Source organism: Balaenoptera borealis (assembly GCF_965194805.1).
Source record: "Balaenoptera borealis genome assembly, chromosome: 2".
NCBI classification, from domain to species: domain Eukaryota; kingdom Metazoa; phylum Chordata; class Mammalia; order Artiodactyla; family Balaenopteridae; genus Balaenoptera; species Balaenoptera borealis.
In genome coordinates this window covers 153,844,417-154,797,888 of record NC_138867.1, presented here as the reverse complement: position 1 = coordinate 154,797,888, position 953,472 = coordinate 153,844,417, and the positions used below count along the sequence as shown (strand labels likewise).

The window sequence follows — 953,472 nt, the reverse complement described above, 5'->3', positions numbered from 1 at the left end:
TCCTCAGCTACTGGGAAGTGATCTCTTGGAATGTCATGGTTTGCCTGGGAAACTTGCGTCACACTGGGCAATCTAAAAATACGATTTAGGGTGGGGGCTGACCATGTCAGAAAGACCAATAATGTGATGCAGGTGGGGCTTTGGGCCACATGGTATCAGTTGCCCTGAAGGTTGAGGTCAACCATGGGGGCAATCATGGGGGGAAAGTCTTGCCTACATGATAGAGCCCCAACAGAATCTCTGGACACCAAGGTTTGGGTGAGCTTTGCTAGTTGGCAATATTCTACACATACGGTCACACACTGATGCAGTGAAAATAAAGCATCCTGACTCCATGTGGAAAGGACAACAAAAATGTTTGGTACTTCCCTGGACTCTGCTCTATGTACATCTCCCCTTGGCTGAATTAAATCTTCATCCTTTACCAGTAACAGATGGTAACTGAGAGTAACAATTTCAATGAGTTCTGCAAGTCCTTCTAGGGAATTATTGACACTAAAGGTAGTTTTGGGAACTCCTCCAAACTTGCAATTGGTGTCAGAAGTGAGGATGGTCTTGTGTGAACTGTGTGCTCTTTAAATTTTATAGCTAACTCTTGCAGTTGGCTAAAAATCTCAAAGTACTGTCAAATACTGATATCAATCCATGTACATAAGCTTTTATTAAGCATTTTCATTGCTCAGAAGGCAGTTATAAAATTCTATTAAATATTCTCTTGATGTTTGCCTTTTAGCACACCATTTATTATATTGCTGGATGTGGAATTGCTGAATGGAAACCCTTCAATTGCACAGTTAAATGGATTTGAAATTTAAAAATTACTTTTACACTTGTATTGAGGTCTGAAAACACTGCTGGAACTATAGTTTGAGCCTGGAAAATATGTTCATTGAAATTTTTGTAGGAATGGAGATCTCACTTTCTGTTTTAATTTTTGACAACACAGGAAGTTTTTTAGGGCGCTTGATCTTGTTTGTGATTTAAACATTAACTGTCATCAAAATGACTTTATTGCAGTTTTCTGCAGATAACCATTTTGCTTTGTCATTTTGGTTGAATCCATTAAGAAACATTACGAAGTCTGCAGCAGAAACTAATTTCCCAAGTCATCCAGTGTTCAATAATAGTGGTTGAGGGCTGTTCTTGTTAAGAAATCTCAATCCTGAGCTCAAAAAGTCACAGATGACTTATCTGTTAAGCCATCAAACTGCTGTGTAGTTGATAGGGCAAGTCAGAATACTCAGCTTCTATTTTTGACAAAAGTTCACAAAACAGACAATGGTTAAGTCCAGGAGACATAATGATCACCTTTGACACAACTGGTTCAATAACACACAGTAGGTTCAAATCTTTTCCACAAAGTACCTTCTGATGAATGTTACAATAAATTAGTGTAGGCTTTAAACACTTTACATTTTCACAACCTTTGTAAATTTGTCCAAAAAGCCTTTTCCTGCTCCACACATATTTTTATCATCAACAGTTGTAACACATCTTAGCGGATTCCACTTCAGGTTACATTGATTTAGTGTTTCCTCATTTTCTTTGAAAATAGTTTTGACCATAGTTTTTCCACATGGATTATTCATAGAAGCTGACTCTTCATTGACTTCAGACTCAGCATGGACTTGCCAAATAAACAACTGAGCTGTATTGGTAACAGCAGTCAACTTGTCAAGAGCCAAGGAAAACCACTAGAAATCATCTGTCATGGTTTTAAATTGATTATTGATGTTGCTCCCCAAAAGGCTAATAGGCTTAACTGTTTTATTTTCTCTAGACACATTTCATCTGCTGCTATCATCAAAAATATTTTAATCAACTCACCATCAATAAATATCTTTCCTTGTGTGGTTAATAAATGAGCCACCAGGGCACTTATATTAGGTAGAGTCTCATTTTCATTTTTTATTTTTAATGGAGAAATTGTGCTATTATGAGATATTCTGTTTTAAATTTTCTAATTTTTCTGGCAACTCCTTTCTTGCAGTTGGGAATGTTGTGATGAGGGCTTACTCTGTTAGACCATATTCTTTTAGCACAGTTGTAGTGTCACTATACAACAAAGATGATGCTTTCCTGTTTCATCCTATAACAAAATAATCCACACTCCACTGTGACTTAAAAGCATGACATTTGGATCCCACTATTCTCTTCTTTTGTTTTGTTTTGTTTTGACATGATGGCTATTGTGCTGGTTAATAAAATAAAACAAAATTTAAAAAGCGTTTCTGTACAGTGATGTGCATGGTACTTGAAACAGGTGGCACTATAACCACATCCCTGAGATCTACAGGTTGCTAAACAGCACTGCAAAGCAATGAGAGCACCATCCACAGACCATCTTTGTTGCAAGTACTCAACTCTGCCACTGTAGCATGAAAGCCACTATAGATGATATGTAAATAATGACTAGCATGGGTGTATTCCAATAAAACTTTATTCATTTATGGACAATAAAATTTGCATTCCATATAATTTTCACATGTCATGAAATATTTTTCTTCTTTTGAATTCTTTTCAACCTTTTAAAAATGTAAAAACTATTCTTAGTTCATCGTCCATACCAGAACAGCTGTTGAGTCAAAGTTGGCCAATGAACCATAGTTTGTCATCCCTTGCTATACACAATTTTATTGTCTTCATAAACCCATGGGAGGGATCTAAAAGATGTTTGTTTTTTCATCTTAGATTTCTGATATACATGCAGACAAGTTCAAAACAACAGTGTGATAAGGTACTTGGTGGGGGGACAAAGGTAGGTGGTGATGCCAGAAGGTAAATATGGTTGAGACTTGAGGAATACTGAAGATTTTCCCCCTATTCAGCTTGTGACTCAGGAATGTGGGTTTTTTAAATAACGTTAGAGTAACAAATTATTCAACATATTAAAAGGGTGAAAAACTGCTTGTAGTTGAAGGAGATGAAGTTTAGAAAGTTATTTTGAGTGAAGGCTAACTTCTTAATGGAATGGTTTCTAATATAGAAATCTTTAAGCTTCATACTGACTAGGATATGGCTTTTCTATTTCTGAAATATAGGCTTTTTATTATAATGATTCTATGGCACCATGGAAAAATTGTGGCAAGAGAGATTAACGGTCAAATATAAAAATGTGACTAAAACCACTTAAAGAATTTACAATTATTGTGGTCACACAATTTTATTAAACACCATCTGCCAGATACCTGGCAATTAGGTAGTGTACCACTGATGACTATAAATTTGCATAGATGCTGAGAGATGATTTTGGAAACAAGGACTTCCCTGGCCAAGACCCCTCCTGAGGTCCAGACTCATGTGTCCAACTGCTTCCTGGACCTCCTTTCCCCAGCCCACATTAATGTCTTCAATTCTGAAACCAAGCTCATCACCATAGCCACACCCCAGACCTGTCATCCCTCTGACTGTTTCTATTCTACATAACAGGTGATGTGAGTAGACTCTGTGCTCCAACTGATATGCTAGAATCCCAACTCCATCACCTACATAGCTGTGTAGCTTGGAGAAGTTACTTAACCTTGCTAAGCCTCAGTTTCCTGATGAAAAAAAGTTTCTAACGTTTGTTGAGCACTTAACTGCATGCCAATCCCTCATTTAACACTTTACATGCATTATCTCATTTAATCCTCAAAGTAGCCCTATGACGCAGGCACCATTATGATCCCCATTTCTGTTAATAAGTAAACAGAGCCCAGAGGGGTGAGATTCCTTACTATAGCTGTCAACCATTATGACTGCCTATGAGTGGTATCACCACCCTGCACTTCACCCTCCCTTTCACTGCAAATGCTTATCTCAAAAACAGCTCTCGGATCTGCCCTCTGCTCCACAGCACTACCTTGCCAAGTTCCACCTCATCTGAAACTTGGACTTGAGCTCTTTGCCTCCAGTTTTGCCTCTTTTCAATCTCTTCATCATGTTACTTCCAGGATGCTTTACCCAAGCAACTGTGGCTGCCTCAAACTCTCAAAACAAGCTAGAAAAGATAAACAAAGCAGGTTTTTGGTAACTTGGGAGATTTTACTACCTTTGTGAAATCAAGATATGCCACATTAAAGTGTCATGCAAAGCCTCTAGTGCAGACCAAAGAAATCCATCTGGACCCATGTTTAGCGAAATCACAGAAATCTCTTTCCCTAAGGCACAGCAGAGGGGGAAGATGTCACGGTCCAGCTTTCTCAGAATCGTAGATTCAGGTCTGAGATTTTGTTACAGTTCGCTAGTATAGCTGTAATGATTATTAACTATAGAAATGGTGAGTTACTAAAGTCACTGCCTCAAGTGCCTGAAATGCCCTCCTCCCACTTCTGCCTTGGGAAACCTACAGTGGGCACCACTGGGGTCACTATGGTGCCTCCCAGCTTGTCCCCTATAGTTTAAGAGGATGGGCCCCCATCCCTGGGTATCTCCCTGACTCTCAGCCAGAGGACACCTGGGCCCAGGGTAGGGAGACATCTGCCTGGAAGGAGAACTGGCAGGTCAGTAGGTAAATGTCAAGGATCTCCCGGCCCACCTTTCACTGGTGTCCCCCATGTGGAGGCCTTTGGGAACTGCAGCCTCCACAGTGTAAGTCAACATTTTTATCATTATCCCTTCTTGTGTTACTTGTAACAGACGTGGCAAATAGCTTCTATGAGCACGTTCTAAGCAGTTCAAATAGTTTGGAGCTAAAACTTGTACTTACCTAACTTTTACTTACTGGAGGAAACTCCAGGTCCCTATCAAGACCAGAAAGGCTCAGGGTGAGAAGACATGAGTGCCCAGGAGTAACCACAGCTGCACTAGAGGGAGCAAGCAACACCAACAACAAAGACAACCTGCAGATGAGGAGGCGTGCAAATAATGCGCCTTAAGGTAACCCTCAATTCTCTAGAAGTGAATGTGGGAGTGGAGATCGGAGATGAGGGAGGATCAAAAGCTCTCCTGCCTAAAAGGATTCACTCTGTTCCATTAAATGTTAATACCCCCAAGCCTTACTGCTAATTAACATTCCACAGGGCTGCCAGGGGGATCTGTCTAAACTGCAGGACCAAGAAGTCAAGGCCCTAGATAACATCTCTCAGTGCATCCTCCACACCCTTTAGGATACGAGGTAACTCCTAAGAACATTGTACAGACCCCTCGTGATCAGATTCTAGCTCTCCTCTACAGCTTCATTTCCTGCCTCTTGCACTGCCCCTTCTTACACTCACACCTCCCTGTACCACACACGCACACACACAGATCCCTCTATACCCCATGACACCACAGGGCAGAGGTGCTGTCTTGCTGCATGGTACTGTTTGAAGTCCTCTGAAAGTGCCGCAAGTTCTCACATCTCTGTGTGCTCTCGTCCTTCCTTGAATACCACCACCCCTTCTTCCTCTCTAGAATAAGCTGTTCTGGGAAGACATCCTTTGTAGCCACCCCTTACCTCCCAATTTCTCCTCCAGTCAGACAACCCTCCTGGGAAAATGCAGCAGCCTATTCTCATGAACTGCTATCCTTACTCTTTAACTGCTTGTTCTGTCCAGAAACTCTAGGGGAAGCTGCCAAAATTCATAGTGTGTACACAGTGATATCAACCCTGTTCCTTGTTCATGTCTGATTAGCACTGACTGATCTCTCATCTACATTTAACAGAGGTCCAGCCCCAGAAGTCCAAAAGCCAAATCTGGATGATGACAGATTTGTTTAACAAGCGCATTTTATTCTCACAAATTAAATATATTAATTTAATTTTATAAAATTAAATTTTATTTATTTTTTTAAAAAATTGCCAACAATTAACAGTTGAGGAATTTCACCTAAACTTCTAGTTTTTCTTGAAATAAATGTGAAGATCTGGCAATTACGGCCTGCATTTCCAGAAGGCAGAAATGACGTGGAAGTGACCTTAGTTGCTGTTCTTTCGCCAGAGCACGCACTCTAGCCAGTCAGTCCCCAGCACTCCCTCTTCTCCCCCAGTACTGATGCCAAGTCTCAACTGCCATTTATCATTAGATATACACTGCTGTTTTTTTTAAGGTAAAGACCAAAAAAACCCAAAACAAACCAACAAACAAACAAAACTACTTGAGCTCATGTTCCTCAAAAGTGGGATAACAAGAGAGACCAAGAGGGTATATGTTTCATGAAACGTGGGAGAGGGTGTATATACATATAGATGTGGAGAATTGTCCTAGATGTAGGTCTGTATCAAAAGAGTTCTTCTTAAGCTGCCATAAGAAAACAAACCCAATTTACTTCATATAAGATGCTTGCCTAGTCCCTGCAGACACTTGAGTTGTGACCCCTGGTGGATGTATTGGAAATGAAGGTGGGCAACGTTTTCTGGCCAGTAAGGAGGCTTTGTATTGGGTGATAGCAAACCAACCCAGTCAGGGCCTCTCGTTTCAGAAGTATAAGTGGTACATGTTCTTGGAGAAAGTAAATTGCTAGAGCCAAGGGTGCCTCTTGAACAACCTCATTCTTGGACAAATCAAGATCACAGCAAGCATATGGCTCAACAGGAAACAACAGATTCCTCAAAAGCACTTGTGTTCTGGCAACAGACCTCCAACAATTTGGGCCTGTCTCTTCCCTAAGAAGTCCAATGCACATCTGCACACCATGCTATAATTGCTGACTTACTCATCCTCCACCCATCCCTCAAGGCTGAGTGTGTCTTTACTCCACAAACATTTATTGAGATCCCTTCATGTGAAAAACGATGTGATAAGCACCAAGGATATACTTTGGTGAACAACAGAGACCAGATTCCTTCTGTCATGGATCTTTCAGCCTACCAGGGAAGGCAGAAAATCAACAGGTACACAATAAAGTTTAATAAGGAAAATAAAACAGAGAAATGATATGAAGTGTCTTGGGGGAGTAGAAAAGGAGAAAATGAGGGAAGGTCACCTTGAGGAAGTAATAAGAAAGGACACTTGGGAAAAGACTGCTCCAGGGAGAAGTAAACACAAATGTAAAGGTCCCGGGGGGAGAAAAAGCTTGAAGCATTCAAGAAACTAAAAAAGGACCAGTGTTATGGGACTGTAGTGACTACGTGGTAGGAGATGAATTTGGAAATTAGGGAGGAACTAGGTCTTGTAGGACCTTGATGACCATGGTAAGGAATCTGAATTTTACTCTAAGTGGACTGGGAAGTAAGAAAGAGACAAGCAGCCCCTGGCACTCAGTTAGGCTGTGGTGGTCTGTGGAACATCAACAATTTCTCAGAACATTAACGTCAGACAAGGCTAATTTGTGGTCATGATGGATGAAGACAAAAACAGGATCACTCTGAAATCATGATAAAACACAGAAAAATACGAACATTGCAAAAATCACAAAAATGACCCTGTCATGGCTTATATGAGCATCTGCTTTTTTCTTTTAATCAATTTCAAGTTTAGCTTTGTTCTCATCTTCCATCCTTTAAAATAGATGAGATTTATTAATATATCTAATCATAGACTTAAACCTCCTTCCTTAAGCACTACCCAAAATCATCAACACAAGCCCAAATCCTATAATGAAGTCCCTTCTAACACCCTCTTACTCAGACACCTTATGGCTCCCCATGCTGTACAGTCACAAGCAATAAACCCAACTTGTTCTACCTTAGGCATGTTCCTGGTGGTCTTTTGATGACGGGCACTGACAAATGTCACTGGAAGATTTTAAGTAGGAGGTGATATAATCTACTTTTAAAAATTATTCTCTTGACCTATAGAGTCGGAAAATAAACTCTAAAGGTCAAGAATAGGAGAAACAAGACCAGTTCAAGGCTGTTTCAGCATCCAGGGAAAGATGATGGTACACTGGGTCAAAGTGGTGGGGCAAAGCAGTCAAATTCAAGATGTATTTCAGAGCCAGTGTCTGCAGGACTAGCTTATGAAGTGGAAGGGTCCATAGATAGACGTAAGTAGACAAAGCCAGAGACCCAAAATAAAATTAGCTAAAACGGGATAGAAGCCTACTTCTTATTACATGAAGTCCTAGTTGTCATTGCAGCCCTATAAATTTAGCAGGGATGCAAGCTCCTTCTCTCTTGCTATGCCAGCAGCCCTCAGGGTTATAAACATTAAATGCATGGCCTGAGATGGCTTACCACAGCATCCCCATGCCAGAGAGAAGGAAGGGAGACAGGAGAAGAGGAGGGCATAGCTGGGAAACAGCACTCATCACTTCTGCTCACATTCCTTTGGCCAGTACCTGGTTCCATGGCCACACCTAACTGCAAGGAAATTTGAGAAATTTCCAGCCTTTACTCTGCATGGCTGTATTCCAGCTAAATGGAAGAAGAGGAAAACAGTCGTTGAGACAGTGGAGAGGAACGACAAAACCTGGCTGGAGTTAGTTAAGGAGAAAATATAAGATATATAAGATAAGGAAACAGAAAGTAAGTATAAGCAACTCTTTTAAAGAGTTTTACTGGAAAGAAGAGCAGACAAATGGCATGGTAGCTAGAGGAGACCACAGAACGAAGAAGTTAAAAGGGGTGTGGTGACCATGGAAATGTGCCTTTTAAATCTCCTACGGTGAAGAACATAATTGACTGTGGTCCCAGGTACAGTGGTCTGAAAATCTTCCTTCCACAATCACAGCAAGACTATACAGTTCCACGGGCTGCTCACAGCCAGTGACCAGAAGCGGCAGGGAGAACAAGATAGGCATGTCCCTCCAAGACAGAGGACTCCTCTGACTAGTGACTTTGGTCTAAGGACTCCCTCTGAGTATTGCCAAAACTTTCTTGGGAGTTGCAATTCAATCCAAGACCTTTCTTTGTCCCTCCCTCCTTCCTTCCTTCTTTCTCTCTCACCTTTACTGGGGTCAAATCTGCATCACAATCAGATGGCTCTCCCAGTCTTCTCCCCATGTTCTCTCACAGGTGGTCTGTGAGGAAAATGTTCCAATACATTTTTTGCATATCTAGCTCTGTCTTGGAATCTGCTTCTTGGAAGACCGGAATTGATGCAAGAGGAGATGTTGGAGCATGTTTTCAGCCTGATGGGAATGATCCTGGCATGAGGGGAAAAAGTGATTATGCTTAAGGGAGAGGGGGTCATTACAGGTGACAAGTCCTTGAGTTTGGAGGTGAAATGGGAAGCATGTCTTTAGATGGGAGTACACAGAGTCACCTGCTACAAAAAGGGGGTAGGCAGAAGACATGAGTGCAGGCTCAGATTAATGGGTAAATGAGATACAAGGAAACAAAGGTAATTCTTTTCTCTGTTTCAGCATACAATGGGAGGTAGTATTGTGAGGTGGGTGACAGCTGGATTCTGGAATCAGTCTGATGGGGTTCAAAGGCAAATTTCTTCAAGTACCAGCTAGGGGACTGTTTCTCAGTTTCCTTATCTTGAAGATGGGGCTATTTTGCAGCATCTACTTCAGAGAGTTGAGAAAACTAAATGAGTTAATGCTTGACAACATGTAGAGCATTAGTATTTAGCAATTAACCATGAAACAAATATTATTTTCTTAATAAATTATAAAGGTTATCAGCTGAGATTAAGGAATGAAAGAAGGTAAAGGAAAAGGAAGTGAAAGTCATCTTGAAGAATTGAAAATAAGACCCCACCGGTCATGAGATTAAAGTGAGATAGTCAAGATGACTGGGTGGTTTTCTTCTGCCACATTCATCTATTGGGCCACAGACATAAATTAGACCAGTGATTCGCCACTCTGGGGCTACAATTAGAATCACCTGGGGAGCTTTTAAAACTTAACTCATATCTCAGGTCCTCTCCCCCCACCCCATTCTGATTAATCTGGTTTGGGATGAGAGTCCAGCGGACCTTTAAATATACACAGGTGATTCTAATGTGCAGCCACAGCAGAGAAGTACTGGAGTAGGGGAAGAGTTTAACTGGATTAAACTGAGTGGGGTTTGACTGAAGTTTGGGGTTTTTCCAGGGGAATTCAGAGGAGGAGAGATAAAGAGAGGGATTAATTATGGATAACAGAATCTAACTTAGTTAAGGAAAATTAAAGACTTTCATGATGGAGAATGAAAAAATGGTATGAGTCTAGGGCTTAGAGTCCCCACTGGAGTAGACGTATTGGTGTGGGAGGGACTGTGCAGCAGAAATAGCTCATGATCATACATCTTTATCCCAGATGCCAAACACACTTACTACCCTCATATGTTCTACTATATAAACACCACCACCAAAATTTAAGTACACCATGAGAATTATTCTCTTTTTGATGACTCTTTTTCAAAGTCCAGCCTAAGAAGTATTATTTGAATCCAACTGACCTGAAGTGCTTTATTTTAAAACATTTTATTTTTTAATTTAATTTAATTTTTTTTTTGGCTGCACTGCGCGGCATGCAGGATCTTAAGTTTCCCGACCAGGGGTCGAACCCGTACCCCCTACAGTGGAAGCATGGATTCTTAACCACTGGACCGCCAGGGAAGTCCCGACCTAAAGTGCTTTTGTTCTAAAAGGATCAATGTGAGAGAAATTCAGTCACAGAGAACAAATCTACTCTAACGAATATAAGTAGGAAGTCATGTATTACAGAGTATTAAGTGGATCACAGAATTGGTGAGGGGGTGGAAGCAACAGATATCGGATTTCTGGGAATAACCACTTACCAAAGCTACACTGTGAAACTAGGCTACAACCACCATGGTTGATGCCCTCCTTCTGTGGCAAATCAGCAAGATAAAGATCAAAGAAAACCATCAAAAAAGAGAGGCACCTAATATAGACCAAAGTAATCTTAAGTCATTTGCGTGTTGCTACTTAAGTGAAATAGAAAAATGCTAATAATTGTTGGAAACTCTTTTATTGTACAAAGTGTCCACAAAGTCAAGAAACTTGGAATAAATTTCAAAGAGTTATTGGCTACTTTCTCAAATAATATGCTCAATATATCCTTCTTCATCATCTTGATAACTTTTAAGGTGGGGTACCTCTAATATACAATAAACACTATTTTCCCTGTTATTATACTTCTTCCAGGTTAGCATTTAGATCCATTGCTTTCAATTTAGAATATTTCACCTGAAATTTTATGAAACATTTTATTTTATTGAATAAAATGTAACTAATATACTGTTTAAACATAAATTTATCCTATGTTCCCCAACTTTGTTGACAGTTTTCATAGTAAAAACAGCTCAGGCCAACTCTCTTCTCTTTACTTTGAATGCCTAGAACCAAAATGAAGGTATTTTAAAAAGACAGGGGATGGGAGGTTTCACAACCAGAATCTAGAGGAAATGTGAGTAACAGATTATTCATGTTAAAGAATTCATTGTAACCAGCTAGGAAAAAACACTGTTTCCAAGGGCTATCTGCTTAGCTAGGATAAATCACTTTTTTTAGTTTTAAATTTCACTGTATGTATTCTCTTTTGAATTATTCTTTGCCTGTGCTGCTTTTTCTTTGTTGACCTTTCTTTGTCTAGTTTTTCTGTGTAAGATATCTCTCAGGGCTCTCAGGAAGCACTATTATTAAAAAAGAATACTAGATGTGGGGTCAAAGTTTCTGGATTTAAGACTGGATTTTAAAGGAAAATACCCTGCCTTACATTTACATTTGCAATACATTTAGAATTGACAGTTGTTTTAGGTGGAGTTAGGGATCAAGATTTATTTTTTCCCTGTATGTTATGCATTATTTTTCAAAAAGTCTACCCTTCCAACACAGCAACAGTCAGCTCTACCCACCACCACAGCCTCCCATCAAGGCTCTTAGATAGCCTCAACCACCAGAGGGCAGACAGCAGAAGCAAGAAAAACTACAATCCTGCAGCCTGTGGAATAAAAACCACATTCACAGAAAGATAGACAAGATGAAAAGGCAGAGGGCTATACACCAGATGAAGGAACAAGATAAAACCCCAGAAAAACAAGTAAATGAAGTGGAGATAGGCAACCTTCCAGAAAAAGAATTCAGAATAATGATAGTGAAGATGATCCAGGACTTCGGAATAAGAATGGAGGCAAAGATAGAGAAGATGCAAGAAATGTTTAACAAAGACCCAGAAGAATTAAAGAGCAAACAGAGATGAACAATACAATAACTGAAATGAAAACTACACTAGAAAGAATCAACAGCAGAATAACTGAGGCAGAAGAACGGATAAGTGACCTGGAAGACAGAATGGTGGAATTCACTGCTGCGGAACAGAATAAAGAAAAAAGAATGAAAAGAAGTGAAGACAGCCTAAGAGACCTCTGGGACAACATTAAATGCAACAACATTCGCATTATAGGGGTCCCAGAAGGAGAAGAGAGAGAGAAAGGACCAGAGAAAATATTTGAAGAGATTATAGTCGAAAACTTCCCTAACATGGGAAAGGAAATAGCCACCCAAGTCCAGGAAGCGCAGAGAGTCCCATACAGGATAAACCCAAGGAGAAACACACTGAGACACACGGTAATCAAACTGGCAAAAATTAAAGACAAAGAAAAATTATTGAAAGCAGCAAGGGAAAAATGAAAAATAACATACAAGGGAACTCCCATAAGGTTAACAGCTGGTTTCTCAGCAGAAACTCTACAAGCCAGAAGTGAGTGGCATAATATACTTAAAGTGATGAAAGGGAAGAACCTACAACCAAGATTACTCTACCCGGCAAGGATCTCATTTAGATTTGATGGAGAAATCAAAAGCTTTACAGACAAGCAAAAGCTAAGAGAATTCAGCACCACCAAACCAGCTCTACAACAAATGCTAAAGGAACTTCTCTAAGTGGAAAACACAAGAGAAGAAAAGGACCTACAAAAACAAATGCAAAACAATTAAGAAAATGGTCATAGGAACATACATATCGATAATTACCTTAAACGTGAATGGATTAAATGCTCCAACCAAAAGACACAGGCTTGCTGAATGGATACAAAAACAAGACCCATATATATGCTGTCTACAAGAGACCCACTTCAGACCTAGGGACACATACAGACTGAAAGTGAGGGGATGGAAAAAGATATTCCATGCAAACGGAAATCAAAAGAAAGCTGGAGTAGCTATACTCGTATCAGATCAAATAGACTTTAAAATAAAGAATGTTACAAGAGACAAGGAAGGACACTACATAATGATCAAGGGGTCAATCCAAGAAGAAGATATAACAATTATAAATATATATGCACCCAACATAGGAGCACCTCAATACATAAGGCAACTGCTAACAGCTGTAAAAGAGGAAATCAACAGTAACACAATAATAGTGGGGGACTTTAACACCTCACTTACACCAATGGACAGATCATCCAAAATGAAAATAAATAAGGAAACAGAAGCTTTAAATGACACAATAGACCAGATAGATTTAATTGATATTTATAGGACATTCCATCCAAAAACAGCAGATTACACTTTCTTCTCAAGTGCGCACGGAACATTCTCCAGGATAAATCACATCTTGGGTCACAAATCAAGCCTCAGTAAATTTAAGAAAATTGAAATCATATCAAGCATCTTTTCTGACCACAACGCTATGAGATTAGAAATGAATTACAGGGGAAAAAACGTAAAAAACACAAACACATGGAGGCTAAACAATACGTTACTAAATAACCAAGAGATCACTGAAGAAATCAAAGAGGAAATCAAAAAATACCTAGAGACAAATGACAATGAAAACACGACGATCCAAAACCTATGGGATGCAGCAAAAGCAGTTCTAAGAGGGAAGTTTATAGCTATACAAGCCTACCTAAAGAAACAAGAAAAATATCAAGTAAAAAATCTAAACTTACACCTAAAGGAACTAGAGAAAGAAGAACAAACAAAACCCAAAGTTCGCAGAAGGAAAGAAATCATAAAGATCAGATCAGAAATAAATGAAATAGAAACAAAGAAAACAATAGCAAAGATCAATAAAACTAAAAGCTGGTTCTTTGAGAAGATAAAAAAAATTGATAAGCCATTAGCCAGACTCATCAAGAAAAAGAGGGAGAGGACTCAAATCAATAAAATTAGAAATGAAAAAGGAGAAGTTACAACAGACACCGCAGAAATACAAAGCATCCTAAGAGACTACTACAAGCAACTCTATGCCAATAAAGTGGACAACCTGGAAGAAATGGACAAATTCTTAGAAAGGTATAACCTTCCAAGACTGAACCAGGAAGAAACAGAAAATATGAACAGACCAATCACAAGTAATGAAATTGAAGCTGGGATTAAAAATCTTCCAACAAACAAAAGTCCAGGACCAGATGGCTTCACAGGTGAATTCTATCAAACATTTAGAGAAGAGCTAACACCAATCCTTCTCAAACTCTTCCAAAAAATTGCAGAGGAAGGAACACTCCCAAACTCATTCTATGAGGGCACCATCATCCTGATACCAAAACCAGACAAAGATAACTACAAAAAAAGAAAATTACAGACCAATATCACTGATGAATATAGACGCAAAAATCCTCAACAAAATACCAGCAAACAGAATCCAACAACACATTAAAAGGATCATACACCACGATCAAGCGGGATTTATCCCACGGATGCAAGGATTCTTCAATATACACAAATCAATCAATGTGATACACCATATTAACAAATTGAAGAATAAAAACCATATGATCATCTCAACAGATGCAGAAAAAGCTTTTGACAAAATTCAACACCCATTTATGATAAAAACTCTCCAGAAAGTGGGCATACCTCAACATAATAAAGGCCATATATGACAAACCCACAGCAAACATCATTCTCAATGGTGAAAAACTGAAAGCATTTCCTCTAAGATCAGGAACGAGACAAGGATGCCCACTCTCACCACTATTATTCAACATAGTTTTGGAAGTCCTAGCCATGGCAATCAGAGAAGAAAAAGAAATAAAAGGAATACAAATTGGAAAAGAAGAAGTAAAACTGTCACTGTTTGCAGATGACATGATACTATACATAGAGAATCCTAAAAATGCCACCAGAAAACTACTAGAGCTAATCAATGAATTTGGTAAAGTTGCAGGATACAAAATTAATGCACAGAAATCTCTTGCATTCCTATACACTAATAATGAAAAATCTGAAAGAGAAATTATGGAAACACTCCCATTTACCATTGCAACAAAAAGAATAAAATACCTAGGAATAAACCTACCTAGGGAGACAAAAGACCTGTATGCAGAAAACTATAAGACACTGATGAAAGAAATTAAAGATGATACCAACAGATGGAGAGATATACCATGTTCTTGGATTGGAAGAATCAACATTGTGAAAATGACTATACTACCCAAAGCAATCTACAGATTCAATGCAATCCCTATCAAATTACCAATGGCATTTTTTACGGAACTAGAACATATCATCTTAAAATTTGTATGGAGACACAAAAGACCCCGAATAGCCAAAGGAGTCTTCAGGGAAAAAAACGGAGCTGGAGGAATCAGACTCCCTGACTTCAGACTATACTACAAAGCTACAGTAATCAAGATAATATGGTACTGGCACAGAAACAGAAACACAGATCAATGGAACAAGATAGAAAGCCCAGAGATAAACCCACACACCTATGGTCAACTAATCTATGACAAAGGAGGCAAAGATATACAATGGAGAAAAGACAGTCTCTTCAATAAGTGGTGCTGGGAAAACTGGACAGCTACATGTAAAAGAATGAAATTACAATACTCCCTAACACCATACACAAAAATAAACTCAAAATGGATTTGAGACCTAAATGTAAGACTGGACACTATAAAACTCTTAGAGGAAAACATAGGAAGAACACTCTTTGACATAAATCACAGCAAGATCTTTTTTGATCCACCTCCTAGAGTAATGGAAATAAAAACAAAAATAAACAAATGGGACCTAATGAAACTTCAAAGCTTTTGCACAGCAAAGGAAACCATAAACAAGACAAAAAGACAACCCTCAGAATGGGAGAAAATATTTGCAAACGAAATCAACAAAGGATTAATCTCCAAAATATATAAACAGCTCATTCAGCTCAATATTAAAGAAACAAACAACCCAATCCAAAAATGGGCAGAAGACCTAAATAGACATTTCTCCAAAGAAGACATACAGATGGCCACGAAGCACATGAAAAGATGCTCAACATCACTAATTATTAGAGAAATGCAAATCAAAACTACAATGAGGTATCAACTCACACCAGTTAGAATGGGCATCATCAGAAAATCTACAAACAACAAATGCTGGAGAGGGTGTGGAGAAAAGGGAACCCTCTTGCACTGTTGGTGGGAATGTAAATTGATACAGCCACTAGGGAGAACAATATGGAGGTTCCTCAAAAAACTAAAAATAGAATTACCATATGACCCAGCAATCCCACTACTTGGCATATAACCAAAGAAAACCATAATTCAAAAAGACACATGCACCCCAATGTTCACTGCAGCACTATTTACAATAGCCAGGTCATGGAAGCAACCTAAATGCCCATAGACAGATGAATGGATAAAGAAGAAGTGGTACATATATACAATGGAATATTACTCAGCCATAAAAAGGAACGAAATTGAGTCATTTGTTGAGACGTGGATGGATCTATAGACTGTCATACAGAGTGAAGTATGTCAGAAAGAGAAAAACAAATATCGTATATTAACGCATGTATGTGGAACCTAGAAAAATGGTACAGGTGAACCGGTTTGCAGGGCAGAAGTTGAGACACAGATGTAGAGAACAAACGTATGGACACCAAGGGGGGAACCCGTGGTTGGGTGGGGATGGTGGTGGGCTGAATTGGGCAATTGGGATTGACATGTATACACTGATGTGTATAAAATTGATGGCTGATTAAAGAAAAAAAAAAAAGTCTACCCTCCCCCTCTGCATTTGTGGTCATTTTCTGGTCACAAACCAAATGAGCAAATGCGCTTGGCTCTGTTTATTGATTCTTATTCTTTTCTTTTGATATATGTCTCTATGTTTGCATTTATATCACACTGAATTAATTATCATCTTATAACAGGCCTCTGTATCTGTTAGTAGAAGTCCTCCACCTTTCTTCTTCTTCAAGATTTTCTTGGATATTTTTGGCTTTTTATATTTCCATATAAATTTTAGAATCAACCTGTCATGTTCCAGGAAAAAAAAAATAGCTTGCAAGGAATTTTATTGAAATTGTGTTGAATCTTTACATCAATATGGAGAGAAGTGAAGTCTTTATTATAGGTTATTCCACCATCTATTTAGATCTTTATCTCCACGATGTTTTGTAGTTTTCAGTTCAGAGATCTTTTACATCATTACATATCCCTAGTCATATGATAAAATATATGCTATTGTAAATTTCAAGTTTTTCATTTCTATTTGTTTTTACCTGGTATTTTAAAATTGATCCAGTATTCAATTTTAATAGTTTATCTACAAAGTGTTTTAGATTGTCTACACATACTGTCATATCGTCTGCAAATCAGGACATTTTAAAACTTCTAATTTTAACATAATTTCAGACTTACAAAAAAAGTTTCAAGAATATTAAAAAAAAAAATCAGTAGACTCTTTACCCAGATTCTCCAAATGTTAACATTTAACAGCATTTGCTTAATCATTCCCCTTTTGATGTATATATACATATATTTTTCTGAATCATTTAAGTATAAGGTGCAGAATATGATGCCCTTTGCCCCTAAATATGTCACCGTGAATTTCTTAAAAACCAAGGGCAGCACGATGATCACATTCAAGAAAATAACGTTGACAAAATACTATCAGCTAATCAAAGTTCTCATTCAAATTTTGCCAATTGTCCCATTAACGTTTTCTGTTGCAAAAGAACATTCCATGTCACAAGCTGTATTCACATGTAATACATCTCTTTAGTCTCCTTTAAGCAGGATCAGTTCCTCCACCTTTACTTGCCATTCATGATCTTGGCATTTTGAAGAGTATGGGCCAGTTATTGAATAGAATGTCCCTCAGTCAGGGCTTCAGGATATTTCCTCATGATTAGATGCCAATTATGCATTTTACGGCAGGAATACCACAATCGTGATGTTATGTTTTCCTCACTACTTTATATCAGGAGGCACATGCTATCCATCTGTCTTGTTACTGTCACAGGCAAAACCCACTGGGGTCCCTGGGAAAAGTAAGATGAACTCTAGGTGATAAGACAGGGTCTAACCTCTTCTTCTGGGCTTAGTCTAGTTTCACTCGCCTGTAGCAGGCTGTGTGCAGAGGACTTGCACCTAACCCGTCGCATTATAGTTCCCAGTGCAGAACTGCCGTCCCTGACCCCTGAATTTGCCGAGGCCTGTGCAGAGATGCTGCACCCAGCACTGCAGTCTGAGCTGCCCTGAGCAACACGACTGCACCTGCACCTGGAGAACTCCACCCCCTGCCCCGCTGACAAGAACCCTATAAAGCAGCCCTGCCAATGGCCTTTCGGGGAAAGCGTGTACTCTAGGGCGCAAGCTCACACCACTCCATTCTCTGATCAAAGAATAAAGCTTCCCTTTGCTTCTGAACCAAATTCGGTCTCATTCTAACGGCCCAAACAACACTGGGCAGGAGGACCATGTTGGGGACCAACTCTGGAGTGTCAGTAACAAATTGGCATCCCAGATGTGACAGACCATGGCCTTTTCTCCTGAGCCTATCCCCTAGGCTCTGGGCTCGCCTTGCTCCAGCAGGAGGATGGCAAAGACTTTGGGAGGTTCGCAAGAGGATGACTGCCTCTGATCTCTGAGCTCACTGTGACGGGGTAAAACAGCAGCGACCTTCAGTCAAATTCAGAGCAACTCTGCCCAGCAACCTGATACCCGGGTGTGGTGTGCACACAGTGGAGCCCCCAGAGTCATCTGAACTGCGCCCCCTTGAAGGGATCACACTGTGGCACAGACTGAAACTCACACATGCCTGCCCGCCGCCTCTGGCAGGTTTACCCGAGGTACGGGACGCCCGGGGACATTGGGGACCTGCGGACAAGAGGGAGCCACAGCGGTCTTGCCTGCAGACTCACCAGCAGTGCTGGCCTCTTGACCCCTGTACAACGCAGCAGAAGCCACACCAGGGCTTTCTGTTCTCCTCACCGATCTCCAGGGGTCAGGACAGCAGCATTCTGCATTGTCACTTTCAGCTTGATAAAGGAAAGGGGCCACTGAACCGTCGAGGACTCAAGCCAATGGCACAGGGCCAGTGTGCTTACAAAGAGGACACATGTTCTTGGGTAAGCCCCGAAACTCAGTGAGGGCCTGGCCATCCCAATGCTTAGACAGTACTGTGCTACCATAAGAACTACGGGACCAGATCCAAACTTAGAGTTTACAGTCAGACCACTACCCACAGGAAGAAACTACAACGCTCCAAAAGAGCCACTTGACTACGAGTCCCAGGAGTCACTGCACTCATACGGGTGCTAGTGACCCTGGCCGGGGGAACTATGTATATAAAAACACTGTCCCTACACGTACACAGGACTATATTTAAAACAGATAACCAACAAGGACTTACTATATAGCACAGGGAACTCGGTTCAACATTCTGTAATAACCTAAATGGGAAAAGAAAAAGAATGGATACTTGTATGGGAAAAACTGCATCACTTTGCTGTATACCTATAACTAGCACATCACTGTTAATCAACTATACCCCAATATAAAATTAAAAGTAAAAAAACAAAGCAAAAAAAAACCCACTGCCCCCGTAGTGGCCCATGAGACTGGCCTCAACTTTAAACTGTTAGAAAAGAATTGATATATGAAGTAGGTCAAACCTTTAAACCCCATACAAAAAGTCAGTATGATCCTAGACAACAGAACTGCCCTAAACTACCTGTTAGTTGACCAGGGAGGGGTCTGTGCGCTAACAAATACATCATGCTGCTTTTATGTCAACGCAAGTGGCCTGATTGGAGAAAATGCAGACAGGCTACTGGAAAAAGCAGCTTGGCTAACAGAAGCCAGCCAGCCTCCTCTGGCCGAACAAATTCGGAGCAGAGGACCACAGGCTCTCCCCAGCATGACTTGGTTTCTACCTTCCCTGAGCCCCTTAACAACCATTGTTCTCTTGCTGATATTTGGGCCATGCATCTTAAATTGTCTGGTCTCCTCTGTCTCCAAAAGGTTAGAATCTATAAAACTCCAAATGGTGGTCGCTCAGGGATATAAACAGGGCTAAGGCCGGGTTGACAATCGAACGTATCTGAAGGCCGCTGGGGAGAAGCTCTACTACCCTCTCCGGGGTTATGACTGCACCCAAACTCAGGAAGCAGTTACAGAAGACGGACCGTCGCCCCCTCAGCACCCCCCAAGAATGAGGCGCAGGGCAAAAGGCAGAGGAGGGGTTTGTCACCAGCAAAGCCCAATGGGGTCCCAGGGAAAAATAAGATGGAATCTAGGTGATAAGGTCTCACCTCTTCTTTTGGGCTTAGTCTACTTTCACTTGCCTGTAGGGCGCTGGGTATGGAGGCCTGGCGGCGACCACATCAGATTAGCGTTCTCAGGGTAAAACCACTGCTCCAGACATTTGAGCTCCGCGAACCGCGTGCAGAAGCGCCGCAGGGACACGTGAAGTCAAGATGGCGGCGGCGGGCGGTGTGCAAAGACGCTGCGGCGCGCGCTGCGCGGGAGGCCACGTGCAGCACAGCTGCGCCCGCCCTGCGGGAACTCCGCCCCTCCCGCCCCTCCCGCCCCTCCCGCCCCTCCCGCCTCCGACAGACGCCTGCAAAGCAGCGCCCCGCGGGCCTTTCAGCAGAGCACGATCTCCAGAGCCTAGCTCGTACCGCTCCATTCTCAGGCCAAAGAAAAAAGCTTTTCTCTGCTTCTGAGCTAAACTCAGTCTCCTTCTATTGGCTGGAACGACACCACGTAGGAGGACCCTTGTTGGGGACCAACTGGGGAGAGTCGGTAACTTTTACTGGTGATGTTAACACTGATCGTTGATTTGGGTGATGCCTTTTAACTTTTCCATGTGAAGGTTACTAGTTCTCCTGTTGCAATTATTATGTATTTGTGGAGAGATACTGTAAGACTATGTAAATATTCTTTAACTCATCATACTTTTAGCCCTCTAGTTTTAGTTCTTTCCCAAATCACCTATTAGTATGATGATTACCAAATAGAGATTTTTTTTTAAGTCTGTCATTCTTTCTACATTTATTAAATGGAATTCTACTGTGAGAAAAAGCTTTTCCTTTATCATTTATTCATTCATGTATTTATTCGTTTATTTAAAACAACATGGGCTCATGGTTTCTTATTTTACTCAATAGGCTATAATCCATTGCTATTATTTATTTAGATGCTCAGATTGTCCTAGATTTGGACAGTGGGAGCCATCATGATGCTCCCATCATTTTTTGAGCACTTTCTTACTTTTTCCGACAAGATGTTTAGGGCTCATATCATTCATTCTCAGCCTAACCCTGAAAGTAGCCAGTTCTGAAAGAAACGGTTCATATCAGTGGAGAAGGATAGTAAGAAACCAAGATCTGGATGCTACATGTGCTACATGTGCTCATTGCTACTGAGATGTTATTGCTTCTAGAGTTCAGCAGAAGAGCTAGGAACTCTACATACACACACTTATATGTAAGTATATGTAATATATGTGTGTGTGTGTGTATGTTTGTGTGTACCTGTATATATAGGTATGTGTATATGTACTTGCCTAATCTAATTTTGAACATCTATCTCCCCCAAACCATGAGTTTATATCGATACCTCCAATTCCAACCCAACACCACAGAGTTCATTTTTAGCCTTCCTTTTCATTAATTTAGCCTCTCCCCTTCATTCATTTTCATTCCTTTGTCCAACAGTGAAAAATCTGGCTCTAATTATCCACAACATATTGTTATTTGTTCAGTCCTTTAGTCCTTTTGCAAAAGTTTCCCCAGTCATCTTTTGTTGGATGATTCCTCAGAGGGTTCACAGGCACAAAAAAATCACTGAATTTTAGCATGTTTAAAACTGTTTTCCAGGGGCTTCCCTGGTGGCGCAGTGGTTGGGAGTCTGCCTGCCAGTGCAGGGGACACGGGTTCGAGCCCTGGTCTGGGAGGATCCCACGTGCCGCGGGGCAACTGGGCCCGTGAGCCACAACTGCTGAGCCTGCGCGTCTGGGGCCTGTGCTCCGCAACAAGAGAGGCCGCGATAGTGAGAGGCCCGCGCGCCGCGATGAGGGGTGGCCCCTGCTCGCCGCAACTGGAGAGGGCCCTCGCACAGAAACGGGGACCCAACAGAGCCAAAAATAAAAAATACTATGCTTTAAAAAAAAAAAACAAAACTGTTTTCCAACAGTCTTGATGCCTAAAGGATAGATTTAATGAAAATACAACCTTTGGTTCACACTTTTTTTCCTTAAAGTTTTTTTTTTTTTTTTTTTTTAACTGAATCACATAAACCTTCTTCTGAATGCTGTTTTAGGGAGCTATTATTTTGCCTCTGTAGTTATTTGATATTTTCTGCTCGAGTTCTAAAGGATTTTTCTGTAATTAAAAAACTTAACAGTTTTGAATGTTCTAGATCAATTTTCCCAGTTTGGAGTGTTGTGTTATATTTTGCTTCTCCTTCATGTGGCTTTTGAGAGGGGAGGGCACGAGGTTCATGAAGTGGTCTTGTTTTGTTTCCTTCACGTAATAGCTTTTTACAGCTTTAGTCTATGTCATCAGAATTCTGGAGTATTTTTACAAGGTTCCTAGTCAAAGGGTGCCCCCTTCTGTCGGTGCAGTGAAGTTTTTAATAAATAATTTTTGTTCTCAGTGATGGGGGAGTTGGGAGAACGTTCTGAGTCCATTGATATTATGGTGCTTTTGTCTTTTAAGGCCCCACGTTTTCCCTTTTGCTTCTTTTCCCCTCATTTTCCAATCTACAAAGGGGGCCCATATCCTTTTTTATGAGGGAAATTACATAATGCTTTCTATTTTTTTAATTGATAAACTTTTTTTGTAGAGCCGTTTTAGGTTTACATAAAAATAGAGCAGCACATACAGGGTTTGGATTTACCCATTCTCCCCCATGGCACAGTTTCCCCTGTTATTAAAACATTGCATTAGTGTGGTGCATTTGTTATGACTAATGAATTAATATTGACACATTATTATTAAATAAAGTCTACAGTTTACATCAGAGATTACTCTTTGTGTTATATAGTTTTATGGGTTTTGACAAATGCATAATGTCATGTATCTACCACAACAGTATCCTATAGAATAGTTTCACTGTCCTAAAAATCCCGTGTTCTGCTTAGTCATCCCTCCATACTCCTCCGTCAAACCCCTGGCAACCACTGATTTTTTTCCTATATCTATAGTTTTAGCATTTCGAGAATTTCATATAGATGAAATCATACAAAATGTAGCCTGTTAAGGCTGGCTTCTTTCTTCTTTGTATTTGCATGCATTAAAATCTGCCGCCTAGGGGCCAGGCTTCTAATTTAGCATGCATCTAGGGGCTGACTGTGATCCTCCTTGCAGACCAGGGAAGCCTGTGGACACCTCACCTGCCCTTTCCCTCTAGTACACTCCAAGTCACTAGTATCTCCCTGGAAGGAGCTTGTACATACACCTGGTGGCCCAGCTTTGGCAGCTGCCATCCAAGGGATGGGCCCCTAGAATGCCTGGCTCTGTTAGTCAAAGGGGCTTGCATTCACCAGTACCACAGGATGGTAGCAAACAAGGAAGTAGTTACTAACAAGCGCAGGAGCACTCATCCACAGCAATGCACCCAGTCCCAGTGCAGAGGGATCAGACAAAAAAAGCCCTTTCCCAGTTTCTCCCTGGGAGGCACTAATTACATACTTTCCCAGCTGCCGCCTGAGGATCTGGCTTCCAGTCAGCATGCGTTGAGGTGCTGACCACAATCCTCCCATTTGGGAAACTGACAGGTCCTGACACACCCTCAAATCCTGGGAGCCTCTAAGATTAAAGAAGGTGGCTTGGACACCACAAAGTTTTGAGAGACAACCAAGAGCTTGGGCCAGGCTGATGGATAAGGTTCATCTCCTACACAGTGTCAACAGTGTCAAAACTACAAGAAGTGGCTGTTTTATCAAATGTGCAGAAACCAACAACAGAGAGTTAAGGAAAAGGAAGAAACAGAGGAATATGTTTCAAACAAAAGAAAAAGATAAAAAATAGAGAAGCAGGCCTCAATGAAACAGAGATAACTGATTTACCTGATAAAGAGTACAAAATAACAGTAATCAAGTTGCTCACCGAGGTCAGGAGAACAATGCATGAACAAAATGAGAATTTCAACAAAGAGATGGAAAATATAAGAAAGTACCGAACAGAAATCACAGGGCTTAAAAATACTATAACTGAATTAAAAAAAAAAAAAAATCAATAAAGGGGTTCAATAGTAAACTACACCAAGTGGAAAAAAAGGATCAGCAAACTCAGAGAAAGGACAGTAAAATTAATCCAATCTGAGGAACAAAAAGAAAAAAGAATGAAAAAGAGTGGAGATAGCCTAAGGGATTTACAAGACACCATTAAATGGACCAATATATGTATTATAAGGGGTCCTAGAAGGAGAAGAGAGAGAGAGAGAGAGAGGAAGAAAGCTTATTCAAAGAAATAATGGTTGAAAACTTCCCTAACATGGGGAAAGAAACATGTCAAGATTCAGGAAGCATAGAGAGTTCCAAAAGGTGAATCCAAAGAGACCCACACTGAGACACATTATAATTAAATTGTCAAAAGCTAAAGACAAGGAGAGAATCATAAAAGAGAAAAGAGAAAAACATCTTGTCACATACAAGGGAACCCCCATAAGACTATTAGCAGATTTTTTTCAGCAGCAACTTTGCAGGCCAGAAGGGAGTGGCATGAGATATTCCAAGTGTTAAAAACAAAAAAAACCTACCAAACAAGAATACTCTACCAGGCAAAGATGTCCTTCAGAACTGAAGGAGAGAGAAAGAGGTTTCAAGACAAGAAATGCTGAAGGAGTTCACAACTAGACTGGCCTTATAAGAAATGTTAAAAGGACTTCTTCAAGCTGAAACAAAAGAATGCTAATTAGTAATGGGATAATACGTGAAGGTATGTATCTCACTGGAAAAGGTAAATATAAAGTTTAATTTAAAATACTCATGTTGCAATGGTGGAGGATAAATCACTTATAACTCTACTAGGAAGGTTAAAAGACAAAGTAATGAAATAAAACTACAATAATTTGTTAATGGACACACAAGGTAAAAAGATGCAAATTGTGACATAATAAAACAAAATTCGGGGGAGGGGAGTAACAATGTAGAGCTTTAGTATGCATTCAAAGTTAAGTTGTTATCAGCTTAAAATAGACTGTTATAAATATATGTAAACTCTATGGCAACCACAAAGGAAAAACCTATAGTAGATACACAAAAAATGAAAAGAAAGGAATCTAAGCACACCACTACAGAAAAACCACCAAATTACAGAGAAGAAAGCAAGAGAGGAACAAAGGAATTATAAAACAGCCAGAAAACAATGAACAGAATGGCAATATTAAGTCCACACCTATAAATAATTACTTTAAATATACATGGACTGAGTCTCTAAAAATAGGAACTTGGCTAAGATGGAAGAGTAGGAAGACCCTGAGCTCACTTTCTCTCATGAGCACATGAAAATGACAACTATTTACAGAGCAGCTATTGATAAGAAAGGCCAGAATCTGCCAGAGAAGACCTTCTACAACTAAAGATATAAAGAAGGAACCACAGCGAGACAGGTAGTAGGGGCAGAATCCAGGTACTCTGGACCCAAGACCCATACCCTGGGAAGATGACGCACAAACAGGAGAATAATTACAATTGCAGACGTTCTCCCCAAGGAACGATGGGTCTGAGACCCACATCAGTCTCTCCCCAGCCCGGGGGTCCTTCACTGGGAAGATGAGACCCCAGAATGATTTGGCTTTGAAGGCCAGTGGGGCTTACTTTTGGGAGACCCAGAGGGCTGTGGGAAATAAGAGACTCCACTCTTGAAGGGCACACGCAAAATCTCACATGCTCTAGGATCCAGGGCAGAAGCAGTAATTTGAAAGGAGCCTGAGTCAGACCCACCTGCTGATCTTGGAGGGCCTCCTGGACAGACAGGAGGTAACTGGAGCTCACCCTGGGGACACAGACACTGGAGGCAGCCATATGGGGGAGCTCATTCTACCATATGGACACTGGTGCTGGCTGCCATTTTGGAGTCCTCCCTCTACCTTATTAGCACCAGGACCCAGCCCTGCCCACCAGCTTATCTGCACCAGTACTGTGACGCCTCAAGCCAAGCAACCAGCTGGGCAGCTCCCAGCAGGTAGGCTGCCTTAAGACCCCCTGAGCTCACAGTGACACCAAGACATGACCCTGTCCACCAGAGAACCCGGAACTTGGCCCCAAATACCAGTGTGCAGGCACTAGCCCAGGACCCCACGGCCCAGCAGTCAGAGACCCCAGGACCCAGCTCTGCCCACTAGCAGACTGACACATCAACTCTACACTACCTTGATTACAACAGTTTTATAGTAATTCTCAAAATCAGGTAGTACATGTTCTCCAACTTTATTCTTCATTTTTAAAGTTTCTTTGGCAATGTCAGTTCTTTCCATTTCCATATACATTTTAGAATCACATTTTTAATTTCTACCATAAAGGCTGCTTGGATTTTCATTGAGATTGTGTGGAATCCATAGGCAAATTTCAAAATTCAGTTTTTGTTTTAGATACTTTGAGGCTCTCTTGTTAGGTGCATATATGTTTGGAATTGTTCAACCATCTTGATAGATTGACACCTTTACCATTATATAATGTCCTTCTTGATATGTAAATTCATGTTTATAAGGGACCTCAGGGATTTGGAGGCTAACATGGAAAAATACCAGACCATGAAATGCAGTAACACACAGTAAGCTTTATTGCATGGTACTTGGACAGGATTGCCTGAGAGAGGAAGTTCCTCACAGCATAAGACTATACAGAGGCTAGAAGTCAGGGGCCACCATCCAGGAGGGAACTCCTGGGGAAGAAGGGAACTGGAGGGAGAGCTTACATGTCTACATAATGTTGCTAAGTAACATGGCAGCCATCTGTATGTCTTCCTTAGAAAAACGTCTATTCAGATCTTCTGCCTATTTTTTTTTTTGGCTGTTGAACTGTATGAGTTCTTTATATATTTTGGATATTAGCCCCTTATCAGACGTATGATTCGCAAATATTTTCTCCCATTCAGTAGGCTGCCTTTTCATTTTGTTGATGGTTACATTTACTGTGTAGAAGCTTTTTAGTGTGATGTAGTTCCACTTATTTTTGGTTTTGCTGTCAGATGCTTTTTCAGCATCTATTGAGATGATCATATAATTTTTATCCTTCATTTCATTAATGTGGCATATCACATTGGCTAATTTGCAGATGTTGAACCATCCTTGCATCCCTGGAATAAATCCCACTTAATCATTTTGTATGATCCTTATAATGTATTACATTCGGTTTGCTAATATTTTGTTGAAGATTTTTGCATCTATGTCCACCAAGGATACTGGACTGCAATTTTGTTTTTTTTTTTTTGGTTGTTTGTTTCAAATATGCTCTTGCCCCTTTCTCTCTCCTCTTTCTGGGATTCCTATTATGTGTATGTTGCTATGTTTGATAGTGTCCAGTGAGTCCCTTAAACTCTGTTCATGTTTTTCATTCTTTTCTGTTCTTTAGCCTAAATAATCTCAATTGGCCAAATCTGATGTTGAATCTCTCTAGTTTCTCATTTGTTATTGTACTCTTCAACTCCAGAGTTTTTATCTGGCTCCTTTTAATAATTTCTGTCTCTTTGTTGATAGTCTCTACTTGGCATTGCTTTTATGGTTTCCTTTAGGTCTTTGTCCATGCTTTCCATTAGCTCTTTGAGCATATTTTAAATTGTTGATTTAAAGTTTTTGTCTAGCAAGTCCAATGTCTGGGCTTCCTCCTGGACAGTTTATTAATTTCTTTTTTCCTATGTATGGGTCATACCTTCTTGTTTCTTGCATGTCTTGTAATTTTTGTTGAAAATTGAACACTTTGAGAATTATAATGTGACCATGCTAGAAATCAGATTCTCCTCCCTCCCTAGTTTGTTGTTGCTGCTTGTTACAGTCATTGCTCCAATTTTATAAAATGACTTTTCTAAACTAATTTTGTAAGGTCTGGGTTCCTTGTTGTGTTTGGCCACTGAAATCTCCATTCCATTCGCTTAGTGATCAGCTAGTGATTCATCAGAGATTTCCTGAAATGCCAAGACTCAGCTGATTTTTCTTGATTAATTGTTCACCTTGTTGCTGTAAACCCTTGATTAGTTTCCAGAGTCTAAAAAATGTGGTTCTGACTGTCCTTGCTAGTTTATTGGCTGAGTTTGTGGAGGGACAGGCTTTTGCTGTTTCCTATCCACAATTCCTCTCTGATATCACCCACCATTTTACTTTTACCTAAGAAAAAGAATGGAGATTCTATCTATCTACCTACTATCTATATCTGCTATGTAGAAAGAAAAAAAAAAAAAAAGGAAAAATAAACCATGAAATTTAAATGGTTCCTGGTGGGAGAAGGAAACAGTGATGGAAGCTGTATTTCCTTAAATATACCTTCTTTTGTAGATTTTATTTTGGATCCACATATTTTACAAAATTCTAAAAAAATTAAAATATTAAAGGATTACCTAAACAAACTATTCTCAGAGTCATAAACTTGCTAAAGTCTAAAATTTATATGGAGAAATTGAGATCTGAATTCAAGTAGTCTAACTACAGATGCTACAACAGTCACTATTATGCTAAACTAGGTAGTATTGAGAGACATAACATAGGTAAATCACCTAGCAAATCAATAAACATTAGCTCCCTTCCACCAATACCTTACTTGAGGAGAGAAAACATAATTACTTTGTCATCTTTGTTCTAGGCCCATACACAGGGCTCATGATGTCTAATTAGTGAAAACCGAATAAATCAAGGCTATGATTATAAACATTTGACCATAAGGCCACTTTTTGAATGATGATGAGGAAAAAAAAGTGCCTACTAGAATAGTCATGTTAGTTTTACATTTTCCTTGTAAAAATAAAGGTTTGAAAAAGACTAATTATTTTTGATTATGTAAACATACACGAACACTTCCATTGACTCCAACATGGACACCCCACTGGTACCTGAATAAAAGTCCTCATCAAAATCGAAATACCTCCCACTCCTATTTTTCTGTTACCACCACCACTAATGCACATATAGCAGATATATCGCTTTCCCACAGAGTACCACGTCCTATTTTGCCAACAACTCTTGACCACTTTGCTTCTTTAAACAGTATCTTAAATCCAACCACCACTCTATATTCCCACTGCCATTGCCTCAGTTCATACTTGTATTTCCTACCTGGACTACCAAATGGCCAAACTAGTCTTTTCTGCTTCCATTCTTATCTTTTTCTAAATTCATTTTCCATTATGACTCCAGAGTGTTTTTACTGAAAATAAATTGAACAGTTTATTAAACCCTTTAAATTTGTTCAGTAATTGCTTTGCTTACATTGATTATTCAGTTGCTTCTCATCATTTAGTGTGGCAGTTTTTCAAAATATATTCCTAAAAGACTCAAGACTCAGTAGAATTGCTTCAGTCCCCATGAGTGATAAGGCAGACGCTGGATGGATAATGTTCTCATCCCTATTCTTTAACTCTCAATCACAGTTGCTCAATTTGTTTATAAGTCTTTGTAAGTTTTCGTTTGTAAAATAGATTTCCCTAACTCACACTCTTCATGATTTTGCTCCTAGCTATCTCTTCAGATTCAATTTACTGTTACTGCTCTTCGCAAGCCCTATACATCCAGCCATCTCAAAGTCTTCAGTTTCCTGAATTAGGGATGTTGTTTCATACCTTTATTGGTTGAACAGCTATTTCTTCCACCTGTAATGCTATTCTCTGTGCCTTTGGAAACCACTGAAGAAATCTCAGCTTAGAAATGATGAAAATTAAAAAAAGTCCCCAGAGGCAGTTTCTTGTTTCCTTCTCTGTTCCTATAGCACTCTGTACACGTTATTACAACCTCTACCACTCTACTTTTTTTCATCGTTTACTAATGCTTGTGACCTTGGGCAAATAACTTAACCTCTTTGAGCCCTTGAGTTCCTCATCTGTAAAATTAGGATCAGTAAGTTATAATATCTAGCTCATAGAGATGTTGGGAGGGTTAAATGTGGTAATATGTGAAAGGGCTTAAGAGTGCTTGGCACATTAGATTTATTCAAATGTTATATATAACTATTATTACTAGTAATAGTACCAACTACCACTACTCATCTATGTGGGTCTATTAAACTGTGAGCTCTGAAGGCTTACTTTTGCACCACTAGCACCTAACTCATGATAAAAACTCAATGTTGGAAGGAATTGATCTACATTCTATAATATGCAGGAATATGGTGGTCATTCATGTTATTATCCTCAGGTTAAAATTATTTGTTCTCTAGTGCCTTCAGCTACTGCTTTTTATAAGAAATATTATTTAATATGAAATTTCTAACTTCCTTAAGAGTATACTTTTTATAGCAAATTAAAATTAAAAGTTTATTAGTTGATTTATTTAGAAGTGAGAGGCAATTTCCTTTTGCCTAACATATTTCAATAGACATCTAATTAACCCACTGTTAATGGTTAAGTATGTGTCAACTTGGCTGAGCCACGAAACCTAGATATGTTGTCAAACATCATTCTAGATGTTTCTGTGAGTTCTTTTGGATGAGATTAACATTTAAAGCTGTGGACTTCGAGTAAAGCAGATTTCCCTCCAGAATGTGGGTGGGCCTACACATGCAATTAGTTGAAGCCCTGGATAAAACAAAAGGCTGACCTCCCCTGAACAAGGGAAGCTTTTGTAGCAGACAGCTTTTGGACTTGAACTGTGCCATCAGCTCTTCTTTGGGTCTACAGCCTGCCAGCCCACTCTGCAGACTGTGGACTTGTCAGCCTCCCTATTTACAAAATGCAGTTCCTTAAAATAAACTTCTCTTTCCAATACATCCACTTAATGTATACATGAAATTAAGTTATAGACCAGGCTATAATCATTTACAGGAAAAAGTCTTTATTTGTAAAGCTTAGAATTGAAAATATATATTATATGTGTATGTGTATGTGTGTGTGTGTGTGTGTGTGTGTGTGTGTGTATATATATATATATATATATATATATATATAAAAATTATATGTACCAGGGAATTAAGAATCCCTGAAGTTTCTTTTTTCTTCCTTTATTCCCTTTGATAACACGCTATTATCTATACAGAGTAAAAAAACAAAAAGGGGATAAATTATAGCAGTTTTATTTTAAATTTCAAAATTATATTTTTCATGTAATTGAGACATAAAATTTAAATCATGTATATGAATACAAAGATGAACATATGTGCTTTATACGCTGACAAAATCTAGTTACAATATAATATATATTTTTAAACCAAGTTTTCTATTTTCACAACACAGTGAAAAACTACGTTCATAAAAATGTACATAGGAAAATATAATAGTTAATGTGTTCTCTTTTCAAATATATATGGCTCTGAAGGTACTTTAAAAATCTATATACAACGTAACCAATAAATTTGTAATAACACTTTCCTTCAGCTAATGGTTTATTCACTGTGATTCATAGGTCATCACTTAAGGAACTCTCCTGGCTAGAATCACAAACACATTTTGAATGTTTGGTCAAAGGAGCATGAAAATGCCAGTTCCTGGCACAACGAGTAGAAGGAAATAACCTACAGGATGGTATACTTCAGATAAAGACAATCTTAACTAACCTCCAGAGCAATCTTTTGGGCAAGTGGTACCTTACTCTCATTAAGTCTTTACTGCTGAGGGCACTGGGTCTCTGGAGTTGATTTGGAGGACACGTATACAATAGGGTGTGATTTCTTACAGGTTGCCTTTTCCAATTTGCTTGCAGTTTCTTTCCCTTCTTTAACTTCTGTTTGAAGCCTTGATTCAGCAGCTAACCTACAGGCATTAAAGCATCCACTCTGAATTCAAATGTGGTTAGGAAAAATTAAAGAAGAAACAATCCTCCAGTATAATGGACCTCTTAATGAGACACGGTGATTTTTTTTTTTTTAGGTATATAAGGAGAAAAATTATAGTTGACTTCAATACCATTAAAAAAACTCATTAAAAAAACTAAGTCACTGCTGCACTAAAAGAACCTTTTTATATCAATAGACTTAATTTTTCAAATGTCTAAAGAAATGTCTTTAAGGTTGAATAAAAAGCCATGGCAAAGCCTAAATTAAAGAATTAAAATATAATGAGGGTGCCTATCATGATAAACACAACTAACAAAAAAATTTTTAATGCTAGAGCAGTATTTTAATGTTAACATGACTTACAAAAGGCAAATGCAAGACAAAAATTAACAAGGAATCCTGGGCTGCATGAATAGATGTCTATTTATCTATTAAAAAAACTCAAATTGAATTTCAACTAGCAAAATAATAATTTAAGAAAAAAAACAGTGAAGAGATATTTTAAAGTGCCTATAAGGATATTTTATAACAAGAGCATCAATTAAATTATAAAGCATGCAATAGTGAAGTTCCCAATAAAAGCCGTATTTATTATTACAATATTACCATAGGATTGTGTGTCTAAGTTAATCATGCAGAGAGCAAAAGGTTGGAAACATCTAAAGTTAGCAGATGGACTCACACACACACACAAAAACAAATGTTTTGTTATTTTATTTGTTTTTGTTTAGCAAGACAAAAAAATTCCAACGTGCTACTTGAGTCAAACAAGTAGCTAAATACATTTGCTTAAATAATTTTTATCAAGCAAAAAAAGGCAGAAAAAGAAATGAAGACAACATAGATAGTAAGGTTTGCACTGATCAATTCTGGAAATTCACCTCCAGGAATATACAATGGTCAAAACACACGTACACAGTGAATCACATATATACAAGCATAACCTGTTGAATTCAATTCAGAACTACTCGAAACCATGTGTGTATCAGATATCATTCATTTAAAGCTGCTTCTTCCTTGAGAATATTAAGCTTTGATTTTATGTGACTTATGGGTTATTATGTGATCACATAAAATTTCAAGAAATGGAGTAATACATTACTCCTATTACTAATTCTAATAACTGCAATATTGTTGAAGTGCTTTCTTTGTTGAATACTGTTTAGTAGCACTGAAGACTTGAAAACAAATCAGATAAAACATACAAGAAAGCCCTTTTACATAAGGTCGGCTATGTCTTACTATTTCAATTCGAATGCATACTAGTAAAATGTCTTATTCTGTACCCCTCCATCGAAGACTGACCCTGGGAGTACCTTAAAGATCTCCTTTCATAGCAGACAACCCAAGCTAACTATTTTCACATCAATATGCTTAATTTTTAGAATGTCTATTTATTTTAATTACATTTATCATTCCACTGCATAAAGACATCCTTCATCTTTTATCACCTTCTCCATTTTCCACATTCACTTCTTTTTTGCCCATTCTTGGTCCTGCCACACACACCAAGAACGTGCTTCTTATACCACCCTAACCTCAGCCACTGTACCTACCTTTTCCTTCCACTCACTTTCTCTCACCTTCTGCCTTCTATTATTTTAATTTTTTTTTTAAAGGATAAGGTCCTTAAAACATTAATTCTTACAGACATACATGTCTGACACTTCCTCTTTTAGTCACAAACTCAATTATGCAGAAACTAGAGGCTTTGAAGTTTGGGTGTAAATTGAAAATGAATTACCTTTGATATTTTAAAATGTCAGAATAGGTATTAAAGCACATTCTTGAAGGCTTAGGATAAACAATTTCAAAAGCCATAAAACATTTCACCTAACAGTTTTTTGGAAGGCTGAAATTTCTTAGACTAATGGAAAGCCCTTTTAGGAGATAAGTTAATTTTTTTTCATGGCAACTCTTGAACCAGGAAAAAAATAAAACTATACATTTATTCAAACCAACAGAACATTCAAAGAGGTACTAGACTGTGGTATTTCTGCCTCATGACACAGAAAAGTTTTACTTTTTAAAACAATTCCCTTATTCAGGAGTCCTTTTCCCCTGTAATCATTTTAGTCTTTCTTAAAGTTTTAGAAAATCGGAAGGTAGGCAGATGAAATTGGGGAATTATACTGCATGCAATACTAAGAAAATAGATAAAGAAACAGATAGTGCAGTTCATGCAGCGATAGAGAAGAGATGGAGAGGGCCGCTCACTGCCTTGAAGGAAAGAGGACACTGACCTGGGAGAGTTACGGGTGTTTCCACTTCTTTCACTTAAGGCTTCCGACTCAGCTGGAACTCCTATAAGTTTCACACATTTCTTTTCCTTCCTTGGCTGAATACCCACAGACAGATTTTTGTAAGGAGACAGAATGACTCCTGATGTGTTTACAGAAACTGTCTTTTCCAACTGCAACTTATCTTCTAAATTGTTAGGACAGGACTGTACCTCCTCTTTCTGAGGTGGTGATCTATAAACTTCTTCCTCAACAGCACTGGTGGTACATACATCGTTAGGGGTGGTTATATCCACAGGAAGTACCTCACGCCTCTTTTTGAGTACAGGCACTTCAATTTTCTCTGAGAAAAAAAACAATTAAAAATAGACCTAGTCAATAAATCAAACACACAATCAACATAAGGTAAAACTAGTTATAAATGTATTTTTTTCCTTTCCTTTTTTTCCACTTCCATTCCTTTAAAACCCATTCATCTCCTTACTAAAATACATTGTCTTTAATCCTTTCTTTTTCATGGATTCCATTAACTATATCTTTTCAAGGTTATCTGGCTATAAATTTTTCCTTGGGATCTCAATATATTTGACTCTAGGAATGAACACTTAAATGTTCTCTTCTAGGGTTATGATAAAAGTTGCATGGGGCTTCATAAGATCTCACCATGGAAATCAGGCAGGATATAGTGGCGAAGAGTCAAGGAATCCAGGTACTAATCCTAGTGCTAACAACACTCTGCAGCTGGGTGACCTTGGGAAAGTCCTTAACCACTCTGAGCTTTGTATTCTTTCTTTTTAAACCTTGAATAATAATAGTCATCATTTATTGAGCAACTACTAAGTGCAAAGCACTGTGTTAATCTGCTATATGCATTCACATTTAATCTAAGGCATGAGCTTTGTTTTCTTTACCTGTAAAATGGGGATTAAAAGCACCCATTGAGTGAAGACTCCATACTGTGTCTTACAAGGATTAACATAACATCATTCCATCCCTTATGCGGGTCCATATACACAGTCACAGAATTAACTGTTCTAATTACCTTTTCTGTATCCCCATACCAATGTGTCTTTCATTTTCAAAATCAAAATATTAGTGAGGTTGGAGAAACCACGGTTGAATGTGGGGTTGGTGTTCCTGTTGGTATCACTATTGTTTTTAAATCAGTATTTTCCCTTTCTCTAGCACTGCTCCTTTGAAATCCACACCATCTAGATTCATTATACTTCCTCCTGCTTGCTGTATTCAGTTCACAGCAGACCTTTGAAATTTGAAACGGATAATCCTTAATCAGGACAGGCTATTAATCAGGGAAGGGAGAAAGGATGAGAGAAAAAGAAGCTTTTTTAAACTATAAAGAATCCTTATTATTGCTGACAACCTCCCCACTATTGTTGAGAATCACTTCAGTCACTGAAATAATAATGAAGAGAGAGTTGTAGGCATGTGAACAGTATAGGGGCTGAAAAATCTATAACCTAAAACATGTAACAGAACTTTCTTTTTGGTCTAAGGATCATCACATTCTTAGACTCTTTTATTTTGGGCCTTTTATTTTTTAATTTACGTAATGTAAAATCACTCTTTTAAATGTATAATATGCAGAGCCTATATGCTTAGGCTATTTCCTATCTCAGTGATTAGACTTGATAGTTGTCCTCTAATATCTGTCCTGCTATTCCTTAATAGAATCCCAAAGATTTAGTTGGGAACATGGACCCTGAGAATCAAGGCTGAATTTCTCTGCTATTCCTATAGGCAGGTAAGACCACGTGACTAAATTCTGCTCAAGGAGATATATGTTGATGAACAATGCAAAAGAAGCCTAGATCCTGACATTGACCAGTCTTAGAATGCCCCCTCCAGACTTTTATCAGGGAGAGGAATAAATACCTATCTTGTTTAAGTCTCCATTATTTTAAGTTTTCTATAAACATTAGTATTAACTAATATAGCTCTCAAACATCAGTTGCCTCAACAAAACTGAACTCTTTGGTATTACATAAGATGCTGCAATCTTAAATGGAAAAGTCTCAAATGTCAAGGTTCTACTATACAGATACCCAAAAAGAATACCCATTACATTCATGCACATCTAGTACCCAGTTTCTCTTTGAATTTTCCTACACATTTTGTAGCAATAAATTTATTAAATACAGATACACAGCCACAAATTAGTTTGTAATATGATGTGCATAAAGCTGTAGCAAGAAAAATAACTGGTATGATCTCTCAGAGCTTCTCGTGATATAAAAGACAAAATATGAGACATACATACCTTCAGGTTCATACTTCAGTTTTAACTCATCTAGTTTAGCTCTCAGTTTCATATTTTCACTTTGGGAAAGCTGGAGGCACCTTTCATTCAAAAAAAGTTTTCGCTCAATATCCAGAGCCCGCTGGCTCTCAAATAATGCTTTCATTCGCTGGATGGACAATTCACCTTTAGTGCTTTCATTTTCTTTGCTATATTAATAAAAATAAAAGAGAACCAAGGAATATTAAAATAACACAATAAGCAAGTATAATAGTTAGTACAAATTATTTACTATATTATATATTTGAACTCTTAGTAAAATATATTTCCCTGGATTTTTAGTAACAAAGAAACAATAAGCAAAATAAGCTTTAACAATAGCAGTTTCAAATTAAAAAAAAATCTCGTTTCAAAGGAAATGAACAAAAGGGAGCATATTTTCCACATTTATGCATGGATAAATAAATTCCTTTAAGTTTTACGTTACATGATATTTATTCTTTAAAAATTTAGACTATAAGAACATTTTCTACTTTAAAGTTCTTTTTTACTTACTAATCTGAAAAGCTTTATGAAAAACATAAAGAACTAAAAACATTTCATTATTCATTGAAAGTATTTTTCTTCAATAACCTGCACTAATTATATCTTGAATAAATCTCATTGGCTGCACAGAGGTATTTCTGTTGCCATTCCTTTCTGGAATTTTCTTTTGGCAATTTAAAAATGAAACTATTACCACTTATTATGAGCAAGTCAAAAGAGTCTCTGTCTTCCCAAGCCCCCAACACTTACTTTAAGTTTTCAAGCTTTATTTGAAGTAAATCTGTGTAATAGGTGTCATCTTCCAGAGCAACAGAGTTGGCTGAAGGCTTAGATTCCATACTTTCATATAAACTCTAAAGAAAACAATTCTTATTACTTAAAATAAGTAACAAATTAGGTTAGCATAGGTTTATTAATAATAGTATCAGCTACCACTTATTGAATGCTTATCATATGGCAGACACTGTGCTAAGCACTGTCCACTTAACTCATTTACCTTCTGCAGTAGGTACAAGAATGAGCATTCCTCTCCTACAGATGAGGGAACTGGCTCACAATGCTACAGGCAAGTAAACTGAGAAGAGAGAATCTGAACGCAGATCTGTCTCCAAAGCCTATGGTTCTAAGTACGCCTGTATCCTCCCTCTGGTTTCTCTCTTCTGGCTTTTAAAATGGAAGAAACAAATACTCACAGGGTTTAATTCTGGCCTTTATGACAAAGCCATAAATTACAAAAATATGAACAAGAGTGGAGATCCTTACAGTTATTTTTGGTGCCCACTCTTCTGAGATTCTGATGGAATCTCTGTACAATTTCTCTAGGGGGAAAAAAATTGTAAATCTGCTTAAAAACATGTAAACAATTTCAGAGATTGCAGGTAAAAGTCCCTAATTTAAAGCTGTAATTTTCAAAGTCTAGTGCAGAGTCCACTAGTGAGCCACATACACCGGCCAATAGATGTTTTGCAAATTTAACCAAAATTGCAGTCCTTTCAACAGTTCTTACAAGGGAAAGAAAGTTATATAAACTTAAAATTTTATGATACACTAACGGCTACAATTTAGAATGCCTAAAAGGTTATTAACGTTTACAAAATATATCATTTGTAAACTTTAATTAATTCTTTAGTGAGAAGATATCTGTGCTCCCTAAGTTAATTTATAAATTCAATGCAATCCTAATAAAAATGCCAACAAATTTTTTTTGGAGCTAGACAAGATGTCCACAGGGAAAAACAAACATGAAAGAATAGCCAGGAAAAATGCTGAGAAAGAAAAGCTATGGTGGGAGAATATCCTTACCAGACAAAACATACTATAAAACCTCTAAAATTAAAAGCATCAGTCTGATGTGCAGAGAGGTAGGCCAGTGGAATAGAATGGATAATCCAGAAATAGACTCAAGCATAAATGGAAATTTGATATATGGTATAGGTGTCATATTAAATCACTGCCACAGGAACTTCCCTGGTGGCGCAGTGGTTAAGAATCTGCCTGCCAATGCAGGTGACATAGGTTTGATCCCTGGTCCGGGAAGATCCCACATGCTGTGGAGCAACTAAGCCCATGTGCCGCAACTACTGAACCTGCGTGCCCTAGATCCCATGCACTGTAAATACTTAGCCCACTCGCCGCAACTACTGAAGCCTGCGAGCTCTAGGGCCCATGTGCTGCAACTACTGAGTCCACGTGCTACAACTACTGAAGCCCACATGCCTAGAGCCCATGCTCTGCAACAAGAGAAGCCACAATGAGAAGCCTGCGCGCTGCAACGAAAAGTAGCCCCCGCTCGCCGCAACTAGAGAAAGCCCACACGCAGCAATGAAGACCCAATGCAGCCAATAAATAAATAAATAAATAAATAAATAAATAAATAAATAAATAAACCACTGCCACCAAGATTGACTTCTTAATAAATGATGCTGGGACAACTGGCTATTTATTTGGAAAAGATAAAACTCGACTTATATCTCACACTATACACGAGAATAAAATTCAGTAGAGATCAGATCTCTAAATGTAAAAAGTGAAACTGTACAAATACTACAAGAAAACGTGTTAATTCCTCTATACACGCAGGCAAATAAATACACCTATAAAACAAGCACTATGATACATTATTGCCAGCGGGAATCTAAATTGGTACAAGCCATGTGGAGGAGTTTGGGAACATCTAACAAAACCACGTATTAATTTACTTTTGACCCAGCAGTTGCACTGTAGGAATTATCCCTGACGATACATCTACAACAATAAGGAAACGCAAATATATGCAAAATGTACTTTGTAGCACTGTATATATAGCACTGTATATAATTGCAAAATAATGGAAATAATCTAAATACCCAGACACAGGAGAATGTATGAGAATCCATACAATGGAATTCTTTGTTGCTGTTAATAAGAATTAGGAAGTCTCTCTAAACTGAGATGAAGTGATTTCCAGGTTAAAGTTAAATGAAAAAAAGGAAAGTATAAAAGACTGTGTTATGCTACATTTTGTCCAAAAAAAAAAGGGAGAAAATAAAGCCTACATAAAGCTGCTCTTTTTGCAAAAAGAAACAGCATGAGTAAATCAGAAACAAATGAAATTGGCTACCTAAAGGGGTGGGGTGGAAACAGCGTAGAAGGGATGGGGAGACAGATAGGTCTCTAAGTGTATCTTCTTTATAGTTCTTTTAGAACCTTGTTAATGTTTCACATGGAAAAAGTATATACATAAATTCAACAAGGATGGATGGAGGGCAACAAAACAAAATAGAAACAGAAACAAACAAACCTAACTGTATTTCAGATGCATAACACACTTATACCAAACAGGGGTAAGGGAGGAGGGGAAAAAAAAAACCCAAGTAACTTTTGAACACAGTATTTTGACTATATACCCTCAGGCTAAAAACAAAAAGAACTACAAACAAATCCTGAACTTCAGTGAGTAGGGTAATTCCGAAACTATCAATATATGTATCCTAAGAATGAGTAAATACACAAATATATTGAGGACAATAACCGCCAGGTTTTCCACTGTTGGATAAAATGGGGTAGGCAATGAAGCCTGTGGTATCAGATTCAAACTGGAGTTATTAAGTATGAAATCAAGGTTTTCTTATGTGTGTATATATATATAAATACATATACTCACACAAACCTATTCACACAAAACATTCATAAATATGCGTATAACACATACATAAATACACTAAATATACACACACAGACTTCTAGTTCTGTCTGCTAAAAGGGTCTAGAAGCGATGACATTCCAGTAAGCAATAAGCACATCTAGTGCCCAGTTCTTGGTTTCTAAGTGCCACTGTCCTCTTAAAGGAACCTGCGCTCCTTGCAGAAATGCTGATTCCAAGGCTGGGGCAGGTGAGCTAGGAATATCTTGTAATGCCAGAGTAAGGAAGTATTCCTACTGGCCAAATCTGGGTGATCAGAGTAAATAAAGAAGTTACAGACTACAATCCATAGGATAAATAAGAATTCATGAGGCTATATGATATCAATAAATAAATAAGTGAGGAGGAAAATTCTTCTCAATCTCTTTATTATTCTTCTAACTAATAAATGTAGAAGGAATGATGAAATTATCATTTGGCAATCATCACAGTAATACCTGTTTCAGGCAAGAATCATCAATGGATGTTCAAGTATAAGGAAAAACAGATATATACTTGGTCTAAGTAACTCCCCACAAGATATTTATTAATTACAAAGGGAAGAATTGTAACCATACACTGGAGAAACCTGGCAGGCATAACCACAACCAGTCAAGGTTAATATAACCAGTTATGGTACAAACAGACATTATGTACCACCTGATGTACATATCGAGAAGGGTATAATAATACTCCTGTAGTATTCCCGTCAAAAATACATAGCCTGAGTCTAATTATATCACACACCCCCTAAAATGAGAGAAAATCTACAAAGCAAACGGCTGTACTCTTCAAAAATGTCAAGGTCATAAAAGTTAAAGAAAGCCTACAGAATTGTTCCAGGTTAAGGGAGACTAAAGAGACTTGGCAATTAAAGACAACATATGATCACGGATTGGACCCTAGAAAGGAAAGCATTTGGGTATTTTTGTTTTCCAAGAAGGACAGTAGTGGTAACTGGTAAAATGTAAAAGGCAACTTAGCTAAAACTACGTATCAATGTTAGCTTCCTGATTTTGATCATTGTATCAATACTATGGTTATGTAAAAGGATAAGCTTCAACATTGAGGTACGACGTAAGGGTTAAGGGGTATCTGGTTTGCAACTTACTCTCAAATGTTTAAGATAAAAATGTACACACATGGAGAGAGAGAGAAAATAAAAAAGCAGATGTGGTGAAATTGATAATTGGGGAATCTGGGTGAAGGGTATATAGAAATAATTTCATGACTTTTCTGGGAGTTTGAATTTATTTCAAAAAATTTTAAATAGTTTATTAAAGACCTCTATGAATTCCAGTTGCCACATAATATTGGACAATGTGACAAAAATATTACTATGCATCCATTAAAAAACAGAGGTGGAGAGCACCGAAGAAGAATCAATTACTGGTAACACTCAACAGGAGAAACAAATCTCACTGACATAATGTTGAGCAGAAGACAGAAACAAAAGAGTATGTAATGAATGATTCCATTTATACGAAGTTCAAGAGTATCTGTACATGTAAAGCTGATAAAAAGTTAGAAGGTAGGAGTACTCACTTAAAAGGGACATGACGGTGCTGCTCTGGAGTGCTGGAAGTATTCTATATCGTGAGCTGGGGAGTAATTATAAGGGGGTGTATGTATGTAAAACTCATTAAGCTGTACACTAAAGATATGGGCACTCTGAGTATAACTTGAGTTACAATTTACAACAGCAACAGATATGAAAAGCATAAAGAAACTAGAAGAAAACATTAAATATTGGTAAATCTCAACGGAAATTATACACTAATTACATAATAAAGAAACTCGTTCAAGTTAGAAGTATTAAGATACTCAAACCAAAATTTGGCTGTGTTTTTTAAAGGTGTTTATACATACCTTAAATTTCTCCAGATTCCTAATTTCACCTAAGAGATGTTTAATTTCACCATTCTTTTGCTCCAGCATGGCAAGTAACCGTTCCTGCTGTTCAAATTCAGCTTGAGACCCTTTCATTTGTAGCAATGTGGCGATTTGTAACTAGAAAAAAAAAATCCCTCCCCCCCCCATAAAAATTGAGTGGGGGAGAGGAAGAGTCTGATAACCATATTTTCGATACAGTTCATATTTTGTACTATATTACTTTGACCTCATTTTGGAAGCTAAACTAATTAGCTATTTCTAGTCTAATACTAGACTAGAAAAATTTGAAAACATTTTATACCAATAATCTAGTTAGACATAACTCTTTAGTACTTATTTAGACTACTTATGAGTGATATTTGAAGTCCATAACAATCATTTGTACTTCTGTGAAACATAATTGAACTGCATGGCTGTGGTCTGGAAGCACGTCAATTACGCAGTAAATGAGCCTGGCCAAATGCTGTGCTGTACTCATCATATGCACTCTCATTAAGGGTCTGAAGCAGTTTCTCAAAAATTTTGATTAACTTCAGTAGTATTAAGTGGGGGAAATTATTAAGCTACTCACATTCACAAATGTAAGATTCACAAAGAACAAGGATGGAAAGCAAAGGTAAAAGTCAATCTAAGGATATTGAAGCAACCTTTAATACAAGTATAAATTTATTTTGTAAGAGCAGCAATCAACTTACCTAATTATGACTCCACCTAAACCTGGAGTTACACAGCAATCAGAAGGAAATTAACTAAAATCTAAACCTAGCAATCCTTTCTGCCATGGGAAATTTCTGGAGTTCTTAAAAAATGTCAATTAATTTAAATACATTTTTGAGTAAAGCAAGCAATGATATGAAGTTTTAGCTATGGTTACAAGTAAGAGAGAAAGGTGACTTTTAACATTTTTAAGGATCCACTCTTTGCTCCTGCTTCAAACTGGAGGCTAGACACATTTAGCCTCGGAAGATTCAGAATGCTACCTGTGTCTAAAGACAGTTTGGGGTATCATGGGAACATTCAGAGATTAATAACAGTAGCCCAACAAATACAAAAAGAAAACAAAGAGCAAATATGAGAAAATTTACAGAGAAACAATTCCCAGATAGGGGAGAGCCTCAGTAAACCAGATGGCACACTTAAAATCCTTAGAAATAAAAGCCACAACTATTGTTTAAGTCAGCACTTCATTTAACTCCAGGACAACTCTAAGAGTCAAGTTGTATCATCTCTATTTTACAGATGAGGTGACTGATGCTCTGCAAAATAAAAATACTTGTCCAAGGTCACACAACTAACAAGTGACAGACTAGGATTCAATCCCAAGTTCATCTAATGCCAAAGTTTAATCATTGACCTTTCCTATTTCTTTGGTAAATCTCATCATCCTGAAAGAGAGGCGGGAAGCCTTACAGACTTCTAGTTATCACCTCAGGAGGGTTAGGCACAACAGATCAGGTATCAGGAGTCTAAGGATTGGTACAATACTGGAATCTTTCCAGCTTCAGCATGTTTTTCTGTTACCGGCTGTTTGACTGAAATGACGCCCAACAAACGCTTAAAATTGTAAGGGCTTATATGCTTGACTTGAGAAACTACAAGGAAAGGAAATTCAAATTTCAGTCTATAACTAAGCCTTTGTGGGAGAATTGAAGAATTGTGGGATAGCTAGTTTTAGTTGAAGTAGGAACCTTAGGGCTATCCTCAGAAAGAAACTAGGCCAACAGTAGGAAAGAAAAACTTTTTAATACTTGTTTTTTCCCACTCCACAAAGAAAGAGCTAATGGCAAGGCTAGTGAGTAACAATTAAAAGCTCAATCTCTCTGGCAAGGCTAGTGAGTAACAATTAAAAACTCAATCAATCAATGGATGCTAAAAATACCACTACTAAATCTACACAGAATTAATTTTTTAAAATAAAATATAAAAGGAATCTTTCATTCAATTAAAAAAAGTTTTTTCTAAAATCATGCAGTTCTAGAAATAATTATGTAAGTATATTCCTTGAAGGAAAAGATGCTTTCTTTGATATATTTGTACATGTAATGCTGATTCAAAATAGGTTTAATAAATCTTTGATCATAATAATTCTGTACCTTCATTCTTTGCATCTGTTCTCTATTAAATGCATTTTGCTTCTTTAGTGACTGATACTTGACCTTCATGCTGATAAGCTGACGTTCCATTGCTGCCCTTCGATCTTCCACCTAGAAAATATTAACATGTTTAATTATGTTTTTATTAAGTGAAATGCCAATTTAATCAATGGAATATTTTAAGTACCTCTGCAAACAAAGAGTTGCCTTTACTGTTAGGGTCCAAGGCTTGCTGGAGTGCCTGGTCTAGCTGCACCTGAAGATCTTGATTTGCTACACGAGCTTTCTAAGTTCAAAAGAAAACAATTTAGCTAATAGAGATTAGATTAGCAAGAAAACAATTTATTATAAATTGGAAAGGATGATGTTACTGTAATCACAACACCTCTAAGGCATTATAGTAAGAAACTGCTTCTTTCTGTCGCTCTTCTTTTTCTTCTTTAAGCCGGTCTACCTGGCGCATTAAATTAGTATTAAGAAGTTCTAGTTGTTCTTGTCTGTACTGTAGTTCATTCACTTCTTCTTTGAGGGTGGTCTATTCAACAGAAATGGAAAAAGAAGAAACTCTCTTGAATAATCCTTCATTTAGCAGCTGTTCAGTTTATCTATCAGCAGTGGTTCACACCCAAAACTAAAACTAAGAAACAGTCAAAGGTTATAAGGTGCATAATAAAATTTTTAAAAAATTATACTCATATACATATCAACTTCCATGCTGCCAACTTTTTATACTGGGCTTTTATGACACAAACTAGGATCAGGATAAATGTCTTAATTCTTCCAGAAGTTTTATTAATCTAAAAGTAAAGTCTGCCTTACATAATCATGTAACCTAAAGCTTTACTTTATTTGAAGTAATCCATCTAAAAATGCTGTAAGGCTGCCCTGGTGGCGCAGTGGTTAAGAATCCACCTGCCAATGCAGGGGACAGGGGTTCGAGCCCTGGTTTGGGAAGATCCCACATGCCGCGGAGCAACTAAGCCCGTGCGCCACAGCTACTGAGCCTGCGCTCTAGAGTCCGCGAGCCACAACTACTGAGCCCACGTGCCACAACTACTGAAGCCCACGCGCCTAGAGCCTGCAACAAGAGAAGCCACCGCATTGAGAAGCCCGTGCACCACAACAAACAGCAGAGAACTAGAGAAAGCCCACACGTAGCAACAAAGACCCAATGCAGCCAAAAATTAAAAATAAATAAATAAATTTATTTATTTTAAAAAATTTAAAAAATAAAAATAAAAAATAAAAATTCTGTAAAACATTTTTTAATCAGTTAGATCAAAGTTAGGCCAAAAAATATTTCAGCCTTAAAACTAGCTCATAAGGATTATTACAAAAACGTGGAAAATATACAAGGGAAAAAAAGAAAACTCCAGAATACACATGCCATAAAAATTACCTTCATACTTTCCATTTCAGTTAGCTCAATTTGAAGAGCCAGCATCTCTGAAGAGATGCTTTCGTGTACACGTTCAGACATTATTCGCATTTCCTCTGATTTGCAAGAAAGGAGTTCCTTCTGATGATCCACTTTGTGCTTCAGCTGCTTTTCACTAAGCCTAGCTTCATCTAATTCGGCTTTCAGCTTTTCTAACTAAAGTAAAAAAAAAAAAATCACAATCTTATAAATCAAAAGGTAGTGAAGGTCATCAGAACATACAATTGCAATACAAATTGTTCTGGTATCTGCAGGATAACTATTTTGGAAGGTAGTCAAGCTGAACAAAACTATTTAACTCCTTTTCCCAAAATGTCACATAGTTCCAAATCTTGGAACACTAAGAATACAGGCATACCTGTCTTATTGCATTTTGCTTAATTGCACTTCCCAGATATTGCATTTTTTTTTTTTTTTTTACAAATGGAAGGTTTGTGGCAACCCTGAGCCAAGCCGAGTCTACCAAGAGATTTTTCCAACAGCATTTGCTCACTTCCTGTCTCTGTGCCTTATTTTGGAAATCTTTCCAACTTTTTCATTACTATTATATTTGTTATGGTGATCTGTGATCAGTGATCTTTGATGTTATTATTGTAATTATTTTGGGGCATCACAAACCACACTCATATAAGACGGTGAACTTAATCGATAAATGTTGTGTGTGTTCTGACTGCTCCACCGAATGGTCATTCCTATCTCTCTCCCTCTCCTAGGGCCTTCCTATTCGAGACACAACAACTCAAAATTAGGCCAATTACTAACCTTACAATGGCCTCTCAGTGTTCATATCTCTCACTTTAAATCAAAAGCTAGAAATGATTATGCTTAGTGAGGAAGGCATGTCAAAAGCCGAGACAGGCCGAAAGCTAGGCCTCTTGCACCAAACAGTCAGCCAAGCTCTGAGTGCAAAGGAAAAGTTCTTTAAGGAAGTTAAAAGTGCTACTGCAGTGGACACACAAATGATAAGGAAGCTAAAGAGTCTAACTGCTGATATGGAGACAATTTTAGACGTCTAGATAGAAGATCAAACCAGCCACAACACTCCCTTAAGCCAAAGCCTAATCCAAACTCTCCTCAATTCTATGATGGCTGAGAGAGGGGAGGAAGCTTCAGAAGAAAATTTTGAAGCCAGCAGAGGTTGGTTCATGAAGTTTAAGGAGAGAGGCTGTCTCCATAACATAAAAAAAAAAAGTGCAAGGTGAAGCAGGAAGTGCTGATTTAGAAGCTGCAGCAAGTTATCCAGAAGATCTAGCTAAGATAATCACTGAAAGTGGCTACACCAAACAATAGATTTTCAATGTAGACAAAACAGCCTTCCAGTAGAAGAAGATGTCATCCAGAACTTCCATAGCTCGAGAGGAAAAGTCAGTGCCTGGCTTCAAAGGACAGGCTGACTCTCTTGCTAGGGGCTAATGCAGCTGGTGACTTTAAGTTGAAGCCAATGCTCACTGACCATTCTGAAAATCCTAGGCACCTTAAGAATTATATTAAATCTACTCTGCCTGTGCTCTATAAATGGAAAAATAAAGCCTGGCTGACAGCACATCTGTTTACAACATGGTTTACTGAATATTTTAAGTCTACTGTTGAGACTTACTGCTCAGAAAAAATATTCCTTTCAAAATAGTACTGCTCACTGAAAATCCACCTGGTCACCCAAGCGAGATGTACAACGAGATTCATGTTGTTTTCATGCCTGGTAACACAACATCCATTCTGCAGCCTATGGATCAAGGAGTAATTTCAACTCTCAATTCTTATTACTTAAATACATTTTGTAAGACTATAGCTATCCAAGATAGTGATTCCTCTGATGGATCTGGGCAAAGTCAATTGAAAACTTTCTGGAAAGGATTCACCATTCTAGATACCATTAAGAACATCTGTGATTCATGGAAAGAGGTCAACATATCAAAATTAACAAGAGCTTGGAAGAAGTTAAATCCAGCCCTCATGGATGACTTTGAGGGGTTCGAGACTTCCGTGAAGAAGTAACTGCAGAAATAACAAGAGAACTAGAATTAGAAGTGGAACCTGAAGATGTGACTGAACTGCGGCAATCTCATGATAAAATGTTAATGGATAAGGAGTTGCTTCTTATGGATGAGGAAAGAAAGTGGTTTCTTGAGATGGAATCTGCTCTTGGTGAAGATGCTGTAAGATTATTGCAATGACAACAAATGATACAGAATATGACATAAACTTAGTTGATAAAGTAGCGGCAGGGTTTGAGACAATTGACTCCAATTTTTAAAGAAGTTCTACTGTGGATAAAATGCTAGCAAACAGCATTGATGCTATAGAGAAATCACTCATGAAAGGAAGAGTCAACTGATGCAGCAAACTTCACTGTTGTCTTATTTTAAGAAATTGCCTCAGCTACCACAATCTTCAGCAACCACCACCCCGATCAGTCAGCAGCCATCAACATGGAGGCAACACCCTCCACCAGAAAAAAAGATTATGACTCACTGAAGTCTCAGATGGTTAGCATTTTTAAGCATAAAATATTTTAAAATTAAGGTATATACATTGTTGTTTTTAGACCGAATGCTATCGCACACTTTAATAGACTACTTTGGAAACTAAAAAATTCATGTGACTTACTTTACTGTGATATTCACTTTTTTGTGGTGGTCTGGAACTGACTCTGAAGTATCTCTGAGGTATGCCTGTATGTAGTTTAAAGGGAACGAACTTATAGCAGAAGGGTGAAACTTTAGGGTCAGGCCTAGGTTTAACCTGTCTCACTTACATTCCTCAAATGTAAAACTGTTAAGTGATTGTACCTACCATCACTGTGTTATCGTGAGGCTCTCAACTGAGACTGGGTGGGTAAAACATTCGGCACCACACCTAACACTCACTAAATGGTTTGTTATCAATAAAAAGCTTTTGCTTGATGTCCAGGGTTATCATTATCATCTATATTGAATTATCTTCCATAGGGTCTCAACATTCTTAGAATATATCCTGATATTTGTTTTCTATTTAAAAAATAAGAGCCTTCTAGCATAATTTCTTTTCCCTTTTCTATTTTCATCATGTGAAATAAAAATTTCAGCTGATTGATCTATGTTGAAATGTGGACATTCTTCTGAAAAGCATCACTGAATGACCCAAACTTATTGTATGATGAGATGATTGGGGTTTCCTATTTGGCCAAGGCTAGGCATCTTTTAACAGACAGTGACATGCCTCGTTTTATAAGCACACAAATAATCCATACAAGTAATCAGACTAGGTCTGGATTCCTGGCCACTTTGGCTGCCGTGTGAAGAGTGAGTGGTATGACAGCAGTGATGGAAGCAGGCTGCCTGGATAGCAGGGGAGAGACGATGGTGAGCTGGACTGCAGTGTTATAGCAGAGATGGGTATTGCATAGCTCAAGTTCTGAGAACTTGCTGATGGATTAAATATGAGAAATAAGTGAAAGGAAGATAGCAAATAAAGCTCCAAATTATTGGCACAAGTAATTTGAGAACATCAATAAGACTGAAAATTTTTTTTGAATTATTTAGTCTTTACTCCACCAAAAAGCCATCTCTATAACTGGCCTTACTTCAGACTCTGAATACTTCCTACGTTACTCTTTTTGGTTTAGGTAATGAAAATTACTGCTAAACTGAAAATAATATCCAGGAGAAAAAAAAAGCATCATTAACAGTTATTGGTGTCTCAACTCAGAGTAGCTTCAGAGAAGCTGGGGTCAGAGTGGTATGCAAGATGATTCTAAGTATTACATGAAAGCATATTTTGATAGTTATGTTTTACTGCATATTAGGACAAAACATAACCAGCTCAAATATATTTCATTGATACCATTACTTAAAATGAGAAAACATTTAAAAAGGGAGTCAATTTAATGAGAATTAATTAACAGTATAGGTGGTACAGGTATATATAAACATCTTAAAAGATGGTACATGAAACACAGTGAAACAGGCTTTGAAATCAGACAGCCTCAGTGCAAATTTGGACTGCTAATTTCTAACTCTATAAACTTATCCAACTTTACTCACTCTGTTTAAACAATGGCTTTCTCATCTGTTATATGGAGGTAATAATGGTACCTCCCTTATGGAATTGTGTAAGAAGTGGATCATATGTATTAGTTTATCTTCAATAAACAAACTATAAAGTATCAACTCTAGTGTACATTAATTTACCAAAAACTATTGGCTTCTTCTGTGGAATTGTAAAGTGCACCACTAGTTGCAGTGAAGGTTAGGGAACTAGTCTTTCTGAAAAGGGACTCGCATACTAGGCACTCTAAGCAAGGAGGTTATGCTGATCACTAAACTAAAACTCCCTAACAGATACTCAGTTGCTAAAATTAAATAATCCTATTTAATTAATAGAATGTTATTTATACAAGTCTCTTAGGTGAACTATTGTTTCTCAGTGTTCCCTCTCCTAATATTAAAATGATGGAGCCCTTAATCTCAGCTGTTTTGCATAGATGTTACTAAGAAAATCTTCTATCACCTAAAGTTTACAAATGGTTGCATAAGCATGAAATATTTTTGTTCTAAAATACAGAGATATCCAAACCTTATTTTTTAGTTCATTCACTTCCTGCCCATGGCTTCTGCTCAGCTGTTCTTCTAATTTCTCCAGGTGCATTTTTTGTTGTTGTTTAATAGCTTCACATTCAGAGCTCAAACTTTCTAACATTCGACTCTTGAGCTCAACTTCTCTCTGAAGAGTATATTTTTCTTGTTCATAATTCTGAAAACAGATTCAATTATAATTCAATTACATAAAAATAACTTAAAGCCATCACACATAAGCAGTTTTCACCTTCAGCTGAATCATTCCTGTTTCACACATTTGCTGCTTTCTAAGTAACAACCACATGTTAAATCTGAAATAACTGAAGTTAGTATTAATGTTAAAAACCCTGAGAGGTATTTTGAGACTATATTAACGTTCGTGCTAGGGATATGGTAATTGCTTCTATGTCCTGCCAATGAAGTAAAAAGTGCTCTAAGGCTGTCAATGAGTCAAGTTCTCTCTGCTAGGGAAAAAAAAAATTAATAGCATTTAAGTTTTCCTAGTGAGAATTATTTGGTTTGATAATAATATGCTCTACTGGGCTTCCCTGGTGGCGCAGTGGTTGAGAATCTGCCTGCTAATGCAGGGGACACGGGTTCGAGCCCTGGTCTGGGAAGATCCCACATGCCGCGGAGCAACTAGGCCCATGAGCCACAACTACTGAGCCTGCGCGTCTGGAGCCTGTGCTCCGCAACAAGAGAGGCCACAACAGTGAGAGGCCCGCACATCGCGATGAAGAGTGGCCCCTGCTTGCTGCAGCTAGAGGAAGCCCTCACACAGAAACGAAGACCCAACACAGCCAAAAAAATAAATAAATAAATAAATAAATAAATAAATAATAATTAAAGGTGAAAAAATAATAATAATATGCTCTACTTGTAGCTCTGAGTAAAATGAAAAAATAGTGGACAAGGTATAAACAGAAATACTGAATTAGCTCTCACTTTCACAATGTAGTCATCTGAAAAATGTTCATAAATGTTCATAACACCACTCAGACGAATACAGTGCTAAGACAAAAGTAGTATTTAAGAGGGCTTTTGCTTACTGTCAGGGAAGTTTAAAGGTAAAAAGGGCATTAGTACAAACTTCTTCAACAAGCTTTAAAAAATAACATAAATGAAATTAGATTTAATATGAGAAAAATTTTAAAAAAGGGTTGCCATTAGTTTTTTTTTTTTTCCTGATATATTTAAACTTTGAGATCAAAGTTTAAATACAATGCTGAGCATTTACTAAATAAAACTGACTTATTCATTCTTTCAATAAATGTTATGCCAAATATTAGGGATACGGCCGTGAACAAGACAGACAAAATTCCGTCTCATGTCATGTCTCTCATGACAGTGGGGCATGAACCACTCAGATGGAGGCAACAGCTCCTGTAAAGCCCATAAGGCAGGACTAGTATAGCTAAAGAACAAAGGAAAGTAGTTTGAGATGAGGCCAAAGGTTGAAAGAGGTCAGATCACACGGGGATCTACAAATCCAGGTAAGGAGCTCAGATTTTGTTGTAAATAAAACTGGAAGCTGCTCTATGCTTTCAGCAGGGCTGTGACATGATCTTTTGCATATTCTTCAATGACCACTTGGCTGATGTGTGAAGAATGAATGGTGTGAATGGCAAATGCAGGAAGCAGGCAACTTAGTCAAAAGGCTACAGTAGTAATCTAAGGGAGAGATGACGGTGGTCTGAACTAGAGTGGCTGTTGTATAGATATTTTGTAGGTCAAGTTCTTAGAGCTTACTAATGGATTAAATACTAGAAATAAGGGACAGAAAGATATTGAGTAAAACTCCTAGATTTTTGGCTCAAGTAACTGGATGAACGTTATTACATTTACTAAGTAAGGTAAAGAATTCTGCAAGAGCATGTTTGGTTAGTGGGCAGGGAATTAACTATTCTGTTTATGTTAAGTCTGAGATGCCCATTAGTGGGTAATTGAATACAAAAATCTAAACTTTAGGGGAGAACTAAGGACTTGGTGTAACAATCATGGGGCATTTAGATGTTATCAAAAACTATGAAGCAAGTGACGTCACCTAGGAAGAGTGCAGACAAAGCAAAGTCTAAAATTCAATATGTAGTAAAGAGAGTGAAAATAACTTATTTTTCAAACTCAGAACACACTGAGTCAGAAAAAATATTAGAAATTCATTTAGTTCATTTCCCTTTAATGGGGATGGGTGGGAACTAGGCCTAAAATCCTCAGAAAAGAAAAATAATATTAATAATTGCTGGACAACACAGATCTTCAGTAGCTAAGCACATCTTTGTAAGCAGAGGAATCTAGTGTCCTACCTCAGTCACGGTCATCATTTCATTACGACATTTATCCAATTGATTCTGCAATTCATTCTGGCTCTCCACTAGTTGTAAACCATACTGTGCAGCTTTTAGTCGCTCTTCTTCAACTTCTTTGAGCTTGCATCGAAGATCTGCTATTATATCTGCCTCCATGATTTTTTTCCTGTCTACTGTAAATAAAGGAAATAAAAGCACTTAAGCTTAAACAAAAAACTCCATATCAATAATAAAAGATATGTGTGTGTTTGTGTGTTGTGTGTGTATGTATATATTCAATACCACTGTCATATAAAAACACAGCATTAAAGATTTTCTTCCTGACTTTTAAATGGTCAAATTTGCATTCTTGTTCTAAGAGCCAGGTCTGACTATTTTGTTACCCGATTTGAGACCAAACCAAAAAAAAGATGAATACATTTAATTTTGCTTCTAAGGAATGCAGTGTCAGGAAACCATTCAGTTATTGTGTGCTAAGCTTCCTTAAATGCTAAGGTAGGATGGTCTCATAATTATATCACTATACAGGTAACCAAGTTAAGAGAACAATAAAAGAAGTCAAGAAACTTTATAGTAGCATAACTGCTACTTAAAATATAAAAAGATGGCTTTGAATAAGATTCATAAGGTAAGGACTAGCATGTCCACAATTTTTCACAACAGTGTTAACTTCCTGAACACATTAAATTTGCCACATTAAATGTGCTTTATTGAAAACAGACTCACTAGCATTTTCCTAGTTATTCATAAGAAGGCATGCAAAACAGACACCATGTTCAGAGTAATTAAAGAACAATCTCATTCTAGATTTTCAAGCAAGGACTTAAACATTATATATAGAAACATTCCACTTTACCTCAACCTCACTCATCATCCTTTCCAAATTGGTTCCAGGCTCTTAGGCCAGGCTTAAACTCAGCTTTGCCTTCAAAGAGTAACAAGCCATTATTAAGTTATTCTCTCATGTCTCCAGTCAATGTAGTCATTTCATTCAACACATACTTCTTGAATGCCTATGTGCCGAGCTCCATTCTGGGCACTTCAGACACATCAAGTGGTCAAATGGACCCCAAAAAAGGCTCTGCTTTCATAAAACTTACCCTCCAGTAGGAGAAGACAAGCAATAATAATATAACTAAATGCATTAGAAAGTGGAAATGGAAAAAATAAATAAAACAGGGTAAGTAAGCTTGGAAGAGGTGGGTGTATCCTAACTAGGATGAAATTTAAAATGTGTTGAATGGGGATCCCCTCAGGTGACTTCTGAGCAAAGCCTTGCAGAGGATAAGAGAATTAGCCATGTACTATTTAGGGAAATCATGTTCCAAGTAGAGGGGTAGCACTACAGTTGAAGGAAGTCCAAAGAATGAACAAGATAGAGTATAGGTCAGAGGAGATAACAGAGGAGAATATGGAGATCAGGCCATTGTAAATAAAGGCTTTAGCTTCTACTCTGGGTGAAATGGGGAGTCACTGCAAAGTCTGGAGTAGAGATATGATACATTTAAAAGGATCATTTTGGCTGACACGCTGAATAGTTAGGAGGGAAGCAAGTTGGAAGCAGAAAGATCAGGTGGGATGACCACTCACACCAGAGTGGCTGCCATAGGAGGTGACGAGAAATGGTCAGATCTAGCATATATTCTGAAGGGAAAGCCAACATGATTTTCGGACAAATGGATATGTGGGATGTGTGAAAGAGAATTTTAAAATGCCTCCAAAGCTTCTGGCTGAGCAACTAGTAGAATAGATTTGCCGATAGCTGAGGCATCAAAAACTGTGGGTAAAGACTGTTTGGGAAAGAAAATAAGAGGTTTAAGTTTTAAAACATGAAATGTGTCAAGTAAGCAATGGCTATAAGAGTAGGAGATGGGTATGGGCTGGAGATATAAATTTGGGAGTTATTAGCATAAACACATGAGCTTTGTTATCACCAAAGTATGAGCATAATTAAAGAGAAGAGGACAAAGGTTGGAGCCCTGTTATGAGGTGGGAAAGAAGACTGCAAAGTATACTCAAGCATGACCAAATGAGGTGGGAGGAAAATGAAGAGCATGTGTTGTCCTAGAAGTCAATAAACAAAAATGTATTAAGGAGGCAGAAGGTCAACTGCACCAAATGCTAAGTTAAATAAGGTGAAAACTGAGAACTGGCCAATGGATTTGAATTCATGGAGGTCAATTAGGAGATGACCCTAAGAGTAGTTTTGATGGGGAGATGTGGGCAAAAGCCTGATTAGAGTGAATTGCAAAGAATGGTAGGAGAACAGTAGACAGCAAGCATACTTTTGCTGCAAAGAAGAGCAGATAAATGGGGCAGTAGCTGGAAAGAAAGTAAGATCAAGTTTTTTGTTTTTTTTTTTAAGATGAAAAATTTTTTAAGAAAAAATAATTTAAAAAAAATTTTAAGAACAAAATTACAGCATGCTTGTATGACATGGGATAGATCCAGGAGAGAAGGAAAACTAATGATATAGAAACATGGAGAACTACTGGAGTGATGAATGTGCAGGGTCTGATTTTTGGACAGGAACATGAATGCTTCATCTAAAGTAAAGGAAAGCATATGGGTACACTGATAAGTAGGTAGATATAGTGTTGGGAGTCTGCCTAAGTGCCCTTCTAATGTCTTCAATTTATCAGTAAATTAGGAAGCAAAATCTTTGAGAATGAAGATGAAGGAGGAAATACAGGATTTTAGAAGCAAGGGGAAAGAAAAGGTATCCTATGTTATCCAGGGCTGGCTGTCACTGCTCTAAAATGCAAGACCTTTCCAAAGCCTGTACATGATGGGGCCAGCCACTAATTGTTGCACTGTTAATAATAATTTATATTTGCTAAGGATTTACCATTTGCCAGGCAGAGTGCTTCAAATGCATTATCACATTTAATTCTCTTAATGGACCTGAGCTAAGTACTACTGTCATCAGTATTTACCAAAGAAAAAATGGAGCTAGCCTCAAGACATCCCAACCAGCAATGTCCAAGGCAACCTAAAAATTAGCTCTCATTCATTCCAAAGACTTGCTGGAATTCCTATTTTGTGTCAGGGACTGTGCTATTGCTGAGGATACAATGTGATCCCCAAACTAGACAATATCCCCGCCTTCCTGAATCTTACAGTCTATTAGTGGAAAGGCATTAAATCAAATAACTGATATGTAAAGTTACAAGTGTGATAAGTGCAAGAGGGAGAGGTACATGGTGCTGAGCCTATAACAAAGGGCAGCTGTCTTAACCTGGGTAGTGGGATGAGGACAGGGTCAGGGGGAATATGGACAAGAAAGATTTCCCTGAGGAAGTGACTTTTCAACAGATGTAATGAATGTGTAAGAATTAACCTATCCATCTGCGGAGAGAGGTAGCCAGGGTTGAATAACAAGCACAGCTAATATGTGCCAGACATTGCGCTCGGTACTTTGCAAACATTATCTTATTTAATTCTCTCAACAATTTTATGAAATAAAAGGCTCCCCCCCCCATTTTACATATGTACAAACTGAGGCACAGAAACGTCAAGTAACTTGCCCAGGGTTATCAGGTAGTAAGTGGCTAAATGAGATGGGAACAGGATCTAGTTCCATAGCCTGGTGCTCCTAAACACTTTTCTGTTCTGCCTCTCAGAAACGTCGCATATACAAAGCATTAGGGAGACAGGGAGCTCAGGGAATCAGGCTGCTTGAGTTCTTACCCCACCTTCACTACTCACTGGCTGCATCAACTTGGACAACTTACGCAATGTCTTGTTTTGTCATCCGCAAAACAAGGACAATAACATCTACCTAAAAGGGTTTTTTTTTTTAGAGGATTAAACCAACAAATGAGTACAAAGCAGCTAGGGCAAAATCCAACACGTAACTGTCTGAGGCAGCGCTGTCCAGCAGAAATATAATGCGAACAAGACATGTCGATTTTTAATTTTCTAGGTGCCACATTTTAAAAAAAAGTAAATACTGGTGAAACTCACTTTAACAATATGTTATTTAACCCAATACATCCAAAAGATGATCATTTCAACATGTAGTCATTATAAAGATTATTAATGAGGTTACTTTTTGGTGTAGTCTTCGGATTGCCAAATGGGGCTATTGGCTGTCGTACTGGACAGTGCAGATCTAGTGTTGGTTATCCTTCGGAGGCCCAGGCAGCGGACCCGGCTTTCCGTATCTACGCAGAATCATCGGGAGCATCGAAGCGGCCCAACGGAATATTGAGACCGGCTCGGAACCTGGTTTATAAAAACTGAGTTCCGCCGAAGAAGCTGTTCCAGCTGAAAGCCTGGGCGGAGACCCAGGCCCCCGGTTTCCTTAGGCCCTGCTCTCCCCTCCCCAGTAGTCCTCTCCATGCCGCTCCCCAGCTTCCCTCTTCACACGCACTTCCATCCAGGTACCTTGCCCCTACCTCTCTCCTCACCCCTTCCCCTGCTGCTGCAGCTCGCCGCGCTCAGATTCTCGACGTTAACTCCACCGCACCGCAGAGACACCGGCCCATTCACTCAGCAAGCTCTCGGTTAAGCGCCAGGGCTTTTTGAATGTAGTTCCCGCGAGAACTCACATGTCTCGCGAGACTTTCCGCCCTAGCGGCGCGTAAAGGCAAAAAGGGAAGGAAGGTCCAAGACTGCCACGCTCCGCCTACAGCGACTGCGCAGGTGCAAGTGGAGAGCCTTGGGCTTGGCGCAGGCGCAGATGTGGTTCTGTGGCTCGTCAGTCTTACTCAGGGTTGGTCTTCTGGGTGTTTTTTTGTTTGTTTGTTTCTTTTCCTAACGACAGTACCTTCTGGAGGGATAGTGTCACTAGAAGGCGAGGCGGTGGGGGAATTCCATAGTGAGCTGGCCTAACAGCGCGTTGGCCAATGTGCGTTCTGAAAGCTCTGCCCTGTGATACCTAGTTTATGGTTCCAGGAATTTAAATCAGTGTGACAGTGCTGAAAAACGTTATAGACAGAATCACAGTTACTCTTATAAGACAGAATGACAGTTATTATAATGGCCTTAAACACTTGCACCTTCACCATGCGCGAGTACAGTGCTAAATTTTACACGGATTATCTCATTTAAGCCCGCCAACAGCCTTATGAGGTAGGTATTATTGTCTTTTTCTGCAAAGGAAAGCAAAGCCCCAAGAAGAAAGATATCTTGGCCAAGTGGTAGAACCAGAATTTGAACTAATGCAGCCTGCTGCTAAAGTCCAAGCTCTTGCGTGTGTCTTTAAATAATGATTTTATATTTTGTAAACCTGATGCCTATTCATTATTCAAAATTTTAAGCAATAATAATAATGCCAACATTTAATAAGCACTTCTGAGTCCTAGCAACTGTAGTATGGATCATGTTGTGCTTTTGAGCCCATCTTTTCTTGCCTGCTTGGAGATTTGGCCATAGGTGCTCTGTTTTTCATCGTCAGTTTTTTCTTCCCTGTCAACAAATAAACATGCTATAATGACTTATATCTCAAAAAATAACACTAACCTCCCTTGACCTCAATCAGCTACCACATCATTTATTTGCTTCCCTTGATAACAAAATTCCTGAAAAACAAAAAAAGTTTAGGCTCATTATTTCATTTTCTTACTTTTTATTCTAACTTTTTTCCCCACTTCAGGTTTTGGTCCCATCACTCCAGTGAATGGCTCTTCTCAACGTCACCAGTGAGTTCTATCTTGCAAAATCCATTATTCAGTCCTCATTTCTCTTAACAATTGATAGAGTTGATAGTTCTCCTTGAGTCTCCTTAGGTCTTGGGATGCCACACCCTCCCTGCTTTTCTCTTCTTAATTTCTTTTGCAGACTTCTATTTCTAACTGAGGTAGGCCATACTAAATAAAGGATTGATCTGGGTTTGAAGACTGACAACAATGATGTCTTCATGTTGTTCACAGTGTACCCTAGCAGGTGCATTTGGGGTCTGAATGAGTCAGATGTTCCTTCATTTGTCACCACTCCCATGTTCTTGAATAAATGAAATCTGATTTTCCCTTTTATTTGACAAAGATTCCTCAACTCAGGAGTCAGGAAGATACCTATTCTAGCTTAGGCCAATCATGACTGGCTGAAATTAGGTAATCTATAATGTATCTGAACTTCATTTTTCTCCTTTGTTACATGAGAATGTAAACCTACATTTCATTGATGTTTCTTTCATATCTAATATTTTTAAAATATTTTAAACTTGTAACTGAGTGACCACAGTGTGCTAGGCATAATGCAAGGAATTCAGAAGGTGGTAATTGCCACTTGACTCTGGAAGATGCTCGCAATGTAGTAGGGGATTAAATAAAAGCAAATATAAATAACCACAGGGATGTGTATAAATGTCATGTGAATGGTATATACCCTACACTAAAGGAGATGTGTGATGGGAGAGGTCAATTTTGTCATGGTGTTTCTTTAACATTCCACAGTGCAGGAGGCACTTGAGCAGGGCCTTGAAGGATGGCTGAGCTAAGTAAGGAGGAATGCACTCAAGGGGAGGGGACAGTATTAGTAAAATCATAGAAGCTACCCATTTCAAAATTAAAGTCAGTCTTTAGGAACTGTCTGGATAGGGTGCTGCCTATACCACCACTGGACACTAGATGTCGCAAGTGAAATGAATTCTAGATGGTCCCTGCTTTTTTTTTTGGATAACTTGCTTAAGATTCACAGTTAAAATGCAGTTCCGCATACTGAGATGAGGTCCACATACCATGTGCTAAATGCCAAGGGTCAGGAAAAAGAATGCATCTGTCATTTTCAGTTTATATAATAAGAGATTTGATTTTGCCTCCTCGTACAGAGTAATGGATTCCTCAAGCATAGCAAAGGAACTTAGATGCTGGGAATACCGTTCCTAATATTATTGCTATAATATTACTTCTAATAATAATAATATTTCTAATTGTATAATTCGTAATATTATAGCTGTTCAAAACTGGGATAGACTGCTGTAGTAAACTGGCCATCATTCCTTCACTGTTCTAGTGGAAAAGAGAGCACTGGTTATCAAAAATGGTGTAGAAGGGAGTGGTTGCATTGCACTGAAAGCTGTGTGTATTTTGACGTGCACTTATTGAATGATTAAGGTTTTTTTGGTACCACAGGTGAATAGTCTCTGTCATCAAGGAACTTAGAATTTAGTGGAAGGGGCATTTACCAAACAATAAACCGTTACTCAGAGTATGACTTAGACTTTCTTGTTCCTTCATAATGTTAAGGAAAGCTCTAAGCTAGGGGCCAAAGAAGAACAAGCCCAGGACCCTGAGACACAGAGTTTGCAAATAAGAACTGGATTAATTTACAAAGTTCCATGATTCATAGGATGGACCAGGAGATGAAGTCTTGTAAGTTGATACTCAAGGTTGTGGTAATTAAAACATGGAGAATGGCTGAGGTCAAGAAAGAGGCTTAGACAGAGAGAAGAGAGGGCTGTGTGCAGGACTTTGGTCAATGTCCTAATCTTTGGAACAGGAGGAGAATAAGGATCCAACAAAATAAACAGAAGAGCCATTTGAGAAGAGGTCAGGAAATTGAATTGTCACAGCTCCTTCTGTGATGATTTGATACCAAAATGAATAATTGTGCCAGGTGGTGGGTTTGACTATTTAGTAGTAATAATGACCGTGCCAGCCTAGTCTTCAGTCTCTCCTGGGTCTGCTATGTATAGCAGCAGTTTCAACTCTTCATGAGCCCTACTGCTATATTCCTTTTCCCCCTGAATAGGTGCAGTCCTCATTCAGAGCAAAGGTGCATCATCCCAATATTGTGGACATTTATTGGTTAACTTTTCAGCATCAGTTCCCTCCTGCTTTTCCTTCCCAAAGCATTCTGATTATTCTTTGGGTAAGTCACCTTTCCCTCCATTTTCAGCCATGCGGATTGTTTAAAATTGATCCTACCCTTCAACTCTAGAGTCACTCCAGTTGTAGTAATTGGTTCAGGGATGTGCATGTGACTAAATCCAAGTGGGTGAAATAAAATGAAATATTCACTGGGACTGCTGGAAAAATGGATTTTGTTAACCCCTTCTGTACTTAGACTTTGCAGCCCAGAGCTGCCAGCTGCCATCTTAGATCCATGAAGCTTAAGTCAGCTTGAAACAGAATCAAAAGCAGAGCTGATAAATAGGAAAAAAGAGTCTTGGCCATGCTATTTGGGCCCTACATCAAGCTCCTCTTGAAGCTAAAGATATCCCTGAACTGTTTAGTTTTTGCTCAAATGTCAGTAGCTTCAATTTGAGTTTTCTGTTACTTGAAATGTAAATAATTTGAACCAATACACTCAATAATACTTATGTCTGAGCTTGAATGAACCAATTAACCTGTCAACTTCCCATTCTACATTTAGGAGTTTATGAGGCTAAAACTGAAAGTTGTTAACTTCCAGGGATAAAATCTAGTGATGGCTCCTCTGAGAAAAATGTCTTGGTTGAACCAAAGGGAAGGTTTACCCTAAACGAAGGGGCCTAGTCTACAGTGGAGGAAAATAAGGATCCAAACAGCTTGTTTGCCTTTCTTGCCTTTCTTGGCACCACTTCACATTACCATTACATCCCTGTTAAACTTACTTCTTCAGATGATTTTAGCACCTAAGCCAGTTAGAATTAAGATGCAGTGTTTATACCAGTTATGGTTTTTACTTGCCAAGAATAGTACCCACTCTAGTTAGTTCAAGATATATATGTACATAAAAAATTCTAGAGTCCTGATTTTTGCAACTATTCACAAAACTGTAGTTACTACTTATGACTTCCTGTCTTCCAGTATCCATTACATATTCCTTTTATTTTATGACAGTACCTCAACTAGTTGGGGCCCTTTATCCAGTACTGTGACCCTGGATAAATCTACACTGCTGAATAAAACATATTCACTAGTTATGATATATATATATTACTCACTATGCTGTTGGCCCATATTTATTTGGTCTGACTCGAAGTGGGATGGGATAAAATTTAGGATCCTGTTCTTTCTCTGAGAGCTTGGAACTGTCACACTACTTTTCTGTATGGAAAGAAGTGGTGACTGCCTCAGTGTTGTAATGCTTAGTTTAATGCATTTTATTCTTAGGAAAAACAACTTGGGAATGCACACAAAATACATTGAACACCCCGGTTCAGTAATACTCGCCTATGAGCTACCTCCTGCCTATTGCCACTAGGTGACAGTCTTTGCAAATATTTTATCTGACATGACCATCTTTCTGTTACAGACATTAAATTCTGTTGGTAGATATGGTTACTGTAGTTTCAGGCAGAAGATAAGCCAAATGCACATATTTATTAGCACCTATACTCTCAGTCTTTTGAGATCATAGTTATTCCTCATCTGGATCATTCTTCTCCTCCTACTTAGTTTACTCCATGCTGTAGAGTGAATTGTGTCCCCTACAAATTCATATGTTGAAGTCCTAACCCTCAGTATGACTGTATTTGGAGATAGGGTCCTTAGGAGGTAATTATGATTAAATGAGGTCATAGGGGTGGGGCCCTAATCCCATAGAATTGGTGGCCTCTTATGAGGAGAGGAAGAGAAAGAGATGTCTCTTTCACTCTCTTTGTACCACAGAAAAAGGGCCATGTGAGAGAAGCATCTGCAGGCCAAGAAGAGAGCCCTCACTGGGAAATGAGTGGGCCAGCACCTTGATCTTGGACTTCCTAGCCTCCAGACCTGTGAAAAATAAATTCTCTGTTGTTTAAGTATTTCATTATTGCAACCCAAGCAGACTAATAAACACCATCTTATCCTTTTCACTAGAGAAGCCCTATGACTAATAGTTAAGAATACAATACATGTTCTAGACTCAGCATCTGGGTTCAATTGCAGGCTCTGTTACTTCCTCTGGTTGCCTTTAACAAACTACTTAGCCTCTCTAAGCCTCAGTTTCCTGGAGTACAAAATGGGATAATCAAAGTATCTAATTCAGTAGTTTGTTGTATGGTTTAAGTGAGCTAATGCTTTTTAAACCTTTAGCATAATGTCAGTAAATAGTAGCTGTTATTATTAAGAGCATTGTCTCAGCTCAAATGTCATTCCCTCTGGGACCCCTTTTCTGAATCCTTAGCCTAGGGCATGTCCTCTGTGTACAGTTCATATCAACTTGTGCTTATCCTTTGGAACAATTATAATAGTTTGTGGTAATTTGTGTAATTTATGTCTGCTTCCCTCACTAAAACTTAAGCTCTTTGAGGATGGAAAAGGCCAATGTATGTTTTGCTCACTGTGGTTTCTCCCAGCAAGTGCTTGGGACATGCTAGATGCTAAAGTCAAGTTTGACGAATGAATGAAAAATGCAATTCATTGATTTATATGGGGAATCTATAAACTCTCTTTGAAACATCAAAGTCAAGTAACTTGTGAAAAACAATGCTATTCTTAATCCTCAATGAAAAATGCTAAAAATTTATTAATCAGTTTACATGAAACAAATTACATATCACAGAGACAGTACACTGAATAAATAGTTTAGGGTACTTGATACCCTCTGAGATTTTTATTGCTTCATTCACCTGTGATGATTTGTATCCCTCATTTTGAACCAATATTTCTTCATTCAGAATTTATGTATTGATATAATTTCTGTAATTCAAGCATTTTAAATTGTACCAGGGAACTTGGTATATAAAATAACCCTATTGGAGAGGCCTGCAAAGCAAAGACTCCTTGGCTAAAGTAAATGTTCACTTTTGTGTAAATACAGACTTTCATGTAGTAAGTTCTCTTAAAGGAAGAGCCACCCTCGATGAACTTAAAGTTTTAAAACTCATGTTTTCCTAATATTTTGTTATGTCTTGGACAGGTTTATCTATTTCCTGCAAAACAAATCTGGCACATGTCGTCCTATTAATTTTCCAAAAATAGAAAATATTAAAAAGAGTGGACATTTCCAGTAATCCTTAAAGTCCTTTGATTATGTAATAATCAGCTATGTAAGAACACTCAAAAGCACAGTAATAAGAAATGTTAGTTATGTGTATTTAAAAGATAATTTTATGTTTTCAAAGTTCTCTCAAAATATGAGACGTGAGAAAGTGTTTTGCAGGCTTTATATACCTTATGCAGACGGTAAAAGCTCCCTTTTTTCCTATCATGGTGATAAAACTTTGGGCAGCCCTGATATTAGATGTGATCCTTTCTTTGTGTTAATCATTGTGTTACCATTTACTTGCCTCTTGTTATCAGGCAGGATGCTCAGACTCTGGCTTCATCACAAGTGAACCCCATCTACTCCCCCATGATGCACTGCATGCTGGCAGTATTTGGCTACTTTTGATAAATTGGTTAGTCTTGTGAAATACTTCCCTAAGTTCGAGTTCTGGAACTCATCAGGTGTCCTCTCTGACAGTCATGTCTTCCCTTGGCTCTCAGATTACCCCACCAGCTGGGGTAAGGCCCATATCCTCCCACAAAGCATGCTTCTTTGGAATTCAGGTCTGTTGGCTTTTGGCACTAAAAAGCAATGCTCTTGCACTTTCTGTCAGATCAGGGCTGAATAATCTCTTGGGGGTGAGTAACCTTTTAAATGTTGGAAGACTAACAGTTTCAGGGATCAGTGTGAGCTTAGCAATTTGTAAGAAAGATCAGAGGAATACATGTCCCTTTTGACCATATTTGAATATAGCAAGACCCAGATTACTTTTTTTCCTTTTTGCAAATTAGTCTGGAGGTTGGCATCACACTCTTCCCTCCATGCCAATCCATCAGTTTGTGCATAGAGCAAATCTTTATGTACAGAAGAAGTATGGCTTCTGAATCACACTGGCACTTAATCATTATTATTATATATGACTGAAGCCAGGGAGTTACGAAAGGATCCTGGGCGACTGTCCTCCTTCTACCTATAAAACTCCTGGCAAAGGGATTAATAGGCATCCTATAAACAGGCAGAGTTAAGCTCTTGAAAACAGCGTACTATTCGTAGGGTTTAAATCTCCCAGCCAACATGGGAAAAATAGGTTGAAAAAGTAACATCTAATTTATTCTTAAATATGGTTGGAAGGTTTGATTTCATTCCTACTCCCACAAAAGTAATTAGTACTGCTTCCATCCTAAGATATAGAGGTATATAAGTTTCAAAGAGTGGTCTCCAAACTTTGTTGTACATTAAAACAACTGAGAAGCTTTTATAACTCCTGATGCCTAGTCTGTACCCAACACTAATGGAATTGAAATGCCTAGGAGTGACTGTTGGGCATCAGTGGTTTTTAAAGATCCCCAGGGAGAATGCAATATGCAGTAAAGTTTGGGAACCTGGGTTAAAACAGTCACACTCCCTGCCACACTTCAGCTTTTCTCCATTGCTTCTTTAGCTCAGTCGTTCTCAATCTGACTCTCATTAGAATCACAAGACATCTTAAAATATTCCACTCTGATCCATTTGGTCTGGGGCAGGGTGTAAACATGAGAAATGTTTAGCTGTTCCCCCAGTGACTAACGTACAGCCATGGTGGAGAACCACTGGGCTAGCTGATCATATAAAAAAGTAGGATAAGGTGGGTCCTTTAGCCTTTTTCTTGCAGTTAAGAGCTTTCTACATTTTAAAATTGCTATTCACTAGCTTTGTTGAATGAATATTCTTCTTCAATTCACCAGGCTCTAAAGTCCAACCATTTTCCTGAATCCGTTGGTAGTAGATTACCCGATAAAATACAGGAGAGACAGTTAAATTTTATTTCAGCTAAACAGTGAATAATTTTTTAGTACAAGTATGTTCATGTGGTATTTGGGATGTATAATAAAAAAGATTTACTGTCTTCTGAAATTCTAATTTAACTGGTGTCCTGTATTTTTATTTGCTACATCTAGCAGTGTTAATTGGTGGGAGAGCATGGCTAATTCTTGGAAAAATTAGCAGCTGAATTTGGGGAGAGTTCCATCATTTTAATCTTCAGGGTTTATGGCCACCCTTCTAGTTGCAGAAGTGGTAGATAAAAAGGCATGAGCAATTTGGGAATTAAAAACTATTTAAGATCCCCCACTGAGCCAGGAAGACCCACATTTTCCTTTTACTTAGAGTGTCGTTGGGTGATCAGCGGGGGAGGAGTATAGGAGAGGTGGGGTGTTATTGTGCAAGAAGATAGAATATAGCAAGAGGTGAGGACCTGAATATTGAGTATATGCTTTGGTTGAAGGAACCTAGTTCTTCACTCTCAAAAGGATTGCTATTTTGAGCCTTTTCTATGACTTTCAAGTACTTCAGACTTGCTTTTTTTCTTTCTCTTTTACTTTTTCTTTTTTTTTGCCTCTTATTTCTTTTTAATCTACCTGAATATCAGATGCTTGCTGCTTTGGCTGGAGTTGAGATAGTTTCCTGGTGAAACTCTTCTCATAGCTTACTGAGTCTGAACTGATGGAAAGTTCAGAAGTCCCTGGCAGTCTTGCAAGAACCCCGTAATCTCAAGAGGCTTCCCAAGCAGTCTGGATGCCTTTCAGCGTCATCCTCTAGGACCATTCACCACTAGCTGATTTCTGAAATTTCCTTCCTCCCCACCATCCCCAAATAGGCCTTGAACTGTAAATACAAGTCATGGGTGGGGGTATTTCTTGGCCAATAGCAGACTCTATACAAAGTGAGGAGTGAGATTTCATGAGAATTCCCAGAAAGCAGGTGTTATAATGACTTTACCAAATTTGAGCCTGACATTTTGATGAACAACTCTTGAGCACCCCTCATAATTTCCTCTGTGGAGGAGATAGGCCAACAAGTAATCTGTCAAATCCTCCTTTGCCGGTCCAAGCTTACTAATGGCAGGAGGTGAAACAGGTGAAGCACATTAACTTTTAACCTGTTAACAATGATTTTTTTCACTAAGTATTAGATGTTTAAAAGGGAAATGCACGCTGGCCGAAAGGAGACAAAAGACAAAGGGTGATAGAAAGGGGCTGAAAGCTGGCCTGCATCATGGAAATATATTTGCAAGCCAGCTGGGCCCACTTTGCGCAGATGTTTTATAGGAATGAGAGGGAGGGGCAAGTGTTCTAATGTTAGGCACATCAGCAAAGCAGTGGAATATTTCTTTGCATAATGCTCCTTTCTTGTGGTTGGAGGTAAGGGAAGGGGTGGGGCTCGGAGGATTTGGGATAATTTTATTGTTCAAATTGAATTCAAGTAAATTGAACACATTGATGATAAGACTTTTTCCCAAGTTCATGTAAAAGGGATTAATTTACATTTTAGGATACTAACTCTGTTAGACTAAAAAGCTGAAAACCAAAGAGCTGTATGTCCAATCATCATCAGCTAGTTTATTCATAAGTGAGGAAACACATAGCTGTTTGGAGGAAATACTTCCAAAATGGATCTCCTTGGGTTTAAATGTTGAGCATCTTTTAGGACAATACAGATGAAGCTCTCTCTTCCCCAGATGGTAGGCTTGGTCTTCCACTTTTTGCCTGAATGCTTCAGTAGTATGTCTATGCAGCATACATTCCAGAATATGGAGGGAGTCAATTTTTCTATACAAGCAGGAGGTTTGCAAATTGGTGGCCCACAGTTGTACTGTTTGGCCCACACAGTTCAGGGGAAAAAAACCCAAAAAACAAAAAGGAACTTTGAGCCAAAATTAGAAATTTGGAAATTTACACACACACACACACACACACACACATCTGGATTGCTAGCTTTTCTTGAAAAATCAGAAGATATGGCTATACTATGCTCACATTCCTCCTGCCAACAATCTGGTGGATCTTTGTCTTTTTCTGAGCACGTGTTTTCCAGTTCTCCACAGCCCCTGTCACTGTATCATTGGGTTTATTCATTCAGTGAAATGGGACAGATATAAGGAGGCATTTATATTACCTGTTTCTATGGTTCCTATATGCATTTGAGTTTGCCATCCATGATATGAGGCAAGACTAGATTATACCGTTGCTCCAGTGTCCTCCAAGCTTATTCTGTGATTCTTCTCTTTTCTACAAATGGAGTTCTTAATACTGTTACAGATTAACTGATACTTTGCTTGAGGAAAGAACTTGACTGTACTGCAGTTTTTGTTTTTGTTTTTTAACATCTTTATTGGAGTATAATTGCTTTACATTGTTGTGTTAGATTCTGCTGTATAACAAAGTGATTTATCTATATGTATACATATATCCCCATATCCCTCCCTCTTGCGTCTCCCTCCCACCCTCCCTATGCCACCCCTCTAGGTGGTCACAAAGCACTGAGCTGATCTCCCTGTGCTATGCAGCTGCTTCCCACTAGCTATCTACTTTACATTTGGTAGTGTATGTATGTCAGTGACACTCACTTCTTCCCAGCTTATCCTTCCCTCTCCCAGTGTCCTCAAGTCCATTCTCTACGTCTGTGTCTTTATTCCTGTCCTGCCCCTAGGTTCTTCAGAACCATTTTCTTTTTTAGATTCCATATATATGTGTTAGCATACGGTATTTGTTTTTCTCTTTCTGACTTACTTCATTCTGTATGGCAGACTCTAGGTCCATCCACCTCACTACAAATAACTCACTTTCGTTTCTTTTTATGGCTGAGTAATATTCCACTGTATATATGTGCCACATCTTCTTTATCCGTTCATCTGTTGATGGACACTTAGGTTGCTTCCATGTCCTGGCTATTGTAAATAGAGCTGCAATGAACATTGTGGTACATGCCTCTTTTTGAATGATGGTTTTCTCAGGGTATATGCCCAGGAGTGGGATTGCTGAGTCATATGGTACTTCTATTTTTAGTTTTTTAAGAAACCTCCATACTGTTCTCCATAGTGGCTGTATCAGTTTACATTCCCACCAACAGTGCAAGAGGGTTCCCTTTTCTGCACACTCTCTCCAGCATTTATTGTCTGTAGACCTTTTGATGATGGCCATTCTGACCGGTGTGAGGTGATACCTCACTGTAGTTTTGATTTGCATTTCTCTAATGATAAGTGATGTTGAGCATCCTTTCATGTGTTTCTTGGCAATCTGTATATCTTCTTTGGAGAAATGTCTATTTAGGTCTTCTGCCCATTTTTGGATTGGGTTGTTTGCTTTTTTGATACTGAGCTGCATGACCTGCTTGTATATTTTGGAAATTAATCCTTTGTCCATTGTTTCATTTGCAAATATTTTCTCCCATTCTGAGGGTTGTCTTTTCGTCTTGTTTATGGTTTCCTTTGTTGTGCAAGAGCTTTTAAGTTTCATTAGGTCCCATTTGTTTATTTTTGTTTTTATTTCCGTTTCTCTAGGAGGTGGGTCAAAAAGGATCTTGCTGTGATTTATGTCATAGAGTGTTCTGCCTATGTTTTCCTCTAAGAGTTTGATAGTGTCTGGCCTTACATTTAGGTCTATAATCCATTTTGAGTTTATTTTTGTGTATGGTGTTAGGGAGTGTTCTAATTTCATTCTTTTCCATGTAGCTGTCCAGTTTTCCTAGCACCACTTACTGAACAGGCTATCTTTTCTCCATTGTATATTCTTGCCTCCTTTATCAAAGATAAGGTGACCATATGTGCGTGAGTTTATCTCTGGGCTGTCTCTCCTGTTCCATTGATCTATATTTCTGTTTTTATGCCAGTACCATACTGTCTTGATTACTGTAGCTTTGTAGTATAGTCTAAAGTCCAGGAGCCTGATTCCTCCAGCTCCTTTTTTCTTTCTCAAGATTGCTTTGGCTATTTGGGGTCTTTTGTGTTTCCATACAAATTGTGAAATTTTTTTTTCTAGTTCTGTGAAAAATGCCATTGGTAGTTTGATAGGGGTTGCATTGAATCTGTAGATTGCTTTGGGTAGTATAGTCATTTTCACAATGTTGATTCTTCCAATCCAAGAACATGCTATATCTCTCCATCTGTTTGTATCATCCTTAATTTCTTTCATCAGTGTCTTATAGTTTTCTGCAAACAGGTCTTTTGTCTCCTTAGGTACGTTTATTCCTAGGTATTTTATTCTTTTTGTTGCAGTGGTAAATGGGAGTGTTTCCTTAATTTCTCTTTCAGATTTTTCATCATTATTGTATAGGAATGCAAGAGATTTCTGTGCATTCATTTTGTATCCTGCTACTTTACCAAATTCATTGATTAGCTCTAGTAGTTCTCTGGTAGCATCTTTAGGATTCTCTATGTATAGTATCATGTCATCTGCAAACAGTGGCAGTTTTACTTCTTCTTTTCCGATTTGGATTCCTTTTATTTCTTTTTCATCTCTGATTGCTGTGGCTAAAACTTCCAAAACTATGTTGAATAATAGTGGTGAGAGTGGGCAACCTTGTCTTGTTCCTGATCTTAGTGGAAATGGTTTCAGTTTTTCACCATTGAGAATGATGTTGGCTGTGGGATTGTCATATATGGCCTTTATTATGTTGAAGTAAGTTCCCTCTGTGCCTACTTTCTGGAGAGTTTTTATCATAAATGGATGTTCAATTTTGTTGAAAGCTTTTTCTGCATCTATTGAGATGATCATATGTTTTTTATCCTTCAATTTGTTAGTATGATGTATCACATTGATTGATTTGTGTATATTGAAGAATCCTTGCATTCCTGGGATAAACCCCACTTGATCATGGTGTATGATCCGTTTAATGTGCTGCTGGATTCTGTTTGCTAGTATTTTGTTGAGGAATTTCGCAACTATGTTCATCAGTGATATTGGCCTGTAGTTTTCTTTTTTTGTGACATCTTTGTCTGGTTTTGGTATCAGGGTGATGGTGGCCTCGTAGAATGAGTTTGGGAGTGTTCCTCCCTCTGCCATATTTTGGAAGAGTTTGAGAGGGATAGGTGTTACCTCTTCTCTAAATGTTTGATAAAATTCGCCTGTGAAGCCATCTGGTTCTGAGCTCTTGTTTGTAGGAAGATTTTGAACACAGTTTCAATTTCAGTGCTTGTGATAGCCTGTTTATATTTTCTATTTCTTCCTGGTTCAGTCTCGGAAGGTTGTGCTTTTCTACGAATTTGTCCATTTCTTCCAGGTCATGCATTTTATTGGCATATATTGCTTGTAGTAGTCTCTCATGATCCTTTGTATTTCTGCAGTGTCAGTTGTTACTTCTCCTTTTTCATTTCTAATTCTGTTGATTTGAGTCTTCTCCCTTTTGTTCTTGATGAGTCCGGCTAATGGTCTATCAATTTTGTTTATCTTCTCAAAGAACCAGCTTTTAGTTTTATTGATCTTTGCAATCGTTTCCTTCATTTCTTTTTCATTTCTTTCTGATCTCATCTTTATGATTTCTTTCCTTCTGCTAACTTCGGGGGTTTTTTGTTCTTCTTTCTCTAATTGCTTTAGGTGAAAGGTTAGGTTGTTTATTTGAGATTTTTCTTGTTTGTTGAGGTAGGATTGTATTGCTATAAACTTCCCTCTTAGAACTGCTTTTGCTGCAACCCATAGGTTTTGGGCTGTTGTGTTTTCATTGTCATTTGTTTCTAGGTATTTGTTGATTTCCTCTTTGATTTCTTCAGTTATCTTTTGGTTATTTCATAGTGTATTGTTTAGCCTCCAAGTCTTTGTATTTTTCACAGTTTTTTTCCTGTAACTGAGATCTAGTCTTATAGTGCTGTGGTCAGAAATGATACTTGACACGATTTCAATGTTCTTAAATTTACCAAAGCTTGATTTGTGACCCAAGATGTGATCTATCCTGGAGAGTGTTCCATGAGCATTTGAAGAGAAAGTGTATTCTGCTGTTTTTGGATGAAATGTCCTATAAATATCAATTAAATTCATCTTGTTTAATGTGTCATTTAAAGCTTGTGTTGCCTTATTTATTTTCATTTTGGCTGATCTGTCCATTGGTGAAAGTGGGGTGTTAAAGTTCCCTACTATGATTGTGCTACTGTCGATTTCCTCTTTTATGGCTGTTTGCATTTGCCTTATGTATTGAGGTGCTCCTATGTTGAGTGCATAAATATTTACAATTGTTATATCTTCTTGGATTGATCCCTTGATCATTATGTAGTGTCCTTCTTTGTTCTTGTAATAGTGTTTATTTTAAAGTCTATTTTGTCTGATATGAGAATTGCTACTCCAGCTTTCTTCTGACTTCCATTTGCATGGAATATCTTTCTCCATCTCCTCACTTTCAGTCTCTAGGTCTGAGACTTTCAGTGCCTGAGTGTCTGAGACTTTCAGTCTCTCACTTTCAGTGTCCCTAGGTCTGAAGTGGGTCTCTTGTAGACAGCATATACATGGGTCTTGTTTTTGTATCCATTCAGCCAGTCTTTGTCTTTTGTTTGGAGCATTTAATCCATTTACATTTAAGGTAATTATCGATATGTATGTTCCTATTGCCATTTTCTTAATTGTTTTGGGTTTGTTACTGTAGGTCTTTTCCTTCTCTTGTGTTTCCTGCCTAGAGAAGTTCCTTTGGCATTTGTTGTAAAGCTGGTTTGGTGGTGCTGAATTCTCTTAACTTTTGCTTGTCTGTAAAGGTTTTACTTTCTCCATCAAATCTGAATGAGTTCCTTGCTGGGTAGAGTCTTCTTGGTTGTAGGTTTTTCCCTTTCATCACTTTAAATATGTCCTGCCACTCCCTTCTGGCTTGCAGAGTTTCTGCTGAAAGATCAGCTGTTAACCTTATGGAGATTACCTTGTATGTTATTTGTTGCTTTTCCCTTGCTGCTTTTAATATTTTTTCTTTGTATTTAATTTTTGATGGTTTGATTAATATGTGCCTTGGCGTGTTTCTCCTTGGATTTATCCTATATGAGATTCTGTGCTTCCTGGACTTGATTGACTATTTCCTTTCCCATATTAGGGAAGTTTTCAGCTATAATCCCTTCAAATATTTTCTCAGTCCCTTTCTTTTTCTCTTCTTCTTCTGGGACCCCTATAATTTGAATGTTGGTGAGTTTAATGTTGTCCTAGAGGTCTCTGAGACTGTCCTCCATTCTTTTCATTCTTTTTTCTTTATTCTGCTCTGTGGTAGTTATTTCCACTATTTTACCTTCCAGGTCACTTATCCGTTCTTCTGCCTCAGTTATTCTGGTATTGATTCCTTGTAGAGAATTTTTTATTTCATTTATTGTGTTGTTCATCATTGTTTGTTTGCTCTTCAGTTCTTCTAGGTCCTTGTTAAACGTTTCTTGTATTTTCTGCATTGTATTTCCAAGATTTTGGATCATCTTTACTATCATTACTCTGAATTCTTTTTCAGGTAGACTGCCTATTTCCTCTTCATTTGTTTGGTCTGGTGGGTTTTTACCTTGCTCCTTCATCTGCTGCATATTTCTCTGTCTTCTCATTTTGCTTAACTTACTGTGTTTGGGGTCTCCTTTTTGCAGGCTGCACGTTCGTAGTTCCCATTGTTTTTGGTGTCTGCCCCCATTGAGTGAGGGTTGTTCCATGGGTCGTGTAGGCTTCCTGGTAGAGGGGACTGATGCCTGTGTTCTGGTGGATGAGGCTGGATCTTGTCTTTCTGGTGGGCAGGACCGCATCTGGTGGTGTGTTTTGGGGTGTCTGTGAACTTATTATGATTTTAGGCAGCCTCTGTGCCAGTGGGTGGGCTTGTGTTCCTGTCTTGCTAGTTGTTTGGCATGGGGTGTCCAGCACTGGAGCTTGCTGGTCGTTGAGTGGAGCTGAGTCTTATCGTTGAGATGGAGATCTCTGGGGGAGCTTTGCCGTTTGATATTACGTGGGGCCAGGAGGTCTCTGGTGGACCAATGTCCTGAACTTGGCTCTCCCACCTCAGAGGCTCAGGCCTGACACCTGGCCGGAGCACCAAGACCGTGTCAGCCACACAGCTCTCACTGGACAGATTCCTGGAGTCTTCCTGTCTGAAGTGTTCAGAAGGGTTACTGAAGGAGGTTGGGGTGGCAGGATGCTGGGGCAGCTTCCTCTGCTCAGGTATTCCTCCAGCAAGGCTGCTGCCAGCCACCATGCCTTTCTACTCTGTGTTTCTCCAAATATGAGATCACCCAGCTGAGAGGGAAAAAGGCTGTACTGCAGTTTTAAACATCATTTCTGCCCTATTTCAATTTAGTCTTCTTAGAGCGTGAATGAATTTGTGAGTAGCAGAATAACTCAAGTTGATTTTCTTCTTTGGCCGTGTTTTCACTGATGGAGAATTAAAGTGATCATCTGGATGAACTCGTCTATGAATAGAAAACAGAAATTAGTAATTTGCCTATCAGAGGTGGTTGCTTGCACAGGTCAAATCTAGCAAAGAAATGCTCAACTGTTGATTCTAATCACCTAATTCAGAAAACTTTAACACAAGAATGGACTTTAGGGATAAAATTCAACCCCTTCATTTTACAGATAAAAAACTGAACTTGAGAGGTTAAGCAACCTATTCTTTTTTGGGGGGGAGGGTGAGCCTCTGTTTCTTCTCAAGAGTTTTGAATCACCCCTTCCCACTCCCCTCTACCCACTCCCTGGTGCATTTGAGACTAACATCTGTTAACATCTGATCCCCAGAGTGTGGGTGGTAGTGAAGAGAAGCACTCCTTTTTGTCCCGTGCACCTCTTTCTTGCTTTTTCATTTAGCTAAGACCTAGCTAGAATTCTTGATGAGACAAATCTGCTATGAGCCTTTTTCTCAAAGAGCCCCTTTTGTGCACTAGGCGCTCACTGTCTTCTATTTAGGGAAGAAGAGTAAAGTGGTCCCTTATATCAACAATACAAAATCTCAGCTGGGTAATTACAGGAAATACTCGGAGTTTCCAAGTAGAGTTACCACAGGTTTGGCTTAAAGCAACCTATTCTTAATCACACTATATGCTGGCAGAGCTGAGACACAAACCCATTTCTTTTGATTTTAATCAAGGCCAGTGTTATTTATATTATCCTTAATTGACTCTAAAATTATATAGATAGTTTCAGGTTTATTTCTCAGTTTTCTTGTTGCTTATTGTTTACTGCAATAAGCATTATTTACAACAAAAATTATAAGAACTTTGCCATAACTATATATTTATAATGATCAGAATCATGTATGATGCAATGATAACTCATTTCACAGGTACTTATCTTAAAAATATGAAGATAACCTTTAATAATGAAAAATTTATAATTCATATTTTAATTAAAAGGCTTCCAAACAACAGGAAATGCTACCAGTCGTTGTCTTTGCATGACTTTAGGTGGCTTCTCCCATTTCTTTTCTTCCTTACCTGTGTTCCAAATTTTCCATAATGAATCTGTATCACTTTTATAATTGTTAGAATTTTTAAACAGTTATATAAAAGTAACAAAAGCAAATCCATTCTGATAAAGACATGAAACATTTATGTGAAATTAAAATGTTCTCACACCTCATTCATTCCTGTGAGTGGAATGTAAAGACCGTTTCCTGTGACTCAAATACGTACCCAAAGAGAAAGGATTTGACACTTTCCCACAGTGAAAGAAAAATGTCTGGTGGCCGTGATTGCAAGGGACATGTGCTGAGGACTGCGACCTAGGGCGCATTCCGGGCTGATTAACACTGACGTTAAAATTAAAAATCCAGCAGTTCCAGCTCCTTCGTTATGATCCCCTCACAGTATCTGGCTAATCGACTTAGGCCAGTCTTCTGGGATGGACTTTTTTTTTCTCAGAAATTATGAAAGCTGAGAAGAATTTGAATTTTGATTTACCTTTGTCTAGTGTTACGGAACTTAAAGGAAAGCACCCGACCCCTCTCCCAAAGGCTACTGCAACAGCTGCGTGGTTACCAGGGGAAGAGTTTACTTGGAAGGAGAGAGGATATACTTCTTTATAAATAATCTGTTTTTACTACTCCTGTTTCTGGGAAACCTGATACATACAATGCACCTATGAGTATTGGAGGTCAAGTTCCCACTGTGTTTTCATTAAATATTTGACTGTGTTATGTGATACTGTAATTGACTGAGTTTGCGACCTGGGTGATTAAGGAGCCTATCTGTAAGGAGCTTACCTCTCTGTCTCTCTTCTCTGCCCTCCTCTCTATTTTGAAAATATTAAGTTTTAAAATATGGTTCACTCTACTTTCTCATGCTCCTTAATCTCAGTATTTCGATTTCTTAAGAAGGTGAAGCATCGGAGAACATTGCATAGCTCAGTGTCAATGAATCAGTTAATGCCCTCAGTCCTTTAATGTCCTTTCTGCAAAGCTGGGGTGCTTGGGGGAATACTGTTGACAAGTAGATCCAATGTTTTGTGTCTGTGAGTCAAGCACTGTTTTACTTACTTTCCCTTCATTTTGGAAGGGACACAAGCCCATTTACAGAAAGATATTTTAGGACCCCAGAGAAACAATTTTAATTCTGAATCTCAGTAAAATATTGCATCAACTTTTTGTATCAGCAGTTCACTCTTAGAGGGACCACTCTCTTTTTCAAATTTTGGTATGTTTCTAGATAAGTCATGACCTCTTTTAACTTCTAAATCAGTATGAAAACACACACACACACACACACACACACACCCTACCTCTCCTTAATCTGCATCTATATACTTTCCTGTTACAGCTGGGATGTGGCACTCCTGCTGCTCATGGAGTTGGAAGATCCCTTCAGGCAAGGCCCAGTGACATTTCACATGGCATAGGTATGAAATCCCCTCCCTCCTGTTTCCCCACTAAGTATTTTGGTAAATTATACCTTCTCACTTCCTCAGAGCCGGGAGTAATAAACCATGGCTTCAGGCTGAGTAGCTGAAGCTCTGACACAGACAGGGGAGTGCTTAAAAGTGACAAAGAGCACCTCAGTATAGAAGGAAGAGTAATTCAAAAATCCCAGGCTGCTCCATGCACTTCTTCTCAGCTCATTCCTGGAAACAAACTTTCATAGTCAAAATCCCCCTCACTGGGCTTCCCTGGTGGCGCAGTGGTTGAGAATCTGCCTGCCAATGCAGGGGACACGGGTTCGAGCCCTGGTCTGGGAAGATCCCACATGCCACGGAGCAACTGGGCCCGTGAGCCACAGTTACTGAGCCTGCGCGTCTGGAGCCTGTGCTCCGCAACAAGAGAGGCCGCGATGGTGAGAGGCCCGCGCACCGCGATGAAGAGTGGTCCCCACTTGCCGCAACTAGAGAAAGCCCTCGCACAGAAACGAAGACTCAACACAGTCATAAATAAATAAATAAAAGAACGTGAATTTCTTTAAAAAAAAAAAAAAATCCCCCTCACTCATGAGTCTTTTTGCTTCTCACCCTGCGATGGTGCAGGTATAAACTAAAGGACATTTACAGTTGAGGATGTTGGTGAGGAAAATTCCAAAGGGGAACTTTGCCACAAGTTTTGGCTTCTTTTGAAAGTCTTTAAAAATAACTTTTCAAATAGTCGTTGGTTTAAAATGCCAGTTAAGTTGGAGAATGAGTAGACTTTTCCTCTTTATAGTTTAAAGCACTTAAGGTACATTATATTTCTTAGTAGAAGATATAGAAAACCCAGTGGGAAATAGGTTGTGCAATTTAGTCCTATCCCTGATTGAGTATGGGGTATTAATTGTCAATATAATGTGCAAATTTAGGAGGAAGAAACTTGGACAGGCAATGGACTGAAAGCACATGACTAGGGAAGCACCCAGCTCCAAAAGTCCCCGCCTGCCACCGTAGAATGGGTAAGTCCTGCCACTAGAGAAAGGCAAACCTTCATTCTAATCTCAGCTTTACTTCTTTGTTAGGGAGTGGTCTAAGAGTGGAGGCTTTGGCGCCACACTTCATGGATCCATATTCTGCTTTCTCTGCTTATTCTGTGACACTGGGCGACCTCTTGGTGTTTCTCATCTCAGAATGGAGATAATAACACCACCTGGTGCATAGTGTTTGATGATCAAGGGGATATGATATACAATGTGATTGGACAGGTGCTGCCATGTTGTATGTCTTTAATAAATATTAGCCATCATGGCTAAATGTGTCACCTTTGCAAAGGCCAGTCATGTGACTGGTCCCTATCTCAGTGTCCCCATATATGAGTGGAGAAGAGAATTATTATAAGGATTAATTGACAGCATGTGTTTTGTTAATTTAATTTTAACCTTTTTACTTGAAAAATTGCAAACACACACAAAAATAGAGACTGTTGTGACTTCAGTTTCCAGTTGCAAATGTAAGGAGCTTAGAAGTCGCACTCTATCCTAACAACAAGTAAAAAGCTGAACAAACTGAAAAATTAGCAGCTCTTCTTGGATCTGTAAAAGAGGGTAGGCCATAGGACAAACTGTTGCCTCCAAGGTTGGAGAGACAGACAGGGGAATACATGGAGGCACGGCTTTTTGGAGCAGAGACTCACAAGCAGGTCTGTAACTGATGAATTGCTGGAGGCTCAGTGTGGACAGGTCTGAGAGTTAAAACCTCCCAGGCTACCCAGGAATCGGGGGGGAACCAAAATATTTTGAGATTTATCACTAGGAGCTCAACCAGGTTCCCATAGTAAATATCAGAGAAAAATCCCCTCGTGCTTCCAGCAGTGGGGGAGAGAGGAACCATTTTGAAATATGCCAGAGCACTGTTCTTCTTTAATAAGGCCTGCCCTCAGGAGAAACTAGTTAACCAGAGCCTAACCAGTGCCTAACCTGCTGGGGTATTATCAGAGCCTAACTAACCTGGGGATGAGAAATACTCAACTCCAGCCTACTCTAGCCACTTTGTCCCACCTAAGTGGGGAGAAAAAAATTCAGAAACATTTGTCAAGTTTACAGTGCAGAGACATAGGCTCGCTAAAAGACTGAAACCTGATCATAGGACTGTAGTGCATTTCCCCTCCCCTCACACCTCACCACCATATTACAAAAGGCCTATTTACAGCAGTATCTTTTACCTGCTGTATCATGTCTGGCTATCAGGAAAAAATTACAAGGCATACTAAAAGTAAAAGAAACAAAAAAACACACCTAACAATTTGAAGAGACAGAGCAAGCATCAGAATCAGACATGGTAGGGATGTTGGAATGATCAGACTGGGAATTTAAAACAACTATCATTAATATGCTAAGGGCTTTCATGGATAAAGTAGATGGCATGCAAGAACAGATGGCCAATGTAAGCAGAGAGATGGAAATCCAAAGAAAGAACCAAAAAGAAATTTTAGACTAGTGTAAATACAGTGGACCCTTGAACAACATGGGTTTGAACTGTGAGGATTCACTTATACATGGAATTTTTTAAATAAATACATGCTGTAGTACTACATGATCTGAGGTTGGTTGAATCCAAGGATGTGGAACTGTGGATATAGAAGGCCGACTGTAAAGTTTTACACAGATTTTCGACTGCACTAGGGGTGGGTGCCCCAAGCCCCACATTGTTCAAGCGTCAACTGTAACCCCACATGCCAATCATCAAGTTTTTTTTTTTTAATTTTTAAAAACTTTTTATTTTATTTATTTATTTTTGGCTTTGTTGGGTCTTCGTTGCTGCACACAGGCTTTCTCTAGTTGCGGCGAGCGGGGGGTACTCTTCATTGTGGTGCACGGGCTTCTCACTGCGGTGGCTTCTCTTGTTGCGGAGCACGGGCTCTAGGCATGCGGTCTTCAGTAGTTGTGACTCGTGGGCTCTAGAGCGCAGGCTCAGTAGTTGTGGCTCACGGGCTTAGTTGCTCTGCGACATGTGGGATCTTCCTGGACCAGGGATCAAACCTGTGTCCCCTGCATTGGCAGGCAGATTCTTATCCACTGCACCACTAGGGAAGCCCCATCATCAAGTTTTAACAATGATTATTTTTTGTTTCAACTATTGCCCCATCAATTTTTTCTAAGACTTTTTGACAAATTACAGACATGATATTATTTTAACCGTAAGTTCTTCAGCATGCAGGTGCAGTAGATTGTTTGCAAGATGGGTGGGTGCAATAATTCTGTGTGCAACTTCTTTGTAAGGTGACATTGTGACTCCTCCCATTAGGAGGTGGAACCTGTTTCTGCTTTTGTGACATGCCTTGACTAATGAATGTGGCAAAAGTGATGTTTTGTGGGATTCCAAACCCACACCTTGTAATTCCTAGATAAAAGAATTGTTCAGATGAGCCCAGTCCAAGTTGCTGACCTTACAAAATTTTAAGTAAATAACACTACTAAGTTTGGGGCGGTTTATTATGCAGCTATAGATACCTAACACAATGACATGTTTTTTAAATTGCCTAACACAGGTCATCATACATAACAAACACATTGATTTTACCCTCCAGATCAGGAGACTGAACTTACAAGGCATGAAACATTTTATAACTCTGAGGAAGTGCGTCAGTGTGTTAGGGTCAGTGTGGAAATAGTATTTCATGATATTCATTTGAACTATGAGCCTTCTGTGGCTGAATTGGATATTCCAGCTTAAGATCCAAAGAATGTTGATCCTTGATCCAAGCTTTATTGGTTCATGGTCTCTTTTGAGAATCTGATAGAACTTTTCCATAGAAAAAAAATGTGTGGGTACACAGCCCCCCCCCACCCGATACACACACACACACACACACACACACACAAATAAAAGTTTGTTTACATCAATCAATGTATGGATACAGTTGAGAAACTCTGACCTTGGGTGAGCAGATCCAATCCCCAGGCTGCATAGTTAACACTAACTGCCAAAAACTCTGTGTATGACTATTTGCCAGGTATTTGTTTCCATTGCTATTGCTGTTGCAGCTACTTATGAATGAGGAGGAACTGTTGATATGGGTTTCTGGCTAGATTTCAGGTTTAGAGTATGAAAACTTCTTGACCAGTGCTAGGTTTAATCAGATTTGTTTCAAAGCCTTTCAAAGCTTTAAGCACATTCTAACTACTCCCAGCCCAGACCTTCCTTTAGCCTGAGCTCTGTTGGATAGAATGTTCTAGAACTTGACAGCTCCTCAGCAGAAACTCAGCAGCTGCCCTTTAGCATGCTGTTGGCACTGTACAATGTGCCGGATGCTTCCACATGACTTGGCTGTGTGTGTAAGAATCCCCTAGGGAGGGCTTTTAAAAGATTCAGCTATTCAGTCTTTATCTTTAGAGACTCTCATCATTAGTATGGAAATTGAACTCCAGAATCAAGTCTCTAAGCTCTCCAAATTGATGCTGAGGCAAGTGGCCCTAGGAAAGGGTTTTGCAAAAGCTGCCTTAAGTGACTTATATTCCCTCTAAAGATGTACAACAGGAACACTTAGTAAAACGCTTAGTAAAACAGTAGAGTTTCATCCTTTGTCTCTGGCAATTTGGGACAAATCAAAATATAATCAAAATTTTAAAAATAATCCAATAGAGGAACTTCCCTGGTGGTGCAGTGGATAAGACTCTGCGCTCCCGATGCAGGGGACCTGGGTTCGATCCCTGGTCAGGGAACTAGATCCCACATGCATGCTGCAACTAAGAGTTCGCATGCCGCAACTAAGAGTTCGCATGCCACAACTAAGGAGCCAGCGAGCTGCAACTAAGGAGCCCGTGAGCCACAGCTAAGGAGCCCACCTGCTGCAACTAAGACCCAGCACAACCAAATAAATAAATATTTTAAAAAAATAATCCAATAGATAATTTAATAACTCATTCTCATTTAAAATAATTTTCTTCCTGTTTTTGTTCTCCATCTTTTCACTATGTCCCTTTTTATAGGTTTTTCTGAGATACACATCTCACAAAGGCTGAAAATTTCTTTTGACTAGATATTTCTTTCAAACTGAGAAAATTTTGGTAGCATTCATTGAGAATTTAAAAAGAAATGTTTGGAGAATTGTCAGACTCACTTTCTCCACTGGAGTCCTTAATTTAAAGAGCATATAGGCCAACCAACACCTGCAACAAAAAATCAGTTAAGCCTTGAAGGATACAATCAAGTAATTCATTAAACAAACAAAAGGAACATGAATGGTTAAAAATATTTTTAAGTTTTAAACTTTTTTACTGATCAAAGAAATACAAATTTAAAGAGTAATGAGATTTTTCCCTGACCAGTTTGGCAAAAATTAATATTCAGTGATGGAAATGGTATGGAGAAACAGGCAGTTTTGTGCACAGAAAACAGGCACTCCTACATGGCCTGGAACAAGTTTGCTGAAGGGCAGCTTGGAAATGAGTGTCAAAATTTTAAACGTGGATACCATTTGGCCCAGCAGTTATATCTGCTGGAATGTATCCTTAGAAAATTATTGGATATGTGTCCAAAGATGTATTTCAAGGATATTAATGGATGGGCCATTTATAAAATCAAATATTTTAAAACAACATATCTACCAATTCAGGATGATGAAATTAGTTGACACATTTCCATACATTAAAAACAACTGACATTTACTGAGCACTTACTATTTGCCTAATGCTGTGCTAAGTTCATTATAGGCATTAACTCATTTAATTTTCACAACAATCCTCTGTGTAGATAGTATTATTGTCTCATTTTAAAGATGAGGAAAGTGAGGCACAAAGAGGTCGAGTTACTTGCACGAGGTTATGCAGCTGGTAAGTGGTAGAGTTGAGGGTGACACCCAGGCAGTCTGGCCTGAGTCTGTGCTCTTAACCCCTACATGTGGAAAGTAACACAACAACTATGTGGAAAGAAGACAAGGATATATTCAGTAGAGGAAAGTAGATTTCAGAAGAAGCTGGCATAGTAACAGAAAGAATGGAGTGAGGAAGGAAGAATATACGTAGAACGCTTAGAAGAACGTTTGAAAGGGCGTATACCAAATTTATTATATCAGGGGTCACTTTTAGGTGACTTTCACTTTCTCTTTTATAATGCCTTACAATCTGAGATTCTTGTTCAATTAGCTTGTATTTCTTTTCAGTTAGAAAAGGCAGTTTTTAAAAATTGACCAACTTTTAGCCATAATTTGTTTTGATAAATGTTGAGGCATTCCTGTTTGACTCAAATGGTATTGGTTTTCCCCCCTTCCTAAATTTCAATTATTCAATAGTTCAATGTTTGTTCCATATCTATATTTTAGTGGAACCCTTGTTATTACTCTCCTGGGAGCTGTAATTAAGGAGATATGTAGGGAAATGAAGGTGTTATATTGAAATAATTATAATAGACATGGGCACTTGGCTGGCCCAAAAGCCATTGAAGGGGTCTCCACCCTGCAGGCTGGAGATGCTGGATACTCACTTTTGCAGACACCTTTGCACCTAGAGTTGGCCGTGTGACACATGAGACCAATGGGGCTGGCTGCTGCATGAGCTTCTATCAAAAGCTTTGTTTTCCTGGTAGAAAGATCCAACCTAACTGGCACTGCTCCCCTCTCTCCCGAGCTGTTCAGCTGGTTGTGAGGGTCTGTTTTTTGCAGTTGTAGCGGGCATTTTGTGAACTTGAGGATACAAGTGAGGGAAAGATCAAGAGATAGTCTTACCCTGACAGATGGTGCTGGTGAACCAAACCCAGCGGAAGCCTACCTCCAGACTTCTTCCTTTGTGGGAAAAAGAACACCTTATTTGTTTAAGCCACTGTTGACTCTTGTTTTAGTTGCACCAAGCATATTCCCAATGGACACAGTGCTCAGAATGCTCAGGTATTATTCTTTCTTGCATTTAAAAAATGTTTTCTATCTTACCTTGCATAAAAATATTTTTGAATCATTTTAGTGGAATCCTAAAAGATGAAAATTAGAACTAAAATTAGAACCTACTTAGAATTAGAGATCATCTGGTTAAATTTCTTCTTTTTACATACAAAAAATTAATATTTGGGGAGGGTAAATGATTAGCATAAGGTTATGTGACTAGTGGTTAATTTTTAAAATCGTTTTTAGAACTTTGCATGGTGACACTTTCTGATGGCCATTTCTGTTGACTGTTAAGTCATAAGTCATAAGGTATATGAAGTACAGGATGATAGACTATGACCATCCTACAGCATCTCAGTAGATAAACTGCCTGACAAGAACTATGTCTGCTTTTTACCCTGAGCTTGGGAACGGCTGGCTGATGAATTCACAGAAGATATGAATGGAAGAATGCTTGCCTGGTGTGTTAGTAGCTGTTCTTCATCATAGGCACTTAAAGAGTCATTTTGTTGGATGATTTTGGTCACTGATAGAGGCTGAGATGTGCAAGCCTATGGCAGCCAGCACAGCAATGAACTCATTATTTTTGTCTGAAAGGCCAGCACAGCCTCTGCTGGAACATCTTTTTGGGATTTCTGTATCACTCACAGCTAATGGGTCTGGACTTGCCACTTGTATTTCCAAAGTGGATTCCAGTGGTATAATATCATTTTAGAGTGAAGCTTAAAAAGGAAGAAGGTGGACACTGAGGTCATAATATAGAACCCTATCCACAAGATGTTTATTCTAATAACTGCATTTGAATGTGTACCAAGGAGATCTTTTCCTCCTGGCCAAGCCATAAAATGACCCTAAAAAATCAGAAGACAGAGCTATATCCTAAACACTTGTGAGTCAGCTCTCAGCCCAAAAGTCACCTCCAGTGGAACATTCCCCGATCCCTCAATCTGAGGCAGACCCACAGCCTCTCTAAGGTATCTCACTCCAGTTCAGTTTCTTCTAGGCACTTATCACCATCTGACCGTTATTTTGTTGATTTTGTTCCTTGTTCGATGTCTCTCTCCCCTTTCTATTTTTTTTCACATCTTTATTGAAGTATAATTGCTTTACAATGGTGTGTTAGTTTCTGCTGTACAACAGAGTGAATCAGCTATAGGTATGCATATATCCCCATATCCCCTCCCTCTTGCATCTCCCTCCCACCCTCCCTATCCCACCCCTCTAGGTGGTCACAAAGCACTGAGCTGATCTCCCTGTGCTATGCGGCTGCTTCCCACTAGCTGTCTATTTTACATTTGGTAGTGTACCAAATTTGGTACACTACACTGACCACCGACTACACTCTCACTTCGTCCCAGCTTCCCCTTCCGCCCTGTGTCCTCAAATCCGTTCTCTACGTCTGCGTCTTTATTCCTGCCCTGCCACTAGGTTCATCAGTACCGCTTTTTAAATTTCCATGTATATGCATTAGCATACAGTATTTGTTTTTCTCTTTCTGACTTACTTCACCTTGTATGACAGACTCTAGGTCCAACCACCTCACTGCAAATAACTCAATTTTGTTCCTTTTTATGGCTGAGTAATATTCCATTGTATATATGTGCCACATCTTCTTTATGCATTCATCTGTTGATAGACATTTAGGTTGCTCTCTCCCCTTTCTAACTAGCATGTTAGATTAGAGGCAGCAGGACCCACTCTGTCTTGTTCACCATGGCATACTCAGCAAAGATGTCAGGTTCCAGAGTAGGAGTTCGATAAATATTTGTGGAATGAATGATGCTCTCTCTAACTACTCTGGCTGCTTAGTCAAGTCAATAAATTGTCTTTTAAGGGTGAGATGGAAGATGAGTCTCCGTTTTCAATTTTGGTGATGGTATTGATTTATGTGTTAGCCAAGCACTTGTGCACCTCAGTCCAAAGAGCCAATGTAAATATGTGGAAAGAAATAATTGGAGCAATTAGAACTAGCACGTGCCTTAGTCACAATAAAATGCATATTTGTGTGTGTGTGCGTGTGTACACATATAGGTCAGGTTTATGTAACTTGGTTTTGCCTGAGTGGCCAATGCTCTGGGTTAGTGAGGAAAAGATAAAATTCTTTAAATTGTGCCAGAATTATACAGATCTTTTCACATTTCATTACCTAATATCTTATACAGATATTTTCACAACCTTCAACTGATCCTGTGCTCTAGGCATACATACACATTGTTCTGAGACCCCAATATAAAAAGCATTGAAACCAGACCAGCACTAGCCTTGCTCAGAAAACCTGCAGGGAGCTTGATTGAAAGGAAACCTAGGCATCTGCAAGCACTACATAACAAGAGCAAGAGCTTGACGCTGTGCCTAAGAAAGAAGAGCCTGTAGAGAGCCCTGAAGCGCCCCACCCACCCTCGGGATGGAAAGTGTGTGGGATGTGGTGTAGCAAGGGTATTATTCAACTCCGAAGAGCAGCTGAGCTGCCAGCAGACTGAGTTTTCAGAGTAAGATAAACGTTAATTGCAGATGTCAAGATCAGAGTTTGCTTTTTCTGCAAATTCCATGGGGTCTCTAAGCAACTTGATCTTTGAATTCCCAAGGTACTAAAATCCGCAGAGAAGAGATTATTATCTTAATGTCGCAAGAATCCCCACCTTGAGTGCTGCCAAGTAAAAATCTAGCTTAATGACACAGACTACAAGGAATATTTCTGGGGTTTTTTTTAGAGGGCTGACATTTAAAACACAATTTAAGTTGATAATTGTAACTATAAACTCTTCCAAAATTCAATGAGTATACAAAGTGCCTTGCCTGAGCTTAGAGAAACAACTGTGATCACTAAAATCGGATTCTGATTTTAGAAAGCTTTTCCACATGCTACTTTTAAAAAGTATTTGTCACTTTAAAAGTGTTTGTCATTTTAACAGAGAAGCACTTCCCCGAAGAGGAATTGGCTGCTGGAAGGCAAAAAGCTGAGTCCTCATATTTGATATTCATAAATGTGAAGTCACCTTCTGTTCTCTTCTTGCCCCAGTCTGTTAATACTGATTGCAGAGGATCCTTGGGAACAGAAACCAGATTAAATGACCAGTGTCCAAGGTTTGGAATAAGTCAGGAACATCCAGGCGGTATCTGTTTGTTATGCTGCTGTTGTGGGTGTATAGAATCTCAGGCCACAGAAACACAGGTGTAGAAGAAATGTAACACTGCTTTTTTTTTTTAAGCACTGACCCTCATCTCAATGTTAAGTCCCCATTAAACTGAGTGACATAAAACCTAAAATTAGTCATTTGTGGGTAAACTCAGTCTTTCCAGATTTAAAATCAGTAAGTTAAGAGTTTCTTTCTCCATCCTTCTTCTTGGAGTGGCAGATAGCATTTGGCATCAGGGAGATGAGCCCACTGCTGCCGATTTACAGATCCCTCTGAAGCGCTAGAAATGATGCAAACCTTAGCTACTCTGCTCTGCCTTAGGTAACATGGTTAGCTGTCTTAAGCCCTCTTGGCCCTCAACACTCCACACAGCCTTCTTTACCTTATTCCTCCAAGCAAGTCTACTACCTCCCAGGGATCCAGGTGGGAAGTGGGGTACAGGTTCCCTATGTTATCACATCTGAGCATTGTATCATTTTCCATTTCTCAACAAACATCCCTTTGCTGAGAGCCCCTGATCAGCATCTCACTATTTTGCTCTGCTTTCTGATTCCATCTCTTTTCTCCCATCTCAAAAAGCGTGTTAATTTTGAAAACCTCAACCTTCAGGAAAGTTGTAAGACTAATATGATGAATATCTGTGCACATTTTATCTAGACACATCAACGGTTACCTTTTGTCTCATTTTGCTTTATCTCTCTCTCTCTCCACACACACACACACACACACACACACACACTCTCTCTCTCTCTCTCTCACACACACACACACACTTTTTTCCCCTGAATCAATGAAGAGTTAGTTGCCTACGTGATGCCATTTAACCCTGAATTACCATGTATCTCCCAAGGACAGGCATTGTTCTACCTTATCACATTTGGAAATTTAAGATTGACACAATGCTTTTACTTATATTTCTAATACACATCTATATCACGAAATTTCCAATCATCCCAGCAGTGTCTTTTATAGATGTTTTTCCCTATCTAATTCAGGATCCAATTCAGGATCACTAACTGCATTTAGTCATCATGGATCTTTACTCTCCTTTGACTGAGAATATCAGCTCAGAGAATTGTTATCTCATTTGAGTACATGGAGAGAGAGGAGGTGAAAGTAGGGAGGGAAAATCTCACTTTGTTCTTTAGGCATAGACCTTGGTTTTGTTTTTTGTTTTTTTTTTAACATCTTTATTGGAGTATAATTGCTTTACAACGGTGTGTTAGTTTCTGCTTTATAACAAAGTGAATCAGCTATACATATACATATATCCCCATATCTCTTCCCTCTTGTGTCTCCCTCCCTCCCACCCTCCCTATAGACCTTGGTTTTTAAAGTTCAAAAGCCAAGAGATCAATTCTTTTGTCACTATTTGCATTTTTGCTCATAGATGCCTATCCTGCGGGCAGTGAGTGCCAGCAAAGGAAGGCTGGAGGGAGGATAAACCATGCTAGTTAATATTACACTTCACATTATTGTCCTGCCTCAGCGTTATTACAGAAAAATGGATTTTTGTCTCCCATTAAAGTGCATTTTTTCCTTGAGAATTTTTGATAGTCCCCCCAGTGTCATCTTGTTCTCCCTTATGGAACTCAGTCTTAGAGGATGATGTTCTTCCCTTTCACCTCTCTCTCTTTCACTCTGTCTCCCCTGATTCCTTTCTACTGTTGTATTATTGCAGTTGATGCCAGAACAAATATTTAGGAGGGTCATTTTGGACACTGACTAAATTTTAAAGGACAATCATGTGGATCAGGTATGAAATCAGTGATGTTGCAGATGAACATTTGCAGGACCCTGTAACAAAGTGAATTACTTTCACACAGGCTTCCTGAATAGCTAAAAGCATCAGTAGCAGCCTCAAGTTTAGTGTAGCAGGTTAAGACCGTCTTTGCATTCTGATAGTCTCTGAAACTGTCTTTTGGAGGATGAGCTCAGTTTATTCATTAGAGCTGATAGCTCGTGAACTTTAAATCAGTTGCAGATTTTCAACATGACAACCTTGCTACTTCTGAGAGGCTGACATCATAAAGCCAACAACTTTATGACAATGAACTCAGGGCCTTTTGTGCTGTTCTAGGCAGTATTTTATTTGACATCAGGGAGATGTTGTATAAATACTTCACTGATGGAAACGCAGAAGAGTAGTTATTCTTGTTCAAATAATAGCGTAAACAATTGAGCTCAGGTTCTGGGATTTACTCAACTAACCCTGAAAACATGCTTTGCTGCTGCTGGGATGTGCAGGAAAAAGAAAAAGAAAAGAATCTTTCTTTGAAAGATAAGTCACAGACTGGGAAAAAAATTCACTATGCATCTACAATATATGATAAAGGAGTTGTATGTATATGTAAAGAACTCTTATACTTCAATAATAAGAAGGCAAACAATCCAATTTAAAATGGGCAAAAGATGCAGACACTTTGGCTAATAAGCAGACCAAAAAAAGGTGCTCAATAACATCAGTCATTAGTGAAATGTAAACTATAATGAGATACCACTTCACAACCACTAGAATGAATAAAGTTAAAAAGACCAGTAATACCAAGTATTAACAAACCAAATGTCTATAAACATGCAAATACATTAGTATGTCTGTATAACGGGATACTACTCAGAAAAACAGTAAAAAGTAATGAGGTAACAACATGGATAAATCTCAAAATAATTATACTGAGTGAAAAAAGACAGGCAGAGAAGAGTGTACATATTGTATGATTCCTTTCACATAAAATTTTAGGAAATGCAAAGTTACCTGTAGAGACAGAAAGCATAACAGTAGATGCCTGAAGATGGGGCTGTATGTGGGGTCGTGGACTACACAGGGACATGAAGGAACTTTGCGGATGAGGCAGGTGTTCAGTATCTTGATTGTGGTGATGGTTTCACAGGTGTATAGATATGTCAAAACTCATCAAATTGTACACATTAAATATGTGCAGTTTATTGTATGTCACTTATACCTCAATAAAACTGCTTTATAAAAAAGAAAGCACAGATTGGGAGAAAATATTTGCAATATGTAAAACTAAAAAAGGACTAATATCCAAAATATTAAAAATAAAAAAGTTTTCACAGATCAATAAGGAAAAAAAAAGGCAACCCAATTGGAAAATGGGCAAATATCTCTAATGGGATATATATATCTGACCACAGTAGCACAAAAGTAATAAGGCAGGATGAAAGTAAATGGTTTTACAATGTTCTAACATCCTTGAGTTTCTTGGGATGTGGCAAAAGTACTCATTTATATTAGATTTAAGTACAGTAAGAATGAATATTGTAATTTTCAGGAAAACCACTGTAACATAAAAATATATGACTAACAAGATGATAGAAAAGGGAAATGTAATAAATACCTTTTTTTATGCTTCCCAGCCCAAAAGGTCTGAGTTTAAATCTTTCCCATCCCTCTATCCCTGGTTCACTGTTCAAAAAGGACCAATTTGTGGATTGTTCAGATTTCTTACTTTTTGGGTTTTCTTTTTTCTAGTTTGGGGTAAGAATTGTGTGTGTATGTGTATATAACATTTTGTTTTTTATTTTTGCTGCTGCTGTTTATTACTATTGCTGTTTCTGTTGTTATCACTATGACCAATTATTTGCCCTATGCTAGAGGGAAAATAATGAAGGAAAATTTAATCTGCTACTTACCCAAAGCCCATGTAACATACTTAGCTGAGGAGTTTGAAACTCATAATTTAAATGAATGATGCATGTTTCCTGTAGTTTTATCTGTGCCGTCACAGTGTTCTTTTCAAGTAGATAACTGAGAGTTGCTGTATTTTGCTTTCAAATTTGTTACAGGGACAAAGATAGATTCCCATCCCACTTAGATGCTTTAGCTGCTTAATGCAGGCTCCTGCCCTTTAGCCCCATGCTCATTAGTTTACCTAGTCCTTTTCCTCCTCAGTCAGGCCTGGGGAATGCCAGAGAGTCAGGTGAGAGATTTAAGTTTGTAGACTTAAATCTACAGTATCTCCACAAAGTAAATTATTACTGTTTTATCACGTTAATATTTATATATATTTATTCACATTTTTGCTTTTGCTATTTATTACTTCCTGGATCTCTGGTGCTTCAATCTGGGATCATTTTCCTTCCACTTGAATAACTTACTTTATTATTTCTTTTATGGTGAGTCTGCTGCTGACACATTCCCTCAATATTTGTTTATATGAAAATGTCTTTATTTTGCCTTCATTTTTAAAGAATGTTTTTTGTTGGGCATTGAATTATAAATTAACAGTTATTTTCTTCCAGTGTTTTCCAGGTATACTTCCATTGTCTTCTGACTTCCATCATTTATATTGTCAGCATCATTTTTGTCTCCTTTGTTACTAATGCATCTTTTTTCTTTATCTACTTTTCTCTTCTTTTTATTTTGAAAAAATTCAAAACAATAGAAAATTTGAAAAAATAATACAGTGAAACCTATATTTTACCAATAGAGACCAATTTTTAACATTTTCCACATTTATCTTCTCTCTCTGCCCAAATATTTAGAGAGAGAGAGATAAAACACACACAACACTCATACACACACATATGTATGTGTATGACTGTGTGTTAGATCTTTAGGAATATATTGCAGATGACTCCATTGTTGAAGTTTGGGTTTATAGGTTGGGTTTCCTGGAAAGCTGACTCTGAGGACTCTGAGACAGAATTTTTTATATGGGGTGTTTATTATAAGGTTCCCTTGTAATCAAGACCTGTGAAAGAGAGGGGAAAGAAGCAGGAGTAGGAAGAATGATGGCCTGAAACACACTATTTTGCCAATACTGGATGTGCAAATCAAAACTTTTTGAGGCGAGGGAAGGAGTCCCTAGCCTTAACTGTGGGGAAGGAGTCTTTATTTTCCAAGTGTCCCTTGCCTTACAGTTACAGAGTTGCTTAAGGAAGCAAAAATTATCATAGAATTAAAATATTCAATGTAATATTCAGTAATGAGCTGACCATTTATAATATTTGTCTTCACTCAAAAATCTGTTCCTCTTGGGACCTAATGAAACTTAAAAGCTTTTGCACAGCAAAGGAAGCCATAAACAAGACAAAAAGATAACTCTCAGAATGGGAGAAAATATTTGCAAATGAATCAACAGACAAAGGATTAATCTCCAAAATATACAAACAGCTCATGCAGCTCAATATCAGAAAAACAAACAACCCAATCCAAATGTGGGCAGAAGACCTAAACACACATTTCTCCAGAGAAGACATACAGATGGCCAACAAACACAAGAAAGGATGCTCAACATCACTAACCATTAGAGAAATGCAAATCAAAACTACAATGAGGTATCACCTCACACTGGTGAGAATGGGCATCATCAGAAAATCTAGAAGCAATAAATGCTGAAGAGGGTGTGGAGAAAAGGGAACCTCTTGTACTGTTGGTGGGAATGTAAATTGATACAGCCACTATGGAGAACAGTATGGAGGTTCCTTAAAAAACTAAAAATAGAATTACCATATGACCCAGCAATCCCACTACTGGGCATATACCCAGAGAAAACCATAATTCAAAAAGACTCATGCACCCCAATGTTCATTGCAGTGCTATTTACAATAGCCAGGTCATGGAAGCAACCTAAATGTCCATCGACAGATGAATGGATAAAGATATGGTACATGTATACAATGGAACATTACTCAGCCATAAAAAGGAATGAAATTGGGTCATTTGTAGAGACGTGGTTGGGTCTAGAGACTGTTATACAGAGTGAAGTAAGTCAGAAAGAAAAACAAATATTGTATATTAATACATATTTGTGGAATCTAGAAAATGGTACAGATGAATTGGTTTGCAAGACAGAAATAGAGACACAAATGTAGAGAACAAACATACGGACACCAAGGGGGGAAAGGGGATTGGGATGAATTGGGAGATTGGGATTAACATATATACACTAATATGTATAAAATAGATAACTAATGAGAACCTGCTGTGTAGCACAAGGAACTCTACTTCACTTCGCTGTACAGTAGAAACTAACACAACATTGTAAAACAATTATACCCCAATAAAAAAAAATTAAAATTAAAAAAATCTATTCCTCTTAAAAGAAGAATCTGTGTATCCTAATCCATTTTACCAACTGCTCTGTCAGTTTCTTTGGATTGAGAGATTCTAATGCTAGGCAGGAGTCCTATCATGGGTCTCCACTCAGGGTCTCATGAGTCTGAAATTACAGTGTTATCTGAGGCCGTGATCTCATCTGAGGCTTGGAGTCTTCTTTCAAACTCACTCGTTGGCAGGATTGTTTCTTGTGATTATAGGACTATAATCTGCATTTATATAATCCCTATAGGATAATTCCTACTTTCTTGCTCGTTGTCAGCAGGGACAGGTCTCAGCTCCTAGAGGGTACCCTCAGGTACTGCCCCCTCCTTAGGCAGTTCACAAGTGGCTGTTCGCTTCTTCAAGGCCAACAGGAGAATCTCACTCCAGTCTGCTATGACAGAGTCTCATATAACATAACATAATTACAGGAGTGACTATCCCACCATAGTTACCGTCCTAGCAGGAAGGAATCTTAGGGTCTGTCTTAGAATTCTGTCTACTGCAGCTAGGTTTAATGACATTGATGAAAATGATGTTTGGAGAATTGCCTGATTCCCAGGTCATTGATAAATGAGTAGATCGGTTAACGAATGAAAACAAAACAGACAAAAATGGTAGTATTTCAAAAGGGAATGATTTGGTTATCAGAGAATTAAGAGATGTCCTTGGAAAAAGTTGTTAAATACCCTAGATATTTTTACAAAAAGAAAAACAGCTCAGATAATCAGCCTTGAAATAAAGGGTATTATATTAGACTCCTAAAATTTGTTAGAGAAATTTTGTGTCTCTAAACATAATGAGAAGGTGATTCATTCTTTGTCCTAATAATTAGAAGATAGTTATAACTTAAATTTTGTAAGTTATAAAAATAAAAATGAAGGCAATTTCATTTTAAAATTTTAATTTTGTAAGGTAAATCCCTAATCACATTTATCCCTCACTATTTACTATGAAATATTGTTCCCCATTTTTAGTTGATTTACTTTATGTGGCCTTTTTCTGGGCTCAATTTCCCTTGGATAATGAAGACCTGCACTTGAAAAATGCATCACGGTTGGGGAGATGATGAAGTTTGGTGTATGACCTTAAGGGTATTATGCTAAGTGAAATAAATCAGAAGGAGAAATACAAATACCATATAATTTCACTCATCTGTGGAATCTAAAAAGTACCATCGCCATCTAATGGTTAACTATCTCTCAAAGATGCTATACAGTTAAGAGGACTAAACCATCATTTTTAATATCTACAGATATTAGCTCAGCTAGTTAGACTGCCTGTGAAACTATTCATTGAGCCACGGTCTTAGTTTTGTCCAGGGATGATATTCAGAATTATTTACAAACAAGGAGGCATGGGTGCTGACCGGTCAGAATGAATATCTTCCATAGATGAATGGTAGGGCCATACTGGGGCATTTCAAGCAAATAATCAAATACAACCCTGTTTTGGATATTTCATTTCACTCTGGGTCAGTTGTCATACTGCATTTCTAACCCAGCTTACTTTATAAATGATTATGCTGATATCACACTAGCCAAAGGAAGAGGATGAATTCCTGTCAAACTATTTGAGAGTGTAAAGCTTAGTACTCAAGCATTTAAAAAAACTCATGAAAACTCCCCCTTTCTCTCCCTTCACAAACCTCTCTCTCTCTCTCTTTTTTATTTATTTTATTTTATTTTATATTTTTTGGTCAGGACAACATTCCCAACGGGAAGAGTGAATAGCTAGGAAGAGGGTGGGACTTTTGTTCAGTCTGCATTCTGGGAGACTGTACTTGGGATACATTAGACTTAAACTCCAGATGTTAAAAATCAATGGTTTAAAATCAATCAAGTTATTATTATTATTTTCTTTAAAATGGGGGTGGAGAGAGAAAGAAGTCTATACTGTGTAGTCCAAGACACTGGCTTTGTATAGTACCGGCTGCTAAGAAGCAGGCCCTTTGACTTTGAGGATGTTTTCAGTGTAATGTAAGACTAAGGCCAGGCCTAAGGATTATGCAAGTAATGGCCCTAAAAGTGAATGCCTCCTTCATTTTTTTGCACTAGCCACCTACTTGTCTTATTCTAGTCCTGTCCTTGAGCTAGAGCAGTTCCCTTTTCCTTGGAAATTCAGATTGTTAAAACACTGCAAACATTCACTTGTTCAAAATTGTTTTCACTATTCTTGTTGCTCCTTTACTTATTTGTCTACTTATTATATTTTCAAAAGTATATATATTTAGAAGTACGTAAGCATTACATAAATTTGTGTTTTTAAAACAGCTCCTCAAGTGCAGAGTTCAGAGGAAGAAAGTGAAGATCTCCTTTCAGGTCCTTTTTTTTTTTTTTTTTTTTACATGCTTTAGAAATTCTATTTATTATTTTTAGTGATATACAATTTCAAAATATGATTAAACATTTACATGTCAGAGAATTCAAAATGACATTTCATTGCTAGTCATATCTCAAGCACCATATTTCTCATAAACTTTAATATAAATATAAAACATTTAATATATTTATATGTATACATTTATATAGTTGCTGGGGGAATCCTTCATTTTTATTTTTATTTATTTTTTAAATTTTTATTGGAGTATAGTTACTTTACAATGTTGTGTTAGTTTCTACTGTACAGCAAAGTGGATCAGCTATACGTATACACATATCCCCTCCTTTTTTGGATTTCCTTCCCATTTAGGTCACCACAGAGCTTTGAGTAGAGTTCCCTGTGCTACACAGTAGGTTCTCATTAGTTATCTGTTTTATTCATAGTATCAATAGTGTATATATGTCAATCCATCCAATCTGATTCCTTCTCTAGAGATAGTTGTTGTTATTGTCTGGTCCTTTCATGCTTTCTTCTATGCATTTATATACACACAGATGTGCATTTGCCTATATACACTAAAAAATTAATAGAATCATCCTTTACATATTGTTCTGTAACCTTTTTTTCATCTCACAGTGTACTTTGTAGAGTTTTCTGTGGCAGGAGCTAAAACTGTATTCTATTCTTTTTATTTTTTTGTCTATTATTTTTTTTAATATAAATTTCAAGTGTACAATATTATAGCTCAACATACAGAGTGATCACCACACAAGTCTGGTTACCATCCATCACCATACAGTTGACCGCTTTCACCCATTTCACCCACCCCCTATCCCTCTTCCCCTCTGGTAACCACTAATCTGTTCTCTGTATCTATGAGTTTGTTTTTATTTTATTTTGTTTGTTGCTTGGTTTTGTTGTTGTTGAGATATTTTTTAGATTCCACATATGAGTGAAATTATATGGTATTTGTATTTCTCCTTCTGACTTATTTCACTTAGCATGATACCCTTAAGGTCTATTCATCTTGTCACAGATGGCAGGGTTTTATTCATTTTATGGCTGAGTAGTATTCCACTATGTATGTATACTACATTTTCTTTATCCATTTATCCATTGATGCATACTTAGGTTGTTTCCATATCTTGGCTGTTGTAAGTAATGCTGCAATGAACATAGGAGTGCATATATCTTTTTGACTTGGCATTTTTGTGTTCTTTGGGTAAATGCCCAGAAGTGGAATAGCTAGGTCATATGGTACCGCTAGTCTTGATTTTTTGAAGAATCTCCATACTGTTTTCCATAGTGGCTGCACCAATTTACAGTCCCACTAACAGTGTTAGGACGGTTCCCTTTTCTCCATATCCTTTCCAACATTTGTTATTCCTTATCTTTTCAATAATAGCCATTCTAACAGGTATAAGGTGATAGCTCATTGAGGTTTTGATTTGCTTTTCCCTGCTTGTTAGTGATGTTGGACATCTTTTCATGTGCCTGTTGGCTATCTGTATGTCTTCTTTGGAAAAATGTTTATTCAGATCCTCTGCCCATTTTTGAATTGTTTTATTTTTTTGTTGCTGTTGTTGAGTTGTATAAGTTTTTTCTATATTCGGGGTATTAACCCCTTATTGGATATGTGACATGCAAATATCTTCCTCCCATTCAATAGGTTGCCTTTTCATTTTGATGATGGTTTCCTTTATTGTGCAGAAGCTTTTTAGTTTGTAGTAGTCCTGTTTGTTTATTTTTGCTTTTGTTTCCCTTGCCTATGGAGTTAGATCCACAAAAACATCACTAAGGCCAATGTCAGTGAGATTATCACTTTTTTTAAGGAATTTTATGGCTTTTGGTCTTACATTCAAGTCTTTGATCCATTTTGAGTTAATTTTTTGTATCGTGTGAGACTGTGCTCTAGTTTTGTTCTTTTGTATGTGGCTGTCCAGTTTTCCTATCACCACTTATTGAAGAGGCTGTCCTTGCTCTCCATTGTATGTTTTTTTTTAAATTAATTAATTAATTTTTTTATATTTATTTTTGGCTGTGTTGGGTCTTCGTTTCTGTGCGAGGGCCTTCTCCAGCTGCAGGAAGCAGCAGCCACTCTTCATCGCGGTGTGCGGACCTCTCACCATCGTGGCCTCTCTTGTTGTGGAGCACAGGCTGCAGACGCGCAGGCTCAGCAGTTGTGGCTCACGGGCCTAGTTGCTCCGCAGCATGTGGGATCTTCCCAGACCAGGGCTCAAACCCATGTCCCCTGCATTGGCAGGCAGATTCTCAACCACTGCGCCACCAAGGAAGCCCTCCATTGTATGTTTTTTGCTCCTTTGTCATAGATTAATTGTCCGTATATGTGTGGGTTTATTTCTGGGCTCTCAATTTTGTTCCATTGATCTGTGTTTGTTTTTATATCAGTACCATACTTTTTTGATTCCTATAGCTTTGTAATATAATTTGAAATTAGGGTATGTGATACCTCCAGCTTTGTTCTTTTCGATCCTATTCTTTTTAAATGCTACATAATCATGTGTTCAAAATAAGAATCAGGCTAACATGAATTGAGTACGTGCTATGTGCCAGATAATGTTCTGGCTCTTTAGAGTGGTATCACACTTAATTCTTACAATAGCCCTACAAAGATGGAAATTTTCATCTTCTTTTTACCATTGGGGGATACTGAGTCACTGAGAAGCTAAGCAATTTGGCCAAGGTCACATAGTTGGTAAGCAGTGGAGCTATGAACCCAAGTACTCTGGTTCTGGAGACCATGTTCCAATCATTATACTTTGCTCCTAGTATAAATATATCATACTTTGATGAAATATCAGAAAGTGAAATTAAGGAAACACTCCCATTTACCATTGCAACAAAAAGAATAAAATACCTAGGAATAAACCTACCTAAGGAGACAAAAGACTTGTATGCAGAAAACTATAAGACACTGATGAAAGAAATTAAAGATGATACAAACAGATGGAGAGATATATCATGTTCTTGGATTGGAAAAATCAACATTGTGAAAATGACTATACTACCCAAAGCAATCTACAGATTCAGTACAATCTCTATCAAACTACCAATGGCATTTTTCACAGAACTAGAACAAAAAATGTCACAATTTGTGTGGAAACACAAAAGACCCCGAATAGCCAAAACAATCTTGAGAAAGAAAAACAGAGCTGGAGGAATCAGGCTCCCGGACTTCAGACTATACTACAAAGCTATAATAATCAAGACAGTATGGTACTGACACAAAAACAGAAATATAGATCAATGGAACAGAATAGAAAGCCCAAAGATAAACCCACGTACATATGGTCACCTTATTTTTGATAAAACAGACAAGAATATACAATGGAGAAAAGACAGCCTCTTCAATAAGTGGTGCTGGGAAAACTGGACAGCTACTTGGAAAAGAATGAAATTAGAACACTCCCTAACACCATACACAAAAATAAACTCAAAATGGATTAAAGACCTAAGTGTAAGGCCAGACACTATCAAACTCTTAGAGGAAAACATAGGCAGAACACTCTATGACATAAATCACAGCAAGATCCTTTTTGACCCACCTCCTAGAGAAATGGAAATAAAAACAAAAATAAACAAATGGGACCTAATGAAACTTAAAAGCTCTTGCACAGCAAAGGAAACCATAAACAAGATGAAAAGACAACCCTCAGAATGGGAGAAAATATTGAAAATGAAGCAACTGACAAAGGATTAATCTCCAAAATTTACAAGCAGCTCATGCAGCTCAATATCAAAAAAACAAACAACCCAATCCAAAAATGGGCAGAAGACCTAAATAGACATTTCTCCAAAGAAGATATACAGATTGCCAACAAACACATGAAAGAATGCTCAACATCATTAATCATTAGAGAAATGCAAATCAAAACTACAATGAGATATCATATTAACACCGGTCAGGATGGCCATCATCAAAAAATCTACAAACAATAAATGCTGGAGAGGGTGTGGAGAAAAGGGAACCCTCTTGCACTGTTGGTAGGAATGTAAATTGATACAGCCACTATGGAGAACAGTATGGAGGTTCCTTAAAAAACTAAAAATAGAACTACCATACGACCCAGCAATCCCACTCCTGGGCATATACCCTGAGAAAACCATAATTCAAAAAGAGTCATGTACCACAATGTTCATTGCAGCTCTGTTTACAATAGCCAGGACATGGAAGCAACCTAAGTGTCCATCAACAGATGAATGGATAAAGAAGATGTGGCACATATATACAATAGAATATTACTCAGCCATAAGAAGAAATGAAATTGAGTTATTTGTAGTGAGGTGGATGGACCTAGAGTCTGCCATACAGAATGAAGTAAGTCAGAAAGAGAAAAACAAATACTGTATGCTAACACATATATATGGAATCTAAAACAATAAATAAATAAATAAAAATGGTCATGAAGGACCTAGGGGCAGGACGGGAATAAAGACGCAGACCTACTAGAGAATGGACTTGAGACACGGGGAGGGGGAAGGGTAAGCTGGGACAAAGTGAGAAAATGGCATGGACATATATACACTACCAAATGTAGAACCGTTAGCTAGTGGGAAGCAGCTACATAGCACAGGGAGATCAGCTAGGTGCTTTGTGACCACCTAGAGGGGTGGGAATGGGAGGGTGGGAGGGAGGGAGTTGTAAGAGGGAAGAGATGTGGGGATATATGTATATGTATAGCTGATTCACTTTGTTATAAAGCAGAAACTAACACACCATTATAAAGCAATTATACTCCAATAAAGATGTTTAAAACAAATTAAATAAATAAATATATCATACTTTGTTATGATTAACATTGCCCTACTCATGGACATTTAGGATGCTCCAATATTAGATTATTATAAATGACATTGCATTCAAAAATCCCCGTTTAGATGTCTTTGTGTGCCCGTGCAAATGTGTCTGCGGCATAGAGCTCTAAAGTTCTACTCTCTGGGTCAAAAGCCATGCACATTATAAAGTATGATAGTTCAGGTAAGAGGAGACCACTGTATTTGGTTAATTATTGACCCTGATGGTGATCAAATTCAGAGCAAGATATGACAGGTAAGTCTGCAGGATTTGAGAAATGTCTGAGCTCTCAAGCCCAGTTTATCCTTTTATACCATGATCTCATCCTTCGCTTCACAGACCCTCCAAAACTCCTCCCCTTGTCTGTCTCAAGGAGAAGTTGCCTAGTCCTCATCTGCCTCAAATTCCAGTTTAGTTCATTTGCATTTGACTTGTCTCATAATGATGCAGTCAGCATGCAGAGGAGGTCCAATTGCCTAGCGGACTGTAAGTAGAGCTCAGAGTTCCATGTCATTGGGATCTCCTCAGGTCTTTTTTTGTTGTTTTGGACTCTTAACAGTGCTCTTGGTTATGCATATTCTTATGGTCACAAAAATATAAACATCTTCTCTGCCTTTTTAAATTTAAAGGTCTCATCAGCCTATATTCTTTTTTTTCTCTAAATTTTCTAACTCACCTCTTACTTTTCTTTACTAATCTTGTTATCTTTCTCACCTCCACTATAACACGTTCACTTTCTGAACAATATTGAACACTCAACACAGATGTCATTTGTTCAAGGTCACATGTTTATGTTAAGTGTCTCATTTAGACGGGTGCCTTAACTGGGTCCAGAGAGCTGGAATTTCTAAGTAGTCAGGTATCTTTGCCTTGATTTACTGGAAATGCAAGCAAGGGTTCACTTCTGAGTACCCTTGAGCATAGAGTGAGCAGAGGATATGATACAGAGAGTATAGGATCGTATTTAATATGAACCCTTCTTTCTCTTGGGAACTACATGAGAGGTCCACACGCGGATGAGCAAAGAAGGACATTTTTATAAGGGCTCTACTCTGTGATTATTTTCAGAGAAGACAGTATTTGAGCTTATAGGTTGTGTTTTTTGATAGAATTGTATGCTGCTTTCCTGACAAATACTGTTTCTGCTTATACTTCAACACAATCTATGCTCTGTTAGGCTTTTAATAAATAGTAGATATTGCATTTTATTCCTTGTACCTCAGGTAAACTGATGGTAGAAAGTCTAAATATTGTGTTTAAGAGAATTCAGTTATAAGCCTCCCTTTTTTTAATGTATGCTATACAACTCCCTCAGTCAAATACACACTTCTTTAAAAATTTTATTTCTCCATTGCCTGTTTATGTAATGACCTTTCTCATTCTCTGTGAAGACAGACATTAATACAAAAGTCTTATCTCTGAGTTAAAGTTAATTCCTGAAAGATAACTCTGACCTCTTTCCAGATTCTTGTGAGACTCTCCCTTGAAATTCTTCCCCATCCATGTGAGCTGGGGGACCAGGAGGGGGCAGGTCTTCCCCCCTGAAGAGGGAGTCTGCTAGTGAGCTGTTTAGTAAAGTGAGCTGCAGTCAAACGTGAGCCTCGGTGGAGATGGAGCTAATGGAATTGAGGGGTCTCCTGAAAACAGTGCCTTCTGTTATCACCAGATCTGCCAAAGCAGAATAAGCCACAAAAGCATTTCGAGTTCTGGAGCATTTCCCAGATTTACTCCATCTCATGTGGTCTTTTTTTTTTTTTTTTTTTTTTTTTTTGGTAGGAGAATGCCCAAGGTTAAATAAACAAACAGAGGCAGACTTGCTATGGACAATAAACTAGAGAGGGTAATTGAACATTTTTCCATTTGTTGATTATTAGATTTGAGATGTGCAATCTGTTTCCTATTAAAATCTAATGTTCTAGAAAACATGTTTCGAAAAAAAGCACTAGACAAAACACTAATAAATAAGTTTCTATCTTCATTGAAATATCTACCTTATACTCTCTTGGCCAAGCAGCCACTGTTAGGCCAGATTAATTGAAAAAGGTGAATTATGTACATCCCCTAGTTTCCTATTTAAGTTTCAGACTTGGTCCTTTTTCTCTGATAATTAAAACATTATCATTAAGAGGCTGGACTTGAAATTATTTCCATCTGATTGCTGAGAGCTCCCATTTTCCACAGGAATGAGAAAGTATCCTGATAAAAGGTAAGATCATGATTATCATCATCCTCTTTGTCATCATGACAGTGCATTCTCACTGAGGAAAAGACCATTTTGAGATTGTAAGCATCTATGAATTTTCATAGCTCTGCCTTTCAGTTTCCATATATATATTTTTTTAATGCACGGGAGTTTCTGTAGGAGAGGTTAACTCTGCTTATCCTTTTGATGTGATAGGTAAGCTGACTTTGTGGGAACAGATTTCTTTTATACTCCATAGTCATAAAAATATCATATCCCCATTTCTCTATGGGATATGATTATATAGAAGGAAGCCATAACAAATCTCATACCATATATTGACATTATGAGCTATACTAATCATATTCATGACTCACTATTAGTATCCTGCTGCCACGTCAAGCTGAATCAAAGAGATGTCAGAATAATTCTAACTACAACTACCACTGAGATTTCCTTTGAACTCACTGCTGCATATTTATGAGTAAATACATTGTTTTTGTTGGGTTGCCTCTGGAAAATATTATTAAATAGGGAAGGAGCTTGTGTAGGCCAAATTCCTTCAAGCAGGAGAACATACTCAATGACTGTGAATTCTGAATTGGTAGTATTTTTCAGGCTAAAATCCATCTAAACAGAGATGAAAAGATTTCTATTCCTATTTTTATGATGGAGTTATTGAAAGAGGAGAATTTAAAGCATATATGGAGTTTCTGCTTTTTTTTTTTTTTTTTTTTTTTTTAGATTGTCTATACTAGAATGAGATTGACTTGCCAAGCCACAAATAAAAGTCACCTTCAGCTTCCTGCAGCATGTCACTGAGAATGGAGCACCATTCTGATCTTGAGGCAGCTCAGTTGCTGCCCTGACATTTTGCTGATCCCAGGCTCCCTAAAGCAACTGCTGGCTGGGACTCCTCCTTGAGTAGCCTAATCCTCTGGGCCCACAACTGAAGAACCTGCCCAGCTCTAAATATTGCCTCTGCCTGGAACCCTGTTCAGACAATCTTTACTGCCCTCCTGGATACCTGTAGATATTAATTCTACCTGGATCTAGGCTGATTTCTCCATACCCTTTGGAGCCCCAAATATTGAACTTCTGGCCTTGGGAGTCAGGTCTAGAACTGCTCAATGTTTAATACCCCCAGTCCCAGTCCTTTTTGTTCCCAGTTTCCTTCTCGGCCCATCAGCTCAGGCCTTTAGCAGATAGCACCAGAATTGTGACGCATGTGCTCAGGAAAGGAAAATGGCAAACAAACTTGAATCTGTGGTCTCAACAACTAGGTGGGCAAATCTACTTCTAAAATCTATCAAAATAAATCTAAAGGTTTTAAGTTTCATTTTCTGCTTACAGTTTTATATATTTTATATATTATGCACCTTTCTATTTACATTGATAATTGAGAACTGATTAGATTTCCAGATGCATTATAGTATGTGATTAAATTATAAGCCACTGGGTGTCACTCTTAAACTGTGCAAATGTGGCTGCAGAAGAGAGTTTTTCAATAGTGAATTGGATGTGGAAAGTTAGAGATCTCACCAGGGATAGAAACCATTTGAACTGTTTGCATAGGTACATTTACAATGTCAGTGAACTACGGCAGAGTTTGCCCTTAGGTTCCTGTATATTTTCTCTAGACTCATTTTTCAGTGGCAGTCAAACGGGACTAATTATTGGAGAAAATCCCCTCAGCACTGAAAGGACAAAAAGACGTTCATGCATCCATTCAATATGTACATTAATCACACGCTAAAAGTAAGATATTGGGCTAATGAACTATGGGATTACAAGAAAAAGTGAATTTGCATCATGCATACATTTAACTTATTGGAATGCAACTGTGATAAAAGAAAATGAAAGAAAATTCTTCCTGTTACTCCACTCAATGAATTTGTGCCTCACATTAATTTTTCCTACTGCCTATCAACCTTAAGCCCAGGCTTTTACCTTCTGCTCTGAGACACTGGGGCTGGGACCATGCAAACTGCATTCTCCAGACTTCTTTGCTGGCTGGCTTCTGGTTAGGTTCTGCTGACTGGAGGCATTGGCAGGAGATTAGAAGTTGATAAGAAAGCAGGAGGAATATTCTTGTTTTCAGTTCTAGTCAGCTTCCCTTCATTGGTAGCATTCACGTAGGACTCCAGCCTCCAGCTTATCTCAGCATATCTAGTATCAGTTCTACTGTGGCCCCTTCAGAGGTGCCAGTAGCAACTGTGCCATACTTCCTCTTAGAACTCCTATGAGAGGCCAAGTAGCAATCATGTGTTGTCCCCATCAGAGGCCCCAGCACCAGCTGAGCAGTGACACCTTGGGGGTCTGAGCATCTGCTCTGTGGAGACACTCCCTGCAAGCTCCCAGGTTCTGGCAACACCATTTCTGCTCTTTTACACCTCCAGCCCTAAGAGTGGTAGCTGCTTCAAAAGCTACTAATACCAGGGTTACCTTAGCAACCTTTCCCCCTCTTTCTGCCTTCTAATCCTGTGTAACTGATCCCCTGTATTAAATCGTCTCTCTCTGAAACACCTAGCGTGGCTTCTGTTTTCCTGATAGGGTCCAGACTACAGTGACCATGAGATGAGAGACATGAATGTCCTCTTTCTTCATTCAGTATCAGATTTTGTGTGCTTCTCATGGTTGAGAAATCTTGTAACACTGAATGAGAGTCTAGTGTTTATATTTCTCAAATAATATGGGTCCTAATTACAAGCCAACTGGAGGTCAACCAAAAAACAGAATGTAAGGCTTCATACAAATAAAGGATGTAGTGATACACTCCAAAACCAGAGGAAACTTGGCCATGTTGTACTTAATGAAAAATGATCTCCAAGTTGCCCTTTTCTAAGAGATTTCCAAGGATGGTTTGACTATATAGTATTTTTGCCTTTCACGTTGACTTTAAAACCAGAACCTCTCATAACACGTGTCTCCATAGTTGAGTAGGACAACTGTTCTTGCCTTAAGGAGCTTACAGACTAGTAGAAGAAATAGGCATGTAAAAACAGAGAAAACCGTAATTTGAAAAGATACATGCACCCCAATGTTCATTGCAGCACTATTTACAATAGCCAGGACATGGAAGCATGGCCAACAACAGAGGAATGGATAAAGAAGATGTAGTACATATATACAATGGAATATTACTCAGCCATAAAAAAGAACAAAATAATGCCATTTGCAGCAACATGGATGGACCTAGAGATTGTCATACTGAGTGAAGTAAGTCAGAAAGACAAGTATCATATGATGTCGCTTATATGTGGAATCTAAAAAAAAGAGGGTACAAATGAACTTATCTACAAAACAGAAATAGAGTTACAGATGTAGAAAACAAACTTATGGTTACCAGGGGATAAAGCGGTGCGGGGAAAGGATAAATTGGGAGATTGGGATTGACATATACACACTACTACATATAAAATAGATAACTAATAAGGACCTATTGTGTAGCACAGGGAACTCTACTTAATACTCTGTTATGGGAAAAGAATCTTAAAAAGAGTGGATATATGTATATGGATAACTGATTCACTTTGCTATACACCTGAAACTAATACAACATTGTAAATCAGCTATACTCCAATAAAAATTAAAAAAAGAGACAATACATGGCAATGTTTGATAGGAGCAACACAGAAGGACATACCCATTTGTCACCTGTTAGACTTCACAAAATAGGTTGGAAGAGTAGAGGGAGAACAGGGAACATGATGCACAGATTCTGCTAGAAATTTCATTCACTCCCTTGCTTAGAGCAAGAAATTATTATGGTTATTGTTATTACTATTTCAGTTTTAAAGACCTATTGGAAGAAGATGCTTACCCCGTCATGGAGTTTTGCTTAGTATATTACCTTTTCTTTTCCTGATATATTTCAGTGCTATTTTATTTTATTTTTCTCAGTGACAGTGGAGAACATCTGATTCCTTCTTCAAGGCCCCTCAGTTATACACTCTTTAAAGGTTTAATAGACCACTGTTAATTCTTTGTTTTATGCCCTTAGAGTTTCTTTTTCAGTTTGTCTCTCTGATTTTTTTTTTCCCCTAGAAAACACACGATTATATTTCCTGGTTCCAATTTCTATCAGCCCCCATCCTTCATGTCTCACTTCTGGAGCTGATGAAATAATCATTGTCCTTTCAGCACAGAATACCAGGTTTAGAAAGACAAGAAAAGAAATCTTCCAGCTATAGTGCTGGGACCATCAGTCCATGGGAGCTTTTGAACCTCAATACGTTTCATCCTCTTACCAGGTCATTTATCTTTGAAGGTGGTGACATACTAGGGTGAGAGATGACCTAATGATGAGGGACATCTTCACAAGTTATCATTTGAAGAAGTGGTTTTTGAAGAATAAGGAGGAGATGTGGGAGGGGGATTAGCAGTGAACTCTTTTCTTCAACTACTAAATCTTTTGGGATTCAGCACTTTTTCAAAATATATTTGCCTAAAAGTCTTTAGGGATTCGTTTAAAAGAGAGGAGCAAGAGGAAAAGAGAGGGGTTTGAAGCTGAAAAGAGAATATTTGTTGCTTTTTTTCCCTCACATTATGAGCTTATTTGAACAGTTTTTGTCCTGCCAAGTGACTTAGTTTGAGGGATTTTTTCCCTAGTTTTGAATAATGATGGGAGTGTAGTACAAATTTTCCCTGAAAATGCCCCTCCTATTTCTTTGAACTATATCAAAGCACACCCCATGCATAATTCTGTGCATTTATTTCCTCTTTTTATGGCAACTCATTCCAGATGAATGTGACAACCTGAGAGGTACTAATACAATGGAAGTAATAAACTTATTTAAAACGGGTTTTACTTTACCTTAAAACAAAATATCTGTGTAACTATAACTTCCTGAGTAGAATGTAAAGCTTTTTACAAACGAAGGCCCTAATGAGATACTGATATGTTTTGAATATTGGTCCATGAGATTGTCAGAAGAGCTTGGCAACCTTACGACATTACGTTATAGACAAACTTCTGCATGGAGTAATACAGTTCATATACACCTTAATGGGAACCTCCTGGCTCTGACTCACAGCAAGAAATGAAGCCAAACACTCCAGTCTGTAGTACTTGTTCAAGTTCCTGGATTTAAATCTGGAGTCATACTTACTTTGTATTTATTTTCTGAAGTGAACGATATCAGAGTGGCCAGGATTCGAGGTAAGAAATACTAATGGATAGTTAGGAGGCACTTACCTTTCTAAAAAATCAATGTCAAATATTTTCAGAAGATTAAGCCAGAATAGACTTTATTTTCAAACAGAAAAGACATAGGCAAGAGCCCATAGAGAGAAAGCGAGTGGAGGAATTTAGCTTTATCTAGAAGTCATCCAAACAGGATATGTGAAGAGGAATAAAGCTAAGTTCCAGATAGGAAAAAATAATTAATGGAGCTAAATCTTAGCCTGTATCTAAAAGTATTTCAAACTTGCAGTCAATTAAATAAAAATGTCAAACCAACTGTTATTATCATTTGTGTTAGACAACTGGTTGATTGACTCGTCATTTTGCTATCTTATGAAATGAAATTGGGAATAAGTATAATGTTAGTCATCTATGTGTAACATGATTAAATTGCTTCAGGACAATCAAATTAATGTGTTTTACTGTCCCCACAACTGATTGTGTTAAAAGTAACTTGATCCACAGTGATGAAGCAAAATTCTGTTTTTGAGATGGGCCTCCATGGCTGGTTCAACTAAGGTTATTTTAGTTGTGAAAACACAGTCTCAGTCTCCGTGAGCTAAGCAATACAGGTGGTTGGGGCAATTCTCCAAGTACTCTAATTCAGAGAAAACATTGGCTTTTCTGGAAATTACCTGGCTCATTTAACATGTATTTTGCTTGAACTACTTCAATAATTTTTCCAATTGCCTACTTTGCTTTTGCCAGAGAGGGACAACCCTACAATGTCTGTAAACAAAATATAAGCTAGAGATGGAGGATTTTCTTTGCTATAGGGCTTAAATAGGGTTTTTCTGAGCTGCAGTCTCATCTAAAATTAGGAAAAAGATTGTTGATCTAGGTCTATGTTGCACTGGAAGTGTGTGGAGTGAAATAACAGAGATCTGTAGATGTTCTAGGTTAGGAACCAGAATGCCACAACACTTAGCTTTACAATTAGACTTACAGATACAGGTTTCTCCACACCAGTGTTTTTCAGAATATTTATTAATCATTCTTTCCAATAATCAGGATTCTGCTAACTGAGAAAAAGTCAATATTATATAAAGAAAGAAATCTGTAAGATTATAGTAGGAAATTACAAACTTACATGCCAGGACAAGATGACTAAGTTAAATGCCTGAGTGTGAGATGGTATGGAGCGGTGGGGAGTGTGGCAAATTGGAGCATTCATGCCCCATCTAAAGGTGGCATCCATTCCTCAGCTTCAGCCAGTGTATACAATGTGCAGTGTGGTCCCAGTCTTGCCAGACCTTCCATTTTTCAACAAAAGTCAGAAACCTAGATCTTTATATGAAATTTCCCCACGTTTATATGTTGGCAACCTCTTGGAGTTTGTGGGGTGCAATTAATAACACCCCCTCTCTTCTCTTGAATTCATTGCCAGTTGAGAAATGACACAGGGGTAAGACAGCCAGAGATCAAGATGTCAGCATTATTACTGATTAAGTTGATGGAAGAACAAGGCTAAAATCTGTAACCAAATGTATTTTCTAATTACCACTCTCCTTAGAAGAAAACTTGGGTATGCAGAACTGCCTTGTCAGGGGAGAAAGGGTGAAAAAAAGAGGGATGATAGTACTCTCAGATTGTTAATAGAGTAACTCTACCCAATTAAGAAATGAGGACCAATGACTGTCAGGCCAAACCTCCTACCCATCAGGGAGAGAGCTCAGAGACAACTAGAGTGGAAGTCCCCCCTGCTGCCACCGTCACACACACATGAAAATATAAGGTAGAAGGCCAGGGAATGGAAGTTCCACCATGGTAACAACTCGTTCATTTTCGAAAATGTGCAAGGCAAACACAACTAGACTCAGCCCACAGATACCCAATTTGCAACCTCTGGTTTGTACTTACTCTGTTTTTAAATTTGTCAGTTAGTTGCAATTTTTAGGACTAAAATTTTGCAGTAATATTACTGTAGGCATAAATACTAAAAATAAAATTTTCTTCACTTTTACGGAAATTTGGCATATCAGAATACTTTTTGATGGTTTTATGCAATAATTTAGTACTTGTGTCTTCTTCCATAGACCAGATTTTTCCAAAAATGTGTGTCGGGAAATAGATTTCAGTTGATGTCCAGCCCTGTACTCTTTATTTATGTAACCCCACAAAGAAAGCCAGGATTCAAGGTTCACAGCCCCAGTTCTGACTTCACGTTTCTCTCCCACTTCCGCTTTAATTTCATATCTGCTAAGACTGTTACTTACCTTCCAATTTCTGTCCTTGACTCACCCTTCTATTTTAACATCTGAAGTCATTTTCCTGGTGACTGTTTTGACTTCCCCATGATTCTGGTTCCTCCTCTCCTACCCATTTCCAGCCATGCTCCCTCGAGGTGCTTTGCGTAAACACTCCACTAGTTCCAACACCAGAGATCCCCGACACTGTGTGGTTCTCCCATTAGGCTTGCTCCAGACCCTTCAACAGGAAATAGCATTCATAGTTTTTCCATTCTTGGTGGTTCTGGAAATGTTTATTAAATACATTTTGAAATGAGTGGACCATTGGCTGGGGCAACAATATTTGTCATAACAGGTTCGCTCTTGTTATAATGGTTTGGCATTGTAAATGGGTATCTTATTGAGCAGAGAAAGAAAACAAAGTCATCCTTGATGGAAATATCTTAAGAAAAGATATTTCCTAATTGTGACCGAATCTCAAGAAGTGTTTTTAAAATCTAGCCTCCATTTTTGTAAAATTCCTTCCTTAGAGTCATAACTGACTTTAAAATAAAAAGTCTTCAATTTCATTGTAGCTGTGGTCTGGGCATTTTGGATATGTAGACTTAATTTACTGCTTACCCTTTGGTGTGTTTTTGATTATTCAAGAGCTGCTTTTTTAGGCAAATGACACCCACATATCAAAAGATGACCCTTTCTTTGCATACTATTCCTGGAATTTCCTCATCTGGAGCTTTTTCCCACTAGTGTTCAAGGGAGGTCTAGAGGGTCAGAGTGCTTTGAAGGGGGTGCTAAACAGGATGCTGGAATCCATGCCTGGTGTTCTCCTTTTTTGTTCTAAGATGACCCTGTTGGATAGATTTACTATCTATGTGTGAGGGCATGGGGAAAAATCTTAGCTCTGGCTTCTCAGTCTGTTCAGCTATGGGCCTTGAACTTCTGCTCTGGCAGCACAACCCAGCAGGGAGGTTAATCTCCACCAAGGCAGGTAAATGGCCAGAAAACTTGGCCCTGCCAGCCATGGGTATGCGTGAGTCAGGCTGGAAGCCATAGGTTCTAACTGGGGTGAACCCTAGGCATGCAGCATCTACCAAATCTCGGTTACCAAATGACTTCCATTTATTAAGTACCTACCATGGTTTTGTAACTGCACTACGTGTTTTTCATTTATTCTCTCTTAATTTAATCCTTGACACATCCATGAGACAGGGACCCTCACAGATGAAGAAACTCAGGCTCAGTATGGTTAAAGACATACACAAGGTCACACAGCTGGTTAGTAGCAGAGCTAGGATTGTAATCTGGGTATCTGATCCAGTGCCTGTCAAACACTGCCCTTTGGTCTGAACCTACAATTTTGCTTTTACCTAGGCATTCTGTTCAGCATTCTAGTTCTCCATGTGGCGGGGAACCATGGCATTCACCTAGCTTTTAATAAACTCTCCCCAGGTAGATTTAGTGCTGCCATCTATGGGGTGTCCCTGAATATATCTTTACCCGGAACTCTTAGACACTGTCTTAATTTGCTAGGATTGTCATAACAAAATACCAGAGACGGGGTGGCTTAAACCATAGAAATTTATATTTCCCACAGTTCTGGAGGCTAGAAGGCCAAAATCAAGGTGTTGCAGGTTTGGTTTCTTCTGAGGCCTCTCTCCTTGGCTTGCAGATGGCTGTCTTCTTGCTGTGTTCTCTCACATGGTCCTTTTTCTCTGTGTGCATGTCCTTGGTGTCCCTCTGTGTGTCCTAATCTCCTCTTCTAATTAGGACACTGATCAATTTGGATTCGAGCCCACTCTACCAGCTTCATTTTAACTTAATTACCATTTTAAAGGTCCTGTCTCCAAATGCAGGTACTTTATGAAGTACTGGGGGTTAGGGCTTCAACATAGGAATTGGGAAGGTGACACAATTCAGCCCATAACAGGGATTGAGAGCCTGCTGTCCATGAACTGATTACTGAGGTCCTCAGTAGTATATCTGACTGCTCTTGTCCCTTACCCCTGGCCCTGCTGGAACACACAGCCATAGGAAGGGACCCCTTAGAATGTGAAGCTGACTAGAAATTGAAACCTTAGTTTTTGTACCCCACTGCCCCATATCCTGATTTCTGCCCCTTCCCCACTGGCCATTCCACAGAGAGAGAGAGAGACACCTCAAAACACCTGTTGCTGGGCCCACGACTGAAAAGACTGATGCTTAAGGCCATTCTCTTAACATGGAAGTCGTTCTGTGGGCTCCAGTTATATTGCAGATTAAATATATATATATAGATAGATATAGATATAGATATATCTATCTATCTATCTTTATTTGAGGCTCTTCATATTTACCTTAAGGCCACTTTTTGATCTTTATACCATAAAATGACCCTGATCTCTCAAGCAGACACCTTTATAGGTGATGAGCATTGAAAGTATGTTTTGGGAGATCCTAGCGGTAGAATGTAGCAGTTATGCACACAAGCTCTGGGTTCAGATTGCCCGGGTTAGTATATGAGCCCCATCTTACTACTGAGTGACCTTGGGCAGGTTTCTTGACCTCTTTATGTCACATTTTCCATATGTAAAGGGGCAAAAATAATAACACCTACTTATTGGATTTGTTGTTAGAATTAAACAAGTTAAACATATAATGAAGTTATAATAATGTCTGGCCTATAGTAGGTACTCAAACATTTTAGATCTAATTTTTATTATTAGTGTGTGGGTTTATAGAATTATCTTTATCCTTTAGTGTTATTTTATCCTGGGTAATTTTTATGAAATGCACATATGTGTATCATTTATGGCATTTTTTAAAATCTACAGAAGATAAAAATTCAACCCAAACTGGCTTACACATGGAAAAGAATTTATTGGTTCTTGTAAATCAAGTAATTCAAAGACATACCAGCCTCAGATATGACTTGATCCAGGGCTCAAATGATGTCTCCAGAATTCACTTTTTCTCTGTACATTTCTCAGCTATGTTGCCTTAATGTTGTCTCCATTCTTGGTGGCTTCCTTCTCATGCTTGAAAAATGACTGTCATCAGCTCCTGGAACTGCATGCTTCTACAATGAAATCCAGTGAAAAAGAGTGAGCGTCTTTATCCTAGCATTTCCAAAAAACATTCTGGGGTCCACTCTGATGGGACTGTATCAGCCCATGTGCTCATCTTTGATTGGATTATTGGTACCATCAGGATGCAGGACTTTGGCCAGGTCTGGGTCATTCATCCCATTCTTGAGTTAAAGGTAGAGTCAACTCCACTAGAAGCACATGGATTGAAGGTGGGGAAATTAGGATATAGCTACCAGAAGAAAGATAAAAAGATGACAGACAGCAAAATAATAGATGTTTATAGCATGAATGCTTTTAAATAAATTTGGAGGACTTTGAGTGTAACTATGGGGACCCTAGTACAGACCACAATTCAATTCAAACTCATTACGTTGGATGACTAATTATGTCTAGCATTATATAAAAGACCACACTAATGCAATTGAGATAAAGGATCTCCTAAATGAGCCAAGTAGACATATGTTAACATACACAATGCTGGGATATGAAAATTTTTCACATTTTGGTTTCTCAGAATGGAGAAGAGCTCTTTGACTCCTCTTTTTCATGATAGCCACTTTCCTCCACCTACAAAAAGGGGCCACTTTGGGTGGAGTCACTACTTGATTTAAAAATTCATCTCTTCTCCTTTGGGGTGGTATATTGGCCTGGTCCTGCTACACTGGAAGAAAAGTCCAGACATCTCTCTTTGGATGCTTCTTTACCACTAGATCCTAAGAATTCCCAGTTCAGGCTTAGGCACTGAAAACTTTGCGGAGATAAGCACTCAAATTTGTCGGGCTTTGTTGAGACAGAATAGCCTTTCTACTTGATTCTAGGCCATTCAAACCTGCCTCACATGGCTACAGGAGCTCTCTATGGATCTGAGCCCAGCGTGCTTGAATTCTGCTTTGGTGTTTGGGGGTCAGAGCCCCTGTATTTTGCCTCCTTTGTTTAATATCTCCCTTGGAAACATTATAAAAGAAGTAGTGGTGTACCCAAGGCAAGAATTCAAGTAGTGCTAGGGCCCCTGACTACAATGCCATCATAGTATCTTTACACCACCACTTAATTGCACCTAATTATACATTGCAAACAAAACTTTTGATAGCATTTAGATATAATATCATTGTCTCTAAACTCCAGAATTAAAGTTCCAAAGAATGAATAAAAGGGAAATCAAAGGCTCATTATATTGCTCACTCGCTTGAAGAATATAGATCAGTAGTCTGAGCTGGGCTGTCAAAACCCCTTGTTAAGAACAAAGGAATCTGGCTCAGAGAACCAAACTTGAGTAAAACATCTTAATGGAACCAACTGTTTACTAATATGATTTCCATGGGAGGAATCTGGCCCTAACTCAAGTTTTTTTTTAATACAAACTAATCTACTAAGGGGATTTGTTTTCTTAACCCAAAGCCTGAAAATCATTTCTGTGAATTACACCACTGTATACAGGGTGACTGTTGTGCATTCCCCCTTGTTAGGAGAAAGAATGGAAAATATCAAATCTTGTCAAATGAAGCAAAGGAAAAAAATTAGTCTTTCATTTGTAGGAGAGAAAATAACACTCTAGAGATTCAAGTGCCTGCTTTGTATTACTACGCAGTCTCTAATTGAGCCCTCCTTCAAAAATCCAACTTCACAACTTATGTCTTAGAAGTTCCCTCTAATTTAAAGTACTCAACAATTTAGCATCTGAGAATGTCCCCTTCTGAGCTGGAAGGACTAATGATCAAAAAGAAACATGTGAGATATAGAGATATTTAACTTCTCTCATGCGAGTTCAGTGATTTAGAAGGGATTGATATGCCAGTTTTTCCTTATTTTAATTATCTTTCCCTCATGTGACCTCCCCGATTCCCGTAATAACGCTTTGTTTATACAGATAATTTTCTCTCCAGCAGGAGCTCTTACATGCTTTAATAACCTTTTCTCATAAATCAACTCAGTACACTGTGAAGTTTGATGAGGTACAGGGGCTAGGAAGGGTTCTCTCAAGCCTGCCAACTGGGTCTCTGATTGCTCCACTGCCCCCTCCTGCATCTCCAAGTGGGCTGATACTGGTGTAGGGATCTGGGGGCAGGGCTTGATTGGGCTGGAAGGTCACCCCATAGTAGCCCAGGAGTGAGTGCAAACTCTGTGAGAAACAAGAGTGTTTGAGAAGGTCCCATGCGAAGAAACCAAAATCTGAATTTTTATCCAGATGGAGTAAGACTTGGGTCAGAGATTCTTCGGTTGGGCTTTGGTTATCTCTTAGGAATCCCATACATTTTATTGACCCAAGCCTCCATTTAGAAATGAAAAAATATCTCCACTGGATGATTCAGGTGAAGTAGATGGTATCCATTTGGTAGCATGAGGCAGAAACAGCTCAAATTGGCATAGATACAAAAGAAAAAATAATGGATGATGTTATTGAGATTACCCAAAGAAGGGCTTCAGGAACAGTCTGATCCAGGGTGTCAAATGATGTTAAGCAGCTCTTTCTTTTTCTAATCTCTTGGCTTTGGTTCCCACTAGACATTCTCAGCCAAGGTTTTTACACATAGTGAGAAAAATGGCATTTAGTAACCTCCTAATCTTATCTTAATAACTTAGGATCCAAAGGAAGAGAGAGAACTCCTTTCTCTTGGTGTGTCTGTATCAAACTTCAAGGAGTATACTGACACTGGGATTGACAATCCCAACAGAAACACATGGAATGTGTATGTGGATGGATTTTCCTAAGGTATCAGAGAAGGGAAATGCAGAAATCTGCTGGATTGACCCATCTCTGTCAGCTCTACACTTCTCTTTCCTGTAACCTGCCCGCCACTCTCCATACATATACACACATGCATGTATGCACACACAAACACACACACAGAATGTTGTTACAGGCCTGGATAAAATATTCTGAAAGGACACTTCATATAGTAAAAATAAAAATACATAAATATGGCATAACCAACAAATTACAGTTTGTGAAGGTTTCATTGTAATACAACAAACAATTCCCAAATGCCACCACTTACCATGTCTTTTTTATTTCACAACACTATTATTTTTTTCTAACATCTTTATTGGAGTATAATTGCTTTACATTGTTGTTAGTTGCTGCTGTATAACAAAGTGAATCAGCTATATGTATACATATATCCTCATATCCCCTCCCTCTTGCATCTCCCTCCCACCCTCCCTATCCCAGCCCCTTTAAGTGGTCACAAAGCACCGAGCTGATCTCCCTGTGCTATGCAACTGCTTCCCACTAGCTATCTATTTTACATTTAGTAGTGTATATATGTCCATGCTACTTTCTCACTTCGTCCCAGCTTACTGTTCCCCTCCCCGTGTCCTCAAGTCCATTCTCTACATCTGCGTCTTTATTCCTGTCCTGCCCCTAGGTTCATCAGAACCATTTTTTTTTTTTTTTAGATTCCATATATATGTGTTAACATATGGTATTTGTTTTTCTCTTTCTGGCTTACTTCACTCTGTATGACAGACTCTAGGTCCATCTACCTCACTACAAATAACTCAATTTTGTTTCTTTTTATGGCTGAGTAATATTCCATTGTATATCTGTGCCACATCTTCTTTATCCACTCATCTGTCGATGGACACTTAGGTTGCTTCCATGTCCTGGCTATTGTAAATAGAGCTGCAATGAACATTGTGGTACATGACTCTTTTTGAATTATGGTTTTCTCAGGGTATATGCCCAGTAGTGGGATTGCTGGGTCATATGGTAGTTCTATTTTTTAGTTTTTTAAGGACCCTGCGTACTGTTCTCCATAGTGGCTGTATCAATTTACATTCCTACCAACAGTGCAAGAGGGTTCCCTTTTCTCCAGACCCTCTCCAGCATTTATTGTTTGTAGACCTTTTGATGATGGCCATTCTGACCAGTGTGAGGTGATACCTCATTGTAGTTTTGATTTGCATTTCTCTAATGATTAATGATGGTGAACATCCTTTCATGTGTTTGTTGGCAATCTGTATATCTTCTTTGGAGAAATGTCTGTTTAGGTCTTCTGCCCATTGTTGGATTGGGTTGTTTGTTTTGTTGATATTGAGCTGCATGACCTGCTTGTAAATTTTGGAGATTAATCCTTTGTCAGTTGCTTCATTTGCAAATATATTCTCCCATTCTGAGGGTTGTCTTTTCATGTTGTTTATGGTTTCCTTTGCTGTGCAAAAGCTTTTAAGTTTCATTAGGTCCCATTTATTTATTTTTGTTTTATTTCCATTTCTCTAGGAGGTGGGTCAAAAAGGATCTTGCTATGATTTATGTCATAGAGTGTTCTGCCTATGTTTTCCTCTAAGAGTTTGATAGTGTCTGGTGTTTAGGTCTTTAATCCATTTTGAGTTTATTTTTGTGTATGGTGTTAGGGATTGTTCTATTTTCATTCTTTTACATGTAGATGTCCAGTTTTCCCAGCACCACTTACTGAAGAGACTGTCTTTTCTCCATTGTATATCCTTGCCTCCTTCTTCATAGACTAGTTGACCTTAGGTGCATGGGTTTATCTCTGGGCTTTCTATCCTGTTCCATTGATCTATATTTCTGTTTTTGTGCCAGTACCATGCTGTCTCGATTACTGTAGCTTTGTAGTATAGTCTAAAGTCACGGAGCCTTATTCCTCCAGCTCTGTTTTCTTTCTCACGATTGCTTTGGCTATTTGGGGTCTTTTGTGTTTCCATACAAATTGTGAAAATTTTTTTTCTAGTTCTGTGAAAAATGCCAGTGGTAGTTTGATAGGGGTTGCATTGAATCTGTAGATTGCTTTGGGTAGTATAGTCATTTTCACAATGTTGATTCTTCCAATCCAAGAACATGGTATATCTCTCCATCTGTTAGTATGATCTTTAATTCCTTTCATCAGTGTCTTATAGTTTTCTGAGTACAGGTCTTTTGTCTCCTTAGGTAGGTTTATTCCTAGGTATTTTATTCTTTTTGTTGCAATGGTAAATGTGAGTGTTTCCTTAATTTCTCTTTCAGATTTTTCGTCATTAATGTATAGGAATGCAAGAGATTTCTGTGCATTCATTTTGTATCCTGCTACTTTACCAAATTCATTGATTAGCTCTAGTAGTTTTCTGGTAGCATCTTTAGGATTCTCTATGTATAGTATCATGTCATATGCAAACAGTGGCAACTTTACTTCTTCCTTTCCAATTTGGAATCCTTTTATTTCTTTTTCTTCTCTGATTGCTGTGGCTAAAACTTCCAAAACTATGTTGAATAATAGTGGTGAGAGTGGGGAACCTTGTCTTGTTCCTGATCCTAGTGGAAATGGTTTCACTTTTTCACCATTGAGGATGATGTTGGCTGTGGGTTTGCCATATATGGCCTTTATTATGTTGAAGTAAGTTCCCTCTGTGCCTACTTTCTGGAGGGTTTTTATCATAAATGGATGTTCAATTTTGTTGAAAGCTTTTTCTGCATCTATTGAGATGATCATATGTTTTTTATCCTTCAGTTTGTTAGTATGGTGTATCACATTGATTGATTTCCATATATTGAAGAATCTTTGCATTCCTGGGATAAACCCCACTTGATCATGGTATATGATCCATTTAATGTGCTGCTGGATTCTGTTTGCTAGTATTTTGTTGAGGAATTTCGCAACTATGTTCATCAGTGATATTGGCCTGTAGTTTTCTTTTTTTGTGACATCTTTGTCTGGTTTTGGTATTAGGGTGATGGTGGCCTCGTAGAATGAGTTTGGGAGTGTTCCTCCCTCTGCTATATTTTGGAAGAGTTTGAGAAGGATAGGTGTTAGCTCTTCTCTAAATGTTTGATAGAATTCGCCTGTGAAGCCATCTGGTCCTGGGCTTCTGTTTGTTGAAAGATTTTTAATCACAGTTTCAATTTCAGTGCTTGTGATTGGTCTGTTCACATCTTCTATTTCTTCCTGGGTCCATCTCAGAAAGTTGTGCATTTCTAAGAATTTGTCCATTTCTTCCAGGTTGTCCATTTTAGTGACATATAGTTGCTTGTAGTAATCTCTCATGATCCTTTGTATTTCTGCAGTGTCAGTTGTTACTTCTCCCTTTTCATTTCTGATTCTCTTGATTTGAGTCTTCTCCCTTTTTTTCTTGATGAGTCTGGCTAATGGTTTATCAATTTTGTTTATCTTCTCAAACAACCAGCTTTTAGTTGATCTTTGCTATCATTTTCCTCATTTCTTTTTCATTTATTTCTGATCTGATCTTTATGATTTCTTTCCTTCTGCTAACTTTTGGGGTTTTTTGTTCTTCTTTCTCTAATTGCTTTAGGTGTAAGGTTAGGTTGTTTATTTGAGGTGTTTCTTGTTTCTTAAGGTAGGATTGTATTGCTATAAACTTCCCTCTTAGAGCTGCTTTTGCTGCATCCCAAAGGTTTTGAGTCAGCGTGTTTTCATTGTCATTTGTTTCTAGGTATTTTTTGATTTCTTCTTTGATTTCTTCAATGATCTCCTGGTTATTAAGTAGTGTATTGTTTAGCCTCCATGTGTTTGTATTATTTACAGATTTTTTCCTGTAATTGATATCTAGTCTTATAGCGTTGTGGTCGGAAAAGATACTTGATACGATTTCAATTTTCTTAAATTTACCAAGGCTTGATTTGTGACCCAAGACATGACCTATCCTGGAGAATGTTCCATGAGCACTTGAGAAGAATGTGTATTCTGTTGTTTTTGGATGGAATGTCCTATAAATATCAATTAAGTCCATCTTGTTTAATGTATCATTTAAAGCTTGTGTTTCCTTATTTATTTTCATTTTGTATGATCTCTCCATTGGTGAAAGTGGGGTGTTAAAGTCCCCTACTATGATTGTGTTACTGTCGATTTCCCCTTTTATTTCCCCTTGCCTAATGTATTGAGGTGCTCCTATGTTGGATGCATAAATATGTACAATTGTTATATCTTCTTCTTGGATTGATCCCTTGATCATTATGTAGTATCCTTCTTTGTCTCTTGTAATAGTCTTTGTTTTAAAGTCTATTTTGTCTGATATGAGTATAGCTACTCCAGCTTTCTTTTGATTTCCATTTGCATGGAATATCTTTTTCCATCCCCTCACTTTCAGTCTGTATGTGTCCCTAGGTCTGAAGTGGGTCTCTTGTAGACAGCATATATACAGGTCTTGTTTTTGTATCCATTCAGCCAGTCTATGTCTTTTGGTTGGAGCATTTAATCCATTTACATTTAAGGTAATTATTGATATGTATGTTCCTATTACCATTTTCTTAATTGTTTTGGGTTTGTTATTGTAGGTCTTTTCCTTCTCTTGTGTTTCCTTCCTAGAGAAGTTCCTTTAGCATTTGTTGTAAAGCTGGTTTGGTGGTGCTGAATTCTCTTAGCTTTTGCTTGTCTGTAAAGGTTTTAATTTCTCCATCAAATCTGAATGAGATCCTTGCTGAGTAGAGTAATCTTGGTTGTAGGTTTTTCTCCTTCATCACTTTAAATATGTCCTGCCACTCCCTTCTGGCTTGCAGAGTTTCTGCTGAAAGATCAGCTGTTAACCTAATGGGGATTCCCTGTGTGTTATTTGTTGTTTTTCCCTTGCTGCTTTTAATGTTTTTTCCTTCTGTTTAATTTTTGATAGTTTGATTAATATGTGTCTTGGCATGTTTCTCCTTGGATTTATCCTGTATTGGACTCTCTGTGCTTCCTGGACTTGATTAACTATTTCCTTTCCCATATTAGGGAAGTTTTCAACTATAATCTCTTCAAATATTTTCTCAGTCCCTTTCTTTTTCTCTTCTTCTTCTGGGACCCCTATTATTCGAATGTTGGTGCATTTAATGTTGTCCCAGAGGTCTCTGAGACTGTCCTCAGTTCTTTTCATTCTTTTTTCTTTATTCTGCTCTGCGGTAGTTATTTCCTCTATTTTATCTTCCCGGTCACTTATCCATTCTTCTTCCTCAGTTATTCTGCTATTGATTCCTTCTAGAGAATTTTTAATTTCATTTATTGTGTTGTTCATCATTGTTTGTTTACTCTTTAGTTCTTCTAGGTCCTTGTTAAACGTTTCTTGTATTTTCTCCATTCTGTTTCCAAGATTCTGGATCATATTTACTGTCATTACTCTGAATTCTTTTTCAGGTAGACTGCCTGTTTCCTCTTCATTTGTTTGGTCTGGTGGGTTTTTACCTTGCTTCTTCATCTGCTGCGTATTTCTCTATCTTCTTAGTTTACTTAACTTACTGTGTTTTGGGGTCTCCTTTTCGCAGGCTGCAGGTTCATAGTTCCTGTTGTTTTTAGTGTCTGCCTCCAGTGGGTAAGGTTGGTTCCCTGGGTTGTGTAGGCTTCTTGGTTGAGGGGACTGGTGCCTGTGTTCTGGTGGATGAGGCTGGATCTTGTCTTTCTGGTGGGTAGTACCACATCCAGTGGTGTGTTTTGGGGTGTCTGTGAACTTAGTACGATTTTAGGCAGCCTCTTTGCTAGTGGCTCATGTTGTGTTCCTGTCTTTCTAGTTGTTTGGCATGGGGTGTCCAGCACTGGAGCTTGCTGGTCGTTGAGTGGAGCTGGGTGTTAGCGTTGAGACAGAGATCTCTGGGAAAGCTCTCGCTGATTGATATTATGTGGGACCAGGAGGTCTCTGGTGGAGCAATGTCCTGACCTCGGCTCTCCCACCTCAGAGCCTCATGCCTGAAACCTGGCTGGAGCACCAAGACCCTGTCAGCCACATGGCCAAGAACACTTCATCCATATCCCAGGTCTCTCCCATGGAATTATCGCAGAATTTCGCTGGACACACAGCCTGAGGCCTCAGACATCCTTGCTGGCCATGACCTGGGCAATATCCTCCCCACAACATTATTTTTTCTAACAAAAATATTTGCCAGACGCTATTTTGAATATTTTACAAATATTAACTAACTTAATCCTTACAAGAACACTTTGAGGTGCATACTATTGTTTGTCCAATTTTAGGGACTTCCAGATTAGTAAACTGAGGCACAGAGTGACTGAGGCATTTATACAAAGGTAGTAGGAGTAACAGGCAAGGTTTGTGTCCAGGTTAGTCTGGAAAAGATTCCTTGGGAAAGAATCTAAATATATTAAATGCACTATTGCCTGCTTATTAGCCTTTGTCCAATTGAAGCTACTCCATTAATGTCTGCTATGTCCTTTTCTTGAACCAGAATTCAAGCAGGCACCTGTCTTATGCTCACCATTGCTGACCAATCTCCTCACTTAGTACATATAGCAGAGTTGACATTGTTCTTGCCCCAGACAGACCACAGATATACCATGCAAAGAATCTGACACATAGTGGACTTTCAATATGGGTTCACTTCTTCCACCTTTTCTCTAGTTTTGTTTCAGCTAATATTTACTTGGCTATTTTCTTTCTTTTTTTCATTTTTCAGTTTTATTCTTGGAAAATGAGATCATTGTATCCCATTTGAGAGAACTAACATCCTGAATTTTGGGATGAGTCAGGAATAGTTTTGTATCCATGATCCATTGTATCAATGACCACTTATTCAGACAGATAATCCAGCAATTGAAGTCTCATTCCAGCCCTGGAGTCCTACCAACCCCCAACCCTACCACAAAAGACTAAACCATACTGGGTTGAATACGATTCCCCCCAAAATTGATATCTACCTGGACTCTCAGAATGTGACCTTCTTTGAAAATAGGGTCTTTGCCAATGTAATTAGTTAAGATGAGTTCATACTGGATTAGAGGGGGCCCTAAATCCATGTCCTTATAAGAGAGCCTTGTGAATATATAGACACATGGAGGAAAGACGGCCATGTGAAAACAGAGGAAGAAATTGGAGTGATGCAGATACAACCAAAAAAATATGCCAAGAATCGCCAGCAACTACCAGAAACTAGAAGAGACAAGGAAGAGTTCTTCTCCAGAGCTCCCACATGCTCAGCACCCCCTATTATCAATATCCCCCACCAGAGGAGTACATTTGTTATATTGATGAACCTACATTGACACATCATTATCACCCAAAGTCCATAGTTTACATTAGGCTTCACTCTCAGTGTTGTATATTCTATGGGTTTGGACCATTGCATAATGACATGTATCCAACTTTACAGTGTCATACAGAATACTTTCACTATCCTAAACATCCTCTATACTCCATTTATTCATCCCTCCACCCTATCTCCACCTCTTGCCACCGATGTTTCCCTGTCTTCATAGTTTTGCCTTTTCCAACATGTCATATAATTGGAATCATAGGGTATGCAGCCTTTTCAGATTGGCTTCTTTCACTTAGTAACATGCATTTAAGTTTCCTCCATGTCTTTTCATGGCTTGATAGCTCATTTCTTTTTAGCTCTGAATAATATTACATTGTCTGCATGTACCACAGTTTATGTATCCATTCACCAACTAAGGGACATCTTGGTTGCTTCCAAGTTTGGGCAATTATGAATAAATCTGCTATAAACATCTGTGTGCAAGTTTTCATGTGGACATAAGTTTTCAACTCCCTTGGGCAAATACCAAGGAGTGCCAAAGGTATTTTTTTTAACATGAGGAGATATCCGGGGGCTGGCTGTTCCTGTTGGTTAATTCCATGGTTCAAGGCTACAGCATCTTAACTGGCCCACAGGCATTTTCTCCCCACTTGGTGAACTGGTGATGTGAGCCATCATGGCCATGGGATGGCTGCAACAATTCCAGAGGTCACATGAAGAGATGAGGATATGTAATGAGGGAAAGTAAGATGATTCCTCCTGCATACCTTTTATTAGGGAGTAAAACCTTCATAGAATCTCAACAGATTCCCCTTAGGTCTTATGGACCAGAATTAGGGTACACAAAAACGCTTTAGCTGGGAGAGAGGTTGAAAGTGAGCACCTAATATTTGTAGCCTCTCACAGCAAGAGCAGTCACTACCAGCTACCTTCACCTGACAAGCCTTCTCCAATCTGAGCCTCAGTTTCCTCATCTGTTTCCTCTCTGTTAAGTAGAGATAGTAACAAGTATTCCTGCAGGAGTTTTGGAACAACTAAATGAGGTAGGAGGTAAAAGATGCCCAGCATGATGTGAGGCACTTACTACACATTCTGTAAAAGCAGACTTACCCTCCTGTTACCTGGCTGCTTCTTCAAGGGAACTGCCTACTCTACACAACCAGGAAGCTGCTCTTGGTTGACTGAGATGTATCTAAGTCAGAGCTCCAAACTCCTGCTCTAGCTCATGAATGATCCATTTACAGGGCCCCTTTTGGGGAGCACTGTCACTTATGGTATATTATTTAGTCACAAAACCTCTGTGAGGAAGCCGTTTTCGCCTTTTTCCAAATGTGGGAATTGAAGCACTGAGAAGGAAAGATTTGGGATCCCTGTCTCCAAAGAGTTTCTCAAGATGGCTTTTAAGTCCAGAGCTGTGGGAACCATTCCTCCTTTTAGAATGAATCTACATATCCACACAGATCTTGCCAGGAATAATGTAGACACCCATTCTGTGGTAACAAGGCTTCCTGCTCAAGTCTCATCCAGTGAATTTTTCTTGAAGGTTCCTGGAAGAAATGTTTCTGCAGACAGTTGCAAATGTATTCATCTACAGCCTAAGAACATCATATTTCTATCTCTGCATTTTGATTTTGATATCTATTCCCGTGCCTTTTTCATCCACACAAAGGACAAGCTTTGAATCCCTTTTGCTTCTGCTTAATTCACTAGCACATTGGAAGCATGGAGGAGAAAATGAGGCTGCTGGATCTGAGGCAATGAGTAATGCAGGATGTGTGCTGAGATACAGCCCAGGGCAGCCCCCGGGACAGGCTTCTCAGCTTGTTTCTAGGGCCATCTGGGCATGTTTGTGCTACAGCCTGGTGGGGTGTTGGGAGAATTTCTCTTCTGAAGAACTAGAGATAGCAGCCTTCTCTTTCCTTTATTTTACCCTATGTGTGATGCATATATCCCTCTTGGAATGGGCTGTTCACATACTTCTTTACCATAGTGTATCAGAATACAAAGAATATTCATATTGGTTAAGTGAGAGGTAAATTACCAATTTGCCTTGGCTTCAAAGCATCCCTCTGAATTTTTCAGTTCTCTAAGGCACTAGTGTCCTCTCCCTCCCTTTCCCATGATAGTGTAGCCTTGCCTTTTGGGAAATAGTGTCTTTCCCTCTTAACCATAGAGACTGTTGTAATGCAGTGTTTCTCAAACCTGAGTAAAGATACTAACATCTTGAAGAACTTTTTAGGTGCAGTCTCTCTGTGTGTGTTTGTGGGTGCGTGTGTATACACACACGTGTGATGAGTTAGAAGGTAGGTAACTATCTTCTTCTCTAGGACAATGAGAATTTCTCATTTATTTGCAAAACGCTGAAGTCCTTAGAGTGTGAGCAGAAGCATTCTCTTGCCATTTTTTTATGGAGCCCCCCCAAGTGCCTCTCTGCAGTTAGTGCTTAAAAGACTGCTACAAGTGTCTGGCTATGCTTAGAAGGGGACAGAGAGGGCTAGAGGTGGAGGGGCCCAAGTTTGTGAAAAGCTTCCCATGTCTGCTCTGTGGAACTTGGAGCCCAGCCAGCTGCCTATAGAATCTGCAGGAAGTGTTACCAGGAAGGTAGCTATTGACAAGTGAAGATCAAACTGGTATTAAGGGTGGTAATTGGTATTCTCCTTGTGCATGGCATGGTGGGGTTATCTGGTGAGCTGTCAGGCCCCCCCCCTTTCATTTGATGAAAATGCAAACAATGTCACACAAGAAGTCAAATCAAGAAGGGCTCTCAAAGCATTTTGAGAAACAGTGGAGACAAAACAACAAATAAAAACAAAGCATTTCCTTTTCAGATAACTTTATATGAAAACTGTTGGAAAAGCAGGAGACATCCTGACTAGGAATAGATTTTCCTCAGGACTGGGTCCTGGTCCCTTCCCTGATACTCACCCAAAGATCATGGGCAGGTCACTTAACCTCACTTAACAGAATTAACTATTTTGGTGGAATTACAGGATTGACTGCAGGGACATCTTGCTGTGCGTGCTGGGGCAAGCTGGGATTGGGGAAGGGTGGGAGCGAGCTCTGTAGTTTGTTTTGCAAGTTGGAAGATCTTTTCTACTCTAACACTTGATACGTTTGCACATGTATGTATCTCTGTGTTGCATTTTAACCACAGAATAGTCACTCCAAAAAAGCAGCTGATTTTGGAATTCTGGGCTTATGTGGCTCATTTTAAAGAATCTGAAAGGAATTATTCTTCTTTACAAAATAATCATTTGTGGGGGAAGGTCAAACCTCAAATTTCTCTGAGTTCTTCTTCCAAGGAAGAGACCCTTCAAAGTTGAACATGAATTCAAAATTTCTATACTTCTAAATAGGTAATAAATGCCAAAAATTTAATCTAATCATTTCTTAGACTCAACAAACATGGTTCTCTGCACAGGAGATAAACTCTGATGCTCAGTAGATGGAGATGGGGTGGGGTTGGGAGAGGGTGGTGATCAGGGCTCTGAAACCTATAAGCTCTGCGTTTCCCCCCGATCTGCCTCTGCCATCACCTCTCCTACCCGCTTCAACCTATGACAAGTGAATGCAGAGACCTTGCTATGAAATTATGATGACATCAACCCCATTGACTTCTGAGTTAGAAATTAGCATTTAAAAAATGTTTAACCAAAATATGTGATACAATCACAAAAGCCATACTTTAGCCTAGAACTAATCCAAATTGCTTTGCTATTAATGACACAGATAAAACCACTTTTTCGTGTCTTTTCCGACAGCAAATAATACGTTACCTAGTTCAGAAATAGAGTGTATGAATAATCCCCAAGATCAAAAATACTTCACCTCCAGTATTTGCTATTATGAGCAATGCTACTATGAACATTCTTGCATGTGTCTTCTGGTGCAAGTGTGCAAGAGAGAGGAATTGGCTTAGAGAGGAATTGCTGGGAAGTAGTACGTGCATTTGTTCAACCTTATAAAATAATGTCCAATTGTTTTCCAAAGTGCTTATAATAATTTACACTACTACTAACAGTTCAGGTTGCTCCAAATCCTCACTGATATTTGGTATTATCAGACCAATCAGTCTTTGTCAAACACCCATCTACCTGTTGAAGCAATAATATGGTGAAAAAAGTCACAAAAGATGACATCAGGTATACAGTTATATAAAGTTCATAAAAAAGACAAAATGAAACAATATATTGTTTAGGAACACATGCAGAAAACATTTTTTTATAGAGTGAATGATCAGTCTAAAACTCATAATGGCTACTTTAGGGAGTGGAGGGAAGGTGGGGGATAGGATTGGACTGGAGTACATGGGTTTTGGTAATGTTCTAGCTTTACTTTTATGCTTTGTAACTTACATATGTGTTACATATATTCTTTTGTGTATAATCACTATTTCATAATAATATAAAAATTGAAAAGACTTTCCCCCCAACTGGAGTTGGGACACCGGAAATGACTCAGAGGTTTAACAATGCAACTAAGAAAAGGTTCAGAGGCAGAAAATGAAGGAGCAGAGAAACAGCACTGAAAAGACATGTGAGACAACTCACATTGGACATTAGCACTTCTGAATTTGAGTCTTGACTCTGCCACTTATTGAGAGTGTGGCTTTGGGAAAGTGATTTAACCACTCAGTATTCCTTTCTCCCTCTTTGTAAAATAGGGCTAATGAAGAACATGCATTTCTTAAGTTGCTGGGAGGACCAAATAAGAGAAAATGCAAGTGAAGCCCTTCCTCTAGAGCCGAAACCTTTCAATATTTTAGTATTTGTTTTCATAGAAACTCTTGTTGGAGGTTGGAGCTTTAGAGAAAAGGATGAGTAAATTTGCATTTGGAGCTTAAGCACATTTAGAAGGGAAGCATTTGAAATTCTTTTTCCCAGACACCCAAAAGCATTGAAATCCATCCAGATGGGTTGGAGTTGGTCTTTGCCAAGTTCCTGGGGCAGGAATGCATCATTATACCCTGAAATAAAAGCATTCTGGTGGTACATTGAGATGGCACCAATGGGCTGGTGGTCAGAAGGGTCTGTGAGGTGACACACACATCTTGGTGTCAGGCCACAGTCCTAGAACACGGATGGTGGGCATGAGTCTAAATAGGCCAGAATTAGACCACCACTATTACCTTGTGTCAGTGATTTGCAACAGCTGCCATTCCAGCTCACTTTTTTCTTGTTCTTCCTACCCCTTAGAGGCAACTAATATCGCAGTTTTAGGGGCATCTTCCTCCTGTATGTTTTGATACCTTTACCATACTTGATATATCTATAGACAATATATAGGTTGTGTTCTTTGTGTTTTTAATCAACATAAATTGAATCATTAGAATGGCCAGGACTCCAATGGGTAGTCTTCTAGCTCCACAGACATCTGTGGCAAACAGGTATTACTTTGGCAGTGGCTGGGAGACACCAGTCTCAATGTGAGTTCTCAGGTGAGAGTGAGCAGGTCTGAATCTTAGAGCATGCATGGTGAGCAAGCACCACTGGATTTGTCCTTCTCTGATATAGCAAAGGAAAGGAAACCTGTGTGAGGAAAGACAAAGTTCCCCTGCCAAGCTTGGTCATGGGAGGTCTGAGTGTTTGCTGTACTTTGCACTCTGAATGGGGAGGAATCATTATTCAGAACCCAACTTGTAAAACCATACACTCCAATTAAAAGTATGTTCACACTGATTACAATAAGATAGCATGTCTCTGAAGAATCTGCAGTATGTAGGCTGCCATCAGTTGAAAATGGGTTCTGCTTTGTGATCTGCCAGCAGGGAACATACCTGTGTCTTCATCTTGCTTAGCAGATCTCATGGGATGGAAGAGGAACTCTTTTTGGATGCTCACCAGATAATCCAGGACCTAAAGTGATGGGTTTAAGTCTTCTGATTTCATTTAGAGGTTTGGGGAGGTTCATTTAAATTATGTTTATATAATTTTAATCAGATAATATAACAAACACCCTTATTCCTACAGTAAAATATTAATAATTGCCAACACTTGTTCTACGTGCTTAATTTTTTAAAAAGGAACACAATATTATAAATGGTTCAGGTTTAAGTTCTTTTTGCTTACCCATTCCAGCCCACTTTTTTCTTGTTCTTCTTACCCCTTAGAAGCAACTAATATCACAGTTTTGGGGGCATCTTCCTCCTTTATGTTTTGATACCTTTCTCATACTTGATATATCTATAGACAATATATAGATTTGTTCTTTGTTTTTTAATCAACATAAATTGCATCATCTGTACATATTTTTCTGAAATTTCCTTTCACACATTTTATTTTTGAGATCTATCTATGTGGATGCATATAGAGCTAGATAGATAATGCAGTACCATTGTGGCATAATAGGAATTCCACAGTATAAATATTCCATAATACAACTATACAATGTTTTATTTATCTGTTCTTCTACCAGTGGATATTTAGATTTTTTTAAATATTCGCAATTATAAACAAGGCTGTAATGAACATCCTCTTAAAGGATATTCTTAGCATGTTTTACCAGCTAGACCTTCCTACTTTACAGGAGTACATGGGTCATTGTAGCATTAACATTAAAATCAAGGGCAACCAGCTGCTTCTGTGATCACACTGTGGTTTCTTGGGGCCAGCTTGTTTTGTTTTGCAAAAGGCAATTGTTAAAATTTCATGAATTTTGTGAGGCAGTTGTTAAAAAACAATCATTATAAAAAATAAAATTCTATAAATTTACAATAAAATAAAATTATGTTTTAAGATAATAAATACTCAAAACTCATCACTTCCTAATTATTTTAGTACACCTTATGATTTTCAATGCTCTTGAGATTATCTATGTATATTATTTCTGTGAGGTGGAGATACTATAAGGGTGCGTGACTGTACATCTCCTCTCAACTCTGCACTGTATTGTTAGCTTGAAATCAGCCACAGAAGGCGTATTTGCACTACAGAAATCAGCAATGCTACAAAATCGAAGCGTGATTTATTGTTTTGTTGACTCTACAGGCCAAGAGTTGGCAAACTCTTTCTATAAAGACCCAGATAGTAAATATTTTAGGCTTTGTTGCTGTTGCTTCTCTTCTTCCTCCTCCTTTTTCTCCTCCTCCTTTACTTCCTCTCTATTTTCTTCCTCCTCTTCCCCGTCCTCTCCCTCCTCCTCCTTCTTCCTTATGGCCCTTTAAAAATGGGGGGAAAAAAACAAAGAGTTAATGAGCTTTACAAAAATAGGAACCCATGAGCTGTAGTTTGCTAATCCCTGGTCTAGTTGTAAGAAAGTGATAGGGAAAATGTTAATAATGCAGATTTAACTTAGGAGTGTATTGTGTATGTAGTTCTTTTTCCATTGTGAATAGCAGAAGAAAATTGATGAAATATTCTTCCAGTGTTTGAAAACTATTATCTGAGTTAACAAAGAAGTTACTCACATCCTTTACAGACAAATGAAGTTTTGACATATTTCTCATTATTTATTTCACTTTCATCTTACTCATTAATGTAAGTGAAAATATCAACCAACATTCATCAGGAACTACACCTGGAAATCTAGTTGTTAAAGATTCATCAACACCACTGGATCACACCCATTAAATTATGAAGAAAAGAAGCACTCATTCATCTAATTCAGACAACTTATTACACTTAATTGCCTCTTCTCTCTTACACATGTACATACCCACCCTACTCGTATAGTTGACACACTTCTTCTTTCTTATGTATTGCCTTCCAATTTTTCACTTACAGCTATTTAAATTACTAGTATTATTAATATTATGAATATTGTCATCGCTACTTTACATTCTGACCCCCTACCAGTCTGTGAACTACTCAAGGGCAGGGACCCTGTTGCAGTTATTCTCTCTGTGCCTCAGTGTTCTCGTCTGAGAAATAAGCTTAGTAATAATAACTACCTCCTAGGGTTGCTGTAAGGATTAAACAAGATAATATATGTGAAGCACTTAAAGTGGTGCTTGTCCTACCATAAACATTTAATAACTATTAGCTATGATAACCATTGTTCGTATCGGTGCTAGTTTTATCCTCATCATCCACAACACCATGGCAGCTTCAAATCCCAGAACAGTTCCTAGCCCATGGCAGGCACACTGCAAATGTAAAATTCATGAATGTGACCTCTTTTTAGCAATCAAAAAAAAATCAGACTATTTAATTTGCTTCTAATGTATCTAAGACAAGATGCTGGATGATGTGTAATATTACACATCTTAACATTAAGATGTGTAAGACATAAACATAATTCCCTTCTTTAAAGAGTTAACAATCTAATCGGGGAGACTGACCACCCTAAACAGTACAGGGAAAGTGCCAGTAGAATGGAACAGGCTCTGAGTGCCAGAGGAGTAAAAGGTCAGGGAATCCATTATTTTCTGCAATGATCAGGAAAGGCTTAGGGGTGAGGTGGGTCATGGGCTGAGCTGTTTCTGAGGGGCAGAATTTCCTTTTTATGGGCTACCTAATGCCACAAATTAATGTAGATCCTTAAAAAAAGATATCTCTGCCTCTTTTTTTTTTTTAAATCATTTTCTTCTTTCTATGAAATGTCCTCAGTCTATGTGAAAAAGCATTTCACATCTGGAACAATAAAAGCAAAGTCTTCTGTATGAATAGCTCTGTGCATCCTTGCAGACAATGGATGGGTTCCATACCTAAAAGCATTTGCAAATTCCTAACAACCAAAAACAGTATTCCCACATCCCATGAATTGCTGCAGCAAGCCACTGCAGGAATATTCCACTTTTGTGTTAAAGTTCTCAGTATCTGACAGGGACATCTGCTGCGAGAGGGCCTGACCGCCATCTTTTTTTTTTTTTTTTAACATCTTTATTGGAATATAATTGCTTTACAATGGTGTGTTAGTTTCTGTTGTATAATAAAGTGAATCAGCTATACGTATACATATATCCCTATATCCCCTCCCTCTTGCGTCTCCCTCCCACCCTCCCTATCCCACCCCTCTAGGTGCTGACCTCCATCTTGATGGGGCTCACCCATCCTATGGCGAGCCAGGCTCCCTCTGAAATGACCTCACCTGGCACCACAGGTCTTTTCGCTCCATGTCTATTGTGATGTTTCTGATTACTAGGTGCTATAGGGCTCTTATTACAAGCTTAGAAAGAGTTTGAAGAGGAAGCATGATGCCAAGAGTGGTCTTGCAACATTTGTTAGCCTGCCAAAAAAGGCTACATGTTCTACCAGTTATGATTCTAGTACTGCAAAGTCGAGCTGGCCTCATGCAGTATCTTTCTTTCTCTTTTCCTATTGGGTTTTCTGAGGGGGTAATTAAATTCACTTTTCTGCCCTCTGAGTTCTAAGCCTTTCGAGAAATAGATATCCAAGTTATATAGGGCTCAAAATATCCATATCATAATTGGCAAAGTTGTGAAAGAATGTGACTTGACAGTGTCTAGTGAGTGTTCTATTTTTCACCCCCAAGTCTTTACCTTGGGATGAACTAGAAAAAAGTGGATCTGACCAGCAGACACTCCTCCAGCCAGCCAGACACTCCTCTTTCTTTTCTCTTTCCTTCCCTTGCTTTATCCATTTCCCCCTTTCATTTTTCCTTTCTATTTTTCTTTCAAGAAGTATGTGGACGGATATGGCCATCCTCACATCCTGCTGAGGTCAGAGAACTGAAAGGGAGGCACGGAGAATGGACCCAGGCGAACAGAGACTTCAAATCATTACCCTGCCCAATAGCTATTGGTAGACACTCAATGCCAGAGTCTAATCACCTCATCAAGCAGATAAATCACTCCTCCTCACAGGGGAGAACCAGAAAGAAGTAGAGAGGAGGGCAGAAGTCTCCCACTTTTCCCCCACATCCAGTACTTCTGAGAAGGGAATATTCCTATCCGGGGGACAAGATTTTGGGGAGAGGAAAAGATGGCTTCACTGTATGACACACAGAGAGGAACACCTCACTTACCAAATAAACTGCTGACCAATCACTATGCAGCTCCATATAGTGGCAAATTGTCAGTGGCTTAGCAGAAAGCTCTCTCCTCTCCCCTCCCCTCCCCTCCTCTCCTCTTCTCCCTCCCCTTTTTCTTTTCTTTTCTCTTTCCTTCCCTTGCTTTATCCATTTCCCCCTTTCATTTTTCCTTTCTATTTTTCTTTCAAGAAGTATTTATTGAGTGCTTAGTGTATGCTGGTGATAGAATGATGAACAAGACCAATATAACCCTTACTTTCAAGGAACTTATATTCCAGTGGGCAAGGCTGTTAAAAAAATAAGTACCTAAGCAAATAGTAATTATAAGTCATGGTAAATGATATGAAGGAATCAAATAAATATCTGAGATAGAGAATAATGGGAGGCATTTAGGCATTTATTAGATTGCTTATTAGGTCTCTGTGGGAAGGTCTCCTTGGAGACATGCATTTAAACTGAGTCCTGAGGGTAAGAAGTCAGATATGAGAAGGGAGTGGAAAGCATGGGAGAAAAGGGTGGTGAAGACCTTTTCCTAGGCTACTTATAGGTTTGGTCTTTTGTGGAGGCCAGAGAAAGCAGCCTGCACCAAAGAGCTAGTCTGTTGGTTTCCTCTCTGTAGTTGGTAGTGGCTTCCTGGAGTGTTGTGTTGGAAAGGATTTTGAGGTTCTTAAGGGCTCAGTAGTAAAGAGGACCATGGAAAATTGGTTGTATCTATCATGGGAGTAGGAGGGGCTCCAGGGCCATATTTATTCTTCCTATTATAGAGGGTTTTTCCAGTGATCTGATGTCTAAGAGGTGAGCTGGGAAGACTATGGGATGATGTACTTCCCCATTACTTCCCTTAAAACCAACTTTTCCATTCCAAGCCTTTCACAGCAGAAGGTTCAATAACTCATTCAGAAACCATGTAGCCAATGAGCTGCAGGGTTGAAGGTACCTGACCCCACCTTAATTTATCTTTTCAAAATTATTCTGTAGCTCTCCCATGTGTCACTTGCAGCAGTTGAACAAACTCCTAGAGAGAAGAAAGACGAGGAGTGGACCCCCCAATCCTGTTTTCCCATTTTAGAATTTTCTTGTGACCCTCCCATACAGAAAGTTAGATGGACTGTTTCTGTGAGGCTGGAGAGATACAGAGAATTGATTTGGAATTGCAGGAACTACTATCTCTTAAATGGGATTTGCCTCATTCAATAAATACCCATAAAACCTCAACTCACATGGAATACCTGCAAACCCACACACTCAACAAGCCATTTGGATTTGTGTTTCCCAGAGTGTGATATGCCTACCAATGGTAGGACGTGAGAAAATGTTAGGTGGTGCAAGGACTTTTTAATCTTAATAATAGTTTTAATGTGTATTAGAAAAACATTGGTTTATTATTTATATAAGAGATCAAATTACCTCTTACAATAAATCTATTTTGGTAAGCCAAGTTGATTTTTAAATATTAAGGGGGTAATTGTATAGATGGTATGTGAAAATAGCAAAGGTCTTACGATGTTACATACACAAGTAGGTGAAATATGGGAAACATCGATTTAGAGTTTGTCATAGGTTCAGTTGTGTTCCCCTCAAATTCATATGTTGAAGTCTTAACGCCTCATACCTCAGAGTGTAACCCTATTTGGAGATAGGGTCTTTTACTAAGTGTGGGTCCTAATCCAGTATGACTGATGTCTTTACAAAATGGAAACATTTGGACACAGAGACAGACATGCATGGAGGGAAGACCATGTGAAGAGACATAGAAGACAGCCATCTACTAACAAGGAGAGAGGCCTAAAACAGATCCTTCCCTCACAGCCCTCAGAAAGGACCAGCCCTACCCAGATAACACCTTGATTTTGAACTTCTCTAGCCTCCAGATCTATGAGATAATAAATTTCTATTGTTTAGGCCATCCAGTTTATGGTACTTTGTTACAGTAGCCCTTGCAAAGTAATACAGAGTTTATTTTCATATGCTTGAAACTAATTGCCTCCTGGATAATTGTTGACATCTTAGAAATATAGGCTTCTAAAGGGTGGGAGCCTTGGGCTTCCCTGGTGGCGCAGTGGTTGAGAATCTGCCTGCTAATGCAGGGGACACGGGTTCGAGCCCTGGTCTGGGAAGATCCCACATGCCGCGGAGCAACCAGGCCCGTGAGCCACAATTACTGAGCCTGCGCGTCTGGAGCCTGTGCTCTGCAACAAGAGAGGCCGCGATAATGAGAGGCCCGCGCACCGCGATGAAGAGTGGCCCCCACTTGCCGCAACTAGAGGAAGCCCTCGCACAGAAACGAAGACCCAACACAGCCATAAATAAATAAATAAATAAATAAACCCAAAAAAGTTAAAAACGAAAAAAAAAAAAGGGTGGGAGCCTTTAAGTGCCTGTAATGCCCACTGGCAGATGCAGAAGATGGATTAATAAATTCTATTTTCACAGACTTTGTTAAGTGTGAGGAAAAGGCAAGATATTTATCAATATTCAAGTCATCTAGTAGAAATAGCACTGGTCTTAGAGTCCAAAGACCGAGACTCAAGTTCTTATTCTGCCACAGACTGAGGGACTTTGAACAAGTTCCTTCACTAGTGGGATCCTATTGTCCTCATTCAGTTTTTCCATTTTCTCACTTCAAGACTCCATGTTTAGAAATTATATGTCTCTAAGAGTTCCAAAATGTCAGTCATCTCCACAGCTGGAGAAAGGGAGAGTCAGGGCAGGGCTCATGGGACATGTGAAGCAGTTTGACTAGCTGTCTAGACAGACAACCTCAATGTTTAAACTTGACTGAACATCTGTTAATCATCTAAGATGCTCCTGATGCTACGCCAGGCTGCAGGTGGTCACCTGGGGCCTGACCACCAAAGACGCTGTGATCGTGGCAACTCAGGGGCTATAAGACAGTGAATTAGTGAATGGTAAAGAATCTATCTATAGTCTACCTAGAATCTAGATCCTAAATGATACTGGGAATTTTATTAGGGTACTAGCTCTCTTCTACCATGAATAAAACTCAATTTTCCTTCTAATTGGCAGGATTCCAGATCCAAAAACCCTCATCACCAACTGTTTAGTCTGGCTATAAGAAAGTGGTTAAATTTTTTTCTCAAAAAGTAAGTTATCTAAATTGGAAAAAGCATCTCTTCTTTTAGTCTTTACTCCAGTAGAGGCCCCTTCTCCAGCCACTCCCAACCAAGTAAGGGCACTTATTCTGACATTGAAGCTTGTCTCCTAGTACGTGGTTGTTCTCTCTCCCTTGAATTTTGGAGAACTTGGAGTGAAAATAAGAAGGGAATTTGAAGATCAATCCAATGAAATGAAATGAATCAATCAAATCATATCAGTCAAATAAAGGCAGTGGGTAGCATGCTGCCTTGTTGGCCCTGTCTTGAGGAACAAGACTCAGACCAAGACTTCAGCTGGGCTGGTTTAGGTTAGCTTCCCTCTTCCTATACAGTGATGCTTCCTGAAGCAGCAGGGGAAAACTGAATCTTTAGATGGGAAATACATTGCTCACCCTCAGCAGTGTATTTAGCTGGCTTCAAATGAGAGGGAAGGTGCTCTGGGGAGGATGAAGAGGGTACTAACGTTGTTTCTTCCATTCCCTTCTCCAATACCACAATGTCAACAACAACAATAAATATTTTCTGAGACTGTGTTAGGCTTTGGGGATCTACCAATTAGCAGATGTAGCCGTGGCCCCTGCCCTCTTGGAACCTACCATCTAGTGGGACAGGAGGGGAGCCTGATGTTTTCAGAGCACTAGATGTGCTAGTACTTTACATGGATTATCTCATTAAATACTCCCAACAACCCTCTTGTTGCTATTATGATATCTGTTCTGCTCGTCGGAAACCTGAGGGTGTAAAAGGTTTAGCTTTGTCTACGGTCATGTGTCTTAGAGGCGGTGATGGTGACATTTGATTTCAGGCACTCGGGTGGAAGACAGTCCACCTATCCATCCTGCTCCCGCACTTCCAAATGCAGCCCCATAAACAAAGTTGTAGATCTTACCTCCAGCCTGTTTACTTGTGTATTGGCGCCCTGGGATCCAGAACACGTCCCTGGCTGGGCTTTGGCTTACTCACCCATATCTCACTCTCCCCTTAGACCCTGGAGTTCAGCTTGGCATTCTTATTTTTAACTCAGCTCTGTTTCTTCCAAAGCTTAATTGCAGAATGTTACTTCAGTTCTGCAATCCATTTTGCTTCCATCTCTCTTCTGACCCCTTCATTCCTTCATTCTCATAGTAACAGTTTGATGAGGAGGTTATACCTGATCCTGGGCTGGTATTTCTTTCAGATTTTGGTTCTGTATTTGAGGTTTGGGGATGCCAATTCTTTTTTTTTTTTTTTCAACCAGTGGCAAACAGATAGAAGGAACTTGAGGATGATCAAATTCCAGGATCAGCTTATGAACCCCCAATTTGGGGCTGCTGGAACTCTGTACTGGAATCTACAGGTTGATCTTGATGTTATAACGGAGCACCACGCTCCCTCCTCTTCCCCATACCCCAAGTTTAAACTCTAGGGTCTGCACAGCTGACATTTAGCCAGCCAGTTACCTGGAGGGCTGTAGATGGTAACTGGCAAGACAGAGCACTGAGGAGGGAGCTGCGTCTCTAGGTTTTCCCTTGGAGGCAGAGCCACAGCCTGACCTGACATGCTTTCTGCCTGAGAGGGAGCACGAAGTGCAGCTCGGCCCACTTGCTGGCAGGTGGGCTGCAGTGAGAGTGGGTGGAGCCTGTTTTCCACCTTTGTAGCAGAGTATCTCCATGCACTAGATCCAGTACATGACCTTCCCGGGAATTCACTGGACAGGGAGGTGGTGACCACATTAGTGGGTGGAGAGAAGAGCAGAATTGTTGGTGAGAGTCCCCCCTTTTCTGAAAGAATGAAGGTAAGAGGAATAAGCACTTCCTTCAGACGTCTGACACATGATTTCTCCAGGTAGTAGACTACAGAATTCTTCTTTCTGGGTAGAAAAAAGAGCCAGAGAAACACTTAGTGCTGGAAGAGGCAAACTCTTTCATGTTGCAGATGAGAAAACTGAGAACCTCAGTGACTTGCCCAAGGGTACACATCTGCTCAGGAACTCTATTTAGGGAACCCAGAAGTCCTGACTCCCAGCCCAGTGCCCCTCTGTTCATTGTTCATTGATTCAGGCTGGAATTTGGAGGCTTCTCCCTGAGAATATCCACAAACCCGCAAACAGTTTTCAGCTCGCTCTCAATAGTGTCGTATAATAGTTGAGGTCTCTTTGTTCAAGAGCTTTGATCAAGTGGCCTTAGGCAGTACATGGCTTATCCCATTCCAGATTCAATCGGCTTTGTCTGTTGACTGTCACCCTCTTGCCAGCAGCGTCTGTTCTACACCAGGAACCTTGAGGGCAAGCTCAGAAAATCAGTCATTCTAGTAGGCACCCTGTCACTCTAGATCAGATGGGACCAGGGAGAGATGTTTCATAAACCATCTTCCTTATCCTCACCCCCTTTGGGAATTTTTATTTAAATTTCTACTTATTACACAAATAATAATATGGGAACTATAAGGAAAGGATGGTTCTTTCATCCATAGAGGAACATGGATGGAGCGCAGGCTTTGGAGTGAAAGAGGCCTGTATACAAATTCTAGCTCTGCCACTCTATCGACTTGACACTAAACAACTGACTTAATAACTCTTAACCACAGTTTCCCCATCTATAAGTGGGACTAATAAAAGCTTCCCGTGTGTGTGTTTGTGTGTGTGTGTGTGTGTTTGTATTAAAAGAATAATGTATATAAGGTCCCGCATATGTAAGTTTAATAAGTTTTAATTCTCTCCCACTCTCCTTCCTCAGTATAACCATTTTTAATTTGTTGTGCTTCTTTTAAGTTCTTGTCCAAATGCAGATATACGTTCATGTACTGTGGATGTACTTTTGCTTTATACATTTTTTTAAAAATTTTATTTATTTATTTATTTTTGGCTGTGTTGGGTCTTCGTTTCTGTGCGAGGGCTTTCTCTAGTTGCTGCGAGCGGGGGCCACTCTTCATCGCGGTGTGCGGGCCTCTCACTATCGCGGCCTCTCTTGTTGTGGGGCACAGGCTCCAGACGCACAGACTCAGTAGTTGTGGCTCACAGGCCTAGTCGCTCCGCAGCATGTGGGATCCTCCCAGACCAGGGCTCGAACCCGTGTCCCCTGCATTAGCAGGCAGACTCAACCACTGCGCCACCAGGGAAGCCCCTGCTTTATACATTTTTTAGCTACCATTATACCATCATCTGTCTTTCTCTGTTACTCTTAGTTTGGATCACATGAAGGTGCTGATATTCAACTATTTTGAGCTAGATAGAGCAATTTCATGTATCCCATGTAATACAGAATTTTCAGAATTATCAGTGTAATAGAATGAATAATATTCTATTGAGTTGATATGCCATGTTTTATATAAGGACTCCCCATTGTTGACCATTTTTGTTATTTCTTATTTTTTCCTATTAAAAAGTTTTATAATAAAAATCTTCATGTATATAGATTATTTTCCTTTTTTGAATTATTTTCTTGGGATAAATTTCCAGAGGTAGCTCCAATTTTATTTTGAGGCCCAATGAACTGTATCAATTTTGCCCATATTTGTCACTTCTATGATCTGTTCCTTAGGTCTGGCTAGGATTGAAATGTGTTGGCAGAACCAACTCAGAAAACAATGAGAATTCTAGAAACCAGCACCTGGTATTTGTCAGGGCTGAGGAAGAGGGGCAAAGAACAATGATACAGCAGGAATTCTTCTCTGGAGGCCTGGTCAATCTCAGCAAGAAATTAAAAAAAAAAAACATTTCATTCATTTTGAGCTGTCAAGGAAGTCAGAAAAAAAAATGCACAAAAAGGAAAACCTTGGAAGCCACTTCAATGTCCATCAATAGGAGGATGAATAAGTAAAATGTAACATGGTTCTTTGATGAACTATCATAAGCAGTTAAAAATGAACTAAATCTTGTATAGCTGTATGAAAAATTCTCAAAAAAGAGTTAATGAATAAAAGCAAAGTATAGTACTGTGTAGTATACCATTTATGTCAACTTTAAAACCATGCATGACAGTGCTTTGCATTTTTATGGATACTAACATATGCATTTAAAATTATTAAAAACGGGGGGGGGGGGCAGAGTCAGGATGGTAGTGTGGGAAGATGCGGAATTCATGTCTCCCCACAACTAGGATGCCTGCCCAACACTGGTGGGGGACCTCGATGCCCCAGGAGGTGGGAGGAACCCCCAAGCGACTGGGTAGGACGTTGGGGGATTGAGGGGTGGGAAGAAGTGGAGGCCAGACAGGACCAGCGCCACTGAGGGGAGACTGGGAGTGGGGAGGGGTTCCCATGCCTGGAGGGACCCTCGGGGGCTTGGATCAGGGGGGAGCATGCCTAGCTTCCCCTGCCCGGTCAGCCGGAGAAGCCTGCCTGGCTCTCCTGCCGGGTCCTATGCCCTCAGAGGCCCCCTCCAGCCCGCATAGGTCCTGGGGGTGTAGGAGGGAGGCCAGGGGAGAATAGGAGAGGCAGGCAGGAGGGGCTCTCCAGGACCGGAGGAGCAGAGGGCATTTGCCCCACCCACTCAGGCCCAGGAAGCCTGCTGGGCTCCCAGGCCTGGTACCCTGCCCTCTGAGACCAGAGGCATGCCTGGGCCCCTTCTGTTGAGTTGAGCCTAAGCCCCACCCCCCAACCCCCCAGGGCCTTTTCCAACCCTGAGGGTCCTAAGCATAGGCCCCACCCACTACCTAAACCCCACCCCTGCTTAAGCCCCACCCCCCACAGCCAAGGCCTTTTCCACTTTTTTTTTTTTTTTACTATTGTGGTTCTGGTTTACCTTCCAGCTGTTGTTTCATCTATATTGTTATTTTTATATTCTTTCTAACATATCTGTTAGTTTCCTAGTCTAATTTTATTTTTTACTCTTTGTTATTGTTCTGCTCCTTTTTTTCTTTTTTTTCTTTTTTGCCACCCCATGTGGCTTGCAGGATCTTGGTTCAAGAGCCAGGGGTCAGGCTGAAGCTCCTGTAATGGGAGCTCTGAGTCCAAACCACTGGATTAACAGAGAACCTCAGGCCCCAGGGAATATTCAGCGGAGTGAGGTCTCCCAGAGGTCCTCATCTTGGCACCAAGACTCAGCTCTACCCAACAGCCTACAAAGTCCAGTGTTGGAAGCCTCTGGCCAAACAACCAGTAAGACAAAAACACAATCCCACCCATCAAAAAAAAAAAAAAAAAAGCCAAAAAATATGTCACAGATGAAGAAGCAAGGCAAAAACCTACAAGACCAAATAAATGAAGAGTAAAGAGGCAATCTACCTGAAAAAGAATTCAGAGTAATGATAGTAAAGATGATCCAGAATCTTGGAAATAGAATGGAGGCACAGACTGAGGAAATACAAGAAATGTTTAACAAAGATCTAGAAGAACTAAAGAACAAACAAACAGAGATGAACAACTCAATAACTGAAATGAAAAATACACTAGAAGGAATCAATAACAGAATAACTGAGGCAGAAGAACTAATAAGTGAGCTGGAAGACAGAATGGTGGAAATAACTGCCAAAGAGCAGAATAAAGAAAAAAGAATGAAAAGAATTGAAGACAATCTCAGAGACCTCTGGGACAACACTAAATACACCAACATTTGAATTATAGGGGTCCCAGAAGAAGGAGAGAAAAAGAAAGGGTCTGAGAAAATATTTGAAGAGATTATAGTTGAAAACTTCCCTAAGATGGGAAAGGAAATAGTCACCCAAGTCCAGGAAGCACAGAGAGTCCCATAGAGGATAAACCCTAGGAGGAACACACCAAGACACATATTAATCAAACTAACAAAAATTAAATTCAAAGAAAAAATATTGAAAGCAGCAAAGGAAAAGCAAAAAATAACATACAAAGGAATCCCCATAAGGTTATCAGCTGATTTTTCAGCAGAAACTCTGCAGGCCAGCAAGGATCTCATTCAGATTCAATGGACAAATCAAAAGCTTTTCAGGCAAGCAAAAGCTAAGAGAATTCAGCACCACAAAACCAGCTTTACAACAAATGCTAAAGGAACTCTAGGCGGAAACACAAGAGAAGAAAAAGACCCACAAAAACAAACCCAAAACAATTAAGAAAATGGTAATAGGAACATACATATCGATAATAAACTTGAATGTAAATGGGTTAAATGCCCCAACCAAAAGACACAGACTGGCTGAATGGATACAAAAACAATATCTATATGCTGTCTAAAAGAGACCCACTTCAGACCTAGGGACACATACAGACTGAAAGTGAAGGGATGGAAAAAGATATTCCATGCAAATGGAAATCAAAAAAAAGCTGGAAATCTCTGGTATTCCTATACACTAACAATGAAAAATCAGAAAGAGAAATTAAGGAAACAATCCCATTTACCATTGCAATAAAAAGAATAAAATACCTAGGAATGAACCTACCTAAGGAGGGGAAAAACTTGTAGTCAGAAAACTATAAAACACTGATGAAAGAAAGCAAAGATGACATAAACATATGGAGAAATATACCATGTTCTTGGATTGGAATAATCAGTATTGTGAAAATGACTGTACTGCCCAAAGCAATCTACAGATTCAGTACAATCCCTATCAAACTACCAATGGCATTCTTCACAGAATTAGAACAAAAAATTTCACAATTTGTATGGAAATACAAAAGACCCCGAATAGCCAAAGCAATCTTGAGAAAGAAAAATGGAGCTGGAGGAATCAGGCTCCTGGACTTCAAACTATACTACAGAGCTACAGTAATCAAGACAGTATGGTACTGGCACAAAAACAGAAATATAGATCAGTGGTACAGGATAGAAAGCCCAGAGATAAACCAATGCACATAGGGTCATCTAATTTACGACAAAGAAGGCAAGAACATACAATGGAGAAAAGACAGCCTCTTCAATAAGTGGTGCTGGGAAAACTGGACAGCTACATGTAAAAGAATGAAATTAGGACACTCCCTAACACCATACACAAAAATAAACTCCACATGGATTAAAGACCTAAATGTAAGACTGGACACTATAAAACTCTTAGAGGAAAACACAGGAAAAACACTCTGTGACATAAACCACAGCAAGATCTTTCTTGACCCACCTCCTAGAGTAATGAAAATAAAACAAAAATAAACAAATGGGACCTAACTAAACTTAAAAGCTTTTGCACAGCAAAGGAAACCATAAGTAAGATGAAAAGATAACTCTCAGAATGGGAGAAAATATTTGCAAATGAAACAACGGACAAAGGATTAATCTCCAAAATATACAGACAGCTCATGGAGCTCAATATAAAAAAAAAAAAACAACCCAATTAAAAACAGGTGGAAGACCTAAATAAACATTTCACCAAAGAGGACATACAGATGGCCAAGAGGCACATGAAAAGATGCTCACCATCACTAATTATTAGAGAAATGCAAATCAAAACTACAATGAGGTATCACCTCACACCAGTCAGAATGGCCATCATCAAAAAATATACAAACAATAAATGCTGGAGAGAGTGTGGAGAAAAGGGAACCCTTTTGCACTGTTGGTGGGAATGTAAATTGGTACAGCCACTATGGAGAAGAGTATGGAGGTTCCTTAAAAAACTAAAAATAGGACTTCCATATGACCCAGCAATCCCACTACTGGGCATATACCCTGAGAAAACCGTAATTCAAAAAGAAGCATGTACCACAATGTTCATTGCAGCACTATTTACAATAGCCAGAACATGGAAGCAACCACTGACAGATGAATGGATAAAGATGTGGCACATATATACAGTGGAATGTTACTCAGCCATAAAGAGAAATGAAACTGAGTTATTTATAGTGAGGTGGATGGACCTAGAGTCTGTCATACAGAGTGAAGTAAGTCAGAAAGAGAAAAACAAATACCATGTACTAACACATATATATGGAATCTAAAAAAAAAAAAATGGCTCTGAAGAACCTAGGGACAGGACAGGAATAAAGACGCAGATGTAGAGAATGGACTTGAGGACATGGGGAGGGAGGAAGGTAAGCTGGGATGAAGTGAGAGAGTGGCATGGATATAAGTACACTACCAAATGTAAAATAGATAGCTAGTGGGAAGCAGCTGCATAACACAGGGACATCAGCTCAGTGCTTTGTGACCACCTAGAGGGGTGGGTTAGGGAGGGTGGGAGGGAGACGTAAGAGGGAGGGGATATGGGGATATATGTATACATATAGCTGATTTACTTTGTTATACAGCAGAAACCAACACAGCATTGTAAAGCAATTATACTCCAATAAAGATGTTAAAAAAAATAAATTTAAAAATGAAATAAAATAAAAATAAAAACATTAACTTATGAGAACTCCAAGTAATAGATTTGGAATATAAATAAAATGAAAAATCTCCTCAAAGGAAAAAAAAAATCCACCAAAGAGCAGGTAAAAAACAATACAAAACAGTAACAAAAATAATCAAACTAAGACCGGTATTCCAGGGAGTTTTCTTCTTAAAATCCTGACTTTGGACAGTACTTATTAGTATCTTTTATGATCACAGCTATTTTATATCTGGACATCTTCCTTCCTTTACTGAAAATAAAAGTTTTGTAATGAATGAAAAAAAAATCTAGAAACAATAAATGCTGGAGAGGGTGTGGTGGAAAGGGATCCCTGTTGCACTGTTGGTGGGAAAGTAAATTGATACAGCCACTATGGAGAACAGTATGGAGGTTCCTTAAAAAACTAAAAATAGAACTACCATATGACCCAGCAATCCCCCCACTGGGCATATACCCTGAGAAAACCATAATTCCAAAAGAGACATGTAGCACAATGTTCATTGCAGCAGTATTTACAATAGCCAGGACATGGAAGCACCCTAAACATCCATCGACAGATGAATGGATAAAGAAGATATGGCACATATATACAATGGAATATTACTCAGCCATAAAAAGAAACGAAATTGAGTTATTTGTAGTGAGGTGGATGGACCTAGAGTCTGTCATACAGAGTAAAGTAAGTCAGAAAGAGAAAAACAAATACCGTATGCTAACTCACATATATGGAATCTAAAGAAAATGGTACTGATGAACCTAGTGCCAGGGCAGGAATAAATACGAAGACATAGAGAATGGACTTGAGGACAAGGGGGTAGGGAGGGGAAGCTGGGGCAAAGTGAGAGTAGCATTGACATATATACACTACTGAATGTAAAACAGATAGCTAGTGGGAAGCAGCAGCATAGCACAGGGAGATCAGCTTGGTGCTTTGCGACGACCTAGAGGGGTGGGATAGGGAGGGTGGGAGGGAAGCTCAAGAGGGAGGGGATATGGGGATATATGTATGCATATGACTGGTTCAGTTTGTTGTACCACAGAAACTAACACAGCATTGTGAAGCAGTTATACTCCAATAAAGATGTATAAAAATTAAAATAATTAGAAATGAACTGGAAAGATGCACATTAAAAATCATGACTTTGACTATGGAAAGTAGCAAAAGAGACAATTTGAATTATACCTATAATTTTTTTAATTAGGAAAAAAACAGAAGAAAATATAGCAAAAAGTTAACACTAGTGAATTCTGGGAAGGGGACACCTAAATGTTTGTTTCATTTTTCTTGGTTCTTTTCTGTATTTGTTAAATTTCTCATATCATCACCATCATTATCATCAATAACAAAAGATGGAAATATGAGAAGTGGCAGTGTCAGGGGTGATGGATTGGGGGAAGGGCCACCCAAGTGAAAACCCTCAGTTCTTCAAGGTGGTCATGAATCAGCAGATTAGTTGACTGTCTCCTTGCTACCCTTTGCTAAGTCAGTTTTCCTCACGCTAGGACAAGTTCTACCTTGTTGTTGACTTTGTGACATTTCCAAGTGTTTGGTCAGCTGGTATTTCCGGGAAAGGCTGGAACTTCAAGGCTGTCCTGTCAGTTTTGGCTAGAGTGGGTCCAATGAAAGCTGAATCTCCAGAGAGGCCCTTCACTTGAGATTCTAGAAAATGTCTTGTGGAACAGTTACTTATTTAATTCCAGAGCAAGTGCTGATGATTTGAACACTTTTTAGTTGTGGTCCAGTACATAAACAGTTTTGGATTGTTTCTTTCTGATAAGTGGAACAAGAAACTGCAAGGAAGAGAGGACTTATAAAGGACTAGATTTTTGATCTACAAATGAACATGCTTAAAGTCAGGTCAGGCATGTAGGGCATAATAGCCAGAGAACAGAATAATCCCAGGCGGAGCTGAGTGTCAAGCACAGAGGCTGAAATGAGGTCAACAGCTCATGCTGTCATGTTACCTAACACAGTGGTGAATACTGTGGTATACCACCAGACTCTGCCTTTAGGACCAAGCCAAGGAGTGTTGGCTCCTGACAGCTCACAGCTGCATCCCTCCCCAGGAAGTGCCAAGAACAGTTCCCTTGCTCAAAGTTATTACCCTTCCCCAGGTCCAGTACACATTCAAAGAATGGTCTAAGTGAATGTACAAAGACCTGGCCCCTTTGCTTCAACTGGGATAATTTAAGCCATCCCAGTTCCAGAGCTCTCCATGAAATTGACTGAAGATTCTCTCACAGGTACAGCACAGTTCAAACTCTTACTTCTTCCTCTGTCCAATCCTCATCCTTCGCCCCTTGTTCCTCATACCCCAGAGGTGTTAATCCCAAGAGTAGTAACTTCCTGAGTACAAATCTCAGGGTCTCAAAACAAAAGCAAAACAACAACAATAAAAACCTCAGCATCTCATGGTTTAGTTTCCAGGGAACCTTATCTATAACCTACCGACCTTGAAATCTACCTTTTTTCTTATGCTTTACTTGTCTTCATTTGGGTAGTTTAATAAATTAGTCTTGTAAATTGACCTTTCTGATTCCTGTCATCCCTAGTAGTTAATCAACTACTGTGCTTGCAAGAAGAGTCAGATATAAGTCCTGATCTGGAGGAACTTACTGTCCAGGTTGAAAACTAACATCTCAATTAAAAAGTTAGCTAACCTCCCTCCAGTTGAAATAGCAATATAAAATTCTAGCTGAAGGAATACTGCAAATTTACTTGCTTGGTGAATGGAACACATGTGTTCTGTGAGCACAAGAGAGAGAAAATGTGGTGGTTAAGGAAGTTAGTGAAGACACTGGAAAGTTAGCAAAAAATTTAACAGAATTAGAAAATTGACAAAGAACCAGAAAGTTCACAGATAAATTATACACAAATATAATAATTATTAGATGGTTAAGGAGAGAATAGAGGTAAATTTATATTGGAGTTTAGATTGATAGAAGCATGAAAGAAAGGCCTAGCTGGAAGAATTGTGAGAAAAAGAAGGGGAAAAGTATACAGTTGACCCTTGAACAACTCTGGGCTTAGGGGCAATGGCCCTCTCTGTGCAGTCAGAAATCTGCATATAACTTACAGTTGGCCTTCTGTATATGCAGTTCCTCTGTATCCACAGTTCTGCATTCTTGGATTCAACCAACCCCGGATTGTGTAGTACTGTTGAAAAAATCCAAATATTGAGTGGACCCACGCAGTTCAGACTATACTGGGAGATGACTAGGCTGGATGACTAGGCTGGAAGAGTCAGATTGTGAAGAGCATTGAGTATCGGGCTAAGAAGCTTGGTTTTACCCTGAAAACAATGGGTTGGAGTTGAGGTTGAGGTGGACACCGAGGCTTAGGAAAAGGGTAGAGACAAGAAGGCAGTAGTGTTGAAAGCAAGTTGAGCTCGTGTAGATTGTGTAAGATCTGCTGGAAAGGAAAAACTCAGAGGCAGCCTGAGGCTTGTGCAGAGTTCTACCTTTAAGCTATAAGGCAGAGAATAAGGATGATGGCAAGCCCACTTCCTGGACTGATCACTGAAAAATAATACAGATGTTCAGTGCAGCTTATGTCACAGTACTTCCCACCTCTCTGATTTTGATGCTGTTCCCTTAGTAACCTCCTCCATCTGCTCGTCCATATCCTGCTTGTTCAGCATGGCCCAGGGTAAGTCATGCCTCCTCCATGAAATCTTGTCTGGCCCCTTCAGTCCACAGTGACCTCTCATTTCTTTAAACTACTACCATCTTTCACACCAAACTATTTCATTATTTGTTCTAAGTTTAGCCTAAGTTAGCACTATCTTACAAGTTACTGTTGACGCTTATAATAATATCTACACAAGTGCTAGGAACCAACTGTGTACCACTGTGTTATCTGATTTCCTGATTCTTAAGTAGTTGGTGGATTTCGCTTTTTTGCCATCATCCCTACAATGTTATTTTCATCTACCTTTTCCTCTTCTGATTAAAGACCAGTGTTTAGCACTATAATAGTGATAATTAAAATTCATTACTGTATGCCAAACGCTATTCTAAGTGTTTTGCATCTATAACTCTCTAACCCTCACAGCAATCCTGAGAGGTAAGTCTTGTCAATATCCCCATTTTACAGATAGGGAAATTGAGGCACAAGAGGTTAAATAACTTGCTCAGATTTACACAGCTAGTGAGCAGGAGAGTCACAGGGTTCTAAACTAGGCAACCTGACTCTACTACCCACCCACTTAATCCGTACCATATTCAGTAAGGAACCCAAAGAAGGGGTTGATCAATGTATGAGTGAATGAAGAGTGGATTGGGCAAATGATATGTTCAGGTCTCGTAATACAGTCAGAGATTAGGTCCTTAGGGAAGGTATTCTCTGAATATTTCCAAGGGAAGAAAGTTTGCTACTGATCTCAGGTATTCCCACAGTGAATTTAATGCGTGTATAGGATGCTACTGACCTCTGAGGTTCTACCCAATTCTTAAACATTAAGAGACTGTAAAACCCTCTTTCACGGGCTTCCCTGGTGGCGCAGTGGTTAAGAATCCGCCTGCCAATGCAGGGGACACGGGTTCGAGCCGTGGTCTGGGAAGATCCCACATGCCGCAGAGCAACTAAGCCCATGCACCACAACTGCTGAGCCTGCGCTCTAGAGCCTGTGAGGCACAACTACTGAGCCCATGTGCCACAACTACTGAAGCCTGTGCGCCTAGAGCCCGTGCTCCACAATAAGGGAAGCCACTGCAGTGAGAAGCCTGCACACTGTAATGAAGACCCAATGCAGCCAAAAGTAAATAAATAAATAAATAAATTAATTAATTAAAAAACCCTCTTTCACAAAGTGTATTAAGACTTTAGGAATTTCTACAAAGCATGTTTGATTGACTTAGAGGTATATTTAAAATAAAGGCGCTAAACAAGTCACAAACCCTTTTAAGTATAGTTCATCTTAATCTGTAGCTTCAAATGCTCATAAACCTCTCCAGATATCAGATAGACCTGCAGGGTTTGGGATTCCTCTGGGGTACAGTTAACTGAAAAAGACTGAAGAAAATGCACAGCCAGGGGTGTTTATCATCAACACTCATGATTGTTTCCCACTTTCCTCTTCCTTATCAGAAGTCAAAGGCAGCAGGAAAAATACGTGGCTATCAGGGTTATCACTTGTTGCCAAGTGAAAAAGCACAGCTGAGTTAGGTTTAGCATGATGGCCCCTCTGTTGAAATTCAGGATCTCTTATCTTTGCTTCCACTTCTCCTGTCTAGACACTTGACAATGATTTGCAGGAAATTGAGGCACTTACCCTACTGAGAAGTCAGGGCTAAAACATTTCTAAATATAATGTGTGTGTGTGTGTGTGTGTGTAATGAAAGTTAATGTTAATTCAAAAGGAAAACATCAGTGTTTTTTTCTGTCTCTGGGAATGGGATTAGCTGACCATTACTTAGGCAGAGCTATGTGACTTCACACATTTTAGTTTTCTGGGCTGGTAAGCTTGTCCTATCATGTAGGGCACAAAACACCAGCCTTTCTTCTCTGACACAAGGAAATTGGAGAATCTAAGATTCTTGTATTCAACATTTTCTTTTATTTGCTTTCTTTTTATTTTCTTTTTCTTATAAAGATAGGATAATAATTTTATTCTCTCAGCAGCTAGTATCAGAACTTTTTATAATGAAACATTGGCTGTTGTTGAGAAAATGCACTGATAAATTTACTTCAGAGTCTCAGGGCCTTGGTATTATCATCTAGCATCCAGGTTTTTCGAGGAGGAGAGAAGGTTTTGCTGCTAAATAGGGGAGAGGGAATTTGGGATTTGGCTTTCCCGGGGGCATCCAGAGTGGGTGAACCTTTATCATGAATGCTGTTAGGGAAGCAAAAGAGAGATGACTTCCGAAGTTATCAATTCTAGTAAAAAATGTGAGGGAGAATAAAAAGGGCTAAAGACAAGTTTTAAGATATTCTCTGCAGAATAATTAAGGTAAACCACTTCCCACCTCACCCCTCATCGCTCCCATGAAATCTTCTAATTTCTTTGGGGGAAGAGGAAGTAAGTTGTATGTCCACATTGGTGACCAAAATGTTTTCATGGATTCAAGAGTCAGAGCTTAGGAAGAAAGACATTGTCTGGGTCACATTTTAGGGCTATTTAAATTATTGATTTTTGCACAACACTCCCAATTGGCTGAAGAGTTGATCTGATTCAGTTAAGATAGCTAACCCAGTCAAAAGGCTATTACTCAACTACATTATCTTTCATTCTGCAATATATTTAGGAGGAAAGAATTAAGGAAGAGCCAGCCATTTGTAAAAAGCCAACCACATATGGTGCATTCCGTATAAGCTTTTATCTTCTACAGATTGGTAGGTGTGTTAGTTTGCTAGGGCTGCCATGACAAATACCATAGGCTGAATGGCTTAAACAATAGAAATTTATTTTCTCACAGTTCTGTAGGCTAGTCCAATATCAAGGTGTCAGCAAGGGTGATTTCATTCTGAGGTTTCTCTCCTTGGCTTGTAGATGGATGCCTTCTCCCTCTTCTTCTCAAGGTCTTTTCTCAATCAGTGCTTCTGTGTTCCAATCTCCTCTTCTTATAAGGAGACCAGCCCTGTTGGATTAGAGCCCACTCATATGGCCTCATTTTATCTTAATTACCTCTTTAAGGGCCTATATCTAGATACAGTCACATTCTGAGGTACTGGGGGTTAGGGCTTGAACATATGAATTTTGAGGGGATACAGTTCAGCCAACAGTAAGGCCCCTGCAGTTTGGGGAAATTTCTACACACGTGCACACACATTTACCCACATATCCCCTATCTCTGAAGATGCACATGTTTTTAGCTGCTACACAAAAACACACATGCATCTTAGTGAAATTTGAGGGAGTTCTGCCATTGCTGGAGGCATGGTGGTAGGGATATGCAGTAAATTCTACCTAATACAGCATTATGTTGCCCACCAGGAATGTTTCCTGCTCTGCAGCACTCTTTACAATCACACTGGGGCTTCTTTCCCCACGTCTGTAAGCTCCAAATGGTTTTACTTTAAGTCATGCTGTACTTGTGAAACTCAGACCTTGACTCTGTCTCCTGAAAGAGCCAATGCTTTTTAGTTTGTGAAAACTCAGATCCTGGCTTTCTTTAGCACTTCTACAATTGCTCAAGCAGAACACTTCTTCTAGTATTTACCAAGGAACAGGAGCTCTAAATATCTCCAGTGTGCCCACCTTTTCTGAGAAACCCATCAGCTTTGAATGTGTCTAAGGGTGTTCCCTATCCAGCTGGGGATGAAGAAGTTAGCTATAGGGTCAGAGTCCAGTTTTCGTTCAGGTGTCACCTCCCTTGGTGGCCATGTGCTTGAAGAAATGGGGGTGTCTCCACTCCAGAGGAGCTTGTGTGAGTCATGATTTGTTTAGGATAATTGTGATAATTTCTATTCCTCTTGCCGGTGATTAGTTTGAGCATGGAACCTTGGAGAAAGTCTGCTCAGTGGCTTCTGGGAAGAAGAGTACATGGGAGACAACACCCTTCTTTATTACTGGTTGTCATTTTGTCCACTTTGATATTTGGCATTGTTGCAGCTATCTTATGTCCATGAAGGGTCTTTATCTATCTCAATACACTGGTATCTTATCTTATAGAAGTGTTGAGATAAGCAACTGAGTTGAAATGCTTGTAAAACATTTAGAACTGTCTAGAACATGATAGGCATTCAACAAATATTATTATTATAAATGTGAGGAGCATATTATCAGCCATGCTGAAGATAGCAGAGCCCCTACTATGATGATATTGCTGAGATGCTGAACTACTCTAACCCTAACTCTGCTACCTATCACTGGGCATCTTATTTTGTGAGATAGTCCGTACCCTCCTTATTATTGAGGATACTTTTAGTTGGGACTTAGGTTACTTGCAACAAAAATCATCCTTACTGAATACAGATCAATACACTCTTCTGAGTGGAGGCATGGCACACATCACCAGAAGCTTCTATTGTTTCCATTGCTACTAAATGTGCTCGGGAAATTAGTCATTTGTTAAAGGGTTAACTATGCTTCATAATCAAAGGCAACACTTTTCATCTTCCAAGTTATTCATGTTAGGTACTTAGGGATTTCAAAAGCGATAGACCTTGTATTTCTTGGAGGCAGTAATATTGTAACGAAAAGGGCTTAGAATTTGTAGTTTCAAATACTTGAGCTTGAAAGTAACTAATGTGCCACTTACTGGTTCTGTGACCCTGGGCAATTTGCTTAATATGTATGTGTTTGAGTTTTTTTATCTGTAGGGTGGAAATAAACAATCTTCATGTCCCATGGTTGCAGAGAGTAGTGAATAAAATTACACATGCAGTAATAATACTGAAGTTTTCCTCTGTGCCACCATGCACTGTGTTAAAACATAGACATGTTTTCTCCCATTCATGAATCTATGTAAAACTGTATTAAACAATTCGTCAAAGCAGAGTGTCATTTTACTCACAGATATTTAAACTACCCTGAATGAGTGAAGGTCTTGACATTAGGGCTCTTGAGCATTGGAGTGATACTAGTTATGGATGAGCCTCTTCATAGTTTTTGCCATTTGTGAAACATTTGAAAATGGACATTTGATTTTCAATAATGTGCTGAGAGAAATGATGAAAATTTCCTGTGACTTGTCACAAAAGCCTTAAAATGTTCTCTATCATTTCACGTTATCAGAAAAGCACTTACTTGATTTCAGTGTCCTTGAGAATATTCCCAACCAAAATGCTATGGATCAGAACAATTTGCATTGAATAGAGCCCTAAACAGGCTAAAGGAATGCTTGCCAAACACAACTCATCTGGGAAAAATGTGTGTCAAGGCAGGCTCTCTGTCGGATACCCAAGTAACTGGTGTGTTCTGCATTCAGATGAAGTGAGTGAAGATGTTTCCATTATGTTGGTCATTATTCCTCAAGATACTTATAAAAAGAGTCCTGATTTCATGTTCTTCTCTTTAGGCAGAGAACAGTATGCTTCCTTTATATGCTCATAATGATGTTTACTTTTTATGACTTAATTGCCAGAAATCCCAGAGTTAAAATTTTGTGTTTAATAGCAGTAAGTAGCTTTAGGCAAGGGTTCTGGTCAAATTATATTCCCCTTCTCCACCATTATAAGGTTCTTGATCCAGTGTCTTTCTAAAAATGATCAGCATATACTTTATAGTATGGTAGGTTCAAATCTTCTTCTGGAAGTAAATATCATCTGTTCATTGATTTAGTCACACAACAATGCAACAGATATTTATGTGTGTTCATTACATACTAGGCACTGTGCTGTTTGCAGAGAAATCAGGGGCAAATAAGACCCTTTGCCTCTGTTCCCATGATTCTCATAACCCATTGGGAATGACAGATATTAAATAATTTTACTGGTGATTTTTTTAAATTACTAAAATAGAGAACAAATGGTCCTATGATAACATGAAATGGAAAGTGCAGGAATACGTGGTCCTCACATGCATATTCTGTAAAAAGGCTTCTTAACACTCCATGAATCTGAGTTGCAGATATCACAGGCTTTTTGGCTGATCTGTATAGACAGACTGAAGGAGATGCTTTAGACATAAAGAATTGGGTCTTTATTATTATTTGTCATTTTAAAAAATCCATCCATATTTAGCTCATGATTATCATCAACAAATATAATCTTCAAAATCCCAAAGCCATAATATATACTCTAAAAGAATTTACTTGGCGTACATTTTCTCAACATCTGGGTTCTGTTGTCATTATCACTTTTCCCTCTATCTCTGCTGATAACAGAGAGTGCACTGTAAGTTCCCAGAGGAGGGTTCTACATCTTTCTGCATTGTTTTGCAACATCTAATGCACCCAGTATGCAAGCCTGTTTTAAATAGACATTTTGATTATTTTATTTTGAGATAATTTTTCTTGGCCACTACATCTTTGGAAACTTTGTGGGCAGAATTCACAGCCAAGTGTGTATATTGACAGATGCATATGGAAAGTGTCCAAGAATTTAGAAATGTAAAATATCAGAGTTGGAAGGACTGAAGACATTATCAAGGCCTACTCATTTCCCCATTTGTAGATGGGGAAACTGTGACCAGATAGCAGAAGTGATATACTTAAGTGATATATCTCTCAAGATACTTCTTATATATCTTATTCATGGTAGGTTCATCATCACTTGTGATAATTTTTACTCTAATTGCTAAACCGACAAAGGGGCAGCTGGGAGTGGGAAATGGAATGAGGGGCAAAGGCATTCGAATAATATTAGGCTATGTAAGAAACTTGCATTTGACTGCAATATTTAACTTCTTTTCAGAGTAGTTTCTTTCTTGTATCCATATATAAACCAGCATGCAATAGATTGAGTACAAATGTGAAAACTGGAGGTTTGTACCAGGAAATAGGTATCTAGGAAAAGCCCAAGAAATCACTTTATTCATGTTTTGGTTTCATCTGGATACACATGGTTAGAGCACAATTTATGTGGAGAAAATAAAATGTGACATTGTTCATTTTGAGGAAGGATGTGGCCCTCCAAATCCAAGGCAGTGAACTGATTATTTCTTTTTCAAACAAAACCTATTTAGTCCAACTGAGAAAACTGCTATTTCTCCCTACCCTTTCTAAAATTGCTGTTTAAATGTAACCTAATGGGAAATTTTATTGTTTTGCATGAAGAACTTCTGTGGCCTTTTCGCTAACAGGAAGTCAAGGTCATGAAGTGTTTGCATCTTTCAGAACCTGCTCTAAAATAACTTAAGCTCCTGAAGCACGGTGGCTCTCTAAGATGTCCTTACAGGTAGTTTTGTTATTTTTTAGTTGTAAGGGAAAAAAATGTAGGCCACCGTGATATGAAATTTGCTCCAGGCTGTTTGTTTTGGTAGATGCTTTACAGCAGTAATTCTCAATGCTGGCTGAATATTCAAATAATGTGGGGAGCCTTAAAATAATAGAAGTTTACAGGCATTCTGATTTATTTAGTCATGAGTAGGGTTAGAATTACAGTGCACGTCTGGTGCACCTCTTAGCTTCTCTTAATCTCCTCCAACTTTCTGAAGGCTCTTGCCTCTCTGACCATGTTCCGCTACTTTATCTTTGCTAGACCCTTGCTGAACACCCCTCTACCCCCACCACCTCCATCTCTTCAACTCCCACCTCCCCTGCCCTGGATGGAGCTCAAGGTAAAACCCCAACGGGCAAGAATCTCATGACCCACATGCTGAGCTCCAGCTATTCCAAGTCTTTTCTCTTTTTATGGATAAAATGCCACACCTCAGGGCATAGGATATGATTTCTTGAGAGTAGCCATGGGCTGGATGATGCAGGGGATGATGCAGGAGAGGCAGCTCACCATGAGGCAAATCTTGGCTAATGAGAAATCAGAGACAGGAGGGATCTGGGTCCCCCCTCTTTCTCTCTTCTGTGGACTGCTCTGAGGTGTGGCTGCTCCTTACATATCTGGAGAAGTACTGTTGAGTAATTGCTCTTTCTGGTCAGTACTTTTTGTGAAGTGCGGGCATCAAAGAAATACTGCATAACATTACCTTGCATCTCTTGGCCCACTTTTCTTATCTCTTCACCTTCACTGTCCTGTGCTTGCATCACCCAAATAAAGTGTCAGCATTTTAATCCTTGCCTCAGGCTCTACTTCCAACTCAGAGCCTGAGTTGAGACAAACTTTTTTTTTAATTCCCCAAGTAATTCTACCACATAGCCAGAATTGAAAAACACTTCCTCTGAGAAGGACCTGAACTCTCGTCTCTTCAAGAGATTATGTACAAAGGAATATAGTTTTTCTTAATGTTCCTTTTTATTAAATTTCAAAACAAGTGTAGAATAAAATTTAAAACTCTCTCTTTGCCATCCCTTTTTCTCACTATTCCCCATCCACTCACTTTCTCAGAGTCCCAGCATTAATACTGTAAACAGTTTGATGTGCTGCCTTGTAGAAGTGTATTTCATACATAGACATAGAGTTCCAAGGGTCTTTTATTTTTTGCATGAACATGATCATCTATCCATATTGTAATCGTTTTTGTCATTTAACAGTATCTCTCAGAGATTGTCATAACACAAAGAGATTCTTTATTCTTTTGAGTTGTGGTATAGTATTTCTTTTTTTTTTTAATTTTTATTTTATTTTTTTAATTTTTGACTACGTTGGGTCTTTGTTGCTGTGCATGGGCTTTTTTTAGTTGTGGCGAGTTAGGGCTACTCTTCATCACAGTGCACGAGCTTGTCACTGTGGTGGCTTCTCTTGTTGCGGAGCACGGGCTCTAGGTACATGGGCTTCAGTAGTTATGGCTCGTGGGCTTCAGTAGTTGTGACTCATGGGCTCTAGAGCACAGACTCAGTAGTTGTGGTGCACGGGCTTAGTTGCTCCACGGCATGTGAGATCTTCCCGGACCAGGGCTCGAACCCGTGTCCCCTGCATTGACAGGCGGATTCTTAACCACTGAGACACCAGAGAAGCCCGTGGTATAGTATTTCATAATGTGGGTATATGGAATAATTTTCCCTTACCCTTACTAATAAGGATTAAGATTATCTGTAACTTTTTGACATTAAAAAATAATGCTGAGTTGAGCATCCTTGAATGTGTATCTTTGTGCACATGTGAATGTAATTCTCAAGAACAGATAACTAGAACTGGAATTGTTGGGTTGACAAGTATAGTTACAGTAAATTTTGATAGATACTTCCAAAATGCCCGTTAAAAATTTCTACCAAGAGTATATGAGAATTTCTGTTTTTTCATACTTTTGTCAATACTGGCTATTATCAGTTTTAAAAAAATTGTTAATTTAGGCAAATAATGATATCCCATGTTTGTATTAATTTATTAAACATCATGTTTTAATCTTTATTTTAAACCTCTTTTGGCTTTCCTTCCCCAGTTTGGAGATTTTTATTAAATTTTATTAGAACAGAATGTGAGTAAAGTGTGGTTGCTGAGAAGTTGGACTGTTCTTTATAGCAATAGTCTTCTAAGGCAGGTCTAATTACTTCACACTGTCTGTAACATTGGGTCTTGGAATTTGGAGGGCTGAGCCATTCCAGCCTCCTGTCTGAGAGGAACCAGACCTGGGCACCAGACAAGATGATTGAAAAGGCTTTCTGTTATTTGGGTTGCTGGAACAGGGCTTCACACCTGCCTGGCCTACACTCCAAATCCCCTGTTAATTTAACTCCACCCAGCCAGTTCGAACAGAGGCAGAGCATGCTGAGAACTTCCCCAAAGGCAGAAAAACATGCCAGGGAGTCTGCATCCAGAGAAGCTGTGCCAAGATTTCCCTGGCAAACAAGCTTTAGGCAAAGCTGAAGTTGGTTTGCCAATGCGAAATAGCTTGGCTTCTCAGTATGATTGGATCATGGTTGTAGCGTGGATAGGGAATGTGTGGTGAAAATGAGGCTATGACCAGATGTGGGCTGCAGACCCCAAACTAGTCCTGTATCTTTACTTTTTGTATAGATAATCAATACTTTTGTTCATTATCTTTCTCTAGGGGGAAAAAGAGTCATGGTCCCTATTATTGAGATGCACCTATTGTGATAAAGAGGCATCCTCGTTGTTCTTAAAATCTCCCAAAGCTACTGAGAAAATAAGTGTTGTTATGTCTAGTTGAAAGTTATAATGTGATTGACAAGATGAAACATCTTCACATAAAGTGACTCAAGAACACTTAAAAAAGCAATGTATGATGAATTTGGTAGAAGTACTTCAGCACAGAAGGAAGCAATATAAGTAGTTAATTTGGACACAGTTTTAAGAGGCAATCGTTAGCATTTTGGAGCCTAAAAAGTTGGCTTCCTTCCATTCTTTCCACTTTATTTTCCATGCTTGCTTGTCCCAGGTATCTACTTCACAGTGACAAGAGATGGAGAGTCAGCCAGTACCCCAGACTGGCTCTGCTTCCCAATCTGTTGTTTCAGAGAGAAGGACCAGGTCCTGTTCAGCATGACAGCTTTTAGCTTAGACTATTTATCTTCCCTGCCTCTGACAGATCCCCTTATCTGTGGGATTCAATTTAATTCAGCCTCTTTATTGAGAAGCTCTTTAGTGTCAAGGAGCTATATGATGAATGCTACAGGGAGATTTAAATACTAGACAGGAGCATGTAGGAGGGGCTATTTATTTTGTATATGTTGAGTTCATGCAACTTATGGGACATCTAGAAAAAGATAACCAGTAAGCCATCGGGCAGATAAATCTAGAAATTAAGAGAATGGACTGAGATGATGATGGAAATTTGGGATTCACCAACATGTGGTTTACTTGAAACTTTGGGATGAGATCCGCCAGAGAGAGAAAGATGAGGGTGAAGAAGAATTGTATGGAAAATATCCAGTTTTAAAGAGAGAATAGCAGCAAAGCTAGTGAAAAACTGAGGAAGCACAACCTTATCAAAATGTTATAATCAGGGACTTCCATGTTTGCTTAATGTAGAGTAAAAGTGACCAGATTCACCCTTCCACCTGCAAAAAAACCATCACCAACAACAAAACAGAAAAATATTGTAAAACAACAGTTTTCAAGATACTGGACCTAAAGCAGAAAAAAAACAGTGATGCACATGGGATAGGAATAAATGAGGTAAGCCCTAAAATTGCCCCAGCTACTGCCCTGAGAGAATTTCTAGGTTGAAGCACAGAGGCAACACTGCCAGTGCCTGGGACTCTGTGAGTTGAAGAGATGAAGTAGAGAGTCTGGGGAGACCAAGGTAGCTAGGGTTCACAGGAAAGAACACTGGAATGAGAGAACTGCACAGAAGGAGAACTTCAGAAATCTGAAGATGGTGCTCCTCAAGTATTCAGGTGAGTACCGATTAGTGCATGCATGTGAGAAGACTATCCAAAACCAAGGAAAGAATCACCTAAAATTAATAAAGGAACACTCCCTAAGACATATATATGGGGCAAGGATTAATGCTTCTTCTTGCCAGCTAGAGTGGAAAAATCTTAATATCTTAATTGGATATCAGGAAGAATACTTGAAAGGGTTCTACTTTAGTAGCATGGTAAAATTAACCCTAGAGTAAATTCACCTAACAAAACTTAAAGCCAAGACCAAAAGGATCAAACTCTCTTCAAGTAACTTAACACGTCACAGAACAAAGCTCAAGAATATTTATAGGAATACAAAAATATCCAATGGCCAACAATGTAAGATACACACCATCTTATATTCAACCAAAATTACCAGCTAATCAGTTGAAACTGTTTCAGAAATAAAACAGATGATAACAATAGTAGACAAAGATATTAAAACACTGTTATAACTCTATTCCATATACTCACAAATCTAGAGGGAAGATTGAAAATATGAATTAGTCATGAAAGATGTAAAAACAGAGCCAACTCAAACTTTTAGAGATGAAAACTACAGTGTTTGAGATGAAAATACACTGAATGAGATTAATACCAGATTAGATATTGCAAAAGAAAATACCGGTGAACCTGACTACATAGAAATGATGCAAAATGAAACACAGCAAAGAATTAAAAAAAAAAAAAAAAATATATATATATATATATATCAGTGAGTTATAGGAAAAATACAAGCAGCCTAACATACATGTACTTTAAGTCCCTAAGAGAGGAGGAGAGAACATTTTTTGTATTTTTTTAAATTAATTTATTTTATTTTTATTTATTTATTTTTTGGCTGCATTGGGTCTTCGTTGCTGTGCTCAGGATTTCTCTAGTTGCGGTGAGCGGGGGCTACTCTTTGTTGCAGTGAGCGGGCTTCTCATTGTGGTGGCTTCTCTTGTTGCGGAGCACAGGCTCTAGGCACACGGGCTTCAGCAGTTACGGCTTGAGGACTCTAGAGCGCAGGCTCAGTAGTTGTGGCACACAGACTTAGTTGCTCCGCGGCATGTGGGATCTTCCCGGACCAGGTCTTGAACCCATGTCCCCTGCATTGGCAGGCAGATTCTTAACCACTGCACCACCAGGGAAGCCCCAACATTTTTTAAAAGAATTAAAAATTTTTCCAATTTTCATAAAAATTTTCCAGTTTTGATAAAAACTACAAACCCACAGATCACAAACCTTAATTAACCCCAAGCACAAAAAATATTCAGAAAACTGCATTATGGCACTTCATAATGAAATTGCTCAAAACTAATGATAAAATACCAAAAGTAGATAGAGAAACAAAAGCACATTACATACAAAGAAACAAAGATATGGATGACAGCAGATTTCTCGTTAGAAACAATTTAATCATGAAGGCAGTGGAACAACATCTCTAAGTACTGAGAGGGAAAAAAAAAGACACTATAAAGACAGAATTGTATACCCAGTGAAAATATCTTTCAAACTAAAGATGAAATAAAGGCATTTTCATATATACAAAAACTGAGTGACCTCATCACCAGAACACTTGCACCACAAAAAAAGTTAAATTAATGTTAAAGGAAATCCTTTACACAGAATGAAAATGATTCTAGATGGAAATTTCTACACAAAGGCATGAAGAGCACCAGATATAGTAACTATATGGGTGCACGTATACAATTTTTCTTATTAAGTAAATGTTTCTAAAAGAAAGTTGATTGCTTAAACAATGATAATATTAATGTAGTCTGGGCTTTATTTCATAGGTATAGGTAAAATGTATGACAAAAATAGCAAAAAGCCTGAAAGGACAGAAATGAAGTATAGTATTATAAGGTCTTACACATAAAGTGTTATAACATCACTTGAAGCTAGAGTTTAATAAGTTACACTGTATATTATAAAGCTAAAGCAACCAATAAAATAAAAAAGAGTTATACCTAATAAGCCAATAAAGAAGATAAAATGAAATCATAAAAATAATTAATGCAAAACAACACAGAAAAAGAGGTAAAGGAGAATGACGAGAAAAGGAGACAGATATAAAACAAGTAGCAAGCTGATAGACTGAAGCCTAACCATATCAAAAATCATATTAAATGTAAACAGTCTAAACACTCCATTTAAAAGTCAGAGATTTTCAGGTTCAATAAAAAACAACTACATGTTGTCTACAAAAAACACAGTTTAAATATAAAGACAAAAATAGATTAAAGGTTAAAGGTTGGGAAAAGTATATTATGCTAACTCTAATCAAAAGCTACTTGAGTGAGTATATTCATCTCAGGCAAAGTAGCATTCAGAGAAAACAGTTTTACCAGAGATAAAAAGGTTATTTTATGGTGATAAAGGGTCCAATTTACTGAGAGGACATAACAATCCTAAATAAATAAAGCCCCTGATAACAAAACTTTAAAATACACGAAGAAAAACTGATAGAACTACAAAGAGAAATAGAAAAAAAGAATTATGCTGAGAGAAATAACTCCATCTCCGTGATTGGTAGAACAAGCAGAGAGAAAGCCAAAGAGTATGTAGTAGACTTGGACAATCCTATTAACACACTTGTCCTGACATTTGTAAAACACTCCACCCAACAACAGTAAAATGCACATGCTTTTGAAGTGTACACAGAACATTTATCAAGATAAACCATATTCTAAGCCATAAAACAAGTTTCAGTAAATTTAAAAGGATTAAAGTCATACAAAGTATGTTCTCTGACCACAGTGAAATTAAATTAGAAATCAATCATGGAAAGATGTATAGAAAATCCCCAAATATTTAGAAACTAAATAATACTCTTCTAAAAAACCTCTGAGACAAAGAAGAAATAAAAAGAGAAATTAGAAAGTATTTTGAACTGTATGAAAATGAAAACACACCATATCAGCATTTGTGGAATGTTGCTAGAGAGGTACTTAGGAGAAATACTATAGCAAGAGATGACTGTTGTAGAAAAGAATAAAGGTCTCAAATCAATGCATTCATCTTCTTCCATAAGAAACTTGAAAAAGAAGAGCAAATTAAAACCAAACTCAGTATAGAAAGGAAATAATAAAGACTAAAGCAGAAATCAATGAGATATAAAACAAACAAACAAAAAACAAACAAAGAGAAAATCAATGAAATAAAAGCTGGTTCTTTGAGATCATTAACATTGATCAAGTGTATCCAAACTGCTGAGGAAAAAAGAGAGAACACACACATTACCAAAATAAGGAACCACTGGGGTACTATCACTACAGATTCTACAGATATTAAAAGAATAATAAGGGAGATGTTATGAACAACTTTATGCCTATAAATTGAACAACTTAGATACATTGGATGAATTTTCTTGAAAGCTACAACTACCAAAGCTCATTCAAGAAGAAACAGAGGGCTTCCCTGGTGGCGCAGTGGTTGAGAGTCTGCCTGCCAATGCAGGGGACACGGGTTCGAGCCCTGGTCCGGGAAGATCCCACATGCCGCGGAGCAACTAGGCCCGTGAGCCACAACTACTGAGCCTGCGCGTCTGGAGCCCGTGCTCCACAACAAGAGAGCCCGCGATAGTGAGAGGCCCGCGCACCGTGATGAAGAGTGGCCCCCACTTGCCGCAACTAGAGAAAGCCCTAGCACAGAAACGAAGACCCAACACAAGCCAAAAATAAATAAATAAATTTTAAAAAAAAGAAGAAATAGATAAGCTGAATACCTTAAGTCTCTTTAAGAAATTGAATTTATAATTAAAAATCTTTCCACAAAGAAGCCATCAGACCCAGATGGTTTCACTGGTGAATTCCACCTAACATTTGAGGAAGAAATAATACCAATTCTACATAAACTCTTCAAGAAAAATGAAGAGGAGGAAATACTTTCCTACTCATTCTTCGATGCCAGCATTACCCTGATCCCAAAGTAAGACATTATAAGAAAAGAAAGCTACTACTTGATAAATTTGACTTCATCAACATTAAAAAACTTCTGCTTTTTGAAAGATACTGCTAAGAGAATGAAAAGGCAAGGCACAAATTGATAGAAAATATTTGCAAAGCATATGTTTGATGAACTACATGTATTCAGAATTTATAAAGAGCTCTCATAACTCAATTATAAGAAAACAATCAACCCAATTACAAAATGGGTAAAGATTTGAAATGACATGTCGTCAAAGAAGGTACTCAATTTGCAAGTAAGCACGTGAAAATATGCTCAATATTATTAGTAATTAAAGAAATGCAAATTAAACCCATAATTATATACCATTAAATACTTACTAGAAAGACTGAAATTAATAAGGGTGACTTTACTGAGAGCTGGTGAGGATGTGGAGGAACTGGAACTCTCACACACTCTTGTTGGATGTGTAAAATGTTACAGTCACTTCAGAAAAACGTGGGGTATGTTGTTAAAACATTAAACATGTACCTAGCATATTATCCACTCAATTCTTAGATTTTTACCAAAGAGAAAAGGAAGTATATGTCCATTTAAAGTTTTGTACATGAATGTTCATAGCAGATTTATTTGTAATAGTCCCAAACTGGAAATAACCCAAAAGTTCATCAACAGATGAATGGATGAACAAATTGTGATATATACATGCAATGGAATACTACTTAGCAATAAATGGGAATAAACTATCGATGCCAGCAACAATGTGGATATATTTCAGAAAAATTATGCTGAGTAAAAGAAGCCAAACCAAATCTAAAGTAGCTTGTATGTTTCCATTTATATAATATTCCTGAAAATGCAAACTAATCTGTAATAATGGAAAGCAGATCAGTGGTTGCTGGGGGTGGGGGTGGGATCAGGAGGGCAAGAAGGCAGGATTGCAGTGGAACATGAAGAAATATTTGGGGGTGATAGATACACTTACTCTTTTGATTGAGGTGAGAGTTTCATGGGTGAAAACGTATCAGATTGTAAGTGTATACTATATTAATTATGTTTAGTTTGCTGTACATCAATTAAACCTCAATAAAGCAGTTTTTTTTAAATCCTGTAATTATTTTCTGTATTGCCATGGATGAAATTCGTGTCCCAGGTGTAATATTGAATGAAGAAACCATTGAGGGGCATTACAATTCTACGTGCTTGTTGTCTCACCACTGCCACAAACCAAAATACCCAAGTCATCTTTACTGTAATGTCTGAAATATCTTCAAGGGGTAAGAAAGCCAGTACACCAACCTAGATAAGGCTTACAGTATCCAGGGATAATTTGTGATTCCCCATCAGATCTGCTACATGGGGTGTGCCTCCTTTCTGTGTGTGGTGGAGGTAACTTGAGTATAAAATAGTGAACAAGGTGGGGCACGGATTCCCAGCCTGCCTTCAGCCGGCTGCCACGAAAACCTGGAACAGCTGAGTGCGCTCCTGGAAAGTCCTCCTAGGGCAAAGCCAGGCAGCTGAGCATGCTCAGTAGCTGGGGGAGGTTTGCGTGGAGAGTTGAAAGCTTTGACTTAGCCTCCCATCCCCTCTGCTGACCCCCACCCACCTTGCCCCTACCCTGCCCATAGTAGTTGCCCGGCGTGCACCTGGTGAGACCCGGAACATGGCGCTCCGAGCGATGTAGCAGCCAAGGAGGAGAAGGGGATGAGGCACAGCCGCTGCACTGACAGCCAGCAACCAGAGCATTACAAAGCTTTGAGCTAACTGAAAGAAAGAGTGCTTAAAACCCACTGAACCAACCTTAGCTACTGGGGGCAGACACAAAAAACAACGGAATTACGAATCTGCAGCCTGCGAAAAGGAGATCCCAAACACAGTAAGGTGAGCAAAATGAGAAGACAGAGGAATATGCAGCAGATGGAGGAGCAAGGTAAAAACCCACCAGACCAAACAAATGAAGAGGAAACAGGCAGTCTACCTGAAAAAGAATTCAGAGTAATGATAGTAAAGATGATCCAGAATCTTGGAACTAGACTGGAGACAATACAAGAAACGTTTAACAAGGACCTAGAAGAACAAAAGAGCAAACAAACCATGATAACACCATCTATTGTGAACACCACAATAAATGAAATGAAAAATTCTCTAGAAGGAATCAAGAGCAGAATAACTGAGGCAGAAGAACGGATAAGTGACCTGGAAGGTAAAATAGTGGAAATAACTACTGCAGAGCAGAATAAAGAAAAAAGAATGAAAAGACTTGAGGACAGTCTCAGAGACCTCTGGGACAGCATTAAATGCACCAACATTCGAATTATAATGGTCCCAGAAGAAGAAGAGAAACAGAAAGGGACTGAGAAAATATTTGAAGAGATTATAGTTGAAAAATTCCCTAATATGGGAAAGGAAATAATCAAGTCCAGGAAGCACAGAGAGTCCCATAAAGGATAAATCCAAGGAGACACACGCCAAGGCACATATTAATCACACTATCAAAATTTAAATACAGAGAAAAATATATTAAAAGCGGCAAGGGAAAAGCAACAAATAACATACAAGGGAATCCCCATAAGGTTAACAGCTGATCTTTCAGCAGAAACTCTGCAAGCCAGAAGAGAGTGGCAGGACATATTTAAAGTGATGAAAGGGAAAAACCTAAACCAAGATTAGTCTACCCAGCAAGGATCTCATTCAGATTCTACGGAGAAATCAAAACCTTTACAGACAAGCAAAAGCTAAGAGAATTCAGCACCACCAAACCAGCTTTACAACAAATGCTAAAGGAACTTCTCTAGGCAGGAAAAACAAGAGAAAGAAAATACCTACAATAACAAACCCAAAACAATTAAGAAAATGGTAATAGGAACATACATATCGATAATTACCTTAAATGTAAATGGATTAAATGCTCCAACCAAAAGACAGACTGGCTGAATGGATACAAAAACAAGACCCGTATATATGCTGTCTACAAGAGACCCACTTCAGACCTAGGGACACATACAGACTGAAAGTGAGGGGATGGAAAAAGATATTCCATGCAAATGGAAATCAAAAGAAAGCTGGAGTAGCAATTCTCATATCAGACAAAATAGACTTTAAAATAAAGATTATTAAAACAGACAAAGAAGGACACTACATAATGATCAAGGGATGAATCCAAGAGGAAGATATAACAATTGTAAATATTTAGGTACCCAACATAGGAGCACCTCAATACATAAGGCAAATGCTAACAGCCATAAAAGGGGAAATTGACAGTAAGACGATCATAGTAGGGGACTTTAACAGCTGACTTTCACAAATGGACAGATCATCCAAAATGAAAATAAATAAGGAAACACAAGCTTTAAATGATACATTAAACAAGATGGACTTAATTGATATTTATAGGACATTCCATCCAAAAACAACAGAATACACTTTCTTCTCATGTGCTCATGGAACATTTTCCAGGATAGATCATATCTTGGGTCACAAATCAAGCCTTGGTAAATTTAAGAAAATTGAAATCATATCAAGTATCTTTTCCAACCACAACACTATAAGAGTAGATATCAATTACAGGAAAAAATCTGTAAAAAATACAAACACAAGCATGTTAAGCAATACACTGCTAAATAACCAAGAGATCACTGAAGAAATCAAAAAATACCTACAAACAAATGACAATGAAACCAGGACAACCCCAAACTTATGGTATGCAGCAAAAGCAGTTCCAAGAGGGAAGTTTATAACAATACAGTCCTGCCTCAACAAAGAAGAAAAATCTCAAATAAACAACCTAACCTTACACTTAAAGCAATTAAGGAAAGAAGAACAAAAAACCCCCAAAGTTAGCAGGTGGAGAGAAATCATAAAGATCAGATCACAAATAAATGAAAAAGAAATGAAAGAAACAATAGCAAACACAATAAAACTAAAAGATGGTTCTTTGAGAAGATAAACAAAATTAATAAACCATTACTCAGACTCATCAAGAAAAAAAGGGAGAAGATTCAAATCAGTAGAATTAGAAATGAAAAAGGAGAATAACTGACACTGCAGAAATACAAAGGATCCTGAGGGATTACTACAAGCAACTATATGCCACTAAAATGGACAAGCTGGAAGAAATGGACAAATTCTCAGAAAAGCACAACCTTCCGAGACTGAACCAGGAAAAAATAGAAAATATAAACGGACCAATCACAAGCACTGAAATTGAGACTGATTAAAAATCTTCCAGCAAACAAAAGCCCAGGATCAGATGGCTTCACAGGTGAATTCTATGAAACATTTAGAGAAGAGCTAACGCCTATCCTTCTCAAACTGTTCCAAAATATAACAGAGGGAGGAACACTCCCCAACTCATTCTACGAGGCCACCATCACCCTGATACCAAAACCAGACAAAGATGTCACAAAGAAAGAAAACTACAGGCCAATATCACTGATGAACATAGATGCAAAAATCCTCAACAGAATACTAACAGACAGAATCCAACAGCACATTAAAAGGATCATACACCATGATCAAGTGGAGTTTATCCCAGGAATGCAAAGATTCTTCAGTATACGCAAATCAATCAATGTGATAAACCATATTAACAAATTGAAGGAGAAAAACCATATCATCATCTCAATAGCTGCAGAAAAAGCTTTTGACAAAATTCCACACCGATTTATGATAAAAACCCTCCAGAAAGAAGGCATAGAGGGAACTTACCTCAACATAATGAAGGCCTTATATGACAATCCCACAGCCAACATTGTTCTCAGTGGTGAAAAACTGAAACCATTTCCTCTAAGATCACGAACAAGATAAGGTTGTCCACTCTCACCACTATTATTCAACATAGTTTTGGAAGTTTAAGCACAGCAATCAGAGAAGAAAAAGAAATAAAAGGAATCCAAATCGGAAAAGAAGAAGTAAAACTGCCACTGTTTGCAGATGACATGATACTATACATAGAGTATCCTAAAGATGCTACCAGAGAACTACTAGAGCTAATCAATGAATTTGGTAAAGTTGCAGGATACAAAATGAATGCACAGAAATCTCTTGCATTCCTATATGCTAATGATGAAAAATCTGAAAGAGAAATTAAGGAAACACTCCCATTTACCATTGCAACAAAAAGAATAAAATACCTAGGAATAAACCTACCTAAGGAGACAAAAGACCTGTACTCAGAAAACTATAAGACACTGATGAAAGGAATTAAAGATCATACTAACAGATGGAGAGATATACCATGTTCTTGGATTGGAAGAATCAATATTGTGAAAATGACTGTACTACCCAAAGCAATCTACAGATTCAATGCAATCCCTATCAAACTACCAATGTCCTTTTTTACAGAACTAGAACAAACAATCTTAAAATTTGTATGGAGACACCAAAGACCCCAAATAGCCAAAAGCAGTCTTGAGGGAAAAAAATACAGCTGGAGGAATCAGACTCCCTGACTTCAGACTGTACTACAAAGCTACAGTAATCAAGACAGTATGGTACTGGCACAATAACAGAAATATAGATCAATGGAACAGGATAGAAAGCCCACCTTTAAGATGGTCACCTTATCTTTGATAAAGGAGGCAAGAATATACAATGGAGAAAAGACAGTCTGTTCAATAAGTAGTGCCAGGAAAACTGGACAGCTACTTGGAAAAGAATGAAATTAGAACACTCCCTAACACCATACACAAAAATAAACTCAAAATGGATTAAAGACCTAAATGTAAGGCCAGACACTATCAAACTCTTAGAGGAAAACATAGGCAGAACACTCTATGACATAAATCACAGCAAGATCCTTTTTGACCCACCTCCTAGAGAAATGGAAATAAAAACAAAAATAAACAAATGGGACCTAATGAAACTTAAAGGCTTTGGCACAGCAAAGGACACCATAAACAAGATGAAAAGACAACCCTCAGAATGGGAGAAAATATTTGCAAATGAAGCAACTGACAAAGTATTAATCTCCAAAATTTACAAGCAGCTCATGCAGCTCAATTTCAAAAAAAGAAGCAACCCAATCCAAAAATGGGCAGACGACCTAAACAGACATTTCTCCAAGGAAGATATACAGATTGCCAACAAACACATGAAAGGATGCTCAACATCACTAATCATTAGAGAAATGCAAATCAAAACTACAATGAGGTTTCACCTCACACCAGTCAGAATGGTCATCATCAAAAAATCTACAAACAATGAATGCTGGAGAGGGTGTGGAGAAAAGGGAACCCTCTTGCACTGTTGGTGGGAATGTAAATTGATACAGACACTATGGAGAACAGTATGGAGGTTCCTTAAAACACTAAAAATAGAACTACCATATGATGCAGCAATCCCACTACTGGGCATATATCCTGAGAAAACCATAATTCAAAAAGAATCATGTACCACAATGTTCATTGCAGCTGTATTTACAATAGCCAGGACATGGAAGCAACCTAAGTGTCCATCGACAGATGAGTGGATAAAGAAGATGTGGCACATATATACAATGGAATATTACTCAGCCATAAAAAGAAACGAAATTGAGTTATTTGCAATGAGGTGGATGGACCTAGAGTCTGTCATACAGAGTGAAGTAAGTCAGAAAGAGAAAAACAAATACCGTCTGCTAACACATATATACGGAATCTAAAAAAAAAAAAAAAAAGGTTCTGAAGAACTTAAGGGCAGGACAGGAATAAAGACGCAGACATAGAGAGTGGACTTGAGGACATGGGGAGGGGGAAGGGTAAGCTGGGACGAAGTGAGGGAGTGGCATGGACATATATACACTACCAAATGTAAAATACTTAGCTAGTGGGAAGCAGCCACATAGCACAGGGAGATCAGCTCGGTGCTTTGTGACCACCTAGAGGGGTGGGATGGGGGGGTGGGAGGGAGATGCAAGAGGGAGGAGATATGGGGATATATGTATATGTATAGCTGATTCACTTTATTATAAAGCAGAAACTAACACACCATTGTAAAGCAATTATACTCCAGTAAAGATGTTAAAAAAAAAAAAAGGTTCCCAGCTTTGCCATTAACTAGCTGTGTGACTTCAGACAAATCACTTGCCCTCTCTGTTCGTTTATTCAGTTTTAAAATAAAGTTCTAGAGGGCTCTTTCCGGCTCCAAGGTTAGGTTTTTAACACGCCCTACCATCATACAGAGATTTCTTGATACTGTTTCCAGCATGTGGAGGACTAATTTCATCAGTTATCTTTCTATAACATGATTCAACATTTAGGTGGATTAACTGCTTGCTATAGCCACCTCCTGGAGCATTGCAGTGCACATTAGCAAGGGCTCTGGGGTGTCCTGCAGAGAAAAAAATGAATTTAATTTTGTTTTTGCTCTGTCTTCCTATGTTTTGACCACAGAATGATATGTTTGACTGAACACCTGATAAATAGCTCATGATTTGGGCAGTGTTGATGTCACAGATTGTCTTCTAAAGAGCAAGAATTAATGGGGGGAGGATGCTCTCAGAGAAGTGTTGTACTAACCCTCTGAGACCTGGAAATGGAGAAGTTGAAAGGGATGTGCATGAGAGTGACCAAGGATATGGAAAGGAGCAGCTGGAGGGTGATGAAAATGAGTAGTCATTTTGGAGTGGGCTGAAGGGGAAGGAGGGGCAAGTGACTTCCTTCGGAATGTATGTTCTGAGACCCTCAGAGTTGCCTCCATACTCTCTCTACCATCCCCAGCTCCTTGTGGAGCCACTGCAAAGTAGATTTCTGCACATCCATCAGTCTGCATATTCTGCTTGGCTTTGGATATCTCTAATTGGATTATTAGCAGTTGGGAGTCTTTCTATTGCCTTGGCTTAGTATCTCCTATTGTGTACAGAAGAAGGAGGTTTGATGGGGGAGTTTCCGTAGGTACAAAGTTCCTCTGAGGGTGGACCTCCCCGTTCAGGGCCCAGTTTTACGATATTTGAGGGAGTTCGGGTCATTTTGATCATTTTCACCAGCAAAACTAGCTTTGTTGCTTTTTTCTGTACATAAATTTACAAATACTTAAAAAGATAAGACACTACATAAAAATTTAAAGAAAAAAGTAAAGAGAACTGACTTTTACTGCCTGTGATAACCACTGTCAATTTGATAACCACCTACCATTTGTCATTTTATATATATATATACATATATATATATGTATGTATATATGTATATATATATGTATATATATGCATCCACAATTGCATAAATGGGATCATAATTTGTTGTAGGCAGTGCCTTCAAAGATATCCACATCCTAATCCACAGAACCTGTGAAGATGTTACATTACATGGCAAATGGGAGTGAAAGTAGCAGATAGAACTAAGGTTGTTAATCAGCTGACCTTAAAATAGGAAGATTTTTTTGGATTATTCAGGTGGGCCCAACATAGTCACAAGGGTCCTTCAATGTGGACAGTGGGGGCAGAAGAGTCAGTGTCAAAGTGATGTGATGTGAGAAAGACTCCACCAAGTCATTGCTGGCTTTGGAGATGGAGAAAGGGGCCACCAGCCAAGGAATGTGGGTGGCCCCTAAAGACTGGAAAAGCATGTAAAACTAATACATGCTGTAAATACTGTTATTATGAAAGATACTTCCCCCCCTAAGTGTCTCAACCCTCCTTTCCTTGTGTCTACATCCCCATCACACAAAACAGTCTTAATGACATGATATGTATTGGGTTGGCCAAAAGGTTCGTTGGTTTTTTTCCGTAAGACGGCTCTAGTATCTCTTAGTTGTCTTTAACTTCATTTGAAACAATTTTGTTAGATTGTATATGACAGCTGTCATGTCAGTGTGCTTTTAAAAAAAAGACATCAAAATTGGTGAATTTTTGTATAGCCATTTTAATATTGAAGATGGAAGAAAAAAAGCAAGATTTTCGGCATATTATGCTTTATTATTTCACAAAACGTTAAAATGCAACTGAAATGCAAAAAAAAAACATTTGTGCAGTGTATGGAGAAGGTGCTGTGACTAATCGAACGTGTCAAAAGTGGTTTGCGAAGTTTCATGCTAGAGATTTCTCGCTGGACGATGCTCCATGGTTGTGTAGACCAGTTGAAGTTGATAGAGATCAAATTGAGACACTAATTGAGAATAATCAACATTATACCACACGGGAGATAGCCGACATACTCAAAATATCCAAATCAAGCGTTGAAAATCATTTGCACCAGCTTGGTTATGTTCATTGCTTTGATGTTTGGGTTCCACATAAGTTAAGCAAATAAAATCTTCTTGACCATATTTCCGCATGCGATTCTCTACGTAAACATAATGAAAACGTTCCGCTTTTAAAACAAATTGTGACGGGTGATGAAAAGTGGATACTGTACAATAATGTGGAACGGAAGAGATCGTGGGGCAAGTGAAATGAACCACCACCAACCACACCAAAGGCCGGTCTTCATCCAAACAAGGTGATGTTGTGTATATGCTGGGATTGGAAGGGAGTCCTCTATTATGAGCTCCTCCGGAAAACCAAACGATTAATTCCAACAAATACTCCCAATTAGACCAACTGAAAGCAGCACTCGACGAAAAACGTCCGGAATTATTCAACAGAAAATGCATAATCTTCCGTCAGGATATTGCAAGACTGTATGTTTCTTTGATGACCAGGCAAAAACTGTTAACAGCTTGGTTGGGAAGTTCTGATTCATTCACTGTATTCACCAGAACATTGCACCTTCGGATTTCCATTTATTTAGGTCTTTACAAAATTCTCTCTCTTTTTTTTTTTTTTTTATGCAGTACTCGCAGCATTTATATATATATATATTTTAAATTTATTTATTTATGGCTGTGTTGGGTCTTCGTTTCTGTACGAGGGCTTTCTCTAGTTGTGGCAAGCGGGGGCCACTCTTCACCGCGGTGCGCGGGCCTCTCACTATCGCGGCCTCTCTTGTTGCGGAGCACAGGCTCCAGACACGCAGGCTCAGTAATTGTGGCTCACGGGCCCAGTTGCTCCGCGGCATGTGGGATCTTCCCAGACCAGGGCTCGAACCCGTGTCCCCTGCATTGGCAGGCAGATTCTCAACCACTGTGCCACCAGGGAAGCCCACAAAATTCTCTTAATGGAAAAAATTTCAATTCCCTGGAAGACTTTAAAAGGCACCTGGAACAGTTCTTTGCTCAAAAAGATAAAAAGTTTTGGGAAGATGGAATTATGAAGTTGCCTGAAAAATGGCAGAAGGTAGTGGTGAATTCACAAATTCACAAAAAGGTGAATATGTTGTTCAACAAAGTTCTTGGTGAAAATGAAAAATGCGTCCTTTATTTTTACTTAAAAACTGAAAGCAAAAAAAAAAAACAAAAAAACCGAAAGCACTTTTTGGCCCAGTACCTTTTCATGCACTTTCATGCTTATACAGTCAAACACACACACACACTCACGCGGATGATTTTGAAATTATTTTATAAAAATGGAAGCACAATTCCTATTTGCATCACACTTAAACTTTTCAGATTGTTTTCACAATTAAATATGGCTACAGGTGATACAGTTGGGACCGGAGTCAGCCTGCCTTACAAGGATTTTCTTGGTTGTCTGAGGGAGCCTACGGATAAAGCTGACATCATAGAAAGTAGAAAGGAGAGATGCAGAGAGTCCAAGCTACTGGAGAGAGTGTTTGAGCTCTTGCATCAAGCATTGCTGTCTGTACTTGAGAGCCACTTCTGGACTTTTCAGCTTCATGGGTCAATACATTCCCTTTATATTTAAGCCATTTTGAAGAGAATTTTTTTTTGATAACGTAGCAACACATTGTCCTGAGATATAAACTCTAAAAAGTCTGTTCCTCTTTGGCTACTATACTATTACAAGGTTTCGGAGGCTAGATGGCTTATCAGCTCCTTCCCCTACCCTACCACCTTTCAAACCCTGCCTACTATTTTAGTCAAAAGACAGAAACCCAGTGAAACACCCTGGCACATACCCAAAACAAAACAAAACAAGTAAAAAGGGTTTATAAGCTCATGAAACCAGGAAGTAGAGAACCAGGAAACACCACAGAAGCTGCCCTCTCAGCCCTCTCAGCTTAATTATCTTTCTATTTTCTCTGAGCAGCTCTCTTCGGTAGACTGGAACCGTGACTGCAGGCAGTGCTCAGCTCATGTCCTCAAAGTATTGCAAGCAAATAAGAAGGAGCACTTCTCAGTCGTAACTTTGGTTTGGAAAATCTAGGGCAAGGATTCTGATTGGCTGGCTTGGGTCATGTGCTCACCCCTTGGCCTAATCTCTGTGCACAGGTGATGAGAAGCTACGATTGGCCCAGCCTGGTCACTGATCCACCTCCATGGCCATAGCACAGACATTTCCACAGGATTATCATGAGTGCATCATAGACAAAGTTGACAGGTGATAGAGGAGACTGAATCCAAGAAAAGTAAATCAGAGAGCTCTTGGATTTTCAGTCTTTCCCTGTTGGGTTTCTGAGGTTTCTTACTAAAATACCAGTGAAATTTAGGACAAAGTGAGGTACTTATGATGTACCATTAAGTGAGGAAAAACAAGATACAGACAAGTAACATGAGATGCATGATTTGTCTCAGACATTTAACTTTTAACATAGGTTGAGGCCAGAGGCTAAGACTGAAGTCCCTTCTTGCCCCATGGCATACTCCCTGATAGGCTGGTAATTTTCAGAGGTTGCAGGCCCACCTCTGGGCATAAATGCCTTGCAGATGCTCATGTTCCTAGAGTTCTCCTGGGACGATAGTTCTGGCTGTTGTCTTTTCTGTCCCTTCCTGCTGGACGAGTCCTAGTCCTCCCCCTGGCATAAGACTGGATGGCATTTTGAGTCAAGCTGTCTCTTGGAAGCTGAAGCTGTTATGAGAGGCTGGGTAGGGAGGGTGGGACAACTGGCATTCAGCTGAGTGGGAAGATGAGGAACAGCTTGCCAGCTGCTCAAGAGAGTGTTTGCAAAGTATGTGAAAGATAAAAGAAAAATCGTGAAAAGTGTGTGTATGTGTGTTTGTGTAACTGAGTGCGTCCATATAACATTCAGTTTATTTATTGATTTATTTTAATTAATTTATCTATTTTTGACTGCATTGGGTCTTCATTGCCGCACGTGGGTTTTCTCTAGTTGCGGTGAGCGAGGGCTACTCTTCTTTGCGGTGCGCGGGCTTCTCATTGTGGTGGCTTCTCTTGTTGCGGAGCACAGGCTCTAGGCGCGCGGGCTTCAGTAGTTGTGGTTTGCGGGCTCTAGAGCGCAGGCTTAGTAGTTGTGACACACGGGCTTAGTTGCTCCGCGGCATGTGGGATCTTCCCGGACCAGGGCTTGAACCCGTGTCCCCTGAATTGACAGGCAGGCTCTTAACCACTGCGCCACCAGGGAAGCCCCAGTTTATTCATTTAAAATGCTTTGTTCTTTAACAACCAGACTCCTCTGTCTTCTGAATGTTTCTAGAACCCATGCTTTCTTCCTTGAGATCATCCTCCTATACAAGCCTAGAGGAGAGACTAAAGGTCTGGGAGCCCCAAACCTTCCACAGATGATGGGTGGCCTCTCTCTCTCTGAGACCTCCATCATGCCATTTAAAACCTGTCAATGCTTACAGTACCTCTGTGTCCTTGAAGTAGTCCTTGCCTCTTTCTCATTTATGCACCTTAGGTGGGTAATTTAAGCTGTTTTGTAGGTAGGTCCCAGTGACTTGCTCATTTCAGGTTTACTTCAGCTACCAGTCCTAATGACGAAACAGACACTGCTTATGAGCTCCTATTATGTGTGTAGACTGTGGAGTCAGACACCTTGACTTCAAATACTGGTCCTTCCAGCTGCTAACTTGGAGGTGTCTCTTAAATGCTTTGGGCTTCAGATTTCTCACCTGAAGAATGGAGCTAAAAAGTAGTACCCAATACCACAGAGATTTTCAGAGCAGTTGGTGTAGATAATAAATGGAAAGGGCGTAAAATGGCGCCTAACATGCAGCAAACACTCAACAAATGTTAGCTATTGATACTAATCCTCATAACCTTCTTGAGAAGGGGGTATATTATCTGCATTTTAGAAATGAGGAAACAGTTTCAGGGAACCAAATAATAACTGGCTCTGGATCACACAGATTCTGAGGAATGGAGCCAGAACTCATACTCTTCCCTTCAAATGGCAAAGCTACATCATGTTAAAGGGACACCTCCTTACGAAGTTCATGAGCATTTGGGAAGGCAAATTCCTGCCTGTAAGACTGAGCAAATTATGTAATGCCTCAGAAGCTGTTTCCTCATCTGTGTGAAGTGAATAATACTATTCTTGCATGACAGTTATTATGATGGTTAAATGAGATAACGTAGTGGAAGTAGTAAATATTCATTTCTTTTTAGCCTCCTTTCTTACTTTTAATTGGAAGCGGAACACAACAGAATGGAAAAGGTAGATTTCCTACCTAAGAACATGTTCTCAAATGATAAATTATTTTTGGTTTATTTCATGTTGTAGATTGTCTGCATTCCCATCTTTTCATGATGTTGGAGAATCAGCAGCTGATGATTCAACTTTTTTTTACCCAAACTGTCTGTTTCCTTGTTTGGAAGGACATGAGGTGTGTGTGCAGCAGTAGATGGTACAGGGTCAGTGACAAGCATTGGACAGGGATTCAGAACATTGGCACCCCAGCCCGTCTGTGCTGTCACCCACTGTGTGTGACCTTGTCAATCGCTGAATGTCATTGGGATCCCATTTCCTCATTTTAAAATGTAAGCAATGATGTGTCATTTGATGTCCTCACATGATTATTGTTAAGGACACATGAAAGATGAAGGAAAAAATAAAATCAAGATGAATAACATGCTTATAAAAACCCAGGGATTTTTACTGATGTCAGACCCAACTTGATCGCTCTTCTTGGGTACTTCCCTGCTTGTTACTAGCAAGGCACCATGGAGGGCTGAACTTGGCATCTACATGCCACAGTTCAAAACTTAGCTCTAGGACCTTGGCATGTCACATCTCTTTTCTGGACTTACATTTCCTTCTCTGTGAAACTGGAACCATTACCCCTGCCCTGCCTACCAAAAGATTTGTCATGAAAATCAGGTGAAATCATGGATGTGAAAGAGTTTTACAAACTGTGTGATATCATGTAAACTGTCCAGTACCCAGAACAGGGAGTCATCCTATGCATTTATGTTATATGAACTAGAAGGCCTCTGGTTTTCCTTCTTACCCTGAGAACTTTACAGACCCTGCCCCATTCCCTGCTCTCTTAATTTCTCCATCACTTCCATCCCCAGCTTCGAGATAGCACACCATTCCTCTAGCTTTGTTTGTCTTGAGTGGATGGCCAAAGGCAAGTTGACTGGTGACATTCAGACTGACCTGGTGACTGGTGGTCTCAGACTATTAGATGCTCAGCCAGAGACAGTCAGAGGTGAACAAAGCAAGGAAAGCTTGGGATAACGGCAGCTTGATTCCAAGGCTGAAGGATAGGGATTTCTGTCCAGAAATGATAGTCAAAATATTTAACAACCTGTAGGCAGGAAAATCGGGCAATGCCACCTTGGTAACGGAGCAGGTCCCAAGAGCCCCTTGCAGTATCAGGTGATACCCTTTGGTTGCTGGGTGGTGTGGAGGTCTTGGTCACAGGAAGTGTGATGGTGGAGCACGCAGGAGACTGGGAGCAATGGATATTAACCAAGCAGTTTGCAAGTCTTTCAGTATTTTCAGTGTAATATAACTATTTCAGTGCTGCCTTAGCTGAGACTATAAGCTTCTTCCCCAAGTATAACAAACATGAACCTTATATTTAGAATCTCTAAAGAGTTGGGTAATGTGTCTAGAGCTGCTTCCTCCTTTTCCTCCTCCTTCACTTTTCTCCCTCTCCCCTCCCTATTCATCTCCATCTACTCCTCTACCTCTCTCCCTCCTCCCCTTCTTCATAGCTACTTTTAACACAATATGAAAGAAAAACCAAAACATATGGAAAAAAGATGAATGCATTCCTGCACATTTGGAATCCTGGTCAGATTTTGGCCCTATCCCTTCTCAGTCATTATATTAAACCAATTTAATTCTCTCTTTAGCCTTTAAAAAAAAAAAAAACTGTTTATAATTCAGCCACAGGGTTAAGTAAACAATTGATTCAAACAGGAACAAGACCCCTCCTTTTCTCCCCCAACCTTCCTCTTAGGGCAAGACTTGAAGGTTTTCTTTCTAGAAAGGGATTTGTAGCTGCCACAAAGAATAATGGGGGACCCAAAGAGATGATTAATTAGGTCTGGTGTCCAGACCAGGATGCAATAAAGAACATTCCTGGAAAAAATTCAAACACTTTTACATGAAAAAAGTTGAATTTAAACTATTTTTGTAACACAAGCTGTTTGTTGTTGTTGTTTTTCCCAAGATGAGAGTATCTGATTTGAGATTTAAAAGGCCACCTAAAGAAATTCCAGGGAGTGTGGCACCTGGACCAGTCTGTTTGAATCCCTGCTCTACCACTTACTAGCTGTGTGAACTTGGCAAATAACTTAATCCCTGTTCCTCAGTTTTCTCATGTGAAAAATGTGAAAGAGGAAATAGTTCCTATGTCCAGGCTGGTGTGAAGGTTAAATGAGATCATTCATTAGCGTGCTTAGAGCATTGGATTAATGTGTAGTAATTGCTCAATAAATATTTGTATTAGTCAAGGTTCTCCAGGGAAATAAAACAAAAAGGGTGTGTGTGTGTGTGTGTGTGTGTGTGTGTGTGTGTGTGTTGAGAGAGAGAGAGATATTATGGAGGCTGAGAAGTCCCATGATCTGCCATCTGCAAGCTGGAGACCCAGAAAACCAGTGGTGTAATTCCAGTCTGTGTCTGAAGCCCTAAGAACCAGGGGAGCTGATGGTGTAAATCCCAGTCCAAGGACAGGAGAAGACTACCATCCCAGCTATCACACGGTGTCACTTCCACTGCATTGTATTCATCAAATTAGCCATAAAGTCTTGCCCAGTTTCAAGGGGAGGGAAAATAGATTCCACTTCTTAATGGGGAGTGACAAAGTTCTGGAAGAGCACGTGGGACCTGAGATATTGCTGTAGCCATTTTTTTGGAGTCATGACCTTCTATGGTTTATAAGCTCTTAAGTTCCGGGGATGGGAGAGACCATCACATACTTGCAACTTCTAGATTAACTGCTAATTGAAGTGGCTCTGGGGCCTCTTGAGTTGATACTCTGAGTGTGGCCCTGTCCTTTTAAGGTTTCTCCCAATTGTTTTTCTCTGGCAAGAAAGTTAAGACCTACAGCAGAGGATCCTTTCACATGTTCCCTGTCTTGCTTCAGGCTACAAACCTTCCACAATAAATTCTGCCCTTAAAAGTGAAAAGATTCAACTAAGCACATCTTCTGCCTTTTTGATTAAAGTATATTGATCCCCCCTGCTCCCAACTTTTGGATCCCAAGGTCCTGCCAAGTTGATAACATGGAGCAACGTGCTTCCTTAGGACTTCTTACAGGAAAGCAGATCAGACTGGGGACCTGGATTAATATCCCAAGTAAGAAAAGCAGTTGACCTTCGTGCAGGAGAGTCGCTTGTAAGGAACATTCATCTCTACCCATTTATGTGCTCAGGTCTCTACCCAGAGACATTCCACATAAATATTTTAACCTGGTGATGGTGATGACATGTTCTATTTTTCTCTGCCACAAGAGTAAAAGATTCTGTTGTAGGGGTCAGTTGATGTATTTTACTGTCTTTGGTACTCAAACTACCAAAGATTGGGAACTAAAATTATTTTGTAGTAGATTTGAATGAGATATTTCACTCTTTCTTTCCTGTTCTTAAATCAGCTTCCTCTAGTTTCACTCCATCTGCAGAGAAGTCAGGAAATGTTAATGTAGTCATGACTGTGGTGGTGGTGGCAGGTCATGGGGGTGAGTTGGGATGAAGAGGATACTTTCCTCTTCTCAGGGTTGTACATCTTGTCTAGAATGTTGGGTTGTGGCTTCCTGTCTTCAGTCCATTGTTATTGCCATTGATTTGTTCACTGTCCAGGCTGAAAGATCAACAATTACCCAAGGGAAGCTCTTCCCAAGACAAGAGCAGGAGTATAAGAGGCTGAGTGGAAACCCAAGAGGCCTCTTAAGGCCTTAGATCAGAGATTTGCACTGTCCCTTTCACGGAATTCTTTTATTCAAGCAATTCTCATTTCCAAGCCCAGATTCAAGGGCAGGGAGGTATACTTTTCCCGCAGGGAGGCGAGGCATGGGTGTGAATGTAGGAAGGGGTGAATAACAGAGGCCAACAATTCAGTCAATCACAGTTCCCCTTCCCTTTTTTTTTTCTCCCTGTAATTTATTTGTTGAAGAAACCAAATAATTTGTCCTGTGGAATTTCCCACATTCTGGATTTTTCTGATTGCATACCCATAGTAGCATTTGACATATTTTTCTGTTCTTTGCATTTCCTTAAATTGGTAGTTAGATCTAGAGGCTTGATCTGATGTGACTTTTTACAAGGATCCTTTATAGGTAGTGATGTGTACTTTTATCAGGAGGAACAAACATCCCTCTGTCTCTCTTTTTGTGTTGTTAGTGGCCACCATTGATCATGGCCTGGATTCATTATTTAGGTAGGGATTTGCCAAAGGATTTATTTATTTATTTCTTCATTTATTACTGGGAATCCTTCTATAAAGAAAAACTTTCCTTCATCAACTGTTATCTGAGGTACAGGTCGTACAGGAAATCAGGCTAACTGCTTGATTCTTTCCTTTATTTACCAGTTTTCAGAGTATATTGTGTTTTCCCAGCAAGCTCCAAAGATGACGTTGAGTATTGTTTTTAGTGTCTTACAAACTCATGGAATTTAATATATTTGAAGCATTTAATTCCTTGGTATAGTATTATTCATGTCAAGCCTCAAATTGCCCCATTTTAGCCAATAAAAGCCTCTTTAAGCTGATTTTTGACCGTTTGATTTGCTCTGACAGTGTCCTTGCTTCCAGGTGTGATAAGACTGTTGTTGTTATTCTGTAGGTTCCCAAGTTACTCAGCTGCATTTGGGTGCTAAATAGAAGATAGGCATCAGACTGTTTGGAATAGTGCTTATGCTAATCTATTAAGAGGTAGGCAGAGGGATTGAATGAGGAAATGGGCATTTGATGGATAAGGCTGTGTTTGTTGACTAGGCTCCAACGAAGAAAGTGGGAGGTCCATATTGAGAGTAGTTTTGGGATTTCAGGACTCTGACATTCCTGTTTACCCCTTTGTTGGTCTGATTCTCCACAGATCTACGACCCAGTGTTCTCTAGGAGCCTTTGGCCAGGCCATTACATTCATGTAACAGTAACTAATGAGCATAATGGATTCCTCTCAGGACAAGGCTTTCTCTGGACAACAAAACATAGCCTTTGGGACCTGGGGCACAGCTTCATTTTGTAGCTGTCTGCCTGCTTGTTCAGATAACCATTTACAGATCAGCCCCTCAGTCTTGGGTTTTGAACAGCTGGTAGCAATTTTCCTGCACTAAATGACTGCTAATTATCCTATACACCACACTTAATTCATGCCTTGTTGGCTGAGTTGTGAGTTCACCTACTCATTGTAATTACTCCTTATCCTCATCCTTTTTTACCACCCCCTTCTCTCTTATCCCACTTTGCATTTCCAACACCACAATACAGAGAGGTAGATCCAGCTGAACAGAAGTTTCATAGTACTAGCAAGTTTCAGTTGATCAGGAAATGAACTCTGGTTCTCTGCAGCAGGCAGAGAAAATGCTGAGAAATGAAAGCTCCAAGGAGGAATTGTCATCCCAGCATCACATTGAGCTAGAAAGCATCACAACCAGGAGGCTGACACCCTGAGATCTACTAGTAGTGCTTTCACTGTCAGGCCATGTGCCTTTGATTATATCATTTAATTTAATATCTCAGTCTCAGTTTTTTTCACCTTTAGCATGGGGATAGTAGTCCTTTCCCTGGCCACCTCACAGGCTAAAGTGGAATATGTATATTAGTGGTATTGACCTATTAAGTATTAAAGCTGACAGTTTAGGTTTCATGAAGTATTACTGCATCCTCAGTAAATGGTAAGGGGAAGAAACTCTTCCAGGCATGTGAATAATAATCTGTAATTTTAGAGACTTTTCCCACACATTATCCTACTGAGTCCTCATAACGAATGTTGAGATGGATTAGACAACTGGAATTATCCCCGTTATGGGTTGAATTGTGTCCCTCCAAAAGATATGTTGAAGTCCTAACCCACAGCACCTCAGAGTGTGAACTTCTTTGGAAATAGGGTTGTTGCAGATGTAATTAGTTAAGCTGAGCTCATACTGTAGTGGGTGGATCCTTAATCCAACGTGACTGTTGTCCTTATAAGAAGAGGAAAAAGAAGCACACAGGGAGAATGCCTTGTGACAACACAGTCAGAGGCTGGAGTGATGCAGCTACAGGCCAAGGAATACCTAGGACTGACAGCCACCACCAGAAGCTAGGAAGAGGCAAGGAAGAATTCTCCCCTACAGACTTCAGATGGAACATGGACCTGCTATCGTCCTGATATTGGACTTCTATCCTCCAGAGCTGAGAGAGAATAAATTTCTGTCGTTTTGAGCCACCTAGTTTGTGATACTTTGTTATGGAAGCCTTAGGAAACTAATACAAGCCCCATATTTCTGACCAGTATGCTGAGATTCAAAAAAAATCCTAACAGCATATATTTGCCAAGTGCCTACTAAGCACCAGGTAGTCTTTTAGATCCTGGTTGTATAGCTCTAAACAAAACAAAGTTAAAATTATGCTCTAGGGTGCATAGCTTGTTAAAGACAAATACTGTGATGAGACCCAGGTTTCCAGGCTTCCAGATCAGCATTTCTGTTTTGGTTTATTTCAATTACATCCTCCTAAGTAAAGCGTGACTCTAATACTGGCAATGCTTATACTGCCCGTGAATGTGCTTGGATTTTTTTCCTATTCTCTAGGGAGCTCAGGAGCTTACCTCTTTACTAGCAAACTTACATTATACTTCCTAAAGACACATTACATGTATTATTATAATCCTCTCTAGCCCTGAGGATGCGTACTCTTCTTTTTTTCCTTGGCCCTGAATTTGGAATAAAATAATCTGATGCAAGAATAGCTGCTTATGATAGAGTATTTCTGAAGAGAGGAGGGAAAGGGGAATTCCAGATTGCCGCAACATTTCTGGTTGAGGAATTGGGTTTTTAAAATGCTGTGAAGGGTTGAGAGTCACTGGCTAAGGGACTTGTGCAGAAAAGTTGCTCTGTAGCACCTGAACTCATTCCTCCATGTATAGGGAAAAACAGAAGAGGGTAGAGTGGACCTGAATATAGCCCTGCCATGGAAAGAACAGATTCAGCTCCTCAGCTCCCTGGTGATGGGGCTAAGGGACTTGGTGCTTTCACCACTTAAGGGAAAGAAACGGTAAAATAAGTGTGTACAGGAACCTTACTCCATAAATAAAACCAACCATGGCAATAGCCTTGAAAGACTTATTTCAAGACCTCGTTTCCCTCCCACCTTGACATTTTAATGGAGTCGGCAGCTTGAGCTTCATTGTAATGGAAACCAGAAGACAATCTCCAAAAGTGAAAGGCTACAATGGAGGCTGGGCAGACTTTGTGTCTAAACGTATCAGCTCTGTCCTCAGCAAATGGCAATGTTGCCTGACAGGCAATTAGTGCTGTTCCTAATTGCTTCCATCAAACCTGGCTGTTTGAAATACCTAGAGCCCCATATTAAGCCACGCCTCAGCCAACACTGTTTTCTTGGCTTTGGTTAATGCTTTATTTTTGGCATGCTGGTTTCTGTCTGGCAATCAAGTTCATTCTGACCTGTTAAACTTTCTGAAGACCCTCTCTGATCAAAGCCAGGAGACAACTAGGTTCTGTCTTAAGTGGAAGGCTGGCAAAGCAGAGTATCTCCTGTTCAACTTGTCAGTTCAAGGGGAGAAGATGAAAGCTCTACTTAGGACTCTGCCCACAGATATACAGTCCATGGTAGACCTGCCTGACAGTGGCATTTTCTTGAACATGTAGAAATGAATATCTTGTGGGGAACTCTGAGCACCCATGAGAAAGGACGAATAGGTTTACATTTTAAAGTAAGTTCTGATAGCTTGCTATATAGGAAGCATAATTTTTTTCTTAACCTAAAATGTTTCCAACGTGATTAAATTAGAATTCTTGATACTTCCCTCCACCAGTATCCCCAGCTCAGTAAAGGCCACAACTACACAGAGAACTAGAAGTCATTTTTTGGGTTTTCCATGTTCCTCATTCCCCTATTCCTTTTCCTCATCCCCTTTTCCTTTCTCCATCACACTCCTGGACATATAGCTGGAGAAAATTCTAATTCAAAAAAAATATATATATATAATATATATATGTGTGTGTATATATGTATATACATACATACATACATATATATATATGAATCACTTTGCTGTGCACCTGAAGCTAACACAACTTTGTACATCAACTATACTTAAATAAAAAATAAAAAGAGTGGATTTCATTGTGTGTGAATATGCCACAATAAACCTGAATTTTTAAAAAATGTCCAAAAAATGTAAAAAATGCTCCAGTCTTAGTGATTGTCTGTATTTGGCTGATGCAGACCTCTGGTCTTTGTGAACAGCTGTATCCCTAGGGAATTTGTTAAAAACAGTCAATGGCAATTGTTTAACGTCACAGTTGCCTGTGGTGGCAATATCAGTTGAAGCTAACAAGGGACTGACAGCCAAAAATCTTTAAAGGAAAAATTGTGGAATGAGCTGTCCATAGGGGAATTTTAAAAGCTATGACAGGGACTTCCCTCGTGGCACGGTGGTTAAGAATCCGCCTGCCAATGCAGGGGACAGGGGTTCGATCCCTGGTCCAGGAAGATCCCACATGCTGCGGAGCAACTAAGCCTGTGTGCCACCACAGCTACTGAGCCTGCGCTCTAGAGCCCGCGAGCCACAATACTGAGCCCATGTGCCACACTGCTGAAAGCCGCATGCCTAGAGCCTGTGCTCTGCAACAAGAGAAGCCACCGCAATGAGAAGGCTATGCACCACAACGAAGAGTAGCCCCTGCTCGCCACAACTAGAGAAAGTCTGCGCGCAGCAATGAAAACCCAATGCAGCCAATAAATAAATAAATAAATTTATTTTAAAAAAAAAGCTATGACATATTCCTGGAATCTAGAAGGCCATGCATATGTGAAGGGCAGTACACATGCCCAGGAAAGACATGAGAAGACCCCAATCACACATCTGTCTGACCCTGATGATCTGCACAATCAGTAAGTGAAGGCTAAGGCAGAGTTGTCAACTGCCTGTTTTAGTGTTGACAGAATGCCCCAACAAACACACAGAACCTCTGGTGAAGGCTGAGAGACATACTATTTCAAGGCATTTAAGGAAATCTCTGTCCAATCATTAGTTGAACACTAAGCTAACCAAGTAGAGACTTCAGCGGTCCCACACAATAAAGAATACAGACTTCACAGAATTAATTCTGAAATGTTACTAAGTGAAAAGCAACAATGAGAAACTCTGGGAGGAGAGTAGTATCTGATTTCCAGAGTTGTTACATATCTTATTTTAAATGTTCAGTTTTCCACAAAATTATAATATATGCAAAGAAACAGGAAAGTACAGCTCATATACAAGAAAAAAAGAAGTCAATACAAACTGTCCCTGAGGAATCTCAGACATTGGGCTTACTGGATAAATACCTTGAAGCAGCTACTATAAAAAGTTCAAAGAAATAAAAGAAGCTGTGTAAAAAGTAAACTATAAAAATGATATTTCCAAAATAAAGAATATCCATATAGAGGTAGAAATTAATTTAAAAAATAAAAATCCTGTAGTTGAAAAATAAAATAACTTAAATGAAAAATTCAGTAGAGGAGCTCAAGAGCATATTTCAGCCAGCAAAAGAAAGAATCAGTAAACTTGAAGATACATCAATTAAGATTAACTATTTTGAGGAACAGAAAGGAAAAAGAATGAAGAAAAATGAACAGAGCCTCAGAATCTTGTAGGAAACATCAAACCTACCAATATACATGTAATGGGAATCCTAGAAGGAGAGGAGAAAGAGAAAGGGGAAGAAAGAATATTTGAATAAACAATAGCCAAAATCTCAAATTTGGTGAAAACCATTAATCTACATATTCAAGAGGCTCAACAAATCCAAGTAGGAAAACCTCAAAGAGATATACGCCTAAATATATCATAGTGAAACTATTGAAAGACAAAGAGAAAATCTTGAAAGTAGCAAGAGAAAAACAACCAATCATGTTCTAGGGATCTTCAGTAATAATTAAAACTGATTTCTCTTCAGAATTTTGGAGGCCAGAAAGCAGTGAGATGACATATTCAAAGTGCCAAAACAAAGACTATCTATTAGGAATTCTATAAGCAGAAAATTATCCTTCAGTAACAGAGGAGAAATTAAGTAATTCTCAGAAAAATAAAAACAGAGAATTTATTACTAGCAGACCTGCCCTACAAGAAATACTAAAGGAAGTCCTTCAGGCTGAAATAAAAGGACACTAGACAGTAAACTGAATTCACAAGATTTAGAGAGCACCAGTAAAGGTAACTGCATAGTTACCATTTACATAGATAAATATTATATAAAAGAAAGTATAAATGTATTTTTGTTTCTAACTCTTTTTTTCTATTATCTGATTTTAAAAACACTGCATAAAGCAATAATTATAAAACTATTGATGGGCTTATAATGTGTAAACATGTGATTTGTATGGCAATAATAGCATGAAGAAGGGGAAAGGAATTTTATTTATTTGAGCAGTTTTTTCATATACTATTGAAAATAAGTTGGTATTAATCTGAACTAAATTGTTTTAAGTTAAGATGCCAGGGCAACCACTAACTTAAAAAAAATAAGGATGAAATCGGCCGCCCGGTGAAGATACCACTGGACCTGTCGGAGGAGCACAAGGAGCACCTGGCCTTCCTGCCTCAAGTGGACAGCGCGGTGGTCTCTGAGTTTGGGCGAATTGTGGTGGAGTTCCCGAGGTGAGGCTCGAACCGCAAGATCTACGAAGGCGCTGCGAAAAAGCTCAGCGTGAGTAGTGACACTGTCCAACATGGTGTGGAAGAATTAATATACCTCCTCCCTGAAAGTTCAAAGCTTATGATTTCTGAACTGGATTTCCAAGACTGTTTTTGTTCTGGGATTCTCTGAAGAATTGAACAAACTGTTGCTTCAGCTTTATCTGGACAACAGAAAGGAGATCAGAACTATCCTGAGTGAATCAGCACCAGACCTCCCCAGTTACCACAGCCCTTGAATGGCGACTAGATGTACAGCTTGCAAGCAGAAGCCTCAGGCAACAGATTAAACCAACAGCGGCTATAAAGCTACACCTTAATAGAATGGAGATCATAACACCCAAGTTCTGCAGACACACCCAGCCACCCTGCTCCATTTGGTTCAGCAATTGGAGCAAGCCTTGAAGGAGATGAAAACAGACTACCGTAGGAGAGCTGAGCACAATATCAAGTAGTCCCAGTTTTATGGTTTTCTTCCCTTTGAATTGCTTGTGAATTGATGATATGTAGCAGTTACTTTTCAAAATTAATACTTTTGATAGTGATAAATACATAGAGATTTCATAAAATTTCTTTTCCTATGTCAAGAAATTGAGGTCATGATCAAAGGCTAAGTAAAGTTCCTTTCCTGGTGCTAAATGTCTTCAGCTTCTTGACAATTAAGATGTATTTTGGGGATTCCCTGATGATCCAGTGGTTAGGACTCAGCACTTTCACTGCGATGGCTGGGGTTCAGTCCCTGGTTGGGGAACTAAGATCCTGCAAGCCTCGCAGCATGGCCAAAAAAAAAAAAAAAAAGATGTATTTTCTAATTTAAATGTGTAGATAGGACTGAATCAACTGAAAGTGAATATGTACTGTTCAAATCCTCTGTATATATAAATGACTATCCTTTTTTAGATACTTCTTTTGACTACTTAACTTTATTATTTTCCTTCTTATTGACCTAAATTTGAAAATAAAATTCACAATGTAATACTATTACTATTCTGAATATTTCTAGACAGCTTATTGTTTTTGACCTTTAAAGGCACCACATGATGTTAATAGCCACAGAATAGTTGGAAGTGAATGTTAATTTTTTTTAATGCTATATCGTTTAGGCAGTTCATGCATTTTCCTTTGCATGTGAATATAATAAGTACTTACTGTGTTGCTTAAGTTTAAGTTGCCATGGCTAATAAACTTAAATAGTACACAAATTTGTGTGAAAATATTGCATTTTATGAAGGACTGCTTTTTTTCCTGTTAACCAAAGCATCTGAGAGATACACAGTAGAAATTCCCTGGCAGTCCAGTGGTTAGGACTTGGCACTTTCACTGCCAGGGCCCAGGTTCAATCCCTGGTTGGGGAACTATGATCCCACAAGCTGCGCGGCGCAGCTAAAAAAAAAAAAAAGTGACACACTGTTATGTACGTTTATAAACAATGGATGCAGGCATAATGTAATCAATTCTTAATTATCTGGTTATAAATTATTATTTTAATAATTTTGTTTGAATAAAGTACAAAGAGGGCAAAGAGAGACCATTCCAAACAAATATCCCTTCTTCCTTATAAAGTTGAAAATATATATATATATACAAATATATATTGTAGTTTCTCAAACGGCAGTTTGGGCTATTGATTTAAGATCTTTTTTAATATAAGGAGTTACAGGTAAAATTTCTATCTAAGTACTGCTTTCACTTCATCCTGTAAATTTTGGGATTCTGTGTTTTCATTTTCATTAATCTCAAAGTCATGTGTGTGTGCGTATGCGTGTGTGTGTGTGTGTGTGTGTGTGTGTGTGTGTGTATCTCAAGGGAATTAAAATGGTATACTAGCAAATACCTATTTTACACAAAAGAAGGAAATAACAGAGGACTAGAGGAACAAAAAAGATATAAAACATATAGAAAACAAATAGCAAAATGAACTAAACACTCTAATCAAGAGGCAGAGATTGGCAAATGGATTTTATAAAACATTGTCCAACTGTATTCTGTCTAAAAGAGACATATTTAGCTTCAAATACATAAATAGAAAAAATGATATAAAAAGAGATACCATGCAAAGAATAACCAAAGAAAACTGGGGATGGGGATGGGGGGGGACGACTATCCTAAAATGAGACAAAATAGACTTTAAGACAAGAAGTGTCATAGAAACAGAGAAGGAGATTTTGTAATGACAAAGGTGTCAATCCATAAGGAAAAATACATAAAAATTACAAACATATCACCTAACAACAGAGCTGAAAATACATGAAGCAAAAACTGACAGAAGTGGAAGGAGAAATAGACAATTGAACAATAATAATTGGAGACTTCAATACCCTACATTCAATAATAGCTAGAACAACCATATAGAAAATCAAAGGAAATAGAAGATTTGAATAACACTATAAGCCAACTAGACACTTAACATATTTATAGAATACTCAACAGCTGTAGAACAGACATTCTTCTCAAGCACACATGAAGCATCCTCTAGGATAAACCATACTTTAAGCCACAAAACAAGCCAAAAAAATGTTAGAAGGATTTAAAACATACAAAGTATGTTCTCAAACCATGATAGATTGAAATTAAAAATTAATAACAGAAGGAAATTTGGGGAATTCACAAATATGTGGAAATTATACAGCATGCTCTTAAAATAGACAATGGGTTAGAGAAGAAATCACAAGAGAAATAAGAAAAGACTTTGAGATTAATGAAAATGAAAATAGAGCATTCTAAAACTTATGGGATAAAGCAAAAGTAATGCTTAGATAGAAATTTTACATGTAACTTCTTATATTAAAAAAGATCTTAAATCAATAGCCTAAACTGCCACTTTGAGAAACTACAATATACAGCAAACTAAACCCAAAGCTAGCAGAAGGAAGAAAATAATTCAGATGAGTGTGGAAGGTAGTGAAAAAAATATTAGAAAACAATAGAAAAAAACTCCATGAAACCAAAAGTTGATTCTTTGAAAAATCAATAAAATTGACAAACTTTTAGCCAGACTGAACAAGAGAAAAAAAAGAAAGACTCAAATTACTCAACTCAGGAGAGAAAGAGAGGCCATCACTACTGAACTTACAGAAATAAAAAGTATTATAAGGGAATAGTATGAACTATTGTATGCTAACAAAATAGATAACACAGGAAAAATGGACAAATTCCTAGAAAGACACAAACTACCAAAACTGACTCAAGAAGAAATAGACAATCTGAACAGACCTATAATAAGTAAATAGAATGAATTAGTAATAAAAAAAAAAAAACTCTCACAAAGAGAAACCCAGGCCCAGATGGTTTCACTACTGAAATCTACCAGATGTCTAAAAAAGAATACTAATCCTTTGCAAACTCTTAGAAAAAAATAGAACAAGAGGGAACACTGCCTAATATATTCTATGGAACCAGTATTACTCTGATACCAAAACCAGACAAAGGCATCACAAGAAAACCACAGACCAATATCCCTTATGAATATAAATGCAAAAATCCTTAACAAAATACTAGCAAGCTGAATCTAGCAACATATTTAAAGGATTATACAACCGTGACCAAGTGAGACTTGTCCCAAGAATGCAAATACAAAATTGAATCAACATAGTAAAGTCAATCAATGTAATACATCATATTAAAGGAATAAATAACAAAAAACATATGGTAATACTATTGACTCCAAAAAGCCATTGACAAAATACTATATACCCTTTTATGATAAAAATACCTAACAAAGTAGCAATCAAAGGTAATTTCTTCAACCTGATAAAGGACATCTGTAAAATACACACTTCTAAATCATACCTAATAGTGAGAGACTTAAAACTTTACCCCTAAGGTAATGCACAAGAGAAATACGCCCACTCTTTCCACTTCTGTTCAACACTGTTATAGGAATTCTAGCCAAGGCAATTAGGCAAAAAAAAAAAAAAAAGACACACACACTATAGAACTAGTAAATGAGTTCAGCAAGGTTGTAGGTATGTGATCAGTATATGAAAATCAATTGTATTTCTGTACACTAATGAACAATCCAAAATGAAATGTTTAAAATTCCATTTCCAATAGCATCAAAAAGAATAAAATACTTATGAATAATCTTAACAAAAGACGTGCAAAACATGTATACTGAAAATCACAAAACATTGTCGAAAGAAATTGAAGAAGACATAAATAAAAGGGAAATCATCCTATTTTCTTGGTTTGAAAGACTTAACGATGGCAGTACTCCCCAAATTAATCTTCAGATTCAACACTATTTCTATCAAAATTTCGGTTGCCTTCCTTTCAGAAATTGAAAAGCTGAGCCTAAAATTCTTGTGGAACTATAAGAGAACCAGGATAACCAAAATTATCTTGAAAAAGAACAATAGTGGGAGACGCACACTTCTCAATTTCAAAACTTACTACAAATCTATAGTAATCTAGACCATGTGATACTGGCATAAGATTGACATATAGGTAATGGAACAGAATTGAGAATCCATAAATAAACTCTCACATTTATTGTCAACTGATTTTTGATAAGGGTGCCAAGACCATTCAATGGGAAAAGAATAATCTTTTCAACAAATGGTGTTGGGGCAACTAGATAACTTTATGCAAAAGATGAAGTGGGACCTTTTTCTCACACAACATACAAAAATTAATTCAAGTGGATCATAGGCCAAAATGTAAGAGCTAAAACAATAAAACTCTTACAAGAAAATACAGGAGTAAATTTTTGTGACCTTAGGTTAGACAAAGCCTTACTAGATATAACACCAAAAGCACAAGGGACAAAAGAAAAAATAGGACTTCATCAAAATTAAAAACTTTTGTGCTTCAAAGGATACCATCAAGGAAGTGAAAAGACAACTTCCAGAATGAGGAGAAATATTTGCAAATTATATATCCAATAAAAGATTTGTATCTAGAAAATATAAAGAACTCTTCCAACTCAAAAATAAAAAGACAGATAACCCAATTAAAAATGGGCAAAATGTTTGAATGGGCATTTGTTTCAAAGGAGATGTAAAAATGTCCAAGAAGTACTTGGAAAGATCCTCAAATCATTAGTCATTATGAAAATGCAAATCAAAATCACAATGAGATACTCCTCTGTTCCACTCAGATGGCTAAAAGAAGACAAACAATGACAGGTGTTGGCAAGGACGTGGAGGTGAACCATATGTTGCTGGTGGGATTGTAAAATTGTTTAGTCATTTTGGAAAAATGGTCCAGCAATTCCTTGAAAAGTTAAGCATAGAGTTACCACAGGACTCAATAATTCCATTCTTAGTCATATGCCCAAGAGAAATGACAATAATGTCCACACAAAAACTTTTATACGAAGGTTTATAGTAGCACTTTTCATAATAGACAAAAAGTGAGAAAAACCCAAGTGTCCATCAACAGATGAATGGATAAATAAAAGTAGTATATCCATAGAATGCAGTATTATTCAGCCATAAAAAGAAACAAAGTACTGATACATGCTACAACATGAATGAACACAGAAAACTTTATGCTAAGTGAAAGAAACCAGACACAAAAGGCCACATATTACATGTTTTCATTTATGTGAAATATATAGAATAGGCAAATCCACAGAGAAGATAGATCAGTAGTTGCCAGGGTCTGGGGGTAAGAGAGAATGAGGAGTGGGGTTTCTTTTTGAGGTAATGAAAATATTCTAAAATTAGATAGTGGTGATGGCTGCACAACTCTGTGAACACACTGAAAACTAAACAGTACACTTTAAAAAGGATGAATTTTATAGTACCTGGATTATATCTCAATAAAGCTATTATTTTTTAAATGTAAATTGTGTAATTCAAATCTATTTTCTTTTTTTAAAAAATAAATTTATTTATTAATTTTATTTTTGGCTGCATTGGGTCTTCGCTGCTGTGCGCGGGCTTTCACTAGTTGCAGTGAGTGGGGGCTACTCTTCGTCTCCGTGCGCGGCCTTCTCATTGCGGTGGCTTCTCTTGTTGCGGAGCATGGGCTGTAGGCGTGCTGGCTTCAGTAGTTGTGGCTTGCGGGCTCTGGAGCCCAGGCTCAGCAGTTGTGGCACACGGGCTTAGTTGCTCTGCGGCATGTGGGTTCTTCCCGGAGCAGGGCTCGAACCCTGCACTGGCAGGTGGATTCTTAACCTCTGTGCTACCAGGGAAGTCCCCAAATCTATTTCCTAAGCTATTCAACACCTTCTTCTCATTCTTAAAGTCCAAAACTTGCCCATGGTCTACACTGTCCTGCCCATGCTTCTGAGCTGTCTTGTTCCACATGTCCCTCTCAGTGTGCTCCAGTCACCCTGACCTGCAATCTGTTATTTGAACACATCTAGCTCTTTTCTATTGCAGAGTCCTGGCATTTGCTCTTTCTTCTGCCTGGAATGCCCTTCCCTGTTTTGCTCATGGCTTTCTCCACCTCATTCTTTCTCTGTCTAAAAGTAATTGTTTCCCATTCTGTACTCATTATCATATAATGTTGTTTATTTTCTTTATACACTTATAATCCCAAATTGAGATTATCTTGTTTATCTATGTATTTATTTGTGTATTTGTTTATTGACACCTCAGGCACATCCCCCTAACATTAGGATGTAGCTTTTTCAGGGAGTACCTTTTCTGGCTTGTTCTTCACATATCTCTAATTTTGAGGGAAAAAATGTTTGTCCAGTAGTTGGTGCTCAGTATGTTTCTTGAACGAATGAATAAATTCTCAATTATAATGACAGGTCTGACTCCAAACTTCTTCTCACAAACTGTACATTCGACACAAGGGCCCTCTAATAGGCAAACTGCAGAAATGGTTCCTGAGCAATCAGATGGGCAGTCATGCTTTTCTTCTTAGTGGGATCAGGGAACTCAGAGGTTCTGGCCTCTTGCCTTGATTAGGCATTTCATCCATTGAGCCCTACTTTCAGATATTCTTTCAGACAGTACGAATACAAAGGTGTGGAGGCTGCCCTTGAGGAGCTCACGTTCTAGGGAAGGGAACAGACCCAAACAATTGTAAAATAATGCAATAAATGCTACTAGAATGTCACAGAGTGCTAGGGAAATACAGAGTTGAAGGGGTTGATTTTTGGCTGTAGGAAGATGGTGTTAGGGGAAGACTTCACTGAAAAGGTTGAATTTGTGTTTGGCTCCACTGAGATAAGGGCTCTAGACCAGTGATTTTCAAATTGGGGTTGGAGGTGGGATGGTAGGGAAGGTGATTTTGCCCCACAGGGCATATTTGGCAATATCTAGAGACATTTTTATTGTCACAACTGGAGGCAGGGAGAGATGCTATTGGCATCTAGCAGGCAGAGACTAGGGATGCTGCTATACATCCTACAATGCACAGGGCAGCCCCAACAAAGAATTATCTTGCCCAAAATGCCAATAGTGCAGAGGGCAAGAAACCCTCATTAAGACGATAGTTATCAATTGTTGCTAAAACTGTTAGGTGAGAGGCTGATAGGTAATTTTAGAATGGATGGATCAGGCTGACTACACCGATCATTCTTACCACAAAAAACGAGAGGTAACCAGCTTTCTACGTACCCCCTTGTAGTATATGAAATATTCTCACTGGAAGATCAAATCTGAACCTGACCAAGCCTCTAGAGCAGCACTGGCTATGTGAACTATGTAAGCAACATATGCAATTAAAATTTTTCTAGTTGCCACATTAATAAATAAAAAGGAACAGGTAGAAATTAATTTAATAATATATTTTATTCAGCACCAATATAAACAAGGTGCTGTTATTTCAACATATAATCAAGATAAACATTATTAATGAAACATTTCACTTTTTTGGAATCTGGTGCGTATTTTGCACTTATAGAACATCTCCATTCAGACTAACCACATTTCAGGTGCTCAGCAGGCCCGTGGTGAGTGGCTGCTGTTTTGGACAGAGCACCTGTAGAGTTGAACACCAATTTGTAGGACAACTGGAGGACAGAGGACTATGTTACACACAGTCCAAGGATGCAACCACAAAGGATCCAGAATACGGGAAGTCTGTAGGACAACGATCTGGTTTCTTTCACTAAAAAAAGTTGCAAGAAAAAGGCAAGGGGAAAGTTGGGTGGGGGGAAGTGTCATTGATTTAAAATGACTTATGAAATATACCAATCAGATGGATTATGTGGATCTTGTTTGGATCCTGATTTGAACAAAACAACTATAAAAAAATACGTTGTGAACACTAGCCATTTTATATTTAAAGAATTATTAATTTTGTTAAGTGTGATACTAGTATTGTGATTATAGTATTGTGGTTCTAGTCAAAATCAGACTATTGTGATTATAGTCAAAATCAGGCTCCTTTTAAAGGCACATACTGAAATATTTACAGATAAAATAAAGCAATGTCTGTGACTTGCCTTACAATAATCCACTGGGGAGGAAGCAATGGGTGTGAACATGGAGGAAACAAGGTTGGCTGTGAGTTGATAATTCTTGAAAGTGGGTGATGGGTGCATGAGTGGTCCCTATACTATTCTCTTTACTTATGTAAATATTTTTTCAAAATAAAGATTTAAGTAATGATTTTTAAAATGAGCTTGGTTTTGGCAAATATTGCCTGTGGATACGTTTTGCTCTGCCTGGTCCATGGCATGCATGTGCCTCTGCCACTTGATAGGGCTTTCCAGAGGGGATGCCTGTCTTCTCCCCTGTTCTTCTACGGCCACCACCTATGGGTGGCACTTTCCAAGAGAGTTGGTGGTTGTGTTACTTATTCTCATTTAGGAATCCTATGTTTTTCAGAAATAAGGCATTCTGGAGATTTTGTATATTCTATCATTGAGATAAGAGCAGCAATTGAAAGTTGGCATAAATGTTTATGTCAGGAACAAAAAGAAAAGGTAGAAACAGAGAGAGAATGCTTATATCCCTAACCTTCTGAGACCCCATGCCCCTGTTAGACACAGGAGTGGGTTTTTTCCCCTAAAAATTTTACCCAGAGGGTATGATTTTAGGTGGTACAAAAGTCAGAACTCTTAAACTTTAAAAATATAATTATTTTATATGTAATAAAATAAAAAAGTATCACATCAAACTGATAATTTTATGAATGTTATCGATTGGGGCAGGAGGAAAAAGTATAAAACAGTAAGTCAGCTTAAACAAAAATATTAAGTAGAAAATAGTAAAGATGGGACACGGATATGGCATGAGCTCCAAAGATGACTCACAAATTGGTGAATTTTGGGAAATGCTGGAAATAGAGATTTTTTTCTCCTAAAAAAAAACAGACATATGCAGAAACAAGCACATAAAACATCTCAGGCTGAGAGATCGTTTTAATCAAGTGATTTTCATTATATGAGTGACATATTAATTAATATTAATCTCTCTGTCTTGTGCCAAGACTTATTTTCCCATATCCAATGTCTCCTAGGGCATATATCTGGTGGGAAAATACAATGAGAGAAAGGATGGTGGCTTTTGTTTTAGGGACTACATGTGTTAGGTAAAACATTCTGAGTCGGGGAGAGAGACCTGTACTATATGACAGACACTCAGCCAGTCCCTTTACTCTTCTTGCCTCATCATCAGTCCCAGGCCCCTACATGACCTGGTCCCTGCTCCTCTCCAACTTCACCTTGTAAGCTTCCGTTTCATGGGCAGCTTTCCGTTCTCTAGCATGCGAAACTTGTTCTCTCCCAGAGCCTGTGCACCCGCACTTTCCTCTGTCTGCCTTCCCAAAGATCTTTGCTTGGCCAGTTTCTTGTCACTTAATCTCAGCTCCAGTATTGCCTCCTCTCCAGCTCTGCCTGTTGAAAGAACCACTTCTCCAATCACTCTTTATCACATTATCCTATTTTTGTCTTCTTCATAGAAACTAAGACTCCCTGAAATTATGTTCTTTGTTTGCTTGCTCCATAAAAGAGGAGCCTTGTCTGTTTTGTTCTCAATATTTCCCCATCGAGTTGAATAGTGCCTGGCATGTGGAAGGAGCTTGGCAAATACTTGTTGAATGAATACGTGAATTAGATAAGCTGGGTTTTGAACCAGATCATCTGTGAGGGTCTCCTTCCAGCTATGAAATACTATGATTTTCAAAATCCATCACAAAAAGCATTTATCTTTCTAACGGAGAGCTTTTCTCCACAAATCGGCCAAGATAGGATTTCCTAGGGCTTAACTGAAATGGTGGGTAAGCAAGCCGAGTGAAACAGATGCCTTTCGGGTGCCGACATATCTTGCTCTGAGTTTAACAACAAAGCAAAGAGCAATCATCATAATCAGTAAGGAGGTGGATGAGACAGTAACTAGGTCTTTTGCCAAATTGCCTTTGTGGATGTCAGAGCCAGCTTCTCTGAAAACAGCCCTTTATTTAAAACATTACTCCAAGCAGAGCCTGCCCCCCACACCACCCCCTTTTCTCTTACTTGGGCTCTCCTGTTTGTCACATATGTGTTCAATTGCTCTCTTAACATCAGTTTGGGTAACCCTGATGCCAGGGAGATATGAGAGTCAGCCATTAGGTGTGTGAAGGTCTGACGAAAGTAACATTAACACATCACCATTTGCCTTGGCAGGAGCTCGGGCCAAGAGCAAAAGTCCTCTTGATGTGTCAAATTATAGATAAACACAAGTTTGAAAAACATTTGTGATATAACTGCAAATAAATGCTGGTAACTGGCAGGGTGCTCCATTTACAAATAGTTCCTGTCAACCAAACAGTAAGAGGATAAACTTGAATGCAACTGACTTCCCAAACATTTGAAAGCACTTTACTAGCAAGGCTCTGAGGCTGCAAGTATAAAACAGAATAATAATTAAGGCTTAAAATGCCATCCAGCCAACAGCTAAGCTGCACAGGGCTATGCCTTGGGATCTGGGGTTTCTCATGATGACCCAGCGTCTGATTCCTTGGGCCCCATCCATCTTTTGAAGACTCTCTGAGTTGTCCACACCCCTGCTTTTGGTTTGGGTTCGCTTGTCCTCTTCAGGTCCCCAGTCTGAGAAGCATGACCCTGGGAACTGACTGGAACAGTTGATACTTAAGAAGAAGGGGTGGTGCATTTCTTCCCTAGTAGGGAGCTTCAGGTCTTGATAAAGCAGCTGTGTCTTGCAGGGGCAAAGTCAACAGAGACACTTGCCTGTGTGTGAGGCTGTTTGGTGATGGTGGTAATGGTAGGAGGAGAAATGGGGTATACCTCCCTCTGCTCATTGACCACTATGAGCTTTCATCCATCCATCCATCCATCTATCCATGAGTGAAGAAATATGCATTGAGTTCTTCTGACGTGCCAAGAACTGTACTAGACACCGGAATACATTGGTAAGAAAAACTTTGGTGCTGGTCTCTGATCTCTATGATACAGTAAAGCTCTGAAAAGGGAAGCCAGAGGTTTGAGTTCAGGTCTGCATTGACAATCACTCTGTTGTGTGCTCTCTCAGGAGCTTCCAATACACCGCTTGATCAGGCAGTAAATGGATGAATCAGGCAGAGCCGGGACCATGTCACTCTGGAAATTTCATGCCCCACGCACAGTGGATGGTGAGCCCCAGTTCTGGTGAAGTGTTGTTCTGCTGGAAGACAGCACAGTTTTTCAGATTTTCAAGACAAGCAGGAAATCCTGACCTTTAAGATGCAAAATCCCCCCATTTTAAATACTAGTGACTTGGTGTTATAAAACACTGGTCAGGGCAAAATTAAACAAAATCCAGTTTGCAGCCTCTTAGGGAGTGTCCTTCTCAGTTTGTTCATCAGTAAGAGAGAAGTCCTAAATCTGTGGCATGTGATGGTCTATGTGGTGACTTACAGGCTGCTGTTGGAGCAGGAGGGAGGCTGTCCTGGCAGGGCGCTGGTCCCCGCCCAATTCCAGCCAGTGGAGTGCTGTTTCTACCGGCGTTCCCAGATGTCATTTGAGTTTTCCTTGTCCCCTTAGATCCAGGTTAAATTGCCTAAAATCCACCAATTCCAAGGTACAAACCCTGCCCAAGCTTCGGTGAGTTCCTGGAAGTGGGGGCCTCCTCTGTCTCCCAGGCTGCTGCATCACCCCTTGAAATTGTACTGTGCCCAGTCACGGAACTAGACTCTTTCTTTGAATTCCATCAGAAGCTAACTCAATCACCCAAAATATTTATAGACTTTACAGAAGACATTTTTGGTAGGGGTGTGGGCGGGGTTCAGGAAACAGAAAAAGTTTTATTTTGCAAAAAGGCAAATTAACTTCATATGGAAGAGCAGACATTATTATTTTTAAGATGCCATTTCACCTATTCCCTGCCTGCTCATGTTTGCTAGTTGTAGGATCTGGGTAAATTACCTAGCCTTTCTGTGCTTCAGTTTCTCATATTTAAAATGAGGAACTATAGTAATATCTACCCACAGGATTGGTTTGAGGATGAAATGAGTTAATATAACTAAAACGATTACAACAGGGCCAGGTACGATCGATCGATAGATAGAGGGAGAGAAAAGGAAGGAAGAATGGAAGGAAGGGAGGGAGGGAGGAAGGAAGGAAGGAGAAGGGAAGGGAAGGGAAGGAAGGAAGAAAGGGAAAGAAAATTAAGCTATTATTATTTTAATTTCTGGTTCCTCTCACTCCCTTCTCCATTCTTTCTGCTCCTCACTTACCTCTCCTCCTCCCATTCAGGAACAAAAACAAAAATTTGGATATGACCCTCCAAGGGGTTGACCCTCAACCCTCTGGTTGAGAATAGATTCTCAACCAGAATAGTTTGTCTTCTTTCTCCTCTGAGGTCCTGGCTCCTGCTGATGTCATATCCCAAGTATGTTACCAAGGTGTTTTCCAAAACAATAATAGTTTCTTCCCTAATAGGGATTAGGATGTCAAATGTCAAGACAATATTTTTTCAACTTGTTATGTTTATATATACACACAAAGGGTTCCATAGCTTAAAAATAAATATTAAAAATACTGGCCAGGTCTTCAGGATGTTTTCAGCCTCTTAAATTCTGTGATTCTGGGGAAATAAAGTTTCTTGGCAGTGTGAGATGCCTTAGTCCATGTCTTCTAGTGATAGATCAGGGGAGAATGCATATTGGGACACCCAGCCTAGCCATTTCTCCTCCAGGCACATTCCCAGGAGCTTGGAGATACTGTTGGCCCTTTTCTAAGGAATCAAGGGGGCTGAAGTGCCAGAAGACTAGAACCTAGCACAATATTCAGATAACATGCTTTTCCCCTCAAAGTAAATCATTTTATCCCATAGCTCTCAGAATATTTCTAGCCTCTTCACCCCACCCCATCTCAGGAAAATTCAGTCATACAGATGATATAGATGGAGGAGACCTTTCTCTCAATGAAGAGAAAGTATTATTATAGAGTTTCTCAATCTTACTTTATGTATTGGTGTTGGCTTATAGCTACACAAGAAATAAAAAATCCACAAAGGTCATTATCTTCTCATCCTCCAATAAAGCCAGTAATCATATATGTGTGTGTGTGTGTGTGTGTGTATGCTTTATAATTTTTTTAAATAAATTTATTTATTTATTTATTTATTATTTGTTGGCTGCATTGGGTCTTTGTTGCTGCGTGCGGGCTTTCTCTAGTTGCAGTGAGCGGGGGCTACTCTTTGTTACGGTCACGGGCTTCTCATTGCAGTGGCTTCTCTTATTGCGGAGCACGGGCTCTAGGCACATGGGCTTCAGTAGTTGTGGCACTCGGGCTCTAGAGCCCAGGCTCAATTGTTGTGGCGCACGGGTTTAGTTGCTCCACGGCATGTGGGATCTTCCTGGACCAGGGCTCCAACCCATGTCCCCTGCATTGGCAGGCGGATTCTTAACCACTGCGCCACCAGGGAAGCCTCTGTGTGCTTTATGATTTTTATGAACCATATTTCTATTAGAATATTCATAGAAAATAACACTAAAAATAAAACCCTCCAAATTCTATCTTGGTTTCAAATCTGCCCTATGCGTCCTTCTCTCCTTGCCACTCTGGCCTAGATAAGAGACTGGGAGTCTGATTTTTAAGCTATTGGTTGCTGTCCTTGGCATTTGTCAGAGTGAGAAGTTGATTTTGGAAGCATTATAATAGAAATGGTCTGTTGTGGGTTCAGGAAATAGATACTGACAACATTAGAGGAACAGGAAAGGCGTGTTCTACAATCCATTTCACACAGGTGTGTCATGGAAAGAACATAGCCGACTTGGCTTTGAGTTTCAACTCTGACACTCACTGGCTTTGTGATCTTGGTCAAATAAAATTAAGCTGTCTGAGCCTAGATTCTTCTTCTGTAATATGGAGTGATAGCATGGGGGCACTGAGCTACAGATGTGACTAGAAATGGCAACCTGGCCACACTTATACCCACAACCTAGCAAGACCATCTAGAATACAAGTTATGGATGTAGACTGCTTAACCTACAGTAACTTTCGAATACATTTTAAATCCCTTCATCTCTTTCCCATTTATTTGGGTGCCAGAGGCCATATATCTTGTTTAGAACTAATCATTTTTGCTTTGATGATTGAATTTTATTGAAGAGTTCATAGAATTCAATAGTTGAAAGAGACTTTAAATGGTCTGGTGACCCAACTCTTCCAGTGGGATTAAAGAAGCTTGCAGATTCAATCAGTATAAAATAAACCATTTAAGGAAAAAAGAAAACTGAGACATCTGACTCAAAAGGAGTTGATGTCTTCAGGCACCTGATCGGGGCTAATTATAACACTTGGGTAATACATTTTTGGCACGAGCTTCCTGGCACTGAAGGCAAAGTGGAAACATGTTGGGTTACTTACTTTTTGGTTTTGTGACAATGGAAAGCCTACACATTTTGTCTGTGCAAACTTTTTCCTGGAACCAAACTTAGGCATTTATCACATGAGTCATTGTATAAAGGACACTGTGGGACAGAATGGACAGTACATCCCTCCATGGGTTCTTACAGAATGTGTAGTTTTTCACCTGAATGTTCTAATCTTGAACATTTATGAAGTAAACATTGCATAGTAACTAGGAACCCCCTTTCCGATACACTGAGAGAGCCTGAAATAAACCAAAAAAGGAATCACTTATGCTGCCCTCCTCACCACTAATCTCTGGAGAAAAATTTCGGAGGCAGTTATATTTAGATATTATCTAAAGGCAATCATCATCATCATCACTATCATTTAACTACCTTTTGTCAAGCACAAGTACATTTCATAAGTATAAGCAAGTTAATTAAGACTTAGTAAGATTAAATAACACTTCCAAGCTCACACAGATCATCCTGGTTTCTAACTACATTTGATTGATTGTGTTTCCTCGAAGCACTGGGTTGAGGAGGATTCTGAGGCCACATTGGATAACAGTAGGAACAAGTGCCATGACCAGTTCATGATGTTTGTGTGTGATAGGGCAGTGAAACTCACCAGCCATGCATTTGCCATCATCGTGGGATTACATTTACCTGCTAGCAAAGCAAATTTCATGGCAGTAATTAGCAGATAAATGTGTTGCCTGTAATTCCTCTACACTTGTTAGTGGAAACATCCCAGGATGACTATTTTTCATTACATACCACTTGGAACTTCAGGATTCCCAGCAGCTGATATATGCACGTAAGAACAAAACCAACCAAGTGAAAATCCCAATCTCACCCACCCCCCTAAAGAAACCCAAGACCATAATGCAAATTAGAGTTTTTAATATGAATTAAATGTCTACATAAGTCAATTTACAAATACATTAACTGTTTTAAAATCTTACTTGTAGCTAACGACTGGGTTTTGTTGTTGTTATATTTAACTAAGTAATATAATAGATGCAGAGTTACAAATTTTGAGGCTCTCTGTGTGACACTTTGAATGATTCAGCAATTGCAGACTGTATGAAGGGTAGTGAGTCTGTATCCTGAAGGGCTGCGGTCCCTCAAGATTAAACCTTTATTCCAAGGATGTGTGAGACAATGGATCGCCTCAAGGTGGGCTGCTGCTGCTTTTGCCTGCCCAGCCTCTCTGCATCTGGTAATAGAAGCATCTCTTCCTCCATCTCAGAGCATGAGGTTCTGGTAGAGCTGACTCCACCTCCTGGGGTAGGCATGTATCCATGCTGGCACCACGTTCCCCCATCTAGTGTTTGATGCAGAAGTAGGTACATGTTACCAAGTCAGACCAATTAAGCCCTACTTAGGACTTTGACAGGAGCAAGAAGGTAAAGACACTCACTGTCGTTGAATTGCTAGGCTAGTAGAATAAACACCAATAGCTGTAGGTGGACATACTCCCTGAGAATTAATCTAGCCCCCAAGGAAGTACTAGTGGTGAATGGAGAAAGAGGGATTCAAAGCTTTGAGTTTGTTCACAGAGTTGTGCATCCATCACCACAGTCAATTTTAGAACATTTTTATTACCTAAAAAAGACATCCCACTCCCCTTAGCCATCATCCAGAACCCCTTCAGGTGCTTCCCCCCACAGGCCTAGGCAACCACTAGTATACTTTTTCTCTCTGTCCATATTTGCCTATTCTGGACATTTCGTATCAATGGAATCACACAGTATGTGGTCCTTAGGTCTCCTTTAATTAACTTTCATAGCTCCCTTTACTTCTTGCAGCCCTTATTAGAATTAAAAAGTTTAATATGTGTAATCATTTGTTTAATGTCTGTCTCTCCATCAGACTGTACATTTCACCAAGGCATGGACTTCATGTATTTTATTCACCATTGTACCCTCAGTATCTACCCCAATGCCTGTGCGCCACAGAATAGACACAATAATATTTACTCAATGAATGAATGGATTGATGAATGGATGGTTGAGTGAATAAATTAGATACCTACCCTGCTGTCACCATCAAAATACATTCAGAAATACTAGTCTACTTAACACAGTGAAAGAAGTTGATTTGGTTAACTTCAATACCAGTTCCCCATGTTGGGAAGAAAGAGAAACAAATACCTATTTAGCAAGAGAGAGTGTGGTTACACATGCAGATGTGTAATATTTGTAAATGAGAAGTGGATTGTTTATGTATAGGAGTGGAGAAGGGAGAGACTTGGTAAGCTGGAGCTAAGTTAAAGTAAACTATTTATTGCGTTAACTAAGCCACAGCATGGCCACTGCCAACTGGTCACAACTGCTGTTCCTTTTTATTTTCTTAAAGGCCTCAGTCTCTGCAAGATATGCTCTGAGTAATAGGAATGAAAGTCCTAATGCTCAGAATTTGCTCATGGCATCCTTGACTGTTTAGGGCCTTATTCCATGAGTGTTTAGGTCTGGTTGTTTCTTGTCTGTGCCTGAACCACACAGGGAAAGAATGGGATGGGAGAGAAGTCAGACTCATGCCTTGTCACTTGGGCAAGCAGCTTGTGGAGTGGGAAACACACGTCCTGCTTGGATGGCTTCTATACTCTGGGACTTGGCAAAGCTGTTGCTGGAAACAGTGAACAAAATAAACTACAGAAGATAGAAGGAATGCAGGAAAAGTCATGAAAAAACAAATTAGTGATTCATAGAGATTACAGTCTAATGGCTACAAGATTTTCCCGGCTTTGATTTGGACTTTTTCAAAAAACCAGTGGCAGTAGAGGCTCCCTTGGTGGTTGGACATGAGAGGGGATTTTCTAGAAATAATAAGTTTCTGTTTGGGGTGTTTGCTTTATTTTTAATAAAGCAAATATTGTTTTTATTCCCTTACTTCTCCACTGAAGAAATAAAATCTTTAAGTAATCCCAGCTTCTGTATTCTGACGGCATAAAGAATACACACAAACAGATTATTTCAGAGATGGGGCCTTTATTTTGTCATTCATGAGCATTTCAAAAATTACATAAGGGTTGGCTAATGCAAAATGTGGCATCAGCTAGTGCAGAGAGATGTGTTTGTGTGTGTATTTTTTGCTTCCTCTCTCATGCCTAGCAAATGCTTGATTAGAAGTGCAGTGAGATTAATTTATTGAATGAATATCTCTATCTATGATGATCCACAAGATTATAATTGATTTTTTTAAAAAGATCCAAGTTTCAAACAACGAACTAACCAGGGCTACTTTGGATAAATTCTGACCAGTAGGATATTTAATAATATATTGTTTGGAGTATGTACTCCAGGAATTACTATACAAAGGTCAATGTCCAGCCCAATTTTGCCCAGCAAAGGGACATACACACACCTATCTAGTGTGATAAATAGAAGGAGCCTTGCAGTGTTTCACTTCACCTGCCTGTTCCCCAACCAAATATCTCCCACTTGTTTAACTTTTGCTGTTAAATTCACCATTCATTCCTTATTTCTCTGGATAATTCAGTACCTTCTAAATTCTTCTGATAGTAAAAATCACCTGGGACGCTTGTTAAAATCACAGATTCTAGGTCCCACCAATGGAAACAGACTCTTAAGACAAATCTCTCTTTTTAATAAATGCCCTAGGTGATTCTTTTTTTTTTTGAATTTTTGAATTTTATTTATTTTTTTATACAGCAGGTTCTTATGAGTTATCCTTTTTTTTTAAACATCTTTATTGAAGTATAATTGCTTTACAATGGTGTGTTAGTTTCTGCTTTATAACAAAGTGAATCAGTTATGCATATACATATGTCTCCATATCTCTTCCCTCTTGCGTCTCCCTCCCTCCCACCCTCCCTATCCCACCCCTCTAGGTGGTCACAAAGCACCTAGCTGATCTCCCTGTGCTATGCGGCTGCTTTCCACTAGCTATCTATTTTACGTTTGGTAGTGTATATATGTCCATGCCACTCTCTCACTTTGTCACAGCTTACCCTTCCCCCTCCCCATATCATCAAGTCCATTCTCTAGTAGGTCTGCGTCTTTATTCCCGTCTTGCCCCTAGGTTCTTCATGACCTTTTTTTTTTTTTTCTTAGATTCCATATATATGTGTTAGCATACAGTATTTGTTTTTCTCTTTCAGACTTACTTCACTCTGTATGACAGACTCTAGGTTCATCCACCTCACTACAAATAACTCAATTTCGTTTCTTTTTATGGCTGAGTAATATTCCATTGTATATATGTGCCACATCTTCTTTATCCATTCTTCTGTTGATCATTTTATACATATTAGTGTTTATATGTCAATCCCAATCTCCCAATTCATCACACCACCACCCCCTGCCACTTTCCCCCCTTGATGTCCACACATTTGTTCTCTATACCAGTGTCTCAATTTCTGCCCTACAAACTGGTTCATCTGTACCATTTTTCTAGGTTCCACATATATGCGTTACTATACGATATTTGTTTTTCTCTTTCTGACTTACTTCACTCTGTATGACAGTCTCTAGATCCATCCACCTCTCTACAAATGACCCAATTTCATTCCTTTTTATGGCTGAGTAATATTCCATTGTATATATGTACCACATCTTCTTTATCCAGTCATCTGTCGATGGGCATTTAGGTTGCTTCCATGACCTGGCTATTGTAAATAGGGCTGCAGTGAACATTGGGGTGCATGTGTCTTTTTGAATTATGGTTTTCTCTGGGTATATGCCCAGTAGTGGGATTGCTGGGTCATATGGTAATTCTATTCTTATGTTTTAAGGAACCTCCATACTGTTCTCCATAGTGGCTGTATCAATTTACGTTCCCACCAGCAGTGCAAGAGGGTTCCCTTTTCTCCACACCCTCTCCAGCATTTGTTGTTTGTAGATTTTCTGATGATGACCATTCTAACAGGTGTGAGGTGATACCTCATTGTAGTTTTGATTTGAATTTCTCTAATAATAAGTGATGTTGAGCAGCTTTTCATGTGCTTCTTGGTCATCTGTGTGTCTTCTTTGGAGAAATTTCTATTTAGGTTTTCTGCCCATTTTTTGATTGGCTTGTTTGTTTTTTTAATATTGAGCTTCATGAGCTGTTTATATATTTTGGAGATTAATCCTTTGTCCATCGATTCATTTGCAAATATTTTCTCCCATTCTGAGGGTTGTCTTTTCGTCTTGCTTGTAGTTTCCTTTGCTTGGCAAAAGCTTTTAAGTTTCATTAGGTCCCATTTGTTTATTTTTGTTTTTACTTCCTTTACTCTAGGAGATGGATCAAAAAAGATCTTGCTGTGATTTATGTCAAAGAGTGTTCTTCCTATGTTTCCCTCTAAGAGTTTTATAATGTCCAGTCTTACATTTAGTTCTGTAATCCATTATGAGTTTATTTTCGTGTACGGTGTTAGGGAGTATTCTAATTTCATTCTTTTACATGTAGCTGTCCAGTTTTCCCAGCACCACTTATTGAAGAGACTGTCTTTTCTCCATTGTATATACTCGCCTCCTTTGTCATAGATTAGTTGACCATAGGTGCGTAGGTTTATCTCTGGGCTTTCTATCCTGTTTCATTGTTCTATATTTCTGTTTTTGTGCCAGTACCATACTGTCTTGATTACTATAGCTTTGTAGTGTAGTCTGAAGTCAGGGAATCTGATTCCTCCAGCTCCGTTTTTTTCCCTCAAGACTGCTTTGGCTATTCGGGGTCTTTGGTGTCTGCATACAAATTTTAAGATTTTTTTGTTCTAGTTCTGTAAAAACTGCCATTGGTAATTTGATAGGGATTGCATTGAATCTGTAGATTGTTTTAGGTGGTATATTCATCTTCACAATATTGATTCTTCCTTTCCAAGAACATGGTATATCTCTCCATCTGTTTGTATCATCTTTAATTTCTTTCATCAGTGTCTTATAGTTTTCTGCATACAGGTCTTTTGTCTCCCTAGGTAGGTTTATTCCTAGGTATTTTATTCTTTTTGTTGCAATGGTAAATGGGAGTGCTTCCTTAATTTCTCTTTCAGATTTTTTATCATTAGTGTATAGGAATGCAAGAGATTTCTGTGCCTTAATTTTGTATCCTGCAACTTTACCAAATTCATTGATTACCTCTAGTAGTTTTCTGGTGGCATCTTTAGGATTCTTTATGTAAAGTATCATGTCATCTGCAAACAGTGACAGTTTTACTTTTTCTTTTCTAATTTGTGTTCCTTTTATTTCTTTTTCTTCTCTGATTGCCATGGCTAGGACATCCAAAACTATCTTGAATAATAGTGGCGAGAGTGGACATCCTTGTCTTGTTCCTGATTTTAGAGGAAATGCTTTCAGTTTTTCACCATTGAGAATGATGTTTGCTCTGGGTTTGTCGTATATGGCCTTTATTATGTTGAGGTAGGTTCCCTCTATGCCCACTTTCTGGAGAGTTTTTTCATAAATGGGCGTTGAATTTCTCAAAAGCTTTTTCTGCATCTATTGAGATGATCATATGGTTTTTATTCTTCAGTTTGTTAATATGGTGTATCACATAGATCGATTTGCGTATATTGAAGAATCCTTGCATCCCTGGGATAAATCTCACTTGATCATGGTGTATGATCCTTTTAATGTGTTGTTGGATTCTGTTTGCTAGTACTTTGTTGAAGATTTTTGCATCTATATTCATCAGTGATATAGGTCTGTAATTTTCTTTTTTTGTAGTGTCTTTGTCTGGTTTTGGTATCAGGGTGATGGTGGCCTCATAGAATTAGTTTGAGAGTGTTCCTTCCTCTGCAATTTTTTGGAAGAGTTTGAGAAGGATGAGTGTTAGCTCTTCTCTAAATGTTTGATAGAATTCACCTGTGAAGCCATCTGGTCCTGGACTTTTGTTTGCTGGAAGATTTTTAATCCCAGTTTCAATTCCATTACTTGTGCTTGGTCTGTTCATATTTTCTATTTCTTCCTGGTTCAGTCTTAGAAGGTTTATACCATTCTAAGAATTTGTCCATTTCTTCCAGCTTGTCCATTTTATTGGCATAGAGTTGCTTGTAGTAGTCTCTTAGGATGCTTTGTATTTCTGCGGTGTCTGTTGTAACTTCTCCTTTTTCATTTCTAATTTTATTGGTTTGAGTCCTCTCCCTTTTTCTTGATGAGTCTGGCTAATGGTTTATCGATATTGTTTATCTTCTCAAAGAACCAGCTTTTAGTTTTACTGATCTTTGCTATTGTTTTCTTTGTTTCTATTTCATTTATTTCTGATCCGATCTTTATGATTTCTTTCCTTCTACTAACTTTGGGTTTGTTTGTTCTTCTTTCTCTAGTTCCTGTAGGTGTAAGGTTAGATTGTTTATTTGAGATTTTTCTTGTTTCTTCAGGTAGGCTTGTATTGCTATAAACTTCCCTCTTAGAACTGCTTTTGCTGCATCCCATGGGTTTTGGATCATTGTGTTTTTGTTGTCATTTGTCTCTAGGTATTTTTTGATTCCCTCTTTGATTTCTTCAGTGATCTCTTGATTATTTAGTAACATGTTTTTTAGCCTCCATGTGTTTGTGGTTTTTACGTTTTTTTCCCTGTAATTCATTTCTAATCTCATAGCATTGTGGTCAGAAAAGATGCTTGATATGATTTCAGTTTTCTTAAATTTACTGAGGCTTGATTTGTGACCCAAGATGTGATCTATCCTGGAGAATGTTCCGTGCACACTTGAGAAGAAAGTGTAATCTGCTGGTTTTGGATGGAATGTCCTATAAATGTCAATTAAATCTATCTGGTCTATTGTGTCACTTAAAGCTTGTGTTTTCTTATTAATTTCCTGTTTGGATGATCTGTCCATTGGTGTAAGTACGGTGTTACAAGTCCCCCACTATTATTGTGTTACCGTTGATTTCCTCTTTTATAGCTGCTAGCAGTTGCCTTATGTATTGAGGTGCTCCTATGTTGGGTGCATATATATTTATAATTGTTATATCTTCTTCTTGGATTGATCCCTTGATCATTATGTAGTGTCCTTCCTTGTCTCTTGTAACATTCTTTATTTTAAAGTCTGTTTTATCTGATATGAGTATTGCTGCTCCAGCTTTCTTTTGATTTCCATTTGCATGGAATATCTTTTTCCATCCCCTCCCTTTCAGTCTATGTGTGTCCCTAGGTCTGAAGTGTGTCTCTTGTAGACAGCGCATATATGGATCTTGTTTTTGTATCCATTCAGCAAGCCTGTGTCTTTTGGTTGGAGCATTTAATCCATTCACGCTTAAGGTAATTATCAATATGTATGTTCCTATGACCATTTTCTTAATTGTTTTGCATTTGTTTTTGTAGGTCCTTTTCTTCTCTTGTGTCTCCCACTTAGAGAAGTTCCTTTAGCATTTGTTGTAGAGCTGGTTTGGTGGTGCTGAATTCTCTTAGCTTTTGCTTGTCTGTAAAGCTTTTGATTTCTCCATTGAATCTGAATGATATCCTTGCTGGGTAGAGTAAACTTGATTGTAGGTTCTTCCCTTTCATCACTTTAAATCTGTCATGCCACTCCCTTCTGGCTTGTAGATTTTCTGCTGAGAAATCAGCTGTTAACCTTATGGGAGTTCCCTTGTATGTTACTTGTCGCTTTTCCCTTGCTGCTTTCAATAATTTTTCTTTGTCTTTAATTTTTGCCAATTTGATTACTATGTGTCTTGGCGTGTTTCTTCTTGGGTATATCCTGCCTGGGACTCTCTTCACTTCCTGGACTTGGGTGGCTATTTCCTTTCCCATGTTAGGGAAGTTTTCGACTATAATCTCTTCAAATATTTTCTCAGGTCCTTTCTCTCTCTCGTCTTCTTCTGGGACCCCTATAATGCGAATGTTGTTATGTTTAATGTTGTCCCAGAGGTCTCTTAGGCTGTCTTCATTTCTTTTCATTCTTTTTTCTTTATTCCATTCTGCAGTAGTGAATTCCACCATTTTGTCTTCCAGGTCACTTATCCGTTCTTCTGCCTCAGTTATTCTGCTATTGATTCCTTCTAGTGTATTTTTCATTTCAGTTATTGTATTGTTCATCTCTGTTTGTTTGTTCTTTAATTCTTCTAGGTGTTTGTTCTTTAATTCTTCTGGGTCTTTGTTAAACATTTCTTGCATCTTCTCGATCTTTGCCTCCATTCTTTTTCTGAGGTCCTGGATCAACTTCACTATCATTATTCTGAATTCTTTTTCTGGAAGGTTGCCTATCTCCACTTCATTTAATTGTTTTTCTGGGATTTTATCTCATTCCTTCATCTGATACATAGCCTTGTGCGTTTTCATCTTGTCTATCTTTCTGTGAATGTGGTTTTTGTTCCACAGGCTGCAAGATTGTAGTTCTTCTTGCTTCTGCTGTCTGCCCTCTCAGTATATTCTTTATATGTTATGCATGTAGGCAGTGTTGTTCCTCAGTACAAGTACTGCTGTTAGTAGTCATTGCAGGAAACTTCTTTAATCAGTAAGGGTCTGCTAGTGTTCGAGGGTCTCCTGCAGAGGCGAGGGGTGGCTGTGGCTCACCGCAGGGACAAGGACACTGGCAGCAGAAGTTCTGGGAAGTACTCCTTGCCGTGAGCCCTCCTGGAGTCCACCTTTAGCCCCACCAAAGAGCCGGGTAGGCTCCAGTTCTGCCCTAGGTGATTCTTATGGTCAGAGGAATTTAGGAAAAATGGGGCTAATGATAATTTTTCAGTTTCATGTTATGAGAATAAAGCACTTTCATGAAACCCTTTCATGAGATCCTCATCATGAGTCTGTGACAAAAATACTATTATTCCCATTTTACATAAAAGGAAACTGAGCCTCTAAAAGGTAAAGTGGACTGACTAAGGTCATTTGGGGCAAGACCTTGACTCCAGACCATGTGGCTTTTAATCCAGGTCCTCCCCACCAAGACCAACTGCCTTCTAGGAGCTGGTAGTAATGATAATGACATTGGTACCAAGACACTCTGGTTTGAACAAAAAATGACAGAAGGGAATTATGTAGGGGCTCTGAGAGCACCCAAAGGGCCTTGAAGAAAGAGAAATCCTTTAATAGTTGAGGATGAGAGAAGAGAGTAGGTGAAGAAAGTCATGGAAATGTGAGTATCAGTCTATTGTTGATTAATGGGAAGCTATTGAAAATAGCTGGAGCCTAAGAGTTTTGTAAAGTGTCTTCCATGGGACATGGTTCTGTAAGATACTCCATGGAAAGTGAAACAGGAGGGAGGGGAGCAGGGCACAACTTTTAAAGGAATGACATAACCATAGGACATGACATGAACTAATTAGAACCCAATAGGTCCAAGATGGTGGATGAGTCAACTTCCACTAGACCTTGAGCCTCAGTATACGCTCATTGTAACACATCAGCAAGCTAAATGACATACCCACAGGTGCCAAGACAGTTCCAAGGCCAACCATAAAGGTCAAGTGGACAGTGGCCCAATTTCTGGAAATCCCCTCCCCTTCCCCAAAATAGCTGGAATACTCCTCCCACTCAGCCTATGAAATTACCCACTCCTATAAAAACTGACAACCCTATACCCTGGTGCCACTGTTGCCTTCTGAGATGGCCCACACTTTGTCTGTGGAGTGTTTCTCTCTAAATAAATCCACTTCTTACCTATCACTTTGTCTCTCACTGAATTCTTTCTGTGATGAGACGTTAAGAACCTGAGCTTCATTAAGTCCTGAGACCAGGTGTGTGATCTCAGTTAAAAGACCATGGGTTCAAGTCCCAATCTGGGTTTTGGCTTGGTTTGAGTCCCAGTGCATGGGTTCAAGTCCCAATCCAAGTTACATGGTTTCAAAAGGGGGTTCTTTACTCAAATAAATTTGGAAAATATGGTGAACTTTACTCTGGTGAATAGATTCCCAAAGCACATCTGTATATTAAAGGCTCTGAGAAGTTCTGCTGCAAAGAAATTTAATTAAAACTTTAAACATGCAATAGCCAAACTTATTTGACCATGGAATTCTCCCCCCATTTTTCTATAAACATCTATCTGAACACAGTTTGGAAAACGCTGGCCTAGGACATAGATTTAGAGTTGAGACTATATGCATGGGGGTGTTTAATACTGCAGTTACACCCAAATAAGAGATTCTGTTCTTTTTCTTTTTTCTTCCTTTCTTTGTTTGTTTTTTTTTTCTATTGTGTCTTTGTTTATTCTAGAGAGAGAAATAGACAGAAAGATACTACCCATAAAATAAACAACTGAGTATTCCTCGCACTGAAGTTTGTTGATTCTCTCTTGTTACTAACACAAAGCACACAAAGCAAGTGTGTGGCAAGAGAACCAAGTGGGAGCTGAGCAAGCCCTGGAATGTGGAAACCTGGTCTGCCTGGAGCCCCTGGCTCTTTCCAGGCACCTGGATTGGAGGCCCAGCTTGTCTTCTTTTCTGCCCTCGCTAATCTGCCTTTCTGGGGATGGGACAGTCTAAAGATGTTGCCTCACTGACGTGCTTCCTGCTCTTGTGTGTTTAACCAGGTTGAATCAGAGGGACTCTTCATTCCAGGGCCATCTTGGGCCCCACGACTGTCCAAAACAAGGTCCAGGTGGCCTCCAGTCAGAGAGAATAGCAGAAGCATAACTAGGCAGGCTTGCCAACTGCATCAGTCTTCCTAAGACGAACACCACTCTGGCAAGAATGGGAATGCTATCTGCTTATGGTTATGATTCTGTTTGTTGGGGCCTGATGGCACCCAGAGATGCCTCCTCAGCTTGAATGGGTAGTTGGGTGGAGATGGGTGTGGTGTACAATAGTCCAGATGGTTGGATGAGACTCAAAAAGAGGGTGTGGGGTTAGGGAGGAATGATCTTCCTTCTTTGTTCTTTTTTAACTTACTCTTTGAGCAGGGAGATAACTTATTTCAGTTACTAGTGTTTAGCTGCTTCAGAGGGGATTGATTTCTCAATAGTGTGAATTTTGCTGTTATTGTTCAAATGGGCCCTGACCTTGACCGGTCCTAGGTCTGACACAGCAAAGTGGCAATTGGAGGAGGGTGGGGTGAAGAAGTTTTGTTTGGAAGGACAGTGTTTAAAATGAATTTGTATGCATTCTCAAGGAAAGGTTTATCACCATCTCAATGTCTCCAGTGGTTTGCTGATGAATATTTAATGACCAGCTCTCCAAAAATTATTAAGGTGTGCATATGTGTGTGTATATACACACAAAAATTTGTTATACATTTTACTGATATAAAGGATGTGTAACATAAAACTTATGAATAATAATGTTATACAATATTCTTTATTATCAATTTCATATACCAATTGATTCTCACAGGATCGTTTCATTGATTTTTATCAAACTGTCTTACCCATAGCCAACCTATGGTTACAACTGACAAACAAGTTGAGCTCCAACATGAATATTTGTTGATATTTTTGTTTATCTTAACATGTAAGATGGAAATGAAACAATGAAGATACATGTCTAGGGTTGCCAGATTTAACAAATAAAAATACGGAAGGCTCAGTTAAATTTGAATTTTAGATAAACAAATAAAATTTTAGTTTAAGTATGTTCTGAACAATATTTCAGATATGCTTATGCTAAAAATATTCTTGTTGATTTGAAATTCAAATTTAACTGGGCATCCTGTATTTTGTCTAGCATTGAAAAACTTCACTTGTTCTTCAGTGACATGAGTGATTTCTTTGCTGAATCACATACTAGGTTTTGAATACTAGAAGACTGTTTCCTCAATTTTTTGTGCTGTTCGCTATGTAACAGTTGTAAACATATCACAATTTTGTTTTATCATCATGAATGACATTTCTGCCATCATTTTCTTCAGTCTAGAAAATCAACAAAACAATAAACCGAGCTCTGATTTGTAGCATTTGCTAATTTCTGTATTGTCTAAACTCTCACCATAGCCAATTTCAACCTGCCAACTTGACATCACTGAATGAAAAATTGGGAAGAGATATACAGGAACACACAGTGTAGCATTTCCATGATACAGAAACAATAGTCACAAACAACCTCAAAAGCATAAATAAGAGCACCATTTAGTAAAATAATTAGGAAGTGATGACTTCTGAGTATGTATTACCTCTGTTTTTAATGTAATTTATGTAGTGGTAAGTTGATAAAAGCTTTGTTTAACCTGGCTCATAAAAGTCCTGACAGTATAACAACTGGCTCTTGCAAGCTGGTAACACCACTTCCAGCACATTATTGAAACTGTCAATATCATCCTGCACCCAGCTTATTTTATTTATTTACAAAATCTGCTTGACTCCTAGAAGTGTTTGAGTTTGTGACCTTTGTTAAGTTGCTGGGGAGATTTGAAAGGAAAAAAATGATGCAGCCCTTCTCTAGGGAGCTGTAAGCTGCTCAAAGGGAGTAATGAACATTTATTGAGCATCTTCTCTATTTGAGACACTGCTCTCTTTCTACAGATTTAAAATTACAACTTTATAAGGCCCTATGCTATATGAAAGCCAGAAAAGTAGAGGGGATGTGCACTCTAAACATAAAAATGTCACTAACACTGTAAGGCAGAAAGTTAAGAGATGAAATCAAAATTCCTACCATGGTTGCAATATTGTTGATTATCCATACCCATAATTAAGGATTGGAAGGGATTGTGTGTAAATAATTGCTCCTTTAGGGCAGTGGTCTTAAGGGGTGATGCATTTTCTTCTATATTGTCCTTTGATGTTTTTGTGAAGATTTTCTGGAAGATAAGCACTAAAGTCTACAATTCAGACAACAAATGCATTAAATTCATCAAAGGGGCTTTCCTCTGTGCTGGGACAGCTTTTATGGCACACGTGGAGCATAAGCTAGGCCTTGAAGAATGGGAGGGATTTAGATAAGTAGGGAAAGCATTCCAGGCAGGGCAAATGGCATAAGTAAAGGGTTAGAGATAGGTATTTTGAAGGAACAATAAATAAAATAGTCTGGCTGGAGAAGGTTCGTTCGGATTTATATGTATATGTGAAAACTGTATAAAACCGGGCCCTGCAAAGTCTACTCTTGGCATGGAATCAAATTCGAAGAACTAATAGTTGGAAGAATTGAAACTATTTTAAATCTTTACTACAGCTTCTTAAGAAAACACAAAAGCTAGAGGACTTCTGCCCCTCATCACCAATTTTTCCCTCCTTTTAAGTTCTCATCTCTTCTGGTAAATTATTCTCTACCTTTTTCAGCATTTCTCTACTCCATGGATTACCTCAATCTTCCCATTGAGTCTCAGGACAGGGTTGAGTGGCAACCAAAATTTTCCTTAGCAGTGGGGGAGGGGAATAGGCTATGTACTAATGCAAAGGTATATTTTGTCTGACACATCTAACAATAATACGAGTATAAACCTATACATAACAATTGCATCAGTAAGTAATTTCTCTACACTTTTTCTTTCCAACTCTGCAATATTAAATTGTGTTCATTTCTTGATTTCTGTGTGTGTTCTCTCTTATGTTAGGTCTTTGTGCTTGATTGTCTATCTTCATATAATATTTATTCCCTCTGTCTTTTACCTACCCAATTTTTGTTAATCCTGAAGGATTCAGTTGAGAAGTGACTTTACCCAGAAGCCTTCCTTGAGTACACAAACTGAGGTAGTCGCATCTCCCCCCATGAACCCATAGTACTGGGTACTTCCTCCTGTTTTAGCACTTACTACATTATCTTATAATGACCTGACTTACCTGTCTTGTCCCCACTGGACTGGGAAAAATTTGAAGACAAGCTCTAGATCTTATTTGGTGTGTGGTACATACATTTATATATGTGTATTTGTATATATATGTTTACATGTTTATATATGTATATGTTTTATATATGATTTTATATATAATATTATATTGATAAATATATTTCTTATGTGTGTATATTCATACATATTTAGTTATTGCTCTCCTTTTATTTATTTTGGATAAATTAATCCATTTACTGACAACTTCTATGTGACAGGTACTGTATTAAGCAATTTGCAAACGTATCTCTTTTCCTGCTCTGACCAACCATATAAAGTAGGAGTTACCTTTAATTCTCAAATGAGAAATCTAGGACTCAAGGAGGTATAATGGTTGCCCAAGGACATACCACCAGGAAATGGCAGCAACAAAATTTGAGCCCAAGGCTGTGTGTATGACATAGGCCCATGTGTATGCCAAGGCATAAAAAAATCCATTAGGGAGTCTGCTTTCAGTGGGGTGAATGGAGAGGACGTGTCGCCAGACAGGAAGGTGGAGACCATTTGGGATTGTCAGCCGGGTCCTTGGTTGGCCATAGGGAGAGGAGTCTGTGCCAGCTAGCTGCTGCTGATTGAAATAAATAGTCAGAAGAGGAGAGTGGAGAACGGATACAAGCACACATTCATCACCTGTAGTTAAGGGACTCTTGTTTATAGATTCCTTTGCTTCCTTATAAGGCATTCGATTATAAACAACATTTCTTTTCAGTAATGATCTCCTGCCCTCCTTCAAAGGACCATGAATGAGCCTGTGTGGTGGTCCTCCTAGGTGACAAGCACATGTTCTCTTTTGAAACTAACAACAATCATATAAAGTTGTATGAGTTTCCTGTAGCTGCTGTAACAAAGTACCACAAATGTAGTGGGTTAAAAAAACACAAATTTATCTTTACGTCTGTAGGTCAGAAGTCCAACAGGGTCTCACGGGACTGAAATCAAGAGGTCGACAGGGATGCTCTCCTTTCTGGAGGCTCTAGGGGAGAATCTGCTGCATTGTCTTTTCTGCTTTCTAGTGACAGCCTACATTCCTTGGTTTATAAAGCCGCTACTCCACCTTCAAAGCCAGCAATAGTGGTTCAAGTCCTCATGCTGCTATCTCTGGCATGCTTCCATTGCCACACTGTCTCAGACAACAGCCAAGAAAATTTCTCTGCTTTTAAGGATTCATATGATTAGATTGACCCTCCCGCTCCAACACCGCCCCCCCCCCCCCACCGATAATGCAGGATAATCTCTTCCTCTCAAGGTCTTTAACCTTAATCACATCTGCAAAGTCCCTTTTGTCACGTATGGTAACATATTCACAGGTTCTGGGGACTGAAGCGTTGGACATATTTGGGGGTCATTAAAATGCTCACTACAGTATACACAAGTAACCCTATTCTACAGACGAGGAAACTAAGACTCAGAGAAGTGAAGTGACTTTCCCAAGTCCCACATCTAGTAAGTGACAGGTCTGGGATTTAGACTTGGGTCTCTTTGACTCAGAAGTGCTCATCTGGGACAGCAAGCTGCCTTCTCAAACATTTTTGTGCTGGTCATAGAACTGGGCAGCAGCGTTGGATAGGTGGCAATTTGTAGAATGTAATGACTGGATGCCTTTCTAACTTGGAGCTGGGGAGCATCCTTGAATTATGAGAAAATAGAGACCCCTTAATGATCAAAAGGGTACTGTTGCATTTTATCCCAGGTGTCTTTTTATATGATCCCAGCACAAGTTAACACTGGGTGTAAGCACTACCACACATTAGTTGGTGGGTTAGGGCACATGTATTAGTCTACTTGGGCTGCCATAACAAGATGCCACAGACTGAGGGGCATAAACATCAGATTTACTTTCTCATATTTCTGGAGGCTTGATGTCTAAGATCAAGGTGTTGCCAGGACTGGTTTCTGGCGAGGCCTCTCTTCATGGCTTGTAGATGGCTTCCTTCTTGCTATGTCCTCAAGTGGCCTTTCCTCTGTGTGTGGAGAGGGAGAGCATGCTCTAGTGTCTCTTCCTCTTCTTATAAGGACACCAGTCCTATCGGATTAGGGTTCCATCCTTATGACCTCATTTAATCTTATTACCTCATTAATAGCCCTATTTTCAAATGCAGTCACACTGGGGTTAGGGCTTCAACATGTAAATTTGGGGGGGCTGAATTCAGTCCATAACAGCACATAAGAGGTGCTCAGTAAATATTAGCTAAATGAATGATTGAATTAATTAATGAATGAATCCCTTTTGTTGAACAAATATTATATACCAGATATTTACTAGAACTTCAATATGTGTTGTTCTTTTTTCTTTTTTAAATTATTACCCACGTTTATTATTTATTTGTTTATTTTTAACATCTTTATTGGAGTATAATTGCTTTGCAATGGTGTGTTAGTTTCTGCTGTATAACAAAGTGAATCAGCTATACGTATACATATATCCCCATATCCCCTCCCTCTTGCGTCTCCCTCCCACCCTCCCTATCACACGCCTCTAAGTGGTCACAAAGCACTGAGCTGACCTCCCTGTGCTATGCAGCTGCTTCCCACTAGCTACCTATTTTACATTTGGTAGCGTGTATATGTCCATGCCACTCTCTCACTTCGTCCCAGCTTACCCTTCCCCCTCCCCGTGTCCTCAAGTCCTTTCTCTATGTCTGTGTCTTTATTCCTGTCCTGCCCCTAGGTTCTTCAGAACCTTTTTTTGTTTTTAATTCCATATATATGTGTTAGCAGACGGTATTTGTTTTTCTCTTTCTGACTTACTTCACTGTGTATGACAGTCTCTAAGTCCATCCACCTCACTACAAATTACTCAATTTCGTTTCTTTTTATGGCTGGGTAATATTCCATTGTATATATGTGCCACATCTTCTTTATCCATTCATCTGTCGATGGACACTTAGGTTGCTTCCATGTCCTGGCTATTGTAAATAGAGCTGCAATGAACATTGTGGTACATGCCTCTTTTTGAATTATGGTTTTCTCAGGGTATATGCCCAGTAGTGGGATTGCTGGGTTGTATGGTAGTTCTGTTTTTAGTTTTTTAAGGACCCTGCATACTGTTCTCCATAGTGGCTGTATCAATTTACGTTCCCACCAGCAGTGCAAAAGGGTTCCCTTTTCTCCACACCCTCTCTAGCATTTATTGTTTGTAGATTTTTTGATGATGGCCATTCTGACCAGTGTGAGGTGATACCTCACTGTAGTTTTGATTTGCATTTCTCTCATGACTAGTGATGTTGAGCATTCTTTCATGTGTTTGTTGGCAATCTGTATATCTTTTTTGTGTGTTGTTCTTTTAATCCTTAGAACAATTCTGTGGTATAAGTATTATCATCTGTACTTCTCTAGACCTTGGTATGTTGATCTGTAATCCAAGTCTCTTAGTTTCCTTTCAACTTTAAGAGTCTGTGATCCTATTAATGGCCTCCTGTGGGCTGTTCAAGGCCCTTGTCTCTGACACCTCAGACCAGAGGTCGTTACTGTCAAGAGTCTTGGCTTCTATTAATCAAGACTTGTAGGTTATTTCCCTTAATCCTGTGTGTAGATAAGCCTTCTGTGAGAGGTATAATAATAGTCCCTGAGTCAGCGTTTTCATTGGTTTAGAGGTCAGTAGAAGGACTGGGAATATTCCCCTGGATCACATTACCTAAAGAGCTTGTGATGGAGCAGGCCTGTTTGAGCAGAGAAGTACACCATATGTGCCCCTACAGAGCACCAGCCCCCTCAAGTGCTTGCTCTGCATTGACTCCATCTATTATGTGCCAGATGCCAAGACTATAGAGATTACCTTTAAGGTGTTTCTATTCCAGCCAGGTAGACATACATGTAAATCAGCAAGTGCAATCCAGTATGCCAAATGCTATATTAGAGCGAAGGGCAAGGGCTATAAGAGTAAAAAAAAAAGGGGACATCTAAATGGTGGGAGAGTGGGAGGCTTCCTGGGGATGAGTATGCAAAGATGAGAAATATTCAGCCAAGGAAAGAAAGTAGAGGAAGGAAGAAAAGGTGCTTGAATTATAGCTGTGCCATTCCTGTGCATGTACGTTCATAACAAGAAAGAGGGCAATATGTATCAAGGTTCTTCAAAATGAATATAACTCTTGATCCAATAATTCCACTTCTAAGAATTTATCCTAAGGAAGTTACCAGACATGCACATAAAGATATATGTGCACAGATGTTCATTGCTGCATGATTTATAATAATAAAAGAATTAGAAATAACCTAAATGTTTATAGTGAATTGGATAAATGAATCCATATGATGATATAATGTAGCCATTAAAAGCCATATTTAATGAGGGGAAAGTGCTCAAACTGTATTAAGTGGGGAAAAAGTAGTTTAAAATATGATCCCAATATTGTTAAAATTGGATATAGAATAGTACAAAATGCATATTAGGTATATAAGTTATGCATGAAGAAAAAGATTGGAATGAAATACATCAAAATGGTCACTGGATAGTAGAAATATTGATTAAATTTTTTTTCTTTTTGTTTGTGTTCTTCCAAATTTCTATAGAAGCATTCATTATGTTTATAATTTTAGTGCCAATTTAACCCCTCAAAATGGCAAAGTGTCGTTTTTGCCACTCACACATCCTTTAGCACCCTGTCAGTGCTATATCCTCCTTGTGCTGAGGCCTGCATTTCTGTGTCTGTCTCTACCAGAGTCAGTGCACCTGTCTACAAGAGAACCAGGAGTACAAGTTACACGATGGCATTTCAGTTTCAATGCCTTAAGTTTTCTTCTTCTGTGTCCTTTCTCACCCTCTTCTCTGTCCCTTTTCTGCAGCAGGGTCCCATTCTGCCTAAGTGTCCCTCCTGATCAAACCCTCTTCCTAGGGAATAAAATACGTACATTTATTGAGCACTATGTGCCAGGCACTGTTTTGGGGGATTGGCACTGTTTACAGGGATTGACCTGATTAAACCCCACAACACTCTATGAGGTAGATATTACTGTAACTTCCATTTACTGATGGGAACACTGAGGCCCTTCAAGGGATGTTCAAGAACAGGCCAAGTTCACATAATTAGTAAGTGATGCAACCTGGATTTGAGTGCAAGCAGTCTCTGTACACACGACAGACTCCCAAAGAAAAGCTGATACATAACCAGGAGCAGAACCTTTCCCAGAAAGATGTGCACTTTAGCAGAAGACCACGTTCTCAGCTGGCTTAGGACAATGCAATGGGATTGGGGTGGAGAAGTTAACGTTTAGGGGGTGTTGGGCCTCGCATTCCAATGAGATTCTCAGGGTCTTCTATAGACCTGTTGACATGTGAATCTTATGTTCCTGTTTCTTTGAAGTTTACTCTGGGCAAAAAGCCCTGGGAACAGTGAAGAATAAAGGGGGCTCCTGCATGGAGTGGAGGGGGTGTGCCTGTAGAAAGGGCAAAGAGAGCTGTGTTCCATGATTCTGCAATTTCAGGAACCCCCTTTATTGTTTTGACTCATGTCAGGAGGGTAAAACAAAATCTGTAAATGGTTGTATGCAGAAAAAAGTTAGCTTGCAAAAGGGCTTGGCCAGAGCTTTTAGCAGGTTGAGAACCCTGGATGGGCAGGTTCCCGTGTGAACAGTTCTGAAGGGGTCCCTCAGTGAGCCAAACCCTTTCAACTTGGGTCAGCGTGGGCTGCAGAGGCAGAGGCGTGGGCCTGATGGTGAAGTTAGCTGCCTGACATGCATAAGCTGAGGTTTCAGAGTGCTCCAGCTCATTGGTATTCACCAGGTTGGCCCAGTCCAAGGTGACCTTTTGCGTTTGTGCCAGTGTGTTCCATCCGGCCCAAAGTGCTTGGTGGTTTATGCAGCCTTCCAAGGGAATTCTTTGGCCTGCCTGAAAAGGAAATCAATTGTTAGCGGGCCAGGCTTCCGGCCAGGAGATTTCTTTTAGGCTTTAATATAGGTAGACTAAAGCCGAGCTAATAGCTGCAGTAATATTAATAACACCCAGTTCACTTTCACATGTATTCACCCAGGGGCGAAAAGAAGCATTTTAAAGCCTACATTGAGGTGCTTGGCCTTTTGTCTTTGTCACAGGGACACATTGCTTTATCAGTCATCTTGGTTTCCTCTCCATGTTTGCTCTGCACCTTGAGTCAGTAGGACAAGATGAGTATGACCCAGAAGCCTTGTCCTGTTCCTGACAGAAGGCATGAGTCATCCACTGTAGAACCTTCCACCCTGTTCCTGACAGAAGGCATGAGTCATCCACTGTAGTACCAAAAAACAGAGGCCACAAACCCATTCTAACAATTTTCAAAAGGGGAAACAAAAGGATGATTCTAGTGAATACTTAATGGATCTATTTTCCCACCTATGACTAGAAAAAAGGCAGTTAGGTTGAGGAAAAAGGAGGGAGACCCAACCGTGTGAGACTGATGAATACAGCAGATTCCATTCACCAGCAGATCCAAATGACAGCTAAGAGCACCCACTTATCTTCGTCACTGACAACTAGTGGGGATGACCAACCATCAGCCAGATGGTCCCTAATAATCAAGTAATGATTGTGTGGGCTTAAAACTGTGCTCAGCCCCCAACCAACCACCCCATGCAGACAGCCCTCATTTAAGTTCTCATGCATCCTTGAGTGGCCTCTGCATTCCCAGAGGCCATGGATTGGCATGAGAGGGAAGCTCCTGCATCTCACCAAGGTGGAACTAGATATAACCAAACCTAGAATTCTTTTTCTTCCAGTTTTATTGAGAAATAATGGATATACATCACTGTATAAGTTTAAGGTATACAGCATGATGGTTTGGTTACATATATTATGAAATCATTACAACAATAGGTTTAGTTAACATCCATCATCTCATATAGATACAATAGAAAGAAAAGAAAAAAATTCTCCTTGTGATGAGAACTCTTAGGATCTACTTTCTACAGCTTTCCTATATATATCATGTAGTAATGTTAACTATAGTCATCATGTTGTGCATTACATCCCTAGTACTTATTTATCTTATAACTGGAAGTTTCTCCCTTTTGACCACCTTCCTCCTCCCCCCACCCCCCATTCCACCACTTACAAGTCTGATCTCTTTTTCTATAACTTTGGTGGGTTTTTTTTTATTCTACATACAAGTGAGATCATACAGTGTTTGTCTTTCTCTGTCTGACTTATTTCATTTAGTATGATATCTTCAAGGTCCATCCATGTTGTCACAAATGGTAGGATTTCCTCACTTTTTATGGCTGAATAATATTCCATTGTATATGTATATACCACAACTTCTTTATCCATTCACCCATTGATGTATACCTAGGTTGTTTCTATGTCTTGGCTATTATAAATAATGCTGCTGTGAACATGGAGGTGTATATATCTTTCTAAGTCCGTGTTTTTGTTTCCTTTTGATATATTCCCCAAAGTAGAATTGTTGGATATTATGGTAGCTCTATTTTTAATTTTCTGTGGAACTTCCATACTGTTTTCCACAGTAGCTGCACCAATTTACAATCCCACCAACAGTGCAAAAATGTTCTCTTTTCTCCACATCCATGCCAGCATGTTATCTCTTATCTTTTTGATGATGGCCATTCTAACAGGCATGAGGTGATATCTAATTGTAGTTTTAATTGGCATTTCCCTAATGACTAGTGATGTTGAGCATCTTTTCATGTACCCATTGGCCATTCATATATCTTCTTTGGAGAAATCTCTATTCCAAATTTGGAATTCTTATTGAATTTGGGACAGAAAAGAAACTCACAGTCAGGTGTGTGTGTGTGTGTGTCCCTTCTGTTATCTTTCCTGTCTCAGTTACAAGGAGTAGTTGGAAGAGTTCCAAGCAGGGTATAGAAACCTCAGATTGGGTGCTGACTTACAAGGAACCTTGGGGTAAGTTCTTCCAGCTCCCTCTCTGCATATCAGCTGTTTCCGGTAAAAAATCAGGCCAAGTGATTTCTATCAGGTCTGAAGTTAAGTCACCTGCTAACCCACTTCCTAGCATATGGCCTTGGGCAGACTGACCTTTGCCTCTTTGAAACTCAGTTCCTCATTTATACATTGGGGATTGAAATACTTCAGAGAATAAAATAACACATACATAAAACAGTCATTTTCAACATTGGCTACGTATTGGTATCATCTGGGGAGCTTTAAGAAACACTGATGCCTCGGTCCCACCTCCAAAAATATAATTCAACTGGTCTGCTGTGTTGCTTCCAGGTTATTCTAATGTGCAGCCAAAACTGAGAACACCTAATATAAAAGGCATAGCACTTTTTCTGGTCCCCAAATATGCATTCGATAAGTGGAAGTTCTTAGATAATGCCTCCCCAAGAAGGTTCCTCATGGTAGAAACTTCAGGCTAGGTGAAGAGATCTTTGGTTTTTTGTAGCAACTATTTTTTTTCAGGGCAAATATAGCCAAATTTGTCCATGGTAGAGGGGCTCAGATGTAATCTTATCTTTTCAAATCCTTTAAAAAATAAGCAACACTTTTTTTCAATGTAGAAAAGTTGGAAACCACAGAAAATTATCAAGAATTCCATCATTGAAGGCCAACAACCATTAATGATAATGTTCCTTCTAGCTTTTTTTTTTCTGCATCATGCTTAAATTCAACAGTTAACTTAATCAACAGGTATTTGTTACTGTTTATTACATATCTGTGATGTACCAAGCATTGTTTTGGGTGCTAAACTAGTTTATCACAGTGAACAAGACAAACTAGAATATAATTTTGCATTCTACTTTTCCCATTTGACGTTTTATTTTGAGTGTATTTTCCCACCATTTAAAATATTCTTCCAAATGTGTGGTTTTTAGAGACAAGACCATAATCGATTTCATGTTCATACCATGATATGACTGCTGTTGGACATTTAGATTATTTCTTATAACTGTGCAGATCTTGAATATAAATTTTAAGACTTTTAAATGCAGAAATTTTAAAACATTATTCCTGCACCTCAGCTGGCTGTCTACTTCTATCTTCTGCTGAAGTAGGGGTAAAATTCAACCACTTCTACAAAGCATGCTCTGCCCAATATCCACATGGCTCCCTCCCTGTTGCCTTCAGATCTTCACTCAAGTTTCACCTTTGGAGTGAGGCCTCTCTCTGGCACTCCCTATCCATATCTCTGCTTTATTTAACTCCATAGCACTGTGTCATACTGGATATCTTATTTTTTGAGTTTTGATTATTACTGGTGCTTGTCTACTTGAACATAAACTCCACACGAGCAGAGATCGTTTTTCAGTTCTGTTTCCCCGGATTGGAGATTTGCTGCATATGTAGCATTTGTCACAGACCATCCCCAGCAGAGGTGGGGAGGAGGGAACATATGCTGCTGGAGGTACTGGGAGAAGAAGGCCTGTGTGGCAGAAGCCTACAGAGCCATAGTGTCCAAGCTCAGAATAAGGTAAGAGCAAACTCTTCTACATCTCACCATGCTTGTCCTGGGACATAGAATTAGAAGAAGCCATTCTCCAATGCCTTGCTCTGGGAGCTGAGAGCTCAGTTTTCTCTATCAGCATTGGAGCCTCTCTTCAGAATGTTTGACCCTGAGATTGTCCACAGTGATTGATCCAGCTCAGTATCCATGGTTATAAGTAACTCCCAAGAATTAAATAGCCCTGGGCAGACACAAAGGCCTGGGCTCAAGATGTCAACTGTTTGCAGGAAATGTTCCCTATCGGCCAAATAAAGGCCTTTGTATTTTTAGCAGATGGGTCCCTGGGAAGGGTGCAAGATGCCTGTAGCCCAGGTGAAAGGATGACTTGTGTTCCCTGTGCCTGAGTCAAGCCTCCTCGGGGGACCCTCTGTTATTCATGCTCAGAATGGCAGACAGATCAATGAAATCCATTCGCAATCCCTAAGCCTTGTTAAGCTATAGCTATGGCTCAACCTAGGACTGAGTCACTGAGTGAAATGGTCTAAGGACAGAAAAAGGGCAGGGAAGGTAACCAGTAATTATGATGTGTCTGCCAGAGCCAGGATCTGATTTGTTTATTATTTGTTTGTAAAATATAACTCAAGGTAAATAATATACTCACATGGTTTTAAAAAATCAAATAATGTAAAGGACTTAGAGTTGAAAGTCTCCCTTCCATGGCTATAAATCAGCACTCCAGTCTCCTAGCTTTCATCACCCAAAGGTAACCACTCTTACTAGTTTTTTGTGCATTCTTTTCAGAAATGTGTATGCGTGTGTGTGCATGTTTATACAAATGTCAGTGTACTATATCTGATTTTCTGCACCTTGCTTTTTTTAATTTATATTAGCAAGTGTTCCATGACAGATCAAATATATCTTAATTTTTAAGTGTTTCATCATAATCTATTATTTGACTGAACTATAATTCCTTTAACCAACTCCCTATTGATGGAGTTTAGATGTTTTCAATTTCTACTATTACAGAAATTGCCATGGATTATATATGTTAATAATCTTTTTTTCCTGATTACTAAGAAATATTTGCTTATCTGTATAGAGAACTAAAGAAATAGAGAAAAACAAAGAATACAGTAACATTCACCTAGAGATAGCCATCATTAATACTTCACTGTGCTTCCTTTGTCTTTCTTCTTTGTACCTTAATTTTATATTAAGTTGTACAGTACAATTTTTTATCCTTCACTTAACTTTTCCTTGATATGTGCCTGTTCCCATGTCATTAAACACTCTTCAAAAAGCAACATTTTAAAGCATTAGAGAATTAGCCATCATATGATACTTTGATTTATTTAACCATTACCCTGCTGTTGCATAATCTCGTTATTTGGTTTTTTGTTTATATATACAGTGAGTGTGTCAACATACACTTTTGTTCATAATCTTTGTCTAAGTTTCTACTTCCTAAGAGAAGGTTACATGAAGAAGAGAATGAACTTCCTTTTAGAGCCTTAACGCACATTTTCACAACTTGCTTTCTAGAGAATCTGTGCTGATTTACACTGCTACCAGGATGCCTGCAGGTGTCCATCTCACCTAACTCTTGCCAGTGTTGCGTGGTAGTTACTAGGGCTGCTAACAAATAGGTCCATTCTTCTCCTTCCAGGCATAACGTCAAATTGCACTTCCCTACTGCCTTAAAGTTAGAAGCGGCTGTGTGACTTGCTCTGGTCACTGACATGCAAGTAGAATTGACATGTGTCACTTCCAGATGGATGCTTACAAGGCAGTGAGTGTGAAATCACTGTTTTTTTCCCCTGCCACTGCAACATTCTGATGGTGGAGGTACAACTATCTGCCTGGGTCTCTGAGAGACGAGATGCGGAGCAAAGCTCCCAGGCAGCCCTCACTGGATATAGCACATGAATGAGAAATAAACCTTTGTTTTTAAAGATGATCGTTTTTATAGGGTTCATCAGGAGAAATAAGCCTTAATGCCCTAAGGCATCTGTTGTATGTAATGAATTATCTTGTCTCCTATACATCTAAATGGTACTAGTTAAGTACCATCCAAGAGAGAATTGAGAAAACTGTCACTCTGTCAGAGTAATCCCACCTACCCTTGTTGCTATAGAAATTGTTTCTGGCAACCTAGCTCTAAGCCAGTCATCATGTGGTGTTATCTTGTACATAGGAATTGATTCAAGAATGGGCAAATGACTCAGTTTGGGCTCGTGAAATGTGCTAAGTTTGCTGGGTGCATCTGGAAAAGAGCATTCTTTTCTGACTGAGATACCAGAAGCTAACTCTTCTTCCTTCTAAATACTGTCATGTCTGGATGTAAGTCCCAAGACTGCTGCAGCCTTCCCATGATAGGCCATCATGTGGAAGAAGGCGGGACCCAGAGCCACAGATCTGCCCAGGCCTCACTTGATCACTTCCATACCTCTGGACTTGTTTGGTTACACTAGTGAGCTTTCAGTTACTTGCAGCTTAACATGTGCTAAGTGATATTTTTAAAAACATCGCTTTAGGTGTGGCTTCTCCCAATCACCCCTTTTCCTACTTACCCGCCCTCTTCCAGCCCAAGGTGGCAATAAGATCAGGGCAGCCTGCTTCCTGCCTCGCCCCTGCCTTCCTCTTCTCACTTGCTCCATCCTCTTTTGGCAAACCTCCTATTCCAGTGACCTGTACAGAAGAGGAATCTTAAGTAATAGTTTAGACTAACCGTGAATTTAGCTCTGCACACAGCCCAGCCCTTCCCTGGGGAAGCCAGTGTAGATGCCCTAGCCTGTTCCAGAAAATTGCCCTTTGGGTACTTCTTCTTGGTTTACTTGACAAGTTCAGAGTAGTGAGCATTTTCAAGCAGAATACAGAGAGCTCCACTAGAATATTTGCCTCTAAAATGCAGAGATTGAGAAAGTGGGCTGATACATAATCAATGGGAAGAAGTAGAGGACAACTGTGTCTTCTTTCAGATATACTGACCCGTGCTCTGCTCTTTTCTACCCTTGCTTGGGCCTGGGAGACTGACCTCTGTGCACTGCACCACACAGGCCCTCTTGCCTTCTGGCTTCCAGATTGGTTTGACCAATGGGAGGCAAGGAAATTGATGAGAGACTATGAGGCATGGGTATTCTTCTCTCCTTCCTCCTTTCCTCACTGTAGTTCTGGCAAGGCTGGTATTCCTTTAGGACCATAGCTCCTACCAAGTTTCCTTCTTCCACAGGCCCATCTTTCAGTGGGATCTGGTAACTCTTTTTATTTCTTTGCTCCTGCAGGCCAGGGGTGGTAATGGCTCCCCGATATTGATATTTCTACTCTGGGTGCTTTGTCAGTCCTTATGCATTTTTCCCTAAACCATGTCTGTGCCTCCATAAATAGAATAATTAAACTTCTTCAGTTAAAACATTTGAATGTGCATCTGTTTCCTGTCATGACCCTGACAGTTATAATAATTGACATTTATTGTGCTCTTACTATGTACCAGACATGGGTGCTACACACCTATCATTTATTGCTTAGTGTACCCTTTCCATGGTTTTATTCCTGTTCTACATACGGTGAAATTGAGACTAGAGGAGTTTAAGTAACCTTTTTAAAAGTAACCCTACAACACTGGTAGTAAATGGTGAAGCTGGTTTGAGACCGTGTCATTCTGACTCCAAGTTTTGTAGTTGATCTACTTCATTCCTCAATTCTCACTAATCCCATTGGATGTCAAAAGCAGGAGTCACAAGCAGATGTCTTTCAGATAGAACCTGACAGATGACTTTAGTTTGATTTTTCCAGGTTTGAAAAACTGGAGAATTTCACAGAAATCTAGATTCCTGGCTTCTACTGACAAACCAGATCTGGAAGCAATGAAATTGCATTGTTGTGTGGAAATAACTGTCTGAAATCAAATATCAGCTTCTTCCTTTAGATGGTGTATGAGACCTCTAGTCTCCACAGTCCCCACCCCCTATTGTCTTGCAACTAGATCACTCTGCTCATGTCTGTTACCCATCCAGCTTCTAGAGGAATTGGGTTTGTGCACCCTGATCTTGAATCTCAATGTGGTATTATGCTTTAGCCAGACAAAGAATGCCTCACTAGAATGTAAGCTCCTCAAAGGCAGGGACTGTTGTCTTTTTTCTTAAATGTTTCTCTAAGACTTAGAACAGTGTCTAGAGATTTATAGACTTGCAATAAATATTTGTGAAAGAATGAATGATGTCTTTGTGTGGCTCAGGTGTTTTGAGGCTGGCGGCTTGCTGAAAATGTTGGGTGGATCTGCAATCCAGTAGGGGGCTCTCAGTAGCAACAATAGCCAAGAAAATTCCTCTGATTGAGAAATATATGCAGAATCATCTCATACTGAATCTTTTTCCTTGTCTAGTTTCACACTACCCAGGTTCCAGCTCACCCCCTTGCTGAACTTGGGCTTAGGGATAGATGCCCTAAATGTTGCGGACTCCACTTCTCTTACCTTCCATTTCCTACCCACTGGAACATTCTACCCCATTACCGTGAGACCCCTGTGAGTATAAATAAGCCCATAAGGTGTCTGGATCACAGACAATTTTCAGTGTCTCTTAAGAGCTCTTTCTTCTCTCCTTCCTTAGTGATATTCTACCATCCAAGATACCTGCTTTACATTCAGCGCTCCAGATGTTTTGGGTGGGTTCTTGGCAAACAAAGGGCATTTGGGCGTAGATGAAAGGTGTTAGGAATAACTGAGCTTGGAAATCAATGGGCTGCTGCATTAGTGGAGATAGCATTTGTTGGATCCAGAGAAAGGGATGGAGGAGATCTTGGAGACTTTCTCCTCCTCTACTTGGTTCCATGTGGAGCCTAGAAGAGGTGAATGTCATCCTCCTGGCTCTGCTGTGACTCCACCATGGGGAGGGGGAGTCAGACACATTGGAGCAGTGGATCCACTGAGTGGATCCTCAGTGTGACTTGCACAAAACATTTTCCTTGACCGGAAGTAGGGGTGCTCATTCCTCAGCAACTGCTGGTGGAAGTGAGTTTTGCTGTAATATAATGGAAACTTTCTGTCAATAATCCATAGCCTTTCTTGGGAGGAAATGAGTCCCCAGTCACTGGAGGTTCTCAGAGCTGCATACTGATGAATGGAGTCAGAGTTTGCCAGGAGAATAACAGCTCTCCACAGGCACATGCTGCATATCTGTTTTCTCTTTTCATCCTGACCCTGTTTTATAGAGAAGCTGAGGCTCAGAGAGTTTCGATGACTTGCCTAAAGACATAGAAACTCTAAGTAGGGGAGTCAGAATTTGAACCCAGAACTCCAAGCTTCCCTGCTCTTGGTGACAGTATTTGCTATACAGAAGGTGGAAAGGTCCTCTGGGAAGAGAAGCAGTGTGCTCAAGACAATGCTCAGGACAAAGGTGTGAAAGGATAGAACATTGAGGCAAGTGGGGAGATTCAGCTGGAGACCAGATTGCAAATGGCACCAGGGATACCTGTCATGGGGAGAGGGGCCAGCTTTTTATTTTTAGACAAATTTTATTATATTTTTAGAAATGTGAGGAACAAATACATAAGCTCTTCTTGGGTATTGCAGTAAAGAAGCAGAAAGATTTTAAGATCTAGACAATGAATAAGGAGCTCGTGTTCACTTAACATTTTCACCACTTAATCTTTAAATCTTCCCTTGCTCTCCCACACTCTGCAGCCAGGGCCAAAGAGGCCTTGGCTCCTCTTACCCAGAAACTGGAGCCGCTTCTGTGGTGAGCCACAGCTCCCCGGAGCCTGGCCTCTGATGAGGGTTAGTGACGTCATCTTCGGCAGGCATTTCAGATGGAGAATTCCCCGAGGACCTCACCATCAATATGTCTCTTGCCCCCGTCTCCTTCCCAGCCAGGAAATATATCCATTCCCTGAGTTTTATGTGCTGCTGTAATAGTTCAGCTTGCCACCAAGCTTGGCATCCCTTCTTACTCTCATCTACCCCCTACCCCTCACCCCATTTCATCAAACCCCAGCTCAAGTATGGTGAACTTCAGATCATTTCAGCAATAGAAATGCCCAAAGTTGGGACAGTCATTTTCCATTTGTCCTCTGTGGCTTCTTCAGTAATTGAGGAAGAGAGATGGGCGCTCCAGAGTAAACCCCCTCTACCCACCTCTTTTTAAGGATAGCAGATGCTCTTTTATATGTGTTAGATTTTGAGCTTCTGCATGTTAGGTATTTTCAAACTGGGACCGAAAGAGTTCAAAACCGACCTCCTTACAGAACATCTCCACAGAGGTGGTAGCAGTGCTTGGGAAACTGTCTGATTGTACCACATTTCTGCATCTTCATTTACCTCCTGTTCTTCCTTTCCTGGGCAAAGCTGTATGAGACCCATCTGGCAGGGCAAACGGGAGCCGTAATGTGAGCTCGTGGAAGGAGCATGAATAATGGTCACTTCTTGGCCCCACTTTCATTCCTGAAAAGGTGGATGGAGGTGAATTATCATGCATATCATTATATCAGTATTTCATTTCCTCCCTGCTCCCAGCTACCCTTCCAGCTTTCATCTCTCTGCCTCGGGCACAAAGCTGGACAGGTGACTTTCGCGATGCAAATCAAGACCACCTGGCTCTCTGTCCAGGCTTTGACCTCCTACCTAAGGAGGAGGCTGGTAAGGAATGCCGTCACCCTGGTCCCTGCTCACCTGCTGCTTCTCTGTAACCTTGGGCAAGGTGGAGTCTGTGGAAGGGCTTCTGTTTTCGGTGTGTAGAAAAGTCACATGACTCGTAGTGATAATCATTAAACTATCTGAATTACAATAATTTACACTATGCAGAGCATTAAAGGGGCTAGGGAGGAAAGGGCACCTTGTTGAGAAGATTTTACCTATTTACTTATTTTTACTCAAATATAGGGTTAGTAGCTGAGTTAAAGCAAGACCAAGGGCATTGAGAAATAATAGATTGTCCCACCTGTCTTATATTAGTGGCTTCTTTTATTGAATCTGATAAAAGCTATGCACCCTCCCCCATTCCCTAAATGTTTGTATTTCTGATGGCCCCTCTCATACTATCTGCCGTTGATGCTTAGCCATGAGTCTGGGATAGGGAAGAAGGACATGACATAGAGGAGGTGGGAGGTCTGGAACCACCTTTCCCTAAGGGAAGGGCAGTTTGATCAATATGGGAAGATAAAAGCAATTCCCAACCTTTTCAGTCCTGGGGCGTGTGGGGAGAAACAGAGACTGAAGGAGGAGAGCAAAGGCAAGACATGAATGTTGCCATCTCTTGATGATCAAGAATTTGATGATTAATGTTTGGGTGGTGGGGATTCAATTCTATCCTACTTCACATTTCAGATTCTGTGAGTAGATCTATTTGCCTTTATTAACTTGAATGAATTTAGGTTAACAAACAAAAATTGCTATATTGTCTTTATATTTCTCATTATATTGAAGAGTTGTGAAAACCTTGTTAGCACAAGTATTTATCCATGGACTAGCTTCTGGAAGTCTCTGTACTAAACTCTCACTAGGTATCTATTTTAGTCTCTTTCCAGTTGGATTGTAGTTTGTTTGTTTGATTAGATTATAAGGAAAACAGATCTCAAGCTGCTTCAGATAAAAAAAACAAATGTTATTTTGGAGATAAATGTGGCTCTGCTGAGGACTAGAAATCTTAGACACCAAGGCAGCCCTGGGAGCCAGTACCTCTCTTGGAGACTGTACTTCCATTTGTCCATCTGTCTTTTCCCTATGGACCTTCTGGTTATCTACTGCTGTACAGCAAACCACTCCAAAACTTAGTGGCTCAAAATGACAATTATCATTATATGTCATAGTTCTGTGAGTTGACCATACTGTACAATTCTCACCTGAGATATTTCATGTAGTTTCAGTCATATGACAGCTGGAGCTAGAATGACCTAAATGCTCAACTGGTCTGGACTTCTAAAATGGCTCACTCACATGGGTGGTACTTGATGCTGGCTGCTGATACTAGTAGTTCAGTTGAGGCTGTTGACTAGAGTAAATATATGTGGCCTCCCCATGTGCCTGGCATTTCTTTTTTCATGGCATCTGGGTTTTCTAATAACATCTCAAGAGCCAGCATTCCAAGAGACCCAGGTGGAAGCTGCAAGGCTTTAAATGGCCTATCCTTAGAAACCACACTCTGTCACGTCTACCATATTTGACTGGTTGCAGGGTCAGGCTAGATTCAAGGGGAGAAGAGTACAAAAGAGCATGAATACCAAGATGACTGGTTGCCTGAGAGGGCCATATTTGGAGACCAGGTACCATAGGATCATTCATTTGCTTACGCATAGTTTATGCTTCCTCATAATTTTAGTTTGTGTATGATCCATCCTGACTGTTGCTCCTGGCCTCTCTAGAGTTTTTTCCATGACAACCTTTTAAGTTCCTGTCCCCACTCTTACAGGCTTAATCATCCAGTTCACAAATTTCGAATTCTTGATGGAGCAATCTGTCTGGCCTGTAGTTTTACTGGACAGCCTATGGATTGCTTGTTCAGCTCCTGTACTATCAGTTAAGGCCAGATTTAGGTGGATCCCAGTGGCACTAAACATAGCAGCCCAGGCTTGCCTTCTCATTAGGGTTATGTGTGTGACAGTCACTCTAGAAGACATGACTTGTACAAATTGTTTTTGTCTTGCCTTTTCCCATGGAATTTAATAATTAAGTAGTACCACTATAAAGGGACCAATAATCTGGAGAGGTCAGTTCCAGATCCTTTGTCTTATGCCTGACATCCAGTTTGGAGCTCTTAAATTCTGCCACATAATTCTATTAGGACAGCCTCTATGAATCCGAGGCATTTAACCTTGGCCTTTGTTGTCTGTGACTCAGAGAATACACCTGTGTCTTAGCACTTGAAAAGAGCATGTGGCCCTCACTAATTCAATGGATAGGTCATTAGATGAAAAAAATCAATAAAGAAAGATTGGCCTTAAATGACACATTACTCCAATGGACTTAATAGATATATATAACATTCCATCCAAAAGCAGCAGAATACACATTCTTCTCAAGTGCACATAGAACATTCTCCAGGATAGATTATATGCTAAGTCATAAAACAAGTCTCAAAAAATGAAGAAGATTGAAATCATATCAAGCAACTTTTCCAACCACAATGATATGAAGCTAGAAAGAAAACTGGAAAAATAACAAATATGTGGAGATTAAACAACATGCTACTGGACAACCAATGGGTCAACGAGGAAATCAAGAGAAATTTTAAAATACCTTGAGACAAATGAAAATGGAAATACAACATACCAAAATCTATAGGATGCAGCAGAAGCAGTTTTAAGAGGGAAGTTTATAGACATACAGGCCTACTTCAAGAAACCAGAAAACTCAAATAAACAATCTAACTTTACACCTAAAAGAACTAGAAAAAGGAGAACAAATGAGATCCAAAGGTAGTTGAAGGAAAGAAATTACAAAGATCAGAGTGGAAATAAATAAAATAGGACTAAAAGACAATAGATAAATGAAACTAATAGCTGGTTCTTTGAAAAGAGAAACAAAATTGATAAACCTTTAATTAGACTCACTAAGAGAAAAAGAGAGGGCTCAAATAAAAAATGAATGAGGAGAAATTACAACTGATACCAATTAATAAAAAGGATAATAAGAGATTACTATGAACAATTATATACCAACAAATTGGACAGCCTGGAAGACATGGATGAATTTCTAGAAACGTACAATCTTATAAGACTAAATCAGAGAAGAAATAGAAACTGAATAAATTGATCACTAGTAAGGAGATTGAATCAGTAATTTAAAACTCCCAACGAAGAAAAGTCCAGGACCAGATGGCTTCACTGGTGAATTCTACTAAACATTCGAAGATTTAATACCTGTCCTTCTCAAACCCTTCCAAATAATTGAAGATGAGGGAACATTCCCAAACTCATTTTTGTGAGCCCAGCATTACCCTCATACCAAAACCAGACAAGGACACCACACAAAAAGAAAATTATAGGTCAATATCCCTAATGAACATAGATGCAAAAATCCTCAACAAAATATTAGCAAACTGAATTCAACAATGCATTAAATGGATCATACACTATGATCAAGTGGGATTTACTCCAGTGATGGAAGGATGGTTCAATATCTGCAAATCAATCAACATGATACACCATGTTAACAAAATGAAGGCTATAAATTATATGATCATTTTAATAGATGCAGAAAAATTATTTGACAAAATTTAACACCCATTTATGATAAAAATTCTTAATAAAGTGGGAATAGATGGAATGTACCTCAACATAATAAAGGCCATATACGACAAGCCTACAGCTAACGTCATACTCAATGGCAAAAAGCTTAAAGCATTTCCCTTAAGATCAGGAATAAAAAAAGGATGCCCACTCTCACCACTTTTATTCAACATAGTACTGGAAGTCCTAGTCAGAACAATTAGGCAGGAAAAGGAAATAGAAGACATCCAAATTGGAAAGGAGTAAAACTGTCACAATTTGCAGTTGACATGATTTTATATATAGAAAACCCTAAACACTCCACAAAAAAACTGACAGAACTGATAAATAATTCAGTAAAGTTGCAGGGTAAAAATCAACATATAAAAATCTGTTGTATTTTTTAAACACTAACAATGAACTATCAAAGAGAAATTAAAAAGACAGTATCATTTACAATTTCATAAAAAAGAACAAAATGCCTAGGTATAAATTTAATGAAGGAGATGAAAAACCTATACACTGAAAATGAAAGGGCATTGATGAAAGAAACTGAAGACACAAATAAATGGAAAGACATGCAGTGCTCATGGATTGCAAGAATTAGTATTGTAAAAGTGTCTGTACCCAAAGCAATCTACAGATTCAGTGCAATCTCTATCAGAATTCCAATGGCAATTTTCACAGAAATAGAACAAACAATTCTAAAGTTTATATGGAACAACAAAAGATCCCGCATAGCAAAGTACTCCTGGGAAAGAAGAGCAAAGCTGGAGGCATCATGTGCCCAGATTTCAAACTATGTTACAAAGCTAGAATAATCAAAACAGTATTGTATTGGCATAAAACCAGACACATAGGTCAATGGAACAGAGTAGAGAGCCCAGAAATAAACCCACACATATATGGCCAACTAATTTTTAACAAAGGAGGCACGAATATACAATGGGAAAAGGACAGTCTCTTCAATAAATGGTATTGGGAAAACTGGTCAGCTATGTGCAAAAGAATGAAACTGGACCACTATGTTACACCATACACAAAAATTAACTCAGAATGAATTAAAGGCTTGAATGTAAGACCAGAAACTATAAAACTTCTAGAAGAAACCATAATCAGTAAGCTCCTTGATGTCTCACTTGGCTGTATTTTTTGGATGTGACTCCAAAGGCAATGGCAACCAAAGATAAAGTAAATGGGACTACCTCAAACTAAAAAGTTTCAGAACAGCAAAGGAAACAATCAACAAAATTTAAACGTATCCTACAGAATGAGAGAAGATACTTCCAAATCATATATCTGATAAGGGATTAATATACAAAAAATATAAAGAGCACACATAGCTCAATAACAAAAAACCAAATAACACATTTAAGAAATGGGCAGGGACCTGAATAAACATTTTTCCAGAGGAAATGTACAGATGGCCACCAGGCACATGAAAAGATGTTCAACCTCACTAATCATAGGGAAATGCAAATCAAAACCACAATGAGATGTCACCTCACACCTGTCAAAGTGGCTGTGATCAAAAGGACAAGAAATAACAAGTGTTGGCAAGGATGTGGAGAAAAGGGAACCCTCATACACTGTTGGTGGGACTGTGAATTGGTGCAACCACTATGGAAAACAGTATGGGGATTCCTCAAAAAAAATTTTTTTAAAGGAACTACTGTATGATTCAGCAATTCCACTTCTGAATCTATTTGAAGAAATTCTAAGTATTTATTGGAAGAAAATGAACACTCTAATTTGAAAAGAAATATGAACCCCTATGTTCATTGCAGCATTATTTATAATAACCAAGACATGGAAACAACCTAAGTGTCCATCAATGGATGAATGGATAAAGAAGATGTGTACGTATATACAATGGAATACTACTCAGCCATAAAAAAGAAATCTTGCCATTTGTGACAACATGGATGGATTTCCAGTGTATTATGCTAAGTGAGACAAGTCAGAGAAAGACAGATACCATATGATTTCACTTATATGTGGAATCTAAAAAAATAAAATGAATAAACAAAACAGAGCTCATAGATACAGAGAACAGATTGGTGGTTGCCAGAGGGGAGATGGTTTGGGGGGTGGGAAAAATGGGTGAAGGGAATCAAGAGGTACAAACTTATGTTATAAAATTAATAACTCATTAGGAGGTAATGTGCAGCATGGTGACTACAGTCAGTAATATTGTAGTACAAATTTACAAGTTGCTCTCATAACAAGAAGAAAATTCTGTAACTTTGTATGGTGACAGATGGTAACTAGACTCATTGTGATGATCATTTTGCAACATATACAAATGTTGAATCATTATGTTGTACACCTGAGACCAATGGAATGTCGTATGTCAATCATACTTCAATTTAAGAAAAAGAAAAAGAGCATGTGGTCATGAATTCAGAACCCCTCATTTTAGAGATGAGGAAATGGAGACTTCAAAGTGTTTTGATTAAAAACAAGTGCATAAAGGCAGAGACAGATGAAACTCACTTCCCAAGACCCCAAATTCAGCACTCCCCACTGCACCATGATGCTTCCCTGGGAGGAAAAGGCAACTCAGAGGCCAGCAAAAGTGAACATACAGAACACAAAAGATAGCAGGAGGGGCCATTTTGACACCACCAAGGTGTCAGTGCCATTCAGACAGAAAACACTGCTCACTTTCTCACACTTAGCAACTAGGTTTCTACTCCTTGGTTAGCTGCTGGCATTTTCAGGTTCAGCTGACTTTCAGTCTAAACTGATATGCTGGTTTTGCTCAGCTTGACTCTCTACCCACCCAAGTGACCAGCATTGGCTCAGGATCTCCTATTCCCACCCTTGCTTCTCAAAGGGAAAGGGTCAGCATCTTGGCACATCTCTTTAAAGCCATTTTCATATGCTTCTGTGGGGTCTCTGGGGAGCTTGATAATATTCTGGGCTCAGTGACTTCAGCCCATATAAACTCATGGAGTATTTACTTATATGGGATTTTTCAACCCCACTCTCCAATCTGGGCTGATGAATTAGGCAAAATGCCTTGAATTTATCCTGGGAAAAATGAAATGGATTCTGCAGAATGGTATTGGTTAAAAAACAGTTCTCTATATGGAAAGTAGAAAAGTGCTGGAGAACCACCATCCTTGAAAGTTTTTAAGATAAAAACAACAATTCTTACAGTTTAGAGATAAATTGGGTGACGGGAGGAGCAAGATTTCTCAGGGTTCTTTCCAGGTGCAGCTCTTAGGAAGTAGTATTGTTTTTAACAGAGTAAAGAAAAGGAAGATACTATATTTCCCAACTTGGGATTTTTTTTAGGTCCTTGAGGTAGAGCTGTGGCATTAAAGCGGGTCTGCTTCTGGGTCTACTTAGACAAAACTGTGAATTCAACTAATCTACTCCATCATTGCTTTAGGCACATTTTCACTGCCATTAAGGAAACTCTTTTCTCGCCCTTCAAGTGGAATACCATCCCTTTACTCTGTTATTAAAACCTGCTAAATGTCAAGCATAACCTAATGTATATTGAGTGACGTTCATTGTCTAATATAGTAATTAACCTAAGAGAGGGACTTCTCTGGTATTTCCAAAATTATCATTACAGGCAGAAGGTCTTCTCTTCCACTTTATTTATACATTGACCCTGGACCTCTTTGGTTAGAATAGTATTGTGGAAATAGCACAGTCTTCGGAGCCAGACAGACCCTGGGTGACCTTGAGCAGTTACTGCTTCTTGAGCCTGGGTTTTCTCCTTCACAAAACAATAGCTATTAGAGTGACCTCTGTGAAATTGTAATTTTAGTATCTCTACCTAATATCTCTCAGGGTTGTCATGAGTTTTAAATGAGATAGTGTGTGCAAAGTGTGTAGCACATGGCTGGTCGCATGTCAGATGCTCCTCCAGTGTTCGTTCATTCCTCTTGCTTATTTTGTCTATTTCAGTGCCATGACAACGGTATTACATTTTGTTTCTAAAAATGAGAAACAGGCCCCACCCGTTTTCCAGGGGAAATCCTTGTATCTTTCACTTGTTTGTGGTTCTCACGTTGAAACATCACTCATCTAAGTAACAGAGAGCTACTGAGCTGATAGGGTTTCCTTATATCCAGAACTTTCTTATGGAAGCTTCTGCTACCTGCCCCCTCCCACCTTTTTAAAATGTATTTTTCCTCCAGAATATGCTCTGCCCCAGAAACAGGCTATTTCCACTATGTATGTTCCAGAAATCCCTTGTAATGAACCATACAAATCTATTTGTCCTGCTGCTACTATAATTGCCTATATCTTATTATAACTTAATATGTAACAGATTTTTTTGGTGAGGCCAGAAGCAACTGAGCATTCACGAAAATGCAGATGCTGAAGGTTGTTGAGGAGCCAGTGAACCCACTAACTGGATAAAGGGGGGGTGGTGTGGGAATTTAATTAAGCTGGCATTTGCTCTAGCTGCTGAAAATATTAATCAGAAAATGAATTACACACAAAAAAGTAAAAGGCTGGGGGAGGGCGACATCATGAAAAATGCCATCAGCGCCATTCTTTCTGGCACTGATGAGAAAGTGATTCTTCTTTTTCCACAAGGTGTGGGTCATCTGTCCAGTGAGCTCTGCCTACAGCTTGTTTGGGCAGAGATCACAAAGAAAGGCGCTTAGAAAGCTGTGAGTTGGGAGGAGGAGTGTGAGATTCTTGATTTGGGGACCAGATGCATCTCTTGGCAGTTCTTGATACAAACATAAAGATAAAATATGTGTCTGAAAAAAAGAAGAAAAAAGCCTATTCTCCCCCTTCTTCTAAAGAAACACTCCCCCCAACAAGAGATGAGCTGAACATCTGTATCCATTCAAGCAATAATGCTTAAACAATTGTCAAATTTGAGAGCGGTGAGTGAGGGTTTTGAACCAGGCATTTAAATACATTCCATAACCCAGGAGCCATAGGGAAGGCATTGCCCTCCCTAGGCTTGCAAACAAGAGTGGAGGAGGGCAAAAACAGACGGGGGCTCTTGCGTTTGGTTTAAGAACTGCTCTCATAGGTTTGTGTAACTGCTTTGAGTGGCCTGGACAGTTGTTCCCCTAGAGACCATTGCCCCATTGCCAGTGGGGACAGCTGGGTCTTGCAGGAAACTCTGGGTTAATGGACTTAGCTGAAGAGCCTGGAAGGCAGAGGAATCTAATTCTTCACTCAGAAGGCGAAAGGCCTCGGAGTTTTCTCCTAAGTCTTAGCCATTTGGGCTTTGGCTTCCAGAAGAGCCTTTCTGGTCTACGGCATGCTTCAGTTCAAGGGTAACCTTGCTTCAAGAAAACCTATTACATGAAAATGAGAACATACAGATGAGCAACATTCTTGCTATTTTGTCCTGGTTGCTTTTTAATTTTTTTTTATCAGTTGTGAAAACTCTGATGACCAGTGCTCATCTGTGACAAAATGTGCTGCCCCACACAAGCCACTGCTGAATGGGGCACACTTTCCGATAGCCTGTGATGTCCAGATCTTTGGCCCCCTCCCCTGATCTTTCCTTACCCATGTAGAAAGAAAGCAGAGCCAGGCACTAGGATGAGAGGAGCTTCTTTCCTTCGCTTCTTTCAGTTCACCCAGAATAGTCTCTGTTAGTTTCCTAGGGCTGCTGTAACAAAGTACCACGGAGTGGGTGGCTTAAAACAATAGAAAATTATTGTCTCACAATTCTTGAGGCCAAAAGTCCAAAATTAAGCCGTTGACAGGACCATACTCCCTCTGAAGCCTTTGGGGAAAAACCCTTCCTTTCCTCTTCCTAGCTTCTGGTGGTTCCTGGCAATCCTTGGCCTTCCTTGGCTTGCCTCCATCTTCACATGGCCATCTTCCCTCTGTGTTTTTCTCTGTGTCTCTGTGCTGCTCTCCTTTCTCTTATAAAGACACCAATCACTGGACTAGGGACCACCCTAATCCAGTATGACCTCATCTTAACTTGATTACATCTGCAAAACTGTCCAATTAAGGTTACATTCACAGGTACTGGGAGTTGAGACTTCAGCATATCTCTTTGGGGGACACAATTCAAGCTACCACAGTCTTTATTGAAAGAAATGGTATTATTAGGTATATTGTTTCCATTTGCATTCATATACCTATATCAACCTGGATTTTAGACAACATCCATGACAGAAGCAAAAATTAAATGTTTGAGCTCTAATTTGTGTCCCGCCGGTGAATGTATATTCCTAACTTGACCACACTTGTACCAAAATACATTACATGCAAAATAACACCATAAATTAAAATGTATCATACAATTTTTCAACATTTAAAAGAGTTTAAAATATCTATTTAAAAATCAGTATACTACTGCCAACTGTTTCTTAATTCATTGTGAGATTATAGCTTTCTTACATTTTGGTGTTCAAATGTACCTCCTATTATGAAGTAATGATGATTCTAAATGATGTTTATTTTAAAGTTTTAAATCATATCCTAACTTGGCACACTAAAATGTTGACAATCCTGTCAATACCCAAAATATTCTAGGCCATTCCAAAAGTATGGGAATCACTGTAATAGGAGATGCCTATTTTCATCCCTTGTGCCTAAAGGGTTTCCTTTATGAAAATAATCTCTTATATAGAGGCCATCACTAGTTCTATAAAATTTGGGGTTTTGTTGTTATTGTTTTTGTCCATAAAATTTACTATTCATCTAGGGATGGGGTTTGAATTTGGAGATAACCCCAAGACTGACCACAGTGAATCAGAAATTGAAGATCTTTAAAATGTGGTTGACAATACATATGGAAAGTTAATTCTGGTTTACAAAAATTCTCACATTCCTGGCTTTTCAGAGGCCCATCTCCTATATCAAACACACTGTGTCATTTTCAAATTGTGGTGCTGATGCCTGAAGGCATGGCAGTGATTCAGTATCTGTCTGCAAAAACCCAAATGCTACAAGGTCCAGCTAAGTGATTGGAGCATCTCTCCCTATTGGTCATGAGTTTGGAAGGCCCAGCTTTGTCATAGTCTTAAGTGGTTCAACAAATTAGCAGGTCACACATAAGACAGCAGAGTGAATCATCAGTTTAAAACATGGATTTCTAGATATTTTTATGTGAGAAACTAGTTCAGACATACACATTTCAGAAGTAGGAACAGCTTCTCATAATGTGAAGGAGGCAAGCATTAGACCTGATAATTAGGCAAGATTGACTTTGGATATCGTCACTTAACCTTATCAAAGCTCTTCAGAGCTCTCAAGAGAAGTTGATTAATTATTGATAGTCATGATATGAGGAAATCCCACTGGATTATGGTTACTTAGTGACAGAAATCAAAGCTGAGGAATGACTTAATAAAGTCTGCCCTAGGACCTGTAGAGAGGAAATGGATTCCCATTGCCTTGGGGGGACAACTGGAAGAACTTCCTGTCAGGAACTTGGAGGAGGAGTTTTCAAGTGCAATTGTGATGTCATTTCCCCAGAGATCTTTTGGGTACAGATGAAGTGACACATGTCTGAGATGGGTAGACAAGTTCTCCCCTGAAGGGGCAGGGGAGTATCTCCAAGCTGTATCCTATTGTAATGGCAGGCTCAAAGTTCCTCTTTCTGTCTTCTTTCCTGGTCCCCATTATGTGTTTCTGTGAGTACGAGGAATGAGGACTTGTCTCTGTCACCAGGATTCTGTCTCTCAAGCTGTGTTCACAGACAAGAGTAGGAACACTTATGTGTAGATATATCCTTCCTCGCCTGTACACAACCCAGAGTCACTTTTAACTTTGGTGAATGATCCTTTCTAGAATAGCTTATTCTTAAATGAAGTAGGCTTGTTTGGGGCATCCAAAACTGAGGAAAGGCCCTTGTATGGAGAAGGGAATTTCACTCCTCTCCTTTCACAACTCTGCTTAAGTCCAGAGGGGAAGAAACTATCTCTCTCCCAGTCTCCACATACATACTATATCCTTCCCAAGGCAGTGCTGCTAACTCGATTGGTTGAACAAAGAACATTCACTGGGCCACCTACTAGTGGGTGAGTTACTGTATCAGGTCCCAGGTATGGTCTTCCTTCTGTTTCTGCCTCCTTGTGCTACTCTCAGAGGGTTTTGCTCTTTTTAGGCAGGCTGGTCATCCCTGGCTACACAGATTGTGGGATTGATACATTCAGGGTCTGCTCTGTTGACCTAGCCATATCTATTAAAGGAGGAAGTAGACTAAGCCACATTTTCTGGCATCATTTACCAGATTTGTCCCAAATCAAAGGAGAGAAAGGGAATGGAAAATGAGAAGGAGGTGGCTTGGGAGTACTTGCCTACACTCCACCCACAGCTTTGCAATTAGTTCCTTTATAAATAAATCCTCCTCAGTGAGTGTGCCCCTGGGGCCCTAACTGATAGAATAACCCTTGTGTAAAAGTCAGTGTTAGAAGAAGACTGATTTTTGTACATTATATTACTGATTACTTTTCAAAGGAGGTCTGCCTTGAAATTTGACTTTTCTTGCATTAGAAGCTCCAGAATTCCTCACATTTCTCCCAGTCATCTCCCTTGGATTATTGAATGATGGGCACGTTAGTTCCTTGAGTTGGGAATATTGGTATTTTAGAGAAGCCGTTCTTCAGTCTCCCCACTTAACTTCGGAAGCACTTGGGAAATAGATACAGCAGGCATAGAGGAATCAAGATTTCAACTGTATTGCCTATTGAGAATGGGCTTCCCCCTTTCTACCTAAAATTAGATTTATGTGTCCACCCACATGCAAGGAGACCAAGCCCCGTTCAGGTGAGTTTACCTTCCCAGGACTTCAGGAGGAGCAGTGAATGCTCATGCTCTGTGGGCAGGTCCCAGAGAGTCAGCCCAGCAGAGGCCTAGCCCTACGAGTTCTGTTCTGTTCACCTCACAAGTCAATCCATTCCTTCCTCCTTGGCAACGTGCAGAGAGGGACCTAAAAGGGAGGGAAGCTGTTGTCTTTCAAATATTTTGGAAAAGGGAGAAGTTTCTATTTTATGGAAAAGGGGAAGATTTACAGAGAGGATTTCTTCTACACAGAAACAGTCTTCTAGAATCAAAACCTTCATCCAGGTTGACTGTAGATTGGCAATCGTGTGACTTTTCTGGTGTTTTAAAATGAAAGCTTTCTCCCCAGTCCAGTCCCCATATGGTGGGGGAGAGAAGGAGGACATATCCTGCCCTGGGTTGCTGTCACATTCCTATTCCTTGGACATGTCTTGAATAAATTTAGTATTATTATCTCTCACTAAGAATGAGTGAATGAATGAAGTCCTCTTTAATTCAACAAACTTTATTGAGGCACAGGGTTATTAAGCAACTTGTCCAAGGTAACACGGTAACTAGCAGAGCTGGGATTTGAACTCAAGTTTGAGTAATGGCCTGAGCTGCTGATTGATACAAACATACTATAACAGAGGTAAGCAAGGGTAACCCTGGTATGCAGAGGAAGCGTTCCCAACCAGCGCCATGGAGGTTCATGAGATTCTTTCAGGGGAGCTCAGGGGTCATAACCTGTTTCTACGGTCTTTGGAGTCAGCAGGAGAAGGTTGCCATGGAGAGCAGAACTTTCCATTCATCTCAGTGCAAGGTCCGGGGAAGTTGGAGTCTTCTCTGAGACCCACTTGGCCTTGTCTTCACTCCCTTCCCTTCTGGAGATAGGCCCAGGGACAGAGCCAGAGGAACCAAGCTCCTCTACCTTCAAAACATCCCCAGGGGCTAAGTCAATGTCCCTCTGTTAGGAGTCCATAAAGGGATCCTCTTTTGTCAGCCTTTGTCACAAGGAATGACTTCATAAGTGATTCTAGCTGCTTTCTGCCTAATGACAAACTTGTGGGCATCTCCCTGCTGCAGTCAAGTGTGGGCTTTGTCTGATTAGGTCAGCTCATACACTTGTAAGATCTCAGGCATGCAGAGCACTCTGAAGAGTCTCCCATTGTTCCAAGATGCTTTGGAAATGGGTTGGGAATCCTATGAGGAATTTCATTCAAATTCCCCCATGGACGGCAGAGTAAATGCTCTCAGTGCTGACACCCACAAAGTGACAGATGTGGTTAGCATGTTTGTAAGATCTCTGTTGGCTCCCAGCTCAGCTTCCTGGAATCCCTGCAGGCCAAGGCTGTTGATTATCACCAGGACACACTTTCTGTTCTCACACTTTCCCTTAACACTGAGGTGAAAAGAGTAAGATTCAAAGTCTGGGAGCGCAGGACTTGAGCCGTCTTGTCTCTACTTATATTGACTGTGGGACCTTGTAAAACAACCCATAGGATTGGTGGCAGCGTTAAGTCAATGAGCTAAGGCAGGCTTTCCTCAGTGTCCCCATATTGTTGGCTCCCATTAAGCAATAGCTACTATTATCACTCTTGTTGTTATGGTTATTAACAAGAAAGTGTGTATAAATATCCTAAATTGAAGAGACAGCTTTATTTTATGGAATTCACTGAAATCTGCCTTCCCCACTCTCATTCCTTCGTGGCTGTAAGACAAGCATGTATGTTACCAGGCTGCTGGGGACCCAGGTAGAAATGGGTGTTTTTGGTGTCAGCTCTGTATCCCCCCAATATTGTTTGTTTTTTTTTTTATTCAGGAGTTTAGTAAGTCATTTTAGGGACTATTTCTAGTTATTTTCAAAAGCTAAAGAAGATTCCTGCCTGCTTTGTAAAGCAGTTCAGCTGCCACTGATCTGACCACTTGAGGTCTAGTTTTCTAGGATTGCATAATCCTATCTCTGTTCACTCTATTCATGCCCAGCGTGACTCTACACACCTGTCTTTGGTTCGTTTCTACAAGGAAGAATTGCTTCACAAGTACAGATCCCCATTTGAAGAGCCATTCACACATCTCTCTTCTAATATCTTTGGTGTCCTATGAGAAGCAGAAAGACTCTTCAAGTTAGGTTACCTCTATTTTCAGCTAGAATGCCGACATCCTGAAGGACAGTGTAACCTAGTGGCCAAATGTGTGCTTCACTATCCAGGTTTTCTCAAACACCAGCAGTATGAATTCTCCAACCACAGGCCCTTATTTGTAAATGGGAATGATAATAATAATTTCTACTTTGTAAGATTTTTACAGGATTTAAATGAAGCAATTACAGTAAAGAGCTTGGTGCAGCACCTAACTCATAGTAATCCTCCGTAAATGGAATATTAGTATTAGGCTTAACAATTAGAATTGGGATTAGAATTAGGATAAATATTATTAGTAGTACTCCATGTCTTTGCATATTCCATGCCTCTGTCTGATTGGCTCTTCTCCTGTCTTCTTTGTAGCTACTAAATCATTCTTCAAAATCCAGTTCAAATACCATCGCTTCTAGGATACCTCCCCTGGTCTCCCAAGTAGAATTTATCCATCCTCCTAGTATCTTTTAACCTTTCTCCATTGTAATACTGATCCCTCTAAATGGCATTCATGTATTAGTGTGGCTATCTCTCCTGCTAGACTGCTTCCTGAGAGTGGGCACTGGTTCTGGGTCCCGTCTGCACCAACTGTCAGGTCTGCAGAACCTGACAGAGCTGGCCCTTCTTAAATGCTCTATAATTTGAAAAGAACTGCAGAGGCTGTTTTAAGAGACGAGCAGACCCAGAAGTGCCCAGGGGTCTGATGACTAAAAGTAATTAAATATGTAACCCTCCAACCCACCTGCACTGTGCGACTTCTAGACAGCATTTCTTTTCACAGGAGCTAGGCCAACTGTGCTCAGTTCAGGGCACATTGAGGAAGCTTCCGAAAATTACACCATGTCTTTGTCTGCCCAGAAAGACAGGAACTAGTGAGTGATTCTGGCTTGTCATGCTGTCAGATGCAGTGAAGACACTGCGGCACGTGACAGGCAGTGTGGAAAGGAGGCACGTCACTTTTAAGTTGTTGGCATTGCTTTATTTATTTACTTTATAGGAAGGAGAGTTGAGTGCTTCATGCCAGTCCTGCTTCTACCCTTTTATTCATGAAGGGCTCCTTTCTTCTTGGTGTTTATTGCTATGAGTCACTTCTCTGTGCACCAGATGGAAGATGCAGAAGCTTCTGGCTCCTGTGAAGAAACGTGGTTTAGGGTGGGAGATCAGGCTGAGAGTGGGGAGGGGGAAGGAAGCTGGGCTGGGGACATGTAGATTTGTTTTCAGATTGCATTAAGCTCCCAGTCTCTTCCCTCTAGTCCCACAAGGTTTGATCAGTTCTCTAGAGATAGTTGCTCTCATGCGTTTTCCCTCTTGCTCTTTGAGCCCATCTGCACGTTTGTAGGAGAAACTTAATTCCTACGGACTCATTCATTAAACTCATTAAGCTGTTGTTTAATGAGAACAATTTTATAACTGGGAATCCTTCAAAATTTACTCCTGGCAGCTATGATTTCCTGTTTGTGAACTTGGGCACTCAGGTCTGAGATGGTTGTTCTTCAGGCCTCTTGTTCCAAAACTGTGACCTACCTTCATTCCAGAGAGGGCCAGAGAGGCTGTGTCTCCCGATTACCTGAGGCAGCACTGGCACCATATCTGTCCTTCTAGGTTAGGATGACCACATCCATCTAGGCCTGGAGGCTTTCAGAATCCCAAAAGCCATGGTCTTTTGGACTTAGTACAGGTTATGTCACTTCCATGGAGCTTGTTCCAGTAGTTGGGCTGGACATTATCTCTTCCTTGGTTTGATTCTCTTTCTACCTCCTTATGCCACTGTTTTTATTTTATTTTATTTTATTTTATTTGTATTACAGATATAACTGATGTCCTTTACTATATGATGACTAACTTGTAGATGGTGCTTGAGAGCCCAAGTTTTGGGGTCAAGGACACCAGGGATGTCTTGAGTTGATAGGTATCCCACCTTGGAAAGCTCAAAATCTCTGCACCTTGATTTCCTGTCTTCATTTAAAACCTCTTTTAAAACTGAGTATTTGTGAAGCAGCCAGAGAAAATGTATAAACCATAAATACACAGTTTAATGAATTTTTATAAAGTGGATGCCCCCAGGTCATACCAATCAGGGCACAATATAGAACTTTATCAGGACCTTAGAAGTCCTCTCTGTGCCCTTTTCTCATAACACTTTATTCCTCTCACCTAAATATAACTACCATTATATGGTGATGTAGTGATTAATCATATGATGAATTATATGATGATAACTTCTTTGCATTTCTTTAGATTTACCATGTAAATACCATGTAAATATCCTGGTTTGAATGCTGTTAAAATGGAAATCTGTAGTATGTATTCTTTTCTGCATGACCTCTTTTCCTCAGTATTATGTTTGTGTGATTCAGTCACCTTGTTATACTTAGCTGTAATTCACTCATGTTTGTTATTGTCTAATATTCCATGGTATGAATATACTACAGTTTATATAGCCATTCTACTTGTGATGGACATTTGGATCATTCCCAGTTTGGGGCCATGGCTGCATTGCTGCTATGAATCTTCTTATCCATGCCTTGTGGAGCATATGTGCATGCATCACAGAATCGCGGGATCACAGGCATGCATTATCTTCAAATTTAGTGGATAATACAAAGTGTTTCCAAAGTGTTCCAATTTATATTTTCCATCGCTTTCCATCTTCACCAACACTTGATATTGTCCATCTTTTTAGTTTTAGCTGTTTGGCTAGGTGTGTGATAATATTTTATCTTGGTTTTAATTTGCCTTTTCTTGATTATTGATAGGTTGTATACCTTTCCATATGTTTATGGACTATTTGGATTTTCTCTTTTGCAAAGGACCTGTTAGAGTCTCCTTTATTTTCCTTTTCTTTTTTACTTTTCTTTCCTTGCCTGTTTTTCTGCTGGGTTGCCTGTCTTATTTTTATCCGTTTATGAGAATTTTTTGTATGTCCTGGATATGAGCCCTTTGCGAGTTATATGTTTTGCTAATATCTATTCACACTCTGTGTGGAAATACCTTTTCATTTGCTTAATGGTACATTTTGAGGAAATGAAATTCTTAGTATTAATGTGGTCAAATTTATCAACCTAGTGCTTTTTATGTCACATTTAAGAATTTTTATCTCAAACCAGTTATAAAGATAATCTCCTCTATTATAATCTAAAATATTATTGTTTGCTTTTCATATTTAGGTCTATAATCCATGTAGAATTGATTTTTTTGTTTATGGTGTTGAGTCAAATTCATTTTTCCCCATATGCATACCTAATTATCCCAGCAATATTTATTGAAAAGGCCATCCTTTCCCTACTTCTCTGCAGTGACATTTTTAGCATAAATCAAATGTCCATTTATTGTGTAGATCTGCTTCTATTATGAGTCATCAGCCTATTTGTCTAACTTGGTACTATTAAACATTGCCTTAATTACTGTAACTTTATAATAAATCTTAATATCCAATCGAGCAAGTCTTTCCACCTGACTTTCCTTCTTTAATTTGTCTTTGCTATTCTTGTACATTTGCATTTCTATTTATATTTTTAAATCATATTGAAAAATTCCACAGAAGAGACTTTGAGAATTTTTTAAGGCAAAAATCAATCTAGAGAGAATTGAACACTTTTGTGATAATGAGTGTTCTAATTCACGATCAATATATCTCCATCTATTTTGTACTTTAAAATTTTTTTAAATTATATTTTGTAGTATTCTATGAGGAGGTTTTGCAGATTTTGTTGGATTCATTCCTAGGAATTTGATTTTTTGACCCTATTATAAAATAGATAAAATTTATTTTCCAACTTGAAATTAGAAATGCAATTTATTTTTATATATCAACCTTGTTCGTTTTACTTTGCTTAGTCATTTCATTTAGATTATTCCTATGCTTACCATTTTAATTGTTCCTTGTTTCTTCCTGCACCTCATTTTTCTTCTGTCTGAGGAGCATTCTTTAGTATTTTCTTTAGTGCAGATCCACTGGCAGCAAATTCTATCAGTTTTTCTTGGTATGAAAATGACTGTATTTAATATTCATTTTTTTCCAGTTTGTTTGAATCAGGACCCTAATAAAGTCTATACATGGTAATTACTTAATAAGATTTTAAATTATTGTAACCTGTAGTTTTCTCTCCATCTCTTCCTTTTTCTTACAACTTATTTTTTGAAGCTACCATCATTTGTCCATAAACTTAGTTTTGCTGATAGCATCTCTGGAGTGTCACTTAACATGTTCCTCTCTCCCTATATTTTCACAAATTGGTAGTTAAGGGACTTATTAGTCATTAAATTGCAGGTTCAATTATTTGGCAGGATTATTCAGACATGGTATTGAGTCCTTTCATCAGGAGGCACATAATATCTGTTTGCTTCTTTTTTTCTGATGAAAAAAGTTATTGATCAACTCTAATCATATGAAGTCAATAACACATATTACCTCAGACAACTTATTTTGGTTGTCTGAAGCCTCTCATCTAGTACTTTCTTTGAAAAGTACTAATGATAATAATATTCTTACATGTTCATGGTTTGTTTGTGTTTTTATCCTTGAAAGGTAGTTTGACTGAATAAATAATCAACTCACAGTTCCCTCCATGGGAATTTTAAATATGTTACAGCATTGTTTTCTGGCATAAAGTATAGCTATTGCTAAGTCAGATGATGATAATAATTTTTTTCTTTGTAAGTAACTTGGTAATTTTGTCTGGATATCCAAAGGAATTTTTCTATTTCTATAAAGTTCTATTGTTTTTCTAGAATATATTTGGTATTGGTTGTTCTGGTTTGATTTATTAAGCTAACCAGTATGCCCTTTCAATATGTACTTTGATGTCTTATTTTTTTTCAGTTTCCACAAAGTTTTCTTGAATTATAGTTAAACATTTTCTTCCTATTGCTTTGATTTACATTTTTTAAAAGAAATTCTGACTATACTTTCATGGAATTTTGCCTATTTTCTCTCAAATAATGTTAGTCTTTTCATTTCAGTTTTATTTTTATTTTTTCTCCTTTTCACCTTCTAGCTTTCTTAAGGCATTGTTTATTTTGTTTACTTTTGTGTTCCTTTTAGTTTAATCTTCATTTCTGAAATTCATTTGCCTTCCTTTTCTTTCTCATTCTTTCCTAAATTCCATCACTTCATTTCTGAGTTTTAAAATTTCTGTTGTATGCTATTCTTTTATATCTTTGTTGATTTTCTTAAAATCTTCTAGCTTCATTTGATGTATTAGGTTGCAATCTTTATCTGTGCTCATGTCTTTCTGGTGTAGTTTCAGCTCCTGGAGGGATGTTATTCTGCTCTTCATTTTCTTTTTTTCTCATCATAACTTCAAATGGGTAATGATCAAGGTTCTTTTTGGTTTCTTTTATTTACATGTGAAATTAGTGTTTTTGAACTTTTAGAAAGGAAGGTGAATAGTTTTTCTAGCTTTGCTCCTGCTTCCTTGTTTTTGTAAAGTGTTTAAAAAAAAATAGGGCCTTGTATTTTATGAGACCTCCTGACTCTTTCCCCTTCTCCACATTTATCTGTTTTTTTTGTTTTTTTTTTTTCCCCTACTGATTCTGTCCTACTCAATTTAAATTCTGTTTCCAACCATTACACTCCATTGTGGGTTTTCATCCTGGAAGGAAACTTGAGTTGGTTAGTTTTGAGACTTTGTAGGGTACTGGCTGCTCTAGTCATTCAGATGTTACCACAGATCCTTTGCCCTCAATTATAAATTGTAATATGAAAAATTCCTCTCAATTTCAGCTCCCCAGTCTCACATTTTTTAGGGAATAACCGTCGAGGATTTTGTGGTTCTCATTTTAGGACAATCAAATGCCCTGTTGTTTCCCTCTGCTCTTTCTCACATACTTGCTGACGTCACACGTGCCTAGTAGCTCTTCATCTGAATCATTTATGTTTGGGTAGGTGGGGATACTTTAATCTCTATTTTTGTTGTAGATATTGTTTTTGGTCTCTTAGTTTTTCAAACTTAGTTACTCTGTGTATTTTTTATGGGGTGAGTCAAGAGACTGTAAAACAACCATTTCCACCACAACAGCTATCTTCCCAGAATTCCTGTCTCAGTTTTATTCTTGAAGAATATTTTTGTTGGATATAATTTCTATGATGACAATTGCTTTCTTAAAGCAAATGAAAGGCTGCCATTCCACTCTCTGCTGGCTTCCATTGTTGCTATTGAACGTCATCTGTCACTCTTATTATTACTCCTTTGAAGGTTATTTGTGTTTTCCTTTGGCTACTTTATAGAATGCTTCCTTTTTAAATTTTTCAATATAATTTCAATATGATGTGTTTAGGTATGGATTTATTTTTATATTATGCTTGGAATTTTTTAAGTTATCCCAAATCTGTGGATCAGTATTTTCATCAATTTTGGACCATTCTCAGCCATTATCCCTTCTTTCCTATTTTTTCTTTTCTCCTTCCAATTCCTCTGGCTCTCCAGTTACAGGTATGTTAGACTTCCTTGTTATGTCCTCTGGGATCCTACTTACTCTACTCTGTTTTGTATACATTTTCCTCCCCATGATATTTTCTGAATAGTTTCTTCTGACCTCTCTTTCAGTTTACCTATCCTCTCTTCAACTCTGTTAATAAGCTATTGAATCCAACCAGCTAGTACCTTTTTAAATTCTAGAATTTCTAATTATTTTCTAATTCTGCAAAGTTAGCTTTAATACTTTCCAGTTCTTTGCTGAAAATATTAAGTTCAACTTTTCGATTTATGAAAATAGTAAGCTAATTGTTTTCACAATCTATGCTTAGAATTTCCACTATTTGGAGCACTTGTGGTCTAAGTTGTTTATAATGATTTTCTTTTATGTTGTCTTGTCTTCTCTTGTCCTGGTTACTGTTGACTGTGTGCTGGCTACTGTATGTGAAAATAAATTTGCAAAAATAATATGATGACTATCATGCTATTATCTTTCTCCAGAGAAGATTCTCATTTCCTTTTTGCAGGTGTCTGGGGTTACTAGCAACATAGGATCATCTGAACCTAATTTTAGGGACTGAAATTTTTCTGGGCCACCCAGAGGAATTAAAACTATTCCATGTGAATGTGATTTCATCATTATTTCTGGGGTCTAGTCCTTCCAGGTTCCAGTCCTTAGTGTAGCATGTTTTCTTAGGACCCCTGAGTTTGGCAAGCCAAATTGAATTTCAATTTTTGTCTGCCTAAACCTGTATAATGCTGTAAAAAGTGCTGCTTAGCTTTTCATCCATCTGCTGCATTAGTAAATGTCCTCTGGGCTAAAGGGGAACCAAATGCAGGCTCACTTTTCTGAATATCTGTTTTCTCTCAGATTTTTGCCTAGTAATTCCACTCTAACTTGATTGTTGTGTGATGCTTTTAGGGGAAGATGCTTTACATATTTCTTCTAGAATTTTAAAATTTGTCCTCATCAGGAAGATCAGTCTGAACTACCTAATCCACCATTACCCAAGACTTTATTGTTTCATCTATAGCGTCCGTAAACACTGATCATATGGTATTGTTGTGAGACCCAAATGATATATGAATAAATTATTTAGCAAAATATATAAACTCTCAATTAAAATAGCTATTATTTTTATTATGTTATTGGTAAGGACTATGTCTTACTAATTGTTACACCTGTACAGCAACTATTGAATCTCTCTGTCAGGAGGGGAAATAATCATATAATTCGCATGCCATTGAGAATTTCAAGGTATGTAAAGGAAAAGAAAATATTTTTCCAGTCAAGGCTTACCTCTGTGGCTAAGATAATCAGAACGGGGTGGGCAGAAATCGTTAAAAGAATAATTAGAACCCATTCCTGCTTCTTAAACGGTTCAAGCAATTATCCATTGATTATGGAAAGGATATTGGTTAGTATTTTTTATCTTGTTTGTGGTTTATCTTCCATATCTTGCTGGAAAATGAGCCCCATTGGCTTTTCTAGTCTTTATCCACTTAATACTCTTTAAGATTATGTGGTCTGTAGGAAAAGCAACACAGTGCATTAATTTCTTAAAAGATGGAATGAACAAAAGTTCATGAAGCCTGTGGGGTAATTTAATTTCCTCCTCTGATATCTTTTTGCTGAGAGTTCACTATTGGCAGGAGTGACTGTAAAGTTTACTGACACTTGAAATGAAATGATATCAGTTTGAAGATTCAGTTTCCTGTCCTCCCATATCCCATGGCTCTAATGGCTTTTGTTTTCCTGTTCAAGAGAAATAAAGGGCACCAAGCTCCCTTCACTGCTCATCTTGCCCCACTCTATGTGAGGCCAAGGCATTCTGAAAGTAGCAGACCTGTGTTCCACTTTCAGATCCACTAGTGAAAGCTGTGCAATGACTGTAATAACATTGTTATTATAACCACTGACATGAATTACTAAGCACTTTGCATGTTTTAACTCACTGTAATCATCACAAGAACTCTAAGCATTGAATATTATTACTACACTCATGAAGAATGGATGCAAGGAGAGTTTAATTAATCATCCATAGTCATATATTGAGTAAGTTCTTACTAACCTTTCTGACTTTGTATTTTTCATGTGTAATTAGCCTTGGTGGTTTGATTGGGTAAGGCAATTAATGTAACATGCCTGGCATATGGTAGGCACTCAATATTGTTAGTTGCTTATATAGGCAGACACATTTCCTAGAACTGTAGAATCCACTGAATTGTTTTTTCCTTGGATGGGTTATCTTGATCATTATTGTATCTCAGTACCTAACACAGTGCCAGGTACAGTATTGGCGCCCAGTAAGTATTGTTAAAATGTAAGTATGCAAATCTTAGAGTTAAAAAAGGACTTTAGAAGTCACCTAATTCAACCTGACTCATTAAAGGAATCCTTTTTTAGGGAACCTCCAAAGAGGGAAGGCAACTAATTCACCATTTTAACAAGGCCATCCTCTCTATTGTTGAAAAAGTCTATTCTTAGGAATTTTTTCCTTTATACTAAGGCAAATGATCTATAAATTTAGGGTATTAACTCTGATTCTGCCCTCTGGAAGTGCATGGAATACCTTTGTTTTTGTTTTTGTCTTATTTTGCTTGAGTCCTCCTTCAGATATTGCACTACAGCTCAGAGATCCACTTGGTACCTTCCATTTCAAGCCAGATATGCCTAGTAACTTCCATCATTCCTCATATAAACCAGATGTCAATTCAGGACAGTCTGTCCTTTGAGATTTAAATAAAATTGGCTAGAGCCTCCCGTCCCACATCCTGTGGGAAATCTGAGACCCAACCCAAGGTTTCTGTGAATTCCTGGGGATTTATGTTCTTAAGGTGACCTCTGGCTTTGAGTTCTTAACTCCACAGAACTCTGTCTCATTTATGTTTCTTTGTCTTGGATTTCCTCAGTTCTGTACCCGACCATGATCTTGACATGAATTCATCCTCTTGAACCCCTAAACTACACACGTGTAGCATTTGGGTGCATGATAGAGTTTACTGATGGTGATAATGGAGGCAATTTCCCCTGCCGAACATAATCAATTTGCAAATAAATATTTGACAATATATTCCTTCAAATCTCTTATCCATTATGCCACCAGGAATTTATTATTTGCCCCCCTTTTCCTTGAACTGTGTCTTCTAGTATATTGCCATTGCTCCCCTCTCTTCATTACTTTCCCCACTTCTGACTCTTTTTTTCTAACAATATTCAGATTCCTGCACATTACTTATACAGAGCTCTCTCCTTCCAAGTTATGCCCATAGGGTCTTATCTGCCACACCAGAGCTATTTATCGAAAAATGTTTCTAAACAACAAAATTATCTTCCCAAAAGGGTCCCGGCTACATACTTATGACACAATTTCAACTCTTCTTCTGTCTCCTAGATATCCTCATTAAACAAGCTTTACTTGTTAATATCTCTCCTGGAATAGAGCTCCCCGATGGAACATGATGAGGTCTGAGAAAATAGCTTTAGTAATGTAAAAACTGTATCTGATAGAATTTCAGAATGTTGTCTAGTAGGGCCTGCATGTAATATAAATGCCAGACGTGAATAACATGGTGTCTGTTATTTCTTCTCCCTCAAGGTGTTTCAGCCAGCTAAAGATTTAATTTACATATGTTTGCACCAGTAGAATCCTTAGCCGTTACTCCAGCAAATATTCTGCACCAGGGATGGGATGCAGACACCCTGGCACATGACTCCTATTCTGAATGATGAACGTGTTTTTTTAATCTGCATGTACCTGGGGATAGTTCTATTAATGTCGCATGCGTACTTTTTAATCTACATTTGATTGCTTATGGATGTCAGGATGTGATTTGGACTTTTTAAAGCATAAGAAAGCAATCAGAGTGATCCAGAGTGATAATAACAACTTGGGAAAACCCCGATTTTGGTCCACCAGTCATTATTTCTGTAGACAGTTTAGGAGTTCCCTAGAATGCTAAGTTGAAGTTGCATTCATAATTGATGACTTGAAGGGCAGAGGAACCTGGGATTCTTTCAGTTATAATAGTGTCTATTTCCTAAGTACTTACTTTGGGCCAGGTACTATGCTAAATGCATTGTATCTATTATCTCATTTCCTCCTCCCTAAAATCCTAGACTATAGGTAACTTTATTCTCCCCATTTTATTGATGAGGAAACTAAGGTATAGAGAGACAAAGCAGTGTGCTCAAGGAGGCACAGCTAAGGAGCAGGAGAGTGAGTTGCCAACTCAGTTTGGCTGGAAAGCCAGTGTCTATAACCACTACACTGTCCTCCCACCCCTCCTACACAGAGAAGCTGGAGAAAAGAGACCAGCTGGAATATTGCTCTTTTCAATTTTTTTTTTTTTTTTTTTTTTGCAGGGCGCCTCAATAGCCTCCTTTTCAGTCTCTAACATACCATTATTGGCAAATCTAAACCAGGTGGCTGGTCAATTTTTTTTAAAGGGGTCCTAGAGAAATTGCTTCTTTTTCTTTTGTGGGAGCCAGAGCTGCACAAGAAGTAATGGGAGAGTTCACTAAATTTTAAAGAGGAGAGAGGCAATGGCTCAGACGGGGCATGAAGAGGTTACCAGGGAGATGCAGGGGGCGACACCTATCAGAGATGAACTGGCCCCATCATGGTCTCTGTAGAAATGTCAGTCCCTTTCAGAGAGGATTATTTTGCATCTGGATTAAAGTGTCTCAGGAGATGAACCTCATTAAATAGAACCAATGGGTTGAAAGCGTGTAATTAAACTAAACCATTTTTGTTCTTCTTAATGCCTTAAATACCTGTTTATGTGGAAGCCTGAACATCAAATAGCTTCCTCAGGCAAAAGACAGTGGGAGCCATGGAGTTACAGTAGTAAGAATTCTCTGGACGATTAAGAGTCTTCATATCTCCTCAAAGGCTGAGTTTGCCTTCCAGAAATTTCTACTCCTACTTCACAGAAAACAGACACAGAGTCTAGAATATCAGAATCAGAGACACTTCTTCGGTCACCTACTTCATTGATTCACTTGATTGATTGATGGATTCATCCAACATTTATTAAGTGCCTACTGTGTATCAGGCACTAGGAACATGGGAGTGAATAAGGCATATTCCTGGCCTCAAGGAATCTACACTCTAGTAGGAAACACAGCAAGCTTCTTTTAGTGTTCTGCAGGGATCCATTCTGGGTCCCTTTTCTTTCCTTTTGTTTCCACTGTATAGTCTCACCTAGGTGAGCTTGGCCCTTCTCATAAATTCACACCATTTCTATGAAGGTGATTCTCAAATATACATCACCTGATCAGTTCTCTTTTTGGAGTTTCATACCCTTATACCTAACTATCTGTGCATTTTGTCAACTTAAATGAAACATGAATCTCAAAATTCATATGATCATAACTTAACTTTCAATTGTCCTCCAAAATCCTTCTCCAGCCTCTCCCATCTTGGTAGTAAGTAGACCCATATTCCACCCAGAAGCCCATATCAGAAACCTGGGAGTCACAGAAAGCTCCCCATTCCTCTTACCTCCCATGGCCAATGAATCCATAAGCCAGCTCCCTGCTACTTTCAAAACTCATCTCAGACGACGTCTCTACACTCTTCTTCCACTTCCTTACTCTGAACATCCATCATTTTTCACAGAAACTACTACAATAGCCTCCTAACTAATCCCCTTGCTTCCATTCTTATCCATCCCCAACCTATTCTTCACACAGCAGCCAGAGTGGTCTTCTTAAAGTATAAATGGAACTATCCATATTCAGCATAAATTAGCATAATGGTCACAATAATTACAATGTTCTACAAGGCTTCTCAGTTGTAGTCACTGCCTACCCCCAACCTCTTCCTAGAAATCTCATCTCCTACAGGTCTGGTTTGGCTTGATATTAGGTTGCAGTGGGGTAGAATATGCAAGAAATTCTGAAGTCCTTATAATAATAGCTACCAAGTGCCCAGCCCTGTACTAAATGGTTTACTTAGAGAATTTATAATCCCAAACATACTCTCCTGCAAGAGAGACATTAATATACCCATTTTACAGATGAAGAGATCTAGATGCAACCTGGGCTTCAAGAAGTTTTAAAAGGTACCTCAAGTGATTCTAACTTGCAGTCAGGATTGAGAAACTGTCATAGTTTGGTTGGAAGGAGGCTACCTTGTTCAAGCTGAGATGATCCTCTTGGACTGTTTCTCCCTTCATAAGTCCACTGGCCAGGCCAGGTAACCTCAGCACCTGGTTGACTGGAGTCTGATGGGGAGCCCATGTTGCTCCCTGGATGGTGTTCTTGGACAAGAGAGTACTTTGAGAGGCGAACATGATAAAGAGGGTTTCTAGAGGCTCTTTGGTTACACAGGATCATGTGAATGACAGTTTCAGATCTCCTCCAAAAATTCATTTCATACTGAGCAGCCTCTAAGGAAATGTAATCCACATCTCTCTTCCTGAAATCCTGAGGCAATTTCTTTTCAAGTAGGAGATGAATGGTTCCTGAAGGTTGAGTATCCATGCATCTCTAGGGGCTTCAGTGGCAGCAACTTTGCAAGCCTGCTTAAGTTCTTCAGGGAGTTTGGGGATAGGATGAGGCATTAAAGACAGGGGTTGCCTGGGGGAAGGACACATTAATAAGTTCTCTGGCTTTCCTCTATGAGAAAAGGAAACCTTTCCTTTCCTCAGCTGAGCTGCCCCTTGTGCAGACTTCAGATGATCCTTCAGCAGGTTAAACTGGCAGTTAAAACATACTACTTTTCATTTAACAAATAAGAATAGTAGTCATTGTTTACAGTCTGCTAGTCTTAGTCTGTAGTGTAAAGATTACCTTGACAATGGGTACCTTCCTCCTCCTTATCATCATCACATCATCACTGAGTACTGTTACCAGCATCAAAATAATTGTACTCCCAATTTACTCTCTTCATAATGGTAGAGCTATATGATTAGGAGCCTGAACTCTGGAGCTTGATTCTCTGGCTCCTGAGAGTCTGCCCCTTATTGATGGAATACTTTAGGCAAGTTACTTTGCCTCAATTTCTTTATCTATGAAATGGGCACCTTAATTCATCTCACTCTAATTTTTTTTAACATCTTTATTGGAGTATAATTGCTTTACAATGGTGTGTTAGTTGCTGCTGTATAACAAAGTGAATCAGCTATACGTATACATATATCCCCATATCCCCTCCCTCTTGCATCTCCCTATCCCACCCCCCCGTCCCACCCCTCTAAGTGGTCACAAAGCACCGAGCTGATCTCCCCATGGGATGCAGCTGCTTCCCACTAGCTATCTATTTTACATTTTGTAGTGTATATATGTCCATGCCACTCTCTCACTTCATCCCAGCTTTCCCTTTCCCTTCCCCATGTCCCCAAGTCCATTCTCTACATCTGCATCTTTATTCCTGTCCTGCCTCTAGGTTCATCAGAACCTTTTTTTTTTTTTAATTCCATATATATGTGTTAGCGTACGGTATTTGTTTTTCTCTTTCTGACTTATTTCACTCTGTATGACAGACTCTACGTCCATCCACCTCACTACAAATAACTCAATTTTGTTTCTTTTAATGGCTGAGTAATATTCCATTGTATATATGTGCCACATCTTCTTTATCCATTCATCTGTCGATGGACACTTAGGTTGCTTCCATGTCCTGGCTATTGTAAATAGAGCTGCAATGAACATTGTGGTACATGACTCTTTTTTTTTTTTTTTAAACATCTTTATTGAAGTATAATTGCCTTACAATAGTGTGTTAGCTTCTGCTTTATAACAAAGTGAATCAGTTATACATATACAATATGTTCCCATTTCTCTTCCCTCTTGCATCTCCCTCCCTCCCACCCTCCCCATCCCACCCCTCTAGGTGGTCACAAAGCACCGAGCTGATCTCCCTGTGCTATGCGGCTGCTTCCCACTAGCTATCTATTTTACATTTGGTAGTGTATATATGTCCATGACACTCTCTTACCCTGTCACATCTCACCCCACCCCCTCCCCATATCCTCAAGTCCATTCTCTAGTAGGTCTGTGTCTTTATTCCCGTCTTGCCACTAGGTTCTTCATGGCCTTTTTTTTTTTTTTCCCTTAGATTCCATATATATGTGTTAGCATACTGTATTTGTTTTTCTCTTTCTGACTTACTTCACTCTGTATGACAGACTCTAACTCCATCCACCTCATTACAAATACCTCCATTTCATTTCTTTTTATGGCTGAGTAATATTCCATTGTATATATGTGCCACTTCTTCTTTATCCATTCATCTGTCGATGGACATTTAGGTTGCTTCCATGTCCTGGCTATTGTAAATAGAGCTGCAATGAACATTGTGGTACATGACTCTTTTTGAATTATGGTTTTCCCAGGGTATATGCACAGTAGTGGGATTGCTGGGTCATATGGTAGTTCTATTTTTAGTTTTTTAAGGAACCGCCATACTGTTCTCCATAGTGACTATATCAATTTACATTCCCACCAACAGTGCAAAAGGGTTCCCTTTTCTCCACACCCTCTTCAGCATTTATTGTTTGTATATTTTTTGATGATGGCCATTCTGACTGGTGTGAGATGATATCTCATTGTAGTTTTGATTTGCATTTCTCTAATGATTAGTGATGTTGAGCCTCATTTCATGTGTTTGCTGGCCATCTGTATATTTTCTTTGGAGAAATGTCTATTTAGGTCTTCTGCCCATTGTTGATTGGGTTGTTTGTTTTTTTGATATTGCATCTCACTCTAATTTATTGGGATTTAAAGAATAATATGTGTGAATTACATTAGTTCCCAGCACTTAGTAAATATTGTATATCTGTTTTAAAATATCATAAAATACAGCCCCAAACCAAGGAGATTAACTGCCAGCTTGTCAAACTCCCATGAGGAGTACAGGAGAATGTTCAGTCTTTGAGTTTGGTGGTATTTCCCATCTTATACACATCCTATTATGAGGTAGAGAGTAGAGAAGACTTCTCTGTGCTATTCTTTCCATCTTTCAGCTCATCGAGGCCTGGGGTACTAGCTATAGGGTCATGGGGCTCTCCATGTAGCAACCCCCAGAGTCAGCAGAGACACCTCACGTCCCTTCTTGGATGCTTCATCTCTCTGCTCTCACACTTTCTTAATCCTTTCAGATCCTTTGTTTTCACCATACTCCACTCCTTACCCACGACCAAGGCACTACCTAATCATTTGCTCAGACCAGCACAATTTATCATTTATCCACCTCTCTTGCTTCCAACACTGCTTAAAGGTAGGAGGTTAGATCTTGAGAATGGTGGTAGGAAGGCAAGAAGATGCCCTCATTGTGGTTTGGCCACAGATTGAGTCTCTTAATGATAATCAGACCTTTCATTCTATCAATATTAAATCCTTAACTGCTGTATTTTATTATTTGGTATGGTGCTAAAAGTCCTTCTCTATCATTTATTTTCTTGGCTTATTATGTGCCAGCTTCCATGGAAGTATATTTGTCTCACTACAAAATTATAAATAATAACTGCTATTTGTGGAGCACTAACTATACCATGTGCCATACACTAACTATATTGATACTGTGTATACTAAGACCCCTCAAAAGTAGACAGGTGTTATTATTACAGTTTAGAGTCAAAGACATTAAGGATGGAGGGATTCCTTCCTCCATGTGATGCTGCTTTTCAAGACATTAAAAGGTGAGTCACTTCAAGAACCACAGGCACCAAAATGATTAAAGACTGCTTTAACTACATTTCTACCTTTATTCTTTGAAACATCACAGTGAAGCATTTATTATCTTTCCCATTTTGCAAATAGGGAAACCAAATTTCAGAGGATTTAAAGGGCATGCCCTAGGTAACACAGCTATGACAAAACTAGGACCAAAAGGTTCCTGACTTGAATCCCACATCCTGCCCACAGTACCAGTCATTGTCATTACTTGGCGGCTTTCCTTAGTACAAAATTGGAGTCTGGCCTGCAGTAGGTGATCATCATATATTTGTTGAATGGATGAATGAAAAAGTGAAGGCTGTCTTTAGTCCTTTCTGCATCTCTTTTCTGTGTACCCTCTAGATGGCTAATCTTGGTTGATACTCAGGAATTTCCTATCCTGAAGCCCCCAGGCAGTTTCCTGTTCCCCAAGTCCATAAAAACTTAACCATCTTTTATCCCATTATTTCTAGGTTATTAAGAACATAACTTATAAAACCAGTTAACATTTATTAAGTATGTACTCTGCATTAGGTACTTAATTATCATATTAAATACTTATAGCAAAATTAAGAGTTTAGGATTATTATCTCCATTTACATATGAAAAAAACAAGACCTTAAAAATGACATAATTTACAGAACTAGGAAGTGTGGGATCTGGTATTCTATCCCAGATTTATCTGACTCCTAAAGTTGAAGGTCATACTTGCTGAACTCTCCTGCCTCCATGCAGTGCTGGCAATGACTGCCAAGAGTTTGTTTTTCTACCCATCTCTCCCAAGTGACACTTGCATTTTAATAAGGTCTTTCAGTGCTTCAGCCCAACAGTTCTCAAAGTGAAGTCCATGGGCCTCTGGGGTCCCTAAGAGCCTTTCAGCAGGTCTGCAAAGTCAAACTATGTTCATAATAATACTAAGATGTTATCTGCCATTGTCACGGAGTTAATATTTGCATTGATGGTGCAAAAGCAACTGTGGACATAACTGCTGGCCCTTTAGAACAAATTGAGTCAGTGATGCCCAACTGTCATTGCCTTCTTCAACACCACACACTCACAGGAAAAACAAAAAGGCAGTTTTCTTAAGAATATTTATGATGGGGACTTCCCTGGTGGCATAGTGCTTAAGAATCCGCCTGACAATGCAGGGGACACAGGTTCGAGCCCTGGTCCGGGAAGATCCCACATGCCGCGGAGCAACTATGCCCGTGTGCCACAACTACTGAGCCTGCACTCTAGAGCCTGCGAGCCATAACTACTGAGCCCATGTGCCACAACTACTGAGCCCACGCGCCACAACTACTGAAGCCTGCACGCCTAGAACCCATGCTCTGCAACAAGAGAAGCCACTGCAATGAGAAGCCTGCGTACCACAACTAGAGAAAGCCCCTGCATAGCAACAAAGACCCAACACAGCCAAAAATAAATAAATAATTTTTTTAAAAAAGAAAAATTCAAAAAAAAGAATATTTTGATGAAGCAGTAAGTATTGTTACTTTTATTAAAATCTCAGCTGTTGAGTACACGTATTTTTAGTATTTTCTGTGACGAAATGGGAAGCACCCATAAAACACTTTTGCTGCGTACCAAATTCTCAAGTAAAAGCACTCCTGTGATTGTTTGAGCTGTGAACTGAACTAGCCACTTTTTCCATGGAACTCCATTTTTTCTTGAAAAAATGACTAAGAGACAAACTGGTTATTCAGACTTGAGTATTTGGCAGACCTTTTCTCAAAACTGAGCAAAGTGAGTCTGTCACTTCAAGGAAAACAACTGACAGTGCCCGATGTCAATGATAAAATTTGAGCTTTCAAGTGAAAATTAGAATTCTGAAAAATTTTGATTTGCCACCATGGGCTTGACAGGTTCCCAATACTTCAAGATTTTTCTGATAAGTTCAGTGGAGATATTAATAGATGTGGGAAATTTTTTATATTGTCCAATGAAATGTATCAACATTTGGAAGGTCTGTATAACTCAGTGAATCAATGTTTTCTAAACGATTAATGTATGATATTACAAAATGATGCATGGGTAAAAGATGTAGTCAGAGTGCAGGACAGATCAGTGGATTTTAATGTAATAGAGTATGAAAGGTTCATTGATATGGAGTCAGGTTCTACACTGCAGCTAACCTGTTTTGGTGTGGTAAAAAAGGAATCACTACAGTTATCTAAAAGGGCTGTTGAAATACTCCTCTCCTTCCCAATTACATACTGTGTGAGGTGGGATTTTCTTCATAACCTTCAACCCAAACAACAGATTGAAATCACAACAGATTGAAAGCAGAAGCAGATCTTAGAATACAGCTGCCTTCTATTAAGCCAGACATTAAAGAGATTTTCAAAAATGTAAAGCAGTGACATTCTTCTCACAAAATATTTTTGTTTTGGAAAATATTTTTTTAAAGAAAAAAATTGCATTGACACATAATCGTTTATTGTTATTTTAAATGAGTTAACAAGTTCATGGATTAATTAATTATTTAAAAATTTCTCAGTTAATTTCAAATATGATAAATTTTGAAAGGTATAAATCACAAAAGCAAAAGTTCTTTGGGACCCGAAATTATTTTTAAGAGTGTAAATGGGACTTGAGACCAAACTGTCTGAGAACCTCTGCTTTAACCCAGGGATGTTTCTGATAAAATAGTGGGGTAGTCATTGAGCAAGAGGACTTTTTATCTTCCCTCCAAAAACCGAGTGAAGCTCAGTGTGGCATGCATTCAATGCAGATTTTCTCGTGGATCATGACCTTTAAACTATAGGAGTTGGCAAGGGAAGGGAATTTCTACAAAGTACCACTGGGAGGGTATCCTTCACCCCAAAAGTGAATCTTAGTCCGAGAACACTTCTTGGCTGGATCTGAGAGTCTGTATTCAATTAATGACCTCTTCAGACACTCGAGTGGACAGCCCTTGAGGCAGGAAGGGAGAGGCCTGGGAGGCAGAGCAGAATAAACATCTTAATCCAAATCAAGACTGAGGCCAGCTGTCCAGGCTGTTCTTGTGGCCACAGCTCTCAGGGCTGCTGCCCACAGCTGCCCCTACTTTATTCCTCTGCCCCCTTGAAGGTGCCTCCTTCCCTCTCCTTCCCACGCAAGCAGCCAGTCCAGTGCATGAATTTGTGGGTTGGACTCTAATTGATAGCTATGCTTGGAAGCCCTCCTCTCTCTAATTCAGCCTTGACACAAATAGCTAGAAAGTTCACTTGCAAAGCCACAACTCCCACAGCAATGCACTGAGGGGTCCCCTTCCTGAGAGCGGACTTCTATTCCATTCAAATCAACAACTACTTACCAGCACCTATTTGGTGTTTAGCACACCCCGTGAAGAATTAATCTGAAAAGCAAATTTGGTAGAATCATAAAGGCTTGGATTATCCAGGCATCTCAGTCTACAGGTCTACCCTCACACAGGGACCACCAGCCACTCCTTGGACCACTTCATTAATGAAGAGCTGACTGCCTCTTGAAGCATTTGTGGAGAGCTTTCGTTGGTAGAAAATTCTTCGGACTTCTCTGAGAGAGGCAGCATAGCACAGTGGTTAGGGTTAGGGTTAGGGTTAGGTTCTAATCCCATCTCTGTCACTTATGATCTTGAGCAAGTTACTTTAATCTACCTATGCCTCAGTTTCCTTATCTGTAACAAGGCAATAACAATAACCATTGCAAACCATTATTTTATGAAAATAAATTGTGCTTGTAAAATGTATTGCCCAGGTCCCAGCACAAAATAAGTGCTTATTAAGCCAGTTCCACCATGTAGTCACCTTTGGTCTTTAGTAAATTCGGTATCTTCAGGTTCTCTTGTAACTGAAGTAATACCTACAACATAGAGTTGTGAGGATGCATCCCTGCTTAAAAACTTACTAGTTTTAGGACCTTGGGCAAGTTATTTGCATTTTTCTAAACTTGAATTTTTTTAATCTGTAAAATAGAGGTAGTAGTGCTTGGTACTTAAAGGGCTTTTGTGAGAAATAAAGTATATAAGATACATATTAGCTCTGTGCTAGGTAAATGGTACACTTCGTTATCATTCACTTCCATTCATTTGCCTTCAGAGATGTCTGCCTTTCAAGGTCTTTGGCTCACTTTTTGGATCTACACAAAGTTAAATCTTTCTTCCATTTATATTCTTCATTATAATGTCTCCCATAGGTTTTCTTTCCCCTAGTGTAAACAGACTTTCCCAGTATCTCCAAAGCATTTCTTGAATAAGGTTTTGAACACCTTTCAACATCCTTGGAATGTTTTCCAACTTGCCTTCCCTTTGTCAAGGTTTTTTTCAAAATATGATGTTCAAATTTAAATGTGCAACTCCACGTGCAAGTTGACCATCCCAAAACACTTTGAGACCATCATCTTCATTGTGTGTAATAAGTTCCTTTGAATGCAGCAAAAGATTAAGTGGTAGACTGGCCATATTGTTGATTCATATCAAGCTTGTAATCAACTTAAATCATGAAGTTGTTTTCACATTTGCTGCTGTTAAGCCATGTTTCTCCAATTCCATACTGATGAAGTTTAATTTTTTGATTATAAATATAGGATTTTTTCTTGATCTCTGGTAAAATTGGTCTTATTTTGACCCATTCCTTTTATCTATTTCCTTTTATCTATTTCAATAAATTTTGATTTATATATCTAGCATATTAACTGCTTGTTACAGTAATTACAGATTTAATCAGAATGCCCTTTATTTGTTTAAGTTAATTAAATTGTTGAAGAGAATAGGTCAAACCAGAGCTCTGTGAGGTAAAAAACAGCCCACCCCCATCCAGGTAGATTTTGATCAACATTATGAAGGTCTGTCAATCAAATGGCTGTAAACTCTCCGCACTGTAATGCCATCTAGCTCATAGTTTTTTTTTGCCATTTCACATAGTCTGTGCCTGCAAAATGAGGAAATTAGAAGGTTATCTTGCTCCCCATGCCATGTAGGAGAAAAAGTATAGCAAAGAAGAGGGATCAAACCTTTGTCTTTAACACACTTGTTGGGTGTCCCATAGAAAATTACTTAAACCTACTTTCGATTCTCTCATATGCAAAAAAGACAACACTAATATGTTCCTCAGTGTTTACTGAGAGAATTAAGAATGGTGATAATTGGAATAAATTCTCCATAAAATGCAGATATTGTTGTATTTCACTAACTGGACTGGGACACAGATTGCCTTTTATTCTTGTACATATTTAAAGATACTATACAGACGAAGAAAAAAGGCTCAGAGAAGTAGCACCAAGATTCAAACTCATATCTGCCTTGCTAGAAAATCCATCATCTTTCCACAATGCCGTGGTACTTCACCGAGATAACATGTGAAAAGTGCTTTGTATTATAAAACCCTGGGTTGATATGAATTGTTATTATGATTTAGTTTACCAGGTAGAAATTCTACTGGAAAAAAAATAGGTTCATTTGGCATAATTTGTCCTCAGGGAACTCAAGTGGCTTCTAGGTGATTATAAATTCACCTTTTTATGTATACAGTACTCACAAATCACCCTTAAACTTTTCTTTTTGCTAGTTTCTTAAATTTTAGGGACAGTAGGTTCATAAATTCTAGAACCATCCCTTCTTTCTTAAAAAAAGCAAAACATTTATCCTTCTCCAGGTTTCTGGCACTTCTCCCATTGAGAAACATGTCATCTTTTTTGTGAGGCTTTTTTGCCTACAGAATGCTACATGAAACTGAAAGAAACTAGACAATAGGTAACATATTACACAAAATGTAGTCAGATATTAAAATGAATGACAGACACAGAGAAATGTCCTAAGTGGTCAAGAAGTGATTAGTGTGGGCTGCAGGTAATCAGCAAAAGCCCCCTGGTAAGGATGTAACCCTAAACTCCAAAAGACTGGTCCTTGATTTTGGAATTTTCCATAATCAAGCAAGGGGACATTCACTGTGCTCCTTGGAAATTCCAAGAGTCTGTTCTCACTCTCCTTTGCCTGCCTGGTCTCCTTCTGTCTGCACTGGTACCCAGCAGCAGCGCTGACTCTCAGAGCTGTCTGGTTCATGCCTGTTGGGCTTTGGTCCATGAACTGAAATGCACTGAGCTAAGAGAATCTATCCAAGGAGCCTGTGGGGACTCCTATGGCAACTGAGGTTCAGGGGCGTAGGCATTGCCCAGAATGTCTGAAAAATGGAGCTGCAACAAGCCAAGGCACTTTTGCCTAAAGACTTAACTACAGGTTTTCAATTTATTTATATTACAAATGTATACTGAACACTTACTCTGTGCTGGAGATGAAAAGTCAAGCTAAACATGTACCCTAGGATGTTTCTCACAGAAGGTGAAAAGTCAACTTCTTAGCTGAGTTTTGAGGAGCCACTAGCTATTAGGTGGATGAAAAAGGTGAAAGGACACCAGATAGTGGAAACAGCTGAGGGAAAGCAAGCAGAGACGCATGAAATAACTTGTCAGATTTGGGAAACTGCAAATGCTTCTGGATGACTAGACAATACATTGACTGTGAGGGAGTGATGGGGACAAAGCTGGAGAAGTGGCCAGGAGCCAGATGGTGATGAACTTTGTTGCTGAGAAAGGGAGTTTGAACTCTTTACCCTGAAAGCTACAGTGGACTATTGAAGGAATTTAATCAGCAAAGGGAAATGATTATAACTGTGTTTTAGAAAGATGGCTCTTATGAGAGGTGTGGAAGATAAATGTGGAAAAAAACATCTGAAACCCAGAGAGCCCAGTTAGGAGGCTAAGGCAGTAATCAAGGTTAGAAGCAATGGATAGTGACTAAGCAGTGCCCATTAGTGGGGACAAATGCAAATGATATTAAAGGAGGCTGAATTAGAGTCCTTGGTGACTAGATGGATGAGATGGAAAGAAAGGGATTTAGTACAGGGAAGAGTCTAGGGAAATTCACACATTTTATATGGTTCACGGCATTCATTATGGTTCCTTTCATGGAGGTAGGGCAAGTTTGGGGGGTAAGATGATGAGTTCAGTCTTTGACATGTTAAGATTTGGGATTTCTAAGGGGATATTTTAGTTGGTAGATTTATATGAGTCTGAAGTTCATTTGATGGAAGGGAGGAGAGGGAGATTCATCAATGTATAAAAATGGTGGTTTGAAGTCATGGGTAGACACGGGAGGAGGAGGTACCAATAGCCAATATTTTGGAATATACACCCATACACTTCTCTAAGAACCCTCCTTCACCTGACCCACAGGTGGACATGTTTGTACTGTGTGAATTTGCCATACTGTCCTAATGGTCATAGCTAATTGGCCAAAACTGGACTAATCAGAAGATATCAGCCAGGGAATCTGACATTGAAACATCCTTGCACAGTAGCTCTGTAAATTGTTTGGCTGTAGAAATGTCAGGTCGGTAAGTGTTATGAAAAGCCTAAATACGTTAAGTGAAGAGGAATGGGGGCTATCCTCAGGAGAGAGATGAGAGAGAGAAGCTCCATATTGCCTGATAGATTCTAGGACTCTGGTAGTCCTTCATGAAGCCTTGGTTCTTGGAAACACCCCACAAATCCTTCCAATAAGTCTCACTCCACCCCCTCAAACACCCTTATTTTCTTCCTTAATCTTGCATGAAGTGAAAATGTTACTTAGAACCAGAGGAAAAATTAGAATTTAACTATTTTGAAACTCTTAATGAAATTAGAAGTAAGTAGTAATAGCTACTAACATAACAAAAATTAAGACAATCATATATATGTCTCCTAGTGGATGCACACAGCATTACCTGTGATGTATTACTGCTAGAAAATCAAACTTGAGTCTGGTCAAGTCTCTAAATATAACTTGCGGTTTATAGGAAATACAGTGTCCAGAGGAACATGTTAAACTATACCATGGGCATAAAATTGGCAACATCCAGACTGTGGCAAGCATTATCAGACAAGTTATCTAATTTCTTCATGCAAAAAAGAGATGGGGGGGAGATAGAGGGGTGATCCAGTAAGTTAAATGAGATTTAAGGGATATATGAATTGATTTTTAAATATAGACTTTATTTTGGTCTTGAATCAAACAAGTTTTCTAAAAAATAATGAGATAACTAGAGAAATTTGTTCACTAACTGGATATTTTACGATATCAAGGAATTATTGCTTTTAAATATGATAATGATATTATGACTTTTTTTTAAAAAGTCTTATACTTTTGAGGTACATACACCAATAGTAACATATGAAAAATATAACTGCTGGGATTTCCTTCAAAATTATTGGAATGTGGCAGAGTGAAGCAAGGAATATAGATGAACCAAATTGGCCCTGGAGTTGATAATAAAGTTGAGAGTCCAGTGTATGATTCTCTCTACTTCTTATGTGTTTAAAATTTTTTATAAAAACAAGTTTTTTTATAAGGGCCTTGACATACCCAGGAATGTGAAGTTGGTTTAATCTCTGAATATCAATGTAATACACCATATCAATAGAAAAAGGAATAAAACTCACACAGTCATTTCAGTAGATTCAGGAAAATCATTTGACAAAATCCAATACCCCTTCATGATAAAACACTCAACAAAATAGAAAGAGAAGGGGACTTTATCAACCTGATAGAGGCCATCTGTGAAAAACCCACAGTTAATATGATACTTAGTTGTGAAAGGATCAATGCTTTCCCTATAAGACTAAGAACAAGAGCAGAATGTCTGCTTTTGTCACTTCTATTCAAATTGTACTAGTAGTTCTAGCTAGCATGATTAGGCAAGAAAATTAAATAAAAGACATTTAAACTGTAAAGGAAGAAATAAAACTATCACTATTGCAGATGATGTGATCTTCTGTATAGAAAATCCTACAGGATTCACTAAAAACCTATTAGAATAATAAACAAGTTCAGTAAGGGTGTAGGAAGCATGATCAGTATATAAAAATCAATTGTATTTCTACACACTAGCAATGAACAATCTGAAAATGAAATTAAGAAAACAATTCCATTTATATTAGCATCAAAAAGAATAAAATACTTGAGAATGTAACCAAAAATATAAAACTTACAATCTGAAAACTATACAACATTGATGAAAGAAATTAAAGACTCAGATAAATGGAAAGAGATACCACGTTCATGAATCAGAAGGTTTACTTAATAATTGTTGATAGCAATATGCCCCAAATTGAATGACAGATTCAATGCAATCACTATTAAAATCCCAGTTTTCATCTTTTCAGAAATTGACAAGCTGATTCTAAAATTCATATGGAAGTGCAAGAGAATAAGAATAGCCAGAACAATCTTGAAAAAGAACAATGTTAGTGGACTCACACTTTCTCATTTAAAAACTTAGTACAAAGCTACATTAATCAAGATATTGAGGTACCAGAATAAGGACAGAGATATAACTCAGTGGAATAGAATTGAGAGTCACAAGATAAAACTCTCACATTTATGGTCAATTGATTTTCAGCAAGGGCTTTAGAATTTAGATCATAATGAAGAATCTTTACCTCCTGATTCCACTAAACAAAACTGACTGAAAGAACGGAGCAGCTTCTGTTTTTGTTTCTGTTTCTTTGGACAGGGAGGGTGGTGGGGAATGTGTGTGTAAGATGAAGCTGAAGGGGGCCAGCTGGACCCATTTAATTTTCACAGCTTTAATATAGATCATTCTAGAAAAGACTTAAAGTCTTGCCCACATGTAAAACAGTCCATGAAAATTAGAACACACAGTAATAAGGGAAAGAGGAAAGAAGACACTAATTACAACTACAATGATGATGGCAACAGCCAACATTTATATAATATTTACTAAATGCCGGGCATATTTCTAAATGTTTTTAAATTTATTAATTCATTTAGTACTCAAAATACGCAAAAATCATAAGTATCATTATTATTCTCATTATACATATGAGAAAACTGAAGTACCAAGAGTTTATAGAAACCTAAAATCAGAGAGAAGTGTTAAGACAGAGGTTCTTAATGCTGATTGCACTTAAGGATCATCTCAAGGGCTTGTAAAACATTCAGTGCTCAACCCATACCTGAGACCAATTAAATCAGACTCTACAGTGGGTTTTTAAATTTCCCCAGGTGATTCTAATGTTCAGCCAAGGATAAGAACCATTATATTAGGGTACAATTCGTACTCAATGACCATGGTAAGAGGCCTGCTCACCTAATCATACAGCATCTTCTGAGTTTAAAGACAGTGATTTTCAGAAGGAAGTCTCCAGAAGCATCACATGAGAACTTAAAAATACTCAGGCCCGGGTCCAGACCTTGGATCAGACAGAAACTCTTGGATGGGACCCAGCCATCTGTGTTTTAACCACCCTACAAGATAATTCTGATGCTTGCATGACTTTGAGAACACTAATACAAAGATTAGGACATGTTTCTCTTCTTCCCTTGTACCATGGCTTAGGAGTCTGGAGGTCTGGACTTAGTGCAAAGCTTTGTAAATGTTTATCCACTGGCAAGTATTTGTGCCCATGAAATCCTCAGATTCTTCATTTGTTAAGTGAGGGGAAAGGCAAGAAAATCTCTAAGGTGTCTTCTAAAGTTAAATCTCTGCATTTTCATAATCCTTTCTTAATTTTCAGAACTGATTCAAGTTCCATGATGGAAGGAGATTTTCCTAAACCATCAACAAAGACATTCTAATTTCCACACATGGGAAGTCAATATAGCAAAGTGATTAAAAGCATGGACTCCTGGTTGTATCTACATTTGATTCCCATAAATTGATACAGCCGCTCTGGAGAACACTATGGATGATCCTTAAAAAATTAAAAACGGAACTACCATATGACTCAGCAGTCCCACTACTGGGCATATACCCTGAGAAAACCATATATATATTTTTTTAACATCTTTTTTGGAGTATAATTGCTTTAAAATGGTATGTTAGTTTCTGCTTTATAACAAAGTGAATCAGCTATACATATACATATATCCCCATATCTCGTCCCTCTAGCGTCTCCCTTCCACCCCCCATCCCACCCCTCTAGGTGGTCACAAAGCACCGAGCTGATCTCCCTGTGCTATGTGGCTGCTTCCCACTAGCTAAGTATTTTACATTTGGTAGTGTATATATGTCCATGCCACTCCCTCACTTCGTCCCAGCTTACCCTTCCCCCTCCCCGTGTCCTCAAGTCCATTCTCTACGTCTGCGTCTTTATTCCTGTCCTGCCCCTACGTTCTTCAGAACCTTTGTTGTTGTTTTTTTTAGATTCCATATATATGTGTTAGCAGACGGTATTTGTTTTTCTCTTTCTGACTTACTTCACTCTGTAGGACAGACTCTAGGTCCATCCACCTCACTACAGATAACTCAATTTTGTTTCTTTTTATGGCTGAGTAATATTCCACTGTATATGTGTGCCACATCTTCTTTATCCATTCATCTGTCAATGGACACTTAGGTTGCTTCCATGTCCTGTCTATTGTAAATAGTGCTGCAATGAACATTTTGGTACATGCCTCTTTTTGAATTATGGTTTCCTCAGGGTATATGACCAGTACTGGGATTGCTGGATCATATGGTAGTTTTGTTTTTAGTGTTTTAAGGAACCTCCATACCGTTCTCCATAATGACTGTATCAATCTACATTCCCACCAACAGTGCAAGAGGGTTCCCTTTTCTCCACACTCTCTCCAGCATTTATTGTTTGTAGATTTTTTGATGATGGCTACTGTGACTGGTGTGAGGTGATACCTCATTGTAGTTTTGATTTGCATTCTCTAATGATTAGTGATGTTGAGCATCTTTTCATGTGTTTGTTGGCACTCTGTATATCTCCTTTGGAGAAATGTCTATTTAGATCTTCTGCCCATTTTTGGATTGAGGTGTGTGTTTTTTGATTTTGAGCTGCATGAGCTGCTTGTATATTTTGGAGATTAATCCTTTGTCAGTTGCTTCATTTTCAAATATTTTCTCCCATTCTGAGGGTTATCTTTCCATCTTGTTTATGTTTTCCTTTGGTGTGCCAAAGCTTTTAAGTTTCATTAGGTCCCATTTGTTTATTTTTGTTATTTCCATTTCTCTAGGAAATGGGTCAAAAAGAATCTTGCTGTGATTTATGTCATAGAGTGTTCGGCCTATGTTTTCCTCTAAGAAATTTATAGTGTCTGGCGTTACATTTAGGTCTTTAATCCATTTTGAGTTTATTTTGGTGCATGGTGTTAGGGAGTGTTCTAATTTCATTCTTTTACATGTAGCTGTCCAGTTTTCCCAGCACCACTTATTGAAGAGGCTGTCTTTTCTCCGTTGTATATTCTTGCTTCCTTTATCAAAAATAAGGTGACCATAGGGGCGTGAGTTTATCTCTGGGCTTTCTATCCTGTTCCATCGATCTATATTTCTGTTTTTGTGCCAGTACCATACTGTCTTGATTACTGTAGCTTTGTAGTATAGTCTGAAGTCCAGCAGCCTGATTCCTCCAGCTCCGTTTTTCTTTCTCAAGATTGCTTTGGCTATTCGGGGTCTTTTCTGTTTCCATACAAATTGTGAAATTTTTTGTTGTAGTTCTGTGAAAAATGCCATTGGTAGTTTGATAGGGGTTGCATTGAATCTGTAGATTGCTTTGGGTAGTATAGTCATTTTCACAATGTTGATTCTTCCAATCCAAGAACATGGTATATCTCTCCATCTGTTAGTATGATCTTTAATTTCTTTCATCAGTGTCTTATAGTTTTCTGAGTACAGGTCTTTTGTCTCCTTAGGTAGGTTTATTCCTAGGTATTTTATTCTTTTTGTTGCAGTGGTAAATGGGAGTGTTTCCTTAATTTCTCTTTCAGATTTTTCAGCATTAGCGTATAGGAATGCAAGAGATTTCTGTGCATTCATTTTGTATCCTACAACTTTGCCAAATTCCTTGATTAGCTCTAGTAGTTTTCTGGTAGCATCTTTAGGATTCTCTATGTATAGTATCATGTCATCTGCAAACAGTGACAGCATTACTTCTTCTTTTCTGATTTGGATTCCTTTTATTTCTTTTTCTTCTCTGATTGCTGTGCTTAAACTTCCAAAACTATGTTGAATAATAGTGGTGAGAGTGGACATCCTTGTCTTGTTTGTGATCTTAGAGGAAATGGTTTCAGTTTTTAACCACTGAGAACAATGTTGGCTGTGGGTTTGTCATATATGGCCTTTATTATGTTGAGGTAAGTTCCCTCTATGCCTACTTTCTGGAGGGTTTTTATCATAAATGGGTGTTGAATTTTGTTGAAAGCTTTTTCTGCATCTATTGAGATGATCATATGGTTTTTCTCCTTCAATTTGTTAATATGGTTTATCACAATGATTGATTTGTGTATATTGAAGAATCCTTGCATTCCTGGGATAAACCCCACTAGATCTTGGTGTATGATCCTTTTAATGTGCTGTTGGATTCTGTTTGCTAGTATTTTGTTGAGGATTTTTACATCTCTTTCATCATTGATATTGGCCTGTAGTTTTCTTTCTTTGTGACATGTTTGTCTGGTTTTGGTATCAGGGTGATGATGGCCTGGTAGAATGAGTTTGGGAGTGTTCCTCCCTCTGCTATATTTTGGAAGAGTTTGAGAAGGATAGGTGTTAGCTCTTCTCTAAATGTTTGATAGAATTCGCCTGTGAAGCTGTCTTGTCCTGGGCTTTTTTTGGTGGAAGATGTTTAATCACAGTCTAAATTTCAGTGCTTGTGATTGGTCTGTCTATATTTTCTATTCCTTCCTGGTTCAGTCTCAGAAGGTTGTGCTTATCTAAGAATTTGTCCATTTCTTCCAGCTTGTGCATTTTTTTGGCATATAGTTGCTTGTAGTAATCTCTCATGATCCTTTGTATTTCTGCAGTGTCAGTTGCTACTTCTCCTTTTTCATTTCTAATTCTATTGATTTGAGTCTTCTCCCTTTGTTTCATGGTGAGTCTGGCTAATGGTTTATCAATTTTCTTTATCTTCTCAAAGAACCAGCTTTTAGTTTTATTGATCTTTGCTATTGTTTCCTTCATTTCTTTTTCATTTAATTCTGATCTGATCTTTATGATTTCTTTCCTTCTGCTAACTCTGGGTTTTTTTTGTTTTTCTTTCTCTAACGCTTTAGGTGTAAGGTTAGGTTGTTTATTTGAGATGTTTCTTGTTTCATGAGGTAGGATTGTATTGCTATAAACTTCCCTCTTAGAACTGCTCTTGCTGCATCCCAAAGGTTTTGGGTCAGCGTGTTTTCATTGTCATTTGTTTCTAGGTACTTTTTGATTTCTTCAGTGATCTCTTGGTAATTTAGTAGTGTATTGTTTAGCCTCCTTGTGTTCGTATTTTTTACAGATTTTTTCATGTAATTGATATCTAGTCTTATAGCGTTGTGGTTGGAAAAGATAGTTGATACGATTTCAATTTTCTTAAATTTACCAAGGCTTGGTTTGTAACCCAAGATATGATCTATCCTGGAAAATGTTCCATGAGCACTTGAGAAGAAAGTGTACTCTGTTGTTTTTGGATGGAATATCCTCTAAATATCAATTAAGTCCAACTTGTTTAATGTATCATTTAAAGCTTATGTTTCCTTATTTATTTTCATTTTGGATGATCTGTCCATTGGTGAAAGTGGGGTGGTAAAGTCCCCTACTAGGATTGTGTTACTGTTGATTTCCCCTTTTATGGCTGTTAGTTTTTGCCTTATGTATTGAGGTGCTCCTATGTTGGATGTATAAATATTTACAATTGTTATATCTTCTTCTTGGATTGATCCCTTGATCATTATATAGTGGCCTTCTTTGTCTCTTGTAATAGTCTTTATTTTAAAGCCTGTTTTATCTGATATGAGAATTGCTACTCCAGCTTTTTTAGATTTCCATTTGCATGGAATGTCTTTTTCCATCCCCTCACTTTCAGTCTGTACGTGTCCCTAGGTCTGAAGTGGGTCTCTTGTAGACAGCATATATACAGATCTTGTTTTTGTATCCATTCAGCCAGTCTATGTCTTTTCGTTGGAGCATATAATCCATTTACATTTAAGTTAGTTATCGATATGTATGTTCCTATTACCATTTTCTTAATTGTTTTGGGTTTGTTATTGTAGGTCTTTTCCTTCTCTTGTGTTTCCTGCCTAGAGAAGTTCCTTTAGCACTTGTTGTAAAGCTGGTTTGGTGGTGCTGAATTCTCTTAGCTTTTGCTTTCTGTAAAGGTTTTAATTTCTCCATCGAATCTGAATGAGATCCTTGCTGAGTAGAGTCATCTTGGTTGTAGGTTTTTCCCTTTCATCACTTTAAATATGTCCTGCCACTCCCTTCTGGCTTGCAGAGTTTCCGCTGAAAGATCAGCTGTTAACCTTATGCAGATTCCCTTGTATGTTATTTGTTGTTTTTCCCTTGCTGCTTTTAATATTTTTTCTTTGTGTTTAATTTTTGATAGTTTGATTAATATGTGTCTCAGTGTGTTTCTCCTTGGATTTATGCTGTATGGGACTCTCTGTGTTTCCTGGACTTGATTGACTATTTCCTTTCCCATATTAGGGAAGTTTTCAACTATAATCTCTTCAAATATTTTCTCAGTCTCTTTCTGTTTCTCTTCTTCTTCTGGGACCCCTATAATTCAAATGTTCGTATGTTTAATGTTGTCCCAGAGGTCTCTGAGACTGTCCTCAATTCTTTTCATTCTTTTTTCTTTATTCTGCTCTGCAGTAGTTATTTCCACTATTTTATCTTCCAGGTCACTTATCTGTTCTTCTGCCTCAGTTATTCTGCTATTGATTCCTTCTAGAGAATTTTTAATTTCATTTATTGTGTTCATCATTGTTTGTTTGCTCTTCAGTTCTTCTAGGTCCTTTTTAAACATTTCTTGTATTTTCTCCATTCTATTTCTAAGATTTTGGATCATCTTTACTATCATTCCTCTGAAATCTTTTTCAGGTAGACTGCCTGTTTCCTCTTCATTTGTTATGTCTGGTGGGTTTTTACCTTGCTCCTTCATCTGCTGTGTGTTTCTCTGTCTTCTCATTTTGCTTAACTTACTGTGTTTGGGGTCTCCTTTTCCCAGGTTGCAGGCTCGTAGTTCCCATTGTTTTTGGTGTCTGCCCCCAGTGGGTAAGATTGGTTCAGTGGGTTGTGTAGGCTTCCTGGTGACAGGGACTGGTGCCTGTATTCTGGTGAATGAGGCTGGATTTTGTCTTTCTGGTGGGCAGGACCACATCCGGTGGCGTGTTTTGGGGTGTCTGTGATCTTATTATGATTTTAGGAAGCCTCTCTGCTAATGGGTGGGGTGTGTTCCTGCCTTGCTAGTTGTTTGGCATATGGTTTCCAGCACTGTAGCTTGCTGGTCGTTGAGTGGAGCTGGGTCTTAGCGTTGAGATGGAGATCTCTGGGACAGCTTTCGCCATTTGATATTACATGGAGCCGGGAGGTCTCTGGTGAACCAATGTCCTGAACTCAGCTCTCCCACCTCAGAGGCACAGGCCTGACACCTGGCCAGAGCATGAAGACCCTGTCAGCCACAGGGCTCAGAAGGAAAGGGAGAAAAAAATGGAAGAAAACAGAAAAGAAGGAAAGAAAAGAAAAGAAAGTTATTAAAATAAAAAAATTTTTAAGTTATTAAAAATTTTAAAAAGTAATAAAAAGAAAGAATAGAGCAACCAAACCAAAAAACAAATCCACCAATGATAACAAGCGCTAAAAACTATACCAAAAAACAAAACAAAACAAAAAAAAAAAAGGACAGCCAGAACCCTAGGACAAATGGTAAAAGCAAAGCTTTACAGACAAAATCACACAAAGAAGCATACACATACTCACAAAAACAGAAAAAGGAAAAAAATATATATGTATATCTATATATTAAAAAAAAGGAAAAGAGCAACCAAATCAATAAACAAATCTACCAATGATAAAAAAATTCTAATTACTAAACTAAGATAAACATAAAACCAGAAACAAATTAGATGCAGAAAGCAAACCCCAAGTCTCCAGTTGCTCCCAAAGTCCACCACCTCAATTTTGGGATGATTTGTTGTCTATTCAGGTATTCCAGAGATTCAGAGTACATCAAGTTGATTGTGGAGATTTAATCCACTGCTCCTGAGGCTGCTGGGAGAAATTTCCCTTTCTCTTCTTTGTTGGCACAGCTCCTGGGGTTCAGCTTTGGAGTTGGCCCTGCTTCTGCATGTAGGTCGCCTGAGGGCATCTGTTCTTCGCTCAGACAGGACAGGATTAAAATAGTAGCTGATTAGGGGGCTCTGGCTCACTCAGGCTGGGGGGAGGGAGCGATATGGTATTCAGGGTGAGCCTGTGGCGGCAGAGGCCGATGTGAAGTTGCAACAGCCGGAGGCGCGCCATGTGTTCTCCCAGGGAAGTTGTCCCTGGATCACAGGACCCTGTCAGAGGTGGGCTACACAGGCTCCTGAGAGGGGAGGTGTGGATAGTGGCCTGTGCTTGCACACAGGCTTCTTGGTGGCTGCAGCAGCAGCTTTAGCACTTCACTCCCGTCTCTGGTGTCCACGCTGATAGCTGTGGCTCGCGCCCGTCTCGAGCTCATTTAGGTGGTGCTCTGAATCCCCTCTCCTTGCGCACCCCGAAACAATGGTCTCTTGCCTTTTAGGCAGTTCCGTACTTTTTCCCAGACTCCCTCCTGGCTAGCTGTGGTGCACTAGCCCCCTTCAGGGTGCATTCACACAGCCAACCCCAGTCCTCTCCCTGCAATCTGACCGAAGCCCAAGCCTCAGCTCCCAGCCCCCGCCCGCCCCGGCAGGTGAGCAGACAAGCCTCTCGGGCTGGTGAGTGTTGGTCGGCACCGATCCTCTGTGTGCATATCTCTCCGCTTTGCCCTCTGCACCCCTGTTGCTGTGCTCTTCACCATGGCTCCGAAGCTTCCCCCGTGTCACTCCCCGTCTCCACCAGTGAAGGGGCTTCCTAGTGTGTGGAAACTTTTCCTGCTTCACAGCTCCCTCCCACAGGTGCAGGTCCTGTCCCTATTCTTCTGTCTCTGTTTTTTCTTTTGCCCTACCCAGGTACGTGGGGAGTTTCTTGCCTTTTGGGAAGTCTGAGGTCTTCTGCCAGTGTTCAGTAGGTGTTCTGTAGGAGTTGTTCCACATGTAGATGTATTTCTGATGTATTTGTGGGGAGGAAGGTGATCTCCACATCTTACTCCTCCGCTATCTTGAAGGTCTCTCGAGAAAACCATAATTTAAAAAGAGTCATGTACCACAATGTTCATTGCAGCACTATTTACAGTAGCCAGGACATGGAAGCAACCTCAGTGTCCTTCGACAGATGAATGGATGAAGAAGATGTGGCACATATATACAATGGAATATTACTCAGCCATAAAAAGAAACGAAATTGAGTTATTTGTCGTGAGGTGGATGGACCTAGAGTCTGCCATACGAGTGAAGTAAGTCAGAAAGAGAAAAACAAATACCATATGCTAACACATATATATGGAATCTAAAAAAGAAAATGGTTCTGATGAACCTAGGGACAGGACAGGAATAGAGATGCAGACGTAGAGAATGGACTTAAGGACATGGGGGAGGGGAGAAGGGTAAGCTGGGATGAAGTGAGAAAGTAACATTGACGTATATACACTACCAAATGTAAAATAGATAGCTATTGGGAAGCAGCTGCATAGCACAGGGAGATCAGCTCAGTGCTTTGTGTCTACTAGAGGGGTGAGATAGGGAGGGTGGGAGTGAGGTGCAAGAGGGAGGGGTTATGGGGATATATGTATACATATAGATGATTCACTTTGTTATACAGCAGAAACTAACACAACATTGTGAAGCAATTATATTCCAATAAAAATGTTTAAAAATTTTTTTAAAAATAAGTTTGATTCCCACTTCTATCTCTTCCTATCTGATCTTAGGAAAGTATTTTTAATCTATGCGGGCCTCAGTCTTCATTATAAAATTGGACTTATATTCATACCTACTTGATAGGCTTATAGGGAGGTTTAAAAAACATGCTTATAAAACAGAACATCAACTCAGGCGCACAGTGAGCTCTCAAGAAATGAAAGCTCTAATAATAATTATTAGTAGTATTCTTCTACACTGGATATTGTGTGAAATTTGAATTTCAGTCTTGCCTCCATTTCCAGGCACACCTCAAGGGCAGGTGTGAAAAGAGAAAGCTTGGGAAAGTAGGAGAGAAAATGGCTGTAGAGGACAAGGGGCTGTGAGTGAAGATCATATAACAAGAATGAAGTCCTAGCATCACTACATCTTAAAGCTGGGAGAGACAGGGACCTTAACTTCTAGGTCATCCCTCCATCCCTGTGGAGGTGGGGAAAGGGGCCAGGTTGGGGCAGAGTCTTGGCCTTGGGGCAGCAATTTATTAAACATTAATGGATGGGGTCCTGTGAATGGTTGGGACTGGGGTTGGGCCCCCAGAGGGCTTCAACTTTCAGACAGACTGTCCTCTGTTGATTCAGAGGGGAAAGAAATGCCAGTGTAGGAGGGCAGATTTTGGATGGAGGAAGTCTGACTTCTCAGCCATCAAAACCAAATGTTATATGTCCTCTCAGCTCACCAGGGTGGCTCCTGAAAGTAATGTGTCTTGCACACTGTCAAGTGTTTCACCCACTGGAAATTTATATGTCAGATACCGACAAAATTCATCACCTCTGCTACAAAATTCCGCATCCCTTTCCTGTGACAAATACTAATTTTTAAAATACACATGAGATGAAGGCGAAGGAGAGAGGAGGATGCAGAGTGGAATTAAGGTTGAGAAAGTAATACTCGCAGGGCTACAGGGAGCCTGGAGTATTCTTGGCTACGAGAAGGCAGAATGGGGTGCTGGTACCTGAGGCCAGAGGCATGAGAAGGAATTGTCAGGTGTGGAAAGCAGAGGTGGGAGAGTGTTGAGAACAAATTTTACTCTCTTAATTTCATGTATTGCTGCCCCCTGGTCTGTGATCATCTGCTACTCTCTCAGAAGCAGAGGAGGATGGGTGAAAGACACTACATCACGGGAGTAATACAATTCTGTAGTAGTTTTCTGGGGCTGCAGAAACAAAATTTGGAAGCCAGAAATCCAAACTCAAGGTGTTAGCAGGGTTGGTACCTTCCAAGCGCTGAGGGAGAATTGGTCCGTGTCTTTCCTAGCTTCTGGCAGCCTCAGGCATTCCTTGGCTTGGAGAAGATGTTCCCCCTGTGTCTTTCCATCACTTCCCTCTGCACATGTCTGTCTCCATGTCCAAATATTCTCTTTTCATGAAGACTCAGCCATATTGGATTAGGGCCCACCCTAATGACCTCATCTTAACGTGATCCTCTGCAAAGAGCCTATTTCCAAATAAGGTCACATCCACAGATACTGGAGGTTAGGACTTTATCTTTGCAGGGGACCACATTTCAATCCAAAACACAGTCCATGCTTTGCTCCCATCTCTGGTTAACATGGGACCTACAGAAAGTTTCCTTGGTCACTAGGCATCTCGAGCCTTCAGTTTTCTGTCTCTCATCAGGGCTGTGTGGCTTCTAGGCACATTCCCTACTGCCTTTCACCTGGGGAGGCGTAGGGGGTCCTATAGCTCACTGCCAGGCCCACTTTCCAGCAGAGGAAAGCCCCAAAGTCCCTTGCAGAAAGAAGATGTGGATCTGGGAGGAACCTCAGGGACCACATAATCATTTCACAGAGGAGTGTACTGGGACCCAAAAAGTCATTCTCGTTCAGGTGCATGGCAGAACCAGTTGCAAACTTAGTTTCTCATTTGAAGTCTGGCACTCTCCCCACTCTACTTATGACCAACTCAGTATTGTATTAGGCATTATAAGAGAGTCAAAGGAAGTATAATATTTCATCAAGTTAAAGATGTACATTATTTCACATTTTAAATCTTCAGAATAGAGATGCTGTTTTTAATTACTGGCATGTTTTCTCTTTTTTAGTGGAATGCAGTGGTGAACATACATCTTATTTGGGTGTCTTAAATTCAGTAAAATATGGTTTAAGAAATGGCCCCATCCTTCCAGGTGTCTCCGCTCTAGCTGGGGAGATGATATTTTATTACTTGATGTTACAATAAGCAGTATAAGACAGAATATAATTGAGAAGTTCACACTAACAGCTTTGGCTATAGAAAAAAATGTTGAATTGACTGAAAATTCCAAACTCACCATGTCCCTACCACTCCTTTTCTAAACCCTTCCAATGGCTTTCTCTAGCTTTTAGGATAAAGGCAAAATCCTTTTCACGGGCCCCAAGGCTTAGCATGTCCTAAGTTTCCATCCTCACCTTGCACCACACTGCTTCACTCTCTCCTCAGTGGTTCTCTTTTATTCCATCATATTGCCAAGCCCCTTCCCAGAACTGAAATTTTCCCCATGCTGTTTCCTCTTCCTGGAGAGCCTTCCTTCCATTCTTCAACCAGGTAACTCTTACTCCCTCCTCTGATTTCCTTAAAGGGTCACTTCTTTGGAGAAACCTTCCCTACTTTCCTTATCAGGTCAAATTGGTTCCTTATATGCCCTCAAAGCAACAAGTATATTTCCCTGTAGCCCTTGCCATAGACACAGAAATTTATACATTCGTTTCATCATTTGAGTAATACCAGTTTTCCCCATTAACTTGAAGCTCCTCAAAGATGGATTCTTTTCTGTTTTTCTCATGATTGTATCCCAGGACCTAGCATAGATCCTGATACAAAGATGATGCTAATAAATATTTGTTGATGGATGAATGAATGAATGATGAATCTGTACATGTTTATAGAAGATGTATTTAATGGTGACTGTATGACTTGACCTTCATCTTGAAAAATGGTGGGCAGTAGGCTTAGAGAATAGCACAGTGGTTGGGTCACACAAACATAAAGTAAAATCCCAGTTCTACCTTCAATGGAATTATTGACATCATTAAATTAAATAATATATAAAGCACTTGTGCAGTGTCTGGAATTGTAGATAACAATAAATCGTAGTCATTATTGTTAGTATTTATGCTCATCTCTAGTGGGCTGTTTGGGGTAAGGGTCATGCCTGATTCAGTATTTTTGTACATTCTCAATGCCTTCTACTTGCCATGTGTCCATAAATGTCCATTGACTGAATGCACTCATTAAGGTTAAAGAAATGTTTCTGAGGGCAAGTACAGGTATGATTGAGTTTGCTTGGTACCCAGACCCCCATCTAAATAATAACTGTAAAAGTTGCCTTCACGTTTTTCAAGAAATTGTTTATGAATGGTAGGGAATTATTCAGAATGTTAGGGAACGTTAATCTTCCTCTCAGTGCAAATGTTCTTCATGCAGCATCTGTGATTCAGCAGCATTTTCAGATTTGTCACCAGTCCATGGCTTTAAGGGGGAATGGAATCCTTAAAACAAGTCATGGAGAGAGTGGCTCATCAATGCCACTGGCTTGCGAGTTTTCCTCTGTTGTCCCCAGAGCTGTTTACAAGTTCTTGGTTCCTAGCTACTTCATCTGGCTTTCATTTTCGGTTATAATTATCATAATATAGAAAGTTTGATACGTGTTTAAGAATCAATCTCTTTTCTTTCATTATGTCTAGATTTTGGTGAGTCTTTTAAATCTGTGAAAATCAGCATTTTTTTCAGCATAAAACATTTTAATCTATTTTTACCTTTGATCATTGCTTCTAGTTCCCTTCTATAACACTATTTGTCTGTTTATTGGGTATCTATTCTGTTATCTCTAATTCTCCTATTATGTGTTTATAGCTTTGATCTTCTTTTTTAATTAACTTTTTATTTTGAGCTCATCGTAGGTCCAGATACATTGTAGCCTCCTTGTAAGAAATAATACAGAGATATCCCATGTATTTTTTTTTTTAAACCCCACATTTGTTTATTTATTTATTTATTTTTGGCTGTGTTGGGCCTTCGTTTCTGTGCGCAGGCTTTCTCCAGTTGTGGCAAACAGGGGCCACTCTTCATCGCGGTGCACGGGCCTCTCACTATCGCGGCCTCTCCTGTTGCGGAGCACAGGGTCCAGATGCACAGGCTCAGTAGGTGTGGCTCACGGGCCCAGCTGCTCCGCGGCATGTGGGATCTTCCCAGACCAGGGCTCGAACCCATGTCCCCTGCATTAGCAGGCAGATTCTCAACCACTGCGCCACCAGGGAAGCCCCCATGTATTTTTTATTCAGTTTTCTCCCACGGTAATATCTTGCAAAAATATAGTATAGTGTCATAAACAGGATATTGACATTTATACATCACCAGTCTTATTCAGATTTCCCCAGATTTACTTGTACTCATTTGGGTGTGTGTGTGTGTGTGTGTGCACTTAATTTTATGGTGATTTATTACATGTGTTGGTTTATATTCCACCATCACAGTCAAAACACAAAACAGGTCCATCATGACAAAGATCCCTCATGTTGCCCTTCCTGCCCTACTTCTTTCTTTGTTCTTTTTCTCTGCATTAATTTTACATTTGTCTACCACATTACTGATTTGATTTTCTGTAATATTAATCCTGTCCTGTACTGCCTCCAGCATAAGTGGTAATTCAACAGTCATACTTTGTTTCCTCAAAATCCATTTAAAAAAATCTTATCCATATCTCTTGCTTTGTTATTCTCTTTTCTCCTTGTAGCTGTTTTCACATGCACATAAAATTGTGTAGGAGCCTAGAGAATCATCTAATCCAGGGAGGCAAATTCTTTCCCAATATGTTGACACACCTTCTCCCCGATGGCAGACAGTGCTGGTCAAATACTGCGAATGGCTTGCAGTACTCCAGGCAAAACCAATGAATCAATTGGATATGCCCTACAAAAACAAATCTGTTTGCCATTTTCCAATCCTTCATTTTACAGATAGAAAAACCAAGGACAAATAGAAGTCTGTATCAAATTGTACAGGTAAGTTAGTGGTAGAATTGGGAATAGATCCATGTCTAAAAACAATGAAAGGAAAACCAGTGTCATTTGCATTCTCATAGTTCCAAGTCTTTTCTTGGTCTCAGGGGTGTTTTGCGTCTATGCTGGATGTTTGGTACTTTTAGAAGGAAAAGACCTTTTGGAAGGATCTGCTGATAAGCTATTTTTCAAAAGAGTTCTCTGCCTGAAGATTCTCCTGCCTAAAGTAGAGAGGAGAAGGAAGGACAGAGTATCCCACCTCTCAAGCATTATTTATGTTATTTGAGACTCTTCCCTCCACATTTCTCTTCAGCTAGTCAAATCATGCTTTAAAAGCAAGTAGGATTCAGTCTGGCTGTATGTGACTAAAAATACAAAATAGCACTTTTAAGAATGGATAATGGAGGACAATTTGCAATCTCAAACACAAAGCACACTATTGTGTATTGTAGACCTCACTTTAGAAGAGAGGCAGTGTTACCTAGTAGTTAGGGCCATAGATGCTGGGTCTAGCTTCTGAAGCTTATATCCAGCACTTATTAGTTGGGTGACCTTGAGCAAGTTACTTAACCTATTTGTGCCTTAGCTGCTTCATCTGTAAAATGGGGTTATAACATAAGTACCTACTTTATAGCACTGTAGTAAAGATTAAATAAGTCAACATGTACAGAGTACTTGGAAGGGTTCCTGGCATATGGCAAGTGATATATAAGTGTGTGCAATGGTCATTTCCACCATGTCCAGACATAATGTACATACTGATCTTATGAAGTAGATATTATTTTTCCCATGAAGGAAACAAAAACTCAGGAAGTTACATAACAAAAACAAATAAGTACTAATTTTGAATAGAGAAGGGAAGGCTAATATTTCCAGCCTGGGGACATCACGGAATGCTTCTTGTAAGAGCAGGCAGATGAATACAGATGGAGGGAAGGAAAGCATTAAAACATAAATAGATGGAAGAAAGAGCCAAACATGCCATATCCTGGGTGTCAGATTTCCTGAGGGAAGATACCAGATGCACAAGACCTAGACCAGCAATGCCATTCCATTCCTTACCCATTTATTGGGCATCAGTTAAATACAAACCATGATGTAATTATGATGAGAAACAATAAGACAATAAAAATATATAACCCGAGCCTCAAATGTGAATACCATGAATCTGCCAGGAGAGAAGTGGGAGGTGGAGATTGGTCATCTTCGTGCCCTTTTATTGTATTATTTTCTAAAAAATTCCTGAGCCTTGAGCAGGTGAAATTTTCCAGAGATATTTTGAGGTCCATTCTTCTGTTGCTGAAAATGTCATCAGAGCTTGTCCTCTCAGTGATAACTTCAGAATAGGGGTTGCAAACTCAAATGTCCAGAGCGGCCAAAAAGGTATAGTATACCAACGCGGCATTCTGAGCATGAGTGCAGAGGCACCAGAATGTAAATGTTAGGGTGAGGACCATGGAAACCTGAGGAGCACACAACCCATATAAAGGGCACCCACTCTTCACTTGTAGTGGGTTATTGCAGATCTTTCAAATCATTGAGAGAATCCAGAAATCCAGAATTTAATGTGAAATCTCCTTATTTTTTAATATTTCATCAAATATTGTAAACAAAACTAGGTATACTGAACAAAACATGTTTGAGTGTCATTTTTGGCTCTTGGCAACCAGCTGGATCTCAAGCAATGACAAACAGTGGGTGCCGTTGTCTTTCCAGCTCTCTGAAAACACCCAAAGTTCCTGCTTCAAACCCCTGCCCCCCACATACCCCTGCTCTATCCCTTCACTTCCACTGGCTCCCAGACAACAAACTGGACAATTTGAACCAAGAGTCTCACTGCCAAGGTATTGCTGCTGAGGTTTTCAAGTTTCAAGTCCCTGGTTTGGAGTGAGTCATCTCAAATTCAATTAGTGGAGAGTTCCTCTGAGTTCTGCCACGATTGGCAGAGGGGGAAATGACTCAGACAGTGGAGCATGCAGTGCCTAATGGGTCCAGCATGTGAGGGCTTTTGAGATTGCTGGGCATGGCGCTCATGGTGCCCAAGGGGAGCACAGAGGAGGGCTAGAGGTTGCAACACGCGCTCAGCTAAATTCACTGCTGGCTCTTTTGGACTAAAATCAATTTGAGATGTTTGCATCTGACCTCAAACATAAAGTAGGCCTGGCACCTTAAAGAGATGTGTTATTACAGGCTCCGGACTCCTTCCCCAGCCTGTTTCCTTCTGCCTCCTCAAACTGTGCACTTTGCACTCTGGCATCGCCAAACTCTGCAGTGCCTTCAGCCCCGTTTCTTGCTTCTGTACCTTTGTTCCCCTGGAATGCCTTTTGCCTTTATATGCCTCTGGAACACTCGTAGTTGTGCCTTACGACCCAAATCAGACATCATTTATTTGGGGAAATTACCACTAATCCTCCTCCTTTGGAGTTAAACTCTTGCTTTTTCTTTGTACGTCTATAACTTGAACTAACTGGGGCTGGGGCACTTTTCATACTGTACAAAAATTATTAGCTTATCTACCTGTCTGCCTGATTAAGGAGAGGCCCTTGAAGTCAGGAATTTATAATATTCCTTGTTATATTTCACAGTGCCTTGTACATGGGCAGGCAGTCAGTAAGGGTTTACAGAACTGTATTGAATTGAAATATCACACATTTCTGAAGTGACCACAACATGACCTACCTCAATCCTACGGGCCAGACCTAAAGCATCATTAACCCAGGCTTTGCCACCTGAGCCCTTCTGAGTTATCTGTGGGCATGAGTGGAGTGGTTAGGGCAGGAAAAGCAGGAACACACAGATAATCGAAAAGTCAATGATTTCATGCCAGCACTATCATTCCCTCAAATTCAGTAAACATTCATTGAGTAAATACTCTGCCAGGCACTGTTCTAGGCACTTGGGATATAGCAATCAGTAAGAGGAACTTGTTCCCTGCTATTCTAAAGCTTATATTGTATGTGGTAGGGGAGGAGAAATAAATTAGTAAACATAAACAAGAGAATACCAGGTAATGTGAAGTACAGTGAAGAAAATCACACAGGATGATGTAATAGAGATGGATGAGGTGGGTGGGATTTCAGATAGAGTGGCAGGATTGTTCCTTCTAGGTAAAGAGTATTCACGCTGAGACCTAAATGATGAGGAGTCAGCAAAGATAAGATATGATGAAGGAAACAGCATTCCCATGGAGGAAACAATGACTGGAAATGCTCAGAGCTAGGAAAGAACTTGTTGTGTTCCAGAAAGAAAGAAGTCCAGAGTGGCTGGAGCAGAAAGGGCAAGAAATAAAATGTAAGATACAGTCAGGTGCCAGACCATTAAGGGCCTTGTAAGACCACTATAAGGAACCTGATTTTTGTTTTTAATGTGATGGGAAACCAATAGAGGAATTTATCCAACTTTCATGCTGTGACTTTCCTCCAGCTGAGATGGATTGTCCCATAGAAAAGGGGGAGAAATTATAGAATGGAGTAACTGAGGCTGAGATTGAGCACTAGATGGCCCTTCATTTAAGGACCCAGATGGAAAGGGCTTTTATTAGTAGTATTGAGGTCAAGGCCTTGGTAGTACTATTAGGATCTCATAGACTCAATGAGGTGCAGTATTGTTGAAAATATTAAACAAACTCAATGAGAAATGTCCTTCCTGATGAATAAAGGAATTGTTGTGGGACTACATACCTCTTTTGCCTATACAATCTAGTAGAACATTGCTTCTCAAATCTTAACATGCATGCAGAACACCTGCAGATCATGTTAAAATGCAGGTTCTGATTTGGTAGATTTGGGTTGCTGCATTTCCAATAATCTCCCAGGTAACACGGAAGCATCATGTAGTCAAGTCATGTAGCCTAAAGGCTACGTTTTGAGAAGCCAGAACTAAGGCCCCTTTGAGCAGGATGCAGCCAAGATCCCTCAGCTGCCTTCAGCTCACCTGTTCAGATTCAATCCCCTTGATTCCAGAGCTGGAGTGACCTCGTATAAAGAGAGATAGAAGATAAAAGGGGACCAGGAACAATTTGACACCCTACCGAGGCTCATGGAACCCTGAATTAAGAAGATGGACCATGTCAATCAAAGTTCTATATATGTTAAGTGGTCACTTCAGATGCCCCCCTGAGGCCACCAGAGCTGTTTGTTCCAGAATCTCTTGGAAGACAGAAGGCAATTTGATATCAAACCTGAGCCCTGAGCACCCAGGGCTGGCCAGTGGGGCAAGCTGACCCTGAGAGAATGGCACTCCATTTCTGTCTCTTAGAAACACCAGGCTCCCCTAGCCTGCTTCTTTAAGGAAGGCTCTCTCTTTGCATTGCTTCAAAGTCTTGCACAGGATATTAGCCACTTCCTTCTCTGTAATTCATCCTTCCACTTTGCCATCTGGAATATTTCTCTTTTACAAGTGCCTAAATTGTTACAGTTTGAGACAGTTGAATCCTAAATTTGCCATTTGGAATAATTTATTGTTTTTAATGCTTTCTTCCCAAAATTCAGATTCTGTGGTTTGAAACAGACTCCAGCCAGGATTTCTGCTTCCTAGTTGGACATCTGGTGGTCTGCCCTTTCCAGGTCTTCTCTGGGTTTATTTTTCAGCCTTCCGCGAGTGACTATCAGAGAGCTTCTTCAGATCTCTACGCCCACTGCATTCCTTAGTTTTCCCCATCACATCACTGTCCTGAATACCTTGGTAGGACCCCTTATGGTGGGAACTAAGACAGAGTTAGCGGGGACTAGTAGGCTGTAATTTCAATTGCAACACAAAGGTCTTGCTGTCCCTAAAACATCTTCCTACTAATATCCCAAATCCTACCTTTAAAAATCCTTTGGGTTACCGGTCACATCAACAGTAGAGGTGGAAATAAGCACAGGTAAACAATGAAATAGGGGAGAAGGGACCTCTCAATTGTTTAGTATATACTGTGTGTCAAACCCTAAACTGAGAGAGTAGGTTATATCCTCCCTACTCTACAGATGAAGAAACCAAGACACAGAATATCTTTCTCAAGGTATCCTGAGTTATAGAGTAGTGTGGTCAAGACTTGAACAAGATCTGACTCAAAGCCCATGTGCTTGTCATTATTTGATACTATCAGGTTAGTACTGGAATGGTAGATGAGGAATAGGACACCAGATGGAGGATGAAAGCCAGGTTCTGGGGGTATTCAAGGGTGGGATAATTGAGCACAATGAAGCCAGCAGGCAGAATGGGCACAGAATTTCCAGAACAGGGCACCAGCTACTAGACAGAAGCTCTGTATTAAATTCACCTTGGCATTAATGCAAGATTTTATGAGCTTATTTATGGCAAGAGCCCACTTCCCATTTGGCTACCTTGAAGCTTGCAAGTAAAAGTGAATGGCAATAAACTGCTTTATGGAAATTCTGAGTAGGAGTGAGGCAAACTTAGTTCATCCCTGGAACCTCATCCATGATCCTCTTTGAAGAGGTGCTTTTAGGTAACAATACCCTTGTGGTTCTCAACCCGTGGGAGCTGTGGAATAGTTAGTCTACTTGGGAGCCATCCAAGACCAACTGAGTTGGGTTTCTAGCTGTGGGGCCCTGGCATCTATGCTCCCTGAAGCTATCCAGGGCTGATGAGCAGCCAGGGTTGAAACCACGGCCCCAGGATATATGAGCTTACTATTTTTCCTTGCCCTGAGAAGAAGGACAGAGCTATTGATAAAACCCTGCACAATTCTAGAGGGCAGAGGAAGTGGGAAAAGATTTCTGGTGCTGAAGTTTGGAAAACTGAATTTTTCTCATTTGGAAGGAGGAAAAGACAAGTTTTAGCTACTTCACAGTTTTGCCAAAGGACCCAGAGATTCCCTTTAGCCCATGTTTTGGTGAATCTAACTTCTAGTGTCTAACCTTCATGGAGTCAAGGTCAGGATTGACGTTGGTAGTATCTGACACACACCTTATTTTTTTTTAAATTTTTTTAATTAATTTTTTTAGTTGGAGTATAGTTGATTTATAATGTTGTGTTAGTTTCTACTGTACCACCAAGTGAATCAGCCATACACATACATATATCCACTCTCTTCTAGACTCCATTCCCATATAGGTCATTACAGAGCACCAAATAGAGTTCCCTGTGCTATACAGTAGGTTCTTATTAGTTATCTTTTATATATAGTAGTGTGTGTATGTCAATCCCAATCTCTCAGCTTATCCCCCCATTCCCCTTTGTAACCATAAGTTTGTTTTCTACATCTGTGACTCAATTTCTGTTTTGTAAATAGGTTCTCTTGTACCATTTTTTTACATTCACATATAAGTGATATCATATGATATTTGTCTTTCTCTGTCTGACTTACTTCACCCAGTATGACAGCCTCTAAGTCCATCCATGTTACTGCAAATGGAATTATTTCATTCTTTTTTATGGCTGAGTAATATTCCAGTGTATATATGTACCACAACTTCTTTATCCATTCCTCCATTGATGGACATTTAGGTTGCTTCCATGTCCTGGCTATTGTAAGTAGAGCTGCAATGAACATTGGGGTGCATGTATCCTTTCAAATATGATTTTCTCCAGATATATGCCCAGGAGTGGGATTGCTGGATCATATGGTAGATCTATTTTTAGTTTTTTAAGGAATCTCCATACTGTTCTCCATAGTGGCTCTACCAATTTACATTCCCACCAACAGTATAGGAGGGTTCCCTTTTCTCCACACCCTCTCCAGCATTTATTGTTTGTAGGTTTTTTGATGATGGCCATTCTGACTGCTGTAAGGTGATACCTCATTGTAGTTTTGAGTTGCATTTATCTAATAATTAGTGATGTTGAACATCTTTTCATGTGCCTCTTGGCCATCTGTATGTCTTCTTTGAGAAACGTCTATTAAGATCTTTGGCCCATTTTTTGATTGGGTTGTTTTTTTTTTTTTTTTTATATTGAGCTGCATGAGCTGTTTGTATATTTTGGAGATTAATCCGTTGTTGGTCGCTTCGTTTGCAAATATTCTCTCCCATTCTATGGGTTTTCTTTTCGTTTTGTTGATGGTTTCCTTTGCTGTGCAAAAGCTTTTAAGTTTAATTAGGTCCTATTTGTTTACTTTTGTTTTTATTTTCATTACTCTCAGAGGTGGATCAAAAAAGATCTTGCTGCAATTTATGTCAGAGATGTTCTGCCTATGTTTCCCTCCAAGTGTTTTATAGTATCTGGTCTTACATTTAGGTCTTTAATTCATTTTGAGTTTATTTTTGTGTATGGTGTTAGAGAATGTTCTGATTTCATTCTTTTACATGTAGCTGTCCAGTTTTCCCAGCACCACTTATTGAAGAGGCTGTCTTTTCTCCGTTGTATATTCTTGCCTCCTTTATCAAAAATAAGGTGACCATAGGTGCGTGAGTTTATCTCTGGGCTTTCTATCCTGTTCCATTGATCTATATTTCTGTTTTTGTGCCAGTACCATACTGTCTTGATTACTGTAGCTTTGTAGTGTAGTCTGAAGTCCGGCAGCCTGATTCCTCCAGCTCCGTTTTTCTTTCTCAAGATTGCCTTGGCTATTCGGGTTCTTTTGTGTTTCTATACAAATTGTAAAATTTTTTGTTCTAATTCTGTGAAAAACGCTACTGGTAATTTGATAGGGATTGCATTGAGTCTGTAGATTACTTTGGGTAGTATAGTCATTTTCACAATATTGATTCTTCCAATCCAAGAACATGGTATATCTCTCCATCTGTTTGCATCATCTATGATTTCTTTCATCAGTATCTTATAGTTTTCTGAGTACAGGTCTTTTGCCTCCTTAGGTAGGTTTATTCTTGGGTATTTTATTCTTTTTGATGTGATGGTAAATGGGATTGTTTCCTTAATTTCTCTTTCTGATCTTTTGTTGTTAGTGTTTAGGAATGCAAGAGATTTCTGCTGACACCCACCTTAAAAGCTCAGTTTTAAAACTCACTGCACCACAGGGTCTTCTATTTGTCTGAAGTACTGGCAACCAGGGAAAATGGTGCTTTCTTGATTTTAGACCCAGGGAATCTAAAAGATAGGGTGGTTATTTGTCCTTACCAAGGTGGCTTACTAAGTCACTGGGGAGCCAGAGCTAGGTTTCTGTCCTTCCAGAGCTGTCTTCTTTAACTGGAGCAGCATTTAAGATGCTTCTGGAAATATGTTAATGAGAAATATGTTAATAATGTTATGAGAAATATAGTCATCGCTATATAAAATTAACAACAGGGGATGTTGAAGGGGGACAGTCTGTGTGCCCACCTCAATCTAGCCTCATAATGGCTGCCAGAGGGTCCATAGGGCATCATGGTTACCGTTCCAACTTTTTAGCAAGTATCTCTCTTCCTGGAATTGCTGCATGACCCTAGGAAAATGAACTATGTTCTACTGAATCAGAAATAAACTGTAAAAGATGACGGAAACTTCAGAGAAAGATGATCCCAGCTAGCATTTACCCTTTCCTGACTTGTCATGGGTCTATTTCTTGGGATTTATTACAACTCAGAAGAGAAGAAATGGACTAGACCTGCTATATCTAAATAAGCTCTTTGCCTAGGAGAAGGTATGGCCATGAGAGAAAACATAAAAGCCCCACAGAATTGAGCTAGGCTTTTAGAAAGACATTGGGCAGGAAATGAAAATATCTTTCCTATCTCACATGAGTATATCTAATTGGTAGGATATAATCCAAAAGTAGAACCCTAGCTGCAAGGAAGTCTGAGAAGTATAGTTTTTGTTCCCAACCTTTCTAAATAGAAGGATATTAAAAGGAGGTTTAGAGAACCAAAGTATTGACCACAACAAGAATTTTCCAATTTTTATATCATAGAATAGCAAGATGTAGCTAGATTTTGGTTTTGTTTTGTTTTTTTTTAAAGAGATTTTGTTCTCAAATGAATTTGAATCATGCTGGCAAAACAAAGTTAAACATGATTCTTCCCTGCATTATATCTCAGAGTTGTTAATATCCAAACATGCACCCCAGTTCTTCATATTTTGAGGACCATAAATTGGGTAAACACTTATCTAAGTGCATTTTGCAGATGAAGAAACTGGGGTCCAGAGAGATTAAATAAGATGCCTAATGTTCAATAGCCAGTTATTAGCAAAATCTGAACCCAGAATCCATGCCTCTTGAATAGTTGGGAGTGTTCTTTCTGCTAAGGGGGAATGAAAGGTGGGTAATGGAGGCAGGTAAGCAAGAAAGTAGAAAGATGAAACTGACGGGAAGGTGAGAAGGGCTAGAAATGCAGAGGAGGGCTATGCATCTATGCCTCCCCCAGTTATTGAGAGTAGAAAATACAAAAACACTCTGCATGTGTCTTGACCCAGAGACAGAATGAATTCATTAAAGAGCTTGAAACCCTGAACCCACATCTCAATCCCTTTCCACATGTGCCTGGAATATGTTGGTTCTTTGGCCTTGAGGAAAAACTGGTTCTGTGGAACATGTCTTCCTTATAAATAGAACCAGAGTCCAGTGGTTTCTAAACAGTCAGGAGACAGTCTGTCTTCTGGTGTCAGCTATTTATTTGTATTTCCGTTTCATAAAATGCATCTTCTCTGGTTCTAGGCTTTGCCCCATTAGACGGCTGCCCCACACATGTTGCACAGATTCCTCGGCCTCTTGACTCAAACCCCTGGGAGTGGGGGCAGTGGGCACTTTCCCCTCTGGTCCCTGCCAAGGTTGGCACTGTGGCGAGGATGTTTATGTTTGTTGAGGAGTTAGAAAGACTCTGGACTTTGATAATAATTCCTCCTTTCGATGGTGCATGTAGGGGCAAGAGGAAAAAGAAAAATACCTTTCTCAGCTGCTATGTCTCAGTGGCCACATCACTTTCTCTCAACCAACCTGCATACTTGTTAATTCTTTTTAACAAAATTTTTGGTGTGTCCGTTCTCTCTGGTTTAGGTCATTCTTGTCACTCATCCAAAATGCAGAAAGAAAATAGCAATTCTGAAGTGACACTTTAGGCTAAACATACCGAGCCTTTATGGAAAACCCGCTGGGCAATCTGGTTGACATTATGGATGTGGATTCTCTGTGTCCACTCCTGCCTTTCTTTCTTTCACACACATTCTCTGCTTCAGGTAACAGGCACAAATTTCAATCAGCAATCAGCAAGGCTGAAAAGGGCTTAAGGGTCCCCAGTAATATAGCATTTCCTTTTCTGATAGAATCATCTTGATTTTTACATGAACCATGTTGGAAATGGGGAACTCAGTACTTTTTGGAGCAACTCATACTATAGATAGCTGTTTATCTCTATTAGTCAAGGCATGTTTGGTTGCAACTAATAGAAAAACCGACTCAAACTGGCTTAAACCCCACCTCATCACCCCCCAAAAAAGGTAATTTAATGATCACCCAAAGAACAGATAAGGAATAGACCCATTTATTATTATTGCTGGATCCAAGAGCTAAAACAATATCATCAGGACCCAATTTCTCTCTCTCCACCTCTCAGTCCTTCTTCTTTTTTTTTTTTTTTTTTTTTTTTTTTAGTTTATTTATTTATTTATATTTTTTATTTTTGGCTGTGTTGGGTCTTCGTTTCTGTGCGAGGGCTTTCTCCAGTTGTGGCGAGCGGGGGCCACTCTTCATCGCGGTGCGCGGGCCTCTCACCGTCGCGGAGCACAGGCTCCAGACGCGCAGGCTCAGTAGTTGTGGCTCACGGGCTTAGTCGCTCCGCGGCATGTGGGATCTTCCCAGACCAGGGCTCGAACCCGTGTGCCCTGCGTTGGCAGGCAGATTCTCAACCACTGCGCCACCAGGGAAGCCCAGTCCTTCTTCTTCTATGCAGCTTCACCCTCTGGCAGATTTCTCTCAACCAAGATGCCCCCAGATTCCCCCGACTGACATCCTCACAGCTCCAGGTCAGCAGACAGATTCTATCTTCCCACTGCTCAACCAAGTCCTAAGATGAGTCTCACTGGCCCAAGTTCAACCATGTCCACACTCCTGAACCATTCACTGGCCAGAACCTGTTCATTAACTAATTGCCAAGGCCTGGTTCATGGGTACATTTCTGGAGCAAGGAAAAAGATGCTATTACCAGAATGAAGGGCAATAGGTGCTCATCAGGACAAAATACTCTCAGTTACTCTCTGTTTATTCGTCTTCATTTATTCATTCATTCATTTTGCAGAGTCATATTGAGGACTTGGTGTGTGCTAGAAACTAGGGATAAAATCCTGGACAACTTCAAGTTGCCCTTTATGATGCAGCCCGGGAGCCATCAATCCTATGATGAATTCCTTCACTGCCACCCCCTCGGCAGAGCTAGGTATCCCTCCTGACGCTCCTGCTCTTCTCAGTAAATACCTTGACTGTACCGTACACAATGCAGGGCTATACTGATGGCTCCTCATCTTTCGCCCTAATTTTTTTTGAGCTCCTGTGGGACAGGTATTGTGTCTTACTTATCTTGGCCTCCCCAGATACCAATAGCAGGCACAGACAAAGCACTCAAAAGCCTTTGTTGAATAAATATATGAGTGATAAGTTATTTATTTATTTACTGAATTAACACACATGTTCCTAGTCCTTGGGGATTTTGCAAACTATCAGGGGGAAATAAATCCACAAGTAACTAATTGGAATACAATGTGTTTCATGGGACAACAGCCATATGAACAAAGGACTGGGAAGCACAATGGAAGGTGATTTGTAACAGAATTATTGAAATTGAAATTACTGTTCCTCCTGTAGACATTTTCCCAGCAGGTCTTTCGCATGTCTAATCCCATCTTGGCATCTGCTGCTTTCAGGACCAGGAGTAACACACTTGTGACCTCGAGACTGCACACAGGCCACGTGCAGCAGGGAGTCTTCTCCAACCCCAACAACTGTTGAGCACTTTCTTGCTTCAGGTGCAGAAGAGGGTAGTTGACCAGTGAATCAAAGAAGTATCCGTTGGAGCAGGAGGGCTTGGATCTACCTAATGGAGCTGAAAAAGATCTACACAGTGAACACCTAGTCCTTCTCAAAACCCCAAGCTCAAATAGAAGATGACCTGCTCCTCCCCATTTCCTGACTTATATTTCAGGCAGTTTCTTTTTTTGTTTTTGCTTTATTTTTACATGAAGGTAACTTCGAGGATTTATATTGATCTGATTTTACACGGAAATAAATGGGAGTAGAAAGAAAAGTTTTCCAGCGCAATTTCTCTGAGTTTCTGCCCCTTCACCTCCCATCAACACCCCTGGTCAGACTGAGACATGGACATGTCAGGTGAGTAATTTGGGGCCTTTTAACACTACTATTCTTTACATGTCTGTTCAACATTTAGTAGGAATGGAAAAATAATAAAAATTAAATGCATTTTTAATGTTGAAAATAAAGATTTATATTCCATGTACATATTGCATGTGATTTTCTGAACTAGACAGTTTCTTGAGAGGCATATTAAACCCTTTAAATGAAGACATTCTAATAAATCATCTCCAGGAAAGAGCACATGCAGCATGGTGAATTTTTCAGTTTCAGAATTTCAACAGTCTGGGTTTTTACAGGGAACTCTCAGGGGGCCAGTCTCAAAGTTAGTGGTGAGGCCTCATATATACCATGTAAATTGCACATACTTGCCACAAAAATATCAACAGAGATAGGCTGGCAGCAGTACCCAGTGTTTAATTGCAACCAAACTAATTTATGTCTCACCAGTTTTGTCAGCAATTATGTGTGGAGACCTGAGTTAACTAGCTCCCTACTGTAGTTTTATTGCACTGACATTTCAGTGTCCCCTGTTGACTGGTGCTCTGGACAGCTGCCTAGTGGCTCACCCATTAATCTGGCCTGTGTCATCCTCAGCCTGGGGTATGGAATGGACTCAGCCTGCAGTACCACATTGTGTCTATGAAATGCCCTCCAGAGAGCTTGAGGGCCATCTGGCCAGGGGAAGAGCAGGGAGAGGGGAGTGCTGGGGAGGTGGATGAGCGATGCTGTGCTGGTCACGCGCACGAGGGTGAAGGACAGCTGTGGCGGGAAGGCACCGTGTTTTCTCCGATCTGAGAGGAAAATCTTCAGAGCAGAGAAGGAAGGGAGGGGTGGTGGTTTTCAACCAGGGGCAGCTTTGCCATTCCCCCAGCCCCACCCCCAGAACAGCTGGCAATGTCTAGAGACATTTTTGGTTGTCACAACCTGGGAGGGGGTGTGGGTGAGTGCTACTGGCATCTGGTGGGTGGAGGCCGGAGATGCTGCTAAACATCCTATAATGCACAGAACAGACCCCACAACGGAGAATTATCTAGTCCAAAATGTCAACAGTGCTGAAGCTGAGAAACCTCGTTAGAGCCAGACTTAAATCTAGTCTTGGGCTAGGATAACATATGGTTTTTTTTTTTTTTTTTTCCTTTCTAGGATGAAGGCTTTCCGGCAAGGTCCCCATTGTGCTCTCCTTCACCCTCGGTTTGCATCCTTCTCGTCTGAGTCCTGCAGCTCCCGGAGTCTGTTCCACACCCTCACTCCATGTTGGTGGAGGACCTGCATGGCCATAAGCTGGGAGGGAATGGAAGGCAGAGAGCTGTGATCCAACACACTCCCCATCTTCCCTGGCTGGGGGGTCTCACTTGTACACTGAGGCATTCACATGCAGGGAAACCCCTACAGACTAAGAGGGAGGCTGGGCTCAAGAACTGGTGGGACCAGATTTTGGCAGAGGAGGGAAAGCTTCCAGGAAAGGGGCTCCTCATTAACAGCTGTGTGGGAGAGGGAATTCTTGTGGTATGCCTATGTTCCATTTGTCTAAATATTGTTTCCATGAGGCCAGAGACCTTGCCCTTTGTTCTGACTATCCATAAATGGATAACAAACCACCCCTAAATTAAGTGGCCTCAAGCAATTTATTAGTATCTCTCGTAGTTCTTCAGTTGCCTGGGCTCATCCGGGTGGTTCTCACTTGGACTTCTCACACGTGGTTTTATAGTCAGATGGTGGCTGGGGCTACAGTCATCTGAAGCCTTGACTGGCCTTGATGTCCAAGACAGCTCACTCACCTGGGTTGATTTATTTCTGGCTCTCTGCTTATAGCTCAGCTGTGGCTGCACCTGGAGCGTGTGCACCTAGCCTCTCCACGTGGCTTGGACTTCTTAAAGCATGGCAGTGGGCTCCAGAGAGGGAGCATCTGAAGAGAAAGCTGCAAAGCCTATTGTGATACAGCTGCAGAAACTCCAGATTTCAGTTGGTTAAAGCAAATGCACTGAGGCCAGCCCGGATTCAAGGTGAGGGACATTGCGTGACTCCTCTTGATGTGAAGAGTAGTGTGTCTCTCTCTACACACAGAGAGAACAGGACTGAAGGTTGCTGTCTTTGACTGTTTACCACTCCCTACTCTTTGATGCCTTGAACTCTATCTCCCAACCCCAATACTCCACACAAGAGAGCCTGGCAGAATGCTATGCCAAGTAGTGAGAGGCAGTAGGGGGGTAGTGGTTAAGACCCTAGATGCTTAGGGGTGGGGAGACCTGCGTTTGAATCTGGGCTTTTCCATTTACCAGCTGTGGATCTTGGGCAAGCGGTTTAATCTGTGTGAGGCTCGGTTGGCTCATTTATAAAAAATGATTTTATACACACACACACACACACACACACACACACACACACACACACACTTCCATGTGTGGTTTTGGGACTTAAATGTTGCCCAGCATAGAGTAAGAATTCAATAATTGTTCACTCTTAGAAATAAAGGTGAAAAGAAGCCATGCTTTGCTTCTCCAGCACCCCTTGTTTATTCTGACCCAGCCATCGAGGTGAGCTGAGCTCTACAGCTCTACAGTGCCGCTGATGTTCAGGTCTCCCCAGCAAGAAGGCCATGGAGTCGAGAAACTACAGTCGTGAAGGTAAAGTCAAGGTTCTGGGAGTGGGTATTGCCATAGTGACCCTTAGGGGCCTTGGAGAAGAAAGGAATTTGTCCTGGAGAATAAAAGTGAAGGGTGAGGGTCTGATCCAGGCGGAGCGTGTCGACAGAGGCAGTGCAGTGGAGGGGCTGGGGGAAAACTCTGCCTCTGGTTCAGGTTTCTTCTATTTTCTGAGCCTCAGTTATCTCACAGCAATGGATGGGTGTGATCTGAAGACTGTAGAGTTCCTTCTAGTCTTGGCCAAGCCCTTCCATGTTAGGAATCTCTAAATGTGTCCATTCCTCCCCATCAACTCGGTTACCACTCTGGCTTAGGCTACTGTTATTATTTATGGATGCCTCTTTACAGGTCCTCCCACTCTTAATTTTTGCCCATTGGTCCTCTACAGAGCAATCAGAATAATCTGTTTTGTAACACAAATATGATCATGTCACTCACAGGCTAAAAGCCTGCAGGACTGGTTATTCTCCATTTTTCCCTCTCTCTGCTTTTTTATACCTGGTTGTGAGGGGAGACTGATCTCAATGGATTTCTTTGGCTTTCTGTCTTCTGTGGGCGTTCAGCCAATGAAGGATCCAGCAGGAGACTGGCGGGCAAGAGACAGGAGCATTTGAAGTATGTCTTCCCACTGGAGTGCTACAGTTCTCTTGTTGTCTGTGACTTTCCATGACCACAGCTCCTGCAGGGCGGCTCTCCTTCTCCGCTCCAGCTCTCACTATTTCCTCCCCTTGCCTCTTCAGGCCTAGAAGTGATCATGGCTTCTCCATGTTGCTTTGCTTGGGTGCCTCAACATCCTTCCATGGTTCCTTTAACTCCACCCACACCCATTTAAATAATTCCTTCTGTAAGTTATCTCCAACATTTCACTTAAGTATGGTTCAAGGAAACCAGCAGTTTCCTCCTGAGGCCCCAGTGGCTGTAGCTTCCAATGGCTTCCTGTGAGTCTCAGGATAGAGCCCAAGCTCCTCTTCACATGGCCCTCAAAGCCCTGCTAGATTTGAACCCCGTTCGCCTCTCAGCCCCACTGTGCTGTTTGTCTCCCTCTCTGCATCCAGTGCCCAGGCTTTAACTCGGTTCTTACAATGCTTATCCCACCTGTAGCCTTTGAATGTGCCTTTATGTCTTCCTGGAAATCTCGTCCTCATTCCCTCTCTTCCCTTGCAGAGTTAACTCCACTTTACCTTCAGCTCAAATGCTGCTTTCTTAGGAAAATTGCCATGAATCATTAGATTAGGCATTTTGTTAGTTCTTTAAATTTCCTTCATACCTGGGATCACAATTTATGCAATAATTTGATCAGCCTGTCTCCCCTACTAGACTATAAGAGGCAGGGGATTGAACTCATAGACACAGAAAGTAGAAAAGTGGTTGCCAGGGGTTGGTGGAGGAAATAGAGTTGGTAAAAGGGTACAGACTTTTAGCTATAAGATAAATAAGGCCTGCAGAGCTAATGTATAATGTGACAATAGTTGATAACACCATATTGTATCATTTGAAATTTGCTAAGAGAGTAGAACTGAATGTTCTCACCCTCCTCCAAAAAGATGGGGGATAAATATGTGAGGTGAAGGATGTGTTAATTTAATTAATTAATTAAATCCCCCCATGGGGGAAATCCTTTCACAATGTATATGTATATCAAATCATCATATTGTAGATTTTAAATATCTTACAATTTTATTTGTTCATTATACCCCAGTAAAGCTAGGGGAGGGGGAAAGAGGCAGGGGAGCAGGCACCATGTCAATTTTGGTTCACCTGTATGTACTCAGTATCTAGCGTGGTGCCCTAGTACATTGCAGATCCTCCGTAAAGCATTTTTGAATCAATGCATATAATCCAAAATCCCAAATCTTATTGCTGGAGGTTAGGAAACATGGGTTGGTATTTCCAAGGTCATTTTAAGAAATTAGAGGCTGTAATAAGGGTTTGAGTCACCAGATTTCATACAACTTAAATTGCCCCTCTGCACCTTCAATTCCTTTTGGATATTTTTAGAAATGCTGTGCCCAAACAAGGAAAATTTATACCCACCCCCAACACCATCACATGTGTGGTATGCCACAGGGCAGAAAAACAATCAGAAATGCACTTGATGAAGGGGAAAACAGCTGAACGTGGGTCCCTGGGCAATGCATCTTGGAGAGGCTAGCCCAACAGCTGTTTGCATTAAAAATGATTGCTTTATATTTATGGCAGACAGGCAACAATAAGCAGTTTATCGCCTATAATCTAACACAAATGACTTGGGAAAATATTCCTAATAGATAGTTCAGCTGAGTGTCCCATGGTGTTAGGAAACCCAGCAGGGAACACTCAGAATTGGCCTTCGTCGATCTGACAGATCTTCACTGACTGCCTGCATGTTAAAGCATTTCTCTGCACAATTTTATATTCTTCCACTTAAGGAGATGCTGCAAAAGACTCACCAGACTCCGAGTACAGACCCCACCAGATACACAGCCCCCAAAGTTCCCACTGGCTTCTTAGAAACAAAGCCCTCCTCCCTGGGCTGCCAGGGAAAATGAAGCGTGACCTTGCAAAATATCAGTTTCTGGCTTTTTTTCCCTCTAATTGTGGGGATGTTATCATGGCAGTAGAAAAATATCGTTTTCCACACTCTATTCTGGAAAACGATATCCATCTGTGGGAATGCTGAGCAGGCATGATTGCTGTGGCCAGGCATGGTATCAGACTGACAGGCTGGGCAAGAGTTTGATTTCTGTTAGGGGTCAGCTGCAAGAAAGGAAGTAGGTTCTAGGGGAATTCGTGTTCTCCGTGCCCTTTCCTCTGGCCCTGTTTCCAGTGCCTGGGGCCTTCGTGCTGCTCAGTGATGCCCACTTGAGCCTGGAACACCATTTTAGGTTCCTTTGTTGTTCACATGTATCCCTAACTAGACTGCATGCTTCTCAAGATCAAGTCTGTGCCTCAGACCTCTTTTGTCTCTCCTGGACCTCATTAGGACAATTCTTTCCAGTAGAAAGCATCTACTTCCTGCTAGAAAGTAATAGTTTCTTCAACTAGAAAGAACACCACTTCCCACCTGACCACAGGTAATGTCATGTGTCACTACTTTCACCAGTCCCCCCAACCCGTGTTAAACTGGTCTGACGTTTGCCCCCATCTCTCTTTCCCCTTAATAGTTAAGAACTTAAGATCCACCATCAGGGAATTAGGGGCCAGCGTTCTGGCTCTCTCACGGTGGTGTGATCTTTGGGGAGTTATTTAACCTCTCGGAGCCTCAGTTTTCCTATCTGCAGAACATGGGTATCAATGGTACCTACTTCGCAGGGATGTGGTAAAGACTGAGCATGATGTGTGTAAGTGCATTCATGTTTGCACAGTGCCTGCATACAGTCAGCACTCAGTCAATGTTAGCTTCTTGTAATATTTGAATGTTTGTGTCCCCTCAAAATTCATATGTTGAAATACTAATGCCCAATGTGTGGTATTAGGAGGTGGGGCCTTTGTGAGGAACTTATCATGGATGGGATTAATGCTACTGTAAAAGAGGTTTCACAGAGTTCCCTTGCCCTATTCACCATGTGAGGACACAGCAAGAAAGTGACAGCTATTAACCAGGAAGTAACCATGCTGGTGCCTTGAACTTGGATGTCCAAGCCTCTAGAACTGTGAAAGAAAACTTCTGTTTATACGCTACCCAGTCTGTGGTACTTTGTTACAGCAGCAGAATGGACTTAGACCTTTTCTTCCTTCTCCCCCCTTCCTCCTTTTTCTTCTTTTTATGAGGGTGACCTCATCTTGGTTTATAAATACTCATAGAATGTAAAAAATGTAGATGCTTTCTACTAGAAAGGATAGTCCTAATGAGGTTTAAGAGAGACAGAGAGGTCTGAGACATGGACCTAACCTTGAGGAACATGCAGTCCAGCTAATGATAAATGTGTCCAATTGAGGAACCAACAATAAAAGACAGTAAGCTCTAAGGTCAAGCTCCATGGGCTTGGGAAATCTTATCTGAGAATCAGGGCCTTCAAGCTCTCAGAAAAGTTAGCAGGAAGAGGATAAGTATGCTGAATTGGAAAATGACTTGACATCAGTAAAGATCTTCAGGTAAGAAATAGAATAGCAAGTGCAAAGGACAACAAACAGACCATATGACTGAAGCATCCTGTATGTGTTTGGAGAGTAATGGAACATATGGCTAGAAGAAACCTTTGCTCCAGGAGCCCTAGCCCCATGGGTGTTTTTACACATGAACTAGGGTCTAATCCAAGTCACAGCATAAACATATCTCTTCCTAGAGCTTCAACATACTTGAAAACTAAATTTCAAATGCATCATTCGTTCATTAAAATAAATCCAGATAAAACGTGGAGTAGACTGAAAAATTCACACGAAAACTTGTAATAAAGAATGAGAATTTGCGTTTTAGTAGGCTGCTTAGAGCTGTGGTGCAGACATTATGGAAAACCTTCCGTTAGAGAACTTGGTGGCCAAAGTTTGAGATTCACAACTAAACTAGAGAAGTGTTCCTGGTGATAGAAATTGCATGGGACCGAGAATGTCAGAAGCAAAGAAAATGGTAAAATGTTAGATACCAAATCCCTTTTTCTAATTTTGTCTATAGAGAGAATGAGTTTTCAAGAGAAGGCAGCCCTTGCCTGGGGATGCACAGCTAAGGCTCTCCAGCGCTCTTTAAGTAACAACCAAGAGATAGCTCATGTGTGGGGTGGCTCTAATACAAATTGTTCCCCTGCTTCTGTGATGCTCTCTCAAAATTAAATGTTACACGTTGTAGTAGAAACCTTGTGCAATGGTTCTGATAGCTTATAAGTTTTTCATGTCAGATAAAAAGCTTCCTATCCAGTGATCCTGACTCTTAGCACCATTTCTAGTCTGTGGAAGGCTTGTAGGAAGTCTTTCCCTGGCTGCTAGTGAGTCGTTGCCCAAATTATGATTTTCGTTAGGTCTCCAGCCTTTTAAGCTCTCACTCTGGTGGCATCAGGTGAAATGGCTCCAGGAGTCTAGGGTGACCAGTGTACCCTGGGTCCTACTGGCAGCCAGGAGTCCCACAGACACAGTCGGCGAGAAAAATCAATTCAGCTTCAGGAGCAGTGTCTACATGGGTCCCAGGGAACATGGAAATGTCACCTACTCATATGGTGTCCACGACACACTGCAGGAAGGTGGAAAAGCATGAACAAGACATGTTAGCATACAGACTCCAGAAATCTCAACCAAGTAAGGTTTTCTTAGGACTCTAAGGAAGGTTTCCAAGCCACAGACTGGAAGAAAACACTTACAATTCACAGAGCTGACAGAGGATTATATCCAGAAAATATAAAACTTCCTCATAAATCAATAGAGGAAAGACAAAATCACAGTAGAAAAATGAATACTTCACAGAAGAAACCTGAAAAGCCAATAATTGTGAAAAAAAGGTCAACCTCATGATAATCTTGTAACTGCAAATTAAAACTGCAATGAGATAACATTTTATATCTATCATATGGAAAAAAATTAAAAGATCTAGCAAAACCAAGTTTTGACTTAGATATTGAAAAGGCAACATCATGCTATCAAAATGCTTATGACTATAAATTGGCATAACCAGTTAGGAGAGTAATTTATCAATACTTAATAAAGTTAAAGATATCCAGATCCTATGGCCCAATAATTCCATAACAGGTATATAGCCCAAATACACTTCCATGAAAATGTACAAAGAATATTCATGCAGCAATAATTTATGAATAGGGAAGAATTGGAAACAACCTGAATTTTTTTCATAATAGAAAAATGGAAAACTGTTGAGTTTTTGAGGTTTTGTTTAAAGTGGAATACTGCACAACAATTAAAATGAATGAACTTGATCTTTATGTTTACTGAGAAAAAACAAGTTGCAGTAAATAACCACAATATGATGCCATTACTATAAATTTTAAACCACAGGTCAATACTATAGACTATTTTTAGACACAGTAAAAGGGAAGGATACAAGCCACCTTCAGAATACCAGTTACCTCTGGGGAAGAGAGTTGGGAAATGAGATTGGGAAGGGAACAAGAAAGGCTTTAACTGAATGTTCTGTGGCTCAGAGCAGTCAGAAATTTCCCATGAGAGGTAAAATTCCCAAGCCTTTGCTTGGGTGAGTGTGAGTCTAAATTTACACTACTTTCATGACGTAAAAATCTCCAACTGAGAAACTGCTGTTTTAAAAATGCAGTCCTGGACTGATGAATCCCCTGCAGCACTTGGCAGAAATGCTTTCATGACTTGGGGCACACATGACTGACTACCACATTCATAAATCCCTACTGCTGATCAGCTCACAAACAACAATTACAAAATACACAAGAAAGTAGTCCATCATGAAGGAGAGTCAGCAGACACCACTAACTGGAGAATGAGGCTTTCAAGGACTGGATATTATAGAACATTCCTAAGGAAGCTAAATAATAAGAAGCTCCCATTCCCATTGAAGTGGGCCCTCACAACATCTACACAGTGCCATTTCAGACCAATGACTGCTGGCCATCTCCCTTTCCCCCCTTTCTGAATGGATGTGTTCACTGAAATTATCCTGCTGGTATTCTACCACTGTGTTGGAAAAGGGGAAGATATTTATCCTTTTAGTTCACAGGCCTCAAGACAAAGAGTAACCATGTCTGGATCTGATGGGGTTTGAACTGGATGAAATGACCGAGTGGGCCTTTGAGTTGCTTCTGTTGGGGAAGGGGAGGGCTTGAATATGTTCTACAACTGGGAATAAGGGAGAAAAATAATATATGGTGATTAAAAAGCAGAGACATTTACTGCTTACCAAATATTCATATGCTCCCTTACAATTTCCAGGCCACTTGCAGTTAGGCAGGACCAATGGACTATGTCTAGGCAATGGATTCAAGTGGAAGTGACACAGGTCACACCTGCACTGAAGCATTCAAGAAAAGGCATGAGATCTCCTGCTCTTTCTTTTCATTCCTCGGTGACAGTGGCAGCCGCATCTTGAGATAGTTTAGCCACTAGATGGAAACAGCTGGATTGCTAGATCACTGCTTGGAAGGCAGCTGCAGACTTTGCATGAGAGAAAAAAGCTTTGTATGTTAAGCCAAAACTCATGTTGTGTGTGACTTTTATACACAAATAGACACACACACACAGCTCATTGAAAAGAAGATCTCATACAAAAATTAAAACTACACAGGGAAGCAATCCACTATGAGGGGAATGGCAGACATAACCCAGGAATTAATTGGCCCAAAAGTTTGAAATAATGGAACTATATGATAGAGCCAATATTAAAAAGTACATTTTGAATATTTGAAGTGCTGCCATTTACAGAAATATAGGGTACCATTTGGGAAACTTTTTAAAAAATTATTTAAAAAGAAATGAGCAGGTCTTTTGAAAATAAGAAGCATTGCATTTCAAATTGAAAAATCAATAAAAGACACACACACCTTACACATATTTACTCATTTAATGACAAAGGTGAAACTGAAATGCAGTGGGAAGTGAAGTGTTTTTTCAACAAATTAATCTTTTATCAATTGGATATCCATACGAGAAAATTGAATTTTGATTTATACCTCACATTATAGAAAAATTCCAGATGTATTATAAATATAAATATGAAAATACAGTTTCTAAATGAAAACATTGAAAAATATTTTTAGACAAAGATTTCTTAAATGGAATAACCATAAAATACTAACAATAGAAGACAGTTGGACTATGTTAGAGTTAAGAACTTATGTTTGTCAAAAGACACCACTATGAAAGTGAAAAGGCAAGCCATAGAGTGGGAAACATATTTACAGTATGTATATCTGACAAAGGATTGCTATCCATAATATCTAAAGAACTCTTACAGATTAGCAATAAAGACACGAACCCAATAGAAAGATAGGCAAAAGACACAAATAAGCACTTCAGAAAAGAAGCTATCCAAAGGCCAGTTAGAACTGAAAAAGATGCTCAACATTATTAGCCATTAGGAAAATACAAATTGAAACTTAAGTGAAATACCAATACAATGCCACCAAAATGAATAAAATGAAAAAAACAATGTGGTGGCAATGATATCAAGCAACTAGAACTTTCCTCCACTGCTGTGGGAGTGTAAATTAATAGCCACTTTGAAAAACTTATACAGTAAAATAAAACTTGACATATGCATACCCTAAGTGGTAGGCAAAATATGGCTCCCCAAAGACTTCCATGTCCTAATCTCAAGAACTTGTAAATATGTTATGTTATGGGGCAAAGAGGAATTAAATTTGTAGATGGAATTAAGGTTACAAATCACCTGATCTTAAAATAGGGAGATTATCTGGGTGCACCCAATGTAATCACAAGGGTCCTTAAAATTGGAAGAGGAAATCATAAGAGAGAAGCAGATGAAAGAGTGAGAAGGATTTGGATCAAAGTTACTGGAGGAAGGCACTTGAGCCAAAGGAAGCAGGTGGCCTCTAGAAGCTAGAAAAGGCAAGGAAATGGATTATCTCCCAGAACCTCCAGAAAGAAAGGCAGCCCTGCCAATCTGTCAGTGAGATTCATGTTGGATTTCTGATATACAGAACTGTAAGTTATTGAATTTCTATTGTCTTAAGCCACTAAGTTTGTGGCAGTTTGTCGCAACGTCAAGAGGAAACTAATCTATCCTATGACTCAGCAATTCTACTCCTAGATATATACCCAACAGAAAGGCAGAGATATGTACTAGAATGTTCATACCGTCTTATTCATATTGTCTCAACTAGGAAACTACCCACATGTACATAAATAGATCACGTGTAATGTCTTAATAAAACGGGATACTAAACCACAGGGTTTTTTTTTTGGCCACACCACACGGCATGTGGGATCTTAGTTCCCTGACCAGGGATGGAACCCGTGTCCCCTGCAGTGGCAGCACAGAGTCTTAACCACTGGACCACCAGGGAAGTCCTAAACCACAATGATAAATGAATGCTACACACAACAATATGATGGGTCTCACAAACATAATGTTGAGTAAAAGAAGCCAAAAGATTTCAGATTGAAAATTCCATCTATAGTAAGTTCAAGATGAGTAAAACTAATCTACTATGGTGTTAGAATCAGAATTGTGGTTGCCTTGGCAGGGGGTCTGGTGACTGAGAAGCGATGCAAAGGGGGTCTGTGGGGTGCTGGCAATACTTAATTTCTTGATCTGGGTGGCAGTTTCACTGTGTGTTTGGTTTGTGAAAATTATTTGAGTTGACATTTATGATTTATGCATATTTGTATGTGTATGCTATATTACAATAAATCATTTAACTTTAGAAGGCAATGGATTGGTTAAAAACCAGATCAGACACAACTGAGGTGAGAATTGAAAATTGGGAAGAAAACCTGAAGAAATTCTCCAGAATGCCACTAGAGGATAATAAGATGAAAAACATAAAAAAGAATGTGAGAAGGAGAAGGGTCAAATTTATCTATAATAGATGCTACATAAAGAGAGAGTATAGAGAATAGGAGATGAAACATTCAAAGAGATAATGCTGAAAATTTTCCAGACCTAATAAAAGATATGATTCCTCAGATTTAGAAAGCAGGATAAATAAAAATGAAAATAAATACATCTCTTGATATAGTGTAGTTAAGCTAAGAAATACTATTATCATAACAACAATAAAGGATAAAAAGCAGTGGAATAATAATTTCAAAGTGCTGAAGAAGAAACAGCAGTCAGCCTAGATTTTTCTTTTTTACTTAGGTGTATGAAGTATGGTTTACATCAGGCAAAATTCTCTTTTTACTCTATGGTTCTATGAGATTTGACAAATGTATACAGTCATGCAATCTCTACTATGGTCAAGATATAGAATGGTTCCATCACACAAAAAATTCCCTCATGCCCCATTGTGGTCAAGCCTGCCCCCACCCCAGTCCATGGCAACCACTGATCTGCTTTCTGTCCCTATAATTTTTAATTTCCAGAATATCATATAAATGGAATCATAGAGAACGTAGCCTTTTCAAACAGACTAACTTTGCTCAGTATAATGTATTTGAGATTCATCTAAGCTGTTGTATGTATCTATAGTTCATTTATTATTGCTGTGTAGTATTCCATTGAATAAATGCAATACAGTTAATTTTCCTAACCACCAGTAGAAGGGCATTTGGGTTGTTTTCAGTGTTTGGCATTTATGAATAAAGTTGCTATAAACATCTGCATACAAAGTTTTGTGTGAACAGATCCTTTCATTTCTTTGAGGTAAATACCTAGGAATGGGACTGTTAGATCATATGTGGCAAGTGTATATTTAACTGTATGAGGAAATTAATGGTTTTCTAAAGTGGCTGTACCATTTTGCATTAATACTAGCAACGTGTGAGAGTTCTAGTTGCTCCACACCCTCACCAGCACTTTGTAATATCCCTTTTTTCCCTTCTAATCTGTGTGTAATGATATTTTGTTGCCATTTTAATTTGTATCCTTTCATGTGCTTATTTTCCATTGATATACTTATTTGGTTAAATGTTTAAATCTTTGTCCTTTTAGTTGGGTTTTTGGTTTTCTATTTTAATTGTTTTAACTGTATTTTGAAGAACAGAAATTTTTATTTAGGTGAAACTTACTTATGATTTTCTTCTTTTATACATGATGTGCTTGGTGTCATACCTAAGAAATATTTGCCTAATCTGAGGTCAAAAACTTTTTTCTTATGTTTTCTTCTAGGAATGCATATCCTAAAGGTTTGCATTTAGGTCTATATGCATTTTGAATTCATTGTTGTCTCTGGTACAAGTTATGGGCTCAGGGTTTTTGGTTTTGACTTTTTTTATAGGTTATCCAAAATTATTCCACTGCAGTGCGTTGAAAAGACCATCTTTCTGTATTGCATTGCCTTCACATCTTTGTTGAAACCAATTGACTAAATGTGTGTGGATCTATTTCTGGACACTCCATTCTATACCATTGATCTGTGTGTCTATTTTTTCACCACATTGTCTTAATTACTATAGCTTACTATTACTATAGTAATAATTACTATAGCTTACTACTAAGTTTTGAAATCAGGTAGTGTAAGTTCTCCAACTTTGTTGTTATTTTTTCAAATTTTTTTGACTATTTTAGTTTCTTTGCCTTTACATATAAATTTTAGATGCAACTTGTGAATTTCTATGAGAATGTGGTTGAAATTATGTTAAATCTATATGTCAGTTTTGGGAAGGATTGCTATCTTTGAATATTGCAACTATCAATGTATAACTAATGTATCCATTTATTTTAAGTCTTTTTAAATTGTTTTTGCAATATTTTGTTTTAGCATACAGATATTGCATAGATTTTGTTAGATGTATACTATTTATTTCATGCTTTTTGGTGATATTATAAATTACACTATTGTTTAAAATTCCATTTTTTCATTGCTAGTGTATAGAAAGATAACAGATTTTTAGATCCTTTATCCTGCAACATGTTCCTGCTAGTAGATTTTTAGAGATTCTTTGAGATTTTGTATACAAAAGTCATGTTATCTGTGAATATAGACAGTTTTATTTCTTTTTTTAATGTGAAAGCTTTTTTTCTTGCTTTATTTCACTGGCTAGGACCTCTAATAGGATGTTAAATAGGAGTCATGAGAGTGAATAGCCTCACTTTGTTCTTAAGAAAGCATTCATTCTTTTAGTAATAATACATCTTAAAAACGACAACTAACATCATATTTTTTGGCAAAAGACAAATATTAGCAGTATAAACCAGCGTCTCAACATCTATTGGGTGTACTATGTAAATGGCACTGCACTAAGCCCTTTGCTTGTATCACAGAATTTAATTTTTTTACAACAGCCTTATGTAACAGATACTACCAGTATCCTTTCTTTATGGATAAGGTAAATGAAACTCCCTTTCATTAAGTAACTGTCTCTAGGTCACACAGCTAGCAAATGGAAAGGCTGGGTCTCTAATCCAAGTCTGATTGATTCTGAGGCCACGCTGTGAGGGACTACCCTGCTTTCTTCCCTGAGTTCAAGGCTCTTCTCACTAAGGTTAAGCACAGCCTCATGGGTTTAAAATGTTTTCAGTCTCTCATTCTGGTCACCATAAGATATTTTATTGCTTACACCCACTCCATGGACAACCTTCTCACATACCTATGTTCAGAGATTAATGGACAATATTGGTGTAATAAGCTCTTTCCTGTGTACATGATATAGCTTCAAGGATCTACCTTCAAGAATCACAAAGCCTAAATCCAGAGTTAAAAATGTGAAGATACTTCCCCAAGGCACATTTGGGAAGAGAACAGAGGTTTCTTAGAGTCTTTTGAAATACAACATGTCTATTATTCTTTTTAAAGATTTATTTCAATAAATGGTTTCCTTCAAGCATATGAGTAACTTATATTAGGACAGGCTTAGTGGAAAAGCTTGGGTTTTGGAGTCAGACAGACCCACTTCTATAACCTACCTTATGAACTTAGGCAATTTGCTTATCAGTTCACTCATTCAATGACACTGTTTTGAACACCTCCTACATGTCAGGCTCTGTTCTTAGCCCTGGGTTACATAACTAATCAAAATAAAGTGCCCTCTCTTCAGGAAGCTCGCATTCTAGCACAGGAGATAGTCAATAAATTATAAACATGAAAAGCAAATGACTTATGTGGTACAAAAATACATAAGTGCTCAGCAAAAAAAGGAAAAATAGAGCAGGGTAAGGATGAGTCAGGAGAAGATGTTGGAGGCGGAGGTAGAGATTGCTGTATTAAGTAACATGGTCAGTGCAGGACTCATTGATTAGTCAGATATGAGCAAAGCATTGAAGGAGATGAGAGGGTGAGGCAAGTGGATGTCTAAGGGAAGTTTGCTCCAGGCTGAGGGAAAATCTGGAGAAAGGTAAGGCAGAAGGGTGCCTAGCATAGTCAATGAACAGAAAGGAAGCCAGTGGGGCTGCAGTGGGGTAAACGAAGGGGGGAAATGATAAGGAAGGAGGTCATGGATGTCATGGGGGTGTGTGTCAGACCATGTAGAGCTTAAGACATTGGAAGGACTTTGGCTTTGAGTGGAATGACGAGTCATTGGAATGTCGTAGGCAGCAACGATTAGAAACAGCCCAATTAAGGGATTAGTGCAGTAGTCAAAGAAAAATGGCACTGTGGCTTGGAGAAGGGCTGTGGAGTGGTGAGACGTGGCCAGAATCTGAACGTATTTTGAACATGGAACTGACAGGATTTGCTGACGTATTGGATGTGGAGGCTAAAAGGGAAAGGAGCCAGGGATGATTCCAGAGTTTGGAGGCTGAGAGACTGGGAGGATGCAGTCTCCATCTGCTGAGATGGGGAAGGGGGCACACAGAAAGTTTTAGGGGAAAGACCAGGAATTCGGTTTTGAATTTGCTAAGTTTGAGATTTCCATTAAACATCCAAGGGGAACTGTTGGATAGGCAGTCAGATGTACACATCTGGAGTCTGGCATAAGGATATAAATTTAAGAGCCATCGGTGTACAGATGTTGTTTAACCTCTTGAAACCAGACGAGATCACTGAAGAATTAGCAAAGATAAAGAAGGGAAGAGATTCAAATACTGAGTCCTGAAGCATTTAAACATGGAGGGGTTGGAGAGAAGAGGAACAAGCAAAGGACACCGAAGCAGTTTATTCAGCAAGGGAAGAAGAAAAGCAACAGAGTGTAGGGGAAGACAGTATTAAAAGAGAGTGAGCAACTGTGTGAAATAAGTCAAGACAAAGACTTAGAAGCGACCTTGATTCAGCAACACGTGGAGGTCATTGTCGACCTTGGCGAGGGGCTTTTAGTGGAGTGATGGAGGAGGAGCCCTGGTGGCTGCCTACAGAGAAAACTTTTGTTCAAGCTGGAGCACAGTTGGCGATGGATGCTGAAGTGAGGTCAAGAAGAACTTTCTTCCCTTTTTTAATGGAAGAGAATACAGCACATTTTTATGCTGAAGGGAAAGCCCAGAAGAGAAGTTTAATTACATGGAAAAGAGAGGAGAGATTGCTAGAATGATCATGGAAGAGAAGGGAATAGGATCTGCTGTACAGGTGGAAGGGCTTAGCTTTAGATGGGAACATGGATAGTTCACACATAGGTAAGAAGGCAAAGAAAAGTCTGTGGATGGAAACTGTAGAAGGTGGCTAGCTGTGGTGGTAGGATCTAGAGAAGTAGACGAGCTCTTGCGATTGCTTCAATTTTCTCAGTGATGTAGTAGCCAAGTTCAGAGACAGAGACTAGGGGAGAAGGGGAGGGGGAAAAGGCGAAGGAAGAAAGGAAGTGGGAGAGAGAGGAGAGGCTCTTTTGGTGGCTTGAGGAGAAAGAGGATGTGGAAGTCACATATATCTTTGAGCCTCAGTTATATCAGGGACAAGAATTTATAAATTGCACAGATTTTGTGAAGGTTGGCAATAATGTATCAAAAGCCAATGTTCAAAATCTCCTAGTTGCCATCATCAGGCCTACACATTAGCGTGTGTATCTGCTTCTCTCTCAGGCCCTCAATTCTCTAACAATAAGCATCATGTGGTACTTTTTTCTTTGTATGCTACCTAGAAAAGTATGAACTCAATTTGATATCTTAATTTTTTTAATCGTAAGAAATTAGAACAAAAAATTACAGAGAAAGGAAGTAAATCATTCATCATTCTACCAGTTCTCCTTGGTGTTTTACTTTTTCATGCTGACTTTTATTCCAATCTCAGAATTAGATATCACATATACAGCCAAAATTACATATTGTTTTTTTCATTTAACATTATGTATTAAGCATTTTACATAATGTTAATTTTCAAAACCATCATTTCAATGGGTGCATATTTTTTCATGTGTCCATTCATGTAAATGAATGTATTATATTTTACACAACGATTTTAATTGGATGTTTAAATTGCTTCAAATATGTTATTAAAATTTACTGTTATGAATGTCTTTGGGTGTATTTGAGCATAATTGATGAGTTCATAATAAAGCTATCTACCATTTAGTGACTGATTACTGACTACCAGTTATGGAGCTCTGTGCTAATGATTTTTCATACATCTCATTTGATGATCTTAATGGCAGAAAAAGTAATTTTTATATTTATATACTTTAGCATATATAAAAGTTTTAAAATGATATAAAAACAACACTCTTGAGCTGACTCATCATCCTTGCTAGATCTTAATATATAGCCATATTTGTTTCAGAATTTTCTAAAGAAATAAAATATTACAGATAGAGTTGAAGCTTCTTACCCCATTGCCTTCCCTTCTTCCCCATGGGTGACTAATATCCAGAAGTTAGTGTTTACATAGCTATTGATTTTCTAATTAATTTGTTCACATGAATTTGTCCATGAGGAACATATGACATTTGAATTGCAGTATTGACTTTGCTTGTTTCAAGTTTTATGTAAATGACATAATACTTCATATATTTTTGAGCTTCATTTTCCACTTGTGTTTTAAAAGTATATTTATGTTGATATGTAATGATTTCATTGATTTAAGTAGCTGCATATTTTCCACTGTATATATAATCACAATTTATTATCCACTATTTTGGTAGACACTTAGGGTTTCCTAATAATTTGCACTTCCAAGCAATGCTCTAATTAGCATCTTTTCCCATGCATGCCCTTAGATTTAAAATTGCTGTGTTCTTTAGCATGTGTATCTAGATGTGAAATTAATTAGTCTAGAATGGTGTTTGGGAATCTGTATAGTTTAAAGGCTCCCCAGGGCTTTTGGTGTGTAGCTGGGGCTGAGAACTGCTGCTCTAGATTTTATCCTTTTCACGTACAGTTAAATTATCACCCACCTCTTCACTTTATAAATGTTGAACTAGATGCGTAAAATCCTGATTACTGAGGGTGCTGCCTCGGTGTTCTAGGGCTGAGAGATCTCAAGAGCGGCTGTGGATATCTATGGATATGGTCTGTCAGAAGAGAGATCTCAAGGCAGACTGGTCACTAGATGACACCTTTGCAATTCATCTGCCACTTCTGTCTATGCTTTTACCTGTGGAAGGGAAGAATCAAAACACAAGACAAACAAGCTCAGCTAGGACTGGGAAGGCAAATGATTCTTAACTTACCTATCAGTGGTAATCAGTTGCTGAAAGCTGCCTCAGCAGAACAATGAGAATGATTGTAAAGCCACCCAAGGCCACTGTGGTGACGATTGCTATGACTGATTAGTGATGTCTGCCATGGGTTGGCTATAAGTAAGTGGTCAAACAGGTGAGGTGCATAATTACCAACCTGCCACCAGGATTTGCCTATCAGCAGTCATCCAGGAAAAGCAGCTGTCTGGTGAGTAACCCTGTTGTAATTAAAGAGAAGATCTGAAGGTTGTCAGTGACTTGATTAAGAGGAAAATTTTGCCAAGTATTTCTTTTTGAAGTCTCATTTCTTTCACTCTTTTCAAAAATTTGACCTAAATTAATTCCTGTGCCAATATGTCCTGGCTGATAGGCAAGGTGAGCTCTTGAGCCTTGTCAGCCAGGGAAAGAATGTGGGTTTTGGAGTCAGACCTGTGCTGGAGCCCAGATGTGCCATTCATAGGCTATATGGCCAGGGCAAAGCCATTGAGATGCTCTGTGCCTCAATTCCTCATTGTAAAATGGGGACCATACCTGTGTCACTGAGAGATGTGAGGATTAGTTATAAGTATTTAGCACTGACCTGGGCCCAATTGTTAATTAATGGTAATGTTGCTACATTATTATCATTATTATTATTGTTGTTATGATTATTATTAAAAAGCAAAATAATGATAATGGTGGTGCAGTCTGCAGACAGGTCTGGTTTAGAAAATTCAGCTCTAGGTAGGTTTAGAGAATATGTCCCCAATTGAAATAAAAGACTAGAAATTGGTTTCCATAGGGTTGACTACATCAGGACAGTGGAGGAGGAAGTTTGTGAAGGCAGTAGACACTAAGGGTGAGCAACGAGAATTACTGTTAGAGTTGTAATAGGAGGTAAACACAGGCTGAGTTCTGAGGCCAAGTGAAGGAGTAACCCCACTTCCACAAGAAACAAAAGGGAAGAAACCCAAAATGGATCCAGTTACTCTGAATGTAATTATGTCAGCTATGAAAATACATTTACAAGTCCCACTGCTCTATGTCAGAGCCCTGATACCCGCTAGGCTCTGAGAAATAACTAGCAACATTTTTGAGAATTCTTCCCATTGCAAACTGAGAAAAGAGGACAGGGTGTGAATTCGAAAAGCAAATTGTTCTCATCAAGGTCTGGAGTCTGGAGTGTATGCTTGGAACCTGAAAAAATGGACTCCTTCTGCCTCTTTTATTAAATGTCATATACTTTAAGTATTGCACAAGTTATCAGTACATATGGAGCATGATAATAGATGCTCGTCCTGAATGTATTTTGCCTTTGTGTACCAGTGATATAAAATGGCAAATGATAATCAAAGGAATGACTTAGAAATCAGGGCCAGAATAATATTTCCATGGAAAAGGATCATTTTTAAGGAAAAAAATAACAGTGGCCATAATTTTATAGATGAAGAAACTGAGGCTTAAGCGAAATTTGGGGGAGGGTGTCAGATTTATTGAGATATTTATAGATGATAAAGTTTTACCTTTCTAAGAGTGTAGTATGATGAGTTTTGACAAATATATATAGTTTTGTAACCAAAACCATAATTAAGATGTAGAACATTTCCATCACTGCAAAAAGTTTCCTTGTGTCTTTTTGTAGTCAGTTATCTTCCCCCACAGCCAGTCCCTAGAAACCAATGATCAATCTAGTTTTGGATCTGCTTTCTGCCTTTTTATATAAAATGTCACATAAGTGTAATTATATGTAGAGTATGCAGGTTTTGTAACTTCTTTCACTAATATAATGCTTCTAAAATTCATCCATTTTGTTGCCTGTATCAATGCTTTATTTTATTACTAAGTTGTATTCCGTTACATTAATATACCACAAATTGGTTATCCATTCAAGCAGTTGATAAACATCTGAGTTGCTTCTGTTTTTTGATTATTATAAATAAAGCTTCTATAAACATCTGTAAACAGGTTTTTGTGGACATAGGTTTTTACTTTTCTTGGTTAAAATACCAAGAGTGGGGTTTATGGGTCACGTAGTAAGTGAATGTGTAGCATTACTAGAAACTGCCAAAGACCTGACCATTTAACATTCCCATCACTAATGTGTACGAGGCCTCCAGGTGCCCTACATTCTCAATGGCACTTTTTAATTTTAGTCTTTCTAATGAGTGTGTAGTGGTTTCTCACTATGATTTTAATTTGCAGTTTCCCTGATGACTAATGATGTTTAGTTTCTTTTCACGGGTTTACTGCCATCTATATGTCTTCTTTAGTAAAGTGTCTATTCAAGCTTTTACCCGTTTTTTTTATTAGTTTCCTTGTCTTAGTGAATTTTGAGAGTTTTTTTTTTTTTATTCTGGACACAAAGCCATTATCAGATATATGTCACTTGTCTTTAATCTTCTTAATATCTTTCAAAGAACAGATGCTTTGAATTTTGATTTAGTTCAACTTATCAATTTTTTCTCTTATGGTCTGTGCTTTCTGTGACTTAACTGAGAAATCTTTGCCTTACTCAAGATCAGAAAGAGTTTCTTCTACATCTTCTAGAAGTTTTTACACATGTAACACTGACATTTAGATACAGACCATTTCAAGTTAATTTTGTATATGGCGCAGAAAAAAGGTCAAGGTTATTTACTTATTTAGCATATAAATGGCCAATTGTTCCAGCACCCATTGCTGAAAAGATTATCTTTTATCCATTGACTTACCCTGGCACTTTGGTTGAAAATCAATAACCGTATATATGTGGGTCTGTTGCTGAACTCTTGATTCTATTCCCTTGATCTATGTCTCTCTTTTAGTCAATACCACACAGTCTTGATTACTGTATCTTTATAGTAAGTCTTCAAACGGGTAATGCGAATCCTCCAACTTTGCTATTCTTATTCAAAATTACCTATTTTGGTGATTTTAGTTCCTTTGCTTTTCTATATAAATTTTAGAATTTCCCTATCAATTTCTACCCCAAAAAATCATGCTGGGATTTTGATTGGGATTGCACTGAATGTATAAATCAATTGGAGGTGAATTGACATCTTAATAGTCAATTTTCCAACCTATGAGCACAGTTATATCTATCCATTTAAAAGGCCCTCTTGGTTTCTTTCATCAACATTTTGTCCTTGTGAGCATTTACATCTTTTGCCTCTAAGCATTTCATGTTTTTAATGATATTGTAAATGGTACTGTTTTCGTCATTTCGATTACCAGTTATTCTTTTCCAGTATCTAAGAAAACAATTGATTTTCATATATTGACCATATATCCTGCAACCATATTAAACACACTTATTGGTAGACTCTTTGGGATTGCCTATCTAGACAGTCATGTTGTCTATGAATAGAGGTTTATTTTTTCCTTTCAAGTCTCCATGCCTTTTTTACTTTTTCTCATATAATTAATTGGCTAGGACCTCCAGTGTGGTGTTGAAATGAACAGTGAGATCAAATATCATTGCCTAGTTCATAATTTTAAGAGAAAGCATTTATTCTTTTATCATTCTCTCTATATATAAATATATTAGCTGTAAAGATTTTTGTAGATGTCCTTTATCATGTTGAGGATGTTTCCTTTTTCCCCTAGTTTTTTGAGAATTTTTATAATGAATAGACGTGAAATTTTGTCCAGTGCTTTTTCTGCATCTGTCAGATGATCATTTGCTTTTTCTTTTTTACTGTTACTTTAGTAAATGACATCGCTTAATCTTCAAGTGTTGAACTAACTTTCCATATTTAGGATAGACTCCTCTTGATCATGATGTGTTATCCTTTCTGTTTATTATGGAATTTCATTTTCTAATATTTTGTTAAAGCTTTTTGAGTTAATTTTTATGAGGGAAATTGGTATATAATTTTTATTTCTTTTATAATGTCTTTGGCTTTGGTACCGGGGTAATTCTGATCTCATTAATGGTTGGAAAGTATTCTCTCCTTTTCTATTTTCTGGAAGAGTTTGTGTAGAATTGGTCATACTTGCCAGTGAAATCATCTAAACTGGATTCTTTTTGTGGGAAAGTTTTTAGACTATGAATTTAATTTTTTAATAGATGTAGGGTTAGTTAGGTTATTTATTTCTTCTTGAGTGAGCTTTTGTAGTTTTTGTCTTCCAAGGAATTTGTCCATCCCATCTAAGTTATCAAAAGTTTGGCATAGAGCTTCCCATAATATTCTTTTATTATACTTTTCATGATAGTTGGCTTTATAGGGGTAAGTTAAATAGGGTGTCCTCTATTTAATTCCCAATATTGATCATTTATGTCTTCTCTCTTTCTTTCATTATTATTCTGGCTAGAATTTTTAAAAATTTATTTATCTTTTCAAAGAAGCAATATTGATTTCATTGCTTTTCTCTATTGCATTCTTGTTTCAGTTTTAGTGATTTCTACTCTTCAGTATTTCCTTCCTTCTGTTTACTTTGGATTTGAAATGCTCTTTTTATCTAATTTATTAAGGTGGAACCTTAGGTTATTGTTTTCAACCTTCCTTATCTTCTAATATGTGTGTTTAATGATAAAATGTCCCCTCTGAACACTGCTTTAGCTTCATTCCATAAATGTTTATATGTTTTGTTTTCATTTTCATTCAGTTAAAATATTTTCTAATTTCTCTTGTGATTTCTTCTTTGACATGATTTACTTAGAAGAGTGATGTTTAGTTCTCAAATTTTTTGATGATTTTTCACATATCCTTCTGTCTTTGATTTTTAGTTTAATTCTATTGTGATCAAGAATACTTTTATATCATTTGAATCCTTTTAAAATTATTGAACCTTGCTTTATGGTCCAGACTGTGATTTATCTTGGTGAATGTTCCAAGTTGAAAATAATGTGTATTCTGCTATTGTTGTGTAGAGAATTCTCTAAACGTCAATTAAGCTTATTTGATTGCTAGTGTTTTTCAAGACTCTTATATAAATATCCTTAAGTAATTTCTTAGATAGGAGTGTGCTTGTTTTAGCACAACTGAGATAGGAGTGTTAATACTTACAACTATAGTTATGGATTGGTCTATTTCTTCTTTGAATTCTACTAGTTTCCATTTTTATGTATTTTGAAACTCTGTTGTTAGGTGCATCCCCATTTAGGATTGTTATGTCCTTCGATGAATTGACCCACTTTTCAAGATAAAATTTTGCCTCTTTATCCAGGGAAATAATGATTAGATTAAAATCTACTGTATCTAATATTAATATAGTCACTCTAACTTTCTTTGACCAGTATATTCATGCTGTATTCTTTTCAATTCTTTTAATTTTAACCTCTTTGTGCCTTTATAAAATTTAAAGTGTATTTCCTATAGACAGCATCCAGTTGGGTCTTACATTTTTTAATCCAATCTGACAAATCTCTGGCTTTAATTGGATTGTTTAGACCATTTATATGTAATGTAATTACTGCTATATGGGATTAAATCTACCAACTTGGTGTTTGTTCTCTATTTGTCCCATCTATTCCTTCTTTGCTTTTTTCCTATTTTCTTACCTTATTTTAGATGCAGTGGGAATTATTTTTTATGATTCCATTTTATTTCCCCTATTGGCTTTTAACTCTATGTCTTTGTTTTACTTCTTGATGGTTTCCCTAGGGTTTAAAACATGTATTTTTAATTTATCTTAGTCTATCTTCAAATAATATGATACCACTCTACCTATAAGCTTTGAACAGTATACTTTTATTATCTTCCTCCTGTCCTTTGTGCTATTACTTTTGTATACTTTATTTCTACATATGTTATAAACCCCTTGGTACATTGTTATTATTTTACTTTAAGCAATTTTCTTTTTTAGCTGCTTTATTGAGGCATAATTTACATACAACAAAAATCACCCATTTTAAATCCAGTTTGAAGAGTTTCAATAAATTTATGGTCGTGTACCTATTACCACAATCCAGCCTTAGAACATTTCCATCACCTCAAAAATTCCCTGTTAGCCATCAATTCCCACTGCCCATCCCACTCCACCCCCAGCCTCAGGAAACCACTGGTCTGCTTTCTGTATCTGTGGTTTTTGTTTTCCTTATATTTAATGTAAATGGAATCATACAATATGTAGTCTTGTCTTTGTGTCTTGCTTCCTACACTTAACATGTTTTTGAGTTTTGTATACATCATTGCATATATCAGGAGATTGTTTGAATTTATTTTAATTGATGAGTAGGATTCCATTGTATGGATATATTATTTTTAGTTTTTTATCCAATCATCAGTTGATAGACATATAGATGGTTTCAATTTTTGGTTGTTATGAATAATACCACTATACAGGTTTTTCTGTAGACACATGTTTTCCTTTTTCTTTGGTAGGCATTTAGTAGTAAAATTACTCGGTCATATGATAAGTATATGTTTAATTTTTAAGAAACTGCCAAACTGTTTTCCAAAGCAGTTGTAGCATTTTTACTCCTACTATCAATGAATTGGGGTCCCAGTTTCTCCATATCCTCATCAATGCTTAGTAATTTCACTCCTTTTGATATTGGCCATTCTAGTGGCTGTATAGTGGTAGCTTGTGATTTTAATTTGCATTTCTTTATAACTAATGATTTTTAGCATCTTTCCATGTGTCTACTTGTTATTTGTATCTCTTTCTACATTTTGATGAAATGTATCTTAAGGTCTTTTGCTTAGTTTTAATTTGGCTGTTTGTCTTTTAATTATGAAGTTGTAAGACTTAAAAAAATCCTAGATGCAAGACCTTTTGCTGGATCTTACCTGCTGTTAGCCCCTTCCAGTGCATTTTCATTTTAGATATTGTATTTTACAGCTCTAAAAGTTCTATTTGATTCTTTCTATATCTTCCATTTTTCCCTATGTCCTAAATATATCAAGTATGTTTATAAGAGCTATTTTAACATCATCGTCTGTTAATTATATCATCTCTACCATTTCTGGGTCTGTTTCTATTGATTTTATTTTTTTCTCTTTTATAAATCATATTTTCAGGCTTCTTTGTGTTCCTGATGACTTTTTATTTGATGGCAGTCTTTATGAAATTTACATTGTTGGGTGCTCATGTTGTATATGTTTTTTTAAGAGTATGTAACTTTGTTCTATCTCACAATTAAGTTACATGGAATCAGTTGAATCCTTTTGAGATTTGTTTTTAAGCTTTTCTTAGGTACACCCACTTTGTAGTGTCTTTGGCTCTACTACAAAGGCAGTACTCTTCTGAGGTTTCTACCCAATGGCCTATGTATTATGAGGGACTTTGACTGTGGCTGGTGGAAACCCTTAATTTCCAGTCTTGTGTGAACTCTGGAAATTAGGGTCATTCTACTACTCTCTGGTGGTTCTTTCCCCAGCCTCATGTAGTTTTCTTTCACAAATACTCAGCCAGAGACTCAGAGGAACCTCTCTGTAGGTTTTAGAATCTGGAACTCTCTTCTGTTCAGCTCCCACTTCTCAGGTATGCAGTCTCACAACTCTAGACTCACTGGCTTCTCCAATCTCTGTCTCTTCAACTTAGAGAGAATGCTGTGCTTCAGCCTGGAAATTATCTCTAGGCTGTAAGAGCAAAATTTTACAGCTCACCTCATTTCTTTCTCATTTCAGGGAACACAGTCATGCACTTCTTATTTTCCAAAGTTTAAAATCCATCTTTTTCATACATCGTGTCCAGTTTTCTATGTGTTTAAGAAGGGAAGGTAAATCCAGTTCCTGGTACTGCATCGTAGCCAGAAACTTTAGATGAGAAGAAGGACATGATCTTACATATATTTTAACATTTTGAGGCTGATGGGCTAAAAGTAGATTGTAGAAAGTAGAGAGTGATAGAGACAAGGAATTAGGAGGCTATTACCATAATCCAGGCCAGAAGTGACAATCACTTGTAGTAACAGTAGACATGAAACAAAATAGTAGAATTCTGGACTTGAAGAAAAAATAAACAGGATTTGGTGATTGTTTGGATGTTAAATATAAAAGGAAGACAGAAGTGAAGGATGAATTTTGGCTTAAGTAACCAGAAGAATGGGGAGGTCAGTTTCAGTAGAACGTTGGGAAGAAATTCTGAAAGCGGTGGATTGAAGAAAGAATGGTAAAAGCGGATTCCGACACAATGAAGATAGATAGCTCTCTCAAGGAGTTTAGACAAGCACATGCCATCTCTCAAGGGACTCACAATCTAGTTGGGGAAGAATGGAGAAGTGTAAAGAGATACTTACATTAGTGTAAGGTGTGCAATAATAGATTTCTACAGCCACAGATCAAATGAAGAAATCTCTAATATAGTGAGGTGTTTAAAAAGGAAGTATAAAATGTTTCACAGAGGTGGTGATGCTTAAGCTGCATGGTGAAGGACTAGGAAAATTTCACCAGAGGGAGGAGGTGGGCAAGGGCATTGCAGAAAGAGGGAAGAGCATGGGATACTGTGACAGATGGCAAACACCTCAACACATTCAGGAAACTTTAATTCTCCATGGCTCAGCCTAAGGTGGAAATGGGGATTTGTGAAGAAATGAAGCAAGAGTTTCATGAAGAAATGAAGCAAAACGTTAGCTGATAAAGACCCTTCTTTACCATGTATACACTTTAGACTTTATTCTGTAAGTAATGGAAATGCTTCTAAGCTCTGGCATGTGGCTGGAGGAGTTGAACAGGAAAGCCGATTAAAGGGCCTGGGTAAGAAGCTATTGAGGCTGAACAAAGCCAAGGAGATGGAGCATTGGTGGGTAGGATCTCACAAAGTTTTAAGTTGAGAAATCAAGAGGTCTTGGCGAGCTGATGGATGGAGTGGGTTAAGAGGTAGAAAAGGGAGGAGTTAAAGATGGCATTTAGCATTTTGGCCTGGCCATCTGAGGAGATGGTGATGCCATTAGCTAAACTTGGGAAAATAGAAATTTGTACAATAAAATATTTTACATGCCCTCCCCAGGACTGAATATTCACTCTGTGAGGTGGTGGTACCAAGGGTAGGTTAGAAGGGCTTTAATCTCCTACCCTGGTGGTCCTTATCAAGTCTTCTCCCACCTACCAGCTGCATCAAAAAACTTGAAAGCTGTAGGAGAATATGATGCTGCCTATACAAGATAGCTTTAATACAATTCCCTTAACTAGTTTGCCTTTTGTCAGTCCCCTATATACAAATACCTCTGGAACTGCAATAGATTCTAAGTCAGATTAATCCAAAAGTTTTGGCTTCTCTTCATATCATTTACAAATGATAGGGGTAATACCACTTATTGCTGTACTTTGCACAGACAGGGGTCAATGCGATGGTGAGGGAGAAATAATTCTGACCTTCCCAGAACAGGTCTCCCTCATGCTCTAGGATCTAGCCATAGTGCCCTTCTTTACGTTCCTCTAACTGGTCAAGCCATATTGTAGGGCCTTTACACGTGCTGTTTTGTCTCTTGGAATATGACCTACCCCACTCCATACTTTATTATATCATAGCTAGATTCTTCTTTTCTTTTGAATCTCCTTCCCTAACCACCTTTTGGAAACTTTATTAGCCTCAATTGGTCTTTATCATATCACCCTATTAATTCCCTTCCCAACACCTTGTAATTTGTAATTATCTATTTCCTTGTTTAATTGATTGTTTTGCATCTGTTGCCCATACAAGACTTTATGAGAGTGGCGATCCTGTTTATTACTTTGTCTCCACTATAACATGTATAATATTACCTGTACCTAGAAAGAACTCCGTAAAGATATGTTAAGTGAATAAGAAATAAAGAGTAGATAATGAAGGTTATTATTAAAAAGCATTTCATCAATGAACCAATAGGAGAAAGTATTATTTTAGGATGGGAGGAATTCCCTGTTGTCTCTGAAATCATAACACACAGGTAGTAGCTTTCCCTAAGATTGGTCCTGTGTGATTGCACAAACAAAATTGCCAAGATTGCACTGATGTATCAGCCTGCGTAATTAATGCTAATGGATATAATAAACAACCCCAAAATCTCAGTGGAGGTTTAGGTTTTTCTCATGTTACAGACTGACTGTTTGACTACTGCCTTCTATGTGACAATTCAGGCATTCCAGTGTCTTTTTGTGGCTCTACTACTCTCTCAGTGACACTTTGGGATCCTTCACTGGATCCCCTCTATTTATCCAGCCAACAGTCAAAGAGGGAAGTCTTGCCTGGTTATGTAAGAGATTTCAAAGACCAAGTCTGGGAGTGGTATGCATCACTTCTGCACACACTCTGTTGGTCAGAATGAGGCACATGGCCCCCATGTAACTGCAAAGGAAGCTGGGAAATATAGTTTTCCTGTGTGCCCAGGAAAAGAAACTGGATCTGTGAGCATGGAGCCAGCCTCTACTACAACAGGGGACTTCAACTGGTTACCATGAGGATTATAGAGTTAATGTATGCAAAATACTCAGAATAGTACCCAGCACATCAGAGACATCCATGATTCCAGGGAAATTGCGAGAGGAGTTTCTCTGAGTTTGCACTAATTACTACTTGCTAAACAAGGCTGATATTCTAAAAGTTTCTGTCAAAACCAACAGCTGGCTGGAGAGTTTTGTGAGCCCCAGTGCCCAAGGAGGCCAGCCAAAGATGCAGATGTCACCACCAAGTCTGTGTGGCACATCCTCGTGCTTTGTTTAATTTGGTTCCCTGGGTGGGAGAAGTTTTATAAGCAGGTGTTCTGGTTAATTAGGTGATTAATACTCCTCAAATTAGAGAGCCATTTCCCCAGTGACAGTTCTTGTTTTGCTCAAATATGAGACAAATCTTCATTGTATAGTTTGGAGAGGCGCGTGATTGCATTCACCTGTCTGCCAGGCCTCTCGGGTCATCACTCTGGCTGACCCCGCATCTGGCTGAGTCGCCATCTAGATGGACCAGTTTAGGGAAACAAAAGCGCCCCAGATCATCTGGCCTCCTCTCAGGCCAGGGCAAAGTTGATCTGGTGGTACATTAATGGTTCCCTTCTGGGGATTTCAATCTGTATCATCTCTCAAGGTCAGAGTCATTGTCTCTACACAGAGCCCTCCAACTTCCACGGCAAGGTGACCAAGCCACCTCCAAGGGCAAATCAGGCATCAAAGCTCTTTCTCTCAAATTCGCTCTCAGATCAATAGAAACCTGCCCCCAAACTCTCATATACCACATTCCCAAAGCCCTCTCCCTAAACCCATACACCATTCATTCTATTCTTGCCTCCTTGCCTTTGCTTCCCTCAATGCAAAGACCCTTTTCCCTCCCATTGATTTCATCAAATCTATGCATCCTTCAAAAGCCAAATGGTATTCCTCAGCCCTTCTAATTCAGCTTGAAGTGATTTCTTCCACTGTAGAATTTTCATAGCAATTACTATATGACCCACGTCAATTAGCATTTAATTATATGCCATGTCTTTTCTCTTCTTTCATGTATCCTAATTTTGTCTTCCTAATTGGATTGTTGGCAGCTGTGGGCTGTGTTTTCTCCTGGGCATATATGAAAGTCCCAATAAATGGTTGTTTGATTGCTTCAGTTAAGCTAGATGCCACTTACACTTCTGGAAAATGGTTCACATCCATTCCATTGTAGCAGCTTGAGCCACACAGCTGAAAATATGACCACTCACTCATGTTCCTCACATGTTCCAGCTTTATAATCACAGAGGGACTGGATCTCTTTCTCCAGTTCCAGTTAGAAAAATCCTAGGGAAGACTCTGATTTGCTCATTTAAGTCATGTGCTGAACCCCTAAAAAAATCAGTCTTGAGGGAAATAAGATTATATAAGAACAAGAAAGTTCTGAACCACAATCACAATGGTTGGAGTAAAGAGTGACAATTGTCCACTACAGGTGTACCTGGATTTTGGAAGGTTCTGTTTCTTTATCTTCTCCAAGATAGCTTATTTTTAAATTAGATCTTCATTCATCAAATATTTATCTAGTCAGAGTGGATCCTGCTCCTTGGGGAGGCTCAATAGATTAACTGTCAGTAAACCTTTATTGTTCGTTCTTTCTCAGAGGAGAGAGAAAGAAGACTTTGCATTGAAAAACATGGTCTGATTGATGGTACCTTTCCCTTAAACCTGTTCTCCAGAAAAGACCTAAAATTCACATACATGTGTTGTTCTCTCTCCCAGGAGCATTTAATAGGGATCACAGTCTTAATCTCAAATTGGAGTTTTCATCGTCTCTCCCTCCCCTCCCTTTTCAACTACTCCTTAGAGATCTGCTTTACTGGCTCAGTGAGTAGTGTGTTAGTTTCAGGGTCCCTGGTTGGCAATGGATGACACAACTCAAAGGAGTAATTGAAGAAAGTTTAATAAGGGGACTATTTAGAAAGATGAGGCAAAGGTTAAGGAATCAGCAAGGGATGGGGATTGCCGGGTTTAGCATAACAGGAAGCTGTTCTTACTCCTACCCCCAAAGAGGCAAGGGGATGGGACTAGGAGTTGGAGGACAGGTCTAGAGGACATGAATTATGACCTTCAGTCGAGGAAGGCAGCCACTGCCAAACTGAAGCCCTTGTGGAGGAAGCCCTGGCCTCCCTCCTCCAGCTCTCTGATATCCTGCTAGTTCCCCACATGACCAGACCCAAGGAAGTGCAGGTGATACAGTCCTTTAAGGTCAGCCTCCTTGGGAATAGAACCGGGTGACAGTGGGCAGAGAGTGATCTGGGCAATCCATTAGAGAATGACCAGCATAAATGCTAAATAAGTTTCAGTGGGGTAGGAGAAAACATATCATAATGAGAGAGAATGTATATAGTTAGCAAAAAACCCTCCCAGAAATTCTGAAAGAATGTAACCTCTTTCTCCCCCAAAGATCAAGCAATGTTGATCAAAATAAGTAAAACTACAACAAGAGACTATCAAATATGCTAGCTGATTGGGAAGATCATTCATTCATGGATTTGTTCATTTATTCATTCATCAAATGTCAAAGATTTATTTGTACCTCTAGGCATCAAGCATGCAAAAATGGATTAGATGTCTCTGAATGTTTGAAAAATTTTATAATAAAATGTTGTAACAAATGGATTATATATGGTGACTGCCCTAGAGAATCTAATAGTCTGGCCCAGCAAGGTTTCCTAGAGAAACTGACAGCTAAACTGACTCTGGGGGAGCCAGATAGGAAAGAACAGGAAAGGATGTTACAGGAGGGATGTTGAGTGGGTGTGGGAGAGTGGTGGGAGATGAGGTGGCAATGACAGAAATCTATTTCAAAGTTCAAGATTGCACTGTCAGATCTGCATTTTAGAAAGGTCCCTTGATCGTCAGAGCAAAAGATGGATTGGTAGAGCAAAACAAACAAAGTTAGAGAATTAATGTGGGGACCAATGTGAACAACAGCCATGTATGAAAACAGGATCTGAACAATGGCAGGAGGACCAAAGATGAAGAGGGGACATATTCAGAAGATAATCATGGGGAAGAATTAACAGGACTCAGGAACTGAATGGTTGTGGTATGAGGCAGAGGGAAGATGCTTCGGTGCTGTTTTGCCTCCCCTTACTTTTCTTAGTTAATAGCTCCCTGATTTTCCTTTGAGAGCACCACTCCTACCTGCCCTGCTGAGTGTAGTTTGCAAAGAACCATCACCCATGGGTTCTTGTCTTTTCTGGCCAAGAGGGTGATCACATGATGTAAGCAGGCCAAGCAGTCTTTTCCTCCTAGGTACCTGGAAATCTTAGGCTTGGCACCTGGTTCCTGCCTTGGTTCTTGTCTTTCTTGAAATCTCCCTCTTCATTTTTTTCCTTAAATTTTTATGCCACCCAAAAGCCTGCTTAAAAAGTCATATATATGTTTTTTACTTCAATTAGTTAGTTATTGCTGCACCCAGAAAACCTCAAGCGATTACAGCAGCCATGTGAATGGTGGTGCCTTACACCGAGAGACAGAAAACAGGTAAAGTCTGAGGTGGCTTTTCCTGGGGGAGTGGGTGGGTAGTTTGCTTCTGAGACGTCTATGGAAAAGTAAAGGGAACATTTTTCTTTAATTTGGAAAAAAATCCAAAAATCCCAGGAGACTTGTGTGGAACTCTGAAACTCATACCACAGAGTATAAAAGCCATCTCTGGAACTTGACATAAAAAGTCCTACCCAATAGCCTGACCTCATAAGGACTTAGACTTCTCTAGGGAGAGTGATTCTTCCATGGGGAGGCTAACACATTCTGCAGATTCCTTGGAATCAGTGAAGGGTGGGCAGTGGATGGAGCTCCATTCTAGGCATGGGGAGCCCTGGGTTCTGGCTCTGGCTCTCTCATTGATCAGCTGGGTGACTTTGCACCATTGCCCTCCCCTCTCTGGGACTTAGTTTCCATGTTATTAAATACAAGGGTTGAATTTTATTGGGGGTTCTCCAAAAATTCCAAAAGAGTATTAAGTTTACACGTAAAAGGGCCAGCGATACTGGGAAACTGAATTAAACAAACTTTAAGCCACTTTCTTTATTTTAGGACTCTTAAATACACTTATCTGTATCTGGTGAGGTGAAAGCGAACAGCATTTCTTACTCTATTTTTGCCCAAGGAAGCTTCCCCCCCCCCCCCATGAAGAAACATGTGGAACTAGTCATCATCAGAAGACACTTGCAGAGATGATGGATTAGGTGATGTCTAAGGTTGTTCCAGCCCAAACACTCCATGATTCTGGGCTTCCAGTGTCCTGTGCACCTCCTGTTTCTTCCACTTGCTCCTTCCTTGGATTGATTGACTCTAGGCTCTGTTCTAAGGTGGCTCTCCCAGGGAAAAGCAAACCTGAATGCCTGTGAAGTCACTTAAAGATCTAGTCAGGTTCATGAACCCCCCTCCCAGCAGCTTAAATGGAAAACAATCCACGTCACCCCAACACACACACACATACACATATACTGTGTTTACAGCCCAGAACCAGGCCCAGCCTGAAGGGATTGCAAAACACACACACATACACATATACTGTGCTTACAGCCCAGACCCAGGCCCAGCCTGAAGGGATTGCAAAACATGCTCTAGTGTGCATTTGGGAAAACAAAGAAAACCCTACTCTTTTCTGCTCCAGACAGTCTGAGACGCTTGTGTGCCCTTGGGCCTTTGCCCAGTTCTCTCATCTGCCTCAGTCCTGGTACTAAATTGGTTCAAGGTTTGGAGGAAAGCTTCAGAGGCAAGGATGTTTAGAGTTCTTAAATGCTGAAGTCACCCCTAGACCCTCTATGACCACCAGAGGGCGATGACAACAGCATCTGTACTGCAAGCTGCTCCCAAGAATAACAGCAGTAAATTGCACCTAATGTGTTTATGAAAGATGGAGGGGCTGAAGTGTGTGCGTGTGTGTGTGTACGTACAGTTGGGTGCCTGCAGCTAAAACTTTGAAAATCTGTTAAGTACAATAAAATAAAATCTGCACCTCTACTATATATTCACAGGATGTGGTCCAAGCAGTTCAAAGTTCCCTTGAAGGAAAATGAAGTAGAAGGAATCAGAATAGCATTTATGTGAAAGAAAAGAGAAGAACTCTCAGGAGCGTAGTTGCTGTCGACGACACGGGGTGTGTGAGTGTGTGAGCATGCATGTGCACATGTGTTATATGTGATTGAGTGTGAATGTGTATAAGAGTGAGTGTGTAAGCATGTTTGTGTACAAGTGGGTATGTGTGATGGTGTGATGGTGTGTGTGTGTGTGTGTACAGGGCTCATTCAGATTTTTCCAGTGTGAGCAGACCTCAAGGAAGTCTGGGCAATACTTCTTCAAGTTCCTGCCCTCTCCCTCCAAACAAACAAACAGAATCATTCCTACAAGTATTTATGGAGCCTCTAACACACGCCCCTCCCCACAGCATCTGGAAAAGCTCAGACCTGGCCAATTTTGAGCGGCCACTGGAAGAGGAAGGCATTGGGGGCAGAAGGGATGCCTTGCATGCAAATGACTCTTTTGAAAAAAACACTTTCTCTTCTTTGATGCTCCAAACAGCCCAGTGAGGTGGGCCCAGACAGGGCTGTGGCCTCCTTGTTTTGAGGAAACCAAAGCTCAGTGGTGACACGATTGACCCAGAGTCACCTCGTCAGGAGGCAGAAGCTCAAGGACTAGGAACACAGCATTGTCAATCCAGGGGTCCAAGGCCCTGCCATCCTTACTTTTAGAGCACAGCAGGCAATGGGGTTGGGCAAAGAAGGACAGGCCTATGGGTAGGGTTTACCAGCAGCGACCTGAACCACTCAGGTGACCATTTTCTGTAACATTTGTGACCACGGAGTGCAGTAATATCAATAGAGTAGGTCCTTCGGGAAGAAGTGGATCTTGGCCAAGATGAGGTAGGATCTTTGTAGATGAGGTAGCTTGATGGGCTTTGATGGGCTGTGAAGTGAAACATGGGTGAATGAGAGGGCCGCGGTTTGGGGTCCCTCGTGGCTGTGACCAGGCAAGTCACTTCACTTCTCTGAACTTTGAGTTTTTATCTATAAAGTCGGGGTACTCAAATGCCCCCTTGCGGGCCGGTGTTGGGACAGAAGGAAAGAATACTGAGTAGCATGCCCAGCTCAGGGCCACCAGCCTGGTCAGTCCTTGGCTCCCCAGAGTGAGTAAGCCTCAATTCTGGGGCCCCGCTGGCCGAGCTCCCTCCTCCGCTGCCTCCTCCCTTCGAGCTCTCGGTTGCTCCAGCAAAGTTCCCAACTTAGTCGACATGACGCGCGGCGCAGCCAATGGGAGGCGGAGCTGGCGTTTTTGGGGGGCGGGAGGGGTGGGCCCCACGTCTCCGGTGTCTGCCCGGCTCAGTGAATGGAGAGAGCGAGCGCCGGCCAGCTCACCCGCTCGCCCCGTGCCTCAGCCGCCGCCACCGCCGCCGCGCTCCCGAGCCCAGCCCCAAGCCGAACCTCCCGGCGCGCCGTGCCTCACTGCGCTCGCCCCAGGTCCCCAACCCGGCCCGCGCCCCGGGCCGCGGGCCAGCGGGGCCAGGGGGCGCTCGGCACCTGGGCACTCCGAGCGATGCGCAGCGGGGCAGCGCCGGCCCCGCCGATGGAGCTGCTGCTGCCGCCGCCGCCGCCCGGCGCGCCCCGCTCCGCCCGCGCCCCGTGCGCTTGAGCGCCGAGCTCGCTCCTCCTCCGCGCCAACTCAGCCGCCCGCTCCCCAGGCCGCCCGTGCTCCCAGCGCACCTCCGTGGGCTCCACGCGTCTTGCCCCGCCGAGGCAACCTCCTCCGGGCGCGGGCCCCTGCACACTATGGCCCCCGGGCGGACGGAGGAAGGCGCCGCGGTGCGCGCCCGCCTGGTGCTGGCCTTGGCGCTGGCGAGTGTTCTGAGCGGCCCCCCCGCTGCCGCCTGCCCCACCAAGTGTACCTGCTCCGCCGCCAGCGTGGACTGCCACGGGCTGGGCCTCCGGGCGGTTCCCCGGGGCATCCCCCGCAACGCCGAGCGCCTGTGAGTACCCCCGCCCCACCCTGCCTCACGCGGGCCACCCACCTGGGTCCCACAGAGGGGCCCCCCGGCGCCAGATCCTTCCTTCTCCTTGGCCGCGCTAGTTGCAGTCTCTGCCTTCACCCTCTCCTGCATCGGATCCTTCACTCTCTGAGATGGGGGTCTGTGGCTTTGGGCAGGTCTGGGGAGAGAGGTCTCGAGGACCCCAATGATGAGCAAAGAGCAGTGTCTCTCCAGGGGTGAGGGTGCCAGACGCAGGGCCAGCTGACAGCTTCCAAGGAGAATGCTGGCAGGAGGCAAGGAGGGATGACACTGCAGACAGGGAGGTCTTAGGGTGAGGGTAAGGGGTCCGCGCTCATTAAAGAGGGGGCGAAGGAGAAAGCTGAAGTGTGATGGGGCGTCAGGGCACGGAGACAGGAGAGAGGGCCTGAGAGACTGTGACCGGCTTGGAGATCAGAATGGGCCAGCCGCTCTCTGGCTGCCCTTGCGAGGAAAGTTGAGAGTGTGTCTGAAGGTCTAACTTCTGAGGAACCGAACCAATTCAGAGTGGGTGCTTGCAAAACCCGCCCTGCCTGGAGCGCGGCCTCGGAGATGCCAAGTTGCAGCCCCGGTGAATTTTTTATGGCTCGGTTATAAATGCCTCCCCAAACGGGCCGGAGAATGGAAATGCTGACAGCCCTTTAAATGAGACCCAGCGCTATAATCTTACAAACCGCACTCAGCCTCGGATCCTGGGCTTGGCAGCAAGAGGAGAGGCGCTTGGAGAGTGGGGTGGATTGACCCTCGTTTTAACCCCAATTGTGCAACCAAATATTTACTTTTCATATGTCAACGTTTTGGAAACATTTATCATTTTGATCCTCGGACCAATTTCAAAACTTGGACTCTGGGGTGGGCTCTTCCTAGCCTGCAGTTGGGGAGTGGGAAAGGAGGGAGAAATGGTAGAGGGGGTTGGAACTGGACTGGGAACACAGCCCAGAAGTGGGTGAGGGCTTGCTCTAGCTGGTAGATTTCTGCATGCCTTGCTCTCCCGCTGCCCCCTTCTGCACATGTCTTAGAGTAGGTGCATGGGTTTTCAAGATTCTGCCTTCTTGACTTCAGTCTGGAGGAGAGTGGGCAAGAGACTAAGATGTATTGTCCTAGAGTGTGTTATTCCTGTTAATCACCTCCTGTCCCTCCACTTCTCTTCCGCTTACTTTTTATGTGTCCCTGAGCGGAGACTCAGTAGAACTGCCTTCCTTTTTCCTGGAGCTTTACCTTTGGCTCAAGACATTTTTTTCAAGTGCAGTGATTATTCTGTGGGGTTGAACCAAACAATTCTTGAGGGTTAGAGCTGAACCTTCATGAATATGTGTAGAAAACGAGGCTTGGAAATGTGAAATGACTTGCCTAAGGTCACACAGCAAGGTGATGGCAATAAAAGGGCAGAATCCAGGTTTCTACAGCTTAACTCAGACATTATATTCTACCATGCCAGTGAAAAACTTGTTTTAGTGGTATTTTTGGAAACCTGTAACTTATAAGCTAAATTCCCCTCCCTCCTCAACACCAGGGCCAGCCACATGAATTAGTGAAATAATAGCTGTAGCTAATGTTTAATGAATGCTTTCTGTGCCTCAGTTTGTTTACATGTGTTATCTTATTGAATCTCTACCATGATCATTAGTTACAAAGGTAATGCTTATTATTCCACTTTACAGTTAAGCCTTTTTGTCATTTGTTCAAGGTCATGTAGTAGCTAGTTAAGTGTTTGAACTCGAGCACGTCTGGCTCCTAAGTCCATACCCCCTACCACGCTGCTGGACATCCTTGGAACAAGGTTCAGCTTGGGCCAAGATCTGTAAGTAGACGGTCCTGGCAGGGCTCTCCGTGGGCTGGGGTCTTAAAATAGGCAGCTGTTGCTGCTGCTTCAGGTACACCCTGCAAACATTTGACTTGCCTTGACATTAGCTCTCCTTTTGGGGTCTTGAGTCTACTTCTCTTTGATATTCAAAATCATGTTGCATGTTTGAGACACCAAGGAGAGTGGGCCCCTCTCCTTCTAGCATGTAGGAGGTCTTCAGAAGCTGCAGGCACAGCATTGCAGCCAGCATGCCACCGTGCTGCCTCTCCCAGGAGACCCAGGCAGCTGGGGGCTGCCCATCTGCTCTATAATTGAAGAGACTGGGTAGAGACTGGGCGTTCCCAGGGGCCCCCTGCTGTCATGGCCACCGGCAGGCATTGGCGAAGTAGGAGGTGCTTTGGAATATCTGAGTCTCCTCTTCCTTGGTTCTGGTCACTGATGTCTCTTTGGTTGGGGTGCGTTGGGGTGATGCGGCTGGCTTCTCATTCTAGTCTCTTCCCTCCCCAGGAGAGGGGGCAGCTTTACAAGCAGCCTGGGTCAGGGTTACTGCAGGGATTAGGTGCGGCCTCCCAATAGTCCCAATACTCCTGCATCACCCCACACCCTGTCTCAGTCAACTCACCTGTGACATTTCAATTTTGCAAACTCTTGTGGGGCGGTGGCATTTCTGAGCTATGCTAAGGATTTCTTTAGGGAGGAATTTTTCATTCATTCCTCCCTTCATTCATTCAACAAACATGACTTGAGCGTCCACTGCATTCCAGTAACTGTATATAAGATCATGGCATATACAGAAGAAAACCAGCAATCCAACTTAAAGAATGTAAGCAAACGACGGAAGAAGGAACTTTCCTTTAGTGAGCCTTTAAACTTCTCAGGGCTCATTTTTTTCATGTGGCTAAGTTTTGTCAGCCCTGCCATCAGATGCTCGGGACCTTCCTAAGATCCATTTTCTGATGTCAAATGTTTATGTTGTGTTTTATAACAAAGAGGAAACATTTTCTCCCTTCTCTGTTCCTGCTGTTCTGTCTCCCAAAGAGGCTTTTATGAAGAGGTGTGTGTGTGTGTGTGGGGAGGGAGGGTTTGTTGCTCTGGTACTGTTGTCTTCTGAGGCCTTGTCCACCCATGGCACGCCATTAAAGCAAGCGTCCTTGAGGATAATGTGGTCACCATTTGGACTTTGCTTCAGGCCTAGAATGGGGCCTGTTAAATTGTTCATAATTAAGCTGGTATCAGGGCTAGGGGTCTGTGTTCTAGCATATTCTCCATAATGTCAGCACATCACACAGAGAAACTCTCTGTTGTTTATAAACTACCGACAATTTTTTTTTTCCCCCTCAATGGGGAGGTGACACCCACAAGAAAGCTAAATAAACGCAGAGGAGAATTCAGTGTAATTTATTATCCATGGAGCAAAGATAGAGGACAAGGGGAGAGGAAGTGAATGGTGGTGCCTGAAACAAAACATTTACCATGGAGCACAGAGTAAACAGATGTTGCGTTTACCCTTCTGAGTACAAAAGGAGCCCACAGATGTAATTCTTCTCCAACCACAATCTCGGCCTGGAAAAAGAGGAGACAGATGAAAATGAACTCTCACGCAGGGCCCCTTTGCCTCGTCCTGCCTAAAGGCAGGCAGAGGCCCACTTCTCACCCGCAGCGAGGTGGTGGCCTGAACAGTGGAGTGGGGCAAGAGTGGACATCTTTGGTTTTTCACTTGGCTCTGGAACATGCTGGAGACTGCTGTATTTAAATAAACATTTCCTGTTTGCGAAGGAATACAGGCTAAAGGCTGAAACGTGAGAATGTGGTAACTTAATTTTCTCCATCACTCCAGATGACGGCAAGCTTCGCCGGTGGTTGGGTCCAATAAAAACCAACACCGTGTCATAGGCTTTCCCTTACTTGACCACAGAGGTCCTGAGGTCAAGTGGGAGACTTTCCAAGATGCTCAACAGCCAAACCCTGCATCCTGGTACTCCCAGCCCTCGGGGCTAGCTCAGAGGACCGGGGGCAAGCTGGTGGATCATGGGGCCTCTCTTGACCAACCATGGGGATGTGGCCTTTCCGGGAAGCAGTGTTCTCCTGCCGAGCCTACTGGCCTGGATGTATGCAGCTGAACATATCCGCCTCCAGTGTGCTGTGCAACACTGAACAGATTGCTTTACCTCTCTGAGCCTCATTTTCCTAAAAGTAGAATTCTAGTATAGTCTGTGGTTTTTTTGTGTATAGTCTGTAGTTCACTGGTGAACTGTCAGGGGCCTCTTCCTCATAGCATAGAACAGCGCCTGGCACATAGTACGTTTTCAACAAGTATGTGTTGAATAAATTAATGATGAATCTCAAAAGTACAAGTCTTTCTTTAGTTCTTACAAGTGAAAGCTGGGCAGTTATAGATCTGCATTTTTTATGTATGGCTAAGGGCTACTTATTAGTAACCTATTGTATGAGTTATTAAGGGTTTCTAAAATTTGGCTTTCATGAACTAAAATTACTGCCTTACTAGAGTTACCAAGGACTCATAATGAGTGATCCACTCTGGAGTCTGGTTGCCAGACGTTGCTTAGCAACCGTGCAAAACTCCTACTGTGCACATGCCCATGAAAAGAGCTAGAAATCCTGAACACTTAAACCATAGGATTTTCTAATCAGGAGCTCATCAGCATTATCCTGCACTCTCTGTGGTTTTTGATCGCTGCTCTGCTTGTATTAATTGATGTATTTGTAGGTTCACTATTAAGTTTTGCTTTTGCCATGAGCTGGGCCTTGTTTATTTTGGCATTTTTGCCACTTTGATTGTTATTTTGTTTCTCCCCAGTTCTGTTTGTTGTCACTGAGTGCTTTCTCCCCTGGAAAGTGAGAACAGTGGGTCCGAGAGCTGTGGGATCTTTTGCACTGAGTGGGTCGTGCAGGAAGGTTTCAGAGCCCCATGGCTTCTGGTTCAGGCCTGGGCTCTGGAGATAAGACAGCTCTGGTTTAAATTCTGGCTCTGTTACATCTTTGCTGTTGCACCTGGGGCGGGTCACTCCACTCCTCTGTGCTGCGGTCTGTTTAATCCCTTTGTACCATATTTCCATGCCTGTAATAGGGGGGTGATAATCGCACTGGCCCTGCGGGAATGCTGTGAACGTGGCCCGAGGCAATCCTTGTGATGCGCTCAGCACAATGCCCAATACGTTGCTTTTCCACCTACCATTCCTTACTTGTAAAGGGCGAAGAGTAAATGGTCCTCTGGGGGTCGATTACATGAAATAATGCACAGGAAGTGCTTAACACAGTACCTGGCGCATAGGCCTCCACAAACTCTTAATGATAGTGACCACAGCTGTTACTTCCATTTCTTCATCTCAGGCCCCATACAGCTGGAAGTTTGGAGATGCCCACTTGAAGTGTGCCTGTCGAGGCAAGTTCCTCGCCTGCGCGTCGGCTCTGCCCAGTCTCCCTGTGCCTGGTTCCCTCCCTCTCCTCCCCAGCTAAGCCCAGGTTGGCCTCCCATCCATAAAACGGGGATTACGGTTGAAGTGGTTTATATCTTTTCCATGGGCATGCTGCTTTGTGGTATATTTAAATAAGGAATGCATTTTATTTATTTATTTTGGGGGGGTCAGATTTTCATGGGGAATTTTTGGCCCTGACTTTTTTTTTTTTCCAATGCTCATTCCTTACGTCTTTCCCTAAATACCTCCTTTTACTGACTTCCCGTGTCTGCCTCTGTTACTGCTTTTACTTGAAACAGCTGTATTTACTAGCATGCTCCACCCTCATTATGTAAGGTGGTCTTAACCCTTTTTAGAACTGCTGGAAAAACAAAAAAACAAAAACAAAAAAATAACAAGGTATGGTATTTCCTGAGAGGTTTTCTGAACCACCACTCGTTCTGGATACAGTAGATCAGAGGGTGCCCTGCTGTGGTTTCCGGTGCTGCGTTTTCAAGGCTCTCCATTGTTCGTGATTCTCCAGCCTTCAATTTAAATCCGTCTTACTCAGGTGGGAAGAACTCATAATAGCAATCCTCTGCTTGGAGACCTAGATTGTTATTTTGTAACTACTGCTAGTGCTGGTCTGCCAAAGGCTATGCTTTCCTTCCCACTCTCTGTGGTCTTCCTAGGTCTGTTGCTAGCACCATGTTTGATACAGCAGTTCCCTCGGAAACATTGTCAGGAGTGTGTGATTAAAAATCCTCAATACTGAGAGGAATGGGAAATGAGAAAGGAATAATTTTGTGAGTAAAGGTATGAAGTCCAGAGCCAGTTGGGTCACCAGTCCTGGTTTACGATTTAACTAGCCAGGTGACCTCAGTTTCCTCATTTATAAAATGGGAATAATAATAATACCCCTTCATAGGATGCTATGAGTATTGAATATACAGACTACCTGAATCATAGTGCATCCTCTATAAATATTCCTATCATTTTGATTACCATAATTCTTGCTGACCGTAGTCTTCCTTCCATAGCATGCTCAAGATAAAACCTGATTTGGAAAAATATGGATTTTCAAGGTTGAAGGGTGTCCTCTTGTCCAAGTTCCAACCAATGTACAGGTCGATCTTCCACCAGCACGATTTTGGGGAAAGTGGTCATTCTCCTTGGTTTGATTACATTTAGTGGTGAGGCACTCAGTTCTTCCTAGGGCAATTTATTCCATTTTTAAAAGCAGTTCTAAGAAGAAATTTTTCTTTGTTTGGGGGTTGAACTTATCTCCCATTACTTGTTATTACATAGAGCAAGCAGAATCCTTTTCCCAAATGATAGGATTTCAAACGTCTTATTGCTCTTGCATTTCTCACCACCCATTTACCCAAGTCTTCTCTTTTCTTCCATAAACTTTTATAATCACCTCAACTGTTCTGTGCGTGTTAGACTTTGAGACAGGCACTCTCCCCATTCCTAGTTATGTTCCTCTAAATAGATTCCAGTTCTCTTTGCCTTTTATTAGTTTGGATGAGACCTTCCACTCTCTTGTTATCTTACCTTCTATCAGTGCATGCTAAAGGGACCGCTTCACTTTGGACAGCCACCGCCCCTGGGTTGGCTCATTTTGACCCAGCTGTTCACTGCCTCCCCAGTGTCTCCCCAACCCTCACTGCTGTTGATCCTATTTTCCCCCATCCCAGATTTGTGCACTTGACCTTTTGGCGTCTAAGTGCAACACTTCGCATTTATCCTAATTAAATTTTGGCAAATAGTTTCATTTCATCAGCTTTTCAGGAACATTTCTATTTTGATTTTCCCTTCTAACATAATAACCAGTCCTCTCCTCATTTCCTCTGCAGTTTTAGTGAGCTTGCCCTACAGATCTTTATCCAGGTTGTCAGTATAATCAACAGAGTTCTCCCTGCTTTTTTTCCAAGTCTTTCTGTGGTCTGGGGTGTGGATTACATAAATACATTGTCCTGTTCTTTCCTGCTGGGGTGGATAAAAATGTTGAGGTCTTATTAGCCTGTAGCATCTTCTTTCCCTGGGGTTCTGTTCATATTTTCTCTGGAATGATTTCCTATTAATGTTTAATTCCCCTGTTTGTTGAATTTTCTCTTAAACTCTTGGTTTCTTGTAGTCTTTTCCTTCATGACTTTTGCTTCATCCTTGTTCTGTCAGGCTGGTGCCAGAAGCCCCATCAGCGTGGGATGTGGGGTATGTGTGTGTGTGTGTGTGTGTGTGTGTGTGTGTGTGTGTGTGTTGATGTGTATATGTGTGTTATTCTCTCCTGTAAAATATTTTAGCCTGAAAAATTGGGCCCTTCTTTCAGCAGCATGGCTCAGCTGAGAAGCCTGAGTTTCTCAAAGTGATTTCCTCTACCATCTGGGGCGCCCACTGACACAGGGCTCATTTGCTTGAGTAGTGCTTGGAATGAATGTGATGGAAGATGAAGCAGAGAGGGCTGAGGCACTCCCGACATCTTTGTGAAGAATAACAACAACAATCACCATCACCATGACAGCTCCCATTTATGGAGCCCTTCTTTGCGCCTGGCGCTTTTCTCACCCTTTATATGCATGGACTCAATCTTCGGACAATCATGTGAGACAGGAACTCATTGTGTCCCCATTTTACAGATAAGGAAACAAAGTCAGAGAGGTGAAGTAACTTCCTCAGGTGGGAGAAGTGGAGCCGGGGTTTATCCAGGCAGACTGGTCTCTGGTCTGCGCTCCAACCACTGGTCATGTCATTCCTCCCCCAGGTTAAGTCAGCCGCCCTTACCTGTCTTCTAAACCCAATTCTCAAAGAAGAACCAGAAGAAAAACAACAACAACAATGATATCCAGTCGAATCAGGGAGAACCTGTTTGATGTAAGGCATCCCGAGAGGGGTGCCAAGGCTATGTCTGGACACCTGGCAAAGGACCCATCCTGTCCAGCTTGGGGAAGTAGGTGACATTCGAATTGGAGCTTGAGGGTGAATAGGGTTCCCATGGGTAGAAGTGGGAACGTGGTTTAGCTTCGCAGAAGTTCACGGTTGCATGGAACCTAAGAGGGCCTGAGCCCCATTTAAAATGACAGGAGCTGTGCTTAAGGCAGTTTTATCTAACAGGGGAGTTTAGGGTGTTTAGGGCTGAATCCAGTCTTAGGAAGAATATCACCATAGTTATGTGGCTAATTATTAGGATTTTTTATTTTGGATTTGAGGGGATAAACCCTCCAAGAACAGTTCTGATGAGCCTTCTTGACCAATATTTTCCCCCATGAGTATCTGCCTAGCTTTTGCCAGGGATCGCCTTCCTTTTCAGTTAGGTGTACTACTTGCCTTCTTTCAGCCATGATCTCCGGGCTCCTGCCACCCTGAGATCGGGTCCTGCTGGTGCAGGATGCAGATAAGATGCATCCTGGCTGGACTAAATGTGACTTCACTTTTCACGGTCTTATCTCTACTTGTGTGGGCTCAGACTTCTCTTCTCTTGTCCGAAATGCCAGTCTGAGTTCCTGACCCCTGATTCATTCTGCACTTTGGCAGCAGTGTGCATCGTCATTCCTGAAAGTCTGCCAGCACATTTAACCACCCACCTTGACTCCCTCTTGAGTTTTTCAGCCTCCCTAGTTACTGTCTGCTACCTAGCATACCCACTCTTTGCTCCCCTGCCCTCAATTAGTGTATACCCTGGCTCGGGTCTGTCTGCATAGTGTGTCCATGGTCCTCTTCTAATCTGAGGTTTATGGGCTTGACCATGGACTTGTGCATCTTGTGTATCTCTCCTGGAGTCTGAGTGGCTCCTGGCCCCTGTCTTGACCCTTCCAGCTTGGCTTCTTGCCCGATCCTGCCCTCTATGTAGCTCTCCATTGCCTAGTACTGAATTTGGACTTTGACCATCTAAGCTTCAGTTCCTGAGATTGGATTTTCGTGGGATCTTTGTGACCTGGACCTTCACTGGAGACTGGAGACTCCCAATCCATGGCTGTGTCCGGAAAACAACTTCAGACTTCATCTTCATGGCCATCTGAAGCCTTTTATGATGCCCAGGGTGGTGTGTAGAGGTCCTCTGGGGCTGGACTCTGTGAATGATGAATTACATACAATATGCTCTTAAACTCCCTGCAGCCCAAGCAGAGAATAGAGCAGATTCTTCTGCGATTGAAAAGCTCAGCAATGATGATTTCATTGGAGAGCTGTCCTGCTCAGAAATGTGGTACAAAAGTTTCTGGACCATCTAGCACTTTCCTGATATTCTTTTTCTCCTCTGCATCTCTGCCAAGCTCTAGAACGTAGGTAGAAAGTGTTTTATACGTTGGGTTTCGAAGGGGTGTGAATGGGAAACCAGAGGAGAGTACGGTGTGATATAACCTTTAATGAGGAAAAAGACCTAGGTGGAATCCTGGTTTCCATCCATTTTTTTTAACTGCAGGAATTTATAGGAATATCTTGCTGAGTCTTAATCATCTCATCTGTAACCTTTAGAATGGTGGGAATAACACTTCTCTCAGATCTGATGCAAGGTTTAAATGAGATCAGATGTCTGCAAATGTCTCCTAAATCTAGTGCCGTGGGAATACCTTACTGATTCCACCCACAATATCTAAATCCTGCATCTGAAAGATGATCAGAACCTTATATTTACAGGTGAGGAAACTCAGCGGACTCAAAGGCCTTGCTCAGGGTCACCCATGTTTTTGAACTTTTACTGGGGTTTTCCTTTTCATTTATCAAGATGCATCTTTTACAAATGCACACATAGCCTCACACCAATGTCGGCAATCCAAATGGGTGGAGTTGAGAGGACTTTTTGCCTTAGTAATTAATAAGTGGCAGTTTCCAAGAACGTAGAACCAGGGACTTCCCCGGTGGCGCAGTGGTTAAGAATCTGCCTGCCACTGCAGGGGACACAGGTTCGAGCCCTGGTCCGGGAAGATCTCACGTGCCACGGAGCAACTAAGCCCGCGAGCCACAACTACTGAGCCCGTGTGCCACAACTACTGAAGCCCGCGCGCCTAGAGCCCGTGCTCCGCAACAAGAGAAGCCACCGCAGTGAGAAGCCCACACACCACAACGAAGAGTAGCCCCCGCTAGCTGCAACTAGAGAAAGCCGGCACGCAGCAACGAAGACCCAACGCAGCCAAAAATAAAATAAATAAAATAAATTTATAAAAACAAAAAAGAAAGTAGAACCAAATAAGGGGCTCTGTGAAGGATGCAGTCATTTAAAGGAGCTATTTGCTGAGTGCCTACAATGATGACTAAGGCAAGTGAAATGTCCTCATCACTGGAACAGCTCAAAATAATGTGGAAATCAATCTGGGCTATCCTTTCCCACCAAGTGACTGACAAGGCGAAGGCCACCAGGCTAGGTTCTGAGAGGACATTTATGGGGTGTTGGGGGAAATGAAGGATGGGACACCAAGCCCTCAGGAACCACTGATGAAAGCAAGCCCCACTCATCCCTTTTAGTGGGTATAAATATGTTGAAAAACTCACACATCATAAAAAAAAAATAGTACAAGTAGAATAAAAAAAAAAACTCATGGGGAAAATATTAATCTGAGAACAATTGTATCCGAGAAAGAATTCCAGTATGCCTCCGCAGCTAGCTGGCAAACAGCACAAGTTCTGCATTTTATTAGAGTCCTAACTCTGCGTAGAACACTGACCTTATTTGAGAAGCATTTCATAAACACTGACGCACAGCGCAGCAGTATTTGAGGCCATGAAGAGATACAGGGCCTCCTTTGGGAGGCCAGCTTCCCCTCCTGGGCTATTCCAGCTGTAACCAGACCACTGGACATTGTTTCCCTGTGGTGTTCATTCACTCATTCTTCTCTCTTAGGTTTAACAAAGCAGGTAGGAGATTTCCCAGGGGAAAATGAGGGGGTGGGGGGGCCTTGGACGGAAATTGGCTCTTTGGGCAGGTTTGCCTGGGCGTGGGGAAGGTAATAGGGAAGACTCAGCTTTGAGGGGAAGGGTCTGAGAACTTTCATTTGGCCCAGTTTCTTTTCGGAGATCTCGTCTTGTGCCTGGAGATGTGTGCTGTGCCTGTGTGTAGGAGGTGGCTCCTGGGTGGCATTCACCTGATCCTTCGGAAGGGAAGACCTGGGGCTTGCAGTAGCCCTAAGAAATGCATGCACTACGTCTCCTCCTGCTAGAAGCTGGCACTTTTCTTTCCATCTGCTGCCAGCTTACAAGTCCTGAATTTCTGCCATGGAACTCGGTTCTGTCCCTCCCTCTCTTGTTTCCTTCCATAGCTGGGAGGGTTTCAGGCTTTTGAAGTATCTCTGGAGATCATCTGGTCTACCCACTCCCCACTGCTCTCAACCCACCTGGACAGAGACATGTCTTAGAGCTGTGATCGGTGGGGACCTCAGCTTTGTGGCGTGAGCTGCCCTCATGAGAAGTTTGTCCTGCTTTCATTTCAGCCTTGATCACAGCATTTGGGCCTTGATAACGATCACTCAGAGCCGTAGGAAGCCTCTGCCAATCAGGGAAACTAGGGAGATGGACGAGGGACCAAATCTAGTACAAACAATAAGGAATAATGTGGAACCAAAGGAGAGGCACCAAATGGGTGACTTGGGATTTCAGAGCCTATCCTGAGGGCTCCAAGCACCAAGGTAGCTTGATTACGGTCTAGAAAGGGAAAATGCCAGATCCAAAGGACAGCTGGGAAACAGGACTAGAGCAGAAATCCAAAATGGGAAGGCCAGTTACTTCATGAGAGTTTTTAACGATTCTAGTGCCCCCCCCCCTTCTAATTACTTCATACCACAAGACGGTAACCAATCTGCTCTGTTTACTCTGTTTAGGCGTACCTTTTAATACTTTCTGAAACATTTCCCATAAGCTTCTTCCTGCCATGTGCCCTCTTCGTGTGTTCTAGAAATTTTGCAAAGACCTAAATCTCCTCTGGGTTCTTTCCCGACTGGAGCTGCATGCTGATTCGAGCCATATTCAGCCAGGAAGCTCTCTTTCCGTCTTTAAAACAAGAAACATCTCCTTCTGAGAAGACTGCACTACAGTTTTCTTTGTGTTGCTAACGAACAAAGAGGCCCCATTGCAAAACAGCATTTCATGAGCAGAGTGGGGCTGAGGGCACCTCTTGCCAAATGTGACTGTGTGTAGTTGTGTGGGCGTGTGGCGGGGAAAACGGCTTTGTCAAGAGGAGGGCTGAGGGAGGCAGCTCTGGGGAATTTTTAGCAACTGCAGCATGGTGTAGTAGAAAGAATGTTTGCCTGGGAATTTGGAGACCTGGCTGTACCTCTGACATACCGTGTGACCTTGGACAAGTCACTTGACCTCTCTGGGCCTCAGTTTCCTCGTCTTATAAGGGGATGAAGGGAGTAGACTGGACGGTCTCCAAGGATCATTTTATCCCTATGCATCTTTACTTCTAGGGGCTGGGATTTGGGGTTTAGACTGGAGCCAATATCCAACCAACCCAAGGGACTTCCTAGAGGCAGTAGAGAGGCCAGGACAGCTGCTTCAGGGAGTGGCTGTTCCTTGATTAAGGCTCAAATAATTAGCTCAGTTCCACAGTAAGCCTTCTGAAATTAAGAAAGAAAAAGATGTTTAGTTTCAAAAATAGCATGTTTCTTAAGACTGATTGGATTGGGGCTTTGTAGACTTTCTGCAAAGACAGAATTTCCCTTCCTCTATAGCAGAGCAGTTTACAGTATCGATGCTGGAATGAGTGTGATCTGGGCTTGAATGCCATCACTAGCTAAGCAATCCTGGGCATGTTCTTCAACAATCACCTGCTTCCTTGGGCTGCTGGAGGATCAAATGAGGTGTGATACATGTCAAGCTTAGAGGACAGTGCCTGGCATTAAATATCCACTCAAAAAGCCATTATTCTGATTGCCTATTACTGATTAACAAACCACCCCCAAAACTTAGTGTTGTAAAGCAATGGCCATTTTATTATGCTCCATGATGCTTTGGGTCAGGGTTGAAGACATAGTTTAGTAGGGTGGCTTGTGTCTGCTTCCTGATGTATGAGGCATCATCTAGAGAATGGGAATGACTGGGGGGAGACTTGAATGGGTGGCTACTAGAATCATCTGCAGGCTGTTCACTCATAGGTCTGGCACCCAGGTGGTTTGACTCGAAGGCTGGGCTCCGTTGGGGGTGTTGACCAGAGTGCCCACATGTGACCTCTCTATGTGGCTTGAGCTTCCTCGAAGCATGGCAGCCTTAGAGTGACCTAACATCTCACATGGAGGCTCAGAGCTCTAAGAATGGTTGTGTCAGTACACAACCCAGAAGTTGCCTGGCTTTTTATGAACTGGTCTTAGAAGTAACATAGTATTCCTTCTGCTGTATTCTGTTGCTCTAAGCAACACAGGCTAGCCCAGGTTAAAGTGTAGGAACCACTTCTCCAAGGAAGAAGTCCCAAAGAATTTGTGGCCATGTTTAAAAAGCTCTACAGCCATGTAATTATCATCGTTATTTTCTATACTGTGTAACTGATCTCCTAACTAGATTAAAAGCTCCTTGAGGGCAGGAGCTATGTTTCTCTATGGGCTTTGTACAATGTTTGTGAAAATCAAACTGAGTCAGCACATTTAAAAAAATCAAATTGAATTAGATAGGCAGGAGGTTTGCTGGAAAGTCCCTGAGCTTTAAAGCCAGAGAGATTGGGATTTAAAAAATCTGTAGTCAAAATGTGCCCTTTGGCAAGTTACTTGTCTTTCTAGACTCAGTTTCCTCATCTAAAAAAAAACGGAGACAGTAAAACCTATTTCAAGGATTGTTGTAAGAATTAGCAAAATGCCCAACACATAGTTGATGCTCATGAACATTGTGAGGCATCCTGGAGCTGCGGCAAGCACACGGATGCTCAAGCTGACAGGTCTGGTTTCAGATCCCATCGCTTACTGTCATGTGTCCACAGACCAGTCCTTTCATTGTTTGGAGTCTTAGGAGCCTTGTCTATTCAGTGGTTATAGTATAATAGAAAGTACCTTTTAGGGTTATTGTGAGGTTAAGAAATGTGTCATCTAAAGCTACCAGCTCAGTCCCTGACTATTTGTAGGGACTTAACTACATAGTACCTGTATACTGAATAACCACAGTTAACAATTATAGTTCTCTTGTTTGTATATTGATTCATCCATGAATTTATGCATTGAACAATTAAATATTTAATTGTAATTATATATTTAATTACACAGTAGCCTCATTTTTCAAGTCCCTGCATACTAGGGTCTGTAGATGCCTAGATCTGGGAAGAAAGCCTCACAGGATAGAGAATTGGCCCTTTGGCAAGGAGCCAGCTTGGGAGAGTGCCGCTGTTTGAACACATCTGCAGTTGAACTGTAATGGCCCCTGTTCGCTTTTGACCCCAGAGCGCCCTCGGCTTCCTTGATTTCTTTTCTCCTTTGGGACTATCCTCTTCCTTACTGCTGTGTAACTACAGGCAAACATGCTAACTCTTACCTGTGTCTGTTTTTGTTGTTGCGTTTTTTGAAAAGTGTTGTTTTCCTGGCTCAGAGTTGACAAAGCTCTACCAGGCTTGTCTGTGTGGTGCCAGGCCAGGACAGCAGGTCTCATTTTTCCAGGTAGTTTCTGGGACCTGAGCTCTGTTAGGAGCTTCTCCTTTTCTTCCCTAAGAGCTCCTAAAATCCTTTAAAAAAAAGTCTAGATAATCTGATAAAATAAATTGACCGTGTTCTTAGAAAAATGCACAAACTCACAATATTTTGCAAATGATTTTGAGGCCATTCATGGCCACTTTTCCGATGGCAGCTTTCTTCTGAATGACCCTATCTGTTTCAATGATTTTGATTACAGGGGCTTCCGGGTTTTTGCTGAGTTCTACTTGAAGTTCATAGTGTACCGGTGAGACTGTCTTCTGTCTTCTTGCTTACTTGCATAAGTCCCTCTATTCCCTCCATCATAGTAGACGTGTTGTGTTGTGGCTGCCCAGGATTCAGTCTTGCTTCCTAGAGGAATATTGTCTTTTGCACTCACAGGATACAGTCTGGTGGATTTGTAATCAGGGACCTTGCCTTCTCCTAGTCAAGGGATGAGCTCATGACCCAAGTCAGGTCTGTCTGGTGCTTCCTCCCTGGAACTGGAACCTGAACCAGAGGGACAAAGACATTGGACATGTTGGCTTGCCAGATCATCTAGGCACTTGTGCAGGGACCAGACGTGCCTGCTTTCCTTTTTCCCAGACCTGTTTTTAAGATTCCCATTGAGGGCTTCCCTGGTGGCGCAGTGGTTGAGAATCTGCCTGCCAATGCAGGGGACACGGGTTCGAGCCCTGGTCTGGGAAGATCCCACATGCCACGGAGCAACTAGGCCCGTGAGCCACAACTACTGAGCCTGCGCGTCTGGAGCTTGTGCTCCGCAACAAGAGAGGCCGCGATAATGAGAGGCTCGCGCACCGCGATGAAGAGTGGCCCCCACTCGCCGCAACTAGAGAAAGCCCTCGCACAGAAACGAAGACCCAACACAGCCAAAAATAAAAATAAATAAATAAATAATTAAAAAAAAAAAAAGATTCCCATTGAATCCAGAAGACCCTGATCACCTTCTAGTGAATTCCCTTTTGCTCAAGTTCACAAACTTACAACCAAATAACTCTAACTGAGAAAGCCACAGACAGCAAACTTCTGGGAGAAACTGGCATAATGAGAAAGATTATGCCTGGCATTTGGAGAAAGGCAGACCCCGGTCGGAATCAACAGTTTTACCTTTCACCAGCTGGGTGCCCTTAGGCAGGTTCACTGTGCTCTTAGGATGTCAGCATCGTTGTAAAATAATGATAATGAGTCCTGAAATCCTGATTCTCAAACTTGGTTGCACGTTGGAATCACCTGGGGAGATTTAAAAATTACTGATGCTTGGGTCCCATCCCCAGTGATTCTGATTTAATGATTTTGAGGTGCTTCCCAGATGTTGTGATTTTGTAAAGCTCCCAGGTATTTCTGATGTGCAGCAGTGTGTGAGAAAACTGACCTAAAGAAAAGTTCCCAATTATAGAGAATATTAAATAAGTTATATAAAACACTTAGCATTATGTAGGAATTGATAAAGTCACTCTCCTTTCCCTTCCCTTCTTAAGGTGAACTAGAATTGCTTGCTTTTGCTTCTAGCACAGTTTTCTTTGTTTGGAGTAGTCATAGCAATGCATGACAACCATGGTGTAATATAACCCAGATTATTTTTACCATTTGAGGTGAAGGCCGATTGTAAATGTAGCTGGAATTATAGAATATACAAAAATGTGATTACTTTTACATCCATAAAATAACGAGGGTGAGTTCAACAATGCTTTGTGAGAACATTCTATGGAATAACTGCTTTCATGGGTAGACAGAATTGATTTATAATTACTATGACAACAGCAAAATGGAGTGATGTCTTCCCGAGGGACCTGGACCAGGACCCAAGAGGATTCTCTCCCAGGTCTGCCCTGTAACCTGCTGAGTGACCTTGCCTCAAGCAGCTTCTCTCTCAAGTTCTCAGTTTCCCCAGATCCTACTTTCCAATTGGTGCAGCTTCAGCAGTATCTTTTAAGGAAATATGTTGATGTGACAGTTGTTAAGACAATGATGAAAAAGTTCTATGGGAAGCAGCGCTTTGAGACTCTTAGAGGAGATAATTATGTGTATATCTGCTCGTTCTCCCAACTGCCATCCCTCTTTCCCTGTACCCCATAGCCTTTCCTGTATCTTGCCATGTAGGAACCTATCCACACCTCTGTCTTAATAAAGTCTTTTCTACAAAGGAGATGAAAAGGGAAACTTCGGTCTACACAGTGTTTTTCTACCTCTGTACTATTGACATTTTCAGCGGGATGTTTTATTGTCGTTGTGGGCTGTCCTGCTCATTTTACGATATTTAGCGCATCCCTGACCCCTACCCACTAGATTCCAGTAGCGCCCTTCCCTAGTCTGACAACCAAAAAAACGTCTCCAGACATTGCCAGATGTCCCCTGGGGGACAGAATCACCTCTGGTTGAGAACCACTGTCCTACCTAATCTCAATGAAGTGCGTTTCAATGAATAAAGCAGCATCAATATGTATGCACAATGGTTAACCTCTGTAGTACCCTCAGGGGTTTTCTCAGACGTCCATGAGCCTTATGTCCATTGTCACAGATGGGGGTTCTGAGTTACAGAGAAGTTAACTGCAATAATAATAATAATAACCACGGCTACCATTTATCGAGTGTTTATTATGTGTTAGTGCATAGCTAAGTGCTTGATATATTATTACATTGTCTCAATTAATACTTACATTGAGAGAACTTGCAAACCAGTGGCCAGGGGGCCAAAACCAACCCTCCAAAGTGTTGTGCTTGGCTCACATGGTATTGACTCACATATTGGTATTTTTTTTGTTTTTTGCTTTTTTTAGTGTCAGTTTCTTGCCAACATTTTAAGATTCGTGAATTCATATAAAAATCCATCTCTGGCTTCTTTTTTAAAAAATTGGAAATTTTGGCAACAGGGGTTCAGCTTGGCTCTATGGCAGTGGTTGACTAGCGTTTAGATGAGGCATGTCTCCATTTCACCGCAGTCCCCACCACTCCCTGTTGTGACTCCAACCCTGAGACTGTGTGTCAGCTGCCATTTGGCATCATGTTATTTTTCTTTTGCTCAGCCCAACTTCCCTCATTGATGTCAGCTGCCAGGCTCCTCTAGGCTGTCGCATTTGTGGCTCTTTCCTTACACTACACCACACTGTGTGGCATATATTACGGTTCTCATTTTAAAGGTGGGAAAACTGAGGCTCAACCAAAGGAAAGCTCTTGTCCAAATTCATACAACAAATAAGCAGAAAAGCTGAGAGCGGAATCTAAGCCTTCCTATCTCACCAGCATTGCCCTGCCTGGAATCACAAAGTAGCCACCGGTAGAGTCTCTCTGCATCCTGGGATGCTCCAGCCAGATCTTCTGCATCTTAGGGTTTCCTTGGAGAACCAAATCTCAGTGTCCTTTTGATCACCAGGAAACCCACATGTCACTGGGACGGGAAGAGTGTCCTCTGAGTGTAGCTCTAAAGCTGCGTTTTTCCTGTGTCTGTGCCACTCTTTGGTCTGTGTCCAAAAGCTGCTCACACACTCCCACGTAGCTGTGGGACCAGCTGGTGTGTGTGCTTCTGCCTGAGACGAGGCTGCTTGCCTGTGGGGAGGATGTGATTGCTTTAGGAAATTAAGTGGGAGTGATTAATTAGGAAATGTACTGAGGACTCTGGAAAGAAATAGCAGAAAAGGAAAAAAAAATTGGAACCCTAAATACAGAAAGCTTCTAGCCACATGGCTAAGGAGACTGCGTTCAGTGGAACTGAGAACATTTGATCGTGGTTTGTTTGTTTGTTTGTCTGTCTTTGCTGCTGTTGCTTTGATATACAAGGATGCTGGGAAGAACCATAACATCAGCTGATCCAACCTCTCCTTTCACCAAATGGCAAATGAAGGCTCAGAGAGGCTACCAGGAGAAGCTGACCAGCTTAGAAAGAACAGCAGGGCTTGGGACTCAGAAAGACCTGAGTTTGAATTGCTGATGCATTCTTGCAGGATGTGTAAACCCGGGCAAGTCTCTGTGAAATCAAGGTAGCATTGACTATTGCCAAGGGCCGTAGCAAGGCATCAGTGAACAAAAGCAGGGACAATGACTGCTAATCAGTACTGTGTGCCAGGCACCGGTCCAGCGCGTGGCCTGTATTCTCTTACTCTTTACAAGAGTCCTGTGGAGTTGGTACTATTATTAGCTCATGGTGTAGATGAAGAACAAAGGCACTGAGAGGATACGTTATTTACTCGATGTCCCAAAGCTAGTAAGTGGTAGAGCCAAGTTTCCAGTGTCGTCCGAGTCAGGAATCCACGTTCTCAACCGTTAAGCACTCTGCCTCTTATGCATATGATGTAATGTATAGATACCATTATATAACCAGTAAATAATATAGGACATTTATGTATGATATCACTTATATAATAAATTAATTAAATTATATGCTAAAGTAATTACTGTATAAATAACTTATATATAAAATGTATTCTATTAGGTTGAACCCTATGGAATTGTCATCTTTGTTGGTAGGAAAGGTTGAAAGTAGTAATCTCACAGAGGTCGTCCTAATATATGCTATACCAGTCACAGAAATGTCTCCTTCTCTCACCTTCCTCAGAACGTTCCTAACTGAACCTCAGTCTCCTCCTCCACAAAATGGGTCTAACCTCCTCACAAGTGGTGCTGCTCTACCGTGTCAGTCAGACAATGTGTGTGGAAAGCATCTAGCATAGCGCTCAATAAGTAAGATCCACTGTTATTACCTGGTTACAGCCGTGGCTCCCCACACACCTGTAGAGGACGGTCCTGTTCTTTAGTACTCCTTCTTCCACCCCCAGTGGCTTGGCTTTTAGCTTGAGGGTCTGCATATGCAATAAAACTTTCAGGTTAGAGGTGAAGTATTGGGCCCAGGAGCTGTATTTTTATTCCACAGGACTTTGATATTTTCAGTATGCTTCAGTCAAATACAAAGCTTCCTGTCAGGCCAGGCCGAACGCTGTTGCCTTCCACGCACATAAGAATGAAGGGGCTGCCAGCATGAAATAGCACCCTGCCCAGCCTCATAGCTCATTCCTTCTGTGTTGGCTCTCAGGTCCTCATGGGACAGCCCCCCTTGCTGTTCTTACTGAACTTTCGGCTTGTCAGTCAACCTTCTCTTTGGAAACTCTACCCAACTCCAGTCCTGTCTGTGGGTTTTAATACAATGAAAGTTCTTTCTGACCTCCTGAGGTTCTAGGTCTTTGCAGGAGAGCTGTGGTGATGGCCCTGCTCTCTCCCGAAACCCCTTGCCAAAATGAGCTTGGAGGGGTTGGTGGCCCAAGTAGAGAAGAAACAAGGCTGAATTCCTCATCTTCAATCCTGGCAGTGCCTCTGGATGGGTGTTAGCAGTCCTTCCAATCAGTCTGGAAAATCATTAGGAGACTAAGTCTGCCCTCATCCTGGAGGGAGCCCCTCCTGTTTCCCCAGGGATCTTGGGGCTCAGAGGAAGTACCTGAGGGGGGCAGGGGTGTTTGGGTCTGTGCACTAATACTGGAGCTTCATAGTAATAATAAAAGCTGACTTTTATTGAGACCTCACGTTGCGTCAGGCACGGTGCAAAGTGTTTCTTACTGTTTCATTTAATCCTTACAAGAATAGGATGAGGTCTGAATTGAGGCACAGAGGATAGTTTGCCATGTTCACACGTGTGCCAGTGGTAGAGCCATAATTCAGGCCAGTCTGACCCATAGCTTTGGTTTCTTAACCACCCCACTCTATAGCTTAGAGTCTTCTTACTTTTGAGTTTCCACCAAGTGGGCTCCCCTGATTCTAAAGCAGCAGGTTTTACTGATTCCTAGACGTGGAAAAAAATTGCAGAAAGATGGTGCTGATGGTCCCTGAATTAAAGCTCTGGGATACTTGTGGTCTCAATTGCTGCCTGGGTCTCCTTTGTGGAGCTGGACTTCCTTGTGACAGTTCCAAATTCCATCAAAGGAAGAGTTGTACAGGTTCAAGGGAGTAACACAGTACGATTACCAGGAGAGCCCATTCATTCATTCACTCATTCATTCAACAAAGCTGTGCTGAGTGCACCCATGTGCGCCTGTGATGTTCCGGTGAACAAACCATTTCTTATCTCGCCAGTTTTCTCTTACAAAAAACAACCTACTATGATGGTTATAATCGAAACAATAAAACAAAAACCAAGAACTCAGAAATTAAGTATTGGCAAGGATGTGGAGAAATGAGAATGCAATGTAAAATGGTGCACCCTCTGTGTAAAGCAGTATGGCGATTCCTCAAAAAGTTAAGCACAGAGCTGCCGTATGATCTAGCAATTCCACTTACTTTTGAGGAAGTTTATACTCAAAAAGAAGTGAAAGCAGGGACTCAAACAGGTACTTGTATGTCAGTATTGCAGCATTATTCACAATAGCCAAAAGGTGGAAATAACCCAAGTGTCCATCAACAGATGAGATATGTACATACAGTGGAATGTTATTCAGCCTTAAAAAGGAATGGAGTTCTGATACATGCTACGACCAAGATGAGCCTTGAAAACATTGTGTTAAGCAAAATAAGTCAGACACGAAAGGACAAATATCATGTGATTCCACTTATGTGAAATGGCCGGAATAGGCAAATTTATAGAGACAGAAAGTAGATTAGGGGTTATTAGAGGCTAGTGGGAGTGGAGAATAGGGAGTTAGTGCTTAATGGGTACAGAGTGTCTGTTTGGGTTGACGAAAAACTTTGGAAATAATGGTGATGATGGTTGTGCAACATTGTAAATGTACTTAATGCCACTGAACTATGTACTTAAAAATGGTTAAAATGGTAAATTTTACATATATTTTACTGCAATTTAATGAAAATAATCTCATCACAAGAGAAAGAAAAAGTCTGCTTTGTAAAGGAGTAACGTCTTGTGGAAATCCCTTTCTTATTCCCCTCAGCACCCGGGGCATTATGCCTCGCATAGGGCCTGGCATATAGTAGATGCATATTTCTTTTTTTGCTGAACCGAACTGGGAACAGACTAACTCCATTTGTAGTCGGAAATGGCAGTGAGGCTGTTGAGTGTAAATTTTACTGCCATGGCAACTGTGGAACACCAAGATGATACATATGAAAATGCAGTGGTATTTTTGGCGGGTGGGGTCAGCTGAAGGTAACATGGCCCATTGCAGGTAAATGTAAGGTTTGAGAGAGCGTGAATTGTCGGTAATTGTTATAAAATTTCAGAATCCCAACCAGGCTGTGTCCTCTTTGTTCTGGTTGAGAGCATCGAGGCAGCTCTTTGGACCAAAGCGGGTAAGAGGATGAGGTTGGTATTGGACTCCAGGAATCTTGGCTAGACGCTCTCAAGGGATGACAGGAGGCCAACCATACTTCTCTCCATTCGTTCATGGCACAGTTTGAATCCTCAGGAAGAGCCTTTGTGGGTCTAAGGATCTCCTTGACCGTTAGCAGAGTCACAGCTGGTATCTGGGGGAAGAAGAAAGAAGACCATAATTTGACATTTAAGGAAATAAACCTGGGAGGAGATAAAAGGGATTCGTCTTCCTTTTGTGTTGTTTCATAGGCTGGAATGCTTCTTTTAGAAGGAAGTGGTTTCTAAAAGCTGATGTGAATTGTGTGTTGCGGTCAGTTGTTCTCCCTTGTGTTCAGGCTTAGGTAACCATTTTTGGATTGGGAAGGAAAGTCTTTGCCTCCCCTCCCCTCTAACACCCCTCCCCACCACCAACACACACAGATACACAGACATGCAGTATACAAACAATCATTATTAGCAAGTGGGGAGCAGTCTTAGAATCCAAGAGCCTGATGTCCTGCAGGGTCCACCATCCTGTCCTCAGCCCACCTATGACTTCCCTCTTCCAGACTCAGAGTTCTGAGCCCTGTCCCCTTCTGATGTGTTGTGTGACACAGTGGCACCATGAAAGAGCCTGGCCCTCTGACACTGCCACTGGGCGAATCCCATTTGGAAAGGTCTTTAGGCAGCCTCTGGGGGAAGCCTGGGGATGATTTCATGGTAATACAAAGTCCATGGGGTTTGGAATTAGGGCTAAATTGAATCCAGGCTTTGATACTTGATAGTCGTATAATTTTGATAAGTCACTGAACTTCAGTTTCCTCATCTGCAAAATGGGCACAGTGATACCATGACCCAGGGTTCATGTGTACAGCACCTGTACATGAGAAGCACCTGCACACCACCTGCAAGTAGGCAGCTGCCCGCTCCTTGGCAGTTATTGCTATTATGAGGAAGCCAACGGCCATTTTGTGTCATTTGGATCTGGCACTAGAGTGTACAGCTGCTGGTCTGCTTGACAAATCCCAGGCAGCCATAATTTAGCAGAGGTCACGACAGCACCCAGCTGTGAGCCATGATACAAAGAGCTAATGTTTAGAGGTCAGTCGCTGTATTTAAAGCACCAAGCTGCTTTATACACATTATCATGTTCCATTCTCACCCCAACTCTGTAATGTTGGTACTATTATTATACCCATTTTTAGAAGAGAAAACTGAGGTTTAGTGAGGTTAAATGACTCACCCAAGACCAATCAACCAGTAAGTACTTGAACCCAGGCATCTGACTCCAGAGCCCAAGTGCGTAACCAACACACAAGCTGCTGGGGCACAAAAGCCTTCCTTGGGGTCACTTTGGAGGGTGAGCCAGGGAGACGCTGGTCTCGAGGTCTGCCATGTGTTCTGACCACTCAGTCTTAGAAGCCCTTGTCCTATCTTGAACATCTCCCCATTTGCTCATTGAATGGAGTCCCCGTTCTTTGTTGCTTTTCCAAGCTTGCCAAACTCAGTCCCCATCAATCATGCATTAATTAGTTCATTCTTTCATTTATTCTGTCAGCATTCATTTTGCTGACCAGCTCCTTTGTATCATGACTGCTAGTGCTGGAGATCCTTTATTGAGTACTTACTAGGCCCCAGGCACTGTCCTGGTGACTTTCACACATTGTCCGATGTCATCTTCATACAACTCTATACGGTAGACCTTGTTACCACTTGCTGCTTATTACTGCTTCACAGTTCATGAAACAAAGGCCCTAAGGAGGTTAAAGCGGTTGCTTAAGGTTCCCAAATTATGTCAGAGCCAGGATTCAAATCCTTCAAGGCCTTCATCGACTCTCGACCCAAAAAGATGTCTTTCCTTTTCCTACTCCTATAGCGTTAATTAGTCTTCTAGTTGAACAGGCATCAGAATCACCTGGAGGGCTTGTTAAAACACAGATTGATGGGCCTCGCCCCCAGAGCTTCTGATTCAGTAGGTTGGGATGAAGCCCAAGAATGTGCATTTCTCACAAGTCCCCAGGTGATGTGGGTGCTCCTAGCTGGGGGACCCCACTTTGGGAACCACTGCTCTGGTCCAGATTCTTTCAGGACAGAGATCCTGTCTTTGTTTTTCCTCTAGCATTACACAGTGCCTGGCACAAAGTCGCTGCTTGGTATGTATTTGTTATTTTGAATTGTTCAATCGCACTTTCATTTTTCCTTTATATACCATGTTGTGTTTTTATTTCTAAATGTGCAAATTCTTAGGCTTTGCCATTTAGGATTTAAACGCCCAGGGATCAGGAATTTCACCTTATACTTTGTAGCACCTTTCGCAGAACCTTGCACACACCGGGTGTTTGGTAAATGTTGGCTGGTTGGTTGGTAATTCAGAGACCAACCTCATTAAGACCCAAACTGCAAGCCAGTTGAACTCTGGGAGTATAACTCTTGAAACAATCTCTATATCCCTAGAAGAGGGCCTAGTATATTGTTGGTGCTTAGCAATGTTTGTTGAATGAATATCACCAGTCTCTGTGGCTTTGTGGCCAATAGCCTGAGGGTCTGCCTGCTACCTTGAGCTCAGTTCCAGCTTGGGAGCTCAGCCTCAAAGCATAGGTTGGTGGTTGGAATTTTCCAGGGCTTTCAGTTCACCTACAGCAATGATTCTTAACCCTACCTGCACACTGGAATCTGGGGTGCTTTAAAATAATATGTATGCCTGATACCTACCCCTAGAGATTCTGATTTCATTGCTCTGAAGCGTGGCCTGGGAAGCAAGACTTCTAACGCTCCCCCAGGTGATTCTAATATGCAGCCAACGCTGGGAACCCTGACCTAGAGCACTTGGGTGCATGGTTTTCTCTGGGGCATTACAGAGGGCTATGCACGTACCTGCTTATGGGTGCACATGTGTGTAGAGAAGGGTGAGGCCGGACATTCCTTATTGAGTGGTGCAGAGTGGGCATCTCTGACTCTAGGATGAGGGTGCAGGGATTGGAAATCAAGCCTTGGGTAAAAGCTTGGCCAGGCCAGGAGGGTCCTTGAGGGCATCGAGCATGCCTGCTTCCCTTTCCTGGGACCGCCTTTGGCTGACTGCTGGTCGCCATGTTCCTTGGCCAAGGGGGCTCTGTTTCAAGGCTGGGGGCAGGAGGTGGTGGGCTGAATGCAGGTGGTGTGGCTATTGGAAGGCCCTTTTGTTCCCTCGGTTCAGAAGGGGCCGTCCTCCCAGGGGCTGAGGTGGGGGGCTTAGCGTTTGGCATCGTGCGCGTCGGCGCTGAGTTTATTCTTGGGTTTCTTGGTGGAAATGCACACGGCTACTTGAGCCCCACGCGCTGGCTGAGAGCAATGGGAAAGGTCATGCCTGGGCCCCAACCCCAGCAGGTTGCTTGACTCAGCACAATCCTGGTGTAATTAGGCATGACAAGAGGGAAAAGGGGAAAGGGCTGGTGCTTATTGGCGTGCACTCAGCCCGGGTCCCCAGGGAGCAGGGGCTTCAGAAGTGCCAGCTGTTCTCAATTTTATTGGAGCCAAGGTTTGGCTCACCTACAGCCATCTCCATCAGTTTGTCCCTGAGCCGCTGGGGTACGCTTCAGTAGTCCGGCAGGATCAAGTCTCCCGGAATGATGGCTGGGTGAGTAATTCTCATTCCCTTCCCTTCCTTTTTCTCTCCTCACGTGGTCTCAGAAGCTGTGTGTAGGAGACGCCATCACATCACTACATTCAAATCACCTGCTGTTGTTTGAGAGGTAGTCTTGAGTAATGCACTGCGCTGGGCGCCGGAGGTTTTACACTAGGTAGGAAAGCATTTAGTCGTTATGGAGTCTGGAAGCAAATCCAGTGACCTCCTTGGGCCAGGGAGATTATATAAATGGGTAAGTTGGGCTGCCTGTGAAGCCACAGGGAGTAATGGGGGCCAGTAGGGGCCGTAAGTGAACTGGGGAACTCATGCCCAGCCAGAAGGCATTTTTAATTTTTATTTTGATTTATTTTTATTTTTTAACATCTTTATTGGAGTATAATTGCTTTACAATGGTGTGTTAGTTGCTGCTGTATAACAAAGAGAATCAGCTATACGTATATATATATATCCCCATATCTCCTCCCTCTTGCGTCTCCCTCCCACCCTCCCTATCCCACCCCTCTAGGTGGTCACAAAGTACCGAGCTGATCTCCCTGTGCTATGCGGCTGCTTCCCACTAGCTATCTATTTTACATTTGGTAGTGTATGTATGTCAATGCCACTCTCTCACTTTGTCCCAGCTTACCCTTCCCCCTCCTCATGTCCTCAGGTCCATTCTCTACATCTGCATCAAAAGGGCGTTTTTAAAAAGCTCTCACTGCCAAGCAAACAGAACAGGGTCTGTACAATGGGACTTAGTGGGGGGGCAGCCAGTGTCACACCTTCTTCTAGCCACTTAAGGTGCGAGCACTCAGCTAAAGGGCCACAGGCTCCCTCACGTCTGTGTGAGGGTCTGGAAACCCAAAGCCCAGGATGGACTCATGATTCTGGAGATGTTCTCTTCCGGAGCAGAGGCTGCTGAAGGAGCCCATCCATGCTGACTGAGCACCTGGGGAAGCCTGCAGAGTGCAGCCAGCCAAGTCGGGAACTGACCCGGGCCAGTGGGTTAGTGTGGAGGCTTCGGAAGAGGCTGCACATGGGACCAGGGAAGAAACTGTGGTGACTCTGCCCTCCGGCTATGGCTGGAAGGCTCATCTGTCCCTCTAGGAACAGGAGGAGCAAGGCACAGAGTGGGGTCCTGGTCACCCTTGTCTCTGCTTCCTCCAGCTTAGACAGAGAATGTTGACTTGGAGAGCTTGGTGGGCTTCTGCCCTGCTCCCACCCAGTTTCCTTCTGGTTTGCCTCTGTCCTCACCTGCCTGCTTTCACCAGCACTGTGCTCATTTGCCCACCGCCAGACTCAGACCCAGATCCCCCAGGGGGTGGCCCTGGAAGCTTTGCCTGTGGTCTCAGCTTCCCGAGCTCTACCCCATGTGCCATAAAATCTATGGAAGGGTTGCTGTAGATCGAAAGGCCTGTATCAGGCTCAGAGATCTTTCTTACAAGAGACTGACGAAGAAAGAGCTCATGGAATTAGAGTGGCAAATCCTTTCCTCTGGGGTCTGAAGCCCTCCATAGCTTCCAAGCCTTTCTCGCTTCTTATGTAATGCTGTTTTTAGCTTCCTTATCCAGATATATGGGACTCTCCCATTGTTGTTTTCTTCTTATTTGTCCATCCATGTGCTTGTGTTTTCCGCGGAGAGTGGGTTGCAGTGAGACGGTTCCTGCAAAGTCCCTTGCCTCCTTCTTAGAATAGTTTACCCCCTTGAAGCACCTCACGTACCGACACCATGGCCCCAAGCCACGTCACAGTGAACAAACCACAGACTGAAATTGCAGCCATTCAGGAGAGAGGAGTCTTTAATTTGGGCTTAAAATAACCCATAGCCCGAGAGTTTGAGGGATCAGGAGCAAGGTGTCATAGCAGGAATGGGTGTTGGGGACCCGCCCCAGGATGACCGAGCAGGGGCTGTGGGCTGGGAGAAAGACAGGCATAGAGGTTGGGAGTCTGTGCTGGAGGCCCCTGCAGCTCATTTGACATTGTCTTCTTGGGTGTCTTTCATAATGGAAGAGTGAACGATGCGGCAGTAAAAATACATGGGACCTGCTTACTCCGTCTGGAATGGAGTATTTGCTCCCCCTCTTTCTCAAAACTCTGTGCAGGCATCGTTGTAATATTAGCTATAATCAGGACAACCATGTTGCTGAACTCTTGGGTCACTGTGCACATTATATGTTCCAGGGGTGCCATTCTAACTGTATAGTCTTGAACAACGCCCCCTGGAGTTGGTGTAAGACGTGGAACTGGTAATAATAAGAGCAAAGATATATTGAGCACCTCTGGGCTAGACATTGTTCTAGCCTCTTGACATGAATAAACTTGCTGAATTCTCAACCCAACCCAAGGAGGAGGACACTGTGATTAGCTCCATTCTACAGACAAGGAAGTGGAGGCACAGACAGTTCGTTACTTCTCCAGAGTCGTGTTGCTAGGTCAGTGTACCAAGTGCAGAGTAAGTGTCAGTATGACCCCAGTGCCCACACTAAACCATTATGCATCACCTTCCATGTTAATATTTTGTGGTTTTTATTCTTGTTATTGTGATTACTGTCTGTCTGAGTTCGGGCTGCTATAACAAAATACCACAGACTGGGTGGCTTAAACAGCATTGATTTATCATAGTTGTGGAGGCTAGAAATCGAAGATCAAGGTGCCAGCGTGGTGAGGGCTCTCTTCCTGGCTTGCAGATGGACACCTTCTCTCTATGTCCTCCCATAGTGGAGAGAGTGCTCTGGTGTCTCTTCCTTTTCTTCTTTTTTTTTTTTCCGGCTGTGTTGGGTCTTCGTTGCTGTGCCCGGGCTTTCTCTAGTTGTGGCGAGCAGGGACTACTCTTCATTGCGGTGTGCGGGTTTTCATTGCAGTGGCTTCTCTTGTTGCGGAGCACAGACTCTAAGTGCACGGGCTTCAGTAGTTGTGGCTCACGGGCTTAGTTGCTCCGTGGCATGTGGGATCTTCCCAGACCAGGGATTGAACCCACATCCCCTGCATTGGCAGGCGGTTTCTTAACCACTGTGCCACCAGGGAACTCCCTCTTCCTCTTCTTCTAAGGGCACTAATCCCATCATGGGGCTCCACCTGTGTGACCTCATCTAAACCTGTTTACCTCCCAAACGCCCCACCTCCAAATACCATCACACTGGGGGCTAGGGCTTCAACATATGAATTGTTTTTTGAGGGGCGCAAACATTCAGTCATAACACTGCCATTTCCTTGTTTTCGACCCTACTGGACTATATAAGTTCCTAGATCAGAGGTCAGCAAACATTTTCTGTAAAGGACCACATAGTAAATATTTAGGCTCTGGGGACCATACAGTCCCAGCTACAACTATACTCAACTGCCCGTATAGTGCGAGAGCAGCCATAGACCATCTATAAACAGAGGAGCAGGCTGTGTTCCAGGAAAACTGTATTTATGGGTTCTGAAATTTGAATTTCATATAATTTTTATGTCATGAAATATTATTCTTCTTTTGATTTTTTTTCAACTATTTAAAAATATAAAAGCCATTCTTAGCTCATGGGCCATAACAAAAACAGGTTGAAGGGCTTCCCTGGTGGCGCAGTGGTTGAGAATCTGCCTAACAATACAGGGGACACGGGTTCGAGCCCTGGTCTGGGAAGATCCCACATGCCACGAAGCAACTAGGCCCGTGAGCCACAACTACTGAGCCTGCGCGTCTGGAGCCTGTGCCCCGCAACAAGAGAGGCCGCGATAGTGAGAGGACCATGCACCGCGATGAAGAGTGGCCCCTGCTCGCCGCAACTAGAGAAAGCCCTCGCACAGAAACGAAGACCCAACACAGCCAAAAATAAATAAATAAATCAATTAATTAAAAAAAAAACCAAACAGGTTGAAGGCTCCATCTGGCCTGTGGGACATCTGTTCTAGAGGGCAGGGACGTGGAGGGTTAAGGATTGGTTTTAGTCTGTGCCTCCCCAGGATCTCTCTCGGTCCTGACTCTGTCTCCATCCACAAATAATGATTGAATGAATTACTCCATGGTAAGCTCTCCCAGGTACGCTCGATGACTCAGGGATACCGCTGACTTTCAGAGCATGAGTAAAAAGTTTCCCTTTCTGAAAGCAGGGGATGGAAATGCAGTCACTGTCACAATGGCCAAGAAGAGGGCAGGAGCCTCCCTTCATGGATGTTTGTAGGAGAGTGAAGAGAGAATTTTTTTTCTACATAAAGTGGAGGGATTTATTCTTCGCAAAGAGACCTAAAGAGCATGATTTGTAATAGGAAACAGATTTTCCCCGAAGATAAATGGAATGTCCCCACCTCCCAAACTGAGAAGAGGATTGTTTCCTCTTTACAAAGGAAACAAATTGGATTCTCAAAGGAATAATCAGAGAAGTTTTTTAAATTGTCATAATAATAAGCAAGATATGGTTTCATGAATGATGAAAGGGAGGTTTGCCTTCCTTGGGTCTGGATGTGCAGGACTGCTTGGAGGATCAGATCGGCCCTTCTGAATCCCTGCCTAATTCCTGCCCCTTGGTATTTTATCAGCACCAGATGGGGGTGAGTGGCTCCTGCCCGCATGGGCGTTGGTGGGCCCATCCGGGGCCCAGTGTCTCACTGTAAAGACATTCCCTTCCCTTCCAGCTCCTCTTCAGCATGCTACTAAAGTAGGTCCTCTCTCCGCAGTCAAGCTTCCAATGGCCGCAGTTCATTCTGGCCCATGGGAGAGGACATTACGGATGGGAGACTTCCCTGAGCAAAGGCATGGTGCTTGGAATGAGCCTGGTGGGTGAGGGGGACCTGCCTGGATGGATCGGCTATTTGGGCTACGCTTTCAGGCAGCCAGCTACAAGGCTGAGGCCTCTCATCTTGGTGGAGGTGGAGAACCTTGATGGATTGAGGGACCATGTGCCACGTATCTGGATGAAAGTCAAATCAGCTTTGTGTTTGGCCAAACGCTGCTGGGTGCGGATGCCGAGAGTTGGTATACGTCTAAGATTGGCTGGGAGAGGGGGGAAACAGCATACATTTGATCTGAAAGCCTTAACTCCTCAGTTCTTTGCTGGGTTCTGGAGTCGTGGACAGGACTCCCATCCAGCCCTTGCTCTCTAGTTGCTTGTAATAAAGGAGACAGATTCCGTTCCTTCAATTCCCTGAGAGATACAGGAACAAGGAGCACGGAGCCCCAACAATCCAGCTCTGTCCTCCAGTCTTGTTACCCTGTAGATAATACTTAGAAGACGTTAACTGAGGGCAAGTTACTTAGCCTCTCAGGACCTGTTTCCTGTGAAATGGGGTTAATGATAGTATCTACCTCATAGGATTGATGTGAGGACTCACGGGAGATGAGTAGTGCCTGATACATGGGGAGATCTCAGTGCATGACAAAACTGTATTGTTGTTGTTGTTGTCATTTCCTAGCAAGAATAATTTCCTACATTTGTGCAACTCTTTTTTAATTTATAAAGCCCTCTCTCTTACAGTACCTCATGTAATTGTCTCAGAAGCCCTCTGAGGCTCAGCAAGTGCTATTAACCCATTTTGCAGATGAGAAGAGTGTCTTGCCCAGACTACCCAATTGGGAACTACATTATGGAACCAGGTTGTGAGCCCCAGTGCTGCAGCTCCTGGTCTGGTTGTCATCAATGACTATGTGTCGTTCTGCCTTCCTGCAGGGGTCTGGGGCCGTGTCAGCCCTGTGGGTGGTGCCCAGGTATGGAACAAGTGTTCTCTGCTCTTAAGGAGCTGAGAGTCTAGTTGAAATTTGAAGAGCCCCGTCTAGGAAGTGGAGAGTCCACATACAAGTGGAAGCCATTTTTGCTGTCTTCAGCAAGAGAGGGTAGGCCAGAAGTCCACTAGCCAGGAGTCTTATACGGCGCCATCAGATGACAGCCAGAATTTTCTTGTGCTGAACCTGCAAAGACCTGTCTCTTGATTTGCTGCGTGTCACTCAGCAAATTCCCTCCATGTGTGAAATGAGCAACGGAGCCAACTCTGGTGGATCGCGTTAGGTCCAGGTTGCGTCACAACCCCCCCACCCCTCCCACCACTCCTCCTTCACAACAGACCTTAACATTATTCTATGATTACTTCGCGTCATCCTTCCCAAATGTGCATCAAATTAAAGAGTTATTAGGGCATGGCAGGACATGTTTATGGGGAAGAGTTTCCTTTAAAGCCACAGCTCGGCCTGAACTCACTTTATTAGTGTTTATACAAAGTATGTAGTCTGTTCCAATGCAATCCATGTTTATATTCGTGGAGCAATCATTGCATTCCTTGGGCTGCTCCTTCCTGTTTTCTTAAAGCGATTACTGAACCTATATTAAAAGTGAATCGTGTGTGTATTCTGTAGCTGCTCAGGCTTGCAGACGTGCATCGTTCAGAGAATGACACCTAACCACGACGCGTCCTGCAATAACATAGACTTTGACGTGGTCAGTGGCCCAAGTGGACTAGAAGGGGGGCTCCTTCAGAACAAAAACATGGTGGGCAACCAGGCCCCCTTGTGAGTGCTTCCTTTGTCTTCCACCTCTGTCATGGGTATTTTGTGGCTCTAGCGAGCATGAACATTATGTTGATTGGCTCAGGATAGTCCCAGCTTTTTCCTGTTTTCTTGATTTTATTGTTAATGGCATCGCCTTTAATTCACAAAAGCATTCAAGTTTGTATGATAAACTATATGGTCACTCTGGCTCTAACTGGTGTCCACGTTCACTGCTATAAATGAAATATGGACATCCACTTTGGATCTCAAGATGCTTTATGGAAGGATGATGTGTCTGGGTGGACTGGGAAAATCAGGGGAAGACCAGGTGCCTCTTCTAGGTTAGTTAAGCACCAAGGTCCCACCCGCCCTTTCTACACCTTACTTGTGCTCACATTTTACATGAATAATAATCATCAAATTGATGGTAATGGTTACTTATTGAGTACTTACTATGTCACCAGCCCTGTGGTAGAATCACTTTATCATCTCGTTTAATCCTCACAACATCCTAGGAGCGGGGTACTACTGGTATTATATCCATTTTACAGATGAGGCAACAGAAGCTTAGGGGTGGGTTAAGTAGCTTGCCTGAAATCACATTGCTCTCTGGTAAGATTTGAGCCGAGACTGTCTGATTCCAGGACCTGCTTTCTTAAGCATTAGGCTCTGGAGCAGGGATCTCAAACTCACATGCTGGTAGGGAACAGACAGGTGACATAGGTGAGGGAAGCAGATGAATGGGACTGATGAACACCAGAGCGAAATGGGCTGTTGCCTCTTAGCTCCGGTTTCCAGTAGGGAACAGGCAGGTGACATAGGTGAGGGAAGCAGATGAATGGGACTGATGAACACCAGAGCGAAATGGGCTGTTGCCTCTTAGCTCCAGTTTCCAGTAGGGAACAGGCAGGTGACATAGGTGAGGGAAGCAGATGAATGGGACTGATGAACACCAGAGCAAAATGGGCTGTTGCCTCTTAGCTCCAGTTTCCAGTAGGGAACAGGCAAGTGACATAGGTGAGGGAAGCAGATGAATGGAACTGATGAATACCAGAGCAAAATGGGCTGTTGCCTCTTAGCTCCAGTTTCCAGTGGCCATGAAGACCCAGGGTTGTCACATCACCTGATTTGGGGGAGATAAACCAGAATTGCAGATTTGTATGTGAAATGCTCCCAAATTGGCAGTTGAGTTACAAATGTTAAAGTCACGCTGAGGACCAGACTAAACATCTCTGTGGGCCAGAACTGGCCCATAGGCTATCCATTTGCAACTTCTACTCTACTGTCTCCAGCAAAGAGCTGGATATGCCCCAGGTGTGCCTCTTCCTGCTGGAAGATGAAGCTGAACAGAGCAAGACAGGGGTCTTCTGCTGAAAGGAGAGGAAGAGTGGAGCCTCCTTCCCACAGGCCCTCACTTCCACCACATCCTCCACTGCATACGAGCATGCAGGCTGCCCCTCTGTCTGGCCCGTTCTCCTCCCTGCAGGTAGCTGTCTGCACGGCGCTGGCTGCAAACTTTTGCAGGTGTAAAATTATATATGCAAGAGTGTTGCCAAGCCAGACATTTAGCCCAGGGAGGCTTAGTTCCCAAACAACTGAGGTAGCGTGAAGCTAGTTTTTTAAATCGAATTCAGTCCTTTCTCTCCCGACTGCCTGTCTGTGTTTTTAAACTTGTATGTGGTTATGTAACTGATGAGAATGAAGTATAAAAGTCGCAGAATAATTGAATGATACCTCCTGTTATGCTAGTCGGGAGAGGTAAGGCAGGAGGTAAGAACTCTGTGATGGCTGATCCGCGGGGACACACTGCTGTCTGTGACCCGGTGGGATGGTAATTTGACAGTTCTTGAACACATGCTGTTTTCCCTCTTCCAGCGGGGAAGATGCATGGATGACGTTAGGTCCCTTGGGGCTGGGAGAGGAAGCAAAGAAAGAAAGACACCCATTAGGACAGGGCAGTCTGAGCAGCTTCTAAGAACTGTGCTTGGACTCATCAAGGAATGTTTTCCTCTGGCCACATTTCCAGAGTCTTGAACGGCTTTAGTTCTGCAGGTCACTTTAGCTATGGGGAGAGTCTTATTTCAACTGGACCACTTTTTGCAGTGTTTCTTTTTTTCCAGAGGGAAGAGGGGGTGTATTAGTAATACAGATTTACTGTGGAAAACATTGACAATACTAATGAGTAAAATGTGAAATGTTTAAAAAACAAAACAAAACTCTTCACCCCAGGATCCAAAGAAAACTAGTGTACATTTCTCTGAGTGTCTCCAAGGGGCCTCATTTCACTCGATGTGTCTGGGGGGGGAGTGGGGGGAGTAGAGTCTGTGGTCTTGGCTCCCACGGAGCTTCGTGCTCCTTTGGGAGAGGAGGCAAACACACAGGAAACAGGCAGCAACATACGAGGTGGAAGGAAATGTGACGAAAGACCAGAATGAATTGTGCAGAGGCTAAATGATGCAGAAGTTCAGGGCAGGGACAGATCAGCGTAGGATGGAGAGTCTGGGAGCCCTGCAGAGACCAGGGGTGGGAAGCTTCACCAAGCCTGGAATGAGGGTGTATCGGTTTCCGGGAGCTGCTGTAACAAAATGCCACAGACTGGGTGGCTTCAAACGACAGAAATATATTCTGTCACAGTTGTGCAGGCGAAAGTCTGAAATTGAGGAATTGGTAGGGCTGTGCTTGCTCTGAAGTCTGTAGGGAGAGTCCTTCCTTGCCTCTTCCCAGCTTCGGGTGGTGGCCGGCAATCCCTGGTGGTCCTTGGCTTGCAGCTGCATCGCTCCAGTCTCTGCCTCTGTCATCACATGTCTTCTCTGTGTGTCTCTGTCTCTTCATCTTCTAAGGACTCCAGTCATATTGGACTAGGGCCCACCCTAATGGCCTCTTATAACCTGATTACATCAGCAAAGGCCCTATTTCCAAATAAAATCATGTTCACAAGTACCGGGAGTTAGGACTTCAATGTATCTTTTGGGGGAACACAGTTCAACCCATAACAGAACAGTAGGATTTGGATGACGGGAGGATATGGAGGGCTTTCGAGGCCAGCAAATAGCAGGGACATAGGTGTTGATGGAGTGCCCAGTACAGTTCCTGATCTGATGAGTACTCAGTAAATGTCTATGGACTGAAAGAAGTAAGAATTAACAAACTTATGGTTGCCAGGGGTGAAAGCGGGGCGGGGCGGGGGGGTGTGTGGGAGGGGGAGGGATAAATTGGGAGACTGGAATTGACATATACATACCACTATATATAAGATAGATAGCTAATAAGGACCTACTGTATAGCACAGGGAACTCTACTCAGTACTCTGTAATGGCCTATATGGCAAAAGAATCTAAAAAAGAGTGGATATATGTATATGTATAACTGATTCATTTTGCTGTACAGCAGAGACTAATACAACATTGTAAATCAACTCTACTCCAATGCAAGTTAAAAAACAAAAACAAAGATAAAAACAAAAAAGCAAAGGAAAAGAATTAAACGAGGCAGGCCATGAGACCCACCAGCTGCTGTGCTCTTGCACTGGGAGAGAAGCTGGCATTTTGGGGAGATTAATCTGGTTGTAGGGAGCAGGTTTGATGTCAGGGAAAGAGGCTGAGGGCTGTTCAGTCATTTACCTGCTTGACCCCCGCTGTGGTTCTGATTGCTGAAGACCTGAAGTCTGCCCTGTGGGTGCTCCACAGTCTGGGTGCCACCTGCCTCTATATCCCATTTGGGGCCATTCCAATCCAGTCACCTGGACCTCCTTTCTGTTGCTAAGGCCCTTCAAGTGCTTTCTCTATTCAGAAAGTCTTTGTGTTTCTGTTCCTCCACTTGGAAATTTCTGCCTTCAGCCTGTCCCCTCATCTGGCTCCTCCTTTTTGTTTGAGTCTTGGACCAAATCTCTCCCCCTAACAGAGACCCCTCCTGGCCACCTTTGCTAGCGCTCCTGCTTCTTCCCACCCCCACCTTTCTTCTCATCACCTCACCCTGGCATGATTTCCTGGTTATTTCCTTGTAGCCTGTAGTTCTGCCGTCTATTTGTGGTTGCCTGTGTCCCACTGTATTAGTTTTTGCTGCCTGCTCAACCGTCTTACCACAAACTTGGCAGCTTTAAACAACTCCCATTTATTACCCCACAGTTAGCTGGGGGCCTCTGCTTCAGGATCTCACAAAGCTGCAATTCAGCTGTTGCTTGGGGCTGTCGTCTCATCTGAAGGCTCAACTGGGGATGGACCCACTTCCAAACTCTTGAGGTTGTTGGCAGAAGTCAGCCTCTGGCAGCCTGTTAGAACTGTGGGCTTCAGGCTCTTGCGGGTTGTCCTCAGGTTCTCCCTGGCTGTTGTGGAGGCTGCCCTCAGTTCCTTGCCTGATTGGCCTCCCTAACATGCTGCTTACTTCATCACAGGTAGCAAGGGAAAGGGTCCCCTAGCAAGGCAGGCACTCCAGTCATACGTAACGTAACCACAGCAGTGACCTCCTGTCCCCTTTGCGGTATTACGTCGGAGGGAAGCAAGCCATCAGGTCCTGCCCACGCTCAAGGAGAGGGGATCACACAAAGATGCTAACACCAGGGAGCAGGGATCTGGAGGCTGCCCTAGAAGTTGTCTGCCCTAGAAGTTCTCCAAGAGAATAAAAGTGACAGCAGGGGCCATGGCAGGAATCACAGAGTTTCTGAAAGGAACCTTTCGGGTGTTGTGCAATACCCTAGCCACAAGCACAGTGCCAGGTTCAGAGTAGGTGTTTAATAAAGGCATGCTGTAGGAAGAAAGGAAGGATGCAAGGGAAGGAGGGGGGGGGAGGAAGGAAGGAAAGAAGGAGGGAAAGAAGGAATGTCCCGCTTTCCCCTGCAACATGCCAAAAGTAACAGCTAAACAAATCTGCTTGCGGTTATCCTGAGGCAATGCCTCCGGGTTTTTATACATGCTGTTTCTTTTATTGGAATCCTCTTTTCTCCCTCTCACATATTCCCATGCCAACCAACCTGGCTATGGCCAAGTCATTCTTGAGGTCTCAATTAAAATGTTACTTTTTCAGAGAAGCCTCTCCTGACCCTGAAAACCAGATAACTCAGTACTCCTTCCTCTATACTCTCCCATAAGCTTTTTTTTTTTTAATCGGAGTATAATTGCTTTACAATGTTGTGTTAGTTTCTGCTATACAACGAAGTGAATCAGCTCTACGTATACATATATCCCCTCCCTCTTGGACCTCCTTCCCATCATCCCCCCCCCCATCCCGCCCATCTAGGTCATCACAGAGCACTGAGCTGAGCTCCCTGTGCTATACCACAGGTTCCCACTAGCTATCTGTTTTCCACATGGGTAGTGTATTTATGTCAAACCTAATCTCCCAATTCATCCCACCCTCCCCTACCCGCCCTGTGTTTGTTTATACGTCTGGCACAGTCTAGAGCAGGAGTCTGCACACTATAGCCTCCAGGCCAAATCCAGCCTTCATCCTGTTTTGTAAATAAAGTTTTATTGGCGCATGGCCACACCCATTAGATTGTGTATTGTCTGTGGCCGCTTTCATGCTAGGAAGCAAAGTCAAATTGTTGCAATAGAAAATATGGCCAGCAGAATCTAACTTATTTATTATCTGGCCCTTTAAAGAAAATGTTTGTGAGTCCCTAGTGTAGGATGCTTACTACAGTCTGTGGTATTTGACCCTTTATTTATTTCTTCCCCACTAAACTCTTGAGTTCCTTAAGGACACAGACGACGTCAGCATTTAGTCCAGGACCTGAAACTTAATGGTCAAGATATGTTTGTTGTATGAATGAATGAGTGAATGATGAATCTGTCGGAAATAGAAGACAGGCGGAAAAACTCAAATTAGGGTTATTTGAGGAGGGTCGATTTACAAGGGGCTATTTCAGAGGCGTGGGTGTGGCTCAGGGAACCAGGACTCAATCGCCTCAGGACTAGAGGCGATGGAGCTGTTACCATCCCTAAACCAGAAGAGAGGAGAGGAGGCCAAGTGTTTTGGGGCAGGAAGCAGTCAGTCAGGAGGAGGAGCCGTGACCTTTGGTGGTGACACTGGCTAACCTGGGTGACCTCTCAGGGTGGCAACCAGGAGAGTGAATGCCCTTCCTCCCTCTTCTCCCTTCCTCCCAGCTATTGCTCGACTCAAAGAGAAGAACAGGGCCCAGGAGCCAGCCTTGCAATGTGGTCCATTCAGGTCAGCCTCCCAGCGTGGAGAAAGGTGAATAACTGCAACTGAGGCCACAGCCCCCTTGCCAACTTCTTCTGGTTTGGTTGGAACCTGTTCTTTGCTAGTGATAAACAAGGGGTCAGGCTAGGCAAGAGACATCTTAATTTGGGCCCCTCCTACCCTTTCCTGAGCGGGATTCCCCAGATCGGGCTATGCGACCTTGATGTGAGTGCATCACACCCTCTGAAGGCTTGTTTAGGAGCTTGCTGCCCGCCCCCTCCTCAGACCCGCCACTTCTCTGTGACCCCTGCCGCGGCCCCTGCTGTCACCCCGTCCCCCTCACTTCCTTCCCATCCGCTCCAGGGGGTCTTCTCTCTGAGTTCCCATGCCAACCAACCTGGCTATGGCCAAGTCATTCTTGAGGTCTCAATTAGCTGTGACGTTTCTCTCAGATCTCTGACTGCCCACTCCCCACCGACTATAGACCACATCTCTTAACATTTAATTTTGCACGTTCTTACATCGTTCTCTAAGTATCTCATAAATCTTAGTCCATCTCCTCAACGAGACTGCAAGCTCTCTGACAGCAAGAACCAAGCCATAATTTTTAAGCCCACTTGGCCTGGGTCCCCAAATATGAGAATTGTAGATCTCAAAATGGTCAGGACTTTACGGGTCGTGAATCCAGTCTCCTACCTGTCTCAAGGGCCCCCTAGGCATCATGCCCAACATGAGTCAACTACTAATCTCCGCTTGTATACCCCTGCAATAGGGACTGCTTTGTTGTAGGGCGGCCCTTACAAGTTCACCGTATGTTGAGACCTTATCTTCTTTCCTGAAACCCAGAAGGCGACGCTCTGTATACACTGGTCATACAGAGGGCAGGTGGTCTTAAAGTCTGATCTGAACTGATGGTTTATTCTCTAACTCTGTATGTTTCACCATCACAGATAAACATCTTTTGTGAAGCCAGTGCTAATCTATCCTCTGCATCCTCTCCCTACCAGTTGTTGGCTGTGGGTGAAAATTAACCACTCCAAATGCTGTTTAGAAAGCACTTCCTCACATACTTTATCTCTTGAGCCTCATAGCAATCCCGTAGATCTGGTAGTTTTGGTCATACTTTCTAAAAGTTTCATCAACAGTACCAACAACTGGGGCTCAATAAAGTTAAGTGACTTTCTCAAAGTCACATAGCTAAGAAGTGAGAAAGTGGAGACTCAAATCCACATCTTCTGAGTTTATAGTTGAAGCCCTTTCCTCCACCCCCATGCTGCCTCACTGTGGGTTGTTTTCTGCTCCTCGCCCCTCCTGAATGTGTCACGGCAAAAAGAAAATTTTGCAAGGATGCCACATAATGAATCAAAAGAAGGATGAATATACACGTGCCAAGATAAGGACAGTGGTCTGCCCTAGAACATTTTTGTTTCATTTTTTCCAATGTTGTTCGGAATTGCACTTCCTCCCCACCCCACCAAAGGTGTCAAACAGATGTGGAAATACCGCAGAGCTCCAAGTCACAGCACTGGTTTATGATTCACTGTTTGGGATGGGGAAAAATAATGCAGGAGTTTACCATGGTGATGCCTGTTTATGAAAGCAATGTGGTAGATGATGAGGAACATGGTAGAAACCAGACATGGGCAAAAACAGCAAGAAAGCACTTACCCCTGGAGTTTGCAAAGGGGCTCAGCACTTGTACGGGCCCAGATCTCACAGGGGAGATGGGATAAAAAATGCACCAACTTGGCTGGAGTGGAGAGCAGCAAAGCCACTAGGAGTATCCCTTCACTTTCTTTAAGACAAATGATGGCAAATTCTATTATGTTCTGTTCTATTTATTTATTCATTCATTTTTCTGGCAGTCATTGGTTACCTGATATAGTAGAATATGCTTAGACCCTAGCTGGAGATGGGCAGCATGATGTTATGGTTAAGAACAATGGCCTCTGCATTCAAAGAGCTTGGGTTCAAATCCCAACCTTGCCACTTACTGCTTGTATGACCTCGTGGCAATTTGACTTACTGATAAAATCTTCTAAGCTAGGGTGCTTCCTCATGTGAAAAATGGGATAATTAAGGTACCTACTACATAGGATTGCTGACTGGATTAGAGAGAATAAGCATAAAGTTTTTGGTCCAGTGCCTGGTGCATAGTTTGGGCCTAGCAAATATCAGCTCTTTTTAAGGCTGATCTTCAGTATTTTTTATCTGTTGAAGGAAGGTAGTAATACTTACCTTTCAGAACTGTTGCAAAGGGAAGGAAAAGAAAAAGGTTAGAAAGCTCCTGACTCAAAGATACTGCATTCATCAATGTAGAGTGCTATACAAATAGTCCCCAAATTTCAGTGACTTAAGAGTTATTTCTGGAACATGTCTGAGTCTAATATGGGTAAATGGGGAGACAGGGCAGGAAGATCTCTGTTGCATGCAGTCATTCAAGGACTCAGGCTCTTTCTACCTGCCATCCTTGGAGTCCTCCACCAGATCTATTGAATCTAGCCCAAGATGAGGGAGAAGGAAGAATATGGAGGATTGGGCAGGAAGTTTTATGGAACAGGCCTGAAGGTGGCATTTATTACTTGTACTCATGTAATAATGATGAAAACTCAGTCACCTGGTTGCACCTCCCTGCAAGGGAAGCTGGGAAATGTGGTCTATCTCTGTGCACTGGACAGAAGGAAAATGGTGCGGTGGACAACTTGCCAGTCTCTGCCCCAGTGTTCAATGCATGGCAACCACATTTTGTGAATACTAATATAATACCATGGTGATTCCCATGGCATCCTAAGCCCCACTTAGAGGGATGGGCACCCCTAATTACGCAGTCTCTTCTTCTCAGAGCCTGAGAGAAGGGCCGGTTCTCACCTCATCCCTACAGTGGCATGTGCCCCTCTGAGCCATCGTTGGCCATAATGACAGGACTTAAGGTCTCCAGAGTGCCAGGCAAGCCTCAGAGAGGACATGCCATTGAGAGTCATATGAATGGAGTTCCATTGTTAATGGTAAATTAGCTATTCAGACATTAAATATTTCTCTTCCATCTCTCTATTGTTGCAAAACGAATCACTCCAAAACTTAGTGGCTTAAAGATACGCACTCGCTTTAGTATTGTCTCTCATGGTTTCTGTGGGCAGGAATTCAAGAGTGGTTCAGCTGGGTGATCTGGCTCAGAATTTCTCATAAGTCACAGTCCGATGGTAGCTGGGGCTGGAATCTCAAAGGCGTCTGCACTCATACGCCTGACCTCTAGGCTGTGAAGACTCAAACAGCCAGGGCTGGACCAGATGGGGCTCTTCAGGTACCTCTCTCTCTCTCTCTGTCTGGTCCCCTCACATGATCTTAGCACTGGGGACTTCGGGTCTGCTGACCTCACATGGCAGCTCAGGGCTCCAATGCTCTGAGAAGCAGTCAGGCAGTCACTTAGTGCCTCTTCTAATCTAGCCTCAGAAGTTCTGCGGTGTCGCTTCTGCCAGAATCCTGTTTGTCCAAGCAGTCACAACGGCCTGCTCAGGCTCAACGGAAAGGGGCAGAGACTCCACCTCTTGAGGACAGGTGTGTCAAAGAAACTGTTTGCAGACATGTTTTATTGATGAAACGGCCCCACTTCCCCAGCCTACCCCCGATCTAGACGCTGTAATGGCTTCCCCGTCTAGCATCTCCCCAGATGGGGTCATTCGTGCCTGCAGATGGTTCAGAACACATACTGGGCTAAAGGAGACTGATTTCTTCAAAGGACAGAGCCGAAGGCTGAGAAATCTGGCTAAGGAGCCTGGCCCGGGATGATGGGGCTGGGAAAGGGATGGACACCTGAGGTGGTGCAACCTCTTCTCAGTGTCAATTTCCTTAGTTCCCATTTTCAGCCAAGCGGGTTGGCAATCCAGGCTCTGTCCTCACCAAACCAAGGTGTGCAAGCAGGAGAGGGTTATGTAAAGCATGGAAGCTCAGAGAACTTAAGTCAGTTACTCAAATTCACACAGCTAGGAGTGGGGAGCGGGACAGAGATTTGAACCCTGACCTGTGTCACCCAAAACCCATATGCTCCCTGGCAGTGTGTGCGTTGGGCAGGGGAGGCGGTGGGGTTTGGGGCAGACAGGCAACAGAGCTCTCTCCCTCCCCTCTCTCTGTAGCCAGATACCAGGGAAATAGGTGTCCTAGAAACACTGCACGGGAGAGGCAGCAGAAGGGGACCGCTCTTGGTGCTGTCACCCTGTTTACCGGCCACAAAAGGCACCCACTTTTCGTCTATAGGAAGATAGCACACCAGCAGGATCTCTTGGAATCCCAGAACTCATCTCTAAGGCGCATAATTTGCGGTGGGGTGGTCCTCCACTCCTGGTGCGCTGAAATGTCGGAGTGGAAGTTTGTGAGGGGGGAGGCTGAGAGGCCGGGAGTGATGGCAGGGGCGCTGTTCAACTAATTATAGTAACGGTAGCTGCCATGATTATTTAACGAGTGCCTGATAAGCACTGTGTATGCGTCGTCATCTCATTTAACCCTCGCAAAGACTCTTGAGTTCAAGATTGTCACCGTCAGTTAGAGGGTGTTGGAGAAACTGAGCCTTGGAGATGAAGTGAACTGCCCATAAGTTGCTCAGTAAGCGGCAGGGCAGGCATTCAAACTCATGGCTGCTTCCCTCTGAAGCTCAGCCTCCCAAACACCGACTCTGTGCCTGAGACAACCCCACAGTCCCCACCCGAACCCATGCCCCCAAGTCCTCGGCATTTCAGCGGCACACTTTGTGCCCCTTCATAAATAAATATTAATTGAAAATATCAGTGCTGCAGCCGCTAACGCAAGCTGCTGAGTTACCACGCTGTGTCCTGGTGATTAAACTCTTAGTTGCATTGTCATATTCTCAGTTGTCACGGTCCCCAGACATCCATCCCAGTTGAGATGGGGGGTAAGAAGGAACTCGGGGTGGTGATGGGCACACACAGATTCCTGTCTGTGTGCTGGTGTCCACTCCTTGCGTGAACAGCTTTCGTTATTTCCCTGTGTGACTCTTGCTCTCCTTTACCAGCCCTCAGCTTAGTCTGAGAAGTCTAAATGCTGCCTCTCTCCGTCACAAGCTGGTTAAGAAACAACTTGGATTGTTACTGTATTTTTTTAATTTTTTTTTTATTTTTTGGGAGTTTGGGATTGATATATTCACACTACTGTATTTATTTATTTATTTTTTAAACATCTTTTTTGGAGTATAATTGCTTTACAATGGTGTGTTAGTTTCTGCTTTATAACAAAGTGAATCAGCTATACATATACATATATCCCCTACTGTATTTAAAATAGATAACCAACAAGGACCTACCGTATAGCACAAGGAACTCTGCTCAATATTCTGCAGTAACCTAAATGATTGTTACTTTAGATAGTGGAAAACTGGATGAGGAAGGGAGGTGGTTCCCCGGGGAGGGGGCTCCAGGACTCACTTGATTTTTATTTCAGTATGACTTTTGAAATCAGGAGAGTAATCCCTCCTCCAATTTGATTTTTTCTTACACAGAGTGCTAGAATCTGAAAATTGTTTCCCTTTTCATTTTATGCAACTTGAGAACTCACAGGTCTTTCTGAGGCATAATAACAGGATGGCAACTTCAGGACCTGAGTAGGAGAACCAAAGAAGTAGTGAACGTATGGATGGGGATCCGTCATTGGGACAATGGCCTTTTACTACCTAAATGTTCTGGCAGGAAGCAGAGCTAAACTCCAACTTGGCCAAAACCTTGAAAAGTTTCTGATCAAGAAGACATGGTAAATAGGAATTAATTGTTCAGCCTCCATTATTAAAAACTGTAACATATTATTCATGGTCCTTTTTTAAAAAGATTTTTTTTTTGTATCCCATCTTCATAGATAGCTTTAGTGAACGCAGTATTTATACGATTGTTCACAAGTTCTTTCTTGACTTTGGTTTTCTCTAATCCTGGTTTTCTACCATCCAAGGTGCCTCCTTGTCCTGGACACCAACGCCACCATAATGCTTTGAGCTCTTCCATGGCAAATTCTTCTCTTTGGGGCCATTTTCAGGAGATTCAGCCTTCAAATTGGGGCAGGAGTAATCCATGAAGCTGTCTTTACCTATTGTACGAGATTACTCTTGCCAGGCACATGTTCTACTATGTTGGTCTATGGAGTTAAATGAAATATGGTCTTTGCCCTCAGAGAGTTTGCAGATTAGCTGGAAAATAGACAGGTACCTAGGTGGGTACCAAAGTCTGTCAAGATTCCTTTGGTTTCAGGTGATAGAAAATTCAACTCAAACTGATTTAGGACAAAATATAAGGGAGATGGGATAGATTGGCTCACATAATCTCAAAATACAGAGGTATCTGGCATCAGGCATGGGTGGATCCAGCTACTCATAGCATAGCACCAGGAACCAGTCTCTTTTCATCTCCTGACTCTGGAAATTCTCTCTTCATGGTAGCTAGATAGCTTCTGGCAACTCCAGTGGAGCGAAAGCTATTGGGAATTTGAGTCATGTATGTACTCCTGAAACAATTACTGTGGTCACAGGGAGTGAAGATGCTTATAAGCCTGGCCTATATCAGGTGCCCATCTCTAGAGTCGGGAAGAGGGGTCAGCCCCACTTGTATGATATGATCCAAGAGCTGGGGGAGGGGGGCTTCCAAAGAAATTTTGTTATCTGAAGAAGGGGCAAAAGAAGCCAGGCAGCTATACGTACCAAGGCTCTACTGTGTACATACTGGCTAGCTTATTCCATACGGTGTCCTTCGGGTTGGTTGGGCATGCTCTAGGGAATATCATTAATCATTGGAATTGCCTTCTCCTTAACAAGCAACGTCCCTCCAGCTTAAGCCAGTCTGGGTTAAATAGACCATAAGTGTAACCTGCAAAAATCTGACCCAAATTTGTTCTCCACTGCAGTGACCTGGACAGAAATAACATCACCAGGATCACCAAGACCGACTTCGCTGGACTCAAGAACCTCCGAGTCTTGTAAGTAACGCGTGGCTCTCCAGTGCATTTTCACTCTCAGCTCTTCAGCCTTGTGAAAATGTCCCACTGCCCTGACATCACACCCCCAAGCACTGGGCAACAAGAGTTCGCCCTTCTGCAGCAGAAAGCCCTTCATTAGTACATCCAGGTTTCCTTCCCCAGCTGTCTCGTTCTGTGTCTCCATGCTGTAGGCTGGGCTAGACCAGTGGAGGAAGTCAGTTCCAGTGACAGGGAACACAGAAGGTTATACACAGATAAATCAACATGCCCAGCTTCTAGGGTGACAGCAGGGTCAGGTTGGCTAACCGTGCTTCCCTTCCATAGAGATGATAATTTCTCCCCCAGCCTGTGAATTAAAAGAGCAATCAGGACAAAAGTTATTTATCTTGTTGCTTAATGGAGAGGAGGGGAGGAAGGAGGGAGAGAGTCAGACAGGGTCAGAGCCCTTGCTGAACACTTGCAGCTGTGCAGACAGGTAGCAAAATTTGAGAGGGGCATTGGTGCAGCAGGGGAGCAAGAAATATCAGGTTTCATTGCTAAATATTGAACACTTTCATCCATCCCTAAATCTGAGTGATAAGAAGCTGCCCAAATTCTTGTCCACTGATGAGTCTCAGACATTCAGAGGTACAAGAGAGGAGCAATTGGACCCTCTTTCCTTCTTTACTCAGAAGGTGATTTTGACCCATAAATGTGGCTCCAGACCTGGAGTGCAGCCTGGGCAATCCGGCCACTGCCTTGGTGTTTGTCATGTCCTGGAATCTTGGCCGGCAGGTTTTTACTAGAAGTAGCAGCTAAAGTCTTGGTATCTAAAGCCACCTCCTTCTTTTTACTCATAGCCCGTTATAATACAGTGAGTTGTATTCTGGGGACTGGAAATATTAGGTTCTGGTCCTGACTCAGAATTAACTGCCCATGTGACCTTGTACCCTATTGTACTCCTTTGGGCCTTATTTTTCTCATCTGTAAAATAGGGAATGAGTAGTATATTAGTTTTCTAGGGCTACTGTAACTTTGTACCACAGACTGGGGGGCTTAAACAACAGAAATTTATCGTCTCACATTTCCAAAGTCCAAAATCAAGGTGTTGGCAGGGTTGGTTCCTTTTGAGGACTGTGAGGGAAGGATCTGGTCCAGGCCTCTCTTCTAGCTTCTGGTGGCCTCAGGGATTTCTTGGCTTCAAGATAGCTGTCTTTGGGTCTCTCTGCATTGCCTTCCTTCTACGCATGTCTATCTCTGTATCAAAATTTTCCCTTTTTATAAGGACACCAGTCATATTGGATTAGGATCCATCCTAATGGCCTCATTTAAACTTGATTACTTAGTAAAGACCCTGTCTCCAAATAAAGTCACTTTTTGTTATATTGGGAGTTAGGGCTTCAATATATGAATTTTGGGGGGCATGCAGTTTGACCCATAACAAGTATTTAGAAATCCTTCTAACCCTAATAGTTACGCATATAATGCTTTATGATTTTGACACTTTCACGAACAATGTGTTTATTCTCACTGAAACCTGTGGAACATTACTTGTGTCACATTGTTTTCCTGATTGAGAAGTAGATGATCATGATGATGACGATAACTGATGTATATATGGTACCTTCCACAGACCAAGCTCTGTTACATAGTTATTAACCCTTATCTGCCCAGAGGAAACTGGCACAGATAGGTTAAGTGGTCCCAACTCCACACAGCAGGGAACTGAAGGAGGAGGACTCAGAAGCCAGAATGTGTGCTTTCTAACCTCCATGCAGTGCCTCTGTTCATTTGTGCTACAGGAAGTTTAGAAAACCAGGAAGGTGATAGTCTAGGAATTTTGTAAGTGCAGCGTGATGTGCAAGTGGCTGACCGGAGTTTCCCTGAGCAACAGGGTGTGGGACTGCTAGGATCTGAGTGCTGGGCCTCCAGCTAGCAGATGCTCTCCCCTCGATGTGGTCTCTGGTCTTTGGCCAGTGCGCCCCCCCTCCCACCATCCCTGGAGGGAAGATCCTACCCTCTGCCAAGTCTTTCTTTTGCCCCAAGCAGTCATGCGTCTGTCAAATGACTGGCAGCTCCGACAAGTGTGTGTGGATCAGAATGGAGATTGGGATAAAGGTGGGGGATTTTCATGGCTCAGTTTTAGGGTGATTTTTATTAAAGAGATATAGGCAGTAAACTCCTGATTCCAGGTCATTTACCACGTTAAAGAACAAACACTTAACTTCTCTATTTTTTTCCATTTTTTTCCCCCCGGAATCTGTGAGAAATTTCCTTTCATACAAGTCAGAAATTTCACCTAATGCTTCATTTTTCTAACAAAGTCAAAAACAACCCTTTGATTTTCTTACCATTACATCAGAAAGACTAATAAAAATTCCAATTTCCATATCTACTCTCTGCAGATAGAAAGTTTAAAATAATCACAAAAGATCATATTTATATCCTCTGGATGGTCTACAACATTCCTTTGACTACAGTTTATCTTTTCAGTTAATTGGTACATTCTTCTTATTTTGATAAGCAGTGCCGACACCCTCCCCCTCCCCTCACTTCATAGACTCTATTAATATACTGTGTTTCATTATCTTCCTTAGCAACTCAAAGACAATCCCATTCAAGTGGCCCTTTATTAGTGTGAAAGAATCTGCTACGTGGGGTAGCTGAAATGCTTTCTAACTGACACCAATAAAGTATCCAGACGTTTAAACCATATTTTCCCTCAGTCTATTCTTTTTAGCTGAGTAACCTAGACAACTATCTTTTTGAAAAGCTTTCATCACACCTCGGCGTATTCCCTGTATCTGTTTCTTATTTACAGTTTATAGTGAAACCAGAAAAGACTCAGTCGTCTTGAATAATTTGAGCCTACCACCCATTTCCATGCAGAACTGTTAATATGGTGCAGGTGAATGGGCGAAAGCAAATAAAATGGAGATTGGGGAACTTCGGCTTCATCCAGAGGTTTTCCCCAAATAAAGTGCATTCAAGGGGAAGATAAAAGAATTGCTTATAACAATTCTTTCTTCCAAGGGGCAGGAATAGGAAAAGGTCTCTTCCGGTGGTATCAATTATATTCCCTTTCTTAGTAGTCTGTTGCAAGAACTCTTGCCAGTATGCCCACAATGTGGGAACCAGCTTTATCCCAAATGGGGTTAATAAAAGAGTTAAACTCCACCCCAGCCATCATCACATGGGGGCGATTTCCGATTCTGATCCAGTGTTAAAAGTAAAAAAAATAACAATGCCGAAAGAACTGAAAATGAGCACAGTCTGTGTCCCTCTAACTCAGAACAGATTCAAGCCATAGTCAGCCCTTCTGGGTGTCCAGCCCCTCCTGGATCCCCGGGTCTCCTGCATCTACTCAGTAAGATGAGAGTGATGGCGATGGTTTTAGCACAAACTCCTGAATTGCATCGCAGCCTAGAAGTCTGGATGGGAAGTTCACAGCTCATTCATTCAGTGATCCATTTATTCATCAAGTGTTGGTTATTTCTTGAGCCTTTAAAGACCGGGTACTAGGCTGGATTCTGATCGGTCTAGGAAGTAGATCCAGAAGAGACCCTAGCTACCTTACCAGTCAGGATCCCAGCAGGACAAATGAGGAGAGCTAAATGAAGATGTATTTGCAAAGGTGTGGGTGAGATTAAGAGAAACCAGGAAGAGTTAGTTGGCACAGTTCCCTGGGGCTAGCAACAGCGGTCACTAGTACCCTCCGAGCCTCAAGGACCAGCGGGAGGGAGTGGTTACCTGAGCCCAGCAAAGGAAGGACTGCCTGTTAGTACCTGGGGTCTTAGGTAGAGGAATGCAGTCAACCTGCAGTGACTTGGCAGGGAGGGAGCTGGGAATAAATCCCTCACCTCACTCCCTCTTCTCCCACCCTCTCATCTCCTGCTGGTGACTCCCTTTGGCTGAACCCAGTAGGAAACCAGAGTCAAGGAAGCTTCTTGATGAAGCCGGTAAAAGTTAGCCTCCCAGGGCTTGAGCAAAAAGGAGGGGGGGCAGGTATCAACCATCTCTTCTACTCCCCTTTCTGAAAGAAGCTGGTAGTGTTAGATTAATTAGGACAGAACTAAGAGATTCCTCATGGGAGGTTGGAGTTAAGACTCCTTCAGAAACCCTGAGGGAACGTGACGCTAAGCCACCCTAGCGTTGCTCCTTGTAACAGTTGGGAAGTAATGACAGCAAGCTCTGTGATGGATTGATTGATAGTAAAAACCCAGCTGAGCAAACCCCCAGTCACAAATATTGAACTGGTTCCCTGTGTAGCAAGATGTGCTAGTGTGAGTCAACTAGCATTCCAAGGCCCTCCTTGCCATATGGCGGGATGGAAAAGGAAGAAAAGGGAAGGAAAAGAACATTTATTAAGCCTCTGATTGTACTCCAGATCCTGGGCTAGATAACTTATATACTTTATTCCACTTTTATTCTTACGAGGACTTATGAAATGTTTTATTTGTGCTATTTTACAGATGAGGAAACTGAGTCTCTGAGAGGTTGGCTAGATAGTTCAAAAGCACACCATCAGCTAGTAAGAAATCAGGAAAGGGATTCTCAACCAAGTTTGATAAGCATACCAGATTGGGAGTTAGGTCCACCCTCACTAGCTGTGTGACTTCATACAAATAATTTCTCCTTGGGCAAGTCTCTTAACCTCTGTTCCTGGGAGCCCATGTATGTTAAGTGAGGAGCCTATATGAGGCCAGCCTACAGGGGCCAGAGGAACATAAATGTTGTGAATCAGAGTGGATGAGGACTCTGGCCTCATCCAAAGTTGTTGATATTTGGAAATATGAGAGCTGATTTTGGAGTTTCTTCTGTGGGGTGTGTATGTGTGTATAATATCCCGATTTTTTAAAAAATGTTTGCAACAAATTCACAAAAATGTAAAATATCGTTGAGCCCATACAAAATATCCCCATCGCTCTGATAGTCGGAAACTTCATGTGTCCTGGACTAGCCTTTTCTGTAGCCTTTGCAAAGGTGTGGGTAAAATCAGTGTGTGCTGTGGTCCAATGTCCTCTTTAGTGTTTTATTCATTCACCAAGTCTATGAAGTGGCTGCTGTGCTGGGCACCTGTGTTAGGGCTGGGACTGTGAATGAACAGAAGACCTTACCCTCTTGGTCCTTAGGCACAGTGAGGAAGATGGACTTGAAGATAAACACAAGGGCCTGCGTGTTAAGCCTAAGAAGTGCAGGGGGTTATGAAATATCTCCGAGGTGGAGGGCTGGCGTGCAAGGAGTTATTCTGAAGTGAAGGCCAAGCTTCCTCAAGGCTACTCTTCCTTCCTTCTGCTTTTCCGTCAGGTGCCTCAGGGCGCCTGTCCTCCTGCCTGATCCGGAGGAACCCACAACCCTTCTAAACTCCACCTACCAAAGAAACATCCTTCAATCACCACTGCATCCCGGCTAAGTCCCATTCAGCCACCAGGGTCAGCCCTGGATGGAAACTATGCAGCCCCACTTCTTCTCTTTCCTACTGTTCAGCTAATCCGTTTTAAGCTGCCATTTTTTTTTTTTCAAAGTTAGGGAAACAAATGTTTCATTGTCTGCTCAATTCTTAGGATATGCCACATGCATGAATCAAACTTTTAATCATCTGCTTGGAGGACTTTGGAGGTCAGCAGAGCCTGTGGCTGGGAGGACTTAGCTTTTGTGACCATCACCTTCATGTTGGGAGCCCTGGGCTTGTGGAGTTTCCGGCACAGGCAGGCACCCAACAATAGCTTCAACCTTTCCACGAGGTGACCCAGAGACAGAGTGAGCAGAGAAGGCCCTTTTCAATGAAGTATTTTTGAATCCTTGGAGGAGGGAGCTCCGAGGGAAGAGATGCTGAATATATGTGTGGATTTTATAAGAAGCAGCTTTTACCTCTTCTTTTTCTGTGCAACATCCTGCAGTGCTTGGGAGGGTATTTGCTGAGAACATTCTTAAAATAGAGGCTTGGAAACCAATCTGTCAGGTAGAAGTATGCAGGCGGTGAAACCCTGGTTACCGTGACACCAAGCTGGGATGTGAATTATCTTGTCCCCCCAGACTGATCCTGGCTGAGGGGGCCCATCCGAGGGTCGAGGGAGGGGCTGAGTGACCATGCCTGCATGGCCTGCAGCCTAGTACAAGGATCCTGGAGGCCCGCTTGTCCTTGACCATTGCTGCCTTTGTGGTTCCAGGCATCTGGAAGACAACCAGGTCAGTGTCATTGAGAGAGGCGCCTTCCAGGATCTGAAGCAGCTGGAGCGATTGTAAGTACAGCACAACCTCCTCTCTTGAAAAGCCTTATTTGTTTGTAAATTGGCTTCGTTGTGGCCTTGCTGAGAAAAAAAAAAAAAGGCTCCAATGTTTAATAAAATGTTTGCTATTATATTTAAAGCACATTAGATGCCTGCTAAAGAGACACTGAAACCCATTTAAACTTTTTTTTCTTTAAAAGATGCTAGAATTGGCATCTGGGGCTTGTTTTTCTGCTTCCCAGCCTTGAGCTCTGTCTTGGTAGCTGTACATGGGGCTTGTTCCTGCCCAAGCCTCAGCCTTCCCTTCTGTGGGGGAAGAAGGACCTCAGTTAGCTATCCCTGTCATGGAAACGAGCATCAGAAACTCCCTACTCCTATACATGGGTAGCAGGCTCCCTCCTCGGGCCTTCTCCTCTGGGCCCCCTCTGCCCCATTCTCATGGGAGAAGAGGGACAGGCGGGTGGGCGAGGCCTTCGGTGTGCCTGTATCTTCTCTGAGGGAGCATCAGCCTGTGTCAGGAAGCCCACATATTTCCATGAGAGAATGCACTGCCAGTGGTTTAAAAATAGGCCACTGTTCTGACTCTGACAGAGGGAGAGAGCAAAAGGGGTGGGGATGGGAGATGGATGGAGCCTCCATTCGTTTGGTTGATTAATGCTTTTGCAGAAAACTCTCGGGTCACTGTGATGAGGAAGGCTGCTCAGATAGTTAAGTGGGCAGCTTCCCCTTTCCTCGGTTAATCACATCTGGCAGCTCTTAACATCTGGATATTTGCTTTCTGCCCTTTGAGAGGGGATTGTCCCCAAGAGCACTTAGTCATGCTGGTGGGCGGCTCTTTCCATGCTTCCTTCTGTATCCTGGTTGACCTGATATTTCAGCCTCCTTCTCCTGCATTCGGGGGACGAGCCTGCAACAGCTCTCTGCTCCTGCAGCTTAAGGATCTTCCCATCTTTACCTGTCCTGTTTCCAAATCTCATCTACAGAGATGGGCTTGGGTAAGGTATAGGACTTTCCACCAACTTGTGAGCTTCGTAATCTGCCATCTTTTCCCTTGGAGTCATTCCATCTGGGGCAACCTGAGAAGGGGAAGGGATATTACCCAGCAAAATCCTTTACTCCCCGCTCTGTGTTGTGAACTGTCTCATTCATTGCTCTCCTTCTGGGTCAAAGGTCAGCATATGTTCTGTTGTTGGTTTGAAAATATGACTTTAATTTCTTATAAGGGAAAATAGAGATAAAAATAATGAATGTTGCCTCTATCTATACTTTTAAGTTTCTGAAAATGTTAACTCTTCTCCTTATTTAGATCAAGGAAAAAAAAAATAAAAGTACTTGTTGAACCTGCTCCCTTTGTATGAAATAGTCAGCATTTACGTGGAAGAATAAATACAAAATCCTTTGTGAGAAGGCCACTTCTTGCTTAGTCTTCTGATTAGAAGTATAAATAAATTCCCAATTCATTAATTTCATGGTTGTTGGGAAAGAACTAATTGAGTACCTTGGACATGCTGGGAACTACGCCAGTATATTATATGCTATCTATTATTTTATCCCCACAAAATTCCTGTGAGGTGTGATTACCCTCATTTTGCAGATGAAGAAACAGAGGCTGAGGGAGATGAAGCCAAAGAATTGTCAGTTGGGGGAGCCAAGGTTCAAAGCCACATCTGTCTGACATCAAAGCCCACGTCCTTTCATATTTCTCCGCTGCAGGCATTAGATGAAGTGTGATCTTTAGCAATGGCCCTGCAAGTAGCCTCTCACATGCCCATTGAACTCCAGGGAATATCAGTGGAATAGTCTAGCAAAAGGCGGTTTTCTTTGGCTTGGTCAACATGGCTGAAATACCTTGCACGTCTGAGGGACCGAGAGCATTACAGCTGTAGGGTAAACCTGGCTGTCTCTCTGCTTTGGTGTATTAGGAGGGTAATGCTAGCTGCTGTACTAGATAAACCCTCAAATCTCATAGCTTAGCAGGGTGGAAGTTTACTTCTTATTCATATAAAACCCAGTAAGGGCATTCCTGGTTGCTGGGCCTCTCTCCTCCGAGGGGAGACTTCGGGACATGGGCTCCTTCCTCTCCTTGACTCTGCCATCTTTAAATCTCGGCTTCCAAGGTACCAGTGTTTGTCAGCATCAAGCTAGTGGGAGGGAAAACAGCAGGAAGGATTGTACATGGGAGGTTTTCATGGGAAACACCTGGAAGGACTACATGTTACTTCTACTGTTACATACCTTGGGCTGGAACTCAGTCATGTGGCCACAGTAAACTGCAGGGGAGGCTAGGAAAGTAGTCAAGCTATATGCCCTGGAAGTAGAGGAAACAGGCTTAGTGAACAGCTAGCCAGTTTCTGACTTATATTGCAAGTGAGCTGAGAAGTACTTGGTCAGGAAGAAGAATGGAAGTATAGATAGCTGCACTAGTATGTACAGCTAGACAGCCTCTCTCATTTAAGGCCTTTCAGTGTCGGTGTGTGTGATGTGATCCTGACTAGTGTTTATCTGGTTTTGGTTATGCAGTCTGCCCGCAGACAGAGGACTATAGAATGGGAAAATACAATGTATTTGCTATTAACAACGGAAGAGGTAGAGGGCTGATTGTGCCATCATCCCTGGCTCTCACTACTGGCTTACTTTACCTGTGTCTCTATATTTGGTAGTAAATTAATCTTTATTGATCATACTCTGAAAGAGGCTGGAAATTGTATCATTTCTGTAATGTTTATTTTCATTTGGAATGGTCATTATGGGTGTAATCTCTTGAGGCTTACAGGGAAAAAGGAGAGAACCCTGTCCTTCAGGTCTCTACTCAGGAATTCTCTATTCCTCTGTGAAAGGACCTCTGCGCCAGGCTGAGTTAGGTGCCCCTTTCCTCATGACAACACATGATGGTCCATATCATAGCACTTATGCCATATTTTAATTCCCTATTTGCCTGATTGTCTTTCCGCAGAACTATGAGTATTTGGAGATGAGGAATTATGTTCCATTTAACTGTTAATCTCTAAGCCTTGCACAAAGCATGATAGTAAGCACTTGTAGAATATTTATCAAATACTTAGGTTTTTGTTCTATACCAGTGGTTCTGAACTGGGACCAGTTTTCCCCGCCAGAGGACCCTTGGCAATGTCTGGAGACATTTTTGGTTGTCAAAATGGTAGGATGTTAATAGCATGTATTGAGTAGAAGTCAGGAATGTGGCTAAACATCCTACAATGTACAGAATAGCTCCCACAACAAAGAATTACCCAGTCCAAAATGTCAGTAGTGTTGAGGTTGAGAAACTCTGCTCTTTCCCTGTTATGTGTCAGATGCCATCTTAGTCATGACATAGGCCATCTCATTTAATCCATATAACATTATGAGGTTAGAATTATCATGTCCCTGATGTGACAAAATATAAATTTCAAAGCATTGGCTAAATATGCCTACTCTAAATCTAATTTAGCTCGCGCTCGCTTCTGATTTCCAGGAAGTGAACAGGATAGAGGAACAAGATAAATAAAACCAGGAGGAAACAAGCGAATCCTGTAGCTGGGACATTCTGCAAGATAACTGCCCTGGTCTCTTTAAAAAGTCAGTGTTATGAAGGAGGTGGGACTTGACTGTTCTATATTGAAAGAAGCTTAGGATAGAAACAGTAGCACAAAACTTGGCAAGGTCAATGGAGTTTGTGTTTGAAGATCTTTGAATTATGCAGAAAGTGATAATAGTGCTAATGTTTATTGCCTTATTAAATCAAAGATTCATTTTGTAATCTGTAAGATAACTTTTGAAAAGAATAGTTAAAAAAATATATCCTAATAGAGGGAGAAATGACATAGAATGATACCAAAAAATGTGATTAATTCAGATAAGGGAACATAGAATAAAATGAGACAAAGAAAACAAATAGTAAGATGATGTATTTAAATAAAAATATATCATAATTATTTTGTATGAAAATGATTAATACTTTAATTAAATGACAGATTGTCAGGGTGGATTAAAAAATAAATAATAATTATATGATTCTTTCAAAAGATGAACATTAAGCATAAGGAGAGAGAAAAGCTGAAAGTAAAAGGTTAGAAAATGATACCATGAAAACACTGACCAATAGAAGGTTGGTGTGGCTGTATTAACACAGATAAAAGACTTCAAAACAAGAAACATTAATGGAGATAAAGAGGGATATTTCATAATGATAAAGGAGTAAATATACCAGGAAGGTACAGCAAATCTATGTTTGTATATACTATTATGTATAGTGTGCATGTATGTATTATGTATAGTACATATTAAAAACATATTCTGAAAATACAGAAAACAAATATTGACAGAACTAATGGATAAATAGATAAGTTCATACTCGTTTAAGACATGGTTCTTGTAATTGATGAACAAGCAGACAAAATTGTTAGTAACAATATAGAATATTTTAATGACAAAGTTTGCAAACCTGACCTAAGTGAAACAAAGAGAACAATGCAACCAACAAGTACAGAATAAACATTCTTTTCAAGTGCATACAGAACTTTTATCAAATACTGATATAGAAATCAGGTCTCAACAAATATCAAAGGATTAAAATCATAAGGAGTATTTTCTCTGACCACAGTAGAAATACAGAAATCAATAAAAAGCAGTAAGTGGAAATTTTCAAAATATTTGGAAATTGAATGATATTCTTCTAAATAACCTTTGAATCAAAGAACATTTCACTGTCGAAATTGGAAGATATATTTTTCAGAATGTTAATAAACACACAATATATCACAAAGTGTGGATGGCAGTCAAAGCCATGCCCACGGGAAAACGTATAACCTTTAAGCATATTATTTGATTTATGTAGAGTATATATTTAAAATGAAGTAAGGCTAAAATCTTTATTAAAATACCCATCATAAGAAGCTAGAGAAAGAATAACAAAGTAGAAGAGAGAAAATCAGTAATACCAGACGTACGTGAAATAGAAAAACTCTAAAAAACCAAACTTTCATTCTTGAAAAAATTATAAAAACCAGCAGGACTTATTATTAAACAAAAAAGAAAGAAGACTAAATTACTAACATAAAGGATAAAATGGGGGACATAACTATGGATTTTACAAAGATGAAAATGATAGTAAGAGCAGATTTTGAAGAACTTTATTTCAATGATTTTAAAGATTAAGTGAAATTAAAAACTGAAACAAGAAGGAGTAGAAAGTATGTATAGTCCTAAATCTAATTAAACCTTTAATTAAATATTTCACTAAGAACTTTCTAAGCTCAGATGGCTTCGCCAGTAAATTGCACCAAAGTTTTAAGAAATAAATAGTATCAATTTACCATAAACTCATTCTATTAAAAAAATGACTTTTATCATTTGGATAGCATAACCTTTATAGCAAAACCCAACAAGGCATTTCAAGAGAAAATATCAACCAACGTATTTCATGAATATTTATATGAATTTCCTAACAAAATATTAGCAAAATGAATTTGGCAATACCTGAAAAGGATATATTACAACCAAGTTTGGCTTATTCAAGGAAGGCAAGGTTGGTTAAACATTTGAAAATCCCCCCTCTCAAATAAAAACATGCTGAAAAACTAGGATAGCAAAACCAAAGACACACAGCATCTACAATAAAGCTAGTTGACAAAGTATCCCAGTAAACGCCTGCCTCCCGAGTGTAAGTGGAGGGGGGGTGAAGGGGGTGCAGCGGATGGTTATAAGACTGTTGCATTGTCTCATCTGTGTGGAAGAAAGCAGAGGGAAGTCCTTGAGAACAGGAGATTAATAAAATTACCAACACGTACTCACCAGAAAACACAGTGGTCAAACTGAGAAAAACCGCCAAATCAGAAGGGAGTTTGATTAGATCCAGTTCATGGTGAGTACAAAGGAATCATGATGTGATAATGACTGATAGTATTTGGAGTATTCTGGGTCCTATAAATTCTTTAAACTAACAAAAACAAGACTCTTTTCCAAAGAAAGGCCTAACGTTGATAAGAAAATTTGGGGACTAGTCAATCAGAACAGGTACAGTAGTAGAAATGAAAAGAAACCTTCTTGATGAAAATGCTAGAAATCACCAGAAGAGGCAGATCTTAGAAAATACAAGGCCATGTTTTTCATTAGTTTAACAACAACAACAAAAAACAACCCCAAGAATGAGCTCTCTAGACTCTTAAAGCTAAAAAAGCTATCACTTCCCACCCCTACCTCATAAGACTAAAGGAAATTTCTTTCATTTAAGAAATAAGCAACCGGGACTTCCCTGGTGGCGCAGTGGTTAAGAATCCGCCTGCCAATGCAGGGGACACGGGTTCGAGCCCTGGTCCAGGAAGATCCCACGTGCCGCGGAGCAGCTAAGCCCCTGCACCACAACTACTGAGCCCGCGCTCTAGAGCCCATGCTCCGCAACAAAGAGAAACCACCGCAATGAGAAACCGCACACCGCAAAGAAGAGTAGCCCCTGCTCACTGCAACTAGAGAAAGCCCACGCACAACAATGAAGACCCAACACAGCCAAAAATAAATAAAATAAATAAATTTATTAAAAAAAAAGAAAAGAAATAAGCAACCAAGAGGATTATGATTAAAGCTCATACAAAAATTTTTTATAAGAAAAATGAAGAATAAGAAACATAATAATCTGCATAGAAACAATGAAAACATGTAAGAAAGAGGTACCCACAAAACAGATGAAAACTATAATAGATGGTTCAAAACTAACTACACAAATTTAAGACTTTATAAACTCTAAAAGACCAACATAAATCTGAATTTTAAAAACTCAGAAATTAGATGATTAGAAAAGAGTAGGATTTGAAAGGAAGGGCAGAGAACTCAAGAAACAATTTAGAAATAAAAGAAGTCATTTCAAAGTAAGTACTGCCAATACTGAAGAAGAGCAAACTTGGAAGAATTACACTATCCAATTTCAAGACTTACTATAAAGCTACAGTAATCAAGACAGCATGGTACTTGTGAAATATTAGACATAAATTAATGGAACAGAATACATAGCCTAGAAATAGACCCATTCGAAAATAGTCAGCTGATTTTTGACAAAGGAGCAAAGACAACTCAATGGAGAAAGAATAGTCTTTTCAACAAATGGTGCTGGGACAATTGGATGTTTATATACAGAACACTGAACCTACACAAACCTTACATCTTATGCAACATTTAATTCAAAATGGATCATAGACCTAAATGTAAAACTGTGAAACATCTAGAAGAAGACATAAGCGAAAAAATCTACATGACTTGGGTTTGAGGATGAGTTTTTTGATATAAAAAGCATGATCCATGTAAAAAAAAAAAAAAAGATCAATTGAACTTTTTTTTTTTGAACTTTTTTAAAATTAAAAACTTCTGCTCTGCAAAGGGCAGTTAGGAAAATGAAGAGACAAGTCACAGACTGGGAGAAAATTTTTGCAAAGCATATATCTGGTAAAGGACTTGTATACAGAATATACAAAGAACTTTCAAAACACAGCATTCAGAAAACAAACATTCCTACCCACAAAAAAAGAAAGAAATGAGCAAAAGATTTGAAGAGGCACAACACCAAAGAAGATATACAGTTGGCAAATAAGCACATAAGGACATCCTGAACATCATTTTTCATTAGGGTAATGCAAATTAGACAACAATAAGGTACCACTGCACATCTACTAGAATGGCTACAGTACTAAAAACTGGCAATACTAATTGCTGCTCAGGAGGTAGAGTAACTGGAACTCTCATTTATTACTGATGGTAATGCAAAATGGTACAGCCACTTTGGAGGACAGTTTAGCAGTTTCTTACAAAGCTAAACATAATTGTATCTTATAATCCAGATCAGTGGTTGCTAGGGGTTTAGGGAAGAGGAGGGGATGGAGGGTCAAATAGGTGAAGCATGGGAGAGGAGGTCGCTGAGAATGATGAAACTATACTGTGTGATATTGAAATGGTGATGCACAACATATGCATTGATCAAACCCATAAAATTTGACAGCACAATGAGTGAACCTTAATGCATGCAAATTAAAAATATCATTTAGGAAATTGGAGGACCCCACGATGGAATGCACACTGTGATGAATTTGTGAATCAACCTCACTGAAGGTGATGGGGAAAAAGGTGCTGACCAAAGTAGACTTGAAATGAGTGGAGTCTATGAGACTAAAGTCTCATAGACTTTAAAAGTCAAAAGGAATAGCACATAAGAACTGTACTCTAGTTGACAGAGTTGTTTCCCACAGAGGCATGGGTTAACAATTCTGAAATCACTACACACGTATATTGGAATTCAACAGTGGAAAGACAAGCAATGTCGTTACAGACTAGCAATGGGGAAAGCTATAATGACCCATGTGGTAACGGATTAGAGTTAGAGACACCAGTATGAACAAATGTTTAACCTAATATAGATACTTTCACTTAATACAGGTGGACATACACATAGAAATATTTATTGATATGTGAATATACATAGGTTTTTATACAAGCAAATATTTCCTTGCTCTGTTAGCGAGAAGGCCTAGAAGCAACCCAGATTTTGGTTTCTAATCAGTTCTCCAATAAAAAGAAACTAAGATGTCTTGGAAAAATGGGTTGATTCTAGGATGGGGGCATGAGATAAGTTGTGCCAGAAAGGAAGTGCTCAAAACAACAGCAACACTACAATTATGGGGAAATGTCAAAAGGACATAGGAACCAACTGAAAGAGCTCCTAATGGCCAAAGCTGAAACAACTTGAGCAACAAAATAAATGAGTATCAGATTACAACCAAAGTATAAAATAAATATCCCTGAGTTCATACTAATATAAATAAATGATTGAATAAATAAATAAATAAATGGGGAGAGGAGAAATCACCCATCCAGAAGAATTCTAAGGAATTTATGTAGATTTTCTGCCCTCAAGAAGGTAGAGCATAACTCTTCACTCCTTATGTGTGGGCTTTGCATAGTGACTGCCTTCAAAGGAGTATGAGAAAGGGAGGGTGGGGAATAGTAACTTTATAGTGGAGAAATATGACACACACTCCCTCAGCCAGGTGATCAAGGTCCATATCAAAAGTGGTAAGTCATGTCGATAGTATGTATCTTTGATATGATGTAATGAACATAGCAGTTCCCATCTGTGATCTTCATCTCAAAAACCCATCACCCCAGTCTACTGAGAAAAGCATCAGACAAATCTCAATCAAGGGCTGTTCTAAAAAACATGTGAATAGTCCTCAATACTATCAAGGTCATCAAAAGCAAGACAAGTCAGAAACGGTCACAGCCAAAAAGAGCATAAGGAGACGTGACGACTAAATGTAATGAGGCATCCTGGATGGTATCCTAAAACAGAAAAAAGTCATAGGTAAAAATTAAGGGGCTCTTTTTTTTTTTAAATTATTTATTTTATTTATGGCTGTGTTGGGTCTTCGTTTCTGTGCGAGGGCTTTCTCTAGTTGCGGCAAGCGGGGGCCACTCTTCATCGCGGTGCGCGGGCCTCTCACTATCGCGGCCTCTCTTGTTGCGGAGCACAGGCTCCAGACGCGCAGGCTCAGTAGTTGTGGCTCACGGGCCCAGTTGCTCCGCGGCATGTGGGATCCTCCCAGACCAGGGCTCGAACCCATGTCCCCTGCATTGGCAGGCAGATTCTCAACCACTGCGCCACCAGGGAAGCCCCAAGGGGGCTCTTAATAAAGTATTAACTTTCATTAATAACAATGTATCAATATTAGTTCATTATGGCAAATGTACTATATTAACGTAAGATGTCAAGAATAGGGGAAATTGGGTGTGAGGTATATGAGATCACTCTGTACTATCTTCCCAAATTTTATGTAAATCTAAATTAATATAAAACATTAGTTTTTATTTTTTTAATTTATTTTTATTTTTTTAACATCTTTATTGGAGTATAATTGCTTTACAATGGTGTGTTAGTTTCTGCTTTATAACAAAGTGAATCAGTTATACATATACATATGTTCCCATATCTCTTCCCTCTTGCATCTCCCTCCCTCCCACCCCCCCATCCCACCCCTCTAGGTGGTCACAAAGCACTGAGCTGATCTCCCTGTGCTATGCAGCTGCTTCCCACTAGCTATCTGTTTTACGTTTGGTAGTGTATATATGTCCATGCCACTCTCTCACTTTGTCACATCTTACCCTTCCCCCTCCCCATATCCTCAAGTCCATTCTCTAGTAGGTCTGTGTCTTTATTCCCGTCTTGCAAAACATTAGTTTTTAAAAAGTGGACTATGCCAAACTCTGCTTGAATTACAGATTCATGAGCAAAATAAATGCTAACGGTTTACACCAAAAACGCATTCATGCATACTCACCTAGATGGAACTCAAGAGGAGATAAATGTAATGGATAATGCTTTAAGAGAAATGGGTTATAGAGATGTGGACGGTCCTAGAGACTGTCATACAGCATGAAGTAAGTCAGAAAGAGAAAAACAGATATCATACATTAACGCATATTTGTGGAATCTAGAAAAATGGTACAGATGAACTGGTTTGCAAGGCAGAAATAGAGACACAGATGTAGAGAACAAACGTATGGACACGAAGGGGGGAAAGCGGGGGGTTGGGGGTGGGATGAACTGGGAGACAGGGATTGTCATATATACACTAATATGTATAAAATAGATAACTAATGAGAACCTGTTGTATAGCACAGGGAACTCCACTTCGCTGTACAGTAGAAACTAACACAACGTTGTAAAACAACTGTACCCCAATTAAAGAAAAAGAGAGAAATGGAAAATGGAAAGGAGTATTTTTTAAAATCAGTAAGAAACTAATAGGGAGGTAAAAAGGATTTAAGAGAAAGTGGTAGATATGGAAGTCAGTCAAAGAAGTTCTAATACACTTATAATATGAATCTCTGAGGAAGAAACTAAAGCAGTGGAACAAAACTAATAGTAATGAAATTTTTTTGAAATAGAAGATGATTTGAAGGTACATATTGAAAGGACAACTGAATGCCTGGAAAAATAGACCAGGTTCAAAACTAAATATTCTAATAAAAGCATTTTGTTTTGAAAGAGAAAAAAAATCCTTAAGCATTCAGTGGATTAGACACCTAAAATGGAAAAGAAAATCAGATTGCTAGCATATTTTTGACACCAAAGCCAGAATACAATTGAATAATTTTTTAAGGAAATAAACTGTGAAGCAGAGATTTTATAAAATGTGAACCAGAGCCCTACATATATTCGAAAGTAATTACTACAGAAAAACTATTATGAGCATTCAGGAACTCAGACATCATGGTTTTCATGGAGCCCTTCTTAAGGAATCTCCCAGAGAACACGTTTCATACAACTGGAGAGGTATTGGCATTAAGGACAGATATGATCTGCACTTCCCAGACACCTGGAAGTTAGGTGGAGTCTTGTGACTGCATCTTGGACCTCCATGGAATGAAATTGGAAGTGCTGTGTTCACCATGGTCCTCCATCCTTGCTCTTTTCCCCTATGGTGGCTAAATTGACAGGACTCTAAGAACTTAAAGGATGTGGAGACACAAAGTGAAAGGATTCTAAGCCCCTGCTGACATGCATGTGGCTCTGACATGAACAAGAAATAAATTTCTGTTATTTCAAAAATAACAATGTATTTCATCCCATTAACAGAATAGATGAGAAAAGTCATTTCATCTCCATAGATGTAGAAAAAAATATCTAATGAAATTCAACACTAATTCCTGATTTTAAAGTATTGAAAATGCTAGGAATAAAATAGAACTTTTTTACAAAAAAACCCAAATCAAATAACATCGTTAATGGTGAAATATTTAAAACATTCCTCTTGAGAGACACCTGTCATCATGACTCCCATTCAACATTGTATTTGAAATCCTGGTCCTGGCCATGATTTAAAAAAAAAAAAAGAAGAAGAAGAAGAAGGAAGGATGGAAGAAAAGAGAAAGAACAGGTATAAGGATTAGAAGAGAAGAAATATCAATGTCATTATTTGCAGATGACATGAATTAAATACATGGAAAATGCAAAATAATCTACAGATGAACTCTCAGGATTCCTAAGTGAACTCCTCAGGTCACTGGACACAATGTACCAAAAAAAATCAGTGTAACTTCTATATACTAACGACAAGTGATTAGGAAATTTTAAAAAATGATGTGTGTTAACAGCATCGAAAAACATCATCTGCCCAGGAATAAATCTAATGAAAGATGTGCAAGGCCTTAACACAGAAAACAACAAACATTACTGGAAAAATGAAAGATGACTCAAATATATAGAGCAATACATTATGTTCATGGATTGGAAAACTCAATATCTCAGGGATGTCAGTTCTCTCCCAATTGATATACAGATTCAGGGCAGTCCTAATGCTAACAGGTTGTTGTGGAAATTGTGAAAATGATTCTAAAGTTTGTATGGAAATGCAGTTGGCCAAGAAGAGCCAAGACAGATTGAAGACCCAGGTAACAGAAGGACACTTGATTTGTAACAAAGATGGCACTGTGAAGCAGCTTGGAATGGATGATCTATCTAATAAATTGTGATAGAATAATTGGATATGGAAAATGAATTATCTTGCCCCCTGGCTCATACCATTCACAAAATCAGTTACAGATGAATTGTAGATTTACACATGAAAGATGAAGTAATAACACTTCTAGAATATAACATAGGGTATCTTCATGGCTTTGCAGTAGTTGGTATTTCTTAAGCAGGATACAGAAGGCATTAACTTTACAGGAAAAAAAATAGGTAACTTGGACTACATTAAAATAAATAACTTTTGTTCATCAAAATACATCACTAATTGAGTGAAAAAGCATGCCAGAGTGGTCAAAGATATTGGCAGTGCATGGAACTGACAAAGAACTTATATTAAATATAAGAATTTATAAAGAACTTCTACAAATCAATAAGAAAAAGAAAAATGACCCAGTAGAAAAATGGTTAAGAGTTTCCAACAGGTACTTAAAAAAAAAGAGGATGTCCAAACGGCCAGTGGTCATATGAAAAGATGCTCAGTGTGTCATCAGTCTTCAGAGAAACGTAAAATAAAACCACAATGACATACACCGCACACTCATCAGAAAAGCATAAGAAAACTTACACATGTTGATGATGATGTGAAACAAACTACATTAATCATATACTGCTGTGGGACTCATTGATACAGTTGCTCCAGAAAACTCTTCAGCAGTGTCAACTAGAGCAGAACATACACATACCCCATGACCCAGCAATCCAACTCCTGGATTTACATCCCACAAAAGACATACACAATAATGTTCATAGAAGCACTATTTGTAATAGCCCCAAACTGGAAACGAACCAAATGCTTACCAACATGAGAAAAAAATCAACTGTGGTATATTCATACCATGGAGAATGGAAACAACACATAAAAACTACTGCTACATGTGACACCATGAGAAATCTCAGAAACAGAATAAGCAACAAAAGCAGGACATGAAAGAGTAGAAATTACTTGATTCCATTTATATAATCTTCAAGACAGGCGAAAGCAATCTATGGTATTAAAAGTCAGGATAGTATTTATCTTTGGAGGATTGTAAACAGAAGGGGACTTTAAGAGGTTTCTGAGGTGTATCATCCTCTGTTTCTAGATCTGGGTAGAGGTTTTGTGGATCTGTTCATTGGGTGAAAATGCTTCAAGCCATACAATTTTGATTTGTGCAATTTTTGTATATGTGTTACACTAAAAAAATTATTTATTTTAAAAAGAGATTTTAGAGACAGATGTGTGAGAACCAGCTTTACTACATGGCTCTTCATTGAAGCCTGGTTTGAAGAAATGAACGTATAGAATAAAATTTGGGGAGAAATGGAGAAACCTGAAAGTGAACTGGGTATCAGATGTTGTTAGGGAATTATTAATTTTGCTAAGTATGATAATGGTACTCTAGTTAAAGAAGAGAATCTCCTTAATTTGGGGGAGGGATGCATGCTGAAGTATTTAGGGAGCCAGTGTCCTGATGTTGATAATTTACTTTAAAATGGTTCAGTAAAGAAAACAAACAAAACCAAATAGAGCAAAATGAAAACAATTGTTGAATTTAAATGGTGGGCATATGAACGTTCAAGATACATTTTTCCTTTTCTGTATTTTTGAACGTTTTATTGATAAAGAAAAATTTTAATGCATTTTTTAAAATGATCATATCCTTTTCACAGAGGAAAAAAACCTGAAGCTCAGAAAGTTAAAGTAACTTGCCATGCTGAGATTTGAATCCAGGACTATTCTGAATTTAGGAGTTAGGAAAAGAAACTATGACCGTCAAAAACTGGAAGGAGATTGAGATATTGTATTATTCAATTCCCTCATTTTGCAGACAAGAAAACAGGCTAGAGAACAATTTGACTTCCATGAAATGTTAATGCAGCACGCAGTGTTTGAAGTGTTGAGCTGCCTTGGCATTAGCTTGGTTTTTCCAAAGAGCAGAACACAATGGTGTCCTTAGTTCTAACCCAGAGTTCACATTTACCATTTAATTAGATATGAAGTAAATAATTAGATTATATGTATATATTTAAATGCATATGTATAGCAAATATATGTGTGTGTGTGTGTGTGTGTGTGTGTGTGTGTGTATGTGTGTATTTAAATTACTGCAAGAGTTATTTTGTTCCTGGTAGATAGAGCCCTGCTTGTCCCACCATCACTAACATGTGTTATATCCCTTAAGCTTATCATTTACAGGCCATATACCCTCCAACAGCCCATGAATGTGGCTTTTTCTTCATTCGGCCTCATTTATATCAACATCAAAGCCTGAGCATTGTTATTAACTCAGAATTACGGACAGGGTTTTCTTTGTGAAATTTATCGCCTACGGTGTCAACACTTAATTTACTCTAAGTCCTTGAAAAAAAAAAAAAAACCCAGTGTCTGTGAGGGTATAAGCTGCCAACACCAGAAAGACCACTGTTGACAGATTTTTGATTGGTTTACGTTATTATTCCTTATTCAAAACAAAACAAAACAAAATCTTCTGTCTTGGAATATTTTCTCCATTGGTTCCTTAAGAATTACAAGGCAGACTGAAGGGAAGCTATAAAACTAAGGAAGTTTTATAGGGGACTTCCCTGGTGGCGCAGCGGTTAAGAATCCGACGGCCAATGCAGGGGACACGGGTTCGAGCCCTGGTCCGGGAAGATCCCACATGCCGCAGAGCAACTAAGCCCGTGCGCCACAACTACTGAGCCTGCGCTCTAGAGCCCGTGCTCTGCAACAAGAGAAGCCCCTGCAATGAGAAGCGCGCACATAACAACGAAGAGTAGCCCCAGCTCACCTCAACTAGAGAAAGCCCGCGCGCAGCAACGAAGACCCAACGCAGCCAAAAATAAAATTAATTAATTAATTAATTTTTAAAAATTACTTTTAAAAAAAACCCCGAATTAAGGAAGTATTAGGGGAAAAAAAGGCTGGAGAAGACTTTCAAGGCCGTCAGAAGGCCCAGGCAGGACTGTCCGCCTGCAGTTGTCAGGCAGCCCTGCTTGATTCCCTCCACCAAGCTCACTTTTCTCTGGTTGCATTAAAAGGTCTAAGACAGAAGAGGTTGTTGTAAGACTTAGGCCTAAACACTTCAAACTGCCATATAGTGGAAGATGGGGCTAGCTCTGTGGAGAGCAAAACTCAGGAATATAGGGTTGGTGGTGGTGGAAATTTAAGTAGCTACATAGGAAGAAAGTATAGCAGAGCAGTAAGGAAGCTGAGCTCTGGCCTGCTGGCTCACATTTTTACACTGTTTGACACTGGACAAATTAATGAACTTCTTTGAGCCTCAGATGCCTCATTTATAAAACATCTGTGTATTTGCCTCATAGGGCTGTTGAAGAAAACTAGCATGCACGCAAAGAATTTAGGATAGTATCTGGCTTGTCATAAGTGCTCATAAGCATTTCACTTCAGTCTCTTAAGCAGGACTGAAAAAAAATGACTGTTTATGTGGTCCTGGGGAATCTCTAAGACAGAGATTTTCGTACTTCCTTTCAGCAACTTCTTCCCCCACCCACCCCACTGCAGCCCACCCACCTCCAGAGGGGGCCTGCCCTCAAGGAGCTTACAGTCCACTAGCAAGGCAAGCGTGTAAACTTGTTATCTTTTCAACATGGCGAACATTGAAGTTTCAGGAGTACGGAGGAAGCGACTGCCTGTCCTGGGGAGCTCAGGGAAAGCTTTACCAAGGAGGCATCATTTGAACCGAGTCTTGAAGATCAAATAGGAGTATAAATCACGACCACCAGTTTAGCAAAGAATGACGCATCTGGGGTCATTCAGGTTGGGTTATCTGCTCTCTGCATTTTCCACAGGCCTTTCGATCTGCTAATTTAGTTAGAGTGAATCTGTGGTGGACACTTAACCTAATGATTGCAAGATGAAGAGCATGGACCCAAGAGTTAGGATAGACCTGGATTTGAACCTGTAGCCATCTTCTCATTTCACTTACCAGCTATGAGGCCTTGGGAAAGTTTCTTAATAGCTCCAAGTACCATCTGTTAAATAGAGAGAATCATTGTTGAGTAGAGTTGCCTTTTAAACAAAGGCTTGTTTCTGAAGTTGGCATGAAAGATAAAAATGGAAAATATTCAAAATTATTGACAGTTCTCTCTCTCATAAACAAGACATGGAGGGATCATTTTGTACCTAGAAGTACCATTGACCTCTGGAATCCCCACCAACGAAAATGCCGACCGTGAGCAGCCCATGAGGACTGAGAAGTTGCGGGGAGAGCTGGTTCACATCTCTCATCCAAGGTCATTTGGAGGCGCAGGTTCATTGAGAAGAATGGCTGGTAGGACCCTCTGCACCGTATATTTTTCACCTTATTCTTCTTTAATTTTTGCTGAGTGCCTGCACTTTGGTTCACTCACAGGTTAAATGCATACATGGCGTGACTCAATTAACCCACTTCACCAGAGTGTCATCAGATTATCTATGTGAAGTGTTTCACACAGTGATTGGCACAGTTATCACAGTATCTTCAGCCGTCTCCTGGACCGTCCTTCTCCTCCTCTTCATCATCATCATAAGCCAAGAGTGACGAATTAGAAAAGAGAGCCATTTCTTTGACCAAGTGAACGAAATGACTGCATTTTCACTCATTGGCTCTTTTCCATCCTGAGGTCATACACCCCAAGCCAAAAACATACCAAATCTCCTTCCTGTCCTTGTTCTGTCATCAAAAGTTGTTGAAGCATGTTTTTTCATCTGAAAAACGAGCTTAATAGTATTTTCTGTCTGATAGGAGTGAGGGCTTGTCAGAAAGTGTGTATCTGCTAAAGCACTCTAAAAAGGCAAACAGTCAAAACAATGCAAATTATCATCTTTTTTTCTATAATACTGTCCTTGTGGGGGTACAGCTACATCACCAGTTTAGAATTGTGCCCAGTTCTTCCCCTGAATGCCTTGAAAATCAAAAGAACCAATACTTTAGTTTCGTTTGTTGTATTCTCTTTCTTTACATCCATATTGTTTGGCTAGAATTTTTTTAAAAATCTGAAGGATCAATTTTCTCATTTCGAAGTGTAACAAGGAGAATTGCTCTAAGCCTGGGAATATGTTAGCCAGGTTTTGAATCTCAAAATGCTAATGTCTCCCTCTGTCTTTCTCTCTTTGTGTGTATGTGTGTGTGTGTGTGTGTGTGTGTGGCTTTTCCAAGATGTGGAGGTTTTGAATAAAAATGGTAATTGACCTTTAATGAGAGAGCTGAGAGAATGGCTTCTGTATATTATATGGCTGTGAGCTGGATTTTAAATGTTTGATTAAGTTATTAGAATGTTTTTGCTTTGGCATAATGTACTATAAATTTACAATTGCTGGCCAAAGCAGTTAGTCAGTGGAGAAGAATAAATTGTTTTGAGAGGTACTTCAAAACCTGGATTTTATTCTCTTGGAAAGACAGGGTTTTAAATAAATCATGTAACACAAGTGAGAACTTCCACAATTAAGGTTCTAACCAGGAAGATCCTAAGAGCTTTCGAGTGGTAACATGAAGAATGACATTCCAGGATGCTTTCCTTTTCTTTTCTTTTTAAATTTATGTTTTGAGTGTGCTAGTTTACTTTTAGTGGCCCAAAGACCAAACAGCACAAAACAGGCACACATTAAATATATGTTGTTAAAGAATTTATCTATGAGATGTGAGTGCTGTAAGGAGATGGATACCCTAAACAAACATATTAAAAAAAAAAAAAATTGTCCCAGGACACCTTTGATTTACCGTGCTTCAAATGGTTAGAGGTCCCTGTCGGCTGCACCCATGTCATTACTTAGAGAGTTTCTGTTTGGCAGTCCTTACTCCCTGTCACCCAGTAGTTTCACCCCCTGACAGCTTTTTTGTTTTCAGAGCATGTTCTCCTGGTCCTGTCATTTAGGAAATCTCTCTTAAATGGCCACCCCCCTCTCTTGGGGGCTCTCCCTGCCTCTTGGCCTCAGACCCTCTCCCCGAGATTCTTCCAGCTGTTTCCTCAAAGCCCCACCGCCTCCTCTCTGCACGGCTAGGCTCTTTTCCCAGGAGCGCCTAAATAAATAAAATGTGATTAAATGTATGGGATTGGTTCTTGTACTGCTGTATTTATTTGATCTATGTACACACCAGAGAACTTTCTACTGTACAGTGTACAAATGTACCACTTATACTTGATTAAGTAGGGCAACTGTGGTCATTTCTGGGAAAGTATACCATCAGATTCTTCATTGGGAACCTGGGCATGTACTATGACATTGTTTCTATGGAATCAAATGAGATAAACTTGGGACTGCAGCCCTTTTTATAGAAGATTGTAGAGTGCTACCCAAGTTGTATTGCTAAATGACAATTTTCGATTTTTGTTGGAGATTAGTGATTAGGAGCACAGGCTGTGTCCTCAGGCTACCTCGCTGGGAATCGCGGGGTTCTCCACTGGCCAGCTGTGCAGCCTTACGCAAGTGCCTGAATCTCTCATCTGTAAAAGAGGGTAATAGAGTTACCTACCTGCATTATTGAGAGGATTAAACGAAATAATGCATGTCTTGTGTCTAGCAAAGCATCTGACACAAAACAAAGTAAGTGCTTAATACATATGAACTGTTACTTACCTCATCATCATCATGATCAGACTGAAGTGACATAATTTAGTTATAGAATCTCTTTTAAGAATGGAAGCAAGTGTAAACACGAGGATGGATGGTTCAGCTCTTCCCTCATTCACGAGTGCTCACGTATATGCATGTGTCCCACGTGTGCTTATGCCCATCCAGAGACAGCCACCCCCATCACCTATGCCTGAGACTCCAACTCCCCGGTGGTCTCCATGCCTCCCATTTACCTGTGAGCTTGTAGACCTGCTATTGCCCGGGTCCCACCCTTTCCTAAGCTGGTCCCCACCTCCTGCAGGGTGGAGGCTGTAGTGACAGGACTAGGGATGCAGAGCCCAGGGATTTGAGGAGTTCACATAAAGTCCCTGCCACTCCTCCAGTCTTAGTATCCAGCTCATGTTAAAATGCCCCTTCCAGCCTCCACTTTGTATGATACCAGGGAGAATTTAGGCTTGGATCTTAGCAAAAAATGAAGATGAATCTTGCTCGAAGCTTTGAGTATCCCAAGACCCACCATTACCACCTCTATAGGTTGTGACAAAGTGAGAAAAGGGACTGAGGAGAACGACTGGCCTTAACCTCTAGGTTAATGACTAACCTGTAGAATAATGAATAGTACTAACATTTATTAAACACCTACTCAGGCAGACACAGCGCTTGGGGCTTTACAGATACTGTCTGCATCCTCTGAGCTAGCCTGCAGGGCAGGGGTTATTATCAGCATTTTACAGATGAGGACACAGAATCTCAAGGAAGGTGAGTTACTTGCTTTCCGTCCCACAGAGCAGGGACTGGTGCCTGAACCGAAGCTTAAACCAAAGCAAGTGCTCCAGGTCTCCATGGGTTTTTGGTTTTGTACTGGAGACTGAGTAGGTGAGAAGCGGTGATACGGCTGCTTCCTTTTCCATCCCATGTAGAGGGTAAAGGGCAGGAAGAAGATGGAGGCTGAGGAGGACTCCATCCTGCCTCCTAAAGGCATATCTAGGTGGCTGATTGTCCCCCGCACAGCCCACCATTCAGCTTCTCTCTCTAGTCCTCCCCCCATCCCCCAAGAGCTCTGGGGTTTGCCCAGCTCTGTACCTCTGGAGCTCCCGTTGCCCAGCTAAAAGTGGTTAGCAGGTGCGGGTGGGGATTCCACATTCACATCGCTGTACCGGGGGGGTGGCGGGGGCTGGAAGGGGGAATGCAGAGCAATGAGGGACATGGGCGGGGGCTGCCTCTAACTGTGGCTTCTCTCTTCTCCCCTTGTCTCCATCCCCACTGCCACTGAACTCACCCATGCCATCAGCATCTCTTGCTTGAAGGGCCACAGACCTCTGGTCTTACCTGTCTATCTCCACTCAGGCCCCAAGGAAAGTGTTCACAGTGGATCAAGCCCGAGTGAGCTTCTCAAATACAGACCGTGCTTAAAATCCTTCCTTGGCTTCCTTTGACTCTTAAAATCAACTTCGGTTCCCCGTTGCGACCCTCAGGGCTGTGGGGTGTGGCCCCCCTCCCCCCCTCCCTTGCTCCTCCTCCTCTACCCTCCTCACCTAGTAACCACCATTCACCTTTCAGCTCCCAGCAACAAGGTCACTTACTCAGGGAAGCCTTCTGTGCCCCTCCAGGTTGTTAAATTCCTCTCCTACACATTCTTACAGGGTTCTGGCCCTTTGCTCGTGTCTGCCCGTATTTATGATTTTGTTAGTGGTGCTGGGTTGGTGGTGTCTCCCTCATTAGACTATTCATCCCCGAGATGGAAAGCTCGTGTTCGCACTCAGCTCAGCGTCGCTGGCACCTGACGTCGTGCCTGGGCAGAGCCTGTGCTGGGTAACATTGGTCGTGTGAGTGAGCGGTGTGACTTCTGTGCTTTGGAAACCCGGGTAGGATGCTGATAGACGTGTGGCCAGACTGAGGCTCCTGTGGTTACCCCAGCCGTTCGCCTTCCACCTCCAGCTGGCTAGGCTCTGCTGGGCTCTCCTCCACCCCACCCCCAATGGGAATGACAGACATCTAGAACTTCCTTTATGTGCCTGTTACAGTCTTTCCCATGTGAGTCCGTATACACTTACCCCAGTGAGGAGCCCGCTTGTGAAGCACCTCTTCTGGAACTGCCTTCACCTCTCCCCTGGCAGTGATGGAAAACCCAGCACGTAGTAGGTATTCTGGGAACATGTGTTGAATGCTCAGCGGCATGTTACTTTGAATATTCATTCTTCTTAGCAGCAATTTTTTTTTTTAAATTTTATTTTATTATTATTATTATTTTTTGCCTGCATTGGGTCTTCGTTGCTGTGTGTAGGCTTCCTCTAGTTGCAGAGAGCGGGGGCTACTCTTCGTTGCGGTGCGCGGGCTTCTCATTGCAGTGGCTTCTCTTGATGTGGAGCACGGGCTCTAGGCGCCCAGGCTTCAGTAGTTGTGGTACACAGGCTCAGTAGTTGTGGTACACAGGCTCAGTAGTTGTGGCTCGCGGGCTTAGTTGCTCCATGGCACGTGGGATCTTCCCGGACCAGGGCTCGAACCTGTGTCCCCTGCATTGGCAGGCAGATTCTCAACCACTGCGCCACCAGGGAAATCCCTTAGCAGCAATTTTTAAAATTGAGATTCGATTTATGTGAAATAAAATATATGCATTCTGAGTGTTATATTACTTGTTAGAGTAATTGTGCATTTCATTTAAAAAATAGAGCCATGTGAAGTAATTATAGCACATCGGTAAGCTGGACAATTTCCTATCATAGTAATTTTTTATATACTATCTAATTTCTGTAGTGATATCCCATTATGCGTCTTGCATTCATACATTGCCTTAATTTTTTTTTTTTTTTGGCCGTGCCGTGCAGCATGCAGGATCTTAGTTCCCCGACCAGGGATTGAACCCGTGCCCCCTGCAGTGGAAGCGCAGAGTCCTAACCACTGGACCACCAGGGAATCCCCGTACATTTCCCTATTTAATGTTTACTGTAACCCTACGGAGTAATTATTATTATCCTCCCATTTTACCAGGGAGGAAACTGGGGTCCAGAGAGATTAAGTGATTTAACCAAAGTCTCAGTGCTATGAGAAGTAGAGGCAAGATTAGAAAGCAGCTCTTATTGGCTCCAAAGTGGATATCTTGCCATTGCCTGCTCCTGTGCACCTTCTTAAATCCTTAGTAACAGCAAGATGCCCGCTTGTTCTGTGTACCTGGTAAACAGGCTCTGGAGGTAGCACCAAAGGTGGAGGACCCATCTCTTAGCCTTCCCTGTTCTCTGCAGCCTCCCCCCTTCTCTCCTAAATATCCCTGCAGATGGCCTGGGAGACACATACGCAGGCATTGCTACAGAAACGAATCTCTGAGTCAGCCCTGGAAAAAAAGAAATCTCTTTGTTGGTTTTATTTTTCTTGGTTGATTTATTTGACAAGGACCCGCTCTGTACATCATTTTGGAATTTCAAAATCTTTTTTTATCTCCAAAGGTCCCTCTTAAAAAGCTGAAGAAGAAATAAAAGAGAGGCTATGTATGCTACTCCCTGTGCAATGCTTTCTAAACCCTGAACTCTGCCTTTTTACTTTAGTTTCTGACCCTGAGATCACACAAGTTGCAGAACAGGGGCTGAGCAGAGCTAAATCCCATCAGGTAGGAGTACGATTTGCACTAATCCCTAAAGACACGTCTTCATCACGTTGTTTGACTTGGCAGGACACCTACGTTGCTAAACCCCGCAGAGGAAGAGCACAGGAATTATTCACTCTCCAATGGGGCTTCTCTGCTGAGATTAGGTGTTACAACCAGCCAGTGAAAGGAAATGTTCCCAGCTCTGGCTGGCTGCAGATTCAATTACTGTTGGGTTCTTTACCTGGAGGTCCAAGAGGAGGCCCCACTCCGAGACCTTCAGCAGAGATTCCCGGCCAGGGTTCCTGGGGTCACCGTGTCGGCAGCAAGTCCATTTACCAGAAGCATCCCTCATCCTGGCACATGGCATGTTAGATGCAGTCAAAACAGGCACCAGGCTTCCCTGGGAACTTTCTCCACTTTAACATGTGTTTCAGCTATGGGAAAAGCACAGGCGGAAAATAAAAAAAACCTCAGGCTGAATTTACAGTTGCCTTTAATAACCCATGCAACTAAATTTATTAGGTCACCATGCCCCTTTGAACTGTGGTATGGAATTTTCCATGCGCAGTCCTGTTTCTCCGGTGAGAAGGAGACCTTCCCATGCAGGTTTGTTGGTGTCTTTGTTGAGTGAACACCCATGCCTTGGCCGTTTTGGTTAAGAACCAGCTTTGATCAAGAGTAGGCTGGGGGATTTCACCATGGCCCTTGATGCTTATAGATGGCTGAAGCGCTGACATCCACCCACGTGGATTGCCATGCATATACCAGCTCTACATGAGGGGCCTGAATCTGCAGACATTCTTCCTCCTAAAGACACTTAAAGCAAAGTTCTGCATCATTGTTTGCAAGCTCCACTTTCCTGAGTGCTTTCTCGTTTTGCTAAGAATAACTTGTGGCATAACTTTGTCAGTTTCCTTAGACCCTTCTAATTGAACCAAGAAGTTCAGGCCTAAGATGTTTTCTTCAGTAGCTTCCAGGTCTCAGGGCCTAGGAATCAGGGAAATAATTTGATTCTGGAATATTTTCTTTCTCAACACAATCCCGACAAGTTTGGTTAAATGGCACCTGAGATCAATTCAAATCAGCAAATTGATATTGAGCACTTATTGTGTGCAGGAGTCCTTGCTAGGAATGGTGGGAAATAAGAGTTCAAGACACAGTGGAGTCTCTTGACTTCTGAGTGATTATTTTCCTTCCAAGAGTGCCAAGGTGTGACAGTCATAACATTTTAATTTTCATGGATTTTTTGTGATGTATATTAGATAAATAGCTCTTCAAATGCATGGGCTTATGGGTATTTTTGCTTAGAATGAGAACGAAGCAGGCAGTTAAGTAAAATGAAAAAGGTGAGTTAACTTACAGAAATATATTAATTAAAAAATAATAGAGATCATACCTAGAAATGATAACAAGGTGGTATGTGGATGATTAGAATCTCAAAAGCCAATATCCTAGATGGACTTAAACACACATCCCTAAGGAAGCAAGTCAGTTTATTTTTTTTTTTAGGTGTGTTGTGGTATCTCACTGTTGTTTTGTTTTTTTTGTTTTTTTAAAATTAATTAATTAATTAATTTATTTTTGGCTGTGTTGGGTCTTCGTTTCTGTGCGAGGGCTTTCTCTAGTTGTGGCAAGTGGGGGCCACTCTTCATCTCGGTGCGCGGGCCTCTCACTATCGCGGCCTCTCTTGTTGTGGAGCACAGGCTCCAGACGCACAGGCTCAGTAGTTGTGGCTCACGGGCCTAGTTGCTCCACGGCATGTGGGATCTTCCCAGACCAGGGCTCGAACCCGTGTCCCCTGCATTGGCAGGCAGATTCTCAACCACTGCGCCACCAGGGAAGCCCCAGCAAGTCAGTTTATTATTCAGGGAGGTAAGCCAAGGGCTTTTGAGTGTTTGACAATCCCTGGTCATTAGCTTGCACGGCTCACTGCGCAGCTGAGCCATGATGGGCTTTTAATGAAACTGCTCTCACACACGTCCTTGTGTACTTCCCACTGTCCATACAACGGTAGCATTGAGATGGAGACCACTCCCTGCAACCTTGACAATCTGGATGTGGAGGAGTTTGGGTGGGAAAAAATAAGCTCCCTGTTAGACTTTGCACATCCCACTCTGCATTGGCGTTGAGAGGGGGATGGATGCTGGGGACCTGGCAAAAGGCAGACACAGCACCAAGAGCTGATGGCTAGATGTCAGAGGAGGGAGGGACAGAGGGAAAAGGATGTCTTGAGGCATGGGGGCTGCTGGTCTGATGGGCTACTGACAGCCCATCCCCTGCCACAGAAGCAGCAAAGAAACCCAACCCACGTGCCCTCTGAGGAGCTTTAAAAAAAACCCGTTCAGATGTGTAAGACTGTTGAATGCAGGGAATAGACTAACATCGTCTTGGCATCTCTGCGGTGACTAATGTGTGGGCTCCCTGATTTTGTTCTGAACTAAGTGGTCTTTACGTTGCAGTTCTGGCAGCACCGAACAGTGATATACTGTGTCCACGATTCCTCCAGTTTAATGACAGCCTATTGAATGGAAAGAAGTAGTGCGTAAACAAAGCAGCCGAGCCGGAGGGGAAGCATTTGTGTTCTGAGCCACGTGTGCTCTGAGTCAGTCATGCGATTTTCTTCAGTCGTTGAGAGCCGGGACTGTGAACCCTGATAGTACGTAGGTTCACTTTACACTTGCAGTTCCAAAGAGCTCCCGTTTGATTTCACAAGGAGATCACAGAAGCATCTTTGCCTGATAGAGGAAGTGAGTTCTTGTGTCCTGATCCCTTGCAGTGACTGGGGTGGGGCTGCCTGGGTTTGGGATATCAGGAGTCGGTACAAGACATCACACTCTAAGGAAAAGCCTGAGGGCATTTCTTGGGCAAAGTCCTTTGTCCCAGGAAACCAGATCTGTTGATTAATAGGAAGACTGGGAGCAGGAAGTAGAGGCCTGGTGCAGGGTCAGACGCCAGAGGGGCTGGTATAGAAGGAAGCAGTTGTGGGTGATGGGATTGAGTTGGATGTGCTGGGTTTGTCCTGCAGGGTGCTGGCTCTTCCTCATTGTTGACACTGCTTTGTGCTTTGGGGGAAAAGGTTGGTCTGAAGAACCAGTTTAGAGAGTGAGCATGTGCCATGACCATATTTCTCTCACCAAACCCATGTTTTATTGTTATTATTGACTATTGTTGAAATTGAAAGTGGCAGGGACTACATAGTCATGGTACAAAATTATTAAGGATTAAAAGTCAGTAAAACGTGTGTCACTGCTTTACCTGATTCCTGGTTCCCCTTCCCAAATGTAGCCATTGTCTTGTTTCTTTTATATGCTTCCAGACATTATCCTTATACAAATTTATAAAAGTGTGTGTGTGTGTGTGTGAGAGAGAGAGAAAGAGAGAGATCTCATACACCAGTCAGGGCTTTATCCGTAGATGGAGAAGATAATTCTTTATTTGGTGTGGCTGAAGGAAGCCAGAAGGTCCCATAGCCAAAAAATCATCCCCAAGCCTGCCATAGATCCAAGATCATTTTTTAACCATTTGAAAGTTATTCTTTAGATTTAAAAAAAATTATTAAGATTATTTTTAGCGCAGTTCTAGGTTCAAAGCAAAATTGAGGGGAAAGTATAGAGATTTTCCCATATGCTCTCTGCCCCCATGTATGTGTAGCCTCCCCCATTATCAGCATCCTTATAGAGACGTGTGGGCTCCCAAGGACAGGGCCAGGGCTGAATGAGAAAGCCATGAGGCAACAGGAGCCAAGGGCTAGAGTGATGCCAAGTGTGAGGAGGGGAGCCAGAAGACTACGGGAGCCCTAGGGTCCAGGACGGGAGCCCGGGCTCGTTCTGATTGGCTGCCTGGTGTGCGAGCGAGCAGACGGTGGTCCAAGAGGCAGGCACGGAGCAGAGATCACAGCCTCCGTGTTTGCCTCTGCGTCTGTCTCAGTGCTCACAGAGCTAGCGGGTCTCTGCAACTAGAGACTTCTTGACCACTTGAGGTCTCAAAAGGCTAGAGAGCAACAGAGGAAGAGCCCCTCAGTGAATGCGCACCTATGATTGTGTACCTTTGTGACAAATGCCTGTCTTTGTGCTGCTACTGTGATAAGCCGCTTCTGTGATTCCACATTTGCATCCCAGAGAGTATCACCACTTGCTTGTAGCTGAGGCTAAGATGAAAAGCCCTCCCCCAGGCGGGGTCTGGAATCCATCCCTCCCAAGGTGGGGCAGCCCCTTGATGCATGCCTCAGGCAGCCTACCCTTGCCTCCTCGGGGCAGTACAGATAGCTCCCGGCCGTGGAGGATGGACAGACAGCAGGAGAGCAAAGGATGCTCAGTTAAGGCACAGATGAGATGAGAGGCCCATTCTGCACCCCAACCGGAATCCTAGCTCTGCCACTTACTAATGGTGTGTTAAGTTATATAACAAGTAACTGAAGTTCTCTGAGCCTCAGTTTTTTGGTTTTGGGTTTTTAAATTTTTTTTTGAAGTATAGTTGATTTACAATGTTGTGTCAGTCTCTGCTGTACAGCAAAGTGACTCAGTTATACACATATATACATTATTTTTTAAATATTTTATCCCATTATGGTTTATCCCAGGAGATAGGATATAGTTCCCTGTGTTATACAGAAGGACCTTGTTGTTTATCCATTCCAAATGTAATAGTTTGCATCTATCAACCTGAGCCTCAGTTTTATCACCTGTAAAATGAGATTAATAATGGTCTGTACCTTATAGGGTTATCCAGGTTTTAATTAGTAAAACCTATAAAGCTTTTAGCACACTGCTGGTAAACACTTCAGAAAGGTTAGGTAGTGTTGCTCTGTTCTTCTGGAACCTTATATTCTGTCTCTGTTGTCAGCTTGTGGTCTGGGCTGAACTGGGTCAGTCCAACCTGTGGTCTTTCTGTTCCTTCTGGCCATAAACCCCTGTTGGGCAGGGCCTGAGGTTGACCTGATTCCTATCTGCCTGTGTTCTCGGGGAATGTGTCCTCCAGTGGCCCTAGTGTGTTTGCTGATCTAATCAGGAGAGGAATTCAGGGCCCATTCATATGTTTATGTTGGCTCTGGGCCTAGTCTAGTCTATTTTGATGTTCAAGAAGATGGGCCTGATCTGGTTCAAGTACTCTGCAGGGTGGAGCCTCCCCAGCACTTGAAGTGATAAATAAATGCATCTGGGGAGGGTGGCTGGGTTGCTGGTAGGTTCATGTTAGCTTTACCAATTCAGTCCTTGGAGAACATCTTGTTATCTAAAGAGTGGCCAACTGCACCATCATTCTGCCTCCTGTCTTGGGCACTGAGGTTTTTTTTTTCATATTTATTTATTTATGTATTTATGTATTTATTTGGTTGCGTCGGGTCTTAGTTGTGGCAGGCAGGCTCCTTAGTTGTGGCTCACAGGCTCCTTATTTGCAGCTCTCCGACTTCTTAGTTGAGGCACATGGGCTCCTTAGTGGCAGGTGAGCTCCTTAGTTGCAGCTTGAGGGCTCCTTAGTTGTGGCTTGCTGTCTCCTTAGTTGCGGCACGTGGGCTCCTTAGTTGCGGCTCGCTGGCTCCTTAGTTGCGGCACGCGAACTCTTAGCAGCGGCATGCATGTGGGATCTAGTTCCTGGATCAGGGATCGAACCCTGGCCCCCTGCATTGGGAGCGCGGAGTCTTAACCACTGCGCCACCAGGGAAATCCCTAGGGCACTGAGTTTTTAATGACTGCTGCTGTCATTAATTGGGCACTTACCAGTTATAAGCTCTGTGCTAACCACTTCCATGTGCATATTCTTGGGTCAGCCTCAGAACCACTCGATGAGTCAGCTTGATTGTTTTCCCTTTGCCTAGATGAGGACATGGAGGCTTGGGGATGTTAAATCCCTCGCCTTAAGGTCACAGATCTAGTAAGTGCAGAACCAGAACTTAGGCCGTCTGCCTGCAGAGCTCTGAGCGTGCAGACATTAGTGTTCTCACGAGTCACTGGAGACGTGGCTGACAGGCAGAGGCGGGTTCCACAGATCTGGGGCCTGGCCTGAGATGCTGCATTTCTCACAAGAACCCAGGTGATGCTGATGCTGCTTTGAGTGACATGGCATCAAACCAGGAATCCACACAGCTTGATGTGTTGTCTTGTTTGTTTAGCTGGGCCTAAGGGTTGACCTCATGCACCGTTGCCTGGCAGCCGTTGGCTCACCGCTCATGGCAAAGGTGGTGTCATGTGGGGCTCTCAGCAAGTGAGGCGCTAAGCCCTGTGAGGCTTTGGGGGATGTACTTGATGAGGCGGTTGCCCCGCTCTTAGAAGTTAAGCAGGACGGCTCCTCTCCCTTCTGTCTTAAATCCATCCTACTCGACTGAGAGAGAGGGCCCCTCTGCACCCCTGGATGTGTCTATTGTCCTAGTCTCTGCTGGGTTCCTGGGTCTGGGGTCCAAGGGAAGTCACCTGACCTTTATTTTGAACCCAAACCTCTTTCTCTTCTTGTGCTCCCCATCTCTGATCATGGTCTCATTTAGCCTTTCATTCTCCCCAGGATAAATCCTTTCAGGAGTCTTTGATTCCTTCCTTAGCCCCAGCTTTCCTCTGGTTGTCAAGTCCCAAATTGATTCAACCTGCATAATACTGCTGACATCTGTGCCCTCCAAAACTGAGGGAAAGGGACAAGGCCCTGGTCACTTCTTCATAACATAAGCCATTATTTATTTGATAGCTGATATGTGGAAGTAAATTATTTTTTGGACCGCGCCCTGTGGCTTGTATGATCTTAGTTCCCTGACCAGGGATCGATCCCACGCCCTCGGCAGTGAAAGCGCAGAGTCCTAACCACTGGACCACCAGGGAATCCTCGATAGCCAATATGTGAATTATCTACTTCATTAAGCTCTTACCGCTATCCAGTGAAGGTGCTATTATTATTGCTGTTAGTCTGATGATGTGTACAAGCGTTAAAAGACTCACTCCAGGTCACCCAGAAAGTAAGTTTGGCTCTAGGACTGAACTCAGAGAGTCTAACTTAACACTCTCACTCCTAACCCCTTTGTGATACTGCAGTACTGTGACACTCTCCTTTTTCTCCATCTCTGCTACAGCAAGAGGCATCCCTGTCAAACACGTTTGATCATTTATTCATTCGACAACTTCCTATTAGGCCTCTAGTGTGTTCCAGCACTATGTGAAGTGCTGGTAGTACAGTGGAGAGTGAGATAGCCATATTCCCTACTTGTCTGGAGCGTCATGTCAGTAATCACACAATTGCTACTTGTTAGCCGCGCGACTTTTATCTGGTTATTTAACCCATATGGCTCATTTGAACCTCAGTTTTCACAGCTATAAATAGGGATCATTATTGTACCTACCCATAGGGATGCTGCAAATATCACATGGGGTCATGTATGCAGCACTTAGCCCTGGCAGATAGTAGATGGAAAATAATCTTACCTGAAATTGCATGTGAATTAAATCCAGGTTCCTTAGCATGCCATTCCAAGACCTTCATTCCAAACACCCATGAATCATTGCTCTTCCCCAGGCATGACACGCTTTTGCTGATTCCATGACCCTATTCGAGTGCTATTTTCTTTTGCTGTTTATAACAGCCTACCTCTTCTCCACTGTCAAACTCCTACCCACTCTTCAAAGCCCAACACAAAAGTTGCCCCTTCCACTAAGCCTTCACCAGTCTCACCTGTAAGAACAGCTTTCTGTTCCACAGTACCCTTGTCTTCTGCGCTCCCACGTAGCACTGAATCATGCTGCCTTGTGTTCTAGTTTAGAAGCCTGTCTCCTTTGCTCAGTCATAAGGTTCCTCACTCGTTCAGCAAACACTTCATTAGTGCTCACTCTCTGATAGGCCCTGTGCTCCCCATACGATGTGCGAGGGAGGTAACAGCTGTCATGGGGCCTGCGTTCACAGAGCATTCCGTCTAGCACAGCACCGTCCAACAGAACGTTCTGCAGTCACGGAGATGTTCCGTCTCTGCGGTGTCCAGCATGGTAGCCATTAGCCACTATTACCATACGTTAATGCTACTGAGCCCTTAGAATGTCACTAATGTAGCTGAGCGACTGAATTTTTTTTTTTAATTGAAGTATAGTTGGTTTACAGTGTTGGGTTAGTTTCAGGTGTGCAGCACAGTGATTCAGTTTTATATATATATGTGTGTGTATATATATATATATATATGACTATATATATAAATATTCTTTTTCAGAATATATGTATACTTTTTCAGGTTCTTTTCCCTTATGGGTTATTATACAATATTGAGTATAGTCCCTATGCTGTACAGTAGGTCCTTGTTGGTTATCTATTTTATATATAGTAGTGTGTATCTGTTAATCTCAAACTCCTAATATAACCTAATTTATCCTTCCCCTCCTTTACCCTTTGGTAACCATAAGTTTGTTTTCTGTGTCTGTGGGTCTGTTTCTGTTTTATAAATAAGTTCATTTGTATCTTTTAAAAAAATTCCTGAATTTTAAATTTTGCTTAATTTTAATTAATTTTAATGTAAATAGCCACATGTGGCTAGTGGACACTGCATTAGACAGTGCAGGTAGTAGGAGAGAGCTATTAATCAAAATCACCAAAAAATCAATGGAAAACTACAGTTGTAATAAGTACTGGCACGTAGGAGTACACAGTTGCATAAAGGCGTAGTGGGGGGATCTGACCTAGCCTGGTGGTGCTGGTGGTCAGTGAAGGCTTTCCTGACATAGTCATGATTGAGCAAAATCTGAAGGTACTCAAAAGAGTGTAGGCAGTGTGAAGGGCACACATGCAGATGAGCAAGCTGCGTGTGCAAATGGTCTGTGGTAGAAAAGATCATGGCCTATGGGAAGATCTCTGAGAGTCCAAGAGCAAACATCATTCTTCCCTCTTCCTTGAAATCTCCAAAGCACTTAGCACCACGTTCTGCACATGGTAGGCACTGAATTAAACTTCGGGTTTGGATGTGTGATGCCAAGGCCTCAGTTCCTATGCAACCTCACCCATTTCTTCCTCAGAAATGCCCCAGCTGGGACTTCCCTCGTGGCACAGTGATTAAGAGTCCACCTGCCAATGCAGGGGGCACGGGTTTGATCCCTGGTCCGGGAAGACCCCACATGCCACGGAGCACCTGGGCCCGTGCGCTACAACTACTGAGCCTGCACTCTGGAGCCCGCGAGCCACAACTACTGAGCCCGCATGCCACAGCTACTGAAGGCCGTGTGCCTAGAGCCCGTGCTCCGCAACAAAGAGAAGCCACCTCAATGAGAAGCCCGCGCACCGCAATGAAGAGTAGCCCCCGAGTAGCCCCTGCTCGCCACAACTAGAGAAAGCCCATGCTCAGCAACGAAGACCCAATGCAGCCATAAATGAATGAATGAATGAATAAATAAATTTTTTAAAATGCAAATTAAAAAAAAAAGAAAAGAAATGCTCCAGCTGGAGAGCCAGGAAACAGGGCTCCCATTCCATCTCTGCTCTGGAGGTTCCAGTCAGTAAGGGCCCTTGTCTTTTTGTCTCAAGGAACCTTCTTTACCGTATATATGGCTGGTAACCTCCCATCTCTCAGTATTGTAGGAAATACTCTTGTTGTAGTTTGGAAGAGATGTGGCTGTAGGTATAGGGACTGGAATCCCAGTAGAATCTGTGTATCGTGTCATTTGTTCTTTCATTCAACAAACACTTGTGAGTACCTACTAAAAGCAGATACTCTGCTAGGTGTCGAGGATGCAGTAAAGAACAAAAGAGATAATGCTCCTGACCTCATGGAGCTTATATTGTGGTGGGGACCCCCAGGTACCCCAGGCCGTAGCAGCCCGGGCCACCAGCTCTTCATGGAGCCTGCAGTGTTTGAGGCAATGTGTCATGTTCTCCTGGGTCACTGCACAACTCAAACACAATCCCCAAACCCAGTCATCCTACACTGCAGTCCCAAATGCCTCGGCCATGGGGTTGAGCCCTAAGATTGCCAAGCACTTTGGCTGTGGACTAGTGGGAACTTCATGTAATTTGTTGTATATTCTCCCCAGGAACTCTGCCCTGCATCGAAGTGGGGAGTGAAATCCTCAGAGTCATCATCTTTTAAGAAGAAGAAACAAATAACTCCTCGTTTACACCCCAGCTTTCGATCCCCACACCAATTCCTTATTCACATCCTTGGCTCATGAAAGAGCTTAAACAAAGTTTAGTTCCCCAAGGCTGGGGGAAGGGTGGAAAGTCTAATTTTTTTTTTAACCTACTTGAGGTCTTGTCCAAACGAGTTGTCACCAAAAAATGAAAGCCAGATGTTTTTTTAGTGAGAAATAAATATGTGGCCAAGCTGCAGATTGAACCTGAGGTCTCCCTGGATGGTTTCCACGTGTGTCGGTAGCTGGACTCCCAGGTATCAGCGGCTCACATTCTCTCTCTTGTCTCAGCCGAGGTGCAGCACGCACAGACGGCTAACGAGCAATTAACATCCGAGCTGCGCATCCCGCCACGGAGATACCCATCGCCTCATAAGTCAGATTCAAACCAGAGCTGTGAGCTGCCGGGGGGCTGCTGAGTTCAGGGTGAAAGGCAGAGACCCATGTCTGGAAAAGGGGGGAAAAGACAAATTCAGACTCAAAGTGCTCCTTCCTCCAGCTTCTCCACGAGGGATCTGCTTTTGTTGGGAGCCCTTAAATCCTCACGGGGAACATACTTCAGATAACCATCGAGGAATTACAGATGAAATCAGGGCCAGCCGCGGAGCAAAGAGCGGCCCTTTGGGGTTTAATGTTACATCGTGTTCTTCCCCAAGTCTGATTCGGCGGTGAGCTTTTCAGCCGAAGAAAGTGTTTTCGGTAATTGGCCGAATCTCCGTAGGAAGACCACTGAGCTTGCTACTGCTTCTATCAGAGCGTTTCTCATCACTTGGATTTTTCTCACACTTTTCAAGTTCTAGATACAATCAGTTGTGCATTGGCCTTTGAAACATGTCATGCTGGTATTAGAACTTCCTTGGAGGGCAAAAAAAAGTGAGAGAGGGAAAAAGTGATAGAATGGAGCTCAGAGGGTCAGGGGGGCCCAGAGCAGAGATAAACCCTTAGGAACTAGGGAAGCAGTATCAGACTGTAGATTGCGGGCAAGGGAATTAGAGGGTCAGGCAGGCAGGTGATCAGAATTAGGGATGTCCAACCCCAGGCTGGATGCATGGCACATGGGCAGAGCCAGCCAAAGAGATACATGGATTCAGGTGAACCACAAACACTCAGGCCAACCACGGGGCTAGATTACAGGCACCGAGCGAGGGTCTCTAGGGAAAGAGGGGTCTGCCAAAGGCAAGACAGGGCCCCATCTTTGAGGAACCTCTCTGAGGTTTCCTCCTGTGTAAACTGAAGGTAGTAGTTCATAGCTTATAGGGTTATTTTGAGGATAAAATAGATTAATCATTATAAAGTGTTTAAATGACTGGCACTCAATACATTTGGTTATTATTTCCAGGCAAGGGTTTAGACATGAGGGAACCAGAAAAGACAGTCCTAAAACATGAGTATAAACATGAGTATATTACAGGAAAGAAGTTTTTCAAATTAGCTTGTCCTTTGAAATGTACTATTTATTTATTCACTTTCATTCAATCGTTCCTTCGTCAGTCAAGAAATATTTGAGCCCCTCTGATGTGTAAGGCACTGTTCTAGGCCCAGGGATACAGTGACAACATAGAGTAGGGGTTGGCAAACTGTGGCCCCATGGGCCAGATCTGGCTCAATGCCTGTTTTTGTAAATAAAGTTTTATTGGAACACAGCCATGGCCATTCATTTGTGTATTGTTTATGGCTGCTTTCATGCTATAGCGGTAGAATTGAGTAGCTGTGACAGGCAGCATAGAGTCTGCAAAGCCCAAAGTAATTATCATCTGGCTCTTTATAGAAAACATTTGCTGATCCTGATCTAGAGAGACCTTTCAGCGGGTCCTCAGCTCTCTTGAAAGAGGCAAGTCAATAGGAAATGGCAATATAATAAAATAATTTCAGGGGATCATGTATGTAGAAAAGAGGATCAGACAGACTTCTTAAAAGAGATGGCCTCTCAGCTGAGACCTGGAGGCTGAATAGGAGTTAATGAAGTAGAGGAGAAGGGAAAATTGTTCCAGATAGAGAGAACAACATTAGCAAAGGCTCAAGAGGTAAGAGAGAGCAGGGTATGTTCAGGAGCCGAACGAAATTCATCATGACTGGAGGGACAAAGGACAGGTCACATAGAGCTTCACAGGTAGGAGGAAGTTTTGATGATTTTCTGAGGGCAGTCGAGAGCTATTAAAGAATTTTCAGCAGGAGAAGAACATAATTAGCCTTATATTATAGGGAGATCAGTCCACCTGGAATATGGAGGCTGGATTTAAGAGCTGAGTGGAGGGCGAGGGTCAAGACTGGGGTCAAGAAAGGCCAGTGGGGAGCCCATTTCAGTAATTCAGGGACGAGCATGGTAGCCTGAACTATGGGGTAGCAGTGGAGTTAGGAGAAGAGAGCAGTTTGCAGACGTATTTAAGAGGCAGTGCTAGCAGCACAATAGCGATTGATTGCACATGGCAAGTGTCAAGTGAAAAGGAGGAAAGCATGGAGGAGGGTCACTCCCCGAGAAGGGGACCATATGGGCAAGAGCAAGTTTGGGGTGGAGGGAGATGACAGTGTCCATGTCGGACATGCCTGTGGGACGCCCATGGGGGGATAAGTTCCACAATTCAGTTTCTACTCTTCCCTTTTTTGGCCCAAGATTGATTTTATAGCAGACCCTATTCATCCCCATCTGTACGCACCTGATGGTCAGCGCACCCGAGGGGTGTCCAGCCACACCCCTGTGCCTGCCTCTCCTTCCCTAAGTGACACGCTTCTACTGCCCCGGTGCCAGGAGATTAACACTCGCCAGCAGCAACCCTCCACTACTAACCGAATGGGTCTGTGAACACCCAACTCCCTCGCTTTCCTCCCGGGATGATTCTGAGTCCCCCACAGCTGTCCCGGAGGACTGAGCTCCAGATGCCCCCGGATGTAGCCTCCTAAATAAACCTCTCATAGTGGAACCCTTATTTCAAAGTCTGCTTCCGGGGGAAGCCAACTAAGACAACTATGAGACGTTTATTTAACCAATCATTATTGGACGCCTGTTGTATACCAGGCATTGAGATGAGCCAGAGGCCCTCAGGCCCTGGGTCTCGCCCTCTCTCTTCCTCCTCCTCACCATGGACACCTTCAGCCCGTTTCACCTCCATTCTAGCCTACACATCAATTCCAGAGTCACCGTCAGGTCACGGTTCTCATCACAGCCCTTTCCAGCTTAAAAACCCACAGTGGCTTTTCTCATGACCAAAAAGCAAGCTTCAAGCTCCCTAAATGCCCCTTGCGGAGCCCTTGACCAAGCCAGAGGAGTGCTCCCAGCAGACATGGCTGTGATTCCTCCTCTTCCCTGTGTATACTGGGACCCAGCCTTCCCAGAGCACTGGGTTGGGCACACGCCGGGGTGAAGAGCATGGGCTTTGGAGCCAGAAGCCTGGCTCTGCTAGCCAGTGTCAATACCAGTGTGACCTTGGGCGGGTTATTTCACCACTCTGTGCCTTAGTTACCGCATCTGTGAATGGTGTAGCAGAGCCTACTCTACAGAGCCACTGTGAGGATTAGATGAGAGAATGCATATGAAGCATGTAGAACAGTGGCTGGGCACGCCGTCAGGGCTAGAAATATTGGCAGTTTTGGAGAGCACACAGCAGCTGCCTGTGTCGTGCCCTGCTTGGACGATATCCCCCGTTTGGTCCATTTAAGAAACCCCTTCAAGACCCCACTCAAGTATTAACTTCTCAGTGCAGTTTTCCCTTACCAGCAACTCACACCCAACCTAAGAAATAATTGCCCTCCATTTTTCAGTTCCATGGTATTTTACATCTATTTTTTGTACTAGCACTGTATTATGGTTAACTGAGCATGTATGTGTGTGTGTGTGTTGAGTCTTTTCAGAGCAGCCCATGCCATTCATTCCACTGCTTTAAGCCAAGAGCCGAAGATGTTAGCCACTTGGATATCTGAAGGAAGTGTTTTCTAGGAAGAGGAAAGCAAGAAAAGGCTCAAGGGAGGGTGTACCCTGATGTGGCCCAGGAGTAGCAGGGGGGCCATGTGACTGGAGCAGAGTGAGCACGTGGGAGAGTGGAAGGAGGTCGAGACTGAGGGGTAAAGGGGGGGGAGAGGTGGACAGAGCATGTGTGGATGGTGGCCCATCACAAGGACATTCACTTTCGCTCTGAGTGATATGGGAGCCATTGGAGGGTTTGAGCAAAGGAATGCCTTGATTAATGAGGGTTTTGGAAGGATCGCTCTAGCTGCTAGTGGAGAATAGGGTGTCGGGGAGCCCGGGTAGAACCAGGAGACTGGTTGGGAGACTACTGCAAATCTGAATGCACTTCCTCCTCCTCTGTATTTGTCAGTTTTCCCTTCTGTCCTAACAACCCTAGCATCTCAGTGGCTTGCCAAAAATAAACATTTATTTTCCTCACTGATGGGTCATGGTTTGGCCGGCTTTGGCTGATTGCAGCTGAGCTCAGCTGAGCTCAGCAGGGCTTGGATTCGGGCTGTAGATTGGGTTCAGGGTCTTTGCTGTGACTTCTCATTCTCCTTGGCTTAGTGGCTCCCAGAGGCATATTTTTCTCATGGCAGATGGAAGAAGAGATGAGGTCCAGCCAGGTCACAGAAGCACATTTAAAGCCTCTGCTCACATCACACCCACCAACCTTCTGTTGGCCAAATCAAGGTACATGGCCAAGCCCGACATTAGGGGGGCAAGGAAGTATACACTGCCCACTTGAATGGGAGATCCTGCTTAGACACATGGCCAAAGCCTGGGGTGGATGATTCTATAGTGCAGAAGGAGAGAAGAAATTAGAAGCAATAAACCAATTTACCACATCCTCTTTATTGCAGTTACCCTCATCCAGTGTCGCCAAGTGTTGCCTGTCATCTTTCTATTTCTTTCATACATTCCTAACTCTGGTCCCCTTCGACTCACATACTGCCTCACACAATGGTCTCCTTCATAGAATCTCCCCCCATCAACTCTTGTTTCTCCCCGACAACACATCCTGCATGCCTCCGCCTGAGTTTTCCTCCTGCAATGTTTCTTTCTTCACACTGATCCTGCTTGAGAAACTTCAGTGACTAACCATTTAGCAACACAGGGTTCCTGAAGTGCCAGTAATTTCTGTACCCTCTTCATGGTTTTGGTCAATCTGTAGAACACCTGTATTTTTTTTTTTTAAGATTTTTTTTTTTTTTTAATGTGGACCATTTTAAAACTCTTTATTGAATTTGTTACAGTATTGCTTCTGTTTTATGTTTTGGTTTTTTGGCGGCAAGGCATGTGGGATGTTAGCTCCCCAACCAGGGATCAAACCTGCACCCCCTGCATTGGAAGGTGAAGTCTTAACCACTGGACCGCCAGGGACGTCTCCACCTGTATTATTATTATTTAATATTTTCTTTCATTTAACTTTAAGTCAGCTTACTTTATTTTCTTAGCCTCGTCTTAAATCATAGTGACCACGAGAAAACTACATTTTTTTAAAAACATAAAAATACATGGTGATTAAAATAAACCTGCTTGTGCATTTACCCTCTGAAGTCACTAGAGGTATGATGATTGCTTTCAGGGACCCACTTGCCTCCTACACAGCTTCATCCCACCTGTCTAACCTTCACGCTCATCTTTGCATATTTCTGTTGCTGGGGTCATCATGGTCTCTTCCTTGTCTGTGCACCTGTCACGGAAGAGTGTTAGCCCTTGGCCTTGGTCAGACTGCCCTCGGAGCCTGGAAGACCCTACCTACCTCTTTCTCTCTTCCTGTCTATCCTTCAAGATTAGTGCCTCTTCCACGAACCCCCTTCCCCCTAGTTAGCTGGCTCTCACTTCCTGCTTTGCTTACAGTCTAGACCCATCACCCAGAGTCCCAGCTCAGGCTTTTCTCATCGTTTCACGTGTACTGATCTCACCAGCTTGGCTTACAAGTGCCCCAAGCCTCGCATGGCTTGTGCCTGCCCAGTCTCTTTCCATCCAGCCCTCAGGGATTCTTCATCCTTCACTCTGCATATTAAAACAGGTGCTGTTTCCGTGGTGCCCTATCGCAGTGTCTTTGACTGTTTCCTCTCGGCCCTTTCTCTGTCTTTCATCCCCTGGTTCATTCCTCCTTCTCTTTCGAGATGCTAATCAAATATTGCCTCCTCTGTGAAGCCACAAAGTCTCCTCCCACAACTTGCTGTATGTCCTTCTCTCTCAGCGTATGTCACGTGTGCCTGTGGTCACCAGTGTACTTATCTCCCTTCCCCACTAGACTGACTGTAAGCTCCTTAAGAAGTGGATCTGTGTCCCAGAGCATGACATGGAATAGGCACTTAGTAAACATTGAATTTCTCAATTTAAATTTGAATTAAAGTGACTTGAACTTTGCTGTTTCAATGGGACTAGGCATTCTTTGAGGGCAGAGATCTTGCCTTCTCTCTTTTTCCTCCCCCATGTTGCTTGCCCCAGGTAGGCAAACAGTAGGTGCTTATTAAGTTTGCAGCAAGATGAGTTTTGTAGGAAACACAGGAGGTGGCTATGGTTGACAATGAAAATTGGTGCCAATTAAGATAGCTTAGCAATTCTAAGCTCTTTTAGGCCTAAGGTGATCTTGAACACCAAATGCATCATGATTTTGATAACTGAAGGCAAATGGGGCCGCGTTGGAGCCCTTTGCCTTTGTTCGTGATTAAAAGGAAAGATGCAATTTATGTTAGGTACCTAGTCCTGTCTATTCTATATCAGCTCTGCATCTGGAGATGGTGTCAAATTCTTTTCAGGATGGAATTGGTATTGTGTGCGTGTGTGTGTGCATGTGTGTGTGTGTGTGTGTGTGTAAAACAGAGAAAAAGAGAGATAGCAGTCCAGATGCCAACACACCTGGAATCTATTTGTGAGGATCACTGGTTCAGTCCACAGCTTGGACCATTCATTTATTTCTCACTAAGTGAACATCTGGGATTCAGTTTGAGACACCAACAAGTTTGGATGGGATCTCAAAGCCGTGGTTGGGATGAGGGACTGCTCGCCAGAGGTGGGAGTGAGAGAGGTGAGCAGGGGCTCTTAAACTATTCTGCAGACTTCAGTTCAAACGCAATAGCCAGAGGGTTGAGAAACCCTTCCCAGGCTGGAAAAGCATTAAAAAAAAGCGGGGATGGTGGGGGGGGAGAGGATAACGAAGGGAGATTCAGTCAGATCAAAGCAATAATGCGATCTGAAAAGTGCCCCCTTTCTCCTTTTACCCTTCTCCACCCCATAGTGCTAAAAATGTCCAGGTATCTTCCTCTTCTAGGAAAAAAAAAAAGAAGAAAAAAAAATCGGGCCTTGACCAGAAAGGAAATGCTCTGAGGAAGTAAAATTCTAATTAGTTATAGATGAGAATTGGTCACAGATAATTACTCGACATTCCCTGGCTCATGCCTGGGAGGGCTTAAAAGATCTTTTTTTTGTTGCTAGATATGTAGACATATATCTAGATAACTAGATAAACACAGAGAGAAGCTCACCATCCTTAACAGATCTTGCAGAGCGCAAGTGTTTAGAACAGAAATGAAAGGGAAATTTGTCATTCACAAGCCAGGAATGTTTGAATCGTTCGCTGTCAGGCCTCTTTTTTCTTTTCTTTCTTTCCTTTTTTTTTTTTTTTACTTCGAACTTTCTCAAAACAAAAGTTCAATGGGTTCAAACAGGATCATTTTAAACAGTACCCTTCCAGAAAATTTGTGCTGAGTTGCACCTGCCCTTGGTGACATCTACCGACCAGAGTATTTCTCCTTCAGTTTGCATCTGTCATTTTCCTACCAGTGGGTTGAAGGGGTTGGAGACCCAGATGAAGGGCCTAGAATAATCCAGACAGAACATGGGAAATCTGTGGTGAGTTGTGCTCATGCCATCCTATTTAGAACCAGCTTTGCTGCATTGTTTTGAGGATTTTTAGGGTGGAGGGGAAATCCTATAGCTGCCTAAAGTATTTTTCTCTTAACTCCTAGTAGAAATGACTCAACATTAACTCAAGGCTGCTCAAGGCATGCTTAATGTCTTGGGGAAGCATGCTTTTAGAGAACAACACTAACTTCTAAGGAATTCTCAATCCTCCTTCCCTACCCAACACAGCTCTCCCATATTTATTCCCAGGCAGCACGGACAAGAGAGAGTTAGCCTTTGGGGGCCTGCTGCCTTTTTTTTTTTAGCACCTTTGTTTTACTAATATAGAAACCTCACTCTGATGCCCTACCTGGCGTAGGGACCCTTACCCTTACTCTGGCTTCACTTGTTTCTGAAACTGCCCCTGCTTGCCCCTCACCCCACTGTGCAATTCAGATGGCGTGGGCCTCGGGCTCCTTTTTCTCAGGACCCTCTTTCAAGCACTGTGGCAAAAGTGTTTAATTTATGCTATTGTGATTGCAACCCTCCTGTTACCTGGGTGCAACACTCTGGAAGGTCTCTAACGGGCTACTCAGGTTTTAATAACCAGAAGTGAAGTAGCCACTACGGGGGTGTTGCAGCAGTTGCACAGCAACTTTATAGTACTTTAAGTTTTCCACCAATTTGACCATCTTCATCTCCTTTGCTCCTCAGTAATTCCGTGAAGTAGGTATCACTCACTCATTCATTCATCCATTCAACCAACCAACTAAACAACTAGCAAATATTTATTGAGCACCTCTTAGTTGCTAGGAACTATTCTAAGCTCTGAGTTGCAGTGAAAAAAGAGACAAAGACCCTCTTCTCGGCATACTTCATCTTAGAATGGATATTCTAATCGAGATCATTATTCCCATTTTCACATGAAGAAACCAAGAAAAAGAGACAGGTTAAACTCTAAAGGACACACAGCTTATTTAGAGCTGGATTTAGAATCCAAGTATCCTAACCAGCTTCCAGAATAAGAATAGAATAAGGATCTTAGGACTCATCTCATCCAACCAGCTGATTCTGTTGATACAGAAAACCAAGCCGCAGAGAGGGGCTGTGGTTCACACAGTCACACAGCTTTGGGGGGCAGAGCTAGGACCATAGCCCAGCTTCCCAAGCCCCAGCCCCGGGGCCCTGTCCATGAATGCATGGACCCTGCAGTGGCCTAAGATTCACTGGATCTGCCATCATGTCACTGTCACTCTGTCTTAGTCCATTCAGGCTGCTATAACAAAGCACCACAGAGCGGGGTAGCTTATTAGCAACAGAGATTTGTTTCTTACAGTTCTGGAGGCTGGAAGTCTGAGATCGTGGTCATGCTCTGGTTCTTCCGGGTTGCAGATTGCCAACATCTTGCTGTGTCCTCACATGGTGGAAGGGGCAAGGGATCTCTCTGGAGCCTCTTTTATAAATGCACTAATCCCATTCATGAAGCCTCTGCCCTCATATCCTAATCAGCTCTCCAAGGCCCCACCTCCTAATGCCATCATCTTGGGCGTTAGGATCTCAGCATATGAATTTGGGCGAGAGGAGGACACCAACATTGACACCGTAGTGACCTCCCTTACTTCCTTAACCAACAGCTCTCATGACTCGTTTTCCTAAGTACTCTAAGCTCATTCCCTCAACTGCCTTGCCCAGTCTTGCCTTCCACAGACTCTTAGTACCAGACCTGCCATACCCTGTCCCCTAACCTCCGCCTTCCCTGTTCTTGCCACAGATGACCTGTCTTTGGCCCTGTCAAAGGCCACTGCCATCACTTGTGCACTGGAATCTCCTCTGTCACCTATTCAGGAGCCTCACTCTAAAAATTTCCCCCTCATCCCCTGCATCATTGATTTACCAGATCAGTCTCGTCAGCATAGTAGCATGTTGCAATTTGCCCCATCCTAAAAAATAAAAACAAAACCTTTCTTCACCCCATTTCCCCTGCTAACTATCAACCCATTTTCTGTTCCCCTTTATAGCGAAATCCCTCCAAATTATTATTTTCCCTTGACCTTTGTCCTCCCACTCTTTCTTGAACCACTCCAGTTAATAGTTGCTGCCTAACTCTGTACCAAGCTGTTCTTTGTAAGTCACCGTGTTGCTCAGGTCAGTGTCGTCCTCATCTTTCTCTACCTCTTGGCCGCATTTGACTAACCAGTCCCTCCCTCCCCTTCTCCCTCCTTGGAACCCCATTTTCACTTGGCTTCCACAATTCCACTTTCTCTTGCTTCTCCTCCTACCACACTCTACCATTTCCTCCTCCCTCTGGTCTCTAATGGATGGTGCAGCCCAGGACTCAGTCCTAAATCCTCTTTCCTTCTTTTCTTCATTTCTCATGGTGGCTGTGGTTCCTGTATTTAAATACCATCTACATCTCCATTTTGGTCTTATCCCTGAAGCCCAGATTTGCATATCCAACCGTCTATTGGGTATCTCCACATGGATATTTATGGGCATATCAAATTTAACATGTCCAATCTGGCCCCTCGCCAAACGTGCTCTGCCCACAGTCTTCCTCCAGCTCAGGTAACAACAGATCCACACTTTCAGATGCACACGCCGAAACCTCAGCATCATCCTTCATTCTCCTCTCGCAAGCTTTGCCTCCAATCCATCAGCAAATCCAGTCTGCTCCACCTTCAAAATATTTTCTTCTTCACACCTCTGCAGCTACCACCTAGGTAGCAGGGTAAAGAGAGTTCCCAGAGAAGGGAGGAGCATGTGCAGAAACCCTGAGGCAGGGGAAGATGTGGGACTGGAGTATCTCTGAAGGGATAAAGGCATGATGCTTGAAATAGGGTTGAAGCGATCGCTATGGGGATCTGAGTTTTGGCCACTGCCAAGCAGTCTGGCTGTCTGGAATGGATCTGGCCAGCTCTAAGGGATGTACACGTTTCTGTTAATTGCATGTGCGTTACGTCTGCAATGTATGTTGTGTGTGTCTGTGTGTGTGTGTTCATATGCATGCGTAAGTATGCACTTTGTCCCACTCCAGACATCTTTCCCTGGGCTCTGAGCCATCAGTGTACTAATGTAGTTCCATGTCCGATCTGCTGGGGGATCCCCAGAAACCCCTGCTCATGACTTTAGTCCTAGATGAAGCAGCCTTTTTGTTCACGGACCTTCGGGGTTCCTTGTGTTGTTCTAGGCAAACATGACTTAGGCTTTATGGGTTGGTCACCATGGACCAAGATGACCCTCCGAGCCCTTGGCTCCTTCTCTGCAGAGCCAGGACTCCTGCCCTTCTTCCCCCTGCCCCCTTTTCTCCTCCTGAAATCAGGGTCTTCTGGAGACAGGGGTATTTGGGCACATGGCAGCAGCTGGGACAGGGGTCAAAGGCAAGGCAGGCTCAGGCCACCGATGTGCTCTGCTTTATCCCTAACAACCGTGTAATTGGAGGAAAATTGGCGCAATGTGAGGTGCCGGAAAGTTCAAAAAGGGTTGTTTCAGGGTCTTTGTGCCTGTTTTCTTTTCATGCTGGAGTGTTGAGTTGGAGCCCAGCAAGATCCTGGGCAAGCCCCAGAGCTCTCTAGAACTGGACAGATATCTCGGGACAGAGTCACCTACCAGGGCGGCAGGGGCTGAGAATGCCCTTGGGGAACATCTGAATAAACAGACCTTTTAGGTCTGAGAGGAGAAGAAGGATAAATGCTCTTAAGAGATGGCTCAGTATTCCTGCCCCCTGGCCTGGGGGCAGTGATTTCCTGGGACCCTCAGAGCCTTCTTCTGAAACCAGAGGGGCAGGATCATTAAATAGGCTTTGGACAGTAAGGCCAAGGAAGCACAGGGTCAGTTTCCTAGTCTGCTTTGACTCAATTTCTCCAGCTATAAAATGAATAAATACTTTTGTTACTGGCCTCCCTCTTAGGATTGTTGGGAGGCCTCCTGGTCAACCAAGCACCAAAGAGTTAAGGAAGCAGAATGGTGAAGGGGTTCAAAGTTCAGGTTTCAGTGTCAAAGAGACTTCTGTCCAAACCTTATTTATCAGCTGCGTGACTTTAGACAGGTTTCATTACCTCTCTGAGCCTCAGTTTCCTTGTGTAACATAATGACATTAGCAATGTGCTTTAAGGATGAGATGAGATAATGCATATAAAGCACCTCCCACAGCAGTTAGCCCACTGTAAATGCCCTGCATGGATAGAAAAAAAGGAAGGAAGGAAGAACAACAAGATCAAAGAGATCGTTATTATTGCTTTGATTCTAAAGCGAGTTGGTTATTATGATAGTTCTCGCCAAATATTCAAGTGTCCCTGTAGATCTCCCAGCTTCCTTTGCAGTTAGGTTTGGCCATGTGACTAGTTCTGGCCAGTAGACTGAGAGTAGAAATGATATGAGTCATTGTGAGGTCAAGGAAATTAAGAGCTGGTGCGGCTCCTCCCTCCCTCTCATCCCCAACACACTGACCTTGGGGGCCACATGTTCTCTATGGCAGCGGTCCCCAACCTTGTTGGCACCAGGGACCGGTTTCATGGAAGACAGTTTTTCCACGGACGTGGGGGAGGGGGGAGGATGGTTCGGGCGGTAATGTGAACGATGGGGAGCAAAGGGGAGCAGCACATGAAGCTTTGCTGGCTCACCTGCCGCTCACCTCCTGCTGTGCGGCCCGGTTCCTAACAGGCTGCGGAACGGTACTGGTCCACGGCCCGGGGGTTGGGGACCCCTGCTCTATGGCATCTTAGAGATGGTCTCAAGCCTTTATGTGAGTGTGAAGTCTGTGTCCACTGTGTTAACCCAGTGAGATTTCGGAGTTCCTTTGTTACTGCTAATAGCCTTGCTGACTGATATAGTCATCTATGAGGGGGAAATACATCTCCCCTACTCCTGACCTCCTGGGGCATCTAAGGATGATGATAATGATAATAACAGTGGCTGTAACAGCTACCATTTATCGAGCCTTTGAGAAATACTGCAAAGCCCATCGCAGATGTTAAACTATTCAGGTATCTCACGAGGTTCATGTTTTGCTATTACATAATAATTGTGTTCCTAGAGTAAACTGTATTTTCTTAAAGGGTTCTCTTAAAAACTTCAGTGAGGAAAAAAACTGCTTAGGGCAAGAGTTTTAGACTATGACAACAAAGTTATTTCTCTTACAGAAATGTCAAAAGTAAAGGGTTTTAATTGCTATTAGGACATTCTGAAGTTACAAACTACAAATAACAGATTTTCAAAACGGACATAAGCCAACCTAAAGGTCATTGAGCAAATGCTGAATTCCATGGAAGACAAGATTCAGGTCAACTTGCTTCCAGACCATCAAAATAAATTGTGGCTTGGTCCAGAAGTGCTAGTAAAAAGGAAGCCCCATTAGATCTCAAGAAAGCTGCTACCCTCCCCCGCCCCTGCAAAAAAAAAAAAACCCAAAACAAAAAACCCTAAAAATACATTATTTAAAAAAAAAAAGGGAATACCAGTGGCAAAGAACAGCCAGCCACCGACTAAAGTGGCCCGTGGGTGTTGAAGCTGGAGGCCAATAGGCTCTCCTCTGATACACGCAGGGATCCTTTCTGATCATGACAGTGGTGTAAACCAACAACCAGCACAAATTGAGTTCCTTGCTGAACTGATCAGGTTACATCCAATTTGCATTATGAAAATTTGCATAGCAGGAAAAAGCCTGAATCTGATTTGTCTGGCAGATGAGGAAACCAAGAAAATATGAGGCCATCAGTGGCTACAGTGAGCAACTACGGAAACAACCCCTATTCAAGGTTCTCTGCTTTTTTGACTCTGCTCAACTCAGAGTTCCCCTGATGTATAGTGACATCTGCATATCCTCATGAATGAGCGTGCCACCTCTGAGCTGGGATTCGAGGCCTCTGAGTTTGGTTCTGCCCTTCTCTTGGGGTCTGCCAGGACGTCTTGGGCCTCTCCATCCCTCCACTTGGGGAAGGCCTGGAGCTTCCGCTCTGAATAGCAAAGCCGCTTTGGTCCTTGTTGGTGTTTCTGAAAATACCAGTAGACCTGGAAGGTGTCCAGGCTGCCTAGGAAAGTGCCTGGAGAAGGGGATTCACTTGATTTCATTACGAAAGCAAACAGTCCTGGTGACCTTTGGGAATTAGCACATTTTGACTTCCTCCCTCCCTCAGGCCTTTGCTGGGCAGCTGAACATTCCACACCTCCCTGAGAAAGGGGAAGCACTTTGAGTGGGTGCTGGGACCTGTTGCTGACTAAGCTTGCCTCCTTCCGGCCTGGAGGCCTCTCACCCGTCCTGCACCGACTGAGGGGACGAACTGGCCCCATCCTTTCTTGCCTTGCTGCCCAGTAGGTCAGTAGTGAGGCAGGTGAGTCTTGAAGCCAAGTCTTCAAGAAGATTCTGGAGGATGCGGACAGATTCAAGCAACTGGGCCCTCTGGGAGTTCTGTTCACCTGCAAACAGGATGGCTCCCCTCACCCAGCGCAGGAAGGCTATTGCTTTTTCAGGCTCCCCTAATTGGCCATTCCCACCTTATGATTTACTCATGAAATTCAACAGGCCCTTACTGAAGGCCCCCTTGCATGCCTGGGGCTGTGTCAGCTCACAATGGGTCACTGAGTAGATATTAGACCTATTTCCCACTCTCAAGGACCTTCAGAACTTAACGGGAAGACGAGACCCAGAGACCCACGTATGAGGTAATAAATCACAACAGTCTGTAATAAGGGCTAAATTAAATACCATCGTTATCCATGGTAGTTAAGAGCCCAGGTTTGGCATTAGGTGTCTGGGTTCAAATCCCACCACCATCATTTTGGTTGAGTTTGACTTTGGGCAAGTGCCTTAACCTTCTTAGGCCTCTGTTTCCTTATTATAGGTTGACCAAGGGTGCTAGCCTCAAGCACTTCTGTGGGGAATTAAATGAGCTGGCACATGTGAAGCGCCTTGTACAGTGCCTGACTCATGGTCTTAGGGTTATTACCAGCTACTGCTACTAGTTGTCAAAATATATTTGAGGGACCCCAGTAGTTTAGAAATCCTGAATCTAAACACACCCCCTTCTGCATAATGATCCTCTCGTCTTTATTTCTTTCAGCACTGATTGGTCATTTTGACTGATCAGTTTCCCAAGCTGGAGCCCCTGGGGCCCTCATATGCATTTAATCACAAAACCCTGTTGATTAGACCTCACATCTATGTCCTCCATATGACTCTTGCGCTTAACTGGGTCCTCACACAGCCACACTGATGACTCAGGAGCCCTCTTAACTGCTCACCTTGCTTTTGATTTCACCCTCTTCCAAACAAGCCTTACTACTACTCAAGAGAACTTGTTAAAATCCAAAACAGATTATCATTTCCTTGCTCAGACTCTTTCTGTGGCTCCCTCCGACTCTCAGTAAACAGCCAAGCCCAAATCCTTGATCATGACCCGCAGGGGCCCTCATTGATATGACCCCTGCCTAGCTCTAGAGCTTCATCGCTTGTGTTTCTCAAGTCACCTCCAAGTCCCAGCAATGCAGCCCTGTGCCCCAAATTCTCCTCCGTCTACTGGTCCTCCATGGCCATGCACATACACCTCTCAAAGTCTAGAACCCTTTGTCCCTATCTCCTGAAGAGTCAAAATTATGCTTAAAAAAAAAAAACCCTCCAAACCACTTTCTTTGGGAAGCCTTCCTTTCCCAGGTCTGGGTTAGCTGCCCCTCCTCTGTGCTCCCACAATAGCTTTGCTTACAAGATCATGCTGCAGGTTTTTGTTTTCGTGTCTGTCTCCTTCACTAGCATCTGACCTTCTTCTTCATCTACATCTTATTCATGCAGGTGCAGTAAGGGACTGTGTCTTATTCATCTTTGTATGTTCATACTGATAAATGACTAGGAAGATGGATGGATGGATGGATGGATAAATGGACAAATGGGTAGATGGATGGATAGGTGAATGGTTGGATAGAATAGTGGATGGATGGACGGACGGATGGATGGATGGATGGACAGACAGATGGATAGAGGGTGGTTTTATGAATGGATAATGGATAGATAAATGAAGGAATTCAATAAAGTGGCAAAAACCTCTAATTAGATCTTGCGGCCATCAGTGGCACTGCCGAGACAAGGCTCCCCTTCTTGGAGCTTCATAATTCAGGCCGAAAAGCAGAATGACCTTGCAACTAGCAGCTAGTGGGTTTTTTTGACCTTGATGCTCCCCATTGTTCCAGCAGGAAGGCTGAGAAGGAGTGTCGATCTTAGAGGGAGAGAGGACAGCCAGGTGGGCTTTATCCCATCATTGACCCAGCCTATAGCCTTTCTGCCGACCTCCTCAGGTCTGCCCTCATACGAGTCCCATTCAGTCCTTTTCTTCATCCAGGCATCATGGATTTATTTCCAGCTTGAACTATGGCAGATTTCCGCCTCTGGTTCCAGGGTGACAAAGCAGCAGATGGCATGAGTGATGGAGGATGCCTTGACCAATAGGCGCTATGTGCGGCCCAGCGCTTACCTGTTCCTCTGTCAGGAGAACAGCACGTTTCACTCTGTTCATTTTCCTGTTCAGGAGCTGCTGTTAGAGCAGCCACGTGAGAAGTTCACCTTATGCAGCTTGGAGCCTTTATCAGCTCTTCGAGGAAGACCTTTCAGGCCAACCTGGTTCACTAAATAAACACAGATAAATCCTGGAATGGAATGAACTAGAAACGAAATGTGCTGTCGAACTCCTCTTGATACAGAGAACCAGCATGCGGCCCGCCCAAGCTGAAGTGGAAAGACCCCGAGGCTTTTGGGAGAAGAGCCCAGCCCAGCCACCCTGGAATCCTCATTCAGGGTTTATGAAGCAGCAGGCAGCACACAATTGACTAAATTTGGTTGTGTTTTTATTTTTGTCCAGCCACAAATACCGGCAAAGAACTGAAAATGATTCCTTCCCTTCCTGGAGCCTCGGAGCCAAGCTGGTTTTATTTTTAGCTTCAACTCTGGTTTTGAGCTTTTAGGACACTCAATACCCTCCCCACTGCAGGCAGCGGTGGGCCGATTTCAAGACTTTTGTCTAAACTGGAGCGTTGGTTGTCTGAGTGTAACTCTCACCAGGCTTTGTGCAGCTGTGGCAATAGAGGGTGGTTCCAGACAGACCCACCTAGAGACCCACTTCTATTCTTGGGGACTCCAAGAGCATCCTTTTCAGGGAGGGAAATGTACTCAGGGTGGATGGTTGTCTGGGCTGGGGCAGAGGAGGTGGCAACCCTGGATGAAAGGAAGCAGAGGCAAAAAGAAGACTAGGGAGGGGAGAAAAGAAGGGGAAGGCAGCTGTCACACAGATTGAAAGCCTTCGAGTAACACAGTGGTTCAGAACCAGGCTCTGGAGGCAGAACCCCTGGGTCTACATCCTGCCTCTGCCACTTCCTGTCACAGTGGCCTTGCAGAATGGGCTCAACCGCTCCAGGGGTCGCTGTCTTCACCTGTGAGATGCGGGTAATTATGACACCAGCCTCTGAGCTGCGCTGCCTGAGATCCTACCCCTCTAGCACGTGGCGTAGTGTCTGACACGCATTTGTGCCGCAACTCATTTCACTTACTATTGCCATGCTCTCATTGCAGTGCTAGACACTTACGCATACAGTGTGTTATTAAAACTTACTGTGACTCACTGAGTAGGGTTATTTGGCAGATGGAAAACGGAGGCTCAAGGAGCTAGGTAACTTCCCCGAGGTGCCATGGCAAGAGTATGATAGAGCCAGACCTGAACCCAGCGTGACCAACCCCAAAGTCATAGCACCACGCCTTCTCTGGGACCAGTGCTTCCCCGTGTTAGAAAGGGGCTTATCACTGGCTGTATGAGAACTGCTCTAGACAAGGAGCTAGACTCCTCCTCACCCTCCTCTCCTCTGGGCTCCCCCCTTTCTTCCCACTTTGGTGACAGGAACACACAAAGAGCAGATAGATACTGGGAGTGATCAAAAGAGCACTGGTCAAATCCATAGAGACAGAAAATAGAATGGTGGCTGCCAGGGACGAGGGGAGGGGGCCCTGGGGTGGGGTTGTTTAATGGGTACAGCGTTTCAGATTTGCAAGATGAAAAAGCTCTGGACATCTGTTGCACAGCAGTGAGAATATACTTAACACTACAGAACTGGACACTTAAAAATGGTTAAGATGGTCAATTTTATGTTAGGGCTTTCGTTTTAACCACAGTTAAACAAACGAAAACAAAACAAAACAAAAAAGAGCCCAGGGAGGCAGGTTGCCGTTTCGGTGGGGCAGGAATTTGAGCTTATCTTGTCCCACTTGCCAGCCTTTTCTCAGGCTTCCTTACAGTCAGGAGTGTCACCAGCAGCTCCGCGGGCCCACCCCTGCCCCGCACCACGGGAACCCCTTCAGGGCTGAGCTGCACGCTTCTGACTTGAGGTGCTGAATGCTCCTCTCACATGCTCTGCCCTTGCAAACTTCCTTCTAGTCCCCTGTCCCTCTGAAGTTTTTGTCCTTCAACCTGGAACGAAAAGGGGAAAATAGCAATCCCCCGGACCCCCAGGGGATCACGTCTGCATGATGTGGTGGAGGAAGTGTGGGCTATGGGGACAGAAGCTGGGAAGAAGCTCACCTTTTCTTCTCTTCAGTTCGCTTAGCTCTAGATGGGATAATACATGTTTTCCACGTAGCCAAATATGCACAGTTTAAGCGGAGAAGTTCAGCCGGGCTATAAACTGCTCTTTTGCACGAGGAGATTCTGGAGAGTGAGATTCTGAGGATTCTGGGGACAGGAGATTTGGGGACCCTGGTCTGGGCTTCCCTGATTAGGCTGCGTAAAGATGCTTGGACAGAGAGGCCTGGGAATGAGCGCGGGGCAGGCTCTCCCTCTTGGCCTCACACTCCCGGGAGAGCAGGCTTCGTGGAGACCACAACGACTTACGGTCCCTCGGAAACTCAGATGGCCTTCTTTTCTGTGGGCATCAGCATGGACTGTTCTCAGGAGAGAGTCTGGCTCTGTTGCCACCACCCAACGTGGGACACCCGTCCTGGGCTGAGTTTTACCTCTAGGTCTACACACCTCGACCATGATCCCTGACCCAGGGCCGACTTTGCCATTAGGCACAGCGGGGACAGCACCCAGGGCTGACAGTACTTTTTAGGGACCCATGAAAATGGTTTAATTTCTTTTAACATTAGAGGAAAGGGATGAGTGTTCAGGTCAAAGTAAATGTTATATAATATTAATATATTTGTTTTTATACCAAAACAGTTATAAAATGCAATATTTAGTTTTTTTAAATAGGGGAAGGGGCCCACAGAGGCAAAAATGCTCGGGGCCCATGGCAGTCATAATGCAGCCCAGCTCTGGTCTGAAAAGCCAGGCTGGCCGGGATTCCATTTGGCCCTTTAACCCCTGGTGATCTGCCCCACCCTCTTCTCTGTCCCTATAAAGACTGCTATCTGTCCCACCTCTCCTCACCACTTAGGATCTGGAATATTCTCTCTGGTATTTTGTTTATTTTTAGGGACCCATTTCACATGTCCATTGCATCACTTGGCAATAGCTAGCTACCGCAGGCACATGTTGAGAAAAGTTCAAAAGCCTGTCTGAGGTTCGTGGGAAAGAATGTCATGATCAGTTAGTGATGCCTCTCCGAGGCTCGTGAAGGGGGGTGTGGCAGGAAGCACGCTGTGTTCCTGCTTCCGACTGACCTTTGCCTTTTTATCCCCAACTTGACTCCCAGCTCCGCGAGTTAAGAGTATGCCTTACATGTGCTGAGCATCCCACGTTGAAAGATCTAGAAGCCTCTTAATACCTGTTGATCGATGGACCGAAGGGGTGTCTGTATATACTCTTGATCCCGTTTCATGTCCCCTTGACATCTTTTCATTCTTTTTTTCCCCCTTCAGGCGCCTGAACAAGAATAAACTCCAGGTCCTCCCGGAACTGCTTTTCCAGAGCAACCCGAAGCTCACCAGACTGTGAGTAGAATGGAGTTGTGTTCCCTACCTGGTGTCTTGTCCGGCTTTGCTGACGCCGAGGATGCGGTTGCCTTAGCGTGGGGAGCCCTGAGCCGTGTGGGCCTTGGCAGTGAGTCCGCGCATGTCGGCGCTTGGAGCCAGGCTTCAGGGTGCTGGGTCCTCACACTCCCCTCCAGCCCGCCTTTCGTGCGTCCCTCCTTCCCAGATCATCCGCTTAAGTGGCCGGTGAGGGCTGTGGACCTGTGGTAGTGCATCTCTCCTTTGCAAGGAGGGAGGAAACTCTTCCTTTTAACTTGGGTCTGAATTAACCTCAGGGAAATGCCCTGAGGGTAGGCTTGGAGGTGAATTGATTTACACAAGACTGCCAGTGGTCTCAGAGGAGGGCAGTGGTTTGGGTTAAGCATTTCAACCTCACCTCCTTGCTGGCTAGAAGGATTTCTGCCCTTTGCTTGCTTCCTACCGCTGCCAGTCTGGGAACCCTGGGTCTGGAGATCTGTGATTTTGTGGGAAAAGAAAGAAACACTTTGAATTTTGCTTTATGTTCGGAATGGTCCAGGGTATAATGGGGGGTGGGGGGAGACTTGCAGATTCTCTGTGTATTTATTCAGCGTGAGAGTTTGGATACTGAAGAGCTGGAGTTGCACGTTGCGATGGAGATCGTGATTCATATGTTGGGGTTATTAGGCAAGTGCTAATTATTGACAGTGAACAACTCCATGCCTTTGAACCTGAAAGTCCTACCGGCAGTAACTAGTGTACATTATAGGGTGAATTGGTTGCCCAAGGCTTAGCAGTCAGGCAGTGAGATCTACGGCCTGGCTGGGAAGACTCTAACCTTACCGGGGAGGCTGCAAAGTGGTAGCCATCCTTCTCATTTCCAGTGGCTGTGTTTAATACCTCTGTAGGCAGTCCGCCGATGCGTGTAGATAAATTGGGAAATATGAAACACCTGTTTGCGTGTGCACTTAAGAATGAGTTCTGCATTAGGAATCGGTATCTCTCTCTGCACACACACACAGAGACTATATACATAAATGTACTTGCAAGGGCACTTGGCTGCAACAGGAACGGGCTGGGGTTGGCTGGTGTTTCAAGGGTACCGCGACCTTGCTTGCCTTCTCCGGGACACACCTGTACTTTGTCACGGTCTCCTCTTGCTGGTACTCCCTTTCTCTGGCTCAGTCCACCAGGCTGACGGTGCTAAATGAGGGAAAGAGCACGCCTCCCTTTCCACTCTTCTGCTCTGAACCCACCTTGATGGACGTGAGGGTGCATGAGGTGCTGTTGCTGGGCTGAATGAGCAACAGCAAGTGGGCAGATGGGGAAACCACTCTGGTTTTTAACTTCCTCTTCCCTGTACAGTTCTTTCGTTAAATGCTCACCTAATAGCCATCTCTCCACCCAGTATTACCTTGTGCTTTTCAACCTGCTTTTAACTAAATAACGCAGACGGTATGCTGTTCATCTGGAACCTCAGCATCACTTTCGAGGCCAGTAAAAGGTGCTTATGGGACTGGAGCTGCTGGGCAGCTTTGAGCGGGTAGGTCTGAGAGTTCCAGTTGCTTCAGGAGGTCAGGGGGGCTGATTCTTGCTCCCCACGGCCACCAGGTGAGGCCCATTTTAGGCGGGGCTGGTCTTGATCCAGGCAGAGGGGGAGTTTCAGGCCGTGATAACAGGTCTCTGCCATGCTGGGGGCCAGGCCCAGGCAGGTAGCACAGGGGCATGGGAAACTCCAGTGTCCTAAAGGCCACTTTCTAACTGAAAGAGGTCGGGAGAGCCACTTTCCCTTCTGTGCCTAAATGTCTTCATCAGTAAATGGGAGATGCCCCATCTTCCCTTCTACCCACCTCACCAAGGAGCTGTACGTATCCGATGAGATTATGGTGGGCATGCATTTTCTAGGGTTTAAAGTGCTGTGTGAGTGCAATTACCAAGATAGCTACTGTTACTCCTACAGTTCCCATCTTCACAACTTGTTTCTAATCTCCTTTCTCTGGGAGACATGAAGAAACCAGGAGCTGACGTGGGCCCTGAGATCTGTTGCACGGAGCTTTTGCCCTCAAGCCAGAGAGCTGCAGCTGGGAAGGCAGGGAGGACGTTTGGCTCGTTTTGGTTTCTGCCCCTCTCCAGGTCCCCAGCCAGGCCCAATGTGACACACAGGCACTCAGGAATGGGTGGATGAATAAATGAATGATACAGGCCTCAGGGTATGAACCATGTTCTGAGGGAACTTTGAGTCTTTTATCCACCATTCCTTCATTCGTTCATTCAATAAACTTTTCCCAGGTGCTTGTTCCAGCCTGGCCTCTGTGCTGGGTGTTAAACTGCAGATATGAAGGTTGCCCAGTTCTCTATGTGCCCTATCATGACACATTCTGAATGGCTGCCAAAGAGCTGAGAGCTAAATACATACTTTTTTTCATTGAAGCAGCTCTATTAACCCAGGTTTGGGCTATAATCAGCAATCCTTTTTTCTCTCTGGGCTTGATCTTTGATTTTTCTTAATGACCCTATTGTGTCTTTGTCTTATTTTGTCAGCCACTCCAGGGCCTTTGTGGAAGTAAGCAGGGTACAAATTAGAAATCAATAAATGTGCAATCATGAGTGTGTATACATATGCCACTGGCTCTGTTTTAAAAGAGCACTGCCTCTCAATAGACGCAGTGAGCCATTTTCCAGGGAATGCTAAATGGGGCTGCTGGGTGGCCGTCTCCTCCACAGTCAGCCATGTAGTTTAAACAGCAATTCTGACGCACCTTTTCTTATTAGATCTATAGACAAAGACTGCTTAATATTCAATGATTATCTGAAAAATACCTTTTGGAAAGGCTATGGTCGTATAATACATGTAGTGATGGGAAAGGGAAACAATATTTGTTGAGAACCTATTATATATATATGATTATAATATTACCACTAACTAGTAAGTGGCAGAAATGTGACAAATTAGTTTAACTCAGAGGGGAAATATGTGAGTTAATGTGCATGAGAAGGCCAGTGGTAGTTATGGTTGGCTTTAGGAACAGCTGGATCCAGGGGCATGGTGGTGTCATCGGGACTTCATCTCACTCCCTCCAGCCCTAGGAAGAGTGCATGGGATGGCAGGCAAAAGCAGAAGCCTCTGAGGGCAGTAACCTGGCAACCAGGGTGGAGAGGGTGCCCTCGACAGCAGTCCTGCAGAAAAGAACTGAGGGTCAGTTGCTTACCTTGGTCGCATGTCCAGCGCTGAGCAGATGCTATTGCTGGTGAGATGATGTCCTCTGATTGACCAAGTTTGGGCCATGCGTCCATCACAGTTGTTTGCAGATGAGGGTGTGCAGGGCCCGGGAATGGGTTTCCCAAAGGGGAGAGTAATTCTGTTATCAGAGGACAGGGGAAGACATACTAGACTTGAACACAGCAGACATCTACAAGTTTATTGAGCATCTAGTCTGTTCAATTCCCTGTGCTTTCATTGAATGGTTTGGATCCTCACAATAACGCTTCAAGATAATAACAATAGCAAACACATTGAGTGTCGGGTGCTCTTCTGAGCACTTCACATATAACTTGTTTGACACTCCTAACGATGCTATGGGGTAGGGACTATGAGTACTATTCTGTAGATGTGAAACTGAGGCTCAAAGAGGTCAAAGAACTTGCTCAGCATCATACAATTACTCAGTGACAGAACCAGGAATCTAATGTGGGTAATCTGACTCCGAAGCCTGTGCTTTTTTTCTACTACAATTAACTCCCTGCCTCAATACTCCCATTTTACAGATGAGGAAACTGAGGCCCAGAGTTTAAATTACTTGTCCATATATCCCGTATTTCTAAGCAGCAGCACTGGGCACTCTGCCTCAATACTCAGATTTAGCCTTCACACCAATCCTGCAAAGAGAATCATTATTAAATCTACTTCTACCTCCGCTCGCCGCAACTAGAGAAAGCCCTCGCACAGCAGCGAAGACCCAATGCAGCCAAAAATAAATAAATAAAATAAGTAAATTTATTTTAAAAAAAAAAATCTACTTCTAAAGCGTAGAAGTGTTATCTGACTTACCCATAGTTGTATAACCAGGATACAACGGAATGGGGAAAGAAATGCATGTGTGTTGCTGCAAAGTACCTCTGTTTTCTACCATGCCACACTGCTGTGCTAACTATTGTGGAGAGCTGAAGTCATGCTAAAAAGGATTGGTGATGGACCTGTCATACATCCAAGTGCTTCTGTCAGGCCTTGGCTGGTTACCCCGCCCCACCCCCCTTAGATGCAGCACCATCTGATTCATTGGTGCATGTGTATAGTAGTGATGTATCTTCCCTCTTACTCTGTCCTTCAGTGCATAGAGCACGAGCCATAGAATCCTAGAGCTCAGAAGTGCCCTGAGGCTTAGGTAATACCACTGTGGTCTGTAAAACACCCAGCAAGGTCTCTTTCCTGCTTTGGGCACTCAATAAATATTAGCTCACTCCTGTCCTGATGTATATTATAAGGTTTTCAAGGGTCAGGACTGTACTTCTGCTCTTTCTAGGTTTCCTATCACTCTTGACTGAGCACAGGAGATGGCAGTAAAGTGAAAAGGTTAAGGGGCTGCCAGTTACTTGCTGTGAGACCATGGGCAAATTACTTAACCTCTCTGGGTCTCAGGTTCTTCATCAGTAAAGTAGACAATAATAGAACCTACTTCTCCAGATTGTTGTGAGGTAAATGGAAATAGCCCGGGGACAACCTTTAGCATTGACTATAGCCCGTAGTAAAGTGCTCAGTGAAAGACGGCTATGGTTAACTTTTGCTGGCTGACTGATAGGAATGGTGCATATGCTGGGGCTTTGGCATCTCTGGTGTAAACATTTTAGCACCTCTCAAAGAGTTCAGGCTCCAAAATAAATGAGGGTTGAGGGAGCACTGCACCGGGAGTGGGAAGATCCTGATCCTCCTACTGGCTCGGCCACCCACAAGCTGTGTGACCTTAGGCATGTTACTTCATCTCTCTGGGCCTCATCTAGAGAGGTTGGGATGAAGCATGGTCTGTTACGTGGTCTGTAAGTTATGAATTTCTCCTTTTTGGCCTCTCCTTCAAGCTTTCTCTTTTACCTACACATGGGGGAAGGAGGGAGGGATTTCTGGTGATTCGGAAGTTAAGTGGTTAATGTTGCCAGAAATTCCTTAGAAGAAGCAAAAGACAAGATGAAAACAGTAATTAAAAGCTGTCTGCCTTGCACCAGATTAGGGAGCTTTGAAGGGGATGAGAGGCACACAGTGGTTCACAACTGTTTTTTTTTTTAAATTTGACTTTGCCACGTGAGGATGAGCAGACCACTGGGGTCCTTCTGGTCCACGTCTCCTGGATTCATGTCCAAAGAGTGGACATATTTGGTAGTGGTTTAAAGCCTGTTGCTGAAGAAGCAGTTGTGCTAGCAGCAGGACGGAGGCCCCCGATTATTCTTCACACAGTCCTACTAGGTATTTGGCAGATTTAAAACATGCCACTGGGGTTAAACCGCTGTCGCTCACTTGGGTCAGTGGAGTTGCAAGAGACTTGGGAAGTTAATCCCCGGGCAGCTGAAAACAACATGAAATGTGACCAGCCAACTTAGCCCCAAGTCACTGGGGCTGCTGTCCTGGTGGGGCTGCTTCCCTCCCAAAGAGTTGTGAGACCTCAGTTTCCACAGAACTTACTTGCAATGAGTGGGCCATCCCCTGAACTCTCATTTCTGCTAGCTTGTACCTCTCCTTCTTATTTACCATTTTCTGCCCTTATCACCCAGCCATGTGCATCCATGCCCCGTATCCCCAAACAAGCCAGAAACTGCATTCAGCAAGGTGATCTAATGTTTCTTTGAGGTAACCCAATATTAGAGCAAAGAGCAGGGGCTTTGGAACTGTCCAGACCTGGGTTTGGATCCTGCCCTCTGGTGACTGACCCTGGGCAAGTGACCTCAACTTTCTCAGTCTCTGGTTGGTTAGCAATACAATAAGGATAATCATCATAGTTCCTGTCGTAGTTTGCTAGGTCTGTGATAAAGAAGTACCTCAGACCGGATGGCTTAAACAACAGGAATTTGTTTCCTCACAGTCTGCGGCCTGGAAGTTTCAGATCAAGGTGCTGGCAGGATTGATTTCCTGAGGGCTGTCTCCTTGTCTTGCAGATGGTGGTCTTCTTGTTGCCTCTTAACATGGTTGTCCCTCTGTTCACGCTCACCTCTGGTGTCCTGTCCTCTTCTCATAAGGACACCAGTCATGTTGGCTTAGGGCCCCACCCTAATGGCCACATTTAACTTAGTCACCTCTTTAAAGACCCAATCTCCAAATACAGTTACATTCTGAAGGACTGGGGGCAAGGGCTTCAACGTACGAATGAACACATTAGCACATAATAGTTCCCAAGCGTGCATTGCATATTTACTGTGGGTCAAGTGCTCTGCGAACTGCTTTTAGATAGATTCTCTTCCTCAATCTCAGGCTTGGGAGGTTAGATACTACATTAGCCCCATTATACAGATAAACACACCGAGTCCTAGAGATTTAGACAGCTTGTCCAAGGTCATAGAGCCAGTCACTGACAGAGCTAAACTTCAAACCCGGGCTTGCCTGACTACAGAGCCCACATCCTTACCACAATTTCCATACTTATGAGAAGTCAGTAACTAAAGGGCCAGCAGCCCCTCATAGAAGCTCAGTTAGTGCTCTAGTTCCTTTATCTCTTTGAAGCCCTAAATGAGACCAGATCTGTTGAATGACTGGAACCCTGTACCTCTAGGTAGTACCTTCTGCTACTCAGAGCTCCTTTTGTAGCCACCTTAGTCTTCCAATTCTGCACTAACCTTTAAAACATAACTACATGCAATATGTGTCTCCATAAAACTCTGTATTGATGTGAAACGATGCTATAAAAGTGAAAAATCAGTGGAGAAAACAAAAACCATACTATTCAGTTTTCCAGCAGAGTTGTTATCTGATGTGGTGAAATGATCATAGGGCGATGGGAAAACCAATCCATCAGGACCATGGAGGCTTCAGAGACTGCCTGCCTGCTTGCCTACCTGGAGCTGGATCCCAGAGACCTGTTCTTGCCTCTGGTCTGGGCTGGCGCAGCCTTCAGAGGCCAGGGGACGGATGGTGAGACCGGCCTCACCATCGCATATGTGGGGTCGCTTTTTCCAGGGGCACGGCTGCCTAAAGCTCATGGAAAAAGTCCCTGCAAACTGGAGCTCCATTTCCTTCTCCAACATTTCCCCGATCACCGAGCACTGCGGTGAGGCCAGCCTTCCATTTGCTTTATGGCAGGCTTCATCACCTGCATGCTTCAGTCATGTGCCTGAAGACGGGTTTAGCTTTAATCTGTGTGTGGACAGATAATGGATTACAGTGGGTGCCCTGTCACTCTTGGGATTTCTGCTTTGTGTGAGTTGCACTCTCTGTAGTACCTGAAGCCGGAGCGAAGAAAGAAGGCAGGCAGGGAAGGTTTCTGTTCTTCTCTCCTCCACTGAGCCTTTATCCAGCTGAGCACAGAAGCCTGTTGCCTTATTCACAGAGCTGATTATAAGGCTAATACTTTGAATTGCCTTATGGACTCATACTATAGAATTTCAGAGCTAGGAATAAAAGTTATCTGGGCCAGTGTTTTTCAACCTTTACTGTGCATCTGAACACCTGGGAATCTGGTTAAAATGTGGACTCTGGTTCTGCAGGTCTGGGGTGGGACCTAAGAGTCTGCATTTCTACAGGACCACACTTTGCAGAGCGAGGATCCAGACTACAGTGGTTCTCAAACTTAGCATATAAAAAACTAATCCCTTGAGGTTCTAATTAAAATGCTGATTCCCAGACTACGTCCCCAAGGACTCTAGTTTCATTAGATCTGGAATGGACGTAGGGATTTGACTCTGTAAGTAGGCACCCTAGGTGATTTTGGTGTATGTCACCCATGGGGCATATTTTGGGAAACACTGATCTAGTACAACCCCTGTTATTTTATAGATTTGGGATCAGAGGAGGAACCAAACATTTCATGAGCACCTACTGTGTGCTGCACACCTTATGCATTTGCCATCTTCTTTGGTCCTCCTTCAAGGTAGGTATGCCCACTACACAGATGATGAAACTGAGGGTTGAGGAGTTTAACTAACTCACCAGGAATAAACCCAGGTCTTTTTGACCCCCAATTCTGTATATTTTTCTGCTTTATAATGTGACGCTTGTGCTGAAATACATCTTGAAAAAGAAGGTTGGGTAGACGGGAGAATAAGAGAAAAATCATGGACCTCTGTAGCTTTCAAGGTTCAGTATTTGTACTTTTATGCTCATATGAGTGTATATGAACATATGCTCATATCTGAGATCTAGGATATTAAGACTTGAAACATTGAAAGAGAAAAATTTATAGACTTAAATGCATGTTTGCAAATAGACTTTTCTAAGTTCCCTACAATTTATCAAAGGTAGAGTGAAGTTTTACATCTTCAAATTCTTTAGCCTTTCGGGCCAGCAGCAGAATTTTCTAAAGTGATCATGCAATACTTGTACTTGAGAACATTCTGCCAGCTTGGAAAGTTTTTATTTTTTATTTTTTTAAGAAAGAAAGAAAACCAAGCTGTGACTTTACAATGCTTTGGAATTACAGAATATGCTTGTAATTTTTACAATTCTGCACAGACTTCTTTGCCACATCTGGTTGATATTACTGGCAGGGATATATGGGGGAATAAACCATGGGCTGGAATGTGAAACATCCCGCAAAATGAGTTTCTTATAGGTTGCTGTATAAAACATTTCGAGTCTCCCTCACTTTGGAAGGGTGGCTTAAGTGATTTCATGGATTTAGTATTTTCTTTGGTTTGAAGGTAAGGGTTTTTGCTGGTCTGCTTGGTGGGGATTCCAAGATGGTTTTCCGAGGATGTGTGGAAAGGGTTAACGTTTGAGAGTCAGGCCATGGATCAGGGTGGAAAAAGCCACGCTTGCAGGAAGTCAGACCAACGTTTGGTGAAAAACACTGGACACTGGTGACGATGGTGAAGCCCGGGTGCCAATTGAATTGCTACAGAAAAAGGAAAAATGCAGGGAGAAAGGGTTATATGTGTAAGGGCTTCAGGAGACCTCCTGAATCTTAGCTCAGCTGGTGCGTGAAACAGCTGATGGCAAGAAGAGCTCAAGTCCTTGCAAAGCCAAAAGCCTTGGTACATCCGTGCATTCTCTGTCCTGGATACGAAAACAGTGAGTTGGGAAAATGGAAAAATAAAACAAACACCCAGGCTGATACCTGGCATGTGGTCAATTCCCTATTGGGGACATTCTTGCCCAATTCCGAGGTGGAGAACTGTGTGACCAAGGGCAATTCAAGCATCCGTTGAACACCTACTGCGTGTGTGTGTCACTGCCATATGCTGGTTATTGGGATGCTGAGTCCAGAATGCAGACGTGTCTAATCTCAGCCCAGAGGGTGTGAGTGTGGGCTTCTCGCCACCTGGCGCCTTCTCACACTTCCTCGTCCGGGACCCACCTGCAGAGTTGGAACCTTTCTGCAGAAGAGCATGTGCTGCTCTCAGCACCGTGCGGCAATGCGGTGGAGTTGGCCAGCCTCGGCCGGGCTGTGCGGACATCCCCAAGGGTGCTCAGATAGAGACCGTGCTGTCCGTTGGCAACAAAGCCCTTTGCTGAAGATGAGAACCAGAGGCCAGCCTTCACCCACACCCTGGGGATCCTCATTCTCCTTATCTGGAGTTAGAAACTGTCAGGGGAATGGAAAATGTCAGGGAAATGCCACATTGCATATAGAAAAATATCAGCCTTTTGAGGTGGGCAGACCCCAAACACACATTCTTCCATGGCCTGAATGATGCTACTGTACCCGCATCTCATAATCTTGAAATATTTTTTCTTGAATCACATTCAGCAGCAACAGAAACCTTTCTAAAGGGCCTAATCATCTCTCATTTTCAGCCAACATTTGGGAATCTCTCCAGGGGACAAAGAGCATTTTAATTTGACGTCCTAAATTCTAGCATAATTTCAAGTCACACGCGTACACAAAAGTCTGTAACTTTGGCTTTCTTCTGGCTGTCCTGTGGGCTCAGTATCCCGGATTTTGAGCACTAATTTCCATTTGTAAGGTTTGCAGTCCATTTACAAAGTCCTGGAGACTGAAGCTTGTAATGAACGTGTTGACACCGTATTAACAACAGCAAAACTATGATAACACAGTACTGTCCAAACCAAATAGAAATAGAGAAGTTTAAGTAAATTTCACGCTCCTTGCCTGAATGTGGTGTGCTGGGCCTGAGTTTTTGATTCATGGTTTAGAAGAATATTTTAATGTTTTATTCATGATGTTCCTTTCTTCCCATCATTCCTCCTCTAATTCTCCTCACCCTGCTTATGGTGATGTAGCCTGCTTGGAAGTCTGGACTTGTCTTGATTGGTGCTGCCTGTTGTGTAGCCAAAAATCCTCCCCGTGGTTGGCTAAGTGGAGTATTCAGCTATGGAACTGATAGTTTGGCCTCTCATTGGCATGTCTAGAGCTCTGGACTCAAATTTCTCGTCAGTGAGTCAGCTTTTGATTGAAATATACACAGAGTCATGCCAACTTTTCTCCCAGTGAAAAGCATCTTGACTTTGGGAGGTCAGAATGCTCTGTCTAGGGGAGAAAACTGCGTTTCTAAGAGGGTGAAAGGGTAGCCGAGGACTGATCCCCTCCGTGTCAATTTCATTGAATTCGGGATTTAGGAAACTCTAAGCCATAGATCAAGATGCTCAGAGAGACCTAACTTTAATGATTTTTAAAAAAATGAAAATCAGTGGTAGCAATATAGAAAGAAAGCCTGAATCATCAGTGTTATTAATATCACGGCCCCAATCATCTCCTTCCTGTGTCTCCACGTCTCCTCCTCTATTCCCCCTTTTATTTCAAAAGCACATGCACATACACATAACATACCGCACACAAACACATAAAGCCTTCTCTCTATATGAGAATCCCAGACAGATAAATGAAGATCCCTTCCAGGCTGTGGAATGAAAGCACAGATATAATTTCACTTTAGTGCAAGATACTGACTTTTAAATTAGCTCAAATTATTGAGCAACACTGTGAGGAGATATCAGAGGTCAGAAAAGTGGCAGCGGTGGTGGAACAGGAGACACTTTGTCTCCTTGGCTCATATAATTGGTGTTTTTGGTGCATAGAGATGGTAGTGGCAGTTCTGTGTCAGAGACAGTAAATTATTAGTGTAAATGTTTTCTGGTCTCAAGAGAGAGCTCCTCTTTTCCCTGGAAGAGATGTGCATGGGTCAGGCTTCTACCCAAGACCTGAAGAGACTTTCATTCCATTTTACAACACAAAGCAGAGCTTTGTCGACTACCAGCTCCCAAGGGCTCAGCCACTGAACAAAATTATCTTAGGAAATAATTGTTATGGTTTCCACTGCTAATGGCGCTCTCTGCAGATCCTCTTGCCCTGTGCATGGCACTTCCTTTATTTAAGTGAGAGTGAAGGATGGGAGATCATTAGGCCTAATGAGGCCGGAAAAGCAGCAGCAGGGAAAGACCAGTTGCCCAGGGAGTACCCTACTGCCAGTTTTTCCCCACGTGGAGAGTCGCTGATAGGAGTGGTGAGGCGACTGCACAGAGTTTGTCACCATGCGTTATCAGTTGTCTACCACCTGCTGCCATCACCCTGGTACAGGCCACCATCCTTTCTCCATGAGATGACTGCAAGGACCTCCCCACTAAATCTTCCTGCTTCTACGCATGTTCGTTCATTATCCATCATCCATTCAGCAGCCTCCATGATTGTGTTAAGACCAATCAGATCTCCTCATTCTCCCCGTTAAACCTCCCAGTGACTTCACACGGTCCTAAGAATAAACCCAAGCTCCCACATTATACAGTCTGGCCCCACCATTCTTCCTAGTGCCATCCTAGGCCACGCTTCCCACATTCACCACGCTGCAGCCTCCTGGGCCTTCTTCCGGATGCTCCAACACTCCCGTCCCTTTCTCGACTCACGGCCTTGGCCTTGCTGTTCCTTCTGCCGGTACACGCTGACCCCAGATGTTGGCATGCTGGCCAGGTCCTTCCTGAAATTCAGGTCCTGGCTCAAACATCACTCCCTTAGAGAGCCTTTCCTGATCACCCTACCTACAGTAACATCCCTTCCTTCTCAGTCACTGTCTATGACGTGACCCAGCTTTATTTTCTTCATAGCACTTATCACTACCCGAAATTCTTTTGCTCATTTATTTGTTTACTTTCTGCTCACGCATCCCCCAGGAGATTTTAAGCTTCCTGAGAGCGGGGATTTTGTCTGTCTTGTTGACTCTATGATTGTCTACCACTGTATCTAGCACACAGTGGGTACTTGGTAAGTATTCTATAAAAGAGTAAATGAGAGAAGGAACTTGGTCTCTCCACAATCCGCTTTTTACTCTCAGTATATGGTCAAAGGCAGCTTCTGCTTCAAACCAGCACTCTCTCCTCATTGCCCTGAAAAAGCCCCAAATGATATTGAATAGGATGTGTGCGCATATATGCACACACAGTCATACACGCATGCACGCACACTCAACAAGCACACACACAAGAGTGAAGATAAAACTAACACATTGGACTTCTTCCCGCAGTTTCTAGCCTCTAGTTATTTCACTCTTTGCAAGACAAATTACTTGGGTTTAAAAAGTAGAAGGGGGCTCCCCTGGTGACGCAGTGGTTGAGAGTCTGCCTGCCAATGCAGGGGACACGGGTTCGAGCCCTGGTCTGGGAGGATCCCACATGCCGCGGAGTAACTGGGCCCGTGAGCCACAACTACTGAGCCTGCGCGTCTGGAGCGTGTGCTCCGCAACAAGAGAGGCTGCGATAGTGAGAGGCCCGTGCACCGCAATGAAGAGTGGCCCCCGCTTGCCGCAACTAGAGAAAGCCCTCGCACAGAAACGAAGACCCAACACAGCCAAAAATAAATAAATAAATTAATTAAAAAAAAAAAAAAGTAGAAGGACCCTGCCCTGGGGTCCTGAGAGGGCCTTCATGGGATGAACCCATTCACACACAGGTGGGCCACACAGCATGGAGGTGAGCTGACTTCAAGGGCTACCGGGGTGGGATTTCAAATTCCCACCAAAGAGAGAGAAACAGCCCATGCTGGGGTCCTCCACTAGCAGATGTGAGCCAGTGTCTGAGACTGAGTTAGGGAGGGAATGTTATTTTTTGACACTTTTTCAAAGACCTGGGAATAATATTCTGTGATACAATGAAATGAAAAAATAAACTGTGTTTGCTTCATCTCCAGGCCTCATTGATTGTTTTACTTCTAATGGGCATTGAAAGGAGTTGTCTAGCTATTTGGAAGGCTCAGCTCAGTGAAGGCTTTCCAAAAAAGAGACCTGTGGGGACTCAAACAAAAACCAAATCTTAGTCTGGAAAAAAAACGAATAGATTACACTAATTTACTGGGCATTGACCTAAACCTCCAAATTATTTTTTTTCTTGAACTGAGATCTAAACCAGAGGTTGTTTGAAAGACATCTGGTGAATTAGTCCAAACCTGAAGTCAACCATGTCTTCTAAAATAATTGAACCAGAACCACACTGGAACATCAAAATATTAATGTTTCCAAACGGACTCTCTCTGGGTCTCTGGCTGGCGTAGCTATAGCACCAACCTACTGTTTGTTCCTCTTCTCCCCCTCCCAGCCCTCTGCCCCTACCTGTCACTTCTCCTTTCTGCAAACCTGGCATCAATCAGCAATGGGTGATCACTGCTGCTGCCCTGGGAATGCAGGCCTTCGAGACTCGCTTTACTGCGGCTGTGATCAGGAGAGATGCTACTCTTCAGAGTGACTTGACCCACTCACCACCTTTAATTCCATGTCATGAGGAAAAGAGGAGGGGTCTTTCATTAGATGAGTGGGAGAAAGGGAAGATAGGATGGAGAGAAAGGAAGAAACCCTAGAATAAGGAAGAGAGGGAGGGAGAAAAAAGAACAACAATCACCAAAAAGTAAACATGGAACAGAGATGGTAAAGATACAGTGAAGGAGAAAGGAAAGAAAGAAAATAAGAATCTTTGGGGGGAAATGTATCTCGGGTTTATTTTCATCTTTTTCTGGTTCCTCCTAAGGCAGCTGCAAGAATTTCTGATCACACATGTGCCTCTCCATTCTGTACCAAGCTCTGTGTCAACTCTTGTCTCTACAGCAACCCCTCAGGAGGCAAGGACATCATCTTCATAGAATCCCAGAGCTGGACGGCACTTTTAGAATTTCTAGAACTATGCCTTTCTTTCACAGTTGGAGAAATAGAGGCACAGAGCTGTAGGGAACTCACAAACCCCAGCCCTAGGATTCCTCGTCTGGTGCTGTGGGCCCAGCCCAAAGATATGTTCTTACCTTTGCCATGATTTTTCAGTAAGTGGCAAAGAAGAAAAACCATGGAAGAAGGATCACTGGCTTACAAGGGATTAAGGATTGGTGTTCCCAAGGCTCAGGCTGCCTGGGGTAGCAGTCTCTCTTTTAAGAAAAAGGATATTCTTTTGAAAGAGGTGATATTGGCGATGGATTTGCTCATCCAAGTAAGGATGAGCAATTCTTACCTGTGAAAGGGTTGTTGCGAGTTCCATGGGGTTATTGTCACGACACACTTGAGGAAGGGGATTGAGGGAACCAACCTCACTTGAGAGCCATTCCTCGAAAAGAATCAACAAAATAGGCAACCGAAAGGAAGGCGTAGAGGCCGACCCCCAAGGTTTCCATCCTGCTGTTGGAAGAATGGCGGTACCATCAAAGGGAAGTGAAGAGGAAGTCTTCTGGGAGTGTGGTGATGGGGACTGCTTCCCGGAGCTTGCAGCCCTCCCAGGGACAGCCAGCCTGGTGCATCTGAATTTCCACCTCCTAGGAATTTCAGAAGTTAAAAGGCCAGAGTCAACTTGGTATCAACTTCAGCAACATTTTTTTTTCCCATCCCAGGTGGTTACCTCTCTGAGGACACATCTTTATAAGGCGCCTGTTCATTTAAGAAAAAAGACCTCAGCCTGTTACGGATAACCCAGCAGCCACTGAGGAACTGACCGGGTTTTCCTAGTGGGTAGGGGCACCGCACCCTGCTTACCTGTCATATATAACCATTTACCTGCAGCTAATTAGCCAGACTTCAGCACAGAGTCCCCAGTTGCTATGCTAATGACGGCAGCCCTCCCCTCCCAAGAAGTGCTGATTTCCCGGCTCAGCATGAAGGGCTTCAATAATCTCTCTTTCCAATGATATAATTTGATTCCTCCGTAGGAGGCTGCTCTGGTCCTAGCTCACTTAGCATTAAATCTCTCGCTAGATACTCTCATTACTTAATCTTTTCAGGCCCCAGACCAGCCCGGGGCCTCTTATTTATCTATCTGGGGTCCTGTTTACTTCCCTGTTGTAAATTACTTCTGGCTCCTGGCAGTCTGATCGCTGCAGTGATAGACTAATAGCTCGGAGCTACCGCATTTGCCTTGTGTGATGAGGCAAATAATATGCTTAACTTATGGGAGAGAAGTCCCCCCCCCCATTTATTTCAGGGGGGGAAATATCACTCAGGGGAAAGGGCCAAATCATTTACCTAATGGCTGCTGGTGTAATTACGGACAAGATTATGTGAAACAAATTGCCATGCCCATAAATCTAAACCTCCAGTGTCTCAAAGGCAGAGAGGGAATTTGGGCAGCTGGCATGGGCTCTGACTCTCTGACAGGTGGGTTTCTGAGAGGGTGCTGGCAGAAAGAGGATGTCGGCATGCTGGTTTGCCTGGCAAGGAAGATGCTGTTCTCCAGCTCCAAACTCTAAACAGCTAAGGCCAGGGTGGGCAAACCACAGCCTGCAGGCCCATCCAGCCCGCTGCCACCTGCTATTGTAAATAAAGTTTTATTGGAACATAGCCACAGTCACTCATTTTCATACTGTCTGTGGCCCTATGTGTGCTACAGTGGCAGAGGGGCCTAGTTATTGGCAGAGACTATATGGCCCCCCAAAGCCAAAAATATTTATAGTGTGGCCTTTACAGAAAAAGTTTGCCAATCCTTGCTTTGCCAGAAGAACCTTCAGACAAATATTTTATATGGAGATGGAGAGATTAATTTGGATCACTCCCCTTAACTTTCTTTTTTCAGACAATTCAATCCCATTTCAAGGAAATTGGATGGCAACTAGGATAGTCATCACTCACTCTGCAGTGCTTCTGCCTCTACTCATGTGGCTTCTCTCAACAGTTGTGTGGCTTAGTAGGGATTATGAACCCATTTGACAGAAGAGAAAACTGAGACTCTGAAAAGTGAAGTGTTTTGCCCAAGGTCATTCAGTAAGGAATTTGCAGAACTGGGATTCAGACCTTGCCTGTCTAGCTCCAAATTCTGTCTTCTTTCAGCTAAGCCTCACTGCCTCTCAACAAAAAAGAAGGATGAAGGCATTGGCAGTGGGGGAGGATTTATCTCGGCCTTGCCTCTCTCTGCAGAAGGGCTGTTGAAAGGGAACATGTGAGCAGCCAAGTCACAAGACACACCAAAGCTCAAGGAGAAGTGAGGGGGTCTTGTTTTCTTCCATCCACACTCACTGTGGGGTGGCTGGTGGAGCAGAACCAAGAGTGCTTTATCATGTCGGGAAACATAACAATTGTTTGTCAGGCAGCAAGAGAAAACCAAAGAGAAGAAGGCCTGGGTGATAAAAAGCTTATTTCATGGCCTGCGTTGCCTGTGCAATGCTGACTGACAGAGAGAGAGCATGGTCCATATGTCCTCCTCATGGGGGAGGTGGACGCCACCAGCTCTGCTGCAGCCAGGGTAGAAGGAGAGCCTTGGCTCTTGTACCCTCTGGGAGAAGTTCTTTCGGCTTTGGGGCAGCCTGGAGCCAGACCCAGATGCCCTGAACTTCTGCAGTGGGTATGGGAAAAGTGGTTATGTCCACAGGCCTGCAGACATTACCAGTGTGCGTGGTGCAGCTGTAGAAATCTCAGGTTGAAAACAGGAGCAAAAGTACCTCTTGCAAAATAGTTTTTGGCCTCTGAACCTAAAAAGGCAAGAGGGTATGGTGGAAATATAGTAGACAACACAGCCATGTCACAGCAGCTACCATTTGTTAAGTGTTTACAAAGCATCAGGCATTTTTCTAAACCCTATCATCTTCATGATCTCATTTAATCTTCATAATCATCTTGTGAGGTGGGTCTAACTATTCCCTTTTATTGAAGAGGAAATGGAGCTCAGCGATGATACAAAATTTGCTCAAGCTAATTTGTCAGTGGTGGAGCTGAGAACCCAGTCTGCCTGACCATGTACTAGGGGTGGGAGGTAGGGGAACCACAGGCGTGGTCAAATGATCATAGACCAGCTCTGCCAGGTGGGCACATAATTTTTCTTTTCTGAGCCTCAGTGTCCAAAGTTTGAATGGATATGACAGCCAGGGTTGTGAAGACAGTCAAGGGTGATGGTGTATTTTCAGCATAAACCTATTGTCTGACTCACAGTAAGAGCTCAGTGGGCCCCTCCTCATTTTCTTCTGTCTTTCCATGGCAATAAGACACAAACCCAAGCTTTTCTATCACTACCATCATTGTCTGTGATGTCCTGCTGAGCTCTGCAGGGAGTGGGATACACAGACCCAACCTCTCCCTTTGAGGCATTTTCTGTCTAAGATGGGTATATATTATATTTATCCATGTATCAGTGGATGTACATTAATGGACCATGCGGCCAGGGAGAGAGGACATCCCACCAAATGGGAATGGAGCAAAAGGCATTTGCATCACATGTATGCCAAGGGAAGTTGCATTTTAGAGGAAAACTTTTTTGCAATTGATTCATCTTTGCTGAGCTTCTACTCTGGGGAATAGAAAGCAGAGAGAGATTTGGAAATATGCAGGTGGGACAGGTGAGGGCCAGCTGTCACTTCTCTTTTGATCAAGCTGTAAAGGCTCTTGGTTCAGTCTCCTCTTCTCCTGGAGTTGGCATGGATTGTGATGTACTGATGAGTTGGCCTTCTGTAGAAGAATTTGAAACACAGAAAATTCATGTTGTTTGGTGTTGTACTCTGTTCTGGGCAAGTTCTTTCTCCAGCATCTTTATTTTTTTCCTCCCAACCCTGTGAGGTGGGTATTAGTCATCTCCATTTGCATTGAGGGAAAGGGTTTAAAGAACTTATGGTCTCAGAGTTAAGAAGAGATGGAAGCAAGATCAGAACCCACTTCTTTCCAATTCTGGAGCTCATTATACACTACACATCAAATGATCTGTCGTCATACTGTGGGGAGGAGATACTCTCTTCCCTTCTTCCTAATGACATCCCAACTGTCTCCAAAGACTTCTAGAAATGATTCCAGGGACTGTGTGTGGCTTCTTGGGGTCTGACCACTTCCACCCTAGAGGAACCTGGCTTTTTAGGACTCTCAAGATTACCACTGACAGAAATCTGAAGCAAAGCAGAATGAGGAAAAACAAACAAGTGTCAATGATGCGAACACAAAGCCACGACGTAGGGCTGGTGTTAAAGGTCACCAGGACCCAGACCCGAAGCCCACTTGGTGTCTGCCACTCTCCAAATGTCATCTCACATCTCTCTGCCCGGTAGCTTTGTCCCTCATGTCCCCTTGTGATGCCCTGGCAGACTGACACCATATCCTTACAGCTTTGTGACCAGAGAGCAAAGAGTCTTCCCTGGTGTTCATCCCAGAAGATTCTCAGGGCAGGACTCCCATTAGGCCTAGCTAGAGCCATGTGCCCTTCCCTGGACCAATCCCTGTGGCCAGAGGCTAGGGCCTATGATTTGCTCAGTCTGGGCCACATACTGGAAAAGAGTGGGGTGGGTTCTAGGCATCCAGAGACTAGAGCCAATATGCCTCAGCCAGGAGGAGCTCTGATGATGAGGCATGCCGAAGATCGCAGCCAGCCTTCTGTCCAGAATGGTAGGCTGCTTCAAGACAACAGTCGGGCCTCGAATGCCTTGCAATTTCATTCCCGGGTCCTCCCTAACATAGGGAAAACTCCTCTGCAGCTATTCCCAGAAAGATCCAAGGCAGCTAAAAAAAAAAAGATTGAGGAGACATCAAGGCTCCTGTAGGATGAGTGAGCATTTGAATTCATAGGCTGAGATAATAATGTGGAAAAGGGATGCAAAGTCAGGACAGCCATGCCTTTGTTTCCAGATCTAAGAGGCAGCATCCTTGAAGCTTGGCAGGACTTTAGGAGCACAAAGGAGACTTTATGGAATTCTGGATTTCACCTCTGCCTCCCTCTCTGGCTCTTACTCCTGCCATGTCTTTGTTCACTCCTTTCAATCCTGCTAGCCTTTAGCAGTTCAGAAATTCACCATGATTTATTTTCTCTGCATCTTTATGCCTTCTTATTCATACCTGGAAGGCATTTCTCACATCCTATTGTCTAACTAAATTGCACTTTTTAAAACTCAGCTCTCATCTCTCCTCCTCCAGGAAGCCCTCCCTGATGATGCTAGTCTTTTTTTTTTTTTTTAAACCCAGCCCCTGGGCCTTTGAAATGTCTTCCCATCTTTCAGATCACCTCTCTACTTTATTTATTTATTTATTTATTTTTGGCTGTGTTGGGTCTTCGTTTCGTGCGAGGGCTTTCTCTAGTTGCGGCAAGCGGGGGCCACTCTTCATCGCGGTGCGGGGGCCACTCTTCATCGCGGCACGCGGGTTTTTCACTATCACGGCCCCTCCCATTGCAGGGCACAGGCTCCAGAGGCGCAGGCTCAGTAGTTGTGGCTCACGGGCCCAGTTGCTCCGTGGCATGTGGGATCTTCCCAGACCGGGGCTCGAACCCATGTCCCCTGCATTAGCAGGCAGATTCTCAACCACTGCGCCACCAGGGAAGCCTGATGCTAGTCTTATTTATTAGAAAGACTGCCTCTGGGTCCTGCCATTTGAGCATCAACCATGCCAACTCTGAGGCTGATATTTTGTCTGCCTTTCCCACCAGACTATGAGCTACTTGTGAGTGGGGAATTATATTTCTATTTTTTATTAGCAGGGTTTAGTACAGTGCTAAACTATTTTGTTAGTGGAAAAACCGAATAAATGGTGTCTTAACTCAGGCTGCTATAACAAAATCCAATAGATCAGCAGCTTAAATGATAGACATTTATTTCTCACAGTTCTGGAAGCTAGGAAGTATGAGATCAAGGTGTCAGCATGGTTGGGTTCTGGTGAGAACTCTTCCTGGCTTGCAGAAGGCCATCTTCATGAGGTGTCCTTACATGGGAAGAGAGATCGAGAGAGAAATCGAGGGAGAACAAGAGAGAGGGAGAGATGGAGAGAGAGAGAGTGCTTTCTGTACTCTTCTTACGAGGGCACTAATCCCAACTCGAGGACCACCTGCCATGACCTCATCTAAACCTAATTACCTCCCAAAGGCCCCACCTCCAACCAAATACCATTACATTGGAGATGAGGACTTCAACATATGAATTTTGAGGGGGACACAGACATTAAGTCCATAACAAATGGGAAGTAGGGCCAGAGAGCAGCTATTGATTTTATGGAACTCATACCTCAGAGGTATTTGAGGTAGAGGATCTGAACATCAGCTTCAAATCTAGATGTACATTTCCCAAATGTGTGCCATCTTAATATATGTTCAGAAAAAAGTATCCTCATCATATATGTCTGGGAAATATTGTGCTAAAGGAAATATGGAAAGCTTTTTGATTGTAGGACTGCTCAGAACCTTTACAATGTTAATATGCATTAGAAATTTCCAAGAGGTGAAAATTAGTACACAGGTAGTTCCCAAAATATTTTTTGACTGTGGAATCTGTGTTCATGGCACATTTGGTGGGACTTGGGTTTTATAGGACTGGTGTTGAGAAAATGTGAGGTTAGAACTTTGTAAAAATTAGGTTAATTCATAGGTTAAAGGGCCATAAAAGGACTCTGAAAGAACTATCTGAGGGTAATTCAGTATTTCCCCTGGGAACCTTTTAATCAAAATGGATCAAAGATTGGTCAGTCCAGGTTCATGATTCTGAAGCCCCATTTAATTGTAACCTCAACTTGGCCCTTGAGAGCCTTCTTATTATTGGTCCTGATACAGTGGCAGGGTCTCTCTCTGGGCACTTCCTCCCACTGAGGTCAAGAAGCATTACAGAGGCTTTCTGAACATCCCACCTCTTTCTCAAAGCTTTCCTTGATCTGCTAAAGGAAAGGCGGCATTTCCCCTCCATGCCTACCCTGTCTGCACTCGCTGGTCCTCTCCCTCTCTCTCCTTGCCCACCACCTTCAACACTTCCCCTTTGACTCTATCTGTGGGTGATTCCTTTGGCCCCAAGAGCAGAGAATAGCTGTAGGGCACTTAGGCATTCTGGGTGGGTTGTTGGGATCCAGATCCCTGCCTGAATCCAACATCCCCACCCAATCCCACCACTTTCCCTCCAGGGCTGGGATGAGTTCTTCCCAGCTGAGTCTGATGAGATGGATGCTTACAGATATTCAGCAGCTTCTCCAGAACAATGAATATTCATGCCTTCACTTGGTGGGCTGCATTCCAGCCTGGGCACAGGGACCTTTCTCCATTCTGCCTCTCTGTTCCTCAGGACTGTGGTCTGACCCTTGTACCTCCTGTGAGGACCCCATCACAGGAGGGGGTACAGGATCAGGACCCCATCATCATCTGAGGACCCTCTTAGAAAATCTCTCTTCTGAGGCTTCAGATCAAGGGAGTGCTACACCAGCCTCAGGGCTGCTGCCACCCCTGGTATCTTGGTGTTGGACACCTGCAGGAGCACACAGGCACCAAGAAAACCTGCAACGCACACTCATGCTTTCCCCTGCCCTTACACCCACACGCTTGTTTGACCCCTTCCTACCTCCCTGCTTTTGCTCGTGCCCATTTCCCCTGCCTTCTGTTCCAAGGCCTTTCCAAATCTAGAGACAGTGGCTTAAGAGTGAGTTCTAAGTTAGAAGATTATTGCGAACGTTAAAAGAAGCAATCTTTTATAGAGCACTTAGCACACGGCCTGATGTCCAGTAAATGTCAGTCGCTTTTATCTAGTCCTCAAGCCTCAAATCCTCCCCATTCAGTGAAGACTTCGTGGCCACCTCACCCCACATCAGTCCCCCCAGGTCCTCAGCACGAGCATCAGAACCACATGGAGGAGACGTTTAGTGATATTTTTGGCATTGTTCTGTGGACTGCTCTTCATCTCTGGTGTTATTAAACAGGACACTTTCTCTGTTTCTGCCTCTTTCTCTCAACTGCATGCTTGATGATCATGTTGTCTGCTGGGGTATGTGGCACAGAGTAGCTGGTTGATTTACTCGTTTGTTTAATCGAGCCACCTGATTGGCTAAAAAAAAAAAAAAAGTCAAGGATTTGGAAAAATCACCCTCATTCTTCCCTTGCAACCACTCTTTCATTTAAAGGGACTGCAAAATCGCGCTCCCACAGGTAGAATCCTGCCCACAGATGGATTGTGTTTGGCCTGCATAATTTGAAAAAAAAATGAGTTGCCTATGTTTAAAAATTGGGAGATTTCATATTAAGTATCCAGATTACTTATTCCTGCCCCCAGAGTGGGAGCTCTGGCAGCTGCACTGGGCCCCGATTCCCATATAGTAAGTCTTCAGAGCCGCGTTTGGGTGCCCTTTTCAAGGAGCACGCTTTCTCCAATGTGTGAAAATTCCCATCACCCTCACTGCCCCATGTTGGCCCTGCTCATTTATTTTCATAACCTTTGCAGTCTTATATTTGGGGACCAGACCTTCTTCATTGCCCAGCAGCAGTCACAGAAGAGGTGGCTGAGGCCCACAAGACCAGGGCCACCGATTGGTCAGTGATGGTGGAGACCATCGAGTAGGGCTGGCCATCAGGCTGCTTCTTCACGCCCCTGGATGGAGAGTGGGTCCCCAGCAGGGCTCCTTTTTCCTTTGTTGGGTTTGGAAATTGTTGCAGACTCTACCGGACCTTTCTTTGATGGTTTCCACATCCCTTTCGCCCCTGAGAAGTGGGCAGAGCCTTTCAAACGCAGGCGTCCTTGTAGTCCGTGGACCTTCACAGCACGTCTGCCACCTCCGGTCCACAAGGCCAAATCCTGTCATGTGGGTGCAGTCAGGGAGCACAGAGAGAATTCCAGCTCAGCACCCCTCCAGGAAGCCCTTGGCCTGCGTGTACGTTCCCTCTCTGAGGAAGGGCACGCCTGAGCTGCCTGCCCCACATCACAGGCTTCCTTCCACCCAGGAGGAGGGCTGGACTCAGTCCCCATGGCTAGTCCATGCGGCCTCCAGCGTCACACGGTCAGGATAGGCCTTGAAGCTCCTCTGCCTGGTGGGACTTTGCAAATAGGGGGTTTAGAGAAACGGGTAGGTCTGTTTTTAATCGAAACAGTTACTTCATTTCATCCCAGCATCCCTTGGTCAGGGCCCTGTTTTTGTGGTGACATGGCTTCTCTCTCAAGTTTTAGGCGCCTCTGTCTCCGCATCTTAGTGCTGCTGTTGCTAGCAAGTGATTTGGGGAGTGCTAATGACCGCCTGAACCGGCCAGCAGTTCTCTGACAGGGAGCAATTTGTGGTAGGGAGACTTCCATTGCCAGGGATGCCCTCTCTAATTTTCTGCATCGTGAAACCTTCTTCCATTCTCTCTCATTTGACATCTCTAGGTTCCCCGCGCTCAGGACCTTCTCATGGAAAGGTTTGGGAGAAGCCAGCTAATTTATTTTCCCGAGTTATGTCATTGAAAACTGACTCCGTTATTTCTTCCAGAAAAATGCGTGCTTTCATATGCTTCATGTGTAGACATACCATAAAATGATATATTAATCTGGAAGGGCCCTTTGAGATCTCCTAGTTTAGCCATGGCAAATTGATTACATCTTGAATGCCAACCGTGATTAGATAAATGGTGCCTGGGGTAATATGTTGAAAAGGATTCTGAGGCCCATCCAAGCTCAGGAAGGCGCCCTGGGATATATTATGCTCCGTTGGCATGGACCCAGGACAGCGACCGGCAGGACATTTCCTAGGTACAGGCACCCCTAATGAAGTTCATGCCCCCCACTTTACAGGCGAGGAAACTGTGCTCAGAAACCAGAGGCAACGAGGGTTCTGCTAGCCCTTAAAACAGTCCTGAGTTGGAAAAGGAGCCCCCCCTCTGAGCTGACAGCGCTCCAGGGTCACGGGATTTGGGATGAATCTTAAGTGAATGACTTATAAGAGGGTCCCGCAATGCCATGGTGGACCAAGGGGCGGCGTAGAGCTGCACGGCCCCCTGACCCTCTGTCCCAGCAAGGTCTCTGGCCAGTGGCTGCATCCCAGGGTCCAGGGAGCTTCTGTGCAATTTGCCTCCCGTTTCTATTTCCCATTATTCCTCCTGAGGATGAAGGCAGGTCAGACACTGGCCATCGGCTGTTAGGAGGATCCTTATAGGTGCTTCCATCCTTATAGGCTGGAAGGGGAGTCTGTATAACTGAGTGGTTTGAGACTAAAAGCCAGACAGACCTGGGTTTGAATCCTGACTTTGCCACTTTGGGCTCCTTGCCCAAGTTCCTTTCTTTGCCAGAGATTCACTTTTGTTTTCTTTCGTTTGGAAGTAATGATACTAACACCTACTTCGTAGAGCTGTGGTAAAAATTAAATGAGATGATGCCTGTAAAGCTTCCAGCACGGTGCACAGCATTTAATTAACACTGTCTCAGCAAATGTTTGCTATTTTTACCATCTGCCTCCGTGGAGCACATTTTCCCCTGTCAAAAGTCTCCAAGGCAGAGAAGTTACCAGATTATCGAGCAGTCCCGGGGCTCTGAGACTCTGCAGTCTTAGAACAATAGAAAACAAGATGGTTACATATTTATACTTTTCTAAAAAGTTATTTTTCACCTAATTAAAAATGATTTGGGTGAACAATTTTGGAAATAAGTACTAAGTCACAGTTTCGTAAGACACGTAGCCTCCTCTCTGGAAACTGTTTTCCTTACTGTGAGGTTGTAGAAAGGGGCTGACCCGTGCTCAGAATGAGTGGCCCAGGAGGATGTGAGGGATTTGGGTTCTGTTGACCTACGGGATAGAAGTGCTTGAAAAGATGACGAGGGGCTCCCACGGGATATCCCCTCATTACTGCCGGTCTTCGTTGCCAGAAACCTCAACAGAACATTAAAGTTCAGATCCTCACTGTGGAGAGGTTAGGAAGTTCTCAGGTAGTGTTCCAAGAGAGCTGTGTGCTCTCCCCACCCCCACCCAGGCCAGAGCACTTTCCAGAGTCCAGCCAACCTCTGCCCCTCCCCCCATCACTCATCTCTCCTTAGTGCTGCCCAAGGGTTGGTGAGGTCCCGGATGCTAGGCCGCAGGTGGGATAAGCAGAAGGACCAGTGCCTGAAGCTGGCCTGCCTGGCTTTGAATCCTCTGCTGCTGACCTCAGGCAGATTATTTAACCTCTTAGGGCCTCAACTTTGTCACCTGTGAGATGGGCGTGCTGATAGTACCTAGTTCACAGGATTGCTGTGGGCGTGAAATGAGTTAATGCATGTAAGTGTGTAGAACAGAACCTGGAACCAAGTAAACATTCCCTTCGTGTTGGCCCGTATCACTGTTCTTAACATCAGGGGGTGGGGGGGAAGGGAGGTAGGAAAGTCACTTTGGAGAATACTGCAGATTCTCTAAGTGATTTGGAGACATACACAGACTTTTCTGGATAGGAAGTGTCATTTTTCTCATTTCTACCATTCTTGAGTTTCTCTCACCTAAACTTTCAGTGCTGGTTGTGAAATAAAGCAGAAACTGGAAAAGATGAGACGTGTAGCATTAGGGAAGGCGATATTGGGCTGAGAGTCAGAGGGAGGCATGGAAATAACATTCATGGAGCACCTACCATGTTTCCAGCCCTTGGTTAAGTGTTTACTGCCAGGAGGGGTGAACTGACTTGACCAAGATCCCACAGCTACATTGTAATAAGGTCTCACTAGGGTTCAGACTGAGCTGTGTGTGGCTCTAGGACCCAGGCTAGTTCTGCCACCTTATATCCCTGCCCTGTTGCTCAAGAAGATCTCCACGGTCCTGCCAGCAATAATACTGCTATCGTGTACCTTGATGTGTCCACTGCTAAATGAAGCATCTGAGCATGAATACGCTGAGTGAATCATTTACCAGGCAGCAGTTTTCTCATTAAGAACATGTGTCAGCAAATGAGTCTGTATCTCAGCATGAACAAGTCCTTTGGGGGAGTCATTGGTCTCCATGGAGAAGCAAGCTAGACACAAAAGCAGTGACCCCAGAAGAGGAGGAGAAGGAGGAGGAAGAGGATAAAAAATGGTAGTGTTAGTGCAGACGCAAAGCTTAGATCAAAAGGTGAAAGAATATAGAGCGTGGTTTCTGGAGTCCAAACCTGGCTTTGATCTTTACTGTGTGACCTTGGGCAAATTACTTAACCTCCCTGTGCCTCAGTTTCTTTATCTGTGAGACAGGCATGATGATGCTAGTACTACCTACCTCAAGAAAACAAACTTATGGTTACCAAAGGGGAGAAGGGGAAGGGATACATTAGGGGTACGGGATTAACAAATACATACTACTATATATAAAATAGATAAGCAACAAGGTCCTACTGTATAGCACTATATTCAGTATCTTGTAATAATCTATAATAGAAAAGAATCTAAAAAAGAATATATATATGTATATATATTATATATACATATATATATATTTCATTAGGTTGACAAATGTCCATTGAACACCCACTCTGAGCTAGACACTCAGACTCTATTCTGTTCCAGGTGCTGGGGACGTAGCTGGGAATGAAACAGAGCAAAATGTGAGCCCTCAGGGGGCTCGTATTCTAGTGAGGGATGCACAAGATAAGCAAGTTTAACAAATAAAACAACTGGTCCATTGGATAATGATACATGCTAAGGAGAACAGTTACACAGCAAAGATGCTTGCGGGTGGCAAGGTGAATGTTAGATAAGGTGGCCAGAGGAGCCCTTGCTGGGAAGGTGACATTTGAGTAGTGACTGGAAGAAGGTGAGAGAGAGCCATGTGGATGTCTGGGGGAAGAGCACCAGTGATTGAGTGAATGAATGAGTGAATGGATGGGGTTGTGTGGATGAAATGTAATCTTAACATGCGTAAAGCACTTAGAGTAGTGCCTCACACATAGTATGTGCTCGGTAAATGTTAGCTATTTTTATATTTAGCAGATGAAGCAATGGAGCTGCTGCCACGCCCCCTATTTGTGGCTTTCAGAAACGTCGTTTTCAAGATGTGCAAAAAGGAAGGCCACAGAACTTCCTCTGATCTCTTGGCAGACACTGTGCAATAGGACCTCTCTGGACTCAAACAAAGACTCATCACACATACGTGAATCATAATAATGTTCCCTTATACGTGTAGCCCTTTGGAGGTTTTTCATGCTTTTACATATTTTGCATTACTTATTCCTTCCAACAGCCCTGTGGGGTAGGTAAGGCAGGTGCTCCCAGCTGCCCGTCTAGCTTAGAAAGGGCAAAGGGATCTAGCGTTTCTTGAGCAGTTACTATGTGCCAGGTGTTCTGCAGTTGCTTTGCATTTGCATGTTGCCTCCCTTAGTCGTCCCTCAGGGCCCAGGAGGACATTAGTTGTCACTACTGTTAGAGGTGGGAAAACCACGGTGCAGCTGGGTCTGTGACTGGCCCTGAGAGGCACAACAGCGAGTGCCCTGTGGGGCTGACCCTAGGTGTCCTTTGGTGCAACATCGTTGTGGCTTGCCTGACCCCCACCTTGGTCCGCGTGTGAGGGCTTGGGGGTGCCAGTTTGGGGTGGCCAACTGTGCATGAGAAACTAGGGGACAGGGTCTGTGGTTGGCTTGCAGTTAAGCGAAGTAGAAAGCAACCCAGTGAGACAGGCACAGATCTGCTAATCCTGATCGTAGGAATGCCAGGGATAAAAGCGGCCCTGGGCTCAGAGAACAATAGCTCCACATACCAGCAGGAAAGGGCACGGTCACTGCCCCCAACCCAAACAACTGCTCTTGATCCAGTAGAGCCAGGGCCTGGAGGGTCTGGCTGGGTACAGCCCAGGAAAAGGCTGACTCACGGGAGATGAGCGCACAGCCCAGAGAAAAAGGGAAAATGCAGAAGCCAAGTTTGCCCCCAGTGGCATATACTTTGGGGTGAGTAATGTAGCAGACAATCAGTCCCTTCACCATCCCACCCAGAGTGGAAGCACACCCTGAAGCCACAGAGATCGTTTGTACTAAAACGATCAAGCAGAAGGGAACCACAGACTCTGCTGCTTCTTCGGGAAAAGATTCTGCGGTGCTGAGCCCCCGCCCCCAGCTTCTAGAGTGGGACCTTTGGAAGCAAAGCTTTCTCCAAGGGAAGTCAATGAGCAGGAAATATTTCAGATCACATTTTCCTTCCCATTGACTTGTGTATACTGGTCTTGGTAGGGAGTCTGAGGGTGGTACCTAGAGGGCCTTCAAGGGAAATTCTAAAAACAATAGACTAGACTTTCAAAAATGTGGTCATGTTGAGATGCCTTGGGTTGCCTTACCCTGGCTTTGAAAAGGAGCAGCCAAAACGTCTTGATTTGCTAAAATCCTCCCGGAACATAAATCACTGGGCTGAGGGTTGGAGGGCTGTTGGGTGCTGTCCGAGCTCATCCTGAGATGGGCCCAGTGCCCATCTCCCATGGTCTTCCGGTTACACTCTGCTCTCCTCCCCCGAGCTTCCCTCACTGGGCCCACAAGCCCCACCTCTGCCCAGGCCCCAAAGGAACCAACTGGGCACAAGTCTGAGGAGTTTGCCTCGGTGAGTTTGATAGGGAAACTAGCCTGCAAGTCACAAGATTGGGAGGGGATGGGAGTGAACGTGCCACCCATCCTTCTGTGGTCCAGGAGATTGTTCCTGGACATCTTTAGTATTTCCATGTATGCCCCAGGCAAAGGTAGAATGAAGCTTCCAGACTTTTTGCCCTTGCTTTGAGCTAATAGCCCACGCTGCCTGTCTAATCACTTTTATGAAGGTTTAGGCCTCCAGAATAGCGAGGAAATGTAGAAGAATCGGAATTTCAATTTTTTTCAGTTACTTTTCTCAGCATTATATTAAGTTATATTATTATATTATTATATTATATTAAGTTATATTATATTAAGTTATATTTTAGATGTTCCTCCAGAGAATGTCCAGATTAAAAGGAGCAGCCATAGGGATATCCGCAGACCCCTTCCTAAACCCCTGGTGATTAAACAAGGCCTGGCTCAGAAAGCCTGTGTCTGGGGCCGTGATATTCTGGGATCTTGAGTACAATTTGGGTTTCCTGTGTTTGAGTCTGCACGCTCAAGGTGAAAGTCATGCAAATAAGAGTGATTTGGCCTACTGACTCTTAGCGTGGTATGCCTTTTAATTTCCCTTTTTAATAATCAGTGATACCATTTCCTTCTTTTCCCTTGTGTTCATCTGTGAGATTTTCACCATGCTTGAAATCAAGCTCAAGTCCCCATTCTCTGTAAGTCTTCCTCCCTCAATGCCATCCCCCCCACCTTACCTTTCTGTCATGATTTGGCAGTGAAACCCGTATCATCTGGTGACAGATCTTAACGTCTCCAGCCATTTAGTAACTGAGCCCTGTACTATGTGCCAGGCACCATACAAGATGGTTGCCTTAATTTCATTTCATCTTTAGGGCAGCCCCATGAGGAGGGTAGGGAAGCCGGGCACAGCAAAGTCACGTGACTTCATTGAAGTCCCAGCTCATGAGAATGGAGGCCAGGATTTGCACCCAGCTCTGTTTGACTGCCTGCAACCTCTGAATGCTGATGCTTTTGACTCCTAGTGTGGTCTATGCTATTGGCTAACTTCGTGCACGTGTTTATCTGAGCTTGATAATTAGGGAAGTATGAGCAGGCAGGAAGCTCACATTTCTTTGTGTCCTCATGGCATCTAGCACAACACTTTGCACAGAGAAGACCTGTGTTTTCGTGTGTTGTTTAAGAGGTGTGTACAGCTTGTGTTTACTTTGTACCAATTACCAGGTGACAAGGGAGACCCTGCTACTGCTGTGAGGGGAACGTGGTGATAGTGCATCTTAACCTTCTGGTACCATGCCCTCCCGGAGGACTGGTTGGAACATCTTTGGACCCACCCCTAGCGATCCTGAGTCAGGAGGAGGTCTGTGTGGGACCCGATAATTTGCATTTCTACCAAACTCCTAGGTGGTCTGGGACCTTGCTTCTAAGAACCACTGTCATAACAGGAAGTACAACCCAAGTTCAAGTCCCAGCTCTGCCACTTATTGTCTGACCACAGGCAAGTTTCTACAACTCTGTGACATCCAATGGAGTTTTCTCTAAAGAGAGGATAATAACCTCATCAAGCTGTTATGAAAATGAATATCACATATACGCATAGTATTTCTTTACTAAAAGCAGATATGACTCTTCCTATCCTTTATAAATATGAATTCATTTAATACCCATGACAAGCCTAGGAGGTGGCCCTCATTTTCTTCATTGTCCAGAGAGGTGACTGAGGCCCAGAGACTTGCCCAAGGTCCCCTAGCTACTAAGTCTGAGGAGCTGGGCTACAACCCCGCCAGCCTGGCTCCAGAATCCATGCACTCAGTGCTACACAGTGTACGGTACCTGCCCTGTGGTTGGCAGACATTCCTTCCCGTTCCCAGGTAGGCTAAGACTGAGCCCTCCAAAAGGGCAGAGAGACTGGTTTTCTAGTTTGTAGGCATATTAACCAGAAATGACAAAGAAAAGACAACCGTTTCATGACCACAGCTTGAAAATCACACACTTGACCTCCCTCCTTGATATCAGTTTGGTCGGTCGGGAGTGGCTATTTCTCTTTAAACTTCCCTGGCACGGAGGTTTATCATTGCTCAAGAGGGGGGTGCTTAAAAGAAGCCTTGTGGGCTGAAGGAGTGTAGGAGGTGGGCTGCGGGTCAGTAATAAAAGCGGAGAGAGGTTTGCAGCTCCCCCGCTGAGGGCCTCAGGAGTCTGGCCAGTGGGCGGGTGCAGAGGCGCGGCCTGAGGAAGGGTCAGTGATGGACAGGGTGGGAGGGGAGCAAATAGTTTCAGCCTGGCTGGGTAACTGAAGCCGAGAGGGCAGGGAGTGGGAGAATTCCAGCTATGTCATGGGAAATGGCTATGGCCAGGGCTCTGATTAGCAGCCGACCACAAATCCCCTGGGACCCAGCCAGGGGTCAGGAGACTGGGGCACTGCCGGGATGCCAAATGGTTGCTGTATTTCATTGTCAAAGAAGAAGGAGGCGATTTTGACTGTTATCCCTGGATGTGAGTGCTGGCACTACCAGGAGCCGAGAGCTGGGTGGGGACGTGGGAGTGAGAGGGAAGCTAGAAAAATCCACTTTTCATTCCAGGGAACATAGAGGAAAGATCAAGCCATGCTGCTGGGGCTTGGCATGATCTCAAAGCTTTTTTGGCCACCATCTCTGAGGCACTTCTGCCCTTTCTTCTCCTCTCTGCAAGGTGAGACATCAAAGTCTCCATTGCCATGTTAGAGACATAAAAGGGAAAAACGGACCAGAATCCTCAAAGTATATAGATGGAATGGAACAGTGGGGCTTCTGGGAGAACTGACTTCACCAGTGAACCCCTGTAGTCTGCTTGTTTGACATCTTAGGCTTGGAGCTGAGCAATGAGATATGGAAAAATCAACTTTCAGAGTAAATGAACTCAGTGCCATAATGAGGACCCCTGGAGGAATAGGTTTGTGTCACTTGATTCATTCCCCTGGCTTATCTCAAGACCTGGCACCATTAAGCCCTTAAAAATGTTTGTTGAATGAATGGGGGCTGATTGATTAATAGATTGATTATGTCCGAGAGGATAATGGATTCAAAAAGAATCTCAGTCAACATTTCAGAAATGCCTGATGAATACAAGCTTTCTCTGAGCTCATCATGGTTTTGTGTGATTATGGAAGGAAGCCTTTCAGCCAAGCCTCTTTTGGGGGGAGGAGGTTTCACAGTACACTCTTGAGGTTAACAACCCAAGCCCTAGAGTTAGACTAAACAAGTTTGCACTGGGCAGATGAGATGTGTGACCTTGGGCAAGTGGCTTAACTTCTCTGAGCAGTAGTTTCCTCAGCATTATAAAATAAGGAAAAGAGTAAATAGTACCTTCCTCCTCAGTTCATTAGAATAATCTCTGTGAAGGGCTTGGCACAGTGTTAGACCTATACTAGCTCTCAGTAAGTATAACTCTTTGGTATCGGTGAGGATTATGTTCAACTGCAAGGAATAGAAAACCATGCAGTAACAGGGTTTAAACAGAGTAGAGATTTCTTTTTCTCTGAACTAAGAATCCATGGAGGGGAAGTCCAGAGTTGGCACAGCAGCTCTGCTCTAACACGTATTCAGAGAGCTAGTTGCTCTAGCTTTTTCTTCCATTATCACTGTGTTGTGGCCTTTCCCTAATAGTCTTAAGTTGGTGTGGCAGCCATGGCATACATTTTCCAAGAAGCAGAATGGAGGAAAACCCAATAAGGCAAAGGGACATGTGCCAGCTGCCTTTTAAGGAAAGTAGCCACATAACAATTTTTCACACATCATATTAGCATATCGTTGAATCATGCTTTAAAAAAAAATCCATAAATCTCTGTCTTTTAATTGGTATATTTAGACCATTTACATTTAGTGTAATTATTGGTATGTTAAGTCTGCCATTTTATGTTCTGTTTTCTGTTTGTTCTGGTTTTTGTTTCTGTTTTCCTGAGTCTTTCTGTGGGTTACACAATCATTTTAAAAGAATTCCATTTGATTCATTTTTAGTGTTTTTCCAATGTCTCTTTAGGATGGCGTTTTTAGTAGTTACTCTAGGTATTATGTTATATGTACTTCCTACATTCTTATCACTGGTTTTGACAATTTACCAGTTCGGTGAAGTATAGAAACCTTACCTCCATTTATGTCCCTTTACTCTCCACAATTAAAAATATAATTGTCTTAAATATTTCCTCTCTGTACATTAAGAACCACACCAGGCAGTATTATAATTTTTGCTTCAACCACAAACATAATTTAGAAAGCTTAAGAGGAGAAGAAAATAAATTTACTCATATTTTTACCTTCCCCATTATTCTTTCTCTTTTCTGACGTTGATTTCTATTTAGAGAATTTCTTTTAGCCATTTTTTAGGCTACTGGTGACAAATTCTCTGTGTTGTCTCTCATCTGAGAATGTTTTGATTTTCCCTTCATTCTGAAGGATGTTTTTGCTGTATAGAATTTGGGATCATTAGTGCTTTTTTTTCAGCCCTTGAATAAATTTATTCCATTTCCTTTTGGACTTCATGGTTTCTGATGAGAAATCTGCTGTCATTTGAATTGTTTTTCCCTATAGGTAAGGTGGTGTTTCTTGCTCACTGCTTTCAGGGTTTTTTTGTTTGTTTGTTTTGTTTTGTTTTTAGTTTTTAGAAGTTTGACTGTGATGCACAGGTTTCTTTGGATTTATCCTGTTTGAGTCTGCTCACCTTCTTGAATCTGTGGGTTTATGTCTTTTTCCAAATTTGGGATGTTTTCAGCTGTTATTTCCTCAAGTACAGTCCTGTTGTCTTTTCTTCTTTTGGGTCTCCCAGTGACACAAATGTTAGATCTCTGAGGCATTGTCCATTTCTTTTCAGTGTATTTTCTCTCTGTTGTTCAGATTAAGTCATTTCTACAGGCCTATCCTCAAGCTGACTTAGTCTTTCCTCTGTTCATTCCATTCTGCTGTGGAGCCCACCCATTGAGTTTTTAAATTTCGATTATTGTATTTTTCAGTTCTGAAATTTCCATTAGGTTCTTCTTTCATCTTCAGTCTCTTTGCTGAGACTTTCTAGGTTTGCATTTGTACCAAGCATATTCTTTATTGCTCATGGAAGCATTTTTATGATGGCTGCTTGAAAAATCCACATCAGTGTTGGCACCTTTTGATTGTCATTTCAAATTTAAGTTGTGGCTTTCCTTGTTCATGGTACAATGGGTAGTTTTCCTATTGAAACTGAACATTTGGGGTATTATGTAATGGAACTCTGGATCTTATTTAAGTCTTCTGTTTTATCTGGCTCCTGACCCTGCTCTGACAGTGGAAGGGGGTAACATCGCCTTGTTACTTCCAGAGGGGATGGAAGTCCTGATTCGTTATTGATACCTGGGGGAGAGGGCTCCTTGTTATGGCTGGATGGAAGTGGGAATTCCACTCCCCCAGGCCTCTGTTGATACCACCTGGCTGGGAGAGCAAGAGTAACTTGTTACTACTCCCCATATGGCTTCCCCAACACCATAGGGGGGTAAAGTTGGCCTCATTATCTCTGGGCAGTGGTGAAAGTACAGACCTTCCCTAGGACTTCCCTGACACCACCCCAGTGGTTAGCATTAGGAAGAGCCATCTTGTTACCTGTCATCAGGTGAGTCTAGAAGACCAGGCCTCCCACATGATCTCCACTGACATTGTGGGGAGGGATTTCATTACCATTCAGCAGAGGTAACTTGGCCTTCTCTGATACTGCCTCAGCAAGGGGTTGGGATGCCTTGTCAGGCTAATGTGGACAGAAGTGTATGTTCCTCACTCAGCCAGTGCTGGTGGAGATGAAGCCACAGACATGGCTAGAGTAGAGCAGTTATTGTCTAGAAGTTTTCTGCTAGCTAGGCTGCCTCTTTTCTACTCCTTTGACTAGGGTAGCAGGCTTTTTCGGTCTGTGCCCATTGATATCTTGGGGTTGCTGGCTTTACCAGTACCAGGTCTGGGATAGGGGAGGCAAAAAGAAAACCTAAGGAACTCACCATCATGTCATTCCTTGGCTTCCAGTTCCCTAGCCAGACTGCCTTCTTCTCCCCACCTTTCAGAGTCTTCTGATATTTGTTTCGTATTATGTTGAGGGCTTTAAATTGAACTCGGTGGGAGAAATAAGGAAAACTATCTACTCCACCTTCCCAGAAGTGGAAGTCCACTAAGATGGCTTTTTAAGCATCTCATCAGGGACCTCAATGGTTCTGACAACACAGATCTGAGCCAGTTGACCTGACCCATGGTTTGTTCATTTATAAATCCACCTCTAAACCCCCTAGCGATCATTCTTAAAGATTTTGCCTGGTGCCCATTAGAAAAGTGATGGAAGATGCTTTCCACTGAACTCATGATGGAAACCTGCCCTCAAGGAGAGGAAACAGCCCAGGGCAGGACAGAGAAGGGGTACAGTTGGGCCTTCCCACCTCCACAGCCTGGGGATGCCCCACCTCCTGCTGATCCCAGGACCAGGTTGCTGGGGCAGGAAGACTGTTGACAGGCTGAGCAGGACACTTGTCAGAGAAGCCTTTGGGGGTGGGAATCAATCAGGGTGTCCTCAGTTCAGGTCTTAAGGGCCATTAAATGAGATGTTGCCTGGTCTGTGTGTGTGTGTGCGTATGTACACGTGTGCTTTATGGCTGTCTGCAGGACAGCTGTCTTAGAGGAAACCATGTTTTCAAAGTGTTCCCTTTACCGTCATGTTGATTACTCACTCTTTGCGAGGAGGGAACGAGCTGGGATGAGAGTCGTTGTTTCTCTCTTTAGCAGTCAGAAGAATGAACTGGGCAGCTTATAATAATAAGCCTGCCATTTCCCAGAGTGTTTCCTGAAGCTTCTATAGGCTAGTAAATTAAAAAGTGCTGTGGCCGAAAACATTTGAGAAATTCTAGGTTAAAATAAGTGAAATACATTTCTTTCTTGTGGGACTTCTAAGAACGTTTAATGTGCTGACGTGCATTGTAAAACCTGCAGTGTTTCCCACATTTACCCAGTCATGGATCCATTTTATGATGGAGCATTGCTGGAGACTAGTGTCCTGGGGAGACATCTTATAGGAAGTGCTGCTTTAGACAAGGTTCAGCATTTCACAACTTTGAAGAGAAAATGGTCCTTCTAACCAAGGTGCACAAGCAAACTCTCCCCCTATCTGTGCCCACCTCTGTGCCTTCAAAAAAGGCAGCCCCAACTTGCGTCTGTCACTTGGGGAATTGAGGAGTGATATCTTAGTCAGATCCATGTCCCCTGTAAACCCTTATCTGAAGGAAAGGAAAAGTCCCAAGACTCTGCCTTAGGTTTCTTCCAAAGAGTCAAGTCCCCCAGGTTACACAGCGGTGCAGGCTCATTCCTCTGCTGTGCAGACCAAGGTTTATATCCTCTTCTTACCTTCTCTCAGTTGTAGCCCTGTATCCACATTAGAATTCAGATCTCTGCTCATTTAGGGACCATTTGCTCCTGTGATTTGATTTTACCTAGGACAAAAGGTTTATACTTTTAGCAGCTTGTGGGGAATTGGGGTTTTCAATAAATTAATTTCAGATCCAAATTGTTCGTGATGTGGCATCATGTAAACGTGACTTGAGCCAGGAGTACGGCTCTGATGCTATCAGTTGCAGACACCGAGGTGTTGACAGTGCTTGGAACAGTCTCGCTTTGTCTGAGTAGGAATGCAACCTCCGAAAGCTGACCGCGTTGATAGGGAAGACTCAAGCACATTGTCCTTTTGTCGAGCCAAATATGTGGATGTGCTTTGTAAACTGGTCCTTATCTGACTCACAGACACAGGGCTGATCAGCTCAAACACCAGCCGCTGACACTAGGCTACTAAAAACTGCAGCTGCTTGTTTTAGTTAACTTTAACCAGGTCTTGGTGAAGCTGGTAGGTCAAACGTTTTTAGTTTCTCAACCTGTTTGATTCTTAGAGCTGATCCTCTGTTAAGGTTCCTAAGTAAAGCATTCTTTTTGCCATGAGATATGGCCAAAAGATGGCTTGGTGTGGGATTGCTTTGAAGGTTAATTTGGAAAGGCCTTGATGAGCTTACATGTTCAAAAGGAACGTTCCCACAAATCATGCTCATGTTCTCTAATCCTCATTCTCAGTTTGCTCCAGATTTCAAGATAAATTTTAGAATTCCTGAATGTCAACACCACGTAATTAACACAATAGCTACCATTTTTTTTTTAATAAATTTATTTTATTTATTTTTGGCTCTGTTGGGTCTTTGTTGCTGCGTGCGGGCTTTCTCTAGTTGCGGCAAGCGGGAGCTACTCTTCATTGCAGTGAGCGGGCTTCTCATTTTGGTGGCTTCTCTTGTTGCAGAGTACAGGCTCTAGGTGTGCGGGCTTCAGTAGTTGTGGCACGTGGGCTCAGTAGTTGTGGCTTGCAGGCTCAGTAGCTGTGGTGCACGGGCTTAGTTGCTCTGCGGCATGTGGGATCTTCCCAGCCCAGGGCTCGAACCCATGTCTCCTGCATTGGCAGGTGGATTCTTAACCACTGTGCCACCAGGGAAGCTCGCTACTGTTTATTTTGCACTTAAAAGTTACCAAACACCATGCTATCCTTTATAATCACTATCAGATTTAACTCCCTCGACAACTCTATAAGGCTATCTTGACTTTACAATGAGGAAAGTAAGGCACAGGGTGACTGAGAACATGTTCAAGGTTGCCCAGCCAGCGATGCTCTGGGGCTGGGATTTGAAGCCAGCAGTCTAACCCTGGAGCCTGTGCATTCTCTCTCACCTGGACATGACCTCACTCCCAGCAGTGAGATGAGACAGGCAGGCAGGGGCTGGACCTAGCACCCTAGGACTCTGCAGAAGGGGCAGAGTTGGGCTCAGGTGAGCTGGAGGTGATGGCAGGAGGCAGACCCTAGGAAGTGGAGAGTATGGCCATGTAGGTAACGTAGGTAATGCCAAAGAGCTGTCAGCATGGGGAGGTAATTAGGAGTGATGGGAGCAGAACTCAGTGATGGAGAATCAGGAGTCAGTGTTCCCCAGAGATCTGGAAAGGCTGGCAGCATCAGGGGCCCTTGTCAAGGTTTCAGCTGGGTGGGTAGAGTTTAGAGGTAACACCTGGAAGTGAAGAGACTCTGGTGCCACATAGTTCACCTTGATAGGCTCAGGCCAAAGGAAAACATCTGGAACTAATAACCAGAAGCAGAGTCCAAGGTGGAGACCAAAGGCAAAAGTTGAGCTAAAAGGCCAGGCTTAGAGCCAGAGTCAATGCTGTGTTGATGATGGGGCATCCCAAACTGTGAGGCAGAGATCCCAAGATCCTCTCTGCCCATGTGATAATTAACTCCTAGTATTGATTCAGGACCAGCCCCCAGGCAGAGTGCAAGCAGGCTGTGCCTGACACAGCCTGTCCTGGAGCCAAAGAGAAAACCCAGGCCTGGGCATTTCCAAAAAAAAAAAAAAAAATGCCAAGTATCTGAATGTTGTCTGACAGTCTGTTAGTGGAGATAGGAAAACAGCAGGGGTGTTGCAATACCACCTAGACACTCACTCAAATGAAACACTGTCTCTGCCACAGTTTACAGGATACAGTATCTGTTGAGAGAATGGGCCTTCTACAAAGCGACCTGTAAATTGCCCAATATAATTTCCATTGCTTTGTGAAGTCTGGAAGCTGGATGTAAGGTTTTTGGACTTCAGGGGTTGTTCAGGGAGAGAAAAACCGTTGTTTGTCCATTTGCCAAAGACTGGAAACTTGCTATCAGTCACAGTGGGGTCAGGGAGTCTTCCTGCTCTCTTCTGGGCCCAAGTGGAGCAAGGGGTGGGCCATGGACTTGAATTGAAGCAACTTGTCAGTCTTCAGCTGTGAGTTCAGGAACCCGGCCCACATGAGGAAAAATGATGTCTTATCCACACACACGCCATAGGAGATGTGAACTGGATTAAAATCAGAGCAGGGAAGGCTGTGGGACCTCAGAGCCTTCTGAAGGTATTTTTAGAATGCTTTTAACCTGAAAAAAGGGGAAGTGCCACCTTTATGGAGACCATGAGCTGCGAGTGGCTCATAGCTAAAGCAGGCTAATACCTAATTGGGGGAAGCCCCCTAGCTGCTCCCTGGGGTTGGAGGAGGAGCCCCTGTTGTTAAGCCCTGGGAATATGACATGCAGGGGATGGCTGTAATCACAGCAGCCCCCCCACCCATTTAGCCTGGGACTGGGACACCGACAGTGTCAGGGTAGGAGATCATTACTCCCTGTGTTTGTGAATGTGGTTTACAAAACACGTGGACAGAGTTGATGTCACTGGCAGCACCGGATCCACTGGTCAAGCCTGTTGCCCCCCTTAGTCTTCTGATGAGGATCTCGAGGTTCATGTCCTATGTCCTCACAGCTCGGCAGGAGACCCTCAGCCCCTACACTCAGCACATGAGGCCAAAAAATGACCCTGAAAAATAACACAAATCATCCCCCCACCCCAAGAGCTGTGTCCACCCAGTTTACCCTCCAAGGTTGGAAGAGATCAGTTTCTTGAGTGGAGTGCCAGCTGAAGTAGTTGACTTGCGTTTTGAGGACATGTTTTATGAAAAAGGAGAGTTTCTTAGTTCTCAGCCTGCTGAGATGCACACACAGGAGCGTGGAGGAGCTGAGACACCTGAGGCAGCGGCAGGTTTGAGTCTCCCCTTCCACACTCCCGCCTCCGGGGGCACTGCCTTCTGAGCGGTGGGACAGGTAGCTATTTCAGCTGTTGACTCCCTCTCTCTTCTTTGTAACAAATGCACGTACTTGAATTTGCCCAATTGACATGAACGTGCGCTGGAAATGTGCTGTAAGTTACAGAGCAGGCATTCCAGCCAAGGCCCCCGACTTCAAACCTGGGCCTCTTTATACCTCCATCCCAGGGCCTCCCGCAGTCCGATGTTACTGTTGTGTGCTGACCTTTCAGTAATGATGATGGTGATGATGACAATGGCAATGACAAGTATTGAGATCTCACCTTGCGCCAAGTGTTGTATATGTTTTTATCTCCTTTGCTCTTCCAGCAACACCCTGAGAGAGGCTCTGATTATCCCCATTTTATAGAAAGGAGAACTAAGGCACAGAAAGATTGAACAGGGTCACTAAGCTTGAAAGCACCAGGGGTGGGTTTTGAACCCAGACCTGGGCAGCTCCCAAGTCCACACCCTTAACCACCTTGCTCTCTGGCCTCGTTCTCATCTTTTTCCTGACCACAGAGCCACGTGCCCCCAAGCCCTTCGGAGGTAGAAGGATCAGATGTGAGTACCTTACCCTGGGCTCTCTGGCTTGCTCTTAATTGGGACCTACAAGAAGTTAGTAGCAAATGACCTTGTCATCTGACTAAATAAAGTTCCCAAGAAGTATGACACTGATGCCAAGTGAAATCCTGGCCAGCCCCCCTTCTGCCCGTGCTAAGAACATTCCTCAGATACAGCACGTGCTGTACTCTGCAGAGGAAGCTCATTTGGGTCCTGACAGGAGGGTTGTCCCAGCATTCATTTTCCTCCCACCAAAGCTGTTATTCCAGACTGACTTTTAAAGCGAGATAGCTCTTTGGAGTGAGTGCTGCACCTTCAGTGGAATTGGGCCGTTAGAACCGGGCCCCATAGTGCAGTGGAGGGAGCTCAGGGAAGTCTCAGAAATGAGGGCAGGAGGTTTGATCCCAATAAAGGGAGAAGTAGGGCCATGCACAGCGGAGGGAACACACTCCCAGGCAGGGAAGGCCGCAAATTGCGCATTTAATGAAATGGCCACCTACTGTGCTGAGAGAGATGGCCCTGGGCAGGCCAGGAGCTTCTGGCTCAATGGGAAGCAGCGGGGTGGGGGTGGGGGGGCGGATTGCTGATTCCATTGAAAACATTGATCCCAGTGTCTCTTACACTTAGCTTTTCTCCCTCACGCCCTGCCCTAATTCCTGGCCAGCCACCTGCCTCCCATGTCCCAAGTTCTGTTGCTGGGGTTTCTTCTACTGCTGGACCCCTCACATCCAGAAGTCCTCTTGGGGGAAATAAAGGTTTGAGTTTTGCTTTCTCCAAACTGCTGGGGACTCAATTTCAGGAGATGTTTTCGGCATCTCTGGCATGAGTTCAAATTGCTGATTCCCAAAGCCACGTGCAAAAGGAGGCCTTTAAGAATGACAGGTAATTTACAGAGTGATGTCTGGAAGCTGCTCTACATCCCTATGTCCTTTGGAGATGGGTAGATAGGACCCCTCTTATTCAGATGGGAACTCTTGTTCAAGGTCTTGTTCAGGGTCACATTGCTTTAGTAATGCCCAAGAACAGAAGTCAGGTTATCTGATTCCCAGGCCAGACCTCTCACCTTCTATATCCTGGTACCTCCTTAAGACAAAGAGGTGACAGTGGCTACTCCACCCAAAATCCTTACATCCCTATGTGACGTGACATAGGTGTGTATAGGTGAGAAAAAGTAAGTGTGTGTATGAGAGAGAATGAGGGGTGTGTGTGTGTGTGTGTGTGTGTGTGTGTGTACATGTATGTGTGTTCATCAAGTGGATGGGAAATTGTTCCTTGATCCCAGCCTGGAACAGAGACCATTTTTCTTTCCTTATTTAGACCACTGTTTAGACCCAAGTGTCATCTGCTAGTCCCTGAGACCCTGCACAGCCTCACAGCTTTATCTTACTTTATATTTAACCTCATTAGCCATTTGCAGGCTTGCCTGGGCCAGATCATAAGGGCAGGCACACAAGGCAAGGGGCCCTGATGTTTATCTCAGCTGTGGAGTGTCTGGTGTAGTGAGTAACTTCGAGAGCTTGAATATAACGGGATATGAGGGGAAAAATCAGAAAAGCCCATACTAACTTGCAGAAGACTTTAAAAAACAGAAACCAATTATTTGTTTATCTGTTGCTTGTATAAGGAATATTTGCAATATCTGATTGCAAATCAAAATGTAATGGAGAAGAGCCTGGTTTTGGTGTCTAAGTGCTAGGGTTGGAATTCCACTCACTGGCTGCGTGATTCTGGGTAAGTTTCTTTCTCTCTCAGATCCTCAATTTTGTCATCTGTAAAACAGGAAGGTAAAACAAGGATGAAATGAGGTACTCAGTTAAAGTACCTGGCACTGTCCCTGGCATACAGAGACGTCAACTAAAGTAGGGAGTCCTGTCCAGCATGCCGTCACCGTCCAGTGCCTGGTGGTACTCCTTGTGCCTACAGCTCAGATTCCTATTGAAGTGGGATCATCTGACCTTGATCATTCCTGACTCAGGAGGAAAGAATCTGTTGGAATTTAATTGTTAAAGGAGTACCCCAAGACCTTCCTAGTTTGGGACACCATGGCATAACCAGATTTTTAAGATCATCTTACATTATTTGTGCCCCTGGTCTTTCAAGTTGTGCAATATCAGACAATTTGCCCCACTTCACTTTTATGGGCACAAGCAAAAATAGTTAAATAGTAGCCCCTTTCAGGTCCCAGTTTCTTGGATTTCCTGGGCTTGTGCTGATAGCCACTAGAGGGTGCACCAGAGGTCTCTGGAGTCTGGGTCTTCTACTGATCGACTGAAAAGCCAAAAGTCAATCGTAGAAACCCTCATTAGGGAAAAGCCAGACTGCGGTGCAGATGACGGGAACAGAATTTTGGAGCTGGAATTAATAAAGGAGTCTTACCACATGATGAAAAAAAAGCCCGTGTTGTGTTCCTTTGTGAGGTTAGGCTATCTTTTTCTAACAAGAGCGTTTACAATGATTTTACCCCCAAACAATCATTGAGTACAAAATGCCCTTCTCTAAGCAATCAAATAAAATCTGTTAGTATCATTTCCTCTTAATTTGTCATGCATTTAGCGTGTGATGGGAAATTCCCAGGCTATGTTTCTTTTGTTTTAGGAGGCTAGGTGGCTGGTGGTTGTGAACTTCAGAGTCAGAGAGATCTGGCTTCAAATCCCAGCTTCCTTCACCTACCAGCTGTTTTAGCTTTTGGCAGATCATGTAACCTCTCTGACCCTCAGTTTTCTCCTCTATAAAATGGGAATGCTGATATTCCTTTAAAGGACTTCTGTGAATAGTAGATATGCAGTGAGTACAGTGTCTGGGATTATAGTAGCTTTTCAATAAATGGCAGATATTATGATTATTTTGATTTTTTAAATGCCACTGTTGTCACAAACATCATTGATCTGCCTTGGAGAGCAACTTAGGACTTCCAGGATGTAATTAAACGTGTCAGTTCTCCTCCATCATGATTTAAACTTGATCCATCCTGTTTCCTTGTTAAGCGTTTATTAGACTATTAAGAAATAAGTATTTTATATAGGATGCCTTTGCCAAGTCACAATTAGTGACGATTTGTATACAGTGCATAACAGAGGTTGGGAACTGTTTATGCAAGATGACAGCAGCCACCGAACAACATGCAAAGAAAATATTATGCCTTCTCGGCCATTCCTAACAATTCAAGTCAAGGTGTTGCATTTAATTACTCTCTAGAAGGTTTAAACTAAGACTTATTAAGAACATTATTTTGTGAAGGCAAACAAACAGCTCTGCTAGCGGCAGGCAGCAAACATGTTTATTCCAAATTGTTAATTAAATTGTGTCAGTTCCTGCCCTGGAGCTTTCAAGCTATTCTGTTTTTCTACCCATGTGGACATTTTGTCATCGTTCTTTTTTATTTCCTCTCCGGCCTTTTAAAAAGAGAAGCCGAGCAGCAGCCCAAGCATGTGTGTAGTTGGAGCATTTTGCAGAGTTAAATTGGTTAAATACAGCCCGGCGCTGGCTGCTGGGGCCGCCTCCATTTTTCAAAACCCATTGGGGTTTTCCAGCAACATCAAAACGTACCTGAATGATCCTGACCCTGAACATGAGCAGCCATAGTGGACCAGAGCTTGGAAGGCTCTAGAAGTCCCTGGACCTTGGAGCTGCGTGGAAGGAGCAATGGAGACCAGACAATGGGTGCAAGGAGATCTGATGGTTGGCTTCCAAAGCTGCGGACCCACATCTCTTCTTGTTTCACTGTGACCTGCAGAAACAGACAGGGATGTATCAGCTTAGGATCTTTCTCCAGAAGTACAGGGGCTTCCTTCTGGCTTCAGGAATGCAGGGTGCCAGCCCTGTGGGGGGCAGAGAGGACATGGAGGGAGGCAGAGGGAAAGGCACACAGCTCTGCTTGCCTGGGCTGCAGTTGGGTGGTGAGTCAGTGTCAGGAAGACTTCAGTGCATAGACACGCAAGGCCCAGGGACACTACACGTGGCGCAGGCTGGACCAGACACCATCCATGAAGAAGCAGGCTCCACGTCTCTCCATACTCCCACCCTGGCACCCCCACAGGCGCCAGGTTAGAAAGTGCAAAGGTTAGAAAGAAAGGTGCAGAGGGCAGGTTCTCTCAAACTTGTCTATCCACACATGCTTGCAAGTCATACTTGCACACGAGCATCAGACATGGTTCCATCCCCAAGGAGCTATAATCCAGTGTGACAGATAATGCCAATGGCCATGGACTGAGCACTGACTCTGAGCCAGGCACTAGGTTCCGTGGTTCCCCTGTGTTAACTGCAAACAACTCTCTGAGGTAGGCACAGTCATTATCCCCATTTTCCAGACAAGGAAACTAAGGCACAAAGAAGCTAAGCAGCTTGCCCAAGTTCCCACAGCCAGTAAGTGGCAGCTCAGGGATTCTGCTGCACAAAAAGATAATGTTCTAGTGTCATGCATTAAATAAGTAAGTAAAAAAATCAGTAAATACAATACATATATATATGTGTGTATCAATACATATATTTATATCTACATACCAACTTGGCAAATTTATGTGAAATTTGAAAAGACTCAGGACTATAGCTGTTTGGAGGAGGAAGAAGTTTCCATGAGCTGGGTCTTTGGCAAAGGTGTCGTAAGACAGCGGGGTGCACTGCTTGGGTTTGGAAGAACTTACCAATGTGGAGACGAGCAGGAAGAGCATCCCTCTCGGAGGAAGTTGTGCAGGTGTCTGGGGAGACAGGAGGAGCTGGGGTGATCTGAGAAGGGTGGCAGAGGAGGGTATGTGAAGGGCAGGAGTATGGCTGGGGCCAGCTGCCTCGTGGAGGGCCTTGAACGTCAAGCCACTGTCACCAAAGCAGAACCAGGGGAAATGAAGTGATTAAAGCCCTGCGGTTGGTGGAATCCTGATGGGCGCCAGGCTCCCTCAGGGCCGTAGGTCCCCTTGTCCTAAAGATGGAAACTGCCATTAGTTAGCAGGCTCGTGGGCCAGCCACTGTATCATTGTTATTTTACAGGGCCACCAGCCTGTGCTTGAGAGGGAATACGTTTTGCGGTTGGGAGCAAATGCCTGGGTTTGTGTTCTGGTTGTGCCATTTAGCTGTGTGCCTTTGGAAGAGTGACTCAGTATCTCTGTGCCTGAGTCTTTTCTGTGCTGTAGAATGGAGGCGCGGTACATTCTGGTGCAGCTGTTGTAAGAATCAAAGTGCCTGGCATGCAGGAGGTCCTCAGTTAAGTGTTAGCTGTTACTGTTTCTGTTTTTATCATTCTCATCTTCAGCTTTGAGACCCGAGCATTATTCCACAGCCCAGAGGATGCCAGGGGCAGACCATCTAAGAGTATGCAGGTTTATCCCTGTCTCTTTGCTTCTCAGCTGTCTAATCAAGGGCATTAATTCTGCTAAAGGGTGACAGGGGACCCAACCAATGTGACCTGGCCGCTTGGCTATGAAGCACTTTGCAGCTGCCTTACTACAAGGCTAATAACGCACATGAGCTTCCTTTTACGTGGAGAGACGCCCCGAGTGGAGGTCCTCAGGCTCTGCCTGCAGCTGTGGGCTTCTCCAGCAACTGCACATTCCTACCTTGGGAGCAGTATGGCAGGGGAGAGGCCGGCGTGCAGTGCCATGGCTTTCCTGAGAAGGCCACTTATACTCAGCGGACCTTAGTGGGCATTGAGCAATGATAAAATTTATTTCCTCTCGAGTGCAGGAGACAGGAAGCTCCAAATTGGACTCTAATTAACTCTGAAGGAACAATGGGTTTCTCCAGAGCCTGGCAGTTCCAGTCGGGTCTAGGGAGGTGTCACACAGCCTTGGAAAATAATTACGACTGTAATGATGACGCTTCCAAAGCCGGGCTCCTGACGATACACCTCGAACAAAATGTGTGTTTCTCCTTCCTCATAAGGTTCGCTGCCCTTAATTGCTACCCTGCTTCATTAAGGGGCAATTAATTTGGTGACTGGGTTTTAAAAGGCGGTAATTATAAGTCGAGGACAAAAGCCGTGGTTAAACATAATCAGCTGGATGTAAAAGGTGCTCCTTGGCAGATTCAGGAGGAGAGAGGGAAGGAGCTTGTGTTCCAGGCAGGCGACATTTTCTTTCTTGGTTTTCTCTTTTCCCAGTTCACAACTGCCTCTGCTCTTACAGGGTTGGGTGTGTGATGAGCCCCTCTTTTTCTGCCCAGGTTGCAAGACACTTGGCATCTCATGGGTCTTTGCTTTTGAGGTCTTGGCCAGTGGACCTTCTCCTGCCATTGAAGTCAGCCAGAAGGCCCGGGCCAAGCTCAGTTGGCAGGGGCCCTTGGGTGATGGGTGTGGCTTCCCAAAGAGACCAGACCCCCACCCCCCCCTTAGGATTTTACATGTTAGGGGCACTTCTAATTCCAGTGTCATCCTGGACACACATTCATTCATTCACTCATCTTCCATCAAACGTTTGTTGAGAGCATTCTAGACACTGTGCTAGACTCTTGGGATGCAGTGGTGAGCACAGGCATGTCCCATGCCTTCAGGAGTTTATAGTCAGATGGGCCAGCTGGATGTTAGTGAAACAAAAACCAAATACATCGTGAGAAGCACTGAAAAATGCCATGCAAGAAAAGGGTGCTATGGGACCATAAACTGGAGGCATCAAAGTGGTCAGGGAAGAGGACCCCAAGAAAAGGACTTTGACCTGAGATCAGAAGGAGAGGAGCTCAGGTTAGCAGCCCATGGGGGAGGGAGGGAGTATCTTGGTCCCAGGAAGAGCAGGTACAAGGGCTCTGAACCAAGGGCAAGGGAGACACCTTCAAAGAACAGAAAATAGAGAATTTCCTGGCTGTCCAGTGGTTAGGACTCTGTGCTTTCACTGCCGAGGGCCTGGGTTCAATCCCTGGTTGGGGAACTAAGATCCTAACAGCTGTGCAATGCAGCCAAGAAAACAGAAAATACAGTCAGTGGACTAGAACACAGAGGTGCATGTCACACGTAACAGACAGAGGCTGCCCAGGATGGACCTCAGTTTTCCCATACAAAAAAACCCAAAAACACAACAAAAGCCCTTAGCAAGCTGTAAACTCTCTGTAAATAGTAACAGTAACAACATTATTCGTACTGAATGGCTCAGTACAATGTCTGACAGCTAGTAGGTGCTCTGTAAATGATGTAGTTACTAAGAGTAGTATTGATAGGATGCTTTAGGGTAAAGAGGCACAGACACAACTTACACAAAAATGAGGACTTAGTGGCTTTTAGGACGCATCCGCATTTTCCTCTCTGTATCTTTCTGCATCTCAGCTTCATTCTCCCTGTGACAAATGGGCTTTCTTCTTATCTTTTTCTCCCTTTCCTAAGACTTTATTATTTTAGAGCAGTTTTAGGTTTACAGCAAAATTGAAAGGAAGCCGCAAAGATTTCCCATATACCCCTTCCCCTACACACGCGTAGCTCCCCCCAGGATCAACGTTCCCCACCGGAGTCGGGCATTTGTTAAAAGCGATGAAACTATATTGACACATCACAATCACTCAAAGCCCATAGTTTAGATTACACCACTCTCGGTGGTGCATATTCTGTGGGTTTGGACAAACATACAATGACATGCGTCTATCATTGTAGTATCATACAGAGTATTTTCACTGTAGGTGGGCTTTCTTCATGTAGCAGAAAGATGGTCTCTAGAAGCTCCAAAGACTTGGAAAGGGATGATCAACCTGGAAAGGAATGTCCTCTCCCAGCTCCAATTTGCACGGCTCGCAAACTGGACTCTCATTGGCTCTGCTTGCACACATGCCCATCATATGGACTAACGACAGCAGCCCAGGATCTGACCTGGGGTGATTGGCAGCCCCCCACTGTATGGTTGAAGGCTGGGAGTCAGGATGTGGGAGCAGGTTCTCCCAGAGAGGGTGGAGTGGTTTAGCAGAGACACCCCCTTATTTAGGGCCCAGGCCCAGAGAGTGTAGCACAGGCTCAAGTCCGGGGTGCTCTTGATCAGCCTTATCAGTGGCTTCGAGGATTAGCGCTCTGTCATTTGACTCAGGACCTAGACATTTCATGAGTCCCAGTTTACACTCAGTCTTGGAGCTAATGAACTGCTTTGCCGTTTCTCTCTGTCTCTGGGCTGAATCCAGTGGGCAGTGACCCAACGCCCAAGTGATTTGTGCGCCTGAAGGAGGAGAGGAGAGACTGATTGTGGATCAGCAATTACTCTGCCCATGCCTGGCAGGGCCTCATCTTTATTTATAGCTGGCTGAGCCTCCCAGAGCCTAGTTTTTGCCCTTGAGTGACTAGTACACTGCAGTTTTAGTTCATAAAACACTGTTTGTTTATAATCCTTAACAGATTCTGTTTTATTAAAAGAGAAGTCTCCATCCAGAGTATAAATAAAGTTAACTGGTTAAGTTTTAGTTTACATTCACAGTGAATATGCAATGGATGGGCACACACCACAGAATTATGCACACTCATGACCTGACTTTATTAAAAACATGGTTAAATGTCTCTGTGGTCTGGACAAAACCTTTTCCAAGGGAAGGAGAGTTGGAGTGGAGGAGTTTAAGATTTTTAAATCAGCTCTGTGGTGGTGGATTGTTTTTTTTTTTTTTTAGTTTGTTTTTGTTTGTTTATTTGACATTATAGCAGGCATAATGTCTTTGGGTACAGTTCTGTGATTGAGGGGATGGAATTGGGGTAGACCTAAGTCTATTTCTGTTTGAGAGAATGTGTGTGTGTGTGTGTGAGAGAGAGACAGAGACAGAAAGAGGCAGAGAGACAGAAAGAGACAGACAGACAATGTGCAACTCAAGGCAATAGTGAAGGCTTCTTGGAGTAGGTGGCACTGAGCTGAGTCTTTAAGGATGGGTCAGATTCTGAGCAATTCAAGAGCAAACAGGAAGGAAAAAACATGAGTCAAATTCATGGCGAAGGGGAAAAATTGGGGTTGCAAGAGGATCAGTTTGCAGAAGGCATGAAGATGACACAAGGGAGATTGGATAGATTCAAGGACCGGATGCCGCTGGAGGATGGTGGCCTGGTGCAAAGGGTTTTATACTTGACTTAGAAGGCAGTGGGGAACCACTGAGTTTTTGACTCAGGGAAGAGCATGGTTCACCTTACCTTTTGTATGATTCTTCCAGCTAGTCCCACCCCTCAGACATGATCTCTCCTCTTTTAACCAGCATCTTCCCTGAACCCTGGGAGAACAGCCCCCATCTCTCTCCTGATTTCCCTCACCCTCACCCTCACCCTCACCCTTCTTCCCTTCCTTCTGGTCTCTGTGGTCACTGCAGTTCCAGGTGGAGGTGGTCTCTGTGTGAAGGCTTGCTCTTGGAAGGAAGGAAGGGGGAACTTCAGGGTCTCTATGGAATGAATGGGCTCTGAATTTCTTACCAAAGACCTTCTAGTGCTTCAGGCGTTTCTAAGTAAACTTTGGTGCCTAGTGGATGGAACAGTTCTTCGGGGTCTTCCTATAGCAGCCTTGCGAAGGGGAAGAGAAGTCCAGGAGTGAAGGCGGAGTTTTTCAAGGCAGTAAAACTCCAGGAGATGCCAGGGATATCCTGCCTACAGCCTTCTTCCCTCCCTCCCTCCCTCTGTCCCTCCGTCCCTCCCTTTCTTCCTTTCTTCCAATGAATGTATTTATTAAGCTCCTATTATGTACTTGGCATTTTGCATGGAGGGGCCCATTTTCTCCTTGGAGAGACCCAGAAGGGTTTCTTGGGAAAAAAAAAAGATTGCAGCCTGAAGCATCATCACTATCCTTATACATATAGAAAGGTATGGCAAATGACGGGCATATTTGTTGAGACTCCCCCCTCTGCCCATGGCCAACGTCACAAACAGATCACAAAACACTGTCTCATAGAGCCTGGAAGATGCTTCAGAATCATTCTTGACACAGTGCTCCAGGCAGCAACTTCCAGTGAGTAAGAGTGGGCTCCTAGGTCAGCTCGGTGCTTTGTGACCACCTAGAGGGGTGGGATAGGGAGGGTGGGAGGGAGGCTCAAGAGGGAGGGGATGTGGGGATATATGTATACGTATAGCTGATTCACTTTGTTATACAGCAGAAACTAACACACCATTGCAAAGCAATTATACTCCAATAAAGATGTTAAAAAAAAAAAAGAGCGGGCTCCTAGGATTGTTCCTGCATGTCTGACGTCCTTACTAAATACCAGCTGGGCACGCCCGACTTTCTTCACATGTGATTGTCCGGTATGCCCAGAGACGCCTGCACACTCCACCCCATCTGCTTCCCCCTGCCCTCATCCCTCCACCCGCCCAGCCCTTCCTATGCTCACTCAAAGGTGAGAAGACACACTGACCACCACTGGAAACTGGCAGTGGTGTTTGGCGGTGGTGGGGAGGCAGGGGTTACATGAGTTACATGCTGCAGGAGTTGGAAGCCTGGGTCCTATTCCGGGCTTGTCATTTGCTGGCTGGGACCTTGGGCAGACCTACCTGCCTGGGTCTTGGTCTTCTCATCATTGAAACAAGAGTTTGGGTGAAGTCGTATCCCTTCTGGCTCTGGCATTTTCGGATCCAACTCATGAAATATTTCCCTTTTAAATCTAAGAAACGAAGTTCCAGTCTGACCTTTCATGGTGGAGGAAATAACAAGGGAAGGAGGTAAAACAGGTTTCTGGGTTTTGTTACTGTATGTATATCAGTATAAATAAGAGCTCTGTGATCCGTAACCAAGCAGAACTCCATGCGGGGTCTCCACGTAGACCTTCGGCATCATTATCACATCTCTCAAGCTCCTTGCTCCCTGATGCCTGCTCCTGGCCTAATCTGCACATCCCTGAAGCCTGCAGGAGGAGGTGATGGCAGTCCCCAGAGGGAGCCCTTGCTGAACAGACTCTCGCTCCATCTCCAGCCTGCCTGTGCCACCTTCCCATCAACGGTGGGGGACTGAACTCAGCATCTCCTGGTCTCTTTCCCCCCAGCCAGCCCTGGCTCAGGGGCCCTGTGGGGAGGTGGCAGTGGGCCAGCCGCCCCCTCCCTGCCGAGGCATGTTCGCTGCACTCACAGTGTTTGAGCTGTGGTTAATAGATCAATATTTGCTCGGGAGGGTATTTGGCACAGAGCAGGTCCCTAGGACGCCGGCAGATAGACGGCCTCTCTCGCAGCATTCTTCCTTGTTTTGGCAGGGATAGCGGGGGGGTGTGCCTGGCCTCTGACAAGAGGCAGGGAGAAGGAGCCCCGCTTTTCCCATGAGCGCTTCAGTCTCACAACTGGGCCCCATATGATGTTGTCAGTGCCTCACATCGTTCCCGTCACTGCCTGTTTCCCGACATATTTCACTCACCTCCCCCTCTGCTAGAATTCTGGTCCTTATACCCACATTTCTTTCCACCACTGGGCTGGAAGCCCCTGGGGCTCGGGCTGCGCTCGGAGGAGTAGAGCTTAGAAGCTGAGAGTGTAGGCCCAGAATCAGGCCGCCTGGGCTGCATCCTGCGCTTGCTGGTGAGACGCACACCTGGGCAAGCTCCGCACCTCTCACGGTCTCAGATATCCCTCTGGGAAGTGAAGAGGAGGAGGATGGAAGAGCTGTAAGGGTCAGCAAAGCAGTTAGCAAAACACCTCGTGCATAGTGAGTGTTCAGAAAAGTCGGACCTTGTTAATCATTGTTTTTCAGTCAATATCTGCTGATTCTTGGATCCTTCTGCCTGCCCTCAGCTTCTTGAGGACAGGGATTGAACCTTCTATTTCTTCTGTGGTTCTTCTGTCTCTCTTCTAACGGTGCCATGCTGGGTACACAGGAAAGGTCCTACAACTTTGGGGTTGTAATCGAAGTGCCCTACGTCAAAGGCAGGAGCATCCGGGGGTAACCACAAACACCAGGCAGAAAACTTGTGCCTGGAAAACTTGTGCCTGGACAGGGCTATCCAGTGAAAAACGAGAGGGGAACCCTTCTGTCTGTGATCTCTCTGGGAGGCGGATTTAAAGAAGACTCCTGCTTGATGGCTGGGGCACGTATTCCCTCCAGGAAGGGCTAGGACAGTGGGGGCGAGATGTAGGAAGCAGTTATCAACTGTATCAATGGATCAACGAGAAGTTTGCTGCTTATCATGCGACTGATGCTTCCAAACGGTTACTTTAAAAATTAGAACAGGGACTTCCCTGGTGGCGCAGTGGTTAAGAATCCACCTGCCAATGCAGGGAACACAGGTTCGATCCCTGGTCCGGGAAGATCCCACATGCCGCGGAGCAACTAAGCCCGTGCGCCACAACTACCGAGCCTGCGCTCTAGAGCCCACGAGCCACAACTACTGAAGCCCGTGCACCACAAGTACTGAGCCTGCGCTCTAGAGCCCGCGAGCCACAACTACTGAGCCTGCACACCACAGCTACTGAAGCCCACGTGCCTAGCCTGCGCACCGCGACGAAGAATAGCCCCCGCTCGCCGCAACTAGAGAAAGCCTGCATGCAGCAACGAAGACCCAATGCAGCCAAAAATAAATAAATTTATTTTTTAAGAAATTAGAAATTTCCCCTGTAACTATGTTACTTTAGGTCATTTCCATTCTGAAGCACTTTAGGGACTGTGTAACAGCTGGGATACCCAGCATTTGGCATACCCCTGGGTGTGTCCGTGCGAGTGTGTCGTGCACAAGGGCATTAGATAGGAAATGTGGTGCCACAGCGAGGGGAAGAGGCCAGTCCTGCCGTTCCACGGGACAAGACTAAGTCACGGGGTCAGGGGTCAGGACAGCGCAGCCACAATATGGGAACTTATTATGTGCCAGGCTCTGACCTAAGCATTTTATGTGCATGATCTCATTTAATCTTTGCAGCAATTTGGTAAGGCAGGTGTCTTGGGTCACGCTCCAGAGGAGCAAATCCTGAGCTAGGAATTCTTTTGCCAGTGATTTGATGAGGATGTGCTCAAGGAGAGAACTTTAAGTGAGGGAAGCAGGATGGGACGGGGAGCAAGCCAAGCAAAGCTGTGGCTGCAGGAAGCATCCAGCCTCAGCCTGATCCCACGGGCAGTGCTGGCGTGTGAATGGCGCCCGAGGCCTCCTCTCACTTGAGGCAAGGGGGCTTTCTTCTCATGTCAGTCATGAGCTGTAGCTCACTCCTCCCAGAGAGGGTGGGGCGTAACTTCTCCTGCATTTCTGGGAGAGCCACTCCCATATTCCAAGGGCAGCTTTGAGCTAATAGCAGCCAAGTCTTACACCCGCTGGGGGACAGGAAAGGGAAACTGGGTGGGGCCCCAACAGCATTTGCTACTGTAGGTATAATTAATAGGCCCATTTTCCAGATGAGGAAACTGAGGCCTAGAGTATTTATGTAGTTGGCCCCCAGCTGTGTGGAAGCAGGAGTTAAACCCAGGCATCTATCTCCAGAGTCTGTGGTCTTGCATGACTTAAACTCTCTCCCCTGATAACTCATGTGTCCCAATCAAGGGCCAGGTAGGAACCAGTAAACCAGACAGAGGTGAGACATGGGCTCAGGAGGCCTGGAAAGAAGGTTAGAGGTCATGAGAGGAGCCCAAGGGGCAACACCAGACTTTAGGCCCCTGTGGTGTGACCAACTCATCCTGCTTTGCCTAAGACTCTCCCAGTTTGGGCACTGAAAGTCCCACATCCTGGAAAACCCCTCAGTCCCAGGCAAATCGGGACAGCTGGTCAGCGTGGCCTCCTGGATGGGAACAAGGTAAGGATGTGAGGGACTTTATTTATGGTGCCGTGGGGTGCCAGTGAGGCTGTTGAAAGGCAATCAGAGCTGTCATTCCCCAGGGCTCCTGAAGTCACAGCTTCAGCTAGGGGCTGATTAGGGCACGGGGGTGAGGGGTTGAGGGGGAGCAAACCAGGAAAAGGAGGGTATCCCAGCCAGGAGCTGAGCAGAGAGGGTGGTCTGAGATCCAGGGTGGGCTAATGAGAGGAGAGACTTGGCTGGATCGGAGAAGGGGAGGGGTGTAAGTTACCAGTCCCCTGAGGGAGGCCTCCTCGGGGAGCTTGCCAGAAATAGATACCCCTCTCCTGTCGCCTGCTTTGAAGCAGGCTGTTTTGAGATGTGTGTGTATGTGTGTGTGTGAGTGTGTGTGAGAGAGAGAGAGAGAGAGAGAGCAAGCGAGCGCAAGGGAGAAAGAGGAAAGGAGGATGCACGTTTGAATTAATCCAATGAGTAAGTGTCGTCCTGTTAAGTTCCTATCCATCCGCAGGGCTGGGTGAGGTGAAATAGGCTCTTGTACTTTTGAAAGGCCCAATCATCTGAGTCTGAGTTATCTGCAGACTTGGCAAGAGAAGCTCTCAGGAAGCCAGGAGCCATGAAACTCATGAATAATCATGGCCTTTGGTGAAGCTTTCTGGGTAACAGGCAAATGGGTGGTTGGGATCTGAGGTGCAAAAGCCTAAAAGCAAGAGCGAGTCCTGGGTCCCCAGGATTGAGTGTTAGGCTGTAATGTCTCAACTCTCATATATATGTATGTAATCCCTGTAATATAGGTATATAAATACATATGTAGGTACGTATATATGTACACATATATGCATGTGTATATAAACATACATATACATGCATGCACGGGCGTATACACATGCTAACACCCACACACCTCCTTCTAACCAGAAAAATACCCTGGCCCATTCTCCAGATGGGAAACCGTAGCCAAAGCCCAGACTCGCGGGTAAGGCTTATTTTTAGGAGTTGAAATGAGGGGCCAAGGGTCACCAAGTTTAACCTCCAAAATGGTCAAATTAGCAATCCGCCCCCATCCACAGCATTGTTGACACATGGTCCGGTCGCACCCATGGTTGGACTGCCACTTCCTGCCACCTCAGGAGTAAAGGTGGTCATGTGATCATCCAGGGCCATAGGACAGTTAGAGCAAAGTTCTAGCCACCACTCCTCCAGTCTGGCCAGAGCAGAGGAACAGAGGGTAGACGGGGCTCGGTGGTATGGGTTCTGGAGGGGATGCTGGGAAAAGCAGCAAGCCCCTGCAAGAGGTGATGCCCACTGACCCCTTTTGTTTAGAAGTGTTTCAGTTCACCACTGCTATTTCCATCTCCTGTTTCATGCTGTTTTCTCTAACGTTTCCTATCAGGGTAAACTCCTGAGCAGTCTGCCACATTGGGGAAACGCTCTGGGGAAAGGATTCCCCTCCCCAGGTCTGGGTTCTGACTGTGATGTCCAGCTCAGCTCCTCCCCAAGTGGTAGGAAAATGGAGAATCAACTTTATTTCTACCTCTCCTTGTCTGGCCTTCTGGTCCGTTTCCTTTTGTTCAGGAGACTTTCCTGAGAGGAGCAGGGTTGAGAAAGGCGTTTGTTTTTCCCTGTTGGGGACACGGAAGACCGCACTGGTGAGGTGGTCAAAGGCAGGACTGACCGGGCCATGCTTTCCCATGGACCAAGGCCATTGCCTCAAGTCTCTTCACAGTCACTGGCAGCAAAGAGAGCTTCTGTCCCATTTAGAAAGACCCTCCCAGCCCACCTGCGGTGGTGAAGGGGGAGTGGGAAGAAGGATCCAAGAAGGCCAAGGCTGGGAGCCAGTGTAGGGATCTCAGAGCTTGTTTAGTCCAGCCCTTTCCCAGGCTCCAGTGTTTTGAAGGCTCTGATATTTCTTGTCTGTGCCCCACAGGAAGAGCTATGTATACTCTATACCATGACCCAGTAAACAAATGCATGTAAACACATAAATATGGAAAGAAGTGTGCCGTGCAACAAAACTTACCCTTCTGAAATCACTGGTGGTGAGAGCAAGTATTGTTTCTATGTTTCTGGTGGTTTCTATGCTATTTCTTGCTTTGAAAGTATCAGTGCTAACAGTAGTTGACAATTGGTCTTATGCTGCCAGGAATAGATAACCACGAACAGGTTGAAAGAGCACTGATGTAGCCCACACCCTCATTTTGCAGAGGAGAAGACAGGCACAGTGGTAGGGACATGACTTACCCAGGATCACACATCATCTGGATAGATTTATTGAACGGCTACTACCTGCGATGAACTACCCGAGGCACTCGTGGTATTGTGGAGAGCAAAACTGATGTGATCTCTGCCCTCCAGATGCTTAGAGCCTCATGGGGGAGGTAGACATGAAGCAAAAACACAGACTAGTGTATAAAATCATAGTACAAAATGGGATCAGTGCTATGGGGGAAGCAAGCCAAGAGCTCTAGGGGAGACCAGCTGGAGGGGCGGGGAGGGCCAGGGCCTACTTTTTACAGGGTGGACAGAAGAGGTCTCCCTGAAGATGCAAAATTTAAGAGAGTTAGGCAATTCTGGAGGGACGGGAGAGGGGGAGGGCAGGAGATGGCAGAGTGGAGGAGGTGTGTTTTGAGCAAAGGGAACAGCAAGTATGAAGACCTTGGGTCAAAGAAGAATTGAACTTGAAGTGAAAGAAAGCCAGTGTGGCTGGAACACAGTGACGGGGAGAGAGAGGCCCGAGATGTTCACAAAGAGACACAGGAGCTCACTCCTAAAGGCGGACTTTATTCTAAGTGGGAGCCATTGAAAGACCTTAAAGCAGGTATGTGACATGATCCGATGTATGGCTTTCAAATATCCCCTGGACTACTATGTGGAGAAGAGATTGGAGGGGGCAAGTGTGGAAGAGAAAGATGAGTGAGTTTTTGTCTACAGAGTCTCCACAGGGGAACCAAAGACTCTGCTTTTGCAGTAGCCCAGAGCTTGGCACACTTAGAAAGACTGCATCATTAATGAAACGTTTGCATCTTAGGAAATGATAAAACAGGCTGCTACATGTAAAAATTAAGTAACTCAATTTGTTTTAACAGCTTGTGCTCTAGTACAGCAATGTGTTTGGCATATACACGGGACTCCATCTGAACGGTAATTATGCCATGGTAATTATTTTACTGCATTGTGTACATCTGACATTTAATTACGGGAAAGTGCGTGAGGGTAGATTTTCTTCCTCCCTCTGCCCGCCTGACAGGTAGTTTTGTTTCCCGTACCTCTTTTCCACCTACATTGTCTTTATGCCAACTTGTCATCTGCGACGAAATCGTGTTTCCATGACAGCTTAGCTCAGCCATGTTGCCTGCAACTTGCAGACAATCACCAAAATAAACAGTTGACACAGATGTCATTCTCACACTCCCGTTCTGCCTCTCCCTCCCACTCGATCTAGCTCCTACTATAGAGATGGTATGGGGTTTTTTTCCTCCCACTTTGAGAAAGGAAAGTGATCCCTGTCAACCTTGAGCATCCTTTGATATGTTGGCACGTCTCTTGGTGGCTTCTCTGGTGACCTCTGCCCTTCTCCTTGGAGACGGCTGGCAAGCTGACTCCCTTGGTCCCGATGACGCAGCTCAGCAGCTGTGGGTGGTAGACAAACAGGCTCCAACTTTACCTTCACGGGAAGGCGGCAAAAGTGGGCTCACCACTCGAGATTCCAAGGCTGTGGACCAACGTTGCGGTGTGTTATTTGGAGGGTGCCACTGACAAGGCCATCAGAGCCGGGTCAGGCCGAGTGCCTGGCCAAGCCTGCAGAGATGGGCCTGAGGGCTGGGGGCTGGGCAAGGGCAGAAATGCAAAATCTCTGCTTAGGGGAGATTCTGGGATAGGGGAGGAAAAGGAAGACGAGAGGCACACGAGCACCTCATGCTGGTCTGTCATCTTGGCTGGTGTGTCTGTAATGGCCTCTCCATGAACAGGAGAGGGCTGTCTTTGTCGCTCTGCTGGAGGGACGTAGTTGAAAAGAGAAAAGAAGTTGTGAGAGCAGAACAAGAAAGAAAGGAATGGCTTGAAAATGAAAGCAACCAGAACACCAAAAGGGATTTTTTAAAAATGTGCCTTGTGACAAGACTCTGTATCTCAGCATATAGCAAAGGCACATGGAAACACACACAACAACCCTGCTACGGGTATAAAGTTAATGTCCCGGGGGATTAGAGATCATGGGAGCCCTCCCAAGGCTAGAGCAGGAACCATTCCTCCCTCTGTGTCCATTATATTTCCTCATATACCTGGGATCAGCCAAGAAATTTGGTGCACCTTAGGGAAATAAGGGTTAGACCTAAAGACCCTTGGCTTGGTACAGAATGTACCCTTTCAGGAGAACTGGTTCCTGCTCAGTTCAAGCAGTCTTTGATTTGGATCTTTCCAGCTTACCTTTTGCTATTTCGGACCCAGAGCTGCAAACCCTCTGGCCAGGAATTTGCATAAGTCAGCGCTCCCTGGGAGTGCTAGGCGAGCTTCTAGTTAGTTCACAAGATGATTGTTGGTGGCACATGGACCAATATATATTTTTTTACTTTAATAGCTATGTATTCATTTTAGTGTGCATTAAAATATGTATAAGCAGCACACCAAACCAATGTTTTAATGGATATAATAAAGTTTCTTGTATAAATACAGGTTTGGCATGCCTTCTTTTTTCCTCTCTCCCAGGCTTTTTTGCTCACTTTACATATGTGCTTAAAACTTTCTCCTTTTAGGCACCCCATCCTCAGTAACCCCATCCTGTCTTTAACCCTCTTTGTCCTACTTCTTTATTTCTGGTCCTCCCCTGCTTCCTCTTCCTTCTCCGTGTTACCATCCACAGGCATTCCTTAGAGCTGGGCACGTGGGGGACATCAATCAGGAACGTGTTCAGCTGTGGTGACAGAAAAGTCCTGCAGTGGCTTAAAGAAATGGGGGCTTTTGAGTTCCGAAGGAGGCAGAATAGAGCTGATGCAGCTGTTCTGGATGACGTCAAAGTCCCAGGCTCCTTCTCTCGTCCTGGGCCTCTATCCTTCCATCTACACAGAAGTGATGCCCTCCTTCTCTATAGACTATGTTCTGTATTTAGGAAGTGAAACCCTTTCACTCACATCACGTTGGCCAGAACTGTTTCCCGTGGGTGTACCTGGCTGCGAGGGGAGTGGAGAGAGAGCGTGTTTTACCTTTACAGTCTCAACAGTAGAGGAAGGCAAGGGAGGACTGTGGAATATGGATGGTTCGGGGGTAGCTAAGCCAGAGCCAGCCAAGGGGGAGGACAGTAAGAAGTGTAGACAGTGGGCTTCCCTGGTGGCGCAGTGGTGAAGAATTTGCCTGCCAATGCAGGGGACACGGGTTCAAGCCCTGGTCCGGGAAGATCCCACATGCTGCAGAGCAACTAAGCTCGTGCGCCACAACTACTGAGCCTGTGCTCTAGAGCCCGCGAGCCACAACTACTGAGCCTGCGTGCCACAACTACTGAAGCCCGCGCGCCTAGAACCTGTGCTCTGCAACAAGAAAAGCCACCGCAATGAGAAGCCCACGCACCACAATGAGGAGTAGCCCCCGCTCGCCGCAACTAGAGAAAGCCCGTGCGCAGCAATGAAGACCCAACGCAGCCAAAAATAAATAAATAAAAATAAATAAATCTATTAAAAAAAAAAAAAAAAGAAGTGTAGACAGTGATCTCTGTCATCTTGTTCTCCGAGGTGAGAAAGTAGGTATTAAAAGTGAACCTTATCATTTTATGTAAATTGATGTATTACTATAAACTTGTAGAATTGGAAAAGAGTTTAGAGATCATTTGGGTCTGGTCCATATTTTAACAGATGAAGAAACTAAGTCTGAGATGAAGGGGATTCTTCAAGGCTCAGCCAGAAAAAAAACCCTTCTCAGCAGACCCTACTAGTCCAGTGGTTCACCTTTGGAGTAAGCATCAGAATCACCAGCAGGGCTTGTTAGAATGCCTATTGCTGGGCCCCATCCCCAGAGCTCAGGATTCAGTAGGTCTGAGGGGGGGTCTGAGAATTTGCATTTTTACCAAGTTCCCAGGTGATGTGGACGCTGCTGGTCCAGGAACCCCACTTTGAGAAGCACTCTGCCAACCAATTGCAGGCATGCAATTTACAACCAGTAATTCCATGACAGACTTTCCTAAATTATGCTATTTTAATCTGTGCTTCCTTGTGCGTTCTTTAGCAACCAAATAGCGTAGTCGCAGACAATGAATGTGACTAACGGGCCAGCTAACCTCAGTCTTGGAATTGTCCGTGGTCACATTTTTTGGGAGGCAGTCTCTTTGCTCCTATGACTTGGCCATGCCTCAAAAAGGATGAACAGTGGCCCGTCCTCTGTCATTCTGCCCTTTCCCTGAGATGACCACTACCACACACTTAGTGAACCTTTCTGGTCTGTGTTTCTCCATTTTTTTCACCATGTAAATCAGTAGTATCTATGAACTGAACATGGCAACCTTTTGTATATTTTCAAACGTTTTATGTAAGTAGTATCATACCATATATATTGTTCTGTAACTTACATTTTTTGTTCAACAATATGTTGAACTCTAGTCCTGGTGATACATCTCAATCTAGTTTATTTATTTTAACTGCTTCATGGTATTCTGTTTTCATGTAACATAATGCATTTGTCTTCCCTGTGTGTTTCAAGTTATTTTCAATAGGATGAATAAGCTTTGATCTTGCTATGAATACCAATAGTATATTGAAGTGGGATGCCATTTTGAATTCTTTTCATACATTCACTCATGTAACACATATTTGTCAGGTAGCTACTTTGTGCTAGGCACTGTTTTAGGCACCAGGGATTTAGCAGGGGATGAACTCCCTCCCTCCCTCATGATGCTTACTTCCAATGATACTTGCTACAAGTCTCTCAAACAGGTGCTGTTATTCACATTTTACAGATGAGGAAACTGAAATTCTCTGAATTTAAGTGACTCATCCTGGTTCCCATTGAAAAGAGCAGGGAGTTTTGAATCAAATCGTCTCATTCCAATTCCAAAACGCTAATTTCACTGGAATTTCTGGTGAGTCTAATATCAGTGAGACTAATAACAGTTACCATTCCTCATCTTAATCTTCTTTGGAGGCCTTGATTCTTTTAAAAATAAAGTTTTTAATTTTTGAATAATTTTAGATTTACAGAAAAGTTTCAAAGATAGTACAGAGAATATCTATACACCCCTAATCCAGTTTCCCTCATTATTAACATATTACTATGGTATGCTTGTCAAAACTAAGAAACTGACATTTGTCTGTTACTGTTAATCAAACTCCAGACTTCATTTGGACGTCACCAGTTTTCCCATTAATGTCCTTCCTGTTCCAAGATCCTATCCAGGGCACCACATTGCATTAAGTCATCACCTCAGTTTCCTCTGATACAACAGCTTCTCAGTCTTTCCTTGTTTTTCATGACCTTGACCATCAGTGTACTGAGGCCTTGATTTAGTGTAGTTTATCACAAATGTCCAAATGAGGCAGTATCAAGAATTTAGAGAGCCGTAACCAACTCACCTGAGAGGGTTTGGGGCATCCTGGCAGTGGAGGAAAGTTGCCATTTCAGCGTATCAGAAAGGGACATCTTTTTGACACTACTGCCTGGGTGCTGTCCTGGTGCAGGGACACCGGGAAACAGTGGAGTGACACATTGTCTTGAGGCTGGAAGGGCCAAATGCTTGCTGAGTATGGCAGCTGATAGATTTTGGTGACCAAGCAGCTTACTGAGGAATAATAACCTCCTACCCACCAATGTCCAATTCCAATTCCAGTTCCAAGTGTCTTGTGACCACAATGTGATGCTGTTCCATTTCCCTCAGTGCTGCCTTTTCCTGTGAATATCTGTGTCTCTCAAATGTCAGGCCTTACTTCTGATGACTCCAAATAAAAGCCCTTCTTCAGTGACAAAGGGATGAGAGTGAGCTTCCTGTGCCTGGGTTCTGTGATGCAGTTACAAGAGAGAATTTAATAATTACATTTGCCACACCCACTGTCCGTGTTGGCTAGCACCATGGTGGTATCAGGGAACTCTTTGAAGCAACATCCAAATTATTGGCTTAAAGTTATTAGGCTGCAGGATGGAAGAGCCCAGGCAGGGTCAATTCTTAGAGCCAGATGCTTTCGTAGAAGGTCAATGTTTGGGATACTTTGTGTTTTAAAATTAAATTTTGTTTTATATATTTATTTAAAATTTATTTTATTTTAAAATATATTTAAAGTATACATACATAAAATTATGTTTACTTTCATCCCCCATTATAAAATAAATGATAAATGTTCACTGTAAAAATTTTAGAAATTTTTCGGAAAATAGCACCTAAAAATAATTTATTCATCCTCCACTTCCCAAAGACAATTATTGTTGATATTTTACCTGTCTCCTACATATTTATGCTTTTTGCCTCAGAACATGTTATATACTTTTTAATATTTTTATACAATGCCATCATAAGCATTCTACCTGTTTCTTTTAAGTAACTAGCAAATAAATACCTAATAATTTCTTATCTAAGTAATCTTTATTTCACGTAATCATTCTATGATACATTTGGTTAATTTTCACGCTGAGAGAAGTATTTTTTTTTTTAATTTTTATTTATTTATTTATTTATTTTTGGCTGTGTTGGGTCTTTGTTTCTGTGCGAGGGCTTTCTCTAGTTGCGGCAAGCGGGGGCCACTCTTCATCGCGGTGCGCGGGCCTCTCACTATTGTGGCCTCTCTTTTTGTGGAGCCCAGGCTCCAGACACACAGGCTCAGTAGTTGTGGCTCACGGGCCCAGTTGCTCCACGGCATGTGGGATCTTCCCAGACCAGGGCTCGAACCCGTGTCCCCTGCATTAGCAGGCAGATTCTCAACCACTGCGCCACCAGGGAAACCCCCGAGAGAAGTATTTTTTAATGTAGGGCTTTCCTCCCCTTATATATTAGATTATTTCTATAAAATAGAATCCTGGAAGTGGAGTTACTGAGTTATTATAAACATTTTTTAAGTTTTTGATACATTTTGGGGTAGAAGGGACCCCATCTTATTAGAGCTCTATAGAAACCAAGTAATAATGCTATATGTCCTAACTTTGTCCTATGTCACTGCTTGCTCTCTGGACTTAAACTTTGACTTAGCCAGAACAACTCAAGTCCTGATGCATTCATTCATTCATTCATCATTCATTTATTCATTCACTCACTGATATAAGTCTAGATGTCAGGCACTCTACCAGATGCTGAGGATAAGATGCTAAACAAAACTAGAACTCCTGTTTTCATGTCCAAAACAGCATCTGGCTCAGGAAGACCCTGATTTGGTTGAGAAAAAAGTTAGATAGACCCTTTTTGAAAGCATCTCTTTCAGCAGAGGCTTGATGGTTTAATGCTGACTCTTTACTTCCGGTTTTGTTTTTCTAACTAAGCTCTTCTGATTCTAGAGAAAGATGGCCTCTCCACATCCGATTTGAGAGACATTTGATTTGAGCCCAGGAGACGAAACTACAGCATTTTCTCTGTGCATGGGCAAACCATCTTGGTTAGAAGGCTGATGTTCATAGGCCTTGCTGCTACTGCCTTCTTTTTAATAATTGAAATGCACTTTTAAGGCTTCTGACAACAATGGAAAGTGCAGTCTGGGGGGTTTCTCCAATGATTTTAAGGATGGTGCCTGTTTTACTGTTCTCTGCATTGGAAAGTAAAGCCCCTGATTTTATGAGTCTACCCTTCTGATCCTCTTCATTGGTCATCTTAACCTCATACACAGGGTTTTCGTTTGGCTTTTTCCTTTTTTTTTTTTTGATCATGACTGGGTGTAAGAGGTACCAACTTAAAATGGCCTCCCAATAGGATTGGAGGAACAAATGTCCATCTCTTAGCAGCCTGTGACTGAGGCCAACAGGAGTAACTCACAGCTAGCTCGGATGATGAAACCACAGTCAGTTGTCTGGGGAACGTTTTGTCTAAATCACTTGAATCATTGAAGCCAGTGCAGACTTTTCATTGTTAATTATGTGGATCATGAAGTCCCGTGCCTCTCAGTGGATCTCAGTAAAGTGACTGATGGATCACGGGGTCGTGTGGTTAAGTTGAGGAGAAAAATCTGGGCAAGGAAGGGCAAGGCTTGAGGCAGTCGCCATCTGTGGCCGACCTCCAGCAAATGCTGTGTCCTTCTGTCACCTGAAGACTCTGTCTCCTCAGGGCCTGCCTCCCCAGCCTTGTTAGAGGAAAGCTGCAAACACACTGGCAGGTTCATGCATCTCCAGCTTTGCCCCTTGCCGCCTGCTGCCTTGAGTGGTTGATGTCGCTGTGTCAAGAGAGCAGAGCCTGTGTCTGTGAGCAGAGCTGCCATGGAGAGCTTGTGCTCCACATAAACCATGATGTCATTTGTGAGGGTCAGCCCGGCCCAGGCTCTGTTCCTCATGATATCACCGTTAAAGTCCCTTGGCTCTGAATCTCAGTTGTTTCTCTTATGTTAACTCCTTTTTTTTGTTAATTGGTAATAAGAGAGGAAAGAGGCCCTGAAGATTATTATTGTTTTTTAAACGCTTCTTTTTTTTTTTTTTAATTAATTAATTAATTTTTATTTTTGGCTGTGTTGGGTCTTCGTTTCTGTGCGAGGGCTTTCTCTAGTTGCGGCGAGCGGGGGCCACTCTTCATCACGGTGCGCGGGCCTCTCACTGTCGCGGCCTCTCTTGTTGCGGAGCACAGGCTCCGGACGTGCAGGCTCAGTAGTTGTGGCTCATGGGCCTAGTTGCTTCGCGGCATGTGGGATCTTCCCAGATCAGGGCTCGAACCCGTGTTCCCTGCATCGGCAGGCAGATTCTCAACCACTGCGCCACCAGGGAAGCCCCCCTGAAGATTATTGAATACTTTACCTTTAGCAATGTCATGGTGTTCCCTGGATGAGGTCTTGCATCTTGCATCTCTCTCCCTCCCTCCCTCCCTCCCTCTCCACCTTCCTCTTCTTGTCTCCTTCCCCCACTCTTCTGACTCTCTCTCTTTTATCTATATACATTTGCTTTTTAATTTTTCAGAGTACCTGTCACTTCAGAACCTAAATAAGATGTCCAAGGTGAATGATTTTTAAAATAAAAATCTATCACAGGATCTTCCATGAGAAGATATTCCTATAATGTGTTTTGAGGTCAAATGGTGTGCATTGGAGTGCTGGAATCTAGCATGGCCTCTGGTACCAGTGTCCCCCTGGTAAATGTAGTGTCTCCCGGTGTAATTTCTCTCTGTGGGTCCCCATGCAAACATGTGGTCGTGAGATGAGCTCAAAGGCAAGCTCACCAAAATGAAGTCCCCGAGGAGTCTGGGGACTCTGGGCCCCCAGCTGAAGTGCTCTTCCAACAGCCAGGCTAGAAGCCTGTTTCATCTCTTAGCAAACTGGTTTCATCTCTACCTGAGGAAAGATAAAGAACTTTGCTCAGGAAATGTGAGCCTCTGTTCCCAGGCCTTGTTCCTCTCAAGCTGATGGACAGGTATGGAAGGAATGCATTTGTTGGCAGGAATTCGATGGTGCCCGGGGAACAAATGGAAGTCACGTTCTTACCCGTCCTCTCTCTGCTTTGGGGGAAAAAAACCATGGTGGAGGGGGCTGCTCTGCAGGGAGAGGGGTGCAGAACAAGCTGTCTCAGTTTCTGCAAGCTGCTGCTTGTCAATGGATTCCAACAATGGCATCTGACTCGGTGAGCACGGAAGCCAGGAAAATGGTGGAGGTGAAGTGACCAGTGGGAGGCAAGGGAAACCTTCACTACAAGTCAGGAACAAGCTTGCCCTGGATATATTCTCCCAAAGAAGGGCATTTCCCAGCCCACACTGTTAGTCAGACGCAGCTCCATCCTAATTGTGATGCTTGGTGTTCCCTTTGCTTCTGTGTCTAGCCAGAAGGCTTTTCATGGCAAGCAGGTGACTAAGACAGGAATTAAGAGAACTAGTTAATCTGAAGTTCCGACCACGGGATCGGCCAAATGCATTACAGTTCAAGAGAATGCCGCATTGCTGTTGTAAGTGATACCGGGGATATATCTTATCTCACTTGCAAAGATGGGCAGAATGTAACAGGCAAAAACCAAAAGACCATAAACCGTATGCAGAGTACGTTTCCATGTTGGTATTCTTTAGATATATGCATTTGAAAAAGGAGAGCGGAAAGGAATACACCAAAGATTCAAATAGTCATCATTTCTCAGGGTATTGCTACTGGTAATTATTTTTCTTTTGAGGTTTTCCTGTTTTCCAAACTTTTTTCTTTCCTCTGATGATTCACAATCACTCTAGTTCTAGCAATTTCTACCTATGTTCATATTCCATATCTACAACTGTACTTTTCTCTAGAGTCTCTCTGTACAATGGGATAGATTGTGCATTGCACCAGCACTGGTTTAGAAGGGGTGAGTGGTGTCTGAAATCCATCTCTTGAACTACTTGCAAAACCATCCCTGGGCTGTGCTTTCCCAAAGGAAAGGGAGCCTTTTTCTATAATTTATCTGCCCGGAAGAGGTGTCCTTTTTGAGTTCGTGCAATGACGGATTTTCTTGCAGCAGCTCTGCTTCTGTGTATGTGTGTGTGTATGCTTGTGTGCGTTGTTAATCATTTTAGCCATCTCATATAACTACCATATTGTATGATAAAAGGGAATTCTTTCCCAGTCTAATTGTAGCAGGATTCTTTATGCTCAGGTTCAGATTTTAGAAATGGCTTTCTATAAGGGTAGGTGTTCAAGGGTTATTCAGAAGGACCAGTTTCTTTGGGCCTTGCTAGTATCCTCCTGTGTGCTTAAATTCATATTTCCTGGGATGAGAATGGGTTGGGAGAAGAGCAAGAATATTTGACTTTGGAATGTCAGTAATAGACACTGACCATTGAAAGACCCAAGTAACCCTCGGATGGCAATAGGTTGCAGGTAGCCCTCATCGTTCTAGGAGGTGGTGATGGTGTCACCAGTGACCTAAAATAAAGGGACACCATGACCATGTGGCTATGCTCTAGGGTGGAAGATGGTCAAATTCTTTCATCCTCCTTTCAATCTACATCTCTTTGTATGGTATGGTCTCACCTTTGTTACATACAGTAGCATGAGATATCCAATAGGCATGAAATATTGGAACCAAATAGCTCCCAGAGTTCTTTCCTCGAGTCAGAGGAAAGCTGGAATGAGCCAGGAGGACGCTGGGTACCAGAGCCCAAGGCTTTGATAATGCACATGCAAAAAGGCAGGCATGTTCCAAAAATAGCTTCCCTGACCCCAGAGACTGGGGCAGCCTTGTTTTAATTTCAGGGCTGGAATAATGACAGTTTTATGAACCACCAAACAGTCCTTCCGAGTTCCCCTCCTGAGAGCGTGGTCTGAGACCTTGCCTTGTGTAGTCTAAGTGTGTAATAACATCTGACTGTGCTCCCACTGACCGCCTTTACTTTGGGTTCTAGTTCAGAACACCCTCCTATCTGGAAACACCTAAACATAGGCCCTAGTGAGGCGGAATTTAGGAGCAGCATTATCTGCAGGGCAGTCTGGGGCCAAGCTGGTCAGCTCCCCACTCTCAGCTCAGTGAAAAGCAACAAGAAGTCACCTCAGCATTTTGGGGGATGGTGAAAGGAGTTAACATTTGGTAAGCAGAGGGAGTGTCCCAGGGCGGCTTAGGAGCAGCCCTCGAATTCTCTGAGAAGTCAGTAGAATTGGAGTATCAGGTGGTGACTTAGGGGAGAGGGAAAAGCACTGAACTAGGAATCTGAGCAGCTCCTGGATGACCTCAGGTACATCATTGTCCTTGATGTTACCAGTGCGTCACTAGGGGCCCTTCCTGCTGTAAAACCCCATGGTTTGTGAACGGAACCACCAGCTAAGGATGCCTGAAAGAAAAATCACTCACAAGGAAAAGCCTTCTGACCAGAAAGAAGTGTTGATTGTTTTTCCCTCTCTCTCTCTCTCTTTGCAGAATCAATGTCTCTAATATTTACAGACAGTGGGGTTTTTTTAAATGTTAATGATGAGGTTGTGTTCACCTCACAGAATAACCTCCAAAGGTAAATACAGAGCAGCAAGGAACATTGAGATGCGTGATCCCGTGAACACTGGCGAACTATGAACGCCAAGCTCTTTCAGTTCTGAAGGTTGAACACGGACAGGATAGGACAGCCTTGGTGTCAGTCAGCAGTTGGGGCAGCCGGGCCATCGGGGGTCGTGGGAGAGTCAGGTGTTCGAGGCACAGACACAACAGACACACGTCTGCAAGGGTGGGGGGTTGGGGGGGTATTTTTTTGCATTACTGCTGTCGATGAGTCTAAAGTTATATAGAGTATGCCACTCTAGAACTTGGATTTAATCTTGCTCTCTCGAATGAAATCAAGTAGAGATTAAGTCAGTTTCAGCTGTCATCAGAAAGGTGTAGCTTTTGGAATGCCTGAGGTTAATTCTGAGCCATTGTGGTTAAGAGATGTGGCTCTGGGCCACAGCTCCTGGGGCCTCCCATAGGGGTGGTTCATGAGGGTGGCCGTGCTGAAGAGTCTTCGAGAACACGCCTTTAGAGTTTGACAGATCTGGATTACAGTCCTGGCTCGACCACTTAGTAGCTGTAAATTTGGGCAAGTTAATACCTCTCTAACTGTAGCTTCCTTATTGCGATATTGGGGGAAATAACAGTATGTTGCATACAGCGAGAAGTTATGAGAAGTAAGAGACCTCATGGTAAATTCCCAAGAAATGGAACCTAGAATTATGAGAGAAGATCCTGTATCAATCCTGAGACCAAAACGCTAGGATCAAACCCAGCAGCACTAAAACAAGGAGAAGGGGACTAGCTTGATGCTGGGTTGTGAGTGGTAGGTCAGAGGCAGGTAAACCAAAACCATGGTAGAAAAAGACCAGTGGGAAGCTAAGCACAGATAGATGCAGCTATGGGGGTGGGCACAGAGCAGGTATGTGTGCAAGGTAGGAAAAGTCTTGGATCACGTGTATGAGTTTCTTACTGCTGCTGTAACAAATTATTATAACTGTAGTGACATAAAGCAACACAGATTTATCCTCTGACGGTTCTGGAGGTCAGTAGTCTGAAATGGATTTCACTGGGCCGAAATTAAGACATTGTAGGGCCATACTCCTTCTGGAGGCTCTAGGGGAGAACCCATTTCCTTGCCTTTTCCACGTTCTAGAGGCTGCCTGCAACCCTTGGCTCATGGCCCCTTCCTCCATCTTCAAAGCAGCAGCATAGTATTTAAATCTCACTCTCTGTTTCTGTTGTCACATTGCCTTCTCTCTCCTCCTGGGTCAGGGGTGGAACCCTGGTGAGTGGCACTAGATAGAAATCACTTCCCTCCCACAGGATTTCTCCAAAGCACGTGTTCCCAGAGCAACTATATGAAGAAGACGGACAAGGCTAGAAAATTAGGTCCCTGTTGCTTCTCCATCTTATGTCTTAATGCCATGATCCCCAAGCTGAGCACTGTTGACTTTATATCTGTGATCAGTTATGTTTCTTGAAAGATCAAATTAAGTCTAATTTTAAATGGGAAGAAAGGTAAGACTCTCTTTACCTTCCTACTTAAGAAGATATCCTTCTTGGTTCTGTTCTGTTCCTGCGCATAGAGTAGGGTTTTAAATAGCCAGATCCAAGGCTGGATTTGGAAGCTGAGAAGTGGTGCAAATATGAAGAGTTTTATGATGAAAATGGATTTTATTGGCCTCCCATCAGTTAGCTGATTTTTTTTCTTTCTTTAAATAGTATGACAAACAAATGTTCTGATAAGGTTGTCTTTGGTATGGTTTCATGAATTTACATAATTAAGAGCCATTTTTACTTGGCAATGCTGCAAGAAAACCATCCAAGTCAGATGAACAAGAAAATTACTTAATTAGCAACTCAGGTGGGTGCCCACTCTTGAGAAAGTGCATGTTAAGATTGGAAGGAAGACAGGAGACCCTCACAGGCAGCACACCCCGGGTGTCAGCCAAAGACAAATCCCCCCATCCCTTTCCTGCTGCCCCTGCATGAGTATTGCCGACTGTATACCTGAAATGGGATGTGAATGGGCTCTGACTGCTGCTGCTGCCCACCTGTTGGAGGGAACATCAATGTCAAGGAAAAATGATCGTGTCTTTGGTTCCCTCCAGTTCTCACGAAATAAACATCACCTGGCAACTCCTTCGAGATTGATTAGTCACTGTTTCATTCCCATGGGTCCTCCCAGCTGGGTTAATAGTTATTCTAAACAATGGCAGCATTAATCAGCATGATAACAGTTTCTAGTCATTAACAACATAACCAGATTTTATGCCAATTGCGGGTCCTTTTATCAAACCATCATGAAGACTGGAAAAACATTCTGTGGTAGATGCTGTTTCCTAAGAGAGCCACATGTGCTCATAGGGAAAATGTTCCTGTGTGAGATTCAGTCTGGATAGTTTCCAAGGGTCATCTGCAAGGCAAGGCAAGGCAAGGCAAGGCAAGGCAAGGCAAGGGTGAACAAGGCTGAGGTGGTGGAATTCAAGACTTTTGCTCTGAGTCCGCCAGTGTCTTTGACATCCATATATATTGGCTTTGACGCTTTTAATAACTACACAGGCATTCCAGGTACCATGGTTTTGGATCTGGACAGACTTGGGTTCAAATATGAGCTTCAGTACTAACTGGTCATGGGAGCTCGGGAAATTTTAACAGAGGAGTAAATACAATAATCTATGTAGACTAGTTTAACATGGTGCCTGGTACATAGTGAATGCTCATAAATGATAGTTTAAAACCTGAGACCACTGAAATTGCTTTTAAAAATTCATAAATCCCCAGTCTGTTTTCTGGGACTTTAGCACCGTGGAGTATATTCTGAGAGGCAGAAACAAACTAAAAAATGTCATAAGTGCTGTCAGGTGAAAAGGTGGCTAGTGTTCCCTACTCTCAGAGTGAGTCACTATCAGAGTAGCAGGTTTGCACATAAACAGGTTTCTTCAGGTGCCAAATGACACGCCTACCCCTTTTAGCAACTGTTAAGTTTCATATCCTAGTGATGGCCAAGGTCCTAAGTCCCCCAGACCTATATATCATTCAGATTCCTGGGTCATCTCTTCTCTAGAGATCTAGAGCAGACCACTTGGGAGACCACATCTTATACCTTTAACTTAAAGCATAGATGGAACCCTGCTCCTTGACCCTTTTCTGCTGGGTTGACAGCCTGGTTTGGGCTGGTTAGGATTTCAAGAAGTGCAGGACAAAACCGCTAATTGCAAATTTTCTTTCCGCTTCTTGATCTCGCCCGGTATCTCAAAGGCTATTTCAAAGGTTCAAGGAACCCTCAAAGACTGAAGGGAGCATTCAAGCCCGAGGCTACTCGAGGCACTGTCACAGGAGAGGCAAACTCAAAAACCCATGGATGGTCTGAGTACCATCTGTCAAACGCTCATCCCCCAGCCCACAAATGTCTTTCTTTAAGACTTTACTGAATGTACCACACAAACTAATACAAATTGTTTGGGAAATGAACTCTCTGTTATACATACACATTGGAAAGGTACACATTTCAAAAATATTAAAGTGGAAAGCATACACTGTAGAATCAAAGACCTACAACATCATTCTGGACCCATATCAGAGCATCTTTTCCTTGTTATGCCAACTCATACTTAGAAAACACGCTGGAATGTTTTCAAGTGCCATTTCAAGGGCCAAGAAAGAGAGGCCAGAGTTTTCAAATCTGTATTAGATCTATTTCTGAATTCACTGGCAATATTCAGAGCTCACCTTGCATAGGAGATCGAGAGAATTCTCTTGAGAATAGAGATCTTTGGGTGCCATGGAATAGCATTCATCAGACATCTCCAGGGAATGGGAACCCTTACCTTGGCTGTGAGTTGGGTAAAAGTTTTTAAACAAACAGAATTCTGGCTCACACCACCCATCAGTGCCTAGAAGGCCTCCGTTCCTCCTTCCCACATCAAATTCAAGGTGAAGTTCGGGTTGGCAGAAGCTTGGCTCTGCCATCATGTCTAAATTTTACTACTTCTGGCCCGAATTTGCTTTTCCTGGCAGACTTGAGCCAAGTCCCAGTGAAACGTATCCATGGCTTTCAAAATGATGGGCAAAATAGGGCTGGCAAGACATGTGGGGGTAGAGGAGGGAGGGGTGCGGGGAGAAAAGCGAGAGTAATTGCTGTGAATAGCCCAGTGATGGGGATCTATATCAGGAAGTAATTTCACGAGATCTCTGCTCTCCCACTTCCGGTTTGGCTCTCCCAGCGCTGGGCACCGAGCCGCATTTTTATAGACTGTAAGTCCATTGTGAAGTTCTGTATCCCAGCAGTTTGTAGTGTTTATCTTTATTGGTGACCCAGGACCATGCAGGCACACACGTGTTTGTCGGTGCCTTCCCCTTCCGCGCTGTCCCTGCTTCATCCAGCACGACGGTCCCTCCCAGCCTTTCATGGAAGCCATGCTCCTCCGGGACCCAGGGCAGCCTCTGATTGGCTGAGTGTCTCTGGCTGAGGGTCCCCCAACCCATCCCGGATGTTGTGGGCATGAAGGAAGCCTTGAGGATGCATCCCTCCCTGAAGGGTTATGTACATCTAAAAGGCTGTGTGGACTTTGAGGCCAGCCCAGGGAAACCTCAACCAATCAGTGACCCCTTGCTTTCTTATTAGATTCCCTATAAACAGCTAGGCCGTGATTGCCGTGGGAATGGGAGAACAGGAGGCCGTTTCATGCTTGAGGACTTTTCTCCAGCGCCGGTGCCAAGCAGTTGGAGCCTCTTCACATAATCTAGTCTTGATTAGCCTGGCTCTCCCTCCAACCTCAACCTTTTGTTGAGGGGAAGAAATATTTGTGGCCAAAAGAAATGTAATTAACACAGAGAGTATGCACATGAACTCTCCTCTTATCAGTGATGATAATAGGCCCGGTTACCTGTATTTTTCCACTCAGCCACCATGTTCTGTCAGCACGGCCTTTATAATTCCCCCTCCATTCCGTTATCACGTCTTCAGGCTTCTAGCCTTTCCCTCCTCACATCCATCCTGAACGACACAACGGCGTTGTTCATCCTGAAGTGGTATCTCGGCACCTGGCCCCCACACATTCAGTAGCTCCCTATTTCCCCAGAGTAAAGTCCTAACTTTGCATCTGACATCCAGATCCCTACACAGCCTGGTCTCAAGTCTCAACCCATCTTATGGCCGCATGCCCCACACTAATTCTGTGGAGACCAGACCGGAGAGCTCTTGCCCCTGAGGCATATCCCTGCTCAGAATGACCTCCCTTGACTGTACTGCCCTGCAAAGATGCTCCATTCAAATCCTCATCCGTCACAGAACATCCCTGATAGCCCCAACCCCAGGTTTGTCTGTCTGTCTCTCTACTCCTTTAGCACTTGCAGGCTGGGAGCTTATTTCTCACCACTTTATAGGACACCTGCCCTAAGTGTGGAGACTGCTCTCTGCAGAGCCCACTGAGCCTGCTGTGCTGGGTGGACCTTGTCCAAAGTGGAGGTGGGCACTGGACCGAGCCAGGAGGGTTGAGACTTGAGTCCCACCGTAGTGTGCAACCCAGGGCAAGTTCCTTTTGCTCTCTGGTCCAGTTTCCTCATTTGCAAAGTGGGAAGTGACAACTCATTTGACAGAAATAGCTGTAATGATTAAATTCGATATTCCGGGTTAGGCACTTGGCATGGTGCTGAATGCACTATTATTATTATTATTCTCATAATCATTAAATAAGCATTTATTGATGAACAGAGTTCTGGTGGTGAAATCCAGGGCCTTTCTGCGGGAGTGAACATTTGGCTCAGTCTGTGTGTGGAACCCCTGGTCTGCTTCTGTAAATCTGAGTAAGTCTCAGTTTCCTCCTGTGTAAATAGGGGAGATCAGGAGTACTCACCTCCCAGGGTTGTAAGAATTAAGTGTGATGATAGGTGTAAAATGCCTTCCCTTCAGAAAGGCTCGGTAAATGAGAAACCCCTGGGATTCAGAGGATCACGGTGGGGGAAAAGGTCAGGAATTCTGGCCCTTGTCATGCCTCAGGCTTGCCTTGTTGGGCCTCAGTTTCCCCGGTCCCCACCTTGAGTCTAGTTGGGGTGGGAGAGAGAAGCTTCCTTTGGGCTCCGACTTTATGTAAGTCTGTTCTTCTGCCCCACCCCTACCCTTTGTCCATTCAGTCCAGACCAGAGCTGGGACAGCTTTGGGATTTGGAGACAGTTTTGTGTTCCTAACTTAGGAAAGTGGGGCCCGTCAAGTGACTGAGGTGGGTGGATCACCTGTTTGGCCCCAGGCAGCTCCTCAGACCCAGCGAATGCCTCCCCATGAGAACACCCCTAGAAATACACACCCTGGGCTGTGCGATCCAACACACATAGATTAGTACCCCTCCTCCCCAGCCCTGCCCCCTCCATTTCGTCAGCTTGATCCTAGGGTGGATAATGTTTCTCCAACTGCCTCATTGGGAGAATTTAGCTGGAAAATTGCCATCACGTTCTCTTTTAAAGGGTGCCAGCAGCTGGAGGCTGCCAGCTGTGATGTCAGTGGGTAATCCCGGCTTTGCTGCCATGGATTCAGGAGCACCCTTCCTTCTTCAGCCTACGTACCGACTGGCTAGAGCAGACCACTGGCTTTCAGAGAAAAGAACATCAGAGAGCAGGACAGAGGTGGCCAAGGACACTGCTGCAAGCACTGAGGTGTTTCCCTTCTTTCCCGCATGCCCCATTGGGAATGAACTGCAGTGAATTGGAACGTCCACCTGGGCACCTTGGCCTTGCGGTGCAGTGGTTAGCTCCGTGGATTTCCACCATGACAAGCATGAGTTTAGACTGGGTCTGGGGGTTGTCTGGGGAAAAGGAAAATGTAATTGCCAAGCCTTATTCCTAAGTTTGAAAGAGCGACAGTGCAGAGCAGTGTTTTGGAGCGTGGACCCTGGGGCCAGACTCCTTGCTTAGGTTCAAATCTAGGCTCTGCTACTTGCTGGGCATGTTACCAAATCTCCGGATTTTTCATCTGTGAAACATGGATGATAATACTAGTACCTGCCTCTGCTCCACCCATGGAGGGACCCAGGCTGGTGGTGGCTCTGCCGTCTTTCACACGTGGCATCCAGGATCTTCCTGCAAGGGGGATGTCTGCCCCACCAGACATCTGGTGTCTGCTACACAAGAATAGAAAAGATTCAAAACAGCACAGATGTCTGCCGGGCCAGAAAGGGAGATGCGTGAAGGGTTGGGTGGGGGAGGTTTTGATGGGCCAGGCTTAGAAGGGGGATGTCACATTCCATGCTCTAGAATGCAGTCCTGTGGTCCCAGCCTAAGTAGGCTGGGGTCGGTAGTTAGCTGGTGCTTAAGAGCTTAAGGTGATGATGCACTGCCACCCAGCCTCTGCCACACAGAGAAACCTTCCTAGTAACAGCAGGTATTTATTGAGTACTTGCCAGGTGTCAGGTGCTGATCTAAGTGCTTTGCATGTATTAACTTAATGACTCAAAATGACATGATGATACTAAGTGTATATATTATGTATCCGTGAGAGTCTTGGGAGGAACCCAGTGGAACCCTCAAAGGGACAATTAAAGAGAGTTGAAGGATATCTGCATACTCATGTTCATTGTAGCATTTTCCACGATAGCCAAAAGGTAGAAGCCACCCAAATGTCTATCAACAGATGCATGGATACCAAAATGTGGTATATACATACATTAGAGAATTACTCATCCTTTAAAAGGAAGGAAATTCTGACACATGCTACAACATGGATTAACCTTAAGGATAAACCTTAAGGATAATTACGCTAAATAAGCCAGTCACAGAAAGACAAATACTGTATGATTCCACTTACATGAGGTACCTTGAGTAGAAAATTTAGAGACAGAAAGTAGAGGGGTGGTTGCCAGAGACTGGAGGGCAGGGGGAATGCTTGTTTAACGGGTGTAGAGTTTCAGTTTTACAAGATGAAAAGAGTTCTGGAGATGGGTGGTGGTGATAGTTGCACAACAGTAGTGCAACTATATTTAATGCCACTAATCTGTACACTTAAAAATGGTTAAAATGGTAAATTTTATGTTATGTGTATTTGACCACAATTAAAAATAATTTTAAAAGAGGGTTTAAGGAAAGGGATATTTACAAAGATTTAGATGGGTTATAAATGCCAATGAGCAATGAGGTTCAGCACAGAAGAAGTAGCAACCACAGGAAGCTAATCCACCCACAGACCTGAGGGGTGAGTGGAAGCAGCGGGGACCAGAACAGGTGAGAGCAGTAGCCATGGGGAAAGGGCCACCCAACAGGAGCTGTGGCTTTAGGTATAGGAACTCAGCACTGCCAAACCACAGCCCAGCAGATGGGAGCCAGGGGATAAGTACCCTGACCTCTGTCCTGCTACCCATGATTCCCTTGGCCACACCAGCTGGAATCGGAGGGCAAGGGAAGCTGATGATGTCCTCCATTGCGTTAGCCTCCCCAGGGCTCAGAGAAAGGCAGAGGGGTGGGTGGGGCGACCAGAAAAGATTCGGCACAGCTACCATTGTTCCCACTCTACAGATGAGAACACTGAGGTAAAGTAGCTCACACAAGTAGTGAATGCAAAGCCGGCTTTGAACCCCAGAGTCTCCTGAGGGAGAGGACAGAAACTAAAATGTGATGAAGGTCAACGATGTGCCCGGCCCTGTGCTTTCTCTTCCTCAAATGAGTGAGGAAACAGAGACTCAGAGAGCTTAATTCAGTAACTAGCCCAAGGTCAGGCAGCTAATAAGGAGCAAATCCAGGATTTCAGACTCCAAAGCCGAGCTCTTTCCACCAACTGCAGGGACCTTCAGCCAGGCAGTCACTCACCGTCACCACCACTATCGCCGGCATCAGGACGCGGTCACTGAGCAAGGGCTGCATTGTGCCTTGTGTCTGCACAAAGGGAGCTACTGTGCACAGACCCCGTGCCTCTCCCACCCCCACTGAGCCTTCAGGCCAAGGCACCAACTTTATAACAAGCCACACTAAGCACGGACACAAAACGCCATCCGCCCCCGGCAGCAGACCCCAGGATGCTACAGCTGAAAGGGACGTTCGAAACCACCTGTCGACCCCCTCATTTTGCCTGGGCCAGAATGACCCACTAGTCCAGTGTGAATTCCGCTCAACAGTTCAGCATTCGCGGAGCACCTTGCTGGTGTCCAGTCTGAACTAGACATGGGGGAGACCCAAGACGCAGACTTGGTATGTCACACACCATCCCCTTCTTTTCATCTGCACTACCATCACCTAGACCCAGAGTCCAAAACATGACCCGGCCTGCTGCCTGTTTTAGGAAATCAAGTGTTACACAGTCAGGCCCATTTGCTTACCTGCTGCCTGTGGGCTGCTTTCACATTATAACAGCTCGGTTGAGTAGTTTCTATAGGGACAGTCGGGCCCTAAAGACCAAAACGTTTACTACCTGGCCCTTTGCAGGAAAAGCTTGCCGACTCCTGACCTAAAACCAAGGGTCTTAGTTTGCTGGGGCTGCCCTAAACAAAGTCCCACAAATTGGGTGGCTTAAAATAACAGAAATTTATTGTTTCACAGCTGGAGGCCAGAAATCCAAGATGACAGGGTCACAGGGCTGGTCCCTTCTGAGGGTTGGGAGGGAGAACTCTTCCCGGCCTCTCCCCTAGCTTCTGGTAGCCTCAGGCATTCCTTGGCTTGTAGACGGTGTTCTCTCTGTGTCTTCACATCATCTTCCCTCTGTGTGTGTCTTTCTCTATGTTCCCATTTTCTCTTTTGGACGGTCATACTGGATTTGGGCCCATCCTCATGACCTCATCTTAACTTGATCGTCTGCAAAGATCCCGTTTCCAAATAAGGTCACATTCGCAGGTACTGGGGGTTAGGATTTGGATGGTGGGGCACACAGTTCAGCCCATAACACCAAGCAACATGATTTCTCACCTGGACTGTACAGTAGCTGCCTACCTGGTTTCCCCACAGCCATTTTTGCACGGTACCCCACCCCAGCCTCAAGGCCCTATCCTACACCGACTGTCCACATCTCAGATGAATCATTTCAGTTTACATCAGATTATGTCACTGTTGTGTTTGAAACCCTCCGATGCACACCCAGTGGGTCAAGGCTGAACTCTAACATAGTCTGCAATGTGCTGTGGGGTCTGCCCCGGGGACCTTACTGCTTCCTCGTACCCCACGTGCCTTCGCCCTGTCTCTGCTGCAGCCTCACTGGTCTTCCTTCAGTTGTTCAAACTTGCTGAGCTTCCTTCCTCTACAGGACCTTTATATAAACTGTCCCTCTGCCTAAGCCATTCTTCATCTCACCTCTGCCTGTTTGACTCCTATTTGTCCTTCATAGAGCCTCCTAAGCATACCTTTCTCAGGAATCCTTCCCTGACCTCATTCACTAGGTCACATCACCCGTTATTGGCTTTACAGCACCATCCTGGTGCTTATCCAAAACCTTACTGCTCTGGGAGAGTGTGTGATTCTGGGATTGATGTCTCTCTGTCATTAGATCAGATACTCCATGAGATAAGAACACGATCCCTTTGCTGCTGCTGTTGTTTGCCTCTGTGTCCTGGCAGCTAGCTCACTGCCTGGCCCCCTGTGAGCTCTGCCAGAGGTAAGGAGAAGTGAGGGAAGAAAATGGAAAGACAGACAGGGCCTCTCCCCTTGAGGAGCTCAGTGAGTGAAATCAATGTGCAAATATAAAAAACAGTATAGTGCCAAGCGTGTTATTATGGAGCAAACATCCGTGCTTTGTAGCAGCACAGATGAGAGACTCCTAAGGTGAGAGCAGAGTAAGAATCGGGAAGGCTTCCTGGAGGAAGTGGTGCCGAAACTTAGTCTCATGGGAGTCCCTTAGTCCCACCTTTCCAGATAGAGAAACAGCGTAATTAAGTCCTGGTAGCTGTATTACTTTTCTATTCTTGTGTAGCAAGTTACTGCACACTTACTGATTCAAAACAGCACTTGCTGTCTCAAAGTTTATGGGGTCAGGAGTCTGGGCAGAGTTCGGCTGGGGGGCCTCTGCTCAGCATCTCACAGGGCTGCAGTCAAGCTGTTGGTTGGACTGCATTTTCATCTGGAGGCCTGACTGGGGAAGGGTCTACCTCCAAGCTCTTGCCAGTTGTTGGCAAAATGCATTTTTTTTGTGACTGTATGACTGAAGGTCCTGCTTTTTGCTGGCTCTTGGCTAGAGGCCACCCCCGTGTCCTAGCGGCCTCCGGCAGTTCCTCCCGTGGGGGCCTCCTCAATGTGCGTGGCTTCATCACACCAGCGAGGAGAACCTCTCTCCAGTCCACTGAGATGGAGCCTTGTGTAACTGAATGTAATCACAGGGGTGCAACCCATCACTTTTGCTCTGTAACATATAGTAACCAAGGGAGGGACTCCTGCCTGCTTGGCTCTATGATTTAACTGAATCAAGGGATGACACTCCATCGCCTCTTTCTTGTCCCGTTGGATAGAAGCAAGTCACAGGTCCCACGCTCCAGAGGAGAAAATCACACAGACGTGGAGCCCAGTTGGTAGAGAATCATCAGGGGTCACTCCAGCGTTTGTCTACCACAGACCCCCGAAGAAGTATCGTGTGAGGATGCAAACCATTCCCTCTCTCACTCAGAGCACTCACTCTCTGCCAGGCACCATTCTTGGTGCCGGGACCCCAGCAGAGAACAAGACAGACCAGCCATCTTCCTGGAGCTTCTGCACTCAGAGCAGCTGGAGTGGGCCGTGAGAGGGGAGGCGGCTTTCCCTGGGGTGGTCTTTGGGCATCTTCCCTCTGACAGCCTGCCATGTAGAGGGTCTTCCTTCTCAAAAGCTCCTCCATCCTTGGGAATTGCCTGTGGTCCAGTGGTTAGGACTCCATGCTTTCACTGCTGAGGGCCCAGGTTCGATCCCACAAGCCGAGTGGCTCAGCCAAAAAAAAAAAAAAAAAAAGCTGCTCCGTCCCCCCAGAGCATTAGGCAGGGTCATTGGCCAGCCGTGGGTTTAGCCATCCCTCGGACCTCAGGGGTTACGATGCCCCCACCATCCCCAGCAGCTGAAGCTGCCATTTCTCACTCTTACAATAACTGAGTCAAGCCCTCCATGGCCTTATGCCCTTCTTCTGCCTCTGCCACTTCCACCCCATCTCCTTCCCTAGCCTCGAGGACCATCTCTCTGAAGAATCCCTCCGGACTTCAGACCAGCGGTAGGATGCCTCCGTTTGGTCTGTGGTGCAGTTGGTCCTCGGAGCATGCTGTACCAGCTGCCTCTGCGTCTGCCAAAAATCTGTTCTCACATGTAGCGATGCCAGCATCCAAGTGTCAGGGTGGGGACTTGGATCCAGGTCGCCTGACCTGGAGGCCGCCCTTCTCTTCCAGAGCACTTTCCTGTCTGGACGGAAAGCCCCTGTCCTTGCCTTCCGTCTGGAGAGCTTTTGACCTTTCACTTATTCCATAAGTGTTCATGGAGTGCCTGCTCGGTGCCAGACCCTGTACTGGGTGCCCTGGGATGAAAACACCCTTGGTGAGCTTACGGTCTAGTGGGGGAAACAGGTGTGGACTGAACAGACATAAGCGGAGATGACATGTGATTCCGTCTGTAATAAATGTTAAAAGTGAGCAGAACACGGTGATGGGAGAGCCCATGGGGGCAGCATCTGAGCTGGTGGGCGAGGTCAGGGAAGGCACCCCTGCTTCGAGGTTTCTTGAGCTGAAATTAGGAGGACGAAGAAGTTAGTCAAGCCAAGGCATGAGAAGCAGCAGTTAGAACAGTAATCCAAGCAGAGGGTGTAATGTGGGCAAAGGCCCTGAAGTGGGAGAAAGTTTGGAGAAACTCACAAGGCGAGTTGGGTTGGAGAGCAGAGAGCCAGGTGGTTGTTTGTGCTCAGTCTGAAGTCAGACAGCCAGACCCAAATGGAGAGGGTGCAAAGGCCCCGAGCCCTCCTCATTCCCAGGCTCTCTGTGATCCCCACATGCCAGGCCTCGCATTCATCATTCCGAAGAGCCCCGCCATGCCTGTTCCCTGGGGCTCTCACCCCTTGGGAGAGGTTATCGCCACGCAGAGATCCAGCCAATCCTCTTACCACGTTCGAGGCACACAGCTTAGAATAATAACATTTTTTCCAAGCCTTCCGAAGTGTCAAACCCCCATCTACTTGGAATGAGAGACCAGTGTCTCAGCTCTGAGCACCCTGAAAGTATGCAGGCCACAGTTCTTAGGAAATTAAAGTCAACAAGTGCATGTGGGTTTGTAAAGGGGGAGAGGGAAGCTTGATTTTCTACCCTGTTTGCCCCCCGCTCCCGCCCCAACGTCTTTGGGTTTGGAAGTAAGATCTTGGGCTGGGGGGGGTGGGTTGTGACTGCAGGGTTGATCTCTGAAAGAAGAGAACGGGAGACAGACTCCCTCACCTTCTCCACTAGCCGCGAGGAGCATTTGGGCCGTCGTGAGGAGGCAGGGGCTGTGCGCCCTGCTTAGCCCTCCTTAGGAGCAAACTAAGCCCTGGCTGAAGTGGCTGCAAGGACACCCAGCGGGGACCATTTCCTGCACAGGGTGAGCAGCCCTGGATGAGGAAGCCCACAGGTGCTGCCTCCTCTGATACTCTCGGCAGCATCTCACCTGCTCCCGCAGCTCACCTCGAGATGCCCGCGACCTTGGAAGGCCCAGAGAAGCTGGGTTTGGCTAAAGGTTCTGGAGACTGCTTTGTGCAGGGCACTACCGTCTCCCCAGCTCTCTCTTTGGAGGGTTAATCTGCAAAAGCTGAAGGACTTCTGCTGCTTTTGAAGTTCTGCACAGGGGTGGGTATATTTTGACCTAGGTGTTTTGACACCGGGTCATTTTGACATGACCTAGAAATCAGGCCAGCGGATTGTCAGCACGTGTCGTGATGCCTTAGCTGCTGCAGAAAGGTAGGGAGCGGGTGACAGGACACGTGCAGGAGCATCGGGGTTGGGGGAAGCTCAAGACTGAGACAAAGAATGAGGAGGTCAGAGATAGTAAAGAATCAGGGATAAGATGCTGGTTGCACTCAATCCTGGCAATATGTAAAACAGTGTTTTGCATGTTGATACAACAATTGTGACATTGCAGTGACTGCCAAGATGATCATATCAGAAAGACCCACTTTGCATTGGTGATGCTGAGGAAGGGTCCATTTGACAGAAATCTTCATGGAGTTCCCCCATCCCTCCTCCCCTTTCACACCCTTGGCCTAGACCCTCAGCATCCCGTCACTCGTGATATTGCAGCAGTCCCAGCACTGGTCATTCTGTGGTCTGCCCTCCATGTTGCAGCCAGAGGGATTTTTTTCTGAAACACATCTGTTTAAAAGAGGATCCTTGGGGAAGGGGAAGCTGGGACGAAGTGAGAGAGTGGCATGGACATATACACACTACCAAATGTAAAACAGATAGCTAGTGGGAAGCAGGCGCATAGCACAGGGAGATCAGCTCGGTGCTTTGTGACCACCTAGAGGGGGTGGGATAGGGAGGGTGGGAGGGAGGGAGACGCAAGAGGGAAAAGATATGGGGATGTATGTATACATATAGCTGATACACTTTGTTATAAAGCAGAAACTAACACACCGTTGTAAAGCAGTTATACTCCAATAAAGACATTTAAAATAAACAGATAAATAAATAAAAGAGGATCCTTGGCTTCTGCATCCTGTTACAAACCCAAAGCCGCTGACCCTCATTTTGGAATCCTGTTCTTTCTACTTCCCTCTGCTCTGGAGCATGCTGGTTGATCCAAGAATAGCCTTTGAGGGCATTTTCTGGTGGATGAGTTTTATCTTCACAGCTTGAGCCCCCTGAGGCTGCCTTCTACCTCTAGGGGGTGTCCCCAAACCTCAGTAACAGCGTGCCTTTGTGGGAGGTCAGGAGAAGAGTTTTCTCAACACGGTTGAGTACGGTCCTCTTGCATTACTTTGCCTGAAAAATCGCTTTTCCATGAGGACCAAGATGGGGCAAGAAGTTGTTCCTTGGGTATTTCCTTGGTTTAAAAGGAAAAAGAAAAGCCTTCTCAATCTGTGTGATCATGTACATATACATGCATTAGAATCGTTAATGTTTCTTTGGAGAGAGGTTAAATTTATGTGCAGTTTAACCAAACGATGTGTCTCCAGAGGGGAGAAAACCACCCCCCACCCCCATTAAATAGTATTTGTAATGCATGGAAAAAGAAAAGGAAAGAAAAGAAACCTTGAACTCCACGAGCGTGAGAAAACAAAGGGGAAATCGAAATTGTGGATCTGCCAGAAACCTGCCACTCAAAGAGTCCACAGATCACAGGGAAACAAAGAGAAATGGAAAGATTCAGTATTAAAAATCCATTCTTCCCTGAAACTGTGCCAGCATCTATAAAACAATTACATGTGATCATACTTGAGGCTTTTCTGAGACACTAATTCTTCTCTTGACATTAAAGTCTTGTGCATGTTGCTTTCAAAACGTTGCACCCGGTCAAGAAGGGCGCACATCGGAAGCGCAGACGCAGAGTACTGGCTGACCTCTGTGATTTTCTTCCCTTTCTCCCCTGGGAGTTCTCCTTGGAGCTGCTGATTTGGAGGTGGGCTGTCCTTGTCGGGCTCCCAGATGGCTCCTGGTTGCCAGGAGACCAGGCAAAGGGGGAAGTGGATGGTTCCCTGAAGTGCCCCTGCCAAAATATGAGAAAAACTCACCGGGGCTCCTGACCAGGAGAAGGTGATAAGTATCCGAGCGTGGCCCGGGGTGGAATGAATGTGCGCATTCAGTGACTGCTGCAAAAGCGGCCCACGGGTCCGTGCATCCGTGTGAAGTTGCGTTCAATGGGCCTTCGATTTAAGGTTAAATAGGGCCCTTGTGAAACTGGGTGGTTAGTTTTAAAGCCTTTCCATTTTGACAGGTGAAAACCTCATCAGAATTACCCTAGGCAGAGATGTCAGGAAAAATATACAAGAGGAAATTGGACCATGTGATGGAGCCAAGCATGTGCTGCCTCTTCCCCGGGCGTTTCTGCACAGGCTTATTTATTCCTCGTGCATCTGCTCTTTGGGGCATTTCCCCTCATTGAGGCTGAACTGCAAAATGCACAAAAGGCAGGTGATTTCACCGCTCTTGGCTCCTTGCTGGCACTGCTTCATGGGTACGCTTCTTGGCAAGGGGACCCACTTCGGGATCAAATGTGGGGTTATTTCCAAATGGAGCTTCGAGGGGTGGAGCCCAGGGAAGGAGAGGCAAGAAGAAAAATAGGTGAATTAAGTGAAAAGCATGTTGTGGGCCAATTTAATCAGGGCTAATATATCAGGCCCCGTATTGTTTTTGGAACTGGATTCAGGAGTAATCGGATCTATGACAAGTTGTAGCCAGCCCTGCTAACAAGTGACTGTGGCAGTTCACAGACCAATCTTGAGGAAGCCCAACACAGAGCACCAAGTGGCAGGTCCACTCTGGTGGGAGGGGCGGGACGCACGGCCGGCTTACTGTCTCCTCTGTCCCGCTGCCCTTCCTGCCGTGAGAGACAGAGGCTGGGAGCCGAGGCTTCTGGGTGGTGTGGCCCGCCCCGTGCCTGTGCAGGCCTGCCCCTGCCAGGAGGGGCGGACGTGGGTGGGAGTGGGCTGCCAGGTCATGCTTGTAGAAAGCTCCCGTAGTGCAGGCTGGAAGTGACTCCATCCAAGCCTAGAAAAGGGCCCGACACTCTCATCTCCCAGTCACAGCGTGGGGGCTCCGGGGAAGGGGCTTTGAGGTGTGTAATTTAATCCCTGCATTTTTTCAAATGGAAGAGGAATGGCCCAGAATGGGAAAGGGGGGTCTCACTCTCCACATATGCTCTTGACCCTGGCCCAGGGGACAACTCAGGATACTGGCAGCCACTTGCTTTCAGAACTTGCCAAGCAGAGTTGACCTTCCTTGTGCTGGGGACCACAGGGTTGCATGTCCTCAGGTTGGTTTTCCTCATAGTCTCTGCAGATCACCTGAGCCAGGGCTACAATTCCAGGGCCATTGCTGAGAGGAAGGGGCCACACCTCCACCTCCAATAGAACACGTTTACTTTGTTTTACATAACGTACTGGGAAAAAAATTCTACTCCTTGAGTTCAAATGCAGCCTTCTCTATTTAGGAGCTGTGTGACTTTAAATATATTATCCAACCTTCTATTTGCCCCCCAGTTTCCACCTCTGTGAAAGGGCAAGAAGAATAATAGTATTTATTTCTAATAAATTAGATTTACAGGATAGCTATGGAGATTCAATGAGTTAATGTATACAAAAGCACTATGAATAGGACCTGGACATAATAATCACACAGAAATGTTACCGCTACTATTTATTTACCATGGTCATTATCATGTTAGAGTGGTGGAGAAGATTCAGTTTGAAGAAAAAGGGGGGTTTTCTGAGGGATAAAGTATGTTTGAAAGTCACTGATTTGGAACAAAAGTGGCCTGTTATGGTTAATTTTATTTATCAACTTGACTGGGCTATGAGGTGCTCAGATGTTTGGTCAGACGTTACTCTGGATATTTCTGTGAGGGTGTTTTAGGATGAGAATAACATTTAAATCAGTAGACAGAGTGAAGCAGATTGCCCTCCCTAATGTGATGAGCCTCATCCAATCAGTTGAAGGCTTGACTAGGACAAAAAGGCTGACCCTACCCCAAGTAAGAGAGAATTTTCTTTCCTGATGCCCTTCTAACTGGGACATTGGCTCTTCCTGAGTCTGTAGTGGTCTACTGGCCTTTAAGTGGGACATCAGCTCTGAAAATTTTGGACTTGCCAGCCTCCATATAATAAATCTCTCTTTATATATATGTATGTATGTTATATATGTTTAATTTACACACACACACACAATTGGTTCTATTTCTCTGGAGAACCCAGTGTATGACCTACGGGCCAAATTTGGCTCTCAGCAGTGTGTGTTCATCTGTGGAGGCATGTGTGTATGTATGTATGATTGTCTACATGTTTCCATGTTAAACATAAGCCAAATATCCAGGTTCTTTGAAAAATAAGCAGTAGTTTAAAATTGGCTGGAGGTGATTTAAACTGTCCGCATCAGACAGACAGGGCATGTGATCCCTCGTTCTCACCTCCCACCCCGACACACATAGTCCCTTTTATATCCAGCTCCACATAGTCCATGGAGAAAATTTTTGAGGGATACTGGGAGAGTTGGCTGCTCTTCAGAATACAGGATTCATCGGGAGTAGCATGTGCAAAGGCCCTGAGGTAAGGGAAGCAGAATGGATTTAGAGAACAGTTTGCCATAGCTGGGGCATATGATGACACTCAGGTTGAGGCCAGAGAGGTAAGGAGAGGATCATCAAGATCAATTTTCTTGAAAATGATTCAAGACCCTTGAAGGGTTTTTAGCAAAGAAATGACAGAAATTTCCATTTTAGGAGGATCACTCAGCTGTATTGTGGAGAATGAAAGGTGTAGGCAAGGTGACCAGGGAGTCTCTGTGGCAGATGTCTGGAAGTCTAAGATTTCCATTCTAGTAGTTAAAGCTTGGATTCCTACCATACTGTGTACGTATGGGATAAGAATTCAATCTCTTATCACACGTCAATGTGAATGAGTTCAGGGACCTTCCCCAAGAGTAAGTTTCTGTGATACTAGGACATTGAAAACAAGGTTCACCTGCCTCACGATTTTGCCCAGGTCCTATCCTGTGAAGAGGGACCATTCAAGAGCTCAGTAACATTTCCTGATCTTGGGTGGGACATTTATTGGCTCTTTTTCTGGACTAAACATTGTACAACGAACCCAAGGTCTCATTGCCCCCTGATGCTCATGTTTGTAGCTTTCTTCTTGAAAGGTGAAAACTAGTTTTTCTTTGCTCCCTAAGACTGTTAAAGTGAAAACAGTAATTTCAGACATCCATGGGACTTGGAATGAGACTGAATGCTGGATACTAACTTTTCCTTTGTCAAAACAAACAGAAATCAGAACCAGTTAGCCAGGATGAGGCCCTAAGAGAAGGGCTTTCATTGTCAACTTTCACTCTGGCTCCCATGCTGGGCTATTTGTTTTGAAAACAGGAGGACATTTGGAGAGGCAGCAACTAGCATTTTCTTGCCTGCCGGCTTTGTTGATAAATGGAATTTCCTTGTATCAGCTTGTCATCTGTCAGTGACCATGGAGAACGCTGATGAGTCAGCCTAATTCTAAACCTGGAGGCATCCCTGGCCCATTGGTGAGGACGGAGGCACCTGGAATTAGCCACAGGAACACTGGAAGATGGAATGACTCAGTGTCCACCCCAGCCTTTCCCTCCACCACGGGCTCAGGAATGGAAGCTCTGAATCAGATGGTCACGATGCAGGTTATAGATCGCGATTTTGGTGTCTTTGTTTCCCTCTTCTCCCCACCCTCAGCATCTGAAGGAATGACCCAGCATCTAAAGGGACCTCACACATCATTTGTTGAGCTACCATTATTCTCCTCTGCCCACGAGAGATCATGGCCTCACCTTCCTGACTCTCTTACACTGTGGAGCACCTTACCTGCTTTCCTGTACAAAGCACTTTCTTCCCACTCTCTGTGCCCACAGCAACCCTGTGAAGTGGAATCATATCAAGCAGAGGCAGCAGATTTGTGACACCTTCACCGGGCTGTGGGGAGCAGGCCCCGAGCTTTCGTGTTGCTAGGAGGAGCAGACATCCGAGATCTGACCTCAGAGCCCCGTGCTCTGGCCTTCTCCTGCCTGCCCAGGTGTGAGACCCTCCCACCCCCTGGAATGTGGCTGTGCTGGAGATGTAATCAGCAGAATTCCTCTGACTTCTCAAGAAATGCCCCTGTGGGAGGGAGAAATACAAACAGGTTAGGAAAATGTGACTCCTGCTTCTTGGGCCTGAACAATTGCCCCACTGTAGTGACCCCGTGCAGCAAAGTAAAAGTCTAGGATTTCCAATGACATCTTTGTCAGAAGCCATCCACACATAACTCTCATATCGTGTGGTGCATTTGTAGGTGGGTATGTCAACTTCATCCACTTTCGCTGCTGCGCTCGTTTTCTGAGCTGTTTCGTGTCTACCAAGTTGTATGCGATGTCTCCCTTTCTGGAGTGATCAGAGCTGTAAATCTCTAGAACTAGAGCCATGTGATGTGTGGAAAAATAGATGGTGAATCCACTGATAGACGGAATCCTCCCTGCCTACCAGCATTTATTCAGATCTGGTTTACTGTCATAAAAATAGTCTCCGCTGAGTCTCTGGGCTTAGGGGGAAAAAAGCTCCTGCATCTGCTACGAATGGATTCACACTCAGGCCAAAAATGTGCCAAAGATTGTGCTTGCTTATTGACTGCATTGTAGGGTGTGTGTGCGTGCCCATGGGCACATAGACGTGGTTTGGGCAGGGGGTGCCCCTGTTAAAGAAGATGAAGTTCTTTTTGTAGAAGGAAAGATACTTGGTCACTTGGCTCCTTGGGAAGGGAAGTTCTTCTGGAGTAACTTCTGACCCAATAATGAACCCCAAGTCGTGAAACACCAAGGGTGAGAAGAAAACAGCTCTCCAAAAGAAATAAAACCAAGCTGGGCCCAGTGATAACCATCGGGAAGGTATGGGCAGCCAGCCCAGACTGAGTTTTCCTTTGCTCTGGGCATCCCTCTGACAGGTTTTCCCCAAACTGAGAGTAAGCATTTGTCAAGTATATTAAATTTTTTTTAAAAGGAAGAAAACATTTTGCATGGCTCCCGGTTCAGGCCCCTTGGGAGTTTCCCACTTATGTTTTTAACAGCTCAGTCCTTGGCAGGGCTTGGCTTTCCAGTTGGCATGAAACAGAGTGGAAAATGCACTTGATCCTCCAAGCTGTGCCTGGGGATCTCGGTTTAGAGCTAACAAAGGGCAGATGAAACAAGGAGGAGCAGCACTGGGGGACCTTTGGGGGCTCCAGAGCAAGCTGTAAAACCCCAGGGTCAACTGGCAGCGTGCCTGTTAATGCCACCTCCCCTGACCACTTCCCCCGAGAACCCCTGATGACCAGCCTGCCCAGGACTGCTAAGATCACATCCTCCCAAAACCAGTCTTCTTGTAGAATCAACATCTCCCTGGTCATCTGCCCCTGATAGTCTTAATAGGTCCCCAAACTGTCCCTAAGCAATGAAAGAATATTGAGTAAATACAGTGTTAAAAGGGCACATGCATTTAACAAGGCAATTCTTTTTTCCCTTCTCTCACCCTTCCTTCCTTCCTTCTTTTCTGCCTCCTTCCTTCCTTCTTTTCTGCCTCCTTCCTTCCCTTCCTTCCTTTTTCTCCCTTCTCCCCTGCCCTCGCTCCCTCCCTTCCATCCTCCTACCCACCCATCTATTTATCCATCCATCCTCCTTTGATCTTAGTGGGTGAAGCACAAGCCAGCCTTATTGCCACTCCTCAAACTTACTGGACCAAGTAGGGAAGATAAGTGAGGATCTCCATTCAAAGAAAAAAGTTAAGAGTTACAGAGTCTCAGCCCTGTAGGCAGGGTTGTGATGCACACTGCTGGGAGGACATAGGATAGATGCCCAGCCACATTGGGTCCTAACATAAGGAATCTTAACCTGAGGCTCATGGATGGCACTCAGGAGCTCTCTGAAATGACCTGAAGTTGGAGGCCAAAAGAATGTACATATTCCTAGGAAAATGGTCCACCAAAACCATCAGATTCTTAGTTGTCACAACCACCTGGGACTTAAGTTACCAATTAGCTGTTTTGACGTGTCCTCCCTCTACATCTTCTCCCTTTAAGAGTAGGAAGATATAGTGGTTTAGTAGTTAAAAACATGAGCTCTGGAGTCATGCCACTTGAATAGGAAGGCCAGCTCTATCCCTTAGCAGCTTTGTGACCTTAAAGAGTTAGTAGTTAATATTACTGAGCTTGGATTAAATGAGATAATCCAGGCAAAGCATGCAGCAATGGGCGTAGCACATCTCAGAGGCTCAATTAATGTTAGTAACTGTTGGCGCGTTGGTGTGATAGCCTAGAAATACCCCTAAAATATCACCAATGTTATGTGCTCTAAACCAAAGGACAGCAAACTGTGCATGTGGGCCAAATCTGGCTCTTTTTGTAAGTAAAGTTTTATTAGGACATGGCCACAGCTATTCATTTATGTATTGTTTGTGACCTCTTTCAAACTACAAGTGCAGAGTTGAGTATTGTGACGAGGACCGTATGGCTTGCAAAGCCTAAAATATTTACTTCCTGGCCCTTTACAAAAAAGCAGTTGCCACCCACTGCTCTAAACAATTAGAAAACAATAAATAATATATAATCTACCCTGGAGAAACACACAAGTGCTCAAGGAGGCATAGACAAAGATGTTTATAACATCAGTATTTTACTCGCAAATAGCTGGAAACAATCTAAATGTCAATCAGAAGAGGAATGCTGTACTCACACTATGGCAGATAAAAAGAATGCGTTCTGTCTCTATTGAGTAATGTGGAAAAATCTCCAGTAGGGATTGTTGAGTGAAAAAAAGCAAAGATGTTGCCATTTGTGTAAAGCATGCAAAACGTATTGTATGTTTTCTACCAGTTCATATATAAATATACAAATGCATGGAAACGACTCTGGAAAAATATGCAACACACAGATAAGAGTACTTGCTTTTGAGGAGGAATAGAGCTTGCAGGTTTTTGTCAATAGAGACTTCAGGCCTATCTGTAATGCTTCTACATTATGGCCAGGAGAATTCATTCATGTGTTTCTTGTTTAATTAAGATTGATTGAAAAAGCATTGTATGTAAACTGTAAGACACATGGGCAGAACATTGAGGGATGGGTGTGATTCCAGTAGGTGGAATGATGGGGGAAGAACATGATGCCAGGCAGAGGGACCACAAGAGCAAAACAGTGGGGGCTGGAAAGGCACCGCTGTCACTGGGCAGTGGCAACAGTGACTGATGTGGCCCCGTGAAAGTCAGGAGAAGGTGAGGGTGGCAGAAGGGAAACAGACAATTAGCACAGGGAGGGGAATGCCATTTATCACAGTAGAGGTCATAAAGGGGAATTAAAGTGTTACACCTGATGCCACAGTGGGCCCCTCCCGAGAGAGGAAGCAGGTGGGAAGGTCATGCCTACTTACAAGGAGGCTGGACAGAGCCCTGGGATCCATCTGGCCTGTCAGACTAGGAGGTGGCGTTTGCTCTTCTCAATTCCTTCCCCCCTTTTAATGTTTTAATTTCTTCAGACTATGTTCTAGCAGGAGGGGACCAGAGAATGTGTTCTGTTTCTCAGGGCTTCATAAAACTGACTGGGCAATTGGATTTGGTTGTTAACATTAGGATTTTAAAAAAATGCCTGTTCTGAAACAGTTGCAAAAAATGTGCACGTGCCAGTCAGATGTGGTTTGGGGCCAGATGACTCTGCATTCATAGTGTTAACATTAGGAAATCCACCCAGCTGGAGAAGAATTTAAATGAGCTTCCTAAGATGAGCAGTAGTTACACAATAGACAAGAAGAAACTGAGTAGGTGGCCAGATTTGTGGCTCTTGTTTAAGACAAGGGTGTGCCCTGGCTAGGAGTGCTGGGTGGAAACAGGAAGTAGGGCAGGGAAATAAAGTTTCAAAGCCACAAAGATGATTCTTAGACTTCATCTCTGGGATTAGGGATTAGGGAAGCAGTCATTCCTTGCTGGCTGCCTCCACCCTGTGGTGGTCCCTGTGGTGTTAGATGGAACCAGTGGGTGTTCCCCAGGCAAGGGTCAGTGAGCAAGCTGCTTTTGTAAAGAATCAGATAGTCAATATTTTAGGATTTTAGGATTTGTGGTCTCTGTCACAGTTCTGCCGTTGTGACCACAAAGCAGTCACAGATGGTACCTAGATGAATGAGGATGGTTGTATTCTAATAAAGCTTTATTTATAAAGACAGCGTCAAGCTAGATTTGGCCCATGAGCCACAGTTTGCCAACCTCTGTTCTAAAGCAAAGATTCTACACCTTGGGGTGTCGACACTCTTCTTTCCCCAGATTTGCAGTATGCTGGGAGCTGGTTAAGGACAGCGGCTTTGAATTCTGGCCCAAAGCCTTTATTAGCTCTGTGACTGGAAAAATGGTGTGTTACCTCTTGAGGCTTAGTGTCCTCATCTGTAAAAATAGGAATAATGCCCACCTCACTGGGCTCTTTTGAATATTGTTAGATTAATGAATGGAGGAAGGTTAGCATAGTAGTTAAGAATATAGAATGCAGATTTACTGGACTCCCATCATGGCTCCAGCATTTATTAGCTGTGTAATCTTGGGCCAGGTTCTTTATATTTCTATTCCTCAGTTTCATCATCTGTAAAATGGGATTCATAAGGATACCTACCTACCTACCTCATAGTATGTTAGGACTGTGATGTGAGTTGACAGATAGGAGGAGCTTAGAATAGTTCTGGGAAAATAGTACTACTGGTAGTTAAGTGCTAGTTATTGCTTCTATTATAAGCACTTTGTTTTAAATAGTAATAGATTTTCACCTACCTTAAAAATTAATAAATGAAAGCTAATTTAAGGCTATCCTCAGGATAAGGTCCCCCTTATTCACTTGCACTGCAGTTTTGTTTTTTTTTTTTGAGAGGATGAGAAACAAATGAAGCATCAGCTTTTAATCAACTGCCTGTCTTATATCTGGAACAGCCCATGGGGAAGCAACTAAATTCTACTAATAATATGTTAATTGTAAAAGAATAAAAATTTTAAAAACATGAGTTACTCTATTGTAAGGCTTTAATTCTCATAAACTGGGGAAGTAGGGAGGGTGGGAGGCGAGTGTCTCCAGTGAAATCTGAGAATATTTAACTGAATGAGCCACTGGACCCACACAGCACAATCTAGCCCTGGGCCAGTCAGCCTCTACCCCTCACCCCATCCAGCCTGAGCCATAGGTTCAAGTGGACAGGGGACTCGAGTTTACCCAGGATTTTGCTGGACCTTCTGGGAAAATAAGTCTTTTTTTTTTTTTTCTGCTGGCCTTGCTAAGCTGGTAGGATACAAGCCTGGAAGAGCCAGAGACCATTACATGAGCAGAACCTGCCCAAGAATGAGGCCAGGAAAGAGGAAAGCAAGAGAGACATTCTTGACATTACTTACCTCACCAGATCCAGCTGTACCTGGATCCTCTTCAACCCCATACTTCACAGTTATAAATAAATCCCCATTGTTCTTAAACCAGTTTCTGTTACTTGTACCTCAAAGAGGTCTGACAAATATATCCAACCTATTATGCCGTGACAGAAAAAAAAAATTTGAAAATCGTTTTCCAGGACTCTGTTCTGGATAAAACAGGGCACACTTTTCTCACTTCCTCCAACCACTTAGAAACAAACCACTAGGACTTCCCTGGTGGCACAGTGGTTAAGGATCCGCCTGCCAATGCAGGGGACACGAGTTCGAGCCCTGGTCCAGGAAGATCCCACATGCCGTGGAGCAACTAAACCCCACAACTACTGAGCCTGCGCTCTAGAGCCTGCAAGCCACAACTACTGAGCCCGTGTGCCACAACTACTGAGCCTGTGTCCCTAGAGCCCCTGCTCCACAACAAAGAGAAGCCACCACAATGAGAAGCCCACGCACCACAACAGAGTAGCCCCCGCTCACCACAACTACAGAAAGCCCGCCCGCAGCAACGAAGACCCAACACAGCCAAAAGTAAAATAAATTTAATTAATTAATTAAAAAAAAAAAAAAGCCAGTAGACACTCTGAATCAGGCCAGGTTAATAGTTCTAAGGAACAGAAGTCCACACTGGCTAAAGTAAACAGCAGATTGATTTAGAGAAAATAAATCAGGTGAATCTCAGCATTGCAAGAGATCTGAAGAAGTGGGGCTTAGGACGGGGCTGGGAGCAAGGGAAGTTGGTGCACCAGCACCACAAGGGGCCGGATGGAGAAAAAGCTACTGCCACTGCAACACTGGATGCTGTCCTGGATGCAGACAGCCTTGTCCTGGCACTGCTGCCCCAGAAATGGAGTGTGCTACCTCCCCTGCAAGAATTCTATGTGCTGACTGACACTGCTTCTTCATTAAAAGTTCGGAGTCAAAAATCCCAGGCAGGGGCATCTGATTGGCTCAGCCTACGTCACATGCCTGCATCCAGCTGCAAGGGAGGCTGGGAAAGTGATCTGGCCGTTTTGACTTCTTGGGTGGAAGGCGGACTGCACCTCCCCCTGAGACTTTGGGCAGCAGAAAACAATGGAATGGAATGGAGTAGAGTAGAAGTAAATAAAACAAAATGGCACATGTCCACTACGGTCCATCTTCCCTTTCCTAGAAATGCAGCCACCCTGCATGGGCACCTGCTCATCACCCTTGACCCTTAGCCACTGCCACAGTTTACCTCCCGTCCTTTGTGGGTCAACCAGAACCCATGACCTGAGCAACCCTGCCTACCTCTGAGTCACTTCCCTGGGCCACTCGGTGACTTCCCTGGGACACATCACCTCCCTGGGCTGTCATCCTCTGGCAGTGTGATTTCCAGAAAGTCCTTCATCTGTCTCAGGCTACCTGTGAGCACACTCTAAAGCCACCCACAGCACTGAGTGACGACTAATTATCAGGCCGGTCCAGCCTCACCGCAAGGCTTTGCACATGTCTGTTCTGCATTGTGGGCAGAAGGCGAGTTGGGCAGGGAGCAGCGCCAAGGAAGCCACAGGTCCCATCAAGCCTGTCCCCCTTGTCCTTTCCCTGTTGTCTCCCTGGAAACTAATCCCGTCCCTCTTGATGACTGCACGGCGAGGCGGCTTGCTCCAGTGATTGTCAAGGTAGCTTATCCCCTCGTTAATTAACTACTCAGAAAAATGCTGTACGACACTGGCTTCCAGCTTGTCAACACAGGGAACTCTGGAGAAACTTTGCCCTGGCCCAGGGCTGTGAGCTGGATGACTCAGAGGAAAGCTGCATGGAAGAGGAGCGTTCTTCCCCCATGGCCCACCATCACTCTCAGGGACCATGGGTTGGATAGGTAGGAAGAGTGGGACCACAGCTGCCATTGGGAGTCTGTTTCCTGCCACCTGAAGCAGAGAATATTCCTTGCAGGGCCTTGGGAGGTGGGGGCTGGATTACAGGGTAGAGAGACCTGCAGTGTAGAGTCTGGCGAAGTTGCTAGCAATATTAGAATGAGCCAAACCTCTTGGTTTGGGCAATAGTGTCCTAAATAGGAGATCAAAGATCTGATGTGGCTTAAACCTGAACTTAATTCAATAATACGTACCTGGCATCCATCATATGCCAGTCACTATGCAGAGAACTGGAGAAATAACCACTCAAGACATAGTCGTGTCCTCAAGGAGGTCAGTGTAGTAGGACAGATAAGACAGTGCAATAGGCCACTTCAGTGCAAAGGGACAGTGGGCCGTGGGGGTAAGCAGGGGGTGCTGTTATGGGAACACAATCGAGGGGCACTGTGTTAGTTTCCTGTAGCTGCTCTAACAAATAAAATGTAGCTTAAAACAGTAGAAATGTATTCTCTCATAGTCCTGGAGGCCTGAAGTCTGAAATCAAGGTGTTGGTAGGACTGCACTCCCTCTGGAGGCTCCAGGAGAGAATTTGTTCCGTGTCTCTCCAGCTTCTGGTGGCTACCTGCATTCCTTGGCTTGCGGCTGATTCATTTCCATCTCTGCCCCCATCTTGTCTTCACATCACCTTGTCTCCTGTGTGTCTGTCTTCTTCTACCTCTCTTATAAGGACACTTATGATGGCTTTTAGGGTCCATCTAGAGCATCCAGGATAAACTCCGCCTCTTAAGATCCTTAACTTAATCACATCTTTTGAAACATAACGTAAGGTTGTCATATAAGGTAATATTCAGAGGTTCTGGGGATTAGGAAATGAATATATTTGGGGGGGGCATTTTTTCAGCCGACCAAGCCCCCTAATCCAGCCTAGGATGGGGGCAAGAAAGAGTTCCTAGAGGAATTAAGGACCACTGGTCTTAGGCCTGTTTGCTTTTGGACCCATTTCCCTCCCTGCTCTGCTCTGTGTCTCAGGGCCGCAAACCCTGAAGGCTGTGGTTCCCATGCTCCTGTGTCAACTGGCCTCCATCTGAATCCTACCAAGGAGAGTCATTCATGGGAGATGTGCGAGGAGCAGACTGGGAGGGAGAATCGGGGTAATTTCTTCTTCTTTGCCTTCTTTTTTGTGTAACAGCCTCTCTGGTAGTGTCTGTGTATCCTTGGCGGTTGCATGTCCTACCAGTTGGGTCCCTGAGCTCTGGTAACATCACCTGCTCCCTTTGTACCTGAAGCCTAGGCTTGAGAACAGCTTCCACTGTTGCTATGGGATAGCTCAGCATCCACTGTTGGGCTCTCAGCTCCTCTGTCACCTGCACAACCAAGTGCCCTGCATTAAATTCCCTCTGTAGGAAGTACTTAAAGTGTTTTCAGTTTTCTTGGTAGGCCCCTAACCGATGCCAAGTCCAAGCTGAGATTTGAAGGACGGCTACTCTAGGATGAGGACCTTTGTGCCAAGAGCTACAGTGGTGAGCCAGCTGGCCAGATACTGCCTCTTTGAAACCCTCAGTTGAATGGAAAAGATAGACACTAATCAACTCACCATCCAAATAATGATTACACACAATGGTCAGTGTATGAAGTGGAAGTAAGAGAGCTTTCGAAAAATACAGTGATGGGACATCCCGTCCAGGATGGAGGGTTATGAGGGCTCCCTGCGGAGTGACGTCTGAGCTAAGATCTGAGAGTGGAGTTAGGAGGTGACCCAGCTGAGACATTCCAGAGAGCGGGAGAGGCATATGCACAAGTCCTGATGCAGGAGGGAGCTCTCAGGGGTCTGAAAGAAGATCAGTGTGACTAGAGCACCAACAGCCCAAGTAAAAGGCTTCACCAGGAGGGCAGAAAAGAGAGACAAAAGGTGGATCGTGCAGGGCCTTGTGGGATTTGGGTTCAGGAAAAGGAGTTAATGATCTTGTGTCCTTGGGGCAGAAGGGAATATAGTCTGGGCTGGCAGCTACCTAAGGTGGGTCTTAGCTGAGCCACAGGAGGTCAGGGACACATGCCACCCCGCTCCCCCAAACCAGCTGTGGGGTTTGAGCAGCCATATTTCTTCTCAAGTAACGAGGTAGCACATACTGGACACAGAGGCCATGGGAAACAACCTCAGGATTCAGATGCCGGGAAGAAGTCTTTAGAACTTTCCAGCTACAGAGGGGCCTGTCAGCTCCCCAGAAGCCCTTGAACTCAATGATGGATAGCCAGGGTGAAGGATGGAGAAGATTTCTGGCTGTGCCTGGGAAGGGATCCTAAGGTTCATTAGGACTTGCGTGCAGGCCAGGAGTCCGGAGCTGGCCGCCTGAGAATCCTAGGCACGTGTCCTTAAAACACAGTTTCCTTGGCCCTGCCTCTGGGGATTTCGTTGCAGTATTTCTGAGGAAGGGCCTGGCATCTACAGTATTCAAAGCTCCCTGGAGACTTTTATGCACAGCCAGTGCTCACACCCTGATCCCTGCAGGGACCCCTTGTTTGTGGTGCGATTCTGTCTCCCTCCACGCTCCTCACTCCTGGGCTGCTTGCAGATTCCTGCTTCAGAAATGCTGGGTTGACGCTGTGATTCTCTTGCGGTTGGCTGTTCCAGTGCCCATTGCTCTTGGTGTTGTTATTGTTGCTGTGGTGACAGCAAAGGACAGCTATTTTAAGAAAAAACATTGACAGAGAAGTCGGGGGCAACGTTGATCTCAGCATTTTGCAAACTCCCTGCTGGACCCTTTGTAACACACGTTGCGTCTTCGGAAACTTCTGAAGCGCTCTGTAGCTCCTGGCTAAGATGAGAACAACTTAAGAGGAAGGATAGGCTTCTCTCACTTATCAGTACCAGAAAGCCGCCCCCACACACACATACACACACATACGCGCACACACACACACACACACACACACACACACACACACACACACACACTATAGGAGATTTGGTTGCTTAGTTCCCACCTTATCTAAAGCCTTTGTCCTTTGTTAGAGAATCTGGGGAGTATCTGCCTTGAAAACAGCAGTGGGGACCATCTACAGATGTAGAGAGGCATGGATGTTGGCATCTAGGGACACTCCTGCCCTCTTGCTTTTGTTGTCCCTTCTTGGAAACCAGGGATGCCCCCCACCCCTCCCTGTAAGTGGTCTGGAAAGCCAGGATGGATGGTGGGAGAATAAAAAGAGTGCGGGAGGAACTGAGGAGATGCAAACACGCTTTTCGAACTTGAATAGTGACTCTGGATTCTTGAATTCTGATCCTAGCTCTTTGCCCTCCTGCAAGTCATTTCTGCTTTGTTTATGTGTAAAATGGGGTGTCTGACCTGTGTAACCTCTAAGCTCTTTAAAAATAAAAGGTGTTTGTGCTCCTTGGCCTTGGTCATTCTCTCAGGAGAATAAAAATCAATTATATAGGATTCTTGTGCTTCTGAAGGACACCTCCTGGCTAAGAGTGGAAATATGGTGGGCTTTAGAGGGGGGTTGGAGTTTTTGCTGAGGAAACTGACTATACCTCAAATCAAGGCCTCTGAGAAATGATTTCGGGGGCACCCATGGAATTCAGGTTGGTGCGGATGCTGATTCCCCGGGCTTCAGGCTGGTGCTCTGTGGCTGGGTCAGCTGGAGATCCAAGATGCCAACACCGGACCAGCTTTGAAAGAAGAGGGGCAAGATGGTGCTGCTTGGCAGTGCCCATGTCATTTCTGCCTGCGGCTTGAACGTGCTCTCTATCCAGCCGAGAAAATCACAGAAGAAATTTTTATGAACTCACAGACCTTTCATTATTCCAGAAACCAGGGAGAGGACGGATCAGCATTGGGGCTGGGGTAAGCATTGCGTCCCGCTGGCTGGTCTCTTTAACACTGTGATCAGTCTTGCTGAGCTGGGCAGGCAGTGTTTGGTTTGGGTGTTGACACCAGACAGTGGTGATTCACAGCAGCAAAACCTCCTTCTTGTTTCCATTTCATTAATTTTCATTAAGGCTTAAACAGCCATGCATGTGGCCTGGATTTGGGGAATTTAGGTGTATCTGGAAAATTAAAAGTCCTTTAAGTTTTGCAGGTTATCTCTGAGAAAGACCAGAGAGAAAAACTCCTTCCCCCCTCCGACCCCCACTCTTTTACTGCTGTGTTAGTTGAAGCGATTTCAGTGGGATTAATTGACTGTCGGAATGATTTGCATTTTATTGCCCAGATCTGCTCATTGGGTCAGAAGATGTCATAAAAGCAGAAGCCCAAGGTTGTTGACAACCTCAGAGACAGCAGGCCGCTCCACAAGGAAATTGGACCGGCCATTCTCATTCTTTATAACTCGGTGGTGTAATAAGCCACATATGTTTCCAGCTGACCTGCTCTGGCTCTAAGAGTCAGGTTTTGTGTTTTTCCAGGACCCAGGGAAGCAAGTAGCCTGAGCAGAAGGAGGGGTGCTGAATTTAAGAAAACAAGCAACCTGGGGTCTAGATAAGTTTGGACTTGGATGGCAACCCAGTAAGAACTTTCTCTGACGCCTGGGTAGAAATCTAATCTACGTATCAGTGCTGTTGAACTTGTAAAAATTTTATAGCTGTTAAGTCCTTGTTGTCTATAGAGGGGATTAGATGCTCCTGCTGGGAAAAGCAGGTAACAGGAATGGGTGAATTTGGTCAGGTGGCCAGTGGAGGGAACTGGGCCACTCTGGCCCATAGGGAGCCTTTGTGTGAATTAGGAAAAGGGGCCCCTTCCTCCCCACGGAAGCCAACTGGGCCGGCTTTGATTTCAGACACACAGCCCACCCATCCAAATGCAGTGACCCGCCCACCTGAAAGGGGCTCCTCCGCTCAAGGCAACGTTTGTCATGCAAGGGTGTGGACCCAGCTTGCTAACACCTTCTGATTTTTGTTTTTAAAGGAAACTGGAAATCGAATTTTTGTGTGTGAAATATCCTGATTTAAAAATGTAAGCCAGGGACTTCCCTGGCAGTCTAGTGGTTAAGACTTCGCCCTCCGATGCAGGGGATGTGGGTTTGATCCCTGGTGGGGGAGCTAAGATCCCACATGCCTCCTGGCCAAAACACCAAAACATAAAGCAGAAGCAACACTGTAACAGATTCAATAAAGACTTTAAAAATGGTCCACATCAAAAAAAAAAATCTTTAAAAAAACATAAATAAAAATGTAAGCCACATTTTTTGCTTCTCCTGCATAGTGTTAGAGTGAAGCAGCAAGGCATAGGTGAGGGGTGGATTGGGCTCCAAGTTTGCGGACTCTGATATTATATTGTAGATGAGTTACTCATATACCACCTCTGCTCCTACACACACACACACACACACACACACACACACACACACACACACTCACATCTCTCTCTCTCTCTCTCTCTCTCTCTCACACTCACTCACACACACACACACACACACACACACACACGAAACAAAACACTTGAGGATCTCGAATTCTTTTCTTTTGATTCTCATACCAAAATGGGCACACTTTTGAAAAGAACAAATGCCGGGCCTGAGCATGTTGAGACTGGTAATGGAGAGACTGTTCTCCAAGAGAAGAGAGTAAAATCCCAAGGAGATGCAGGGCCCGGAAGAGAGGGGGTTTATTCAGTGAGTCAAGCAGAGTTAACGAGAGGGACAGTTCTGCTCCAGGTGGGTATTTTCTGTAGCCTATAATGAGTTTCCCCTCTTTAATTGCCAGGCAGACTAGAAGGATTCCAGGTCTCCCCCTGGGCCCTTAAAAATTGGGAAGGGGAAGGAGGAATTCCTGGGGGTGGCTGGCACACCAGCTCCCTGGTGGACAGAGCTCTGAGCAATGCTGTGTGCTTCCCAGAGGCCTGCGAGGGCGGGCTCCAGCCCTGACAGTGTTTGGTCCTCCCCGCTGAGCCCAGATTGAGTACATAGAGATGGCTAATTAAACTCTGAACTGACAAACAGGCTGGAGAGGCTCCCCTTTGAAGAGCAGATCACAGGGACAATTTCCTATTTGCCAGTTTGCAACCCCAGATCTCATCAGTTTGGGATTGTGTTGAGTTTAACTAAGGCATGTTGATGGCATTTAACACTTTTGCTGAAAGTTCTAATCATGGATTGGTGGTGATCTCTTTTCGCCCCTGCATTTCATCTTCAGGTGTGTGTGCTTTGGAGGGGGAGGGGAGGGTGTTAGATGGGTCAAGCTTTCAGGGCCCAGTAAACCCAGAGACTTTTCATATGAATCTGTTCTCTTAAAGGAACAGATATGTGTCCTTCTGCCCATAAATAGATATTCACACGTGTGTCCAGATTACCATATGCATTTGATAGGTAAATGTAAATACACATAATATAAATGGGGGTAGAATCTACAACGAAGTTAGTTTGGTTTGGGGCATTTGTGTGTTCCGTTCCCCCTCTGAGGTGACTAATTGGTTCCCAAATAGCATCGAAAGACAGTGCATACAAGGGAATCAAATTCCGATTTTGGATAAGTTATGTCACATATGGTAGTCATTCAGTAAAGATCAGATTATCTGATTCTGCAATCACTTCATGTTCTTTGGAGCTGTAAGAGAAATGGATGAGTTCAAATTGTGGATTTGCCCTGCATTGAACTGCTGGGAGCACATTTATCAATGACCTGTGAATGGTGTTACTGAAGCAAGGAAGGAGCAGGGATAAACTTAGCCAAAAGGGGTAGGAACCTGCATACAGTTGCTGATGAAGTTACCAGACTGAGGAAAAAGAGAACCAGTGGGTCTTACAGAAAAAAAGTGTTAAGTAACATCATTTCTATCGTTTCTTCACTTTTTTTCCAGGGTTGCCAGGATATTCTGAACCGATGAAATGGCAAATTGTGGTAACTCTTAGCCCTGGTGCAGTCATTTCTCCATTCTTCACATGATTTTGTCACACACACACACACACACACACACACACACACACACACACACTTTTCTAAAACCCTGGGCACTGGGGTCAGAAAAGCAGGATACAGACCATCAACAGACATATCCAACCTTGAGTACGCAGTGTGATAGAGGAGGCTTACATGTTGTTGTTGTTTTCTTTTTAATAAGTTGTCTTGTTCTCTTTTGGAAATAGGTGAGGCATACAGTCTTTTAAAAATGTCATCATTATCTTAACACGATCTTTGGCCAAAAATTCAAACTACAAGTTCTGGAGCGTAATATACAAGCCCTGTATCTTCAGTGTCTGTGCGCTTCCTTGAGAGGATAGGGGAAAATAGAAAAAAAGCTAGAAAAGATTGAGAGTTTTCAACTAAACCATAGAAAGCAGTGGTTGGTTTAGTGTAGATTTCAACTCACGGACCGGTTCGCTGGAAAGACCACAGGCTGTAGAGTTCCAGCAAAGGACACTTACTGTGTTACTTTGTGCAAATCCTGATGGCTCTCTGAGCGATGCCTTCCTCATCTGCAAAATGTGTTAAGAATAAGGACCTTACAGAAAGTTGTTCACATTAAAAGAGAAATCGAATATATGTTACCTTGTATAATACTCACTAAATGTGTTACGGTGTGGGGAGCTCTGGAGTCAGACTGACCTGGGTTCTAATGTTGGCTCTGCAACTCTCCAGCTGTGTGGCCTTGGGCAAATCACTTGGCCCCTCTGAGCTTCTGTTTTCTCAGCTGAAAATCTGTGCTGAGTACGTGTGTTATTGTGAGGAGTGAGACAGTGTCCATATAAGAGCCCAGTGCAGGGTCTGGCCTAGAATGAATTTTTGGTTAATTTGGAGTGTTCTTAGCGACTTTGAATATAATTCCTTCCCGTGTCCACCACGGCTGCCCTTCCACTAGCTATGTGCTGAGTGGAAGAGCTTCTAGTGGCTTCTGGGACCTTCCCAGAGCAGACCTCTCAGTTCTGCATCCCCCTCTCCTCAGAGGCCCTGATGGGAGAGAGTTCTGAAGCCTCCAGTCGCTCCAAAACATGCCATAAAAGCCCCAGGAGGAAAGAGCCCATTAGCACCTGCACATTTGGGGACCCGTGTCAGCAAAATGGCCGGGAGCTTCCTGCCGAAACCCGAGGGCATGGCAGGTTTACTGAGGCCCTTCATTAAGATGAATTATGAATCCGTGGGTCTCTCTGGCTCAATTTGGCCCAGGCTGGGAGGCGGAGGCCCAGCAGGACCCCTGCCTGCACAGCATAAAACCCTCTTCCTCTCCTCCCCTCCCAGACTCCTTCCCACCCTGCCCGTGCACCCCCTGCCCTTGTTTAATGAAAGAGAAAGGCATCGACCCCTCCAGGGAGTCCCCAGAGCTAGAGGTAGAGCTCAACCTGAGAAAATTATTTTCTTGTAAGTGGCAGGCACCTGGCTGACCAGGCCTGGCCCGGGCCCTCGGTGACTTGTGCGGAGCCCTCTCCCGTCCTCCCCCACTTCTCCAGGCCATTTCCAAGTCCACACAGCCAGGAGGGAGGGGAGCAGGGCGGGGCGGGGCAGCACAGCCACAGAGCTAGCTGTGCGTTCGTTCCTATCCTAAGCCACAGGTCAGAGGTTATCCTGTCAGCTCCTCCAGGGTGCCTGGCTTTTTATGTTTTTGTTTTCTTTTTTTCTTTAAAGCCGTGAAATATGATAAATCGTTGTTCAGAGAAGACAAACACAAATGCTCTCTAGAGCAGTGGTTCTTAAACGTTCATGGGCTGGCACATCACCCAGCAATCTGGGCGTAGCAGGGAAAGCTGACAGCACCATGGTGACGTTTGGGGACAGCCAGCTGGGGACTCTGAGGGCTCATCTGCAGCATGATGGATGGTGGTTAGATACTACAAAGGTCTCCTTGCCTGACTGCAGTTGGCTGTATGGTAGAATGGTAGAGTGGCCCATGGGTTGGGGAAGGGGGAGGTTTATGAAAAATAGCCTCCCCAGAGGTGTTTTACCAAAATAAAGAGGAAACTAACATTTACTGAGCGCCTACCATGGGCTTTAGAGCTTTCGCCAGGGAGTAATAACAGATGTGCCTGTACAGGTCCGGGAACCAGACGGCCTGGGATCAAATCCTAGCTCCATCACCTACCGACGGGATCTTGGGCAAGTTATGTCCTGTCTCCCAGGACCAGGCTCCTTGCCTTTACCATGGGCATGATGATAGTAGCTACCTCATGAATTATGTCATTGTGGGTTAAGTGAGATACTATATGTAAAAGCACTTAGCACAGTGTTTGGCATAGAAATGCTCAACAGATATTCGGTTCTGTCATCATCCTCATCCTCAATATCATCAGCATTTTCCCATGGGGCCCGGAAGCTGGGCATCCCATCTCTGACCCTGTTGTCTCCACCTGGTCAGTGGGAGTCTTCCTTTCTGTTGAAAGAATTGCAATTCTCTCTGCCAGAGACCCGGGATGAGAAGTAAAGCTTCTTTGTTTAGCAAGAGGCTGTGAAATCTGAAAACAAAACAGCTGAAAGAAGGCAGGTGCATAATGACACGCCTCACCCTTTCATTCTCTCATTTACACAACCACCTGGGCAAACCCTGGCCTGAAAGCCTTGGGCCCCTTGAAGTATGTTCGCTCCCAGATGGAAAAAGAAGGAATTCATCAGTGAGTCATTGCCTTGGGATACAGTGGGATGAGGGCCAAGCATCTGCTTTTCTGTCTCTCTCCCCACCTCTGTCTCTCTTGCTCTCTTTTTTTTTTTCTTTCCTATTTAAGGAGTTAAAGATGAAGGCTGATTCTGGGAAGCTATGATTTTTCTCGTATCCCCCAAAATTCTGTGCCATTAGAAAACTTGAAATCTGGGGTCAAAAAGAAGGACTCTGGGTTTGAACTTGACTCTGAGGAGGCTGATTAATTTTTCCAATCCTCAATTTCTTTATCTTTTGAAAGCAATGATAATGGGAGTATCTACTAGACCATAAGTGACTTGAGGCCAGGGACTGTGTCCTTTCTTAAACTTATTTCACTCTGAGTGTCTAGTGTGATATTTGCCACCCTGTTAGTGTTCTTTGAATGAATGCAAGCCACTTGCCTACTGAGTTGTTGAAATTGTTTATTGAGATATGGTGTGTGAAAGCCATTAGCTCAGTTATGTCCATTGTATGTTTATTTTTTCTTTTCTCATTTTAGATGTGCTCCTTAGAGAAAGAGGAAGGATAAAGAAAGGAAAGTGATGGGAAGGGGATGCTGGAGAATAAGTATAGAAGGAAAGGGAGAGATGGTGGATAGGAAGAGCTCTGGATTTGCATGAGGCCGGCCTTGTCTTACACCCTAGGTCTGAGATTTCCACTTGGCCGTATGCTCTGAGTCTAGGTTCCTTGTCTGTAAGATGGGAATGAAAACATTCATTTACTGGTGGTGTGTCTCCAAGGAGACATACATTCGTGAAGGCAGGCAGCCCCCAGAGTTCCTGGCGTTCCTGGCGTGCGTTGGGTACAAAATGGCATGAAATCTGAAGGTGGAGAGGAAAAGAGAAGCAAAGAAACTAGAAAGAAGCAGAACATGAAGCAGGGGAAGCAAACGGAGAGAAAAGGAGGAGTTTGGAGTTTCTGTCTTAAAATCCAGTCCTTTCCTGCTGTGTCTGGCCAGTAAGGGTTGGACTCAGGCCTGAGAAGTCATTGCACTTGGACATCACCTTAATGCTAAACCTTCTCTTTCGTAACCTGATATGACTCAAGTGAAGCAGTGGGTGGTTGGGATCCAGAGAGGGTGATGTATGCATGGGATGCATTCCCTGGGGGCGAAGCACAATGAACCTGGGACCCCAGACCATGTCCCTGGAAAGTAAAATGACGTCTCCCGGATTCTGCAACTTACAGGCAGCTGTCTTGATCCTGTGTGGGTTGGAGGCTGCCGTTGTCAGTTGGCCTAGCCAGCCAGGCAGCACGCTGGCCGTGTGTCCAAAGAGACACAGTGTGAAAAAAGTATTCCTGGGAAGCATTGCTATTTTAAAAAATAAGATTTAATATTTTTATAATGCCATTTTCATTTCTGGTAATTAAGGAAGTTGTGGGCATTCATTCTGAAAATCTGGGAAAACGTAGAAAAGAATACCGTTAAGCCCATCAGGAGATAATCCACCCTTGACTTTTTGATGTATATACCTGCACATGCCTTTCTTTTTGGTGAGGGTGGTGTAAAATTGGAGTATTTTTTTTATTATTTTCTAAGTACTTAGATAGTTTTCCCAAGACCCATCAGTTCAATTTATTTTATTGACTGTATATCAGATCCTGTACTCAGTGAAGTGAACTAGATTCTATTTCTGATTAGCTTTTCTCTAGTCCCTGAAATTGAAAAGCATATTCTTGGGAAATGTTAATGCTATATTCTACAATCTATTCTTGAACATCCAAAGACTGGAATTTCCAAGGATTGAGTTCTACTATGTCCCTTCTCCTAGGCTCACGAGACAAATTTCTTCTGCCCTCTCTCCCTTCTTAGAGTAGTATGAAAGCAGGAAAAACCTGATTTTTGACTGTTTCTTTCCTGGATGTGTTCTATGAAAAGAGGTTTTAGCAAGCTGGAGAGAGAGGTGGGGAGAGAGGGTAAATGAGGAAGAAAAGGAGGTAGGAAAGAGAGAGAGATGGTAAAGACAGTGGAAGCAGGAGGGCAGAGAAATGAGAGGGGCTCATGGCAGTGCTTTCCTGCAGTGTGGGACCTGCAGTATCGTTCGTTTGCTAATATTCATTGAATGCCCACCAAAGGCCAGCCCTGGGTAATAATCACAGCCCCCTGAACAAACCCTGGCCATAATATATGGTATCTTTGATCTCTCTTAAGTCTAAAAAGGACCCTCAATCCCCTTGGCCTTTGAATAGCACTCTTCACATACTAATGGAGAAACTCAATTTATCTTCTGTCCTGTAATCCCCTTGCAACTCCCTACAGCCAGGGTCAGACCAACCCAGCACCAAGGCCAGCACCGAGCCTGTCCTCTCCTGAATGAGACCTCCCCTGAGGGTCCTGCCCTTGTTGGTGGGCCCCCTGCAGGGAACTCTCTCCCAGGGCAAAATGGGACTCAGCTTTGGTAAGGAGCCTTTCTGGGGTACCTCTTACCACACGGCAGGTGCACAAAGAGGGGGTCAAGCTATCACCCCACCCCAAGGTCCTGATGCCTTTCCCCTCACTCCTCTGGTGGAATTTGTTGAATTAAAGCCCCCAGAGACAGATTAGATAGATAGATCAATTGATCGGTCCATAGAGAGGAAGGGAGGGAAGGATGCATCTTGTAGTAGCAGACGATTGATTGACTCATCCATTCATTCAAGAAATGTTTATTGAAAAAAAAAGATAAATCTGTGAGTGATGGACGCATTAATTAACTAGATGGGGGGAATCTTTTTACAATGTATATGTATATCAAATTGTGACAATTACACCTTAAATATCTGACAGTTTTATTTGTCTATACCTCAATAAAGTTGACAAAATAAAGTAATTCATGTAGAAAAAATACAGTTATTGAATACCTACTCCAATTATGCATGTTGGCCCTGAGAACACTCAGGTAAACCAGACAATTCCTTGGTCCCACTGAGGCTTCGGAGACTACAACCTTACAGACAGACTGAAAGTAAAACGGAAACATCAAGTTCTAATAAGTACTATGCAGAGAACAAACTTGGAGGAGGTGGTTAGGAGTGGGGAGAACGCTGTTTAGGAGGGTGTGCTGGTCAGAGAAGGCCTCCAAGGTGAAAGGAAGGTGGTGACATTCAAACTAAGTTCTAATTTGGTGCTTCTCACACTTTCACCCGGACAGGATCCCCTGGGGAATCTTCTTAAAAATGCAGATTCCAATTCAGAAGGGCTGAGTGGGGCTGAGACTCTGCATTTCTGACAACCCCCCAGGGGATGCTGACATCATGCTTTGATGTGAGCTGGACCACACTTTGAGTAGCCTGGTTCTAAATGCCAATGAGGGAAGAGCCTGCCCCACCTAGGAGGGTGCTTTAGACCTTCTTGTGGAATGAGAGCACTCCAGGCAAGGAAATAGCCAGTGGAAAAGCAGGCAAGCACCTACCTTGGCCTGTTAGGAGCATCAAAAGCAGACGGGCATGGCTGGAGAAAGTACTAGATGAGATCCAAGAGAGAGGCAGGAAAGAGCAGATCATGTAGGGCTTTGCATGAAAGGCAGTGGGAACTGAAAAGAATACTGTCATTAATAGTTTTTCCCTTGATTGTTCTGTCTGTACACAGGAAACCGAGTCTTTCCTTTGCTTCTGTCTAGAATGTTTCTGGGCATGAACCAAGCTCAGTCAACCTATCACAAATTGCTGGGGGAGTCTGCAAAGAAAGCTTTCATAGAGCCCACCCTAGCATAGCTAGAATTTAGGCAAACACTTTCCTCACTCTGGAGTTGTAGAAGGGAGAAATTCTTAACAAAATGCCTTCAACCCCCAAAATTTGAGGACTCGGCTTTTATGGTTTCCCAGGATTTAGACACACATATACCAGCAACACCAAGAGCAGACCAACAGAGAAAGTGCCAGGCCCTCACTCACCCCCGATGCAGAAGACTTTACTTCCCAAGTATGCACTTACTGTAGTTGGTTCAAGAAAAATAAATATAAAAATCTGGCATCAACAGATTCCCTCCTTCCTCCCTTTCCTACCGGACTCGCAATTACTTTAGACTTTCTCTTGGGAGGAGAAAAGACGACTAAAATGTCAGACCCAACCATCATCCCAAAGTTGACTGGTCCAAAATTAGAACAGAGAGGAGACCATCAATCACTCCCAGGTGACAAATCATGACCCGGCCATAAGCGGAGCCTCTCTGTGATGTATTGTGTTTATATCTGACTCTCCGGCTCGACAGGTGGCCTTCGGCGGTGAGTTTCCTGCGTTATAAACCTACTCCACGTGTGAGAACAGCTCAATCTGCAGAGCTCACAGCCTAATTAATCCAATCACGGGGTGGTGATTAAGAGGTCAACAGTGACATGTCCCGAGAGCACCCTCTGTCCTCCAGGAGCGAGCTTGTCCCAGGGCTCCAAACCCCACGGGTGGCTCTGGATTCCAGCAGCTCTGGGGGCCTGACCTACTTTGGAGCCTTGCTCCGTTGTTTATAGCAAGGCTGACCAAGGCAAACGGCCACAGTTGGGTCCCTGTAGTAGAAGTTTCAGCCTCGCTGCAGAGAACACTTCATGGTATAGATTCTCCCCCTTTAAGAAGGCTTACCCCAGGTCCAAACACAGAGGAGCCAGAGTTAGGAGCCCCAGGCATGAGGACTTGAATTCTGGATTCCCTACTTAAGCCTGCTCCTTAGGAGGTGGTCAAAGGAAAGGGTGATTCTTGAGACCTTTGTTACTTACCTCTCTGACCTTCTGCTTCTTCCACTGTAAAATTGTACTGCTGATAGTATACTTACTTCAGAGGCTATGTTTTAGAAGTAAATGAGCTATTAAATGAAAAACCTTGGGACAGTGTCTGGAATGTGGAAATACTCACAAATATGATGGAAATATTATTATTATTTGTGTCATTCCTGGTTTCAAGCTACAAAATCAGACTTAGCTGATTTGAGCAGAAGAGGAATGAGTTAAAAATGATATTGGGTGCTCTACAGACTTGCTCAGAGAGATGGAAAAGGAGACCTGGAGACCACCTAACCCAGGAATAACACCCCAGATCACCCTGGAGACTTGCCCTTGAGGGCGACACTGCTTCCCCCACCGAGCTCCGGAGATGGTATGGTGCACACCACCGCCCTCTCCAGCCGCCACCGCCCCAGAACCCCATCTTGCTCAGCCTCTGCAAAGGATTCCTCCAAATCCCCACTTCTTTGAGGAACCCACTCCTTATTCACCTGTGGATCTGCTCTGATTGGTAGAGTCTCAGCGGCCTGTAGCTGTCATTCCTGCAAGGGCATCTAGGAAGCACGCATCTGGCATTGTCTGGTTTTACTGTAGAAACGGGCTTTGCCTCCCACCAAGACTCAAAATTCAGAGAATTCCCCACATATTGGAAGAAGGATGGGGTATGTGTAGGGTTGGGCTTGTGCATGGTGGTGACCGTCATGTATATAATCCCCACCCCCTTTTAGTGTACTGGTGCTTCTGGAAGTACAGGAGAATCAGGGGACTGAGTTCTTCCCACCCCCAAGGAGAAACAAAGTGACAGGGGGAGGGGAGGGAACAGCGCAAGAAAAGGAGTATTAAAATAAAAGCCTAACAATGGGATCTGAAATGTCAGGTCTGAAGGATAACTTTCCAGTGCTTTCCGTGCTCCCTGCACTGCATGAGCGTTTACCAGTAAATATTAAATGAATGTACTGTGACTACCAGGTGAGTCCTCTGGCCACCTGAAGTCACAGGCGTGTTCGAGGTAGGCTGGGGTCTGCTGTGGAAGCTGGCAGCGTTTTAGCAAGTGGCGGGCGCCCTTTACTGGAACAGTTAAGGCTGCTGTGAGTGTAGGAGTGCAGAGCTGCTCAGCAAGGGGAAGGGTGTTGGAGGCTGAGCATGGCCAGAGGCGGCAGAAAGAATGTCCAGATGTTCAGACCAGGGCTGGGCATAAGGTTGCCCAAGGGACTACTCTGGCCAGTGACCCGGCTGTGTAGATGATCTGGTGTGAGTTCTCTCTTCCCCGGGTAGGCCCCCGCTGCTCTGGACTGACCTCTGCCCAGCTGGAATCTAGAAACATCCCTAACTCTCTCCGTGGGTGGCTATGTCAGGATGATTAAGCCTCTCCAGGCAGGCTAGACCCAGCGTAGTGGCTCCGTTTGATCCATCTGAGACTCTTTAGCCTTGAATAATAAGTCACATCTTCATTTGTACTCACCTTTCATCACAGTGCGTTTGGAGCTGGAGAGACCTGATATGAATAATGGAAGAGATGATATTATACAGAGACATAGCTGCCTTAAGTCATTTGCTCTTCTCAAGGGCCAGCAGATATTTACCAACCTCGCTTGATAGATGAGGGAGGCAGGTGGGGTTCAGGAAGCTTCTGTGACTTCTCCAAGGTCACACAGCAGCAAGAAGAGGGCTGATCTCAGGTCTCCTGTCTCCCGGTGCAGGGCCAGTGCAATTGTCTCTCACCGTGTCTGGAGACACGTCAGTGTAGGAGGAGGGAGGGCGCAGTGCTTGACAGCCCTGGGGCTGGACTTAGCCTGCCTAGGTTGCTGTAAGGATTAAGGGAGATGATGCACGTAAAACACTTAGCACAGGGTCAGTCAAATGACGGCTCTCAGTCATGTTCTTATTTTTCATGTTTATCGTTATTCTCTGGCGCATATCTGGACCCATCACCACACCTCCAGCACTGCCAAAAGTCCCCTCTGTCTTGATACAGTACTCTCACGTGGGGGCAATCTTCCTCTCCCCCTCACTGGTTTCTGGAATCTGGGGGTAGCAATTCTCATACCTGTTAATAAAGAACTCTTTGGGGATCAAAACTGAGCTATTGTTCTAGTCCCAACTCAAGCCAACTCAGGCCCAAGAAACATCAAAGGGAGCTTCTGTTACCTTCTAGTGTTTCCCCGTGACATTCCGAGAGCCTTGCACCTGTCACCCCACCCCCCTTCCGCCCCTAACCATCACGACCCCTTCCCTCTCCTCTGCCTGCCCTGTCCCACCCTCCCAACCGCTCACACAAGGAATTGAGAAGGCAAGGCTGGCTGTTTCCTGAACAAGAGGCCGAGTCAGTCATGGTGGTAACTCAAGAACACAAGGCCTTCGTGTTGGCAAGAGACAGGGTGGGCAGAGTTTCAATTCCAGTCTCAATCCTGGATCCTACCCCCAGCAATGACCCCCCATCAAAGGGCTACCACAGAAGCTCCCCCAATGTGCAGGCTTGTATTGTTGGGGGAAAATGGAGAACACAGAATGTTCTAAAGGGATGCAGCTTCACGAGGGGGCCTTCGAGCTAGAGAAAACTTCCAGAGTAGGGAAAAGGCCTCTTCAAATGCCCTTTCCTGGTATGGTCCTTGTCACTCCGTGTGTCCCCCACTGCAGCAATCAGGGTTTTATGGACTCCCTTTCCCTTGAAGCCTCTTTCTCCTCCCTTATTTTACACAAAGTAAGAGTTGAATGAAACTCTGGGTTTCTCCTGCTGCTGCTTAGATTGTGCAGAAATGATTTCATCTGTTGCTTCTGCTTATAAAGACGAAGGAAGACAAGCACATTCCCTGGTTTTGTGGCAGCTACATGGGCCCCCATCGGGGACTAAAACTAACCCAGCACCTTCTGTGTGATTCAGTGTAACAAAGACTTCTGGATCGTGGTGGCCACACATCAAGAACTCCCCGTGAACCACCACCGGTCATGAGCACAGTCTCAAGGCCCTTTTTGTATTAGCCTCATAATTACCTTCCCTGTAAGGTGATTTCCCTTCCAAGTCGCATTTTACAGATGGGGAAACTGAGCCTTAAGGACATGAAGGAGCTTGCCCAAGGAATCCTGAAGACAGGATTCAAACCCAGCAGGCTGGCTCCCGAGCCCAAGTACCCAACTGCTATACATGCTTCTTTTTACGGAAGAGAGTTGATGATGATGAAGGTGGCTCAGCAGTGTGGGATTCTAGAAGGTTTGTAAGGTCAGTGAGAAAGTTAGGGCATCAGGCTTTTTTTTTGGAGGAAAAGGTAGAGAGAAAGTCTGGGCACATGCTGGTAGACATAGCACGATGGCATTCAGGCGATGGGTTTGGGAACTCAAGTGATGAATCTGGCCTTTGCATCTTTAAATACCTTAGAAGGTCAAATTAGCACAGAAACCCTGAGGCTGAACCGAACACTTGGTCCTCCCAGTTGGCAAACATTAGCTGGTTGAAATACTTCCTGATGGAAATACTGATAACACACTGACAAAAGTTCAGGCTTGTTTCTAAAGGTCATCTCAATCGGTGGAGCAATTAGTTCAGGTTTGCCTTTTGCTTTTCCCCGGTGAGAGTTTTAGCCGAAACCTCAAATTTTCATCCTCTTTGCAACATATGGTCAGTGACAGGAGGCAACCTGAGATTAGACTCGGTACAGAATGTGCGGCGATCAAAAATTTCTCTTCATCTGGGCCAGCAGCGGGGTTAGACATTCATACGGGGGGGTGAGGGGGCATAGCGACAGGCAGCAGGCTCTCCAAGGGCAATCTCTTTGATCCATTACATGGATCACTCCCCTGGGATGCTCCCTGAGCCCCAGGAACATCCACTTACCTCCCAGACACACCATCTGAATATACCACAAGCCCCCAAATATTACCCAGTTGAAGCTCCCTAAAGCCCCCTCTCTCGTCTGTATCACCTTCAGCCAGAACCCTGGGAATCTGAACCAACCTTTCCTCTTACTCAGCATCTGATAGGATTGTCTGCCTCTGTAAGATCTCTTTTCTTTCCCCTTCCTTTTCCGTTCCCACTGCCGCTGCCCTCATGCACATCCCATGACCTTTGGCCTGGCCTGTCTGCATCCCACTTTCCTGTGCCTCCTCCATACCTGGGTGGAATGACCTTTCTAGAACGCCTACGTGACCTTGACTTAATCTTGCTCAAAATCTTTCAGAATTCCCCACTGCTCTCAGAATACAGCCCAGACTCTTCCATGGACTGGACTGGTTCCTGCCAGTTTCTCTATCCTCATGTGTTACACATACTCCATGCTCCTTTTTTTTTTTTTTTTTTTCCCATTTCACTCTGTCTCTCTGTCTGTATGCCTCCCCACACCTCCCCTGCACCTCCCCCGCCCCCTCTCTCTCCTCTGACCAAACCCCAAATGGGCCATGTTCTGGTACACTTTTGCATGTTATATTGCCTCTACCTGTAATAATCTCACTACACGTAGAGTATGCTAAGCCCGCAATGGAAGTTAGACGTCTTTCTCCCAGGCTTTCAAGCCTTCTGGGACCATTCCTACAAGTCTGCGTTCCTCAGGGACCATGAGCACGGGCCCTGTTTCTCTGGGGAATTGCAGAGGACTTGGTACGTGGTAAAAGCTGAAAGCCGTCAATGGAACAAATGGAGACTGAGTGAGCCTTCGATGCCACTGCTCATCCTTGACTCTGGTCCTAAAGCGACTCTGATTGCAAATCTCCTGCCTGTGTCCCCTGGGGCCTTCCATGGCAGTTCCTCTTCACACCCCTCCTCTGCCAGCCACGTGTCCCTCCTCTGCCCCTCCTTACATGGGGGCATCTGGAAGATAGTCTCCGGCCTTGATGGCCAGTCTCTGTCTCTGAGGATTTCCATGCCTCTTTTTTTTTTTTTAATTTTTATTTTATATTGGAGTATAGTTGATTTACAATGTTGTGTCAGTTTCAGGTGTACGGCAGAGTGATTTACTTATACATATACATATCTCCACTCTTTTTCAGATTCTTTTCTCATAGAGGTTATTACAGAGTATTTTTTTTTTAATTAATTAATTTATTTATTTTTGGCTGTGTTGGGTCTTCGCTTCTGTGCGAGGGCTTTCTCTAGTTGCGGCGAGTGGGGTGCGAGACTCTTCATCGCGGTGCGCGGGCCTCTCATTGTCACGGTCTCTCTTGCTGCGGAGCACAGGCTCCAGACACGCAGGCTCAGTAGTTGTGGCTCACGGGCCCAGCCGCTCCGCGGCATGTGGGATCTTCCCAGACCAGGGCTCGAACCCGTGTCCCCTGCATTGGCAGGCAGACTCTCAACCACTGCGCCACCAGGGAAGCCCCTATTACAGAGTATTGAGTAGAGTTCCCTGTGCTGTATATACAGTAGGTCCTTGTTGTCCATGCCTCTCGATATGTGCCTCTTCTGTCCATCGGGGATGGTAGTTGTGGTGAGGATTATGGAGACAATTTGCATAAAGCATGTAGCCCATATCTCACCAGTCAGCAAAGGGTAGCTGCCACTCCTGTGATTTCCCATCGTGCCTTCTACTCCGTGGCAGCAGAGTTTCTTCCTATCCACTTATTTCTCCTCTATGTTGTAGAGCCGAAAAACAAACCCAGCAAACTTATTAATCGAAATTGAACTGCCCCTGAGCTGCTGCTATTTCAGAAGGTAGTCTTTTCCTATGAGATCATACGAAAAGGATTCTGCAGTCTTCTTTTGAGGCTTTTCTAATTTAGATGTTTAATAGGAGTTTCCCCATAATAAGTAGAGTGAAAGCACTATGGCGAAGCTTCTCCAGCTGGGTGGGCCGTGTGTGCATTGTGCACACGTGCACACGCCCAGGTGTGCTCTGCCATCAAAAGTCTCCTCACTTGCCTGTCTCATCCAACATGTAAGTATTTGGACCTCGTTGCTTTAGGCCTTTGAAGAGTGGCTGCTGCTGAACAAGGGGCGTCATAAGATGCATTAGACACCCAGGAGCATCATGTGGGGAAGACCTGTGAAACTTGCCAGGATACTGTCTCTCTAAGGTGATTGTTGGGGACATTGTGTTTTGGACATTCACCGAAGAAATTCCATTCAGCCTTCGGTTGCCAGGAAGGACTCTATTTCTGTAGAATGTTTGCTATGTCTTAAACTTTTGTATCTCTCTTTGCTTTGGCCACTAGGAAGCTCAGAGTACAACTTTCATTTAGCTCACCTTAAACAAGTCCCTCTGGTGATCAATGTCATCTTCTGACTTTACCCCAGGTTTCATCTTAGTGGCCTACCTTATTTTCCTTTTACTTTAGTCTCTTTACCTCAGCACCAACTCAATGCCTGACCCATAGCAAAGAATTTTTAACCCCGGTCTTGTTCCCAAACTCTATTACTAACAGACTGCTCTTCATACTTTTTTCTATAGAAATGTATATATATATATGTGTGTGTGTGTGTGTGTGTGTGTGTGTGTGACTTTTGGGGAAAATGGCAAAATGTAAGTGAAGAAACATTGTTAACATTTCTTTCTCTTTCTCTCTCTTTTTTCCTCCTTTATTTTCTCTCTTCTTAAAACATAGCGAGAGTTCCTTTAAAGCAGAATTTATTGTACTTTTATAGCTGAACAGGGAATAGTCCTTACCAGCTCTGCTGGTGGAAAATTTCCAAGCTGCACAGTTCACTAGTTTATATTACCTAACAGAGAGATAAATAAGCCATGATTCTTCTTAAGGACTGGCTTTTAATTAGATTTTTAATGGATCCTCTTTTACTTTCCCAGGCATAAGTACTGCTGTATTAGTTCATTATTGTGATTAAAAGCAGCTAATAATGATCATAACTAAATAATTTTCCTCAAGTGTTCCAGCCCAGTTCGATGCCCTGCGTGTTAGCGGTACTGTAGCTGGCCTCAGCCTCTCTCTTTTTCTCTGCAGTGCGCAACAGAACTGCTGTTTCGCGCTGGAGGCCGGGACGCCTGCAGACATAGGAAAGCGCTGAGGACAGAGGGCGCTGTCTCTCAGAGCTCGTGTCTTTGGGTGGTACGGAGAGCTGCTCGCAGCGCCCTCCACGGCATTCCCCTCATAAGAGAGGCTTCTGGCAACTAACCCGATTAACCCAATTGGAATATTTCCCTGGGTATGTTTCCATCTCTAGCTGGGATGTAAGTTGGGAAGCCCAACTAGCTGGAAGTGTGTGAGCTTGCAAATGGTGGATTCACAGACTCGTCCATATTGGCCACTGGGCGGAGGATTAAAACGTGCAGCGTCCTCCCTCTATGCGCCAGCTCTTTCTCCGTAGAGGTGCAGAGGAGAATGAATTGTCCCTGTATAGGATGTAGGGAGCCCCATTGCCTATGTGGAGTAATTAGTCTTCACTCTTCACCCTTTTAAAAAAATATGTATTTTATAAACAAAGATGTGGTAACTGTGGAAATTTTTGAAAATGCCTCAGAGGAACAGAATAACAGCCATCATTTGTTTTACTATTCATATTGCATGTTTGTTCTTCTTGTCTTTTTCTAGGCATATATTTATCTCTACTTTCTTTTTTTCAAAAATGGCATCATGTTGTTGCCTTAGCAATATATCGTGAACATTTTCCCATGTCATTAAACCATCTTCTACCAAATCATTTTTTAAGGTCCACAAAGTATGTCATTACGTAGATGTGCCATAATTTATTAATCTATGCCAATTGTTGGACGTTTGAATTATTTTCAAGGCTTATATTATTAAAAGCAACACTGCAATTAATATCCTACTTTTAGAAATATATTTGATTACTTTCTTGGTCAAAAAATTTAGATGCTGGTCAAAGGGAGTGGAGAATTTTAATGCTTTTGTTAATGTTCTCCAACACTGGGAATTATCATTTTTAAAAAATATTTTCTAAAAATCTTTATTATTTATTTAGTTATTTATTTATTTACTTATTTATTTATTTGGCTGCGTCGGATCTTAGTTGTGGCACGTGAGCTCTTCGTTGAGGCGCATAGGCTTCTTTCTAGTTGTGATGTGTGAATTTTCTCTTCTCTGGTTGTGGTGTGTGAGCTCCAGAGCGTGTGGGCTCTGTAGTTTGCAGCACGAGGGCTTAGTTGCGCCGTGGCATGTGGGATCTCAGTTCCTCGACCAGGGATCGAACCCGCATCCCCTGCATTGGAAGGTGGATTCTTTACCACTGGACCATCCATCCCCTGGTGGGAATTATCAGTCCCGGGAATTATCATTTTTATGATTAGTATTCTTTTCTAGGTTTCAAGGCAGGGAAAGGTAGTTGATTTAATTTGAGCTTTTTTCTTTTCTGTACAAGTCAGGTTGAACGTTTTTTCATGCATGTGTTGGTCATTTGAGTTTATTTTGTGAACTACCTCTTCTTGTCCTTTGTGCATTTTGTGTTGTGATGTTGATATTGGTGTGATTATCTTTTGAGGGGCTCAGAGTGTCCTACATTACCAAAAAAAGTCACTGACTGGCTGTCTTACTGCATGCTAAAGGGGAAGATAGCATGAACTCTGGGTTTGGGATTGGGGAAAGTATAATGGCACCCCTGCATTCAAGTCTAGCAAAGTATATGTAACAAATTCCAGGCTACCCAAAGATATTTAAAATTTATTGCCAGTTCTGGTGCTATCTGCGTCATTCTAGTTAGACCGTGTTTTAGTCCTGGCTCTGCCATTTACTAGCTTTGTGAACTTAGGCGAGGTTGCCTCACCTCTCTGAACCTTAGTTTCCTCATCTGTCAAATGGGATAGTGACCCCCATCTCACAGGGCTTTCTCTAGGAGAAAATGCGATAAAGCTTATAAAACACAGTGCTTGGCACAAAGATGGCGCCAATGAGAGATGCCATTATTATCATTATTATCACTTAAGAGACTGTGCAGAGTCCAATTTTCTGCTGCAACATGTCACTTTTGAGTAGCCCTGATGTAACCCTTGGGACCTCCCTCAACCTCTCACTCTTTGCTGAGGGGATGAGAGAGGAGGGGTGCATGCTATGTTAGAAAGTCTTCCAGCTCCCATGGGATGGGCATTCTTGGGGATTTGCAGATATCCCACATCCATCCTGGCCCACAGTGCCGTGGGAATAGAAGTGCTCCCAGGACCCAAGGACAACTTGGGGAGGATGACTTGGCCTCCACGTGCCCCAGCAATGAGTGGGATGCCAGGTCAAAGGTCAAGACAAAGGTCAAGTCAAAAAGAGGATCGCTTTGGTGGTCAGGCTTCTCTAATTCATTCCCAAGGGACACAGGCTTAGAATTTCTGGGGACACCGGACATCGGCTCAACTCTACAGGCACTTCAGAGGGGCCACCCAAGTGGAGGGAAAAACCGAAGACCCCAGCATGAACCTTGGATCCTGCTCTGTGTGATGGCTTTTGCATTATCCATTTGGGACAGAGTAGGGAGAATTTCTTCTGTCGTTTTTGATTCCAGTATCCTGTATGACACACCATAAAGAGTAACTGCTATAAAGGTGGGTGCTGAATGTTGTCTGGTAGTCGGAGAGATGATGTGACTGCCTTTGAAGCTAGTTTGAGAGAGACATTAATCTTACTTCTTATGAACACCTGAGACTCTCTAAGGATCCTCTTAGAGCACTTTGGGTAGGATCTACAGGTCCAGCTTTGAACATTTCCATCAGTATTACATACGACTGTCTAACCATGTGAACTTGACTCCTCTGGGCTTCCATTTCTTCAAGAACAATAGTAATAATTTTCACGCCTTCCTCAAAGGGAAACTTTCGACGATAAAACTAAATAGTAGAAGTGAAAGCTCAAAGCTCATAAGGTCAAGGTGAGCAATTTAGACTGGGTTTTAGTTTCAAAACTGCCAGGGAAAAGCCCTCTGGAGCCTTCATTCTCCATCTTTAAAATGAAGAGGTTGAACTGGGTCTCTTATAGCTGTAACATTCTGGGAGTCTATATCAAATGTCCGAAAGGATTCATCACCAGCAAATCCCTGGAATATAGACAGTGTGTTTAGGACAGAGTCACTGTTGAAGGAAATCCAGCTTCACAGGACAGAAGATGTGCACAGAGGGGAGAGATTGCCCTTTCTTGTAGCTGCAGTCAGGCACAGGCAGCAGTAACACTCAGCATACAGGTGGCGTTGCATTAAAAGTACATTAAATTTGGCAGCAAAAGACCTGGGTTCAAATCTTGTTTTGTCATTTTCTAGTTCTGTAATTGAAAATGACCTATTTCACCTCTCTAGCCTCAGGTTCCATCTGTTTTTTGTTTTTTTTTAAAAAAAGGATAATAGGGGGCTTCCTTGGTGGGGCAGTGGTTGAGAATCTGCCTGCCAATGCAGGGGACACGGGTTCGAGCCCTGGTCTGGGAAGATCCCACATGCCGTGGAGCAGCTAGGCCCGTGAGCCACAATTACTGAGCCTGTGCGTCTGGAGCCTGTGCTCCACAACAAGAGAGGTCACGATAGTGAGAGGCCCACGCACCGCGATGAAGAGTGGCCCCTGCTCGCCGCAACTAGAGAAAGCCCTCGCACAGAAATGAAGACCCAACACAGCCATAAATAAATAAATAAATAAATAAATAAATAAAAATTGTATAACTTTAAAAAAAAAAAAGGATAATACATCTTCTGGCTCTTGTGAGTGGCAAATAAGATCATGTGCCTAAAAATACTTGCATGTTATAGGGCCTCACACACAGCAGGCATTCACTAATGTGCCCACCATTGCTATTATTGGACTAAAACAGAGGAGGCAAATTCCTGTTTCAGCCACCCAAAGCATCGAGGGACAGGAGCCAAGAAATGTTGGAGCAGGCAAAGATTGTTTGTTCTATCCCCTGTCTCCCCTTCCCACCTCAGTTAGGGTCCTTCCAGGAAGTCACAGGTGAATCATAAGAGTTAAGTTTGCCTTTTCATAATCCAAGAATGTGCATCTATGTATCTGTTTAAAGAAGAACAACGGAATCCATTTTTCCGGCACCAAGCAGAATGGAAAGGTGTTCATTTGTAATGGGCTGGTTTCGTGCCTTAAACCTTTCCCTTATGAAAATAATTTACCCTGCTAATTACACCACATTAACCAACTACTTCCAGTACAGATTAAAGGACGGCTTTTTCAAATCATTTCATAAATTAAAAGCAGTCCTCCCCGATACATGATTTCATGGATAAATACTGCCTTTGTGTTGTCAGAATTTATGTTGAGAAGAAATGGAGGAAATGTATCCTTAAAGAAATATTTTGCAGCAGTTGTTAACACCTTTCTCTCCTTCTGCTGGCTGCTTCTAGTACCATAATATAAATGTGCAAGCTGTTAGCGTGAGATGAACATTCCGAGCTTCAGGGGCCACCTGCCTGCGTGGCTGACTTGTTATTTAAATTCCCTTTGCATTTCACAGATTTAAATACTGCCAGGGCCCTGATTTATGGTGTCCGCATCACACACATAAAACTTTCACTTGGATTGCCCTCTTTCTCACGCACGGGAGGAAGTCAGTTGTGGCTGCAGGTGGAGTAGCTTGGGGAAACTAGTCATCACCAGAAGGGTGTAAAGACCAAGAGAGAGCATCCAGAAGCCAATGGGAATGCGGCAGTGTTTGGGAGCCTCGGTTCTGACAAGTCTGTCCCCACTCCTTTCGTCAGCCACAAAGGAATTAAGAGAACATGGGAGGATTGAAGGAGCAGAGACATTTAGGAGAAGAAAAGCTGAGGGGTATCATCTGTTCCTGGTAGAAGGGAAATCTGCAACCCCATCCTTCCAGAGATGGAGCTAATGGGATGCAGAGGAACAATCCTCTAAGAGGAGATTGAATAAAGTGACCTTGGAGAATACAGAACTGACCGTCGAGGTCCCACATCTGGCTCCGTGGCAAGTCGTGGCCCTTCGTGTACAGCTGGAGCTGGGGCTTGGTTGGCATTTAGGATTCCAAACTTCCCCACTCTGGGTCTCTGCAGCTGCCAATGTGCTAATTTGCCCAAGTGTCATATTTAAGCTTGGCAGGCAGTCCAACAGGTGCATTTTAAAACAGTTCAGACAAGTAGTTTCCATTTCAAAATGTAAGCAACATCTTAGCAAAGGCTTGATTTTGAAGAGGTTCTCTCACACACGCACACACACTCTCTCTTTCATTCGTAGTTAAAAATCTTTCTCCTCCCTGGCTATGTTGAGAACTTCTCCACGTGGGTAAGGCAGGGAGGGAACATTAATGGGAAGATGAAGATAACAAGAACCTTATTATGCTTAACCGTGTGCCAGGGGGTTCACGGGTGACAAAACCTCACTGACAGGGTCTCTGCTCTCATGGGATTTACTTTGTCTTGGGGAGAGACAGACCATAAGAGCCAAACACAAGAGTAAGTGAAATAATTTCAAAACGTGTAAAATAATATTTAAAAAACACAGTAGGATGATATACTAGTGACTGGTGGCAGGGGCAAGAGGAAGGGGCTTAGCAAGTTCAAGGGACAGAAAGGAGGTGAGTGTGGCCAGAGCGCAGTGAGTGAAAGAGCGGGGTGGAAGCAGATAAAACCAGAAACAGAGACAGAGGTCAGATAGTTTAGGGCCAAGATGGGGACTCGAAGATGGTAAATTTTGTCTGTACCGTGAAGGAAGGAAAAGGATTAAACAGATACCAAAGTCTATTCCTAGACATCTGTATAGACTCAGTGGGCAATAATAGGGTTCCTAAAGTATTACTGAGCACTGAGTAAATGGGTGGGTTTCTCTTTCAGCAATAAAGATACTACCTAGAAGGATGACTGGTGAACGTCTGTCAAATGAACCGTCTGGAACTTTTCCTTGGGTGACCTAGATTCGAGCTTCCCCATCGTACAGGGATAGACTCAGTCTCTCCAGACACCTTTCTGGCCCCAGAGAGTGGAGGATGTGGGTGGGGAATGATTCTGTCATCATGACACTGGTCTTCAGCTGGAGGGGAGGGGGATTGTTTCTCAGAACAGAAGTCATGACCTTAGATAAGTGATGTTCCAGCATTTTCCCAGGAAGGGCTGGTAGCATCTCGTTGATGCTTGCTTTAAAGTCTTTCTAATCCAAGCGCTCATGGCTCCTTGTGCTACATTGTTAAATATGACAGAAGCACAGCCAGCCTTGTCCTTCTCAGCTCGGGGCTGGGGCTCAGGTGAGCTCTGTAATATGGTCAAATGGAGACAGGACGGGGCATCGAACACTGTACAGGAGCGTCTTGTCCATCAGACCTCACCTTGCGTGGTTAACAGGATGCTGTCTGCGGTCAGGACGACGGGGTGGACGGTAGGGAGCCAAGTGGAGGGAGGTGGGCTTCTAAGAGGAATGGCATTTATAGTTTTGGGTGAGGGAGGGGAGAATTATGCAGAAAAAATATACAACCGGGGGTCAAGCAGACTCAGGTTCTAGTGCAGTGCGTGTCATCCGTCAACATCCAGTCGCGTGCACAGCATATGGGAACCATCACTTCAGCGCTTTTCTCTCCCAACCCCTAAATTGGACCAGACTGCTAAGAGAACTCCCCCAAACACCACTGAGGGCACACACACCATCCTTGTAAAGGGGCATTCTCCTCCCTGGGCTGAGTTGAAAATCCCTCTAAGTCATCCAGGAAGGAAACACGAATGGGAAAATGGCAAGAGTGGCTTCTATTTATTGAATGTTTATCCAAAACGCCACGCCAGTGAATGACTTCACGGGATACTCACAGCCTCCCAGTGAGGTGGCTTATGTTCCCATCCCCAGTTTGCAAGTGAGGAGACTGGGGTGTAGAGAGGTGGTAGAGTTGCACAGGGCACAGTGGAGGAGGGGACCGGGCAGGACTTGGGACCACAGTCCCCAGCCCCGCAGTCCTTGGGGCACCACTGCGGTTCCCGCTTAGGGCTAACGGGCGGTTCCTCATAAACAGTCAGGGGGAGGGTCTGTAATTTTCCCAGTGGCACTCAGACAGCCCTGGATTTTCTAATCCAGGCCCCAGGTTGTGGTCGGTGCCTCACAAAACCTGAAGAGCACTGTCTCATCCTGTTGTCCAAGGTTCTTCTCTGCCTGCAGCTGTGCCTCTGGACAACCTCAGGCTGGAATCTTGCAGGTGAGCTGGAGAGGAGGCTGCATCATGTGGTGCAGTAGAGAGCAGGAGACCAGAGTGTAGGACTGCAGAGTCCTGATCCAGACCCCTAGCTGGTGATGTGCACGCTACAGCTGCACCCAAGGTGGTGGTGACATAAGGCAACACACAGAACTAGAGAAGCCATGCCCCCGCGGGGCTGGGCATGTCCTCCGAGGGACAGAAGCCAGCCAAATGCGAGTCTGTCTTCCGTCAAAGGGGCAGCTGCTCCTCAGCTTCTACTCGTTGGGCCCTGTGGTAACGTGGGGCTCATGTACTCAGGTCTTTTCATTTTTTTAAGTCAAGGCAGAAATTTAGATTTTTAAAGGTAAAATCTCCCATCTTTAAAATGTTGGCAACTAATTTTTTTTTTAATTAATTTATTTATTTTTGGCTGTGTTGGGTCTTCGTTTCTGTGCGAGGGCTTTCTCTAGTTGCGGCAAGCGGGGGCCACTCTTCATCGCGGTGTGCGGGCCTTTCACTATCGCGGCCTCTCTTGTTGCGGAGCACAGGCTCCAGACGCGCAGGCTCAGTAGTTGTGGCTCACGGGCCTAGTTGCTCCGCGGCATGTGGGATCTTCCCAGACCAGGGCTCGAACCCGTGTCCCCTGCATTGGCAGGCAGATTCTCAACCACTGTGCCACCAGGGAAGCCCGGCAACTAATTTTTAAGAAGTGTTTTTAATGTTGTGCTGGGCGTACTAAGTACGTCTGTGAGCTGAAGGAAGCCCAGGGGCCACTAGTTTGAGACTTCCACAGTACAGTAATGGATCAGAGCAAGGGCTTTGGGACAGCCAGCACGGGGTTCAAATCCCTGCTCTTCTGCTTCCTGGCAGTGCAATTTACTAAATGACTTGACATCCTGATAAGATGGGGATCCTAATGCCACCTTGCAGATTTGCTCCAGTGGTAAATAAGCAATGCTCTTGAAATGCCTGGTAAGGGGCCTGGCAGGCAATAAATGCTTAAAAAATGTTGCTATTATTATCCTTATGTCGTGTAGGTGTGAAGGGTGAGCTGCTTGACTTCGCTCCTGCGAAGAGGGGAAGGTGCCTTAGGTGTCCTTCATAGAATCTCTGTAGTCTAGAGCTGAAGAAATTGCAGCTTTCTGTCTGCCAGGAGAATTCTGACAGTGACTTCCTTACCAAGAAGGTCAAAGGATGCCATGAGCTTGAGATCTATTCCTTCAGCACCCCCTCCAGGACAAAAGCAAGTGTTCTTGGAGCCCGTGCTTTAAAATAAACCCTCTTGTTCGTGTTTATCCCCAGTTCTCTTGGCAAACTCTTCAGCACCTGTGTTCCTCACTTTGCAACATCCTCACTATGTTTGGTCCTGTGCAGTGGTGGCTTCCTGGTGTGGAATATTCTGGAAGCTCTTCTTGTCCACCCTCTGGAGCAGCAGAGAATCCTTTCCCTGGGGAGATGCACTTTCCAAACCTGAGGCCATCTTAGCTTCCCTCTGTTGTCAGCCTACTGTCTGAATCTCAGAAGAGGAGTGAGAGGGAGTGGAGGGCACCCTCGCCGAGGGGAGGTATAGCCAGAGTAGGAAACGGAACAGAATTAGAAATGAATGCGATCCAGAGAAAACCAAATTGCCCCACAGTCTATCCCAGCACAGTGAAGGGTTCAGACAGAAGCACAGACCAGCACCCAAAATGAAGGCCCCATGATCTTAAAACAATTTCTCAAAAATGACAGCACAGGATTCCACTCATAACACACAACAAAAGTTCCCTGAACTCTCTCCGAACCTCACGTGTCAGGCAGCTGCCCCCCGCTCCTCACCTTGCCCCAATTATTCTTCCAAATGTAGTTTGAGCTGCTCCTGCCTCCTTGACCTGCTCTCTTACCTCTCAGATCTAGTTTCTTCCTAACTCTGTCTTTCCCGTGCAAATCAGGCTCACCTTCCCGGCTGGCTGCCCCTGGTCTGAGCCTCTCCCCAGAACTCCAGCCAGCAAAAGCAAGCAGGCAACAAAGGCTCTGCATTGGAATGCCAGTGGCGAGAAAGGCTGTGAATACATAGGCATCTGTGTTTTGCCCCATCACTTTAATCTAGAGGATGTCACAGGCTCTGGAGCCCTTTTGACAGGCAGGTTATTTGAAAAGCAGGCTGAGGAGTAGACCTGGCAGGTGAGAACAGGACGGTCCCTACATCTGCTGTAGCGCTCACTTCAGTTGACCCTGAAGGAAATTCCATTCTTTGTACCTTATGGAATAGGGCTGATCTTTTCATTCACTACACGGTAGGGCAACAACCAGGGTAACATTATTTTCTGTAGTCAATCTCATCTTGATCTCAAGCCCCCATTCTGCTGAAAGGGGAGGGGAAAGTTCCCCAACCTTTCCAGTGAAAAGGAAAACCATCTCTTTTTGCTAAGGTAGTCTCTTTTGGGCACAGGGAGAAACTTACATACCCCTCATGGCAGGGGTGGAGGGAAGACCCTTATATCCATGTGCTGGCGCCATCCCTCCTGGTCCTCTGACAGCCACCGCTGATGTCCATGGCTGATGAAACATGTGGTCTCTTCTGTCAGCACGGTGGGCCGTCAGGATGACCACACCCCACCCTCTGAACCTGGGCTTCACCTACCTTCTGCAGTTTCTTTGTGTCTCCAACATGTTTTCCTTCCAGCCCCTGGCTTACTCCTCCCTTTGCTTCTGCTAAGGGATTCTATCACCTCCACATGATAACCTCATGATGGACCCACCAGATTCCTACTCTTCACCACCTTCCACATCGCCTGCCAGGGGCTCATGGGCACTTTTCAGACTCTGATTTTCCACCCTCAGGGTTCTATTTCTCAGTTCTCTCTGCCTACGCCCTCCATACCACCATTTTCAGGCTCCCCGAGCTGCCCCATGCTCGTGCCAGAGCACTTGGCAAGGCGGTCTCCTCCCAGGAGAGGGAAGAGAGAGAAAAGGGCCCCCTGTACTCACCCTCTTCACAGTCTATCTGGGGTTACACTCCTTGACCCATCCTCCCAGACCTCAGCTCAGGGTTATGGGGTAATGACATCTTTTCCCACCACATCCCCAAGTCTTATCCCCTCTGAATTTCTCCCATATTGTCCAAGAGAGCATTCTTTTCCTTTCCTGATTGAAGGGAACTCACCACTATGCCATATCTTCCTTCTCACCTTCCCCAGGTCACAAGTGGTAGCTTCCCTTTTTGTTCCTGGAATACCAAACCTCAATATGGCCTTAATGGTATATACGATGTAGTAGGAGGATCTTACCAAAAAGAGGGAAATGTATCAGGAAATATTTTTAAATATTAACATTATTAATAATATTAATACCATTTCACTTACAACATTCTTGCTCTTATCATTATGGGGAACAGGTAAGGTAGATAGCATTTTTCTATTTTACAGCTGAGAAAACTGAGGCTCAGAGAGGTGAAAAGACCCATCAAGGTCACACAGCTTGTGGGTGTTTTGACTCTGGGTTGAGCGCTCCTTCTGTGGCAGCGTCCTGCCTCACCTACTAGGGCACCCTTCCCCTCATCGGGGCTGTGAAGTCAGCCACAGGGTACCCTCAGCTCTGCCAATCTGCTCCCCTGTCCCTTAGAGTGATTATAAAGTGGAAACCATGAAATCAACAGCTGCAAGAACGGCAGGAATTCTGCCTCAAATAGACACAAATCCTGGAAGCCGGCAGTTAATGCTGAAGTCACTGTGAGCTTCATTTAATCTTTTTTTTTTTTTTTTAAGATTGCCTGCTATGAATATCTGGGAGGTGGCCAACGATCCGTTGTAAGCACTAAATAATTTGTAAGTCAGACCTCTCTATTGATGACAATGTGGTGTCGAACTCAATCAACAGCCCACATTGAAAAGACAAATCAGTCACCCCTGGGCCTCTCCAAAGGTGTTTCGGGAAGGCAGCACATGGATATGTAAGTGTGTATAAACATATGTATTTAATGGAGTGCAGAAGAAACAAAAACTGGCTTAATAATCGAGGAATCTTTTGGCCTCTACCCTTCTCCTTGCTGGGAAACCTGCCCAGCCCAGAATCCACAAGGCCCCTGAATCCAGGAGGCTCCCCCTCTTCATCCACTGGGCTTAGGAGAAAACAAGGCCCCTGCTGTCATAGCAAAGGCTCCGGGACCTACTCAGGCCCCTTTCTGTGCAATACTCTTACCCGAGGAGAAAAGATGGGTCACTACCACTCCATTGCCTCCTGCAGGCCCTCTTCAGCTCCCACCTGGACTTCTGTGAAAGCTGCCTAACCAGCCTCCTTGACTCCACACTGCCCTCTACATCCATATCCAAGGAGAAGCCGAAGCGGTCTTCTGAGAACCGAGGTCAGATCATGTCCTGCCTCTGCTCAAGCCCACCTCCACTCGTGGCCCATTGTATCTCCAGTAAAATCCCCATCTCGTACCATTGTCCATAAAGCCTTACAGTTTTGACCACTACCTACTTCTCTGACTTCTTCCCATACTTTGGCCCAGTGTTGTTTCTAAGCTGCAGCCTCTTCTGGCCTTCTTGCTCTTACTAGAACAGGTCATGCTCTCCCTGCCTCTGGGCCTTTGCTCAACCTCTGCCTGAATGTCCAGCTTTTGACTTAGCACATCATTCAAATCTAATCTCAAATGTCACCTCATCCAAAACAGATGGTATTACCCTGTTTTATTTCTTTTAGCATATATCTCTATCTGAAGTATACTTATTTTTTCAATTATTATCCATCTCCCTACAATGAAAGGTTCCAGAAAGCAAGGACTTTGTCTCTCTCATGCATCCCTAGTACTTAGTGTTACTTGTCCTATGGTTGGTCTCCCATGAAACTTGATTGACAGGACCGATTCCTCCTCCCCCCACCAACCTGATGGTTTCCTTTACCAGTTGAGAAATGACCATATTGAAATTTACCAGAGATTCATTCATTTTTAAAATTCGTTTGTTCAACAGACATGCAGTAACTCCCAACTATTTGCCAGCCTGTATGCCAGGCATTGGGGCCACAAGGCGGGCTCTGACCTCAAAGAACTCAGGATCTAGAAAACTCCATGATACTTGTTCACCATTATAAGAAATACAACAAAGGTGTGTGTCATGTACTCAGAAAATGGACCCCTAGGTTAGGGGCTTCAAAGATGGGATTTCAAAAAGGAGGTAAACCTTGAGCTGTAACTTGAGGGATGTATAGGAGTTAGGCAAACAAGGGGTTGCAGCATTCTAAACAGAGAAAAAGCAAATATCAAGAGGCCCAGGGGAGCCTGGCAGACTTCCCTCCATGTGGAATAAAGGATTCCCACAAAGGAGAAGAAGGAACTAGAGTGACGATAAGGGCTAGATTACGAAGGACCTTTATAATATTAAGGAGTTTGGACTTTATCTTGAAACAACTGTAAACTTTTAAGAAGATCACATTGGCCCCAGTGAAGAGGATGTGTCAGAGGAAGAAAATACTGGTCTTAAAAGACCCTATGGGCCTGGACTAGGGGAGTGTCATAGTTTCCTAAGGCTGCTGTAACAAATTACCACAGACTGGGTGGCTTAAAACAGAAATTGACCCTCTTACAGTTCTGGAGGACAGAAATCCAAAATCAAGGTGTGGGGAGGTCGAGGAGCCTTCCTTGCGTCTTCCCAGTTCTGGTAGCCCCCGGTGTTCCTTGGCTTGTGGCAGCATCACTTCAATCTCTGCCTCTGTCTTTACATTGGCATCTTCTCCTTGTGTGTTCCTGGCCTCTTATGCTGTTTTCCTTCTCTTACGAGAACATCAGTCATGTTGGACTAAGGCCCATGCTAATACTTCATCTTGATTATACCTGCAAAGACCCCACTTTGAAATATGGACACATTTACAGGCCCTGGGTTATCTTAGTCCTTTCAGGCTGCTATAACAAAATACCATAAACTGGGTGGCTTATAAACAACAGAAATTTATTTCTCACAGTTCTGGAGGCTGGGAAGTCCCAGATCAAAGTGCTGGCAGATTCAGTATCTGGTGAGAACCCTCTTCCAGGTTGCAGACTGCTGACTTCTCCTTGTATCCTCACATGGCAGAAAGAGGGCTGCAGAGCTCTGTGGGGTCCCTTTATTAGAGCACTAACCCATTCACGAGGGCTCTACCCTCTTGGCCTATGTACCTCCCAAAGGCCCCAACTCCTAATACCATCACATTTGGCATTAGGTTCCAACATATGAGTTTTAGGGGGACATAAATATTCAATCCATAGCACAGGAGTTTTGATTTCAATATATCTTTGGGGAGCACATAATTCAACCCATAATAGAGAGTGAATAGAAACAAGGGGGAAAATTCCAGAGTTAAATGAAAGTGGATTCAGTAAGTCTTAGAAATTAAGCAGATGTGCAAGTTGGAAGGAGAGGGGTAATCTAGAGAGAGTCCCACGTTTTGGGTTTATGCAATCAGTGGAGGGTGGAGCCATTCATTAAAATATAGAATATATTATACACGATTCCTTTTCCTCATCTTCAAATACGTAGCCCATCATCCAAAGCCATCTCAGTAGCCTAAGGAATTCCCCTAGAGAGAAAGGAATGACCAAGAAGGCAACTGCATGAGTAAAGCAAGAGGTAATATTACCTTGCTCAAAATTCAGACCAGAAGCCAAAATGGAAATCAAGTTACTAAATTCAATTGACTTCTTAAAAACTAGAGCCACAGACACAACCTGAGTTTTCCTTGTGGAGGAAGAGGAAGGAAACCTGTTTTCCCAGCCAAATCTATTGACGCTTCATTCATTCGGGAGCCGGGTTGAAATCAATAGTGTCTTGTTTGGTTGGAAAAAACTTAGAAAAGGGAGGCCAACTCTAGCCACAGAGCTTATTTCAGAAGATCATTCACATGCACAGGAAACAGCAGACTCTACAGGTAGAGTACCCTCTGTGTTGGCCCCAAGAATCCAGGACCTTGTTCTGACATGGTCCATCCGGCGCCTGTGGCCGAGCCTCTTTGATGTGCAGACCAAACATGACCCACTTTCCCATGGGCATCGGTGCCTTTCAGCATGTTTACCTGGAGGCCATGGTTCTCTGCAACATCCGCTTATGCTTTGAAACAGAGTGGGGCGGAGGTGGGTGGAGGATCCCCGTGAAAAGGCCGATTGAATTTGTAAGCACCAGACAGAGGCGATGATACACTATTTCAGCAGTGGTCTGGGAGGAAGCTTGGGTTATGCAGAATGAAATCTACCTTCCTTCTTCTCAGAACCCACTTCAACCTTGGAAGACCTCAACCACGTGATAGCTTATTGGGGCTGAGACATTGCCAGGTCAAGTCCAAAGAGAATGTGACCTACCACATTTTGCAGATCGTTGACAGATGGGCTTACATGGCCCTCACCCTCCGTGTTCTTTTGGATGTGTTCCCTCCCTTAGTTCTTCTGACAGTTGGGAAGTCTTGTATGGCTTTGCTGGCCTTGACAAACTTTCGCCTAGGGCTGGGAAACCACCTCTACTCTTAAACTGACCCGGCTAATTGACCCTGAGGAAGTAAATTATGTAGAGAGAAGAGCCATCTATGACTCTTGCCACATATATCTCTGAAGTATAGGAGACACAAAGAGTGACCACAGTCTTCATATAAATCCGTTATGGCCTCTTGACCTCTGAGCAATAATAAATAGTACATTCGCAGGCTGTCCTGAAGAAATGAAGACGTTTTGTAAGAACATCTGGCATTCATTGACTCAGGAAAAGGAAGAAAAAAAACTCACAAGCCCTAGGACAGAATTTCATTTTCTTTTCATGTTGCCATGTGGGTGAAGGAGCCCCTCTCTGTCTTTAAGCAAGTGTGTGTGTGTGCATGCGTGCGTGCGTGTGTGTGTGTGTTTAGGGGGAGCGAGCGGGTGCTAGTGGTGGTATGTGAACTCCCTTTCAAGTTTTAAAGGAGGCATAAAAATGCACATGCATTTCTGCGAAGAAGTTCTCTGGTCAGGGGGCATCTTTTTGAAGGGGGCTGGGGATGTCCGGTTACTGTAACGTGCTGTCTGTATGTCTTCTTTCCTTCTGCTTCTGTGAAGTTTTCTCTGTGCTGCCCTCTGGGAAGACCCGGCTCACAGATTATGGATTCTGTAGGTTGCTTAGGGGACACCAGGGTGTGCAAGCTTGACAAGGACAAGAGCCCAGAGGACTACTGTGTATGCTCACTCTCTCTCCCCTTCTCTCCCTTTCTCCCTCCCCTTCTCTCCCTTTCTCCCTCCCCATACCTCCACCCCAGTTCTCTAGAACAACCTGGCTCATAAGCTCAAAACCAAAAGAGACCTCTCCTTGGAGTGCTGTGGAAGTTCACTGCCGAACGGTGGGTGGATTTTCCTCTTTCCCACAGGATGAGCATATGCCTTTCCTCCCTCTACACAAAAGTTGGCCTCTCTTTGATCAGTGAGTTTAAATCAGAATAGGTCTTAGGTAGCCAAAGTGGCTTAAAATGTTAGCACAAAAGTGGGATCCCTTTTAATTTTTAAAGGGGACTCCAATTCTACCCTTTATGACTTGCATAATTATCCTGGGCTCCTGAACAGCTGTCTATTGATTCCAATTAACCTGATTGACATCTCCTCTGGAAGGTAGAAGCTAATCAGCTACAGGATCCCACACTGAGAATTCATTTCCTTCTTGGAGTCACTCCTGGGCAGGAGGAAACTTAAATAGAGAACTGAGATTCAGCACCCACGGCTCTGATTTACACTTTTATATACAGCCCCACAGTATCTTGTAGAGGGGGAAAAAGGCTAGAAAAAAATTTTTTAATGGCAATTTATTTTTAAATCAAACTAAAGTTAATTCTGTTGGCTTGCATTTTTCTTCCTTTCTATTTTTCATGAATCTAAATTTGATCCCTTGAATGTTTGATTTCCTTTTCCTTTCCTGTTCTAAAGGACCCACAAAGTCTCTTCTTGATTAGTTCTGACAAGTTCAAAAGTTGACATGAACTTGCTGGTACAGCCAACTTTGAATTTTCCATATTTTTTTCCCAATGATTTGGATGCAGATTTTGATGGCTTTCTTGTGGTATTTTCAGATTTTTTTTTTAAAAAGTCAATAAGAGAGATGTTATGTCAGATAGAAAACCAGGCCCCATAAAGATAGCAGAGGGCTGGAATGATGCTGACCCTAAAAATGAAACATAAAAGAAATAAAACCAGCAAATTCATTCAACACGTATTTCTGTCTATTATGGGTCAGATACATGGAAACTGCTAGAAGGGGTGGATGTGATCTGTCTGTGATACCTGTGGCATCCCCTTCTCTCCATGCGTATTCTTCCCAGTGAGAAAGGAAATCTAAGTATTACAGTTGGCAGCAAGCTCAATATGAACACCGTTATGTGGTTGAAAAGAAAGTGCTATTATAGGCTGCTCAGTATCCAGTTCAAAGGGGGCAGTGGTTAGGCAAATCCTAACATTAATTGGCATTTTATTTGACTTTAAATTTCATGTTCATTCTGATAGCCTAGCACAGACCTTGGCATGTCACAGATACTGAATGGATATCTGTTGAATGAATGAATTATCTGGGCACAGACCCAATGATTTCAAAGAAACATGGGCCAACTTTGTGCTTGGAAAGCTGGTCACAGACAATACTTATTGGAAAGATGGGTGGATGAATGGATGGATAGATGGATGGATGGATGCACTGGATAAAGGAAGATAAGAGGAAATGAGATGAGATTTTGTTTTGGACAAACATAGAATAACTGATAATGAGCAAATAAGGCACAATGTTCACTTTCAGGAAAGACCTTTGGGTATTTGTATGTAAGGAGATATAACTAAGTGTTGAATAATTCTCCTTTAGTTAGGTTTGGACAATAAGTGAGAAGAATGGTGAAGGAGCCCTTGACATCAAGCAGTATGGTCTAGCAAATCCAGGGTCTGCTGATGTGTTTATTCCACTAAAGGCAGCAAAGGGCTGCCTGGAGAAAATGCTCTTCCACTCACACACCTCTTCTTTTATCTCTTCTGGAGCCATGTCATTTACAGAAAGGAGGAATGGGGAGAAAAGGAGACAGCCAAGGAGGAAAAAAGGGCTCAGCTATGCCAGGAAACCAGCGTCTACTCCTGACGTTGCAAGGCTGCCACCTCCCTGGTAAAGATCAAATGCTCGTGGCAGCATTTCTTGACCAAAATGGAGCCAAAGACAACAAATAAAAACAGTACCACAAACCTACCCTGGGACCTACTGAAACACTTTTATTTTGTTTCTCTTTCACCCACTTCTGAATGTAGGTTTTCATCTAACAGATTGAAGTGTGTTGCCTATCATCTGTCAACCCCAAATGCCAGTTTCTATTTCTTAATGTCACTTCTTCTTACCACTACAATAAATCTCTGGACAATGAAGAACTTCCCAGCTTCCCTGCAGGGAGTCTGGAGCCCTAGACTGGACTTCCTGGGGGAAATGAGTACTTCTGATACTTCCTTTCATGACCATTTGAAAGATTACAATCTCTCTACACTTTGGATTATCCTCTTTGCTTCTCCACTTCTGTTGCTAGTTGGTTTTTCTTGTTTACACAGCTTTTTTGAGGGGTAGAGGAGGCGTTAATAGCATAGGAGACCAAAAGTCGAACAAAGCAATACCTTTGTAAATATAGTAATGCAATAAATATGTATATTGATCCCTGCTGACCTGCTCTGGTCATCTTAGGGCCTGAGAATCCCTAAGAGCTCTTATTTTTGGAGGAGTCCTACACTCCCACCATAGCAAACATAGTAAATTATACGTATATCATACATTAAATAGCATAAATTTGCAGAACAATTAAAGTACTTTTTATAATTTTGCTTCTTATCATTTTGGTTTTATACTTTTTTATATATGGGGGCTAGTATATTTTCCAACTCCAAACATTTTTGCATACTCTGAGAAAGCAGGGTGTTCATATACCCTGAATATATATAGGTATTGACTAACATAGGAAATGGCTCCTCTTGCCATAGCAATTCCAGTGGCCCCCTTGCTGGCTGTTGGCTTTCATAGGAACATTGCCTGACTGTCCTCTCTGTTCGGTCAAGCTGGATTTTCATTATCCATTCATCTGTTGATGGACACTTAGGTATATATATTCAATGGAATACTATTCAGCATAAAAAAGAATGAAATTTTGCCATCTGCGGCAACATGGATGGACTTGGAGGGCATTATGCTAAGTGAAATAAGTCAGACAGAGAAAGACAAATGCTGTGTGATGTCACTTATATGTGGAATCTAAAAAATATAACAGACAAAAGAAGCAGACTCACAGATACAGAGAACAACTAAGTGGTTAGCAGCGGGGAGAGGGAAGAGGGTGCTGGGTAGTATAGGGGTAGGGGAGTAAGAGGTATGAACTATTAGGTATAAAATAAGCTACAAGGATAATATTGTACAACAAAGAGAATAGAGCCAATATTTTATAATGATTATAAATGGAGTGTAACCTTTAAACAGTTTGAATCACTGTATTGTACGCCTGTAACTTAGATAATATTGTATAGCAACTATACTTCAATTTTTAAAAAGCTGGATTTTCAGTCAACCAGTAAAGGTCAAGCACTTTGCTTGTCAGGGTGTCACTCGGTTTCCAAGGGCCCCAGACTCTGGCCTCTTCTTTGTTCAGTCGAATCTGACACTCCACATTTCAAGAACAGTATCTTAACTAAGTGGGCCGTTTTTCCAAGCAGCTGAGCCACTGGGACAAGGGACCTGGGTTCCCTTTTCCAGACTGTGATTCCTTGCAGAAGAATCTCATGCCACCTGCAGAGATGAGATAGAAGTGATAACTATAACCACTTAATTATTATTATCTGAAGCAAAAATATTGTGGGGGGAGCTTCCCTGGTGGCACAGTGGTTAAGAATCCACCTGCCAATGCAGGGGCCACGGGTTCGAGCCCTGGTCCAAGAGGATCCCACATGCTGTGGAGCAACTAAGCCGTGCGCCACAACTACTGAGCCTTCATTCTAGAGCCTGCGAGCCACAACTACTGAAGCCCGCTCGCCTAGATCCCGTGCTCCACAACAACAGAAGCCACCGCAATGAGAAGCCCGCGCACCGCAACAAAGAGTGGCCCCCGCTAGCTGCAACTAGAGAAAGCCTGCGCGCAGCAACGAAGACCCAAAGCAGCCAAAAATAAATAAAATAAAAATAAACTTTAAAAAATATCGTGGAATTTAATGTGTATTACTATACTGGAACTCGGATCTTTTTATACTCAAAGCTGAAAAGTACAAACGATGTTGAATCCTTGGCAGCAACACTGGAAGAAGCCTGTAGGCAAACTAAATAACTCTTGCTGTGAATGACCATATCTAAGGCGATGCTTAAATTCTGATAAGTATGGTTTAAGAAAATCTGTCTCCTTCTTTAATTGTCACACCTCGTCTCTCACCCCAACCAGACCACCAGCTTCACCAGGGCAGAGATTGTCTTATAGTTTGAGGAGGTGTATTCAGTAAAAATCACTAAGGACCATAAGAAATAATCATTAAAAATCAATCATTCAATGCTTACCAAATCCCTGGTTCTGTTATCAGAATGTTTTATACCTTATCGTACCGGTCAAACATTTAGGCAAGTCTTTGTCGAAGAGCTGATGATTCCCTGCTTAAGAAGGAGGAAACGGGGAGATTGGGATTAACATATATACACTAATATGTATAAAACAGATAACTAATGAGAACCTGCGGTGTAGCACAGGGAACTTCACTGTACAGTGAACACAACACAACATTGTAAAACAACTATACCCCCAATAAAAAAAGTTTTTTTTTAAAAAAGGAAGAGGGCTTCCCTGGTGGTGCAGTGGTTAAGAATCCGCCTGCCAGTGCAGGGGACACGGGTTCGAGCCCTGGTCTGGGAAGATCCCACATGCCACGGAGCAACTAAGCCCATTCACCACAACCACTGAGCCTGCACTCTAGAGGCCGCAAGCCACAACTACTGAACCCGCAGGCGACAACTACTGAAGCCCACGTGCCAAGAGCCCGTGCTCCGCAACAAGAGAAGCCACTGCAATGAGAAGCCTGCGCACCTAAATAAAGAGTAGCCCCCGCTCGCCGCAACTAGAGAAAGCCCGCACGCAGCAACGAAGACCCAACACAGCCAAAAATAAATAAAATAAATAAATTTAAAAAAAAAAAAGGAAGAAACTGAGGCTTTGCGAGGTTAAGTCCGAGACCACCATGGACAGAGTGTGAATATTCACACATTTGTCTGCTGCAAAGTCTGTGTGTTGAGGGGCGTTCAAAGAAACTGAATGAGTTTGGGGGACAGTACGTGGATCTTGAAAGGAGCGATGGAGCAGAATCTGACCTTTTCTTCCCTTTCGTTTCCTTCTTTCCTTTCTTCCTGCCTCGTCCTTTCTTCTTCCACAAACATTTACTAGACACTGTGCTAAGTTGACTGTAACCTGATCCTGCTCTCAAGTCACTCATCACCTGGAAGAGGGTATGAGAACGCCGTGCATCCTTGTGGCTCAGTGGGCTGAGGACCGCTGTAGAGCTCTGTCCTGGTTTGCCATAGCACAGGGACAAGAGCAGCCAGGGAAGTGAGTGCAGCAAGTGTCCTAACGCAAAACGAGACAGCCTTGTGTGTGAGGGCCCAGAAACCTGAAAGCATACGGCGTATTCAGAGGGTGACAAAGTAATCAGGGGAGTTTGGTCAGACCGAATGGATTGAAGGAATCATCGTGGAAAATGGTGGTCATGAGGCTAAACGGAAAGGTGATTAGATCCATGCCCAGAAGACCTTTGGGGCTGTTGAAGGCAAAGACTCCCATAAGGATGGGCGGAAGGGCCTATGTTAGGACAGAAGTTAGCAGAGATGGGGGACGGGTTGGATTTAAAAGACATTTCAACTGTAAAATCCACAGGGCTTGGGGACAGATTTGAAGCGGAGGAGAGCGGGAATGGGGGTGTTGTTTACCAGGATGAGGATAAAGAGGTGCCTTGAGGAGGCGGTTGGGAGTCAGTTTGGGACGTGTTGAGTTTGAGATGCCTACAGGACACATCCAAGTGGAGAGAGAGATTTTTTTCGGCTAGGCATGGTTGTGGTTCCCCACCCCCTGCTCCCAGTCTACAGATATAACTTGAATCCTCCTTAAAGAAGTGAAGTTGCCAGTAAAAATAATGTCGGAATTAGTGTGTCTTGACTGTGGCCGGAGTAAACCCCCTGTGGCAAAGCCCAGAATATAGAAAGCAAATGGTGTTTTTGGCAGGCTGGGACAGGCACCCAGCTGCTAAGTAGGGGGTTTAGCCTGGAGATGGGGCCGGGAGCAGAGGAGTGCTGGGGGAGGATGGAGAAAAGGGGGGCAGGAGAATTATCTCTGAGAAGAAATCACTTTTGTTTTTAATTTTACACACATGGGGCTCATAATACTTGCAGGAACAGGGCTTAGCGATGGAGGAAGATGGAGAGATAAGCATGAGCCTCCCTTCATGAGAGGCTGGGGGGCACTGTTGCTTTCTGCTGAACAGATTCCGGTGCTCAAAAGAATGTACTTTGGGTGAAGGGCAAGGAGAAAGTGATTCCCAAACCTTCCATGGCTTTCTTCATGCTTTCCTAAACGTGCAGTCCACCTTTAAACTCTGATCTGCCTGAGTATACCCATGAGATTGTGGATCTGGAGGAGTTTCAAATATGCGGAATATTGTTGCTCTCTCTTGTGCCTTATTTTTTACTTACTTACCTACTCACTTTGAAAGCAATGTCAAAGTGAACCCGTACCCTCTGCAACATATCTGATTCTGGGAGCCTCACCTCCCTTCTTGTATTAATTTAGGAATGTTTCATTTCTGCAAAAGTGGTGCTGTGATCTTTGCTTTTCTATGCATGCCTTTCATCTGGCGCTCACAATGTGCTGTACAGATGTTCCCCTGCCAGACCCTGGTGCCCCCTAATTTGCTTTGAGATCCCCAGCAAGTTACAATCCCCCTCAGCAATACCACCCCTTTACCTGCAGCTAAGCAACACAAACAAGATACCCTGGGGGCAGGGTCTCCTTCCACACACTGCCTTCTACTTCTTTGCCCATCAAACCCTTCTCATACTCTGCCTTCTCTGTTCAGTCTGTATAACTCCCACTCATCAATTCACTTCCATTGGTTAATTATGTCTATATGGACTGAATACACTGAAGACTGTACTTGTTGTGTCACCAGGGATACAGCAGTGAGCAAAGCACAGTCAGTAGACATATAGATGGCCAAGAAGTACATGAAAAGCTGCTCACCATCACTAATTATTAGAGAAATGCAAATCAAAACTACAATGAGGTATCACCTCACACCAGTTAGAATGGGCATCATCAGAAAATCTACAAACAGCAAATGCTGGAGAGGGCGTGGAGAAAAGGGAACCCTCTTGCACTGTTGGTGGGAATGTAAATTGATACAGCCACTATGGAGAACAGTATGGAGTTTCCTTAAAAAACTAAAAATGGAACTACCATATGACCCAGCAATCCCACTACTGGGCATATACCCAGAGAAAATCGTAATTCAAAAAGACACGTGCACCCCAATCCCAATGTTCATTGCAGCACTATTTACAATAGCCATGTCATGGAAGCAACCTAAATGCCCATTGACAGACGAATGAATAAAGAAGATGTGGTACATATATACAATGGAATATTACTCAGCCATGAAAAGGAACGAAATTGAGTCATTTGTAGAGACGTGGATGGATCTAGAGACTGTCATACAGAGTGAAGTAAGTCAGAAAGAGAAAAACAAATATCGTATATTAACGCATATATGTGGAACCTAGAAAAATGGTACAGATGAACTGGTTTGCAAGGCAGAAATAGAGACACAGATGTAGAGAACAAACGTGGACAACAAGGGAGGCAGGTGGCGGGTGGCGGGTGGTGGTGTGCTGAATTGGGAGATTGGGATTGACATGTATACACTAATATGTATAAAATAGATGACTAATAAGAACCTGCTGTATAAAAAATAAATAAATAAAATGTAAAAAAAACGCAGTCAGTCCCTGCCTCTAGGACCTCACGATATAGTCGGGGAGATGACAGAAAAGTGAGCATGAACTTACAGTCTGCTATGGTAGATGCCAAGATGGGGGTAAGCGCTGGGTGCCATGGTAACACAGAATATGGGCCCCTAACTCACTTTGGTGAGGCAGTGTACTTCTTATAGGAAGTAAGAGTGAGCTTGCTATGGTTTGGATCCTGAATCAACTATTTACAAGCTGTATTACTTTGGGCAAGTCACTTAACACGTCTGTGACTTTAAAACGTGATACTAAATTAAGAATCTAGTAAAGTAGCTAGCACGAATACATGCCCAAAAAGCACATATTCATTCATTCACTCCTCCATTCAGTAAACACCTATCAAGCACCACCCTGTGACAGGCAGTGTTCTCGGAGATGTGTAGAGGTATGCTTGGGTCTTAGATCCTCAGTAATTCTGGGAAGTAAATGACTTCATCTCAGCCCTTTTTCTTCTGCACGGACTATATTTGGGGAGAATCTTAGAAGTAGTGTTTATGGTTCTCTTTTGCTGCCTGTTGAAGCGGCAACCAAGCGGATTTCCTACGGGCGAGGAAAAGCCCGGGCAGTGAGGAAGTAGCGCTGTAGCTGCGCCCCACTTGCACTTTGCAGGTGATCATCTCACCAGCCGCTCCAGGCTGCCTCCCATTGGCCCAGCTCGACAGGAGTCACCTTCTCCCGCCACCACCTCCCTCCCCACCCCCGTCTCAAATTTTGGTCCGCTCAGCACGGATGAGGCACATAGGAACGCACTGTCATCCTCTGTTGCTGTCAGGAATAGTCTAAAAACCAAATTGGGTGCCTTAAATTTTTACAGGCGTCCGCTGCTGCTGAATGCTTGAAATTCTTAGAAATAAAATGCACTGCTCCCAGGAGCTTTTCCTCAGGGAGAACCTGGCCATCTCATTCACGTGTCCAGCCGCAGCTGTTTCACATGGAGTGAAGAGGATACTGTACACCGCTGACCCAGCTAAACGTTAGCATGACCCAGCGTCTCTGGGGCCACCTTGCCTCAGAGCAACTCTGCATCGTGGCAGAGTCCTCCCCATGCCGTGATGGACAGGAGCTGCTTCTCCGGAGAAGATAAGCTTGCGCTGTGGGCAGCTAAGGAAGTGATGCTTGCTGCTGTGGTTGATGCTCCCCAAACGCAGCAATAAGTAGCCTGCTTCCAGAACACAGAGCTCGACTCTTCAGCCCCACTGAAATGAAAAGCGTACAGCACCACTGTTTTGAGCCATTCTCTTTCCAACAGATGCCTTTCCCTTTCTTTCTTTCCTTCTTTCCTCCTTTCTCTCCCTCTCTTTCTTTCTTTCTTTCCCTTTCTTTCTTTCTTTCTTTCTTTCTCTCTCTCTCTCTCTCTTTCTCTCGTTTCTTTCTTCCTTTCTTTCTTTCTCTTTCTTTCAATTCAAATAATGTAATATTCATCATCTTAAAGTATACAATTCAGTTGTAGATATATTCACTATGTTGTGCAGCCGTCACAAGGATCTAATTCCAGGGCATAGCCATCATCCCAAAAAGAAATCCGACACCCATTAGCAGTCTCTTCCGCTCTGCCCCTCCCCACAGCCCTGGTAACCACTCATTTATTTTTTGCCCCTATGGATTTGCCTTTTCTGGGCATTTTATATAAATGGAATCATGCAGTAGTTGACCTTTTACATCTGACTTCTGTCACCTAACATGTTTCAAGGTTCATTCATGCTGTAGCATTTAACAGTACCGCGTCCCTTTTCTATGGCTGAATAATATTCCACTGTATGCATCTACCACGTTTTGTTTATCCATTCATCAGTTGGTGGGCATTTGGTTGTTTCTACCTTTTGGCTACTGTGAATAAGGCTGCTATGAACATTCGTGTATAAGATATTGTGTGGATGTATGTTTTCAGTTGTCATGGGTATATACCTAGGAGTGGGATTACTAGGTCATATGGTAATTCTGTGTTTAACTTTCTGAGGAACTGCCAAAGTGTTTTCCACAGTAGCTGTGCCATTTATACCCATACCAATAATGTATGAGGGTTCCAGTTTCTCCACATCCTTGCCAACACTTGTTATGGAGATATATATTTATATAGAGAGATATATATCTCCATTCTAGTGTCTACTGGGTGTGAAATGGTGCCATTTCTTATGTGTATTAATTTGATCACACTAGACTTTTTCCATTTCTCTCTGCCCATTGCTCCTATCAGCATAGTTTCCTCCTAGGTAGGATCGAGAATTCTTCCTAAAACTCTGAAAGAAAGATGATGGACAGTTTTTAGTACCTTGTGTTTCTCATAGTTATAGCAGTCTTACTGTTAACCTGGCCTGAATCTGCCCTATCCCAATCTTGAGCTCCCAATTGTGCCTTCCAAAGATGAAGATCCCTCTTACTCCTGTTCTTTGCTAATTATAAGGCCTGAATTTCACTAAGACAGAGATAGCTACTCCCTCTTAAACCAGCCACCCTTCCAGCCCAGGCAGCTGGAGGGAGGAGGGAAGGAGCTCCTGGCTTTCATATGCAGTCTCTTGCTTCTCTTTACTTCTAAACCAAGGGGCTAATGAAATATACAATGAACTTTGGTTTGGAAGAAATTAAAAGCAAGGCATAGTCACATCCAGGCTTACTATTCAAGAATTTGTGGTCCCTTGAAAACAGCTGGCATAAAGTATCTTCGAAAGAGATTCGACATGCATGTTATCAAGCTATATTAAACCAACTTAAGGGAACAAAGTATTTTCATCTATTTTAGTGGTGTATTGGAATTACGACTTATAAATAGTTCTTCTTATTAAAGTAAGTCCTGAAGGATCTCCAGCAAAGATTGAAATTACCAACTCATGGGGTGTACTTGTGGGTAATCGGTGCATATTTTGTAATTCAGACTTTTCCAGCAAATTTAAACTGTCACGTGTCTCAACCAGCCCAAATTAATGAGGCTTTAGAGTCTGACCATTGAGTCCGGCTCTGAAGAAGACTGGAACAGTGGAGTGCAAAGCAAAACAGACTTTGGTTTGAATTCCACCTCTGCTCTGGCCATAGGACCTCTGGCAAGTCATTTTTCTCTAGTGTAAAATGAGGTTCTGATATGTAGGTTACAGGGCTGTTTTGAGAAGTAAATGAGATTACTTATGTAAAATGTCAGCACAGGAACAGTCACAGAAATAGCAGGCATTCAGTAAAGGGAAGTCATTAGTAGTAGCAGTACAATAGACATATCTTTCTTTACATAATAGGCATGTCCAGAAATGGTGCAAGTAAACACCATTTTATTTTTGTTTTGTGGACAATGAAAAATATTAACTAGATTAGGGAACCGATTCTTAAGGAACCCCATGGTGAGTCCTCTTTTGTAAATGGATGCATCACTTCTAGTTTTATCTGGTTTATATACATTTCGTTTTTGGATAGTAGGGTTTCTGCAAATGGGACACACCTGTCCACAATCTTAAGCCCCTCCCCCCCCCCATCTCCTGCCTCTGCTTGAAAAATGTTACAGTTTCTCAGGTTGGCAAATGCTGGTGTGGCAAACAAACAACACCTTCCCTTGATGTGACTGGACTGTGTGTGCAAGCCTGGGGTCCCTGGACTGAAGGAGGTACTGGTTCCTGGGAGAAAAAGATTAGTGAAAAAAAGATTTCACTAATATTGTTTTCCGTCCGTGCTTTCAAGGGAAATCTCACAAAAACCTTTACTTTAAAATGAAAACAAAAGTACTCCAACCATAACAAGGATCTCAATTATAACCCTGGGAGAGCAGATGGTCACTGGATTTGATAGAGGGAACCTTTTTAGCACATCTGTCTTTGATAACTTCTAATGCAGAGAGTGGGGCCTTTGAAATTAATCGGTCACTCCAGTGTTTTTAATAATGCAACCGAGAACTTTTTGTTATGTAGAAAAGTCCTTACTGGTGCTGACTTTGAGGACTGAATTAATTTTTCATGAGTTCATAGTGCTTCGGGCTACCATTCCAGCCTCTCCTAGTTTCTGAGGATTTTTTAATGCGTAGGGTGATTTGTTTTAAGCGTCTCCATATGAGGGTATTTGAGGAGCTGTATTTTCTCCTTGGTCATTGTCTGGAAGAGTGATTCCGGAGAGTTTGAAAATTCTTCAGTGGGCCCTTTGAGCTGGCCTGTCCCACTTTGCTACTGAGTATTCTTCCTTCAGCTTCCATTTTCCTTGCTATGCCCTGTGTACCAACAATATACACATAGTCACTGAACCAAGAAGGCAAGCAGGAGAAGCAAGCTTCCCTCTTGGAGAGAAGTGCCTTCTTTAGCTCTGCAAGCTTTGAATGAGGAATGAGATACATAGCTTATTTTTTTCCTCTTCATTTCGGGCAGGGGTCTTGGGGCTCTCAACTGGCCTACTTGCATTCCTAAGAGGATCTACCTTCATAAGTCTGCTTGCTGGAAGTGAGGGTCTTGTCTGATGGAAGTAGAAAGTACTGACTTCACTGTTAGCCTGTCTTAGAAAGCAAACTCAGCCTCGTCGTTTTCTGAAGCATCTCCCAAATACTCTAATCCACAGATTGCCCGCATTCTCTGAACTCCTATGGCAGCTGTATAGTCTGTGACATTGGGTATAGCATTTAATCATCCATAGCCATTCGTTGAATAACATGTATTCACGGCAAGAAAAAAACAGAAGGTACCTCTTAGGGTGCCTTTTTGTTTGTTTGTTTGTTTGTTTGTTGTTTAGGCCGTACCATGCGGCATGTGGGATCTTAGTTTCCTCGACCAGGGATCGAACGTGTGCCCCCTGCAGTGGAAGCGTGGAGTCTTAACCACTGGTCCGCCAGGAAGTCCCAACCTGCCTTTCTTTCCCAACATTTTTTGAATATGTTATATTTCACCAGATTGTAAGTGCAAGAGTTGAAGAGTGTCTGACATTTACTTTTATAGGGAGGGAGGGAGGGAAGGAGGAAGGGCCGGTATTGTTGATCTGTAGTTTAGAAGACTTTGTCTAAGTGCTGAGGCCACTGCAGATGGAATGGATAAGAAGAAAAGCTCTGAAAAGCCTTCTCTATTTGTCCTCCTTAGTCTAAGATAGATGCCACGCCTGTGTGTTCCTACGGAATCTGGTACTTGGCTCCGTCCAGCACTGTTCACACTCAACTGTGTCCACTTGTGTGCATGTCTATCACCCCCACTCTACAGTGTTCCCTGAGAACAAAGAACTTGTTCTGTGTCTGTATCTTGTTTACAGATCTGTGCCCAGTGCTTTGCACACAACCTATACACAGCTCAGCGAATGTTGAATAAATGATTGAGTGAAAGAGCTATGTAAATGAGTTGGGGCTTCTTCTCAAAAGAAATGATACTGAAAAATAATATGTGCATATCCAAGATATTCAGAATTGATTCAGAGAATGATACCGTACTTGTGTAATTCAATTTGGGCATAATGCAACCAGGAATCATGGGAAGAGTGACAAATATGAAATATTGGTCCAGTGAAGAAATTCTGGGCCGCTGAATGTTTTGCAACCTTCTTTGTGTTGTATCGACAGTATACCTATTAATCACCACCTCCATCAGTTTATCAGCCTCACTTTAAGGCATCGATCATCATTTGCAGAGGTGGGGAGTAAGAGAAGGGAGCTGGCTTCAAGGCACATTCTTGTACTTTGAGGGTAGCTAGTCAACAAGGGTCTGATGCCTATTGGTGGGGTTCTTCAGGTCACAATGTATGCACAAGACTTCTTTTTTCTCTTTATTAAGGGATAATTGATTGAGGTCAGAAGTTTTGAAGAGTCCTGGGAGATTTTTAACCCAGTGCCATCATGCAAAGCTTACTACATCAATAAGACAGTTCCATGGGAGATGAAGGAGTAATTGAGATGCCTCACCAGCTGGAATCCAGATGAAGATACATTTGGAAGCTTAATCACAATCATGTTCTACACTAAATATTCATCCGTCTGTCTCCCAAAGAGGACAGGAAATTAAGTTGTCAAGGGCAGCGGGGATGAGGTTTAGCTGAAAGAAGAAACCCACACCTCAGCCTTAATCTCTAAATATGCAAGGCTGTCTTAGGTGGTTGAAGCAAAAGCATCTGCTTTCCAGTTTTATTTCCTGAGAAATATTTGAGCTGTTTATACACAATTTATCAGCTCTACAGTTACCAAAATGGACAGTTAAGATAGCTCAGTCTCCTCACTGTGGGATAAATACAGATGAGCAACGCCATCTCAATAGAAAAATGCTTTATTGAGCCAATATAGAAAAGTATTAAAGTTGTGTAAACATGCAGGAAGGAGCAGGGGAATTCCTAAGCGGAGCTGATGGCCTGTGATTGTATATGCCTTGATGTGCTATGTCCTGAAAGTTGAACTAAACCCTGGATATAGTCAGTAAGCATTACGTTACATGTTGTGGGTTTTCTTTCTTTTTTCTTTTTTTTTAATTTCCAGGTTAAACTTTTTATGGTGCCTTCAAGGCGTCTAAATTTCATTTCAAAGGGTGGTTTGAAAAATGTGTGTTGCTGCCATAAATTAGATGATAGTTTCCTTTCAATTTCTGGCCCAACAGTGCGAATCAAACATTGGCTTTTTAAAAAGGGACAGTGTGAAGTTGTGTCTAGTCATGTGAGGAGGCTGCATTAGACAGGGTGTCTTTGCCTGCAAGTAACAGAACAGTCCCCACTGGAATTAGTTTTACAAGGGAATGTGGTGGCTCACGTGATAAGTCTGTAGGTGGGGATACCCCAGATGCAGGATGTTAGGGCTCCTACCCTGCTTCTCTGTGATTCTCCTGGTGCTCTGCCTTCCTCAGAGGGTTGACAAGCACCCTCTAATTGGGTCATAGGTGGCTGTTGGATGTCTCAGCCTTCCTATCTTGAGGCTTCAATCTCCAGCAGGAGAAGGGGTCTAGGCCTCTCTCTTGGGAAGAAGTAAATTTCCTAGAAGCTCAACAGTAGACTCGCTCTCACTTGAAACCTGCCTACGCCAGCCCATCGACGCTGATTTTAAAGTCCTCTTTGCTTGGAGGTGGTGGTAGGAACACAACCATCCGCTTGGTACCCTCTGTGATATGACCAAGACATAGATACCCATGACATCACTGCATTCACATAGTGCAGCAGAAAGAACACAGACGGTGGAGTCACACAGTCCTGCATTTGAATCCCATCTTCGTCCCAAAAGAGCTGTGTGACCTTGGTGGATCGCTTACCCTCAGTGAGCTTCACTGCCCCTTGGGTGAAATATAAGTATGCAGCATCCACAGAGAACTTAGGAGAATGAAAGCATGGAGCAGAGACACAGGGTAGGCATTGCTCAGTCATAATTCTCTTTCCATGCGTGCCTTTTCATCGAGGGGGGTCTTCCACTTATGCTTTCTTTTTCCTAGGTATAGGTCTCCATTTTGTAATTCTATCTTCTAGTACATGTATGGTGTAAAGGATAATTTAATTGAATGTATTTGCGTATGGCTATATTTGGCATGATCGTACCATATATACATATGTAGATAATATAGGTATATATGTTATATATACATATACATCTATATTTAATCAACAGTTACATATTGAGGAGATAGATCCTAGGTTCCACCTTGTTCCAGGCATTCCAGTGTTCTGGTTTAGTGCTACTCAAAGTCTGGTCCACAGATGGGTACCAATTGAAACTGGGTTGCTGGTCTGGGACAGGATGAGTACAGAAATGAAGCATAAGCATTGACACATTTACGGTAATTTGACACTGCTGAGACCTCCACGCCCGTGTTTATTTTTCTAACACTTCATTTTTATTGTATTCTGCAAAAGTTTTGGTGTGTGATAGATTGCAAAAACAAAGAACAAATAAACAAAAAACTAGCCCTTCACAGAATCATTGAAGAAGCTTGCTAGGACAGACACATACTGAGCTACTTTTTGCCTTCCGGGTGCTAAGGTTTATTTGAAGTAAGAAGAGACGATTACACAAAGTTGTTAAACACGAGTGCAAACACAATACTGAAAAATAATGTCATAAGGCAGTCGTAAATGACCCAGTGCCGTATTAGTGGCTGGGATAACACGTGCCACCGAAGTCCGCAAGAGGACGAGGTCACGGTACGGCAGCGGTGGGAAAACTCTTCCCTGAGCAGGTGGATTTGTTGTGACTTCCTCTGCATCCCGGGCCTCCTGTCAGGGTCTGCTCTGTCCCTTGTCACTCGGCAGCCTGACGGGTTAACCTCCCGGTGAGCGAGGGCCTGCGAATGAAGCCGGACGGAGTTATGTGTCAGGCTGCAGCAGCGGGCACGCACTAAATATCCCGCTCCATTATCCTTGACGGGGCTTTGATGTGAGCGTAAAACACGTCAGATTACACGGGACGTCATGTCACGTGTCAAATCAGTGTTAGGGCTCCATCCTGACACTTTAATTAGTACGGGCAGAGGGAAAGGGTGTATTATTTTTCTGTTTCAAGGCAAAGACCCTAACACCCACTGAGAACTGTTTGGTTATGCCCAAGCCTGCATGCGGCCTTCTCTCCTTTCACAAACACAGCCGGTACCCCCAGGATGACAGCCATAATGTCAGCTCATGAAAAGAGCCATAGCTGGGAGGTATAAACCTCACTAGATTCTTGTCCACCGGGAACAACGTGTGTGAGGGAGCTGCACCCCCCAGGTGGCCTCATCTTCAGCGACATAAATGCTCATCAGTTATTGACTTCGCAGGTTTCTTAGTCTTAAAACGTGACTACTGATGCTTTTATGCATCTCGTAGGAATATTAGTTGTTGAAATGAGATCACGCCTGTGGCACTGCTCAGATGCTGCGAATGATGCTGAAGGGGTAGGCGGGCTAGAGGGGAGGGGGAGGAGATGCCATTAGAGACCTTGGCTATTAGGAACCCTTGGCCAATTAGCGGCAGCTTACCGCACAGCTGGAAACACCTCAAACACCTTGCTTTGCTTGTGCCACCACAACCAGTTGTGGCTGTCAGGGTGCAGGGATGTATTCCAACCAGAAAAGCACCTAGACACGACCTAGCCCTTCACCATTTGTGAACATGGCCCTGAGTAATGAGAAACCCGCGCTTTGCTCTCTGCTCCCGGAAGAAGGTCGCCCGACTTACTACTGAGTGAAATCTCTGCACGTCAATAAGCCGCATTCATTTTGACATCTAGACTCCTGTGTAATTAAGACCTCAGGTCTGGCGCTTGGTTTATCAGTGTGTGTCAATTCTCATTTACATAAGACTTCGGTTTTTCCCACATCGCTGCACAGACACCGCCAAAAAAAAAAATGCTATTAACAATGAAAGGGCTGAGAATAGAGTTACACAGCCCATCGTGTCTCTAATCCCCGCTTAACATTTCCCTTAAAAAGAACATTGCCCTATTCGGGAGTTAAACGCTGTGCGTTTAGATGTTCATTATAGAGGGAAAGGGGAAGTAGATTTTCCACTGCTTTATTTTGAGCCTGAGAAACATCCGATTTCATGCCCCTTATTCAACGGTGAAGCGGACTCTGCTACATGATGGAAGGGAGCTTTCTTCATCTCTCTTTTGGAAAACAGCAGGCTCTTCTCACCTCCCTGTGGTTGTATGCTAAACACCGAGGCTGGACTCAAAGATCCTGTAGGTGTGCTAATCTAGTCTTGTTTATTCAGACTGAAGGCTGTTGGGTGTAACCGGATCCTACAAAGGAGCAAAGTGACTTCTGGGGCTGCTGGAAGCCATCCTCCCCTCCCTCCGGAGCTTTCTCCCAGGCAAGGAGCGGTGGGGACCCAATACTTTGGATGTCTCTTTTTCTTCCAACATTAATGGCTACAAGGCAGAAGCATTTATTTTTGCAACTCAGACGAGAAAAGCCATGTCCAAGAGAAGTTAGGGGACTTTCACAAGACCACACATGTAGTTGGTTATATGACCCGAGAAATAATGCAGTCTCTGCAGATCTTCATTTTCACATCAAACAAATGTGCTCATCTGTAAAGTTAGGGATGGGGAAAGAAGTCTAATAAAAAGGCACAGAGAAAAGAGAGCCTGGAGTTTATATAAGCACTAAAGTATGTGCTTTAAGTACGAAGCCAAGAAAGGATGGAAACTTGGGGTTGCTTTCAAGGAGCCTCCCATTCCAGCTCTACCACTTACTACGTGTGACCTTGGGCAAGTTACTACACCTCTCTGGACCTCAGATGCCTCATCTCAGAAATAGATCATTACAGTGCTCCCTTTACAGTGTTGCTATGAAGGTTAAAAGAAATAATTCTTAGAAAGCACTTAGAAGAGTAACTGACATAAAGTTAGTCCTCAATTAATGTTGCCTATCTATTATGGGTAATAACACCACTGCTATTATTATTTATCCAGATGGCTATCCCCTTCTGAATAAGATTGACTCCACTACTGCCAAGTTCTCCCCATATGGTCTGTTCTCAATGTCTATCCAATCCTAGGAGGCCTAGGCAGTCCTGGAAAGCATCCAAGAATCTAGGTCAATGGTTCTCAACCTGGGTTCATATAACAATCATCCTGGGGAACTCTGAGGCTTGAATCCCATGCCTGGAGATGTTGATTTAATTAATCTGTAGTCCGGCTGGGCATCAAAAATTTTTAAAGCTCTCCATGTGATTTTAATGTTAAGAACCACTAGGCCAGTGGAAGACCTCGTTAATTTTGATATTGAAAAAGCTTCCTGAAATATGAATGGTATAAACTGTTGTTTCCTAAGTATAGCATTTACTGGAGGTATTCCATGAGATACTGTTAGCTAGTTTAAGTTAGTTATATGTTAACAGTCCTACAACTCTCTTAGTGCAAATTAGGAAAAAGTATAACTAGCATTATCAACCCTGTGATTTCACAGGTAATATTCTTTAGGTTAAAATTTCGTTTAAACACAAAGTAGAGAGGAATGTATATCAATTCAAATTAAATATCAAGTTAATATTTACACATTGATGGTAAAAAATGTGACTTTGCTATGTAAATGACTAAAGTATGGGAAATGCATGAAACAAATGTGATTAAAATTATAATTCTGAGTCAATGTGATACTTCGAAAGAATAAAGTTATTTTACTCAGTAATTGTACAATCTTCAGTATTTGAAAAAAATAGATTTATGAAATATGGTGAAACTTATAACCTAAGAACAGAAAATTCTTAATTGCTAGTAATTCACTTTCAGGACACAGTCCAAGATAAAAATGTTATTCCATATATACTAAGAACTATAATTATAATGACTTTTTATATATTGACATGGTTAATGATAACGACATCCTGCGTTTTAATGCTTTGTCGTTTATAAAGCACTTGCACTTACATTACTTAATTGGGTTTCTTCATAACTTGCTGAGGTTGGATTATTAGCCCCTTGTCACAGATGGGGAAAATGAGGCCCCGAGGGAGTGGTTAAATGGCCTGTCCCACGTTCCACAGCTAAGTCGTGGTGGTGCAGGATTGGAATCTCATCATCTCCACCCAGGGTAGAACTTTTACTTTTTTAACTACTATTGCTCTTCTAAGTCTAGTCAGTCCATGCTGCCTGCTCTCTTCCACATTAAATTATAAAATCCCTCAAGGGTACCTCTGTGTGACGGTGGATTTCCTTTCTGATAACTTAACTTGCTCTGCACTCAAGAGCATTCCGTGTTACTTCCAGGACCAGAAATCAGGCCAGTTTGGTCACATATAAAGGAAAACCACTTTATAATAACTTCCTCCCAGGTCTCTTCTACTCTTGACCAACCCCAATTTTTTTTCTTCTCTGGGCAGTAGCCAAAATCATCCGTGAAAACATGTTGACCCATCATGACATTCCGTACTTAAATCCCTGCAATGGCTGATGCTTTGCTTTGCATCAATTCCAAACCCCACTCCCCCGGCCCCCGTCTCCCATCTCCTGCCGCTCTGGTCCTGCTCACAGGGTGCCAGCCAGCCTCATCTCCTCGTGATGCCTCAAACAGGCCACACACTGTCCCTTCATGTCTAGACGACCGTGTTCCATTGCAACAGCAATGTCCTCCCTCTCTACTCTGCCGAAAACCTAGCTTCAGCGTTATCTCAAGGAGTGGAATTTCTTATCTCCTAATGGGATGAGACCCCCTCGTCCCTCTCTCCTGCAGCAGACAGATCTTTCCTTCACAGCTCTCATTATGACTTGGAATTATTTATTGGTGTGAAGCTACATGAGGGCAGAGGTGGAATCATCCCATATTTTTCTACTATTCTAGTCTCAGCATAGGAGTTAGTGCATAGTAGCTGCTCGATAAAACTATTGTTGAATTAACAAGCAGAATATGAAAAGACACAGGGGTAGCTTACCCTCCCTGAGGACAGGGTGAGTTTTTACTGCCTACACTGAGAGCAAGCCAGGAGTACGAAGTGCTTGCAAGACCTTCAAGGCTGAGCAGGACCACCTGCCACTGTATGATCCTGAAGCTACTGTCTACACCTGACAACTACTATACTGGATACTCTAGGCAGGAAATGAGAAACTGCCAGTGGCTTCCAAGCTACTATTTAAGGGAGCAAACATTGTAAGTTAAACTGCGAGTACAATACCCAAAGCCCTGCTGGTCCCACCTCTCCATAGTTCCCCGAGAAGTTCCTGAGGCAGCGTATAGGAATGCTAGGGTTCTCAGGAGCACAATTTTAAAACTACAAATCTAGTAGATAAATACAGCACCAGAAATTGGGAATCAGTATGCTATTCCCAAGGATGCCACTTTCTACTTCTGAGCCAATAAGTTGCTTTTATTGGCCAAACTTCATTTTCCTTTCCATTCAAATAGGTGTAATATTCCTCATCCTACTTAATTCATTGGACTGTTTTGTAGACAGAATAAGATAAAATGGCAACATTTTGAATAGGTAGAAGCACTTTATGTTATTATTTGAGCCCAAGTGACCCAGATATGATATCTTCTCCTTAAGGGCTTTTAAATGAAGGAAGATGCCCTGATTTTCATAGATAGAAAGACATTCCAAAGACAAACATAGTGAAAGAACAAATGCATTATTCATTAGCTTTATGGATTTAGGTGGGTGGTCAGAAAGAGACAGTGTTCTATAGCAGGAAGATCTTCGTCTACAGATCAGGAGACCTGGGTTTGAACCTATCTTGTCATCCAGTTACTAGCTGTGGGAGTTCGATAGGTCACCTAACCCTTGGAAACCTCAGTGCCCCCCCCCACCCCCGTCTGTAAATTGCAGGGAGTGGGCGTGGGTGGGGAAGTGGAGAATGATAATGACATTATGGTAGTTTGGAGGATCAAATGAAACAGCCACTAAGAAAGGCCTTTGGAAACTGCCAAGTGCCTTAGCAAAGGCATTAATATTATCCAGGCACTTGCCTAATTTAGCCAAGGGGCAGTCAAGGAGTTGTCAGGGAGGGCTGCCCAAAATAGCAAGGAAGTATCAAGGCTGACTTGAATAACGGCGGGGACAGGGCAGGTCTAGGAGAGGGCTTACTTCCAAGGGGCTGACAGGACCCATCCATGACAGTGGGTTGTTCCCCCCTTTCCAGGAGCTGAAGTGGCTTCAAAAAGCTCTGGATTACAAGGCTGAGGACACCGTCCAGGTGGGCAGAACGTGTTAAAAGGATCCCAAGTACACTCAAGGATGTTTGTTTTTGATTAGAAGATAAGGATTAACTGGATTAATGGAGTCTCATGGCTGGAGAATGTGCAGACGCTAATTGCCCCTAAATTACAGTGGATTCCATTGGAATTGTGTATTTTCCTCCAAAAGCCTAACCACTGCCCCTCCTTCCCTGCCTCCCTCCCTCCCTCCCCACACAATGCTAAATGAACATGTCATTGTAACTGAGATGAAAGGCCTTGAAATTGATTTTCCACTCTCCTCCAAGATCTCTCGTTTGCAAAACACAAGAGAAACTAAGTTATTAAACTAGTTCCAATTTATCTCATACCAAGAAAAAAAAAATAAAGTATTCCAGGGACTCAGATTTCTGGAAGGCTTTTGCAAGCCCTCTTTCCTTGCTCAGTTTCTCTAACGACTGAAACTAGTGGTTCTCAAAGTTGAATGTGCTTCAGAATCACTGGAGACCCTGTGCAAACACATCCCTGGGTCCCACCCTGCATCTCTGATTCACTAGGTCTAAGGAGAGTCCCCCAAGCTTGTATTTCTGACAAGTTTCCCAGTACCACTGATGGTGGTGGGGCTTTTGAGACACACTTTGAGAACCACAGAACTAGGGAAATATTAAAGTATTTTAAAGAATCTGGTCAAAGAAAAGAGAACAATGCAAATCTCAAAGTGCTAGGGCTGAGTCTCCCTGGAAGAAGAGGTGCAGTCACTCAGAAGTGAAAAATTATTTATTTCCTACGCCAAATACGCATATATTCTCTTGGATTTTTTAAAGCTTATGGATGGATGATGGATGAACGTGCTTCGCTGTGGCACAGGAAATGCAAAAGAGTTAGGCACTGGGGCAAGCTCTTTCTGGTGGCCCTGACCCATTCCTTCTTCTGTCTGCTTTGCACACCTTCCTCTTCTGGTGATAACTAGTCAAGTCGTCTTTTGGCAACTCCACAGACATCACACCTCCAGACCCCTGACCAGTCCCTCTGCCTTGAGGCCACCAGTATGTATCCCAATCCTATTCCACATTTATTTACAGATCACTCCTTCTGTGCAAGGCTGGATAAGACCTGGGCTACTTTTGCTAATGTTTCCAGAACTTTGCAAAGCACTGCACAGTGAGTCCTCAGATTTGGGATTTTAGCTCTGGCCTTGCATCTGGATTACCACGTGACCATGGAGAAATCACTTTAAACCCCTAGGCGGGATTTTATTCATCAGTTAAAGGAGGGGGTTAGTCTAGTGAGATTAGTGGCTCTTCCTCTTTAGGGAAGAGCCCCTGACATGTATGACCCTGAGTTAAGAATGGATCCTATTTCTAGGTGATATTTCAAGTTCCTTGAGCTCTGAGGTCCCAGGATTCTACAATATTTTTTTCTAAGTCCCAAGAACCAAACGTTGGGGAAAAGACCCATGGTGTATTCTAGGCTTTTATGCGTCAGAGGTGGTCCCCAAACTTAGAGTTTAAAGGAGATGTGGTGTCCAGACTCAGGAGAGCAAGCCACTTCTGTCCTTTGTGTCTGTCGGAAAAATGAATGCTTTCTTATCATCGTTTCTAGCAAGAGGCGGCCTACTTTCAAGGCAAGGGGAAGTAGCCCATCTCAGCTTGGGTAGGTCAGTAATGTGACGAGATAAAGGGCAGTTTCTTAATGAAAACCACTCTGCCTCCTGCCAGCAAAGGAGTTTTCTTAGTGCATTTCAAGTCCGCTAACACCTCTTCCCAGATCAATGGCTTTTCATAAATGCACCAGGAGATCTTTGAACCGCTAATGCTTCAGGGGCTGTTTAGGTTTGGAGTCAAACTGTTTAATATAACTCTCCTCCAAGTCTGGCTCTATTGAAAGGTCTCAGGAAACAAGGTGGAGGGATGTATAAAAAGCAGAACCGCCATGGCCAACTGACATACCCCCACCTCGGCCTCTTGTTTATACAAGCAAATTGGACCAGGCTGATTACTTTCAGGAGGGGAAAGGAGGAATGAAATGACATATGGGTCAGGGGGGAGAGTTGAGTGAAAAGGAATCAGATTCAAGGTACCTTTTGATTGGAGTGGCACAAATCATTTGCTTAGGAGGGGAGGACGCCATTGATTGGCTTCATCAACAGATTAAGGCACCAACAGATTCAGCGCTATAAGAAAAACTGCATCGTGCCAGGAAGTGTGGGCCAGACTTCCCACGTTCCTGGGAAAATGAGCGCCGTTTAATTGAAACACTTGTTTAAACACTAAAAGCTAAAAGAAGGATGTTTTTCAGAAGGCAGATGACTGGACCCATCCGAAAGATGTTATAGCAAAGGGCAGTGTTTCTTCTACCCAAAGCTGCTCCCACAGTAGCTTTCCCATGGAGCTCTTGGTAAAAATGAAAATGAAGTCATAATGATAGTCGGCCTTTCCTGAATGTCCCTCCTGCAGGTACGGTCTTACGTCTTTACTTCGTCTAAACCTCACAGCTGCCCTCTGAAGTGGAGCCTCTACTATTATTAACCCCACTTTCAGGTGGGGTAATTGGACCTCAAAGCAGATCAGCAACTTGACCCACGTCACATCCACTTGGATGGGGACCTTCTAACCACCAAATTATGTCTGTCTCCCGAGTGAATATGATCCACCATCATCTAATGTTGAATTCACTCATCCACAGCGGATGGACTCTGGTGGCCCCTGATACTTGCTTGTCTCTACAAAGATGCAGCAAACATTCCTGCACTTACAACTTGGTGCTTCTTTCAGTCCCCTTCTTGGCCCTGCTTCTTGAAAACTTCACACTTGCTTGGATTACAGTTCTCCTAGAAATGGCAAAGCATATATGTTATCTGTTTCAGGATGCCTCCAAGACTTACAGGATTCAGTTTTTAACATAAAAATTAGGCTGTGCATTGCTCTTAGAACAGAAGGAAGTCACAAGTGCCCATTCCTGGATCTGTCCATCAGGATATTCTAGACTTCTCCGCTGTGGGCACTCTCTCCCTGAGATCACCACAACATGGGTCTTGGAGCCATTTCTGTAAATGTTCCATCTATGAAATTGCTGTGGACAGCCAATAAACCTGGGGTCAAAGGTTAATGAATGCCAACAAGAGCACGGGGAGAGGAGGCAGGCTGGGGATTTGGAGGTTGGGGGCATGAGCCACTCCCCTTTGAAGTTCATGGGCTCGAGTGCATCCTGGGGAATCACAGGTGGCTATAGCTCTGCTGGGACCAGGAGGGTGTAAAGGTGGAGCTGGGGGAAAGTTAGGGGTGGTAGTGAATTAATACAAAGTGCAGGCACCAGGAGCCCTATTTATTATTTTTCATCAGTCAAATGAAGGCAATTTTTAGATTTAGATTTTTTTTTTTGATGATCTGTCACCATGGTGATGGAATTGGAAATTCTTTTTCTGACAACATTGCTGTTAAACCATTTGTTGAATTATTTGCATACCATGACTCTGTGAGGCCCCGAGAGCTGTGTGCTTCCCTCTCTATGAAGAAGAGAGTTGATCTCACCATCTCTTGGATTCTTTTACCGTAGAGAGGTAGGTCCAGGTTTCCTGTATGCCTGGTCTCTACCCAGTATGGAACGAGTCTCCTGGATTCCCCACAATCCCTCCTGCAGAAGGAACTCATAAAAGAAAACAAGACCAAAAAAAAAGAAAGAAGAGTGAAGAATGTACCATCTGTTCCAAGGACATGGTTTTGAGTCTATCTGCTTCCTGTCTAGACCCACCTGGTTTGGTCTCTTGCCCATCACATCTACAGAATCCACCCCAGGGCAGAGATGTTGGAGGAGATATGCAGTAAGTGTGACCTTCTGGAATGAGCCGGGGACCCAGGAGTCCAAGTTGCTGCTTCCATAACTGGGCTGGAGCCAATTCTGAATTCACCCCTTTCCTTCCTTGAGTGATCATTTAAGATTCCAGATGGATTCAAGTTAATTTTTAAAAAATTCCCTCTGTTAACTCTCCACCTGATTCCAGAACCGTATCCAGAGAAGTCCCTTCTAAATCTCCTCCTCCGATCGTAGCCCAGCAGAAGAGACTGGATTGCATTCTGAAACTTCCAACACTTTGCCCTGACTCACACTTCCCTTCACATCTGTTCTTTAAAAAAGTACCAGCCTCAGTAATGAAGAACAGAACAGTGTCCTGATGAGAAGTAATTAAATTTCACAAATGGTCTTCTAATTTGGTGAGATTTGGCAGTGTTTGGAGACGTCGGGAATCCCCGTGTTGTCCTCTAATCCTGTGGCCAGGTGAGGATGCCGTACACTTAGGTAGGAGTTGCTTGAGGCTGAAACCTGTGCTTTGGGTTTAGGTCTTTTCTTTGTCTCTGTTTTGTCTCTTTCCCCCCATTACTCTGCCACTCTTTAAAGACAAGCAGGGAGTGGTTTATTCTGGGCTGTTACCAGTTTGCTTCTGGAGGATGTGGTGCATGTGACAGCTTGGGCAAGGCATGGAGCCCAGGCTGTTTGTGTCACACTCCGATCCCACCGACAGACACTGCTGCTCGCCTCCCCGTCCAAATCTGATGACACGTTATGTTCGCGCAAGTGTGTGCTGTTGCTCTGGAAACTGAAGCAGCAACATGATCTAGAGTAAGATCGTGGCCTACTCAGCCTGAATAGTCTCACAGCCGTTCTGGCAACTTCCGGCAGGAAAAGTGCATCTGCTCCCCCTGCCCAGTGAGGGGTTTTGGACTGATAGCTTTCTCTCCCCAGTGGAAAAGTTTGCCCCTTGAAATTAGAGCACGCGTGTCTGCCCACATCTCACACTGGGGGCAGTGTATTTAATTGGAAGAGCACTCAAATTCTGGAATCTCAACCGAATCCCAGCCCTGATGCTTACTAGACAAGGCACACAGACAGCACTCTATAAATACGAGCTGTTATCATATCCGCCTTGAATGCTCCTCCACTTCCTCGGGGTAGACTGGCCATCCCGGCGTCTCCCGGCGCTGCCTTCACCCCCAGTGCCTCGCTCAGAGCTTACCAGCTGGGTGACTGTTCATGTTATCATCTTTCTGGTCCTCCTGTTGGGTATTCATAAAAGGAGAGTTACTATGCCTACCTCAAAGCTGGGTTTTGAGGATAAATAAAATAGCATGCATGAGGTCCACAGCTCTAGACGTACCCAACGTGACCTACTGGCAGAATCAAATCCCCCAACTTCAGGATATAAATGTTTCCATGGGGAGAGAAAACAATTTTTTCCCTTTCCCTGGATTCAGTCCTTCACCCCTTTCTGAAGATGCACCTGCCCGTATGATACCTGCTCCCATCTTGTCTGAAGAGATGGGTAAAGCACAGGTAGAAAACCCAACTTCTGACCCCATCTATTCACATACACACCCAGCCAAACATTATAAGCGCTGCGGGCACCTTTCAGGCAAGGCCTTCAGTGTGATGGGGGGAGCCCAAGGGTTTAGGGCAAAGGAGAAGGGAAGGTGAGGATTACTGAAGACAATAGTGAGAGCTGGTAGGTGGAGGTGAGGAGAACAGAGGACAGACGGTAGAAATAGGAGAGGAATGAGAAGGGTCGGAGGGAGAGGGGGAGAGAGAGAGAGATCTCCCAGTGAGCTTAGACTAGGCTCCAAGTTTTTGGGGAAAGTTTATTGTAGCCTCTTCTCAATGCCAACCCCCTGGAACTCAGAGGTCTAGAGCTGTCTCTAAAGCAGATGATAAGGGCCTTTGAAAATCTTTAGTCTTATAAGCATTCTTCTTTCAATGAAAATTCCATGCCCCCCATTTTTAAAATAGGGTCCTAAAAGAACACAACCCATTTTTTTTAAACAAAGAACAAACCATCTTTCACAGTAACGGAGGAAAAGAAACCCCAGGCACATCCATGGGGAGGTGCTCACTGTCTGGGCACCAGCACAAGGGCCTCGCAGAAGCGCTCACACCAGGTCCCGGCTCTCAGGGCCTCCTTCAGCGTGTTTGCATGATACACAACTCTCTGCATCTGGACGTTTGTGCAAGTCCTCACCAAAATAGGGGCATCCAGAGTGGTAAAAATGTGGCAATCAATAACTTGATTAAGAAGTTATTCAGGAACATGCAGAGGGAGAGCGTGCATGGATAACGGAAGTTAGAGCTTCAATTTCCTTAGGCACCTTCTTACATGCAGAGAACGTCATTTTAGAGTGGGTGTCACTAGAAGTGCAGAAAAAACAGTGCTTTTACCGAGAAGGTGACACCCTTTTGCTTACTACCTGTTCACCATTTGCTCATTTTCTTGCAGAACGTAGCAAGGCTTTAAGCTTGGATGGGGTGTGTCCTCTCTTGGTGTGTTTCTGTGTTTAAGCTTAGAGCGCACACTCTGTTGTTTACTTGGTATCGTGGCTCTCGCTTCCTTCAGGAGGGGTGTCTGGACACACGCTGGAGAATTCTGTCATCTCTACACCCAGCATTTCATCTAAAACAGTGAGGGGCCTGAAACCATTTCCTGCATCTGCCTGTTACTCCAAATCCCATTATATCCAATAGGATGCTTTCAGGTACAGGAAACAGAGATCACTGACTCAACTAATTTCTCAACCTTGCATTGTTTCCTGGGGCACAAAAGGCAAACATAAATACATAGTAGGTATAAACTCAGTCTGCAAACATCAGTATATATACCAATTTCTCACTCATGTTCATGTCCCACTTTCCACAGAAACTAAATCTCAGGCACTCTGGGTCCCTCTGCCCCCTTGCCCAGGGCTGTGTCCAAGTTCCAGGGTGTTTAATTGGTGCCCAGCACAAGAGAGGATGTGATGGGCGTCTAGTTTGTGGAACTGAAGTCTCTCCACCTTGCATCCAGTGAGACAACCCCTTCCCACTCCACTTGCTTCTTCCCTGTAATTCTCCAGGACACAGGAATTTATTCTACTTCCCTGCTACTCAGAGGCTCTGGGAAACTCTTGAAGGATGTCTTTCAAGCAAGGCTGCTTATGCCACCATGAATCTATTACTCATCTAGTGCTCCTGCATAGGACAGATCCAAGGGAATTCTGAGAGGCCTTGCCACCTCCCATGGCTCCACCTGGTAGAGGGGTGGGTGTCTGCTCAGACCTCAGCTTCTGTCATCCCCTTCAACCCACCCATTTCCAGTCCTGGTACTTGGCATAGAGAGGACAAGAAAGGGGTCTCTCACCAGGTGCTTGTCTGTGTCTCGACTCCCTTCAGCATCCTTTTACAATTTTCCCCAGCTGGAGAAATGTTTGGAAAATGGAGGTTACTAATTCTGAGTAACCAAGTATACCCTGAGTACACATAGGGTTTAGATTGGCACTGTCCAAAAGAACTTTCTGTGATGGTACAAACGTTCATTTTGGAAGCCACAGCTACATGTGACTGATGTGACCAATGAAATGAATATTGAATTTAATTGACTTAAATTCAAGTAGCCACCTGTGGCTAGTGGTCACCGTGCTGGACAGCACAGGTCTAGATTTTTCAAAGTTATAGAAGAATTCATGTCTTTGTTCTCTGTGTTGTGCTGGGATCTTTCATCCTTAAGGCAAGGGTGGAATAAGTCCTATCTACTTCCGTACAAGAAGTTATTCACATCTTGGAGGGTGCAGCATGGAATACATCAGTTATCACTTCAAAACACTATCCCACCATCAATAAATAAAAAGTTGTGTTCTACTAGTTGAATCAGTGGGCAGTCTAGAATCTGCCCATTGCCCATCCCTTAAACATTGCAGAAGACAATGAGGCTCCTCTGAAGGATAACAGGGGTTCTTGCAACTTGCTTTGGAAACCACTGAGCTAGTTATATCGAAAATCCAGTCTGGTTCTGACATTCTAAGATGTAGACATATAAATGAGGGAGTCATGGCTTGGAAGGGGTGGTGACTTGCCTGAAGCTACACAGCTCATTTTTACAGGAAAGGTCTGAGAGCCGGGTCTGCCACACCTTATTCAAAACTCTTTTTCCTACACTTCATGTCTTTCTATAGGATTCTAACCTTGAGGCTAGACTGTTCCATCTCCCCTGGAAATAATTATTTCCTGGAGAGAGGGGCATGTCTCCTCTGGCACTGTCTATGGTAGGGCATCTACCAGTCATCAGTGGGGAGGATCAGCTAGCTCATCATGCTGGCGTCGTAGGATGGGAGTAGACACCTTGGACAAAACTGGTTCCCATAGCCACTCCCCTCTCTGCCTCTCCTCCATCCTTCTCTTTCTCTTGTACACAAGGAGCAGTCCTACGCTTCCCATCCATGCTTTTGGAGAAGCTAAGGGCATTCTGAATAAGGAAAACACCTCACTCCTTAACTCTCTCCAACTTTTAGCCTAGGGGAGGAGGCTCTGAGTTTAAGTTAGACTGGACTGCTGCCACAGATGAATTTAATATAATGCATAATGACTCAAACTGATTGAGGTTTATTTCTCTGTCATATGCAGCTCAAAATGGCTTTTTCTGATGAGCGAGTGGCTTGCCTCCAGGTGATGAGTAAGAGACCCAAACTCCCTCATGAGGCTCTGCCACATTTAGCAGGAGGCATCCTAGGTTCAAGTCTAGGTTTGTCTGCAGCATGGAGGATCAATTCCAGGAGATTTTAGAGGCCAGGCCAGGCTCAGAGTTTCCTCTCACATCTCCTTACCAGAACTCAGTCACATGACCATGCCTAGCTGCAAGGGAGGCTGGGAAATGTAGTCAAGACGTGTGTCCAGGAAGACAAGGAAATGTGTTGAACAGCTGCCACTCTTCTAAACCAGCATTTGGCAAACTTTTTCTACAAAAGTAAATATTTTAGGCTTTACAGGCCATACTGTCTCTGTTGCAAATATTCACCTCTGCCATTGCAATGTACAAGTAGCCGTAAACAATATGTAAACAAAATGGCATGACTGTGTTCCAATAAAACTTTATTACAAGAACAGGCAGTGGGCCAGCCAACCTCTGTTCTAGACCAGGGAAAACACTTGTTCCCAAGTAAAACACAGAACAGGAACATCTTAAACTATTTTCAAAGAACTGGAAAAAAGCATGTGTGTTTTCTCTGAGTGCTGGAGACAGCAAAAGAAAATGGATTAAGACGATATAAAAGGAATGGGATGACTTATTTAATCTTTTTATAAAAGAGAAGGAGTGATAGCTATGAAGAGGACGTTTCTTAAAAATGTAGATTTCAGGATTCCACCCTCAGTATCTTTGGGGTGGGTCCAAGGAATCTGCATTGTCAACGTGCTTCCCCAGCTGGTTCTAAGCAAGTGGTTGGTGATCACCATTTGCTAAATACCACTAAGCCATTTGTTTTTCTGACTCCCATGGATATAACCAGCTATGAGCCTTCAGCGTACATAGAAAATAAGATGCAAGGTATGCACGAATCCACTGATCTAGGTAAGCCCAAGTTTTCTTTTTCCTTCAAGGAAGTTATCAGAATGAAAGATAGTGGGAGTGTTCGGATAGGTCTTTCTAAATTTTTTTAAGTGTGTTAACTTGGGACTCTTTTTAGTAATGAATTGTGTTTGGCGCAATTGGATAAGGAGCAAGGAGCAGAGAGTCAAGCCTTCCAACCAGACCATGACTGACTGGCAGGCCGTCCGGCTTCCTCTGGGCATCCCATCGCTTGCTTCCCTCCTCTGAAAAATGGTAGCCCCCACATCTGAGAGGGGACGGTGTTTGTGCTGGGGAGAGAGATTCGCAGTTGTGGGGCATGAGGTGACAGAGCTGGACAATGCTGGTTCCTAATGCCCTGTCATTTCTCTTCCCCTCCCCATGATGTAGCTCAAAATTCTGTGCATCCGTTATCCCTGGCCACCAGCTTCCCCTCCTGTCACCCAGCAGCCCAGAGTGTGCCGAGGCGAATTGGCCTGGGAGAGTCAGGCATGGCTAGGTGTCAATGCCGGGTGCTGCTGGGCACCCCAAGAGGGAGAGGTAAAGATGCACCTTGAGAGAGTCACCTTGCAAGTGCCCAGGGAAGGGAGTCCCATACGCCAGCCCACATGTTCATGTTCCAAAGTGGAAGTAGAAGGAAAAAGAAACCTGTCTTCCAGCCCCCTGCTTTCCCCCGGAATTAGCCTATTGCCTACCGTCCGAATGGGTGGGGATGTTTTCTATTCCCTTAGCGAGAGGACTGCAAAGCATTGAAGAGTGAAGAGCAAATCAATACACGTGTTTCTGCAGTTCACCACCCAACTCAGAGATAAGAGGGGGAAAAAGATCAATTACTCTAAGATTTCTTCCTCTAGGAGAGGATGGCAGTCCTATACTCAGATCTGATATCTGGGCATCGGGATTTGCCCTGAAATTTCTCCTGATCTCTCCTAGATGAGGCCTGGCAGCCCCCTCTCAGCTGTCTGTCAGCAGACAAGAGTGGCCGAAGCCGAACCCTGTGCCTCAGCTCAGCAGCTTGGCAGTGCCCAGGGCTCAGGATGGTGCTCTAGCAGAAGAGCAACCCACTTCCCTAGAGAAGGCAGCTTTATTGTTATTTTAGTACCCCCCCCATTTTCCTTTTTCTTTGATCCTCAGTGGGTCCAGATTACTTCTCTGACTTCTCCTCACAGAAGCAAGTAAACGGAAATAAAACTTTGGAGCTGCTTAAAGGCACTTAAGCCATTCCTTAGGTTTTTCTCTTCTTTTCTTTTCTTTTTCTTATAGACAAAATTCCTTTAGGACTTCCTCATAGGCCCGATTATCCATGCCAGTATGCCACCCTTCCTCGAGTTCCTGCTGCAGCGCACACCTTTGAGGTCCACCACTTCTAAGGGAATTTGGCCCCGGGGATGTACAGAGGCTCTTGGGAAGCATTCAGCTGACTCGGAGGAGCTGGCTGCAGAAGGGGTGCAGTTTGGCCTGTCCTTTCCAGCCCTGCTGCAAACAAGGGCTGCCATGAGCGTTATGTACATTCCCCAAGCTGCCAAGGTGGTTGCTTTCCTTCCCTTAAAAGCTTCCTTTGGTGAGAGCCTCCAGCATTCCCAGGTCTGTGCCTTTCCTGCCTTACTCCATGCCATTGATCTTCTTGGCTCTTCCAACTTTTCTGTGTTGGGGACCCCCTGTGCCTGATGTGAGCTGAATCATTAGGAAAGAGCAGAAAGGAATGGACCAGAAGAGTTCAGAATGGGGGCTGGGCAAGGAGGAATCACAGATGGTGCAGGAAGCGGCCTGATCCAACCACAAAGTAAAGACCGTAGGCATCTCTAACTCTAATTAAGACCTGACTGTATATGCCACAAATATGCACGACCTTTCCAGGACAGAATTATTTGAAGTGCAGATCCATGGTGATGTTTAAAGGTAGATTGCAGGACAAGCCACACAGAAGGTGCCAAGTTTACTGGAACATATAAAGCAGTTGCCATCGAGCAAAATTGAGTTCAGCAGTGATAGTTTACATCACAAGGGACAGCAAGAGTATGGTGACAGACGGAGCTGGTTCAACCTCGGACAGGTCACTTATGCTGTCAAGGCATATTTGGGAAAAGGATGCTAATATCAATAAATAACGTTTATGGAGCATTTACTAAGTTCCTAACATTGCATTAAGTGCTTTATGTAACTTTTAATTGAAAAATCACACCAATTCTGTGAGGTGTATACTGTTATTTGTACCATTTCACAGATGAAAAACTTGAGGTACAGAGAAGGATAGAATCTGAGTGACTGTTAACATGATCTTAACACTGTGCTAACGTCCATCTCCTGTTTTATGAGGACTGAATAAGATGTGTATGAGGAGCTTATTAGCACAATTCATAGCAGACAGTACTCAGTAAATGATAATCACATGTATTATATATGTTTAAATAAATGGATTCGTCCCAAATGAGGTAATTTCTCAATTTATAGAAATAGATGTGCTTAATGAAGAATAATATTAATTATATTTTGCTGAACTCCCACATTACTGTGCCCACTACTAGGAGAACTTTCTGGATCCATAAAATTCACTCCTCCTATAATCAGTATGTTACCTTAGTTGCTAGCATTTCACCCATTAGCTCCGTCTTGATTTCTGCAGCAGAAATGTTGCATTTCTGTGTGCACCTGTTTCTGTATTAGATCAAACTTCTTGGTGCAGTGGCTGTATTTATTGTGCTGCACCCCCAGGACTCAATCAGGAGGCCCTTGCTTACTGACTAGCTGGTTTTTCTTATTCATTGCTCAACGGGAGACTTGGGGATTTGTTTTAGAGCCTCAGAACTCAATAGTTGAATCACAATCTTGGGATATCAGCTACTCCAAACCTTGTCAATACAACTGCTGATTTGCTGGCTTCCGTGGTTGGCTGTTTGGGGGCCACTGGCCCTTGTGAGGTAGATGAAAGGGACTTGGCCAAGACAGAAGAAAGAAGAAAAGCGGAAGATGAGTCGGGAAAAGCAAAGGAAAGAGAAAGAAAAAAGTGTACAAAGAGTAATGTTTGTCATCGAAGTGTGGAATTTTTTAAAATTTTTATTTTATATTGGAGCATAGTTGATTAACAATGTTATGTTAGTTTCAGCTGTACAGCAAAGTGATTCAGTTATACACGTACATGTATCTATTCTTTTTCAAGTTCTTTTCCCATTTAGGTTATTATTGAATATTGAACAGAGTTCCCAGTGCTATACAATAGGTCCTTGTTGGTTATCTAGAAGTATAGAATTTTTATTTTTTTAATGATTTCTTTTGGCAGTGCCACGCGGCATGCGGGATCTTAGTTCCCCGCCCAGGGATCGAACCCATGCCTCCTGCATTAGGGAGTGCGGAGTCCTAACCACTGGACCGCCAAGGAAGTCCCTAGAAGTGTAGAATTTTTAAACTGGAAGATTCTTAGCGAGTATCTATCCAGTGTCTTAATTTCATCAATAACCTTGGAAAGTTCCAGAGAGGTTTTTGTAACAGAGTTACACAGCTAGGGATTATGTATCATTTTTGGACAATCACAGCAATAACTTCGCTTCTGCCTGTCTATGCGTGGGGCATGCATGCATATTACCAAACTCTGGCTTTTGGAACCCCATTGCTAACTGGCTCCTAGAACTCAGAAATCCAGAGTCCCTTCACAGAGGTCCATACAGCATTAAACACACACCTGTAGGAGCTCTCCTGCTGATTCAGGGTCACCAGAAACACGCCCTGAACCTGCCCTTGCAGGAGCATTCTGTCCTGAACATAAGCACGGCTACCTTGGGGGGGTCGGCAGCAACAGTTACCATGACAAGGGTATGGGGCTGGGGGTGGGTAGAGCTGCTCATGTTTTGCTCTTTCATAACATAGAGAAAATCCACGCTGGGCCAAATATAGCAACTTGTCGAGGGTGTTGCTTTGTTTTCGTTCTTACTGGTTTGCAGTTTATTTTTGAACGGATGTGTAGCCCTCATCAATGGCCAGCTTTTGCTTTTGGCCCTCCTGTAAGTTTTGTTCTGCCTTTGCAGCCTCTGAGGTTGCTTGTTAATCCTCCAGCAAACACAGCTACCCCTTCTCTGCCCAACTTATCTTCCTCCCCTGTAGCCCTGTGTATGGAGATCACTGTTCCCCAGCCCAGAGGAGCAAAGGCCAGCAGTTGTGTCCATGGGAGGGAAGCTAGCTGGACTTAAGTCTAGGCCTGTCCTTTTTTATCTGTCTTAACGCTTCAGCTGGAGGACAGCCCTGACTTTTCCTGTTCTCCCTCCTCTCCCCCATCTCACCATCCTCTCTCGCCCCCACTCAGGGGAGAGGTTTCTTGGCTTGCATCAGATTTATACTGACTTTCCACTCCATGTACTTAGGTATCCGCACCACTGTCAATTTTGTTTTGGAAAATTCACTAGATATAGCGAGAGAGAGAAAATACGTATAATGTATAGTGGCGGGTGAGACTTCAGATAAAATGATCTTGAATTGCTCAGTCCTTGTGTATGATGTCATAAAGAGTGTGGTCAGTCCAAGAATGTGTCATAAAGCTTTGGGACATCAAAAGTAAAAGAACGTAACTGTCCTTCCTTCCTTCACAGAGCATTCTCTATACCCCAGGCCCCATTGGCAGGCAGGCATTTTTGTGTGGCATTTGATAAATATTTTACTCTTTTCCTTCATCTACTCAATGCAAAAACCAGCACATGCTGGGCTTATAGCATGAACAAGACAGGCAGAGTTTCTTTTCTGGTGGAGCTGACAGTCTAGGGGCTGCAAGCAAAAGCAAATAAGCAAATAGAGAAATGAGATGCTTTGAGGTAAGAGGCATGAGAAAACAGGAAAGGAAAATGTGCAGGAGAGATAAGAGGTGTGTGACTATATTTGGAGGTTTGGAAGGAGCTTCAGGCAGAGACCTGAATAAGCAGGAGCCAGCCTTCCTCAAAAAATATTTGTCCACCAAGGAGCTGCCTCTGGCCCCGGCTGCCCTGGGCTGCCTGTTTAGCCCGGGCTTAATTCCATTTGAGTCTTCACCTCAGAACGGGTGGAGGTGAGAGGTCAAGCAGCTGCTGAAAGTGGAGTAACCCAATCTTGGGGACGAGTCAGCCCTTAATAAGCGTCCAGGTAGTCCTTTGAAAGATGAAACCTGTGGCCAGGTCTCCCAGAGCCAGGAGATCAAGTTTCAGTTTTAATCACGAAACCAAAGAGATGCCCCTGCCTGTATCCCATCTTGCTAAATTTCAGCTTCTCCAGGAAGAGGGTTTCCTGTCTCAGCTCCTGGGGGCCCCGGTGTGCTTACCTCTTGCAGATACCGGCTGCCCCTGATGATGCTGAACGAGGAAGCTGAGTTGGATGGGCTTATGAAGTGGTAGGATGGAAACAGAGGCCCTAGATGTTGTGTGCGAGCGGGTGATGAAAATCGTGTGGGTGGTGAGGACCGGTTGCCGGGACTGTGAGAGTTCAGCTTTGTGGGCTGCAGCTCAGATTATGACATCACAGATGGATGGGACCACTTTTGAGTCCAGAAGCATGAATACCTTTTTCCCCTCTGCTTAGTTCCCACGCACCTGGCAAAATTTCTGTTAAACACAAGGCGAAGCAATGTGACGGGAAGATAGACGGTGCCCACGAAATACCCCTGTTCATAGCTCCCATTTTTGGCACTTGCTGTGTTCTAGACACTGGGTTGTGCAGTTGACATGCATCGTTTGGTCTAACCCTCTTAACATGTTATACAGTAAGTCATAGTACTATTCCCATTTTATGGATGCAGAGAGTGAGACTCAAAGAGGTTAAGGACCATGCCCAAGGTCATCCAGAGAGTAGGCAATGGCCAGGATGTATCCCGGGTCTGACTTAAAAGAGTCCGGACTCTTCACAATGTCGCTTCACGGCCTCTTTGTGCAGGTGCCAGACCTGCCAGAGTAGGACAAATGGGAAGAGGTGACCTGTGTTCCTAAAGGTATTTTCTGAAGTGATTTGTAAAGATGTTTGATATGGGCAACTTTCCAGAATTAGCTCAGTTGCTAGCCGTTTAATGGATGAATAAGTGGGATCGGGGGTGGAGGTGGGAAGCGGGGAGAGGGAGAGACATGGGTGGAGAATGATTTCCAAGACTGGGTCTTTTCTTTATTTGACTCTAGTAAATTTTAACAAGGCCCCTAATGAAATCCCAATGCTTAGCAGAGCCTCCACGTTTACAAGTCACTGGCCCGAAGTGGAGGAAGGGAACTTGAGACCGTGGCGCTGAGTTCAGTCCTGAGCCAGGCTGGTGAGAAGGAGCTCTGTGTAGGACACACCTGCCCAGATACAGCAACAGAGTCCTGCCATGGACACATCGCTGGCCCCAGCTCCTTAGACGACATAACCCCGGGTCAGGGGCTGCCAGTCAAGGAGACCCTTGAAAGAAATACTCAGATGCAGTTATCACAGGTCTGCTGAGCTTTGCATCATTTTGCTTTGGAAACATTACAGAACAGACGTTTGTAAGGAGTGTTTTGGTGATCGTCAAAATACTTTTCTCATTTCCCAGTCTAGAAGATGCCCTTTCTCACACAGCAAAGATGGCTTCCCCCCACAATGAAGAGTTACTGTTGTTTGCATTAACTATTTAGTGGGGATGATAAATAATATTTATAACATATCAAAGTACAAAGAATAAAAAATGACAATAAAACTGGTTCCTATCTTCCAACACTTTAAAAAAATAAAAAGAAAGAAAGAAAAAATTTCCCCTGTCCTTGAAGTCCCCCTCTGTAGAGTGAAAAATGAAATGTTTATCAAAGTGGGTGGTGAAGGCTTCCCCAGAATCCTATTCTTTATTTCCTACAACATACTAACTAAAAAAAAAAAGCACCAGCTTGTGAAATGGCAAAAACAGCTGCAGTCCATTTGCTGATAACAGCACCAGGTGACTTTTCAAGTCTGGTTGTATTTTTTCCCTTCCCTTTGGCTTGCTGTCCATAAGTAGAGATTTTAGGATGTGTAAAACACTGAGCTCTGACAGAGGGGTCCCTCCCCCCGGCAGTGGCTGTCTTGAGTGTGCTGGACAGTGCATGCCTCAGCCTCATCTCCTCTGGGGTCTCCAAGGTATCCCCCAAAGTCTGGCCCTGTTCTTTGCATAGCTCTCTTCTCCCTAAATCATCATCCACACCATCTTCGCTGAGCGGCAGTGGAATCAGGCTATCTTTTTGGTAGGTGGGTGTCCCCTGGTCTGGGACATAAGAAGCGAAGGGTTAACAGCTGGACCTATCATGAGTCTCATCATCCTGGAACCCATAGACAGTGGAGACTTGACCATGGTCACCTTACCTAGTAAAGTCATTTCCTAGTTCTGGTTCTTTTGCCAGCCAGAGAGGGGTCATCTGGAATCAGGCACCCCTGAAACTCCAGACTGCACGGAAGCTTGTGAGAGGCATTTGGGAACTGAATTCAGTGGTGTCATCTCTGCAGTGCCAGAGCTGGGGCCAGGCTGGGACTCTGGCTGGCTCTGGAGCAGAGAAGCCTGGGAGCTGGGGCAGGATTGGCTTACAGCTTTGGTCCACGTGGGCTTAGCGTCTTCAGCAGGCTCAGCTTCCCTAAGCCCCGTGTCTTTTTCTGAAAATAGTAAGACCCGCATTTCTCATCTCACCAGGTTACTGGGAGAATCAAACGATACAGTAAATGTGAAGGAGCTTCATAAACTGTAAAGCACTCCAAAAGTAAAAGGCATTGTGTTCGAACAGGTGTGACTCTCGGTCCACAAACTCAGTTCTGCAAACCCTGGTACGAATTTTCATCCACATCGTTTTTGTCACCTTAATTTCAACGTCAAACCCAAGCTAGGGTTGCCAGGATTAGCAAATAAAAATATAGGACCCCCCCCCCCAGTACAGGGCCTCCCGTACGGTGTCTGGCAAGCTTACCACTATCCCTCCAGGCCACCAGGAAACCATGGTAGGAATTGTTTGGGATCCACCCTCTCTAGGGACTTGTGCAGCATCAAAGTAAGGCAGAAACCAAGCAAGTTACCTTTGGGATGTGTCGTATTCCCTCCTTAGGGCTGGCAGCTCTCTGTGGTCACATGGGCAACGTGAGAATTTTTTTTTTACAGGATCACATTTGGTCCTGTGTTAATCTAGACATACCACCCAGCCATTGCTTGTTGGGGTCTTCCTAGGCAGGAATCCTCAGGCTAAGTCCTCTTTGCCTGGGCACCCAACAATCCTAACCTCAGTGTCAGTGTCTCTCTTCTCTTTCTCTCCTCTCTTTCACTCTCACTCTCATACTCACCCTACCTTGCCCCCAGCCCGGGGATATTTCTTTCTATTCTGGGTGAAAACCCCTCTCGACCTTGGCTTTCTCCAGTTCGCGTTGCTTCTTCCTCCAAATCCTCTTTTGCCTTCTCCTCTATAAACCCTACCGGATCAACCCTGAGCCTCAGCTTTTGGAATACCGAAGTCAGGGAGTCTTGCAGTCAACCTCTCCTTTCTCTCTGGAATGTACCGTTTCTAAGGGAATGAAGACAAGGCTGATTGGCTACTTGCTTGAGGAGAGAAGAGAGGAAAGGAGATAACTGATGAAAAATTAAATACAAATTAATCATTCAAAATATGTTCCAGCCATAATTAAAATGGTGCGCATTTAACACGTTTTTTGTTTTGTTTTTTTTTTTTGGCTGTGTTGGGTCTTCGTTTCTGTGCAAGAGCTTTCTCTAGTTGCGGCGAGTGGGAGCCACTCTTCATCGCGGTGCGCGGGCCTCTCACTATCGTGGCCTCTCTTGTTGCGGAGCACAGGCTCCGGACGCGCAGGCTCAGTAGTTGTGGCTCACGGGCCTAGTTGCTCCGCGGCATGTGGGATCTTCCCAGACCAGGGCTCGAACCCGTGTCCCCTGCACTGGCAGGCAGATTCTCAACCACTGCGCCACCAGGGAAGCCCTAACATGTATTTAATTACACCCTATAGCATGGCATTTCTTTGCTGGTCTTTTCCTGCCCTACATTTAGCATTTGGGGAACGGTAAGCACCATGCTTTTTCACGTCTGCTATCTGACCTGAAGTAAGTGCTCAGTGAATGTTTGTTGAACTTGTTTTGGTGGCTTATAGATGCTTAGTGGGATGTGGGATGTGGCATCAGCTGCAGGGCTATCCCCATCTGGATCCTAGGCACCTTTCTGGAAAGTTGGCTGCCCTGTGGGTTACTGTTGGCTTGTCCTTCATTGGCATGGGCTGAGTGGGCTGGGGGAGCCAGGCACAGAAAAGCGACATGGAAAGGAGCTGGTGGATACCCAGAATGCACCTCTTCGGCAAGGAGAGAGGAAAGTGTTTGCAACCAGACTCTGTGTGACACTTGGCATCATTTCCAACGAATGATATCTTTCCGAGAGCTTGAAGAGTTAGTCAGCTGACTTAACCAAGTTATGGTCACCCAGAGACACAGCTACACGGGGTCTGGAAAGTGAATTAGCAGGCTGAGGGGCTCCGGAGTTAATGGGGAGCACATGCCGTGGAATGCAAGTTTCCAGGGGAGGCGCACAGTGTTCTGTTTTGACACCTTTGGAGGATCTTTCGCACTTGCTTTGTGTTCCAAGGCAGTCTCTCTCTCTCTCCTCATTTACCTTTCCTGGTTTCTTCTAAAAAGAGCAGTAACGTTTGTTCGTATTGAAACGTTACCTGGGGTGCAGAAAGGTCGAGCTGCCTTTGCTCAAATCCTGGCTCAACCACTTAACCAGTATTATGACCACAAACAAGTTAGCTCATCTCGGAACTTCGGCTTCCTCGTTAGTGAAATGCAAATAATAACAGCACATATGTAAGTTCACCGCGACGTGGTGCAAGGGTCACGGGAGAAAACGCCTGGACGTGCTTGCTGCAGCACCTGGTGTATGGTAAGGGTGTGGTGAAAGTTTGCTGTTATTGTGTTTGGAGTCATCCAACTGTGAGGCAAAGGAAGGGCAGGAAGATTTCCCAATTTAAAAGGGCATGATGAGACCTAAAGAGACCAAGTGGCTGGTCCAGACTTACAAGGGAAGTCAGTAGCTGAGCTGGGAGCCCTTCCTCAGTGAAGGGGCGGACCTGGCCAGGACCACTAGCTCAGTGGATTTCTCTGGCTCCTTCCAAATGCCAGCTCTGGCTGTTATGACAGCCTCTTCCCAAGCCTCCGTGTTCCTCTGTCTGGCCAGAGAAACCAGGCCCCGTTCCCTGTGTGCTCTTCCTTCTCTGGTCTCCTTCCAGTCTCACAGCGCCACAGCACAGATTATGTCCTGACCCTACGATGAGTCACCCCATTTGCCTTGTTTTATAGGAGTCTAGAGATCCCTTTCTCCACAGGACCCAGAATTTCTTCTAACTCACGTCCTGCCAGGGATGATTTCTTTCCATCACAAAGAATTGATGTTGTTTTTGCTTTTTAATCTCTATCTTTCCTTATATCGGCTTTACCCAGGAGAAGGATAAAGTTATCATCACTTCACCAAGAGCCATCTAGAGCTGGGAGTGTACGCCCAACCTCGTAGTGGGATGACCGCTCTCTACCCTCTAATCCCAAGGGAAAGTGGTCAGTTCTCCCGGAATGGGGCCTCATGAAGCCCAGCACTAGAACCTCAGGCTGGCTGTACTGCGAGGAAGTCACCCTGTTTGGGTCCCATTAAGGCAACAGGGAAAAAAGGAAGGTGAGGAGGGAAGATTAATGTCCAAACTAACATCCAAGGATGACTTCCTTGGCTCTGAGTGTTCCAGCAAGAGAATCCATGGGGATCCCAAGAGCTCTGAAAGCAAAATGTGTGTGTGTGTGTGCGCACGCATGCACACATACACACACGCTTGTGTACAACTTAACTGCATTGGGAAGAGGCCATCTTCAGCTCTGATAAATCTTGGAAAGAAAAACTATTGAAAGGAGCTTTCTGCTTTGAGAAAGTCAGGATAAAATGGTAGCCAAGCAAGTCGGTATATATTCAGTTAGGCAGACAGGCTGCAGTGTATGTAGGCAGACACACAGACTGTGTACCCCAAAATACACACTTTCAAGTGCACACACACATGCACAGGTAAAATGTAAATACATTTACCCGCCTATCCGGAAACTCCGAGACCCTCTCTACCTAATCTCATTTTTAAAGTCTATTGTTTTGGGATCAAAGAACATGTAGAATGAGGTTGGGGCCAGAGGGGTAACTTAATGTCCTTCCCCTTCATCCTTATGATCGTGGCGTGGCGGGGGGGGGTCCCCCGAAATTGCCAGTGAGTTTACCTCCTCCTGCTCTGCCAGGGAATGAAGGTTAGAAGGCCAAGGACATGGGCTTTATCTTCTACTCAAAGGGTGCTTGGGTGGGAGGCACTTGGAGTCCCTGGTAGAGCAATCTCTCATTCGGGGAAGTTTGGGCAGGAAAAATACAAGTGGAGGTGAAGAGCTAGGATTGCTCTCATTGGGTTTTCAAATCCTATTTCTAATAGTAAACCCCAAGCTATCATCATCTCTTTGTGCTCAGAGAGGTGGAAGTGTGTGCGTGCATGTGTGTGTGCGTGCGTGCATGTGCGTGTGTGTGTGAGAAACAGGGAGGGAGAGAGAGGAGAGAGGTTGGCAGAGAAGAGGCAGTCTTCAAATTTTAAAGATAGTCTGCAATGAAAGATTTAACTGTTTAAAAAACAAAACCCTGTTAGTCCCAGACCACGACTTATGTGTTAGCGTGGGAGGCTGGGGGCTAGTGAAGAGAGGGTCGCGGGGCGGATTCCTAATGGATCCTGTGGCGAAGCGTGCTGTAAGGGGTAGGGGAACCAGCCCCATGGACGGTCGGATACAATGCAGATCTACGAAACCCTCTAGCTGTTGGCCCACCTCTTAGGTGGGGAAGGTAATCTTTGCTCTCCTTATTTTTTAATCAGATTTCTACAAATTGTTCATTTTTATACAATTTTTAAACATTACTTTCCATTTACAGTTATTACAAAATATTGGCTGTGTTCCCCATGTTGTACAATACATCCTTGAGCCTATCTTACACCCAATAGTTTGTACCTGCCACTCCTCCACCCCTATATTGCCCCCCACCACACACACTGGTAACCACTAGTTTATTCTCTATATCTGTGAGTCTTTTGCTTTCCTTAATTTTATGATTATCCTGTAAATGAAATAGATGATTGGAGCATGCAGAGTTGGTTTAAAGTTAAGCATATACCCTGCTTCAGAAAATGACCTGGCTGGTGGATGGTCATACAGTGACATAGCAGATGCCTGGGGAATCAGACATTGCCATTGGGAAGGACGACTGTTTTCTCGGCTGTCTTCTCCTCCACTTAGATGATGGCCCTAATCTCATGATCTGGGCCTGGGCCTGCTTTGTTCACCATGACATTCCCGGGGCCTAGCACAGTACCTGGTATTGAGTAGATGTCAGCAAATACCTGTTGAATTTCCTATGGGCATTTTGGGGAAAGTTGCTATGGCCCTGGACACTTCTGTGTCCTGACATTTGGTCACAAAACTAACCTTTAGCGATAACTCAGGCTGCCTTTGAGGCATTCTGCACTGTGTTTGCCGAGGCTGTGTTACAGCCAAGTGGAGGAGGGGACTATACTTTCCAGGGCGAGGACTGTGTCTATCCCGCTATCCTGTATCTGCCACGCTAGGAAAATATCTGGAACGTGGTAGGTACAATATTTGTTGAATGAGTAAACGAATGAAAGAATGTTACAGCTCTGTGTTTTCCCATATCCTGATTGTCCAGCTGAAGAATGAAACTGGGAATGTACTTACTGGTACTATCACGAGTGCCATTTGCAAAGCCATTCTAAATGACATTGGGTTGAGTTGAACTTAATGTCTTTGTTCTCTTTCACCCCTGGCCCAGGTCGTCAGGGAAAATGTTGGTGATGATGATGACGCTTACCATAAGTTGAGAGCTACTGTGTGCTGGAAACTCTCCTATCCATTTTACCTGCATCATCTCATTGAAGCCTCATAGCCGTTATATAATGCGGTTACTCGATTTCTCTGGCTTGCACAGAAACTGAAGCCCAGAGGGGTTAACCCACATATCCAAAGCCACACAGTTAGGAAGGCATGGAGGCATATTTTAATTCAGGCCCGTTGTCAGACTCCAAAGCCCCTTCTCTTACCTTCATGTCATACTGAACAATATCAGACCCAGCGTTGGAGGGAGGCCCAGAGGGGTCAGTAAAAGCAGCCAGAGAAAAACAAATTGTAGGGAGTCTATTATGGTTGATCTCAAAAGCCTTGTGTGACCTTGTATGTTCTCCAGAGGACATTCCGAAAGCCGGTGATTTACCATGGCTCCCTGGCTAGGGAAGATCTCCAAGCAGCCAGTTCCCCAGACCTGGGCCTCAGGGCTCCAAACCGAACCCAGTAGGGACCCCAAAGCCACAGCCCCATCGACTTTTACTTCTCTTAGATGAACAGAAGATCAGCCCCTCCGATTTTGTGTTTTTGTTCCAGGCGGGTCATGGGCTTCTAGCCAAAAATCCTTTCAATTAATGAACTAGGAACAGCACCCATGAAGAAAATTAGAACCAGATAAGAAGAGAAGGGCCCTCGTGCTCAGAGCAGAGGAAGGGAATGATTCTTGGATTATGCTGATGATTTACCAATGTTTTCCTAACGTGAGAATCAGTCAGCAGGGGCCTGGGTTTTTTATGAGGGAGGAACCTCTTCCAGACAGCTCTCTCCCCAGCAAGTCCCGATAAATCCCGGCAGCCCCACTTCCAGGGCGAGCGCTCCCCTCTCCAGAGTCACGGTGTCAAAGCCTGTTTAGCTGTTCCTTACTTATCGGCCGCAACCTCAACATTAGTTCATGCTTGGAATATGAAGCCATTTCATATTTAGCCTTGTTTTATCTGGCAAGGAGCCTTCCAGAAAAACAGGAGTCCCCTGCTGGTGCTGTTCGGCTCTTATATCTTTATAGTCTCTCGAATTGATTTGACAGAGCAATCACAGGCCATGGGTGAGACCAAACGCTTTTCTCAGCAACAGGCTGGGGGACCCAGCGGGACTGCACATCCCACCGCCCTGGAGCTGGTCCAGCCGTGTCCGTGTTAACCCGAGGGGGTGTGTGCAGGCCCTCGCCCACTCTGACCCGTGTAGACGGGCGCCCCAGAAAGAGTTTCCTTGTGGCAGTTGTCTGCTGGGAGCCTCAGACGAGAGCAAGGGTGTCTGGCGAGCCGTTAGCAGTGGCTTTCGCCACAAAACGTTCTAGAAGCTGAGGGGTCAGACACCCCCAGAAGGTGTTGCAGGCTCTTGGAAGGACTTCTCCAAAGCCACAGTGAGCTTCGGGAAGATTTGCCAGGTAACCTGGCCTGCTGGGAAGCTAAGGTTCACATTCTACCAGCCCCAGATAAGTGGAGAGGGTTTTAACCCAAGGGGACAGTGACAACTTGAAATGATACACAGAATCGTGTGTGTGCAAACGTACACTCAGTTTTCTGGGAGGGGGGTCTGTAGGTTTTAGTAGGTAAGCAAAGGGGCCTATGACCTCAGTAAGCTTAAGAACCCATGAACTAAGGCAGCTTTCTCCGAAGTATACATGCCCCACTGGTGGTTTGAGGTGATTTTAAGTACAGCTCACACAAACTTCTTATTTTACTAACCATGTACTGGTTTTCATGTGGGTTAAAAAATACATATATATATGTATAACTAATATATCAAGTTTATGATTCACATATATTACAGATCAAGGTGAGGCTAAAACAGATTATGTAAGTAAACATAAGGGTCAAGTGGATAAGGATAAAAGAAGTAAATAAATAGTAGTAAAAGTTCTATGCTTCTGTGGCAGAATTCGCTGATGGTGAATAGGGAACTATTTGTATCAAGGAAGAAAAACATGGGAGAATCCAGCCCTCGTTACCTCTTGTCCCAACAACTGAGATGTTTCTAAATTAGACCCCCTGATTCTAGTCTCTTCCACCAGTCACCTGCACACCATTGTCATTCTAATACCCACTCGGATCGTGAGACTCTCCTCTAGAACACGTGATGGTTCCCTATGGCCACCACATTTTCTCCATATTCCTCTAACTGGGTTTTCAAGCCCAGCCATCTAGCTGATGTTACCCTCATTATTTCCTACTTTGAAAACTCTTCTCCTGCCAGACCGTTCTTTTCACCGTCCCCCCAGCGCCCACATTCCATGTTCATTTCTGCCTCGTTGCTTTTGCTGGTATAATTACTTCCACATCCTGTGCTGGTTATTCCTCTCTGGAGCCCCTGGCCCTACAGATCTGTTGTTGGCAGTTCCCACCGGTGTCTCCCTTCTCTGGACTATTGCTGCCTTGCAAGTCTGCCTGTCAGAAAAAAAAAGGGGACTTCGGGTTAATTACCACTTCATTTGGCACCAGTAAGCCTGGACACAGAGAGGAGCTGGAGCCGGGGTTCTAAAACGTCCCTTCTGGCTTGTTGAAGTTGTTGACGAAAGAGGATAAGTTTGGGATTAATCATTGAAAAACAAGTGAGATAAACTCTTGGTTTCCAGAGATAGTAACTCCTTGGTCCTCCTCCCAGCTTAGGTTATCAAAACCAAGAATTGTTCATTTTTCACAGTTTATGAGGTTTATCTTTGGCCTGTCAGGAGATGCTGACAGAGAAATGAAATTGGTCTGCTTCTAGTCTATTTCACTTTCTCATTCCCACTCTCATAACAAGTTGAAATGCTCCACTGTAAACACTTGAGGAGAAAAAAAAAAAATAGAGATATAAGCAGCAAATTGCACTGCCTCTTATAGTTATTTTGCGTTTTTATCTTAACCTTTTATTGTTAAGGCCAAATTTGAAAGAGGTGGTGAGGGACACGCTCCCTTTATTTCAAGCAGAAGGTGAATTTTTAATGACTTAGTAGGGGAGGATGACTGAAAATTAATAAAGAGGGCTACTTTGAGAACTTCTTATTTTCTCAGGATTAGGCAAAGAAAGAAGATGCAGGGTTGAAAAATTAATGACGGAGAGGCACTAGATGTGAGGAACTGTGAAGTTTTGGCTGAGATGTTTTCATTTCATTCCCATCAGACATTCATTAAAACATAGCAAAGCATTTATAGTGAAATGAGTTGGAGAAAGACAAATACTACATGATAGCGCTTATATCTAGAATCTAAAAAATTATACAAATGAATCTATATACAAACAGACTCACAGACAGAAAAGAAACTTGTGGTTACCAAGGGGAGGGGGGCTGCAAATTAAGAGTATGAGATTAACAGATACAAACTACTGTACATAAAATAGATAAGCAACAGGATTTACTGTGTACCATGAGGAATTATATTCAATATCTTGTAATAACCTATAATGGAATATAATCTGCAAAAAAAAAAACCTGAGTCACTATGCTGTACACCTGCAAATAACCCAATATTGTAAATCAACTACACTTCAATAAAAAAAAAATAGCAAAGCATTTAGAAAAAGGTGAGTGGTTTGAAATGTGAGAAGTATGACGTACTTGCAGAAAAGCATTTTTTTTTCAGCAGAATGGGATTATTTCTATGCCTCTGACATATCACAACTTTGCTAATAAGTAAGATGACAAAGGAACAGATTTCTTAGAGGCACCTTGCTCAGTCAGTACAGAATTCACTAAAAAAAGGTTCCTGAAACAAATGACAGATTAGCGGGAAAAGTTATTTAGGAAAAGCTGTAGTACTAAAACTTAAAAGTAATTGCTCTGGATTGTTATTATTGAACAGTCAGTCAATGAGTATTTATCAGAGGCTTACATTATGCAGGAGGTTGTTATAACCGGCAGGCGTGTATCTTTCTTTCTGTGGCTCTCTTTGTATTAAGGTAATTTCTAGCCATTCTTTACTGCGGTTCGACTCTATATTATGTGAATCATCTCATGCTGTGACTTCTAATACCATCATGTTTCTGTTATTAGTTCTTACCTAAAGGTTTTTTGTTATGGTTCTTGTTTTTAAGTTGTTGAATATTGTCTGTGATCCCTTTGTTTTTCTCTTGGTATAATTCTGAATTGTAGACTTAAGCATTAATGCAGTTGAAAGAACTTTCCAGTTCTGGAAAAGGTCATGTTAGTAACTTACAATTTTTTGTGTTCTTAAACAATTTTTTTAAAGCAAGTCACAAGCATGTTTCAGAATTTCCAGCCTTGCCCCAGCCGGCCCATGGAGTGGTGGTGTAGCACCGTGGCAAGAGGCAGGGGCCCTGCAGGCAGAGCACCTGGACTTGACTTTGGGGTCCTCCACTTACTGGCTATGTCACCTTTGGCTTCTGCCTGAGCGTCTCATGCCTCAGTTTCCTCATACGTAGAACTGATGTGAATAATATTACATGTACAGTATAGCGGTGCTGTAGGAGTTGATGGGTTAATACATTGATTAATGCAGTAATTAATTGTATTAATAACAATCAGTGGGTTAATACATGCCTGGCCCATTCTTGGCTCTCTCCCTGCATGTTGACTGTTGCTATTCCCACCTGCTAGGAAGCATTCAGCGTTACCATTATTTTCCCATGTAGCAATCTGGAAATATCGTATCACTTCTTAATAATGATCACAGCATTTATTGAGCACCGATTTTTGCAAATGATGGGGAATGCTTTCCCCACCCCCCACCCCCAACTCCTCCTATTTCCATAGAGGGGCGGGATCATCCAGGCCCCAAGAGGAAACATCATGAAGGGCTTCAGGCTGTCTGCACACCCCTTCACTCACTTCTCCCTACTCCGGGCCCCAGGCTACATACATACAAGGTCTCTGAGCTCAGGAGCAACAGTGAGCCCCACAGGTCCCCTTTTATATAAATCTCCCAGCTCACAAGTGGGCATCAGCTCCGTGCCTGCCCCTGGGGTTTGTGGGGACTGTCCCTCGTGTACCCTCTGTTCACACCCCTGGGTTTGACAGCATGAGGCAGTGATTCAGATGAAACATGCCTCCTCCATGTACCCCACCCTCCCGCCACCCCCTGCTGGAGGCATCCTCCAAAGTTCTGGCAGACGACACTTAGGAAGTCCAGGGGTTGGGGGGCACAGCCACACACCTGAGTCACGTCCTTTATTAAAGGAGCTTTATCAGCCATAAAGCCAACATTCTGGTCTCCATCTGCTTGATTACATTGGTCTGGAACGTGGAAGGGATGGGGTTGTGATTAGTTTCCAGGAAGCACCCCTAAAATACCCACACCAGGCTCTGCATAGCTGTGTTATTTCCCTTGATCTGACAACCCTATGAGATAGGGATTATTATTCCTGTATATCGGGTCAGAGAACCAGGCTAAGAGAGATGAAACCAGCAACATGAGATGAACAGCCTGCTGAACGAAGACCTGGGATTCAAACCCAGATTTGTCGGACTCCAGAGCTTGGGGTCTTGAGCCCCTCACCAGAGGTTCTCAGACTTGGAAGTTCACCCGGCATCCCCCAGGCGACTCACTGAAACACACCGCCTCCCAGAGTTTCTGATTCAGTGGATCTCAGGTGGGGTCCAAAAATTTGCGTTTCTAACAAGTTCCCAGGTGGTGCAGATGCTGCTGGTCTAGGGACCTCGCTGTGCTCTGTGCTCAGTCTCTTAACCGTCGCTGGCGTTTCTTAGTTCCAAGCTTCAGAGTTCACTAGTACATGAAGTGGTATAAAATTTTGGTGCAAAACATTAGAACTAGGAAAGTAAGCTGATTTGAAATATTAACTAAGGTATCTGTGATCTTGCATAGAAGACAGATCATTTTGAAGGCATGGTGGAGGTTGTTGTACTTTCTAAAGCTAAAATGAATCAAGGAAAGGATGAAGGGACGTGTCACGTTAAAGCATGACAGAGCGTTTTATTCTTAAAATACATTTTCTGGTGACATTTTATTCTAGAGACAATTTGGATGACTTTCCTTCTTGGAATTCTGTGAAACTGGAACCATCCCTGTGTCCCAAGTGATTCGTAGAATTGATTACTGACAGCTTCCACCTGGTTTTGAATATGAACGAGACAGAGAGAGAGAGAGAGAGAGAGGAGAGAGAATGAATGGACACGAAGAAATTGGTTCCAAATTCAGGAAAGGGTGATTAGATGAAGGATAGAGCCCCTGGTCTTTTATAGACACCAAAAATAAGGCCAAACAGGGGCTATAGGTGGGTGTGAAATGCCGTAGACAAATTCAGGCGTGCCGAAATACCATTCCCATGAACCTGATTTTGACCCTTAAGTCCCCATCTTACCATGCTGGTTGGAAACTCCACGTCAGTCACTCCCTGGATCTTCTTCCTCTCCCTCAGCATCCCTCCCAGCAGAGTTAGGAGTTTGAAAGGTGCCCAGCAACACACGGTGGCAGCACTGGCCCCCGCCCATTGCCCTGGCCCCCTGAGGTCCCTTGGAATGCAGCAGCTCTGCTTTTCCTGAGCTTTGCTGGGAAGGGGAATTTTTGGCAAGGCTTCTAGACAGGCCACACAGCTGTGACTCCTGGGGTCTTTCCCCTCCCTGAGGCACAGTAGGAAGCAAGGCCCCTCCCAAATCTTTGGGCCCCAGGCATAGCTTCCCCTCTTGAACGGTGTCCCCTTCCCCAACCCTCCGAGCCCTCCAGAGGCGCCGAGCACAGCTTTTCCCAGATCACGATGTGAACTCTCAGGGGACCAGCTCCCAGGCCCTGTGTCCTAGAGAGTGCAGGTGTCACTCTTAGGGAAGGGGCTGGCAGGTGTCAAATCCCTAGTGTATGGGGCAGAAAGCTGAGTTCCACTGGGATAGAAAGAGAGAATGCCAGGAGATTGAGGGGGTCTTCGTCAGTGAGACAGTTAATCCCTCCCTCCCACTGTGATTTCTTGAGGGGGCTCTAACCTTGCCCCACAGCTGTGAAGATGACCTGCTCATCCAGCAGAACTGTATGTAGCGGTCACCTGCTGGTCCTGGAATGGCTAAAAGGATCCTGACCTTGACCAGACCATGAGCCAGATCCTGCTGTACACTGGCTCATCCCCAGCTCAGCCCGCCCACCTCATGAGGCAGGTCCAAGTCTCACTGCCTTCTGCATCCCAGTGGACGCCATAAACACACGGGTGGCTGGGGCCCCTCTCTATCAGGAGCGCTACTTCCTGTCACCTTTGCCTGAGGATTGGATGGGCTGGCTGGATGCCAAATCACTGCCCAGCCCAGAGTGACATGACCACGTATGAAGGGCCACTGAAAAATCGGCTACTCTAACCTGCGTCAGGTAAACTCCTACAAGCCAAGAGTTGAGGGTCGAAGTGGACAGAGTTCCTCATGAGTTTCTGAATTCACCATTTTTAAGAAGTCAAACAGTGGCACCATGAAGCGGTTTGACCTTGTTGCCAAAGCCCCCAAATATCAGTATGTCTAAGCAAGCCCAGGGTCATTGGAAGGCACTGATGATTTCTCTTGCATAAGTTTTAAGTACCTAGGGAAGAAGATTTCATTGGTGTTCATTAAAAATGAAAACTTAACTCCAATCCAACCTCTTCCCATCCCCCATCCACTTTAAATGGAACCATTTGATGTCACCCCGGTCTGAAATGGGAAGGGATATTTGTAGCTCAGATGCCCCGTGTTGACTTCAGCCCAGGGTAAATCGTGTGTGTCTGGGGAGGAGGGGGGCGGGCTGGGCTCTGTGGGGGCGGGGGCGGGAGGGCATTCTGCTTGCAGACCCAATGTCTCTGTGTTTATGCCTCCACCTGAAAAGCAAAGGCCTCCCTGGAATGGAGGAGCTGCCCCAGAACAGAAGTCTATTCCCTCCTTCTTCTTTCCCAGCTGCCCAGCCACACTGAGCTTCTGCGACCTCTGTGGGCTCCTGCTCTGTGCCTGGTGCTGTACTAAGTGCCTTTATGTACATTAATGATCTTGGCAGTCACCAGTCGCATGTATGGGGGAGGCAGGGTAGCGAGGGTGCTTATGGTTGGTCAAGAGGAGCCAGAAAGGCTATCCTTGCTGGAGGAATTGGATTCAATAGAATTCTTTCTCTGAGAAATGAACCGTAGTTCTCCAGCTCTGCATGAGAACAGAGGCCCAGATAGCCAATGTGTTTTGGTCTTGCTATCTGGAAGCTGGTCTGTGTGCAGAGTTGGCAGGTGCCAGCTTGATGCTGGTTTGCCAGGTAAGCAATTATGCCACGAAGAGGGACAGGAGGTGGTGACGAACAAGAGAAGCCACCATTGAAGACCACAGGTTCCCAATCCATTGGAACCATTTCCATCTGACTAATGAGAATCATTTATTTTGCAAATGTGTCAAGTGTGTCCTCTTGGGGGAAGAGCCTTCTTGACACTGATAATTCTCAATTTTCTAACAGTAGATTAACCAGGGTTTTTTTTTTTTTTCTTCCTTTTCCCCTAATACTATTCAAATCATTGCCTTTCATCACTTAATCATTGCGTACCCAGAGAAGACAGACTAAGTTTAGTATTAGTTTGTACAAACCATGACTAAGGTATCACAATTAGGAATGGGAGATGTAATTAATTGATAGGAGAATAAGTGACTTTTGGAGTCTCTGTTCTGTTGGGTGATCCAAATGGCTAATTTTCCCTGTCCTGTCCACACCGCCCCCCTTTTTAGCCCAGCCCTAAAGAGCTCCTTTGGGAACACTTTCTGCTGTGTGTGCTGGAAAGCTCTGTGTGCTCTTACCATGTCAGTTTGCTTGGTTGCACTGTGAATATCCCAAGGTGTAGCGTACATGCTGCAGTTGAGGGGCGTGCATAAAAGATGGGGCTCTTAGGTAACATTCATTTGAATCGTGCCTCTATCCCCTACCAGCTATGAGATCTTGGGCAGGACACCAGTTCCTCTGTGCCTCAGTTCCCTCGTGTAAAAATGGGGCGAATAATAGCTCCTAACTTCCTAGGTTTGTTATAAGCATTAAATAAGACATGTGCAAAGTAGAAAGCCTGACACATGAAGAAGCTTAATGGCATTAAATATTATTATTGTGTTTGTCACCATTTTGACCGGGGGATGGAAGGGCTATTAATTTTGGAGGCGAGGTGGGATTTGTATGGATGTATAAATAAATAATCTGGTTGGGAGTGGGAGGAGACCGAGACAGACAGATAACTGAATCCTGGGATGGTGCCTTTCCACCTTACAGGGTACGAGCAAGTTCCACATATGAAAGTGTGGAAAATAAAGGTGGAAGACGATGTATAAGTTAGGGCTCTTTTTCTGTCGGGATCCGGAAGATGCCTTTTGATTTGTTATATGCCCCATAAAGTCCTGACAAGGTTTTTAACCAGCATCACATCTCTCCCAGCACCCAGGGTTCCCTTTGCCCCATTTGTTCCTCAGCGTCATGAATCTTACAGGTCGTGGGGTTCTGGAGCCTTCCCACTCCAGCGCCTGTGGGACAAGGGTGTCTGCAGTCAGTCTGGTAAAGTGCTTTTCTGCTCCTATGCCTCTTCCCAAAGCCACACAGTAGCCCGTGAGGGGCAGTCAGAAGGAGAACCCCAGCCTCTGATTTCTCCTCCACGTCCCCCAGGTGCCCTTCAATCCTAGCTGATTCTAAAACCCCTCCATCAGCTGCTGCTAGAAACTTACCTTCTATAAATTTCATTTTGCTTTCGTTTTTGTTTTTTATATTGTAACACGACATCAAGAGGAATCCGAGGGCTTTGCCAGAATGGGAAGAGGGAGGCCAATTTGGTCATGTTCTTACGTGGCTTTGGAGTTGGTGCAGCAGGGAAGACAGGCACTGCCCAGGAGCGAGGTGGTGGCTTTCCGTGCCAGGGATCACTTTTTCTTGTTTTTATTTTCTGACTTTCATCATTTAGTCAGGTTTTTTTTTTTTCCTGGTGACTTAGAAAGTATGTGAGAAAACAAAAACCTTTTGTCATCAATCGTAGTGAGGAGGTGGAAAAGTACGTAGTCAGCAAAAATGGAAAGTACTTCTATGATGAAAGCTCATACAGAGCAGGTCATGAGGGCATCTCAAGAGGATGGAGAGGAGATCGCCCACCTGGGGAATTTTGTTACCTGACCTTTCACCTCGTGCTGCGTCGTTCTCCACGTCTCTATGGTGGGTTCCTGTCGGCACTGCCTGCTTCCGAGGGGTTGCGGGAGGAGTCTCTGATTTTTCGGCTTTTGCAAGGGTAGGATCCTCGCCTGTGGGTGCATCTCTTCCCCGACCCCAGGAGCCTGGACCAGAGCAAGGAGCGCCGAGTCCTGCTCGGTCCCATCTGCCTGTCGGCAGCTCCCTGAGGACCTGGCTCTTCTGCACTTGGCAGACGTCTCGGGTTTCCTCACTCCCGTAGGAGATGGAGAGGAAATGTGTATTTTCACTCGGAGAAGGAAGATAAATCTCTAAATGTCAGACCTAAAGCTTAGAGTGAGCACAGAAGGACTGTTTTCATCAGGGGCCCGACAGACTCGCGTGGGTTTCCCGGCCCCCAAACAACCATCTACTGAAGCCCCAGCGGCTGACCCTCCATGAGAGGCTCAGGGGGAAATCCTGCACCTTGTCACCCTTTCCAATCAAGAGAACTCTTTGAAGCTCACGCTGAGCTCTGGTGGTCATTGTTCTGCCTGTCGAGAGCCTTAGCTAATACCCACTGGCATTTTCTAGTACAAGGAGGGCACTGTATCAAACCCCAAGAAATGGAAATGCTAATGACACTGGGCTCTGAAACTGCAGTTCTTCTATGTTCGGTAATCCCGGGAGGCAGGCAGCCACTAGAAAATAGGCTCCAAGGAGTATTCAGTCATAGAGGGCAGTGTTTCTCAAACTGCATCCCTCGGAACCCTGAGGTTCCATGGACTACGTCAGGGACTGAGGCAGGGGTCAGGGATCCGGAGGAAAAGGGCAGGGGAACGGGAAGCCCAGTGGCCAAGGCTCCAGGCCTTCTGCCTCCATTCCGGAACTTCTGTTTTCATCTGTTCTTTATGCTGTGGTTCTGCGTACTGCTTCATTGACAGAAGGTTCCACTGCTTTTTCAAAAAGAGCTTGAAGACCACTGACTGCTTTAGAGGTTCTATCCACAGGGTTCAAGCTATAATTATATCCACAGGAAAAAATAAATAAAAACCCATTTACAAATCCAGCTTAATTAGTCCTTGCAAAAAGTGAAAGCAAACCTTCAGCAGAATTCTACAGGATTCTGAGCCATCAGAATTCTTTTCTCCCTTTTGGATGTAGTTGAGGGTCCTCACATCTGTCGTCGAGCCCCCTGCTCCTAACGCATAAGGTCACCTCGCGCTGTGTGGGACTAACTTCCGTGGAGTCTGGCTGGAAAGGGAGCAAACTCAAAAAGTCTTTGCTAGACCCTCCTAAAGCACCTGAAGAAAACGCAGGGGGTCATTCACTTTTCTGCAAGGGGCAATTTCTCAACCACTGAACGGTGGCCCAGCAGAGGGAGGCAGGGAGGGGGCAAGTCCAGAGGCAAAAGCCATGGCTTTGGGCCAAAAGGTAAAAATGCACGTTTCCAGGAAAATTAGAGAAATTTGCCCGAGGCAGGTCCTACTCGCACACTGAGTTCTTACATGGGCCCTTTTACATTGCTGTTTGCTTTGCTTTTAAATAAAAAAGGAGTGTCTGCCAGCCAGGGGCCTCTCAGGCCCTGAAAGGGACGGCACAACAGTGTGGTCCCCACCCCTGCTTCCAGGCTTCTGGGTCAGAAGCAGCTGGGAATTGCAAAGGCCGAGTCAGGAGGGAAGTATGGGGGTACAGGCAGCAGGAGTCTGGGCTGGGTTCGTACGGGGAGGGACAGGCAGGGGCGGCCTCTCTGAGAACGGGGCTTTCTCCTCTCAGGTTTCCAGGACAGGCTCTTGTAAACATCTGCCTGCTTCAGAGACTAAAGAGGATCTTCGTAGAGCCCCAGGCAAAATCAGGAGAGGAGGGCAAGCCTTTTCCTGGTTCTCTGGACAGACCACCACGGCACAGTGTATCCCGCGACCTGGCTGCAGGTTTGCTGCTGGACCAAAAAGCCAAGGTGGACGGCCATGGTTTATGACAACCATGACCCAGCCTCGGCGCCAGGGGCTGCTGTGTCCGTCCTGAGCCTGGGGCTGCAGGCCCTCTGTTCCCTTCACTGCCAGGCAGGTGGGGGGGGGGCCAGGCCGTGCATGTGCTGCTGAGAGCAGGATTCCAGGATTCTTCAGATCCTAGCCCTACCACTTTTTCCTTTTGAACCCTCTGAGCCTCAGTTTCTTCAGCTCTAAAATGGGGATCCGAATAGCACCTGCTTTATAAGTCTTTCGGAAGGATGAGAGGAGACTCAGCTCAGTCCTTGGCACATAGTAACCACTCACATAAATATCCACCATCATTAGTTCACTCAGTTGGGAAGCGAGCACGTTAATCTAGTGTTTAGTAAAGGCACATGGTTTGCAGGAAAAAAGATATGGCTTCCAGTCTCAGCTGTGCCAGTTACTGGCTGTGTGATTTTTGATAGATTCCTTGACCTCTCTGAGCTTCACCGTCCCCATTTGCAGAATAAAGATGATAATGCACGTAAGTGCTTAGCACAGGGCTTGGCGTTTATTAGCAAATAGTCAATAAATGATACACTTATTAGTGCCAACTCTCACATCTAGCACTCTCCGTGGAGAACTTAAGGGTTTGTTTTCCTGAAGCCTCCTCAGAGTGTGTTCTCCAGACTGAACCAGTGGTCAGCTGACAGACAAAATCACTGATCCTCCCGAGAGGGACCCTGTCCCCGGGTCCCCTAGACTCCCCTTTTGGAGCCATGCTTTTCAGACTCTTGGCTGGGACAGGGACATCATTGTTTTCAACTTGTTGCATCTCATCAAATGTAATAAAGATAATGTTCTTTTCTTTTTTTTTTATAGCTACTTTATTTATTTATTTATTTATTTATTTATTTTTTTTGGCTGTGTTGGGTCTTCGGTTCGTGCGAGGGCTTTCTCTAGTTGCGGCAAGCGGGGGCCACTCTTCATCGCGTTGCGGGGACCGCTCTTCATCGCGGTGCGCGGGCCTTTCACTATCGCGGCCCCTCCCGTTGCGGGGCACAGGCTCCAGACGCGCAGGCTCAGTAGTTGTGGCTCACGGGCCCAGCTGCTCCGTGGCATGTGGGATCTTCCCAGACCAGGGCTCGAACCCGTGTCCCCTGCATTAGCAGGCAGATTCTCAACCACTGCGCCACCAGGGAAGCCCAAAGATAATGTTCTTAAGGCTGCCAGGTGATGGTGGAAGGTACCGGGAGATAAAAGACTAGATAGAAAAGGGAAAGGGAAGAGACAAGATTTCACAGGATCTGTATCATTTAAGACAAAACGAAACAAAAATGTCTAACATGAAAACAAGGGCTTTCCTTGACCGTTTTGGAGCAGGGACTGGAGTTTCTCGCCCTGTCCCACCCTCCCTGGTCCCCTCTTGCTCTCTCCTTTGTTGACTGGTGGTGGGGTGGGCAAGAGAGGAGATTGTGGAAGAGGAGGTGCTTGTGACCAAGATGCCCACCAGGCCACAGCTGCCAGGGCAGAAGACAGACCTCCTGCCGGCCCATCTCTGCTTGCTGGGACTGTGGTCATTTCCCTGGTCCAGCCCATCTCCTCCACATCTTTAGGGGAAGGTGCTTAGGGATCCACGGCTAGGTCTGCAAATGGGAGCTCAGGACAGTATTCTGAAGCCGCATACAGAGGGGGAGAAGCGGCCTTGGGATTTTGAGGGAATGGGTCTGGACCTTCTTGTCTCCTCAGTTTTACCTCTTGACTGTTGTGTGCCAGCTACATATTTATTCACAGAACTGTCAGAGATAAAAGGGACCTCAGAGGGCCTTGAACCTGACCCCATTGCTTCCAGGAAAAGGAACTCGTATCCCAGGCAGGCGAATAACTTGTTCAGGGTCCCTCTGCTGGTGTCTGGCGTCCCTGGGATGAAGCTCCGATCACCCAGCTGGTGATCTGTTCCTTCACCTGTTCTCTCCAGTCCTCCTGTTTTAGTGGAGCACTGGGGGCAGTGAGGACCCCTTCCTTTTCCAGGTCTTTTACCCCATGGCTTTGCATTAGGTTGTATCTGCCTCTTCCATTCTTGCGGGGGTTGGTTACAGCTCAGACTTCCCTAGCTCTTTTAGGGTCCAGGTAGCTCACCGTAGAACTTTTGGAATTATATTATATTCGATGCAGAGAGGTTAGCTGTGACTTGTCCCCCAGCCTTCCCCTGGTTGGGCTCTCCTTTTTATTGACCCTGGGGAGGGAGACAAGTGTGGCAAATCCCACAGGAGATTTGCTAGAAGGCTCTCTACTGTGTTCTTAGCAGATTCCTTTCAAGTGGCTAAATCTGAGTTTGCAGTTCATCTTCTATTTTGTAGAAGAATTGCTTGGGTTTTTTCCTTCCTCACATAGATACTTTCATTTCCTGCAAACTTTGTTTTGGAAAACCAATTTCTGAAAGGTTTTGTTACTAATAATTTTATTTTGTGAGAATCATTTCTTAAAGATATAAGTATACTTACCGTATTCAATCATGAATGGATTTGCCTGTTCTTCATGGCTTTGTAAAAGAGGCATTCTTTCTATCCTGTTTTGCAAAGCTTTCCTGCATTCAGCTTAGCTTTCTAATAAAAAAACTTTAGTTTGGTGGTGTGTCTCTGAGGCAAATCAATTTAGTGCTGGGGCTGAGGCGGTAGAGATGTAAACGTGTGATAACGTGGAGAGTGGGAGTTTGCCTCGGCAGGATTTGTTAATGAAAATAAATCCAGAAAATTTGGCTTTCTGAAGTGAACAAGGAGGGCAAACGGCTGGCACGGCTGAGATGGGCCATGCCAAACAGATTCCAGGAGAAAGCTGGTGCATTCTTTTCTCTGGAGGCGAAATCCAGAAAGGCATTCGCGACTCAGTTCTTGCCCTGCTGGCCCCCGGGTGGGACTCTCCTAGTGAATCCTCCTCCAGCCTACCAAAGCGAGGTCTGTGAGGGCTGCCATCCAGGTTAAGTTTAATACCCTCCCCTTCCCATCACATAGAACATGTGTGTGTTGAGGAACACGTTAATTACACCCTTAAGCATCTGGGGTGAAGTTTGCTTTAAGTTAGAGCTTCTAGTCTCCCTGGGTGCATCCTGCCCTAGGTTACTATTTTCCAGAAGCTATTCTGAGTGGCCAGGAAGCCAGACACCCCCTCCTTCTATATCCTGTGGCTCCGAGTAGACGGGAAGCCCATGGAAAGAGCTGTGGATGAGACCCAAGGTTCTGGATCATTCCATGCCAGTCAAGTCATGGGACCTGGGCAAACCCATTCCATCCTCTTCATCCTCCCCCTCCTTAGGAAACCAAATGTTGTCTGTGATCCCTTCCAAATATACAATTATAGAATTCTAGGGCTTTGGCAAATTGTATACCCATGTCATTAAGAGAAAAAGGAAAACCGGGTCGTGGAGTTAGAGGAGCTATGTGGCAGAGAGAAGCCCTGGAGTGACCAACCGTCCCACTTTGCCTGGGACTGAAACACCTCCCAGGACACGGGATTTTCTGTTTTAAAACCAGGAAAGCTCTGGACAAAGCAGTGACCCTAGGTGCATTTACGGTGCCCTGTATCAGCCTCCCTGACACCGTAAAATAGATGTGGGATAGGGGAAGCCCAGCCTAGAGGGTATTTCTAAGCCCAGCGGGCTTTCTGATGGAGTCTGCGGAGGGAACAAGGGGGTAGGTGACAACCTCGTTCCCTAAAAGGTAACACCCTCAAGTTTGGTTGATACGTTTGTTTGCTGTGCCACTTCGGACTGCTGTGCACCGATATTAAACTCACAGAAAATTTAAGCAGGAGCTTGTGAGGATTTTCAGTCCACTCTTGCCCCCTCCATCACCAAAAAGGAAAAAGAAAAGTCGTCTCTATTCCGTAAGAAATCATTTCGCCCTCTCCCAGTATTCTGAGAATAGAAGCGTCCTCTATAATGGATAGGCTGCCACCTTGTGGCCAAAAGAGGGAATGTGGGAGACTGCAGGTAACCACAGAGAAGGAAACGCCTCTGGGTTCAGATCAGTTCAGCTCCTACCCGTTAAGAGGCAGCAAACTAAACACTGTGCAGCTAAGACTATAATTAGATTAACACGGGGAGAACTTGCTGATTCCACGTGATAGACGAAGATGCTTAGCACTTTGCAGGCAGTATCTCCTAAACTGTTCCCAGCAACCCTGAGAGGTAGGTATTGTTATTGTTATCACTTACAGATGAGGACACTGAGACTGAGAGGTTGTCACTTTTTATTTTTTTTAGAAGAATTCCTTTTATTTATTTATTTATTTATTTTTGGCTGTGTTGGGTCTTCGTTTCTGTGCGAGGGCTTTCTCTAGTTGCGGCAAGCGGGGGCCACTCTTCATCGCGGTGCGCGGGCCTCTCACTATCGCGGCCTCTCTTGTTGCGGAGCACAGGCTCCAGACGCGCAGGCTCAGTAGTTGTGGCTCACGGGCCTAGTTGCTCCGCGGCATGTGGGATCTTCCCAGACCAGGGCTCGAACCCGTGTCCCCTGCATTGGCAGGCGGATTCTCAACCACTGCGCCACCAGGGAAGCCCTGTCACTTTTTTAAGGTGACAAAACAAAAAGCTAGAGTTTGAAACCAGGATAGCTTGGCCCTAAAGCTCATGGCCTTGACCACTTGTCTGTACTGGAGGTAAGATGAACATAAAATGGGTCATCCTGAATATATGGGAGAAACTCACTTGATGGACATAAAGAATGAATACAAGTCACAGAATGGCTCTGATGTCAAATACAGTGGAATCCAGGGTAGAGGGGAAGAGAGAACTAGAGTTGTCAGGATTAAAGATTAAGGAGGAAGACATGATATGAAGCACTCTGTGAAAGGTAGGAATCAAGGACTTCCCTGGTGGCGCAGTGGGAAAGACTCTGCGCTCCCAATTCAGGGGGTCCAGTTTCGATCCCTGGTCAGGGAACTAGATCCCACACGCATGATACAGCTAAGAGTTCACGTGCCTCAACTAAGGAGCCTGCCTGCTGCAGCTAAGATCCAGCGCAACCAAATAAATAAATAAATAAAAAAGAAAGGTAGGAATCAGATAAACAGAACAAGCTACAGCTTAGTGACCATGAAATGATGTGCTGACAGAGTCCTTGCTCCGTAAACATTATTCAGTAGCTTCTATTAACAATGTTTACTATTGTTAGTTAGACCTATGCTAAGGGTCTTATATATCTCACTAATTTGCAAGAGCCCTGTGAGATCTGTATTATTATGACCCTCACTTTATAGGTGAGGAAACTGAGCCTTAGAGAGGTTGTTACTTACCCAGAGTCGTATGGATAATAAGTGAGAGTCAGGTTCTTCTGACTCAAAGCCTGTGCTAAATCTCGACATGTTTGCTTGTGGAAGTAAACAGAACTGGCGCGGACGTGGAGGGCAACGCTCACGCATGTCTGGAAGAGTCAAGGTCACACAAGTGATAAAGGAGGGTTTGTGCAGGGGAGAGATGGGTGAGGGTGCTGGGAACTGAGACAGAGGTCTGAATGCCAAAGTTCTGGATGGTGAATATGTTGAAAGCCCTCTCCCTCCAGCTACCAATGTGGGCCGAGAGCTGCCTTTGTACTACAGGGGGAGAGGAGGACCATGTAGCCAGAGAGAAAAGGACCCCACCATCCAAGTATTGATGACCCCTTATCCACACCCCCAGGAAATGCAGCAGGATGACTCCTTCATGGATCCATTGACCTTGGGCAAGTTCATTCACCTCTCCTGACCTCAGCCGCCTCCTCTATCACCACTGCTGCTGTACCTCATGGGATTTACCTAAATAGCATCTCGCACTGTAGGAGGGGAAGTGGTGAGAATAAAATGTAAGAAGAGATGTGAACGACCTGAGCTCTATGATGTATTCTGATTTCCTAAACTGAACGTAGATGCTTCATGGGGAAAACTCGGTGTCAGCATCTTGTACAAAGAGCATGAAAGGAGTGATTTCTTCCTGAGGTTGGACAGCTCATTTTTAAAAACCTTACTGAATTGGTTAGGTGTCTTTCAGTTACAAAGTTTTAGGAAAAGCCAGTCCAAATTTATTAAAAAAAAAAAAAAAAAAAGATGATTGCCTCATGGATCTGAAAAGCCCAGGAGGAGGACACCCTACAAGATGGTTTGATTGGGGGTTCAGATGCAGCAACCACACTGTTTCTCTCTCTCTCTCTCTCTCTTCTTCTGTCTTTCTCTCTCTTGCTCACTTTCCCTTTGCCCTAATTTTCTCTGCATTGCAGACAAGCACTCCCGTCACTGTGGCAAGATGGCCACCACAGCTCAGGACCTCGCATCCCTCAGGTTCAACTTGAGCAGAGAATAATACCTGCCTTTGCCTTTGTTCCAGCATTCCTGAAAACACACCCCCTCCCACTGGTTCCAGCTGGGTCAGGGGATGGAGAAATGAGCAGCTCTGATTGGCTCAGCCCAGGGCCACGCTCTGCCCACCCAAGCACAGGAACTAAAATGTGAGGAAGACTGGCTCTGCCAACAAAAAGGAGGACCGTTGAAATAAAAAACAGGGAAAGAAGTGCTGGGGAGATAAACCATCCATCAACAGATACCCCGCCACCACTGTCTTGCCCTTCAGTTTGGGATACAGACTCCCCCTACAGAACCCAAACTGCTACTTTGTTCTTCTAACGACAGCAAAGCAGAGATTGCTGAAGCCTAATCTCTTTCTACTTCCTAAGACCTTGCAGAATCCAGGGGGAAAAATGGGCAGTATAACCTTGGAGACCAGAATGGCCTATTCCTGGCCCAGCTCAGATGGCAGCTCTCGAGGGAATTGGGTCGTGACTCCTGAGCTGGTCGTTGAGAGAGTGCAAGTGAATTCAGGCTGCAGTTGAGTTCCTGGCCCAGGAATTGAACTCCTCCTGCAGGATACGGGGCCCCAGGGGCTGCAGGTGCAATATTGAAAATCCCTGGCCTTAAGGACATTTCATCTAGTAGGGAAGGCATTTGAGGGTCAAGTCACTGTCATTGTATGAAACCTAAACCTGAAAGTTTTAGATGAGTCCTTTATGGTTTCTTGTTGCTTTCGTCTTAGCATTTCTCTTCTGTGTGCGATGTTTCTGGATCATTATTTCTTTTTTTTAAAATTTGTTTATTTTGGGCTGCATTGGGTCTTTGTTGCTGCGCGCGGGCTTTCTCTAGTTGCGGCGAGCGGGGGCTACTCTTTGTTGCGGTGTGTGGACTTCTCACTGCGGTGGCTTCTCTTATTGCGGAGCACGGGCCCTAGGCGCACAGGCTTCAGTAGTTGTGGCACGTGGGCTCGGTAGTTGTGGCTCGTGGGCTTCATTGCTCCGCAGCATGTGGGATCTTCCTGGACCAGGGCTCAAACCCGTGCCCCCTGCATTGGCAGGCGTATTCTTAACCACTGTGCCACCAGGGAAGTCCCTGGATCATTATTTCTTAAAGTTTATTATTAAAATCATCTAGGTGCTTGAAAGTGCAGAACTGGTCCTATTGGAGACCTCGTGGTTCAGAATGGGGGGTGGGGGTCAGGGGAACAGGAAGCTTCCTGTTTGACAAGCCCCCTCCCTGGGTGGCTAAGTCTACAGAGGTTTGAGATGTCCTTCTGTTCTATACAAATTTCCCCTGTAACTCACATCTTATCAACACTTAACTGAAAATCAGCCTCATCTTCCAGTTGCTTTCCTTGGAATTCTAGAAGTGGTCCATGAAGGAACAGAAAACATTATAAATGGGGTCCCTCCTCTTGGAAAAGCAGGGCAAGCAAGAGGTTTGCAGAGTTACCCTGACATTTTCCCAGCAAGAGGTCATGTGGCCCCGTGCAGTCACACCTGGCTATTTCCCAGGGACTGCAAAGAGTGTTCTCCTGTTGCTGGCCTTTTACAAACAGCGGGGCCGCCCTAACTTCATGATGATCAGAGGCCATCGTGGTTAAAAGACAAAGCCAGCTGAGAGAGGGAATTGACAGGAAGCACACCAGGTGACTTGATTGAATTTGGGCAATTCAGATGGGGTAGCTGGCTCTCATTTAGGAAATTCAGATTGAATAACCAGTTCCGTTGTTAAAGACGGCGATGCAATTTGAAGAGTTCTGCATCAGACCCTGACAACCCAGCCAGTTCCGACACTGGGTTCTTGCCCCACTTCTGTTCACCAGCATTTTAGAGTCACTTGGTATTTGTCTGTTTCCCTCCTACCTTGGGATTGCTATTATTATTTTTAATTATTACTGTTATTATTTTTAATTTTTTGGTACTGAGGTTCAAAGTCAAGTGAATTACTGATTTGTCCCAAGTGCATTTTCTAATGTTTTGCCCTCCTTTTATCCATTATTTTTCCTATCAATTTCTCTTTTTTTTCTTTTCCTTTTCTTTTCTTCCTTGGTCTCCTTTTAATATGGCAATAAGCTCCTAACGTAGTTTTGATCCAAGACTCAAATTTGGGTATTTTGGTTCTTTTGAGAAAGGAAAAATTTTCTTTCTCTGTCCATATGATGCACCTCAAAACACCTTTTGGAAATAGCTTAGACCCTCTTAAATAATTAAATGGTTATCGCAGCTAGTATTTACTATGTGCCAAGCACTGTTCTAAGTACTTTGTAATTTAATTTTTTACAGTAACACTAGGAGTCATGTTCCCCATTTCACAGATGAGGAAACTGAGGCATAGAGAAGTTACGTGATTTCCCTCAGGGCCCACAGATGAGAGGTGGTGGAGCAGGGAATAGCCTTCAGGCCTCTGCCTTTCCCCACCATCCTGTGTCACCTCCTCAAAAGAAAGTTAGCCTCAGAGAAATAAGGCAACATCAAAGCCCCACTCAGGATCTGCAATATTTCTGATGAAGAAGATATTTGCTTCCATCCTAGGGGAAGGGATTGCAGGGCTTAGGCAGAGAAAACCTTAGCACTAGCCTACTGTTGATTTATGTGAAAAGATAAATTGGCACCAGACAGGGAAATCCCTGGCTTTAGGTAATCTTGAGGAGTTTACCTGGGGGATAAGGCTTGTAAGATCCCTACAAAGTAAGGGGCATTTTATTGCACAGGGAGTGATGTTTTGATCGCTGAGTTTTCTGGGGCCAGTAGATATCAGGAAGTCTGACTTAGCCTTTTGACGTTCAAATCCATCTCAAATGCGGATGGAAATGTCGCATGAGACGGGGTCATCAATTCACCCAGGTCTCCAGGACAGCAGTGTGACCAGTTCTCGCCTTGCAGTTCGGATTATTCTGTGGCTTTGATAGCATGGCTAAAAATGCATGACTGTTCTTTCTCAGAGGAAGCTGAGCAAGGAAGTCAAAGCTACAGGCAATATCTTATCCTCCCCTCCCCCATTTTTATATAAATTTTCTTGTAGCAGAGGTTGTTTCAAATAAAAATTTAATATTGCTGAGCACAATTATGCAAACCAGAAAGTTTGAGTGAAATTGCAAAAAGGCAGGGTGCAGCGGGGGTAATGACTGTTTGAGGAAAGGATATTAGTAACCAGGAGTCCCTCAGCACAAAATAAGGAGATTACACTCCAGAATTCTCTCAGCCCATTGACCTTCCCATCGGCTTCGTCCAAAGAGATTCTTAGAAGGCCCTGAGGATCCTTCGAAGTGCCACCCAGCTGGAGTTCTACTCGAAGACAAAGCTCTACCCCACATGCCAGCTCTATTCAACTCTTGATTATGTCCATTAATCAAAAAAGCTAAGAGGACTGAGCCCATGCCTCCCTGGTGCTTCTCAAGCTGTCTGTGGAGCTGGACTGTTTTCTTTTAAAAAGGAAATCTCCAATCTATAGACTAATGCATTTGTAAAATATAATAAAAATGACTTACTAGAAAAGTGAAATGAAAAAGACACAGAAAATAGAGGCCCACATATGTAATTATGCAACAGGCATAGAATGACATTTGAAAAAAGTATAATCAGAATACACATAATAAGAAAAAGGAAAAATAATTACAACACTGTGCACGTTGGTTACGGAAAGGGTGTGTATAGGTGATTAGCATCACGTACTAGAATGTGGCAATGCCAAACTGTTCTAAGAGTTTCTAGGTAACTTACTCTTAGCTTCTGTGTTTATGTCTTCAGAGACCAGTAATCAAAAGTTCATGGACCGGCAGTGATCCCCTGAAAGTTTATGGGACTCCAGTCTTGGCTCCAACCTTCAGTGCCCTTAAATATCCAGGGTCCTAGAAGCTTCTTGAGAAACCAGATGCCTTTGATACAGCAATCCAGGGCTCTAGGAATAATGTGCCCGACAATGATTCAAACCATTTATCAGAGGAAAGTGAGAGCAGATGATGATGTATCTTTAGAATTCAGGCATGGAGTTATTGATCAAAGAAGAAATTAAGACTTATGGTCATTATAGTAAAGGGCGGGAGGGGGAGGGGACAGCAGTGCCTGGGGTGCCGAGTAACCCGTTCATCTCGATCTGTAATAATTAAAGTCAGGGAGCGTTGGCTGGGAACTGGACCAGATGATCAGGCCTGCTCTCGGCTGCTGGCCCTGCCACCTGAGGCTTTACTGTTTAGTTTAGTTTTGTTTGATGGGCATGAGGGAGGGTATGGAACACCCACTATATGCACTGGCGCTACTGTTCTTGAGGAGGGAATAATCCTCCCACCTCCTTTCCTGATGCCTCCAAACCTCATCACAGTTCTTTGTCTTTTCCACCCTGTCTCTATTCAGATCTGAACCCCACCTCCCTCGGATCTCCCCACTTACCAAGATCTGACCTGTTGCATAGTCAGATCTCCCACAGTGTGCCCAGTACACATTGAGGAATCAACCAATGTGATTCAAACTACATACATATTGATAAACAAAAGCAACCTTGCTTATATATAATATCATCATCACACACTGAGCAAAATCATATACTGAGACAGTTTCTAAAAATAGTGCCCTGCACACGATTGTTGAAAATGGTTTTTAATGCTTTTTTTCTTATTTAAAAAACAATATGTTTGGGAGTAAAGTACAAATTAGCAAAAAGAAGAAATCCTTCTAAGTCAGTGCTTGTCTGGAACTCAATTATTCTTTTCCATAGCGTCGAAGTATTGCATTGTGTGGCTATACGAAAATGGATCTATCCATTACTTTATTGATGGACATGGGATCATACATTCATTTTTTTCACTTGACATTATAAACATTCCCATGTCATTAAATAGTCTTGTAGCCTAGTGATTCAGTGACTACATCATGTTCTCTTGTATGGATATAATACTTTATTTAACCAATGCCGTGTTTTTCTCCCCGATTTCTGCTGTTATCAGTAGTGTTACTGAACATCCTTGTAAATATATCTTGTCTGCCTTCATGATTATTTTCTTAGGTGAAGCCCATAGCCTGGTAAGCTCTGGATCAAAGGGCATGGAAAATTCTGGGGCCTTCCTGAAGCCTTGTCATATTGGCCAAGTCAATATGAAGAGACAAGACCTTGGACTGTGGAGAAAGATAGGCCTTGGTCCTAACTTGCACTCTGCTAGGTGACCTTTGTTAAGGACTGACACTCTCTGAGCTTCGGTCGCCTCCATATAGCAGAGGGAGGAAAGTAAAAGCGTTGACTTCACAGGACTGTCTTGAAGCTCAGCTAAAATCATGGGTTTCAAGCCCTGAGCACAGTTCCTAGGAAGCAGCCGTCCCCTTGGACAGATGACGTCTGAGCGAGCACACGCTTTTAACTCTGTCTGCCACCTCCATCAGCTGTCACACAAGTCTCATACCCGGGCATGGTTCCATAGGACAATCTATGCCAGGGAGACAACGTGTCGGGGCCGGAATTTCAAAGGCACGCAGAACTGGTCTTAGCTCTTCTGCAGAGCGAATAGAATCCCCTGTGAACAAATGCTTACTAGATAGAAAGAGTTTGGGTTCTTCTGAGCGTTGCATTCCATTCTCTAGAAGTTCGGGGACTCAGAGCTGTGTGTTTTTGCTTCCTTGATGAACAAGATGACAGTGTCAAGCTCTGACACCCAGGAGCTGAGGGGAAGTCCCTTTCTGCCCAGTTCCCTCTCTTCCAGGTTCTGTGTGAAGCGTGCTGAGGGCTAAGGAGCGAGAGAGAGAGCAATGATGCTCGCTGATCCCCAGCAAAAGGGCATGCACCTCCCCAACAGGTTTCAATCTGTTCGGTTGAAACCTACAAAGGTTAAAATTGGCCAGGCTCCTGGGGGAGGTGAGTGGTACGCGGTTGGCTTTGTTTGGGAACCTAAGTCCCCCATCTGCCCTTGCTTTGCAGCAGGCACATTTGTATGTTTGGATTGTCCAGAAGGGGTAAATCACACAAACAGAGCACCTCGGGAATCCTTCAGGGAGTCCAGCTCTGCTCCCGCCCCACTCCTGTTAAACACATGCCCCATTCTCCGGGCTGTGGAGAGCCCTGCACACACCAGCCTTGTCTAAAGAGCTTTCTCTGGAAAACTCATTCTTGGAGAGAACTTTCTTTGTGCAATAGTTCAGCCTTTTAGACTAAACAGACGATGAGAAAATAGTGAAGCCTAGAAAAAAAAAAAAAGAGTTCCTTTTGGTAAATAGAGGAGGGAAGACGTTGCTTTGGGTTTAAGATCCTGCACCTCTCTGATTCATATTCTCCGGGTCAATAGTGGCACCCAAGCCAAGAAAGATATTGAGAAACAGACCCTCGTTTTCACGGTGTCCTGTTTTCTCTTTGTTTTCTCATCGCTTGGATGGTGCAGTGAGCCTGTCTGGCCTCCAAGTGCACATCTTGTGCTCTCCGGGTCCCAACACAGGCCTGCGGTATTTGGCCTGCAAAGCAGCATTCATTTAAAATCAAAGCTTTGAAGGTTGGTCTGGTTTGAGAACAATCCGGGAGCATAGGATTCCTTGGCATGTGGGCCCCTCGGGGCTGCGTGGAGAGAGGGGAGCCTAGTTTCCCCAGGATAAGCCCAAAGCGATGTTGAAGAATAGTCTCCTGGTTGATGGGCCTGGCTTGGAAACCAAAGCCAGGACAATTTCCCCCGTCCTCCATTCCTGTCCTTCCTCCAGTTGGGCTGGTCTGTGGTGCACACATCCTGTTTTTATTAGGAGGTGCATTTTGCTTCCAGCCCCTTGCGCCCAGCACCGCCCCCCCCCTCCTCCTGGAGATGAGTCCCAGTTCCATTAACGTGCTGATGGAGCGCCGGGCAGATGACAGCACCCACCCAAGGTTGAGCTTCCAACCGGGGAGGGAGGGAGTCTTGGACCAGCAATTTCGGGAGACAGTTAAAAGATTAGATAGTAAATTTACTTAACAGAGACTAATCGCCTGGGACTGGGTTTCATATCCTGTTTTGAAATAATGTATTTTCTTTTGTGCTCTGGTCTGAATCTGTCATCCCTCCTCTAATAATGAGAGGCAGCGGATTTTTAATCTTTGACCCTCTTCCATATAATCTAATCATGGTGGTTTTCTGATCCTCTTCTCCTTATTTGGTGAAGTTCGGGAAGGAGAAAGAACTCATTTCTCTAGCATGGCTGGCCATGCTCTGGTTCTCGTGAGGGGCTGGGCTGACCAGCAAAATCAGACCCTGCCCGCTGCAGGTCCTGTGCTCTTCAAATGGGGGAGGGAGGGAGGAAGAAGACAAGAAAAGGAAAGGAAGGCCAAAGGCTCTCGTGTCTGAATCAGATGAATGAAGGTTGGCAATTGGGACAGTTGGGAACTACAATAAGACAGTCGTGACATCTGTTTCATACCAAGGCCACCTCGAGAGCTGTGAGTCACAAACTGAGAGCAGCCTTAGGTGAGGCCTCCTTCCACTGTCTTCTGGGTGTAATCGAGTTAGGAACGAGACCCAGGTAATCCTCCGATTGTCTGCAAATGGAAACTTCTCTGCATTCAGCATCCTCCCTTTCCCTTTCGAGCTGGGAGGTCTTGGGGTGTCTCTCCTTCCTCTCTGGGTTTGACTCATAGGCGGTGCTTGACCCCAGGCAACCCGCGCTGAGGTCTTCCCTTCAGGTGGGGTTGCCAGGTGGGGTGGCAGTGTCTCTCCAGCCCCCCTAACTTTGGGAGTCGCCCCGACAGGAATCCTGAAGGCTGGAAAGTTGGGTTCAGTTTGAACGAGAAAGTGAGCAGAGGCGTGCTTTCACCTCCTGCCTGCCCATCCTTCCCCGTTTGTGAGATTGTTGCTTAATTGTGCGAGAGGCATAGACAAGATCTCCAGCCTCTTCCTCTTCCCATCTCTCAGGGCTCAGTGACACTCCAGATAAAGCCAAGTCCTTTGGCCTCTTAGCCAGAGTTCTCTGGTTGAAAGCAACAAAACATAAGCAAATCTAGTTAATTAATAGGGGGTTTTGGAAAGCATATGGGGTGGGACATCTCGAATCAAAGAGAAGGTTGAAAAACAGGGCTTACAACGACAGGTACTGATCATCTTCAGAGGGTCCTGAGAGCAGCGATCGCTCAGCAGTTGTACCCAGGCACCACTGCTAATGAAAGACGGTCAACTACATTCAGTTTTTTGGTCCCTTTGCCTACATATAGTTCAAATGCCATGGAAGGAGAATCTCATTGGCTCAGCTTGGGCCATTCATTTGGCCGTGAAACAGTAGGGCATCTTGATTAACTGTCCTACCAGATTGTATGCAGAGAAAGGCGATTCCTCAGCAGGTAATAGGTCGGTGTGCTGTTATCCAAAGAGGAAGGTGATGGTAGGCAGCCAAAAGCCAACAAATTTCAACCAAACAGTCACAGTTCTCTGCCTCTCTAGGACCTGACCTTGCTAGGTGGGTCTTGCTATGACAGCACACAGGCTTTTGCAAGAGACTGGTGATGCTTTCTTCTCTTGCCTCCTTCCCTTCACGGTACCACCATCACCACACCCACACCCATCCTCCTGTCAGTATCAGAACAGACAGACTCCTAAAACTCGACCTTTGGAGTTGAAGTTACTTTACTTCCTTGGAATTTCCAAGGTTCCACTCTTGTCTTCATTAACTTCCCTCCTGGGCCTCTTTGTGCCCCATTCAGATCCCTGCCACCACTCAAGATCCCTGTCCCACACCCTCCCCCAAATTCACAGCTGAGATAAATAATTCATAGGCAAAATAAACACTCAGCCCCATCCCCAGATCTGCGTAATTACCTCCCTGGTGTGCACTGGCTCCGTCCTCCTGGGAAATGTGAGAAGGGAAACAGGTCCATTTAGCCTGTGAATGGTGCTTTATTATTTTGATGCATGAATGCGGAAGGAATAAGAGACAAAATAAAGTTAATAATACAATGCGGTGTAGATAATTCATCACTTAAATCAATAGGAACTGCAGGTCACTGAGCTGGAACTGGTGTTACTGTGATCCAAACATGGAATTAATAATTGAAACTACACTGATCTGTCTTCCCGGAATGGGAAGACAGACAACCCCAGGGATGGATACATACAGCACAGGAGGAATGAGGCGATGGAGATAGACAGATGATTCATTTAATTCCTCCAGCTGTCACATACAGTAAATATGAAAATCTGCTTTCTATCTGGAATCAGCCTCATTTGGGAGCGACGTTAGCTGAACTGTATCCTCAGCTGCGTGTTTATTTTTTCATTTATTGCAGGAATTTCAAATGGTTAGCGTGGAATGCCGCATTTTCTGAGGTTGAAAAGGCTCTCTAGCGATGTCTAGGCAGTGATCGGCACAGCACATGGGACCCCATTCATTACCTCCTCTGCACCCACCTGGGAATTCTGGGTCCTCAATTTCCCAGGAAGTTTGGTTCTGCAGCCACGCGGGAGACAATAGAATCAGTGACCTGCAGCTACAGAAGAGTCAAGAAGAAGTTTGAGCAAGTTACATATTCTCTCTGAGCCTCAGTTTCCCTCCCCATAAAAGGAGACAATGATAGCACCTGCCTCGTGAGGCACTGAGGACCGAATGAGATGTGAATGAAGGGCGCTTAGAACCATAGCTGGCACCCGGTACCCACAGTGTTTGACATTGTTCTCGGTGGTGGTCATGGGGTTACGAAGCCAGGGTAAGGCTGAAGTTGGTGGTTCACAGAGAGAGATTTATTGCTATCAAACTGAAGATCAACCCTAGATGTTTTGGCTCTTGAAGAAGTAGAATCAGTTGTAGAAGTTCATCTCTGTCCTGTTGCCTTCTTCTTGTGGGAATGAGAATGAATGTGTCCACCCATAGGTCTGGACACATTGCAAAAGTAGGACCTCCCCTTGGAGGTGGGGATTCAGCTGAGTTAAATCGTCCTGAATAATGAAATGGGAGCAAGCGGGGAAGAACAGGTTTCTAGAGGACTCTTTCGAGAGAGGGCAACAAAAGAGAGAATCCAGGGAAGAACGCAGGAAGTGGAGCCTTGCAGAAAGGTGGCTGAATTTTTTAAGAACAGAGATGCTTAAAATTCATTTTTAAACCTCCCTCTGTCTCCACAGCCTTCACATCAGTCTGCATCGTATACAAATGCTGAGTGTATCTGTGTGTGTGGTGTGTCTGTGTGCGTGGGTGGATGGATGTTATGTCCATAAATGATGGAAAAGAGGCTGGGTTTCCTGGCCGGGGTGACACGGTACGTGAGAGGAGCGGCACGTGTCAGATCAGCCAGGTGATCCATAAACTGATCTTTTTTAGCAGAGGTAGGACTTCAAACCAGAACTCACTGGGAGGAGCCTGGTCTTGGCCCCCACCCCAGGTACTGGAGAGACTGGGCGGACACAGGGCTTCCCTGGCAAGTGAGGCGTATCTTGCACCCACTTCCTTTGCTCTTCCTCCTCCTCTTGTGTAGGCTGAGGAGGGCCTGGCTGGACAGCATCTGCCAGGTATGCTGAAGTCCTCTGTCCAGGAAGTCCCATCCTACATGTACCTGCATTTCTGATCATTGTAGGGTCTGTTTGTTCCTTGTAAGTGACTTTTCTACCTATCCAGAGCACCAGTCTGAGGACACTGTGGGGATGTGTGGTCAACCCTGGGAAAGAGCATGGTCCTCCACAAGACCAGCCCCCTGATGCCAAGAGGGAAGACTCAGGGGACACTCTCCCTTTTCCCCCATACTCAAAGGAGAGGCTAGAGGTGTGTTAGCAGGTGGAAGATCAGAACCACCTCCTCTGGGGATTTCCTGAAGCCCCTGCAGCAGCTGGGATCAGATTCATGTGAGCTGGGCAGCTGGAGTACCTTGGTAGAGGAGAGATTGGTTTGGCCGAGCCTTAGTCTGCCAGGCACAGGGCCCAGGACAGAGAGTAAGTGGGTGACAGCCCCTCCCTAAGGATAGAGGTAACTGAACAACTATTTTTAAAGAGCCACCTCTTCTCTTCTCTCCAGTTGATTCCAGAGCCCAACAGGCTCTTTAAGTGGAACTGTTTTGGAGGGAAATACAATACAGTACATTGAATGCAAGCATTTGGTTCTAAAGTCAGCAGTACAATCACGTGTACCCGTAAAAATCCCTTAAATCACTCATAAATATCCAGAACGTGGTCCCTTCAAAACTCAAAAGCCAAAAAGGGAACTTACTTTTTAAAATTCTGTTTTCTTTTGGGATCCAGCCTTCCTTGGAGTAGTTGAGGCCAAGATCTAGTCTGAACTGGAAAGACGATGGGGTCAGCAAAGGATTTTTCTCTTTTCGTCAAGCAATATAGTTCTGTTTCATAAGGCAGATGTGCTTACTGTTGTGACTTCAGTAAATAATATCAAGAATGGAGAAGGCAGTGAACCAAGAAGCAAAAGACCTCAAATTGGGTCTAGCTCCACTACAAACTAGTTGTATGGCCTTGAACAAGACACTTGACCTCTCTGGATAGTAATTTTCCAAACTTTAGAACAAACTCAGTGAAAATATTTAGATAGGTAAGTAGGTGAATAAATAGATTCCAGCTTTTACAAAAATGTGTATTTAAAGTGTTCCAAACTAGAGGAGAATAAGATACTTTTATAATTACGGTTTCACAATTATCTGTACTTTTCATGAAAGCCCTGTGAACTAGAAATCTAACCTTTCCTCTTTGATATTGTTGAATTGGATTACAAACAGCCAGAATTTATATACAAAGTGTTGAATATATCCCATTTTAGAATTGAAATCAGCTAATATTTGTGATGTCCTCCTTGTGAACCAAGAAAAATCCTTCTTGTTATAGATGCCATGTATGTTGGAGATACAGAAGGTAAATTAGAGGCAAGTCTTGGTTGACTGTTTGATACCCTAGGGAGACAACTTTGGCGGGTTGGTACCATCTTACAGAACTTGGAGGCCTTACTATTTAGGACTTGTAAAATTTACACTTTCAGGGAATTTACTTCTCAGAGGCTGAATTTACTCAAATAGACCATGAGGCTGTTGGACTAAATCTGTGGTCTTCAAACATGTTGATGAGGTTCTCTGCACATGCCCCAGAGGCCCTTTCGGAGTGGGGAAGGGAGAAAGGAGGTGAGGAAATTCCTAACTGTCAAGACTCCAGGTTCCCCTGGGCCTCTGCTTGCAAAGATACAGCTCTACTTTTATCTGATCTTTATATTAAGGGTTTCATGTCAGATTTCATTTAAATAAAGAGTCCATGGTAAGAAAAAAAAGAGAGAAAAGAGACAGATGATCTTTAAAGTCTGAGGTCTGCCATGTCTAAGTTTTTGTGATGTTTATAGAGAAACAGACAAAAATCTGAGTTTATGAGCCCTGGGCAGATGAGTCCTAAGCAGAACACCCGGCCCTCTGCTAGTTTCCAAGAAGGAATGTAGATTCCTTTCCATCATCCCACTCACCTAAGGGCCAGGAAACCAATATATAGTTGATTCTCATTACTCACGATAGTTATAGACTACAAAGTCACCTTGAACACTGATTTAGTGAATACTGAATCGTTTGCCCCTAGGGGAAGTATGTACACACACACACATACACACACACACACACACACACACACACACACCTCACATAAATCATCATCTTAATTCCTACACACAATTCATCCTGGTAGATTCTGTTTTCTCTATTTTATGAAAGGAAAAACAAGGTTCAGAAGTATTAAGTGGATTGCCTGAGGCCACCCCACTAAACAGATGCCAAGGTTGGGATTAAACCCCATACTAGCCTGAGAGCGGATCTTCTTGCCCTGCACGGCCCTGCCCCCAGACTCTCCACCTCCGGCCACATCTGTGAGACCTGAGACAAGAAGGCAGAGAATGGCCTTGTTTGACCTTACCTGGACACATGTACATTGGGCAACTCAAAATTTTTGCCTGTCTGCACATGTCCATAAGTGACCTTGAAAGCATGGCGAGGATTGATTTTGGGGTTACAAAGAAATTTTTGCAAGTAGGAGAATTTGCAAAGATGGGATCTGCAAATAATGAAGATCAGCTATCCATATAGTCAGCCATTTGCATTCTAGTCAAAACTAGGTAAATTATTCATTTTAGTATTCTGTCGTTCATGTGCACAGCACATTTTATGTATCCATTTGCCTTTCATGGTAATCTATTAGTCATGTGATCTGGGTGGGACCCCTTGAACAAGTCAGAATTTTCCCATTTTTTACTAATGAAAAACTAAAGTGGAAAATGAATGCGTTGTAAGAAGAAAACGTAATTATACGTAACAGTTCCCTCCATCTCTGCCCGCTTACTTTTCTCTGCTCCACCGCTCCCTGCTGCCTCCCCTGAATCCTACTCTCCAAAGGAAAGTCCTGTTTTTACCAACCTAGTTCCTATTTTTCTTGTGATGTGAAATCTGGAGAATGAGTAGAGAGACAGGACCTGAGAGGCAGTAACATGGCAGGATTGACTGAGGGATGGGGTGTGTTGCAAATAAGAGTACGCAAAGCATCTCCAAGGGATGTACATAACACATGGAGATCAGGAGAAAGGGTGTCTGAAAGGTCTTCCTCCAGATAAGTATAATTTTAGAGATTCAAATAAATGTTAGAATTCCCATTTAACCATCTGTGGTTGCCCAACTACTTCTTTACATATAACTCTATGTAGACACTGGGCCACTAGGACCATAGTTTTATCAGGGTTATGGGACAAACCTAGCGTCCGTATCTATTGATGCATACACTTATTTTTATAGTCTTTGTAGAAATATTTTTCTATATTGGAGTCATTAGAGAACAGGTAGGTGACTTTGGATGCAAAGTATAAAGGCAAATATAATTTCTTTTCTGGAAGAATGAATATAAAATTGTGGGCAGGGGAGTGGTGTCTTAGTGTCACAGGGCGTGTAACCCTTTGGAAGAAAAATGTTTCAGGATCTGTCTATGTCTTTCATGTTTGGTTCTCCTAAGAAGAGAAGCAAACCTGGTTGATATCTAAGAGTTTCTCTTTCCTCTTATGTTATTTAGATTCTATAAGCCTCAAGTTCCTCGTCTGTAAAGTAGGGATAAAAACATACCTATCTCAAGCCAGTCCTATGAGGATTCAATGAGATAAACTTAGCATAGTTCCTAACACCAACTAACAACACAATATATATTCTTTGTTATGATAATGGTTATTAACATCCTAACAGTGCGAAAATTTAATCAAAGAGAAGTTTTTAAAAGACATTTCTAAAGAGAAATGAAAACACATGTCCACACAAAGCCTTGTACACAAATATTTATAGCAGCATTATCCGTAATAGCCAAAAAGTGGAAACACTCCAAATGCTCCAAATAAAGGACAAATGGATAAACAAAATATGGTATATCCATACAATGAAATATTATTCATCCATAAAATGTAATGAAGTACTGATACATGCTACCACATGGATGAATCTTGAAAACATTACGCTAAGTGAGAGAAGCCAGTCATTAAATATTATGTGTTACATAATTCAATTCATATGAAAATCCAGAATGGGGAAATCTATAGAGAAAAAAAAAAGTAGACTAGTGGCTGTTTAGGGTGGGGGGGAGGACAGAGATGGGGGCATGGGGTGATAACTAAAGCATATGGGGTTTATTTTTGAGGTGATAAGAACTGTATAAATTGACTATAGGGACGGTTGCACATATTCGCGAATATATTAAAAACTATTGAATTGTATGCTTTAAATGGATGAATTGTAAGGTATTTGAATTATGTCTCAATAACGCTATTTAACAGCATTAGAAAGCTGTAGTTATATTCATGACGGGCACGGAAACAGGCCAGAAGGAACCTGTCTGTGTCCCTTCATTCCTTCGGGCTCTGCAGGGACAATATCCAGAATCTATGTTCTGCTGAAGCTTAACATCCTTAAGTTGGAAAGAATTTCAAAGGTCATCTAAGGAAAATATGCCCCAGTCACTGCCAGCATTTCAGCTCAGCCAGACACTTCTTAATCTCTGCTTTTACCAGGAAATTACACCTAGAGAGGAGAAGAGAACTTAAAAATCCATGTGGGGAATATTTGTGGTACGGCCTGGGGGGAAGGAAGGACTTGAGAAAGAATGCATTTGACCCCGTGGATGGGAGGAGAGAACAGAGTGACAACAGCTGCCCCGAAGTGTGGGTGAGATGTTACATGCTGCTCACACCCCGTGCACAAGCAAACCCCAAGCAAAAGTAGGCAGACACAGGTATGAGTCTAGAGCAGACAGCGAAGGGAAGAGAGAGAAAGGGAACCAGCAGTCAGGAAACCTTCACTGTGAGTACATACCACACCGGGTGCTTCACCAAGGTCCTCTCGCTTAGTCTCTGTGACATTTCTAAAGGTAGGTGTTATTATACCACTTTTACAAATACGGAAACTGCAGCTCAGAGAGGTGATGTTCCTTTTCAGAAGGCACTTAATTAACAAGTAGGGAAACTGAGATCCAAGCGTGAGACCTTCACCAACATCGCCCTAAAGCAGACCTGGGAAAAGGGTCCGCCATAATCCACCCGGTTGCTCCAGTCAAAAACCTAGGAGTCATTCTTCATGCTCTGATTTCTCCCCCGACTTTCCCCTCAACCAGTCCATCCAGCAAGGCAGGTTGGATCAAGGTCCTCACCTGGTCCCTCAAGGTCATGCATGCCCTGGCTCCTCCTTCCCTGCCCAACTCATCCTAGACCGTTCTCTGCCCCTTGCTCACCCTTCTCCCAATCCACTGGGAGAATAACTGTGCTTTCCTCTGCCAGGCATGCCCTTTTAGGTCTTCTCACCTTCTCGTACTTCGCGATCCTCCTCGTACTTCAGGTCTCAGCTCAGGAGTCACCACCTCTTCAGAGAGACTTCCTGGCAGCCCGTCTGATACGGCCTTCTCCAAATACTTCCTTCCCCATCACCATGATTATTTCCTATGTAACACTTGTCTTAATCTGCAGTTTATTTATATGTAGTCATATTTGTTTGCTATGTCCCTAACTATAAGTCCAGGAGGGCAGGGATTCAATTCTCTCATTCCCTGAGATAGTCCTGGAACCCAGGACGGTGTCTTGCCCTTGGCAGATGCTCGGGAGGGAGCATGGAAGGGAAGGTGGAAGGGGGCTGTCTGGAGGTACCCCACCGGGCAAAGCAGAGCTTCAGAACAGACATTTCTAGGGAGCAGAGGGCTCTGGGATGCCTTGGTTTTCAGCTCACTTGCTGTGAGCCTCTGAACACCTTTCCCATGCCTCCATTTCTACAGATATTTACTGAACACTTTGTATTAAAAATAAAATCCACTTCTCAGTGATTGCAAACAGATATCCTGGGTGGCGGGAAATGTGGATGCTGAAGTTGAAATTTGACCGTGAGATGCAATTTTAAAGTCTGTGGTCCTAGGTTAGGGGTGGGAAGGGGCAGGATTGTCAAGGAAAAGAAAAAACTCCAATCTATTTTCGTTTCCATTAGCTACAGCCACGTAGGCAGGGCCATGGAGGAAATGACTATCTGGTCCCTGCGATGCAATGCAATGCAACCACCTGGCCAGCTCGTCCTCACAGGCTAGACTCGCCCAATCTTACTGGCGTCTAAGGCAGACGTAGAGCGTGAGGACCCTGTGTCCAAGGCAACTGCTCTGTGATCGCAGGTGATTCACACATGGCAGTAATGAAGATACTGATGATCAGAGCAAGGGTCACCATATAGTGAACAGGCCAGTTCTGATTGAGCACCTTTCCTCGCTTTATCTCAGTCAGTCCCCACAGGGTTTCCATACAGACATAATCTCCACGAGAACAGGAAACTTGCCTTTCTAATCATTGACTCACTCAGCATCTAGAGTAGTGTCTGGCCTGTAGAGGATGTTTAGTAATTCTTGGGTGAATGAAAAAAGGAGGTGGGTCCTGTAATGATCCACCAGCATACAAGCCCTTTTAATGTAAGGGGCTTGTTTGGTGTGATTCACCAGCACAGATGTGATGCCCAGAAAATGCCTGGCACAAAATAAGTACTCAAGAGACATTTGCTGAATAAACGGCTTCCCATTTTGCAGATGAGGAAACTGAGACCTGGAGAGGTGATGTAACCTTCCCAAGGTCACATAGCCAGGAAGTGATGAAGTGGTGACAATCGGCTTTTAATTATTATTCAAAAGAAAAAAGGGTACTGCTGGTTTAGGGGTGGGAGTAAAAAACTGCATAGAAAATAACAGGTGAGGGTGCGAGAGTTTGAGATAACCCACAAAAAATGTTTTAAGCTGCTATAACTTACTTGCTGTAAGCAGTGTAATTTGTAGATGGAAGTCAGCTTAGCACTGGACTCTGCAAAGATTCTGCTTCTGGGTTTTCTTACACAGTTCCGTTCAGAAGAGTTTGGTTTTGTTTGGGGTATTTTTTTTTTTTTTTTGGTCTTATTTTTCAACGGAAGGATGGTGAGGAAGAAATAGGGTGTTAACTAATCTTCCATCATTGTGAGAAATGTTGTTTCGAGGACCCCAAGGAGAACCTGAGCTAAGCACTCCTTTCCTCATCCCCAGGAGCTGGGGCTGCTATGGGGAGGGAAAGCAAGTTCGTGGAAACTGCACCTGTCACAGACATGTTCAGGGAGACTCCTTCCCGTTTATCAAGCTGTCAACTCCTAACGTGTCAGAAAACCTTCTAGATGTGTTTGAGTCTATCAGCCAGATGGAGCAGGACAGCCCCATCAGCTGCTTTTCTTGAGGATAGCTGGATGGCTGTACTCAGGACGACGACCTGAGAGAAGGAGAGGCTTCTCTTCCTGCTGCTGTTTCCCTGAACGGGAGGAAAACAAAACAAACCGACAAAGCCCTCTGCTGGGGGGGATGGAGAAGCCAACTCACCCGCCTACGGCCGGCCACGGATTGCACGGGTTAGCTGTGTCTATTTTTGTCCAGTTAAACGCTGGCGCCTGGGCAGTCAGTGGCTCAAGGTATAACACATCAACCGAGGAGAAATTTAAAGCCAAAACCCTCTGTATAATTTATTCATCACAACCTAAAACTGACTTCCTGCTTGTCTGTATTCAGGTTGAGCTCATTTAACTGCTTCCACTGTGTCTGTTTAAAGAGAAAACAGAAGAATCAGCTCAGGGGGAGTAAGATAAACCAAAACAGAAAACTGCAACAACAGTTCTTCCACTGTATTCCGCAAATGTCTTTGTTTTCTCGACTGGTTGAGAAGGAAATGGCTCCACATCCCAATGATTAATGATGATGGTGATGATGATGATGATGATGATGATTTCAAGTTTAATGTCTCTTGAAAAGAAAATGTGCTCTGGATTTTTTTCTGAATCAAAGTTCTCTAGAGCAGGAAAGCAAAGCCCCAATTACAGACTCCAGCTGTGTTATCTTTGGCTTCTAAAAACATCAGAGCACAGTAGACATTGTTGTCATCATTTTATAGATGAAGATCAGAGAGGTAGAGTGACTCGTCCAAGGTCACACAGCTAGAAAGTCAGAGCTAAGACAAATCTAAGGCCAGCTGAGTCGTAGCCTCTAAATTTCCTGAGTTTCATGTAGGAGATCATGGTCAGTCGGGCAAAGACCTACAGAGGTATGTGGCCAAGACACTATGAAGTAGGAGATCGATGTGGTAAACACAGAAGTTACTCTAACTTCAGGAGAGTAGTTCGGGTTGACAGGTAAGGTGGGAGCTGCACGGCTATAGATGAGCAAGTCGAGGTTTATGTCCTGTCTCCCCAATGAGATTTTATGCTCCTTGAAGACAAGTTCTTCAAAAGAGTATACAGTTAGGTCTGCAGAAAATTCTCCTTTGTAGTGCACCCGGCAGAGCCAAGCACAGAGATATCTTCCAAAGTTTCCAAGGATGCTGGCAGTGAAGGCTGGTGTCTGCCAGGGTGATGACAGGGATGGGAACCTGCTGCTGTCCAAGCGTGGAGACTGGAGCTCCCAGCCCAGCCGTATTTGGAAAGAGACAAGTTTGAAATTCCAGGATAACAGGGAGAGGCAGAGAAGAAGATTTACAGGTTGTGTAGGGAGACACAAGAAGAGTAACGGCGGAGCAAGGGCATAGGGGTGAAACAGAGTGGGAAAGCTTGCTGATAACGATGGTGTCGAGCCTTCGCCTCAGCTCTGCTGACCTGGGCAAGCAGAGGAGGAGATAGGCTGTGAGAGAAGGAATGCCATATTTAACAGGCGGGGAGAGATAAATAATTCTTTATCTTTATGTTCAGAGAGGAGGGTGGCGAGGAATCTTCAAAACCCACTCTTCTTTCCAAGGCTCAGGGAGTGCAGTGAGGAAGGAATTTGAACACCTGCCAGAGCAGGTGAGCAAGGCTTGGGGAGAGGATCCAGTGCCAGCATAGAGATGCTAGCAGGAGGTGCAAGAGTAAGAGCGCAGACCTCATATTTTCCACCGGCTTGGCCATGGGAGGAAGCAAAGTGGGGACCCAGTGCGTTATCCTTCCTGCCGAGGAAGGCTGACCACATCAAATATCACAGCAGTAGAGCTATGAGAAAGACGGGTGCAAGTAAGGTCGTGAAAAACCCCTCAAAGATTTGAGATTGGGAGTGCCAGAGGAATGCGAGGATTTTTTTTTAGTTATTACACAAGTGTTATATATTCACCGTAGAAAAATTGCAGAGAAGCCAAAAAATAAAAATAATTTACACATAATCGCTATGAACATTTGGGTGCAATTTTCCCCCAGACCTTCTTCTCCCTCACACACACATACACACACACACACACACATTTATATTTATAGCATTAAATTACACTCTGCATACTCTTTGGAAACCCCCCCTTTCACTTAAAAATGTGTGTAAAGCATTTGTCTACATTTATGAATAACATCCTCCTTTTAAATGGCCATTGGTCTTCCATTGTAGTGATGGGCCCTGACATCCAGCTCCTACAGTTGGGAAGTTTAGGTGGTTTCCAGCTTTTTCCATCATCAGAAGTGCTCCAGTGAACAGCCCTGTACATGTAATTTTTTGTACCTTTGTCAGATGATCTCCTTACAAGCAGACTTGCTAAATAAAAGGCTATGCATACGTTAAGAGCTGTGGAGATATATTGCCAAATTGCCCAACTGAAAGGCATTACCCGTTTATATTCCTTCCAGAAGTGAGTGTGAGCATCTGTCTCTCCCCATCCTCACGTTCACAGAGTATCATCATTAAAAAAAGAAGATGACACTATTAAAATTTGAGTCTTGAAAAAACACCATGACCTAACTCCTCCTGGAACCCCCCCATGGCACTCTTCAGGCAGAACAAGTTTAGTCACTGGGGACATTTGGAGCCCCCAGAGGTGGATTTGGGGAAATCAAAAGACATGTAAACAAATGCATTTAATGTCTGGGCAGTGGCAGTGGCAGTGACTGGGAGGTTCTCTCCTTGTCAGTCTTAATATGTAGAATCAAGAGCTAGCTTCTGTGATCGGAACTGACACTTTAAAGAAGAGCGCACACGGGTAACAGGCTCATGGTGATACAGGCAGAGGAAGCATCACGCCGACTTCTCTCTGCCCTCTTCCTGCCTCCTACTTCCTAATGATGCCAAGCAAGGTCCCCGAGTGTTGTCTAAAGAAATCCACCGAACACCTCAGTCTCTTCCAGGCAAAAAAATGAACTTCATCTGGGTCCCATTTGAGAAGAGCAGGCATGTAAAAGTCTGACAGCAATGGTGCAGAGAAGATGGAGAGCTCACCTGGGGAGACTTACAAGTGTTTCACATTCAAAGCACGTGTCTCTAATGCTAATCAGATAACCGTAGCGTTTAGTTCTTACATCTGGCACAAAACTCTTGCTTTTATGTTTCCTATTTGTTCCCAGAAGGTAATAAAATTCACAGTTGTATCTCATAATCAATATAACATCTCTTCAGGCATTTCTGCACATTACGAGCACCTAGGCTCAGGCCTGCTTCTGATAAGGGAACCACATGCTCTTGCTTATTTGTCCGTGTTGAGATCCTCAGTTCTGAGACCTCGCCATTGGGTGACTTAGAAGGCAGATCTTGTTTCCCCAGCTAAACAGGGTAAGGGCAGACAGAGTGAGAGAGCCGGGGTGAGCTCACCGTTGGGAAGGTAGACACATTACAGGACCTTCCATTTGGGATGATTGAGCTATTTACCTAGAAATGAGAAGTGCCAACTCGGAATCAAGTGGAAGATTTGTCCTCAGAAAGACAGTGAACTGTTCGGTGGCATGGCTGATAAGTGACAGAGGAGAATCCTGTCTGTGCTCAGAGTAGCCGTGTCATATCCATTTGCAACACTGGTGTGTCAGAGTGCCATTGGCACGAAGCTCGTTTGGGATCACCAACAAGGGATCCATAGGGACCACGCTTGAATAGGCAGAACGCATCATATTTTCCTGAACTAACTTAGTATCGGTCAAAATGCAATACAAGTCACAATTATATATTTTGGGACTGTCTAGAATGGACAAAGTAATTTAGTGTTTTATAGCTATCTCAAGTTCATGTTCAGGAGTCAAAAGAGAAACGCCCTGTCTGTCTTTGCTTCTTAGCTATTACGGTCTCAGACTTCATCTTCCTGCTTCAGCTTTACTTAAAGTGGTGTCATATCTCCCTTGTTAAAGTGAGCATATTTTCACACCTAATTAATGTGTTACTTATCTCCTAAATGTTAGGAGAATGAGCTTATGTCTTAATTTTGTTCTTACCATTTTATCTCTAATAGATATTTAGCATCTTAAGATTTTTCCCTTTCACGAAACTCTAAATGAAGGAAATCACCATTTCTCTTCTTTGAGAGTGATCCGTTCGGGCTCAATTGTTCTGAAAACAAAAGGTGAGGCACCTGGACTGGGATGGGTTAAGCACGATGCCCAGGGCACGCCATTTAAGGAGGCGACCACTCCGGGGGAACGTGTAAGTGTAGGGTCGGCCCCTGGGAGTGAGCAGTCTCATTGAATAGTGTTCTGGTCCCTTCACCAGCCTCACCCTAGTCCTGGCTCTGGGCCCAGTTATGATCTCCAGGCTTTTTTTGGACGCATCAATGATACCTAGCTTTTAGAGGCTTCTCCACTAGGAACTTGTTAAGGACATGCACTTGGTGGTGTGTGGGTGATGAAGAGCAGACGTGTCTTACGGTACAGAGGTCCCTCTTTGCTGCTCCCCCGGTGGCTCAGCTCCTAACTACGCAGATTGACTGCTATTTCTTCAGTGTCCATCCTAGTTTACGTTACATCTTTGCCTCCATTACATTTGGGCCAAAAGATATGAAACGAATACTACTAGGTGACCAGAACGCTCACAGTTTGACGGTGTCGAACTGAATGATTTTACATGTTTTCAGCTTTTGCTTTATTTATAAACAGTCAAGTTCACTCAACTCACCTGGCTTTTTACTTTCTGTTCGGCTTGAAAAATGAAATGAGTTCATTTGGGGCACGATACATTCAGCAGTCTCCTAACATCCCATCATAGGTACGTGAAACTGTGCGCCAGGCTTTCGGGAAGTGCATGTAAATATCTGCCTCTCTTTTATCTTTCATGGTAGTAATTTATCAAGGAAACTTATTTCCAGCAGGCTAGGTATTAAACTCTCCCTTACATAAACCCACATTGGATATCTCTGATCAAATTACAGTACTCAAAGTATTCCATCCCTGAGCCCAGTGAAATTGTTCCTAATATTTTCCCATGACTGGATGACTTTAAAAATCTTGGTTGTGCTTACAAAAGTGTTTTCCCAAATGCTTTATTAGATTAAGATTTACACACAAATGCTCACTTTTTATCAGCAGAAAGTCTTTGCGCACTTGGAGAAAAACCAGGCTAATGAATTTTTTTTCCCTTTTCTCCAGCCCCTTGCATTTCTCTCCATTCGGGTTGCCCACCTCCAGCTTGCTATTGTAACGAGTGACAACACTCAGTGGCCTCATAAATCAGAATTGTTAATATTTATGTCTTTGTTGGTCTTTTAAAATCCAGTTTGAGAGTATTTTTTCTCTCTCTCTCTTAAAACTTTACCTTTTCTTTTTTAAGGACACTATGTTACGGAACGAAAGTTATCTTCTGGTTTTCAACTCCAAACTAAGTACAAGGCAAGCCTTAAACAAAGCAGAAACAAGATTCTGAGGTTTAAAGATGCAGGTCACGTCTTGTCACTGACGCAGCAAATCTCAACCTAACATTTGCAAGGATCTTTCAACAAATACTTATCCAGTGCCAAATACGGGCCAAACTCTGGGCTAGCAACTGGGGATGCACTGTTTAAAAAGACAAGGTTTTTTTAGTCTCTGCCCTCATGGAGTTTGCCGTCTAATACAGAGGGCACTAAACTTTTCCTGTAATGGGCCAGAGAGTAAATATTTTAGGCTTGGAAAGCCATATGGTCTTTCTCTTCTTTTCTTTTGGAGTCGAGTTGATTTACAATGTTGTGTTAGTTTCAGGTGTACAGCACAGTGATTCAGTTATACATATATCTATTCTTTTTCAGATTCTTTTCCCATACAGATTATTACAGATTATTGACTAGAGTTCCCTGTGCTATCAATAGGTCCTTGTTGATTATCTATTTTATATATAGCAGTGTGTATCTGTTAATCCCAGCCTCCTAATTTATCCCTCCCCCCTCCCTTCCCCTTTGGTGACCATAAGTTTGTTTCCTAAGCCGGTGAGTCTGTTTCTGTTTTGTAAGTAAGTCCATTTGCTGTGTCACATGGTCTTTGGCACAGCAACTCAACTGCCCTCTGCCATGTGTGACGAAAGCTGCCTTGGGCAGTCTGTGAAGAGAGCGTGAGTGACCGTATCCCAATATAATTTTTTTTAAATATTTATTTATTTGTTTGTTTGTTTATTTTTTTATTTGTCTGGTTGCTCTGGGTCTAGTTGTGGCAGGCGGGCTCCTTAGTTGCGGCTCCGGGGCTCCTTAGTTGCGGCATGAGAACTCTTAAGTTGCGGCATACGTGTGGGATCTAGTTCGCTGACCAGGGATCAAACCCGGGCCCCCTGCATTGGGAGCGCGGAATCTTATCCACTGCGCCACCAGGGAAGTCCCCCAGTATAATTTTATTTAAAAAAACAGGCAGTGGATCGGATTGGGCCCACAGGCCATAGTTTGCCTACCCCTAGCCGGATGAAAGAAAGAAGTGAAAACAAGTAAGAACTAAATATAATAATTACCCTATGTGATCATTGCCATAGAAGAAGCAGAGTGCTGAGATAGAAGTGACAGGGGACTTCCTTTGGACGGGGCAGTCTTGGGGGGAAGGTGGCTTGGTAGAGGTGTCATTTAAGCTGAGTCCTGAGAGAGGTGAGGGGTCAGCAATGTGAGGTGGAGGATTTGAGGCAGTGAGAACTGCGGTTCAGAGGAGGGAAAGTGCTTGGTGAGTCTGAGGAGGTGAAAGGCCATTGGGGCACCTTTCATCCCTCCCAGCTGTCTTCGTGCCTGAGGTAGGGTATCCTGTGAAACATGGGGCATCTGTTGGTGCACCCCAGAATCTGGCCATGAAAGCAGCGGCGCAGGCTGCCCTGGGGGCCTCCCTGGGACTCCCAGTGTGTGGATAACGGCCCCTCCTCTAGGCACCCAGGGAAGATGGGGGCAGAGGGGCTCACTTTTTCTTTTTCTTTTCTTCCCTTGTACTTCTTAAGGGAAGACCTTTCACCAGTACATGGAAAACAGAAAGCTTGCTTGGAATGTGTCAGGCTAAGCAAAAACACATGGTCTGGATATATTCTCCTAAAATAGAGCAAGAGAAAGGCGGGAAATAGAGCAGCCTCCCATAAATCATCATTTGTCCAGGGAAAAGGTTTCTGACAGATATGCAGGGTACTGGTGTGTGTGTGTGTGTGTGTGTGTGTGTGTTGTTTGATTTCCAAGGCAGAATTTCATCATCTGGTCCTATCTGAAGAGCAGAATGCATGTGCTTTCTACACCTGGAAGCCATGTCTCCAGCATGGCCAGCCACTAGAGAGATGCCCCTAACCCCGAAGGGTATTGAAATTCCCCACAGGTACTGAAACTGGCCAGAGATCCCTGGTCGGGGCAGAAGTTGAGCAGGTGGACAGCTAGGGATTCTAGAGCATCGGAATCCATAGTTCTGCCCAGGAAGAATGCTAGTCACCGCAGTCCTGGGCACTGGAGGTCACAGCAAAATCACAGGCTGTTGTGGCTTCATCATACCTTCCTGACCCCACCCACTCACCCCATCCCTGCTCCATGCAATATCCAGCGCCATCTTTTCTCTCCATCTCTGTCTCTCTGTCTCTCTCCATCTCTGTCTCTCTCTCTCTCTCCATCTCTCTCTCTCTCTCCATCTCTCTCTCTCTCTCCATCTCTCTCTCTCTCCCCATCTCTCTCTCTCTCCCCATCTCTCTCTCTCTCTCTCTCCATCTTTCTCTCTCTCATATGCACACACGCACACACACACACACACACACATACACACAAACACACACACACACACACTCATACATACATACCCACATATGTATACCTTAAATGGTACCCTATGGCTCTTAAAGGTAAACTTTTCCAACACAGTACAAAATATCCCTATAGTTAGGCCTTTGACTTTTCTCCAAGAATCATTTTGCATTTTTCTCCAGCATCCCTGAACTAGTTATCAATTCTACCATCCCATCCTGCTTCCTTCTGCTACAGAACCTTTGTCCATGCTGTTCCCTCTGCATGGAGAGCTCTATTTCCTGATACCTCTTCACTTTGTTTTCAGCTCAAACACCCGGCTTCCTAGTTAAACCCATTTTCTCTTCTCTAAATCCCTACAACGCCCTTTGTTTCTCTTTCAAAGCACTTATTACTGCTATAGTTTTATATTGCCTTGTATTATTTGATTACTGTTGATTAACCTTTGATGAATCTTGGCTCTCACTCTCCACCCCCACTGCCTCATCTGTCGTGGGGCAGGAAACAGGGCCGGGTCTGTATATAGCTTTTGTACTGATTCTATTTTTGTTTTGTTTTGTTTGTTCATCTTTGCACTGAAGCAGTGTCTAGTACATGGTTGAAACTAAATACAGTACTTTTTTTAATGAATGAGTGACTCTGGGGGCTATTTCCTCTTGCAGTGGACACCTGAGTAATCTTTCCCCTCTGCCAGGGCTTTTATGCAATCAAAGATGCATTGGTCCCTGATGGGGTATTTTAACAGTGAAAGGGGAAGGGGGTGGAGTGGGGGAGGGTGATGACAATTCTTTCTGGGATGAAGATTTTCTGAGGAAAAGATGTAATAGATTAGCCATTGACTCCCCCTTATACAGGTGAGAAACTAAAGGTTTTCAAGGTCAAAGGCTCATTAGATTACCATCCATCTTTACAGCCCAAATTGTGAGTTCTTCGGACAGATTTTTACCATAAGCCATACTGCCTGCCCTCCGTCTCAGTCCAGCATCTTTCCTGAGAGCAGTGCCCTTTTTTTTCTTAAAGCAAGGTTAACTTCCGGAAACTAATAAAGCTCCAGCACCTTTCCTCTTCCCTCTTGGATTCCTCCTCTCCAATCTCATTGTTCACCCCCAACCAGTTCCAGTGCCCCTTTCCACTCCAGGGGTACCCAGCATCTTCTAGAGGATTTTCCTTTGCCCACCTTTCCTGACCTAATATCATTGTAGAAACTTACCTGTCCTATATTCACGTTACATTGATTGGTAATTTCTCTGACTCCACTGTCAAACCATCGAGTTGTGTTCATGCCTTTTTCTGCAGTTCAGCTCAGTAAACACCCATATTCAAACCAGGACCTCCCGGAACTGTTTAGCGGTGGGAACCTGGGATGCTGTTACAAACCAATGTGGGAGCTTTTTACCAACTTGTGTTAGTTCAGCCCTGTCCTCAGCAGGAAAAAAACCCCACCAGATTTCACCTTTAAAACAGGGATTTCTCCCAGCCGTGCATATGTTGAAGGCTGCCTCTGCTCATCAAAACTGAATTGACTTGATTTCTCCATCACTTTCCATCTATACACGGACTGAAAGTTAACTCTTGAGCGGGGAATTGATCCCGTCCAAGTCGACAGTAAGTCATTCAGCTTCATTCCACATCAGGCTTGCCACCATGTGGACAGCGTGAAGTTCCCTGGGCTCTCTCCTTGGCTCAGCCATGCCATTTGGAGCTAACTCTTCCTACCTGACCTGCGACTGTGGAATATGTCCCAGGTTCCTGGGCCTTGACTTTCCCCATTTGTAAAATGATTCTGACTCAACGCTTTTGCCTTTTGTGTGCTTCTGAGCACCTACGTGTTCTTTCATTTAATTGAGGAGAGGAGGGCATTAGCTCATGCCCTCTCATTCGACTCATTGTCCAGTACCTGGGAAGCATGGCTAAAATGAGCCAGGTGTGAGACAGGCGGCGGTGATGGGGAGCATGGTGAATTGGAGAGCAGGTACCCAACAAGGGGGACAGCAGGATCTAGTGAACAATGAGACTGTCTCTCTGACATCAATCCTGCTCTTCCCCCACTGGGTAGCAGCCATGTGCTTAGGATGGGACCCACCCCAAGACACATGCTATGCCCCTGATGGGTATAAACTAATCAGAAGGATCCTATACACCTCGCTATCATAATTGTTTCAGGTCATCCCGGTTTAAGCCAACCCACGGAATGGTATTCCCAAAGCCAAGGTGGCCCAATCAGCCCAAAGCTCAGGGGTCTTTGCTGGAAAATGTGAGACACACAAAGCCTGGTTCCCTCTCAGTTCTACAGAATGCAGTTGTAAAGTCTAGAACCGTAACTACCATTTTGCCCCCATGAGGGAAGCCAGCCTTATGAGGAAGCTAATATCTTAGAAAGAAGAAAGGAGAAGCAGAAAGAAACTGGGTCCTTGATGACCTTATTAGGCTCTAAATTTAACCAACCTTACCCTCTAATCTCCCTCTGGCTTTTCAGGTATTTGGATTGGGTTTTCCTTTTCTTCTGTTATAACAAGATTCTTACCCAATTCAGCTCTATCCAGTATTTACCATGTGGGAATGCAGGCCCACACTTTTCAGATTTTCCTTTTTTTCCCTAAGAAAATCTGGATATTTGGGGTTTTAGCTTACATTTTATTATTAAAGTACCATTTGGACCAAACAAAACATCTCTTTGAGCTCCCAGTTCCCATCTCCCAGTGCTCTAGGGGTCTGACTTTATTAGTATTCTCTGGTTCCATAACTACAAATCCTTGCTAAACGCTCAGGTATTTTCCTTCCAGTATTCATAACCTGGCTTTGTATCGTTGGCTCTCTCTTAAGATCTTAGCATTATCTGGGACGCTGAAGAAACAGCCACCACTTCCTGACATTGAGCTAGTGAGTGTCTGAATGACTCAAGGGCTTTGAAGCCTCACAAGGTTCACGCAGGATGGGAAATTAGAAAAAAAAAAAAAAATCTAAGGGTATCATACCTACCTTCTCATTGCTGTCCTCTTTATCACCACCTCCAGCGGGCCAGAGAGAGATCACCTACTCCCAGATCCCCAAGACCACTGCTGCATCTCCTGGCTCTCTTCTGGGTTCTGTTTCTTCCATTGAGTCATAGACCATTAAAATTGAGAGGTACTTTGCTGATCCTTTGCTCAAGCCTCCTCATTTTACAGATGGTCCAAGACAGGGGAGAAACTTACTAATTTAGTAAACCTGCCAAGCTTAAAATCCACAACTTGTGATACTCACTCAGTTTTATGTTATTTACATTGTACTATGTGGTGATTATTTTCTCCCAAACCGAACCATCCAAGCCTAAGAAGGTATCTTTGACCAGGACTGGTTTAAGTTTGGACTCACGTGACACACAGTCACAGATTGTTCTGTAGTCAGATAGTCCTGAATTTGAATCCCAGCTCTGCCATTTAAGTCTGCATGACTTGGGGCAATTTACTTAAGCTCCCTGAGCCTCAGTTTTCCCCCAAGGAAGGATGAAGTTGTACCTCCCTTGTTGTGATGACAATTAAAGAAACCAATCATGTAAAACATTTCGTACAATATCTGGCAAACAAGTGGGCATTTAACAAATGTATTTAACCTTTTTCTTTTCAGAATTCTAGGGGGGAGGTATTGCTCTTTAACTGTCAGCTGCTGGATTTTATTCACACATCTATTTGTGTCTGCATTATAAACCAGAGGTGCACTGAGCATTACTACATGCCATGTACTTGCTGGGCACCGTACGCGCAGTGGTGAATAAGACACGGCTCCTGCTCTCCTAGAGTTTCTAATCCAGCAGGGAAGACACTCATTTTTTTTTTAATTGAAGTATAGTTGATTTACAATGCCTTGTTAGTTTCAAGTGTACAGCACAGTGATTCAGTCAAACATATATATGAAAATATATATGTATGTATTCTTTTTCAGATTCTTTGCCCTTATAGGTTATTACAAAATATTGACTAGAGTTCCCTGTGCTATACAGTAGGTCCTTGTTTACCTATTTTATATATAGTAGTGTGTATCTGCTAATCCCAAACTCCTAATTTATCCCTCACCCCTCCCCCTTCCCCCTTTGGTAAAGTTTGTTTTCTATGTCTGTAGGTCTATTTCTGTTTTGCAAAGAAGTTCATTTTATCTTTTTCTCAGATTCCACATATAAGCAATATCATATGATATTTGTCTTGCTCTGGGAAGGCACACATTTAAACAAGAGTGTAGAAAATACGCAACAGAGTTCCTGACTCTGTCTAGAGCCACCGGCCATGTTAGGGGAACAGTATAATATGTGGCTAAGATGAAGAACCTGGGAATCTGATTGCCTGGGATTGAGTCCTGGCTCTGCCTTCTACCCATGTGTCACTGTGGGCAAGTTATTTAACCTCTCTGTGCCTTAGTTCCCTCACCTCTAAAATGAGGATAAGAATAGTTCCTGTCTCATAGGACTGTTGCGAGGGTTCAAGCGTATATCACAGCGCAAGGCACAGGCAGATCGCTCAGTAAACGTTCTTTGTTGTTATCTTCTGGAGTGACATGGTTCCCACTAAGGCCAGATGTCTTCGTTTTGCTGGGGACCACAGCCGGGGTCCTTCATGTCTGAGCTGAACGCAGGAGAAGCAGCTCCAGGCTGACTCCCAGGCACAGCGCAGACAGAGCTGAGGCCTGGGGGCTGCAGAAGAACTAAAGCAGCCACGTCCTCAAGGCTCTGAATCCCTCTGCCTACATCACTAGGACGGGTTCCTGGTCCCTACACCTCAGGATTCGTTCCGGGGAGATCACCTGCTCCAGACAGCCAGGGCGGGGCCTCTCCCGGGGTGTCGGTCATAATTGAAACAAACATAATTGTTTGTTTTTTCTTCCACTTACAGACAGTATCCCACAAAGTCACAGATGATGTAGAATAGTGGCCTCTCCAGGGTGGTTTTCACATGTGGGGGGACTTGCTTACATGGGTTTGGCCTGCAGTCATACTAACTAACACAGAGGTTCTTTCCCCTGAGGAGCTCCACCTGGCTTGCATGCCTGTCAGGAGCTGGGATGTCATTCTTAAGAGAGACTTTAGCTTCTCCAGGATGTAGGCCAACGCCTTCATGTACTGATGGTTAAACTGAGGTCCAGGGTCAGCTATAACCTGCGTGAGGTCACAAGCAAGCTAGTGCAAGAGGCAGGATTAGAACTCAGGCCTCCAGATTCTCAGACAGGTACCATGTCTACTTTGCCATCGGGCCAGGAAGGCTTCATGCCCGTGCACGTGGTGTGGCTGCCTGCAGAGTGTGTGTTACCCCAGAGCAGCAGATCGCTGCCCCTGCTATTCTGCTGGCATGGAAATAACCCACATGTTCGTTGGCTGGTCCCTCTTGCTTCTTTTTCTGTTTGTTTGTTTTTTGTTTTTTATTTATTTATTTATTTATTTATTTTTATCTGTGTTGGGTCTTCGTTTCTGTGCGAGGGCTTCCTCTAGTTGCGCCGAGCAGGGGCCACTCTTCATCGCGGTGTGCGGGCCTCTCACTATCGCGGCCTCTCTTGTTGCGGAGCACAGGCTCCAGACGCGCAGGCTCAGTAGTTGTGGCTCACGGGCCCAGCTGCTCCGCGGCATGTGGGATCTTCCCAGACCAGGGCTCGAACCTGTGTCCCCTGCATTGGCAGGCGGATTCTCAACCACTGCGCCACCAGGGAAGCCCCCCCTCTTGCTTCTTGAGCAACTTAAGATCAGACTCAGCAGGAGTCACATACCTAAACCTGAAATCTTAGCCACGAACGGAGACATTCCCACAGGATTCATTGGAAGGGGTAAAGGGGCAGGAAAGAAGCTTTCATCACATGTTACAAAACAAAATTTAATCAGACTCCATCATTAGCGAGTTCCTCCTTGCTGGTGCTCTGTTTGGTCTCATCTCCCTCCCTCACCTCGACACACAACCTCTATAATCCCCACTCTTAACGCTGAATCCTTCAGCAGTGGCCCAAAGCTTAGTGTTCTTTCTGGGCCCAACAAAGTTTGGGAACTTGGTCCAATGGTGATGTTTCCCAAGCTTGTCCCTTGCACGCTCACCTGGCCACGTGGTCGGTACTGGAGTGCGTCTGCCGGGGTACAGTCGGGGCCACGGATTTTGAGCTCATGTTCAAATGCATCTCCTATCTCTCTGGGCCTACAACAGCCTGACCCCCAGAAGGGGCTAAATAAACTGCTTCAACCTGAGCTAGTAAACAGGCTTGAGGCTGTGGGCAGGGAGGGGAGGGGAGAGGCAGGAGAGCAGGAAGCAGTTTAGTCCTAACCATTAGTATTCACGACTTAGAGAAAACAGCCACCCGGAGTCCCTCTTGCGGGAGCCTCCAGGGAGCAGTGCTGTCTAACCTGCAAAAATAGAAAAATAATTTTCTGTTCAAAAACACCACACTACCCAACTGATTTGCTAATGGGTTCTGGCAGCCTCTGTATTAGTCTGAGAAGCCATTCAGACCACCACTGACAATGTCAAACTTATCAATTGCTCGTTAAAACCCGCACATCAAAATTAAATAGGAAACACCTGGTGAGCTGGACCCCCCCCCCACCGTGGGGAAGGCCAGGAGTGCCACTAGGTGGCCGGAGAAGCGTGGCCCGGGAACAGGCCTCCCCCCAGAACACCCAGAGATATTCTGAAGTCTTTGGAGGCGGAGATGGAGGGTGGGAGCAGAAACCAGGAGGACTTCAGGTCAGATCTGACACATAGGTGCATGTGCTTTTTTTTTTTTTTTCCAATGTTTTAAGCATAATCTTTAATATTCATTTTTCATCTATTTGCATGTGCTTTTTAAAAAGTTGTTGCCATGAGAAATCCAGAGTCTTTGTTTTGCTTGAAAATCAGAAGATCTGGCCACCCCGGCCCATATTCTTTCCCGGCAACAATCAGCTAGAAGAGCCACCCCCTGTAAGCAAGCCCTAACTCTCCATCTTACCAAACAATGGCTTTACATGTGGCCACGTCACTCTTCTTCCGGACTTGCCTGGCCCCTGCTGGTACGTGGGTTTGAACTCGCTGAGTTCTTAGGCGTTGGAGACACAGAACCTTGGCTTCAAATGACCTTGGAAAGGTCGTATCCTGCCTGCAAACCTTGCTTTTGTCATCTGTAAATTGGAGGTGACATACCCTGATAGTAGTATGTCAATTAACTGATAGAATCATTATCTCTGGGAACCTACTTTGCAGAGTGTTAACCAACTTAAACTGTGAGACAGGCATCTTGAAGGCATTAGAAAGGAATATCCTTCCTTTCGTCTCAAGGAGCTTCCTACCATTTTTGTTCCTCAGACCCCAAACAAAACTAAGCCACTGTTTCTTTTTTCTTTTTTATATAAATTTATTTATTTATTTTTGGCTGCGTTGGGTCTTCGTTGCTGCGCGCGGACTTTCTCTAGTTGCAGCGAGCAAGGGCTACTCTTTGTTGCGGTGCACGGGCTTCTCATTGCGGTGGCTTCTCTCGTTGCGGAGCACGGGCTCTAGGCACGCGGGCTTCAGTAGTTGCAACACGTGGGCTCAGTAGTTGTGGCTCGTGGGCTCTAGAGCTCAGGCTCAGGAGTTGTGGCGCACGGGCTTAGTTGCTCCGCGGCATGTGGGATCTTCCCAGACCAGGGCTCAAACCCGTGTCCCCTGCATTGGTAGGCAGATTCTTAAACACTGCGCCACCAGGGAAGTCCCTAAGCCACTGTTTCTAATAAATAAAAATAATAACCAGCATTCATGGAGAGCCTTATGTGCCAGCTGCACTTCTCTTATTTAGTGTCCGTTATTTGTGCTGCTTCCAGCCCGGCAAAGTTGGGATTATTCTTCCTAGTTTATGGGTGAGCAGTTAGGGCCCAGAGGGTTGAATACCCTGCCCGAGGTTAACTCCTTTGGAGAAGCAATTGCCAAAGCTTTCTACCACCCTCCTGCCTCCTTCCTTCCTTCCTTCCTATGCTCGATCATCTAGGATAAGACCATTTTCAGCGAATTGTTGGGCTCTGGAGTGACACCTGTTTCCCCAGAGCAGAAATGACACCTTTGAAGAAAAATTTTCTCAGCTCCCAGCTCCACAGGCAGAGCCTATCTGGGGGCCCATTATGGCTGCATTTTAGAAGCCGTCAACTTGGATGCTTAAATATAGCGTTTCTTTGGTTCTCAGCCGGCGGCAGCAGAGAAAACATTTTGAAGGGCAAATAAATATTTATGTAGGAGGGCTCTTTGTGCACAGTAAATGTTTGATTCTGTTGCCCCAATTCCCCGGGCTGAGAGTCAATTAGGGGACCCAGAAGAGAATGTGGGAGTGAGCGTGCATACAGCACCTACGTCCCTTCCGCGGGGTTATATCAAGCATCTACTATGTGCAGGCACTGGGCCCTGCATCGCTGATGGCAGGCTGTGCTTGCATGTACCTGGAGACCTGCTTAGTGCTTTGCACTAATTATCTCATTTAACTACCACAGCTCTTCATGTTGCAGATGAGAACAGGCCGAGTTTGTTTCTGACCGGGCGTGCGTAGACATGGGCCAAGAAAACAGATAATATTCTCACTTCGTTTTCCCCCTTTTCCGCACTAAACTGTAGGCTCCTTGAGGAGTAGCTGGGGTGATAATAATTGCTGAGATGCTGTTGGGCCCTTCCTAGGGGGCAGCCCCTCTGCTAAGCACTTGCTACTTCTTTGAATCCTCACAACGACCCTCATGACCTGGGTATAAATAATTCCTCAGAAACGCAAGCTTTATGAATGAACGAATGAAAGCTGTACCAATCTGCTCACAGCCATGGCAGTGGGAAGAGAAACATCCATTTGGGTTAGACCTAAATCTCTACGCAGAAGATGTCAGAGCAAAGAAATCCTCCAATTGGATCAGCTTCTTAAGAAGGAAATAGTGTTCTCTGTGGGATTTGCCTCCCCATTCACTTTTTTCTTCTTCTTCTTCTTTTTTTTTTTTAATTGTATTTATTTATTTATTTATTTATTTTTGGCTGTGTTGAGTCTTCGTTTCTGTGTGAGGGCTTCCTCTAGTTGCGGCAAGCGGGGGCCACTCTTCATCGCCGTGCGCGGGCCTCTCACTATCGCGGCCTCTCTTGTTGCGGAGCACAGGCTCCAGACGCGGAGGCTCAGTAGTTGTGGCTCATGGGCCCAGTTGCACCGCGGCATGTGGGATCTTCCCAGACCAGGGCTCGAACCCGTGTCCCCTGCATCAGCAGGCAGATTCTCAACCACTGTGCCACCTGGGAAGCCCTTTTCTTCTTATTATTATCCTTTTTCTTGTCTTTTCTTCCTTCTCTGTAATATTTCCTTCATCCCTTTGGTGTCATTTTTTTCCCACCCTTTTAGCCATTTTCTCTTCCTCCCTCTCCTCCCTCTCTCCCTCCTCTTTCTCCCCTCCCTTCTCCTCTTCTGGCCGCCCTCTCTTCCTGCTCCTCTTTTCCCTCCTCCTCCTCCTCCTCATCTTCCTCCTGCTCCCCGCAGAGCGGGCCCTCAGGCCTTCAAGACTGTTTGCGGGAACTTCTCAGGGGGTGACGGAGCCGGAGCTGGAGCCGGCGGTGGTTGGGGGGGGGGGGGAGGAATGCAGCAACGTGGGGGAAGTAATACCAAATGTGACGTTGGTGCCAACAATCAGCCTGGAATGTAAACGCGTGCTGAACTCCAGTAATAAAGCTCTTACAGCTGGAGGGCTGGGAATGCCAGAAGGAGGGGGAATGAGGCCTTCCCTCTTAACCAGACATGGGCCAAAATCTGGTCTTTGCATCTATTTATGCCTCCAACATCCTTTCTGGCTTTTTCAAATAAAAATATTACAAAATACTTTATTTATTTTTATTTTATATTATTTTATTTTATTTATATTATTTTATTTTATAAATAAAATGTTACGGGAAGCCCCGTGATTCATGGCCTCATTTATAACCCACAAAACTTGGGAAATTGGGGGGAATACTTCTCATTAAATCTATTTCCCAACTCTTTGGAGCTGCCTCCTACTTCCCCAGGAAACAACAGGAAATTCAAGATAGGTTTGGGCAGTGGGGCAAGGTGGAGCTCGCGGTGTTGAGTCTGGAAGACAGGGACGAGGGGGAACAGTGAAGAGGGACCTTCCAGCCGGGTTTGTCGGGGCTGTGCCGTGTATTTCCCACGTCCGGAACAGCCTTGTGCGTCTATGAACTTAAGTCGTGGGTCTCTTTACTCTTGGCTCTGCGTCTCGCTTTGGTGGAGGTCTCTCTTCATGAGATGGTTTTGTAGGGGTAGACAGAGTGACAGATCAGGCCAAACCAGGGGTCAGCCCACTGGTCAGCAGGACCCCCTTATCATAAAGAGGGCTCGCTTCTCTAAGGAGTAAGCCAAGAGCTCATTTCTTGGACTTTCCCATTGAATGGTGCAGCTCCTTCCCATTGCCTGAAATGATATTTTTCTTAATAAGCATTGTTCACATCTAGGAATCACTGCTTCCTTTAACCAGTGTTGACAGTAAGTCACTCTGCCTTAAATACTATGCCAAGTATGTGTAAGTCTTTCACAAGAACTTTTGCACTTTGACCATTGCAAACAAACAGAGTGATGCTATTCTCTTGCCGAATGTTGGCAGTAAGAAAACCCTCACTCCCCTCTCCCACACCAATACCTGCCCTACCTTGGGGCTGATTTTTCTCCTGGTGTCTGCCATCTTCCTAGATGAAGGGTTAGAACCTGACTTTTCTGATATTTTCTGATATTTCCCCTTGCTGCCACCCCTGATTTAGATGTGCCCTAGTCTGAACCTCTGGGATGTGGTGTAACTAATTGAAATTAGAAAAAAAAAAACAGAACAGACTTGGTGTTTTTATATTTATATATTTATATATTGAGTTACGAAGGGTAAGAGTCAACTTACGGAATTCAGCTCTGTGGGCTGAGCAGTGAGAGTCAAATACATCATTTAATATTGGGTGATTTCACCTGCCATTCTGGTCAATGCATGCCCCGGTGAACCTGAGACAGAAAACTTGAATCGGCTCCTCTCTTCCACTCCACATCCTTATACGGTAGTTTTGAGACAGATATTTTTTGTAAAATAGGTCCTTCCCTCTATTATATTGTATAATGGAGGGTGACAAACTCTGACCTGGGGAATTGGCCCAAGAACCAAGTCTGTCCCACTGCCTGTTGTTGTTAATAAAGTTTTATTAAGACACAGCCATGCTCACTTATTTGTATGGCTGTGGCTGCTTTCTTGCTACAACAACAGAATCAGGTAGTTGTGACAGAGTTTGTATTACCCACTAAGCCTAAAATATTGACCATCTGGGCCTTTAAGAAAAAGTTTTCCTGTCCTGCTTTATATATTAACATGTATATATTACTATACAGAACTGTGTACTCAAAGCCATCCAATGCAGTGTTTTATGGGTGATTTAAGGAATTTTCAAGGGCAATTTTAACTAGCTGTAAATTTGCCTTACACACTGACTTCTATACCTAACTCTAGCAAAGATTCCCCTCCACTGTGGCACTTTGCTTTTGCTTTTTTTTTTTTTTTTACCCCGTCTGGTCAGCTGTTTTTGGCCTCATGTGTATATAGTCATGGCACATGCTTTTGGAGGATTCTCAAAGGAAGCCTTCTCCGGAGGATGTGCTGGCTATAACAAGAGCAAGAACATCCCTGTGATGTGTTCCAGGGGCTGGAGTTTCACGGAGCCACATGTGGGTGACATACTACAGATCTGAGCCTTCATCGGTGACCCCATTGCTTTATATTTCCCATGGTGTGGTTCCTCTTGGAATGTCCGTCGAGATGCTGAACGGTCCCCATGACTGCCTGGACTTTCTGCGGCCTCTGCTCTGTGGATACATTATTGGGAGGGAAGCATAGCTTACCCAAACCCAGTCAGGTTTGTTCCAGGTTAAAAGCAGAGCTGCAGAGCCTCAGAAGTCCTGCAGGTGAGGAGAATCTCACAGGCCAGCTTGTCCAGGGGCTCCCAATCCTGAGCATCAGAGCCCCCAAACACGCTTATGAAAAATGCAGATGCTCAGGTGCTGCCCCAGGAAGTTCTGATCCTGGAGACGTGGGGTAGGGTGTAGGCGTCTGAAGAACAACCAGGTGTGGGAGCTGCTGATCTAGTCCACACCCCTCCCTTGAGAGCTCAGGAAGATGAATTTGAAACTGACCCAGTGGATGACCAGCTAGGAATTCTCTGGGCCTTGATGATCTGTCCTCACCAACAATTTCCAAACCTATGTTAGCAGAGCCCTGGGATTTTCACACAATGCCTTTGAGGAGACAGTGACAACCATGGGGTGGTCCAAATAGCTGAGCTCTGGCCTTGTCCGTGTTCAGTCAGACTCGTTCCTTTTGTTTGTTGTATGTGTTAGGCTCAGGCTAGATTTTGTTTCTAGAGCAAGAACAGGCAAGAAAAAATACCTGCTAATGGAAAAAGGAAGCTCTTATCCCTGCATCTTGCAGCAAATCGATCCACTGAAACTTTCCTGCCAGATTCTCCTTTTCTTAAAAATCTCCAGAGAGGGGGACTCCGCCACCTAAACCTGCAAAGTGTCACCCAGTCTTCACGGTCATTTCTCTCAGCAGCTGAGAGAAAGCTGCTACCTGCAGCCGTGTGTCCTTCCGCAGCTCCCACAGGCTCTGGCTCTGAACTCTATCTGCACCGAAATCCTGCCTGCTCCAAACTGAGCTCCTTCCCTCTCTGATTCTCCCCGCTACACCCAGAAAACTACAGCTCACCTCAGCTGCTCCAACGCCTCATGTAGTCATGACTACAAGTCAAATAGTGCTTGAGTACCTGTGCCCAGCACTGTGTATGCCCTAGACAAGGCAGGCGTGACGCTCGGGTGGACCGTCCAGTCGGGGGAGAGGAAGCAGGCAGCTGGGCCCTTGTGCTTTCCCTCCTGCCTTTCTCCCAGGATGATGCAAGCGACCTTTCAGGCTCCTTCCCCGGAGCTTCACCCTGCCCCCGGCCCTGGATGTGGGGCACATACTTTGAGAAGGATTTCACCAAACCCGACAAAGTATACAGAGGAACTGGCCCCAGTGGTAACACCAGTGGCGCTGAAGCTTCACTCAGCCTGGACAGGTGGTGGCAGGGATGCAGGGCACAAAGGACCAGGGCTCATCATCCCAGTCTGGGTTCCCTTTTTTGCCGCCTCTTTGGGCCTCAGTCTTGCACAGCATCTCTGCCCTGCCACCTGCTGGCCAAAGCAGGTAGCGAGCAGGGGACTGTGAGGAAAGACCCAGCGCCCAGGCTGCAGGTGGCAGCTCTCCCCCCAGCTCCTGAGGGATCCAGGGTGCATCCTGAGTGCCCTCTGCAGAGACAACACCCACAGGCCGTGCACCATTATGGGCGGACACCAGCCCAAACACTCCCCCAGAAAGTGGCCCTGGCAGAGGCAAGGATCTGTTTTTTCTCTTGTTGCATTTCTCTTTTAACCTTTCCATTTGTATTGCCCCTGGTGTCTGTTTAGATGTTTAAATGCTTGCATATTTCTCTCGCTGTCTCTCTCTCTCTGTGTGTGTGTGTGTGTGTGTGTGTGTGTGTGTGTGTGTGTGAGTGTGTGTGTGTGTGTGTGTGTGTGAGTGTGTGTGTGTGTGTGTGTGTGAGTGTGTGTGTGTGTGTGTGAGTGTGTGTGTGTGTGTGAGTGTGTGTGTGTGTGTGAGTGTGTGTGTGTGTGTGAGTGTGTGTGTGTGTGTGTGAGTGTGTGTGTGTGTGTGTGTGTGTGTGAGTGTGTGTGTGTGTGTGTGTGTGTGAGTGTGTGTGAGTGTGTGTGTGTGTGAGTGAGTGTGTGTGTGAGTGTGTGTGTGTGTGTGTGTGAGTGTGTGTGTGTGTGTGAGTGTGTGTGTGTGTGTGAGTGTGTGTGTGTGTGTGAGTGTGTGTGTGTGTGTGTGAGTGTGTGTGTGTGTGTGTGTGTGTGTGAGTGTGTGTGTGTGTGTGTGTGTGTGAGTGTGTGTGAGTGTGTGTGTGTGTGAGTGAGTGTGTGTGTGAGTGTGTGTGTGTGTGTGTGTGTGAGTGTGTGTGTGTGTGAGTGAGTGTGTGTGTGAGTGTGTGTGTGTGTGTGTGTGTGTGAGTGTGTGTGTGTGTGTGTGAGTGTGTGTGTGTGTGAGTGTGTGTGTGTGTGTGTGTGAGTGTGTGTGTGTGTGTGTGTGTGTGAGTGTGTGTGAGTGTATACAAGCACGCATGTGTGTTTAGGGTCTCATTCTCTATGTGTAGTGACTGTTCCTTGCTTCCATAGACAACCTTTACTCTTCTTAGTGCAGATCAAGCCAAAGGCAACAGCACAATGAATATGAATGATAAAATGATAGAGACATAATAGTAATAATAAGACATCCAGCACATTTGCCATTTGCTTGTGGAAACTTTTCTTTGAGGGAAGGACTGAGCTCATTTTTAACTCCAGAAACTTCTCTGTCCTCAGGTGGTGCTGATAAAAAGACTTCCTGAATGGAGATGTGTTTGAGGGGTGGCGGGAGCTGATGTGTATCCGACTAGGTCAAGTTAAAGACGCCTTCCCTAAACGCTGGAGTCATTGAGCAAAGGCTGGGGATGAGGTGGGAATGAGAGGGTGAGGGCCAGGCTGGGGGGAGGGCAATGTAGTCAGTGTGGAAGGACCCCAGGCAAGCTGCAGGGGGGGTTGCTGACCCACAAGCCCCAAGATGCCCAGCCCCTGATGAGTCAGGGTCTGTGTGCTTGTAAGTCAGCCCAAAACCTGTGGAAGAAGCTGGGGCCAGGTAGTCCCTGCCATCACCCAGCCTCTCCCCTGGATGTCACTGTTGTGCTGTGTGAGCAACGCTGGGACCATGAAAAACCCTCCCTGGAAGTGGCTGCCTCTTGGGGGAGGCCTGGTAGGAAAAGGCAGGACCAGACGTATGTGCAGGTATTGGGGGGATGCTCAGTGTCCCCAGGCCAACAGTGCTACCCCACGATAGCGGCTGTGGTGACACCAAGGCCCTCTGGTCCCGCCAGCCCTGGGGCAGGACTGATTCTTTTTTTTTTTTTATGATTTTCATTTTTTTTTTTTTAACATCTGTATTGGAGTATAATTGCTTTACAATGGTGTGTTAGTTTCTGCTTTATAACAAAGTGAATCAGTTATACATATGTCCCCATATCTCTTCCCTCTTGCGTCTCCCTCCCTCCCACCCTCCCTATGCCACCCCTCTAGGTGGTCACAAACCACCATGCTGATCTCCCTGTGCTATGCGGCTGCTTCCCACTAGCTATCTATTTTACGCTTGGTAGTGTGTATATGTCCTGGACTGATTCTTTAGTGCAAAGAGGCTGGGGTAGCTAAGAGAACTGGGCTCAGCCTACCCCCGCCCCTTCCTCGTGGCTCTCAGGCCCTCAGGCAGAGCTCGCAAGTCAGAAGTGGTGGGAGAAGGTTCCAGGCCAGCGTGTGTGGTGGTGAAACCCAAACTCCAGCCTCCCTCTAAACAGCCGCGTGAATTTGGGGAAGTTGTCTCATGTCTCAGAGCCTCTGTTTCATCACCTACCTTAGGTGGGACTCCTTATAGCTCTGTAATAATTACATAAGCAGAGTGTACATAAAACTTAATATATAGAGAGCAGCTATTCTTACAACAAGAAATTTAGAAAGAGTGTGCAAAGGACCTTCCAAGGCCGTAGCCTGGGAGGAAAAGCATGTCTCTAATCCAATCATGAAAATAAATACTAGTGCAGAGATTAGAACAAATCAAGAGTGATTTGGCCCAGACCTAACAGAACCAATGCCCTCTTTTTTCTTCGCTTGGTTTGAGCTTCCTAAGTCGCTGGCTGCCGCTTTACCGAGCCACACATGCATGTGTTTCGGTCCCCGTGTTGAGAGGAAGCACCCGAGTTTAGCCCTAAAGCAGTCAGGGGATTTTTTTTTTTTTTTTTTTTTTTCCTATCTCAGTGTTGATAGATTAGATTTGGAATAACTGAAAGCAGACCTAGAACATGTTAAAAGGAAAGTGCGTGGAATGGGCTCCAAGCAGGGAGGAGAGGCACAGACCGTCAGAGGGAGGCCAGAATTTGTCAGCCTCTCCCTTGCCCTAATAGTGAATACCAGTCAGGAAGCCTTTGATCTCCTTTTGGTCTCCTTCCCTGGAATGAGATTTCACAATTGTAACTTATTAAGAGGACTCCCTGATATGAGTCAGTGTGTTGTGGCTCTGAGCCGTGTGAGCTAGTTTCACCACGGTCTCGTTCCCTTTACATGAGTGCCGGTTTTACCAGGTTTCCGTTCACTTTGCACAAGTTAAGCATCAGTGTTGCAGATCTGCTGAGCTGGAGAGAGGTACCACCTTGGGGGCCTCTTCTTCCCTCCTTCCTCCTCCTTTCCTCTCGCATCACAGGCCCTTCCCAGTTAGGGTTCTGACGCTCATCTCTATTTCATCAGCATCCTTTAGATGATGGGAGGTACAGACCCTTCTAAGTATTGTAACAGGTTTATTAAAGTGGGACCGACACTCTCAGCTCAGGGGAAGTTTGGGATACATAGGAGAGGCCCATTTGATATTAAAGAGTCATCAAGTCCCCATACTGAATAGCTTGGGGAGGCCAAGCCTAGACTTGCTAATGACTTTGACCCACAGACGTTCAAGGAACAAACTGGAAAGGCACCCTTTTAGTGTGATTGTGCATTTGAATTTTCTGTTTTCAGGGAACACTTTGGCATCTTAATTCCATAATCGCCGACTCAACCCGCACTTCCTCTTTCAGAGTGTTTTGGGACTAGCGCCCCCAAAGAGGCTCTGTGTCTTTATGTCTGAGGGCACTGGGGAGAACAGAGGCGAGCCTGGTGTGCATCGATGGGGGGAAAGGTAAAGAGGAAAATGAGGCGGGACCCAGTGCCCGAGCAGCTGCAAAATTGTTCAAAACCATTTTCTCCACTGGGTTAATTGTTCTTCCCCATGGCGCAGAGACACCTACGCCTTTCAAAGTCTGCGTTTCTTTATTGCAAGGAGTGGCCTATTAAGAGAGACAGATCGTCTACCCAGAGCAGCTCACTCTCCACCACTCTTCCCTTTCCCTCCATCCCAGTTTCCTCCTGCTAACACCCCGGCCCCCAGGACAGAGCTCATCTGACGCTCTCCCCCCTCAGCATTAGCTTTATCACTGGGAAAATGGTTGTCAGTGCTAGGAGGAGGGGCTGGGCACACTCAAACCAGCTCTGCTTGAAGAGTAGGAATAATTACAAAATCTCAGGCCGTTATCCAATTACGTTGACACGTGGCCATTCTAGGGAGCTCTAACTGGATTAAGTTCATTATAAAAAGATTAGTCCGAGGATGGGGACCGTGCATAACAAAGTGAACCTTCAGAATGTGCACTGTTGGGCCACCAAGGACTTTGGGGGTAAAACTGAGTGAATGGCTTTGTTTATTGAATTACTGCTTAGGGATTCGCCAAGGAGTTTTGTTCAGATAGAGTTTGTGGCTTAAAGCCACTGTCAGCAGTTTCCTGTTTGTTTTCCTTTTCTCAACACTGTTCTTCAGTGCCATTGTAGTCATTGTCAAAACACTAATCCAAGATGTTTGTCGCTAATGTTCTGTGTGAGCGTGGAGGTGAGATTATTGATCAGAGTGGAGCTGAGACTCACAGAGCTCATATATTATTCACAAACTCTGCACGTATAGAGAGAGTGTGTGCCCATATAATACCTTGCATTTGCATAATGTTTCATAGCTTTACAGAGCTCTTCCACATTTGTCATTTGGCCCACACAGCAGCGCTTTGGGATAAATTGGCATTATTATAATGATTTTACAGATAATGAAACTGAGACTCAAAGAGGTTAATCTGTGGTCACCTAGCTAGATGGTCCCAGAACTGAGGTTACCACTCACAGTTGCTATTCCTAGCCTAGCATTCTACAAACACATGTGAACTCAGTTTATATATGTATTTTAAGCACAAAGTATGTGTTCAGCTCATGGCAGTTGAATATTTGGATTAACCAAGTTGGTTGAGAGCAGTTTTCTTCCTCTCTTTGCCATGAGAATTAGATGTCAGTTTTGAACAACTAATTTAGTTACTAAATACTTTCTTCTTCTTCCTGAGCTCAGGAAAATTTTGCACACAGAACACATCATGGAACTGTTTTTTGGGGGTTACCCCAAACCCTTCTTCTGGTGTATTCACTAGAGTCTGTCCTCTTTTAGGACTGACTAGAGTAAGTGCCCGAGTCCCTTCTGAAGTTCCTGGAATTAGAGACATGGATATTAACATCAGTGGAAAGATGTAAATTACCAATCGATCTCTTATAATTTGACTTAATGACAGTTTTTGGGCCCAAACTCCTCTGGGTGAACTGGTAAGAATTTAAACTCTAAGTAGGTAAATCTGAGCTCCTGATGTCTGTTAGGGTCAGCAGTGCCTCCACTTCCTCCTCCTAAGCCCATTGCAGACATTGCTAATGGACCATCACACACTTCTCTACTTAGCCTGGGCTTGGACTTCCAACACATCTCAAAACTGACCTCCAAGTAACCACCACCGAGAGTCAAGCATTGGCTAGCAAGATGGCATCTCTTTATCCTTCTGATCCTAGACTCTGGTGACCCCCCGCAAAACTCCAGAGGCTTTGAGAGGCACAACCAGACCAACCAGTCGGTCCCTTTATGTCTGATAACATCTTATGGCCTCATTTGGTGATCAGCAATTCAAGACACTCACGGAAGGTCAAGGAGAATGTGGAATGATCAAAAAAGCTTTAGATTTAGGAAGTGACTATATTCATAGTATAGTTACAGTAAAGATTAGGGAAGAATCCAACGTTCCAAAAAAGAAAGGTTTGTGCATAAGCAGAAATCTAAATTGCTACAGACCAACGATTCTGTATACCCCCGCTTCCCCCAAAAAAGAAATGCACACAGATACAACATGCTATACAGATGTTTATTCCCTAAAGCACATCTAGCTTACAGACCAAGGTTAAAAACAAGCAAATAAACAAAACCAATATAAACTGTTGAAGTATAGTCAGGATTCTCATTTGCAAGTAGTAGAACCCAAATTAAAAATGGCTTTAAAAAAAGAAAGAAAAGGAAACTTCTTGGCACATAAAACTAAAAATTCAAGGGCTTCAGGCAAGGCTGGACCTAGCAGTTCAATAATGTCATTGGGACTTTTTTTACATGGTGGCTCCCAGTATTTCTATACTTATCACTTCAGCATGGAGTTTGGCAGGAAAAAAAAAAAAAAAAGAGCTTCCCCCCCCCCCAATAGATCCTGTAAAAGTTCTGAAACTTATTCTGGCATGGTCATGTGCCCATCCCTGAACCAATCACTGCTTCTGGGGGATGCACTATTCACATTGGCCACCCTGAGTCATGTGGCCTCCTTGGAGACTAGCCCTGCCCCACTCCCCCTTCCACACATCAACTACTTACATTGAAAATGATGCAGATATGGTGGATTGGAGGGAAAGTTGACCACCTCTCAAATAACTGCTTGCTATATACCAGACCCAGTGCTAGATACTAAAAGAAGACATTACAAATAGGTTTAAAACTTAACAATTTGCAGATTCTTTCTATATAAATAAACCTGTTAGACCCTGACAAACATCACAAGATAAATATTTTTAGTCTTAACCACTGTACAGATGAGGACAGTTATGTTCAGAGGAGTTCTGTAACATACTTGAGTAGACCTGGCACTTGACCTTCAATTTACTCAACTGCAAATTCTGTGCCCTATGATCCCTGTGTCTGGAGAGGTGAAAATATTACCATGAAAAATTGGAATTCTTCACTCATTTACCTGAAAGAGGCAAGTCAGAAACTGGATTTCCATTTCTCCACTTGGGGACAAACCTTGAACCCCAAAGTTATGATAAGGAGAACTGTATCCCCAACTGGGCATCAGTACTCAGGTACAATGTTAGAAACAATACCTGCTGTAGTTTATTGAGCACTTACTACATGCCAGGCACCATGTAAGCACTTTACAAAGAATATCCCATTTAATACTGGAAACAACCATGTGGAACAGCACTTCTCATTCCTGTTAGGCAGCTGAGAAAAGCAAGTCTCAGAAGGATGAAATGACCTAACATAGGTAGTATGTGGAGCCAGAGTTTGAACCCGGCTCTCATGCGACTCTGCTATTCTTCCTACCTAGAGATGAATGGGCCTGATGTCTTCAATTTCAGTCACTGACTGAATTCATTAGAAAACAGGGTAGAGATGGGAGATGAGAAAAGCATCTATCCCCAACTTTGTGAGAGGCCAGAAAAAGTGGAAGGAAATTAGATTGTAGACAAATTCCTGGTGATTCAAAAGGCCTCAAACCAAAATAATGAGAAACAAATAAGCAGGCAAACTACAGGCTAAAACAAGAATATCATCTTTCAAAGATTTCCAAAAGTTAAGATTGACTAGGTTTTAACTGTCCAAGCCCTGTGGGCTAGTTTGCTGTCATAGGAGAGTCTTGGGTTTCACTTGTTCCTGTAACTCACTCAGGAATGACAACAGTCCTTGGGGGATCCTGAGTGGTTCCATCTGGAGACGGGGCAGACCAGCCAGAGCTTCACTGAAACACAGGGCCCACGTTCCTTTTCCCAGCCCCATCTTTTGCCACGTCTGCTTGCTGCAAACCCACATTTTCACATCGTGTATACTTTTCAAGGAACACGTCTCACAACAACACTTGGCAGCTTTCAATTTATTAGGCTTATTAGCAATTAAAACTGTCCTGAAAAGCCCAGATTTGATAGCTGGAAGATTCATTTCAGGATTGATTTAATGCAACCTGACTAGTAGTTTATTTCCCATCTCCAGGTTGGGACTAAATCACCCTCGTACCGTTGATACCCTTAGTAGGATGGTTGGTGCTTGCAAAATAGGCCAGGCTGTAAAAGAATCTGAAGACTCTAGTTGCTTCCATTTTTTTTTTAAACAGAGATGATAAAAAGTACTTTATAACTTTATGTGTCTAGGAGAGTCTGGGTTCTTTTTCTTTTTTATTCCCCTTCTTTACTATCAGTGATGTCGTTTGAATATAAATAGCGGTAAATACATTCAAGGATGTGGTTCTTCTTAACAGTTGATTTGCAGCAGTGGGAAATCACCTACGTTCTCTGGAATCACCACTCTGCACGAAGGACTGGTGACATCTGGCATTCAAGATGACAAACCTATGGAAGCACCATCCAGAAGCATTTCAGCATTTAAGTCTTCTTGTTCTTAAGCCCTGGTCAGCCATCATACTTTTTCAAGAAGAAGACTTGAACAGAACAAGCCTGTTATTACCAAAACAGCCAGTGGCACTCACCAAGGGCTATTAGCCTTCGTTAGCATGTATCACCCGCATCTCATTTGACAGTCGTCCTTTATTGCCTGACAGTCTAACTCAGCTTTTATCCTATCCTCCCCCCACTGCATTACCATCTGCTGAGACTGCGGCCCCAGAGTTAGTCCAATCCAGTTTAAATCCCCTCTCTGCCACCGACTCCTTGGGTAACCACGGCTATTTAACTTAACCCTGAATCTTGAGTTTGCTCATTTGCAAAACAGGGATAAACATAGGATAATGCAGTTAAGTAATGCATGAAACACTGCTAACAGAGTGCCAAGCACAAGGAAAGTGCTTAATAAATGGCAAGTGTTATTATGATGATTAATATAGGGACAGTAATAATGCTAACAGCATAAAACGTGGTCTTAAATGTTACTTTTGGTTTTGTATACCAAAGTGCCTTGCATAAGTGTAGATACTGGCATATCCCATTTTATTGCACTTTGAAGATACTGCATCTTTTACAAATTGAAGGTTTGTGGTAACCCTGCATTGAACAAGTCTGTGGGCGCCATTTTTCCAACAATGTTTGCTCACTCTGTGTCTCTGTGTCACATTTTGGTAATTCTCGAGATGTTTCAAACCCTCCACGGCAAAATGATTACGATGCCCTGAGGGCTCAGGTGGTGGTTAGCATTTTTCAGTAATAAAGTATTTTTGATTAAGGTATGTACATTGTTTTTTTAGACATAATGCTATTACATACTTAGTAGACTGCAGTATAGTGTAAACATAACTTTTATATGCACTGGGAAACCAAAAAGTGTGTGTGACTTGCTTTTTTGCAATGTTCACTTTATTGCAGAGGTCTGGAACTGAACCCACTATTTCTCCGAGGTATGCCTGTAACGTGCATCCGTGAAAACTCTTGATTATAGAACATTTATTTTAAAAGATCAATTTCACTGTATTTTAAAATTATAAATATCCTAAAGCGAAATAGTGACCAATAGAGATGCTTAGGACAGCTTGCTTTACAGAAGAAGACTGCTTAAAGCTGTCTGATGTGCTTTTTTTTTTTTTTTTAAAGAAGGATATTTATTTTACTTTTTTTTTTAAAGGAATTCCTTTATTTTTATTATTTATTTATTTATTTATTTATTTATTTATTTATTTATTTATTTATTTATTTATTTTTGGCTATGTTGGGTCTTCATTTCTGTGCGAGGGCTTTCTCTAGTTGTGGCGAACGGGGGCCACTCTTCATCGCGGTGCGCGGGCCTCTCACTGTCGCGGCCTCTCTTGTTGCGGAGCACAGGCTCCAGACGCGCAGGCTCAGTAATTGTGGCTCACGGGCCCAGTTGCTCCACGGCATGTGGGATCCTCCCAGACCAGGGCTCGAACCCGTGTCCCCTGCATTGGCAGGCAGATTCTCAACCACTGTGCCACGAGGGAAGTCCCTGATGTGCTTTTTGAATGCTTGGTTTTTCTGCGACTAAGTCTCCATCGTGTCTGCAGTGGTATAGTGTTTCACCAAGCCTCTCTGTATAGAATATACTTAGATCATCTTAAGCCCTTCTGAATTAGCAAAAATTCCAAATTTCTGAAGTGTGAGAATCCACAAGTTTTACTGTATTCCTGGGATACTCACTAGACAGCAGTTCTAGCTGAAATTCCTAAGCCAGGTATACATTCGTGTTCTTCCCTGTTGTCTATTTTAATATAGCAATCTGGGGGGGAGATGATGCTGACTTCCCATGGTGAAATGTGCCCAAGCACAGTGTGACACCTGAAGACCCCTCTCATCAATCCCAGTCCTCATCTGCAGCTGGCCTAGGTTTGTTGCCCAGGTGTCTCCACCTGCCCTGCTGCTGATTTGTCTGCCTTGGGTTCTCCTTTATTTCCTGTCCCTTGCCTCCCTCCGCCCAGGTGCCCTATTCCTGTGTGTCTACAGGGTTTCATACACCCAGTGAGAACGTTTTTTCATGTCATTGTCCCACAGTGGATCCGGAGGCATAGCATGTCTTCCATTTTGAACAAGTATCTCTGTCTTCCACCTTGGGGTAGATTGTTTTCTGCTCCAATTATTATATAGAGAAAGGGACAAAGCAGAATAAAGAGAGGAGATTAAAAATCAAATCTTAGTGTCTAAATGCCCTGAAAAGGGGTTCTTATAAATTACAATACTCATATATCGAGGTTTATTCCAGAACACGACAATATCAGCATTAGCAGCAGTACAATCATGCCGCCATGCATTTGTCACTTACGAGGTACCAGGCGACCTGCTGAGCACTTTATATGCATTTCTCACCATTTCCTGTTAAATGCCCCTTTCTCTCACACACTAATGTATTAGAATCCAACATTCTCTATAAAAGTTAGGTGCTAAAATCCATTCTTGCTGACAGTTAAATGCCGACAGAAAAATGTAGATGCTTTTTTGCCTAGTATTAGGCAGAATACACCTCATGTACTCTTATCATGGATAGAACCACAGCAAATTGTATGAATTTAGAAGTTCACCCTTCCTGCAAGTAGTTTGCTCCAACACGGCAGAACAAGGGCTTTATTGCCATACTCTGAGGAGGAAAATGTGGTAAATATACAGACCTACAGTGTCTCTGACGTGGCTGGAACCCCCTAGGATTATGTCCATGTTGTATACTTGTGTTCTGGAAGTCAGAATTACCATCTAAGGTGTTTCTGATCAGGAGACTTAGCGTGAATCTGATGGTTTGCTTCAGGAAAAAACACTGATGATTATAACTGCTATCATTTATTAGAGTCTTTTATATACCTGCCACTGGGTTGGACATCAAAGTTTATTCTTTTCTTAAAATGTATTTTACTGAAGTAGAGTTGATTTACAATGTTGTGTTAATTTCTGCTGTACAGCAGTGACTCAGCTGTACATATATATATTCTTTTTCATATTCTTTTCCATTATGGTTTATTACAGGATACTGAATATAGTTCTCTGTGCTTTACAGTAGGAACTTGTATATCCATTCCATATGTAATAGTTTCCATCTGTTAATCCCAAACTCCCAATCCTTCCCTTCCCCACTCTCTCTCCCCCTTGGCAACCACAGGTCTGTTCTCTATGTCTGTGAGTCTGTTTTTTTTTGTTTTTTTTTTAAGAAATTCACGTTCTTTTATTTATTTATTTATTTATTTATGACTGTGTTGAGTCTTCGTTTCTGTGCGAGGGCTTTCTCTAGTTGCGGCAAGTGGGGACCACTCTTCATCGCGGTGTGCGGGCCTCTCACCATCGCGGCCTCTCTTGTTGCGGAGCACAGGCTCCAGACGCTCAGGCTCAGTAATTGTGGCTCACGGGCCCAGTTGCTCCGTGGCATGTGGGATCTTCCCAGACCAGGGCTCGAACCCGTGTCCCCTACATTGGCAGGCAGATTCTCAACCACTGCGCCACCAGGGAAGCCCTGTGAGTCTGTTTTTGTTTCGTAGATAACTTCATTTCTATCATATTTTAGATTCCACATATAAGTGATATCATATGGTATTTGTCTTTTTCTGACTGACTTATTTCACTTAGTATGGTAATCTCTAGATCCACCCATGTTGCTGCAAATGACATTATTTCATTCTTTTTTATGGCTGAGTAGTACTCCATTATATATATATATATGGCTATGAACATAGGGGTGCATGTATCTTTTTGAATTATAGTTTTGCCCAGAAAGATTCCCAGTGGACACCAAAGTTTATTCTAATCCTTTAAAAAAAAAAGAGTAGCTGTTAATATTCCTATCATTCAAAAAAGAAAACATGAGGTACCTGACTCACCCAAGGTCGTACAGCTAGTGAGTCATCCTAGAGCAGTAGCCTGGGATCCTCACCCATGTCTGTATCTTCCTCCCCAATCCCAGTTGCCTCCAGTGTCCCAGGCTCAGAGAAAGCCAGAACCTCCCATCCAGCCACAAAAGGTTGATGGCATCTTGGATACCACCTCGCCCTTACCCTGACCCCATATCTCATCAGTCTAGTTGATTATCTCTACAACATATAATCTATCTACTTCATCTTTTCCTACTGCCACCATCCAAGGCCAGGCTGCCACCTCCTTTTGCCTGGACTGCTACCTCCTAAATATCTCCTCCTGCACTCTTGTCCCTGTCTAACTCATCCTCCACGGAATTGGTGTCTTTCTTCCGAAATGCACCTCTGATCCCCTCGCTCTCCTGCTTAAAGCACTGTAATGGTTTCCCCCATTCTCTTAGGGCAGAAGTGAAAGACCTTCCACGTGGCCTGCTTGATTTCACCCCAGCGTCATCCCCACACTCATCCCCACGGCCCCTGTGCTCCAGGCTCAACTAGCCTTCTCCCTGTCCCTCCAATATGTGGACTCCTTCCTACCCCATAGCCCCATGGGAGTTTCTCCCCTGACTCCACCTGGTTGAGTCCTACTCATTCTTCAGACCCCAACTCGGATGTCCCTTCCTCCAGGAAGCCTTCTCTGACTGTGCCCTTGCTCCCATATACACCTCTGTGTGCAATAAACTCACTTCCACAGCACTAAACCCAGTTATAATTACAGAGCTACTTGTGTAGTTTTTTCACCTCCAGGTACCTCCACCAAACTGGAAGCTCCAGGAGAGCAGGATTACATTGAAATCTTCACCACTGTAGCCCCAGTTCCTAGCATGGGATGAGAACCTTGTAGGTGCTCAATAAATATGTGTTCATTGACTAAACGGCAGAATGATTTCAAAGCCCACTCCCTTTACTGAATACCACGCTGCACCCATTGAGGATCCTAGCCTTGGAGCAGGGCATTATAGGTAGTCCTGGGACAAGGAAAGCTGTGTGTTTGTTATTCCAGTATGATCTAAGCTGCTCATAGGGTTAACTTCTTCCCTTCTGGTGGACATTCATTCTTCCTGGGTGGACGCTATGGCTTGGGAGGTCTTTGCAAAGACCACTTGCTTTGAGTGGGAAGGCTGTGGTCCAGGAGGGGCATGTGAATGAGCTGGCCCCATCTTTGGTCTTAGTCTAATGGTTGTTGATTTCCCATCTGCAAGTAATGGGATCCAAGTACCTTAATGCCAGGGGGCAGCTTTCTTTAGAATCTCCTTTTTCCAATTGACTAATTTCCCATCCATGTAATCCTCCCTAGGCTAAGCATGCCTAATTGTGTAGGGGAAGCTAATTGTAACTATGGGATTCCAGAGCCTTTATTTGCTAGGCCAGGTTCATTTCATTGTTTGAAATTTGCTTTCAGTCTGATGCGTTTTATTAGTTGCCAGACAAATACAAACAGATTTGCTTCTTTAATGTTTGCCATCTTGGAAAGAATATTCTTTAAACAAAAATCAGACATACATACAAAGGATGCTTCTCAAAGAAACCACACCACTGGGTCTGTGAGCACTGTGATGGGATTTCTCTGAATCTCTCCAGGGCCCTAGGAGCTCAGAACAAAATGTCACGATTTGTGCTGAAGCTCTCTTTCCCTACTCCTCATCATAACCCTACATCCCTGTGTATTTATGAAAACACCATGAAAGCCGAAACACACTCAGACTTCCCTTTCAACCGGAGTTAGCTGCATGGGTAGACCCACCAGGCTTTGTCATTTAAAAAGATCATTTCATCAGTAGGCACTGGGACAAAAAGAATGGTCAATCAACAAATACTTCTTCAGCTGCTGTGGGAGAATTAAAACAAAGGAGTGAACAGGCACTCCAAAACAACAGAGTGGAGGCTGCACCCCTGACTTTGAGGAAGAGGCTGTCTTGTGGTGGAGATAAGAGGGAATCCAGAGCTAACCAGGATAAGAGCAGATCATCCCTGCAGGCTTCCTGGAGCGGGGTTGGCCAGAGAGGCCCTGAAGGCACAGCGTGGTTCTTCCATTTCAGGACCCGGCGGGAGATGGCCTGCATCTGAATGCCGACTTCAGCGTATTTTAACAGGTCACCTTGGACAAGTTAGCTATCCTCTCTGAGTCTCAGCTTCTCATCTGCAAAATGGGGGCAAGATTGATCTTCACAAAGTTATTATTCTTTTCTGTTGTTTGGCATTTAAAGATATATGAGATAATGTATATAATGTATTTGGCATAGCTCATGGACCACAATAAGGGCTTAAGAATAATTAGCCATTATTTATTGCTGTTGTTTTAGTTCCCAAAATAGGCTCTCTTGCCTCCAGATCTTTGCACAGGCTCTCTGCCCTCCTAAACCACACTGGCCTCGTCTCAAAGGCTGGCTTTGCTCTTCTCTCAGGACTGAACTTGAACGTCAGTGCTAGCGGGAAGCCTGCCCCTCGTCCTGGGTGCTCCCGCAGCCTCCTGCTTCCCCATGACTGTGATGTGGGAACACCCCGTCTCTCCCACCAGCCTGATATCTCCTGAAGGCACACATTGTCACACTGACCTCCGTTTCCCTCCACAATAGGTTCAATAATTATTAGTTGAATGAATGAGTGCATGAATGAGCTATTTCTCTCCTGTAGTTTCACTCCGTGCAGAGAAAACGTGAATCGGGAGTAGATCATTTAAAGGCGGGCTGTTTAAGCAGAATCCCAACCAGCAGGAAGGGGAAGCAGGCTTGGGTGGCTCAGAATCGTCAGTCTGCTCTCTCTCCTGTCTCTCCCTTCAAGCAGGAGCTTCCGATAAGTTAATTATTTCTCCGGGGAGCTCTCGCAGGTGATGAGCGCTGTGCCATCTACCAGGTGGCCTTGCCCACGTTGGCAAGTGGATCTCTTTAGAGGATAACAGAGCTGAAGTCCCGGTGAGCTTCTGGGAGGCACATCAAGCCCCTCCCCGCCCAGGAGTCCTGCAGTTCCCAGCTTTGTCAGAACTCTAGAGCCACTGCTGCCTGAGGGAGCAGAATGCAAACTCCCCCGTCAGAAAGGGAGGGGATGGAGCAAGCCACACAGCGCACCCCTGTGCTCAATAAACATTGGTTGAGTACTAAATGAAGGACGAATTCCTCCTTGCCTCTCTCCCCCCTGCACAGGCCATTCAGCCCATTCTGGCCCAGTGCATCCTCTAGAAACATCTCTATCATGTCACTCTTCTGTTGAAAGATGTTGCTTCCCTCCCATTGCTTATTCAGTATAATCCCAGCTCTCCCATTGGTCCTTCTCTGACCTCCAGGGCCTGGCCGCAGATTATCCTTGTCATTTTCTCTCTTTACCCACATGGATGCTTTGGAGCCAGAGGCCTCGGACCCAAGTCCTAGCTCCAGACCTCACTAATGATGCTCTCTAGGGGCAGGGGCACAGCTCTTCAAAGCCTCAATTTCCTCATCCCTAAAAAGGCAATCACGCTTCTTGCCTCCTCGGGTAATTGCAAGAATTAGCAGAGATGCTGCTCAGAAACACTTAGCAGACTGGAAAGTCCTTTGTCATGTGCTGGTGATGATCAAATACCTTCCACTTCAGCCCGGTTGCTCTATTTGACACACCTGCCCATCTTTGCCTTGAGTCTTTGCTGAAGCTGCTGTCTCTCCTATCCGTGAGGTTCTCTATCCACTGACAGTGGATGTTGTCACCTCTGTAAGCTGGCAGTTCTCCCACTTTGCCTGGTATGCTTGGTGGCATTATTCATGCAGAAGGCTCTGTTGTAGTGTCAGCTTCGGAAGACAAGGATAGCAACTTATAATAACAGCTGCTAGTGATTGAGCTCTTGCTGTGGACCAGACTCCCACATAAGGCTATGCATGTTGCACAGTGTTCAACTCTAGGGGGCGCTACCCGGATTGTAGTCTATGCTGCTGAATGAAGTCTTTACACACGTGGGGCAGGTTTAGCCGTGCGTGACCTCGCTGAATTCTCACAGTAGCCCTAAGAGGCAGGCTTCCCCATTTTACAGATATAGAAACAGACCCAGAGGGTACGAATTGGCCCAAGTCACACAACTAGATATGGAGGAGCTGGGATCTGACCGCAGTGCTGTTTCCCGCCAAGTTTGTTGGTGATTCAGCATGCTGCCTCATGGGGTGTCCCTGGGCAGGTCCTTGCCCACATCATGCATGTTGATTGATTAACAGATGAGTATACACTAGGGCTTTGCTATCTGCAAGGAATTTTGCCAACCAAAAAAAAAAAAAGCAGCAGGAACTACTGCTGTTTCTGTCTCCTTATATGTCGGGGCCCAGGAAGAGAGACACCTACAGAGAAGAAACTCATGCGTATGTGTCTTTTTCTCCTCGTCCCCTTTCTCTCCTTCTTATCTGGTCCAGAAGAATAACTTGCAAATTTGTGATGTCTTCTACCAAAAAGAAAAGTGTCAGGAATGGGGTAGGGAGTTGGGATTGGAGGTTCGATTGGGAGAAATGGCCCCAAAGGGTCCTGGCCACCTGCCGGGGAACTCCTGGCATATGGCAGCCAGACTCCTCTGCAGCAGGCAGCCTCCCCTCTCTTCACCAGCCTGTGATCCTCAGCGATAACATGTGGTCTTGATTCCATCATATTTGAAATCACCACCATCCCACCAGGATCATTGCAATGGCTACAGGCGGGGCAGATGGGCAGGGTTCACTCCCCTGCAGGTCGGTGGCTCAGAGTAGAAGTGTCAAGGAACATTTTAAAGTCTGGCTCCAATGCTTGGGTACATGGTGAAAACATGTCCAGGAAGCTATTAAAGCAGGTGATGGGAGGGGAACCTCCAGGAGTCATCTCAGACCAGCGTGTCCTGCCTGGGCAGTTCTCCCTGTGCGGAAGTGTGTGCTAACAGACACCTGTGCCACAAACGTGCCGACCACAAGTCTTCATTCTGCTTTATTCGCCTGCACTCACTCAGCGCAATGTCAGCGCAGAACTACTGAAGCCAGGAGGCTGGGCCTGTGGCCTTGAGATCCCCTGACCATCCAGGGCCACCCACCCTACCCAGCCTAGGACACAGCCCTTATTATATGCTCTCAGACACACCGTGCCTTTCCTTCTCGGAGAGAACTTTTATCAGAACTCTGAACTTGTGACTTGACATTTCTGTGGAGGGGCAGATGGGGGAAAGTTCTCTCTTCCATTTCAATCTTAGGCTCAGTGATGCCAGGGACCATGTCTTTATTTTCCTCACCCCTGCATCCTCAGATCCTAGCACAGTGTCTGGCACATAATAGATGTACAATAATATTTGCAGGATGGATGGATGCATGGATAAATGAATCAGTCAGTCAATCAGTTAATCATGTGTTATTTCAAATCCTCCATCTGATTTTTTTTTCTCTGAAAAGGAAAGTATCGGGTAAGAGGCAGTCTAAACTCCATACATGACATAAGAAAAGGCAAAATAAAATTGCGTGGTCTTTCTTTTTGGGGAACCTTTTCGGCTGCTGCTCTGACTTGCCCTGGGGAGTTTGATCTATGTTTGCGTTTCTTTCCTGCCAAATCATGGGCACCGCCCAGGAGACAATTAGTGAGGGCCTCCCGGGCTTTGCCTGCCAGGGGGCGTGGAGGTCTCTGGGCCCAGGCTGGCTGTCAGCCGTCAGGGCAGGAGACGGTATTTGCAGGCGGGCAGCAGAATTGTCGGCCCATGAGATTCCAGGAGGCTTTGCAGGCTCCCTGTGGATTTGCAGCATTTATCCTCTGAAATAAGATGTTACATCTTCCATGGGCCCAAAAGCCCACAAGTTATTGCCCAGGAGGCACATTGCTCATGGTGTGTGGCACCGTGGAACAGGACAAGGGACAGTGCTGGGCGGATCAGGCCTCCAGGGGACTCCTGGTTTGAGAATTTCCAGAACTGGAACTCAGCCTCTCATGTGAGCTGAGCTGCAGGTGTCAGCTGCTGATGCACCCCAGGGTTTTGCTTCTAGACCTGAGGGGGAAGAGGAGGGCAGTGCCCCAAACTTCCTTGTTAATCACAGCAACAGCAGTTACAGGGCTGAGGGTTGTACTTATTGAGAAGTGACAGAGTGCCTCTTGGAAACCAGCTTGCCTGGCCTCGGAGCCCCAGACAATAACGCGTTCCGCCTCCACGGCTGTCTGCCCATTTTATTGTTTGGTGAAATGTACACCTATTTCCCTGGCAGGGCTGTGCAGGGAAAATTAAAAAGGGTTTCGTCTCTTCCACACGGATGGCCCTTCATGCAGTGGATGGTTCCCCCCACGTCTCAGCCGCCTTTTCTTTAGGCAAAGATGCAGCCATGGGTTCTCAAAGCTGAGAGGGGGCTCTTAAATTCCCAGTCCCTGCCCCTGCAGGTGCTGGTTCATCTGGGGGATGCCCAGGAATCTGTACATCACTCCTCCCCAGCGATGCAGGTGGGCCACTTGCCCCACCTGTGTGACACTGACTGGGACCTCATTTCTGTCTTGTGAGACTGACTGGTGCTGCGGGTCCCTGGCCTCACCATGTCTCCTCCGCACCTGCCTTCCTAAGTGTAGACACTGGGCAAAGGTGGGTGTGCTCCCCAGGGAGGAATAAACCCACGGAATAACGCCTGGCTGTGAGGAGGCAGCCTTCTCCCCTGCCATGGAGGCCAGCCTCGGCCACTTCCCAGTGGTCCATATTCTACAGCAGCTTCTTTCCATGACAGCCCAAGAGGCAGAGTGAACTATTGGACAGTCTCCGCAGCTATTTCCCCCCCCCCCCATAGGAGCCAGGCTTTGTCTCTTCGTGCACAAATGGACTTCTCAGATAGACTTCAGATAAATAACCTGCCAGTCAATAGAGATAGCTATCCCTCCAGGGTAACTGGGGAAAGTTTTAATCCCGGGAAGCCTCATTTCCAGTTGTACAGAATCTCCCCTCTCTCTGCTCTTCTCTGACCCTCATTCATCCTGATTCCAGAGCATGCCTGGCTTTGACCCTGCTTCTGCCACTGTTTAGTTGCCAACACAGCTTTGGAAAGGTGGGTTAACCCCTCTAGGCCTCAGTTTCCTCCCCTGTAAAACGAAGGTCATGATAGCACCTACTCATAGGACTGTCATGGTGATTAAATGATTTCAATCACATAACATGTTTAACACAGCATTTGGCACAAGGTAAGCCCTCCATAAATGTTAGCTCTTCCCCTGATAACAACCACGACAGTAGTAACCATGCTTAATATTATTATTACAGGACATTGGGTGGGGTGGGGAAGCACATGCTGGTGTGACCTTGAGTGAGTGACCTAATCTCTATTAGCCTTGGGTTCAACATCTATGAAATGGGCACAATAAGAGTACCTAACTCACAGGATCTTTGTTAGCTTTGAATAAGTTCTTAGAACAGTGCCTGGAAATAGTAAACACTCACCAAGTAGTAGCTATCATATTATCATTATTACTATCCAGTGCTTTCAATGAATAATTTATTATTATTTATTATTGGGTCCAGGCCAATGACATATAACCTACTGGAAAAAGTCTTAACCCAAGAGTCAAAGATGTGTGCCACTGACCAGCCCAGCGACTTTGGGCAGAGGTACTCAGATGAGCTCAGCCTGGGTTCCTCTCTCTGCCCATAAAATATTACCCATTTCCCAGCTTCCATCGAGAGATATTATGAAGAGAAAATGGGAAAATAGGTGTGAAAGTGCTTTGGCTCTAAAAGTTCTATTTTAAGTAAAGTAGCACCTAAAATATTACTTAGATTCACTCCTGACTGTTTAAATGTTAAAAAAAATAAATAAATAAGAAGAAATTCTCCAAAGGAGAATGTAGAATGTCAAACAGAAGAGATCTTTAGGGGCTTCCCTGGTGGCGCAGTGGTTGAGAATCTGCCTGCCGATGCAGGGGACACGGGTTCGAGCCCTGGTCTGGGAAGATCCCACATGCCGCGGAGCAACTAGGCCCGTGAGCCACAATTACTGAGCCTGTGCGTCTGGAGCCTGTGCTCCGCAACAAGAGAGGCCGCGATAGTGAGAGGCCCGCACACCGCGATGAAGAGTGGCCCCCACTTACCACAACTAGAGAAAGCCCTCACACAGAAACGAAGACCCAACACAGCCATAAATAAATAAATAAATAAATAAAATAAACCCAAAGTTTAAAAAAAAAAAAAAAAGAAGAGATCTTTAAATTATGTTTGGCATTTCCTCCTCTAGAAAGACTTGAGCATGCACAAGGAGCAATAAATGTCCCCGTGGGCCAGGTTTCTACGCAGGGGAAAGAAAGGTGGACAGACGTGATAGACACAGCAGACTCTGGTGCCTGCTTTCCTGGGCTTGGCCCAAATCTAGTCTTTTCCAGAGATCCTGGAGGGACAGCAGAGTGGCATGGAATCAAGGTGCTCATTCTTTAAACCAGTGTTTTCCAAAGAATGATAGTCAGCATTATTGAGGGGTACATGAAAAAAATGTCTTAATTTATTATTATGCATTTAATTTAATGTGTAATAGAGAAAATACATGAGCACAGTAAACTCTTGATTTTACTGGTATGACCGTTTTTCCTCTTTAAATAATTTTTTAAATGTGAGCCAACTTAAAGGGAAGTGTAAGTAAATATGACAGAAATCTTCAAGGTGAAAAAAATGACAAAAGTTTGGAAAATGCCACATTAAACAAACCTTTACTGAGCACCTACTATTTGCCAAGCATTCTGCTGGGTGCTGGGAATGTCGTGATTAATAATGTATGATTCCCTGGCTTGAAGCTCTCCATCCGGTATGAGAAATAGCCCATCCACACTAACGGTAACATGATGTGATAGGTGATGAGTTAGCAGTTGAAGAAAGTTCAGACCAAACCAGATAAAGGAGGGATCCATTCTGCTGGGATGACTAGGACAGGCGTCGGAGAGGAATGACGCCTGACCAGGGACTGATGGTGATGCCTCCAGCACCCACTTAGTAGTAGGCACTCAACACTGCCATGAACAATGTCCCTAATGTCACGGAGCTGACATTATTGTAGGCAAGAGAGGCAGACTCCTAATGGTCAAGGAGGTATGTGATGCCATTGCAAGTTCTGACAAGCGCCCTGAAGGAAAGAAGCTACGGAATTAGGATGGGGGCCCTTGTATGTGGAGCAATCAGAGAAGGTCTCTCTGAAGAGTGAAGCTGAAACATACTGGTAAGAAGCCCACCGGCCATGGGAATGGTGGCACAAGAGCGTTCCAAGCAGAGGGAAGGGTGTGCACTAAGGCTCTGAAGCAGGAAAGAACTTGGGTGTTCTAGGAACTGAAAGAAGGCCTATGTGACTGTAGAACAGGGTGCAAGTGGGCAAGTTGGTCCACGGGCAAAACAGCAAAGGACCTTGATTCTAAACTCAGAATTAAGAGTTGACTTTGATTCTAAACTCAGGGAGAAGTCAAGAGAGTAAGTAAGGGGTTGTCTGGCAAACATTTGGACACTCCAGGTCCAGGGAACAGTTTGAGCAAAGGCCCAGAGATGTGGAAGGGTGTGATGAGCTTCAGGAATGGCCAGTATAGTTCATCGCGGCAAGATACAGGGGGCGAAGCTAGAACAGCAGGTTGGAACCCATTGGTCTAAGGCATTGAATGCCACACCAGGTGCCTTGGACTTCGTATCTTTTTTTTAAATTGTGGTACAAGACACATAAGATAAAATTGACCACCTTAACCATTTTTAAGTGTACAGTTCAATAGTGTTGAGTATATCTTCAGAACTCTTTTCATCTTACAAACTGAAACTCTATGTCCATTAGATAATAGCTCTCTCTATGCCTCCGCCACGCCCAATCCCTAGCAGCCACCACTCTGCTTTCTGTCTCTGTGAGTTTGACTACCCTAATGCCTCACATCAGTGGAATCGTACAGTGTTTGTCCTTTTGTATCTGGCTTATTTCACTTAGTATTGGGCTGGCCAAAAAGTTCGTTCGTGTTTTTGGTACGGTGTTATGGGAAAACCCGAACGAACTTTTTGGCCAGCCCAATATAATGTCCTCAAGGTTTATCCATGTTGTAGCATGTGTCAGAACGTCCTTCCTTCTTTTTTTTTTAAATAAATTTATTTATTTTATTTATCTTATTTTTGGCTGCGTTGGGTCTTTGCTGCTGCGTGCAGGCTTTTCTCTAGCTGCGGTTCGCGGGGACTACTCTTTTTTTTTTAATTTTTATTTATTTATTTATATATTTTTGGCTGTGTTGGGTCTTCGTTTCTGTGCGTGGGCTTTCTCTAGTTGCGGCGAGCGGGGGCCACTCTTCATCGCGGTGCGCAGGCCTCTCACCGTCGCGGCCTCTCTTGTTGCGGAGCACAGACTCCAGACGCGCAGGCTCAGTAATTGTGGCTCACGGGCTTAGTTGCTCCGCGGCATGTGGGATCTTCCCAGACCAGGGCTCGAACCCGTGTCCCCTGCATTGGCAGGCAGACTCTCAACCACTGCGCCACCAGGGAAGCCCTCGCGGGGACTACTCTTCATTGCGGTGCGCGGGCCTCTCACCACGGTGGCTTCTCTTGTTATGGAGCACGGGCTCCAGGTGCATGGGCTTCAGTAGTTGCAGCGTGCGGGCTCAGTAGTTGTGGCTCACGGGCTCTAGAGTGCAGGCCCGGTTGTTGTGGCACATGGGCTTAGTTGCTCCGCGGCATGTGGGATTTTCCTGGACCAGGGATCGAACCCATGTCCCCTGCATTGGCAGGCGGATTCTTAACCACTGCACCACCCAGGAAGCCCGTCCTTCCTTCTTAAAGATGAATAATAGTCCATTGTATGTACATATCACATTTTGTTTATCCATCCATCTGCTGATAGACTCGGGTTCCCTTTACCTGGGCTATCGGGAATAATACTGCTATGAACGTGGGTGTACCAATACCTCTTCACGATCCTGATTTCAATTCTTTTGGGGATATACCAATTCAATTCTTTTGGCTCTTATGGTAATCGCCCCCCCTTTTTTCTTTGGAGTATAATTGCTTTACAATGGTGTGTTAGTTTCTGCTTTATAACAAAGTGAATCAGCTATACATATACATATATCCCCATATCTCCTCCCTCTTGCGTCTCTCTCCCACCCTCCCTACCGCTCTAGGTGGTCACAAAGTACTGAGCTGATCTCCCTGTGCTATGCGGCTGCTTCCCACTAGCTATCTATTTTACATTTGGTAGTATCTATAAGTCCATGCCACTCTCTCACTTCGTCCCAGCTTACCCTTCCCCCTCCCCGCGTCCTCACATCCATTCTCTACGTCTGCATCTTTATTCCTGTCCTGACTCTAGGTTCTTCATAACCTTTTTTTTTTTTAATTCCATATATATGTGTTAGCATACGGTATTTGTTTTTCTCTTTCTGACTTACTTCACTCTGTATGACAGACTCTAGGTCCATCCACCTCACTACAAATAAGTCAATTTCGTTTCTTTTTATGGCTGAGTAATATTCCATTGTATATATGTGCCACATCTTCTTTATCCATTCATCTGTCGATGGACACTTAGGTTGCTTCCATGTCCTGGCTACTGTAAATAGAGCTGCAGTGAACATTGTGGTACATGACTCTTTTTGAATTAAGGTTTTCTCAGGGTGTATGCCCAGCAGTGGGATTGCTGGGTCGTATGGTAGGTCATTCCCTTTTTAACTTTTGGAGGCTCCACCATATTGTTTTCCACAGCAGCTACACCATTTTATATTCCCACCAACAGTGCACAAGGGTTTCAATTTCTCCATATCCTCACCAACACTTATTATTAGGAAATAATAAATTTTTTAGTAGTAGCCATCCTAAAGTGTATAATGGGATATCTCGTTGTGGTTTTGAGTTTCATTTCCCTAGTGATTAGTGATGTTGAGCATCTTTTCATGTGCCTATTAGCCATCTATATATCTTTTCTGGATTAAAGTCTATTCATGTCCATTGCTCAGTTTTCTGGTTTTTTGGGTTTTTTGGCTGCGTTTGGTCTTTGTTACTGCGCATGAGCTTTCTCTATTTGTGGTGAGCGGGGGCTACTCTTTGTTGCGGTGCATGGACTTCTTATTGCGGTGGCTTCTCTTGTTGCGGAGCAGGGCTCTAGGCGTGCGGGCTTCAGTAGTTGCAGCACACAGGCTCAGTAGTAGCGGTGCACGGGCTCTAGGGAGCATGGGCGCCAGTAGTTGTGACGCACGGGCTCAGTAGTTGTGGCGCACAGGCTTAGTTGTTCTGCGGCATGTGGGATCTTCCCGGACCAGGGATCGAACCCGTGTCCCCTACATTGGTAGGCAGATTCCTAACCACTGCGCCACCAGGGAAGTCCCCATTGCTCATTTTTTAATTGGGTTGTTTTGTTGTTGTTGCTGAATGGACTTTATCTTTTAAGCAATGACAAGCTAAAAGGTTATTCAGCAGGGTATTATCTGAGTTAGATCTAGATTGTAGAAATATAGGTCTGGTAGCAAGAAAGACAAATCAAAGGGTAGAAACTCGAAGCTGGGCTCCTAGGGAGCTGGCTTTGTGATGATCCAGTTGAGATATGGCAGGAGCTGAAGCCAAGGCAGTGGTGATGACTAACTGCATAGCTAATTACATCTACTCACTCCTAGAAAACTGCAGTCCCCCAAACCAGAGACCTATGTTCCCTCCTAGAGAAATGAGCTTCTTCTGAGGACCTCATATCCACCCTTCTCCACCACTTGGGTAGATGGAGTTAGACTTCTGGCTCTTTGGGAACTATAGCTTGTAGTTTTATGATGATCCTGAATTCTGAGTCACTGCTCCTGGAGAAAAGCACTGTTGCCATTGAGTGCATTAGGGGATGAAACACATCCTGTGCAAATCACTTTCTGAATGGTGAGTTGCTGGAAAAGCTGGTAGAGATTCCAGATTCTACCCATTCCGGCTCACGGGCTAACCCTTGTCAGCTGACTTTGAATCCGTTTCCCAGCAGCTAGCTGAGCTCTAAAATGTGTCATTTTGGCAGTAAGAGGACCAAGACCTCACTTGGTTACTGCCTTTGAATATAACAAATGACATTTTCTTTCCCTGTATTAGGAAAAGTAATGGAGCTTAGAGTTGGCAAACCTGGACTTGACTTTGGGACTGAACACGTCACCCTTGGACCCTTGGTTTCTGCTTCTATAGAATCAGGGAAGCAGCCCCCCCCTTTTTTTCTCTGACTGTAGACAGAGACTACAGTCTGCCTTACTCAACACCCACCCCAGCACCTTCCCTGTGTACGTCCCTATCCTGCAGAGATGGGAAAGCTAAAAATGACCATTCCCAGACTCTCCCGCAGCTGGGGCTCTAGGGGTGATTTAATATCTTCCATCTGATGTGTTTGTACAAGACTGGAATCCAGAATGGAGTTAGGCGGGAAGAGAGGAGGCCTACCAGGGATCCACCTTGCTGGTGTGGCTCTGGCAGGTAGGGCATGGCTATGGGGCCAGCATCTCTGGATGTAGTTTCCAAATCCCCACATGGCAGCTAAGAGGGTCTGATTCTGGAAGCAGCAATAGGGGCAGTTGTGTCCTGGTTCCACAGCTTGTGCATAGAAGTAGCTCCCTTGGCTGGTCAGTTCTGCAGTATTATTGCTGCAATCTACTCCCAAGGCACACCCTGGATCCTTCTCCTCCAGCACACCCAGCAAGTTTGTAAGCATCTAATCCCATTTGCCACAGAATTGATAGTTGCTTACAAAACTGTTGGTCTTCCTGCTTAAACTCTCTAGAAGTGCCTCCTATCGCCTGCAACCAGTCCCAGACTAGTTTACAGGTTTAGGAGGACAACACAAAATAACAAGCAAATGTTCCTAGCACCATTCCTGGCTCCTAGAAGATGCTCAGTAAAAACTGGTTGACCCTGAATCTGAAATTCAGGCTGATCTTCACCTTGGTGGAGGAGGCCGCTGCTTTCCTCTATGATAGAATCTCAGGGATGCAAGGAAGGGATTTTCTACCTTTTTCCCTCCACTCTGCTGAGTCCTCCCACCTGCTCATTGATCTCTGGAAGGTTTTGAAAAAGGGGAAAGACTTTCTCACTTAGAAGTTAGGCTCAAAACTGAAATGTTCCTGCATTCATCATACTGGCTTGAGTTGAAATGAGGTGCAGTGGTTGATTTGGGCTCCTCTCCTAAAAGGAGGGTTTAAAGAGGAAGGATTGATAGAGATGGAGGGTACTGGACTCCAGTCCTCAGGAGGGAGAGAAGCAGGACACAGGGAAAGGAAGCCAGACGAAGACCAGAGCTGGAAGTGCCCTCAGTGTAAAAGGCCTGTCTCCCAGAAACACGTGGAATCAGGATGCTCCATGGGCCATGCCAGGACGTTACCACGGAGCTCCATTTCTGTGGCCCTGTGAGCAGCTGGAAGTTGGCCAGAATGACTGAAGTACCAAGAACAAAGGGATCAGTGGTACAAAGAGAGACTGGAGAAGTAGGTGGGGGTTAGATTGTGCAGGGCCTCATGGACCATGTTAAGGACTCTAATCTAATCCAGTGGTTGGCAGACTTTTTCTGTAAAGGGCCGGAGTGTCTCTGTTATAGCTACTCCACTCTCTGATACTGTGGCATAAAAGCAGCCAAGGACAATGCATAAATGAACGAGCGTGACTGTACTCCAGTAAACTTTATTTAGGCAGCAGGCTGGATTCGGCCCACGGGCCGTAGTTTGCTGATGCTGGGCCTAGTCTGAGGACGCTGAGAAGCCTTAAAAGATATTTAGGAAGGGGGTTACCTAATTATATTCATGTTTATAAAAGAGCCTTTTGAATTCCAGGTGGAGAGTTGATTGGAGAGAGCAGAGGAATCTGAGCAGCCCAGGAAGAGGGGTTGGTGGCTTAGGCCAGTGGAGACAGAGAAGTGGATTGCGCAGACGTTTGGAAGTAAAAATAATAGAACTTGGTGATTAGGTGGATGTACAAATGAACTTACTTACAAAATATAAACAGACTCACCAGACATAGAAAACAGACTTATGGTTACCAAAGGGCACAGTGGGGAGGGGGAGGGATAAACTAGGAGTTTGGGACTATCAGATACACACTACTGTATATAATATGTATAAACCACAAGGACCTACTGTACAGCACAGGGAACTATATTCAATGTCCTGTAATAACCTATAATAGGAAGGAATCTGAAAAAGAGTAGATATAATATGTATGTATAACTGAATCACTTTGCTATATACCTGAAGCTAACACAGCATTGTAATCAACTACACTTCAATTTAAAAAAAAATAGTTAAGGAGAGGGAAACATCAAGACTGAAACCCAGCTACCATATGACCCAGCAATCCCACTCCTGGGCATATACCCAAAGAAAACCATAATTCAAAAAGACACATGCACCCCAGTGTTCATTGCAGCACTATTTACAATAGCCAGGACATGGAAGCAACCTAAATGTCCATCGATAGAAGAATGGGTAAAGAAGATGTGGTACATACATACAATGGAATATTACTCAGTCATAGAAAGGACTGAAATTGGGTCATTTGTAGAGACGTGGATGGACCTAGAGACTGTCATACAGAGTGAAGTAAGTCAGAAAGAGAAAAACAAATATCGTATATTAATGCATATATGTGGAATCTAGAAAAATGGTACAGCTGAACCGGTTTGCAAGGCAGAAATAGAGACACAGATGTAGAGAACAAATGTATGGACACCAAAGGGGGAAGAGCGGGTGTTGGGGGGTGGGATGAACTGGGAGATTGGGATCGACATGTATACACTAATATGTATAAAATGGATGACTAATAAGAACCTGCTGTATAGCACAGGGAACTCCACTGTACAGTAAAAACTAACACAACGCTGTAAAGCAACTATACCCCAATTTAAAAAAAAAAAGAATAATAAAAAATAAAAGAATAAAAAAAAAAAAAGACTGATACCCAGGTCTCTGGCTTATAGAATGTTCTGGGGGTCATTTTGCTCACCCTTCTTTTTCTTTTCCATCTAATGATGTGTTAAAGCAAACCAGTTCTTCAAAACATTCTCAGTACAGGCATCTCTCTTCCGTTCATGGATTCACTCTCACTGTCCCAGTCATGAAGACTCCAGGCTGGAATCATCCTTGATTTCTTTTTTCCTATGAGTCCTGCTCTCATCTCATTAAGTACCTGATCTGTCAACTCAGCTACTCAATGCCTTTTAAATACAAATATCCTCGCTTTCCACATCTGCTTCATTCCTAGTTCAAATAGAGACTTTTGATACATGTTCAAGTGGTAAGCGTATCTTAAGATATTTATCTGAATCAATTCAGTTCCTGAGTTAGGATAGCAATCGTTCCCTTATCAAGCAGCATCCTCAGTTTCTTAATGATTCTCAGTGGCCCCTCCAGTCCAGCCCAGTCTCAGGCCCAGACTCCTTACCAGCGTCCCCTGTAATCAGTTTATGTATCACTGCCTGACCAGCCTTCATGAAGCACTTCTTTAGTGAGGCTGCCTAAAAACCTCTGATGGGTGCCAACTGCCTCCAGACTAAAGCTCATGGCCTTAACCTGGCCTTCCAACATCTGCAGTTACAGCCCAGCCCCTCTCTGTGGCCGTGGTCTCTCTGTCTTCCCCTTCAGGACCCTTTGGTCTTGGTTAATCCCTTCGTCCTCCTCAAATGCACCGTGCACACTCCCACCTCTGCAGACTTTTTTTCCAATTTTATTGACGTACAGTTGATTTACAATGTTGTGTTAGTTTCTGCAGTACAGCAAGGTGATTCAGTTATACATATGTATTCTTTTTCATATTCTTTTCCATTATGGTTTATCACAGGATACTGAATATAGTTCCCCGTGCTATACAGTAAGACCTCGTTGTTTGTCCATCCTGTATATAATAGTTTGCATCAGCTAACCCCAAACCCCCAATCCTTCCCTCCCTCACCCCTCCTCCCCCTTGGCAACCACAAGTCTGTTCTCTATGTCTTTGAGTCTGTTTCTGTTTCGTAGATATGTTCATTTGTGTCATATTTTAGATTCCACATATAAGTGATTTCATATGGCATTTGTCTTTCTCTGTCTGACTTACTTCACTTCGTATGTTAATCTCTAGGCCCGTTCATGTTGCTGCAAATGGCATTATTTCATTATTTTCTATGGTTGAGTAATATTCCATTGTATATATGAACCACATCTTTATCCATTCATCTGTTGATGGACATTTAGGTTGTTTCCATGTCTTGGCTATTGTAAATAGTGCTGCTATGAACATAGAAGTGCATGTATCTTTTCAAATTGTAGTTTTGTCTGGGTATATGCCCAGGAGTGGGATTGCTGGATCAAATGGCAACTCTATTTTAAGCTTTTTGAGGAACCTCCATACTGTTTTTGATAGTGGCCACACCAGTTTACATTCCCACCAACAGTGTAGGAGGGCTCCTTTTTCTCCACACCCTCTCCAGCATTTGTTATTTGTAGACTTTTAATCATGGCCATTTTGACTGGTATGAGGTGATACCTCATTGTAGTTTTGATTTGCATTTCTCTAATAATTAGCAACGATGAGCATCTTTTCATGTACCTATTGGCCATCTGTATGTCTTCTTTGGAGAAATGTGTATTTAGGTCTTCTCTGCAGATTTTTATTCATGTCGGTTCCCACCCTCCTCCTACAGTGTTCTATATTGGATTGATCTTGTTTGCAAAGAGGAAGACCTCAGTTTGAAACCTTGCACTTGACTTAGTAACACTGCAGAGTGGGGCCAGTTACTTAACTTCTCAAAGTCTCAGTTTGCTCATCTGTGAAATGGGGTTCATTTCATTAACCTTGCAGGGTTAGTATATTAAAAGAGAAAACTCACATCATGCATTTAGAAAGTGGCAAGTGTTCAGTAAATATTGCCTCCCATCCCCCACACTCCCTAAGAGTGGTTTAAATAATTTAGCAAGCATTTATGAATAAAGCTTCAAATAGTGTCTGGCACATAGTAGGTGCTCAGTAAAAGTTGACTATTTTTTTCTTATTTAATTTGAGTAAGTATTAGGCAGAAATTATAAACAAACAGTTCTCCTTCTGCTTGTCATTTCATTATTATGATAATCAGATTTGGGAACTGAAGATCAAGAATGCCACATGGGTGGGGCAGGTAGGCAGCTTGAAGCTGGGACAGGACCGAGGAGATGCAGCCAGAGGCAGGAGGAAGGCACTAATGTGTGCATTTCCCAAAATCAACTTCACCTAATTTTTAATTTTGCTAATGGTTAGTCTTTATGTGAGATGTCATGCTGAAATAACTCTTTTAATAAAGGGGAACTAATGCACTCATTTTCTTCCCTCCCTTCCTCTACATCAGCAAGGACTTGGTGCAGTGGTGTGTATCACCCTTTTATTTTAATTAAGCATATAGCTGTGAGAGGCTTGTAAAAATGTTGCCAACAGAGAAATGCTTTAACGGATGTGAACTTGAGGTTGGCTTGTCCCATATGTCTTTACTACATAAAATGGCCCTCTTCGTCTTGCACGTGAGGTGAATGGATGAGCCCCGGTGTACGTGACTCTGAGTGAAGGCATTAAGGGCAGTTTGGAACATGAAGAGTTGGGCTTGTGAGAGTTTTCCAGAAGATCACAGAGAAGAACAAGAAAAAGAAAAGCTGTTTTTCTGTGCAAGATCAAGTGCAGAGAAAATACCCTCTTAGATAGAGGTTCCCTATCGTTTTTCCTTTCACAAGTCAGGTGACAGATGATGTCCAAATACACAGATTATGAGAAATAAAAATTTAGGATTTTAAATCAGAGACCTGGGTTTCAAACTCAAGCAATCTGACTCCAGGGCTTCCGCATTCAGCCATTATGCTAAGTTACTCCCCCACTAACGGAGCGTAACAATGCGTCATGATGGTGAGATTGCAGTTATTCCAAAGTCTATAAATGAATGAATGAGAGATGTGTGTGGGTATTTGTGCAATGGCTTATATCTAATGTATCAGTGAGCACAACATGAAAGACTTAGTGGGTGGTGTTTGTGATTCCTGTTTTGTTGTTGTTGTTGTTTTTTCAGTGATAGGGAGAGACTGAGTTTAAATAAGCCGAAAAAGGAGAGAGATAGGGACAGAAACAGACAGAGAAACTGACTTAAACAAAAAAGGATTTAAAGAGAAGGGACTTCACCGACCCTCAGAGAAGTAAGCTTGAACTAGAAGATGGAGTGGGAAGGCAGCAGTTTTGGAATCATTGCGGAAGCTCCCTGAATGCCGATACGTACACTCGATTCACAAGGGTTGGAAAGATGCATTAAAACCGAATAAGGAAGTTGGTGAGATGTAGCCCCACGGCGGGCATCTGTATTCTCTCCGTGCAGCCCTGATGGTCTCACTGGTGAATAATTCATTCTGAGATTATCCTCCCTGCCTCTAGTTAAGTTGTTTCTCTTGCTCTCCAAAGATTTGGCCCCGTGCATGAAGCTGTTGTGATTCTGTAAGACTGAGGCATCCTGGAGAGGGGAAGTTAGCACCCCGGTGAAGTTCATAGATTCAGGATCTCAACAGACCCTGGGGGAAGGGGGGATGGAGGGCTGGCATGAAGGGGCCAGGGGCTCCAGCTGGCTGAAATCTTTGACTCCCAAATATAAACCAAATTAATCAAATAAGTATGCGTATTTTCCCCCAAAGGCAGGGCTGACCTCCTTATTTTGTAGGCTTTTATTGTCCTCTTCTAGAATTCTGCCCAAAAGGAACCAGATCGCCAAAAGTCCTTTATCGTCCAGAATCAAGGTCAGTGTTACAGAGAGTTTGCTGTTTGGGACACTCGAGGTGCTAGAGATCCCTGCTGGAAAAAAATGACAGTCACTTCCATGTAGTAGAAGCCAAAACCCCATTTGATTTTAACCCCTCAGAATTACTTACTCTGTGCTGATCATTGACATTGACTGTCCTCAAAGCAAGATCTTTCAATAGAAGAAAGCATATTGAATCATATCAAATTGAGTGTAAGTCACCAAAATGCGGCATGGAAGAAGGTTTTTGCTTGTATGTTCCCATTTTTTATCAGTGACGAAGTAACCTTAAATAATAAATATGCAGAATCCAAAATATAATCTATTATTATTATTATTATTACTATTATTAGGGTTGACAAATTAAAGCACCTGGTGGTATTTAATCTGGAAAAGTCTAAAGTGTGACTCAATTTATCTTTATTAGATAAGGGGCTTTTTTGTTTTTAATTATAAAAATAACAATGTTCTTTGTTTTTTTTAAAAAAAATCACATTTTTTTTTAAAGCAGAGGGTCTTTTTTTTTTTTTTTTAATTTTTTTTTTTTTAAGAGGATACTTTTTTTTTTTTTTTTAATATATATTCATTTATTTTATTTTATTTTTGACTGTGTTGGGTCTTCGGTTCGTGCGAGGGCTTTCTCTAGTTGCGGCAAGCGGGGGCCACTCTTCATCGCGGTGCGGGGACCGCTCTTCATCGCGGTGCGCGGGCCTTTCACTATCGCGGCCCCTCCCGTTGCGGGGCACAGGCTCCAGACGCGCAGGCTCAGTAGTTGTGGCTCACGGGCCCAGCTGCTCCGTGGCATGTGGGATCTTCCCAGACCAGGGCTCGAACCCGTGTCCCCTGCATTAGCAGGCAGATTCTCAACCACTGCGCCACCAGGGAAGCCCCGGGTCTTTTTTTTTAATTGTTGTTTTATTTTATTTTATTTATTTATTTTTTTGGCCACACCTCACGGCATGTGGGATGTTAGTTCCCTGACCAGGGATGGAACCTGTGCCCCCTGCAGTGGAAGTGCGTATTCCCAACCACTGGACCGCCAGGAAAGTCAAAATCACATATTACCTAATCTTACAATATAAAAGTCCCTATCCTCTCCTGACTTCCTCTTTACAGAGGTAACCATTATTAAAAGCTTGGGTGTCTTTCCAGAATGTTTCTATGCATAATCAAATGGAATCAGTCTGCATATGGTTTTGAAGTTTGCTATCTCATCTAACAATATATCATGGCTATGTTTCCATGTCAGGACATGACTCTTTTTCGACAAACTGTATGGTGTTCTGTTTTCTGGATGCACTAGAATTTAGTTTAACAGTAGCCAGGTAAGCACTGATAGAGATTTAAATTGTTTCTGGTATTGATAAGGTAATGCTGCAGTAAACATCCTTGTGCATATATCTTTGCACATTACTCTAAGTTATCTATAGGATAAACCTCTAGGAATAGAATGGCTGGGCAAAGGGTATAAGCATTTTCTATTTGGGTAGGTATGGCTAAGTGGTCCTAGGGAGGGTGTTTTGATTTCTGTTTTGAGAAGGGTGTTGATGTGTCTGCAGAACATTTTTAAGAAAAAAATGAATTTGCACATATTAAAGCCAGATGTCTTTGAGCTGGACAAAAAGTCGAGCTTTGTCATCTGTGCGTAACCTTGAATGCAGCGCTGAGGTTGTGACGTCTCCTTTTCTAAAGAGCTTTAGGAAGAACCATCCCTGGTCCAGGCCCGGATGTGCACTCCACATTGATGCTTAGGGAGGCTGTAGCCACATGTTCATCCCCGGATCCAAACCGCTGAGAGCTGAATTCTTCCACCCGATCATAATTAATGGCAAGTGCAAGGAAGTGGTTGGAAACGTAAATCGGGTTCACAGACCTTTTATAAAATATCTTCTAAAAACTCTCACCTTAGTGCAGCCGTTGACAACATGGCTGAGGCCTTCAGTGACAACTGATATACGAAATTCCTTTACCAAAGTATTACTAGCCCTAGGGAGCCTTTAAATTTCATTTTCTTTTTCTTTTGCCCAAGTCAGGACATCGGGCAGAAATGCTTATATATGTAAGATGAATGCAGTGCACAGGTGAGGTTTCTCCTACTATGAGTCTTTCCACACCTTGAATTTTGGACTCTCAATCCGTTTTTAAAAGCAGCTTCATTTTTCTTCCCTGTCATTACCTGATTTCATCTGAAAATCTCACCATGTGGTTCTCTTTTCCCTTAATTCATTAGATTTGGCGTTGCTGTTTATTATATCAACGTGACATCTGTCTAATATAACATCTTTGAAGCACCAGGATATTTAAAAAACGAGAGAGAGGATTTAACTCTTCAGGACTAACTGGAGACTGTTTAAATTTATAGAGGTGACTTTAGCCCTTCGTAGATCTTCCTCCAGATAGAAATGTATTTGTAACCAAAATGATAATCCATATTCCCTCATTCCTCAGCACAGATGAATGGAAAGAGACTTGGGGGAAGCCTCAGCTATTTATTCACAGATTGTTTAAAGTCAGGGTTAGTCTGTCTTGGGAGAGATTGTATTAGCTTGATAAAGCTAACTCTTTCAGCCTGGGGAATAAAAGAATTACACAATAGCCCTGCAAAGGCTTCCTTGGCTTCTCCAAAGAGGAATTAGATTTGAAGACACCAAAACCTTCCATAGTGGAGGGTATGCTTCTAGAGATAAGATGGACATAAAAGCAATGCCGAACTTTTCTTTTTTGGTGGGAAACAGGAGACATTACAACAGACTTCAGGATTTAGAGAGAAGGCTGGCAGGGAGCCACAAGGGCATGGGAGAAGGGCTATGGCCATCTTTCTTCAATACAGACAGAATCTTATAAAAAATTGTCATTCCTGTCTGCAGCAAGATGTGCCTTGTTTAGAGCTCTGGCTGGGATTCTTCAGCATGGAGTATCGATACAAAGCAAATATTTGAATGTGATTTATGTCGGGAGACCAGTTCTTTCCTCTCCTGTAGTGCCACATGCAGATTCAGAAGTAGGCGAGGAAACAAGCTGATGTATACAGCCAAGGCACAACATCCCACAGAGCTGAGCAGGAGGGATTGGGAGCTGCTAAAACCTGGCTCGTAAGCCTCGTGGTGTGATAACATTAGGACTTAGCTAGGAATTACTGTTGACTCTGGCCCTGGAACCTAAGCTCACTGTACTATTGACCTTAGATAAGGTGTTGATGTCAGATTCTTCTAGAGTCTCTCAGGCCCTCAACTTGATGATTATTATGCAGTGATGCATGTGGTTGTCTGTTCCTAGTTACTCATCATCCCACCGGAGGGATAGAAAAACTCCTGTTTAGCGATCCCTTCATTTATTTCCATCTCCTTTGTACCTCTGAAGCCGAACATATTAGTCATGTTGTATGACGAGGATTGCAAGGGTATTCCCAGCTGTTCAGAAGGAGAAGGGGAGAAATGACAGGCAGAGAAGCCGCTATCAATAATATAAAGCACCACGGGTGAGATGGGCGGCATTTTGGTGTTGTCAGCAATCTAGCCAGACCCCCGTCAATCTCCTGTATGAGGCTTCCCCAGTGGAGCTGAGAGAAAAGTTGCCTGGAGAAAGAGAGGGGCGGGGGGTGGGGGAGAGAGGAGAGGGAAAGGAAAAAAACTCCATAAGACTGAGAAATACATTATTTCTAAAACTGGCAATCCTTCGTGATGAGTTAAGTGGAAGCGAGGTATGATCTAAATCAATAGAATTGATAATGTTTTCATCTTGAAAGGTTAACTGTATTTTTCACACTCCCCTATCTCCCAAGCAACTTGGCTTTTAAGAAAAAAGAAAAAAATCCTCTGGGCAAGGAGCCTCAGATACACTTAATTTAGGGCTGGTATTTATGACTGGTCATTGACCTTGAAATTCCATTAGCGCTAATGAAGGACAGGGCTGGCTGCGTCCTGCCTGGAGTCCGGTAAGTGACACGCTGGGTGCCTGGAGGGCCCCTCTCTTCTGGCTCCAGCCCAGCTGGGCCCTGACTTGCCTGGGTCCTGCTGCCTGAGCCACAGCTCTGTGGAGCAGGGCTCGGCAGGCAGCCTCCCCTGGCTGTAGGTTCTCCTAGGTTTTCCCTGCAGAGGAGAGGAGAAAAGCCCTGTGCAAGTGAGAGTTCCTTGCTTGCTGTATATGCTTCTTCTTTCCCAGAACAGTGGAATTCAAAGGCAGAGATGCAACTGGCATCCTAAAATTTCTCATCTGGAAGAGACCATAAAGGTCACTTAAATTGAGATTCCCCTGTATACCCACCACCTAGATTTTACAGTTATGGATATTTTGCTATTTGTGAGTGGCCATTATTGTCTTGCCCATGTATTTTAAAGTAAATTGTAGACATCATGACACTGTACACCGAAATATTTCAGTATACCTCACTAAAAATTAAAAATACGTTCTTATAAAATTACAGCAACGTTATCACACCTAAGAAAGTGAATAATTCCTTAATATCATTCGATATCTAGTCCAGATTACGTCTCCCAATTACCCCCAAAATATTTTTTAACAATTGGTTTGTTCAAACTACAGACCAAACACAGTTCATGCATCACATTTAGTTGTTATGCCTCTTTCAGTCTAGATAGAACTGTGCTGTTCTCTGCTGTAGCCTCTGGCCACATGCGGCCAATGAGCATGTGAAATGTGGCTGGTCCGAATTCAGAAGTGCTGTAAGTGTGAAATACACCCCGGATTTCGAAGACAGTACCAGAAAAAGAATGTAAAATATCTCATTAACAATTTTATGTTGATTATATGTTGAAATTATAGTATTTTGAATATGATTGGGCATAATAAAATTTATTATTAAATATGTTTAATGTGTTTCTTTTTACTTTTTAATGCAGCTACTAGAAAATTTAAAATTACATTTGTGGCCGGCATTTGGGGCTCATATATTTCCACTGGATGGTGCTGGTCTAAAACATGACTCTCTGCTTTTAATCTGGAAGCTTCCTCCTTTTTTTTTCTCTCCTTATGCCAGTGACTTGTGGAAGAAACCAGATCCTGAAGCATGCCCCACTTTCTGGATTTTTCTGATGGCTTCTCCAGGCTGTAGTTTAACATTGTCCTCTATCCCCCATATTTCTAGCCACTGGTTAATTAGGCTTGCTTAGATTCAGGTTTAAATTTTTTGACAAGAATATGAGTGACATTGTATCTCAGGATGCACCTAACATCGTTTAACTGTTCTCATGCTGAGACTGGTCCATGGGTTTAGATGGTTACCGTCCGATCCCTCTTTTGTAAAGTTGTTTTTCTCCCCTTACCACCAGCAATCATCTGTGACTCATGATTTGGCACCCTGAGTCAACTTATAACTTAATGATTTTAGCATTCATTGATGACTGTTCCCTGGATCAGGTACTTAATTGGAGGTTGCAAAATGACTTTTATCTACCATTCTATTTATATCTATTAGTTAGAACTCATATGTAAAGAAAAGCTCAGAAACCTGGACCATTTGGTTACCCTGAGATACAGTTCCTACCCTGAGATATCTCCTACAGAGATACTTGTACCTACAGACAAGTTCCTACAGTTCCTACAGACAAATGTTTGATTCTTTCTCTTTAACTACCAGTTTTCAGAATAGAGTTGTATAGTGGTGACAAGTGAATTTTCCTTTTTTTTTTTTTAACTTTCTCGTTTTGAGTATATTTGTGAACTCATGGATTTTTAGTATTACATATCAAATATAAGTTTTAAGTTTTGAAATCAGTTTCTAGCATTTAAAAATCTAGAAAAAGAAATCTAGAAATGTTGCATAAAATCTGTTATTTTTGGATTCCCATGGGACACTGGGGGATATAGCGACAGTGGGTCACACATTCATCCCCCGAGTCCTCTGGCGTGGAGTTTGGCTCAGTCCTTAGACGGGCATGTGCTCCCTGGCTGGTGACCATCTACACCAGCCACCGAGTTAAGTTCTCTGCCTCCTCCCCGTTTTTTGAGGTTGTGACCCCAAGCCTACCTTATGTCATAAGTAAGGACGTTAAAAGTACAGAGAGGAGAGGGGACTGGCTGAGGGTGAAAAAGCAAAGTGAGGGGGAGAGTTGGGGCTTGAAGCCACGTTTCCTGCCTCCCAGGAGGACCGTCATGCTCATCCTCAGCTGCCAAGAGGCGCTTCCCAGAAAGACTAAGTAACAAGACAGCAGCTAGTGGAAGGTGCACATTCAGTACGTGCCCTGCATTTTCTACGTGCAGATGACAGCTTAATACTGCTGCCATTGGATCTCTGACCATGATTAAACTTTTCCCAAACCCTGGGCGGATTCTGATGCTGCGTATGGCAGTAGCTCTAGTTCAGGGCTCTCCTTGAGGACTAGGACCTACAGAGTCAACGTGAACTACTCAAAATAAATAGGATTAGTGCAGCCTCTTTGGAGGCCCCCTTGGGCACTATTTATCAAAATTTTAAGTGTGTCGATCCTTTTAGACCCAGCAATTGCACTGCAAGGAATTTTTCTAACAGATATATTCACAAAATATTTCAAAATATATATGTCTTGAAGTTCACGCTCCCCACAGAACACTGGAACCAATCTTCGACAAGGGACCAGTTAATAGTTCATAGCACATCCATCTATAAAGGAATTAGTATATGGTCATTTAAAAGTTAGCTAGGGCTGCGTGTGCAAATATGGGAAAGGTACACTTAAGTTTAAAAGGTACCGTTAAGTTAAAAAAAAAAAAATGTAGAACAGTGTGTATGTTATTTTCTTATTTGTACCTGTTTTAAATAATATGGATAAATGCCAGTATGTGTATAAAAGTTTTCAAGAAGGATACACAAGAAAATATTTTTTAGAGGAAGAGACTAGAGGTCAGAGTGAGGGGGGAAAGATACTGGTTTTACTTATTTTATATCTTTATTTTTTTAAATCATGGACATGCATTAATTTATTAAATACTAAGTTTACAAGCAAATTTGAGTGTTCAAATAAAGCAGCTGGGTTAGGGGAAAGCTAATAGTGCAGGTTTAAAAATCTGGTCTTTTGGTCACTGAACAAATGGGCAGTAGTGCTTCTCAGATCAACAGCAACCAACTGCATTCCTGTGCGTATGTACCAAGCTCTGGAGGTGCTTGCTAGGCTTTGAGCAGGGTACAGTGGGGTGGGGACACGCAAGTGGTAAGGAGCTTGCTCCCTTTAGGGAGAAAAGACCAGTAGACCTCACATGACTCCGATAGTAGCAGCCAGTCTGGAATTAAATGCTGATCTTGGCTTCTAGGCTCTGGGTGCTTCAGAATACAGAAGAGAATCTCCTATCCGAAGACAGGCAGGGGTGGAATCTCTAAGCCAAATCAAGTGTAATAGATGCATAGATGAACATTTGTGAAATGTGTAAAATATATTGTAGAGACATCGTGAGGATTAAAGGGTATAATCTACATTCAGTGGTGAGTCTATTCGTAATACACACCCAGACTTTCCTGGCTCTGGGGTATGAATGGGAAGAGAGAGAGAAATCACAAGAGAGGAAGGGTAGAGGCAGCACATGGTAAAGAGAGCTGACTTCAAAGTCAGATGGTCTGGCTCCAATACTTCACTCTCCTGCTTCCTAGCTGTGTGACACAAGACTTCCCTGACCTCTTGGATCCTTGGTTTTCTTGTCTGTTAAATAGGGAGAAGGTGAAAAACCTGGTGCATACTAAGTCCTTGATAAATGGTAATGATTGTTGTGTGAATGAAAGTCAACTCAAAAAGCTGGTCCAGCACAGCCAGCATCGTGCAGTCTGGCAGTTTTAAAACATTGTTATATCGAATCCTCTTGAAGACTCTCTAAGTGAGACGAGAATTAAGACACAGTAAGGAAAAGGTTTCTCTAAGAAGTGATGCATCTCAAACTTGAACCTGAATTTGCTATATACTCTAAACGGCCGGCCTTCCCCACTATAATCCTGACATCAAATACACCACCTAATGTAAACCTCCTTTATTCTGAAATCAGGGGCTGGAATTAGTTAGAAAGGTAGCCTGATGATGGTTAAATGATAGCCACTTCTTATTGCCGTTGATAGAATGCATGTGTATGTTTTCATTATGCTAACAAGACTTACGTGTGGTGGGACTGTTTTACAAAACAATTCCTAAGCCATGCATTTAATGTAGATTTTGCAAAACCCCATTTTTAATCAGAGACTCTTCATTAAAAGCATACTCATTGGGAGCTAATGATAAGTGAGAGAAAATAAGTTTAAATCCACAATGCAGCTGTTCTCCCACGTGCACTAGTTATACCAGCATTTGGAGATTGTAAAGAAAAGGGTGAAACTAATAGGATATAGCTACAGCTCAGATACTCCATAAATTATTCAAAAGTATGCACTGCAGTTTAACATACATATATCTGTTGCAGACATAATAATTATTCTTCACAAGTGTTTTTAATAATCATTTGGTATTTAATTAACGTGCATTATTTGTCTTGGGAAGTCAGGCTGATTTGAGAGACAGGGTCAGAGAGGAGAGGCAGGCTTTCGTCAAACCAGTGGAGAAACTGCTTGGTTTTAAACACAGCTTTTTCTGCTTTTGCTCTTTTACCCGGTGCAAAATATCAGGCTGCACTCTCCATTTCCCAGAGTCTAAGAGTTTCATTGGTGTTTTCTTTACAAAATAGGGGTGAGGGCTGTGACTTCTCCTGGTCTCATAGGTAGGGCTCCAGGTGCCCTTCTGAAGGATACAAAGCATAAACTGTTTTGAAAGAGGTTCTGTTCCCAGAGGTCATTTTGATCAAGTATAAAGACGCACTTGTTATCACCATCTAACTTTGCAAGCGTCGTGTGATGGTTTAATCCGTCCATTATGCATGGCCAGACATGCATGTATGTGTGTAAATGTGTCACCATATGAATGTGCATAGGTGATTATATAAACGTGTGTGTGTGTGTATCTATGGGTAAAATATTTCTTTAAACAACTGGAGTAAGCTAATGTAACGGAACTTCTGCTCATTTCACTCTTTTAGTCTAGAGGCTGATTTTTCTATGATGGCAGAGAGTAAGTTGCAGTGAACCTTTAGTATCATTACCGTGTAAGTAAATAGACTTCCTCTGCATAGCTAGACTGGACCAGCCAAAGAGCTAAATACTCTAATGTGATCCACCATCAAGGGGAGAAAAAATTACTTTAAGAAGCTTGTTTTCAGCCCAGATGGTTTGGTTCTGCACAAAATCATGTGATTATGTGCTTCTCTCAGCTTTGAAATCATGTACCTATCTGTCCAGGTTTAGCAAGAAAGGGAATGCTGCACATTTGTGACAAATTAAGTTAATGGATTTAAAGCAGATCGTGCAAAGGGGAAGGCAGGGCTTCTTTGGGGAAAGGCTGGAAAGTACAACCGAGTCTAGGTAGACAGATCCAGAGTCTCGACCCGGGGGACCACGAGTATCAGTCCCTTAGAATGTGCTCAAACCCAGACCAGAAAGCCGGTTTTAATGCCAGGAGGAGCTGAGTTAGGGCAATCGCCATAGTGGAGGAAAAAGCAGAAGGCATGGTTTTGTTCTTTGTGTCTCTTACTGTTTATAGCACCTAAATAAATCTTCAGGCCATATTCTCAAAACTCTAGGCCAGGGATTACAGCACAAATGCCTTCAAGTAAAGTCATTGAGTGAAACGGGCAGGTGTAATAAAATTATTTCTCTACGATCAGAAAAACAACAATGCAAGCCCGATGACAAATGGCAGTGGACACAGGGACCTCAAGGTTAGGAGGCAACGGGGACTTCCGTGGACGATGCTGAACTCGAAATAAAAATCGCCTGCCCCTTCCACAGAGGGCAGCTGCCGCTGAGCTTTGTGCAGTGGGAGAGAGGGCCTAAATGGGTGGCTATTCGGAGTTTTCAAGAGTAACCCCAAATCCAGATGTTTATATAAATCTCCCAATTTTAAAATGTTGGCTGAGATATTTTTTAGAGGACATGCAAGCCAAATTAAACGCTAGTTTGCAACAGCTGCTGTAGGCGGAGGGAGAATCCACAAGAAGTAAAACCGTGCCCTAAATTTTGGTCCTCTGTGGGAGGACAGCCTCCAGGAGTGACCCTTGCTATCTTAGGTGCTCTCTATTCACATAAGCACACGGGCATGGTGGATGTGTGACCAGAGGACAGAAGTCTGTGTGTATGACACGAGTTTGCGTAGAAAAGCCCTTGAGTGTATTGGGAGAAAAGGCAAGAAGACAGGGTGGGTACCCTGATGTGGTTTCCATGTCACCTTCGTATCTGTAAGGGAGGTTGAAGGTCAAGGTAGGGGTTAGGTAGGTGTTACTAGCGTTGCTGGGGGGCCTCTTAGAACAGAAATGACTGCCATTCCTCCATAGGTCTTACATGGGAAGCATTTTTATTTTGAAATAGAGGTTGAAAACATTTATCATTCTTAATATATGCTCTAGGGTAATCATGGTTAGAAAAACTGCAGTGAACTTTATTATCTGGTCTGCTTTTTTATACTATTTCAGGATAAGGATCTGTAATGAGCCATGTTTGTTGGTCTTCAGAATTTCATTTTTTTAATGCATGTCCTTGCTGCGTTTCCTTGCACAGTTTGTTACCCTGATTACCAGTGTCCTAAAATCCCTTGTCATACGAGGAAGAAGTCCCTGGAGCCGCCTTAGGAACGATCCATCCATAGTGCTCTGCCCCCGCTCACTTCAGCAGTGCGGTCGTGAGAGGTCTGGGAATTGGTGACACTGTTCATTCAGGCTCTTCGGCATCTCTTGTCCTCCTGCACCACTCATCCTTCTTGACATCAGGCTTCGTTCCCACAGAGTGACATCAGCTCTGCTGGAAACCTGCCCTCCGTCTCTGCAGACCAAGCCGTGGACCGCATGTTCCTCGGGCAGATTTGAGGAGAGATCGGGCAAGGGTGTGAGAAGGTCAGGAGGACCGAGGGGACTGGTCCACCACTGATGGGATGACTGACATGGTCGCTGTCCCTTCCAGAATGTTTGCAAGGAGTATAATGTGGCCACTTAAAAAGATGAGTATACAAAATGCAGTAACACGGGAAAATGCTAAATACAATGTGGAATTACATTTTAATCTATTTGAAGATAGGCAGTATATTTAAATGGCTCAAAATTCAAATGATACAGATGATGACAAGTCTCCCTCTGTCTCCCACCCCGTGTGTGCATAGCCCCCCAGGTTGCAATGTGATGTTAAGTGAAAAAAGAAGAGTATAAAGCTAAGCCTCTCCTCCATCTCTCTCTCGATATGTATATTTACTTATATACTCATTTAAATATATATGTATATAAACACACACACACACAGACACACACACACAGATGGATCCATAGACGACAGACTGAAAGAAATAAGCAGAATGTTTACAGTGGTTATTTCAAGTACAAGGATTATAGGTAATTGCTTCTACCTTCCTATATTTTCTAAAAAGTCTTTATTCTATGTATATTGCTCTTAGAAAACAATACATAAATTTCCTTATTTTTTTTAAGTATAATACCATCATTAAAGTCACTGGAGCAAAAGTGGCCATGAGCAATCATCAAAGAGAAGAAAAGTCACTCATTTTCTCACAGCCCCCAACTCAGGGTTGATGATACTTCATCTGCTGGCATGCTACCTTCCTGGCCTTTTCTTTGCCTTTACATGATCATTCTTTAATACAGTTGAATAACTTGCCTTTTGATTAACAGAGTATTCAAGATGTCTTTTCTATTCCCTATATAATAAAAAAAAGGAAAGGAAAAGTTTGAAAAGTAACTTTCAAAAGAGGAATGTTGCATCTGTGTGCATACAGGTGTTGAAGAAAATAAGAAAGAAAGGTCTTCCAACTGGGAGGCTGTAGATAAATTTACATCCTGATAAACCAGCCACACAGATGAGGAGAAGGGGCAGCAGGCAATTATGCTGCTATGATCTGCCTTTTAGTGTGAGGTGCTAGGGCCAAGGCCACCCTGCCTAGCTGACCTGCAGCTGTGCTTCTGCATGGACACAGAAGCTTGGTGGAGCAAAGGGCCTGGCATCAGCCACTTGGAGGACAGAGACTAAACTACCTGGTGAGGAAGGGCAGTAAAAAGGAGCTCTTGAAAGTGTAATCACTCCCTTCAATTTTAACTTTCAAGTAGACCCATATAACCTATGAATACTTTGTTATAAAAATCATTTAAAATACAGACATATCAAGAGTTATAAAGTATATATGTTGGGCCATATATTCTTCTATTCCTTTATTTTTATTGAAAAAAAAATGTAGACAATTCCCCCTTTACCCTCTTCCCAATCCCACTCCTCGCTGTAGAGATAACCCCTGTTAATGATTTGGGATCTAGACAAAACTTTCCTGATGCACTTTTATCCAGATTCATAACCACGCACAAACACATAATGAACGCGTGCTTTTTAAAATTTCAATTAAACTTAAACCATCAGGTTTTTTTTTTATCCCCTGGGCTCTAAATCTCACTTATTCTAAGCTCTTTACCAGAGCAATAATGTTTCCCACATATGAATCACCAAATGCTAAATGTGCTCTTCTCAGCAAATGCAATTCATTTGAGAGTAACTCCCAATAAATTGCCTGTGATGTTTCTTTATTGCTGGAGACAATGGGCAACACCAAGGCAACGAAGGGTTGTACCAACCGGTCATTAGTTTTAATGTGGTCTGGCCGTTTTAATCCTTTCTGTATTTTTAAGTATAACGGAATGGTATGGTGTGTTAAGATTTTTTTCCCATTCTTTCCTTTCTTGAGCTTTAAAATATAGGGGTGGGACTTCCCTGGTGGCACAGTGGTTGAGAGTCTACCTGCCAATGCAGGGGACACGGGTTCGAGCCCTGGTCTGGGAAGATCCCACATGCCGCGGAGCAGTTAAGCCCATTGCGCCACAACTACTGAGCCTGCGCTCTAGAGCCTGCGAGCCACAACTACTGAGCCCGCACGCCTAGAGCCCGTGCTCCGCAACAAGAGAAGCCACCGCAATGAGAAACCCGTGTACCGCAATGAAGAGTAGCCCCCACTCGCGACAACTAGAGGGGGCCTGTGCGCAGCAACGAAGACCCAACGCGGCCAAAAATAAATAAATTTATTTTAAAAATAAATTAAATATAGGGGTAAGGTGGGGAGAGGAATGTGATCTTTTCCTTATGAGAAAACACACTATTTCTGCAGACTCTGAGGGATGTGGGGCAGAAATTAGGACTTGCTGATCTGTGCTTGCTGTTTCTAGCAATCTAGCTAAGTCCTTATAGGACCTTTGTATTTCTTTTTTTTTTTTTTTTGGCCCAGCTGCTCGGCTTGCAGGATCTTAGTTCCCCAACCAGGGATTGAACCCGAGCCACGGCAGTGAAAGCGCTGAGTCCTAACCACTGGACCACCAGGGAATCCCCCAGGACACTTGTATTTCTTTAGCTCTCTCCCTCTCTTAATGCTTTGCTCAGTGCCTCAACCAAGGACTTACCCAGAAACCAATCTCCATTCCCAAATTTACGTGATGTGGGACATCAGGCAAAATCTTGTAGAAAGAGACTATCTCTTCAACTTCTTTTGTACCCCCAGCACCTCATTAATGCCAAAGCTTTAGCATTACCCCAATAATTGAAATATAGTGAAATAAAATACTATTTCAATAATTGACAGAATAATACAATAATACAATACAGAATGATTCACAGTATTAAACCAGGAAGCTATATCTTCTTTCCAAGGTCAAAAAGTCTAGACATGATCTCTGTTCGCATGGGTACCTACCTGAGTGTGTCCTTCTTTCTAACTGGGTGATATCAGGGAGGGGTGGGGGGAGGATGGGCAGGATGGGTGTGATGAACCAGGCTCCTCCGAGGAAATGTTGTGGTTTGGCAAGGGCAGGAGAAGGTTCTGGAGTCAGGACAGACACGTGCAATCCCAGCTCCTCTGCTGTGTGCCCTTGGACAAGTTGCGTAGTGTTTGAACTGTGGTGATCTTATATGTAAAATCAGAACAACCGTACCTGCCTCATCATCGTTTTCAAAGTTGGAGTGAGCACATAGTAGGTGTTCATCAAATGTTTATTTCTCTGAGTATGAGTGCAAACTTAAGCCATGACTCCTAGTATTTCATGGTGCCCAATAGATGCATTCCTGTCAATGAGCAGGGTATAGAAGTCCCTATTCTTTTAAAGAAGGTTGTCAGATTATAACCCTAAGGAACCCCAGAATTATCTAGAACTTCTGTGCCAGCCCAGGGCACCCTTGTGCTGCCAAAACTATGGCACAGAGGAACTGCCCTGCCCTTCCCCAGAGACCAGTGGCATGATCCCTTTTGTTATGGGTTCCTCTAATTATGCACACGTGTCTGTCAGAATGTATTATCTCCATTGTAATTCACCCTCCTGCCATTATGCCTGCCCCCAAAACTGGAATTAGCATTTTGCAGTGATGTCTGGGAGTTATTTTCTGTGTTCTGATAGGAAAGAGAAATTGAAACCTTTGCAAAAATGCTTAGAAGAATACTAGCACCGTGTTAAGTGCTAGTTAAGTATGTGCAAGGTATTATTATCATTGTTATTATAATTATTATTTATAAAGTAAAGTTTTCTGGATTAGCCCCCACAGAGGAGGTAAAAGTCAAGACTTAAAATTCCATAACTTTCTCTCTGAGGGGAGCTCTGATTCACAGCTGTAAATACACAGAGACTGATGATCAGGAATGGAGAATTCAGCTATTTGGGGTTTTTTTCTCATTGGTCACCTTCTCACTAGTCTTCTACCCCATGCAAACTGAGCAGGAGAGGCCATGAGGGAAATGAAGTGTGGTTTTTCTTATGTAGAATGTGTGGTCCCCAAGTTAGTTACTAGGAGGCAAGTTCGGAAGAGGTAAAACTGAGTCTTCACTGAGGATAGTTCCCCCTGATCCGAACATTACTAAGCTTCTGGGAATGGAGTGAGAGGCAGTAGAACATTAAAGGTAGGTGTTTCGGGGTCCTCTCTGCTGAGTGCCTCAGACAAGGCATTGACCCTTGGGACACTGCTTCCTCCTGAGTAAATTGAGGGGGTTGGTAGTATTCAAAATGTGTCAAAGTGCCCTGGGTTATTGGGGGTACAACCACACTGGGCTCCCACGTCAACCCACCACTTCAGTCAGAGAAGCTCCAGTGAGATCTATTTTGTACATCGGGGTAACATCGACTGAAAAAAAATGCACAATGTGAGAGTTGCGAGTTAAGTTTTATTTGGGGCAAAATGAGGACTGTAGCCTGGGAGACAGCATTTCAGATAGCTCTGAGAAACTGCCCTGAAGAGGTAGGGGGAAGGTCAGTATATATGTGATTTTGGTGAAGGGGGAGTACATGCAGTCAAGCACATTTTTAAAAATATTTATTTGTTTATTTGGCTGCGCCGAGTCTTCGTTGCGGCACGCGGGATCTTTAGTTGGGGCATGCAGGCTCTTAGTTGCGGCGTGTGGGATCTAGTTTCCTGTCCAGGGATCGAACCCGGGCCCCCTGCATTGGGAGCACAGAGTCTTAGCTGCTGGACCACCAGGGAAGTCCCAAGAACATAGTTTTTGCAGAAGGTTTCTGCTAGTCTTGTGAAGGTTACTGCTAGTCATGAGGAGCAGACGTCACCATGAAGGATCTTAGTGCTTTCCTAGATATGAGGAGATACAAGAATTGGGCTCATAAAATCGTCTCCTGAAAATATCTATCTGAAGACCTGTTCTGCCAGTTTTTCCCAGAGTGCCTCATCTCTGCTCTCCACCCTGAACTCCTTTCAGGGAGTGTTGAAAGTCAGCAGTTGCAGCAGCTCATGATTTAATCCCCATAGAGGTAGATGGCAAGTGCCAATTTGTAGGTACTGTGGAGACACCCCTTCAGCAAAACAATTCTGCATTTAAATAATAATTTAAAACCCACTGAACTAGACGCTGGGAGGAAGCACCATGACTGATGTGTATGGAGAGTAGGAAGGGATAGCTAGTGTAGAGTTGGGGTCAGGGGTGAGGACAGAGAGGTGAGGAGAGGTGGGTGGGGACCTTGAGAAGGGCCAGTAGGAGGGCAGTGTGCGCCAGCCGTACATGCACAGCAGAGGGGCCAGGCCTGAATGCACTTTAACTCTCAAGTCGTTCATTCCATGCCCCCAAGTGCACTCTTTTCGCCTGGGCAGCTAGAACAAAGAGCGAGGGATTCAGGGGTTCTGCCCTGGCTTTCTGTGACGTTGGGATTATGGTCCTCTGACCTGGAGAATGGGACCTAGCTCCCTCTGGTAATGAGACGCTGAAGTGTGGATAGGTTTATAACTCATCCCCAAAATACCAAAACAAGTAAAGCCCTGACCGGGAAAACATACTGAAGCAAGAGCTCGGGGTTTCCAGGGGTGCCCGTTTCACACCCACAGGGAGCCTGGCTGCTTCTGAGTCCTTTGTCCGTTCTTCTCCTGCCCCACTTCGTGTGCATGGAGACTCAGGGCTTATTTCTCTCTGTGGAGAATGGAACGGGGAAGAAGCATATGGTGAGAGAGGGACAGCCTGTGGCTTTTTAAATGAAAATTTACATGTAAATGTGAATTAGTTAAAATATCAGTTATTTTTTAATTGGCTTTCCAAATCAGCGTAAGGAAGCCTATCCCTGTTGGTCTGCTTGTTTCGTTGTGAGGTTCTCATCAACATTCAATGAACTGTCCTCTCCCCTGATTAAAACCCTTCAGTGGCTCTCCTTGTCCTCAGATCATGTCCAAAACAGATCCCATCTGCCATCCCCTCCTGTTTCCCAACCAGCCCCCCCTCAGCCACTACCCTCTCCCTGCCCCATTGTAGCCACGCTCGCCTTGGTCTGCTCCTCAAATCACACATGCCCTGTGCTTAACCATCTCAGCATTCTCGCCACACGTTCCCTTTCCCAGCATGCTCTACGCCAGTGGGTCTCAAACTCCCATGGGTATTAGCATCATCTGGAGGGCTGGGGTTTTGTTTTTTGTTTTTTTTTTTAATTTGGCTGCACCAGGTCGTAGTTGTGGCACACGAGATCTTCCTTGCGGCATGCAGGATCTTTTATTAACAGTTGTGGCATGCAGGCTCTTAGTTGCAGCATGCGGGATCTAGTTCCTTGACTAGGGATTGAACCCGGACCCCCTGCATTGAGAACATGGAGTCTTAACCACTGGACCACCGGGGAAGTCCCAGAAGGGCTTTAAAACACAGGTAGCTGAAACGCAATGCCTTGGCTTTGTTTAAATCTTGACTACAAACAATAAGGACTGTTAATTTTGCTAGGTGTAATAATTGCTAGATGGTTAAATTAAAAGTTCTTATTGGTTAGAATTGCATACTGAAATATATTTATATGTATATAAATAAAATGACATGATGTCTGAGATTTGCTTTTAAAATACTCCAGAAAAAAAAACAACATGTGGGGGAAGGAGAGGGGCAGGGATAGATGAAACAAAATTAGCAAAATATTGATCATTGTTGAAGTCGATGTTTATTATACTATTCTCTGTACTTTCATGTATGTTTTAAAATTTCCACTAAAATTAAAAAACAAAACAAAACAATTATTTCCCTGGGGAGAAAACTCCACAGGTGGCTGTTCCCCACCCACTGAGGTTCTAACTTCTAACGTCTGGGATTGCATCCAAGAATCTGCATTTCTAACAGGTTCCCAGGTGATACTGGTCCAGAGACTGTACTTTGAGAACCATTACACTGACCTCCAACCACAAACACTCTTCTCCTGCGTTATTCCTCCTCATCCTTCGTGTCTCCGTTTGGGCTTCATTCCTCTGGCTGTCTCGTATGGGTTGAGCTCTCTTATTATACATGTTCCTATCATACAAGCATCTTGTATTTCTTCATAGTGTCTAAATTATAAATGCTCATCTGAACAATTATTTGCTTATATTTGTCTTCCCTATAAGTCTATAAGCTGCATGAACAGAGAGCTAGTTCACCCCCTCTTCCCCTGTGCCTAGCACTGTGTCTGGCATACAGTAAGTGCTCAATAAATGTTTGTTGGATGGGCGGATGGATCTGGAAAGACTATCCATTTTAAATGCAGGCAGAGCATCAGGAAAGCAGTTCACGTGTCGCAGAGAGAGCAAAGGAGGAGGGCACCTGCTCAGGTAGCTGGATCAGCCAGGGTGCTCCCTGGTAACCAGGCAAATGACAGCTACTGCACCCAGACCTCCCTCCTGTCCTGCCCTATTGATATTAAACAGAAACAACCCACAAGGAGGACAGGGGCCTTGTCCACAGAGTCAGGGTCCTGTGTTCTTGCCCCAAACTGTGTGACTTTGGGCAAATCCTTTCTCGGGGGCCTCAGTTTTGCCGTCTGTAAACCAAGAAGATTGGATCTTTGGGCTCCAAAATTTGTTAAGAATCCTAGGTTCTGAGCAAAGATGCTTTATTCTGAATAGAATCCAATAATGGTCACGATCTTTGGTTCTTTCCCCTAATCTCAGCCAAATCATGTCAGCGAAACGAATCAGAATGGGAGGACGGACCTGGTTCTTGCTTCCCTCTGGAGCCTCTGTTTGGTGTCATTCTTCCCCAGAAATTGGGAGGGGCTCGGCCATGGAAGGCTGAGAGGCCACAGACACAGTCCTCAAAGGCCAGAGCCTCAGGGGGATCATCGAGCACAAAGCCCAAGGGGAGCCCACCTCCTGCCTCTGGTCACCCTGCTTTAGGGCAGCGTTCAACCCGTGGCCTGGCTGAGATCTCAGGACTGGAGTATTTAACCAAGACTTGAAGTGCACTTGTGCATTTCAGACGAGTGCCCCCAAATCATGTATATTCTTTTTCTTTCATTTTCTTTTTTGCATTCGCAGTGTTAGATAATAACCTTGAACCGACATGGCAATACTTGCAGCTTTGCTCATTCTGTCTGTGATTTATTGGGAGGAATCCACGACAGGAGTGCAAACTCCCCCAACCATTTCTTCTTCCTTTTTTGTGTTTGTTTGTGCGTATCTAGAAGGTCTTCTCTCGGTTTTCTACCCTTAGGGAAATAGGTCATGGTTAGAAATAAATGAAGAAATGATTTAGAAAAGCTCAGAGAGAAAAAGAGTATAAGGAGAAAGGAGGGAGAATCTTTCCTTTCTGTGCCACATAAGTTTAAGAGAATAGGCTTGTACATAAGAGATTAAGAATACTTTTACCTGAGTGTTTTGATGTTATAGTAATAGCCTTCTCACGTCATAAGGCCTTGTAACCTTATTCCCTGTTTGGGGTTTTGTTCGTCAGAGCAGAGAGTGTGTTTTCTTTTCTGTGGGTGCAGCCAGAGAGCTTCAGTTATAGATTATTAAAAAACAAGCTCCAAAGGCCCAGAAGAAAGTGAGCGGCGTTCGCAGGTTCAATGATCTGAGGCTTAGAAAAGTTGATAAAATGGATTAGAACTGAAGGATAAAAAAGACTTCCAAAAACCCAATCCATTCTAAGGTCCATTACTTTATATATGTTCTCCAAAATTACATGAATAAAGAGGAAAGAAAGGAGGGAAGAAAAAAACTGGCTTCGGTTCAGAATGTCAATTATGTCTTTTTTAAGTCCCCTTTTTACAATGTATTTGACATTTTGAACAGTAGCCAGAAAAGCTATTATAACTATAAAACATACGCACTGGTATAAATCTCGTTGAGCGATTTAATTAAGGTATTGACATGCCTAATTGATACATGTAAGCCAAGACCATTTTCATATCTCATTTCCATATGCTTTCTGCTTTAAGAGAAGTAAGGAGCTGGATCTTAAAAAAAATGAAAAGACTCCCTCCATAAAAATGCTGTAGATTCATCCGCGCCTGACATCCCAGGGGACCACTTCCTGCCACTTTCCTTGATTCAGAGCCAGCTCCTTCTCTAAGTGGCGTTGCTCAGAGGGAAGGTGATGTATACCCAGCTCGAATGCCTGTCAGGCCCTCTTATGATCAATAGGAGAATATTTATATTAATAAAGCACCAAGTTAATTAAATAAAATGGTCCTCTGGGTAAACTTAAGATACTAGAGGATGGGCAGGGATCGATATATTCTGCCATTTGAACATTAAGTATGTGCCTTGAAATATTATGGAGCTTTTAAAAACTCGCTTGGTAATGTAAAAAGTTTGAAACCTCCACAAGTTTTCTCTGCCAAAGCCCTGTGTCTGGCTTCCAGAGCTGAGGGAGACAGGAAGCACGGGACCCGCTAGAGATGGGAGCTTAGGAGAAGCCCTGGCTGCCCCTCCCCTGCTCTGGGTAGCTCCCCTCCTTCGGGGAGGAGGGTTTGTCCCGCAGGACAAGGCTGGGATGGGAGATGGAGCCGGGAACTCAGGGCAGGGGCCAGACAGGGGGGATGGCACCTCCTTGCCCTAGAGCAGCCTCCCACACTGGATGCGAGAGAGGCCTCGGACCCCCTCCCATTCTTTGTCTCCTGGTTGTGGGAAAGCCCAAACCCTGGGGTCTTTCAGAGAGCAGCCTGTCTTCCGGCCTCACAAACCCCTGCTGGCCTCCGCCTGATCCTTTTCCTCTCTTGTTCTCTCAGCCCGTCTCTTTCATGTGTGTGCGAACCTGTCTCCGTCCTGTTTCTCTTTATCTCATACCCATGCAGCTCTCTTTCTCTGTGTGTCTCTGCCTTTCATGGTCTCTTCTGTGCAGTGACTGTCTCTGTGCATGTGGGTTTCTCTCTGGCTTTCTTTTTTCTTTTGTTTTCTCTAGTTTTATTCTATCTCACGGTGTCAGTCTCTTTCTCCCTGCCTCCCTCTTGGTTTTTGTCTGTCTGCCAGTCTTTCTCTCTCTCTCTCTCTCCCTTCGTGTCTCTCTCTCTTCCCTGTGTCTCTCTCTCGTATCTTATCTATCTATCCAACCATCCATCCATCTATCTATCCATCTCTATCCCTCTCTGCTTGCGTTCTCCTGCCCGCCAACCATTGACTTCAAAGGAGGTCTCTCATTCATGGAGGTAGAACCCATGATAGCCTCCACACCAGCATAACAGAGGCTGCCTCTCTGGTTCCACCCCCTTGATCCTTGAGCAACCGCCTTCACTCTGGGATAGTAAAACGGTCTTGCCCCCAGCAGCCGGCTCCATCTGCACAGGTGACCTTCATTTCCTAAGAGGTGACGTCATACTTGCCGTCCCAAGTCGTCCTCTCCCAGGGACTGTGTCTTCTCACTTACTTCGCTTTGACCTGCAGCACCTAACCCCCTGGGTACATCGTGATCACCGTATTAATGGTGACCCTTCGTTGAAACGTAAGCCCCAGGACAGTTTTCACAGGATGGTGAAGAGTCTCTTCTCAGGAGACTAACCGCAGCCGGGAATTTGCTTGAGTAGCAAAGTCAACTGGCCTTCCCACCTTGACTGCTCTCAGCCTTTCCTCTGAAGGCTGTTTCCTGCATGGCCCTGGACCCCTTGGAAGCTCCCGCAAGTCCCCAGCTTCCCTTGGAAGGTGGAGGACTCTACTTTGGCTTGTTCTGAGTCTGTGTAGATGCAGCTGGATCAACAGTCTGCTCTCAGCCCAGAACTGTGTTGTGTTGAGGCCAGTTCCCAGTCTGAACCCTGCCTGGGTTGTGATCTTAGCCTCTCCTCCCTGCTGTACCACCAGCTGCCTTCTGGCTCTCCTTTTTCTTCTTCCTCTTGATGGAAATCTCCTGCCCAATTCTCCTCTGCGCAGCAGAGACTGCACAGCCAACCGTGTCCAGCCAGCTTCCTAGGGGGGTTACAGAGAGCTGTGCGGCTTTCACCTCTGTTCCTCTCTCTGCCGCCCCACCCTCTCCATCCTCGGGAGAGCCTGGGAGATTCCAAGAGATTGAGTCTCCCTGCAGGACCTTAGAAACACAGCTTTGAGTGGGACACAGTTATTGCTTCCTTTGATATTAAGCTTGACCTGGAGTTGCTGTTTTACAGTTTCAGAGTTCCTGTGTAATATTTTATGGGACAAAGGAGGCAGGGATTTTCTTGTCTTCAACTCAGAGTGTTTGCAGACTCGAACAGATGCAAGCAGTACTCATAATGATTAGTATTTATTAAGTGCTTATGATGAGCCATGGCAACAAGCAAAGAGCTCTGAACTCATTAGGCATTTTATAATAATCCCCTGACACTTCACTGTCCCCATTTTACAGATGAGGAGACTGAGGCTCAGACAGGGTAATTACTCATGCAAAGTCACACAGCTAGCAAGAGGCAGAGCTGGAGTTCACACCAAGGTCTTCCAGGCTCCTGAGCCATCTTTTTGATACTGTGCCTCACTGCCTCCCGGGACCTTGACCATATGCAGGACTTCTGGGCTCAGGTATGAAAGGAAAGGAGTTGAGTTGCCAGGAAGAGTGTGGTTCAGGCTGTAATCAATGCACAGTCTCAGAGAGGCCAGGGAGGTGTTTCCCCTTTTTTCCTTCTCCCTCCCCGACCTCTTACCGTGGAGGTCCTGTCCTCTTTGCCTGGGACAGGGGAGTTTATTGTATCTGGCATGAGACTAGTGGCAGCAGTCTCACGTTCGTCACTAATTAATGTCATCTTTGCGGTTTGCTGGGTTCTCCCAGCGCTCACATCCCTTGCCTGGTGCCTTTCAAGCTAAACGGCCAGAAGCAGGTTTGGGATTAAATATTAGTGTTAACTTCAAACTTGGTGTAAATCTATTGAACTGCATCTATTTTTACATAAATAAGCCAGAGAACAGCATCTATTCTCCTTTCGTCAATACCAGGACAGCCACAGGTGTGAGTTATTAGCAATAACTGTAATTGCTTTGAGTGGAATAGTAAATAGCGCAAGGGTCATGATGAGAAATGTCCTTCTAGAGTATTAACATAGCCTAATGCCTTAAGCTGCTATATACTTCATCCAACACTGGGCTTCCAGAAGCTGGCTTTGCAACTCAAGAGCGCTGAGCTCTTGCTGAATTGCTTTCCTGCTTCGGTAGAAGATAATTTTGAGCCTTTCTGAAACCACATTGATTTTATTGGCAGATGGCCCCTGGGATAGCATCTCACCTTCACTGTAGAGATTTCACTTGTTTGATGGGGTTCTGAAAAGTTACAAGAAAGAACAGGCATATACAAGCCACATTTCCTTGAGCTGCAGCCCTGCGTTCCGAATTCCAGCCTCTGGACGGCTGCAGCCCAAAGCAGAGCCCGCTCCTCTGCCCCTGCCGCCTCCCAGGTCTTCAAGAAAACAGGATGGATCGCAGAAGAGTAACCCCAGTGCTGTATCCCCTTCAGTGTGGGAGGGAGGAATTGTTCAGTCCACAAAACGTTAGTCTTAGCATCAGGCACGCACACGGCATCCAGAGGAATGTGCAAAGAACTCTTTCCTCATCATCAAGTTGAACATTTAAGGTTACAAGGGGTGGACATTGGAAAGTGGCTTCAACTGCTCCCAGACTACAGTCGCGGCTTGCTCTGGGCTGCCTCTCTCCTTCCCACCCCCGCTTCCTCCTCTCCCACCCCCGGCTTGACTTCTGCTAATCCTCAGGCTCCTTGAGGGCTTCCAGATCTTTTAGACAGTTTGGCGGTGAGGAGACTGATCACAGAGCAGATTATCGCAAAGATCATCAAAACTTCCTCACCGCCAGTCATCCCCTTTTGACATCTCCTGCAGCTTGAGGCTCAAAGTGTCTCCTTCGGCAGCCGAAGTTTCATTATCTTATATTATCCTAGTCTCCACGAGCGCCAGAAATCAGAAGCGGGGATATGAAACATTGTCAGGCACACAGCCCCTTTCTGGGTCGAATCCACTTTCCAAATCTGTTGCACCCTCTCAGGCCAGGTTTAATCTCTGTCCCCCAAAACCTAATTATTCATCTGCTTAGCCTACCTTCCCAGTATAATTGCTTATTCCCACACTTCAGCTCAGCTCACTAAATGCTTCTCAGTTGGAGAATTTACCTGTGGCTCCTTAGAATGCAAGCCTATTCTAGTGGCGTTACTTCACACGCATGATACTCCATCAGGCAGGTGGAGGTGGGAAGGTACAACAAGAGGCCAGAGCTCTTTCTAATCTAAATGGACAAACTGGACTTGGAAAAAAAAATCCTCATAGCTTGAGATTTATTCTCTATCATCCTTGAACCAGGCAACGGCATGAAATCATTTCAACTATTTCTTTTATACATTCAACAAGTATTTTTTAAGCTATGCGTCAGGCCTTGTGCTTAGCAAAAGTCCCTGACCACATGAAGCTGATAATTTAGTGGGGGGTGGAGAGGGCAGTGGGGAAGACCATGTGACCTGACCAGCTCCACCTCTGGTCAGCGTGTAGGTCAGCAGCAACAGCAATCTTTCCAGATCCAAACTCACTTTACCTGTGTGCAGGCCCCTCATTTGCCTTGATAAAGGCAAGTTAAACAGTGCCCTGGGACGGAGTTAAAAAGACCACCCTGGAGAATGATGTGCCATCTCGCTGGAGCTTTCTTTTTCCGGCAAAGTGTAGAAGACATGGAAAGGGGATTGCGTCCATTACAGATGCACTCCCTCCTTTCTGGTGCCAGCAGAAATGGGCCCAAGCGGTAACTGAAAATATACATTTGGAATCCACAAGAAAAACACGTGTAGAAAGCAGGCTAGCTACCCTCTTCATTTTTGCTAATTATTGCACAAGCAGATCTTCACCTATGGGATGCTGTGCCTCGGAACTTCGGCTGTCAGGACACCGTCTGGGAGGCAAATGAGGGTACTCGGGTCAGCAATTAATCATGAAGCAGGCCAAGTGCACACGCTTCATTTCAGAACAATTCCATAAACGCTCCCCCCACCCCCTCACTCGCAAGGTTTCATCTCCTAATTGCAAAGGCTTTTGGGCATGGGAATGTCTTTGTGAAGAAGAGCAGACTCAATTTGGGCCATCTCTCTAAAGAAGACAAGGACGCTTCTCCAATTAATCAGCAAATGCTTGGCTCTAGCGTTCGGCCAAAGGATCGATTTACATAAAGCTACTTCTCAAGATGAATTTGCCTCTCCCTCGACTCCTCCCGCATGCCCCTTGTCCAGCCAGCATTAGACATGCTACTGGATTTCAGATTGACAGTGTCAGCTACGACAATCAAATTAGGGATGAAAGCCTCAGAGGGTTGCCAAGAGAGAGGGACGGAGGGGAAGGAGGGGGTGGGAACAGTATGTCAGCCAGGGAGGAGGATGGATTGCACAGAAATGGACTCCCTTTCCCAAACTCCATTGGGCAGGCACACAGCTTCAAACAAAGGAAAATAAGAAAACACCAATCTCCATCTTTTTGAACCGAGTGGACCACTCCTCCCACCCCAACCAAGATTGACAAATCAAAACAAAACGTCCCATTGGGGGAAAAAAAAAAAAAAAAAAGTTGGCAGGGATCTGTCTCAGGTACTTGATGAGATCCTTACGATCAGATGATTTCCAGCACCAGATTTCTGCACATGACATAAGGATACCTGAATCACAGTTTTACTCCCTGAAGGGTACGTTGGTGATGAACCCACAGACTCAAGTCAGATGCCAGTAGTTGGAATCCTGGTGATGTTTTCTGGACCATTTAGTGACACAGGGAAGTCAGGACCAGAATAGAAGGCACAATTGGGCTGATAATTAGAACTCCCCAATCCCGTCTAGTCTAATGTAACTGATTTGTCACTAAATTGTGATAATCCCAGAGATTAGTATACTGTTGAGAAGCTAAACCTCTGTACCACTGGCTGGAGATGATCAGTCAATTATATATAATGCTATTTCATGAACACAAAGAGCCTTAGTTGGAGTTGCATATGATAATTAAATGCAAAAAGCTTCTATTTGGACTGGAAGTATTGGTTATATCCTGTCAGCCCTAGAAGGGTGATGGTTTGGAAAGACTCAGATTAATTCCTATGGCTAGAAGGAGATTCTTTGCTCCCAGGAGGGATGGCTGAATGACTGGAATATTTCAATTCATGACTTGCTTCCCCAAATCCAGAAGTTTCTATCTTGACTGGCTCCCTTCCACATTTCCTATTGGTAACCCAAACCCCCCCGCCGTGCCCCCGCCACCAAGCAGTCCTCCACTGGGCTCCTTTAGATTGGCTCCAACACCTAAAACTCTTTCTCTCTCTCGGCAATGAGTGGACACATAGCTACAGCATCCAGCTCCTAGCCTTACCCTAGAACTGCACTGTCTAATACAATAGGCATCAGCCGCATGTGGCCATGGAGCACTTAGAGGATGGCTGGCTCGAACTGAGATGTACATAAAATACACACCAGATTCCAAAGACTTGGTATGAAAAAAGAATTGTGAAGTATCTCACTAATATATTTTCATATTGATTTCATATTGAAATGATTATATCTTGGGTATGTCAGGTTAAGTTAAATACTTTATTATAATATTCGTCTCAACTGTTTCTTCTTATTGTTTTTAATGCAGCTGAGAGAAACATTTTAATTGCATCGGTAGCTCATATGATACTTCCATGGGACCGCACTGTTCTAGAATTAGTGGGTCTTCCCTGGAGGGGTGCTGGCCTCCACACCCTTCAGCCCTTGAAGTGTTTTGTTGGCCAGCACAGAGGGTTATTTGGTTTTGACTTGGGGGAAATTAATTTAAATGGGCCCTGCATTCCCCTAGCTCACCCCTTCACGATTATTATTGTCCACATTCAGCCTGCTTTACTCATTTGCTTTAACCTGCGAAACCCTAATACATTTGAGCCTGTGGTCTCTGGAACGTCTGCCCAGAAAGGGTGCCCACACTAGTAACTACTCAGATAGTAAACCAATAACCCTCACTCCATTTGCATCCTTTTGTAACAGCTCGTAGCCCTCAGCCCCTCAGAAGATCCTTAAGTTCCACTGTGCTTGAACACCAGGTCTTCGTCTGCAGTCACAGCTCTAGATCTGCCGCTCGGCCTGGCTGCGTCGTTCGGCTCACTACCTGCCCTCCAGTGATTTCTCCCCTAGATCGCAGCCGTCCTAGAACACTGTAGGAAATCACTTGTCTGTGAGGCCCTGCCAGGAATGTCCTCATCTCAGTCAAGCAGAGTCTCACCTGCGCGTTTGGGAGGGACAAAGTGCTTGGTTTGCCTCTGCCATATCTCTGAGATCCCAGGGAGGGGTGTAACCACCCATGAACTCTTAGTTCTTCCTAGGTCAGCCTCCAAACTGGGCCCCTGAGTGGCTTTCTAAAATATAGATTAGATGTTGTCACTCTGCCTGTCTCGGCCTCCCCCTGTAAGGAGACCCTATCCATCCATCATCTATCTATCTATCTATCTATCTATCTATCTATCTATCTATCTATCTACCTACCTACCTACCTACCTACCTACCTACCTATCCATCCATCCATCCATCCATCCATCCATCCATCCATCCATCCACCCACCTACCTACCCATCCATCTATTTATCTATCTATCTACCTACCTACCTACCTACCTACCTATCTACCTATCTATCCCATGGGCATTTCGCCCAACACCAGCAGGGTCACACCTGAGACACAGGAGGCCTTTGCATCTTGGACCCAAGCAGACTAGATACATAAAGAAGTAGGGTGCTATGTTTGTTAACCTCATGCTAATGAAATGAAGATAATGATTTGCATTTATATCCTGCGTTCAAATATAGAAAGCACTTGCTTGTCCATTATCTATAATGCTTATCCTAATATCACAGAAGTACAAGTTGAGGCTTAGAGAATTGTATTAATGCTCGTAAAGACACGCAGCTAGAACATGAACTTAACACCTAATCACATACACTAATCATTCTACCCATGTTCCTGAACTTGCCCAAAGTGTCCAGAACTCATTCCCAAGGTTTCTGATTCAGTAGGTCTGGGATGGGTCCTAGGAATCGGCATTAAAATTTTTTTATTATGGAAAGTTTCACTCTTGTGTAAAAGTCAAGCACAGATTATAAATGTACCCCCTTTTTACCCATCACTCAGCTCTAATAAGTATCAACTCATGGCCAATCTTGTTTCATCTATACTTCTACCCCGTTCTCCCTCTTCTATATTATTTTGAAGCAAAATCCAGACATCATTTCATCCTTAATGATTTCAGTATGTATCTCTCAAAGATAAAGACATAAATGAAAAGAACAATAATAACATAGCAAACATATCAAAACACAATACCATGATCATATCTAAATTATTTTAAAAACCAGGGATCTGTATTTTTTTCAAAGCATCATCAGTAAATTCTCATCAGGTAGATGGTGAGCCCCACTGTGAGAACAGCTGCCCTGTGCCATGACGACTCTTAATAACATTTTCAAACTGTCCTGATTTTTATCAAACTGCCCACTTTAAAAGACAAATCCATGGACTTCCCTGGGGGCACAGTGGTTAAGAATCCACCTGCCAATGCAGAGGACACGGGTTCGAGCCCTGGCCCAGGAAGATCCCACATGCCACGGAGCAACTAAGCCCATGTGCCACAACTACTGAGCCTGTGCTCTAGAGCCCGCACACCACAACACTGAAGCCTGTGCACCATAACTACTGAAGGCTGCACGCCTAGAGCCCGTGCTCCGCAACAAGAGAAGCCACCTCAGTGAGAAGCCCGCGCACTGCAACAAAGAGTAGCCCCCGCTCACGGCAACTAGAGGAAGCCCGCGCACAGCAACGGAGACCCAATGCAGCCATAGATAGATAGATAGATAGATAGATAGATAGATAGATAGATAGATAGATAGATAGATAGATAGATAGACAGACAGATAGACAGATAAATAAAATCCAGAATACTTGATGAAACAAATCTGCATCTCTGCAAGTCCCAGTGATTCAGATTGACATCTTTCCCTTTCCCTGCCTCCTAAAAACCAGAAAAGATTTTGGACTTCGAGTAAAACAAAACTGTGAATTATTTTCCTTGGTGGTTAGGAACAATCTTGCAGTGTGAATTTAGATACAGGCTTCCTTCTTGTTGAAAAGGAAAAAACAGTGAAACTTCAGCTCTTATTTTTTGAGGTGTCTAGATGTTTATGTTCATATAAAGGAGTCTGTTTATTTGTATCTGGGGTCAATGAGATGCAAGTTCCAGGATGACAGAAACTTGGTTCTGTTCACTTCTGTGTCTCAGTAGTGTAGCACGTAGTAGGTGCTCAATTCATTTTTTTGTTGAGTGAAGTAAGAATCTGAACTGGCATTTAATCCACCAATATTAAACACCTGAACGCTCTGACTAGGACTTTTCTAATGAGCTTATCAAAGAAGGCACAGTGGAAGGAGCTCTTATTGAAATGTTTCATTCAGTAACTTTTTCACATCAAGGGAGCAGGCAGTGTCAACTCTTGCTGCAGTGAAATATTAGAAACCCAGCTGGAGCAGTGGGAAATCATTGTTTTCATCCCCCATTGATACTTTGGAGTCTCTGGGTCTCTGAGATAGGTGGCATTTCTTCCAGGAAATGATTCAGGTGCTCCACTGTAATCTGCCTCAGACAAAGGATGCTATTAGCCGGACACTCAGCTGGAGGTACCAGGGCTTCCTAGCTGGGACATATGTTTGGGGCTCATTTGGTTTTGACAGTGACCCAACTGCAAACATATGATCTTGCTTATTAAGATAAATTGCCTGCACAAGAGATTTACCTTTTAAGATAAATCCTCCCTGAAGCCCACATTGTCAAATCCCCAGGGAATAATTTTTCCTGCATCTCTGTCCCTCCTGCTGTATAAAATAAGGTAAGCAAAACAATATCTTTCTCTTTGGTTCCTAGAGCAGAGTGATGTGTCATAGTTACCATATTTGAGGAGTTGGGGGTAGGGGAGCAAGGTTCAGCTTTGTATAGGATGGTAGCATTGAGAGTCCAAGAAATTTTAGATTCGTAGATTATCCCTCAGAAATGAAATGAGTTTGGATTGATACCTACTGCACCAGTGGGCGGTTTCTTCCTACTAGGCAGTGAGTGACTAGGAAAGTAATTTCAATACATACTCAGGCCAAAGAGAATCAGAATCGCAATTCACTGCCCTGATCCCAAAGCCAATAAAGGATTCTAAATATAAATGCTTGTAGATCATCCCCTCTTTTAGTTTGGCTAATCAAGAGTTGATGGATTTTTTCTTTTTAATGTTACTAAAAAGGCACTTGATTGGTCTTAGTGCAAAAGGTTTGGGGAGGTAGATAAAGAAGGTACCAGATTGGGTTGCTCCAGTTTTCTTTGCTCAATTGCTTCCCACCCCCTACCATGCATGGCCTCTTGATCCTTGATCCTGGATATGTCATCTTTCAGGGGTGATTTTTTTGAATCTTCTGAGATTAAAGATTTTTTTAAAAAATCTTTTCTGATTTAAGAAAACTGACCTTGAAGCCTTCTTATGAAATGCTTTGGTTTGGATCCCTTGGGTTCCCTTTGCTGACATTGGCCTCCATCTCCTGATTCTTTGGACTTTGCTGCTGAAAGTCGTGGCTGGAACTTCTTCAGCAACCTGTCCTTGAGTTGCTAGAGTCACTTCATCCAGCCTTATGGAGAACAGGCAGAGCCAGGGAATTTGCATTTCTCCTGGGTGGTCTAACCAAGGACTGTCTGATGCTGGGCTACAAAGACCCAGATCCCTTGGTTAGAGACAGGAGCTCCCAGGGTTTGGGGCTAAGACCAGCACTTTACCTAATTGTCCTTTATTTCCTTCTCCATCCTATTTCCTCCATCCCTTACTTGCCTCTCCCAGGAGTACTTTGTGAATCCATCACTTGGCCAAGCATCTGCATCTGAGCGAGCCCAACCTAAGACAGAACTTTACTCCTGAATCAAACTCTTCTGTTTTATCCAAAAGAATCTGGAGTCAAATATGGATACTCGTATCTAGATGATAGATGAGAGGAAGTTTAACCTCCCTCAGACTTTATGGAAAGAATATTAGCAATGTTTGTATGTTCTATTCTTTGCAGAGTTGTAGGCATATGTCCTGAGGATAGTGAAAAGGGACATTTTCAGCGATGCAAATCCAGGGGTAAATGGAGGGAAAGTCCAAGAAATACATGCAGCCTTTCACTGAATGCCTCCAGGGTTCCAGGTTCTGTGCAAAGTATACACATACCAATTCATTTCATCCTCAGTATTAATCTGCAAGAGATCAGTAAAATTAATAGCCTCACTGTAAAGATGGAGAACCTGAGTCATAGAGCATTTCAGTAGTTTGTGTGATCATAGAGCTAATAAGTGGCTCTATCCACTTCCCACACAAGAATTCCCCAATTCTTGAGGAGCTTCCAAGTCCCATTCTGTACCTTCGGAATAATTCGACATGGACCTCTAGGAGCCATAAACTGCCATTTAACACAGACAGGACTTTCTGGTAGCATGAAGGTGACTGAGACAAACACGTTGTCCCCACCAGAGCAAAAAGGAGAGCATTTTCCTGCTTCTTGCCTTGCCTGGTAAACATGGGGAGGTAGGGGTTGGGTGAAGGTGGGGACTGTCATTCACTGTTGCTCTGAGAACAAAGCATGTCTGACATTGCAGGGAGAGCCCCGGGAAGCATTTCAAAAGCTCCACTGGAACTAGACAACCTTTCAATCCATTTATCAAAGCGTCTGCAGTCCCTGTTTCAAGGTAGATGAAGCAATAATAAATTTGTGAAGAAAGTTAATCTGTGTCCAAAGCATTTTAGTAAATTAAAAAGGGGGGGATGTTGGCTGGAAGGGGGATATATTGGTTCTTGCCAACTCCTATTTGACTTACTGTCTCCTTAATAAGTTCTCTCTGGTCTGATGTTTTTGGATGGAATAATCAGCCGGTTAATCATTTTCCAGAAGCAGGAAAATGCACTTTAGCTAATGCAGTTCGCCTTTCTTTCAGAATCCTAATTATTTAAAAAGGCATCCCAATCAGGAACCCCACTTCCCAACCAAGAAAGCCTTTCCCACCAGCCATCTTCCTTTATTTCCCCAGAAAATCCCAGCTCACCATTCCTTCTCTCACCCTACTCCAACCTCATCCTGTTCATCTAAAGTTAAAAAAAAAAAAAAAAGCAAGTTCCATTTCCCTGGTCACTTCTGAGCATTTTCCCGCAGGAAGAGGGAGGCACTAAACCCCCAACAAGCAATTGGCCGGAACTAGGCTCTTGGGCACTACGGATAGATTTTGTTATTTTTATTTAAGTGTCAGCCGAAAATGGTGGCTCTTGTCTCTCTCAAGGATAGTACTTAACAACAGCTCCATGCTCTGGCATCACGCTGAGATAAACACACTATTAGGAATCCTCACAAAGGCCCCGAGATAATTGTGAAGGGACAGTTACCGAAAATGAAGCACCCAGACCTGAACCCTCCTCCACGCCCCATCAGTAACACCGTTAAAGCTGTCAGTTTGTCAGCCCACTGGAGGTATTTATGAAATCAATATACAATCCTGCAGATGGATGGCAGCGGTATTGTTAGCCAGAGAAGAGAGGCTCAATGGAAAATAAAATTAATAAAATTTACAAGCAGATTGTCATGGGGAGCAGATAAATTCCCTACAATCTACGGTTTTGCTCAATTACGGCAGGAGGAAAGCCATGGCAGGGAGACGGAAAGAGCTGTGCTTTAAACGAGGCTCCTGAAAGTAGGAGCAAGACGGGGTATATTTACAGCGAGAAAATAGTGAACGGAAACCCAAGTGGCCGTCCCATCCAAGTGCAGGATTTTGTCTGTGTGACCGCTTTCGTGGGAGATTGCCCAGCAACTCCATCAGATTTTTCTGCTTAAATACAGCTGTCCTTTCTTCATCCCGCTGTACTGCAAACCAGAACCCTCATACAATTGCTGTTCTTTCAGTATACCGGTGCGCCTTAAACTCAAAGGGTTAATGCATAATTGGGATATGTACCCCTTCATCTGGCTTCCAAGGGTTTTTAGATTTGATCGTTCTAAACCTCTCTCCTGTTTCCTCCACCTGCCCCTGATTTTGCTCATTAGCCGTTTGCTAAAAGTGTGGCCTGAGCTGTTTCCCAGAGCGGCCAAAACTAGCAGCCGAGCCTGGGAGGCTAGCGGGCAGGGGCTTGCTGTCCCGGAGACCAGCCTTCACTTGACAGAACAGACTGGGCCCATTGTGGCTGCCGGAGCCTTGGGTATAGCCCAGATGCCTGGTGGAAATTGCATTAGTCAGATGACGGGACCTGGGCCCCCTTCTCTTGGAGGCTGATGGAGAGCAGAGGAGTGGCCTTGGTGACACTGCCTGACCTCTACTGTCATCGTGGGCTTTGTTCAGCGCCCCGACTCCAGGCTGGAGCCCTGCTCATTGAATCAGGCCCAGCCAGGGGAGCCTGCAGTGGGGCTCACTGTGCATCTGAATTTACTTATATCAGTCGCAGGCAGAGGAAACTGGATTTGAGATGGGGAGCATCCTGTTATTCTGCCCCAGAATTTCTCTCTGTATTCATCTCTGCACCCTACCCCAACTCTGAGCCTTGCCTTGGTATCTAACAGTGGCCCCAGACAATCCCCACGTGTCTTGAGCTTTAGCCCGCCACTCAGAGTGTGCCCGCTCAGCTCAGCCGATGAGAGCAGAAAAATGGACGCCTCTCTTCTGCTTCCTATGTTTCCTCCTGCTCCCTGGCAAAATGGTGATTTAGAGGGCCCAGGTTTTAGTGGAGGATGGTCGTCTGACCTCTTTCCAAATATATTTGGAGTCATCTATAGCTTTTGATTAGGTGCCCGTGGAAAATCAGTGTGGGAGTGTCCATCCGTCTCTAGGACAACACGGCAATTTAAGACGTGTTTACCCTGTGACCCAGCACATTCTCCTTATAGGACTTTATACCACGGAAGTAGCTGTACAAGTGTCCTCAAAATGTGTGGGCAGGAAAATTCATCCTGGTGTTTCCTTAAATGGCAAGTAAATAAATACCTAGCAACGTGGGATCATATAGCCATCTATAGAATTGGATGATACACAGCCATTAAAAATGTTGGCATACATGTACTGTTAATGACAGGAACAGATGTTCTCAATATAGTATGCGAAAAAAGAGGTTAAAATGGACTACATACTATGAGATCATATTGGTAAAATTTATATATATATATATTACTCCTAACTGGTAACAGTGGTTGTGTCTGGGTAGGTAATTTTTTACCTTAGTATCTGAAGGTTTTTGTGTTCTTTTCAAAATAATGGAGATATATATATATATATATATACACATGATTGATACACATATATGTGCTTGATTACTCATTAAGACCCCAAGCAAGCTTGGGGTATGAATGAAAACAAGTGCATGTGTTTGGTCCAGCAAAGAATAAAACCGGAAAACAAAATGAAAAAAAAAATGCATGGGTCTTAGGAAAGGATATTGAGGCTTTGGGGATTCTTAAAGTGGACACTGGTACAAGACTTGGGTTTGAGCCAGCTTCAGGACCTGACACTTTGTCCCTTCCCCTCCCTGCTCAGAGCAACATGTTAGCATTGCTAAATGCTATGTGAGGTGCAGTGGGACCCCCATTTTGGGCGGGTTTGTGGAAATGCAATTTGGATTCATCATGCCTGTCGCTAACACGATCCAGGTGGCCCCCAGGGGTCTCTCTGGGGCTCTAGAAAAGCAGAGAGGGTCATCCCCCATCAGAAAGTCAGGATGGCCAGACTCCATTCCAATCTCAGATGACAAAGGCAGAGAGAGTCCCTGAGAAGATGGGAGATGGAGTGGTGTTGACCCCGCCGTGGGGGAGGGACGCTGTGCCGGAGGCGGAGGAAGGGGTCACCTCTGGGAGGTGGCAGAACAAGAGAATTGGGTGTAGTGTGTGTGCAACAAATAACCCAGCACTTGGCTCGTGGCCTGGAGGTGTGAGACCACCCACAGAGCCCGCCCTGGAGGCGAGCCGCTGGCCTGGTAACCATTTCAGCAAGGCCATCGCTAGAAGAACAATGTGAAGGCTTGTAGCAGCCTGGGGCCTGAGACTAAACAGTCCCCCAAACACTCCTGAGCGCAGAGGCAGCCTCCAGAGGGGTTTTGTTATCATAATGAGATGCAGATAAAGCCGGGCCTGGGTCCTTAATGCCTGTGCCTCTTCTCTTCTTGTTTAGAGATCTGAGCGAAAACCAGATCCTGGGGATCCCGAGGAAGGCGTTCCGAGGCATCGCAGACGTGAAGAACCTGTAAGTGATGTTTTTTGTTGCTTCGCGGCAGATGTGGTTCTCTGGCCAGAGCAGGGCTGAGGGACACGGGACAGGGAGGTGGTATCCCCGTGCCTTGTGCCCTCAGTCCAGGCGCCTTTGAGACAGATTGAGGGGTGTGCTTAAGTGGTTTCCAGGGAACACACGTCGAACACCACGGCAGCTCCAGCGAGTCTTGTTCTTCTCTGGAGATTTGTCCCCAGGTATGAACGTAGAGTCCCAGACCTGAGTCACAGCCTGGCCGCACTCTGTGGGCCTGGGGCTCAACTCAGCTTCTCCCAAGGTCATTACCTTCTATAAAATGGGGATGATAGCCTGGTGGGGTATTGATGCAAATGAGAAAATGTTTTTAACGCTTAGTGCCTCGTACATAGTAAGTGTTCTGTAAATGGGAGACAAAGATGTTGGAGATCATGATGGTGAAGATCTCACTATTAGTAATAGGATCTTATGAGGGAGCGTCAGGACTTGTGTCCCAGGATCATGGGGAGACATAGCCAGATCTACTGCACTAGGTGCTTGGGGTTTTTCTTAATTTTTATTTTGAAATAATTATTGATTCACAGGAAGTTTCAAGAATAGTAGACTAGCCTGTGTATGCTTTTACCCAGTTTTCTCCCAGTGGTAACACCCTGTATAACTCTCATATAATATTAAGCCAGAAAATTGACTGAGTGCAATCCACAGACCTTATTCTTCAGATGTCCCAGTTTTACACGCGCTCATTTGTGTCTGTGTGCACACATGTGCGCATGTGCAATTCTGTGTCATTTTATCACGTGCAGATTCCGTTGCCCATTACTGCAACTGATGCAGAACTGTTCCATCACCACGCTTTTGAACTTGCCAAATAACCTTGTTGTTTCCTACCTGGCCCCCGCTGTCTGCTGCTTATCATGACTCCCAGGCCCTTCCCTTCACGAGGAGTGTGCCTCCTGAATTTTCTATCCACACCACTGTGCCCATGTGTTTGGAGAGGGATACAGAGGAGGCATTTCTGCCCACTGACCTCCTCCACAGGCTTGCATCCAACTTGAGAAGTCTTGAAGGAGATTGTTTTAAAAACTGCTTTAGCTCTTAGTTTTCCCTGTAAGTACTGCAGAGATTTTGGCGTGCCGGGAAGCTGATGTTGGCTTCCTGATACAAGCTATGTGCCTCTCCTTTGCTGAGAACCGAGCAGAAAGCTTTAGGTGTTTAACATGCAAAGCACACCAGAGGGCAGAGGCATCTGGGGTGGAAGGAGCAGGGAACAGAGAGCACTTTGCAAGGGGCTCCAGACAGCAGGCTACCCATTGCTTCATCTGGGAGCATTTGCCCAGAAGCAGGAGCGGGCCGGGAGGAGCAGACAAAGCTGCAGAAAATGTGACTCGAGATCGTGCACATAAAGCAAAACTAAGAGGTTGTGTTGATTAGCATCCCAGAAAAGCAAGACGAGAGGGGAACTTACAGATCCAATAAAACCCCACAGATTAGCAGTGAGAAAATTGAGGACCAGAGAAGGGCAGTGACTAATTTAAAGTCAACCAGCTTCTTGATGGTTGAGCCCTAAATTAATATCTTGCATACATAAAGTGGTATATCTATCCTATCTCATGGCTCTAATTTTAAATGGGCCAGTTAATAAAAAAACATATTGTGGTGATAGATACGCAGGACTGTGTAATTACCAACTACATTTTTGATTCTCAAGAAAGTGATTCAGTCTCACAGTGGTCCTCAATAGTTGCTGGGGTTTGGGGGGGTTATTGTTGTTGTTTTCCTGTACTGTCTCTAACTTCACAAAGGCCTCAGGAGCTAAAAGTGTTAAGAGTCCGCAAACTCAAGAACTACGGACAGACCCTCCTTCTCCACCTGGATGTGTGTCCTAAACAGCAAGGATCTAGTGGGGCAGGGGAGGAGAGTAAACTCACTGCTTAAAGGATGAATTAACCAACAAAATGAAAGGGGTTGATTACTTTATACTTCTAATCAGTTCACTCAGCATACTCTGGGGGGCCAGAACCTCTAAGACCCAGAAGTGTAATTCTCAGGTGACTTACGGTATAACTGGGGACAAGAAACGTGCATACAAGAGGAAGTTTAGTGATTTAACAGTCCACAGCAAAATGGGCCAATGAGTGGCCAGGCATTATGAAGGACTGTCAGGGCTCACAGAAGAACAATAGCTTTGGGCAGTGTCGCCCAAAGGGTGGCCATCTGATAAATCTGTGTCTGGTTCCCAGCTGTTCTGCGTACTGAGTCTGTGACCTCGGGTACAGTACTTGACACTTCTGAGCCTAGATTTCTTCCACAGGGAGAGGAGGATAAGAATTGTACCTAACCTCTTAGCGGTTTTGTGAAGGTGAATGAAATGATGTGTATGAATAACTCAGTACTATGCTTGGCATGGGGAAGGTGCTTAGAAAGTTCTAGCTACTATTACTGCTGTCTTCCTTTGTTGTTGTTATAATTGTAAAGACTTTCGCGGAGCCCGGAATGATGATTGGAATTTGCTGAGTGAACAGGCAAATAGTGTGTGCAGAGTGGGGAGGCAAACCTATACAAGGTGTGTTTTAAGGGACCTTCGCAGAGCCGTCTCATGGGAGTGGGGGGATTATGAGGCGGAGTAATAGGTGATCAGGTCAGAAAGAGAGGTGGGGACCAGGTGGTCACGAGCCTCGCCTGCAAGGAGTATGGACTTTAGATGTAGGTACTGAGAAGGTGGCTAGCTTCCGATCTGGGAAACGTCATGATGAAAACATTGATTCTGGAAGAGGAACCTAGGACAGGAGAAGGTGGAAGAAGGAGGGGGGCGGTGGGAGATGAGGCCGTGGTCCAACGTGAGGGATCAGGGCTCGCAGTCAGGAATGAAAGGAGGAGCCCCCAGTAAGACGCCAGTGGGGACCAAGGCAAGAGAAGTGGCAATCCACGAGTTACTAGAGGCCAGGGAAAGGAAGGGGAAAATGATAAGTTCCATATTTAGATGACACAGAGAATGATGGCAAATTCTTACAGTCATTCACCCAGGCAGCCCTCAAAATGTTTTTTGAGCTCCTACTAAATGCCAGTTCTGGGGGTAAATGCAGGAAGTAAGATATGTATCTGTGAGCTCTGCCTTCTTGGAGCTCCCACTCCACAGAGGTTGAAAGAGCGGGGGAAGAACCAGGCTGGAAGATGATGAGTTGAGTGTAAAGTAGTGTCACGTCTTCCACAGGCAGTGTGGACGGAGCGTCTTCCATGTGTTGGTCAACTTGACATCCTGCCCTGTTTCTACTGGTTATGTGACTTTGGTCTGTGACCACAGCTACATCTCTGGTTTGACTAAGTGAGAGTGAAATTAAATAATCTTGTGGCCTTAAGAGAAAATGAAGTGTGGGTAATTGGAGGTATAGGACCCAAGCTGAGGAACAAGTTCAAGAAGGGAGGCATCTGGGTAAAGGTTGATGACTGAAGTTGTGCATTTAAATATGCGTCAGTACGTGTAAAATACGAGACACTTTGCAGAAATTAAGTTTGTATAAAACCTGTTAAGGAAACACCCTCCTCCGACCAGACCTCAGTTACCCACTTGTAGGGATTGTCTCTTTCGTGAGTGATGAGTAGTGAATTTTAAACCTCAGGAATGTACATCCCTGTCATCGATCTGTTTATAAACCACCTGCCAGCCCTCGAACCTTCTCCATCACCTTGTGTGAGCTCAGGGAATAGAACACTCTTCTACCTGTTACTTAAGTAACATAGGAGAAGATGATAAATTATTTGAATGTCAGGCTTGAAATGACAACTGGGCCTATTCATGATACCATATGCTTCATTAAGAGGAGAAAATCAAGGATTGGCTATTTGTTGTTTATAATTTTGTAGTTTTTTTTTTTAAATTAATTAATTTATTTATTTATTTATTTTTGGCTGTGTTGGGTCTTCGTTTCTGTGCAAGGGCTTTCTCTAGCTGTGGCAAGCCGGGGCCACTCTTCATCACGATGCGCGGGCCTCTCACTATCACGGCCTCTCCTGTTGCGGAGCACAGGCTCCAGACGCGCAGGGTCAGTAGTTGTGGCTCACAGGCCCAGTTGCTCCGCGGCATGTGGGATCCTCCCAGACCAGGGCTCGAACCCGTGTCCCCTGCATTAGCAGGAAGATTCTCAACCACTGCGCCACCAGGGAAGCCCAATTTTGTAGTTTTGATATGGATTTTCTTTGCTTGTCCTGACAGTCCCCCTCAAGAAGGAAGAGACTGTGTTACCCCCATTTTCCAGATGACAAAATTGAGTTTTGATCAGTGTGCCTAATTTTGTAAAAGTCAGCAGACACCACTGGGCCTAGGCCTCCGCACTTAGCTTTCCCTTAGTAACCCACTCAACCGTCTTCTGGACTCAATCCATAGACATTTCTGTCTACCCAGAGGGCTCCCTACTCAGCCATGCTAGCAACAGGAAAAAGGAAAGAGTAACCAAGGAGGCTGCTGGCAGTTGGAGGCCTGATTCACAGAGGCAAGTAGGCAAGCATACAGCTGTTGTCAGAGCCAAGAGAAAGGACCCAGGGGGGTGTTTGAACCTTGTGGGAATGAGGCGCCACAGGTGTAATACTGGTGCTGGAGGGATTTGGCGCCCTGCCCCTACCCAGGCAGCGGAAGGAAACCCCTAATTGCTTCCTGCTTCTCCAGAGAAAAGAGAAAGTAATTAGCTGGGGATACCACTCTCTGCAGTTACTAAAAGCTGGTTTTATGGGCTGATCCTGCTCTGCTGCCTGTCTGGGAGGGGGGAAAGGTGCTATATTTAAAGGGAGATGAGATGGATAGATTGATCTGGAGAAAGAGGCGCTCAGGTAGACTGACCGGAAGATAGACCAACACTTGACATGCCAGTATTCCCTGCCTACCATATGCAAATGCCGTGCTAGGGATTGGGGAAGACAGTGAGAAAAAGAAGGGGAGAGAGAGAGAAGAGAGAGAGAGGGAGAAATAATCGTAAGACGTAGAGATAGGGGGGAAATGAATTGGACAAAAAGAGGGATGCGAGCCACAATCCAACAAAGCATAATAAGAAAAAGGCAAAACCAGCATAGATTGTTTTTTTAAAAATGCCCCCTTGCTCTATCTTTCTCAGCAGTTATGTTTTCCTCTGTTTTTCAGTTTCTATTTGCCAGGACTCTGTAGGACACGCATTCCAGAGGGGAAAATCAATAACCCCTGTCTTTGCCAGCTAGCAAAATTTGGAACTGATGGTTTCAAAACAAAGCTGGGCAGGCGGCCTATTGTGTTTCCTAGTTAGTCTGAGTTGCTGCACTGCCCTCCCTCTTCCTGAGATTAATGAGGGCTGTCTCGGCCCCCGTGAGCAGGCAGTAATCTTGTGTGTGTTTGGGCGGGGAGGGGGGAGGGACGGGAAGTGCCCACTGGTTGGTGGCATCTCTGTCTGCTAATCTCAGCAGCCGTTCACTCCATCACTGCACCTGCAACAGAGTTCACGCTCCTGGTCATGCCCTGCAAGACTCTACACGGTCTGGGTCCCCTCTCACTCATCTCGTGCTTCCCATGCTCCAGTCCATCCCTGAACACCCCAAGCTCCTTCCTGCCTCCGGGCCTTTGCACTTGCTCCTCCCTTTGCGTGGGATGCTAAGCCCTCAGACCTCCACACAGTCGGCTCCTTCAAATCGTTCAGGTCTCATCTCAAACATCACCTCCTCAGAGTGGCCTTCCTTGACCCATCTAAAGCAGCTCCTCAGCCCCCACTGCCCTTCCTCTCTATCCCACTACCCAGTTATATTTATTCAGAGCACTTATCGCCCTATGAAATGATCTTGTTCATCTATTTGTCACCCTGTCTCTGGATGTCACACAGAATGAACATGTGTACACAGGGACCCTGTCTGTCTCAATCACTGTGGAATCCCCAGTGCCCAAACGGCTCACGGCAGAGAATAAGGTGGACTAAGAACAAATCCAATGAATGTATTTGTTCTTTTGTTCCTCAAGTATTTGCGGTTGGCCTATTATGTACGAGAAATCATGCATAATTGTTAAAATGCTTAATATGAAAATGATATTATAAAAAGAATAAGACACCGTCCTTGCACTTGGAGAACTCACAGTGTGGTGAGGGGGAAGACTAGTAAATCAGTGGTTGCAGGACAGGGGCCAGAATTCCATTGGAGGTAAGGACAAAGACGTGGGAAAGCCCGGAGAGACAGGCCTGATTCTGGCTTCACTCAGGAAGTGACATGAGTTGGGTCTTGAAGGATGAGTAGGAGTTCACCCAGGGGAAGGGCATTCCAGGCAGAAGGAACAGCATATGAAAAATCACCAACCTGTGCAAAGGGACAGAGGTATGTGAAAGAGTTGAGGCTTGTCAGAGATTTGTGGCTGGAGCCCAGTGAGCAAGGAGAACAGGGAAGAGAGTTGAGGTTAGTGAGACAGGAGGTGGAAGATGGGGGAATGACGGTCAGGGAGGACCTTGAATGCCTGATCCATATGGCAGTGGCAAGGGGGATCCAACGAAAAGGTTTTAGTAGGGGAGCGGTGTGATCAGATTTTCACTGCAGAAAGACAGCTCCAGCATCAGTGGGGAGGGTGAATCACTGAGAAGCAGAGACTGGAGTCAGGGTGGCCAGCAAGGAGACTCATGCAGTTGGTGAAAGCTTATAGTCCTGAATCAAGCAGGCAAAGCGGACCTAAAGAAGCAGCGAAAAACTACAGACACCCACGGGAGAAAGCCAGCAGGCCCTGGCAGCCGACCGGACGGGTGAACTGAGTGCTTGTTCACCAGGGCTTAGCGGGGCGGAGCCAGAGGACGGGAGTTGCGCCTGCCTCTCCTGATGGAAGCGATGCTGCGTCTTGGAAGGGGGATTTGGGAAAATCTGCTCTCAGGAGGCCAGCGGATGCTGACGCGTCACCTTCCCGAGGTGCAGAAGGTTTTCTAGCCTCTCCTTCTTTTGCATTCCTGACTGCGTGTGTCGGGTTCAGAGGTGCTACTGGAGGGAGTTGGACGGCACCCCAGCTTGCTAAGTGCCACCCAAATAAGCTGTCTAAAGAAAGGGATCACAGCAGCCTGCCTGGCTGCCTGCCCCTTCCTCCCTCCCTTCTCCCCCACTTCCTCCCTCCTCCCTCCCTTCCCCGCCCCTCCCTTCCTCCCCTCCTTCCTTCTTTCTTTCCACTCTCCCATTTTTCCATTCTTCCTTCCACAGACCATCATTGAGCCCTTACCCTCGCCAGGCCCAAAGCAAGTCCTGCAAAGAAAAAGATGAATAAGCACAGTCCCTGCTTCTTGTCACAGAGGGAGGCCAACAGATACACAAAGAGTGTATATAATATGATAAATACTCCCCTAGAGCACTATTCTCTCTCTGCCCCCATGGCCACCAATGTAAGTGCTCAATAAATACCAGTTGGTTTATTAAAGTAAATCCTCTGAAATGAGAACAATAATAAAAGAAATGGGCAAATTAGACTCCATCAGTCTGGAAAAGATATGATACAGTGTTGTCCAAAGGCAGGATGATGGTGGTGGTAACTGCCCCTTCCCAGAAACTGCGCCTAGAATTGGAAGCTGTATAGGCAACACGTAGACTTCCTTCCAGGCCAAGATTACACCGTTTTATAGATTGTGTTAGAGGTCCTCTGTCGGGCTTTGGATATTTCTCATAACACCCCACCCTAAGTTCTAACTGCCTTCTTTCTGAGTCATCTTTCCCCTCCAACAGCCTGCAAGCTATGCAGGGGGAGAAGGTGAGTCTGTCTTCCTCACTGTTTTATTCAGAAAAGTTGGTTTTATGCCTGGTTCATAGTAGGTGCTCAATAAGCAATGAGTAAGTGGATGACTTTCAGAACAAAGAGACTCCAGCATTTAGAGGACGGCTAAAACCCTGAGTGAAAGAGCATGATGACTTCTCAGAGCAAAGAAGAATAAAAGCAAAGCTGCAAAAACCAGCCCAGAGAGGCCTTCCTGTTTTTTCAGGGTAATGGAGACCATTTATTCTGGCTCCAGCACTAAAATTTGTTATCTGGGACATTTTTATTTGTAGGCAAAATTCTTTTTTTTTTTTAAATTCTTTTTTCTAACTCATCACAGATACTTAACGCCTCTGAGCACTAAATGCACATCAAACAAGGGGTTTACAACAAGCATGTAAACTAGAATCACGTCTTTCCTGTGTCCTGGCAAGAAGGCACAGTGATTCTGGGCCCCTCTGAGTTAAGTTTAGCGGTCCTATAAGACATACACTGTTTTTGTTTTTGTTTTATAAATTTATTTATTTTATTTATTTCTTTTTGGCCGTGTTGGGTCTTCGTTGCTGCGTGCAGGCTTTCTCTAGTTGTGGCGAGCAGGGGCTACTCTTCGTTGCGGTGCACAGGCTTCTCATTGCGGTGGCTTCTCTTGTTGCAGAGCAGAGGCTCTAGGCGTGCAGGCTTCAGTAGTTGCAGCACGCAGGCTCAGTAGTTGTGGCTCGTGGGCTCTAGAGCACAGGCTCAGTAGTTGTGGTGCATGGGCTTAGTTGCTCCATGGCATGTGGGATCTTCCTGGACCAGGGCTCGAACCCGTGTCCCCTGCATTGGCAGGCGAGTTCTTAACCACTGCACCACCAGGGAAGTCCCGAGACATACACTGTTGACCTGAGCTTTTGCCTGGAGATTTGTAGATCCAAAGAGAAATGAAACCGTCTTAAGAAGAGGGGAGATGATTGTTACAGTAGAGATCATACTTTGAGACTCTAGTAGCTATTGCTGTTCTGATTCTTTGTCTCATCGGAGTCAATGTAATAGAGTGATTAAAAGTATGAGTTTTGGAGTCAGACTTGATATTTGCTTTTAATTCCAGATTTGCTGCTATGACTTATGTGACTTTAAGCAAGTGACTTACCTTTCTGAGCCTCAGTCTCCCAATCTGTATACTGGAAAAATTACTAGTGAGCAGTAAAATAGGGAAACTATGTGTCTTACATATGTGCATAATACTACTTTACGGTTTGCCCAAAGCCTTCATTGGTATTATCTTGTTTAACTAATGCACCAGCCCTGCCAGATCATTAGGGAAAAGTTTATTAGCCTCTAGGTATAGATGGGGAAGTTGAGGCTCAAAGAAATTCAGGAACTCTCTCAAGGCAACAGAGCTAGTCAGTGGCAAGGCTAGGACAAGTCTGGAGTCTCGGTTAGTGCTTTTCTGAGTGGTTAGCTAGGAAAAGCTCTGAGATTTGACAAGCACAGAGTGATGGCTTGTAGGAAACAGCAGGTACAGATCAGTGGGGAACACTGGAAGAGCATTTGTGGTTTCCAGCACCAGCCAAGATCCCAGGCAGAAACACGCTGTGACAGTCATCATTGGGACAGTATTTCTGAGAAGACCATTGAAATTGTCTGAAAGTGTGAGTTCTTTTTTTTTTTTAATTAATAGACTTTATTTTTTAAGAGCAGTTTTATTAGGTTTATGCAAGAATTGAGTGGAAAGTGCAGAGTTGCCATGTACCGCCTGTCCGCACACCCCCACGCACAGTTTCTCCTATTATTAACACCTTGCATTAGTACAGTACATTAGTTGCAATTGCTGAACCAATATTGATGCATTTTAACTAAGATCCATAGTTTACCTGAGGGCTCACTCTGTGGGTTTGGACAAATGTATAATGACTGGTATCCTCCATGGTAGTAACATACAGAAGAGTTCTCTGCCCTAAAAACTCCCTGTGCTGCACCCATTCATGCCACCCTCTCTTCTGTTAAGCCCTGAAGTATGAGCTTTTAAATGTACAGGTAAACCCCTTCATCTTTCACAGCCCTTCACAATAGCTTATTCAACAGTGCGAGTCTTCCTTTTTTCTTCTTTGAGAGAGGGTAAGGGACACCCTGCAAGTTTAAGTGCCATAGAGCAAATCAGCAAGAAAGCCAGGACCAGGAAAGTCTCATAGCCTGAGGAAAAAGTATAGCAATTGCTTCTCCTTCAGAGAAGAGCTATGATTCAGAGAACCTACCCAGGCCTGGGGTTATGTATAAACTGAATCAACTCTGAGGATGTTTAGATGATGGTTAAGTATTCAGGTTCCTCAGTCAGGCTTCCTAGAGTCAACAAACCCTGACTTTTACCACCTATGTGATCTTAAGCAATTACATAACTCTTTCTTAGCCTCAGTTTCCCCATACGTTAAGTGGAAATAATATTACTCCCATCATGGGGTTGTTATGAAGATTACAAATAACTTATTATTGCATCTCTGAGAGTTAATTCCATCTCTGAGAGTTAATTTGCCTCAGATTATCATATCTAATGGACTAAATCTTCCCTTCCTAGACATATACATACCCCAAAACAAAACTTATATTTATGATGTTCTGCTCCAAAGTAACCCCAACTCTGAAAATTGTAACTTCATCACACCTTCTCTTCTTTCATCCAGTGGGGCTGCCCTGTTCTGGGGTATGGCTTGTAATAGGCCAGGGACAAAACAGTTCAGATCAAAGGAAGGTGTACCTTCCTCACCCTGTTCCCTCCCCCAGTCCCCATCAAGACTCAGAAAGTACCGAAGAGCCCAGGAATTCTGGGTTTGGTCACAGATCTACTACTAACTGCTGCCTATTTGAGATAGGCTGATTGACCCCCCAAAGATGTGCACATCCTATTCTCCGGAGTATGTGACCATGTATCCTACGTGGCAAAAAGGACTTTGCAGATGTGATTAAATTAAGGATCTTGAGATAGATTATCTCAAGATAGATTATTATCCTGGATTATTATCCTGGATAGATAGATTATCCTGGATTATTCCAGTGCACCAAATGTAATCAGAAGGGTCTTTACAAGAAAGAAGACATGCGCTGGCAGCAGAGGGGGAAAAGACCATGTGATGCAGGGAATGAGGACCCACCTATCCTGGAGGATGCAAGGAAACAGATTCCCCCCCAGAGCCCCCGGAAGGAACGCAGCCCTGCTTATGCCTCAACATTAGCCCAGTGAAACTGATCTAGAACTTCTGACCTCCAGAATGCTAAGAAAATACATTCGTGTTGTTTGTTGTAGACCACTAAATTGGGGGTAATTTGTTCTGGCAGCAATAGGAAACCCATACTAACACTGCCCTCAGGCTGCCACTTAACCTCTTGGTCTCAGTTTCCGAGTCTGTTAAAATAAGTCATTGACACATTATGATCAGTGGATTTCAATGTGCATACTGAGAAACTCTAGTACTCCAAGAGCCCACAAATAAAAAGTAGCTTTTCAATAATGATAATGTTTTAAATTGTCTCTTTTAGACATTAAAGTTCAGCATGAGATTTTGTGTAATAAAGAGTCTTATGTTAAAAAAAAAAAAAGCTTAAAAAAATCACTGGAACTAGATAGACAATCTTTCAGGTTGATTCATATTCTTTAATGTGATGATTCTTTGAGACCCCCTTACATCAGAGAGGAGCGAAGCTTTGTCACTGAGACAAAACTCAGGAGCAGAATCAAGAAGCCAGGGCCTGGTGAGGGACCGCAGAAAAGAGGGATCAGAATGACACCAGATCTTGGTGCCTGGAATTTGGATATCAGGTTGAGGTCTGGGCTAGGCTCACTTTCAGAGAAAGGAAAAGAGGGAGTTGTATGTTGACTGAGAGAGATTTTCTGGAATGAGGCTGAGGGCCTCTGGAATCTTTCCGACATCCTTGGGACTGGTTAGGGATCTCTGCGGCAGGTCTGAGTTCAACCAGCTTTCCTGTACCATCTTGGCTTTGTGCTTCCTGCACCAGATCTACTGCTTTGCATCTCAAGGAAATGGCTGGTTTGGGAAAGGGAGTTCTTACAGACTCAGGGGGGTGGACTTGGTCAGCCACAGTACTCAAAAATTATTTACTGGGCAATAAGTGGTGCTGGGAAAACTGGACAGCTACATGTAAAAGAATGAAATTAGAACACTTCCTAACACCATACACAAAAATAAACTCAAAATGGATTAAAGACCTAAATGTAAGGCCAGACACTATAAAACTCTCAGAGGAAAACATAGGAAGAATACACTCTTTGACATAAATCACAGCAAGATCCTTTTTGACCCACCTCCTAGAGAAGTGGAAATAAAAACAAAAATAAAGAAATGGACCTGATGAAACTTAAAACTTTTTGCGCAGCAAAGGAAACCATAAGACGAAAAGACAACCCTCAGAATGGGAGGAAATATTTGCAAATGAAGAAACTGACAAAGGATTAATCTCCAAAATATACAAGCAACTCATGCAGCTCAATATCAAAAAAACGAACAACCCAATCCAAAAATGGGCAGAAGATCTAAATAGACATTTCTCCAAAGAAGATATACAGATTACCAACAAACACATGAAAGGATGCTCAACATCACTAATCATTAGAAAAATGCAAATCAAAACTACAATGAGGTATCACCTCACAGCGGTCAGAATGGCCATCATCAAAAAATCTACAAACAATAAATGCTGGAGCGGGTGTGGAGAAAAGGGAACCCTCCTATACTGTCGGTGGGAATGTAAACTGGTACACCACTAGGGAGAACAGTATGGAGGTTCCTTAAAAAACTAAAAATAGGGCTTCCCTGGTGGCGCAGTGGTTAAGAATCCGTGTGCCAATGCAGGAGACATGGGTTCAAGCCCTGGTCCGGGAAGATCCCACATGCCACGGAGCAACTAAGCCCGTGCACCACAACTACTGAGCCTGCACTCTAGAGCCCACGAGCCACAACTACTGAGCCCGTGTGCCACAACTACTGAAGCCCACGCACATAGAGCCCACGCTCTGCAACAAGAGAAGCCACCGTAATGAGAAGCCTGCGCACCTCAACGAAGAGTAGCCCCCGCTCACCGCAAGTGGAGAAAGCCCGCGTGCAGTCATGATGACCCAACACAGCCAAAAAAAAAAAAAAAACCTAAAAATAGAACTGCCATACGACCTGGCAATCCCAGAGCGTATACCCAGAGAAAACCATAATTCAAAAAGAGTCACATACCACAATGTTCATTGCAGCACTATTTACGATAGCCAGGACATGGAAGCAACCTAAGTGTCCATTGACAGATGAATGGATAAAGAAGATGTGGCACATATATGCAATGGAATATTACTCAGCCATAAAAAGAAATGAAATTGAGTTATTTGTAGTGAGGTGGACGGACCTAGAGTCTGTCATACAGAGTGAAGTCGGACCTAGAGTCTGTCATACAGAGTGAAGTAAGTCAGAAAGAGAAAAACAAATACCGTATGCTAACACATATACATGGAATCTAAAAAGAAAAAATGGTTCTGATGAACCTAGGGGCAGGACAGGAATAAAGACGCAGATGTAGAGAATGGACTTGAGGACACAGGGAGGGGGAAGGGTAAGCTGGGACAAAGTGAGAGAGTAGCAGTGACATACATACACTACCAAATGTAAAATAGATAGCTAGTGGGAAGCAGCCGCATAGCACAGGGAGATCAGCTCGGTGCTTTGAAACCACCTAAAGGGGTGGATAGGGAGGGTGGGAGGGAGACGCAAGAGGGAGGGGATATGGGGATATATGTATACGTATAGCTGATTCACTTTGTTATAAAGCAGAAACTACCACAACATTGTAAAGCAATTATACTCCAATAAAGATGTTTTAAAAAAATTATTTGCTGGGTAAATAAAGAAGCCGTTTGTGCAGGGTGCAGGATGCTGGTGTTCAGAGCCTGAAATAGCCTTGACACTGCTGGTGGTGGGTGCGGTCCTTTGTAGGAGCTGGTGTTTCAGAGCACCCTGTCGTCCTGAAACTGACAAATCCATATGCACGGCACCTGCCATGCCTGAGTAAAGCACTTGGTTGTCTGCCACAAGCCTTCAGCTCTGTAAATGGACAGTGTGTTACAACGTGTCCATTTAAAACGACAGCTATTATTTGCCATTGTTAACACCCTCCTTTAAAGCTCTCTCTATAACCAGTCCCCAGGCACAATGTACAAACCTAAATTACTTCTAAATGCCCGTGATCAGTTCTCAGGTACTGGGTCTGCCAGGAAAACTACCTAGCCAAACAAATAAGTATCCAGTGAATAAGGCTTGGTTTACATGGTGCATAGTCCAGGAGCTGTTCTGAAATTTTATAGCTAATTAGCATTTGATTATGGAAGTTTACACTTCTTTTTCTGCTCTTAGAGGCAATACCATTTCTTGGGCACAGGGATGGAGTATTTGTTCTGAGACCTCTCTAAAGCCCATATTACCCAAAACACTATCTACCCGCCAACCTCCACCCCCAGAATAAACAGAGGTTCTCTAAAGAAAGGAGTAGTAGCCTCACACACTCATTCCTCTTGGCAGGTAATAAGTTCCTATAGAGCCCTGACCATGTATCAGTCACTGTCATTCATTTCTACCTATTATGTCATTTCATCCTCATCACAACCTTATGATTACTGTCACCAGTTTACAGATGATAAACCTGAGGTACAGAGAAGTGCTTTACCCACAGTCACATGCTAATAATAAGTGGCTGAGCTGGGATTTGAACCCAGAGAATTTAAATCTAGAACCTGTAACCACTATACAATACTGCCTAAGCTTAGAAAAGCATTTCATGAAAATCAAAAACCGTGGACCAAATCCCACTTCCAGATAGGTTTTATTTCCTCTTTGTACATTTTGCTTGAAAAATCTGGATTTCCAGCTTCTCTGGAAAAATCATACAATGCTCAGTCTTGCCTGGCAACGACAGACTGGAGCTGAATTGCAGCTTCCCTCTTAGATGTGGCGTGTGCTCTCCTGTCCCCAGCAGGCCTGCTTCACTAGTCGTACAAGCTTCTAGAGGATCCCATTGCTGTGCAGAGCCATCTTTTTTCTTTTTTTTTTTTTTTTTTTAATTTATGGCTGTGTTGGGTCTTCGTTTCTGTGCAAGGGCTTTCTCTAGTTGTGGCAAGCGGGGGCCACTCTTCATCGCGGTGCGCAGGCCTCTCACTATTGCGGCCTCTCTTGTTGCGGAGCACAGGCTCCAGACGCGCAGGCTCAGTAGTTGTGGCTCATGGGCCTAGCTGCTCCGTGGCACGTGGGATCTTCCCAGACCAGGGCTCGAACCCGTGTCCCCTGCATTGGCAGGCAGATTCTCAACCACTGCGCCACCAGGGAAGCCCTCTCCTTTTGTTTTTTTAAAGTAATAATTGTAAAATAATCATTACACTGTTTCCTTATAGCCATGTTCCATGTTTCCAAATGTGGTTTGAAAACCACCTGCTTCTAAATCTCCTGGACCTTATTAAGAATGCAGATTCCTGAGCCCTGGTAATGACTGAATGAATCGTAATTTTGGGTCAAGAATCAGGAATCTAAATTTTTAATCCACTCGTCAGCTGATTCTATAATGTTTGAGAGCCACTGACATGCTGAATAAGGATTTAGCACCAAAGTGAGAGAAATCTGGGTTTGAGTCCCAGCCCTCCCTGCTGGTCTTGAACAAGTGGCTGACTTCTCAAGCTTGTTTTTTGTTTTTTGTTTTGTTTTGTTTTCCGTGGAGACTAAAGGTAGTACCTAAATCAGACAATGTTTATAAAGCAGTTAACACTGACACAGAGCGAACACTTTAAATGTTGATTATTATTATTTCATTTAATTGTTATAACAACCCAATGGGGTTGGTGAGATTATCCCTCTTTTAAAGATGAAGAAATGTACACTCAGCAAGGTTAGGTAGTTTGCCGAGATCACATGGCAGAGCTGAAATCTGAACCTATGTTAATCTGACTCAAACTGTTAACTATTCTTAAAACAATAGTGGGAAATCCATCCAGAATTAAAATGAGGGTTAAAAGCCTGGAGGATTAAAAGGGGGGGGACCTACCCACGCACGATGCTAGGCAGGTGTCTGTTGTGATGTTGGACTTTCCCTTTGTGCCTTTGGGAATGAGAGAGTCGGTGGTTGTGACTAGCATTGACTCCCTTTGTGCCTAACGCCCCAGCCTTTGTCGCTCTTAATTTGTCAACCCCTTGGAAGGCTGTCAGTGGAGGAGGTCCCCTGTCCTGAGGGTGCATTGGAGGGTGAGTTGGAGAACGTGGGAGGGCCTCCTCTGGAGCAAAGCCAGAGAACAAAGCCTCCCTTTCAGTTCCTTTGAGGCTTTTGTTTCCCCAAATAGTGGAGGGTGGAGGACCTCTGGTTTTCTTTGGAGCATTTTTGGGTTTCTCCCTGTGAGTGCCCTACCAGCTGTGGATGAGTCTGGCCCAGCTTTCCGTTTCTGCTGACTACACTGTACTGTGAAACACGACCCAGGCAGGGCAGTGAGAGGGTTGCCATCTGCCTGAGGCCAGCTTAGTCCACGCACCGTGTAGGGAGAAAGAGAAAGCCATCTAAAACAAGAGACGTTGAAATTCATAGTGCTTCCTCAAACTTGGTTACTCTACCAGGATGATTTTTTACCTAAGGCTGGGGTGGGCGGGATGGTGAAGCTGACTCCTGTTTCTGTTTGAGATGAGAAATTAAACGAGTAAAGAATCTAGCCAATATGTCATCAAGATTTTTTAAAATCAAATTACCGAACCATATATGTCCCCATTTAATGAAAAAAATAAAATGGGAAGTACATTTAAAAGTGTGATTATAGTTTTATATACGTATATATTTGCATGGGAAATAAAGTCCGAAGGACGTAAACTAAGATGCTATTTTATCAAGATATAATCTACCTGCCATAAAATGCACCCGTTTTAGGCTGCTATCAAAAAGAACACAAATAACAAATGTTGGCGAGGATGTGGAGAAAAGGGAACCCTTGTACATTGTTGCTAGAAATTGTAAATTGGTGCAGCCATTGTGGAAAACAGTATGGAGGTTTCCCGAAAAGCTAAAAATAGAACTACCATATGACCCAGCAATGCCACTCCTGGGTATATATCCAAAAAAAACCAAAAACACTAATTGAAAAAGATATGTGTACCCCAGTGTTCATAGCAGCATTATTTACAATTGCCAAGATATGGAAACAACCTAAGTTTCCATCAACAGATGAATGGATAAAGAAGATGTGGTATATATATACAACGGAATACTACTTAGCCATAAAAAATGAAAATGTGCCGTTTGCAGCAACGTGGATGGACTTGGAGGGCATTATGCTAAGTGAAATAACTCAAAGAAAGACAAATACTGTATGATATCACTTATATGTGAAATCTTAAAAATACAACAAACTAGTAAATGTAACAAAAAAGAAGCAGACTCACAGATAGAGAACAAACTAGTGGTTACCAGTGGGGAGATCAGGGGGAGGAGCAAAACAGAGGTGGAAGAGTAGAAAGTACAAACTATTGGATGTAAAATAGGCTCAAGGATGTATTATGCAACACAAGGAATATAGCCAATCTTTTGCAACAACTGTAAATGGAAAGTAACCTTTAAAATGTGTATAAAAAATTTTAATATGTAGATCAACTATGCTTCAATTTTAAAAAGTACTAATAAAAAATGCACCCATTTTGACTCTACAGTTCAGTGCATTTTTACAAGTATATCATAATGTCATCACCACTCAGAATGTGCTTTATATCTCTGTAGAGTCAATCCCCTCTCCCCGACCTCAACCCTCAGCAACCACCAATCGGCTTTCTGTCACTCTGTGTAGTTTTCTCTCTACAACTAGTTCATATAAATGGACTCATACAGTATGTTGTCTTGTGTATCCAGCTTCTTTCACTCAGCATAATATTTTGAAATTCATCTTATGTATTGTCTATCAGTTTTGATTGCTGAGTAATACTCCACTGTATGGATATATGATAGTACGTTTATCCATTCCGCTGTTGATGGGCACTTGAATTGTTTCCAAGTTTTGGTTATTGTGAATAAAGCTGCATGAACCTTCACTTATGTTTTCATTTCTCTTGAGTAAATACCTGAGTGGTTTTATTTTCTTAACTTTGCCTGTTTTTTAATATTTCTACAATGAACATACATTACTTAAAAACATCAACAACAAATACCAGAGTAGGAAAAACCTGCCCTATGTCCCATTGTTTTAGAAAGCTCACGTAAGGTAGGAAAGAAAGCCTTAATCAATATATTTTAGCCACAGCCGTCTTGATGCCAGGACCATGCATCCAACTTCTCCCCATGAAATTTAGGTGTGATTAGAGAGATTTCTTTCCTTGAGTGCTTGCTACGAGTTCACAGGACACTGAATTGGCAAAGGTGTGGGGCAGAATTTTACACTAACGGTGAGTGTCACTTGGTATAACCCCCTTAACTAGCAGTCTGGCAGCAGCCATTAAAATAAAAAACACACATACTCCTCAATCCGTCCGTTTAACTTTTATGAATTTATTTTAAAAGGTAAACTTATACAAGTCTCCAAAAGGTGTGTAGGTCAGCATCATTTGTAGAGAAAATGTCTTGGGAGCCACCTAAAAGCCCATCAGTAGGACACTAGTTAAATGAATCATGGTATGTCATTCACTGGACTATTACAGTTAAGAGCAATGAGACTGATTTTTTTTTTAATTTACTTAATTATTCCTTTATTAATTGGCCAAAACTTTTAGTGCTTACTGAAGGGCCAGACAAAATGATGGGAGCTGTCACATGAGAGAATCACAGTTTGTATTTGTTGCACAAAATATCTTAATTTTTAATATTTAAACAGCTTAATTGTCTAATCAGCTAGAATACTTCCAGCTGAAGAGAATTGAAAGCCGAGTTCAAACTGGCTTAAACAACAATGGCATTTATTGGTTCACACATCTGGAAGTCCAGAGGTAGGGCAAGCTTCAGGGTTGATTTAATCTAATGTTTCCATTGCTCTTTCTTTGTGATTCTCTAGACCAACACTCTACAGTGGAACTTTCTGCAATAATAGAAATGTTCTGTATTAGCACAAAATAATGGGAGCCACTAGCCACATATGGCTATTGAGCACTTAAAAAGTGCTACTGTAATTTAGGAAATGAATTTTTAATTTTTTTATTGAAGTATAGTTTATTTACAATGTTTCAGGTATACAGCAAAGTGATTCAGTTTTATGTGTGTGTGTGTGTATATATATATACACACACACACAAAATACACACACACACACACACACACACACACATATATATTCTTTTTCAGATTCTTTTCCATTATAGGTTATTACAAGATATTGAACTGCAAAGATCCTAACAGAGACTGCACACTTAGACATTAGTTCACTCTAGTTCATCTGTGTTACTAATAAAGTCCAGTATAGTAACAGAAAAAAAAAATATTGAATATAGTTCCCTATGCTATAAGTAGGTCCTGGTTGTTTATCTATTTTATATACAGTAGTGTGTATCTGTTAATCTCAAATTCCTAATTTATCCCTCCCCTTTGGTGACCATAGGTTTGTTTTCTATGTCTGTGAGTCTATTTCTGTTTTGTAAATAAGTTCATTTATGTCATTTTTTTAGATTCTACATATAAGTGAAATCATATGGTATTTGTCTTTGTCTGACTTACTTCACTTAGTATGATAATCTCTAGGTCCACCTGTGTTGCTGCAAATGGCATTATTTCATTCTTTTTTATGGCTGAGTAATATTCCACTGTGTATAGATAGATAGATAGATATAGCTATAGATATATACATATACCACATCTTTATCCATTCATCTCTTGGAGACTGATCTTTATAGATGATACAGAACAGCATCCAAAGCTGATAAACGAGAACCCAAAAGGCAGGAAGGTCAGTGCAGTTTTTTACCATTTGTGCTTTTAAGACAGTATGCTTGTATTTGTTCTCATAGGCTTTTAGATATGTGAAATATCTGTGGACAAATTTATAGAAAATTCTAAAAGTAGTTGCTGCCGGGGAAGCAAAGTGCAGAACTGCAGGGATGGGGCAGGAGAGGGTGTTGTTTTTAACTTTGGACTCTGAGGCTCTCTGAACTTTCCTTTATCATGTGCATATATTACATATTTTAAATTTCTCTGTGAGTTAAAGAAATCCATCTGATCTCAGCCCAAAGAATGGGAGCACTCCCGTTTGATTCTCTGGGACGAGATACCAGAGAGTGATTTTCCAAGCAGGAACTCACAAGACTCTAGAGCCGGCCAAGCCCCAGGCTGCCTGTCTCTGTCACCCCTGACCCTCCTCAACTGGAAACTGTGATGATTACCATTTGCATAAGTGCAACCACATTGACCCGTGGTCCTGGCTGCCAGATTTGAATAAGGGGAATTATTTGTATTCCACGGGCATCTCTGATTGTGGCCTTGACCAGCTCTGAGATATCTTTCAACAACGAATCACCAGCAGCCAACCCCATGACCTTTGGAAAATGAATTTGCCTGCCGTTGGGCTGGCCTCAGTTCTCTTGCCCGAGTGAAATGTCAATTAGATCACTGGCTGAATCTCGCTTTTGTCTACTTAAGCACATTCAGCTCACAAACCTGCAAATGTTTGCTTGAGTCTTTCTAAAATAAGACTTCACACCCAAACTCACAGTGTGCTCTGTGTGGTCACTGAAAGCAACCAATGCATCGATTCATTGGGAAGATACAAATATTGAGTCATTATTCAGTTGTCAAGCAAATCAGACTTTGTGGTGCTGTGAACAGACTGCATTTAATTTGGGTTTGTGAACACTTTGGGTCTCATACCATGGGTGTTTCATGCGTGGCATTCTTTTCCTTCATTCCCAGCGCACATTGTTACCCAAGCCAGACAATGAAGAAGATAAAACCCAGCTTTCTCTTCAATGAACTTTAGGAGTTATAGACAGAGCAGAAATGACTGCAGAGGAGGGTGTGGCTGGGTGCTGGTGATTCAGCCCAGAATAATAGAGTAAGAGGACCCCACCACGCAGTAAAACTCCAATAACTGTAATCAGTTTCTGGAGTTTTCTGCACTCAAAACTGAAGACATTTCACAGGGGTTCAAACAAAAGGGGTTTTCCGAAGATTCCCTTAAGCAGAATCTCCTTGCCCCCATTCCCTTTAACCTGGCTTTACTGCCCATGCCTTATTTTAAATATCCCAAGGGATTCCTTTCGTCCTGTGTCAGCCTTACTCAGCTACAGGGAAAACACGTAGACCACAAAGCCAAGATTCTAAACTTGAACTCTACTTTAGCAATGGTCCTGTATTGTTTTCCCTCAAAAGAGAAGGTCCATCTCTCCTCGTTACATCTCCTGTAGCCCATTAAGTGATGCTCTCACTGCAGCTCCAGCTGCTACTGTTTAAAAAAAAAAAAAAAGGCCCATCTTTGCCCTGTACACAACAACCCCAAGGCTCCCAAGCTAAGGCTTCCTGCTTTGAATTTTGAGGGGCTTTCTTATTGTGTGTCCCAGAGGTTGAATGGTTTGAATAAAACCTTCCCGGAGCCTCTTTACATGTCTTGGGCCATTTTAAAGTGAGGTCTGGCATTCAACTTTCTTTGGGGTCCATTGTGAAACTGCTTCCCAGATCCGCACCTTTCTGGCAATTAAGATGGTCCTTGTGCAGTTTGGGAAACCTGCTGTCAACCAGTATAATTGAGTTGTGGATGTGCACATCTTCTCTGCTGGATTGTTCATCGCAGGAGACGAGGCATCTCAGTAGACTATCAATCCAAGACCGTTTTCTGGAATCAGCTCTTTAATGCAATTAGATTTCCTAAAATGAATTCCTTTCTTTGCCCATTTTACTACTGAGACAAGTGAGAGCTGTGCTTTTATACTAAGTGGTTTGGCCAGCTTTGCCGTTCCTGTACTGCAGCCTGCCTCGCTGCCTGTTGAACAGAGGACTTAGAATTCAGGTCACTCTACTTAGAGTCATAGACATATCAAGCTAGAGAGGACTTGAAGAAAATACAGTCCACGCTTCTCTCTTTAAAAATGTGGTGATTAAACTTGTCCAGGAGCGTTCAGACAGTGGGCAGGAGTTGTGACCTAAACCTTGGTCCCTTTGTCCTACGTCCAGGGCTTAATTTATAAAGGTGACTGAGCGATAACACAGGGAGGTGAATGCCATTAAAAGAAAAGTTCATCATTCCTCAGAGTTTTCCTAGAAATGTGAGGCACACCATGCCATGCAGGGCCACAGAGGGAAGCACCAGGGTCAGGAGACAGAAGCAAGAGGGAAGGAAGACCACAGCCTGTACTGCGGTTTCCTTGGGAAAGACAAGGCAGGGCTCGGGAAACAGCTTGGGACTGGCCAGTCTGAATAATTCCAATGGGCCTTGGGGGAACAGAGGCTGTTTGTAGTGGTCTGGTACCTGGCCCTGGGGTGATGTAGGGAGAGAAAATATTTGCTCCGTGTGTGAGAGTTAGGTAAAGGAGGTGCTTGGGGGTAGGGACTCAGGATTGGTTTGTTTGTATATGAAAGATGGGCTCACTGATAAATTGCTTACTATCTCAAGGAATTAACTAGCTCTAGGAGTGGCAGTCTCTCCCTAGTCAGCAAGACCCCCTAAGATGTCAGGCCATCAAGAAATGAGGAAAATTGGGCTTCCCTGGTGGTGCAGTGGTTGAGAATCTGCCTGCCAATGCAGGGGACACGGGTTCGAGCCCTGGTCTGGGAAGATCCCACATGCCGCGGAGCAACTGGGCCCGTGAGCCACAACTACTGAGCCTGCGTGTCTGGAGCCCGTGCTCCGCAACAAGAGAGATCATGATAGTGAGAGGCCCGCGCACCGTGATGAAGAGTGGCCCCCACTCACCGCAACTAGAGAAAGCCCTCGCACAGAAATGAAGATCCACACAGCCAAAAATTAAAAAAATAAATAATAAATAAATAAATTCTAAAAAAAAAGAAATGAGGAAAATTTAAAAACGTGAATATACCCCTAAATCGCTGGGATTCCTCAATTCCTACTTATTACCTTCCCCAGCCACCTCCTCACCATACTTGAAGCCCCAAACAGATTGAAAGAATCAAGCATCTCTGAATTCTAGTGGCATTTCAGAGTTGACAATACAATATAATCATCATTTACTGTCTTATTTTTTTCACTGGCATATTGTATGTCACTCTTCCTGCTCCAAATACTGTGACCTGAGGTGTTCTTGATCAAGTCCTGAGTATACTGCCAAATGCTATCTTAGGATTTTAAGTAACTCTTCCTCTCTCTAATCCTCACTTTCCTCTTCTGTTAAAAACGATGGACTTGGACCTGATGATCTCTGAGATTGCTCCCAATACTGAGATTCTATGACTCTATAGTTATAATCACCCAGACGGCTGGAATCTCCTTCAGCAGCACTGAAGGCCATAATAGGAGATATTGCTCATGATCTGAAAGTAAACGGTGATGCTCTAAAGTTAGGTGGATGGATAGGTAGGTAGGTACATAATGTTTCCCAAGAAATCTCAGTGTTACCCTTTACAATCAGGGCTCAGAAAGAAAGTCCAAGGATGATAGCTCATTCAGACTGGAAGACTGGACATCCCACCCCCTTTCTCCCCCACCTCATCCCGCCCCCACTCCTGAATGAAACAAAAAGGTCATCTTCTCCTACACACACACACACACACACACACACACACACACACACACACACACCGCTAGATTCTTTTCTAAAATATGTGGGATCCATAAAGTAGCAAATGCCGTCAGATCTCAAGTTGTGCAAATACAGAGACAGCATTTTCAGTCTCATTGAAGAGTAGTTGTCAGAAATATGCCATTCATTCAGAGTCTCTAAGTGCTCTGCCAAGCTTTAACTTGATTAAAATTGAAAACCACATCACTGGAAAACCAAACATGAAATCAAAATCTCCTTACTCAGTGCTCTTACATTCTGAAGCCTGGGCTTATGGATTATCCTCTGTTAATTTATGCCATCTTTGTGCCATACATTAATTTTGAATATATTTGTTGAAAATTTCCTGTAGCTTGCATTTATGGTTGTCAAAGGGGCTTTTATCTTGAAAAAAATGGTACTGGTTTTAATTACAATTCTAAATAGCTTCATAACCATCGTGAACCCTGGATTTACATCATCTTTATGACAGCCGCACAATTCCCACTTTATTGATTTTGTCATTTGCTTCATTACAGTTAATGCAAACCTTTTGTACAGACACAGTTCTAGTACTGCACTCTTCTTGGAGGGGTTCGTATAGAACATCATGACCGAAACAGACACCATCCCTCCACCCCCTGTTTCCCCCGCAATGCTGACCGAAGGAAAAATCAGGACAGGAAATAGTTCCAAAGTGGCTATCCATCACAGACAAAGGAAATGTTAACTCTGACTATCCAACCCTTTCCTCTGATCGGATGGGTTCAACTTTTCCGTTTTCAAATCCTGAGAGATGGCTTCGCTCATTGTGGCAGGATCACTGGATTTATCCCACCCCAAGCTTCATTTGCCGTCTGTTTACAGAAGGCTTGTTCATGGCAGCGGTCACCCCATTCCACAATTCCCACGTGAATCCTGAACCCCCTGCATCCAGTCTGGCCGGGGGCAAAGGAATCAAAGTGTACTGGGATATAAATGTGCTGTGTCCTCTGCTGAGGATGTGGATGTCCAGGAAAGGATGTGAAGAACCTAGGATGGGAAATTGAAACCTTGGGTGGTGAATTCAAAAAGGAATTTCCTAAGGAAAAAAAAAGAATCAGAGAACTTGAGGAAGTATAAGAAGACACAAGCTCATGCATTTGTACCCGTCGGGCTCAGGCCTCCGAAGGCCAGCAACAGCTGAGGAAGCTAGGAGAGCTCTGGGCGCCCAACGAGTGAGGGAGGCTGCTTTGGGGACTCTGTGCACAGAGGCCAGCACACTCCATAGCTGAAGTTTGAATGGCTGAGAAAAATCGGACTTTGACTTGGAAATATGCATTTCCCCCCTCAGGTCCAACTTCCAAGGGTTGTGAGGGAACTAACATTTAGCTGGGATGAACTTGCCAGAAAAAGCAGTGCCAGTCCCAAGATCATTTCTGGGGGTGAGGATTCCCATTTTTTATGTACTTTAGTGGCAAATCTTGGGAAAATCCTGGAAGACTGATTCTCTGCCCTGACACCTCCCAGCAGCTTCTTGGTAAATCACTCAACTTGAGGGTATCACCCGGGATGGCTTTCTCCCCTTCTGCCTTCAGAGGCTGTGTTCCCCATTTTTTCAGACCCCCCATTAGATGTGGGATATCCATTTTTACAGTGGTATTGCTTTCTGATACCACTGTAAAAATTATTCAGTGCTTTTCAAAAGTCATCTCTGATATGTATAGCTGATTCACTTTGTTATAAAGCAGAAACCAACACACCATTGTAAAGCAATTATATACTCCAATAGAGATGTTAACAAAAAAAAAAATGTCATCTCTGTGACTAATGGGAGGAAAGACTGTTTCTGAGACATGCTGTTTCTGACCAGGAAAAGAGGACATTTCGAGGAGATGAGGTAGAAGGAGCTGCAACAGCCTAACCCCTTATTTCTAACCCCATAAGCATCCAGAAGCTTGGGAGAGCTGGACTTGTCCTATCTACCAGATGCTCCATGAATCTCTACCCCATAGGCACTGGTGAGGACATCTGAGCTTGGTGGGTTCCCGTGGAGCAGTTTGGCAGGAGTGATACCACATTTCATTCATACTTGTATTTTTTTCCAGCCTACTGTTCTGACCTCCAATGCTTGGATGTTTCCTGTCTTAACTGTTCCAGACAAGAGGAAACTCATATGTACATTCTCAACATACTGCATTAAAATAAAATCTCACTCCTTGGATAGTACCTTGTAACAACAACATGAGGAAATCTTCATATGAGGATTCAGGGGCTGGATTAATATTTTGCAGCCCTGAATGTCTGCTCAGGAGAGATGCATAGAAATCATCTATTTCACCCCTTTGTCTGACTGATAGGGAAATTTTAGCCCATGGAAGTTAGACCATGACCCAGCAAGGTCAAAGATCCTTGTCATCTGCTTCCTGAGCAAATTGTTTTTATTTTCCCCACTAAACCACAGCCTCTTAGATAAAACTCTACTACTGGCAAATGAGAAAAAGAGAATCTCTGTTTTTCTTTTTTCCCCTAGTGTAGTGTTTCTTATTCTCAGTTCTTATTTCTTTTTTCTGGAATCAGGAGAGAAATTAGAAACCTCCTTCAGGCTGGATATGGCCAGCTTAAATAGCAGTAGCCACGACAGAAAGCCAGAAACAGTAGCTCCAGGCGTGGAAGCTTATTGGTTAAACTGGCCGTCACCTGGGTACCCAGGTGGGAACCATCTCAGAGGGGCCTCTCTGACTTCCAGCCCCTTCTCTCCTTTCTTTTTCTGGCCTCTTCTTTCTGATCCAACTTTTTTGGATTTATTCAGCTCAGTGAGACCATTGTGGCTGCCCCAGAATCCTGTGGGAATTTGGAGCCAAGCAGTCAGGGAAATGACTCACCATTTTCACCTGGCCTCCATCCTCATCTCCTCCCCTGAAACCTTGCCTGGGGGCTCCCATAGCCCACCCATACCGGAGGCCCGGGCAGGGAAGGATTTCTGGTCAGAGATGCTTCTCTTGCTGCCGTGAGGGTAAGCCAAGGCCTCCTTTCCTGCCTTCTCAGAGAGGGAAGCCAAAGAACCAATCTGAGGACAGGCAAAAAGAAAATGAGGAACTCAGCTGCTGAAATGCAAACACGATCTACTGAGTTATCTGTGCTGGGTACCAATGGAGAGGAGGGAGCAGTGGTGTGGAAAATACAAAATAGTGGCTAATCCCCCAACATTTTATATTTGCCTTAGGAATCGAGCAGGTGCTTTTGCCCCCTTCCATCAAGTTTACCATCCTCATTCTTTTGCTTCAACCAATTTTTTTTTTTCCAAAGTGTAAAGTGACTGGTAGTGTCCCCAAAGCCAGCTAGGAGAAAGAGTTTTAAAATTTGCTGTAAATAATTCCCCCATCCCCCTTGTTTCTCTCCATCATTCTCATTGCTCTTCAAATGCCGAGACATTTTTTTCCACACCAGACCGAACTGGGTTTATTGCCTGATTGTGCCTAGTGTAAGATCTGCCCTAGGTCGTATGGTAGTTCTATTTTTAGTTTTTTCAGGAACCTCCATACTGTTCTCCATAGTGGCTGTATCAATTGACATTCCCACCAACAGTGCAAGAGTGTTCCATTTTCTCCACACCCTCTCCAGCATTTATTGTTTCTAGATTTTTTGATGATGGCCATTCTGACCAGTGTGAGATGATACCTCATTGTAGTTTTGATTTGCCACATAGCACAGGGAGATCAGCTCGGTGCTCTGTGACCACCTAGAGGGGTGGGATAGGGAGGGTGGGAGGGAGGGAGATGCAAGAGGGAAGATATGTATATGTATAACTGATTCACTTTGGTTTAAAGCAGAAACTAACACACCATTGTAAAGCAATTATACTTCAATAAAGATGTTAAAAAAAAAAAAAGAAAGATCTGCCCTAGGTTTCCCTGCCTATCTCTGTGATGTTGTCACAGGAAGATTACTCTCACAATGTGATGCTCTCATAAAGCTCCTCTTTTTAAATTTTTTTAAGGTAAAATTCACATAACGTAGAACTCACCATTTTTAAGTGTGCAATTCAGAGGCATTTAGTACATTCACAGTGTTGTTCAACCATCCTTCTGATCTAAAACATTTTCATCCCCCCAAAAGGAAACCCTATACCCGTTTAGCAGCCACTCCCCCTTCTCCCCCTCACCCCCCAGTCCCCAACAACTGTTAATGTGTTTTCTGTTTCTATAGATTACCTGTTCTGGATATTTCACATAAATGGAATCATACAATATGTGCCCTTTCTTGTCTGGCCCTTTTACTTAGCATAATGTTTTCAAGGTTCATCCATGTTGTAGCATGTATCAGGATTTTGTTCCTTTTTTATGACTGAATAATACTCCATTGTATGGATATACCACATTTTGTTTATCCGTTCATTCATTGGCTGACATTTGGGTTGTTTCTGCCTTTGGCTATTGTGAATAGTGCTGTGAACATTTGTGTACAAGTTTTTGCTTGAACGCCTGTTTTCAGTTCTTTTAAGTGTATCCTTAGGGAGTAGAATTACTGGGTCATCAGGTAATTCTGTGTTTAACTTTTTGAGAACCCATCAAACTGTCATTCAGAGTGGCTACACCATTTTACATTCCCTCCAGCCATGTAGGAGGGTCCCAATTTCTCCATGTCCTTGCCAGCACTTGCTCTCCATCTTTTTGAGCATAGCCATCCTAGTGGGTGTAAAGCAGTATCTCACTGTGACCCCCTATGGTTTTGCACCAAGCACTTCCTATGTGCCAGGTGCTGTGAGGCAGGTGCAGTCGTGAGCAAGACAGATCCTGCCCCTTCTCTCCTGTTGCCAATGAGTCCAGACATCCATTATTCATTACAAGTCATAGCGAAGAAAAAGAAGCTGGCCTTTTCCTAGAGTATTTCAGTTCTGTGCATTAGCTGAATTGAATATAGTTATCAGCACTGCCCATGTTGCTGAGTTTTGATGCCCCTTTTTTCAGCAGTTAATTACAGGAAGACCTTGATATCCCCTTACACTGAGCTTACAAGACACATTTTAATTGGCTTCTGCTGCCACAAAGATACCTTTGAGTGACACCTCACTAATGGCCACTGACCCCGTACATCTGAGTACATGACCTGGTGAGGGCTACCCAGTTGTTCAGGACCCGTGGCTTGTACACCTTTAGAAGACAAGCCTATGTGACACTAGGGAAGGCCAGGCCCAGGAAAGACTGATTAAAATCTGTGCAATTTGCCACTTGCCTGGAGCAGAGAGAGCCATTTCCCTGGATGTGCCTCACCCCTGCTCAAGAAGCACTAAGCTGTCCCAGCCTGGTCAGGAGACTGCCCATCAGTCCCAATAGGTGACCTGGAATTGTAGCATCTCCTTAGGGTGTAGATCCCTTCCCATTATCCCCAGAAACTGGAGCTAAAATCAGCCTGGTTTCTCCAATGATCCTAAAAGTCAAGTGGCCTAGGGCTCCCAGGGAATCTAATTCAGAGACACACAGGGGAGGTGAAGGGACCCTATTGACTGCACTGCCCTCACCTCCCATCTTCTGGGTCAGAATGCTTGCAGGCCAATGACAGCAACTGGGTCCCCGTGACATATGCCAAGACCAAACCTTGACTTTTCTCACCAGCCTCTTTCTATCTGGATATGAATGAGTTAAGTCCACACAGTCACTTTATAGGCTCCCCATCCTTGCACTTTGAAAGTCAGGGAGAGGTGAGATAGCATGGAGGGTGAGACCTAAGTTTCCCGGATCAGGAATATAGGTGTGAACCTGACTCTCCGATCTATTAGCTGAGTTGCCTTGAAGATGCTACATAACCTCTCTGAACCTTGGTTTCCTCCTGTGTTTACAGCTAGTCCTACTGCTGTGAAGTAAGTGCTTTAATGGAAGGATGACCAAAGGGTCAGGAGGTTTTGGAGAGAGTGGTTCATTTTGCCTGAGTTTGCAGAGGAAGGTTTCATAGAGGGTGTGGCCTCTGAGGAGGGCCTTGATGGAGGGGAAGGGATTCCCCAAACGGAGGAGGGGGAAAGGACCAGCAAAAGTGAGTACGTGGTACTCTCCCATGGCTTATAGCGAGGGTGAACAATGCCATGCTAAGGAGTCTGGGCCATTTACAGAGAAGCAGCATCACCTGCAGTCATTATGGGTGTAGACAGATCTGGGTCCAAAGCCGAGCTTAGAGATGAAACTCTTGATGCCTCACTTGCCTTTTCTGTAAAATAGGGGTGGTGTTATTGTGAGACCCAACTGAGAGAAGATATTGAAGATACTCAGCTCAATACTTAATGCCTACTAAATGTGAGTAGGTACTACGTGTGGTGATTATTGTGGTTGTGTTGTTGTAACAGTTACAGCGTAAGGCCGCAGGGAGTCGTTCAAGGTTTGTGTACAGGTTAAGGAATGTTAAGATGAAGAAATCATACACCATAGATGATGGTGTGGCATTTGATTAGTTTAGGTGCTCAATACATTACTTGAGTGGTTATTAATTGCAAATGGCCACGAAGAAATGGGGTTAAATTTTGTAATTACCCTTCTTAGTGGTTCACGCCTACGGGAGTTGTAAATATGGGCCTGTTTTGACATCATTGTCCTGGTAAGAGAAAAATTTGCATTGTCTTCCGTACAGGGTTTTGATGGCTTCTTGTCTTTCAATCTCATATCAGCTGGAGAAGTGCAAAAAGCACGTGAGTCTGAACTGCTGCCCTCAGTCCAGAAAGAATATATTGAATATCTCAATAATAGATTCTTTGGTCTGGGATGGAGGAAGAAGGGATAAAAGGATAGGCTCAAATCACAGCAGGATCTGAGTAAGATGAGCAGGAACTTTCTCTTAAAAATCTCATAAGAAATTGACCCCAGGCCCCATAACTTGAGAGCTGAAAGAGCCCTTTGAGATTATGTAAGACGAATTCTTATATTTAATATTATTTATTTCAAAGCAAAGAAAATTAAGCAAGGCCACAAATACATTTTCAGAGTGCATACATTTCATAACTTGCATACTCAAAACTTCCTTTCGGGCTAAATGTTATTATCTCCATTTTACAGACAAAGAAACTGAGACTTGGGGGCATGGATGGGGCATAGTCTGTTCAGGCTGCTGTAGCAAAATACCGGAAACTGGGTGGCTTACCAACAGCAGAAGTGTGTTTCTCACCGTTCTGGAGGCTAGGACATCCAAGATCAAGGTGCCGGCAGATTCTGTGTGCTGAGGGCCTGCCTCCTAAACAGCTGTCTTTTTGCTATGATGGAAGGGGCAAGGGAGCCCTTTTTTTTTTCTTTTTTTTTTTTTAAATTATTTGCTTTATTTATTTATTTATTTTTAAATTTTATTTATTTATTTATTTATTTATTTATGGCTGTGTTGGGTCTTCGTTTCTGTGCGAGGGCTTTCTCTCGTTGCGGCAAGCGGGGGCCACTCTTCATCGCGGTGCGCGGGCCTCTCGCTATCGCGGCCTCTCTTGTTGCGGAGCACAGGCTCCAGACGCGCAGGCTCAGCAATTGTGGCTCACGGGCCTAGTCGCTTCGCGGCATGTGGGATCTTCCCAGACCAGGGCTCGAACCCGTGTCCCCTGCATTGGCAGGCAGGTAGGTTCTCAACCACTGTGCCACCAGGGAAGCCCGGGAGCCCTTTTTATAGGACCTCTTTTATAAGGACATTAATCCCATTCATGAGGGCTCTGCCTTCATGACCTGCTCACTTAGGGGGATAGGCTTCAACATATGAATTTGGGGAAGACACAGACATTCAGTCTATAGTATTCTGCCCCTGATCCCTTCCAAATTCATGTCCTTCTCACATGCTAAATATGTTCATTCCATCCCAATAGACCCACACTCGGTCCAGCCTCAACTTAAAAGTCTCAAGTCCAAAGTCTCATCTAAATATCACCTAAATCAGATATGGGTGGGACTCGAGCTATGATTCATTCTGAGACAAAAGCTGTGAACCTGTGAAATCAAATATATGTGTGCTTCCAAAACACAATGGTGGGACAGGTATAGGCCAGATGGTCCCATTCCAAAAGAAAGAAATAGGACAGAAGAAAGGAGTGGCAAGTCCCAAGCAAGTCCAGAACCTTAAGACTCCAGAATAATCTTCTTTGACCCCATGTTCTGCCCTCCAGGCCCACTGGGGCAGATGTGAATCACATCAATCACATGGCCAGAAATTACAGGAGCCCTCGTCTTCCATTTTATAAAAAATGGGTAGCAAATGTTGAGAGTTGGAAATGTGGCTAAATTCAAGGAAGTCTTAAATTTCTACATGAGAGATCCATGGGGTTTTCTTTAAAGGGAAACAAAGATCTTTCAAGGTCTTAGGAGGCTGTCCCTGCCCTCCTGTGATGCAGGCTTACTGTTTGGGAGAGACCCTTGACTTCAGACCAGAGTGGTGCTGCTTGGTAAGCATATTTGAATGAAAACCAGTGTCCCACCTGGGCTCCGATGCCTGCAGCCACTTCAGTATCGGAAAAAATACTCTTCTCCGGCTGTGCTTATGGGTCATATTCTCACAGCTGGAATCATCTACCCCTAGAGTCCAAAGGAAAAATTTCCAAAATGCCCATGAGGGTGAAAAAATGTTGAAACTCACTACAGTTTGTGCTGGTTGATTGAAAAAGAAGTAAAACACAGAGATATGGGAGATAACTTTCAGGCTTGTTAACAAAAGCACATTTCGTCTTTCCAGTTTCTCACTCCCTCTCCCCTCTGCCAGGGAGGAACCCCAGATGGTTATCACTCAAGAGTGTAACTAGGGAAACCACAAACCGACCCCCCATTGCTATGGAGACAGCCTTTTATTTGTTTGTCCTCTGAGTATTCATGACATCAGCAAGGATGCCTCTTACAAAGAAATTTTAATTCCCAATGAGGAAGGTTAAGAATCACATTAGAACATTTCAGCCACTTTGAAGGCCCCCACCAGTCCAGTTGCAGGTGTGTTTGTAAAGCAACAGCCCATTTTACAGTAGCTGCAGTGAGGAGCTTTTTAGAGATGATATAACTGAAAGCCAGGTTTGTGAATCAACAGACATTTTAAGGTTTAGCGACATTGGTGAAGGGATGATGTGCTGAGAATAAATGTTTCCAACAGAGTTATACACTAAGGTGCAAAACCATCAGGTTTACCTGGGACGGAAGAGTTTCCCAGGATTGGTCTCAGCAGTTTCAGTGCTAAAACGGGGGAAGTTCTGGGCCAACCTTGGCAAGTTGGACATCCTAGCTATAAAGTCCTTTGGTCCTCATATCAGGTTGACACAAGAAAGGCTGGATTTGAGGCATGCCTCAAAACATGAGAGCACATTTTGCAAACAATTACCAAACTTCCTCGGTCCCTTGGTCTAAAAGTTGCTGAGAAAAGAAATTCTCTCATTGTGAATATGGGGTATCTTCGTTTGATTTGCTTTTTGTTTGCTTGGTTTTTGTTGTTGTTGTTTTATCTAGAAAAGCCAGATATTTGTTTCTGAAACTTGTCCAGAATAAATGAGAGCTCAGCTTCTTCCCAACAACTGTCCTTCCTGCTGAATTAATTTGCAGGGATTTCTAACACCCCCCCCCACACACACATTTTTCTGCACAAATTCATTTGCCAAATCCCCGACAAACCGGAAACTATATAAACACAGAAGTGGAGTTATTGATATTTCCCAGTGATGTGTAAAACACGCCTTTATTCTCCAAAGTCTGGCGTGCCGCTTTGGTGCTAATCCATCATCTGTGTTTGCATTATTGCAGAGCTGGCTTTCAGGAGCATCTACTGGAGTGGATGCAGTTATTCTCCTGCTGAGAAGTTGCATATGTCAAACAGCAGTATGATATATACTGTATAAAAGGTATTATGCTGGGCATGTGGCAAAGTATGCATAACGATGCTTGGTAAAACAGATCCATGCTTCAATTTTTAACTAAGTTCTAGGCAGGATGTTCTGATCAGAGACCTTAGTTAACCTAGGACTCTGTCCTTTGCAAAGTAGATTTGGTTGGTTGAAGTTTGGGAATGCTAACAATCACTTAATTATCTAAATATCTCTGTAAGTATAACTGATGCAGGCATGTTAAATTTCAGAGATCAATATCACTTTCTTTATCTATCTTATAATATGTGTTTTCATTTACATGCGTATAATAGGGAGATAGTACATGTAATTATTATGTAGGAACAATAGGCATAAAGTTGTCAGTTTTATAGACAAGAATCTTTACCTATCTTATAATATGTGTTTTCATTTACATGCATATAATAGGGAGATAGTACATGTAATTATTATGTAGGAAAAATAGGCATAAAATTGTCAGTTCTATAGACAAGAATCTTTGTGGATACATAAATAATTCATGGATCAGTAAACATATCTATATGCAGTTGTTCTTAGGTCTGGTGGGCAAGTGTACAAAATGTGCAAAATAATAGATTCACCTCTTTTTGCTCATTTGAGATGTTTTAATGTGGAATTACAGTAGCTCCTTAATGATGAGCGATAGTGACAATTCATTAGCAGACTGTGGCTTGGATCAAGTGTTTGATTTGCCTACAAAGCGTGACCAGTACTCAATTATATGAAGTGTATGCATTTCTTTTGAACATGATTTTTTTTCCTTTTGCCAGTTAAAATAACCTTGAGCTTTACTTTGTTTCTTTTGAAGACCCCAGCCAGCAGAAGACAAATGCTTCTATAATTTGTTCTTCAATAATGATTTTTTTAGAATGTTAAACTGTCATATAAAGCAACCTTCAGAAACACTACTAGATTTCTTGTTTTCTCCTTAAAGGACAGTTGGCTAACAGGAAGAAATGGAATAGCAGGTCAAGGCTACTTCATGTTTTGTCTTCTGGCTTGTTTTAAGAAAGCAAGTTCTTTTTTTCCCAGGTTTTTGGTTTTTTGTTTTTTTCATAGTTGCAACATTCTATTTCTCCTCGGTGCAGAAAAAGAAATACACTTCGAATATGTTTATGTTGGAACATATCTATTTCATCAAAAACAAATTCAAATTAGTTTCGTTTTTAGAATTCTCTTATACCTTTTAAGATAACTGAGATATAAAACCACAGGTGGTAACCATCCAAATATTTTCAAAGGATTTCTCACACTTCATTCTATACCCCGGTACCTAATCAGTGTGAACATCTAATAATACTCAGTTGCTCTTATAGGTTCATTAATTGTTGGATTCCGGGACCATAGACTTGCTTTGAATTTCTAGTAAGGCTTCCCTTGTGAATTTCATGCAGAAGCCCTTCCACTTATTTTGCGCATTTTGTGTAGATCGTTTTGCTCGGAAATTAGCAAACTGCTTAACTCCAAAGGGTGCGGAGCTTTAGCTACTTCCCCCATTTAGCATTAGGAGGACTGCAGCTAGAGTCGCTGCAGTCCTATAGCAAAACACTGCAGCTGAATTTTGGGCCCAGAGTGACAGTGCCCTGAGGCTAAGTTTACCGATCCATGGGCTGAGATGCTTGAGACCCACAGAACATCAGGATGAGAAGTGAGCATCTGGGTAGGTGTACCCTGGTATGTAGACCTTGCATCTAGATAGCTAGTTGGGAATTCTTCTTTTCTTCCAGCTCTCTAAAGCCTATTTCTGGAGCTTTCTCTTTTTGAGGTATTCCTCACGGAGTCTCAAATGCATCACTGAAATCATGAAATTTTCTTTCTTCTCTTGTTGTGTGGTGGTGGTTGGGAGATAGATAGATGCCTCTTGATACTGTAATCAGTTTTTCTTTAAACCCCTTTTTAAGGATTTAGATGTGCTTCTTTTCATTTTTGAACTGCAAAAATATTTCTATCCTGCTTCAATGATGAAATTTGAAATTGTGATGGAAAGAGATGAATTGTGATAATATTATGCTTACAAATGGGAATTCTTACAAAAGCACTATCTCCCTGTCCGCTGTTTGCGGAGATTATTTTAAGTCCTCCCTCACGCTGACTTTCCTTTCTGACTTGTTTATATTCTCAGAGTATGAAAATACAGTAGTCAGAAAGCTCCTCTCGGGGAGTCTGCATTTAGTTCTTGTTGGAGGATTCCTTTCTAAATGGACTCTGGTATCCTTTTAGCACTCACATTGTTTGCCGAAATCTGAGCTGCCCAGGGAAATGAGAGCAGTTAATTTAATATCATGAACGTTTGGGGGCTTCTCGCCTTATTCACAGGCAGGAGAGTGTAAATCACATTGAGTATTCTGTATAAAGTAAGAGGACAATAAAAGTCGCCTCCAAAAAATAAACAGCCAACCTTTCCTCCATCCACTGCCTTCCTGCTCCCCACCTTCACTCTGCGCCCATGGAAATCTCCCTTTCTTCCAAGCAACCTTCCCAAATGCTGGCTCGCAGAGATCTGTGTGGCAGAAAGGCGGCCCCCCATGTGCTCGTGAAGGGAATGCTCTGTCATTATTGTTAGTGCCGGGGCCATAGGGCCACAGCCAGGACAGTGTTGCTCGTGGCTTAGAGCTTTCTTCCATACATTTTGAGCCCAGCCCTGTCACACTTGCTCTAGAAGGACTCATTCTGCAGCCATACGTGACCAGCTGTGAAGTCCCTGGCGCTAGGCAAGGCATGGGGGTAGGTTATTTCGTGGGGCAAGAAGAAAAGATTCAGTAGCAGTACAAAACACACTTCTTACTGCCAAGGAAAAATAGAAAGAGGGCTACCAGGCACTTTCAGATGGCTGAGTTCTGAGTGCTCCCGTTTCCGAAGTTCCTTTTGCACCTGCCTCCTGAGTAACCGTGTGTGGAGCCGGCAGTGGGCTTTTTTGATTTGTTTTTAAGCGGATCTTTGCATGAGTCTTTTCAAAGGCCCAGTATCGACCTTTGACTTGAGAGCTTAGAGCATACATCGGCAGCCTCCATCCACCCCCAGAAGCAAACTGCTAAGACAAATGCTTTGGCCTTAGCTCTGGAATGTTCTCTATGTGCCTATTTCACTTCTCTCCCAACACCCACAGAAAGATGCTGGGTTTGCTTTGATTTCACCTCCCCTCTCCTGTGCTTCAGGACTAACTTGTGTGTGTCTGAGATGTAATTTTGAAAGAAAACGAAAACTTGTCGGACCCACGTGTGTTTTTACTTTGTTTTAGGGACCTAGATTATTTGCAGGCAGTATCAGAATTGATTGCAGACAATTAATGAGCATTTCACGAATACTCTGATGCTCAGTGCCGTGGAGATGTAATAGCTGGGAAGTGAAGTAACTCGGGTTTTCGTCTCCTGACAGGACCCTCGCAGGCCTTTACCCCTGTAGACTTCTGTAATGAATGATGCGTCTTGGGAAGGACTCTGACCACCAAGGCGGGGATACTGTTTATCTGTGGCTCGAATGAAAGGAGACAATCTTGGTTATAATAAATGTCTTCTAGAAAAGCACACTTCAGCATAAATATTTTAAAATTTGATACATTTCATGTGTTCCAAAATACTCTATAAAATACACCCACAGAGATGCTTATATTAAAGCTTGGTTTTCCCCATTATTCATGAAGAACTAGGTGTCGACTTGTGCCACCCCCTGAAACTATTTAAACATCACGTAATTGATAACGTACTAGAGATCTCTGCTTTTAGCCTTAAAATGAGCAGAGTCCTTTCAGAGACTCTGTCCCCACTGCTCTGTATCCTGAGTGGCAGGACCCTGATGGGAGACTGACTAGTGGATTTTTTAAAATCTTTTGCACATCTCCTTCCCCCCCTACCCTTTTTAATTTCTTTCTACCACTTGATTTTTTCTCTTCTTTCTGTGAGTTTCTTCTCCCCTGCAAGTTACATACTTTTCATGTAAAAGTCTGTGAATTTAGAGTATCCTGTTTGGTTTCTGGTGCACTCATAAAGAAAAGGAATGGAAAACGCTTCACAAATCTGGCAAATAAATAATATCCTAATAGCCAGGACCTCTCTAAAATGTCTGCACAAAAGCAGGTGCACCACAGACTGCCATCTCTACGCACTACCCCAGACTTCCCAATTGGATGATTTAGGTACTTTTCTACTTAGGCGGATGGTACCGTTTTTGCCGAATTCAGCATGTTCAATGAACAATTTCTTGGCGCCAAAAGCCAGCTCTACTGCATTTCTGCTTGGTAAGGTTCGGTGGCCTTGGCGTGGAGCAAGGGTTGTTGATTCATTGGCACTTAAACGATGATAAATCTAGAAGTTGGGCAGTGGTAGCAGGCTGCCTTAACAGAACCTTTGCGGGGAATCAGCGGCCCCAACGCTTACAGGAGCTCTACAGAAAGGCCACTCAGTCAACTCTCGTTAAGGGAAGAATTCAGGGTAGCAGGAACTACTCTGAGATCCCGTGTGAGTTGGCGTCAGCAAGGACTTTGAACGCTAGATGTAGAATTTGTCAACCTACGGAGTGCTTCTGCTTCTTGAGATACCCATTTCCTGCCTATTCTGTAATCCTAAACACCTAGTGTGTTGTATCGGGAGCGTCTTTTGAGATGATTCCGTTCCGCATGAGACCGCGGCAGAGCCCATCTGCTGTGATGCGCTCCATCACTCTGATTCTACGTGTTTCATTCCTGCGTATTTACGCAATCCTGCATCTATATATTTTTTCAGTGATAATAGGATTTTAATTGTAATTCCACCTTCCTTCAGCAGAATATAAAATGCTCCAAGAGGGCTACCAAAGGCAGCTTTGACATATCTTCTGCAGCGAGTTGTCTTGGAATAGATTAGCACAAGTTTCAAGTGAAAATTCCAGCATCAGGAGAACCCTCCACCTGAGAGGGGCTGATTTTGTCTGAGACAAAAGAAAGAAAAAAGAGTCTAGGAGGGAGTTTTTCAACACAGTCACACTTCTTTCTCTCTTTCTTTTTTTTTTTTCTTTTTTTTTATCGGAGTATAATCGCTTTACAATATTTTTTTCCAGTCACACTTTTCTCCTGGCCCCCAGCATAAATTATATTTTGTGTGTGTTCCGCACACAAAATATAAGACAGCCTGGTGATAATAACCATTTTCTGTATAACATCTCTTTTTTTAATTAAATTATATATATATATATATAAAATAGATGATATTTAAGTTGGGGTGTGGTCATGGTAAATCTTCTGACTTACACGTCAGGCATTTGAGATAGTGGAATCTATTTGTTATCCTTCAACTAGAATAACCTCAGTCCCCAGCTGGAATGTATATTAGTCAAGGCATCTTTTTAAAAGACATGATTTCCGTGCTCATAAGATCGAAAGGGACATAAGAAAAAAAAAGTCCTGAAATAGGTGCATTTAATTCTCCCCAATTTAAATTTAAGTGGTATATCTTTAAGGCAATAATGATAGTCTTTTTTTCCCCCATCCGGAATGCTTCCATCCATGAATTTCTTTAATGTTGATGATGCTTGGTGCAGTTTGAGGGAATCTGTATTTAGTCAGAAAATACTTCAATAGAATGACCTACCAGATGGGCCCCATAACAAAGCACGGAGGCATCAAACCACCACAGACATTTGGTGCTTAGAATAATAAAAAGACTATAAAATTAGATTAGTTGAGTCTAATTTGGAATTGGTATATTCCCCATGCACCCTCGCTGCTCTTGGGCAGATAAAGCCTTGAGATTTAGCACCGTGTCAGAGCAGAAGACCGCAACTTCCAGTAAAAGGGAGACAGGGAGAGGGAGAGAGGGGGAAAAAAAAGCATTCTGGGAGGTCACGGAGGGCAGAGCAGTGACCTCCAATGATTTACAGGCCTTTAGCTTAATGAAATTGTTTCAGTGACATGACGGTAAGAGCTCGTAATGGATTGGATGCCCTAATGTAATGAAATTACTCCCTTCTGCCTAAAAAAAAAAAAAATGCGCAATTAATATTTACTGAGACCTGACAGCCTTTGGTGCGCTCGTCTGTGTAGTTCCCTCAGACAGTCAGAGAGGAGAGACAGCAGCGTGGCAGACAGGCTGGCTCTGCACGAGCTCCTGGCGGGGACGAGCAGAGCCGGCGAGGGTGGAGGGGCAGGCGCTCGGGGGACCAGGGACACCCGGCCCAGACTGCCCAGCTCCTCAGCACGGCCCCCACTCAGCCTTCATGCTCTTCCCTTGCTTTTCCACAGGCAACTAGACAACAACCGCATCAGCTGCATTGAAGATGGAGCCTTCCGAGCGCTGCGTGATTTAGAGATCCTGTGAGTTGATTTTGCGATCGCTGCCTTGTGTGCGTGTGCGTGCGTGTGTGTGTCCGGGTGAGGAGGAGAGAGGGGGAGTGTGTGTGCCTGGGGGGTCCGTGTGGATGCATTTCTGTGTCTTCTGCTGCAGTGCTATTAAAATTGGGAACCGGGAGATCCCTCCGGCTCACCTTGGCCAAAGTGTTTGCAGGCAGCAAAGTGGGATTTCTCTCCTCCCACAAACTGGGGTTACTGCTAATTAAGTCTCAGTTGAGTCCTTGCTCCCCCGATGCTCCCACGGTATTTGTTGCTGGGTGAAACAGATGGGCTGGAGTAGACCCCCAGCGCCTGCCAGAGCAATCAGGGAGCCTCTGAGTGTGGGCTTACTTACGGAGAGGCAGGTTACAGGTCTGGGAGATGAGAAAGGGGTAGCACCAGGGGGTCGGCTGGAATTACCCAGAATCAGAAAGGGACTTTAGCACAGGACCAGGGGGAATGCCAAACAGCCTGGTAAAGTCCAGTCATTGCTGTTGCACTTGGGATCACATCTCAGGATTAAATCCAAACTTTAAGCAGTAACCTTAAAGTGACAAGGGCTAGGGGGAAGATGAGAGGAGATGGACCCCTCCCCAGAAGACCACCCTGCACACCTTGTCTAGGAAAAATGTGTAGCTGCCCTTCTGTGTTCTGGATTTTCAGATGGGTCCAGCTAAGGACACCTGATTTCCAGGGGGAAAGTCGGCTAGGAGGCATCCTGGGGTCATTCAAACTAAAATTGAATTGTGTAAGAAAACATTTTGATTGTTCTCCCCTATGCCCCAACTACACTTCCAGCCGTCCCTGATTTGGGGAAACCTGGAGAGGAAGGCAATACAGCCTAGCAGAACTTGCTTCGGGAGACGTGCGGTTCAGTCCCGACTCAGCCCCTCAGTTAGCTGTGTGACCTTGGGCAAGTCCCTTCTGTGTTTGGACCCTCAGCTTCTCATTTGAAAAATGAAGGGGACGGTTGCTTTATCTCGGGGGTGACGTCCCCTTTCCAAGTTCTGTAACTGCTTGCTTCTAAAAATAATTCTGATGCTACAGTTCTAGCCAGAATGATAAGCATAGGATGTGTTGAGCATCCCCCTGAAAATTAAATAAATAAATAAATTACGTAGTCACCAGGTTACATATCTCTGACTTCCAGAAGAATGAATAAATGTCGAACAAATGAAAGAACAGGTACATTAAAATGTCCCTTTGTCCATAAGGGAAGGTCCTCCTTCCACCATCCTTTTCACCTGGCCCCGCAGACAGTAGCAGTGGGTTGGAGACGTCCTCTTCACGTTGTGTGAGAGGAAGGTGATTCCAAGAGGAATCACGGGAAATCAGAGAGGATGCTGATGCTGCAAGCTGCTGGAAATCGGATGAAAACCGAGAATTCCCGGTACAGAAAAGGCAGGACCCACAGCCAGAGAGGTCAGGTTGTCATTCCTAAGATGGATGGTCTCTCCTCACCCAAACTCTGACCCCGGAACCAACACCAAATGCGTGTCTGCTAGGGAGAGGATGCCAGCCCAAATTTAGTAACCCAGGACTCCTCGTAGCAAGAGGCTGGAGCTGAGAAGGGTAGGCTCGATTTTCCCTGCCTGCAAAAAAAAAGCCTCTGTAGAAAGGGCTGCTAGGAGCATATCACCTTCTTCTTGAGAAGGATGAGAAAATTCCCTGGGAAGAGACCAGGAAATGGAAGTCACCAGCTGCCACAAAACAGCTGTGACCACCTGACAACCCACATGTTAGTTCTCTCGACTCGGAGTGGTGTCATCTCGCCTCACCAGGAAGGCTGTCTGCGGGGAGAGGGAAGGGCTGTACAGTCAGACACGCCTGGGTGTGGAATCCCGAATGTGGTGGCACTTTGGCCAAGCTACTCCACCTCTCTGAGTCTGCTTCTTTAACTTTAAGAGGAGATGCCCTATATACGACATAGGAGGGGATCTCTAAATGATGTCCCCTCCACTTCCCTAACTTTCTCCCCACCATGCCCTCATCTCCACCAGACTCCTGTCCGGGACAGAATTGGATTGCCCCTCTCTACTCTGATATTTGCTATCAAAATATATATTTATATTTTATCCAGATACACCAGGTCTCTCAAACTTGAAGCTTAAAAACCCAGGATGGAAAAAAAAAAGTTCTCTTTGCCCATCATTATAAAGCGCCCCCAGGATCTGATTAGTTTATCTTCTCAATTCCAAACAAAGCTAGATCAATAGCTTTGTTTTAAAGACACTCTCATTTGGCTTCACATGGCTAAGCACTGAAAATTAATCATAATCAGGTATTCCATGGGTTTTTAATTTCCAGCAGAGGCACACAGCTTTGGAACCATCCGTCTTCATGGTGAGCCATTCTGAAATTGGCTGGAGCTGACATCTCCATTTAAAGAACCTCCCCGCCCTACCCCCAGACCTTCCAAGTCTCATCTACGCATTGACATTTTATAATACTTCTCTGTAATCACAACTTAGGCACCATAAAGAAACTTGACAATGAAATAATAAATAGGAACTAAGTGAGGGCATCATACATTAACTTAATAAATTCTTCAGAGAGAGAGACAGAGACGGGGGGCGGGAGGGAATTCAAAACACTCTGTCCGCACAAAGGTCGTGTCGAAGTATCTCAAGCTTTTAAAGTCTGCAAGTCAAGAAGACAAAATATAGTATTTCAGGTGTGTTTTCTCTCTGACACTAGGCAGCATGAAGTACAAAATAAGGAAAGACTCCTGATTACCTCATGGAAAGCTCTCTCAAAATTAACTTAAGTTTAGGGACAAAAAACTACTAGTGAAAATATTTCACATGGGATCACCCTGTTATTCCATCCTTTCTGCGGATGGAAATGCTATAAAACCTCTTTCCATCCAGTCTGAGGTTGGTTGCACTGAACCTAGGGGGTGAGTCTGGGCGGGAACCCCTAGCAGTAGGAACTGTGCAACATTGGGAAAGACTGTGAAATCTGCCCACCTCAACCTCATTTTTGACTCATGCCCAATGGCAGATGTCCAGCACAGAGTATGGTAGACAAAGGAAGAGAGCCACCACCCTCCCCTTTTCAGGTAGCCAGAAAAGGGAGTGAGGAGGAAAGCATAGTACGGGCGAAGCAAGTGATAACAGCTGGCATTTGTTGTGCAGTTACTAGTACCCAACACCAAAAGCAGTACTTTTACATCGTTATCTCTTTGCATCCTCACAACCCCTCCATGAAACTGTTAGTGTCTCCCTCCTTTTACAGAGAGATACCCATTTCAGAGAAGCCAAGTAACTGCTTAACTAGCAAGCCACGGAGCCTGTGTAATTAACCCTTCTACCAAGCTGCCTTTCTGATCTGTGTTGCTAAGGCTCTCGTGATGTTGGCTGCTCTGAAGCATGGCCAACATGTGCTGCAGGGCGGTGTGAACTGGCCCCAAGAGCTGGTCTAGGCAAGCTATCAGTGACTCGCGGTCCTGCCGAGGAGAACGCCAGAGCCTCCCACAGCTTGTAAAATTGTCATTCCCTTCACCCAGGGATGGCTCCCCACAAAGTTGAAGGTAAATCAGACTCACAGGGGAAAGAAAATCATCCTGCTTTTTCACTGACGTACATTCTAGTCCCAACGATGACTTATTCTTACTTCTGGACGTCACCAATTGATTTTGGTACTCCCCGGTGCTCCGTTCTCCAGACCTCCCTAAAATACAGCCCCAACTTTCTGTATGGAGCTTAAGGTTCTTAACTGAGGGACCTCGCTTTCTGTGAGTCAGACGCCCTTCTGTTACACAAATCATGGACCATTCATTCCTGCTTGATCTGTACATTTGGCGGTTCGCGTACTAGGTTTTCTCTGAGTAAGGCGTGTTTAAACCATGGTCGAATATGCCAAGACTGCGTTTCCCTGGCTGGTCAGGAATCATCTGTGGAGGGATTCGGAGCCCTGGGTTTCTAGCCCCCGCCAGCTAGGTAGAGGAGAGCCAGGCATGTCACCAGTTTTACCAGGCTCCTCTCTCCCCGACATGCCATCTTGGGTCGGAAAAGTGTTTAATGGAAAAAAAATTAAGAGTATGGACAAATGAAACAAAAATGAGACAACCTAGTTAATAAACTATTTAATTTTGTTTCAACAGTATTGCAGGAGAAGAGAAGAGATTCTCAGACATTGTCTCCTGACTACTTGTAGCAAATCAGAAGTTCAGTAGATATGCTGCCAAAAATGCCAGGCTAAAGATGTCAGGAACACATCCTGAAAGCGCTTTCCGTGAGTGGTCTGCCCTTGATAAATCACTAGTACTGGCCAAATTTCACATAGATGCGACAGGTCTGCAGATAACCCAAGAGTGCTGTTTTGAAAGCCTCACTCCCATTTATGTCACTTACCAATTTTGGAAGTTCAGTGACATCATCATAGGCTGGTTCTGGAAGGACCTTAGCTGTCTCCAGGATGACCTCTTATTGTTGAGATAAGGCACAGAGAGGTTGAGAGCAGGGTCGGGACTAGAGTGGGGCCCGCCTCCTAACATTTTGTACCCAGGGCACCCCGCTTCCTTCACCCTAGTCCTAGCCCTGGCTAGGAGACTAGACAAGGGCGACAGCAAGTTAGCGGTAACAAAAGACTAGGACCTGGGTCTCCGGACCCCTGATCCCATGTTCTTTGCCCACAGTGGGCATCTGCAGGCAGTTAGGCTGTTTAGAAGAAATCCCCTGGTAAGACTGGGGATCCTAAGCACACTTGTCCTTTCCAACCTCATCATTAAATGTTTTATATTATTTAGCAGGTTGGGGGAGGGCAAACTTTAGTCCATGACAGAATCAAACAAAGATTCTGCTTTCAGCTCCCTCGAAACCAGAGGTTGCAAACTAGATCACAGACTACATTGTGGCCACAGATGAGGGTTTTTTTTAATCCCGTGGAGTGTTTTTTTACCATTTTAAATTAGCATTTCAGATTGCAAATTGATGCTATTTTTTGTAAAAGTCCAGAATTCCAGCTTTGGACTTTGGTGAATCAGAAACATTGGCAACCCTGAGCTGCATTTCTGCATTGCAACGGTGAGCTGTGACTGAAAAGCACATACCCTCCGTAGATGGGGTATGTAGACTTCACTTTCTCACCGACCTTCCCCCATTTCAGTGACCTGCCAGCCCACGCAGCCCCTGCTTTAATCCAGCCAAGAAGCAAGGATGCACTGTGTGTCACCATAGTGCCAGATACCAGGGACAGTAAAGCGTTAAATGAGCAGGTCCTCTGGCAGATCAGACTCTAAAGGCGAGAGCTTTACCAGAACTGTTGAATAGACAAGCACAGACAGAGCTAAGTGATGGGGAGTCGAAGACTCCCAGACTGGACAGGGGTACCTCAGAAGCCATCAGGTGCCCATGAGACATGATGTCTCATGTCTCATCTTCTGGGAAGTTCTTCTCAGGAGTTGAGCTTGCCTCCAAATTCCGTTTGATTCTAAAACAATTGTAATTGGGTTTATTCACATGATGAGAAGCAAGAGACAAATACCTCCCACCCTGTTTCTTGCTCCCTAGACCCCAGCATCAGCCTGGGTAATGAGCTCCCTTTGAGTCCACGTTTAGAGAAAAGAGAGTCGAGTTAAAGCAGTGATGGGAATTAACCAGACTTGTAGCAGAGTTCTACTTGAACCACCTCTGGGCAAGTATGACATGGCCTGACCCTGAGCCCTACTTGTAGATACAGAAAGTGAATGTAAAAGAAAGTCCTGTTTTGATATAAGAAGGCAGTGAAAAGAGATTGACACCAGTCCTGATACCCAGATCAGGGTGTGCTCACTCTCCTAGTACAGGGTGGTTGTCCCAGCTGCAGGGTGCTGGGTACTGGGCGTTGGGACATTTATAGACATGGTTGGTCCAGTTCAGAAAACCCAGCGCTTAATGCAAGTAGTGGCGTGTCCTCCACTTCAAATGACCTTCCTCTGGGTATGGAACCAGATGCTCTGATTAACAAATAATAATAATGTGTTGATATATAATGCAATGATATCATACCAATTATTAGTATAGTTATTATAAATATTATAATTATTGTTATAGCCCGCATGTTTTAGCATCTTCTATCTTCCAGGCCCTGTGATAAGATATCAGAATGCAGTATTTCACATAACCCCGTTCTACACCCTTACGAAGTAGATCCTGGTAATTTCCTCATTTTACCAGTGAGGAAACTGAAGCTTAGAGAAGTTGAATAACTTGCTCAGGGTGACACGGATAAGTACAAGAAGGGGATTACTCTTCCAGTATCAAATCCCCTGACTTAACTGCTCTGCTACCAAAAAAAATTAAAATTAAAAAGTACATCCTAGAGAAACAATTATATGCATTAGTGAGATTATTCACTGTAGTAAATGCCCAGAATAATTCAGGAACCACAGACTTTCTTTTTTGAAAAGTTGCCGCCTAGGGTACTCAGATCTAAACCTATGACGTCAGCTTAACCAGCATCACATCCCGTTCCATGAGACTGCCCCAGACATGGCAGGAGGCAAAGGCTGAGCTGCTGGAGTTTACAGTCCTCCCTTAGCAGTGGGTGCCAAACCAGCTTCACCAAACTGAATGGTTTGGGGTTCATCCCCTTGCAAAAGAGAAACATTCATACCACTTCTTAGGCTAGTTATGGGGATTAAAGGAGATACCTCAGTCGTATGTCTAACAGATGCCCCATCAGGACGCTCATAAAAATCAAAGTCAGAGAATACTCCTATACTGTTCACTGCCTTGCAGAAACCTGGCACATAGTAGGTGGTCAGTTAAAGTTCATGGAACCAAATTGAGCTGAAATTACCGGTCGGCTCTCTGCATCCTCTGGTGCCATATCCTGCGGATCCCAGATCCCCGCGGATCAGTCCACTGTTGGATAAATCCGGAATGCGGCTCCCGTGGATACAGAGGGCCAGTTGTAATGAACTGAATTTGAAGCTTACCCTTCCCCAGTCTCTAGATTCTCTGTTTTCACGTGGCCCTGAACAGAACTAAGATTGTGGTTGTCCCAGAATTATTTCAGATGTTGAACAATGTCGTATTTTACTGAAGCATTTCTCACATTACCTTTGGTTTCTTATCCCTTTAGCTAAGTGGTGATTTTTTTTCTTTTTTCTTTTTCTTTTTAAGAATGAGCAAAATTATAGCCACAATGAAAATTGGTGTTTTCTAACAGAGACAAGATTCATTTTCATTTATTTACAAAATGTTTCACCTGGGTTTCTCTGGGAGACGCAAACATTTTATTTGTTTCAACAGCCTTCCGAATCAGGGCGTTTAATCCTGACATAGCTTTGAATATAGAACTGTCATTGCTTAATGAAAGTCTTAAAATATCTCCAGAATATAATTTTTTGGGTACTGTGCTGCAAATTGTGATTTGTTGAGGCAATTAGGATTAAAATTGTACTTTGTGGAAAACATAGTTAACTTCCATTCGACCCTCAAAGTACTAGGAAGGGAACTGGGTTTCCCATAAATGCACACCCCTCCTTCATGGTCACCCAGACTCGGAGCTGGATCATAGTCAAGCTCTTAAAATGATGAACTTGGTTTTGAGAACATCAGCTTAAGGAAAAAGTGAACATTTCTTTGAAATGTAAAATAATCTTTTCCATTTAAATAAGCAGCCCTTTAATAGTCCAAGTAACTAGAATCTGGGGGGGGGGAGGTTCTAGTGGTTTCCATTTTATTTCATTTTCCTGTTCACTAAAGGCTAGTTTAGTTTCTGAATCGAAAATGTATTGCTCTTCATTCCTGAATTGAGAGGATATGGTGAAGATCATTGAATCGTTCTTCACCAACAGAGGGTCTTGAATCAGTAAGACTCCCGCTGTCAGCATCTCCTATGGGCAACACTTAGGTGGAATCAGGTCACAGTCTTGCTGTCCCCAGGGGCCGTAGACTACAGCCACTAGGTCTCTGGGCTGAAGTTCTGGCCTGACAAACTAGGTTTGGGGGCAGCCTTTTGGTTTGCTTTGTCCCACCTAAAACAAAATGGAAAAATACCTTTGCATCTTTGAAAAAAAAGATTCCAGAGGGTTTTCTCTCAGGAGCATGTGGCTGGTGAGGAAATGCCTCAGAGCTGCCAAAGGCATTCAGGGGTCAGTTCACTCCCAAAACAGAGCTTCTATGCTGATTTGAAAAGGCGCTCCTATGCCGATGGTCAGACACTACCCTTTCTCCATGCCCCAGCTGCCAGCAGTGGCTTTGGTGACCAGTGTTTGAGCACCTTTTGTATCTTGCCCCTTATCAGCTCGTGAATGCCCTTGACGAGTCAAACCTGCCTATGACTGATGCTGCCACTTCCACCCAGGGTGTAGAATATTGGATGGCTTGGCTTACCTATGGCCGACAGTCCATTACTCTACAGAACTGGGTCCTGAAAGCCAAGATCCTAGGAAGTTGATCCCTCCGGTCACTTGGCTTTATGGAGGGGAGGAGAGCATGGGGAAGACATAGAGACACAGAGCTGGGGAGAATCAGAGCATCATTTTTACCTTTCCCTGAGCTTTCGCTTCCTATCTTTGAAGGCGCACACGAGTAAGGGATGGTGAGGAGGAGGGATGAAGGGAATAATGGTTCTATTTCTCCAAGGCCATATTTGGACTCACTGTAGAAAAGCTGTAGAGAGCCCATTCTCTTTTGAGGACCCCAGCTATCAGCTCTATTTTATCCATTGATTGAATGAAACCTGCCAATGTGAGGTTTCTTTCTGTTTTTTAATTTTTTGGTCTTTCCAGTGTTTAAAAAAATTAGAATTCATTCCCAACACTTAACTCCTGGGTAATTTTATAGAAAAGTATATGATTTCAACTTCCCTTGAATATTTAGAAGCTGTGGCAACCCTGGGTTGACATGTGGCTATGGTGCTCCTGAGCAACATTGTCCACTAAAGCAGCGGTCCCCAACCTTTTTGACACCAGGGACCGGTTTCGTGGAAGACAATTTTTCCACGCAAGGGAGTAGGGGGTGGGCAGGGGATGGTTCAGGCCGTAATGTGAGCGATGGGGAGTGATGGGGAGCTGCAGATGAGGCTTCCCTCGCTTGTCTGCCTCCGCTCACCTCCTGCTGTGCGGCCCGGTTTCTACCAGGCTGAGGCTGGGTACCGTTCCGCGGCCCGGGGGTTGGGGACCCCTGCACTAAAGGACTCTCTTTGATGAAGGAAATGTTTCATATCTGAGCTGTCCAGTATGATAGCCACTAGCCACACGTGACTCTTGAGCACATGAAAGGTGGCTAGTGCAACTAAGAAACTAAATGTTTAGCTTTATTTAATTTTACTTGAAATGAATTTAAATTGCCACACGTAGCTTGTGGCTGCCTTATCGGATAGTGCAGGTTTAGAGCTGAGGGGCAAGGACTGCATTTGGACAGGGCATGCCCTCTGCAAATCTCCATAGCTCCCACCAGGCCCGCTCTCCTGCCTGCCCTGCTCCAAACCCCTGGAGCCATTTCACATCCATTAATAAGCACAGTGATTAAACGGTATATTTTCTGAAGCTAGATACTTTGAAATACCTGCCACACCCCTCACCACCCCCCCCCCCACTCTGCCCTTTCTGTCTCTTAATTTAAACATCTGGATCTTATACCCCCAAAAGACCTATTTTCACTGAAGCCCAGGAGTAGGCTTATTAAAACCGTCTCCCATCAAAGCAAAACCCTCTCTGAGTGAATTAGTTTCTGGATCCCAATTATTCACTTCTCTCAGCTCTGCAAATGACTTCCACAAAGTCAACTAGGTAGGAAAATCGCTCCCATGTCTAGACCCATCCCTTCTCCATACATAAGCGGAAGATGCAGCAGGCAGTTAGGGAAGCAAGCCCATTAACCCCGCAGAAGCTGAGCCTGGTGTCTGCATAAAGAGAGAAAGAAAAAGAACCGACCCGCGCAACTATTTTCAAATGCTGCACAGCGGGGGCTGGTTGCAACTTTCAGAGTTTGGTCAGATGTCCTGTCTTTATGCAGACCTAGATAGATCTGGGCATCCACAATCCCTTCCACCGCCTTCTGGAAAACTATTCCTATTTCCAGAAATGCCATTTTAGAGCCAACATCAGCCCTAGTGAAATTGGAGAGTGGAACTGCAGGCTCCGGGGGAAGACCCTGGAGGTCAACTGGTCCCACCACTTCATTTGAAGAGAAAGAAACTCCCCAGAAGGGTTAAGTGACTTGCCCACAGCTATAGGAAAATTTCACGGAAGAACCAGGCCAGAAAATGGGTCTATTGACTGTTATCTAATGCTGTATATCGCCATCTAACCTTTCCCTATATTAGCAGGCAGGAAACAAAAATTAGTGGAGCCAGCCTCTATGTCCTATCCATCTCATCATCCCTTAATCTCCAGCATTTTACCAGAGGGAACATTTTACCTTCAACATGGGGAACACACCCTCCCTTTCTAGAAGCTTCCAGTCCTGAGGCCACTGCTTGGGGGATACCGGTACCCCAGTCAGAGGGCAGTCTGGGAAGAGATCAAATTCTGCATCATTGATCCCAGCTAGCAGGGGTGACCCGAGGCCCCATGAGTAAGCACCAGGGACCCCATCTTTGAGCCTGCATAGCCCGAAGTGTAAACTATACCCAGTTCCCTGAGAGAGTCCTTCCCTTACAAACATCAGCAGGTAAAAACAAGTTCCCTCTGACATCTCAGCCCAAGAGCAGAGCCTCCTTCCTGCACCCTGTGCAGTTTTTTCTGCTAACAGCTCTGAAGTGGCTAAGTTCCAAACCGTCCACGAGAAACAACTTATGTGTTTAGCCACAGAGCTGATGAGTAGCGAACATAAACTAGACAAGAGCACACAGGCCTGGCGGAACACAGTTTTACCCTATAAACAGACTCTTCTTCAGGGCTCTTTGTCCCCGAGTAATGATGGGGGGGTGGGGGAAGCATTGAATATCAATTTTCAACCGTTTAAAGGTAGTCGGTTTGAATAGTAGTTTCCTGGAGCGTGCCTTAGCCAGAGCCTGCCCTTCAGGAGATGCAGTATGGGAAGAAGGCTTTAACCACACAGCACCACAATGCCATTAAAATACTTTGATGATTTATTTATTTATATAGCCCATATGTGCTATATAGATGTTAAATATGTATATTTGATTCAGATTGTTAAAGTAATCCGCTTGGTTCAGAGACTGAAAACTGGCTTCCGCAAGCCAAATCCAGCCCCTGGGTATGTTTCCTTTGTGACTTTAGCTCCTTAAGGCGATTTAGTCACCAATATGGAGGAACAAGGTGATTTCACATAAAAATTCTAGATGTCTGGCTTTCTCTTCAACAAAAGGAGAAAGCTGGCGGCACTGCACCCACGTTCCGGCGTAGCAGCAGACCTTTGAAACGAGAAGCGATGGTCCCGAGTAGGTAGAGTTGTGTTTACGCACAGTTCCCTTCCTCAGATGTCAAGCCTCGCTCCTGTAGGCAATTGACTTTGTACTCCCAGATCAGCCCAGAAGGCTGTTTAGAGTGGAAATTTATTTTTTATCGAAAGATGCCAAAAGCATGACCCTTCGCATTTGGAAACTCATCCGTTCCTTCAGTAAATATTTATTGAGTCATCCTTTGTGCCAAACACAGAGCTAGGTCCTGCCTACACAGCGGGGCATAAAACAGATGTGCTCTCTGCCGCCTCTTAGTGTACACGTTCGTGGGTATTTAAGAACTTTCCCCTTCTTCCTCTCTTCCTGGCTCAAAGGCAGCTGAGGTGGAATTGTCTGTTTCTCTCCGTCTCAACTACAAACTCACCTGTCCAGTTATGTAAGTTGGAGGTCATTCTTTCACCCCCAGCAGACATCTTGCACACTGGAAAATGCCTGGTTTCTAAATAATATAGTAGACAAGATTGATTGTCCAGGCTCCCAGTTTACAGATGATGAAATAGAATTAGGAGACTGAGGCCATCTCATTCATGTTGTCGTTTAAGGTACATTTTACAATTCAGTTGGTCATTGGGAGGCAGTTGAATCATACTGCATCACCACTAGGCAGTATCTGTTATGATCTCAGTAAATGAGTTAAGGCGTTCTTCAGAATCCAGGAACCAAAAACACTGGAGCATCACGAATACTTACACCGCAAGCGTCTGACTGAGCAATGGTGGGATTTGAAGATTCATCTTTCTCTTTTGCCCTTCCACTTTTTACATTTATTTTGCAGGCATCTTTTTTTTTTTTTTTTTTTTTTTTTTAACACTGAGGCTCCGCTGGGTGGATGGAGATGAGTTTCTGCCTGTCATAATATGAATGTATAATGAAGGCAGAACCAAAGACAAGCCCTTTTGTTAAGGAATCCATATTATCAGAGGCCCCAATTGGCAGCTGATTGTTTTTATTTATTTCTGTAGGTTTTTACATGACACCTGGAGACCATTTAAAATGTTACTTGGCGGTGAGAGCTCTGTGTTTAAAAATAACACTCACCCAGTGCCAAATCACTTTAGAGTCGGGTACAAATATTGAGACAAAAACCCCAGCTGTTATTGCTTTGGCTGCTAATTTGAGGTGTCAGATGAGAGCCCGACTGCTATACGTCAGTGAATAAGGCCCCTTGTGAGGTCATTATGTTTTCTAACAGTTGAGAGTAATGGACTAATCAGTGCAGCATCAGTTGTTTTCATTATATGCCCACACAATGGTTATGAGCTTTAATTTAAACGGTCCGCAGGGAGATGAAGGAAATCGGTATTAGGCAGCACCCAGGATAGTCCAGGAGAGCAGGTACCGTAAGGGAGATGGCTTCCCACCCTCCTGTCTCTTCTCTCTCCCTCCATCTTTCACTCCTCCTGCCACATGTGCCCTCAGAGACTCATTGTCTGCTCCAAACAGGCAAAAGATGAGCTTTTCTCAAGGAGCAGATCTGGACTCTTGGTTCTTCAGGGTGTTCTGAAAAATCCCAATCAGCCAATCCAACAGTCAGGGCGGCTTTTGGCAACACTTAGACTCATCGGCCAAGCCTGGACCTTGGAAGGCGTTGAGCCACGATTGCCCTCTCTTCTCTCTAGCCTCTACTACCGTCCTCCTGTCCGTGCTGAGCTTTCTCTGTTCCTGGGACCAGAGGAGGGTCGGGTGACGCTGTTGCTTTGACAGCGAGGCAAACACCTGGGTCCCTGCCACATCGAAGCCAGGCAGGGCTGAGTCTACCACTAACACGTATGATTCACCTCCACCTCTGGACGGCAGGGAAGTTGGACGGCCGATGTCTGCCAAAGGCAATCCTGTAAGAGGCAGCTTTGTGTAATGATAAAAAATATAGGGTCTGGTGTGACACTTTCCTGGATTTGAATATTGGCTCCACAACTCTACTGTTATGTGATCGGGGCAGAGTTCATTGATCTTTCCAGGGTCCAAAGTGGAAATGACAAGAGTATCTCAGGATTGTTGGAAGAATTAAATGAGATAATGCATGCAATTAGCAAAAACATGATCAATAGCATCAGTATTGTTGTTGTTATTATCATGGGCATCTTTATTGGAAGATCTTGGCAAGCGCACCTCAAAGCAGTATCCTTTACTAGTCCACCTCATTGGAAGAAAGCAGAGAGCTCATGGGAGAACCTATAACATCAGTCTAGGTTTCTCGAAGGACACGTTATTGTACATTATGCTTCCTGATTTCTGGAATTTCCCAGAGCTTCCGGCCAAATCAGAACAGTGCATAGCTGGGTGAGAAAGGCAAGTTCAGCTTTGATAGGAGGGAAACAGCCAGGGAACTTCATCCAAAAATGACTGAGTCAGTGCAGTTGGGGAGAGACCCTGGGCTGGGAGAGAGGCTTGGGGATGCCTCTCTCAACCTCGGTAGGCCCAGTGGCATTCAGTGTGTGCTCTCCCAGGGCCAAGTCCACAGAGATGCCACCTACACACATTCTAATGGGCCGAGCTAGCCAACAGCTTTCACATTCCCAGGATCCAGGAGCATGTGGAAGGGCCTGGTCATCAGCAGTAGGTACCATGGTTGATTCCTGGCACCATGATGGCTGTCAGTCAACACCCACCAAGCAAGACCAGGACAAGCCAGTCCTGCTTTGACACAGCAAGAGGGAGAGGCAGAAGTGAGCCCTGCCAGACCCTCCCTTTGAGGTCTACATGCTACCAGAACCCCTCTGTACTTTCATGCCCCCATGGCAGCCATTTACGTATTTCCCACAGGGTCCAGCCACAGTGTTTGCACTCATCAGCTCTTTAGGAAATGATACTGCCTACTTTGGTTGTGCCTGGCCCTGTGAATTCAATGTAGGCCCTGTGGGAGGTAGTTATATCTCCTTAGTTTAGAGTGCTGGCCACTGGGCTCCCACATTTGTAAGTACAAGTCATGGAATCTCTAGACTCACTTTAAAAAGACATCCTGTTGCCATGGCCATGGCTGCTGATGACCCACCAAGAGTCTCCTTCCTGGGGACCCTTAAAGAGGGAACCACCTTATTTATCTAGACTTAAGGAGAGGTCAACCTGCCTTGAGACAGGAGATGAATGGGCCGAGCTACCAAGACGGTCTATGTGACCCAAGGAGTCTGGATCCCCACCTGTGCGGAGGGGAAGAAGAGGGGTTCCAAGAGCACCCCCAGGAAGCTTGGCACTCTGGGAGACTGCAGTGGCACTTACTGTGGATGCCTGGTTTTGCAATTATGTGATACATGCTCACAGATAATATTGCTGCATTAGAGCCAATTACATAGTGTTATGGACATACAACATGCAGATTACACCCAGAGCCAGGAAAGCACAGCTTGACAAAACAATGGCCTAATCGGAGGAGACGGAGGGAAATGTCAGCCTTATTAAGGTTGCCAGTGTGGCGTGGCTGCAGCTGGACTTAGCTCCTCCAGATCAAAGATGGTTATCTTGAGTGATGCAAGGGAGAGCCACACTTTAGCACTCAGCAGAGATCAGTGGGGAGCCAGGGGCAGAAATCAAGTCGGACCTCTCTAAGAGTGATCACAGCCACCTCCATTGAGGACTGCGTACGACTTAAGAACTTGGGCCTCTCCCTAAACAGGAAGAGACCCAACTCCCTTGTGCTCTCCACACAAGAGGCCTTCGGTCTCAGAGGCAGCCATGTGCTGCCCTCCACATTCTGGTCAAGGCTCTGTCCTTAGCCTTTTCCCTAGTTCAGTGGTTCTCCAGCTTGAGCTTGCATAAGGATCCTCTCATTCATTGAAACACACAAAGCTGGGCCTACACCAGAGTTGCTGATTCAGTAGGTTGGCCTGATGCATATACTGAAAATATGCACCTCTAACAAGTCCACAGGTGATGTTGCAGATCTGGGGACCACACTTGGAGAACCACTGTCCAAGTTCATTCCCTGCCCACCCCAAGGTGGGTTCTCCTGCCCTGTCTCTTGAACAGGGCCTTCTGCTAGGCTCTCATTCCATCACAGCATTACAGGTTCCAGGAGCAGTGGGGCCCAGCTTCCCAAGTGGGAGCGTGGGATGGGAACAAGAAGTGTGGATTCTAGGGTGAGATTGCCCATTTCTGAATCCCAGCCCTACCACTTGCCACTGGGGCTTGCTTTCCTGACAATATTTTACAGTCTTTAAGTTTTGAAAGTCGTTGACCTAATCCCCTCTCCTTACCAAGCAGTTATGTGACTCGCCCAGCATATCACAGCTAATCATTGGCAAAGACAGGACCGGAACTGCCCAGTTCTAGAGCAGCCAGTGGGCAGCAAACATGGTTTATAAAAAGCCACTTAGTAAATATTTTAGGCTTTCAGGCCATATGGTCTCTGTTGCAACTACTCAGCTGCTGTAATGTGAAAGCAGCCATAGACAGTACATAAACAAATGGGTAAAACTGTATTTACAAAAACAGGCTGCGTTGGATGGGCTTTAGCCTGTAGGCAGTAGTTTGCCAACCCCTGGAACAGACTGGTATGTGTACCACTGCTTCATACATACATTGTGACTAGGAGCCCTTGTCTTGCCTGGGTGCCCCTGTATTTAGCTGAAGAACACAGGGAAACACAAACTTTGTCCGGGTACCAGTGTTCAATTACGTGCACTATAGGAGCAATAGTAAGTGCACTAATCCCCTAGTGCCCTGGAAAAAAAGTTTAATGTGCCCTTTCTAGTGCTCACAAGCAAGAGAGAATGGAATCCACTGGTAGAAGTAGCATTGTCCAAACAGATGATTTTAATATGGAAAACAGTCCCTTTTCATTAGACATTAATGCTCTAATTATGACAAAACAGAAAAGAGACTAGAATACAGGTTAGTCTCAATAGAAATATAGTATGTATAATGGGGTAAGTGGGGCTTTATAAGAGAGAAATGGGAGGTAGATGGACTGTCTTTTAAATGCCATGGGGTATCCTTCTCAAACTCTTGCAAAAAATTACAGAGGAAGGAAAACTCCCAAACTCATTCTACAAGGCCACCATCACCCTGATACCAAAAGCAGATAAAGATACTACAAAAAAAGAAAATTACAGACCAATATCACTGATGAATATAGATGCAAAAATCCTCAACAAAATACAAGCAAACAGAATCCAACAACACATTAAAAGGATCATACACCATGATCAGGTGGGATTTGTCCCAGGGATGCAAGGATTCTTCAATATATGCAAATCAATCAATGTGATATACCACATTAATAAATTAAGAGTAAAAACCATATGATCATCTCAACAGATGCAGAAAAAGCTTTTGACAAAATTCAACACCGATTTATGATAAAAAACTCTCCAGGAGGTGGGCATTGAGGGAACCTACCTCAACATAATAAAGGCCATATACGACAAACCCACAACAAACATTCTCGATGGTGAAAAACTGAAAACATTTCCTCTAAGATCAGGAATAAGACAAGGATGTCCACTCTCGCCACTATTGTTCAACATAGTTTTGGAATTCCTAGCCACAGCAATCAGAGAAGAAAAAGAAATAAAAGGAATCCAAATTGGAAAAGAAGAAGTAAAACTGTCACTGTTTGCAGATGACATGATACTATACATAGAGAATCCTAAGGATGCCACCAGAAAACTACTAGAGCTAATCAATGAATTTGGTAAAGCTGCAGGATATAAAACTAATGCACAGAAATCTCTTGCATTCCTATACGCTAACAACAATTAAGGAAACAATCCCATTCACTGTTGCAACAAAAAGAATAAAATACCTAGGAATAAACCTACCTAAGGAGGCAAAAGACCTGTATGCAGAAAACTATAAGACACTGATGAAAGAAATCAAAGACGATACAAACAGACGGAGAGATATACCATGTTCTTGGATTGGAAGAATCAATATTGTGAAAATGACTGTACTACCCAAAGCAATCTACAGATTCAGTGCAATCACTATCAAATTACCAATGACATTTTTTACAGAACTAGAACAAAAAATCTTAAAATTTGTATGGAGACACAAAAGACCCCGAATAGCCAGAGCAATCTTGAGAAAGAAAAAAGGAGCTGGAGAAATCAGACTCCCTGACTTCAGACTACACTACAAAGCTTCAGTAATCAAGACAATATGGTACTGGCATAAAAACAGAAATACAGATCAATGGAACAGGATAGAAAGCCCAGAGATAAACCCACGCACCTATGGTCAACTAATCTATGACAAAGGAGGCAAGGATATACAATGGAAAAAGACAGTCTCTTCAATAAGTGGTGCTGGGAAAACAGGACAGCTACATGTAAAAGAATGAAATTAGAACACTTCCTAACACCATACACAAAAATAAACTCAAAATGGATTAAAGACCTAAATGTAAGACTGGACACTATACAACTCTTAGAGAAAAACATAGGAAGAACACTCTTTGACATAAATCACAGCAAGATCTTTTTTGACCGACCTCCTAGAGTAATGAAAATAAAAACAAAAATAAACAGATGGGACCTAATGAAACTTAAAAGCTTTTGCACAGCAAAGGAAACTATAAACAAGGGGAAAAGACAAGCCTCAGAATGGGAGAAAATATTTGCAAACGAATCAACGGACAAAAGATTAATCTCCAAAATATATAAACAGCTCATGCAGCTCAATATCAGAAAAACAAACAACCCAATCAAAACATGGGCAGAAGACCTAAATAGACATTTCTCCAAAGAAGACATACAGATAGCCAAGACGCACATGAAAAGCTGCTCAACATCACTAATTATTAGAGAAATGCAAATCAAAACTACAGTGAGGTACCACCTCACACCAGTTAGAATGGGCATCATCAGAAAATCTACAAACAACAAATGCTGGAGAGGGTGTGGAGAAAAGGGAACCCTCTTGCACTGTTGGTGGGAATGTAAATTGATACAGCCACTATGGAGAACAGTATGGAGGTTCCTTAAAAAACTAAAAATAGAACTACCATATGACCCAGCAATCCCACTATTGGGCATATACCCAGAGAAAACCGTAATTCAAAAAGAGTCATAAAAAAAAAAGAAAAAAAAAAAAAGAGTCATATACCACAATGTTCACTGCAGCACTATTTACAATAGCCAGGACATGGAAGCAACCTAAATGTCCATCGACAGACAAAGGGATAAAGAAGATGTGATACATATACACAATGGAATACTACTCAGCCATAGAAAGGAGTGAAATTGGGTCATTTGCAGAGACAGGGATGGACCTAGAGACTGTCATACAGAGTGAAGTAAGTTAGAAAGGGAAAAACAAATATCGTATATTAACGCATATATGTGGAATCTAGAAAAATGGTACAGATGAACCGGTTTGCAAGGCAGAAATAGAGACACAGATGTAGAGGACGAATATATGGACACCAAGGGGGGAAAGAGGGGGGTTGGGGGTGGGATGAATTGGGAGATTGGGATTGACATATATTCACTAATATGTATAAAATAGATAACTAATAAGAACCTGCTGTACAGCACAGGGAACTCCACTTCACTTTGCTGTACAGTGGAAACTAACACAACATGGTAAAACAACTATACCCCAATTTAAAAAAATAACTAACTAACTAAATAAATAAATCCGATGGGGGGAAATTGCATTATTTCTAGTTCATACTGAAATGCCCATTCAGTAGCTTGTCATGGTACAAAAAGTACAAAAAGGGGACGCCAGGACAGTCTTGAAGTTTCATAGAATTAATGTGACCCTGAACTTGAGTTTGAAACCTGACGGAAAATGCTGAATTAAGAGCACTTACTTGGAGAAAAGCTTCCAACTAGGGCGACTTGGGGTAAAGCATATCTTCTCAATAGGAACAGGGCAGTGAGATTAAAGCTAGATTCTAGAACTAGCAAAACTCTTCCAGGAAATGGAAGTAATAAATAAGGTGAGGTTGATGAGGTCACCATAGGTTAGGCTTGGGCAGTCATCTAATGGGGGTGGAGGTGGGTCATTGTCAGACCAAACCATTTATTTTTTCTGTTGATTAATTTTCAAGAAAGTTTCTAGAACAAGAGGCAATGGGAGGCTTGCTCAGTTATTTCCGGCTTTGGGTCCCTGAGTAGAAATGACAGAGAATATCTTTGCTGGAGTAACAAACTTGCCCTGAAAACAGGAGGCAGTGATAAAGTTGGGAGAAACTGTGAAAAGAAAGAGTAGTGAGTCCTGAATCCTCTAGGAGCTCGTTGCTACCCTGGGTAGGTCTCTCATGTCTTATAGCCTCAAATTGCTCATCTGTAAGATGGGGATAATAATTTCAACCTCAGTGCTTCAGGTACCAAATAAGATGAATGTGAAAGTATACTGTAAACCATAAAGGACCAAACAAACACAAGCTACAATAATAATAGCTAATAATTACCGATCACTGCCTATGAGCCAGGCAGTGTGCTAACAAGTGTGCTTTCCATGCCCTGTTTCAAGGGCGTGATGGTCAGCTGGATAATGTCCCCCCAAAGATGTTCATGTCCCCATCCCAGGAACTTATGAATCGTACCTTATGTGGCAAAAGGAACTTGGCATATATGACTAAGAAGCCTGAGATGGGGAGGTTATCCTGGATTATCCAGTCAGGCTCTAAGTGTCATCACACAGGTCCTCTTAAGAGGGAGGCAGGACATCAGAGTGAACAGTAGGAGATGTGACAACAGAAGCAAGAGGTTGGAGTGATACAGGGAAGGGGCCATGAGCCAAGGAATATGGTGGCCTCTACAAGCCGCAAAAGACAAGGAGATGAATTCTCCTCTTGAGGCCTCCAGAAGAAACACAGTCCCATGAACCCATTTTAGACTTCTGACCTCCAGACTGTATGAGAATAAGTTTATGTTGCTTTAAACCACAGAATGTGTGGTAATCTGTTACAGCAGCCTTAGACAACTAAGGCAGGTGTCATTTCTGGAGTCAGGCTTGTGTGGATTTAAGTCCTGGTACCACCACTTGCTCCATCCATGACATGGAGGTGATAGAAAGGTGCCTACCTCATGGGGTGGTTATAGAAATGAGATGACAAGTAGGACCCTCAGCCCAGTGCCTGCCTGGCATAAAATAAGCTCTCAGTTAATGTTGGCAATTATTAGTACCATCTCATTTAATCACCAGGAAAGCTCTGTGAGATCAGTGCTGCTATTTGCCCCATGTTACAGAGGAGGAAACTTAATAAGATTATGAAAACTTACTCATGGTTGCACAAGCTGTAAGTGGCAGAGGCAGAATCTAAACCAGGTCATTGCCTTTGAGGCCACGCTCACCCACTCTGCTCTTCTGCATCAGGGTTATGACAATGACATCTCCATCAAATGCCAGCTGCTTAGGCTGGGACACAAGAACCAGATAGAAAAGAATGCTCCCTGCATGGGCAAAAGCCACCAAGATTGGAAATCAAATAAATCTGTGTTTATTAGGGAAAAAGAAACTGTAGCTGCCATGGAGATCGGCATCCAAGAGGTTAGCAACCCTCTGACGTCCCTGGGCCAGGCAGCCCCACACAGCAAATCATGAAGGTCTGAATACTGTGTTTAGTCACTTTGGTTCTGGAATAATTGCTATTATCGTAAATGTTTTATAGCCCTCATTACGGCTCACATTTAAATATCAGTGTAGTCATACATTAATAAGTCATCGCTGCCGGACGGCTGCCGGATGCAGTTACAATCCAAGCCCGGCATATAACTGCGCTGTATATTCAGCTAAATTAGGGCTGGCTGTGAACTCAGCCTGATGTTGAGTTGCTGGGTATGTTTGGAAGGAAGCCTCTTTCCTGCAAAGGCTTCTTGCTCCTTGCTTTTGAGAGATAAGAGGGACACTCAGATTTTTGTCTGGTAGTGAGTCAACGACCCTAGCTAGGTATTCCCCAGGTGTGGAGCCTAGAACTCTGGGATGGATGGAAGTGGAAATGAAGGCATTGTTTCTGCCCTGGAGGCATTCCTAATCCGCTGGAGAGGGGGTGGGATGGGGAGCATAGCAGTCGCTCCTCAGAAACTCCCTACCAAGGCAGGAGAGCCCGGACCCGTGGGAAGGACCGATTCCTCCGCCCTGTCTGATGGCATGCTCTGAACACTTCCTGGGTGGATGGAGATAGGATGGATTCACACACACACACACACACACATGCACACACATACACACTTATAGAAAAGATAAGGCACATGAAACAAAATAGCTATGTAGGTTCAACTTCATAAAATGTCAAGTGTCTGAATTGGTGCATTAGTAAAGTTCCAGAGTGGGCAGAAGCAGGCAGTGTAAATTTGGTTCATTCCTCTTTATCATACTATATGCCTAAAATAATGCCAGACACAGGGCAGGTGCAGAAGAAATATGGGGGGGCGGGGAGGAAAAAGTATTAGGTTCTGTGCCTCTGTGTAAATAGATTTCCTCCTGGCCTTTTTGGCCAAAGGCCTTGAGGAATAGCCTGGGGTGAAGGGTATGTGGTCCCTGGAATCTTGCTGTGGACTAGTGTCCCCAGGGGAGAAAGCATGTGTGCGGGGCCCCTTGGGTGGGGTGGGGTGTGTGTGGGGGCCACTGTGTGCCAGGCAGAGCTCTGTTTATATCCCCTTGGGGGTTGGGGTTGTGTGAGGGGAACAGGAATGACCAGGACAGGACTAGATTCTCTCCACCAACGTCAGTTAAATGGTCGCCTCAATTACTGAGCACATACTGTCTGCTGAGCCTTTTACCAGCCTGTGAGGTAGGTACCATTGCCTGCCTCCTTCTGCCGATGCAGAACCTGTGGTTAAGAGATGTTGATCGTTGGCCCGAGACCTCACAACTAGGGTATAGAAGACTCAATCTGAACCGTGTATGGACCAGGCCTTGGGACTGTAGGAGTGCATAAGATAGAAAATGTTAGAGGGCGTTTTAAGAGGAAGATAATGTGTTTACCGAGAGCCAGGGGCAAAAGAAGTCTGTTTAACCAGTGAAGGCTTCCAAAGAAAGGCTCCTTCCTGGGCCGGTGGGACCCCGTGGGAGGGTAAGAGGAGGGGCTGGATGAGAAGAGGGTATCTGATGTGGCCTTGGAGGAGCACAGGAGAGGGAAGAGCACAGAAGCAAGTGGCCATCATGAAGGAGCGTCCCATGGGCTGTATCCAACTCCTGCCCTTTGGGATGCAAAGTGAGGCAGGTGTGGGTCAGAGAGCTGAGAACAGTCTTGCCGCGAACGGTTGCCTCTGTCTGCACAGTCACTGAAATAACCGACCCAGACAGGCCCTTCTGCTACATAACATTTCCACCTCTGCACATGGTTTTTCCTTGGCTGCCATGCTTTCCCTGGGCTCCCATAATAGGTCCTTCTAGAAGGGTAAGCCCAGGGCCGTACTTACCTACAGCCTGATTTCATTCTGGTCCATATATGGGGCTCATATCCCTCTCTTCCCTTTTCCCTGTACAAAGATACCAGTCAGTGCCAATGCTGCACTGGAGGAGTCTCCATCCATGGTCGTGGGGAGGCACAAGCAAGTAGAGACTTCATCCCTGTCCTCACAGAGCTCACAGACTCACTTCAGACAAGATGTGCTTAAAGAACCAGAAGATGGCTGGAAAATACTCATAAAATAACCTATCCACAATAGCACCCTGTATGAGGCAGTATGTATAATGGGCAGAGCAAGGAGTTTGGAGCAAGCTAGTGCTGGGTTCACATCCCATGTCCACAGCTTAATAGCTGTGAGTCCTTGGAAAAGTAGTTTTACTTCTCTGAAGCTCAGCTTCCTCATCTATAACACAAGGATAAAGCCTCCCCTGTAGGGTTGTGTGCAACTAAGCAAGATGTTTTGTATCTGTTTCCTTCTCTCTAAAATGAGGACAAGAATATGTAACTGGCCTTGTAGTTGTGGGAATCAGCGACGTTGTAATGAAGCACTCAGGACACGGTAGGATTTCAGGAAGCAACCTTATTGCTCCAGGTAGGTAAGTAAGTACTGAGAGGGCAGCAGAGGAAAGGAGGGATCCACCTGTAAAAGGAATCAGGGATTCTCTTATCATCTGGAGACCCGTCCACTTGTCTCCGGCTGCTGTACCAACTGACCCATGGCTGTTGATTGATGGTCCCTCTTGCAGTCACATCCATCCCTTCCCCACCTTCCATAAGCATCCTGGTACCCGCCACGCTGCTGCCCTGTTGACCTGTTTCTCCTCTCTCTCCGCAGCACTCTCAATAACAACAACATTAGCCACATCCTGGTCACCAGCTTCAACCACATGCCGAAGATTCGAACCTTGTGAGTAAAGGTCCCCTGCTTCCTCCCCCACCTGCTCCCCACCTTATGCAGCTTCAGAGCAACATTCTCAGCTGCTTGTAAAACCTCACCCTCGGTTCCTACATCCAAACGCCCCCTCCCTCTGCTACTGACTAAGGGGTGTTGGTGAGCGAGGGCAGATGTGGGGAAGGGTCACGGAGCCATCCATGGTTCTGAACCACCATCCTGCTTCAGGCCAACTCAATTCTCTTCACCCCGGGAATCTTCCTGGACTGGGGAAATCTTCTTTGTGTTTTCCACCTGGATGGAAAAGTTTATTGGTGTTACATCATCACCGAACTTTTAGAACAGGGATGTGATGATTCATCATTTGTTTAGTTCATGTCCTGTACCACCGGCAGTTCTAGCCTACTGCCAAAGGCTACAGTTGTTTCCCGCTCTGGGAACGGTGGAGGACGGGGAGTCTTAGCTGCTCCTTCACCCCATCCTCCCACCCGCCACACACCACACTTTCCTGCTCCCTGGATGATACTCTGGTATCAGAATGCAGTAACTCCGTTCTTTATCTTTAATGTGTTGGGTGGGCTCAAGCCTTCCAGAATGTGTACTCAGGAAGCAAATCTCCCCACGGCGCCCCATACCGAGAGCAGGTCTAGTGCCTTTGTTACCTGGGAAGTTGTCCTCTCTCAGCCAGAAATCCTTTTTCAGTTCCTCTGCAAATGTACTCTGCTGGCCTTTCCAAAGAGGTTCATACTTGATGTTTTTCTTGTGTTGGTGGAGCATCAATGGAGTTTATATCACGGCAGTAGGGGAGAGTCAGCCCCCAAGAGTAAAGTGCCCGGCACATAGTAGACAATAAATGGTATTTATAGTTATATTATTATTATCATCATCGTACTATTTATCCAGAAATCTGGATTAAAAATACCAAGCAACCAGCTTATCTATGGCCCCTGAGCAACATTGCATCCAAGCAGATGTGAAAATCCTTAGAACAGTGGTTCCCAAAGTGGGGGGTCCCTAGACCAGTAGTATCAGCATCACCTGGAACTTGTTGAAAAGCAAAATTGCAGGTCCCACCTCAGACCCATGGAATCAGAATCTCTGGGGTGGGCCCAGCCATCTGTTTTTAACAAACCCTCCAGGAGATCTCAGTACTCATAAGGTTTGAGACCCCTGCATTAGTGAGAAAGTGACCTTATCTCAGGTAAGAATGAAGCAAAGATCAATGAAGCAATTGATGAGGAGATGATACAGAGAGCCCTCAGAAGGACACAGAGTTGGGAGTCAGACAGACCTGAGGTTAAATACGAGCTCCGCCACTTACTCTGGGCAAGTTGCTTCATCTCTCTGTTCTTCATAGATAGTGAATTCATAAGCGCTTGCCTCAAAGTTATGGTGCGAATGACATGTACTAACATGTAAAGTGCCTGGTCATGGTGTCCACACAACAAATACAAGTTATTATATAGAAGGAGGATCCAAGCTCAGCTTCCATCATTGTGCCCATTTCTCCCTCTGATCCCTCCTGGGGTAGCAGAATTCAGCCAAGAACATCTATCTTCTTCCTTCCCTTTTAAAAGAGGGTGGTGGGACTTCCCAGGCAGTCCAGTGGTTAAAACTCCACACTCCCAAGGCAGGGGGCACGGGTTCGATCCCAGGTCGGGGAACTAAGATCCCACATCCTATGTGCTGCATGGTGCGGCATAGATAGATAGATAGATAGATAGATAGATAGATAGATAGATAGATAGATAGATAGATAGATTGATTAATTAAAGGGAATGGTGCAGGAGAAATCACTGGTTCCTCAGGGTGCCGGGCCCGCATCTCCCCAGGCGCGTGGGTTGAATAGGAGAAATACGGCTCTCGCCTGCGCAACCAGCAGTCCAGCTCCTGTGGGCTGCAGCTTTGTGATTTCTACCTCCCCTCCTGTTATTTTCAGTTGAAAAGCATCAATAAGAGAGCAGGGAGGGGTCCACGGGAGGCAGGGAAGATGGTGAGGTCTGGATCTTTGTCGGGGTGTTGTAAGGGTGGGGGAAGAGGGCAGGAGAGTTTTTTCTCCTTGTTTCTGCTGTCATACTTCCCTGTGGTCCTGAACACTCATCTGATGAGTTCAGATCAATCCATCAATCTCGTCTGTTCTCTTTGCTCCCTGCCTGCTGCCATTTTCTCTTTAGTTTAATTTCAGAGATGGCTCTGTAGAGAACTCCCCAGAGACTTGAGCTGACTAATCCCCCTTCACTGTAATTAAAGTGTGGTGGTGAGGGGGGAGCGCTGGTGGTGGAGAAAGGGGGAAGAGGAGAGAGGAAGGAAGTCGTAAATGGGATTTCTAAAGGAAAGCTTTTATATTGAATTCAGGAAGCCACATTTTATAGAAAATGAACGCTGACCCTCTCTAAAAGGATTTGCTGGAAATTTAATTTAGCATCTGTGGCTAAAAGGCACCTTTTACAAATTGGCATTTGTATTCATTCACCTTATCTTCTGTAAAAGTGGTTTTGCCAACATGAAATATGGTGTTTCTGTCCACAAAAGACCACAGAACAACTGACAGGAACCACCTAGCCACCTTGATGCTTTGGTGGCTAAGAAATGATAGCCTTGTACAGGCAGGGCCTTGGGTTGGGAAGAGCCTGAAGTCTGGAGCTAGTCTCCTCACAGTAAGAATAATAAGAGCAAACATTTCTTCGGTAGTTTACGGTGTCCCAGGCCTTGTGCTTAGCATTTTTCATGAATCATTTCAATCCTCACAATGGCCCAGGCAAGGAGGCACCATTAATATCCCCATTTTATAGATGATAACACTGAGGCCCAGGATTAGATTGCTGCCCAAGGTCAAAGTCGAAAAGCACAGAGCCTATGTCAGATTCTGGCACTATGACATCAGAACCTGAGCTTGTCCCGTTCAGTAGGAACAAAAGCAGAAGAGCATCAGGTGAGCTGAGGAAGGGGAGACCGGAGCTTCCACATGGCTGAAAGGCCACTGGAGGCCACCCTCCTTGTGTCATTGCCATCACAAAAGTTATTGAAAGTAATTAAGATTATGTCTCTTCTCACTCTAGAAAACTAGAAATACTCCTGGCAGCGTCTGGGCTCAAGTTTCAAGATAATCAAGATTCTTTTTCTTTTAACATTCGTATTTGGTATAACATTGCTCAATTTGATCTACGAAACATGATGTAAAAGGCAGCTTGAAAGACTCTGCCCAGCTCGACTCTCCAGCCCGTCTGCTGGGTAAAATTCCAAGAGGGGGAGATCTGAGCCTGTCCACTGTCCTGGGCTTTTGACAAGAGCATTCACATGGCTTCAAAAGCAGTTTGGGTCACCTCTTTTCCATGGTCCTACTTACGAGAGGAGAAATTCCTACAGAAATGGACAAAGGGATAAGGGCCATCTGTAGCAAGGTTAAAAAAGGAGGTGGCTTGGGGCTGGCCAGTGGGGATTAAGGAACAACCAACCTAATATAATCTTCCAAAAGGGAAACCGCTGACATTTTGATTATCCCAGAAATTAATCAGCTCAGTTAGGATCTGACTTACCTAAACCTCATTTTTGTTGTTCCATTGATCTCTTACCTCTGACTGGAACTGATGGGAATTTGTTTGCATTGATCCGCCTTGTTTCCTTAGCTTCCATACCTCAGTGCCAAAGAGGGCAACTGCCTTTCCTAATAAAAGCCAAACTCATTAAACGGCACACACACAAAAAAAACTCTGGCACCTCAGCCTGTGTGTGCCACTGCTGCCTACCTCTGCTCTGCCTTGTCACTAAGAACTGACCCACTGTCACTTTTTTCCTAGACAGCCTTTATACCTGGTGGTGTATTCCTGGCTGCGCAATCATCTCTCTCTCCCTCCCTCTCCCTCTCTCTCTCCCTCTCTCTCTCCCTCTCTCTCTCTCTCTCTCCTTTCTCTCTCTCTCTCTCTCTGTCTCTCAACAGCTCACTGATGGGTCAGGAGACAGATCATTTTCCCTCATGCTGCAGTTTCCCAAAAAGTCCCAATGCAGAAAAGGAATTCCCTCCTCCCCTTTGTACTCTTTGGGAAAGAGTAACCAGTAACCAGCTCCAAGTCCAACACCAGGCCCCCCTCCGTCCTTGGCACAAAGTGGTCATCTTTGTTGAATACACAGAGGTCTTGCCTTCCTTCTTAGAACAGAGGTCCTTCCCTCCAGGTTAGGATTTTGCCTCCCCTCCCCCTTCCCACCTGTCGTACCTCTTCCTGGAGTGCCAAACTAAGAGGGAGACAGGCTTGTTTCCACAGCATCGGGGCCTGAGCTTTGACGCTCAGAGGCGAGAATTCCTTGGGGCCCATTACAGGCACACTGTCTTGGTCCTGGGGGTCTATGCAGTTGTCTTTGACTTTTAAGAATTGGCTCTGAAATACAAAAAGAAAATTATAACATCAAAGTTAATCATGTTTAAACAAAATCGTAAAAAATCTTTTCAAATATGTTTCAGCAGAAAAAAATGGCATTCTAGGTGGGATATGGGTTTGTTCAGTCAGTCTGATATTATGGGACCTGGGACCCCCACCCTGAGTCTGCCAAGGTCCCTGGTGGCCCTGGCCTGCCCGAAGTTTGCACCCGTGCAGGGCCAGGGAGACTCTGCTGGCAGGCAGCGCAGATGGGCTACACTTGGCCAATGTTTAGCAATGTTGACCTTACACTAAGTGGAGTGTGGTCAAGAGCTCTTCAGCTCTCTCCATTTCAGACACGGATGTAGCCTGAGCCACTGCTTCGGTCTGCCACTCAGTATTAACTGGCATGACACAGAGTACTTGCAAGTCCCAAGATATTGCTGGCTGGTGCACGTGCAGAATGGGGCAGTTGAAATTTGCATCAGAAAGCCAAGTATATGATAAGCTGTCGTGACTAAAACTCACCTACCGCCACTGCTAATGATCTAAGTTTGTAGGGACTGTGGAAGTTGGAAACCCCTGATGCAGAAACCTTGGGGAAGAACCTTTAGGAGCCCCTGGGTATCCTTAGGTTGCCCTCCAGACAGTGGAAAGGAAATTCAACTTAACCAGATGAGGCTCCCCTCAGATGTGGAACCTGAAGATCCCTCTCAGGAATCTTATTCACTCCAGGGTGAGAAGCTGATCTGGAACCACAGCTACTAGAGGGAGAAAGCCCAAGAGTCCTGAAGATGGATAAAAATCCTTTTCAGAGGCACCAAACCAGTCAGAATAGCACATACACCAGGTGGACTTGAACTTGGGAAGGCTAGGCAGGGCACTCTGGGGAAAGTGCTGTGGATTACAAGAGTCTGTAAACACCTTATTTAAATAGGAGGATGAAGAGAAGGTGCATCCTTCAGAAAGTACCCTTCTCTCTGTGCCCTGCTTACCCTGGCTAGAGCACACAGCGGTATTGGTTTTAGGCTCGCCAGCGTGACACACAGGGGGTCCATTAAAGCGACACTTAGAGAGAAAACGAAGGAAGGAGAGAAAAGACAACAGCAGGTCTCGGCCACAGTTCACCACAGACTGGAGCGTGGAGATTAAGAAACTGTTGTAAAGCATCTGTAACCAGGGCTAGCTAAAGTACGGAAAGCTACACCTGAGTCACCGTTTTGGAAGTTTGACCTGAATCAGGATCATTGCTGTAATAATGTCACCCTCCCTCTTCTATGTGTTGAGCCTTTCCTGAGTGGGAGAGAAAAGGGTGGAATTACTATTAAAAAATGGGAATTGCTCAGAACCCTGGAGGCCTCCATTGGATGTGGCCGGCACGAGAAGATGACTGTCATTTGTGGCTTGGCAATAAGAGGGTTGAGGCTCCTGTGGGGATTCCGCGGTGCAGAGGGCAATGCTCCCCTGGGCTCCCGAGGATTGTCACACTGGGCAAAGGGCACGGAGGTTCAGCCCTCTCTATTCAGACAATGGCACCCTCCCCACTTCCTGCTGTGACATCATCTTCCCTCTGTCCCTCCCTCTCCCAGGCGCCTCCACTCCAACCACCTGTACTGCGACTGCCACCTGGCCTGGCTCTCGGATTGGCTGCGACAGCGGCGGACCATTGGCCAGTTCACTCTCTGCATGGCTCCTGTGCACCTGAGGGGCTTCAACGTGGCGGACGTGCAGAAGAAGGAGTACGTGTGCCCAGGTGAGGTGACCCCACCACTCCCCTCCCCTCCTGTTCTGTGACTCGCCCACCTGTGAGCTCTCCTTAACATCACCTTGGCCTTGAACGCACACCCCAGCCCAGAGCTCGGTGTGGAGCCTCGCAGGTTGCCCCAGCATTCGCCAGTCACTTAAAAGAACTCTAAGGTGCCTCCAGGGGTTCCAGAAAAGAAGCTCTTGCCATCTGATAAAGGAAAATGCTCAAGGAACTCATGAATCACTTCCTTTTAAGCCTCAGAGTCCATTAGGTACTTGAGCATTGGCCAAACCCGTTCCTATCGCCCATTTGCTCCTAGAAATTGAGAGTCAGGCTAATAGAGGCTATGGGGTCAGCCTGCTTGGCTGGAAATCTTAGCTCTGTCTGTTAATGGTGTGTGACTTTGGTAAGTTACCGCATGTCTGCAAAATAGAAAAAATTGCAGTCCATAACTCCAGAGATGGGTGGGAAGATTAAATGAAGTAATGCATATAAAGCACTTAGCATAATACACAGCACTTGGTAAGAGCTAATGAATGGAGCTTAATTATTATAGTTTAGTGGACCCACAAAATGCTGAGCAAACACGAGAGTTTGATCTGTGGGTAATCGAACTGTAAGAGAAGCACAGGTGCCCATGTAGTACAGAAAACAGAGCTGTGCTTGGACATGACTGAAGGCAGCTCATCTCTCCAGGACGGGAGGTGGCTGAGTGGCCTGAGAAAAGCTTCCCAGAGGATGTCACCTTTGCCTTGGGTCCTAAATGTTGTTTGCTTGTTTGTTTTTACTTTTCATTGACATTGCCCAATCCCATCCATTCTTCCCTTTTCTGGTGGCAAGGAAGTAAGCTAATCTCTTGATTTCCTCAAAAAAAAAAAAAAAAAAAAAAAAAAAGAGTATTCAGTTGAGGAGTTCCCCAAAGATGCATTCCTGAGATCCAGGAACTCAGTCCTGGAATTGGGACCCAGTGGCTTCTAAAGGCTGATCTTGGGGCTCTGGTGTGTAGGAAGGGAAAAGGTCAATGAGGAGCTTAGCGTGGGTGGGGACTGCACTTTTCACCTTTTTTTAATTGCTGCCCACTTTCCGTATGGAAGGTTTATTGAGCCCACTATGCGCTATGGGACCCCCATGTGACCAGGAGTGCAGACTGGCCCTCTTCTGCTCTTAGGCTGCGTTTGCCATATATAGGAATTTTCCTTGAATTCAACTTTATCTCCCTGATCTGCTGCTTTCTCCTGTCATGTTACAACTTTATCAAGTCATTTAATACCCAAAAATATTTTAACATGTTTCAGAGCAGTACCTCAACAATTTCCTATAGACGCCCACTTAGAAATCACTTTCCATCAAACACATAATAAAACCGTTTATCACACAGACACCCAACTCAAATATAGTGACTGTAATTACAGTAATTATTAGGCAAAGGGTACAATATCGGCATAAGTGCCAGTGAAAGAAATAATTACAGAGTGCAGGAGTCATCCAAAAGCTATTGAGAAAAACTAATTAGGGAGAAGGTTAAAACACATTATTACGGGTGGGTACCAAGTTTAAAGCTGCGCACCAACACGAAGGTGCTTCGTCATGAAAGCACCTTCCCATCAAGGGAGTGCCGAGACATTGCTTACCCAGCAGCAGTCAGGACCCAAAACCCAGGGCCGGTAAGGCTGATCCTCCTGGGTCCTGGAAACGTTACTGCCCCAGGTCTCCCTCCTCTGAAAAAGCTGGATCTCACAGGTGGGTTAATAGTTACATAGGTGACTGTGACCTTTATCATATCCCCTGTTTATAGCAATCAAGCCCATTGCTTGTGATGGGCTGTAACTTCTTCATACGAGGCCAGGTGTCTTTTAAGGACACGAGAATTTAATCCACAGACTGCAGACATGAATATGCTGTGAATCTCCACCCTCTCACTAGTATAGTATGAATTTAAGGGAGTGACATATTAGGGCCCCTATGCGTGGGGGATTTTTTAGATGCTTTTCCCAGGCTCTCAAGGCTTCAAAATAGGATGCTGTGCAGGGTAACTTTCTGAAAAGTAAGTCAGATACAATGGCGGGGGGAACTGGTGAACTGAACATCTGTAACGAATGAACAACCGCCCTCATTAGCGGGGTTCAGGAGGAGCACCCCCTCCCAAAAGTACTACGTCTTTCATGATTTGTTCAGGGTAGTTGGTGAGACTGTGATAAAAGGATGCCAGAGGAAGCAGCGTGGAGCAGGACTCAGCCTGTGCACGCACAGGAGGTCAAAGAAACGGGCTATTTTCAGGTACCCACCAACCCGCCTACCATGAGATGCAGCCCACCTCTGAGGGTGCAGGCCCTGCCCCACAGCAGAGCCCAGCAAGGCATCCGAATGAGGTGGTCTGGGACAGACCTGCTGGCCATTGTTGAAAGCTGCAGAACCACCAGGGTCCCTCCTCATCCAAGCTATTCCTCCCATAACCCGCAGGAGGAGGACTTCAGTCGAGAAAGGAGGAGCATGAAAATCTCTTAAAAAATAGAAGTCGTCTGCTCAGGAGAAAAAAGGGCATGGGGCAGCACTTAAACCATCCCTATGCGTATTCATCACCAGTGGCCCCTGTTGAGGCAGCCTTAGAAAAACCTCCCTGCGCCCCTACACGGTATCGAAAAATTCACCCAACGCATGACTCCAGAGACAGGAAAGAGCTTTATCTCTCTCAGCCTGTGACAGCCCTGCCTGCCCAAGTTCCTGATATCTCCCTTTGAATTAAATCCGGCTGTCTGGAGCCCAGCCTTTTCTCCCCAGAAGTCCAGGCTACTGGTTCCTTATCACTGCAGCTAACCCAGAAATTTGCTAGTAGCGCACTCTGGCAAAATTCATCCCCTCTGTCAACGGTCCCCTTCAATCAAAGGCATTTATTTTCCTCGCCTGGGGAGAGAGCTGGGCATTTTTCACAAGGGTGGGAGACTCTTATTTATTATTAACAGTTTTCTATGATATACAGCAGGACTGCTTAGTTTCCTTTAGCTCTTGCTGAAGGGATTTCTCTGTTAATTTTCCTTGTTTTAAGAGGAAGTTAGGACCCTAGGACTAGAAGAGTCCCTCAGTGGACGTTATGAGTTCATACAGCAGATTGGAGAAAAGGTTCTGCTTTGGCCATGATTAGGCTCACGTGAGTTGCAAGTTGAATTTTTTTTTCCATCCTTAGCTAAAGGGCTTATTTTGGAGTTTAAACTTTAGGATTTGTCTTCCACGTGTCAATTTTCTTATCCCTTAATCTGAGAAAGTTTCTACCAGTTACAATTTGTAATTCAAGGGTAGTAGCTAAATATTTGACCTCTTGAGTCAGTTATCTCTTTCCTCTGAATATCTTTGAACCCATTGGTTTGTCCACCCGTTTCACATTTATCCGTCCTTTGCTTTTGAATGTGAGATATATTTTCATGAAGATTAATCTTGTCTTCTAGTAATAAGGCGCCGTGTCTTACATTTTTTTCCGGTGCCCCAATACCTAGAATAGTGCTGGATCCTAATAGCCTCGCCTCTCAACAAACTCTTCCTCAGTTATTATTAAAAATGAAACAGGTGTATCTCCTTGGAAACAAGAAACTTTCCCCTTCTACTTCTTTTTTTTTTTTTTTTAATTTGAGACTAGTTACTAGGTATAAAGATAATTAAGGTGAGCCATGACTAGCCACCCATTTCCTTAGGAGGTTTTAATTAAAACACCATAATTGGACATTGCAGGAATGAGATTATTAGGTTTATTTAGCCATTCTCCAAATTATCATGCCTCTGGTATTTAAATCATGTTCATTTATATTCTCATCATAATTGCTCAAGTCCCATTGTCATTGCAGTCTGTTGTTGGCTTTTGAAAGACCAGAGGCCAACAGGGATGCTTAATTTGAATACTGGAATTAATTTATTTCCACGCACTCACGAGGCCAGTAGATTTTCCAACTCTCCGCACTCTACTGGGCGAAGTTCTCTTTAAAGACAGAAAGCAAGAAACAACGGCTCTAACGCAAGAGTGTCCAGCCATCTCCAGGGTAGCTGACACAATACATGTCTCACCCCTGAGCCTCCTTTCCTGCCTCCTGAGATTCCAAGGCTTTGACGGTTTTCCACTTCATGGCAATAGAGAGGCAAGGTGGGTGTCTTTTTGGCAGAGGAGATGGTAGAAGAGCCCTTCTATTATGGGAATAATAATAATGGATCTACGACAGGGGTTTTATGAGGGTCAAGTGAGGTGATATATACAAAGCACTCAATGCAGTGCATAGGAAACATCCTATAAACGTTAGCTACTATTATGAGAATGATGGTCATTATTAGATTGGCCACGACTGTGTCCACGGGCAGGTACGCTCCTCTCTCAGGGCTTCTGTTTCCCCACCATCTCCATGGCCCTCTCTGGGTCTGGAGTTCGGTGACCTCTGCCCCACTCATCTGGGCAGACAAGTTAGGGCCTTTGGCTTTCAGGGTGATGATCATTCCCATTTGCCAATGAGCAGAAGAACAAAGATGGGGTCAGAGCTGGGCAGGAGTCATTTCCCTGGTCACTGCTCCATCTTTCTTCTTTCTCAGAACCAGAGGGAGAATTGCGCAGTCAGCAGAGGGAGGGTAATTTGTACAATGTCCATGCCGGTGACCACAGGTACTTGCCCTGTGAGAGGTCTAGCTGGGAACGCGTTCCTGGCCTCTCGCTCGTTGACAGCCCCCTGGGCTGGGAAGCAGCTCCCTTGATGACCAGTAAGAGCAGGAAGGGCCAGCACCTCCGTTCCCCCCGAGCTCTGCTCTGCCCTCCCTCCAGACATCAGGCCACAGTCCAGGGAGTCTTAGGAGACATCTGAAGGGAGGCCGGGCATCTCAGCTTCCTCCTTGTTTGGCACAGAGGTGGCTTTGGCTCCAGATTGAAATTCCAGAGCTGCAGTGATTAAGGAAAGGTGAGATGGGCCCCCAGAAGAAAGACAGGTACTCGGCCCACATCCCCATCTCCCTACTCTGATCAGGACATCCTTCCACCCCAGGGCAGTAGCATTTTAGCACTGGGATGGAAGAGTTCCGAGAGCAGAGAACCTGGGCACTTATTTTAAAATGAAGAAAGGAAGAACAAGTCCACATGCACTCCTAGGTTTATAAGAGAACGTCTTAGAAAGTAGATGACAGGGGGTCTGCCTGCTAGTTCATCAATACGCTCTGATTTAAGGCCCTTGCTGTGCCAGGGAGAAGAGGCAGTGGTACCAGTCGGCAGGCTCCCTCGAGGACCGTGAGGATTCACAGGCCCCCTGAGAACGCATCATACAACAGGGACACACACGTGCATGCAGGCAGGCACACACCTAGAGAGACCCTTTCCATCAAGGAGACGCAGAGACTCCTTCTACCCCAATATAAAAACTCTGCTCCCATTCCTCTCTGCTTCCTAGCTTGTAGTCATAGAGTTTGCTGGGTAGAAAGGTAGGTGTTTCCTCGCTTTGTCCCCCTTGGAAATCTCCTATCTCCTGCATCACTCTCTTTAGCCTCAACGTGTGTGCACAGAAAAGGCTGGGGGGGATGGATTTACTGACAGAGGTCGACAGAGGACCTAGGACACCTGACCTGCGCAGGTGAGCTAGTCTCAGAGGGGGCCTCAGGGGACTGGACAGATGGCCTTTGCTGTGATAGAAAGACCTGAGCTTCAGGCGTGAGAGTCCTGTCTACCCATTGCCACTCCGTTTCCCCACTCTGAGGCTGATGTTATGGACCAGCGCCCAGGGCACTCAGAACTCAGGGAGCCTCCCCTCACGGTCCTTCCAGAAGAATCGTTCACGTCCGTAGCTTGGTGGCATTCAGTCCCCATGTCTCTAAGGCTTCTGGGGCAATTTTATCCATGTATTCATCCTCTCACTCACCCAAGGTGTGTTTATTGAGTGTTTTGTGCCAGGCCCTCTTTTAGGCACTGAGGATATAATAGTGAATAAGACAGAAAAGGTCACTGACCTTGTAGAACTTACATGCTAGTCTCACTCTGTCCAGAGACAGAAAGCAAAGGGGAAGGACTTCCACCACACAGGACTTAGAGGCCCAGAGGGAAATAGGCTTGGTCCCTCCAGCATTGATTAAGGGAGAATGTTTCCAGGGAAAGCAAACTCATCTTTCAACCCCGGCTTAAACCTAAAGTGTTTTGTTTCAACAAGAGAGTAGCATCCTTGCCATGTGTGAATACCTAGCTGGGGAGCTGCCAGCCCAGGATGCTGACACAGACTATAATTACCGTTGTTTCTCTCTGCGTAATTAAAGGTGTTGTTAGTGACCTGGTTAAGGAAGCTTTTCAAATCCTTTTTGGCCTTGACAACATCCTTTGCAATGTAGCACACCCTTTCTTCCAAATCAGAGCCACCCTGTGAAAGACACAGCTCGTTCCCAGAGGGACTCAAAGCTGCAGCCTGGGTCTGGTTTAAACAGAATTCATTTCAGCACAGAAGTCAGAAGGGGTACCTTTGAAGAAACTCCATTTCAGAACTTTCTGTTGCCCATGTGAGCCCTAAAACATAACGCCTTTCTTCCGCCCTTTTCTGACACACCCCACTAAGTAATATTTTGACAGATCAAAAGAGGGACGGCCATCGGATACCCTGTGCCTCAGTGGATGGAAAGAAAGGCAAGTGCTCAGGCTTAGAGCTCCTTGAAGCCCCTGATGCTTCCTATCCAGGAAGGTGCGGGGTGTGGTGTGTCTCCCTGGCTGGTCAGGCACCCGAGCCCCTTGATATGCAGGGCCAGGCATGGCAGTTTTCTTTGGGGAGCACCATCTACACTTCAAAAGCCCTGACACCTGCAGTCCTGGCGCTCCCAGCCTCCTTGGGAGGATGCAGGTGAGGGGACGCGAGCCCTGCCCACTGTAGATCCTCTTTGCCACCTGCAAAGAGATGCAGCAGAGGAGGGAAAGCTTTTAGGTATCTTCTGCTCCTTCTGCTTCCATTTTTCTGAAGAACAGTAGTCGATCTCTACACCCAGAAAGGACTTCAGAAGTCATGCAGTCCAAACTTCACCAAGATGGCAGCAGAAAAGCTCAGGGCGGGGGGATACTGTGACTTGCCTGAGGTCTTGTAGATAATTCGTGGCAGAGTCAGACCCATTATTAATAATAACAACAACAGGACTTCCCTGGTGGTCCAGTGGTTAAGGCTCCATGCTTCCACCACAGGGGGCGAGGGTTCGATCCCTGGTCTGGGAAGTTCTGTGTTCCGCATGGTGCAGCCAAAAAATAATGATAATAATAATAACAAAAACAATAGCAAATAACACGACTAAGCGCTAACTCTGTGCCGTGCCCTCTTCTAAATATTGATACTTTACATGCATTAATTTCCTTTGCCTTAGCAATAAAGCCATGCTATGAAGTAAGTATTGTTGTTTCCCCCATTTTACAGGTGGGGAAAACTGAGGCACGGGGACATAAGGATAATAGGATAGAACCAGGGTTCAAATTGAGCCAGTGGGACTCCAGAGCCCACACTCTTGGCCACAACAGTCTCATTCCTGATCTGAGGTTCTTACAGGCTGGCTCTCTGGGGTTGTCATTTTCTCAGAAATGTAAAGACTTTCCCAGTTTGGAACAAAGCCAGCACCACCTCTCTATCTAAGAGAATGTTCCACTTGGGGATTTTAATGTAAGTTGTCATCTCTCTGGCATTTTCGATGGTCTCTGTTAGATCCACTAGTGTGACACTGGAGAGTTTGAAGTCCTTGTACCCTAGACAAGAATATTTGCTCGAATGTTCCACCTAAGAGGATGTTTTTAAATTGTGTGTATGTGTGTGTGTGTCTGTGTGTCTGTGTGTGTGTGTGTGTGTGTGTGTGTGTGTGTGTGTGTGTGAAAGTGAGGCCAAGGGAAGTAAGAATCTTTGGTCACTGGGTTGCACTTATGGCAAAGTAAATGTTCCAAATTAAGCCATAGGCACCGATTTGAGTCTTGCAGAAGGACCACCCCCAGATATAGGGACTGTTGAACGTGGAGAGGGGAGCCTCTGCTTTAAGGCTCACTCACTGTCCAAACGAGGACGTGCCCCAGGCCCGGTCAGTCCTCTGATTCTACCACTGTAGCTAGACTCGCTCTGGCTTCCCAGCCTCAGCCTCTCCAGTGAACAGGGGCCAAACCAAAATCATCTTTACCTACAGATATTTTCCATGTTTCACGTTTAACCTCTGTCCAAGAGCCCCCAGCCAGACGGTCCGTGTCTGAGCAGTGAGGGTGTTTGCAGGGTTAGTCTGAGTTTGGTCCCAGCCCATGGCCCTTTGCTCAGGGAGGTGGATCTGGAAAGACATTGAAATCATCCCTGCTGGCTGGATCCCCAGGTATAGGATAAGGTCCTGAGAAGGCCATTGGGTTGAGTTTACCTTTTGGACCACAGTGTCCACATTTGAAAAACTAACCACAGGTTTGCGATTCTTACCTCACTTTGAAGAAACAGTCATAGCGTGAAAACTTATACAGTGTCTTTAAAATGTTTGAATTTATTTCTGTTAGCAATTTAGTGTGACCACCAGAGAAAGGGATTAAGATTCTTATGACTCTTTGAATCTTGCATTAGTTTGCTAATATGTTTATCTTCATTCGGCTTTCTAAATAAGCTCCTCCCTTGCCATTTTCTTGGGTTTTTTACCACTTTGCGTTAAATTCACATGGGTTCTCACCTCAAACAAAACTAAGACTCCAAAATATGTAGTAACTTATTCATTTTTTCTAGTGAGATAAGTTTTATTTGCATGTTCTTGGGACATAAAAGCTGTTTAAAAAGGCCTTGGATGTCGCTGTTGATGGCTCTGTTGACACTTGGACAACATCAGTGCCCCAAATGAGGAAATTCTGTCACCTTTTCTCTTCCCACTTGGTTTTGATAGTGACTTCCAGCCACTTGAGAAAGAAACGAAGATGTGTCTACATGCGGTATCCAAGCCCCAGATAAAAGCCCAAAACCCTGGAATGTCATTCAGACATTGGACTCCCTGAAAAAGTAGTCCCAGCGTATGCTCTTTGCATTGCAGTGGCATATTTTCATGTGTGATTGATTCTGAGAGCAACTCTGTCTCTGAAAGACTAAGGATGAGGGGATGACAGAGCAAGTGGAACAATCTACAAATGGTCAGGTCAAGAGTAGACTCTCTCCTCTTGGCTAAATGTTTAGCCAGCAGCAGCTGTGTCTCCATCTGAGGGCCGATGTTAGTTGGTGATGATTTTTCAGGTAGCTCATCAGGTAACGCTGCCTCCTTGGGAAGCCGGTTAAGAGACACAGAAGCCCAGGCGCCTCCTGACACTGACATGAATTGACCATTGTGTTCTGGTCCCACAGGCCCGCACTCGGAGCCTCCATCCTGCAATGCCAACTCCATCTCCTGCCCTTCAGCCTGCACTTGCAGTAATAACATCGTGGACTGTCGAGGGAAGGGCTTGACGGAGATCCCCGCCAACTTGCCAGAGGGCATCGTTGAAATGTAAGTGCCTGCCTGCTGCCCTCTGTCCCTGGCGAGTTCGCCTCTTGGTCTCAGCCAGTCTCCCACAGGCTGGCGGCATGCTGGGCTGTTAGAGCTGACTGTTGAAAGCACTCAGCAATCTCTTTGCTCTCTTTCCAGGCTTTCCCAGGTATGATAGCTCAGGGGTTAAGAGCATAGATTCTAGAGCACAGTCAGCAAATGACAGCCCATGGGCCAAGTATGTCCACCACCTATTTTTGTAAATAAAGTTTTATTGGAACACAGCCACACCCATTCATTTATGTATTGCCTATGGCTGTTGTTGTAGGGCATTATTGAGTAGTTGTGACAAAGGAACTTACAGCCCACCAAGCCTAATATATCTTCTGTCTGGCCCTTTGCAGTAAAGGTTGGCCAGTCCCTGCCCTAGAGTCACCCCGGGATTATATCCTGCCTCTACCATGTACTAGCTGTTTGTGATTATAGGCAAAATAATTGCTCTCCCTCGTCTCTAGTATTCTCATTTATAGTATGTGATAATTATAGTATTACTCAACGGGTCATTGTGAAAACTAAATGAAATACCACATGTAAAGCACTTAATATAGCCCTTGACACAAGGGCAAGCCTTCTATAAAATGGTGGTGGAGGAGGAAAGTATACGAATAATGAACTGATTTCACAGCTACTATTACTGAGCAAGAGACTGAGCTCTTAATCATCTCAAATCAGATTATTGTCATCTAGATTAGACCTTTGGGTAATGAGACAAGATTGTGTGTGTCTATGTGTGTGCACAGGTGTCCAAAACTCCAGTAAAATTTGTTTGTCCATGTAGCTTAATCTTGTCCACTCTTCTCTCATATGTTAGAAAATGGCCAGTGTCTCATTCTGGATTGAGTAGAGGGTCAGTGAACATTGACCTGAAGATCACTCTTTACATGACAATAACTGTTTTCACTTCTACCTTCATCTTTAGATGGCTTTATTAAACACATGATTAGATGGAACCCCCCCAACTACAAACACCATTAGATAAAATCCCTCCAAATAAAAGATATTGTATACATTTCCCTCACCTCTCTGCTGCATCATCTCCTCTCCCTACTCCCCCTCCCCCTCCTCTCCTTCCTCCTCCTCCCTTTTCCCCTCCTCCCCCTCCTCTTTCTCCTCTTATGCATGCCCTTCTGTTCCCAATGCATTCCAATAGATGACCCACTGACCCTTTCATTCATTCATGCATTCATTCAACAAACATCTATTGTGAGCCCACTGTGGTCCAATCATTGTTCTGTGCTTAGGGAGCAGCAGTGAACAAAATAGACCAAATTTCTACCTTTATGGTGCTTGCATTCTAGTTGAGGGAAGAGTACAATAAACAATAAACTGAACAAAGTAAATTAGATATTATGTTAGAAGATGGTAGGTTCTATGCAGAAAAATAAAGAAGTGAGTGAGAGAAAAAGCAAGTGGATATCTGGAGGAGAGTATTGCAAATAGAGGGGACAGCATGCACAAAGGCCCTGAGGTAGGACTGTGCCTGGTATACCAGGAGGCCAGTGTGGCTGGAGTGGAGTAAACACAAGGAAGAGTGCCAGGAGATGAGGTCAGAGGGGTAATGAGGGGCCAGATCATTTTAATGACTTTGTTTCACCCTGATTGAGATGAGAAGAAACATATAACTTACAACAGGGGAGCCTTCGTTTCTTCTTTCTTCAGTTGCTTTGCCAGCTTTTCTCTGATTCCCTTTAAAACGTTCTTTCCCAGCCCCAGTGGACACAACCCATGCCTCCACACCCTTCCTGCAGGCAGGAGCGAGTCAGCCACAAGTGTTTTTTTGGCCCTGACATCCACACCTTCTGTACCTTCCTCCACCTTCACTCAGCCATCAGTCTTCTTTTAGCAAAAACCAACAGTGAATTCCCTTTGTGTTTTACCGTGACTTGCCTTCACTCCTTGTGGTCCTTTGCTGTAGCCTTGGAGAGCCCTTCCTTCCCGGGACTTCACTTAGACCTCACACCTGTCCCGCCCATCCCCACCCCCTGCCCTTCGTCCCCCATTTCCCCCTACGCCTGTCCCTCCTCTCTGCCTTTTCTGTACCGTTCCCCCTTCTCTTTTTCTCCCTCCCTTGATCCGCCGCCCCGCTTCTTTCCCTCTCTGCACCCACGGTCTTCCCACTTTCCTCCCCAGCCTGGTCTCTTTCTCCACCCAGTTAACCCTGTGTTCCTCGTCACAAGAGCCGTCCCCTCCATCCATGCCAGGGTAGGACTCTGGGCCTCCCAACAAGGGTGTCAAGACAGAATTCCTGCCAACATTCATCTCATTTCAGATTCCCATAGCACGTTGCTTTCTTTCTCTGCCCCGCCTCGTTCCTTTCCCCTAACATCTGCCAGTTTTTATCTTTTCTCTTTGTCAACCACAGACCTTCCGCTGACCAGGTCCCAAACCCCAGCCCTGATTCAGGAGCTCGGGCCTGCCCGCCCTCCTCTCCCACTCCACACCCCTATGCCTCCAGCCTGGGCCTCACGGGCACACAGCTCAGGTGTCTGGGGGAGAGAGATTACAGACGTCCCCACTGGAGATGCGACCCATGGAGGCCAGACCATACCTGGGCCGTTGGGCCTACACCTGGACATTGAATTTTAAAAGGAACATTGACAAGCTAGGCTAGTTCTTTCTGAAAGGCTGTCTGATTATTACTGAGTTTTTCCTTAAATGAGGTCAAGTAAGAATAACAAGAACAATGTGATATTTTTCCATTGAGCAAAAATATTCCATTTCAGGAAGTGTCCTTTGTTTTAAATTTCTAGACTTCCTTACTCTGTTATCATTGTTGTTAAAAAATACTCTTCATTTTATAAAATGATGGCCACTGAAGGATGAATATGTGTGTGTAATATAAATATGTGTTTAATCATATGTGTCATTATTATATAATTATAAATATAAGTCTATATATAAATGTTATATATAACAGACACACAGAGGTTGCCTTAATTGACAAAATAAGAGGTCTGTAACCACCTAGCCTATGAAATCTAGAAGTCTGGGAATGGCCAACCTAGCTAGAGTACTTCTAAAAATAAGCAGCCACAAACAACAAGCATGGTCTTAAGAGTGTAGACCATGAATTCAGGCAGACCCACATTTTAGCTCTGCCCTGCCTTTTAGCCATTGGCAAATAACATTTCTGAGTCTTGGTTTACTCAACTGAAAAATTTGGAGGCTAGTGGTACCATCTTTATGGTTCGTGTGAAAGTGAAATGAATATATGCTATCAGATGCTTAGTATTGGGTCTGGCGCATAGGATATACTATGTTAGCAGCGATTGGTATTATTTTACTACAACTGCAGCTACTACTGCCACCACTTTTATATTAGGCATGGTGAGAAAGGTTGGAAACCACATCACAGGAGCTGAAGCTACCTGCGTAAGATCCCTCCATAAAGCTCCGTCAGTTCTTTGAAGATTATGGTTGAGAGAACAGGTTCAAGAATTAGGCTAGCCACTTGCATTGTGAATGGAGCTTGGCAGTAGCTCATCTTCATGCAAATGTATGCAGACATGGAAATAAGGCTGCCCCTGCTGACCGGGCACACACGACCCACCAGACAGATCGCCTAGAACTTCTCTTGCTGTGCTTGCCTCATTCTCCTCTGTGATAAAATGAAGCTGAGACATTAAAGCAGATGAGGCAAGATTCTCTGGTTAGGTACTGGGAGAGGTGACATGTAAGAGAGACCTTTGCAGAGGAGACCTGTTTGTTCCTTAAGGCAACGAAACCCGTGCCTGGGGATCTGTGTGTTGGCCTAAAAGTCTTTCGAGCAGTTAAAATTCATCCTCTTATCAATGAGAGAAGACCAGTAGGTGGGGGAGGTTGAAAGATAAGAAAGAGGGAGCAGAGAGTAGAAACTGTAGCATGCACCCCAAGATGCACAGGAAGTGTCTGATGTATCATCCCAAAGACATCTGAACGTGACTTCTCTTTTTACCATCAAGAATTCCACCTCGTGTCCATAGCCACCTATATAACCCAGATTTCTCCTTCTCCTTAGGGTCGCTTTGCACCACATCTGGTTCTCTGTTCCCTACACGTGCAATCCTTAGCTGGCAGTGATGCACTTAAACCTTGGGAGGGGTTCTACGCTCCCCAAAATTCAGGGGAAGGAAGGTCTATCTCTCATGCAAAGCAATCTAGCAGACTCTTCTAGATTTTTTTCAAGCCAAAGCAGCTCAGAGAAGTGTGCACTGGTCTCCCCGAATAGCAGAGCCAATTCCTCTAAAAACAGCTTTCTTCCAGAGAACCCACAGTGAGACAGTTCACTGCAGATTTTCCTCAAAACTGAGCTCCCACCCACAGTGCTGTCCTTGCTGCTCCCTGTCGTTTCTCTGAACCCGCTGCAGCCTCCAGCAGGGATAGATTCTGGGAAGAGCCAGAGGCCCACACGTTCTTCTGTTCTGTGGTCTTCGTTCCGCCCTCCTGGCCTCAGGGCTCGAGAGGGGCCATCTGTGCCTAGAACCTCACCTTCATCTCTGTCCCATCTTCTTCCATTTTTGCTCTACACCTCCACTTAGTGTCATCCCGAGTCTCATGCCCTTGGCTATAACAGGTAAATTTAGTTGCCAGAGAAAGGTTGTGGATGGACTTAAACGTCAAATCATACATCAAAAGCATCTAGGGGAAAAGGTAGCCCCATTTTCCACTTAGCCTCCCCTCAACCCCATTGTTTATCTGGGGTGGGGAGATAAACAATGGTTTATCTGCTAAACAAAGCAAATATGCTCCCAGGATACTGGTCACCAGGAACATTTTTAAAAAGAGAGAGAAGTTAAAAAAAAAAAAAAAAAAAAGCAGCCAGCAGAACAAAAGGGCTGGAGGGCTCTGGAAATCATCAACATCAGGGATTCTTTTCCTTTTTTAAAAAATTGAAGTATAGTTATTTACTATGTTGTGCCAGTCTCTGCTATACAGCAAAGTGACTCAGTTTTACACATATATACATTCTTTTTTTATATTCTTTTCCATTATGGTTTATCCCAGGATATTGAATATAGTTCCCTGTGCTATACAGTAGGACCTTGTTGTTTATCCATTCTAAACGTAATAGTTTGCATTTACAGACCCCAAATTCCCAGTCCATCCCTCTCCCTCCCCCACCTCTCCCTTGGCAACCAGGCAACCACAAGTCCGTTCTGTATGTCTGTGAGTCTGTTTCTGTTTGTAGATAGGTTCATTTGTGCCATATTTTAGATTCCACATGTAAGTGATATCATATGGTATTTGTCTTTCTCTTTCTGACTTATTTCACTTAGTGTGATAATCTCTAGTTGCATCCACGTTGTTGCAAATGGCATTATTTTGTTCTTTTTTTATGGCTGAGTAATATTCCATCGTATATACATACCACATCTTCTTCTGAGGACACCAGGTTTCTGGGGGGCTTCCACGTGGAAGGAGGGGGGATAGGGTGGGTTGGGGGCAGGTGGGATAAAGGTGAAGCTGATCAGGCAGCAGAATAATTAAGAACAGAGCCTTGGGGTAGATAGTCCTGGGTTTGGATCCTAGTTCTGCCTCTTTCTTGGTACCTTTCTTAACATCTCATGTTTCACTTAGTTCCCATCTTTGCAAAATGGGGCTCATCGTCCCTACTAGAGATTCTCCATGAAGATTAAATAATATAACATAATTGTGTAGAAAATTAGCACAATGTTTGAAAGCTACTAAGTGGAATCTAAAAGGAAAAAGCTTATGCACATGTCACATATGTGACATGATAGAATGCTTTAGTCTCAAGTTCTCATTTTTTTCTAAGTTGATGACAAAGATTTCTCTGTTGGAGACATCTGAGAATATGCATATAATAAGAAGAGCAAATCTGGCTCTGTGTCTGCACCTCTCTTTTCTGTAGGCAATGCCAGGTACTCTGCAAAGCTGGTTAGGAATGTCTCATGTCACATATGCCCACATGCCTCATCTCTGTTGTTATTATATTAGTGATACTACTTGCTTTGTAGTATTGTTGAAGGAATAAAATGAGCCAGTGTGTGAAGAGCACAGTGTCTGATATATAAAAAGCCCTCAATAAATGGTAGATGTCCACCATTATTGCAACCAGTATTCTAATCCAGCTCCAGAAACTCTCTATCAGTTGACTTGCTGCCATGGCCCTGCACCAGCTATGCCCCTGCCAGTTCCTCTGGCATCACGTTGACTTATGTATTGCTAGAAATATATTGTGTTCAGTCGCGTGTTTGCAAATGGCAGATCATTAAGGAAGCACTGAGGAACTAGGGCAAATCAATACAGAACGCAAATGGCTGAAATCCCCATCAGGTGTTCGCATTGTTTCTACCAGTGCCGGAAGGTGCTCAGATGTTTGATTTGTATGTTTGTTTTTATGCTAGTTCTGTTAAATCAGTTTGCAGCCTGAAGAATGTTTGCCAAAGAAAGACACATGTGCCAGTTAAGAGAGACCAAAGACAGCCGCTGGCTTCAGACACATCCCTAAATGTGACAGTTTTTTGCTGATGCTAATGCTGCTTTTTGTCTTTCACACTGAATTTTTGTCACCGGGAGTATGGATCTTTGCATGCTTGTTCCAAGCTGTGCAAAAACCCACCAGAGGCTGCCTGCTGCATAGAGACTGTGTGTGTGCCCACACACGTGCATGTGCACACACACCCCAGACTTCCTCCCTTGACCAAGGGGCAGTTTTCCTGAGGACGAGCGGGCAATGACTAAAGGAATGAAGGTGCCTCCGCAGCACACGGTATTCAGCAAAGCTCAGTGACTGAGAGTGCAGGCTTTCCAATTGGATGAACTTGAGTTTGAGTCCCGGCTGTAGCTCTTCCTGGCTTTGTGAATATGGACAAGTGACTTAACATCTCTGAGCCTCAGTGTTCTCATGTTTAAAGTGGGAGTAGTGAAAACAAACAGGATCTGCCTCAGAGAGGTGTCAATACTAAGTTAGATGTACGGTACAAAGCTCTTAGTCTGATGCCTGACTTACAAGTACAAGCTGATACATAGTAGCTCTTACTGTTACTATCCTCACCCTTGCCTTAACTTTACATCTGAAGCACACTAACAAACTCTAATGCCCCCTGGGGCAAGGCTAACCCACATCACGTCCTGGCCTTGGCACCCTGTAAGGGGTTGGATGTCCAGCGGGTACCCACAGCAGCATAAGAGGCAGAGAGACTGCAGAAATAAAGACCATCCCCAGAGTGTGCAAGGGTGAAGAGTACAAGATACACAGCAACGTCCCTGCCAGGGTTAACAGGCTAAGATGGGAATTCTTTGTTCAAAGCCACACCTTTGCACTCTATTTGCATATTTTATACATATATTGATATATATATGTGTGTGTGTATATATATATACATATACACACACATGCATCTATATTCCATCTTCCCTCAACTCCTACAGCCTTTTTACAACATACCTACTTCTGCAGAGGCTGCATGATGTCTCAGAATGAGTACTGGGGTCTTCACCCCTTAAACTTTTCTGGGACTTTGGGAAAGCTATTTTAGTATATGGACTTCACTTTCTCTGTTTTCAAAAAATAGAGAAGGCAGTGCATCCAATGGACAGAAAGAGAAAAATGCCAGTTCTGCCACTTATTAGCTCTGTCACTTCGGATAGGCTCTTTGATCCATGTAGGTTTTATTTTCCTCGTCCACAAAGTAGGGCCAACACAACTTGCCTCAGAAGTGTAAGGATTCAAAGAGATAATAGACATAAACCAACTCGAGTCCATAAAGGACAACTCTTCTTGTTATGTTAGCAATAAAATCTGGTTCTGTGATGGACCGTCTTGGGCTGGTCTCTATCACCAGATTATTAAACTCCTTGGGGATAGGTATCACATCCTACTCACTGATTCATCCTTCCCTTAGCTCTTGCACCGATTACTAAAGTGGACGTTATTCATTATGAACTGCATGGTCAGCCAGCTGACCTGACTTGCCTGGGCTCTTGGCCTGCAGCTAGGAGCAGTGGATCCTCTTGCAGAAACTGAGGGGATTGCCATCGTTACAGACAGTGGCTCTCTCCAGAGGCATCCTCCAGCCGCAATCCCCCTGCCAAAATGGCAGGTGAATCCCAGGATTCCTGGAGAGCATTTGCCACCTGACTGGCAGCCCCAGAGGTTCACGGAGCTGCTGCCTTGGCTGAGAAATCCCTGAACTCTGCTTAGCTGGAAAATGAGAATGTCCTTGGAACTTCTCAGTCAAGGCAGCCTGCCTGGGTCTGCTGCCTCTGTGGGTGGCTATATCCAGGAGCCCGCAGCCTCTGCGACCTTGTGGCGTGCTTTTTGGCTCACCGCGGGCCAGCCAGGCCGCTGTCCAGCCAGCCTGTGCCCACGTGCTCGACAGAGCACGCTCCCCGGCCCCTCCAGCCCCACGGAGGCTCTCTTAATAGACCATGGCAGCCTCATTTGTAGACTCGATTCATCTGGCAGCCAAGAATGATCTGTCCTGATGCTCCCTCTCTCCTCTCACCCGCCCTTCCTCTTCCTCCCCCCCTCACCCCCTTCCTTTGGCCTGGAGAGTGATTTGTCTGTGTTATGGGTAGGCCTGACAAACCATTCCACATTAGCAGCTGAGATGTTGTTTGAAATGGGAAAATTGCTGGCAAACTGCTCCATTAGTGGTTCCAGTAACAAATACTCTCTTTCCCCCAATGAAGATGAGATCGCAGAGGCACAAATTAATACAACTGTCTCCCCTCTTCTGCAGCGGGGATTACTCTTCAAGATGAATGGGTTCATCCCAGCCTGAAGTGTGCATCCTCTAGATGTAGCCTCCAAGAGAGCCAGTTCCTCCCATCTCTTCCTTCTGCTTCCCCCGGCCCTCCCCTTCCACACACACACACACACACACACACACACACACACACATACACACACACACACACACACACCCTTTTTTGTGTCTTCCCAGCAGAGGGTTTGGGGAACATCCATGCCAAATGAGGAGGTGATGAAAAGATCCACACCTCGGAGAGACGGGAGATGGATGAGGAGGAAGTGCTGAGTTCTCAGCCTGGACCAGGCCGTCATTCATCACCTCTAATAGAGGGCCCCGCCTTCGCTCATGCCTGTTTCCCCCCACACCTGTTCTTGGTGACGGGAAGTCATTTGATAGATGAAAGAATGAGGAATGAAAAGGCTTGCTCGCTCCCCATGTTCCTCTTCCAAGGAAGCTCTGGGCCCTGGGCCTGCAGCATCTCTTGTTCTTTCCAGAATAATAGGAGAGGGAGCATTTCAGCAAAGTCCGTAAGGCCATAAAGCTACAGACTGTAGCAGCAACCCAGGGGAGTGACCCATTCGGGGCCCCTGGGGCCCTCAGGATATCAGGGAGCCAGTTTGATGAATGTCAGGCTCGGAGCCTAGAGACTTGAAGGCTGTTTCTTCATCATATTAGAACAGCCAATTGAAAAACCCAGAAACAAATACTGAATCATTAGGTTGTACACCTGAAACTAAAGTTATATGTCAATTATACCTCCATTAAAAAAAGAAAAGCCCAGAAATGAAGTCTCTGCCTGTACTGCACCCCAGCAGCAGGATGGTGGAGGTTTTAACTGAATGGTGACATGCTTCCAGAACAGATAGGCATTGCTATCTGTCCATGTCTCTTTACTCTTCCTTCTCTTTATCCCTTTGACTTTTTCAGCATTCTGGTTACTTCCTACAGCATTTTCTGAAGATGACAACTGCCCCCCAAAGACAACTTATCATAAGCAAGAACCAAATATCCTCAAGGAGAAGTCATCTTTTCTAGCTTTCTCCCAGGGGGTATCAGACCCTGAGCTGGCCGCTCCACACACCAGAACACGAGTCTCTGGCTTTCGGACGGTGTTTACCAAGGCTCCCTCATCTAAGAATGTATGCCACGTGATGGGAGAGACCATATCCTGTCCTCAAGGCCCCCCGGCAACCATTTGTTGTTGGGTGGATGGTTAATCGACTCTTTTCTGCTCTGTTTCTCAGACGCCTGGAACAGAACTCCATCAAATCCATCCCTGCTGGAGCCTTCACCCAGTACAAGAAACTGAAGCGAATGTGAGTCTCCCCTGGAGAGAAATGGGCCCAAATGTTTTCAGTCTGGGGGGGCACTACGTGTAGTGGGCAGCCTGCCCAGATGAGAGGCTGCATCGCAATCCTCAGGAGAGTGCAGTGTCAGACCTGGAATGTCTCCCAAGACGGGGAGGTAAGGCCAGAGTGCTGCATTCAGATGGGGCGGTGTCTGGGTTTAGGCACCTCAGATCTAAGGGCGACTCCAACTAGAGTGAAGTAAAATGATCTGGGTGGGAGGTGGGGCTGTGTCAGCCTAAAACAATCCCATCTCACCATTTGATTGTCCCCTGGTTTGGGGGATGTGGACCTCAAGTATAGGAGCTTCAGTAGAGATGCGGCCATTTCCCTATATCATCCTACAGCACCGTCACCAACATCCCTACCACCATGCACGCATTCATCTAACAGATTCTTAGCCGATGTCCACCGGGAACAAAGAACCGTGCTGGGATCTGTGGGTAGAGGGTGAACTAAAACAAAGGCTCGTCTGATGGAGCTTGCATATTCGAGTGGGAGGGCACAGAAATAAAACCAAGTAAATGTCAGAAACTGACCAGTACTAGAAAGTAAAACAAAAGAAGGGAAGGGGCTAGAGATTGATGGAGGGGTGGTCTCTAGATGGGTTGACCCATGAAGGCCTCCGTGTGCAGGCGACCTGAATGAAGGAAGGGAGTGAGTCTAGAGGAGTTCTCAGGAGCATGCATGGATGGTTTGCAGAATAGTGAGGAGGAACGGGGTGAACGAAGAGAAAGTGGTGGGGATTGTGCTGGAGACGTAGATAAGGGCCAGCTCCCGTGGGCTCTTTAGACCATGGTAAGGACTTTCTAATCTTTCTAAGTGAGATAAGAAGCCTTGGAACCTCCCTTGCCCATGATGATCCCCAGCATGGCCATTACCACCATATCCAATACCGCGCCATCACTACAGCCTATCAGTGCCTGCTGACACCAACACTGCAGGGTACCTTCCCTACTCCATTGACAGCATCTGAGCCTCATGACCCTCATCCCTGCCATCGTGGTAACATCATCAGCGCCACCCCTCCCCATCACATGACCACCCTGAGCACTGCTCTGTGAGTCACTCAGAGCGGGGTGCTCTGAAGGGAGGCTAGTAGGACTCAGAAACAACCCAGCCATTGCCATCACAGATATTAAGAGCCTAGGAGGGAGGCTCCTGTCCCTTTTCCAGGCTAAGAAATCATTTATTACAGCCCAGTAATCACGATGCTGCTTTGATTGCACTTGCCTACTCTCTCTGGCCCCCCACACAGAGAAAAGAGAGAGGGCAGGTAGAAATATGCATGGACTTGGTCTTGTTCCCTTCCACCGCAGGCTGATTCATCGGTTTCCCTTGAGTAGGAGGGCCTGCATTAAAGAGGTTAAGTGTCTGCTTGCTCCTTTTATGTTAAAAATAAACATCCCTGCGAAACAGTGGCATTGGTACGCTTTACCCTCAGATCTTAGGAAGCCAACTTCCCATCTCCCTGGAAATCCAAACCAAACAAGATTTTCTCCTGGTACAGTTCCAGAAGTAGAAACCAACATAATGCGCCAGCCCTAAGCACGTACTCCTTCCCTCCCTTTGGCAGCATTCCTGCTGGAGGAGCTGTATAAATATAGACCTTAATATTTAAACCTTGGGCCATTAATCTCCTGGTCTCCCTGCTTCTCCAGCTCACTCTCCATATGCCCCCCCAATTCATTTTTAAAGCCCAGCTTGATTATGCAGCCAGATAGTAATTTCAATGAAAAATGACAAGTTCAGTCACGGCCCCAACCTATATCTCTTACATGATTTAAGTGACTGCTCTAATTTTTTGTGAAGTCCAGGTAATTTAGAGTGTGACTATGTTTTACTGTCCCTTCTCCATCCCATTGGAGTTGCCATGATCTGTGCATTCAAAATTCATAAGGTCTTCTCTGTCACGACCTGGGAAGTAAATCATTTTTGATCACTTCTGATGCTATTGATATTTACTATGATGCCCTTTTTCCCCCCCCCAAGGGGATGGCGGTAGGGAAGAGAGACCACTTAGAAATTTTTCTGACTAACAGAACTTCAGAAACCCACACTGAAGTGCAAGGGCTTTGGAGAAGTAGGGTCCCTGGTGAAAACAGAATTTACAACCCTAAGGGTGAACTCCTCCTAGGTATACGTGACCAGTTTATCTCTAATATCTCGCAGGAAAAGGTTTTCCCTCAGCTATGAGTGAACCGCATCCTCTTCTTATCTCCAATGACAAAAAGAAAAAAATTTTCCTTGATTGAATGGCTTGACTGAATGTTGAATGGCTTTGTCCCTGAAGAGGATGAATTTCTAGCGGTCAGCTTAGTGTAAAAAAAGTACTTCCAGGTAAAATCTAGTACCAAGATAGAGACGCCATCTGCAGGGAGAATAGCAGACGTCAGAGAGGATGCCCCAGTCTTACAGGGTTGGTTAACCGAGAGCACTGACACTTGAAGGCCAAACCTTCAAAGGTGTTGAGTTCTTTCCCTCCCACGTTCTAAGGTAGAGCAATATTCCACAAGTTCCACCAATTCCTAGTGTCTCACACTTATAATCCCCGCTTGACCCTCGTCGGCACTGGAATTTACCACCTCACTTCTGAACTGTCTGCAAAGGCCACTTCCTCTCCGCCATCCAGTTTATCAAGCCCCAGGGGACCTGGGGTAGGTTTGAGACTGATCAGATTCTGAAATACTGGTCTAAAGTATGACTCAGAAACCACCTGCCTGGGAATCATCTGGAGATTTGTTACGTATGCAGATTTCTAACCCCAGTTCTCCAGAGGGCCAAATCAGACCCTCTGTGGGTGCATTTTAATAAACACCCTAGTGAGGTTTGAGAACCACTGGTCATCGAGGGCGACCCAAACACCAGGAGTCAGCTCTGGGACCACCTGATGTGGACTGGGAGGGGTCAGGCGTGGAGATGGGTGGGCACTGAAGCCTTCCCCAGCCTACCTTCCTGGCCAGGGCCACCACCTTCTGCACCCGTCACGGTGAAATGGAAGGGAGACTGGAGATGCCAGCTCTGTACCCAAATCGCTGTGTCCAGTCACTTGTGGCTACAGGTACTTTCCCTGTGGCCGCTGTTCCCTTCCTGCAGAATGAAGAACTAAGATGACGTGACCGCCAGGGTCAGTTCCCAGCTAAACTATCACTTCTCCAGTTTCCACTGCCCAGCATCTCCAACTCATGAGACATCTCACCTTGTCCTTAGAGACGGGTGCATCCAGAAGTCTAGCTGTGAACTGAAAATGAATTTGCCCTGACAAGGCTAAAGCAGAGGGCTTCCCCACTGGTCGCAGAACCTCCTCTGACATGGTAGAGGGCCAAGGACCTTGAAGGGACATCACATTAAAAATGTCAGGGAGGGCTTCCCTGGTGGCGCAGTGGTTGAGAATCTGCCTGCCAATGCAGGGGACACGGGTTCGAGCCCTGGTCTGGGAAGATCCCACATGCCGCGGAGCAACTAGGCCCGTGAGCCACAACTACTGAGCCTGCGCGTCTGGAGCCTGTGCTCCGCAACAAGAGAGGCCCGCGCACCGCGATGAAGAGTGGCCCCCGCTCGCCGCAACTAGAGAAAGCCCTCACGCAGACACGAAGACCCAACACACCCAAAAATAAATAAATAAATCTAAAAAAAAAAAAAAAAAAATGTCAGGGGAAAAAAAAAACCCCAAAAAACAAACAAATGAGGCTCTCTCACTAGTCTGATCGGAGCACCGACCCTGCACGCTTGCCTGAAATGCCTTGCTAGGCAGGCAGGCTGAGTTGCGAGCAAGATTAGGATAATCCGGAGCATTTGCTTGTTAAGACCCTTATACAAAAGCAGAGCTCTGAAGAAAAGGCCAGTGTAAGCTGACTAGTTTGCGAGCACAATCTGTGCATTTGTTAGAGGCGATCTCGCCTGCTAAAGGGATAAGTTCAACAGCTGTGCCTAAGAGACCTTAACCTGTGGAGTGTCTTTCAACTCGCAGGTCTTGGAAACAAGGAGGGAAGGGAGCAGAGGACTAGGCAAAGGTTGTTGGGCAGCCCTTTTGAAGGATAGTAGGAGGAGGAGAGACACAGGCAGAAGGACTGAGCTTAAGAGGCTGTGGGGCTGGGACGTCTGGCCTCGCTGGAGGCAGTTGCTAAGGAATCTGCTTAGATGTTCTTGCTTGGCAATATTCCCTTGCCTCCTCCTTGTTGACCCTCCAAGACCCCAGCTCTCCCTCTTCTCCACAAAAGCAAAGACCCATTGATTTATTTTGGTAAAGAAAAGGAACCAGAGAGGTTCATTGTAGCTGGAAATTGGAGCATCTCCCCTTCCAGGGACAGGAGCCCAGAGGCTGTCCCTGAGCTAATAACTCCTAAGAGAAGTCTCCATCCTCAGGAAAGTGTTGTTAGCGAGACAGGCACTCAGAAGACACTGGGGTACAGAGTGGGCAGCCTCCGGGTCAGGGAGATTCCTGTGCGCCAACAAGGCCAGGTTAGCTGCCTTCTAACACACAGCATCCTTCTCGCTCACATTATCCCAAAGCCCTGATCGTCATCGCCCTGGGCTTGCTCCCATCTGAGGAGGACTGCCAGCGACAAGCCCACGTCTCAAAGCCATCCCATGAGAATCTCATGATGTCTTTACATCACCCGGCCTGGAAGATGCACTGAACCAGACAGAGACTTAAGTCACTGCTCAAAACCTCCATTCAGGTCAGGAAGGAAAAGTCACTGAGGAGGTGAAATGACTCAGGACTTCTGGGGAGAAAAATAAGCATTTGCCAAGGCATGAGGCAAGAAAGTGAGGCTTACAGGAACCTTGGGCTGTGTTTGGGCAAGGCCAGCTTTTGCTTTGTTTATGCTATAATTGCTTGGTTATGAGACCTACGATGAGGCCCTAATCTCACTGGCTTCCATTTCCCACCTGCTCACGTGTGCATGGCCATATGTCAAAGTCAAGGTGCCATGAGTGAGCATTCTTTGGAAGCCAAGAAGAGTGATACAAATGTAGTGCATTTTATCGTGCGGCAGTTGAACTGAATGATCCTTAAGCCCCTGTTCGCACACTATGAATAAATAAATTGATTAAGTGATGAATTCATCCTCACCATTTTGCATACCTGAAATGCTTGGTTCACACTTTAGGAATGGCCATAGCACACCTTTGAGCTATGTTCTCAGAGTCTCTGGTTAATTTTTCAGAGACATCAGCAAGAATCAGATCTCGGACATCGCTCCAGATGCCTTCCAGGGTCTGAAATCGCTCACATCGCTGTAAGTGGGGAGCAAAGCGCGTAGGGTGTGGGTGGGAGCATGGGCGAGGGGGGCGTCCATATTTTTCAGGGGGTGTTTATCAAGGTTTTATGTTCCCTTACACACCTGTGGCAACCTGGTAAAAGAAACAAATATTTCTTCAGGGGAAATTGATCTTGGGGAATATTTCTACAACCCCAAATGCATTATTTTTATTGATTAAATGCCCAGCAGCCTTCCTAGTTATTGGCTTCTAATTCAAATGCATCTTCTCCTCTAACCGCACTCCCATCCCACATGCCTAGGCAGTGCTGTCCGGGGAGGTGGAGGGAGAGAGTCGTAATGTATGATTATTACCATGTACCCATTTTACTTGTGCACGTGGCCTTGTCAAGGAAGGAGCTCATTTTCTTCCTCTGATTTGAAGCCTTTTTCTCCAGACCAACCTCATGGCTATTGTCCTGAGAAAGCATCAACCCCATCCTATAAGCCTTTCTTTTCTTTGATTTTTAAACCCTAAAGCAGCCTAGTGGATGGAACCAAAGCTATGCCCACCAGGGGCTCAGAGACCCTCAGGGGCAGGGAAGTACAGAGCTTTGTCCTGATTTCTGCCAGTGACTCGCCCTGTGGCACAGGAACTGTCACTTGAGTCTTCTGTGCGCGTTCCCTCACTGGCAAAATGGGGACGATGACACCTGTCCTGCCTGACACACATTCATGATTACAGTCACAACAATCATTGGCAGTACTTATTGAGCACCTACTGTGTACCTGGTACTATTCTAGGAGGCTTGCAAGTTTCATCCTCACCATGACCTAAAATATAGGATCTATCCTCTTCTGTCTTTAATGGTTGGAGAAAATGGGTGATCTAAGCTCCACACAGACAGAGGTTTTTATTTCTTTTGATCCTGGCTGAATCTCTGGCACCTCAAACAGTACCTGGCATGTAGTTATTGTGCCAAAAAAATATGTTGAATAAATAAATGTAACTTATCCAAAGTCCACGGTAACAAGCGAGAGAGGCAGGATTTGGACCCAAGCAGTCTGACTCCAGAACTGTGCTCTTGATCCCCATGCTATGCTGCCCTCCTGAGATAACATAAAATGTATAAGATACAGCAAAGGTATCATCAGTTGATAGTTTTTGTATTATTTGGTGACCTGCCCACCGGGGCAAGAGTAAGGACGCTCAGAGGCAAGCTGTCCATGCTTTGTCTCTCTGTGCAACCGGTTTGTTTAATAGATGAGTGGGCAGGTAACGAGACACACATTCTCCCCCGACCTGGCCCTATCCCACTGGGAAGGGGCTGAAGACAGGGAAGTCTCTTGATTCAGTTGTTGCCTGCTGCTGGCGGAGTAAAGTAGTCTCATTTATCGGGTAGAACATCTGGCTGGGATATCAAAGACAGGATTGTGTGTGAGATTAGTGTCTGCTTATTGTGCTGAAGATCACAGAGGAGAAGGGAGAGTGGCCATCTGCCACCACGATCCTATCCCTGTCCCCACCCTCCTGTTCCCCTTGTCTGCCGTCCCTCTGCCGGGATCTGGGAACAATCTGAGGACAGTGAGACGCTTCCTGTCTTGCAGGAAAAGAAATTCAAAATCTGGTTGCCAAACAGGAAATTGGCATGCCACTAGCCAATTCTGAAATATATCAGGGCATTGTTTAAGTGAAGTGCCTCTCACCCCCAATGCATGCATTCAGCCATTCAGTAGATGCCTACTGTGTACTGAGTAGCCTTATAGGCACTGAGAATGTGGCAGTGAACTGGACAGACAAGACCCTTGGCCTTATGGAGCTTTGAATACCAACACCCCCAGTCCAAAGTCAGGAATGGCCAATGTAAAGGGCAGGAAAGCCTTTACCCCAGACCTGTTCATTCTTTTTTTTTTTTTTTAATTTATTTATTTTTGGCTGCGTTGGGTCTTTGTTGCTGCGTGCGGGCTTTCTCTAGTTGCGGCGAGCAGGGGCTACTCTTCGTTGCAGTGCACAGGCTTCTCATTGCGGTGGGCTCCCTTGTTGCGGAGCATGGGCTCTAGGCACACGGGCTTCAGTAGTTGTGGCACGTGGGCTCAGTAGTTGTGGCTCGCGGGCTCTAGAGCGCAGGCTCAGTAGTTGTGGTGCACGGACTTAATTGCTCCGTGGCATGTGGGATCTTCCCGGACCAGGGCTCGAACCCGTGTCCCCTGCATTGGCAGGAGGATTCTTAATCATTGTGCCACCAGGAAAGCCCAGAGCTGTTCATTCTTTCAACAAATATTTATTGTGTTAGATCCTATTCAGATTTCAACTCTAGGGACCCAGCCATGAACAAGCCACATGATGTCACCACACACAGAACCTATACTCAAGGGTGCAGGAGGCACAGAAAATGTTTAAAATAAATAAATGTATAAGTAATATAACATGACATAATGAAAAGGGATGAAGAAATAGAAATAGAGTGACAGGTGGTAGAAAATGTTGACTAAGATATTCAAAAGAAGCTTCCCAAGGACGAGGTGTTGGAGCCCAGATCTGAAAGGTGGGAAGGAAAGTCAAGGAAAGATCTGGGGACAAAGCCAGACAGGTCTACGCCCAGCTGCCCCGAGGTGGACCCACAGCCCACGTCAGCCTGCCGGAGTGTGGTTTTGACCCACTGAGGCTTAGAGACGCCCCATACAGACACATGATTTGAGAAACCCCTCCCCACCCCAGCCCCGTTGTCCCTCCGGCTTCTGCTACACTGGAGGTTCTGACATCAGCGAACAGACAGTGACACGACTGCATTTGGCACACTGAGCAGTGGGACATTAATAGTATGAATTACAAATGCGAGCCTGAGCCATCGTGCTGACTTTTATTTAGCCATTAATTTGTTGAAACATTCATGAAACACACCTGCAGGCTGAGCGGGACGCTCACTCTTCACTCCTGGTGGCGTCTGGAGAATGGGGAGTTGGGTTTATCGCTCCCATTGACCATTTCCTCATCCTCATATTTGGCCTCGTCAATGACACATCACAGCCTGGATTTGCAATCTGAGTGGGGACCGAATCCTGCCTTCATTCAAGGCACTCCAGGGCTCGAGAGGGAATTTTTTTAAAAAATTCTTCTTAGCTAAGTTCCCCCCATCTCGGAGGAGCCTGGACCCAAGAGACAGCAAGGTCTGTGCCATGGATGAGAGCAGAGAGAGGCCAGCAGTGTCTTCGGGGGAGGCAGACCCAGTACACTTCTTCCCCAAGCCTCACAGGTCACCAGAGACCAGCCCTTGAATAGGACACCCAGTGTGAGGGACACTGTAGGGTGGAAGAGAGAAGGGTAAAAGAATTCTGAGTTCCTTGGCTCCTGGAGCTCAGAGGATAGGAAAAAAGGCTGTAACGTAGAAGCTGCTGGTACCGCGATAACAACTCCTTGCTCCCTAGTTTTTCCTAAGAGCCAGTCCTTGACTCAGCAGTCCCTGAGCCATCTAGATAGGACCCCAGATACCCAAAGCCCTGTCTAGATGGATGATTAAAGGACTCAGCTCAGGAATTCTTAGGATGCAACAGGATATTAAAAGGAAACGTTCTATAGGCTGGGCTCAGCCTGATCAATACCCATTGAAGACAAGAAAACACAGGGCTGGCCAGCTTCCCACACATCTTATTTATTGCTGGGGTGTGAGTCATATTAGCAGCTCTGGGAGATACCACAAAGGGATTGCGTCTTCCTATTGTGGATGATTTATTGAGTTGGGCTGCCCAGGAGTAGAACATGATGGAGCCCATTTCTTCTCGCCTCCCGGACAGCCTGCCCCTCCAGCCCCCAGTGGCACTAGCCCACTGTCTCACTGGTGAGGAGAAGGTGAGGCAGGCTGGGGAAGCCAGTGCTCTGAGATGCCCCCTAGAGTGGGCCGAGCTGGCGACCTCCTACTTGAAGGAGTTCCAGTGGCCTCTCATCCGCAGTGACCACTGTCCTCTCTGCTCTTTTCCAGGGTGCTCTATGGGAACAAGATCACCGAGATTGCCAAGGGATTGTTTGACGGGCTGGTGTCCCTACAGCTGCTGTGAGTAGGAACTTTGTCACTAATCGTGTCTCTGGAACTATTTGCAGGCTCTTTCCTGCAAACTTTGAGCCATGCTCTGTAGAGTTCTTCTTTTGACTTTATGCCCATTAAAAGGAAAAAAAAAATTTTTTTTTGAGCTGTCCACCCCGTACCTCCATCACCTCTTCTCGGTGGAAGGAGAGCCAGGGAGTTGGCAGAGGAAGGCTAAGGTCAATGTAAACGAGCTAGATGATACAGCTCGGGAGCCTGGCCCAGGTATGAATCACTAACCTCAGGCTTGGGGGGCTAGAAATTAAGCCAGAGATGAATCCTACAAAGGGAAGCATCGGGCAGGGGTGTGCTCGGAACTTAGGGAACTAAAATATTCATACACCGTATTCCAATACGAAAGCTGAAACAGAGCTGCCGGTAGACGTGAGACCTTGAAGAAGGGTAGGGGTGGGGCAGTGAAATAATTAGAGAAGAGCGTGATCAGTCAGCGGCGTGACTCTATCTGGGTAAGATATGGCTGAGCTGGGAAGCGTTTATTTAATTTAAAGGAAGATTTGTTGCCTCAAATTTTAAGCTCTGGGATAATTTATTTGCATTTATTTCATTGTGGTCATTTGAGCTTAAATGTTTGAAGAAGATAAATGAACTCTGATGTGGAGAGGCCAGGAAAGGAATTTAGCTCATCCTGTATTTTAAGACTTTATGATTGGGGGAGAATTATCTCTGGTTTGCGATCAGGTAGCCATAGTATCTACACGCATGTACTATGGGTGTGGGGAGTGTGTGTGTGTGTGTGTGTGTGTGTGTGTGTGTGTGTGTGCACGCGCGCGTATGCATGTCCATGTCTGCTCAGGGACCATCACGATTCCTATTGGTATTAGGAACTGATCTTGAGTATCCTGTGAGCAATGGAAGATACCAAGTTTCAGAGCAGTAAATGACTTGCCCTCAGTCACACAGCAAAATAGGTGTGGAAGCTGGAGTAGAGCTTATGGGGTCCTGTGGCTCAGAAGCCTCCCAGACCTCTGAATAGCACAAGATGTATGTTCCCAGAGGCATACATCTGAGTACAGATGAATGTGTGTGCGTGTGTGTGTGTGTGTGTGCATGCACATTTGTATATGTGCCATTGTAAAATCACCTCCAAGTCACAGGCAGGAAGGAAGGGGCCTGGGGCCTCCCTGCTCCCGTGGGCAGTTACGTGAAGCTCCATTATGAGCTTGCACACAATGTAGTCAAGTTGTGGCTCCGGATGGGTGGGCGGCCAGGAGCAATGGTGAAAAGAGGAAGGTTGGCAACGCATCTCACATGGTGACATCCAAAGAAAAAGGAAGTGAGACTTTTCCTTTAGCCTTTTCTTCTCACATCTTTACTCCCTACCCTTCCCACGTCCTGTAAGACTCAGCCCTGGACAGAGTCTCCTAAGACAATATACGAATGTGAATCATGTCCGGATGAGATGCCCAGCTAGTTTCCAGGCAGCACATCCATCACAGCAATAGTCAGGTTTGTTTCAATGAAGCCGAAAGCAAGAGAAAGAAAATTCTGTTCTTTTTCTCTGCATCCCACCCATCCAGCCCTTCACACCTCTGTCTCCGTGTCTATCTCACTCTCTGTGTCTCTGTGTACCTACGTACTAGTGTTCAAAGGTTGCAGCCCTTGGTGGGCCTTTGTGACTCTTTGTTTGAATGACATGCCAGGGCTCTGCAGGGAGCTGGGGGGTTCACAGATGGTATTCTTTGCTTGTAGCAAAGAAACTGTAAGTTATAGCTGCCACTATAAGGCCAGTTAACTGTAGCTATTAATCCCTTCCAAGAAGAGTAACAATAGCATGGCCTAGAGTTAGATTTGGAGGTGGTGTGTTTCACTGGGCTGGAGTGAATATCCTTTTACAGTCTGTGTTTTGATTGCAGAAAGCTCTATGCCCTTGCATGCATTAAGGAGAAACGTAGCATGCATCAAAGTGTCTAGCACAGTGCAGGGCATGTAGCAAAGATTCCATAAATGCATGTTTTTTAAAAAAGGAAATGTATCCCAGCTGCAAGCTGACAGCAGTCGTGAGATGACTAGAGCTAACAGTACTTTGCATGGACCGGGAAGGCAACTCTGGTTGAGTATCACCATTTTGAGTAGAGGGAGTTGAGTAGCTGGGAGTAAAGACAAAGCATCCCCCCCTTCTCTCGAGACCGAGAGTTGACACAACTCAGGCCACCTCACTTTCCAGAAAGAACCAGCAACTGTAGCCGTCATTGGGCTTTGACCTGCTGTTGAGCAGTTAGAAAGCAGGTCCTGATTAGATCTAATTTAGCGTTCAGCCCGCGGTAGATTGGATTTCTCCTTGTTAGACTGGAGACACACTCCGATAAGAAGGCTCTGATTAGAATACCCTGCTAGTCTGGGAAATTTCCTGTCCTTTGACTCGAAGACTTTTTGCAAGAGGTTTGTGTTTTTTTCTTCTCTCTCCATCTCTCAAGTTATGGGTGCATCACAAAGCCAAGCTGTCTCTGCCACCCAAAATGATCTTGGATGTTTCCTTTCTGGCACTTGTCATGACGCTACCAGGAGTAAAGCAGGTGCATTGTAGTTGGTTGTCCTGCCTGCCCATCTCCCCTTTCCCTGTTTCTCTAAACTTTTCAGCTATTCCACCACACTTGCCCAGCCTGTTCTGTACCCAGCCCTCCTGGGTCATTCTCTTGCCCTGTTTATTTGGGCAGATGGCCAATGCTGATAGGAGGATGTCTCAGTCTTCAGAGTTTCTCAGAGGCTGCAGCAAATGGGTCTCCATGGACAAGCTTCAGCAGTCCTGGGAAGGACCCCCAAACCCCTATCCTCTTGGTGTCAGCCTCTCAAGAGTCACCTCCTTTAGCTGGACTTCCAAAATCTTCAGGGCTTCCAGGACAGCCTCTCACCCAGCTGGTATGGAAACCCGTTCCACGCACCCTGGGACAAATCCTACTACTCTTTTGCTGATAAGTTTCTGTGATAAGTTGTCTCAGTGTAGTTAGAAGGTTAGGAAGCTCTTTCTTATACTAAACCTCAGTAATGGCTTCTGGGAAACTCAAAAAAGGCTATTCTCATATTCTTCAAGTGTTTGAAAATAGCTAGTATGTCTCCCTGTAATTAATCCTAAACAGGTTCAGTTCCCGCAGACTTCCACTGTATAAACACACATTTGTTATTAGTAACAACCCTTATGATCTTCGGGGGATGCAAGGGAGTCTGTCTGTTTCCTTCCTTAAAACAGGCTACTGGGACACGAGTCAGGTGCCCAGTAGGGCAAGAAGTATGTTTAGAGACTCCCTCCTAAACTGCAGAGAACTGAAATTTCCCACATAGAGACATCTCAGAATCCAAGGTTAGGACCGGACATGCCACTGGGCATGCGCGCCCGACTCTGATCACCCGAGAAGTGACCTGTCCTCTTCTCCCAGGCTCCATCCATGCCCTTCCTCACCAGAACTGTGCGAGGGCTTTCTCTAGTTGCGGCAAGTGGGGACCACTCTTCATCGCGGTGCGCGGGCCTCTCAGCATCGCGGCCTCTCTTGTTGTGGAGCACAGGCTCCAGACGCACAGGCTCAGTAATTGTGGCTCACGGGCCCAGTTGCTCCGTGGCATGTGGGATCTTCCCAGACCAGGGCTCGAACCCGTGTCCCCCGCATTGGCAGGCAGATTCTCAACCACTGCGCCACCAGGGAAGCCCTCACCAGCTGTTTTGCGAGTACAACTACTGCTGCTGCTGATAACAGCTACCATTTATTGAATACTTAATATGTTCCAGAACCTGTGCTAAGCAATTTCACGTACATCATCTCATCTAACCTTTACAACCATGCTAAGAGAAAGGCATTGTTCAGAGGCCCATTTTATAGACGTAGACACTGAGCAACTGACGGGTTAAGTAACTTGGCCATTGTCTCTCAGCATGTAAGCGATGGAGCGTTGGAACCCAAGCAGTCTGAATCTGGAGTCCACACCAGAGATATCTGCTTCTGACCCAGTCATGGGCCAATCTGCAGAGCTAGTTTTGTGATACACGAAACAAGACTTCCTCACTGGCTCAAGCCAAGGAGGGAGTACTATGGAACTGATGCTTTATCAGCTCCTCTTGTTAAGCCTCAGTCTAAATCACAGACCCTCTGTCTCCCATGGAACTTCCTCTGGTTGACTGTCCTCACCCCACTAAAGTTCGAGCTGAGCCCTGTAAGAGGGCAATCAGGAAGCTGCTTGTTCTTAAAGACTGGGTTGAGGTGAGATGATGAGAATTCTCCCCAGCAGTAGAAGCAGACTTCCTTTGTGATGCATTTTTGAGGGAGGAATTCTTCCCTCTCTTGTGTACCTGGAGCTTCCTAAGGAAAGCTCTTGGGGGGACTTAAATTCTGGAATCATTCCATGCTTTGGTCATTGAGTGAATGGTTTATCCCACTTAAAGGACTGATTAGTAAGCAGGTAGCAGTCAGATAGGCAAGTTCCACCCTAGTAGCTGTTGGGGAGGGAAGGGGCAAGCCAGGTCACCCTAGGTGAGGCCCTTGATCTCCTGAGAGCAGGTGATGTCTCCTTCATCCGGTCTCTCAGAAGCTCAGCTTCCCTCTGATTACCTTAGGAGGTCCCCGTTGCTTGCACACTCTTCCTCGTGCCCTCCTAAATCTGTGGAGTCAAAGGAGGTCCTATTTTTCAGACAGGCCGCCCCGTTGCTGCACTTCAGTTTGAGTCACCATGACAACCCACAGCCCAAGACCAGCAGTGCAGTCATTATCAGGAGAGAAGAAAGCGTCATCCTTGCCCCCAGGGACTTGGAGGGTTCCTCTTGTTTCTTTGTGTGAGTGTTTAGCATGGCGTGGCCCAGAGCACCCATTCACAGGCTCAGAGAAGATTCTGGGCGGGGTCAGAAGTCCTTGACCTCGTGACACCAGATGTCACCAGGTTCTTCCCCATGTCCAGCCTCAGGAGGTTGCCAAAGGTCAAAATACATCCCCCGTATTTCATATGGGAAAGATAATAGCATGTTTGTTCTAAGGCAAGAGAGTGGTCCTTATTACAATGAGTAGATAAAGACTTTCAGGGTGGCAGAGGGTTAATTCTAAAGAAATTTTTTTAAAAGAGAAAGACACAATAATGAGAGGGGTTAAATCTAAATCCTGGAGCTTAATCAGGGGTCCAGAATGGCTCCCCTAATTGGCATCCTCACTAATAGTTAATGCCAGTGCTTAATAGTGGGAAATACTTGCAGGGATACACAGAGAACTTTTTTTGATAACAGAGAGCCTTTGTAACCCATTCCTGAAAAATCATTCCCCTACAGGCGGAGCCAGAGAAAGGGTTATGCCATGGGGGTGTTGGTACATCTTTCCCCTCCTATGGATGCATCTGAGTGTTTACGAAACAGAAACTGACCCCACCCCCCCGCCACCTGCCAGTGTCACTTTAAGAAAAGGAGGCTCCATGAAGTCCCCGCCTGGCGGGAGCCTGGGCCCATCTTCCTATCCCGTGGTCTTTCCCAGAAGGGCTTCACTTATTCTCCAGGAAGGGACTGCTGCGCTCTTTCTTGACACGTTTTCTGAGAAGACCTTGTACACTCCAGGTTTGGAATATGCTTTTGGTGTTTGCAGACAAACACGGTATAAGTAGGAGGAGTAGCCTTAAACCGCTGTCTTCCGCAGACCCGTGGGCAGATGTGGAGAATATAAATATCACCCAAATGAGAGCTCGGGGCCACTGAATCAATATGTGAACCACTGGCGTTACCTAGGTGATTTTGATGCAATTTATCATTAAGCCTGATTCCAGATGTTTGTGTTTTCCAAACCTTGCGGCCAAGGCTGTGAGCTCAGGGGAATCTTCTTGGAGGAGGAGATGTGGGCAAGGGCAGTAGCTAAAAATGGGGCCTCAGTGGTCCTCTGCCCCTGTAGCCAGAGACGGGAGCCACTAAAGAGTAAGAACAGCTGCTACAAAGTGCACCCCCACCATGTGGCCTCTTTAGGGAGACTGGGTGCGGGGGTCCTTTTCACAGGTGAGGGTGGACCTCACTTCCCTCCTGTGGCCCATCTCCCCCTATTACCTGCACCCTGAGTGAATGAGGCTGCAAGCTGCTACGCGCGATGAGAGCACCTGGGACTTCTCTGGCCGGGCCAGGCCCGGTCCCCCAGCGGGACTGGAATCAGAAGAGCCCTCCTTAGCCCAGACTGAGGACTCATGCTGTTCGTTCCCCCTCCCCCCGCCCCACGCTCCAGCTCTGAGGCTCCCAGTGGCTTCTGTTTCCTGCCTTGCTTTTTTCTGAAGGCAACAGCTCCTGGAAAGGATTATCTCTCCGCCGCATCGTTAGGTTGATTAGTCAATGGGCTGAGTGCTAATACCTCTTGACATGGAACATATGTGGAAGCTGAAAGGGCTCGGTGAAGGGGAGGGCGGGAAGAGTGCCTCGTAGAGCTAACACTTAGATGTAAGTTTAGAAGGTGATGTCTGTGTACTCGCACTCTCCGTAATTTCCTCTGACGGGAGCGCGGCTCTTTGCTTTCGTCTTATTGTAGAATCATCACTGAGTTAATGGGAGTGGCTACAGAAACCTCCTTCTACCTCCTTCCACAAGCTTCGGGCGCTTCCCACAGTCCCTTCACAGGCATGGGAGGGGGAGCAAAGGCTTTTGAACTAAGATAGCATGGATCCAGATCTCAACCTACCACTTACTAGTTGTGCAACTTTGGTCAAAAGCACTCAAGCTTTTTGAGTCCCAGGGGTCTCATCATCTGTCAGATGGAGATTCCATAAGTTAATATTTGTAAGGAGCTGAGCAAGTGCCTGGCCACACATAGTGCTTATTACCTGTTAGGTCATGTGGTCCCAGCTGTTCAACCTGGCCTGATCATCTCAGCCCCACCCCCGGCCAACCACCATCTCTTTTTTGTTTATATGACCTCCACGTTTCCTTTGGGAGGTGAGTCTGGGAACGGGTGGCCCCGCAAGATGGTTGGATCTGCTTCTGGGGAAATACTGATGAACACAGTACATCTCCAACCCCTCACCCCTCACTGGATCCAATAATGGATCAAGCTGAGATCTAGTTGGGGGCATCAGAATTTGGAGTTTGAGTACCAGGCAGCCTCTCGAATGAGGCGAGCTGGAGCATCCCATCTTGCATAAGGGATGCTCTTGTCTCTGCTTCATCGCCGTCCCCGGTCTGCCTTGAGTGAGAATTCAGGGTGAGGGGAGTACAGAGCCAAGCATACCAGCTCCTAAATCGGCATTTAGTCAATGATGCGTGAAGGTTGAGACCCTGCTTTGCACAGGTGCAGGCCCCTCAGTGAAGAGCCTGCCATTGTGCCAGTGGCAGTTTAGTGAGCATTTCAAAGAGCAATCCCATCGCAGCAGCTTGGTGCTGGGTTCTCCCTAAGAGTCAGCAGGACTCCTGATGCCTCTACACAACGAAGAGGCAAGCAGTCTTCCGGACCCAACTAGACGTCCACCTGAAGTGTGCCCAGGTGCATTCCGAAGCTAGCAAAGACAACCACTCCCCAGAAACAGGCAACACCTTCCACCAGGCACAGGAATGAGAGGATGGATTTTACATGGTGGATGAGAGAGGAACTTTGGAGTCGGACAGGCTGGAAGTTCACTGGGCAACCTTGGTTAAATCCATCACCACTCTGACCCTCAGTTTCCTCATCAGCAAAATGAGGACAAGCATAGTGCTGCCGTGAGGGTGAAAGAAAATACTACATGGAAAGTGCTTTGGAAAACCTTTGGCACAGGGCTGCACACAGAGCTGTGGTCCCTGGAGATGATGCTGCATTATTAATAATTCACACAGCAGTTACACCACTGTTCCTCAAAGGGGAATGAACTGGGACAGATCAACCAGCCTTGATGGAGAAAGAGGCAGAATCCATCCCTCCAGTGAAAGAGGGAGAAGGCCTATGTTCAGAACTTCTTACAGAATTGCTGAACCCCATTTCAAATAGTTGTTTACTCTCTGTTTGCTCCATCATAGGGTGGTTTTTCTTTATTTTTATTTTTTTAGGGCGTTTTTTAAAATTAATTTTTATTGGACTATGGTTGCTTTACAATGTTGTGTTAGCCTCCACTGCACAACAAAATAAATCAGCCATACACATACAGATATCCCCTCCCTTTTGGACTTCCCTCCCATTTAGGTCACCACAGTGCATTAGGTGGAGTTCCCTGTGCTATACAGTATGTTCCTATCAGTTGTCTATTTTATACATAGTAACAATAATGTATATGTGTCAGTCCCAGTCTCCCAATTCCTCCCACCCCACCCCTTTCCCCCTTGGTATCCATACATTTGTTCTCTACCTCTGTGTCTCTATTTCTGCTTTGCAAATAAGATCATCTATACCATTTTTCTAGATTCCACATGTATGCGTTATTATACAATATTTGCTTTTCTCTTTCTGACTTACTTCACTCTGTATGACACTCTCTAGGTCCATCCACGTCTCTACAAATGATTAGGATGTTGTTTGTTTGTTTAATTCCCCTGCAACTCTTGTCCATGTACCAGAGAGCTCAGAGATCCTTTCATGGAAGCCAGAACCAGTTGAGTAGCTGCCAACCTTCCTCCCAAAGGATAGAGGACAGAACGACAGGCTGTTAGATGTCGCCTGTGCTGGGGATCAGTGAGGCTGTCCTCGGCATCTAAATCTGGATAAGCAGCTTAATTTTATCTCTCCCTGCACCGATGCATCTTGCCTTGGGGAGCCAAGCATCCTGGGAAAGAATAAGTGATGGGGAGACTCTGCCCTTTTGTGTTTCCTTTTGCTCCTGCTTATGCACTATCTTTAACTCAAAATCGTGCCAGCCTGGGTTGTTTTGATGCCTTACATCTTTGCGATAACATCTCATGCTGAGAGATCTAGGAGCAATAGGGAACAAGAAAGTGGGCAGAAAAAGAAGCCTCGATAGTTCTGATGGGTGAGGAGGGTTGCCAGAGTGGCCTGCAGTTTAGATAACCTTTCAAGGCAGATCAGAGTTGCACTCCTCTCTCCCCATAGCCATCCGCCTTATCCAGTGTCTGGCGTTCCCCAGAACCAAGTACAGCAATTGGGCTCATGAATCTACACTAGGGTCTCAAATCTAAATGCCTACTCAGGCAAGGTCAGTAGAATAGACTTGTGAAGGGCATACAATAGGGAATAGTGAGGACTGTGGCAAACAGAGCATATGTCTTATCTAAAGGGGGCAGCAACCCCACGGCTGCCTCCAGTGGGCCCAGTGTTACTAGAGCTTCTGACTTTTTTCAAGAGAAAATAGAAATCTGATGTGTGTGAATGAGAGAGAGAGATGTCCCAATTTTTTTATTGAAGTATAGTTGATTTACAATGTTGTGTTAGCTTCTGATGTACAGCAAAGTGATTCAGTTATACATATATATGTATGTATATTCTTTTTCAATTCTTTTCCATTATGTATAGTAGTTTGTATCTGCTAATCCCAAACTCCTTTCCCCTTTCCCCTTTGGTAACCATAGTTTGTTTTCTATGTCTGTGAGTCTGTTTCTGTCTTGTAAATAAGTTCATTTGTATCATATTTTAGACTCCACATGTAAGTGATACCATATATTTATCTTTGTCTGTCTGACTTACTTCACTTGGTATGATAATCTCTAGGTCCATCCATTATTGCTGCAAATGGCATTATTTCATTCTTTTTATAGCTTTTTATACATTTTATATATATTATATATATATATTTATAGCTGAGTAATATTACATTTTATATATATATACATTTTATATATATTTTTATATAAATATATACTTTTTTATATATATAATATTACATTTTATATATATATACATTTTATATATATATATTACTCAGCTTTTTATAGCTGAGTAATATTACATTTTATATATATATGTGTATATATATGTGTGTGTGTGTGTGTATATATATATATGTATATATATATATATATATATAAACATACCACATCTTCTTTATCCATTCATCTGTCGATGGATACTTAGGTTGCTTCCATGTCTTAGCTGTTGTAAATAGTGCTGCTATGAATATTGGGGTGCATGTATCTTTTCGGATTAGCGTTTTCTCCAGATATATGACCAGGAGTGAATCATATGGTAGGTCTTTTTTTTAATTAATTTATTTATTTATGGCTGTGTTGGGTCTTCGTTTCTGTGCGAGGGCTTTCTCTAGTTGCGACAAATGGGGGCCACTCTTCATCGCGGTGTGCGGGCCTCTCACTGTCACGGCCTCTCTTGTTGCGGAGCACAGGCTCCAGACGCGCTGGGTCAGTAGGTGTGGCTCACAGGCCCAGTTGCTCCGCGGCATGTGGGATCCTCCCAGACCAGGGCTCGAACCCGTGTCCCCTGCATTGGCAGGCAGATTCTCAACCACTGCGCCACCAGGGAAGCCCTGGTAGCTCTTTTTTTAGTTTTTTAAGGAACCTCCATACTGTTCTCCATAGTGGCTGCACCAGTCTACGTTCCCACCAACAGTGTAGGAGGGCTCCCTTTTCTCCACACCCTCTCTAGCGTTTGTTATTTGTAGACTTTTTAATGATGGCCATTCTGACTGATGTGAGGTGATACCTCATTATAGTTTTGTCCCAGTTTTTAACACACTGGGAGGGCTGAATGAACAGAGTTGCATGTGGATGTTGCAATATGCTGCAGGGAGGATTCTATCCTCAGGTCACGAGATTGGCATTTCTGACCTGGTCTCTTTGCTGATAATTCGGTATTTCCTAGCAAGATGATGCCCTCAGAAGGCCCTGAACATCAGGCTTTGGTACATATCATCTACCGCATACTTTATTTTTCTTTTTAAACAAGAGAACCAAATAATGTGTGTGTGTGAAGGGTTCATTCCTGACCCGTGGGGACTTAGCCCTGTTGGATCCTCTCCCTCTTCTCCCTGTTTCTCTGCCCCATAGCATCCTCCTTGGAATACCCCCCAAATAGAGTGATTTTGACTAAAATTTAATATACAAAGCACAGTAAATTCTTGGGAGAGATTGCTACAAAGGGGATAGACAGATGGGTGGGGTAGATAAGGCATTCATAAAGAAGAAACTAAACCCTCCAGAGACCTAGAGTACCACAACTGCATCCAGCATGCACCTTGGAAACGTGTGACCTTGAACAAGCCCACCAAACTCTCAGCCTCAGTTTCCTCAACTGTAACGTGCAAGGCTGGCTCTGCCCATCTGCCCAGGTTACTGTGAGAATAAAAGGATGTCAGGAAAGCACGCTGGAAAACATGAAAAGTATTCTAGCAATGTGAGCTTTTTTTGCCACTGGGAGGCAGGAGGACATCTGTGTGAACCCTTGGGACCCTGCCCATTATTAGCCAGATTAAACGTCAGTTCTTCTTCCTCTTGTCACCGCCACAGCTGCCTGCCTCACAGGACGGGCCTGCAGCAAGGGAGTGGGGGCGTGGATGATTGAGCTCCCATGGCAGCCCCTCCATTACCAGCTCCAGTGCCCTGGACCCTGGCATCAAGAGCCTCCAGAGGCAAGCCGGCCATGATGCATCCCATGGGTCCCTCCCCATGAGGGAAGCTCTGAGCCAGCATTGAAAAGAGAAATTTTTAAAATTCCAGCTTTTTGCTGGTTAGCTTAGTAACCCCCTCACTTTCACTCAAGAGTGGGTGAGCAGTGATTTCACACGAGGTTCAAGGGCACAGCTAGTCAGTCTAGGATCATAAAGGACATTTGTAGGACCCAAAGTGCTTGCCTTGCCAGCCCCATTCTGGAAAATACTTCTACAACCCTAATGGCATCACCTAGGATGGACCAGCATTTCACCAGAAAGGCAGCTTCCTTTTATGCTTCTTTTTTTTTTTTTGGTTTTGGTTGGCCAGGGCGGGTCTGAAGAACTAAAACCATGGCAGAACGGGGTCCCTCATGGGTAGGAAGGCTGACCCTGGGGGATAGGTGTCACCTTAGAGGAGAGTGACCCCCTGGATTTGCATATGGAGTTGAGTATATTTCTTAATAAATGCTTGTGCTAAGCACTAGGAATAAAGGGAGGAATAAAATAATGTCATCTGTGCCATCATAGAACTTACCGTCTTGGGTGGGAGGCAAATGATAAACAAGAAAACAAACAAATATCCTCTAACCACAAATTGAGAGAAGTGCTACGAGGGAAATAAATAGGGGGCTATGAGAGACAATAGTAGGGGTCGCACTGGAGATGAGGGGGTCAGGGCAGGCCTCTCTGAGGAGCTGACATTTGGCCTCAGATACAGAGGAGGAGAAGGAATCACCTTATGAAAGGGGTAAACAGCGTGTTCAGAACATGCGTTATTTGCGGAATCACACAGGACTCCATCCATGTGTGTGTTTGTGTTTGTGTGTGTGTGAGAGAGAGAGAAAGGATGTGTATGTGTGTGCACACATGCCTACCCACGGCTGTATTTTTTCTGGGACGATGACCTATAACTTTCATCAGATTTCCAATGGGATCAGTGATCCAAAAGAACTCTAAGGAATTTTCTGAATCAAAATTACCCTTAGTCAATCAGCTAAAGCATCAAAATAATTGTGCCAAATGATTTTTTTTTTTTTTTTTGAGTCCTGGAAGCTCTGCATGCTAAAGCAGAAAGTGGAGCACACAGGGTGCCATTTCGGGTCTCCCTCTGAGAGCATGGGTGCAGGGGAAGTCTCCAAGTGATCGGTGTGCCACACAGCGTCCGTGGTGACCGGGTGCATGAGTGCCCGGACGTGTTCGGGGGTTCGGTTGCCACAGGCATGCAAGTCCCTCTCTTTCTCTGCTGAGGGCGGGAGCCCCTGCTGTAAGGAGAGCACTGGGAAGCCTGCAGGCGTGGCCCTTGCTCCGCAGGTCATCACAAGGATTAGTGAGTCACCAGCCTCTCTCTCCTGCCTGCAGGCTCCTCAATGCCAACAAGATCAACTGCCTGCGGGTGAACACGTTTCAGGACCTGCAGAGCCTCAACCTGCTCTCCTTATACGACAACAAGCTTCAGACCATCAGCAAGGGGCTCTTTGCCCCTCTGCAGGCCATCCAGACGCTGTGAGTATGCCACCTCGAGTGCCAGGGCGTGCCCAGGCAGCCAGCAACCCCAAACACGTAGTCTCAGAGAACATTCAAAATGAAGGCAAAGTGAGCACATCCAGGAGGAGTCCTGGAGCCTGCAGCGAGAACGGAATATTAATAATAGCACTAGCTTGGGACTTCCCTGGCAGTGCAGTGGTTAAGAATCTGCGCTTTCAATGCAGGGGACGTGGGTTTGATCCCTGGTCAGGGAACTACCATTTCCACATGCTGCATGGCTTGCCCAAGAAAAAACAATTTTTAAAAAAATCATAATAGCGCTAGCTCGCCTGTACTAAGCACTCACACAATGCTTGGCACCCCACTGGGTGATTTCCCTGTATCCAAACAGTTACGCCTCACAACAACCCTAGGAGGTAGGTGCTTTTGTGATCCCCCATTTCTATGCGAGGAAACCAGAGGCACAGATAAGTTAAGTAACTTATTCAAGGTTGCACAACTAGTAAGAAGCAGGATTTGAATCCAGGCCGAGCAGCTGCTCACCTGCTTTTGTAACCACTGTGGCCACTGTATTCTGAGCAGGTTCCATCTCTGCTGATCACCCATTCCTGCCCACCAACGCCCGCAAAACCAAGCCTCTGGTACAGGCACACTGTACCAGAATAATACGGGAGTATTTCACCACCCTCGTTAGGGAACAGTTCCTCACTCCCAAGCCCTGCAGACGTTCCTAAATAGTTCCATTAGATAGATGACACCTGAGTACGGATCTCAGCCCATGTGTCTGATGGCTCCACCCCTAAGCTTAGACCCTAGCTCCAGCCCCAGGCCTGACCATGAGCCTGGGGGCTTCTGGAGCCCTTCTGAGTCGTCTGGCACTTACTGCCCCTGTAGCCAGAGACGGGAGCCAATAAAGGGTAAGAGCAGCTGCTACACACTGAACCCCGACCACGTGCTGAGCACTGAGTGTGGTGCTTTGGATAGTTTTCTCACTGAGCCGGGGGAAGCCAGGCCCGTGGTGCTGTTGCCCTTGTGATGCTGAGGATGGTAAGAACAAAACCCGCTCCTATAAATGGAACACCCGCCCTGTGCCCGACACCATGCCAGCTGCTTTATGTACCGGCTGTTCCTGAGCTTGGAGAAATAAAATTCAGTCTGCCCTCAGCATAAACCCTAAGCCTGCAACTTTCATTGCCCTTCAGGATTGGCGTGGGTGAGATTGGAGACGATCAGGGGTGGGTCCTGACCCAGGTGGGGAGAGTAAGGAAGGCTGATTCCCCAGACGGGATGCCAGCTGCACCTGTGACTGTCTTTTGCAGACAGCAGACCTCAGACCCCCCTCTCCGGGTCTCGTCTGAGAGCAGCTCCCACCTCCCCCGAGGCCTCCTGGGGCGATGAGGGAGGGAGCCTGGCGCCAGAGCCTAGCACCAGGCAGGGTGGTGGCGGAACGTGGCACCAGGGGTCCCATCTGACTAACTCCCGTCCCTCTCGCAGCCACTTAGCCCAAAACCCGTTTGTGTGCGACTGCCACTTGAAGTGGCTGGCCGACTACCTTCAGGACAACCCCATCGAGACCAGCGGGGCCCGCTGCAGCAGCCCGCGCCGGCTGGCCAACAAGCGCATCAGCCAGATCAAGAGCAAGAAGTTCCGCTGCTCAGGTAATCAGGTTATGGGGCAGGGCCCCACCTTCCGACTCAGAGTACAGCAGCCCCAGAGAGGCCAGTAATCCAATCTGGAGGACAGCGCGCCCTGTAATGGCTCCTGGGGAGCGTCTTTGCAAATTAAATTGGGAAAATTCAGTTAGCCCCGCAGAAAACCAATTAGCTTATGGATTTAAAATAAAACACACACACACAATGAAAGCATTGTGGGGAGGAAGGGGGGTGATTTGGGGAGAGACAGAACCGAGGCAGCAGCACATCTCCCGAGCTAGGTGGAAACGAGGGAATGAGGCAGCCTGTACACATGCGATCTTTTAGAGGCCACGATTTATTTAGTTTGTATTGTGTTAGTTTCCAAATCACGCTCCCCAAGTGGCAGATAGAGAAATAAATATACCCCCGGCCAGGCTGCAGGAAGCATGGAGGCTTGGGGCCCTCCTCTCCTCCTCTATGGCCACCTTCGGTACAGCCCTTGGACCACAGTGTATTCTAGGGTTCACAGGCGTTTTTGCTCTCTCCTCCACCCCAGATGGGTGCATTCTGATCATGGAGAGAACAGCAAAGAGTGTTGCTCAGAGAGAAAGCAAAGCCTTGCTCTCTAGTTCCCAAGCTCTCTCCAGAAACCTTCCTCCCTACCGCACCCAGAAATGAAACGGGGAGGGAGGGGCTGGTGGATGGCAGGGGAATTCTCAGCTCATCTTGGAAAGAGAAGTTGCTCTCCTTGACCCAAGAGATGGATGAACAGGCAGTTAAAAATGACTATCATTTGTGTTGTTTGCTACTGGAAAAAAAATCACCAAGCTGCTTTGTGCTCCCAATGGTGAGACGTTGATAGTATGATGTGGTGAGATGGGGTGAAGCCAACCCTCACAATCTGTGTGTCAGCAGGAACTGTTCTTCTCTCCCTGCCCGGAGCATCTTGTGTCGGTGGGTTTTCCTGGGGAGAAGGCCAGTGTCAGCCCTAGTCGCCGGGAGAAGACCAGCAGGCAGACCTCCACTTCTTTCATGTTGTTCTTGACCTCAAAGTCAAATTCTTCAGTCCATGCCTCCAGAATGATCAGCCTGAGCTGTTTTATTTTTTTCAACAGAAGCAAATACCTTGAGAGGGCTTGGAGGGACCCCAGGGACTTGGCGGCAGTCTGAGACATCGATCTCAATGTGTCTTCCCCAGAATAACAATGTCAGTTACAAGAGCAGTTTCTTGCCGCTGATGAGCAGCTCAGGGCTTCTAGTTTGACTCGGTGTTTCCAATAGTCCTGTGAGATCAGCAGGAGAGGTCCCCTTGCTGCAGCAGAGGGAGCTGAGGGCTCAGAGGTGAGGGGGCACCCCATGGTCACAGCAAGCAAACGGTAAAGGCAGGCTCGGACCCCAGGTCTGGCTCACTCCTCAACACCACGCAGCATGTAGGAGAGAAGGACCATTTGGGAAGGAGGCCCAGCTGCTTGGATGACTTCCTTCCCCAGCCTCATGGCCCCGCCCCCAACCTCAGGTCCTGAACTCTTTCCTTAAGTTCCTTCTTGGGGCCGCCGCATCTCAGGGAGGAAAACGCTCTCCCAGCCCAGAGCTGTGCCCTGAGGCACAATCGTCTTGTCCCCGGGCCCTTTCCTCATGACTTACACCTCTTGTTCCTTCTGCCTCCTCTCTTCCTACCCACGTCTGGCTGGGGCTGAGTTAATTACCTCTAACAGCAGTTGTGCCCAAGAAGAGGGGTGATAAGAGGCCGAGGAGGGCAGGGTGCCATCTGCCAACCCCGATCCCTCAGTCTGGGGGCTGGTGGGGGGGTGGTCCCATCATGATCTCGAGATCCTGATTGATGCCAAGACCCTGGGGCATAGGGCGGGGATGGAATCAGCCCAGGGATCAGCCATTGCCTCGGAATGACTGTAGGCTGGGTTTGGGGATGGGGTACAGACAGAACTAAGTAGGAGAAAGAGGAAAACAGCCAGTAGACCTAGAAACAGTAGAGCTTAGTTCTAGCTCTAGATCTGCCACTACCTACCTATCTTTGCACTGGAGGAACCCTGGCTTCTTTTCCTATGTGGGGTAGGAATGATTGGAAATTTTACAAAGAAACAAATAGGGAAAAGGGAGAGGGTTTTTGGATTGATCCTGTCTAAAAAATTTTTTATACATCAATACTAACCAGAAAGATTATTCCTATAAAGGTAGAGAAAGTTAGAGCTGTGATGATCCTAACATATAACATTCTATATACTCTTATTTTATGTAGCTACAGACAAGAGAGGTCAAGAGAGCTAGCTACTGGTGCACTCCAAAGGCCTTGGCTTTGAGAGGCACTGGGGCCCAGACCTGCTTAGCATTGAGGGATGCAGAAGTCATAGCTCTAAAGCTCTGTGTTTCCAGGAAGCTCAAGAGGAAAGAAGGAGGGGCAGGTGACACGTACTGGATTTGACAGATAATAAGTCTGCGTTTTACTTTCCCCTAAAAGCACTCCCATTGCAAAGACAGCTGATGTAATTAGGAGCCAATTTGAGGGCTGCTCTTGCAACGCATAAAGCCCCTCCTTAGGCTGGGCATCTGGCTTCCCAGCTGCACTGTGTCTGCCTATATCAGCTGTATCCGCTGCCCTGGGCAGCAAGATCGGGTTAGAGGTGAATGCTGCCGGCTGGGGTAATCTGACCATCAGATTAAGGCCTCCTCGAAAGGCACCATCTGGCTGCCTGAGACCCCAAGCCCATCCTCGGGGGAGCACTTGGCGGCTGGAAAATGCTGTCTGCCTTCCGTCATGCCTCCCCCACTTTGTGTGTGGAGATCCAGTTGGCAAGAAGAAACTGGTGGTGAAAAGTACAGAGTGGTGTACTCCCTGTCCTCATCTGTACAAACATGGCAAAGGGTAAGACATCTCTCAGGGAATCACAAAACTTTAGAGCCCCCAGAGATTACCCAGTCCATGCTAGAGAGGAAGAAACTGAGGCTCACACAGCAGGAAGTCTTATCTAAGATTATAGAGTGCTATTTTCAGGACAAGATCTGTAACCCAGGACTTCTGATATGCTGAGAAGATTCTTGATAACTTTCTCCTGGGCCCCTCCATTTCTTTCTGTTGAAGCAAACCAAAGAGAAGGAGGGGAATTTTAAAGCTTGGGGACAGGGGCACGAAAGGGATGGATTTTCCCTGCTCTGGTGCCGAGGGCCTGATCAATCTTGAATACGAAATCCCCAAACCAGAGTGTTTGCAGAGCCCTGCCTGTCTGGAGGGGCTCAAAGCAGAGTTGAGTCTAAATTACAGTGGCCAGCTCTAGTCGTTCGGATGGGAGGGCTTAGCAAGAGGTGGAGCCAGATCCGGAGCTGTGGAGTGACTTGGACTCACCAGTCAGTCACCACAGATAACCTATACATGTCAATATGCTGCCGCCATCTCGTCCTAAAAACACACTGTGGCGGATCGGTGACCCTGTCAGAGGGCAGGGCAGGGCAGTGAGGGTCCCAGTCTGGTCTCTTCAAGATGCCCTGACTCTGGTCTCTTCAAGATGCACACATCTCCTCTTCACGGCTTGGGTGGAAATTCATAAAAACGGCCGCTGATCTTTTGCAGATAAGGGTGTAAAGGCTGGGCACCCTCCCTGGGCCCATGGCATCAAGAACAACTGGTTGTTGGTCTCCTCGGCCCACTCCATGATTTATAGTCATGGCAGAAGTCAGGAAGGACCCTAGAATCTGGTATCTTCCACTTTCTTTCCTTTTCTTAGTTTGAAAGAGGCTCTTTGTCATGATCATTGTGACTGTGGGTTTCTCAGTCCCAAACCCAGGGCCCCGTGGCTTCCCCGACTTTCTCCCTGCTAGGAACATGTATTTTCTCTCAATGTCACACCCCTTCTCTACTATACCTTGATTGATCTGTGATGAACATCTGTCAGGCAGGGGTTTCTGGGGGCCTTGAAGGATACTGAGGAGACATCAGAGGGACTTTTTCTAAAGAAGAGCACTGCAGCTTTGCTAGACCACTAGGAACCGTGGCCTGTCTCTTTACTGAAGGCGCCGGGGGAACAGCCTGTCATGGAACCACTCTGATATGGGATGGGCCCTAGGCAGCAGAGAATGCAAAAGACGCTTCTGCTAAGTTCCACGTCTTGGCACATCTAACGGTGTGATTGAGCGGGGTTCAGAGGCTCAGTTCAGGCCTGCGATACAATCCCAGACATTTGTGGTCATAATTCCCCTTGGGAAGGATCTGTTCTGCCCTGATACTCCTGAGTAGGGATGTCCAGTGGCCTCCCACCCGTTCTTCTCCCTTCCTCCTGTGTGTCTCCCCCGGGGTGGGGCGTGAAGGGCGGTAGGGCTCCTGTCTCCGGACGTGTTCCTGTGGAACCCCGCTCTCGGTACTAATCACGCTCAGTGGGGGCCTGCTCCGGCTTCCGCTTCTCCACGCTGCTTCCTCTGAGCGCTCCTGTCCTCTCTCTGACGCTGCTTCCTGACCTTGACTCTGACCAGTCGCCGCGGGGCTTTCCTTTGTGCTTGATCTAACCATGTGGTGGAACGATGGAAACGGAACATGGTTCTGTCAAGCACCGCGGAAAGCACCGCGCTCTCCTGCAGCATGGCCCGCCACCGCTGGACACCTCTTCTCTGCTCTGGAGCACCGCAGCCCACCACCCGCCAGACCCGCCTCTCTCGGTCCAGCCTCACGAAGGGTGGGGGGTTGGTAGTCTCGAAGGATTCACAGAGCATCTCCACCTCCAGGTAGCAGATCTGGGCTGAGATAGGGATGGGGAAACATATGGGGGACAAGCTGAGATCTGCATCCACGTCTCTATCCCAAATGGAGTTGCCATCCCCCAAATCTTGTCTGGATGCCAGTCAAGTGGTAAAGTAGCTAGGTCTGAGCTCAGACACCACTGTTTTTCTTCTTGAAGAGAACACGTATACCCAAGGCGTATGCCCTTTGTTTCACGGAAGAGTCCCAGCCCGAGGTCCTTTTCCCACGTGGCAGTTAACGCAAAGCTCATACTTCTGGTACCCACCCTCCACCTACCATCTTTATTGGAAGCATTAGGACTTAATGTGAGCATGAGAATGATGAAACTGCCATGAGTCTGAGACACTGGATGCAACCTGAGGCTCCTTCTGGAACTGACCCCCTCTCCTCACGAGTACTTTGGTCCCCATGCAGGCTAAAGTCCAAGCTGTTTCCTTGACCTTCCAAGCACAGTTAACATGAGGCGGAAGTGCTGGGCTCCTCAATGGTGCTAGTTCAGTGCCATGTGGGGTCTGTGCAGAAGCCCACTGCCTCTGATAATAAAGAGAGGGGCATCTTGGCACCTCCCATGCTGCTTATTTCTTGATAAATCCTAGGCCCAGTGTAACCGGAAGATTGTGTTGTTGGTTCATGCCGTGGAGTGTGTGTCCTGTCCCATGTGAGAGAGGACCCTGGCTTGAGCCAGGAGCTGGGCTCTGGGCTTCCATGGCGATGTGTGACTTTCACTGTCTTCTCTCTCTCAGGTTACCCCTCAGAGCCAGGGCCCCAGCCATTGCTGAGTAATGGAGAGTCCTATTTACCTCTCTGAATTCTTTTCTCATGTGCTTACCATAGACCGGGTGCTGAACTATTTACATCATTACCTTGTTTAATTTTCACAACCACCCTATAAGTCCCATTTTGCGGATGAGAATATTGAGGCTTAGAGAGGCCAACTAACCTGCCCAGGGTCATTGGACTCCAGCATGGCTGCTCTTTACAACTGTAATCCTCAGCTTTCCCAGCTGCGGACAGCCCCACGGCCTTGAGTTATAAAATCAAAAAGACCTTGACTTGACTTGATAGGGAGTTGAAAAAACTAACACTCCCTTTCCAACTTCCTTCTGTTAATAGAAAATGACTTGAGCAAGAAAGAGAGCAAGCATCCCTGTTTACATGGCTCCTCCCCTCCAGCATGAATATACCAAGACCCATTTGGTACAGAACAAGTCCTTGGGCCTAGAGAAATTTCCTTTCCCTCTGAACAGAGAGGGCGTTCTGAGTTCCTCGGCACTGCCACCACCATGCCAGGGCCAGGCCTTCGGGAGTGGGTCCACAGGGTGCCCTTCCACGGGTGCCTCCCTGGTCCTCCAGCAGCTGGCTGTGACCAGGCAGTGACCAGCTACAGGCCATGGCCATTTCCCTCTACTTCCAGGCAGATAGCTGCATTCATGTTAGACTCTGACAGGGAGAACTTACTAGGACAGCTGTCTGCCCAACCAATCTCCAAACTCCTGGTGAACAATTGGTGTTTTCCAGCCAACTGGTGTCTGGTCCCCTGGCCTTTGCCGACGAGTGGATAACAATGTTCTCTTGATTCCATTCATGACCTGTAACCTTTGCTTGTCCTTTCAAGCTGAAGTGCCCCAGCAGGCCTCCTACTCCCCCCAGTTCCTCTTTCTGCTCCTTTCCTCCTTCTTTCATCCCCCCCACCTTAGGGGTATTGGAGGTAGAAGAGGAGAACTCTGGACACATGCGTTGGCAGGTCCTTGGTGCCCTGATAACCGTGCATCTGTGACTTCCATTAAACAAACTGGTTGCCCAGAGGATGATGCATAATGCAGACTGCTAGTGACAGCGGCCACCCTGGGCCCAGCGCTGGCCTCTGCAGCCAAGTCCATCCAAAGGATGGGAGCTTTGGCTCCCCACCTGCCCCAGCCCCGTGACCATCCAAACATTACATACATCCTCTCCTGGGAAGTGGCGGCAGGGCAGGGGTTCATAATAAAACCGCGTTGCTGTGGATTTCCACTCCCCTGGTCTATTGAAGTTTCTCTGTGCTCACGTCCCAAGTGTCGTCGTTCTGAGCTGCCCACCAAGGGGGAGAAGGGCTACGGGGGCAGGAGCAGGGGAGATGCCAGGTGACATCAGCTCTCCCAAGACCCATTTCAGCCGGCGTCTAGTTTTATGGCCCTTGTTCAAATCCTCCGAGAACTCTCCTGTCTCAACTCCCCTAAAGACAAGAAGCAACGGCCTATTTCAGTTACTCCTCTCCTACTAAGTATTTCTGGCAGTGACAAATATGCATTGAGATTGAAATTGACTTTTAAAGCTCTGGAAAAGTTAAAAATACTTTTGGGTAGTTATGAGCATTAGGCATAACAAATGGCTCCGAGAAACCCTGAGTAGTTTGGGTAATGAAATATGAAGTGATGGAGGTGGCATTTCAGGCTGGCTCCGACCGGGGAACGCACTCTTTCAGTTTTGTACGTACGCCGTTATTAACATTTCTGGCTCCCACTCATATAAAATACCACACTCCAACCCCCTCATTATTACAAACCAGGGCAATAACAAAAACAGCAGGGGGAAAAGTGTTGGAAAGAACACATTAGTCTATCGAATCTAATTGCAAAATCATTTCATTAAAATGGGTCAGCGGCTCCATTGCACAGGTCGGCCAGTTATAATCTAAGTATACTACAGAGAGCGATTCCTGCTAACTACAGACGCTCTCACCTTGATTGAAACGAAAACGCATTTAATCGGCGGCTGTCCCCAGCCGCAGCCCAGCCGGTGCTCATCTTCAGGCTCATCATGTCAGCGAGCAAACTGTGTTCCCTCCTGTCTTTCTGGCTTTGATCACTCAGGGTTCCTCCGCTTTGGAAGGATCCCATCCTAGACACCTTCTCAAGGAAAACTACGTGCCTATGTACGAAAAGCCCCTTCACACCATCACCGTGGGGAACCGCCGTGGGGAATAAGAGAGGGTTGTCATCTAGCAGGGTTTGTGCGATGAAATTCATCCAGGACTCAGCACGCTGATGCGTCGGCGGGTGGGGGGCCGGAAACAGCCCAGGTCAGAGTTATTCAGTGGGACGGATGCTGACAAGCCAAGGGCGAGAAATTTGCATAATGCATTGGACCAGGGAGCCGCCCAAAACACCTGGGATACCTGCTTGGATTTTGCTCACACAAGCCTGCAGGTGGAAAGTGGGATGAAGGAGGGGAATGGGGAAGGAGCAAAGAGGGAAGGAGACAGGTCCAGGCCTTGACCTTCTGTTTTAGGTGGATGATGTCACTTCAGAATCAGAGATCCACCAAGTCCATCCCTAATCAGGCATTACCATGGGGAGAAAACGTGAGGAGTGAGAAACCAAAAGGGCAGTGGAGACATCTGCTTCCTGTCTCCCTGCAGCCCACTGCGGGAAAATGCCATTCAATTCACCTCCACCAGCTTGACTTTATGATCATTCCTAGGTCTGGGATTAAGGTTTTGTCCAAAAGCACATCTGCAGTAAAGCAAAGTATTAGTCACATGGGCCCCGGCCGCAGCCTGCCTGGGTTTGTTTCTCTGCCACGTCCTGAGTGACCTGCAGGCCTCAGTTTCCTCATCGATAACATGGAGTCACGATAGCCTCAGAGTGTTGTGAAGATTTAATGGGCTCACCCATTTGAAGTTCAAAGAATAGTGCCCTGCTCGTGCTCCATGCTCAGTACACATCAGCTATCATCACTCACTACGCTGATGTTTTAACGGCTTCTGACATGCCGAATGTTCCGCTAGGTGCTCAAAAAAAATAGAATCACAAACATCTGTACAACTCTTGACCCTTTTCCGGAGGCTCTCCACCGCCTTGATCTTCCTCAAATCTTCACAGCCCCTGTGAGATAGGGGCAATTATGTGATTCCCGTTTTACATGTGGAGAGATTGAGGCTAGTAAGTGGCAAAGCCTGGGCAAATCCACGCCTTCTATTGCTAAAACCTCTGTACTGCAGATGCCCTGTTCTGCTCCTAATACACATAAGAGGGCCAAGGTCCACCTCAACTAGCCAGGCAAACAAATGACATTCACGTTCTCTGAAACACTGCAGAAATACGCACGTATGGAACAATTTATGTGCTAAGGACACCCCATTTATGCACTGGACAAGTGTGAGCCAAGCTCTTGTGCCTGGCATTGTGCTGATGAACCACTGAAGGGGAAAATAAAAGAGACCCGACCCCCATCAACTGGCTCGTGTCTGATAGGAGAACCAGAGCTTCCCTTTTATTTCGGGCAAGATTTGTGGTCTCACAGAGGTTCGCCCAGGTGCCAGGGGATCATTTCTGATCATTAAAGCGGCTCCCCAGGGCATCTCTCAAGACAGCACATCGTTGGCCCTGTTACCATTACTGTGTATGTAACCTCCAGAAAAATTCAATTTCAAAAATTAATCTTAGCTCCAACTACTTTTAGCTCATTGGAACTGGCTTTTCACTGTAGTTAAACAGAGCTTCCTCTCAAAGGCAGCAGGTACATCTAACCCTCACAAGAATTGTACTTGCCTTTACAGTGTTTTACATTTGAATTCATCACCAATAATTTTTTAAAAGAATTATCAGGCAACCCTGAGCCAAATTCCCGAACGTTAAGGCAGTGGGCTTCAATTCCCCAGGACCCCAACTCTCATGATTGCTTCCCAGTCATGAAACCAGGTGTCAAGGGTACTGATTGCCATGTGCTGGGCCCCCTTTATCATTTCATTACCTGCTTTGTCCCTGAAGACAACTGAGTTTATGACCCTCTTCCCTGACCTCATTCCCACCCCTGGCATAGCTCCCATCAAAACCCCATCAAAATCTCTTCATTTGGATTCTCATGAATATTTAGAGGGTCCATGGATCATGGGCATCAGGGACTAAGCACCCCCTGTAAATCGTAGACCAGATTCTGTACAGGGACCTCAAAAATGTCCATGACCCACAGAAGCTTAAGAGCCCACGGAGCTTGTGGCATTGGATGGAAAGTGACGAATGAGAAAGACCAAAGGGAGAGCAAGCAGCCTGGAGGCTGGGGGGCGGGGAAGGCAGAGCAAGGTGGCCAAAAAATGAGGGCAATCCTGCCTCTGTCACTGGGCCATCCCCCCGCCCCGTGTCTCCCCACCTCCAGTGCCCACAACCTCGCCCCATGCCGGACCGGCTGCCACTGACGCCCCCTCTTTGGCGCCCCCCCAGGCTCGGAGGATTACCGCAGCAGGTTCAGCAGCGACTGCTTCATGGACCTCGTGTGCCCGGACAGGTGCCGCTGCGAGGGCACCATCGTGGACTGCTCCAACCAGAAGCTGGCCCGTGTCCCAAGCCACCTCCCCGAATACGTCACCGACCTGTGAGTGCTGCCCAGGCGGGAGCCCCTGCACGTCCCCACGCCCAGTCTCCCTGAGCCAGCCAGGGTGGGTGTGGGCTCCTAGAGGTGGCCCCCTCCCGGCTCAGTCACCTGGGTGCTCCTTGGTGTCCCCTGCGTCCCGGGACGAGGGCAGACTCCCCCAAGCATCCTCGGGGGACAGCTTGCTCACAAATAAAGACAGCTCATTCATTCTACTGATACAAAGATTTTCTGAACACCCGCTGCGAGCCAAGCACTGTGCCAGGCCCACCCTTCTCCCTGGTGAACAAAGCAGACCACCCCTCCTAGCCCTTAGGAAGCTTACAACATAACCGGAAAGATGGATAGCGCATAAATGACTGTCCTAAAGTGAAAAAACAGCTAGAACGATCAGGTATATCTGAGCCTCTGGTTATCCATGCTAATAAAGAGGCGTGTTGGTTTATCCAGAAGTGGCAGAGCTCAAAGTTACAGCATGTGGGGGTGACGGAACTGGGCCTGACTCCTGTCTTCTCCAGTTTTCCTGAGGTTGGGCAAGTTGCTTCTCAGATCTGAGTATCAGATTCTGAGCTATAGAATGGAGGTGTTGATACCTACCTCCTACGGGGGTTACAAAGATTAGGTAAGAGGATGCAAGCACAGACTTTATCTTGAATCCTGGCATGGACTAAGCCCTGCATAAATGATGGTGGTCTTTATTATTATTATTACTATTATTATTATTATTATTATTACCTTTGACTTTCTCCTGCTCTCCCTGAGCTTATATGAGTGTTGCGCGTGGAGTCCCTGAGCTGCCCTTAGCAGAGGGATGTGGTCAGGAAAGACCTGAGCGGCTTGGAGAGTTGGAAGAACCTGGGGAAACCTCCCTGGGGGTTTAAGTGGTCATTGGTACCCCTACAAAATGAAGGCAAATCATGGGCACTTGATTGTTAAGTGCTGAGCGTTCAAAAAGTTGAATACACCTTCGGCAGAGGGTCTTCCTCTCCTTTCTGGCCCCTTCTCACACCCCTCCTCAGGCTGCTGGGCCCCCCATGCTGATGGGGCACACGGAGGGTTTCTATGGTGCTATTGACCTGGACTGAGTGAGGTCCAGGTGACAATTCTGCTGAAGCCACGGGGGGATGGGGGACCAGTGGAGGAGGTGTCCCATCCACAGCTAACCCACCACCTCATCTGCTTGCTTCCCGTGTAGCCGACTGAACGACAATGAGATATCTGTTCTAGAGGCCACTGGTATCTTCAAGAAGTTGCCCAACCTGCGGAAAATGTAAGTCAGTCTCAGGAATTTGGCAGACTGGAGCAGAACGCCAGGGCACGGGTGGCTCCCTCTTCCTCCGCTCCAGCCCCTCTCAGTCTCCTCCTAACCCCTGCTATGGGCACGTCCTGGGAAGCAAGACACTAAGGCAGGGCCATACAGAAGCAGAGCATGCACTTTGCACCATCCCTGACCCTCACCCCATCCTTGCTCACCCGCATCCTCCACCCCACGCCCAATGTCTACCCCAGTGGGTGGTCGGAGGGACTCAGGTGAGGACCAGCAATGGGACATGGGGATCTAGGGTGCACATCACTTAGTAATTTTTATGAGGTAACAGTCAGAAGGTCTGTTTTTAGATGGACCCTAAAGGCCTCCACATGGTTGAGACACACTGGAGCAGAGACGCCACAGCTGCCTCACCTCCTTCATCTGTAATCACACTGGTGCACAGCTGACCTTGCTTCCCCCTCCCCTTCCCTTCCCAGGTGTGCCAGCAGAGGTACCAGCATGGACAGGGGGCTCTTTGCCATCTAATTCCCTTCTCCTTGACCCTGCTCCCCACTCCCACCCCATCCTCCACATCTCCCAGCCCCAGAGTTTGAGTCTGCCTCCGGAACAAAGGAGAACGGTCAAGCCTCATTATTCATAGACCCTGTATTTGCTGATTCGCTTACTCACTAACATTTATTTGTAATCTCAGAATCAATACGCGCAGTGCTTTCATGGTCATTCATATACATAGACAGGGCAGCAAAAAATTTGAGTCCCCCGACGTGCATGTCCCCAGCTGAAATCGAACAAGGCCACGCTCTGATTTCTTGTTTCAGCTCCCAGACTGTAAACAAGTGTCCAATCCACAGTATATTTAGTGCCACATTTCTTTTTTTGCACGTTTGTGCTTTTGTGGGTGATTTCACTGTTTAAAATGGCCCCGTAGCTTAGCACTGGAGGGCTGTCTAGTGATCGTAAGCATAGAAGGCAGTGATGTGCCTTACGGAGAAAATACGTGTTACATGAGCTTTGTTCAGGCAAGAGTTATGGTGCTGTTGGCTGTGAGTGCAATGTAAATAAATCAACAATATATATTCAATAAGATGTCTTTAAACAGAAACATGCATCAAACAAGGTTAGGTATTGATCGGTTAATGAAAATGGTGACCAGAGGCTCCCCTCGCAGCAGTGGTTCAGCATTCACTAATTCATCTTGCCCAGTGACTTTGTAGAGCTTAACCACGATGAATAATGAGAATTAATTGTAACCCTTATTTTATTTCGCTCTCCACTCTTCCACCCATCAGTCCCTTGCAGGCAAGAAGGAGAGAGACCTTCCCCTGCCCTGGGCAGCATCTGGATCGCATCAGTGCTATTCAGGATTTCTCCCTCCCTCCCTGCCCACAGTTGCCACCTTGGCCATGGCCTCAGCGACAACTCTGTAACTGGGAGCAGTGGAGAGCACTGTAACCGAGGGGGCAGTAGAGGGAGGACACACGTGGGTCCTGGTGAGGTTCATGGCTGTCCGAGTGGTCAAGCCCACCTCTAGCTTCAGGAACCCAGCACAGACATCACCCATCACCTGCCAGGAGATGTGCTTTTAAATTCAACCCCTGAAAATGCATACTTTTTTAAACCTCAGAACAAGTTTACATGCACATGGAGATAAGGCATGTATTAAAACAAGTAAAGCTGGCCAAGTGCATATTTGCACAGTAAACAGGATCAAGTAGTCTTTGCTTCCATGAAGAAATATGCGCTCTCCCATTTTAGGTGAAACTCAAGCACTCAGTCTTTCATCTTCCTAGTTTTGACAGGGACCTGAGTATGAAGAACTGTTTCTGTACACCAACAAAAACAACAGCACAAATGCAATGATAAGTCGCAGCCAACTCCCAGCCTCAGCATCCAAGCCACAAAAGGGAGTGGTGCGGACTGTGGCAAAATGTAGGCCGAGTCCTCACCAAAAGGGGCAGACGTCACTAAGTTCCTCCCAGCATCTGCCGTGCTGGAAGGAAGGTCAGAGCTGCCAAATATTCCCTTCACGGGAGCAGCCGGAAATCCAGGTATGGCAGAAGAACAGGCAGGCCGGCATTTGTTCTGAGTTCAGCTCTGCCCCCCGCCTGCTGTGTGACCCTAGGAATGCCCTTAGCCTTTCTGGGCCTTTCATAATAGAAACAAGTCCACCTTCCTTGTAAGGTGTGATGAGGATCAGAAGTAAGTATAAGAGATAAGGGGAAAGACATGGCCTCTGTCCACGGGACTGCGGTGAGAAGGTGCTGGGAGACAGAGGACATCTGGGTCACGTGACCCAGAGCCGATGGCTATACATTTAAAACAGGAGTTACCAACTCACATGCTTTCAGGACGCCCTGTGCAAAGGGAATGTGTGCAAGGCAGCAATAATAATAACGGCGACTAACAGTTACTAAACACTTTACTCTGTGTGCCAGACTCTGCTGATATGCAAGCACTTACCCCTCACCAAGAAAAACAAAACAGCTTTGAGATTGCTTCATTTTACAAATGAGGAAGCTGAAACACAGAAAGTAACCTGTCCAAGTTTAAAAATCAAGCCAGGAGTGGTGACAGTGCAGAGTAGCTGGGGAACGCACGCACTATCTAAAGGCAGTGAACGCATGTGTGTGCACGTGTGTGTGCCTAAATCCATATACATATAGTGTCAGCCAACCAAGCACACGTCCCAGTAGGACAGATCTGGTCCCAGAGACCCCCAGCTGCAACCACTTATTTAAAATAACTTGATGGCGACTCTTGTTAAGTAAACAGTCCTTATTTGCTAGGACCCATCACCACCCTACACTCCCAAGAGATGATGGGTCAGCTGGAATTCTGCCCATCAGAGTGGTTAAAGCCAGCTGTGCCGTGACTGAGGCTGCTCAGCTTCCTCAGGGACTGTAGAGCCAGGGCCATAAGGTTACAGTCTGGACGGCAGCACCCCGACAGGGCACGGAGGCAGAGGAGAGTGGACACACAGCCAGGAGTTTGGACTCCACGGTGCCTTTCTAGACTGTTCTGAACCTCTGTGCCCTTTCCTGTCATGTGGGAATAATGAGATTTCATAAGTATCACTGAGGGATGCAAAAAAAGATGTGAGCTGTTCCCCACAAAGGTTATTAGGACTGTGGTAACTCAAGGTGGCTTTTCAAGTGACCTCCCATTCAGAGTGGGGTCACGGCCTCTTCTCGGGCGAACTTTCAGATCACTTCTTACACTGAAGGAGCATCTCAAGCAGAAGCTGAAACCTAGCACCCCTCTAGCCAAAATCAAATCCCATGGGTGGATTTGGTGGTGGTGGTTGTGTTTTTTGGGGTTTTTTTTAAACATCTTTATTGGAGTATAATTGCTTTACACTGGTGTGTTAGTTTCTGCTGTGTAACAAAGTGAATCAGCTCTACGTATACATATATCCCCATATCCCCTCCCTCTTGCATCTCCCCCCCACCCTCCCTATCCCACCCTTCTAGGTGGTCACAAAGCACTGAGCTGATCTCCCTGTGCTATGCGGCTGCTTTCCACTAGCTATCTATTTTACATTGGGTAGTGTATATAAGTCCATGTCACTCTCTCACTTCGTCCCAGCTTACCCTTCCCCCTCCCCGTGTCTTCAAGTCCATTCTCTACGTCTGCATCTTTATTCCTGTCCTGCCCCTAGGTTCTTCAGAACCTTTTTTTTTTTTTTTTTAGATTCCATATATATGTGTTAGCATACCGTATTTGTTTTTCTCTTTCTGACTTACTTCACTCTGTATGACAGATTCCAGGTCCATGATGGTTGTGTTCTTAATAAGAAGTAGTTGCCCTCTTTTAAAAATCAAGAGTTTCCACAGAAAAATTAATGTGGATTTCTAGCACCTTTGGGAAAATCAGAGGATCTGGCAAAACTGAGCCCATGTTCCCAAGCGGCTCCAGTTGAGTTGAGCTGAGGAGCGGCCGCCCCCCAGCTGGGGCACGTGCTTTCCTGATCACTGCCGTCCCCACTGGGCTTGCTTCCAATTTTAGGTCACCTGCCTAGACCCTGTGGAAGTTTGAGCTTGTAACCCCAGCTCGAAGTAGAATTTCCACCTCCGGGGGCCGGAGAGGTCCATAAGGAGGTAGACAGGACCTCCCCGACCTGACAGGGTGCCAGTGTGCTGCTCAATCATGACCCGGTAGCCTCGGCTTCCAGAAAACTCCGCGTAGCTCTCTCCCAACTGTATTTCCATTGAGGACTGGACTTTTAAACAGGATGACAGATGCTTCTCTGTTGCCAGAGTTTATGGGCTGTCCTACAAACCTGAAGAGACAGAGACCTAGAAGAAGTCCAGGCTTGCCTCCTCAGACTCAGGCTTTCCAGAGATGAATCCCCCAGCCTACAGGGGCCTTGGTGTTTCTTAGGAAGAATGAGTACAGGTTCTGAAAGGTACACCCAGCAGTTTGCCGAGGCAGTGTGGCCAAGCATTGGGTTTGTCCTGCCGTGGACCACTCTGAACCAACCCTGGCCTGGGGTGGGAGTTTCTGAGGCTGGGTCCTTTCAGGTGTGAGATCCCCATCCTCACTGGAGTCAAAGCCATGATGAAGCAGTAATCCTTCAGGTGGGTCTGCAGAGACAAAAAGGGAGAGAGGCTCAGTGCCCTTAGTTTTGCGTTTGGAGGTTTCCTGGGATCTGGGGCATCTTCAGGAAGATACTGCTCTGAGAATAAGATGGAGCTCTTAGAAAACCGTGAGGCACTGGTTTTGTGTCTGGAGCGCTTGCCCCAAGCTGCTCTTTCTCTGTCCTCCCGCCCAAGCTGCCTGCAGTTTTGTGTGGTGCTTTGATGGATGGAGAGAGAGCAGCAGCCTGGTCTTCTGGAAAATTCTATCGCCTTTTTTCACTCTCCTTATGTTTTCCATTCTCCCAGCCCGAGGAACTCCAGTTCGCAAACCTTATCGTAATGTGATGTTAATTCTGCTCAGTTAAAGAAAAAGATGTCAGGGAATGGGAACCTCCCACTTCCTAGCTGCTGTAACTCATCTTCATTGCCCACCCCATGTACTTCAGTTCCCCAAGAAGCCTAACTCTCTCGAGCTGGAGGAGAAGCTCCAGCATTTGGATGAGTTATAGCTGCTGGGAAAGTCTTTCTCTCGCCTCCCATGTCGAACTTGGGGGTAATTTGCAGTCTCCCCTGTGTATTACCTTCATTTCTGAGTTCTCGTGGACCAGGGCTACCAGGATTTATAAGAAGACCGGCTGAGTTGCAGGAGAGTCAGGCAGGGAGCAGAAATCCAGTTTGAGAATCTCCCAGCTCTGTCAGGTCTCAGGGGAGGGATTCTGAGGAGTATTTGCACCTGTTTTCTCAGCAGGATGGAAGGAGGGAGGCGAGGAAGGCCATGACCAGGAGCACAGAGGGAGCAGACAATGCGAGGGTGGGAACTGTTTCCTCCACACCTGCCCACAGGTGTGGGCATTGCCACCCCCGCAGACCCAGTCCCTATTTGGGAAGAGGGCAGGCAGGCAACCTGTATCGAGCCCTTGGGTGCCCAGTTGAACTTTACTTGCTCTGAACCATCCCTATAGGAGGCTTCACCCCCAGGGGTGCTGTGAGTCAGGCCAGAGCTCCACAAGGAGGGCACTTGAGAGAAGCAGTAGCACCAGGGGCTCATGGAGTGCTCTGTCCCTTTCAGTGCTCTGTGACCAGGAGCAGTGGCCTCCCCTCCCTGGGCCTCAGTATGTCCAGCAGTACAATGGGCCAGCTGGTCCATCTCTCCTGAGCCCTCAGTTCTAACAAGCTCAGGGTGCTCAGCCAGTTAGCAGCTGTGTCTCCACCTACGGGTCTCCTGTTCACAGAACAAGGCCCCCCCAGGGTGTTTGCTGGGGAAGCTGGATTCTTCCCTCAGCTTTTGTAACTCCATCACTTTCTGCCCCAGCCAGTCGGCTGGGGCTACCTTTCAGGCCTGAACATTTGGGTGGTCTGTGGAGACCCCCTGCCGCTCGCAGCACCTATAGTTCTGCGGGACGCGCTTGCTGCTCAGGTCTCCCATGCAGCCTGCCGCGTGGTGGCTGGGCGTCGGAGGGAAGAGCCCGCTCTCAGAGCTCGAGGGCAGTATTGGAAATGGCAGCACCGAGACTTGATAGGACCGAGCCCACTTAGGAAAACACAGTGTCCCAAACCCTGAATTCTGCAGAGCAGTAATAGAAGCGATGGGCATCCACATCGTCCAAGGAACATTATTCACTTGGGAAAAGTGGTTCACTGGAGGCTTTTCTGTGTGCCCGAAAGCGTGGTCTCTGACCCCAGTGCTATCCGCTGTGTGACTGTGGGCAAGTTACTTAGTCTCTCTGAGCCTCAGCCACCTCGTCCATAAAACAGGACAATGATAAAAACGATGCCCATCTGATGGGCGTTGTTTTGAGGATTTGATGTGATTCTGTTGGTCAAACCCCTCACATGGTGCCTAGTACATAATAAGTGCCCAAACTGTAGTAACTAGAAAGGGTCCATTTATATCAGGGATCTCAAATGGTGAAAGAGCCGAAGGTTCTACAAATGCCTCACCCCGCAGGGAGCAGGCATGTTTTGTATTTTCCTCCTGCTCTCCTCTTGGGAATCACTACTTAGGGAGAGTATCTGTGGAAGAGAGAAAATAAGTTTGAGAACCATTAGAAATCTGCCAGTCCCCAGGGCATTGAAAAGAGAACTGTACTGAAAGACTTCAAATGCTACACAGTCTGTTTCACACAGGTAGCCCACCCATCCACCCCATGGGGGGCTGGGCTCCCTGCTTCCTGAGGCACAGGTGCTGAAGACCAAACATCTTCAGCATGGAAGCCATTCCCTCCCTGCGTCCTGACCTCTTCTGTCCCCTCCTTCCAGAAACTTGAGTAACAATAAGATCAAAGAGGTGAGAGAGGGTGCCTTTGACGGAGCGGCCAGCCTGCAGGAGCTGATGCTGACAGGGAACCAGCTGGAAACAGTGCATGGGCGCATGTTCCGTGGCCTCAGCGGCCTCAAGACCTTGTGAGTTCCCAGGGCCCGGGCCAAGGCCAGAGGGAGGGAGATGGGAGAGCAGGGGCATCAGAGGGGCCGTGAGGGCTGGCGGGCAGCAGACTGGGCCCGGGCGCCGGCCTGGCCTGCTGAATCCTGGAGCCGGAGAGACATCAGACATTTCCCAGCCCTGGATGGGAAGGAACTTAGCATCCTAAGCACCCCCCAACACACACACACATACACACACACACACACACACACACTAAAAGACACTAGCCCTAATGTATACACAGGTATAGATTCATACCAGAAACAGGCACATACTCACACATGTACACAAACATAAGCATTACACATGTACATGAAAATGGCATATAGACACACATGCAACATGTGGATAAACACATACACAAACAAGCATGTGCATATAAGCACACACACATACACACAAGCTGATGTCCACAGCCACATCTTGATTCTTCCCTCTCCTCCCCAAAATATACATACACACCCTAACCACCATACAATATACATCTGGACACGTACACATGCATGACACCTGCTTCTACTGTAAATACAGCATCTACAGCCAAGAATGTGCATACACATTTACAGGTAGCCCCAGTGGGGACCCAGGCCCAGCTGTCACAGGACAAACCTCAGCAATGTGACTGGTCTGAGCTTGGATTTGGCAGAAGCATCCCAACACACGCGCGCGTCACACACACACACACCCGTAGGAGGAAAAGGATGGCACCTGTGCTTGCTCACCCCACCCTTCTCCCTGCAGGATGCTGAGGAGTAACCTGATCAGCTGTGTGAGCAATGACACCTTTGCTGGCCTGAGCTCAGTGAGGCTGCTGTCCCTCTACGACAATCGGATCACCACCATCACCCCCGGAGCCTTCACCACGCTTGTCTCCCTGTCCACCATGTAAGTCCCCCTGGACCAATGGTGCACTCATTCTGGGCTCCTCTCCTGCAGACCTCTCCTCTCACAACACCCTACTATATTTGGCCCAAGGTCATCTATCCATCTGTCAACTTAAACACTTGGCAGGCTCCCTCCATGTGCCAGGCACCATTTGCTACTGAGGATTCCCAGACGTGGGCCCTCCTTCCTGGAGCTCACAGCATAGCAAGTTGCCACAGAAGGGAGGTCCGCAGTGATATGAAAGCCTAACATAGGCTTTGTTGAGGAACGCTGGAGCTATGCTCTGGAAGGTGAGTGGGAGTTGGCTTGTTTGCGAAAGCAGAAAGTGTATTTCTTTCAGCGGGAACAGCATGTGCAAAGGCCCTGTGCTAGGTTGAAGCAGAGCAGATATGCGGGACTGAGCAAAGTCCAATGTGCTCATAGTACAGAGTGGGCAAGGCTGGAGTGGAGACCAGGGCCAGGCTGTAGGACTGCCGTGGGCCATTTTGGTCTTCATCCAAAACACATCAGGAAGCCACAGAAGCTTTTAAGCAGGCCAGTGACATGATGTGACAGGGGGTTTTAAAATGATGTCACTGACTGCTTAAATGTGTATCAGAACCAGTTAGAATCTAGCTTTCTGGACGAATTTTTCTGCCCACAATATTCACTGTATTGGTAAGGGAGGCTGTTTAGAATAATGGTGAAAGCTTTGGGCTCTAGAGCCAAATTTTCTGGGTCCATATCCTAGCTTTACCTCTTGTTAGCTGTGTGCCTTGGAAGAGTTACTTCATCTCTCTGTGCTTTAATTGTCCCTTCTCATAATCCACCTCATAGGACTGTTATGAGGACTGAATTTGTTAATATTGGTAAAATGCACAGCAGGGGCCTGAGATATAAAAAGTACTCAGCACATGTTAGCTTTTATGGTTTCTCATAGTATTTCCATGTGGCTCTGTTACTCTTAGTTGGTGGTTCATGTTTCCCTCCCTTCCCTTCTCCAAAGACCCTTTGGAAGACAGAAGAGAAAGGCTATTGCTGCATCTCCTGTTGCTGCCCGTGGTCATGCTCCCATTCAGCCACCTCACTGGCAATCAAAGCCAAAGTCACAGAATGTCCTAAAGGCCCCACGCAGTCTAGTCCCTCAGAACCTCCTTGCATTCCAGCCCCACTGGCCTCACTGTTCTGCACACACCCCAGGCCCACTTCCACCTTAGAACTTTGCACTGGCTGTTCCCACTCCCTGGAGAGCCCTCCCCCTAGCTCCCTCCCCTCCTTCTATTTTTTGCTCAAATGTCAGTTGCCTCAGCCCCATCCCACCCCTCTGCCATCACCCCCAGTTCTTCCAGCCTTGCTCTTCTGATTTTTTCCATAGCACTGACCATTTTCCTAACATACTATACTTTTTGTTGTTAATTACATATCGTGTGCCTCCCATCAGCTGGAGCATACGTTCCAGAAGGATGAAGGACGGGGATATATGACTGTTTTGTTCACTCCTCTATCCTCAGTGCCTACCCCTGAGCCTGGCACTAAGCCTGGCCCATTATATAATGGTGGAATAAGTGGATGAGTTGAATGAATGTGTGACGTGAAGATAGAGGACAGTGGGTTAGGAACTAGCACGGGTGGGTTGGTTTATCTCAGCCCACTTCTCACCCCTCCTGGATGCCTCTGCACTGGGAATCCAAAGACACAAAAGATGCCGAGAGGGCTAGAGTCACAAAGCATGAAGGGAACCAGCTCCGACAGGGGAAGGAACTTGCCCACCTTCTCACAGCTACTGAGCGTCAGAGCCAGAATTAACCCCAGGAAGGACTGACTCCCAAGCCCTTAATTGCCATGTCAAACCGCGGACTCTCAAGGGCTCTCCAGCCCTCTTCTGTAACCTCCCTAAGTTTTACATTCCTCATTTGTGAGATGAGAATACTGTCCCCTCCTTCCTAGGGTTGCTGTGACAAGTCTGAATGAGAAAATGGATTTGTAAAGCGCTCGGCCCGGTTCCTGTCCTCTAGGAAACCCTCAGAAAGTGATAGCTGCCCTCATCCCTCCATCTGTCCCATCACTGCATCTGACAGATTCGTATAAAGTGCCTATGCCGATGTCCTGCTAGTTCCTGGAGACACAGAGCAGGACAGACAGACCTGGTCCCTCCCCTCCCCTCCGGGAATTGAGAGTCCAAAGAGGGAGGCATTACCAGCTCGGATGGATGCTGTGAAGGAAATGAAGGCGGATGAGGGGGGAGAACGGGACAGGGCAGAACTTTTCATTTCCCTTGAGACGAGGGGCTTCTCTGAGGAGGGGTCATTTAAGCTGAGGGCTGAAGGAAGAGGAGGGGCCAGCCAGGTACACCGTAGAGGAATTCATCCCCGGTGGGAGGAGCAGCACACATGAAGGCTCTAAGTGTAAGAAAATCTCTGCGGAGGAATTGAGGCAGTTCACACAGCTGGAGCTCATCAAACAAAGGCGGGCATGGTGGAGACCGCGTCATATCCATCCGCGGAGGTCTGGAATGAGACCCTTGCAAAGACTGCCTCCGGGTTTTAGAAGAGAGTCTGCCTTCCTTCTCCCAGACCTTCTACCTCCTTCGTCCTTTCTCCTTCCCCTGAACCGGAAGCAGACCTGCCTGGAGAGCCAGGCCCTAGGCTTGCAGACCTGGATCCCAGGACCAGCTCCCACGGGACAAGGGTAGAGGCTAACCATTCAGAGAGGGGCCCTTCTCTCCTCCCAGAAACCTCCTGTCCAACCCCTTCAACTGCAACTGCCACCTGGCCTGGCTCGGCAAGTGGTTGAGGAAGAGGCGAATCGTAAGTGGGAACCCCCGGTGCCAGAAGCCCTTCTTCCTCAAGGAGATTCCCATCCAGGACGTGGCCATCCAGGACTTCACCTGTGAAGGTAAGAAGGCTGGGGACGGGGCAGGGGAGCAACACCTGGGAAGACAAGGGAGCTACAAGAGAAAAGAGGTGCGGGCAGGCGGTAACTGCAGGTCAGGACCCCCCGAGATCTGATTCTCCTCTGCCCTCAGCATGCAGCCCAAGCTCTGAAGGGCTCTGCAGGCCTGCTTCTAGCCCACATGGCTCTGTCATGCAAATTAAGAACAGGTGCCTCTTTCTAAAGACATTTGACCTCCATCAGTCAGAAATCTGTCATAATATACTGCTTTTGTTAAAACGAGATACTTTACAGCCATCTGTGAAGACACTGTTGTACCAAATATCTTAATCTGCCGTATCCACAGTGAGGTTGGCACTCATTAGATGGTGGAGCACCCTTGTGCAGTACGCTACCTACACAACTGTACATGGGAGCCCTGGGCCGAAGTTTTCCTGCCTGCATCATCATGAGGCTGAGAGTATGTGCTCATGAGAGACAGACTTCAAGATGAGCTTCTGGGAAATTCCTGTCACTGGCTAGGCAGTACGAATACCTGAAGATTCAAGGCTTTGAGTGTCAGGATTCCAGAGGGCATATTTGTTTGCATAAATTCAAGCCAGTACAATTTTTACTTGGTCAACTTTAGGTTATATAGAGACGGATGAACTGGTTTGTAGATTAACTGAGGTTAAGGTATAATGAGGGCTGGGGACACACTGACCACACCAGAGGGATTGTATAGTGGAAGGTGTGGAGAGAGGGAGGAGAAGGAGGGGAGTAGATAGGGCCCTGCCCCTACCCTGACCGCTCCTTCAGTCAATTTGGCTTATCCAGACCTGGTTAACAGTAACCTCTTATATATCTAACACCTGGTTAATCAAGTTTTTAGCGTCTTTGTTTTATGTTAAATGTGGTAGAAGATGGGCAGCCCTGTTCCCCAACCCAGGTGCATCTTCTTCCCCTTCCAACCACGGATAAGACCAGCAAGCTCCTCATTCCCAGTTCAGGCTCGAAGCGGAGGGCTTCCCTTTCCTGCAGGCAGCTGGGTCGGGGAATGGGCCTCGCTCACCTGCGCCATGCTCACTCCCCGGCTCTCCACAGGCAATGATGAGAGCAGCTGCCAGCTGGGCCCGCGCTGCCCCGAGCAGTGCACCTGCGTGGAGACGGTGGTGCGATGCAGCAACAAGGGGCTCCGCACCCTCCCCAAAGGCATCCCCAAGGACGTGACGGAGCTGTAAGTACCCCCCCCACCACCGACACCCCGTAATCCCGCCACTACCGGCATCCGTCACACTTCACCCCTGCAAGCAAGACAGCCTGAGGATGCCCTACCTGAATGGGTCCCAGCAAGGTGGTGTCAGAGCCTCAGCAGGGGGCAGGCAGCAGCTTGCACGCGGGGACAGGAAGCTCCCCTCCCCAAGCCTCTGCCTGGCAGGTGACGGTATTCAGAATACAAGTGGGAGGGCTGTTGTCTCGTTTTCTCTGTCACCCCCAGTCCCCTGCTCTGCACTCTGCCTTCTAGATTTCCCCATAGTCCCTCAGTCTGACACCAGAAACAGCACAGGATAATCGTCAAAACATGGGCCCAGAGGCACTATGGCTTACCAAGCACTTCTACAAATATGATCCTGTTCTACCTTAAAAACACCCATTTTACAGATGAGATCTTAGTTCTGGGTTCTGCTAACTCTCCACCCAGGAGCCTTCTTATTGCATAGCCCAAGCTCCTGACACTAACTCCTCAGGGGCTCCTCCTGCCCCAGAAGCTCCCAGTTAAATGAAAGAGAGGCCCTTCTCTTCCTGAAGGGCTCTTACTGTTGTGGACAAAACGTTATTTCTGCCCCCGGGGAAGCTCAGAGCGTCCCACAGGCAGGGAGGCCTCTCGGGAAGGTCGCAGGAGCAGCGCAGCTGCGGCCCGGTGAGCCCCACACACGCACAGGCATGCGAGCCCCGTTCAGTCTCCCATTCGTTCGCTCAACGCGTATTTGTTGGGTGCCTGCCACTTGCGTCAGGTACTCTGCTAACACTGGAGAGACAGTGGTACACAAAACAGGCATGACCCCTCCACGCGTGGGCTCACGGTTTAATGGGGGAGGTTGACATTCACTCGATCATCTCAGAGGCACATGTGACATGACAGCCGTGAAACGCTACAAAGAAGAGGAATCAAGGTTGCTATGACATCCGAAAGTAGGGAGATTTGACTTCGATGTGAAGATTGGAGAAAGCTGCTCTGGGGAGGGGGGCGGGGGTGGAGCTGGAATCTAAAGGGTAAGGAGAGGAGGACGGGAAGGGAGGGAGGCTGCCTGAGCTGAGGCCGCGTGCTGGGAGGGGGCAGAACCAGGAGAGGGGCTGGCGGAAACCCAGAGAGCCCGGCCGGGCCACGCCACCAGCCACCTCTCACTCTGGCCCTCTCTGCCCGGACCCCAGGCACACCCCCTCCCCTGGGCCAGCTTAGCACGCGCCCTCTGGCTCTGCCGGTGCCTCATGGGGTGGAAGCTGACCACGCTCTGGTCTAGAACGGCTGAGAGGTTCCTGGGTGTGTGTTACAGCTCCCGGAGTCTCCTGACACTCAGCGAGGCTGTAACCAGGGCTGCCAGCCCAAGGGAAAGAAGGAAAGTCGGGATAGTCACTGAAAAGTCTGTGTCAGCCCTGGGTTTGGGCTGGGGCCGTGCGCTCAGAGATGTGCATGAGAAGCAGTGTGGTGAGCTCCACGCCCTTTCCCTGGTGGGCTGGGCTGGGCTGGGCTTGGGGTGGGGACTGCAGGAAATGACCCAGGTACATGCCTCCTTCCTGGGCTAATTGAGTGCCAAGTGTCACGTGTCAAAGAGAAGAAAATGCCGTGAAAACAGGCCCTCGGACGCTTTTCCCCAAAGCTCACGAAACAGATTGAAACGACAAAGATAATTGGCCGTAATTATAAGGTAAACTTCAGAGCTTTGGGAGGAGACCTGATTTCCTGCTTTGGAAATGATGGTGCTTCCCTCTGCCAGACGTGGGTTCCAGAGCCCGCCAAGGAGGGCAGCCCTCACCCCTGTTCCCAAACCATCTCCTGGAGGGGAGAGGGAGTATCTGGGGAGAGCAGAGGGAGGCAAGAAAAGAGATGCCAGAGAAAGTGAAAGCTGGCAGGCCCAGAAAACTGGGGCTTGGAGGTCTCTTGTTCAGGGACACTGGCTGAGTCCAGATTCAGTGTTTCCAACACTGGCTTTCCAGCTCCCTTGGCATCATTAGTTATCTCGGACAGAGCTGCCAACTTACAAAACAAAATTAAGTTTAATTCACTGAGAAGGGGTGGGTAGATGTATGTGTGTATGTGTGTGTACGTATATGTATGAATGTATCTGCGCATATAAACAGATGAAATACAAGCTCAGAGAGGTTAAGTATATACATATGTATATATATATATTCAAACTGTATTGAATAATTCAAAGGTATTAGAGCCAGGCACCGCTCCAAGGCTTTCCACAGAAAGTCCCATCTAATCTTCATAATCACTTCAAGGTGGTGATTATTATCAACCTCATTTTACGGATGAGGAAACAGAAGCTCAGAGAGGGTAATTAATTTGCCCAAGGTCACACAGCTATTAGCTAGTGGAGCCTGAATATGAGGCTCAGCTGCCTGACTCCGGAGTTGCCCGTGCAACACCCCAGGCCCCCAGTCGGACTACTGGCTTGGAGTTGGGGCTCCTGGAAGGGGGCTGCCCTCCTCCTCCTTCACCATTCAGTAGGTCCAAGAATTCTTTGTGTGGCCCTCGTCAGCACCACAAAGCTCGAAACAGAAATGGGGAACAATCCATTCAACGCTCCGTGTGGATTTTTTTTTTTTAACGTCTTTATTGGAGTATAATTGCTTTACAATGGTGTGTTAGTTTCTGCTTTATAACAAAGTGAATCAGTTATACATATACATATGTTCCCATGTCTCTTCCCTCTTGCGTCTCCCTCCCTCCCACCCTCCCTATCCCACCCCTCTAGGCGGTCACAAAGCACAGAGCTGATCTCCCTGTGCCATTCGGTTGCTTCCCACTAGCTAGCTAATTTACATTTGGTAGTGTATATATGTCCATGCCACTCTCTCACTTTGTCACAGCTTACCCTTCCCCCTCCCCATATCCTCAAGTCCATTCTCTAGTAGGTCTGTGTCTTTATTCCCGTCTTACCCCTAGGTTCTTCATGACCTTTTTTTTTTTCTCTCTCTTAGATTCCATATATATGTGTTAGCATACTGTATTTGTTTTTCTCTTTCTGACTTACTTCACTCTATGACAGACTCTAGGTCCATCCACGGATTTTCATGCGAGGCAGACGTGTCCTCGTGTGCTTGGGCTGGGGCTGAAACAGAGCATTTAAATGCAGATCAACGCAAAGGTTGACCTGCTCGAAATGCTCTAGTAGTTCTAAGGCTGGCAGGGCAAGAGTGCAGTCTTCTGAAAGGGTCCCTCAGGGGCCTGGGCTGCAGGCTAGAGGCAACGTTGGAGTTCAGAGTGTTCATGAAGGGCTTCCTACAAAGAGCGTTTTCCCACACCACCGCGTCTGCATTTCTGAAGTGAAACCTTTTGATTCCGCATCCTCTGAGCCTCGATGCCAGGTCGCCAGGGACATTCTGCACTTAAAACAGCTCCCTCGCAGCTCCCACTAGGCTCCGCAGTGCCAAATGCAACAGCACCTGGGGAGTTCTGGGGTCTTCATCACACAGACGATGTTTCCTGAGCATCTACTGTTGCCCGCTAGTGTACAGGGATGCTCTAGTGAGCAAAACAGACATGGTTCTGCCCCATCATCACAAATTCACGCAAAGGATGTCCCCAGGGGTTGCGGGGGATGGTATCAGGGAAGCGAAGCTCAAGCGGAGGCCAGAGCATCTATGTGAGGTAACAAGGAGGGAGAAGAGGGACCAGCGGGTGCAAAGACCTGCCCCCCGCACCAGGCGGAGCGTGGGGCGTTCGAGGAGGGGTAAGGTCAGTGGAGGTGGAACCAGAGGTCAAGGGAGAGTTTGCTGTAAGGTGAAGGCAGGCAGGGACTGCAAGTGTTAATTTTGTGTGTCAACTCCGCCACGCTGTGGTGCCCAGTTGTTTGGGCAAACATGAGCTAGATGTTGCCGTGAAGGTACTTTGTAGATGCATCAACATCTACAGTCAGTTGGCTTTTGAAGTAAAGGAGATCACCCTTTCTAAGGTGGAGGTGGGCCTCATAAAATCCGTTGAAGACCTTAAGAACAAAAAACTGAGGTTTCCTGGAAAAGAGGGAATTCTGCCTCCTGACTGTAACATAAAAATGCTGCTTGAATTTCAAGTCTGCCTGCCTGACCTTCCTTAGAATAAATTCTCTCTTCATCTCTCTCTCTCTCTCTCTCTCTACATATGTGTGTGTATTAATATATGTGTATATGTAATATATTCATATTCCCTGTTGGTCTGTTTCTCTGGAGAATCCTGACTGGTACAGGACAGACCACCGAAGGCTTTGCAGGATTTGAGCAAGAGTTGGGTAGCCCTTCTCCAACAAGCAGTGGAAGACAGGGAAGGATTTTAAGCAGGGAGAGAGGCCGATATAATCAGCATAGTCCTAACCAGAGCCAGGCTGGAGCCCAGGGCGACTGGCATGGTGGGCTCCAGAGGCTCTAGAATCATCTGTGTCATTGCCCATCCTCCAGGGTCCTGAACTTCCCTGTGTCAGATGAGGATGCTGTCAGCATCCCTGAATCCCAGTGGTCTTTTGTGCATTTATTCAACTGTTTAGCAAATGCATGCATTTGTGGAGCACGGCCTGCCCTGCAGATGGAGCTAGGCCAGGCCAAGGGTACTCCTTGACACCACTGTAGGTTTTTGTCTTTTTAATCCAAGGTCCTGTGAACAGCCTTTCACCACATTCATTCATTCATTCAACAGATATTTGAGGCCCTACCATGAGCTGAGCTGAGCATACTATGCTCTGGGATACAGCAGGAAGCAAAACTGGCAAAACCCCCTGCTTCGTGCAGCTTACATTCTAGTGAGGGTTAGCAAATCAATTACGGAGTAGAGCATATCCTCTTGGGCTGAGAGGGCCAAAAGTGAAAATAAGAGACACAAAGTGGAGAGGTGAAGCAACATAGGGCTGACTTCTCGGGCTCTGGAGTCCAACAGATCTGCATTTAGATCCCGGCTCCTGAGCTTACTGCTTATACCTCTCTGCGCCTCAGTGTTCTTGACAACAAAATGGACAAAAATACCCAGCAAAATACACCCCCCAACGCCAGAGGATTAAAGGAGATAACAGACCAGAGTCTTTCTCCCAAAGCACTGGCGTGTACACCTCAGCTAATGCCGGTGAATTTTGTCTTGGTTTTGTTATTGGCCTTGTCATTGTGCTGTCTGTGAGGTTGAGTAACGTACCTCAAGCCACACAGCAAGCCCAAGCCCTAGGCCCACCCTCCAGTGTGCTTGCCACAGGGTCTTCTAAAAAGACCCCAGCAAGGAGACTTGGGGTTTCGGTGTTTTGTTCTGGGTTCCATCTTAGATGCCTCAAGTTTGCTAAGTAATTGTAGCAAACAAACGAGAGAGAGTCAGAGAACGAGCAGCGGAAGAGGGTGAGAGAGCGCTGCCAGGCTGAGGCCAGACTCCTTCAGGCTGCTCCCTCCCCTGGGGTTAATCAGTCTCCCTCTAGCAGAGATGCTCTCTGGACCAGCGCCTCCCCAGCAGCCCTGCTCATTCATCCAGCTTCCGCCTCCCAGCTTCCCTCCATGCCACTCATCCACAAAGCACTTCCTGCAGGTGACCAGGTGGCGGCCCAGCTCGGCTTGTCTCCCCTCCTTCAGCCTGCGTAGACCCCGGAATCCCACCATGCCCGCAGCCTCCCTGCCCAGCGGAGGGAGCTGGAAGCCTCCCCGCAGATGCCTGCCCCTCCACCGCCACCACCTGATGAAGGGCAGGGCCAGTGTCCACACAAAATGTAAACGTCCTGCAGGTAATGCTGGGGAAGAGGCATTCAGGAAGCTCTCCAAAACGCCGGGCCCTGCACCTGTCTGCAGTCATGGCCTCTCCTTGCACTTTGGTTTCTAGGGAGTCTGGGGTTTTTTTTTTAATTTTTTTTTTTTTTTAATAAATTTTATTTATTTATTTATTTATTTATTTATTTATTTTTGGCTGTGTTGGGTCTTCGTTTCTGTGCGAGGGCTTTCTCCAGTTGCGGCAAGCGGGGGCCACTCTTCATCGCGGTGTGCGGGCCTCTCACTATCGCGGCCTCTCTTGTTGCGGAGCACACGCTCCAGACGCGCAGGCTCAGTAACTGTGGCTCACGGGCCTAGTCGCTCCGCGGCATGTGGGATCTTCCCAGACCAGGGCACGAACCCGTGTCCCTTGCATTAGCAGGCAGATTCTCAACCACTGTGCCACCAGGGAAGCCCTGGGGGGTTTTTTAATTGAGTTATAATTAACATAAAATATTGTATTTGTTTCAGGTACATAGTGATTGAATGTTTTTATACATTATGAAATGATCACCCCAATAAGACCAGTTACCATCCATCATCATATACAATACTATTGACTATATTCCTTATGCTGTACATTTCCTCCCCATGACTTATTTATTTTATAGCTGGAAATGTGTGTCTCCTAATCCCCTTCACCTATTTCATCCGTCCTCTGGCCCCCTCCTCTGACAACCACCAGTTCTCTGTATCTGGGAGTCTGTTCCTGCTTTATTTTGGTTTTTAGATTCCACATTTAAGTGAAATCATACAGTATTTGGCTCTCTCTGTCTGACTTATTTTACTTACATAATACCTTCTAGGTCCATCCATGTTGCTGCAAATGGCAGAATTTCATTCTTTTTATGGTTGAGTAGTATTCCATTGTATATATACCACATCTTCCTTATCCATTCATCTACTGATGGACACTTAGGTTGCTTCTATGGCTTGGCTGTTGTAAAGAAGACTTCTATGAACATTGGGGTCCATGTATCTTTTTTTTTTTTGTAAATTTATGTATTTTATTTATTTTTGGCTGTGTTGGGTCTTCGTTGCTGCACGCAGGCTTTTTCTAGTTGCGGTTCGAAGGGGGCTACTCTTCTTTGTGGTGCGCGGGCTTCTCATTGCAGTGGCTCCTCTTGTTGCGGAGCACGGGCTCTAGGCCCACGGGCTTCAGTAGTTGTGGCACGTGGGCTCAGTAGCTGTGGCTCGCGGGCTCTAGAGCGCAGGCTCAGTAGTTGTGGCGCACGGGCTTAGTTGCTCCGCGGTATGTGGGATCTTCCTGGACCAGGGCTCGAACCTGTGTCCCCTGCATTAGCAGGCGGATTCTTAACCACTGTGCCACCAGGGAAGCCCGGGGTGTATATGTATCTTTTCAAATTAGTGTGTTCGTTTTCTTTAGATAAATTCCCAGAAGTGGAATTACTGGATGTATGGTAGTTCAATTTTTCATTTTTTGAGGAAACTTCATACTGTTTTCCATAGTGACTGCACCATTTTACATTCCCAGCAGTGCACGAGGGCTCACTTTTCTCCACATCCTTGCTGACACTTGTTGTTTCTTGCCTTTCTGACAATAGCCATTCTGACAGGTGAATGAACTGACCACAGTGTGATCTGCCCCACCTCCCACTGTCCTCCCTTCACCCACCAGACTTTGGCCTCCCCAGCCTTTCCTTCAAGTTCAGGGCCCTCCCCAGGCTGCAGTCTCCTATGCTGCATCTCCTCCTTGGCTGCATCTTTCTGCAGGAAGCTTTGGGCATTGTCTATCACTACACCTTGTTCCTTTCCTTCAAAGCACACACTGCAATTTGTAATTTATATCACTTTATGTGTGTGTCCCTTCTCTCTCCCTCCCTCTCTCTCCTTCTCCCTCTCCTTCTCTCACTCTCTCCTTCCCCTCTCCCTCCCTCCTTCCCACACACACATTAGATTTTTAAATGCCAGAAAGTAGGCACCACCCCTATCTTATTTACCAGTATATACGGTACCTGGCACATTGCAGTTGCCCAATAAGTATTTCTGCCTGAATAAATGACTACATCAGTGAATACATTTCTCTTAGCTCCTCTGCCTGAGGGCATAATCTAAACGCGTGTGCTGCTGAATTTTAAGTCAGATGATCCAGCTCCCTGAAGGCAGAAATGGGGTCTGGTTCATCTTTGTATCTCCCCCAGCATCTAGCATAGTTCTTAGAGAAATAGATATACAACAAAGATTGAGGACCAAAGGGACATTAATCCAACATGCCATGGCAACCAGAGACCGTGTGGGGTCCTGCCCAATGTTCTGTGCCACGAGGATCCCTCAGGGCCAGCCAAGGGAATAAAGTCACTTGGCCTTAATTTAAGGTAATGCCCAATGCCTTACCTTTAAGGTAAGGTAAGGACAAGTTGTCCTTAAAGCTAAGCCCGGTTTGGTCATTGACACACTTACCCATATCACATTTTAACCCATTTCATCCCATTCAGTCATTTTGTGCTGGGTCTACTGGATGCCAGGCAGTGAGCTAGCACCTCATTACTCAAAATGTGGCCTGTAGACCATGAATGAGCTCCACCATCTCCCAAGAGCCTATCACGAATGCAGACTCTCCAACCTGATGGCAGACCTACTGGATCAGAATCTGCTTTTTAGCAAGATCCCAAGTGATTCATATGTACATTACAGTTTAAGAAGCCCTGAGCTAGAAAAAGGTAGACCTAGAGAGGATCTGCCTTCGTGGAGCCTAAGGCAGGCACAGCACCAACAAACAGCAGCAGCCGGATGTTGACTCTTATGGGAGAGGAAGCTATGAGAGCTTTATATCAAGGGAGACTCACCCAGGAGCTGAGAGTAGACATTATAAGCCATCTTAAAGATTTTGCTATTTTGTCCTTAGAGCAACAGGAAGTCCAGGGAAAGGGGTCTACAGCAAGGGTGGGGATAAATGAATCAGCCCATGTCTCCTCTTTAGGGTAGTAATAACCTTTGTAATTCATCATCAAAGCACGACTTCCTTCTCTATCTTCAACCACGCTCGGGTGTCTGATGAGCAGCTTGGCACAGGACCCCGCGGTCCAGGCAGGTCTAGGCTCAGCCTTTGCCCATTCAGGAGGGGTCTCCTTCTGTTAGTGCGGCCTCATTCTGAACCCTGTCCCCTCCTGCATGTGGTCCTCCTGCTGGGGACCATAGCACAGGGCTCCAGGAACATGCCCTGTCTCCTCAGTTTCCAGATGCATATCAGAGATACTCAACACGGAATTAGGGTTCTTAATGGCTCAGCTCTCCACAAACTCCGGTAGCTAAATAGAGGCCGTTTGGAACTGTGATAAAACTGCAGTCAGAGAGACCTGGGTTCAAGTCCTAACTCAGCCACTTGCTGTGTGACCTTGGGCAAGCGTTTTAACATCTCTGAACTTCTGTTTTCTCAACTGTGAATCCCTGCCATGTAAGGGTATTGTGCAAGCCAGGTACAAAGTGGGTGCTTTACTCAACAAATAATTTATTGAACACCTACCGTGTGCCACTCTGTACACAGTCTTAGGGGACTCCAAGCCTGGGCAATTTTAGGCAAGAGCCCTGCCATCATGGAGCTTAGCAGCCCAGTGGGGAAAAGTGTCATTAGTTGAGCAATCACACAAATAAATATTAGATGACAAATGTAGTATATGCTTTGAAGTGCGGGAAAAAAGAGCTATGAGAGAGCAAAACAGGGACCCAATCCAGCCTGGGAAGTCAGGAGAGGCATCTTGAGATAACGGCAATGTGCCCAGTGTCTCTTTGCCCGACGTGACTCTGCACCTCTCTTTCAGGTACCTAGAAGGAAACCACTTAACAGCCGTGCCCAAGGAGCTGCCCACCCTCCGACACCTGACACTCATGTAAGGAGCCCAGCGTTGGTGGGATATTTCATTTTCTGTCCTTGGGGAGCGCAGGAAACTGATGCAGAGGGTGGGTAGGGCGGCGCTGCAGGCTTTGGGGCATTCCTGCACCTTTTTTTTTTTTTTTCTTTATGTTCTTGGGAGCAGCTCCTGTTTCGAGGGCCAGTTGGGCCTGCTGACGTTACTGCTTTTATTTATTATTTTATTTTATTTTATTTTATTTATTTATTTATTTATGGCTGTGTGGGGTCTTCGTTTCTGCGCGAGGGCTTTCTCCGGTTGCGGCGAGCGGGGGCCACTCTTCATCACGGTGCGCGGGCCTCTCACTATCACGGCCTCTCTTGTTGCGGAGCACAGGCTCCAGACGCGCAGGCTCAGTAGTTTTGGCTCACGGGCCTAGTCGCTCCGCGGCATGTGGGATCTTCCCAGACCAGGGCTCGAACCCATGTCCACTGCATTGGCAGGCAGATTCTCAACCACTGCGCCACCAGGGAAGCCCCCATTCCTGCACTTTTCCCCCTGGGTGGAGCAGCAAGAGGCAGCTGGGAAGGATGGACTGGCTGGATGTGCCAGGTCTTACCCAGTGAGGACTTCACGCAGAAGTACCCAGATCCTGGCCTCATTGGCCACCTGTGGCACCTTCCTCCTTGGCTTGGAGCCTCTGACCTTCTGGTCTCCCAATTAAATTCCCGAGATCCCTCAGTTTCTTGCAAGCTGTGGCTACACTTAAGTTTGCCAAAAGCATAAATTTGGCATTTCTTCTTCCTCCTTCTTTAGTTACTCAGAAAATGTTCTAAGGAGCTGGTTCAAATTGAGGTTCCTTCAGGTGGGAGCTGCTACTGGCTCCAAGTCGGCCAAAACCCAGGAAAACCTCTGAATGAGGAGCAGGGCTGCTGGGCACGGGCGGGGCCCAGGAAGCTGGGGAGCCCTTGAGCTTTGTCCCTCACTGCCTTGCCAAGAGGGCACCCAGGATCCTTGGGCAAGTGCTGTTGAAAGATGCCCCATCTGCTTAGGGGGCAGGGAGCCCCGGAGCAATGGCCCTCTACCTCAGCTGATTATATATCACAGTAGTTTGGGGTTTGTTTTAAATACTGATGCTCAAGCCTGCCTTACACCAATTAAATCGGAATATCTGGGCATGAAGCCTAGGCCTCGGAGAACTGAAGCTCCCCAGATGATGCTAATGTACAGCTGATGTTGAAAACCACTGCTCTGGATATTTATCCTCGGGGAGAAGCTGGAGCTTGCAGTTGGCAAAGGACCACACTCCCACCAACCTCATTCCCCCAAGAGAGAATCTGATAAGATGGAATAAATGAATGCTGGAAGAGAGGGACGGTGGAGGGACTATGAGGAGAAGAATTGATCAGGGGGAAAAAAGCACTACAACAAGGAGAAATTGTTACCTTATGTGTTATGTTTTGCTGGTAGAATAAAATCGATGGATAGACATCATTGAATGTTTGAATAGCTGAATAAATGAATGAATGAATGAATGACAATTGGTGGAATGACTGACTGAATAAATCTTCAGTAAAAAAATGAACATTTGGACTAATGGGTGGATAGGTGAATAGATGGATGGGTGGATAGATGGATGGATGGACAGATGGGCCAACAGATGGACAGATGGGTGGCAGATGGACAGATGGATGGATGGAGGGATGGATGATAGATGGGTGGATGGATGGGTGGATGGACAGGTGGATGGATGGGCTGATGGACATATGGGGAGGATGAGTGGATGGGTGGATGGATGGGCAGACGGATGGGTGGACAGATGGATGTATATATAGATGAATGGGCAGATGGGTGAATAGATGGGCGGATGGGTGGGTGAATAGACAGATTGGCAGATGGGTGGATGAATGGGTAGGTGGATGGATGGATGGATGGATGGGAAGGTGGGTGGGGGGTTGGGTGGATGAATGGATGGATGGGCAGATAGGTGGATGGACAGACCAGTGGATGGATGGATGGGTGGGTGGACGAATGAATGGGCAGATGGGTGGATGGACAGATGGACAGATAGGTGGGTGGATGGATGGATGGATGGATGGATGGGAAGATAAGTGGATGGACAGATGGATGGACGGGTGGATGGATGGATGGATGGGTGGGTGGGTGGACGAATGAATGGGCAGATGGGTGGATGGACAGATGCATGGATGGACAGATGGACAGATAGGTGGATGGATGGATGGATGGATGGATGGTTGGATGGGAAGATAAGTGGATGGACAGATGGATGGACGGATGGACAGATGGATGGATGGATGGATGGATGGGAAGATAAGTGGATGGACAAATGGATGGGTAGATAGACAGATGGGCAGATGAATGGGCAGACAGACAGATGGTTAGATAAACGGGCAGATGGGTGGACGGACATATGGACAGGTGGATGGGTGGATGGATGGATGGATGAATAGCAGGCATGCATGCATGTGTGAAAGTTGGGAATGACCCCCTTTGGATGCAACTAACAGTACAACGTGACCCTTCTGCTTACTTTTCCTAGTGACCTGAGCAACAACAGCATTGGCACGCTGACCAACTACACCTTCAGTAACATGTCCCACCTCTCCACCCTGTGAGTACAGTGAGCTGCTGTGATTAACACGGGCCTGGTACTAAGTGCATCCTTCCTCTGTCCCCTCAGGCTTACATGCTCCGCTCTAGTGATCCTCAGGGCTGTGGCTGACCCAGCACAGGGCAGACCTTAATCATCAGAAGGAAAACAGAGTAGGTCAGAACTCCACTGTCTGGGCGGTTAGAGAGGAGTTGGCACCTAATTACTTCTGAAAAAGTTCCTCTTTGGAATACCTTCTGTGATTTGTGAATTTTCTCTCCCAGTGAGGGTTTCCCTACACAATTATATTTTGCTCAGACCCATTCATTTCCCATTAGCTCTGTACACTGTGAGCACTCACCATCTGACAGTAGAAGGAGGTGATGGCAAAGCTGGTCAGGGAGCCAGCCTGCTAAGGGACATATGAGGAAACTGGGAAATGAAGCCCGTGAGCTTCCTGGAGTGATGGGGACTGTTTCTCTTCCCCTTATCCCTAGGATGCTTTTTGTCAGTCTATTAAAATTGGGCGGGTAAAGAAACCATTCGCTTTGACTGGTCCAGCGTGGACAATGCATGCTTCAGTAGCTGAGAATAGGAAGAGCCAACAGAGCCTGTGTGTCCTCTCCCACAGGATCCTGAGCTACAACCGGCTGCGATGCATCCCCATCCACTCCTTCAATGGGCTGCGGTCCCTCCGAGTGCTGTGAGTACCCCAGCGCGCTGACTTCAACTTATACTTCGCTGGGTAACAGCAGGCAGGACTGAGCACTCGTGTTCCCTGCCCTTCTTTGCTCAGAGCCCACTCTGCCCGCCATGCGTCCCTCCCCTACCCAACACTCTTAATTTGCTCAATGGGGCGGAGAGAGCTCATGCTTAAGAGTCAGTGATTCCCTGTTCCAGCTCACTTCCTCTGTGGAACCTGGCACACATCACTAGCTCCTGTGAGTTCCTACTTCTTTATGTGCAAAATGGGATCCGTAGCACATCCCTTGCGAGGATTAGGATCTGCAATTCTATGCAATTCTATTCTGCACCCTAGCTAGAGCACACTGTGCAGCACTTGGCCGCTCTTCTGATGACCATTACATCACAGTTGGTCCCTCCGGCTTCGGAAGGGCGATGTTAACACTGTGAACCTCTGCAAGGAAACCAAGCTCTTGCAGCGGAGAGCCCAAGCTGGAAGCCAGCGGCCAGGGCCAGCGCACACACACAGCCATCCGTTCGCAACTGAGTCGACTCATAAAGTATCTTTAAAGTTTTAATAAGTTGCCAACATTTAGATATCAGGAGGTTTCTCATATAAATCCTGATTTCTACACTCTCTTGGAAAATGCAGAGACCTGGCCTTCCAGGGCTCCCCTCTGCATTCCTGCAGGGCTGAGCCGTCCCGCCCCTTTGAACAGAGTTCTGCAGTCTGCAGCCTCCACACCGCCCACCCACCTCTTGTCACCTTGCGATACCTGCCTGGCCCTGGCCTACACAAGGGTAGTGGACAGCCAGCTGAGGCAGATGAGCTCTGAGCAAAGGCAAGATAGCCATGCAGTCCCCTGCTTTCCAGGCATGGTTCTGCCCCTCCCTAGCTGTGTGTCTTCTCATCATGAAATCAGATAACGATGGTCATGGCCTCACAGGGTCTCATGAGGATTAAATGAGATACTGTACGTAAAGCACTTAGCACAGCTCTGGCCCATGGTAAACACTTCATATTCCTTTGTTACGACTATTCTCACATGAGCACTTGCGAGAGCAGGAATGGCACCTCCCTGCCACCCCAACCCTGGGCCCATTGTCACCTGATATTTCTGCCTGCCCATCTTGCACCTATTTTGTTGGCAAGGGAGGAGCCTTTGAATGATATTCCCATGAGAACAGAGATGCCAGACACTCTGCCCCCAAACCTATCAACTTCTTTCCCTTCTGGCCCATTATGACTATAATAGTGAAAACCGTATTTTATGGGGCTTTTCATGGTCATTGCCTCATAGTGCTGTGCGGTTGAGAGGGTTATGCCCATTTTAAAGATGGGAAAACTGAGGCCCAGATTGGTGAAGTCGCTGGCCCAAGATTCAGCAGTCAGGAGGTTGCAGAATCCAGCCTCCGGACTCAGAGCCCCGGGATCCTTACCAGGACCCAGTTACAGTCAGCAAACAGCACCCAATGAACAGGTCCATTCCGGAGCCTCCAGGCTGATGTGATTTATTGAGGCCCACAAAACACCAGTGTCAGCGACAACTCCCGCCACATGTCATCTGTGCTGTTATTAAAAATCAATTCTGTGGGGGGCAAAGAAGTACCCGCGCTGACAGTGTGCAATCTGTTACTGTCACTTACTTATTATCTGTCTTCTCTGGGGAGCTCGAGAATGGAAACATCAGCAGAACCATTTCCCTGTTTCGAGTTGAACACAACGGGAGATGGGCTCATCTCATTGGCTGGGGCTGGACCTGCTGCCCCACCCCCTGCCATCCCCCCTCAATCTCAATCTATTGTCCCCCATCCCAGTCTTCCAGTTCTGGGTATAGCTTGGCTGCCAGGGGGTGCGACCTGCCATTTCAATGGGATCCGTGTGCCTGTGTTCATAATTAGAGTAGCTCTGGTTGGGACAGCTCAACATGTGGAAGGGAGAAAGAGACAGAACGTTTGCCTGTCCATCTGTCTGTCTACCAGGGTGGTGGGGTGCACATCACCCCCCTGTCCAGGATTTCCTCCTTCCTCAGCACCTCGTTGGTGTCACTCCAGAACCAGTGCTGTCATTAGTTCACCAGGAGTCCACATAAACATCCAACACACTGGTGCTTGCTTCTTGAATTCAGAATGAGTAGGCTTTTCGCACCATCATTTTAGAATCATGGGCTCTCATAGATAAAAGAGGATCTTAGAGACCCTCATTCCAAGTATCTACCTCAGTGGCGAGCAACCATTTTCTGCATAAGGGCCAAGGCAGGAAAAATTAAAATGTTTATGGGCTGCGTTTCTTTTATGATATTTGTATCTTTTCTCCCAGTAATTGCACATCTAGGAATTTTTACGAAAGGGTATCCAAAACAGAGAGAAAGGTTCTCTGCATTAAGATCTTGGTTGCACTGTTATGTTTAACCTAAATTCTAAATATTACCCTGAAGGCCACAGTGGGGAAATATTTAAGGAAAGCATGATGCAACCAGTCGATGAAGTGCAATTATTTTTTTTTAATTTATTTATTTATTTTATTTATGGCTGTGTTGGGTCTTCGTGTCTGTGCAAGGGCTTTCTCTAGTTGCGGCAAGTGGGGGCCACTTTTCATCGCGGTGCACGGGCCTCTCATTATCGTGGCCTCTCTTGTTTCGGAGCACAGGCTCCAGACGCGCAGGCTCAGTAACTGTGGCTCACAGTCCTAGTTGCTCCGCGGCATGTGGGATCTTCCCAGACCAGGGCTCGAACCCGTGTCCCCTGCATTGGCAGGCAGATTCTCAACCACTGCGCCACCAGGGAAGCCCCTGAAGTGCAGTTATTAAAAGAGGAAAACTAATAGCAGAGTGGGAACCTGTTAACCACATTGCATTATGTGGAAAAATAAGCCTAATTTGTATATTGTTACAATTATAACTGTATATATGTACAATTGTAACATATATACAAATTAGGTTTATTTTTCCACATAACACCATGTGGTAAACAGGTTCCCACACTGCTATCTAGTAACTATAACCATATCAACTATAACATTGATAACCATGAAGAAGGACTATAAGGGAACATGGGCAAATAAATGAAAAAAACCATTGATAGCTAACGGGTAATATCAAATCATTTCTGTAATAAGTGAAGACAAAGATGAATGGAGGCAGTAACATATTTATAATTTGGGGGGTTGGGAAGCAAAACAGGATTTTGGAAATCAGAAATTGCAGTACCTGGAACTGCATGTGGTCATTCATATATTCTTGTCTCATTTCTAATGGGTTTCATTAATTTGATTAGAATTTCAGAAATAACCAGAGACCCAGGGATGCTGGCAGTTTGGGGTGAGAAAGGAGGAGGAGCGACAAGGTTCAGCCATAGACAAAGGCCAAAAAGTGTTCTGGAAAGCAGCAAGAAAGACCTGACATTCAGGAGGGAGAGAGAGAAAGAGGGGGAGAGTGTGTGTGTGTGTGTGTGTTGGTGGGTGGATATGAATACATTTCAGAGACAGGATATTGGTCAAGGAGCTTTGAGAACAAAACTTTGTGTGAAAACATGCTTCTCCTACCTCACTCCTCATCTAAAAACAGCCGGAAGAGAACATCCTCCTGGACATTCTAGTCCTTTTTCGAGGATCTGTGTGTTCCCTGATCTCTGCCCCACGCCGAGCCACATGCCTTGTGTGCGTGTGGTCCCAACTGTCACCCCCCAGCCCCAGCTGCAGGAGGGCCACCTGGAATCAGTTAGTGCCAGGACTGTGTCAGTGTGTGCTTGTGAGGGAGCGAGCGGGATTATCATTCATCATCCGTATTTTTTTAGCTCCTGTTCCCTGAAATAAGACTGCGCTTGCTGTTTATGCACATGCGGCTGTTCACCACTGCTCAACTGGTTGCATGGACCCTCCCTACAACATCTCTGCAAAGGGCTCCATTTGCCCTTTTGCTTGATTACCTTCAGAGACTAAGAGCTCGCTCCCTTCCCAGACAACCCCATTCCGTTTTTGACCAGCTGTTGAACGTCAGGCAATTCTGGTGAGCCAAAAGGTGACTCCTTGTGGTCCTGGTTTGGCCCTTTTGTGCCACAAAAAAAAAAAAAAAAAAAAGTTTAATTATGAATTTTAGAAGTGGGGAGTGAGTCTCAGAAACCCTGTCCAAACCACTCATTTATAAGACAAGGAGACAGATTCAGAAAGGTTTAATGACTTGCTCAACATCATTCACTTCTTCATCCTTTCCTGAATGCCCACTGTGAGCTAAATGCTATGCTAAATACCGCGGCGGGTGGGGCACAAATAGTGAGTGTAGCACAGTTCCTGCTTTCAGAGAGCGCGCGGTCTAGAACGGGAAATAGACAAACAACTACAGTACAGGGTGATGCCTGTGAAAGAGCCATAGGAATACAAGTGAGAGGCATGGAAGCCAGTACTGGCCATCAAAAAGACTTTCTGAGAGTTAGTTATCACTGCTGACATTTGTTAAACCTTGACTATGCACTGCACACTGGGCTAAATGCTTTAGTTACATTGTCATATTCACTCTTCCCATCAATTCTATGAAGAATATACCACCATCATCCCCATTTCCCAGATGAGGAAACAGAGGCTTGGCAAAATTGAGTAGCTTTCCCAAAGTGACACGACGAGGAGAGAGTAAAGTTGGGATTTGAACCCAAGACTGTTTACTCTCAGAATCACTGCTCTTAATTTCTGCTCCCAAGGCTGAGTCTGGGATGCCCGAGGGAGTTACCCAAATAGGGATGGGAGTGAAGAACATTCTAGGCAGGGAAAATATAAATTCACTGGACAGAAGCCTGGAAGTCAGGAAGGGCATGTGCGTGGGGGTGGAGGGGTGGGATATACAGGAAGCTCCAGGTGTGGCTGGAATGTGGCTTCTGGGGGTGGGAGCAGGAGGAGATGCTGTCCACTCGTCATAAGGTGGGAGCAGAACCAAGGCTGGAACCCATGTCTCCTGGCTTCTAGCCCGGTGTTCTTTCCACCACCTTCCATCCTGCTCTGTCGTAGGTTATCATCTATTTTTATTGCCTCTCATTTCAGACTTTTCTTGAAGACTGGGGGCGGAGGGGGGACATGGCCTTTTTAAAAATGGGAGTGTTTTTTTTTTCCTTGCCCAGAGAGGCCTGGGATGAGAATTAATGAGTGGGGTGGCAGGAAAGGCATGGGCCGAAAGGTGATGGACACAGGGCAGCTCTGCCAAAGTTCAGTGTCTCTCCTGGAATCCTCCACGGGGCTCCTTTGGGATGATAGGCTGCATACCTTCAGGCTTCTGCTCTAGGCGGGTAACGCCTTGAGAGGAATGGCCCCAAATATGTCCAGGAACATGGAGGGGAAGGAGTCATGACGATGCTTGCCATAATCGTGGCTGACCCGAGTGGGGGCTTACCGTGTGCTGGCCCTGCATTGCGTCCTGCACCAGCTGAACCACTTGCACTGTATCTTTAAATCCTAGCTTAGGAAGCAGTATATTAGATCCCTTCCTGACTAAAGGAAGAGAAAATCAGTTCAAACCACCTTAGGCAGAAAAAGAGAATTTATCGATGCAGGTAACTGAAAAATGCAGGAGTAGGTATTAGATTCTATGGCTGGATGCGGGTACTCCAGTGGTACTGTCAGAAATGCATCTCTTTCTGCCTCTCAAAATGAAACTGCCTCTGTCCTAGTAGTTCCAAGGAAAGCCCCAGAAAGATCTCTCATTGGCCTACTTAGGTCACATACTCAACCTCAAACCAATCACTGTGACTCCGATTGGGCAGACCTGGTCCATAGCTCTGCCCGTGAGGCCAGACCACTTGGACTCAGAAGTGGGCAGGGGTGATTCCCTAATGGAAGTGGGAGGAACTGTTACAGAAAAGAGGAGAATGATGTTGATCAACCCATACCCCCCAAAAGGTATCTACTATAAGTAGATACTAAGAATTCCTCTCTTCTGGAGATGAGAAAACTGAGGCACAGAAATAATGTCAGTTGTTTCAGGTCACACAGACAGTGATTATCAGAATAGGGATTCGAACCCAGGCTGTCTGACTCCAGACCTTAAACCCCAGGTCACCTGGGAGTGGCCTGTGTTGCTCAGAAGAGAATTCACCCACCGCATCCCACATTTAGGATGAGGATAGTTCCCGTCATCTATCATACAAACTGTGAGCACCTAGAGATTCGGAGACCCAGATTCAGGCAGCCCAGAACTGACAGGGGATGGCTATGCCCTCCAGTTGCTCTCATGATGTCCTCATCTGCATCCTGAAATTCCCTAGTCTGCCTTAACACCTCCTAAGAGTCAGGAGGGAAAAAAAAGAGTCCCGGATGCTTGAAGATGAGTCATTCCCAGTTCAGAGTTGCTTGCCTGCACCAGCTCCCTGTGAGGTGTAAGGGAGAACGAGAGGGAAAGGGGGAGTGCTTAGTGCTTCCTGGGAGGGCACATTTGTGCCACTCCCCTGGCATCCTTTAGGAGGGTGGTTGGACATGCAAGAGTCCTTCTTTGGGGGCCAAACCAGGAGCCAGAACCTGCAGTGTAGGCAGATTTCTTTAGCACTGTCCCAGTAAATTACAGCCCCATTACTCTGCAGTTTATAGAGACCTCAGCGGATCAGCTCATAATAAATGGGAGTGTGGCTTGCAGGAGTCCCAGTACCAAAGCTGCCTTTGGGTCATTTGGTGTTTTTAAATTAGGGCTTTGTGCCTCTCCAGGGGCCGGAGCCGCATTCGGAAATGATTAACAGCGGGGCTGGGTGCGTTTGCCAAACAGCAAGCAGCCGTGAAGTCATCCAAGTTAATAGCAGGCGGGAGCCGGTGTGATTCATAAATAACCACATGGATTAGAGACTAAATGATACTGATAAAAGTGTGAGGAAGTGCTTCTAGCCCCTTCTTACTCAGGGAGGTGAGAAGCTTCCACGAACGCTCTTTAGAGGACTGGGTACCCTCATCCTACTTCCTGGCTGCCTAAGCTTCACGGAAAGCTTTCACCCTGCCATTCAGGGAGACCAGGGATCTTGGCGGGGGAGCAGGGGGGGCTGGCGTGTGGGTGTTAGAAATGCAGAACCTCAGGCCCCACCCCAGACCCACTGAATCAGAATCTCTGGAAATGGGCCTCAGCAATCTGCATGTGTATTAGCCCTGATGCTCAAGTCAGCTTGAGAGGCTCTGCTCATTATTAAGTGTAATTAAGCTCACATCTATATTTCAGCTGAAGACCCAGGGCAAGCTAACATCAGCTAGAAGGAAAACAGAAGAGCAGATTCATAAGTTACTATCCTGTTTACACTTTCACAGGCAACGTTAATCACCCCCTTTGTTTAACTAGGGCTCCCTTCACAGGGGACGGTGCCCAGCAGCTACTGAGGAAACCTCTGAGTTTCTACGAATGTCACTCCTTGCATTTCACGGGCCAGCCCCAAAGTGAGTCAGCAGTTTGGGGATTTTTTGTATGCAGTGGATGAGTAATCCTTCCACGGAGGGTATAACCCATGAATTGTGGATTGGCTCATGCTGTTACTTGAGCAGCGGAGCCATGTTCCTTCAATATTTTTCAAAAACCTGTTCTCCAGGCACTTATTGAAAGCTCAGTATGTGCCACCACCCTGCAAGTGAGCATAGCTCCCAGCTATTACACCGCAGGGTGGAGAGAGGCATGATTAAAGCCAAGCAGGTTGCCTGGCCCCTCGGACATACTGTCGGATAATGCACTCAGGTGCACACAAGAACAATACCCACATATGTGTGTGGGTATTGCCACACCCTTTCCCATAAAGATGAGTGTCCGGCTCCAGGGAGTCTCCCCAGGAGCTGAGTGCCCCCTTCCCTTTGTCTTCTGAGCTGGGATTGATAGCATTTCTCAATCTCCCTAAAATCTGTCTAGGTGAATATGAAGGGGACCAGTTTCCTGATCTGTACCAGGCATCGTTCAAGACCTTTTACAAATATTAATAAGGTTAACCATTTAGTACTTAGAAAATGCCAGGCTCTACGTGGACTAATGCACCCACAACCGAAGGTACCTTCTGCGGCAAATCTTTTTGCTTTCTTTCATTCCCATTTTATGATAGGAAACCAAGGCACAGAGAGGGTAAGTAACTTTCCCCATAGTCACACAGCTGGTAAGTGACAGAGTCAGGGTTTGAACGCAAGCAGCCCAGCTCCAGAACTTCTGGTCTCAACCATAGTTCTTCACATTATCCCTGAAACCCCAGTGCCTTCACTAGATTGCTCTCTTTCTCCATGTTTCAGGTGCAAAAATGGAGGCCAGGAAAAGGAAAGTAACTCACCCAACGTTTCACAGCTGAAAGGGACTGATTTCTGATTCCATCCCGAGTCTGTCTGATTCATCTTTGTCTTTCCCTAAGCCTCTACTCCCGACATCCCTGCTGCTGATCTGGGCACGGAAACATCTGTGCACGTGACATGAAAGAGACATCCCCTCCTGCTGCTGGCAGTGGGGGTCTGCATGTTCAGAGGCATGACCGGGCCAGCCTGGGACGCCAAGAGAGGGTGCTGAGTTCAGAGCTGTTACTGGGGGTTAACCTTCTGACCTGTGCTTCTGCTTCAGAACCCTCCATGGCAACGACATCTCCAGCGTTCCCGAAGGCTCCTTCAATGACCTGACCTCTCTTTCCCATCTGTAAGTAGCCCTGTTTCTCCCCCACGTGCATCTCCTCAAAACAGAAAAGATTATAATGCCAGAGATAATACTGTCAGTGCTACCACCTCAGTATGGTTCTTTCCATATGAATAGAGTGTGTTTTATTTACAAAAATGTACCCACATTGTGCACATTGTGTGTTCTCTGCTTCGGATGCCTTCAAAGACATAATTATGTAAGCAATGTAAATATTTAATGAGAACGAACATAAAACTCTTACTACATGCTCAACACTTTAGAGGAATTATCTCATATATTTCTTACAGCAGTAAGGCATTTTTATCTCCTTATTAGACATGATGAAACTGAAGTTAAGAAAGGCTGAAGAACTGGTCCAAGGGTTGAACAGCTAGTAGGTGGCAGAGACCTGGTTCAAATCCAGGTTTGCCTTGACGCCAAAGCACATATTCTTTCTGCACTCGGCATCAGGTAGTCCCCTCCCACTTTACACAGGGGAGACTGAGACCCATAAATATTAGGTATTACGTACCTCTGCCAGTGAAAATGCTTGAGTTTGTATACCTGCTGTCTGTATATTTAATTATTTTTGTATTGTGCACATATACAACACTGATATATTATGTATGCATATTATAAAACATTCAAAAAATAGAAATGTTAAAGGCTATGGTTAAAAATCAGCAGAAGTTTTCGTATTTTCTTCCTCAAACAGCACTTTGGAGGTGTCTGCACTGGATGATACCATTTCCCTCCCCTGCACTTGTAAGCTGAGTGGTGCCTGGGAGGAGAACCTTCCTTCTACTCTCTTAGGCTCTGTGGCCGGCCCAACATAAGACAGATTAACAGGAGAAAAGCATACAAATGTATTTAATATTTTTATGTGTTATGTGGGAGTCTTCCAAAGGAGAATGAAAACCCAAAGAAGCCATTGGGCCCCAAAGCTTATATACCATTTTTACACAAAGAATGATGAAGCGTGGGGCTCTGACACGACAGAGGAGCTTGGACTAGGGGCGGTAAATCATGGGACCGGGACTAGGAAATCACGCAGAAACTGATGGAAGATCGGCGTTATTTTAGTAGGTTTGTTTGCACAGATCCATTTTGGTATCGACTCCCTTCTCTTCCTGGCCCAGGGAGGGTACCTTTCTCATAGGAAATATGACCTGCTTTTAGCTAGAAACAGCATCTGCTGTTTCTCAAGTGCCTTCAGCTCAAGATAGTCAATAGACAAAGCAGCATATTTGGGGGTGGCATGTTCTGAGCTCCTTCAGTGGTCTGAAGCTGCTTCCTAGGTTGCTGGGTATCAAAACCCTCTCTGCAGAGTACATCCTCCAGCGCAACCTTTAGTGGGGCAAGAGAGCCAGATAATCAATGGCCAGAGGTCCAGGAAGCCTCCTGGAGGGGCTGTGATTGGGGGTGAGTTGAGGATGGAATCTTACCAGGGTAGGTGAGAGCAAAGCCTTAGGGATGGGAGGGGCTTGGGTGGGGTTGAAACATCTGCAGGGATTGGAGGTACAGTCTGGAGTTCCTGACTTCACCCCAGTGAAGTCTCTGCTGGTCCTCCTGTCAGACACCCCCAATCTAGCCAAAGTCTGAAAATTCTGCTTTTCCAGAGGACCAAGACTACGGGGCCTATGGGCTAAGCTGGGCGGGGGGAGCCTGACTTCCTGCTCTGCCTCGTAGGGCACTGGGAACCAACCCACTCCACTGCGACTGCAGCCTGCGTTGGCTGTCGGAGTGGGTGAAGGCCGGCTACAAGGAGCCTGGCATCGCCCGCTGCAGTAGCCCCGAGCCCATGGCTGACCGACTCCTGCTCACCACACCCACCCACCGCTTCCAGTGCAAAGGTAGGTGCTGACTCACCCCTCCACCCCTCCCCGCCCCCTGCAGGGTCTGCTGCGTCCCCAGCAGCCTGTCAGAGCTAGGCATCTCAACAGGTGTGACTTCTAAAACCGTTGCCCTGTTCTTCCATTGGCCACACAAAGACTCAGATGCTGAAACTGATGTGGACCTGCATCTAAGGGTCCACTTGTCATTCGCTCCCCTAAGCCCCTCTGCTGCCATTTCTACATATTCCTCGTTGACCTCTTACTCTGTGTACTTTTGCATAGTTGAGAAAATCTTTAACCTGCATTTTTTACCCAACAATCTTAAAGCATAAGCATTTTCCCGTTTTACTACAGCACATTTTGGGCACATGAGATTTTGATTTGACTGCATGATTATTATGATAACAAACTACTACTGGGTTCTTATTATGTGGCAGGCATTATGTTAAGCACTTTTTCATGTATTATTTCATTTAATTCTCACTTTCCATGGAGTCATTTATTTAATTCCCCAGCACCTCTGTGGGGTCTACTTTAGTATTGTTCTTACTTTTAAAAATGAGAAAACCGAGGCTTACTGAGGTTAGATGACTTCTCAAGATCACACAGTTAAGAGAATTCCAGGTCTTTCTGATTCCAGAGTGGATAGTCTCAACCACCAAGCTGTAACACTCCATCATAACTTCTTTAACCAGTTCCTGGTTTTGAACTTTCAGAGTATTTCCATTTATTTTCTTACCATGGCTGCATAAATGTCTTTCTCTGTTTAAAATTATGTCCTTAAATAAGATTCAGAGAACAGAAATTACTGAGCCAAAGTGTATGGTCATTACTAAGGTTTTCACACTTAATGCCAAATTGATTTCCAGAAAGGGTTGTGACCAATTTTCAATCCCAGTAGCATCGTTTGAGTGCGTTTTTCATCAGACCCTTGCATTATTTTATCTCATTTTGTATTCATTGCTAATTCAATAGGTAAAATATTATATCCCCTCATGTTTGTTTTTGATTATTGGGGGAACTATTTTTTTTTTTTATAAATTTATTTATTTATTTATTTATTTTTAGCTGTGTTGTGTCTTCGTCTCTGTGCGAGGGCTTTCTCTAGTTGCGGCAAGCAGGGGCCACTCTTCATCGCGGTGCGCGGGCCTCTCACTATCGCGGCCTCTCTTGTTGCGGAGCACAGGCTCCAGATGCGCAGGCTCAGTAGTTGTGACTCACGGGCCCAGTTGCTCCGCGGCATGTGGGATCCTCCCAGACCAGGGCTCGAACCCGTGTCCCCCACATTGGCAGGCAGATTCTCAACCGCTGCGCCACCAGGGAAGCCCGGGAACTATTTTTTTTTCCAAAACTTTACTTTCCGCTTGTACTGCACATTTGCCTGTTAATGTCCTTTGCTCATCTCCTAAGGCCTCAATGTTTATTCTGGTTTACAGATATACTTTACCTCTAAAACTTCATAGTGTCCCTGGAACACATAGTCTCCCTGGAACAGACGACGTCTCTGTTCTTCGGTGAAGCCAGAGTTGAGCCAGCTGGCATTGGTTCTCAATCAGCCCATTCTGTTCACCCCACCCACAAATGGTCAGACTCACCCTGCCGTCAATCTCAGCCCAATCTCCACACTGATGACTGTCATCCTGGGATCATTTAAAGTCCTGACATGAAATAGGGCCTGATTATCCAGGGCTTTGCCAACACTGGCTGCAGCAGTAGCACAGCCCCTGTTAACAAAGCTCTGTGTAGGGATGTGGCCTCCCTCCCTCCAGCCCTGATGGCCGAGGAGAGCAGGACACAGTTGAAACTGTAATGGATGCAAAGTGTACCTGAGCCCAGTTGACCCTCCCTCATCAGCATCGTTGCTGTGTCTTCCGGGCCCATTTCTTACTTCTTCCTGCCGACTCAAGGGTTCTACAAGGAGGACTTCCTATGTGATGTGTGCCTTTGGCCCAGGCACTGTGCCCTCCTTAGCCCTGCACAGACTATTCCATGAGGAGGGGTGTCTGGGGAAGGAAAAACGGGAGGTCCAAATGGAGCCTGGGCCCAGAGCTCCCCGAACATAAAGAGATACACAAGGGGTTTCTAATTATGGTGCATTGTTTGCAGATTAGCACCAAAATCAGATCAGGCTAATTACAGTAATTGATTTGACTGAGAAGTGCTTCTGAATGATGTCCCGCTGTGATTTTTTCCTCTCTGGATGATGGCTGAATTAATGGCACTCTAGCTGCACTGGATGTGCTGGCTGCGGAGGGCCAGCTGCCCTCTGGACAGAGGTGGGAGGGGCTGGTAGCTGACTGAGGGAGGGGCCAGAGCAGAGGGGGAGGGGGGTGTGACAGTGAGCCTACTTGGGGACCTGCCACCAACGCTCTGGTTTTGCTGTCCAGGGCCAGTGGACATCAACATTGTGGCCAAGTGCAATGCCTGCCTCTCCAGCCCGTGCAAGAACAACGGGACATGTAGCCAGGATCCCGTGGAGCAGTACCGCTGCGCCTGCCCCTACGGCTACAAGGTATGACAGGAGGCCCCGCCCCCTACCATCCACGGCCCAGGGAGGGGCACTGTTCACTGCTGACCCTCCCTTCTCCACGGACAGTGGATAAGTCCACTTTACAGGTCACTCCAAAACAGCATTTGCCAGCAACTCTCCCGTTCTCCCCAGCACTGCTGGGGGCTGCCCAGTTGTATCACATTCACACGCATCGTAGAGGACCCCATATAGTCTTGACAGTGATGCAGTGAGATAAGGAGGAAATGTAATATTTGTATGTTCTTTCTTGAACATGGGGAAATTAAGTCTCGGAGAGTTAAAGTACCTCCAAGTAGAGGCATCCCTTGAACCCACCACACTGACCTCCTGCCAGGGTGATTCCCAGGTCCTCCCCCCACCTCCCTTTCCTGCCCGCAGGACAGCCAGCCCTGGAAGCACTGGCTCCAGCTTGAGGAGGATACAGGGATGGAGGATTAAAAGGCCAGCCTTCACTGTTGACAGGCTCAGATCAGCCAACGAGGGCTGGGACAGAGATCCCCAGAAATCCAGGCTAATTCCAGAATAACCCGTCCCTCCTTTTTTCTCACCCAGCAGCATCTAGAACACATTATCCTGCCTCCATATTAACATCTATAAAGTATGGATGATGTGCCAAGCACTCTGCTTGGCATTTTAGACATCTTTTCCCCTGTGAGGAAGGACTTATTGATTCCCATTTTACAGATGTGGAAACTGAGCCTCAGACTGTTGAAAGGACTTGACTCACTGGCCCAAGCTTGTAAGCAGTAGGGTTGGGTTAAGACCCAGGGCTACATGATTCCAAAGCCGCCCCACTTTCGCCTGGAGGTTTCCTGAATAGCTGAACCCCTCACTGCACGTCACTGGGGTCAGCAAAGCCATGACTGGGTCCTTATCCCCAGGACCCTCCCGGCTTCCCAGATTCCAGCCATCCCAGGGCACCCATCTGAAGGCACTAGGCACGTCGAGAATTTCAAGACAGTCCCCAGCCTGTCTGATGCACCCAGCTGGTACAAGCTGAGCAGGAGGGAGCTGGCATCCCCAGGTGTCCTGTCCCCAGGGGGATTTATGTGTATAGTGACAAGCTTGAGGGGCACACTGCCGCTGGGGAACAGGGCTCCCTGGTGGCTTTCTCAGCTGTAGCTGTGCTTCCAGTAGACAGTGTCAGAGTGCCACCTATGGGCCTGAGCCTGAGACAAGAGAGCCAAAGGCTTCCTATGAGGCCAGTCGGACAGCCTCCCTGCCTCAGGCAGCCAACCCCAGGCCTCACACCCACAGGAGTCCCAGACCCACGCCCCTGCACACACACTTACGTACACACACACACGTGTACAAACACACATACATATTGTAGGCAAAGACTAGAAATTAAGCAAACATGCTCAAACGCCTGGATCTTCAAACTCCCTTGTATTAATTCAGTGGAGAAAACTCAGGCTGTGGATTTACACAGAGCAGCAGGTGTGGACCCTGGCTTTGTCATTCCCTAGCCGGGTGGTGATGGCCAGTGGCTGCACCTCAGGCCTCCCATCTGCACACTAGGACCTGCCACACAGCCTTGCTGTGAGAATCAAGTGTACAGTAACACATGCAGCGCACCTAGGACAGTACCTAACATTCAGTAAGTACTCAGCAGCTGTCATATGGATGCCTTTTAACTTTACCATCTATGCCAGTCCCTAATACCAGGGTGTGGAATGGGCCATCAGGAACAGGTGGTATGTTGCTGGTTTCCTGTAAAGGAAGCTAGAAGCCCCAGCCACAACCTTTACAAACACACTCACACACACACACTCACACACTGGGGAGGGGGTCGTGGGGGATAGCCGAGGAGCGTCCCCAATCTAGTGGATTTGAGCAAAATGAGGCTGAAGAGAGCTGAACTGAACTAATTGACCAGGTGTTGACAATGGTGATTTTTTTTCTCACGAACATGTAAGTGACAGAAATCCCCACCTCCAGGCCCAGTTACCACATGATCAAGGGCTAGGCTCTGCCTCCTGGACTTCAGTGCTCTGTGGCATAAGGGGCTGGAGGAGACACCTCCCCCTCCCCCACCCCCAGGGGAGGAATCACCCTGGACTCCCTGGTACTTGAGAGTCCCCAGAGCAGAGAGGCTGGTCCAGGCAGGGGCCATGGAGTCCCTGCCCTGCCCTGCTCAGGGTTCTCCAGTCCTGCGATCCATGGCCCATTCATCACACACACACACACACGCACACACACGCACGCACATGCGCACACACGTGAACTACTTAGCAACAACCAAAGACCTGCAAAAGTCTTTTAATTACCCACATTCAGCTCTATCGCAGAGCCCCATGATCATCATGGTCATTATCTGAATAGCTCTTAATTATGGAGCTACCATTACCTGCCAGGTGCCTTAGATGAGTGTGACTGCTAATCATTCGTTAAGTCCGTGGGGTAGACATCATTATTCCCATTTTACAGATGATGAAAAGTCTCAGAGAGAACTAGTAATTCCCTCAAGGCACGTAGCAGCAGCCAGACTAGCACGTGCATTCAGACCGGCCTCACTGCAGAGCCCGTGTTTTGAGAGGGGCAGAGTGAGTGCCCAGCACAGCGTCGCGGTTCCCAGCGCGGGCTGTGGACTGGATGTCCGCTTGCTGCTGTGCGATCGTGGGGACAGCACCTCACTTTCCGAGTCTGCCTTCCCTCTCTGTGAGAATGCGGGTGATAACAGCCATACCGATCTTGCAGGGGTGTTACGAACATTATACGCAACATAAAACTTAGCGTGAGGCCTGGAACAGAAAATGTGCTCCAAAAATGGGAGTGAGAAGGAGCCTCGCAGTTTCCATCGACACATGGACTTTCTGAAAGGGATCCCACGTTGCTCTGGTTTAGGATAGAACCAGACCCCAACCCGAACTGCATTCTCCACGTCCCCTCCGAGAAACCTCTGACGGGCCCTTTACCTGTGACGGGGCTTGAAGGGGAAGCAGACAGACGCGGGCCTGCCTTCAGATTGCTGGAGACAGGGCCTGAGGCTCGGCGTGGAGATGGCGAGAAGGCGGCAGTACTCGGCAGAGCGGGGAAGAGGATTTTCTCGGGCAGATGGCGAGCAGGTGGTGTGGCAGCGGAAGGGCTCCCGCGATCGCCCACGCCGAGCCCACAGCCCAGAAACAAACCCAGCAGATGCCTCCCTGCTGCCACCAGACCCCACAGGTCCTCCAGAGGACCGCCAGCCAAGACTTGGGTGCAGCACTGGTCCACGGGTCCCAGGGGAGAAGCTGGACGCAGAGGACCAAGAGCTGCGCTGCTCCCAGGGACACTGGGTCTTAATGCCCACAGTCTCTGTCTCAGCCTCCCTGCACGGTGCCTTTGCCCTCGCTGTTCCTTCTGCCTGGCACGCTCTTCCCCACCTACATACGCTTGGCTCCCTCTCAGCTCAGACATCCCCTGCAGGGGGGCCTGCTCCAAAGGAGCCCCACCCCACCCCACCCAAAACTCTCCCTCACAGGAGATCTCAGTGTGGCCTAACATCAGGATCACCTGCAGAACTTGAGAGTAAATGCCAACACCTGGGCCCACGTCCAGACCCACCAAAGATGACTCTCCGGGGGGCTGTCACTTTATAGGGCCCAGGTCTGTGGACCACACTTCAGCCGTACTCCATCCTACAAGTTGTGGATTACCGTTCAGCCTCAGTGAGGCTAGTAATAACATCATCTACTGGTATTTATAGAATGCCTACTATGTGCTAGATGTAATATTAAGCACTTCCTTATTGAAAGGTCTAGTTTAATTCTGGTAAGAGCTCTATGAGGTGGGCTTGTAGAAGTTAAAAGGCTTATTATACAAGATCAAGGTCAGCCAGCCAACCAGGAAGAGGTGAAGCTGGAATGTGAAACCAGGTCTTCCTGGCTCCAAAGCCCCTGCTCTCAGCCTACGGGTTAGGATGGCGAGAAGCGGGTGAAGTCTGGGAAGTAGTGAAGCTGGGGCCCAAACTCCTGAGTTCAGCATTCCTCCCCTCCTCGCTGTGGAGTGACCAAAGGCAAGGGCTCCCTCGGGCTTTCTCTGGGTCACACAGCCGGCTTGTCCCAGGGACGGCCTCCGTGCAGCCGTCCCCCTGACCTCATCCCAAAGGAAGCTGGGAACCCACAGGGGTCTCTTCGTCATGGCAGACACAGAAAGCCTCCCTAACCACACGCTTCTCTCTCTCTTCTGCTCCTCAGGGCAAAGACTGCACTATGCCCATCAACACCTGCCTCCAGAACCCCTGTCTGCATGGAGGCACCTGCCACCTGAGCGAGAGCCACAACGACGGGTTCAGGTAACACCTCGCCCTTGGGCCTTCCCTCCTCTCAGTCTTCGTGGTCAGGCTCCTGGGGCAGGCTGAGGGAGCACAGCTGTGTGCCTCCTGTGTGTGCCCACACTCTGCCCGGCCCTTTATGTGAAGGACTCCAAGGCTCTTCACTCCCCGTAAGGCAGCTACTACTATCCCTCTTGTATAGATAAGGAAGTCGAGGCATCAAAGGGATAAATCATTTGTCCGTGGTTACACAGTAAGCGTTGGTACAGGAATCTGAATTCAGGTAGTCCGTCTCCAGAGCCAGGAGGTCTCCAAGGCAAGCCACAGTTGCTGGCTAAAGTCAGAGTAGGATGGGATAATGGCTCAAAGACCTGCCAGCCTGGTAATTCCACCACTCTTTTCTGTGTTATAAAAAAACAATAATAATAGGTGACATTGATTACATGCTCGTTATGTGCCAGGCAGTGACTCTAAGCCTCATTTAAATCCTCACGAGGACCCTATCCAGTACAGGTAGGTACTATCCCCATTTAACAGATGAGGAAACTGAGGCACAGAATTGATTGGCTCTAGGTCCCATATCCTGACACTCATTCCTGAGTCTCTAAACCCCACCTCTTTCCTCCCTGGCATTAAGAGCTCAGGAAGAAAAGGCGTAGAAGGCACTTAAGGTTCTTCTCATCCCTGTCCTTGGAGCAGGCCTTCTGCAGCTCTGCCAAACCTCAGGCCCCTCCCTGCTTCCCACCCTCCCAGCTGTGTGCACATGTCCAGTTTCCCGGGCCCTACCCTGGCAAAGCAGACCAGTGGCAATTGGCCCGTTTGGCAGCCCCAGTGAGCCAGTGGGTCAGGCGGTAAAGGAGGGGCATCTGGCGGCAAGCTGTGTGCGGAGGTCTTAGCGCTCAGGTCGCAAACAGTTATCAAAAGCCCTGTGGCCAGGGTTGCTGCCTGTTCTGCGAAAGAAATCAGGTTCTGGGCTCTGGGTTCTCCTCAGGGAACCCAGCCACCCACGTGTCCATCTGCCAAGCCCGCCCCATCAGAATCAACTCTTAAAGCAAGGCAGAGTTCGTTTTCCTGCCTGGAGCAGGCCAAACAAGGCACTCTCACCTGCTGAGAGCCCCGGGGGTGGGGTGGGGGGGAGAAACCACCCAGAAATCTCACGGTGGTGGCCACCTGGCCTCAGCCAGGAATCACATCTCCAGGACTGAGAGCGTGGCTCTGCTCCCGCCCCCTGTGCCCCCTCACCTCCACCCCCGAGCCCAGGGACCCGCCTCGGCAAGGGACAGGAGCGCCCCCTGCAGGCGACTGTGTTGCTCCCCTCTCTGCAGGTGAGCGGAAGGATCCCATCTCCACCCTCCGTTGTTGAGGATTTCAAAGGAACTGGAAATATTTTTAGGACCTAATTTTCAAGGAAAATGGCCCAGACCCACAGGATTAGGAAAATGGGGTGGAGGGTGCAGGCAATGCGGCCCACATCCCTGGGATGGTATAGCTCGTGTGGGCTCCTCAAGCAGCAGGAAAGCACTGCCCCTTGGGGCAGCACCTGGTAGGCTGGCAAAGGGAGAGCCACCTGTTCAGACGGAGGCTTTGCTCCTTTGTCCCTCCTCTATCTGTTTCCTAGAGCTGCCATAACAAAGTACCACAGGCTGGGTGGCTTGGAACCAAAGAATGGATTCTCTCACAGCTCTGGAAGTCAGAAGCCCAGAGTGAAGGTGTCAGCAGGGCCATGCTCCCTCTGAAACCCGCAAGGGAGGATTCTTCCTCGCCCCTTCCTAGCTTCTGATGGCTGCTAGCAGTTTCTGGCATTTCTTGGCCTGCAGCTGCATCACTCCAATGTCTACCTTCAGCTGCACATGGCCTGCTCCCTGTGTCTGTCTCCACATGGCCATCTTCTTGTAAGGACACCAGTCATATAGGATTAGGGGCCCACCCCACTCCGGTGAATGTGGTCTTCAGTTAACAAATGACAGCTGCAGTGACTCTGTTTCCCAATTAGGTCACATTCTCAGGTACTGGGGGGGTTAAGATTTCAACATATCTTTTCGAGGGGACACAGTTCAATCCATGACACCTCTTACTTACTCTTCCAGAATTCTGGACGCATCACCTACCTCTTCATACAGATGCTTCTCCAGTCTTGACACATTGTCTCTCTGCTCAAACAAGAGCTGTCCCTACAGCTAACACATTGCTCTTGAGATATCCTTGATAGCTCCACCCCCTCACCGCCCCACCTCCCGTAAGGTTTCCAGCGAGACTAGAAAAAAACTTTAGCCTCTTTCCCACCCTCTGCCCAGTCCGTGAACAACCCCTGCTCCCCTGACCAGTCACTCGCACCCCACGTTTACGCAGTTCTAAGGCTCCGGGGAGAGTCAGAGTAACTCATTTGAGGAAAATAGGCAGCACTGTGGCTTAAGATCTTTGGGAAACTACCCACTGTCTGGCTCTGAAGAAATGACCTTTTTCATGAATGGCCAGGGTCCCTAAGAGAAAAAAAAAGGACTTAGAGTCATTTTGCTCCAGCTCAAGAGCTCAGACCCAAGGACCCTTCCCCCAGCCTTTTGTAGAAAATGTGACCCAGTTTTCAGGCCATAGAGGGAAGGAGGTTAATTAGGATTCTAGGACCACAAAAATCCACTTCCTATTAGTTTAGTTTTGTTGTTTAGCTAAACGCCCAAGTCAGAGCAGTCTCTGAAATGGAGAGAGGCCTGCAATTCCAGGTCTGAGGCTGGAACACACGTTCGTGGATGGGGTGTATGTCCCTGGCCCCTGACGAGGGGGGATGGGCCACAGAAAGAGTGAGATTCCCTGCAGCGCTTCTTTAATCAAACGCTCGGCTCCCACCTGCATCCTCCCAGCCCCCCTCACCCCTTGTCAGCTGCCCAGAACTGACTTCATCAGTTCTGACTTACTTTGCATGCCTAATCCTGGGGATGTGGCCAAGGTCGGGCAGAGGACGGGGGTTGAGGTTTTTATCCAAGAGGTCTAACACACCAGAGACAGGTTAAGAAAATGCCTCATACTGATCTATGGTGTTTTAAGCCAGGCTCACCAGAAAGTGTTGGCAGGAGAGGGGCCCTCCCACCCTTCCCTCAGCCCCCAGAAGCTGGAGGGGGCTCAGAAGTAGCAGGAATGCCTGACAGGGAGAAATGGCATCCCTGAGGATAAGGTTAAGGAGGTGGGTAGTTTTGCCTAGAACTAAATCTAGCTGACATGTTCTGAACATTTTCGCTGTGCTGTGTACCCTTCTAAGCGTTTTACTTGTATAATCTCATTGAATGCCTGCAGCCACCCTGGGGGTAGATAATAGTACCAGTCAACAGCTGAGGAAACTGAGACGCAGAATTTAACTCCCAGGAAACCTGGTTGCAGAGCCTGACCTATGTCCTGCTCCTGCTCCAGATAAAAAGGCTGCCCTTGAGTAGAGAATCACCAAAAGGGCAGGGTTCGTCTTGCTCTTTCTCTCCTTGTCTACAAAAGAGTCTACCCAAAGGCTGATTAGGAGCCAGCTGGAGGAATTTAAGCTCTACCCAGGAAACCACATCCAGCTGGGGGAGCGGTGAAGGAGGCATGGTCGATGGGAATTGCCCCTTGGCGAGGTAGCCATCCAGGGCCAGGGGAGATGGAATACCGCCCGGAGACAGGGGGCTAGATGAAATGCCCTCTCAGGCTCCTAAGGGTCTTCCTGCTTAGGACCCCAAGACCTCCTGGGTCCACCGTGCTGCCCGGGACTTTCATCCAGAGGAGAAACCTGACTGATTGATTGAATTTCCCACCTTCCCCTCTGCCGCACCAACCCACCCCTCTCCCTGACCCCCGGCTCCCCTCTCCGCACCCACACGTCCCCACAGCTGCTCCTGCCCCCTGGGCTTCGAGGGGCAGCGGTGTGAGATTAACCCGGACGACTGCGAGGACAACGACTGTGAGAACAACGCCACCTGTGTGGACGGGATCAACAACTACGTGTGCGTGTGCCCACCAAACTACACAGGTGAGCCCCCTGATGCCCGAGTGCGGCTTGGCGTGTGCACGCCGTGGCTTGCCGTGCATTGGAAGGGTACCACTTTCTTAGCTTCTTCCAAAGACTCCACCTCCTGTCCCCCTCTGGACAAAGTCTTGAACCCCCAAAACCTGGTACTGTGCCATGAGGGGCTTCCCAGAGGCCCTCTCTCTTCTAGCCTGTCCACCCCTCCGCCGCCTCCTCCCCCCACCCTGCAAATCACTAGCTCCTCCCCACTTTGAACAGGTCCCCAGGGCCCTTTCAGCTGTGTGTTCATTTGGTTCGCGTTCATCCCCTCCTTCGGGAACCCTGGAGCCCTGGTGGTGTTTGAAGCCGGCACAGAGGCACTTGCACTGCGGTCACGCTCCGTTCGGGTCTGAACCGACGGTGGGCACATGGGCAGGGGTGGAGGGAGCTGAGGAAACACGCATTAAGGCAGTTTCCCGCCTGCGTCTGCCGTGGACCGGGGTGCAGTTCTGGTGTGTTGTACTTTGTTCCTGAGAATGGGACGTAGTGGTTTTGTCTGTGCCAGAAAACGTCAGAAAGTGCCCCCCACGGAAACCGCACCTCTCTGGGTGTCTCCAGCAGGTGAGGGGAGGCTTAGAAGGCACACAGTGCTCTCTGTGGTCTTGAGAGACCGGGGCAAAATGAGGACGGGGTGGGGGGGGGGGTGTCAGCGTATCCTCACCGCAACAGAGAACAGACGCCGGGGCTGTGCCTGTCATGCTTTTACTCCCCGGCCATCCTCAGGACCGTCCTCTGCCCCGTCCCCTGGGAGCCGCGGCCCAGGCTGCCTTCTCCTGCCCACGCTTGCCCTCTGAATGAACTTCCCTGGCTGGAAGTTTGTTTCTTCTAGATCCCTCTCCACCTGGCTTGCCGGGGGTGGAATGTGAGGAAGCGCAAAGCTCAGAAGTGCATCTGCCAGGGACCTCCCCCCTGCCGTCCTATCTTACCTCCCACATTCCCAAAACACACTTTCAGGTGGTGTGAGTATTTCAGGGCTTATATCCTTGGGTATTTATGGCCTGTTAGGCATTTTCTGACACTGTGAATTTCAAAGGGGATGTATCCAGAGACCAGAACTTCACATTCTTTCCATATTTTCTTCTCTGAGAAAATCCAAGGGGCTTACTTACCTGTAACAGGTGGGCTGTGCTGCTAAGCGCTGTCCCCTCCTCCAGGAAGCCTCTGGGTTTCCACCGAGTTTTCCCATCATCGCGCTGACAGCTCTGTGTTGTAATCAATTGCCTGCTTATTTGTAGATACACACCCCCCCCCCCGCACTAGCCATGGGGGGACGGGGGGACAGGGCCAGGTCACGGCTGTGTCCCCAGCGCAGTGCTGCCACACAGGAGGTGCTCCACAAATGGGTGTGGAAGGAAAAACAAATAAGCATAGCCCAAGGTCAGGGGTGGTTTCAGCTGCCGCCGCCCCTATATAATCAAGTGAAATAGCCAAATGGTGGTGCAGTGACCGTGCCCGGGTGAGGTCCTGCAGTCTTCCCATGGTCACTGCCAGGGAAATCGAGGCTGAGGCACAGGAGAAAGGAGACGCCAAAAGAGCAAATGCAGGGCTCCTGATACCCGTGACCTCTTGGCTAGGGGCTGGATGAACCTGACTTCTAGCCAGGGCATCCCCCCCCCGGTACCCACCCTGATGCCTGGGTTCTCTACCCACCCCACCAGGTGAGCTGTGCGACGAGGTGATCGACCACTGCGTGCCCGGGATGAACCTCTGTCAGCATGAGGCAAAGTGCGTCTCCCTGGACAGAGGATTCAGGTGAGGCTCGTTCATGCCCAGCACCGGGTCCCAAGGACTCAGCTCCAGCAGTCTGGGTTTGAGGCAGAGACTCTGGGGCTTCCTCCATATTTTTTTTCCTCTCTCTCTCTCTTTCTGCCTGTTACTTGTTTGTTACCATGTGCTTTTCTGTATCTCTGACCAGTCATGGTCTAATTCTCTTGGTCTCTCTCTGTCTCTCTTTCTGAGCCTCTGTGTCTGTCCTCTCTGTTCCCCCTCCCTCTCCCTCAGGCCCCAGATTCTCACTGTGCTGAAGGCAGTGGGTAGCGCAGGAGGTTTTCAATTCCCTCCCTCCAAGGCCCTTGCCATGGACCTGGGGGAGGAAAAGTTGACACAAAACAAAGGTTAAGAAAAGAAGCAATTCCTAGGGCCCTAGATTCTGGCTCTGAGTGCTGCTGGGGTTCTGAGGAGGTGGGGAGAAGAACCTTTTGGAGCAGAGAGGGAAGCCCCCCACCCTAGGAGGTGGGATGTGAAGTGACCACCAAAGAATGGGTGGAATTGGGATGCGCTGCGAGAAGGAGGGAGCCCCACAGGTGGGAGGAGAGTCTAAGAGTAGATGAGGGTGAGATGGGGCCATGAGCACCTCTTCTTGTGTTTTCCTTTTCTATCTGGATATCCCAAGCCTAGAGCTTACCACCAGGGAAAACGCAAGAGGCGTGTAGGGCCTCTGGCTTCAGAGGGAGCAAAGGAAGCTGCGGTCCTTTGGTGCATGCACCCTCCTTCAAGTCTGCCTTACCTGCTCCTGTCCCCTCGGAGATGTGCCGGGTGGGCTTTCACATAATCGAGTTCCCTGAGCTTGAGAGAGCGAGGGATGCCTCCCCCCCACCCTGCTTTTCCCACTCCAGGATTTGACTGCAGATCAGGGCTGTTCTTTAACTGAAGGAAGAGCAAAGGGGTAGGAAGAGATGCTTAAAACACAAACTTGAACCCAAAGCCGAGCCGGCTGGACTGACAGGAAAAGTGCTTTGGGTGTACCTAAGAAGGGGCAGTGATGGTGACTGGGCATCTGAGCTATGAAGAGTGGGTAGCATATCTGTAGATGGAAAGGAGATCAGTGGCATTCCAGGCTGAGTGGACGGCAAACTCAGAGGACGCTGGCTTGGACAAGCATAGCGAGCTTGGAGACTGGTCAGAAGTGGTCCAGGGTACAGGTCTGGGAATGGGGTGCTAGAGGCTTAGGACCAGAGATCACGATTCTCTACTACTTGTCCCTGGAAACTCTCTCTACTGTAACCAAGACCCCTTGAGTTCAAGGACAATATAGAATATAGAAACCAGTCTCGCTTTCAAAAATCTTGAGATAATATTGATATATTTATGCACAATGTCTCTTAGAATCTTGAAGAGGTCTACAGGCCAACTCAGTAATGTTGATTTTTTTTTTTTCTTTTTGAGATGCATTTAAATGAAAAGTCCCTTCTCCCAGTGCATCATTTTATAATGTTATCGCCCTCCCCTGCCATCACCATAACAACTCACATCCCAAGGCAGGCAACAGGGGCATTAACAAAAGAGATGTGCAGTCAGTGCAACCTCTGCCCAAGTTTGAAGATGTTTATCCTTGGGGATTTCCTTGTATGCTGTTCTAATGAGGCCTCAACTCAACAGAACAGATAGTACTCTATCAGTATCTGTGACACGAACACTGAAATAATAATATACTGAAGCCTTGAAAATAATAATGAACACTGCCCATGCACACTGAAAATAATAACAGAAACAAAGATGGCAGTGGCTAACATGCACTGAACACTCCCTCTGTGTCAGGCACTGTGCAGTATCTCACTTAACGCTCAGCGATCTTAGGATGTAGAAACTGTTACCCACCTCCCACGTGGGGCTGAGGCTCCGTGAGGTGCAGCAAGCAGCCGGCACACGTGCACAGAAAGGGATGCGAGTCAATCCGGGCCTGACTGATTCCTCGGCTAAATCCAGAGGCTCCTGAAGTCACTTGGTTACTCCTCCTGGTCCAGAATCAGTAGGTCGAATGCATATCAAAATTGCATAACCCTTACTTACGCTTTAGAAAAAAGATAAAGGCAAAACATTGGAGGACAACAGGGAATGCAGGTTGTACCACCAGATGCTTGTCTTTGGCCGATGAGGAAATGTCGTAGAGATCCTCGCTATTGGAGGTGAGGTCCATGAACCAGCAGTGTCAGTATCCCATGGGAGCTTGTTGGGAATGCTAATTCCCAGGCCCCACCCAGACTCCCTGAATCACAAGCTGCACTTTAACAAGACCCCTGAGTGTTTCATTTAGGAAGTGCAGGTGTGGAGAGGGCTGTAGCACTGGGAGAAAAGAAGGATGTAAACACGCCTTCCTCCAGACTTCCACTGCTTCATCTGCGAGGGAGCATGGCTTCCCTAATTCCTCATAAAGACCTGCTCAGTAGGCTCGAATGCCATGCTTATCAGACTGGGTTTTCCCCTGTAAGTAGTGAGCAGCTATTATTGCCTTGGAGAAGCTCATACAGCTTGAGTTGCGCTGCAGGTACTTCTTAGAATTCAGGAGACACAAACACAGATGCCTGCTGGGGCCAGGTTTAACCCTAGCAGAGGCCTGGCCTGTGATATACTGAGCATGTGCCCCCAAAAGGCATCCCCGAGCTGTTCCTTTAAAAGACTAGGAAGGAATGGGGGCTAAGGTGTGAAAGTTTGCACCTTCTGGTGCAGCAATAGGTCACATACTTCAAATTTACCCATCAAATAAGTAAATAGGTCAGATCTTAGCAGATTTCACAGCTTTTGGACGCAGGTCCAGTAAATCCTCAGATTCTAGAACTTGCCCCCCCTCCAGGGACACCCCACCCCCTGAGTATCTTACCTTGCCATGAATTCACAGCATGCACCATGTTCTGGCAGCCCCAGCACTGCCAGGGTCTACTTGTGATTCCAGCCCACTTCCAGCCATCCTAAAGGGGGTGGAGGGAGGAGAGGGAGGAGGGAGGACTATCCCTTTGCCCTGATGCTTCCCCAGTCAGGCTCCTGCGTCACATAAGTATTCCAAGGTCTCACTTCCCTCCCACCTGGCCACCCCTACCGCACCTTCCCCTGCCCGTACCACCTTCCTCCTCTGACTTGGATAGGCTGTGGTTATTATTTACACTCCGCCCAGCAGAATTCAGCCAATGAGCCCAGAGAGGTGTAGAGGAGCCAGGAAGCATTTGTGTTCACACATGCCTGTGTGCTGAAGCCGCTGTGAGTAAGGTGGTACCTTTGGTGTCTTCCTTGCTGGGACTTCGGCACATTGTCATCCCAGACAGAGGAGACCAGAGATGCGTGTCTCAGGCCCATGTTTAGGGAGACCCGCCGCAGCAGCCGTCTCTGGCCGGGTTGAAACCTGGGCCAGCGAGGACGTGATGGAGCTGCCGACACCATGCTCCTCAGGGAGGGGCGGGTCGGCCTGCAGGGCCTGGGTTGGGCCAGTAGCTCCCATCCTCTCCCCTGGAGACCAGGAGGCATTTATCAAGGGCAAAGGGGGGATTCACCTTCTTATATCAGCCCGAATCTCTGGGAAAAAATGAACAAACAATAGAATAGAATCAAAGGGAGTGCCAACAGCATCATTTCTTCATCATCCTTATCAGCACCTTCTACATATCACACTGACTGTTTACTCAGTGTGGATCTAGTGCCCTGCACAGAGGGTATCACTTAATTTTTAAAACCACTGTTAAGAGGTGAAGTTATTCATCATCAGTCACATTGAAAAGTAAAGAAACTGAAACACAGAGAGGCAGTGAGTGGCAGATACACCGAGAACAGGGTCTGACACACGTAAGTGTAAACGAAGTATCACTGACACACGTAAGTGTTACACGGTGGGGGGCCTCAGGGAAGTCAGGTCAGCTCTCCTGGAGCCCTGGTTTCCTCCTGGTATTGGAGGGGGACCGACCCTCCTTCACAGGGTGCTGGGAGGCCTTAGCAAGGCACTCCGTGAAAGGTGCTTAGCCCAGTGCCTGGCACAAAGGCAGGCTAAGCTGAATATTAGTTCTATGTAGACAGTGGTAGATACAAGCCAAAACCTGTGTGACCGCAGCCCTGCGCTCTTCAGCCAGCTCCTGACAAGATGCCCCATGTGAAGCAGGCAGACATCGGCTTGCAGTGACCAGAGGCTGTGGACAGCCCATGAGACCCACTGCAGGCCAGGCTTTGGGGAGCCCGCAAGAGCTGCGGGGACTTGGCCGGGCCATAGAACAGCTTCGCTCCGCTGTGTTCCAGGTGCGAATGTCTCCCTGGCTACAGCGGGAAGCTCTGCGAGGTGAACAGTGACGACTGCACAGCCCACAGGTGCCGCCATGGGGCCCAGTGCGTGGATGCGGTCAACGGCTACACGTGCATGTGCCCCCAGGGCTTCAGGTATGGTCAAGCGGCCGGATGGCGGGGGGCAGCGGGCTGGGGGCTGGTGGGCCCAGGCAGCCAGGGTGGAGACCCAGATAGCCCTAGCCCTAGGTCTTTGTGGTGCCTTTATTCCCCCAAACCATCTTCAGCCCTTCCAAGTGCCAGAGCAGACCTTGTTCACCCCATGCTGTAGATGGAAAAAAAGAGGTACCCAAGGCAACCACATGGAAGTCGGACTTAGGGTCCAGCTCATAGCATGTCAAACTTGGGCGTGATTCCATCTAACGAAAGATGCTACCATCTTGGAGCCCAGCTTGGAGGGTGTGGGTAGGCACATGGCCACGCTGGCAGGAGTCTTCTTTCTGGGCTGGAGAACAAAAACAGTATGGTCCCCTAATGGCAGGAAAATGGAGGCGAATGGGAGGGTTTGGGGGTCAGTCATTGGAATCAGTGAAGCCAGGGAGAGAAAGGGGAGACTGGAGGCCCTGGCCAGGTGGTCAGATGTCTGTGGGGTACGTGGAAGGGGTATGAGGGTGCCGGCTCTCGTGCCCACACTGACTGGAAGGGAAGGGCCCAGGGGGGCCTGGAGGGGAGGCAGGGGCCATTTAAGGGGGGTCAGACTGGGGGACAGTCCTGTATACATGTCAGTACTCATGGAGGTACAGATCTGACTGTGCAGCCGAGCCCTGGTCATAGACTCTGAGAACGTGAGCCTGGAAGGAACCATGAGTTCTCAAGGCAGTTGGTTCCAAAGCCTGATTGAGACCATCTGCATGCGAGGCTTGTGAAAATATAAGTTCCAGAGCCCCACCCCAGAGCTACGAAATTAGAATTTGGGGTGGGGAGAAGGAGCTGGAAACCCACACTTAAAAAAATTTTTTTTAATTGTGGTTGTGGTAAAATGCACATAACACAAAATTTACCATCTTAAGCATTTTTAAATGTACAGTAAGTACATTCATATTGCCGTGCAAACATCACCACCATCCATCTCCAGAACTCGTTTTGTTTTTTTTTTTTTTTTTTTTTGGCTGTGTTGGGTCTTCGTTGCTGCACGCGGGCTTTCTCTAGTTGCTGCGAGTGCAGGCTACTCTTTTTTTTTTCTCTCGTTACCATCTTTATTGGAGTATAATTGCTTTACAATGGTGTGTTAGTTTCTACTGTATAACAAAGTGAATCAGCTATACATATATCCCCATATCTCCTCCCTCTTACATCTCCCTCCCACCCTCCCTATCCCACCCCTCTAGGTGGTCACAAAGCACCGAGCTGATCTCCCTGTGCTATGCAGCACCTTCCCACTAGCTATTTTACATTTGGTAGTGTATATATGTCCATGCCACTCTCTCATTTTGTCCCAGCTTACCCTTCCCCACCCACGTCCTCAAGTCCATTCTCTATGTCTGCGTCTTTATTCCTGTCCTGCCCCTAGGTTCATCAGTACCTTTTTTTTTTTTAGATGCCATATATATGTGTTAGCATATGGTATTGGTTTTTCTCTTTCTGACTTTGCTTCACTCTGTATGACAGACTCTAAGTCCATCCACCTCACTACAAATAACTCAATTTTCTTTCTTTTTATGGCTGAGTAATATTCCATTGTATATATGTGCCACATCTTCTTTATCCATTCATCTGTCAATGGACACTTGGGTTGCTTCCATGTACTGGCTATTGTAAGTAGTGCTGCAGTGAACATTATGGTACATGACTTGTTTTGAATTATGGTTTTCTCAGGGAATATGCCCAGTAGTGGGATTGCTGGGTCATATGGTAGTTCTATTTTTAGTTTTTTAAGGAACCTCCTCCATACTGTTCTCCATAGTGACTGTATCAATTTACATTCCCACCAACAATGCAAGAGGGTTCCCTTTTCTCCACACCCTCTCCAGCATTTATTGTTTCTAGATTTTTTGATGATGGCCATTCTGACCGGTGTGAGGTGATACCTCATTGTAGTTTTGATTTGCATTTCTCTAATGATTAGTGATGTTGAGCATCCTTTCATGTGGTTGTTGCCAATCTGTATATCTTCTTTGGAGAAATGTCTATTTAGGTCTTCTGCCCATTTTTGGATTGCGCTGTTTGTTTTTTTGATGTTGAGCTGCATGAGCTGCTTGTATATTTTGGAGATTAATCCTTTGTCAGTTTCTTCATTTGCAAATATTTTCTCCCATTCTGAGGGTTGTCTCTTCATCTGGTTTATGGTTTCCTTTGCTGTGCAAAAGTTTTAAGTTTCATTAGGTCCCATGTGTTTATTTTTGTTTTTATTTCCATTTCTCTAGGACGTGGGTCAAAAAGGATCTTGCTGTGATTCTTGTCATAGAGTGTTCTGCCTATGTTTTCCTCTAAGAGTTTATATTACAGTGTCTGGCCTTACATTTAGGTCTTTAATCCATTTTGAGTTTATTTTTTTATACGGTGTTAGGGAGTGTTCTAATTTCATTCTTTTACATGTAGCTGTCTAGTTTTCCCAACACTACTTATTGATGAGGCTGTCTTTTCTCCATTGTATATTCTTGCCTCCTTTATCAAAGACAAGGTGACCATATGTGCGTGAGTTTACCTCTGGGCTTTCTATCCTGTTCCATTGATCTATATTTCTATTTTTGTGCCAGTACCATATTATCTTGATTACCGTAGCTTTGTAGTATAGTCTGAAGTCCGGGAGCCTGAGTCCTCCAGCTCCGTTTTGCTTTCTCAAGATTGCTTTGGCTATTTGGGGTCTTTTGTGTTTCCATACAAATTGTAAAATTTTTTGTTCTAGTTTTGTGAAAAATGCCTTTGGTAGTTTGATAGGGATTGCATTGAATCTGTAGATTGCTTTGGGTAGTAGAGTCATTTTCACAATGTTGATTCTTCCAATCCAAGAACATGGTATATCTCTCCATCTGTTTGTATCGTCTTTAATTTCTTTCATCAGTGTCTTATAGTTTTTTGCATACAGGTCTTTTGTCTCCTTAGGTAGGTTTATTCCTAGGTATTTTATTCTTTATGTTGCAGTGGTAAATGGGAGTGTTTCCTTAATTTCTCTTTCTGATTTTTCATCATTAGTGTATAAGAATGCAAGAGATTTCTGTGCATTAATTTTGTATCCTGCTACTTTACCAAATTCATTGATTAGCTCTAGTAGTTTTCTGGTAGCATCTTTAGGATTCTCTGTGTATAGTATCATGTCATCTGCAAACAGTGACAGCTTTACTTCTTCTTTTCTGATTTGGATTCCTTTTATTTCTTTTTTTCTCTGATTGCTGTGGCTAAAACTTCCAAAACTATGTTGAATAATAGCAGTGAGAGTGGGCAACCTTGTCTTGTTCCTGATCTTACTGGAAATGGTTTCAGTTTTTCACCACTGAGGAAAATGTTGGCTGTGGGTTTGTCATATATGCCTTTATGATGTTGAGGAAAGTTCCCTCTATGCCTACTTTCTGGAGCGTTTTTATCATAAATGGGTGTTGAATTTTGTTGAAAGCTTTCTCTGCCTCTATTGAGATGATCATATGGTTTTTCTCCTTCAGTTTGTTAATATGGTGTATCACGTTGATTGATTTGTGTATATTGAAGAATCCTTGCATTCCTGGGATAAACCCCACTTGATCATGGTGTATGATCCTTTTAATGTGTTGTTGGATTCTGTTTGCTAGTATTTTGTTGAGGATTTTTGCATCTATGTTCATGAGTGATATTGGTCTGTAATTTTCTTTTTTTGTTGTATCTTTGTCTGGTTTTGGTATCAGGGTGATGGTGGCCTCGTAGAATAAGTTTGGGAGTGTTCCTCCCTCTGCTATATTTTGGAAGAGTTTGAGAAGGATAGGTGTTAGCTCTTCTCTAAATGTTTGATAGAATTCTCCTGTGAAGCCATCTGGTCCTGGGCTTTTGTTTGCTGGCAGATTTTTAATCACAGTTTCAATTTCAGTGCTTGTGATTGGTCTGTTTATATTTTCTATTTCTTCCTGGTTCAGTCTTGGAAGGTTATGCTTTTCTAAGAATTTGTCCATTTCTTCCAGGTTGTCCACTTTATTGGCATATAGTTGCTTATAGTAATCTCTCATGATCCTGTGTATTTCTGCAGTGTCAGTTGTTACTTCTTTTTCATTTCTAATTCTGTTAATTTGAGTCTTGTCCCTTTTTTTCTTGATGAGTCTGGCTAATGGTTTATCAATTTTATCTTCTCTAAGAACCAGCTTTTAGTTTTATTGATCTTTGCTATTGTTTCCTTCATTTCTTTTTCATTTATTTCTTTTTTTAAAATAAAGTTACTTATTTTATTTATTTATTTTTGCCTGTGTTGGGTCGTTGTGGTGCTCAGGCTTCTCACTGCGGTGCCTTCTCTTGTTGCAGAGCATGGGCTTTAGGCACGCGGGCTTCAGTAGTTGCGGCACACAGGCTCAGTAGTTGTGGCTCATGGGCTCTAGAGCGCAGGCTCAGTAGCTGTGGTGCACAGGCTTAGTTGCTCTGCAGCATGTGGGATCTTCCTGGACCAGGGATCAAACCCGTGTCTCCTGCATTGGCAGGCAGATTCTCAACCTCTGCACCACCAGGGAAGCCCTTTTTCATTTATTCCTGATCTGATCTTTATGATTTCTTTCCTTCTGCTAACTTTCGGGGTTTTTTGTTCTTCTTTCTCTAATTGCTTTAGGTTTAAGTTTAGGTTGTTTATTTGAGATTTTTCTTGTTTCTTTAGGTAGGCTTGTATTGCTATAAACTTCCCTCTTAGAACTGCTTCTGCTGCATCCCATAGGTTTTGGGTCATCGTGTTTTCATTGTCATTTGTTTCTAGGTATTTTTTCATTTCCTCTTTGATTTCTTCAGTGATCTCTTGGTTATTTAGTAGCATATTGTTTAGCCTCCATGTGTTTGTATTTTTTTTTACAGTTTTTTTCCTGTAATTGATACCTAGTCTCATAGCATAGCAGTTGGAAAAGATACCTGATACAATTTCAATTTTCTTAAATTTACCAAGGCTTGATTTGTGACCCAAGATATGATCTATCCTGGAGAATGTTCCACGAGCACTTGACAAGAAAGTGTATTCTGTTTTTTTGGATGGAATGTCCTATAAATATCAATTAAGTCCATCTTGTCTAATGTGTCATTTAAAGCTTGTGTTTCCTCATTTATTTTCATTATGGATGATCTGTTCATTGGTGAACATGGGGTGTTCAAGTCCCCTACTATTATTGTGTTACTGTCGATTTCCCCTTTTATGGCTGTTAGCATTTGCCTTACGTATTGAAGTGCTCCTATGTTGGGTGCGTATTTACAATTGTTATATCTTCTTCTTGGATTGATCCCTTGATCATTATGTAGTATCCTTCCTTGTCTCTTGTAATAGTCTTTGTTTTAAAGTCTATTTTGTCTGATATGAGAATTGCTACTCCAGCTTTCTTTTGATTTCCATTTGCATGGAATATCTTTTTCCATCCCCTCACTTTCAGTCTGTATGTGTCCCTAGATCTGAAGTGGGTCTCTTGTAGATAGCATATATACAGGTCTTATTCTTCTATCCATTCAGCCAGTCTATGTCTTTTGGTTGGAGCATTTAATCCATTTACATTTAAGGTAATTATCAATGTGTATGTTCCTATTACCATTTTCTTAATTGTTTTGTGTTTGTTTTTGTAGGTCTTTTCCTCCTCTTGTGTTTCCTGCCTAGAGAAGTTCCTTTAGCATTTGTTGTAAAGCTGGTTTGGTGGTGCTGAATTCTCTTAATGGGCGCTACTCTTCGTTGTGGTGTGTGGGCTTCTCATTGTGGTGGCTTCTCTTGTTGCAGAGCACGGGCTCTACGCATGCAGGCATAGTAGTTGCAGCACGTGGGCTGAGTAGTTGCAGCACATGGGCTCTAGGGCACACGGGCTTCAGTAGTTGCAGCACATGGGCTCAGTAGTTGTGGCTTGTGGGCTCTAGAGCGCAGGCTCAGTAGTTGTGGTGCACGGGCTTAGTTGCTGCGTGGCCTGTGGGATCTTCCTGGACCAGGTATTGAACCCATGTCCCCTGAATTGGCAGGCAGATTCTTATCCACTGCGCCACCAGGGAACTCCTCCAGAACTCTTTTCATCTAGCAAACTGAAACTCTGTACCCAATTAAACAACATTTTCCCGTTCCCCCTCCCCTGGCCCCAGCAGCCACCATTCTTTTTTAATTTATTGGCCGCACCACGTGGCATGTGGGATCTTAGTTCCCTGGCCAGGGATTGAACCCACACCCCCTGCGCTGGAAGCATGGAGTCTTAACCCCTGGACCACCAGCGAAGTCCCCCGGCAGCCACCATTCTACTTTCTGTTTCCATGAGTTTAACCACTCTGGGTACTTCATATGAGTGGAATCAGACAGCATTTGTCTTTTTCTATCTGCTTCTTTGGCTTCGTATAATCTCCTCAAGGTCCATCCATACTGTAGCATGTGTCAGAATGGCCTTTTCAAGGCTGAGTGTTATTCCCTTGTGTGTATGTACCCCGTTTTGCTTATCCAGTGATCCATGGCTGGATGAGAATCTGTACTTTCAACAAATTCATCGCAGGCAATTCTGATGACACTGAAATTGAGGACCTGTGCTCTAGTCTGACCCCATTATTTTAAAAATGGGAAATCTGGGGCTTAGAGAAGGATCAGGCCTTGCCCCAGTCACTAGCAGGGCTGGAACTAGTCTCAGTTCCCTCTCATGCCATGGTCTCTGCTAGCGGCTCTTTGGCCTAAATAACTTGATGTCTCCTCTCACTGTTCCCCATCTTCCCTCCCCCCATCCTCCTCTCCTCCCTCCCAGCGGCCTCTACTGTGAGCATCCCCCGCCCATGGTCCTGCTACAGACAAGCCCCTGCGACCAGTACGAGTGCCAGAACGGGGCCCAGTGCATCGTGGTGCAGCAGGAGCCCACCTGCCGCTGCCCCCCGGGCTTCGCCGGCCCAAGGTGCGAGAAGCTCATCACCGTCAACTTCGTGGGCAAGGACTCCTACGTGGAACTGGCCTCCGCCAAGGTCCGGCCCCAGGCCAACATCTCCCTGCAGGTGCGCCCCACCCACCCACCCAGCCCTTGGAAGGACCCTAACATGCCCCCAAGCTCTGATTGTTCCTAGAACAGCTGGGATGCCCCAGATCGCAGCAGTCCTGCCCGCTTCCCTACACATCATAAGGGACAACACTCAGCTTGGGGGGACGGGGACCAGCTCTGTCCAGAGGGTTCTATAGACATCTCCTGACCAGCTCTCACTGCACAGAGCAGCCCCCACTCCAGCCTCATTCATTCTTTTCTCTAGGAAATATTCATTCCACTATTACATGCCAGACACTGTGCACTGGGGATTCAGTGGTGGACAAGACAGGCGAAGCCCCTTGCCCAGGGCAGGATGACAAGAAAAGGGACAATGACAACCCTGGGTGTTGTGGGAGCACATGGGCGGGGCAGTGATCCCAGCCTGCTGGGAAGAATCAGGGAAGGCTCCCCAGAGGCAATGAGAACTAAGCTGAGATCTGAAGGATGAGTAGGAGTTTGCCTGGAGAAGGGCAGAAGGGTGAGGGGCTGATGGTGCAGGATGAAGGGGGGTGGTGCATTCGAGCCTCAGAGATCAGCATGTGCAAAGGCCCAGAGGCACAAGAGAGCAGGGCATTTTTCAGGGAACAGGAAACCATTCAGTATGAACCAAATTCTTTTCCAACTAACTTCTGTCAAGTTCCTTACCTATGGACCTGACTAGTTCTTCCAGACTACATTTCTGGGTGACCTCAATGCTGTTGGGGGGCAGAGAGAGAAGGGAAGGGGTATGATAAAGAGCAGGCCCCTGCCTGTAGGCTCAGTGGGCAGGGGGGACCCCAGAGACACAGCTAGAGGGTGCAGGCCAGTTAGTGGCTTTGCCACATAGCATTCGCTAAGGCCCTTTCTTCCTCTGGTTATGGCCACACTAGCCCAGGTTTAAGCTTATGGAGAAAATATTCATTCAACAAAGATCCACTGGGCATCCACCCCTGCCAGGTACCATTTGAGGCACTGGGGCTGCAGAGATGTATGAAAGTTCACACGGCCTCACCTCGTGGAGCCTACAGTCCAGTGGGCAGGCCTCTGAGATGGGGGTTGACCCCAGGCGCACACAAGAAAGAAGCTCTGGTTGCCATCACTGCCCTTGCCCCTGGTCCTCTCATTGCCCTCCTGCCTTCCTCCCTCAGTCCCAGCCACCCAGGGACGCAAGTGTTACATCCCAATAACCAGAGCAGCACCCAGTGCCCCGGACAGCCCAGTGTCCTATCAGACCCCCTGCTCACCGTCAGCTTCGTGGGCAAGGGCTCCTATGTGGACCTGGCCTCTGCCAAGGTCTGGCCCCAGGCCAACATCAGCTGCTCCTGGGCTGGGCAGTGGGGGCCAAGAGGCTGGTCAGAGAGTCCCACCCCTGGTGCCCTGTGCCTGGCAAACAGACGCCCTCTGGGCAGCAGCTTTGAAACCAGTGCTTCTCAGCCTGGCAACACTTTAGAATCTCCTGGGGCACTTTGTATCTTTGCCTGGCTCTGGCCTCTAGAGATCTGTATGCAAGTGGTTTGAGGTGAAGCCCCAGACACTGTGTTTTAAAAAATTCCCTAGGTGACACTTAACACAGTGCCTGGTTCATAGTAAACACAGAATTAAGTAGTAACAGGTAGTGTTTTGTTTATAATTATTATTATACTTTATATAGAGACACCAAGGCCCCAAGAGGCTAGATCAGAGCTCAGGGCTCCAGGCATTTTTATATATGTGTACACACACACACACACACACACACACACACACACACACACACACATAAAAACATAGCAGCACATAAAGGGGACTCCATAAATATTTGTTGAATTGCTCAATCAGCATTTGCTGGAGCATTAAGTATAGGCCTTCCTTGTGGAAATGAACAGACTAGATAAAGGAGGAAATAAGGACATGAATTCAGATCCAGGGTTCGTTCAGAAGAGGCCACCTGGAAGAGGGCTCTGTGAGGCGGGGACGGGAGAGGTGGGGACTCAGGGGAGCCCTGACCCTCATGACTCCCTCCAGGTGGCCACGGACAAGGACAACGGCATCCTTCTCTACAAGGGAGACAATGACCCCCTGGCACTGGAGCTGTACCAGGGCCATGTGAGGCTCGTCTACGACAGCCTGAGCTCCCCGCCGACCACGGTGTACAGGTGAGGACCACAGTCCCGCCCCCATAGCACAAGCCCCCTCGCACCTTCGCGCCTGCTTCCAGCACTAGGAGAAGATGCCAGGACGGCTTTGGTGCCGCCTCTCCCTGCCCCCCCCCCACACACACTTTCCGCTGGCACAGAGTGGCGGGTGGGAGCGAGAGAGGCGGTCTCGGAGGAAGAGGCAGGAGTGGAAGGGAGGAAGGCAGACCCCGTGGGGAGATGACACCTCATTACCATAAGATAAATGGCCAGCTGGCTACTGGGCCGGAGCCTGTGCTCCAATGGGGACGAGGCTGCTTAACGAGATGCCCTTTTCAAAATGTCATCCTAATCTTGTATTAGTTTAAGAAAAAAAACAGGGGGAGATGAGCATGGAACTCAAGGGGAAGAAATTCCAGAGCACAGAGGGAGCAGGACTCCTCAAGTGACTTTCAAACCGTTCTAAAGGACAGTTTTTCCTAAACTTCAGTCTTTCCAACCATCACCCTGATTTTTACATTATCAGTATGTCAGCTGGGCTGTTACCTAACACGCTACCTTACGTCGGCTTTAAATCTGTTCCCTTTTTAAATTTAGCTTCAGCTTGAGTAATATCATCTGTGAAATCACAGCTCTGCTAGTTCAACATGTTAGAATTTTTTCCTACTTCTCAGTAAAATGAATTCTAAACTATTAACATTTAAAAATTATTTTAGTTATAAATATTTTTATAATACTTATAGAAGTAGCTCCTCAAGTGAGAAATGTTTGTCTGTGTTACACTTAAAATCACATAGAACCTCCCGTGGAAGGAGAGCCATTACTTGGGGAAAGCATAGGATGTGAGAGAGACCCACATCCAGAGGCCAGCCCTTCCCCTCTGGAAGCGAGAGCACATTTGATCAGGGTGAGTGAAGGGCAGCATTTTTTCCCAATAACTAAATCCCTTCTTCAATCAAAACTTTACATGGAACTCCATCATATTAAACGCACAGAAGCAAAGCCACCCTGCAGAGCTGGGGGGAGCCAAGTTTCCTCCTTCACACCAACTCTCACGAAGGCCCCCAGTACGCCTCCAACAAACCCAGTTGAAAACCATTGGTGCAAACCAGTGGTTCTCGAGGTGAAGCCCCAGAGCGGCAGCAGCAGCCAGGAACTTGTTAGGAAAATGCACATCTTCAGACCCCACCCCAGACCTACCGACCGAAGCTCTGGGGTCGGGCCCAGCCACCGGTTTTAAGGAGCCTCTAGGTGATTCTGAGAAGTGCTAGCTTACCCACGAGGGCTTCCTGGAGAAGGAGCCATGTGCAAGGGGTCTTGAAGAATTTGTGTGATCTGGGAGAGCAGTGGGCCGGCAGGCTGGGAGAACAGCAGCGACAAGCCTGAGGGACAATGAAAAGGCAGCGACCAGAGCAGAAGGGTCACGACAGAGGGTGGCAGGAGGCAAGACCAGCCAGGTTAGGACAGCAGGTACCATGGATGTCCCGGGAGCCTCAGAGTTCCCTGGAGCCAGGGCCTCCTAACATCTCTGTTCCTGGGGCTGCTGGTCATGGGGGAAGTGCAGGGGAGAGAGAGCCGGGGGCGGGGCCGGGGCGGCCCTACATAAAGCCTGGGGCGTCAGACGCATCTGGCCTTGGCCAGGTTACTCCACCTCTTGCCTCCGTGTTCTCCCCGGTGTGCTGTGCGTGACAGCACCACGTCCCTCCAGGGGTGTTCCTGGGGGCTGGGGGTTGAGAAAGCACTTCGCAAGTTGAGCCTGTACGTGGGCAGGTGAAGGACAGAAGGTGACAGACAGCCAGACTCTGGAGCAGCTGGGCTGTGTCCAGAGCTTGGGGACCTTCCCCGCCCTTCCCACACTGATGTTAGCTGTTGGTTTGGTAGAGAGGTGTGTTGTTGGTAGGAATGTTGGAACGCTCTGCCGTTGTCTTAATCAGGGTGGGAGGAATGAATCAGGAACCCGGAGAATTGCCATCTCCAGCCCTTGTCAGGGAGTCAGGTGAGAGTTAGCAGGTGGCCCTGGGGAGACCCCCGGCCCCTTCTCTTACCCATGGGAGGAACCAAGTAAAGGATGTCCCTGCCAGGATCCTCATGCCAAGCCTGGTGACAGATATTTAGTGCCCTTCAGCCCCAAATCCTAAAGGGCCCAAGTCTCTTAAGAATCTCGTATTAAAAATGGTTTTGCGGGAACTGCCCTGGTGGTCCAGTGGCTAAGATTCCAAGCTTCCAATGCAGGGGGCGGGTTTGATCCCTGATCGGGGAACTAAGATACCACGTGCCATGCAGCGCAGCCAAAAAAAAAAATGGTTTTGCATCCAAATACTTTTCTCTTGGCAGCCCTGCTTTTGCCCCAACACTGCACGCTTTCACACACCTCAGTAACGTCTCTCAGGCGTTGTTACTGAATCAGGGCCAGGTGCTTGCCACTCAAAAATCAATACTCGAGAGAGAGAGGCAAATGTTGGTAGAAAGGAAAGTTGCTTTTAATCAGAATGCTGGCAATCTGGGGAGATGATGGACTCAGTGTCCCCCAAAAACCACACCGGAAGATTCCGCTTGGCCGTGAAAGTTTTTAAAGGGAAAAACGGAAGCAGTCTCAGTTAATCATCGAGACGGGGGGGCCACAGTCATCACCATCTCCTACTATGTGCAGACCTGTCGACTTCTTGTGATTTTTCTTTAGATGCTATCTTGCTTAGTTTGTTTGTGAGATTACTGAAGGGGAAGCTAGTGAAGAGATCTGGTCATCTGTTAATTACTTATTCATTTCTACTTCTTTGATCTATGGAAAGAACCAACAGATTAGGCAAAGTATTATGCGATCAAAAGATCTGAAAGGTGTGCTTCGGCTGGAGATGAGTACAACATGGGGGTGCAAGTTTAAGGTTAGTGACAAGACAAAGGGGGCCTCCTGCACAGAGCTCTTGCCTGCCAGAAGCTGCTTACAGCACCTCGTGTGGGTCCTGGGCTGGGTGTAGGAGCCACAGCGTTCAGGAAAACACGATCCAGGGAGGAAGGCAGACATGTAAATAAGCAACTGTTGCCTGAGCAGGATAAAACAGGTCTCACAGGAGACGCCAGTGCATGCTGTGGGCACAGTGAAGAAGCAGCAGATGGCTGGTTGTGCTTAGAGGACCAGGAAAGCCTCCCTGGAGGAAGAGGTGATGTTTGAGCTGAGACGTGAGCTGTGGCTCGTGAGCATTTCCGCAGGCTGAGAAGTGAGGAGGCTCTGGGGAAGGGGAGACTCCATCGGTACGCAAGGAGGCCATGCCGGGGTTAACAGAGGGCACGGGCCCAGCTGACCAGCAGCTGATGGGACCAGGAGACCATCCCAGCCTCACAATGAGATCTCCTCCTCAGAGTCACAGCAGCGAGCTCCGGCCTCCAAAGCCTCAGAGCCAGGGAGGCAAACCAAGGCTGGTCTACTCAGGGGAGGTGGCGGCCTGCAGACTTCTGCCCACCGCGGCCCCCAGCAGGGATGTACAGGCCTGGAGCAGCTGGGTTCCGTGCCCTCCTTCCTGGGGGTGCCCAGCGGGAGTCACAGGTGGTGAGGTTCTATTCCAGGCCCGAGGGAAATACACAAAAACCCACCCAAGCCCTACCTGCCCCGGAATGGGGACAGACTGCACTGTTCCTCACTTCCAAGATTTGTCTGAGGAGCAAACTCCCCTGCCTGCAAGGCCCAAGGGGCTGAATGAGCTGACAGACTTGGGGGAAATGAGGTGCAATAGGGAGTGGTGGGGACTGTGGTAGCCTGGAGGGTATGGCTCTCACAGATGCAGCTGTGTGGGAAAGCGGATTCTCAAAAGAAGCTAGAAATTCAGGGTTTCTATGTAAAATGCTTCAGGGCTTAAATGTTGGCCATTTTAAAACACCCCAGGAGACCTCTCTTTGGCAAGCAGTGCATGCTCCCTTTGTCTTAATTACCACTAAACCCATCCATTGCCAGGTTTTTTTCTCATCCGCAAGCCGCGGACGTGCGTCATCACTCCTGTTTTAGAGATGAGAAACTTGATGTTCAGTTCAGATGCATCCTTGGCACAGAGGCCAGGAAGTGGCAGAGCTGGGATTTAGATCCAGGCCAGGCTCCCACCAGAACCCGCTCTCCCACATGCTGGGGCATGAAAGGCGGGGCCTAGAGAGGGAGTATGGCCCTGCTCTGATGGTCCAGGAGTCCGGGGTTGCTGCGGTGCGGGCTGAGGTCTCAGGCTGCTGCCTGACCGGAATCCCGGGAACTCTTTGTGAGGCTCTGTCGCCACCTAGTGGTCACACCTCAGCATCCAGGTGAGCACGCCTAGCGCATCGAGGAATGACCATTCGTCCCAGGGTGGTGTGGGGTCCTGTGCCTTGGGAGCTTGGATTTGAGTCCTGCTTCTACCAGCCCCACTTTAAGACTTCAGACTAGACACAGTCTCTGAGCCTTAGGTCTCATTTCTAAAATGGAGGAAAAATGGTACATCCCACCTGGGGGTTGTTAGGGTTCAATGAGAGAATGCAAGTACCCAGCCTAGTTCAGCTCTCAACACATGTCTCCTCCCCCGGCCCCCAACAATTGTTATTAAAAGCAGAAGAGAACTCTATGGGCCACTCTTGGCCAACATATGTTCTCACGCCAGTCCCAGACAGGGGCCGCCCAGCCTGGCTCTGGCACCGCCAAAGCTTCCCACCTCCCAGTTGATGCAGGTTCATCGAGCTTAGAGGGTAACAACGAAGACTGTCAGAGCCCCTCTCTCCCCTGAAGTCCCTGAGTGTCTTTCCAGGAAACTAATTACTGGGCCCTGGAACCACAGTTGGATCATCTCTTTTAGAGTTCAGAGCAGGTTGGTTTTGAGTTTGTTTTCCTTTTCCCAATTTTCTTCTCTTTTGTAGCAGCAAAGCCATTTTTCCCATCCATACTTCAAAGGCCAAGATTTAAAATACATAAATAAATAAAAGTAGAAATAGAACCATTGTGATTTGCAAAGTGGTGGTGAGAAATCAGAACCTTCATCACCGCCCACATCAAACCTACAGGGACCCCATTTGAAAACCACCAGCTTTAGGCATTATTTCCAGGAGACCCTGGTTAAAATATGCCAGGAAGAAGGTGACCTATTAACCCACAAGCACCTACTGGCACAGACAAGGTTATGGGAAGTTTCCATTTGGAATCAATGCTTAATTTTTTTAATTGAGATATAGTTGATGTGTAACATTATATTGGTTTCAGGTGTACAACAATGATTCGATATTTGTGTATATTGTGAAATGATCACCACAGTAAGTCTAGTTAACATTCATCACCATATATAGTTATAATTCTTTTTCTTGTGATGAGAACTTTTAAGATCTACTGTCTTAGCAATTTTCAAATATAGAATATTATTAACTGTAGTCACCATGCTGTATATAACACCCCCAGGACTTATTTGTCTTATAACTGGAAGTTTGTACCTTTTGACCCACTTCACCCATTTCGCCTACCCCACCCCCACCCCTGGCAACAACCAGTCTTTCCTCAGGTTTTTTCATTTTGTTTTGTTTTACAATAGATTCCACATATAAGTTAGGTCATATAGTATTTGCCTTTCTCTCTCTGACTTATTTACTTAGCATAATGCCCTCAAGGTCCATTCATGTTGTCACAAATGGTAAGATTTGCTTCTTTTTTATGGCTGAATAGTATTCCATTGTACATACATATATACCACATTTTCTTTATCCATTCTTCCACTGATGGACACTTAGGTTGCTTCCATGTCTTGGCTATTGTAAGTAATGTTACAATGGACGTGGAGGTGCAGATATTTAGTGAGTGTTTTTGTTTCCTTCAGATAAATATCCGGAAGTGGAACTGCTGGATCATATGGTAGTTTTAAGTTTTTGAGGAACCTTTATACTGCTTTCCATAGTGGCTGCACCAACTTACATTCCCTCTAATAGTGCACAAGAGTTCCCTTTTCTCCACATCCTCATGAACACTTGTTATCTCTTCTCCTTTTGATAGTAGCCATTCTAACAGGTGTGAGGTGACGTCTCATTGTGGTTGGGATGTACATTTCCCTGACACTTAGTGATGCTGAGCACCTTTTCATGTACCTGTTGGACATCTCTATGAATTCTTTGGGAAAATGTTTATTCAAATCTTCTGCCCATTTTTTTAATCAGTTTTTTTGGGGTTTTGCTGTTGAGATGTATGAGTTCTTTATACATTTTGGATATTAATCCCTTACCAGATATATGATTTGCAGATACTTTCTCCCATTTACTAGGTTGCCTTTTCATTTTGTTGATGATTTCCTTTGCTGCCCAGAAGCTTTTCAGTGTGGTGTTGTCCCACTTATTTTGTTTCTTGTGCTTTCTGGTGTCAAATCCAAAAAATCATCACCAAGACAATGTCAAGGAGCGTACCACCTATGTTTTCTTCTAGGATTATGGTTTCAGGTCTTATGTTCAAGTCCTTAATCCATTTTGAGTTAATTTTTGTGTATGGTGTAAGATAGTGGTACAGTTTCCTACTTTTGTATGTGGCTGCCCACTTTTCTCAGCACCATTTGTTGAAGAGGCTGTCCTTTCTGCTTTTTATATTCTTGGCTCCTTTGTTGTAAATTAATTGACCACATATGCATGAGTTTATTTCTGGACTCTCTATTCAGTTCCATTGATCTATGTGTCGGTTTTTATGCTGGTATTACACTATTTCAATTACTATAGTTTTGTAATATATATAGTTTGAAATCAGGGAGAGTGATGCCTCCAGCTTTTTCTTTCTCAAGATTGCTTTGGCTGTTCAGAGTCTTTTATGGTTTCATTCAAATTTTAGGATTGTTCTATTCCTGTGAAAAATGCCAAAAGACTTTTGATAGGGATTGCACTTAATCTGTAGATTGCTTTGGGTAGTACGAACATTTTAACACTACTGATTCTTCCAATCCATGAGCACTGAACATCTTTCCATTTATTTTTGTCTCCTTCACTTTCTTTCATCAATGTCTTAACAGTTTTAAGTGTACAGGTTTTATATCTCCTCAGTTAATTTTTTCTATGTATTTTATTCTTTTTGATGTGATTGTAAATGGGATTGTTTTCTTAATTTCTCTTTCTGATAGTTCACTATTAGTGTATAGAAATGCAACTGATTGCTTTTTGCTTTTTTAAATTAAAGTATTGTTGATTTACAGTGTTGTGTTAGTTTCTGGTGCACAGCAAAGTGATTCAGTTATGTGTATGTATAGGTGTGTGTGTCTGTGTATATATATATATTCTTTTTCAGATTCTTTTCCCAGATAGGTTATTATAAAATATTAAGTATAGTTCTGTGTGCTATACAGTAGATCCTTGTTATTTATCTATTTTATATATAGTAGTGTGTATATATTACTCCCAAATTCTTAATTTATCCCTCCCCCTGCACCTTTCCCCTTTGGTAACCATAAGTTTGTTTTCTATGTGAGTCTGTTTCTGTTTTGTAAATAAATTCATTTGTGTCATTTTTTTTAAATTCCACATATAAATGATAGCATATGATATTTGTCTTTCCCTGTCTGACATACTTCACTTACAGTGATAATCTCCAGGTCCATCCATGTTGCTGCAATTGGGATTATTTCATTCTTTTTTATGGCTGAGTAGTATTCCATTGTATATATGTACCACATCTTTATCCATTCATCTGCTGATGCACATTTAGGTTGCTTCCATGTCTTGGCTATTGTGAATAGCACTGCAATGAACACTGGGGCTGCAGTGAACATGTATCTTTTTGAGTTATGGTTTTCTACGGATATATACCCAGGAGTGGGATTGCAGGATCATATGGTAGTCCTATTTTTAGATTTTTAAGGAACCTCCAAACTGTTCTCCATAGTGGCTGTACCAAGTTACGTACTCACCAACAGTATAGAAGGGTTCCCTTTTTTCCACACCCTCTCCAGCATTTATTATTTGTGGACTTTTTGATGATGGCCATTCTGACTGGTGTGAGGTGATACTTCATCATAGTTTTGATTTACATTTCTCTAATAATTACCAACATTGAGCATCTTTTCATGTGCCTTTTGGCCATCTGTATGTCTTCTTTGGAGAAATGTCTATTTGGATCTTCTGCCCATTTTTTGGTTGGGTTATTTGTATTTTTGATATTGAACTGTATGAGCTGTTTGTGTATTTTTGAGATTAATCCCTTGTCAGTTGCATCGTATGCAAATATTTTCTCCCATTCTATGGGTTGTCTTTTTATTTTGTTTATGGTTTCCTTTGCTGTGCAAAAGCTTTTAAGTTTAATTAGGTCTCATTTGTTTATTTTTGGGTTTATTTTCATTACTCTAGGAGACGGTGCCAAAAAGATATTGCTGTTATTTATGTCAGAGAGTGTCCTGCCTATGTTTTCCTCTAGGAGTTTTATAGTATCCAGTCTTACATTTCAGTCTTTAATCCATTTTGAGTTTATTTTTGTGTATGGTGCTAGAGAATGTTCTAATTTCATTTTTTTACAAGTGGCTCCAGTTTTCCCAGCACCACTTACTTAAGAGACTGTCTTTTCTCCACTGTACATTCTTGCCTCCTTTCTTGTAGATGAATTGACCATAGGTATGTGGGATTATCTCTGAGCTTTCTATCATGTTCCACTGATCTATAAGTCTGTCTTTGTGCTGGTAAAATACTGTTTTGATGACTGTAGCTTTGTAGTATAGTCTGAAGTCAGGGAGCCTGATTCCTGCAGTTCCATTTTTCTTTCTCAAGATTGTTTTGCTATTCAGGAGCTTTTGTGTTTCCATACAAATTTTAAAATTTTTTGTTCTAGTTCTGTGAAAAATGCCATTGGTAATTTGATAGGGATTGCACTGAATCTGTAGATTGCTTTGGGTAGTTATAGTCATTTTCACAAAGTTGATTCTTCCAATCCAAGAACATGGTATATCTCTCCATCTGTTTATATCATCTTTAATTTCTTTCATCAGCGTCTTATAGTTTTCGCAGTACAGGTCTTTTGTCTCCTTAGGTAGGTTTATTTCTAGGTATTTTATTCTTTTTAATGTGACGGTAAATTGTTGTTAGTGTATAGAAATGCCACAGACTTCCGTGTATTAATTTTGTATCCTGCAACTTTACTGAATTCACTGATGAGCTCTAGTAGATTTCTGGTAGTGTCTTTAGGGTTTTCTATGTATAGTATCATGTCATCTGCAAACAGTGACAGTTTTACTTCTTTTCCAATTTGGATCCCTTTTATTTCTTTTTCTTCTCTGATTTCTGTGGCTATCTATGTTGAATAAAATTGGTGAAAGGGACTTCCCTGGAGGTCCAGTGGTTAGCACGCCACACTTCCACTGCAGGGGACGTGGGTTCAATCCCTGGTCAGGGAACTAAGATCCTGCATGTCACTCTACGTGGCCAAAAAAAAGAAAAAGAAAAAGAAGAAAAAAAGTGTTGAGAGTGGACATCCTTGTCTTGTTCCTGATCTCAGAAGAAATGCTTTCAGCTTTTCACCATTGAGTCTGATGTTAGCTGTGGGTTTGTCACGTATGGCCTTTATTATGTTGAGGTAGGTTCCCTCTATGCCCACTTTCTAGAGAGTTTTTATCATAAATAGGTGTTAAATTTGTTCAGAAGCTTTCTCTGCATCTTCTGAGATGATCATATGGTTTTTATTCTTCAGTTTGTTAATGTGGTGTATCACACTGATCGATTTGCAGATACTGAAAAATCCTTGCACCCCTGGGATGAATGCCACTTGATTATGGTGTATGATACTTTCAATGTATTATTGGATTCAGTTTGCTAGTATTTTGTTGAGGATTTTTGCACCTATGTTCATCAGTGATATTGGTCTGTAATTTTCTTTTTTTGTGGTATATTTGTCTGGTTTTGGTATCATGGTGATGGTGGCCTCATAGAATGAGGTTGGAAGTGTTCTTTCCTCTGCAATATTTTGGAATACTTTCAGAAGGATAGGTGTTACCTCTTCTCTAAATGTTTTGTAGGATTTGCCTGTGAAACCGTCTCGTCTTGGGCTTTTCTTTGTTGGGGGTATTTTAATCACAGATTGAATTTCAGTACTCGTAATTGATCTGTTCATATTTTCTATATCTTCCAGATTCAATCTTGGGAGATTGTACCTTTCTAAGAATTTCTACATTTCTTCCAGGTTGTCCATTTTATTGGAATATAGTTACCTGCAGTAGTCTCTTATGGTGCTTTGTATTTTTGTGGTGTCAGCTGTAACTTCTTTTTCATTTTTGATTTTTTTAAATATAAATTTATTTATTTTTGGCTGTGTTGGGTCCTCGTTGCTGCGCGTGGGTCTTCTCTAGTTGTGGCGAGCGGGGGCTACTCTTCGTTGTGGCACGTGGGCTTCTCACTGCAGTGTCATCTCTTCTTGCAGATCACGGGCTCCAGGTGCACAGGCTTCACTAGTTGTGGCAGGCAGGCTCAGTAGTTGTGGCACACGGGCTTAGTTGCTCTGCGGCATGTGGGATCTTCCTGAACCAGGGCTCAAACCCATATCCCCTTCATTGGCAGGTGGGTTTTATTTTTGTTTTTTTTTTTATCTTTGGCTGCATTGGGTCTTTGTTGCTGTGTATGGGCTTTCTCTAGATGCGGCAAGCGGGGGGCTACTCTTCATTGAGGTGCGAGGGCTTCTCATTGCAGTAGCTTCTCTTGTTGTGGAGCACAGGCTCTATGCATGTGAACTTCAGTAGTTCTGGCACGTGGGCTCAGTAGTTGTGGCTTGCGGGCGCTAGAGCTCAGGCTCAGTAGTTGTGGCACACGGGCTTAGTTGCTCCGCAGCATGTGGGATGTTCCCGGGCCAGGGCTCGAACCCATGTCCCTTGTATTGGCAGGTGGATTCTTTTTTTTTTTAATCAGTCATCAATTTTATACACATCAGTGTATACATGTCAATCCCAATCGCCCAATTCAGCACACCACCAACCCCACCCCACCGCGGTTTTCCCCCCTTGGTGTCCATACGTTTGTTCTCTACATCTGTGTCTCAACTTCTGCCCTGCAAACCGGTTCATCTGTACCATTTTTCTAGGTTACACATACATGCGTTAATATATGATATTTGTTTTTCTCTTTCTGACTTACATCACTCTATATGACAGTCTCTAGATCCATCCATATCTCAAAAAATGACTCAATTTCGTTCCTTTTTATGGGTGAGTAATATTCCACTGTATATATGTACCACAACTTCTTTATCCATTCGTCTGTCGATGGGCATTTAGGTTGCTTCCGTGACCTGGCTATTGTAAATAGTGCTGCAATGAACATTGGGGTGCATGTGTCTTTTTGAATTATGGTTTTCTCTGGGTATATGCCCAGTAGTGGGATTGCTGGATCATATGGTAAATCTATTTTTAGTTTTTTAAGGAACCTCCATATTGTTCTCCATAGTGGCTGTATCAATTTACATTCCCACCAACAGTGCAAGAGGGTTCCCTTTTCTCCACACCTGCTCCAGCATTTGTTGTTTGTAGATTTTCTGATGATGCCCATTCTACCTGGTGTGAGGTGATACCTCATTGTAGTTTTGATTTGCATTTCTCTAATAATTAGTGATGTTGAGCATCTTTTCATGTGCTTCTTGGCCATCTTTATGTCTTCTTTGGAGAAATGTCTATTTAGGTCTTCTGCCCATTTTTGGATTGGGTTGTTTGTTTCTTTAATATTGAGCTGAATGAGCAGTTTGTATATTTTGGAGATTAATCCTTTGTCCGTTGCTTCGTTTGCAAATATTTTCTCCCATTCTGAGGGTTTTTTGTCTTGTTTATGGTTTCCTTTGCTGTGCAAAGGCTCTGAACTTTCATTAAGTCCCATTTGTTTATTTTTGTTTTTATTTCCATTACTCTAGGAGGTGGATCAAAAAATATTTTGCTGTGATTTATATCAAAGAGTGTTCTTCCTATGATTTCCTCTAAGAGTTTTTTTTTTAATTTATTTTATTTATTATTATTATTATTATTATTATTATTTTGGCTGTGTTGGGTCTTCGATTCTGTGCGAGGGCTTTCTCTAGTTGCGGCGAGTGGCGGCCACTCTTCATCGCGGTGTGCAGGCCTCTCACTGTCGCGGCCTCTCTTGTTGAGGAGTACAGGCTCCAGACACGCAAGCTCAGTAATTGTGGCTCACGGGCCCACTTGCTCCGCGGCATGTGGGATCTTCCCAGACCAGGGCTCGAACCCGTGTCCCCTGCATTGGCAGGCAGATTCTCAACCACTGCGCCACCAGGGAAGCCCTCTCTAAGAGTTTTATAGTGTCCGGTCTTACATTTAGGTCTCGAATCCATTTTGAGTTTATTTTTCTGTATGGTGTTAGGGAGTATTCTAATTTCATTCTTTTACATGTAGCTGTCCAATTTTCCCAGCACCACTTATTAAAGAGACTGTCTTTTCTCCATTGTATATCTTTGCCTCCTTTGTCATAGATTACTTGACCATAGGTGCGTGGGTTTATCTCTGGGCTTTCTATCTTGTTCCATTGATCTATGTTTCTGTTTTTGTGCCAGTACCATATTGTCTTGATTACTATAGCTTTGTAGTATAGTCTGAAGTCAGGCAGTCTGATTCCTCCAGCTCCGTTTTTTTCCCTCAAGACTGCTTTGGCTATTCGGGGTCTTTTGTGTCTCCATACAAATTTTAAGATGATTTGTTCTAGTTCCGTAAAAAATGCCATTGGTAATTTGATAGGGATTGCATTGAATCTGTAGATTGCTTTGGGTAGTATAGTCATTTTCACAATATTGATTCTTCCAATCCAAGAACATGGTATATCTCTCCATCTGTTATTATCATCTTTAATTTCTTTCATCAGTGTCTTATAGTTTTCTGCATACAGGTCTTTTGTCTCCCTAGGTAGGTTTATTCCTAGGTATTTTATTCTTTTTGTTGCAATGGTAAATGGGAGTGTTTCCATAATTTCTCTTTGAGATTTTTCATCATTAGTGTATAGGAATGCAAGAGATTTCTGTGCATTAATTTTGTATCCTGCAACTTTACCAAATTCATTGATTAGCTGTAGTAGTTTTCTGGTGGCATTTTTAGGATTCTCTATGTATTGTATCCTGTCATCTGCAAACAGTGACAGTTTTACTTCTTCTTTTCCAATTTCTATTCCTTTTATTTCTTTTTCTTCTCTGATTGCCTGGCTAGGACTTCCAAAACTATGTTGAATAATAGTGGTGAGAGTGGACATCCTTGTCTTGTTCCTAATCTTAGAGGAAATGCTTTCAGTTTTTCACCGTTGAGAATGATGTTTGCTGTGGGTTTGTCATATATGGCCTTTATTATGTTGAGGTAGTTTCCCTCTATGCCCACTTTCTGGAGTTTTTATCATAAATGGGTGTTGAATTTTGTCAGAAGCTTTTTCTGCATCTATTGAGATGATCATATGGTTTTTATTCTTCAGTTTGTTAATATGGTGTATCACATGGATTGATTTACGTATATTGAAGAATCCTTGCAACCCTGGGATAAATCCCACTTGATCGTGGTGTATGATCCTTTTAATGTGTTGTTGGATTCTGTTTGCTAGTATTTTGTTGAGGATTTTTGCGTCTATATTCATCAGTGATATTGGTCTGTAATTTTCTTTTTTTGTAGTATCTTTGTCTGGTTTTGGTATCAGGGTGATGGTGGCCTCATAGAATGAATTTGGGAGTGTTCCTTCCTCTGCAATTTTTTGGAAGAGTTTTAGAAGGATGGGTGTTAGCTCTCCTCTAAATGTTTGATAGAATTCATGGCAGGTGGATTCTTTTTTTTTTTTTTTTAAACATCTTTATTGAAGTATAATTGCTTTACAATGGTGTGTTAGTTTCTGCTTTATAACAAAGTGAATCAGTTATACATATACATATGTTCCCATATCTCTTCCCTCTTGCATCTCCCTCCCTCCCACCCTCCCCATCCCATCCCTCTAGGTGGTCACAAAGCACCGAGCTGATCTCCCTGTGCTATGCGGCTGCTTCCCACTAGCTATCTATTTTACATTTGGTAGTGTATGTATGTCCATGCCACTCTCTCACTTTGTCACAGCTTACCCTCCCCCCTCCCCACATCCTCAAGTCCATTCTCTAGTAGGTCTGCATCTTTATTCCCGTCTTGCCCCTAGGTTTTTCATGACCTTTTTTTCTTTTTTAGATTCCATATATATGTGTTAGCATACTGTATTTGTTTTTCTCTTTCTGACTTACTTCACTCTGTATGAGACTCTAACTCCATCCACCTCATTACAAATACCTCCATTTCATTTCTTTTTATGGCTGAGTAATATTCCATTGTATATATGTGCCACATCTTCTTTATCCATTCATCCGATGATGGACACTTAGGTTGCTTCCATGTCCTGGCTATTGTAAATAGACCTGCAATGAACATTTTGCTACATGACTCTTTTTGAATTATGGTTTCTCAGGGTATATGCCCAGTAGTGGGATTGCTGGGTCGTATGGTAGTTCTATTTTTAGTTTTTTAAGGAACCTCCATACTGTTCTCCATAGTGGCTGTATCAATTTACATTCCCACCAACAGTGCAAGAGTGTTCCCTTTTCTCCACACCCTCTCCAGCATTTATTGTTTCCAGATTTTTTGACGATGGCCATTCTGACCACTGTGAGATGGTATCTCATTGTAGTTTTGATTGGCATTTCTCTAATGATTAATGATGTTAAGTATTCTTTCATGTGTCTGTTGGCAATCTGTATATCTTCTTTGGAGAAATGTCTATTTAGGTCTTCTGCCCATTTTTGGAACAGGTTGTTTGTTTTTTTGTTATTGGGCTGCATGAGCTGCTTGTGAATCTTGGAGATTAATCCTTTGTCATTTGCTTCATTTGCAAATATTTTCTCCCATTCTGAGGGTTGTCTCTTCATCTGGTTTATGGTTTCCTTTGCTGTGCAAAAGTTTTAAGTTTCATTAGGTCCCATTTGTTTATTTTTGTTTTTATTTCCATTTCTCTAGGAGCTGGGTCAAAAAGGATCTTGCTGTGATTTATGTCATAGAGTGTTCTGCCTATTTTTTCCTCTAAGAGTTTGATAGTGTCTGGCCTTACACTTAGGTCTTTAATCCATTTTGAGTTTATTTTTGTGTATGGTGTCAGGGAGTGTTCTAATTTCATACTTTTACATGTACCTGTCCAATCTTCCCAGCACCACTTATTGAAGAGGCTGTCTTTTCTCCACTGTATATGCTTGCCTCCTTTACCAAAGATAAGGTGACCATATGTGCGTGGGTTTATCTCTGGGCTTTCTATCCTGTTCCATTGATCTATATTTCTGTTTTTGTACCAGTACCAAACTGTCTTGATTACTGTAGCTTTGTAATATAGTCTGAAGTCAGGGAGCCTGATTCCTCCAGCTCGATTTTTCGTTCTCAAGATTGCTTTGGCTATTCGGGGTCTTTTGTGTTTCCATACAAATTGTGAAATTTTTTGTTCTAGTTCTATGAAAAATGCCAGTGGTAGTTTGATAGGGATTGCATTGAATCTGTAGATTGCTTTGGGTAGTAGAGTCATTTTCACAATGTTGATTCTTCCAATCCAAGAACATGTATATCTCTCCATCTATTTGTATCATCTTTAATTTCTTTCATCAGTGTCTTATAATTTTCTGCATACAGGTCTTTTGTCTCCTTAGGTAGGTTTATTCCTAGATATTTTATTCTTTTTGTTGCAAAGGTAAACGGGAGTGTTTTCTTAATTTCACTTTCAGATTTTTCGTCACTAGTGTATAAAAATGCAAGATTTCTGTGCATTAATTTTGTATCCTGCTACTTTACCAAATTCATTGATTAGCTCTAGTAGTTTTCTAGTGGCAGTTTTAGGATTCTCTATGTATAGTATCATGTCATCTGCAAACAGTGACAGCTTTACTTCTTTTCTGATTTGGATTCCTTTTATTTTTTTTCTTCTCTGATTGCTGTGGCTAACACTTCCAAAACTATGTTGCATAATAGTGGTGAGAGGGGGCAACCTTGTCTTGTTCCTGATCTTAGTGGAAATGGTTTCAGTTTTTTACCATTGAGGACAATGTTGGCTGTGGGTTTGTCATATATGGCCTTTATTATGTTGAGGAAAGTTCCCTCTATGCCTACTTTCTGCAGGGCTTTTATCATAAATGGGTGTTGAATTTTGTTGAAAGCTTTCTCTGCATCTATTGAGATGATCATATGGTTTTTCTCCTTCAATTTGTTAATATGGTGTATCATGTTGATTGATTTGCATATATTGAAGAATCCTTGCATTCCTGGGATAAGCCCCACTTGATCCTGGTGTATGATCCTTTTAATGTGCTGTTGGATTCTGTTTGCTAGTATTTTGTTGAGGATTTTTGCATCTATGTTCATCAGTGAAATTGGCCTGTAGTTTTCTTTCTTTGTGACATCTTTGTCTGGTTTTGGTATCAGGGTGATGGTGGCCTCGTAGAATGAGTTTGGGAGTGTTCCTCCCTCTGCAATATTTTGGAAGAGTTTGAGACGGATAGGTGTTAGCTCTTCTCTAAATGTTTGATAGAATTCGCCTGTGAAGCCATCTGGTCCTGGGCTTTTGTTTGTTGAAAGATTTTAAATCACAGTTTCAATTTCAGTGCTTGTGATTGGTCCGTTCATATTTTCTATTTCTTCCTGGTTCAGTCTCGGCAGGTTGTGCATTTCTAAGAATCTGTCCATTTCTTCCAGGTTGTCCATTTTATTGGCATAGAGTTGCTTGTAGTAATCTCTCATGATCGTTTGTATTTCTGCAGTGTCAGTGGTTACTTCTCCTTTTTCATTTCTAATCCTATTGATTTGAGTCTTGTCCCTTTTTCTCTTGATGAGTCTGGCTAATGGTTTATCAATTTTGTTTATCTTCTCAAAGAACCAGCTTTTAGTTTCATTGATTTTTGCTATTGTTTCCTTCATTTCTTTTTCATTTATTTCTGATCTGATCTTTATGATTTCTTTCCTTCTGCTAGCTTTGGGGTTTTTTTGTTCTTCTTTCTCTAATTGCTTCAGGTGCAAGGTTAGGTTGTTTATTTGAGATGTTTCCTGTTTCTTGAGTAGGCTTGTATTGCTATAAACTTCCCTCTTAGCACTGCTTTTGCTGCGTCCTATAGGTTTTGGGTCGTCGTGTCTCCATTGTCATTTGTTTCTAGGTATTTTTTGATTTCCCCTTTGATTTCTTCAGTGATCACTTCGTTATTAAGTAGTGTATTGTGTAGCCTCCATGTGTTTGTATTTTTTACAGGTCTTTTCCTGTAATTGATATCTAGTCTCACAGCATTGTGGTCGGAAAAGATACTTGATACCATTTCAATTTTCTTAAATTTACCAAGGCTTGATTTGTGACCCATGATCTATCCTGGAGAATGTTCCATGAGCACTTGAGAAAAATGTGTATTCTGTTGTTTTTGGGTGGAATGTCCTATAAATACCAATTAAGTCCATCTTGTTAAATGTATGATTTAAAGCTTGTGTTTCCTTATTTATTTTCATTTTGGATGATCTGTCCATTGGTGAAAGTGGGGTGTTCAAGTCCCCTACTATGATTGTGTTACTGTCGATTTCCCCTTTTATGGCTGTTAGCATTTGCCTTACATATTGAAGTGCTCCTATGTTGGGTGCATATTTACAATTGTTATATCTTCTTCTTGGATTGATCCCTTGATCATTATGTAGTGTCCTTCTTTGTCTCTTGTAATAGTCTTTGTTTTAAAGTCTATTTTTTCTGATATGAGAATTGCTACTCCAGCTCTCTTTTGATTTCCATTTGCATGGAATATCGTTTTCCATCCCCTCACTTTCAGTCTGTATGTGTCTCTAGGTCTGAAGTGGGTCTCTTGTAGACAGCATATATATGGGTCTTGTTTTTGTATCCATTCAGCCAGTCTGTGTCTTTTGGTGGGAGCATTTAATCCATTTACATTTAAGGTAATTATCGATATGTATGTTCCTATTCCCATTTTCTTAAATGTTTTGGGTTTGTTATTGTAGGTGTTTTCCTTCTCTTGTGTTTCTTGCCTAGAGAAGTTCCTTTAGCATTTGTTGTAAAGCTGGTTTGGTGGTGCTGAACTCTTTCAGCTTTTGCTTGTCTGTAAAGGTTTTAATTTCTCCATCAAATCTGAATGAGATCCTTGCTGGGTAGAGTAATCTTGGTTGTAGGTTTTTCTCCTTCATCACTTTAAGTATATCCTGCCACTCCCTTCTGGCTTGCAGAGTTTCTGCTGAAAGATCAGCTGTTAACCTTATGGGGATTCCCTTGTGTGTTATTTGTTGTTTTTCCCTTGCTGCTTTTAATATGGTTTCTTTATATATAATTTTTGACAGTTTGATTAATATGTGTCTTGACGTGTTCCTCCTTGGATTTATCCTGTATGGGACTCTCTGTGCTTCCTGGACTTGATTGACTATTTCCTTTCCCATATTAGGGAAGTTTTCAACTATAATCTCTTCAAATATTTTCTCAGTCCCTTTCTTTTTCTCTTCTTCTTCTGGGACCCCTATAATTCGAATGTTGGTGCCTTTAATGTTGTCCCAGAGGTCTCTGAGACTGTCCTCAGTTCTTTTCATTCTTTTTTCTTTATCCTGCTCTGCAGTAGTTATTTCCACCATTTTATCTTCCAGGTCACTTATCCGTTCTTCTGCCTCAGTTATTCTGCTATTGATCCCATCTAGAGTATTTTTAATTTCATTTATTGTTTTTCATCGTTGCTTGGTTCCTCTTTAGTTCTTCTACGTCCTTGTTAAATGTTTCTTGCATTTTGTCTATTCTATTTCCAAGATTTTGGATCATCCTTACTATCATTATTCTGAATTCTTTTTCAGGTAGACTACCTATTTCCTCTTCATTTTTTAGGTCTGGTGTGTTTTGACCCTGCTCCTTCATCTGCTGTGTGTTTTTCTGTCATCTCATTTTGCTTATCTTACTGTGTTTGGGGTCTCCTTTTCACAGGCTGCAGGTTCGTAGTTCCCGTTGTTTTTGGTATCTGTCCCCAGTGGCTAAGGTTGGTTCAGTGGGTTGTGTAGGCTTCCTGGTGGAGGGAACTAGTGCCTGTGTTCTGGGGGATGAGGCTGGATCTTGTCTTTCTGGTGGGCACGTCCACGTCTGGTGGTGTGTTTTGGGGTGTCTGTGGCCTTATTATGATTTTAGGCAGCCTCTCTGCTAATGGATGGGGCTGTGTTCCTGTCTTGCTAGTTGTTTGGCATAGGGTGTCCAGCACTGTAGCTTGCTGGTTGTTGAGTGAAGCTGGGTCTTGGTGTTGAGATGGAGATCGCTGAGAGATTTTTGCCGTTTGGCATTACATGGAGCTGGGAGGTCTCTTGTGGACCAGTGTCCTGAAGTTGGCTCTCCCACCTCAGAGGCACAGCCCTGATGCCTGGCTGGAGCACCAAGAGTCTTTCATCCACACAGCTCAGAGTAAAAGGGAGAAAAAATAGAAAGAAAGAAAGAAAGAGGATAAAATATAGTGAAGTAAAATAAAGCTATTATAAAGCAAAGCTATACAGACAAAATCTCACCCAGAAGCATATACATATACACTCACAAAAAAAGGAAAAGGGGAAAAATTAATATATCCTGCTCCCAAAGTCCACCTCCTGAATTTGGGATGATTCGTTGTCTATTCAGGTATTCAACAGATGCAGGCACATCAAGTTGTTTGTGGAGTTTTAATCCGCTGCTTCTGAGGCTGCTGGGAGAGATTTCCCTTTCTCTTCTTTGTTCGCACAGCTCCCAGGGTTCAGCTTTGGATTTGGACCCGCCTCTGCATGTAGGTTGCCTGAGGGCGTCTGTTCCCTTTTGGGAGGTCTGACGTTTTCTGCCAGCGTTCAGTGGGTGTTCTGTAGGAGCAGTTCCACGTGTATATGTATATCTAATGTATCTGTGGGAAAGAAGGTGATCTCCGCGCCTTACTCTTCCGCCATCTTCTTCCTCCGCCGGCAGGTGGATTCTTAACCACTGTGCCACCAGGGAAGCCTGGCACATGGATTCTTAACCAGTGTGCCACCTGGGAGGCCCCCATTTCTGAGTTTATTGATTTGGGCCCTCTCCCTATTTTTCTTGATGAGTCTTGCTAAAGGCTTATTGATTTTGTTTTTCTTTTCAAAGAACCAGGTTTTAGTTTCATTGATCTTTTCTGTTGTTTTCTTATTGTCTGTTTCATTTATTTCTGCTCTGATCTTTATGATTTCTTTCCTTCTACTAACTTTGGTTTTGTTTGTTCCTTCTCTAGTTGCTTTAGGTGTAAGGTTAGGTTGTTTGAGATATTTCTTGTTTCCCGAGGTAAGTCTGTATCGCTATAAACTTCCCTCTTAGAACTGCATTCCATAGGTTTGTTGCATTCCATAGGTTTGGGATCATCGTGCTTTTCTTTTCTGTTGTCCCTAGGTATTTTTTGACTTCTTCAGTGATCCACTCTTTTTTTTTTTTTTAGTAGATCTTTATTGGAGTATAATTGTCTCACAATACAGTGTTAGTTTCTGTTGTACACCAAAGTGAAACAGCCATATGCATACATATGTCCCCATATATCCCCTCCCTCTTGAGTCTCCCTCTTATCCTCCCGATCCCACCCCTCTAGGTCATCGCAAAGCACTGAGCTGATCTCCCTGTGCTATGCTGCTGCTTCCCACTAGCTAACTATTTTACATTCGGTAGTATATATATGTCGATGCTACTCTCACTTCGCCCCAGCTTCCCCCTCCCACCCGTTTCCTCAAGTCCATTCTCTATGTCTACATCTTTATTCCTGCCCTGCAACTAGGTTCATCAGTACCTTTTTTTTTTTTTTAGATTCCATATATATGCATTAGCATACAGTATTTTTCTCTTTCTGACTTACTTCACTCTATATGACAGACTCTAGGTCCATCCACCTCACTACAAATAACTCAATTTTGTATCTTTTTATGGCTGAGTAATATTCCATTATATATATGTGCCACATCTTCTTTATCCATTCATCTGTCAATGGACATTTAGGTTGGTTCCATGTCCTGGCTACTGTAAATAGTGCTGCAATGAAGATTGTGGTACATGACTCTTTTTGAATTATGGTTTTCTCAGGGTATATTCCCAGCAGTGGGATTACTGGGTCATATGGTAGTTCTATTTTTAGTTTTTTAAGCAACCTCCGTACTGTTTTCTGTAGTGGTTGTATCAATTTATATTCCCACCAACAGTGCAGGAGTGTGCCATTTTCACCACACCCTTTCCAGCATTTATTGTTTGTAGATTTTTTGAAAATGGCCATTCTGACCAGCATGAGGTGATACTTCACTGTAGTTTTGATTTGCATTTCTCTAATAACTAGTGATGTTGAACATCTATTCATGTGCCTCTTGGCCACCTGTATGTCTTCCTTGGTGAAATGTCTCTTTAGGTCTTCTGCGCATTCTTTAAGTGGATTGTTTGTTTTTTTGAAGTTGAGCTCCATGAGTTGTTTGTATATTTTGGAGATTAATCCTTTTTCTGTTGTTTCATTTTCAAATATTTTCTCCCATTCTGAGGGTTGTCTTTTTGTCTTGTTTATGGTTTCCTTTGCTGTGCAAAAGCTTTTAAGTTTAATTAAGTCACATTTGTTTATTTTTGTTTTTATTTTCGTTACTCTAGAAGGTGGGTCAAAAAAGATCTTGCTGTGGTTTATGTCAAAGAGTATTCTTCCTATGTTTTCCTCTAAGAGTTTTATAGTGTCTGGTCTTACATTTAGGTCTTTAATCCATTTTGAGTTTATTTTTGTGTATGATGTTAGGGAGTGTTCTACTTTCATTCTTTTACATGTAGCTGTCCAGTTTTCCCAGCACCACTTAACGGAAAAGGCTGTCTTTTCTCCGTTGTATGTTCTTGCCTCCTTTGTCGTAAATTAGGTGACCACATGTACGTTGGTTTATCTCTGGGCATTCTATCCTGTACCATTGACCTATATTTCTGATTTTGTGCCAGTACCATACTGTCTTGATTACTGTAGCTTTGTGGTATAGTTTGAAGTCAGGACGCCTGATTCTTCCAACTCTGTTTTTTTTCTCAGGATTGCTTTGGCTATTCGGGGTCTGTTGTGTTTCCATATGAATTGTAAAAATTTTTGTTCTAATTCTGTGAAGAGTGCCATTGGTAGTTTGATAGGGATTGCACTGAATCTGTAGATTGCTTTGGGTAGTACAGTCATTTTCACAGTACTGATTCTTCCAGTCCAAGAACGTGGTATATTTCTCCATCTGTTTATGTCATCTTTGATTTCTTTCATCACTGTTTTATAGTTTTCTGAGTACAAGTCTTTTGCCTCCTTAGGCAGGTTTATTCTTAGGTATTTTACTCATTTTGTTGCAATGGTAAATGGGAGTGTTTCCTTAATTTCTCTTTCTGATTTTTCTTTGTTGGTGTATAGGAATGCCGGAGATTTCTGTGCATTAATTTTGTATCCTGCAGTCTTACCAAATTCATTGATTAGTTCTAATAGTTTTCTGGTGGCATCTTTAGGATTCTCTATGTATAGTATCATGTCATCTGCAAACAGTGACAGTTTTACTTCTTTTCCAATTGTATTCCTTTTATTTCTTTTTCTTCTCTGATTGCCATGCCTAGGACTTCCAAAACTATGTTGAATAAGAGTGGTGAGAGTAGACATCCTTGTCTTGTTCCTGATCTTAGAGGAAAATGCTTTTAGTTTTTCACCATTGAGTATGATGCTTGCTGTGGGTTTGTCATATGTGGCCTTTATTATGTTGAGTAGGTTCCCTCTATGCCCACTTTCTGGAGGGTTTTTATCATAAATGGGTGTTGAATTTTGTCAAAAGCTTTTTCTGCATCTATTGAGATGTTCATATGGTTTTTCTTCTTCAATTTGTTAATATTGTGTATCACATTGATTGATTTACGTATATTGAAGAATCCTTGCATCCCTGGGATAAATCCCACTTGATCGTGGTGTATGATCCTTTTAATGTGTTGTTGGATTCTGTTTGCTAGTATTTTGTTAAGGACTTTTGCATCTATGTTCATCAGTGATATTGGTCTATAATTTTCTTTTTTGGTGATATCTTTTTCTGGCTTTGGTATCATGGTGATGGTGGCTTCGTAGAATGAATTTGGGAGTGTTTCTCCCTCTGCAATTTTTTGGAAGAGTTTGAGAAGGATCGGTGTTAGCTCTTCTCTCCATGTTTGATAGAATTCGCCTGTGAAGCCATCTGGCCCGAGACATTTGTTTGTTGGAAGATTTTTAATTATGGTTTCAATTTCATTACTTGTGATAGGTCTGTTTATATTTTCTAATTCTTCCTGGTTCAGTCTTGGAAAATTGTACCTTTCCAAGAATTTGTCCATTTCTTCGTGGTTGTCCATTATATTGGCATCTAGTTGTTTGTAGTAGTCTCTTATAATCCTTTGTATTTCTGCAGTGTCAGTTGTGATTTCTCCTTTTTCATTTCTAATTTTATTGATTTGCATCCTCTCCCTTTTTTTCTTGATGAGTCTGGCTAAGGGTTTATCAATTTTCTTTATCTTCTCATAGAACCAGCTTTTAGTTTTATTGATCTTTGCTATTGTTTTCTTTGTTTCTATTTCATTTATTTCTGCTCTGATCCTTATAATTTCTTTCCTTCTACTGACTCTGGGTTTTCTTTGTTCTTCTCTAGTTGTTTTAAGTGTAGGGTTAGATTGTTTGAGATGTTTCGTGTTTCTTGAGGTGAGATTGAATTGCTATAAACGTCCCTCTTAGAACTGCTTTTGCTGAGTGCCATAGGTTTTGGGTCATCGTGTTTTCATTGTCATTTGTTTCTATGTATTTTTTTATTCCTTCTTTGATTTCTTCAGTGATCTCTTGGTTATTCAGTAGTGCACTGTTTAGCCTCCATGTATTTGTGTTTTCTACATTTTTTTTTTCCTGTGATTGATTTCCAATCTCAGTGTTGTGGTCAGAAAAGATGCTTGAAACGACTTCAATTTTCTTAAATTTTCCGAGGCTTGATTTGTGACCCAAGATGTGATCTATCCTGGAGAATGTTCTGTGTGCACTTGAGAAGAAAGTGTATTCTACCACTTTTGGGTGGAATGTTCTATAGATATCAATTAAATCTATCTGGTCTATTGTGTCATTTAAAGCTTGTGTTTCCTTATTAATTTTCTGTCTGGATGATCTGTCCATTGGTGTAAGTGAGGTGTTAATATCCTCCACTATAATTGTGTTTCTGTCGATTTCCCCTTTTATAGCTCTTAGCATTTGCCTTATGTATTGAGGTGCTCCTATGTTGGGTGCATAAACACTTATAATTGTTATTTCTTCTTCTTGGATTGATCCTTTGATCATTGTGTAGCGTTCCTCCTTATCTCTTGTAACAGTCTTTATTTTAAAGTCTGTTTTATCTGATACAAGTATTGCTACTCCAGGTTTCTTTTGATTTCCATTTGCATGGAATATCTTTTTCCATCCCTTCACTTTCAATCTCTATGTGTCCCTAGGTCTGAAGTGGGTCTCTTGTAGACAGCATATACATGGGTCTTGTTTTTGTATCCATTCAGCCAGTCTGTGTCTTTAGGTTAGGGCATTTAATCCATTCACATTCAAGGTTATGATTGATATGTATGTTCCTATTACCATTTTCTTAATTATTTTGGGTTTGTTTTTGTGGGTCTTTTTCTTCTCTTCTGTTTCCTGCCTACAGGAGTTTCTTTAGCATTTGTTGTAAAGCTGGTTTGGTGGTGCTGAATTCTTTTAGCTTTTGCTTGTCTGAAAAGCTTTTGATTTTTCTATCAAATCTGAATGAGATCCTGGCTGGGTAGAATAATCTTGGTTGTAGGTTTTTCTTTTTCATCACTTAAAGTGTATCCTGCCGCTCCCTTCTGGCCTGCAGAGCTTCTGCTGAAAAATCAGCTGATAACCTTATGGGGATTCCTTTGTGTGTTATTTTTTTTTTCCCTTGCTGCTTTTAATATTTTTTCTTTGCATGTAATTTTTGTTAGTTTGATTAATGTGTGTCTTGGTGTGTTTTTCCTAGGGTTTATCCTGTATCGGACTCTCTGTGCTTCCTGGACTTAGGTGACTATTTCCTTTCCCATGTTAGGGAAGTTTTCAACTATAATCTCTTCAAATATTCTCTCAGACCCTTTCTTTTTCTCTTCTTCTTCTGGGACCCCTATATTCGAATGTTGGTGCTGCAATGTGTTGTCCCAGAAGTCTCTGAGATTGTCTTCAATTCTTTTCATTCTTTTTTCTTTATTCTGCTCCTTGGCGGTTATTTCCACCATTCTGTCCTCCAGCTCACTTATTAGTTCTTCTGCCTTTGTTTCCTTATTGATTTTCTGTCTGGATCATCTGTCCATTGGTGTAAGAGGGGTAATGCAACTGATTTTTATACATTAATTCTGTATCTAGCAACTTTACTGAATTTGTTAGTTCCAACAGTTTTTTAGTGGAAACTTTAGGTTTTTCTATATATAACATCATGTCATCTGCAAATAGTGACAGTTCTACTTCTTACTTTCTGATGTGTATGCCTTTTTTTTTTTTCTTTCCTAATTGCTCAGGCTGGGACTTCCAACACTATGTTGAATATAAATGGCAAGAGTGGGCATCCTTGTCTTGTTTCTGATTTTAAAAGAAAAGCTTTCAGTTTTCACCACTGAATATAATGTTAGCTGTGGGCTTGTTATATATGGCCTTTATTTTGTTGAGTTTGTTCTATACCTATATTGTTAAGAGTTTTCATCATAAATGGATGTTGAATTTTGTCAAATGCTTTTTTCTGCATTTATTGAGATGATCACATGATTTTGATCCTTCATTTTGTTAATTTGGTGTATCACACTGATTGAATTTGTGATTTTGAGCCATTCTTGCATCCCTGGAATACACCCCACTTAATCATGGTATATGACCTTTTTAATGTATTATTGAATTAGGTTTGCTAATATTTTACTAAGAATCTTTGCATCTATGTTCATCAGGAATATTGGCCTGTAATTTTCTTTTTTTGTGGCATTCTTGTCTGGTTTTAGTATCAAGATGATGCTGACCTTGTAAAATGAGTTTGGAAGTGTTCCTTTTTTTGTAAGAGTTTGAGAAGGATTGTTTGTTATTAAGCCTTCTTTAAATGTTTCATAGAATTCACCAGTGAACCCATCCAGTCCTAGACTTCTGTTTGTTGGGAGGTTTTTGACAGCTGATTCCATACCCTTAGAGGCATACCTCGTTTTACTGCACCTTGCTATATTGTGCTTCACAGATACTGTATTATTTACAAATTGAAGGTTTGTGGCAACTCTGTGTCAAGTCTGTTGGTGCCATTTTTCCAACAGCATTTGCTCACTTCATGTCTGTGTGTCATGTTTTGGTAATTCTCATAATATTTCAACCTTTTTCTCTATTACAGTATTTATTATGGTGATCTGTGATCAGTGATCTTTGATGTTATTATTGCAAAAAGATTATGCCTCCCTGAAGGCTCAGGTGACAGTCAGCATTTTTTAGCAATAAAGTATTTTTAAGTTAAGGTATGTACATTGTTTTTTAGACAAAATGCTATTGCACCCTTAATAGAGTACACTGTAGTATAAACATAACTTTTATGCGCACTGGGAAACCAGAAAATTCATGTGACTTGCTTCATCAGGTGGTCTGGAACTGAACCCACAGTATCTCCAAGGTATGCCTGTATATCTATGGAGATAAATAAGATAGATGAAATCAATTATAAAGCAAATGGGACTCACTGGAGAATCTATAGGTGTAACAGGTAATTAATAGGAGTTCTCTGTACTGTTTTTATTTTTGTGATTTATGTTGTTTGAAATTATTTCCAAATAAAAAACAAAACAAAATGCAAGGAATACTAGTCAGTTCACAGTCCAGTGCAGGCTGTGGAAGGCACTCAGCAAACCCTCTGTCTCTCCTGCTTCTCTCCTGCCCAGTGTGGAGACTGTGAATGACGGGCAGTTTCACAGTGTGGAGCTGGTGATGCTAAACCAGACCCTGAACCTGGTGGTGGACAAAGGAGCCCCCAAAAGCCTGGGAAAGCTCCAGAAGCAGCCAACAGTGAGCATCAACAGCCCCCTCTACCTTGGAGGTAAAGCCCCATCCCCTCCCACCCCAAACACCTCCACCTCCCACCTGCCCCCTGTGCTTGGGCACCCACCCCCAGGCCAACTGGTGGGGCTTGCTGCTCTCATCTCGGCACCCACTGCCAAAGCTAATCAAGGAAGGCTTCCTGGAGGAAGTGACAACCAAGCTGCTCCCTAAAGTGTGAATAGTTAGCCAGATCATGGGGAGGAGAAGAGGAAAAGAAAGAGAGCAGGGCTCATTCTGAGAAACTACAATTTTAGGGAGGATGGTGGAAGGTGAAGATGGAATGGGGAGGGAGGAGAGGGAGACAGAGGCCAGCGCCTTCAATATACAGGCTTCCCTCTGCTCTGCCACCCCCTCAGATGCTGTGAGGCTCAGCTGATGTATGTAGAGGAGTATGTTTGCTACTAAGGCCATTCAAAGGCCAAAGAGAGAAGGAGCCACCAGTCTGACAGAGCATGGGCCTGAAACCCAGCCTTGGGCCAGTAGTTCTCAAAGGGTTATGTGCAAAAAAAAAAAAAAAAAGGCATCAGAGCAGCTTGTTCAATATGGAGATTCCCAAGACTTCTTCTCCCAAGGAGTCCACCTCCGAGGGCTGGAATGCAGGCGAGCAGGGTGGGCAGGGGAGTGTCTTCAGGTCGCTGTCCTGGTGTCTCTCCCGCAGGCATCCCCACCTCCACGGGCCTCTCAGCCTTGCGCCAGGGCGTGGACCGGCCGCTGGGCGGCTTCCATGGCTGCATCCACGAGGTGCGCATCAACAACGAGCTGCAGGACTTCAAGGCCCTCCCGCCGCAGGCCCTGGGCGTCTCGCCGGGCTGCAAGTCCTGCAGCGTGTGCAGGCACGGCCTGTGCCGTGCCGTGGAGAAGGACAGCGTTGTGTGCGAGTGCCACCCAGGCTGGGCCGGCCTGCTGTGTGACCAGGAGGCCCGCGACCCCTGCCTCGGCCACAGGTCGGTGTCCCTCCCCCTCTGCCCCGCCCGGGAAGTGGGCACTGATGGAAGCCGGAGGAACTGCAGTCAGACTGTAGACAGGGGCTGCTTAGAAGGTCAGGGGCTTAACACATCCAAACAGCAGCTCTTGCTCAGAGGAGACATCAGTGTGCCAGAGCCTAGCTGAAAAACACTTGTCAAGTGGCCTTCAGAAGTTGAAAGGGGCACCCGTGCGCATGCACCTTGGCAAGTGGGTGCATTTCGGCCCGACTCGACTCCCCACTCAGTGGTACCCTATGAGGGCACCAGGGGTGTATAACCACGCACAGCCGAATCATTTCATGCTCTGGCATTCATTATGCATCAAAATATTTACTGAGGGCCTACTATGTGTCAGGCCTTGTGCTAAAAATAGGAGACCCAGCATCCTCAGTGTTCAGAAATCTGAATCAGCCAAAAATAACACCAGAGCCATGTCTAGCAATTTGCTTGGCTGAAAAAGCTGGGACATGATATTGTGGATCAGGAGTGAAGGATAGCTATAGAGGGGTTGAGATTCCTGGGTAGCTCTGGAGTGTGTGTGTGTGTGTGTGTGTGAGTGTGTATGCGTTTGACTCTGTAACGAATATGTCTACAATGAACCCTGCCTCTGAATGTCATCCCAGTAGAGAGAATGCTGCAGCACAATTAAGAATCCAGGCTTTGGCATCAGTTTCTCCATCTATGAGATGTGGATAGGACTATCTACTGCACAGGACAGCAGAGGAGAGGGGATTGTAGAAAATAAGACTGATGCTAGGTGTAAAGCACTTACCCCAATGCCTGGCACACAGCAAGTGGTAGCTGGTGGTGGTAGAGATAGTAGTAAGTGTGTTATCAATTAAGACGGCAGAACAATTAAACTGTTTGGAGACTGCGTGGGTTCTGACGCCTGTGTGTAAAGCAGCCAGCCTCATCAAGCTCACAGCTGTCAGTGTCACTGGGGGATGCTCACAGCCTCCAGCTAACTGATTCTCAGCCACTGGGCTGGTGGAGGGTGGACCAAGGGATGGAGAAGGCCTAAGGTCCCACAGCTCCGTGTCCCCTGGTCTGAGCCTGGGCCTGGCTGGGGTGGACAAAGGAACCCTCCAGCTGCACTGACTGCCTGGTTCCCCTCTCATCCTCGCCTCTGCCCCCAGCTGCAACCAGGGGAGATGTGTGGCAACTGGGACCTCATACGTGTGCAAGTGCGCCGAGGGCTACAGAGGGGCCTTGTGTGACCACAAGAATGACTCTGCCAACGCCTGCTCAGCCTTCAAGTGTCACCACGGGCAATGCCACGTCTCAGATCAAGGGGAGCCCTACTGCCTGTGCCAGCCCGGCTTTAGTGGGGAACACTGCGAACAAGGTGGGTCCACTGTGCGCATGGTGGGGTGGGGGGATGGTGCCCGGGAAGGATGCGGGGGTCAGACTTGGACTCCACATTCAGATGGCCTAAGTTCCAGTTCTGGCTGAGCCACTTAGAGGCTGCATGACCTTCATTAAGTTACTTTCTGAGCCTCAAATTCCATCATGTTGAATATGGGGGGCAACACTATAACTTCCTGTATCAGTTATCCATTGCTGCGTAACAAATTAGCCCCAACACATAGCAGTTCAAAACCACACTAAACATGTTCCATCCCACACAGTTCCTGTGGGTCAAGGATTCAGAAACGGCTTAGCTGGATAGTTCCAGCTGGGGTCTCTCGAGATTGCAAACCGCCAGGACTGTGTGAGCAGTCTGGGTTGTTCTTTCTCTCCTCTCTCCTCCCCTCCTTTTCTAATTGCTGGCCCTGGAGCTGCCAGAGTGGCCCTCTGACCAGCACCACTGACTCACCTGGGAGTTTATTAGAAATACAGATGGCTCAGGCCCAGCCCAGACCTTTTGAATCAGACTCTGCATTTTAACAAGAGCCCTCGATGGTTCTTAATCACATTAACATTTCAGATGTTGTTCTGCAGTCTCCTCCCAAACCTCATGCCATTATTGGGTCAACAAAAGACAGTTCCTTGGTCTGATCCCATTTCAAAAACATCAAATCACTTACCTCACTTAGTGGCCCCTTTAGTGTATTAATTTGGAGGTAAGTGCAAAAAAGGAAAGTTGAAATTAAATTATATTCCAGCTGAAATGGTTCTGTCTCACCTTGGAGGTTTTTCTCCTGCATGGAAACTGAGAAGGCTTCGTCTTCCTTCCTGCCACCAGAATCCTGGGCTGGCCCCCTCCTGTCACTAGAGGACTCTTTCACATTTTATACCTTGTTGAAATACCATTCTTAACCAATTTTGTTAAATAATGTATTCTGAAATAATTTCAGATCTAACAGAAAAATTGCCAGAACAATATAAACAGCATTCCCATTCCCTTCAACTGGACAGCCCAACTGTTAACATGCTGCCAAGTTTGCATTCTCCCTGCCCCGCACATCACACACACCTATTATCATCATTAGTCTTCTTTTGATCCTGTTAACAATCAATCACATAATTTTTAAAAACTACATCAAGCTTAACAAAATTCACATTACATCACATTAACCACCTAAAGCTTTACACTGCATAAAGCCCTTTTGCATTCACAATCCCTGTGATGCTCATAACAGCCCATGAAAAAGCAGGAAGAACCAGGACATGTGTCGCCATTTTCCAGACAAGGAAACTGAGGCTCAGGGATGACAAGGCTCAGGGATCCAAGGCTGTGTGGCCGAGGATCCTAGTCCTGAATCCATTACTCTCTCTCTCAGTGCCTTGCTCCAGATGCTTTCCCAGTGTACTGGGGACAGTAGTGGGGTCAAGGTGAAGAGTTGGGTCAGGGACCAAAGGATTAAGCAGATCCAGGGGTCCCCTCCCCTCATTTCTACAACTTGTGGAAAAGCTCACACACGTGCACACACACACCACCCCCTCCCCCCGCCCAGACTCTGTGGCTCATTGACTACTGTTCCTCTTTCAGATCTCAACTCCAGCATCACTTCCCAGAGACAATCCCTGGCCCCTGGGCTAGTCAGGCTCCTTTGCCACGTATTATGTATAAACAAACACATCCCGTTTCTCCGTAGCATCTGCCTCAGTTTATCATTACAAATATATTTATTTAAATGACGACACTGTAATTAGTGTCTAGACTCTACACCAGCGGAGACAGGCTACTGAGAGTGGTGGGGACTGGGGCAAACTGGAGATCTCCTGGCCCCATCTAAAGCCCACGGCTTCAGCCCGTCATTGCCACGCAGGGATGCAGACTCAGCTTTGCCAGAACCCCTGGTTTTCAAAGAAACCAGATATCCCAATGTTTAGATGCAATCTCCTGGCATTGTGGGGGTTTTTCTTTTTTTTTTAATGTTGGCATTTAATTTGGTTTCTAAGCGTCTGTGGCACAAGCAACATAGGTCTGGGCTGGGATTTAGCCCTCAGTCCCCCAATCTGCCACATCTAGTTTGATCTTTAAGTTCCTTGAAGGAAGGGACCGAGCCTGTTCTTGTGACCCTGCTATCCTTGGGGCTTAGTTTTAAACCTAGTATAGAGGCTGGCACGGAACAGCACTTAGTATTTGTGGAAGAGTGAGATGGGTTATGGGAGGGTGGGCAGGGAGACGGACGGATGAGTGAATGAGTAAGTACGCACGGGCTTCGGCCCACGGGTGTCTCAGAGCAGCCTCCCCCCAACAGCCATCTCCAGCCCCAACGCCCTGCCCTTACCTCTTCCGCCCTCTGCAGAGACTCCATGCCTGGGGGGGGTAGTCCGAGAGGTGATCCGCCGCCAGAAAGGTTATGCCTCGTGTGCCACGGCCTCCAAGGTGCCCGTAATGGAATGTCATGGGGGCTGCGGTCCCCAGTGCTGCCAGCCCACCCGCAGCAAGCGGCGGAAATACGTGTTCCAGTGCACAGACGGCTCCTCGTTCGTGGAAGAGGTGGAGAGACACTTAGAGTGCGGCTGCCGCCCGTGCTCCTAAGGCCCCCCGCAGCCCTTTCGCCTCCCGGACTCCAGCCGGGTGGGTGGGGACGGCCACGTGGGACCCCCCGCGAGATTCGCAGCGAAGAAGTAGAAGCTGGAGAGGAAGCAAAAGAAGAGAATATTAAGTATATTGTAAAATAAACAAAAAATAGAACTTATTTTTATTATGGAAAGTGACTATTTTCATCTCTTATTATATAAATATATCACACCATCTGAGTATATGTACCATATAGTGAGTTATTTTTACCGAGCTTTTTGTTCTGTGTTGTGTATTTGTCGTGTTTTTATAAACAGCTGTTAAACGTTTTAAGAAAAAAGGCTAATAAAAATGTTTTAAAACGAAAGGATGAGCATGAAGAAGTGACAGCCTGTCTGAGAAGGAAGGAGGAGGCTTATACGGCTAGGAAACACGGTCGTCGTTAGGTCGGCAGAAACCAGAACCTGCTTACTGAGCTCAGGAAACAAACAGAACGAGAAGAGGAAAAGAGCAAAGGAAAAGGTTTTTCTTTGTTTCTTCCGATTTTTAATGACTTTTCCTTCCCTACAAGCACCCAGCTTTTCAGTCCTGGTTGCCGAAGCCCAGGATGCCCAGATCTTCCAGGAAAAGCCGCTGGGCACTGGCCTCCGACCCTCTCTGGGACCCAAAGCATTGGCCGCCGCCCATGTGCCCGGGGCCCCTGCAGGGTCTGAGCCCACTGCAGACCCCCTCCCCGTCCTGGCTGCCCTTGATTCCATTACAGGACTGTCTGAACTCCGCCACAGGCTTCATCTGAGCCTGTTTTGCCAAATCTGAACACAGCTGCCCTTCTCCTGCCCCTCCCCAGGAAGGCAGCCCCCCTGCTGCTCCTCCAGGAACGCAGGGGTCACCCATCTCCTCAAGCCCCAGCACTGGCCCTTCCACTGGAAGTTCTGAACCACTCTCCTCCCTTAGCCAACCTCGTACTGGGAGGCGACACCAGGAGAGCAGGCAGCCAGGGCTGTTGGGAATGAGGAAGGCTGGAGCCAAGCCTGCCCACAGCTCTGCAGCAGCCCGACTCACTGGCAAGTTCTGGGAGGCTCCTGCCATGGGGTAGCTAGGCCTCTGACAGACACCTAAACCTCCAGGCCTCTGTCATGATGACGAAGACCCCTTGCCATCTGTAGCACTTTTCCGTGCATATCCGCACTGCACCTTATTCTATCCATGCGACCCCTGCCCCCGGCGAAAGGAAGCAATATAACCCCATTTCATAGATAAGGAAACTGAGGCCTCGCTCCAGCCCTGTAACTCTCCTTACGCCACATCTCTGATAAGTGAACCAGCCAAGCCTAGAGCCTAGACTAAAAACTCTATAGATTCCTTCTCCAGAACAACATAAACACAGGAGATGCAGGCAGTTTTAAGTTCATCAGAGAACCCCTACCAGAAAAGGAAATGGTTTTTTCTGCTATTTTTCCTGCTCTCATTCTGCCTTGTTCATTCCTTGTTCTGCCTCCTTGGTATCCAGAAAGAGTCTAGACTGGGGGACTTAACGTATCAGGGGGTGTGAGCCAGGGCAGCCTGTCTAGCCCAGACCCCACTCCAGGAACTGCCAGCCCTCCTGAAGGGGACTTGCCCCTGCCTCTTCCCCACCCTCGTCTGCCCCTTTCCACCCCAGTCAGCCTAGGGCAGATGGTCCAGGGGCTCAGCAGCTCACACCGAGCCCTGTCTCGCACCCATTGCTCCCTCCCCCAGGAGCCTTCCCTGCAGAAGAGTCAGGAGAGTGTGGGGCCCCCAGTGGACCATCCAGCTCTGAGCAGCCCCAGAGGAGCCCAGTGGCTCTCTGAGGGCTGATGGCAAGCCAAAGGCTCAAAGAATCAAGAAGGGAGAAAGAAAAGAAGATGGAG

At 43.7% G+C, this 953,472-nt stretch overlaps 2 protein-coding genes, 3 long non-coding RNA genes and 1 pseudogene across 13 annotated transcripts; 4 read left to right on the top strand and 2 right to left on the bottom strand.

Annotated features, from left to right (window-relative positions):
- Positions 1–31,091: 31,091 nt before the first annotated feature.
- Positions 31,092–56,920, bottom strand: SPDL1 (spindle apparatus coiled-coil protein 1). 7 transcript variants are annotated; one of them, XM_082378769.1, is made up of 12 exons: positions 56,773–56,919; positions 52,370–52,545; positions 50,065–50,241; positions 45,472–45,666; positions 44,458–44,607; positions 44,260–44,358; positions 44,073–44,183; positions 41,956–42,096; positions 37,176–37,279; positions 36,402–36,589; positions 34,127–34,466; positions 31,092–31,860 (listed from the first exon to the last, which is right to left on the bottom strand). In XM_082378769.1, the coding sequence occupies exons 2-12, from the start codon at positions 52,526–52,528 to the stop codon at positions 31,713–31,715; spliced, it is 1,812 nt and encodes a 603-aa protein (XP_082234895.1). In that variant the 5' UTR covers positions 52,529–52,545; positions 56,773–56,919; the 3' UTR covers positions 31,092–31,712. The 7 variants fall into 7 exon arrangements, with proteins under 7 accessions (XP_082234895.1, XP_082234889.1, XP_082234894.1 ...); XM_082378763.1 differs by lacking the exon at positions 31,092–31,860 and having other exon boundaries at positions 31,868–34,466; positions 56,773–56,920; XM_082378768.1 differs by lacking the exon at positions 31,092–31,860 and having other exon boundaries at positions 31,868–34,466; positions 52,370–52,542; positions 56,785–56,917.
- Positions 56,921–76,355: 19,435 nt separating this feature from the next.
- On the top strand, positions 76,356–309,921 carry LOC309622736. Its single transcript, XR_014241094.1, has 2 exons — positions 76,356–76,796; positions 296,732–309,921. It is a non-coding gene; the product is annotated as an uncharacterized lncRNA (long non-coding RNA).
- Positions 185,301–193,840, top strand: LOC309623085 (COMM domain-containing protein 2 pseudogene; annotated as a pseudogene). Its single transcript has one exon. The product of its transcript is annotated as a COMM domain-containing protein 2 pseudogene (transcript).
- Positions 309,922–332,486: 22,565 nt separating the features above from the next.
- On the top strand, positions 332,487–951,950 carry SLIT3 (slit guidance ligand 3). 2 transcript variants are annotated; one of them, XM_082378748.1, is made up of 36 exons: positions 332,488–333,139; positions 378,301–378,372; positions 384,522–384,593; positions 436,921–436,992; positions 734,434–734,505; positions 773,910–773,981; positions 797,495–797,566; positions 803,493–803,656; positions 812,959–813,100; positions 823,083–823,154; positions 828,356–828,427; positions 832,366–832,437; positions 845,299–845,442; positions 846,919–847,082; positions 857,001–857,151; positions 858,344–858,418; positions 865,255–865,398; positions 866,159–866,302; positions 869,013–869,176; positions 870,257–870,389; positions 879,907–879,975; positions 882,497–882,568; positions 883,179–883,250; positions 891,769–891,840; positions 893,509–893,672; positions 896,042–896,166; positions 900,363–900,460; positions 904,288–904,427; positions 906,122–906,215; positions 910,458–910,595; positions 917,342–917,582; positions 919,592–919,722; positions 946,549–946,703; positions 947,364–947,649; positions 948,807–949,015; positions 951,366–951,950. In XM_082378748.1, exons 1-36 carry the CDS (start codon positions 332,943–332,945, stop codon positions 951,599–951,601), a joined length of 4,572 nt encoding a protein of 1,523 aa, XP_082234874.1. In that variant the 5' UTR covers positions 332,488–332,942; the 3' UTR covers positions 951,602–951,950. The 2 variants fall into 2 exon arrangements, with proteins under 2 accessions (XP_082234875.1, XP_082234874.1); XM_082378749.1 differs by lacking the exons at positions 917,342–917,582; positions 919,592–919,722 and having other exon boundaries at positions 332,487–333,139.
- LOC309622745 lies at positions 486,834–512,093 on the top strand. Its single transcript, XR_014241103.1, has 2 exons — positions 486,834–511,652; positions 511,719–512,093. It is a non-coding gene; the product is annotated as an uncharacterized lncRNA (long non-coding RNA).
- On the bottom strand, positions 689,534–690,362 carry LOC309622744. Its single transcript, XR_014241102.1, has 2 exons — positions 690,330–690,362; positions 689,534–690,014 (listed from the first exon to the last, which is right to left on the bottom strand). It is a non-coding gene; the product is annotated as an uncharacterized lncRNA (long non-coding RNA).
- Positions 951,951–953,472: the final 1,522 nt, after the last annotated feature.

Excerpts from the sequence above, each read along its gene's own strand:
- SPDL1 (XM_082378763.1), bottom strand. The coding sequence starts at position 52,528 with ATGGAGGCAGATATAATAGCAGATCTTCGATGCAAGCTCAAAGAAGTT. Across the intron at positions 44,359-44,457 it reads CTTACTATAATGCCTTAGAG|AAAGCTCGTGTAGCAAATCA; the intron begins GTGTTGTGATTA and ends TTTTGAACTTAG. Across the intron at positions 34,467-36,401 it reads ACTGAAGTATGAACCTGAAG|AGAAAATTGAAGTGCCTGTA; the intron begins GTATGTATGTCT and ends TTTTTTTCTCAG.
- SLIT3 (XM_082378748.1), top strand. The coding sequence starts at position 332,943 with ATGGCCCCCGGGCGGACGGAGGAAGGCGCCGCGGTGCGCGCCCGCCTG. Across the intron at positions 828,428-832,365 it reads CTGAAATCGCTCACATCGCT|GGTGCTCTATGGGAACAAGA; the intron begins GTAAGTGGGGAG and ends GCTCTTTTCCAG. Across the intron at positions 896,167-900,362 it reads CCTGCCCCTACGGCTACAAG|GGCAAAGACTGCACTATGCC; the intron begins GTATGACAGGAG and ends TCTGCTCCTCAG.